Source organism: Hyla sarda, chromosome 8 (genome assembly GCF_029499605.1).
Source record: "Hyla sarda isolate aHylSar1 chromosome 8, aHylSar1.hap1, whole genome shotgun sequence".
Lineage (NCBI taxonomy): Eukaryota > Metazoa > Chordata > Amphibia > Anura > Hylidae > Hyla > Hyla sarda.
In genome coordinates, this window is record NC_079196.1 from 60,897,377 (window position 1) to 62,050,809 (window position 1,153,433).

At 44.6% G+C, this 1,153,433-nt stretch overlaps 4 protein-coding genes across 14 annotated transcripts in view; 2 read left to right on the forward strand and 2 right to left on the reverse strand.

The window, feature by feature from the left end:
* AGPS (alkylglycerone phosphate synthase) overlaps positions 1–19,562 on the forward strand; it is a 269,903-nt gene extending 250,341 nt beyond the window's left edge. For both annotated transcript variants that reach the window (XM_056534693.1, XM_056534694.1), the window contains exon 20: positions 18,633–19,562. In XM_056534693.1, coding sequence (XP_056390668.1) covers positions 18,633–18,754 — 122 coding nt within the window. In that variant the 3' untranslated portion in view covers positions 18,755–19,562. The remainder of the gene's footprint in view (positions 1–18,632) is intronic.
* Positions 19,563–114,130: 94,568 nt separating this feature from the next.
* On the reverse strand, positions 114,131–922,119 carry PDE11A (phosphodiesterase 11A). 6 transcript variants are annotated; one of them, XM_056536201.1, is made up of 20 exons: positions 920,469–922,118; positions 795,534–795,692; positions 542,554–542,643; positions 540,773–540,913; positions 507,082–507,146; positions 448,375–448,507; positions 440,855–440,930; positions 439,107–439,174; positions 436,410–436,502; positions 432,319–432,369; positions 314,619–314,765; positions 314,388–314,495; positions 291,484–291,593; positions 274,785–274,875; positions 238,665–238,765; positions 203,170–203,247; positions 196,475–196,538; positions 181,068–181,142; positions 177,097–177,180; positions 114,131–114,630 (listed from the first exon to the last, which is right to left on the reverse strand). In XM_056536201.1, the coding sequence occupies exons 1-20, from the start codon at positions 921,243–921,245 to the stop codon at positions 114,580–114,582; spliced, it is 2,562 nt and encodes an 853-aa protein (XP_056392176.1). In that variant the 5' UTR covers positions 921,246–922,118; the 3' UTR covers positions 114,131–114,579. The 6 variants fall into 6 exon arrangements, with proteins under 6 accessions (XP_056392176.1, XP_056392175.1, XP_056392178.1 ...); XM_056536200.1 differs by lacking the exon at positions 114,131–114,630 and adding an exon at positions 140,371–145,853 and having other exon boundaries at positions 920,469–922,115; XM_056536203.1 differs by lacking the exons at positions 114,131–114,630; positions 920,469–922,118 and adding exons at positions 140,371–145,853; positions 847,465–847,596.
* Positions 922,120–1,123,304: 201,185 nt separating this feature from the next.
* On the reverse strand, positions 1,123,305–1,139,248 carry LOC130283775 (cytochrome c, somatic). Of its 4 annotated transcripts, none has more exons than XM_056533219.1 (3): positions 1,138,953–1,139,071; positions 1,128,502–1,128,691; positions 1,123,305–1,125,497 (listed from the first exon to the last, which is right to left on the reverse strand). In XM_056533219.1, the coding sequence occupies exons 2-3, from the start codon at positions 1,128,668–1,128,670 to the stop codon at positions 1,125,349–1,125,351; spliced, it is 318 nt and encodes a 105-aa protein (XP_056389194.1). In that variant the 5' UTR covers positions 1,128,671–1,128,691; positions 1,138,953–1,139,071; the 3' UTR covers positions 1,123,305–1,125,348. The 4 variants fall into 4 exon arrangements, with proteins under 4 accessions (XP_056389194.1, XP_056389193.1, XP_056389192.1 ...); XM_056533218.1 differs by lacking the exon at positions 1,138,953–1,139,071 and adding an exon at positions 1,130,027–1,130,134; XM_056533217.1 differs by lacking the exon at positions 1,138,953–1,139,071 and adding an exon at positions 1,139,109–1,139,248 and having other exon boundaries at positions 1,123,306–1,125,497.
* The window catches only part of RBM45 (RNA binding motif protein 45), a 38,038-nt gene continuing 23,616 nt past the window's right edge, over positions 1,139,012–1,153,433 (forward strand). Inside the window, exons 1-6 of one of the 2 annotated variants that reach the window (XM_056533215.1) lie at positions 1,139,012–1,139,395; positions 1,141,410–1,141,532; positions 1,143,656–1,143,782; positions 1,146,990–1,147,121; positions 1,149,311–1,149,490; positions 1,150,828–1,150,957. In XM_056533215.1, the coding sequence (XP_056389190.1) occupies positions 1,139,117–1,139,395; positions 1,141,410–1,141,532; positions 1,143,656–1,143,782; positions 1,146,990–1,147,121; positions 1,149,311–1,149,490; positions 1,150,828–1,150,957 (971 nt within the window). In that variant the 5' untranslated portion in view covers positions 1,139,012–1,139,116. The remainder of the gene's footprint in view (positions 1,139,396–1,141,409; positions 1,141,533–1,143,655; positions 1,143,783–1,146,989; positions 1,147,122–1,149,310; positions 1,149,491–1,150,827; positions 1,150,958–1,153,433) is intronic. The other variant, XM_056533214.1, reaches the window with a different exon arrangement.

A 1,153,433-nucleotide genomic window follows, 5' to 3' on the forward strand; every position in this document is an offset into this window, starting at 1 on the left:
CACACAATATCATTAGCATAATATATCATATAAACAAAAAATCAACTGTAATAAACATCACATCCAGTGTACATAGTGCACTATCTAATCACATAATACATGTCAGTGTTGTTCTCAATATGCAGTGAATTCTGATCGTGACATCAGTACAAACATGTGTTATATACAGTAAACGACATCAGAGGGCTGTCTCTCAATCTTATATATTCCTTAAGGCATACCTCCAACGTGGTCCTCACATCACACAAGCTTTGTTTGTAAACAGAAGGAGAGCACAGGATCGGAACTATGACCACTTCCTGTTACGCTCCTATTCTCACCATAACACCGTAAGGGTATGTTCACACTGAGGAATTGGGGCGGAAATCAAGCAGAAATTTTCTGCCTCAAAATATTGTTACTTTTCCACAAGAACTCACAGAGATTTCGTGCGGAATTTGGCGCGGAAATGCAGGTTTCATGCGGAGGAGGAGTATCAAGTATTTCTATTCATAATTTTATTTTTTTTTCATGTGGAAATTCCGCGCGGATTCCGCATGGAAATGCTTCGGACTCAAAAAAAAAAATATTTAACATTGATCTCTATGGGAGAACGACGCTGATTCCGCCTGAAAGAAAGAACATGTTCTTTCTTCAAGCGGAACAGACTTCCTCGTCAGAATTCTGCTTGAGGAAATTTCTCAGTGTGAACTGAGGGGCAGAAATTCTGTACAACTCTATGGGGATTTCACTGCTTAATGAATTGGAGAGGAAAAAGCGAGCAGAATTACTCGTGGAAATTCCTGTCCAATTCCTCAGTGTGAACATACCCTAACACAATGGGTCAGTGCTAGTTCACAGTGCATGTGCACTCCTTCAAACAGTTCCATTACGGCCATGTAAACCGAGGGCAATCTGACCAGACTATTCACAACAGTGCGCATGCGTGTGGAACACATAGCATAACCTGTCTCAATTCTAACTATAGCTGGATAATAAATATAGATAATAGTAAGTAATGTTTAATCATAAATATCACATAAAATTTTATTACTTCAGCAATCATATTAAATGACCATAATCAGCATCATTACATATGGGTGAATGAGAAGAAGGGTAATATGTGACAGCCAGATATATACTCAATGGGGGACATTTATCATTCAGTGTCTATTGTAGACCCAGATCTACCTCTTTACACTGCTTGTCTAATTTACACTCTTGCTCAAAATTTACAAAAGTTGCGCACGTCCTTTGATACATTTTGTGCAAATATATAAACGCCCCCCCCCCCTCGCTCTACCGTGCACTCCTCCTCTACCTCACTTCTGAGACCTGTGGCATTTTCCAGCGGTACACTACTTACATAGCTAGAAGTGCCGAAGCAGCAGTTTGCGCCGAACAAAACTCTGCACAATAGTAAAATCATAAATCTTTATAAAGTACACAGAATGTCTGTGTTTAAAAAATATGTAATTTTACTAAACAATCTGTCCCCTTACCTCTATATCAGTGTTTACCTACGAGAATGCCTCCAAGTGTTGCAAATCTTGGCATGCAGTTTTGCAACAGCTGGAGTCACCCTGGTTGGTAAACACTGTGTATATGTACCTGAGCTGTGTGTGATCATGTACATGTAGCAGAAATTAGTGTATGCATGACCACGCACACTCTCAGCTCTGCTACATACACACAATCACACACTCAGCTCAGCTGCATACACATGATCACTCACTCAGCTCTGCTGCATACACACAAACACTCAGCTCTGCTCCATACACACAATCACACACAAGCAGCTCTGCTGCATGCACACAATCACACACTTAGCTCTGCTGCATACACATGATCACACACTCAGCTTTGCTGCATACACACAATTGCACACTCAGCACTTCTGCATACACATGATCACACACTCAGCACTTCTGCATACACATGATCACACACTCAGCACTTCTGCATACACACACTCAGCACTTCTGCATACACACAATCACACACTTAGCTCTGCCACATACACATGAACACACACTCAGCTTTGCTGCATACACACTCAGCACTTCTGAATACACATGATCACACACTCAGATCTGCTGCATACACACAATCACACACTCAGCTCTGCTGCATACACACGATCACATACTAAGCTCTGCTGCATACACACGATCACACACTCAGCTCTGCTGCATACACACGATCACACACTCAGATCTGCTGCATACACACGATCACACACAAAAATTACGCAAAAAACGTGATTGCGCAAAAAAGATTGCGCAATATAGACAGTGAAACGGTGTATATATAATGATAAATGCCCCCCATTGTGTCTCAGATTATCCTATCTGAAGGGAGAGTATATGTTGGAAAACAAATTGAAGTATATAAAACTATATAAATAATAATACAGTCATGGCCGTAAATGTTGGCACCCCTGAAAATTTTCTAGAAAATGAAGTATTTCTCACAGAAAAGGATTGTAGTAACACATGTTTTGCTATACACATGTTTATTCCCTTAGTGTGTATTGGAACTAAACTAAAAAAGGGAGGGAAATAAAGCAAATTTGACATAATTTCACACCAAAAATGGTCTGGACAAAATTATTGGCACCCTTTCAAAATTGTGGAAAAATAAGATTTTTTTCAAGCATGTGATGCTCCTTTAAAAACTCACCTGGGGCAAGTAACAGGTGTGGGCAATATAAAAATCACACCTGAAAGCAGATAAAAAGGAGAGACGTTCACTTAGTCTTTGTATTGTGTGTCTATGTGGACAACAGATAGAGGAGAAGAGAACTGTCTGAGGACTTGAGAACCAAAATTGTGGAAAAATATCAACAATCTCAAGGTTACAAGAGATCTAGATATCAACAATCTCAAGGTTACAAGAGATCTAGATTTGCCTTTGTCCACAGTGCGCAACATTATCAAGAAGTTTGCAACCCATGGCATTGTAGCTTATCTCCCTGGGCATGGACAGAAGAGAAAAATTGATGAAAGGTGTCAACCCAGGATAGTCTGGATGGTGGCTAAGCAGCCCCAAACAAGTTCCAAAGATATTCAAGCTGTCCTGCAGGCTCAGGGAGCATCAGTGTCAGCGCAAACTGACATTTAAATGAAATGAAACGCTATGGCAGGAGACCCAGAAGGACCCAACTGCTGACAGAGACATAAAAAAGCAAGACTACATTTTGCCAATATGAACTTGAGTAAGCCAAAATCCTTCTGGGAAAATGTCTTGTGGACGGATGAGATCAAGATAGAGCTTAATGATGTTTGTTTTTTGTTCCTCTGGCACTGGGTGCCTTGAATGTGTGCAAGGCATCATGAAATCTGACTGATTTCCAACGGATTTTGGGTCGCATTGTACAGCCCAGTGTCAGAAAGCTGGGTTTGTGTCCGAGATCTTGGGTCTTCCAGCAGGACATTGACCCCAAACATACATCAAAAAGCACCCAGAAATGGATGGCAACAAAGCGCTGGAGAGTTCTGAAGTGGCAGCAATGAGTCCAGATCTAAATCCCATTGAACACCTGTGGGGAGATCTTAAATTTGCTGTTGGGAAAAGTCGCCCTTCCAATAAGAGAGACCTGGAGAGGTCCAACATTCCGGCTGAGAGGTGTAAGAAGCTTATTGATGGTTATAGGAAGCGACTGATTTTAGTTATTTTTTCCAAAGAGTGTGCAATCAATATTAAGTTAAGGGTGCCAATAATTTTGCCTAGCCCATTTTTGGAGTTTGGTGTGACATTATGTCCAATTTGCTTTTTTTCCTCCCTTTTTTGGTTTAGTTCCAATACACACAAAGGGAATAAACATGTGTATAGCAAAACATGTGTTACTGCAATCCTTTTCTGTGAGAAATACTTCATTTTCTAGAAAAATTTCAGGGGTGCCAATATTTACAGCCATGAATGTAAGTAACATCACCGTGACATGAGACCCTTATTTCAATACACACACACACACACACTATCAAACATAATATATGTCAGTCAATGCATGATGTATAATCATATACAGCCCGAACTACATAATATCAGTGTCCGTCCATGGGATGTAACCACACACCCAGGCCCTTACACATCATATTCATATAGTAATCATTTATCTAACTATGGGGCAAAAAAGAGATGAAATCCATATATAGATCTCTCCTCTTATTATCCCATGCTATAAACTTGAACCAATATAGGGCAAATCACCTCTAATGGTTCACACGTATAATCCAAGAACCATTGTCGTGGGCTTTGGCTATTACTCCAGACTCATACCAAAAAGGGAATCCTGTCACTCCAAACTTACATAAATAGGCTATATGTCTTAGTCATGTGATGATCACTTGGGTCAGGCACAGGCAACCTTCGGCAGAGGCAATTGCCTGTTTTACCACTTAAGGACATGCACCGTAAATTTACAGGAATAGGGAGAATTTAAACATACAAATTTTGTTAGAAAAGATTTACTTGTTTTTAAAAGTAGTATAATAATAGTAAAGCAAGTGAACATGGGTATCATTTTAATCGTATTGACCTACAGAGTAAAGAAAACCAAATTTTTTTTACTGTAAAGTGCACTACGTAAAAAGAAACCCTCCAAAAGTTGCAAAATTGCTGTTTTCTTTTCCATTTCCTCGCAAAAATTCTTTGGGTTTGTGCTGTACATTTTTTTGTAAAATGAAAGGAGTCATTACAAAGTACATCCTTTATATTCTTCTGTGGAGGGAAAAATAAAGTTATGGCTCTTAGAAGGCGAGGAGGAAAAAACATAAACGTACAAAATGAAACTGGCTTTGTCTTTAAAGGGTACTCCGCCCCTAGACATCTTATGTCTGATCCTGCCGCTGGGAACTCCCGCGATCTCTCCTGCAGAACCCTGTCCATGCCTGATGAATGGCGATGCAGGGGTCGTCCAATGCATGTCTATGGGAGAGGGTGTGGCGGCCTGCATCGCCAGTCATCAGACACGGAGCGACATTCACACCGTGCACCAGATGACAGGGGGTGCTGCAGGAGAGATTGTGGGGGTTCCCAAAGGCGGGACCCCGCGCCAGACATCTTATCCCCTATCCTTTGGATAGAGGATAAGATGTCTAGGGGCAAAGTACCCCTTTAAGGCCAAAATGGTCTGTGTTCTTAAGGGGTTAACCAACAAGTAATCGTCCTGATTCCCACGTGCATGCTCAGCTCAGCTAAGCATGCATGTGTTTCTAATAAGGAGGGGGCATAAAGCTGCTGTCAGACTCATCTGGCAGAGGCTGATCTCTGGAGAACAGTAGGACTAGGGAGGACATTTATTATCGTGTTTGTTTTGTTTTGTTTTTTCGGTAAAAAGGTGCATCTTTCGGCCCAGTGTGTTGTTGCACATTTTTTGTGCGCCTTTTTAATATATGCCCTTTTTGCAAACTGATGCAGTTGACAGTACGCAAAAAAAGACGCATCTACCTTAAAAATGCTGCAACTTTTTATCATGTTGAGGCAATCTTCTCACTCATTCTGGCTGGAGCCAGCGAAGGCTGAGCCAAAATTTAAAAGGCACAATATTTATTTAGGTCATGGGCTTTTATAGTAAATTTGAAGCAAAACACCCAATTTGGCTTGGCTGATCTAAATAAAGAGGGGAGGGGTAAGCTGCTGTCAGTCACCTCCTCTCGTAGCTTATCTCCCTAAGAACTAAACGATTGTGCAGTTGACATGCAGCAGGTCTGATCCTTCTCTTCCAGGAGGCCACCATATACGTTATATTAAACATAAAAGACCAGCACCGCATATTACCTCCATATTTACTCTAAATATTCCTTCATTATAAATAATGCCTCAAAAGGATATATATTAGGGATTGACCGATATCGTTTTTTTAGGGCCGATACCGATAATTGGTGGAGGTTAGGGCCGATAGCCGATAACTTATACCGATATTCCGGTATAAGTTATCGGCTATTTATTCCCCTGCGACACCGCTGCAGATAATTGATTTAAAGCGGGCGCTTTAAATCAATGAACTGCAGTGGCTTTTGCGGTGCCATAGACCGCCGCCGCCGCCACCCGCTTCTCTCCCCCTGCCTGTCCGGGGGTCCTGAGTTCTATCACCGCCACCGCCCCCCACCGCTGCACCGCTCCGCGCCCCCTACCTCCGCGCCGCGTCACACCCCCCACCGCACCGCCATGACCCCATTGCCTCCCCCATCCCCGGTTTTATAATTACCTGTTCCCGGGGCCCGGGGTCCACTCTACATCTGGCTCCGGTGGCGTCCTCCTGAGCTGTCACTGTGCGCACTGACGGTGACGTTGCGTCACGTCGCTCGTCATTGCGCACAGCGTAACGCAGGACGCAGCAGGAACCAGAAGTAGCGTGGACCTCGGGCCCCGGGAACAGGTAATTAATTATAAAACCGGGGATGGGGGAGGCGGTCGCGGTGCGGTGAGGGCTGTGCGGGGGGCGGGGCTTATCAGCAAGGTAATTGCCGATACCGATAATGCCCAAAATCGTGATTATCGGCCGATAATATCGCCAAACCGATAATCGGTCGATCCCTAATATATATCACTCAGTATAGCTCAAATACAAGCATTTGACACTGGAAACAAGAAAAGAGCATTACTACTGATACAATTAGAAAACTTTATTTTCAATAAATAAACAATACCATCCATGAACAGGGAACATCAAGACACTTTAAAAACAAAACTAATGGCAGGACTACCGTAGGTTTCGTCAGAATGACTTTTTCAAGGAACATTCCTTGAAAAAGTCATTCTGACAAAACGTACGTCGCAACGCACAGTGACCTGGCGCAATATGGGTGAGTGATATGTTTACCATGCTTGGCTAACACTATTTGGCTATACTGGCAATGGAGTATGTGATTTAGTGAGGACGTTGGTCACTTATATCCAGTGCATTTTACTCTATCATTATAGCAGAGCAATGGTAAGCATAGAAGTGCCCCCCAATTTTCATTATTTATTACTATTACGGTATTACGTTTATGGTTGTTGATATTGATATTATTGTGGGGCACCATATAGTCCTGCCATTAGTTTTGTTTTTAAAGTGTCTTGATGTTTCCTGTTCATTGATAGTATTGTTTATTTATTGAAAATAAAGTTTTCTAATTGTATCAGTAGTACTGCTCTTTTCTTGTTGCAAGTGTCAAACACCAGTTTAGCCTGCTTGTTTACTGTCTCCTAAATAGCTGTGATAGAGAGGAGGTGTCCCGCCCCTTCCCATAGACATGAATGGAGGGGGCATGGCGTCACGTCATGTCTTCAGCCCTGTAAACCCGGAGGTTTTACGAAACTGGAGACGCAGCCCCACATAGAATGCGGGTGCTGCAGGGAGATCGCTGGGGGTCCCCGCGGCGGGCCCCCCACGATCAGACATCTTATCCCCTATCCTTTGGATAGGGGATATGATGTTTTTGCCCAGAATACACCTTTAAGGAAAAGAAAGGAGCAACATTTTTTGAGACAGAGGGTCTGGAATCGGCACATCTGTGCATTGTGAATTATGGTACGTTTTATTAGTTTACATTTTGGCAGTAGCCAAATAATTTAAAATGCCCCCAGGCATCCCCCTTTAAAATAAATTTTCTAAATAATGTCTCCATGTTCTAGTATCTCGTATGATCAGTAAGAAAACGTGCTCAGAACAACTTTATATACATTAATTCCTTAACCATTCATGATCGATGCGTGTCCACCATGAAGGAATGCTTTTCAGGCTGATCTCATATCTATAGAATCCTTTGAAGAGTTACCGTGGACTTTGTTGATTTATTATTCACCACTTACATTGCTGTTTTTATCCTCTTTATCAGTGCAGTGATGTTTTTGTGCTTAGCTGAAGTGGTGTCAGTGCAGCTTGAATTACTTCGCCATCGGTGGCCGATGTCTTCTGACATGTCCCAAGTAGACCCCCCTCCTTCGCCAGACTAACATCTTCTCTTAAACCCTTGAAAAACCTTAATAGCTTTTGTGTAATTATATGGTATTCCACCGGGGCAATCTCCAGTTAGTCAAGTAGGTAGTGAAATTTAATATCCAAAACATAAAGGTCATCATTGCTTGTGATAAATGTACTGACTATTCTTCTCTTATTTTCAAAGAGGAAAGGGAAACTGTTGCATCTGGTAATAATGTGCACAATAAAAATGGCATGATTTTCAGAAGAAAATAATGTATTTTGACTGACCGGTTTCTACCCTTAATTTATTTAGACATTCTTTTTTTCCCCTCTTCGTCAGGGTTATTTGAAGGTTGTCTTTTCTTCTTATGTTTTTTTTTTGTTTGTTTTTGCATTTTGATTTAACAGTAATCATTGTTTTATTTTTTTTTATTAATTCAAAAATTATTCTTTTTTTTAATTTTTTTAACTTTTGAGAAAGGGACCTATTTTCTAGACAAATTCTAGAAGAATTGTCTTGCATACAGTACTTTGCTTACAGTGCTAAGCCAGTAATTTTAATTGGCAAAAAGACAAGGAAATAAAAATGCGTAATTTTCACCGCAAAGTTTTTTTTTTTAATGGAACTTTAATTTTTTTTCCATTACATCTGCTGACTTCCCAGACTATTAGTGTCGTCCCATTAAGAAACCCCTATAGTATGCTGATATATACCCTTTGACCCCTGCAGGAATTGTCATAGTTGATCTGCGAGTGGTGGCCAAGACCCATAATCATTGGCATGTAATCAATGGGTCCGATAATGAATAGTCTCCAAATAAAAGTAATGACCCTGTTTTCTCGAGTGTTTTTTTTTTTTTTTTTTGCCTCAAGAGTTGAATGAAGATGAATGAATGTATTAGTAATTTGTATTTATTACTGTTGTCCATGCTCATTATCCAAATTAACCAGTTTCTGGGCTTAGGCTGGGAATTTTCTGTAGTTATACCGTGAGGCTAATGGATCAGTTTTTGGTCATCAAAAAATGTAATATAAAAATTAAAGCATTTGCACCCTTTTTTTATGTTTTTTTTTATTATCATTCTTATAATTATTATTATTATTTAATAATAATATAATTATCAAAAACTAATTAATACAATCTCAAAACTTTGCTTAAATTTTTAGGAACCCCTCTCAATCCCAACCAATATCCCTCCCCCTTACCAATGATACCTCTTTATTTCCAAGATATACTTTTAAATTATATATATTTTTTTTAAGACTAAAGTAAAAGAATGTATTTTTTTTTTTGGGGGGGGGGGGGTGTCCGTGGTATTTAAAGTTGTACTAATACAAGTAGAGAGCTGTAAATATTTTATATGATTTATGTGTCAGCTGCTTTTGAGCAAACTACTAGTTGCACTTGTATCACATATAGGGCCTTTTCAAATACACTGCTCAAAAAAATAAAGGGAACACTAAGGTAACCCATCCTAGATCTGAATGAATGAACTAATCGTATGAAATACTTTCGTCTTTACATAGTTGAATGTGCTGACAACAAAATCACACAAATATTATCAATGGAAATCAAATTTATCAACCCATGGAGGTCTGGATATGGAGTCACACTCAAAATCAAAGTGAAAAACCACACTACAGGCTGATCCAACTTTGATGTAATGTCCTTAAAACAAAATGAGGCTCAGTAGTGTGTGTGGCCTCCACGTGCCCGTATGACCTCCCTACAACGCCTGGGCATGCTCCTGATGAGGTGGCGTATGGTCTCCTGAGGGATGTCCTCCCAGACCTGGACTAAAGCATCCGCCAACTCCTGGACAGTCTGTGGTGCAACGTGGCGTTGGTGGATGGAGCGAGACATGTTGTCCCAGATGTGCTCAATCGGATTCAGGTCTGGGGAACGGGTGGGCCAGTCCATAGCATCAATGCCTTCCTCTTGCAGGAACTGTCTGTCACATGTGCTCAGTGTGAACCTGCTTTCATCTGTAAAGAGCACAGGACGCCAGTGGCAAATTTGCCAATCTTAGTGTTCTCTGGCAAAGGCCAAACGTCCTGCACGGTGTTGGGCTGTAAGCACAACCCCCACCTGTGGACATCGGGCCCTCATACCACCCTCATGGAGTCTGTTTATGACCGTTTCAGTTGACACATGCACATTTGTGGCCAGCTGGAGGTCATTTTGCAGGGCTCTGGAAGTGCTCCTCCTTACACAAAGGCAGAGGTAGCGGTCCTGATGCTGGGTGGTTGCCCTCCTACGGCCTTTCTGGCCTTTCTCCTGGTAGCGCCTCCATGCTCTGGACACTACGCTGACAGACACAGCAAACCTTCTTGCCACAGCTCGCATTGATGTGCCATCCTGGATGAGCTACACTACCTGAGTCACTTGTGTGGGTTGTAGACTCCGTCTCATGCTACCACTAGAGTGAAAGCACCGCCAGCATTAAAAGTGACCAAAACAGCCAGGAAGCATAAACTGATGGTCTGTGGTCACCACCTACAGAACAACTCCTTTATTGGGGGTGTCTTTCTAATTGCCTATAATTTCCACCTGTTGCCTGTTCCATTTGCACTACAGCATGTGAAATTGTCAATCAGTGTTGCTTCCTGAGTGGACAGTGTGATTTCACAGAAGTGTTATTGACTTGGAATTACATTGTGTTTAAGTGTTCCCTTTTGTTTTTTGAGCAGTGTATAATGTGTAAACTCCCTTAGAAAAAGATACAGTTCTCCTTTAATTTGATTTAATGCACAGTTGTAAAATTGTTGTATTTTTATAAATGTGAAGTTTTAAGCATTTGACTTTTTCCTTTTTTTAATGCTATATATTTTTTTTTTAAAAATTTCTGAAAATCTACATGTTTACTTTACCACTTTTTAACACCGATGACACAAACATTTAGTCTTATAGTGATATATTGATTAAAATAGTAGATATTGAATGTATTTAATTTTGTTTCTTTCTTGCGGTAATAACTACACAGAGAAAGCTAATTATATGAATATAACAAGTACTTTGTATGTAACTACTAAAGTCTGAAGCCTTTGCAACAGCTGGAGGCACGATGTTTGGAAAACACTGCTCTATGGGTATGTTCCCATATGACAGGTTTATTGCAAAAAAAAATCAGCATCTGTCCACTTTACTAAATGAAGGTAATAGCAGTCGGTGTATGCTACATGTGCAACATTATTCAGGTGTAAATATATGTACAGTTCCAAAAACACATGTTCTCTTATGAGCGACTAATGTAATTTACACACAAATAAAGATTTTTGGAGGTTCTCGATACTGTAGAAACTGTAGTGATATAAGCCAGCTGTCATGGAGACAGTCTTAGGAATCCTGTTGACCCCTTAGCGGGATCTGCCGTACATGTTTGGGGGACATGTAATTAGGAAATTAGAGGGGGGCTCGGAAGCTGCCTGAATCGGACAATGAATACTATTGCCCAATGGGAAAAAATGCCCAATACCTCATTTCAATTGACTTTTTTTGGTCATCTGGCCTCCTAAATGAGTCAAAAAGTCTCAGTGAAATTTTCTACTTACCCTTTAAAAACGGGCCATCCCACAGGTCCATAGACAGAAAAATAATAAAATAAAGTTATAGGGGTTAGAATGGGGATAAGCTAATTTTTTTTTTTTTTTTTTTTTAAGTTTATTTTTTAGAAATGGTAAAACAGAACTAATTAAATTTGGTATCACTGTAAATAGTTATGACTTTCAGAAAAATATTAACAGAATCTGTCTGCTGTATTTGCTGCAAATAGCTGCAGACACTGTTGGATAGATGTTTGGGTATAAAAGCAAACTGTACCTGAAGCTGATGGTGGCTGCAAAACTTATAACATTTTACTTTTTATTTCTCAGCCAAGTGTCAAGGGGGTGGTGCTAAACTTCTCAAGTGCCACAGCCTGGTATGCCTCCTCGCTTGTCTTCACCTCCAAGCCTCTCTTTAACTGATATTCAGAGCCCTGCACATCTCTCAAGGAGGACATTGGAGGTGAGGGCAAACAAGAGGACATTACAGGTTTTGGTACTTGAGAAGCTTAGCCCTGCCTTCTTGACTGAGAAATAAAAAGGCAATTTTGGCAAACACCATTATTCCCAAGAAAAATACTTTTTTCCTTCATACCCTAACAGATATCCAACAGGGTCTGCAGCTCTAAGCAACAAATGCATCTGACAGATTCTCTTTATGCCTGAGTTGCTGCAGTTACAAAAAAATAAACCTTGTCCCACCTCCCGCTGCTCCCCCGGTACCGCAGGTATCACTCTTCTGTCCTCCGGTGCGGTCTTCTTCCTGCTTCTGGGGCCTGACATGCCACACTGCGCTCATCTAATCGACGTTCCCAGTGATGTCCCGCCTCGGCCAGTGATGGGCTAAGTGGAAGTGTCATGTAACGGCCCCGCGCACAAGGAAGAAGTCCAGGGCTCAATACATGACACTTTCGCTCAACCTGTCACCGGCCAAGGGCAAGGTGAGACATGAAAACCCCAACAAATAGCAAAATTATGTTTTCATTTCCATTTGAACCCACAAATATTTTTTTGTTTTTGTTTTACTCTACCTAATATGGTAAAATAAAGAGGAGCCATTAAAAAGTGCAATTTGTCCCACAAAAATAAGCCCTCCTATGACTCTTTATTAAAATAAAAGTTTTAGGAAAAAAAATAAAAATATTATTTGGCTGTCTACAAAGGATTGCAGAACACTGGGCATGTGTTCCTATGTGCTGTTCGTACAGCTAAAGATTTTAATTGGCAAGTAAAAAAAAAGCTTCAAAAATACAACAAAATGCTGTGTGAGAATACGCTCTAAAAGCTTTCCACAGCCCCTTAGGAACCTTCTATTCTACAGGAGAATGCAGAAATGTAGGAAAAAAGCTGCAGTGGCGCTCCCAAGGAAGTAACCCGAAGTCGTGGGTATTGGTATAAAGTGAATCATTTATTTTTTACAGCATAAATTAAAGAAAATAAATACATTATTTATTTATTTATTTTCTTTGATTTATGCTGTAAAAAATAAATGATTCACTTTATACCAATACCCACGACTTCGGGTTACTTCTAGAGATGAGCGAACTTACAGTAAATTCGGCTCGGCAGTTGATGACTTATCCTGCATAAATTAGTTCAGCTTTCAGGTGCTCCGGTTGGCTGGAAAAGGTGGATACAGTCCTAGGAAAGAGTCTCCTAGGACTGTATCCACCTTTTCCAGCCCACCGGAGCACCGGAAAGCTGAACTAATTTATGCAGGATAAGTCATCAACTGCCAAGCCGAGAAGTCCGTGACGAATCGAATTTACTGTAAGTTCACTCATCTCTAGTTACTTCCTTGGGAGCGCCACCGCAGCCTTTTTCCTACATTTCTGCATTCTCCATACTGACCCACCCCTGCACTCCACACTCTGCAGGTCTGCACACCAAGCTACCATCACCGGCAAGGGATACGTTACCCCCCACCCGGGTACCTACCTACACCAGCTAGAGACCTGCACCGCACCCGGCGCCACCTCCGCTTTTTTCCGTCCTATACTATTCTACAGGAGAGACACTAATTCTGAGTGGATATAATACATGAGCTGATTGTGTTTCCTCTAATTGTAGCCGTTCCGGCCACATTCCATTAGACATCCCACAATCCGGAGACAATAGCTCTACCTATATCGTAGATATATTTATATATTTATTGAGATCCGGGGGACATTTCAGCTTCTTTTCCTCCTTCTCCTTTGTTTCCACTCTGCTAATCAAATGCACGTTACATTTATTCTAGTAAAAGTGTAAACCATAGAAAATTTGACAAGATAGATGTGTAAATTATCGCTCTGACAGAACTAATGATGCACTCCAAGCACCTTCTGTTTTCCAGCACTTGGCGAGCAACTTCATTAAATATGCAATGGCCGTTTGGTGGCTGCTCGCAAGTTGGTTGCTTTCCTTGTGGAATTGCTGTATTTCCTGAGGTGGATGAGCAGGCAGGCACGTTGGCTGCCGGACACCCCGCTGTGGCTCTGATGTACTCCATCTTGTTTGTGCAGTTGTTTGAAGTATTTTCGGGACAGTTGCATCTATAACCACAGGACATATTCCCCGCAGCTATATCATAGACAGCAGTAAGAGAAAAGCAGGCAGATTAAGTTTCTGCCTTTTATCTACCTATAATGATTCCGCCTCCGAGAACTAGAAACAATGTATAGACTCATTTATTAAATGGAAGATTAACATTAAAACGCTCCCCCGACTAGTTTTGCACGGGGGACATTGTGCTCAATAAGTAGTAGATTTATCAGTGTTTATCTGCATGCGAATACGATGGATGGATGGAAATTAGAGAGGAAATAGATACTAGATTAGCAGATAATAAATAGATGGATATTAGATAGACATGTACCGTATATATACACGAGAGGACATGATGTGCTGCATTAGCAGACTGTTTAGATGAGTAAATGCCAGATTAACTATATATGTGTGTGTGTGTAAATAGGATATAAAAATGCTTTATAAAGTCGAATGCAGTATTCTCAGGCTGAGTTCACACCAGCATTGTCTTTCTCATTGTTCTGCAACGTGGTTGTATCAGAACAATGGAAAAATGGTGTGGGTGAAGCCCATTGACATTAGTGGGTACCGACCAGTTTCCAGTATGGTGTCCAGCATCATCGCAGTATGCTATTTTGTCTCTGGTGTTTTTTTGTTTTTTTTTTTGTTTTTTTTTTTACTGAGGCGTCCAACAAAGCCTCTAAACCAGTGTTCCCCAACCAGTGTGCCTCCAGCTGTTGCAAAACTACAACTCCCTACATGCTGTAAGTTGTAGTTTTGCAACACCAGGTGACACCCTACTTGGGGAACACTGCTGTAAACACAGGTGTGAACCCTTATATAGCTATACAGTGGTCCCTCAAGTTACAATATTAATTTGTTCTGGGACGACCATTGTATGTTGAAAACCATTGTATGTTGAGACCAGAACTCTATGGAAACCTGGTAATTGGTTCTAATGGCACCAAAATGTCATCCAAAAATAGGAAAAAGTGAGGATTAAAGAAAAATAAGTAGATAACTAATATAGATAAAGCAAATCCTTACATATAAAAGTGATAAAGATCTGCTGGGAGCTGTAATCACTGTCTTTGTCAGGGTTTCCCAAGCAGGGAGCCTCCAGCTGTTGCTGTCCGGGCATGCTGGGAGTTGTAGTTTTGCAACAGCGGGAGGCTCCCTGCTTGGGAAACACTGGTCTATGTAGATGACAGGAGCTTCATCGGGGTCCTGTACAGTACAGGCAATGTCCTAAAAAAGTAACATGGAGTCTCCCCCACCTGGTGTCCAAAGGAGCAGGTAACCCTGGTACAGGTAAAGTGTACAGAATATGTAATACCTCCCTGTACTGTAGGGGGCGCTATCAGACATCAGTCAGTGCATACGCTTCAGAAATACAGGGGTTTTACCAGTGAATGTCCATTCTGATTGGTTGGTTCTTTCAGCCATTGACACGTTTCACAGATCTGGACTGTCTGTACATTGTATGTTGAATCTGGTTTCAACTTACAATGGTCCAGAAAAGACTATCGTATGTTGAAACTATTGTAAGTTGAGGTGATCACTGTATAGACAATATTCTAGATTTTAAAGGCTTTTCTTCCAGTCTGTTGCATTTATTACTTAATCGTTTTATACATAGTTCCACTTTTTTTTATTCAGATGGGCCATATTCATGACTTGGTGTATCTTGAAGGTCCTATGCAAAATGTATAATGTATCTTCACCTTTATCATGTGACCTAAGGATTTCTATTTAATACCAATATTAAATACACATTGGCCCAGAGTGTAGTTTTCTTTGTGTGTGTGTTTTTTTTTTCCCCATGGTATTTACAAATTGTTCCCTACATTCAACAATTTTTACAACTGCTCTAACCTGTCGGGTTTTCCAGCGCTTAAATCCACCACATTTTATATGGGAAGGTTAGTAAATATGCTGTGATTTTTCGGAACTTTTATGGACAAGCCCCTTTTTCATGACCATCCCAGTGGCCACGCCCCCATTCAGGTTTTTGTGAGTAAGGGTTCACACGTGTGTATTTTCTGCTGCAGATTTGCTTGTTTCAGTTTTTTTTTTTTTTATCACAAATTGTGGCACGCGATGCGACACAATTTGGGTGCAAAACTCCAGAAAAACTGCCAGGATGACATTATAAATGACCCCACATTACGTTATTTCATTTGTTAAACTTAGAACTTTAGCGTTACTTTTCGGGTAAAAACAGTTCATACATGGCACAGCAAAACTGTTACTGCCCATTCGCACTACGGACTTTCCAGTGGGATTTTGCTGCACCCTGCCCACTGCAGAATTTCTGTTTGGAACAATTCCACCACAGGAATTCATATTCCAGACTCTCCAAAATAAAAAAAATAAAAAACGCTGCATTGCAGTCAATGGTGACAGTGCATGTTCGCATGGCTTTTGGCGGCACACGCTGCAGACGGAATTATGTAGTGTGAATGGGCCCTTAGAGTATGTTCACACATACTGTATACTCCAGTATTTTACAAACAGTGTGCCTCCAGCTGTTGCAAAACAACAACTCCCGGGCATGTTGGATGTCCGGGTATGCTGGGAGTTTGTAGTTTTGCAACAGCTGGAGGCACACTGTTTGGAAAATACATGGTGGATTTTATGCTTCAAATGTTCTGCTCTATAAATAGTTGAACATAGCAGAAAATCCTCAGCCTATACAGTACTTGTGAACATGCCCTTAAAACAGTAGAGGGTAAAATTTAAAAAATTAAAAATACTCCCGTGCTGGCAGTCCTAAGCCAACATACCTGGAAAAGTTACTGTGCGGTCGTATCATTTGTTACACTGATGACAGCTTGATGGCTTGAAAACTGAGCACAAGGACTACATGAGTTTAACTTCTCTGGAAAGGTATCTTTCCATCACTTTAACTGATGTGACAGACCGCAGCTATAACTTGTATAGCTTGGAATACAAGGAATAGAAGTGTTTGTGTAAATATATATATATATATATATATATATATATATATACACACATATTAATATATTTATTATTATTATTATTTATTTATTTATTTATTCATTCATTCATTTTTTTTATATATGTATATAAGAATGTCTGTAGATTTCATGTGTCTATAGAAGAATATAGAAATAAACATAGTGATATAATAATTTTATATATTTTCCCATTTCCAGTCAATATTTGGAAAGGGATATAAGAACACAGTAAATATAGAATAATTTTCAAAAGGCACTCATATTACTGTGATTACCAAATGTTCTTACTAATAGGGACCAGTGTAACTTGTTGAACTAAAATATAATACACTGTCCTCCCAAAGATCGTCCTACTGGTATTGATGTGGAGTGTTTTTTTTTTTTTTTTTTTTTTATTTATTTATTATTTGGGTGCTATATATTTAGTTTATGGTGGGTATTACCATGTTTATAATAAATATTGCATCAAATCAAATAAAATGAAAATTGGTGCTGGTAGTAATAGTTCATTAAAATAAGGGAGCAAGATTTTAAGGATAAAACTTCTTTCCAAATAATTCCTTATACTATCAGAGGCTTTGGTATTTTTAACTGTAGGAATAGCACTGCTACTATTTGTACTGTTGATATAAAAAAAAAATCCAGCAATCCTGAATCCCCTTATAATGAACGGAGAGGATAGTTGTAAATAAATAATAGTAAATGCTCAGTAGTTAAGAATAATAACAGTAAGGGTTGGGTCACAGGGGCCATATTTTGCTGCATATTTTACTACTTATTGAAGCCAATGGGGGTAGCAAAAACAGCTGCGTGTTTTGCTACCCATTGACTTCAATTGGTGGAAAAATACACAGCAGCAAATATGCAGCATGTCTGACCCTACCCTAAAAGGGTAAAATGAATCCCAAAATGAAGCTGGAACTAATGAAACGGTTGTTTCTTGTGCTCTGTTTACACTATTATAGTATAGTTAATAGAATTTCAGGTTCTGTTCCAAAATGGATCACCATGCCAGGTGAACAGAGCCCGGTAAAGTACTCATTTAAGAAGAAAAAGAAATACAAAATAAATAAATAAAGATTTTTTTTCAGATTTGCTAATTTGTCTATGATGTTTCATTTCCTCTATTTTTAAATTTTTTAATACATTATGTACCTTGTATGCGTGTTTTCTAAGGTTCAAATAGCCTTCAGCATTTAAGGGCCCGAATGTAATTGTTACCTTGTATTGTGTGTTAAGTGCTATTTGCCCTTCTTGAATACACTGGAGAGTTTACTTAAAGACAGCGATTTGACTTTCTCTTTGCATGTGTGTGTTTTTTTTTTTTTCTTTTTTTTTCTAAACAGATCATTAGATTAAGATTTTAGTTCTTTGGAAATAAATGTGGTTACCATTTCGTTATTTGCTAAGCAACCCATAATCCCCGCCTAAGCCTCATCTACATTTTGCAGTTTGCAGAGAAAGCAGGCGATGCTGAATGCAGTTCTTCCTTTGGGAATACACCGAACTTAATGAGCTTGATAGTCTGGTGGGCTCAATAAATCAAATAAAGGAAAACATTTCTCATTTCTGAATAAAAGCATTTATCACCCCGTGTTTATTCATTCATGGTCATAAGATTGATTGGCTTCTTGTATCATGAATGTATACCAAAGCATTTATTTTTTATTTATTAAATTTTTTTTTTCCTATCCCTTCCTGTCTTCTAGTGGGCAAGTTGCGAAAGCAGTGGCTGAAGGACAGCATTTCAGACGTCGGGATCGGAATGCTCCAATCTGTCAAGAATTTTGTCGATCCCAACAATATCTTTGGAAACAGAAACCTTTTATAAAAGAAAGCTCTATCTGTAATTCTGTCTTTGCGTCAAAAAAAAAAAAAAAAAATGTTTTAATACTGTACAGAGATCCCACTGAACCAGCGCTGGCCAAGGAGGCGGAAGCCCGAATGAAACATGCGACGAAGTGAGAGAAAACCAAATTCTGTGTGTTGATCAAATGTCTTTTTGTCAGATGCAATGTTTTAGGAAGACTCTTACTAAGAATTGGACTTGGCAATCTGTATTAGGGACGGGAAGGGGGACAGCTGCACTTTTGCCGACTGCTCTTGACCCTCCAGACACATGTTACATTAACGTGCCCTCGGTTGTCAGGGCTTGAAAATTCACTTTGTCTCAGCCAGCCAGAAATGCATAGCGTGCTGCCGTTTAGAACAAATGACAATTTCTTAAGCTAGTCAAGCAAGACGTGGATTTATCCGAATATGTTCTGCTGCACAAGGCCACATTTTTTGTTTTTGTTTTTTTTGTAGAGTAAATAGGAGGTTCTGCATCAGCTGCGGTAATACTAAAGACACTTGCACTTCCTAAATGAAATTAATGACAACTAAATAACCTACCTAACCATATAAATACTCACCCGACACTGTTTAAAAAAAAAAAAATTAGCAGTGAAAGAAAAAGGTGCAGTTTTAGATTGTTCTCATGGTGGCGCTGCTTTCATGGCTGGCATGAGTTTTAGTCACTTACCATGACTGTTGTGAGCACACTATCATATTGTATGTCGATTTTCTTTTTTTTTTTTGCTTAAAAGAAGGAAGAATTGCCATGGTTTAAAAAAAAAAAAAAAAAAAAAAAAAAAGAATTGTAAGACAGGTGGAAAGAAATAGGTTAGCTATTTTGAGAACAAAGTGAGAGCTCTTCCCCTCCCTGTACAATACCCTTGCTGGCAAATAGGCCTCCTTCTGTACTACCTACTTAGTGATAAAGGCTTTTCATAACAATCTGTAGATAGGATGCACAAAGCGGCTGGTCCTCATTTCCTTGTCGGAGGGTGGCAGCTGCTCTGTGCAAAAGCATCCCTATCAAGAGACAAAGTCTGATGCTTGGAAGTGTCTGCAGAAACAGCTGTTCTCCCTGCCTCCTATGAGCCCATCTCCTGGGAAGAAAACCGCATTAACACGATCAACGAAGAGCTTCTCCCTGTGTCTTGGAGATTTTTTTTTTTTTTTTTTTTTTTTGAGGATCCATTTCTGTTACATTAAATATTTAAGCAGCTTAGCCATTTTTGTTTTCTTATAATTTCAGATGGCAAATAAAACTGGAACATATGCCTCCTCACACATATCACCCAGATTTGGCTGTTCAAAACCCATTTCAAGGCATGTTCATTCTCACCCTGTTCGTTCTATGGGGCCCGTTCGGAGTTCTGTCGTAATGATGGGATTCTGCTCTTTAACTCCTTCACGTCTGCCGCACATTGTGCAAGCGAGCTGGTCTAAAAGCCTGGTTTAGATATAATACTTTTTCTTTTTTGTACAGAGATGCTAACATCTTCATATTGTATGTTCACTACAGAATTTGACATAAAAATTAACGCTTTCACCCGAACAGCCTTGCTGTCTTTTTATTTTATTAGTAACTCCGTCAAGTGGGGTAAAAGGTTTTATTGCCACTATTTATCTTGTTGTTATAGTTATTGTGTTTGTTTTTTGTTATGTAAATAGTATTAGGCCCCGTTCACACTGAGGAATTGGCGAGGAATTTCCGCTTAAAAATTCCGCCGCGGAATTTCCATTTTACTTCCGTGTGGAAATATTGGAGGAAACAGTTTTTCTATTTATTTATTTATTTATTTTTATGCTGGACGACAACCACAAATTTGAATTTTCCTTTTTTGTCGTTGTTGTTCGGAATTTCTGCGCGAAAACAGTGTCGGGCGGAATTCTTTTTTTTTTTTTTTTTTACAATTGAGTTCTATGGGATTCTGCTTGCGGATTCCGCTTGAAGAATGAACATGCTCTTTCTTCAAGCGGAGAGCAAAATACATTAAAGGGGTTCTCCACCATAAGGTGTTTTTAGTACGTACCTGGCAGACAGTAATGGCCATGCTTAGGAAGGATCTGCGCTTGTTTTGGAGCTAAATGGCTATGTCATGAGATTACCATAACACTGTGGCTAGCTTTTTGTGAACTGGTATTTCCTGCTTGACTTTTCTTTTTTTGACTACAAATCCCACAATTCCTCCCTCCCCACAAATCCCTCCCTCCCACACATCATCCACCCCACCCATTGAAACATAAATGAGCTGCATCCATTCAAAAGACCTGTGGTTTTCAATCAGGGTGCCTACAGCTATTGCATTAGTTACAGATTGATCTTGCTCCACCCATTGAAGCAGACAGGCTCCCTGTCATCAGCTGACTAGTTTATTTATTTTATTTATATAGCGCCTACAGATTCCGCAGCGCTTACAATTATGGGGTACAGGACAAGTATCAGACATAATATTACACAATACCTATTCAAACAAGAGGTGTGGGGATATGTTGAGGATATGTTGAGGCCAATTAAAGAATGTCTCGGCCGCATTGCAAGCTGGGAAAAATCTGAGACAACAGTCATTTTGTATGCTGTTAAAAATAAATATTGGGGTGAAAATCACAGAAGAATTGTGAGAGAACCATTACACACAGGTACAGACACTATATCATGAACTACACTAACTTTACAGCCCCTGTAGCATAGTCAAATAAAATAAAAAATCCTGGAATACCCCTTTAAGGTCTATGGGAAGAAGAGATGTTGTATTTTTTTCAAGCGGAGAATTCGCAAGGAATAACTCGAGTACATTTCTCGTGAATTCCTCAGTGTGAACGCGCCCTAAGAGGACTCAAGGTTAGCTTTAAGCAATTTGTTATAGTTGTATCTGTTATATTAATAAGGACATAAAGAGATCAGTGATGTCATCCAGCATTATTCAAAGTCAAAATTTTATAGCAGTTTATATGCCGATCCCGTACCTCCTTCTTCTCCAATCGGAAAATTACAACTTAAAGTTGACTGACTGTGAGAGGTTTTAGATTTTTTTTTAAAACTCATTTCTGCAAGTTACTTGCAATGTGTCTGCAGCTTAGTGCAGTAGACCAGTGTACATAGTTTCAGAGTCTAGACCAGTGTTCCCCCAACCAGGGTGCCTTTAGCTGTTGCAAAACTACAACTCCCAGCACGCCCGGACAGCCAAAGGCTGTCCGGGCTTGCTGGGTGTTGTAGTTTTGCAACAGCTGGAGGCACACTGGTTGGAAAACACTGGTCTAGACTGAAGACTAGAGAAGGAAATATAAAATGCATATATATATATACTGTATATATATATATATATATATATATATATATATATATATAGCATAGGCATTTAATAGCAAATTATAATCAATCCTAGAAACCCTAAACGGTGATAGAAAAAAATGAAAAAAAGGTTAACCCCAATTATTATATATATATATATATATATATATATATATATATATATATAATTTTTTTTTATGTATTTATACACAGCAATAATATACAGCAATAAAACTGAGGAGTACATGAGAAAATGGAACAATACATGAGCAAACCAGGTTGATACAAACTAGTCGGCAACATAAGGATAAACAGAGTAAGTTGATATACGGACTAAATAGTGTTTTCAGTTTAAAACATAATATAGAAAAAGATATAAAGGAAAGGAAAAGAGGGAGATAAAGCTGCAAAAGTGTGTGTGGGGGGTGGTGGGAGGAGGGGGCATATTGGGGAACATGACCATAACACCACTTTGTTTTTGTAAGATTAATAGGTCCAACATGTTGTTGTGATGTTTTTTCTTTAAAGCGTTGTACCATTATGCTGCAGAGCTCCATATTCCCTGCATAGACATAATATTAAAATAATACAATTCTGGCTGTTTGTATCCACTACTGAAAGGGGTGGGGCTAAAGAGCTAGCTGTATACAACTTTTAGGCTAGGTGTACATTTGTGTCAGAGCAGAATTTAGCAGGATTTGAGTGGACGAGAAAGTATTGCAAGCAGTATTTTTTGTCCAGTTTAAATCCTGTTAAATAAATGGACACCAGACAAAAACCCAATGAAACCCGTTGGTCAACATGATCTCTTGGGATCTGTTGTGCAACAGACCATCTGGCTACATTTTCCAGCCCAGAGCGGAATCTTTGACAGAGGCCGTGAACTGAGCTCCAGCGCAAATGGGAACCTTGCCTTATACATTGACCTAAAAAAATAAAATTGTATGCACATATCTCTTAAGCGCCACCTAGTGGTAGCTGAAGCTATTAAGATTGTAATTATTTAACCCCTTAAGGACTCAGGGTTTTTCCGTTTTTGCACTTTCGTTTTTTCCTCCTTACCTTTTAAAAATCATAACCCTTTCAATTTTACACCTAAAAATCCATATTATGGCTTATTTTTTGCGTTACCAATTCTACTTGGCAGTGACATCAATCATTTTACCCAAAAATTCACGACGAAATGGAAAAAAAAATCGTGCGACAAAATCGAAGAAAAAACGCCATTTTGTAACTTTTGGGGGCTTCTGTTTCTAAAAATGACACGTTATCATTATTCTGTAGGTCCATACGGTTAAAATGATACCCTACTTGTATAGGTTTGATTTTGTCGTACGTCTGGAAAAAATCATAACTACATGCAGGAAAATTTATACATTTAGAAATGTCCTCTTCTGAACCCTATAACTTTTTTATTTTTCCACGTACAGGGCGGTATGAGGCTCATTTTTTTGCGCCGTGATCTGAAGTTTTTATCGGTATGATTTTTGTTTTGATCGGACTTTTTGATCACTTTTTATTCATTTTTTAATGGTATAAAAAAGTGACCAAAATACGCTTTTTTGGACTTTGGAATTTTTTTCTGCGTACGCCATTGACTGTGCGGTTTAATTAACAATATATTTTTATAGTTCGGACATTTACGCACGCGGCGATACCATATATGTTTATTTTTATTTACACTGTTATATTTTTTTTATGGGAAAAGGGGGGTGATTCAAACTTTTATTAGGGAAGGGGTTAAATGACCTTTATTCACACTTTTTTTTTGCAGTGTTATAGGTCCCATAGGGTTCTTTAGGCCAATTACATAACTAAAATGTCTGTATTTTGCCATGTAAATGTCCCAAAATAAAAGTTTTATTTAGAAAGAGACATTTTTTTTTTTAAGCTATAACTTTTGTTGTAGCTTAAAAATTCCAAAAACTTTGACAAAAAGTTTAACAAGGCCAAAAAACTTCCCAAATGCACTGAAAAAAGTTTCAAAAACATCTGGAACTTTTTTTCAGTGCATTTGGGAATTTTGTAATTTTTTTTCTTGGCTGAAAAACGGAGTCTCAACATAGTCTGTTACAAATGTTAGCATACTGGGTGAAGAACATGATAGCTTTTGGATAAAACTGGATTGTCCTATATACGTGAATAGGCAAGTGCCCTGATATCTATAACTACCTATAGGACACCAGGTTGGTGGACTGATTTTCTCCTACAGCAGTGGTCTCTAACCTGCGGACCTCCAGATGTTGCAAAACTACAACTCCCAGCATGCCCGGACAGCCGTTGGCTGTCCGGGGATGCTGAGAGTTGTAGTTTTGCAACATCTGGAGGTCCACAGGTTGGAGACCACTGTCCTAGAGTAAGAGTGAAGATTTGGATTCCACAGAAAGCCTATGTACAGTAGTTATAAGTGCATTATGGCATGTTTGCTGTAAGAATTCAGTCCCAGGGCTGCACCTGACTAAATTGTGGGCTAGAGAAAGAAGGTGGTAAAATAAAAATGAACGAAAAATGTATTTTAGGCAAGGCTGGGCCTCTCAGGGCACCAGAGGAATTAAACAGCACAATTATGTAAATACTGCGATCCGGCTCACAATAATTACCGTGTATTCAAGCGACGTTACTTCAAATTGAGCACATCTATCACTCCATAGTCCCAAAATGATTTATGTGTCTAAAAGAGCAGTGTATGATATATTATACCCACTTACCTTCTAAGTTAGGTTGATAATATAAATTCTGTTACCAAATCTCACAACGGTTTAGGTTGTAGGAGACCAATCACAAATATGCGGGGAGTCATTTGGAACAACTGTTTGTATTATGGTGCGCAAATCTGTTACATAGCAATGTAACAGATACTGTGATACATATAGAGATCAGCGAACTTACAGTAAATTCGATTCGTCACGAACTTCTCGGCAGTTGATGACTTTTCCTGCATAAATTAGTTCAGCTTTCAGGTGCTCCCGTGGGCTGGAAAAGGTGGATACAGTCCTAGGAAAGAGTCTCCTAGGACTGTATCCACCTTTTTCAGCCCACGGGAGCACCTGAAAGCTGAACTAATTTATGCAGGATAAATCATCAACTGCCAGGCCGAGAAGTTCATGACGAATCGAATTTGCTGTAAGTTCGCTCATCTCTAGATACATACTCTGGGTTACTCCAGAAGAGCAGGTAGTGTATTTTATTTATTTTTTATTTGTTAATCCCATCGCTCGCCCCTTTCCCTCTCCCTCTCTCAGTTAATATTTTGGGCTGGATAATGGGTGTAAGTTTACCCACTGGTACATCTACACTGCTCAAAAAAAGAAGGGGAACACTTAAACAACACAATGTAACTCCAGGTCACTCACACTTCTGTGAAATCACACTGTCCACTCAGGAAGCAACACTGATTGACAATCAATTTCACATGCTGTTGTGCAAATGGAACAGACAACAGGTGGAAATCATAGGCAATTAGCAAGACACCCCCAATAAAGAAGTGGTTCTGCAGGTGGTGACTACAGACCACTTCTCAGTTTCAATGCTTCCTGGCTGATGTTTTGGTCACTTTTGAATACTGGCGGTGCTTTCACTCTAGAGGTGGCATGAGACGGAGTCTACAACCCACACAAGTGGCTCAGGTAGTGCCGTTCATCCAGGATGGCACATCAATGCGAGCTGTGGAAGAAGGTTTGCTGTGTCTGTCAGTGTAGTGTCCAGAGCATGGAGGCGCTACCAGTAGACAGGCCAGTACATCAGGAGACGTGGAGAAGGCCATAGGAGGGCAACAACCCAGCAGCAGGACCGCTACCTCCGCCTTTGTGCAAGAAGGAGCACTGCCAGAGCCCTACAAAATGACCTCCAGCGGGCCACAAATGTGCATGTGTCCACTCAAACGGTCAGAAACAGAGTCCATGAAAGTGGTATGACTGCCTGACATCCAGGTGGGGGTTGTGCTTACAGTAGTGGTATGACCAAAAATGTGTATCATGGTATTTTTGTAAGTTATGGCGTTCCATGGTATCCCCCCCCAATCATCATGTGACCCTTGGGCGTTGCTTCTCTAAACCCCCCCCCCCCCCCCCTGTTTATCAGCATAGCACTGCACTGTCCGTCACATCGGGGAACTAATCATGTTACCCGCAAGCACCGCTCTCCTCATCCTCCTGTGAGCTGCGGGCCGCCAGTGCTTGAACTCTGTACTGTACTACATATTCCTGTGCCCAGGCTGCAAAAGTAAACAATATAAACTTTAACTCACCTTCCTACGTTCCCCCGTCGCTCCGGTAACGGCATCACGCTGAGGATGGGAACGTCACAGAGCCATCAGCCTATCACCGGCCGCAGCGATGTCCCGCCTTAGTCGGTGATAGGCTGAGCGCACTGTCATGTAAGGAGCCAGCTGGCTTCTTACATGACAGTGCGCTCAGCCTATCACCGGCTGCAACTCACAGGAGGACGAAGAGAGCGGCGCTCGCAGGTGACATATGATTAGTTCCCCGATTTGGGGGACAGCGCAGTGCTGGGCTGATAATTCAATGGGTGGGAGAGAGAGAAGCAGAACAGTGCCCGTGGGTCACATATGATTAGTTCCCCGATGTGGGGACAGCCGCTGTGGCTGATCATTCATTCGAGGGGGATGGGGGAGGGGTCCAATCGGTATTGTGGTATGGGAAAAATATCATACAGGAAAACAATTTTGGTATTTGGGATGAACTGGTATACCGCCCAGCACTAGCTTACAGCCCAACACCATGCAGGACCTTTGGCATTTGCCAGAGAACACCAAGATTGGCAAATTCGCCACAGGTGCCCTGTTCTCTTCACAGATGAAAGCAGGTTCACACTGAGCACATGTGACAGATGTGACAATCTGGAGATGCAGTGGAGATTGTTCTGCTGCCTGCAACCTCCTCCAGCATGACCAGTTTGGCGATGGTCAGTAAGGGTGTGGGGTTGGCATTTCTTCATGTGTTTGCCAGAGGTAGCCTGACTGCCCTTAGGTACCGAGATGAGATCCTCAGACCCCTTGTGAGACCATATGCTGGTGTGGTTGGCCCTGGGTTCCTCCTAATGCAAGACAATGCTAGACCTCATGTGGCTGGAGCGTGGCAGCAGTTCCTGCAAGAGAAAGGTATTGATGCTATGGACCGGCCGCCCGTTCCCCAGACCTGAATTCGATTGAGCACATCTGGGACATCATGTCTCGCTCCATCCACCAACGCCACGTTGCACCTCAGACTGTCCAGGAGGACCTCATCAGGAGGTCATACGGGCACGTGGAGGCCACACACACTACTGAGCCTCATTTTGACTTATTTTAAGGACATTACATCAAAGTTGGATCAGCCTGTAGTGGGGTTTTCCACTTTGATTTTGAGTGTGACTCCATATCCAGACCTCCATTGATAAATTAAATTTTTATTGATAATTTTTGTGTGATTTTGTTGTCAGCACATTCAACTAAAGATGAAAGTATTTCATAAGATTAGTTAATTCATTCAGATCTAGGATGTGTTATCTTAGTGTTCCCTTTATTTTTTTGAGCAGTGTATATTAGCATAGACATTGAAATGGTCATGAATTGAAACAAAGTATATTGAAAAGTATATTACAAATTTAGTAGTATACAGAAACAATATGTACAGGAGGGAGGGGATGAGTTTTCATGCAATACATACTGCTTTAAAGGGGTACTCCGGCCCTAAGACATCTTATCCCCTATCCAAAGGATAGGGGATAAGATGTCTGATCGCTGGGGACCTCCGCAATCTCTCATGCAGACACCCACCTGTGGCAGCTGCACAGAGCGATGTTCGCTCCGTGTCTGAAGGGTCACGACTACATGGCCGGAGTTTCTTGACGTCACAACTTCATCCCCTTGTGATGTCGTGCCCCGCCTGGGACCCCCGCGATCAGACCTCTTATCCCCTATCCATTGGATTGGGGATAAGATGTCTTAGGATCAGAGTACCCATTTAATGTTCAGCTCACCTCAATAGTGAGACATACTTTAGAGTTTTGCATTGTTAGTACCTGAGGTATGATGTGGGCATTGTTCAGTTTTCTCTGAACCAATTAAAATTATATCCATATATACAGGGTGTGCTCTTGGGATTGCTGAAAAGTAGTTTCTTCTTTATGGTTTGTGTTCCCTTCTCGTAATGGCTTTGGTGGTCTCTTACGTTACCATCAGGCATGGAGCCTTACCATAGCATCCTGACCATCAGGATTATGCTTCTGGGCCACAATTCACTTTGAGCTGTAACTATCAGCAGGGTCACATTGTTTAAACAGGAACACAAGAGCCCTGTGCTGTGATCACAGCTACTTACATATGTTACTGTTGGGAAAAGGTCACTTCAGACCCCTTCATCTGTGACAGCACATTTGTTCACAGACCCGCTCAAACCTTTATTGCCATGTTGCTGATGATCTTAATTAATAGCACACCTCCATGTTGGCTTCTATAGAGGTCATGGAAGAAATATAATTTTGTGAAGGAGCCAAAGAAGACCATATTACTACAGACTAAGAATAGTCGGAGTATACGGAGTATACTATAAGGAAAAACATCCTATTGGGTTTTCAACAAGGTTTTGAGTTGGTCATTTATTTATTTTGGTCTATCTACAATATTAAAATTAAAATGCGAAAGTGGTAATGCCATTAATATAAGTATGTAATACCTGTAGAAGTTAACTCAGGTCATATAGCCTTAACAATTTGAAAAAAAAAGTTTGGATATCCTAGTGAGCATTATCGGATCATTCATAGAAAATGGGAGATGCATTAATATTACTCAGGTACTACCTACAAAACAGATACCTTTTTTACAGCAAGAAGAAAACTTGTCAAGAAAGCAACAGAGATGTCCTATTATAATAGGACCAATGGAAACATATCATAAGTTCGTATGAAGGAAGGCAAATCATCAAATAAAGGTAAGAGAATGGATTCAATGTGCCCTAAATGTGGGGAACAAGACGGATTTTTCTCCATGTGGTTTGGTCTTGCAGTAAGACATTCTGGCATGAAGAGTTTTAAGAAGGGGTTCATAGAAGAAGTTTTAACCTGGAGATCTTGGAAGAGGACACAGACCTAGAGGCCTCTAAATAAGGCAAAACAAAAAATAATGAGATGTGTCTTTGGCGCCCAAAAGAAAGACTGGGTAGAATTTGAAAATAAAAATATAATGGTATTTCATTAAAGTTATAAGTACTTTTCATGGGACCCACAGCTAACGCTAGTCATCGCCCATTGGGCCGATGTTCATCATTAACTCTTTTGATGCCAGGTTAAATGTTGATTACAGCATCTAAAAGTCATGAAATTAGCTTACCGATTTCTCAAAGTTGCTGATCGTGACCACCGCGGTGTAATCACGGGGTCCTGATCAGCTCAAAGGATCGACCGAAGTCCCTTATCTTCCAATCTAATCTGCACTCCAACACTGCAAGCAGCCTTAACAGCCTGTAGTAATGGAGCGCCGATAAGACTCATCAATGCTGTGCTGTGGCATAATGTGTATGCAGTCAAAACATTGCATGTAATAGTCCCCTATGCAGACTAAAAAATAGGGCATAAAATGTTAATAAATATAAATTAATCCACCCCCTTACAAAAAGTTTTTTTTATTTTCAAATAAAAAAAAATATTGTAAACAAAAATTAACATATATGGTATTGTTGCGGAAATGTCCCAAATATTAAAATATAATGTTAATAAAATCACATGGTCAATGGCGTAAACAGAAAAAAAACATATTTGCTGATTTCTATTCACTTCACATACCTGAAAAAAAAAAACAATGAGCCCTTATCAGCCCCATATACAGAAAAATAAGTGTTATAAGGGACAATTTCATGCATACTATTTTTTGTCTAAAAAGCTATAATGTTTTTTAAAGTAGTAAAAGAAAACAAAACCTGTATAAATTGGGTATCATCATAAAAGTGCACTGGGTTGAAACAGAAGCCCCCCAAAAGTTGCAAAATGACGTTTTTTTTCCCCTTTTTTTTCAGTTTTGCCCCATACATTTGTAGATTTTGTAAAATGAGTGAATTCTTAACAAAGTACCATAGGTGACACGAAAAAGAATCCCTCGTATGGGTCTGTAGGTGTGAAATTGAAAGTGTTATGGCTGTTAGGCGAGGAGGAAAAAGCGAAAGTGCAAAAATGAAAATTCCCTGCATCGTTAAATATGCCTATTCTGTCAGGTATAAAAAAAAAAACACAATTTTTTTTTTACCTTCTGCTCTCCTCTGGTGCCTTCAGTGTTGATGCTCCGGTGTGATCCTCATCAGGGTGTCGGGGGTCGATCCATCACAGTTGAGCTCAGTGAACCACTGGCCGTAGCAGTGTCCTGTCTCGACCATTGATTGACTGAGCGAAAACATCACGTTTTGAGCCCCAGTCCTCATCTTGGGGACCTGGGCTCAATATGACACATTGCCACACAGCAAATTACTGGTCGAATTGGGACATTGTTGCAGCCAGCAGTTCGCTGAGCTCCACGGTAATAGATCGACACCTGGAAGAGGATCGCATCAGGGACAGAAGCTGCGATACTGAAAGTGCTGGAGGTAAGTAAAGGTGTAATTTATTTTATCTTTTCTGACAGAATAAGTATATATATATATATATATATATATATATATATATATTTAAAAAAAAAAAAAAACTACCGCCAAAAAACCTCTTAAAGGTTTTAAAGTTGGTCCTTTTATTTTGTGTCCATGTTTTATGGTAATTAAATGGTGAGTCAACATGAGAGATCACTCAGAGCATCCCCTCTTATTGTTCACTGGTCCACTCTTAAAGTAGTCAAGGGGCTATTCTGGCACACTGAGACTTTTGTGTACTCTAGTGAAGCAGATTACAAAGGAGATAGACCCAAGCACAATATTTGGCCTGGTGCCCATGTGCCTGTAGTTACAGCCTCCGCAGAAGCTTTGGATTTACTGTAACTTTGTGCCTATGTTATTTTACCAACACACATAACAATTAATTTGAATGATAAAGGATTGTTATAAAATCTAAGCCAAATTCGAGATTTTTGTGTAAACATCTTGTTTGCATGCAATAGAAATTATACCGGAAACATTAGTAAAACAAATAGTAATTATGTCATGGCGCTCAGCGGCTGGCCTGCAGGAATCCTGTATTAATGGATAAGTGAATACTAATTAATTCTTTATGCTGAGTCGAAGGATCAGCAGAGGGAGCAGGGACAAGAATCACAGATCTGGAGTATTCACTTCACTGGAGCTGCTGGGACTGGATGCAGTAGATGCCAAAAAAGTTCTATGAAACACATTGTCTGGAGTCCATGATTATGTGACTGTGCAAAACTAGATCCATTTGAGCAAGGTAAGAGTCCATTATGAAAGAGAGCCCTATTGTGTACAGTGTCCTCAGGTTACAATGTTTTTATAAAGTTTTCTGGGTCATTGTTACTTGCAAACACATGTAACTGATCAGCAGCATTTGTAGTTGGCTGGAAGTTCCCACCAATAAGTAAAGGCCTATGGTGTACATCCTGGCAAAGCATTACCCTTTCTAATTTACTTCATTAAAAAATGTTCATCTTCTTTTTATAGAAATCATGGCTTCTAAAAAAAAGACCACTAGGGGACCCATACCATCCAGAACATAATAATGTCCACTTGCAACATCATCTTTGTCCCAGCTGAAGCACAGGCATGGAGAAAATCCAGTAAGTGAGGGTGGGACTAGTACTCCATTGTGCTCAGACTCCTGTCTAAAAAAAAAAGAGGAGGAAGTTACAGAGCAGCCTGCAGTGATTGGATAAAGAGACACAGCACAGCAGACTCAGGGAGGAAGTGAATGCATGGTGTGAGGGCGGGCTCAGATTGAGTGAGCAGCAGAACAGCGGGCTTTGTGACCCAAATACAGAATCTAGACACATAAAAAGACATGTAAAGAATCTGTATGATGTAGTGAGAAACATACATAAGCATCATTTTTTTTCTGTGATGTAACAGGTACGCTTTAGGGTAGGCTCACACGTAGCGCACCCACAACGTATTTGACCCTGCTGATGCGCTACTGACCGCCCCTAGAGTCAGCCTCCTACTTTTCCCGTGTGTCCTGGTTTGTCTGCTCGTAGCAGCAATACGCTGCTACGAGCAGATACAGAGGGAGATGCAAGTCACACACGTACATGCGCTGAATACTTACAGACAGCGCAACCGATTGGCAGTGCAGAGGTAGCGACCGTGATGTCTGAGTACACTGCGCATGGGCGCTCGGGGCTCAGTCTTGCTCTGTGAGCAAACAAATCAGGACACATGGGCAAAGTAGGAAGCTGACTCTGGGAGTGGTCAGTAGCACATCTGCAGCATCAAATACGCTTCGGAGGTGCTATGTGTGACCTAACCCTTACAGAGAATCTGTCAGCAGCATCACCCACACTATCCTGTTTACAGGGTAATAGTGTGGGTGATGCTGAATCTAGAGCTGATCCCTGTAATCCGGTCCCTTCATAAATACTGTATTCATCTTCAGCTCTCCAGCACAAGGCGGATAGCTGGGTGTGAACGCTCATAGGGGATTTAATAAAACCTGTGCAGAGGAAAAATTGACCAGTTGCCCACAGCAACCAATCAGATCGCTTCTTTCATTTTTCAGAGGCCTTGTTAAACATGAAAGAAGCAATCTGGTTTCTATGGACAACTGGTCAATATAGTCTATGCCAATTGCATCATGAAAGAGGAAACATTCCTTCCCGACTCCAAATATGGCGATCAGAATAAATCCCTGGATCAACGTTTTGTCCTTAAAATAGGTTAGTGCAGACGATGCTGCTGACAGATTCCCTTTAAGCGCATGCCCTGGCTGGCCATATTTGTCGGCCATACATCTGCTTTCATTGGCCATACATATGCTATTACTACCCCCAACATGGTATTAGAGTCTCCTTTCGATTGTACGGTTTTCCCCAATAAACTTCAAAGGAAAGCACCCAAGTCTTAAGGGTGTGCAGATCACCCAGGATGTACAGTGTCAGAGTGCAGATAGGGTTTACAGGACATACACACAATTCAAGTCTGCAGGGGTGAAGGCATAAATCACACAGTCTGTGTGAAGAGAGCGGAAAGCACCCATGACAAACACTTCTCAGCATCAGTGTCTATCAGCATCAGGAAAATGTAATACCTCATGACCAGCTGTCTCTGTACTAACTTACTTTGGGACACCTGGAGATTAGTGTTGAGTGGCATAGACCATATTCGAATTCGTGAATATTCGCAAATATATGGACGAATATTCGTCATATATTCGCATATTCGTAATATTCTCGTTTTATTTTCGCATATGCGAAAATTAACATATGCGAAAACTAGCATATACAAAAATTAGCGAAAATTCGTGCACCAGTCTCACACAGTAGTATTGGAGCATTCTTTACACCACACAAGCTGGAAGCAGAGAGGGATGATCACTGTGATGTGTACTGTGAAAAAAAAAAAAAAAAAACGAATATTCGTAATTACAAATATATAGTGCTATATTTGCGATTATGCGATATTCGCGAATAAAATTCGCATTGCGAATATTCGTGAGCAACACTACTGGAGATGGTCTAGTGCTCTACTCAATGAGAACAGCAAAATGACCCATACATCAGGCGCTGTTCAGACTTCCAGCAGGAAAGAAGTACAGTGATCCCTCAACATACGATGGTAATCCATTCCAAACGGACCATCGTTTGTTGAAACCATCGCATGTTGAGGGATCCGTGCAAGGTAAGTATAGGACAGTGGTCTACAACCTGCGGACCTCCAGATGTTGCAAAACTACAACACCGTCCAGGCATACTGGGAATTGTAGTTTTGCAACATCTGGAGGTCCGCAGGTTGAAGACCACTGTTAGAGGAAGTTGTACTCACCTGTCCTCGCCGCTCCCGCTGCCCTGGATGTCGCTTTCCATCCCTGTCGCCGCATCCCCGAGGTGTCCCCGACGCTCCGGCAAGGCCTCTGCTTCCCCGGCATTTTTGCTCTCCGTCGCCTCCATCACGTTGCTACACACGCCGCTCCTATTGGATGACGGGACGGCGTGCGCAGCGACGTGATGACGTCGATGGAGAGCGCCGATGATGCAGGAGCCCCGAGGACATGTAAGTGATCGTCACCGGACCACACGGGGCACCTTAAACAGCTATCCGGTGGCAGCTGAAGCAGTCTGCGCTGCCGGATAGCCGTTTATGCAATGGCCCCAACATACAAAAGCATCATATGTTGATGCTGCCTTCAACATGTGATGGCCTCTGAGAGGCCATTGCATGTTGAAATTATCGTATGTCGGGGCCATCATAGGTCAAGGGGTCACTGTATATCCAAAGCGAGAATATGATATAAGTACCATCAGGCCCGATGTTTATTCAGTTCAAAGACCAATGACGCGTTTCGGAGGTACAGTCCTCCTTCCTCAGATTTTACCCCCATCTGTTGTCTTAGGTAATACACGAGGCGCTGTCCCTCTTTTTCTTTCTATTTTATGTTTAAGGTAGTGCTCTACTCGGCTACCTTAAAAGTCCTTCGGCAAATAAGAGCCACAGCCATCCAGAGATTTCTGGGCAGCATTTAGCTGAATAGTGGCCCATATAATACATGGATGGCTCAAGTCTTAGTACAGAAAAAAAAAGAGTACTGAGTAGGGCACCAACCCATTATGACATTCATACATCCTATGAATAGGGTTATTCTGATGATACTTTACCTTTAAGAACAATGTGTAGCTATAAGTAGTTTATAGTAGTGTCAGTGAGTAAGGAGGAAATGCTAGTTTAGATGATTAGAGACGTACTAAATCCCCAAATCTCTGGCGGTGAGAGGGTATTATCGGCTGATGGGTAAAGGCAAATCCTGCCAGATTTATCATCTCCCCCATTGTATGAAGCAGTGTGTAAGTGGTATTATGTGGATTAGGCTTTAAGCAAAACTCCTTAAGGTAAGCTCTAAGAGTATGGAGAGAAAAAAAGATAAATTGAGCTTTTCCACATAACATCCATTATAAAGTGTAATGTATGCTGGCTGTGCACAGTCAGACTATTAGATGCATCACAGGATTTTAGTGACATTAAGGACCACAGGAGCCCATAAGCCTCTAAGAGGGTTATTATTTACTGCAGGTAGACTGATCTGTTATCGTGCGCGGCTTTTATGTTACAATAACAGATTAAATCAGAAATTAAACGTGCCATTGCTTCCTCTGTCAAAACCATCTCTTTCCTCATGCCTATTAATCTCACTCACCAGCCGGCAGCTATGATGTCCGTCTCGTTAAAGTTCTTCCTCTTTCTCGTATAGCTCTCGCTCAGCTTTCATTTTTCACCGAGTCCCATACAAGGTGTTAATATGTATCTCTCTGCAGACAGAGGGAGACAGGAATCTGATATGAAACTTTCAGAGACACCAAGGAGATAAATACATTTAAAGAAACATTTTCATACGGGAGGATTTCTTGATGTTGTCTCATTTTGTCAAAAAGATAGATAAAACTGGAACACAAGGTTGGGAGATCATAGATATAATTGATAACGTCAGAAGATGAAAAAAAAAGATGGTCCTGAGCCGTAAGGGTCCTTATTGGTGAAGATCACTTCTAAGTCCTCTTGCCCAATATCTAACAGATCAGCGCTAATGTAATAAGCCTTTTATATGACTCAATGTGCAGCCAGGGCCATATGAACCTTGTTGCTGGATTGTTTGTGCTGCCCTTTACCTGCCTTATCGTAAATTTGCGGGCAAGCAGCTATACTATTTAGGGCCGCATTATTCCAGTCGTCAGCTGTTGAATTTTCTGTGTTTTTGACATGGAAAAAGGCCCCTAAAAGGGTATTCTGCTTTCAGAAAATTGTAGTTTTTCCCAAAATATATAACTTACTAATATATTGTTATCACAAGTTGAACTGGATTTAGCATGCTTTTGCCAAATTTACCCCTGACAGAAAGTTGTGTAGTACTTTAATTTTCAATTTGGTGCTGTTTCCAGCTTCCTGACTCTCTCCCAAGACAACACATCATCCTCTGCTGTCTCAGGAGGGGTGGCTGGATCATGTCTCTGATCTCTAGCGCCACTCCCTGAGTGGTGTCACCACTAGTGTTGAGCGGCATAGGCCATATTCGAATTCGCGAATATTCGCGAATATATGGACGAATATTCGTCATATATTCGCGAATATTCGCATATTCGTAATATCCAGTTTTATTTTCGCATGCGAAAAAAATTCGCGAATGCGAAAATTAAAGCATAAGCAAAAATTTGCATATACGAAAAGTAGCATATGCAAATTTTCTTATATGCGAAAATTCGCACACCAGTCTTACACTGTAGTATTAGAGACACCTTTACACCACACAAGCTGAAAGCAGAGAGGGATGATCACTGTGATGTGTACTGTGAAAAAAAAACAAAAAAAAACGAATATTCGTAATTACGAATATATGGCGCTATATTCGCGAATATTCGCGAATATGCGATATTCGCAAATAAAATTCGCATTGCGAATATTCGCGAGCAACACTAGTCACCACCTGTAACTAGCCCCTATTGGCTACATTGCCATCTCCCTGTTATATACGCATATACATATATATATATATATATATATATATATATATATATATATTTATTGGGACATTTAGGGAGAATTAAGTATGTTTACAACTTGCTGCCTTGTGCTGAACAATGCCTCAGAGAGAGGAGCAGACATGGGATGTCTACAGCAGGTGCTGCAACCTTACAGAGTCTGCTATGAAATGAGGTGTTCTTCAGCAGCCGTGGGCAAAGAACTGGCAAGAGTGCTATGAGGAGGGTGGGAGGAGCTCTTAAGAGCTTAGGAAGCAATGTGTTCTGGAAATTGTAGTACTGAGCCATCATGACAAATACCCACCAAACCAAATGGATTTTGGTGTTTCATAATTGGGGAAGACAGGTAAGCAAGGATATGTACTGCAACTTTAATTTTTTTACCTGATGTCGAAATACCCCTTTTACCCCTTAAGGACTCAGGGTTTTTCCGTTTTTGCACTTTCGTTTTTTCCTCCTTACCTTTTAAAAATCACAACCCTTTCAATTTTCCACCTAAAAATCCATATTATGGCTTATTTTTTGCGTCGCCAATTCTACTTTGCAGTGACATTAGTCATTTTACCCAAAAATGCACGACGAAACGGAAAAAAAAATCATTGTGCGACAAAAACTTTTGGGGGCTTTTGGGGGCTTCCGCAGTGCATATTTCGGTAAAAATGACACCTTATCATTATTCTGTAGGTCCATACGATTAAAATGATACCCTACTTATATAGATTTGACTTTGTCGTACTTCTGGAAAAAATCATAACTACATGCAGGAAAATTTATACGTTTAAAAATGTCATCTTTTGACCCCTATAACTTTTTTACTTTTCCACATACAGGGCGGTATGAGGACTATTTTTTTGCGCTGTGATCTGAAGTTTTTATCGGTATGATTTTTGTTTTGATCGGACTTTTTGATCACTTTTTATTAATTTTTTAATGGTATAAAAAGTGACCAAAATACGCTTTTTGGACTTTGGAATTTTTTTGCGCGTACGCCATTGACTGTGCGGTTTAATTAATGATATATTTTTATAGTTCGGACATTTACGCACGAGGCGATACCACATATTTTTTTTTTTTTTTTACACTGTTTTATTTTTTTTATGGGAAAAGGGGGGTGATTCAAACTTTTATTAGGGAAGGGGTATGATGCGGCGCGATCCCGCTTCATATCGCGGGAGCCGGCGCAGGACGTAAATATACGTCCTGCGTCGTTAAGGGGTTAACCCCTTAAGGACAAGGCCCATTTTGGCCTTAAGCACCAGACCAATTTTATTTTTGCATTTTCGTTTTTTCCTCCTCGCCTTCTAAAAATCATAACTCTCTTATATTTCCATCCACAGACCCATATGAGGGCTTGTTTTTTGTGTCACCAATTGTATTATGTAATGACATGACTTATTTTACCATAAAATGTACGGCGCAACCAAACAAATATTATTTATGTGGGGAAATTGAAAAGAAAACCACAATTTAGCAAATTTTGGAAGGTTTTGTTTTCACACTGTACACTTTCCGGTAAAAATGACATGTTTTCTTTATTCTGTGGGTCAATACGATTAAAATGATACCCATGTTATATGCTTTTCTATAATTGTACTGCTTAAAAGAAATCTCAAACCATTTTAACAAAGTATGTTTGAAATTGCCCTATTTTACCACCTATAACTTTCTAATTTTTCCGTATATGGGGCGATATGGTGGCTTTTTTTTTGCGCCATGATCTGTAGTTTTTATCAGTACCACTTTTGCTTAGGTTTTACTTTTTATACATTTTTTTATAAATTTATTTTTTTTAAATAAAATATGACAAAAAAAGCTGCAATTTTGGACTTCTTAAAAATTTTTTTACGTTTACGCCGTTCACCTTATGGGATAATTAACAGTATATTTTAATAGTTCAGACTAGTTCAGACTACCAAATATATGTATTCATTTTTTTTTACGCTTTTTTGGGGATAAAATGGGAAAACGGACGTTTTACTTTTTTATTGGGGGAGGGGATTTTTCACATTTTTTTATTTTACTTTTTTTAACACTTTTTATGTTCTCATAGGGGACTATTCATAGCAATCAGTTGATTGCTAATACTGTTCAGTGCTATGCATCGGACATTACACTGATCAGTGTTATCAGTGATCTTCTGCTTTGGTCTGCTCGGTCTCAGACCAGAGCAGAAGACCCCGGGAGACGGCCGGAGCCAGGTGAGGGGACCTCCGGCCGCCATGCTGATGATTGGATCGCTGCGGCAGCGCTGCGGGCAATCCGATCATCCATTCAAAGTACCGCACTGCTGCAGATGCCGTGATCTGTATTGATGACGGCATCTGAGGGGTTAATGGCGGACATCCGCGCGATCACGGATGTCTGCCATTACCGGCGTGGCCCCTGGCTTCTGATAGCAGCCGGGACCTGCCGGGCATGACGCAAGTACCGCTCTGGTGCTCGCGATCATGGCGGCGCGTAAATGTACGTCATGGTGCGCTAAGTACCACATCACAATGACGTACATTTACATCCATTGTCTTTAAGGGGTTAAGAGTATGTAAAGAAGGAGCTGGCTGGATAAGTGCCCAAAGTGCTGGTAAGGCAGTGGGGTTTTAACCTTAATTGGACTGTATGTCTACTTTTAATTATGGATCTACAGTAGAGTTTGCTGAATTTTATAGAGGTGCTGAAAAGCTTTTTATTTTCTGTCGACAAGCTACTCTGCCTTTGCCAGGGTTTTATAGACAGGGCTAAAACAGTAAGCTGAATATTTGTCCCAGATAATGAAAAGCCTTGCTATCATGGCTTGTAGGCAGACCGGTACCTTACCATAATTCTTTGACACTTCCACCAGTCAAACACGAATTTCATATGAAGAATATTTATGCCATAAATATAGATGTAGCAGAGTTCAGTTTACAGTAAGTCTTTGAGTTGACTGTTCTCCTGAATCCTTTCTATATCCAGCCTTTATACATGCACAAGACTGGGCCCTTTAAGGGCCAGCTGAAGCGCTGTTTGTAGCGCGAAATGGCAACTGACGCCCATCGAAGCTATCCCCGCCATTGCATGTTCCTGTTTGTCCTTTGTTATGCACTGATGCCTTTTCTGTAGATTATAAAATAAAGAAGAACAAAGATCTGACACCGGTGAGTGCCCTGACTTTAATTTCTTATGGACTGCATCATAACATTATATTATACAGATGTAGTCTGTACCTGTAACCAGCTTTTGCAACCTGTCATTTAATGTGAAATTCAGAGATCACCATCATTCACCCCATTGCCTTTTATAACCAGGGGACCCGTCACTATACTTAAAAATTACAAAAATAGCAATTTGCTCAGTTAAAAAAATGAACGGATCAGTTGATAATCTTGTTCTGTTCTATTTCTAGATCCCTAGTTTTAGTAATACAAGAACCACAAATTATGATAAAATATAACACTGGCCTTAAACCTTCCATAAAACGTCCCCATGCTATTAACAGAAAACACCACATGGATTTCCCACCCCCAGAATTCATCAAACCTAATTTAAATATACAAACCATACCAAAGTATCATTATAATGGTGTTGCCATGCACCCCAGACAAATACAGACAGACTTCTTTAAACAGCAATAACTTACATTTTACACAAATGTTTAGAAGGATTTAATTATTTAAAGGTGCAGCCACTTGCGCTTTTCTTCAGGGAAATGTTAATGAACGGCTTTGATAAATAGATAATTCACAACTACGCCCAAGCCAAGGTCTTTTACAAAGTGAACATTTAGTCATGCCGTCCCACGGTAGGGCTTAATACGACCTAGACAAGATTTACTGTAACAATATGGAAGGTTCTGAAGATCTACTGCAATAAAAAATAGTATCTTCAAAAAATTGGGCCCACTAGGCCACAAACTCTCTACTTGAGCACTTTTTTTCTATAATGACTGTGAGTAGGGAAAAACAGAGTCTGTAAGAACCGTGCAAGAACCCCTAGAGATGGTCAGATGATCACTTTACAAAAGGCCCATGTAAAACTATGAACTATAATTTGTAGATAGCCCTCTCTGTCTCTACATCAGTCTCTTATTTATTATGTTTTACGGTCAGTGTATTTGTGTTAATCATGTGGTATGTTGGCCCATTCCTCCATGCAGATCTCCTCTGGAGCAGTGATGTTTGGTGGCTGTTGCTGAGCAACACAGACTTTTAGCTCCCTCCAAATGTTTTCTATGTGGTTGAGATCTGGAGACTAACTAGGCCACTCCAGGACCTTGAAATGCTTCTTAAGAAGCCACTCCTTTGTTGCCTGGGTTTTTTGTTTGCTTATCTGACCATATGACATTCTCCCAATACTCTTCTGGATCATCCAAATGCTCTCTAGCAAACTTCAGATGGGCCCAGACATGTACTGGCTTAACCACTTAAGGGCCAAGCATTTTTCAGTTTTTGCACTTTCGTATTTTCCTCCTTATATTTAAAAATAATAACCCTTTCAAATTTGCACCTAAAAATCCATGTGATGGCTTTTTTGTTTTTTGCGCCACCAATTCTACAAAAATTATCTTTATTCTGTAGGTCCATACGATTAAATGGATACCCTACTTATATAGGTTTGATTTTGTCGTACTTCTGGAAAAAATCATAACTACATGCACGAAAATGTATACGTTTAAAATTGTCATCTTCTGACCCCTATAACTTTTTTATTTTTCCACGAATGGGGCGGTATGGGGGCTCATTTTTTGCGCCATGATCTGAAGTTTTTATCGGTACTTGTTTTGCTCAGACCTTTTGATCGCTTTTTATTATTTTTTTTATGGTATGAAAAGGGACCAAAAATACGCTATTTTGGAATTTCGAATTTTTCTGCACGTACGCCATTGACCGTGCGGTTTAATTAACAATATATTTTTATGGTTTGGACATTTACACACGTGGCAATACCACATATGTTTGTTTTTATTTACACACTTTTATTTTTTAAATGGGAAATGGGGGGTGATTCTGATTTTTATTAGGGAAGGGGTTAAATCACATTTATTAACTTTTAAAAAAAACTTTTTTTATGCAGTTTTATAGCCTCCTCTAGGGGCTAAAACACTGCAGACACTGATTGCAGGCACTGTTCAATGCATCGCCGTTGGAATGCATTGATCAGTGTTTTCAGGCGCTTGATTGCTCAAGCCTGGATTTCAGGCTTGGAGCAATCAAACGCTGATCGGACAGCTGGGAGCAAGGTAAGATACTTCCTGCTGTCCAGGTGACAACCTGTTCAGGACGCTGCGGCAATCCCGAACAGCTCCGCTAAGCTAACCCGCCATGTATTCTTCCGTTTTAGAGGCCGCGATCAAAGTTGAAGTCTAAAGGGTTAATACCGGACATCAGCCCGATCTGCGATGTCCAGTATTAGCCGCGGGTCTTGGTTGCTGATAGCAACTGGGACCCTGCAGAAACGAAGGACACTCAGCTTCTGAGCGCGCTTCACAGATCGGGAGCCGGCCACAGGATGTAAATATATGTCCGTGGTCGTTAAGGGGTTAAGCAGTGGGACAAATCTGGCCCTGCATGATTTGAGTCCCTGGTGGTGTAGTGTGTTACTGATGGTAGCCTTTGTTACTTTGGTCCCAGCTCTCTGCAGGTCATTCACTAGGTCCCCCGTGTGGTTCTGGCATTTGTGAGTGCACAGCCTGTATAACAGAGTTTAATGTTGTTTCCCCTCAAAATAACTCTCCACACAGCCATTAATGTCTAAACCTTGGCAATAAAAGTGATGATGTTCATATTGGGCCCAAAGTGTCAATATTTTGTGTTGCCACCCAGGTCACAGTTACTCAAGTCCAGGAAGCTGAAATATGAAAAGATGTTTAAGGGTTTTCACACTCTTAGAGCTTCATCTGTGTTTAAAATGGAAATAACGGGTAGTCTTCTGTTTCCTGGCAAAAATGGTTCTGTTGGATAAAGGTGTCATAAGAAGACTTAGTTTACCTTACAGAGTTGCTCTTTTGTTTGACTACTTGTCATAGGCAGGCACACAACAGCTAAAGCAGCTTTCCCACGGACAAGTCCTTATATGTCCTCCTCCTGGACCTTTGTGATTTCATAATACGTGGGGTAAAAAAATTTGGAATACTCCATTAACCCCTTAAGGACGCAGGACGTAAATGTACGTCCTGGTGCGGTGGTACTTAACGCACCAGGAGGTACATTTACGTCCTAAGCATAACCGCGGGCATCGGAGCGATGCCCGTGTCATGCGCGGCTGATCCCAGCTGCTGATCGCAGCCAGGGACCCGCCGGCAATGGCCGACGCCCGCGATCTCGCGGGCATCCGCCATTAACCCCACAGGTGCCGGGATCAATACAGATCTCGGCATCTGCGGCAGTGCGCGATTTGAATGAATGATCGGATCGCCCGCAGCGCTGCTGCGGGGATCCGATCATTCATAACGCCGCACGGAGGTCCCCTCTCCTTCCTCCGTGCGGCTCCCGGCGTCTCCTGCTCTGGTCTGTGATCGAGCAGACCAGAGCAGAAGATGACCGAAAACACTGATCTGTTCTATGTCCTATACATAGAACAGATCAGTATTAGCAATCATGGTATTGCTATGAATAGTCCCCTATGGGGACTATTCAAGTGTAAAAAAAAAAATGTAAAAAAATGTAAAAGTAAAAAAAAGTGAAAAATCCCCTCCCCCAATAAAAAAGTAAAACGTCCGTTTTTTCCTATTTTACCCCAAAAAGCGTAAAAAATTTTTTAATAGACATATTTGGTATCGCCGCGTGCGTAAATGTCCGAACTATTAAAATAAAATGTTAATGATCCCGTATGGTTAACGGCGTGAACGGAAAAAAAAAAAAGTCCAAAATTCCTACTTTTTTAATACATTTTATTAAAAAAAATGATAAAAAATGTATTAAAAGTTTTTTATATGAAAATGTGGTATCAAAAAAAAGTACAGATCATGGCGCAAAAAATGAGCCCCCATACCGCCGCTTATACGGAAAAATAAAAAAGTTATAGGTCATCAAAATAAAGAGATTATAAACGTACTAATTTGGTTAAAAAGTTTGTGATTTTTTTTAAGCGCAACAATAATATAAAAGTATGTAATAATGGGTATCATTTTAATCGTATTGACCCTCAGAATAAAGAACACATGTCATTTTTACCATAAATTGTACGTCGTGAAAACGAAACATTCCAAAATTAGCAAAATTGCGTTTTTCGTTTTAATTTCCCCACAAAAATAGTGTTTTTTGGTTGCGCCATACATTTTATGATATAATGAGTGATGTCATTACAAAGGACAACTGGTCGCGCAAAAAACAAGCCCTCATAATAGTCTGTGGATGAAAATATAAAAGAGTTATGATTTTTAGAAGGCAAGGAGGAAAAAATGAAAACGTAAAAATTAAATTGTCTGAGTCCTTAAGGCCAAAATGGGCTGAGTCCTTAAGGGGTTAAATGCTGTATTACTAGTGCAATCTCCTCTAAAAGCATGGCCAGTAGGGGAGAATATCGTGCTTTATGTTGGTACCATATAGCAGCACATGTAAAGCCTACTGGTCTTTCCCAATGCTAGGTTAGCTTTTTTGGATATCTAATAGAAGTTTATCCAATTGTCAAAAGTTGCCAATTGTAAATATCCTTTATTTATTGATTATTATAAATGCTTTTCATCTCTGCAGGATGGTCACAAAGCCCACCATTTCCCCAACCTTTGGCTTAAAGGGATATTCTAAGATATTTGGTTCTTTGAATGCAAAACAAGAGCAAAGTTAGTCTAGTTACTAATATACTTCACTTACCTGAGTTTGGTCACTGATATTAAATTTCTTTGTTCTTCTTATCCACAGAAGTTTATTTTCTGCAGCCTACAAATTGAGTGTTGTCCCGGGCCTTTCCCAGTTTGCTGTGCGGCCGGAGACAATACATCACAAGTCAGGTGCACCTCCTTGTGCAGAAATATTAACAATAACTAGTTGATCGTAAGGTGAGTGTTACGCTCAACTCTGATTGTTGTGCAATGTGGAGGCACAACGCTCATAGAACATATAAATATGCCGATGTGCTGCTGCTGATTTCCCACACAGAGTTGGCATGCACACAATACAGGGAACAGAGCACACAGGTAGTGGAAGTTGGTTATCCGCGCTGCCAACCATGGATATACAGTGGGGATCAAAAGTTTGGGCACCCCAGGTAAAAATTTGTATTAATGTGCGTAAAGAAGTCAAGGAAAGATGGAAAAATCTCCAAAAGGCATTAAATTACAGATTAGACATTCTTATAAAATTTAGATTTTATTTCCATCATTTACACTTTCAAAATAACAGAAAACTAAAAAATGGCATCTGCAAAAGTATGGGCACCCTACAGAATTTATAGCATGCACTGCCCCCTTTGCAAAGCTGAGACCTGCCAGTGTCATGGATTGTTCTCAATCATCAAGAAATGACTAAGAAAAATTCACAGTCCTCAGTGTTATACCCCGTAGGGGTATATGATGGAGATCAATGCAAGAATGTTGTGTATAAAAAGGAAAATATTTATTTTCTCTCCTTCAAAATTCGATCACTTAAATAAAGATATAATATATAATATTTAACGCAGGGCCCTTGCGTAATAAAACAATATAGACACAAACATTCATAAAAATATATAAAAATGCACATTCAAGGTGTCCACAAGAGGTGTATGGATGTAATGTGAACTTCCACCTAGAAGGCAAACAGCTAGAGTAATCCACCTGAGAATAGATAGCTCAAGTCTATGGAGCAGAGTTTGGTCACTCAATGTCAATAACAGGTTATATCCATATCCATGAAGAATAGAGTCACAAGTTATCAGGAGTTGTCAAAGTGTCCAGTCCCGTATATATGACATCAAAATGGATGAACCCCACCAGTATCCACTATTACCCTCGCTATGTAGATGGACAAACCACAAGTCTATAGACAGGAACGATAGTTTTGACAATGTGTGCCACTCACCGCTCCATGGCGGAATTGCGGGTCCTGTGACTGGGCTCTAACCAGCAGTAGTTGGTTCACAAACAGCCGCGCGACTCCCGGCGTCTCCGATGTACCTCGCGGCTTGTGTGCTGGTTAGCTTCCGGTAACTGTGGTCAGCTGATTGCAGGTCAGCTGACCGGGACGTGCCGGCAGATGGAAGAGTGATCGTTCTGTCAGATGAAAACGGCTTGTGGTTAGCGGTGACGGTTCTGAACGGGATTTGATTTCATTTCCAATACCCCGAAACGCGTTTGTTGAAATCTATTTGTTATAGCTATTGTTTTGAGCATATGAATGCTGTTCACATTGTGCGTGTCCACTCTGGAGGCCTAATTGGAACACCTAGAGCCAATTACTCTCTCCACCGGCTCTATCAGAGTTCTGGCCAAAAAGGAAATTTACATCCTCCCACCCGTTCCAGCTTTCCACTACTGAGGTCCGTTGCTACTGGAGACCGTCCCCGCTAACCACAAGCTGTTTCCATCTGACAGAACAATTACTCTTCCATCTGACGGCACATCCCGGTCAGCTGACCTGCAATCAGCTGACCGCAGTTACCGGAAGCTCACCAGCACACAAGCCGCGAGGTACATCGGAGACGCCGGGAGTCGCGTGGCTGTTTGTGAACCAACAACTGCTGGTTAGAGCCCCGTCACAGGACCCGCAACTCCGGCGGGGAGCCATGAGTGGCACACAGTGCGAAAACTATCCTTCCTGTCTATAGACTTGTGGTTTGTCCATCTACATAGCGAGTGTAATAGTGGATACTGGTAGGGTTCATCCACTTTGATGTCATATATACGGGACTGGACACTTTGACAACTCCTGATAACTTGTGACTCTATTCTTCATTTTTATAACCTGCTATGGATATAACTTGTTATTGACATTGAGTGACCAAACTCTGCTCCATAGACTTGAGCTATCTATTCTCAGGTGGATTACTCTAGCTGTTTGCCTTCTAGGTGGAAGTTCACATTACATCCACACACCCCTTGTGGACACCTTGAATGTGCATTTTTATATATTTTTATGAATGTTTGTGTCTATATTGTTATATTGTTTTATTACGCAAGGGCCCTGTGTTAAATATGATATGTTTATTTAAGTGAGAGAAAATAAATATTTTGGAGGAGAGAAAATAAATATTTTCCTTTTTATACACAACATTTTTGCATTGATCTCCATCATATACCCCTACGGGGTATAACACTGAGGACCGTGAATTTTTCTTAGTAATTTCTCTAAAAACGTTTTTTTTTCCCCTCCTGGGTGAGAGGGTCACAGTTAACCTCGTGTTGTGTGTTTGTGAGCTCCACTCCCCTATACTTGTATTGCTGTTCTCAATCATTATCTGGGAAGACCAGGTGATGTCAATCTCAAAGGATTTAAGTGCCCAGACTCATCTGACCTTTCCCCAGCAATCAGCACCATCGGTTCTTCTAAGCAGTTGTCTAAAAATCTGAAACTGAAAATAGTTGACGCTCACAAAGCTGGAGAAGGCTATAAGAAGATAGCAAAACATTTTCAGATGTCAATATCCTTTGTCTGGAATGTAATTAAGTAATGGCAGTCATCAGGAACAGTGGAAGTAAACGCAAGATCTGGAAGACCAAGAAAAATATCAGACAGAACAGCTTGCAAGATTGTGAGAAAAACAGTTCAAAACCCCCGTTTGACAGCACAATCCCTCCAGAAAGATCTGTCAGACACTGGAGTTGTGGTACACTATTCCACTATAAAGAGATACTTGTACAAATATGGTCTTCATGGAAGAGTCATCAGAAAAAAAAAACCTCTTCTATGTCCTCACCACAAAAATTTGCATTTGAACTTTGCAAATGAACATATAAACAAGCCTTATGCATTTTGGAAACAAGTTCTGTGGACAGATGAGGTTAAAATTGAACTTTTTGGCCGGAATGAGCAAAGGTACGTTTGGAGAAGGGGAACACAATTCAAGGAAAAGAACCTTCTGTCCAACTGTTAAGCATGAGGGTGGATCCATCATGCTTTGGGGTTGTATTACAGCCAGTGGCCCAGGGAACATCTCACGAGTAGAAGGAAAAATGGATTCAATAACATTTCAGCAAATTTTGGATGCTAACTTGATGCCATCTTTGAAAAAGCTGAAGTTAAAGAGAGGATGGCTTCTACAAATGGATAATGATCCTAAACACACCTCAAAATCCACGGAAGATTACATTAAGAGTTGTAAACTGAAGGTTTTGCCATGGCCTTCACAATCTCCTGACCTCAACATAATTGAAACTCTATGGATAGACCTTAAAAGAGAAGTGCGTGACAGACAGCCCAGAAATATCAAAGAACTGGAAGACTTTTGTAAGGAAGAATGGGCAAAGATACCTCAAAGAAGAATTGAAAGACTCTTGGCTGGCTACAAAAAGCATTTACAAGCTGTGATACTTGCCAAAGGGGCAGTACAAGATATTAATTCTGCAGGGTGCCCAAACTTTTGCAGACACCATTTTTTTTTTGTTTTCTGTTATTTTGAAAGTGTAAAGGATGGAAATAAAATCTAACGTTTGTTGACATATTGTAAGAATGTCTAATCTGTAATTTGATGCCTTTTGGATATTTTTCCATCTTTCCTTGGCTTCTTTATGCACATTAATAAAAAATGTTTCCAGTGGTGCCCAAACTTTTGATCCCCACTGTAGAGATCAGGACGATGTCATCAAGGCAATAGAAAGTTTTATTTTCAACACTCAACGCTTTTTAAGGTCGATACAACCTTTTCATCAGGTGCCTGATGAAAAGGTTGTATCGACTTTGAAACGCGTTGTGTGTTGAAAATAAAACTTTCTATTGCCTTAATGACATCGTACTGATTTCTATATCCATGGTTGGCAGCGCGGATAACGAATTTCTGTTACGTGTGTCCTCTGTTCCCTGTAAGATGCTGAAAAAGGGCTTGGCAGCCTTGTCTGTTGTGTGTGAAGCCAGCTCTCTGATGACGTTACCAACGCACATTTGCATGCATTCATCATCACACAGATCCACAGCTTGGGTGCCGGGTTCTGCTATGCGGCAATGGGTCGGATGAATGATGTGTGGGAGGGAGAAAAGTCACCTCCCACCTTGAAACAAAAGATCCTGGGGATTGAAGTCTGAGGTAGGACACATAAACAAGAAGTAGCCAGTTCCCAAAAATAAGCCAGCAGGATAATGGGGGACACAGGACATGAGCATTTACCACCAACACAAGCACAGATCCTTGGTAAGCATGCCCATTACTGTATGACACTTAATTCCTAAAGTCACCTTATGTAAGATAACCCCTTTAACAGCAACCTATTCAAATGCCAATCATTTTTAGTATTTCACTTGCAGTGGCGCACCAAGAACGCATTGCAATGCCTTAAGTTATCATCAATTCTATGTTACTATATGCTTTTGATATTCTGGATTTTGACCATCTAAAAATAATTTAATATCTTTGTTTTAGCAGTTCCTAAATTGACTTAATTCGAAATCGGTTTCTGTTCCAGTTCCTGACATAATTGTCCGATGAGCTATGTAAAGCCAACACTACGAGGCAATTAGAAAAGTGTTCTAAAAAAACATTTGTTAATTAATAGTCAACCAGATGAAGGCAATTAAGAAGCACATGTTAATTGACCCCGTCCCTCCCATAATATGTGCCGTTTGTTTTCTCTTGTACACACATTATATATACATTACCGATGCTCATAAGGTAATATTTATCGCGCTATACAAAGGCCGCGTGGAGTCAGATGTTTCTTTTGGGCATAAGCTGGCTACCCGCAGAACATGTGCAGTTCAAACACGCACCACCTGTACAAATAGAGTGTGATAAATAAAAGCCGTTTACATGGGCGCTAACTGCACACGATGAGGAAACAATCTTTGCCTCGCCTGACTCATTGCCACTTGTTCCACCACTGATTGATGATGATCATTTAAGAGCGTCTTAGTTTAAGATGTGGGAAGTGAAGCGCTACGACTAACAACAATATGATTTGCCTATAGTGGTGCTAGATTTTTTATTTGTCTCTATAGGAAATATGTATATAAAATGTACCAAAAGGGTAAAAAAATAAAAAATGTTTACGTTGTATGATTATATATTCTATGTGATTATATATTCTATGTCATTGGTCTTCAAACTGTGGACTGAATGATATTGCAAAACTACAACTCCCAGCAGGCCCAGACAGCCAACGGCTGTCTGGGCCTGCTGGGGGTTGTAGTTTTGCAATACCTGACGATCCACAGTTTCGAGGCCACTGTTCTACGTGATGATTGTTAACGTATTTAGGCTCCATGAGTTAGGCTTCTACAGTATAAAATACTTCCAAAAATTAATATTACGTATTTTAACTGTTGAATTATCAAAAGATATAAGTCCTATATATGTTTGAAGACTAGCAGGCAACTTTGGAGTCACAGACAAAGAAAGCAAAGAGTAGAAGTAAAGTCAGTATCGACAGCTCCAAAAGGTATTGTCTATGGAGATTAAAGGTTTTTTTTTTGTGTATCAACTGGCTCCAGAAAGTTAAATAGATTTGTAAATTACTTCTATTAAAAAATCTTAATCCTTTCAGTACTTATGAGCTTTTGAAGTTAAGGTTGTTCTTTTCTTCTTTTTTTCAAACTTTATTTATCAAGTTTCAATATTGACAAATGAAAAAAAAAATCAACCAACTGAGCAATGCAGTCAACACAGCTTGACAAGGTTAGACACGCCCAGAAAAAGGTTGTTCTTTTCTGTCTAAGTCCTCTCTGATGAAGTGTGTCTCGGGAAACGCCCAGTTTAGAAGCAAATCCCCATAGCAAACCTCTTCTAAACTGGGCGGTTCCTGAGACATGTGTCATCAGAGAGCAGAAAGGAACAACCTTAACTTCAGAAGCTCATAAATACTGAAAGGATTAAGATTTTTTAATAGAAGTAATTTAAAAATCTGTTTAACTTTCTGGAGCCAGTTGATATATAAAAAAAAAGTTTTTTTCCTGGATAACCCCTTTAACTTGTTGTCCGGCAACATCAAAGCAACGTTGCAAACATTTGTCCCCTATGTCTTGCTAGACATGCTGAATAACTGAAATTAGAGCATTGCTGACTGGTCGTGGTGCGTGTAAATAATTCATTCTGGCTAATCACAGATTCTTGTGATGAGGGGGTTTGAGAAACATATCACTATAAGCATACAGAGTTTTTGAATAGGACAATTGGATAGTTCATGTCAATTGTGTCACATACCCCTGATGATCCTGCTTAAGCAGCGAAACATGTTGGAGGGACACTGGGTTTGACATAAGTACTACATTAGTGGCAGTTTTACTCATCTTACGCTTGTTGAGAAGTCCAGAGACCACCAGCCCATGAAACAAAGTTTAGGAGTTAAAGGGAAACTCTGGTGGAAAAAAAATGTTTTCAAATAAACTGGCTCCAGAAAGATTTGAAGATTTAAACAGATTTGTAAATGATTTTTATTTAAAAATCTCAACCCTTCCAGTACTTATCAGCTGCTGCATACTACAGATATACTACAGAGAAATTAGTAAAGTTCTTTCCAGTCTGACCACAGTGCTCTCTGCTGATACCTCTGTCCGTGTCGGGAACTGTCCAGAGCAGGAGAAGTTTTCTATGGGGATTTGCTTCCACTCTGGACAGTTCCCGACACGGACGGAGGTGTCAACAGAGACCACTGCTGTCAGACTGGAAAGAACTGCACAATTTTTTCTGTAGTATACAGCAGCTGATAAGTACTGGAAGGTTTACAATTTTAATAAAAGTAATTTACGAATCTGTTTAACATTCTGGCACCAGTTGATTTAAAAACATTTATTTTCCACTTGTTTCCACCGGAGTTCCCATTTAACCCCTTCACAATGCAGGATGTAAATGATGTGTGCCATTAACCCCTCAGATGCCGTGAAAAATACAGATCACAGTATTTGCGGCAGTGCGGTCACTAAAATGCCGCAGCGATCCGATCATCCAGCATGGCGGCCGGAGGTCCCCTCCACTGCCTCCAGCCATCTCAAGGGGTCTTCTGCTCTAGTCTGAGATTGAGCAGACCAGAGCAGAAGATGACCGATAACACTGATCAGTGCTATGCCCTATGCAATGCACTGAACAGTAATAGCAATCAAGTGATTGCTATAGATAGTGTCCTATGGGGACTATTAAAGTGTAAAAATAAAAGTAAACAAAAGTAAATAAAAAAAAATAGAAAAATCCCCTCCCCCAATAAAAATGTAAATTGTCCCTTTTTCCCATTTTACCCCCAAGTGTAAAAAAATAATAATAATAAACATATTTGGTATCACCGTGTGCGTAAATATACAAACTATTAAAATATAATGTTAATGATCCCGTATGGTGAACGAAAAAAAAAATCAAAAATTGCTGCTTTCTTGTAACATTTTATTATTAAAAGTTTTAAATATGCAAATGTACTATCAATAAAAAGTACAGATCACTGCGCAAAAAATCCACCCTCATATCGCCGCTTATATGGAAAAATGAAAAAGTTATAGGTCAGCAAAATAGAGGGATTTTAACCTCTTGGGGACTCTGGGCATATGCATATACCCTGCATCCCCGATCCTTAAGGACTCAAGGCGTACCTGTACGCCCTGAGCATTTCCAGTCCCTGCAGCTCACCGGGCAGAGTCCGGACCGGGATGCCTGCCGAAATCATTCAGCAAGCATCCTGTGACAATGCCTGAGACCCCCCTATGTCAGTGATCGCCGCAAATCGCCGATCAATTCAGATAGGTGCCGTCCAAGATGACATCTATCATCCTTATCCTTTAGCAGCAGGAGTAAGGTGGTGCTGGTGCCATCTCACGATCGTCCTGATTCGCCCGCTGTGGGTGTGTCCCTAATGGCACCCGCTCCGCCCCTGTACCGGAGGGCAAGAGCGGGAGTGTTTACCTGAGGTTGGGACTCCCGATCCCTGGCATCGGCGACGGGATCGGGGCCCCAGCAGTGGAGGTGGCGGCGGCGACGGCAGGCTGGATCTTCACTGCACAGCAGCAGGAGGTAAGGCTGACCTCCTGCTGTTGTTAAGCAACAACAGTTGTTGTTATGCAACAGCAGAAGTCACAAATACAACTCCCAGCATGCCCTTTGGTAGTTTGTGCAGGCTGGGGTTGTAGTCATGCAACAGCGGGAGGCACACTGGTTGGGAAACATTGAGTTAAGTTACAAACTCCCAGTGTTTTGCACGGGCAACTAAAGGGCATGCTGGGAGTTTTAGTAGTTTGCCTCCAGCTATTGCATAACTACAAGTCCCAGCATGCCCTTTGGCTGTAAGTGCATGCTGGGAGTTGTAGTTTTGCAACAGCTGAGGGCACACTTGTAGCAAAACACTGAGTTTGTTACCTAACTCAGTGTTTCACAACCAGTGTGCCTCCAGCTGTTGCAAACTACAACTCCCAGCATGCACTGATAGACCGTACATGCTGGGAGTTGTAGTTTTTCAACAGCTGGAGGCACACTGGTTGCGAAATACTGAGTTGGGTAACAAACTCCCAGTGTTTTGCAACCAGTGTGCCTCCAGTTGTTGCATCACTACAACCCCCAGCATGCACGGGCAACTAAAGGGCATGCTGGGAGTTTTAGTAGTTTGCCTCCAGCTGTTGCATAACTACAAGTCCCAGCATGCCCTTTGGCTGTCCAGGCATGCTGAGAGTTGTAGCTTTTTGCAACAGCTGAAGGCACACTGGTTGCAAAACACTGAGTTTGTTACCTAAATCAGTATTTCGCGACTAGTGTCTCTCCAGCTGTTGCAAACTACAACTCCCAGCATGCACTGATAGACCGTACATGCTGGGTGTTGTAGCTTTGCAACAGCTGGAGGCACACTTGTTGCGAAACACTGAGTTAAGTTACATACTCTGTGTTGTGCAAACAGTGTGCCTCCAGTTGTTGCATAACAACAACCCCCAGCACGCACGACAGCCAAAGGGCATGCTGGGAATTGTGGTTTTGTAACAGCTGGAGGTTCCCCCCATGTGAATGTACATTCACACAGGCGGGTTTACAGTGAGTTTGAGATGCAGCAAATTTTCCGCTGCAGCTCAAACTTCCAGCGGGAAACTCACCGTAAACCCGCCTGTGTGAATGTACATTCACATGGGGGGAACCTCCAGCTGTTACAAAACCACAATTCCCAGCATGCCCTTTGGCTGTCGTGCGTGCTGGGGGTTGTTGTTATGCAACAACTGGAGGCACACTGTATGAATGTACCCTAAAAACACTGTACAAGATAAAAAGTAAAACACTACATATACATATACCCCTACACAATTATCCCCCCCCTCCCCCCCAATAAAAATGAAAAACATCTGGTATGGCACAGTTTCCAAAACGGAGCCTCCAGCTGTTGCAAAACAACAACTCCCAGTATTATTGCCGAACAGCCATTGGCTCTGCACAGTTCCTGACACGGGCATCAGGTGTCAGCAAAGAGCACTGTGGACAAGACAAATAAGAAATTCAAAAAGAAACACATTTCTTCTGTAGCAAACAGCTGCTAATAAGTACTGGAAGGATAAAGATTTTTAAGAGAAGTAATTTACAAATCTGTTTAACTTTCTGGCACCAGTTGATTTAAAAAAAGAATGTTTTCCCCTGGAGTGCCCCTTTAAGGCCAAAATGGGCTAAGTCCTTAAGGGATTAAATTCACTAATGTTAGTGCTTGGAGTGAAGAAATAATTCTATAACGTGTAATGATAAAGGCAGCACAAATACCTAGTATATATATATCCTCTCTGGCAAAATCTGTAATATTGAGCAAAAACGCAAGAGGTGACATAAAACATAACATTTAATTCATATTCAGTAAAATCCACCAAATTTAGGAAAATAGTGCATTCCCCAGAAAGAAGGTGAGAACAGAATCATAAATGATAAAATACATATATATACATAAAGCCTGTCAACTGGCTGTAGTCATTAGCACAAGCAAAAATATTAAAAGGGGTTGTGCGCTGCCCTGCAGTTCGGAGCTCCGCTCACAGCATCCGGAAGTTCATTACTCAGAACGCTGTGTGCGGGCTTCCGTGTTCGCAGCCACCGGGGGTGACATCACGCCCGGCCCCTCGCCTGCCCCCTTGTGACGTCTCGCCCGCCTCCTCGTGCCGTCTCGCCCGCCCCCTCGCGACGTCACGCCTGGCCCCTCGTGACGTCTCGCCCGTCCCCTCATGATGTCTTGCCCGCCCCCTCGTGACGTCTCGCCCGCCCCCTCAACGAAAGTCTATGGGAAGGGGGCGTGACAGCAGTCCCATATACTTTGGTAGAGGGGGCGGGCATGACGTCACGAGGGGGCGGGCGAGACATCACGAGGGGGCGGGCGAGGGGCCGGGCGTGATGTCACGCCCGGCGGCCGCGAACACGGAAGCCCGCACACAGCGTTCGGAGTAAAGAACTTCCGGACGTTGTGAGCGGAGCTCTGAAAATTAGGGCAGCGCACAACCCCTTTAATGCCAATGTGGTGACATCAAGCACATATATTGGACAAGGTAGCTGGATTAATGTGCATCCAGATAACTAAAATAATATCCATCCAGACAACCACAATGGATGCAGTGAACACCTGGAAATTATGATAGGCTTTCCCAAGATACGTTTCTAGCATGATGAAATAAAACTGCACACTGAAATGTTTTCAAATTATTTTTCTTTGACTCACTCACTACTATATTAAAAATTTACTAATAAAGAATAAGTTTCAAAGCATTCTTGCCAGTTATATAAACTTTTGACATTGTGTCCAAAAGCTTAGATTATGATGGGCCTGACACCCGCTGCGATGATGAGCAAAAATCGGGTAAAGTGTGTGGCAGTGCCCTTCACTCCCCAGCTGACCAACAGATCCGACTGATGCAGTCTATTATAGTCGGAGCGCATCGGTTGCATCTGGTGGATGGCGTAGGAGAGAGACATGATATGCCAGGTTATAACTCCTATATTTATGTAAATATAAGTGCATTCTAGGAAGGGCTGGCACCCCTAGACATCTTATCCCCTATCCAAAGAATAGGGAATAATATGTCAGATCGTGAGGGGTCTGGCCGCTGGGACCCCACGTGATCTCCAGCCTGGTACCCCAGTGAGCCACATGCACGGAGCGAACACCATGCATGTGGATTATGAGAGATCACAGCCGTCATGCCCCCTCCTATAGAGATGAATAGAGGAGGCATGACAACCACGGCCACCAGAAGCGTAGCCAGGGGCCTTGGCCAGAGATTGTGGGAGACCCTGCAATCAGACATCTTATCCTCTTTCCTTTGGATAGGGGACAAAATGACTAGGGGCGGAGTACCCCTTTAAAAGGAAACTGCCAACTGTTTACCTGCACTATACCCAATATACTGGGTTATAGTGCAGGTGAACCGTCACTTACATTAATCCTTGGTGAAATATCAGAGTTATGGCTGTTTACTATCCATTCCTATTGCGTTTCTGTGTGCAATAATATGGCAGGCACTGCTACCTTGCTCACCTCCTAGTGATGTGTGACAAGAAATTGAAATATTCATCATGGGGGTGGGCCAGGCAGTGAATGTTGAGGAGGCAAGGGAGCTGCTACTTGTTAATGTACATCTGTAAGAGATAGGAGAGTGTATGACTTCAGGATCTGCCTACAAAGAGTCTGTTTGTAGACTGTAACCATTAGACAGATAGGTCTGCACAGATCCAGTAGACCCAAAATGGTAGTACATTTTTAAGGAACGCTTTTTGCAAAGTTTCCATGTTTTCCACTTTAGATTTATTAGGACAATAAAAAGAATTGTTAAGAAGGTGGGCTTTGCCTTTAAAATCCAATAACATTATAGGGCATGAACTTGGGGGCATATTGCTATATGATTTCTATATGTAAGTAGCAGAACACCTAGTCATGGCTGCTGTAATTTTACCAGTTGTTTAGAGGATAAAAGCTCAGTAGAAAATAGCAAAGAACCCGAAATGTCACTCTGTAAATTATTAATATTACAATTACAGAGAATAAAGGTAAATTGTGTCATGTGCTTTTTACCCAACTTGAGTCATACATTTCTTACTATAAAAAGATGTGACTGGGAAATAGTCATATGGCAGTTGCGCAGCCAAGGTCATTTTAATGGTGTAAAACTTCTCCATAACTGTTTATAAGACAGTTGCAGTCAACTTTAGTAACTGCAGCACATTTAGCCCATAAGAAAAAACATCCTATCAATTCGGGTGGGAAGATATTTTGCTTTGGTTCTTTTTTGCTTTACTGTTTGTGGTCGCTGTGGCTGGAAAAAACCATCTAAGGAGCAGCAGCCCCCAAAATTCAAACATTCAAATGCAGATGGCAGCAACCGTGGCACGCAGAAAGAACTTGGTTTCTTCAGCAGTTCTCTAGGTGTGCTGAACATCTGTGGGGAATAGTCTGGGGTGTTATGTGTTTATACTGACCACTGTCGGATACCGATTTTAGAATATATTTAGAATATTGCGATATATATTCGTAATGACAAATATTCTTTTTTTTCTTCACAGAACACATCACAACAATGTGATACATTTCCTTCATTGACTAATCTACATAATCCTGACATTTCTATCTCGTGTGTGGTACTACCGTTACTTTAGGGCAGCAAGTTTATTGTCTTGGGGTTATGATAGACTCATATCTGTAGTTCACTCCTTAACCTCTTCAGGATTCAGGGCATATGCATACGCCCTGCATCCTGAGTCCTTAAGGACGCAGGGCGTACATGTACGCCCGTGGGAATTTCGGTCCCCTCCGCTAGCCGAATGATTTCAGCAGGCATTCCGGCACATCGCCGGTCAATTCAGACGGGTGATCTGCAGCGATTCCGGGTCATACGGGTCTCTGGTAACCTGGAAAATAAGGGGGATCAGGGGTGCCACCCCTGCTATTGGTCAGTCAGAAGCGACCGACCAACAGCAGATCAGGGGGGGGTTAACGTTTGGTTGCCCCGCTCTACTCACCCACGGTAGTCCAGGCAGAGCAGGGGAACCATGATGTGAGCGGCGACAGAGGTGGAGGTCCCTTACCGGGCGGCGATCCTCCAGCTTGCGCGGCGATCATGCTGACTATGGAAGCTGGTGATTTGTGGCCTAGCAATATCTCCAGGGTGACAGTTTGGACAGTTTTGGAAACTACACCCCTCACGTAATGTAATAAGGGGTACAGTGAGCATTTACGCACCACAGGTGTCTGACAGATTTTTGGAACAGTGGTCCACGAAAATGAAAAATGTCCACTGGACCACTGTTCACTGGACCACTGTTCCAAAAATCTGTCAAACGCCAGTGGGGTGTAAATACTCACTGAACCCCTAATTAAATTCTGTGAGGGGTGTAGTTTCCAAAATGAGGTCACGTGTGGTGGTGGTGGGGGGTACACTATTATGGCACCATGGGGGCTTTGTAAACGCACATGATCCCCGACTTCCATTCCAAACAAATTCTCTCTCCAAAACCCAATGGCTTCTTCTTTTCTGAGCATTGTAGTTCGCCCGCAGAGCACTTTACATCCACACATGGGGTATTTCCATACTCAGAAGAAATGGGGTTACAAATTTTGGGGGTCAATTTCTCCTATTATCCATTATAAAAATGTAAAATTTGGGGAAAAAACAGCATTTTAGTGCAAATTTTTTTTTGCCATTTACACATCCGAATTTAACAAAAAGTTGTCAAACATCTGTGGGGTGTTAAGGCTCACTGTACCCCTTGTTACGCCTAGCGCTCCGGGTCCCCGCTCCTCCCCGGAGCGCTCACGGCGTCTTTCTCCCTGCAGCTCCCCGGTCAGTCCCGCTGACCGGGAGCGCTGCTCTGTCATGGCCGTTGGGGATGCGATTCGCACAGCGGGACGCGCCCGCTCGCGAGTCGCATCCCAGGTCACTTACCCGTTCCCGTCCCCTGCTGTCATGTGCTGGCGCGCGCGGCTCCGCTCTCTAGGGCGCGCGCGCGCCAGCTCCCTGAGACTTAAAGGGCCAGTGCACCAATGATTGGTGCCTGGCCCAATTAGCTTAATTGGCTTCCACCTGGTCCCTGACTATATCTATCCTCCTCCCATGCACTTCCTTGCCGGATCTTGTTGCCCTTGTGCCTAGTGAAAGCGTTTTGTGTGTTTAAAGCCTGTGTACCAGAACTTCTGCTATCTTCCCTGACTACGAACCTTGCCGCCTGCCCCCGACCTTCTGCTACGTCCGACTTTGCTTCTGCCTACTCCCTTGTACCTCGCCTATCTTCAGCAGCCAGAGAGGTGAGCCGTTGCTAGTGGATACGACCTGGTCACTACCGCCGCAGCAAGACCATCCCGCTTTGCGGCGGGCTCTGGTGAAAACCAGTAGTGTCTTAGAACCGGTCCACTAGCACGGTCCTCGCTATCCCTCTCTGGCACAGAGGATCCACCTCCTGCCAGCCGGCATCGTGACAGTAGATCCGGCCAGGAAGTGCATGGGAGGAGGATAGATATAGTCAGGGACCAGGTGGAAGCCAATTAAGCTAAAAGGGCCAGTGCACCAATGATTGGTGCCTGGCCCAATTAGCTTAATTGGCTTCCACCTGGTCCCTGACTATATCTATCCTCCTCCCATGCACTTCCTTGCCGGATCTTGTTGCCCTTGTGCCTAGTGAAAGCGTTTTGTGTGTTTAAAGCCTGTGTACCAGAACTTCTGCTATCTTCCCTGACTACGAACCTTGCCGCCTGCCCCCGACCTTCTGCTACGTCCGACTTTGCTTCTGCCTACTCCCTTGTACCTCGCCTATCTTCAGCAGCCAGAGAGGTGAGCCGTTGCTAGTGGATACGACCTGGTCACTACCGCCGCAGCAAGACCATCCCGCTTTGCGGCGGGCTCTGGTGAAAACCAGTAGTGTCTTAGAACCGGTCCACTAGCACGGTCCTCGCTATCCCTCTCTGGCACAGAGGATCCACCTCCTGCCAGCCAGCATCGTGACAGTAGATCCGGCCATGGATCCCGCTGAAGTTCCTCTGCCAGTTGTCGCTGACCTCCCTACGCTGGTCGCCCAGCAAGCTCGTCAGATCGCCCAACAAGATCACCAGCTGTCGTACTTGACCACCATGACACAGCAACTCCAGTCACAACTACAGCAAGTACAGTCACAGCTACAGCAGCAACAACCATCTCCTCCGCCAGCTCCTGCACCCCTTCCGCAGCGAGTGGCCACTCCTAGCCTCCGCCTGTCCTTGCCGGACAAATTTAATGGGGACTCTAAGTTTTGCCGTGGCTTTCTTTCGCAATGTTCCCTGCACATGGAGATGATGTCGGACCAGTTTCCTACTGAAAGGTCTAAGGTGGCTTTCGTAGTCAGCCTTCTGTCTGGAAAAGCTCTGTCATGGGCCACACCGCTCTGGGACCGCAATGACCCCGTCACTGCCTCTGTACACTCCTTCTTCTCGGAAATTCGAAGTGTCTTTGAGGAACCTGCCCGAGCCTCTTCTGCTGAGACTGCCCTGCTGAACCTGGTCCAGGGTAATTCCTCCGTTGGCGAGTACGCCATACAATTCCGTACTCTTGCCTCTGAACTATCCTGGAATAATGAGGCTCTCTGCGCGACCTTTAAAAAAGGCCTATCCAGCAACATTAAAGATGTTCTGGCCGCACGAGAGACTCCTGCTAATCTGCATGAACTCATTCATCTAGCCACTCGCATTGACATGCGTTTTTCTGAGAGGCATCAAGAGCTCCGCCAGGAAAAAGACTTAGATCTCTGGACACCTCTCCCACAGTCTCCACTGCAATCTGCGCCTAGGCCTCCCGCCGAGGAGGCCATGCAAGTGGATCGGTCTCGCCTGACCCTGGAAGAGAGGAATCGCCGTAAGGAAGAGAATCTTTGTCTGTACTGTGCCAGTACTGAACATTTTTTGGTGGATTGCCCAATCCGTCCTCCACGTCTGGGAAACGCACGCTCGCACCCAGCTCTCGTGGGTGTGGCGTCTCTTGATGCTAAGTCGGCTTCTCCACGTCTCACGGTGCCTGTTCGGATTTCTACTTCAGCCAGCTCTTCCCTCTCAGCCGTGGCCTGCCTGGACTCTGGAGCTTCTGGGAATTTTATTCGAGAGTCCTTAGTGAATAAATTCCGCATTCCGGTGACCCGTCTTGTCAAGCCACTCCACGTTTCCGCGGTCAACGGAGCCAGGTTGGATTGCACCGTGCGTTTCCGCACGGAGCCCCTCCTAATGTGCATCGGACCTCATCACGAGGAAATTGTATTTTTGGTCCTTCCTAATTGCACTTCTGAAGTTCTCCTTGGACTACCCTGGCTTCAACACCATTCCCCAACCCTGGATTGGTCCACTGGGGAGATCAAGAGTTGGGGCCCCTCTTGTTCCAAGGACTGCCTTCAACCGGTTCCCAGTACTCCCTGCCGTGACCCTGTGGTTCCTCCTGTATCCGGTCCCCCTAAGGTCATTAAGGACTCTGCCTGCCACAGGAAATGCCTCTCCCCCCCTCCCAGTCCCATCAGGCAAGCCCCTGTGTCCCCGCATGGCCCTCGTCCTGGTGTCACACTGCCCCGTGCCAGGTCTCGCCCTCTGCCCTCTCTCCCCATTCCTACTCCTGCTGTTCTGCCTGCCGTTGAGGAATCCCTCCATCCTTTCCCGGTGTCCTCATCCCAGGGGAGGCAGTTACCGGATAAAGAGAAGGGGAGACCTAAGGGGGGGGGTACTGTTACGCCTAGCGCTCCGGGTCCCCGCTCCTCCCCGGAGCGCTCACGGCGTCTTTCTCCCTGCAGCTCCCCGGTCAGTCCCGCTGACCGGGAGCGCTGCTCTGTCATGGCCGTTGGGGATGCGATTCGCACAGCGGGACGCGCCCGCTCGCGAGTCGCATCCCAGGTCACTTACCCGTTCCCGTCCCCTGCTGTCATGTGCTGGCGCGCGGCTCCGCTCTCTAGGGCGCGCGCGCGCCAGCTCCCTGAGACTTAAAGGGCCAGTGCACCAATGATTGGTGCCTGGCCCAATTAGCTTAATTGGCTTCCACCTGGTCCCTGACTATATCTATCCTCCTCCCATGCACTTCCTTGCCGGATCTTGTTGCCCTTGTGCCTAGTGAAAGCGTTTTGTGTGTTTAAAGCCTGTGTACCAGAACTTCTGCTATCTTCCCTGACTACGAACCTTGCCGCCTGCCCCCGACCTTCTGCTACGTCCGACTTTGCTTCTGCCTACTCCCTTGTACCTCGCCTATCTTCAGCAGCCAGAGAGGTGAGCCGTTGCTAGTGGATACGACCTGGTCACTACCGCCGCAGCAAGACCATCCCGCTTTGCGGCGGGCTCTGGTGAAAACCAGTAGTGTCTTAGAACCGGTCCACTAGCACGGTCCTCGCTATCCCTCTCTGGCACAGAGGATCCACCTCCTGCCAGCCGGCATCGTGACACCCCTTGTTACGTTCCTTGAGGGGTGTAGTTTCAAAAATAGTTTGCCATGTGTTTTTTTTGCTGTTCTGGCAATATAGGGGCTTCCTAAATGTGACATGCCCCCCCAAAACCATTTCAGCAAAATTTGCTTTCCAAAAGCCAAATGTGGCTCCTTCTCTTGTGAGCATTGTAGTTCGCCAGCAGAGCACTTGACGTGATTTTCAACATTTTGGGATTTTTCACCAAGAAGGGATGCAAGTAACAACAAAAAATTACCACTATGTTAAAGTAGAATATGTCACGAAAAAACTATCTCAGAATCAGAATGAAAGGTACAAGCATCCCAGAGTTATTAATATATAAAGTGACAGTGGTCAGATTTGCAAAAAAGGAGTTCACTTAAGGAGTTAAAGGGGTATTCCAGGAAAAAATAAAACACTTTTTTTTATATCAACTGGCTATATCAACTGGCTCCTGAAAATTAAACAGATTTTTAAATTACTTCTATTAAAAAATCATAATCCTTCCAGTAGTTATCAGCTGCTGAAGTTGAATTGTTCTTTTCTGTCTGACAACAGTGCTCTCTGCTGACACCACTGCTTGTTTTAGGAACTGTCCAGAGTAGCAGTAAATCTCCATAGCAAACCTCTAATGCTTCAGACAGTTCCTGAGACAAGTAAAGTGTCAGCAAAGAGCGCTGTTGTCAGAAAGAAGAGAACAACTACACTACAGTGGCTGATAACTACTGGAAGGTTTAAGATTTTTTAATAGAAGTAATATACAAATCTGTTTAACTTTCTTGAGCCAGTTGATATAAATTTTTTTTTTTACTGGAATACCCTTTAATTCAGTCCCTTTCATTACCTTGTCACCCACACCTCAAAAACAACTTCATAATCAGCCATTTTCTCACTACAGAAACAGCTAAAACTCCTTGACTATTGTAACTCTTTACTAACAGGCCTTTCCTTCTCTAAACTCTACACTCTACAGTCCATCCTAAACGCCACAGCCAGACTCCTCTTCCTCTTTAGTCCTTACACTGATGTCTCCCCGTGTGTCAGCCACTATACTGGTAACCCATTTAGTTCAGTATACAATATAAACTCCCACTCTCACGCACAAAGCTCTCCACAGTGCTGTATCTCCCTATATCTCCTCCCTCATCTCTGTCTACCATCCTACACATGTTCTCCGCTCTCCTAATGATCTGAAAATGACATCTTCCATTTTCTGAACCTCTCACTCCCGACTCCAAGACTTTGCTCATACTGCACCAAATCCCCGGAATATAATACCCTAAACCCTCAGACTTATACCCAACATTCACAGTTAAAAATGTACCAAGAAGAAACATCTCTTCAAGCAGACATATAAGTCCCTTATTGGTGTCTCCTACTATGATTATGTCCCTCAACTATCAACTATCATCCCGCATTCAGAGACTGGTTGGTGACTGGTAACCAGCCCTATTTTTAAAACATGGCTGGACCATGGTATCAATAAAGCACCTTTTCCCTTTTGTCTTCAACCTATCCCTCATAGGCTGTGAGCTCTCGCGAGGAGGGCCTTTACATGTCATGTTGAATATGCAGTGTATAATATTTTAGTGTCTAATGTTCGTCTCTATTTGTACATTCAAAATTGTAAAGTGCTGCGGATGTGTTGGCGCTATATAACTAAATATTCTTATTATTTAAAATGTACCTGTCATTAACAAAAACTTTTTACATAATGTAGATAATACCATTGTCCTCAGTGTACAGAGCCCTGCTTGTCCTCAGTGTACAGAGCCCTGCTTGTTCTCAGTGTACAGAGCCCTGCTTGTCCTCAGTGTACATAGCCCTGCTTATCCTCAGTGTACAGAGCCCTGCTTATCCTCAGTGTACAGAGCCCTGCTTGTCCTCAGTGTACAGAGCCCTGCTTGTCCTCAGTGTACAGAGCCCTGCTTGTCCTCAGTGTACAGAGCCCTGCTTGTCCTCAGTGTACAGAGCCCTGCTTGTCCTCAGTGTACAGAGCCCTGCTTGTCCTCAGTGTACAGAGCCCTGCTTGTCCTCAGTGTACAGAGCCCTGCTTGTCCTCAGTGTACAGAGCCCTGCTTGTCCCCAGTGCACAGAGCCCTGCTTGTCCTCAGTGTGCAGAGCCCTGCTTGTTCTCAGTGTACAGAGCCCTGCTTGTCCTCAGTGTACAGAGCCCTGCTTGTCCCCAGTGCACAGAGCCCTGCTTGTTCTCAGTGTACAGATCCCTGCTTGTCCACCCACAGATGCAATAGCTGCAGGTACAGCATTCTTTCACCCATAAATATACAAATTTTTTAACCAATGTATATAGCAAATATACATATAACGGCAATATCTACATTATATAAAAAGTTTTTGTTAACGACAGCTACATTTAAACTTGGTAGAAAACTAAGCTGTAATTTTTTCTTCTTGACAAGTACAGTATTTCCATTTACTAGAGCTGAACGTATAGTATATGTTGTGTAATAAATGCAGCTGCCATCCCCTGTGTTACTGGCCAGGTAGGACTGTCATGTCTTGATAAGTGGCCAGCACAGTCTCATTTGTTTTATGCTTTCCCACCAAACTCTCTTCAGAAGTCTTAATAGAACCTCAAGACAAAAGAGTCAATCAAATGCCTTTTAAAAGGTAATCCAACACACTGCTAAAAGATTCTAAAGCCAATGTCTTATTCTTTCCTACGTAGAAACTTATGTATTAATTACAAATTATGTTTTATTATAATGCTAGATTCACACACTGTAAAATAAAAAAGAAATAAAAAAGACTGAAATAAATATTAAAAGCAACTGTTTTTTAACCTAATAATGTAGATTTTTTTTTATTTGACTATGCTACAGGGGCTGTAAAGTTAGTGTAGTTAATAATATAGTGTCTGTACCTGTGTGTGACGGTTTTCTCACAATTCTTATGTGATTTTCACCCCAATATTTATTTTTAACAGCATACAAAATGACTGTTGTCTCAGATTTTTCCCAGGTTGCAATGCGGCCGAGACTTGACTCACTAGTCAGCTGATGACAGGGAGCCTGTCTGCTTCACTGGGTGGAGCGATCACTTTGTGAGAAAGAGATAAATCTGCAACTGATGCAACAGGTGTAGGAACCCTGATTGAAAACCACAGGTCTTTTGAAACGATGCAGCTCATTAATGTTTCAATGGGTGGGGTGGCTGATGTGTGGGAGGGAGGAAAATTTAATTATGAGATTTGTAGGCAAAAGAAGGATCTAACTCCTGGGCTCTTGCGGTGCCTGAGCTATGACGTCTTCTTCTAAGGGCTCAAAACTACAGATTCCCTTGTAACCTGTTGTATGTTCAGGATGACTTTACTTTTAATAAACCAAGTGCTAACATGATTTAGTTACTTTCCTGTGCAGCGTAATCCCCAGGAAAAGGTAATCTGTGCAGATTGCATCACAAATAGTCTATAGAACATCCATAAGGATGCTAATGAAAAGAAGCAATTAATCTGCTCAGCCCCAACTCTCCATACATCATATCAAGGACGTTGCCATGATAAATTGCTAAATTAATAAATCTTTAGTCTAAAAGCAATATTCCTTAATCAGAGATATAATTTAATGTCCCTTCATCAAAATGTTTCAGGTAATATGATTTGTGTACAGGCTTTTAGTATGATGCAGCATCTTTACAGGACTCAAGAGGGGATTCATAGAACCACAAAACTCAATTCATAGAATGAGGCCGTTGCGGTAGAAATATGCTCTTACGGTTTTATTGCATGGAACACAATTAAAGAGTTCTTGTGCTACACATTAATATTATGTTAACAAATATCCTTGTCAAATGTAACACAAGTAAATGTTTTATCTATATTAACCAGTTAAGGACCAAGGACGTTCTGGAACGTCCACGCACCCTGGGCTTTAAAGGAGTAGTCCAGTGGTGAACCCAGTGGTGAACAACTTATCCCCTATCCTAAGGATAGGGGATAAGTTTGAGATTGCGGGGGGTCCGACCGCTGGGGCCCCCTGTGATCTCCTGTACGGGCCCCGACAGCCCGCGGGAAGGGGGCGTGTCGACCTCCGCACGAAGCGGCGGCCGACACGCCCCCTTAATACAACTCTATGGCAGAGCCGACTCCGGCTCTGTCATAGAGATGTATTGAGGGGGCGTGTCGGCCGCCGCTTCATGCGGAGGTCGACACCCGCAATCATGTTCATGATCGCAGAAAATCGCATGTCAATTCAGACATGCGATTTTCTCCTATTCCGGGCTGATCGGGTCTCTGGTGACCCGATCACCCGGAAAATTGTAATGATCTGACCTGTAAGTGACAGCCCAGATCATCCTGAAGGGTAGGAGTGAAGTCACAATGCTGCGATTTCCTCCTATCCCCTGCCATTGGTCAGAATTGATTCTGACCAATGGCAGAGCAGGACAGTGGGTTGCCATGGCAACCCCCATTCTACCCTCCCCTGGATGTCGAGGGGATTGTGGGAAGAAGATGGAGGTCGGTACCTGCAGGAGAAGATGCCTGGAGACCGCGATCGTTGCTAGAGACTGCTGGATCCTGGGTCAGGTAGGGAAACTACTGTGGGCGAGGGGGGAATTGAAAGTGAAAGTAAAGTGATCTTTACTGTGGCAACCACTAGGAAGGCCAATATAGACAAAAAGAGGGGCACGTATGTGCACTCACCGCAAAGCAGAGACGATCGGGTCTAGAGGTCCGGTGACGGGGTGCCGGGTCACGGCATAGGCGCTGGTGTGTGGCGCTCGGAGGCTACACGAGCAGTTTTGAACGTAAGTGCATGCTTCTTCCGGCCTCTTGACCGCTAGACCCGATCGTCTCTGCTTTGCGGTGAGTGCACGTACGTGCCCCTCTTTTTGTCTCATTTACAAATCTTTTTAACTTTCTGGCACCAGTTGATTTGAATATTTTTTTTTCCAACTGGAGTACCCCTTTAATTTCCAGCAAGAATCAAAGCTTGATTCTAGGGTCTATTTATTATTAGTTGATTTCTGTCAGATCTTACTGATGATATGCTGTGTGTATTCAGTTTACAATTCAACACTTAAAGTAGATGTTGTAGTAGTGTTGTTGCCAAGTTGGAGGTTTCTGAGAGTATTATCTGCTGATTAAGGGGTCGGTTCACTAGGATTTCTGGTGAAAGGGTGGCGGGGATGAGTTGTTGCAAACCAGGCCCAAACCTGGTAGCAACAAGTGCTAGGTCCTAGATAGGTGCCAGTAGCTTGTTTGGTGTGGGCATCCTGAGGCCAGAGAGTACCTGCTGGGTTGACCTTTGTAGGCGTGGATCAAATGGAATTAGGCATAGAGAGATGACTGCACTAAGAGTAGGGTAGAAACCCTGTTGGTAGTGACCCTTGTTCTCTTTGCCTTGAACTTGTTTGGCATTTGTACCCAGGTCAGTTACATGTGTGGTGTCCCGGTACAGGACATGGTCCTGTACCATCTCTACGTCCTCTCCGGAAGAGTCCCTGCAGTCCATAGGGCTCTCCTGCAGGGCTTACCCGTTGCTCACCATCTGTTAATGCATTGTAAATGTGTTGTGTACATATTGTTCATTATACATAAAGTTGTACAAATGTACAACTGAAACCACTAATTAGTTTTTGCAAAACCTTAAAGGGGTACTTCGCTGAAAAACATCTTATCCCCAATTCAAACCATAGTGGTTAAGATGTCTGATTGCGGGGGGGGGGAAGCACCACTGGGGATCCCCACACTCTCCAGGCCAGCAGCAGTGGCATCTGGAACATGAGAACTTAGAGCTTTTGTGTTTGTGACATCATGTCACGCCCCCTCCATTCATGTCTATGGGAGGGGGCGTGGCGGCTACTACATGGCCATCGCACCTTCTTCCAGAGACATGAATGGAGGGGGCGTGGCGGCTGTAGTTGCCAGTCATCTGTCACAGAGCAGAGTTCACTTCGTGCATGGATGACTAGGCGGCCGTGCCGGAGGTCGCAGGGGTCCCCAGCGCAGGACCCCTGCGATCAGACATCTTATCCCAAGGAGTACCCCTTTAAAGAATCTGTTGTTCTGAATACAACATCCACCTGTTTCTTTGTGTCTTCATCTCCCCACCATCCTTCATCAGATGACCTTTCTTTGAATACATTCTACAAAAGAATGTTCTTCACTTATCATCCAGATTGCTTCTCATGCCCATGTATTACATTTTCAGGAATGCTTACTCTATGAAACTTAAACTGTTTGCCATAACTTTTTGCCTTTTTTTTTAAACTTTTTAATCTAGTGTTACAGTGAGAATGACTCAGACGACCACCAAGAAGTCTTGTCTTTACAGAACTGTTCTCATGGACCACATGGTTTTATGGAGCCATAATAAAGTATATTACAAAGAAATCATATCTTGTAGTACATTCCAGTATGTTTAAAACAATAGTTATTGCCATAATTCATCCTTCTCCCTGGGTAAAGACGTCTTTTTCATTTCATTACATGTAGGGGTGACAATAGATATGAAACATGTCCGCATGTTCATATATGGAATAATATTAGTTTTGCAGCATTCTATAGGTAGATTCAATATCCCTAATACACATGGATCTGTCAAGTAGTCCATACTAATCATATCCAGGTTGCCTCACAAGCTATAGAGTTCCCTTGTCGACTAGTAATAAGGAGAAATATGTGTTCAGCGGTAACAGTGGATTGTGTCGGTCAAATCCTTGAGGACTTCTGCACCTGGAGATAATGTGAAATACCTATTTGAATTATATTCCAATTATATGATATTATGGTTGTTCTATTACGCTGTAATATCAGGTTGATTTAGATGACAATTCTCAAAATGTGTCCAACACAACGTTATCAATGTCTACATTTTAGAAAGGGGTTGCTCTTTGTTGTGCTATGTTGGAATATAGTATTATTTTTACAATGTTTTATTTTAAATTGTTTTAAGTGATGGTGTTATTAATAAATTCACCAGCATTTTCATATCACTATTGAAACATTAGACTAAGATCTCATATGAGTTCCAAGCAAGGTAAGGCATTATTTACCCAGAGTTATAGCTCATTGTGAGAGCTATATATCTTGTGCCAAATCAAGGCCGAATTTTTTTTAACCTAAGTTTTGCCCACTTTTTATAAGCCACACCCCCTTGTCGAGCATTGCAGAAATCTCAATTCTTTTTGCCTTTCTTTTCTGCTGCTATATGTAGAGATATTATGTATTTATGTATTGTTTTGTTATTTTACTTTATGTCTTGAAAAAAGTTTAATAAAAGTTGCCTGATCCAAAAGTTGAAAACATACCAAGTCTCTCCACACAGTATTCCAACCACAAAGCAGATTGTATGGAACAAATCAACAGGCACGAGGTATATCGTAATCCTCACTGTAGCAACTTATATAGAGTGTACCTGGACATCGGGGCTTGCGTTAGGTGCATGGACTGGACATGTTTAGGAAAAACTACTAACGGACTCGAAGACTTGCTTCATTCCTTTCTCTATTTCTTGTTTCACTTTAAAGCAACTTCGCAGAGTAAACAGCATTAATGTCAACATAAGATGTCTGGTCTTAGCCAGGTCAGATGGAATACGACCTGTGCTCCATCATGCCGTGTGCTATGTTTCATAGTAAACCTCCTTAGTCATGTGCACAGGTAGGACAGATCAGGTGGATAGCTGTCTCAAAGATAAAAACGATTTATTGGATCATTTAGATTTATGGGATTTTGAAGGTGTGACATATCTCTGCACGCTAGATGTGCAGAGTCTGTACACCAACATACCACAGAATGAGGGAATGTAGTGTGTGAAAAAACTTATTTCAAGAAATCATCCTGATGACCCTGTTAGACTTAGCATTATCTAAGAATTATTTTAGATTTGATAAGGAATTCTTTCTCCAAATTGACGGAGTTTCGATGGGGTGGGCGGTAGCCCCTAGTCTGGCGAATGCATTTATGGCTAATTTTGAGTTAGTCCATGTATTCAGTACATGAAAGCTGGAAGTGTCCTCCACGTGGCTTCACTACGTCGATTACATTTTTATGCTCTGGAAACATGACGAGTTATCACTATCGACATTTGTGGAGAAATTAAATCAGTGTCACAAGAAATAAAGAAAGGAATGAAGCAAGTCTTCGAGTCCATGAGTAGTTTTTCCTAAAGATGTCCGTGCACCTAACGCAAGCCACGATGTCCAGGTACACTCTATATAATCTGATCCAAAAATAAAATTCTACTTGTCTAATTGTCTAAATTGTGCCACATTTTGGGTGAACTTTTATTTATCTCCTCCCTTGCTCCAAAAATATAATTTACCGACTTTACTGGTGCTGCCTACTAATGTGAAGGACTTAAACCTGTCAAGTTTATATATTTTGATTCAAAATGTGGCGCTCGTAATGTAACATTATTGCAGAGGCTTTGTTACATTCTGTGTCGTGGAGCATAAAATAAAATCTAATCATCTTAAGTATTCAACTTTATTCATTAGACTCTTTTAAAAACCATCATACAACACATAGGGGAAATGTATTAATGCATAGACCAAAATATTAGTGTAAAAAAGTCTCAAATGGAAGTCCACATTACAATCGAGATAAAAACACACAAAATTATCTGCCCACAAAAATACATCGCCCCACACAAGCATTTCATAAGTTTTGATTGGTCAGGGTCTGGGTGTTGTGAAGAACCATATTAGGGATTAGCTCTCTAATCGTCCTGGTCACCTGCCACGGGACATGTTCCTCACAATAACACTGCAGACCACAGTTTCGCATACAAGTCTGGCTCCTCGCCAGCTTTATTTCCACATGTTGCAGGTAAAACAAAACATAAACAGGAACAAAATAAAGTCCTAGACCATCTGGTCACTGACTATAACTCTCAGCATGCCCTGCTTCTCCAGGGTGAGCCAAGGAAATACACCCTTTCCTTGCCACCTTGTCACATATCCTCCCCCTCTGCTCAGACCACCGGGAAGGAGCACATGTATTTGAAAGGCAGAAACCATCTGCATTTCCTTTCTCTTGGACAACTTTTGTCCCACAGTCTCTGAAGTACTTGACTTCTTTCTTCCGGACTTTTACCAGCCACCAATTGCAAGTCTCTCTGTCACACCTCTCCAGTACCAAGTTCTTCACCCTGGTGTGGGCAGGGTTCTTGAAATTAAGGACCGAGAGGACCGATGCTTCTAACCTTTGTCTTCTTCTGGCTTGCCGGACCTCTGCCTCTGCTTCAGAGAATCTTTCGGCCTCAGTGGCTTCATCAACCACTGTCTTGTTCTCTGTAGCTTCAGAGGACCTCCGACACAGGTCCATCTCAGTATCAACTTTAGAGGACTTCCCCCAGTTTTACAGTTTTGACTTCAGTGGATTTCTCACCTGGTTTCACCTCATCCCTTCCAGCTTTCTCTTCAAGGGCACCAGCTTCCTCAGGTTTGGCTTCAGAGTCTTTGGCTCCTCCAGATTCTTGTGTAGAATCAGCTTCTACTACTCTTTTGCTCTTCTCTGCAGCTTCTTCAGGCTTACTCTTCTCTTCACCTGTAGCTTCAGTTGTGCCATTTTCTTTACTCACAGCTTTTGAGGTTGACTCTGGTTTAGCATCTGCTTCAGAGGATTTCTCTGCCTCAGCATTACCTTCAGAATTTTTGGTCTGCTCAGGTTCAGAGGATTTCCGGCCTGACTTCTCCTTAGTCTCCATTTCAGAGGATTTCCCACCAGGTTTCATCTCAGTCCTAGCTTCATGGGACGTCTTACAGGGCTTCACCTCAATCTTAGCTTTAGAGGACTTTTTGGCATTCAGAGAAAGCATCCCTGTATCCTTTAACTTCGGCTCCAGAAGCCTTTCTTGAGGCAATTCCACCATATCTTGGTCTCTGCTCTCTTTTAGGACTTCCTGGTCCTCTTTCTTTTCTTCATATTTCCGCTGCTTACACTGGAGCTTAGCGGACTTCATCCTCTCACTGTCAAGTAATTCTGTCAAGTCCCTGACAGTATCTTCCGAAGACAGCAATTGTTTCCTCAACTGTTCATTGTCCGCCAGCACAGCCACCTGCTCATAGAGTTGCGCTCCCAGCAAAACCAAGGCAGCTACGTGGGACCTTCTGCGCGTTTTGTTCTGCACTTCCATGCTCTCTTTTAAGATCTTCATGTCATCTTCCAGCTTTATATATCTCAGCTGCTCACTCTTGAGCTTTGCAGAGATCATCTTCTCACTGTCCAGCAACTGTTTCTTGGTCTTCTCTAACTCATTGATAGATTTTCCACTCTCACCAATCTGTTCAGATAGATCTGAGATCTCCTGTTGCAAATTCTTGTTTTTATGTTGCAGAGTCTCAACTTGTTCCAGAGCCTCCTCATACTGCTCACGGAGCAAGTCATTGTCATGACGAGCAGATTGAAGAGCATGTGCAAAGGCATTCTTCACCTTGACTTCCTCCTCAAGTTGTCTCTTAACTTTAGAGACACTCTCCAGATTGCTGGCAAGATCATCAACTTCCATCTTCATTTCATTTTTCTCTTTTTCTATTTTTTCCATGGCTACCAGCCTAGCCTTGTGATCACTCCGCAGAGCCTGATATGCACCATGTAGAAGACTCACTTCTTCCTGGAATGACATCTGCTTGGTCAGACTCTGCACTTCACTCTCCTTGCTGGTCACAAGACCCTGGGAGCGGGACAGTTCATCCTGCAGAGCCACAAACTCCTTTTTGTGATGCTCCATGACTTTTTCCAGCTGAAGCCTCGCTTCTTGCTCATTCTTAAAGTCAGCAAGCGATTTGTCCCTCTCCTCTGTCAAGCGATGTACCTCTTTTTCTTTCTCCATCAACTTCACAGAAACCATCTGCAGGGTTTCTTCCAGATTCTGGATCTGCTACAGTTTTTTTCCAAGGCCAGCTCATCTTTTCCGAGACCTTTTACTGACAGCGGTCTCCTCACTCTCGCTGTTAGACTTTGAGACATCCTCTGGTCCTCTGTCAGACACTCGACCCAGCTCTTCTCCATCTCTAGAAGAAGTCTCCCCCTTTTCCGGGGTTGCGGCCACTTGTGCCTCATTATTATCATCCACAACAGGTGCCACTGACACCTGGCACTCTTCCTCTCCCACCATGTTGGCAACTCTGGAGACTCTCGCTAAACATTCCTGTCGGACCGGCAATCCCTTGGCGGTAAGTTTGTTGCCCCTAGCAACAACTTCAATGGCTCTTGGCACCAGCGAGTCAGGGTGATTCCCGAACAGTTCCTCTGAACTGTCTCTTGGCTCCTTGGCAGACTTTTCTTTTGTCTTGTCACAGTCTCTCCACGGCCTGGCAAAAACGACTAGGGCTCCTGGGTCTGCAACACTATCTGGTCCAGTGGTTCGACCTTCCTGGTTACAACCACATCTCCTTCACTTAGGACTCTGTCTGTGACCGTAAGCGCAGCCCCCAGCTCCACTGGTACTCTCTTCCGGAGTTTTGGTTTTTCCACAGCCATCTCCATAGCTTCTATTCCAGTCACCTCTTTAACTTGACTCGCGGACTGTTCTTCAGCTCCCCTAGTGGTCTGGCACATTCCCACCCGACATATACCTAGGGTCTGCTGACACTCCCCGTCCTCATCCTCTGCTGAGTTACTGTCCCCTGCTATGTGGTGAAAACCAAGTGTTGTGAGCCTATCAGGTGTTCCTGCTCTAGTCACCTGACTATCTTCCCACAACTGCTGAAAAAATGGAAAATCCTTCCCCAGCACTACTTCACACTCTAAGGTAGGCTCTTTTGCAACCTTGTGACTTGTGGTACCATAGGGAGTAGAAATACGCACATTAACTATTTTATAACCCCAAATACCGGCTTGTATAGACATTACAGCAGGGTCTGGCTTTCTGTAGCTGGTCTTTACCAGACTTATTACACATTTTGGATCTAACAAAACCATCATCTTTTTACCTTCTATTTCCAGCTCACACAGGTTTTCTTTTGTCTTTAAAGAGGTGGCAACAGTACTCTTTACATCAGAACACATTAACATAAGTGTTTCAAGAAAAACATTATCAGCCTGCATATTATCAGCCTTCACAATATACAGCACCATTCACACAGTCCAGTAGAGACCCCGCAGTCCTCACTACTTCCGGAACCTTTGTGTGTAAACTCTCAGGTGCACTCTTGGCATCCCACAGCTGCCAGAAATAAGTATATAAATAAATAACTGTTAGTTCCGCACATACCTCCATCATATGGCTTACTGCCCCAAAACATGTATCAAAGGTAATTTGAACAGTCTTACTGGGCTCCGGGCGGGACTTCACAAAGAGAATTATTTCCGGCATAATCTGAGATACAGTCTGGCAACAATCCAAGTCCACCCACGGTGGGATTCCGCCCACCAACAACTCACGGACCTCGGCTTCATCCTGGCGACCACCGGTTGTGGCCCATGTCGGTTGCCCCCAGCAACGGCCTACCGATGTCGTCTTTTTTCCCATAACAAAATCTCGATCCGTTGCCCCTAGCAGCGCTCCCCCACAGACACCATCCTGTGCTTGAACTCCTCTACTGGGCTCATCCGACTTGCAATCTTGTAGGGGGTTGCTCCTAGCAACGGCTCCTCTCCAACTCGCCCGTTGGTTACCCTTGTCAACGTGATGTCCTTATCAACGTGTGCCCGCATCCTCCACCAAAATGTGACGAACTATCTTTGGGATTAGCTTTCGGATCGTCCTGGTCACTTGCCACGGGACATGTTCCTCACAATAACACTGCAGACCACAGTTCCGCATACAAGTCTGGCTCCTTGCCAGCTTTATTTCCACAGGTTGCAGGTAAAACAAAACATAAACAGGAACAAAATAAAGTCCTAGACTGTCTGGTCGCTGACTATGACTCTCAGCATGCCCTGTCTATCAACTGGTGAGCTTCCCTCATCCAGTTAAACCCGTGCCACCTGCAACCTTTTTTACTACCAGTTTACACCCGAACTTGGACCACTTGCAGCGCCTACTGCGTGTTACCTAAACAGGGCCCGTTTGTCTCCCCCTCTAACAGCCAGCATACTGTTTCCAAGGGAGAGCACAGATTAGACTGAGTCTCCATCTTATATACACCTCCCTTCCCTGCTGCCTCATTACTTAAGAAGCAGGTGAGAGATTCTCCAGGGTTAGCCAAGGAAATACACCCTTTCCTTGCCACTTTGTCACAGAGCTTAGACTCCCACAGATTGCTAGTTAGTCAGGAGAAGCAAGCAGCTGAATGTGTTACTCTGGGCTGTGTTCACATATATCAGGCGTCCGCCCCAGAGTGCACCGGAGGGAAACTGATACTAGAACTGATCCCATTCATTTGAATGGGACAGTTCACAATCATCCAGCTTCTCAATTTTGATGCCGTTGGGTTGGACAAGCCGGATAGCACCGGACATGCAGAAAACATGGCACCGCCATGCAGAAACAATGGATGCCGGATGCCATACGACTGATGACAACTTGTCATCAGTTGTGGCATCAGTTGCGTCGAGATCTAGGCTGCCGGACATTTGTGAACCCAACCTAACTCCCTGTTCTGTCTCAAATCGAACGCCATAGATTTACAATGCAATGAGTCAATGTGAGCAGAACCCTGCGAGAGAAGCACTTAAGCGCTCTTTTCTCCTGGCTATGTCTAGTGATCGATAGAGGAACACAGAATTTAATTTAAAAATTCTTTTGACATGTCTTTCTATAGGACCCTTTCCCTGCAGTAAGGAGATGTAAGAGAGAGAGTTCCGTTGGATGATTTTTCCTATCCGTTTTAGTGATCAGTAGGGATCTCAGCACCAAGATCCCGATGATCAAAATATTGTGACATGCCTTTTATGATCGCAACATTTCAAAAAATAAAAAATAAAATAAAACAGACAACAAAGTATGTTAAACTGTTTTACATAAAACTGTCTCCTGAAATTTGTAGGTTATATATTCACCTGATCGATGTGGAACCAGCCAAGTTTTTAATGTGTGAATGGTGTTTTCCAGCAGACACAGAGAGTGTACCCTATAATGATTCCGTGCCATGCTGCTCTTTCAATTTTTCTCAAATCTTTGGTAATAAATCTTCTCCTACTTGGTCTGACATCCTTTCAGTACTTATGAGCTTCTGAAGTGAAGGTTGTTCTTTTCTGTCTAAGTGCTCTCTGATGACACATGTCTCGGGAACCGCCCAGTTTAGAAGAGGTTTGCTATGGGGATTTGCTTCTAAACTGGGCGCTTCCCGAGACACGTGTCATCAAAGAGCACTTAGACAGAAAAGAACAACCTTAACTTCAGAAGCTCATAAGTACTGAAAGGATTAAGATTTTTTAATAGAAGTAATTTACAAATCTATTTAACTTTCTGGAGCCAGTTGAGATATATATATATATATATATATATATATATATATATATATATATATATCCTCAGAAAAGTGGAAGCGGCACTCCAAAATCACATCAAATAGTGGTTTATTCACTCATCTGTGTAAGCGACGTTTCGGCTTATCAATAAAGCCTTTCTCAAGCATGAATCAACAGTGCAAAAATGGTGTATATATACCCACCCCCCGATTGCACATGCAACAAGGAGGGGGCGTGTACTCAAAAAACAATAACAATAATAGTAAAACAGATCAGAGACCACAATCGGTCATACATAACAATATGAACAGTGAAGGGTGGTAAGCCCATATACAATATTAAGTCCACAAACGTGCGATCATGTGTAGTACAATCAAGTAATGTGCATAATATCTTATAATTAATGTCTTGGTCCGGCATCAAGGGCGGCGCTCACCTGTTGACATGAACCTCTTCAGCCAATGGAAACTCCGCTGTTCTTCTCGTAGGTCTCGCTTGTAAACAAAGCTTGTGCGCATGTATCGGATCGTCACATCCGCTTTCAACCGGAAGTTGTAGGTGATCATATGTTCGCTTGGAGACGTAATGAGAGACGCCCCCAGCGCATGCGTATGGCTCCGACTTGACTAGATTTTCGCCATCTTTGACATTGGTATATATACCAGTAATCACCATCATCTCTTATGGCAAAAAAGGTAAGTATGTTGCATTGGATGACCATCCTAATTAATCAAACTCAGAGGCAGATCAGAGTCATTACACCTAATAAGAATACATTATACTATACTAGTCATATTACTAAAGATTGTGTATGGTATGCTCATCGGCAGGTCCCATATCTGTGGGGCTATAATCATTGCATTGTCCTGACAGTTTGGGTGCTGTGGCATAAATCTATTATGGCAGGCGCCTTGCAAGCTTAAGGGGATCACCTACGCCCTACTGTCAGCATCCCTATCCAGGGGTTATGTGACACTATTGGGCCTCTTGTGGTGTTCCCCAATTATATCGGTTTGCACTTTCAAGCCAGGACATATAACACCCCCTGGGGACAGAAAACTCGCTCCCATACACAATCAATTTTTAAATAATAGATACTGCCTGTCAAAATCATACCCTAATCTAGATCATCCAGTGCAACATATAATACCTGGAAAGTAAAGATGGAGACACGGGGCCAGCAAAAAAACGAAAAAGAGACCTTTGAATGAGTATCCTCAAGTGTATCCATGGCTTGATATGTGTTCACTGTGTCAACGGTGAGTCGCCTTCTTGTGTCCGGACAGAATAATAAAGATCTGAAAGTAATAGAAATAATATCCATTAATAAAGTAAATATATAAAAGTATAAAAATATATACATGGAAGGAAAATACCCTACTACGGGATTGCTAACATCCACCAACTGGGTGCGCCAAGCAGGGCGACTTTGACCTGTATATATCTCAAAGCGTCATCTAATTAAATACACGGACTGGAAAATCCATGTTTAATCCACCTGGGTACAGTGAACCGAGTTTGTGTATCCACATAACCTCTTTTTGTTTAAGCAGTTTAATCCTATTGCCCCCTCGTCTGGGCATCGGAACCTGTACTAGAATGGAAAACCTTAACTGATTGATGGCATGTTTTGTTTCAATAAAGTGTCTAGGAATCGGGAATTCAGTTTTTTGTGTTCTAATGGAAGATTTATGGTTATTCAATCTTGTTTTAAATTCCGTGCTGGTCTCTCCCACATATAGTAATTTACACGGACATGTAATGACATATATAACATGGTCTGACCTACATGTGACATGTTGTTTAATTTTAAATTTTTGGAGTGTTTGTGGATGAACAAAGAATTCACCTTTGTTCATGAGGTTACAATTGTCACAGCCCAGGCAGGGGTAGCAACCTGGTTTGAGCTGTGAAGCCAAATCAAATTTTCTAGGGGAAATGTCAGATTTGACCAGTCTATCTCTTAGGTTGGTCAACCTTCTATATGAAAGAAGGGGAGGATTAGAGAGTTCCGGTATGTTAGAATAAGTACGTGACAGTACCGACCAATGTTTATGTATAATTTGTGCAATGTCACCACTAATGGTGTTGTATGTGGAGATGAATGGAATTCTCTTCAAATTATTTTCACGATATGTAGTTTGTAATAATTGTGACTTGTCAATCTCCAAAGCCCTGTCATGTTGTTCCTTAACCAATTGTTTGGGATATCCCCTCGAGATGAATTTATCGCTCATCTCCAAGAGTCTCCTCTCCACATGTGTCGGGTCATCAACAATTCTCCTAATCCGCAGGAACTGACTATAGGGTAAGGATCGTACCATCCTTTTAGGGTGAAGACTATCATAATGTAACAAACTATTCCTATCGGTATCCTTAACATACAGATCGGTTTTTAATTGATGGTCCACAACATAAACCCAGGTGTCCAAAAATTGGACCCCAGTTCTGGAGTGGACCATAGTGAATTTAATGTCCTGATCAATCTCATTAAGAAAGTTCAAAAAATCAAATAATTGTCCCTCATCTCCACACCAGATGGCGAAGATGTCGTCTATATATCTCCACCACTTCAGCACAAGGCCGAAGTGGTGGGACATATAGACTGACATCTCCTCCAGCTCGGCCATCACCATATTGGCGTATGTAGGGGCCATATTAGACCCCATGGCCGTACCTTTTAGTTGGACATAGTACTGATTGTCACACAAGAAATAATTGCAAGTGAGTATAATTTCCACTAAACCAATTAGAAACTCTTTACATTCATTAGAGTAGGTAGAGTCTTCCAAAGCTCTACTGACACATGCCAATCCTCTTTCGTGATTGATACTCGTGTATAGGCTAGTTACATCAAACGAAACCAAAAAAGCATTTTCAGGTATATTTAACTCCGCAATCTTATTTAAGAAATCAGACGTATCCTGTAAATATGATCTAGCCCTAATGGCATAGGGTCTTAATACCTTATCAATAAAGATTGCCGCCGGGCTGAGAATAGAATCTCGGCCCGACACAATCGGACGACCTGGTGGGCGTACCGGATCCTTGTGGATAGAGCTCTTCCAAGTAGAGACTTCGATCCATAATGACGACCGCGCCCCCCTTATCGGCAGGCTTAATAACAAGGTCGTCATTATGGACCAATCCCTCAAGTGCCTCTTTCTCAATTTTAGATAGATTAGATCTGCCCCAGTTGACAATACCCTTCTGTTTATTTTTAAGGCTCTCAATGTCCTTATTAACCAAGTCTGCAAAGGTGTCTATGGCTTGGGGGGAAAGATGGGGCAAAAAATCACTTTTGTTAAACAAACCCCAAGACTTCAGTGTCATTTCACTGTCAGTCTGGGGTTGTGACCCACCAGTATGTGTAGAGAACCACAATTTAAGTTTAACATTCCTGTATAGTGCTGCTAAATCGGCATACAATTGCACCCAATCTACCCCTACTGTAGGGCAAAACGAAAGTCCTCTATTTAACACTTTAATTTCAATCGGGGATAGAGAATAAGAGGAGATGTTTACCACTAAGATAGACTGGTCAAATCTGACATTTCCCCTAGAAAAATTGATTTGGCTTCACAGCTCAAACCAGGTTGCTACCCCTGCCTGGGCTGTGACAATTGTAAACTCATGAACAAAGGTGAATTCTTTGTTCATCCACAAACACTCCAAAAATTTAAAATTAAACAACATGTCACATGTAGGTCAGACCATGTTATATATGTCATTACATGTCCGTGTAAATTACTATATGTGGGAGAGACCAGCACGGAATTTAAAACAAGATTGAATAACCATAAATCTTCCATTAGAACACAAAAAACTGAATTCCCGATTCCTAGACACTTTATTGAAACAAAACATGCCATCAATCAGTTAAGGTTTTCCATTCTAGAACAGGTTCCGATGCCCAGACGAGGGGGCAATAGGATTAAACTGCTTAAACAAAAAGAGGTTATGTGGATACACAAACTCGGTTCACTGTACCCAGGTGGATTAAACATGGATTTTCCAGTCCGTGTATTTAATTAGATGACGCTTTGAGATATATACAGGTCAAAGTCGCCCTGCTTGGCGCACCCAGTTGGTGGATGTTAGCAATCCCGTAGTAGGGTATTTTCCTTCCATGTATATATTTTTATACTTTTATATATTTACTTTATTAATGGATATTATTTCTATTACTTTCAGATCTTTATTATTCTGTCCGGACACAAGAAGGCGACTCACCGTTGACACAGTGAACACATATCAAGCCATGGATACACTTGAGGATACTCATTCAAAGGTCTCTTTTTCGTTTTTTTGCTGGCCCCGTGTCTCCATCTTTACTTTCCAGGTATTATATGTTGCACTGGATGATCTAGATTAGGGTATGATTTTGACAGGCAGTATCTATTATTTAAAAATTGATTGTGTATGGGAGCGAGTTTTCTGTCCCCAGGGGGGGTTATATGTCCTGGCTTGAAAGTGCAAACCGATATAATTGGGGAACACCACAAGAGGCCCAATAGTGTCACATAACCCCTGGATAGGGATGCTGACAGTAGGGCGTAGGTGATCCCCTTAAGCTTGCAAGGCGCCTGCCATAATAGATTTATGCCACAGCACCCAAACTGTCAGGACAATGCAATGATTATAGCCCCACAGATATGGGACCTGCCGATGAGCATACCATACACAATCTTTAGTAATATGACTAGTATAGTATAATGTATTCTTATTAGGTGTAATGACTCTGATCTGCCTCTGAGTTTGATTAATTAGGATGGTCATCCAATGGAACATACTTACCTTTTTTGCCATAAGAGATGATGGTGATTACTGGTATATATACCAATGTCAAAGATGGCGAAAATCTAGTCAAGTCGGAGCCATACGCATGCGCTGGGGGCGTCTCTCATTACGTCTCCAAGCGAACATATGATCACCTACAACTTCCGGTTGAAAGCGGATGTGACGATCCGATACATGCGCACAAGCTTTGTTTACAAGCGAGACCTACGAGAAGAACAGCGGAGTTTCCATTGGCTGAAGAGGTTCATGTCAACAGGTGAGCGCCACCCTTGATGCCGGACCAAGACATTAATTATAAGATATTATGCACATTACTTGATTGTACTACACATGATCGCACGTTTGTGGACTTAATATTGTATATGGGTTTACCACCCTTCACTGTTCATATTGTTATGTATGACCGATTGTGGTCTCTGATCTGTTTTACTATTATTGTTATTGTTTTTTGAGTACACGCCCCCTCCTTGTTGCATGTGCAATCGGGGGGTGGGTATATATACACCATTTTTGCACTGTTGATTCATGCTTGAGAAAGGCTTTATTGATAAGCCGAAACGTCGCTTACACAGATGAGTGAATAAACCACTATTTGATGTGATTTTGGAGTGCCGCTTCCACTTTTCTGAGGATATTACGTTGGGGGTCGGTCTGCCCCTGAAGCTGAGCACCCAGACGGATCTAGAATCCTGTACCACGGTGCTTCTTCTTTGTTTTCCCTTTGTATATATATATATATATATATATATATATATATATAAATAAATATATATATATATAAAGTTTTTTCCTGGATAACCCCTTTAAATACTGTATATAGCAGTGGTCTCCAACCTGCAAACCTCCACATGTTGCAAAACTACAACTCCCAGCATGCCCGGACAGCCGTTGGCTGTCCGGGCATGCTGGGAGTTGTAGATTTGAAACATCTGGATGTCCGCAGGTTGGAGACCACTGGTATATAGTTTTAGATTTAGTGTTCCTTTACTACCCAATTTTAAATATAAGCAGCTATGTCAGGAATTTCTTGCTTAATAAAAAGTGAATTTATCGTACACCAAACCAATCTGAAAGTGTGACCTGTAACTCACGTCCTTAATTACAAGAACAATAAGTGAATGAGTTTATTAGCGCAGTGAGAAGGAGCAGTGACCTCCCTGACAAATGGCAAGGTGGAAATAATTAATCTGCTCAATTAAAAGAAACAGACAAATTAAGAAGCCGGAGCTGTCAGTGCGGTGCAGTAAGTTAGTGAGCAATGACCTGAGGAAAGTCTATGTTTATTTAATTCTGCCCCTATTACATTCTCTGCAGTTGGAGTGGAGCCTGTGATGCATTGAGGGATGGGGAACGGTAGGTAATCACCGCTGCATGCAAGGAATACAGCAATGGAGATCTGATGGGAAAATGTTATATATAATTGTGCTGTCAATGATTTTGTCTATGCTCCAAGTAATATTAGGCTGGGTTCACACCACGTTTTTCAAGTACGGTTCCCGTATATGTTTTCATTATAGAAAACGTATGGAACCGTATTGAAAACTGTAATACAATTGAAAACTGGATGCATCCGTTTGCATAAGGTTTGCTTGCAATACGTTTTTTTCCCGTACTCAAAACCGTGGTTGACCACGGTTTTGTCTTCGGGTTAAATACTGCATATGTTTTTTTTTTTTTTTTAACATAGACATCAATGGGAAACGCACATGTATACGGTTCCATACGGGAAACAGTATACGGTTTTTACTTTGCACATGCGCATTTGAATCCTAAAGTTAACATTTTTTTTAAATTAATTTATTTTAAACAAAATTTTCTAAAACATATGTTTTTTAAAATTTTTTTTTTTTTTTTATAAAAAAACGGACGGAACCGTATGCACTTTTAAAAACAGTATACGGTTTAAAAACACATACAGTTAACTTTTTCCCATACGGTTCCATCCGGTGTCTTTGCCATACGGTTTTCTTTAGAAAAACTGATTGAAAACAGTATGGCAAAAACATGGGGTGAACCCAGCCTTACTCTTTTAAGGTTTTTAGGGTAAGACTACAGGCTGCTTCCATAACTCCAACACATAGTATTGTGTGGCTACGGCTGGTCAACTTGTTCTGCAAAATTCAAATGTTACCCCACCTTAAAGGGGTATTCCGGTGCTCCAGCGTTCTGAACATTTTGTTCAGAAGGCTCGGAGCATAGCATTGATCAGTGTCTGCAATCAAGGTATTTCATGTTATAGTCCCCTATGGGGGCTATAACATTGCAAAAATAAAAGTGTAAAAAAAAGTGAATAAATGTGATTTAACCCCTTCCCTAATAAAAGTTTGAATCACCCTCCTTTTCCCATAAAAAAACTGTGTAAATAAAAATAAATATATACATATGTGGTATCGCTGCATGCGTAAATGTCCGAAATTTAATGTAGATAAGTGCAAAATAATGCACCTGGCGCGTAAAAACCCAACGGCAAAATATAGATTATTTGACACAGCCCTGACCTCAGTATCTGAGGAGAGGGATTTAGGAGTAATTATTTCAGAAGACTTAAAGGTAGGAAGACGATGTAATAGAGCAGCAGGAAACCCTAGCAGAATGCTTGGATGTATAGGTAGAGGTATAAGCAGTAGAAAGAGAGAAGTGCTCATGCCGCTGTACAGAACACTGGTGAGACCTCACTTGGAGTATTGTGCGCAGTACTGGAGGCCGTATCTCCAGAAGGATATAGATACTCTAGAGAGAGTTCAGAGAAGAGCTACTAAACTAGTATATGGATTGCAGGATAAAACTTACCAGGAAAGGTTAAAGGACCTTAACATGTATAGAAGAAAGAAGAGACAGAGGGGATATGATAGAGACTTTTAAATACATAAAGGGAATCAACACGGTAAAGGAGGAGAGTATATTTAAAAGAAGAAAAACTACCACAAGAGGATATAGGTTTAAATTACAGGGGCAAAGGTTTATGCAGTAATATCAGGAAGTATTACTTTACTGAGAGAGTAGTGGATGCATGGAATAGCCTTCCTGCAGAAGTGGTCGCTGCAAATACAGTGAAGGAGTTTAAACATGCATGGGATAAGCATAAGACTATTCTTCATATAAGATAGACATAGGCATAAGGCTATCCTTTATATAAGATAGACATAGGCATAAGGCTATCCTTCATATAAGATAGGGATAGGTATAAGGCTATCCTTCATATAAGATAGGGATAGGTATAAGGCTATCCTTCATATAAGATACGGACAGGTATAAGGCTATCCTGCATATAAGATAGAGATAGGTATAAGGCTATCCTTCATATAAGATAGAGATAGGTATAAGGCTATCCTTCATATAAGATAGAGATAGGTATAAGGCTATCCTTCATATAAGATACGGACAGGTATAAGGCTATCCTTCATATAAGATACGGACAGGTATAAGGCTATCCTTCATATAAGATAGGACCAGGGACTATTCATAGTATTCAGATTATTGGGCAGATTAGATGGGCCAGATGGTTCTTATCTGCCGACACATTCTATGTTTCTATGAACTATAAAAATATATAATTAATTAAACCGCTTGGTCAATGGCGTACGTTTAAAAAAATTCCACAGTCTAAAATAGCATATTTTTGGTTACTTTTTATACCATTACAAAATGAATAAAAAAGTGATCAAAAACTCTGTGCTAAACAAGAATGGTACCGATAAAAACTTCAGATCACGGCGCAAAAAATGACCCTTCATACATCCCATATTCGGAAAATGAAAAAAAAAAAAGTTATAGGGGTCAGGAGAGAAAATTTTTAAATGTATTAATTTTCGTGCATGTAGTTATGATTTTTTTTTTTTGTAATAAAACAAAATCAAACCTAGATAAATTGGGTATACTTGCGACCATATGAACCTACAGAATAAATATAAGGTGTCAATTTTGCCGAAAACTGCACTGCGTAGAAATGGAAGCCGCAAACAATTACAAAATGGACTTTTTTTTCAATTTTGCCCCACAAATATTATTTTTTCCTGGTTTCGCTGTAGATTTTGTGGCGAAATTATTAATTGTATTACAAAGTAAAATTGTTGGTGCAGAAAACAATCCCTCATATGGGTCTGTAGGGGGAAAATTTTAAGTGTTGTGATTTTTAGAAGGTGAGGAGGAAAAAACAAAAGTGCAAAAATGAAAAATCGTCAAAGAGGGAAAGGGTTAAGGCCTCCTGGGAAAAAAAAGTGTGGAAACTCACCCAAGATTTCCAAAGGATAGGGGATAAGATGTCTGATCCCGGGCTGCGTTGGGTGCAGCACTGGAGGCTCGTGACATCACGGCCCCTCAATGCAAGTCTATAGGAGGGGGCGTGACCCCTTCCATAGAATTGTATTGAGGGGGCATTACTGTGATGTCACGAGCCTCCGCCCCGCATCACCAGTCATCCGGCACGGAGCGAAGCTCGCTCCGTGCACTGGATGCCTGGGGTGCCACAGCTGAGATCGTGGGGGTCCCCAGCAGCAGGACCCCCGCGATCAGACATTTTATCACCTATACTTTGAATAGGGGATAAGATGTCTAGGGGCAGAGTACCCCTTTAAGGGCTGGTACTGCAGGACTCCTGCAAATGGGAACTGCGTTCCTGCTGTGGAAAAAGTGCATGAACTCCGTTCCCATGAGTTCCTGTAGGACTTGAGCCCTGGGTTAAGGTATATAAATTGGGGACCCCCGCAATCTTTCCTGCAGCACCCACTTGTCTCTGATGACTCACGATACAGGGGCCGGAGTATCGTGATATCACAAGGGGGCGGGGTCGTGACATCACTATACTCCGGCTCCTGTATCGTGAGTCATCAGACATGGAGCGATCTTTGCTCTGGGCAGCTGATGACAAGTGGGGGCTGCAGGGGAGATTTTGGGGGTCCCCAGCGGCGGGATCCCTGCGAACAGACATCTTATCCTCTATCCTTTGTATAGGGGATAAGATGTTTAAGGGTGGAGTACCCCTTTAACTCTTTAAGAACGCAGGGCGCTCCCTTTCTATAACACGGGGGCAAGTCGGGGACCTGTGGCTAATAGCAGGCATCACCAATCGGGGTGACGTGCTCTATTAACCCTTTAGACGCAGTGATCAAAGTCGATCTTCGCGTCTAAAGTTACAAAAATGCATTCCTGGCAGCTCAGTCAGGCTGATCGGGACCACCGCAGTGAAACCACGGTGTCCCGATCAGCTAGGACGCACGAGGAGGGTCCCTTTCCTGCCTCCTCAGCGTCCGATCGCCGAATGACTGCTCCTTGCATGAGATCCAGGCAGGAGCAGTCAAGCGGCGATAACATTGATCATTGCTATGCTATGGCTATATGGGGGCTATAACATTGCAACAAAAAAAGTGAAAAAAAGTTCATAAAAATGATTTAACCCCTTCCCTAATAAAAGTTTGAATCACCCCCCTTTTCCCATGAATAAAAAAAAAAACTAAAAACTGTGTAAATAAAAATAAATATATACATATGTGGTATCGCCGCGTGTGTAAATGTCCGAACTATAAAAATATATCATTAATTAAATCACACGGTCAATGGCGTACACGTAAAAAAAAAATCCAATCTCCAAAATAGCGTATTTTTGGTCACTTTTTATACCATTACAAAATTAATAAAAAGTTATCAAAAAGTCAGAGCAAAACAAAAACGGTACTGATAAAAACTTCAGATCACAACGCAAAAAATTGGCCCTCATACCGTCCTGTACGCGGAAAAATTAAAAAGTAATAGGGGTCAGAAAATGACAATTTCAAAAGTTAAAATTTTTGTACATGTAGTTATAATTTTTTCCAGAAGTAAGACTAAATCAAACCTATATAAGTAGGGTATCATTTTAATCAGATGGACCTACAGAATAAAAATATGGTGTAATTTTGATCAAAAAGTGCACTGCGTAGAAACTGAAGCTCCCAAAATGTACAAAATGGCGTTTTTTTCAGTTTTGCCCCACAAATATTTTTTTCTGGTTTTTATGTAAATTTTGTGGTGAAATGATTGATGTCATTACAAAGTACAATTGGGGGCACAAAAATAAGCCCTCGTATGGGTCTGTAGGTACAAAATTGAAAGCGTTATGATTTTTAGAAGGTGACGAGGAAAAAACAAAAGAGCAAAAATGGAAAAACCTGTGGTCCTTAAAGGGGTACTCCAGCCCTGAGGTCACGATACTCCGGCCCCGTGGTCGCCACCCGGCTGTTTGTGAGCTGGCACCGGGGCGTGGAGCTCAAACAGGTGGGTGACGAATACAAGATTGCGGGGGTCCCCAGCGGCGGGACCCCCCGCGGTGAGACATCTTACCCCCTATCCTTTGGATAGGGGATAAGATGTCTCAGAGCCGGAGTACCCCCTTAAGGGGTTTAATGTAACACTTTCTTTGTTATGACCCTGCTACTAACTTCTTGCTTTTCACATAGCACCTTGCAAACCCGGTGCATTAGTGACCCCTGCTCTGTCCACATGCCATCTGTTTCCCTGCTGTCTCAATCACCAGTTTAGTGCAGTGCTAGCCTGTTCCTGCCAGTGCACCTTCTCAGGCACTTTGTCATGGCATAGCAGAGAGTATGTGCTGTGCTGTTATTGGCCAGAGAAGTAAGGGGAAGGAATTCAGTGTGTAAGTACTGCTGGCAAATAGTTCAGCTCTGGTACCACCCCCCCTGGTAAAATCAATTATCTAATTTAAAAAAAATTGAAGGTTTATGAGAATATTGTAAAATGGCAGGTACACTTTAAAATTTAATAATGTATTTAAAATACATTTCACTTTAAAAATTAAATTTAATAATGTAAACTTAGTTGGTAACAAGAAATGTATTTTCCAACACAGTTACATGTTCAGAAACATTTGCACATGACACCGTTTTTTTTTTGCTTTGTGATTTGTTATAGCTCCAAGATTTGTTCACTTGGAGGATATCCTGCCTTTCCCCAGCCTTATATGGCTGCTAAAAGAGTACAGTCATTACATAACACTGCACAGCAAATGTGTCTAAGGTTTACTGTAACTTTACAGTTTCAAGCACTACTGTCATTTAAATAAAACATTTCATACGTTAAACAGCATGTCAACAGTTTCGGTCAGTCGGAGTCTTGATGCTGAGACCCTCTCTGATCTCTAGATAGAACTGGGTGTGGTGTGTGGTTGAACATTTTACTCCGTGGCTCTCTGTTCAGTCTGACTTATTGCAGGAGATTGCATTGTAAGTCTATTGTGCCGGTCTATTTCAATGAATTGGATTGAGCAGTAAGCTGGGGGCCATCTTGATCTATCAATTGGTGGGGGTCTTAGTACTGGGACCCTGGCAGATCAAAAATGTTGACATGTCTGTGTGATGTATCAATTATTTTTTTTAAATGACAGCTTTTACTGCCCATGTAAACTGTCTACAACTTTATTATCCATTATGCAAAAGTACAATTAAATATCATATCATTTGGTAAGACAAAAATAGATACATACAGCAAATAGATGCTTAATTGTTAAAGGAGTTATCCAGGAAAAAACTTTTTTCTTATATATCAACTGGCTCCAGAAAGTTAAACAGACTTGTAAAAGATTTCTATTAAAAAACCTTAATCCTTTCAGTACTTACGAGCTGCAGAAGTTGAGTTGTTCTTTTCTGTCTAAGTGCTCTATGATGACACCTTTCTCGGGAACTGTCTAGAGTAGAAGCAAATCCCCATAGCAAACCTCTTCTACTCTGTGCAGTTCCTGAGACAAGCAGAGAGCACTGTTGCCAGACAGAAAAGAACAACTCAACTTCAGCAGCTGATAATTATTGGAAGGATTAAGATTTTTTAATAGACGTAATTTACAAATCTGTTTAGCTTTCTGGAGCCAGTTGATATATATATATATATATATATATATATATATATATATATATACACAGTGACCCACCGGCCTACAATGGCGCCGACATACGATCATTTCAACATACGATGGCCTCTCAGAGGCAGCATCAACACACAATGCTTTTGTATGTCGGGGCCATCGCATAACCGGCTATCTGGCAGCGCAGACTGCTCCAGCTGCCACCGGATAGCCGTTTACGGTGCCCCGTGTGGTCCGCTGACGATCCCTTACCTGTCCTCGGGGCTCCGGCGCGCCCTCTTAGGGATCCCCTGCATTGTCTCCATCGTCGTCATCACGTCGCTGCACACGCCGTCCCGTCATCCAATAGGAGCGGCGTGCATAGCGACGTGATGGCGGCGACGGAGAGCGAGGATGCAGGGGAAGCAGAGGCCTTGCCGGAGCGTCGGGGACCCCCCGGGGATGCGGCGACAGCGATGGAAGGCGACATCCAGGGCAACGGTGACGAGCGGTGACTGTCCGGAGCGGCGGGGACACGTGAGTATAACCTCCAATACCAGTGGTCTTCAACCTGCGGACCTCCAGATGTTGCAAAACTACAACTCCCAGCATGCCCGGACAGCCGTTGGCTGTCCGGGCATGCTGGGTGTTGTAGTTTTGCAACATCTGAAGGTCCGCAGGTTGTAGGCCACTGTCCTATACTTTACATTGCACGGATCCCTCAACATACGATGGTTTCAACAAACGATGGTCCATTTGAAACGGATTACCATCGTATGTTGAGGGACCACTGTATATATATATATAATTTTTTTTTCCTGGAATACCCTTTTAAGGTAATAACCTTTTCACAAAATCTACAAAAAATTGCAGATCACGGACACATTTTTCAGCAAATCTTACGCTATGTGGACCTTAATCATAATGTAAAAAAAAAAATACGTGTATATCAAAAACACCTGCTAAACGTACACCCCAGACAGAACAAAAAGAGGAATGCCAAAAAGAAAAGTCATACACTGCCCCCCCGAAGGCTTTTCACGGGGCAAAAAAGTGATAGGTTAACATGGACTATAGATTGGGAGCCCCTAAGGTAACCAGGACAGACATTTAAGATAACACTATCTGTACAGTCCACATTGATAATATATTAAGAAATAGAATAAATACATAAATAATAATCGTATACATTCTTTTAGGTTCTGTCACTTTGAACAATAAATAATTTCTTAAAATTCTCTTGCTGAGGCCCTGATGTATGGATGTAACAATTTACAGGGCACTTAGTGAGCAGGTTACGGATGGCTGGCTGAAGTTAACAAGATGCCACATTCAGGGTCCTCCGAAAACCAAACGCTCTAAAACAGATGTGCCATTTTATCGACATTTAAATGAGTCCATCACTAGTAAGAGGCAGGTTGTTAACTTCTAACCAATATAGCAGCACTAAAGTGGAATGACTTAGCATTTACCACATGCGGCGTCTCATGATTGTTCTGTATAATGACTTTGGAGACAAAAGGTGGAACTCTGAAAAGATATAAAATGTGTATTATAGATAGCGGAGTCATTTCTCCGAGACGGCGGGTGTATATCAGCTTTAACAGTCCTTCTTAGGAATCATTAATATTGGTGTTTATTGATTTTCACATGCACGTTTCTGGGAAATTGGTTAATTTGGAGATTTACACAGTAATCAGTTTGTGAATACCAGACACCTTTCATAAATCTGAGAAATCCTTTATGAATATTTCCTTTTTAAACGCCACTTGTGAAAGTTAGTTTCCTTCTTTCGTTCGTGATTTATCAAATCTTCAAATTTAACTAGACTGCATTGCGGACTTTACAGTAGGTAGATACCGGCAATGTTAATTGCATTTGCTTTATTTGCTATTATGTTTATGGCTATTTTTTAATATCCTCAAATAACCTAAAAAAAATTAAAATTAATAATAATACTCGGGCCTCGAGCGTAACCAATTAAATTTTAGATTTTATTTTTTCAGATTTTAGGTTTGAAAATTAGATCTTATTGGTTGCTGGAGGCACCACAGAAACTTTTTATTCTCACTTCTTTTATGCAGGAGCGATATGTAGGTTACCAGAGATGTACTCACCATAAAGCCCCACTGCTATAGAGCCCAGCAAAGAACCACTTTCCCCGCTTGCTGTGACTTTATCACAGTGACTACCTGCAGTGCAACTAGGGGGAAGTCAATGCATCAACATTTATGAGTTTAATTCTTGCTATATAAACATACAGTAATCCCTCAATTTACAATGGCCTCAGATTACAATATTTTCAGCATATCGTGGTCTTTTCTGGACCCTTGTACTTTAACACCATACTTAACATTCAATCCTTAACATTTAAAGTCCATATCAATGGCTGGAAGAACTGACCAATCAGAATGGACATTTCACTGGTAAAACACCTGTATGCCTGAAGTGCATGCACTGACTAGCTGTCTGGTAGCGCCTCCCTACAGTAAAGGGAGGTATTACATGTTCGGTATTACTCTTTACTTGTGCCAGGTTTAGCTGCTCCTATGTACACCAGGTGAGGGTGGCTCCACATTGACAGTGATTTACAGCTTCCAGCAGCTCATTATTACTAATATTTAAGGACTTGCTTTATCTGCATTAGTTATTTACTTATTTTGCTTTAATCCTCACTTTTTTCCTATTTTTGGATGACATTTTTGGACTTCAGAACCAATTACCAGGTTTCCATAGGGTTATGGTCTCAACATACAATAGTTTCAACATACAATGGTCGTCTTGGCATTAATTAATATTTAAACTTTAGGAACCACTGTATATATAGTTCGCTCTCCCTAGTGGTGGTTGAAAGCAGCCAGAATTAAAGTGGTACCCCATCATTTAAAAACCTATCAGCCAGGCCCAGTGTCTGATCACTGGGGCTCTGACCTCTGGGACCCCATCATTCTCCAGAATGGGACCCCAAATTGTCCGACTGCATGGAGGGTAGGGTTGACATGTGCTCCATGTATTTTCTATGGGAGCACTGGAGATACTCGTGTACAAGGTTTGTGTATTTCCGTCTCTCCCATAGAGAATGTAAGTGGTTTCAGAGGTCAGACCCCCCCCCCCCCTAGAATCAGAAGCCTAATGGGATTCCTTTTTTTAACACTGAATTACCCCTTTAAGTCCTTTATCACATCATTCCAATAGTCCTGGTATATTAGTGAATTGTTCAAAATGCAATCCCATAATCCCATATAGTTATAATAGTGGACCAAACCAGAGCTTTACTGTAATGCCTTACGTTGATATTATTGGCTCCTTAATAACAGGCACATTCTAATGGAGATGGTTTCATCATTTAAAGTGATTTCCTCTCAGGTATAGGGGAAAAAATGGACTTCACATCGTGGTGTTCATCTCTTGATAAACATCTCCGGAGCTGGTATAGAATATGCTGCTTCAGAGCTATAATGGGGTGAGGTTATAAGAGGAGGATCTCTCCTGTTGGTCCTATTTTTTATTAGACTGGTGAAAAATTTGCCTTTAAAACAGTAAACTAACAAGCTTGGAAATGTTACTGTCTACTGACACCTCATGGGGCCCCCAGGAAATAGAAGTTCATGGGGTCCCTGTGTGCCCACCTTTTATAGACACCCCACCAACGTACAATATAATTAATTTCTTCTCTACAGTTTGCTGTGGGTGAAAGTACTGTGGTTCCTTTATCCACACTCCTGTCACTTTTAGGGTCTATTCACACAGCAGAATTTCCACATGCGTATTCCACCTCAAATTATAGCCCAATAGACTTTTATGGGATTCCGCACCATTCATACTCCTGAATTTCCGCATGCGGGTTCTGCACAAAATCCGCAGAAATTCTTCTGTGTGAATAAACTCTTAGGCAGCCTGCAATATCTATTTATCTGTGGGTATGTAGATTACAGTCCTGCTTTATTCAGCAACTCACAAATGATGTCTTCTCTAATCAGCATCAATCCCTTCTCTTCTCCATCTGGTCTGGGCCATCATGACGATTTCTTCCTTCCAGCCATTCTTCATCGTTAAACCTGCAAAACAAACCAATTAGGCTCCACACTTTCCAGCATCAGCTTCCAGAGGAGCAGAAGTGAAGAGGAATACAGGTGTGTATAGGTGTAAAGGGGTAACAGAGGGGTGTGGAAAGGTGTACATGGGTCACAGGTGTGTAGAGGAGTGTACATGGGTGACAGAGGGGTGTAGAGGAGTGCACATGGGTGACAGAGGGGTGTAGAGGAGTGTACATGGGTGACAGATGGGTTTAGAGGAGTGTACATGGGTGACAGAGGGGTGTAGAGGAGTGTACATGGGTGACAGGGGGGTGTAATGGGTGACAGAGGGGTGTAGGGGATGATAAATGGGTGTTGGGGGTGTAGAGGAGTGTACATGGGTGACAGGAGTGCAGAGGAGTGTTCACGGGTAACAGAGGGGTGTAGGGAGTGTACATAGGTGGCAGGGGGGTGTACATGGGTGACAGAGCTGTGTAGAGGAGTGTACATGGGCAACAGAGAGGTGTAGAGGAGTGTACATGGGTGACAGAGGGGTGTAGAGGAGTGTACATGGGCAACAGAGAGGTGTAGAGGAGTGTACATGGGTGACAGAAGAGTGTAGAGGGGTGTACATGGGTGACAGAGGGGTGTAGAGGAGTGTACATAGGTGACAGAGGGGTGTAGGGGCTGACATAGGGGGGTGTACATGGGTGTAGATGAGTGTACTTGGGTGACAGGGGGTGGACAGGAGAGACAAGGTGGTAACAGAGGGGTGGACAGGAGTGAGGGGTGAATATGGGGTGGGTATGGGTGAAAAAAATGTGGTCAGAGGGGTGGACAATGGGGGATGAACATGGGTGACAGGGGGATGGACAGTGGTGATGGGAGGGGTTGGTAGGGGGGGGCCAAGGTGGTTAAAAGGGGGGGTGAACATGGGTGACAGGGGGGGTGGACAAGGTGGACATGGATGACAGGAGGGTTGACATGGGTGACGGGGGGTGGACAGGGTTGAGAAGGGGTAACAGAGGGGTGGAAAGGCAGATTTCACAGCGAGTTCTTCCCCTCTCCGGCAGGGCACCATTTTCGGCCTGCGACTCACTGTGCCACAGGGGGACATTGTGTGCGCAGTGTGCATGCACACGCAAAGCGCAAACAGGCTTCCATCCCCCCCCTGCGGGGCTTGAGTCACAGGTGTGTGGGGCGGGAAATAAAAAAGAAATATGTCAGCAAAATACTGCGAGCTTCATTACTGGAACAGTCTTTATACAGGCAAAGTCTCTTAGAGATTGACAGTGGTTGGGACCTTAAGCGTTTTAGAGTCCGTAGACTGATATGTGCTGTTCCGCTGGATTTAGGGGATTTAGTTGAGGTCCAGCAGTCAAGCTAGCTTTAGCGGGGATTTAGTTTAGGACTCACGGTTTGACTGAGGCTGAGGCTGGCAGGCTTCAGGCCCAGAGTGTCTTTGTAAGTTGCGCAGATCCGTCCTGTTAGTCCGGCATCCACGAGAGCAGCAACCCAAGAGAGCGATCATTGGCTACAGCTCCCTTATATGGGCAGGGGCTGGCCTTAAGCTGATTGGTCCAATACTTCTGTCAATCATCTTTACAAAGGGTTATGGGTGATCATGTGACCCAAGGACCTCCAAAGGTCCTCCAACATACCTTAGAGGAATTAACATAATCACATGACCGAAGGTCCTGCGATGCTACCAAGGTAAGTATACCAATATGCATTATATTAAATATACCCATTATTAAATATGTACATATAAACATTATAAAATTAGAGAAGGAGGAGGCGACTAGAAGCCGTCCCACCTGGGGGTCCCTACCTGAACGTAGTAACTATGACTTTGGGGACCACCATACAAGGTACGGTATGCAATACGGTATCGGGACACCACAGTCCCTCCCCCCCCCCTTCAAACCTTTAAAGGGGCACAAGGGGTGATGATATTGCATGGGGAGGTACATCTCTAAAAGCTGTGACAAAATATTTGTGGGAGCGGGAGGGATTGGACACACATGTTCCTGGAGCAGATGGGAGTGGCCAGTAATCCGTCAGGAGCGAGAAGTCTTTTGCGCCAAGTCTGCCATGTGCGAATATACCCTAATATACAACTACGTTTTTACTCGCGCATGGCCCTTGCCTGAGTGCTCAGAGCTTATGAATCCCCTATTAGATTCAGCAACAGTTAATACCACATTGTATATATATCGCAGTGTTTATCAGTTGGAGACATTTTCTGCTATTTAAACAGATTTTTGCAATTAGGTTTGGCTGCTAAAGTTTGCAACGTAGAATCAAGTTTGCTTCAGGGACTTTTTGATGAATAGCTTTCCTATATCTTCTTTTATTGCAAAACTTTGACTTTCTTTCCAGTTTTGTTAGTCTCTCCCCCCTTATTTTTATTTTTTTTTTTGTTTTACTTTGGCAATCATCTTGCCTCTGGCCTGCTGTTGAATCAACATTTTTCTGCTGCGTGGTACATATAACAGACACTAAAGAAAATGACAGACTGTAAATTAAGATTGATGTTGTGGGCAATGGAGACGCAGAACGGTAGAGCTGGGAGTTTTGGAGACCATATTGTCTGGCACTTGAGAGGATATTGTTGGTTTGGTAGGGGCTCGGCTGGAGGAGGCGTGAGAATGCTGTGGGAGGATGGATGGAGTATTCACCGCGTCTATTTTCTTATGTCAAGTCAGTTTTCTTTACTTTAAGTTTCTCTGCTGAAAAATCTTTTTTGTTCTGGAACAACGGTGCTGGACTTGTAGACCTTGTGCTTTTTCCAGCTATAACTAATAAGTCATTATGGGGGAAATGTATCAAAACCAGTGCAGAGGAAAAGTTGCCCATAGCAACCAATCAGATCGCTTCTTTCCTTTTTGAAAAGGCCTCTGAAAAAATGAAAGAAGCGATCTGATTGGTTGCTATGGGCAACTGCAGAGAAAAAACAGTAAAGACGAAAAAGACACCAGCTCACCATGGGTGCCATTACGTCAAGGAGATGCATCTGCAGGGAGCACGAGAGCGGAATTCCGAGTCATATCCTCGGTGAAACCAGATGATCCAGGTAGGAGAGATTGGGAAGGGGGGAACTCCAGCTCCGCAGTGGATAAAATGTAACCTTTAATGGTACATGTTAAAATGAAAAAAGTCCAAAAAAAAGACAAACAGTGCTCAGTGAGTTAAAACCCACGTCCACCGACGCGTTTCGGACCGTTAGTAGTCCTTAATCATGGTGCTGCATCCTCTCCTGACAACTGCCTTATATATACTAAATAATATATCAAAGTCACATGACAGACTACGTCACAAATTAGAGCACAACTGTTACATAATCGCTGCTAATCAGAGTACGGCAAACAAATGGTTAACTTAAAGCTTATAACAATCATGAGCAAAAGCTCAGTATATGTATGCTAAATCACTTTTGTAATTCATACTTTTAGGATGACTCATATCTAGCATTAATATCCAAAAGGCTTCACGCTTCAAAAGGACACGTGACCAGTCTCCACCTCTTCGAAGTCTCCACCTCACGAAGAGGTGGAGACTGGTCACGTGTCCTTTTGAAGCGTGAAGCCTTTTGGATATTAATGCTAGATATGAGTCATCCTAAAAGTATGAATTACAAAAGTGATTTAGCATACATATACTGAGCTTTTGCTCATGATTGTTATAAGCTTTAAGTTAACCATTTGTTTGCCGTACTCTGATTAGCAGCGATTATGTAACAGTTGTGGTCTAATTTGTGATGTAGTCTGTCATGTGACTTTGATATATTATTTAGTATATATAAGGCAGTTGTCAGGAGAGGATGCAGCACCATGATTAAGGACTACTAACGGTCCGAAATGCGTCTATGGGCAACTGCACCACTCTTTCTCTACACAAGTTTTGATAAATCTCCCCCTATGAGATCAGATGCAAAGTCATGGTTGTTGCATACAAAGGCCTAGTAGGGTTTGCGGTCTAATGATGTAGACAAAGTATATGCCAGTGTTTCCCAACCAGTGTGCCTCCAGCTGTTGCAAAACTACAACTCCCAGCATGCCCAGACAGCCAAAGGCTGTCTGGGCATGTTGGGAGTTGTAGTTTTGCAACAGCTGGAGGCACACTGGTTGGGAAACTCTGTGTTAGGGTATAAAAGTAGATTTCACCTTTACTTTATCAGCTAAATGTCAAGGAAGCGGGGCCGAGCTGCTCAAGTGCCACAGTGTCACGCCTCCTCACTTGCCCTCATCTCCCAGTTCCTCCATGACTGGCATACAGAGCCCTATACATCAGTCAAGGCAGGGCTTGTAAGTGAGAAGGCACTTGATGAGTTCGACCCCGCCTCCTTGGCACTTGTCTGAGAAATAAGAAAAAGGTAATTTTACAAATTTGGCAACCAACAGAAAAAACAGCAGACAGGTTTCCGTTTAAGGGTTACTCCAGTCAAAAACAAACTTTAAAAAAAAAATCTATTGGTACCAGAACATTAAACAGATTTGTAAATTACTTCTATTTAAAAATCTGAACCATTCCAGTACTTATCAGATGCTGTATGCTCCACAGGAAGTTCTTTTCTTTTTAAATTTCTTTTCTGTCTGACCACAGTGCTCTCTGCTGACACCTCTGTCCATGTCAGGAACTGTCAAGAGTAGGAGCAAATCCCCATAGCAAACCTATCCTGCTCTGGACAGTTCCTGCCATGGACAGAGGTGTCAGCAGAGAGCACTGTGGTCAGACTAAAAAGAACACCTCTGTACATTTCAGGAACTGTCCAAAGAAAAGAACTTCCTGTGGATCATACAACAGCTGATAAGTACTGGAAGGGTTAAGATTTTTAAATAGAAGTAATTTACAAATCTGTTTAACTTTCTGGCACCAGTTGATTAAAAAAATATATATTTCACTTGCGTACCCCATTAAATGGGCCCTGTTGTATTTTTTTTTGTTCTTTCGCAACAGCTGGAGGCATACCGGTTTGTAAACAATTACAATTCTAAGGGCTCCTTTAGATGGGCCAACTGGTTGCTGATAATAAGGGCATATCTCAGGGATCCACAATCACTTGTTAAGCCTTCACAGAGCTTAATCAAATTGTTCGTGCAGGCCTTTAAGGACATCATTTTTGGCCACACATCCCTTATTTTTATAGGGCAATGTGTGACTGATCACAATGATTTTGTTGAAAGATGCAAACATTTGCGAAAAAAATTTCAGACATTTTTTCAGCTTGTTGCTGGCACTTTTACGCAGGCCCAATATTGGGAATGACCATTTCTAGAAATGCTTATTCACCCAATGGCCTAAATAAAAAAGAAACAAAAAGGAGAAAAAACAAGCTACTTCGCTCACCACCCAGTGCGTACAGGATCCTACGACAGACTGCTGCGTTTAGATGTTCGAAGCCCGGACGGCAGAATATAGCGGGCAGTATCCTGTTCAGGCAGATCAAATGGAAAAATCATTATGCCTCTTGCTCCCAAAAAAAAATAATATTAAAAACTACAAATAATAATGGAAAAAAACAATAAAATGCCAACGGGTTTTGAACTATATATAGTTCTTAGTCCTGCCATGACTTAAGACTATATATAGCTTGAAACGCCTGAGCCCTTCACAGTTTTTTCATTTTTTTTATCTAGCATACTGTGCTCATATAACTTTTTAATGCATACCTAATACATTTGTAGTTTTATTTATTAAATTTTTTTTGTATAGCTGGAGGCAGAAATATTTCTCCATTTGATCTGTGTGAAAAAAAACGGCCTCTATGCACATGGCCATGTTACAGCTCCACAAGAGATGTACAGACCGGGATTTTTTCTATTTGACTATGCTACAGGGGCTTTAAAGTTAGTGCAGTTCATTATATAGAGCCTGTGCGTGTGAGACTCGCAAATCTGTGATTTTCGCCCCAATATTTATTTTTAACAGCTTAAAAAATTAAAAAACTTGAGTTTTCACAGGTTGCAGTGTGGCCGAGTCCTGGGGACAAAACTGTCCCTTGGCAATGTTGGGAGGCCCCTAGAGAATGAATGCACGTGTCAATTTTGCCCCCCATTTTCAGAATCCCAGCAGTTGTACCCCAAACAATAAGCTTGTTATCCCCGATCCTGTGGATAGGGAATAGCTTCTTAAGATGGGAATACATCTTTAACAGTGAACTCAAGAGAGTCCAGAGACATGACATATATTAGCCCTCATATATTAGCAGCGGTAACTGGCCAAGAGTCTATCTGACACATATTCTCATTGGCATCAATTGATTCGAAGATTCACTAGTTTGGTGTTATAAAGGTATTTTGCTGATCCAAATTTGAAAAGATTGTATGGGATACATTTGTTGGCTTTCTTGAAAAAACAGCTCCACTCTTATCCAAGGGTAGTTTCTGGTATTGCAACTCATTGCCATTCAAGTAAATGAGCTGAAATATTCAATACAGTTTAAGGACAAGAGTGGTAATGTTTCTAGGAGTCAGAATCAATATCATAACTCCATTGAGACAAGTTCTCTTTGATGTTTACACCAATGTGTAACAAGTCCATTAAAGGGGTACTCCGGTGGAAAAACAATTTTTTTTCTTTTTTAAATCAACTGGTGCCAGAAAGTTAAGCATATTTGTAAATTACTTCTATTAAAAATCTTAATCCTTCCAGTACTTATTAGCTGCTGAATGCTACAGAGGAAATTCCTTTCTTTTTGGAACACTGATGACATCACGACCACAGTGCTCTCTGCTGACATCTCTGTCCATTTTAGCAACTGTGCATAGCAAATGAATGCTAAGGGCAGCATGGTGGCTTAGTGGTTAGCACTGCTGCCTTGCAGTGCTGGGGCCTTGGGTTCAAATCCCACTAAGGACAACAATAAATAAAGACTTGTTATTATTATTATTATTATAACGTCAGCAGAGAGCAGTGTGTTCGTGATGTCATCAGAGAGCATTCATAAAAGAAAATAATTTCCTCTGTAGTATTCAGCAGCTAATAAATACAGGAAGGATTAAGATTTTTTAATAGAAGTAATTTACAAATATGTTTAACTTTCTGGCACCAGTTGATTTAAAAAAGAAAAAAAAATTGTTTTTCCACCGGAGTACCCCTTTAATACGGGATAAGATAAGAGGCTTTTCGGTGGTATAGAGCATGAATGTTATGGTAGCACTAGTAGACAAAATCTGGTAGTTTGATAACTAAAAGATCCCGTGGTTATCGGTTACTTCTTTGGCAGGAACCACATTCTATTATTCTGCCAATACTGGGTTGATTTCTGCCTGTTCTGGAGCATTTCTGCAAATCCTCAAGTGACTGTCTCCAGACTTATCTGTTTATACAGACAGATTAATGCACCTTTACAGAAAGTAATGGTCAACTTTGCATCATGTTGTATCCTTTACGGCATCTCCGATTTCTTTCTACTCCAGATGAAATGACTGAAGATTTGTAGATGCATATATAGTTCATAACATTTCTTCTGTATTTCATATCACTATTCTTATTTATCATGCAGAACATACAGCCATTATTACATATACAAGTCAGTTTACTGCGAGATAAGGTAAACTCCCCAGTACAGGTCACCTGTCTAACCCAGGAAGAAGTACAGTGCCGCCTACAAAAAATCAAAATAGACAAATCGCTAGGTCCAGATGGCATTCACCCCCATATTCTAAAGGAATTAAGTAATGTAATAGACAGACCCCTATTTTTAATATTCAGGGACTCTATAGTAACATGGACTGTTCCCCAGGACTGGCACATGGCAAAATCTGGTGCCAATATTTAAAACGGGGTCAAAAGGTGAATTATAGACCTGTTAGTGTAACTGTCATTGTATGTAAATTGTTTGAGGGTTTTCGAAGAGATGCTATTTTGGAGTATCTTGATAAAAATAAATATATGACCCATATCAGCATGGCTTAATGAGGGATCGGTCCTGTCAAACTAACCTGATCAGATTCTATGAGGAGGTGAGCTCCAGACTGTACCAGGGGGAATCGCTGGATGTCGTATATCTGGATTTTTCCAAAGCATTTCATACGGTGCCACATAATAGGTTGGTGCATAAAATTAGAAGGATTGGGCTGGGGGAGAATGTGTGCAAATGGGTAAGTAACGGGCTCAGTCATAGGAAACAGAGGGTGGTTATTAATGGTACTTATTCTGATTGGGTGACTGTTACTAGTGGGGTACCACAGGGGTCAGTCCTGGGTCCTGTTCTATTTAATATGTTTATTAATGACCTTGTAGAGGGGTTGAATAGTAAAGTAGCAATCTTTGCAGATGATACTAAACTCTGTAAAGCAGTAGACACAATAGAGGACAGTGCACTGTTACAAATGGATCTGGATAGGTTGGAGGTTTGGGCTGTGAAGTGTCAGATGATAACACTGATAAATGTAACGTAATGCAGATGGGGAGGAAAAATCCGGGCTGGATTATGTGTTAAATGGGAGAACACTTGGGACGACTGACGTGGAAAAGGAATTAGGAGTCTTAGTTAATAGTAAATTTATCTGTAGTGACCAGTTTCGGGCAGCATCCTCCAAGGCAAATAAAATCATGGGGGGCATCAATAGGGGCATAGATGCCCACGACAAGGAAATAATTCTACCGCTGTACAAATCAGACCACTCATAGAATACTGTGTACAGCACTGGGCACCAGTGTACAAGAAAGATATAGTGGAACCGGAGAGGGTTCAAAGATGGGCAACCAGAGGACTACAGAGGGAATGGGAGGACTACAGGACCCAGAAAGATTATCAGTATTAGGGTTATTTAGTTTAGAAAAAAGACGGCTTAGGGGAGACCTAATAACTATGTATAAATATGTCAGGGGACAGTACAGAGATCTCTCCCATGATCTATTTATACCCAGGACTGTATCTATAACAAGGGGGCATCCTATACATTTAGAGGTAAGAAGGTTTCCACACCAGCACAGATGGGGGTTCTTTACTGTAAGAGCAGTGAATCTGTGGAATTCTCTTGTGCAGTAGACCATCTAGCTCTATTTTTCTACAGTGACAGAGACCCTGAACAGAGCCTCCAACTCAGATATGAATTTGCTCCAAGACTTGTTGCACTATGCTTAAAGCGGTACTCCGCCCCTAGACATCTTATCCCCTATCCAGAGGATAGGGGATAAGATGCCTGATCGTAGGGGTCACGTCACTGGGGACCCCAGCTATCTCGGCTGCGGCACCCCAGACATTCAGTGCACGGAGCGAAATTCACTCTGTGCTAGATGACTGGCGATGCGGGGCGGAGGCTTGGGATGTCACGGCCATGCCCCCTCAATGCAAGTCTATGGGAGCGGGCGTGATGGCGGTCACTCCCCCTCCCATAGACTTGCACTGCGGGGGCGTGGTCATGATGTCATGAGCGGACATGGCCGTTACATCACAAGCATCAACAGGGAGATCGCTGGGGTCCCCAGGGTCTCCAATTGCCTAAAATGTAGCTGGCTAGTTCTGAACTTAGCATCACTATTCAGAAACCTTTTTGTCGCAGACAATGCCTTGGGATCCTATTGGCATCCTGTTTTCAGTGATTTACTCCTCTGTTCAGCTCTTTATTTGCATTGAGCGGAGTGCTATCACTGGAGGAGAGATCTTGGCAAGAGATAGGATGTAAAGCTGGCACTGAGGCAGGTGATTGTGCTGCAGCTGCTCTGAAAGATGCCAGGATGTGATGCCATACTGGGGCCCCTCGCTGGCTGTATCTTTAACTCTAGGTGCACATAAGCAGGCTGATCACTCACTGTAATATTAATATATATTTACATTTGATGTTACCATTCATTCAGAAACAAAGCTGAAGCATGTATGAGAGTATCATTGTACTGCTGGTAAGGAACTAGGAGACTTCAGAGAAGAGATTGTGTCAACTGGTAAGAGTCTGAAACAGAAAAAAAAAGGCGCACCATGTGTAGGATCTTGAGAATGCGAGATGGGGGGAGAGGAGCTGCAGCCGTTTACCAAATCAAGTTGTGTAAGCACATATACAACAATGGGAAGCGCATAAAACTGGAGGTGGTATATGTCATCCGCAGCCTTCCCGGAGTTTGTAAGGATATCAAGGAGGTGACTAGAGCCGGTGCATTAATATCTTTGGCGCTGGACAAAGGAAATTAACGGGACTGTCACGATGCCGGCTGGCAGGTAGTGGATCCTCTGTGCCAGAGAGGGATTGGCGTGGACCGTGCTAGAGGATCGGTTCTAAGTCACTACTGGTTTTCACCAGAGCCCGCCGCAAAGCGGGATGGTCTTGCTGCGGCGGTAGTGACCAGGTCGTATCCCCTAGCAACGGCTCAACCTCTCTGGCTGCTGAAGATAGGCGCGGTACAAGGGAGTAGACAGAAGCAAGGTCGGACGTAGCAGAAGGTCGGGGCAGGCAGCAAGGATCGTAGTCAGGGGCAACGGCAGGAGGTCTGGAACACAGGCTAGGAACACACAAGGAAACGCTTTCACTGGCACTAAGGCAACAAGATCCGGCGAGGGAGTGAAGGGGAAGTGAGGTGATATAGGGAAGTGCACAGGTGTAAACACTAATTGGAACCACTGCGCCAATCAGCGGCGCAGTGGCCCTTTAAATCGCAAAGACCCGGCGCGCGCGCGCCCTAGGGAGCGGGGCCGCGCGCGCCGGGACAGAACTGACGGAGAGCGAGTCAGGTACGGGAGCCGGGGTGCGCATCGCGAGCGGGCGCTACCCGCATCGCGAATCGCATCCCGGCCAGAGGCGGTATCGCAGCGCCCCGGGTCCGTGGAACCGACCGGAGCGCTGCAGTGAGAGGAGTGTAGCGAGCGCTCCGGGGAGGAGCGGGGACCCGGAGCGCTCGGCGTAACAGTACCCCCCCCCTTGGGTCTCCCCCTCTTCTTGGAGCCTGAGAACCTGAGGACCAGACTTTTGTCCAGGATATTGTCCTCAGGTTCCCAGGACCTCTCTTCTGGACCACAACCCTCCCAATCCACTAAAAAGAAGGTTTTCCCTCTGACCTTTTTAGATGCTAAAATTTCTTTGACGGAGAAGATGTCCGAGGAGCCGGAGACAGGAGTGGGGGGAACAGATTTGGGAGAGAAACGGTTAATGATAAGTGGTTTAAGAAGAGAAACATGAAAGGCATTAGGAATACGAAGAGAAGGAGGAAGAAGAAGTTTGTAAGAGACAGGATTAATCTGGCGCAAAATCTTGAAAGGACCAAGATAGCGTGGTCCCAACTTATAGCTAGGGACACGGAAGCGGACATATTTGGCGGAGAGCCATACCTTGTCTCCAGGGGAAAAAATGGGAGGAGCTCTTCTTTTCTTATCCGCGAATCTCTTCATGCGTGAAGAAGCCTGTAAGAGAGAATTTTGGGTCTCTCTCCATATGATGGAGAGATCACGAGAAATTTCATCCACAGCGGGCAGACCAGAGGGCAAGGGGGTAGGGAGGGGGGGAAGAGGGTGACGGCCGTACACCACGAAAAACGGGGATTTGGAGGAAGATTCAGAGATTCTGAAATTATACGAGAATTCGGCCCAAGGTAGAAGATCTGCCCAGTCATCCTGGCGGGAGGAAACAAAATGTCGTAAATAGTCACCCAAGATCTGGTTAATTCTTTCTACTTGTCCATTGGATTGAGGATGGTATGCAGAAGAAAAATTTAATTTAATCTTGAGTTGTTTACAGAGAGCCCTCCAGAATTTAGACACAAATTGGACGCCTCTATCCGAGACGATCTGCGTAGGCAACCCGTGAAGACGAAAAATGTGTACAAAAAATTGTTTAGCCAACTGAGGCGCTGAAGGAAGACCAGGAAGAGGGATGAAATGTGCCATTTTGGAGAATCGATCAACGACCACCCAAATAACAGTGTTGCCATGGGATGGGGGTAAGTCAGTAATAAAATCCATACCAATCAGAGACCAAGGTTGTTCGGGAACAGGCAGAGGAAGAAGAAAACCAGCGGGCTTCTGGCGAGGAGTCTTATCCCGGGCACAGATAGTGCAGGCTCGCACAAAGTCCACCACATCAGTCTCTAGAGTCGGCCACCAATAGAAGCGAGAGATGAGTTGCACAGATTTCTTGATGCCCGCATGACCTGCGAGATGGGAGGAGTGACCCCATTTGAGGATTCCGAGGCGTTGGCGTGGAGAAACAAAGGTCTTTCCTGGTGGAGTTTGCCTGATGGAGGCTGGAGAAGTGGAAATCAGGCAGTCAGGAGGAATGATGTGTTGAGGAGAGAGTTCAATTTCAGAAGCATCTGAGGAACGAGAGAGAGCATCGGCCCTAATGTTCTTATCAGCAGGCCGAAAGTGAATTTCAAAATTAAATCGGGCAAAGAACAGAGACCACCTGGCCTGACGAGGATTCAGCCGTTGGGCAGACTCGAGGTATGAGAGGTTCTTGTGATCGGTGTAAATAATAACTGGAAATCTTGATCCCTCCAGCAGATGCCTCCATTCCTCAAGTGCTAATTTAATGGCTAGAAGCTCTCGATCCCCGATGGAGTAGTTCCTCTCCGCCGGAGAGAAGGTCCTAGAAAAAAACCCACAAGTAACAGCATGCCCGGAAGAGTTTTTTTGTAGAAGGACAGCTCCAGCTCCCACTGAGGAGGCATCAACCTCCAATAGGAAGGGTTTAGATGGGTCAGGTCTGGAGAGCACGGGAGCCGAAGAGAAGGCGGACTTGAGTCGTTTAAAGGCGTCTTCCGCTTGAGGAGGCCAAGACTTGGGATCGGCATTTTTTTTGGTTAAAGCCACAATAGGAGCCACAATGGTAGAAAAATGTGGAATAAATTGCCTGTAATAATTGGCGAACCCCAAAAAACGTTGGATGGCACGGAGTCCGGAGGGGCGTGGCCAATCTAAGACGGCAGAGAGTTTATCTGGATCCATTTGTAGTCCCTGGCCAGAGACCAAGTATCCTAGAAAAGGAAGAGATTGGCATTCAAACAGACATTTCTCAATTTTAGCATAGAGTTGATTGTCACGAAGTCTCTGAAGAACCATACGGACATGCTGGCGGTGTTCTTCTAGATTGGCCGAAAAAATTAGGATATCATCAAGATATACAACAACACAGGAGTATAACAGATCACGAAAAATTTCATTAACAAAGTCTTGGAAGACAGCAGGGGCGTTGCACAGGCCAAAGGGCATGACCAGATACTCAAAGTGTCCATCTCTGGTGTTAAATGCTGTTTTCCACTCATCCCCCTCTCTGATGCGGATGAGGTTATAGGCGCCTCTTAAGTCCAATTTAGTAAAGATGTGGGCACCTTGGAGGCGATCAAAGAGTTCAGAGATGAGGGGTAAGGGGTAGCGGTTCTTAACCGTGATTTTATTAAGTCCGCGGTAGTCAATGCAAGGACGTAGAGAGCCATCTTTTTTGGACACAAAGAAAAATCCGGCTCCGGCAGGAGAGGAGGATTTACGGATAAAGCCCTTTTTTAGATTCTCCTGGACGTATTCAGACATGGCAAGAGTCTCTGGGGCAGAGAGAGGATAAATTCTGCCCCGGGGTGGAGTAGTGCCCGGGAGGAGGTCGATAGGACAATCATAAGGCCTGTGAGGAGGTAGAGTCTCCGCTTGTTTTTTGCAGAAAACATCCGCGAAGTCCATATAGGCCTTAGGGAGACCGGTTACTGGAGGAAGCACAGAGTTACGGCAAGGGTTACTGGGAACCGGTTTTAGACAGTCCTTGGAACAAGAGGGCCCCCAACTCTTGATCTCCCCAGTGGACCAATCCAGGGTTGGGGAATGAAGTTGAAGCCAGGGAAGTCCAAGGAGAATTTCCGAGGTGCAATTGGGGAGGACCAAAAGTTCAATCCTCTCGTGATGAGATCCGATGCTCATTAGAAGGGGCTCCGTGCGGAAACGTATGGAACAGTCCAATCTTTCATTGTTTATACAATTGATGTAAAGGGGTCTGGTGAGACTGGTCACTGGGATGTTGAACCTGTTGACGAGAGAGGCCAAAATAAAATTTCCTGCAGATCCAGAGTCTAAGAAGGCCACAGAAGAGAAGGAGAAGGCAGAGGCAGACATCCGCACAGGCACAGTAAGACGTGGAGAAGCAGAGTGGACATCAAGGATTGTCTCACCTTTGTGCGGAGTCAGGGTACGTCTTTCCAGGCGGGGAGGGCGGATAGGACAATCCCTCAGGAAGTGTTCGGTACTAGCACAGTACAGGCAGAGGTTCTCCATGCGGCGTCGTGTCCTCTCTTGAGATGTCAGGCGAGACCGGTCGACCTGCATAGCCTCCACGGCGGGAGGCACAGGAACAGATTGCAGGGAACCAGAGGAGAGAGGAGCCGAGGAGAAGAAACGCCTCGTGCGAACAGAGTCCATATCTTGGCGGAGCTCCTGACGCCTTTCGGAAAAACGCATGTCAATGCGAGTGGCTAGGTGAATAAGTTCATGAAGATTAGCAGGCATTTCTCGTGCGGCCAGAACATCTTTAATGTTGCTGGATAGGCCTTTTTTAAAGGTCGCGCAGAGGGCCTCATTGTTCCAGGATAATTCAGAAGCAAGAGTACGGAATTGTACGGCATACTCGCCAACGGAAGATTTACCCTGGACCAGGTTCAACAGGGCAGTCTCAGCAGAAGAGGCTCGGGCAGGTTCCTCAAAGACACTTCGAATTTCCGAGAAGAAGGAGTGTACAGAGGCAGTGACGGGGTCATTGCGGTCCCAGAGCGGTGTGGCCCAAGCTAGGGCTTTTCCAGACAGCAGGCTGACTACGAAAGCCACCTTAGACCTTTCAGTGGGGAACTGGTCCGACATCATCTCCAAGTGTAATGAACATTGGGAAAGGAAGCCACGGCAAAGCTTAGAGTCCCCATCAAATTTATCCGGCAAGGATAGTCGTAGTCCAGAAGCGGCCACTCGCTGCGGAGGAGGTACAGGAGCTGGCGGAGGAGATGGTTGCTGGAGCTGTGGTAGTAACTGTTGTAGCATAACAGTCAGTTGAGACAGCTGTTGGCCTTGTTGCGCAATCTGTTGTGACTGCTGGGCGACCACCGTGGTGAGGTCAGCGACAACTGGCAGAGGAACTTCAGCGGGATCCATGGCCGGATCTACTGTCACGATGCCGGCTGGCAGGTAGTGGATCCTCTGTGCCAGAGAGGGATTGGCGTGGACCGTGCTAGAGGATCGGTTCTAAGTCACTACTGGTTTTCACCAGAGCCCGCCGCAAAGCGGGATGGTCTTGCTGCGGCGGTAGTGACCAGGTCGTATCCCCTAGCAACGGCTCAACCTCTCTGGCTGCTGAAGATAGGCGCGGTACAAGGGAGTAGACAGAAGCAAGGTCGGACGTAGCAGAAGGTCGGGGCAGGCAGCAAGGATCGTAGTCAGGGGCAACGGCAGGAGGTCTGGAACACAGGCTAGGAACACACAAGGAAACGCTTTCACTGGCACTAAGGCAACAAGATCCGGCGAGGGAGTGAAGGGGAAGTGAGGTGATATAGGGAAGTGCACAGGTGTAAACACTAATTGGAACCACTGCGCCAATCAGCGGCGCAGTGGCCCTTTAAATCGCAAAGACCCGGCGCGCGCGCGCCCTAGGGAGCGGGGCCGCGCGCGCCGGGACAGAACTGACGGAGAGCGAGTCAGGTACGGGAGCCGGGGTGCGCATCGCGAGCGGGCGCTACCCGCATCGCGAATCGCATCCCGGCCAGAGGCGGTATCGCAGCGCCCCGGGTCCGTGGAACCGACCGGAGCGCTGCAGTGAGAGGAGTGTAGCGAGCGCTCCGGGGAGGAGCGGGGACCCGGAGCGCTCGGCGTAACAGGGACCAGAGAAATAAAACCAGGCTTGTTTATTGTACAAAGATGCGATGCATTTCGCTGCGCATGTGCAGCGAAATGCGTCGCATCTTTGTACAATAAACAAGCCTGGTTTTATTCCTCTGGTCCCGCTGATTTCCTTCGTCCAGCGTGGAACTGGTAAGAGTGACAACCATACTGAATTGTCCCATAAAAGTCTAGCCTCATTACACTGTTAACAATTGTCCAAGAATGCCCTGTGTGAACAGTGCGGTACCATGCCTTTGTGAACCCTGGTCTATTCACCAGCAGTGGGACAAGTTGTGCACTTGGGTGAGCACTTGGAGCCACCATTCCCTTGATTAGTGAGTCCGACTCCAGTGATAATACATTTTTCACCTATACTATAAATCGGAGATACAGTCATGGCCGTAAATGTTGGCACCCCTGACATTTTTCAAGAAAATGAAGTATTTCTCACAGAAAAGGATTGCAGTAACACATGTTTTGCTATACACGTTTATTCCCTTTGTGTGTATTGGAACTAAACAAAAAAGGGAGGAAAAAAAAGGAAATTGGAAATAATGTTACACCAAACTCCAAAAATGGGCTGGACAAAATTATTGGAAACCTTTCAAAATTGTGGAAAAATAAGATTGTTTCAAGCATGTGCTGCTCCTTTAAACTCCCTTGGGGCAAGTAACAGGTGTGGGCAATATAAAAATCACACCTGAAAGCAGCTAAAAAGGAGAGACGTTCACTTAATCTTTGCATTGTGTGTCTGTGTTTGTCACACTAAGCATCGACAACAGAATGAGGAGAAGAGAACTGTCTGAGGACTTGTAACCTTGAGATTGTTGACATTTTTCCACAATTTTGGTTCTCAAGTCCATCTCCAGAGATCTAGATTTGCCTTTTCCACAGTGCGCAACATTATCAAGAAGTTTGTAACCCATGGCACTGTAGCTAAACTCCCTGGGCATGGACGGAAGAGAAAAATTGATGAAAGGTGTCAATGCAGGATAGTCCAGATGGTGGATAAGCAGCCCCAAACCAGTTCCAAAGCTATTCAAGCTGTCCTGCAGGCTCAGGGAGCATCAGTGTCAGCGCGAACTATCCATCAACATTTAAATTAAATTAAATGCTATGGCAGGAGACCCAGGAGGACCCCACTGCTGACACAGAGACATAAAAATGCAGGACTACATTTTGCCAAAATGAACTTGAGTAAGCCAAAACCCTTCTGGGAAAACGTCTTGTGGACAGACGAGACCAAGATAGAGCTTTTTGGTAAAGCACATGATTCTACTGTTTACCAAAAATGGAATGAGACCTACAAAGAAAAGAACACAGTACCTACAGTGAAATATGGTGAAGGTTCAATGATGATTTGGGGTTGTTTTGCTGCCTCTGGCTCTTGGTGCCTTGAATGTGTGCAATCCATCATGAAATCTGAGGTTTACCAATGGATTTTGGGTCGCACTGTACATCCCAGTGTCAGAAAGCTGGGTTTGCGTCCGAGATCTTCCAGCAGGACAATGACCCCAAACGTATGTCAAAAGGCACCCAGAAATTGATGGCAACAAAGCTCTGGAGAGTTCTGAAGTGGCCAATAATGAGTCCAGATCTAAATCCCATTGAACACCTGTGGAGAGATCTTAATATCCCTCCAATAAGAGAGACCTGGAGCAGTTTGCAAAGGATGAATGGCTGAGAGGTGTAAGAAGCTTATTGATGGTTATAGGAAGCGACTGATTTCAGTTATTTTTTCCAAAGGGTGTGCCACCAAATATTAAGTTAAGGGTACCAATAATTTTGTCCAGCCCATTTTTGGAGTTTGGGATGACATTATGTCCAGTTTGCTTTTTTTCCTCCCTTTTTTTGTTTAGTTCCAATACGCAAAAAGTGAATAAACATGTGTATAGCAAAACATGTGTTACTGCAATCCTTTTCTGTGAGAAATACTTCATTTTCTTGAAAAATTTCTGGGGTACCAACATTTACGGGGTAAAAATTTCTGGGGTACCAATCTTCTGACTCTCTACAGTAAGCCCATGGGCTTCCTACTTTCTGACTCAGTGCCCAGCACCATACCGTCCCTTATTATGTAGCATTGTCAATGAATGGGGCAGCACAGCATAGGGTTTCCTGAGGTATACCAAAGGATGAGCTACAAGAAAGGTAGGAATTAAAGTTTTTATTAGGAATGGACCCTCAATGTTGTAACCAGGTATGGACCTTCATAAAAGATTGTGACATACCAAAGGTTCACAAGTTTACAGTCTATCTTAAGCCAAATCTTGATATAGATAGAGAGAGATGGATCCTACAAACCCATTCCTTCCCCCCCAGGCCAAACGGTTCCTACACGATCAACTGACATCCATTTCCCCCCATTTCTTTGCTGTGTATCAACACAGTAGGAAATGCCTGCTCAGCCGTGTAACTTAAAGGCACAACTTTTAGCTTTTGGGCCCCGAGGCAAAATCTGCAATAGGGCCCCATTTACCATTTAGAATATTGGTCTCTTATAGGGCAGATGTGCCTTGGGGCACTACCCCTGTAGTTATGCTCCTGCACAGCACCAATCTTCCAGCGACTAGCTGATCAGGAATTTCCTGCTGTGTGGACATGTCTGAAAACTACTGGGAGCAACCACCATTGGAAAGGCAGCTGCAGGGGATTGAGTTGGCCAGTATGCTTTTTTTTTTTTTTTTTTTTTTTTTTGCTTTTTTTAAAGCACCCTGAATCCAATAAAAAAAAAAAAAGCCTCACTTTAATATCTCTTTAAATGTGTATCCTGAACTCAATACAAGGGACTGGTGACATCTCATCAAAAATAGCCCTACATTTAGTGAGGTCTCCCCATCCCCTACCACATTCCTCATCAGACAGTTAAAGTTGTTATCCATACCCAATATAAACTGGTGTTACCTAAAATTGTATTTGGGTTAGTACCTTTATGGGGTTTTGCATAATATTTTAACATTGATAAGGTGGACCCATTTTTCGCACACCAATAGAATATTCCAGAAACATGAAAATTTGTGACCATCAGTTGTTCAGTCCACATGATCTCTTGTCTTGCATAAAATAGTATAGTGTTCTTTGAAATGCAATATTTCTATCAACTCTAGTTGTGAGGCGCCAGGAGGGAGAAGAATGCTGAGAGCTATGTGACCACTCTTAAAGGGGTTATCCAGGAAAAAACTTTTATATATATATATATATATATCAATCGGCTCCAGAAAGTTAAACAGATTTGTAAAATAATTCTATTAAAAAATCTTAATCCTTTCAGTACTTATGAGCTACTGAAGTTGAGTTTTTCTTTTCTCTCTAAGTGCTCTCTGATGACACGTGTCTCGGGAACTGTCCAGAGTAGAAGCAAATCCCCATAGCAAACCTCTTCTACTCTGTGCAGTTCCCGACAAGCAGAGATGTCAGCAGAGAGCACTGTTGTCAGACAGAAAAGAACAACTCAACTTCAGCAGCTGATAATTATTGAAAGGACAAAGATTTTTTTATAGAAGTAATTATAAATCTGTTTCACTTTCTGGAGCCTGTTGAGATTATATATATATATATATATATATATATATATATATATATATATATATATAAGTTTTTTCCTGGAATATCCCTTTAATTGCAAAAAAAAGGGGACAAAGCCAAATTCTTCTGGGACCCTATTAATATTCTTTGCTTTTATAACATCTACTCTCCTTATTTGTTGCTGTGTAATGATGTAAGGAATCCTCTACCTTTTCCACTTTATACTTCAAGGTAGTCTTGTGTTCAGGCAATTTCAAGTCCCATTATGGCTATGTCTTTAATGCCCCTAAGGTGTTCATTACCTGCAGGATTTTATTGCTTATATTCAGTGTAGGCTCTGCATTTCTGTGTCATATTCTGGCACACGGGTACTTGTTGCCACATAGTAATTGGAAGTCTAAACCTGACCTTGGATTTTCTGCTTCCACCTTTTGGTCAGCAGTATGAAAGCTAGCCCCCCCAAATAGAATATCTGGTGATTGACCATCTCAGCCTGGTTACTCAATGCCTTCCTGGAATCTCTTTCTTCTTGTGGTCATCTCCAGCTCACTGTAGTACTGCTGGTGATATTTAAGGACACAATTAATGTAAACTACAATTACGTTACTAGGACCGCAGCAGCACATCCAGAAGATTATATTTGAAAAATATGGAATTGAGAGTATGGAAAAATGTGACACAGATGAAGAAGCAGGAAAAGCCGGCACAGCTTAAGCACAAATACAGCTTTCACACACAGTTTATAGGCAGGTACTAGCTGGTATAGAATAATTGGACCTTATACACGTTACGGTTATAGGTGCTCAATCCTTAAGGTAAGGTTCAAGTAGAGATATGCAAAGCAGGTACAGGAGGCACTCACCACCGAATTATGTGATGCACAAGTTTCTTCTTTATTTTACAAAATGCAGCAGCAGACAGGACATGTGTCCACACATGTCCTGTCTGCTGCTGCATTTTCTAAAATAAAAAAGAAACTTGTGCATCACGTAATTTGGAGGTGAGTGCCTCCTGTACCTGCTTTGCATAGAAAAATGTGATTCTGCTTTATTTGATCTCTATATAGAACAGCTGTAATAAAAATATACATTATGAATTAATTAACTTAATATATAACTATATCTATAACTACAGGTGACGATTCTTTACTGTAAGAGCAGTGACACTAAGGAATTCTCTGCACACAATGTAATGATGGTTGATTTATTAAACAATGGGGATCTGAATGCCTTTCTATATTATCTTATGGTTAGTAGATTTCTGGAGATAGGACATTGATCCAGAGATATATTCTGATATTTGTTGGAACGGAAATTTTTCCCTGGTATTAGGCAATTGTCATCTGCCTCATGAGTTTTATTTTTGCCTTTTTCTGGATCAACACAGTAGTGTTCTTGGTTGAACTTGATGTACTTCTTGTCTTTTTTTTTACCTTATCAACCATGAAACAATGGAAAACTGATAAAAAATAGCACAAGAGAAACTGTCAGCTCTCTTGACATGTCTGCTTTTGTAAACTGAGCATCTACTTTAAATAAGGGGAATTAAACAGCCTCCTTAGTACCCCCTTCCCAGATTTGGCACACTTGAGATACACATATCTAGGAGCCATCTTGGAAGGGGGTACTGAGGAGGTTGTTTAGCCCCCCCAGTTACTTTTACCAGTTGGTGAGACCAGATGAATTTTGTGCTATCGATCCTCTAAACGCTGATGTGTTTTTCCATCCTATTTTACTTCTGTTTTAATCCGGGTCAAGATTCACTGGATAAGTGTTACTTATTGCAAGAAAAAATTTATCTGTGGGAGCTCTACATAAAACAGAAAAAACTGAAAAAACCTAAGCCGAGGATACTGCGTTACACATACCCAGTGTGCCAGAAATAGGTAATAAGTAAATACACAAGTAAATAAAAGACTTTTATTTGCACCATTGAAAAAGGGGACGAAGCTCCCCGAAACGCGTCTGTTTTAAAGAGTTTACCTGCACAAATATTGGGACAACTTGGAATCCGCCACTGCCCCAGCAGAGCCATTGACAAGCATCTTAAACCTATTGCCGGCAAGTGATCAATAGCATCAGACCTCCGTCGGGGTAGAGAGACACAGGGCCGGATGATCTGCAATGCCGCCACGCTCTTTTGATTGACTCCGCAAAACTTAACAACTGATCCAGTAAGAGGCACATTGTGCCGCCACATCCTCCTCTTGTACAGTGTCTCCGTGCTGCCGGGGTATAGAGGTCTATGCCTAAGCCCTGATACGCGCTGTCTTTCATCTACCCTGCGCAGACAGGGCTCAGTGGGCTCATAACAGTGAGTCTCCAGCGCTGCAAAAAAAAACATAACTTGGATTTATAAACCAATACAGGATTAACTCTAACATCATTGTCTACACCATTTGAACTTGTGACATTACTTACCTCTTTATAACCCTGGTTAGGCAATTGTCAGACTGTACCTTTGTGCGCACAAGAGCGCAGTATCTACTTGTCCCATATACTAAGTACATTATTTCGTTCTCTGAGTGTAACCCCCTTGTGATTTAGTGTAATTTATATATGAAATCTCTGATATTTATCTATTTATGAACTATATTTCTATACTGTGAGTGGTCTGAAGCAAGGGCCCTGCCAAAGACCTCACTTCAGAGTTTTTAACCCCTTAAGGACGCAGGACGTAAATGTACGTCCTGGTGCGGTGGTACTTAACGTCCTGTACATATCCGCGGGCATCGGAGCGATGCCCGTGTCATGCGCGGCTGATCCCGGCTGCTGATCACAGCCAGGGACCCGTCGGCAATGGCCGACGCCCGCGATCTCGCGGGCGTCCGCCATTAACCCCTCAGATGCCGGGATCAATACAGATCCCGGCATCTGCGGCAGTACGTGATTTCACTGAATGATCTGATCGCCCATAGCGCTGCTGCGGGGATCCGATCATTCAGAACGCTGCACGGAGGTCCCCTCACCTGCCTCTGTCCGTCTCCCGGCGTCTTCTGCTCTGGTCTGTGATCGAGCAGACCAGAGCAGAAGATCGCCGATAACACTGATCTGTTCTATGTCCTATACATAGAACAGATCAGTATTAGCAATCATGGTATTGCTATGAATAGTACCCTATGGGGACTATTCAAGTGTAAAAAAAAATTTAAATTAAAATAAAAAAAAAGTGAAAAATCCCCTCCCCCAATAAAAAAGTAAAACATCCGTTTTTTCCTATTTTACCCCCAAAAAGCGTAAAAAATAAATGTAATAGACATATTTGGTATTGCCGCGTGCATTAATGTCCAAACTATTAAAATAAAATGTTAATGATCCCGTACGGTGAACGGAAAAAAAATAAAAAGGCAAAAATTGCTACTTTTTAATACATTTTATTTAAAAAAAATTATAAAAAATTTATTAAAAGTTTTTTATATTCAAATGTGGTATAAAAAAAAAAGTACAGATCATGGCACAAAAAATTAGCCCTCATACCGCCGCTTATACGGAAAAATGAAAAAGTTATAGGTCATCAAAATAAAGGGATTATAAACGTACTAATTTGGTTAAAATTTTGTGATTTTTTTTTAAGCACAACAATAATAGAAAAGTATGTAATAATGGGTATCATTTTAATCGTATTGACCCTCAGAATAAAGAACACACGTCATTTTTACCATAAATTGTACAGCGTGAAAACGAAACCTTCCAAGATTAGCAAAATTGCGTTTTTCTTTTTAATTTCCCCACAAAAATAGTGTTTTTTGGTTGCGCCATACATTTTATGATATAATGGGTGATGTCATTACAAAGGAAAACTGGTCGTGCAAAAAACAAGCCCTCATACCAGTCTGTGGATGAAAATATAAAAGAGTTATGATTTTTAGAAGGCGAGGAGGAAAAAATGTCCCTAAGGCCAAAATGGGCTGAGTCCTTAAGGGGTTAAATAAATGTAATTTTATCACCAATAAATGTGATTTTATGCTAGACACAATCTCTTTCCTTCTTTTATCTTCTGAACTTTCTTTTGTCTCTCTTTTACCTTAGCCTAGTACTACTGGTCCGCTGTCTGTATATTTTTTAAAGTGTTACTTATTCCCTATTTTTGGATTTCTGCCATGTGAACAGAGCAGCAGAATCCCATTGAAATGAATTGGACTCTGCTGCTGCGGAATGTCTGAGCAGAATATTCATGCGCAATTCCGCACAGACATTCTGCAGTGTGAACATAGCCTAACACTATCCAATCAGTGCCAACAATTTAGAGGCACTTACTATTAATGAGTAGAATGGTAAGACTCCATTGTTTGTTTATGCATTGTCAGGAGCAATAACAGAGGGATGGCACAACACGCAGCTATAAGAAAAGATGCTTCAAAACTGTTATTTTATGTAAAATACAAGTACAGTGGTCCCTCAAGTTACAATATTAATTGGTTCCAGGGCGACCATTGTATGTTGAAACCATTGTATGTTGAGACCAGGACTCTATGGAAACCTGTTAATTGGTTCTAAAGGCAACGAATTGTCATCCAAAAATAGGAAAACGTGAGAATTAAAGAAAAATAAGCAGATAACTAATACAGATAAAGCAAATCCTTCCATATAAAAGTAGGAAAGATCTGCTGGGAGCTGTAACTCTTTTTATTATAAAAATGAAAAACAAATCTGATACAAAACATAAAACAAAAACAAGCTTAACCAGCTATAACAAACATAACATAAATAAAATTACAAAAACAAAATCTGCCTAACCGGCCAGCCCAAATTTACTAAAATATACTTTTACTTTTTTCACATACCAAAAAACTAAATATCACACTCAAACACGCATTCCAAAAAGAACATAAAAATAGCCCAACTTGGCTTATAAAAATATATAAAACATAAAATAAGCACGACTTGGCTATAAAACAAAAGAAAAGGAACATAAAGGTAGCACAACTTGGCTGTAACTCAAAAATGACCCTTACCCAGGGGAAAAAAAAAAAAAAAAGGAAAAAATTATATTTCAGCACAACTTGCTAATAAATAACACTCTGCCTCACAGCCAGAGATCCACCGGTGAAAGAAGGGCAGGGAAAAGCAGCACGGAGACGTGGCCGGAGAGAGGGCCCAAAGAGCCCAGCCCCACGCACCGCCCCCGCACGGCCGCAAGGCCCGCAAAGCACGCCCAGCACGGCAAGGAGCCGAGGACGGCCAGAGAGGATCCGCGCGCGGCCCAGAAACCGGCGAGAGCCGGACCCAAAAAGAGCAAGCCACAACCGAAGAAAAGGACAACACCGCCGAAAAGCGAGACCGCGAAGCCGGAGGCGAGGAGAACAGAGACACCGGAGGGGAGCAGCCCCCCCAAGGAGGAAAAAATAAAATATAAAATTTTATACACAAACATGTATACATGCATATACGCAAGCATACACATACATATACATACATATATATATATATACATACACATGTATATACACATAAACGCACACATATACATACACATAAACACATATGACACTACTTAACTACTGGCCCGACTGCACTATACACTATATAATATAAAACAATATAAATAAAAAACCCAATATATACAAAACCCAATATATACAAAACTTACTGAAAATACACAAAAATATACTACAGAAAACAACGGAAAACACCTACACTAAAACTGTCCCCTCACCCACACCACCCCTCCTGTACATGGGTCAGAGTCCATACCGTCCATACAGTTCACAAAGTCCAGTCCTTAACTGACCCATGTCAGGACCCCAAAACACCACAAAACCACCACCCACAAATACACCCTCCCCACCTAACACTCCTCCCAACCAACTTATATACAAACTTATACATTCTGAACCACCACCCCCTTTAGGCCCAAGTTTGGTTGCCTGTAAGCCCTTCATACCATGTAAATTGAAAACAAAACAAAAAGCTAATGTGCACATGCATCAGCCCACCACCAGGGAGAAGGATGGCAGACCTGATACATAAATCATTTTATACTCTTTCCCTAACTCCCCCTACAATTCTCCCTAATTCTATCCCTACAATAAATCTGACCCTACCCTCACCCTATCTCTACCCCTATAACACTGCCCCTAACCAAAAATAAAAGGTACTCTACCCAAAAGGTTTAGTACCTAGGGCACATGAAATGAGAAACCTCTCCACAGGAGAGAAGCCCTACTGGTACCAAGACTGCCATACTCCAAAGACCTGATCTTCCCGAGGTCACCAGTGATGTTCCTACAGACCTCCACCTCGGAGAGGATTTTCTGTTGGGTCGACACTAAGCACCGTGCGTTCCACGTGTAGTACCTAACCACTAAACTGACTAAAAATAAAGTGCCCCGATCTCGGCCACCCAGGTTCCTGAATGCCCCATAAGCCCACTCCGGATAGGCAAGGCCAGCAAGTTGACTCCAGCCGATGGAAGCGCCCACCCTGTTGTAGACCCCTATGTTAAAGGGACAATGAAGCAGGAAGTGGTCCATGCTTTCCAGCGTGTCCCCGCACTCTTCTCGGGGACATCCCCGGTCATCAGAGTTCCTGTACTTCAGGTTGTCCTTTACACATAGCTTCCCCTGAAAGCAGCGCCAGGCCAAGTCCCAAAACTTCTGGGGGATCCTTTTCATGTTTAAAAGTTACAACCCCTCCCTCAGATCCCGACCTGGGCAGTCCCTGAGCGCCAGAGGCCTCTGGAAGTGGGTCAACAGAACCCGTTTGTCAAGGAACTGCCTTGACTGGGTCCTGATCTCCCACACTCCCAGACCCCACCGACGTATCGCCTTCAGAGTCGGGGTAGCGTAAGCCGGAAGATATCCATGTGGTGTACGGAGGTCCTTCACTTGCCCTCCTGTCTCCCATTCCTGGAAGAAAGGCTGAAACCACTCCTTGCAGGAGAGTACCCACGGAGGAGCCCTCTCTTTCCAGAGGTTTGCAATGTTGGCTTTCAAGAAGGTGTTCGTTAAGAACACCACGGGGTTTACCATAGATAAACCCCCTAGTCTCCTCGTGCGGTACGTAACCTCCCTCTTGACTAGGTTCAACCTGTTCCCCCATAACAGTTGGAAAAACAGGCTGTAGACCCTAGTGTAGTAATCCTCTGGTAAGATACATACACTGCCCAGATAGATAAACAAGGGGAGCAGGTACGATTTGATCAGGTGTACCCTTTCCCTGAGGGTCATAGACCAACCCTTCCACTGGTTCACTCTCTGAGTGGCATCCTGGAGCTTACCATCCCAGTTTTTGGTGGGATAATCATCCTGGCCGAATGTGATGCCCAGAATTTTTGCTGACTCTTGGAGCCCTGGAAGGGTGTCAGGGAGATCAAACGTGGGATCTCCCCCTCCCAGCCAGAGACTTTCACACTTATCCCGGTTGATCTTGGACCCGGATGCCTCCGAGTAGCGGTCCACCTCTGACATCACCACATCGACCTCCTCCCGTGAGGAGACGAAAATAGTGACATCATCAGCGTACGCCACCACTCTCTGGGCGACATCCGGCTCCGCCAGAGTCATCCCGACTCCCGCCAATGGCCCACAATCTACCCTCCGGACGAAGGGATCGATTGTGAACACGTATAACAGCGGGCTCAAAGGACAACCCTGACGGACTCCGGACCCCACCTCAAAAGAGCGGCCAGACCAACCGTTCACCAGCGGGAAACTCTCTGCCCCTGCATATAAGGTGACAAGCCAATTCACAAAAGTACTCGGTAAGCCATATCTCAGGAGGACGGACCAGAGGTACTCGTGGTTCACCCGATCAAATGCTTTGGCCTGATCCAAGGACAGCATGTACCCCTTCCAGAGACCCGCACTACTCCGCTCCACTGCCTCCCTGACACTGAGGACAGCACTTAAGGTGCTTCGGCCCGGAACAGAGCAGTGCTGGGCCCCCGAAAGGAGCCGGGGTGCAAACTTCACCAACCGATTAAACAGTATCTTGGCCAGAAGCTTCCTGTCCGTATTGAGAAGAGCTATGGGCCTCCAATTCTCAATCCGGCTAGGATCTTTACCCTTTGACAGAAGAATCAGGGCTGACCTCCTCATTGACTTTGGTAGAGTGCCCGAGGAGAGACACTCATTGAATACCTCAGTCAAGAGGGGAGCTAAAGACTCCTTAAAGGTCCTGTACCACTCGGATGTTAAGCCATCCGGGCCTGGCGACTTCTTGGGGGCAAGCCCCTCGATCGCCAGTCTCACTTCCTCTTCCCTGATTTCTTCTGCCAAAACATCAAGAGAGGGGTCTACCCCTGGCTCAGGAATAGTTTCAGCCAGGAAAGCCGACATCCCGTCTCGATTTAGATCCTTCCTTCCCAAGAGGTGCGAGTAGAAGGATCTGACGACCTCCAGGATCCCTGATCTGGACCGATTCAGAGATCCCGTACTATCAATCAGTCCTGAGACCACTTTACTACTCACTGACATCTTACAGTTCTTGTAAGGGTCGGGCGAGCGGTACCTCCCGTAATCCCTCTCAAAAACCAAAGATGCGTGCCTATCGTACTGACACCCCATCAGCAAGGATTTCACTCTGGAGATATCCTCCCGGCTACCTCCAGTCGAGACAAGGAGCTCGAGTTTCCTCCTCAGACCCCGATACAGGCGGTACCTATTCAGGGACCTGAGGCTCGAGAGCTGGCGGAAGAACCCCGCAACCCGCTTCTTGAATATCTCCCACCACTCTGACTTACTACTACAAAAGTCCAGTAAAGGTACCTGACTCTGAAGAAAGTCCTCAAAGGACTGTCTTATCTCCGCTTCCTCCAGGAGGGACGAATTCAGCTTCCAATAACCTTTACCCATCCGGGGGGTCTCTGAAACATTCAAGGAAAACAAAATCATACAGTGATCGGAGAATTCCACCTCAACCACGGAAACTGCGGAAGAGACGGCTTCGTCCTTTAAATAAAACCTGTCTATCCTAGACCTGCAGCTACCTCGATGATAGGTGAAACCCACGTGGCCTGAGGGGCTCCGGATGTGGGCGTCCTCTAGGCGAGCTTCCCTAACTATATTATTGAGGGCCACGCTATCGTAAGCCAGTGGACCATTGGAACCTCTCCTATCTTGGGACCTCGTGACATTATTGAAGTCCCCTCCAAAAATCATTTGCCGGCTAGTAAAAAGGAAGGGCTTAATCCTCATAAAGAGATCTTTGCGGCCCCACTTGGTTTGTGGGGCGTAGATGTTAATGAGCCGGAGCTCTTGCCCCTTCATGAGGACATCTAAGATCAGGCACCTCCCCATTTCTAACTCAATAACCCGTCGGCATTCAACCGGAGCGGTAAAAAGGACCGCCACCCCACTATACGGCTCAGCCGCAAGAGACCAGTGGGAGGGACCGCACCTCCACTCTCTTCTGGCTTTTACCAGGGAGGCTGAATCTGACAACCTAGTCTCTTGCAGATACAAAATGTCGGCTTCAACACGGCCGAGAAAATCAAAGGCTGCGAATCTAGCCGTATCAGACTTTATGCTGGCACAGTTAATGGATGCCAGCGTTAATGGGGTGAGTGCCGCCATCATGGGTGATTAAGTTAGATGGCCTCACCTTTATTTCTTCTTCCCCTTCTTCTTCGTGCCCTCATCCCCAGAAGAAGAAGAAAGGGCAGGACCGCTTTTACCCCTTTTTTTGGACTCACTCTGGTCCATATGGTCCCCGTCTCCGTCCGACCCCGGTCTAGCCCTGCCCTCTGAGGAAGGTGCCTCAACAGGACAGGGCCCAGTTCCCCCCAGAGGCTCTCTCTCCCTAGGCACCTCGCCCTCACCTTCCCCCTCCAAGGAGGGGGAGGAGATGTTATCAAGGACGAGGTACCGGTTTGACAGGTCAACCAGAGGGGGGGCAGTCAGGCTTCCGCTTTGGACCCGGCCCGCAGTACGAGGGAGAGAGGGCTTGGACCTCTTCTTTCTCCCTTTCCTTTTGCCCTTGTCTTTCTTTTTGGCCTTCTCTACACTCTCCTCATCCACACTTTCATAGTGGGAGGAATCGGAAGAGTCGGCCATATTGCCTTCCTCTTCGCCCAGTCTCCTGACCTCCTCATCCAGCACGTCCTCCTCCAGGGCTTCAGTCATTTCAGGGCCAGCTTCAGGAGCAGGGGCCGGAGCTACCCCCGTCACTTGGGCACTCTCCTGCTCCCTACTCCTCCTCCGATTTTCCTCCCGCCTTAGTTTGGCGGGGCCCTTCTTCCTCACTAGCCCTGGTGCGCCCCCATCCCTGCTCGTACCCTCTCCAGCCGAGGCAACTTCACAGCTCTCCCCAGCCGGAGCGGCCGCCGCACGGGCGAAGGCGCTAGGACAACGGCTGAAAGGGTGCCCGAGGACACCACACAGATGGCAGCGGATCTGCCTACAGGATGCGGCCAGATGACCCACCCCACCACACAAAGCACAGACCTGTACAGTACAAGCTGCGCTAAAATGGGTGGGGCTACCGCACCTGTGACAGACCTTAGGCTGCCCCTGGTAGAAGACCTGGATCCTGTCACGTCCAAGGAAGGCGGCTGACGGAATGTGGGCAACCGTACTCCCTGAACGCCTGAGTTTGACGGAAAACGTCCAGGCCCCGGACCAGATCCCGTGCTCATCAATGTTTTTCTTGGGCATGTCCGTCACATCCCCATACCGACCGAGCTAGGTCATGATGTCATAACAAGAAAGTGACTCGTTACGGGTCAAAACGGTCACCTTCTTGACCGATTTCTGACGGGAAATTGCCTTTACGGCAAAATCCCGCCAGCCGGGCTCGTTCTTCGCCACCTCGTAGTTTGACCAGAAGAGTTCGAGACCCTCTGGCCGAACGAAACTGACGTCAAACTCTGACGTACCGTAGGGGTGGATCAGGGCAAAGATGTCACTCGCCCTGAATTCCATCTGGAGGAGGAGCTCAACCACTTTAGCGCGAGGTGGGCACGCATCCTCACCCCTCCAAATCAGACGGACCACATTCCTGCGGTTATTGTCCTGCCCGGTTGTCGGGAGGGACCAGACCACCTCCCCATTCTGCTCTCGGAAAGCCCCCAAACCGTGCCTCTCTATCCAGAAAGACAGGTCGACCTCACCCCTTCCCTCTACCTGGATCGACCTGTCTCCCCTACGCAGAGCCTCCAGGAGGCGCTGTTGCAAGTAACCCCCGGGGACGGACGGAGACGGGGACCCCCCTGGACCCCCGGCAGCGACATTAGCATAGCTCCTAGGAGCAGTCACTGCCGGGGGGGCAGCCGGGCCAGACCCAGACCCAGACCCAGAACCACCATTCACACCACCACTCACATCATCCTTTTTTCCATCCATACCACTACTCCCACCAACATTCACTCCACTGACACTCCTCTCATCCACAACACTACTACACTCAGCATTCTCACTCATACCCTGCCTAACTGATTCTGGGCTGGCTGGGAATTGTAGTACTGCTGGCTTAACTACATTCTTTTTGTCCGGCTTGGCTGCTGCTGCTGATGGTTCCTTCTGACTGGGCAATGATCCCGGCACCGGGACACTCCCCCCCTTCACAGGGGAGTTCCCCGCAGTGCCCGCAGAACAAATTGTACTCGGGGGACCGCCCCCCGAGCACACCGACTCAACGCTCTCTGGCGCCCGGACACTCCCCCCCCTCACAGGGGAGTGCCCCGCGGCGCCAGTAGTGCCCACAGTACTCGGGGAACCGCCCCCCGAGAACACGGCAGCGTAACTCTCCTCTGGCACTTGGACACGCCCCCTGCCACCCTGGGGCGGTCCTGCAGTGCCAGAGCTGCCCGGCATGAGCCCATCCTGCCCTTCCCTAACGACAGGATGGGTGGGCTTCACAACTATTGCGCCCTTAGCCTTTCCTGACGCCTTACTGTACTCCCCGTGCTGGCCCCGCTCCACCACAGGAACGGGGTCTGGCAGTTTGGGGGAGCCCGCAGCCTGAACCAGCTTTGCAGCTGGCCCAGACTGCTGGAAGGGGACAAATACATATTGTACCGTCTCCTTTGTCTTCCTTTTCTTGGACCTCTGCTTGACCACCACATCTTCACACTCCTCGTCCCCAAAGGTGAAATTCTGGAGGTGGGCTGGGGACTCCTGCATCACAATTGCCCTCAGCAGACCCCCAGCCTCACCCTCCACGTCATCCTCCTCACTCTCGCTTGGCGGAAGTGCCACCTGTCCAGCCTCAATGTAGCTGTCCTGGGTCTGGGTGTCACCTGGAGTAGCTACAACTCCCACACTTTCCTCCATCTTCTCCTCTTCACCACCATCCTCACTATCTTCGCCGCCACTACTCTCCCCATCATCCACCTCCACCTTACCTGGGAATTTCGTGGCGGCAAACCGATTGCTGTTGATCAGCTTCTCCTTGAAGAGACCGCTCCCCTCCAGTATCTCCGCTCTCCTCGCCTCCAGCCTCACAATCTCGCCTTTCAGCGATGTTATCCTCTTCTTCAGTTCTGGCTTGCTCTTTCTGGATCCGGTACTCATCAGACTCTGGGTCGCACGCAGATCCTCTCTGGCCATCCTCAGCTCCTTGCCGCGCTGCTCGTACTCCGCAAACCTTGCGGCCATGCGGGAGCAGTACGTGGAACTGGACTCTCCGGGCCCACTCTCCGACCACATCTCCACACTGCTTTTCCTTGCCTTTCTTCCACCAGTGGATCTCTGGCTGGCATCTGTAGCCTGGGTAGCAGAGCCTGCATTGCTGCAGACTCTGCCCGATCTTCTCCCGGCCGGAACAATGGCTGTCGAAGTTTTCACTCCACTTCCCGCCAGCCTGGAACGGGGAGTGGAGCCACGAGGCTCCATTGCAGGAGCTTCTTCCCCAGGAATCTGCCACAAACCTGGGGAAGGCTTGTTGGAAATCTCTGCTTGGCTCTGCTCTGCTGGAAGTCTCAGGAGACACACCCGCACACACCCTGCTGGGAGCTGTAAATCACTGTCTATGTCAGTGTTTCCCAAGCAGGGAGCCTCCAGCTGTTGCAAAACTACAACTCCCAGCATGCCCGGACAGCCAAAGGCTGTCCGGGCATGCTGGGAGTTGTAGTTTTGCAATAGCTGGGGGCGCCCTGCTTGGGAAACACTGGTCTATGTAGAGGACAGGAGCTTCTTCGGGGTCCTGTACAGTACACACAATGTCCTAAAAAAGTAATGGAGTCGCCCTCACCTGGTGTCCAAAGGAGCAGCTAACCCTGGCACAGGTCAAGTGTACAGAACATGTAATACCTTCCTGTACTGAAGGGGGCGCTACCAAACGCCAGTCAGTGCATACGCTTCAGTAATACAGGGGTTTTACCAATGAATGCCCATTCTGATTGGTCGGTTCTTCCAGCCATTGACACGTTTCACAGATCTGGACTGTCTGTACATTGTATGTTGAGTCTGGTTTCAACTTACGATGGTCCAGAAAAGACCATTGTATGTTGAAACTATTGTATGTTGAAGCCATTGTAAGTTGAGGGATCACTGTATATACTAAAACTAAACTAAAACTAACATATCAGTGCAGGCAATTTTATATTGATATAATATTCTTGTTATATAATAGTAATATTATTTTGATACTATAAATGCAGCACATATACAGTTTTATAAGTGTCTACATTCTCAGTATAACATTATAAAGCATATTAATGATACATACATTAAACTGGTTTGAACAGGATCACAAGAAAGTGGATTTTTTTTTTTTTTTTTTTTGTTCTCCGCATCCACTGAATGATCCCATATCATTCTGGAGCCTTAACTAATAACATCCAGTGCTTAATAACCTGCGTATGTGTAATTTAGATTGCTTTGTACTGTTTCTGCTCCGATTAATGATGCATAACATATTTCATATCATTCCACCTGGATTCTGTACTGCAGTGAGGAGAACTCAGGACCTCAGACATATAATTGTGTTAGCGTAATGTATCATTAATATTTACTGCATTAATGGATATTCATGGCAATCTCGTGAAAATGAGAGTGTTTATCAGAGCACATGTGTGACAGTGATTTACAGTAGATTTATACCATATTATGTTTTTCATTAGTGAATGACAATTAGAATACGGAGCGGAGTTCTGGCAGAAAAGTCCTTTTCTTTGACCTCTGTTTTATTAGGTTACGCTACATTTAAATACAATAGGAAAAAGATGAAGGTGAAAAAAAAAATAGCAGATGTTGTAGTTTGATTTAGTGTAAGTATATACACATATACACACATGTCAAAAAATATGATGATGTTAACCTCATCAATGACAAATATGCTATTATAAATCTGCATGGTATCATTTTGTGATAATATACCGTCCTCCATATTTTTCAGACAATGAAATGTTATAAACCATTTTCTAATACATCTTTACAACCCCCCCCCCCCTCCCCACTTCATAGACATAGTTGGACTCTATCAAGGATTGTGTTACGCCGAGCGCTCCGGGTCCCTGCTCCTCCCCGAAGCGCTCGCGGCGTTTCTCTCCTTGCAGCGCCCCGGTCAGACCCGCTGACCGGGAGCGCTGCACTGACATTGCCGGCGGAGATGCGATTCGCATAGCGGGACGCGCCCGCTCGCGAATCGCATCCCAGGTCACTTACCTGTCCCGGTCCCCGGCTGTCATGCTCTGGCGCGCGCGGCTCCGCTCTCTAGGGCGCGCGCGCGCCAGCGCTCTGAGATTTAAAGGGCCAGTGCACCAATGATGGTGCCTGGTCCAATATCCCTGATTAGCTTGCACCTGTTCCTTGCCTACTTATACCTCACTTCCCCTGCACTCCCTTGCTGGATCTTGTTGCCTTGTGCCTTGAGAAAGCTTTACTGTGTTACCCATACTGTGTTCCAGACCTCCTGCTATTCCACCATTGACTACGAACCTTGCCGCCTGCCCTGACCTTCTGCTACGTCCGACCTTGCTCTTGTCTACTTCCTTGTACCGCGCTTATCTCAGCAGTCAGAGAGGTTGAGCCGTTGCCAGTGGATACGACCTGGTTGCTACCGCCGCTGCAAGACCATCCCGCTTTGCCGCGGGCTCTCGTGAATACCAGTAGCAACTTAGAACCGGTCCACTGACACGGTCCACGCCAATCCCTCTCTGGCACAGAGGATCCACCTCCAGCCAGCCGAATCGTGACAGATTGTATTCTAGTTTCCTCACAAATTTTTGTACAAACCCCAATCTGCTAAAAATTTTTGCACTTTGCACTTCTATTATATATGTCTTTTAAAAAATCACAAAATAGTTTCACTCCATTCAATAGGCGGCATAAAATGTGAAAATACCAAAAGACAAGAAAGCAAATCAAGAAACATCACATGACAGTGTGAAACATTTTTAAGCCATTGAAAAGGACATGAGGAAGAAACTGAAAGCTTCAAAAGTGGAGTGAAAAAATGATAAAGAGAGTTACTACTATAAAGTTACCATAGATGAAATTCTGTCTGTCTGCAGCCGCCACTAGGAGGAGCTTAGTGAATACTTTTTAATTATTGATCTTAACATGTGAACAGTATACATGCAGTAGGCACCCTCTAGACAGATTTGGCCTTCAAGATAATCATCCATTGTGCACTTATTTGTGCAATATACCTGTAGGGGTTAAAAATAAGCTTCTTACATCCCTAAATGATGTCCCATGACAGATTATGTTAATAAAATGATCCATAGATAACCCATAGATAAATTGCTAAAGGAATATAGTTTCCCAAAGAAAGTTGTTGTTTTTTTGTTGTTATTTTTCTTTTTATTCATTATAAAGTCCACAGGATGCTCCAGTGAGTATCGTTTTGTCTTCCTTTGTTAACTCCAGATGTGTTACAGAAAAAAATAGGTTAAATCAGAATATCTGCAAACCAGAAAAATACATTTTAGAATGTCAACTCCCTTTTCTTTTAATTCCTGTTTTAATTCCTGTTTTAATTCCTGTTTTGAGGGGGTGTAATTTTTTGATAAACAGTGATTTATGAAGTTTTTTTTTTGTATAGGCCCTTAAATTTCAGAACCGATTTTGTGCCTTAAAAAGATCTAATTTAGAATTTTTCTTAAAAGCATATAAAATTGCTACCAACAAACACAAGAACAAACACTTAAGTAAATAAGATATGTGGTAAAATTTTTTAATTTACTAATTTGTGTTGCATCATTTTCCAATTTTGGAGCAAAGGGTTTCATAAACTCCATTTTGTTTCAAAATTTTCTGTATATTTCAGTTTTTTACAATAATTAAACACAGAATGTACTGACTTAAATTTACCATCAAAATAAAAATTAAATGATATTATTTATCCAAGTTATTTTAAAGTTATCACCACATAAAGTGACATTCCATTGTTAAAACCAATATAGGATATGTCCTAGGGATATTCCAACTTAAAACACATCCTCTTTCCACAGGAGATAGGGGATCTGACTGCTGGGACCCCCGCAATCTCGACAATGGGGACAAGAGTCGTATCTTAAAATGAAGTGGTGAGTGGCGCATGTGCGTCGCAGCTAAATTCATTGTCTATGGGAGCACCGGAAATAGCCGAGCACTGTACTTGGCTATTCTGTGGATAGTGGTAAAGCATTTTAAGTTAGAATACCTACTAACATGTTGGAGATCAAGGGAATTGTTTGTGTGGGGGGTGGGATATGACGACAAGTTGAGGTTGAGTAATGAGGATGGGATATGAGGACAGGAAAGGAGATCAGGATATGATGTTGGGATATGAGGACGGGATATGAGGACGGGATATGAGGATGGGATATGAGGTCGGGATATGAGGTCAGGATATAAGGTCTTGATATGAGGACAGGATGTAAGGACGGCATCTGAACTTGGGATATGAGGACAGGAGCATCATTATTGCTTTTCCTTAAAGAGGTTAGGTTATACCATCAACATTGGATTGGAAGATATCGGACTGCTGGCAGAGTAGATGTATTGTAGATACTGCACAGACAGACAGTCCTCTGCATGATAAGTTGGATGTGCACTCTTATGCTGCTAGAGTTTTATTAGTTGGCTTGGAATGATAGGATATATGGGGACTTTTAGTTTTGTAACATCTTCACTATTATAAAATACCCACTGCTATAATGATTCGGTTACAATGAATCTGACACATGCTGTACATTAACCATGATGCTGTGCGGTGGGTGCATCGCACTGTGTCTAGCGCTAGAGTTTTTATGCCATGGTTGGATCCTGTGGGATTAGCAGAGGGTTATGAATGTCTATGCAGCTCATTACCTATAACACTGCAGTTCCAACATTAATCTCTGTCCACGGATTCTGATCCCTCCACAACCAAATCACTCAAGTGCTACAAAAACCACTTGCCCTTTTTCACAGATATTTCTCTTCTTGACAGAGAGGTTCTGATACGTGGCCATGTTTATAGCTCTGCTGCAAAATACCAGCTGTCTGACACGCCAGTGACTCTTACAGAAAGGCGCGGCTGAATTCAGCTTGAACTGAAGATTTATGCATGCCCAGAGTTTTACCTGTGACATTAATATGGATTTGCATTCCTGCTGTTCCTTTGGCTTGAAATCTGAATCAGAATGTTAGAAATCTTTGCTAATTTAATTAATTAAGGAAAAACTAAATTATTGCATTGATATAAGTATTCATACCCTTCACTCCGTATTTAGTTGAATGGCAATGATTACAGCCTCCAGTCTTCTTGGGGATGATGCCACAATTATAAATATCTCTGTACTTTGCTCCATTCATCTTTCCCTAAATGATGGGGAAGAGGAGTATTTTAGCACTAGATCGCAAAACAAAAAAGTGAAAGGGTCTCATATCTTTGTAATGCGTATCTATGATATACATGTTTTATAGATCTATACAGTTTTCTCTATACCGGGGTTTCCCTAATCATTGATGGTGTATCCACAGGATATAACATTAATGTATGATAGGTCGGGGTTCAACAAGTTGCCATCACTCCTAGCTGCAAGCAGAGGTGGTCAGGGGGAGCAGGATCCAGGGAGAGACACCGGAGGTGGAACACCCACCTATCATATATTTCTATATGATCAGATACTTGTCTATGATGGGAAAACCCATACATACATTTTATATTATTCAATTAACAGAGCACATTTGGTCACTGATATGACCTTAAAGGAGTACCCCGCTCCTAGACATCTTATCCCCCATCCAAAGGATAGGGGATAAGATGTCTGATAGTGGGGGTCCCTCCGCTGGGGAACCCCTGCGATCTTGGCTGCAGCACGTCACAAGCCTCCGGAGCTGCACCCAATGCTCTAAACAAATGCCAGGTGCAGCAGGGAGATCGCGGGGTTCCCCAGCAGCAGCAGCCCTGCGATCAGTCATCTTATCCCCTATCCTTTGGATAGGGTATAAGATGTCTAGGGGCGGAGTACACCTTTAACCCCTTAAGGACCCAGGGCATATGGGTATGCTTTGGCTACCTGGTGCTTAAGGACCTAGGGTGTACCTGTACGCCCGCGGGAATTTCGGTCCCCGCCACACGCCGGACGGGAACCGGACCGGGATGACTGCTGATATCTACCAGCAGGCATCCTATGCAAATACCCAGGGGGGTCCTGAGACCCCCCATGTTGGCGATCACCACAAATTGCCGATCAATTGAGAAGTGATCAACAAATAGCAGATCGGGGGGTTAAAGTTGTTTTCTCCCGTTCTCCCCATTTACAGTAGTGCAGGCAGAACGGAGGAACTGTCCTGTGACCGGCGCCGGAGGTCCACTTACCATAGACGGTGGTGGCAGTGGTGATCGGCGGGCGGCGATGACGTGCGGCTGGCTCCCTGGTGCAGTGTGCTGCAGACTACGGAAGCTGGTGAGTTGCCTAGCAACATATGGAGAGCTACAGTTTGGAGACCACTATACAGTGGTCTCTAAACTGTAACCCTCCAGATTTTGCAAAATTACAACTCTCAGCATGCCCACACAGCAGTTTGCTGTCTGTGCATGCTGGGATTTGTAGTTTTGCAACATCTGGAGGGCCACAGTTTGGAGATCACTGTGCGGTGGCTTCTAAACTGTGGCCCTCTAAATCTTGCAATTTTTCATTTGCTCAGCCCACTGTTCCAAAGATCTGTCAATGCCAGTGGGGTATAAATGCTCACAAAATTCTGTGAGGGGTGTAGTTTTCAAAATGGGTTCACATGTGGGGGGGGGGGGGTCCACTGTTTTCGCACCACAGGGGGCTTTTGTAAACGCACAAGGCCCCGGACTTCTATTCCAACGAAATTCTCTCTTCAAAAGATCAATGGCGCTCCTTCCCTTCTGAGCATTGTAGTGCCCCAGCAGAGCACCTGATGTCCACACATGAGTATTTACATACTCAGAAGAAATGGGGTTAAAAATTTGGGGGGGCAATTTCTCCTATTACCCCTTTTTTTCATTTACACATCCAACTTTAACAAAAAGTCGTCAAACACCTGTGGGGTTTTAAGGCTCACTGTACCCCTTGTTACATTCCTTGAGGGGTGTAGTTTCCAAAATAGTATGCCATGTGTTTTTTTTTCTGTTCTGGCACCACAGGGGCTTCCTAAGTATGACATGCCCCCCAAAAACCATTTCAGCAAAATTTGATTTCGAAAAACCAAATGTGACTCCTTCTCTTCTGAGCATTGTAGTGTGCCCACAGTGCACTTGACGTCCACACATGGGGTATTTCCATACTCAGAAGAGATGGGGTTGCAAATTTTGGGGGGCATTTTCTCCTATTACCCCTTGTAAAAATGTAAAATTTTGGGGGAAAAAAATGAATTTTAGTGAAATAAATCCAACTTTAACGAAAAGTCATCACTGGACCCTTGTTACATTCTCTGAGGGGTGTAGTTTCCAAAATAGTATGGCATGTGTTTTTTTTGCTGTTCTGGCACCATAGGGGCTTCCTAAATGTGACATGCCCCCCAGAAACCATTTCAGAAAAACTCACTCTCCAAAATCCCCACAGAGCACTTTACATACACATATGAGGTATTTCCTTACTCGAGAGAAATTGGGTTACACATTTGGGGGGAGATTTCTCTCCTTTTACCCCTTGTAAAAATAAAAAAAAACTGGGTCTACAAGAACATGCGAGTGTAAAAAATTTAGATTTTGAATTTTCTCCTTCATTTTGCTGCTATTCCTGTGAAACACCTAAAGGGTTAACAAACTTTCTGAATGTCATTTTGAATACTTTGAGGGGTGCAGTTTTTATAATGGGGTCATTTATGGGGTATTTCTAATATAAAGGCCCCTCAAATCCATTTCAGAACTGGTCCCTGAAAAATTCTGATTTTGAAAATTGTTTGAAAAATTGGAAAATTTATGTGGAACTTTGAAGCCCTCTGATGTCTTCCAAAAGTAAAAACATGTCAACTTTATGATGCAATCATAAAGTAGACATATTGTAAATGTGAAGCAATATGTAATGTATTTGGAATATCCATTTTCCTTATAAGCAGAAAGTTTCAAGATTAAAAAAAATGCTAAATTTTCACATTTTTCATCTAATTTTGGAATTTTTCACCCAAAAATTATGCAAGCATCGATGAAATTTTACCACTAACATAAAGTAGAATATGTCACGAAAAACATTCTTGGAATCAAAATGTAAAGTAAAAGCGTCCCTTTTTATTATATATCAACCTGCTCCAGAAAGTTAAACAAATTTGTAAATTACTTCTATTAAAAAATCTTAATCCTTTCAGTACTTATGAGCTTCTGAAGTTAAGGTTGTTCTTTTCTGTCTAAATCCTCTCTGATGACACCTGTCTTGGGAAACGCCGAGTTTAGAAGCAAATCCCCATAGCAAACCTCTTCTAAACTTTGCGTTTCCCGAGACAGGTGTCATCAGAGAGGATTTAGACAGAAAAGAACAACCTTAACTTCCGAACCTCATAAGTACTGAAAGGATTAAGATTTTTTAATAGAAGTAATTTACAAAGCTGTTTAACTTTCTGGAGCCAGCTGATATATATATATATATAAAGTTTTTTCCTGGAATACCCCTTTAATGCTTAAAGTGACAGTGGTCAGATGTGCAAATAATGGCCGGGTCCTTAAGGTGAAAATGGGCTGAGTCCTTAAGGGGTTAAGGCCACTGGTTGTCCTTGGTTAGACTATTTTTGGAACTTCATTAACACACCACAAGACCTGCTGGAGATGCTTTAGCACCATTCGACCCCTATCAAAGTAGCTCAGATTGTTACACTTTGCCTTTAGTTCTTCTTCCAATGCATTAATTCCAAGAACTGACTTATGACTTGCTGCCTAATATATCCCACCCCTTGACAGGCGCCACTGTAATGATATAATCAATGTTATTCACTTCACCTGTCATTGGTTTTAATGTTAGGGGCGAATATGTTTTTTTTTTTAATGAAGTATCAGATCTAAGATATGATCTACTACATTTGTAAATTCAATCTATGGATCTCCAGTGATAACTCTTTAATTATAGATGAAGCATGTCCGCAAAGAACTGTGTGGTGCTAGAATTAAGATAAAGAATAGCAAAGCAGCTAGATGTTCATATTTACAACAGCAATGTAAATGAAGTCACCCCCCCCCCCCATGTTGATATATCTTAAGGAGTGTAATTAAGTTACTGATAAGATTAATTTCTCATGTTAAGCATTAGCTGATTAGTTCTCTAAATTAGTCATCATATTCCTTCACAACCCTATAGATCCCGGTTTGTTATTGCTGAGCACGTCCTGATAGATGACTTTCTTCATCTGCAATGAACCCCCTACAAGCCTTAAATAACTTTAGAAATGGTTCCTATTTAATTGATATTACAATCACATGTAAATTACATATTAATTACTTATTGACATAGAGCAGAACATTTTATAGCTACAATAGAAATAAGGTTTGGTATGGATTTGATTTCTCATAAATTATAACAAATTTAAAGGCAATGTCAATATTGGAGGGGAGGCCTTCCCTTTGGTAAGGGCCCCGATAGAGTTAGGTGAAACTTCAGGTAACAATTCGGAAACATAATGCAAAGAGATCATGGAATTCATTTTTAAACCCCATTCAAAGTGAAATAATTACCTAGATATTTTTCCCTAATAGAGCCATGTATTGAAACATGTAATTTTTTTCTAATTTGTTTCTATTTTCTGATTTTATTTAATTCAATAGATAATTTACTGATGACACATTGCTTTTATGGAAATAATTTACTAATTTTCTTCATAGCTTTAGAATGGTTAGATCTAGGGGTCCCCATAGCATCCAGAACATAATCCTGTCCGGCTGCAGCATCATCTCTGTCCCAGCTGAAGCACAGGCTGAGACGAAGTCCAGGAAGTGAGGAAGGGACTGTCACTCTTCTGTCCTATCTATTAGATTCCTGTCTGAAAACAGAGAGGAGGGGGTTACATAGCAGCCATAGAAGTAAATGCATGCTGAGTGAGGGCGGGCCCAGTGCTTGCCTCAAACACGCCCCTTTTTGAGCAGTGGATATTAGAATGAGTGAGAAGCAGAACAGAGGGATTTGTGAGCCAAATACAGTGGTCCCTCAACATACGATGGTAATCCGTTCCAAACGGACCATCGTTTGTTGAAACCATCATATGTTGAGGGATCCGTGCAATGTAAAGTATAGGACAGTGGTCTTCAACCTGCGGACCTCCAGATGTTGCAAAACTACAACACCCAGCATGCCCGGACAGCCGTTGGCTGTCCGGGCATGCTGGGAGTTGTAGTTTTGCAACATCTGGAGGTCCGCAGGTTGAAGACCACTGGTATAGGAAGTTGTACTCACGTGTCCCCGCCGCTCTGGACCGTCACCGCTGCCCTGGATGTCGCCTTCCATCGCTGTCGCCACGTCCCCGGGGTGTCCCCGACACTCCGGCAAGTCCTCTGCTTCCCTGGCATCCTCGCTCTCCGTCGCCGCCATCACGTCTCTACGCACGCCGCTCCTATTGGATGACGGGACGACGTGATGGCGACGATGTAGAGCGCTGACGATGGAGGGGATCCCGAAGAGGATGCGCCGGAGCCCCGAGGACAGGTAAGTGATCGTCAGCGGACCACACGGGGCACCGTAAACGGCTATCTGGTGGCAGCTGAAGCAGTCAGCACTGCCGGATAGCCGTTTATGCGATGGCCCCTACATACAAAAGCATTTGTAATGCATCCCCGGAGCGCTCGCGGCGTCCCTCTGCTTGCAGCTCTCCGGTCGGCGCCGCTGACTGCGAGCGCTGCTCCTCTGTCACCGAAGGGGACGCGAACCGCGGGATGCGACGTGCCCGCTCACGGATCGCATCCCATGTCTCTTACCAGCCGCATCCCCCTTCATTTCCATCCCGGCACGTGTGGCCCCGCTCTCTAGGGCTCTAAAGGGCCAGTGCACCACTAATTGGTGCCGGGCCTAATCAGTGGAAAACACATAAAAACCCACTTCCCCTTCCTGTTCTTGCCGGATCTTGTTGCCCTAGTGCCCTGAGAAAGCGTTTTGTGTATCCCTACCCTGTGTATCCAGACCCTTTGCCATTGCCCCTGACTACGAACCTTTGCCGACTGCCTTGACCTCTTGCTACGTCCGACCTTGCCTTCGCCTTGTCCTTGTGCACCACGCTTATCTCAGCTGTCAGTGAGGTTGAGTCGCTATCAGGGGATACGACCTGGGAGTTACTGCCGCAGCAAGTCGATCCTGCCTTGCGGCGAGCTCTGGTGGAAACCAGTAACTTCTTAGAACCGGTCCCCTGGTACGGCCCACGTCATCGCCTCACTGACACAGAGGATCCACTACCCGCATACCAGTCCGGTTCCTGACAGTAGATCCTGTAGATACTGCGTCCATTCAGTAGATACTGCGTCCATACAGTCCTTCTTCTCCGAAGTACACAGTGTCTTTGAGGAGCCAGCCCAGGCTTCCTCAGCCGAGACGGCTCTTCTGAATCTTGTCCAAGGGAACTCTTCAGTGGGCGAATATGCCATACAGTTCCAAACCCTCGCCTCTGAACTCGCCTGGAACAATGAGGCCCTCTGCGCGACCTTCAAGAAAGGTTTACCCAGCCACATCAAAGATGTTCTGGGCGCACGAGAAATTCCTGCTACTTATCCAGTTGGCCACCCGCATTGATATGCGTTTCTCTGAAAGACGCCAGGAGTTCCGCCAAGAAAAGGATTTTGTTCGCACCAGGCGGTTTCTTCGCTTGGCACCTCTCTTCCAGAGTCTACTGCAACCTACTCCTGTGCCTCCCGCCGAGGAGGCTATGCAAATGGGTCGGTCCCGCTTGACCCAAGAAGAGAGGACTCGCCGTAGAAATGAAAATTTGTGCCTGTACTGTGCTAGAACCGAACATTTCCTAAAGGACTGCCCTATTCGTCCTCTGCGTCAGGGAAACACGCGCACCTAGTTAACGTGGGAGAGGTGTTACTAGGTGTGAATTCATCCTCTCCACGTCTGACTATACCTGTGCGGATTTCTCTACCTGCAAGTACCAATACTTCCTTCTCCGCTGTGGCTTTTCTGGACTCAGGTTCAGCGGGAAATTTAATTGAAGCCTCTCTCATCAATAAATTCAATATCCTTGTTACCCGTCTCGTCAAACCTCTCTTAATTTCATCTGTGAATGGAGAAAGACTGGTCTGCACCGTGCGTTATCGCACAGAACCTCTGCTCATGAGCGTTGGAGATCTCCATCATGAGAGTGTTGAATTTTTTGTATTACCCAACTGTACATCTGAAAATCTTCATGGTCTGCCCGGGCTCCAGCACCTACCCTCGACTGGGCCACTGTGGTCATTAAAAATTGTGGATCTTCCTGCCACAAACAATGTCTCAAGTCTGTTCCTACCTGTCAAGTCTCCTTCGCCACACCATTGCCAGGCCTTCCTAAAGCCTATCAGGACTACTCTGATGTTTTCTCTAAAAAGCAAGCAGAAGTCTTACCGCCACACAGACCCTTCGACTGTCCTATTGATTTGCTTCCTGGCACAACTCCACCCCGTGGCAGAATTTTCCCACTATCCGCTCTTGAAACGCAGGCCATGTCTGAATATATACAAGAAAACCTTTAAAAAGGTTTTATCCGAAAATCTTCATTTCCTGCAGGAGCAGGCTTCTTTTTCGTTGCAAAAAAAGATGGGTCCCTATGGCCTTGCATTGATTACCGCGGTCTTAACAAAATCACTGTAAAGAACCTTTATCCTCTGCCTCTCATCTCAGAACAATTTGATCGCCTGCGGGGAGCAAAAATTTTTACCAAGCTCAATCTCAGGGGTGCCTATAATCTCATCCGTATTCGAGAAGGTGATGAATGGTAAACCCCCTTTAATACTAGAGATGGACACTTTGAGTACCTTGTCATGCCCTTTGGGCTTTGCAACGCCCCTGCAGTCTTTCAGGACTTTGTCAATGAGATTTTTCGGGACTTGCTGAATTCCTGTTTGGTAGTCTATCTTGATGACATCCTCATTTTCTCCCCCAACCTAGACGAACACCGCCTCCATGTCCGTCAAGTGCTTCAGCTCCTACGCAAAAACCAACTTTATGCCAAAATTGAAAAATGTCTCTTTGAGCGCAGCAATCTACCCTTCCTGGGATACATAGTGTCCGGTCAAGGCCTTCAAATGGACCCTGACAAGCTATCGGCTGTAATAGATTGGCCACGCCCCACTGGTCTGCGAGCTATCAAACGGCCATCTCATGTTGAAATTATCGTATGTCGGGGCCATCGTAGGTCGGGGGGTCACTGCACAGAATCTGGATACATAAAAAACACATGTAAAACATCTGCATGCCCTAGTGAGTAACATACAGAAGCGTTATTTATTTTCCGTGATATGACAGGTACTTTAAAGATCTAATATTAAGCACAAGAAATGTATACAAATCTGTAAACTGTATAGGCTGCTTTATATATTACAAAACTTTTCTACTGCCGATCGGCATACTCTCCATGAAGTTAATGATAATTTGTTATCCTGTAGATAAAGCAGACAGACAAACGCAACAATACCATAGAAGAACTCGCTTAACGGCGCCACTCTGTACATTTAAAGCATTGAACTCCAGAGTGAGATTCCATCTGTCGCCATAGCCATGGCCTCTGGCATCATCCGCCATACTGGCATTCATTTTATCTTCATTTTCATAGCCATTCCTTGTCTGAATCATTCATTTGTTAATTAAAAATTCCGAAGGGGAAAACTCTCCCCGGTATATACATTCAGCGTGTCACCCGCCAGTCGGCAGTAAATATGAATGTGAATCTCCAAACCCAACATTGTGTGCTACAGTGTCACCGTGATCATATAACTTTACTCCATCACTTATGCCAGCACAGATGTGTAATATTGTAGAAAGCAAGGCATATGGAGTGAGTCGGTAGAGCACTTTTTTTTGCTACACATTCCTTATACTTTTCCCTGCACTGAACTGGCTTGAAAACATAACATTTTGCAGAGACAGATGGAATGTAGTTAGTTCCCGAACCAAATGAATGAATAAATGTACAAACTCCAGGTTGATGTTGGCATACATAGTTGGACCAGTCAGGCTGCTCTATAAACTCTTAAAGCGAAATTGCAGCTGAAACGGAAAGTGCATTCTTGGATAGACTGTATTTGCATCCCGTCCCCAAAAGTTTGACTTACCTGGGGTCACAACAGTGTCTGTGATGTGAGAATGTAGGTGGTCTTTTTTGCCAAAACATATCTGCAGAAACCAGCACAGAGGGCAGAGATCTTTTTGAAAGCATCATTGTATAGCTGTAAGGGCAGTGTTTCCCAAACAGAGAGCCTCCAGCTGTTGCAAAATTACTACTCCCAGCATGCCCAGACAGCCAAAGGCTGTCCGGGCATGCTAGGAGTTATAGTTTTGCAACAGCTAGAGGCTCTCTATTTGGAAAACTCTGTGTTAGGGTATAAAAGTAAACTTCACTTTTCCTTTATCAGCAGAGTGGCAAGAAGGTGGGGCAGAGCTGCTCAAGTGCCACAGCCTGGCATGCCTCCTCACTTGCTCCCATCTCCCATTCCTTCTCGTGACTGATATACAAAGCCCTATATGTCAGTCAGGGGGCACTTGTTCACCTCGACCCCGCCTTCTTGGCACTTGGATGAGAAATAAAACAAGTGATTTTATAAATGTGGCCACCACTATCCGCTTCAGGAAAGGAGCGGTTTTCTTTTTATGCCCTTTCCCTTTAAATGGGCACTGTCAAAATCAAAAACGTTTTATGTTGTACATCTTGGCAAAACATTAACCTTTCTAATTCACTTTATTTAAAAAAAAAAAAAGATCTCTTTTTTAAGGCAATTATGGCTTTTTTTATTTAAATTTTTTAACACAAACAAAACACCACTAGGGGTCTCCAAACCATCCAGAACATAATCCTGTCTGGCTGCAGCATCATCTTTGTCCCAGATGAAGCACAGGCATTGACAAAGTCCAGTAAGTGAGGGAGAGACTAGCACTCCTCTGTGCTCACTCCTGTAGTGTCTATCAGGCTCCTGTCTGAAAACAGAGAGGAAGTAGTTAAATAGCAGCCTGCAGTGATTGGATGAAGAGACCCAGCACAGCAGACTCAGGGAAGAAGTGAATGCATGGTGAGTGAGGGCAGGCTCAGTGTTTGCCTTGGACACACCCCTTCCTGAGCAGTGGATGTCAGAATGAGTGAGCACCAGAACAGAGGGATTTGTGAGCCAAATACGGAAGCTAGACACATAAAAACATGGAAGCATCTCCATGACCTTGTGAGTAACATGTAGAAGCATTTTTTTTTTTAAACAGAGAGCTGCTGAAATCTGGTAATTTTTATAAATATTACGTGAACCTTTTGATGCTATATAAGAAAAATCTACAAATTAGGCCTGTCATGTAGTTTATTGGCATGTCCGCATAAAAAGAACAAGGTACACAAACCACGTTGTAAATCTGCCATAGACTATCCCATAATAGAAGACCTGGTGCTAAATCAATCCAGAATACTTAACTGGCAAAGGGGCAATTTTTCAGCCAAGAGGATATTTGTGATGCATGAAGTCAGTGGGTAGTGGTAAGAGTCCAGGTATGGGTATTGGACCTCATTGAGTGTTCATCTGGAATATATCAGAATTTTAATCTGATTTAAAAAAAAAATTCCCTTTAAATATTTTTCAACTGTATAATTTTAAGGACGTTACACCAACAAAATACAGTAATTTTTTTTATTTCTATGAGAAAAAGAACAAATAAAAACAGAGCCATAAATGTCATCTTCAAAACATGCTGTTTAAAAACAAGACTGGATTTAACAACGTACAATAATAACATAAATGGTGGAGTAGAATCTAAAAAAAAGAAAGAAATAAAAGATACAAACTTAGTGGCACAATAATAGCCAGAAATTGTGATATACAGTGACCACAAGTCAGGTTATGTTGGGAAAAGAGGGTGCATGTTAGATTGCCATGAGATATGATTTTATGTGTGTGTGCAGAATAGGAATACACACACGTATAATCAATAAAGGTCTACAATAATATAACTATAGAAATAGAACTTGCAATGTCCAACATGCAGAATAGAACGTACATTCAAACTCAGACTTGATTGGTCTTAATGAACCAAATAAACCTTCAAAAAAAACTGTGAAAACATAAAAAACTTAAAACTCAAGCCGTATTTACATAACGAGTTCTGTCACATTTCAGAGTGCAACACTAAGTACTGACCTGTGAACATTGAGTACCCATAACAAAACATATTGTAGCCCACTGCAATGACGTTCTCACTTATCCTGTTCTGGTTGCTACTTCTACACAAGATGATGACATAAATTTATACTATAATTGAAATGATAAGAATTACAAGTGTGAATGCACAGTGGAGGAAGCCAGTTTGTGTGCTAACCAACTATTCTTTAGAACGATGCCTCGTGTGGGAGGGTACATGATAGGAGGAGATATAGTCCACCCAACTACATTTTACTTATCATCTTTTCAGGATATTAACAAATTGTATCAGGCCTCAGGAATGTCAAATCCATCATTACTGTTCCCTATTAAAGAGGTTATTTTAGGATCTAAAGTTATATACTATCCACAGGATAAGGGATAACTAGCTGTAGCTGATTGATAGGGGTCTGTGTCCAACCACTAAGGTCAATTGTTTCCCACATGTTCGGCCAATGCTCTGTTCATTCATATATTAAAGGATACAGTTGTGTGTGTGTATATATATAAAACTAAAGGTGAAAGACAGCACCAGAGATCAACCTCTGTGAATGTGATCATCCAGGCAGCTAACCCAGAGTCCAAAGTACAGCAGAAAGTCCAAGATCAAAGCACCAACCAGGCCACGGATTGTAAAGCAGACTTAGATTTTATTTCTCATCTAATGCTTACGATCTGTGGCCTGGTTGGCATTGTGATTTTGAACTTTGTGCTGTATATACAAATATATATTAAACATGCTTATTTAAAGGGGTATTCCAGTTATGAATAATAAAATCCCCTTTCCACAGGATAGGAGATAATTGTTTATAGAGTGGGGTCCGGCCTGTGGGACCCCCCGTGATCTCCAGAACGTGGCAAGGCCCTCCATGCTGAGTGCTCCTTTTCCCACCTTTGGAGATGAACTGGTCTCGGCAGTGATGGGCCACTCACAGGTCACAGCAATGTTCTGTCTCAGGTTATGACTAAAGGAAGTCTTATTGGCTCAATAGACAAGCGTTTGGTTACATGAAAGCGATTAGGCTTAGACTTTTTGCTGGGAACAAGGCAGAAGAGCTGCTTCTTCTATAGTCTATGCACAGAGTTGGTCACATGCCAACAAAAGAGAGCATATAGAGGAGTAACCAAAAATAAAGCCGCCTAGCAATGTAGCATTTTTGTCTGGGATCCTTTTCAACCTAACGTTATAGTTCTATAAGGAAGCATTCAATGATTCTATAATTGGTATTTTATAGCTAAACAAATAACTTATAGCCTTCTCTAAGGTCATGCATGGTCCGTTAGCTTGAATTGTCCCCTCGTAAAGCTTGCTCTATTAAAGACAACTCTGAGGGACACAAAATACTTTTATGTCTAGCTTAACAAAGTGGCTGCCATCACATGTACACCAACATCTTTGAGGACCTCACCAAATTTTGAAAAATTTAAATGTTAAATGCAATGTGACACGTAATAACACTATAAACTCAATTTCTAAGCTAGTAGGCACTGCTGGCTGCAGTCGAAAATCTCTTGTGATCGCTTTGTTAAGAACTATCTAATGAATGTCTATACAAATAGTGCAGATAGCAAATAGGAATATATTATATTTCTAGTGTTCCTAGTGTTAAAAAATGGCAGACGTAAGATTCCTTTTCACACACACAAATTTGTACCTGAGCTGAACTGTAAGCTTGACAACCTTATCTTTGTCTTCTGCTGTATGTCATGGACTAGTTTTTTTCCTAGCTGTCAACATCTCAGTGAATGATCAAAAGATCACTTTACTGGGGAAGGCAGATGAGCCTATACATAAAGTGAAAAAACTATGCACACACCGGATGTCAGACCTTGAAACAAAAATGACTGTCATACACTTCTCGTGGACTTTAAATACATTGTAGTTTATACAATATACTATGCACAACAGTAACAAATAAGGAGAATTTCACCCAACAATATAAATAAACAAGATGTGGCACTGGCCAGTTAGAGACAGTGGCACTTTAACTAGTGCTTGTTTCTTGTGATAACCTATGGATTGTAACAATATGGCGGATGACAACAGTGCAGATACACATTCATAAAATACATAATGCTAATATATATGTTTTGTGTAGAAACATATTTACATAGTATAAAAAAACAAGACATGAGAACCATGCTATATCAAGAAATGTGATGCATCCAGTGTATCTCAACAGACTAAAAGAGAAAAAAAAAAGCATTCTAGATAATATTACTTTAGGTGCAAAGTATATGTCTATTATATCACCCCTAACTATCCCTAGTAGAGTGGATCCTAAATATTGTCCCATAATCAATGTATACCTTATTGTTATAACTCGAATGATAAAGGGATCACACTGAATGAGTTGATCTATAACTGTTAACATTATGACACTGGCTGTGTAGTAAATTACTACATGTAAAGGACATTTGGGATTGGCCCATCATAGACTCTGGAGGCATATCGCAAGAATATGCCACCAATGTTTAACCACCATGAAACCTACTGATTGTTAAAACATAGAAGGTGATTATTTAATTAACCATCCATAAAGACACCTGGAGAAAGCTATGGGAAGCCCTTAGGAGGACACAGTGGCCTAATGTTTCATTTGAGCAATCAACGGCGGTCACAAAGGTGGGATCAGTCATTAGTAGAAAATCCTAGTAATCCTAGCTACCAACATCTGTGATGAGCCTGCACCTAGAATAACGCCATTCTCTATGCATTATTACAAGCTCATGGGATTTTGTAAAGGGAACCTATCATCACTCTCATGATACTTGAACCAAAAGTCATTGGGGCGGTCCCTGGTAGCTTCTGCTTGATCTTGCAATCAATGCTGGTGGGGTAGGCAGAATCCACTGGGAACCGCCCGTAACTTATGGTTCAGGCACCATAAAAGTGATGACAGGTTCCTTTTTAAAATTGAGATGATCATAACAAATTTGATCTGGCTTGAAATAATTCTTCCTTGGGCTCTGTCAAACCACATGGTTGTTGTGCTTTATCAAACAGTGTAGACAGGAGGAGTAGAAATATTGCATGATGTTTAATGACAATACGGTCAGGTTCTCACATCGAGGGGAAAGCCTAAAAAGATGGCTCTTGATTCCCTAGTGCCAGTAACCACCAAGTAAGTACAAGTTATCAATAAACTGCACATTTTTATGCATCCATGGCTACACTTTGAGGAAAGTGAGTATGAAGTCTTAAACTTTTAATTTCGTTATGCCAATGATTACTTGTCGTGTCCATCAGAGCTGAAGTTTCAAAAATTACTATATACAATGTTTCTAATGTAAAACCTCCTAAAAAGGTTTTAATGAAATAAGAAAATAGGATCAGAAAGGGCAACACCCCATTCAAACTATATAGATTGGATATAGTGGTTTACCTTCAAAAATAACCTGACCCAACAAGGCCACTTGCAATTTGAACCCGTTCTCCCATAAATATAAAGGCTTAATTTATCCAAAATATATCTAAATACAATGAACTTTTCTATGATAACCTCTGTTCCTACAAAGATTTCTTTGGTGATTTAGTTTTGTTAAGGGCTAGTTTCAGCTTCAGCTATGGCTATGATAGAATTCTATATTTTGTGATACATTGTAGGGTCATTTTTTTACGAGAAGATGCATCTGTGCTTTATCATTGAATAGAATTAGATGAATTGCCAATTTGTAACAGAGACAGCTATATGGCTATTGAAATGATCAATGTATTGGTAATGAAGGATGACTGTGGTTACCTACTGTAGGTCTTAATGTGTTTGACCACTTTGACCTATGAAACCTTAGGTTCAGTGAACTACAGTTGTACATCGGTGTGACACTTGACCTAATATTGACAGGGCAACACTGATTTTAAACTAAAGATAAAAAGCATTGCCGACAATGAAAAGGAGGTAGACATAGTTTAGTCTGAAGCTACTCTGACCCATTATCATATATATAGCTGACAAGTAACAGTCGCATCTCAATGTAGTCTCATAGATTAGTAGACTCAAAAATATACAACATTTAAATGGTATGGTACATGAGTTGAAATTGTGATATCATTCTACTGTATAGCTAAACATTATGTAAGCACATAGATAACCTAAATTTGTCAAATATAACAAGAAAATAGCTAAATTTGTTTGAAATCATAGAATTTATCTGCATAGTTTGTTTAGTCTTTGGGCAATCTGGAAATAAGCTGCCATTGGAGTTTCCCCTTCATTTTTTGAGGTGGATCCAAAAAGAAAGTAAAGAAAGTGAAAAGAAAGTAACATGAACCTACGAGAAGCATGGTTCTAAAATAATGCAAGTATAAAGTACTGTAAAACAAAAAAACACACCAGGCAGGCACGACTTCCTTCTGTGTACGTACATAGGAGATGCATACACTAAATAAAAATTGTCTGCTTTAGCTTAGTGATGGATGATTATATTGTGCATTGGAGTCACTGTGCTGCATGGGTTAAGCTTAGTAGGTTGAAGTCTGCCAGTGTCCCATCCACAATACAGCAACAGCTAATATTTTGCAAAGCTCAGATGAGTGCCGTTTATTGTCTCAGACAGCGAAATTTCCATGTGGCGCCTTAGTATATTTCTTCACTGTTACCACAGTTCCTTACGTCTTTAGCTTCAATCCACCGAGCTTCCAAGCAAAAGCCAAGCCATGACCACTATCTCTCCATCTATAAAAGCATGGCTGCGGTAACTTAAGTAAACAGCTAAGCTTATGACAGCCTTTTAATGCAACTCTCAGGTGTAGCAGCAGCTTTCTTGTGGGCTTAAGTCTTCAGGAGACACTCCATGGCTGGCTGAGGTGAAGACGCTGGAGTTGGGAATGAGGTGGTGGATGAAGTGTCCCCCTGTGACACCAGTCTGTTTTGGTGCAGTTCTTCCCACTTGGACCGATTTGTGATCACAGAATCCAGCATAGGCTTTAGTTTTCCATTTATTTTCACAAGAGTCTGCAAAGTATAGCAAATGACAAACAAAGTAAGACATAAGTAAATCTGTGCATATGTAACAATGCTGGATCTGGATTTCATGCTGTCTGAACAACAAATCATCAAGGTGATCCCTAGGGACATAACACATTACTTTGCTAGCTTATAACAAAATCTGAAGTGAGTGTGTTACATAAAAATTGAATGATAAGGTAATCATAGACATTGCTTAGTCCCCTAACAGTTTTATAACTTCCATTTAGTGGTCTGAATGCTACTCTCTCTAAAATATAGTTTATGTCTCCAGACTCTTCAGAGGTTCTACCGCATTTTCAAACACCTGTTATTAGGGGGCAGCCATGCTACTGTTAGGTAGCTTCGTCTCATATCAGTGTTTCCCAACCTCCGTGGGGAACCCCTACCGGAGTTGACGAGCAAAAATTAAAATAAAAAGGAAACAGTCGTAATGCACAATATCAATTTATCTGTGATAGTGGACAAAGGTGAAAGGGGGTAACAGAGGGGTGACAAAGGGGAGTGGACAGGGGTGAAAGAGGGGTGCACTACCTTAATTAAGCGGAGCTGAGCCGTTCTTCTGCGGGGGGGCAGTGAAGAATCGGTGGACCAGGTAGAATCAGGTGGGCCGGGTAGAAACCCGGGGGCGGGAACAGTCCTCCTGGGGGTGGGGAACAGTCCTCCTGGGGGGGCGGGAACAATCCGCGCACTACCCCCATTGCATTCATCCCATTCCCGGCCTGCGCGCCTGTGACTCACTCATGGCGCTCCAGGGGGAGGGGGACGCTGTGTGCGCAGTGCGCACATTCACGCAATGTGCACACAGGCTTCCTTTCCCCCCTGTGCCCGCATGATTCACAGGCACGTAGGTCGGGGCAGGAGATTGTAAAAAGTAAATTGCCTCCTGGAGCCTGCAGAACCCCCGGCAGTTCTCGACAGAGCCCCAAGGTTCCGGGAAACTCGGGTTGGGAATCACTGTCTCATATTGACAAAGTTTAAGTTCTGACTGCTAAGTTTGCTTATCCAGTGTTTTTGGTAGAAGGAAGTGTATTGTCCACTGCATGGATATCGATAAATGACCTTGTGTTTTTTTTTTTTTTGTGTCAAAAACCACAGCAGACTAGCTTAAAACCTTAAATGTGATATTCTTAAAGGGAGACTATCATGACTTTCATGCTGCCTGAGCCAAGGGGCTACTACCCACCTTACCAGCCTTAATTGATAAATCTCTCTCTGTTTGAGTAATGGGAGAGATCTATCAATTAAGGTTGATGAGGTAAGGGAATGACTTGATGGCATGTGGTTCAGGCAGCATGAAAGTGATGATAGGTTAACTTTAAATAGACAAATGTGTCCTGTCAAAAGGCAAGTTACAAACTTAAGACCCCCTCTTCTACTACTTCTTTCATTCTAATTCAGTTTTAAAATAATATTTGGCTTTACTTTACCCTTACAAGTTAGAGGCATTCAAGACCAGGAATATTATTTTATCAAGAAAAGATTGTTCTACAAATGACATTATATTTCATGTATAATGGTACTTTAAATCTCTCTTCTTTTTAAAATTTCCCTGAAATCCTAAACATCTGAAATAATTTCTTTTATTGTAAAATTGCATACAGTGTTCACGATGTAAGAGCTTAGATCCTTACCATGCTCTGTACCCATTCATCTTACCAGATGGAATTTTTATTGTTCATTCAATAACATATTACTGCCTAATTAATGGTGGAGTAATGCCTTGATAAATTGTCATTAAATCCCAGCACAGCGGAAAACCGATGCCAGCCAAAATCACTAAAAACCTTGAAATGTAGAGATGCCACTAGTGCCACACTTCTTCCCGGGTATACCAATTTAGACAAAGACACTCATGGTCTTGCAAATCACACATTTAAACTAGGGATGAGGGAATCAAATCTGACAAATCCGAATTCGTTATGAATTTCGGTAAAAATTTGTTTCGCCACTAATCCGAATATTGCTGCATTTTGATTTCACGAATTGCTTCATTAAACTCCATTTAGTGTGGTCCAGGCTCCACGGCATCTAAGATGGCGGCTCCACCTATCAGCAGCCAGCCACCCCTGTGATGTCACAGCCCTATATAATCTGCAGCCATCTTGTGGCTAGTCAGCGTTCTATTGCAGATAGAGAGGGACAGAGAGCAGTGTGAGCCAGCAAAAAGTACACACCTGCTGCTGTTCTAGACAAATACTGTTTTAAGCATAATGGAGCGTATTGTCCTCCCCTCAAATACGCACTAAGTATATCAGGCAGAGAAGTGCCAGGATGTGCACAGAGGAGTGGCAGAGGCCTAAATTCATCAGACGCAGGCAGAGGTCGCAGCAGACTAGGGGCGAGTGGCAGCAGGAGTCCCAGCGAGAAGCCTGAGCTCCCGTTATCAGCCAGCGGTTGTCTCTTGACCAGAAACCCATCTGCCATCATCGATTGGTTAACACGGTCATCCACTTCAACACAAGTGACATCTGATACCCCCAGTCAACAGTCAGTGGGTTCCACAGACACAACCCTCAGTTAGCATGGCCTCGGAGCAGTCCTTGTCCTCCCATTGCCTCTGTCCTATGCTGTTCCCTCCCCCACAGAAGTATCGTATGCTGTGGGTTCAGCTCAACTATTTAGTGAGGACGATCTACTAGAGGACAGTCAGCTGCTACTGCCCAGCCAAGAAGTGGAGGAGAGATCCACAGCTTCTTCCGCTAGGTGGGCAAATAGCGGTGAGGAGAGTGGCGTGGGAGGGGTGTTGCGAGCATTCAGGCTCCTGAAGCAGACACTGTTGAGGAACCTGAGGAGGACACAACTTGATGATGATGAAGCCGATCGCACTTGGGAGCCGGGTGCAGAACTTGGTTCATCATCAGGAGAAGAGAGTTGCAGGTTTTCCATGAGGCAGCAGCTGAGCCAGCAAGGCGGTAGCATGGTTGGCAGTCAGCATGGTGGCAGAAGTGGAAAGTCTGGAGCCAAACGTGCCCGGGGTAGACCACCTGCTTCGCAGCAGCCTACCTTCCCGGGAGGTAGTTGAACAGGGGTTCCTGGAGTCGGCCGCAGTAGCAGTCAATCAGTGCGGACCACTACTGCGGTGTGGCAGTTTTTCATCAAGCATCCGGAGGAGGTTAACATGGCCACATGCAAGATGTGTCGGCAGAAGTTTAAGCATGGCCAGGGTCCCAATGTTGGCAACATGGCCCTGGGTCAACATATGCAACGTCACCATAAAGCAGCCTGGGAGAACCGTGGCTCCAATGTGCTGGTCCAGCCTGCTGCATTACTCAGTCACATGCTGGTCCCTATTTCAGCCAGCCAAGGCTCCACCACCTCAGCTGAAGGGAGCTGTCTGTCATACCCATCTTCTCTCGCTCCAGATGCTCCTGCTCCTCCTACTTCGAGTCAGTCATTCTGCCAGCAATCCATCAGTGAAGCCATGTCCAAGAGACAACACCATGCACCCACTCATCCAACGGTGCAGAAGCTGAATGTGCTCCTGTCCAAGTTGCTGGTGCTTTAGTCCCTCCCTTTTCAAGTGGTGGACTCTGCACCTTTCAGAGAACTGATGGTTTGTGCCGAGCAGAGGTGGAGACTCCCAAGCCATCATTTCTTTGCGAAAAAGGCAGTACCAGCCCTGCACAATTTTGTAGAACAGAAGGTGGGCCAGTCCTTTCGGTGTGTACCAAAGTGCATGGCAGCGCTGATGTGTGGAGCTGTAACTACAGTCAGGGACAATACTTGTCCTTTACGGCCCACTGGGTGAATGTGCTTCCTGCACAGCCACAACAGTAACATAAACAGGTCACGCCGCTTCCGTCTCCATGCTCTCAGGCCATTGGTCCTGTGACAGTGTGTGACTCCGCCTCCTCATCCTCCACCGTGTCCTTCCTGAAGTGTTCTCCCCATCTGCATGACATCCTAACAATGGGGAGGAAACTTTGCAGCCACTTGTACACCGCAAAGCACACCCTCCTTAAGCTGCAGCGTCAGAACGGCATCCCCCCAACATAGTCTGATTTGCGACGTTTCCACATGTTGGAATTCCACCCTCCATATGTTGGACTGACTATACGAACAGAGAAGACCCATCACTGATTTCTTGATGATCCAAGTGGATAGGGGGACTTAAACCCTGTTTAACTTCAATGTCAACCAGTGGCAGCTCATATGTGACACCTGATGTTTTCTCAGGCCCTTTGAGGAAGTCACATTATTAGTCAGTGGCCAGGATTACGGGATGAACAGCGTCATTCCACTGCTTCAAATACTACAGTGGCTGGTCAGGGCACTGGAGACATGGTGCCTACATCTCACGGCCACATGAGCCCTGTGGAGGCTGAACTGGAAGAGGAGGGGGACAGTGGAGCACAGCTTAGGTTTTGAGAAATGGGTGATTTTTCTAGTCATCTGACAGGAGAGGAGGAGTAGGAGCAGCTAGAGGGTGATGAGGAAGACAAGACAGAGGACCCAGACACATCGTGGCAGTATGCAGTAGAGATGGAGGCAGGGAGTCCCTCTGAGTCACTTGCACAAATGTCACGATGCATGCTCACTTGCTTGAGTAGCGACCGCAGAATTGTCACCGTTCGGCAACGGGATGACTTATGGCTCTCCACCTTATTGGACCCTTGCTACTGGCACAAAATGGGGGCCTTTTTTACACCCACTGACAGGGAGGACAAACTGACCTACTACAGAGACATCCTATGTAGTCAGTTGGCCAATGCCTATCTGCGCCATCGTCCATCCTCTCGCAGGTCTGACTTGGGGGGGCCTCTGCGCTCACCTTCCACTGCCATGGCTGCTGGGGAGGGGTTGGGTTGGCTGGAGCAGTACCAGCTCCATCAGCAGCCTGAGTCTACAGTCACTGATGAGTAGCTTTGATCACCCGCACAGTGAAGCAGCTCATCAGCAGCAGGTAGACCTGGAACAGGACCTGAACCAGCAGGTGGTGGCATACATTGACAAGCCCATGCCAACACACCTTCAAGATCTGCTGGACTTCTGGGAAGCCAAACCTGATTTGTGGCCACAACTAGCAGAGTTTGCCCTGGAAAAGCTGTCCTTCCCAGCCAATAGTGTGCCATTGGAGCAAGTGTTTAGTGCAGCAGGGGGCCATAGTAACCCCAAGGAGAACTTGTCTGTCAACGAAAAATGTGGAGAAACTGACTTTTGTGAAGATGAAGCAGGCATTGATCAGCCAGAATTTCCATCCACCAATGCCTGATGCATCAGAGTAGATTGATCATGGTGCCACACCAACACTTCACAAATATGGATAGTGCAAAACATATTTAAGGTGCTGCTCCCCAGTTACAGAAATTCCTCCACATCAGACCACAAGTTAGTATTGAGGATATGCATTAGCTAAAACTTAACTTTTCTTAAGATAAAATATATGGACCCCAACTTTTTTTTTTTATATCTAAGTAAAGGAAAGGTGTGCAAAAAACACCATGTGCCACCTACACCACCAAGTATTGATGTGATGCAAAGACCTCTAAAAGGTGGAACGGAACAATGAATGGTCCATTGTAACCGGTGGGGGTAAAAACTTCCCCTGTAAGGCCCTACTCTCACATTATTAATTACCTTCTTGGCAAGTGTTACTCGTCCTAAAAAGGGGGTGGCCCCACACAGAAACCTCTTCCCATTTCCACCTGAAAATACTGCCATTTCCCAGGGTTATTAGGTGGAAAGAGGGAGAGTTTCCTGTGTGGGGCCACCCTTTTTAGGGCGAGTGACACTTGCCAAGAAGGGAATTAATGCTAGAGTAGGGCCTTACAGTGGAAGTTTTTACCCCCAGCGGTTACCATACCTTGTTCCCTTCCACCTTTTAGAGGTCTTTGTATCACATCAATACTTGGTGGTGTAGGTGGCACATGGTGTTTTATGCACAACTTTCCTTTTGTTTGATTTGCAAACATTTTTGGGTACATATATTTTATCCTTAGAATATTATTAAAAGTTACGTTTTACATAATGCATATCCTCAATACTTACTTGTGCATACTAACACTTTTACAAAAGAGACCGTTTTCTTCTGCCTACCTGCCTCAGCTACTATTCTGATCCTGCCACGCATCTGATGCCAAGTTCTCCTTTTTTCAGCCACCTTCGTACTGGTATTGCCACCCACTGCCCCACTCTATCACCGGGTCACTTTCAGGACTCCTTATGCTGTTGATGCCACCTCCAGACTGTCTCATTCTTCCACCATATGTTCTCCTCATGCTGATGCCAGCTCCAGGCTGTGTCATTCTGCCACCATATGTTCTCCTCATGCTGATACCAGCTCCAGGCTGTGCCATTCTGCCACCATATGTTCTCCTCATGCTGATGCCAGCTCCAGGCAGTCTCATGCTGCCACCATATGTTCTCCTCATGATAATGCCAGCTCCAGGCTATCTCATACTGCCACCATATGTTCTCCTCATGCTGATGCCAGCTCCAGGCTGTCTCATACTGCCACCATATATTCTCCTCATGCTGATGCCAGTTCCAGGCTGTCTCATACTGCCACCATGTGTTCTCCTCATGCTGATGCCAGCTCCAGGCTGTCTCATGCTGCCACCATATGTTCTCCTCATGCTGATGTCAGCTCCAGGCTGTCTCATTCTGCCACCATATGTTCTCCTTATGCTGATGCCAGCTCCAGGTTGTCTCATTCTGCCACCATATATTCTCCTCATGCTGATGCCAGTTCCAGGCTGTCTCATACTGCCACCATGTGATCTCCTCATGCTGATGCCAGCTCCAGGCTGTCTCATGCTGCCACCATATGTTCTCCTCATGCTGATTCCAGCTCCAGGCTGTCTCGTGCAGCCACTATATGGCCTCCTCATGCTACTGCTAACTCCAGGCTGTGTCATTCAGCCACTACAATGTCTCCTCTTGCTGCCGCCAACTCCAGGCTGTTTCATTCAGCTACTATATGGTCTCCTCTTGCTGCTGCCAACTCCAGGCTGTGCAATTCAGCCACAATGTGGTCTACTCATGCTTCTGCCACCTCCAGGCTATGTCATTCAGCAACTATATGGCCTCCTCTTGCTGCCGCCAACTCCAGGCTGTGCCATTCATCCACTATATGGTTTCCTCTTGCTGCAGCCAATTCCAGGATGTGTCATTCAGCCACTATATGGTCTCCTCTTGCTTCTGCCACCTTCAGGCTGTGTCACTGTACCACCATGTGGTCACCTCATGCTGCTGGCATATTAAATAAAACTTTTTAGGTTCATCTATTTGAAATCTTCAATTTAAATGTTTAAAAAAATATTTCTTTTCAATTCTGAGGCCCTATGGTGTCGTCAGGCTGCTACCTCCAGGATCTGTCATTGTGCCGCTCTGTGAAGCCTCTAATCTGCATGTCATACTGAATAACAGTATTAATTCACTAACTTAGCACACTCCCTGTGCATGTTACAGCCAGGCAAAGTGTTCTAAGCCCCTATTAAGGCTCTCCGTAGGCCAGAAATGGCCGTTTTTAATAATGATTCACCGCAAATAAATTCAGACCAAAACAAATTTTGGGGGAAAATTCTGTGAATCGTCCGAATCTAATTTTTCTAAAATTTGCTCATCTCTCATTAAAACTTAAGTAAAAAAGATAAAATTCTGCCAGCCATCTGGCCTAATGAGCCAGGGTTTAAAGGGGTAATCTGCCCCTAAACCTCTTATCCCCTATCATTTGCATAGGATGTCTGATCGCGGGGGTCTTGCCGCTTAGGACCACCATGATCTCGGCAGCGGCACCCTAGACATCCGGTGCACAGAGAAAACTTTGCTCCATGCTGGATGACAGGCAATGCGGGGGTGAGGCTTGTGATGTAATGACCACTCCCCCTCAATGCAAGTCTATGGGAGGGGGCGTGATGTCCACCACACCCCCTCCCATAGACTTGCATTGAGGGGGTGTGACTATGACATCACGAGAGAGGCAGTGATGTCACTAGCCTCTGGCGCTGCACCCAATGCTCTAAACAAATGGGGGGGGGGGGGAGCAGTAGGGAGATTGTGTTGATTATAAAAAATAAGAGCTAATTTCTTCAAAACCACTCCCTGTCTGTCTCCAGGTTGGGTGTGGTTCCGCAGCTCAGGTCCCTTGAAGTGAATGGAGCCAAGTTGTAATACCACACACAATCTGGTGACAGATGGGGAGCTGTTTTTTAAATAATTAGCTCTGCCCCACCTCACCTTCCACCTGTCCACTCCTCTATAGCCGAATGCCTTGTTTAGATGTTTTCACATTTCAAAAACTGTGTTATCCTAGCCTATTTCTAAGCCGTGTGTTCTTGTTAAAGGGGTACTCTGCTGAAAACATCTTATCCCCCTTGTCATTCGGTCCACAAAGCGAACTTCGCTCCGTGCCCGATGACTGGCGATGCCAGATGCCACGCCCCCTCCATTCACGTCTATGGAAGGAGGCGTGGCAGCTATGGACTAGCCACCACACCCCCCTCCCATAGACATGATTGAAGGGGGCGTGGCGTTAAGCTGCAAGTTTCCGTGTTCCAGACGATGCCACTGCCGGCCTGGAGATCGCGGGGGTCCCTAGCAGCGGAACCCCCACAATCTAACATCTTATCCCCTATCCTTTGGATAGGGAATAAGATGTTTTGAGTGGAGTACCCCTTTAACTTCAACAACTAGAAAGCTATTTTACTCCAATTACCTGTAAATTGCCATTGCAATGCTTCTCTAAATATATATTGGAAAGCAGCGACACGCTTATCTGACCACCAAGACTACAAAAAGAACTAGAACCTACATAAATTCTACTCTACACCTGCCCAAGGTCAAAGCACTTTATTTAAATGATAATATCCATACAACCCGGCCCGTTATAATTGAACAATTCAATTGAAACCCCTTGAAGAGGAACGTATAACCAGATAACTGTTTTTTCTTTCTTTTTTTTTCTAGCCCAAGTACACAAATTAGAATGACCCCTTTTTTGTACCTGAAATCTAATTAAAAACTCATTTGATTACTACATCTCTAACTCTCTGTACTTATTAAATTTCTGTAATCAATTTTCTTTTATGAAGCTTCTGGGAAATTATCTGAAAAGCAACACATTTTTCTCTTCCTTGGCATGTTCTTGATCATTTGCTGAATTATGTTTCTAGCACCTGCCTGGGATCTCAATTAATCCTAGAGTTTACTTCGAAAGCCATTTAAGTTTATTTGAGTTCGGTCCAATCGCCTTCCTCCGTTACCTCATTCCATGCTTACAGTTTTTACCTTTCATTTCACTATTTGTTGAGTGGCGCGCCTATTGACGTATCATTCGTCTTTTTAATGGTGTGCCTTATGCATTGTCGTTGCATTGAGAGATTTTTTACAGTACAATTCGTCATATGATCCATTAGTAAAATCACAACTTTATACGTTTACATTATAGGACTTCACAACCTTGCTACTCGCTATTAACGGAATTTAGGCGGATGAGCTGTGAGACGTTCCATAGGAAAAGTAATAGAACAGAAAGGCTGTTTAGCAAATGACACATTTTGGGAAATGTCTGTATTACTTATCTGCATATTGTTATACAATTGCATTTTGTGGATGATTTGTGCCCTTCTTTGCCAGTTACCATTGGCATGCTTTACTGGAGAATTGACCACCCTGCAGTATTTGGCAGACAGACATGTTGAACACTTAGTCTAGTAATGGTTTTGCCTTGCTAACTTAGAACTGTTGGATTTGTGTGTAATAAAAATGGCCTTTAGCCTGGGGTAAATTAAGTGACCCATTAAAATTTAGACAGAGCACTGGCCTTGAGTCAACCAAAGGGCAGACGTCTGTCAACATGAAATCTAATGGTGTTCAACTAGTATAAGAACATTTCACAGTAAATTGCATTATTAAGAAGAATAAAACCACCTAAATGTTGACATATGTTTTAATTAACAAATCACCTCCTAGGAAGTTAGGAGATGTTTATAGACCTTATAGATCGTTTATAGACCTAAGATCTGATGCCTACAGGTGGGCATCCTGGTATTCAGCCTTAAGAGGTATAATGAATTGATAAGTGGGAGAGCAGGGGTCAACTTTTTCCACAGCAGGAACACAATTCCTATTAGCAGGACCAGCCCTTGAGTGGAAATCATGGGTGAGTTCCTTCACTTTATTTCCCCAGGACTTGAACCCTGTGGGAGAGTACTATTTTAGCCATATGCCATTACTTAATGTGATGGGAAAACCCTTTAAAACCTTTTGCATGATATTGTAACATTAAAGGAGAAATAAAAAATGAAAAAACTCAAGTAATGCCAGAAAAATATACAGATTTGTAATTTACTTCTATTAAAAAAAATCTCAATCCTTCCAGTAATTATCAACTGCTGTATGCTACAGAGGAAATTGTGTTGTTCTTTCCAGCCTGACCACAGTCTGAGCCTGAGTGGAAAGAACACAACTTCCAACGTACTGGAAGGATTAAGATTTTTTATAGAAGTAATTTACAAACCTGTTCAACTTTCTGGCACCGGATTTAAAAATATTTGATTTCTTCCAGAGTACCACTTTAAAGGAGTTATAACATTTAATAGGAATAAAAACATGTAATATTTTGCTGGAGCAACTATAAAAACAAACAAACAAAAAAGTTATACTCACCTACCTCAGTCCCCCGCAGCTCCCAATTAGACTTTATCTGGTCTTCCACTTCTCACTCTGCTTTCTTATTTCAAATTGGATTTGTCTAAGCAGGAACTACCTGACTGAAGCTGTGTCCTGCCTCAGCCATCACTGCTGAAACAAGTTAGTTTTGGAAATTGGAAGCAAAGTGACCAGTGTGGGACTGGATGGCGTCACACTAAGAGTAGCAGGGGACCCAGGTAGGTAAGTATTTTTTTATTTTTATAGTGACACCAGCAAAATATAAAAAAAATTACTTGTCCAGATAGCCCTTTTAGGGGAAAAATGCCTCCTGATTCCAAAGTTAGGACTTAAAGGGGTACTCCACTGAAAAACATTTTCTTTTAAATCAACTGGTGCCAGAAAGTTAAGCAGATTTGTAAATTATAATGTATAGGAGAAACAGGTGATGTCCGGCACAACCGCAGGATACTGCCTTAGAGCTCTCCCACTGTCAATCCATACAAGTCCGCTGTATACAGTGGCCGCGATACTGGGAGTGATCTTAGGTGTGCTAGCGGTGGTGCTACCGGATAATGCACAAATCGCATAGACAATGTGGTAAAGGTAGAAAAATGATGCACTCACTGCAATAGCAGGTACAAAACTTTCTTATTTATTCAGGACCGGTGAAGAGACATAAAACCAGCGTGTGGAGGGCAGGGGGTGCAGGACGCCGCAGGCGTGACGGTACCAGACGTTTCACCCGCGCATGTGGGCTTCTTCAGACCACACCTGTCAGTGACGGCAGGAAAGGTAAATACCCGCCCTGTACCATGTCACTGATCAGGTGTTACAAAGAGATCATGTGATTAAAAACATGATAAAAACAAAACACAGGTAATGCAAGACAGTGTAAAAATTATAAGAAAATTCCAAAATCAATCTTGTCATTCAGACCCAGGGGCCATAGTGCAGAGTATCCAGAACGCTTCTGCTTTCAACAAGTGTTTTTTTCTATCCATACCCTCTACTACTGGGATAAAAATCCTTGGCAACCCGGCAATCTACTGTGCAGTATTGATATAGAAAGTTTATACACTAATATTAATCAATGGCTGTGTCCTGCATATCGGAGCTACTCCAAGGGTCAGATAGAAGTCCGGAGTTCAGGGAGTTTATATTAGAAGGTCTTTCTCTGGTCCTGTCCAACAACATTTTTCAGTTTAATGAGGTTTGGTATACACAGAAGAGTGGTGTAGCCATGGGGACCCCTGTGGCATGCACTTTAGCAAAATTTTATGTTGCAGTGTTCGAAAAACGTTTTATCTTCTCAGAAGTTAATCCATATCGCCATTTCATTTTGGATTATGTTTGGTTTGTAGATGATGTTCTTATTGTTTGGACGGGACCAGAGAGAGACTTTGTTTCTTTTGTTGAGTTCTTAAATGTGACAAATAATATGAACCTACAGTTTACATACAAAATAAGTAACAGTGAAATTGAATTCTTGGATGTACTAGTGAAGATCAATGAAAATAAACTACATACAATAGGGTACAGAAAGCCTACAGCGGGGAATTCCCTGCTTCACCATACTAGTTATCATCCACCACATGTGAAAAAAGCAATGCCCTATGGGCAGTATCTGAGGCTTCGCAGGGTTAATAGCACACTGGAATCTTATGATATGCAAGCAGACAACCTTACCATGAGACTGCTAAATAGGGGTTACCCCAAGGCAGCCTTGGAGGCTGCATATTCAAAGGCTAGATGCCAAGACAGAGATGCCTTGCTATCAAAAACCTACTGCAAAAAACCTATACAAAATAATGAAAAAACTAAATCCTCTAGATTCTGTTTTATTTTTCAACACAGCCCCCTGTCCACTACCATTAAACAAACAATAGAAAAAAACTGGTATTTGATTCAAACAGATCCTGCCATGACAGATTATAGTGTACAGAAATCAATTGTTGCATTTAAACGGGTCCCTAATTTGGGAGATATATTAACCAAGAGCAAGTACTGCGAAAAGAAAAATGACAACTGGCTAAAAAAAATCCATACCAAATGGTAACCACAAATGTGGAAGTTGTAAATGGTGCCACCAGTTAGATACCAGACCCAATTATACCTTAGGGAGTGTAGACATTACAGTTAGGGACTTCATTTGTTGCCGCACTAGTTTTGTTGTTTATGCAATGGTGTGTCAGTGCGGACGGTTTTATGTGGGTAGTACCAATCGTCCAATGCACACACGGTTTCGTGAACATCTTTATTCATTGAAATCAATGAAGGGTTCCCCCCGTGTAATCCAACACCTGCATGAATCGCACTGAGGTAATCCTGCATCCTTAAAGTTTTTCGGTCTGGAAAAAAATCCCAGTAGTAGAGGGTATGGATAGAAAAAAACGCTTGTTGAAAGCAGAAGTGGTCTGGATACTCCGCACTATGGCCCAGGGGCCCCTGGGTCTGAATGACAAGATTGATTTTGGAATTTTCTTATAATTTTTACACTGTCTTGCATTACCTGTGTTTTGTTTTTATCATGTTTTTAATCACATGATCTCTTTGTAACACCTGATCAGTGACGTGGTACAGGGCGGGTATTTACCTTTCCTGCCGTCACTGACAGGTGTGGTCTGAAGAAGCCCGCATGCGCGGGTGGAACGGCTGTTATTGTCACGCCTGCGGCGTCCTGCACCCCCTGCCCTCCACACATTGGTTTTATGTCTCTTCACTGGTCCTGAATAGATAAGAAAGTTTTGTACCTGCTATTGCGGTGAGTGCATCGTTTTTCTACCTTTACCAGATTTGTAAATTTCTTCTATTAAAAAATCTTAATCCTTCCAATACTTATCAGCTGTAGTATACTACAGAGGAAGTTCTTTTCTTTTTGAATTTCCTTTCTGTCTGACCACAGTGCTCTCTGCTGACACCTCTGTCCATTTTAGGAACTGTCCAGAGCAAGAGAGGTTTGCTATGGGGTTTTGCTCCTACTCTGAACAGTTCCTAAAATGGACAGAGGTGTCAGCAGACAGCACCGTGGTCAGGCAGAAAGGAAATTCAAAAAGAAAAGAATTTTCTGTGGAGCACACAGCAGCTAAGTACTGGAAGGATTAAGATTTTTAAATAGAAGTGATTTACGAATAGGTGGCTTTGACGTGGCGAGTTGGCTTGTACTTTTTCATCACAATGTATACTAAAAACCTGTTAGTTTTTGAACTTATGCTGAGAAGCAAGTAGATCAAAATACATATTGTGGATATGCGACCATGTCTTGCTCTACTTGAATCCACATTGTGTTTTCTATCCCTTCTTTTTTATTGGTCAGCACTCCGCCCCACCCCCTCAGCCCAACCCTATATGAAGTAGCAGGTAGCTACACAAGGGCCTTTTCTTTTCTAGCAGCCTCTCAGTTTGACTGGGAGCACATGGTAAGTGAGCTTTTACACCCTGTTCACACTGGTGTGGTGCTGTGCGGCGTCCATCGCTGCCATGGTCTGTGGGGGGCGTGCCCCAGGGACTGGTTTGAGTGACAATGGGGCCGTTTTTCCAGTGGGTCATTCCCCCTGTTGGCACTGGTGTTGCGGCGGTGGTAGTCCAGTGCTACACCATTTTATGCTAGGGACGTTAGGGACACACTCTAAATAGGTGGCCTTGACATGGCGAGTGGGCTTGTACGTTTTGATCAAAATGTATATTAACAACCTGTTAGTTTTTGAATTTATGCTGAGAAGCAAGTAGATCAAAATTCATATTGTGGATGTGCGACCATGTCTTTCTCTACTTGAATTCACATTGATTTACAAATCTGTTAAATTTTCTGGCACCAGTTGAGTTAAAAATAATTTTTTCCAGCAGAGTAGCCCTTTAATGGTCCCCAAGCTTATGCAGGTACAACTAATTCATTTTAATGAACATTTAATTACAGTTGTCACACGAGTGATAAGGGAGGAAAAGACTTGCAAGTTTCAGGACATGGCCATATTCTTCTATATTTTTATTATTTTTAATTTTTTTATTTAAGGATAGCATACACTGTTTGTCAAGTTGCAAATCTACAGGAAATCAAATATGAAGAAAGAAGTAAAGACAAACTCTCAGAATCTATTGACCAGGTTTAATCTCAAAGAACAAGGCTAAAACCCCTCCTTTCGCATCAATGATGAAAAATAATAATAATATAAATATGGCTAGGAGATAAGAAACTCTCTGTGCACAGCTGTATTATAAAAAGAGATACGAGTTTCTGTATATAGATCATATATTTCTTCAATGAATAAAGATTTCTTATTTCTTCTCAGGAATGTGAAGAGCTCATGTTACCAATTGGGAATTTATCAGATCAAAAGGTGGATGGAGTTACATGATGCCGGAAAGTTTACACAAATAGCGGTAAAACTACAATTCCCGTGGGGAGAAAAAGTTATGAACAACATTGTGACTATTGGAATACAAATGAAAAGTTGTCAAGCAATACTTTCTAGTATACCTTCCTTATACAACTTGTTCTTGTACTTTCTGACATTTTCTTTACCCTACTACCCACCCTTTAGGGTGTTAGTCTTTGATATTATAACAGAGACTTTTATTTGTACTGTTGGCACAGTGGGCGCTGGCCATGATCTGGCCATTTGCTGTGGTAAAGTTTCTCCTTGAGTACAGCATTATAACAAAATTTGGAGACTTGTAGGCCATTAATACTGGAAATTCTGGTAAAGAAAGGATATGCAAAGAAGCTCTCACAGCTTTCCCTTAAATGGGCACTGTGAAAAAAACTTTTGAAATGTTGTAGAAACATGTCAAAAGTTTTGATCAGTGGGGGGTCTGAGTGTTCAGACTGCGACAAACTAACAATATAAGTCTATGTGATTGTCTGGGTCAGCGGTGCTTTTCTCCCCTCTAAGTCTAACAATTGATCAGTGTCTGAACTCTTAGAGCCCAACCGTTCAAAACCTATGTCTCTAGGAATTACGGCATTGCACTCTGCTCCCCCGCTGGCTGAGAGATCTGTTCATTTGTCTGCATAAACTTCTTTGCAAATATATGTACAGATCTCTCGGGCCATACGGGGGAGCAAAATGCAAGGCACCTGCTTTCCCAGCAAATAACTATTGCAGCGGAGGAGTGAGACCTGGTGCGATCAACAACTTTTGACATGTCTGAGCTCTCTCTCAAGGGGGTTTTACACAATTTGCATACATTGACTTTAGTGGGAGTTTAGTAAACAGCCTAGCATCGATAGCTATGCTTTTTCTGTTACACCTAACGTTAAATAGACAATGTAGCTCATGGTCCTACACTGTTTCTGTAGGTTGAGTAAAACAGTCGTCTCAGTTTTCAGTTTTCCAACTACCTGTAGATGAAGATATGTATGCATATGCACGCATTTGACTCCCCCCCCACACACACACACGCACCATTTGCATAGGCTTTGTGATGACATTACAATGTTTGACTTCTTAAATGACATAATTGGATGACATAAATAAAGAGGAGATCAGAAGGAACCAAATGCAAACTGGACTGAGAAAAGGTAAAAAGAGGCACCTATTTATGAGGGGAAGGTTTTGCAAGAAGTCTTCTTCATTCTGCAATGTTGGGGAAAGTTATATATCAGATGGAGTAAAAATGCATCAGTGGTCTTTTGTAATGAAACCATGAGGTCCTGTATGAGCAAGGTATTCGCTTTGGAGCAACAAAAGGGTAGGTTTAATTTTTAGACATGTGCAATTCGTTTCGTAACGAACACGGAACAAAACGAATTTTCCCGTTTTCGGATGTTCGTTACGAAAAGAATGCACGAAAAAAAATTACAAAATCCCGAAAAAGCATACGAATACGACTATACAGTTAATGAATGCATTCGTTAACTAACGCATAATGAATATGCATGTTAACGAACAACGAATGCATTCGTTATCAGTATACCGAATGTCGGGGCCATGCATCAACTGCTATCTGGCAGCGCATAATGCTTAAGCTGCTGCCGGATAGCAGTTGAAGCAGCCCGGGCAGGTTCACTCACCTTTCCGCGCTGCTCCGGGCCTTCCTCCGGTGGGTCCTGGGCTGGTCCTGGGCCTTCATACGGGTCTCCCTCTGACGTTGTCATGACGCCGTCCCGTCATCCAATAGGAACGGCGTGCGGCAGCGACGTGATGACGTCGCTATAGAGGCCCAGTAAGGCCTTGTGGCAGACAACGGAGGACCGGAGAAGACCAGGAGAGCCCAGCGGAGGCCCGAGGACACCATCGGGAGCAGCGGGGACAAGTGAGTAGGACTTTACTTTTTTACATTGCACTAGACATGTGCAGAGCCAAAAATCTGAATTAACGAATGCATTCGTTGTTTCCAGTGAATACATCCGTTTTTTAAACGAATGCATCTGAAAATGAAAAAAAAATTCGCGGATGCATCCGAATACCGAATATGACGAATGCACAGCATTCCGAATATTCACAGAACCGAAAAAATTTTGAAAACGAAAACGAACATAACGAAAAAAACTAAATTTTTGGTTCTGCACATGTCTATTAATTTTTACAGGAGGGGTGAAATAAGCTTGTACCACCACCAAGTTTTGAAGACTTGTGATATACTCCCAAAAAAACCTATGATAGAGTAAAAAAAAGCACTGCATTAATGGGTCTTGCAAGACACATGATTCTTGAAGATTTCAAGGGTTCAGGACTGAGGCTTAGCGTAGATGAAGCTTGATGGACCCAAGGAAGGCAGCTTTTAGTCACTACCAGTTTCTGAGGATAAAAACTAATGGACAGTTTAAGTGACAAAGAAGTATATATTGCATCTGGTTAGGAAAGTCAGGTCAAGGTTAGATTCCGATTGGAGTAAGTAGGAGAGGGAAAAAAGTGTGTAGGGTCCGACAAGCATTAGGTAAAGGGAATAGAGGACATGGTGTTATAATTATGCCTAATCATAATATTTGAAATTAGTAACTTTTGCCTATAGAATTCTCGACTGGGTGGTTCGAAGCAGCGGAAGTGGCTTATTTGAGTGACTTTCAATGGTCTTAGAAGATAGGGATCTTAAAGTGGGCAAGTAGGTAAGCCGAAGGATCATCAGTTAGTAAAGTCACCAAAGTGACCAGCTCAGGAGATTGTAATCCATCTCCACAACTGAAAGATTGTGTCCTCCATGCCAGGGATAAAGTCTTTCTGAGGATCAGAGAGGGAAGAAGTGAGAAAGTGTTACACAACCAACAAGTCAAATCAGATGAATAAGAAGTATAAAAATCTGTCATGACCAATGCCAAATCTGCCTGTGAAACATCAAGGTAAGGAACATGTCATCCAGGCTGGTTTTCCTGTCCAGTAAATTTATACAGTCATGTTGGCACCCTTGACATTTTTCAAGAAAATTAAGTATTTTGCTATATACATGTTTATTCTCTTTGTGTGTAATGAAACTAAACCAAAAAATGGAGGAAAAAAAGCAAATTGGACATAATGTCACACAAACTCCAAAAATGGTCTGGACAAAATTATTGCCACCCTTTCAAAATTGTGGAAAATTAAGATTGTTTCCAGCTTGTGATGTTCCTTTAAACTCACTTGGGGCAAGTAATAGGTGCAGGCAATATAAAAATCACACATGAAAGCAGATAAAAAGGTGTGCCACACTGAGCACGGACAACAGAAAGAGGAGAAGAGAACCAAAATTGTGGAAATATATCAACAATCTCAAGGTTACAAGTCCATCTCCAGAGATCTAGATTTGCCTTTGTCCACAGTACGTTACATTATCAAGAAGTTTGCAACCCATGGCACTGTAGCTAATCTCCCTGGGCATGGACGGAAGAGAAAAATTGATGAAAGGTGTCAACGCAGGATAGTCTGGATGGTGGATAAACAGCCCCAAACAAGTTCCAAAGATATTCAAGCTGTCCTGCAGGCTCAGGGAGCATCAGTGTCAGCGCAAACTATCCAACGACATTTAAAAGAAATGAAACGCTATGGCAGGAGACCCAGGAGGACCACACTGCTGACACAGAGACATAAAAAAGCAAGACTACATTTTGCCAAAATGTAAGCAAAAATCCATCTGGGAAAACATCTTGTGTAAAGATGAGACCACGATTTTTTTGGTAAAGCACATCATTCTACTGTTTACTGAAAACGGAATGAGGCCTTCAAAGAAAAGAGCAGAGTGCCCACAGTGAAATATGGTGGAGGTTCAATTATGTTTTGGGGTTTATTTGCTGCCTCTGGCACTGGGTGCCTTGAAAGTGTGCAAAGCATCATGAAATCTGAGGATTACCAATGGATTTTGGGTCGCACTGTACAACCCAGTGTCAGAAAGCTGGGTTTGCGTCCAAGATCTTGGGTCTTCCAGCAGGACAATGACCCCAAACGTACGTCAAAAAGCACCCAGAAATGGATGGCAACAAAGCGCTGGAGAGTTCTGAAGTGGCAGCAATGAGTCCAGATCTAAATCCCATTGAACACCTGTGGAGAGATCTTAAAATTGCTGTTAAGAAAAGGTGCCCTTCCAATAAGTGAGACCTGGAGCAGTTTGCAAAGGAAGAGTGGTCCAACATTCCGGCTGAGAGGTGTAAGAAGCTTATTGATTGTTATAGGAAGCGACTGATTTCAGTAATTTTTTCCAAATGGTGTGCAACCAAATATTAAGTTAAGGGTGCCAATAATTTTGTCCAGCCCATTTTTGGAGTTTGGTGTGACATTATGTCCACTTTGCTTTTTTTTTCCTAAACATGTATTACTGCAATCCTTTTCTGTGAGAAATTTAATTTATGTTCTTAAAAAATTTCAGGGGTTACAACATTTACGGCCATGACTGTACATGAGAGAGAGGACAAAGATGTAATAAAGGACAGGAGAATTCTAATGCCTGATGGAGAAACTAAATATGAAATAGGATAGGAGCATAAAATATAAATGAATAGAAGTTTTAGAAGGAACATGACAAGATGCTAAGAGAATGTATGCATAGTAAATATTTATTCTAGGGAAATCCTCCCAAAAAATTATATATATAGGTATAGATATATGTTCACTGATGCCTCAGTATCTGCACAACTGTCGGTTTCACAGCTGATGGATTAGTCTGCATGGCACCCAAGGGTCTGACGGACTTCATCCATATATTAAGGAGAGATTAAACTTCCACAGTGCGTGTCCCGGGCAGGAATCTGCAGTGTTTTAATTCACAGTCCTGCTGTTTTAACAAGTCGTGCCCAGAAATGTATTGGCCTCCTCCTGAACTTTATTCCACAATAAAAGTGGTTTGATTTAGGCAGTCAGCCGATGCACGAAGCATACAGAATGAGAGGTGCTATAACTTCCGCAATGAAACGCAAGGCACTGAAGGAAATGCTGTAAACCTCTAATTAATTATTGAGTGGACATTGCTGGAGTTGGATTGAATAAAATGTTACAATGGAGATTGCTGCTATCAATGTCCCCATGAAGAAATAGGTTATCGCGTTATACTGCGATGAATGTAGTAAAGTTGCTGTAGTAACAAAAGTAACTGAACCCCCATGCCATGAAAAAACTCAATACATATGAAATATGGGAATAAAATAACTATGTATGAAATACATTAACACTTTGACAAATGGGGAGTTTATGTGCATCTGTGACAAATCTTATGTATGATTACATATACCGTATATTAAGGTAAAGTGTCAAAAACAGAGATATCTTAAACTTACTTTGCTGCCACCTTGTAGTAACTAATGGAATGAGAAATGGGCACTAAGCTATGGCAACCACTTTAGACTAAACCATGGCAACCACTTTGGATTGAGCTATGGCCTTCACCTTGTATTTATTGCTTGATGGACACAGCTGGATGGAGTGGTGGGTGGCTCTAGTGTGTTTTGCTTTTCATTTCCTCTAGGTCAGATTTCAGAAAAAGAGAATGGTAGAAGGTGCTCCGTGTGTAGAATCTCAGGGTCAGTTGGGGGGGGGGGGGGGGGGGGGAAATCCACAGCCGCTGAGGATTTAGATCAAAATACCTGGGGCCTCCAATTTACAATGCACTATTCTAATGTCTCGATTCAATTTTTGGATTTGGACATTTATATAACTGAGGAGGGATCCTTAGCAACGAGGACATTTTTTAAGACAGTAGATGTCAATAGTTTTTTACAATTTGATAGTGCCCACGGACAGTACCTGCGCATCCGTAGGAATTGCACGTTAGATGCTGACTTTGATGCTGTCCTGAGGACATGTTTCCATGAAAATGGCTACCCCAAATCCCTTTTAACGGATGAATACCAAAAGGTCCAAAAGATCTTAAGGCTTTCCACTGACTTTTCTTCACCTAAAAAATTGCTGTTTCACAGAACACTTGAATACCTGAACTGGACTGAATTTGTAACTTTATGATCCTAGTACATAAGTTCTTGCTGCTACAGTATGTTGTTCTCCATAACCAATGAAACCAGACCATCTACACCAGAGATCAACCTGTGTACATAACTTTTGGCACAGGATTGGGAGTGATATAGGTGAGTACTTTGGTGGCACTTTAAGGAAGCCATTATGCTTGGCAATGTGTAAGGTATGGTAAAATCTTCATAGTTATCATCCCCAGGAGATGTTTCTGCCCACAGGGATGGTGAGGATATGAAGTTTGTAAGTCTCCCCTTCCACCTCATAAGTAGTCTCCTGGGTGGGGAGCTATACTTACCTAGTCCAATCACTCTGGCTGTAGTTTTGCCCCCTCACCTTGATTAACAGCCTGTGTCTCCGCTCTGCTCCGTTGGCTTAGGGAACAGAGTGATGACGTGGGCCATCAATCATGAGGGGGCATCACTACGGCAGGAGAGGTGGGAGTGAGAAAATATAGCTTCCTGCCCAGGGGACTACTTATGGGGTGGCGGGGAAGGCTAATAAAATTCATGTCCTCACCATCCCTGAGGGCAGAAACGTCCCACGAGTATGGCGAATATGAAGATTTTACCATATATAATGCATTGTCAAGCTTTATATATAGTAAAATCTAATGCTTGGTTCCCTTAAAAATGATCCAACCAAAGTACTTTCCATGGTCTAATCGTACCCATAGACATGCAATAGCTCTCAACTACCTCTCTCAATCCCTCTATACGCAACTGAGCATTCATGTTTTTAAATGGGAAGAAGAGGAGTAAAACACCACCAGACTCCTACAATCTCAAAAAAAAATTAAGCAGTAGAAATCCAACATGCCTGATCCTTTTCTCACCTGACATTATCTATCGAGGAAAAGTTGGGTGCCCCCATACACATTAGTTAGCAGGATTTAGTCGGCTGGTTCTGCTGAAGTTGGTGGGTCCTGTTTACTCCTTTCTAATGTTTATAGGGGCCTTTAGGCTCTCTAACTACACTCCTAAGGGTGCGTTCACACTATGGAATTTTCGTGGAATTCCATGAGCGGAATTCCGCGGTGTAAACTTAACATTAGTGTGAATGGGTCTCTGTGAGACCCGTTCACACTGCGGAATTCCGCCGCTGAAACTGTTCCGCGCAAAGGAAGAACATATTCATTCTTTGCGCGGATTCCGCGAGCACTGCATAGCCGTCAATGGTGATGGCTCAGTGCCCCGCGGCCCTAGGGCCGAATAATCTTCGGTGGACGCCAGGCGGAATCTCCGTTCGCAGAATTCAGCGAGCGGAGATTCCGTAGTGTGAACGCACCCTAAGAGTGTCAGCTACCCCAACCATCCTGTTTAAGTTACACATTTTTAGGTTGTATTCACATGTACAGTATCCTGCGCATATTTGATGCACAGAATCTGATAAGATCTGCAGCTTTAAATCCTGCACATCAAATATGTGCAGGATACTGTACTCATGAATACACCCTTATAAGCTATTTTAGCATGTGCTTTTCCTTGGAAGAAGGATATGTAAAGCATATTCTCAGAATTCCAATCGAAGCACGAACTGTCTATAACTATCCATACTTCTTCATGATCCTCTCCTGAAGAAGAAACATCCCTTGAAGAAACATGTCTATTACATATAGACAATCCCTGTGTCATGCACTGTCCTCTCACGCTCTGCACTAGACATAACAAAGCGCATCACTTTTGCCTGGAGTGCCCCTTTAATGTCACATTATTCTTTCCTAGAAAACTGCTCTTTGATGTTAAGGTTGAGGGTTTTTTTTGTGTGTGTGCTCATTTTGCTTCAGTTAAATGTTACCGGAGGCAATTGCCAACTAATTTGTCAAGAAACGGCATTTACATTTCACGTGCAATCTTAGTCTTTAGGACTATGTCTTCAAATCGGAGCTGACAGAACCTATTCTGCGGAGCATTTATATTGAGCAGCAATCAATGTCCTTCTTCTCTGTTAGTAAAAAGCTCTTAAGGAATCTTTTCCAGCGGTATTAATCTCATATCCAGAGCTTCTCTTTCCTGCTCTACCTGGCCATATCCAGGATTGCCACAGGATTCTAATATGTTTAAGTCTCCTTTGAAGCTGAAGTGCTTCATCCATCATAGTTTTTACTTCCTTTCTGATGCAGTATATTTTGCTATTTGTCTTTTCTGAAAATAGAAAGGCAATGTAGTAATCCATTCATCATCTTTTCAATGTGTCTTCCAGTCTGTTTTCTTTGCTGTCTTTTCCATCTTAACTTGTCTGAATTGTTATTCATTTTATCTCTTGTGTGTGCGCCTCACTTTGTGTCATTTTCATTGCAGAAATCATATCCACCTTTTCCTGTCACACTGGACTATATTCATGGGAAAGGTGCGACATCCGAAAGTGTAGTAAACAACCGGCACTCGGCTAATATATCTCCTCTTGTTTCAAATGTTTGATGACGCCGGAGATTTCATCATTTTTCAATGTGGTTTCTATATTTCTTTTTATGCTCTACATTGTAAGGTGGAGAATCACTGTAATATGTATGAGTTTATAAAGTAGCGGAGTCAACAAGGGACTTCTGGGACTATATAAATGCATACGATCCCAGTGAGTTCAAGCGTTATAACAATATTTCTTTTTTTTCAAGGAGGTTATTTATTTTTTTCATGAAAAATACATTTCCACCGATAGCAGACTATTAAAGGGGTATTCCAGGAAAAAAACTTTTTCATATATATCAACTGGCTCCAGAAATGTAAACCTATTTGTAAATTACTTCTATTAAAAAATCTTAATCCTTTCAGTACTTATGAGCTTCTGAAGTTAAGGTTGTTCTTTTCTGTCTAAGTGCTCTCTGATGACACCTGTCTCGGGAAACGCCCAGTTTAGAAGAGGTTTGCTATGGGGATTTGCTTCTAAACTGGGCGTTTCCCGAGACAGGTGTCATCAGAGAGGACAGAACAGAAGACAGAACAGAACAACCTTAACTTCAGAAGCTCATAAGTACTGAAAGGATTAAGATTTTTTTAATAGAAGTAATTTACAAATCTGTTTAACTTTCTGGAGCCAGTTGATATATATAAAAAAAAAAAAGGTTTCCACCGGAGTATTCCTGGATAACCCCTTTAACCCCTTAAGGACGCAGGACGTAAATGTACGTCCTGGTGCGGTGGTACTTAACGCACCAGGACGTACATTTACGTCCTAAGCATAACCGCGGGCATCGGAGCGATGCCCGTGTCATGTGCGGCTGATCCCGGCTGCTGATCGCAGCCAGGGACCCGCCGGCAATGGCCGACGCCCGTGATCTCGCGGGCGTCCGCCATTAACCCCTCAGGTGCCGGGATCAGATACCGGCATCTGCGGCAGTGCGCGATTTGAATGAATGATCGGATCGCCTGCAGCGCTGCTGCGGGGATCCGATCATTCATAACGCCGCACGGAGGTCCCCTCTCCTGCCTCCGTCCGGCTCCCGGCGTCTCCTGCTCTGGTCTGTGATCGAGCAGACCAGAGCAGGAGATGACCGATAATACTGATCTGTTCTATGTCCTATACATAGAACAGATCAGTATTAGCAATCATGGTATTGCTATGAATAGTCCCCTATGGGGACTATTCAAGTGTAAAAAAATGTAAAAAAATGTAAAAGTAAAAGTAAAAAAAAAGTGAAAAATCCCCTCCCCCAATAAAAAGTAAAACGTCCGTTTTTTCCTATTTTACCCCCAAAAAGCGTAAATTTTTTTTATAGACATATTTGGTATCACCGCGTGCGTAAATGTCTAAACTATTAAAATAAAATGTTAATGATCCCGTACGGTGAACGGCGTGAACGAAAAAAAAAAAGTCCAAAATTCCTACTTTTTTAATACATTTTATTAAAAAAAAATTTATAAAAAATGTATTAAAAGTTTTTTATATGCAAATGTGGTATAAAAAAAAGTACAGATCATGGCGCAAAAAATGAGCCCCCATACTGCCGCTTTTACGGAAAAATAAAAAAGTTATATGTCATCAAAATAAAGGGATTATAAACGTACTAATTTGGTTAAAAAGTTTGTGATTTTTTTTAAGCGCAACAATAATAGAAAAGTAGGTAATAATGGGTATCATTTTAATCGTATTGACCCTCAGAATAAAGAACACACGTCATTTTTACCATAAATTGTACGGCGTGAAAACGAAACCTTCCAAAATTAGCAAAATTGCGTTTTTCGTTTTAATTTTCCCACAAAAATAGTGTTTTTTGGTTGCGCCATACATTTTATGATATAATGAGTTATGTCATTACAAAGGACAACTGGTCGCACAAAAAACAAGCCCTCATACTAGTCTGTGGATGAAAATATAAAAGAGTTATGATTTTTAGAAGGCGAGGAGGAAAAAATGAAAACGTAAAAATTAAATTGTCTGAGTCCTTAAGGCCAAAATGGGCTGAGTCCTTAAGGGGTTAATATCAATGTGGTCCAGAGGTGCAATGAACATGTTTAAGAGTGATGCAAAATATAGTGTAACATGGTGGCCACTAGTAGTGATGTTCGCGATATTTCGCGAATATATGGACGAATATCCGTCACATATTCGCGAAATTCGCATATTTGTTATAGTTGCCTTTTTCCGGCATATTTATGCGCATATGCGAACATATATGCACATATTCGCGAATATTGAGCCCTCCCTTCTTTAATGGTATAGGGAACTAATGGGCTAGTGCAGTGGTCTCCAACCTGCGGACCTCCAGATGTTGCAAAACTGCGGACCTCCAGATGTTGCACGGACAGCCGTTGGCTGTCCGTGCATGCTGAAGTTGCAGAGATTTATTGCATTTTACCCAGTTATATATACCTATAGGGGGTCTCGGGACTGAGACTCCGCCCAATCAACAGTAACACTTTCAGTAAACATCTCTTTTTTTTTTTTTTTAGGGTCCAGTTCTGCCAATGTGAATTAGGTGTGAATGTGTCATAATTGTTAGTCTGCTTTAGCATCTATAGGGGGAGCTTCAAAGTTGATCTTTAGTGTTTGTAAGATCATATACTGAGGGATCAGCAAAGGAAGCTGCTAAATAACCATGAATATTTAAGAGCAGCCAAAAATAATTCCCACATAGTACACAATCATTTATAATCATATTTGTGTTATTTTTTAAAAGCAGCTCTTTTTCAAAGGATAAAACTCTTCAAAATAATGGTTTTCACCTTTGAAAGATAAGATACAAGAGACATTTAAAATACAAGAAGTCAAAGATTATATCCACCAAAAAGAAAGAAGATAAAGTGTTACACGTGTCTTAATGTATAAACGACTACACACTTAATATAACAAAAAAGCATTGAAAAGTCTCGCTCTTTATGTAGGAGAAATTACACAGCTTGATAATGTGACATCAGCTTTCCAATTTCCCCAAAGGCATTAACAACACCGACTTCAAGGTCTGCTGCTGCGTTTTCCCTTTAGTTGAGCATCATGCTAATAGCTGCACAGCATGGCATAGAGACTGCAGAGGAGAGGAGGCGCTGACATCAATACATTCCCTTTGGAAATCCTAGTAGGAGTTGACTGGGGAGAGGTTTGTTGCTCTCAGATTTGCCTAATCTCAGAATGTGGGCATCTGTGATCTCCTGTCTGCTCTGACCTATGTTCTGCCCTCTCAGCAACTAGCAAAAACATCTTCTACATTTGCTGCAAGCTGCTTATGTATACAAATAAAAAAACAAGATATATTTAATTGTAACAGACTGAATTCCCGGCACATTGCAACAGATATGCATTGTGAAACTAAAGTCTATTGCCATAGAGGGCTGGACATCTGGTAGGTTGTAATTACTTATATGGTCACTGCCAGTTTGAAAAAGTTTTTATATGTTGTACATTATGACAAAAATGTATCTCCTTTTTATAGAAATCATGGCTTATAAAAGAGATCACAAGGGGCCCCCATACCATCCAGAACATAATCCTGTCCGGTTGTAGCATCATCATTGTCCCAGCTAAAGCACAGGCATGGACAAAATCCAGGAAGTGAGGACTGGACTAGCACTGCTCTGTACTCACTCCTGTCCTTTCTATCAGACTCCTGCCTGAAAACAGGGAGGAAGGGGTTACAGAACAGCCTGCAGTGATTGGATAAAGAGACCCAGCACAGCAGACTCAGGGTGGAAGTGAATGCATAGTAAGTGGGCTCAGTGCTTGCCATGGACATGCCCCCTTCTGAGAAGTGGATATCAGAGTAAGTGAGCAGAAAAACGGAGGGATTTGTGAGCAAATACAGAAGCCAGACACATAAAGACATGAAAGCATCTGCATGGCCAAGTGAGTGACATATAGAATTATTATTATTTCTGTGATATGACAGGTATGCTTTAAATTTAGTATCTATCTATCTATCTATCTTGAGCGAAGCACCTCAATTTTCCTTGTAGCAATATAGCATTTCATGTTTTATCTGTATCTTTGTGCTAGCAGTGTGCTGCTGTATTCTCCTGCTTGTGTATATTTAGCTTAGCAGCGTGCACCTGTATGCTGGGTCCATGCAATAGTTTGGTATCAGTATGTATTGGCCAACTTATCCTTTTTTGTGTTATACATATGGAGGAGTGGCTACCTCCATGTTGGTTTCTGCACCCCACCCATGTTATAAGGTGCTGGATGTCTCAGACCTTACAAGCCTGGTAACTGACTGCACAGAGGCACATTCATAAAGTAGGGTCCGTCCCAATGAGGTCACCTTATCGTGGTGGGATGGTCCAAACTATTTGGCCAAATGTTAAGCAAAGTACCTCAATTTTTCATTTTTCATTGTAGCAATATAGCATTTCATGTTTTATTTGTATCTTTGTGATAGCAGTGTGCTGCTGTATTCTCCTGCTTGTATCTATCTATCTATCTATCTATCTATCTACTGTATCTCTTGCATTAAGTCGCCTAAGTGGCTGCTATGGAGACCTTGACTAGATAGATGGGGAATATCTTTGATTTTTGCTGTGGGGTGGTGGGAACATCTTTATCTATCCATCCTAAAGCATTATCGGAGATTACTGCAAGAAGCTAAAGGCACATGCACACAGTTGTATTATGGCACAGTTTGGTACAGAGTCATAATGTCAAATACTACATTGTACAATAGAAGAATTTCAGGAGAATGGAAGCTTGGATCGCGTTGCTGGATGACCGGTATGACGAAGGACAACGTCAGAAGGTATGCAACGCATTTCTGGGTATTTAAAACCCTCTCATCAGTTGCCTAATGAAAGGGTTTTAAATACCCGGAAACACGTTGCATGAATAAAAAATCATAATACTTTCCATACCTTCTGATGTTATCCTTCTGCATACCGGTCATCCAGCAGCGTGATCCAAGCTTCCGTTCTCCTGAACTTCTTCTATTGTCCATATCGCGCCAATGGCTTTGGCGTGGGAAGACGGAACAGCTGACCATTCCATCACATGTCTCTGTAAGTGTTGTGCCTGGATTCTGCACAACATGTCCAGGTGAGTGAGTAACGAATCAAGCTCTTATCACAACCTACTTTGGTGATCCCACACAAGGAAGTGCTTTGTGTTTTATGTCTTCTAATACTACATTGTGGCATCTATCAAGCTTGCCAAGACCATCTGGACTTCCATAATGCTTTTGACAATACATTCTATTGAAAGTTGATTAAAAAGTGGAACCATCTAGCACAAATGCACACAGCCATGTTTCAGGGAAAGAGGACTTTGCACACCACCAACAAAACTCCATCACCAATTGTCATGGTTTGGGGCATGGTTTCTTATGACCTGGTTGCCATTTGATCATTCAGGGAAAATGTATTTAAAGGTGTATCAAAACATTTTACAGTAGAATGCAATTGCAGTATTTCAAACTAAATAGACATTGGGTGAGGCAACAAAACAAAGAGAAAAGTAAATGACCTAAACAATAATTTAGGAAGGAACCGTCACGGATCCGAAACTGATGTTGTACATTTTAATGGAATAAAGGATCCTTTTATTGATCTCCGTGGCTCCGGGTAGCACTTATGTAATCCTGACCTCAGAACTCCAGTGTGGTTCAGCCTTGTGCATCTCTAACGCTTCGGCATTCAGGATAAAGTTGCAACCTGTGCAAGTTTCCATCTATGAATGAATCAGTGTGTTGTGTCCACTTGCTGCACAACCTGTATTGGTGAGTTTGAATGATCCACCATTGTCTCCTCCATATTTTTTTTGTCGGAGGTTCTACAATAGGAGAGCGCAATCTGCTTACTGTTTTTCAGTTTAAACAATAATTTTACAATGTTCAGTCAGAGTCTTGACCTTTATCTTATTGAGATGCTGTGTCTTGACCTGAAGAAGACTGTGCACACAAGGCATCCTACATCCTTGAAATATTGATGAGATGAAACACATTTGCAGGGAGGAAAGGCCCAAATTCTATTCATTCTATTCATTTTCTCTATCTTATTTAGAGCTACAGTAAACATTTGGGGAAGGTGATTATAGCTATTGGGGATCTACAGAAATTCACAGGTTTGTTTAATTTTCTCTCTGCACTGTGAATGTTTACTCAATATACTAAGTGTTATTAGATTAGTTAGATTCTGTTTGTATACATTCACTTGTATACTGTCACTTAGATAACAAGCACTCACATTTACTTTACTGCCAAACACCATGACAAAAAGGTTCAGTGAGTCAGTATTGATTGCTGACAGTGTTTCAGTATGATACATATCTTTGATATTTTCTCCTTATCTTCTTCTTTCCTGATCACTGACTGTACAAATTGGCACAGGAAGAGGTCAATATGTTTTAGAGGTTGCCTATTTGCTGTTTCCATGTAAATTCCTGTAGAAATTAATACTGGACCATTGGGGAAATCAGTATGTTTTATAACAGGGATACTTTGAAAAACATGATCCAATGTGATCCATTAGTGTTGCTCATGTTGCTTAGCTCATGGTTCAAATATAGCAGGAGATTCTGATTGGTTAGTTGCTCTTTTGTACAAAAAAAGTAGTTAAATAAAATAAAACCTATATACATTGTGTATCGTTACAAAGAAAAGAGATTTAAAAAAACAGCAGCGCTCATCCAAAAATGAATATAAATAAAGCCACAATATAACTCCAATGGACTCACCTGGCGTGGTGGAGGGGCACCAATAGAAATTGGTTGACTCTCCACAACACCTAGGGCCAAGTAGGTATGAACAATGAACGCCTGGTTCCTCTTATTCAAGATCCCTGATGATAGGGAGGGCGCAGCTCCAATTCCCCAGAAGGTAATGTCCACCCAGGCTTGATACATAGAACAGAACAAAGAAAAAGAGGGTGCTTGCGCTCAGGAACCAAGACTCAGTATAAAGTGGGGAAGTAAATAAACCTGAATCAACTCACTACTCCGTGGGGGGACCAAAAGATGGTATAATGGTACCCCCCTCCACGTCCGCTTGATACAGGCTCCCAAATGTCATTCATGAAGTCCAGATGATGAAAATGCTTCATATAGGACCACTGGAGGCTTGCGTATCAAATAGTGATTTATTCTAAGAAAGTGCTAAAATCATGGCAACGCATACAGCCTGATGAAGGGGAGTGTTACAACATCTCCCAGAAACGGGTTGCCATGATTTTAGCACTTTATTAGAATAAATCACTCTTTGATACGCAAGCCTCCAGTGGTCCTATATGAAGCATTTTCATCATCTGGACTTCATGAATGACATTTGGGAGCCTGTATCAAGCGGACATGGAGGGGGGTACCATTATACCATCTTTTGGTCCCCCCACGGAGTAGTGAGTTGATTCAGGTTTATTTACTTCCCCACTTTATACTGAGTCTTGGTTCCTGAGCGCAAGGACCCTCTTTTTCTTTGTTCTGTTCTACATTGTGTATCGTTGTAATTCTATTGACTTTCAGAATAAAGATAACATACATTTTTACCAGACAGTGCACTGCATAGAAACGGAAGCCCCAAAAGTAGTAAAATGGCATTTTTCTTATTTTTTATTTCGCCCCACTTATATATATATATTTTTTTTTGTTTCACTGTAGATTTTATAGTAAAATGAGTGACATCATTACAAAGTACAATTGAAGGCACAAAAAAAGCCCTCATATGGGTCTGTAGGTGGGAAATAGAAAGAGATATGGCTAGGAGGGAATAAATGCAAAAATAAAAAATCACTGCGTCTTATAGTGGAGCTATATAAATAATTATTAAATACAGTAAAATAAAAGCTATTTATATTACTCTGTAGTATAGACAGTGTCACTCTTTAGCAACCTTATAATAATTCTACAGTATGACATTTACATACCTCATACAAAGGCAAACATATATTGTCAATCCATTCCAATTGCAATCTAGGAAGCTCATCTTTTCTGTTACGGTCAAAAATGGCCTGGAAAAAAAAAAAGGAGACAATTAGCTATAAAAAGTCAGACTTTCAGCTTTCTTTTGTACGTTTACTGCACACTATTTATTCCGTACATTGAACTCAAAAGTAAAACAGTATGCAGTAAGTCTCTAAGCTTCCCTAGTGGTGGATAAAGACAACCTGTATTTTATTGTTAAACTCTATGACTGTAAAGGTAATTTGAAGTTCCGTAAAAACAGAGGAGATTTATCAAGCTCCATAGTAGATTTTTTTTTGGCGTAAAATTGGGAGAGAAGGGGCAGCGGCACCCATTGCCGGCGCCGCTGCCCCGTTGCCTCCCCCCATCCCCGGTGGCATAATTACCTGAGTCGGGTCCGCGCTGCTGCAGGCCTCCGGCGTGCGTCCCCGGCGTCGTTGCTATGCGCTGAACGGCGCGGCACATGACGTCAGTGCGCCGCGCCGTGCATAGCAATGACGCTGGGGACGCACGATGGAGGCCTGCAGCAGCGCGGACCTGACTCAGGTAATTATGCCACCGGGGATGGGGGGAGGCAACGGGGCAGCGGCGCCGGCAATGGGTGCCGCTGCCCCTTCTCTCCCCCTGGCTGTCGGTGCCGCTTCTCTCCCCCTGGCTATCGGCGCTGGCACCGATAGTCAGGGGGACAGAATGGGCAGCGGCGCCGATAACCAGGGGGTGAAAAGGGCCGACAGCAGCGCTCTAGACCCCAGGAAAGGCAGGGGGAGAGAAGCGGGCAGCGACGGCCTCTCTCCCCCTGCCTTTCCTGGGGGTATATCGGGGTATACACGCGCACACACGCACCCTCATTTTACCATGGATATTTGGGTAAAAAACTTTTTTTACCCAAATATCCTTGGTAAAATGAGGGTGCGTGTTATAGGCCGGTGCGTGGTATACCCTGATAAATACGGTATATAACCAATAAGGCAAAAAATAATTGTGTATGAATTTTTACAGATGACGTAAATAACCCATGTGTGGTACTAAAATTTTTCCTTGAAAAAAGAAACATCCATAGTAATACAGCTTCATGCACATTTTTGGGTGGTAATGTACCGAGCCGTTTTTTTTTTTTTTTTTTTGCGGCTTTACTATTGTTTATGTGCCTGTTGATGCTGCGCTGTCTTCCTTCCTGACGTAAACTCCAGCCTCAGCGCAGCGATGCAAGACTCCGCCCACAAACGTCACAAAATGCGGGCTCAAAATTAAACAAAAAAGCCTCCAGAGTACGGATATTCATGGTGCGGCATAGTATATTTAAAAAAACGTTTTAATTTCTGAGGAGGGTGGATGGGTTGTTGCGGGATAGTTGGAGTGCAGCTTTTTAGTGCCAGGCAGGTCAGTCAGGGTGTCACCCAATGCAGTACGCCCCCCCCCCCCCCCATCACTCTCTAGAGTAAGTAAGTAAGATAAAAACAAATTGTCATATAAAAGCCGTATGTTTGAAAAGAATGATACATTTCCCTTATAGAGTTTTGACCACTACAAATATTGCATAAAATAGACCTAAAACTGACATGGTACTAAAAAGTGGACATTCACTTTATAACTTTTGGATGAAAGGCACAATCTAATGGCAAAAGTGAGCAATAATGACTGGATCATATATAGTTATCTAATGCCAAGTTAGATTGTGTTGTGTTGTGCTAAATTGTGATACAGTACGTCCATAAAACTATAAGGCCCTATTGACTCTACAGAAATATAATTCTGTACGGATTCCTCTTGCAGCAGCCTCCCATTGATTTCAATGAGATTCTGCTGCGCTGTTAACATGTGGGAAGTTCCACTGAGAACCTTCCAACAGGGATTGATCTTGCTGTAAAAATGAACATGTTCCTGGGACTGCGCTGTGAATGGGAAGGTGCTTCATGCCCGTGCAGACATTAAAGGAGTATTCCAGGATCTTTTTTTATTTGACTATGCTACAGGGGCTGTAAAGTTAGTATAATTCATAATATAGTGTCTGTACCTGTGTGTGACGGTTTTCTCGCAATTCTTCTGTGATTTTAACCCCGATATTTATTTTTAACAGCATACAAAATTACTCATGTCTCGGAATTTCCCAGGTTGCAATGCAGCCGAGACTTGACTCACTAATCAGGTGATCAGAGGGAGCCTATCCTGCTTCAACTTTGCAACAGCTGTAGGCCCCCTGGTTAGAAAACACAGTGTTTCAATGTGTGTGGTGGCTCGTGTGTGGGAGGAAGGAAAGTGACCTCAAACTTTCAAGCATGGAACTGTGGGATGTGTAGTTTAGAGAACAAAATGCAACAGGAAATGCCCAATTATGGCAGGTAAGTACTAAAATCACCTTATGGTGGATAACCTCTTTAAGTGCTGATTCCTGAGGAAGCTGCTGCAAGCAGAATCCACACAGAATTTTGTGTAGAATTTTCCAGAGGAATTTTCGTAGTGTGAACCTGGACTAAGTATTTACGAACATCAATTTTTTTTTTTACTTAATCTCAGGAATACTCATGAGAAAAACCTATTCTCAGTTTAGGGAAGATACCAATACATTGGTATGGATTCATCTGTAGTTGAGGTCCTTCAAGACCAATTAGTTCTTGGATTCCCCTTAATTTAAAGGTAAACTGTCACAATAAAAATGTACCCAGTCCAGTCTTCAGCCGGCATGTTATAGATCAGAAGAAGCTGAGCAGATTGATATATAATTGGGAAACGTTCCAGGATAAATTTATATTTATTTATGTAAACCTCTGATCATTCTGGGCTAAGTAGTCAAGTGGGCGGTCCTAATCAGTGATTGACGGCTCACTATGTGCACACAAATAACTGTTTAGCATTGATTTGTACCACCCACATGAGCACATGTGTTCACTGTAGATCTATGGCCAGGCTGCCAAATACAGAATATCTCACTTTTACTAGCCGTTAATTTTGCTTCCTGTAAAAAGTAGAAATTGCCTTTAGAAATAGCATTTGATGCTTCACATCCATATAAACTGCCTATAACATATTTGAATGGCCTGTGTCGATCAGTGGTTTAAAGTAGTAAAGTGCCAGTTTGGTGGCTATGAAAAAGGGCTGATCTATAGTCAGACACTATGGATATTAAAGGGGCACTCCGCCCTTAGACATCTTATCTTCTTTCCAAAGAATAGGGGATAAGACGACAGTATGTTTAGAATGCTGGGCTCCCGCGGCGGGGTCGTGACATGAATGGAGGGGGTGTGGTGAGACGTTATGAGGGGGCGTGGTGTCACGACCCCAGCCACAAGAACCCAGCGTTATAAACATGCTGTTTAGAATGCCGGGTGCTGCATGGAGATAGCAGGACTCCCGCAATCAGACATCTTATCTCCTATCCTTTGGATAGGGGATAAGATATCTAGGGGTAGAGTACCCCTTTAATAGGAGGCTTGTATGCCACTCCTACTGTCTATAGGGACTTAAAGTGTTCCTGTAATTTAAAAAATACTTTTACCATGTAACAGAGACATGTCAAAACGTGTAATCGATCTGGGTCTCGGTGCACTGTTATGCCCTTCACTCCCCGGCTCACTGCGATCTCTGTTCACCTGTACTAGACAGACGCTCTTATAAGTCTATGGAACACATATACTCCAACTGGGCAGAAATTGCAGTGAGCTGCGGAGTGAAGTATAGAGCTGCGTTCTTCTCCCCACTTGTTCTAATGATGGGAGGAGTCTCAGCACTGAGACAACGACTGGTAAAATATGTTGATATTTTTGTAATGAAAGGTACTCTTTAATATGCCTATAGAAAGTTCTGCTAGGGCATGGGACACTGATGCTCTGTAGAAATGTTATGAAGCTATAGCACCTAATAAATTTGATGCGCTAAAATGTCCTTCTTCTTCGTCTAACCTATACTGGATGTTTCCTAAGCCTCATACACCACTTACTGAAGGAGTCAGTTTGAGCTCGGATCGTTCTCGGTCTCCTTGCTCGAAGAATTCACTGGTCACTAGTTCGGCCACCTAAAAGTAAAAGAGATGAGATTATAGACCATTCCAGTTCTCCATTGTTTTGAACTTTTCAAACACGCAATCTCTCAACTAAAGCTATCCTCAAGTCTTTGTTCCTGGTGTAAAAACCTTTCCCTGTAAATATGCATGGCTGGATGTGATTCTGCCGGCTCCCGCTATTGATGCTAATCAGTATTCTTTGTATTCATTCATATTACCCTCAGGATGTGATGGCCGAGGAAGACATTTGACTGAATGAATGGAAAGCCCTCAAATTTAAAAACTATGCAGAAACTGATTCATCAATGTCAGCATGTGACAGTGCCTGCGGTAGTGCCAGAGCGGAGGGATACAAGCTGTCTGAGAGGTGGGGTGGATGATGGCTGAAAAGACTACAACACTGCACCTTGTTTGCTTTGCATTCCTCAAGATTTTTCATGGAAAAGAGAAAGGGAAGAACACCGGGATTATTTAATTTTACAGACTAAATTGCCATACACACACATACACACACACATGCAAACACACATGCGCAGACACATACACACATGTGCACACACACATACAGATACACACACTCACACAAATGCTTACACAAAGGCACACATGAAGACACATACACACATGTGCACACACACATACAGATACACACACTCACACAAATGCTTACACAAAGGCACACATGAAGACACATACACACATGTGCACACACACATACAGATACACACACTCACACAAATGCTTACACAAAGGCACACATGAAGACACATACACACATGCAGACACACATGTTAAAACACACACACAGTCATTTTCAAAGTCAGCAGAGGCAAGCATGACAAAATATATGACTTAAAGGGGTATTCTAGGCCAAAACTTTTTTTTATATATTAACTGGCTCCGGAAAGTTAAACAGATTTGTAAATTACTTCTATTAAAAAATCTTAATCCTTCCAATAGTTATTAGCTTCTGAAGTTGAGTTGTTGTTTTCTGTCTAAGTGCTCTCTGATGACTCACGTCCCGGGAGCTGTGCAGTTCCTACGGGGATATTCTCCCATCATGCACAGCTCCCGGGACGTGACATCATCATTGAGCAGTTAGACAGAAAACTTCAGAAGCTAATAACTATTGGAAGGATTAAGATTTTTAAATAGAAGTAATTTACAAATCTGTTTAACTTTCCGGAGCCAGTATATATATGTATATAAAGGTTTTGCCTGGAATACCCCTTTAAGTTAGCAACTTTCTTTAAAGGGGTTCTCTGCTTTGCACAATCCCATTTTTGTTGGAAGGGTCTTAAAGGGGTACTCCAGTGTAAAACTTTTTTTTTAATCAACTGGTGCCAGAAAGTTAAACAGATTTGTAAATTACTTCTATTAAAAAATCTTTATCCTTTCAGTACTTATTAACTGCTGAATACCACATAGGAAATTATTTTCTTTTTGGAACACAGTGCTCTCTTCTGACATCATGACCACAGTGCTCTCTGCTGAGATGTCTGTCCATTTTAGGAACTGTCCAGAGCAGCATATGTTTGCTATGGGGGATTTTCTCCTACTCTGGACAGTTCTTAAAATGGACAGAGATGTCAGCAGAGAGCACTGTGGTCATGATGTCAGCAGAGAGCTCTGTGTTCCAAAAAGAAAATAATTTCCTATGTAGTATTCAGCAGCTAATAAGTACTGGAAGGATTAAGATTTTTTAATGGAAGTAATTTACAAATCTGTTTAACTTTCTGGCACCAGTTGATTAAAAAAAAAAAAAAAAGATTTCCACTGGAGTACCCCTTCAAGGTGATAAGCTGTAAACTGTGGGGAAACAGCAAACATATGTTCAATATACTGTATCTATAGCATCAAAACAGGGAAAGTTTAAAGGGGTAATTCCAACATCAAAAGTTCCCCACATCCTCTATCATAATGATGAAGGATAACTAGTTTATTGTTGGGGTCCAACCACTGGGCCCCCACTGATCTAGAGAATGGCGGTCAAATATCCTTTGAATGAATTAAGCAACGTGCATGAGTGATCAGCGCTCCATTCATTCTCTATGGAGCTTCAGAATACTTATTGTTCAGAAGCCCCTAGAGCAGTGCTTCCCAACCAGGGTGCCTTCAGCTGTTGCAAAACTACAACTCCGAGCATGCCCAAACAGTCTTTGGCTGTCCGAGCATATTGGGAGTTGTAGTTTTTAAAACAGCTGAAGGCACCCTGGTTTGGAAACACCACCCTAGAGAATGAATGGAGTGCTGCATTCATTCATGGGACAATGGCTCTCAGGATCAGCTAGTTAACCTCAACTGCAGTGGGCACCCAGCTATTTTATTCTTTACTATGAAGTGTTGATTTCTAAGGTTTTTCTCTTGTCTTACTTGTTATACCTCTGCTATGCAGGGAAAACATTCAACTTGCTTTCCCTCCTGCCTGACTTTGAATGTGTCAGAAATAAATCAGTACCCCTAAATCCTTCTGTGCTGAAGTCTCCACCAACACTAAGCTGCTGATATAATACTCCCTATTATGTTACCCAATTTTCCAACACAATACATGATAATATCCAGCTACGATCAATAGCTTTATGATTCGGTAAGAAAATAAAAATGGGCTAAATGCAGAACTGTTAGATGAACACAAGGTTATCAGATTTTGCCACATTCAGTCTAAGGCCATGTTCACACTGCAGAATGTCTGTGCGGAATTTTTTTTGCAGATTCCATAAGGAAATGCATTGCCGTCTATGAGAGCGGTCCTAGGTATTGCAGACATTCCGCCATGTGAACATAGCCTAAGGCCTAAGGCTATGTTCACATGGCAGTATTTCCATGTGGAATTCCGCGGGAGAATTCCGCAAAAAATGTTGCAGAAATGTAATGCCTATTGATTCCAGTGTCCCATTCAGACAGCGGAATTTCCCCAAGGAAATTCCGATTTCCATGGTGGAATACCATTGAAATTAATGATGCTTGAAATTCGGCAAAATTCTAAGAACACAGAAATTCGGCTGAAATTCTGGCAGAATTCCGCAATTCCATTCAGCAAGCTTTGCTGAATGGTATTTCTGTGTAATTGAAGAAAATCCACCATGTGAACGTAGCCTTAGGGCTGATCCATACTGCTGAATTTCCTCACTGAATTTCCTCTAATTTCCATGGCACACAAGTAATTTAAAGCAGATTCAAGCTGAAATTATATGTGGAAATCCTACCTGGAATCCTCATGGATCCTGACCAGGAATATTTTCTGCTTCAAGAATTGACATGTCCATTAATGAAACAGAAAATAAACCTTCTCAGGTCCTTCCATTGACATCAATGAGCTTTGATTCCACAAGGATTCGAGGCAGAATTCCCACATGGAAATTCAACTTGAATTTGCGTTAAATAACTTGTGTGCCATGGTTTTTGCATTTTTGCAAAATTTAGGAGTATGAACAAGCCCTAAGGCCAGGTTCACACTACGGAATCCGAGAGCGGGCAGTGCCAACCAGGGCCAAATGAATCAGTCCACGCAGACGTTGCCATCCCCATAAAGTCTGCAGAGAGGAGATCCACCAGAACATTGAACGAGTTTACTGTTCTGGCAGAATTTTTCGAGAGGATAGAGAGCTATGCATTTCTGAGCAGATTCCACAGTATGAATTGACATAATTCTGTAAGGCTGTAATCTGAATTTCCGCAATGGAAAAATCTGCTGCGGAAATTCAATTTCCGAGCTGAATTTTTCCACCAGATTCCACCATGTGAGCATAGCCTACGCCAAAAATCTTCATTGTTTATATGTTAGGTCAGTAGTAAGACACGCTACACACTGACCACTGCTTACAAGGTACAATTTTTACTGCCAAGCTGGGCATGACTGGGCAGAGCTTAATCTTACAATATTTAGAATCATAAAACTTCATGCAGGATTGCTCCAAACAATCTGGACAACCATTAGTGTTGGGTGGTTTCAAACCTATGGCAGTTCCACGGTATTTGATGGTATTTTTTTCCACTCATTTCCCCCTAACTTCTGTAGCGCCCACTGGCTTTCAGCGCTTGCAGGGGGAGGTGGCAGCTTCCGTTCTCCGTCCTGCGACTCACAACTCATTTTCAGCGCCGCGGCTCACAGGAGGAAAAGGAGATCAGTGCCTGCAGGTAACATGATTAGTCCCCCGATGTGGGGACAGCGCCTGCCGGTCATATATGATTAGTTACCAAGCGCACTTCGGCTGATAATTCTTCATTCGAGGAGGGGAGGGCCCAACCAGTATTGCGGTATAGGGAAAAATTAATGCCGTACAGAAAAACACACCTGTATTCGGTATAAACCAGTATACCGCCCAGCACTAACATCCATCGCCTTGGAAAAATGTGAGTGACTTCAATCCTGTTTTTGATACTCATGATATTGATACCTATGCTGATTGCATTAGAAGGGATTTGTTGAAGTTAAAAAATAGGAATGTTAAATTGAAACATCCTAACATGACTAAGGGTGAATTGGATGCAGTGTCGTCTCTTGTCCATGACCACGACCTAGTAATTAAACCAGCGGATAAGGGTGGAGCGGTCGTGGTCATGGACAGGAGACAATACATGAATGAGGCAAAGAGACAACTTGAGGACACAGAGGTCTACGAACAATTATCAGGTGATCCAAAATTCACTATAGAAAAAAAGATTAGGGTAGTGTTGGAGATGGGGCTAAGCATGTCTGTGATAGATGAGGATGTTAAAAAATATCTTACGGTCTTATTCCCAGTCACACCACAACTTTACCTTTTACCGAAGGTGCATAAAGATTTGACAAATCCACCAGGGCGCCCAATTGTTTCGGGTAGAAACTCTATAACTTCTAGAGTCTCTATCTTTCTTGATAAGGTACTCAGATCATTTGCTACACAAGCTAAATCCTATATTAGGGATACTTCAGATTTTCTCTCTAGGATTGAAAATATTGAAATTCCAGAAGGGGCAATTATTGCCTCTTTTGATGTGGTGAGCCTCTACACCTCCATCCAGCATGGTGGGGGTGTGAAGGCTGTCACCACATCTTTACTACAGGCAGGTTTTTCATCCGCTAAAATTGACTTTATTGTTGCCTTATTACGTATAGTACTCGAAAACAATTACTTTGTGTTTAATGATAAATTTTTCTTGCAAAAGCGGGGTACCGCAATGGGTAGCAACGTTGCGCCAACGTATGCCAACATCTTTATGTCACAATTTGAAGAGCGTTACGTCTATGTGTCTGTTACGCCGAGCGCTCCGGGTCCCCGCTCCTCCCCGGAGCGCTCGTTACACTCTCGCTACTGCAGCACTCCGGTCAGATCCACTGACCCGGTGCGCTGCGATACCGCCTCCAGCCGGGATGCGATTCGCGATGCGGGTGGCGCCCGCTCGCGATGCGCACCCCGGCTCCCGTACCTGACTCGCTCTCCGTCGTTCCTGTCCCGGCGCGCGCGGCCCCGCTCCCTAGGGCGCGCGCGCGCCGGGTCTCTGCGATTTAAAGGGCCACTGCGCCGCTGATTGGCGCAAGTGGTTCTAATTAGTGTGTTCACCTGTGCACTCCCTATGTATACCTCACTTCCCCTGCACTCCCTCGCCGGATCTTGTTGCCATTGTGCCAATGAAAGCGTTTCCTTGTGTGTTCCTAGCCTGTGTTCCAGACCTCCTGCCGTTGCCCCTGACTACGATCCTTGCTGCCTGCCCCGACCTTCTGCTACGTCCGACCTTGCTTCTGTCTACTCCCTTGTACCGCGCCTATCTTCAGCAGTCAGAGAGGTTGAGCCGTTGCTAGTGGATACGACCTGGTCACTACCGCCGCAGCAAGACCATCCCGCTTTGCGGCGGGCTCTGGTGAAAACCAGTAGTGACTTAGAACCGGTCCACTAGCACGGTCCACGCCAATCCCTCTCTGGCACAGAGGATCCACCTCCTGCCAGCCGGCATCGTGACAGTAGATCCGGCCATGGATCCCGCTGAAGTCCCTCTGCCAGTTGTCGCCGACCTCACCACGGTGGTCGCCCAGCAGTCACAACAGATAGCGCAACAAGGCCACCAGCTGTCTCAACTGACCGTGATGCTACAGCAGCTACTACCACAGCTTCAGTAATCATCTCCTCCGCCAGCTCCTGCACCTCCTCCGCAGCGAGTGGCCGCTTCAGGCCTACGACTATCCTTGCCGGATAAATTTGATGGGGACTCTAAATTTTGCCGTGGCTTTCTTTCTCAATGTTCCCTGCACTTGGAGATGATGTCGGACCAGTTTCCTACTGAAAGGTCTAAGGTGGCTTTCGTAGTCAGCCTTCTGTCTGGAAAAGCTCTGTCATGGGCCACACCGCTCTGGGACCGCAATGACCCCGTCACTGCCTCTGTACACTCCTTCTTCTCGGAAATTCGAAGTGTCTTTGAGGAACCTGCCCGAGCCTCTTCTGCTGAGACTGCCCTGTTGAACCTGGTCCAGGGTAATTCTTCCGTTGGCGAGTACGCCGTACAATTCCGTACTCTTGCTTCTGAACTATCCTGGAATAATGAGGCCCTCTGCGCGACCTTTAAAAAAGGCCTATCCAGCAACATTAAAGATGTTCTGGCCGCACGAGAAATCCCTGCTAACCTACATGAACTCATTCATCTAGCCACTCGCATTGACATGCGTTTTTCCGAAAGGCGTCAGGAGCTCCGCCAGGATATGGACTTTGTTCGCACGAGGCGTTTTTTCTCCCCGGCTCCTCTCTCCTCTGGTCCCCTGCAATCCGTTCCTGTGCCTCCCGCCGTGGAGGCTATGCAGGTCGACCGGTCTCGCCTGACACCTCAAGAGAGGACACGACGCCGCATGGAGAATCTCTGCCTGTACTGTGCCGGTACCGAACACTTCCTGAAGGATTGTCCTATCCGTCCTCCCCGCCTGGAAAGACGTACGCTGACTCCGCACAAAGGTGAGACAGTCCTTGATGTCAACTCTGCTTCTCCACGTCTTACTGTGCCTGTGCGGATATCTGCCTCTACCTTCTCCTTCTCTACTATGGCCTTCTTGGATTCCGGATCTGCAGGAAATTTTATTTTGGCCTCTCTCATCAACAGGTTCAACATCCCGGTGACCAGTCTCGCCAGACCCCTCTACATCAATTGTGTTAACAATGAAAGATTGGACTGTACCATACGCTTCCGCACGGAGCCCCTCCTAATGTGCATCGGACCTCATCACGAGAAAATTGAGTTTTTGGTCCTCCCCAATTGCACTTCCGAAATTCTCCTCGGACTACCCTGGCTTCAACACCATTCCCCAACCCTGGATTGGTCCGCTGGGGAGATCAAGAGTTGGGGTTCCTCTTGTTTCAAGGACTGCCTTAAACCGGTTCCCAGTTCTCCTTGCCGTGACCCTGTGGTTCCCCCTGTAACCGGTCTCCCTAAGGCCTATATGGACTTTGCGGATGTTTTTTGCAAAAAACAAGCTGAGACTCTACCTCCTCACAGGCCTTATGACTGTCCTATTGACCTCCTCCCGGGCACTACTCCACCCCGGGGCAGAATTTATCCTCTCTCTGCCCCAGAGACTCTTGCTATGTCTGAGTACATCCAGGAAAATTTAAAAAAGGGCTTTATCCGCAAATCCTCCTCTCCTGCCGGAGCCGGATTTTTCTTTGTGTCCAAAAAAGATGGCTCCCTACGTCCTTGCATTGACTACCGCGGTCTTAATAAAATCACGGTAAAGAACCGCTACCCCCTACCTCTCATCTCTGAACTCTTTGATCGCCTCCAAGGTGCCCACATCTTTACCAAACTGGACTTAAGAGGTGCTTATAATCTCATCCGCATCAGAGAGGGGGATAAATGGAAAACGGCATTTAACACTAGAGATGGACACTTTGAGTATCTGGTCATGCCCTTTGGCCTGTGCAACGCCCCTGCCGTCTTCCAAGACTTTGTTAATGAAATTTTTCGTGATCTCTTATATTCCTGTGTTGTTGTGTATCTGGACGATATCCTGATTTTTTCTGCCAACCTAGAAGAACACCGCCAGCATGTCCGCATGGTTCTTCAGAGACTTCGTGACAATCAACTTTATGCCAAAATGGAGAAATGTCTGTTTGAATGTCAATCTCTTCCTTTCCTAGGATACTTGGTCTCTGGCCAGGGACTACAAATGGATCCAGACAAACTCTCTGCCGTGTTAGATTGGCCACGCCCCTCCGGACTCCGTGCTATCCAACGTTTTTTGGGGTTCGCCAATTATTACAGACAATTTATTCCACATTTTTCTACCATTGTGGCTCCTATCGTGGCTTTAACCAAAAAGAATGCCAATCCTAAGTCATGGCCTCCTCAAGCGGAAGACGCCTTTAAACAGCTCAAGTCTGCCTTTTCTTCGGCTCCCGTGCTCTCCAGACCTGACCCATCTAAACCCTTCCTATTGGAGGTTGATGCCTCCTCAGTAGGAGCTGGAGCGGTCCTTCTACAAAAAAATTCTTCCGGGCATGCTGTTACTTGTGGTTTTTTTTCTAGGACCTTCTCTCCGGCGGAGAGGAACTACTCCATCGGGGATCGAGAGCTACTAGCCATTAAATTAGCACTTGAGGAATGGAGGCATCTGCTGGAGGGATCAAGATTTCCAGTTATTATTTACACCGATCACAAGAACCTCTCCTATCTCCAGTCTGCCCAACGGCTGAATCCTCGCCAGGCCAGGTGGTCTCTGTTCTTTGCCCGATTTAATTTTGAAATTCACTTTCGGCCTGCCGATAAGAACATTAGGGCCGATGCTCTCTCTCGTTCCTCGGATGCCTCGGAAGTAGAGCTCTCTCCGCAACACATCATTCCTCCTGACTGCCTGATCTCCACTTCTCCAGCCTCCATCAGGCAAACTCCTCCAGGGAAGACCTTCGTCTCTCCACGCCAACGCCTCGGAATCCTCAAATGGGGTCACTCCTCCCATCTCGCAGGTCATGCGGGCATCAAGAAATCCGTGCAACTCATCTCTCGTTTCTATTGGTGGCCGACTCTGGAGACGGATGTTGTGGATTTTGTGCGAGCCTGCACTGTCTGTGCCCGGGATAAGACTCCTCGCCAGAAGCCCGCTGGTCTTCTTCATCCTCTGCCTGTCCCCGAACAGCCTTGGTCTCTGATTGGTATGGACTTTATTACAGACTTACCCCCATCCCGTGGCAACACTGTTGTTTGGGTGGTCGTTGATCGATTCTCCAAGATGGCACATTTCATCCCTCTTCCTGGTCTCCCTTCAGCGCCTCAGTTGGCAAAACAATTTTTTGTACACATTTTTCGTCTTCACGGGTTGCCCACGCAGATCGTCTCGGACAGAGGCGTCCAATTCGTGTCAAAATTCTGGAGGGCTCTCTGTAAACAACTCAAGATTAAATTAAACTTTTCTTCTGCCTATCATCCTCAATCCAATGGGCAAGTAGAAAGAGTTAACCAGGTCCTGGGTGATTATTTACGGCATTTTGTTTCCTCCCGCCAGGATGACTGGGCAGATCTTCTACCATGGGCCGAATTCTCGTATAACTTCAGAGTCTCTGAATCTTCCTCCAAATCCCCATTTTTCGTGGTGTACGGCCGTCACCCTCTTCCCCGCCTCCCTACTCCCTTGCCCTCTGGTTTGCCCGCTGTGGATGAAATATCTCGTGATCTTTCCACCATATGGAAAGAGACCCAAAATTCTCTCTTACAGGCTTCATCACGCATGAAGAAGTTTGCTGATAAGAAAAGAAGAGCTCCCCCCATTTTTTCTCCTGGAGACAAGGTATGGCTCTCCGCTAAATATGTCCGCTTCCGTGTCCCTAGCTACAAATTGGGACCACGCTATCTTGGTCCTTTCAAAATTTTGTGCCAGATTAATCCTGTCTCTTACAAACTTCTTCTTCCTCCTTCTCTTCGTATTCCTAATGCCTTTCACGTTTCTCTTCTTAAACCACTCATCATCAACCGTTTCTCTCCCAAACTTGTTTCTCCCACTCCTGTTTCCGGCTCCTCGGACATCTTCTCCGTAAAGGAGATACTGGCCTCCAAGAAGGTCAGAGGGAAAACTTTTTTTTTGGTCGATTGGAAGGGTTGTGGTCCTGAAGAGAGATCCTGGGAACCTGAGGACAATATCCTAGACAAAAGTCTGCTCCTCAGGTTCTCAGGCTCTAAGAAGAGGGGGAGACCTAAGGGGGGGGGTACTGTTACGCCGAGCGCTCCGGGTCCCCGCTCCTCCCCGGAGCGCTCGCTACACTCTCGCTACTGCAGCGCTCCGGTCAGATCCACTGACCCGGTGCGCTGCGATACCGCCTCCAGCCGGGATGCGATTCGCGATGCGGGTGGCGCCCGCTCGCGATGCGCACCCCGGCTCCCGTACCTGACTCGCTCTCCGTCGGTCCTGTCCCGGCGCGCGCGGCCCCGCTCCCTAGGGCGCGCGCGCGCCGGGTCTCTGCGATTTAAAGGGCCACTGCGCCGCTGATTGGCGCAAGTGGTTCTAATTAGTGTGTTCACCTGTGCACTCCCTATGTATACCTCACTTCCCCTGCACTCCCTCGCCGGATCTTGTTGCCATTGTGCCAGTGAAAGCGTTTCCTTGTGTGTTCCTAGCCTGTGTTCCAGACCTCCTGCCGTTGCCCCTGACTACGATCCTTGCTGCCTGCCCCCGACCTTCTGCTACGTCCGACCTTGCTTCTGTCTACTCCCTTGTACCGCGCCTATCTTCAGCAGTCAGAGAGGTTGAGCCGTTGCTAGTGGATACGACCTGGTCACTACCGCCGCAGCAAGACCATCCCGCTTTGCGGCGGGCTCTGGTGAAAACCAGTAGTGACTTAGAACCGGTCCACTAGCACGGTCCACGCCAATCCCTCTCTGGCACAGAGGATCCACCTCCTGCCAGCCGGCATCGTGACAGTGTCCCACCACTCCAGGTTTATCCTGGAGTGGTGGAGATACATAGACGATGTATTCTTGATTTGGACTGGAACACTGACTGATTTATTATCTTTTCAGGACTATCTTAATGAACAGGACCCAGACATTCGCTTCACTTTGACCCACTCTTATGTTTCGGTGAGCTTTCTGGATGTACTAGTGACGATACAGGGAAACCATTTGACTACAGATCTCTATGTAAAGGACACTGACTGCAATACATTGCTGAGATTCGATAGTTGTCACCCTAGATCCATGGTGAACTCCTTGCCCTATAGCCAATTGCTGAGGGCAAGGAGGGTCACGGATTCGGAAGAAAAGTATGACAAGGCCCTGGATAGAATGGTTCAAAATTTCAAGAATAGGGGATACCCTGTGGGATTAATAGTGAGACAAAAGGACAGAATTGATAGGACACAAAGGGGACTCGTGTCTGGACAGAGTAGGATACCCACAGATCCTCGCATAGCGTTTGTCTCCACGTACAATGATCTTTCCCCTGAGATCGGCAGAATTGTTAGGAAACACTGGAATTTACTTGAGGGATATACACACATTCCAGAATTGAAGTCACCTCCTATTATGGCCTATAGGAGACCTACAAACTTGAAAGATAAGTTGGTAAAAGCAGATATGTCTACCAAGAGGAGTGGCCAACGGTACCTTACCACTTTTAGAAGGGGAAGCTTCCCCTGCCGATCTTGTACCAACTGTGGACTTATGGCAAAGGGTGAGTCCTTTTGTCATCCGTCCACAGGACAAGTTTTTCCCATCAGACAATATCTTACGTGTAGTACATCTTTTGTCGTCTATGTCTTGTGGTGCCCGTGTGGTCTCCTGTATGTTGGGGAGACCACATGGGACCTCAAGACTAGACTGAATCAACACAGATACTCAATTCGTAAGAAAAAACTTGACCTCCCGGTGTCTAAGCACTTTACAGATCTTGCACATAGTGAAAGGGACCTGAGATTCATGGTCTTAGACCATGTACCCCCTTTGAAAAGAGGGGGTGACAGGCAGGGACGTCTGAAGAGACTTGAACTTAAATGGATATACATTCTTAATTCTTTGAGACCTCATGGTTTAAATGTTGATTTCAAAATTTCACATAGGGTGCTAGGCAGGTAATGTGTCCTGGACATTCTCTGAGTTAGGTTACATGTAAACCGGTGTATAAAACACAAGTGATATGACTATTTAGATTTTTGGAATATTTCCTTTTAGAACATATTATTAACCATGTTCTTTCTCTTTCTTTTTTGCAGTAACCGGAGGGGATTATTGTCACTCACGTTTATATATAAAAATGTTCCGTTTATTCATTTACAATAAATAACATTGAATTTAGTTATTGTTTGATATTTTCTGTCGGAAGTCAGGGATGTATATTACATGTGTGATATTCATTAATTTTGATATACATACTATATATTCAGTACACCATATCATTTTACACATTTTATTTCACTTTATTTAGTATTTTGTTCATTTTTTTCATTTTTTTCATCTTTTTTATTTTGATTATTATTATTATTATTTTTATCATCTTCAATTTTTTAATTATTTATTTATTTATTTTATATTCCTTTTATTTTACACAGTTATTAATTTTGATTATTTAATCTTGAATTTTGCTGTTGCCAACAGCTATGGGATGAGTCATATCTGGACGCAGTTCCAGTAATCTAATTACAGTCCCCCTTTTTAACCCAGGACTAGGGCATATGTGGTGGAATAGAGAGCTGGTTGCAGTGGTGACCTCAGACTATGAGGTTGTGGTACACTATTCCACTATAAAGAGATACTTGTACAAATATGGTCTTCATGGAAGAGTCATCAGAAGAAAACTTCTTCTAGGTCTTTACCACAAAAATCAGCGTTTGAACTTTGCAAATGAACATATAGACAAGCCTGATGCATTTTGGAAACAAGTTCTGTGGACCAATGAGGTTAAAATTGAACTTTTTGGCCGGAATGAGCAAAGGTACGTTTGGAGAAGAAGGGGAACAGAATTTAAAGAAAAGAACCTCTGTCGAACTGTTAAGCATGGGGGTGGATCAATCATGCTTTTTGCAGCCAGTGGCACAGGAAACATCTCATGAGTAGAAGGAAAAATGGATTCAATAAAATTTCAGCAAATTTTGGATGCAAACTTGATGCGATCTGAAAAAAACTGAAGTTAAAGAGAGGGATGGCTACTACAAATGGATAATGATCCTAAACACACCTCGAAATCCACAGGGGATTACATCAATAGGCGTAAACTGATGGTTTTGCCATGGTCTTCACAATCTATGGATAGGCCTTAAAAGAGCAGTGCGTAACAGACAGCCCAGAAATCTCAAAGAACTGGAAGACTTTTGTAAGGAAGAATGGGCAAAGATACCTCAAACAAGAATTGAAAGACTCTTGGCTGGCTACAAAAAGCGTTTACAAGCTGTGATACTTGCCAAAAGGGGCAGTACAAGATATTAACTCTGCAGGGTGCCCAAACTTTTGCAGACACCATTTTTTTGTTTTCTGTTATTTTGAAAGTGTAAATGATGGAAATAAAATGTAACTTTTGTTGACATATTAAAAGAATGTCTAATCTGTAATTTGATGCCTTTTGGAGATGTTTCCATCTTTCCTTGGCTTCTTTATGCACATTAATATACATTTTTACCTGGGGTGCCCAAACTTTTGATCCCCCACTGTATATATATATATATACGCTCTGCCAGTGGGTCGTTCCCCCCGTGGGCACTGGTGTCGCGACGGTGGTGGTCGCCGCCCAGTGCTACACCATTTTATGCTAGGGACGTTAGGGACCCACTCTAAATAGGTGGCCTTGACGTGGCGAGTGGGCTTGTACTTTTTGATCAAAAATGTATACTAACAACCTGTTAGTTTTTGATATTATGCTGAGAAGCAATCAGATCATTATACAAGATTGTAGATGTGCGACCATGCCTGTTTCTTCTACCCGAATTCACACTGTGTTTTCTATCCCCTCCTTTTTTTTTTGTTTGAACATGTGTCTGCACTCTTCCCCACCCCCTCAGCCCAACACTATATAAGTAGTAGTTAGCTACACAAGGGCCATTTCTTTCCTAGCAGCCTCCCAGTCTGACTGGGAGAGCTTGGTAAGTGTGCTGTTACACCTTGTTCACACTGGTGTGGTGCTGTGCAGCGTCTGTTGCTGCCGTGGCGCCGTGTCTGTGGGGAGGTGCGACCCATAGACTGGTTTGAGTGGCATTGGGGCCGCTCTGCCAGTGGGTCGTTCCCCCCGTGGGCACTGGTGTCGCGTCGGTGGTGGTCGCCGTCCAGTGCAACGCCATTTTATGCTAGGGACATTAGGGACCCACTCTAAATAGGTGGCCTTGATGTGGCGAGTGGGCTTGTACTTTTTGATCAAAAATGTATACTATCAACCTGTTAGTTTTTGATATTATGCTGAGAAGCAATCAGATCATTATACAAGATTGTAGATGTGCGACCATGCCTGTTTCTTCTACCCGAATATATATATATATATATATATATATATATATATATATATATATATATATCTGTGCTAAAATTCAGACTATGAGACCTCCAGGAAACTAAGTTACACAGCATATGAGTTTTGCAGATTATTAGTAAATATACCATCCAAGAAGTTAGATGACTAAATATCAGATAAGAATCTTAACCTGTTATGTTTTTGTGGGGTAGTATTATTCATGAGGTAATCATGTATTTACTTCAAGGGCAAAGGTAAAATTGTATGAATACAACCAAACAATAATCTTAACATAATACAAAAGTATTCAAAAATAAAATAAATATTCTTCTATGACTGTATAGCAATCTATGCCCCATACTACCTATAGGTATGGTCTTTATACCTTCACAGCAGATATATGGCAAAATGGCTATATTGAATTTGTAGCTGTGAATAGAATCAACCAAACAGAATGGCATGGTAGTCTAGGCTTTTCTTATGGTAATAAATGGCAGATGAAACCCCCCATGGTTCCCGGTTCATGCACAACAGACTTTGCATTTCACTAAAACATACAGGTTCATACTGTTATGTTCATCAATGGGACCATTATGGTCTGAGTCAAATATAAAGAACATAGGCATGACGTCTTCCCATGCTGATGGGAATGAACATCAAGTGCCACCAGAAGAAAAACTTCATCATATGGCAATGTACAGTAGAATGTGCACCCATGTCTTTTAATGTGGGAAACAAGTGCAGAAGTGACATTGTGTGCACAAATATCAAAATTGCTTCACTTCTATTCCGTTCCCTTGCATGAAATATCTATTACTGCAAATCTGTAGAGTCCTCCATTCTTATGATGAAGAGAACCACTAGGGATATGTTTTCATGGTGATGTTTTGTAAGTCATTGGAGCCCTTGTAATATTGTCCCATCAGCATGTTCCTCCTCTGCCCGGCAATAAATCAACACTTGCCTGTCTTGAGATCTCCCATGGTTTGGTTGCGGCTCCAAGGTCACATGCTGTCATCAGCATTGATCTGAAAGAGAGGGGAAGATCAAAGCAAACATGCTATGCTGGTGCTTCTTACCTATCACCACCGGCTTTACCAAGACGAATTTATTGTATTTCAAAGAACAGAAATAAATATATTGCCTTATATATACATATCAGCATGAAATACATCATTTTTGGCCAGAGAGTATATCATTGAAAATTGTTTGCTCCTCCTGGGACATACTTCTGAAACTGGCTATTCCTTGTTATTGACAGTAGCCGTAGCAGCATTTAGGGTCTTATGTAGAGCATGACTAGCAAATACGTTTTAGGACTATAAACTTTGGGCCTATAAAAAGCTGCCACCCCCCCCCCCCCCCTTACTCTAGATACGAGTATTATCTAACCAATATAATCTTTCTTGTTTCTCATTCATATAGCACTGACATAGTCCATGAACCTGTACACAGATTGTAATGATTTAAATGCATTCAATCTAAGCACAGTTTTGGCAAAATTAATAAAAAGGTTTAACCCCTTAAGGACGCAGCTCATTTTCATTTTAAGGACTCAGCCCTTTTTTGCAAATCTGACCACTTTCACTTTATATATTAATAACTCTGGGATGCTTTTACCTTTCATTCTGATTCCAAGACTGTTTTTTCGTGACATATTCTACTTTAACATAGTGGTAAATCCCCAAATTTCATGAAAATTTTTACAATTTAGAATTTTTCTAACTTTGAAACTCTCTGTTTGTAAAGAAAATGGACATTCCTAATAAATGATATATTGATTCACAAATACAATGTGTCTACTTTATATTGGCATCATAAAGTTGACATGTTTTTACTTTTTGAAGTCATTAGAGAGACCAGTTAAATTTGAAGTGGATTTGAGGGGCCGTTCTGTGAGAAATACCCCATAAATGACCCCATTATAGAAACTGCACCCCTCAAAGTATTCAAAATGATATTCAGAAAATGTGTTTACCCTTTAGGTGTTTCACAGGAATAGCAGCAAAGTGAGGGAGAAAATTCAAAATATGAGTACCTCATATGTGTATGTCAAGTGCTCTGTGGGTGCACTAGAGGGCTCCGAAGTGAAGGAGCGACAATGGGATTTTGGAGAGTGAATTTTGCTGAAATGGTTTTTGGGAGGCATGTCACATTTAGAAAGCCCCTATGGTGCCAGAACAGTAAAAAAAAACAAAAAAAAAACCACATGGCATACTATTTTGGAAACTACACCCTTCAAGGAACGTAACAAAGGGTACAGTGAGCCTTAACACCCCACAGGTGTTTGATGACTTTTCGATTTGTAAATGAAAACAAGTCGGGGGCCATCTGCGTTTACAAAGCCCCCATGCTACCAGAACAGTCGACCCCCCCCCACATGTGACCCCAATTTGGAAACAACACCCGTCACAGAATTTTATAAGGGGTGCAGTAAGCATTTACACCCCACTGGCATTTGAAAAATCTTTGGAACAGTGGGCTGGGCAAATGAAAAATTTAATTTTTCATTTTCATGGACCACTGTTCCAAAAATCTGTCAGACACCTGTGGGGCGTAAATGCTCATTGCACCCCTTATTACATTATGTGAGGGTTGTAGTTTCCAAAATGGGGTCACATGTGGGGGGTCCATTGTTATGGCACCATGGGGGCTTTGTAAACACGTGGCCTTCAATTCTGGACAAATTTTCTCTCCAAAAGCCCAATGGCGCTCCTTCTCTTCTGAGCATTGTAGTTCACCAGCAGAGCACTTTATATCCAGATATGGGGTAGGTTCTTACTCAGAAGAAATGGTGTTACAAATTTTGGGGGGCTTTTTTCCTATTACCCCTTGTGAAAATGAAAAATTTAGGGTAACAACAGCATTTTAGTGAAAATGTTTTTTTTTTTTCCTATCCAACTTTGATGAAAATTCCTCAAACACCTGTGGGGTGTTAAAGCTCACTCTATACCCCTTGTTATGTTCTGTGGGGTCACATGTGGGTATTTCTTTTTTGGCATTTCTGTCAGAACCGCTGTAAAATCAGCCACCCTTGTGCAAATCACCATTTTAGGCCTCAAATGTACATAGTGCGCTCTCACTCCTGAGCCTTGTTGTACGCCCACAGAGCATTTTACGTCCACATATGGGGTATTTCCGTACTCAGGAGAAATTGCATTGCAAATTTTGGGGGTCTTTTTTTTCTTTTACCTCTTGTAAAAATGAAAAGTATGGGGCAACACCAGCATGACAGTGTAAATTTTTAAATTTTTTTTTACACTAACAGGCTGGTGTAGACCCCAACTTTACCTTTTCATAAGGGGTGATAGGAGAAAAAGCCCCCCAAAATTTGTAGCGCAATTGCTCCCGAGTACAGAAAAATACCCCATATGTGGCCTTAAACTGTTGGCTTGAAATACGTCAGGGCTCCAAAGCGAAAGAGCACCATGTGCATTTGAGGCCTAAATTAGGGATTTGCATGGGGGTGGACTCGGATGCAAGCAGTACAATTGCGTCCACTACGTAAAATATTCTACGCCAGTGATTCCCAAACAGGGTGCCTCCAGCTGTTACTAAACTCCCAACATGCCTGGACAGTCAGTGGCTGTCTGGAAATGCTGGGAGTTATTGTTTTGCAACCACTGTAGACTCCGTTTTGGAAAGTGTACGTGTGTGTGTGTATATGTAGTGTACCCTTTATTTATTGTGTATTGTAATGTTTTTACGGTACATTTGCACTGGCGGGGGTTTACGGTGAGTTTCCCGCTAGGAGTTTGAGCTGCGGCAGAAAATTTTCCCCACCCATGTGATTGTGCCCTGTACATTCACATGGGGGCAAACCTCCAGCTGTTGCAAAACTACAACTCCCACAATACACTGACAGACCATGCATGCTGGAAGTTGTACTTTTGCAACAGCTGGGGGCACACTGGTTGGAAAACCTTGAGTTAGGTTCTGTTACCAAACTCAGTATTTTCCAACGAGTGTGCCTCCAGCTGTTGCAAAACTAAAACTCCAAGCATGTACTGATCTCCCAAGGGCATGCTGGGAGATGTAGTTATGCAACAGCTGGAGGCACGCAACTACAACTTTCAGCATGCTGAGACAGCCGTTTGCTGTTCGTGCATGCTGGGAGTTGTAGTTTTGCTAGATTTAGAGGGCCATGGTTTAGAGATCAAGTGCAGTGATCTCCAAACTGTGGCCCTCCAGATATTGCAAAACTACAAATTCCAGCATGCCCAGACAGCAAACTGCTGTGTAGGCATGCTGGGAATTGTAGTTTTGCAAGATCTAGAGAGCCACAGTTTAGAGAAAACTGCACAGTGATCTCCAAACTGTACCCCTCTAAATCTTGCAAAACTACAAATTCCAGCATGTGCAAACAGCAAATGGCTGTCTGGGCATGCTGAGAGTTGTAGTTTTGCAACATCTGGAAGGTTACAGCTTAGAGACCACTGTAAAAACTGTAGCCCTCCAGATGTTGCTAGGCAACAACTCACCTGGCAGTAGTAGGATCGCCACCCGCCGCCACACAGAGGAGGATCGCCGCTGGTAAGTGACCTCCGGCACCGGTCCCAGCCCAGTTCCCCCGTTCTGCCTGGACTACCGTGGGTGGGCAGAGCGGATAAACTGAACTATCCCCTCCTATCCCTGCTATTGGGGGCGGGGGGGGGGGGGGGTTGTGTGTCTCAAGAATGATTTCAGCAGGCATCCAGTCCGGTCCCTGACCGGCTAGCGGCAGGGACCGAAATTCCCAAGGGTGTACCTATACGCCCTAGGTCCTTAAGGACTCAGGATGCAGGGCATATGCATATGCCCTGCGTCCTGAAGAGGTTCAATTAAAAATTAAAAACACATTTTTACTGTTGTTATGCCTTGTTCCTCAATACTGATATACCAAATTACACTAAATATACTTTGTTTTACAAGAAAAACATTTTCTTTTAGAAAACTTAGTAAAATTTATGTTTCATAAATTTAACTCATACAAGGATAGAGTGAAGAGGGTTTTGCAGTGTTCAGTCATACAGGCAGTGGCGTACCAAGGGGGCGGGGCGGGGGGGGGGGGGACGGCCCGCCCCGGGTGCCATGACGTCATCCCCCCCACATCCAGTGGCGTAGCGGCTGGGGTGCGGACCGAACCGGGCGACACCAGCCTGATGGGGTGACACCATGCCGCTCAGTGACCGGGTGCCCCCCTCGTCTTCAGTTGTGCTCGCTACCGTCCGTTAGCACCCCATTACCTCGCTCAGCCGACCCCCGTTTGGGATGGGGGGTGCCAAACAAAGGGTTCTCCCCGGGTGCCAAATTCTCTAGGTACACCCCTGCATACAGGTATCATGTGCCCAAGCTGCGATAAATTCTTCCATCAGTTGCTGCTTGTTTGTTGTGAATCTTTATTTATTTATTTATTTTTTCTGACCCTGGAACTGCCCATATTTCCTCTACTAGATTCATGTCTGGACCATTTCTTGGCCATGGTTATACTTTAATTCATGATCATCAAAAAAAAGTGCAAATGAGGAAATGAATAAGAATGGTAGGCTCTGCAAACACACACTTTTTAAGTGTTTTTAAACTTTTCTTCATGATATATATGCAGTTATGTAATAAAATAAATCGTGTTTTCATAAGCATATAGGCATGCGTCTTAATTGGTGCTGGGTCTTTCCTTTTTTATGGTTGAAGAAAACGTGTCACTTTATGATCCTTGTGACATTAAAGGGATACTCTGCCCAAAGACATTGTATCCCTTATCTAAAGGATAGGGAATAAGATGACTAATCCCAGGGGTTCCGCTGATGGGACCCCCGCGATCTCCATGCAGTAGTGGTCATTCTAAACAGTAGGTTTAGAAAGCTGGGTTTCCATTACCAGAGATGTGACGTCACGCCCCCCCCTGCATAACATGAACAGAGGGGGAGTGGTGTGACATAACAAGGGTGTGTGTGATGTTATATCTCTGACCGCAGAAACCCAGCATTCTAATCCTACTATTTAGAATGCAGGGTGCTGCACGGAGATTGCGGGGGTCCCAGCAGCGGGACCCCCTGGATCAGACATCTTATCCTCTATCCTTTGGATAGGGGATAAGATGTCTGTGAGTGGAGTACCCCTGTAAGATACTGTAATACCAAAGTAGTATGCTACTATTGAAATTCGAAAAAAAAAACTGTTGGCCAATGAACCATTGTCACCCAGACTTAGTTTCGATCAGGGAATGATGAGCACCCAGAATACAGCTGCAGAACTTGCTGGAACAACATGGGGGGGGGGGGGGGGTGGCATTTATCAAGGTATTTAGAGCCTTTTTTTGCATACAGTAGTTTTTTTGTGAGACTTTGTGAGTAACCAAAAAGTTACAAACAGCCTAACCTAATCAAATTTTAGTTTACTCTTTGCATTGGTCAGGTATTTATGATGTGTGAAAGTCGCACGCAAGTAAGAAAAAAGTTGCAAACCTCTGACAAAAAGTCGCAAGTCTGCTCTTGTAGTAGAAAAATGTAAAAAGCCGCAAAAAAATCTCAGAAAAATAGTCTCAGCATCGACTTTTTTGTTTTGCTTATTTGCTCCAAATTTATCAACCCCCTATGAGTATGATAAATATGTAGCACATAAGCAAAAGTAAAGCAAAAAAAAAAGTTACTTCAGAATTTGCTAACCAAAACAAACAATGATAAATGTCCCCCATGGAGTTTTAAAAAGTTATAGGAGATTTATCACAACCTGAGGAAGAGTTGCTGAGTTGTCCATAGCAATCAATCAGATCGCTTCTTTCATTTCTCAGAGGCCTTTTCAAAAATGAAAGACTGTATTTAAGGGGTACTCTGGTGGGAAACATTTTTTTTTTTAAATCAACTGGCGCCAGAAAGTTAAACAGATTTGTCAATTACTTCTATTTAAAAATCTTAATCATTCCAGTACTTATTAGCTTCTGCATGCTCCACAGGAAGATCTTTTCTTTTTGAATTTCTTTTCTGTCTGACCACAGTGCTCTCTGCTGACACCTCTGTCTATGTCAGGAACTATCCAGAGCAGGAGCAAATCCCCATAGCAAACCTATCCTGCTCCAGACAGTTCTTGACATGGATAGAGATGTCAGCAGAGAGCACTGTGGTAAGACTGGAAAGAAATTCAAAAATAAGAACTTCTTCTGTAGTATACAGCAGCTGATAAGTACTGGAAGGTAATAGAAGTGATTTGCAAATCTGTTTAACTTTCTGGCACCAGTTGATTTAAAATAAATAAAATAAAAAATGTTTTTCACAAGTGTACCCCTTTAAGATACAAGGCAAGACAACAATACAAATGTTGTTTTAAAAAAATATATTTTTTTTATTAATTTGGCCAACACTGTACAAACAAGCCAGAGTAGTTTGCAGCATGGTATTACAATATCATTCACTTGAAATGAATGCAGCCTGCTCGCAATTTCACAGCGATCATATGATCCTTTAGGAATACGTAATAAATAGCTTTAAGATTCTGACTAGGTCAAAGAATATGATGAATTTGGGACATTGGTTAGGGAGGCTATTTGGTTTCCCTGATTTTTTTTTTGCTTATTTCTTTTAAATTAATCATAATGATTTAAACGATCTTCTAAAATGTACAGATGTAAAAAATTTGAATTGTGCAAATAAAAAAATTATCAAAATCTTACACAGTTTTCCTCACCTGAATATGGTTCTGTGGTCTTTAACATTCCAGTTGTATTCTCCTTTACTGACCAGTTCAAAAAACTCATTTCGTCTCCTGAAAAACGCAGAACACAGGCAGGTTAATGGGATCAGAGATGTAAAAATAGAAATTGTTATAGGATGTGATGTTACAAGATTTGTTTGCCACTTGCACCTGACAATGTTATCATGACAATTTATCAAGATGGATCAGATTTTGGCTTTAATGTAACACACTGCCCTCCCTGTGGACGAGAAAAGAAATTGTCATTCTGCTTTAGAAAATTGTAAGGTGGTTAACTCCTACATTGCTGGGAAAATTACATGAACGAGAACATAGAAAAATGGTTATTGATAACTAAAATAGACTATAGATTCGGTAATTGTCATTATGGAGTAGTAAAAGAAAATGCAAAAATGTATTGCCCACAGGGGCAGATGATAATGAAGGCATAGTGGGCTGACACCTGACACCCTGCCCCCTGTGGGGGCCTAGGCCCAGGAAGCATTTGTCCGTATTATAATCTGTGCTGTGCTAATGGAGAATCCAGGACAGTACGTGCGCTGCTTTAAACTATATGTGCACATGTACATAGCTAAAAGCTGTCAGCTTAGGCCGCAGGCAGAAAGGAGAATGTAAACTTCACTCAGACACAGCGCAGGCACTGATGAGTGATGTCATCAGCGCCTGCACTGAGAAGGAGGCCGCACATGTCTACTAGAGGGAACTTCCTAAGGACATACCAGCCTATTGAGGGGGATACCTAAGGAGTGTGACATACCTACCTACTGGGGGGACTACCTACGTACATACTTGCCTACTGTAGGGGCAATCTACCTACCTAAGGGCATACTTGCCTACATTTTGCGATACCAAATGTGGGAACAATTTGTCTACTGTGGAGGATATACCAACTTAATGGAAGACCTACTAAACTACTCACTTTACTATGCGGCATACTAAGGGGGCATTATTACAGTTTGGGGTACTATAGATGAGGATTTTGTGTAATTACTGATAAAATTCAGAGCCTAAGATATTTTTCTGGCAGATGCTAAAGAGATGAGTGGGTCATGAAGGAGTAGTCATGGTGTTCTGAGACGGATGAAGAAGAAAAGGAAAGAGGATGACTCTTGTGAGTCACTGGCCTTAAAAAGGCCCCTAAGCAAACCTCTTTGTACATAGACTTTTTAATAATTTGCCATAGCCTTTTTTTTTTCATTAAGTTTTATTTTAGTAAAGCATTTTATACAAAACATATGTGATCTCAAAAGTAAAAAAGAAAAAGAGTCACATATATGAAAATAAATACAAAGGACACAAGATACAAAAAGAATATATATATCAATCCCCCCCCCCCCTGTCCTCCCTCCCCGGTGCACTGGAGAAGAAGAAAAAAATAGACTTCAACGGGGTACTCGGTGGAAATCTTTTTTTTTTTTTTTTTAAATCGACTGGTGCCAGAAAGTTAAACAGATTTGTAAATTACTTCTATTAAAAATTCTTAATCCTTCCAGTACTTATTAGCGGCTGTATACTACAGAGGAAGCTCTTTTCTTTTTGGATTTCTTTTCTGTCACAACCACAGTGCTCTCTGTTGACACCTCTGTCCATATCAGGAACTGTCCAGAGCAGCATATGTTTGCTATGGAGATTTTCTCCTGCTCTGGAGAGTTCCAGACAGAGGTAGACATAGACAGAGGTATCAACAGAGAGCACTGTGGTCGTGACAGAAAAGAAATCCAAAAAGAAAAGAATTTCCTCTGGAGTATACAGCCGCTAATAAGAACTGGAAGGATTAAGATTTTTTTTTATTTAAGTAATTAACAAATCTGTTTAACTTTCTGGCATTAGTTGATTAAAAAAAAAAAAAAAAAAAAGGTTTCCACCGGAGTACCCATTTAAAGCATTACTTTAATTAATTCTGTGGGTGTCCAGACCCCCACAGATCATTAGAACAAGCAGGGAAAAGAGCAGCGCAGAGCACGTCTCTCCATCTCTCTGCTGCAGGAGATGCTTCAGAGTCTCTACAGAGTCCATCCTCTGCATCTAGCTGACAGATGGGAAAAGAAACGCTTAGCCAAGTGATTCTCTCCGGTTGTTCTAGCGACCGCTGGGGATCTGAATACCCACACCAAACCAATCAAAACTGTTGATAAGTCTCTACGACATATCAAATGTTTTTTTGAAATTCTTGTAACACTTTAGAGTAAAACCTTGGCTGCGATGTTTTCAAATAAAAATAATGTGAAAAAAAAAAAATAGAAAATCCAGTCATACAATGTTTAGGAATCTGAAGGTAAACGTTACCCAAGTTTATACTACGAAAAGTAAAAATCTCCCACTATAGTAAAGCTTACCTATAGTGTTTTACATTCCATTAATCACAATACAAGGAGCGTAGATAGACTCATTTGAAGTTTTGTGGTTCCTATTTTACAAAATCAATTATCTGAACTTTTACAAAGCAAAGGCAATTTGTCACCTACACTTTTATATCACCTGGCTCGGGGTATTCCATTGGTGATAATTTGCAAGTCTAATAATAGCAAGTAAAGGGCAGAGAATGACGTATGGAGATGTTAATTGTAAGTGGTGGGTTAAAACTAATGATTTACAATCACTTGCGGTGTAATTAAAAAGAAAGGGTTCCGGCCAGATCTGATAAAGCTGGGATTTGTGGGATACATGCTTTGAAATTCCTCTATAGCTAAATCTTCATTGCTGAGTGCAGCTTATAGTGTAATATGTATGATATTAATAATAATACTGATACACATTATTAGATGTTTAAAACTTTGCATTTATAATTTTATCGTGTTTATTGCTGTATTTTTTCTGCTTGTTTTCCTACTATCCTACATACTTGTCCAGGCCAACAAGGGGCTTACCGATCGCTGTCCTCGTGAGCATATTTTGAGGCTAATATCCTGACTTTTGTTTATTATGGAGCCTGATCCACTTTTAAGATACCAGTGAATTCTGGCTCTACTACATTGCCTAATTCTACTACACTGCCTTTTTTTTATGTTTCAGTGCATAGTATACCCAGATTAACCCCCTCCCCCCCAGTAGGCAGGTAGTACTCCAGATTAACCCCCTTCCCCCAGTAGGCAGGTAGTACCCCCAGATTACCCCCCCCCCAGTAGGCAGGTAGTATCCCCCGTACCCCAGGAGGGGGGTTCATCTGCGGGTGCTACCTTCCTACTGGGGATGAGGGTGTTAATCAGGGGGTACTACCTGCCTACTGGGGGGGGGGCCCAGATTAACCCCCTCCCCCCAGTAGGAAGGTAGTACCCCCAGATTAACCCCCCCCAGTAGGAAGGTAGACTCTGCTCCCTGGCATGGCCCACGTCATCTGCCACACAGGTCCAGTGGATCCACTACTACCGTCTCTGTTCTAGCCTACTGCCATCAGTCTTACAGTAAGATCCGGCCATGGATCCCCCTGAGGTACCACTGCCAGAAGTTTCGGATCTCTCCTCAGTTGTGGTTCTACAGTCGCAGTAGTTAGCCTGTCAGGCGCAACAACTGAGTCAATTGTTTGCCATGATGCAACGACTTCTAGCCGTGCTGCAACAACCGCAACAGCAGCCACAACCTGCTCATGTCTCTCCACCCATCTCTGCAACTCCTTCTGGATCCAAGCTTCGTTTACCCTTACCCATTAAGTATGAAGGGGATTCAAAGTTGTGTAGAGGCTTTGTGACTCAGTGTTCCATGCATCTGGAGCTCATGGCGGATCAGTTCCCGATGGAACGAGCTAAAGTGGCATTTGTGGTCAGTCTTTTGTCTGGAAAAGCTCTGGACTGGGCTACTCCTCTCTGGAATTGTAATGATCTGGTTACCTCTAACCTGCCGGCCTTCCTATCAGAATTCAGCAATGTATTTGAAGAACCCCCACAAGCCTCCTCTGCCTAGATGGCTCTCCACCTTTGCCAAGGGAATTCCTCCGTTGGCGACTACGCGGTTCAATTCCGCACTCTTGCCTCTGAACTGTCTTGGAACAAGGAGGCCTTGTGTGCTACATTTAAAAAACGACTGTCCAGTAGGACCATTCTCGTTTAATGCAGCTGGAAAGATCCCATCGACAAAAGTCCGGAGCACTTTCCAAAGACTGTTCTTTACGTCCACAGCGTCCAGGAACTGCTCGCACCTAGGACACGTGGGAGAGGCGTACCTAGATGTAAATACTACCTCTCCTCGTCTGACCATTCCTGTTCAAGTCTACACTACTTCTTCGCTTCTGCATTTTTGGACTATGGTTCCGCTGGTAACTTCATTGATGCCTCTTTGGTCCACAAACATTGTCTTCCTGTGACTCGGGTTGCTAAGTATATTTCTTCTGTAAATGGGCAAAATCTGAACTGTAATGTGCTTTTCCGCACAGAACCTCTCGTAGTGCAAGTAGGAGTTTTGCACAAGGAAAAAATTGAGTTCCATGTGCTTCCACATTGCACTTTGGAGCTTATTCTCGGCCTTCCATGGCTTCAATGTCATTATCCACAACTTGACTGGAAATCTGGTGAAATCACACGCTGGGGACAGTTTTGCCTTAATCACTGTCTTGTGCCAATCCAGTCTAAAGCTGTTTCTTCTCCTCCTCCAATACCTGGTCTGCCTCTTCCATATCAAGACTATTTAGATGTATTCTGCGAAAAGCCGGCTGAGTCCCTTCCACCACATCGTCCCTACGATTGCCCCATTGACTTACAGCCTGGAACCATGCCTCCTCGAGGAAGAATCTATCCATTATTTGTTCCTGAGACACAAGTCATGGCAAAATATATCCAAGAGAACCTCCAAAAGGGATTTATCTGAAAATCCTCCTCTCCTGCCAGAGCAGGTTTCTTCTTTGTGGAGAAGAAGAATTGTTCTCTCCGTCCATGTATTGACTACAAAGGTCTTAACAAGATCACGATCAAGAATCACTATCCTCTTCCTCTGATCTCTGAACTTTTTGATCATCTACGGGGTGCCAAGATCTTCTCAAAGTTGGATTTGCAGGGAGCATATAATCTTATTCGTATCCGTGAGGATGACAAATGGAAGATGGTCTTTAACACCCGTAATGGACATTTTGATGCCAATCGTTCTCTGTAATGCCCCAGTTGTCTTTCAAGAATTTGTCAATGATATCTTCCGAGATCTTCTCTACACCTGTGTTGTCTTATATCTTGATGACATCTTGATCTTCTCATCCTTAGAGGAGCATCGTTCACATGTCTGCCTGGTTCTTCAGCGCCTCCGGGAGAATTATCTTTACGCCAAACTGGAGAACTGCCTATTTGAGAGATCTTGTCTTCCGTTTCTTGGTTACATTGTTTCTCATCAATGCCTATAGATGGATCCTGACAAACTGTCTGCGGTATTTGATTGACCTCGCCCCAACTGGTCTAAGAGCTATACAACGCTTCCTGGGTTTTGCCAACTATTATCGTTAGTTCGTCCCACATTTCTCTTCATGTTTGTTCCGATTGTGGCTCTCACTAAGAAGAAATCTAACCCCAAGACTTGGCCTACTGAGGCTGAAGAGGCCTTCACTCGCTTAAACTTGCATTTGCCTCTGCACCCGTGCTTTCAAGACCTGATCCAGAGAAACCCTTTGATTTGGAGATAGATGCTTCATCCATAGGAGCCAGTGCCATTCTTACCCAGAAAAATTCTAAAGCCAACCTGGGGTTTCTTTTCTAAGACTTTCTCGCCAGCAGAGAGGAACTACTCTATGGATGATCGAGAACTCCTTGCAATTAAGTTTGCCTTGGAAGAGTAGCAACATTTGTTAGAAGGTTCTTCTCACCCGGTCAGCATCTATTCTGACCATACAAATCTCCCATATCATCAGTCTGCTCAGCGATTGAACCCACGCCAGATGGTCTCTTTTTTTTTCCAGATTTAATAAATCTTCATTCATTTCCACCAAGGTAACAAAAACATCAGAGCCGATACTTTTTCCAGGTCCTCCGATGTCGTAGGATTGGACTCCAGGCCAAGGCATATTATTCCTCTGGAGCAATTGATTTCTGCAGCTCCTGCCGATCTTCAGCAAATTCCCCCTGGGAAATCGTTTGTGCCAGTTAAACTGAGATGTAAAGTCTTGAATTGGGGAGATTTTTCTTTGCTGGCTGGTCACCCTGGAGTACGGAAGATTAGTCAACTTATCTCCTGGCATTACTGGTGGCCGCACCTTGAACATGATGTCACCAATTTTGTCCGTTCTTGTGTAATCTGTACTCCTCAGCAGAAACCTGCGAGTCTCTTACAGGCTTTGCCCATTCCGGAGACTCCCAGGTCTCACATTGCTATGGACTTCATTACCGATCTGCCACCTTCCCATAATAATACAGTCATCTGGGTGGTGGTCGATCGATTCTCCAAGATGGCTCATTTCATTCTGTTACCAGGTCTTCCATCTGCTCCACAGCTGGAAAAACATTTCCTTCAACATGTTTTTCACCTACATGGCCTTCCGAATCACATCATCTCGGATCGTGGAGTGAAATTCGTTTCCAAGTTTTGGTGTGCTTTCTGTTCCCGACTTGACATCAATTTGGACTTCTCCTTTGCATACCACCCTTAGACCAATGGCCGAGTGGAGAGGGTGAATCAAATCCTGGAAGGTTATCTCCGTCATTTTGTTTCTGCTCGACAGGACGATTGGGTCGACCATCTACCTTAGGTAGAATTTTCCTATAATCATAAGGATACTGAATCGATGAGTACTTCTCCGTTTTTCGTTGTTTATGGACATCATCTTCGTTCTCCTTACCTATTTCAGTCTCTTCTGGCGTGCCAGCTGTTGATGAATTGTTCGAGACTTCTCCTCCATCTGGCAACAGACTCTGCATTCTCTGTCTCAAGCCTCTACTCATATGAAAGTCCAGGCAGATAAGAAAAGAGGACCTCCTCCGTCCTTCTCTCCCAGTGAGTTTGGTTATCCTCCAGATACATCCATTTCAAGATTCCCATTTACAAGTTGGGTCCTCATTTCCTGGGTCCCTTTGAGGTCTTGTGAAGAATTAATCCGGTCTCTTATAAACTCTGTCTTCCTTCTTCTTTACGTATTCCCAATTCTTTCCACGTATCTCTCCTCAAGCCTCCTCATCAACCGGTTTTCACAAAAAATTATTTTTCCCATGCCTTGTCTCTTGGAACTTTTGATGTCTTTGAAGTCAGGCAGATTTTAGCCACCAAGTCTGTGAGAGGGAGACAATTTTTTGTGTTTGACTGGAAAGGTTTTGGTCCAGATAAAAGATCTTGGGAGCCGGAAGAAAATATTCTGGACTGTGATCTTCTCAGGAAATTTTTGAACCCTAAAAAGAGGGGGAGACCAAAGGGGGGGGGGGTACTGTTATGGTTCACACTCCGACTGGTGCACCCTTGATTAGTACTTGCCCTGCACCTTCCTTTTAAGTTTCTACACCCCCCCCCCACTCACTGCCAGATCTTTGTTGCCCTAGTGCCTTAGAGAAAGCATTCCTGTATTCCTGCTTATCAGTATTCCAGACCCTTTGTTCCGTGACCTGACCCTGCTCCTCCGACGCCTGCCTTTTGACCTCCTGCTATGTTCTTGACTACGCTCCTGTGCTGCCTGCCCTGACCTACTGCTATCCAGACCACGAATTTGCTGTATTCCTCCTGTGCCTCGAACCTCCTCAGCCGCCTGTGTGGTCGAGTCGTGCCAGGGGTAGTGACCTGGGTGCCGCCTGCCACTGCAAGTCAATCCCGCTTTGCGGCGGGCTCTGGGGAAAACCAGCGGCACCTTAGACTCCGCTCCTTGACACGGCACACATCATCTGCCACACAGGTCCAGTGGATCCACTACTACCATCTCTTTTCCAGCCTCACAGTTAAGCCTCACACTGCCTTTAACAAATTGTCTTCTTTCTATAGTGCATCTGGGTGCAATATCTTCTATCAGACCAGACCACCTTCTTCCATCGCTCCTCCATCTATTCTTGATGCTCATGTGTCCAATGTAGTAACTTTCAGTGTTGGGCAGTAGCCAGCGTGGCCACTCTAACCAATCTGTGGCCACGGAGCCCCATGCATAGCAAGCTGTGATACTCTTTGTGTTCTGACAACCTTCTATCATAGTCAGCATTAATTCTGACAGCAATTGTGATACAGTTGCTTTTCTGTGGGATTGGACCAGATGTGCAAGCCTTTGCTTCACATAGGCTTTGTTCCAAGGCATTTATAGACTTGGGTGCCAATAACCCCATTGCTTGTTTACCAGTTGTTTTCTCTTGATCCACTTTTGGTAGCTACTAACCCCTCCATACCAGGCAACCTAAAAAGACCTGCGATTCTGTAGATCTTCTAACACAATTTTTTAGCCATCACAGTGGGCCCTTGTCAAAGTTACTTACAATTTCCTATTTTCTCCAACACTTTAAGAATTGTAGACTTGCCGAGTTATATAGTCCACCCATGTCAGTCACCATTATCATGGGACAGTTAATTTTATTCACTGCACCAGTAAGGGGTTTTAATGTTATGTCTCGTTGGATAATAATCATTGAGTCTCCATTTAACAAAAGTAGAAAATAAGCATTATGGGATGGAGCTTTATTTTATAGTTTGTATAGCAAGGATATATGGGGGATCATTGTGTAACATGTTGATCGTCTGTGACATCGGCCCCTTCGTCCTTTTTTACATAAGATGCCACTGGCATTCCGCATGAAGCTCCAACGTGAGTGGAAACATGAACATCTGACTAAATGAATATTTCTGGGACACGTTCCAAGTGTGGTATACATAGGTGGTTTCTATATAATATGGAAAGAACATTAATTACAGTTTATACACAGAATTAATCAGGCGAGCGTAATGAAGAAATTAGCAGCAATACCAATAAATGTATGGCTACAGCTTTAAGCTAAACTAACTTGGCACCATAGCTTATTAATACATTCATTAGATAGTTCTCGGCATATAATAGGGAGGCAAATTAATTATTACTAGGGAAACATGAACGTAGAAAGTTTAGAAACCAACAATATGTCAATATACAAATAAACATATAAGAAGCCAAAGAGAGACATAATGGAAAGGCTGCACTGTTCCATGACATTATTTCACACACCCTCTAAGAAGCTGATGTCACGATGCCGGCTGGCAGGAGGTGGATCCTCTGTGCCAGAGAGGGATTGGCGTGGACCGTGCTAGTGGATCGGTTCTAAGTCACTACTGGTGTTCACCAGAGCCCGCCGCAAAGCGGGATGGTCTTGCTGCGGCGGTAGTGACCAGGTCGTATCCACTAGCAACGGCTCAACCTCTCTGACTGCTGAAGATAGGCGCGGTACAAGGGAGTAGACAGAAGCAAGGTCGGACGTAGCAGAAGGTCGGGGCAGGCAGCAAGGATCGTAGTCAGGGGCAACGGCAGGAGGTCTGGAACACAGGCTAGGAACACACAAGGAACGCTTTCACTGGCACAATGGCAACAAGATCCGGCGAGGGAGTGCAGGGGAAGTGAGGTATACATAGGGAGTGCACAGGTGAACACACTGATTAGAACCACTGCGCCAATCAGCGGCGCAGTGGCCCTTTAAATCGCAGAGACCCGGCGCGCGCGCGCCCTAGGGAGCGGGGCCGCGCGTGCCGGGACAGGACCGACGGAGAGCGAGTCAGGTACGGGAGCCGGGGTGCGCATCGCGAGCGGGCGCCACCCGCATCGCGAATCGCATCCCGGCTGGAGGCGGTATCGCAGCGCACCCGGTCAGTGGATCTGACCGGGGCGCTGCAGTAGCGAGAGTGTAGCGAGCGCTCCGGGGAGGAGCGGGGACCCGGAGCGCTCGGCGTAACAGTACCCCCCCCCTTGGGTCTCCCCCTCTTCTTGGAGCCTGAGAACCTGAGGACCAGACTTTTGTCTAGGATATTGTCCTCAGGTTCCCAGGATCTCTCCTCAGGACCACAGCCCTCCCAATCGACCAAAAAAAAGGTTTTCCCTCTGACCTTCTTGGAGGCCAATATCTCCTTTACAGAGAAGATGTCCGAAGAGCCGGAAATAGGAGAGGGAGAAACGAGTTTGGGAGAGAAACGGTTGATGATGAGTGGTTTAAGAAGAGAAACGTGAAAGGCATTAGGAATACGAAGAGAAGGAGGAAGAAGAAGTTTGTAAGAGACAGGATTAATCTGGCACAAAACTTTGAAAGGACCAAGATAGCGTGGTCCCAATTTGTAGCTGGGAACACGGAAGCGGACATATTTAGCGGAGAGCCATACCTTGTCTCCGGGAGAAAAAATGGGGGGAGCTCTTCTTTTCTTATCAGCAAACTTCTTCATGCGTGATGAAGCCTGTAAGAGAGAATTTTGGGTCTCGTTCCATATGGTGGAAAGATCACAAGTTATTTCATCCACAGCGGGCAAACCAGAGGGCAAGGGAGTAGGGAGGGGGGGAAGAGGGTGACGGCCGTACACCACGAAAAATGGGGACTTGGAAGAAGATTCAGAGACTCTGAAGTTGTACGAGAATTCGGACCATGGTAGAAGATCTGCCCAGTCATCCTGGCGGGAGGAAACAAAATGCCGTAAATAATCACCCAGGACCTGGTTAATTCTTTCTACTTGCCCATTGGATTGAGGATGATAAGCAGAAGAAAAGTTTAATTTGATCTTGAGTTGTTTACAGAGAGCCCTGCAGAATTTTGACACGAATTGGACGCCTCTATCCGAGACGATCTGCGTGGGCAACCCGTGAAGACGAAAAATGTGTACAAAAAATTGTTTTGCCAACTGAGGCGCTGAAGGAAGACCAGGAAGAGGAATAAAATGTGCCATCTTGGAAAATCGATCAACGACCACCCAAACAACAGTGTTGCCACGGGATGGGGGTAAGTCTGTAATAAAGTTCATACCAATCAGAGACCAAGGCTGTTCGGGGACAGGCAGAGGATGAAGAAGACCAGCGGGCTTCTGGCGAGGAGTCTTATCCCGGGCACAGACAGTGCAGGCCCGCACAAAATCAGCAACATCCGTCTCCAGAGTCGGCCACCAATAGAAACGAGAGATGAGTTGCACAGATTTCTTGATGCCCGCATGGCCTGCGAGATGGGAGGAGTGACCCCATTTGAGGATTCCGAGGCGTTGGCGTGGAGAGACGAAGGTCTTCCCTGGAGGAGTTTGCCTGATGGAGGCTGGAGAAGTGGAGATCAGGCAGTCAGGAGGAATGATGTGTTGCGGAGAGAGCTCTACTTCCGAGGCATCCGAGGAACGAGAGAGAGCATCGGCCCTAATGTTCTTATCGGCAGGGCGAAAGTGAATTTCAAAATTAAACCGGGCAAAGAACAGAGACCACCTGGCCTGGCGAGGATTCAGCCGTTGGGCAGACTGGAGATAGGAGAGATTCTTGTGATCGGTGTAAATAATAACTGGAAATTTAGATCCCTCCAGCAGATGCCTCCATTCCTCAAGTGCTAATTTAATGGCCAGTAGCTCTCGATCCCCGATGGAGTAGTTCCTCTCCGCCGGAGAGAAGGTCCTAGAAAAAAAACCACAGGTAACAGCATGCCCGGAAGAATTTTTTTGTAGAAGAACCGCTCCAGCTCCTACTGAGGAGGCATCAACCTCCAATAGGAAGGGTTTAGATGGGTCAGGTCTGGAGAGCACGGGAGCAGAAGAAAAGGCAGACTTGAGCCGTTTAAAGGCGTCTTCCGCTTGAGGAGGCCATGACTTAGGATTGGCATTCTTTTTGGTTAAAGCCACGATAGGAGCCACAATGGTGGAAAAATGTGGAATAAATTGTCTGTAATAATTGGCGAACCCCAAAAAACGTTGGATAGCACGGAGTCCGGAGGGGCGTGGCCAATCTAAGACGGCAGAGAGTTTGTCTGGATCCATTTGTAGTCCCTGGCCAGAGACCAAGAATCCTAGGAAAGGAAGAGATTGACATTCAAACAGACATTTCTCCATTTTGGCATAAAGTTGATTGTCACGAAGTCTCTGAAGAACCATGCGGACATGCTGGCGGTGTTCTTCTAGGTTGGCAGAAAAAATCAGAATATCGTCCAGATACACAACAACACAGGAATATAAGAGATCACGAAAAATTTCATTAACAAAGTCTTGGAAGACGGCAGGGGCGTTGCACAGGCCAAAGGGCATGACCAGATACTCAAAGTGTCCATCTCTAGTGTTAAATGCCGTTTTCCATTCATCCCCCTCCCTGATGCGGATGAGATTATAAGCACCTCTTAAGTCCAGTTTGGTAAAGATGTGGGCACCTTGGAGGCGATCAAAGAGTTCAGAGATAAGAGGTAGAGGGTAGCGGTTCTTTACCGTGATTTTATTAAGACCGCGGTAGTCAATGCAAGGACGTAGGGAGCCATCTTTTTTGGACACAAAGAAAAATCCAGCTCCGGCAGGAGAGGAGGATTTGCGGATAAAGCCCTTTTTTAAATTTTCCTGGATGTACTCAGACATAGCAAGAGTCTCTGGGGCGGACAGAGGATAAATTCTGCCCCGGGGTGGAGTAGTGCCCGGGAGGAGGTCAATAGGACAGTCATAAGGCCTGTGAGGAGGTAGAGTCTCAGCTTGTTTTTTGCAAAACACATCAGCAAAGTCCATATAGGCCTTAGGGAGACCGGTTACAGGGGGAACCACAGGATCACGGCAGGGAGTACTGGGAACCGGTTTAAGGCAGTCCTTGAAACAAGAGGTACCCCAGCTCTTGATCTCCCCTGTGGACCAATCCAGGGTTGGGGAATGGTGTTGAAGCCAGGGTAGTCCAAGGAGAATTTCGGAAGTGCAATTGGGGAGGACCAAAAACTCAATTTTTTCGTGATGAGGTCCGATGCACATTAGGAGGGGCTCCGTGCGGAAACGTATGGTACAGTCCAATCTTTCATTGTTAACACAATTGATGTAGAGGGGTCTGGCGAGACTGGTCACCGGGATGTTGAACCTGTTGATGAGAGAGGCCAAAATAAAATTTCCTGCAGATCCGGAATCCAAGAAGGCCATAGTAGAGAAGGAGAAGGTAGAGGCAGATATCCGCACAGGCACAGTAAGACGTGGAGAAGCCGAGTTGACATCAAGGACTGTCTCACCCTTGTGCGGAGTCAGCGTACGTCTTTCCAGGCGGGGAGGACGGATAGGACAATCCTTCAGGAAGTGTTCGGTACCGGCACAGTACAGGCAGAGATTCTCCATGCGGCGTCGTGTCCTCTCTTGAGGTGTCAGGCGAGACCGGTCAACTTGCATAGCCTCCACGGCGGGAGGCACAGGAACGGATTGCAGGGGACCAGAGGAGAGAGGAGCCGGGGAGAAAAAACGCCTCGTGCGAACAAAGTCCATATCCTGGCGGAGCTCCTGACGCCTTTCGGAAAAACGCAAGTCAATGCGAGTGGCTAGATAAATGAGTTCATGTAGGTTAGCAGGGATTTCTCGTGCGGCCAGAACATCTTTAATGTTGCTGGATAGGCCTTTTTTAAAGGTCGCGCAGAGGGCCTCATTATTCCAGGATAGTTCTGAAGCAAGAGTACGGAATTGTACGGCGTACTCGCCAACGGAAGAATTACCCTGGACCAGGTTCAGCAGGGCAGTCTCAGCAGAAGAGGCTCGGGCAGGTTCCTCAAAGACACTTCGAATTTCCGAGAAGAAGGAGTGTACAGAGGCAGTGACGGGGTCATTGCGGTCCCAGAGCGGTGTGGCCCATGACAGAGCTTTTCCAGACAGAAGGCTGACTACAAAAGCCACCTTAGACCTTTCAGTAGGAAACTGGTCTGACATCATCTCCAAGTGCAGGGAACATTGTGAAAGAAAGCCACGGCAAAATTTAGAGTCCCCATCAAATTTATCCGGCAAGGATAGTCGTAGGCCTGAAGCGGCCACTCGCTGCGGAGGAGGTGCAGGAGCTGGCGGAGGAGATGATTGCTGAAGCTGTGGTAGAAGCTGCTGTAGCATCACGGTCAGTTGAGACAGCTGGTGGCCTTGTTGCGCTATCTGTTGTGACTGCTGGGCGACCACCGTGGTGAGGTCGGCGACAACTGGCAGAGGAACTTCAGCGGGATCCATGGCCGGATCTACTGTCACGATGCCGGCTGGCAGGAGGTGGATCCTCTGTGCCAGAGAGGGATTGGCGTGGACCGTGCTAGTGGATCGGTTCTAAGTCACTACTGGTGTTCACCAGAGCCCGCCGCAAAGCGGGATGGTCTTGCTGCGGCGGTAGTAACCAGGTCGTATCCACTAGCAACGGCTCAACCTCTCTGACTGCTGAAGATAGGCGCGGTACAAGGGAGTAGACAGAAGCAAGGTCGGACGTAGCAGAAGGTCGGGGCAGGCAGCAAGGATCGTAGTCAGGGGCAACGGCAGGAGGTCTGGAACACAGGCTAGGAACACACAAGGAACGCTTTCACTGGCACAATGGCAACAAGATCCGGCGAGGGAGTGCAGGGGAAGTGAGGTATACATAGGGAGTGCACAGGTGAACACACTGATTAGAACCACTGCGCCAATCAGCGGCGCAGTGGCCCTTTAAATCGCAGAGACCCGGCGCGCGCGCGCCCTAGGGAGCGGGGCCGCGCGCGCCGGGACAGGACCGACGGAGAGCGAGTCAGGTACGGGAGCCGGGGTGCGCATCGCGAGCGGGCGCCACCCGCATCGCGAATCGCATCCCGGCTGGAGGCGGTATCGCAGCGCACCCGGTCAGTGGATCTGACCGGGGCGCTGCAGTAGCGAGAGTGTAGCGAGCGCTCCGGGGAGGAGCGGGGACCCGGAGCGCTCGGCGTAACAGCTGATATTTATGAAGATATGAAAACCGTTTCCTAACATCTACCATCTGAGGAAATGGGGATTGCATGTGGTATTTAACTCATCCATTTTATTGTCTCCCAACCCCCACCCCCATCCCCACCGAAGATAAATGGATTACATTATATTTGGTACCACTTATCTGACTCTCTTAATTGAATTAACATTAATGTTTAGTCTACCTCAATGTATCTGTTGTTGATGGTGGATCTCTATATGTATGTTGGTGTTGACCAACAGTTATCTCACATTCATGGCTACCATAAGGGGAGACTTAGATACTAACTAGACTGAAAAAACTTCCTGAAAGCATGCATTACCTAGTTGTAAATTTAAAACAGCACTTAGGCTGTGTTAACACTCTACAGTTTATACTATGTATTGTAAGTGTTCTTCCACACATACCTTTGACATATGCACTATAAGTATGCCACCACATAGCCATAGAGTGGCATACGTTAGCCATTGGCTACAATGCAAAAAAAAAGTTCTTATAATGAAAATCTACTGTATAGAAAAGGACTGTCACCGCTAGCACTTACTCTTTTGGGTTTTGTTGGGACAATGGGGGGCCCAATGCCTAGGGAGCTGTCATTAACTAAGAACCCCTTTAATTTACAATGTATGTCGCTGCAACAATTATCATGCTGGAAAGTATAATACAAATAATAAATGCACATGGAGGTGCCATATTTATAATCCCTGTGAGGCGCTGGTATCTGTATCTTGTCTGAGGCACTGCATTTTCTCTGTGAACAAGCGTGGGAGATACTCAAATCTGTCTAATTCTTAGACAGTGAGATGTTAAAGAATGCAATGTTCATGATAATTGCCTTATGTAAACGGGCCAAAGATCGGCTGACAAACAGGCAATCGCTCATTCATTGCTGCAATCCCAAGACAAAATGCAGTCGGCACTGCTGTGCACTTATGTGGGTAGTGATGAATCCCTTTCAGCATGTATCTCACTCCAGCAATATATCTGCCTCATGGTGCTCAATCTTACGTGAGTGTGCAAATCGATATGCAAGAAGAAGTTGATGGCACTCACGATTCTGCAGTAAAAAAATCTTTATTGTAGTCAGGTCGTCTCACAGGTATGGCCCGTTTCTCGCTAACAGAGCGCTTTCTCAAGACCATGGTCTTGAGAAAGCGCTCTGTTAGCGAGAAATGGGCCATACCTGTGAGATGACCTGACTACAATAAAGATTTTTTTACTGCAGAATCGTGAGTGCCATCAACTTCTTCTTGCTCATTCATTGCTGATCGCATCTCTTATGTGGCCATATATAATATTGCCATTGGCTGCACACTGCCCGACAGGGATGTATTTAGTGGGCCGCACAAACAATTCAGAGATCATTCGTGTAACCAGGCCATTGGTTTGGTTGAGTCTTGGTAAGGTTCAGCAAACAAGCGCAAATCAGCAAGATTGGCATCTGTTTCCTGCCTCCTGTCGTCCCATGCAAAAGGGCCCCCTAGACTAGAGACACTTAGAATGCCCCCTAAACTAGACAATCTTAAAATGACAATCTTAGAATGTGCAATTGCTGGTGCAATTGTATACTATGCAGACTAAAGGAGAGATTGATCAAAACCATTTTTCCCAATGGTTGTAAAGGAAAGGACCTCCATATAACATGCAATACAGCATCCCAATATTTTTCTCACAAATTCATTTGGAAGCTCGGTGAAAAATTTAAGGTAATGTAAGGACCAAACAATTCTCAGGGGGCCATATTATAAGATCTGTATCGAGCCTTTTGTATCCCACCTTACATTATATAACTTCTGTTCTCTCACTACTATTATTAGCATAACAAGCATTAGTAAACAATTATTACTTTTGTTTTTTATTACCATATTTGAGCTTCATGGTTTCGTATATTTGGTGACATTCTGTACATTAACCTGTAAACTGAATAAACTAAAATAACACAACATGTCAAAACAGTCAAGATTAATCAAATCCTGAAAGAAATCCTATCTTCCTCAAACATAAAGTCCACCACCTTTAAAGGAATATACTCGTGCTTATTCATCTGTAACAAAGAAGAACTGTGTAATTCAACATGAATATATGATACCGCTGCAGACTCCATCTATATATTAAATAATAAGGCTATGGTCTCCACAACATGTATGCTTTTAAGTCGCGGGATACTTTAAGGGTTCTTGAACAGCTATTCTCCTCTCTGAATTGGTTTACACTACAGCCAGTGAACCTGTGCAAGTATCACATTTGTCAAGCCCATCTGGCGGCCTCTGACATCTAAAATGAGCATGGCTCATTTGTACCAAATTGCAAGCAGCCCCTGAACAGTCTCACTTCATACAAAAATGACTAATCTGGTGGCGCAAAGTATGTCTCCTGTGCCCTATGTCTAGCCATGTAAACAAGCAATTGTAGTGCAAGTCTCCACCTGCATGAAGCCCTGCATCCATTTTCGGTAAAGCTTTCTTGTTGTAATTTATATTTAAAAAATGGAATGATGAGATTTAATAATGATTTGTAACAATGTATAAGTATGTATAAATATACCTAATGAAGTCACTCAGTGCTCTTCACTATCACACCTATGTAATTAACTTTGTGGTGGCCATGGGAATTACTATGCTTCTTAAAGGGGTACTCCGGTGCTAAGACATCTTATCCCCTATCCAAAGGATAGGGGATAAGATGCCTGATTGCAGGGGTCCCGCTGCTGGACACCCCTGTGATCTTCCACGCCGCACCCCGTTAGAATCAGCCCCCGGAGCGCTCCGCCCCCTCAATGCAAGCCTATGGAGGGGGCGTGACAGCTGTCACGCCCCCTCCATAGACTTGCATTGGGGGCGGGGCATGACATCACACGGGGGAGGAGCCATGACGTCACTATGCTCCATCCCCGTGATCGCCAGTGATCAGACCCGGAGTGAGCACGCTCCAGGGGCTGATTCTAACGGGGTGCGGTGTGGAAGATCAAGGGGGTCCCTAGCGGCGGGACCCCCGCGATCAGGCATCTTATCCAAAGGATAGGGGATAAAATGTCTTAGCGCCGGAGTACCCTTTTAAATGTCTCTGCTTTTCTAAAAGACATTTCTACTTATGGTTATTATATATGTGTTATAAAAGAAAGCAGTTTTACTCAGTTTGGACTTGAATATTCCAAGATATTCAAAAACATTAAGTAACATGTCACAAAGGTCTGTTAGTAGATGAGACCTCATGGAAAGTTTACAATTGTTCTTCCTGTCAAGGCCTTTTGCTTGTAAAAGAGTACTGTGAATTTTAAGTGTTTTTCATTCTGTAGTATGATACAGATTAAAATACTAAATGCAATGATTATGTTTTGACCTTTCTATTTCTTTTTGGGATGTTTTGGTGTTTAAGGAGTTTGTCCCTTTTCTTCCCAAACTGCAGGATGCTCTAGGTATGGTATTTTTCTCTTAGGTAAAACATGTCATAAAAACTTGAGCATGATGGAAACTTGAGCACGTAGCCTCCACAGAATGGACTTAATATGACCTTTTGGGCAAAATCCCCCAAACTCTATACAATGCTGTCCTCACTGCACACACAGCCCAGATCTGTCTCAGATGTGATGGAGCTTGCAACTAGAATAGGATTTGCTTAAAGCGGGCTTTGACAGGACAGTGGAGAGGCTTAGTGCACGAGAGCTTCCCCAAGGGGAAGAAAAAGAGGTCTAGATGTTAAGCGTTATCAGTGAGGTCCCATGGCCTCCATATTTTATCAAAAAGATGTAAGGTATTATCAATAATGGCTGACATGTGCTCCATTCTACGTATATCCCTAATCTTTGAACTTTTGCACGATATTCTAATTTTTCAAGTTTCACCTGTAGGTGTCTGCCTAGCATGGCCAAAGCTTGGAGAAGTGTTGCACTGGAAAAAGACAGATTTGGACTGAATTAGTTTGGCCTAGGCTTTTTATTCTCTAGGCCAGAGCATGGCAGCAGCAGCTACATCAAAATATTTATCTTTTGTTTTCATTTTTTACCTGCTGCCCCTCTAAACCCAAGGGACAGGCCCACAAGTTCCTAATGGCAAATACAGCTCTGGTACCAGGACACAGCACATTTAAAAGTGATCTGGTCCTGCATTGCCAAGCACAAAAAACTTGAAGTTGCAATACATTGTCCTGTGGAAAAAAGTAGAAGCCCAGGGCATTTGACCCTTCAGATAATCCAATTTAAACTACCTAAATTATGGTAAGAGTCTATGCTTATCACTCCATTTCTACTGTTTAAGTGCAATCTATTTAAGTACAATCGAAATGCAGAAGTTTATAAATCTATATAAATAAATCTATTGATATAAGGTCACATAATATCAACATGCTTTTCATAAAATGAGGGTCAGGTGTCTTAAGTGGTAAATGCATGGTGTAGTGCTGGTGATTCCAGATGTGAAACATTTATTTTATTGTCTTGTTTTTGCATAAGAAGATTTGTTATAGATAAAGGTGTTAAAGCAGTACATCGGAATATGATAACTTATCCCCTATACTAAGGATAGGGGATAAGTTTCAGATCAAGGGGGGGTCCGACCACTAGGGCCCCCGCGTTCTCCCGAACGAGGCCCCTGGCTCTTTGCCGAAATAGCGTGTCGACCACCACATGACGTGTCGGCCGACACCTGGCTGAATGCAGTGCTACAGCTCTACCATAGAGATGTATTGAGTGGGCGTGTCGGCCGCTGCGTCAAGCGTTGATCAGACACACCCCCTTGCTGCTGACTGGCGGAGCCCCGTACTGTGCCACCTCATCCTATCCCCTCCTATTGGTCAGTTAGTACTAACCGACCAATGGCGGGGGGGTTGGGGGGGCGGTTAAAGTTGAAATCCCCACTCTGCCTGCACCCGGATGTCGGGGCAGAGCGGGGGGAAGATGGCGGCGGGTGCCGGGACTGGCGATCGCGACGGGACCGGCAATTGCAGCGGGACCGGCTGTAAGCAGCGGCAGGATCGGCAGAGGCAGCGGTAAAGACCAGCGGTAAGTGATCTTCACTGCTGCCTTCCACGAGTTGACAAACTACAACTCCCAGCAAGCTGTACAGTGGTGTCCAAACTTTAGCCCATCCAGATGTTGCAAAACTACAACTCCCAACAAGCCCAGACAGTCCAGGCATGCTGGGTGTTGTAGTTTTGCAACATCTGGCCCTTCAGATGGGGCAGAACTGCAACTCCCAGCATGCCTGGACAGCCTGGGCATGCTTGGAGTTGAAGTTTTGCAACATCTGGAGGGCTACAGTTTGGACACCACTGCACAGTGGTCTCCAAACTGTTCTCCTCCAGTTGTTGCATAACTACAACTCCCAACATGCCCTTCGGCTGTCTGGTCATGCTGGGAGTTGTAGTTTTGCAACAACTGGAGGCACACTGGTTGGGAAACACTGAGTTGAGTAACAAACTCTCAGTGTTTTGCAACCAGTGTGCCTCCTGCTGTTGCATAATTACAACCCCCAGCATGCACAGACAGCCAAAGCAACAGTTTAGGGCCAAGGCAACAGTTTAGGGCCACATATGGGGTATTTCTGTATTTCTCAAATTTTGGGGGGCTTTTTTCCTTTTAACCCTTATGAAAAGGTAAAGTTGGGGTCTACTCTAGCATGTTATTGTAAAAAATGTTTTTAATTTTTTACACTAACATGCTGGTGTTGCCCCATACTTTTCATTTTCACAAGAGGTAAAAGGAAAAAAAAGACCCCCCAAATTTGTAATGCAATTTCTCCTGAGTACGGAAATACCCCATATGTGGATGTAAAATGCTCTGTGGGTGCATAACAGGGCTCAGGAGTGAGAGCACCATGTACATTTGAAGTGATTTGCACAGGGGTGGCTGATCGTTACAGCGGTTCTGACATAAATACAAAAAAAACACCCACATGTGACAATATTTTGGAAACTACACCCCTCACGGAACGTAACAAGGGGTACAGTGAGCCTTAACATCCCACGGGTGTTTGACGAGTTTTCGTTAAAGTTGGATGTGAAAATGAAAAATTTTTATTTTTTCACTAAAATGCTGGTGTTATCCCAAATTTTTCATTTTCACAAGGGGTAATAGGAAAAAAGCTCCCCAAAATTTGTAGCAACATTTCTTCTGTGTATATAAACACCCCATATGTGGATGTAAAGTGCTCTGCTGGTGCACTACAATGCGCAGAAGAGAAGGAGCGCCATTGGGCTTTTGGAGAAAGAATGTGTCTGGAATTGAGGGCCATGTGCGTTTACAAAGTCCCCATGGTGCCAGAACAATTCCCTCCCATGTGACCCCATTTTGGAAACTACTCCCCTCAAGGAATTTAATAAGAGGTGCAGTGAGCATTTACGCCCCACAGATGTCTGACAGATTTAATTTAATTTTTCATTTGCACAGCCCACTGTTCCAAAGATCTGTCAAAGGCCAGTGGGGGGTAAATGCTTACTGCACCCCTTATTACATTACGTGTGGGGTAGTTTCCGAAATGGGGTCACATGTGGGGGGGTCCATTGTTCTTGTAGCACAGGGGCTTTGTAAACACACATGACCTCCGACCTCCATTCCAAACAAATTCTCTCTCCAAGAGCCCAATGGCGCTCCTTCTCTTCTGAGCATTGTAGTTCGCCCAAACAGCACTTTACATCCACATATGGGGTATTTCCATACTCAGAAGAAACGGAGTTACAAATTTTGGGGGGCATTTTCTCCTATTACCTCTTGTAAAAATGGTAAGTTTGGGAAAAAAACAGCACTTATGTACTACAACATATCTCTAATATACTTTAATTATTTATTTTTTTCATTAAAATAGTTTAATTCACATTTAAAATCCAGCCACTAGGGGCCTCCCTCCTAGTGGCCGGCTGCAGCCTGGCGTGACGTCACGCTTGAATTAGGACCAAGTGGATAGAGCGGCGGGGGGGAGTGGATTGAGCGGTGGGGGGGAGTGGATTGAGCGGTGGGGGGGAGGGGATTGAGTGGCGGGGGGGAGTGGATTGAGCGGCGGGGAACGGGATGTTCGGCAGCTGCGGCCATCACAGATACTGTTTTCACCTATACAGTGTGCCTCCAGTTGTTTCCCCACTACAACTCCCAGCATGCCCTGACAGCCAGTAGATGTCAGGGCAAGCTGGGAGTTGTAGTGGTGAAAAAGCTGGAGGTACACTGAATCGGTGAACTAAGGGCAGAAGTGTCGGCCCCAGCAGGCATCAGTGATGTCGTGCCTGTTGGGGAAGTCTGCCTGGTAGTTAGCACACTACCAGGCAGACAAAATGCATTTTTAATATGTAAAAAAAAAAAATAAAGGCAGGGAGGGGGTTAAGGAGAGATGGGCAATAGGCAGTGTCACGATCACACCCTATCGGTCCAGCCAAGACGCTAGAGAGAGTGTGATGGTGCAAGGGTTAAAGCCGCCAGACCTCTGGGTATCCACTACTAGTCCCAGCAAGTCACCAAATTAACCCTTAGATAAACGTGTTTTACCAGAGCCTCCTTCAGAAAGGTGAGCTCATATATTTAGAGATCAAAGACCAGAGCTGATTAATTAAACATTTAATCTGATAAAAGGTATGACAGTGCTAAATATATAAAAATACAGGAACAAATGACATACAGTTACAAAAATGTATAAAAGAGTTTAGCAAGGCAAGTTCAGAAAACAAAAGATGAAGTTCTTACAGCATGATGGTATAGCAGTTCCAAGAGAGTGAGTTTCAGCTGTTCTTAGGATGGTCTTGTCAGCTTGTGGCCCAGCTTTTAACTACCAACTTTGAGTCTAGCATTGTTTTAAATAACATATCTGCTTTCTTGGGAGGTAGACTCCATTCTCCCCTCCGGTCCCACCAGGGGGTCTTCTCTCTTCCTGGCCCCTTATCTGTTTGATTATATGATGGGACCAGAGTGCACGACTTCAAAGGAGATACCAAGACAGCCAGACCTCCAATAAAATGTAATACACAAAACACAGTCTGAATGACCCCTCACCCATGTCTTAGTTTATACACAGATATAATTATAATACACATATAGGATTTTAATAATCAGGCCTTGGGCCTGACAGGCAGGGAAAGAACAAACAAAAAAAAAAGGATGGTGGGAGCGATAAGTCGTCAAACACCTGTGGGGTGTTAAGGCTCATTGTACCCCTTGTTACGTTCCTTGAGGGGTGTAGTTTCCAAAATAGTATGCCATGTGTTTTTTTTTTTTGTTTTTTTTTTGCTGTTCTGGCACCATAGGGGCTTCCTAAATGCAACAGGTCCCCCAAAAACCATTTCAGCTAAATTTTCTTTTCAAAAGCCAAATGTGACTCCTTCTTTTCTGAGCATTGTAGTGTGCCCTCAGTGCACTATATGTCCACACATGGGGTATTTCCATACTCAGAAGAGATGGGGTTAGAAATTTTGGTGGGCATTTTCTCCTATAACCCCTTGTAAAAATTTGAAATGTGGAGGAAAACCAGAATTTTAGTGAAAAAAATAATTATTTACACATCCAACTTTAACGAAAATTCGTCAAAAACCTGTGGGGTGTTAAGGCTCACTGGACCCCTTGTTACGTTCCTTGAGGGATGTAGTTTCCAAAATAGTGTGCCACGTGTTTTTTTTTTTTTTTTTTTTTGGTGTTCTGGCCTCATAGGGACTTCCTAAATGTGACATGCCCCCCAAAAACCATTTTATAAAAACTCTCCAAAATCCCATTGTCGCTCCTTCCCTTCTGAGCCCTCTACTGCACCTGCCGAACACTTTACATCCACATATGATGTATTTTCTTACTCGAGAGAAATTGGGTTACACATTTTTGGGGGGTTTCTCTCCTTTTACCCCTTGTAAAATAAAAAAAACTGGGTCTACAAGAACATGCGAGTGTAAAAAATGCATATTTCTCCTTAATTTTGCTGCTATTCATGTGAAACACCTAAAGGGTTAACACACTTACTGAATGTCATTTTGAATACTTTGAAGGATGCAGTTTTTATAATGGGGTCATTTATGGGGTATTTCTAACATAAAGGCCCTTCAAATCCACTTCAAAACTGAACTGGTCCCTGAAAAATTCAGATTTTGAAAATTTTGAGAAAAATTGGAAAATTGCTGCTGAACTTTGAAGCCCTCTGATGTCTTCCAAAAGTAAAAACATGTTAACTTTATGATGCAAACATTGTATATTGTATATGTGAACCAATAAATAATTTGGGATGTCTATTTTCCTTACAAGCAGAGAGTTTGCAAAATTTTCAAATTTTTCATGAAATTTTTGAATTTTTCACCAAGAAATTATGCAAGTATCGATGAAAATTTACCACTATGTTAAAGTAGAATATGTCACGAAAAAACAATCTCTGAATCAAATTCATAAGTAAAAGCATCTCAGAGTTATTAATGCTTAAAGTGACAGTGGTCAGATGTGCAAAAAACCCTCTGGTCCTTAAGGTGAAAATGGGCTGTGTCCTTAGGGGGTTAAATATATGAATATATGAATAAGCCTATATTTAAATATATGAATAAGCCCATATTTACCAAAAACATCAGAAGAATAACAACACAACATATGGAGACATCATTCTCACGGTGCACAATATATTTATTATATTCTAACATGATTTGCGCATTTGTGCAAAAACAAAATAAAAATTCTGCATATATAAGGAAGTTTTTAAAATAAAAGCTTTTTCAATATATAACTAGGGCTTTATATTTTTTACATTTTCTATTGTTGATAAACATTCACAACATGATCCAGAGACTTTCCACAATGCATTTGGAAGCCATTTCACCACAACACAACTTCCGACTTTGTTAGCTCATCATGGCCCGCAGAAGCATGTCACTATACCAATATCATGGTGTGTTATAATAATATCATTCCAGACAACCTCTTCCCTGAAGCTATGAAATTTATATTCCTCCTTAAACAGTTAACAAGACTTGGAATGGATTTTAGTGATGGCATTTTTCCTGAACCATAGGCTTGTAAACACAATGGGGAGCCATTAGGATTCATGTAGCTGGGAATCTTGCCCTTAACATTCACACATAAATGGGCTGCTGGCTGCCTGCGCTCATGCCCATCTGTCTAATGGGCATTGTGCCTGATCACAATGTGTGCTCCTGTCTCACTAAGGCACAGAGAAAAACTCAACAATAATGTATCTGAAGGCAGCCTGGAAAATGTTCACTGCTGCTCTGCTACCCCTTGGAGTAAGGATGTGCGAACATGTGATGGTAGATACACAACGTCACATGTCTTTTATCTTACACTTATGCAGAAAGGAGTCACCCAGGGCATGGGTATTTTTTCTTTTATGAAGTGGGGGTGACTGAAAAGAGCTGCACTAGTTAACATCTTGTTATAAGAGAAAAAAGTCAAGAGTACAGTCGGAGTTCAGCTCACATAGGTAGAATCAGTCCTTAGAATAAGAAGAGTTCTTAACACAGCTAAGTTTTGTTTAAGGAGAAGCCCAATTTTCCAGGTGCCTGACCCTTGACTTGGCCTTGGATAAACATTATATGTGGCCGTTTGTTGTAATCAAGGCAAAGCTATCTCCTATATTCCACCTTGTATACTGGTATCATTGGTAATATTGGTCTCAGTATACAGGATTTGTTCAGTAACAGTATGATGGTGATAATATTCCTCCTTGTATACTGGTATTATTGGTCTCAGTATACAGGATTTGTTCAGTAACAGTATGATGGTGATAATATTCCTCCTTGTATACTGGTATTATTGGTAATATTGGTCTCAGTATACTAGCGTTGGCCAGGAACAGTGTGATGGTAATATGTATGGTGATAATATTCCTCCTTGAGTACTGGTATTATTGGTGATATTGGTCTCAGTATACTGATTTGGTCAATAACAATGTGATGGTAATATGTATAAAATTATTTTCCCCTTACATACTTGTGTAATAAAATTGGGGGACAGGCCTTGGGGCAGACTCGGGGGCGGGTCACAGGGGGCCCAGACCTTGAACTGTATAAGGAGCCCTATGCTTTATGGCCCACTTCAGAGGATTGTGTAGGGTCCCAGAGGTTGGATCCCCCATGATCAGACACATCCTCATAAAGAGAAATTCTCACTCTGCTTCTTGGATGGTGCATCCCAAATATAGAAATATAGTTTTATATGTAAAAGCTTTTGATTATTTTCCAACATGTCACTTATTTACTATACAATTGTATTAACAATAATTTTACATAAACTATAGTAATAAAAAATGTGTAATTTTATTCAATGGAACATTTACAATAAATATTTTTATAGAGTCCTATGGAAAATGTATGTACAGGATTATCATTCATAATCCACATACCAGGTTAATTCTATGAGCTTTCCATGACAGACTGTGGTTTAATCCACTGGAATTCTCCTTGGATTCCTTAGAAAGGGTTTACATTCAGTATCCTTGTCTGCCTTGTGTGTTTACCGCACTGGGACTCCTGGGATGTATCAAATCTATTTAAATTTTCATGATTGATACCAAATGACTCGAATTAAGTCATCCTGACATGTGATATTAATGGCAGCGGGAACAGGAATTTGAGCGGATATTTTAAGCAAAAAAAGTCAAATAAACATGCTATTTTAGGAGAAACTGGACTGGAAAAGACAACCTTTGAAATTAGGTAAAAAGAGAAATTATGTGCTGCCATATATATATATATATATATATATATATATATATATATATATATATTGTGCTGCCATATATATATATATATATATATATATATATATATATATATATTACAGACAGACTTATATAGACTTTAGTTTGAATCACAGAAAATTGCAAGGCTCCCTGGCAGCAAGCGGGGATTACCAACATTTATGTCAAAGTAATACAAGGCGAGTCTGGTATAAAACTGATATATGTAAGTGCACATCAGTACCTGACATAATAACTATGATGTATGGTGAACTGAACCTTCAGTTTGGAGATACTTTGTTTAAATTATTAGAGAAACGCTTAAATAGTATTTAGGTCATTACGGGAAATGAACTCTTTAGTTGTGAAATGAAGTTTGGTTCGAGTCTTAAATTAAAATTTACAACTTAAGTAAAATATTCAGGCCTATTTAAGAAGGAACAAAAAATGGGAATATGAGAAATTATAAGATGGGCTGCATGAGATATGACCAGGGGACAGCTTGTCTATCTCTCCACCAGAGCAGGACAGACCTTTTAGAAGTTAGGCAGTGCAAAAAGGCAAATGGTCACTGGAAGCCCACAGCTCTCTGGTCAGTTAAAGTGTACCTTATAATAATATGTATTTTTAATATCCATTGGTTAAAAAAATGTGTATATTTTTGTTTTTGCCTGTGTGTCTCTGTGTGGAGACAAAATACAGGAAGAATGAGCAAGACAAGCAAGGCTCTGTGTAGGCTTGGCTTGTCAATCAGCCAGCTGTGTAAGCCAGGAGTGTGTAACAGAGCCTCAGTGTACAGAGCCCTGCGTGTCCTCAGTGTACAGAGCCCTGCTTGTCCTCACTGGACAGAACCCTGCCTGTCCTCAGTGTACAGAGCCCTGCTTGTACTCACTGTATAGAACCTTGCTTGTCCTCAGTGCACAGAGCCCTGCTTGTCCTCAGTGCACAGAACCTTGCTTGTCCTCAGTGCATAGAACCCTGCTTGTCCTCAGTGTACAGAGCCCTGCTTGTCCTCACTGTATAGAACCTTGCTTGTCTTCAGTGTACAGAGCCCTGCTTGTTCTCAGTGTACAGAGCCCTGCTTGTCCTGACTGGACAAAACCCTGCTTGTCCTCAGTGCACAGAACCCTGCTTGTCCTCACTGCATAGAACCTTGCTTGTCCTCAGTGCACAGAGCCCTGTTTGTCCTCAGTGCACAGAACCTTGCTTGTCCTCAGTGCACAGAGCCCTGCTTGTCCTCACTGCATAGAACCCTGCTTGTCCTCAGTGTACAGAGCCCTGCTTGTCCTCACTGCACAGAGCCTTGCTTGTCCTCACTGCACAGAGCCCTGCTTGTCCTTACTTCACAGAGCCCTGCTTGTCCTCACTTCACAGAGCCCTGCTTGTCCTCACTGCTCAGAGCCCTGCTTGTCCTCAGTGTGCAGAGCCCTGCTTGTCCTCGGTGTACAGAGCCCTGCTTGTCCTCAGTGTACAGAGCCCTGCTTGTCCTCAGTGTACAGAGCCCTGCTTCTCCTCAGTGTATAGAGCCATGCTTGTCCTCAGGGCACTGAGCCCTGCTTGTCCTCAGTGTACAGAGCCCTGCTTGTCCTCAGTGTACAGAGCGCTGCTTGTCCTCACTGCACAGAACCTTGCTTGCCCTCAGTGTACAGAGCCCTGCTTGTCCTCAGTGTACAGAGCTCTGCTTGTCCTCAGGGCACAGAGCCCTGCTTGTCCTCAGTGCACAGAGCCCTGCTTTTCCTCACTGCATAGAGCCCTGCTTGTCCTCAGTGTACAGAGCCCTGCTTGTCCTCAGTGTACAGAGCCCTGCTTGTCCTCAGTGTACAGAGCCCTACTTGTCCTCAGTGTACAGAGCCCTGCTTGTGCTCACTGCACAGAGCCCTGCTTGTCCTCAGTGTATAGAGCCCTGCTTGTCCTCAGTGTACAGAGCCCTGCTTGTCCTCACTGTACAGAACCCGGGGGCCTTTATCAGTGTAGATGTAGGTGAAGCATTTTTCTACACCTTTTTTGTGTGTGCTGGTAATGTGTAGGAACACCAAATTTATTAAACGGTCCCAGGGTATTTGATAAATTTTGTGCAGGTCACATTTCCTGACATTTCTCTCTTCTCTTCCAAAAAGCTAAGCTAAGTCTGGGCTGGTGTAGTTTTGAGACTTTTCAGTGGTTTTGCACCTTTTTTGCGCATTTCACAAAAAGGTTCAGTTCATAAAACCTGTCCATATCATGCGTATTGCCAAAAGTGGATTACAACTCAAACTTAGCAAAAAAGTGTAACCCAAAAGGCGCAATAAAGGCGCAAAAAAAAGTACACTTGTGCCAAAATAGCACCAAATATGCATGAAAAAGTAAAGGGTAAACAATGATAAATTCCGGCCATCATGTCATTATCTACATTATAAAGAAAGTTTTTGCAAACAACAGGTACACTTAAAAGATATACAAGTTATAAGAGCTCCTTTAGCCAAATCGAGTATATGATGGCTATAGTTTGTGATATGGGACCTATTATGTTTAATTTATGGGGGTTGATATCATTTCCCAACCTTCCCCTGTGCCAGGGACATCCTTTGGCTCTCCGGGCATGCTGGGAGTTGTAATTTTGCAGCACCTGGAGGCACAGTGGTTAAAAAACACTGCTATATTCACTCTGCTGCTGCTAACTATTGACTGTTCTGGGGACTTTGACACCCCAGTCTATCCGGTGCAAAACCAGTTGTAGCTGAAAAATCCAGTATCTTAATAAAGAAAGATAATACAGTAAAACTTCTCCAAAAAACCACCTCTTTGAGAAGACCCCCCACCTTGACCGGATTTGCTATGACAGAGTTTTTGGTTCTTCACTTATAATGCATTTTTTTGAAAAGACCATGCCATTTTGGGTCATTGTCCCAAAGATGTTTCACTGTATCTACATTGTATTGTGATAATGCAGCCTACTGCATCTTTACATAGTAAAACTCTCTGCACAAACTAAACGATATATGCCCTACAACTGCCACCAAACATTATCTATAATAAAAATAAAAATTCCCAAGAAGTTCGGAAAAAATCTGTGTTGCGCAAGCACCTACGCGCCCCCTAGTGATTATTGTAGGCATAACACATAGACTTGTTATGATAATTAATATTTTGGAGATTTTTTGGTGCAGTGTTTCCCAACCAGGATGCCTCTAGCTGTTGCAAAACTACAACTCTCAGCATGCCCGGATAGCCAATGGTGCCCTCTAGTGGTGAGTGGAGGCATAACATTCAGACTTGTTATGATAATAAAGATTTTGGAGCCATCTTTGGTAGAATGTTTCCCAACCAGTGTGCCTCCTGCTGTTGTGCAAAACTACAACTCCCAGAAAGTTCGGAGAGCCAAAAGCATCACTTAGTGGTGAGTGCAGGCATAACATTCAGACTTGTTATAACAAGAAAGATTTTGGAGCACTCTTTGGGGCAGTGTTTCCCAACCAGGGTGCCCCGAGTTGTTGCAAAACTGCAACTCCCAGACGGCCAAAGGCTGTCCGGGCTTGCTGGGAGTTGTAGTTTTGCAACAGCTCAAGGCAGCCGAATTGGGAAACACTTCTTTAGTGAGACACCATTGGAATATTTGCATTAAAAAAATCTGTCCATATGCTTGTACTTTTCACTTTTTATAAGCTTTGTATTATTAAGTTTTATCCTCTATTAAGCGACAAAACCAAAATCCATTGTCCAAAAACACATTCCCAGGTCTTAAAAGCCATAATAAAACACCCATAAAAGAGCCACCATGAGCCGTCTATACCTTAAGACAGCAGAGTTATAATGTATTTCTGTTTTTTCTCCAGAACAAATACATTTTTGTCTAGTTGTTTAGGTGTACGCGGATATATATATATATATATATATATATATATATATATCTATATATATATAAAACTCAACGTGTGTGTGTATGTATGTTCCAGCATCACGTCCAAACGGCTAAAGATATTAACATGAAACTTGGCCACATGTTACTTATATGTCAACAACAAACATAGGATAGGTGATTTAACCCTTACTCACCCCCATTTGCCAGGGGCGGGGTTTATGTTTAAAGTCCCATACAAGTCAATGGGAAATATATGTTACTGCATAACTTCCAAACGGCTTGAGATATTTCGATAATACTTGGTCACATGTTACTTATATGTCCACTTAAATATAGGATAGTTAATTTAACCCTTAACTACCCCCATTTGTGAGGGTCGGGGTTTTTGTTTAAAGTCCCATGCAAATCAATGGGAAATGTATGTTCCCACATAACTTCTGTACGGCTGGAGATATTTCAATAACTGGTACATATATTACAGGTCAGGATAGGAGGTCGACATAGGAGGACGGGATAGGAGGTCGAGATAGGAGGACGGGATAGGAGGTCGGGATAGGAGGTTGGGATAGGAGGTCGAGATAGGAGGACGGGATAGGAGGTCGAGATATGAGGACGGGATAGGAGGACGGGATAGGAGGATTGGATAGGAGGTCGTGGTAGGAGGACAGGATAGGAGGGCGGGATAGGAGGTCGGGATAGGAGGACGGAAAAGGAGGACGGGAAAGGAGGTCGAGATATGAGGACGGGAAAGGAGGACGGGATAGGAGGATTGCATAGGAGGACGGGATAGGAGGACGGGATAGGAGGACGGGATAGGAGTTTGGGATAGGAGGATGGGATAGGAGGATGGGATAGGAGGATGGAAAAGGAGGACAGGAAAGGAGGTCGAGATATGAGGACGGGAAAGGAGGACGGGATAGGAGGACGGGAAAGGAGGACGGGATAGGAGGACAGGATAGGAGGACAGGATAGGAGGACGGGATAGGAGGACGGGATAGATGGACGGGATAGATGGACGGGATAGGAGGACGGGATAGGAGGAAAGGATGGGAGGACGGGAAAGGAGGTCGAGATAGGAGGACGGGAAAGGAGGTCGAGATAGGAGGACGGGAAAGGAGGACGGGAAAGGAGGTCGAGATATGAGGACGGGAAAGGAGGACGGGATAGGAGGATGGGATAGGAGGACAGGATAGGAGGACAGGATAGGAGGTCGGGATATGATGACGGGATAGGAGGTCGGGATATGACAACAATATATGAGGACGGGATATGAAGTCAAAAGCTTCCTCCTTTGTTTATTTTCCTCCCCAACAAGGATTAGGAAGGAAAAACCGGGCAACGCCGGGTACTCAGCTAGTCTATATATATATATATATATATATATATATATATATATATATCTATATATATGGGAATGTTTTACAGAAATGAATAATCTTGCTCCGACCGAACAACTGAATGATGATTTGACATTGGCATAATCCATGTGTGTAATGTAAAAACCGCTCAGACGACAAACAGGCTGTCTCAGCACATAGCAAATCGCTGCAATTTTGAGTCTGAATTTCGAGCTTTTTTTTTTTTTTTTTATCTTTCTTCATTACTCCGGCTAATACAAAGATTGCTGGCAAAGAATAAAAAGAGGCTTATGCCGTGCGGTTGGGGCGAGCGGCAATGTGACACAAATGCTTATTACAAATGCTGCTAATAGGATTCAAAGTCATAAGCACAAAACAAAATTAATTTCTCTCATTCAGATTCATGGCATGACGGGGACATTAAGAGCCTCAGAGGCGGATAAATGGTGAGCTGAAGGAAGCATGTACATCTCACATTAACTAGTGCCTACATCTTCAGCAGAGTCATTGGTATGCACCAAGAAGCAAAGTGAAGGAAGATGCTTCACTCTATACATATCGCTACCAATTTAGGGGCTTGGAACGCTCTAGAGCTGAGATCTGCAACCTGTGGCTCTCTAGCTGTTGTGGAAATGCAACTCCCAGCATATACCGTACTTATCAGGGCATGCTGGATGTTGTAGTCTCGTAACAGCTGGAGAGACACAAATTGCGCATCAAAGTTTGAGACAAATCTACGGTCACTGCTCATTACTAAGAGATGGTGTAGTACCTCCAGCAGGTGGGCGGTATATGTAGGTTAACCATAGGTCTCGTAATTTTATTTTGTTTTTGTTTATTTCGAGACTGCACAGTCTTTTTATAAAAAATGTCTATTTTGTACAATTTTATACAATAATTTTATTTTGTACAATTTTATACAATAATATAAATTGACAATTTTGTGGTTTCTGTGCCACAGCAGCTGGTGATCACTCTTTTAAAAGTGGCCATGGCCCGTCCTGCAATAGGCACTGCGAACAGGGCCGGCCCTGCCTATAAGCAAAATAGGCAGCTGCCTAGAGCGCCCTCTTGATGGGGGGGCCGCTCTGCCCGCTGCAAGGAAGTTAGTAGCCAGCCAGCATCTGAAGCACCCGCCGCTTATTCAAAGCACCCGTCTCACCCCCCTTCCCCAAGTACCATAATAATCTGCATTCTTCTGCCTGTTGGAGGAGCGCAGTGCCACCTCCGAGGCAAACAGGCAGGTCAGGTCCGTCCAGCATCCTGACATCGCTTGTGCCTCCTTACATCTACCCCAACTCCCACCCCGAACTATAACCCCAGTAGTAAGGTGATTACAGGAGAAGGAGGTTTATCACAGTGTGTCATGCCAGTAGTAAGTACATGAGGACAAGGTTTGTTACATTGTGTCCCCCCAGTAGTAAGGTGGGGCATCTCAAAGGGCAGAGCCAATGGGCGGGTTCAAGAGGTGTCAAAATTCCTTTTGCCTAGGGTGGCAAAAATCCTTGCACCAGCCCTGACTGTGAACACTTTAAAGGGGTACTCCGGCGCCAATGGGAGGGGGTGTGACAGCTGTCATTCCCCCTCCCATAGGCTTGCATTGAGGGGGCGGAGCGTGATGTCACACAGGGGGCGGGGCCGTGACGTCACAATGCTCCGGCCCCCTTGATTGCCAGTAATCAGACCCGGAGCGAACATGCTTCGGGGACTGATTACAGCAGGGTGCTGCGTGCAAGATCACTGGGGTCCTCAGCGGGAGGACCCCCGCGATTGGGCATCTTATCCCCTATCCCTGTCTTAGCGCCGGAGTACCCCTTTAAGACAGTGAGCAGTGGCTGGTCGTACTTGTGATGAGTGACCCTTTGCCTTGAAATGCAAACCACAATATTATATGTGAACCCATCCTTATTACACAGTATTTTAAAGGAAATATATCACCTAGATTTTTTTTTTTTTTTACTGAATAGAACCGGATATGTATTTTCTATTCCGTTCCTATTTTCTGCTTATAATTTTTTCATTTTATTTTTGCGGATTATTATGGGCGCAGTCATCTTGCCTAAACTGCTTTAAACAGCATTTAGAGATATGCTTTACAGCAAAACCCATTGACATGGAAACAAAAGTCTGGAGCTGACTGTGTTCACTTCTATGGGAGAGTTTTCTGGGCATGCTTTGTGGCCTTTTTACAGAGGTTCTTCTAAATGAAGGGTGGGTGGGGAGCTGAACTGTCATTATCACTTATTGTGAATGGTTTGATCCCAACTTTTGCTTATACTGGTTTTACCTTTCACTGCAATCCCACCTGGGAAGATAAGGAGGCTGCTGAAACATGTTGTCTACAGAGCAAGGAAGTGTCAACTTATTATTTGTCATAGCTGCTAAAATAAAAAATGCGAGATTTAAGAATAATTTTATCCTATAGATAAAAATATAGAAAATTAGAAAAAAATTTAGCAAAAATCCTTAAAAATATTTATTTAACATAAAAACTTGATTCAAATAATAGCAAATTTTTTTGATGACTCGTTCCCTTTAGACAACATTTCATGGTCAAAATATCCTTCACTTACAGTCTAGGGTCCCAATTAATTACTCTGCCTGAAACCAAATCTGTCTGGTGCCAGGCTGGAAATCCTGGGGGGGACTGGATGGATAGCGGATAAGATGTCTAGGGGTGGAGTACCCCTTTAAGGTGGTGTGAACCTAGGCCAAGTTGCACATGCTGGAATTGTTAAGAATGTTGTCTGTGTACAAGAACATCCGGCAGAAATTTGATAGTGGCTTATGTACTATAGATTTTGCTGCAGATTTTATACTGTGCATTTTATTCTTTAAGTATAACTGAACACAGCATAAAATCTGCACCATATTCTTTGTGTGAACAGAACACTAGAGATTAGAATGTGACCCCGGATCCAATCCTTCTCAGCCCATTTAGAACATTCATGGCCCGCATCTAGGCACCCTACAAACTCCCGCTCAATTGTAGAAGCAGGTAGGGCAGTGTTTCCCAACCAGGGTGCCTTCAGCTGTTGCAAAACTTCAACTCCCAGCATGCCCGGACAGCCAAAGGCTGTCCGGGCATGCTGGGAGTTGTAGTTTGGCAACAGCTGGAGGCATACTGGTTGGGACATACTGAGCTAGGGTATTCCTTCTTCTACCTTAAACCAGCCACTATCCTACTTCTTTCTAAATGTAGAATTAAACATACTATATTTGACAAACAGTTGGTCATTTTTAGAACTAAGGCAGCTAAGATATCTTAAAGGGGTACTCCCCTGGAAAACATTTTTTTTTTTTTTAAATCAAAATCAACTGGTGCCAGAAAGTTAAAAATATTTGTGAATTACTTCTATTTAAAACGCTTAATCCTTCCAGTACTTATCAGCTGCTGTATGCAACAGAGGAAGTTCATTTCTTATTGAATTTCCTTTCTGTCTGTCCACAGTGCTCTCTGCTGACACCTCTGTTCACTTCAGGAACTGTCCGGAGGAGGATAGGTTTGCTATGGGGATTTGCTCCTACTCAGGACAGTTCCTAAAATGGACAGAGGTGTCAGCAGAGAGCACTGTGGTCAGACAGAAAGGAAATTCAAAAAGAAAAGAGCTTCCTTTGTAACATAGAGCAACTGATAAGTACTGGAAGGGTTAAGATTTTTAAATTGAAGTCATTTACAAATCTGTTTAATTTTCTGGCACCAGTTGATAAAAAAAAAAAAAATGTTTTCCAGTGGAGTACCCCTTAAAGTTTTACTCAGCAGCACCATCTTCTGATGAGAATAGCTCATACCAGGACATTTTTCTAAAAAATAAAATAAAATAAAAAAAAGCTGTCAATCTAAGCTTAGGCAATTAAATATTTTACATAAAATAAAACAAAGAAAAAGTAACAAAACGCATACGTACTCAAAATGAAGCGTGATGTCCGTGGCGAGAATAGACTGCTTCAGAAGCTGCATGAGGTCGCTGTACTGCTGGGAGGACAAGTTGGCAAATATGTTGTGTCCCTGCAACACAAAAGCTACAAAAAATAAATAACTAAAGATCCAGGCAAGTATATTGCTGAAAGATATATTGTGCTTGCTTATTAACGGAGTATTCTGATATCAGAAAATTGTATAGAAATAAAAAGTCCAAACCCAAGATATATAACTTATTAATATAGTGCTATCACTAATTGTATTGGCTTTAGCATGCTTTCGTTTGAAATACTCTTGATAGGAAGTTGTGTAGCCTTATAATCTAAGTGTGGTATTGTCTCCAGCTCCCAGGCTCCTCCCTCTCTCCCAAGACAAAGCATCATCATCTGCTGTACCAGGAGGCTTGGATGTATCTTGTCTTTGCGATCAAGCCCCGCCCCCTCAGTAATGTCACCACCTCTGACTAGCCCCTACACCAGTGGTCTTCATCCTGCGGACCCCCAGTTGTTGCAAAACTACAACTCCCAGCATGCCCGGACAGCCAACGGCTGTCCGGGCATGCTGGGAGTTGTAGTTTTGCAACATCTGGAGGTCCGCAGGTTGAAGACCATTGCCTTACATCATACATCATGGGTGAATGTGCCAAATGGCTGACAATCGCCTCTGAGCGCTCCCTAACATCCTTTAATGCCTCCCCGTAAGTCCAGTTCTCTGTGTGTTTAGACATTAGAAGCAGTGAGTGCCACCTGTCTTCTATAATTGTGTGACATAAATACCTACATTGGGACATATAGTGAAGAATGAGGCGTGTTAATGCCATGCTGCCTTGTACAGAGCAATGTCACAGGAAGAGGAGCAGACAGGGAATGAATACAACAGCTGACTGCAGAGGAATAGTCTGCTGTGTACTATAATGTTCTGCAACAGCTCTGGTTGGGGAACTAGTGGCACTAGTTGTGTGGCAGGGGAGTGATCAGAGAGGGAGGGCTGTGATGAGGAGTTGAGGGAAAGCAATTTATTCTGGGAATTGTAGTACTTCAACCAGGAAGTAGTGTGGGGACATGGTAGTGGAGAAGACTACATATCTACAAGATAAATGGATGTTTGGTGATTTTAGAACAGGGACAAACAGGTAAGCAACACTCTAAGCTTCTACAGCATTTTTTTTTATAAAGAATTTCTTTACCTGCCATCAGAATACCCCTTTAGTACATGAATAAATGCCCATAAAGGACAGCCTAAGCCAAAGACAATATTCCTACAGGGTCATGTCCATACTCTATAGTATTTAGCGGTATAGAACTCATTTTGGGCTACCAGCAGTTGTCACTTCCCTTTTCCTTTTGTCATACAAAGTGCAAAGAAGAAGATTAGAAGCAATTTAAGGAAATAATATTTTACTGAAAGAGTAGTAGATGCTTTGTACAGACTTAGAGCAAATGAGGTTGGTAAGTAGAGAGCAAAGAAAACCTACCTGGGATAAACCCATATCTAACCCAAGGAGATAATATAAGAGGAAACTGAATGGACCTGGTGTTTTCCTTTTCTGTGTTTTTATGAGAAAACCCTGGAGTCATCCTTAAAAATTCAACAGAAACAATATGGCAAGAGCTTCTAAAAACCATATTAGATGTAAGTTAATTATATGGTTTTTAGAAGCTCTTACCATATTGTTTCTGTTGAATTTTTAAGGATGACTCCAGGGTTTTCTCATAAAAACACAGAAAAGTGTTATTATTAATATTATATCACGTTTCAGAATGTCACATGATAACAGATGGATAGGGAGACATACAATATCAATAAATAGATAAAACAATAGATAGATAAATACATGTATAGATATAAAAAATAAATGTATAGATAGATGATTGATAGATAGAACAATAGACTGAGGAATAGATAGACAATAACAATAGATAGATTAATAATTAGAGGATAACAGATAGACAGTAACAATACATAGTAGATAGATAGATAGATATGAGAGAGATAGATACAGTAGACAGGTATATAGATAATAGATAGATACAGTAGATAGATATATAGATACAGTAGATAGATAATAGATAGATAGACAGATACAGTAGAAAAATAGATAGATAGAGATAGATAGATAGATAGATAGATAGAGATAGATAGATAGATAGATACAGTAGATAGATATATAGATACAGTAGATAGATAAGATAGATATGAGATAGATGGTAGATAATAGATACAGTAGATAGATAGATAGACACATACAGTAGAAAGATAGATAATAGATAGATAGATACAGTAGATAGATAGATAGATACAGTAGATAGATAGATAGATACAGTAGATAGATACAGTAGATAGATAAGATAGATATGAGATAGATGGTAGATAATAGATACAGTAGATAGATAGATAGACACATACAGTAGAAAGATAGATAATAGATAGATAGATACAGTAGATAGATAGATAAGATAGATATGAGATAGATGGTAGATAATAGATACAGTAGATAGATAGATAGATAGATAGACACATAAAGTAGAAAGATAGATAATAGATAGATAGATACAGTAGATAGATAGATAGATAGATAGATACAGTAGATAGATAGATAGATAGATAGATAGATACAGTAAATAGATAAATAGATAGATAGAAAGATACAAAATGTAGAAAAGCAGCACAACCAGTTCAACTTATTCAAAATGCATGGAGCAGAGCGGGTTCTGGAGCCTTGGTCCGGAGCTCTAATTTTAATACAGCAGAGGGATCTCACCGCAGCACACAAAAATTTGGGTGCAAAAAACGTGTCCTTATTCCATCAAAAAAAACAAGCAGCAATGTTTCAACCAGCTCACCCGGTCATTATCAATAACAACAGATAGAAAGCGAGTCGTCCAGTACAATGTCTTATGATATCCTGATTTTGTTGTGGTTATACATAGCGCTGCATCGTTTCATCACATTGCAGGTAATGCAGCTCCAAGTTGAGTGACAAATTCATCTTTACTCTGTGTACACACCTAGTGTTGGGGCGCGAATATTCGCATTTCAAATTTTTATCGCAAATCCGTGAATTCGCGAATATTGCGAATATATTTGCTATTACGAATATTCATTTTTTTCCCCACAGAACACATCACAGTGATCTCATCCCTCCCTGCTTCCAGCTTGTGGTCTAAAGAATACTCCAATACTAGTTACTGTGTGAGACTGTGGAGCGCGAATATTTCGCATATGCGCATATTCCTTCTTATAGCTTGTGGGTCAATGAGAATGATGCAAATACACTTGTCAGAGGTTATCAACATCCCTGGCAACCAATAGGAAAGTTTCCCACCCCCCTTCAGTATATAAGATTCCTCCCAGCAGTGTTTTTTTGCAGTTTCATATGCGATTATGCGAATATGCAACAAAATACAAAAATACACAATATAACCAATACGTGAAATTCACGAATATAGGACGAATAGTCGTCCATATATTCTCAAAATATCGCAAATTCGAATATGGCCAATGCTGCTCATCACTATACACATCCAATGAGGGTGCCTTCAGCTGTTGCAAAACTGGGTGCCTTAAGCTGTTGCAATGCTGGGAGTTGTAGTTTTGCACCAGCTGGAGGCGCCCTGGTTGCGAAACACTGATGTAGAGTATCAGACATTAGCACATTACATCATTGAACATCAGGAATCAGACCAAGACCCCTGAACATCCATCACTTACACCTCATGAGTAGTGTTGAGCGGCATAGGCCATATTCGAATTCGCGATATTTTGCGAATATATGGCCGAATATTCATCATATATTCGCTAAATTCGCATATTCGTAATATTCGCATTCATTTTCGCATATGGGGAAATTCGCATATGAGAAAATTAGCATATGCAAAAATGCGAAAATTCGTACGCCAATCTCACACAGTAGTATTAGAGCCTTCTTTACACCACACAAGCTGGAAGCAGAGAGGGATGATCGCTGTGATGTGTACTGTGAAAAAAAAAATATTCGTAACTACGAATATATAGTGCTATATTCGCGAATATTCGTGAATATGTGATATTCGCGAATAAAATTCGTATTGTGAATATTCGCGAGCAACACAACTCATGAGACCCCAGGCTTCCTAGTGCAACCGAATGAAAAAAGATAAAAATCCCCAAATCCTATCCATGAAGAATGAATATGTGTACATTAGTACCGTATTTTTCGCCCTATAGGACGCACCGGCGTATAAGACGCACCCTATTTTTAGGTGCAAAATCTAAAAAATTTAAGATTTTGAACCCATGCCGTTGGCATGCTGGGAGTTGTAGTTTTGCAACATCCGGAGGTCCGCAGATTGAAGACCACTGCATAGGAGGTAATACGTGTCCCCGCCGCTCCGGACCTGTCACCGCTGCCCTGGATGTCGCTCCATCGCTGTCGCCGTGTCCCCGTCGCTCTGCTGCCGGCCCGGGTATCCTCGCTCTCCGTCGCCGTCATCACGTCGTTACGCACGCCGACGCACGTACGCGACGACGTGATGACGAGGAAGGAGAGTGCCGGCCATACAGGGGATCCCTGAACAGAGAAGACACCGAGGAGGCAGGTAAGGTCCCTCCCGGTGTCCTGTATGCACTAACCCGGCTATTCAGTCGGGCTGTTTGGGATTTCACCGCGGCGGTCCGGAACAGCCCGACTGAACAGCCGGGTTAGTGTCACTTTCCCTTCAGACGGCTTTGATCGCCGCGTCTGAAGGGTTAATACAGGGATCACCGCGATTGGTGATGTCCTGTATTAGCCGCGGGTCCCGGCCGTTGATGGCCGCAGGGACCGCCGCGATAGGGGTGTATTCGCCGTATAAGACGCACCGACTTTTTCCCCCCAGTTTTGGGGAAGAAAAAGTGCGTCTTATACGGCGAAAAATATGGTAAATAGGTAGTAAAGGGACGCCCTTATACAGTATTATCAGGTAAGGAACAGGAAGGCGGCATAAGACATATGAACATGGGCATGTCAGCAGCAGGACTGTCACTGGCAGAGAATGATACTGACTATCTGTCTGGTCTACATCCTCAGACCAAGCCTTCTTGTATGGAGTAGCTTTCCTTCTGCCAGTGATTTCACCATAACTCCTCTCTGAACCATCAAGGCTGTCCGCTGTACTACTGCGCCACCTAGTGGAGACTGCTATGTAATCACAGGTCAATAACAGGTTCCTTTGTTATAGCTCTGTTACCTGCTCTGGACAGTATTATTAGGAGGTACTTATCAAAGGATTTATGTTTTTTTTTTTCACGTAACCTTGGCGCAATACTTTGGCGCAATACTTGTCTTTTTGCGCCAAAGTTTGGCGCATCTTCTCCTCTGTCATATTTACAACTTTCTCAAAATCACACGGTCCTGTGTGTGATTTTAACTTTAGTCAGTAATTCCTCATTTACGCCAATCCATCTTTGGCGCAATTTTGGCGCAAATCCCGTTTTTTTTGGGGCGCAAATCCCCGCCAAGAAATTTTGTACATGGAAAACACACTTACCAATGTCAGAAAATTTAAAGGCGTCAAAATACATGAAAATTTTTTTGGGTGAAAGCAGCGACGCCTCCAGGGCTGCTCAATACTATCCTGCGACATAGTTGTCTCTGAGGAACCTTCACCCTCCGTGGAGCCGGCATTGGACATGGCCACACAGGTTCAGGAAAGGTAAGCACTAAAGCAGTGGTCTCCAACCTGCGGACCTCCAGATGTTGCAAAACTACAACTCCCAGCATGCCCGGACAGCCAACGGCTGTCCGGGCATGCTGGGAATTGTAGTTTTGCAACATCTGGAGGTCTGCAGGTTGATGACCACTGCACTAAAGTAACCAAAAAAAAAAAAACTACCCAAGTTGAAAATAAAATCCATTTCACATGGTGGCTATAAATTCCACAAAAGAAAATAACTCACGTCGCTTGCTGATATACTGCAGGAGGGACCCCGAAATGGCTGCTCTACAGGGTAAAATACGCGTCCTCTGTGGGGGTAAGTTCTGTGTAAAAGGCGATGTGAACGGCTGATTTCAACAAAATTACTAACAACTTGCACCAAATGATAAATTTGGTGGATGTCCACGAAAACCAAAGTGAAAAAAAAAAGGGTAAAAAGAAACGGTCAAGAGGCAAAATTGATAAACACCCCCCATTGTGTGTATAATAAATTGCATTCATATTATCTGTGCTAACTAAGGCTGCTTTCACCCTATAAAATGTATCCGTTTCAAAGATCCGTTTCAAAGATCCGTTATAAAAAAAAAAACTGAAAATCGTCCGTTAAACGTCAGTTACAAAATCCCATACGGCTGTTAGAAATCCCATTATAGTCTATGGGATTTTTACATTATCTGTTTTAACCCGTTATAGCCCGTTGTTAATAACGGCCGTTATTTCATGACGGAAGATAGTAACGGGAGAAATAGTGCAATAGTCACAAAATAACTTCTGTTTATTAATAACAGGCTATAACGGGTTAAAACGAATAATGGGATTTTCTAACGGCCGTTTAACGGACGATTTTCAGTTTTTTTTTATATAACGGAACTTCTAACGGATCTTTGAAACTGATACATTTTATAGTGTGAAAGCAGCTTAAGATAGTCAAGATAGTCACTCTGCATTTATACTTGTGGGATCTGCTGGTGCCATTATTTTTTTCAATACTCATTTTGTACAGCTAATATACCATTAACCTATCCAGCCAGGGGTATAAACTTAAAGGGGTACTCTGCCCCTTGACATCTTATCCCCTATCCAAAGGATAGGGGATAAGATGTCTGATGCCGCTGGGGACCCCCGCGATCTCCCTGCTGCACCCGATGTTCGTTTAGAGCGTCGGGTGCCGCGCCGGCGGCTTGTGATGTAACAGCCACGCCCCCTCAATGCAAGTCTATGGGAGGGGGCGTGACGTAGTCAGGCCCCCTCCCATAGACTTGCATTGAGGGGGCGTGGCCGTGACATCACGAGTGGGGTGTGGCCATGATGTCACGAGCCTCCACCCCGCATTGCCAGCCATCCGGCACAGAGCAAAGTTCTCTCCGTGTACCAGATGTCTGGGGTGCCGCAGCTAAGATCGCGGGACATCTTCTCCCCTATCCTTTGGATGGGGGGGGGCATAGGGAGCAGTGTATAGTTACACCGTAGAAATGAGGAGTGTGATTTAATATTTTAACCCCTCAGGACACAGACAGGTTTTAAAGGGGTATTCCAGGTAAAAACTTTTTTTTTAAATATATCAACTGGCTCCGGAAAGTTAAACAGATTTGTAAATTACTTCTATTAAAAAATCTTAATCCTTCCAATAGTTATTAGCTTCTGAAGTTTTCTGTCTAACTGCTCAATGATGATGTCACGTCCCGGGAGTTGTGCATGATGGGAGAATATCCCCATAGGAGCTGGACAGCTCCCGAGACGTGAGTCATCAGAGAGCAGTTAGACAGAAAACAACAACTCAACTTCAGAAGCTAATAACTATTGGAAGGATTAAGATTTTTAATAGAAGTAATTTACAAATCTGTTTAACTTTCCGGAGCCAGTTGATATATAAAAAAAAGTTTTTGCCTGGAATACCCCTTTAATTTAGCATTTTCGTTTTTTCCTCCTCATCTTCTGAGAGTCATAACTTTTATATTTCCATCCACAGACACATATGAGGTTTGTTTTTTTGCGTGACCAATTGTACTTTGTAATGACATCTCTCATTTTACCATAAAATGTACAGCGAAGCAAAAAAATAATTATTTTCTGGGGAAATTAAAAAGAATACCAGAGCTTTTGGGGAGTATAGTTTTTAAGCAGTACACTTTACATTAAAAAGTCCATATTTTCTATATTCTGTAGGTCAATATGATTAAAATCCTACCCATGGTTACATGCTTTACTATTATTGTAATGGTTTAAAAAAAAAAAAAAAAAAATCAGTATGTAAAATTGCCCTATTCTGACCCCTGTTATCTGTAGTTTTTATTGGTTTTGCTTTTGCGTATATGTGACTTTTTGATCACTTTTTATTTTATTTTCTGAAATAAATGATGGAATAAAAAGCATCAATTTGAGGTTGTTTGTTTCTTTTTACATATACACCGTTCACTGTACGGGATCATTAACATTATATAATATTTTAAATCGGGCACCAAAAGCCAGAAGAAGACCAGGACCAGAGGATGGGACTGCGATATTGGCGACACCAGGGGACCGTTGAAAGGTTAGTTAAAGTTTATTATTTTTATTCTGGCAGTCCGGACATAGTGGATAATTTTTTATTTTTTTTTAAACTGTCTCATACAAGGTATTTGATCTGGCACTGTCACGATAATGTGCAATTACAGAGTGCTCTCCTGTTGGAAAACAGGTGGCTAGCAGCTTTATCTATATATGTGCCTCAGTATGGTGCATCTCGAATACAGCAGAGCCTTCAAAACCATATCCACATAGAGAAAGGAACAATTTCGGAGCACTCACCTCGGACACCAATTTAGCGTGCGGAAGATTCTTTATTCGTGATTACAATAGCAGGTACATAGCAGGGAGGTGCACCTCCCTGCTATGTACCTGCTATTGTAATCACGAATAAAGAATCTTCCGCACGCTAAATTGGTGTCCAAGGTGAGTGCTCCGAAATTGTTCTTTTCTCTATGTGGATATAATTATTATTTTTTTTACTGAAGTTCCCCTTCAGGTTACATCCACACACTCATAACTAGCAGAAAAACCTGTGCGGGTTACGCTACCGTTCATTTGAACAGATCTGCAACGGGTCTGCCACTATTGCGGACTGTCCATGTGACCAAACAAGTGCATGGTAGCGTAACTCGCAGTGGAAACCTAATGTGTGAACGTTCTCTTAAACACGGATAATAATTATTATAGATCTTTGATTTGGACCCTGATACGTTTGTGTTATGGCCTTAGATGCTTTTCCCCTCATTGGGATCTCAGGCCGTATTCACATGGTGCGTGATCAGGAACCTAGTGCTGTGTATTCTGCATCACAAAACAGAAGAAACCAGGAAAATCTTTGGTCATGCAATGCGGGGGCCCCATATTTAATTTTGCCCAGGGCCACACTTAGTCTAAAACCGACACTGGTTAGACACTAAGCCAAACTTAATAGGAACAGGGGCCCATGTCCCATGTTATTGACCTCTACAAATAACAAAACTGTAGAGCCACAACACTGATACAGCACTGCACTCTCTTTACAGTCATTGCCTGAACAGTAGACACCTTTTGACGTTTTTCACTTTTTTTTATATCTGTATGTACCTTTTAGCATTTTTATTCATTGTGTGCATCTGTTCTAACTACTCCTGATCACTTTTTTTTAGTATATATATTTAGGCAGTGTACATAGATCTGATGAAGGGAATGGAGCTTTCCCAAAATGTGTTGTCTTGCATTTAAATAAACCTCCTTTTTTATACATTGTCTGACATGTGCAGCACATCTGTGACACCGAACTACTCCCTGTGTCCACTTGTGCTTTGCAAGGAAGCCAGAACACGACTGCATTCAAGTTACAGCTGGGTACCGGGGAAAACAGTAAAGGGGCTTCTTAAAGGGGTACTCTTGTGAAAAACATTTTCTTTTTTTTTTTTTACATCAACTGGTGCCAGAAAGTTAAACAGATTTGTAAATTACTTCTATAAAAAATTCTTAATCCTTCCAGCACTTATTAGTGGCTGTATACTACAGAGGAAGTTCTTTTCTTTTTGGATTTCTTTTCTGTCTGACCACGGTGCTCTCTGCTGACATCTCTGTCCATTTTAGGAACTGTCCAGAGCAGCATATGTTTGCTATGGGGTTTTTCTCCTGCTCTGGACACTTTCTAAAATGGACAGAGGTGTCAGCAGAGAGCATTTTAGTCGTGACAGAAAGGAAATCCAAAAAGAAAAGAATTTCCTCTGTAGTATTAAGCCACTAATAAATACTTTAAGGATTAAGATTTTTTAAATAGAAGTCATTTACAAATCTGTTTAACTTTCTGGCAAAAAAAAAAAAGGTTTTCACCGGAGTACCCCTTTAACTCAATCAGTGTTCTTTCCCCCCTTTATTCTCAGTGCAGTGTCCCAGTATAAGTTTTCCTATGGTTTAATGAAGGATCCGCTGACCATATCGTACTGTATGTAAAACTATTTTACTATTGTTGAATTTTTCCTATTTTACCAGGTAATGATTGTAGAGGGTAAAATGGTGTTAAATCCAATCACTTACATACATCTACGTTCACTTCAATTCACATTCACTTTCTGCTCTCTGCTGCCACCACTGGTAGGACATTGCTATTATGTAGTTAACTTTCTTATGTTCTCTAGTATTTGTCAGAATTTCTTCAGGTATTATAATCAGCCCCCTATATAAATCTAGTTTACCAAGGCCCCATGTATTGCTGCCACAGGCCATACAGCTTAAATGGGCACTGTCAGATCTAAAAACTTTTTAGGGTATGTTCAGATGAGCCGCTGAAGGACCCTCTGTATTCTGCCTTTACATGTGCCTGCTCGGAGCGGCAATACGCCTCTACGAGCAGACACAGTGCGATGTGCGAGTTGCCACGCACATGCGCAGTATACTCGCACATCGCGGCACTCTCAGCCTAGCTCATTAAACAGGGGGAGTGGCCGCGATATGTACGAGTACACCGCGCATGCGTGGCGACTCACACATCGTTTGTGTGTCTGCATGTAGCGGCATATTGTCGCTACAAGCAAGCACATGTGAAGGCAGAATACAGAGGGTCCTTCAGCAGCGGATCCGCAGCATAAAGTACGCTGTGGATCCGCTCCTGTGAACGTACCCTTATATGTTGTACATCTCGGCAAAACAATAGTTTTTCTAATATACTTCTTTAAAAAAAATAACATTTTATTAACCTCCCTGGCGGTATGATTCTGTCTGGAAATTTGTACCAAAAGTGGTACAATTTTTTGCACTGAATTTTCACATCTCGCCCCCGCCCATTTCACATCTCCCCCGTCACATTCCCCCTCCCTTGTCACATTCCCCCTCTCCCTTGTCACATCCCCCCGTCACATTTTCCCCCCTCCTTGTCACATTCTTCCCCCCTTGTCACATCCCCCCCTTCATGTCACATTCCCCGCCCCCTTGTCACATTCCCCCATTGTCACATTCCCCCCCTTGTCACATTCTCGCCCTTCATGTTACATTCCCCTCCCCCTGTCACATCCCCCCTTGTCACATCCCCCCCCTTCATGTCACATTCCCCCCCCCCCCTGTCACATTCCCCCCTCTTGTCACATTCCCCCCCCTTGTCACATTCCCCCCCTGTCACATTCCCCCCCTTATCACATCCCCCCCTGTCACATTCTCCCCCTTCATGTTACATTCTCCTCCCCCTTGTCACATCACCCCCCCCCCCCCTTGTCACATCCCCCCCCCCCCCCCCCTTGTCACCTTGTTCTGCAGCAGCATACACTGGCTTTGCCGGGCAGATTTCAAACCTAGTGTATTTGCTGCAGAACAAGTCCTTTCCCCTTCATCCAATCACAGGCTTTACACCACTGCGGCCTGTGATTGGCTGAAAAGGGAAAGGTCCTGAAAGATGATTAGAGCAGGGACCAGAGCGCACGGAGGGGAACGACATCTTCAGGGACCGGGACTAGGTGAGCAAAAGTTTTTTTTATTTTACTACTTTTTCCTTTTACATTTAGCTCAGTGTTTTTCTAACAGGGTGCCTCCAGCTGTTGTGAAACTTCTACTCCCAGCATGCCCGGACAGCCTTTGGCTGTTCGGGCATGCTGAGAGTTATAGTTTTGCAACAGCTGGAGGCCCCCTGGTAGGGAAACACTGACTTTTAGTATTTTTCTTTACCTGCTCTGGCCGGCCCCTGCAACGGGAGCCGACCAGAGCAGATAATCGCATGTTTTCCCGGGGGCCGCATCGCTATATCGCATTGCTTTTGCGATATATCGTGCAGCCCGGCCGGGAACTCTGCAATTCTACCCCGAGCGTGACTCGGGGTTACCGATCCTGGCAGGGAAAATTAACCCCGAGTCACGCTCGGGAATACCGCTCAGGAGGTTAAAGAAAACTGCCTCTAGCAGCATGAGTGTGTCCAAGGGTCATGGACACAAGATGGCTGATTGACAAGGCTGCAGGAGGAACACAGCCTGCAGCAACACTGCTATAACACAGAGTTTTAATAAACATGTGCCTCCAGCTGTTGCAAAACTACAACTCCAAGCGCGCCTGGACAGCCAAAGGATGTCTGGAAATGCTGGAAGTTGTAGTTTTGCAAACGCTGTAGGCACACAGCTGAAGGCAGCACTGCTGCAAAAAAAAAAAAAGTTATCCAAAAACTATTCCAAAACTACAAGTCCCAGCATTCCAGGACTGGCAAAGGATGGCACAAATGAATAACTTAGGAATATATATAAAATGTATGCATACAAAAACACTGTACTTTTAGCACTAAACCTTTGCACTAATTTAGGAAGATGTAAGTTATACACTCCCCATATTGTCTTTGGTGGTAGAGCACAGGCAATCTCCAATAATCATTGTTTATATGTGTGTGTGTGTGTGTGTGTGTGTGTGCACAGCAGAAAACCAGAGAGGAAAGGGTTACAGAGCAGGACGGCCAGGCTCCTAAGAGCAGTGAGTCAGCACAGTGAGGGAGGGGGAGGAGTCATCACAGTGCAGGCAAGAGAGGGACACACCCCCTTCCTCTGGAAAGATGAGGAAGACAGTGGGCAGCTGTAATATGCTATTTTTTAGTTAAACATGGCTGATAAAAAGTATATGTACATGATCAGGATTAGGTACTGAGTAACATATAACAGTTTTTATTTTGTGGGATCTGACAGGTACGCATTAAGGTTGTGGATTTACTGTCTATAGATGGAGACAGAGAAAAGTTGCTAAAGCTTACAAGGATTACATGTACAGTTCAGGCTACTACCCAGAGGAACAAAATATTCTGTAAAATGTTACCCTGACCTGAAGGACTTACTTAATCCATCTAAACTTTGTTATAGAGGAAAAATGCTGTGCAAGGGCCAGCACAGCATTTTTCCTGATGCCAGAAAGTTAAACATATTTGTAAATTACTTCTATTAAAAAAAAATCTTAAACCTTCCAGTACTTATTAGCAGCTGTATACTACAGAGGAAATTATTTTCTTTTTGGATTTCTTTTCTGTCACGACCACAGTGCTCTCTGCTGACACCTCTGTTCATTTAAGGAACTGTTCAGAGTAGGAGAAAATCCCTATAGCAAACATATGCTGCTCTGGACAGTTCCTAAAATGGACAGAGGTGTCAGCAGAGAGCACTGTGCTTGTGACAGAAAAGAAATCCAAAAAGAAATGAACTTCCTCTGTAGGCAGAAGAAGCACGCATCCACATGTGAAACTGCCGGCGTAGCCTCCGAGCGCCATTATACCTGCACTGATGCTGTGATCCAGCTACCCGTTAGCGGACCCCTACACCGAATTGTCTCCGCTGAGTTGTGGGTGCACTTATGTTTTATTCCTTGTATTAGATTTGTAAATTACTTCTGTTAAAAAAAATCTTAATCCTTCCAATATATTTTCTGGGCTGTATACTACATAGGAAATGCTTTTCCTTTTGGATTTCTCTGATGTCATGACCACAGTGCTCTCTGCTGACCTCTGCTGTCCATTTTAGGAACTGTCCAGAGCAGCATATGTTTGCTATGGAGATTCCAAAAATGGACAGCAGAGGTCAGCAGAGAGCACTATGGTCATGACATCAGAGAAATCCAAAAATAAAAGCATTTCTTCTGTAGTATACAGCCCCTAAAAAGTACTGGAAGGATTAAGATTTTTTTTTATAGAAGTAATTTACAAATCTGTTTAACTTTCTGGCACCAGTTGATTTAAAAAAAAAAAAAGTTTTCCACGGGAGCACCCCTTTAACCGTCATTGTCCTTGCACTTGGACTTCATGTGTCAATAGGCCCTATTCTACTTCAATGTCCTCTCTGGGTCACCCACATCAGGTTCAGTGGGTATCCCAGAGGTTGGACCTTCACCGGTCATAAAGTAAAGGTATATCCTAGAGCAGTGTTTCCCAACCAGGGTGCCTCCAGCTGTTGCAAAACTACAACTCCTAGCATGCCCGGACAGCCTTTGGCTGTCCGGGCATGCTGGGAGTTGTAGTTTTGCAGCAGCTGGAGGCACCCTGGTTGGGAAACACTGTCCTAAAGATAGACCATGACTTTACAAGATGAAATTTGCCCTGCATGAAAAGTGCTGATAGCTTTGGTAAAGTTTATTATTTAACCCCTTTCTAGGTTTACAGCTTAGCTTTACTGCATAAAATGAAGCTGAAACAGACAAAGAACTATACATTTAATTTGCCCCAAAAGTGCTACTTTATATTCCATTTTACTAGATTAGCTATTGGCGCACATGGTAACTAATTCTGATCAGAATCTCAGAGGCCGAATAAAGGATGCTGATAAAATTAAATATATTCTGGATGGAGGAGCTAAGAGTTCTGCCTCTGTGCTGCTGGAAGGAGTTGAGCAAAACAATTACAATTACCATGTAGAAATCCACCACTGCCGCTGCCAATCTGACAATTTGCAATGAAACACAGATGCCTCGGTCAATGTCAGGTCCAGATTTTTTCCCCCTTCACTATTCTTAATTCTCAAGTAACATTAAGAGCTCGGCTTTTGTCAAATCTTCTCACAACCTCATTAATTTTTATTAATGGTAATGAGCTGGGTCCTGTGCGCAGCCAACACAGAACAATGAGCTGCAGTGACTGGGACGGGGGGGACTGGCACGATGTCGAGATCAGTGGGCACTACTCATCTACTGACTCCAGAAACTACTTTAAATGGTTGTAAACAAGAAAATGCACGACTATGAAATTATCCAGAAAATGCAGGAAATCATTGGATAAGAACTCCAATAGTTGGATACTGGTAATTAAAGCGTACCCGTCAGATCCAACAAAATATATATATATATATATATATATATATATATATATATATATATATATATATCTCACTCGGTACCTTATCCTGATGATGTACATCTAATTTTTGTGTGTCTAGCACCTTTATTTATTTTTTAATTGAACTTTTAATTCAGCTCACTAGTCTGAATTCCTCTCAAAGGGAGGGGGCGTGGCCTCACTGTGCAGGTCTCCGCCCCCTCCCTCAGTATGCTGTCTGCTCACATCTCCCCTAGCATTAGCAAAACTACAACTCCCAGCTTGTCCTCACTGACAGTAGCGGGACACAAGCTGACAGTGGGAGGATTGTTCTTCCAGCTGTCAATCAAGGAAGTGTGTCCATGACATAGGTGATGATGCATGGACACAGCAGGACTAGTATTTGTCAAAGCAGGCAGGGGGGGCAGTTGTTTGACTGGCTTTTTCATTATGAAATACTGAAAATTTTCTAATGAAAGCAATTGCAAAACCTATTAGTTATACATTCTGTACAACATATCAAAAGTTTTTGTATCTGACAGTGCCCATTTAAATATTAATTAAAAAAAATATTTTGAAAAAAAAAAAAAAAATCTTTAGAATAGTATCATTGAAGAGGCTCTCTGCATCCCCCTGCCCCACTTTCATTTTCAGTTTTTTTTTTGGGGGGGGGGGGGGTGGGGGGGGGCATTCAAATTATTTAGGCAGATCAGGCCAGCAGCACTTTGGAGACCTCACCACTAGTGTTGAGTGCAAATATTAGAAATGCAAAATTGTACCGTGAATATGATTTCGAGAATATTTAGAATATAGCGCTATATATTCGTAATGGCGAATATTTTTCTTTTTTTTTTCTTCACAGTACACATACAATAATGATGTGTACTGTGTAAACAAAAAGTGATCATCCCTCCCTGCTTCCAGCTTGTGGTCCAAAGAAGGCTCCAATATTATTTACTGTGTGAGTTGGTGTGGAGCGTGAATATTTTGTATATGCGAATATGCAAATATTCACAAATATCGGCACTTCCAGAGGACACTGATCCCTCCCTTCTTTTAGCTTTAGACAGGGTAGGTAAGTTTAGCAGATAGGTCCTAGTGTAGGGTATAGTGTTAGTTATTTGAAAGATATAATCGCGCATGCGCACTATACTAATTTCATTACGATTTTCACAAAGCGAACGAACATTGTGAATATGCGATTTTCGCAAACATAGGACGAATATTCGGCCATATATTCGCAAAATATCACTAATTCAAATATGGCCCCTGCCGCTCATCACTACTCACCACTGCTGGCCCAAACATGCTCACTCCTCATGTTGCTATGGAAACTACTCATAGCATCATCTGGACACTGACAAAGATGACCGCCCCACTCCCCGCCCCAGTGTCGGTTCACACAGCCCAGGGGGCGATTTCCTGTAGTTATCCCCAGGTGTCATGACGTATACATATCCCTCATACTGCGGTCTCCAGCTCCTGCCCCATGAGCCAAATGTGTATATTGTTATTTCCTCCTTCCACCACAGTACAAGAAAAGCAAAAACAACAAAAACCTTTGCATAGATCACAGATGGCTCCAGGGCTTGCATACTGTGACTGGAGCTGTCTGTGATGAGCTTCTTAGACACAGAAGGTGACTGGGCAGGGAATCCCCTGATGAAGAGACCCAGCACAGCACAGCAGACTCAGGGAGGAAGTGAATGTATGGTGAGTGAGGGCGGGCTCAGTGCTTGCCTCGGACACGTCCCTTCCTGAGCGAGGATGTCAGAATGAATGAGTGGCAGAACAGAGGGATTTGTGAGCCAAATACACATAAAAAAGATTGCAATCTGCATGACCTAGTGAGTAACACACACACACACACACACACACACACACACACATATATATATATATATATATATATATATATATATAAAATATATATATGTATATATAAGCATTATTTTTTTCTGTGATATGACAGGTATACTTTAAAGAAATCCACTGCTACCAAGCACTTATTCTGGAGACCATATATTGCAATTTAAATTAACACAAGTTACATATTTTGGTGGTATCCAAACTGTGGGCCTCCAAATGTTTCAAAACTCCAACCCCCAGTATGCCTGGACAGCCGTTGGGAGTTGTAATTTTGCAACAGGTGGTGGTCTGCAGTGTTGACACCAATGGAACAGAACCCCTTGAATTTATCATGACTTAAATTGGCACTTTGATTAAAACAAATGTTTACTATTACACTCCTTATGGTAAATTAAAAATTAAAAAGTTTTCCATGTTTTATTTGTGTTCAAAAAAGTTGCCACTAGGTGTCTCCTTACTTGTCCAGAGCACATTTCCCCCCATCTTTTGCAAAGACTTTGGACTCCTGCTGGCCTGGCAGAAGTCCAAAATCAGGAAATGCTATTGGGGGGTGTTCAGCCTTAGCCAATCATAGCTCATCTCACACTGAACTGCTCTGGGCTGTGTGTAGCAGAGTGAGGGAGGAAGTTCTCCCCTGTATGGCTTCAGATGATGTCACGCCTGCTGGGTTCCCAGTCTGCAAATCTGGCTGACACTGAGCAGAAAATACAGAACAATATCAAGGTAAAACTAAAAAATAATAAAAAATAAAGGCAGGGGGTGGTTTATCATGATTGGGGCAGTGAACTGGGAGGATTATAAAATGTAACAATATCATGAGAGGTACTCTTTAAACATCAAATGTATTTATCACTTACAAAAAAAAAGAGATAATTCAGACCACATCTACTATAGTGACCATGAGAGTCCTGACCCAGATCGGTTTTGGGTAAGGCTTTCCTGTCCTACAAAAAACACGAGCTCTGAAAAATATTTTATTGTTTTAAGCGCAATTTGTGTTGCCCATTACAGCGTTGCCCAATATGTTGGTGCTATGAATGTGAAATACGGCAGAAAATAAGCCTTTTGGGTTCAGAATCACCCTTTACAACGTAAGGCAAAGTAGTTTACAGCATAATGTTCATAGTCTGCTGCAATGTATAAATCTCCTTTAAAATGTACAAAAACACTCAGCCACTGGTCTTCAGTTCATCATGTATTATTGAAATCCTGCTTGGTAAACGGGGGAAAAAATCCTTCTAATTTAGTGAGAATAAATGTCATTTGGCAAAGGATATTTCCAATGTTCCAATGTGTGTGTGTTTTTTTTCTTTTTTAAATAGTGCATATGTGTATATGAGTATGTGTCTACACACTGCTAGGTAATATGTACCGTATTTTTCACCCTATAGAACGCACCGGCATATAAGATGCACCCAATTTTAACCCCTTAAGGACCGGGGTTTTTTCCGTTTTTGCATTTTCGTTTTTTGCTCCTTGCCTTTGAAAAATCATAACTCTTTCAATTTTGCACCTAAAAATCCATATGATGGCTTATTTTTTGCGCCACCAATTCTACTTTGTAATGACGTCAGTCATTTTGCCCAAAAATCTACGGTGAAACGGAAAAAAAATCATTGTGCGACAAAATTGAAAAAAAAACGCAGTTTTGTAACTTTTGGGGGCTTCCGTTTCTACGTAGTATATTTTTAGGTAAAAATGACACCTTATCTTTATTTTGTAGGTCCATACGATTAAAATGGTACCCTACTTATATAGGTTTGATTTTGTCGGACTTCTGGAAAAAATCATAACTACATGCAGGAAAATTAATACGTTTAAAATTGTCATCTTCTGACCCCTATAACTTTTTTATTTTTCCGTGTATGGGGCGGTATGAGGGCTCATTTTTTGCGCCGTGATCTGAAGTTTTTAACAGTACCATTTTTGCATTGATAGGACTTATTGATCGCTTTTAATTCATTTTTAAATTATATAAAAAGTGACCAAAAATGCACTATTTTGGACTTTGGAATTTTTTTGCGCGCACGCCATTGACCGAGCGGTTTAATTAATGATATATTACGCACGGTGATACCATATATGTTTATTTTTATTTTTATTTACACTGTGTTTTTTTTTTATTGGAAAAGGGGGGTGATTCAAACTTTTAATAGGGGAGGAGTTAAATGATCTTTATTCACTTTTTTTTTCACTTTTTTTTTGCAGTGTTATAGCTCCCATAGGGACCTATAACACTGCACACACTGATCATTGTTATCCCATAGGGACCTATAACACTGCACACACTGATCTTCATCATTGATCACTGGTTTCTCATAAGAAACCAGTGATCAACAATTCTGCCGCATGACTGCTCATGCCTGGATCTCAGGCACTGAGCAGTCATTCGGCGATCGGACAGCAAGGAGGCAGGTAGGGGCCCTCCCGCTGTCCTGTCAGCTGTTCGGGATGCCGCGATTAGCCGCGGCTATCCCGAACAGCCCGAATGAGCTAGCCGGCAACTTTAACTTTTAGCCGCGCGGCTAAAGGGTTAATAGCGCGCGGCGCCGCGATCGGCGCTGCGTGCTATTAGAAGCGGGTCCCGGCTTCACTATGACGCCGGGCCCACCGTGATATGACGCGGGGTTACTGTGTAACCCCGCGTTATATCAGGAGAGCAGGACCAAGGACGTACCGGTACGTCCTTGGTCCTTAAGGGGTTAAAGGTGCAAAATCTAGAAAAAAAAGATTCTGAACCCAACAGTGATCTTCAACCTGCGGACCTCCAGATGTTGCAAAACTACAACACCCAGCATGCCCGGACAGCCGTTGGCTGTCCAGGCATACTGGGAGTTGTAGTTTTGCAACATCTGGAGGTCCGCAGGTTGAAGACCACTGGTATAGGAGGTAATACTCACGTTTCCCCGCCTCTCCGGACCCATCACCGCTCGTCACCGCTGACCTGGATGTCGCCTTTTATCGCTGTCGCCACGTCCCCGTGGTGTCCCCGACGCTCCGGACGTCTTCTTCCCTGGGATCCACTCTCTCCGTCGCCGTCATCACGTGGCTACGCAAGCCGCTCCTATTGGATGACGGGATGACGACGAAGGAGAGCGCAGGCCATGCAGGGGATCCCGGCACGGAGCAGACACCGAGGAGGCAGGTAAGGTCCCTCCCGGTGTCCTGTAAGCTGTTCGGGATGCTGCGATTTCACCGTGGCGGTCCCGAACAGCCCGACTGAGCAGCCATGTTAGTGTCACTTTCGTTTCAGACGCGGCGGTCAGCTTTGATCGCCGCGTCTGAAGGGTTAATTCAGGGCATCACCACGATCAGTGATGTCCTGTATTAGCCCTGAGTCCCGACCGTTGATGGCCGCAGGGACCACCGCGATAGGTGTGTATTCGCCGTATAAGACGCACCAACTCCCCCCCCCCCCCAGTTTTGGGAAAGAAAAAGTGCGTCTTATACGGCGAAAAATACAGTACATTAGTATTTTTTAGAGGCCTTTGTGTAGTGCTGCATATGAATATTTAGCATACATTCCCACAATGTGGCTGCCGCATGCGGATATCATGGGGCATAACTGGTAAAATTGTGCCACACATGGGAGTGGTTTGTCGGCTGCAATGTGGGATTGCACTTTTTTATATAGAATGAAAATAATAATAATAATAATAATATATATATATATATATACTGCTGTGCCCAACACACAGGCCCACATTTATCATTGCAGTGCAAGTGAAGCATTTTTTTACACCTTTTTTTGTGTGCTGATAACGTGTAGAAGCACCAAATTTATTAAAAGGTAAAAGAGCTTTGATGAATTTTGTGCAGGTCACATTTTCTGAAATTTATGTCTACACATACACCAAAAAGCTACACTATGTCTGGGCTGGTGTAGTTTTAGAGACTTTTCAGTGGCTTTGCGCCTTTTTTTGCTCTTTTTTTACAAAAAGGCGCAATGATAAATCCCTTCCATATCATGTTTATTGCCAAAATCAGTGGATTGCAACTCAAAATCAATGGATTGCAACTCAAAATCAGCAGAAATGTGTAAACAAAAAGGGGCAAAAAAGACGTAAAAAACCCTGCTTGCGCCTTTTTTGCCCCTTTTTTAGACAATAAAAAAAAAAGTCTAAAGACAATGATAAATGTGGGCCACAGTATTTAAATTTGACCCATATGACCTATTGATTTGGTTTCCTGAATGTTGCCTGTCCTGTTCGCTATTCTTATTACCGTACTGACTTAAAGGGGTACTCCAGAGGAAAAAAAATTTTTTTAAATCAACTGGTGCAAGAAAGTAATATAGATTTGTAAATTACGTCTATTTAAAAATCTTAATCCTTCCAGTGCTTATCAGCTGCAATATGCTCCAGAGGAAGTTGTTTAGTTCTTCCCAGTCTGATCACTGTGCTCTCTGCTGCCACCTCTGTTCATGTCAGGAACTGTCTGGAGCAGGAGAGGTTTGTTATGAGGATTTGATCCAGCTCTGGACACTTCCTGACACAGATAGAGGTGTTAGCAGAGAGCACTGTGGTCAGACTGGAAAGAACCACACAACTTCCTCTGGAGAATACAGCAGCTAAGTACTGGAAGGGTTAAGATTTTTATATAGAAGTAATTTACAAATCTGTATCACTTTTTGACACCAGTCGATTTTTTTTTATTTTTTTACCCCTTTAACTCAGGTCTGATCCCCATCTGTATCCCATACTGGCCAAACTCTGTCTGATAGGTCAGGGCAATTTAGGGAGTAATGAGGTCTGGTTCCAGTGTGGGGCTGCCCTTTATAGGGCATAGCAACATGCGTCAGGATGGGTGAGGTAGAGTAGTTCTGATTAGGGTGAGTTAGTATCATCACCCATTCAATAGCTACTGACCCACAGCACCCGAGATCCCACCTGTGATCCCATTACTCAGCAGACAATTGACGCAACAATACAGTAGATTCACAAATGACTTTTATTATTATAACTTAAGCACTGTATAGTTATGGGGTCACTTTTTTAGCTTTGACTTTTATCCAAAAAGAATTAAAAGTTATGCTTTAATATGCATATGCTCAATTTCTGTATCATATTGAACTCTGTCTGCCCTGACCTATATCTGTATATCTTTAAGATGACTGAGCTGCCCTTACTGTAGTTAATGGGTTAATGTATTATTATGTCGTTCATTTCAATGGTGCTTGCTCATGCTCTGAGATTACAGCAATACGGTGAGTGTATTTGCATTGTTCAGCAGGTACGATGATATTGTTTTGTGCTATGTGTGAAATATCTATATATATATATATATATATATATAAAACTCAATGGCTGACATTTATCATTGTCTTTAGACAGTTTTTTGTGTCTAGAAAGGCGCTAAAAGGGCAAGCAGGGTTTATTTGCGCCTTTTTTGCGCCTTTTGGTTTGCACATTTCTGCTGTTTTTGAGTGGCAATACACATGATATGGAAGGGTTTTATGAACTGCGCCTTTTTGTGAAAAGGCGCAAAAAAGGCGCAAAGCCACTGAAAAGTCTCTAAAATTACACCAGCCCAGACTTAGCTTAGCTTTTTGGTGTATGTGAAAAGAGAAATTTCAGAAAATGTGACCTGCACAAAATGTATCAAATGATGTATGACATCACCAGCACACAAACAAAAAAGGTGTAGAAAAATGCTTCACTTACATCTACAATGATAAATGCTTCACTTACACCTACAATGATAAATGCTTCACTTACACCTACAATGATAAATGCTTCACTTACACCTACAATGATAAATGCCGCCCATTGTGTGTGTGTGTATGTGTGTATGTTCCAGCATCACGTCCAAACGGCTAAAGATATTAACATGAAACTTGGCACACATGTTACTTATATGTCAACAACAAACATAGGATAGGTGATTTAACCCTTACTCACCCCCATTTGCCAGGGGCTGGGTTTTTGTTTAAAGTCCCATACAAGTCTATGGGAATTATATGTTACTGCATAACTTCCAAACGGCTGGAGATATTTCGATAATACTTGGTCACATGTTACTTATATGTCCACTTAAATGGGCACTGTCACCTACTTTATTTTTTGATATGTTGTAGTACTTATGTACTACAACATATCTCTAATATACTTTTATTATTTTTTTTTCATTAAAAAGGTTTAATTTACATTTAAAAACTGGCCACTGAAAAAGGACTGATTTTGGAGTGGCAATCAGTCCTTTTTCAGTTAGGCTGCACTCGCTCCCTGCCTGTCAATCAGACAGGCGGGAGCGAGCACATTGGCTCCCCGGCCACTGGCTGGGAGGCCACTCCTCCCGCACATCGCCGCCGCCTCGTTGCCGCCGCTGTCCCTGCACGCCCGCTGCCGGACTCTGCAGTAACTGCAAGTGTAATGAGGGAACGGGGTATGCGGGGTGGGGGGGGGAGGAATGAACGGGCTAGTGCCGTAGCAGGGGGGAGGAACGGGCTAGCAAATAGCAAAAAAAAAAAAAATAGGATGGTGGGAGCTACCCTTTAAAATATAGGATAGTTAATTTAACCCTTAACTACCCTAATTTGTGAGGGTCAGGGTTATTGTTTAAAGTCCCATGCAAATCAATGGGAAATGTATGTTTCCACATAACTTCCGTACGGCTGTAGAGATTTCAATACCTGGTACACATATTACGGGTTGGGATATGAGGATGGGATATAAGGTTGGGATAGGAGGTCGGCATAGTAGATCGGGATAGGAGGGCAGGATATGAGGACGGCATAGGAGGTCGAAAGAGGAGGTCGAGATAGGAGGACGGGCTAGGAGGTTGGGATAGGAAGTCGGGATAGGAGGTTGGGATAGGAGGTCGAGATAGGAGGATGGGATAGGAGGTTGGGATAGGAGGTCGAGATAGGAGGACGGGATAGGAGGTAGGGATAGGAGGTCAGGATAGGAGGACGGGATAGGAGGTCGTGATAGGAGGACGGTATATGAGGACAGGATAGGAGGTCGAGATAGGAGGTCGAAGTAGGAGGACGGGATAGGAGGACGGGATAGGAGGATGGGATAGGAGGTCGGGATATGAGGACGGGATATGGGGTTGGGATATGACTACAATATATGAGGACAGGATATGAAGTCAAAAGCTTCCTCCTTTGTTGATTTTCCTCCCCAACAAGGATAAGGAGGGAAAAACCGGGCAACGCTGAGTACTCAGCTAGTATATATATATATGTATATATATATAAATATATAACATATATATATATATATATATATATATATATATATAAAACTTAAAGGGGTTCTCCGGTGCTTAGACATCTTATCCCCTATCCAAAGGATAGGGGATAAGATGCCTGATCGCGGGAGTCCCGCCGCTGGGGACCCCCGTGATCTTGCACGCAGCACCCCGTTTGTGATCAGTCCGCCGGTAAACACTCTGGGGACTGATTACAAACGGGGTGCCACATGCAAGATCACGGGGGTCCCCAGCGGCGGGACTCCCGCGATCAGGCATCTTATCCCCTATCCTTTGGATAGGGGATAAGATGTCTAAGCACCGGAGTACCCCTTTAATGTGTGGCTATGTGTGTGCATGTGTGTGTGTGGATAAGTGTATGTTCCAGCATCACGTCCAAACGGCTAAAGATATTAACATGTATCTTGGCACACATGTTACTTATATGTCAACAACAAACATAGGATACGTAATTTAGCCCTTACTCACACCCATTTGCCAGGGTCAGGATTTTTGTTTAAAGTCCCATGCAAATCTATGGGAAATGTATGTTCCCACATAACTTCCATACAGCTGGAGATATTTCAATAATACCTGGTACACATATTACTTATATGTCAAATAAAAATATATGCTAGTTAAATTAACCCTTACCTACACCCTTCTATAAAAGATGGGATTTTGTTTCAAGTCCCATGCGAGTATATGGGACTTCCAATACCTTACTCCACCCCTATTTGCCAGGGCCTGGGTTTTTGTTTGAAGTCCCAAGCCACACCCTATATGACAAAGACACGCCCACTGTTTAAGCCCCACCTCTTTTATTATCTACCCTTTTTGTGCATCGGTCTGGCTTGCAAATCACGCCCAGTCCCACAAAGCCACGTTCCCTTCTATTTTCAGCTTACAATATCTTCATCACAAATCAGTCCCACCTGAGGACAGGATATGAGGATGGGACATAAGGACGGGATATGAGGTTGGGATATGAGGACGGGATATGAGGATGGGATATGAGATCGGGATATGAGGACGGGATATGAGGATGGGATATGAGGTCGGGATATGAAGAAGGGATGTGAGCACGGGATATGAGGAAAGGATATGAGATTGGGAAATGAGGCCGGATATGAGGACAGGATATGAGGTAGAGGTGTGAGGATGGGAAATGAGGTCGAGATAGGAGGTCGGGATATGAGGACGGGATATTAGGATGGGATATGAGGTTGAGATATGAGGTCGAGACATGAGGTCGAGATATGAGGACAGGATATGAGGTCTAGATAGGAGGTCGGGTTATGAGGTCAAGATAGGAGGTCGGGATATGAGGACGGGATTGGAGGACGGGATATGAGGATGGGATATGAGGTTGAGATATGAGGACAGGATATGAGGTTGAGATATGAGGACGGGATACGGGGTTGGGATTTGACAACAATATAGGATGACGGGATATAAAGTCAAAACCTTCCTCCTTTGTTGATTTTCCTCCCCAACAAGGATTAGGAAGGAAAAACCGGGCAATGTTATGTTTCCTTTTGCTTCAGGCTAAGTTTTCATAACTATTTAAAATGGTATGGCAAACTTTTTGGGGATTGTGTAAACTGCTGATTGTCCCACCAACTGGTGGTAGTTGTGACACTGAAAGTTTTTTTGTATGATAGCCTCTTAGGTTCTAGATTCACACTACAGAATTTCCGCCTGCAATTCCACTGTGAAATTGCAGGCAGAAAATCCGCTTCCTAAAATGTATAGTATAGTGAATGGGTTTCCATTTACAAATTCACACTTTGGAATTTGTGAAGCGGAATTTGTGAACAGAAAATCCGCTTTAAATTTTTAATACTCGTGGAACACATTGCAGTCTATTGGAGACTGCAATGTCCACGCGGTCCTAGCGCCGGCTGAATCAGTCGGCGCTGGACGCACTCGGGATCTCGGGGTGGAAATTTCCTGCCCGGAGATTCCGTAGTGTGAATTTAGCCGTAGGGTATGTTTACACAGCAGGATGTCCGCCCTGTCCGCTTTCTGTAGATACCGGAATCGAACATGTTTCTGCCATAGAAATTACGTCGTGTGGACAGCAGCAGAATCCCATTGAAATCAATGGGACTCTGCTGCAGCAGAATGTCCGTGCAGAATATTCTGCCGTGTGAACATACCCTAACACCGGGTTCACACTTTCAAAATTCATCCAGAGATTCCGAGTGCTAGGACCGTGCAGACATTGCCATCCCCATAGATAGCAATGTGTGCAGCGCAGATTGCGCCAGAACATTGGGCAGGTTCAATGATGTGGCAAAATTATTTGTTCCTACAGAAAATTCCGATCAGGAAATTCTGCAGTGTGAATGGGTTTACAGGAAACCCAGTTACCTGCATGTAAACCTTCATGCAGCGGAATTTCCGACTGAAATCCCTGAGCGGAATTCCGGTCGGAAATTCCGTAGTGTGAAACTGGCCTAATAAGAGACAGTGATGGACCTCCATCTTGGTTTCACCTATTTCTACTGAATCCGTCTCTTGACCCCGGTTAGACCCCAATTGGCAGACTGACAGGATGAATACGGTGATATCACATAATAAGAGCTTTCAGCAGATACCGGAATGATGATGCAATTTCCCAATATGCACCTGTAATGGTTTTGCTGCCCTGTACGTTAGCCGGTCCCATGATAACCGTTGCTGTAGAACATTAGGCTTTACATCCAGGCTTGTAGGTCCCTGGCTGCTGCCTGGGTCTTTGGCTCCAGCCCAGATGCTGACACCAGTCCAGCACTGACACTTCATTAGGAACGCAGCTCTTCATACTGGGAATACATATCCGATCAGCCGTAAAACACATCATTTCTTTAAGTGTCGGTTTAACACCACATCCCAACAGACTAATGTATTGTCCTATTAGCTTCTTATTTGTGTGATGCATGGCTCCCACTGCTATCTATGTAAATTCCTACTTTTATCAGCCCGTGGTGGCAGTGTCGCTGGTTTAAATCAATTGGAACATTTGCACTAAACAACTCTCAGCCATTTGATTCCCTGAAGCGGTTTTGCATAAACTGAATGTTTACGAGTCCAAAGCTGAGAACGGAAACAAAAGATTTCTCCTACGATTAAACACAAGGGGGGAGATTTATCAAAACCTGTCCTGGCGAAAAGTTGCTGAGTTGCCCATAGCAACCAATCAGATCGCGTCTTTCATTTTTCAGAGGCCTTTTCAAAAATGAAAGAAGCGAACTGATTGGTTGCTATGGGCAACTCTGCAACTCTTTCTCTGGACAGGTTTTGATAAATCTACCCAAGGGCTATGTGCGAGCAGCAAAATATTTAAGAGGGAAGAAGACGTCTACAAAAAATTGTAATGTTTCTGTAGATAAATGTCATCGCTATTATAATACAATACTACACACAATTGACTTCCTCTGCAGTTATAGGAGACTCGTCTTCTTTAAAATGCTGCCCCCTTGTGGCTGTCAGTTGTTACTGCCCTTTCAAGAAAATTTGATGTCACAAAAGGACCATCTTGTTTCTTAATAATTTCTTCTTCTTTTTTTTTTTGCCTTAAAATACATTTGCATTTAGACTAGAACTAGACCTCTCTTTTTTCTTAAAATGACCTGTCCTTAACTTTCACCTTGTTATATTGGAGTTTTGCCGCATTGTTCTTTAAACGATCCAGCTATAGAAAATCCTGATATAAACTTTATTAAAATATGTTACATATTCCAGTTGTGCCTTTGTAATTTTGTGCAATTTTCTGATATCATTCTTATTTAACAGAGTCAATTTTACTATAGACCAGAGTTTTCCAACCAGTGTGCCTCCAGCTGTTACAAAACTTGGGCATACTGGGAGTTGTAGTTTTGCAACAGCTGGAGGCACACTAGTTGGGAAACGCTGCTATAGACAGTAACTGAAACTACAAAAGGGCATCTACGAGGAAACTCCCTGCAAACAGTTCATAGGGTACATATGAAGTAAAAATGATGCAAGGTCTTGGGGGGGCAGGGGTAGTGGTGTTAGGGTTAGAAGGGGATAAACGGGTCTGGGGGGCATAAAAGGAAAAATAAAAATGTAAAAATGTAAAAAAAAGTAAAAATGATGCAGGGGTCTTGGGGGGCAGGGGTGGTGGTGTTAGGGTTAGAAGGGATAATGGGGTCTGGGGGGGGCATAAAAGTAGAAATTATGCAGGGGTCTTGGAGGGCAGGGGTGGTGTTAGGGTTAGCAGGGTATAAAATGGTCTGGGGGGGGGGCATAAAAATGATACAGGGGTCTTGGGGGGCAGGGGTGGTGGTGTAAGGGTTAGAAGGGGGGATAAAGGGGTCTGGGGGCATAAAAGTAAAAATGCAGGGGTCTTGGGGGGCAGGGGTAGTGGTGTTAGGGTTAGAAGGGGATAAAGGGGTCTGGGGGGCATGAAAGGAAAAATAAAAATGTAAAAAAGGAAAAAAAGGAAAAATTATGCAGGGGTCTTGGGGAGGGGTGGGGGCAGGGGTGGTGGTATTAGGGTTAGAAGGGACAAAGGGGTCTGGGGGGCATAAAAGTAGAAATGATGCAGGGGTCTTGGGGGGCAGGGGTAGTGGTGTCAGGATTAGAAGGGGATAAAGGGGTCTGAGGGGCATAAATTTAAAAATAATGCAGGGGTCTTGGGGGCAGGGGTGGTGGTGTTAGGGGTTAGAAGGGGATAAAGGGGTCTGGGGGGGGCATAAAAGTAGAAATTATGCAGGGGTCTTGGAGGGCAGAGGTGGTGTTAGGGTTAAAAGAGGATAAAAGGGTCTGGGGGGGTGTAAAAGTAAAAATGATGCAGGGGTCTTGGGGAGCAGGGGTGGTGGTGTTAGAGTTAGAAGGGGGATAAAGGGGTCTTGGGGGGACAGAAAAGTGTAAAGAAGGATGATGCAGGGGTCTTGGGGGCAGATGAGTCTAGAGGAGGACTTAGGGATCAGGGGGGCAGAGGAGTCTGGAGGAATCTGAAGGAGGAGGGAAAAGATGGGTCTGGAAGAGGACCTAGGGGTCTGGGGGCACTTAAGGCCCATCCACATTGAGGACATTCCTCCGGCGGAAATCTGCTTGCAGCAGAGTCCTATTGTTTTCAATGGGATTCTGCTGCTCTGTGCATACTGTGGAATCGCCACAGTGGAATTCCTCCAGCAGAATGGACATAAACAAACATGTTTGTTCTTTGGGTGGACGTCCATTCTGCTGGAAGAATTCCACCGGACTGCATTGTCATCTATAGAGATGGCGCACATCCGTTCAGTCCTACTGCCAATGGCTCCAGTGGCGCCTGCAGCAAGGCGACATTCCACCGACTAAATGTCCACAGTATGAAAAAGCCCTTAGGGGTCTCAAACCCAGTTGTCTCAAACCCTGAGCCCTAATATATATATTTCTACAGACAAACTACAATCTGACACCTTGGGTATAGGTGTCTAATTAGGTAGCCCGGGTTTATTTGGTGGGTAGTCAGACAAGAGCCTCTCCAACTCTTCTATAAGATTTGTAAAATACTTCTATTAAAATTGTTTAATCCTTTCAGTACTTCTGAAGTTAAGGTTGTTCTTTTCTGTCTAAGTGCTCTCTGATGACACTTGTCTCGGGAACCGCCCAGTTTAGAAGCAAATCCCCATAGCAAACCTCTTCTAAACTGGGCGGTTCCCGAGACTCATGTCATCAGAGAGCACTTAGACAGAAAAGAACAACTCAACTTCAGAAGCTCATAAGTACTGAAAGGATTAAGATTTTTTAATAGAAGTAATTTACAAATCTGTTCAACTTTCTGGAGCCAGTTGATGGATAACCCTTTTAATAAGCTCCACCATTAGGAAATTGAGAAGGAGATGATTTCTAATAATTGATACATACACTATAACAAATGACGTCATTGACAAACCTATACTAAAGCATATGAGGGGGATATCAATTCTGGATATAAATTATTGGGGTCATTTAGAAATCAGCAATGGTTTTCTTTTACATATAAACATGCTAAATTCAATTATCACATAAGAAATATGGATCCCATAAAATGAATCGTGCGCTGGGGGCCTTGCGGACCACGCAAAAAATGCTATTATAATGGCAAGTGACAACGCCACAGAGTCGTGCAGCTGATTTTATGGAAAATGCGTACTGCGGCAATCTTTTTTTTAAAGCACTCATTAAACATACCAGAGCGATTCACTGATATCATATAACATTTATATAAGGCCGGTTTATATTACACATAAAGTATACAAATGGCTGCCTGATCCTACCCCGAAATTCTCGCCAAGGCGCAGATGGGCCCCTTGCATTGTCAATAGCTGTTTTGTTTTAATATGTAGAAAATGACACTGATATATTAACTATACACATGCCTATGCCTATTAAGGTGTGGTGCGTAACGCCACTAAGCTATGACCTTATTTCACGGGTAAATAATCTACAGTGTAAATACATTTCATACGTTTATTCATAAGTGTATTTTATGTAGACAAAATCATTGATCATTATACTGTACTGGATGCTGGAGCCTATTACTGCTTTGGTTTTACTGTCAGTCTGCAGTGCCATCTAGTGTCCAAATTAAGCAATGGCAGCAGTGTAAAGACAAAGGGGAAGATTTCTCAAAACCTGTGCAGAGGAGAAGTACAGCAGTTTCCCAGAGTAACCAGATTATTTTGTACATTTTTTATATGGCCTCTGAAAAATTAAAGAAGCGATCTGATTGGTTGCAATGGGCAACTGCTTCGCTTTCATTTGCACAGGTTTCGATAAATCTCCCCTATTAGAATAATTCAGGATTTAAACACTGCCATCTAGTGTCCAACTAGAGCATTGCATGTGTTTTTTTTTTTTTTTTTTTTTAAACACAACTTTCTTAAGACAATTTCTGTGTGGAATTCCGCTTGGAATGTCCGCATAGAAACCCAACTGCAGCAGAGTCCCATTGAATTCAGCGGGATTCTGCTGCGCTGTGCACACGGCGGAAATTCTGTTTTCCGTGCCCACAGAAAGAATGAACCTGTTCATTCTTTCTGCGGACACCGCATGGAATGCATAACTGTCTATGAGGCAGCGCATAGCTGTGCGGTCCTAGCGCCGGTATATTATGCCGGAGCCCACAGTCTGCAGAATGTCCGCACAGAGATTTTCCGTGCGACCATTCCTACGTGTGAACATAGCCTTATCGTATATGCAATGGTAAGTAATTGGGAGAAAAGGGGTGCCCTGATCCCTGTTTCGCAGACCAAGCCAGTTGCTGTCTGCTGCTTGTTGGGGGAGACAAAATTGGACAACAATGTTGGTTTAATAGCTGATCATTCTGGTTTTAAGGAACAGCCCTTAAATAAGTGAAATGAAATGTTCTCCTTATTATGATTCTTCTTATAATATTAATAATAATGATGATGATAATTATAGCAGATACATTTCCAGATCAAGTACAGGAAAAAAATAATAATAATAATAATGCTATACTACTACTATTACTAATAGTTATTATTATTATTATCATGTTTATTATTATTAATAATAATTATAATAATAATAATTACTATTATTATAATTATATTAATATTATAGCATCTGTTTTCAGATCAAGTGCAGAAAAAGAAAAATGATAATAATCACACTAGAGATGAGCGAACTTACAGTAAATTCGATTCGTCACGAACTTCTCGGCTCGGCAGTTGATGACTTATCCTGCATAAATTAGTTCAGCTTTCAGGTGCTCCGGTGGGCTGGAAAAGGTGGATACAGTCCTAGGAGACTCTTTCCTAGGACTGTATCCACCTTTTCCAGCCCACCGGAGCACCGGAAAGCTGAACTCATTTATGCAGGATAAGCCATCAACTGCCGAGCCGAGAAGTTCGTGATGAATCAAATTTACTGTAAATTCGTTCATCGCTAAATCACATCATACTACTACTTATAGTTATTCATTATTACCTCTAGCTATCATGATTTAACCCTCGTCAAAGCCGCTCAGACCCTTACTGTTTCCAACATCGAGAACTGACTGGTCACTTGCTGCCTAATATATCCTCCCACCCCTGACAGGAGCCATTGTAACAGGATAATCAATGTTATTCACTTCACCCCATCAAAGGTTTTAATGTTCTAGCTAATTGGTGAACAGTATCTTAGTACTATATAAATAAGGAAAAAATACCAACTAGAGGGATTATTAACCTTTTATGCTTTAGAAACATTGTCAATCAGAAGTAACCTCCTCTTAAGAGGGCTGGTGTCCTATTCTTGCAGACCAGTATATATACCAATAATAAAAAAAAATGGAGTCACATAGAAGAATCATTGTAAACATACTTTAAAGGGATACTTTTAAAATCAACTGGTGCCAGAAAGTTAAACAGATTTGTAAATTACTTCTATTAAAAAATTCTTCATCCTTCCAGTACTTATTAGCTGCTGAATACTACAGAGGAAACTATTTTCTTTTTTGGAACACAGTACCCTGACATCTCTGTCCATTTTAAGAACTGTCTTAAAATGGACAGAGATGTCCACAGAGAGCACTGTGGTCATGATGTCAGCAGAGAGCTCTGTGTTCCAAAAAAAAAAAAAAAGAATTTCTTCTGTAGTATTCAGCAGCTAATAAGTACTGGAAATATTAAGATTTTTTTTAAATAGAAGTAATTTACAAATCTGTTTAACTTTCTGGCACCAGTTGATTTAAAAAAAAAAAAAAAGTTTTCCACTGGAGTACCCAGGTCTGAAATACCCAGATCTATTGTCGAATCAACTGATATGTTGGAAACGGAAATAAGAGATACTTTACTGCCATCTGGTGGATAAGAGAGGTAAAGCCTTTGTACAGTGTTCAGCTCTAGACATGGGCTGTATACAGGAACATTTTAGATGTATAAATAAGCCATTTTCACATGTTGTGATTGCAATTTTTGCCTGACTGTAGGTCTATAGAGCTAGAAGCTGGTTTATGTGCGTATGTGTGAATACAGAAAAACACCAGAAAAAAGTGGAAATCACATGACAGAATATCTGCCCAGAAAAATTACAGGTGAACATTCTGTGTGCTCCGACATGCACCAACTCTATAGATGCCAATGTGTTTCCGAGAGGATTCTGCTGAAAGAATGATCTTTCTGTGAGGTCTGGAATGCAAACTTTCTGCGATGAAGACGCACTGCACAAATTTCACCATGTGCGTGGTGCAGCAGAATCCCACTGAAAACAATAGAAGGCTGCTGCACTGGAATTTACAAGTGGGATTCCAGATGGGAATTATGCTTGAAAATTCTGCAGTGTAGATGGGCCCTTACAGAAAAGCCAATAAATCTGAATAGTTTTCTCTATATTAAAGGGGTACTCCAGTGGAAAACTTTTTTTTTTTTTTTTATTTATTTTTTAAATCCTCTGGTGCCAGAAAGTTAAACAGATTTGTAAAGTACTTCTATTAAAAAATCTTAATCCTTCCAGTACTTATCAGCGGCTGTATAATACAGAAGAAGGTCTTTTCTTTTCTGTCTGTCCACAGTGCTCTCTACTGACACCCCTGTTCATGTCAGGAACTGTCCAGAGCAGGAGAGGTTTGCTGTGGGGATTTGCTCCTGCTCTGGACAGTTCCTGACATGGACAGAGGTGTCAGCAGAGAGCACCGTGGACAGACAGAAAAGAAATTCAAAAAGAAAAGAACTTCCTCTGTATTATACAGCAGCTGAGAAGTACTGGAAGGATTAAGATTTTTTAAATAGAAGTAATTTACAAATCTGTTTAACTTTCTGGCACCAGTTGATTTAGAAAAAATTTTTTCCACCGGAGTACCCCTTTAAGTGGCACCCACTGAGTTCTGCAGATGTATAGTGACCTCTTAGCAGACGTTCAGTGATCTTGTCTCTCACAGTTGGCCTCACTGGTTGTATGCAACAGCTTAGTACAGTGGTCCCCAAACTGTGGCCCTCCAGATGTTGCAAAACTACAACTCCCAGCATGCCTGGACAGCCAACGGCTGTCCAGGCATGCTGGGAATTGTAGTTTTGCAACATCTGGAGGGCCACAGTTTGGGGACCACTGGCTTAGGAGCTTGATTTGAGAAATCCTGAACTTGCAGGGGTCACAATCCAATGGTCTGTAGACCTCTGAGTGCTGTAAACAAGCTGTCCTATAGGAGGAATCCGTCTCCCTGGAAGTAGCTGACATTTTAAAGGGGTACTCTGGAGGAATTTTTTTAAATGAACAGATACCAGAAAGTCTTTTAGTTAATGATCTTAAAGGAGTACTGCAGCCATAGACACATATCCTCTATCCGCAGGATAGGGGATAAGTGTCTGATCGCGGAGGGGTCCAAAAGCTGGAACCCCGCGCAATCTCTCTTACGGGGACCCGGCATTACCGCGGCTCTGCGCGGCTAATGCGCGTGTCGTCTACCTGACTGAGGTCAACGATATGCCCTCTCCATACAGCTCTATGGGAGAAGTGGGGATGCACAAACGCTTCATCTCCGCCTCTCTCATAGAGATACATGGAGGGGGCATGTCTGCCATGGAGTCATGCTGTGGCCAACAAGCCTCCTGCAAAGGAGAGCCGCGGCAGAGCCAGGGCCCCATACAGGAGATTGCGGGGGTCCCAGTGCTTGGATCCCCACAATCAGATACTTATCCCCTATCCTGCGGATAGGGGATAAGTGTCTATGGCTGCAGATCTCCTTTAAAGGGGTACTCCGCCCCTAGACATCCAAAGAATAGGGGATAAGACGTCTGATCCCGGGGGTCCCGCCGCTGGGGACCCAAACTCGCTCTTTGCAGAATGACGGACCATACAGGGGCCGGAGCATCGTGACATCACAGCTCCGCCCCTTGTGCCATCACGGCCCGCCCCCTTAATTAAAGTCTATGGGAGGGAGCGTGACAGCCGTCATGCCCCCTCCCATAGACTTATATTGAGGGAGCAGGCCGTGACATCATGAGGGGCGGAGCTGGACCGTCACGATGCTCCGGCCCCTGTATCGCTCGTCAGTATGCACAGAGCGAGTTTGCTCCATGCATTGGATAACAGCGGGGTACTGTAGCCGAGATCAGACGTATTATGCCCTATCCCCTTATCCCCTATCCTTTGGATAGGGGATAAGATGTCTTGGGGCGGAGTACCCCTTTAAGCCTTCAAGTACTTATCAGCTGCTGTATGCTTCAGAGGAAGTTGATTAGTCCTTTCCAGTCTGACCACAGTGCTCTCTGCTGACACCTCTGTCCATGTCAGGAACTGTCCAGAGCAGGAGCCAATCCCCATAGCAAACCTTTCCTGCTGTGGACAGTTCTTGACATGGACAGAGGTGTCAGAAGAGAGCACTGTGGTCAGACTGGAAAGGACTAAACAACTTCCCCTGGAGCATACAGTTTAAGATTAAGATTTTTAAATGGAAGTAAATTACAAATCTGTAGAAGTTTCTGGCACCAGTTGATTTGAAAACATTTGTTGTTACTCTGGAGTACCCCTTTAAAGAAGATCCAATCATGCCCTGCCTTACCAACTGAATCAGTATTTGATGCAGTACACAAAGCAACAGCTGTCTGGGCATGCTGGGAGTTGTAGTTTTGCAACATCTGAAGGGCCACAGTCCGGAGACGGCTTCACTAAAGGATACCTTCTAGCGGGACATTTCTGTTATACAGATTCATCTCAGTGCAGTGTGTATGATCTCTAATATGGTTTTATCCTGGATCTGCGCAAATTTGGAAAAGTGTATTAGGGATGACCATTTTATTAATGGGGTATTCTACCTATAGACATATTATCCCCTAAGATGTCTGATCGCGGGGGTGTGGTGCGACATCACAAGGGGGGCCTGGTGTCACGTCTCCAACTCAGAAACCAGCGTGCACCGGCACAAAATGGGTGCTCCATAGAGATCGCGGGGTCCCAGCAGCGGGACACCTGCGATCCGACATCTTATCTCCTATGCATTGGGCGGAGTGCCCCTTTATAAATACCACAGTGGTTTTTTCCTTAGTTTTTTTTTTCTTCTTAGAACACACATTACATTACCAGAAATGCGATCCCAGATCCCAGAGTGCTGGCTGGTTAAAGACTGAGGTAGGGCAAATACAACTTACAATTTACTTCTATGAAACGTGTGGAAACTTTCCAATTATCTGTGTACCTCACTCTGAAGAATCATAACAGCGTGGTTAAAATGATGGTGCTCCAACGTGGCTGACGTTCCATAGAGCTGTGACAGAGCCGAGCCGCTCCTGAAAGGGGGAAAGAGAGAATGTCAGCACAATTGTCACCGCAGTGTAATGCTGTCAGTATCCCCCACATTATATCAACGTAGATGAGCGGCAAAAGGGACAGCAAGTGGGGACTGACAGAGAAAAGGATACGGTACCAGGACCATGAGATCGACATGCCTGAATACTGATACAATACACTGCATAAGAGATAGATGGAAGGATGGAGATAGATAGATATGAGAGATAGATAGATGATAGATAGATGATAGATAGATAGATAGATAGATAGATAGATAGATAGATAGATAGATAGATAGGTAGATAGGTAGATAGAAAGATATGAGAGATAAATAGATGATAAATAGATAATAGATAGATATGAGAGATAGATAGATGGATAGATAAATATGAGAGATAGATGATAGATAGATATGAGAGATAAATAGATGATAGATAGATAGATAGATAGATAGATAGATAGGTAGATATGATAGATAGATAGATGATAGATAAATAGATATGAGATAGATATATACACAGATAGATATGAGAGATAGATAGATTATAGATAGATATGAGATAGATAGATAGATAGATAGATAGGAGAGATAGATAGATAGATAGATAGATAGACATGAGATAGACAGATAAAGAAGATAATGCAACACACCAAAATAACGTGAAAAAACTTGTGGTTTTTATTCCATGATGTAGCAGACAACATTTCGGCGACCTCTAATCCCCATTTTCAAGTCTTTTTCGCGTAATTTTCACTTGAAAATGGCGATGAGAGATGCCGAAAATGGCGATGGCGATGCCGAAATGTTGTCTGCTACATCATGGAATAAAAACCACAAGTTTTTTCACGTTATTTTGGTGTGTTGCATTATCCACTTTATCTAAGAAGAACCGGGACACCGAGGCTCTAATGTGCTTGAACGCACTACCCTTTTCAATTTTGGAGATAGATAATAGATATGAGATAGATAGATAGATAGATAGATATGAGCTGGATAGATAGATATGAGACACATAGATATGAGATAGATAGATAGATGGATAGATAGATATGAGATAGATAGATAGATATGAGATAGATAGATAGATAGATATGAGATAGATAGATAGATATGAGATAGATAGATATGAGCTAGATAGATATGAGCTAGATAGATATGAGATCGATAGGATAGATATGAAATAGATAGATATGAGATAGATAGATAGATAGATAGATAGATATGAGATAGATAGATAGGATAGATATGAGATCGATAGATAGATATGAGATAGATAGATAGATATGAGATAGATAGGATAGATATGAGATAGATAGATATATATGAGATAGATAGATATATATGAGATAGATAGATAGGAGATAGATAGATAGATAGATAGATAGGATAGATAGGAGATAGATAGATAGATATGAGATAGATAGATAGATAGATAGATAGATAGGAGATAGATAGATATGATAGATATGAGATAGATAGATAGATAGATAGATAGATATGAGATAGATAGGAGAGATATGAGGTAGATAGATAGATATGAGATAGATAGATAGATATGATAGATATGAGATAGATAGATATGAGATAGATATGATATAGATAGATATGAGATAGATAGATAGGAGATAGATAGATAGATAGGATAGATATGAGATAGATAGATAGATATGAGATAGATAGATAGATATGAGATAGATAGGTAGGAGATAGATAGATAGGAGATAGATAGATAGATATGAGATAGATAGATATGAGATAGATAGATAGATAGATAGATAGATAGATAGGAGATAGATAGATAGATATGAGATAGATAGATAGGAGATAGATAGATATGATAGATATGAGATAGATAGATATGAGATAGATATGAGATAAATAGATAGGAGATAGATAGATAGGAGATAGATAGATAGATAGATAGATAGGATAGATATGAGGTAGATAGATAGATAGATATGATAGATATGAGATAGATAGATAGGAGATAGATAGATAGATAGATAGATAGATAGGATAGATATGAGGTAGATAGATAGATATGAGATAGATAGATAGATATGAGATAAATAGATAGATAGATATGAGATAGATAGATAGATATGATAGATATGAGATAGATAGATAGATAGGATAGATATGAGATAGATAGATAGATAGATAGATAGATATGAGATAGATAGATAGATAGATATGAGATAGATTATTTTTAGCTAAATAACCCTGGTCTTAAATGAGTATAGAAGTTGCAAGGTTATCCCAACTATGTGAAAGAAACAAAAGAAAGCAGGTATTGTGTGGTGTTCCTGATGTGCAGTGATCAGTATCTGCCAAAAGTGGTCCAAGGAAGGACAAGTGGTGTCCATGTCAGAGCTGGTGGCACAGAGGAATTAAACAATATTAGGTGGCTTTAAAAGTCTGATTAATTGGTACATATTCATTATTAGGACTAAGCTTTTATTGTTTATTGTAATTATGTAATAAGTAAAAAAATGTGGAAGCTTTGCAAATGGTTTTAGTTTAAACTATCCTACAGCTTGTGTACAGTTTCTTTGAAGATCTATGTGTTGTCACAGTTACAAACTACAAAAACAAACAACAAAAAAAGAAAACACTTTTGTAGCCTGATCTTGGTTGTAGGTAAGAGGAGTGCGTTCAGTGTAGAGGACACCTTATTTTTTCAACCTACCACTCTAAAGCCTAGAAAAACTGCCTTAAAGGGGTTATCCAGGAATAGAAAAACACAGCTAATTTCTTTCAAAAACAGCTCCCCTTCTGTCTCCAGGTTGGGTGTGGTTTTACAACTTGGCTGTATTCACTTCTATGGAGGTGAGCTGCAGAACCATGCCCAACCTGGAGACAGACGGGGAGAGGTTTCTGAAGTAGTTGTGTTTACCTATTCCTGAATAACCCCTTTAAGAAGTCAAGTAACCAATAGAATTGTGTTTGCCAACCTTTTTTTTTTTAGCTTTTGGCACACCTCAGAATCATTTTTTTATGTCACGGGGCACCTTCCTCTCCCCACCACCCCATATACAGTTTGCCCCTGTATGTAGGACTGACGGCACTAACTTATATACTGCACCCTGTCTGTGGCCGCATCCTCTGTAAAATGTAGCTCTGCTCCCCCATTCTCCTGCCCCAATGTGCTGGCTGGACACTTTCCCCTTCATAAGATGGTGTCCAATGGAGGAGCATGTGACGATACACATCACTCTGCCTTCTCCATAGTGTTACACTGCGCCCAAGCAAGGAGTGCATTCGCAGCAGAGGAGGCCGAGTGACGGATATGGTCACATGTTCTTCCATAGGACAGGGAAGCCGCCCAGCCAGCAGAAAGGGGCACGGGAGAAAGGGGGAGCAGAGCTACATTTTTACAGACAATGGGGCCGTGGCACACCGGCTGAAAGGAAATAAAAAGTAAAGGAAGGAAAAACATCTTTTAGTTCTTTTCTAAGGTTAACTGTGATGTGCCTGCGGATGAGCGCCATCATTTGTTATGTTCGGCTCTGGACTCCTCCTTGCTGGTTGAGCAACACTGAGATTCCAGCCAAGCTCCATAATACCACATCGGTTTAGACAATAATTGGGTCAAGGGGCTGACAGCGCAAATGGCTAAAATGTGGCAGCGGAAGAAGTATGGAATGTAATTATAAAATGGAGGATTGTTGTGAGGGGGAGGAGAATGGGATTGGACTGTCACTAGAGATTTATGTGCCTTACTATTTCACTTTTGGATCCTGGCCTATGATGACAAGATGGGGTTTCAGTCTCTAGAATTGAGTAGGAGAGATTATACTTGGAAAAATGCATCGACTAAGTCTCCCTGGAGGGCGGCATAGCGGCTGTAATATGACGGGGGGATGTCAGGGGGATGACCATAGTGGCAGTATGAGCAGAGTCTGGGCCTACCAAGAACCATGCCCTGTCTGTGTCTTCAGGTGTCATGGTTGCAGTATACTTCCACCATGCTTAAAGGGGAACTCTGGTGGAAAACAATTTTTTTTCATATCCACTTGTGCCAGAAATTTAAAAATATTTGTAAATTACTTTTATTTAAAAATGTTAATCCTTCCAGTACTTATCAGCTGCTGTATGCTCCAGAGGAAGTTCTTTTCTTTTGGAATTTGTTTTCTGTCTGACCACAGTGCTCTATGTTGACACCTCTGTCCATGTCAGGAACTGTCCAGAGCAGGATAGGTTTGCTATGGGGACTTGCTCCTACTGTGGACAGTTCCTGAGATGGACAGAGGTGTCAACAGAGAGCACTCTGGTAAGACAGAAAATAAATCCAAAAAGAAAAGAACTTCCTGTGGAGCATACAGCAGCTGATAAGTACTTAGCAGATGTCAGGGGGATGACCATAGTGGCAGTATGAGCAGAATCTGGTTCCTACCAAGAACCATGCCCTGTCTGTGTCTTCAGGTGTCATGGTTGCAGTATACTTCCATACTTCCACCATGCTTAAAGGGGTACTCCGGTGGAAAACACATTTTTTTTTCATATCAACTTGTGCCAGAAATGTAAACGGATTTGTAAATTACTTTTATTTAAAAATCTTAATCCTTCCAGTACTTATAAGCTGCTGTATGCTCCAGAGGTTTTCTTTTTTTTCTCTTTGAATTTATTTTCTGTCTTACTACAGTGCTCTATGCTGACACCTCTGTCCATGTCAGGATTTGTCCAGAGCAGGATAGGTTTGCTATGGGGACTTGCTTCTACTGTGGACAGTTCCTGAAATGGACACAGGTGTCAGCAGAGAGTACTGTGGTAAGACAGAAAAGAAATTCAAAGCAAAAAGAACTTCCTGTGGAGCATACAGCAGCTGATAAGTACTGGAAGGATTAAGATTTTTAAATAGAAGTAATTTACAAATCTGCATAACATTCTGGCATCAGCTCATTATAAGAAAATTGTTTTCCACTGTAGTATCCCTTTAAAGCAGTGGTTTCTAAACAGTGGCCCTCCAGCTGTTACAAAACTACAACTCCCAGCATGCCCAGACAGCCAACGGCTGTCTGGGCATGCTGGGAGTTGTAGTTTTGCAACAGCCAAAGGGCCACAGTTTGCACACCACTGTCTTAAAGGAAAATGGTGATGAAGTCCTAACTGCGTATGAACTTATACTACTAAGAAGTATTAAAATACTACATACTGTATAAAACTGTATGCAGTAAGTGCATACAGTGGTGACTGCAGATAGCTGCTATGGCAAAGGCTGTCATGGCAAGGGTGGTAAGCAAGTTCAGTATTACACCATTTTGCCACCATAGGTCATTTAACCCCTTCATGACCCAGCCCATTTTCACCTTCATGACCTGGGCATTTTTTGAAAATCTGACCACTGTCACTTTAAACATTAATAACTTTGGAATGCTTTTACTTATCATTCTGATTCCAAGATTGTTTTTTCGTGACATATTCTTCTTTATGTTGTTGGTAAAATTTCACTGATATTTGTATCCTTTCTTGGTAAAAAATCTAAAAATTTCATGAAAATTTTGAAAATTTAGCATTTTTCTAACTTTGAAAGTCTCTGCTTGAAAGGAAAATGGATATTCCAAATAAATTACATATTGATTCACATATACAATATGTCTACTTTGTGTTTGCATAAAAAAATTGACAAGTTTTTACTTTTGGAAGACATCAGAGGGCTTCAAAGTTCCGCAGAAATTTTCCAATTTTTCTCAAGATTTTCAAAATCGTAATTTTTCAGGGCCCAGTTCAGGTTGGAAGTGGATTTTAAGGGTCTTCGTATTAGAAATACCCCATAAATGACCCCATTATAAAAACTGCACCCCCCAAAGTATCCAAAATGACATTCAGTAAGTGTTTTAACCCTTTAGGTGTTTCACAGGAATAGCAGCAAAGTGAAGGGGAAAATTCTAAATCTTCATTTTTTACACTCGCATTTTCTTGTAGACCCAATTTTTGGATTTTTACAAGGGGTAAAAGGAGAGAAATCACCCTAAAATTTGTAACCCAATTTCTCTCGAGTAAGGAAATACCTCATATGCGTATGTAAAGTGTTCGGCGGGCGCAGTAGAGGGCTCAGAAGGGAAGGAGTGACAATGGGATTTTGGAGAGTGAGTTTTTCTGAAAGGGTTTTTGGGGGGCATGTCCCATTTAGGAAGCCCCTATGGTGCCAGAACAGTGGACCCCCCCCACATGTGACCCCATTTTGGAAACTATACCCTCATGGAATTTAATAAGGGGTGCAGTGAGCATTTACACCCCACTGGCGTTTGACAGATATTTGAAACAGTGGACTGTGCAAATCAAAAATTTTATTTTTCATTTTCACAGACCACTGTTCCAAAAATCTGTCATACATCAGTGGGGTGTAAATGCTCACTGCACCCCTTATTACATTCCGTGAGGGGTGTAGTTTCCAAAATGGGGTCACATATGAATATTTATTGTTTTGCGTTTGTCAGAACTGCTGTAACAATCAGCCACCCCTGTGCAAATCGTCTCAAATGTACATGGCGCACTCTCCCTTCTGGGCCTTGTTGTGCACCCCCAGAGCACTTTGCGCCCACATATGGGGTATCTCCGTAGTCGGGAGAAATTGCGTTACAAATTTTGGGGGTCTTTTTTCCCTTTTACCTCTTGTGAAAATGAAAAGTATAGGGCAACACCAGCATGTCAGTGTAAAAAATTTATTTTTTTACACTAACATGCTGGTGCAGACCCCAACTTCACCTTTTCATAAGGGGTTAAAGAAGAAAAAGCCCCCCAAAATTTGTAAGGCAATTTCTCACGAGTACGGCGATACCCCATATGTGTCCCAAAACTGTTGCCCTGAAATACGACAGGGCTCCAAAGTGAGAGAGCGCCATGCGCATTTGAGGCCTGAATTAGGGATTTGCATAGGGGTATTCTATGCCAATGATTCCCAAACAGGGTGCCTCCAGCTGTTGCAAAACTCCCAGCATGCCTGGACAGTCAATGGCTGTCCGGCAATACTGGGAGTTATTATTTTGCAACAGCTGGAGGCTCCGTTTTGGAAACAGTAGCGTACCAGACGTTTTTCATTTTTTGGGGGGAGGGGGGCTGTGTAGGGGTATGTGTATATGTAGTGTTTTTTACTTTTTATTTTAGGTTAGTGTCAGTGTAGTGTAGTGTTTTTAGGGTACAGTAACATGGGCAGAGGTTCACAGCAAGTTTGACGCTGGAAGTTTGAGCTGCAGCGCAAAATTTGCGCCATCTCAAACTTGCAGCACTCACTGTAAACCTCCGCCCATGTGAGTGTACCCTGTACATTCACATTTGGGGGAGGGGGCAAACATCCAGCTGTTGCAAACTCCGAGCATGCCCTTTGGCTGTCCGTGCATGCTGGGAGTTGTAGTTTTGCAACAGCTGGAGGAACGCTGGTTTGGAAACACTAAGTTAAGTAATAAACTTTCAAGTGTTTTGCAACCAAACTTAGTGTTTCCAAACCAGTGTGCCTCCAGCTGTTGCAAAACTACAACTCCCAGTATGCATGGTCTGCCAGTGCATGCTGGGAGTTATAGTTTTGCAACAATTGCAACAGCTGGAGGCACTGAGGTAGGAAACGGACAATGTTTCCCAACTAGTGTGCCTCCAGTTGTTGCAAAACTACAACTCCCAGCATGACCAGACTGCCCAGGCATGCTGGAAGTTGTAGTTCGGCAATATCTGAAGGATCAGATGTTGCCGAACTACAACTTCCAGCATGCTTGGGCAGTCTGGGCATGCTGGGAGTTGTAGTTTTGCAACATTTGGAGGTCCACAGTTTGGAGACCACTGTATAATGGTCTCCAATCTGTGCTCTTCCAGATGTTAGAGAACTACAACTCCCAGCATGCCTGGACAGACTGAGCATGCTGAGATTTGTAGTTTTGCAACATCTGGAAGAGCACAGATTGGAGACCATTATACAGTGGTCTCCAAACTGTGGACCTCCAGATGTTGCAAAACTACAACGCCCAGCATGCCCAGAAAGCCAAAGGCTGTCTGGGCATGCTGGAAGTTGCAGTTTTGAAACTCTCAGAGGCAGCAGTGAGATCGCTTTACGGCGATCTCACTGCTGCCAATGAAGATGCCGCACTGCTGCCGGAAACTCACCTCCGGGACGCAGTGCAGCCAGGACCGCATGGAGGACGCCGGGACCGCACGGAGGACGCCGGGACCGCTCGGGACACCGCTCGGACGGGTAAGTGACGCCGGGGGACGGGTCAGGGACACTTAGCAGAGCGGTGTGTGTCCCGATCCCCGTGATCGGGACTCACACACCGCGCTGCTAAGTATTTTCATAGCGAAACGCTGCTATCAGCTAGTCAGATTTGACCAGCTGATAGCAGCGATCGCTGGGGGGGGTGTGGGATGAAACCCCCCGTGGTCGCACGGTAAGATGGCTGGCTATCAGTGATAGCCACCATCTCACCGGGCGCTGCGGGGTGCCGTGAGTAGCGGCAGTAATGTTCATGACGTACCTGTATGTCATGGGTCGGGAACACCTTGCCACCCATGACGTACAGGTATGTCATAGGTCGGGAAGGGGTTAAAGGGGTACTCCGGTGGAAAACTTTTTTTTTTTTTTCTTTTAAATCAACTAAGCGCCAGAAAGTTGAACAGATTTAATGTGTGTATTTCGTTTGTGTTTATATCTATACAAAAAAATTTTTGAAAAAAATTAGTTTGATAAGGATCAACTATCAAGAAATATATTATGATATCTATTGTATGGTTATATCCAATATTTAGTTATATAGAGAGATTGAGTAAAGTCTTATATCCATATAAAGGTAGTGATCGAAAATCCACTAACCAGGTTTTATTTCCAAGTCTATTCCACAGTTTTTCTCTTTCTCCCTAATGAAGGACACATGTGTATCCAGTATATAAAGGATGCATAGGTACTATTTTCTATACTTGCCTACTGAAGAAGGGGTCAATTTGAGCACCCTGAAACGCGTCTAGGCCGTTTCATCTGAACAGAGCGATATACAAGCACTACCTTAATTACCAACAACATCTGAACTTTAGCCGGCACGGAAGTTCGCAACCCAAACCACCTGCTGCATTAACTACTGATCTCGCTCACCGAGCCTACCACAAGTCTGCTGCTTCTAGTGTGAGTCCGTTACTGACATCGGTGTTTGCTGACACCACGGACCGCTTACGAGGGAGCTCCTTGCCGGAACCCTCCAGCTGCCAAGGCATTTACGCCGAGAACATCGCAGAGAATACAGCACTTGTTTCCATTGGCCCGCCGCAGTGCGGAACCAGCAGCCAGGGTGAGACTGTTCCATTCATTCTATACAAACTGTGAGCGAATCCATCTAATGCCACTCTAACAATTGTGCCATCATTTGAAACATCTACTATATTTTTTTGCCGGACTAACAGTCCAATTCGGAGCAATATCCATGGACTATTCTAGAATTATTTAGGTAGTTGCTTCAACATCTATCTGTCATTAGGGCCCAGTGACAGTTTATTATTACTAATGCTCTGATCTTTTAACTACTATTTTATATTGATATTTCTGACTTTTATTAAAATTAGCATTTTTTCAGAAACCATCTGTCTCATTTTTAATTCATTGTGCACCCAGTAGGGTGATATTCTTGAGGTGTGGTTAAATTTGCATACTAGATTTGTATATTACTTCTATTAAAAAATCTTAACCCTTCCAGTACTTATTGGTGGCTGTATGCTACAGAGGAAATTCTTTTCTTTTTGGGATTTCCTTTCTATTTGACCACGGTGCTCTCTGCTGACACCTCTGTCCATTTTAGGAACTGTCCAGAGCAGGAGAAAATCCCCATAGCAAACCTATCCTCCTCCGGACAGTTCCTAAAATGGACAGAGGTGTCAGCAGAGAGCAATGTGGTCGTGACAGAGAAGAAATTTAAAAAGAAAAGAATTTCCTCTGTAGTATACAGCGGCTAATAAGTACTGGAAGGATTAAGATTTTTTTTAATAGAAGTAATTTACAAATCTGTTTAACTTTCTGGCATCAGTTGATTAAAAAAAGTTCTCTATTGGAGTTCTCCTTTAACAGTCAAATGTCTTACCTCTATGGTGGATGCACTTTTTTATTTTTTTTAGGTGACGACATAGCATTTTTTTATTGGTTTTCCTAAAAAACTGGGAGCCCCTGTGATCTGGAGAACAGGGCCCTGAGTCTTTATTTTGATTGGAGTGGCAAATCATGCATGTGTGTTGCCACTATATTTATTGTCTATGGAGCTGCCAGGGGGATCCAAGTGGTTGGACCCCTCGCAATATGATACTTATCCCCTATCCTGTATAGAGCGGGCAATAATAGGGCAGATTTCCCATTGCAAACCCACTGGCTTCGATGATTTGTGCCACATTCATCATGGGGGAGATTTATCAAAACCTGTGCAAAGGAAAAGTTGCCCATAGCAACCAATCAGATCGCAGTCCCGAACAGCCCGTCTGAGCAGCCAAGTTAGTGTCACTTTCGCTTCAGAAGCGGCGGTCAGCTTTGATCGCCGCATCTGAAGGGTTAATACAGGGCATCACCGCGATCGGTGATGTCCTGTATTAGCCGCGGGTCCCGGCCGTTGATGGCGCAGGGACCGCCGGTTTTAATGTGTATTTGCCGTATAAGACGCACCAACTTTTCCCCCCAGTTTTGGGGAAGGAAAGTGCGTCTTATACGGCGAAAAATATGGTAAATAGGGCATCATTTTAATCTTATGGACCTAGAGAATAAAGATAAGGTGTCATTTATACCGAAAAATGTACAGCGTAGAAACGGAAGCCGACAACATTTACAAAATTGTGTTTTTTCTTCAATTTTGTTGCACAATGATTTTATTGGGGGTTTTGCCGTCGATTTTTGAGTAAAACGACTGATGTCATTACAAAGTAGAATTGGTCTGTATGCACAAAGTACTGGTTCCGCTCACCACCTGTTAGGGAACATGCATCAGCTGAGCACGGACGTGCCGGTCCCGCCCTCGGCCAAGTACAAATTGTGAACAAAGAGGTCGTCCAGCTCTCGGGATGCAATAAAAGAAGTATTCTTTATTAATCCAGCAGATAGGATAGACACATAGAAGCAGAAGCGTCTGACGCGTTTCGCACAGAACGTGCTTATTCGTAGACTGGCTTCTCAACTTAACACACAGTTTAAAATACAAGTAAAAAGAGTCACATGACCCGTTACATCATTGGTTTGGTACAAGGCATTACAAAAAACCTGGATAGTGGATGAGTGGACGATGGTCTCCGTGTCTCAATGGGTGGCTACCTGAAATGCATATACATTACTTTCCGTGTGACTTGATAATCCAGTGTACAGGTTACTGGACACGGCAAAATCGTGAGTTGCATGAATTACTCAAGAGCATTATTGATTTAAAGCATATATAAAACAATCGTACTGGGAGATATATGATATATTGCACATTAATTTCCTTTAAGTGTTGCTATGGGTAACCACCCAAAGACTTCAGAGACGACCTTCGCTTCTCCACTTTACAGAGTATATAAATTCTTCCTGATTTATCTAGAGGATGAATAAAGAGAAGGCCACCAACTCTGTTTTGGCGGCTACATCATGCCACCCTAGACATGTACTAGATAACATACCCTTTGGTGAGATGTGCCGCATTAAAAGAAATTGTACCAATCCGACTGCACTGCATATTGCAACGGAAGAGCTAACATGTAGGTTTAAAAATAGGTGGTACTCAGACACAGTATTGAAAACAGCTAGGGCGAAAATGGATGCCATAGACAGGGGGGACCTATTAAGGTACTCTAGAAGACAGATCAACCAACCAATAGATCCACCCACACTTCAAACAAATACAAGCAGCAGTGCAGATTCAGTCACCATGATCAATAAAGAGAAAATTAAAAGAGGAAAGGAAAACATAAAAAGGAACAAAAAACCGTTCTTCATCACACCATATAGTGTACAATTCAACAAAATCAGACAAATTATCTTAAAATATATACCAATACTTGAAACAGATAACATCCTGAGAGAAATTGTTGCAGGAGGCATATCCACAGTGTCTAGAAGAGGACCAACGATAGGATCCACTATATCCCCCAGTCTTTTTCAGAGTACGCCTACATTAAACCGTACTTGGTTACATGAAGCTGGAAATTGGAGGTGTGGCCATAATAGATGCCTTACCTGTGGATACATGCAAGTGTCTAAAGAAGTCACCTCATGCCACACAGGAGCCACCCACAAAATAAAAGATTACATAAATTGTAACTCCAAATATGTGGTGTATGTGGCCACCTGTGTGGCATGCTGTGTACAATATGTGGGTTGCACATCTAACTCCCTAAAAACTAGGTTCAGGAAGCATGTCTCAGACATAGGTAATAATTCAGTTGGTGTATCCATGCTAACTAGGCACTTCAGGGACACCCATGCAGGGGACCATAAACACTTGAAAGTTACAGGCATGGAGAAGGTCCGATTAGGTCCTAGGGGTGGAGACCTAATAAGAAAACTGCATAATAGGGAAACATATTGGATGTTCCTATTGGAAACCAGACAGCCAAAGGGTCTTAATAAGAGGCTAGACTTAGTAGTTACGTGTTCATAGCCTTTATGGGTTATGAAACTATTCATTTACCACGAAAAAATTACTGTCGCCTCTTTATTTCTTAAAGTACACAATAATGATCATGTTATTTTATATCCTTGTTTCCATTGTCCGTTACGGCTTATATTGTTTACAACTTACAATATGTACCCCAACAGCCTTGTAATCCCCATCTTTCTTCTTTTCTCTATTTATTCATCCTCTAGATAAATCAGGAAGAATTTATATACTCTGTAAAGTGGAGAAGCGAAGGTCGTCTCTGAAGTCTTTGGGTGGTTACCCATAGCAACACTTAAAGGAAATTAATGTGCAATATATCATATATCTCCCAGTACGATTGTTTTATATATGCTTTAAATCAATAATGCTCTTGAGTAATTCATGCAACTCACGATTTTGCCGTGTCCAGTAACCTGTACACTGGATTATCAAGTCACACGGAAAGTAATGTATATGCATTTCAGGTAGCCACCCATTGAGACACGGAGACCATCGTCCACTCATCCACTATCCAGGTTTTTTGTAATGCCTTGTACCAAACCAATGATGTAACGGGTCATGTGACTCTTTTTACTTGTATTTTAAACTGTGTGTTAAGTTGAGAAGCCAGTCTACGAATAAGCACGTTCTGTGCGAAATGCGTCAGACGCTTCTGCTTCTATGTGTCTATCCTATCTGCTGGATTAATAAAGAATACTTCTTTTATTGCATCCCGAGAGCTGGACGACCTCTTTGTTCACAAAGTAGAATTGGTGGTGCAAAAAATAAGCCATCATATGGATTTTTAGGTGCAAAATTGAAAGGGTTATGATTTTTAAAAAGTGAAAGTGGAAAAACGCTCGGTCCTTAAAGGGGTACTCCGCCCCTAGACATCCAAAGGATAGGGGATAAGATGTCAGATTGCCGGGGTCCCACTGCTGATGACCCCGGGGATCGCTGCTGCAGCACCCCGCTATCATTACTGCGCAGAGCGAGATCGCTCTGCACGTAATGAGGGGCAATACAGGGGCCGGAGCATCATTACGTCACGGATCTGCCCCTCGTGACGTCACGGCCCGCCCCATCAATACAAGTCTATGGGAAGGGGGCGTGGCGGTCGTCACGCCCCCTGCCATAGACTTGAATTAAGGGGGCGGGGCGTGATGTCATGAGGGGCGGAGCCATGACGTCACGCTGCTCCGGACCCTGTATCGCCCGTCATTACGCACAGAGCGAACTCGCTCTGCACAGTAATGATAGCGGGGTGCTGCAGCAGCGATCCTCGGGGTTCCGAGCAGCGGGACCCAGGCGATCTGACATCTTATCCCCTATCCTTTGGATAGGGGATAAGATGCCAGGGGCGGAGTACCCCTTTAAGGGATTAATATTTATATTCCCTTTTTAAAGCTTTCTAAGTTACTTCTCAACTTTTTTAGTCTAAGTTCAAAAGGAGGATTATCCATGTGGTAAACAGCCAGAATTGTAGGCTAGGTTCACATGATGGAAATTTTATTCCAAATTTCGGATAGGAAATTGTAAAAGAGATTCCGCTGCAGCAGTCACGTTTAATTCAACGTGACTCTGCTATACTGTGCACACAGTGGAATTTCCATGCCAAATCTTTCCTGACTTTCTTTGTGTGGAAGCTTTACGGAATGCATAACTGTCTAAGAGACAGCACATTCCTGTGCGGTTCGAGCACCGGAGGATTTTGCCAGCGCACACACTGGACGGAATATGCGCGTAGAGATTCTCCGTGTGGACATTCTGTTGGGAGAACATAGCCCTAGGCACAGTCATTATTCAGCAGCATAGTATCGTGGCATTCAAAAGGAGGAGACTGATGACAACTTGTGTAGAGGAAGAGTGGTGCAGTAACCATAGCAAACCAATTGCTTTGTCAATTTTTTGCAATTTTTTTTTACAAAATTTAAGAAGAAATCTGATTGGTTGCCAGGGGAAACTGCACCACTCTTCCACTACACATGTTGTGAGAGTTCTAGAGAGAGAATAAATTGTACCATGGGCATGGCATAAATTCATATGCTTTCTTCGAATCAGCTGCAAAAGTGAAATTGGAGCACTAAAATATAGAAAGCCAAAACACAAAATTATCATAAGACATCTACAAAGATAACAAAAATTACCAAAAAATAAAAAAAAATTAGGAATCATTGGGAGTAAACTATATTATTTTAGAATTTTATATATTATTAGATTAGATTACCCTTCACATTCAAGCTAAAATCAATTGGAAACGTAAACTGCACTGTGTCGTCTTGTACGTTCCCAAAAAAAAAAAATTGCTAAAAGACTTCCTAATAACAATTTAGATTGGATTTACGCCAGGTCTGACATATCGGTGTATTTTCTGCTGATGACAATTTTTTGAGACTTTCCCATAAAAGTCGCAGTTGATAAATTCCTGACCCCTGCATTTTATGCTCTATTGTAGACCACTATATTATTTCTGCGGCGAAGGGCTCGAAAGCAAAAGTCTCACAAAAGTCTCACAAAAGTCTCAACTAAAATGACTGAGACTTTCTGAGAGACAAATATAGACCATCCAAACTGGTCTAAACAGTCTGATAAATCTGTCACATGGTCTCCAGGAGGCATGGCTATACTGCAGCGGGTGGGCGGATAGCAGCACAGAGGTAATAGAAGCAAATTACACAGTACAGTGGTCCCTCAACATACAATGGTAATCCGTTCCAAATGGACCATCGTTTGTTGAAACCATCGTATGTTGAGGGATCTGTGCAATGTAAAGTATAGGACAGTGGTCTACAACCTGCGGATCTCCAGATGTTGCAAAACTACAACACCCAGCATGCCCGGACAGCCAACGGCTGTCTGGGCATGCTGGGAGCTGTAGTTTTGCAACATCTGGAGGTCCGCAGGTTGAAGACCACTGGTATTGGAGGTTGTACTCACGTGTCCCCGCCGCTCCGGACCGTCACCACTTGTCACCACTGCCCTGGATGTCGCCTTCCATCACTGTCGCCGCGTCCCCGTGGTGTCCCCGTCGCTCCGGCAAGGCCTCTGCTTCCCCGGCATCCTTGCTCTCCGTCGCCGCCATCACGTCGCTACGCACGCCGCTCCTATTGGATGACGGGACGGCGTGCACAGCGACGTGATGACCACGATGGAGAGCGCCGACGATGCAGGGGACCCCAAAGAGGACGCGCAGGAGCCCCGAGGACAGGTAAGTGATCGTCAGCGGACCACACGGGGCACCGTAAATGGCTATCCAGTGGCAGCTGAAGCAGTCTGCGCTGCCGGATAGCCGTTTATGCGATGGCCCCGACATACAAAAGCAGCATATGTTGATGCTGCCTTCAACATGCGACGGCCTCTGAGAGGCCATTGTATGTTGAAATGATCGTATGTCGGGGCCATCGTAGGTCGGGGGCCACTGTATTCTAACTTTTCATCATGGGCTCAAAGGATGATGAAAAAAAAAAGTCCTGGAATACCCCTCAAAGCCAATTAATAGTTGGTTTAAACATAGACTAGACAGGCTAAAGAAGCACAAGATTTACCAACAGTATGGCACACTGCGATAAATCTGGGGCATTTTTAGACAGTCGAACCTTAGTTTGCACTTTCTAAGAATTGGACTGTATTAGTAAATTTGCCCCAGTGAGTCTTAAAAGGAGTAGATGGGGAGAAGAAGTTTTCTTGAGGTATTGAATTGTCTAGTGATCCGGTGTGGGACACTCTAGTAACCATGTCTGGCCGAGGGATCTAACCATGTGAATATTTTAGTTAGTACTGAACGTGAGCGGCAGAAATGAGCCCTTGAATTTAAGAGGCCTCCTTATATAAGACAAAATACAGCTGACAGCGTGAAATGAAAGCAATCCCGCAATTAAAGCAAGAAGAGCCGCTGCATCATTTCCCATAATGTGTTTACACAGTAGTAGATGCCTCAGCTCATGGAGCATAAAAAATGAATATTCCCACATATAAATCCACCCGTCAATGAATAGAACGTAAAGATTTGCTAATTAAATTCTGCACATTGTTACATTAGATTAACTTACTTGGCCTGGAAGGCATTATTGGTTCCTCTGTGGTCAAGATCATGACATAGACACCCCACCAGCACAGCCAATATCTCCGTGTCGGTCAGAATTTCCTGGAACCCTGCTGTCTGCAGATTAAAAATAAATAAGACTATAACTCCTGCATGCAGTAAACGTGAGAGATCTCAGCCCATGTGGATAAAATAGGTTTCATTTCTTTCCTTCTAGTAAGTTTTTTTGTTTTTGTTATAAAGTACAGTGATCCCAATAGTTTCAACATACAATGGTCTTTTCTGGACCATTGTAAGTTGAAACCAGACTCAACATACAATGCTACGGACAGTCCAGATCAGTGAAACGTGTTAATGGCCGGAAGAACCGACCAATCAGAATGGGCAATTTACTGGTAAAACCCCTGTATTACTGAAGCGTATGCACTGACTGAAGTCTGGTAGCGCCCCCTTCAGTACAGGGAGGTATTACATGTTCTGTACTCTTTACCTGTACCAGGGTTACCTGCTCCTTTGGGCATCAGGTGAGGGCGGCTCCATGTTACTTTTTTAGGACATTGCATGTACTGTAGAGGACCCTGAAGAAGCTCCTGTCCTCTACATAGACCAGTGTTTCCCAAGCAGGGTGCCTGCAGCTGTTGCAAAACTACAACTCCCAGCATGCCCGGACAGCCGAAGGCTGTCCGGGCATGCTGGGAGTTGTAGTTTTGCAACAGCTGGAGGCTCCCTGCTTGGGAAACACTGACATAGACAGTGATTTACAGCTCCCAGCAGATCTTTATTACTTTTATATGTAAGGATTTGCTTTATCTATATTAGTTATCTACTTATTTTTCTTTAATCCTCACTTTTTCCTATTTTTGGATGACATTTTGGTGGCTTCAGTACTAATTACCAGGTTCTAATTACCATAGAGTTCTGGTCTCAACATACAATGGTTTCAACATACAATGGTCGTCCCAGAACCAATTAATATTGTAACTTGAGGGACCACTGTATACGTACACTGTTAAATAATTTATTGCTTTATAGCAATTCTGTTTTGTCATCACTTACTAGTGACCAGTATTTGTCTTCTCTCAGATGTCCAGCGACACTCACCATCTATCTACAGGATACGGTATATGATGTGCGTTTGATGCCCCATCTCTAAGGCTATGTTCACACAGACGTTTATTTGTAACAATGCATCCGCAAAATCAGGGACACATTACATTTGCATTTTTAAAAATCAATGTGCTCTATGTAAATTTATGGGAAAGTGGTTGTATGTCCACACAATGGGGGAGATTTATCAAAACCTGTGTAAAGCAAGAGTGGTGCAGTTGCCCATAGCAACCAATCAGATCCCTTCTTTCCTTTTTAAAGAGACCTGTGAAAAAGTGATCTGATTGGTTGCTATAGGCAACTGCACCACTCTTCCTCTACATAGGTTTTTGACAAATCTCCCCCAATATGCATAATGTCAGCACAAACAACCACTTTGCCATATACTTACATAGAGCACATTAAAGGGGTTATCCAGGAAAAAAAAACCTTTTTTTATATATATCAACTGGCTCCAGAAAGTTAAAGAGATTTGTAAGTTATTTCTATTAAAAAATCTTAATCCTTTCAGTACTTATGAGCTGCTGAAGTTGAGTTGTTCCTTTCTGTCTAAGTGCTCTCTGATGACACCTGTCTCGGGAACCGCCCAGTTTAGAAGCAAATCCCCATAGCAAACCTCTTCTACTCTGTGCAGTTCCCGAGACAAGCCGAGATGTCAGCAGAGAGCACTGTTGCCAGACAGAAAACAACAACTCAACTTCAGCAGCTGATAATTATTGAAAGGATTAAGATTTTTTAATAGCAGTAATTTACAAATCTGTTTAACTTTCTGGAGCCAGTTGATATAAAAAAAATAAAAAAATTTTTTTTTCCCTGGAATACCCCTTTAATGGTAAAAATTTGGGAATGACACATTTTTTACAAATTAAATACATCTGACCCCCACTGATCACAAAAATGGTGATCCTGTGCACCTCATTTGAATGGTTCAGTAGTCAAGCACACAAACTGCAACTCCATTCAACTCTATGGAAAGGATGGAGATAACCAAGCACCTTTTTTTAAAATTAAAAATAACTTAGCAGTCAATCATTATAAACAATCATACAAATTACTGCTTTGTATCGCAGGTTAGGAAGCAGCACACAATAAAGTTATACAATTACTGTATATAGCATGACAGTACAACATACGGTATGGTCTCCCTGAGCTATACATCATACCACATGCTACAAGAACATTCCTGCACAAATTATTTAAAAAAAAAAGTCAAACAATATAGCATTGCAGACAGTGATGGGCAATGGGGTTGAGAAATAAGGGGTAGGGAGGGGAAATCCACTTCTTCCTTGGTGTCCATGATGGAATAGTCTCTCTGCTATCTCCATTAGAATGAAGAGGCACATTGGTTGGTGATATAAAGGCTGAGCTACTTCATAGAATTTGCTGCTGCAAACATGTTACATTCATTGGGATCAACAATTTTGTTAAATTCCCATAAGGAAAGCCTATATTGATTGTAATAAATCTCATCTCACTGCACCTGCACCGAGAACCCTGATACATGTCAGCTCCTGGAGAAAGCCCTGGAGATAAGAGGAGATGAACAGATCTCCGGCAGTCAGCAAGTGTGAGAAACTGGGACAATGCTATAGGAAACACTTGGACTTATAGGAAATGCTTGGACGTACAGTGTTGGCCATATAATAGAAATTTTCTAAAAAATGCAACGCATATGAAATAACACTTAAAGGGGTACTCCGGTGCTTAGACATCTTATCCCCTATCCAAAGGATAGGGGATAAGATGCCTGATCGCGGGAGTCCCGCCCCCTCCCATAGGCTTGCATTGAGGGGCGGAGGCGTGACGTCACACGCCGTCGGCCCTGTGGTCGCCGGTAATCAGACCCGGAGTGAACACGCTCCGGGGACTGATTAAAAACGGGGTGCCTCGTGCAAGATCACGGGGGTCCCCAGCGGCGGGACTCCCGCGATCAGGCATCTTATCCCCTACTATGGATAGGGGATAAGATGTCTTAGCACCGGAGAACCCCTTTAATACACTTTGTTTTACAAGAAAAACATGTTCTGATGTTTTGTAAATGATCCTTTACAAGGATTTTATCCCAAAGGGGTTGTCCAGTTATAAAATAAAACATGTTCTATATAGGGATATGTCGGGTACTTCCGTGGAATCTGCGGTGGTGCACGAGGTAGGGTAAAGCTACAGGTAGAAGAAAGATGATACACAGCACTCACCAGTAATGCACAGTGAAGATTTATTATGCCACAGTGTAGCACAAGGACGCGTTTCGGCATGGGAGCCTTCCTCAGCTGTCTGCCTATAGGCAGACAGCTGAGGAAGGCTCCCATGCCGAAACGCATCCTTGTACTACACTATGGCATAATAAATCTTCACTATAAAATAAAATATAGCTGCTTTCATCCAAAAACAGTGCCATCCCTTGTCCTCAGGTCGTGCGTGGCATTACAATTCAGCTCCATCCAGTTCAATGGACCTGAGCTGCAATACCATACACAAACTAAGGTCAACGGGGCAATGTTTCTGGAAGAAAGCAGCTATGTTTTTTCTGTTCCCAGATGTACCCTTTAGCTTTGCTCAGCTGAGATTGTGCTGCTGCTAGAGCAGATAAAAGGCAGGGATGGTTTATTACCCTTCCTACCTTCCTGGTTGCTGTATTTACAGCACTTAAAGGGGTACTCCGGTGCTAAGACATCTTATCCCCTATCCAAAGGATAGGGGATAAGATGCCTGATCGCGGGGTCTTGCCGCTGGGGACCCCCATGATCTTTCACGCAGCACCCCGTTACCATCAGACCCCGGAGCACGTTCGCTCCGGGTCTGATGACTGCTGATCACGGGGCCGGAGTATTGTGATGTCACGGCTCCGCCCCCGTGTGATGTCACACTTCACCCCCTCAATCCAAGCCTAGGGGAGGGGGCAACTGCCACGCCCCCTCCCATAGGCTTGTATTGAGAGGGCAATGCGAGAAAGATCATGGGGATCCCCAGGGGCGGGACCCCCAAGATCAGGCATCTTATCCCCTATCCTTTGGTTAGGGGATAAGATGTCTTAGCGCCGGAGTACCCCTTTAATAAGTGTTGTGTATACTGCTCTTTCCAGCCAAGCCCATGCTGGGGATTTTCGTGATCTGTCTTAGGCTATGTTCACACGGCTGAATGTCTGTGCGGAATTCCGATGAAATATTCCTCACAGACATTCCGCTGCATTGATTTCAATGTGATTCTGCAGCGCTGTTCCTAATTTTTGTATCTGCAGAAAAAAATAGACATTTTGGGGATTTAGATCAGAAATGCATTGCCAGATTATTCAAATTTTCGGAATGTCTGGACATTCCACACATTTTATGGTGTGTGAATATGGCCTTAGTAAACCCAAATCAGCGCTGAAGACAATGCCAGAGGGTTGTATTAGCCTCTGTAAGGCTGGGTTCACACCACGTTTTTCAAATACGGTTACCGTATACGGTTTTCCGCTAAAAAACGTATGGCAAAAACTGTATGCAACCGTATACAACCGTATGACTCCAAATTAAAACGTATACGGTTTTCCCCCGTACGGTTCTATTCGTTTGCATCAGTTTTTGCCAACGGTTTTGCTATTTTGTTGGAATTAGTTTTCCAGCAATTTAATAAAGTTACTATTGTTCTATTGAAATTCCAATCTGCGCATGTGTCAACTCCAAAAACGGATTAGAAAAACCGTGTGCAACCGTATTCTGAAATTCTGTGTACGGTTCTCATAGACAACAATGTTAAAAGAACCTCATACGGTTCGCATACGGTTTTCCAACCGGAGGCAAAAACGTGGTCGACAGCGTTTTTGCCTACGGTTGAAAAATCGGCAAAACCGTATCCGAGGCAAAACAGATGCAACCGTGCACAACATTTGGAATACGGTTTACAATGCATTCTCTATGCATACGGTTTCGGATACGGTCGGATACGTTTTTTTGTGGAAAACCGTATAAGGTTACCGTATTTGAAAAACGTGGTGTGAACCCAGCCTAACTCGGACTAATATGTCAGCTTCAGTTACAGGGAAAATCAGCAATAGTAAAAATGTATTTTAATAAAACAGGCCCCCTAAAGATCTTTTATGACCTTATGAGAGCACAAAATGTGAAATAAAAATAAAGGAAAATGAAACTAAATAAATAAATATAAGAAAATAAAAAAGCAAATGGGCCATTTATTTATTTACACCACCTTTAGCTATAGATATATTTAACCCCATACAACCTTTTAATGTGGGGTTCGGTGAAAGAATGGAGTGCTGTTGCTAAAAACTAAGCAAGCAGCCCACCGCAAATTTACATACTAAAGTTAAAGTAGAATAAAAATGTTTAAGCTTTAAAGGCTGAACAATAATCATTAAAAGAGACAAACATAAAAGGGAATCATAAATCAGTTTTCTGCAGCTACACATCTGACTCGCGTTCATTATGTTCACTATAGAAAATAAATATGTTTTCTTATATTATTACACTACATAGCAAAATAACAGCTTTTCTCTCCGAATTTTCTTGGCGTATTCTTTTATGTATTCAAATCTGAAGGAATAAAAAAGGATAATTAAAGCCTTTCCTTACCTATGGCATAATGCATAAAAGTAGGTTATCACCATAACACGCAATTCATTTCTGCAGACAAGAATGACCTTCATAACTCACTTTAAGATCCTTCACTCATGAATTATAACTCATTCTTATTCTAGTTTCCACTCCTGCAATATCCATTTCTCCTCAGGATTCTTCCCCGAGCTTCTTTAAAGTGAGTAGATCATATATAATACAGGTACAGCATGTTTATTGTTCTGATTTTAATAAGATGTTTCTGATTTTCATATAACTGCGCATTAACTGGACAACAGTCAAGGGATATTCATCTCTGTCCTAAAACCTTAAAAGACAAAATTTGAGGTTCTTCACCTTGATCTAGCAAACGACTACCCTAATTCATTCCCTTAATAAGGTTTTTAGGAAATACTGTACACATCAATCTACTATCCTTAGGAGAGGACATTTATCATATGGATCCAAAGCCCAGAACTTCTGGCACACAGCAGGTGACCTATTCAAGTAAATGCAGTTCCAGGACCAGCTGCATATACACCCTGTTCCAAATATTATGCACATTCTATTTAAGTGTCATAAAGATTAAATATTTTGTTTTTCAGTTTAACTCATGAATGGCATTGTGTCTCAGGGCTCTTTTGATCACTGAAAACAATCTCGGACACCCGTGATAATTAGATTGCCAGGTGAGCCCAATTTAAGGAAAAACTACTAAAGGGGGGTGTTCCACATTATTAAGCAGATCACCATTTTCAAAATGGTGAAAAAGGGTCTCTCTGCTGCTGAAAAGAGTGAAATAGTTCAATGCCTTGGACGAGGTATGAAAACATTAGATATTTCATGAAAACTTAAGAGTGATCATCGCACTATTAACCCCTTCAGGACGGAGCCCATTTTGGCCTTAAGGACCGGAGCGTTTTTTGCACATCTGACCACTGTCACTTTAAACATTAATAACTCTGGAATGCTTTTAGTTATCATTCTGATTCCGAGAATGTTTTTTCGTGACATATTCTACTTTAACATAGTGGTAATTTTTTGGCGATACTTGCATCCTTTCTTGGTGAAAAATCCGTAAATTTGATAATTTTGCATTTTTCTAACTTTGAAGCTTTCTGCTTGTAAGGAAAATGGATATTACGAATACATTTTTTTTTGGTTCACATATACAATATGTCTACTTTATGTTTGCATCATAAAATTTATGAGTTTTTACTTTTGGAAGACACCAGAGGGCTTCAACGGTCAGCAGCAATTTTCCGATTTTTCACAAAATTTTCAAACTCAGTATTTTTCAGGGACCAGTTCAGGTTTGAAGTGGATTTGAAGGGTCTTCATATTAGAAATACCCCATAAATACCCCATTATAAAAACTGCACCCCCCAAAGTATTCAAAATGACATTCAGTAAGTGTTTTAACCCTTTAGGTGTTTCACAGGAATAGCAGCAAAGTGAAGGAGAAAATTCACAATCTTCATTTTTTACACTCACATGTTCTTGTAGACCCAATTTTTGAATTTTTACAAGGGGTAAAAGGACAACATTTTTACTTGTCTTTGTAGCCCAATTTCTCTCGAGTAAGCACATACCTCATATGTCTATGTAAAGTGTTCGGCAGGCACAGTAGAGGGCTCAGAAGCGAAGGAGCGACAAGGGGATTTTGGAGAGTACTTTTTCTGAAATGGTTTTGGGGGGCATGTTGCATTTAGGAAGCCCTTATGGTGCCAGAACAGCAAACAAAACCCACATGGCATACCATTTTGGAAACTAGACCCCTCTGGGAATGTAACATGGGAAAAAGTGAACCTTAATACCCCACAGGTGTTTCACGACTTTTGCAAATGTCAAAAAAAAAAAATTTACCTAAAATGCTTGTTTTCCCAAAAATTTTTAATTTTTAAAAAGGGTAATAGAAGAAAATACCCCTAAAAATTTGAAGCCCAATTTCTCCTGATTCAGAAAACACCCCATATGGGGGTGAAAAGTGCTCTGCTGGCGCACTACAGGTCTCGGAAGAGAAGGAGTCACATTTGGCTTTTTGAAAGCAAATTTTTCTCTGGGGGCATGCCGCATTTAGGAAGCCCCTATGGTGCCAGGACAGCAAAAAAAAACCCACATGGCATTATATTTTGGAAACTAGACCCCTCGGGGAACGTAACAAGGGGTTAAGTGAACCTTTATACCCCACAGGTGTTTCACGACTTTTGCATATGTAAAAAAAATTTTACCTAAAATGCTTGTTTTCCCAAAAATTTTACATTTTTAAAAAGGGTAAAAGCAGAAAATACCCCCCAAAATTTGTAACACAATTTCTCCCGAGTACGGCGATACCCCATATGTGACCCTAAACTGTTGCCTTGAAATACGACAGGGCTCCAAAGTGAGAGCGCCATGCGCATTTGAGGCCTAAATTAGGGACTTGCATAGGGGTGGACATAGGGGAATTCTACGCCAGTAATTCCCAAACAGGGTGCCTCCAGCTGTTGCAAAACTCCCAGCATGCCTGGACAGTCAACGGCTGTCCGACAATACTGGGAGTTGTTTTGCAACAGCTGGAGGCTCCGTTCTGGAAACAGTGGCGTACCAGACGTTTTTCATTTTTATTGGGGAGGGGGGTTGTATAGGGGTATGTGTATACGTAATGTTTTTTACTTTTTATTTTATTTTTTGTGTTAGTGTAGTGTTTTAGGGTACAGTCGCACGGGCGGGGGTTCACAGTAGTTTGAGCTGGCAGTTTGAGCTGCAGCAGAAAGTTTGCGGCAGCTCAAACTTGCAGCCAGATACTTACTGTAATCCTCCGCCCATGTGAGTGTACCCTGTACGTTCACATTGGGGGGGGGGGGACATCCAGCTGTTGCATAACTACAACTCCCAGCATGCCCGTTGGCTGTCGGTGACTGCTGAGAGTTGTAGTTTTGCAACAACTGTAGGCACACTGGTTATGTATCACTGAGTTTGTGACCCAACTCAGTGTTTCACAGCCAGTGTGCCTCCAGCTGTTGCAAAACTACAACTCCCAGCATGTACGGTGCATGGTGTACGGTGACTGCTGAGTTGTAGTTTGCAACAGCTGGAGGCACACCGGTCGTGAAACACTGAGTTAGGTAAAAAAAAACTCTGAGTTTCACAACCAGTGTGCCTTCAGCTGTTGCAAAACTACAACTCTCAGCAGTCACCGACAGCCAACGGGCATGCTAGGAGTTGTAGTTATGCAACCAGCAGATGCACCACTACAACTCCCAGCATGCACTTTAGCTGTTTGTGCAAGCTGGGAGTTGTAGTTATACAACAGCTGAAGGTACACTTTTCCATAGAAAAAATGTGCCTCCAGCTGTTGCAAAACCATAAGTCCCAGCATGCCCATAAGGGAATGCTGGGAGTTGTGGTGGTCTGCCTCCTGCTGTTGCATAACTACAGCTCCCAGCATGCCCTTTTTGCATGCTGGGAGCTGTTGCTAAGCAACAGCAGGAGGCTGTCACTCACCCCCAACGATCCAGCCGCATGGTGTCAGTCCCGCCGCCGCCGCTGCTCCTGGGGCCCCGATCCCAACATTGACGCCGGGGATTGGGGTCCCCAGCACCCGGGGTGCACGTCCCGCACCCGCTCACGTCCTCCGGAAGAGGGGCGGAGCGGGTGCGGGAGTGACACCCGCAGCAGGCGCCCTGATTGGTCGGCCGGTAATCCGGCCGACGAATCAGGGCGATCGTGAGGTGGCACCAGTGCCACCTCACCCCTGCAGGCTCTGGCTGTTCGGGGCCGTCAGAGACGGCCCCGAACAGCCAGTAATTCCGGGTCACCGGGTCACTGGAGACCCGATTGACCCGGAATCGACGCAGATCGCTGGACTGAATTGTCCAGTGATCTGCAGCGATCGCCGACATGGGGGGGCATAATGACCCCCCTGGGCGATATGCCGGGATGCCTGCTGAACGATTTCAGCAGGCATCCGGCTCCGGTCCCCAACCGGCTAGCGGTGGGGGCCGGAATTCCCACGGGCGTATGGATACGCCCTCGGTCCTTAAGGACTAGGGATGCAGGGCGTATCCATACGCCCTATGTCCTGAAGAGGTTAAGAGATTTGTGGTACAGATGGGTTTGTGCAGATAATGGCATGTTGAGGAAGATTTCTGCCAGATCCATGCATCGGATCAAGAGAACAGCTGCTAGAATACCATTACATAGCAGAAAACTGATATTTGAAGCTGCTGGTGCCTCTGGAGTCTCACAGACATCAAGGTGTAGAGTCCTCCAGAGTCTTGCAACTGTGCATAAACCTTCTATTCGGCCACCACTAACCAATGCTCACAAGCAGTATTGGGCGGACAAATACATGAAGACAAATTTTCAAACAGTCCTGTTCACTGACGAGTGCTGTGCAACCCTGGATGGTCCAGATCGATGGAGTAGTGGATGGTTGGTAGACAACCACCCTGTTCCAACAAGGCTGCAACGTGAGCAAGGCTGTGGTGGAGTCATGTTTTGTGCTGGAATCATGGAAAGAGAGCTGGTCGGCCCCTTTAGGGTCCTCGAATGTGTAAAGATGACCTCTGCAAAGTATGTTGAGTTTCTGACTGACCACTTTCTTTCCTGGTACAAAAGGAAGAACTATACTTTCCATAATAAAATCATCTTCATGCATGACAATGCACCATCTCATGTTGCAAAGAATACCTCTGAATCAATGGCTGCTATGGGGATAAAAGGAGAGAAAGTCATGGTGTGGCCTCCATCCTCCCCTGACCTCAATCCTATTGAGAACCTTTGGTGCATCATCAAGCAAACGATCTATGAGGGTGGAAGGCAGTTTACATCCAAACAGCAGCTCTGGGAGGCTATTCTGACATCTTGCAAACAAATTCAAGCAGAAACTGACCAAAAACTCACAAGTTCAATGGATGCAAGACTTGTGAAGCTGCTATCAAATAAGGGGTCCTATATTAAAATGAATCGTTACCTGTTAAAATGTTTAAAATGTTAAAATGTTGCTAAACGTTTGATTGAAATCGCTTTTGATTTCAGTAAATATGCTGGAAATACAACAAATTACAATTTTCAGTTCTTTACAACCTATAAAGTGTTTTGAAACTTACTGTGCATAATATTTTGGAACAGTGCATTGTACGTTTTTTTATGTTTAAAAGGAAATCCTGTTATCATTAGGAGGTTTGTTTAATAAAATTTGAATTGTACTCTTAATAGTTGATAACATGAGAATTATGCTGACTGTTATTTACATCAGTTATTTAGGTAAATGAAAAAATATAATTTGCATAATAATTTAGAACAGGGTGTATTGTTGTGCCCTGTGTATGTGGGGATGTATCTCACAGTTTTGTCTCCACATGCACAGATGTATGCAAGACTTTCCAGGTGAGAAGCTCCTAATCAGGAACAGGGACAGCCAGCCCAATGGGGAAATATCCGGGATGGTACATGGCCAATCCACCCCTGCCCCCATAGAGTCACTTTGGATTTCTGGCCCTGCAGATAGCTTGTGGGGGTGGCCTGGACCCCGAGAACGAAAGTATAGGGCATTTATACTCATACATGTCCTATCCTTCTCTTATTTTCTCAACATCTGCCATCAGGAGAAAGTCAGATGACCACCATACACATTACACAGTGTTTCCCAACCAGTGTGCTTCCAGCTGTTGCAAAACCACAGCTGTCTAGGCATGTTGGAAGTTGTAGTTTTGCAACAGCTGGAGGCACGCTTTTTGGGAAACACTGCATTAGACCATCATCCGGTCACATTGAGATTGGTAGGTTGAGTTGATATCAATCTAATGAGTATCCCCAGCTTTACCTTGCTACCTATCTAAAGTAATAAAATACTTGAACACCTAAATTCTTAACAAACTGAACATGGGTAGAACTGCTGCAGTGTGATTGACAGCTCCAATCTAAGGTCTTGCTGTACAGTCCTGTGCTGGCAGAACACAATGTTGTCTGCAGTAATGCATATGTCTTTCATAATAAAAGTGCTGCATGTTGTGTTCCCCTCTTTTTCATTTGACAGTTCTACAGGGGCTGTTATGTTAGTGTAGCTCATAATATAGTGTCTGTACCTGTGTTTGATTGTGGTCTCACAATTTAACTGTGATTTTGCCCCAATGTTTCTTTTTATCAGCATGCAAAATGAGTGTTGTCTCAGGTTTTCCCAGATTGCAGTCCGGCCCAAGACATTACATCACTAGTAAGATGATGAAAGGGAGCCTGTCTTTGCTTCAATTGGTGGAGCGACCGCTGGGTGGGGCGGTAGGGATCATTCTGCAAGGAATTATAGTTGTGCAACAGCTGGAAGCACTTGTCTATTGCATGGAAGGGAGCACAGGTGTGTTTCAATGGGTGGGTAGTTGATGGGCGGAAGGAAGAAAAGCGACCTCACACTTACAAAGAAGGAAACATGGGACTTGTAGTTGGAGGGAGGGAACTATAACAGAAATGAGCCATTTCCCAAAAAGATAGCCACAACATAGCAATTTAGCTCCAAGACAAGCGCAGATCCTTCCTGAGCATGGCTATTACTGTCTAGCAGATAAGTACTAAAATCACCTTATGGTGGATATCCCCTTTAAGGCTGATGTATCACTGACCGAGGAAGAACTTGGAATAGTGGCATCCCTGGGGCGGGGGGATTTAGAGGGGGGATATTGCCCTCCTACATAATGCTGTGCCCTGAAAGGATTTAGGAGGCTTAGCAAAACTCAAGCCACACTTTTTTTTTCCTTTATCTCTTACCGCCATATTAATCAGACTTCTGTGAGGTAGGAATATGGAGGTCAGTAATTATCCCGCCCAGTGAATATTACTTCTTGGTCTCTTGGTCCGATAATAAAGTTAAATGACAGCTTCCATATTTCTCATATATGATCCCTGACAGTTTTAACATGACAATCATTTGTCAAGCTGCCAAAGCACTCATGAAGTGTGAAAGGGCTGCACAACTACTTAGCAATTGACAAATCAATGCAAACTCCTCCAGAGCCTTGTAAGTTTTACAGCCTCCTTGCAAGCTCCAGTCCTGACGTGAGAGGACAGGGTGGAAAAGGAGCCAGACGTGTAATTACGCCTTGATCTGTTAGTCACCGTCCCATGTCAAATTGTTTTTACACCTGTCAAATGATCATTGTTTCTGCCAGGCTGAGTCAGAAACTCTGTTATTGAGTGGTCCCAGGAACAAGCCATGGGGATTAATATTTTATGATGGCTGTATAGATATTTTATGCCCTCTGCACATCTCGGCTATCTCTACTTGTCAGTTCTACAGCAGATTCTAGTAAATCAGCATATACTAGTACCCAATAACTGTAAACCAGGAGGAGACAACAATTCAAGAAGAATACAGATGATAATTCATCTCCCAAACAGATATTTCTTTATTTTTTTCTTGTATGAGGATATGCATGAGACTATTGCTTAGCTATTCGACCATTGAAATCTAGACTCGGAGGACTTTGCTGTCTGGATCATTCCAGACAAATTACAAGACTGTAAAGTTTCTATGATTCTGAATACATATAAATCCTAAATCTTAATTATTCCCAATTACATTTATTTTTGGGGATCCTTAAAGGTAAATATTTAAAAATGATATGTATCTTGTATATACTGTATTATGGCAGATTTGCTTTGTGTTTTAGAGGGCAACCAAAGTTGAATGTGACCCATGTAGCCCAAGGAACACAGTTATTGCCTTGAATTGCAATGCAATTAATTGCATTGTAATTGAGAATGTAATATATACAAAATAGAATTGGTGATGGCACTGCTGAATGTACTGACAATAACGGGGCGTAAGTCTTGTGATAGTTTCAGATCAAAGACCAATAAAGTCCAGGCAAGTGGTGCTTTATTTTAGTGTAAAATGTGTACTATTAGACAAAGATAGGGGGAGAATGGAACTGCACTCACCGATGCTGCCAAATAAAAAATCGTCAATTTAATCAGAATTTAGCTTCCTCCCTGGACTAAGCACACTTAATGGTCACTTTAGTAGAAACCCTAATCTAGTAGTGCATTGGACCTTCTTTGGTCTTCAGAGTCTTGTCAAAAATTGTTCTGGCACAGATTCTAGTAGGTATTGAGGTTCTAGCACAAATTATGCACATAAAGTCTTGGTCCTGCACACGACAGTTATTAAATGCCGTCTTGCAATATACAGTATCTCAAAACACCAGCTGACCCATAACTTTTATTATTCCTCTAAAAGCTCAAAAAAAGTTCAGTGTTATGTTAAAGTGCTGAAATGATGGTATATATAAAGCAATCCTTAGTCAAAGCAGCTAAGATATGTCAATAAACTATCTGGAATGCACTATATCATGTATGCACATCACAGATCCCCAAACATAACATAAAAAATGCACATTCTACCAACACGTTTCTACTGCATGTAATAACGACGTCATCAGGGGAGCATCCTTAGATTAATACATGGGGCTAAATATACGATCCTCTAATTTTACACCATTCATAGGAGGTTCATTAAAACAAGCAGCAAGCAAGACAGCCTAACAATCACATAACGTAATGGCACTGCAACTGGTCATTTGCTGTTATAGCCTATTGATACTGAACAGTAAGCGGGGCTTCTAGACATGTTACTGGAGTACCAGCCTTGTATTTGGTTGCAGTATGCTTGACATCCTCCTCAGACCGCAGATGCCCATTAGTTGTATGTTTTATACCATAACCTACCTTCTCAGCATACTCTCAACACCACTGTACAAGAAAAACTTGATTTTATACTGCAATCCCTGTGTCTAAATGCAGTGTCCCACTCCATGGTTTTTGCATTGTTCATTGTTTGTAGGATAAGAATACACAATAAATGCACTTTGTGTAATGCACATGATGTTTGCACAGTTAATCTCTCTGTGTGCCTATTGTAGACTGTGAGCAGGTGAGTCCCTTTACAGCTCCTATTAACATACATTTTAAAATAAGGAAATCTCTTGATCAAACCCAACCTTCCTCTGCCCAGATTGATGAGCTCCTGTTTGGTGTAGTTATTCTCATAGGCGTGCGCAGCCTATTGCATTAGGGTGTGCACCCTAAAGCACAAACTCACGCTGCGCGCGTGCATATATGTATATATACGCACACATACACACAGTTAGTATAGTTCCCCCACATTAGGTGCAGTATAGTCCCCCCACATTAGGTGCAGTATAAGTCCCGCCACATTAGGTGCAGTATAGTTCCCCCACATTAGGTTGGCAGTATAAGTCCCCGCACATTAGGTTGGCAGTACAGTTCCCCCCACATTAGGTTGGCAGTACAGTTCCCCCACATTAGGTTAGCAGTACAGTTCACCCACATTAGGTTGGCAGTACAGTTCCCCCACATTAGGTTGGCAGTACAGTTCCCCCACATTAGGTTGGCAGTACAGTTCCCCCACATTAGGTGCAGTACAGTTCCCCCGCATTAGGTGCAGTACAGCTCCCCCACATTAGGTTGGCAGTACAGTTCCCCCACATTAGGTTGGCAGTACAGTTCCCCCACATTAGGTTGGCAGTACAGTTCCCCCACATTAGGTGCAGTTCAGTTCCCCCACATTAGGTGCCACCTAATGTGGGGGAACTGTACTGCACCTAATGTGGGGGAACTGTACTGCACCCAATGTGGGGGAACTGTACTACACCTAATGAAGGGGAACTGTACTGCACCTAATGCGGGGGAACTGTACTGCACCTAATGCGGGGGAACTGTACTGCACCTAATGTGGGGGAATTGTACTGCACCAGTACAGTTCCCCTACATTAAGTGCAGTACAGTTCCCCCACATTAGGTGTAGTACAGTTCCCCACATTATGTGCAGTACAGTTCCCCTACATTAGGTGCAGTACAGTTCCCCTACATTAGGTGCAGTATAGTTCCCCCACATTAGGTGCAGTATAGTTCCCCCACATTAGGTGCAGTATAGTTTCTCCACATTAGGTGCAGTATAGTTCCCCCACATTAGGTGCAGTATAGTTCCCCCACATTAGGTGCAGTATAGTTCCCCCACATTAAGTGCAGTATAGTTCCTCCACATTAGGTGCAGTATAGCTCCCCACATTAGGTGCAGTATAGTTCCCCACATTAGGTGCAGTATATCTTTCCACATTAGGTGCTGTACAGTTCCCCCACATTAGGTACAGTATAGTTCCCCCACATTAGGTGCAGTATAGTTCCCCACATTAGGTGCAGTATATCTTTCCACATTAGGTGCAGTACAGTTTCCCCACATTAGGTGCAGTATAGTTCCCCCACATTAGGTGCAGTATAGTTCCCCCACATTTGGTGCAATATAGTTCCCCACATTAGGTGCAGTATAGCTCCCCACATTAGGTGCAGTATAGTTCCTCCACATTAGGTGCAGTATAGTTCCCCCACATTAGGTGCAGTATAGTTTCCCCCACATTAGGTGCAGTATAGTTTCCCCCACATTAGGTGCAGTATAGTTTCCCCCACATTAGGTGCAGTATAGTTTCCCCCACATTAGGTGCAGTATAGTTCCCCCACATTAGGTGCAGTGTAGTTCCCCTACATTAGGTGCAGTATAGTTCCCCCACATTAGGTGCAGTATAGTTCCCCCACATTAGGCTGGCAGTATAGTTCCCCCACATTAGGTGCAGTATACTTTCCCCTACATTAGGTGCAGTATAGTTTTCCCCACATTAGGTGCAGTATAGTTCTCCCCACATTAGGTGCAGTATAGTTCCCCCACATTAGGTGCAGTATAGTTCCCCCACATTAGGTGCAGTATACTTTCCCCCACATTAGGTGCAGTATAGTTTTCCCCACATTAGGTGCAGTATAGTTCTCCTCACATTAGGTGCAGTATAGTTCCCCCACATTAGGTGCAGTATAGTTCCCCCACATTAGGTGCAGTATACTTTCCCCCACATTAGGTGCAGTATAGTTCCCCCACATTAGGTGCAGTATAGTTTCCCCACATTAGGTGCAGTATAGTTTCCCCCACATTAGGTGCAGTATAGTTTCCCCACATTAGGTGCAGTATACTTTCCCCCACATTAGGTGCAGTATAGTTTTCCCCACATTAGGTGCAGTATAGTTTCCCCCACATAGTTTCCCCCACACCAGTTCTTGTTGGTCACATACCATTCCGGCCAGCGCGCGCATCCTCTTCCTTGAATCTCTGCTCCTCTGTTGCTATGGGCGCACGCACGGGACGTCAATGACGTCCCTGCGTGCGCTACTTCCCGGCGGCCCCTGTGTTTTGAAAGTTAACACGGGGGCCACTGTAGAAAGGTAACCGGGACATCCTTGTGTCCCGAAAAGATCTTTCGGGACACAGGGATGTCCCGAATGTGACGGGGGGGTCCTCTGCGGGCTGCTCATGGTGGCCTCGGATGCCTCCCTGGGCTTGATTAGGGTGTGCCTGGGCACGCCTATGGTTATTCTAGTGAGAGTGTGATGGTATCTCTGTCCCTAGAGTACACCTTTGACCTCCTGGATACACTTGGAGCTCCAAGCCCCATACAGGCATTGGAATGACCCAGGCATTGGAATGTAATCTCCATCCTTTTCCACTACTAAAGGGAATACTAAAAAGGAGAAATAGAAAACTAGGATTCTTCAGGTCATAGGTTAGAAAGTCTGAGTACATCATTGTGTCTCTACAGGGCTTTGGGCCTAGTTACCTATGTGGCTTTTGGAATTACTCATCATACAGAGAGCATTATGAACCCCTTTAGTGACAGTGGGCTGTTCCTGGTAAAAACTACAGAGGCTTGAGCACAGCAAGAGGAAGGGACCCCATCTTTACACTACAGCATTACCTCAAACGCATTCCCTGCTCTAATCATTATCACCTCTTTATGTGCAAGAAGAAAAAGCTGCTCTGTAAAAAGGGGTCCTGTTCTGGCAGACTTGGGATGTCTATACATTTTATGGATGACCAATATTTTGCTACATGTTTCCATCAGTGGCAGTTACATCTAAAAATGTATGCTTAAACATGGCGCCCCTGGCTATACCAGCTAGTAGCTGGTGGTGCTAGACACAGTGGTGTACCAAGGGGGGGGGGGGGTGCCCGCCCCGGGTGTCACTCACAAGGGGGGGTGCCACGACGGAGTCAACCCCCCCCCCCCCCCAATCCAGTGGCATAGCGGCTGTGGTGCGAACCGAACCAGGCGACATCAGCCTGATGGGGTGACACAATGCCGCTCAGTGACCGGGGTGCCCCCCTCGTCTCGCTCCGCCGACCCCTGTTTGCAGCTATGCCGGCCCGGGTCTGATGAGGGACGTTGCGCATGTGACGTCTCTCCGCAGACCCGCGCAGGACGTCACTGACGTCACTCGTCAGGCCGCCGCCGGAGGGAAGAAACGCTGCCAGGTAAGTGTGTCTATGTGTGTGTGTGTTTGTGTGTGTATGTCTATGTGTGTGTTTGTTTGTGTGTGTCTGTCTATGTGTGTGTGAGTGTGTCTGAGTGTCTGTCTGTGTGTGTGTTTGTCTGTGTCTGTCTATGTGTGTGTCTGTCTATGTGTGTGTCTGTCTGTGTGTGTCTGTCTGTGTGTGTGTGTGTGTGTGTCTATGTGTGTGTCTGTCTGTGTGTGCCTGTCTATGTGTGTGTCTTTCTGTGTGTGTCTGTCTATGTGTGTGTCTGTCTATGTGTGTGTGTGTGTATGTCTGTCTGGCTGGGGGCTTGGGCGGGGACGACTATGCTTCCTAATGTGGGGAGTCTATGCTACCTAATGTGGGAAATCTATGCTACCTAATGTGGGGAGTCTATGCTACCTAATGTGGGGATTGCACGCTACCTAATGTGGGGAAACTGCACTTCCTAATGTGGGGAATATATGCTACCTAATGTGCCGAATCTATGCTACCTAATGTGGAATACTATGCTACCTAATGTGGGGAAACGATGCTACCTAATGTGGGGAAACTGCGCTTCCTAATGTGGGGAATCTATGCTACCTAATGTGTGGAATCTATGCTTCCTAATGTGGGGAAACTATGCTGCCTAATGTGGGGAATCTATGCTACCTAATGTGGAAAACTATGCTACCTAATGTGGGAAAACTATGCTACCTAATGTGGGGAAACTATGCTACCTAATGTGGGGAATCTACGCTACCTAATGTGGAAAACTATGCTACCTAATGTGGGGAAACTATGCTACCTAATGTGGGGAAACTATGCTACCTAATGTGGAAAAAAATATGCTACCTAATGTGGGGAATCGATGCTTCCTAATGTGGGGAAACTACGCTTCCTAATGTGGAGAATCTATGCTACCTAAAGTGGGGAATCTATGCTACCTATTGTGGAGAATCTATGCTATCTAATGTGGGGAATCTATGCTACCTAATGTGGAAAACTATGCCACCTAAAGTGGGTAATCTATGCTACCTTATGTGGGGAAACTGTGCTTCCTAATGTGGGGAATCTATGCTTCCTAATGTGGGGAATCTATGCTACCTAATGTGGAATACTATGCTACCTAATGTGGGGAATCTATGCTACCTAATGTGGGGAATCTATGCTTCCTAATGTGGAAAACTATGCTACCTAATGTGGGGAAACTATGCTACCTAATGTTGAAAATTATGCTACCTAATGTGGGGAATATATGCTACCTAATGTGGGGAAACTATGCTACCTAATGTGGGGGAAACTATGCTACCTAATGTGGGGGAAACTATGCTACCTAATGTGGGGGAATCTATACTACCTAATGTGGGGTAATCTATGCTACCTAACATGTGGGAATCTATGCTACCTAATGTGGGGAAACTATGCTACCTAATGTGGAGATACTGCTACCTAATGGCCCTATCCACTGCTGCACTGCTTTTCCGCCTGGTACCTGCATCTGTGGAGTCAGAGCAGCATGGGGAGGAGTGTTGCGGCGATGCGCAATGTGACGTTGTGACGCTGACGCCGCCTTCACGGATCTTTTAAAGGAGAGGAAGGATCCATCAGCAGTGGTCGGACGGAGGCATCATCAAAATGTAAGTAAATAATTACATGTGAAGGGAGAGGGTGTAATTAAGGGGAGGGAGGGTGGGGGTGTAATTAAGGGGAGGGAGGGCAGGGGAAGGAGGAGGTGTAATTAAGGGGTGGGGGGTGTAATTAAGGAGGGGTGTGGGTGGGGGATGCCAAACAAAGGGTCCTCCCCGGGTGCCAAATTCTCTAGGTACGCCCCTGGCTAGACACAAAAGATTTGGCTGTCCGGGCATGCTAAGAGTTGTGGTTTTGCAACAACTAGAGGCACACTGGTTGGAAAACACTGGGTTAACTGATGGAAATGTAATATAGCACCTCCGTAAGACTGGGTGATGCTGGCTGATGTAACTTGTGCAGCTGGGAGTGATGTGCCAAGACAGCGTGGAGACTTAATAAATCCTCTATAGAGTTATCATCCACCGGGCTGGACCTGACACTGATTAATTCCAGCCCACCCCACCTGCAACATGGTTTCTGCTTCCATCTTGCAGTGTCCTGGATAATCTTAAGTCTTCTATTGAAGCTGGCTATGCCAAGTGTCATTTGGCTTCAAGAAAGACATTACACATATAAATATGTTATGATCTCCAGAATAAAAAGACAACAATTAAACTAACAAATGTGTTTAATTAAGGAGCCCTAGGTTGAAGGTAAACTTTAAAAAGATTCTCCAATATATATAGTAATCCTTCAAGTTACAATATTAATTGGTTCCAGGATAACCATTGTATGTTGAGACCAGAACTCTATGGAAATCTGGTACTTGGTTCTGAAGCCCCAAAATTCAATCCAAAAATAGGAAATAGTGAGGATTTGAGAAACAAAATAGATAGCTAATACATATACAGCCAGTCCTCACGTACAAAAGTAAGGAAGAGCTGCCGTAAGCTGTAAATAACTGTCTATGTAGGAGACAGGAACTTCTTCAGGGTCCTGTATAGTACATAGTGTCCCAAAAAATTTAAAATGAAGCCGACCTCACCTGGTGCCCAAAGAAGCAGCTAACCCTCTACAGGTAAAGAGTAGTACAGAACATGTAGTACCTCCCTGTACTGTAGGGAGGCGATACCAGACAACAGTCAGTGCATGCACTTCATTAATACAGGTGTTTTACTATTGAATTCCCATTCTCATTGGTCAGTTCTTCCAGCCATTGACACATTTTGCAGATTTGGACTGTTCGTAGCATTGTATGTTTAGGATGGTTTTAAGTTACAACGGTCCAGAAAAGACCATTATATGTTGAAATTATCGTAATTTTAGGCCATTGTAAGTTGAGGGAAGGTGGTCTTGACTCCATCAGAAGTCAAAAGGATATTTTTTTTTACCTAGATGGGGTGCATTTCTATGCCCAGGTTTGATGAATACACTTGGAAACTAACATATAAACTAAAAAGTGGGGACTGAATGCAACCACCCAGAGTCTCATACAGATTTCAAAATCAGTTCTTCACTGGAAACCACTTGAAAATCATGCAAAATAGAGCATCCCACTGTCTTCAGTGAGAATTCACACAGTAGTTCATATGCCACAGATCCTTCTTGACTCGTATTTTAAATACAAATTGTTGAAAAAAAGAAGTGGTCTTATTTTTTGTCAAGGTATCGGGAAGAAACCACATCAGGTGACTATTAAATAATGCTAAATCCTAAGCCAATTCCATAGACTACAAGGCATAAATCTATGATAGAAATCATGGTACTGTCGATCATAGTAAGTGTTTGGCAAATGTAAAATGAAAATCATTTGAAATAAACAATATAATATATAATATAACAATAAACTGTTTGTATCCATTCACCTTGCTAGGTAATAGAATAAAATTAGTGTATAGGTATACTGCCCAATCTGTATAGGTAATGGATTGCGTTGATAAAAACTGGAGCAGGGGAAAACCTAGGGCAAACAGTGTTCACATTCAACAACCATACCATTCAAACAGATGACATATGACCTCCATTCTAGCAATCGGTGAGGGTCCAAGCAGTCAGAAGGATCCCAGCAGGCAGTTTACATCTATCTGGTGGTTAAAAGGGTTGGCCAGCGAAACCAACAATTCATGCTTGGTGTCAAAAAGTATCATAAAACAACTTACAAATACAATGTTATTAGCCATAGCGCACAGATCTGTGCTGCACTGTGCTGTCTCCTTGTAAGCTGGCTGTCACAGGCTCTCAAAGCAGTCAGCTCCATTCCTCCTCCCCCCCTTCCCCTCCTGTCAGCACGGGATGAGACTAGTGATGTGAAGGGGAAGCTGATATTACTGCTCATTAGATTTATGATTCATTAGATAAGGCAGCAGGAAGCTGTTCTCAGTCACAGTAATTCCTGTCAGCTGAAATGAAAGATCTGAGCACTATGGCTTATAACTTTATATTAGTTAGCTGCTTTATAATATTTTTTGACATCAAACAAAGGTTGTTTCTTTTCCCCAACAACTCTTTAAAGGGTACCTCTCATCAAATAAACTTTTAATATATTTTAGATTAATGAATGTTGAATAACTTTCCAATAGCATGTTAATGAAAAATATGCTTCTTTCTATTGTATTTTTCCCTATCAGTCCTGTCAGCAAGCATTTCTGACTCATGCTGGAGTCCTAAACACTCAGAGCTGCCAGCCTGCTTTGCTCAGAGCCAAACAGGCTGTGAACAAAGCAGGCTGGCAGCTCTGAGTGTTCTCCTTTGTGAACAAAGCAGACTGGCAGCTCGTAGTGTTTAGGACTCCAGCATGAGTCTGAAATGCTTGCTGCCAGGACTGGTAGGGAGACCCCTAGTGGTCATTTCTTCAAAGTGGAAAATTAAATAGAAAGAAGCATATTTTTTTAATAACATGCAATTGTAAAGTTATTCTGCATACATTAATCTATAATATATCAAAAGTTTTTTTGATGAGAGGTACCCTTTAAGTGATAACTTTTTAATACCAAACAATCCTTAACTTGAAGGTGATTTGGAGCCTTAAATAAAAAACTTCAACTGCTATACACATAAACATACTATTTTATAATTCTTTATCTAAAAATAAACATTGTGTTTACAAGTGGACAATTACTTCAGTGATCATTATTTGTTCCATGTATACAAAAAAAAAGAAAAAAAAACATTTTTATCATTTTACACCAATTACTTAGAAGTCACATTAGAAACAACAAAACATTGTCTCCAGTTTATTAAAGTTTAACATAGAATTTTCAGGGTTAATTTTCTGTGTCAGTCACGATAATTTATTGCTACAAAAATGAAGGCCACAAGACAATAATTCAGGTCTCCAGTACTTACAGTTAACATGGCAAACATCAGCTGGCACACATTGAAGGCATGCCGCCAATTGTGATAGAGAACCATTCGATAATTCTTCCTTACTGTCAGAAGCCACCTGCACAAGGTCTACAAAACAGAAGTGGCAGAAAGAGCGGTGTAGTTACTGCTGTGTACGGAGGAAGATCTCATTACCAGTGTACAACATCAAGCCCCACGCCACATTGAGGAGGTGGCACAGCAGATGTTTACCTCATAATCAATCTTAAACTTCTGAACCATTCCCAGTTCCATAAACATTCTCAGCGCTGCCGTAATCATCTCATCCACGTCCAAGGAGAAGTCATCAAAATGGATGTCATCGATAGAAAGTTCTGACACCAAGGGGATGTTGGCTGCCTTGAATGATAGAAAAACATAGTAATGTACACTAGATATTTCATTAAAACAAAATGTGTATTATTAACTGTTATCACATGAAATATCTAAACATATACAGTAAAACATGGCATGTCATTTATTTTTATTCATATATATGTCTTCCCTAGAACCAATGCTTTATGAGAGTTTGTGACCAAGTGTAAAATCGGAGGCACACAGGTACAGTAACTGTCTCTCTTTGTCATACAGATACCAAATTTGGCCAAATTCATGTGACCTTACACTTCCAGCAGTGTTCACAACTTTAACTCCCATAACCTATCACAGTGTAGAATTACAGAGCTGGGAAATTTTATGGCCATAACTAGAAAGTGGGAATTCAGGAGAGCCCTGAGGCAGAATGAGAATGTGGCAGGCCATTAAAGGGGTACTCCGGTGAAAAACTTTTTTTTTATTTTTTTTAAATCAACTGGTGCCAGAAAGTTAAACAGATTTGTAAATTACTTCTATTAAAAAATCTTGATCTTTCCAGTACTTATTAGCTGCTGAATACTACAGAGGAAATTATTTTCTTTTTGAAACACAGAACTGTCTGCTGACATCACGAGCACAATGCTCTCTGCTGACATCTCTGTCCATTTTATGAACTGTCCAGAACAGCATATGTTTGCTATGGGGATTTCCTTTTACCTTGGACAGTACCTAAAATGGACAGAGATGTCAGCAGAGAGCACTGTGGTCATGATGTCAGCAGACAGCTCTGTGTTTCCAACGGAAAAGAATTTCCACTGTAGTATTCAGCAGCTAATAAGTACAGGAAGGATTAAGATTTTTTAATAGAAGTAATTTACAAATCTGTTTAACTTTCTGGCACCAGTTGATTTAAAAAGAAAAGTTTTTCACCGGAGTACCCCTTTAAGGGAAGAGAGTCTGCTTTGGTAAGATGAGTAATGGAGAGCCAGGCAACAGTAGGAAATCCTTATTAAAAGGGTATTTCCAGCTCAACTAATGTAGATAAGCTTAGAGAGCACGTCAAGTAAAATATTTGTGCAAATACATTAATTTACTAAATTTACCTCCTTCTGATATTCTGGTACATTTCTCCCTTGTTGACTACTTGTTGCCTAGGTTTCAGACCACCCCTCCATTACAGATGTGGTGGTCGGGCTGGTTTGCACAAACCAGCTTAAACACTGTGTAAAGAGTGGAGTGGTGGTCTGCAACCTAGGCAGTAAGCTGTCAGCAAGGGAAGGAAAGCAGCAGTAATATCAGAAAAGGAGGTATTATTACTAATGAAATGTATTTGCAAAAATATTGTCTCACAAGTTTAACTACATTAGTTGAGATGGAAATATTTCTTTAAGACCAGCCATGTAAGTTAATAGTCAAGCACCCAGTCTGGAGAACTTTGGTGCCACAGCCAGGGACACTAAGGTCTTCACACGTTCGTTTACGTAGGGGGAAAAATCATTTAAAATAATAGATTGGATTGAAGTTTCAGCATATCTAAAGCTGTAAAAGAGAAGACCCTACACCTGTGTAGTTAGCCATCCCTAAACATGCAAAAGTTCTTTAAAAAATCTAAATGACTAGTCAGTGCAGAAATCTTTTTTCTTTTCAATTTCTATAAAAAAAAGTTATAGTTAAGGACAAGCAAGACAATGCTGACAGCAAATGGATACTGAGGTCAACTAAATGATGAACATGATGTCAAAAAATCGAAATAGAAGACAGGATATTTTTAGATACTTTTTTAAAGTAGAATATATATTTCCATTTGAAATGTGCCCAATGCATCTAAAACTTTGAGCTTTTTTGAGCTTGGTTTTGGAAAGTATGATGGTGGTGGAGATGCAATCTTTCTTAAACTATACCTGTCACATTTCCTAGGGGCAAGTCAAAAGTTTTGATCAGTCAGGGTCTGAGTGTTCAGACCCCGACTGATTACTAGAATGAGCTGGGAAAGAAGAATGTGCTGACCGAGACAATGCCATTGACTTACATTGTAAGTTTGTCTTGCTTAGTGCCCTCCTCTCTCAGCTTATTCTAGTGATCAATCGGGGTCTGAACACTTAGATCTTGACTGATCAAAACATCGGGGCATGACAGGTACACTTTAAGATAGATTGCATCTCCACCACCACCATCAAACCAAGCTTTTTGGCAAAGTTTTAGATGTATAAGTCACAGTGCTCATTTGAACCTCCTGCGAACACAGAAAATTTTGACCTTGAGGATTTTTTTATATTTTCATTTACTAATTTGCAGTTTGAACTTTCATTTTAAGTCAGCCAAAGCTCGAATTAACACTTACAGTTTCACCATTAATTCAATAAACAAAAGAGTGAACCTTGACATTTGCAGAGAACTCTAGGTATAGTATACATAGGGGGACATTTACTAATCTAGTCTATTCTGGGTATGCTTATAGACCAGCGTATGTGGTAGTCTCCTGTCTATTGTGCTCCTAATTTATCAAAGGTCTCACAGCCCTTGATAAATTCTGTGCTCAGACTTCAGGGTCTACAGCTTAAACTGCATTTAGACCTGCTCCAACATGGTCTGACATTTCAGCGTATTTTGGGCAGATGCGACTTGTCGCACAAAAGTCGCACTTGATAAATTCAGCACCAATGCATTTTCCAATGCATTTCCGTCTAATATAGACTTGCATGCATCATGTTCTAAAAATCCTCTACAGCAAAAGTCGCAGAAAAGTCACACATATTTAGACTGCGACTTTCTGTGCGACAAATTTAGACAGGAAAAACCAGTCTAAATCCTTTGATAAATCTCCCCCATTATGTCTACAGTATATGTGGATGGTTGTGTCCACAAGCAGAATATGTGATTAAAGCCTGCAGAAGAGTAAAACACTGGCTTTTATAATGAACTGCAGAAAACAGAACCTATAATTTACTTACATACATTATCATTTCATCAAATACATAGATTTGCAAACAGATTTATGAGACATCTATAGACAATACAAGAATGGAAGAATGTTAACTAGGTGGATAATAATGTTGTTGTCGCTCACTCTGATCAGAAAACGGACACATTTTAGACAAACTGCTGACCTTTAATGGAATTTATCTATTTTTAGCATTTTTTAAATGAGGAAACTGGGATATTTCACACAGTGGCCCAGATGTATTATAATATTTCTTTATTTATATAGTGAACACAGATTCCACAGCGCTGTACACTCAGCTTGGTTCCTGTGCCCATTTTGGGGCTCACAATTTAAATTGGAATACCCTAAGGAAACACACACAAACATGGGGAGAACAGACAAATTATTTACAGATGTCCTTAGTGGGATTTGAACCTGAGAGGTTGCCCATTTTTCTTAATTTATGCCTTATTTATGCCCGCTTTTAAATGCCTATTCCCACAGAGGTGGTGAAAAAAAGGGGACTTGCATAGAGGGGGCGGGGCCAGATATCACAGGGGGGCGGAGTCGTGATGTCACGATACTCCGGCCCCGTGGTTGTCACGCTGCACACTCGGAGCCTCCAGCGCTGCGGAGAGCTCGCAAAGGTGGGTGCTGAATTACAGGGGACCCCAGTGGCGGGATTCCCTATATCAGACATCTTCTCCCCTATCCACAGGATAGGGGATAAGTGTTTAATCGCGGGGGGTCCGACCGCTGGGACCCCCTGTGATCTCCTGTATGGGGCCGCGGCTGTCGCATGCTGGGGGCGTGCCAGCCGCAGCATGACGTTGCGGCCGGCATGCCTCCTCCATACATCTCTATGGGAGACGCTACACGCCTTAGCGCTCACTATGAGCGCTAATGGCGGCGTCCCATTAGGGAGATCGCGGGGGGGTCCCAGCAGTCGGACCCCCCGCGATCAAACACTTATCCCCTATCTTGTAGATAGGGGATAAGTGTATATTGCGCTGCAGTTTTCATGAAATATCTAATGTTTTCATACCTCGTCCAAGGCATTGAACTATTTCACTCTTTTTGGCAGCAGAGAGACTCTTTCTTTCCCCATACTGCTTAAACCCTTAAGGACCGGAGGTTTTTCCGTTTTTGCATTTTCGTTTTTTGCTCCTTGCCTTTAAAAAATCATAACTCTTTCAAATTTACACCTAAAAATCCATATGATGGCTTATTTTTTGCGCCACCAATTCTACTTTGTAATGACGTCAGTCATTTTGCCCAAAAATCTATGGTGAAGCGGGAAAAAAAATCATTGTGCGACAAAATTGAAAAAAAAAAACGCTGTTTTGTAACTTTTGGGGGCTTCCGTTTCACGTAGTACATTTTTCGGTAAAAATGACACCTGATATGTATTCTGTAGGTCCATACGATTAAAATGATACCCTACTTATATAGGTTTGATTTTGTCAGACTTCTGGAAAAAATCATAACTACATGCAGGAAAATTAATACGTTTAAAATTGTCATCTTCTGACCCCTATAACTTTTTTATTTTTCCGTGTATGGGGCGGTATGAGGGCTCATTTTTTGCGCCGTGATCTGAAGTTTTTAACGGTACCATTTTTGCATTGATAGGACTTAGTGACCAAAAATGCACTATTTTGGACTTTGGAATTTTTTTGCGCGCACGCCATTGACCGAGCGGTTTAATTAATGATATATTTTTATAATTCGGACATTTCCGCACGCGGTGATACCACATATGTTTATTTTTATTTTTATTTACACTGTGTTTTTTTTTTTTATTGGAAAAGGGGGGTGATTCAAACTTTTAATAGGGGAGGAGTTAAATGATCTTTATTCACTTTTTTTTTTCACTTTTTTTTTGCAGTGTTATAGGTCCCATAGGGACCTATAACACTGCACACACTGATCTTCTATGTTGATCACTGGTTTCTCATAAGAAACCAGTGATCAACGATTCTGCCGGATGACTGCTCATGCCTGGGGCCCTCCCGCTGTCCTGTCAGCTGTTCGGGATGCCGCGATTAGCCGCGGCTATCCCGAACAGCCCGACTGAGCTAGCCGGGAACTTTCACTTTCACTTTTAGCCGCGCGGCTCAGCTTTGAGCGCGCGGCTAAAGGGTTAATAGCGCGCGGCGCCGCGATCGGCGCTGCGCGCTATTAGAGGCGGGTCCCGGCTTCACTATGACGCCGGGCCCGCCATGATATGACGCGGGGTTACTGTGTAACCCCGCGTTATATCAGAAGAGCAGGACCAAGGACGTACCGGTACGTCCTTGGTCCTTAAGGGGTTAATAATGTGGAACACCCACCTTTAGTAGTTTTTCCTTAAATTGGGCTCACCTGGCAATCTAATTATCACAGGTGTCCGAGATTGTTTTCAGTGATCAAAAGAGCCCTGAGACACAATGCCATCCATGAGTTAAACTGAAAAACTAAATATTTTATCTTTGTGACACTTAAATAGAATTTGCATAATAATTTGCAACAGGGTGTATGTACGTTTATTTCTTTATCTGGTTACGATGGCCCCTGTCAAGAGGGGAAATATATTAGGCAGCATGTAAACAATCAGTTCTTGAAGTTGATTTGATACATCTTAGAAGCAGAATGATGGTCAAGCGTAAGGATCTCAGTGGCTTTGACAAAAGGCCAAATTGTGATGGCTCAATGAATACTCTCCAAACTCCTCTCTCACATGGGAACCAATAGGCACTGCCATGTTTTAATATTAATGATAATGTATGATAATGAATAACACACTTAATATTTATTAGAATGTACAACACATTTCTGGGCCATTCCAGACCCTTTCTCAGGTGGAATTCTGATGGCTAGACAATTGAGTGTAGCACCAACATGGCAGGTCTTGTGGGGTAATCCTGGTATACAGTGGTTGTTACTAACTAAAAGTACTTAAAGGAAAAAACAACCAGTGACCAACAAAGTAATGAGTACCCAAGGGTGTGTGGGGAGCGAATACTAATCCATCTGTTCCAATCCCATCAAAGAGGTCAGAACACACAGAACATTGCAGCTTGTTTTAGGGTATGTTCACACTACACAATTCCCCGTGAGCGGAATTCTGCGATTGGAATCATACGCTGTGAACATAAACATCAGTGTGAATGGGTCTTCCATAAGACCAGTTCACACTGAGAAATTTCAGCGGCGGTCAATTCCGCAGCTGAAATTGTTCCAAGCAAAGAAGGAACATATTCCTTCTTTGCGCGGAAGTCCACGAGCACTACATAGCTGTCAATGGTGACGGTGCAGCGCAGCGTCGTCCTACCGCCAAAGTATTTCGGCGGCAGCCGCCAGAATGGAATCTCCGCTCGCGGAATTCTGCGAGCGGAGATTCCGCAGCGTGAATGTACCCTAACATAGTGTAGTATAACTGCAGACCGGTCAGAGTGCCTATGCTGTCCTCTGTTGTAAATACCTACTGTAGACATATAACCATTGAAACTAGACTGTGGAGCAGTGGAAGAAGGTGACCTAGTCTGATGAAACACATTTTCTTTTACACAAAGCAGACAACTGAATACTTTTGAGTCGCTTATTTGAAAAGAGATGAAATATGTGTAGAAGGCAAGCCGGCAAAGGAAATTTTAAGCTGGGAAAACCTTGGGTCCCAGTACACCACCAAGAAGGTGGTGCACTGGGACCCAAGGTTTTCCCAGCTTTTCCCATCTTAAAATCAGCGGTATCCGTAGCAGTGGCCTTTTCCAGAAAAATGTTTAGGAATGGTTTGAGGATCACGATAAGGATGTACTGGAAGCAAGTATGATCCCCAAAGGCCATCCTTTACAACTTTCAGGACTTCCAGGATCTGCTGCTTACATCTTGTAGCCAGATCCCACAGGACCAGCTCATGCTGCCCTCGGCGCTCACACTGAATATACCCTTTAATATGATTCCACATACATTGGAATTTTTTTTATGCACAGGAGACCTACACAGTAAAAGTCAAATGGTTCTGATTAGAGATGAGCGAATTATCAGTAAATTCAATTCGTCACAAACTTCTCGGCTCGGCAGTTGATGACTTTTCCTGCGTAAATTAGTTCGGCTTTCAGGTCCTCCGGTGGGCTGGAAAAGGTGGATACATTGCTAGAAAAGAGTCTCCTAGGACTGTATCCACCTTTTCCAACCCACCGGAGCACCTGAAAGCTGAACTAATTTATGCAGGAAAAGCCATCAACTGCCAAGCCGAGAAGTTCGTGACGAATCGAATTTACTGTAAGTTCGCTCATCTCTAGTTCTGATCAATGTATACATACTGTAGTGGGTGCTATTATACAGAGTATAGCAATTACTGTCATATATGGCAATATTATAGTTGCACCATGAGTGTGTATTATGTTAGCACTGCAGCCAGTACTGTGGTGTATTGTATGTACTCTCTCATATTACAGGGTCACATCGTTCAGTACTATGTTTATGATAAGTATAATGATCGTAAATGTTTGGTTATGTTCTTCTTTGTTCCTGTGTTTTTTCGTAGAGCAAGAATGTCACCCTGTGGCGGTTTATTTGTATTCTTTTACCTCACATCTCACAGTATAGAACAAAGAACAGAAATAACAGATGTTTGTTGAGCAGAATTACCTGAAAAGATGCCAAAGAGACATCAATCAAAGCATTTTCTGTATTCAGGGAAGTGCATCTACATACGCTAAGACACCAGCAATAAAATATGATATTTGTATCATTGCTTCTCATCAAATTTGCTTTGTACAAATAAAATGTCCCAGCAATCCAAACAACAGAAGGCGGGAGATCTCTACTTTGGTATAATTTTATAGAAATAAATCTGCCATGCTGAATACATAAATAACAAAGTAGTAGAGACGTAAGGTGTAGCTGTCAGGTATACAAATTGTAGAAAGAACGCACTTTGTTCCTATAACATTATAGATAAGATTACAGGCTACCGGCTCATATCACTTGACACTGCAAAAAGGCATTAAATACACACATCCTAGAACTACTGACATATAGGTTCACCAAAAATAACAAGTTCTCAAATGACCATACATAATCGAGTCATAGGAACTAGTCTATGTATATGGAACATTAGGATGTTGAGTGTCTGCCAGTGGTACCTCAGGGGAAAAAAAGCAAGATGTGTTAAGAAGAATCTTTCCTGTCAAATCTGTTTTCCTGTAGCGTGTATGGGCGGTAGGAATCTCGGCAATGGTCTCCTATTCTTCCCGTGGGTGAAAATTGCGGCGCTACACTGGTGGAGTGGAATAAGCAGTCGGCGATAGCGCAGAGGATGATGATCACTTTTTATTATGAGTCTTAAAAAGGATCAGTTTTATGTTGGATAACGCGTTTCGGAGGTGCTCCCTCCTTCGTCAGGTCCGCAATGCGGACCTGACAAAGGAGGGAGCCCCTCCGAAATGCGTTAGCATATTATACGATGTACGAGCTATTATGCTCTATAATCTCTGTTCACACTACCATCAAACGATCCTGCCATTATTGTATCGGCAGTCTCACCAGTCCACCTGATAGGGTGGTTTTTTTTTTGCAATAGGATAGCATGTAGAACCTTAAAAAAGATCTTGTATCAGACATGATGACTGTCAACAAGGAGTGGACACCCTGTAATATACCAGAAGCAGAGTGAAAACCTAAGAATACCACCACATACAAACCGCTTAGTACTGAGTATGACCCTACACAAAAAAAATTCTCCTCTAACCTTCCTAAGAGAGTGTGTGGAATGGAGAATGTTGTCTAAAAGAAGAGTAGAGAGCTACTACCTACACATCCCCAAAAAACAAAATGATATTTTTTTGCCGAAAAAGGCATGAATCCACAGTGGCACACCCAGGAAGACCCATGGTTGCTGGAATAGGGTTTGAGACGGAACCTTTATTCCAGTATCTAGACTGGTTACTCAGACCTACCGATTCCTTCCTCACCTCTCCTCTCCTCTCCTGACTTGTCACCTCTCCTAACATTTCTGTTACAGTAAATACTCCACAAAAATTATTCCACAAAAAATATTAGGCTTGTTGTCAATGTTATCGCAGAAAGGTGTTGTTGACTTTAAACATGCCATGGCAGGGGTTGGCTTTAGGAAAAAGGTGGGGTGCACAAGTAAAACAGCACAGGGCCTATGGACAAGGCAGTTTTTTTAAAATATTTTGTCAACCTGGTTGAATCTTATAAGAGCCCCCCTGCAGCGCAGCGGAATTCCGCTGTATGAACCCCTAACAATAGCCCCTAACAATCTGCAGAAGACCCGTTCACACTGGGGAATTTTAGTGGCGGACAATTCCACTAAGAAAGAACATGTTCATTCTTTGCGCAGAAGTCCACTAGTCCTGAATTACCGTCAATGGTGATGGCACAGGGCATACTGCTGAAGTATTTTGGCGACGGATGAAATCTCCTCTAGTGGAATTCTGCGAGTGGAGATTCTGTTCACATTCCTCAGTATGAACATACCCCAATACTGCTTCTGAATAAAACTACGGTATATAGAGAAAAGTATTACCAATTATACCACTACATAATGCCTAAAGGATGACGCCACACAATGTCCGCTAGCATTCTCTCTACAGACCATATAAATGATTACTGGGCATCTTGTCTGTTCTTTCCCTTTTCTTGTCCATGAAGATTTGTTTCAATCACAACCCACCTCCACAGTACCAGACAGACATACATCTTAGGCTCCTTAACCCGTTAAGGACTCAGAGTTTTTCAGTTTTTGCACTTCTTACCTTCTTCCTCCTTACCTTTTAAAAATCATAACCCTTTAAATTTTCCACCTAAAAATCCATATTATTGCTTATTTTTTGCGTCACCAATTCTACTTTGCAGTGACATTAGTCATTTTACCCAAAAATTCACAGCGAAACGGAAAAAGAAATCATTGTGCGACAAAATCGAAGAAAAAACGCCATTTTGTAACTTTTGGGGGCTTCCGTTTCTACGCAGTGCATATTTCGGTAAAAATTACACCTTATCATTATTTTGTAGGTCCATACGGTTAAAATGATACCCTACTTATATAGGTTTCATTTTGTCGCACTTCTGGAAAAAATCATAACTACATGCAGGAAAATGTATATGTTTATAAATGTCATTTTCTGACCCCTATAACTTTTTTATTTTTCCATGTACGGGGCGGTTTGAGGACTCATTTTTTGCGCCGTGATCTGAAGTTTTTATCAGTATGATTTTTGTTTTGATCTGACTTTTTGATCACTTTTTATTCATTTTTTAATGGTATAAAAATTGACGAAAACTACGCTTTTTTGGATTTTTTTGCGCGTACGCCATTGACCGTGCGGTTTAATTAATTATATATTTTTATAGTTCGGACATTTACGCATGCGGCGATTCCACATATGTTTATTATTTTTTTTTTTACACTTTTATTTTTTTTATGGGAAAAGGGGGGGGGTGATTCAAACTTTTATTAGGGAAGGGGTTAAGTGACCTTTATTAACACTTTTTTTTAAACTTTTTTTTGCAGTGTTATAGGTCCCATAGGGACCTATAACACTGCACACACTGATCTTTTACACAGATCACAGGCGTGTATTAACACGCCTGTGATCAGTGTTATCGGCGCTTGACTGCTCCTGCCTGGATCTCAGGCACGGAGCAGTCATTCGTCGATCGGACACCGAGGAGGCAGGTAAGGGCCCTCCCGGTGTCCTGTAAGCTGCTCGGGATGCCGTGATTTCACCGCGGCGGTCCCGAACAGCCCGACTGAGCAGCCGGGATACTATCACTTTCACTTCAGACGCGGCGGTCAGCTTTAATCGCCGCGTCTGAAGGGTTAATACAGGGCATCACCGCAATCGGTGATGTCCTGTATTATCCGCCGATCCCGGCCGTTGATAGCCGCCGGGACCGACCCGATATGACGCGGGGACACGGGGGGTTAAGAGGGTTACCCGGGAAAAAAGTTTTATATATATATATAAATATATATATATATATATATATATATATATATATATATATATACTGGCTCCAGAAAGTTAAACAGATTTGTAAATTAATTCTATTAAAAAAATCTTAATCCTTTCAGTACTTATGAGCTGCTGAAGTTGAGTTGTTATACTACCACCAAAATAATGGCCACAATTAAGTAACCACAAATGGTTCACTTAACCAATGCTCACATTCAAAAAGAACCAATCGTGTAAAATCACAATATTTATTGAACAGATATCCAAAAAGACATACATTAAAAATAGAAAGAACATTAAAATATGGGCACATAGGTCACAAAAACAGAACACTGGAGCTGGTGAAGGAGGTACAGCAATACATGGAATACAGGACAATGGTAAATATAATGGAATGGAATTGTTTCTCTGAATAATTAACCACAGGGTAAAGTATATGACAAAGAGGTACCACAAGCGTAGACAGAGAGATAGTCAAAACATAAGATAAATCCTATACAATTGAGGCTGGGCTAAACCAGAAAAAACAGCTAAAGAATAAGACACTGCCCGCCATGCACATTACCACCTACCAGCTCACCCCAACATACGTTTCGCTTTGTGCTTCATCAGGGGGCAGCCACACTTTGTACTATAGGAAGTACTGAAGGTACCGTATATACTCGAGTATAAGCCAAGTTTTTCAGCACCACTTTTCGTGCTGAAAACGCCCCCCTTGGCTTATACTCGAGTGAACTCTCCGCCTGTCAATCCCTTCATCAGTGGTCTTCGTCATCATCCAAGCCCCCCATCGATGCTGCAGGGACCGTCCAGCGGGGATGGTTAATCATTCCGGGCTTTCCGTTTTCACCGGGGGGCCCTCTTCTCTGCTCCGGGCCCGGACTAGTGACGTTGCCTTGATGACAACGCACAGGGACATTCATGCGCGTCCCTGTGCGTCATCGTCAAGGCAACTTCACTAGTCCGGGGCCGGGCCCGGAGCGGAGAAGATGGCCCCCCGGTGAAAAAGGACAGCCCGGAACGACTAACCATCCCCACTGGACGGTCCCTGCAGCATCGATGGCCAGGAACAGCACACCCTTCCCACCGAGGGGCGGTGAGTAGCAAACTAAACTGTGTGTGGGGGGGCTTGGATGATGATGAAGGCCGCAGTGGTCTTCAACCTGCGGACCTCCAGAGGTTTCAAAACTACAACTCCCATGCAACATCTGGAGGTCCACAGGTTGAAGACCACTGATGAAGGGATTGACAGGCGGTGATGATGAAGGGAGGGGGGGATGATGAAGGGGGTCTGGATGATGACGGGGGTCTGGATGATGACATGGGGGATGATGTATTTCTCACCCTAGGCTTATAGTCGAGTCAATAACTTTTCCTGGGTTTTTGGCGTGAAATTAGGGGCCTCGGCTTATATTCGGGTCGGCTTATACTCGAGTATATATGGTAAGCAGATCTGTATTTCTATTTTGGTAGGTGTCCGTTCAGTTAATAGTATCCATCATGTTTTGAATCCACAATGTATTTTTTGCTCTTGTTTTTGATTTTATTCTTATAGCCTCTTTGCTCTAAATGAGAAGTTATGTCTGCACAAGCGGCTATATAGTCTCTCTCTCTTGAGAGCATGCCTTCTTAGCGCTCACAAATTCTCCTATAGGGAGATTTCATATAACATAAAATGGATGACAGCTCTGGGTGTGGAGTAAACTATTTCCGCCAATGTCAGTGACAGTTTTGTATGAACTTTATTCTCTTGGACCGTACCAGCTAAGGCGACATCTAAAACATTACTAACTTGATCATCCCTATGCAAGATAAAAAAAAGTTCCTATTGAGTGTACAATTTATCTGCTACTATATTATCCACATCCAAGTCCAGATGCTTGAAAAAGGACTTACCTTTGCTTCAAAACAAAACTTTTAAACTGTATTCCACAACATTGGACACCAATACATTTGTCAGGTTTCTAGCTGTCAAAAGACACTGGTTTCAAGAGGATAACAACATCAGTATTACTAACGACAATTATATTAATATATCCAATCTCAACGCACGGGGAGTCAAATTTTTTGACAACTGTCAAGCAACTTTACTGGACAAACTTCTGCCTTAAAAGGGTACTCCGCTCCTAGACATCTTTATAGGGGATCAGATGTCTGATGTCTGCTGGGGACCCCCTCCATCTCCCTGCTGCACCCGGCATTCATTTAGATGCAGCGCCGGAGGCTCGTGACGTCGCGGTCACTCCGGCTTGTGACATCACGGCCATGCCCCCTCAATGCAATTCTATGGGAGGTGGCGCGACCGTCGTCACGCTCCCTCACATAGACTTGCATTGAGGAGGGGTGGTCGTGACATCACGAGTGGGCGTGGCCGTGACTTCACAAACCTCCGCCTCGCAACGTCAGTCATAAGGCACACATCGAGGTTCGCTCCATGCATCGGATGTCTGGGGTGCCGCAGCAGAGATCACGGGGGTCCCCAGCGGCGGAGTACCGGAGTACCCCTTTAACTCGTTCCGTACTCCAGGACGGAGTACCCCTTTAACTCTTTCCGTACTCCAGGATTTGTCATCATCCTCTTCCCCTATCCAAACCACAAGTACCACCTTCCCTACTACAAGTTCCACATTTTATCCTGTCAATTCCAGATGCGAAGCAATGGATCGGTTCCAACAACGCATAGAACAGGATCTAAAGGAATTGGAATTGAATGTGAAAGTGTGACAAACCCGACTCTGACTTAGAAGCAAAGAAAGGCACTCACAGAATGAAATCACCGGTATATACCGTGGAACCGCCGTAAGTTAACAAAAATACCGTGATACACATATTTGGTCATACAGCCCAGCCCTAGAGTAAGCCTTAAGGGGTACCCCGCCCCTAGACATATTATCCCCTATCAAAAGGATAGGGGATAACATGTCTGATCACGGGGGACCCCCGCAATCTCTGTGCAGCACCCAGCTTTCCTTTAGAATGCTGGGTGCAGGCGGCTGTGGTGACGACCATTGAGGGGGTGTGACATCACGAGGGGCGTGGCCATGACGTCACGGGCCCCCGCCGCCCATTCCAAGCGTTCGGAACTAAATGTTCGGAACGCTGGGGCAGCGGAGTACCCCTTTAACATCATTAACAACAAACAGAGGGAATGTGAACAGCTCAGTTTCATGCGTTTCAAAAGACGCACAAAATCAAGTTCAACCTGCTACAACCTGCTGTCACCTGTACCAGAGGTTACATTGTGGACACTAAAACTCTATTACAAGCCACACAACACTAATACATCAGTGGCCAAACCATAAGGACCCATGGAGAACCATTATTATTTGTTTTGTAGCAAACATAATAAAAAAAAAATCTCAAAACCTATAGTGTATTTGCTTGATTTTCTCCAATTATTCTCTTGAAAACCAGTCATTTAACAGTTAATTGGTAAGTCATATGTTCCCCTAAATTCTGGATAAAAAAATAAGCCCTCATACAGCTGTGTTGATGGAAACAAATCAAACGTATTGCCATCATACTATGGGAATGCAAATGAAAAAAAAAAAGGGCTAGAAGGGGATAGACCATAGACCAGTGCTTCTTAACCTGGGTGCCTCCAGCTTTTGCAAAACTACAACTCCCAGCATGCTGGGAGTTGTAGTTTTGCAACAGCTGGAGGCACCCTGGTTGGGAAACACTGTCATAGACGGTCCCACTCACACCCTAGTGTTCACCAGCTAGTAGACAACAGCACACCCTAGTGTTCATGGTCAGGGCCGCCATCAGGGGGGTACAACCCATACACTTGTATGGGGCCCGGACGTCCCTGGACCTTTTTTTTTTTTTTTTTACTGGATTGTCATTTGTACCCCCCTGATGGCGGCCTCATAGTCCGGGGGGCCCCGCACATTTCTATTAAATTACCTATTCCTAGAGTGCGGCCCCTTAAGAATTATGGCTGGGCCGGACAGGCCAAGGGCTGATTGGAGTAGAGACGTCACGTGCCCCGCGCAGGCACGCACGTCTACTCCAATCACCTGACCTGTCCCTGCCTATGTCCCCACGCGATCTCCTTCATCCTCCCCGTGCAGTGCAGTGAAAGGAGCAGCAGTAGCCTGACGTGGTTTCACCGATCCCCGGAAGGGTAAGAGTTGTGCGAGGGTCGGTGATATGGAAGTGATAAGAGGTGATTAGTGGGCCAGAGGGAGGGGGGTGTTATGGAGGTGATGAGTGGTGCAGGGGGGGGGGGGGGGGGGTGTTATGGAGGTGAAAAGAAATGGGGGGGGGGGGCTTATGGGGGTGATGAGAGGTGCAGGGGGGTTATGGTGGTGATAAGAGGTGCAGGGGGGTGCTGAGAGGTGCAGGGGGGTTATGGGGTGATGAGGTGCATGGGGGGGGTGATAAGAGATGCAGTAGTGTTATCAGGGTGATGAGAGGTGCAGGGGGTTATGGGGGTGATGAGAGGTGCAGGGGGGTTATGGGGTGATGAGGTGCATTGGGGGGGGGGGGTGATAGGGGTGATAAGAGATGCAGTAGTGTTATCGGGGGTGATGAGAGGTGCAGGGGGTTATGGGGGTGATGAGAGGTGCTGGGGTTATAGTAATGATGAGGAGAGGTTTGGCGGGGGTGATGAGGAGTGATGAGGACACAGGATAAGAGGGGGTGTTTATGTATATATGATGTGTATGCATGTATGGCAGTATTATATTCAGAGGATGCAGTGTGTGGCATTATTATATTCAGAGGGTACAATGTGTGGCAGTATTATATTCGGAGGGTACAATGTGTGGCAGTATTATATTCAGGGTACAGTGTATGGCAGTATTATATTCAGGGTACAGTGTGGGGCAGTATTATATTTAGTGGGTACAGTGTATAGCAGTATTTTATTCAGGGTACAGTGTATGGCAGTATTTTATTTAGGGTACAGTGTGGGGCAGTATTTTATTTAGGGTACAGTGTGGGGCAGTATTATATTTAGGGGGGTACAGGGAATAGCATTATTATATTTAGTGGGTACAGTGTATAGCAGCATTATATTCAGGGTACAATGTGTGGCAGTATTATATTTAGTGGGTACAGTGTGGGGCAGTATTATATTCAGGGTACAGTGTGGGGCAGTATTTTATTTAGGTTACACTTTCTGGCAAAGTTATAATGATTATTGTCTTCATGCAGACAATAAGTATATAGACCGGGGGTCTCAAACTGGTGGCCCTCCAGATGATGCAAAACTTCAACTCCCAGCATGCCTGGACATGCCCAGACAGCCATTTTCTGCAGCTAATGGCTGTGGGGAATGCTGGGAGTTGAAGTTTTGCAACATCTGGAGGGCCACCAGTTTGAGACCCCTGATGTAGACCCAACAATGTAATGGTCATAGAATAAGTCCCTCATGCTATTGCCTGTTTACTACCAAATAGCCTCATGGTCAGACTTCCCGGCCACCGTGTTTTGTTAAACAGCACGCATACCCCAGCAATAAACCACATATATACGTTGTGCATTGTACTTTAAAGGTGTGTTCTAGTGGAAAACTTTTTTTTTTTTTTTAAGTCAACTGGTGCCAGAAGGTTTAACAGATTTGTAAATTACTTCTATTAAAAAAAATCTTAATCCTTTCAGTACTTATTAGCGGCTGTATTCTCCAGAGGTTCTTTTCTTTTTGGATTTCTTTTCTGTCACGACCACAGTGCTCTCTGCTGACACCTCTGTCCATGTCAGGAACTGTCCAGAGGAGGAGAAAATCCCCATAGCAAACATATGCTTCTCTGAACAGTTCCTAAAATGGACAGACGTGTCAGCAGAGAGCACTGTGGTCATGAAAGAAAATAAATCCTAAAAGAAAAGAATTTTCTCTGTAGCATATACGAATTTACAAATCTGCTTAACTTTCTGGCACCAGTTGATAAAAAAAAAAAAAAAGTTTTCCGCCGGAGTACCCCTTTAAACGTTTCGTATATAACAGTCTGAAATCTTTCCTGCAATGACCCGAATGGTTAATACAAATGTAAGATTTCTTGGCATTGCAACAAATAAGCTTTTTGTATAGAGGGCACCTGTAAATACAAGGGGTTCTTGCACATTTTGCTGACCCCCCCCCCCCCTCCTCACATTTCTTCCTCTCTAATGTTCACTGTCCGCAGTGGTCTGTTGGTGATAGCTGGCCCTTGATTGTCCCTCACCCTGTCCTCTCTGGTTACCAGTGCTCTCTCTGACGTGCCCACTGGCAGAAACCTTAACACTGACAAACAAACAGGCCTCCAGGTTCCACCACGTTGACTGCCCCATTGCTCAGTGCATTTTCCACCAACACAAACTGTACTCTTTTGGTTGGTAGCATGGTAGACATAAAGATAAGGCATAACCTCCCATGGACACACATAAGTAACTGTGCTTCTCCCATAAAGAACTTCACACCCTAAAAGCGTATTCCACTGGAAATGTATTTTTTTTTAATTATTAATTTTTAATTATTATTTTTTTTAATTGCAGACATTTACTCAAGACTGTCATCCTTCACCTGTATTTCCCTGATTCCTTAAAGGGGCATTTTGTTCTAAACGCTAGGTGCAGGCTGTGGGGGTCATGACGTCACGGTCACACCCCTTGTGACATCACGCCACGATCCCTCAATGCAAGTCAATGGGAGGGGGCGTGGCAGCTTGCAATGAGGGGGCGTGGTGTAACATCACAAGGGGCATGGCCGTGAAATCACGACCCCCGCAGCCTGGACCCAGCATTCGGAACAAAATGTTCCGAACGCTGGGGCAGTGGAGTACCCCTTTAAAGTGGTACTCATGTGGAAAACTTATTTTATTTTATTTTTTTTAAATCAACTGGTGCCAGAAAGTTAAACAGATTTGTAAATTACTTCTATAAAAAAATCTTAATCTTTCCAGTACTTATCAGCTGCTGTATACTACAGAGGAAGTTCTTTTCTTTTTTAATTTCCTTTCTGTCTGACCACAGTGCTCTCTGCTGACACCTCTGTCCATGTCAGGAACTGTCTGGAGCAGAAGCAAATTCCCATAGAAAACCTATCCTGCTTTGGACAGTTCCTGACATGAACAGAGGTGTCAGCAGAGAGCACTGTGGTCAGACAGAAAGGAAATTCTAAAAGAAAAGAAATACCTCTAGAGCATACAGCAGCTTATGAGTACTGGAAGGATTCATATTTTTAAATGGGAGTCATTTACAAATCTGTTAAACTTTCTGGCACCAGTTGATAAAAAAAAATAAAAAAAATCTAGTTTTCCACCGGAGTATCCCTTTAATGGAATGAGTAACCTAGTCTTTACAGAGAATTGCAGTGACCATACAATGTGAGAAGAAATGCTAAAATATTGTCAGAAGCTTCCTCAGTAAGATTGTAAGAAAGCTCGGCTAACATCTTAAAGGGGTACTCTGGCCCTGAGACATCTTATCCCCTATCCAAAGTATAACGGATAAGATGTCTCCCCATGGGGGTCCCGCACAATCTTGTATTCGCCACCCACCTGTTTGAGCTGCACGTCGCCGTTCCAGCTCACAAACAGCCGGGTGGCGACCACGGGCCGGAGTATCATTACGTCACGACTCCGCCCCCTTGTGATGTCACCCCCGCTATGCAAGTCTGTGGAAGGGGAGCAGAGGACTGTACATGAGTGAGAGAGGGGTGTAGAGGAGTGTACATGGGTGACAGATGGATGTAGAGGAGTGTACATGGGGGGAAAGTGGCGTGTAGAAGAGTGTACATGGGTAACTGGTGTATGGAGGGGTGACAGAGGAGTGTACATGGGTGACGGGTGTAGAGGAGTGTACGTGGGTGGCAGAGGGTATAGAGGAGTGTACAGAGGGGTGTAGAGGAGTATACATGGGTTGCCGAGGGGTGTAGAGGAGTGTACATGGATGACAAAAGGGTGTAGAGGAGTGTACATGGGTGACTGGTGTGTAGAGGGGTGACAGAGGAGTGTACATGGGTGACAGAGGGGTGTAGAGGAGTGTACATGGATGGCAGAGGGGTGTAGAGGAGTGTACATGGGTGACAGGGGTGTAGAGGAGTGTACATGGGTGACAGAGGGGTGTAGAGGAGTGTACATGGGTGACAGAGGGGTGTAGAGGAGTGTACATGGGTGACAGAGGGGTGTAGAGGAGTGTACATGGGTGACAGAGGGGTGTAGAGGAGTGTACATGGGTGACAGGGGGGTGTAGAGGAGTGTACATGGGTGACAGAGGGGTGTAGAGGAGTGTACATGGGTGACAGAGGGGTGTAGAGGAGTGTACATGGGTGACAGAGGGGTGTAGAGGAGTGTACATGGGTGACAGAGGGGTGTAGAGGAGTGTACATGGGTGACAGAGGGGTGTAGAGGAGTGTACATGGGTGACAGAGGGGTGTAGAGGAGTGTACATGGGTGACAGGGGTGTAGAGGAGTGTACATGGGTGACAGAGGGGTGTAGAGGAGTGTACATGGAGGAAAGAGGGGTGTAGAGGAGTGTACATGGGGTGTAGAGGAGTATACATGGGTGTAGAGGAGTGTACATGGATGACAGAAGGGTGTAGAGGAGTGTACATGGGTGACAGACAGGGCCGGACTGGCCTACCGGGATATCGGGAAAATTCCCAATAGGCCTCTGCCCTGTGGGCTGGCAGTGGCTGGAGCGCAGGCTGCCTGAGTCCTGACAAATCACTGTTAGGCTGATGTCACCCCCCGCTATGCAAGTCTATGGAAGGGGAGCAGAGGACTGTACATAGGTGAAAGAGGGTTGTAGAGGAGTGTACATGGGTGGCAGATGGATGTAGAGGAGTGTACATGGGTGGCAGATGGATGTAGAGGAGTGTACATGGGTGGCAGATGGATGTAGAGGAGTGTACATGGGGGGAAAGTGGCGTGTAGAGGAGTGTACATGGATGACAGAGGGGTGTAGAGGAGTGTACATGGATGAAAGAGGGGTGTAGAGGAGTGTACATGGGTTGCAGAGGGGTGTAGAGGAGTGTACATGGGTGACAGGGGTGTAGAGGAGTGTACATGGGTTGCAGAGGGGTGTAGAGGAGTGTACATGGGTGACAGGGGTGTAGAGGAGTGTACATGGGTTGCAGAGGGGTGTAGAGGAGTGTACATGGGTGACAGAGGGGTGTAGAGGAGTGTACATGGGTGACAGAGGGGTGTAGAGGAGTGTACATGGGTGACAGAGGAGTGTAGAGGAGTGTACATGGGTGACAGAGGGGTGTAGAGGAGTGTACATGGGTGACAGAGGGGTGTAGAGGAGTGTACATGGGTGACAGAGGGGGTGTAGAGGAGTGTACATGGGTGACAGGGGTGTAGAGGAGTGTACATGGGTGACAGAGGGGTGTAGAGGAGTGTACATGGGTGACAAAGGGGTGTAGAGGAGTGTACATGGGTGACAGAGGGGTGTAGAGGAGTGTACATGGGTGACAGAGGGGTGTAGAGGAGTGTACATGGGTGACAGAGGGGTGTAGAGGAGTGTACATGGGTGACAGAGGGGTGTAGAGGAGTGTACATGGAGGAAAGAGGGGTGTAGAGGAGTGTACATGGGGTGTAGAGGAGTATACATGGGTGTAGAGGAGTGTACATGGATGACAGAAGGGTGTAGAGGAGTGTACATGGGTGACAGACAGGGCCGGACTGGCCTACCGGGATATCGGGAAAATTCCCAATAGGCCTCTGCCCTGTGGGCTGGCAGTGGCTGGAGCGCAGGCTGCCTGAGTCCTGACAAATCACTGTTAGGCTGATGTCACCCCCCGCTATGCAAGTCTATGGAAGGGGAGCAGAGGACTGTACATAGGTGAAAGAGGGTTGTAGAGGAGTGTACATGGGTGGCAGATGGATGTAGAGGAGTGTACATGGGTGGCAGATGGATGTAGAGGAGTGTACATGGGTGGCAGATGGATGTAGAGGAGTGTACATGGGTGACAGAGGGGTGTAGAGGAGTGTACATGGGGGGAAAGTGGCGTGTAGAGGAGTGTACATGGATGACAGAGGGGTGTAGAGGAGTGTACATGGATGAAAGAGGGGTGTAGAGGAGTGTACATGGGTTGCAGAGGGGTGTAGAGGAGTGTACATGGATGACAGAAGGGTGTAGAGGAGTGTACATGGGTGACTGTTGTGTAGAGGGGTGACAGAGGAGTGTACATGGGTGACAGAGGGGTGTAGAGGAGTGTACATGGATGACAGAGGGGTGTAGAGGAGTGTACATGGGTGACAGAGGGGTGTAGAGGAGTGTACATGGGTGACAGAGGAGTGTAGAGGAGTGTACATGGGTGACAGAGGGGTGTAGAGGAGTGTACATGGGTGACAGAGGGGTGTAGAGGAGTGTACATGGGTGACAGAGGGGTGTAGAGGAGTGTACATGGGTGACAAAGGGATGTAGAGGAGTGTACATGGATGACAGGGGTGTAGAGGAGTGCACATGGATGACAGAGGGGTGTAGAGGAGTGTACATGGGTGACAGAGGGGTATAGAGGGGTGTAGAGGAGTGTACATGGAGGAAAGAGGGGTGTAGAGGAGTGTACATGGGTTGCAGAGGGGTGTAGAGGAGTGTACATGGATGACAGAAGGGTGTAGAGGAGTGTACATGGGCGACAGAAGGGTGTAGAGGAGTGTACATGGGCGACAGAAGGGTGTAGAGGAGTGTACATGGGCGACAGAAGGGTGTAGAGGAGTGTACATGGGCGACAGAAGGGTGTAGAGGAGTGTACATGGGCGACAGAAGGGTGTAGAGGAGTGTACATGGGTGACAGATGTGTAGAGGAGTGTACATGGGTGACAAGGGTGTAGAGGAGTGTACATGGGCGACAGAAGGGTGTAGAGGAGTGTACATGGATGACAGAAGGGTGTAGAGGAGTGTACATGGGCGACAGAAGGGTGTAGAGGAGTGTACATGGGTGACAGATGTGTAGAGGAGTGTACATGGGTGACAGAAGGGTGTAGAGGAGTGTACATGGGTGACAGACAGGGCCGGACTGGCCTACTGGGATACCGGGAAAATTCCCGATAGGCCGCTGCCCTGTGGGCCGGCAGTGGCTGGAGCGCAGGCTGCCTGAGTCCTGACAAATCACTGTTAGGCTGGGTTCACATCACGTTTTCTCCCATATGCTTTCGTATGCACTCCCATATGAAATTCATTTCAAAGAGCCGGCAGGAGTGAAACGTTCGGTCCGGTCGGCTCGGCTCATTTTTGCGCTGTATGCGCTTTTAAAACCGGACCTAAAACCGTGGTTGACCACAGTTTTATATCTGGGGTAAAAGCGCATACAGCGCAAAAATGAGCAGACCCATTGAAATGAATTGCATACGGGAGCGCATACGAAAGCATATGGGAGTGCCAGGTTTTAGCTCCCCCTGCCGTATGCGCTCCCGTATGGGAGAAAACGTGATGTGAACCCCGCCTTTAGTCTGTCAGCAGTGTCTGGACCTGTGTGCACCACAGCTGCAACATCACACACAGGTCTGAGGATCCTGACAGGCTGAGACAGTGAGCGGAAGTCCGGAGGTCTGGGGTACAGAGTCTGTAATGGGAGCTGTACAGACAGTACACTCCCCTCTACTCTCTGCCTCCTCACTGCTCCTGGCCCCTCCTCCTGTCCGCACACAGTGACTGCAGCTGCTCGGGGGAGGATCTACTATACTGGGTGAGAGGAAAAGGGAACCTAATGTTATTACTATGTAAGGGAAAGGGTGTGAGTCCTGTTATGTGGTGTGTGTGGGGGGGCCTGGTAAGGGGGAGACCTGTGATGTTAGGGGCTGCAGAGGGGGACCTGTGATGATGGGGTCTGTAAAGGGGGGGAACTGTGATGTTAGGGGGCTGCAAAGGGGGAACCTGTGATGTGATGGCTGCAAAGGGGGAACCTGTGATGTGAGGGGCTGCAAAGGGGGGGGGACCTGTGATGTGAGGGCTGCAAAGGGGGGAGGGGGGCTGTGATGATGGGGTCTGTAAAGGGGGACCTGTGATGTTGGGGGGCTGCAGAGGGGGACCTGTGATGTGGGGGGCTGCAGAGGGGGACCTGTGATGTGAGAGGCTGCAAAGGGGGGACCTGTGATGTGAGGGGCTGCAAAGGGGGGACCTGTGATGTGAGGGGCTGCAAAGGGGGGGGGGCTGCAAAGAGGGGAACTGTGATGTTGGGGGTCTGCAAAGGGGGGACCTGTGATGTGAGGGGCTGCAAAGGGGGGGGGGGGGGGGACCTGTGATTATGTGGTCTGTAAAGGGAGGAACTGTGATGTGGGGGGGGGGGGGCTTCAAAGGGGGGACCTGTGATGTGGTGGGGGGGGGGCTGCAAGGAGGGGGGCTGTAATGTTGGTGGGTGCTGGGGGAGAGGGGAGATCAGTTATGTGGAGGCTGAAGAGGGGGGACCTGTGATATTGGGGGCTGGAAAGGGGATACCTGTGATGTGGGGAGGCTGGAAACGGGGGGACCTGTGATATGAGGGGCTGGAAAGGGGAACCTGTGATGTGGGGGACTGAAGAGGGGATGCCTTTGATGTAGGGGGCTGGAGAGGGGGGACCTGTAATGTCGGGTAGGGGGTAGGTTCTGGGAAGAGGAGACCTGTTGTTACTACTTTGTAAGGGAGGGGCACTTTGGTTCTCTTCTTTTTTTGCAATTTATGTTGTTTATTCATTATTTCTAAATAACTATATTTTTTTATTTAACTACAGTTAAGGGGAACCTGTTATCAGTTTTATGTTGCCCAATCAGCGGGCATCACGATCCCAGGGACACTCGGTCATTCAAAGGAATCTTAGATTGTAAATGCCACCGAAACCGGTGATTTGTCCTCAGGGCGGGTCTCAGCAGGGCAGGTGACGCATCTCTCCCTGTATCAGTGGTCTCCAAACTGTGAATCTCCAGCTGTTGCTAAACTAAAACTCCCAGCAAAATGACAACTTCCAGCATGCACAGACCGTTGTTGGAATACCTAACAGTCCACAGTTTTGAGACCTAGGGGAGATTTATCAAAGCCTGTGCAAAGGAAATGTTGCCCAGCTGATTGGTGAGTGCTTCCAATAATGTTCTACTGTGAGACTGTTATGCTTACTGCTATAAACTATTGGGATTGAGCACCCCATCTGTATGCAGGAACCTGCAAAGTCAGGAAAAGGTGTAGTTTTGGATTTTGTAGTGCTGACCACTGTCTTCCAGGGTCTCCCTATTCACTGCTAGAGACTAGAGAGACGTGTCAATCAAGCCGGCTGGGCAGGGAGCAGCCGCCAGGACCTGCACCTGTGACTATTTACCTGTATTCTGGTAGCATTTTCAAACTATGTCTCAATGCCTGCACCAGTGTTATGCTGCCCACGGTATTTTAACCCTATGTAATATCTATTACGGGAGGGGGGACAGTAAAAAAAAATAAAAAAATAAAAAAACTCTAAAATTCCTCGCTTTTACGCTGCCACTGAAATGATGGAATTCTGTTCCTGGTATCTGCCACTTTTGGTTAGATGACGTGACGTCACATGGCCAGCCATCCAATCAGCGCATGGGTGACAGAGGGGTGTAGAGGAGTGTACATGGGTGACAGAGGGGTGTAGAGGAGTGTACATGGGTGACTGGTGTGTAGAGGGGAGACAGAGGGGTGTACATGGGTGACAGAGGGGTGTAGAGGAGTGTACATGGGTGACAGAGGGGTGTAGAGGAGTGTACATGGGTGACAGAGGGGTATAGAGGAGTGTACATGGGTGACAGAGGGGTATAGAGGAGTGTACATGGGTGACAGAGGGGTGTAGAGGAGTGTACATGGGTGGCAGAGGGGGTGTAGAAGAGTGTACATGGGTGACAGAGGGGTGTAGAGGAGTGTACATGGGTGACAGAGGGGTGAAGAGGAGTGTACATGGGTGACAGAGGGGTGTAGAGGAGTGTACATGGGTGGCAGAGGGGTGTAGAAGAGTGTACATGGGTGGCAGAGGGGTGTAGAAGAGTGTACATGGGTGGCAGAGGGGTGTAGAGGAGTGTACATGGGTGACAGAGGGGTGTAGAGGAGTGTACATGGGTGGCAGAGGGGTGTAGAAGAGTGTACATGGGTGGCAGAGGGGTGTAGAAGAGTGTACATGGGTGGCGGAGGAGTGTACATGGGTGGCAGAGGGGTGTTTAGGGGGATGGCCAAGGACATGGATGACAGGGGGGTGGACAGGAGGGACAGAGGGGTGAATAGGGTGGAGGGACATGGGTGGCAGATTTAGACTGGGGGGTGGTCAGAGGATGGTGGACACGGGAGATATGGGGGTGAACAGGAATGACAGGGGGTGGACAAGGATGACAATGGGGATAAAAGAGGGGTGACAAAGGGACAGAGGGGTGAATAGGGGGTGGACATGGGCAACGGGGTAGACTGGGGGGGGTAGACATGTGTTACAGGAGGTAGACTGGGGGGTGGACAGGGAGGGGTGGACATGGGTGACCGGGATGGACAGGGGGGTGGGACATGGATGACAGGGGTGAGGGGGGTGGACAGGGTTAAGAAGGGGTAACAGAGGGTAGGAAAGCGTACAGTCCCTTAAGCCATTTTTCTTCACTACACTGGCACTACACTAATCAGGCGCAGCTTCCACCTTCCTCCCCTCTCCGGCAGGGCACTGACTCAGGGCTTCGACAGGGCACTCACTCACTGGGCCGCTGGAGGGGAGGGGGACACTGGGGCACGGGTCACTACACCGGCACGGTAAGCAGGTAGAGCACCGTCAGTGCACTCACTCACTGGGCCGCAGGGTGAGAGGGATGCAGGGGGATGCGGTGTGTGCACGCACAGCATAGCGCTCACATACTTCCCCCCCCCCCCCCCCCTCGGCGCTGTAAGTTACAGATGCGCAGGCCGGGCCAGTGAATTAAAAAATATATATTTGCCGGCAAAATCCCGCGGCACCCCAGTTGGGAATCACTGCTCTAGATAGAGTCTGTATATGATATCCTAACCAAAGTAGCTTTTGTTGTATTGTAACAAGTTACTTCCTACTCACATGTATTGTTCTACTATAGTCAATTAACTATAAGCTTGTAATGCTTTCTTACTAATGATATCTAATTGATATTCATTTATATATATCATTGTGTTAGTTAGGCTTCTTTCACACTACAAAATTCTTCATTTTTAAACATCCGTACGAAGTTCCGTCTGAAAATCAGCTGAAAACGTCAATTACAAAATCCTATACTGCCGTTAGAAAAAATCCCATAGACTATGATAGGATTTCTTAATAGCTGTTTTAACCCGTTATAGCCCCTTATTAATAACGGCTGTTATTTTGTGACGGAAGATAGAAACGGGAGAAATAGTTCATGAACCTGCATATCTTTATAATACCTGTCAGGGCCGCAGGCTGGGCCGTCCTCCTGCCCTGTACAGTAACACGGGCCGGACTGGCCTATTTGGCAACCAGGAAATATCCCATTTCAGCCGCTTACCCTGTGGGCCAGGCTGGAAAAGAGCAAGCACAGCTATGCGCGTAATGACGCTCGGTCACGTCACGCTCCCAGAATTTAAGGGCCTACGTTCTGACGCCGGCCCTAGGTATTCTGAGAGTGTGACGTGACCGAGCGTCATTACGCGCGTAGCTGTGCTTGCTCTTATCTGGGGAAGGTGCTGCCCTGAATCCCCGGCAACTACAAAGGTACCAGCTGGGGGGTGGGGGTTGTCTAATCTGGGGGTACTACCTGTCTACTGGGGGGGGGGGGGTCTAATCTGGGGGTATTACCTACCTACTGGGGGGGGGACTAATCTGGGGGAACTACCTGTGTACTGGGGCGTTCTAATCTGGGTGTACTACCTGTCTACTGGGGCGGTCTAATCTGAGGGTACTACCTGTCTACTGGGGGGGTCTAATCTGGAGTTACTACCTACCTACTGGGGGGGTCTAATCTGGGGGTACTAACTGCCCTCTAAGGAGTTAATCTGGGGGGACTACCTGACTACTAGGGGGTTAATCTGGGGGTACTACCTGCCTACTTGGGGGGGGTTAATCTTTGGGTACTACCTGCCTACTGGGGGCTCTAATCTGGGGGTACTACCTGCTTACTGGGGGGTCTAATATGGGGGTACTACCTGTCCACTTAGGGGGTTCTAATCTGGGGTACTACCTGTCTTCTGGGGGGGTCTAATCTGGGGCTACTACCTGTCTACTGGGGGGATCTAATCTGCGGGTACTACATGCCTACTGGGGGGGGCCTAATCTGGGGGTACTACTTGCCTACTGGGGGGGGGGATAATCTGGGGGTACTACCTGTCTACTGGGGGGGCTAATCTGGGGTACTACCTGTCTACTGGGGGGTCTAATATGGGGGTACTACTTGCCTACGGAGTGGGGGCTAATCTGGGGGTACTACCTACCTACTGGGGGGGGGGGGGGATAATCTAGGGGTACTACCTTTCTACTGGGGGGGTCTAATCTGGGGGTACCCCCTGTCTACTGGAGGGGGGTCTGATTTTGGGGGTACTACCTGTCTTCTGGGGGGGGTCTAATCTGGGAGTACTACCTGTATACTGGGGGTGGGGACTAATCTGGGGGTACTACCTGTCTTCTGGGGTGGGGTCTAATCTGGGGCTACTACCTGTCTACTGGGGGGGTCTAATCTGGGGGTACTACATGCCTACTGGGGGGGGCCTAATCTGGGGGTACTACCTGCCTACTGGGGGGGGGGATAATCTGTGGGTTCTACCTGTCTACTGGGGGGTCTAATATGGGGGTACTACCTGCCTACGGAGTGGGGGCTAATCTGGGGGTACTACCTACCTACTGGGGGGATAATCTAGGGGTACTACCTGTCTACTGGGGGGTCTAATCTGGGGGTACCCCCTGTCTACTGGAGGGGGTCTGATTTGGGGGTACTACCTAATTACTGGAGGGGGGTCTAATCTGGGGGGTACTGCCTGCCTACTGGGGGGGGGGTCTAATTTGGGGGGTACTACCTGTCTACTGGGGGAGATAATCTGGGGGTACTACCTGTCTACTGGGGGGGGGTCTAATTTGGGGGTACTTCCTGTCTACTAGGGAGGGGTCTAATATGGGGGTACTACTTGTCTACTGGGGGGGGGGTCTAATTTGGGGGTACTACCTGCCTAATGATACATTCATTTTGAAAATTTTTCATAATTACTATTTTTATGACCATATTTCATAATTCTTAACCCCTTAAGGACCAGAGCATTTTTTGCACATCTGACCACTGTCACTTTAAGCATTAATAACTCTGAGATGCTTGTACTTATGAATTTGATTCCGAGATTGTTTTTTCGTGACATATTCTACTTTATCCTAGTGGTAAATTTTTGCTCGATAATTCCATCATTTCTTGGCGAAAAATTCCCAAACTTCATGAAAAATGTGAAAAGTTTGCATTTTTCTAACTTTGAAGCTTTCTCCTTGTAAGGAAAATAAGACACCCCAAATAAATTATATACCGTATATACTCGAGTATAAGCCGAGTTTTTCAGCACGATTTTTCGTGCTGAAAACATCCCCTCGGCTTTTACTCGAGTGAACTCTCTCCACCCTCAGTTGTCTTCAACCTGCGGACCTCCAGAGGTTTCAAATCTACAACTCCCAGCAAGCCCGGGCAGCCATCGACTGTCCGGGCTTGCTGGGAGTTGTAGTTTTCAAACCTCTGGAGGGTCCGCAGGTTGAAGACCACTGCGGCCTTCGACATCATCCAGCCCCCTCTCACCCCCCTTCAGTTCTGTACTCACCTCCCGCTCGGCGCTGATCCGGTGCTGCAGGACTGTCCGGTGGGGAGGTCGTCGGGTGGGATAGTGGTTCCGGGCTGCCATCTTCACCGGGGAGGCCTCTTCTTCGGGCCCGGCCCCAGAATAGTCATGTTGCCTTGACGACGACGCAGAGGTACGTTCATTACCAACGTCCTTCTGCGTCATTGTAATGGCAACGCCTCTATTCCGGGCCCGAAGAGCGGAGAAGAGGCCTCCCCATTGAAGATGGCAGCCCGGGAACCACTATTCCACCGGACGACCTCCCCACCGGACAGTCCTGCAGCACCGGACCAGCGCCCGAGCGGAGGCGAGTACTGTACAGAACTAAAGGGGGTGAGAGGGGGCTGGATGATGTCGAAGGCCGCAGTGGTCTTCAACCTGCGGACCTCCAGAGGTTTCAAAACTACAACTCCCAGCAAGCCCGGACAGCCGATGGCTGCCCGGGCTTGCTGGGAGTTGTAGTTTTGAAACCTCTGGAGGTCGCAGGTTGAAGACCACTGAGGGCGGATAGTTCACAAGAGGATGATGACAAGGGGATGATGAAGGGGGGTGGGGATGATGACAAGGGGATGATGACAGGGTGATTATGATGAGGGTCTGGATGATGACAGGGGGGATGATGTATTTCCCACCCTAGGCTTATACTCGAGTCAATAACTTTTCCTGGGATTTTGGGGTGAAATTCGGGCCTTGGCTTATATTCGGGTCGGCTTATACTCGAGTATATACGGTATTGAGTTCACATATACAATATGTCTACTTTATGTTGGCATAATACAGGAGATATATTTATATTTATATTATTATATTATATACAATATATTATGTTGGCATTCATAAAAGTTGACATGGTTTTTACTTTTGGAAGACATCAGAGGGCTTCAGAGTTCAGCATCAATTTTCAAATTGACATGAGACAATGTCCATTTTGAAGTGGATTTGAATGTCCTTCATATTAGAAATACCCCACAAAGGACCCCATTATAAAAACTGCACCCCTCCAAGTATTCAAAATGACATTCAGAATGTTGTTTACCCTTTAGGTGTTTCACAGGAATAGCAGCAAAGTGAAGGAGAAAATTCAAAATCTAAATTTTTTTACACTAACATGCTCTTGTAGAACTAGTTTTTGAATTTTAACAAGGGGTAAAAGGAGAGAAATTCCTCCAAATGTGTAACCCAATTTCTCTCAAGTAAGGAAATGCCTTATATGTGGATGTAAAGTGTTCGGCGGGTGCAGTAGAGGGCTCAGAAGGGAAGGAGCAACAATGGGATTTTGCGAGAGTGAGTTTTTTCTGATATGGTTTTTGGGGGGCATGTCACATTTAGGAAGCCCCTATGGTGCCAGAATAGCAGAAAAGCCCCCACATGGCATACTATTTTGAATTCTACACCCCTCAAGGCACATAACAAGGGCGGGGGTTTACATAACAAGGGCGGGGGGTTTACAGCAAGGAAACTTGTACCCTGTATATTCACATGGGGGGGGGGGGGGGGGGGGGGGCGGGCAAAAACTACAGCTCCCAGCATGCCCTTTGGCTGTCCTTGCATGCTAGGGGTTGTAGTTATGCAACAGCTGGAGGCACACTGGTTGCAAAACACTGAGAGTTTGTTACTTAACTCAGTGTTTCGCAACCCGTCTGCCTCCAGCTGTTGCTATACTACAACTCCCAGCATGTATAGTCTGTCAGTGCATGCTGGGAGTTATAGTTTTGCAACAACTGGAGGCACATGGGTCGGGAAACACTGAGTTAGGAAACAGACAATGCTTCCCAACCAGTGTGCCTCCAGTTGTTGCAAAACTACAACTCCAAGCATGCCTCGGGCAGTCCGGGTATGCTGGGAGTTTTAGTTTTAAAACTCCTAGAAGCAGCAGTGAAGATCACATTACAGCGATCTTCACTGCTGCATCTGATGCCACAGCTGCCTCCTCCACTTGTGCCTGCCGCCGGGTCTCGGTCCCAGGTATGTGCTGCTGTACCCCCCCCCCCCCCCCCCCCCCCCCCCGAAATGCCCCCCCGCAGCACTCGTCTTCCCCGCTCTGCCCGACTTCTAGGGACGGGCAGACCGAGGGAAATAAACTTTAACTCCCCCAGTCAGCTGAGACACTGTGATTGGTCCACAGGGCAATCTTACTGCTAACAAGGACCATCCACAAATGGTCCTGGGGGGGCTTGCAGAAGTTGTCTCCTGCTGGTAACAGTGGGACTTCTGCCAGTTCACCCATGCGATGCCGCGCATCGCACGGCGGAATGCGTGAAGGACCTGCCCAATCCGCCGTTTATATAAGGCATTCTTGCAGGAAGGGGGTTAGTTGAGTTATTACCGTACGACAAAGTGCTCCACCAATCAGAGGCTGAGCAGTGCTATTGGCTGTCAGGGCATGCTGGGAGTTGTAGTTATGTGAAACCATATTCAACTGCGGCTCTTCATACATTTGGGGCACCTTACTCCGAGATATTTTTGTTTCTCACTGACATATAAAACACTGATTTATAATAAATTCTCTATTTTTGTCTATTATAACAATAATTACAACTATTGGAATTTTTGTCAAATAAAAATGTTTATTCATCTTTTCCAGTGTTCATACATACAGGTTGGTGGTGAATACCCATAGTATACTGGCGATGATGGTAATGACACCTTTAATCTCGGGGATATTGACAATTAGGATGGCAAAGGTGACCCGTCCCAGGAACTTGTCTGACCGAGTTAATATAGTCCATCGGTCCAGTGATGCTGGTCACTATCCCCCTTGGCATAACCCACGTCAGAAGCTGGAGTGTGATGGCGATCCAGGTGAGCCTGTCACTGAAGAAGCCGATCCAGCTGATGGCGGTGGGGTTACAGATCACGTAAAGAAGCTCTATAGTGCTGTTGGTGGTAATCCAGGTCACAAACTCATTGACTGGGTTCATCCAGGCAAGCAGGGAGCTGCTGGTGATGGTGGGGATCCAGAAGATCAAGTCAGTGGTGGTGTCTATCCAGGACAGCAGGTCACTGATGATAGTAGCAAACGAGATCAGATCGTCAACAGCATCTATGAACCGGTCCAGCAAGGTTGTTATTGATGGGAATATAGCATAGCAGGGCAGATGATCATGTCACCATAAGTGCTGATCCAGCCAAGATAGTTTTTGATGATGGCCGCCCCGCTCTGCAGGTTGTTGGTAATGGAATCCCAGTTGATCACGTCGTTGCTGGCAGTGGTGTCATTACTCCCCCAGGACAGGGGTGATCTTTCTGATCCTGGTCCTGGTCCAGATGGGACACTTCATGTCGCTGCTGGCAGAGGTTTGATTACTCACCAGGACAGGGGTGATCTTTCTTATCCTGGTCCTCGTCCAGATGGGACACTTCATGTCGCTGCTGGTAGTATTCAAGCTGGGCAGATCTCTGATGGTATCGTTCTGCCCTTGCAGGTGGCTGGAGGTGATATTCCGGCTCGGTTGGTTGCTGGTGATTTCAAACCAGAAACTCGGGCCGGTTGTGAAGAGGGATCCCAGGAGGATGGTAACTGTCCAGCACATGCTACAGGCCAAATTGACCTCATCCCTGCTGATGTGGTCCCCTCGAATCATGATAAAATAAAAAGCGCAAGGAAACAATATAGAAACACTAGTGCTCGCTAGATTGCAGTCCTCAAAGTAAGGGCTCTGGGGCTCTGCACCTCTTTTTCCAGCTATCACCATTTGTGAAGTCACATGTGTGATGTCATACGGAATGTCACTGCTCTGAGGACAGGTGTAGACATGGACATTTACATCCATTTGTTTTATAGGGTGAAATAAGCTTTTTATTATTAAATAAAGGTATAGAAAACTCTGGGTGTAGGTGTTTTTTTTGGGGGGGGGGCGCGGTGACTTTATACGGGGGACTGGGTATTTGGGTGGGAAGGAACGTCACTTTATAACATAGAAGACAAACAAATATAATATACAAATATAAATATTAATAAAATTCTGACAAAAAGTCCATCGTTATCTACAGATTTGGGTAGTCTGGCAGGAGGATTCCTCATTTTTGAGAATAGGAGGAGGAGGAAAGTGATGGAGGGGGAAGAATACACAGCTCCCGGATTGATCAGAACACTACAGCTCTGCTTCATTGGGAGTAGTCACCTGCACCCCAACCCCCATGTTTCCTTTTTTTCCCCTATATATTGCAACTTATCCATTCTAAATATATAACTACAAACGCCAAAAGCGTAACACATTGTAACCCCGACACCAAATAAAGTACAAATCGATGTATGAAAATATGTTTTTTATTAATAAAAGAACATGATTCTAAAAATGTACATAATAGACGGAATAAAATAAATATATATCAATATATGTAAAAAATATTGGCTGCAAATAATCGCTACAGGTACGGTATTTATATAATAGTGACCCAATAGAAAAGGAATAACACATTGGACACCGCAGCACTCGTGTTATGGAGCACGCAACGCGCATTCACATTATAAAGCGTGTGCGGCCACGAAAACATGGCCACAGTCACTCATACTGCGCATGTGTGCACGAAAAAATTCTAGGAGGAAAGACAAGCTTCTCCAAAATGGCCGCAGATCGCTGCTAATAGAGGGATTTACAAAATAAGTTGAACATCGGACCCAGGGCTAAATAATACAAAGAACGAAAATATAAAGTAGGAGAACTGACTGTGGACTGTGAAGGCAATAACATGGCTATAAATAATACAAATACATTAGAGATAATAGTAATAATGATTATAATAATAATCCGGGGGCAAATGAAAGCATAAAAAAATGACAAGGATGTGATCACATGCATAATGTAAAACAAATAAATAGTGCATGCAACATATACAAAAATGAGAAAAATATTTTTGTACAAAAATACATTTATAGAAGTGTATAAATGAATATTGATTAGTGTGCAGGAATGATGTATACTAAAACCAAATGGATAGGAGCAGTGCCTGCAGAGTGCAAGAATATATAGAGCATGCAATACAATACATACATATACAAAAGATATAAAAAGTGCAGAGATATAGTGCGTATGGTACAATGCATATATATATATATACAAAACATGCATAATATAAAAGGATCCTGCATGTCAGAGGCCATGTGCCCAGCAGAGGTGAGTGGATTAGGCATGTTATGGTCTCATCCGACAAGAGGCCACCTCCGTGTGGTGGATGGGGACACGTTTTGATCAAAAAGTGCGCTAAGAGCCTCTATTTTTTGACCAAGAGAGCTGCTGCTGCAACCTTCTTTTTTGTATACTTTATATACATGCAACTGAAATTATATTGTTCATAAAATGGTGTAAATCTCGTTTATTGAGTATCGAAAACTGAGATTGGGAACCTTTTTAAAAATTTATTTTATTTCTTTCCTATTAAAAATTATATTTAAAAAAGAACTGTACACAAAAAATGTAAAAAATGTATATAAACTGTATACTCATTATCGACCGCCAGTTTATAGAATCATTGGGGGAGATTTCTCATTAGGGTCTATTGTAGACACAGATCTGCCCCTTTACACCTCTTGTCTAACACTCTTGCTCAAAAATGTACAAAAGTTGTGCACGTCCTTTGATAAATTTTGCGCAAATATGGAAACACCCCCCTGGCTCTATCGTGCACTCCTTCTCTACCTCCACGGCACTGCTCACATAGCTAGAAGTGCTGGAGCAGCAGTTTGCGCCGAACAAAACTCTGCACAATAGTAAAATCATAAATATTTATAAAGTACACAGAGGGGAGATTCTCAAAGAATTTAGCAGCACAAAAAAATCAATTTTGTGCCAAGATTTTGGCGCAAAAGGTATCGAACACATTTTCAAAGAGCTTTGTGCCGCGGTTTACACTGTTCACGTCAGTTTTGTAAAAGTGGGCGTGTCCATGTATATTTTCTGCTTTACATGATATTTTCAAAGGGGTGAGAGTCCAGTTTACATCACAAATTTCACACCAGAAATCACAGAAATTGTGTTGTAGTTTTACTGTTTTTAGTTTTTTTTTTCTTAGTTTTTTGGGGAAAAGGTGTTATTTACCGTATATACTCGAGTATAAGCCGACCCGAGTATAAGCCGAGACCCCTAATTTAATCCCAGGAAAAGTTATTGACTCGAGTATAAGCCTAGGGTGGGAAATACCTCATCCCCCCCCTGTCATCATCCAGACCCGTCATTAACATCCTCATCATCATCCCCTTGTCATCATCCCACACATCCCCCCTTCATCATCCCCTTATCATCCCACACATCCCCCCTTCATCATCCCCTTATCATCCCACACATCCCCCCTTCATCATCCCCTTATCATCCCGCACATCCCCCCTTCATCATCCCCTTATCATCCCACACATCCCCCCTTCATCATCCCCTTATCATCCCACACCCCCCCCCCTTCATCATCCCCACACCCCCCCCTTCATCATCCTCTTCTCATCATTCGCCCTCAGTGGTCTTCAACCTGCGGACCTCCAGAGGTTTCAAAACTACAACTCCCAGCAAGCCCGGGCAGCCATCGGCTGTCCGAGCTTGCTGGGAGTTGTAGTTTTGAAACCTCCGGAGGTCCGCAGGTTGAAGACCACTGCGGCCTTCAACATCATCCAGCCCCCCTCTCACCCCCTTTAGTTCTGAGTACTCACCTCCGCTCGGCGCTGGTCCGGTCCTGCAGGGCTGTCCGGTGAGGAGGTGGTCCGGTGGGGAGGTGGTCCGGGCTGCTATCTTCACCGGGGGCGCCTCTTCTCCGCGCTTCCGGCCCGGAATAGAGCCGTTGCCTTGACAATGACGCAGAATTACGTTGGCAATGAACGCACCTCTGCGTCGTTGTCACGGCAACGTGACTATTCTGAGGCCGGGCCCGAAGCGCTTAGAAGAGGCCTCCCCGGTGAAGATAGCAGCCCGGAACCAGTATCCCACCGGACCACCTCCTCTCCGGACAGCCCTGCAGGACCGGACCAGCGCCGAGCGGAGGTGAGTACTCAGAACTAAAGGGGGTGAAAGGGGGGCTGGATGATGTTGAAGGCCGCAGTGGTCTTCAACCTGCGGACCTCCGGAGGTTTCAAAACTACAACTCCCAGCAAGCTTGCTGGGAGTTGTAGTTTTGAAACCTCTGGAGGTCCGCAGGTTGAAGACCACTGCGGGTGGGGGAGTTCACTCGAGTATAAGCCGAGGGGGGTGTTTTCAGCACGAAAAATCGTGCTGAAAAACTCGGCCTATACTCGAGTATATACGGTAAGTAATTAGAAAAAAAAAAAGAAACAATTATTATTGAAAAATAGTATTAAAAAAATATATTTTATTATTTTTCTTGGTCACTGCACCTGCACTCACATATAAAGTGTAGCTCCCACCAAGTATTATATAATCTAATATATCCCTACCTAGTAGTAATCTAGCCCAAAACCCCTACCTGGCTTCAAACATTTTTTAAATCGCTTTAATAGAGCAGATTTAGTGCTTACTAAATCTGCTCTATAAAGCAGGGCAGGAAGCAGTGCTTCCCAGCAGGTGCGACGTCACTGACGCCTTGCTGGGTGCTTGCTTCCACCCTCAGATCGTCTATACAGCGCTTTGTAAAGTATTATAAGACCTCAGATCAGACTTACCCATCCGGAGGATCAGCGCAGCAATGAGTGCGCGCGCTACCTCCGGACAGGGTAACGGGGGCGGGCGGGGCTTGATTGACAGGCAGGAGCGAGCACCGCAGTGACTGAATTTCGACTCGTTGCCAGGCTTAACCCCTTAAGGACTCAGGGTTTTTCCGTTTTTGCACTTTCGTTTACCTCCTTACCTTTTAAAAATCATAACCCTTTCAATTTTCCACCTAAAAATTCATATTATGGCTTATTTTTGGCATCACCAATTCTACTTTGCAGTGACATCAGTCATTTTACCCAAAAATTCAGGACGAAACGTAAAAAAAAATCATTGTGCGACAAAATCGAAGAAAAAACGCCATTTTGTAACTTTTGGGGGCTTCCGTTTCTACGCAGTGCATATTTTGGTAAAAATGACACCTTAACATTATTCTGTAGGTCCATACGGTTAAAATGATACCCTACTTATATAGGTTTGATTTTGTCGTACTTCTGGAAAAAATCATAACTACATGCAGGAAAATTTCCTCTTCTGACCCCTATAACTTTTTTATTTTTCCACGTACAGGGCGGTATGAGGACTAATTTTTTGCTCCGTGATCTGAAGTTTTTATCGGTATGATTTTTGTTTTAATCAGACTTTTTGATCACTTTTTATTCATTTTTTAATGGTATAAAAAGTGACCAAAACACGCTTTTTTGGACTTTGAATTTTTTTTGCGCGTACGCCATTGACCGTGCGGTTTAATTAATGATATATTTTTATAGTTCGGACATTTATGCACGCGGCGATACCACATATGTTTTTATTTACACAGTTTTATTTTTTTTTATGGGAAAAGGGGGGTGATTCAAACTTTTATTAGGGAAGGGGTTAAATGACCTTTATTAACACATTTTTTAAACTTTTTTTTTGCAGTGTTATAGGTACCATAGGGACCTATAACACTGCACACACTTATCTCCTATGCTGATCACTGGCGTGTATTAACACGACTGTGATCAGCATTATCGGCGCTTGACTGCTCCTGCCTGGATTTCAGGCACTGAGCAGTCATTTGTCGATCGGACACGGAGGAGGCAGGTAAGGGCCCTCCTGGTGTCCTGCAAGCTGTTCGGGACGCCGCGATTTCACCGCGGCGGTCCTGAACAGCCCGACTGACTAGCCGGGATACTTTCAGTTTCGCTTTAGAAGCGGCGGTCAGCTTTGACCACCGCGTCTAAAGGGTTAATATCGCGGCGATGTGTGGTATTAGCCGCGGGTCCCGGCCATTGATGAGCGCCGGGACCGACGGAACCGACGCTTCATATCGCGGGAGCTGGCGCAGGATGTAAATATACATCCTGCGTCGTTAAATGAGTCGAAATTCTGTAGTGACGTTACTGCCGAATGCATTCAGCCACTAGGAGGGCGACCCCTAGTGGCCAAATTTTAAAGTGATTTTAAACTGGTTTAAAATCACTTTTTATAATTAAAGGACATCTGCAGTGCTGGGCAAAAAAACTTTTTTTTACCTCATTTAATAGGTCTTTGAAAGACCTTTCCAACGATGTCTCCCCCATCAAAATTGGCCCAGTCGTTCTCCCGTTATCAGCACACGAATTACGGAGGAGAAGTGAAAATAAAACTACATCTCCCATCATGCCTTGTGCTTACTTCCTGTAAGCTGCTGCCCTCCCCCTGTTCTATCCCCCCGAGCAAATTATTATATTGTAACGCCCCCATCTCCCTCCCCTTCTGCTCATCTCCCCCTCCCCATGCTGCTCCTGTCCAGTGATGAAGCAGCTGCCTCTGTGCTCACTGTAGTGTGGGCACTGGAGAGTGGAGAGTGAAAGTAAAAATGGTAAAAAAACATAATTGATTGTCTATAAAACTGTCCTGATAGGGGTCCCTCCATCTTTTTCACAACTACAACTCCAAGCATGCCCAGTTATTTTATATGCTGTTCGGGCATGCTGGGAATTCCAGTGGTGCCTCCAGCTGTTGCAAGACTACAAATCCCAGCATGCCCTGTCAGCTTTCTGCTGTATGTGCATGCTTGGAGTTGCAGAGGTGACTCCAGCTGTTGTAAGACTATACATCCAAGCATGCCGTGTCAGCTTTCTGCTGTTTGAGTGTATAAAGGAGTTGTAGTTCATCAACACCTCTACTGTATCAGGAGACTCCTGGGAGTTGTAGTTCACCAACACCTCTATTGTATCTCTGTAGTCTCCTGGGAGTTGTAGTTCACCAACACCTCTATTGTATCTCTGTAGTCTCCTGGGAGTTGTAGTTCACCAACACCTATATTGTATCTCTGTAGTCTCCTGGCTGGGAGTTGTAGTTCACCAACACCTGTATTGTATCTCTGTAGTCTCCTGGGAGTTGTAGTTCACCAACACCTCTATTGTATCTCTGTAGTCTCCTGGGAGTTGTAGTTCACCAACACCTATATTGTATCTCTGTAGTCTCCTGGCTGGGAGTTGTAGTTCACCAACACCTGTATTGTATCTCTGTAGTCTCCTGGGAGTTGTAGTTCACCAACACCTCTATTGTATCTCTGTAGTCTCCTGGGGGTTGTAGTTCACCAACACCTCTATTGTATCTCTGTAATCTCCTGGGAGTTGTAGTTCATCAACACCTCTATTGTATCTCTGTAGTCTCCTGGGAGTTGTAGTTCACCAACACCTCTATTGTATCTCTGTAATCTCCTGGGAGTTGTAGTTCACCAACACCTCTATTGTATCTCTGTAATCTCCTGGGAGTTGTAGTTCATACACCAGTGTTTCCCAACCAGGGTGCCTCCAGATGTTGCAAAACTACTACTCCCAGCATTCCCTGGTTGGGAAACACTGGCATACACACACATAACAGGGACTACAACTCCCAGCATGTGTCATTCAGTAGTCCCCCCTCTCACACACAGAATCATCTCCGGTATGATATTTATTCCCTGTATACACCACCAGCCCGTGCAGTGTAATATGTCTCCTCCACACACACGTCCTCCCCTCCCTGCTCTGTGGTTTGCTCTGTGTTTCCCCCATGAAAACTTGAATCCTCCCGGTGATAAGTGAGGTCCTATGTAGACAGAGCAGGGGAGGGGGGAGGAGCTGTGGACGTCCTCATTCTCCCCCTGCTTCAATCTTACAGATAGGGGCGTTTCTAAGGATGAGCCTATGGCTGCCTCAGAAAGCACCCGCTCATGCATATGCATAAGCAGGGAGGACCTGACAGAGGCTAGGGGGAGCACAAACACTGCTGGGAGGAAGAGATCTCCGTCCCCAAGATGGCGGCTGCAATGTAATGAATAGGGGACGGACGCAGGACTACTGGGCTATGCTGGCAACTCTAATATCTCAGAAACGGCTGCATATAGGTAAATAGGACTAATTGACTGAATTGTATAACTTTTGTTTGGGGAACATTTGGGCAGGAATTTTTGACCACTACAGTTGTCCTTTAAAGTATATTAGAGATATGTTGTAGTACTTAAGTACTACAACATATCAATTTTTTTTATTTCAAGCTCAGAAATGTTTTATTTATACAGTTATCACTCGGCACTAGTCACCATGGAATATTTTGTGAGATGTTTCCGCCAGAATTTTCTGGGATGTAAAATTTGGCGCAAAAACAAATCCAATATGGCTGCAAAAAAAAATTTGGGGAGCGAAAATGAATTTTCACATATTTTCAAAGCAGCACAAGAGACCTTTGAAAATGTGAGAAGAAGAAAAAAAGGTGTGAATAATATCGCTGGAACAGAAATTACATTCGTTTTTGAGAATCTCCCCCAGAATGTCTGGGTTTAAAAATATGTAATTTTGATGAACAATCTGTCCCCTTACCTCTATATCAGTTTTTACCAAACAGAATGTCTCCAAGTGTTGCAAAACTTGGCATGCTGGGAGTTGCAGTTTTGCTAAAGCTGGAGGTACCCTGGTTGGTAAACAGTGTGTACATGTACCAGAGCGGAGTGTGTGATCATGTACATGTAGCAAAAATGAGTGTGCGACATGTGTATGGAGCAGAGCTGAATGTGTGATTATGTATAAGCATGACCCCGCACACACTCAACTCTGCTACATACACCTGATCACTCACTCAGCTCTGCTGCATTTACAAAATCACACACTCAGCACTGCTACATATACACAATCAAACACTCAGCTCTACTGCATTTACACAATAACACACTCAGCTCTGCTGCATATACACAATCACACACTCAGCTCTACTACATATACACACACACACTCAGCTCTACTGCATACACACACACTCAGCTCTACTACATATATACACAATCAAACATATACATTGGGGAAAATGTATCATTGTTGTAGGTACAATTTTTTGGTAGATTGTTTTGGTTGGTCTAAATTTGGTCAAATTGCAAGGCACATGATAGATTTTGTGCAAAGTTCTAAATCCCCACATAGTTCTATTTGTACACCTGAGCTGCACCTCACAGGAAAAGTGGACGTAAGGATTTTGTTCTATTGCTTTGAGGCTCGGATTCCATTCAGGTTTTTTGTTCCCCAGCAAAAACGCCACCCATGGCCTGCCTTCAGGTACCACTCCATGGGTCTGATGCAGAGTGTCCAGTCCACAGAGTGTAAGGAGTGATATATAGCATATACAGGGTGCAGAGTATCACTATTTACCTAAGCCAGCTGTATAGAATACTGGGGTGCATAGTGTACTAATGTATACCATTCAGGAACCCAGCAAGGAAAGAGTTAACTCACGCTGCTGCTGAGCAGTTCTCGGTTAAGTCTTTTTGCACTATCCTGTATATACAGGATACAGTAGGCAGAGTTCAACAATTGGAGGCTCCCTGTTTAGGAACACCCCTGTTACGCCGAGCGCTCTGGCTTCTCCTCCGGAGCGCTCGCGGCGTCTTCTGCCCTGCAGCGCTCTGGTCGGCAGCGCTGACCGGAGACGCTGCTCTGTTGTGCCCGGCGGGGATGCGATCCGCCTAGTGGGATGTGCCCGCTGGCGGATGGCACCCTGTCCCACTCACCTGTCCCGATCTCCTGCTGGGTCCCTAATTGGTGCCTGGCCCAATCATCATAATTAGCTTCCACCTGCTCCATGTGAATTTAAACCTGCTTCCCCTTCCTGTCGTTGCCGGATCTTGTTGCCTTAGTGCCCTGAGAAAGCGTTTAGTGTGTTCCCAAGCCTGTGTACCCAGACCTTCTGCTGTTGCCCTTGACTACGACTCTTGCTGCCTGCCCTGACCTTCTGCTACGTCCGACCTTGCTCTTCCCTTGTCCCTGTGTACCGCGCCTGTCTCAGCTGTCAGTTGGGGTTGAGTCGCTATCGGGTGGAATGACCTGGGGGTTACCTGCCGCTGCAAGTCCATCCCACTTTGCGTCAGGCTCTGGTGAAAACCAGTAACCCCTTAGATTCCGTTCCCCTGGTACAGCCCACACCATCACCCCACTGACACAGAGGATCCACCTCCAGTGTCCTCGCTGCATACCAGTCCGGACCTTGACAGTAGAACCGGCCATGGATCCCGCTGAGGTCCCGCTGCCTAGTGTCGCTGACCTAACCACGGTGGTCGCCCAGCAATCACAACAGATCGCAAGGACAGCAGCTGACTCAACTAACCGTTATGCTGCAACAGCTTCTGCCGCAACTACAGCAATCATCTCCGCCAGCTCCTGCATCTCCTCCGCAGTGAGTGGCTGCTCCCAGCTTCCGCCTGTCTCTACCAGACAAGTTTGATGGGGACTCTAAACAGTGCCGTGGATTCCTGTCCCAGTGTTCCCTACACCTGGAGATGATGTCGGACCAATTCCCTACTGAACGGTCTAAGGTGGCTTTCGTGGTCAGTCTCCTGTTTGGAAAGGCCTTGTCATGGGCCACACCGCTCTGGGACCGCAATGATCCCGCCACCGCTACTATCCAGTCCTTCTTCTCAGAAATACGTAGTGTTTTTGAGGAGCCAGCCCGGGCCTCCTCAGCCGAGACTGCTTTGCTGAACCTCGTCCAAGGGAGTTCTTCTGTGGGTGAATACGCCATCCATTTCCATACCCTCACCTCTGAGCTATCCTGGAACAATGAGGCCCTCTGCGCGACCTTCAAGAAAGGCTCATCCAGTAACATCAAAGATGTCCTGGCCGCACGAGAAATTCATGCAAATCTGTCTGAACTTATCCATTTGGCCACCCGTATCGACATGCGTTTCTCGGAAAGACGCCAGGAACTTCGACAGGAAAAGGATCTTGTTCGCACCAGGCGATTTCTCTCCCCGGCTCCTCTCTTCCAACATCCTTTGCAATCTGTTCCTGTGCCTTCCTCCGAGGAGGCTAAGCAAGTGGATCGGTCCCGCCTGACCCTACAAGAGAGGACTCGCCGCCGTAATGAGAATTTGTGCCTGTACTGTGCTAGTACCGAACACTTCCTAAAAGACTGTCCTATCCGCCCTCCGCGTCAGGAGAAACGCACTCACCTATTTCACAAGGGTGAAACAACTCTTGGTGTGAATTCTGCCTGTCCACGTCTGACTGTACCTGTGCGGATTTCTCCTTCCGCCAACTCCTCCTTCTCAGCAGTGGCCTTCTTGGATTCTTGTTCTGCAGGAAACTTTATTTTGGCCTCTTTCGTTAATAGTTTCAGCATCCCAAATTGGACTGCACTGTGCGCTACCGCACAGAACCCCTGCCCATGAGCATTGGACTGCACCATGAAAATTTTTTATTTTTCGTTCTGCCTAACTGCACCTCTGAAGTTCTTCTTGGCCTGCCGTGGCTCCAACGTCATGCTCCTACCCTCGACTGGACCACCGGGGAGATCAAAAGTTGGGGTCCTTCTTGTCACAACAAACTATGCCTCACATCTGCTCCCACTTGTCAAACCCCTGAGGCTCCACCTTTACCAGGCCTTCCCAAGGCTTACCAGGACTTTTCAGATGTTTTCTGCAAAAAGCAAGCAGAGATCTTACCACCTCATAGGCCTTATGATTGTCCCATTGACCTCCTTCCTGGTACCACTCCGCCCCGTGGCAGGATTTACCCTCGGTCAGCCCCAGAGACTCAAGCCATGTCTGAGTATATCCATGAGAACTTAAAGAGGTTTTATTCGGAAGTCCTCATCCCCTGCTGGAGCAGGGTTCTTCTTTGTTTCTAAAAAGGATTGATCCTTACGACCATGTATTGACTACCACGGTTTAAATAAAATTACCATCAAAAACCGCTATCCCCTGCCTTTGATCTCTGAACTCTTTGACCGTCTTCGTGGAGCAAATATCTTCACTAAATTGGACTTAAGGGGCACGTATAATCTTATTCGCATCCGTAAAGGTGATGAGTGGAAGACCGCTTTCAATACCAGAGATGGACATTTTGAATATTTAGTTATGCCCTTTGGGCTCTGCAATGCCCCTGCAGTCTTCCAGAACTTCATTAATGAGATCTTTTGGGACTTATTGTATACCTGTGTTGTGATTTGCTTGGATGACATCTTGATTTTTTCCTCTAACTTAGAAGAACACCGTCGTCATGTCCGTCAAGTGCTCCAAAGACTTTGTGAAAACCACCTGTACGCTAAATTTGAAAAATGTCTCTTTGAATGCAACAGTCTTCCTTTCCTAGGTTACCTAGTCTCTGGCCAAAGGCTTCAAATGGACCCAGATAAACTGTCAGCAGTTTTGGATTGGCCACGCCCTTCTGGACTCCGCGCTATCCAACGCTTCCTAGGATTTGCCAACTATTACCGACAGTTTATTCCCCACTTCTCCACCATAGTGGCCCCTATTGTGGCCCTGACCAGGAAGAATGCTAATCCTAAGTCGTGGCCTCCACAGGCGGATGAGGTCTTCAATCATCTCAAAACTGCCTTCGCCTCTGCACCAGTTCTGTCCAGACCTGATCCGTTGAAGCCATTCTTCCTGGAAGTTGACGCTTCCTCAGTCGGAGCCGGAGCCATACTTCTTTAAAAAAAACGCTACGGGACGTTACATTACTTTTTTCTCAAAATCTTTCTCTCCGGCAGAAAAGAATTACTCTATTGGAGATCATGAACTTCTGGCCATCAAGTTAGCATTCGAGGAATGGAGACATCTTTTGGAGGGTTCCAAACACCCCATTGTCATTTACACCGACCATAAGAATCTCTCTTACCTCCAGTCCGCTCCGCGTCTGAATCCTTGCCAGGCTAGATGGTCGTTGTTTTTTGCCCGCTTTAACTTTGAGATACACTTCCGTCACGCTGACAAGAATGTCAGAGCAGATGCCCTTTCTCGTTCCTCGGATGCCTCCGAATCTGAAGCCCCTCTGCAGCATATCGTACCACCTGAGATGCCTGGTCTCCTCTGCTCCAGCCTCACTGGGGCAAACCCCCCCTGGAAAGACTTTTGTTCCTCCACGCTTTCGCCTCAAGATTCTCAAATGGGGGCATTCCTCTCACCTGGCTGGTCATGCTGGCATTAAAAAGTCCATCCAGCTCGTTTCCCGTCTGTATTGGTGGCCTACACTAGAGGGTGACGTTACTGATTTCGTTCGGGCCTGTACTATTTGTGCCCGGGATAAAACCCCTCGCCAGAAGCCTGCTGGACTCTTCCTTCCTTTGCCCATCCCTGAGCAACCATGGTCCCAAATTGCCATGGATTTCATTACTGATCTTCCGGTATCCCATGGCAATACCGTCATCTGGGTGGTCGTTGATCGTTTTTCCAAAATGGCTCACTTCATTCCGCTTCCAGGCCTTCCTTCTGCCCCACAGTTGGCGAAGCAATTTTTTCTGCACATTTTTTTGCCTTCACGGGCTTCCCACACATATCGTCTCGGATAGAGGCGTTCAATTTGTGTCGAAATTTTGGAGAGCTCTCTGTAACCAATTAAAGATCAAATTAAATGTCTTGTCCTCCTATCACCCCCAATCCAATGGACAAGTAGAAAGAGTAAACCAGATTCTTGGTGACTACTTGCGACATTTTGTCTCCTCCCGCCAAGATGATTGGGTCAACCTTCTGCCCTGGGCTGAATTCTCGTACAATTAAAAAAATTCTGAATCCTCCGCCAAATCCCCATTCTTTGTGGTGTACGGCCGTCACCCTCTGCCCCCTTCCCCATTCCCACTTCTTCTGGAGTTCCTGCCGTAGATGAAGTAACCCAGGACTTCTCTGTTATCTGGAAGGAGACTCAAAAGTCGCTTCTACTGGCCTCGTCTCGTATGAAGAGACATGCAGATAAGAAGAGAAGAACTCCTCCTGTCTTTGCTCCTGGGGACAAACTGTGGCTCTCCCAATATATCCGGTTTCGTGTTCCTAGCTACAAGTTGGGTCCACGTTACCTTGGACCATTTAACCCCTTAAGGACCACAGGTTTTTCCGTTTTTGCACTTTCATTTTTTCCTCCTCACCTTTTAAAAATCATAACCCCTTCAATTTTGAACCTAAAAATCCATATGCTGGCTTATTTTTTGCGGCACCAATTCTACTTTGCAGGGACATCAGTCATTTTACCCAAAAATCTACGGCGAAACAGGAAAAAAAATCATTGTGCAACGAAATTGAAGAAAAAATGCCATTTTGTAACTTTTGGGGGCTTCTGTTTCTACGCAGTACATTTTTCGGTAAAAATGACACCTCTTTATTCTGTAGGTCCATACGGTTAAAATGATACCCTACTTATATAGGTTTGATTTTGTCGTACTTCTGGAAAAAATCATAACTACATGCAGGAAAATGTATACGTTTAAAATTGTCATCTTCTGACCCCTATAACTTTTTTTATTTTTAGCGTATGGGGCAGTATGAGGGCTCATTTTTTGCATCGTGATCTGAAGCTTTTATCGGTACCATTTTTGCATTGATTGGACTTTTTGATCACTTTTTATTCATTTTTTCATGATATAAAAAGTGACCAAAAATACGCTATTTTGGACTTTGTTTTTTTTTTTGCTCGTACGCCATTGACCATGCGGTTTAATTAATGATATATTTTTATATAATTCGGACATTTACGCACGCGGCGATACCACACATGTTTATTTTTATTATGCTTATATATTATTTATATGGAATATGGAAAAAGGGGGGTGATTTAAACTTTTAATAAGGAAGGGGTTAATGTGTGTGTGTTGAACTCTTTTTAACCTTTTTTTTTTTACACTTTTAGTCCCCATAGGGGACTTTTAGGAGGAATCATTAGATTCCTCATACAGATAACTATGGTTGTATAGAACCATAGTGATCAGTGTGCTCTGCGCTCCAATGATAAAGCCTGGCCCTGCCAGGCTGTATCATTCAGAGAGCCGGAGCCGCTGTGGAAGGAGAGGTAATCCCTCAGGCTACCTCGGCAGTGGATCGCCCCCTCCCCGCGATCGCGCTGCAGGGGGACGATTCACCCCACTGGACCACCAGGGACTGAATACAGGCACCTTTTAGATGCGGCTGTCAACTTTGACAGCGGCGATCTAAAGGGTTAATAGCCGGCTGCGGCGATCGGGGGGCCGGGCGGTATGACACGGGCTCGAGTCAGGAGCCCGCGTCATACCCGGTTAAGGGCCATTGGACGTGTATACACGTCCTTGGTCCTTAAGAGGTTAAAGTCAAAAGTCAAATCAACTCTGTCTCCTACAAGCTTCATCTTCCTCCTTCTCTTCTTTTTCCTAACTCCTTTCATGTTTCCCTTCTCAAACCTCTCGTTCTTAACCGCTTTTCCCCCAAGGTCGCCATTCCTGCTCCTGTCTCTGGCTCCTCTGATGTCTTCACGGTAAAAGAAATCCTCGCCTTCAAGGTTGTCAGAGGTAAAAAAAAAATTCTCGTTGACTGGGAGAATTGTGGCCCCGAAGAGAGGTCTTGGGAGCCCGAGGACAATATCCTTGACAAGAAGCTCATCCATAGGTTCCTGGGCTCCAAAAAGAGGGGGAGACGTAAGGGGGGTACTGTTACGCCGAGCGCTCCGACTCCTCCTCCGGAGCGCTCGCGGCGTCTTCTGCCCTGCAGCGCTCCAGTCGGCAGCGCTGACAGGAGACGCTGCTCTGTTGTGCCCGGCGGGGATGCGATCCGCCTAGCGGGACGTGCCCGCTCGCGGATCGTACCCCGTCCCACTCACCTGTCCTGATCTCCTGCTGGGTCCCGGTGCGCGCGGCCCTGCTCTCTAGGGCGCGCGTGTGCCGGGGCTCTCAGCTTTAAAGGGCCAGCGCACCGCTAATTGGTGCCTGGCCCAATCATCCTAATTAGCTTCCACCTGCTCCATGTGAATTTAAACCCGCTTCCCCTTCCTGTCGTTGCCGGATCTTGTTGCCTTAGTGCCCTGAGAAAGCGTTTAGTGTGTTCCCAAGCCTGTGTACCCAGACCTTCTGCTGTTGCCCCTGACTACGACTCTTGCTGCCTGCCCTGACCTTCTGCTACGTCCGACTTTGCTCTTGCCTTGTCCCTGTGTACCGCGCCTGTCTCAGCTGTCAGTTGGGGTTGAGTCGCTATCGGGTGGAACGACCTGGGGGTTACCTGCCGCTGCAAGTCCATCCCGCTTTGCGGCGGGCTCTGGTGAAAACCAGTAACCCCTTAGATTCCGTTCCCCTGGTACGGCCCACGCCATCACCCCACTGACACAGAGGATCCACCTCCAGTGTCCTCACTGCATACCAGTCCGGACCCTGACAACCCCAGGGGAGTGCCCCAAAAATGTACTAACCTTTTTTTTCCTTCTAATTTTAGATACGTGAAGGCGGAGGATTGCGTCAGATTTGGTGGATTGTGACGATGAACAGCGGTTTCTTAAAATGTCAATAAAAGGGTTAACAAGGGCCTTGGGGGGGGGGGGGGGGTTAAATAAAAAATAATTTTCAATGTATCATGTTTTTTATAATTGAATAATGTGGGGAACCTGCTTCTACCTAAAGTGGGGAACCTGCTTCTACCTAATGTGGGGAACTTGCTTCTACCTAATATGGGGATCCTGCTTCCTACCTAATGTGGGGAACCTGCTACTACCTAATGTGGGAAACCTGCTTCTAGCTAATGTGGGAAACCTGCTACTGCCTAATGTGGGGAACCTGCTACTGCCTAATGTGGGGAACCTGCTACTACCTAATGCTGGAAACCTGCTTCTAACTAATGCGGGGAACCTGCTTGTACCTAATGCGGGGAACCTGCTATTACCTAATATGGGTACCTGCTTCTACCTAATGTGGGGAATCTGCTACTACATAATGTGGGGAACCTGCTACTATCTAATGTGGGGAAGCTTACCTAATGTTGGGAACCTGCTACTACCTAATGTGGGGAACCTGCTACTACCTAATGTTAGGAACCTGCTTCTACTTAATGTAGAGAACCTGCTACTACCTACCTAATGTGGGGAACCTGCTTCTACCTAATGTGGGGAACCTGCTTCTACCTAATGTGGGGAACCTGCTTCTACCTAATGTGGGGAACCTGCTACTACCTAATGTGGGGAACCTGCTTCTACCTAATGTGGGGAACCTGCTTCTACCTAATGTGGGGAACCTGCTACTACCTAATGTGGGGAACCTGCTTCTACCTAATGTGGGGAACCTGCTTCTACCTAATGTGGGGAACCTGCTTCTACCTAATGTGGGGAACCTGCTTCTACCTAATGTGGGGAACCTGCTTCTACCTAATGTGGGGAACCTGCTCGTACCAATGTGGGGAACCTGCTACTACCTAATGTGGGGAACGTGCTTCTACCTAATGTGGGGAACGTGCTTCTACCTAATGTGGGGAACGTGCTTTTGCCTAATGTGGGAAACCTGCTTCTACCTAATGTGGGGAACCTGCTTCTACCTAATGTGAATGTGTGATTATGTATAAGCATGACCACGCACACACTCAACTCTGCTACATACACCTGATCGCTCACTCAGCTCTGCTGCATTTACAAAATCACACACTCAGCTCTGCTACATATACACAATCAAACACTCAGCTCTATTGCATTTACACAATAACACTCAGCTCTGCTACATACACCTGATCACACACTCAGCTCTGCTGCATATTCACAATCACACACTCAGCTCTACTACATATATACACACACTCAGCTCTACTGCATATACACACACACACTCAGCTCTACTACATATATACACTGTCAGGCCCAAGGCCTGATTATGGAAGCATACCTGTGTTTTATTATTGCATCTGTGTATAAACTAAGACCCGGGGGGTGAGGGGTCATTCAGATGGTGTATCCTGTGTCTTTTGTGTATTGCAGTTTATTGGTGGGGGGTGGGGGGGGGGGGGTCTGGCTGTGTGTTTACATCGTCTTTGAAGTCCTGCATATAATCAACCAGATAAGATGGCCAGGAAGAGAGATGCCCCCCTGGAGGGATCAGAGGGGAGGGGGGAATGGAGTCCCTCCAAAAAGGAGATATATAATATGTAACAATGCTAGAGTCAGTTGTTAAGATCTGTGCCCCAAGCTGACAAGACCATCCTAAGAACAGCTGGAGACCCTCTCTCATGGACTGCTATAATATCAATGCTGTAAGAACTTCATTTTTACTTTTCTGAACTTGATTGCTAAACTCTTATATATATTCTTATACCTGTATGACATTTGTAATTTTTTATGCATAGCACTGTGATACCTTTTTATCAGATTAAATGTTTAATTAATCAGCTCTGGTCTTTGATCTCTAAATATATGAGCTCACCTTTCTGAAGGCAGCTCGGGTGAAACACGTTTATCTAAGGGTTAATTTGGTGACTTGCTGGGACTAGTAGTGGATACCCAGAGGTCTGGCGGAATTAACCCTTGCACCATCACACTCTCTCTAGCGTCGTGGCTGGACAGATAGGGTGTGATCGTGACATACACAATCACACAAATACATTGGGGAAAATTTATCATTGTTGTAGGTACAAGTTTTTTGTAGATTGTTTTGGTTGGTCTAAATTTGGTGCAATTGCAAGGCACATGATAGATTTTGTGCAAAGTTCTAAATCCCCACACAGTTCTATTTGTACACCTGAGCTGCACCTCACAGGAAAAGTGGACGTAGGGATTTTGTTCTACTGCTTTGAGGCTCGGATTCCATTCAGATTTTTTGTTCTCCAGCAAAAACGGCAGAAAAACTGTCACCCATGGCCTGCCTTCAGGTACCACTCCATGGGTCGGATGCAGAGTGCCCAGTCCACAGAGTGTAAGGAGTGATATATAGCATATACAGGGTGCAGAGTATCACTATTTACCTACGCCAGCTGTATAGAATACTGGGGTGCATAGTGTACTCATGTATACCATTCAGGAACCCAGCAAGGAAAGAGTTAACGCACGCTGCTGCTGAGCAGTTCTGGGTTAAGTCTTTTTGCACTATCCTGTATATACAGGATACAGTAGGCAGTAGTCAATAAAAGGGTTAACGAGGGCCGTGGGGGAGTGTTTTTTTTTTTTTTTATAAAATTTTTTTTTCAATGTATCGTGTTTTTTATAATTGAATAATGTGGGGAACCTGCTACTACCTAATGTGGGGAACCTGCTTCTACCTAATGTGGGGAACTTGCTTCTACCTAATATGGGGAACCTTCTTCTACCTAATGTGGGGAACCTGCTACTACCTAATGTGGGAAATCTGCTTCTACCTAAAGTAAGGAACCTGCTACTACCTAATGTGGGGAACCTGCTACTACCTAATGCTGGAAACCTGCTACTACCTAATGCGGGGAACCTGCTTCTAATTAATGCGGGGAACCTGCTTGTACCTGATGCGGGGAACCTGCTATTACCTAATGTGGGAAACCTGCTTCTATCTAATGTGGGGAATCTGCTACTACCTAATGTGGGGAACCTGCTACTATCTAATGTGGGGAAGCTGCGTCTACCTAATGTGGGGAACCTGCTACTACCTAATGTGGGGAACCTGCTACTACCTAATGTGGGGAACCTGCTTCTATTTAATGTGGAGAACCTGCTACTACCTACCTAATGTGGGGAACCTGCTTCTACCTAATGTGGGGAACCTGCTACTACCTAATGTGGGGAACCTGCTTCTACCTAATGTGGGGAACCTGCTACCACCTAATGTGGGGAACCTGCTACCACCTAATGTGGGGAACCTGCTACTACCTAATGTGGGGAACCTGCTACTACCTAATGTGGGGAACCTGCTACTACCTAATGTGGGGAACCTGCTACTACCTAATGTGGGGAACCTGGCTTGCTGGTGGATGATGAGGGGCGCATGATGGGGGACATTATATGTAAGGGGCGCATGATGGAGGCATTATATGTAAGGGACATAGCCTCAGCCAACTGCTACCTCCAGTGGCCCCCAGATAATTTGAGTTTGAGACCCCCTGGTTTAATTAGAGAGCTGCAGGCTGCTGTATTTAAAAATATGTCAGCAGGCTTTCCCGGTCAAAATTTTTTATTGTTTAGCCCAAGGGCGGACTGACCGGTTGGTCCATTCGGCCGTCGTCTGAAGGCCCGGGAAAAGGGTCCGCTGTCCGCCGCCTGTCACATTAAATAAAAATATATATTTTTTAAACTGCACGCGACACCCGGGCCCGGCACAGACAGAGAACTGTGCTGCTTACTTGCATCTCCCACACAGCCACGGTATCGCTGTAAGAGAACCGCAGTGGCTGCCTGGGAGAGGCACTTTGAACTCCAGCGTGGCACTGCTGCGCTTAGATGTGAGGTCACGTCACTGTGGGGGTGACGTGACCTCCCGTCTAAGCGCAGTAGCGCCACGTCTGAGTACACTGTGCCACCGATCAGTGCGCCTGCGCCCTGCTTTCTCTCTCTTGTACAGGCCCTGCTTGTCCTCAGGTACAGGCCCTGCTTGTCCTCAGGTACAGAACCCTGCTTGTCGCCAGTGTACAGGGTCCTGCTTGTCGTCAGTATACAGAGCCCTGCTTGTCGCCAGTGTACATTGCCCTGCTTGTCCTCAGTGTACAGAGCCCCACTCGTCCTCAGTGTACAGAGCCCTGCTTGTCCTCAGTGTACAGGGCCCTGCTTGTCCTCGGTTTACAGAGCCCTGCTTGTCCTCAGTGTACAGTACCCTGCTTGTCCTCAGTGTACACAGCCCTGCTTGTCCTCAGTGTACAGAGCCCTGCTTGTCCTCAGTGTACAGGGCCCTTCTTGTTCTCAGTGTACAGGGCCCTGCTTGTCCTCAGTGTACAGAGCCCTGCTTGTCCTTCGACTACAGAGCCATGCTTGTCCTCAGTGTACAGAGCCCTTCTTGTCCTCTTTGTACAGAACCCTGCTTATCCTCGTTGTACAGGGCGCTGCTTGTCCTCGGTGTACAGAGCCCTGCTTGTCCCCGGTGTACAGAGCCCTACTTGTCCTCTGTGTACAGAGCCCTGCTTTTCCTCGGTGTACAGAGCCCTCCTGAAGAAGTGCCCTGATCTCTCTGCCGGCCTTCTCAGTCGACATCTGCATGGACCCAAAGCAGGCTAGCCTGGCCAGGTGGGTGGCTTATGAATTGTATAGTTGTATGTATCTTCTACCTGCCTTTCACCGCTCCCTACATGATGGCACAGTCTTACTTATAAGTTATATGTGAAATATAACTTATATCTCTGACTGTGCCGTCATGTAGGGAGCGGTGAAAAACAGGTGGAAGATGGAGTAGGCTTTCCAGCAGCACAGAGTATTTCTGGCAGGAACTGTGGTGAAGCAGACAGTCTCACTCACTACAGTTCCCTCCAGAAATACTCTGTGCTGCTGTGCTAATTCTGTAATAAATCTAATAGGCCTCAGCCTCACCCAAGCAAGGGGCAAAAAAGTTAGTGTGTGGCTTACAAATGGACGTGTTGCTATTTTTTAGCTACCTTTCACTGCTCACTATATGATGGCACAGTCAGAGAGGAGTTATATATCTGACTGTTCCATCATGTAGTGAGCGGTGAAAGGCAGGTACTCTGGTGGAAAACTTTCTTTTTCTTTTTTTTTTTTAAATCAACTGATGCTACAAAGTTAAACAGATTTGTAAATTACTTCTATAAAAAAAATTGTAGTCCTTCCAGTACTTATTAGCAGCTGTATACTACGCAGGAAATTCTTTTCTTTTTGGATTTCTCTTCTGTCATGACCACAGTGCTCTCTGCTGACACCTCTGTCTATGTCAGGAATTGTCCAAAGCAGGAGAAATTCCCCATAGCAAACATGCTGCTCTGGACATTTTCTAAAATGGACAGAGGTGTCAGCAGAGAGCAATGTGATCGTGACAGAAAAGAAATCCAAAAAGAAAAAAATTTCCTCTGTAGTATACAGCAGCTAATAAGCTGTGAATAGCAATGTTATGATATATATTAAAGTTTGCCTTTAAAATATGCAATTTGTACAGTTAATTTTAATATGGCCTGCTTACTTTTGTTTTTTCTTCTTTTTATCGCGATTGGGGGGCCTCAGATTAATTTTCGCCTAAGGCTTCAAAAAGTCTAGAGCCGCCTCTGGCTTATAGGGTCACAATATAGCGGTATACAACTCCACAGTCAGTGAAATGAGAGACAACAGGCATGGAAAGTAATGATTCATTTCACCTAATGCCGTGACTGATGCTATGTTCTCTCCACTCGCGGTTTCCAATTTGCTTCAGTTCTTGTAACATTCTTAAGCCCTGGAGCAAGTATTTGTTTAGATGCTGCAATTGTAATGAAAAGTGAAATTCCTAATAAAACAGCGGTGTGCCTTAGAAGAGAATGTTGTTCCATTTCTGCTCGAACATTAACAGCACATAAGTCATTTTTTGCTCAAGTGTGGGTTGCCATGCTTCGCATTTATAAGTTGAGTCAGGAACCTACTGGGCTTAAATAATATGTTCCTGACTCTTGTACAACAACTTGTTTTACTGGGCTGTAATATGACTACACAAGAATTAGTAAATCTATACATTGCGAAATCTTAAAGAGTACCTGTCACCAAATAAAACTTTTAATATAGTGTTCCTTGTGTAATTAGCAGACACTTTTCCATTCACTTGCTTTTAAAATTATCAACATAAATATTTTTAAAATGTAATCGAAAAAACGGCCACTAGATGGCTCTGTTCTGTTCCCTGCCACAATTAATACAGTAAGTTTGGTCTCTTCCCGGCCTGGCAGGAGACCAAACTCAGGAAGTGCTTTTCTGCACTGAGCTTGATTGACAGCTGCACAGAGCCTTACTGAAAGCTGCAAAAAGCCTCACCTAAAGCTGCAAAGAGCCTCACTGAAAGATGCAGAGAGCCTCATTGAATGCTGCAAAGAGCCTCACTGAAACATGCATAGAGCCTCACTAAAAGCTGCAGCACAGAGCTCAAGGCCTTGTATTCAACACAGCACCACAACAATGTGAGGGCGGAAATGGTCCCCCAGCAGGCTTCAGTGATGTCATGCCAGCTGGGAAACGCCCACTTTCTCCTGCTGGGAGATTGAGCAAGAATAAAGGTATGAGACAGAGCTTTTTAAAGCTGGGGGGGAGTGTTAGGAGTGGGGAACATAGCCTGGGTTAATTTAGAAAAGTTTATTTGATGACACGTACTTTTTAAACTTTTGTTACACTATACACCTGCTGCTTATGCATAGTTTGCAAGAACATTTAGGTTGGGTTCACACTATGGAATTTTCAGCCGGAATTCCGCTAAGGAATTTTGGTCACAAATACAGCAGAAGTGCTGCACAGTTCACACTATGGAATTCCGCCACCAATGGAATCCGCTCCGCAGACATTGCTGTTTATGGGGGCGGCAATGTCCACGCATTCCCAGTGCTGAGTGACTTTAGTCAGTGCTGGCAGCACTCAGAATTTTACCGGCTGGAAATTCTCAGTGTGAACCCGGCTTTACTATACAACTGTGTTTCTCAACCAGTGTGCCTTTAGCTGTTGCAAAACTACAACTCCCAGCATGCCTGGAAAGCCAAAGTTAGAGAAAGCTGCCAAAGCTCACCAGGATCATGTGTACAACTACAGGCTACTATGCTGAGGACTCCACTGCCCTGTCTACAGTCTTTATGCTGACTTAAAATACTTATTTATTACTTCTTTTGAACTTTCTTACTTGTTTGAAAGGAGAGTTTAGCTGAGCAAGGCCCCCTTAGCAAATCTGTGCCTTTGTGGATCTTGCCAGGTGATCTGTTGCAACATCTCAGGAACTGCTCAAGTCAAACATATACCGTATTTTTCGCCGTATAAGATGCACTTTTTCTTCCCCAAAACTGGGGGGAAAAAGTCGGTGCGTCTTATACAGCGAATACACCCCTATCGTGGCGGCCATCAACGGCCGGGACCCGCGGCTAATACAGGACATCACAGATCGCGGTGATGCCCTGTATTAACCCTTCAGACGTGGCGATCAAAGCTGACCGCCGCGTCTGAAGGGAAAGTGACACTAACCCGGCTGTTCAGTCGGGCTGTTCGGGACCGCCGCGATTTCACCGCGGTGGTCCCGAACAGTCCGACTGAATAGCCGGGTTAGTGCTTACAGGACACCGGGAGGGACCTTACCTGCCTCCTCGGTGTCTTCTCCGTTCAGGGATCCCCTGTATGGCCGGCGCTCTCCTTCCTCGTCATCGCATACGTGCGTCGGCGTGCGTAACGACGTGATGGCGGCGACGGAGAGCAAGGATACCCGGCCGGCAGCAGAGACGTTCCAGAGCAACAGCGACAGCGATGGAGCGACATCCTGGGCAGCGGTGACTGGTCCGGAGCGGCGGGGACACGTGAGTATTACCTCCTATGCAGTGGTCTTCAACCTGTGGACCTCCAGATGTTGCAAAACTACAACTCCCAGCATGCCCGGACAGGGCATGCTGGGAGTTGTAGTTTTGCCACATCTGGAGGTCCGCAGGTTGAAGACCACTTTTGGGTCAAAATCTTTATTTTTTTAGATTTTTCACCTATAAATTGGGTGCGTCTTATATGCCGTTGTGTCCTATAGGACGAAAAATACGGTACTTCCCACAGGTAAACGCCTTAAATACCATCAACTATGTATGGTACTGTTAAGGTTAGAACTGTTTAAGATCTGTGCCCCCACTTTTTGGAAGATGTTCTATAAAAGTTACCCATTATTCTGCAACATCCTTTGATCCTCTGTGTCTTGATTTACTCTTCGCACACAACATCACAGGTCTTCCACACACCACCGGCCAGGGCATTGTTACTAGATGGTGCCCCAGGGTATATAAACTCTATAACACCAATGCAGGCCCTCATTCTTGACAATGTGTAGTGACTCTAGAGGACATTAAAGGGGTACTCCAGTGGAATTTTTTTTTTTAAATCAACTGGTGCCAAAAAGTTAAACAGATTTGTAAATTACTTCTATTTAAAAATCAAAATCCATCCAGTAATAATCAACTGCTGTATACTACAGAGAAAGTTCTTTACTTTTTGAATTTTCTTTCTGTCTGACCACAGTGCTCTCTGCTGACACCTCTGTCCATGTCAGGAACTGTCCAGAGCAGGATAGGTTTGTTATGGGGATTTTCTTCTACTCTGGACAGTTCCTGACATGTCCTGACGTGTCAGCAGAGAGCACTGTGGTCAGACATGCCCCCTCAATGCAAGTCTATGGGAGGGGGCATGACGTCTGTCATGCCCCCTCTTATAGACTTGCATTGAGAGGGCGTGGCTGTCACATCACGAGCAGGGGGTGACTGTGACATCACGAGCCTCCGCCCTGTGAAGTTCGCTCTGTGCACCCGATGTCTGGGTTGCCGCAGCCGAGATGGGGGGGATAAGATGTCTAGGGGCAAAGTACCCCTTTAAACCTCATGGTGGCGAATAGGCTGTGCTAGGTAAATGAACAGCCATGTGGATGTAATAATGCTAACGTCATCCGGGAGTGGGCACAGTGTAGGAGGAAGGGTCTTCAATAGGGTAATTGGTGCCCCTATATTGTACTGGCTCTGATAGAATGGCAAGCATAGACCAGGGTAAAATTGTGCATCTCCCAAAGGACTCCTACATTACAGGGGTAGTCCAGTGGTGAAAACCTTATCCCCTATCCTAAGGATAGGGGATAAGTTTGAGATCGCAGGGGGGTCCGACCGCTGGGGCCCCCTGCGATCTCTCTGTACGGGGGCCAGGCTCTCCGGACAGATAGCGGGTGTCGACCCCCGCACGAAGCGGCGGCCAACACGCCCCCTCAATACATCTCAATGGCAGAGCCGGAGATTGCCAAAGGCAGCGCTTCGGCTCTGCCATAGAGTTGTATTGAGGGGGCGTGTCGGCCGCCGCTTCGTGCGGAGGTCGACACGCCCCCTTCCCGCAGGCTGTCAAGGCTCCGTACAGGAGATCGCAGGGGGCCCCAGCGGTCGGACCCCCCGCGATCTGCAACTTATCCCCTATCCTTAGGATAGGGGATAAGTTGTTCACCACTGGACTACTCTTTAGAAGATGGGTTCCAATAACAATTTTAGTCCTAGGTTGGCAGCAATAACATACTCCCTGCTGTGGAGAAGGTCTTTTGGGGAACAGCGGTGTTCAGTGAGCAGTAGTAGCAGTGTTGGGATACCCTGGACCTGATGTAGGCGTTTAATTTCGATTTTGCCATGAACGCCCACGCCCCCCCACCTCTCCAGATTATGATGTGTTAGCATTTTTTTTATAACTGAAACATGAATAATATCTTTGGTAGGGAAGCAGCAGAAAAGTGCTGAAACATCGAAATGCAGGCTGCATATAAGAGCGTAGGAGTCACTGGGTACTAGAGTGCATATAGGATATTATACTGCTAGGATGAAATTCATTTAGAGGGCTGTCACATAAGGAAAGACTGCGTTGACTATAACTTGTAAAGGGCACAGCATTGTTTTATACAAGGAAACGTCTTCAGAAGTGATTGTACATGTTACCAAACCTTCCATATTTAGATTCCACCTGAAAAACTGTAGGAATATTGGGAATAGTGGTGATCTGGTGTTATATAAATAAAGATATAAAGAAAAATGATTACCGTATTTTTCGCCATATAAGATGCTCCGGCATATAAGACGCACGCAATTTTAAAGCATGAAAATCTAGAAAAAAAAAGATTCTGAACCTTCATCCTGCAGACCTCCAGATGTTGCAAAACTACAACTCTCAGCATGCCCGGACAGCCGTTGGCTGTCCGGGCATGCCGGGAGTTGTAGTTTTGCAACATCTAGAGGTCCGCAGGTTGAAGACCACTTTTATAGGAAGTTATACTCACCTGTCCCCGCCGCTCCGGACCCGTCACCACTGCCCTGGATGTCGCCCTCCATCGCTGTCGCTGCGTCCCCGGGGTGTCCCCGTCGCTCTGGAACGTCTCTGCTGCCCGGTATCCTCGCTCTCCGTCGCCGCCATCACGTCGCTACGCATGCCGCTCCTATTGAATGACGGGACGGCGTGCACGACGACGTGATGACGACGAAGGAGGGCGCCGGCCATGCAGGGGATCCCGGCACGGAGCAGACACCGAGGAGGCAGGTAAGGTCCCTCCTGGTGTCCTGTAAGCTGTTCGGGACACCGCAATTTCACCGCGGCGGCCCCGAACAGCCCGACTGAGCAGCCGTGTTAGTGTCACTTTGGCTTCAGATGCGGCGGTCAGCTTTGATCGCTGCGTCTGAAGGGTTAATACAGGGCATCACCGCGATCGGTGATGTCCTGTATTAGCCGTGGGTCTCGGCCGTTGATGGCCGCAGGGACCGCCGCGATAGGACAGGTTTTAATGTGTATTTGCCGTATAAGACGCACCAACTTTCCCCCCCCCCCCAGTTTTGGGGAAGAAAAAGTGCGTCTTATATGGTGAAAAATACGGTATATTGGTCTAATCACATGGCAGAATTTCTGCTTGTGGAAATTAAAGCCCATAGACTTCTATGGGATTCCGCACTTCCATTCACACTTCTGAAATTTTCAGTCGCCGTGGCGACCTGGCATCTGGGATCTGTCGAACCCTCACAAGTAGAGGACACAGAGGTTGCATGCAGGTGTCCATTTACTATTTAGCAGGGACCTGCTGTCTGTAGTTGGCAGCTAAACTCCATAGATGCTGTGGTCAATTGTGGCCATGTCATCTAGGGAGTTGATAGTGGTCTTGTGGCAGACCTGTCCAGTTGCCGGAGTGTGCCAATCACTTTTCATTGCAGCCAGGGGCCCTCCAAAGGCCTCTGTAGGCACGCTGTACTAGCAGAGCATGGGGTTGCCACCTGGCCGGTATTTTACTGCCACAGCCGGTATTTTGGCCACTTTGGCAATGCAATGGCCGGTATTTATCCAACCAATCCTTCAACTCCCGGAATGTTGCACCTTAACCTAGACCAGTGTTTCCCAACCAGAGCACCTCCAGCTTTTCCAAAACTACAACTCCCAGCATGTTGGCTGTCCGAGCATGCTGGGAGTTGTAGTTTTGCAACAGCTGGAGGCGCCCCTGGTTGGGATACACTGACCTATACCATATACTACTATATAGTCCAACATGCTCGTCACATCAAAACAAAAATGGTACTGTTAAAAACTACAGATCGGGGCACAAAAAAAATGAGCCCTCATACAGCCCCGTATAAGGAGAAATAAAAAAGTTACAGGGGTCAGAATAGGACAAAATTTCCCCCGTATATGTGTATCCTGTGATGTTACAATATATAATTAATTTTGCAAATTAGTATGGCTGGTATTTATTTATTTTTTGGGGGCAAGAAAGGTGGCAACCCTAGCAGAGCATCATAGATAGACTTACTTGCAGAGCAAGGGTAAAAAAAAGTACACAGCAATACAATAAAAAATCCCCCCTAGTAAAAATTGTAAGGGGTATTCCAGGAAAATACTTCTATATATATATATATATATATATATATATATATATATATATATATAGATATCAATTGGCTCCAGAAAGTTAAACAGATTTGTAAATTACTTCTATAAAAAAAAATCTTAATCTTTCCAGTAGTTATCAGCTGCTGAAGTTGAGTTGTTCTTTTCTGTCTGACAACAGTGCTCTCTGCCGACACCTCTGTCTGTCTTGGGAACTATCCAGAGCAGAAGTGGTTTCCTATGGGGATTTACTCCTACTTTTGGACAGTTCCTGAGACAGACAGAGATTTCAGCAGAGAGCACTTGTTACGCCGAGCGCTCCGGGTCCCCGCTCCTCCCCGGAGCGCTCGCAGCGTTCTCTCATTCGCAGCGCCCCGGTCAGACCTGCTGACCGGGTGCGCTGCGATATTACTCCCAGCCGGGATGCGATTCGCGATGCGGGACGCGCCCGCTCGCGATGCGCATCTCGGCTCCCGTACCTGACCCGTTCCCCATCTGTGTTGTCCCGGCACGCACGGCCCCGCTCCTTAGGGCGCGCGCGCGCCGGGTCTCTGCGATTTAAAGGGCCACTGCGCCACTGATTGGCGCAGCAGGCCTAATCAGTATCCTCACCTGTGCACTCCCTACTTATATCTCACTTCCCCTGCACTCCCTCGCCGGATCTTGTTGCCATTGTGCCAGTGAAAGCGTTTCCTTGTGTGTTCCTAGCCTGTGTTCCAGACCTCCTGCCGTTGCCCCGGACTACGATCCTTGCTGCCTGCCCTGACCTTCTGCTACGTCCGACCTTGCTCTTGTCTACTCCCTTGTACTGCGCTTATCTCAGCAGTCAGAGAGGTTGAGCCGTTGCCGGTGGATACGACCTGGTTGCTACTGCCGCTGCAAGACCATCCCGCTTTGCGGCGGGCTCTGGTGAATACCAGTAGCAACTTAGAACCGATCCATCGACACGGTCCACGCCAATCCCTCTCTGGCACAGAGGATCCACCTCCAGCCAGCCGAATCGTGACAGTAGATCCGGCCATGGATCCCGCTGAGGTCCCGCTGCCAGTTGTCGCTGACCTCACCACGGTGGTCGCCCAGCAGTCGCAACAGATAGTGCAACAAGGCCACCAGCTGTCTCAACTGACCGTGATGCTACAGCAGCTACTACCACAGCTTCAGCAATCATCTCCTCCGCCAGCTCCTGCACCTCCTCCACAGCGAGTGGCTGCTTCCAGCCTCCGATTATCCTTGCCGGATAAATTTGATGGGGACTCTAAGTTTTGCAGTGGCTTTCTTTCGCAATGTTCCCTGCACTTGGAGATGATGTCGGACCAGTTTCCAACTGAAAGGTCTAAGGTGGCTTTCGTAGTCAACCTTCTGTCTGGGAAAGCCCTGTCATGGGCCACACCGCTCTGGGACCGCAATGATCCTGTCACTGCCTCTGTACACTCCTTCTTCACGGAGATTCGAAGTGTCTTTGAGGAACCTGCCCGAGCCTCTTCTGCCGAGACTGCCCTGCTGAACCTGGTCCAGGGTAATTCTTCTGTTGGCGAGTATGCCATCCAATTCCGTACTCTTGCCTCCGAATTATCCTGGAATAACGAGGCCCTCTGCGCGACCTTTAAAAAAGGCCTATCCAGTAACATTAAAGATGTGCTGGCCGCACGAGAAATTCCTGCTAACCTGCATGAACTTATTCATCTTGCCACCCGCATTGACATGCGTTTTTCCGAAAGGCGTCAGGAGCTCCGCCAGGATATGGACTTTGTTCGCGTGAGGCGGTTTCTCTCCCCGGCTCCTCTCTCCTCTGGTCCTCTGCAATCCGTTCCTGTGCCTTCCGCCGTGGAGGCTATGCAAGTTGACCGGTCTCGCTTGACACCTCAAGAGAGGACACGACGCCGCATGGAGAACCTTTGCCTGTACTGTGCCGGTACCGAACATTTCTTGAAGGATTGTCCTATCCGTCCTCCTCGCCAGGAAAGACGCACGCTGACTCCGCACAAAGGTGAGACAGCTCTTGATGTGAACTCTGCTTCTCCACGTCTTACTGTGCCTGTGCGGATGTCTTCTTCTACCTTCTCCTTCTCTGCTATGGCCTTCTTGGATTCCGGATCTGCAGGAAACTTTATTTTGGCCTCTCTCATCAACAGGTTCAACATCCCGGTGACCAGTCTCGCCAGACCCCTCTACATCAACTCTGTTAATAAGGATAGATTGGACTGTACCGTGCATTACTGCACGGAACCTCTCTTAATGTGCATGGGACTCCATCACGAAAAAATAGAATTTTTGGTCCTCTCTAACTGCACTTCAGAAATTCTTCTTGGATTACCGTGGCTTCAACGCCATTCCCCAATCCTTGATTGGACCACAGGGGAAATCAAGAACTGGGGTACTTCTTGCCACAAGGACTGTCTTAAACCGTCTCCCAGTACTCACAGTCAAGACCGTGTAGTTCCCCCGGTATCTGGTCTTCCCAAGGCCTATCTGGATTATGCTGATGTTTTTTGCAAAAAACAAGCAGAGACTTTGCCTCCTCACAGGCCTTATGACTGTCCTATTGACCTCCTCCTGGGTACTACTCCACCCCGGGGCAGAATCTATCCTCTGTCTGCTCCGGAAACTCAAGCCATGTCGGAATACATCCAGGAGAACTTAAAAAAGGGGTTTATCCGCAAGTCCTCCTCTCCTGCTGGAGCTGGATTTTTTTTTGTCTCCAAAAAAGACGACTCCCTACGCCCTTGCATTGATTACCGCGGACTTAATAAAATCACTGTAAAAAAACGCTACCCCCTACCTCTTATCTCGGAACTCTTTGACCGCCTACGAGGCGCCCACATCTTTACCAAGCTGGACTTAAGAGGTGCTTATAATCTCATCCGCATCAGGGAGGGGGACGAATGGAAGACTGCATTTAACACCAGAGATGGACACTTTGAATATCTGGTTATGCCCTTTGGCCTTTGCAACGCCCCTGCCGTCTTCCAAGACTTTGTAAATTAAATTTTTCGTGATCTTCTATATACCTGTGTTGTGGTTTACCTGGACGATATTCTGATTTTTTCTACCAACTTAGAAGAACACCGCCAGCATGTCCGCATGGTTCTTCAGAGACTTCGGGACAATCAATTATATGCCAAAATGGAAAAATGTCTCTTTGAATGTCAGTCTCTTCCTTTCCTAGGATACTTAGTCTCTGGCCAGGGACTACAAATGGACCCAGATAAACTATCTGCCGTATTGGATTGGCCACGCCCCTCCGGACTCCGTGCTATCCAACGTTTTTTGGGGTTCGCCAATTATTACAGACAATTTATTCCACACTTTTCCACTATTGTGGCTCCTATCGTGGCTCTAACCAAGAAAAACGCCAATCCTAAGTCCTGGTCTCCTCAAGCGGAAGACGCATTTAAACATCTCAAGTCTGCCTTTTCTTCTGCTCCCGTACTCTCCAGACCTGACCCATCTAAACCCTTCTTATTGGAGGTAGACGCCTCCTCGGTGGGAGCTGGAGCAGTTCTTCTACAAAAAAATTGTTCCGGGCATGCTGTTACTTGAGGTTTTTTTTCTAGGACCTTCTCTCCAGCGGAGAAAAACGACTCCATTGGTGATCGAGAATTACTGGCCATAAAATTGTCGCTTGAGGAATGGAGGCACCTGTTGGAGGGATCCAAATATCCAGTTATTATATACACTGACCACAAGAATCTCTCTTATCTCCAGTCTGCCCAACGGCTGAACCCTCGCCAGGCTAGGTTGTCGTTGTTCTTTGCCCGTTTTAACTTTGAAATCCATTTTCGCCCTGCTGACAAGAACATTAGGGCCGATGCCCTCTCTCGTTCTTCAGATGCCTCTGAAGTGGAAGCCTCTCCGCAACACATCATTCCTCCGGACTGTCTGATCTCCACTTCTCCAGCTTCCATCAGACAAACTCCTCCAGGGAAGACCTTCGTTTCTCCACGCCAGCGCCTCGGGATTCTCAAGTGGGGACACTCCTCCCACCTCGCAGGCCATGCTGGCATCAAAAAATCCATTCAACTCATCTCTCGATTTTATTGGTGGCCTACTCTGGAGACTGATGTTGTTGATTTCGTGCGGGCTTGTACTGTCTGTGCCCGATATAAGACTCCTCGCCAGAAGCCTGCTGGTCTCCTTCATCCTCTGCCTGTTCCTGAACAACCTTGGTCACAGATTGGTATGGACTTTATTACTGACTTGCCTTTATCCCATGGCAACACAGTTGTTTGGGTGGTCGTTGATCGATTCTCCAAGATGGCACATTTTATCCCTCTTCCAGGCCTTCCTTCGGCTCCTCAGTTGGCAAAGCAATTTTTTATACACATTTTTCGCCTTCACGGTTTGCCCACGCAGATCGTCTCGGATAGAGGCGTCCAATTCGTGTCTAAATTCTGGAGGGCCCTCTGTAAACAGCTCAAGATCAAATTAAACTTCTCTTCTTCTTATCATCCCCAATCCAATGGGCAAGTAGAAAGAATTAATCAGGTCCTGGGTGACTATTTGCGACATTTTGTTTCCTTCCGCCAGGATGACTGGGCAGATCTTCTACCATGGGCCGAATTCTCATACAATTTCAGAGTCTCCGAATCTTCTGCTAAATCCCCATTCTTCGTGGTGTACGGCCGTCACCCTCTTCCTCCCCTCCCCACTCCCATGCCCTCTGGTTTGCCCGCTGTTGATGAAGTGACTCGAGACCTTTCCACCATATGAAAAGAAACCCAAAATTCTCTTTTACAGGCTTCATCCCGGATGAAAAAATTTGCTGATAAGAAAAGAACTCCCCCCATTTTTGCTCCCGGAGACAAGGTATGGCTCTCCGCTAAGTATGTCCGCTTTCGTGTCCCCAGTTATAAACTGGGACCACGCTATCTTGGTCCTTTCAAAATCAAGTGCCAGATCAACCCTGTCTCTTACAAACTCCTTCCTCCTCCTTCTCTCTGTATTCCCAATGCCTTCCATGTCTCTCTCCTTAAACCACTCATCCTTAACCGCTTCTCTCCCAAAGTTGTTTCTCCCACTCCAGTTTCCGGATCATCTGACGTCTGTTCGGTGAAGGAGATTCTAGCATCCAAAACGGTCAGAGGTAAAAGATTCTTCTTGGTTGACTGGGAGAATTGCGGCCCAGAGGAGAGATCTTGGGAACCTGAGGACAACATCCTGGACAAAAGTGTTATCCTCAGGTTCTCAGGCTCCAAGAAGAGGGGGAGACCCAAGGGGGGGGTACTGTTACGCCGAGCGCTCCGGGTCCCCGCTCCTCCCCGGAGCGCTCGCAGCGTTCTCTCATTCGCAGCGCCCCGGTCAGACCTGCTGACCGGGTGCGCTGCGATATTACTCTCAGCCGGGATGCGATGCGGGATGCGCCCGCTCGCGATGCGCATCTCGGCTCCCGTACCTGACCCGTTCCCCGTCTGTGTTGTCCCGGCGCGCGCGGCCCCGCTCCTTAGGGCGCGCGCGCGCGCCGAGTCTCTGCGATTTAAAGGGCCACTGCGCCACTGATTGGCGCAGCAGGCCTAATCAGTATCCTCACCTGTGCACTCCCTACTTATACCTCACTTCCCCTGCACTCCCTCGCCGGATCTTGTTGCCATTGTGCCAGTGAAAGCGTTTCCTTGTGTGTTCCTAGCCTGTGTTCCAGACCTCCTGCTGTTGCCCCTGACTACGATCCTTGCTGCCTGCCCTGACCTTCTGCTATGTCCGACCTTGCTCTTGTCTACTCCCTTGTACCACGCTTATCTTCAGCAGTCAGAGAGGTTGAGCCGTTGCCGGTGGATACGACCTGGTTGCTACCGCCGCTGCAAGACCATCCCGCTTTGCGGCGGGCTCTGGTGAATACCAGTAGCAACTTAGAACCGGTCCACCGACACGGTCCACGCCAATCCCTCTCTGGCACAGAGGATCCACCTCCAGCCAGCCAAATCGTGACAGCACTGTTGTCAGACAGAAAAGAATGACTCGAATTCAGCAGCTGATAACTACTGGAGGCATTAAGACTTTTTAATAGAAGTTATTTACAAATCTGTTTAACTTTCTGTAGCCAGTTTATAATGCAGTATGAGTTTCTACTAATGTAATGTCTGTAGCCAAACTGCTTTTGAAAGTCAGTCTCACATTACCATGCTTCTGGTGTTTTTCTTCATCTTATGTGATGTCTGATGCTCTGAACACTCTTTAATCTCTCTCCTATTGTATGACTTCACACATCATGTACTTTTATATCCATTCTTGCAAAAAAATGCAACAGGGCCCCATATGCCAATTATAATACTGGTCTCCTATGGGAAGATGTGCTTTGGGTCCCCTTCGGGGCCCCAGTGCGAGTGCTACCTCTATACGCCTGTTTCCCGTTCTCTCTCCCCCCCTGTTTCTGAAGTAGCAGGGTGAGAGAGCAGAAGAACAGCAGTGCAGCTGTGTATAGTAGCATTTCAGGAGAGGGGAGAATTACAGTACTATCTAACACCTTGTAATGGAGGGGCATGCAGGCAGCTGTAAATAAAGTTAATGTCTGTAAGAGAGAAATTAAATCATGGGAACTTTAGTCCTCTACATGCCCAGGCTCCAGCATTAACCCCTCCACCTCAGTGGATGCTGGGTGGCTTCTCGGGTAGCCGTGGCAATGGCCCTGGGAGTCATAGAGTCGCTCTTCATGCTCTGACATGCTGCCAATGGAAAGTGTTGCTAGTTTGGACAATCAGCAGTGGCGGGAAATTTAAATCCCTACAGTGTGTTTCAGCCCTGTTCGTGATTGTAGCTTCTACCCCGACCAGTGTTTACTTGCATGTCTTACGTTTGTGCATCGGATCTCTCCTTTACCTGACTATTTTTTTTTCTGCCATCCTGTACCTTGAAGTCCTTCTGGCTCTGATCTTGGTTTGTCTGCCCCTGCTTGTTTGTCTGTTTGTTTTCCTATTTGCCTTGCGTTAGCTCTATTTCTGCCTGTCATCCTGTGCATTGTAGTCCATCTGGTCTGATCCTGGCCTGTCTTTGACCTCTGCTCCATCCTGGTTTTGACTTTGGCTCACCTGACTTTTCTTTATCTGTCTGTTTGTCAGCATGCTGTATACCTTTTTTGTATTTTCCGGTCTGTTCCTTGGTTAACCCTTTGTGTCCTGACCTTCTCCCTGACAACTGTACTGTGTTGTTTGTTTCTTTGACTTTGCTATGCCCTGCACCTTAGTAGCATAGGGACCAGCACTGTGGGTTGGGCCACCCTATTAACACCTTCCCTACCTCCCAAATTAGATTTTTGGCTTACATTTTATTTTGCCTCACTTTCGAAGACCTATTACATTTTTCCACTGACAGTTGTTTAACCCCTTAAGGATGCAGTCCATTTGGGCCTTAAGGACGCAGACAATTACATTTTTACGTTTTAGTTTTTTCCTCCTCGCCTTCAAAAAATCATAACTCTTTTATATTTTCAAAGAAGTCGTCCAGCTCCCAAGATGCAATTAAAGGAAGTATTCTTTATTGATCCGACAGATAGGATTCACACACAGAAGCAGAAGCGTCTGACGCGTTTCGCACAGAACGTGCTTAATCGTAGAGTCTACGATTAATCATAGAGTCTATGATTAAGCACGTTCTGCAGGAAACGCGTCAGACGCTTCTGCTTCTGTGTGTGAATCCTATCTGTCGGATCAATAAAGAATACTTCTTTTAATTGCATCTTGGGAGCTGAACGACTTCTTTGTTCACATTCCGTATTTGGCCGAGGGCGGGACCGGCACGTCCGTGCTCAGCTGATGCATGTCCCCTAATAGGTGGTGAGTGGAACCGGTATCTTGTACAAACAGTCTTTTATATTTTCATCCACAGACTAGTATGAGGGCTTGTTTTTTGCGCGACCAGTTGTCCATTGTAATGCCATCACTCACTTTACCCTAAAATGTATGGCGCAACCAAAAAATACTATTTGTGTGGGGAAATTAAAAAGAAAACTGCAATTTTGCTAATTTTGGAAGGTTTCGTTTTCACGCCGTACAATTTACGGTAAAAATTACATGTGTTATTTATTCTTTGGGTCAATACGATTAAAATGATACCCATGATAACATACTTTCATTACTGTTGTGCTTAAAAAAAATTATAAACTTTTTAACCAAATTAGTACGTTTAAGACCCTCCTATTTTGAAGACCTATAACTTTTTCATTTTTCTGTATAAGCGGCGATATGAGGGCTCATTTTTTGCGCCGTGATCTGTACTTTTTAATGATACCATATTTGCTTACATAAAAATTATAATACATTTTTTATTAATTTTTGGGAATAAAATTTTATAAAAAAGCAGCTATTTTGGACTTTTTATTTTATGTTCACACCGTTCACCATACGGTATGATTAACATTTTATTTTAATAGTTCAGATATTTACGCATGTGGCGATACCAAATATGTATATAACATATTTTTTTAACACTTTTTGGGGGTGAAAAAGGGAAAATGGGACAATTTACGTTTTTATTGGGGGAGGGGGTTTTTCAAATTTTTTTACTTAATTTTTTTACTTTTTTTTACTGTTTTCATACACTTTCTGCACACGGTCCACTTTCTGTGCACAATACACCTTTTGCACTCAAGGCACTGTATAGGGAGAGCTAATCACCTTTGTTGGATTATCTCCCGGACTACCTGTCACCTGTATTGCCTTTATTGGATTATCTCCCAGACTCACTGCCACCTTTATTGTCTTTACTGACCCTTCCCCCTGTGATGTCCTTCCTATAAAAGAAGACACTTGTTCCACAATAAAGAGTTCTGATTTTATACCTGAAGACTGGTGTTGCCTGGTTCTTTGGGTACATGGATGCAATAATCTCTAGTTCTGCCTGGGGATATTGCCTGTGATACACTGGTGGACCGTGTGCAGAAAGTGTATGAAAACAGTAAATAAAAGTATTTTAACTCTGAGCTTTATGTCACTGGACAACATCAACTGAGGGGTACAAATAGTGATGTCCTAAACTCCATCCAAGTAGGTAGGGTGACTCTAGGATCCGTCACAGTCCCCATAGAGGACTATTTATAGCAATCATTTGATGTATGTATAGGACATAGCACTGATCAGCATTATCGGTCATCTTCTGCTCTGGTCTGCGGGAAGGCAGATCAGAGCAGAAGACGCCGGGAAGGCAGCGGAGGCAGGTGAGGGGACCTCCGTCTGCCATGCTGGATGATTGGATCGCTGCGGCAGCGCTGCGGGCGATCCGTTCATCCATTTAAGTGACCGCGATGCTGCAGATGCCGTGATCTGTATTGAGGGGTTAATGGCGGACATCCGCGGGATCGCGGTTGTCTGCCATTACCGGCGGGTCCCTGGCTGCGATCAACAGCCGGGACCTGCCGTGCATGATCCGGGCATCGCTCTGATGCCCGCGGTTATGCTTAGGACGTAAATGTACGTCCTGGTGCGTTAAGTACCACATCACCAGGACGTACATTTACGTCCTTCATCGTTAAGGGGTTAAGACTTATTCTTTGTGAGACATGTTATTTTATTATGTAATGCATTAGGAAGCAATAAAAAGCAATTATAGGGCAAAATAAAAAAATTGCACACTTTTTGGAGTTCATAATATAGTAAAACTGACATGCTAACTGTCACGTAGGGCAGGGATAGAGTGCAGCCCTGAACTCTCCCACTTCCTCTGCCTCTGCCTACTTGCATACCAGTCCTAGGAAGCGGGTCCACAACCACGGTGCCATTCCGTTCCTATATAAGTGATGGGAGTCAGAAGTCAAAATAATAAACTACAAAAAACTGACAAAGGTCGGACACAGCTGGAGGGACACAAACTAACACAAATACACACAAATACGCAGTCAATGAGCTGAGTCCAAGCCAAGTCCAACGAACCAAGTCCAAGACCGAAGTACAAAGGGTAGTCAAAAAGCCGAGCCAAGAGTCACAGAACCAGAATAAACAATATGAGTACAGAGGTTGCCAGGTCAGTTACATGAACTTTCACAGGCAAGGAATGACTGGAAAAGACCTCCTTATATATGCCTGTGCAACTTACAGGAGGATTCTAATTGTCTGCAAACTGAACCACACCCAAGGCACAGAGGTGTAGTCATAGCAACCAAGATAAACAAAACTCAATGAAGTTTAACCGTTCGGGTCAAACACGGACGAGTCATTACACTAACTTCATACTTTTAGTCATGAAAGCAATGATCCAATGATAAGTTAGGTTTTTTTATTATTAAAAAAATTCTAAAACTTGATAAAAAAAAACACAAATAGAAAAACTGTTCATAGCCATGTTATAACGTTTTTAGTTTTCCTCCAGGATTATTTTTTTTGACTATGCAACAGGGGCTGTAAAGTTAGTGTAGTATATAATATAGTGTCTGTACCTGTGTGTGACGGTTTTCTCACAATTCTTATGTGATTTTCACCCCAATATTTATTTTTAACAACATACAAAATTACTGTTGTCTCAGATTTTTCCCAGGTTGCAATGCGGCCGAGACCTGACTCACTAGTCAGCTGATGACAGGGAGCCTGTCTGATTCAATGGGTGGAGCAATTGGTTGGTTGAAGAGAGATCAATCTGCAACTAATTGTATTTTTGCAACAGCTGTAGGCACCCTGATTGAAAAACACAGGCCTTTTGAATGACTGCAACTCATTTATGTTTCAATGGGTGGGGTGACTGATGTGTGGGAGGGAGGAAAATTGAATTATGGGATTTGTAGGAAAAGAAGGAAACTCAAACAGGAAATACCAGTTCACCAAAAGCTAGCCACAGTGTTCTGGTAATCTCACAATATACCGGTAGCCATTTAGCCCCAAGACAAGCGCAGATCCTTCCTAAGCATGTCCATTACTGCCTGGCAGGTGAATACTAAAATCACCTTATGGTGGATAACCCCTTTAAATTTTTGTACCATGAGACGTGGTTTTAAACTGTATTACTGTATATTTGTGTAGTTCTGGCTTTTTAATAACTTTTTTTATTACATTTATTACATTATACTACTGAGATGTGACCAAAAATCAGCAATATTGATGTTTAGAATTTTTTGCACTTACGTGACCATGCAGGATCAAAAATATAATAATTTAATAGTTCATACAATTACGCATTTGGTGATATCAAATTCTATCTCTATTTTTTCTAATGCTCTTTGGCAATTTTTTCTTTACATTGATTTGTACTGATAAGCAGTCTATAGGCATCATTTGAGTATCAGAGTGAAAGCATCCCAGTAAGAATAGAAGCTTTCTTCTAGTGTCAAAAATGACCATGTAATTATTGTATATCCCACTAGAGGGCGACAGTGTTCTAGCATACTTGTTTAAAAAAACATAACGATTTGGAGCTCACATGGAATCCCCCCTCTCTCAGGATAGAGCAATATATTCTCAGCATATTGCATTGTACACCGTCCAGGTATCCCCAGAGTTTAACATTTTTGAAAATTAAGCAATATGCTTACCATTTCTATTTTAAAAGGTGTATTTTAGTAGTGCTTGCCTCTAAAGCCCCTATCAGTGCCTGACAAACATAACTCGATCTGCTCTATCACAGATGCTTAAAGTGTACTTGTTGTTAGCAAAAACTTTTTATACAATGTAGATAATACTATTATATGTATATTTGAAATATACACTGGTTTAAAAATGTGTATATTTTTGGGTGAAAAATGCTGTCCCTGCAGCTATTGGCTGTGTGTCTCTATGCTGAGACAAAATATAGGAAGTTATAGTGAGACAAGCGGGGCTCTGTACAGGCTCCTGGCTTGTCAATCATCCTGCTGTGTAAGCCAGGGCGTGTAACAGAGCCTCAGTGCACAGAGCCCTGCTTGCACATGTGGTATCCCAGTACCGGAGTGCGTCCTGTCAGATATACATTGCTTCAGGTGCCTATGATAGGCCCTGCTGCGTGATGCTTTAATATTTGTTATGATCTTTGCCTGTTAATTTATGTTGTTTTGCACTGTACCTTTAAGAAATGTACAGGATATTTGTGAGGAGGTATGATGCAGAGTACCCATGTGACTGTGATTGTCCTATGGGAGGCCTCCCTAGCTAGGCCATATATAGTGTAGGGGGGAGGAGTTATCCAGACCTAGTGCAGAGCTTAGTGTGAACTGCAGTGTGGGGAAGAGACAGCAAGAGTGTGAGGTGATCTAAGGGAAGCCTAAAGAAAATCTTCAAGCAAGCGACCATGCCATTCTGCAAGTGTTCGCCGCCCAGGAGGAATCAGAAATTCCTAATTGTGAGCACAATACCCGGTGAGTCGACAGGTCACACAGAGATAGTTCATACCCTGGGGGTGTATCGTTAATTGGACATTATCAGAACTCTAATCAGCGTGGGAGGCCTCAGCATTAAGTCTTAAGTAAAATACTACAAGTCACAGCAAGTCTACAGGGCTCCTCTCCATCTCCTCTACTCTAATCTGCGCTGTGAGGATTGTAACATCTACTCCTGCCTCAGTAAAGTCAGTTATCTGTAACCTGGCATCGGCATATTTATTATGCCGTGCCCGGCCCAGGAGAAGCTGTCCTATCCTCGAACCATGTAGGTGAACGGTGCCCTGGCATCATTAAGTGATATATCACACCACCCCGAGTCATGTACCATACCACCGCCTGTCTAACTCTCCATGGCTACCATACACATAGCCCTGCTTGTCCTCAGTGTACAGACCCCTGCTCTGCTCTGAAAATTTTAAAATATTGAGGTGGTTTTACTAATGCAGATATTTAAACCTTCTGGTAAAATTTGCGGAAAAAAAGCTGTCATACATACTTTGCACCACATATACTATGGTGGGAATATTATTAAGAATGGATACTGCTAAAAATAATATTGACCAAAATATAACTGTATTACTGTAGTGTATGAATGAATGAGGCCTTATTCTGTATGTTTTAGTTGCATTTTATTACATCACTATATTGCTCCCTCTTGGGTGAGCAATGCTCTGTAGGGCTTTTATTTTTGCACTTAATACTATACTACTTGGGTTGGGAGCATTCTGCAAAATGTTCAAGGATGAAATAGTACACATAATAAAATGTTGTTGCATTGAAGGCCATTAGAGGGAGCTCAGGTACTTTTCTTTATAGAGAGTCATTTTATTAACGAAGAGGAAAATCCTTAAAAATTCTGGAATATGGTTACATGTGAGATTATATATATTGTCATATATTTTCATATTTGATTTTTTTTATTTGTAAATAAAGGTCGAAAAATTGTAGCAGCTGATGGAAAAAAGATGCGGAGATATGTTTTAAGTTCAATCTTTTGGCTGCATAACAGTAATAATTCTAAATACTGTTCTGTGGGAAACTGAAGCTGATATACTAGGATCGCCTTGGGTGGCGTAAATTGTCAAAGTCCAAGGGAATATTGTACAGTAAAGGAAATCTGCCATCAGTTTCACCTGCACTAACCTGTTGGTACAGACAGGTAGTGCAGGTGACACTGATGACCAACATACTTACCTGGTCCCATACCATGCGCTGGTTCTCCCGTTGTCTTCCTCAGTATCTTCTGTATTGGGGCCGACTTGGAGCATGGGCGGAGCATTATGACATCATGGAGCTCTGCCCATGCTTCAAGTCGGCCCCAGAATGGAAGATACAGAGGAAGGTAATGGGAGAACCGGAGCACGGAACGGCACCAGGTAAGTATGGTTGTCATCAGTCACACCCATACTACCTGTCTGTACCGACAGGTTAGTGCAGGTGAAACAGAAGAAAGATTTCCTTTAAGCATTGCTTCTTTCCTCTGGGAGACAGTGTATGCCTCACTGCTCAGTCTACAATAGCAAGAACTCCTGGTGTTTGACAGGAGTTCCTGTTCCTGTATATCGTTACTGTCGCCCCCTACACGAAGTGTAGAAAACAGTGTGAGTCTTTGGTCAGTGAGGCATATATTATATGCCAGAAGTCTTTGCACCTGTACATTGTGACCTGATACAAGTCTCAAAAAAATTGGATTCAGGCAGATAAATATTTTTGGGGAAATCGGTTGAGGCTAAATTGGTTTGGAACAAACTAGTTGGCTTTATCTTAAAGGGGTTATTCAGGATTAAAAATACATATCTGCTTGCTTCCAAAAAAGCTCCAGCTGTGCCACTAACCGGTTTGGCTTTGGGCCTAACATAGAAGCGGATTCCCCCAAATATTCCACCAATTTCCACCTGTTATCCTGCTCCATGTTGTGGAAGCTGGACTTTAGCTGCAAGGGAAATACCAGGTCGCTACTGCAAGAGTGGTCCTGGTTATGTGGCAGCTGGTCTGGCAGGACAAAATGCCCCCCCGTGCCAAGCACAGAGGATACAGGCAGGAGGGGCAAGCCGATGCTGTAGTTAGTATAAGTGCAGCAATTAAAGTCCAACGCAGCAGAGCTGTGGTGGTGTTTGTAGCAGAGCTGAGTAGCTCAGAAGCAGCCAGGTGTTGTTAAGCCTGCCCAAAGCACAGGTGTTGTCGACAGTCCGGGTCATACTCTACATGGGAATGAAGTACAAGAGGAGCAGGCAGAGACAAAGTCAGGAAAAAGGCTAGATCTGGAACACAGGATCACAGGGACAAAACAGACACCTTTTCTAAGTGAATACTCAATGTTGATCCGGCACCAGAGAATAGGTGGAGCAAGGTTTTATAATATATAGGTGTAGCTACAGAGGTGGCAGAGGTAGCAGTCGCACCAGAGCCCTGGTTCCCCAAAGCACATTTTCCCCATAAGAGACCAGTATTATAATTATAGGGGCCCTGTTGCAGATTTTGCATCGGGGCCCAGAAGCTAAAAGCTATGCCTCTGTTTATATAGGCGGTGCCTGGCAGGGATTAGAGGAGGGCAGGAATCATGGATGTGCACAAACCTTAAAGCTACAGTATGTGGAGCAGCTATGACTTTCTAATCCTTTCTAATAAAACATAAAAAATCTGTCACATTCTTTAAAAAAAAAAGTGTCCTCCTCAGGTTCCTCAAAAGTGTCTGCTTCAGGAGCCTGAATACTCGTAACACCACCTCCCACCCCACTCTCCTCATCACTACTAGCCTGCCTAGCGCAGGAAGCTGCAGATGTCTCCTCCACTTCTTGGCTGGGCAGTAGATACGGATTGTTCTCTATTAGATCGTCCTCACTGAATAGTGAAGCTGAACCCACAGCATAAGATACTTCTGTAGGAGAGGGTACAGCATAGGACAGAGGCAATGGGAGGACAGGGACTGCTCCCGGGCCATGCCAACTGAGGGTTGTGTCTGAGGAACCCACCAACTGTTGACTTTGGGTGTCAGATGTCACTTCTGATGAAGTGGATGACCGTGTTAATCAATCGATGACAGCAGATGGGTTGCTGGTCGAGACACAACCGCTAGCTGATACCGGGAGATCAGGCCTTTCGCTGCAACTCCTGCTGCCACTCTCCCCTAGCCTGCTGCGGCCTCTGCCTGCGCCTGATGAATTTAGGCCTCTGCCACTCCTCTGTGCATGTCCTGGCACTTCTCTGCTTGACATACTTAGTGTGAATATGAGGGGAGTACAAAAGGCTTCACTACACTTAAAACAGTATTTGTCTACAACAGCAGCAGGTGTGTACTTTTGGCTGACCTTTTACAGTATCCAAGCCCTTAAGAATGTATCAGGAACAAAATGGTACAACATTTTGATGTACGTATATGGTATGCACTTATGAGGGCAGAAAAATGTGCTACAGTACGCTAAAAATGGTTTTGTGTACAACACCAGCCGGTGTGTACCTTTGGTTGCTCTTTCACAGTATCTAGGCCCTTGAGACTTTACTAGGAAAAAAATGGTACAACACTTTAATGTACATATGTGCTATGCATTTCTGAGGGCAGAAAAATGTGCTACAGTACGTTTAAGAAAGTTATAGGGTACAACACCAGCCAGTGAGTACTTTTGGCTGCTCTTTCACAGTACCTAGGCCCTTGAGACTTTATGCACTTATGAGGGCAGAAAAATGTGCTACAGTACGCTTGAAAAAGTTTTTGTGCACAACACCAGCAGTAGACACCAATGCAGCAGCACAGTCGCTGTGTACTACAGCAAAAATTGCACTTTCTCAATCTCACTCCCTTCCCTGTCGGTGCTTCTAGGCAGGATTTGTGCTTTAGCTGAATTGCATCTGTTCTTCTGAGCAACATACTGCTCTCTGATCCTCTCAATAATAGAACGCTGTAGACAGTGACTGGGAGGTTCATCGCTGCAGTAAGAATGCTTCTCTGTGACAAGCAAACTGCTCTCTGTCCAACAGAACGCTGACTTGACTAGGAGGAAATCACTGCTGGAAAAAGCTTTTCTGCGTAACACACATAGGGCTGTCTGTGCTTATGTATCTCTCTGCAGAGTAAAGATGAAGTGACTGGCCGCAATATGGCTGCCGATTATATAGGGCTGTGACATCACAGGGGTAAATGGCTGCTGATAGGCTGCATCCTGCATGTGATTCAGGGTCATCCCGCCTACCCTTGTTCCCGCCTTCCCAGGATTCCTTGCCTCATGTCCTCAAATGTCGATCCACCATTTTAGATGCCCTGGAGCCTGGACCGCATTAAATGGAGTTTAATTAAGCGATTTGCGCAATAGAATCGTGGGGATATTTGCATTCATTATGAATCAAATTTTCCATGAAATTTGATTCTCTCATCTCTATATTTCACACTAAAAATACAAAAATCACCCCGATGTGGCCATGGAGGACTGTCCTATAAATGTTTGCATTACATTTGCACTCTTTACATGGTTATTCATGGTTATTTTCTCTTCATTCAAGCATTTTCTGTTAGAACATAGACTGAATATACAGCATGGAATAACTCACTTCAAACACCTAAATTCAATACAAAAGTTGTCAGCTCTGCAGTGTGTGGGCACGGATTCTGAAGCGATTGGCGCACAGGTCAGCAAGCCTATAAATTTTGCTGTTCTCGTTTCGCTCTAGCAGATTAATTCTGTAATCAGCATTTGTCCTTGAAATACCTTGTTTTCTTTCCTTACTTGCTCCATTGGTTTGTTATTGTTTCCCAGTCTAAGGATCTGTAAATCTAATTTATCAAACCCAGCTATGAGAATATGCTGCCATAGCAGCGTTTCCCAACCAGGGTGCCTCCAGCTGTTGGCTGTCCGGGCATGCTGGCAGTTGTGGTTTTGCAACAGCTGGAGGCACCCTGGTTGGGAAATGCTGTGCTATAGGATCACCTACACCACACTTTATGTTTAACAGATTTCCTTATATAGGGAACATTAAATGATGTTCTTCATTTCATTTTATTTTCACTTACTTTAGTACATAAGTAAGAATTGTTGTTCTAGCCAATTAAAATTCCAATAAAAAAAAAAAATAGAAAAACAAAATCTATACCATGCACATTCTGAACAGCAACATCAGTTTGAATGTACAGCGCTGCGGGATCTGTGTACGCTATATAAATAATTATCATTATTTTTAGTATCATTATTATTATTATATTTCTGACATTGCAAAACAACGCAAACGAGATGAAGACAGATATCTGGTATGAAATAATGTATGTGCCGCCATCATTTTGGTAGCTATTTAACATATAGAAAGAGACATGGACACTATAAACAAGCCGTCAAATATAGGGTGGGCATGGTAGTTGTGCTTCAGACTATTCCAAGTAAGACACATAATGTCTTACAACAGGTTATGTGTTGGGTAGTGGCAATGTTACGTTTACTAATATATCTGATAAGTTGTAGTAATTTTATACTCTATTTTGTAAATTTTTGTTTAGCTGTCGTGCAAAGTGAACCAAAGGTTACTGCACAGAGTTCACTTAACCGCTTAAGGATGGAGGGCGTCCCCGTACACCCACGTTTTAGAGTCCATAAGAACTGAGGGTGTACAGGTATGCCCGTGGGGATTTCGGTCCCCACCGCTAGCTGGTTGGGGACTGGACAAGGATGCCTGCTGAAATCATTTATTCAGCAGGCATCCTGGCACATTGCCGAAGGGGGTCTCTGCAAATCGCCGGTCATTTCAGACCGGCAATCTGCAGCGATTCCGGGTCATATGGGTCTCCGGTGACCCAGTAAATATGGTGGATCGGGGGTGTCCAAGATACCCACGATCCCCCTGAAGGGATAGGAGTGAGGTGATAGGGGTGCCACCCCTCCTATCCCTGCTATTGGTTGGTCAGAAGTTAATGTACCCTAAAAACACTACACTATACTACACTAACACATAATAAAGGGTAAACACTACATATACACCCCTTACACTGTCCCCCCCCCCCCCCCCCCCCCCCCCAATAAAAAAGAAAAATGTATCTTACGGCAGTGTTTTCAAAACGGATCCTCCAGCTGTTGCAAAAAAACAACAACTTCCAGCATTTCCAGACAGCCACTGACTGTCCAGGCATGCTAGGAGTTTAGCAACAGCTGGAGACACCCTGTTTGGGAATCACTGGCGTACAATACCCCTATGTCCATCCCTATGCAATCCCTAATTTAGTCCTCAAATGCGCATGGTGCTCTCTCAATTAGGAGCCCTGTCATAGTTCAAGGAAACAGTTTAGGGTCACATATGGGGTATTTCCGTACTCGGGAGCAATTGAGTTACAAATGGTGGTTTTTTTCCTTTTACCCCTTATGAAAAGGAAAAGTTGGGGTCTACACCAGCCTGTTAGTGTAAAAAAAAAAAAATGTCAGCAAAATTTGCTTTCCAAAATCCCATTGTCGTTCCTTCCCATCTGAACCCTCTAGTTCACCCACGGAGCACTTTACATCCACATATGAGGTATTTCCATACTCAAGAGAAATGGAGTTACAAATTTTGGTGGGATTTATCTCCTTTTACCCCTTGTAAAAATTAAAAAAAAATGGCTGTACAAGAACATGCGAGTGTAAAAAATGAAGATTTTGAATTTTCTCCTTCACTTTACTGCTATTCCTGTGAAACACCTAAAGGGTTAACAATATTTCTACATGTCATTTTGAATACTTTGAGGGGTGCAGTTTTCATAATTGGGTAATTTATGGGATATTTCTACCATGAAAGCTCCCTGAAAAATTCAGATTTTGAAATTTTCGGGAAAAATTTGAAAATTGCTGCTGAACTTTGAAGCCCTCTGATGTCTTCCAAAAGTAAAAACCATGTCAAAATGGATTTTTTTTTTACCAAGAAAGGATACAAATAATGACGACAATTTACCACTATGTTAAAGTAGAATATGTAACGAAAAAACTCTCTCGGAATCAGAATAAACGGTAAAAGCATCCCAGAGTTATTAATGCATAAAGTGACAGTGGTCAGAATTGCAAAAAAGGGCTTAGTCCTTAAATCGCAACTGTCATGACATTTTGGTGCAATAACCTGCACACAGCCTTTGTACTGGGTGCAGGTGGTGGGTATAACAATGGTTTTACCTGAAATTTGGCGGCTTTCATGACTGCAAAAAAGGCTTTTATTCAAAGCCACTAACGGTCGGATAGGCGTGGCGCGAGGTACGCGATGCCCCGCAGCCGCCACACCTACCCCGTATGTCCACGCTGGGACCTCTGTGTGATTGACACACAGGTCCCAGCGCATCCGCCCTTCAGCTAATCTAACATGCACGCTGCTGTGTGTCATCCAGCAAGCGCTCGCTCCCACCGCCGTCTTCCTCCTCAGTGCGCCTGCGCAGTGCTAGGTGCAGAGAACGCGCTTCCTCTCTCCACCTATAATGGAGAACTAACCTGATTGCTTGCTGCTCTGCGCAGGCGCACTGAGGAGGAAGACGGCGGCGGGAGCGAGCGCTTGCCGTTATCGTAGCAACGGGGGAACGCTAGAAGATGAGTCAAAGTTTATTCTGTTTATTTTTGCAGCCGGGCACAGGAACATGGAAAATTTAGCAGTACAGATGTACCTTAACCCTTGCGGGGACATCACTTTTGTGGGGTTGGGGGGGGGGGGGTGAGAGGGGGGTGGAATGGCAGGAATCAGATCAGCGCTCGCAGGTCACATATGCTTAGTTCCCTAATGTGGGGACAGCGCTGTGGCTGACAATTCATTGGGGGGGGGGGGAGGAGAAGGAGAGCGGCGCCTGCGGGTCACATATCATTAGTTCCCTAATGTGGGGACTGCGCGCTGCGACTGACAATTCATTCCCTGATGTGGGGACTGCGGGTGAGAAGCTGACAGTGCACCAGCGGGGGGAATCATGATAGCCCACACCCCTGATTCGATTCCCCCCGCGGGAGCATGTCCTCATGGTGGGGAAGGGGTTACGTACAATGTGAGCCGGGAGTAGGGCTGGCTGGCAGCGGGAGGAGACATCCATCCTCCCCAAGAATTCAATGAATATTCATTACAGGGGTGTGGAAAAGGGGCTAAACCATGGCAGGAGAAGAAAAAACAGCAACGTCTGCAGCTCTGACGTCTTGTCCACTACAGTGAACAAACATGGCCGCAGGTGTGGACAACAGTCAAAAGCAACCAGAAAAACTACTCAACTTCCATCACAGAAAAGAGGTCAGTAAAAAACATATATGCTGTGGACAGATGTATAACATGTGAATTACAAAAGTGCTAAACTCGCTACAAACACGCTAGATAACCACAACTGTGGTACCGGAGTAACCCTTTAAGGTGAAAAGGGGCTCAGTCCTTAAGGGGTTAAAGGAGTATTTGGGGATTTTTTGACTATGTTATAGGGGCTGTAAAGTTAGTGTAGTTCATAATATAGTGTTTGTACCCGTTTCTTGGTGGTCTCGCAATTCTTATGTGATTTTTGCTCCAAGGTTTATTTTTAACAGCATACAAAATGAGTGTCATTTCAGGTTTTCCCATGTTGCAGTGCAGCCCAAAACATTACATAACTAGTCAGGTGTTCAGAAGGAGCCTGTCCTGCTTCAATGGGTGGAGCAACTGCTGGGTGGGATGGAGATCAATCTGCAAGAATTGTGAAGTTCTGCAACAGCTGGAGACACCTTGGTTAGAAAACACTGGTCTATTGCATGGAAGAGAGCACAGGTGTATTTCAATGGGTGGGGTGGCTGATGAGTTTCACAATATAAAAACACTACCGTTATGAATGCCCGTTAGGTATTCAGCAGTTATACGGCTGGTACAAAATCACTAACGGCCGTTAGAAAATCCCATTATAGTCTATGGGATTTTTTTACTAGCTGTTTTAACCCGTTATCGCCCATTATTAATAATGGACGTTATTTTGTGAGGGACGATAGTAACGGGAGAATTAGTGCAGAATTAGTGTTTTCATAGTGTGAAAGGGGCCTAAGTTTGAGGTACGTTTTCTCCCTCCAACTCATCAGCCACCCCACCCATTGAAATACACCTGTGCTCTCTTCCATGCAATAGACCAGTGTTTTCTAACCAAGGTGTCTCCAGCTGTTGCAGAACTTCAATTCTTGCAGAATGATCTCCATCCCACCCAGCAGTTGCTCCACCCATTGAAGCAGGACAGGCTCCTTCTGAACACCTGACTAGTTATGTAATTTTTTTTATTTTTTTTTATGAAATGGTGCCAGAAAGTTAAACAGATCTGTAAATTACTTCTATTTAAAAATCTTAACCATTCCAGTTCTTATCAGCTGCTATATTCTATGGAGGAAGTTCTTTTCTTTTTGAATTTCCTTTCTGTCTGACCACAGTGCTCTCTGCTGACACCTCTATGCATTTTAGGAACTGTCCAGAGTAGGAGCAAATTCGCATAGCAAACCCCTCCTGCTCTGGACAGTTCCTGACATGGACAGAGGTGTCAGCAGAGAGCACTGTGGTCAGACAGAAAGTAAATTAAAAAAGGAAAGAACTTCCTTTGTAGCATACAGCAGCTGATAAGTACTGGAAGGATTAATATTTTTAAATAGAAGTAGCTTACAAATCTGTTTAACTTTCTGCCATCAGTTGACATATAAAAAATGTTTCCCAGTGGAGTACAACGGGAAATAGCCAGTCACAAAAAGTGTTATGGTAATCTCACAACATAGCTATTTAGCCGCCAAACAAGCACAGATCCTTCCTAAGCATGTCCATTACTGTCTAGACGGCAGGTACGTACTAAAATCACCTTATGGTGGAGAACCCATTTAAGAGTTTTTACCACAGTGCCATCTACTGGAAAGAACATACAGCAGCGTTTCCACACACAGAATAGTGTTTTTCAGTCTGGGTCTTAAAAAAAACATGGTGTCAGTCCTGGAATTGAGTCGATTTAAGAGAGGAATTGTTGAGTTGAGACCCAAAAAAGAGAGACCATTCTGCACTTTTTACCTAGCCTATTTCATAATTTCAGGGTGTCCATAGCAGAGTCAAAGGGTGCAGTCAGGAGAAGTTTCAAGTCCGGGGATACCTACCTTAAAGGGGTACTCCGGCGCTTCGACATCTTATCCCCTATCCAAAGGATAGGGGATAAGATGCCTGATCATGGGGGTCCCGCTGCTGGGGACTAGAGAACTTACAGTAAATTTGATTCGTCACGAACTTCTCGGCTCGGCAGTTGATGCCTTTTCCTGCATAAATTAGTTCAGCTTTCAGGTGCTCCCGTGGGCTGGGAAAGGTGGATACAGTCCTAGGAGACTCTTTCCTAGGACTGTATCCACCTTTTCCAGCCCACCGGAGCACCGGAAAGCTGAACTAATTTATGCAGGAAAAGTCAGCAACCGCCGAGCTGAGAAGTTCGTGACGAATCGAATTTACTCTAAGTTCGCTCATCTCTACTGGGGACCATAGCAGAGTCAAAGACCTGAACAGTGATGTCCCGCCCAGGCCAGTGATAGGCTGACGGCTCTCAGCGTCCACGTCCCCAGCGTAAGGCCAACGTGGGTAAGTTAAAGTTTATTTTGTTTATCTTTTGCAGCCTGGGCATAGGGATACAGCGTACAGCAGTGGTCTCAAACCTGCAGGCCTCCAGCTGTTGTAAAACTACAACTCCCAGCATGCCCGGACAGCCAACGGCTGTGCGGGCATGCTGGGAGTTGTAGTTTTGCAACATTTAGAGGACTGCAGGTTGGAGACCACTGGCGTACAGTATAGAGTTCCAGTGCAGGCGGCCCCGTACAAAGAGGAGAAGGACAGTGCTTGCGGGTGACATATGTGAGTAGTACTCCACTGGGCTGATAATTAATTGGGGGGGAGCAGAACAGCACTGAAGGGTAACATGACTTTGGGGGGGGGGAGCAGAACAGCGCTGGCGGGTAACATGATTTGGGGGGGAGCAGAACAGCGCTGGCGGGTAACATGATTTGGGGGGGAGCAGAACAGCGCTCGCAGGTCACATATGATTAGTTCCCCGATGTGGGGACAGCTCAGCGCTGGGCTGATAATTCATTCATTCCCGAGGGGGAGGTGCCCAACCGGTATTGCGGTATGGGTTAAAATTCATATCGTGCAGCACAAACATTTCGGTATTCGGTATGAACCGGTATACTGCCCAGCCCTAAGCTACAGCATGGATGCCCCCCCCCCCCCCCACACACACCTCTCTGCAATTGAGCACTGTACAACAATCATTCAGAGCAAACCACTATTAGCTAAGATACAGTTCTGCATGCCTGTAGCAATGTGCATCCTACAGAGCTAACAGATTCCCTTTTTTGGACTTCATGCATGGATTATATGTCTTTTCAGCCGGCATGCAATATTATTTTATGGGTTTGAAAAAAGTGACATGGTGGTCAAAATGTTGTAGCTTGTTGGCTTTTCTGCGATAGTTTCAAACAAAAGTTCCCTGCCTGATAATAAGAGTTCAGGAAGGATCATTTCGCTGGCTTCCCAATCTCCTATCTGCTATCACACGGCCTCCAACATACTGTAAACTAATTAGAAAGAATGCTCATTCTGCCCATGAAGACACTGACAAGGGAGCCAAACCACTTCACACTGAAAATTGCATAGATACAGAAATGAATCCCCAATGGACATTACTGCCAAATGATTTTACTAGTGCCAGTCTCCTGATCATCTGTATTATACTCAATGTTAAATGATGTATAATGTCAGGATGACATACAATACGGAAGCCCTGTATTTGGATTGCAAAAAAAATAAAAAATCCAACCTCCATGAAGATACAATGTATTTGGGAAGTCTTTAGCCCCTTTTACTTTTGTCACATATTGTTATGTTCAGGTCTTGTGTTAAAATTAAAAAGTTTAAGTTTTCGATTAATTAATCTACACTCAATACCCCATAATGAGAATAGGAATGAAAATACAAGTGTTAAAATTCAGGTCTGGGGGTCTCCCATTTCTCTCGATCATCTCTGTATACCTTGATCAGAGTTACCTGTGGTTAATTCAGCTGACTGGACAGGATTTGGAAAATTGTCTATTCAGAAAAGCTGAGAAAAGACTCTTGTGCAAACACTTAACTCTTTGTGAGCTTCCAGCAGGAGTTGGTGCTGCATGGCTATAACACTTAAATTTTACATAAATTTACATAAACAGATACATAAACTCTTAATATGTTGTAAATATTGGCAGGCAAAACATTAATCTTTCTAATATACTTCATAAGAATTTTCTATTTCCTGGCTTATAAAATCATGACTTTGTCCTAGCTGAAGAACAGGCATGGACAAAATCCAAGTAAGAGAGGGTGGGCTAGCACTCCTCTGTGCTCTCTCCTGTCTGAAAGCGCTTCTCTGTGCTCTCTCCTGTCTGATAGCACACCTCTGTGCTCTCTCCTGTCTGATAGGACTCCTCTGTGCTCTCTCCTGTTTGGTAGCACTTCTCTGTGCTCTCTTCTGTCTGATAGCACTCTTCTGTGCTCTCTCCTGTCTGATAGCACACCTCTGTGCGCTCTCCTGTCTGATAGGACTCCTCTGTGCTCTCTCCTTTATGGTAGCACTTCTCTGTGCTCTCTCCTGTCTGATAGCACTCCTCTGTGCTCTCCTGTCTGATAGTACTCCTCTGTGCTCTCTCCTCTCTGATAGCACTCCTCTGTGCTCTCTCCTGTCTGATAGCACTCCTCTGTGCTTTCTCTTGCCTGATGGCACTCCTCTGTGCTCTCTCCTGTCTGATAGAACTCCTCTGTGCTCTCTCCTGTCTGATAGCACTCCTCTGTGCTCTCTCCTGTCTGATAGTACTCCTCTGTGCTCTCTCCTGTCTGATAGCACTCCTCTATGCACTCTCCTGTCTGATAGGACTCCTCTGCTCTCTCCTGTCTGATAGCACTCCTCTGTGCTCTCTCCTGTCTGATAGTACTCCTTTGTGCTCTCTCCTGTCTGATAGGACTCCTCTGTGCTCTCTCCTGTCTGATAGTACTCCCCTGTGCTCTCACCTGTCTGATAATACTCCTCTGTACTCTCCCCTGTCTGATAGTACTCCTCTGTGCTCTCTCCTGTCTGATAGTACTCCTCTGTGCTCTCTCCTGTCTGATACCACTCATCTGTGCTCTCTCGTCTGATAGTACTCCTCTGTGCTCTCTCCTGTCTGATAGTACTCCTCTGTGCTCTCTCCAGTCTGATAGCACTCATCTGTGCTCTCTCCTGTCTGATAGTACTCCTCTATGCTCTCTCCTGTCTGATACCACTCATCTGTGCTCTCTCGTCTGATAGTACTCCTCTGTGCTCTCTCCTGTCTGATAGTACTCCTCTGTGCTCTCTCCAGTCTGATAGCACTCATCTGTGCTCTCTCTTGTCTGATAGTACTGCTCTGTGTTCTCTCCTGTCTGATAGCACTCATCTGTGCTCTCTCTTGTCAGATAGTACTCCTCTGTGCTCTCTCTGTGCTCTCTCTTGTCTGATAGCACTCATCTGTGCTCTCTCTTGTCTGATAGCACTCATCTGTGCTCTCTTGTCCGATAGCACTCCTCTGTGCTCTCTCCTGTCTGATAGCACTCCTCTGTACTTTCTCCTGTCTGATAGTACTCCTCTGTGCTCCCTCTGTGCTCTCTCCTGTCTGATAGCACTCATCTGTGCTCTCTCTTGTCTGATAGCACTCTTCTGTGCTCTCTCCTGTCTGATCGCACTCCTCTGTGCTCTCTCCTGTCTGATCGCACTCCTCTGTGCTTTCTCCTGTCTGATAGTACTCCCCAACAGAGTTAACCAGTCACAAAACCATCACAGTAGACTTTGCCCAAGTGACTACTACCCTCAGTTGCCCCGGATTACCCCACCCATCCTCCTCGTGGGCATCACAGACATTGTTATAACTACAACTATTTTTCAAGTTTACGTCTCTAAGTGATAACCGCTGAGCATTGTGAAATTGTACATGCCGTATGTTCCTTGTAACTGCCAAGATTTAAGTGCCTCATCTGAGTAATGTGTTCCTAGGTTTGCAAGCAATGGACTGTGACTGGCACATTTATTGTGCCATCTCTTAAGCAGGGTGGTCACCTTCAGGCACCTTTCAATGATACCATCAGTTCATAAATGTCATAATCCTGTACATAGAGGAGTAAACCACAAGGCCATCGCTCATGGCAGTTCACTCATATCGGTTTGAGGCTTACAGTGTTTTTAAAGGAATACTCCACTATTTTTTTCTTATCTCTTCATCCTGCCCATGCTGCAATAAGAAAAATAACAAACTTTAACTCACCTTCTGCCGTTCCCCTGGTGTTTCGATATCCCTCTCCCATGTTCTTGGCATTGGTCTCCTTCGCATTCTGGGACCCAACACATCAGACACCTGTACAGCTGGACACCTTATAGCCCTGTTGTAGAAGATACACCCTAAGATCTTATTGATGGATAGATCCAATGTAGGCTCAAAACAAAATGGGAACGGTATGTTATTACAATTTTAAATAACTTATTAAATATTATTAATGATTTGTCTACTGTGTGCACTGATTCCAAAAAAGATTATGATAAACAGGTTTTGTATATATGTAAGTTAGGGCCTCAGAACTGTGGTGTCCCAGCACCAAAGGCTGTCCTGTGGGCTGCAGATCTCCTCCGGCATGCCTGCTGCTGCTGTGGTGGACCCACTGTTCTACTGTTTACCATATTTGTGCACTTTACTATATTTACTGTTTTATCGTATTGTATATGCACTGTACCTTTAAGAAAGAGATGCAGAGTAACCAGGTGACCCTGTCCACCCAATAGGAACCTCCAAATTGCCCTGTATATAGTGTAGGGGGAGGAGCTGCCCCAGTCTAGTTCAGTCAGAGATATGCTCCTGAGCAGAGCTCCATGCAAGCTGCAGTGTAGAAAAGTGGAAGAAGTGTGAAACAACTCCAAGGGAAGCCTGAAGAAAAGCTCTTAACCAAGTCAGCTGCGCCATTCTGCAAGTATACCCCCTCCAGTGAGTCATACCCTGTTGGTGTCACTGACATTTGACGTCAGCAGAACCCTATTCAGCATGGGATATATCATCTCATCTACAAGTCTCAAGCATGTCCAATCCAAGTGGGTGAAAAGCACCATAAGTCCCAACAAGGCAATGGGGCTCCCAAGGGTTGCACTGCATCCCTTCTCCTCTGCTCTCAACTGCATGTGTTGTACCATCTGTACCTGCCTCAGCAAAAGACAGTTATCCATCAGCCAGCATTGGTGTGCTCATCACCTCGGTATCTGGCCCAGGAGAAGCTGTCTCCACCTCAGACCGTGTATGGATAATGGTGCTCTGGCATCATGAATTGACAAGTATACCTTGCACCCCTGTGTCACCAGAATCAATTTCAGTTATACCCAACAACACTCACTTTGAAGAACACCTCCCTGTGACCAGACTGGGACATTCTCGGTAGATTCGTAGGTCTTGATGTCAGATTTTTTTTGCCAATAGGATTATTGATTATTAGTCAGGATTTTGGGTGAAGACTGCCTTTTAGCTAACTTGCTACATTTTTATTTTTAATAATTATCATTAGATTCTGTTACTCAAGTCGGCACGGCCGAGTTTTCAGCCATAAGGGAATATATTTCAAACGCGGGGTTCTGAAATCAAAATTTTCTAATGTAGGTGATTCATTATTTTGTGTTTCACAATCCTCCTGTGTGATGTCTGCCCTACAAATGCGAAGATATCACATGGCAATACATAATGCATTAGGGGCATCAAATATTCATGTGTATTGCACCACTCTTAGTTGCACAATTAGGTTAACATTTTACATATCAACAACAATTGTCACTTTACATAAGATCTAGAACTATAATTACAGATGATATATTAAAATAGGGCTTGTGTTCCAATGTTTGTATAGACATAACCTAAACACCTGTGGAATTTACAGTATATAGAGCCACAATTGTATGAAATACTACAGGGCCATGTTCTGTTTTCCTAAATCAAATATAACCAATATGCAAAAGTGACCGTATTTCATTTAATCAATGGCGGATTAAAGGGGTATTCTGGTATTTTTTCTATTTTTTATTTGGCTATGCTACAGGGGCTGTAAAGTTAGTATAGTTCATAATATAGTGTCTGTACCTGTTTGTGATGGTGGTCTCGCAATTCTTATGTGATCTTTGCCCCAATGTTTATTTTAACAGCCTACAAAATTTCTGTTGTCTCAGGTTTTCCCAGGTTTCAGTGCAGCTGATACATTACATCACTAGTCAGGTGTTCAGAGGGAGGCTGTCCTTGCTTCAATGGGTGGAACGACTGCTGGGTGGGAGATCGTTCTGCAAGAATTTGTAACAGCTGGAGGCACCCTGGTTAGAAAAAACATTGGTCTATTGCACTGAAGGCAGTACAGGTGTGTTTCTATGGGTGAGGTAGGTGATGTGTGGGAGGGAGAAAAGTGACCTCACACTTACAAACAAGGAGTTTTGGGACTTGTAGTTTAAGAGAACGGACTCCAACAGGAAATAGCCAGTTCATAAAAAGATTGCCACAGCATAATGGTATACAATTGGAGGCCCATCCATTCCTAGCCGTATACAGGTCCTTATTTCTTTTTGAAGAAAAAGACTAAATTCTATGTAAACAGAGCCCTATTTGAATAGCTTAGGGCTCCATTCACACCATGATCTGCATGTGCGCTGCTTTCACAACACAAAAGAGAACTGTTTCAGACAGGCACAAGATAATATACACATAAGAGAAATAGAGTCACTGCCATCTAATAGTATTGTAGCTGCTTGTCATATACTTGGATTACTTTTGGCTCCCTTTCTCATAATGCTTAAACTCACAGATATGGTGCTAGGAAGCCCCCTGGATTATGTTTTGCATATTAAGACCTGATCTAGGCAGAAAAAAACATGAGCATCTATTGTAGGCCTCAGGCCCCTTTCACACTACAAAATTCTCAGTTTTTAAACATCCGTATGAAGTTCCTTCTGAAAACCAGCTGAAAACGGCAAAATCCTATACGTCCATTAGAAAATCCCATTATAGCGTATGGGATTTTCTAATATCCGTTTTAATCCGTTATAGTCCGTTATTGATAAGGGATGTTATTTTGTGACGGTAGATAGTAACGGAAGAAATAGTGCATGAACTATTTCTTCCGTTACTATCTTCCGTCACAAAATAACGTCCGTTATCAATAACGGACTATAACGGATTAAAACGGATATTAGAGAATCCCATAGGCTATAATGAGATTTTCTAACAGACGTATAGGATTTTGTTACTGTCGTTTTCAGCTGGTTTTCAGACGGAACTTCATACGGATGTTTAAAAACAGAGAATTTTGTTGTGTGAAAGGGGCCTTAGGAGTGGTATAAATTCATATCCCAGCATATATCTGCAGATTTTCCATTGCAAAAAAATCCACATCAAGTCCATCACATGTGGCTGTACTCTACTGTCATTCTTCATCTATACAAAAGGTGTGCAATCTACATTAGTTTTAAACTATAATTTAGCATAAACAAAATACAATATTATTATTTTTATTATCATCATCAATAAAGGAGAACTCCGGGATGTAACAACTTATCCCCTATCCTAAGGATAGGGGATAAGTGTCAGATCGTGGGGGGGGTCCGACTGCTGGGACCCCTCATGTTTTCCCGCATGGCCAACCGGCTCTCTACATAAAAGGAGCTGTTAAGACCACAGCACAAAGCTGCGGCCAACATGCCCCCCTCTCCAACAGAATCGGAGATAGCCGAGAGTGTCTCCCGCACAGCTCACCGGCTCTCTGCCCGACACGCTCCCTCCATGCAGCTCTGTGGGAGAGCCAGAGCGCTGTTCTCAGCTATGTGGTGTCCCAGCACTAATGGCTCTCCTGTGGCTTCGGACTGCTTTGGGCAGCTTTGCAGCACAGGTGCTGGGGCCACCAAAATGATTTTTTCTATAATTATCTTGTTGTTGATATGTGTTAAATGTGTTACTGTACCCTTAAGAGAGGAGCTGTGTAAACCCCATGTGACCCTGACTGCCAATGGGAACCCAAAAATTATAGCCCATATAGTGTAGTGGGGGAGGAGTTGCGAGTCACTGTTGAGTCTAAACTAAGCTGAGCCACAGTGGGGTAAAGGTGTGTTGTGTGTAGAAGCCAAGAGGGAAGGCCAAAATCAAATTTATTCGATCCGGTTATTCTGCAAGAATCACCGCCACGGTGGAAGTTCATGCCCTGGCCCTTGACAGAACCCAACCTACCAGGATTCATCTACTCATCTTTCAAGTCTGTATCAATTCATTTGGTGAAAGCACCACAAGTCCCAGCAAGGCAACAGGGCTCACAAGGGGTTACGCTGCATCCTCTAACTCTGAACCAGACTGTCTGTAATACCATCTGCACCCTGCTCAGAAAAGACAATTATCCATAACCTGACGTCGGTGTGTTTCTTTACTCCCCGTGTATGACCCAGGAGAAGCTGTCTCCAACCTCGGACCGTGTATAGGATAACGGTGCCCTAGCTTCACAAAGTGTAAGGTATTTCTCCTAACACCCCATGGTACCACAGCTATCTCCGGCTTTGTTGGAGAGGGGTGTGTGTTGGCCGCAGCTTCGTGCTGTGGGTGAAACAGCTCCTTTCATGCAGAGAGCCGATTCGCCATGTGGAAATCGCATGGGTCCAATCGGTTGGACACCCCGTGATCTGACACTTATTCCCTATCCTTAGGAAAGGGGATAATAATAATAATGATAATAATAATAATAATAATAATATGTGAAACAGTATATTTCCTGCTTCTGTATAGATATATAATATCTTACATAACGTTCATTCTATTGGACACCATCTAGTGAATACTGACACGATGACCACTAGAGGGATCTTGTACATAATAATTATAACTATTTACTAGAACAGTATGGAATAAATTATAAAGTATAAAAGACATATAGCCCTTCCAAAAAATGACATGTACTGCTTAAGTGGAAAAAAAAAACTGACTGGACAAGCACGTACAAATAGAAAATAGTCATCTCTTAGCAGCACATATAACCATATACTATCCAGAAGAACTAAGGTGCACAATACAAAAAACATGTCTACCAAACATTGAGGTCCTATATTACTTTAGGGACAGGCATGGGCTCAGGTTCCTGGGGCATGGAGGTTGCCCTTTACGGGCGAGTGCCCCAATGATGTCCTGAACAGCCAGGGCTAGCTGCAAAATTACAGTGAGTTTTTGGGGTGGTTTTCATTTATAATTGGGGTATTTATGTGAAATGCTGTACCCCAAAATCCAGTGTTTTCTAAACAGTGTGTCTCAGTGTGCCATCACTAATAGCCAACATGCAGCAATCACTGCCCGTGGTTAATAGCACTTAGTTAAAAGCAGCATAGAGTATCTGTCACCAAATTAAACTTTTAATTGTTCCTTATGTAATTATAAGACACTTTGCTATTTACTTGCTGCTAAAATTCTCAACCTTTATATGTTTTTAATGTGATTGAAAAAAAATGGCCATTAGGTGGCTCTGTTCCCTGTGCAAGTTAAACAGTTAGTTAGGTCTCTTCCCACCCTGGCAGGAGACCAAACTCAGGAAGTGCATGCAGGACATGGCGAGACACAGCTCTTGCAGGCTTCAGTGGCATCGCGCCTGAGGGGACCGCCCACTTTCTCCTGCTGGGATCTCACAATGTGAGCAAGGGGAAAGGTAGGATACAGAGCTTTTTAAACCTCGGAATTTTTTTTTTAAAGGGGATAATGGGTGTTAATAGTAGTTAGGAAATATAATCTGAGTTAGTTTAGAAAATATGGTTTGATGACAGGTACTCTTTAACCCTTTGAGGACCCGTGACATACCGGTACATCATGAGTCCACTCCCGTTCTATAACGCCATAGCGGGTCATGGCGGGTCGGGCCCGGCCGCTCTAACAGCAGCTGGGACCTGGGGCTAATAGCGCGCGGCACTGAACGCTGCATCTAAAGCGAAAGTAAATCATTGCCGGTTAGCGCAGGGGGCTGTTCAGGATGTCCGCGGCGAAATCGCAGCATCTAAACAGCTGTGAGACAGCAGTAGGGTCCCTTACCTTGCCTCCTGGTGTCCGATCGCTGAATGACTGCTCAGTGCCTGAGATCCAGGCATGAGCAGTCAAGCGGCAGAATCATTGATCAATGGTTTCCTATGAGAAACCATTGATGAATGTAAAAGATCAGTGTGTGCAGTGTTATAGCCCCCTATGGGAGCTATAACATTACAAAAAGAAAGTGAAAAAAAACGTGAATAAAGATCATTTAACGCCTTCCCTAATAAAAGTTTCAATAAGTCCTATCAATACAAAAATGGTACCCCTAAAAACTTAAGATCATGGCGGAAAAAATGAGCCCTCATACCGCTCTATAAGTGGAGAAATAAAAAAGTTATAGGGGTCAAAAGATGACAATTTTAAACATATCAATTTTCCTGCATGTAGTTATGATTTTTTCCAGAAGTACGACAAAATCAAACCTACATAAGTAGGGTATCATTTTAATTGTATGAACCTATACAATAAAGAGAATGTGTCATTTTTACCAAAAATGTACTGTGTCCCCCAAAAGTTACAAAATGGCGTTTTTGTTTTTCAATTTTGTCTCACAATGATTTTTTTTTCCGTTTTGCCGTAGATTTTTGGGTAAAATGACTGATGTCATTACAAAGTAGAATTGGTGGCGCAAAAAATAAGCCATCATATGGATTTTTAGGTGCAAAATTGCAAAAAAAGGTAAGGAGGAGAAAATGAAAATGCAAAAATGGAAAAACCCCAGGTCCTTAAGGGGTTAAATGGGCACTGTCAGATATAAAAACTTTTGTTTTACATCTTGGCAAAATAATAGTTTTACTAATATTTTTTTCTTAAAACTGCCTTTGAAAATCCCTCATACCTCCTGGGACACTGATGAGTCCTACAGCAGCATGAGTGTGTCCAAGGGTCATAGACACAAGATGGCTGATTGATAAGGCTGCAGGAGAAACACAGCCTGCAGCAACACTGCTGTAACAGAGTTTTACCAAACATGTGCCTCCAGCTGCTGCAAAACTACAACTCCAAGCATGCCTGGACAAACAAAGGATGTCTGGGCATGCTGGAAGTTGTAGCATTGCAAAAGCTGTAGGCACACAGCTGATGGCAACACTGCTCCAAAAAAAGAGTTATCCAAACACTGTACCTCCAACTATTCCAAAACTACAAGTCCCAACATCACAGGACTGGCCAAGGATGATACACATGAATGACATAAGAACTTGTAATGCATAGGAAAATGAATGCATAAAAAAACACTGTCATTTTAATTTTAGGAAGATGTAAGTTACATTTAGGAAGTTGTAAGTTACCATACACTTACCATATTGTCTTTTAGTGGTAGAGTACAGGTAATCTCCAATAATCATTGTGTGTGTGTGTGTGTGTGCGCATGTGTGCACAACATAAATCCAGAGAGGAAAGGGTTACAGAGCAGGGCTGCCAGGCTCCCAAAAGCAGTGAATAAGCAGAATGAGGAAGGGAAGGAGTCAGCACAGTGCAGAAAAGAGGGACACGCCCCCTCCCTTTGGTAAGATGAAAAAGACATTGAGCAACTGTAATATGCTATTTTTGTTTTTGGTGACATATGGGTGATAGATACTTAAAAAATTATATGTACATGATCAGGATGATGTACTGAGTAACATATAACAGTTTTGTTTTGTTTTTGTGGGATCTGACACATTTTACATTTCTTCTTACTTACACTGGCAGTACTATATATTAACAGCCCATTATTCCTTCCAGTTTACAATGTGATCATTGGATTGTAACTGTTCTTTTTATGCGTTTAGTAAACACATTACAATGGAGAAGAAGCATACCAAAGCTTCCGATTTTGCAAATGAGAGGTCATGTAATAAGGTATCCTAGCAGCATTATGTTGCCATATCAACCGGCAACCCTTTACTACACACCACCTAAGACACACGTCACCTGATCACTGACCCTATTGCAAAGTTGCCCTGAGTAATGTGCAGAATGCCTGCAGGGGTTGAGGTGTTGCAAAAGCAATTGTCAAGCAGCATAAAAAGCACAATGTATAGGCTTAGAAATGCAATGCAATGTATTCTAATATCAGCTAGATGAAAATCATGTATAAAGAAATACAGTAAATCTCTATTTTTGTGCAATAAGGTATGCATGTCCTTAATACAGAAATCAGGAGCAAAATAAAGTCATTCCAGTGTTTGCTGCATTTCATTTTTATGTCCTGCACAGATGTCTAACTTTATAGATCTTATAGTTTCTTGAGCAGAATTGGCCATAATGTAGGAAGAAATTATGCTTATACCAATAAAGTAAATTTATTTAAAAAGCACTTCCTCCAAGCTCCCTGTACACTACGGACCTGTGTGGAGCTATACTATGGAGCCATAGACACTACGCATGCCTTGTTCGGTTGTAAGAAGGCAGAACAAGGGTGTCAATAAAGCCACTGAAAAGTGCTCACTGCTTTCCATCATGGTACCCGCCATCATGAGCGTGGCAGTTCTACATCATAGTATGGCAGCGTGCCAAATGTGTACATGAGCAAGCTACCATATTTTTCGCCCTATAGGACGCACCGTTGTTACACCGAGCGCTCCGGGTCCCTGCTCCTCCCCGGAGCGCTTGCGGCGTCTCTCTCTCTGCAGCGCCCCGGTCAGACCCGCTGACCGGGAGCGCTGCACTTACATTGCCGGCGGGGATGCGATTCGCATAGCGGGCCGCGCCCGCTCGCATATCGCATCCCAAGTCACTTACCCGTCCCGGTCCCCGGCTGTCATGTTCTGGTGCGCGCGGCTCCGCTCTCTAGGGCGCGCGCGCGCCAGCTCTCTGAGATTTAAAGGGCCAGTGCACCAGTGATTGGTGCCTGGCCCAATCAGTCTAATTAGCTTCCACCTGCTCCCTGTCCATATTACCTCACTTCCCCTGCACTTCCCTGCCGGATCTTGTTGCCTTGTGCCAGTGAAAGCGTTTAGTGTTGTCCAAAGCCTGTGTTCCAGATCTCCTGCTATCCTCATTGACTACGAACCTTGCCGCCTGCCCCGACCTTCTGCTACGTCTGACCTTGCCTCTGCCTAGTTCTTCTGTCCCACGCCTTCTCAGCAGTCAGCGAGGTTGAGCCGTTGCCGGTGGATACGACCTGGTTGCTACCGCCGCAGCAAGACCATCCCGCTTTGCGGCGGGCTCTGGTGAAAACCAGTAGCAACCCTAGAACCGGTCCACCGACACGGTCCACGCTGACACAAAGGATCCACATCCAGCTAGCCGAATCCTAACAGTAGATCCGGCCATGGATCCCGCTGAGGTGCCGCTGCCAAGTCTCGCTGACCTACCTACGGTGGTCGCCCAGCAATCGCACCAAATTGCCCAACAAGGACAGCAGCTGTCGCAGTTGACCGCCACGTTACAGCAACTTCTGCCACTGCTACAGCAGCAACCATCTCCGCCAGCTCCTGCACCTCCTCCGCAGCGAGTGGCCGCTCCTAGCCTCCGCTTGTCCCTGCCGGACAAATTTGATGGGGACTCTAGACTCTGCCGTGGCTTCTTGTCTCAATGTTCCCTACATATGGAGATGTTGTCGGACCAATTTCCTACAGAACGGTCTAAGGTGGCATTCGTAGTGAGTCTTCTGTCTGGAAAGGCCTTGTCTTGGGCCACACCGCTCTGGGACCGCAATGATCCTGCCTCAGCCACAGTCCAGTCCTTCTTCGCTGAAGTTCGTAGTGTCTTCGAGGAACCAGCCCGAGCTTCTTCTGCCGAGACTGCCCTGCTGAACCTGGTCCAGGGTAATTCTTCAGTAGGCGAGTACGCCATCCAATTTCGTACTCTCGCTTCCGAATTATCTTGGAATAACGAGGCTCTCTGCGCGACCTTTAAAAAAGGCCTATCCAGTAACATCAAGGATGTGCTGGCCGCACGAGAGATTCCTGCCAACCTGCAAGAACTTATCCATTTGGCCACCCGCATTGACATGTGTTTTTCTGAAAGACACCAGGAGCTCCGCCAGGAAAAAGACCTTGATCTCTGGGCACCTCTCTCACAGTATCCTTTGCAATCTACCCCTGTGCCTCCCGGCGAGGAGGCTATGCAAGTGGATCGGTCTCGCCTGACCCATGAAGAGAGGACTCGCCGTAGGGACAAAAATTTATGTCTGTACTGCGCTAGTACCGAACACTTCTTGGTGGATTGCCCTATTCGCCCTCCACGTCTGGGAAACGCACGCACGCACCCAGCTCACGTGGGTGTGGCGTCTCTTGGTACGAAGTTTGCTTCTCCACGTCTCACTGTGCCCGTGCGGATTTCTCCTTCTGCCAACTCCTCCTTCTCAGCCGCGGCCTTCTTGGACGTTGGTTCTTCTGGAAATTTTATTCTGGCCTCTTTGGTGAATAAGTTCTGCATCCCGGTGACCCGTCTCGTCAAGCCGCTCTATATTTCTTCGGTCAACGGAGTGAAGTTGGACTGCACTGTGCGTTACCGCACAGAGCCCTTGCCTATGAGTATTGGACTGCATCACGAGAAAATTGAATTTTTCGTCCCTCCCAACTACACCTCTGAAGTCCTCCTCGGTCTGCCATGGCTCCAGCATCATTCTCCCACCCTTGACTGGACCACCGGGGAGATCAAGAATTGGGGTTCTGCTTGCCGCAAGAAATGCCTCACGTCTGCTCCCAGTCCCGTCTGTCGGGCCTCAGTGTCTCCTCCTGTGCCTGGTCTCCCCAAGGCCTATCAGGATGGTGCCTTGCCTCCTCATAGCCCCCGTCCTGGTGACACTCTGCCCCGTGACAAGCTTCACCCTCTGCCCCCCCTCCCCATTCCCACTTCTTCTGAACTACCTGCCGCTGGTATAGCTACCCAGGACTTCTTTTTTCAGAAGGAGACTCAAGAGGCGTCCCCGATGTTCTCGTCTGTTTTGAAGGGACAAGGAGACAAAAAGAGGGGGAGACCTAAGGGGGGGGGGGGGGGTACTGTTACGCCGAGCTCCCTGCTCGGGTCCCTGCTCCTCCCCGGAGCGCTTGCGGCGTCTCTCTCTCTGCAGCGCCCCGGTAAGACCCGCTGACCGGGAGCGCTGCACTGACATTGCCGGCGGGGATGCGATTCGCATAGCGGGACGCGCCCGCTGGCGAATCGCATCCCAAGCCACTTACCTGTCCCGGTCCCCAGCTGTCATGTTCTGGCGTGCGCGGCTCCGCTCTCCAGGGCGCGCGCGCGCGCCAGCTCTCTGAGGTTTAAAGGGCCAGTGCACCAGTGTTTGATGCCTGGCCCAATCAGTCTAATTAGCTTCCACCTGCTCCCTGTCCATATTACCTCACTTCCCCTGCACTTCCTTGCCGGATCTTGTTGCCTTGTGCCAGTGAAAGCATTTAGTGTTGTCCAAAGCCTGTGTTCCAGATCTCCTGCTATCCTCATTGACTACGAACCTTGCCGCCTGCCCCGACCTACTGCTACGTCTGACCTTGCCTCTGCCTAGTCCTTCTGTCCCACGCCTTCTCAGCAGTCAGCGAGGTTGAGCCGTTGCCGGTGGATACGACCTGGTTGCTACCGCCGCAGCAAGACCATCCCGCTTTGCGGCGGGCTCTGGTGAAAACCAGTAGCAACCCTAGAACCGGTCCACCGACACGGTCCACGCCAATCCCTCGCTGACACAGAGGATCCACATCCAGCTAGCCGAATCCTAACAACCGGCATATAAGACGCACCCAATTTTAGAGGTGCAAAATCTAGAAAAAAAAGATTCTGAATCCAACAGTGATCTTCAAGCTGCGGACCTCCAGATGTTGCAAAACTACAACTCCCAGCATGCCTGGACAGCCGTTTGTTGGTAGTTTTGCAACATCTGGAGGTCCGCAGGTTGAAGACCACTGGTATAGGAAGTAATACTCACGTGTCCCCGCCGCTTCGGACCCGTCATCGCTGCCCTGGATGTCGCTCCATCGCTGTCAGCGCATCCCCGTGGTGTCCCTGGTGCTCCGGACGTCTTCTTCCCTGGGATCCACGCTCTCTGTCGCTGTCATCACGTCGCTACGCACGCCGCTCCGATTGGATGACAGGACGGAGTGCGCGACGACGTGATGACGTCAAAGGAGAGCGCCGGCCATGCAGGGGATCCCAGGACGGAGCAGACACCGAGGAGGCAGGTAAGGTCCCTCCCGGTGTCCTGTAAGCTGTTCGGGACGCCGCGATTTCACCTCAGCGGTCCCGAACAGCCCGACTGAGCAGCCGGGTGAGTGTCACTTTCCCTTCAGACGCAGCGGTCAGCTTTGATCGCCGCGTCTGAAGTGTTAATACAGGACATCACCGCGATCGGTGATGTCCTGTATTAGCCACGGGTCCCGGCCGTTGATGGCCACAAGGACCACCGCGATAGGTGTGTGTATTCGCCGTATAAGAAACACCAACTTTTTCCCCCCAAAAAAGAAAAAGTGCGGCTTATACGGTGAAAAATACGGTATGTCTGCACCATAAGCATTGCCATTCACTACTGTGCATTCTCCGTGGCGGTGAAGGGAGTGATGATGCATACAGTGAATGCATCGCTGCTCAGCACTATACAGGAGCTGTACAGGAGTCTAGTGATAAACAGGAGTCCCTTCTCCTATTTGTAAAATTCTTGGCATTATATGCCGATAGTATAGTGTTTAGATGCTACTTCTTTTTGTTAACCATTGTGACTTTTTTTGCAGGATGTGTTGCATTCTTTATACTGTGCATTGTATTGTATTTGACTATATAAATATGTTAGGTATTTGTGTGGTTTGACAACATGGTGGCAGGGAAGTTTAGTGACCATAACCCTACTTGCCGTGCATGTGTGCAGCACAGGGGAGAGGGGCAACCCTAAAGCTTCCATCAACTTCAGTGGGAGCTTAAGCAATAAACCATGTGGAAAAAATGTGACATGTCATGCCTTTTCTACGTTTTCTCAACTCCCATTGTGGTCAATGGGAGCTGGGTTTCACCAAATAGTTTTTGCTGCAGAAATCAGCATTGTTTCTGCATCAAAAACCATACAGCTATTTGTCATGTGAACCTCTTCCCCCTTACTGTTGATACCATGTTACCATGTTTAGGTAGTTGACAGGGGCTGGTATGGGGAAACCCGCGGTGTGGCAAGGATTTTTGAGTGTGTGTAATGATGTGGCCATTTGATCGGTAAATAGATATTGTCACGAACTGCGATGTGCGGGTAGTAGGATTATCTATAAAATCATTATTTGTCTGCACTAGACCGAAAACAATGATAAAAAATCCCTCTTGCACCACCCAATTAAATCGCTGCCACCACCTGTCAATTTCAAGCCGACAGGAAGCTATCAATCGAATCTGGATATGTTACAATTCCCAAATACAATCTACTATCCCCAGTAGTATATAAAAAAGAACAGGAAAAAGATGAATCCAAATCTATAATGTAGCCGAACAGGTAAGTAAATGTAAGACTATAACTTCAATCTCTTCAAGGACAATGTATGTCCGTTTTACCAGACATAAGGCGGTACATGTAAAAATAGATGTTAACAAGACAAAGTTTCACCCGAAAAATAAAAGGGAAAAAACATATAGTCCTTACTTACAAAAGTTAGAGTTCTATCCCATGGGGTCTGGTAGGTAATGGCGTCTGGCATCCAAAATTAGATCTCGTCCCCCATGCAAGCGCCCCTAGTCCCCCCAGGTCTACAGTTTTATATCCTGCTATGGACAGGAGACACCTCTATGTTCAGCCAATGGGCAGGACAAGGAGGAGAGATAGATGTTACCACTCCCTTATGATACCTTTATGCCCAAAGAATAGGCAATGTCTTCTATCTTCTATCATGGGCCAGGCACCCACATAATTTTCTAATATTTGGGTTCTCCATCAAATCCTCTTTCTAGGGGTACCTGACATGATCCCCTTATTGTGTATGATTTACCCAGTGCATACAGTTCGGGCTGGAATCAATACACAAGGGTCATGTGAGGACTAATATGATGGAGAATCCAACCATATATAATAGGGCCAGGGACGCACTTCCCTAATCCCCATATTTAATATTGAAAAATATAGGATTTTCCAATTGGGTCAACTTCATACATCTCTTTCATCTATTGACACCCAGGCTGGTGCCTTGCTGGCTAAAATGGTGTTACCTTTCCTGTCATAGAGCAGCTGTGTTAATGAACCCCCTGCTAGGATTAGACACACCTATACCCAGGCTGGATAGACATGTAGGCTCCATGGTGCCCTGATCAAAAGAGAATTAATTATTGTTGAAATGCTAAACTCACCGGTAAGGGTAATTGAATTTTCAAGATGTACATACAAATGGACTTTTTACAGGACATATATCACAAATGACAACAATCACCCTGCAACATGGATATATTTTGCCATGGTATATGACAGATATGACCGCAAGCTCTGCTGCCTTATTGCCTTATTATAGTCAGTAGTCAACAGTGTTTACCACAGAGTGACCACAGCCAGAGGAGGCAGTAGAGAGCACGTCCGTGAAGTACAGAGCTTCCTGCAAGGACCAAAAGTATTGAAAAATAAAAATATAGCAAGGGGGCATCCTCTCCGTTTAGAGGAAAGAAGGTTTCTACACCAGCACAGATGGGGGTTCTTTACTGCAAGAGCAGTGAGACTGTGGAATTCTCTCCCGGAGGAGGTGGTCATGGGAAACTCTGTAAAAGAATTTAAAACGGGTCTTGATGCATTTTTGGAGAGTAAGAACATTGCTGGTTATGTAAATTAGAATTATAGGGACAGAACCTTGATCCAGGGATTTATTCTGATGCCATATTTGGAGTCGGGAAGGAATTTTTACCTCTAGTATGAGTTTTTTTTTTGCCTTCCTCTGGATTAACTCAGTAGGGACTCATTAGGGATATAGGTTGAACGAGATGGACTCTGGTCTTTTTTCAACCTTATGAACTATGTTACTATGTTAAAGGAACTTAAAAAATTTAATAACTTTATTTATTTTTTTTTTTTTTAAATACTTGGATTTTTTCCCGTAATGCCCATTTAACATCTACAGCCACTTATAGTCATGTTACACTTGGCCCCTCTGTACAGGCTGCCACCATACTCTATTGTATTTATATAAATATTCTTACAATATCTATAGAAATGAATTCTAAGAAATAATATCTCTGTAATATGGTGTCTCATAGAGCACATAACTTGTTGTCCTATATAAGATCCATACATCTTGGGCTGTCATGTTGTTAACAACTGTCATTCACCATATGTTCGGTATATTGATCACTGGTATAGCTGGGTGGCAACCAATACAATACAACCCTGCAGGGATTTTTACTTAGAAAGGAAATCTAGATGACACGCTATTTTAAAATAGATTTATTAAAAAGTTAAATAATCATTAAAGAGCATCTGTGACAGATTTTAAGTGACATCTCATTAGTTTTTAGTGTCCCTTTGAGTCTTGTTTTAATAAATATCACTTAGGAGCAAATGAGTATTTGATTTAGATACATTTTGTAATTCAGAAGGATCACAGTGTTAGTTATTAAAGGGGTACTCCAGCGCTTAGACATCTTATCCCCTATCCAAAGGATAGGGGATAAGATGCCTGATCGAGGGGGTCCTGCCGCTGGGGACCCCCGTGATCTTGCACGCAGCACCCCAGTTAAAATCAGTCCCTGGAGCATTTTCGCTCCGGGTCTGCTTACCGGCGACCACGGGGCAGGCGGCGTGTGACGTCACGCCTCCTCCCCCGTGTGATGTCACGCTCCGCCCCTCAATGCAAGCCTATGGGAGGGGGCGTGACATAGGGGATAAGATGTCTAAGCGCCGAGGTACCCCTTTAAGGACGTATACACCATACAGTCAGGCCATGGGGGCAATGCAATGATTGGTCCCATTCCATTTGTTACCAGGGGATAGGAACCTGTACAGGATTCCCCTCTTCAAAGGAACTAGCAAAAAAATGAGGAATGAGGCCAAAAGGCCTCAAACTGTTTTCTCCAGGACGGTAAAAAATGTGATCCCCATTGGCCCTCATTTACTATTGCAAACCCGACATGCTTTGTCGGGTCGTGCGCCAGTTTTGGGCGCATTGCGCATTAAATTCTGTCTGCGCCTGAAATTGCACCTGAAATTGCGCCTGAAATTTAAAAAACCCAACTAACTTTCCATTTTGGTAAGAAAACCCCCAAAAAAGGGGCGTGGCCGTCGGAAAAAGGGGCGTGTTCCAACATTTTCACAAAATCCCAACATATTTACTAAAGTTTCCACAGAAAATGTGGTGGATTTCAGCTGAGGAAAACCCTACAGGTCAGAGCATGTGTAAAAAAGCAAAGTGTAGGGAAAGTGGAAACTGTAGGGAAACCTTAGTAAATACCTTGGAAAATAAATTGTAGGGAATTAAAACCCACAAAGAAACCTACAGAACACTCTTAGTAAATAAGGGCCATAATCTTCACCAGTGAGTATGCCAAGGAGGACAAAGGGACACGGTGAGAAACCAGTTTTTATCCTATATAATGTGTTGTCACCATTATGAGGTAAATTCTGATGTCAGGTTTCCCACCTCCTAAATAAGCATTTATTAGATAATGCAATGGTAAGCAAATTTACAAATGCATGTATTTAGCAAAATTGTTTACTTTTTAGGTTCTGACCATTCTCTGTTCCAATTGTTTACTGCTCATTGCCTAGGTTACTGACCACTGTTTCACTGTTGAAGCAGATGGCTGGCCAGTGACAGAGGGCCAATTGGTCAGGATTTCAGAAGCCTGCTCCCCTGTCCGCCACCTAATATGTGTGACAAGCAGCTCACAATGGCTCTTGGACTTGTGAATTGTGCCTGCAGCCATCTGGGAGCCCCTTGACACCTAAGAAAGCTCCCCACATTGCCTTAAAGGCAAAAAGATTTTTTTTTTTTATTGACTGGTGCCAGAAAGTTAAACAGATTTGTAAATGACTTCTATATAAAAGTCTTAATCCTTTCCAGAGTACAAGCAAACCCCCATAGCAAACCTCTCCTGCTTTGGACAGTTCCTCAGAGACCACGACAGAGGTTTCAGCAGAGAGCACTGTGGTCAGACTAAAAAGAACTCCAGAAAGAAATACAACGTCCTTTGGAGCATACAGCAGCTGAGAAGTACTGGAAGGATTAAGATTTTTAAATAGAAGTAATTTACAAATCTCTTTATATGGCAAATAAGAAAGAGATTTCCGGCACTGCTTACTAGTAGCTGATTAGCTGAATGGATCGGTATAAACCGCACTAGCTTCCACGAGGCTGTGTTTACTGCAGTATACGGGGGTGCTCGGTGAAGATGCACAAATCGCTGTTTCCAATATAGAGGTAATTTACAAATCTGTTTAACTTTCTGGCACCAGTTGATTTAAAAAAAACAATTTCTTTTTCACCAGAGTACCCCTTTAACTCTGCTGTATAATTTGATTGTCCTGACCCAGGAAGTGGAGTGGGAAGGAGTAATGCAAATAACTAAGTGGGTAAACCCCTTAAATCAGGACCTGTAGTCATTACAATAAATTCTTTTTTTTTTTTTAACGCTCTTTGTCGCATTTTTGCCCTTATTGCAAGAGGGTTTTTCCTTTCCTACTATGTGGGCGCTCAGTAGGTACAGGCGCTCACGTGACCAGCGACCATGAATATTGAAATCCAGTCGGTGAGCCCGCCTCCAGCACGCAATTCACAGAAGAAAGAAGCCGATCTTCAGAGGGACCGAGCGTCAGACTGCAGGTACGTACATTGGTCAGAGACCCGCATCGGTCTCCTGTTCACCTGCACTATAACTCGGTGTATTGGGTTTAGTGTGGGTGAACGGGTGATCGCTTTCCTTTAATCTGAATATAAAGAAAAAAAAAACATCTCTTTAAAACTTTTCTTGCTAACAATAAGCACGAGAAGTTGAAATCATGAAGAGTATTTTTTTTTTTTGTAATAAAGACCTACAATGAATGCCAAACATTCAAAGCATGGATGGAATTATCTTTAGAAGCTCCTCTATTAATACCATAGGTATGCGGCTGTCTGACAGTGTATGTGTGTGTAATAGGACTACGTCACTGCTTATTGCTATAGAAGGGACTGATACTACTTAATGAGCTCTTCCTCCAGAGCCTCACTCACCCACGCAGGCAGCCAATGTGACCAAGCAGTGGAGGTGAAAGCCTGAAACATTAACAAGCAACACTACATTGTGGCAGATCTGAAAAAAAAATCACATCTACTATTCTCCTAGTGCAAAATGCTCAGATATTTTTAACTCTATACATATTTACTAGTTACATCATTGGGGGAGATTTATCAAAACCTGTGCAGAGGAAGAGTGGTGCAGTTGCCCATAGCAACCAATCAGATTGCTTCTTTCATTTTCCACAGGCCTCTTTAGAGGCCTGTGGAAAATGAAAGAAGCAATCTGATTGGTTGCTATGGGCAACTGCACCACTCTTCCTCTGCACAGGTTTTGATAAATCTCCCCCATTGTCTTTTCTCTGAGGTTAGGCGACATCAGGATAAACTGGAGCCAGAAAACGATTGTCGTCTGCATTCTTATAATATTAACCACATAAAACATATGCTTGTCTTTATAAAACACCCAATACCTATTTGCTGCTAGACAGTGGAACAGCAGACAGGATGTTATTGTTAAATTAATAGACATGAATACAACTTAACTAAAGCCGTTGTCGTGACCCTGTACAACTGTTCCAGCTACCATTTGCCAGAAAGTTGCCGGGTAGACGACATTTTGCTTAATGCATAAAATGTGTATCAGGTCCTGGAGAATTTGCAAAATGTATTTTTCTGCATTTCACTTAATCTAATCTTAATCTAATGCATTCACTGAGGTAACCAAGGTGTCAAGGGTTAATATTTCCTGCATTTATTTTACACAGTTGAATAGTGGTTCTGTCATATGCATCTCCCAACCTATCATTGCAGGAGATAGTCCTTAGTCCAACTTTTCTCTGCTGGGGCAATGGAGGGATATTATCTACAAAAATGTCAAGTCTCCAATAGGGAGAATGTTGTCTTTGCAAGAGAAGTGCTAAAGCACATAAAGATTATCAAGTTAAGCAAAGCTGCTATAACAGCATTAATAACGGGACTGTGACCAAATCTCTGTTGTCCTGATTTCAAAGTTGTAACTTAGCTGTGAAAGGAGTTCAGCAAAATTTCCAAGTTGTTATACAGAATCTAGTGTTCAGAGGTCTCTTTCCTGCACTTTGCACTACTATGAACAAAAAGGCAGGAAAGTGAAGGAAAGGAAAATCCAGCTCCCGATAGGCAAAATGCAGTAAAACTTAACGTTTATTCCTGCACATTAAAAATGTTAAGCCACCATAGCGGCAAGTGACATGTCACTCATAAAAACAGGAGTGAAACGCCTACGCGTTTCGGGCATAAGCTCTTAGTCATGGCCATACATCCTGTGTGTTCTGCTATTCCGTGTACCAGTTCCTTCAGCTCCGTTCCCTGACCACGCTCCAGTGCCACCTGTCCTGACCTTTCAGCCTGTCCCCGACTACGAGTTTGCCTCATCCTTCCTGTACCACATTACACTTTGGCAGCCTGTGTGGACAAGTCGTATCAGAGGTAGCGACCTGGGTGCTGCCTGCTGCTGCAAGTCAATCCCACTTTGCGGCGGGCTCTGGTGAAAACTAGCGGCACCTTAGACTCTGCTTCCTGGTACGGCCCACACCATCATCCACACAGGTCCAGCGGATCCACTTCACCACTGGCATTACTAGATGGGCCAAATGGTTCTTATCTGCCGACACATTCTCTGTTTCTATGTTTCACGAATGTTGTTTTAACCAGGGTGCCTCCAGCGGTTGAAAAATTGCAATTCCCTGCAGAATGATCTCTCTCCCACCCAGCAGTCGCTCCATCAATTGAAGCAGACAAGCTACTTTCAACACCTAACTAGGGATGTAATGTCTCGGGCCCACTGCAATAAGGGAAAGCCTTAGACAACACTCATTTTGTATGCTGTTAAAAATAAACATGGGGGCAAAAATCACAGAATTGCAAGATCACCATCAAACACAGGTACAGACACTATATTATGAACTACACTAACTTTACAGACCCTGTAGCATTGTCAAATAAAAAATACCCCTTTAACCATGGGAACCCAATTCATGAAGCCCCTAACACTCAGTTCTTGTGGTGATGTCACTTTCAGAACCAGCTTGTCACTCTACAGTGAGTGATGCAACAGAGGACAGGCTATTTATATGCGGTTCGTCATGTCTGAATTGTGGCTGCTGTTACTCCTTGACACTTTCAATTAGCAGCAATGACATTTACAGTGGACAAGGACAGATCTAGGAGATGAAGGATTTCACAAAACTTGTATGAAAAAAGATACAATTAATCTCTTCTATTTTTTGCCACCAAATGACTTTGCTTTACTATTATGTACAAAGCTCTAATTGCATTTTCCATCTAATCACTGTTATCCAGTTGGCGGCCTGTGCTCCAGATGTGCTCCTTGAAGGCTGTGTAATGACCATGGGCTGATAGGACAGAGGGGTCTGTCAAGGTAAAATAAGGTTTCCTGTAGAGTTTTCATTTCTTTTATGTTATACAAGTTTGATTCCACTTCAAAGAGCTCCATGTCATTCTTTACAGACTCAAGAACGGCAAATGTCATTGCACATCTAGGCACATTTGCCTTTTAGGGTTATAGGAAAGATGGAAGAGATCACCAGTGGTGACTGTATTGCAGGTTGTGTTAGTTATCACACAGAATATTGATTTATTACAGAACTGTGTTCTTTGTGACCGTAACATGTCCATAGCCCGCTATTGGCCCATAGTATTGTGTATGGAGTTTTTTTCTCATAGATTCAAATTGCTTCTAGAGGGGTTAAATGTCTCTAAGAGACTTACAGAGTCTGAACAAGTCCATAATGTGGAGTGTGTACACTTGTTGATGGAGGCGGAGCAAGTTTTATTCATTGTACCCTATAAGGGTAAATTATATTGTTTACCTTTTAGTGTTTTTAGTGTTATTTTCGTATCTTTCAATAACTTTCCCTTTGAACTGATATCCCTAGTCCTGTTTGAAGGCTCTTAGTAAAATCAAGTATTGACCTGCACAGATGTTACCTACTTTAGGTGACAAAAAAGTGAAGCTCTCATCCTTCTGGAAAAGAGCTACCGTATTTTTCGCCCCAAAAGGACGCACCGGCATATAAGACGCACCCAATTTTAAAGGTACAAAATCTAGAAAATTAAGATTCTGAACCCAACAGTGATCTTCAACCTGCGGACCTCCAGATGTTGCAAAACTACAACTCCCAGCATGCTGGGAGTTGTAGTTTTGCAACATCTGGAGGTCTGCAGGTTGAAGACCACTGGTATAGGAGGTAGTACTCACGTGTCCCCGCCGCTTCGGACCTGTCACCGCTGCCCTGGATGTCGCTCCATCGCTGTCGCTGCGTCCCCGTGGTGTCCCCGACACTCTGGACGTCTTCTTCCCCGGGATCCACGCTCTCCATCGCCGTCAACACATCGCTACGCACGCCGCTCCTATTGAATGACGGGACGGCGTACGCAACGACGTGATGACGTCGAAGGAGAGCGCCGGCCATGCAGGGGATCCCGGCACGGAGCAGACACCGAGGAGGCAGGTAAGGTCCCTCCCGGTGTCCTGTAAGCTGTTCGGGACGCTGCTATTTCACTGCAGCGGTCCCGAACAGCCCGACTGAGCAGCCGGGTTAGTGTCACTTTCCCTTCAGACGCGGCAGTCAGCTTTGATCGCCGCGTCTGAAGGGTTAATACAGGGCATCACCGCGATCGGTGATGTCCTGTATTAGTCGCGGGTCCCGGACGTTGATGGCCACAGGGACCGCCGCGATAGGTGTGTATTCGCCGTATAAGACGCACCAACTTTTCCCCCCCAGTTTTGGGGAAGAAAAAGTGCATCTTATACGGCGAAAAATACGGTACATTGCATCATTTTTGCCGTAGTGCATTTCATGGACTATAAGATTCCACACGCATTTTGGCACTCTCCTTAAAGGGGTACTCCGCTGTAGACATCTTATCCCCAGCCCCTCAATGCAAAACCGGGTGAGCCGGTTGAAACGTCGCTTGTTTGGAAAAACTTGTTTTTTATTATGGAATAAATTCTCCTTTTTGCACCTTATTATGGACTGTGTGCTGCAGTAATATCCTTTTGCTATATATTTTTATTTATTTCAATGTATGTATGTGTGTATGTTCTAGCATAACTTCCAAATGGCTGGAAATATTTTGATGAAACTTAGTATTTGTTACTTATGTGTCATCTAAAAAAATTGTCAAGTTAAATCAACCCTAACCCACCCCCATTTGTGAGGGTCAGTGTTTTTGTCTAAGGTTCTATGCAAGTCTATGGGACTTCTACTACATCTTGTGATTGTGTGACTCTTCAGCTTGTGTTGGTTGGGAAACATCTAAAAAATACCACTGACCCTACAGACAACACTGAAAAGCCATCAAAATGCAAAGCACATTTTATATATTTCTATACTCTTTCATGTAATATGTGGTTGCAGTATTTTTGGGCAAGAATCAAAGGAATAGTCAAGTCCTGAAAAACTTATCCCCATCCTAAGGATAGGGGATAAGTTTCAAATCGCGGGGGGACCCCAGTGGTCGGACCCCTCCTGTACGGGGCCCCAGCAGAGTCTCTATGGCAGAGTGGGAGCACTGCCTTTGGCAATCTCTGGCTCTGCCATAGCGCTGTATATAGGGGGTGTGTCGGCCGCCGCTTCGTGCGGTGGTCAACACACCCCTTTGCACAGGCTGCCAGGGCCCCGTACAGGAGATCGCAGGCAGCCCCATTGGTCGGACCCCCCCCCCCCCCCCCCCCCCCACGATCTGAAACTTATCCCCTATCCTTAGGATAGGGCATAAGTTTTCCTGACTGGACTACTCCTTTAATGTTTAAAAAAAAAACATGAAAAATATCTGTGAAACCACCTGTTACGCCGTGCGCTCCGGGTCCCCGCTCCTCCCCGGAGCGCTCGCTTCACTCTCCCCGCGGCAGCGCTCCGGTCACGTCCTCTGATCCGGGGCGCTGCGATTCCGCTGCCAGCCGGGATGCGATTCGCGATGCGGGTAGCGCCCGCTCGCGATGCGCACCCCGGCTCCCCTACCTGACTCGCTCTCCGTCTGTTCTGTCCCGGCGCGCGCGGCCCCGCTCCCTAGGGCGCGCGCGCGCCGGGTCTCTGCGATTTAAAGGGCCACTGCGCCGCTGATTGGCGCAGTGGTTCCAATTAGTGTGTTCACCTGTGCACTTCCCTATATCACCTCACTTCCCCTGCACTCCCTTGCCGGATCTTGTTGCCTTAGTGCCAGTGAAAGCGTTCCTTGTGTGTTCCTTGCCTGTGTTTCCAGACCTTCTGCCGTTGCCCCTGACTACGATCCTTGCTGCCTGCCCCGACCTTCTGCTACGTCCGACCTTGCTTCTGTCTACTCCCTTGTACCGCGCCTATCTTCAGCAGCCAGAGAGGTGAGCCGTTGCTAGTGGATACGACCTGGTCACTACCGCCGCAGCAAGACCATCCCGCTTTGCGGCGGGCTCTGGTGAAAACCAGTAGTGGCTTAGAACCGGTCCACTAGCACGGTCCACGCCAATCCCTCTCTGGCACAGAGGATCCACTACCTGCCAGCCGGCATCGTGACAGTAGATCCGGCCATGGATCCCGCTGAAGTTCCTCTGCCAGTTGTCGCTGACCTCACCACGGTGGTCGCCCAGCAGTCACAACAGATAGCGCAACAAGGCCAACAGCTGTCTCAACTGACCGTTATGCTACAACAGTTACTACCACAGCTTCAGCAGTCATCTCCTCCGCCAGCTCCTGCACCTCCTCCGCAGCGAGTGGCCGCTCCTGGGATACGCTTATCCTTGCCGGATAAATTTGATGGGGACTCTAAGTTTTGCCGTGGCTTTCTTTCCCAATGTTCCCTGCATCTGGAGATGATGTCGGACCTGTTTCCCACTGAAAGGTCTAAGGTGGCTTTCGTAGTCAGCCTTCTGTCCGGAAAAGCCCTGTCATGGGCCACACCGCTCTGGGACCGCAATGACCCCGTCACTGCCTCTGTACACTCCTTCTTCTCGGAAATCCGAAGTGTCTTTGAGGAACCTGCCCGAGCCTCTTCTGCTGAGACTGCCCTGTTGAACCTGGTCCAGGGTAATTCTTCCGTTGGCGAGTATGCCGTACAATTCCGTACTCTTGCTTCAGAATTGTCCTGGAATAATGAGGCCCTCTGCGCGACCTTCAAAAAAGGCCTATCCAGCAACATTAAAGATGTTCTGGCCGCACGAGAAATTCCTGCTAATCTACATGAACTTATTCACCTAGCCACTCGCATTGACATGCGTTTTTCCGAAAGGCGTCAGGAACTCCGCCAAGATATGGACTCTGTTCGCACGAGGCGTTTCTTCTCCTCGGCTCCTCTCTCCTCTGGTCCCCTGCAATCTGTTCCTGTGCCTCCCGCCGTGGAGGCTATGCAGGTCGACCGGTCTCGCCTGACACCTCAAGAGAGGACACGACGCCGTATGGAGAACCTCTGCCTGTACTGTGCCAGTACCGAACACTTCCTGAGAGATTGTCCTATCCGTCCTCCCCGCCTGGAAAGACGTACGCTGACTCCGCACAAAGGTGAGACAGTCCTTGATGTCTACTCTGCTTCTCCACGTCTTACTGTGCCTGTGCGGATGTCTGCCTCTGCCTTCTCCTTCTCTACAGTGGCCTTCTTGGACTCTGGATCTGCAGGAAATTTTATTTTGGCCTCTCTCGTCAACAAATTCAACATCCCGGTGACCAGTCTCGCCAGACCCCTCTACATCAATTGTGTAAATAATGAAAGATTGGACTGTACCATACGTTTCCGCACGGAGCCCCTTCTTATGAGCATCGGATCTCATCATGAGAGGATTGAACTTTTGGTCCTCCCCAATTGCACCTCGGAAATTCTCCTTGGACTTCCCTGGCTTCAACTTCATTCCCCTACCCTGGATTGGTCCACTGGGGAGATCAAGTGTTGGGGGTCCTCTTGTTCCAAGAACTGTCTAAAACCGGTTCCCAGTAACCCTTGCCGTAACTCTGTGGTTCCTCCAGTAACCGGTCTCCCTAAGGCCTATATGGACTTCGCGGATGTTTTCTGCAAAAAACAAGCTGAGACTCTACCTCCTCACAGGCCTTATGATTGCCCTATCGACCTCCTCCCGGGCACTACTCCACCCCGGGGCAGAATTTATCCTCTCTCTGCCCCAGAGACTCTTGCCATGTCCGAATACGTCCAGGAGAATCTAAAAAAGGGCTTTATCCGTAAATCCTCCTCTCCTGCCGGAGCCGGATTTTTCTTTGTGTCCAAAAAAGATGGCTCCCTACGTCCGTGCATTGACTACCGCGGTCTTAATAAAATCACGGTTAAGAACCGCTACCCCTTACCCCTCATCTCTGAACTCTTTGATCGCCTCCAAGGTGCCCACATCTTCACTAAATTGGACTTAAGAGGCGCCTATAACCTCATCCGCATCAGAGAGGGGGACGAGTGGAAAACGGCATTTAACACCAGAGATGGACACTTTGAGTATCTGGTCATGCCCTTTGGACTGTGCAACGCCCCTGCCGTCTTCCAAGACTTTGTCAATGAAATTTTTCGTGATCTGTTATACTCCTGTGTTGTTGTATATCTGGACGATATCCTAATTTTTTCTGCCAATCTAGAAGAACACCGCCAGCATGTCCGTATGGTTCTTCAGAGACTTCGTGACAACCAACTCTATGCCAAAATTGAGAAATGTCTGTTTGAATGCCAATCTCTTCCTTTTCTAGGATATTTGGTCTCTGGCCAGGGACTACAGATGGATCCAGACAAACTCTCTGCCGTCTTAGATTGGCCACGCCCCTCCGGACTCCGTGCTATCCAACGCTTTTTGGGGTTCGCCAATTATTACAGGCAATTTATTCCACATTTTTCTACCATTGTGGCTCCTATCGTGGCTTTAACCAAAAAAAATGCTGATCCCAAGTCCTGGCCTCCTCAAGCAGAAGACGCCTTTAAACGACTCAAGTCTGCCTTTTCTTCGGCTCCCGTCCTCTCCAGACCTGACCCTTCCAAACCCTTCCTATTGGAGGTTGATGCCTCCTCAGTGGGAGCTGGAGCTGTTCTTCTACAAAAAAATTCTTCCGGGCATGCTGTCACTTGTGGTTTTTTCTCTAGGACCTTCTCTCCAGCGGAGAGGAACTACTCATCGGGGATCGAGAGCTTCTAGCCATTAAATTAGCACTTGAGGAATGGAGGCATCTGCTGGAGGGATCAAGTTCTCCTGTTATTATCTACACCGACCACAAGAACCTCTCCTACCTCCAGTCTGCCCAACGGCTGAATCCTCGCCAGGCCCGGTGGTCTCTGTTCTTTGCCCGATTTAATTTTGAGATTCACTTTCGTCCTGCCGATAAGAACATTAGGGCCGATGCTCTCTCTCGTTCCTCGGATGCCTCAGAAGTTGAACTCTCTCCGCAACACATCATTCCACCTGACTGCCTGATCTCCACTTCTCCTGCCTCCATCAGGCAGACTCCTCCAGGAAAGACCTTTGTTTCTCCTCGCCAACGCCTCGGAATCCTCAAATGGGGTCACTCCTCCCATCTCGCAGGTCATGCGGGTATCAAGAAATCTGTGCAACTCATCTCCCGCTTCTATTGGTGGCCGACTCTGGAGACGGATGTTGTGGACTTTGTGCGAGCCTGCACTATCTGTGCCCGGGATAAGACTCCTCGCCAGAAGCCCGCTGGTTTTCTTCATCCTCTGCCTGTCCCCGAACAGCCTTGGTCTCTGATTGGTATGGATTTTATTACTGATTTACCCCCTTCCCGTGGCAACACTGTTATTTGGGTGGTCGTTGATCGATTCTCCAAAATGGCACATTTCATCCCTCTTCCTGGTCTTCCTTCTGCGCCTCAGTTGGCTAAACAATTTTTTGTACACATTTTTCGTCTTCACGGGTTGCCTACGCAGATTGTCTCGGATAGAGGCGTCCAATTCGTGTCTAAATTCTGGAGGGCTCTCTGTAAACAACTCAAGATTAAATTAAATTTTTCTTCTGCATATCATCCCCAGTCCAATGGACAAGTAGAAAGGATTAACCAGATCTTGGGTGATTATTTGCGACATTTTGTTTCCTCCCGCCAGGATGACTGGGCAGATCTCCTCCCATGGGCCGAATTCTCGTATAACTTCAGGGTCTCTGAGTCTTCCTCCAAATCCCCATTTTTCGTGGTGTACGGCCGTCACCCTCTTCCCCCCCTCCCTACTCCCTTGCCCTCTGGTCTGCCCGCTGTGGATGAAATTTCTCGTGACCTTTCCATCATATGGAGAGAGACCCAAAATTCTCTCTTACAGGCTTCATCACGCATGAAGAAGTTCGCGGATAAGAAAAGAAGAGCTCCCCCTGTTTTTTCCCCTGGAGACAAGGTATGGCTCTCCGCTAAATATGTCCGCTTCCGTGTCCCTAGCTACAAGTTGGGACCACGCTATCTTGGTCCTTTCAAAATTTTGTGTCAAATTAATCCTGTCTCTTATAAACTTCTTCTTCCTCCCTCTCTTCGTATCCCTAATGCCTTTCACGTCTCTCTTCTCAAACCACTCATCCTCAACCGTTTTTCTCCCAAATCTGTTCCTCCCACTCCTGTTTCCGGCTCCTCGGACATCTTCTCGGTCAAAGAAATTTTAGCTGCCAAAAAGGTCAGAGGGAAAATTTTTTTTTTAGTGGACTGGGAGGGTTGTGGTCCTGAAGAGAGATCCTGGGAACCTGAGGACAACATCCTAGACAAAAGTCTGCTCCTCAGGTTCTCAGGCTCTAAGAAGAGGGGGAGACCCAAGGGGGGGGGTACTGTTACGCCGAGCGCTCCGGGTCCCCGCTCCTCCCCGGAGCGCTCGCTTCACTCTCCCCGCGGCAGCGCTCCGGTCACGTCCTCTGATCCGGGGCGCTGCGATTCCGCTGCCAGCCGGGATGCGATTCGCGATGCGGGTAGCGCCCGCTCGCGATGCGCACCCCGGCTCCCCTACCTGACTCGCTCTCCGTCTGTTCTGTCCCGGCGCGCGCGGCCCCGCTCCCTAGGGCGCGCGCGCGCCGGGTCTCTGCGATTTAAAGGGCCACTGCGCCGCTGATTGGCGCAGTGGTTCCAATTAGTGTGTTCACCTGTGCACTTCCCTATATCACCTCACTTCCCCTGCACTCCCTTGCCGGATCTTGTTGCCTTAGTGCCAGTGAAAGCGTTCCTTGTGTGTTCCTTGCCTGTGTTTCCAGACCTTCTGCCGTTGCCCCTGACTACGATCCTTGCTGCCTGCCCCGACCTTCTGCTACGTCCGACCTTGCTTCTGTCTACTCCCTTGTACCGCGCCTATCTTCAGCAGCCAGAGAGGTGAGCCGTTGCTAGTGGATACGACCTGGTCACTACCGCCGCAGCAAGACCATCCCGCTTTGCGGCGGGCTCTGGTGAAAACCAGTAGTGGCTTAGAACCGGTCCACTAGCACGGTCCACGCCAATCCCTCTCTGGCACAGAGGATCCACTACCTGCCAGCCGGCATCGTGACACCACCAATACAGAAACAATAGTATTCTCTCCTTATCTCTCACACTTTTCACCTTCTCTCAACTTCACTTCCCCATAGTATCCCTTAAAGAATTCTGCCTTATAAATCTAGTAAAACTGTCGCGCGTAGCAAAACTGAATTATTTTATTCAGTGTTCTCCCTTTTCTAATGAAGCAGTAGGGATTAAGAATTGCCTGCAGATAAGCCGAAAGTATCGCGTTAACTACATACAATCTAAGACAGGTTAAAATTGTACTTGTTTTTCATAAATATTTGATGGAAAGAACAAAAAAAAAAAAGGAAAAAATAAAAAGGAAAGAGAAACAGACCAAAACTTTAAAAAGTTATAAATAAAAAAAACGCACTGTTGTATTCTTTAGGGAATAATATGATTGTCATTACTTTGACTGAAGACATCTGTGCGAAATAAAAAATGTATAAAGTAAAAAATTCTGTGGTCTAGTTAAAGGGGTACTGCGCCCCTAAACATCTTATCCCCTATCCAAAAGATAGTGGATAAGATGTCTGATTGTGGGCGTCCCGCCGCTGGGACCCCCATGCAGCACCCAGCATTCTAAACAGTATGTTTAGAACACTGAGTTCCCATGGCGGGGGTCGGGACATCTCACCACACCCCTCAATTCATGTCTATGGGAGGGGGCGTGATGGTGCGCAGCGGGACCCCTGCGATCAGACATCTTATCCCCTATACTTTATATAGGGGATAAGATGTCTCAGGGCGAAGTATCCCTTTAAATTCACATAGCAACAAATGCACACTGGCCAGCATTTATCATTGTAGGTGTAAGTGAAGCATTTATCAGTGTAGGTGTAAGTGAAGCATTTTTCTACACCTTTTTTGTGTGCTGGTGATGTATAGGAGCACCAAATTTATTAAATGGTCACATTTTCTGAAATTTCTCTCTTCACATACACCAAAAAGCTAAGTCTGGGCTGGTGTCGTTTTAGAGACTTTTCAGTGGCTTTGCACCTTTATTTGCGCCTTTTCACAAAAAGGCGCAGTTCATAAATCCCTTCCATATCATGTGTATTGCCAAAATCAGTGGATTGCAACTCAAAATCAGCAGAAACGTATAAACCAAAAGGTGCAAATAAACCCTGCTTGCGCCTTTTTTGCGCCTTTTGTAGACACAAAAAACAGTCTAAAGACAATGATAAATGTCGGCCACTGTGCCTATAGACTGTTCCTTCCATTGTCCAAAAGTAGTCTAAATGCCCAGTGACTGGTCTAACATACAAAACATACAAATGAAGATAGGAGGGACACGTGTGCAGCCTCAAGAGGTCACTGTTTTTCAAGGTTAAATGTGGATTTTCATTCACTAAATAGACACTGTCATTTAAGCAAGCTTTGCACAGATCAATAGTACAAGCAAATAAATGAAAGTTAGTAATATATCTTATCAAAAAAAAACGCTTCTTTCTCCTGCTATCAGACTTTTTCCCTCACCCCTGCTGCTGCTCCAATCTTCTTCTATGAAAATGATCTCAGCTTTGTCCTGTATCCACAAGACTAGCAATACAAGTCTATGGAGTTAGAAGACGTGAGCTCCATCCACCAGCTCTGGGAGAAATGCAAATTAGAAATGAAGCCTTCAAAGCAAAAATCTGCTGAAAAATACCACATACAAGTTATATAATGGGAAGAAATATTGGCCAGAAATAATGCTGCTCCTTATGTATACACACAGTACACACAGGGCAGTGTATCCTGGAAAGCCACCTGAAATGACAAGTACTTTTATATACAGTACAGTATTCAAAACGGTTATATTTTGCTTATCGACTGCTGAGATCACCATACTGTGCTAGTGGTTTCCAGTTCAAACACCTACCTCATATCCTGTATTATCTATGATAGAGTTGTGGGAATTAAACACATCCCACACCTTGGAAAATGGGTACCCTCAGTAACGCAACCTTGAAGATGTACCAGTTAACAAAAGATGTAGCACTTAAAGGAGTATTACAGTGAAAAAAAAAATTTCCGTATCAACTGGCTCCAGAAAGTTAAAGGAGAACTCCAGAATATAAAAATTGTCCCCCATAGTGCCGGCAGTAAAAAAATTAAGATGTACATACCTTACTCCGCTCCCACGGGGCTTCCGGTAACCATCTCCGCCGCGATCCTCTTCCTGATTGCCAGTGGTCGGCGAGTCATACTGCGCTCAGCCAATCACCGGCTGCAGTGAAGTCCCGACTTGGCCGGCGATAGGCTGAGCGGCAGTGTGACGTTTTCAGCCCCGGCAGCAGGAGCCGGTGTAGTGAAGAATTTTGTGTCCTGAAGCGTTCTCACACTGCCACTCAGCCTATCGCCGGCCGAGTCGGGACTTCACTGCGGCCGGTGATTGGCTGAGTACAGTATGACTCGCCGACCACCTGCAACCAGGAAGAGGATCACGGTGGAGACCGGAGCTGGTTACTGGAGGCCCCGGGGGAGTGAAGGAAGGTATGTACATCTTAATTTTTTTTTACTGCCGGCAGTATGGGGGACAATTTTTATATTCCGGAGTTCTCCTTTAAACAGATTTGCAAATTACATCTATTAAAAAATCACCTTTGTCTGTCTCAGGAACTGTCCTGAGCAGGAGAAGTTTGCTATGGGGATTTGCTCCTACTCTGGACAGTTCCTGAGACTGACAAAGGTGTCAGCAGAGAGCACTGTTGTCAGACAGAAAAGAACAACTCAACTTCAGCAGCTGATAAGTACTGGTAGGATTAAGATTTTTTTATAGAAGTCATTTACAAATCTGTATAACATTGTGGAGCCAGTTGATATGAAAAAAAAAATGTTTTCACTGGAATACCCCTTTAATAAGTTTGCCCAGACTTTATGCATAGACGATTACATCCAGAAATATAAAAGGGATAACGTTTTTTGTAAGACTTGTATACCTTACCTTAAATTTATCAACTTCTGCTTTTGAACATGTTGCATGATAAGAAAGGACCTGGAAACAGTAAAAAAAAAAAAAAGTAGAAAAAATTGTATTTAAAAAGATGTTTTGAAACGTAAGAGATTCATGAATGACAATGTAATAACCCAAATTCACACTTGCTGTAAGTAGATATATGGAGTGTTTTGTGTGTATAGGTCAATTAGCACTTACATAACCCTATTATGGAAAAAAAACAAGGTTTGAAATCTGGTTACTTAAAAGGGTATTCTGCAGTCTGGATGGAAAAAAAACTGAAAGAATGCTGAAGGAATGCTGCACACAAAATAACAGTATTATGCAAGTCCTACATCCTAAACATGTATACTTACCTTTTTTGTTATGCTGTTGCTCCCAGTGTGGTACTTCTCAGCACAGCAAAAGGAGACATGACTTCAAAAGCCACTCATGCGGGTAGCAAATTACAATCTCTATTATGAATTGCAGACATTTACTCCAGACCGTCATCCTATTTCCCTGATTCCTTAAATTTTGATCCGAACTCTGGGTGTGGGCTGTGGGAGTCGTGACGTCACGGTCACGCCCCTTGTGACATCACACCACGATCCCTCAATGCATGTCAGCAGAAAGCATTGTGTTCCAAAAAGAAAATAATTTCCTCTGTAGTATTCAGCAGCTAATAAGTGCTGGAAGGATTAAGATTTTTTAATAGAAGTAATTTACAAATCTGTTTAACTTTCTGGCACCAGTTGATTAAAGAAAAAAGAAAAAGTTTTCCACCGGAGTACCCCTTTAAAGGGATACTCCACTGCCCCAGCATTCGGAACATTTTGCTTCAAACGCTGGGTTCAGGCTGCAGGGTGATGTTACACCACGCCCCCTCATTGCAAGTCTATTGGAGGGGGCGTGACCCCTAACATGTCTTTGTGTTTTATGTTATTTCCTGAATCGAAGGGTCAACTATTACATCAACCATTGTTTTCAATATAGCCAATGCAGTCTTTCCTTGATGTGTGAATTTTAAAGTGTGAATAGCCCCCTCCAATAGTTCTTCTCTATCCAGAATTTCACTAATGGTTATTAAGATTCATTTGACAAGAGCTTTCTTCTTCTTCTCTAATAGGGCCATTAGGATTAAGTCAGGGAATGAGATCTTATTTCAAGAAAAACATTTTTATAATGATCACCTGTCATCATTTTACAACACCTCCTATGGACTCAGAAGTCACTTTGTAAAATCCAGATAATTACTTCTTTTCTATGTGTCTGGTCTAGAAATTCAGTTTAGCAACAGAAGCTGTGCTGGTTTAGTGACCGCCTAAGGCAAATGACAGCAAACTTTAATGTGATATCAGACGGTTGGGTGCTGAAAGAGTAATCCCCCTTTATTAGATAGCCTTCTAGACCATTGTAATGCCTTAGGAAAACTGGAAATAGAAAAGTATAAGAAGCAAAGCTAAAAATATAGCTGATGAATTTGCATGTCAAGATATTGTGAACATTTTACAATGCTTTAAATCTAAAAAGAACGCATACTCACCTGCCCTGATCTACCACAATTACTGTTCTGATGGTTTCTGTTGCTCACTGCTGCTTTATGCTTCCTCTGACATGTCTTCCCTAAAAGCAATGCCCACTTAGCTAGTCACTGTGTGAGGTGAGTCAACACTCTGGATAGTGACTGGCTAGTCGACATGTCGACATGAGGATGCAGTGGTGAGCAGCAGGGACCTGGAGCCATTGGAACAGCAGCTGCAGTAAGAATGTTGTAAAACCTTTTCCTCTGCCGTAATACCACGTTAAACATACATGGATGTAATATGCATATATAAGGCATAACATTCACTAACAATGTACCGCATACAGCATACACGTTAAATTGGAGAACTTGTTGGGGCACCCAAAAATATGACAAGATTCCCTTAAAAAGAATCTGGCATGGGGGTTTCCAATGGAATAATCATTAAAGGTGTTATCCAGGAAAAGAAAAACAGAGCTAATTTCTTTTAAAAACAGCTCCCCGTCTGTCTCCAGGTTGGGTTTGGTATTACAACTTCACTCTATTCACTTCAATGGACCTTAGCTGCCGAACCACACCCAACCTGGAGACAGAGGGGGAGCAGTTTTTGAAAAAAATTAGCTCAGTTTTTCTTTTCCTGGATAACCCTTTTAAGTGTGCCCCTCCATGACATGGGACCTCTTGTTCGCGATAGAGGGCCATGTTTGGAACATTAAAGAAGTTGTCCAGTGAAAGAAACAACCTGTGTATGGTGTCAAATAGTATAATAAAGCAACTGACTAATATGATGTTATTAGCCATACTGCACCCATACTGCACAGATCTTCTATTATCAGCTGAGCTGTCTGGCTTGTAGCTGTGATGTCCCGTCACAGTCTCAGAAAGCAGAGCTACCATCCCTCCTTTCCCATCCTGTCTGCTCATGACTAGACCATTGATGTGAAGAGGGAAACGTGGAGCTCATATTACTGCTAATTGGATTCTAAGGCTGCAGGACGCCTTTCTCCAATAAGACAGCAGTGAGCCTGTGCTGACAGAAACTACTATGAATAAGAAAGGCTTCCTGCTACCTTATCTAATGAGCAGTAATATGAGCACCCCTCTTTTCATCACTGGTCTTGTCCTGAGCAGACAGTATGGGAGGGGGAACATGGATGGATCTCTGCCTTCAGACAGTGTGAGGAGATGTCGCAGCTACAAGCCAAACAGCTTTACTATACTTTTTAACACCATACGTAGGTTGTTTCTTGTACCAGACAACCCCTTTAAGTGCATTTTTTTGCATCATCTATGTAATTGTAAATGACACTGTACTACCATTATAAATTTAAGATTATATTTGCTGATGCTCTTGTACATGGCACAATTAAATATGAGTATTCATTCCCATCTTGAATTATTATTCCCTATCCATGGAATATGGGATAACAAACTGACGGCGGGGTCAACTACTTATACCAACACCGATCCTGAGAATGAATTCCTTAGTGCACAGAACATCAGATGACTATAGGACAATAGCGCCAGACATGTCTAGGATGGGTGGTATGTAGTTAGCAATCAGAAAATTGCTTTTTGGAAAAATATAGTACAAAAAAGGTTAAACGTTCTGGATTAGAAAAAGTTATAGATAAACACAACCGTAAAAACCAAGCTGAGTTTCTATAATGCTTTGTGTTATACTGCATCCTTAGATTACATTACTCCACCACTGCCTATGTATACACTACTCTTCCCAAATGGCAAATCATCATATATGGCTTGAAACAGACACTATACAAGTAGGAAAGATTTGAATAGTGCTGTCGATGTGTTATCTATAGCTGAAAATGGATTATAACAAAGGCATAATAATGGCATGGCTATTGCAAAAAAAAAATACCATCTATATACCAGCTATATAGTAAAGAGGCGCCTTAAATGGCATATAAAGTATAACCATGCGAGCAACATGGTGCAAAATAATCTAATATCATTTTAGTTTTTTTAAGGTGACCATATGCTTTGTTTTTTTTTCCTCCTCAATAAAATGTGCATTTCTATCTTTCAAGGTTGTAAATAGCTTATAATGTAAAGCTATTAAGCAATTCTCAAGGTGTTGTGCTCTGAAGCACTATAACAATATTGGCTTCCATTTTACCCAAAGCTTTCCACGTAAGTAGAGTCATTTAAGCATCTGAATGTTTCTCTGAAGAAACTGCTGAATATTGACTCCTGAAAGAGGCTTTATATCAATCAGAGACTATGGCAGAGCTAGAGACTGTTTACCAATAGAACAATATAATACACAGAGCAAACAGTTTTTACACAAAAGACACAATCACTGAGAGGTAAGAATTTACACACTGGAGATGACTAAAATGAAAGGTAAAAAAAAAAACTAAAAACAAATGTAATACTGTATATACAATTGTATCAAAAAACTCTGGTGAAAACTAATGCTATCCACCCTTCTTTAGTGGGTGAGGGTGTCCGGATCAGCTGCAGAAGCCAATCAGGACAAACTCACATCATATATAAAACAGTGAAAAAAATGTCATCATTCTTTATAATACATTCATAAAAGTTTACTCACATCAAGAGCCACCGATTGCTTTGCCCATGACTTCTTCACTTGATCATACATTATTGTGTTGTTGATTCCAAGGCCACAAAATATTACAAAAGCCTAAACCAACACAAGAGGTAAAAACATTGAACACAATTTAGAGCTTTAATTTTACAGTTCAATTTAGAAATGATATCCTTAAAATTGAAATGTTACATTAATTCCCAATAAGTATTTGTAAAAATAGCTTCCCAATTATATGGCTGTCATCTTAAAGGGGTACTCTGCCCCTAGACATATTATCTCTTATGGGTGGCTGGGGTCATCATGCCCCCTCCCATAGACTTGCATTGAGGGGGTGTGGTGTGACATCACAAGGGGCATGGCTGTGACGTCACGACCCCCCCCCCCCCCCACCGCCTGCCCCAAGCCTCACCCCAGGGTCACCCACAAGAGGACGCTCTGGTGGTCCAACGCTCGATAAATTCCATGAGGTTTAGCACAGCACAAATTATTTGCAGATCAGATGTTGCAAAGGTTTAGAATGTTTTAGGGGCCAATTGATTAATGAGCTGATAGATTTACATTGATGATATGTGTTGGATTTGTTCACATGGTGGTGTTGTGTTTCTTGCCATGTGCCGCTGAGTAAACACTTCTGTAAGAACATGGTGGCCCAGATTTACCACAACTGTCTAATTTTTAAACATTATAAATTTAGATAAAAGTTTAAGAATGCACCAGATGTATTATTTATCACAGTGACTTAGGCTGTTTGATACACTTGTTGCATTCTTACACTGTTTAGTCTCAGTTTAGACAATTAGTTGGCTTGAACTATGACAGTTTTTGTGTCAGAATTTTGGTGCAAATTTTTACATACAGCGGTGAATCTTAATCTCTTAATGACGCAGTGAATTTATTTTCACTGTCTTAAATATTTCTTCCTCTACTTTCAATAGCCTTTACTCTTTCCTTTCAATTTTCCACCTGCAGAGCCATAATAGGGTTAGCATTTTGCAAATTTGGGGGGGGGGGGCGGTTCATTTCTACGCAGTACACTTAATGTTTTAATCGGCTAGTGCCAGACATCAGCATGATTGCTAATGTTCGGCATAAGTTATGAGTCCTGGTTGCTGATAGCATCAGTTACTTGTCGGCTATGAAGCTAAGGAGCTGAGCTCGCTTCACAGACCTCCCACATGGCTGCGCTGTGCATGTTGTATAAGGGTTAGGCCATGCCCCCTTTTTGGGCGCATCACAAAAGTGCCCAAAAAGTGTCTACAACTCACAAAGTAAATGTGGCACAAGTCATGTATGACAGTTTTTTTTTTTTTTTTTTTTTTGTCAGAATTCCCTGGAGAGCAAATCTATGCCAGTTATGAGCAAGATTCGATTTGTGCCATCATTTATGCCACATCTTTCAGTTGGCGGAGGCCATACCTACTTCTGCTAACGCCTGGCCCACACTTCTGCCACTTAATGAGTAAGAAGAGTAAAATGGGCAGAAAGTTGCATAAAAAATTGTTACTTTTATTGCAAGGAAAGTGGCACAAAGCTGATAAAAATAATCCCCACTCCTGTATATATTCATAAAGATCTATGAAAATGCCACATGTACCACAATATAACATTTTTAAACATAGCCCCAGAGGCCAAATGCCCAGCAGAGGTGAGTAGAATGAACGTGTTAGGGCCCCGTTGTGATCAAAAAGTGCGCTAAAAGCCTCCATTTTTTGACCAAGAATGCTGCTGCAACCTTTTTGTGTACTAATGTTATGTATATATATATATATATATACCCATGAAAATCTAAGGAGAATATTTACTACAGGAAAAATCAATGGTGTGTTATGGACCCCTTCATAGAATGCACAGAAATATAAAACAAAATACATAGGATTTCTATTTGCTTTCATATGATTTGTGGGCATAATAAAATAATAACCAATACATAAACCCACACTGTATCAGGTTGTATAGATCAGTTCATACATGGCGCCCCTTATTAAAGGGGTACTCCGGCACTAAGACATCTTATCCCCTATCCAAAGGATAAGGGATAAAATGTCTCACCGTGGGGGTCCCGCCACTGGGGACCCCCGCAATCTTGTATTCGCCACCCACCTATTTGAGCTGCACGCCACGGTGCCAGCTCACAAACAGCGGGGTGGAGACCACGGGGCCGGAGTATCGTGATGTCTCGACTCCACCCCCGCGTAACGTCACCCCCGCTCCCGCTATGCAAGTATATGGCAGGGGGCGTGATGGCCATCGCGCCCCCTCCCATATACTTGCATAGCGGTAGCGTGGGGTGATGTCACACGGGAGTGGAGTCGTGACATCACTCCCCCTCCCATAATTGCATAGCAGGGGATAGGGGATCAGATGTCTCAGGGCCAGAGTACCCCTTTAAGACCTGCATGTGTCATACATAGTTACATAGTTAGTATGGTTGAAAAAAGCCATACGTCCATCAAGTCCAACCAGGGAATTGAAGGGAAGGGTGTAAGGGGATAAGGGAAAGGGATGTAGTTATATAATTCTGCATAAGCATTAATGTTATTTTGTTCCACTAAAAACATATGAAATTATCTTTCTATTACAGTTCATAGAACATTTTAATGCACTGGGCTTTCAGCTATGTTCATCAGAATGTGTGAATGCTTTCAGACACAGACAGATTATGGTATAAAATGTTGCTTACTCCTCATACTTTCTCACCTCAAATAGTCTTTGATCGGCATCATCAAAGGGCTTTCCATCCAATCTGTTCAGTACTTGTGCTACACCTAAAAATATATAATGAGATTGAGAGCTGCTGTATACAAATTCATACGAATAAACAGATCCTGTTGGGGTTTCCTCTATATGCATGTGGTGCTATGTTGTCTCATCAGTCTATCTGTGCTACTGCATAGCTATCCTGCTGACATACAATACGCTAGACTAGAAGCTGTTTTGTGAGAACTGCATTATATTATTCATTGCAGCTGTTCGAGCATGTACCTGTCAGTTCAGGGGATATCAAAGCTTGTTTTAATATTCATTCTATGATTAGAAGACAGGCTACAGGAATATATCAGCAGAACATTTCATACATTTCCTTTCCAACATGACCATCAACAGGATGACGAAAGGGGCATGGTGATCTTCTTTTCTAGCAATAAAATAAGTGTTCCCATAGTTAGACGAAACTCAATCTAATCTAGGGGTTTATTATGGGTTTTCTGTAACTTTTATATTAGTGGCCAATCTTCAGGATCTGATTGGTGGGGATCCGACACCTGGCACCTCTACTGATCACCTGTCTGCCAGAGAAATGGCTCCTATTATACAGAAAAAAGAGATGGAAGCAGTTTCATACACTGTTTAGTGGCTGTGTTGTGTTACTGAAGCTCAGTTCCCATTCAAATCAATAGGACTGAGTTGCATTAGCCCAGCAAGACTACCGAACACGGCCACCATCTCTTTTCTGGACACAGCAATTCTGGCAAACAGCTGATTGGCGGGAGTGCCATGTGTTGGACCCCCTGATCAGATATTTATAGCCCATCCTGAAGTTAGAGAAAGAAGAATACAGACTGCACACCATAGGGTGAGACCCCAATGGTAATAGTAAATGGGGGGATTGGGGGGGGGGAAGGTTAACCTACTCATCTGAAGTTTTTGTGCAAATACCAAGCACAACACCAGCAGTTCCCCTATTACCCTATTTCCAAGTATCCGGTAGCTGCAGGTCCCAGGAGTCCAGCAGACTGAGTGGCTGTTATGGGAGAAGAAGGCCAGATGCTGGAGCGCTGCAAGGAGATCAATTCCAAAACCTCTTTATTTATACAACCCATTTGTACCTTAACCCTCTCTTCATCAGGTATAACTTCTTGAAACGCATTGTCAATCTAAGAATCAATCTCTGTGCAGCACCCCTATACCTGGCCTTCTTCTTCTATATTCCGCAGACCGGTAGGGGTACAGACTGTCTATATACAATTGTATATGGATCTGCCCTTCAAGCGGTGGCAGCAGTGATATTGGCAAGAAACTGAGGTAACAAGAAACCACTGCTTTAGAGAAAGGAAACAAATAAGCAAACAAAATTGTTAAAATACTGTAATACTGTTCTCTAAACATAGATGAATACAACCGGATTGTTTTACTCTAAGATAAAGCAATATGTTTGCCTGCATTCCTATCTAAAATAACAAATTCCAAAATAATACTTTTTGCTAAATGACAAACTCAGGGCTGTTACATCTCTACATAACCATGCCAACTTAATCATCTGGTAAGACATGACCTTACTGGCTGAATGTACGTTACTTTGCTGACTACATCAATACAAATATTAATTACCGAGCACTTTGAGGGCTAAAATGGATAAGCCTGTACCTTGACATTTATATTGAAAGGGGTAAAAGACCAACCACATGACGTCAATGGTAAAAGATTCTCCTCTTATCTACAACACTTACCAATTATCTGATGGTTACTGTTCCATATTGGCACACACAGCACAGATCTGATGTGAAACCCGGAGAACTGGTCAGCCTAGGATACAACACGAAAAAGAACACTTGAGCAGACAGCACTTGTCAACTTCACATTCTATAAACTTTTCATATCACATCCGAGACCTTCAGAGATACAGTCTGTATTAGCAGTAGCACTCTATTCGTCTGTGTAGTAGTGACTCCTATCTTACTCTACAAGCGCCTGATCCATGGAATGTGAAGAAATTCTAATGCATACAATTAGTCAGAAGTGGCGAGAGTGGCAGAGTTACATGGTTTTAAACAGTGTAATGTCTTCTTTTTCACAAAGATTTTTTTGTCAATTCTAGAAGTCACATTTCTTACCTAAAGCAATAATAAATGGATTCCCAACTTTTTATGATCTAATACTTGGGATGGCCAAATGATCAAAATGCCAGACCACTAAAGTGCATTAATCCTCTCTGTTACACTTTTGATCCTCAATAATCAGATCTGGTTAAAGGGGTATTCTGTAGGGGCTGCATCTCCAGTTTTGGAAACCTCCGGGTTTCCGAAACTGGAGACGTGACGTCACACCACACCCCCTCCATTCATGTCTATGGAAGGGGGCTTGAAGGCTGGAGGTTTCGGAAACTGGAGACGCAGCCCCGCATAGAATGTGGGTGCTGCAGGAAGATTATGGGTGGCCCCCCCGCAATCAGACATCTTATCCCCTATCCTTTGGATAGGTGATAACATGTTTTTGCCCAGAATACCCCTTTAAGAACCTTGAATGAGAAGAATATAAGAATACTTCCCTAGGTCCTTTGTGTTCTTCTTGCACCTGAGGCTATGTGCACATGGGCAAAAACCTTGACCTTGTGCAGCACTGCACTGTGGGTTTCTCTGAGCCATGGTCAGCCTTGAAGCTTCACTGAATTTAATAGGAGCTGTATAGATGAACCGCATGAAAAGTGACATGTGACATGTCACTTCTTTATTATGTAATTTATTGTCTCCCACTGAAGTAAATTCTAGAGGGAAACAGAATTATTTTTGACACAGAAACCTTATGGCCATTAGAACATGACCTAGTTCTCACAAAATACAGAGCTTTGTGGGCAAAAGCCATGCCTAATTGACCTCTAGATCTTATACTTTCTTTGAGGGGTTGCAGTTGGTATATGCTAGACCATTACATAGGACTCTGCTAGTAATACTGCACTGGGACTATTTTGTCCATAGTGATATAATCTGGAACATCTAGTAGGCTGTTCATACACCATTGGATCTCTTTATGAGAACCAGTAAGCCCTCCCTTTCAAACCTGAAATGCACTTGAAGCGTAAGATGGCTATTACAGTATAAGCTATTATTGTGTTATACGTCACCAGCATAGTCCTAAGTAAAGCTGATTAGAAAAGGTAAAAGCTACTTTTTACCAAATGATTTACCAAGAAGTCACATCTACTCAGTTTTAAACGTCTGCTCTTTGGGATCCACATCTAAAGTGCTCCTGTTGACATAATTCTCTCTGACAGCTTATCACAGGCGAAACAAAGTTCTGGAGGCATGTTTTAAGAACATTGTTTTTTCTTGACTATTTATTTTGTGGTATGATGAATATTTTACAATCCAGCCAAAAGAAGCAGTATGTGTTTCCTTCTATAATATTTCTCTATGAAAGTTGTGCACATACATAAAATGCCCCCAAACATTAGGCCAAACTATCTAGTAGGTCAACCATCCACTTGCTGCCACAATAATGTTTCCTGGCTATAGTCCTCTGGGACACAGACATCCACAAGTGCATTTAGTGAGCAACTGGATGAAAAATTTGTAGTGTAGCAGGAATATAATATATCTCTATTTATATACTGTCTGGGTAATTCTTCCATATAAACAATAAACTCCTATAAATATATATATTTTTTTCTAAGAAACTAGGACTTAAAGGGGTACTCCGCCCCTAGACATGTTATCCCCTATCCAAGGATAAGGGGTAAGATGTCCGATTGCAGGGGTCTCGCTGCTGGTGACCCCCACAATCTCTCCTGCAGCACCCCGAGTCATCAGCTCTCCAGAGCTACATTTGCTCCATGGCTGATGACTCACTATAAAGGGACCGGAGGGTCGTGACGTCATGGCTCAGCCCCCTCATGACATCACACCCCGTCCCCTTAATGCAAGTCTATGGTTGAAGGCGTGACTGTTGCCACGCCCCCTCCCATAGACTTGCATTAAGGGGGCGTGACATCATGAGGGGCGGAGCCATGACATCGCGAACCGCCAGCCCCAGCCACAGAGCAAACTTAGCTCCGGAGAGCTGATGACTCGGGGGGGGGGGGGGCTGCAGGAGAGATTGCGGGGGTCCCCAGCAGCGGAACCCCTGCGATCAGACATCTTATCCCCTATCCTTGGATAGGGGATAAGATGTCTAGGGGCGGAGTACCCCTTTAAGTAAGCCACTGGTTGCTCTTCATAAGCTTAGGATATCATATTCTCTTTACATGTTTTATGGCTAGACACTGATGGCTCTGCACAGACCAACTTGTAAATGGCATACATTTATTGTATTTTTGCAATTTAATCTATTTCTTAACTAAGAACAACATAGATTGCTATAAGAGAGTAATTGCTGTCATGTAACTATATGTAAAAGCAGAGAATTTAGAGCTCTTTAAAAGAACAATGAAATATTCCAAAAGTAGGAACGAAGAAGTAAAGTTTGTGCTTGAAGAGGGTGCAAAAGGAAGTGTAAAGGGGTTATCCACCTAAGAAAAACATATCCCCATCCGCATCGTATTCCCCATCTCAGACGGTGATTGGTTGAGCGAGCCGTCACTTCTGTTCAACTCGAGTTCGTCTCGTAAGGTAGGGGCTTGAGAAGCATCGGACTCATGAGTTCAGAGCTGGGCCCCATTTAGGAGATCGTGGGGGGTCCCAGAGGTTGGAATTAGTGGCTCCAAAAGAGCTACCTACAGATAAGTAACTCTTCCTTTTGTGACAGATTCTGAATTGGAAAATATCCTCAGTCTTGTTTAAAGGCATTTAAAGAGACCAATCATTGACTTGCTGGGACACTCCCTCCCATAAGTGGCATCAGAGAGTAAGCTTCCTTTCTCCTGGAGGATGGTTACTTTGCATATTGTAAAAGTAGTCAGCATAGAATGTTGGATCCAGGAGCGCTGCTGACAGGGGATGAGGGGGGGGGGGGTGATGGAGTTGGGTTGAAGCCCGGGGTCTTCAGCTTAGCAGTGTACAATCATACCAAAGCAAAGAGCTAGAGACTGCTAAAGGACCTGCAGGGAAATTCCATGATCAGCAGGTCCTTTCTGTCCAACTCCTGTCGGTTTGCATGGTCCTGAGGTGGTTGGAAAAGCTGACAGGGGCCACAGCATGGAAGTTACACAATTTGACTTTGAAATTGACTTTAATGAGTTTAACACTGATGGCATGGCACTGTGATATCAGCTGACGTGTTCCTCACACTCCCTGCCCATATAGGGGAGCCTTGTCTGATGCCTCCAAGTCTGACTCTAAGACTATGTTCACAAGGGGGAATGTCTGCATGGAAAATGTCTGTGCAGACATCCCCCTGACAGTGGAGCACCAGCAGAACATGCCAGTGCAAGGAGTCCGCAGAAACACTAGACTATTCTTTCTGCTGACACCACAAATAAAATTTCTGTGCAAGATGTTTTCAGCGCAGAAATTCTAATAGGATCCTGGTTGTGATCATTGTTTGCAGAGAAGAACCAGTTGTTTTTATGAGAGCACCTCAACCTTCATCTCCCACCTAACCCTGCACTGAGATCATAAAACCTCCTCTTGCTGCTGCGCCTGGCCTCAATGTGAGTTCCAAGACCTGGTAAGCACTCCCTACATGTGCCAGCACTCACGCCTCCCTATGTACCTACACCTTACATCAGGTATTACTTTATTATAACATGGCTTCCAGGCTGGTTGTGCACGGGCATGGCTGAGAGTGTGGTTAAAGGGGTACTCCTCTGGCCAGCGTTTGGAGCTAAATGTTCCGAACGCTGTTTTCACGCTGCGGGGGTCAACCACGCCCCTTTTGATGTCAATGCAAGTCTATGGAAGGGGGCTTTTATAATCCAGTCTCAATGTTCTCTTAAAATGAAGCCCCACTTTGGGGCCATGTTGAAGATTATATTAGGGAATTGTATTTTCAGCAGTGTTATTGGAATTCCTTACTTTAGAGCAGGCAGTTGGATAGTAAAATTTATGATAGGGATAAATATTTAAAGGAGATAGTCAGCCCTAGACACTTATCCCCGACACTTGTCCCCTATCCCACTGATTGCGGGGGGTCCAAACGCTGGCCAGTGGAGTACTATTTTAAGGGCATGGCTTGGGCTATGAAACCTAGCCCTGGATCTTTTGGAAACCTAGCAATGCCCCTGGCTGGACCTAAGAACAACATGGTGTTATAGAGTGGATGTCGGTTTTAAAGGTTACCCTACTACTTAGAAATGTGCATTGGCAAGAGAAGACCTGCCTATAAGACCTGCCAAGGGAAACCTGCCTATAAGTTTTTAGTTTTTGTGCAGCACCACCACAGGCGGAATTAAGCATTACACTGTACTCAATTAAATCAGTGAGTGGTCTGTGTAATTCAGAAGGTCCTCTTGCCAGTCTCCTCCAATACTGTCAACAGTTCAACTACTGCTAGACATGTCTTCAGCAAGTGTCTGCCATGTCAGCTCATCAGATCAGTGACAGAGTAGATTTTGCTGGTAATATGAGGGGACTGCAACGCCACAATGTGCTGGATACTCTTTGTGTCTTTGAAGAAGTTGTTTCAAGTAATAACTTACATTTGTTCTGTAGTAGCTGAAGCTGTTTAGTTAAGTTTTAATACTTTAATACACTGCCACTAGACACATTAAACGGCTACATAATCTACAGGAATTAGTGGAAAATGAAGAATGGGATTATGAACACTTGTGAAAGCAGGTCTAGATTTCCCACTGAATCAATGTTGTTAGGTTCATCTGGTTTCCCGCTGAAGACAGGCCCACGCAATTCAGGATGAAAACCCAACATTTTTCTGACATAGATTCTGAAAATAATTATTGCCCTTTAAAACTTATGAATCGCACATTATTCTTTTTCTTGTGAAATTGATGCAGAGCGACGTATTGGACGAGGCTTGAGCAGTATGTGATACTGAGATAAGACAGCTGAATTAACTCCTTCACAATTGAAGGGCTAACTTAGCATATCTTGAAGGGTAGCATCCATAGCTCTAGAAAATGTCATATGCTGTTTGCCTTCCTGACATTACGTGCAGGCAAATTGTGATTACCACTGACATTCATTTTCTCAGTTTTCCTACCATTGCTCTTATACAGCGTTGCACAATTTTCTTAATCAATGTTGGTGTTTGGTTATATTTGTCTCAGTTTTGCAAATCTGCCTCTCGCTATTGATTCTATTATTCTATGTCTGGATTTGTTCCTAGGCCAACCAACATCAAATATATTCAAACACTGAGATAACACACAGCACATTCTTAAGGTATAGGTTTTCAACTAACTTTACAAGCCTGTTTTTATACACCCTACTAGGAAATTCAGGGGTGGGGTGGATCCTCACTCTGTCCTGTCCTGCATTACACAGATAACAGCTGATCACTGGAGTTCCAACAGGTGACACCTTGTGACTTGTTTATTGTCAAGGGGCACTTCTAACAAGCTGAGGTTTTAGAGAGTTCCATGGTAGAGGTAAAGGGATTTTTTTTAGTTGTCATTTAAGGGGTACTCCAGCCAATTTGTTTATCCTATATGCTCAGGCTGCCACAATTAAAATTTTACCATAAAACTTCAACTAACCTTCTGCTGCCCCCTGGTGCCGCCGATATCAGTCTCCCATCCTCCGGCCTGGTCTTCCTCCTGGTCTTGGAGCCTGACACGTCACACTGTGGGTCAGCTATTCATGGTCCGCTGCTATGTCCCATCTCCACCGGTGATAGGCTGAGCACCATGTAATGGGCCTGGGCCCGGCCTTCTTCCTGGTGCCTACACCAGTTACATCACAATGTTGCTCAGCCTATCACCGGATGAGATAAAACATCACTGCAGCCAATGGTTAGCTGACTCATGGTGTGATGTGCTAGGCCCCGAAAGCTGAAAGAAGAGGGCGGCCGAAAGACTAGAGACCGATATTGGCAGCACCGGTGGGGGTGGAAGTATGGTAAGTTAAAGTTCATGCAAAGGTGGCAGCCAGAGCATATAGGAAAAATAAAACATTTCTCTGGAGTACCCCTTTAAAGTTAACCAACTCGACAAACTGCTACATGTGTTTAACATGGAAGTCATCTTTTGGCCTCCAGATGGTGTAATGTTAATGTAAACTAGCAACACCTGGCATCACATAAAAGGCAAACGTCATACCAGTGACATGACAAGGGGACATCCTTTATGTATACAGGAAGGAAGATTTCACGATGATCACAGAAAAGGATTCTTTTCTGTAAGAGCAGTGAGACTATGGAACTGGCTGACCCATCAAACAAGCGTGGCCTGGATTATTTTCTTTAAAAAAAAAAGTTATGGATACTAGATTCCCGGAGACAGGACATTGATCCAGGGATTTATTCTGATTGCCAAATTGGAGTCGAGAGGAATTTTCGCCCTAGTCTGGGGCAATTGGCATCGACCTAATACAGATTTTCTGCTGACTGGATTAACACAGTTAAAATTACATAGCAGGAAGTTTATGTACACATTTCTTAGCCAATACTGAGAACAGAGCAAGCAATCAGAATACAGCCAACAAAATAGCTTAAGTACAAGGAAAGGTAACTATATACAGAAAATGTATGTCCTTGACAAAAATATTTGAGAATAAAATGAATCATTGGAGAAGTGTAAAAAGATAACAGGGAAGACAGAGGATTAATGCTAAGGTATGAATAAAGAATACCAAAATTAATAGATAAGCTAGAGTCATGGAGTAAAGTGTAAATATCTGGCATCACATTTTTCCTAAATTTAAACTAAACAAATGGCCTAGGTAGTAAGTTTTGAAGACCCATTGAACAGCAAAAAAATTTTTTAACCAAATACTTTCTCTTTACCAATCAAAAGTATGTTCACAGCAAATATACTGGGTACGGATTTTAGATAGTGTTGCCCTATGGAACCCCAGAATACAAGACCCCCTTCCCCCATGGGTGATTTTTCCCCCCTGTATTAGTAGGAAACAGAAGTACAGTATGACCCCTAAGTATCCTATAGGTTACATGCTACAGTTCTATACAACTTGGAGACTTGACAGGTCTGGTGTTATGCTCCCTTTCAGCCCATGGAAAGCCAGAGGTGCAAAGCATCCAGTGTGTTCCATCTGCTTTTTCATCCAGGATGCCTCCAGATCAACAGATATGAGTGAATGAATCCTAAGAAGATCTATACACTTTATCTACTTCTAGTCCTTCAAATTTTGCCTCCATTAAAATGCTGTAGAAACTGTATTCCGCCCAAACGACCACTTACCTCTGCATCAAAGCGGGGGTCTTGGTAGGCATCGCTAATGTTAACTGGAAGACCCGTGGAAGCAACTAATTCAGCAATACTGTTATTTATTAACCAGTCAGAATATGAAGATTTCTCCAAGCTGTCTTTAAAACTATGGAAGAAAGAGATGAAGAGTAAAGCAGCTGTAATAGAAAATAATAAATGTAAAATGTTACTGTGATGATAAGTAATATGCAAAACAAATGTGATATAAGTATAATGGAAGCAAATCTAGGTTGTTTTTATAATCCAGTCTCAATGTTCTCTTAAATTGAAGCTCCACTTTGGGGCCATGTTGAAGATTATATTTGGGAATTGAATTTTTAGCAGTGTTATGGGAATTGCTTACTTTAGAGCAGGCAGTTGGATAATAAAAATTTATGATAGGGATAAACATTTAAAGGAGATCTGCAGCCCTAAACACTTATCCCCGACACTTGACCAACCCCCCGCGATCTCTTGTATGGGATCCCGGCTCTGCCACGCCTCTCACATGCAGGAAGCGTGTCGGCCACAGCACCCTGCGGATGGGGGATAAGTGACTAAGACAGCAGTACTCTAAGACCCTGCAGATAAGTAAGAACTGCTGCCCTTTGGCTTGTTATTTGTTACCTTTATCAGAATGCTGTTATAAAAAGGGCCTTCTATTGCCCCATATAAAAGATCAGGCAATTAACAAACAAGATCTTTTATCCTTCAGCTGATCACTAGGATTGTCGAGCACTAGCCAAAGGCTGTCTGGGCATACTGGGAGTTGTAGTTGTGCAACAGCTGTGGGGAAACATTGATTTGAAGGGTACAAGCAAGTTGTACATACAGTAATCAAGTTGTACATACATTAACCTGTTGGGGATGGGGGGTGTACAGGTACACCCTCGCGTCCTGGTACTTAAGGACGGAGGGCATACCTGTACGGCCGTGGGAATTTCGGTCCTCGCCGCGTGCCAGGCGGGAACCGGACCAGGATGACTGCTGATATCTATCAGCAGGCATCCCGTGGCAATGCCGAGGGGGTCCTGCGACCCCCCATGTAGGCGATCACCACAAATTGGCGGTCAATTCAGACTGGCGATTTGCAGCAATTCTGGGCCAATCAGGTCACTGGTTTCCCCATCGCCCGGAAAATAACAGTGATCGGAGCTGTCAGAGACAGCTCCGACCATACTAAGGGATAGAGCGAGGTGGCAGGGCGCCACCTCCTCCTATCCCCTGCCATTGGTCGGTCAGGCTGACCAACCAATGCCAGTTGGGGGCGGGAGGGTTAAAGTTAATTTCCCCCGCTCTGCCCACCGATTGAAGTTCGGGCAGAGCAGGGGGAACAAGTGTGACGAGGGGGGGGGAAGCTCCGGCTTACCGGAGCGGCGGCATCGGACCAGTGGCGGCGGGAGAGACCATCGGGTGGCGGGGGAGAAATCAGGAGCAGTGCAGTGGTGGAGGAGGCTGCAGTGAATATTGCTGGTAAGTGATCTTCACTGTGGCCTTCTAAAAGTTGCCAAACTACAACTCCCAGCAAGCCCAGGCAGCCAATGGCTGTCTGGGCATGCTGGGAGTTGTAGTTTTACAACATCTGGAGGGCCACAGTTTGGAGACCACTGTGTAGTAGTCTCCAAACTGTGGTCCTCCAGATGTTGCAAAAGTACAACTTTCAGCATGCACTGACTGTCTGGGCATGCTGGGAGTTGTAATTTTGCAACATCTGAAGTGCCACAGTTTGGAGACCACTATACAGTGGTCTCCAAACTGTAGCCCTCCAGATGTTTCAAAACTACAACTACCAGCATGCCCAGACAGTCAGGGATGCTGGGCAGTGTAGTTCTGGAATATCTGGCCCTTCAGATGTTGTAGAACTACAAGTCCCAGTGACAAGTTGATTACAATGATTCTGACTGCCGATCAATATATATTAACACATATATTTATATGCCATTTCTAATGCTGAAAAAAGATATTTGTTACCTACTCTTAACCTATACACATGTTCCTGATGTCATGTTCCTGATCTTGCTATCTGCTCATGACTAAGATGGAAACCTTGGAATGACACCAAGATGAGACGTTACAGATTGTATAGAAGGACAAGGATCTGGAATTTTCCAGTTTGAGAGTGAAACTTTGAAATGGGTGACTGAACTGTGCCAAGGGAAGGATGTATGAGTGTGCAGAGTGAGCAAAGGTGTGTGTCTGTTTTGTAAATTAAGTTGTTGAGTAGGATTGATTGTCTCAGTGTCTCCTAAAGAATGTTCCATGGTGGTTTTGGGATATTGCAGTTTGAGTGGACATATGGCTGTGTGTATTGTGTTGAGGAAATTGGTGTTTTTGGTCGGGTATGTTAAAGTGGTAGGAGCAGATTGTTGTAAATAGCTTGCTAGAATTTGAGAGATGGTGTCAGAGATAGAGACTCAATGTTTTGATGAAAAAGCATATGATTAGTGAAGGAAAAGCATGTGGATATTAAGGCAGTTGAAAGTTTGGAATATACTGATGGTTAATGGATAGAAGTATTCATATACAGCAGTGTTATGTACAGTATTTATATACAGTTATAAGCTGAAAGGCAAAGGGAAATAAAGGTGACTGCTGCTGTTTAGGAGGATGGTGCTGTAGAAGATACAGACCCAAGGAGTTGGATTAGCAGAGCTGAAAGTGTTCATGTAAGTGATATTATGGTAGAAGAGTCCAAAAAGTTTGTTGAAAAAGTGTTAATCCTTTGTTCAGGAATGTTTGGTGCTGTGGAATGCCGATGGTGTGCTAGGTCTCTGGGAAAGCTGGGTGTATGTAGTCATATGATGATGTTCATAGAATGAATGTCATAGAATAGAATAAAGTTCATAGACTAAAGTATGTTGTATATGTGTGATGTGTATTAATGAATCAGGAATGTATGGAATATGGCCAGTGAATGTTTTACAAAAAAGAAAATCCATGTGGTATTAATTGAACTTTTTGATGATATTCATTAATTTCCTTGTCTTCACAACTGAACAGGATGGATGCCAAAAAATGGAATGTATCAGGAAATGTGATTAATTGTCTGATTATATTACATGAGTAACAAGAGAAGAAGTTTGGCCAAGGAAAATAAAATAAGATAAAAAGAAAAAAATGATCACTATTTAATTGATAAATATTACCTAAATATTTAAAACCAGCTATTCCCCCCCCCCCCCCCCCCCCCCGAAAGAACTCTATATATTTTTCATTCATTTACATTTTTGGTGAGAATGTGGGCCCTGTGTGTTATGTGGGCCCTGGGTGTTGTAAGTCGGTATTGTTACATGTTGCATGGGTCTTGTATGTCTCTTGTTGTAAAGTAGCGCAGAAATCCAGTGAGATACTGGATGTTCAAATGTTGTTGAAAACTGAGCAAGCTTGAGAAAAGGCTCAAAGGGGTGGTGACTGGTTTGGGAGGTTTGGGAGGAGTAAGGTGGGGCTTACAGGGAGAATGACAGCCTCCTCTTCTTAAATACAAAAATCACACTTGAAGAAAATGTATATATATATATATATATATATATATATATATATATATATATATTTACTGTTTCAAATTGAGTATGTTTATAGGACCTGCATACACAATGTTATATACCTTTACATTTTACAATGCATTTATTTGAATAATATCAATTTTGAGTGGATCATTTTATAATAATAATTTAGTGTAATCTAACGATGCTGAAAAGAAGACTGTTTTTTTTTCTTCTCCCTTCCTCCTCTTGCCTTCTCCTTTTTATCCCCCCCCCCCTGCTTGTTCCCCTTTTGGTAGCTTTTCTACTCCCAGATTATGATTAAAATTGCTTTGAATTTATGAGGCTAAGAATTAAAGTGCCATGATAAAATATCAGAGAATCCATGGTTAATGCTGAGTTATAAATGTAAGTTTGTTCCAAGTAATGTAAAGATGTAATACATAAATCAGGATATATGGTGATCACATGCAGAATGAAGTTCTACTGCAATAAACCACTCGATCTGAGCTGGTGGTTCAGAAAGTAGAGTTGAAGGTATTCACTGAGATGTGTAAGATATCTAAAGGTATGACACAATGAGTATGGGTACACTTTTATTACCACCCACAAGTATGGGCCTATTGAAGTAAAGGTTTTCTTGAATCCTGGGGCGAACCAATCTATAGTTGGCAATTCAAGTGTTCAAAGTCTGAGAGCGGCCAGAGAAAGTGGCCATCGTAAAGATCAGAGCCACATGAAGGAAACAGCCCCAGAAGCCAAGGGGACTGAATGGTGAAGGAGGCTGCCAAGGTTGCAGTGCTCCTATCCCCCACAATTATGGTACAAAGTGTACAGGTGGATGGGTAGTGTGGAATTTTTTCTACTGGTTAGGTCTCTTGCAGGAACCGGCAATGCACGCTGAGAGAGACCAATGGAAGAAGAAGAGAGATGGTACAGGACAAAGACAGCATCAAAAGTTGGTAAGAAACTGTGTGCCAGCAGTCTTGTACCCCATGTTAACATACGTGGCCTCATACGCTAAACAGAAGGGATATGTGTAGTAATGTCCATATATTGGGTGGCCTCAGGATTCAACAAGGCAAAAAGAGAGTTTATACACACTTCATTATTTGCATCTGTTATGACCTAGGTAAAACAATAAAGGTACCCTACCAACACACTCCAGAACATCTTACCTGTTTCAGAGAATATGAGTAGACTTCATCTAAACTGCCTAAAGTGGGCCAATATAAGTATGTCCTTGTCTGACTGTACTGAACTGTACTGTACCGTGGATACCATGGAAATGAGAGTGTGAAACAAAAATAGAGGTACATTTTAAAATATATATATATATATATATATATATATATATATATATATGTATATATATCCATATATAAAGGAAACAATCTGCAATAGTGGCAGAGCTGTGTACTTTAACATTTAAACAGCCCTCTATAATCTAAAAAGCAAAAGAGGAGGGGGGCTTAGCACAGGGAGAACTTGCCTGCTATATGTTTGCAGCTTCAAATAAATATTTTCTTTTTCAGTTCACTGTGAACATCTCTTATCAGAATCATATTGCAGAGTGTACCAGATCAGGGTCAAATGTAATTCTAAATAATAATAACTGAATTGTAAGTAAAGTGAAAATTAGCAGCTTAGTACGTTACATCTGAGTGCCGGACTAGCAGCTGAGGTGCCGGGCTAGCAGCTGAGTTTCTTAAATCAATAATCGAGACATTTTTTCCTATCGTGGTCATCTAAATAATTGTGGCTATCATTAGTACACATATTGACTAATGGTTTACAACTAATATTGACACATTAATACACTGAAAGTGAAGTCACATAATTATATTTGCACATTGCGTATGTGTTGTAAAAGTACACACAGTTTGTAGTCCATTTATTTTAAATTAAAGGTATGTTCTTCAATATGTGATAGTGGGAAGCACTTTACCCTTTCCTTAATTTCAGTTGAGCCAATTTCCTGTTGACTCACGGAAATGAAGGGGGGGGGGGGGGAATGTTTTAAATATGTCATGCAGTCTGTTTTAAATATGTTGTGTATTTTGATTGGATCAAAATGAAGTGGAGAGACATGAGTCTCCATTTGGATCCTTACAGCCATGTTTAAGCAGATGTATTCAAAACTTAACCCTAAATACTAAAATGATAAATGTTGTTTGATTATTTTTTTTTTCCATAAGAACAGAATGTTTGGGTTATCTCTGAAGGTCCTAGCTTCAATGCCCTTCATAGTCAGACGTTAGCTATAAACATATGGTATTGTTAGCTGTTACGAGGTCAAATTATCCTCTTGTTTTCCTTATATTCTGTTGAAGCAAAACTTAACCACTTAATGTCCATGTTGTTCGGAAGTCTGCATGCCCAGGGGCATCTTCTCTTCCCCATTACTTACAGTTAGTAAGTAAGGTGATCATTAGTAGCTCCAGTAGAGTAGGGCTAATATAGGAGTCTCGGGTGAAGGATCAGTCTGGGTGCAAAGTGGGGTGGTTCATTAGGACCCACTCGTCTCAAACCAGTGAAGCATCCCATACCCGTTTTTCCTTTTTCCCCCCTGAACCTGAGACTGTCAGGCATAGTATATTCTAGGGCAGACATAGGCAACCTTCGGCACTGCAGATGTTTTGTACTACATTTCCCATGATGCTTTGGCAGCATTTTGGCTGTAAGAGCATCATGGGAGATGTAGTCCAAAACATCTGCAGTGCCGAAGGTTGGCTATGCTTGTTCTGGGGAAAGATGTTGTGTACACTTAACAAATATCTTTTTTAGGGGGGGAAATGGCAAGTTGATTAAAATTATTCTGACTGCTGATCAATATATATATTAACACTTATATATTTATATGCCATTTCTAATGCTGAAAAAAGATATTTGTTACCTACTCTTAACCTATACACATGTTCCTGATGTCATGTTCCTGATTTTGCTATCTGCTCGTGACTAAGATGGAAACCTGAAATGACGCCAAGATGAGACGTTAGAAGACAAAACATTTGAGGAAGATACAGTTTGTATAGATGGATAAGGATCTGGAATTTTCCAGTTTGAGAGCGAGAGGGCCGCATAAATGAACTTTGGCCAAGAAATAAATAAAATATTAAATATGCTAATATATACAGAGATAAAGCTCAAATAACCAATCAAAATGTAACATGATGATTTTGACATCATAACTAAACCTTCCTTTTTTGTCAAATGTATAATCAATGTACAAAGTACCGTGTAATTAAACAGAACTCCTTTGGGGCAGCTGTTTAGCGAGTATGCTGAGAAGGAGATATTATACCAACATTCTGTCTGGTGTGTATTCCTTGCACCGGCAATCAGCAGTATATAGCAGCAGTCACTCACATTTTAATGCCTCGCCTCAGACCATCCTTGACACCAGCATGTCTGGACAGTCTGGGCATGCTTGGAGTTGTAGTTTTGCAACATCTGGAGGGCTACAGTTTTGAGACCACTACTTATCGGCCTCAAAACTGTTCTTCCCCAGTTGTTGCATAACTACAACTCCTAGCATGCCTTTCTGCTGTCAGTGCATGCTGGGAGTTATAGTTTTGCAACAGCTGGAGGCACACTTGTTGGAAAACACTCAGCTAGAGTCTGTTTCCTAACTCAGTGATTCCAACCAGTGTGCCTCCAGCTGTTGCAAAACTACAACTCCCAGAATGCCCTGACAGACCGTACATGCTGGGAGTTGTAGTTTTCAAACAGCTGGAGTCACACGGGTTGGAATCACTGAGCTAGAGTCTGTTTTCTAACTCAGTAGTTTGGAGCCCTGTCATATTTCAAGGCAACAGTTTAGGGCCACATATGGGGTATTTCCGTACTCAGAAGAAATTGCGTCACAAATTTTGGGGGGATTTTTCTCCTTTTACCCCTTATGAAAAGGAAAAGTTAGGGGCTACATCAGCATGTTAGTGTAAAAAAAAAAATGTACACTAAAATGCTGGTGTTGCCCCATACTTTTCATTTTCACAAGAGGTAAAAGGAGAAAAAGACTCCCAAAATTTGTAAAGCAATTTCTCCTGAGTACGGAAATACCCCATATATGAACGTAAAATGCTCTGCGGGTGCACAACATGGCTCAGGAGTGAGAGCGCACTGTGTACATTTGAGGCCTAAATTGGTGATTTCCACAGGGGTGGCTGATAGTTACAGCAGTTCTGACATGAATACAAAAAAAAAATAACCACCCACGTGTGTCCCCATTTTGGAAACTACACCCCTCACGGAATGTAACAAGGGGTACAGTGAACCTTAACACCCTACAGGTCTTTGATGAATTTTCATTAAAGTTGGATGTGAAAATAAAAAATTTGTTTTTTAGTGTTACACCAAATTTTTCATTTTCACAAGGGGTAATAGGAAAAGAGCCTCCTCAAATTTGTAACCCCATTCCTTCTGAGTAAGAACATACCCCATATGTGGAGGTAAACTACTCTGCTGGCGCACTACAGGGCTCAGAAGAGAAGAAGCACCATTGGGCTTTTGGAGAGAGAATTAGGCTGGAATTGAAGGCCATGTCCGTTTACAAATCCCCCATGCTGCAAGAACAGCGGACCCCCCCCACACACACACGTGACCCCATTTTGGAAACTACACCCCTCATGGAATGTAATAAGGGGTGCAGTGAGCATTTACACCCCACAGGTGTCTGACAGATTTTTGGAACAGTGATCCGTGAAAATGAAAAATTCCATTTTTTCTATTACTATTACTTTTTCTCCTATAAATTTTATTTTATTTTAACATCCCACTTTAATGAAATTTCGTCAATCACCTGTGGGGGGTGTAAAGGCTCACTTTACCCCTTGTTACCTTCCTTGAGGGGTGTAGTTTCCAAAATTTCTGTTCTGGCATCATGGGTGCTTCCTAAATGCGACATGAACCCAAAAAAACATTTCTGCAAAATTCGCTCTCCAAAATCTCATTGTCGCTCCTTCCCTTCTGAGCCCTCTATTGCACCCACAGAGCACTTTACATCCACATATGAGGTATTTCCTTACTCGAGAGAAAATGAATTACAAGTTTTGGTGGGCCTTTTTACCTTTTACCCCTTGTAAAAATTTAAACAATGGGGCTACAATAACATGTTAGTGTAAAAAAAAAATGGAGATTTACATTTTTCTCCTCCATTTTGCTGCTATTCCTGTGAAACACCTAAAGGGTTAAAAAACTTTTTGAATGTCATTTTGAATACTTTGAGGGGTGCAGTTTTCATAATGGGGTCCATCATTAGGGATTTCCAACATAAAGACCCTCAAATTCACTTCTAAACTTAACCAGTCCCTAAAAAATTCAGATTTTGACATTTTCATGAAAAATTTGAAAATTGCTGCTATACTTTGAAGCCCTCTGATGTCTTCAAAAAGTAAAAACATGTCAACTTTATGATGCAAACATAAAGTTAACATATTGTATGTGTGAATCAATATGTAATTTATTTGACATCTCCCTTTTCCTTACAAGCAGAGAGCTTCAAAGCTAGAGAAATGCTAACTTTTCAAATTTTCCTAAAATTTTGGATTTTTTTTACCAAGAAATTATGCAAGTATCAACGAAAATCAACCACTAACATAAAGTAGAATATGTCATGAAAAAACTATCTCGGAATGAAATTTATAAGTAAAAGCATCCCAGAGTTATTAATGCATAAAGTGATAGAGGTCAGATTTGAAAAAAATGCACCCGTCCTTAGGGTCATAATGGGCTCTGTCCCTAAGGGGTTAATTGATTGCCCCTTGTATTAGATGTTCATCTGTCTGTGTGAAAGAACCCTTAAGATACAAGCAGACACAATTTTTTTTTCGCCTCCATTATGTATTTTTTTTTTATTATTTTTTTTTAAATTAAAGAATTAGGGTGAAAAATGCATAAAATATAAGCCCACACAAACGTACATACATACTGTACATGCTTTTTTGCAGTTTTTGTCCATCTATAGAGGTCTATAGGAGGAAAAATACCACAACTCCTTGGAAAATGTCAGACGGGGCAAGCAGCAATTTTGTAAAAATGCTACTAAAGGGTAAAAAATAGGCAAAAACAAAAACACTATGGTATGGCATTTCATATTTTTCCCTAGACTCCTAGTTTATAACTGGTCACAGCGTTGGCCCCAAAAACAAAACACTATACGGTAAATATGGATGTTTTTTTGTTGGACATTGTTTGTTGTATAGCTCAAAGGGAACACTGCTAACTACCGTATCAGATCTTACAGTGAGCTCTGCCTGGATATTGGGATTTTTACTTATTGTAATTAGAGATGAGTGAACTTTTGAATAATACGATTTGGTCGATTAGCCAAATTTTTGAAAAAATTTGGTTTGATATGAATTTATTTGTGGCAAATCTATATTAAAAACAGCTATTTCTGGCCTACAGAGAGCCTCAATAGGGGTGTAGAACACTTTGCTGTCTTCTAACACGCATATGGAGTGTGCTGGGGTATTGAAATAATACTGTTATTCAGAATAACATGCAGATTACCGGCATCGCTTTTAGAATCACTGCCACAGAGCGGCACAATGACACAGCGTGGAGGTGGCATCAGTATGAGGAGACCATATAGTGGCTGAATGACACAGCGTGGAGGTGTTTGCAGCATGAGGAGACCATATAGTGGCTGAATGATACAGCGTGGAGGTGTTGGCCGCATGAGGAGACCATGTAGTGGCTGAATTACACAGCGTGGAGGTGTTGGCGGCATGAGGAGACCATATAGTGTCTGAATGGCACAGCCAGGAGTTGGCAGCAGCATGAGTAGACACAAGGCCTTCACAATCCCTAAGATTATAAGATGAATTCTGAATTTTAAACCGAAGATTTTGGGTAGCTAGTGCTACCATAACAACATTTTTATTCCCAGTCCCAGTAGCATCAGAAAACCCTATATTGCATGAATGGCACAGCCTGGAGTTGGCTGAAGCATGAGGAGACCATAAAGTGTCTGAATGTCACAGCCTGGAGTTGGCGGCAGAGGAGGAGACAATAGGGCCTCACAATCTCTAATAATAAAAGATGAATTTTGAAATTTCAATTGCAGATGTATGGTATCTAGTGCTACCATAAACATTTATAGGTAATGTCCTAGGCTCAGCAGCATCGCTAAACCATGTAGTTGCTATATGACACATACAGGAGCAGGCAGCAGCATGAGTACACAAGAGGGGTTCACAACCCCTAACATTAAATGGTGAATGTTCAAATCTCTATTGAAGATGCATGTTAGCTAGTGCAACCATCCAAAAATTTAAGGCCCAAGCCCAGCAGCATCACTAAACCATGTAGTTGCTGAATGACGACAGGAGCAGTCAGCAGCAGGAGTACACAAGAAAGTTTCATAACCCCTAAGATTGAAAGATAAACGTTGAAACCTCAATGAAGCATTTATGTAATCTAGTGCTAACATCCATAAATTTAAGGCCCAAGCCCAGCAGCATCAGTAAACATATAGTCAGGAGCAGGCATCAGCAGTACACAAGAGGGTTTCCTAACCCCTTACATTGAAAGAACAATGTTGAAATGTCAATTAAGCATGTATGTAAGCTAGTGCTAACATCCAAAAATGTAAGGCCCAAGCCCAGCAGCATCAATAAGCCAAGTAGTTGCGGAAACACACAGTCTGGAGCAGGCATCAGCAGTACACAAGAGGGTTTCATAACCCCTAAGATTGAAAGATTAATGTTGAAATTTCTATTAAGCACGTATTTAGCTATCGCTAAATATCCCAAAATGTAAGGCCCAAGCCCAGAGGAATCAATAATCCAAGTAGTTCCTGAAATACACAGTCAGGAGCAGGCATCAGCAGTACACCAGAGGGTTTCATAACCCATAAGATTGAAAGATCAATGTGGAAATTTCTATTAAGCATGTATTTAGCTAGTGCTAAACATGCAAAAATTTAAAGGCCCAAGCCCAGAAGCATCAGTAAGCCAAGTAGTTCCTGAAAGACACAGGAGCAGTCAGAAGCTGGCATCAGCAGTACACCCGAGGGTTTCATAATCCCTTAAATTGAAAGATCAATGTTGAAATTTCTATTAAGCATGTATTTAGCTAGTGCTAAACATCCAAAGATTTAAGGCCCAAGCCCAGAAGCATCAGTAAGAAAAGTAGTTCCTGAAAGACACAGGAGCAGTCAGAAGCAGATATCAGCAGTACACCCGAGGGTTTCATGAACACTTACATTGAAAGATCAATGTTGAAATTTCTATTAAGCATGTATTTGGCTAGTGCTAAACATCAAAAATGTAAGGCCCAAGCCCAGAATCATCAGTAAGCCAAGTAGTTCCTGAAACACACAGGAGCAGTCAGAAGCAGGCATCCGCAATACACCCGAGGGTTTCATAACCCCTTACATTGAAAGATCAATGTTGAAATTTCTATTAAGCATGTATTTAGCTAGTGCTAAACATCCAAAAATTTAAGGCCCAAGCCCAGAAGCATCAATAAGATAAGTAGTTCCTGAAACACACAGTCAGGAGCAGGCATCAGCAGTACACCAGAGGGTTTCATAACCCCTAAGATTGAAAGATCAATGTTGAAATTTCTATTAAGCATGTATTTAGCTAGTGCTAAAAAAAAAAAAAAATGTAAGGCCCAAGCCCAGAAGCATCAGTAAGCCAAGTAATTACTGAGAGACAGGAGCAGGCATCAGCAGTACCCAAGAGTGTTTCATAACCCCTTACATTGAAAGATCAAGCTTGGAATCTCAATTAAGCATTTATGTTAGCTAGTGCTACCATAACATATTTGGAGTTAATATCCCAGTCCCAGTAGCATCAGAAAACAATATATTAGCTAAATGACAAAGCCTGGAGGTGGGGAAAGCATAAGGAGCCCATATAGTGTCTGGATGGTACAGAGTGAAGGTGGTTGAAGCATGAGGAGACCATATAGCGGCTGAATGACATGGCCAGGAGTTGGCAGCGGCATGAGTAGACACTAGGCCTTCACAATCCCTAAGATTATAAGATGAATTCTGAAATTTAAACCAAAGATTTTGGGTAGCTAGTGCTACCAGAACAAAATTTTATTCCCAGGCTGGGTCCCAGCAGCATCAGTAAACCATATATTGCCTGAATGGCACAGCCTGGAGTTGGCTGAAGCATGTGGAGACCATTGAAATACAAGAATTTTAAATAGAAATCTAAAATTTTGAAAATGAAATTGAGCATTTTGAAATGGAACTTTTAACTCCCATGTTTTAGTGTCCCAGGCCCCAGTGTGTGGGTACAAAGGACCTAATCTAACAAGGAGTCCCATGTCACATGGCAGCATAATGACAGATCCTGGAGGTGGCATCAGTAGGAGGAGACCATATAGTGTCTGAATGGCACAGCCTGGAGTTGGCTGAAGCATGAGGAGACCCCAGGGCTTCACAATCCCTAAGAAAAAAAGTTTGAAATTTAAACTGAAGATTTTGGGTAGCTAGTGCTACGATAACAAAAAAATGTATGCCCAGGCCCAGCAGCATCAGTAAACCATAAATTGGCTGAATGACACAGCCTGGAGTTGGCTGAAGCATGAGGAGACCATATAGTGTCTGAATGGCACAGCCTGGAGTTGGCAGCAGCATGATGAGACCATTGAAATCTATGATTTTTTAATTTAAATTTAAGATTTTGAAATTGATATCATGGATTTAGTAATTGAAATTTCACTACACTGCCTGACATACTTATTGCGTATATGAGGGGAGTAAAGTACGCTTCACTACACTTAAAATAGTATTTGTCTAGAACAGCAGCAGGTGTGTACTATTGGCTGTCCTTTCACAGTATCTAGGCCCTTGACAGATTAACAAGTACAAAATAGTACACTACTTAGATGAAGGTATGCGGTATGTACTGATTAGGGCAGAAAATACACTACAATACGCCTAAAAACTCTGTCTTTTTGTAAAACAACAGCCGGTGAGTACTTAGCTTGGATTTTGACAGTATGTAGGCTCTTGACAGATTAACAGGTACAAAATGGTAACTACTTAGATATACGTATGGGGTATACACTTATGAGGGCAGAAAAATGCGCTACAATGCGCATAAAAACACCAGCCTGTGATTACTTCTGTCTGTCCTTTCACAGTATATAGGCCCGTGATAGATTAACAGGTACAAAATGGTACACTACTTAGATGTAGGTATGTGGTATGCATGTATGAGGGCAAAAAAATGAGCTACAGTACACTTGGAAAACGTATTTTCATAAAACAACAGCCAGTGATTACGTTTCCCTGGCCGTTCACTTTATGTTGGCTTGTTACAGATTAAGGGGTACAAAAAAGTGCAGTACTTTGATGTTGGTATATGGTAAGGCACGTATGAGGGCAAAAAAATGCGCTACAGTAAACTTGGAAAACGTATTTTCATAAAACAACAGTCAGTGATTACTTTTCCCTGCCTTCCACTGTATGTAGGCTTGTTACAGATTAACAGGTACAAAAAAGTGCACTTTTTTAGATGTAGGTATGTTGTATGCATGTATGAGGGCAAAAAAATGCGCTACAGTACACTTTGAAAATGTAGTTTCATAAAACAACAGCCAGTGATTACTTTTCCCTGGCATTTCACTGTATGTATTCTTGTTACAGATTAACAGGTACAAAAAAGTGCACTACTTTGATGTAGGTAGGTGGTAGGCACGTGTGAGGGCAAAAAAATTGCGCTACAGTACACTTGAAAATTGTATTTTCATAAAACACCAGCCGGTGATTACTTTTGCCTGGACTTTCCCAGTATCTAGACTTGTTACAGATTTACAGATACAAAATAGTAGACTGCTTTGATGTAGGTATGTGGTATGCATGTATGAGGGCAGAAAAATGCACTACAGTCCGCTGAAAAAACGTATTTTTGCACAGCAGCAGGACACAATAGTGCAGCACTACAAAAAAAAGTGTATTAAATCCAAAATTGCACTCTGTCAAAGAGTATTAAGAATGGAGGGAACTGCTTATTATTGTACCATCTACAGACTGGTATAAGCAGCAGATGAAATACACAGAATTGCGCTGAAAAATCATTCCTGCCTCCTGTGATACGGGTGATGAAGTTGAGGCAGCTTGTTGAAATGTATGAGGCAACGAAAAGCTATCTGCCCCTCTCTGATAAAATGCTAAATAAAGTGACTGGGAGGTTAATCGCTGGCGTGAAAATCCTTTTCAGTGAGAACAAGCAAAGCACTGCACTGGTCTCTGTCCACAACGCTGATGTGACTAGCAGTTGGAAGTGGAACACTGCGGTATGATCAATTCAGCGTCTCTGTGTAACACACAGAGACACGCAGTCCGTCCTATCCCTCTGCAGTGTATGGCATGAAATGAGCAGCCGCAAAATGGCTGCCGATTATATAGGGCTGTGACATCACAGGGGTGACTGAATGCTGATAGGCTGCATCCTGCATGTGATTCAGGGTCATCCCGCCTACCTCCCTTCCCGCCTTGCCTTCCCGCCTTCCCAGCATCCCCTGCCCCATGTACTGACATGAGGATCTGCCATTTTAGGTGTCCTGGAGCCTGGAACACTGTAAAAGGGAGTTTAATGAAGTGATTCGCGTGATAGAATCGTGGTGATATTCGCATTCGTTGCAAATTGAATATTTCCTGAAATTCGTAACAAATTCGGGTTCGTCTGCTTCGATTCACTCATCTCTAATTGTAATATTTTATTTCCTCCAGTTCACAAATGCCCTTTACTGTATGACATTTTGTTATTATTGGATTAATATAAAAGTGGCTTTTTTACTCTAAATCTGAACATAAATGGGAAAATGAGGTTGTACTGTATCAATAAGTACCATGGACAGCACCCAGCATTCAGTGCATTACAAGCAATCTTGAATGTTTAGATCTTTAGTCAGTTTTTTTGTCATAATAAGTAATGAGTATTCAGCGGCGATACTAATAAGAGTTACCAGCTCCACATTTCTGAGGCTCAATACTTGTAACAATGTCCTGACATTTTACCAAAGTGCTAAATTGAACATGCCAAAATTCAAGCAAACTGTTCAATAGTATTGTGAGGAATGTGACTGTGGACTGGGCAGTAATGTTACAAAGCCCGGTAGCAGATTGCACTTCAGGGGAGGCTCCTATTTCTGGACATAAAGATGTTCATACATTCTGTCTAATGAAGATATTTGCGGGTTATTAAACCACATATACTAGTAAATTACATGTGGGATTAGGCTGTGCCTGCTTTTTTAAAACAGTTGCAACAGCCGTAAAAAAGGTAAAATAAAATGAGGGATTGCACAAAAAAAAATGTTTTATTAGGTTTCTATGCCTAAATGGCAGGCATAAAAGGTTAACAAATCACCCCTTATACTGTACATACTTATATATATTTTCCCAGATTTACTCCTACCCGGGCGTAATTATCGCCGTCGCAGGGGGTGCGACCTGGCTCAGCGCAGCAGGGGGCCTATGATACTGCATCAACTCCATCTCTACAATTACAAATCATCACAATGGCGGCTGTTATTTAGTAGCTGCAGTGCTGGAGCTGAGTGAACACACACCATAGAGAGGCATAGAATGGCACTGACTATGACCTGAGGCTGCCTTTACACTGCTCAAGAAGACAGTCCTCACTTCCTGGCCATCCTGTTATTCAGCACTTAGGGCTAAAACGTCTAGAGATTTATCACAGTGGCTCTGGCTTTTTCCTAAATCTGGACTTTCTAGTCTTAGATTAGATTAACTATTAGTTGACTTACTTCTAAATGATAAGCCACACGTTTGGTGCATGCAGTCAAGCCATTCTCCACTTTACATGTCATGTGAGGCATAAAAGCATCCAAAAAGTGTCCAGTGCTTATAAAAAATGTCATGCAAGTCATATAAGCCAATTTTTTTTACCAGAATTCTGTATAATTTGCAATAGTAGATCTGCCCCATTGTATATGAAAGTGATAAAAAAAAAAAAAAGGAACCCAATGTAAAGCTTTGTTTTGGTATAAACAAACCAATGCTAATACTTCAGTTTAGTATGAACTTAAAGGAGTATTCCGGGCAAAACATTTTATCCCCTATGTAAAGGATAGGGGATAAGATGTCTGATTGCGGGGGGCCCGCTGCTGAGACCCCCCGGAATCTCCCTGCAGCACCCGCATTCTATGCGGGTGCTGAATCTCCAGTTTCGGAAACCTCCAGGTTTCCGGGACTGAGGACGTGACGTCACCTCACGCCCCTTTCATTTATATCTATGGGAGGGGGGCGTGACAGCCATCACGCCCCCTCCCATAGACATGAATGGAGGGGGTGTGGCGTGACGTCACATCCCCAGTCCCGGAAACCTGGAGGTTTCTGAAACTGGAGATTCAGCACCCGCATAGAATGTGGGTGCTGCAGGGAGATCGCGGGGGTCTCAGCAGTGGGCCCCTTGCGATCAGACACCTTATCCCCTATCCTTTGGATAGGGTATAAAATATTTTTGCCCGGAATACCCCTTTAAAAATATAGCAAGTAGAAGAACAATCCCTTTAAGGCTATGTTCATATTAGCATTAGGGGCTCTGTTAGTAGCTTCATTCACTGATTCTGTTAAAATGATGGGACTTTGGCTAAAATCCTGCTAAATAACAGCCATCTAACGTAACCCTGACAGACACTATTTAAAGTCAATGGGACCTGTTGGGATCCATTGGTGACTGGTGTTACACACTCTGTCCGATATTACACACTTTTTGCAATAAAACAAAGAAAAGCAATACAAGCAATAAAACAAAGAAAAATATTATGACAAAAAGTATGCAAAAAATGTTGCTAGTTTGCCAAAAAATAAAATGTTAGCAATGACAAACCACCAAGTGTGAAAAAAAATGACTAGAAGGGTTTGTTCAGTGAAAAATGTTTTTTTTTTTTTCTTTTTTTTTTAACAATGGGCATAGACTGCCTAAAATAACACTCTATTGTAGCCTCCAGTATTAGTGCTCAGTCCCTGATGAATTTCCCGATCATACAGCTGCAGACGTAGTGTAGCAGCACCGCTCGGCCAATCACTGGTTGCTGCGACATCCCACCTTAGTCAATGACTGGCTGAGCGCTCTGCTACGTCACGTGAAGGGGAAGTTTGGTGGAGACCGGACACCAACACCAGAGGCTACAGGGGAGATATGATAATTTATTTGTGTTATTAGGCAGTCTGCATATATTGTTAAAAAAAATTAAAATAATAATAATAATTCACCTGACCACCACTTTAATAGACACATTTGACATTTTAGGACCAAACCTGGTCATTTCGAGGTTAAAGCTGTAATCTCTTGGAGATTTATCAAATCAAAGAAAACGTTGCTGAGTTGCCCATAGCAACCAATCAGTTGCTTGTTTCATTTTTGAAAAGGCCTCTGAAAAATGAAAGAAGCGATCTGATTGGTTGCTATGGGCAACTCAGCAACTTTTCCTCTGGACAGGTTTTGATAAATCTCCCCCTTTGGGTTTTATAGTTGTTGACACTGGTCCCAATCTCTGTGTATTCAAATGCTGTATGACATTATTTGAAACCTGGTCTAGTTATGAGGAAAGCAAACGAATATAGATATAAAACAATTAAAGCCAAAATGTGAAATGTAAAGGTTTCAATTACAAATAAATCTACTATATGACCAAAGGTTTACATTTCAGTTAAACATGGAAAGATAAACCATGTGCAGAACTTGATTCAGTCGCCTCAGCTTTTCCATATATAAGGCAACAATGCCATATGTCAGCATTAGAGGTTTGAAGACTGAAGTAGAGTTGTCATCGCTCTTCATCTGCCGTTTCCCTGCCTGTAGTACTATGGTCATTATTTCCCACAATGGGGTACGAGCGGAGACAGAAGACAGCTGACCGGTGAGAATGTATTATTACCACAAGGCAGCAGGAGAAGGGAAGGATCTAGATGACAAAACCTGACATTCCCACCATGTCTGTATCCTTATTATAACAGCGATAGAGATGCTAATGGAAAATAACGGAGATCGGAAATTTACGAACAACTGCAACTTTTACCTTTGCATAAAATTTTAGTAAAAAGTCTATAAACTTACAACTCCACCAGCCAGGCACAATTATAGGACAACTCCACACAAAATCATCAATAGCCATAATTTTAAATCTGTAAATGTGTTCTCTTCTGTTAACTTTATGTCACTCTTCTGTCCAACAATTTATTCAGTTCTTGGTAGAATGTATGACCATTTATACACTCACCATTACTAATGACATCCTATATGCCTTGCGCCTCTAGTGCCCCATAACATGGCAGATGTTTTTTATTTTTTTTTATTTCAAATTACAAAATTACAATAATGCATTTCAAAATTCGCTTTACACAATATAAATAATCCCACCCACACCCCTATCCCCCCACCCACTACCAGCTAGGATGCCTCATCCCATTTCTTCCACTCGTTTTCAACTTTTTGACCTATCTTTTTGCCCTGATAATAAATAGCTTCAAATCTTCTCATTTGTTGAACTTCCCTCTGACACTCAACCCAACATGGGCCCTGGGGAACAAACCATCTCCTAAGAATAATTATTCTAGCTAATCCGAAAGCCTTTATCAGAACACTGTTCTTACACTGCATCCTAAGTCCTATCCCTAGAATGGCCGTTTTAATATCAAAGCTTATCTTAGTACCCAATTTCGTTTCTACCATCTTATATACCCCTGTCCAAAAGGAAAGCAGTTTTGGGCAGCTCCACACCATATGTGACAAATCCGCACCTTCCATATTACATTTCGGACATTTAGAGTCAAGTCTTTTTCCTATCTTATACAGGAACCCCGGCGTATATGGGATCCTGTGTATCAACTTTATCATAGAGGTTTTATGGTTCATATTGAGAGATGATTGGGAAATATTTATAAATACTTCCCTCCATTCTTCCCCATTGATCTGACCTACTACATGCTTCCATTTATCCCTACTCTTTGGAGGAAATTTTTCAACGGAAAATCTAACTAGGCCCTTATATAAGTTACCTAATACCTTTGTCGAGGAGGACCGAAGCCCAAACTTATAGTCAATTAACTCATGTCTATTTATTGCCCATCTAGGGTTGTTCTTCTCCTTCTCAAAAGCGCTTTTGATTTGTAAGTATGAAAAGCAATCGCTCTGACTAATACTAAATTCCCCATTAAATGTTTTCCACTCTTTTAACGTGCTTTCTATCACAAAATCTTTAATTTAATTCCTTTAGTTTCACCATTTCTGGAAAATTTCCATTAACCCACATTAGTGTGTAGTGCATACTACCCTTAATCCCTAATAAACGTCTCGTGAATCTCCATACTTTATTAAACATATTACAAGTGGGGATTTTTACCCTGTGCATACATCTTCCCCCTTCAATTAATTCCAAAGTGCTATCCCCCCTAATACCTAATTTAGAAAAAAAAACTTTTAAAACATCATCTTCCTTTATCATGTATTCAATTTGTGCCGCTTTATAATACAGTTGCATATTTGATATACCCAAACCACCACTGCTCAAAGGAGGACTCAGAAATGTGTGTTTCATCCGTGTTTGTTTCCCATCCCATAAAAAATCATTAATCTCACTCTGTATTTTATTAAAATGGTGTTTAATTAATTAATTAATACATTTATAAATTTATTTTTACCTACATTTTTGTCATATTTTGTAGGAAGTTATAAGAAAATTGAGGAAAGTTGTAAACTTAGGACATTTGCTGATATGTGTATGCCTATTGGCTGTGTTTGTGTGAGGGGCGGGAGTATCTCCACCCCCCACATGTCCAGGCGGGGCCTCAAGTAGTCGTGGGTAGGGGCAGGGGTATATAACGCCCCTGCTCCTACAGGAGGGGTGTATGTGACATTTTGCGGAAGGAGGGGTAGGGACCGGCGTTTGTATTCTCCCGCCAGTTTCTAGTTTCCGGCAGGTGCACACTCATCTGGAGCCACGCTGTCCGGGGCATGCATGCCACTAGCTGCCCGGCGTGATGTCTGGTCGCACGCCGCCCACTGTGCTTAGGATCCCAGTGTCTTTAAGGTACAGGGGGGAGGTATGGCGGGCAAAAGCGCCTGTCAGCTGGGATGGTGGCATTCCCCATCAAGCGTGATGACCGGTGCAGGAAGTTTCTTAAAGCTGCCTCCGACCTGCTAGGCCCCGTGCCGGGTCACGTATGCAACAGCGGGAAGCCGTGTAAGGGGGTAGGCTATGTCCCTTTAGCCGAACGGTTTCCTTGTGGCTTTGGGCTGGCCGTGATGAGAGATTCGGTACCCTGCTGCCGTCTTCTAACCTGGCATCTCCAATGGTTTTAGTGAGTATGAAGTTCACTTTCTCTAGTAATAGAAAGGCTTCCATACAGGTATACACTGCATAGCATTTTCTCCGTACATAAAGTTGTTACAGTCCATTCATTTATATGCATTTTTCCGTGCATAAATTGATATTATGCGTACATAGAAATTGCATTCAGTCACTACGTTTATATTGTGCATTTTCGTTGCATTGGTACTGGGATTTTTCCATTGCATTGAAGTTGTGCATAGAAACCTTTTCATGCAATCATAATATTTACCGTGCATTTAATCTTAACGTTTGTAATGGGCATCCATACCAAGCATAATTCATGTCGCTCATACTGTGCTTCATTTAGAATCCATACCGGTTATTTATACTGTGTATTTAAAATACTTCACACCCGCTCTTAGCATTGTTTACTGCACGCAAGTAGGATTGTATACTGCACGTACGCTCTTAGCATCGTATACTGTATGCATGCTCTTAGCATTGTACACTGCATGCACGTTCACAGCAAGTATACGGCACGCACACTCATAGCTTTTAGGCTCATAACAATCTCACTACACACACGCTCACAACACTTTCACTGCACGCACGCTCCACACGTACACTCATAACGTTCATACTGCAAGTCAAGTACGTTCACAGCTTATCTTGCACGTACACTCACAGTATTTATACTGCACATACGCTCATAGGCATACTGTTCACAGGTCATGGCACGTCATACTTTCATACGCTCATGGTGTTTATATGGTCAATTTGCTCATTATATTCGTTTGTTCATGGCCTCCATACTATTCATACGCTCTTGGCTTTTATATTGGTTATACTTGCATACCTTTTATACTGTTCACACAGGTAGGGCATCTTCACTGTTCGTACCTTCATAACTTGCTTATCGTATGTACGCTCATGGCCTTTATTTCTCATAGACGCATGGCGCACTAATCGTACGTTCATAGTATATCTACGATTTTATGCTTATAGCATTTATATGGTACATACGCTCACACTATTTATCTGGCCATACGCCTATAGCATTCACACTTGCAATCTCAATTATTACGTTTCACCACATGGTATTTGTACTCCCATATGCTCACAGTGTGTTATACTGTCGACAAACTCATGCCATTCATGCTGTTCATGTCCTTGGCATTTACTTTTCTTACATTCATTCCATATGTTGTTATTAGGGATGAGCGAACTTTTCAAAAATTCGATTCGGCCGATTTGTCGAATTTTCCCGAAAAGTTTGTTTTGATCCAAATTTGTTCGCGGGGAATCGATATTAAAAAAGGCTATTTCTAGCCTACATACAGCCTCTATAGGGGTATAGAACACTTTGCTGTGTCCTAAAACCCATATGGAGTGTGCTGGGGTAGTGAAATAATACTGTTATTCAGAATAGCATGCAGATTACCGGCATCGCTCTTAGAATCACTGCCGCACAGCAGCAGAATGACAGAGCCTGGTGGTGGCATCAGTGTCAGGAGACCATATAGTGGCTGAATGACATAGCGTGGAGGTGTTGGCAGCATGAGGACACCATATAGTGGCTGAATGGCACAGCGTGGAGGTGTTGGCAGCATGAGGACACCATATAGTGGCTGAATGGCACAGCGTGGAGGTGTTGGCAGCATGAGGACACCATATAGTGGCTGAATGGCACAGCGTTGAGGTGTTGGCAGCATGAGGACACCATATAGTGGCTGAATGGTACAGCGTGGAGGTGTTGGCAGCATGAGGACACCATATAGTGGCTGAATGGCACAGCGTGGAGGTGTTGGCAGCATGAGGACACCATATAGTGGATGAATGGCACAGCGTGGAGGTGTTGGCAGCTTGAGGACACCATATAGTGACTGAATGGCACAGCGTGGAGGTGTTGGCAGCATGATGACACCATATAGTGGCTGAATGGCACAGCGTGGAGGTGTTGGCAGCATGAGGACACCATATAGTGTCTGAATGGCACAGCCTGGAGGTGTTGGCAGCATGAGGACACCATATAGTGGCTGAATGACACAGCGTGGACATGTTGGCAGCAAGAGGAGACCATTTAGTGGCTGAATGGCACAGCGTGGAGTTGGCTGATGCACTAGTACACCACACACCAGGGCTTCACAATCCCCCCCCCAAAAAACAACACAATATATGAAATTTTGGACAAAGATTTCTCATAGGTAGCACCCGCTATCCAAAAATTAGAAATTTCCAGACCCAGGCCCCACCTCTGTGGCATCAGGAACCCATATATTGCCTGAAGGGCACAGCCTGGAGTGGGCTGATGCACCAGTACACACCCGGGCTTCACAATCCCCTCCAAAAAACAACAAAATTTTAGAAATTTTTTAAAGAAATACCTTTGTGTAAGAACAAGCGCATATCCAACAGTTCACAAGACTCTATAATGCAGGACGGTGGACCACCTAAAGACATTCTTCTCAAAAATAATAAACCTCACAATGTTTTAAGTTTTTTTACAAAAACTAATTCAATATGTGTGTAAGCGCATCTGTCTCCAAAAGATCAGATCACCAAAGGACTTTTTTTGCCCAAAATGATGAAGCAGAGTTAATCCCTGTTCGTATTTTTTTTTTTTTAAATCACATGCAACAAGCGTTCCATTGTGTAACGATTAGCATTCTGGAAAATTCTATTTTATTACCGATAAAATTATCAGTAAATAAAAAAAAAAAACACTACCCAAGAGTGTTTAATTACCCCATATTACCCCATACATTACACCAGGAGCTGTCAGGAGTAGGCCTCAGCAGTACCCAAGAGGCTTTAATAACCCCCTACCTTTGCACGATCAATTGCGAGATCGAGCAATACAAGGTGTGTTATGCCCTCAGATTTCCGGGCCGCAGGCGTGCTCCACTGAACGGATTAGCGTGTCTCTATCTTTCATCGACCGGTGCTGGTAACCAGCTAACTCCCGGAAAGGTAAGCTGCCGCGAAGCAGGTGGTCTCCCCCGGGCACGTTTGGCTCCAGAATTTTCACTACTGCCACACCACGCTGACTGCCAACCGTGCTACCGCCTTGCTGACTCAAGGGCAACCTGCAACTCTCTTCTCCCGATGATGAACCCCCCCTTCTCCTGAGATCGAGCAATAACAGGTGTGTTATGCCCTCAGATGTCCGGGGCCGCAGGCGCGCTCCACTGAACGGATTAGGGTGTGTCCATCTTTTTTGGTAGCACCCACAATCCAAAAATTTTAAATTCCCAGAGCCAGGCCCCACCTCTGCGGCATCAGGAACCTATAGATTGCCTGAAAGACACAGCCTGGAGTTGGCTGATGCACGAGTACACACCCGGGCTTCACAATCCACCCCAAAAAAACGCAAAATGTTATTGAAATTGTCTGACAAAATACCTGTTTTTTAAAAACAAGCGCATATACAGCAGTTCAGAAGACTCTATAATGCAGGACGGTGGACCACCAAAAGACATTCTTCTCAAAAATAATAAACCACACAATGTTTGAAATTTGGTTAAAAAAATTATCACATGTGTGTAAGCGCATCTGTCTCCAAAAGATCAGATCACAAAAGGATTCTAATCGCCAAAAATGATTAAGCAGAGTTAATCCCTCTCCATCTATATATATATTTTTTTTTCATTAAAAAATCACACGCAACAAGCGTTCCGTTGTGTAACGGTTAGCATTCTGCAAAATTAAATTTTATTACTGATAAAATTATTGGTAAATTTAACAATAACACTACCCAAGAGTGTTTAATTACCTCATACATTGCAACAGGAGCAGTCAGGAGTAGGCCTCAGCAGTACCCAAGAGGCTTTAATAACCCCTTACCTTGCCCGATTGATTGCGAGATCGAGCAATAACAGGTGTGTTATGGCCTCGGATGTCCTGGGCCGTACTAGCGATCCACTGAACGGATAAACGTGTCTCTATCTTTCAAGGACAGGTGCGTGTTGCACGCTGAAACCAGTTCGTGATAGGGATCTGGGATTGCAATTATTTAACCTTAAAACGAGGAATTACCAGTAAGTGAGGGTCATAAGCTGGCGTTGATTAAGTCCCTGCCCTTTGTACACACCGCCCGTCGCTATAAGCGATTGGATTAGTTAGTGAGTTGGTTAGTGAGGTCCTCGGATCGGCCCTGGCGGGGTAGGAGAAGGCCCTGGCAGAGCGCCGGAAATGTAACGATCATTGTTGAAATTTGCATTAAGCATATATTTAGCTACTGCTAAACTTCAAAAAATTATAGGCCCAAGGCCTGAGGCACCAGGGAGGCAAGTAGTTTGTGAAAGACACAGAATGAGTCTGGAGCAGTCATTCGCAGTATCCAAGAGGGTTTCATAACCCCTTACATTTAAAGATCAATGTTGACATTTGCATTAAGCATGTATTTAGCTACTGCTAAACTTCAAAAAATTATAGGCCCAAGGCCAGAAGCATCAATTTCCCCATATTAGGAGCATAGTTGTCCCCCAGATTAGGCAGCATATATGTCACCCAGATTAGGCAGCATAGATGTCACCCAGATTAGGAGCATAGTTGTCCCCCAGATTAGGCAGCATAGATGTCCCCCAGATTAGGAGCACAGTTGTCCCCCAGAGTAGGCAGCATAGATGTCCCCCGGATTAGGCAGCATAGATATCCCCCAGATTAGGAGCATACTTGTCCCCCAGAGTAGGCAGCATAGATGTCCCCCAGATTAGGAGCATACTTGTTCCCCAGATTAGGCAGCATAGATGTCATCCAGATTAGGAGCATAGTTGTCCCCCAGATTAGGCAGCATAGATGTCCCCCAGATTAGGAGCATAGTTGTCCCCCAGAGTAGGCAGCATAGATGTCCCCCGGATTAGGCAGCATAGATGTCCCCCAGATTAGGAGCATACTTGTCCCCCAGAGTAGGCAGCATAGATGTCCCCCAGATTAGGAGTATACTTGTTCCCCAGATTAGGCAGCATAGATGTCATCCAGATTAGGCAGCATAGATGTCCCCCAGATTAGGCAGCATAGATGTCACCCAGATTAGGCAGCATAGATGTCCCCCAGATTAGGAGCATACTTGTCCCCCAGATTAGGCAGCAGAGATGTCCCTCAATCAGCGCGGGCCGGTCAGAGCCAATCAAAGGGCCTTATGTGGCAAGTGGGCCGTACAATGCCCAGGTCTGCCCCAGGGGGTTTCATAACCAACCACAATAGAGAAAATTTTGTTGTAGGAGCATGGTCAATCTACTCAGACCCATCTGTCATTGGTGGCTGGAAATCCTGGCTGATCCATCCCTGATTAATCTTGACAAACGTCAGTCTCTCCACATTTTTAGTGGACAGACGAGTTCGCCTTGGGGTGACTATGGCCCCGGCCGCACTAAACACCCGCTCTGATTTCACACTACTGGCCGAGCAGGACAGCTTTACCAGGGCAAACTCTGCTAGCTGTGGCCATAAATCGAGATTGGCTGCCCAGAAGTCCAGCGGATCTTCGACAGTTGTTGGCAGGGTCATGTCGAGGTAAGCCACCACCTGCTGGTTCAGGTCCTGCTCCATGTCCACCTGCTGCTGATGAGTAGCTTCACTATGCGGCTGAAGGAAGCTACTCATCAGCGACTGTAGACTCAGGCTGCTGCTGATTGAGTCGGTACTGCTCCTGCCACCCCTCTCCTGCCCAGCAGCCGTGGTAGTGGAAGGTGAGCGCAAAGGGCCCCCCGAGTCAGACCTGCGAGTGGATGGACCATGTGGCCGATAGGCATCGGCCAACCGACTACGTAGAAGCTCCCTGAAGTAGGTCAGTTTGTCCTCCCTCTCAGTGGGTGTAAAAAAGGCCCCCATTCTGGGCCGGTAGCGGGGGGCTAATAAGGTGGAGATCCAGAAGTCATCGCGCTGATGAATTTTGACAATTCGGGGGTCAATACGCAAGCAACTCAGCATGCATCGTGCCATTTGTGACAGTGACTCGCTTGGACTACCTGCCTCCTTCTCCACTGCATACTGCCATGGTGTGTCTGGGTCCTCTGTCTTGCCTCCCTTGTAATAACCCTCCAGCTCCTCTGGCTGCTCCTCCTCTCTTGTCCAATGACCAGAAAAACCAGCCATCTCATCCACCGTAAACTGTGCTCCGCTCTGCCCCTCATCATCCTTCTCCAGTTCATCCCCCACAGGACTCATGTAGCCTTCTGATGTAGGTGCAACGTCTCCATTGCCGTGACTAGCCATGTTTTCAATCATTTTTTGGAGTAAATATAGGAGTGGAATTACGTCGTTCATGGCGTAATTCGAGCGACTAAAAAAAATGTGGCTTCCTCAAAGGGCCTCAGCAAACGGCAGGTGTCACGTATGAGCTGCCACTTGTTCACATTGAAGTTACACAGGGGAGTACTCCTATCTGCTTGGATCATCAAAAAATCCGTGATGGCTTTTCTTTGTACGTATAGTCTGTCCAACATATGGAGGGTGGAATTCCAACGTGTGGCAACGTCACAAATGAGACTATGTTGTGGGATACCGTTCTGACGCTGCAGCTCAAGCAAAGTGTGCTTAGCGGTGTACGAGTGGCTGAAGTGCATGCACAGTTTCCTTGCCATTGTCAGGACGTCTTGCAAATGGGGTGAAGACTTGATGAACTTCTTGACAACCAGATTCAACATGTGTGCCATGCAGGGCGAATGGTTTACACTTCCTTGTCGCAGCACGGCCACAATGTTCTTCCCATTGTCGGTCACCATGGTTCCCATTTCCAGATTTCGTGGAGTAAGCCATACTCGGATTTCTTCCCTAATGAACTTCAGCAGTTCCTCCCCTGTGTGACTCCGTTCCCAAGGCAAACCATATGAAGGACGGCTTGACACCGCTGTGCCCTACACACGTGGTACAATGAAGGGCCACCGAGATTTGGACATGCAGTGGAGGCCGAGGACACGGGGGAGGAGGAGGCGCACACTGTAAAAGGACCAACTGCCTGGAAGCGAGAGCGTGGAGGAGGAAGCGGTGTGACCTGTCCAAGTTGCTGTTGTGGCTGTGCAGGAACAACATTTACCCAGTGGGCCGTAAAAGACATGTATTGTCCCTGCCCGTAGTTACAGCTCCACACGTCGGCGCTGCCGTGCACTTTTGAACACACCGACAGGCTCAAGGACTGGCCCACCTTCTCTTGTACAAACTTATGCAGGGCTGGTACTGCCTTCTTCGCAAAGAAATTACAGCTTGGGACTCTCCACCTCGGCACAAGCCATCAATTCCCTAAAAGCTGCAGAGTCCACCAGTTGGAAAGGGAGGGACTGCTACACCAGCAACTTGGACAGGAGCACATTCAACTTCTGCGCCGTTGGATGAGTGGGCGCATATTGTTGTCTCTTGGACATGGCTTCGCCGATCGATTGTTGGCGGAATGGCTGACTACGAGCGGAAGAAGCAGGAGCGCAAGAAGGAGGGTTTGACACAATGCTCCCTTCGGCTGAGGTGGTGGAGCCTTGGCTGGATGACGGAGGGAGCGGATGGCCACTGGGTGATGCGGCAGGCTGGACCACCACATCGGAGCTACGGTTATCCCAGGCCACTTTATGGTGGCGAATCATGTGTTGATGCAGGCCCGTGGTGCCGAGATTGGGACCCTGGCCACGCTTCACTTTCATCCAACAGATTTTGCATGTGACTACGCTAACGTCCTCCGGATTCTTTATGAAGAACAACCACACCGCAGAGTAGCTGATTTTCCCACCCGCAGTCCGCACTATTTCACTGCTATTGGCACGTTTGGCTCCTGAATTTCCACTACTGCCACCACCACGCTGATTGCCAACCGTGCCTACCGCCTTGCTGCCTCATAGACAAAGAGCAAATCTCTTCTCCTGATGATGATGAAGCCCCGGCTTCTGCACCCGGCTCCCAATTGCGATCGGCTTCATCATCATCATCATCAAAAGATGTGTGCACGTCACTGATGTCCTCCTCGTGTTCCACAACAGTGTCTGCCTCAGGACCATGAACAATTGAAACACCGCCTCCCACGTCACTCTCCGCATCACTACTTGCCCGCCTTGCGGAGCAAGCGACGCATGTCTCCTCACATTCTTAGTAAATTCACAAATACCCCCTAGAGGGTCTACGGGCACTTATATACCAAACAACAACCTTGGGGATGTATGTCCCCTCAGAGAAACCCTGAATAGAGACCCTCTACGGTCTAAAACTTAGCTTTTAATAATTACAAATTAATATTAAAGGTGCTCAAAAATTTCCACTAGGTGGCAATATGTGTTTAAAATTACAGTCCCTATTAGTAAAGTTTTTTTAATGCATTCCATGCAGGATGGTCTTAATCACGGAGTTCAGTTTGCAGCGCTCTGCTCTGACACCGTCTATAGACATAGTGTCACTGCGCACCGTGATCCATCCATTTTATACAATGGGACTGAGCTAAAATCTCCTCCTCTGGCTCAACGTTTCGCTAGTTGGACCTAGCTTTTTCAAGAGTATGAGGTACCACGTCACTCTCCGCATCACTACTTGGCCGCCTTGCGGAGCAAGGGACGCATGTCTCCTCACATTCTTGGCTGCCCATTAGCTGCTGACTGTCCTCTATTACATCATCCTCACTAAATAGTGGAGTTGAACCCAAAGCATGAGATACTTCTTTGGGAGAGGGAACAGCATAGGACAAAGGCAATGGGATTACGGGGACTGCTCCCGGGCCATGCCAACTGAGGGTTGTCTCTGAGGAACTCGCCGACTCCTGACTGGGGTTGTCAGATGTCGCTTGTGATGATGGGGATGAGTGTGCAAACCAATTGACGAGAAGAGATGGGTCGACGACACGACCGCTGGGTGTTAACGGGAGCTCAGGCTTATTGCTGTGACTCCTGCTGCCACTCGCCCCAAGTCTGCTGCCAACTCTGCCTGACGTATGTAGGCCTCTGCTACTTCTCTGTGCACATCCTGGCACTTCCCTGCCTGATATGCTTAGTGCGTTTATGAGGGTATATAACAGCAGCAGGCGATTACTTACGGCTGTCCTTTCAAAGTATATAGGCCCTAGACAGAATAACAGTTACTAAATAGTACACTCCTTTGTTGTATGTATGCCCTTTTTAATGATGAGCGCACTGGTATGCGTATTTCTACGCAGAAAAAACACTTTTTTTTTTTAAATACACCAGCAGGTGTATACTAATGTGTGGAATAGCCTGAATTTAGCACAGAGACAGAATAACGTAGTAAATAGTACACTACTTGGTTCTAGGTATGCCCTTTGCAATGATGAGCGCACTGTTAAGCGTATTTATACGCAGAAAAAAACTCTTTTTTTTGTTGCATACACCAGCCGGTGTATACTAATGTGTGGAATAGCACTGAATTTAGCACCGAGACAGAAATACAGGTACTAAATAGTACACTACTTGGTCGTATGTATGCCCTTTGCAATGATGAGCGCACTGTTAAGCGTATTTGTACGCAGGAAAAACTTTTTTTTTCTTTAATACACTGGCAGGTGTATAACGTGTGGTATAACACTTAATTTAGTACAGAGACAGAAAAAAAGGTAGTATATTGTACGCTATTTGCTTGTATGTAGGCCCTTTGCAATGATAAGGCCACTGTTAAGCGTATTTGTACGCAGGAAAAACTTTTTTTTTCTTTCATACACCGGCAGGTGTATAACGTGTGGTATAACACTGAATTTAGCACAGAGACAGAAAAAAAGGTGGTATATAGTACGCTATTTGCTTGTATGTAGGCCCTTTGGAATGATAAGGCCACTGTTAAGCGTATTTGTACGCTTGAAAAACTTTTTTTTTTCTTTCATACACCGGCAGGTGTATAACGTGTGGTATAACACTTAATTTAGCACAGAGACAGAAAAAAAGGTAGTATATGGTACGCTATTTGCTTGTATATAGGCCCTTTGCAATGATAAGGCCACTGAAAAAGCGTATTTGTATGCAGCAAAAACTTTTTTTTCTTTAATACACTGGCAGGTGTATAAAGTGTGGTATAACACTGAATTTAGCACAGAGACAGAGGAACAGGTGAAAAATGGTAAAAAGGCACTAAAGTCCACACTAATATGACTTATTTCTGAACAGCAGCAGGACCCAACAGTGCTCATACGCTCTTGTTCACATGTTCATAGTATTTATGCGGCACATGCATCCTTGGCGGTTTTGGTGCTGCGCATGCGCTCCTGGCTTTGTGTTTACTTGCCCATGGCATTGGTGCTGCAGGGGCGCTTGTGGCTTCCTGGGTTTGTGCGCCTATGGCGTCTGTGCTGTTCGGATGCTCATACACGCTCATAGTAGTACTATGCACAGTGATCGGCATCTATGCTCTGTATAGATTCATATAATTTACAATGTACATATGCTCATGGAATATGGCTCATACGCTCATAGTCACACCATGCACACGCTACAGCATTTACACTGTACATACGGTCATAGCTTATATGGTACTTTCACGCTTCTCTGTACACACGTCCATAGAGTTACACGGTACATACGCTCATAGCATTTATGCTGTGTTATAGGTTTATAGTATTCATGTTACATAACTGCAAAGCTTTCTCTCCGGGCATACATCCTTTAGATTCATAATACCATACTGTAAGTTTCGATAGCAATTTACATTGTTTTATGTAGTAGGTGCACCATGGTCGTCACCAAGTCAGTATGACGTTCACATATTAGCACTCTACGTTGACATCTGATAGTCAGCCTCTACCTTTTAATCATTTTAATTTTATAAGCTATTGTCGCAGACACGTCTCCAGCAAATAACATCATGACACATAAGCGGTTCCCCAACATACCTGCTACATTTGGAGGGGGGCTTGCGATGCGCAGCTGTTACTGACAATTTTCAGAGCAACAACACCATGACAAATAGGCAATTGTATACCCCTTTTCACCTGCCTTGCCGGCAGGGGGATACACTGCATAGTTGTTGTTACTGACACATTTCTTCTGAGCAGCACATCACGATACATAGGTGGGGGTACACCCGTTCACTGCCACGTCTGCAGAGGGATGCACTGCATAGTTGTTGTTACGGACACAACTTCAAACAGACAGATGGTTGTTTACCCATTATGCCTGCCATGTCCGCAAGGGGTGGCACCACGCAGTTAATTGCTACTGACACGTCTTCAAAGCAATAACTGTACGACACATAGGTGGTTGTTTTATGCCTGCCACATCTGCAGGGGTAGGTACCACGCAATTAATTGCTTCTGACACGTCTTCAGAGCAATAACTATACGACAAACAGGTGGTTGGTTACCCTTTATGCCTGCCACGTCTGCAGTAGGAGGCACCATGCAGGTTATTGCTACTGACACGTCTTCAGAGCAATAACATTACGACACATAGGTGGTTGTTTACCCGTTATGCCTGCCACGTCTGCAGGGGGAGGCACCACGTAGGATATAGTTACTGACACGTCTTCAGAGCAATAACATTAAGACATACAGGTGGCTGTTTACCCTTTATGCCTGCCACGTCTGCAGGAGGAGGCACCATGCAGTTTATTGTTAATGACACATCTTCAGAGCAATAACATCTCGATTCATAGGCTGTTGTACACCCAATATACCTGCCACGTCTGCAGGGGGATGCACCACGTAATTGGTGCTACTGACACGACTTCAGAGCAACAACATCACGCTTCACAGGCTGTTGTATACCCGTTCTACCTGCCACATCTGCAGGGGAAGGAACTGCGCAATTGTTATTACTGACACGCCTTCCAAGCAACTACATCACGACACGTAGGCGGTTGTATACGCTTCATACCTGCCATGCCTGCAGGAGGATACACTGCGAAGTTATTGTCATGGATACGTTTTCACAGAAATAATTTCAGGGCACACAGGTGGTTGCAAAGAACGGAAGTATAATAAATAAATAAAATAAAGAGCCTCAGGTCCATAGCCACAATGGCTGCGTAGGATCAGACACGTCCAAAGGCCTGATGGTACAAGGGATCTGTTTAGTCTACAGGCACGATGGTTCGCGTACAGAACTCTCGCGTCTATGGGTATGTTAGTTGCGCGGGGACCGGTTATGTCTACAGGCATGATGGCGATGAAAGAATCGGTAAATTGCAGCGGGACGTAACTCCTAAGATCACAGAGTGGGTATCTTGTCAGTTGAAGGTATGGTTTAGTCAGGCAAGTTGCTTATTCGAGGGTAGTTTGATTACAGGAGATATGGTGCCACAAGGTTATCGTCACCAGGTCTGTCAGGTAGTGTGTTGTGTGTCACTTTCTAACAGTTTATTTTTGCCGCCTAACAGCAGGGAACGGACAGTTTCATGCGATGCCTGACAGGTATCTATGGGTTTCCCTCTTCCCCCTATAATTAACATCTTTTTTTTCACTTGCTGTTTCCCCTCCTACATGGATGTACATAATATTTTTAAATGTCTTTTGTGTTTAAGTATATTTTTATGGGATTAGTCATTTTTGCTTATGTGTTTTAAAGAAATATTTTTATGGCACTATAGAAATAGTTTGTCAACAATTTGTTGGATCTACTATATAGGTGATTTGGGACCTTCGATCCCAATATCTGAAGGGTTAAAGAAGTGGACCAATCTAAAAAAAACATACACCATTTCCCCAGGGGATAGGTGTGGCAGATCGCGGGGGGGTCCCACCTCCAAGTGATGGACGGCACACTCCCTCATGCATCTTTTTTGGAAAGCTGGAGATACAGAAATGCTGATTTTTACTGGATAATTCCTTTAATGTATCACATATTTTGAAAACATTTTGGCTTAGTCATAGCACCGGATAAATAATCTTTTAAGTGTTCAAATGTTCAGCATGTGGTGATACCAATTATGTTATTTTTTTGTAGTCTTAATGTTTGTGATTTGAATATTTATTACGGGTCTTTTTAAAATATTTAAAAAAAAACTCTTTATTCAAACACTTGTAGAGTTAGCTGCAATACCTATGTATTGCAGTGTACTTTCATTTTCACTTCCATTTCACTTCTCAGTGCTAAAAGAAGAGCAAAAGGACACACTTTGTCTGATAAATTCTGATACATAGGATATGATACATATCCTATAGATATGTTTAATGAATGTGCCTGGAGTTTTCTCTGGTAATAGTCCTTTTAATACAGTGTAAAAAGAACCTAAGTACAATAGTTCTGAGGGGGGGGGGGAAGGGTTCTATTGCTGTTCAGATCTGGCACACAAAAGCCCAGGATGCTGTTCCAAATGTATAAAAACCACAATTGAACATTTTCACCTATGACTTGTTCCGCGGTTTATCTGTGCACAAGATTTATAACTGACCCCAGAGATATGAGAAAAGCTTTTATTATTTTACACAACCCACAAAGTAAAAGAACCAAAGATTTTTTTTTCATTTAGTTCCCACTGTATTTAACTCATTGTGGCCCACAGAAGTATTCCACAAGATAGGGGATATGTGTGAGATTAGAAAGTGTTGATTTGCTGTCCCCCTCTCTCCCATAATCTTCCATTTTATACTTCTGGGTGCCCTGATTCCAACACTATTTTTATTTAGTTGCTACAATCCCCAGTTTTGACATACAGGGATTTCTCTATTTGCATGACATTCTGTACTTTTCCCTGATTAGTCAAGTAGGTGGGAACTTCAATTAAAATAAAGCAACAATCAGGCTCACTGATTTGAAAAAAAAAAAAAAAACTGTTGAAATCAGAGCATCAGAGGATGCAAATTATTATTATTTTATTCTGACCACAGGTCCTTTTTAACCCCTTGAGGACATAGTCAATTTCCCTTTTTGTGTTTTTCCTCCTCGCCTTTAAAGAGCCATAACAAGTGTTTTTGCGCCACCAGTTGTGGCGGGGAAATTGAAGAGGAAACAGCAATTTTGCAACTTTATGGGGGTTTTTGTTTCTACGCAGTGCACTTTATGGTAAAACTGACATGTTCTCTCTATTTTGTGGGTCAATACAGTTAAAACAATACCCATATTTACATGATCTTCTATTATTGTACTTCTTTAAAAAAAAAAAGTCAAACTCATTATGTTAAAAAGTATGTTTTAAATTGTCCTTTTCTGATCCCTATAACTTTCTTAATTTTCTGTGTATGAGGCAGCATAGAAGCTTATTTTTTTTGCTGTGTTCTGTAGTTTGCATATATGTGACTTTTTGTCACATTTTTTTCTGGGATGTGATGTGACCAACAATCAGCTTCAATCACAATATGGAATCATTAACATTTTATTTTAAAAATTCAGACATTTCCGCAAGTGGCAATACCATGTGGGGTGATTTTATTTTTGTATTTTTTTTGGAGGAGGGGCTTAGTAACAATTTTTTTTAAAGCTTTTAACCCCTTAAGGACCTGTTTTTTTTTCCGTTTTTGCACTTTTGTTTTTTCCTCCTTACCTTTAAAAAATCATAATTCTTTCAATTTTGCACCTAAAAATCCATATGATGGCTACTTTGTAATGACATCAGAACGCCATTTTGTAACTTTTGGGGGCTTCCGTTTCTACGTAATGCATTTTTTGGCAAAATGAGACCTTCTCCTTATTCTGTAGGTCCATGCAATTAAAATGATACCCTACTTATATAGGTTTGATTTTGTCGGACTTCTGGAAAAAATCCTAACTACATGCAGGAAAATGTATACGTTTAAAATTGTCATCTTCTAACCCCTATAACATTTTATGTTTTTCACGTATGGGGCGGTATGAGGGCTCATTGTTTGAGCTGTGATCTGAAGTTTTCAGCAGTACCATTTTTTTTATTGATCAGACTCCACCTTTTCCAGCCCACCGGAGCACCTGAAAGCTGAACTAATTTATGCAGGAAAAGTCATCAACTGCCGAGCCGAGAAGTTTGTGACGAATCAAATTTACTGTAAGTTCGCTCATCTCTAGTGTACGTCATTGACCATGTGGTTAAATTAACAATATATTTTCATAATTTGGACATTTCCACATGCGGCGATACCACATTTGTTTATTTTACTTTACACAGTTTTTTTTTATGGGAAATGGGGGGTGATTCAAACTTTTATTAGGAAAGAGGTTAATAACACTGCACACACTGATCTTTTACATTGATCATTGTTATCCAATAGGATAACATTGATCGATGATTCTGCCGCTTGACTGCTCATGCCTGGATCTCAGGCACAGAGCAGTCATTCAGCGATTGGACACACAGGAGGAAGGGACCCTTGTGTCCTCCAGCTGTTTCGGGACGCCGTGATTTCGCTGCGGCAGTCCCAAACAGCCCTCTGAGCTAGCATGGGGTAGTTTACTTTAGATTTAGACGCAGCGATCAACTTTGAAGCCACGTCTAAAGGGCTGCTCGTTATTAGCCACGGGTCCCACTCTATTAGCCGTTGCCCCACGTTATAGAAAGGAGCGGACTCAGGGTGTACAGGTACGCCCTGGGTCCTTAAGAGGTTAAACACTATTTATTTATTTTTTAACATTTTATTAGTCCCCATAGGGGACTTATATAAGCCTATGTACTGCTTTGCTCTATTGGTAGAGCCTGCCACAGACAAACTCGATTTATAGGAGCAGATCATCAGCCACAAATGCTCAGGTAAGCGCCCTGGCTGCTGGGACAGCGGATATCCTGACTAAAATAGTGTCCTGGCCAGGAGATCTGACCCACTACACCACCAACAATTGCTTTAAAGGGGTGCTCTGGTGGAAAACTTTTTTTTTAATCAACTTGTGCCAGATTTGTAAATTACTTCTAGTGAAAAATCGTAATCATTCCAGTACTTATCAGCTGCTGTATACTACAGAGGAAGTTCTTTTTTTTTTAATTTATTTTCTGTCTGAGCACAGCGCTCTCTGCTGACACCTCTGTCTGTGTCAGGAACTGTCCAGAGCAGGATAGGTTTGCTATGGGGATTTGCTCCTACTCTGGACAGTTCCTGACATGGACAGAGGTGGCAGCAGAAAGCACTGTGGTCAGACAGAAAATAACTATACAACTTCCTGGTGAGCATAAAGCAGCTGATAAATATGGAAAGGATTAAGACTTTTAATTACCAGTAATTTACAAATCTGTTTAACTTTCTGGCACTTGTTGATGAAAAGAAAAAAAATGTTTTCCACCGGAGTACCACTTTAACATGCATTTTAATGGTGTTGTCAAGTGTTAATAGCTGCCGGCAGTGATTGCTGCATGTTGGCTATTGGCCCCAGCTATTAAAATCAGGGTAGGGAGCTGGCAAAGGGGTTTATAGGACTTAGGAAAATATATGTTTTAGGTTTTGGTGCTGTGATTTATTATATATTCCTAGGGAGCTATTAATAAATATTAATTTATTTTAATAGTAGTAAAATAAACCAAACTATACATTTGGTATCACTGTAATCCTACTAACATATATACTCCAGATAACATGTCAGTTTCACTGTAAAGTATGCTGTGTAAAAACAATAATAGTAGTAGTAAAATAAATGAACTATACATTTGGTATCACTGTTATCCTACTAACCTATACACTCCAAATAACATGCCAGTTTCACTGTAAAGTATGCTGCGCAAAAACATCTAAAATGAGCAACATTTTTTATATTTTTCAATGTCATCCAGCAAAAAAAATGTTTCCGGTTCTGCAGTAAATATTATGGTGTTATTGCAAAGTACCATTTGCCTTGTGAAAAATAAGTCCTTGGCTCAGAAGACAAAAATACAAAAATGAAAACTGGTCTGACCATTAAGAGATGACACGCAAAACCTCCTAAGGCTAGGTTGACGAGAAAAAATTAAGTTTTGTGCTTCAGAAAGCTGGGATAATAAAAAAAAAAAGAAAACTTACAAAGAATCCATCCTCTATGCCTTTTAAAGACCAAAATAGTCTCTGTCCTTAAGGGGTTAAGTTCCTCCAAAGCAATGTTTATATAGCTTTTCGAGTACTGGGTACAACACATTCTGTAAGTACATAGCCGGCTGACGGAACAAAAACATATAAATATTTTATAAACTCTTTACAGTTTTGTAATGGAAATCAATGAACGTAATGAAATACAGACTTCTAAAAGATGTGTACATTTATGTTAGCCATATGTTAGACAGCTCAGTGGTAGGGGTGCCACCTGGCACAGCCGGTATTTTGGCCACCCTGCCAGTATGCCAGTATTTTTATATAAAAAATGGCATTGGCCGGTATTTATCCAACCAATCCTCCAACTCCTGAAATGTTGCACCATATACTATACCAGTGTTTCCGAACTAGAGCGCCTCCAGCTGTTGCAGAACTACAACTCCCAGCCAACGGCTGTCTGGGCATGCTGGGAGTTGTAGTTGTGCAACAGCTGGAGGCACCCCTGGTTGGGAAACAATGACCTATACTATATACTGCTATATAGTCCAACATGTTGGGAGTTGTAGTTTTCATTTGTGGCAGCTGCAGAGCCACAGGCTGTATCAGGGCATGCTGGGAGTTGTAGTTAGTAACTAACTGCAACTCCCAAATTTAATTTAAAAAAAGTGATCAAAAAGACACATCAAAACAAAAATGGTACTGTTAAAAACTGCAGATCGTTGTGCAAAAAAAATTAGCCCTCATACAGGCCCGTATAAGGAGAAATTAAAAAGTTATAGGGGTCAGAATAGGACCAAATTTCCACTGCATATGTGTATCCTGTGATGTCACACAAAAAAGGTGACAACCCTACCAGTGGTAAATGCTTCTTAGTTTACCTTCATTGATGCGGCCAGTTCATCGTAAGAGTAAGGCGGCCACCAGACCACTGACAGGATCGTACACCTAGGGCCCCGTATCTAAATATAGTAAATATTCTCTGTTGACCCGTTTTAATGTTGTGATCTGTCTGTGCATCAACACTTTATACAGTACGTATCCACCTAGTAGTTACTGGTTTAAAGGGGTACTCCACTGGAAAAAATTTCAATTTTTTAAATGAACTGGTGCCAGAAAGTTAAACAGATTTGTAAATTTCTTTGCGGTGGCCCAGTACGGGAAATGTTGCACCATACCCTTGCTGCCCTGTCAGGGAGCCTCCTTCAGTGTCCCCAGGGCCCCTTAGGCTAGGTTCACACTACGGTTTGTCATTACGGTACGGTTCCCGTATACGGCTGGGATGAGGGGTGGGCGGGGCTTAATCGCGGCGCCCGCACTCAGCCGTATTCAGGAACCGTAGTTAATGTATGTCTATGAGCCGACCGGAGTGAACCGCAGCCTCCGGTCGGCTGCTATTTTGGCCGTATGCGGTTTCCCGACCGCAGGCAAAAACGTGGTCGACCACATTTTTGCCTGCGGCCGGGAAACCGCATACGGCCGAAAAAGCAGCTGACCGGAGGCTGCGGTTCACTCCGGTCGGCTCATAGACATACATTAACTACGGTTCCCTATACGGCTGAGTGGGGGCGCCGCGATTATGCCCCGCCCACCCCTCCTCCCAGCCGTATACGGGAACCGTAATGACAAACCGTAGTGTGAACCCAGCCTTACACCTGTTTCCCCCCCTGTACATATGTTCTGCAGTGTATTGTATTATAAAATGTGTTGTATCTTTAAAAGTTGTGTCATGTGATTGTTACCCAGGAGGTATCAGTGACCAGGTGATCCCAAGAGTGACCTATGGGCTCTCTGCTAGTCTCCCCATATAAGCCCTGGGTGGAGCTAGCTTCTCTCTCTTGGAGTTTAGAGCTCTTGCTTCCTGCTGAGGTCCAGTGCAGTCGTGTCTAGTGTGTGTGTCCAGAGTGTTGGAGGCCTCAAAGTCAAGTCCTGCGGCGACCATCAAGTCAAGTCAGTCCTTGTCATCTGTCAAGTCAGCGTGGTCTGCATTCAATTTTCCAGTCCTACTACAAGTGCCAGCAAGCCCTTAAGGTCTCTGCATCACTGGTCACCTCCTTGGGCCCTGGCTGAACTGTATCGACTTTACCAACTATCTACCCTCAGTAAAGCTACCATTGTCTGTAACTTGGTGTCTGAGTCTTTATTGCCCCTGTGCCTAGCCCAGCATCCAGCGGTATACCTTTGGGTGGTTTTAGGCTAAACCATGCCCTGGCGTCACAAATACAAGGGGTTAATGCCATCTGATCCTCAGGACTGGCGCATGTCAAATGTGGTGCCAATATTTTAAAAGGGGTCAAAAGGTGACCCCGGGAATTTTAGACCTGTTAGTTTAACCTCTGTTGTATGTAAATTGTTTTTCTAAGGGATGCTATTTTGGAGTATCTTGATAAAAATAAATGTATAGCTCCATATCAGCACGGCTTTATGAGGGATCGGTCCTGTCAAACTAACCTGATCAGCTTTTATGAGGAGGTGAGCTCCAGATTGGACCAGGGGCAATCGCTGGATGTCGTATATCTGTTTTTTTTCCAAAGCATTTGATACGGTTTCACATGAAAGGTTGGTGCATAAAATGAGAAGGATTGGACTGGGGGAGAATGTGTGTAAGTGGGTAAGTAACTGGCTCAGTGATAGGAAACAGAGGGTGGTTATTAATGGTACTTATTCTGATTGGGTGACTGTTACTAGTGGGGTACCACAGGAGTCCGTCTTGGGTCCTGTCTTATTTAATATATTAATTAATATTCTTGAAGAGGGGTTGAATAGTAAAGTAGCAATCTTTGCAGTGAACTGTTACAAATGGATCTGGATTGGATGGAGGTTTGGGCTGGGAAATGGCAGATGAGGTTCAACACTGATAAATGTAAGGTAATGCACATGGGGAAGAAAAATCAGGGCTGGGATTATGTGTTAAATGGGAGAACACTTGGGACGACTGATGTAGAAAAGGACTTTGGAGTCTTAGTTAACAGTAAATTTAGCTGTAGAGACCAGCGTTGGGCAGCTGCTGCCAAGGCAAATAAAATCATGGGGTGCATCAATAGGGGCATAGATGCCTATGACAAGGAAATAATTCTACCGCTGTACAAATCACTAGTCAGACCACACATAGAATACTGTGTACAGTACTGGGCACCAGTGTGCAAGAAAGATATAGTGGAGCTGGAGAGGGTTCAAAGACGGGCAACCAAGGTAATACGGGGAATGGGAGGACTACAGTACCCAGAAAGATTATCAGAATTGGGGTTATTTAGTTTAGAAAAAAAAGAAGGGTTAGGAGATACCTAATAACTATGTATAAATATATCAGGGGACCGTACACAGATCTCTTCCATGATCTATTTTTATCCAGACTGTATCTATAACAAGGGGGCATCCTTTACGTTTAGAGGAAAGAAGGTTTCTACACCAGCACAGATGAGGGTTCTTTACAGTAAGAGCAGTAGTGTTGCTCACGAATATTCGCAATTTGAATATTATTCGCGAATATCGCATATTCGCGAATTCGCAAATTTCGCGAATATAGAGCTATATATTCGTAATTACGAATATTCGTTTTTTTTTTTTTATTTCACAGTACACATCACAGTGATCATCCCTCTCTGCTTCCAGCTTGTGTGGTTTAAAGAAGGCTCTAATACTACTGTGTGAGACTGGCGTGTGAAAATTTGCATATACGAAAATTCGCATATGCTACTTTTCGCATATGCGAATTTTCGCGTGTGCTAATTTTGCATGTTAATATTCACATATGTTAATTTTCACGTATGCTAATTTTGTATTTGTTAATATGCACATATGTTAATTTTCGCATACGCGAATGTTCGCATATGCGAAAATAAAACGAGAATATAACGAATATGCGAATATTCGCGAATATATGACGAATATTCGTCCATATATTCGCGAATATTCGCGAATTCGAATATGGCCTATGCCGCTCAACACTAAAGAGCAGTGAGACTGTGGAATTCTCTGCCTGAGGAGGTGGTCATGGTGAACTCTGTAAAAGAGTTCAAAAGTGGGCTGGATGCATTTTTGGAGAATAATAACATCGCTGGTTATGTATACTAGATTTATAGGGACAGAACGTTGATCCAGGGATTTATTCTGATTGCCATATTTGGAGTCGGGAAGGAAGTTTCACCTCTAGTATGAGGTTTTTTTTTTTTGCCTTACTCTGGACCAACTCAGTAGGGACTCATTAGGGTTATAGGTTTAACTTGATGGACTATGGTCTCTTTTCAACTTTATGAACTATGTTACTATGTTACCAAGAACATGCGCAAGGATGCAAGAGTGATCCATCTAGAGTGAAACACCTAACCAATTGGTCATGCTAGACCATGTCACGTTGTTCTACTCCAATTGGGTGCAAACCCTTGGTTGTCCAGAGTCTCTCCCAACGAACCATGGAACGGCCTTCGAGGCCCAACTCTTCCAAGAGCTGTGTAACTTCCATGCCTGCAAGAAACTCTGGACTTGCGAACAGCCTCTGTGTCAAGACAAAAAGAGTGGCCTCGACTGCTGCCCGAACTATTGGAGATCTATAATAACACAGTCCACTGTTCTACGGGGTATACCCCTTTCTACTTGATGATGGGGCGATATCGACAGCTGCCTAAAGACTGCACATTTGGGCTCCAAGCCCCGTTCAACAACTCTCCGCAAGCCTCCCTGGAGTGGGTCTCTGACCACAAAAGAAGAATCCAAGAAGCCAAAGAAATCATCGGCAAGAAGATGGGCGAGGCTCAGGAAAGACAACGACCGGGCTATAATCGTCATCCCTCTGCCAAAGTACTTCAATTGGGCGACAAGGTGTGGCTGCGGAAGTTTCCAAGAATCCATAAGTTAGACTCTATCTGGGAGACAGAACCGTACATGGTGACGGCCATACCCTATCCAGATTCTGATGTGTATGAAGTACAAAAGCTTGGGTAGGAGCCGCAAGTTGCTCACCTAAACCGGATCAAGTTGAGTCTAAAAGAAGGTCTGCCAGTACTCCCAGCACCATCTCTTCCAGCCGTCAGACCTTCCATAGAGTACGTCCCAGGTGAAGGGATCCATCCATCTAGGGATTTCTCCGAGTCAGCCTGCGATCTTCTGTGTCTCACCAACCCCAGGGCTGGTCCAACTGACACTAATCTCCACACCAGTCCCAGTCTTGTCACCGATGGCTCCAGCTTATACCCCCATCTCTAGAGTGCCGACCCTGTCACCAGTCTCTCCACCACTGCTGCCAGCGACTCAGAATCGAACTAGTCCTGGAATAATACCAGCTCCCGAGGTTTCTGAGGAAGAAACAGCTGCCGTTCCAGAGGTTCCAAGAGCTCCCGAAGACAAAGGCATTCCAGACTCTCCAGAAGTGGTTTTGCACAGGTCCCAAAGGTCAACACAAGGACAAATTCCCACAAGGTACAAAGATTAGCTCACAATATAGTTTACAAGGTTATGTACCACACATAGTCAGTTCATATGTAAACACTAAGAGGGATATTTATCAAAACCTGTGCAAAGGAAAAGTTGCCCAGTTGCCCATAGCAACCAATCAAATCTCTTCTTTCATTTTGCAGAGGCCTTGTTAAAAATGAAAGAAGCGATCTGATTGGTTGCTATGGGCAACTGGGCAATTTTTAGTCTGGACAGGTTTTGATAAATCTCCCCCTTAAAGGGTTGCTCCCACCATCCTCTTTTTTTTTTCTGTCCCTGCCTATTGCATATCTATCCCTAACCCCCTCCCTGCCCTTATTTATTTTTTTTATTATCTTAAAAATGGCATTTTGTCTGCCTGGTAGTGTGCTCACTACCAGGCAGACTTCCCCAGCAGGCACCACGTCATTGATGCCTGCTGGGGGCCGACTTCCGCCCTTAGTTCTCCTGACAGGGTGCCTCCAGCTGTTTCACCACTACAACTACCAGCATGCCCTGACATCTATTTGCTGTCAGGGCATGCTGGGAGTTGTAGTGGTGAAACAACTGGAGGCACCCTGTGTTGGAAGACACCCAGCCCCGACCAATATCGCCCCTCTCCCTCCCCTGTGCAGGACCATGAGCGGGGGTCCGTAGCAAGCAACAAGCGTGTGCCCGGCTTCCTGTCATGCCCATACACTCTGGAAACTGTCTCTATGTTTCTGGAGGATTGAAAGTCCTCCAGAATCATAGAGAGAGTTACCAGAGTGTAGGAGCATGACAGGAAGCTAATCACATGCTTGTTGCTCAGTGTGTGATGAGCCCTCCTGTAAATGGCGCCCCCCTCTCCGTATAACACGCTCCCCCCGGTAATGACAGGACACAGCTGCGAGGAGGAGTGAGTAGGCGGCGTATCCCCACTGGAGTCGCGGCTTTAAGGAGAGGTAAGAGCCACGTGCCTCCCTGCTGCAGGGAGAATATGCAGCAGGGAGGTGGCCAGTGTGTGAGTCCAGGGAGCCAATGCGCAGCCCTGGATTTCACTGTGCTCGCTCTCGCCTGTTTGATTGACAGGCGGGAGCGAGCACTGCAGTGACTGAATTTTGACTCATTTGCCAGGCTCAAATGAGACGAAATTCTGTAGTGACGTCACTGCCGAATGCATTCGGACTTTAGGAGAGCGACCCCTAGTGGCCGAATTTAAAAGTGATTTTAAACTGGTTTAAAATCCCTTTTTTTTAAATTAAACTATATTAGAGATATGTTGTAGTACTTAAGTACTGCAACATATTAATTTTTTGATTTCATGACAGTGCCCATTTAATTTAGGACTGTAACATTACTTGTAGTCCCAGTCCACAAATGTCCAATGTATGTATATATATATATATATATATATATATATATATATATCCGTCTAAAATATTTCTGTCCTTGTGTACAGGGTACTTTACTGGCTAGAGGGTTCCCCTGAAACTAAAAGTCAGGCACGTATAGAGACAGAGTACATTATGCAGAGGTAAAATGGTTATATGGTATCACACTACTTGCTGAGTTCTGGGAAGAAGTGTAAAGAACCGAAGGGGCCCCAGCAGCCAAAGCATTGGGTAGATAGCCTTCGGCAGCCCAGTCTGCAAACTTGTGTATTATGGTCTAAAATGTGTTCCTAGAGCAGTTACAAAGCTCATTAATCCCACATGTTTACCAAACCAAAGAGCATGTATGGACATTTACAGTGCTTCATGGACTCGTTTCTACCTTGTTCTATAACCAGACATTTTGCATAATGCCCCAGGAACTGTCACTAGGCTCCAGTGGCCACTTCAGTCTTCTGCCCTCCAGGACTGGGTGTCGAGGATGACTGTATTTTAGAGGGGGAGTTTGTGGTGACCCAGTATGGGAGATGTTGCCCCATACCCTTGCTGCCCTGTCAGGCAGCCTCCTTCAGTGTCCCCAGGGCCCCTTGCACCTGTTTCCCCCCTGTACATATGTTCTGCAGTGTATTGTATTATAAAATGTGTTGTATCTTTAAGAGTTATGTCATGTGATTGTTACCCAGGAGGTATCAGGGACCAGGTGATCCAAGAGTGACCTATGGGCTCCCTGCTAGTCTCCCCCATATAAGCCCTGGGTGGAGCTTCTCTCTCTTGGAGCTTCTCTCTCTTGCTTTCTTCTGAGGTCCAGTGCAGTCGTGCCTAGTGTGTGTGTTCAGAGTGTTGGAGGCCTCAAAGTCAAGTCCTGCAGCCACCATCAATTCAAGTAAGCTAAAGTCACAGCTTTATGAGTCAAGTCAATTCAGTCCCTGTCATCTGTCAAGTCAGCATCATCTGCATTCAGTTGTCCAGTCCTACAACAAGTCCCAGCAAGCCCTTAAGGTCTCTGCGTCACTGGTCACCTCCTTGGGCCCTGGCTGAACTGTATGGACTTTACCAACTGTCTACCCTCAGTAAAGCTACCGTTGTCCATAACTTGGCATTGGAGTCTTTATTGCCCCTGTGCCAAGCCCAGGATCCAGTGGTATACTTCTGGTGGTTTAAGGCTAAACCACGCTCTGGTGTCACAAATACAAGGGGTTAATGCCATCTGCCCCTAGGGTAACAGCATCTTCCCTTATCACACGCCGCTACCACAACTTCTATTAAAAAAATCTTAATCCTTCCAGTACTCCTCAGCTGCCATATGATCCACAGGAAGTTCTTGTTTTTTTTATTTCCTTTCTGCCTGACCACAGTGCTCTCTGCTGACACCTCTGCCCATGTCAGGAACTGTCCAGAGCAAAATAGGTTTTCTATGGGGATTTGCTCCTACTCTGGACAGTTCCTAAAATGGGCATAGGTGTCAGCAGAGAGCACTGTGGTCAGACAGAAAGGAAATTCAAAAAGACAAGAACTTCCTACGGATTATCAAAAATGTTTTCCCGTGGAGTACCCTTTAATTTTCTCTGGGTAATGTAGTTTTTTTTTTTGTTTCAGAGGAAATCAAATCTACCTTTGAAGGTAATTCTATGCAGATCTGATCTACCCCAAAGTCAAAAAGCAAAAGCTGTAAAATAGGGATGAGTGAATCAAATCTGACGAATCCAAATTTGTTACGATTTTCAGGAAATATTTGCTTCGCAACAAATCCGAATATCGCCGTAAATTGATTGCACAAATCGCTTTATTAAACTCCATTTATTGCGGTCCAGGCTTCAGGGAATCTAAGATGGCGGCTCCACATGTCAGGACACGGGGCAAGGAACTCTGGGAAGGCGGCAAGGTGGGTAGGCAGGATGACCCTGAATCACATGCAGCATGCTGCCTATCAGCAGCCAGCCACCCCTGTGATGTCACAGCCCTATATAATCGGCAGCCATCTTGCGGCCAGTCACATCAGCGTTTCATTGCAGAGAGGGAGAGAGGGACAGAGAGCAGTGGGTTACATTTTTACAGCAGCGATTCACCTCAAGCCCAAATCCAGCCTAGAAGCACTGATAGGGAAGGGAGAGAGATTGAGAGAGAAAGGGCAATTTTGGGTGTAGTACACAGTGACTGTTCTGCAGCACTGGTGTGTGCAACAACTGAAAAGCTAATAGTAGCCAGCCAGTAAAAATTTGCATTTCGAATATTCGCGCTCAACACCTGCTGCTCTTCTAGACAAATACTGTTTCAGGTGTAGTGGAGCGTATTGTACTCCCCTCATAAGTGCATACCACGTACGTACATCTAAGTTGTGTACCATTTTGTTCCTGTTATAATCCTAAGGGACTAGTTACTGTGAAAGGCCAGCCAAAAGTACAAGCCTGCTGCTGTTCTAGACAAATACTATTTTAAGTGTAGTTGAGCGTATTGTACTCCCCTCATAAGTGCATACCACGTACGTACATCTATGTGGTGTACCATTTTGTCCTGTTATACATCCTAAGGGCCTAGTTACTGTGAAAGGCTAGACAAAAGTACACACCTGCTGTTATTTTAGACAAATACTGTTTTAAGTGTAGTGGAGCGTATTGTTCTCCCCTCATAAGTGCATACCACGTGCATACATCTACGTGGTGTACCATTTTGTTCCTGTTATATATGCTAAAGGCCTAGTTACTGTGAAAGGCTAGCCAAAACTACACACCTGCACAGGTGACCTGCTTCTGTTTTAGACAAATACTGTTTTAAACGCATTGGAGCGTATTGTGCTCCCCTCATAAGTGCATACCACGTTCGTACATCTACATGGTGTTCCATTTTGTTCCTGTTAAAGTCTTAAGGGCCTAGTTACTGTGAAAGGCCAGCCAAAAGTACACACCTGCTGCTGTTCTAGACAAATACTGTTTTAAAGGGGCACACCGGTGGAAAACTTTTTTTTTTTTTAAATCAACTGGTGCCAGAAAGTTAAACAGATTTGTAAATTACTTCTATTAAAAAATCTTAATCCTTCCAGTACTTATTAGCTACTGAATACTACAGAGGAAATTATTTTCTTTTTGGAACACAGAGCTCTCTCTATGCTGCTCTGACAGTTCCTAAAATGGACAGAGATGTCAGCAGAGAGCACTGTGCCCCTGATGTCAGCAGAGAGCACTGTTGTTCTAAAAAGAAAATAATTTCCTCTGTAGTATTCAGCAGCTAATAAGCACTGGAAGGATTAACCCCTTAAGGACCAGAGGTTTTTCCCGTTTTTGCACTTAAATTTTTTCCTCCTTACCTTTAAAAAATTGTAACTCTTTCAATTTGGCACTTAAAAATTTTTGGTGGCACAAAAAAAGCTTATTTTTTGTGCCACCAATTCTACTTTGTAATGACTTCAGTCATTTTACCCAAAAATCTATGGCGAAACGGGAAAAAAAATCATTGAGAGACAAAATTGAAAAGAAAAAAATACGCCATTTTGTAACCTTTGGGGGCTTCTGTTTCTATGCAGTAAATTTTACGGTAAAAATGTCAAATTTCCTTTATTCTGTAGGTCCATACGATTAAAATGATACCCTATTTATATAGGTTTGATTTTGTCGTACTTCTGAAAAAAATCATAACTACATGCAGGAAAATTTTTACGTTTAAAATTGTCATCTTCTGACCCCTATAACTTTTTTATTTTTCCGCATATAGGGCAGTATGAGGGCTATTTTTGCGCCATGATCTGAAGTTTTTAGCGGTGCCATTTTTGTTTTGATCGGACTTGTTGATTGCTTTTTATAAATTTTTTCATGATATCAAAAGTGACCAAAAATACACAATTTTGGACTTTGAATTTTTTTGCGCATACGCCATTGACTGTCCGGTTTAATTAATTATATATTTTTATCATTCGGACATTTCCGAACATGGTGATACCACATATGTTTATTTTTATTTATATATTTTTTTAAATGGGAAAGGGGGGGGGGTGATTCAAACTTTTATTAGCGGAGGGGTTAAATTATCTTTATTCACTTTTTTAGCCCCCATAGGGGACTATAACAATGCACACACTGATCTTTTACATTGATCACTGGTTTCTCATAGGAAACCAGTGATCAATGATTCTGCTGCTTGACTGCTCATGCCTGGATCTCAGGCACTGAGCAGTCATTAGGCCACAAGGAGGCAAGGTAGGAGACCCTCCTCGTGTCCTACAGCTGTTAGGGATGCCGCGATTTTGACGCGGCGATCCCGAACAGCCCCCTGAGTTAACCGGCAGTGATTTACTTTCACTTTAGACGTGGTGTTCAACTTTGAACACCGTGTCTAAAGGGTTAATAGCGCGCCTAACCGCGATCAGTGCTGCTCGCTATTAGCCACGGGTCCCGGCCATTGTCAGAGGCCGGACCCGACCCGCTATGACGTGGCCCCGCCTTATAGAAAGGGAAAGGACTCAGGACGTACCGGTACGTCCTTGGTCCTTAACAGGTTAGGATATTTTAATAGAAGTCATTTACAAATCTGTTTAACTTTCTGGCACCAGTTGATTTAAAAAAAAAAGTTTTCCACTGGAGTACCCTTTTAAATATGGTGGAGCTTATTGTATTCCCCTCATACCATGTACTAGTGTTGAGCGGCATAGGCCATATTCGAATTCGCGAATATTCGCGAATATATGGACGAATATTCGTCATATATTCGCGAATATTCGCATATTCGTTATATTCTCATTTTATTTTTGCGTGTGCGAAAATACGCGCATGCGAAAATTAACATATGCGTATTTTCGCATATGCGAAAATTAGCATAAACTAATTTTCGCATATGCGAATATTCGCACGCCAGTCTCACACAGTAGTATTACAGCCTTCTTTACACCACACAAGCTGGAAGCAGAGAGGGGTGATCACTGTGATGTGTACTGTGAAAAAAAAAAAAAAAAAAACGAATATTCGTAATTACGAATATACAGCGCTATATTCGCGAAATTCGCGAATTCGCGAATATGCGATATTCGCGAATAATATTCGAATTGCGAATATTCGCGAGCAACACTACCATGTACATACATCTACGTGGTGTAACATTTTGTTCCTGTTATATATCCTAAGGACCTAGTTACTGTGAAAGGTTAGCCAAAAGTACATACCTACTGCTGTTCTAGACAAATACTGTTTTAAACGCATTGGAGAGTATTGTCCTCCCCTCATAAGTGCATACCACGTATGTACATCTATGTGGTGTACCATTTTGTTCCTGTTAAAGTCTTAAGGGCCTAGTTATTGTGAAAGGCCAGCCAAAAGTACAAGCATGCTGCTGTTCTAGACATATACTGTTTTAAGTGTAGTGGAGCGTATTGTACTCCCCTCATAAGTGCATACCACATACGTACATCTACTGTACACGGTGTACCATTTTGTTCCTGTTATAGCCATAAGGGCCTAGTTACTGTGAAAGGCCAGCCAAAAGTATACACCTGCTGCTGTTCTAGACAAATACTGTTTTAAAGGGGTACTCTGCCCCTAGACATCTTATCTTGGCTGCGACACCCTGCTGTCATCACTGCACAGAGCAAACTCGTTTTGTGCATAATGACGGTTGATACAGGGGCCGGAGAATCGTGATGTTACGGCTCTGCCCCCTTGTGACATCACGTCCCCTCCCATAGATTTGTATTGATGTGGCGGGCCGTGATGTCACGAGGGGGTGGAGCCGTGACATCATGATGTTCCAGTCTTTGTATCGCCCCCGTCATTATGCACAGAGCAAGTTTGGTGCCGCAGCCGAGATCACAGGGGTCCCCAGCTGTGGGGCCCCTGCGATCAGACATCTTATCCCCTATCCTTTGGATACGGGATAAGATGTCTAAGGGTGGAGTACCCCTTTAAGCATAGTGGAGCGTATTGTCCTCCCCTCATAAGTGCATACCACGTACGTAAATCTATGTGGTGTACCATTTTGTTCCTGTTAAAATCTTAAGGGCCTAGCTACTGTGAAAGGCCAGCCAAAAGTACACATCTGCTGCTGTTCTACACAAATACTGTTTTAAGCGTAGTGGGGCGTTTTGTCCTCCCCTCATAGACGCACTAAGTATGTAAGGCAGAGAAGTGCCAGGACATGCACAGAGGAGTGGCAGAGGCCTAAATTCATCAGGCGCAGGCAGAGGTCGCAGCAGACTAGGGGAGAGTGGCAGCAGGAGTTGCAGCCAGAGGCCTGAGCTCCCGGTATCAGCTAGCGGTCGGGTCTCGACCAGCAGCCCATCTGCCGTCATTGACTGGTTAACTAGGTTATCCACTTCATCACAAGGGATATCTGACACCCCCAGTCAACAGTCGGTGGGTTCCTCAGACACAACCCTCAGTTGGCATGCCCCAGGAACAGTCCCTGTCTTCCAATTGCCTCTGTCCTAAGCTGTTCCCTCCCCCATAGAAGTATCCTATGCTGTGGGTTCAGCTCCACTTTTTAGTCAGGATGATATACTATAGGACAATCAGCAGCTACTGCCCAGCCAAAAAGTGGAGGAGACATCCCCCACTTCCTTCACTAGACGGGCAAGTAGTGATGTGGAGAGTGGCGTGGTAGGTGGTGTTGGGAGCGTTCAGGCTCCTGAAGCACACAATGTTGAGGAACCTGAAGAGGACATCAGTGATGTGCAGACACAACTCGATGATGATGAAGCCGATCACATTTGGGAGCCGGGTGCATAAGGGGTTTCATCATCATCATCATCATCAGGCGAAGAGGGTGGCAGGTTGCCCGTGTGGCAGCAGTTGAGCCAGCAAGGTGGTAGCATGTTTTGGAGTCAGCATGGTGGCAGCAGTGGGAAGTCTGGAGCCAAACGTGCCTGGGGTAGACCACCTGCTTGGGAGGTAGTGGAGCAGGGCTCCCTGGAGATGGCGGCAGTTAGTCAGTGCGGACTGTTGTGGGTGGGGGGGAAATCAGCTACTCTGCGGTGTGGCAGGTTTTCATCAAGTATACAGAGGATGTTAACATGGCCACATGCAATTTAAAAAAATATCTTTAATCTTTTCAATTGTGAGGCCCTATGTTCTTGTCAGGCTGCTGCCACCTCCAAGCTGTATCATTCTGTCACCATATGGTCTCCTCATGCTGGTGCCACCACCAGGTTGTGTCATTGTGCCGCCATGTGGTCTCCTCATGCTGCTGGCACATTACATAAAAATTTTATGTTAATCTATTTAAAATCTTCAATTTAAATTTTAAAGTATATCTTTAATCTTTTCAATTGTGAGGCCCTATGGTCTTGTCAGGCTTCTGCCACTTCCAGGCTGTCATTCTGCCACTATATGGTCTCTTCATGCTGCTGCCACTTCCAGGCTGTCATTTTGCAACTATATAGTCTCCTCATGCTGCTGCCACTTCCAGGCTGTGCCATTCAGCCACTATATGGTCTCCTCATGCTGCCGCCACTTCCAGGCAGTCATTCTGCCACCATTTGGTCTCCATTGGCTCTTGTCAGTTTTTTTTATATGTTTTGGACCCAAATAAATTCATTTCGCCCAAAATTTTGTCTGAAAATTCTGCTAATGAGACAAATGAAATTTTTTATAAAATTTGATCATCGCTAGTCCTCATATGTTATCTCTAGAATTACCAAACTAATCCAAAGAAACAGGTTAGAGCAAGAAAATTAAACCATAACTGATTAAATGAGACATTCAAAGTTTGATACGCAGTTTTGCAGTACAAGCCGTGTTTACTTACATGTGCATGGCTTGATATTATGGACAAGCATTACATACTGCCAGGATCTACCCAGTAGCCCTCTTTGGTCAGGCCTGCACCACTGAGAGGGAGTACAAACTGACACACTACTCTAAAATTGTGCTGCTCTGCGGCCCACATAGGATGCCATTCTGTCATTGTGCTGCCATATGGTCTCCTCATACTGCTGCCATATCCAGGCTCTATCATAGTGCCACCCTATGGTCTCCTCATGCTGCTGCAACCTCTAGGCTCTGTCATTCATTGTGCCACCATGTGATCTTCTTGTTATATTGATCTTGACAGTATTTTTTCAAAGTAAATGCTTCAGGAACCCTGGACACTCAGTCATAAGCATGGGGGGTGGGGTGGTTAAAGGTAGGGGCTAGGACAGGCGGTAGCTGGCCTAGCGGTGGACCACCAGCTCGATTTTAAGATACAAATATGAGCTTTTTGACTGCAGCAACTTCTAGCAATATTCATAAAAGAGAAACAGAAAGAAAGACACTGATCACTCACCACTGTTCGGATGCTGTGCTCTTTATTTGTAAAGTTGCAGGTGGCTATACATGGACGAATGAAATGGCAGGGCAGTAGGTGGTAAGGAGCCCTGTCCGGAGCAACAGCGCCGTTTCATGTCCTCTGGGCATTTCCTCAGGCCTGGAATTGACATAATCTATCAGTTACTTCCCTTTTATATAGTCCATGTATAGTAAAAGTGGCAATAAAACACATACTAGTACAAAAATGTAGACATCATAACTAATACATATAAACTATATAAAAACAATGGACAGGACCTGGAACTTATAGAAAAGTGGGAACATTTTTTGTTCATTCAGACCAATTGCGCCTTTGGCATCTAGCTCCGCTCTCCAGTGGGCTTCTTTCTGCAGCAATGTTCTGTGACTATCTCCTCCTCTATCATTGGGATCTACTCTTTCGAGCCCGGCAAATCTTATATGTTTGATGTCTCCACCATGTGTGTCTTTCACATGTGAAATAAACCTCATAGCCCCTTGACCTGTTTTTAACGACCTCGCATGTGCTCTAATTCTTTCAAACAACCTGCATTTAGTCTTCCCAACATAATAATAGCCGCATGGGCATATCAGGAAATAGACCACAATAGACACATAATAGACACATAAATTTAAATCGTACATGGAGCAATTCCCACATTTAAAATTCTCTTGCAGTTTTTTTTGTCTGTCAGCCAATCAGTTTTTTCTTAGTTCTTTTTTTTTTTTGCTGTATTTTTGTGGAAGTCACCAATTGTCTTGTTGCGTCTAAATGTGATTATAGGTTTATTCTCTACTACCTTCTTTAAATCCTGGTCCTGCTCTAAAATAATCCATTTTTTGTAGATACTAGTACTCAGTGTTTTATTTATTGGAGAATTACAGAAAGAAAAAAGAGATGGATGCTCTCAAATGGATGGCAAACAATGAGGAGTTAGTGGTCTCCAAAGCGGATAAGGGAGGTGCAGTTGTCGTATGGTAAAAAAAAGATTATTAGATCGAGGCCAATCTACAATTGGGTAATATTATGGTATATGAGAAACTCAAAACTGATCCAACACCTAGAATGAAAGAAAAATTGAGAACCCATTTAAGGAGATTTTCGGAAATGGGAATCCTCTCAGATACCACAGTGAATAAATTGTTGCCTGAATACCTACAGCGCCCGCATTGGTACATCTTACTCAAGGTGCGCAAGTCACTGAGCCAACCCCCAGGCCACCCAATTGTTGCCGGGATTGGCTCAGTGACTGAGTCACTCTCCAGCTATGTTGATTGGCTGCTCTCTCCCATGTTAGTAAAAATGCCTACATACCTTAAAGATATGGGCGACCTGATAGAGATCCTAGATGATTTTATCTGGCAGGAAAATTATCACCTTGCCTCTATAGACATTGAGAGCCTGTACACCCACATGATGCGGGTGTACAGGCTATCTGGGAGGTATTGAATGGACAGGAGAAGTCAGCAGACTTCATTCAATTTATAGACGAATCACTGAGATTCATCTTAGAAAACAATGCTTTCCAGTATGAGGGTAACTGGTACAGACAGAGACAAGGTACGGCTATGGGGACTCCAGTCTCCTGTACTTTTGCCAACCTGTTTCTGTCTGTACTGGAAAGAGATCTAGTCCTCACTACAAGTAATCCATACATACATAACATTAAATTGTTTAAACGATTTGTGGATGATATTATAGTAGTGTGGGAGGGCACAGAGGAGTCATTTGGCAATTTCTTTGAATATCTCAATCGAACTAATACTGTAAACATGACATTTACACACCAATATGGTGATGTGTCACTAGAATTTCTAGACATTGAAATATTCATAAAAACAGCCAAATAGAAACAAAAGGTTTTAGAAAAGAGATAGCTAAAAATGTATTACAATTATTATCTACAAAAATTAGTTTATTTTAGAGCAGGACCAGGATTTAAAGAAGGTAGCAGAGAATAAACCTATAATCACATTTAAACGCAACAGGACAATTGGAGATTTAATCAAAAATACAGTTAAAAAAAGAACAAAGAAAAAAACAGATTGTCTGACAGGCAAAAAACCGCAAGGGAATTTTAAATGAGGGAATTGCTCCATGTGTGATTTAAATTTATGTAAGAAATCGTTTAGAATAGGACCGAAAATGATTGAGGTTAAACACCTCATCACTTGTAAAACAACCTTTGTGGTCTATTTCCTGATATGCCCATGCGGCTATTATTATGTCGGGAAGACTAAACGCAGGTTGTTTGAAAGAATATAGAGAACATGCGGGTCGTTAAAAACAGGTCAAGGGGCTACGAGGTTTATTACACATGTGAAAGACACACATGGTGAAGACATCAAACAGATAAGATTTGCCGGGCTCGAAAGAGTAGATCCCAATGATAGAGGAGGAGATAGACACAGAACATTGCTGCAGAAAGAAGTCTGCTGGAAAGCGGAGCTAGCTGCCTCAAGCGCAATTGGTCTGAATGAACAAAACTATTTTTCCACTTTTCTATAAGTTCCAGGTCCTGCCCCTTGTTTTTATATAGTTTATATGTATTAGTTATGATGTCTAAATTTTTGTACTAGTATGTGTTTTATTGGCACTTTTACTATACATGAACTATATAAAAGGGAAGCACCTGAGAGATGATGTAATTCCAGGCCTGAGACCAGAGGGCATGAAACCGTGCCACCGCTCCGGACGGGGCTCCTTACCACCTACTGCCCTGCCGTTCTATCCGTCCATGTATAGCCACCTGCAACTTTACGAATAAAGAGCACAGCATCCGAACAGTGGTGAGTGATCCACGTCTTTCTTTCTGTTTCTCTTTTATGAATACATATGCCAAGACAAGTTGGCGTGAGCACCGCCACTAGATTGCTGATGTGAACAAGCGCTGATAGTCCTGACTGCTTCGATTGAGAAATTAGCTGTCCCAGAGCAGTTCCAGGTGATCCTCCTCTTACTTGAACTTCTAGCAGTATGCGCCTATTCATCCAATGGCGCAGAAGCTGAATGTGCTCCTGTCCAAGTTGCTGGGGCTGCAGTCCCTCCCTTTTGAAGTGGACACTCATCATGAGCATGGGGTTGCGCTGAGAGGCAGGGGCTTGGACAGGTGGTAGCTGGGTACAAGTACAAGCTGGAATTGCCGTGGCTGCTGGCACCAGACTTGCCCTCCAATGGATCCTCAAAAAAGGATTTAAAGTTTGCTCATTCCAATTACCAGGCTCTGTAATTGTGCCGCTGAGCGATAGTGATTCTAATAGCAATGCCTGTGATCTGCATGTTATAGTGAATAACAGTATTACTTCACTAACACAGCACACTCCCAATGCGTGTTACGGCAAAGTTTTTTATACACCCCTATTGAGGAAATAGCCCTTTTTAATAGGGATTTGCCGCAAACAAATTTGTACTGAACCAAATATTTGGGGGAAATGTGGCGAATCAGCCGAATCAAATTTTTCAAAAATTCGATTATCTCTACTCTAAAATATAGAATATCAAAAATAAGTGAGTGAAATATACAACACAATGCTATAAGCAAAATTAATGTTTTATTACAACCATATAACTAAAAAATGTCAAATTTTTTGCCAGAGTAAACTGGTAGACAATGTAGGAATGTGCCAGATTTATAACAATCCCTTAGGTTGTTTGGAAATCTGTCTCAACTTTATAATTATATACATTTTTTTATATAGTGCACACAGATTCTGCCACACTGTACACTCAGTTTGGTCCCTGTCCCAATTGGGGCTTACAAACTAAATTCATCAGTAGTGTTGCTCACGAATATTCGCAATTCGAATATTCATCGCGAATATCGCATATTCGCGAATTCGCGAATATTACGAATTTTGCAATAAAAATTGGCTATTACGAATATTCTTCAAATTTTTCAAACTGTTTTAAAAACTGAGCACATTGTAGGGATCATTTCATTAAAGACCCAGGGATGAGACTGTGAGGTGAAAGGTTTATGCATGCGAATATTGGCATTGCGAATATGCGCAATACAAATATTCGCAATGCGAATATTCGGGGAAATTCCTCCCTACTTATGCCTGTGAGCCAATGAGAGTTCTGCAAGTACAGTTGTCAGAGCTTAGCAACGTCCCTAGCAATGTCCCTCGCATGATGTTATAGCGTGCATGCGGCAGACGAGCGAAATTTCGCTATTAATTTCGCATTGGCAATAGCGAAATTTCGCAATTCAAAAAAACATCACGAATATTCGAATTTTTACGAATATGGGACGAATATTCATCCTCATATTCACAAAATATCACGAATTCGAATATGGCATATGCCGCTCATCACTATCATCAGTATGTTTTTGGAGTGTGGGAGGAAACCCATGCAAGCACAGTGAGAATATGCAAACTTATTTCAGATGTTGTCTTTGGAGGGGTTTGAACCTAGCACCCCCAATACTGCAAGGCTACAGTCCTAACCACCAATCCACCACTAGGAGATTCCTGTCAGATTCTGCTTACAGTAGTCTCCTACGGAATTAATGTTTAATTGATGGCTGTCAGCCGCTGAAAACAGTCAGCAGCCAATGAGAATGCAGCAGGCTCAGCTCATAGGCCAACATACATGTTTTTAGTGTACCTGTCAATATAAAAAAAAAAAAAGCTTTTGGCATCTCCTAGGTGCAAGTCAAACGTTTTTATGTTCAGACCCGACCAATCTGTAGACATAATTTTCTTTTAAAAATGTTTTAATAGTTCGGACATTTATGCATGTGGAGATATCACATAGGTTTTTATTTATTTTTGTTTACATAATTTTCTTTTAAAAATGAGAAAAGGGGTGTGATTCACACTTTTTTTTAGGGAATGGGATATTTCATATTTACCAACTTTTTTTTACACTTTATTCAAAATTTTTTAGTCTCTATTACTTGCAATCTTCAGATTGCATACACTGATCAATGATGCTCCATAGGAGAGCATTAATCAGTCTCGTAGCTCAATTGCTATAGCCTGCAATGGCTGGCTGCAGCACAGGAGTGCTGATCGGACAGCAGGAAAGCAGGTAAGAGATCTCCCTCCATCCTTACAGCTGATTTGGATCCCGCGATGGTGACGTTCAGCTACCCTGAGCTGCTGGCAGTAGATTTTGGCACTTTTAGATGCTGTAATCAACTTTGATTGGCGGCGTCTAAAAGGTTAATGCTTGCAATCGACTTGATTGGCGATGTCCAGCATTAGACACGGATTCTGGCTCTTGAGCTCGCTTCATACCCCTGCCATGCCGCTGCGCCTTTTAAAATGGTTAAGCAACCTTTTATTTTTTTACAAAATTAGTTAGGCTATTTTTAAAAGCAGAGCAATAATAGAAAAGCATGTAAACATCTGTTTCATCTTAACTATATTGACCCACAGAATTAAGAGAACACTAAAGTGCACTGTGTAAAAACAAAACCCCAGAAAAGTTTTAAAACTGCGTTTTTTTTAAAAAAAAATTCTGGCTTGATACATTTTATGGTAAAATGAAAATGCGTCATTACAAAGTTCAATTGGTCATGCAAAAAAAAAAAAACAAGCATATAGGTCTGTGGATGGAAATATAAAAGAGGTCTCTTAAAAGGCGAAGAGGAAAAAACGTAAATGCAAAAGCTGTTAATGGGTTGAGCATTGACTTACAGGAAAGCTGCCTCCGATAGGTGTCACTGGAGAGCTAACTTCTAGAGGAAAGCTACTTTGCATATGACATATTAGATAATTCTGACTCGATTTACTCTATAAACAGGATTTTATTAGGGAGTTTCTCATAGTATTATATAATGTGCAAGGTAAGTTATACTTTGCTTGTCCACTGTAATAGCTGGAATTCTAGGATTAGTCATACAGTATATACAAGTTTAGTAAAAGAATATGAAATCACATCCAACTAACTTCATATGTACCCGCAGCCTTACGTATTAAGTAGCTTATGGTATTTGGACTATGCACCTGATCAGCTATACAAGAAAGTACTGCAAAAGTACTGTTTTTGTTCACCTGGTCTGATACATTTCTGCCTAATACACTGTCGACAATACCCTTAATAACTACATGAAAAAAAACTTGTATAATACATTGAATAAAAATTTCATGGTACCAACGTGGCTTACCTGCTTTCTGCATCAGCACTACATTTAGGAGAAAGCAGCTCAAAGGATTTGGTAAATTTCACCACCTATAATAAAACAAATCATGGTTACTATTGTTATACAACTGTTGTTTCCACCCTTATAGCAAACAATTTCTGTATTTCTACATCGCTGCTGTATGCTTAAAAAGCTTACCCCCCCCCCTCAGGCTGTGTTGTCACGCTGAATTTGAATTGAGTTTTTGATGCACTTTTTGACTGCATCGGATACTGCATTGAGAAAACTGTACCTACTGGTCCTGTCCAAGGAACACAACTAAGCTTGTTGAGCAATGGCTATTTTACTGATTCAAGTGACTCAAAATTGCAGCCTTGTGATATTGTAAGCGATCAAAAATGTAATGCTCTACCTAATACATTCCTAAAACATTAATTCAACTGCAACATGAGAGAACATTCTCAGTACTACTTTTTGCTCCTTATGGTTATCATGTAAAGGCAATGTTTACATAGTGTAAAATCAAACCAGAAAAGTCAATAAAATATACATATACGTATAAAAAAGGCAGTGATTGCAATGTTTTAATTTCTGTGTTTTTTTTTTGACAGTGTGTGCACTGATGGCTGCTTCGTCATAGACTATAATAGAACATATTATTAGATAAAAAATAATGACTCTTTTTTTATACCTATTTTATTGACTATTTTGCTTTCATTTTACACTATGTGAACATAGCCTTAATATGATTGCCATAAGGAGCAAAATGTAATCCTGAGGTTGTGCTGTGTTATTTCAAGCGCTACCATAGACATAGAATGAAGCGGACTCACGCATGCGCCATCTGCTGTGCCATTTAAACGGGGGACTTGGGTCCCTGTTCTGAAGATCTGGAACCTCTCCCGATCTGACACTTAGATGATGAATAGATAATAAGTGGTTTATATTGCAATATCCCTTAAGAAATTCTAACTTATTTTCCTTAGCATCTGTTTATTCTCTTTAAATGGGGTTGTCTTGACTTCAGGTTCAAGTGCTGCCAATAGGGGTGTATGAGTAGGGAGCTTCCACTACAGCCCAGCAGACTCACTGGCATCACAGTCCTCCTGGATGACGGACCAATGTCCCACTTGTCTACGTAGACTTCCCTTTGGATTGCTACCTCCATAGAGGGATTCCCGGATATAAGCTGCAGCTGGTGCATGCAGGTGCAGCACCCAACATGGCACCAGAAGAGGGCTCCGAGATGTTATATGAACCTGAGAGTAGCAGACTGTTACGCCGAGCGCTCCGGGTCCCTGCTCCTCCCCGAAGCGCTCGAGGCGTTTCTCTCCCTGCAGCGCCCCGGTCAGACCCGCTGACCAGGAGCGCTGCACTGACATTGCCGGCAGGGATGCGATTCGCATAGCGGGACGCGCCCGCTCGCGAATCGCATCCCAAGTCACTTACCTGTCCCGGTCCCCGGCTGTCATGCTCTGGCGCGCACGGCTCCGCTCTCTAGGGCGCGCGCGTGCCAGCTCTCTCAGATTTAATGATTGGTGCCTGGCCCAATCACCCTAATTAGTTTCCACCTGCTCCCTGGCTATATTACCTCACTTCCCCTGCATTTCCTTGCCGGATCTTGTTGCCTTAGTGCCTAGAGAAAGCTTCCTTCTGTGTTTACCATTACTGTGTTCCTGACCTCCTGCTATTACCATTGACTACGAACCTTGCCGCCTGCCCCGACCTTCTGCTACGTCTGACCTTGCTCTTGTCTACTCCCTTGTACCGCGCCTATCTCAGCAGTCAGAGAGGTTGAGCCGTTGACAGTAGATCCGGCCATGGATCCCGCTGAGGTCCCCCTGCCAGTTGTCGCCGACCTCACCACGGTGGTCGCCCAGCAATCCCGACAGATCTCCCATCTAAGTCACCAGCTGTCGCAAGTGTCCACCATGTTACAGCAACTTCAGTCGCAGCTACAGCAGCTGCAACAGCAGCCACCATCTCCTGCACCTCCTCCGCAGCGAGTGGCCGCTCCTAACCTCCGCTTTTCCCTGCCGGACAAATTTGATGGGGACTCTAGACTCTGCTGTGGTTTCCTGTCACAATGTTCCCTACATTTAGAGATGTTTTAGCAACTTAGAACCGGTCCACCGACACGGTCCACGCCAATCCCTCTCTGGCACAGAGGATCCACCTCCAGCCTGCCGAATCGTGACACAGACCTTTTTCCGCACAATAGGCAGGTTTGATCAAGTACGATCTGCTTTGAAACCATGTACTGTATTTCGAGCAGCTTTACATGTTCTGCCAGTCTAGGCTCACAGAATTGACATTAGAAGAACAGACCCATGTCTTAGATGATATTTTTTGGCACAAGTGCTAGGAAATCCCCTCTGGCGCTCCTTTATAATGCCTTTCGTAACACTTTTCAAAAAATTGACCACAGGAAGATTTTTTATGTTTGGGCTTGATAGACAGGGGATGTGTCAGTAATAAACAGTGGGAAGAAATGTATTGAAAACTGTATGGTTTCAACATTTTCTACTCTCAGTCTTTCCATGATAGGATAACCCAATGCTCTAGCAACTACTAACAAATCATGGTGTCTGGGATTTTGTGGGCTACAGTTACATTATATCCACACTCATCGGAATGTAGTTTTGCCCTTGACCCCTTAGGCAATGTTCTTCCACCAAGTTAAACCTCCAGAAGATAAGAGGCAGGTGGTGAGGATTACTACTTTTCCCATGGTATTTACTAATTTTTTACTACGTTTTGCATTTCCCTACACTATTTTTTACAATAGTTCTAAACTGTCAGGATTTCCAGAGCTCAAACCCACCACATTTTATGTGGAAATCTTAGGAATTATGTTGGGGACAAGCTCCCCTTTTGTTGGGACCACGCCCCTTTTGTCAGGAAGGGAGCCTTTCCCAGGCAAACACGTCCTTTTCCCTGTTTTCCTTATAAAAATGGAGTGATTGTCGGGTTTGAGGGATTTTTTGGGCGTAAATTTTGGCACACATGACGTGTGCCTAAATTCAGCTGCAAAACCTGACAAAAAACCCCATAGGAAACCCATTAGTAAATAACCCCCATTGAGTTGCATACAGTCTCTTGGACTGCAACTGTAGCTTGATAATCAGTAGTGAAATTTAAATCACTAGTGCTACAAAATGCTCAGTTTATGGAAAGTCTAAACACTTCTTCAATATTATTTTCTGTACATGGATTCTTTCCTTTGTCAGAATAAAAAAGCTCATACGGTTAGTATTGTTCTTTTTGTTATACAGTAGAATCTTCCAAAAGTGTCCACTATTGAGAGATGTCCCCTATTGGGAAAAAAGGCTCAAAAATCTTTCTAATGCCTAATTTACATATACTGTATGCATCATCAGTTTTTTTTCCCTCCAGCGCTGCAGAAAATGCACCGGAGGGAAAATGAAGAATGAGACAGTTCACAATTATTTGGTGTCTCAGTTTGGATGCCGGATGATTGGACTCGACAGGGAAACATATCTTGCTGCGCTCCCCCTTCCGGTGATCACAAACAATGGACACCGGATGATGCACAAATTGTGCCCAATTTCAATGGAGCCAGATGCTGCATATATGCAACTCAAGCCTAATGGCCGAATTCTATACTGTACTCATATTAAACATGACAAAAAGCTAACAAAAAAAATGCCCTTCCTATGTGTAGGCTCAATGAAATATAAGGATATAGGCAAAATGGGGGTTCACAAGGAACCAAAAATTAACTCCTGGATAAAGCCGCTCCTGGCGAAACATGTCTGAGTTGTGGTGTGGGGTTGGGGTGAGTCCTGTTCTCTTGATACGGGCCATGGTCATTTGTATCACCTGCTGCTTTATTCTGTTTTCACTTTGATTTTACTCTCACGTTTTATGCATTTGTCTTTGATTCATTGCTTGTGTGCCCTATGCCAATAATACTCAGCACTTTGTTGCACCTTGATTGTGTTCTCTTGTTAGCACCTTTTATGCACTTGCACTTTTTCAATGCAGCAGACTGTGGCCATTATATTGTATTTAACACTTACCTATACAGGATTTTTCACCCCAGTACCTATCTTGTTTTAATCATCTAAGCATTTCTAAATAAATATTCAGTTTTTATCTATTTTAACTTGTATTCATTTTTTATGCAATTAAATATATTTCACTACATTCTGTAGTCCTCTTAATCCTTGGGGGTACTGCATGTTGGTGTGTTTTGCACACCCTTAGGTGTTGATGATAAAAAAGCAATATTACAGTAGAATCTCCCAGTTCTGTTTAATGACTCCGTATCACCCTCTGTACCATTTCACCCCCCCTCCTTGTGCCATTTTGTTCCCTCTCTTGATCCCTCCAATACCACTTCATTCCTCCCCCCCTTGAACCCCCTGTGCCATTTCATTCCCCTTTATACCCTGTGCCAAATCATCCCTTACCCCCGTGCCACATCATTTCCTCATGATTCCCCCTTGTTCTATTTCATTTCCCCTTTACTGCCATCTGTGCAAATTCATCACCCTCTCTTTACCACCCCCTGTGCCAGGTGCAGGGGCTCTCAGCGGGTTTGACGTCCTCCTGATGTTCTCTGCGTTGCACATACTGAGAGCAGCAGTGGAGGCTGCGGGCACTGACGTGTGACATAAGGAGTGTCACTCATCAGTGCCCGCAGCCGCCGTTGCTCACAGCCTCTCAGTGGAAGCAGTGCAGGGGTTTCAGGAGAACGTCAAACTCGCTGAGAGCCCCTACACCTGAGCCTTGTCCTCTTACTGGGGTATTGGCTGTAACCCCCTGACAGCAGGCCTGTTTGCAAGGTAGGGACTGCACATAAACCTGGTTCTCCCCTATTGGGAGTGTTTTTTTCCCCTACTGGGAGTGTTTTGTTTGTAGTGTCTGCTATTGGAGTGTCCACTATTTGGAGGGTGCAAATACATTAAATCTTATAGGACTCTGTTGGGGGGAAAAAAAAAAACTGTCCCCTACTGGGAGGTGTCCCCTATTGGGAGGTGTCCGCTAAGGGAGATTTTACTCTATAATAATTCATTGAAATAAACACTTTACTCCAAAGGATTGATACAGAAAGGCTCTAGTGGTTTCTTAATGTTGAGCGTACTAAGTAACTCTACAATTAACTTACTCCTGTAATCAAAACTTCTCTGATTATTTATTAATAAATGCCAGTGTGTAATGCACAGGGGGCGTGGCCTGCATGGATAGATCTTTTCGGGACACAAGGATGTCCCGGTTACCTTTCTGTGGTCCTGCGTTAACTTTAAAATCGCAGGGGCTTCCGGGAGGTAGTGCACGCAGGGACGTCACTGGTGTCCCGTGTGTGCGCCCATAAGATCAGAGCGTAAGTTACCAGCAGCACGTCATCTTCAGTGCTCTGACCCCTGCTCCTCCTATAGGCCATAGCACTAGATTGTGACCCCTGACCGGAGGAGCGATGGACGGAGCACTGAAGTGGGGCAGTACACAAGCATACAGCCTCCAGCCATACACTGTACATTACAACCTAATGTGGGGGAACTATTCTTCCAACTTAATGTGGGGGAACTATACTGCCAACCTAATGTGGAGGAACTACAACCTAATGTGGGGGAAGTATGCTGCCTAACTAATGTGGGGGAACATACTGTCTACCTAATGTGGGGGAACTATTCTGCAAACCTAATGTGGGGGAACTATACTGCCAACCTAATGTGGGGGAACTATGCTGCCAGCCTAATGTGGGGGGAACTATACTGCGAACCTAATATGTGGAGAACTATACTGCCAACCTAATGTGGGGGAACTATACTGCCAACCTAATGGGGGGGGGGACTACAACCTAATATTGGGGAACTATACTGCCTACCTATTGTGGGGGAACTACAGCCTAATGTGGGGGAACTATACTGCCTAACTTATGTGGGGGAACATACTGCCTACCTAATGTGGGGGAACTATACTGCCAACCTAATGTGGGGGAACTAAAACCTAATGTGGGGGAACTATACTGCCAACCTAATGTGGGGGGACCTATACCGCCAGCCTAATGTGGGGGAACTATACTGCCAGCCTAATAGGGGGGGACTACAACCTAATGTGGGGGAACTATACTGCCTACCTAATGTGGGGGAACTATACTGGCAACCTAATGTGGGGGAACTACCACCAAATATGAGGGAACTATACTGCCTACCTAATGTGGGGGAACAACAACCTAACGTGGGGGAACTATACTACCAACCTAATGTGGGGGAACTACAACCTAATGTGAGGGAACTATACTGCCTAACTAATGTGGGGGAACTATACTGCCAACCTAATGTGGGGGAACTACAACCTAATGTGGGGGAACTACAACCTAATGTGGGGGAACTATACTGCCAACCTAATGTGTGGGAACTATACTGCCAACCTAATGTGGGGGAACTATACTGCCAACCTAATGTGGTGGAACTATACAAAAATATAAAATTGTACTATTCTGATCCCTATAACTCTTTTATTTTTCTGTAGCTGGGGATGTATGAGGGTCATTTTTTGCGCTGTGATTTGTAGTTTTTATTGGTACCATTTTTTAAATTTTCAATTGCTTTTTAGATATTTTTTATGGTATTTGAAGTGACCCAAAAATGTGCAAATCTGGTAATTGCACAATTATGTGATTTTTGGGGCCCTACTTTTGATTTTGCCCAGGGCCACTCTAGGCCTAAAAACAGCCCTGCCCTGCCAGCTGCCCACTGATTGAGAAGTGATCCACTGCTGAGGGACTGTGTTCTGCTGACTGGGCTTGCTGGGCCCTCTGGTACTCTGCCTCCTAATATTGCCTTCTGGAGTGCAGCTGTTTGCCACCCCTCTACAGCCAATACAGCCAAACACTGCTTCATACTGCTGAGACTTGTGGTGCTCCTGCTGAGAATCCATCGCATGTGGTGTATGCTGTGAATATCTCATCACCAATAATATTCGCCTGGTGGGCCTTCCAGAAAAAGCAGGGGGTTTGAATCCTGTGGCTTTCTTGAAGTCGTGGCTTAAGGACATTCCGCCGGATGATACCTTCTCACCTTACTTCACTGTGGAGAGGGCACATAGGGTGCCAGGTAGGCCCCCCCCCCACCCCTGAGCTCCTCCGAGACTGTTTTTGGAAAAACTACTTCACTTCAAAGATAGGGACGCTTTCCTGCATGCTGTCCACATCAACCCCTTAAGGACCCTTGACATACGCTTACGTCATGACACCCTGGTACTTAAGGACCCATGACGTACGAGTACGCCATAGACAATTCCGATCCCCGCCAGGCAGGGATCGTACCGGGATGCCTGCTGAAATCATTCAGCAGGCATCCCGTACAAACGCCCAGGGGGGTCATTAGACCCCCCCATGTCGGCGATCGCAAATAAACGCAAGCAAATTCCCACTTGTGAATCGCTGCGATTCCGGTGATGCGGGTCACTGATGACCCGCTGACCCGGAGATACAAGGTGATCGGGGGTGTAGGATCACCTCCTGTATCCAGTGGCGTTGCGACCGGGGTGCGGGGGGTGCAGGCCGCACCGGGTGACACCATCCTGATGGGGTGACACCAGGTACGCCGCCGGTCCTCAGTTGCGCTGCCTGTCTCCGTACTAGCAGCATTCCCCCGGCCCCCACTTGCGCTGTCTCTGTAATAGCATCAAATCCCCCGCCGTTCTTACTTGTTGCGCCTCCGTTCTAGCTCTCCCCCCCGTCACCTGCACAGTGAACCGGCCTGCGCCCCCACGTCTTCTGTTGCGCCGGTCCGACGTCACTCCGCAGGGCCGGCGCAGGAGGACGTGACGTCACTCGCAGAGTGCCCAGAGAGAAGGAGCGCTGCGCTGGATGGGTGAGTAAATGAGTGTGTGTCTGTCTCACTCTCTCTGTTTGTGTGTCTCGGTCTGTGTGTGACTGTGTGTGTGTGTCTGTGAATGTGTGTCTCTCTGTGTGTGTTTGTGTGTGTGTCTGTCGCTATCTCTGTCTGTGTGTGGCTCTCTGTCTTTGTGTGACTGTGTGTGTGTGACTGCGTGTATGTGTCTCTCTGTGAGTGTGTGTCTCTCTGACTGTGTGTGTCTCTCTCTATCTGTGTGTGTCTCTATGTTGTGTGTGTGTGTGTGTGTGTTTTTTTTTGTGTGTAGGGAGGGGGGGGGGGTTTGTTTGAACCAGCGATCTAATGTGGGGAGACTTTGACCTATTGTGGGGAACCTGCGGCCTAATGGGGGGAAACTACTACCAAATGTGGGGAATCTATGCTACCTAATGTGGGGAAACTGCTACCTAATGTGCGAAGGCTGCTACATAATGTGGGAAAACTGCTACCTAATGTGCGGAATCTGTGCTACCTAATGTGGGGAAACTGCTATCTAATGTGTGGAATCTATGCTACCTAATGTGTGGAATCTGTGCTACCTAATGTGGGGAATCTGTGCTACCTAATGTGGGGAAATTACTACCAAATGTGGGGAATCTATGCTACCTAATGTGGGGAAACTGCTACCTACCTAATGTGTGGGAACTGCTACCTACCTAATGTGGGGAACTGCTACCTACCTAATGTGGGGGAACTGCTACCTACCTTAAGTGGGGGAACTGCTGCCTACCTAATGCTCCCCCCTGGCAGTAGCACCCTCATCATCCACCAGCAGATCCTGATGGTGGATGATGGGGGTGCTCCTGCCAGGAGGATGATCCTGCTGATGGATGATGGGGGTGATACTGCCAGGGGGGATGGCCAGTAGCACCCTCATCATCCTCCAGCAACACCTCCCCAGTACTAGCACCCCCATCATCCACTAGCAACACCACCAGATTTATATTCATAGGGTACAGTGTGTGGCAGATTTATATTCAGAGGGTACAGTATGTGGCAGATTTATATTCAGAGGGTACAGTATGTGTTGGTATTATATTCAGAATGTACAGTGTGTGGTAGTATTATATTCAGTGGGTATGGTGTATGGAAGGTTTATAATCAAAGAGTATAGTGTATAGTAGTATTATATTTAGAGGATACAGTGTCTGGCAGGTTTATAATAATACTTGTTTTCATATAGAGGATGAGAATGCGCTGACATAGTGAGGAGACGTCTGGGCGTCACATTCTGCAGAGAGAAGTTTTAGCTGGACCAGGCGGTATGTTTCTTCTGAATTAGATAAGGAAAGACTATAGAGAAGACGTCACCTGTAGTCACTGATATCATTGTGTATTCTCCTCACTATAGAGAAGACGTCACCTATAGTCACTGATATCATTGTGTATTCTCCTCACTATAGAGAAGATGTCACCTGTAGTCACTGATATCATTGTGTATTCTCCTCATTATAGAGAAGACGTCACCTGTAGTCACTGATATCATTGTACATTCTCCTCACTATAGAGAAGACGCCACCTGTAGTCACTGATATCATTCTGTATTCTCCTCACTATAGAGAAGACGTCAACTGTAGTCACATATATCATTGTACATTCTCCTCACTATAGAGAAGACGTCACCTGTAGTCACTGATATCATTGTGTATTCTCCTCACTATAGAGAAGACGTCACCTGTAATCACTGATATTGTGTATTCTCCTCACTATAGAGAAGACGTCACCTGTAGTCACTGATATCATTGTACATTCTCCTCACTATAGAGAAGACGTCACCTGTAGTCACTGATATCATTGTACATTCTCCTCACTATAGAGAAAGACGCCACCTGTAGTCACTGATATCATTCTGTATTCTCCTCACTATAGAGAAGACGTCACCTGTAGTCACATATATTATTGTACATTCTCCTCACTATAGAGAAGACGTCACCTGTAGTCACTGATATCATTGTGTATTCTCCTCACTGTAGAGAAGACGTCACCTGTAGTCATTGATATCATTGTGCATTCTCCTCACTATAGAGAAGACGTCACCTGTAATCACTGTTATCATTGTGTATTCTCCTCACTATAGAGAAGACGTCACCTGTAGTCACTGATATCATTGTACATTCTCCTCTCTGTGTCCTATCAGAGCTGTAGTCACTTGTCAGTTCTACAGTTATGATGAGTGAAACTACAACTCCCAGCATAACCTCACCACTGCATAAAGGAGTACTCTACTGGAAAAAAAATTTTTTTATCAACTGGTGCTACAAAGTTAAACAGATTTATAAATTACTTCTACTTAAAAATCGTAATCCTTCCAGTACTTATTAACTGCTGTATAAGTGATTCACAGGAAGTTCTTTTCTTTTTTAAGTTATTTTCTGTCTGACCACAGTGCTCTGTGCCGACACCTCTGTCCATGTCAAGAACTGTCCATAGTAGGAGCAAATCCCCATAGCAAACCAATCCTGCTCTGGACAGTTCCTAACATGGACAGACAGAGCACTGTGGACAGACTGGAAAGAACTACACAACTTCCTGTGGAGAATACAACAGCTTATAAGTACTGTAAGGATTAAGATTTTAAATAGAAGTAATTTAAAAATATGTTTAACTTTCTGGCACCATTTGATATAAAAGAAAATGTTTTCCAGTGGAGTACCCCTTTAAGTAATTCTGGGAGCTGTATATTTAAATGGTGAAAACTTCTTTAACACTTTCCTATTCTGTGGCAGCTGGTATATCTGATTATTATACTGGAATTTCTCACAATGCGCTACAACAGTGGTGTCTGTCACAACAGGCTAAAAATTTACTGGGGGGGGGGAGGTATGGGTTGACACCATTTTCTACCGCACCGGGTGACACCAACCCTAGCAACGCCACTGCCTGTATCTATGGGGAGGTGCCGATTTTGTCACCCCCCCCCAGGATCGCTGCTATTGGCTGGACGATCGTCCAGCCAATAGCAGCCGGCAGGGGAGGGGTTAACCGCATCCTCCTGCAGCTCCCGCGGCTGGCTGGGTTCAGTCAGTGGTCAGAGCTGCTGGAGGAAGACCAGGAGCCCCCCTCTGCTGAGATTGAAGCCCCCACAGAAGTAAAGAAGCCCCCCATCAGGGAAAGAATACAATCCAGGGAAAGGTAGCGTAAAAAGTAAAATTAAAGTAAAAAAAAAGTAAAATTCCCCCCCCCTGACCCCCTAATAGGTCCCCAAGGGTCCGCTGCAATTTTTCAGTGTGACCTGGGCCCTATTAGGGGTTCAGGGCGCTGCATTTGGCCCGCCATTTTTTTTTTTTTGGCTGCAGCGCTTTCCCCCCCCCCCTCATACAGTTTATAGTTACACCAATCACACACAGTACATACTCCCTCCCAACACCCCCCCCCCCTCCCGACACCACCACCCCACCACCACCCCCCGCCACCATAGAAAAAGGTGATGGCTCGCCGGGAATATTCGGCAGCGGAGGCATACGCTTTTCTTGCCTCCGATTCCGAATCTGCCAGTGAGGACGATGAAGATCCAACATTCCTGTGTTCTTCATCGTCCTCCTCATCATCTAGCAGTGATGATGAGTCCCCTGTACGGCGCCAGGCGAGGCCACGCACCCCCCATGATAGTGGCCCAGTGGCCGGCACTAGTACTAGCGACAATGCCGCTGGTACTAGGAGTCCAACCCACCAGACAAGTTTACCGAAGCCCCCTTCCGGTGAACCTGTCTGGAGACCCCCAGAGGGTTATCAGCCATGGGTTCTGGAGTTTGTTGGCGACTCCGGAATCCGGATTGACACGTCAGGGTTCACTGAAATTGACTATTTCAGTTATATTTTCAGTGATGGCCTGGTCAATCTAATGGTGGAGCAGACGAATCTGTACGCCAGGCAGTTCATCACCCACCACCCTGATTCTTTTTTGGCCAGGCCTAATGAATGGCGCGCCATTGATGCAGCAGAGATGAGGACATTTTGGGGCCTCTTGCTGCATATGGGCCTGGACAAAAAGCCTAGTGTCAGGCACTACTGGAGCGGGGACGTCCTATACAAGACCCTGCTTTACAGTATGGCCATGACACAGAAGCGGTTAGAGGCCATTCGGAAATGCCTTCATTATGCAGATAATGAGGCATGTCCACCCCGAAGTCATCCCACCTATGACCGGCTTTACAAAGTGAGGCCGGTCATCGATCACTTTGGGGCCAAATTTTTGGAGGCCTATGTACCGCTTAGGGAGATCTCGGTTGATGAGTCTCTTATCAGTTTTAAGGGGAGACTAATCTTCCGCCAGTATATTCCCTCGAAGCGGGCGCGATATGTCGTGAAGCTCTATAAACTTTGTGAGAGTACCTCCGGGTACACTTACAAGTTTAGAGTGTATGAGGGACAAGATTCCCGTATTGAACCCCCAGATTGTTCCCCCACTCTGGGTGTTAGCGGGAAACTCGTTTGGGAGTTTGTGCACCCATTGCTGGATAAGGGTTACCACGTGTACGTGGACAACTTTTATACCAGCATCCCTCTGTTCACATCCCTTGCCGCCAGATCGACGTCCGCTTGTCGGACCGTGCGGAAAAACCAGAGAGGCCTCCCTCTAAATTTGATCCAGACACCTATTCCCAAGGGTGAGTCCCGTGCCCTTGCCCATGAAAACCTGTTGTTGGTTAAGTTTAAGGATAAGAGGGATGTCCTTATGCTCACCACTATTCATGGCCACGGCAGCTCCCCTGATCCCACCACTCAGTGTGACACTTACCCCGATCATCCGGGCCTCTGCATTAAGGATTGCTTCAGGGAGTATCACACTTCCATAGTTACATAGTTACATAGTTAGTATGGTTGAAAAAGACATACGTCCATCAAGTCCAACCAGTGGATTGAAGGGAAGGATGTAAGGGGATAAGGGAAAGGGATGTAGTTTTATAATTCTGCATAAGCATTAATGTTATTTTGTTCCAGGAATGTATCTAACCCTGTTTTAATGCTGTTAATTGTTCCTGCTGTGACCAGTTCCTGAGGTAGACCGTTCCATAAATTCACAGTCCTCACGGTAAAGAAGGCGTGCCGCCCCTTTAGACTAAACCTTTTCTTCTCCAGACGGAGGGAGTGCTACCTCGTCCTTTGGGGGGGTTTAACCTGGAACAGTTTTTCTCCATATTTTTTGTATGGGCCATTTATATACTTATATACGTTTATCATATCCCCCCTTAAACGTCTCTTCTCAAGACTAAACAATTGTAACTCCTTTAATCGCTCCTCATAGCTAAGATGTTCCATTCCCCATATTAGTTTAGTCGCGCGTCTCTGCACCCTTTCCAACTCCGCAGTGTCCCTTTTATGAACAGGCGACCAAAACTGAACAGCATATTCCAGGTGAGGCCGTACCAATGCTTTATAAAGGGGGAGTATTATGTCCCTGTCCCTTGAGTCCATGCCTCTTTTGATACATGACAATATCCTGCCGGCTTTGGAAGCAGCAGCCTGACATTGCATGCTATTTTGTAGTCTGTGATCTACAAGTACACCCAGATCCTTCTCTACCAGTGACTCTGCCAGTTTAATCCCCCCTAAGACATACGACGCATGCAGGTTATTAGTACCCAGATGCATAACTTTACATTTATCCACATTGAACCTCATTTGCCAAGTGGATGCCCAGACACTTAGTCTATCCAAGTCATCTTGTAACTTATGCACATCCTCTATAGACTGTACCGTGCTACAAAGCTTGGTGTCATCTGCAAAGATAGAAACAGAGCTGTTAATACCATCCTCTATATCATTGATAAATAAATTAAACAGCAGCGGGCCCAGTACTGAACCTTGGGGTACACCACTAATAACCGGGGACCAATCAGAGTACGAATCATTGACCACCACTCTCTGGGTACGATCCATGAGCCAGTGTTCAATCCAGTTACAAACTAAAGTTTCCAAGCCCAAGGACCTTAACTTACCTGTCAGATGTCTGTGAGGGACAGTATCAAACGCTTTGGCAAAATCCAGAAACACTATATCCACAGCCATTCCTCTGTCGAGGCTTCTACTCACCTCTTCATAAAAGCAAATTAGATTGGTTTGACAACTTCTATCCTTAGTAAACCCATGCTGGCTATCACTTATAATACAATTATCCCCTATGTATTCCTGTATGTAATCCCTTATAAGTCCTTCAAACAATTTACCCACAATGCACGTTAGACTTACCGGTCTATAATTGCCTGGCGAAGACCTAGAGCCCTTCTTGAAGATTGGTACCACATTAGCCTTGCGCCAGTCCCTTGGCACAATACCAGACACCAGAGAATCTCTAAATATCATGAACAAGGGTACAGATATTACTGAACTTACCTCTCTAAGAACTCTTGGGTGTAGTCCATCCGGCCCTGGAGATTTGCTTACATTTACTTTACTTAACTTACCTTGTACCATCTCTACATTAAGCCAGTTCAATACATTATATGATGTGTTACCAGCACTGACCCGGCCAATGTCAGCTCCTTCTTCCATAGTATATACAGAACTAAAGAACACTCCATGGAGTACTAAATTTTCACATCCCACTTCATGAATATTTATCAAACACCTGTGGGGTGTTAAGGCTCACTGTAACACTGTTACATTCCTTGAGGGGTGTAGTTTCTAAAATAGTATGCCATGTGTTTTTTTTTTTGCTGTCCTGGCACCATAGGGGCTTCCTAAATGCCATATGCCCCCCCCCCCCCATTTCAGCAAAATTTGCAAATGTGACTCCTTCTCTTCTGAGCATTGTAGTGCGCCCGCAGTGCACTTGACGTCCACACATGGGGTATTTCCATACTCAGAAAAGATGGGGTTACACATTTTGGGGGGCATTTCTCTTATTACCCCTTGTAAAAATGTAACATTTTGGGAAAAAAACAGCATTTTAGTGGAAAATAAGAATAAAAAATAATTTACTCATCCAAAGTCGTCAAACACCTGGGGGGTGTTAAGGCTCACTGTACCCCTTGTTACGTTCCTTGAGGGGTGTAGTTTCCAAAATAGTATGCCATGCATTTTTTTGCTGTCCTGGCACCATTTCAGCAAAATTTACTTTGCAAAGTCAAATGTGACTCCTTCTCTTCTGAGCATTGTAGTACGCCAACAGAGCACTTGACGTGCACATATGAGGTATTTCCATACTCAGAAGAGATGGTGTTACACATTTTGGGGGTCATTTTCTCCTATTACCCCTTGTAAAAATGTAAAATTTGGAGGAAAACCAGCATTTTAGTGAAAAAAAAATCATTTACAAGTCCAACTTTAACGAAAAGTCGTCAAACACCTGTGGGGTGTTAAGGCTCACTACCCCTTGTTACATTCCTTGAGGGGTGAAGTTTCCAAAATAGTACGCCATGTGGTTTTTTTTTTTTTGCTGTCCTGGCACCATAGGAACTTCCTAAATGGGACATGCCCCCAAAAAACCATTTCAGCAAAATTTACTTTGCAAAAGCCAAATGTGACTCCTTCTCTTCTGAGCATTGTAGTACGCCAACAGAGCACTTGACGTGCACATATGAGGTATTTCCATACTCAGAAGAGATTGGGTTACACATTTTGGCGGTCATTTTCTCCTATTACCCCTTGTAAAAATGTAAAATTTGGGGGGAAACCAGCATTTTAGTGAAAAAAATAATAATTAACACGTCCAACTTTAACGAAAAGTTGTCAAACACTTGTGGGGTGTTAAGGCTCACTGTACCCCTTGTTACGTTCCTTGAGGGGTGTAGTTTCCAAAATAGTATGCCATGTGTTTTTTTTTTTGCTGTCCTGGCACCATAGGGAATTCCTAAATGGGACATGCCCCCAAAAATCCATTTCAGCAAAATTTACTTTGCAAAGTCAATGTCACGATTCGGCTGGCTGGAGGTGGATCCTCTGTGCCAGAGAGGGATTGGCGTGGACCGTGTTGGTGGACTGGTTCTAAGTTGCTACTGGTATTCACCAGAGCCCGCCGCAAAGCGGGATGGTCTTGCAGCGGTTGTAGCAACCAGGTCGTATCCACCAGCAACGGCTCAACCTCTCTGACTGCTGAAGATAAGCGCGGTACAAGGGAGTAGACAAGAGCAAGGTCGGACGTAGCAGAAGGTCAGGGCAGGCAGCAAGGATCGTAGTCAGGGGCAACGGCAGGAGGTCTGGAACACAGGCTAGGAACACACAAGGAAACGCTTTCACTGGCACAATGGCAACAAGATCCGGCGAGGGAGTGCAGGGGAAGTGAGGTATAAGTAGGAAGCACACAGGTGAACATACTGATTAAGCCTGCTGCGCCAATCAGTGGCGCAGTGGCCCTTTAAATTTCAGAGACCCGGCACGCGCGCGCGCCCTAAGGAGCGAATCGCGAATCGCATCCCGGCTGGGAGTGATATTGCAGCGCACCCGGTCAGCAGGTCTGACCGGGGCGCTGCGAATGAGAGGATGCTGCGAGCGCTCCGGGGAGGAGTGGGGACCCGGAGCGCTCGGCGTAACAGTACCCCCCCTTGGGTCTCCCCCTCTTCTTGGAGCCTGAGAACCTGAGGATAAGACTTTTGTCTAGGATGATGTCCTCAGGTTCCCAGGATCTTTCCTCTGGGCCACAGCCTTCCCAATCCACCAAAAAAAATCTTTTCCCTCTGACAGTCTTGGAGGCCAGAATCTCCTTCACAGAGAAGACGTCAGATGAACCGGAAACAGGAGTGGGAGAAACAACTTTGGGAGAGAGAAGCGGTTAATGATGAGTGGTTTAAGGAGAGAGACATGGAAGGCATTGGGAATAGGAAGAGAAGGAGGAAGAAGGAGTTTGTAAGAGACAGGGTTAATCTGGCACAAGACTTTGAAAGGGCCAAGATAGCGTGGTCCCAGTTTGTAACTGGGGACACGAAAGCGGACATATTTAGCGGAGAGCCATACCTTGTCTCCGGGAGCAAAAATGGGGGGAAGTTCTTCTTTTCTTATCGGCAAATCTTTTCATCCGGGATGAAGCCTGTAAAAGAGAATTTTGGGTTTCTTTCCATATGGTGGAAAGATCACGAGTCACTTCATCCACAGCGGGCAAACCAGAGGGCAAGGGAGTAGGGAGGGGGGGAAGAGGGTGACGGCCGTACACCACGAAAAATGGGGATTTAGCAGAAGATTCGGAGACTCTGAAGTTGTAGGAGAATTCGGCCCATGGTAGAAGATCTGCCCAGTCATCCTGGCGGGAGGAAACAAAATGCCGTAAATAGTCACCCAGGACCTGATTAATTCTTTCTACTTGCCCATTGGATTGGGGATGATAAGAAGAAGAGAAGTTTAATTTGATCTTAAGCTGTTTACAGAGGGCCCTCCAGAATTTAGACACGAATTGGACGCCTCTATCCGAGACGATATGCGTTGGCAAACCGTGAAGGCGAAAAATGTGTACAAAAAATTGCTTTGCCAACTGAGGCGCTGAAGGAAGACCAGGAAGAGGAATAAAATGTGCCATCTTGGAAAATCGATCAACGACCACCCAAACAACTGTGTTGCCACGGGATGAGGGCAAGTCCGTAATAAAGTCCATACCAATCTGTGACCAAGGCTGTTCAGGAACAGGCAGAGGATGAAGGAGACCAGCAGGCTTCTGGCGAGGAGTCTTATCCCGGGCACAGACAGTACAGGCCCGCACGAAATCAACAACATCAGTCTACAGAGTCGGCCACCAATAAAAACGAGAGATGAGTTGCAAGGATTTTTTGATGCCCGCATGGCCTGCGAGGTGGGAGGAGTGTCCCCATTTGAGAATCCCGAGACGCTGGCGTGGAGAAACGAAGGTCTTCCCTGGAGGAGTTTGCCTGATGGAGGCTGGAGAAGTGGAGATCAGACAGTCAGGAGGAATGATGTGTTGCGGAGAGACCTCTACTTCAGAGGCATCAGAAGAACGAGAGAGGGCATCGGCCCTAATGTTCTTGTCAGGGCGAAAATGGATTTCAAAGTTAAAACGGGCAAAGAACAACGACCACCTAGCCTGGCGAGGGTTCAGTCGTTGGGCAGACTGGAGATAAGAGATTCTTGTGATCAGTGTATATGATAACTGGAAATTTTGATCCCTCCAGCAGGTGCCTCCATTCCTCAAGCGCCAATTTAATGGCCAGTAGTTCTCGATCACCAATGGAGTAGTTTCTCTCCGCCGGAGAGAAGGTCCTAGAAAAAAACCCACAAGTAACAGCATGCCCGGAAGAATTTTTTTGTAGAAGGACAGCTCCAGCTCCCACAGAGGAGGCATCTACCTCCAATAGAAAGGGTTTAGATGGGTCAGGTCTGGAGAGCACGGGAGCAGAAGAAAAGGCAGACTTGAGATGTTTAAATGCGTCTTCCGCTTGGGGAGACCAGGACTTAGGATTGGCATTTTTCTTGGTTAAAGCCACGATAGGGGCCACAATAGTGGAGAAGTGTGGAATGAATTGTCTGTAATAATTGGCGAACCCCAAAAAACATTGGATAGCGCGGAGTCCGGAGGGGCGTGGCCAATCTAAGACGGCAGAAAGTTTATCTGGGTCCATTTGTAGTCCCTGGCCAGAGACCAAGTATCCTAGGAAAGGAAGAGATTGACATTCAAAGAGACATTTCTCCATTTTGGCATAAAGTTGATTGTCCCGAAGTCTCTGAAGAACCATGCGGACATGCTGGCGGTGTTCTTCTAAGTTGGCAGAAAAAATCTGAATATCGTCCAGATAAACCACAACACAGAAATATAGGAGATCACGAAAAATTTCATTAACAAAGTCTTGGAAGACGGCAGGGGCGTTGCATAGGCCAAAGGGCATGACCAGATACTCAAAGTGTCCATCTCTGGTGTTAAATGCAGTCTTCCATTCGTCCCCCTCCCTGATGCGGATGAGATTATAAGCACCTCTTAAGTCCAGTTTGGTAAAGATGTGGGCGCCTTGTAGGCGAGTTCCGAGATAAGAGGTAAGGGGTAGCATTTTTTTTCCGTGATTTTATTATGTCCGCGGTAATCAATGCAAGGGCGTAGGGAGCCATCTTTTTTGGACACAAAAAAAAATCCAGCTCCGGCAGGAGAGGAGGACTTGCGGATAAACCCCTTTTTTAAATCCTCCTGGATGTACTCCGACATGGCTAGAGTCTCTGGAGCAGACAGAGGATAGATTCTGCCCCAGGGTGGAGTAGTCCCCGGGAGGAGGTCAATAGGACAGTCATAAGGCCAGTGAGGAGGTAAAGTCTCTGCTTGCTTTTTGCAAAAAACATCAGCATAGTCCATATAATCCTTAGGAAGACCGGATACCGGGGGAACCACAGGGTCATGACAGGGAGTACTGGGAACCGGTTTAAGACAGTCCCTGAGACAAGAAGTACCCCAGTTCTTGATTTCTCCTGTGGACCAATCAAGGGTTGGGGAATGGCGTTGAAGCCAAGAAGAATTTCAGAAGTGCAGTTGGAGAGGACCAAAAATTCAATTTTTTCGTGATGGGGTCAGATGCACATTAGGAGAGGTTCCGTGCGGTAACGCACGGTACAGTCCAATCTTTCATTGTTAACAGAATTGATGTAGAGGGGTCTGGCGAGACTGGTCACCGGGATGTTGAACCTGTTGATGAGAGAGGCCAAAATAAAATTTCCTGCAGATCCGGAATCCAAGAAGGCCATAGCAGAGAAGGAGAAGGTAGAAGAAGATATCCGCACAGGCACAGTAAGGCGTGGAGAAGCAGAGTTCACATCAAGAACTGTCTCACCTTTGTGCGGAGTCAGCGTACGTCTTTCCAGGCGGGGAGGACGAATAGGACAATCCTTCAAGAAGTGTTCGGTACCGGCACAGTACAGGCAAAGATTCTCCATGCGGCGTCGTGTCCTCTCTTGAGGTGTCAAGCGAGACCGGTCAACTTGCATAGCCTCCACGGCGGGAGGCACAGGAACGGATTGCAGAGGACCAGAGGAGAGAGGAGTCGGGGAGAGAAACCGCCTCGTGCGAACAAAGTCCACATCCTGGCGGAGCTCCTGACGCCTTTCGGAAAAACGCATGTCAATGCGGGTGGCAAGATGAATAAGTTCATGCAGGTTAGCAGGAATTTCTCGTGCGGCCAGCACATCTTTAATGTTGCTGGATAGGCCTTTTTTAAAGGTCGCGCAGAGGGCCTCATTATTCCAGGATAATTCGGAGGCAAGAGTATGGAATTGGATGGCGTACTCGCCAACAGAAGAATTACCCTGGACCAGGTTCAGCAGGGCAGTCTCAGCAGAAGAGGCTCGGGCAGGTTCCTCAAAGACACTTCGAATCTCCGTGAAGAAGGAGTGTACAGAGGCAGTGACAGGGTCATTGCGGTCCCAGAGCGGTGTGGCCCATGACAGAGCTTTCCCAGACAGAAGACTGACTACGAAAGCCACCTTAGACCTTTCAGTAGGAAACTGGTCCGACATCATCTCCAAGTGCAGGGAACATTGCGAAAGAAAGCCACGGCAAAACTTAGAGTCCCCATCAAATTTATCCGGCAAGGATAATCGTAGGCCGGAAGCAGCCACTCGCTGCGGAGGAGGTGCAGGAGCTGGCGGAGGAGATTGTTGCTGGAGCTGTGGTAATAGTTGCTGTAGCATCACGGTCAGTTGAGACAGCTGGTGGCCTTGTTGCGCTATCTGTTGCGACTGCTGGGCGACCACCGTGGTGAGGTCGGCGACAACTGGCAGTGGGACTTCAGCGGGATCCATGGCCGGATCTACTGTCACGATTCGGCTGGCTGGAGGTGGATCCTCTGTGCCAGAGAGGGATTGGCGTGGACCGTGTTGGTTGACCGGTTCTAAGTTGCTACTGGTATTCACCAGAGCCCGCCGCAAAGCGGGATGGTCTTGCAGCGGCGGTAGCAACCAGGTCGTATCCACCAGCAACGGCTCAACCTCTCTGACTGCTGAAGATAAGCGCGGTACAAGGGAGTAGACAAGAGCAAGGTCGGACGTAGCAGAAGGTCAGGGCAGGCAGCAAGGATCGTAGTCAGGGGCAACGGCAGGAGGTCTGGAACACAGGCTAGGAACACACAAGGAAACGCTTTCACTGGCACAATGGCAACAAGATCTGGCGAGGGAGTGCAGGGGAAGTGAGGTATAAGTAGGGAGTGCACAGGTGAACATACTGATTAAGCCTGCTGCGCCAATCAGTGGCGCAGTGGCCCTTTAAATTGCAGAGACCCGGCGCGCGCGCGCCCTAAGGAGCGGGGCCGCGCGCGCCGGGACAAGACAGACGGGGAACGGGTCAAGTACGGGAGCCGGGATGCGCAACGCGAGCGGGCGCCTCCCGCATCGCGAATCGCATCCCGGCTGGGAGTGATATTGCAGCGCACCCGGTCAGCAGGTCTGACCGGGGCACTGCGAATGAGAGGATGCTGCGAGCGCTCGAGGGAGGAGCGGGGACCCGGAGCGCTCGGCGTAACAGTCAAATGTGACTCCTTCTCTTCTGAGCATTGTAGTGCGCCAACAGAGCACTTGACGTGCACATATGAGGTATTTCCATACTCAGAAGAGATGGTGTTACAAATTTTGGGGGTCATTTTCTCCTATTACCCCTTGTAAAAATGTAAAATTTGGAGGAAAACCAGCATTTTAGTGAAAAAAAAATCATTTACACGTCCAACTTTAACGAAAAGTCGTCAAACACCTGTGGGGTGTTAAGGCTCACTGTACCCCTTGTTACATTCCTTGAGGGGTGAAGTTTCCAAAATAGTATGCCATATGGGTTTTTTTTTTGCTGTCCTGGCACCATAGGAACTTCCTAAATAGGACATGCCCCCAAAAAAACATTTCAGCAAAATTTACTTTGCAAAAGCCAAATGTGACTCCTTCTCTTCTGAGCATTGTAGTACACCAACAGAGCACTTGACGTGCACATATGAGGTATTTCCATACTCAGAAGAGATTGGGTTACACATTTTGGGGGTCATTTTCTCCTATTACCCCTTGTAAAAATGTAAAATTTGGGGGAAAACCAGCATTTTAGTGAAAAAAATAATTATTAACACGTCCAACTTTAACGAAAAGTTGTCAAACACTTGTGGGGTGTTAAGGCTCACTGTACCCCTTGTTACGTTCCTTGAGGGGTGTAGTTTCCAAAATAGTATGCCAAGTGTTTTTTGTTTTTTTTTGCTGTCCCGGCTCCATAGGGACTTACTAAATGGGACCTGCCCCCAAAAAACCATTTCAGCAAAATTTACATTGCAAAAGCCAAATGTGACTTCTTCTCTTCTGAGCATTGTAGTGCGCCAACAGAGCACTTGACGTGCACATATGAGGTATTTCCATACTCAGAAGAGATGGGGTAACACATTTTGGGGGGCATTCTTTCCTATTAACCCTTGTAAAAATTTAACATTTGCGAGAAAACTAGCATTTTAGTGAAAAAAAAATCATTTACACATCCAACTTTAACAAAAAGTTGTGAAACACCTGTGGTGTGTTAAGACTCACTGGACACCTTGTTACCTGCCTTGAGGGGGCTAGTTTCCAAAATAGTATGCCATGTGTTTTTTTTGCTGTTCTGGCACCATAGGGGCTTCCTAAATGTGACATGCCCCCCAAAAACAATTTCAGAAAAACTCACTCTGCAAAATCCCACTGTCGCTCCTTCCCTTCTGAGCCCTCTACTGTGTCCGCCGAACACTTCACATACACATATGAGGTATTTCCTTACTCGAGAGAAATTGGGTTACACAGTTTTTGGGTTACCCAAAAACTGGGTCTGCAAGAACATGCCAGTTTAAAAAATTATGATTTTGAATTTTCTCCTTCACTTTTCTGCTATTCCTGTAAAACACCTAAAGGGTTAACAAACCTTTTGAATGTCATTTTGAATACTTTGAGGGGTGCAGTTTTTATAATGGGGTCATTTATGGGGTATTTCTCATATGAAGACCCTTCAAATCCACTTCAAAACAGAACTGGTCCCTGAAAAATTTAGATTTTGAAAATTTTTTGAAAAATTGGAAAATTGCTGCTATACTTTGAAGCCCTCTGATTTCTTCCAAAAGTAAAAACATGTCAACTTTATGATGAAAACATAAAGTAGACATATTGTATATGTGAATCAATATATAATGTATTTGGAATACTCATTTTCCTTATAAGCAGAGAGCTTCAAAGTAAAAAAAAAAAATGCTAAATTTTCTATTTTTTCATCAAATTTTTGAATTTTTCACCAAGAAACGATGCAAGTATCGACAACATTTTACCACAAACATAAAGTAGAATATGTCACGAAAAAACAATCTCGGAATCAGAATGAAAGGTAAAAGCATCCCAGAGTTATTAATGTTCAAAGTGACAGTGGTCAGATGTGCAAAAAATGGCCGTGTCCTACACTGAAAATTGTCTGGGTCCTTAAGGAGTTAAAGGGGAGGTGCGCATTAATGACAGTAGAGTGGCCTCCTATCCTGATTTCTCTGTGGAGCTACGCAAGCAGCATTTCAAGTTTACTGAAGTGTGACTGCGCCTCCATACAAAAGGATATCGATATCCCATGCTGTTTCTGGCTCGCCTTCGAGTAGTGGATGGAACGAATACATGGTTCTTCACATCCATCGGTGAATCTTCCTGATCAGAAGATGATCCCGTCCATGTTGTTTTTTCCTTTTCCTCTCCCTTTAGCTAAGGTAGGGAGTTAGGCCCATAGTTGTGAATGTCCTGAGTATACACAAACTGTGGACTGCTACCTCCTGAATAGGGATTCTGTATAGGGGGTCACTTAGCGGGTTGGCCCACTAAGTTAGTTAATTGGAATTGGGATGGTGGGCGGGCTACTTGATTAGTGTTTAGGGTCTAGGTCAGCACTAATTCCCAGTGTTAGACAGGGTTTTGTTGGGGATGCTATTGTTTTTTCTTGCACTTGTTTTTGTGTTTGCTCGTGTTTTTTGTATTTGTGCCCAGTTTGTCTGCGTGGATGTGGTGTGTCTGTTTTTTGTTTCTGGGGAACCCGTTTTGCTGGCTGCTTGCGCTAGGCGCTTTTACCCTTAGTTTCACTGTTTTTGATGGTCATAATGGGGTCACTTAAAATAATAGGCTGGAATGTCCGGAGCCTTACCGTAATTCTAAATATGAAAGGGCATTATGTCTAGATGTTGTTAAACGCCACTCCCCACATTTGATTTGTTTACAAGAAACCCATATTATAGTCCAAAATATCTTAGCCCTTAAGAGGGCATGGATTGTGAGAGGTTATCATGCTACCTACTCTACCTCTGCTCGTGGGGTTTCTATCCTAGTAACTAAGTACCTCCCATTGGTGGTTTCCCAGGTAGCCTGTGACCAGTTTGGTACATTTGTTATTCTTAATTGCTCCTTACATGCCTTTAGTTTTAATGTGGTCTCTGTGTATGTTCCACCCCCCACCCCCATTCCATAGAGATGTGTGGACTCTATTACGGCTAAACTGCTCTCTTCCTCTTCTACTTATAGGTGACTTTAACCCCTTAAGGACACAGGGTTTTTCAGTTTTTGCACTTTCGTTTTTTCCTCCTTACCTTTTAAAAATCATAACCCTTTCAATTTTCCACCTAAAAATCCATATTATGGCTTATTTTTTGCATCACCAATTCTACTTTGCTGGGACATTAGTCTTGTTACCCAAAAATTCACGGCAAAATGGAAAAAAAAATAATTGTGCGACAAAATCAAAGAAAAAACGTAATTTTGTAATTTTGGGGGCTTCCGTTTCTACGCAGTGCATATTTCGGTAGAAATGACACCTTATCATTATTCTTTAGGTCCATACGGTTTAAATGATACCCTACTTATATAGGTTTCACTTTGTCGTACTTCTGGAAAAAATCATAACTACATGCAGGAAAATTTATACGTTTAAAAATGTCCTCTTCTGACCCCTATAACTTTTTTATTTTTCCACGTACAGGGCAGTATGAGGACACATTTTTGGTGCCGTGATCTGAAGTTTTTATCGGTACCATTTTTGTTTTGATCAGACTTTTTGATCACTTTGTATACCATTAAAAAATGAATAAAAAGTGACCAAAAATACACTTTTTTGGACTTTGGATTTTTTTTTACGTGTACGCCATTGACCGTGCGGTTTAACTAACAATATATTTTTATAGTTCGGACATTTACGCACGCGGCGACACCACATATGTTTATTTTTATTTACACAGTTTTATTTTTGTTATGGGAAAAGGGGGGTGATTCAAACTTTTATTAGGGAAGGGGTTAAATGACCTTTATTAACACTTTTTTTTGCAGTGTTATAGGTCCCATAGGGACCTATAGCACTGCACACACTGATCTCCTATGCTGATCACTGGCGTGTATTAACACGCCTGTGATCAGTGTTATCGGCGCTTGACTGCTCCTGCCTGGATCTCAGGCACGAAGCAGTCATTCGTCGATCGGACACCGAGGAGGCAGGCAAGGGCCCTCCCGGTGTCCTGTAAGCTGTTCGGGACGCAGCGATTTCACCGCGGCGGTCCCGAACAGCCCGACTGAGCAGCAGGGTCACTTTCACTTCAGATGCGGTGGTCAGCTTTGATTGCCACGTCTGAAGGGTTAATACCCGCGATCGGGGATGTCCTGTATTAGCCGCGGGTCCCGGCCGTTGATAGCCGCCGGGACCGACCCGATATGCCGCGGGGACACCGCGTGACCCCGCGGCATATCGCGGAAGTTGGCGGAGGACGTAAATATACATCCTTCGTTATTAATGTAGTTCCTGATCCTCTCCTCAATCGCACAAGTGCTGCAAATGCCGGCTCTCCTGGGCTCTCTGCCTGGAGTGAGGTGTTGTCTCTCACCGATGTTTGGCACTGGAAGCATCCCTCTGACCCAGTCTTCTCCTTTTATTCTCCAGCCCACAAGTCGTTTTCCAGGATTGACCTTGCGTTTGCATCGGCACACCTTCTGCCTTTGGTAAGCGACATCACATACACCAGCAGGGGGATCTCTGACCACTCAGCTATTGTTCTTACTTTGAGATTGGGCCCTCGTCCCTCCTCTTGGGTCTGGCGAATGCATCCTGGCTGGCTTCAAGAGGAGGTGGTGGCGCATACCTGTTTTTGGGAACATAATGGCTCTCATTCTGACAAACTAGTATAATGGGATGCATATAAGGCTTATGTGAGGGGCAGAGAGCGGCCTATTCAGCTAGAGAGAAGGCATTGCATGTTGATGTTGGGGTACTGAAGGTGGAGATGGTGGGGAATCCCTCCTCCGAGATGGAGCAGGAGTGGGCTAGAGCACAGAGGGCTCTCTTGATCCTGTAGAAGGCAAGAGTTCAAAAAAGGATGGTGGATAAGGAGGTGGCCCTTTTTCAGTTTGGGGACAAAATGGGAAGTTGCTGGCATATTTGGCTTGGGAAAGCAGACCTGTGGTTTCCATTCCTTGTATCCGGAGTGTAACTGGGGTGCCGAGTATGATCCGGTAGTCATTAATGGTGTGTTTCGGGATTTCTATTGCTCCCTGTACTCTTCTTAGACTGTGGGTGTTCCAGCTGGCCTTATACCTTTTTTGAGGGGGTTGTCCCTTACTCCTTTATCTGAAGCTCAGGCAGCTGCTCTGGAGGCCCCTTTTACTGTGGAGGAGGTTTTGCTTGCCATCTCTACTCTACCGACGGGGAAGACTCCAGGCTTAGATTGTATGGTAGGTGACTGGTACAGGATGAACGAGTAAAGGTTGATCCAAAAATGCTGAATCTATTTAGCATTGCCTCCGAGACTGGAAGATTGTAGAACTCCATAAGGGAGGCTCTGATTGTATTTCTTCCTAAGCCAGGTAAGGATCCGACCATGCCGGATTCCAATCGCCCCATTTCTCTACTTAATGTTGATATTAAGATCCTGGCTAAAATACTGGCAAATCGGCTTAGTGGGGTCATCACTACTGTTGTTCATCCTGACCAGACTGGGTTTATGCCGGGTAGGGCCACGCATATTAATGTCATATAATGCGGTTGCAACTTAATATTGCTGCGGCTGAGGGCGAAGATTCTCCGGGATATGTTGTTAGCTTAGATGTTTACAAGGCTTTTGATTCAATTGAATGGTCTTACCTTTGGCACTTGTTGCGGGTTCTTCGGTTTGGCCGCAAGTTTCGGGCGTGGGTGAAGTTGCTGTATGACAGACAGCCCTAGGGCTAGGATGAGTACGAATCTGGATGTCTCTGAGTCTGACTCTGACTCTGACTTTTTTGTTATGTATATAATTCCACATGTGTTAATTCATAGTTTTTATGCCTTCAATGTGAATCTACAATTTTCATAGTCATGAAAGTAAAGAAAACTCTGAATGAGAAGGTGTGTCCAAACTTTTGGTCTGTACTGTACGCCGCCTGGTGGATCGACCTGGATCTCTCTAATGTGTCTACAGCTTTGGCAGGTGCTCTGATGGGTTTGTATGAATCTCTGACTAATGTGTTGTATAGATATACTCCTGATGCTAAGTTGTTGTCTCCAATTTTCCCTCTTTTCCTTCATTTCAAGAAGAACGTGACCATTTTAATGTCCCGCAGAATGCCCATTTTAGGCATCTTCAACTGCGACATGCGGTCCCTGCACAATTTGGCTCTCTTGATGTGACCCTTGCATTTTCTCATGTGGAGTTGTTCCTTGGTACCACTGACCTCTCTAAGCCATTGACACAAGCGTATGCTCTGCTTCAGTCTGTGGGGCCTGATCCCTTTGTGTTTGCCTACCTGAAACAGGTTGAGGATATACCAGACCTCTCGGAGGAACAGTGGAAGGAGGTTTCTGACACGTATTACCCGATGGTGGTTAGTGCTCGAGATATGCTTATCCAATCTAGATTTATATTGCGTTTGTATTACACTCCAGCTAAGCTCTTTCATATAGGGTTTTTTCTCCTCTGATATCTGTTTTCGTTTCCAGTTTTATAGAAGGTAATTCTTGCATGCTGTATGGGGTTGTCCATGAGTGTTTCCTTCTGGAAAGCGGTAATGCAGTTTCTGTTGAATCATCTGGAATTCCCTCTCATCTTCACCCCTTCGGTTTGTTTGTTAGTTCTAATTAATGATTTGGAGTCGGGCTCCCATAGGCGCCTCCTCATACGCTTTTTGAAAGATACCTCTCCTCCCCCTATGTCCCATTGGTTTAACTTGGTTAATAAATATGTTCCATTGTATAGAACCCTTTATATTAGCCGTAGATTCCCCAAAAAATTTGACAAAGTCTGGATGCCCTGGTTGATATTGGGAGAGTCGGTTGTCCCCTCTGAAGGTGTAAGTTCTCCACAGTAAAGGTGTTTACTATCTTACCCTCAACTGGTGGTTTAGGGTTCCTTCGAGTGTCTGGGTGGTGTGTGAGTGTTTATGTTTGTCGGTGTGTTGGGCAGTTTCATCTGGGGTCTTCATGATTGCTCTGGCTCTATCTGCTGCACTTATCTGATATTATACTTTGCTTTTGTGGAGATCTCTGGAGTGTCTCGTTTGTGCAGTGTTTTTACTTGTTATGTAAAATTTATAAATAAATACTTACAAAAAAAAATTTGAATGACACCAAGTATCTTGATAAATAAAATATAGAGCGAAATGTCACCAACATATTTGTTAATTGTTCAGCAATATCAGGCTGTATCGCTTGTCAATGAAACTCTGAATTTAAAATAACATCAAAAGTAAAACAAAAACATAAAAATACACAAAATGTAAGGTGGCATCATATGTGTTACGGAGCAGGATGTGGATCCTCTAACCTGTGTGGCTGATGACTCGGACCGTATCGGGAGCAGAGTCTAATGTGCCGTTGGTCTTCACCAGAGCAAGACAGGATGGGCTTGCTGCGGCAGGCGACACCCAGGTCGCTACCCCCAACACCGCTCAACCACACCGGTAGCTGGGCTAAACGAGGTACTGAAGGATAAGGCAGTAGCGTAGTCAAACGTAGCAGAAGGTCAAGGCAAAGGTGCAAAGTCAAATAACGTACACGGGTAAGGCAACAGGCAATATGGAAAGCTTAATCTTAGGCTAGGGGCACTGAAGATCCGGCAGGGAAGTGTGGGAGGTGCAGGGACTTTATAAAATTATGGGCGTACTGGCCCTTTAAATTTCAGAGTTTCGGCATGCGCGCGCCCTTGGAGACGGCGACAAGTGTGCTGGAGCTGAGACACAGAGGATGAGGCGGCAGCGGAGCATGGTGAGTGGTGGGCTGGGATTCGCATGTGGGTGAGTCCCGCGATGCGAAAACCAGCCTCGCCGGCAGTCGGGGATTAAGGGACCATGCGCTCACAGGGGGTGCTTGCGGCCGGAGTGCAGTGTGGGACAGTACCCCCCCTTTTGGTCTCCCCCTCTTTTTTGAGGACAAGAACTTGTGGATAAGTTCACGGTCTAGAATGTTGTCCTGCGGCTCCCAAGACCTTTCCTCTTGGAGGTACCAGAGATGGGAGTAGGAGTGATGTCTTTTTTTGAGAAGCGGTTATGGATAACAGGTTTTAAGAGAGATGCATGAAAAGAATTCTGGATCCGGAGAGAGGAAGGCAGATGGAGAGAATAAGCCACAGGGTTTAAACATTTATTGATCTTGTAGGGACCCAAATAGCGAGGACCCAGCTTATAACACGGTACCTTAAAGTGGATAAACTTGGAAGACAAATACACTTTGTCCCCAGGAGAGAATTTGGGAGGAGGGCGTCTTTTCTTGTCCGCTTGCATTTTCATACACGTAGCGGCCTGTAGGAGAGAGTGACGAGTCTTCTGCCAGATGAGGATGAAATTCCACATTTGTTCATCGGCCAAGGAGAGGAGGACGAGGATGAAGTCCATAGACCACAAAGAAGGGTGAAGACCCAGTGGATTCGGAATCCTTATGGTTGTAGGAAAACTTGGCCCAGGGTAGTAAATCATCCCAGTCGTCTTGGCGAGCAGAAACAAAATAGCGGAGATAGTCTCCCAAGACCTGGTTCACCCTTTTGACCTGTCCATTGGATTGTGGGTGGTAACTCGAAGAAAAATCTAATTTAACATGAAGACGTGAACAGAGAGCCCTCCAAAACTAAGAGACAAAATGGACTCCACGGTCGGAGACAATCTGAAAGGGCAATCCACGCAGGTGGAAGATATGGCAAAGGAATAACTTGGTAAGCTGTGGGGCAGATGGTAATCCTGATAGAGGCACAAAATGAGAAATTTAGAGAACCAGTCCACAACAACCCAAATGACCGTATTTCTGCCAGAAGAGGGAAGGTCAGTAATAAAGTCCATTGCAATATTGGTCCAAGGCTGCTCTTGAATTGGCAAAGGATGAAGGAGACCAGCAGGCTTGAAACAGGGGGTCTTGTCTCTGGCAAAAACTGAACAAAGTATTATAAACAAAATGGAGAGGCTCCTGTCTATCTGACAATCACCAAGGACCCGAGCAACCCAACACACACCTATACCCACGGTGTATAAAAATAGGATCAATATGGAAAAAATAAATGGGGCTCAAGGGTCAAAGATATCTGGTTTAAGTTGATTGGTATTTATTAATATAAAATACAAAAAGAACTAAATAGGGATGTACAGGGCCCTTGTACCTCCCTAATTAATTAAAAAATAAAATATGATAATCCCAATATAAAAACTAGAAATAACTATAAAATTAATAACAACTATAAAATGCAATTTGAGCCTGTATATCAATATATAGATCTTCTGATCTTGAGGAACAGCACAGTATAAAAGTTCATTCAACAACTCTTGTTTCCAGAGATCTTCAATAAAAAAGATAAAAAACTGAACAAGATCGGACAAAATCAACGACATCCTGTTTTAGAGTGGATCACTGTCGGGTGATGAGCTGTTTGGACTTATGAATTCCAGCATGACTAGCCAGAAGAGAGGAATGACCCAATTTCAGGGCTCGGAGTCTTAAACAGGGAGGTACATAAGTCTTCCCTGGTGGCAAGTGGTGAAGACTCACTGGCGCTGCTGAGATTAGACGATCAGGGGGAATAATATGTTGAGAATGGGATTTAGATCAATAGCTAAACCTGCTGAAAATAGGAAGATTATCCAGAGACAATATACTGTGCCTTTAATCAGCTGAGATGAGGAATGGCACAACATTGAATGGAAGTAGGATCAAAATTCAGTGCCCACTCATTTCTTACTATATTTTTTAGGGATTTAACTTTTTCTGATAAGGTTGGAGTTATTGTGATACAATGCTCCAAATATGAGCAAACCTCCTGAAATTCTTTTCTAGAAGATTTGCTTGAATCAGCTGTTGAATTCAATTTAGATTCACAGGCCAATTCAGATTCACACACATTAGCCGGGACTCCTGTCAACAGACTGGGGTCCCTGCTCCAGTACACTGAGCAGCAAGGCATAAATGATATGCCTTGTTGCTTGGTTAACATTCTCTGTGCTCAGCAATCTGCATGACTTCTTTCTTACCTCTTGGGGCTTCATACATGTATGTGGTTTGGGCTATTATTTGCTTTCTTTGTTTTTGTTTTACATATTTCATGTTTTCAAAATAGTCAATTTCCCCAGTAACTGGGACTGACATATCAGCCCTAGTTACAAACACTCAGAAGCTCCTGCAACTTCAGACTGCACAATATACATTAAACACCATGTATACAGTGACAAAGTAGGCATAACTAAGAGTTAAACCCCCCATTCACCATAGGTATAGGCAGAGTTAAACCCACTTTTCCCAATAGGTATAAGCAGAGTTACCCCACCCTCTTCCCCAAAGGTATAGACAGAGTTACCCCCCACCCTCTTCCCCATAGGAATAGGCAGAGTTACCCCCCTTTCCCCATAGGTATAGGCAGAGTTACCCCCTCCCCCTTTCCCCATAAGTATAGGCAGAGTTACCCCCCACCCCTCCCCTTTCCCCATAAGTATAGGCAGAGTTACCCCCCCACCTCTTCCCTATAGGTATAGGCAGAGTTACCCCCCCCCTCTTCCCCATAAGTGTAGGGAGAGTTAAACCCCCCATTTCCCATAGGTATAGGCAGAGTTAACCCCCCCATTTCCCATAGGTATAGGCAGAGTTAACCCCCCCCTTTCACCATAGGTATAGGCAGAGTTAACCCCCCCCCTTTCCCCATAGGTATAGGCAGAGTTACCCTCCCCTGTTCCCCATAGGTATAGGCAGAGTTACCCCCCTCTTCCCCATAGGTATAGGCAGAGTTACGCCCCCCCTCCCCATAAGTATAGGCAGAGTTAAACCCCCCATTCCCCATAGGAATAGGCAGAGTTAAACCCCCTTTTCCCCCATAGGTATAGGCTGTGTTACCCTCCCTTTCCCCATAGGTATAGGCAAAGTTACCCTTTCCCCCTCTTCCCCATTGGTATAGTCAGAGTTACCCCCCCTTCCCCATAGATATAGGCAGAGTAACCCCCCCCCCCCCGTTCCCCATAGGTATAGGCAGAGTTACCCTCCCCCCCTCTTCCCCATTGGTATAGGCAGAGTTTACCCCCCCTTTCCTCATGGGTACAGGCAGAGTTACCCTCCCTCCTCTTCCCCATTAGTATAGGCAGAGTCAACCCCCCCTTCCTCCCCTTTCCCCATAGGTATAGGCAGAGTTACCCCCTCCTTTCCTCCCCTTTCCCATAGGTATAGACAGTGTTTCCCCCTCCCTCTTTCACCGTAATTATAGGCAGAGTTACCCCCCCTCTTCCCCATAGGTATAGGCAGAGTTACCCCCCCCCCCTCTTCCCCATAGGTATAGGCAGAGTCAACTCCACCCCCTCTTCCCCATAGGTATAGGCAGAGTTCCCCATCAGCTTTCCCCATACGTATAGGCAGAGTAACCCCCCTCCTCTCCCCCTTTCCCCATAAGTATAAGCAGAGTTACCCACCCCCCTCTTCCTCATAGGTATAGACTGAGTTACCCCCCCCTTCTTCCCCATAAGTATAGGCAGAGTTACCCCCCTCCTCTTCCTCATAAGTATAGGCAGAGTTACCCCCTCTTCCTCATCGGTATAGGCAGAGTTAAAAAATAAAAAATAAATATGCTCACTTGATGTCCCACACAGCGATCTCCTCAGCAACAGGGGCCCGTGTCTTCTCCCCTCCGCAGTACAGGCGCTGATGAGTGATGTCATCGGCGCCTGTACTGCGTGCTGCGTGGGGGAAGAGGTCACGTCTCCTCTGAGTAAGCTGCAGATGTGGCTCAGACAGAGGGGACGCCTTCTCCTGTATGTGCGTGTATCGCACATACCGGAGAAGCCAGCACTGTCTGCTGGGGATGTCCCGGATCCTCAGTAGCGGCGGCAGGCCCTTAATCCGGCCAGGCTCTCGGACGACGTCCGATCGGACTGGCCGGTCAGTCCACCCCTGCATTGAACTCAATGATAAAATATTATCAGGAAAGCTTCCATGCTCTCCGATGGCACTGTTAATGGCTCTACAAAGAATGTGAAGCTGTACCAAAAAAAGACATGTCGGCAAAGCAGAACCTAAAATAACAAGGCAAGTACTTCTTCAGGTCTGTTCATACTAAAATTGGATTCAATACTTATATATTAATGATCCCAATAATGTATCTGTTAAAAGTGCATACTGTAGAGCCATGGCCCCCTGTCATATTGTGGTTATCCAAAACTCCTAAATGTTGTTGGAAAGTAGCCTAACAGATGTGTTGCTATGCTTGCTGTCTTGTAATAAACAAGATTATTTACAACTTGGCATCTTGGCTCATTTCACTAAAACAGATTCAAGCTGGAAAGGAGTCCTGACTTCTGGGATTACCCTAAATCACTGGCACGAGCGCATCAAGGATTTGTCTAACAAGATTTCCATAATGATCCAATGATTGGAAGGCAAGTATAGATCAAAGGATGTGATGTATTGTAAAGTTACACAATAAAGTAATCTGCATGCATTGTACAGGGCTACAGCGCTATGGTCTTTTTGATTAATTAATTATGAATGATATTAAGCTTGGAAGACAACTCACTGGTGACTCAATGTCCTCTAGAAGAAGCACAGAGCAGCGTTCACACTTCAGCAATGTCTGAGCCCGATGCATAATCTTCTTGACAACTTTCTCCAGGTCTGTTTGTTCTTCAAACAGGTCATTCACCACCTCCAGCAATGCCTGTATGACATGATAAAATGTCTTAGTGAAGCTAACGGTACAATAGGAAGGTCTTAATATAAATTAATTAGACATTGTGTTGCTCTATTTCTTCTGGAAGTGGATGTCACCGTGAATTACCATTTTCTAGTGTAAGAAACATAATAATATCCCATTGTCAGTTTTCACATAAAGCACAGAGTGCCTGTGCCTCATTTATTTCATGAATTTGAGGGAAGAGAAGAAAACACACAGGGGGCGCTCCCTGATGAGCTACATTCACTGGTGTGCACCCTCCACCACACCACAGTAATATACCGACCTTGTTAATAGTTACACTGAAATGTGTAGCAGTGGTGATGTCGAAGGAGAGTACGGATGCTGGCTGCTGCGCTCCAACCAGTATTGGACTCCAAACCACAGAGACTGATAGAGAACAGTAGGAAAACAAGTAAAATATAGAAAAAATATGGGAGGCGTTGCTCAGATTGGGAACAAAAAAGAAGGACTAAGGCGGCACAGGACAACAAATATTTTTATTTGGTATTGGGACAACGCGTTTCGGCCATGGCAGCACATCAATCATACAGGATCTTTATACCAGCACCCCAGTAAGACTGGGTTCACACCACGTTTTGTTAACTACGGTTCCCGTATACGGCTGGGAGGAGGGGGGGTGGGGCTTAATCGCGGTGCCCGCACTCAGCCGTATTCGGGAGCCATATTTAATGCATGTCTATGAGCCAACCGGAGTGAACCACGGCCTCCGGTCAGCTTAGTTTTCGGCCGTATGCGGTTTCCCGACCGCAGGCAAAAACGTGGTCGACCGCGGTTCACTCCGGTTGGCTCATAGACATGCATTAAATATGGTTCCCGAATACGGCTGAGTGCGGGCGCCGCAATTAAGCCCTGCCCCCCCTCCTCCCAGCCGTATACGGGAACCGTATTTAACGAAACGTGGTTTGAACCCAGCCTTAGCTGTATATCACAGACCGGGGAACTGTTAGTGGACCTGAGGAAGGCATTAGTGAATGCCGAAATGCATTGTCACAATACCAAATAAAAATAATCGTTGTCCTGTGCCACCTGAGTCCTTATTTTCTGTTCACAATTTGAGCAGCGCTTCCCAAACTGTTTAAATTTTTTTCATATTTTACTTGTTTTCCTACTAATTTCTGTCAAAGAAGGTTATTGCAATTAATAGTCTTTACTCTCATGAAACATGGCCATAGACTCTTTAACTTTAACTTTAATTTCTATCAATTTATGGGTTAGTAAAGCAAGATGGTGGGTAAAGCAAGAAAGGGCTAAAATGTATAGTGAATGTACACATTACTGCCAGGAGACGTGTCACTATTGGTTTATTCCAATGGATGATTGGATAAAGGTTGTGTCTCTACTTGACATATAGATTTAGGTGGAATATGTGACTATAAAAGACAGTAACCAAGTCATTCAGTCATTTCAAGGTGAAAAAGTTGAATATTTTGTTTAATTAAATTCTACGGCTTCTTCCTTGATACATTGAATCAAACATCATTTTCCTATGCGCTTGTACAATTTTGGAATATGCGATTTTAAAACTTCTATTTTAGAGCCCATCTTGCTTTTTTTGTGGCTTATTATTATTATTATTATTAGCTAGATACCTAAATACTCACCCTGCTCCTGTCATACTCTTTTCTGGAGGCAGCAAATAGTTGTGCATTAGAAATGGCAATGCCACAAAATGGAAGGTACATCTGCATTACCTATCAAAGACAAGCAAGATAACATATAATATGTTATGCTTATACAGATGCTATATGCCTGTTGACAAAAAGCTATTCATATCATGTCTTTTATTCTACTTACATTGCCTGCACCGGTACTTACATTCCTTTACATGTTACATAAAATAACTCATTTCTTTATATATGACATAACATTGGGGCTGGTATTGGCACTCAAAAAATGTGAAACATTATAAAATGACATCATAATACAGTAGTTATAGGGGTATTCCGGAGCAACAACTGGTGACAGAAATTTATACAGATTTGTATATAGGGGGTATGCTTAGACAAACCTCTGTACAATCCACTGTTTCTAAAGTAGTCTTTTTCTTTCTCCGTATAAGAATTTTGGGTTAAGCAGCTACTGGGTACCAAGTTGTTTGATATTGCAGAGCAACTAACTGATAGGGGTAGGGCATTGCATACAAAAATGGCATTCTTCATACTATTTTGTGGGCTTGTATTGAGTTGTCCAGCAGTAGTATATTCTTCTTCATATCAGGTTCGACAGGTCCATAGAGGCACAGGGGAATCCCCAAGTTGGCCCCTGAGCTAGAGTGCTCAACCCCCACTTGTGTTAATTATTTTTAACAGAGACACAGATTCACTTTGTCTTTAACTGGCTGTATAAGCGGTAAGAGCAAAACATGTTAAGCCCATCTACTTCCTCCCTATCCCCTCAATAAACTGACAGCCAGGTGTGCTGTCCTTACCCTATCTGCCTGCAGCTTCTTCCTGCGATGTCTTCTTTCCCCCAAGTTGACCACATAACATGAATCGTGCAAAACAATATATGGTAAAATGAATGATGTCATTCAACATTACAACAGGTCCCGCAAAAAACAAGCCCCTATGTGACTCTGTTGACAAAAAAAAAGAATTGAGTGATGGCTCCTAAAATACGGGAAAAAAAGCTAAAATTTGAATAAATGGAATAACCCATTTACTACATATTGACATACCAGAGCATTATGACTTATTGTTAATAATCGCATGGTCATTGCTACGAAGCCCATTGGATCAACAAGAGTAAGAGCATGCATTTATGTGCATAAGACCTAAAAGTGATCAGGTAATATGTACTGTGATTGTAGGGTGGGCCACCAGAATCAATTGCACTGGTGGGCCCTTGGCAATCCAATCCGACATTGTGTCACATCAGCCTTAAAGGGGTACTACACAGCCCTAGCGTTCGGAACATTTTGTTCCGAACGCTTGGAGCGGGCGGCGGGGGGACGTGACGTCACAGCTACACCCATTGTGATGTCACACCACGCCCCCTCAATGCAAGTCAAGTCCCATAGACTTGGATTGAGAGGGTGTGGCATAACGTCACGACCACCGCCGCCCGCACCCAGCGTTCTAAACAAATGCCGTTGCTGCACGGAGATCGCAGGGGTCCCAGCTGCGGGCCCCCTGCGATCAGACATCTTATCCCCTATCCTTTGAATAGGGGATAAGATGTCTAGGGGCAGAGTACCACTTTAATGTTGTAAAAGAAAAAAAGGTTTAAACAAGTTTTATAACAACCCTGACTTTCTCCAAGTAATGTGAATGGTCCATTGCTCCCAGCGCTCTGCAATACACCAGACACTGTGTGACTCATCTCCCTTCTTTCTCACTTTTTACCAATTTATCTGTCAACTTTAACTTCACCCATTAAGTTTAAGTTTCTTTATTATTTATGTCTGTCATTTTCATCAGGATGTGGCTTCTGAAAAACGTGGTGAAACAATCATTTAAATTTCGAGGCACAGATGTTGTTTACAAGCAATGGGAACAACTCCCTTAGGCTGGTAAAATGGAATGAAAAAACTGGGCCACAAGATGTTACCAAGGTTCTGTATCTCAAGTGATGAATAATACTACAAGTTAGGTTGTTTTCATAATTCACATTGAAGAATCCAGAAGAGCACAGGAGAACTCAGGAGAAGATTATTTTATCGTAAAGTGGAGATGACCCATGGGCAAAAGAAAGCTGCCTAGGCATACCAGTATTTTTATGCTTGAGGAAAAAGGCCACAGTACAATCTTCTTAGGCAGGGGTCACACATATGCTGCAGAATTTCCATGAGGAAAATATGCAGCACTTACTGTAGCAGTTTCCATGTGGTGCTACATTTGGGTTGAAGACCATGGGGGAGATTTATCAAAACCTGTGTAGAGAAAAAGTGGTGCAATTGCCAATAGCAACCAATTGGCTTGCTTCTCCCATTTTTCACAGGCCTCTTAACCCCTTAAGGACCGGGGTTTTTTCCGTTTTTGCATTTTCGTTTTTTGCTCCTTGCCTTTAAAAAATCATAACTCTTTCAATTTTGCACCTAAAAATCCATATGATTGCTTATTTTTTTGCGCCACCAATTCTACTTTGTAATGACGTCAGTCATTTTGCCCAAAATTACGGTGAAACGGAAAAAAAAATCATTGTGCGACAAAATTGAAAAAAAACAGCCGTTTTGTAACTTTTGGGGGCTTTCGTTTTTACGTAGTAAATTTTTCGGTAAAAATGACACCTTATCTTTATTCTGTAGGTCCATACAATTAAAATGATACCCTACTTATATAGGTTTGATTTTGTCGTACTTCTGGAAAAAATCATAACTACATGCAGGAAAATTAAAACGTTTAAAATTGTCATCTTCTGACCCCTATAACTTTTTTATTTTTCCGCGTATGGGGCGGTATGAGAGCTCATTTTTTGCGCCGTAATCTGAAGTTTTTAACACTACCACGTTTGCATTGATAGGACTTATTGATCGCTTTTTATTCATTTTTAAATGATATAAAAAGTGACCAAAAATGCACTATTTTTTTGTGCCATTGACCGAGCGGTTTAATTAACGATATATTTTTATAATTCAGACATTTTTTTTTATGGGAAAAGGGGGGTGATTCAAACTTTTAATAGTGGAGGGGTTAAATGATATTTATTCACTTTTTTTTTTGCAGTGTTATAGCTCCCATAGGGACCTATAACACTGCACACACTGATCTTTATCATTGATCACTGGTTTCTCATAGGAAACCAGTGATCGATGATTCTGCTACTTGACTGCTCATGCCTGGATCTCAGGCACTGAGCAGTCATTCGGCGATTGGACAGCGAGGAGGCAGGTAGGGGCCCTCCCGCTGTCCTGTAAGCTGTTCAGAATGCCGCGATTTCGCCGCGGCTATCCCGAACAGCCCACTGAGTTAACCGGCACTTTTTACTTTCGCTTTTAGCCGCGTGGCTCAGATCTGAGCGTGCGGCTAAAGGGTTAATAGCGCGCGGCGCCGCGATCGGCGCTGCACGCTATTAGCGGCGGGTCCCGGCTTCACTATGACGCCGGGCCCGCCGTGATATGATGCGGGGTTACCGTGTAACCCTGCGTTATATCACGGGAGCAGGACCAAGGACGTACTGGTACGTCCTTGGTCCTTACGGGGTTAAAAAATTAAAGAAGCAATCTGATTGGTTGTTATGGGTAACTGCACCTCTCTTCCTCGACACAGGTTTTGATAAATCTCCCCCCATGTGATGATCTAGCGGATTCACCAGAGATAGATTGTGCTCAAAGCAATTGTCGGCATTCAACCACCCTAAAGTGTTTGCGTTAGTCTCCAGGAGGCTGTTCCCTGCTAAAGTCTGCCCTACCCAGGTGTTTCTGGCAAGGTTCGACAAGGCATTTTGTATGGTACTGCCCTGTGTCTTTGCCCTGTCAGTGTGCGGCCAGCAAGTAGAAGACAACTCCAACTGCAGGAGTATGTTGTACTTCACCTTTCAATAAACATGCAATATATAATCATTTTATGCTTCAAAGAAGCAGTCACAGAGAAAAATTTTCACTCTTTTTTTATCCTCACACAACTGTAGAACACAATGGCCTTATTTACTATTGTAAACCCGACATGTTTTGTCCGGTTGCGCGCCAGATTCTGGCGGATTGCGTGCGCCAGAATTGAAGAAAACCCGACCCGCTCTCCATTTTACTGAAAAAAAAAAAAACAAAAAAAACAACAGATCAGAGCATGTGTAAAAAAAAAAGCAAAATGTAAGGAAAAGTGCAAAACTTTAGTAAATACTGTAGAAAAAAAATTGTAGGGAATTAAAATCCACAAAGAAAACTACACTCCACTCTTAGTAAATCAGGGCCAATGGCCCTGATTTACTAAGAGTGGAGTGTAGTTTTCTTTGTGGGTTTCTATTCCCAACAGATATTTTTCCACTGTATTACTATGGTTTCCCTACATTTGGCACTTTTCCCTACGTTTTCCTTTTTTTTACACCTGCTCTGATCTGTCGGGTTTTCCTCAGCTCAAATCCCCTACATTTTCTGCGGAAACCTTAGTAAATATGTTGGGATTTTGCGAAAATTCCCCCTTTTTGACGACCACACCCACTTTTCCTAAATGCCACGCTTCTTTTTGGGGTTTTCTCAGTAATATAGAGAGTTAGTAGGGTTTTTTTCAACTTTGGCGCAAATTCGGAAGCAGACTCAATGAGGAGGTTTATCAATATTGGTATGGGTTAAATAGTTTTTCCACCTTTTTTGTGGTGGTAATGTGTACATGCACCATATTCATTAAATGGTTGCAGGAAATGTGATAAATAAGGTGAATGTGCACATATTTTGAACTAACACTTCAGTACACTGCTCTGTATCCCCTACGACTGTTTAACTTATTAAGCAAAAATCTATGACTTTTCAAAATGCTGCAAACAGCCAGGTCTAGGCTGGTGTATGTTTGCACAAAGATTCGAAGCTCTACATTGGGTTTGGAAATTATCACCCTCCACCGCGCAACCCTAATTACAGTGTATCATAAGGTGCCGTCTAATAAAGTGCATAGTGAGTTAAAAACAGCTTGAATTAATAATATATTCATACAAAAACACAATAATAGGTACACCTGTTAATTATAATATAATAAAGATACCTGTGCATCCGCTCTGTATATGTAAACAAACAAGCATAGCGCCGGCAGCGTGAGACGCCACTCACGACGTTACTTCCTACAAGCGTTGTAGTTTCGGTCAGATGATAGAGATCACGTGACTCAAACAGAGCCACATGACCCCATTCCCATGGAGCGCCGGGACGCTGTACTTCGCGTCTCAAAGCACTGTTTCATATTGGGATGGTGACAGCAGGAAGCTACATGTGAACTGAATCCTAAAACCAAAATTGCATAAACTACAAAGTAAAATACCAAAGTAATAAAAAAAAAAATAATGAAAATGAAATTAAAACAAATAAAAAAATACATAACTAAATAAAAAAATAATGAAAAAAATATAATAAATAAATAAATAAAACAAAACCCACATTTTTTTAATAAATATAAAAAAAATAATTGAAAAAAGTGATTGAATATTGCATATGGCCATTGAATATAGGATAACTCCTGGGTTTGCAGGGTGGTCCTGTCTGATTCCAATAGCTGGTTGTCTGAACAAGTCCACCAACGGTAAGCCAGATGTGATGGAATTCAATAAAGAACTCCTATCTCAAATGACCTCACCACTACAGCCAAATTAGGAGCACACCTGCTACTGAGCAGCGCTACCCATCCATTTTATACATAAATGAAAAAAGGCCTTCAATCAATCAAAGGAACAAAAAATTTAAATAATAAAATAATGAAAATAAACAATGAATAATAACAAAATAATGAATATAATAAAATAAAACAACCATAAATTATATGAATCACATAAGTTCCTAATTGTCACCATCACTTTATTAACTACAGCACTGTGCATTAAATATTTGCTGAATTCATAGTAAAATTATCCAGAACGGTTGCATTGGCATTTTCCATTTTCACATGACTTCAAATACTAGAAAAGAAAAAAAAATTACCTTTATATAATGTACATTATTAATGTCACGATGCCGGCTGGCAGGTAGTGGATCCTCTGTGCCAGAGAGGGATTGGCGTGGACCGTGCTAGTGGACCGGTTCTAAGCCACTACTGGTTTTCACCAGAGCCCGCCGCAAAGCGGGATGGTCTTGCTGCGGCGGTAGTGACCAGGTCGTATCCACTAGCAACGGCTCACCTCTCTGGCTGCTGAAGATAGGCGCGGTACAAGGGAGTAGGCAAAAGCAAGGTCGGACGTAGCAGAAGGTCGGGGCAGGCAGCAAGGATCGTAGTCAGGGGCAACGGCAGAAGGTCTGGAAACACAGGCAAGGAACACACAAGGAACGCTTTCACTGGCACTAAGGCAACAAGATCCGGCAAGGGAGTGCAGGGGAAGTGAGGTGATATAGGGAAGTGCACAGGTGAACACACTAATTGGAACCACTGCGCCAATCAGCGGCGCAGTGGCCCTTTAAATCGCAGAGACCCGGCGCGCGCGCGCCCTAGGGAGCGGGGCCGCGCGCGCCGGGACAGAACAGACGGAGAACGAGTCAGGTAGGGGAGCCGGGGTGCGCATCGCGAGCGGGCGCTACCCGCATCGCGAATCGCATCCCGGCTGGCAGCGGAATCGCAGCGCCCCGGGTCAGAGGACGTGACCGGAGCGCTGCCGCGGGGAGAGTGAAGCGAGCGCTCCGGGGAGGAGCGGGGACCCGGAGCGCTCGGCGTAACAGTACCCCCCCCCTTGGGTCTCCCCCTCTTCTTAGAGCCTGAGAACCTGAGGAGCAGACTTTTGTCTAGGATGTTGTCCTCAGGTTCCCAGGATCTCTCTTCAGGACCACAACCCTCCCAGTCCACTAAAAAAAATTTTTTCCCTCTGACCTTTTTGGCAGCTAAAATTTCTTTGACCGAGAAGATGTCCGAGGAGCCGGAAACAGGAGTGGGAGGAACAGATTTGGGAGAAAAACGGTTGAGGATGAGTGGTTTGAGAAGAGAGACGTGAAAGGCATTAGGGATACGAAGAGAGGGAGGAAGAAGAAGTTTATAAGAGACAGGATTAATTTGACACAAAATTTTGAAAGGACCAAGATAGCGTGGTCCCAACTTGTAGCTAGGGACACGGAAGCGGACATATTTAGCGGAGAGCCATACCTTGTCTCCAGGGGAAAAAACGGGGGGAGCTCTTCTTTTCTTATCCGCGAACTTCTTCATGCGTGATGAAGCCTGTAAGAGAGAATTTTGGGTCTCTCTCCATATGATGGAAAGGTCACGAGAAATTTCATCCACAGCGGGCAGACCAGAGGGCAAGGGAGTAGGGAGGGGGGGAAGAGGGTGACGGCCGTACACCACGAAAAATGGGGATTTGGAGGAAGACTCAGAGACCCTGAAGTTATACGAGAATTCGGCCCATGGGAGGAGATCTGCCCAGTCATCCTGGCGGGAGGAAACAAAATGTCGCAAATAATCACCCAAGATCTGGTTAATCCTTTCTACTTGTCCATTGGACTGGGGATGATATGCAGAAGAAAAATTTAATTTAATCTTGAGTTGTTTACAGAGAGCCCTCCAGAATTTAGACACGAATTGGACGCCTCTATCCGAGACAATCTGCGTAGGCAACCCGTGAAGACGAAAAATGTGTACAAAAAATTGTTTAGCCAACTGAGGCGCAGAAGGAAGACCAGGAAGAGGGATGAAATGTGCCATTTTGGAGAATCGATCAACGACCACCCAAATAACAGTGTTGCCACGGGAAGGGGGTAAATCAGTAATAAAATCCATACCAATCAGAGACCAAGGCTGTTCGGGGACAGGCAGGGGATGAAGAAAACCAGCGGGCTTCTGGCGAGGAGTCTTATCCCGGGCACAGATAGTGCAGGCTCGCACAAAGTCCACAACATCCGTCTCCAGAGTCGGCCACCAATAGAAGCGGGAGATGAGTTGCACAGATTTCTTGATACCCGCATGACCTGCGAGATGGGAGGAGTGACCCCATTTGAGGATTCCGAGGCGTTGGCGAGGAGAAACAAAGGTCTTTCCTGGAGGAGTCTGCCTGATGGAGGCAGGAGAAGTGGAGATCAGGCAGTCAGGTGGAATGATGTGTTGCGGAGAGAGTTCAACTTCTGAGGCATCCGAGGAACGAGAGAGAGCATCGGCCCTAATGTTCTTATCGGCAGGACGAAAGTGAATCTCAAAATTAAATCGGGCAAAGAACAGAGACCACCGGGCCTGGCGAGGATTCAGCCGTTGGGCAGACTGGAGGTAGGAGAGGTTCTTGTGGTCGGTGTAGATAATAACAGGAGAACTTGATCCCTCCAGCAGATGCCTCCATTCCTCAAGTGCTAATTTAATGGCTAGAAGCTCTCGATCCCCGATGGAGTAGTTCCTCTCCGCTGGAGAGAAGGTCCTAGAGAAAAAACCACAAGTGACAGCATGCCCGGAAGAATTTTTTTGTAGAAGAACAGCTCCAGCTCCCACTGAGGAGGCATCAACCTCCAATAGGAAGGGTTTGGAAGGGTCAGGTCTGGAGAGGACGGGAGCCGAAGAAAAGGCAGACTTGAGTCGTTTAAAGGCGTCTTCTGCTTGAGGAGGCCAGGACTTGGGATCAGCATTTTTTTTGGTTAAAGCCACGATAGGAGCCACAATGGTAGAAAAATGTGGAATAAATTGCCTGTAATAATTGGCGAACCCCAAAAAGCGTTGGATAGCACGGAGTCCGGAGGGGCGTGGCCAATCTAAGACGGCAGAGAGTTTGTCTGGATCCATCTGTAGTCCCTGGCCAGAGACCAAATATCCTAGAAAAGGAAGAGATTGGCATTCAAACAGACATTTCTCAATTTTGGCATAGAGTTGGTTGTCACGAAGTCTCTGAAGAACCATACGGACATGCTGGCGGTGTTCTTCTAGATTGGCAGAAAAAATTAGGATATCGTCCAGATATACAACAACACAGGAGTATAACAGATCACAAAAAATTTCATTGACAAAGTCTTGGAAGACGGCAGGGGCGTTGCACAGTCCAAAGGGCATGACCAGATACTCAAAGTGTCCATCTCTGGTGTTAAATGCCGTTTTCCACTCGTCCCCCTCTCTGATGCGGATGAGGTTATAGGCGCCTCTTAAGTCCAATTTAGTGAAGATGTGGGCACCTTGGAGGCGATCAAAGAGTTCAGAGATGAGGGGTAAGGGGTAGCGGTTCTTAACCGTGATTTTATTAAGACCGCGGTAGTCAATGCAAGGACGTAGGGAGCCATCTTTTTTGGACACAAAGAAAAATCCGGCTCCGGCAGGAGAGGAGGATTTACGGATAAAGCCCTTTTTTAGATTCTCCTGGACGTATTCGGACATGGCAAGAGTCTCTGGGGCAGAGAGAGGATAAATTCTGCCCCGGGGTGGAGTAGTGCCCGGGAGGAGGTCGATAGGGCAATCATAAGGCCTGTGAGGAGGTAGAGTCTCAGCTTGTTTTTTGCAGAAAACATCCGCGAAGTCCATATAGGCCTTAGGGAGACCGGTTACTGGAGGAACCACAGAGTTACGGCAAGGGTTACTGGGAACCGGTTTTAGACAGTTCTTGGAACAAGAGGACCCCCAACTCTTGATCTCCCCAGTGGACCAATCCAGGGTAGGGGAATGAAGTTGAAGCCAGGGAAGTCCAAGGAGAATTTCCGAGGTGCAATTGGGGAGGACCAAAAGTTCAATCCTCTCATGATGAGATCCGATGCTCATAAGAAGGGGCTCCGTGCGGAAACGTATGGTACAGTCCAATCTTTCATTATTTACACAATTGATGTAGAGGGGTCTGGCGAGACTGGTCACCGGGATGTTGAACCTGTTGACGAGAGAGGCCAAAATAAAATTTCCTGCAGATCCAGAGTCCAAGAAGGCCACTGTAGAGAAGGAGAAGGCAGAGGCAGACATCCGCACAGGCACAGTAAGACGTGGAGAAGCAGAGTAGACATCAAGGACTGTCTCACCTTTGTGCGGAGTCAGCGTACGTCTTTCCAGGCGGGGAGGACGGATAGGACAATCTCTCAGGAAGTGTTCGGTACTAGCACAGTACAGGCAGAGGTTCTCCATACGGCGTCGTGTCCTCTCTTGAGGTGTCAGGCGAGACCGGTCGACCTGCATAGCCTCCACGGCGGGAGGCACAGGAACAGATTGCAGGGGACCAGAGGAGAGAGGAGCCGAGGAGAAGAAACGCCTCGTGCGAACAGAGTCCATATCTTGGCGGAGTTCCTGACGCCTTTCGGAAAAACGCATGTCAATGCGAGTGGCTAGGTGAATAAGTTCATGTAGATTAGCAGGAATTTCTCGTGCGGCCAGAACATCTTTAATGTTGCTGGATAGGCCTTTTTTGAAGGTCGCGCAGAGGGCCTCATTATTCCAGGACAATTCTGAAGCAAGAGTACGGAATTGTACGGCATACTCGCCAACGGAAGAATTACCCTGGACCAGGTTCAACAGGGCAGTCTCAGCAGAAGAGGCTCGGGCAGGTTCCTCAAAGACACTTCGGATTTCCGAGAAGAAGGAGTGTACAGAGGCAGTGACGGGGTCATTGCGGTCCCAGAGCGGTGTGGCCCATGACAGGGCTTTTCCGGACAGAAGGCTTACTACGAAAGCCACCTTAGACCTTTCAGTGGGAAACAGGTCCGACATCATCTCCAGATGCAGGGAACATTGGGAAAGAAAGCCACGGCAAAACTTAGAGTCCCCATCAAATTTATCCGGCAAGGATAAGCGTATCCCAGGAGCGGCCACTCGCTGCGGAGGAGGTGCAGGAGCTGGCGGAGGAGATGACTGCTGAAGCTGTGGTAGTAACTGTTGTAGCATAACGGTCAGTTGAGACAGCTGTTGGCCTTGTTGCGCTATCTGTTGTGACTGCTGGGCGACCACCGTGGTGAGGTCAGCGACAACTGGCAGAGGAACTTCAGCGGGATCCATGGCCGGATCTACTGTCACGATGCCGGCTGGCAGGTAGTGGATCCTCTGTGCCAGAGAGGGATTGGCGTGGACCGTGCTAGTGGACCGGTTCTAAGCCACTACTGGTTTTCACCAGAGCCCGCCGCAAAGCGGGATGGTCTTGCTGCGGCGGTAGTGACCAGGTCGTATCCACTAGCAACGGCTCACCTCTCTGGCTGCTGAAGATAGGCGCGGTACAAGGGAGTAGGCAAAAGCAAGGTCGGACGTAGCAGAAGGTCGGGGCAGGCAGCAAGGATCGTAGTCAGGGGCAACGGCAGAAGGTCTGGAAACACAGGCAAGGAACACACAAGGAACGCTTTCACTGGCACTAAGGCAACAAGATCCGGCAAGGGAGTGCAGGGGAAGTGAGGTGATATAGGGAAGTGCACAGGTGAACACACTAATTGGAACCACTGCGCCAATCAGCGGCGCAGTGGCCCTTTAAATCGCAGAGACCCGGCGCGCGCGCGCCCTAGGGAGCGGGGCCGCGCGCGCCGGGACAGAACAGACGGAGAACGAGTCAGGTAGGGGAGCCGGGGTGCGCATCGCGAGCGGGCGCTACCCGCATCGCGAATCGCATCCCGGCTGGCAGCGGAATCGCAGCGCCCCGGGTCGGAGGACGTGACCGGAGCGCTGCCGCGGGGAGAGTGAAGCGAGCGCTCCGGGGAGGAGCGGGGACCCGGAGCGCTCGGCGTAACAATTAATAATATAAAATCTAATACATTGTATGAAATCTCATGTTTCCCGTGAGGAGTCAAAGCTACAGGAGGAATGATTATGTAGCTCACAATACATTTAAACAATATTAAAGTCAAAATTAAGGCCTGCTGTATTAAGATGGTGTATCCACCATAATTCCTTCTGTTTCAGAAGAGCCAACCTGTCAACCTACCCCCCCCCCCCCCTCCCCTTTAGGTTTTGGAACAAAATCTAACGCCATAAATCGTAGGTCTTTGTCAGTATGTCCTGTCTCAGCATAATGTGTGGAGACAGGGAGATCCATTTAACATTTTCGAATACTGTATCGGTGATTGTTGATACGCACCTTGAGGCTCCATGTGGTTTGTCCCACATAGAGAATATTACAAGGGCATATCAACACATATACTAACCAACTTGAATTACATGTTAAATAGTGTTTCAACTCATACCTCCGATCTGATGTAGGATGAATAAAAATCTGGCCTTTCTGCATCTGGGGGCAATTTACACAAGTAAGGCACGGAAAAGAACCTTTCTTCTGAGGTCTCAAAAAAGTCTGTCCAGAACGTTTATTTGAAAAAACTTCTGATTTCACCAGCTTATTTCTTAAATTATATAACCTCCTATATGACATAAGGGGGGGGGGGGGGGGGGGGGGTAGATGGAATTCATCTATCTGTTGGAAACTGTCTTGTAGGATTGACTAATGTTTGTTATGAATTTTTGATATCTGATTACTATGGGCCAAGTGGAAATAAATGGAACTCTCACTTGTTTAATTATTTTTCTGGTTTGGAGTGTTAAACCCCTATCAAGAGTCAATATTTCATTCTTATATGCTTCCACAACCTTACTTGGGTAGCCGCATTGTTGGAAATTTTTTGACATGTGGTCTAAGGTATTCACTAATTCAGAGTCTTCATCCACAATCCTCCTTGCCCTCAGCATTTGGCTGTAGGGCAAGGAGTTAACGATTTTCCGTGGGTGACAGCTCTTATAGTTCAAGAGAGTGTTCTTATCAGTAGGCTTAGAATATACCCTGGTATGTAACTAATGTCCTACCTTGAAAACCTTTACATCCAAAAAGCTAACTTTTTCCATCGAATGGGTAATGGTGAATTGAATATTTTCTTTCAATAGGGTTAAGGAAATGGTGGAATGCATGTAGCTCTTCCACAGAGTCATTCCAAAGGAGGAAGATGTCATCACTATATCGCCACCACTCCAGACAATGTCTGAAGTGGTGTGATAAGTAGATGACATCCCCCTCCAATGAACTCACCTATAAATTAGCATTCATTGGCGCAACATCTGACTAACTGTAAATAAAACGTATCCATAAAAACAAAATAATTATTGGTTAAAATTAAACCTAATAATTGTAACAGAAATTGTTGGGCCGCTATGGAGAAGCATGATGTTGCCAATTCAACTGCTGCAATGCCCTTCTGATGATCAATAGATGTATAGAGACTAGAAATATCAAAAGAAACAAAAATACAACCAGTGGGGATGTCTACATTACGAATTTGAGACAGGAAGACATTTATGTCTCGAATATACGATTTTTTACCAAAGACAAAAGGTCTAAAAATTCTATCAAGAAAAATTGAAGCACTGCTCAACACTGTATCACGACCCGACACAATTGGTCGACCAGGTGGAGCAATAAGTGATTTGTGAATCCTTGGTAATATATATATAAAAGTGGTGTTTTAGGATATTTAACTAACAAAAAATATTTTAGTTGTTCATCAATAATTCCATTTGACATTTTTTTTTGTTCCTTTTATTGATTGAAGGCCTTATTTCATTTATGTATAAAATGGATGGGTAGCGCTGCTCAATAGCAGGCGTGCTCCTAATTTGGTTGTAGTGGTGAGGTCATTTGAGATGGAGTTCTTTATTGACTTCCATCACATCTGGCTTACCGTTGGTGGACTTGTTCTGACAACCAGCTATTGGAGTCAGACAGGACCACCCTGAAAACCCAGGAGTTTTCCCATATTCAACGGCAATATGCAGTATTCAATCATTTTTTCAGTAAATTTTTGGTTTTGTTTAATTTTTTTATATATTTTTTAATAATATTTTTTTCAATTTTTATTATTTATTTATTTGTTTATTTATGTATATATATATATATATATTTTTTTGTTTTGTTTTTATTACTTTGGTATTTTACTTTGTAGTTTATGCAATTTTGGTTTTAGGATTCAGTTCACATGTAGCGTCCTGCTGTCCCCATCCTGATATATAACAGTGCTTTGAGACGCGAAGTACAGCATCCCGACGCTCCATGGTTCCAGGGTCATGTTGCCCTGTTTGAGTCACGTGATCTCTATCATCTGACCGGAATTACAATGCTTGTAGGAAGTAACGTCATGAGCGGCGTCTCACGCTGCCGGCGCCATGCTTGTTTGTTTACATATACAGAGCGGATGCACAGGTATCTGCATTATATTATAATTAACAGGTGTACTTATTATTGTGTTTTTGTATGAATATATTATTAATTCAAGTTGTTTTTAACTCACTCTGCACTTTATTAGACGGCACCTTATGATACACTGTAAATTTATATGTGTGATGTATGGCCCTATTTATATATGGATTTTGTGATTATTGATTTACAATTGAACCACTTGAGATTTATTTGTTAATCACTTATGTATGGGTATATATACCCTCCTCTTGAATTGTATCACTGAGCTTGAAAATGGTCCTATGGTAGGACAGAAACGTTGCTGCTATGTGAGCGAATAAATTCACTTTTTTTTCATACACCATTGGAGGAGTGCTGCGCTTTTCTACTATTCTGCATTTCATGGACTGTAATTGAGTCCGGGGCACTTGCACCTGATGTGGACTGGGCTAAGTAGTGCTGCATTACTTTTGTATATAGATGAAGATGAAGAGCGAACAGATTTTTCCTAGCATGGCTCTACCTCTGGCCATCAGCAGGAGCACTATTGGTTACGGATACATTACATATTACAAAAAGATTTCCATATGGTTCTTATGTTTTCATAAATAAGCAAAGTGGTCAAAATTTAGATTTTACTTTAAATTATGCAGAAATATAGTTATTCACATATGAAAGTGTTCAGTATTGAGAACCCCCTTACTGTGCTGTGCTTTAAAAAAAAAAAAATAATACTGTAATCATGTACATTTAGGGACATTATTTTTTGGATACCCACATTTAGGGACTTTGCGTCTAAAATTCGCAAGCCTAGTGAATGATAAAAGCATGTTGTTGAGAAAAGAAATTGGAAGAACAGTATGACTACATTACTATCTCAGTGTGCTTCCTGGTAAAGAAAAGACATACCCCACAAATGGTAAAAAGAAAAGAGAATTTAAAAACTTGGTTGATGTTGCAAGATGATTTTTTTTAGGGCTTTATGTTTCATGTTACACAGATATTTGTGTTTTATTCTACTTTTCTCGGTATGGTCTTTAGAATTATAGCTATTAGAATAAATATGCTGAGCACCATCACGTTTTGATTGCTGGTCATATTTTGCATCTTTTTAGAAGAGGTCAGCCTAAAACCAGGTATGTTATTGTTACACTGGTACACAACAGGAAGTAATAAAAAACCATTGGGTATACATGGATAGCCAACTGATTGCTAATGCTCTGTTCTGTTTTTCTAAATCAAAATGGTACTTTGTAATTTAGAATACTAGTGTCTGATCACAAGTGTTCCAATCTCTAGGACCCCCCTTGCAGGGTTTACTTCTCCTGTATGGTGCTCTGGCTCTCCTCACGCATGGAGGAGGGGTTGGCACGCACCCTCAATTCATCTCTATTGGAGAACCGGAGATACACGATCACTGTACTCATGTATCTCTGACTCTCCCATAGAGGTGAATGGACCTCCCACGACCAGACACTTATCCCCTATCCTTTGGATAGAGGATACATTTTCCTAAGTGGGACTTCTCATTTAAAGGAAAACTGTCAACCTAGTCACCCATACTAAACCCAATACACTGGATAATAGTTTGAGTGAACAGGAGTCCAAAGAGGGGTCACATACTTAAATATGCCCAGTAGGCCCTGAGATATATACCCCAGAAAATCTTCTGCTAAATTCAGTGAATCGGGCACAGGGGGCGGGGCTTTGTGGGGGCGGGGCAAGACAAGACAGCAAGCACAACCATAGAAATTAGAGGCAACTTCAAGGCCACTTAAGATTTTATTGTTGCATCACGATTCACTACCCAACATGGGAATGCATAGGGCATAGAGTAGGGATGAGCGAATCGAATCTGACGAATCCGAATTCGTTACGAATTTCAGGAAAAATTAGATTTGCAACGAATGCGAATATTGCCACGATTTGATCGCACGATCGCACGCTTCATTAAACTCCATTTAGTGCGGTCCAGGCTCCAGGGCATCTAAAATGGCAGATCCACATGTGAGGACATGGGGCAAGGAACTCTGGGAAGGCGGCAAGGCAGGTAGGTGGGATAACCCTGAATCGCATGCAGCATGCAGCCTATAAGCAGCCAGCCACCCCTGTGATGTCACAGCCCTATATAATTGGCAGCCATCTTGCGGCCAGTCACTTCAGCGTTCTATTGCAGAGAGAGAGAGGGACAGAGAGCAGTGTGTTGCACAGAAAAGCTTTTACAGCAGCGATTCACCTCAAGCCCAAATCCAGCCTAGAAGCACTGGTAGGGAAGGAAGAGAGATTGAGAGAGAAAGTGCAATTGTGGGTGTAGTATACAGCAACTGTGTGCTGCAGCACTGTGTGTACAACAACTGAAAAGCTAATTGTAGCCAGCCAGTTAGGGTGAGCAGAGCATTAAAAGCGTATTGTTGTCTATTAAGTGTAACTTGTGCGTACATCTAAGTGGTGTACTATTTTGTTCCTGTTAAAGTCTCAAGGCCTATTTACTGTGAAAGGCCAGCCAAAAGTACACACCTGCTGGTGTTGTAGACAAATACTGTTTTAAGCATACTGGAGCGCATTGTACTCCCCTCATAAGTGCCTACCACATACGTTCATCTAAGTGGTGTATCATTTTGTTCCTGTTAAAGTTTCTAGGGCATAGTTAATGTGAAAGGCCAGCCAAAAGTACACACCTGCTGGTGTTGTAGACGAATACTGTTTTAAGCGTAGTGAAGCGCATTGTACTCCCCTAATAAGTGCATACCGCGTATGTACATCTACATGGTTTTCCATTTTGTTCCTGTTAAAGTCTTAAGGGCCTAGTTACTGTGAAAGGCCAGCCAAAAGTACACACCTGCTGGTGTTGTAGACTAATACTGTTTTAAGCGTACTGGAGCGCATTGTACTCCTCTCATATGTGCATACCACATACAAACACCTAAATGGTGTACCATTTTGTTCCTGTTAAATTCTCAAGGGCCTGGTTACGGTGAAAATCCAGCCAAAAGTACACATCTGCTGGTGTTGTAGACAAATACTGTTTTAAGCATACTGGAGTGCATTGCACTCCCCTAATAAGTGCATACCACATTCGTACATCTAAGTGGTGCACCATTTTGTTGCTGTTCAAGTCTTAAGGGCCTAGTTACTGTGAAAGACCAGTACACACCTGCTGGTGTTGTAGACAAATACTGTTTTAAGCATACTGGAGCGCATTGTACTCCCCTCATATGTGCATAACACAAACATACATCTAAGTGGTGTACCATTTTGTTCCTGTTAAAGTCTTAAGGGCCTAGATACTGTGAAAGGCCAGCCAAAAGTACACGCCTGCTGGTGTTTTAGGCAAATATTGTTTTAAGCGTAGTGGCAGCAGGAGTCACAGCGAGAGGCCTGAGCTCCCAGTATCAGCTAGCGGTAGTGTCTCAACCAGCAACCCATATGCGGTTATCGATTGGTTAACACTAGGGATGCCCCGATACCATTTTTTTAAGACTGAGTACGAGTACCGATACTTTAATTCTAGTACTCGCCGATACCAAGTACGAGTACTCTTATTTTAAAGGGAATCTGACACCAGGGTGACCTGGTTTCTGGCGCTGTTTACCGTAAGATATGTGGGTTCTTGTTGTGTACAATGGAGGCGATTGCTGTAGTATGAGCCAAGATTTCTCTCTTCTCCATTGGACAGAACAGGGAATTTGCATTGGCGGTGAGACCTATGACCACATGGTGAGCAGCGGTAGAAACCGGATCACCTGCACTATCTACCTATAAATTCAAGTTAGTGCAGGTGACTCTGCTGTATGATTGTCTTTAATTGTAGGTAGTATCCCCTTGCAGTCATTAGCAGCAGCCCCCTGGCAGTCATTACGGTAGTAGAAGCCCCCCCTGTAGACAGCAGCCACCCTGTAGACAGCAGCCCCCCTGTAGACATAAGAAGCAGCCCGTCTGTAGACCACAGCCCCCTTTAGACAGCAGCAGGGCCCTCCCCTGTTTAGACAGAAGCAGGGCCCTCCCCCGTTTAGACAGCAGCAGGGCCCTCCCCCATTTAGACAGCAGCAGGGGCCCCCCTTTAGACAGCAGCAGGCCCCCCCCTCCGTTTAGACAGCAGAAGGGCCCCCCTTTAGACAGCAGCAGCCCCCCCTATTAGACAGCAGCAGGGCCCCCCTATTAGACAGCAGCAGGGCCCACCTTTAGACAGCAGCAGGGCCACCCCCTTTAGACAGCAGCAGGGCCCCCCCTTTTTGTCAACAGCAGGGCCCCCCTTTAGACAGCAGCAGGGCCCCCCTTTAGAAAGCAGCAGGGCCCCCCGTTTGGACAGCAGCAGGCCCCCCCATTTATACAGCAGCAGGGCCCACCCCCCGTTTAGACAGCAGCAGGGCCCACCCCCCATTTAGATAGCAGCAGGCCCCCCCGTTTAGACAGCAGCAGGGCCCCCCGTTTAGACAGCAGCAGCCTCCCCCCCATTTAGATAGCAGCAGCCCCCCCCCCCCGTTTAGACAGCAGCAGGACCCCCCCCCATTTAGACAGCAGCAGGGCCCCCCTAGACAGCAGCAGGGCCCCTCTTTAGACAGCAGCAGGGCCTCCCCCCCATTTAGACTGCAGCAGGGCCCCCCGTTTAGACAGCAGCAGGGCCCCCCCCCATTTAGACAGCAGCAGCCCCCCCGTTTAGACAGCAGCAGGGCCCCCCTTTAAACAGCAGCAGGCCCCCCCTGTTTAGACAGCAGCAGGGCCCCCCCTGTTTAGACAGCAGCAGCCCCCCCCCCCCGTTCCCCAGTACCTATACTTTAATTCTAGTACTCGCCGATACCAAGTACGAGTACTTTTATTTTAAAGGGAATCTGACACCAGGGTGACCCGGTTTCTGGCGCTGTTTACCGTATGATATGTGGGTCCAGCCGCCCTGTAGACAGCAGCCCCCCTGTAGACATAAGAAGCAGCCCCCCTGTAGACCACAGCCCAGCAGCAGGGCCCTCCCCTGTTTATACAGCAGCAGGGCCCTCCCCTGTTTAGACAGCAGCAGGGCCCTCCCCCATTTAGACAGCAGCAGGGCCCCCCTTTAGACAGCAGCAGGGGCCCCCCTTTAGACAGCAGCAGCCCCCCCCCCACATTTAGACAGCAGCAGCCCCCCCCCCCGGTTAGACAGCAGCAGGGCCCCCCCTTTAGACAGCAGCAGGGCCCCCCCTTTAGACAACAGCAGGGCCCCCCTTTAGACAGCAGCAGGGCCCCCCTTTAGAAAGCAGCAGGGCCCCCCGTTTGGACAGCAGCAGGCCCCCCCATTTATACAGCAGCAGGGCCCACCCCCCGTTTAGACAGCAGCAGGGCCCACCCCCCATTTAGATAGCAGCAGGCCCCCCCGTTTAGACAGCAGCAGGGCCCCCCCGTTTAGACAGCAGCAGCCTCCCCCCATTTAGATAGCAGCAGCCCCCCCCCCCGTTTAGACAGCAGCAGGACCCCCCCCCCATTTAGACAGCAGCAGGGCCCCCCTAGACAGCAGCAGGGCCCCTCTTTAGACAGCAGCAGGGCCTCCCCCCCGTTTAGACTGCAGCAGGGCCCCCCGTTTAGACAGCAGCAGGGCCCCCCCCCCATTTAGACAGCAGCAGCCCCCCCGTTTAGACAGCAGCAGGGCCCCCCTTTAAACAGCAGCAGGCCCCCCCCTGTTTAGACAGCAGCAGGGCCCCCCCTGTTTAGACAGCAGCAGCCCCCCCCCCGTTCCCCAGTGCCTATACTTTAATTCTAGTACTCGCCGATACCAAGTACGAGTACTTTTATTTTAAAGGGAATCTGACACCAGGGTGACCCGGTTTCTGGCGCTGTTTACCGTATGATATGTGGGTCCAGCCGCCCTGTAGACAGCAGCCCCCCTGTAGACATAAGAAGCAGCCCCCCTGTAGACCACAGCCCAGCAGCAGGGCCCTCCCCTGTTTATACAGCAGCAGGGCCCTCCCCTGTTTAGACAGCAGCAGGGCCCTCCCCCATTTAGACAGCAGCAGGGCCCCCCTTTAGACAGCAGCAGGGGCCCCCCTTTAGACAGCAGCAGCCCCCCCCCCCACATTTAGACAGCAGCAGCCCCCCCCCCGGTTAGACAGCAGCAGGGCCCCCCCCATTAGACAGCACCAGGGCCCCCCTGTTTAGACAGCAGCAGCCACTATAATGTCTCCTCTTGCTGCCGCTAACTACAGGCGGTGTCATTCAGCCACTATATGTACTCCTCATGCTGCTGCCAACTCTAGGCTATGTCATTCAGCCACTATAATGTCTCCTCTTGCTGCCGCCAACTCAAGCCTATGCCATTCAGCAACTATATGTTCTCCTCATGCTGCCGCCACCTCTACACTGTGCCATTCAGCCACTATATGGTCTCCTCATGTTGCCACCACCTCCACTCTGTTTTATTCAAGCACTATATGGTCTCCTCATGCTGCCACTACCTCCACACTGGGTCATTTATCCACTATATGGTCTCCTCATGCTGCTTCCAATGCCAGGCTGTGCCATTCAGGCACTATATGGGCTCCTCATGCTGCCGCCAACTACAGGCTGTGTCATTCAGCCACTATATGTTCTCCTCATGCTGCTACCAACTCCAGGCTATGTCATTCAGCTACTATGTGTTCTCCTCATGCTGCCAGAAACTCCAGGCTGTGCGATTCAGCCACTATATGGTCTCCTCTTGCTGCCAGCAACTCCAAGCTGTGCCATTCAGTCACTATATGGTCTCCTCATGCTGCTGCCACCTCCACACTGTGTCATTCAGCCACTATATGGTCTCGTCATGCTTCCGCCACCTCCACGCTGGGTCATTTAGCCACTATATGGTCTCATCATGCTGCTGCCAACTCCAGGCTGTGTCATTCAGGCACTATATGGTCTCCACATGCTGCTGCCACCTCCACGTTAGGTCATTCAACTGCTATATGGTCTCCTCATGCTGCCGCCAATTCCAGGCTGTTTCATTCAGCAACTATATGGTCTCCTCATGCTGCCACCAACTCCAGGCTGTGTCATTCAGCCACTATATGGTCTCTTCAAGTTACTGCAACCTCCAGGTTGTATCATTCAGCCACTATATAGTCTCCTCATGCCTCCACCATCTCCAAGCTGTGTCATTAAGCCACTATATGTTCTCCTCATGCTGCCGACATCTCCAGGCTGTGACATTCATCCACCATATGGTCTCCTCAAGCTTCCGCCAACTCCAGGCTGTGTCATTCAGCCACTACATGTTCTTCTCATGCTGCCACCACCTCCAAGCTGTGTCAATCAGCCACTATATGGTCTCCTCATGCTGCCAGCCACTTCCACACTGTGTAATTCAGCCACTATATGGTCTCCTCATGCTGCCGCCACTTCCACACTGTGTCATTCAGCCACTATATGGTCTCCTCATGCTGCTGCCACCTCCACACCGTGCCATTCAGCCACCATGTTCTCCTCATGCTGCCGCTACCTCCACGCTGTGTCATTTAGGCACTATATGGTCTCCTCACACTGATGCCACCTCCAGGCTCTGTCATTGTGCCCCTCTGTGATAGTGATTCTAATATTGACACCCTATGCGTGTTACAGCAAGGCAAAGTGTTCTACTCCCCTATTGAGACTCTCTGTAGGGCAGAAATAGCCATTTTTAATAGAGATTTGCAACAAATAAATTCAGATGGAAACAAAAAATTTGGGGAAAAATTCCTGACACTGTCCCCTTCTCTGACTGATTGTTGAACCAATTCTATACCATGAAATGAACAATAAGTTACATCTCCAGAGTGGGCATCACAAAAATGTTTGAAAACACTGGAAATATTAACATCACACGGATTATTGACACCTCTAAGATGTCCCTGAATTCTTTTTTTCAGCAGTATTTTGGTGGTACCATCATACGAGAAATGACATTTGTTGCACCAAACTTTATATACTACAAAAGTAGACTGACAATTGATAAACTGTTTAACAGGAAATAATGCTGCTTGTGTTGTGAATGCATGCATGTATGTATATATATATATATATATATATATATATTTTTTTTTTTTTTTTAAATCATGCATTCATTCATTTTAATAATTAAATTATTTACTGTAAAGGGCAAATACTGTGGTGCAAATACTTGAAAGACTTTAATATATAACTGTGCTGTAGATATTTGAACAGGCTTTACTCCTTCCCTACCACTAAAGTTGATTGCGATGTCATAGCCATCCAGCATTAACTCCGTCTGGAAGCTGACAAATGGTTAAATGTTTGCAGAAGAGCCCTTGCTCAGTTCCCTCTCCTGATTAGACGATTCTCCATCTTGTATCAGAAAACAGGATTTTGGAAATAATCGCCCTCTCATTGTGGACTGGAGGCTGTCTTGTGTGCTGTGATCACCATGATCTGACCCAGATCTGCCGCAGGGTAAATTCCAGCAACTGACATTCGACTTGCTTATAGTGGGTTTTAACTTATGTAACCTCTTTAGGACCGGTCCAATTTTTGTTTTTTGCTATTTTGTTTTTCCTTCCTTCTAAAGTCTTTAGGACAGGTTTAAAGCTGAAGAGGAAAATAAATAGTCTGTCAGGGAGGCAGAGGTGAAGGGATTCAAATATTCAAATATAGTTTGTTAAATTTTGCTGTATAAAAATGAAAAGGACATTTCCATTACTTTACATACAAAGAGGTATTGTGGGTATTTCATTTAAATTTCTAATTGTTTTTTGATGTTTTACCCTTTGATGAACCCGTATTGTGAACTGCTGACAGACCTAAGTATAATACATTTCCTAAGACCATTTGGCTTTGACACATATCCACCACTGTAGTGAAGACAAGCTGTAGTCTACCCAAGTATGTGCCAATTATGTCAGCGAAGACATCGCCAATTGTCACTAAAGACAAGAACACAGAGGGGTCACTTGAGGGATCTATAGCTGCCCAACCACCAATTCTATGGTGGAGTGAAGGTCTGCAACCCAGGCAATGAGCTATCAACAATTTGGGGAAAGGAGCAGGAATATCAGGAGACAATGGCAAATTAGAAAAAGGAACAGTTTCTTCTACAATTCCTATGCACCTACTAGATCACTGAATAAAACCGTCATATACACTGGTTAGACCAAGTATAAATGTTCAGGAATAGTTTTGAGGAACATAATAGAATTTAAGGTGCTGATTTGGTTTTCAAATGCCCTAGATCTAAATGGGGGTCTGGGTACTAACACCCCAAATAGTCACTAGAAAGGAGGGGCAGCTAAGTGCTGTGCCCATTTGATTTTGCTTGCTTCTTCTCGGAAAGCTCAGGCAGGGGAGGACATGGTTGCCCAAAGTCATAAAACTTTTATTTAATACACATACTGAGGAGAGCCAAGCAGAAGCAAAGGGACCAAACTCTTCTGCCCCCTCATTCATTGCCTGGACCCCATCTATCACAGCTTATGGCATGTGGCTAGTATTGCTCGCGAATATTCACAATGCAAATTTTATTCGCGAATATCGCATATTCGCGAATTCGCGAATATTCGCGAATATAGCACTATATATTCGGAATTACGAATATTCGTTTTTTTTTCCCACAGTACACATCACAGTGATCATCCCTCTCTGCTTCCAGCTTGTGTGGTGTAAAGAAGGCTCTAATACTACTGTGTGAGACTGGCGTGCAAATTTTCGCATATGCGAAATTTTGCATATGCTAATTTTCGCATATGCGAAATTTCGCATACACGAATTTTCACATATGCGAAAATAAAACACGAATATGCGAATTTAGCGAATATATGACGAATATTCGTCCATATATTCGCGAAATATCGCAAATTCGAATATGGCTTATGCCGCTCAACACTACATGTGGCTATGACATCTCAAAACATTTTAGTGCCAGGTACCTCAGATGCCAGATGCCAGAAGTCTAGTGGAGTCCAAGTCTTGATCACTCAGAGCAGTTTTAGTGGCATATTTATTAGAAGGTTTTTTGTTTGCCTAGATTTTAAAAGTATTAAAAAAGGACAATAGAGAAACTCAGGGTTTAGTACATTGTAGTATATTTCTGTACTATGATCACTCAAGAAGAAATGGCAATGTGTGTGGGCTGCTCTGGAAGTAAGCCACAACTTTTTCAGGCAGTACTATGTCTTATGAACTGCTGACACACTCCTACACACATTTCTGCAAAATGAAATTCATGGTCTAAAATATTTCCTGCATATCTAATGTATGTAACATTCATATGTGAAGAGCAGAGATTCTCTGGACGCATGGTATGTATTAGATATGCTATGTTTCCAGCCAGTTATCCGAATAACATTACTCAGCAATCATACAGACATAATACACTGCTCAAAAAATAAAGGGAACACTTAAACAACACAATGTAACTCCAAGTCAATGACACTTCTGTGAAATCACACTGCCCACTCAGGAAGCAACACTGATTGATAATCAATTTCACATGCTGTTGTGCAAATGGAACAGACAACAGGTGGAAATTATAGGCAATTAGCAAGACACTCCCAATAAAGGAGTGGTTCTGCAGGTGGTGACCTCAGACCACTTCTCAGTTCCTATGCTTCCTGGCTGATGTTTTGTTCACTTTTGAATGCTGTTAGTGCTTTCACTCTAGTGGTAGCATGAGACGTAGTCTACAACCCACACAAGTGGCTCAGGTAGTGCAGCTCATCCAGGATGGCACATCAATGCGAGCTGTGGCAAGAAGGTTTTCTGTCTCTGTCAGCGTAGTGTCCAGAGCATGGAGGCACTACCAGGAGACAGGTCAGTACATCAGGAGATGTGGAGGAGGCCATAGGAGGGCAACAACCCAGCAGCAGGACTGCTACCTCAATCTTTGTGCAAGGAGGAGCACTGCCAAAGCCCTGCAAAATGACCTCTAGCAGGCCACAAATGTGCATGTGTCCACTCAAACACCAAGATTGGCAAATTGGCATATTGGCAAATTCTCCACATTCACACTGAGCACATGTGACAGACGTGACAGAGTCTGGAGATGCTGTGGAGAACGTTCTGCTGCCTGCAACATCCTCCAGCATGACAGGTTTGGCGGTGGGTCAGTAATGGTGTGGGGTGGCATTTCTTTGGGGGGGGGGGGGGGCACACAGCCCTCCATGTGCTTGCCAGAGATAGCCTGACTTTGATTTTGAGTGTGACTCCATATCCAGACCTACATGGGTTGATACATTTGATTTCCATTGATAATTTTTGTGTGATTTTGGTGTCAGCACATTAAACTATGTAAAGACGAAAGTATTTCATACGATTAGTTCATTCATTGAGATCTAGGATGTGTTATCTTAGTGTTCCCTTAATTTTTTTGAGCAGTGTATGAATATATCGAAATTTATTATGGCTTGTATGTTCGTTCTATGAAATACAATTGTTGCTATTTTTTGTGCACAAAGGCCCTCATTCACTCTTGCATACCAGACATCTTTTTTTAGAGTTGTGCGCCAGATTGAGGCACATTGCACCAGAAATTCTGTCTCCGCCAGAATTTGCACCAGAAATTAGAAAAACCTGACTAACTCTCCCTTTTACTGAGAAAACCCGAAAAGGGGCGTGGTCGTTGGGGAAAGGGGATGTGGTCACAGAAAAGGGTGGTCTTCCTGACATTTTCACAAAAAAAATAACAACATATTTACTAAGGTTTCCACAGAAAATGCAGTGGATTTGAGCTGAGGAAAACCCGACAGATCAGAGCATGTGTAAAAAAAGGAAAGTGTAGGGAAAGTGGAAAATGTAGGGAAACCTTAGTAAATACCATGGAAAAAAAATTTAGGGAATTAAAACCCACAAAGAAACCTACACTCCACTCTTTGTAAATCAGGGCTAAAATGTGAGATTTATTCAGTGACTGACCATTTTTAAATAGTAGGTGGGACTTAGCGGGGAGGGGACACGACCTCCTTTGACGCACAAGATTACCTTACTTTAAAGGAACGAGATGCTTAAATGTGTAGCAAATTCTCCATTTAAAGCCCCATCTATCAAACCGATTTGGCATTTCTGTTGTTGACCTTTTGCTAATTATTCATTTTGCTTCTCTCTATTAATACACTATAGAATATAAGAATAAAATATGTTAAATGGTAACTTTGGACTAAACTTTCTAAAACCAGACATTTTACAGAGGGATCACATGGGATGTGCCATCATATTTCTCAACCTTTAAGGTTTTTGGGGTCGTCCCCTCTTTTGTCTATTGAAGCCCTGGGAGTGGGGTGCATTTGGTTTTACCTTCCAGATATTCATGGGTTGCTGGGCAGATTCCATCCAAGCAGCTGATTGGCCCGGTGAAGCTACAGTGGAATTTCTAGAAGTCATAAACATCTGGGTACATCATTGTCAGTCCAGCATGGACAAACTGCGAAAGAAGATTGTCTCCGCCTTTGAGGGGGACATGGTGTTACCTTGGTTGGATGTTTATGAATAAATAAATTATTTCCGTGAACTTGTTTTTTATTATTATTATTATTATTGGTTACCTTAAACTCCTTCTCCTGGCATGCCTATGGGGCCTTAATGCCCAAGCATTTATGAATAAATAAATTATTTTCGTGAACTTGTTTATTATTATTATTATTATTATTATTGGTTACCTTAAACTCCTTCTCCTGGCATGCCTATGGGGCCTTAATGCCCAAGCATTTATGAATAAATAAATTATTTCCGTGAACTTGTTTTTTATTATTATTATTATTATTATTGGTTACCTTAAACTCCTTCTCCTGGCATGCCTATGGGGCCTTAATGCCCAAGCATTTATGAATAAATAAATTATTTTCGTGAACTTGTTTATTATTATTATTATTATTATTGGTTACCCTAAACTTCTCCTGGCATGCCTATGGGGCCTTAATGCCCAAGTATTTATTAAAATATGGTTTTTCCTTTGTTGCCTTCCAAGAGCAATACCTTGGCACTTGGAAGGAATATTTTTATTTTTCCCTCATCAATGATAAAATGAGGGCTTTTTTTTTATTTTATTTTTTTGGATAAGTTGTATTTTTTAGGTTCATATATTATATTGGGTAATGTTTATTAACTCTTTTTTTGCTCGTCAAATTTGCATGTTAAATTTACCCTATTCACTGTATGTTAAAAATCAGCATGAGACAAAAATCTGTCTGCTTTGCCCATAACAACTCAGCTTTCATCTGTAAGATTGTTCTGGTAAAATGAAAGCTGAGCTGTGATTTGTAGCTTTGGTCAGTCTAGGACATTATTCGATTGGAGTCTATTGGGAATGCTGAGGTTCCATTAAGTTTATGTAACAAGGGACCAGATTTATCAAGACAAAAACTGGTCAGATTTGCAGCTTTCATTTTACCAGAGATAAAGGCTGAGCTGTGAATGAGGACAATGGTTAAATAAGACACATTTTTGTCTCATGCTGATTGCTCAGTCTAGGCCATTATATTTGCTCATTTACTCAATTTTTTATATATTCCTTAGAAATGACCAAAACTCCTGAAATTTCCTTGAGATCTGATTAGATGGAATCAGAAGTCAGATTTCTATTTCAATCATTTTATTAAACATTTTCAAGTCAAAATTAACAACATAGATATACAGAAGTCAGATTTCATTTGGTCCAAATAAACTTGGTCACAGTGTAAAGTGTCAAAATTTCCCTGAAAAGTCACAAGGGACACTCTTAGCTCTCCTAGGCTTTAGTTTTTTTGTTTTTTTTTACCTATCCTGTGCAGGGTAGGGTTCCCAGCAGTACAGTAAGAAACACCATGGACACCACAGGAGTAGGGCCAGCAGTAGTGGCCGCCATTTTGAAAAACATTTCTAAAACAATTCTTAGAAGTTTCTGATTTGTAGACTTGACCCATGTTTGGAAATTTTGACAAACTTGATTCATGCTGAATAAATTCACTAATCTCTGGTATTCATATGTTACTTAAAGAGCTGTGGGAATGAAGGGAGGACAATCAGGAAGGGAAAAGCAGAAGCCTGACCCAGGACCGGTTTTAGGCTTAGCGTGTCCCTAGGCAAAATCAAAAGTGGGGCCCCAAAAGTCATAATAGTGCACTAACCAGATTTGCACGTTTTTGGTCACTTCAAATACCATAAAACATATCTAAACAGCAATTGAAAAGTCCCAGTAAAACAAAAATGGTACCGATAAAAACTACAAATCAAAGCACAAAAAATGACCCTCATACATCCCCATATACAGAAAAATAAAAGAGTTATAGCGATCAGAATAGTACAATTTAATATTTTTGTATAGTTCCCCCACATTAGGTTGGCAGTATAGTTCCCCCCACATTAGGTTGACAGTACAGTTCCCACACATAAGGTTGGCAGTACAGTTCCCCCACATTAGGTGTGCAGTACAGTTCCCCCACATTAGGTGTGCAGTACAGTTCCCCCCACATTAGGTGTGCAGTACAGTTCCCTCCACATTAGGTATGCAATACAGTTCCCCCCACATTAGGTGTGCAGTACAGTTCCCCCCACATTAGGTGCAGTACAGTTCCCCCACATTAGGTGTGCAGTACAGTTCCCCCCACATTAGGTGTGCAGTACAGTTCCCCCCACATTAGGTGTACAGTACAGTTCCCCCCACATTAGGTGTGCAGTACAGTTCCCCCCACATTAGGTGTGCAGTACAGTTCCCCCCACATTAGGTGTGCAGTACAGTTCCCCCCACATTAGGTGCAGTATAGTTCCCCCACATTAGGTGTGCAGTATAGTTCCCCCACATCAGGTGTGCAGTACAGTTCCCCCACATTAGGTGCAGTACAGTTCCCCCACATTAGGTGCAGTACAGTTCCCTCCACATTAGGTGCAGTACAGTTCCCCCCTTATTAGGTGCAGTACAGTTCCCCCACATTAGGTGCAGTACAGTTCCCCCACATTAGGTGCAGTACAGTTCCCCCACATTAGGTGCAGTATAGTTACCCCACATTAGGTGCAGTATAGCTCCCCACATTAGGTGCAGTACAGTTGCCCCACATTAGGTGCAGTACAGTTGCCCCACATTAGGTGCAGTATAGTTCCCCACATTAGGTTCAGTATAGTTCCCCCACATTAGGTGCAGTATAGTTCCCCACATTAGGTGCAGCATAGTTCCCCATTTTAGGTGCAGTGTAGTTCCCCTACATTAGGTGCAGTATAGCTCCCCACATTAGGTGCAGTATAGTTCCCCAAATTAGGTGCAGTATCGTTACCCACATTAGGTGCAGTACTGTTCCCCCACAGTAGGTGCAGTATAGTTCCCTCACATTAGGTGCAGTATAGTTCCCCATATTAGGTGCAGTATAGTTCCCCACATTGGGTGCAGTATAGCTCCCCACATTAGGTGCAGTACAGTTCCCCACATTAGGTGCAGTATAGTTCCCCACATTAGGTGCAGTATAGATCCCCCACATTAGGTGCAGTACAGTTCCCCCACATTAGGTGCAGTACAGTTCCCCACATTAGGTGCAGTACAGTTCCCCACATTAGGTGCAGTATAGCTCCCCCACATTAGGTGCAGTATAGTTCCTCCACATTAGGTGCAGTATAGTTCCCCCACATTAGGTGCAGTATAGTTCCCCCACATTAGGTGCAGTATAGTTCCCCACATTCGGTGCAGTACAGTTTCCCCACAGACATACAGCCTTCAGCCATATACAGTGTACTGCCCCACTTCAGTGTTCCGACCACCACTCCTCCGGTCCGGGGTCACGATCTACTGCTATGGCCTATAGACCATAGCAGTAGGTCCCGGGACTGGAGGACCGGTGGTTGGAGCACCGAAGAGGATGTGGTGCCAGCTGGTGCTGGTGACTTACCATTCCGGCCGGAGCGCGTCCTCCTCACAGTCAGTGATGGCTAGCTTCCGGCGGCCCCTGCGTTTTTAAAGTTAACGTGGGGGCCGCCGCAGAAAGGTAACAGGGACATTCTTGTGTCCCGAAAAGATTTTTCGGGACACAGGGATGTCCAGAATGTGACGGAGGCCCCCTGCGGGCTGCTCAGTGGCGGCCGCGGATCCCCCCGGGCTTGATTAAGCCTATGCTGAGCAGCCAGCAGGGGGCTCTCTGAAGGATGATGGCCCTAGGCAATTGCCTGGTTTGCCCCGCCCTAAAGCCGGCCATGGCCTGACCTTGTAAGTGGTGTACAGTATTGTACAGTCTATCTATCTATCTCAAATAACAGGGAAGTCCTGACTATTGCTTTCTATAGATTTGTGAAATCTTGTCTTCTCCTTTGTCATCTTTCTCAGCCCCTACAGACTCAGCTATCGTCATTCTCTAATTTCTCGTGATGACTTTGAAGTAGTCCTTTTTTCTCAAGTATGAACCGTGTTCCCTGTGCTCATTAGAAGGGATTCAGTCTGAATTTTCAAACACTTCCATCCCTTATTTTACATTCACTTCTTATATCCTTGCATTATTGTCTCCCCTAAAATGTTTAATATTTGCAATGTGTTGATACAGTAAACTGACTTAATCTCACTATATCAATTCAAAGTCTTAAACATAAGACAGTGCTGAAATAATCAATAAGAACTGAGCGCACTTAGAAGGCAATATGATCCTCCTTTCTTCTTATGCATTCAGCTTCACTGTGACACTTGAAGGAGATGAATGAGAAAAGCCAGAAGTGATACAGTTATTAGGCTTTTTACCATTACTTTTTTAATGTAATGGAAGATGAAGAAAGGCTGAGCAAATGGAAGCTAAGACCGCGCTGTAAGGAAGGAAGGTAGGTGGATCCAGGATAGTGATTTTTTTTTAAATAATTTTTTATTCTTGTAACAAGTGCCCACATTGCATTTAAAAACCATCAATTTTTTCATCAGGCGACTGATGAAAAAAACGAATGGTTTTGAAACGCATTGTGTGCACTTGTTACAGGAATAAAAGTTTTTAATATCACTATCCTGGATCCACCTACCTTCCTTCCTGACAGCGCGGTCTTAGCTTCCATTTGCTCAGCCTTTCTTCATCTTCCATTATCGTCATGCTCGCTGGTCGGCGTGGGAAGCCGCTGCAGTCTATTGGATTTAACATACTCATTTGAGCTTTGTGCTTTCTCAGCACAACAGAACCAGGTGAGTGAGTTTCTTACAAGATCTCTCCCACTGTGATTCCACCATTGATTCCACACAGGGAGCGCTCCGTGTCTTTAGATTTTTTCTTATGTAATAATATTCAGGTCCTCCAGGTATCCTAATATTTCAAAGATGTGGTCTTCTGTGAAGTAAATGTAGTAGAGGGTGTAATGCAAAGGGCAGGTGGAATTACCCTAGGGGCAGATGGCATTAACCCCTTGTAGTCATGGCGCCAGGGCGTGGTTTATCCTCAATACCACCCGAAGGCATACTGCTGGATCCTGGGCTAGGCACGGGGGCAATAATGACTCAGACGCCAAGTTACGGACAACGGTAGCTTTACTGAGACTGAGGGTAGACAGATGGTAAAGTCTATACAGTTCAGCCAGGGCCCACGGAGATGACCAGTGACTTAGATGGGGTCTATTTAATGCAGACCATGTTGATTTGACAAATGATGACTGTGACTGACTTGACTTGACTGTTGACTGACAACACTGTGACTGTGGCTTACTTACAGATTTTGTAGATGGTGGCTGCAGACTGGACTTCAGGCCTCCTTAGATTTTGGACACACACACACTTAGGCTTGACTGCACTGGACCTCAACAGGAAGCAAGAGAGCAAAGAGAGAAAGCTAACTCCTACGAGGGCTTATATGGGGTTGACTAGCAGGGAGCTCATAGGCCGCCCTTGGGTCATCTGGTCACTGATACCTCCTGGGTAAAAATCACATGACAACTCACATGACAACTTTCTTAAAGTTAGTACACCTCTTTTCACATTTTATAATACAACAATTGATGAAACATATGTACAAGGGGAAACAAGTGCAATGGAGGCCCTGGGGACACTGCAGAAGGCTGCCAGACAGATTTTACTCCTCAACATTGGAAAATAAAGCCGTTGTTCTTTTAAGACTGCTGGAATATTCATCGTTTTTGATCCTAATATTTCACGTATGCAAAGAATATAACATTCTCTTCATATAAATTTTTAGGTGTTCGTCTTGTACCCTATGTTGTTCTGCTAGGTGGCGCAGTCTGCATATCATAACAAAGCCTGGCATGGTGGACCCATTATGGTGTTAAGTGTTTTATTGCATATTATCATATACAGCAATGCAACCATAACAGTGCCAGCTGCAGATGTACCCCCATTATGTTGCTTACCAAAGCTATGTACAGGGTCTAAATACACACCATACAGCTCACAGTGCTCCAGTACAAATAAAAATCACAGAAATGATTGTATAGAAAGCTTGCCACTCTCTATTAAATTGCATTGGATTCCTTAGGACAAAAGAGGTAACTTCGTGAAGATAGATAAAGTTATGGGAGGTGCTTAAAACTTAACATTTATTTAGATTTACTCATAAAAAAGTATTTCACTCAATAGTGTTTTGGAGTGCATCAGGTTGGGTTGGTATAAGTAATGCGACACCAATCCAACACCATATAGGAAGCTACTGTTAAATGAACATCAATAACAAGCCTCCAATGTATTATCAGGAGGCTAACCCTATACCAATCTGTTTGGCGGTGGCGCCATCTAGGCTGAGCAAGCCGGCATCTCTGCCACAGCAGCAGCGCGTCATCGGCAGGGCCGGATCATCATTGGTGCTCCTGGAGCGCCTGCTCTGGGCCTCGTGCTCGCAGGGGGCCCCCTTCACATTCGGGACATCCCTGTGTCCTGAAAAATCTTTTCAGGACACAAGGATGTCCCTGTTACCTCTGTGGCCTCGCATTAATAAAAAAACGCAGGGACGCCACGTGCGTGCACCCATAGAAGAGCAGAGCGGAGCAGTGAGGAGGACTTGCGCATGGTAAGTCACCAGCAGGACGTCATCTTCAGTGTTCCGACCATCGCTCCTCTCTGGTTCTGGGACCTACTGGTATGGCCCATGGGCCATAGCAGTAGATTGTGACCCTGGATCGGAGGAGCAGTGGTCAGAACACTGGGGAAGTAAACAGGCATATAGCCTGCAGCCATACACTGTATATGGCTAAAAGCTGTATGTCTGTGGTGGAACTGTACTGCACCTAATGTGGGGAACTGTACTGCACCTAATGGGGGGAACTATAATGCACCTAATGTGGGGGAACTATACTGCACCTAATGGGGGGAACTATACAGCACCTAATGTGGTGAACTGTACTGCAACTAATGTGGGGGAACTATACTGCACCTAATGTGGGGGAACTTTACTGCACCTAATGTGGGGGAACTGTACTGCACCTAATGTGGGGGAACTGTACTGCACCTAATGTGGGGGAACTATACAGCCACCTAATGTGGGGGAACTGTACTGCCACCTTATGTGGGGGAACTGTACTGCCACCTAATGTGGCGGAACTGTACTGCCACCTAATGTGGGGGAACTGTACTGCCACCCCTAATGTGGGGGAACTGTACTGCCACCCCTAATGTGGGGGAACTGTACTGCACCCCTAATGTGGGAAAACTGTACTGCACCCCTAATGTGGGGGAACTGTACTGCACCCCTAATGTGGGGGAACTGTACTGCATCCCTAATGTGGGGGAACTGTACTGCACCCCTAATGTGGGGGAACAGTACTGCACCCCTATTGTGGGGGAACTGTACTGCACCCCTAATGTGGGGGAACTGTACTGCACCCCTAATGTGGGGGAACTGTACTGCACCCCTAATGTGGGGGAACTGTACTGCACACCTAATGTGAGGGAACTGTACTGCACACCTAATGTGGGGGAACTGTACTGCACACCTAATGTGGGGAAACTGTACTGCACATCTAATGTGGGGGAACTGCACTGCCAACCTAATGTGGGGGAACTATACTGCACCTAATGTGGAGGAACTATACTGCACCTAATGTGGGGGGAACTATACTGCACCTAATGTGGGGGAACTATACTGCACCTAATGTGGGGGAACTATACTGCACCTAATGTGGGTGAACCTTCTGGGGGGGGGAGGGGGCCCATCATAATGAAGTGCCCTGTCTTTCAGGCAGCCTTAATCTGGCCCTGGTCATCGGTCAGACTGAGCGGATCAGCGTAACTGTACCCGGACTATGAGACATGTACATAGGACTCCACGGGGATGCATAATAAGCTTGACCTATTTTAACAATGTGTTATGATGATAACTATGTGTTATGATATAACTGTGTGGTGGAACTTTGTAGGGATTACCTCCCAGTGTTCCCCATTCAGATCTTGTACCCTTTTTTTACTCCCCTGAGGACAGCGCCACCCCCATCTGGGTTCTAGTATAGTGATTTAAATTTTTTATTTTATGAAAATAAAAGACCATCATTTTTTTTAAAGACAGTGTCTTTATGGGTTACAGTGACATAATTATTAAGTTAAGATGGCAGACATGTGGCATTGTGGGGCAATACTAGGAAGTAGCAAAGAGGATAGGACACAAAAACATCTGGAAGAAGTCTTCATGGCGGCCTGGCCTAGATTAAGAAGTAAACGAAAAAAGGAAAATGAACGACTGGTTAGAGAAGACGTCACCTGTGAGTCACTGAATGTAAATGCATATTCTGCATTTGACTGCTTCTGATCAGTGCTATAGTAACCCAAGGTCCGCAAAGAGATGATTTTTAATGAATAACTCCCAGCATATCATTATCATACTTCAGGTCATGCTGGGAGCTGTTGTTTTACACACTTCACACTTTAGTAGTATGTTTTTCCCTGAAATGGCAAAAGGTACCGTATGTTTGATTATCAGGGTAGTATGTTCTACTATATGCTGTACAGTTTGCATCTAAGCACTCTATGACTTCTTTGACGTTGTTCAGTTTTGTCCTATTTAGAGGGAACAGTGCCAGCGGTGAAGGAGAACCCAAAGTAAACTTTTTCATCAGAGCACATAAGTCTTTGACTATTTCTATGAGTATTAGCTAACCACAGCTGTCATCAGGGCCGGATTAACGTAGGGGCTGATGGAGCTGCAGCTCCAGTCCCCTACAGTAAAATAGGCCCAGCTGGCCGCCAAAAAAAAAGCAGAGGAGTGGAGCCACCCGTGCTACAAGACCGCGAGATAACAGAGTTTAAATCTTCTCTACTCTTGCAACTCTGTATAATCATGGGCCGCGGTGGCCGGCAGTCAGAGCCAGAGGCGGCTGTACCAACCCACGCTCTGGTTGGGGCCTCGCTCTGGCCCTGACCAGCACAGGGGGTCCCCGTCACATTCTGGCATCCCTAGGTGCAGTATAGTCCCCCACATTAGGTGCAGTATAGCTCCCCACATTAGGTGCATTATAGCTCCCCACATTAGGTGCAGTATAGTTCCCCACATTAGGTGCAGTATAGCTCCCCACATTAGGTGCAGTATAGTCCCTTCATCCGGCCAGATGAAGCGCATATGCGAGAAATGACGGGTTATAGCCTTTGAGCGCACTAGGCTTATCTGCGGTCTCGGTCCCGTTGCTGACTCCATGTAGGAGCATCGCTTGTCGTTCCCGGTGGTGAGTGTGGATATATCTTCTTCATCTTATACTACCCATGAGATTTGTAAATTACTTCTAAATCTTAATCCTTCCAGTACTTATTAGCTGCTCAATACTACAGAGGAAATTATTTTCTTTTTGGAACTCCGTGCTCTCTGCTGAATCATGAGTACAGTGCACTCTGCTGACATCTCTGTCCATTTTAGGAACTGTCCAGAGCAGCACATGTTTTCTATGGGGATTTTCTCCTACTCTGGACAGTTCTTAAAATGGACAGAGATGTCCGCAGAGAGCAGTGTGCTCATGATGTCAGCAGAGAGCTCTATGTTCCAAAAAGAAAATAATGTCTTCTGTAGTATTCAGCAACTAGTAAGTACTGGAAGGATTAAGATTTTTTTAATAGAAGTAATTTACAAATCTGTTTATCTTTCTGGCCCCAGGAGTACCCCTTTAACCTCCTAAGGACGCAGGGTGTACCTGTACGCCCTGCGGCCGGTCCCGGTATATAACACGTCATCCCGGTGGCTAATGATAGCCGGGACCCTGGGCTAATAGCATTGATCGCCACGTTTAAAATGAAAGTGAAAGCTTCCCTTGAAAGATAACATTGCGATGTCCCGATCAGCTAGGACATGAGCGAAGGTCCCCTACCTGCCTCCGTCACGTCCGATCGGCGATTGATTGCTCCAAGCCTGAGATCCAGGCTTGAGCAATCGACCACCTATAACACTGATCAATGCAAAGCTATGGCTTTGCAGGGATCAGTGTAAAAGATCAGTGTGTGCAGTGTTATAGCCCCCTATGGGAGCTATAACACTGCAAAAAAAAGGGGGGGGGGAAAGTTAAAGGATACCTCTCATCAAAAAAATGTATGCAGAATAACTTTACAATTACATGTTATTAAAAAATATGCTTCTTTCTATTTAATTTTCCACTTTGAATAAATGACCACTAGGGGTCTCCCTACCAGTCCTGGCAGCAAGCATTTCAGACTCATGCTGGAGTCCTAAACACTACGAGCTGCCAGTCTGCTTTGTTCACAAAGGAGAACACTCAGAGCTGCCAGCCTGCTTTGTTCACAGCCTGTTTGGCTGTGAACAAAGCAGGCTGGCAGCTCTGAGTGTTTAGGACTCCAGCATGAGTCAGAAATGCTTGCTGACAGGACTGATCGGGAAAAATACAATAGAAAGAAGCATATTTTTCATTAACATGCTATTGGAAAGTTATTCAACATTCATTAATCTAAAATATATCAAAAGTTTATTTAATGAGAGGTACCCTTTAATAAAGGTCATTTAACCCCTTCCCTAATAAAAGTTCGAAGCACCCCCTTTTCCCATAAAAAAAAACTGTGTGAATAAAATTAAACATATATGGTATTGCCGCGTGCGGAAATGTCCGAATTATTAAAATACATTTTTCATTAAACTGTAAGGTCAATGGCGTACGCGCAAAAAAATTCCAAAGTCCAACATAGCGTATTATTGGTCACTTCAAAAAGTCTGATCAATACAAAAATGGTACCTATAAAATCTTCAGATCACAGCGCAAAAAATTAGCCCTCATACCGGCCCATATGTGGAGAAATTTAAAAGTTATAGGGGTCAGGAGATGACAATTTTTAAGGTATAAATTTTCCTGCATGTAGTTATGATTTTTTTCAGAAGTACGACAAAATCAAACCTATATAAGTAGGGGATCACTTTAACCGTATGGACCTACAGAATAAAGATAAGGTGTCATTTTTACCGAAAAATGTACTGCGTAGAAACGAGAGCACCCAAAAGTTACAAAATTGCATTTTTTCTTCAATTTTGTCACACAATGAATTTTTTTCTGTTTTGCTGTTGATTTTTTGGTAAAATGACTGATGTCACTGCAAAGTAGAATTGGTGACGCAAAAAATAAGCCATAATATGGAATTTTAGGTGCAAAATTTAAAGCGTTATGATTTTTAGAAAGTGAGGAGGAAAAAATGAAAATGCAAAGGGTTAAGGAAAAGGGGTCCCATAGGTAAAAAGTGTGAGCTGTGCTTAGTTTTTGAATATCCATAAAGACCTGTAGTATTACAAATAGCACTTTCGTACCCCAATTAACCTTAAAGGGGTACTCCGGTGCTTAGACATCTTATCCCCTATCCAAAGGATAGGGGATAAGATGCCTGATCGCGGGAGTCCCGCCGCTGGGGACCCCCTGGATCATGCACGAGGCACCCCGTTTGCAATCAGTCCCCGGAGCGTGTTCGCTCCGGGACTGATTACCGGCAACTACAGGGCGGGCGGCGTGTGACGTCACGCCCCCGTGTGCCGTCACCCTCCGCCCCTCAATGCAAGCCTACAGGAGGGGGCGTGACAGCTATCACGCCCCCTCCCGTAGGCTTGCATTGAGGGGCGGAGCGTGACATCACACGTGGATGGGGGCGTGACGTCACACGCCGCCCGCCTTTTGTCGCCGGTAATCAGTCCCGGTGCGAACACACTCCGGGGACTGATTACAAACGGGGTGCCGCGTGCAAGATCCCGGGGGTCCCCAGCGGCGGGACTCCCGCGATCAGGCATCTTATCCCCTATCTTTTGGATAGAGGATAAGATGTCTAAGCACTGGAGTACCCCTTTTAACACAGCAGAGATGTAGTATAAATCAAGTTACAGTGACGCCAGATGTTAAATATCAGCGCAACTTAAAATACTGATCTAACAATAGACTAAGAGTAAAAGGGTGAACAGAAAAGGTTTCTTCATTGAAGGCTTCAAGAAATTCTTCTGATAATCAGCTTGTCCTTGACTTCAATGAAGCATTTGACTTTGAGAACAGTTTTTAGAGAGATGGGAATCAAATAATTGTTGCCACAACAAAAGAATTAATTCATAGAAACAGGAAGCAGTTCTATGCACGCTGGAGAAGGTTAAAAACTGAGTCATTTATTGTTTGGTATTGATGAAAATCATGTTTTCTGTTTTTTTTCTTTCATACGGCGCATATAGAATGTAATAATGATGTTAGATATGTTCTTGAATTACCACCAAGCCTTGAACACTGGAACTGACAGATATAAATGCAAAAGGTCAAATGGATTGTAAGGTGTTACCCTGACAATCTGATGCATCAATGGTAAAAAAAAGGTGAAACTCTCATATCATTCTGTTGTCTTACTGCTGATTTCACATGGAAATTTGCAGGTAACAGCGAGTTTTAATATTCATATTATTCTTCTTTCAATCATTGGACACAGCATATCATTTGCAATGAAATCCTCAGTATCAGATCCTCAGCATTGGGTGCATGTTATGCAAAGAAAGCCGCTTATTCCATATTGCGGATTTTTGTATGTAAAATCTGCAGCATATACGCTATGTGTGACCCCCCCCCCCCCCTACAAATCAAGCTATTTTAAAATGTAATCAAAAGTTCACAAAATCTTACTAAATTATACTGCAAGAACTACCATTCTACATTCTGGCTGTGATATATGTATTATCGGGAGATTAGCTCTGTAGAGCCAGGCAAATAGTGGCAATTTACAGTCAGAGACAGAAACAGGGCTTCTCCTTTTTTATTTTTCATCAACCATAAACACAGCCTTTACACTCAGGCTCAAACTACTAAATAAATCCTTCTTGCCCAAGAGCTAACTATACAATAATCTTCCGTATCTATGACGTAACAGTAGTCAAATATGTTACTCAGATGTATCAACAGGGACGGTGTTAAGGCGGGGCAAACCGGGCAATTGCCCAGGGCCCCCATCCCCCAGGAGGCCCCCTGTGGGCTGCTGCAGTGTTTGCAACTTGGGGAATGTGTGAGAGTGCAGCCAGCACCATTTAGAAGTGAGCCTCACTGCTTCTTAAAAGCTCTCAGCAGAGACCATTCATGTAATGCGGGCAGGGGAGGCCAGGCTCCTTGGACAACCCCCCCCACCAGCACCAGCTCCTCCTACCCCTCCTGCTGCTGGTAGATTCTCACCTGCTGATGGGGGAGTTAGCCTGCAGGCTACAGGAAGCACAAAATCTGGCCATCAACACTTAGCTGCTGAAGTATTCTCTGCCCCCAGCAAGCTCTCAGTAAAAGTATATTTATATCTAGGGCAGTGTTTACCAACCAGGGTGCCTCCAGCTGTTGCAAAACTACAACTCCCAGCATGCCCGGCCAGCCAGAGGGCATGTTGGGAGTTGTAGTTTTGCAACAGCTGGAGGCATCCTTGTTAAGAAACACTGATCTGTGATTATACATATGTGTGTGTGTGTGTGTATATGTATATATTTTTTCTGTATGTGATAGGTAGTGGTGTATCTGTCACTAGGCCAATATGGCCCAGACTTAGTGCCGCATTTATCAGAATGTGGTGTCCCAGTACAGGACCTGGTCCTGTCCCTTTGTCTAAAGTCCCCTCAGCCAGAGTCCCTCCATGTCAATAGGGCTCTCCTGTAGGGCTAACCCCTAGTCGCCTCATATAAATGGCATTTAATGTATAAATAAATAAATAAATATATATATATATATATATATATATATATATATATATATAATTTATTATTTTTTAATGTTATATAGGAATACCTCTGTATAGGACCTTAGAGGTCACGTGCCTTTAATTAAATTGTATTATGGTTTGAGGACCTTTGGGTCATGTGATACCCAGAGTTCCCTGGGTCAGGATTTACAATGAGCTTTGTATTGCCTTCTTAATATATAAGGGGCTGCAGCCACTAAATTCTCTCTCTTGAGACTTGTACACGAAAGCACATATCATCATCTCATATCTTCAGCATCAATTCAAGCAGGCCTGAAGCCTAATACCTAGCAGCCACAAAACCGGGAGTTATCCAAGCTCAATCTACTGAATCCTGTGTGACTACTACAAATCCAATTCTTCTAAAAATAGTAGCACAGTGGCTATCACCAAAGCTCATTGATCCCGGAGTCCCAGCAAACCTGTGAGGAACCTGTACCAAAGACTGTTATGTTCCATGCCGTTGCATAAAATATGCAGTAATTTTACTTTGAGTTTACTTCATAAAATCTGCTGTGGACATTCAGTTATTTCTCCCTGCCGTTTGTGGGATGGTTGGCGGTAGGATTATTACATTGAGGAAACCTTACCCTGGCATCACGACAATTGAGGGTTAATACCAATATACCCTACACTATCACCGCAACACCCCAGACACCATTACCCTCCCGGGTACCACAACAGCAATGGCCAAACTGCATCCCCCCTCCCCATCTCCCCATTTATTCTAGGGCCACTGTGATGGAGTTCCATGCACCCTGGACAACGAGAGAGAGAGAGAGAGAGAGAGAGAGATTTGTACATTAGTGTTTACATACAAGTATTTTAGAGAGTATCTCTAGTTGTTGCAAAACTACAACTCCCAGCATGGCCGGACAGGGAGTTGTAGTTTTTCAAAAGCTTTCAATACAATGTTTGAAAAATTCTTATGTAATGTCCCAGTACAGGGCATGGTCCTGCACTACATTTAGGCCGTGTCAGTTTGAGACCATCAGTGACCTGGGGGCTCCCCTGGATGGCCTCCCCCTGTTGTTTCCAGAATGTTGTGTATACTGCTTTAATGTATAGACAGGATTCTAATGTATAGATAGAGCAGAGGACCTGTGAGAGTTGTCTCAAGAACCTGTAAGTCTGTCACATGTTATGTTATGCAGTCACATGATTTGTTGTCACATGTTCTCCCAGAGTGCACCAGATTAACCTCTGACCCGCAGCTTGACCAATGGGCCTTAGTCAAGCCCCCACTATATAAAGGGGTGGCCATTACAATTCACTCTCTTCTCTTTGAGATTCCATTTGCTACTGAGCACAGCAAACACCAGAGGTCTCAGTGCTAGTGATCAGCTACCTGGAAGGCCACAAAGCTACAGTCATTCCAGTAAGTCAAAAGTCTATGTCTTTTTTATGCTATTTGAAGTCACCAAAAATGTGCATATCTGGTTAGTGCACTATTATGACTTTTGGGGCCCCACTTTTAATTTTGCCCAGAGCCACGGTTAGACTAAACCCGGCCCTGCATTTCAAATGTCCCTTCTTGAGGCTGCAGATATCAGGATAACAACTCTAAATCGGAGGTGTGGCAGTGTGGCAAGGAAAGGGTGTATTTCGATTGCTAACTCTAGAAAATGCTCCACCTGTGGCCTGATTAATGAGGTATCAGGAAGGGAAAGTGTGTTTTAAAAGGAAAAGAAACAGAATAGTTGGGGCTCTCCCTGGGAAACAGCACATCGCTGTAGGGGGAGACACTCGAACCCTGTTGAGGAAGCACACAGCTGAAGTTGTGAGTGGTCTAAGAAGTGGTGTGAACTGTGAGTAGAAGGTTGCAGGAGTCATATGTTTAACTGGCTGAGGGTAGCTCACCAGCTAGTAGTCAGGGCTAGTGTTGCTCGCGAATATTCGCAATACGAATTTTATTCGTGAATATCGCGAATTCGTGAATATTCGCGAATATAGCACTATATATTCGTAATTATGAATATTTTTTTTTTCTCACAGTACACATCACAGTGATCACCCCTCTCTGCTTCCAGCTTGTGTGGTGTAAAGAAGGCTCTAATACTACTGTGTGAGACTGGCGTGCGAATTTTCGCATATGCGAATATTTGCATATGCTAATTTTCACATATGCGAATTTTTGTTTGTACAGGTTTTTGTATATGCTAATTTTCGCATATGTTAATTTTCGCAAACGCAAATATTTGCATATGCGAAAATAAACGCGAATATTCGCGAATATATGACGAATATTCGTCCATATATTCGCGAATATTCGCGAATTCGAATATGGCCTATGCCGCTCAACACTAGTCAGGGCATGCTGATATGTGTAGTCAGTGACCAGACGGTCTAGGATTTTATTTTGTTCCTGTGTTATGTTTGTTTTCCCCCTGCAACCTATCTAAATAAAGCTGGCAAGGAGCTAGGCTTGCATGAATAACCATTGTCTGCGGGTTTATTGAGTGGAAACGTGTTCCGTGGCGGTGTCCAGGACGATCCCAGAGCTAATCCCCAAGGAGGAATCCTTACAGAGGTTACTCCCAGACTGAGTTACAGTTTTCTTAGGCTGGGTCCACACTACGTTTTGTCCCATACGGGAGCGCATACGGCAGGAGGGAGCTAAAACCTCGCGCTCCCGTATGTGACCGTATGCGCTCCCGTATGTCATTCACTTCAATGAGCCGACCGGAGTGAAACGTTCGGTCCGGTCGGCTCATTTTTGCGCCGTATGCGCTTTTACAACCGGACCTAAAACCGTGGTCAACCACGGTTTTAGGTCCGGTTGTAAAAGCGCATACGGCGCAAAAATGAGCCGACCGGACCGAACGTTTCACTCCGGTCAGCTCATTGAAGTGAATGACATACGGGAGCGCATACGGTCACATACGGGAGCGCGAGGTTTTAGCTCCCTCCTGCCGTATGCGCTCCCGTATGGGACAAAACGTAGTGTGGACCCAGCCTTACCCATCTATCTTTAGCAACTGTGCTGATTTTGGCCACACTAAAAACCTGGACTGGGTAGGTAAAGCATGAGAGGCCGCACTACCAGTCTGCTTTTCATACCATAAAGAGCTACCCCAAAAACAGTCTTTACCAAAGTTTTCAGCAGCTATGGTCTGCTACAAAGTCAACTATTCCTGGATTCCTAATATCTCTCCCAGCTTTTCCTGGATGAGATATGTGCTTCCTTAAACCTAGTAGCTACATATGACAGGTACTTTAGGGGAAATACAGCAATCCCCGACCACCATTCCTGTCACTATCTCACAGTATATATATAAGGGGTAAGTGTCTATTACCCAGCTTTTAGCCATAGATAGGTAGTAGTCACATCATCACCACATTATAGGGATTTCTAGTACAGGCAGGAAAATAAATGAAAAATGTCAGCTTGGGAGATTGGAGGAAGCTTAGTAGGTTAATAACAACTGAAGAAACTGGGAAACATTGGAAACAACACTAGCAGGCATAAGTTTAGGCATTGCAACAGTAGAGGCCACACCTAGCCTTGGTTTCCCAAAGTCTCCTGCCACATAAGAAAACTACAGTAGTATTACACATTGGAGGTGTTGAGCCATTATAGATTTTTCATTGATGCTTCAAGTTAAGCCTCTAGCACTAAAGCATTTAAACATGTTTAGGTTAAAGGTTAGCCATTTAGCTTTTAACCTCCCTGGCGGTATTATTCTTTCTGGAAATTTGTACCAAAAGCGGTACAATTTTTTGCACTGAATTTCACATCTCCCCCCCGCCCATTTCACATCTCCCCCATCACATTCCCCCTCTCCCTTGTCACATCCCCCCGTCACATTCTCCCCCCTCCTTGTCACATTCTTCCCCCCTTGTCACATTCTTCCCCTTGTCACATTCTTCCCCTTGTCACATTCTCCCCCTTCATGTTACATTCCCCTCCCCCTGTCACATCCCCCCCCCTTCATGTCACATTCCCCCCCCTGTCACATCCCCCCGTCACATTCTCCCCCCTCCTTGTCACATTCTTCCCCCCTTGTCACATTCCCCCCTTGTCACATTCTTCCCCTTGTCACATTCTTCCCCTTGTCACATTCTCCCCCTTCATGTTACATTCCCCTCCCCCTGTCACATCCCCCCCCCCCTTCATGTCACATTCCCCCCCTGTCACATTCCCCCCCCTTGTCACATCCCCCCTCTGTCACATTCCCCCCCCCCTTGTCACATCCCCCCCTCTGTCACATTCCCCCCTTTGTCACATCCTTCCCCCCCCCCCCCCCTTGTCACCTTGTCCTGCAGCAGCATACACTGGGTTTGCCGGCAGATTTCAAACCTAGTGTATTTGCTGCAGAACAAGCCCTTTCCCCTTCAGCCAATCACAGGCTTTACACCACTGCGGCCTGTGATTGGCTGAAAAGTGAAAGGTCCTGTAAGATGAATAGAGCAGGGACCAGACGCACGGAGGGGAACGACATCTTCAGGGACCGGGACTAGGTGAGCAAAAGGTTTTTTTATTTTACTACTTTTTCCTTTTACATTTAGCTCAGTGTTTTTCTAACAGGGGGCCTCCAGCTGTTGTGAAACTACTACTCCCAGCATGCCCGGACAGCCTTTGGCTGTTCGGGCATGCTGAGAGTTGTAGTTTTGTAACAGCTGGAGGCCCCCTGGTAGGGAAACACTGACTTTTAGTATTTTTCTTTACCTGCTCTGGCCGACCCCCGCAACGGGAGCCGACCAGAGCAGATAATCGCATGTTTTCCCGGGGGCCGCATCGCTATATCGCATTGCTTTTGCGATATATCATGCAGCCCGGCCGGGAACTCTGTAATTCTACCCCGAGCGTGACTCGGGGTTACCGATCCTGGCAGGGAAAGTTAACCCCGAGTCACGCTCGGGATTACCGCTCAGGAGGTTAAATGGTCACTGTCATTTTAATAAGCTTTATACAAATCGATAGTACGAGTTAATATAATTGTCACGGAGCGGCAGGACTGGTAGTGGATCCTCTGGACCAGAGAGGCGATGGCACAGGTTGTACCAGAGGACCGGTTCTAAGTGGTTACTGGTTTTCACCAGAGCCTGCCGCAAGGCGGAATGGTCTTGCGGCGGCGGTAACCACCAGGTCGTATCCTCCAGTAGCAACTCAACCTTTCTGGCAGCTGATATGGCGTGGTACACAGAGAGCAGGCAGGAGCATATCAGAGGTCAGGGCAGGCAGCAAGGGTTCACAGGCGAGTAGGCGGTAGCAACGGGTTCGGCAACAGGCAAGGCAATACACACAATAGGAACGCTTTCTCAGAGGCACTAGGGCACAAAGATCCGGCAAGGGCAGGAAGGGGCAGGTGCCTTTTATTGGGGAGAACAGGGGAAGTGAGAAACCAGCGCACCAATTACCGGTGCGCTGGCCCTTTAAATTTACTGAAGGTGGCGCGCGCGCGCCCTAGAGAGTGGGGCCGCGCGCGCTGGGAGGCAGAGATGGACAGCGCAAGGAGCGGGGAGCCAGGTAAGTGGAACTGGGATGCGGCATGTGAACGGGGGGCCAGCCGTCACGGCAGCCGCGTCCCCGACACAAGAGATCAGGTGTCATGCAACCCATAGACGTCTATGGAGAGTGAGGGTGGAGGAGGTGTGAGCTGCAGACGGGCAGAGAGAGACACAGAGACCTGGCTGAAAGCTCTTACCTTATTACAGAAAAAAAATAACACTTATATATGTTACTCACTTTGCCATACAGATGCTTTCCATTTCTTTTTATGTGTCTTGCTTCTGAATTTGCCTCACAAATCCTTCTGTTTTGCCTTTCACTTATTCTGACATCCACTGCTAGGGAAGGGGCATGTCCGAGGCAAGCACTGAGTTTGCCCTTACTCACCATGTATTCACTTCTGTCCGGGTTCTGCCATGCTGGGCCTCTTCATCCAATCACTGCAGGCTACTCTGTAACCCCTACTCTTTTTTTTTTTTTTTAGACATGTGTCTGATAGACAGGACAGGCGTGAGTACAGAAGAGTGTTAGTCCCACCCTCACTTCCTGGACTTTGTCCCAGCTTGTGCTTTAGCTTGGACAAAAATGATACTGTAACAGGACAGGAGCCTTGATGGTATGGGGACCCCTATTGGTCTTTTTATAAGCCATGATTTCTATAAAAAAAATTAGTTAAACAAATGATGTTTAAAATATATATTACAAATGTTAATGCTCTGCCAATATGTACAACACATAAAAAGTTTTTGATTATGACAGTGCCTATTTAAGTGTTTTATCTCACTTCAGTGCTGGATTTACTGCTTATACTGCTCAATTCTGCTCTATAATGTCCTTCATGCTTTTGCTTCTGAAGGGGGGGGGGTCACTTCTTATGTGTGTACAGTGTATGGGACATTAAAGAGGCTAGTCTACACCCTCCAGCTCAGGGACAACTAAGACTTAGAAATAGAGCCTACAAATGGGGAACACTGTGGTAAAATTGTGTATAAATTCTACATATATAATATCCAAAAATAGTGCTACTGTTCATTGTTCAGAGCAGGGCTGCTTTTGTAATGTATTTTCTTTTTTGCTGTGATCCCTTTTCTGTGATCCTTTCTGCTCACATAGCAATTTGCAAGCTAAGTGCATCAGTAATCCCCTTCTTATACCATAAATCATTGCCCAGCATAGTGCCAGCCTGCTCAATCTACTGCACTTTCATCAGCACTGTCTCAAGATATGTAGGGAAGAGCAAGTGCTGTTCTGTGATTGGCTAGACACGAATAGGAAAGGAAGTCCAGGTGTGAGTATGGCTGGCAAACTGTGCAGCTCTGGTTCCTTCCTCCCTCAAAATGGACAGATGTAGAAATTGCTGTGCACCATGCAGAGGGCTTTTAGAGACTCGATAAAAACAGTGACCGCAATAAAATCTATTTGGCAGCGCTGACAAAATCATGCAGGTTTTTAAAGATCTTTTGAAAGTACAGGTACACATTAAATAATTTTGTGTCCTTATATACATTATTGACCCACTTTTCAGGTTCCCTAGAAATGCAGCCATGTCTGCTTGTACACCAATATTCTTTTCAGTAAGGGATTGCTTGCAAATGAATACACTTTGTGACATAATAAACTAAAACATAATAAACTAAATAAGCTTTTCTACTTTTTGTTTTTACTGTTTGGACAATGTAAATATGAAAACGCTACAGATTTTTAATAAACTTAATAGACCTTATATCTACTGTCCCTTTTTCCTATGAAAATCTATTCTTAATCACCAGTGTTAAAAATACCAGACATGCCCCATTACAAAGACAAGAGAGAGAAAGCATCTGTACTGTAGCCACAGATCCGAACTGTGACACATACCATGAGCTCGATGACTATACCATTTAATTATTGTCTGTTGACTCTGCAAAGTGTAGTTAAGTCAGATTTATGAAATTCATCTTTTTCTTCTATACAGCATCCGACTGGAAAAAAAAAAAAAACTTCTAGAGAAGGATGGGAATGAAAAAAAAAAAAAACAATTCAGAAAACCTTGGGCTATGTTCAAATCCCATTTGAGATGTACACTTAGTGTGTGTGCTGGAAAACCTCCTGACATTCAGGCTTAACATATCCATATGGTACATTAGCTATGTGGAGGCCAAAAGAGTATACTTGACTTCTGTCTGGCCAGCGTACACTAGTATACTGCAAAAACATAGTAAGTAGGTTCAAATATTTGATGGAATGAGGTCAAAATTAATTTATTAAAACCAGTTGTCTTGTAATTTTAAAGAAATGGTCACAACATTTTTTTATGATAGCTGTCAGATCTTTTATTCTCATATTTTTTCAGAACTCATTGCATTGCTCAGTTCCTCTGTTATTCTTCCTGGATATGTATGACCATATGGACCTTTCCCCTTGTCAAAAAGCATGTTCCTACACAATCTGAGGATAACCAGCCCTGGCAGTTTTAGAGTGTGTAGAGACATGACCTATTCACAAGTGAAATAGTAATGACTGGGTCAAGGATGGTAGCAACGGGTTCGGCAACAGGCAAGGCAATACACACAATAGGAACGCTTTCTCAGAGGCACTAGGGCACAAAGATCCGGCAAGGGCAGGAAGGGGCAGGTGCCTTTTATTGGGGAGAACAGGGGAAGTGAGAAACCAGCGCACCAATTACCGGTGCGCTGGCCCTTTAAATTTACTGAAGGTGGCGCGCGCGCGCCCTAGAGAGTGGGGCCGCGCGCGCTGGGAGGCAGAGATGGACAGCGCAAGGAGCGGGGAGCCAGGTAACTGGAACTGGGATGCGGCATGTGAACGGGGGGCCAGCCGTCACGGCAGCCGCGTCCCCGACACAAGAGATCAGGTGTCATGCAACCCATAGACGTCTATGGAGAGTGAGGGTGGAGGAGGTGTGAGCTGCAGACGGGCAGAGAGAGACACAGAGACCTGGCTGAAAGCTCTTACCTTATTACAGAAAAAAAATAACACTTATATATGTTACTCACTTTGCCATACAGATGCTTTCCATTTCTTTTTATGTGTCTTGCTTCTGAATTTGCCTCACAAATCCTTCTGTTTTGCCTTTCACTTATTCTGACATCCACTGCTAGGGAAGGGGCATGTCCGAGGCAAGCACTGAGTTTGCCCTTACTCACCATGTATTCACTTCTGTCCGGGTTCTGCCATGCTGGGCCTCTTCATCCAATCACTGCAGGCTACTCTGTAACCCCTACTCTTTTTTTTTTTTTTTAGACATGTGTCTGATAGACAGGACAGGCGTGAGTACAGAAGAGTGTTAGTCCCACCCTCACTTCCTGGACTTTGTCCCAGCTTGTGCTTTAGCTTGGACAAAAATGATACTGTAACAGGACAGGAGCCTTGATGGTATGGGGACCCCTATTGGTCTTTTTATAAGCCATGATTTCTATAAAAAAAATTAGTTAAACAAATGATGTTTAAAATATATATTACAAATGTTAATGCTCTGCCAATATGTACAACACATAAAAAGTTTTTGATTATGACAGTGCCTATTTAAGTGTTTTATCTCACTTCAGTGCTGGATTTACTGCTTATACTGCTCAATTCTGCTCTATAATGTCCTTCATGCTTTTGCTTCTGAAGGGGGGGGGGGGGTCACTTCTTATGTGTGTACAGTGTATGGGACATTAAAGAGGCTAGTCTACACCCTCCAGCTCAGGGACAACTAAGACTTAGAAATAGAGCCTACAAATGGGGAACACTGTGGTAAAATTGTGTATAAATTCTACATATATAATATCCAAAAATAGTGCTACTGTTCATTGTTCAGAGCAGGGCTGCTTTTGTAATGTATTTTCTTTTTTGCTGTGATCCCTTTTCTGTGATCCTTTCTGCTCACATAGCAATTTGCAAGCTAAGTGCATCAGTAATCCCCTTCTTATACCATAAATCATTGCCCAGCATAGTGCCAGCCTGCTCAATCTACTGCACTTTCATCAGCACTGTCTCAAGATATGTAGGGAAGAGCAAGTGCTGTTCTGTGATTGGCTAGACACGAATAGGAAAGAAAGTCCAGGTGTGAGTATGGCTGGCAAACTGTGCAGCTCTGGTTCCTTCCTCCCTCAAAATGGACAGATGTAGAAATTGCTGTGCACCATGCAGAGGGCTTTTAGAGACTCGATAAAAACAGTGACCGCAATAAAATCTATTTGGCAGCGCTGACAAAATCATGCAGGTTTTTAAAGATCTTTTGAAAGTACAGGTACACATTAAATAATTTTGTGTCCTTATATACATTATTGACCCACTTTTCAGGTTCCCTAGAAATGCAGCCATGTCTGCTTGTACACCAATATTCTTTTCAGTAAGGGATTGCTTGCAAATGAATACACTTTGTGACATAATAAACTAAAACATAATAAACTAAATAAGCTTTTCTACTTTTTGTTTTTACTGTTTGGACAATGTAAATATGAAAACTCTACAGATTTTTAATAAACTTAATAGACCTTATATCTACTGTCCCTTTTTCCTATGAAAATCTATTCTTAATCACCAGTGTTAAAAATACCAGACATGCCCCATTACAAAGACAAGAGAGAGAAAGCATCTGTACTGTAGCCACAGATCCGAACTGTGACACATACCATGAGCTCGATGACTATACCATTTAATTATTGTCTGTTGACTCTGCAAAGTGTAGTTAAGTCAGATTTATGAAATTCATCTTTTTCTTCTATACAGCATCCGACTGGAAAAAAAAAAAACTTCTAGAGAAGGATGGGAATGAAAAAAAAAAAAAACAATTCAGAAAACCTTGGGCTATGTTCAAATCCCATTTGAGATGTACACTTAGTGTGTGTGCTGGAAAACCTCCTGACATTCAGGCTTAACATATCCATATGGTACATTAGCTATGTGGAGGCCAAAAGAGTATACTTGACTTCTGTCTGGCCAGCGTACACTAGTATACTGCAAAAACATAGTAAGTAGGTTCAAATATTTGATGGAATGAGGTCAAAATTAATTTATTAAAACCAGTTGTCTTGTAATTTTAAAGAAATGGTCACAACATTTTTTTATGATAGCTGTCAGATCTTTTATTCTCATATTTTTTCAGAACTCATTGCATTGCTCAGTTCCTCTGTTATTCTTCCTGGATATGTATGACCATATGGACCTTTCCCCTTGTCAAAAAGCATGTTCCTACACAATCTGAGGATAACCAGCCCTGGCAGTTTTAGAGTGTGTAGAGACATGACCTATTCACAAGTGAAATAGTAATGACTGGGTCAAGGATGGATCCACAGTCTAGGCCATAGCAACAGGTCCCTGGTGACGTGCCGCTGGTAACTTACCATGCTGGCCAGCGTGTGTCCTCCTCCTCGATGCTCCGCTCGTATGGGCGCATGCACGGGACATCAGTGACGTCCCTGCGTGCACTTCCTCCCGGTAGCCCATAATACTGATGGGGAAATTATTCTGGGGGGGGGGGGGGAAGGGGGCACTTTCCCCCCTGGATCTGCCACTGGCCTGGGTGTTAAGGGGTATTCCAAGGACCTGTCTGCTCAGCCAACTGGTAGCTGAGGTGGGATTCCACTGCACTCACTGATTGGCTGAGCAGGCAGGTCCTTGTGCTTTTTATTGGGGACTGACACCATGACAGCTCTGGCGGGGAAGCAAAGAAGCTACAGTTGAATAGATAGAAAGACAAATCTCCTGAATATCCCATTAATTAATTTTTACATGTGGTTTTTCCACAAAGTGAAGTTGTTGACAAAGTTGGTACCAAAGGAATACAAATGTGCTGTATTTCTTTTAGGTAAAATAGCCTACATTCCTGTACTATTCCTTTCCCCCTTGATGGATCTGAACACTTCCTAGTTTCTTCTTTGAACTCTGACCCTGCTGTTACCAGAGCACACACTTTCCCACAATCATACAGAAATAGAGAGTGGATGCAAGATATATATATATATATATATATAATGCTTGAAAAAGGCTCCAGGAGGAGCTGAAACATTGTAATGCTGACATGAGATATTAAATCACTTTTTTGTTGGAGTACTGCACCTGTATCTGGTTCTTATCTTGGATGGACTCTGATCAAGTCCTTTGGGACGCTGGCACCAATTTTTTGGTTGGACTGGATAAGTATAGCTGATTTATTTTGGGAATATATATATATATATATATATATATATATATATATATATCTCAAACAGTACATTTATAAAATGTTTTAACATTTTTACATTTAAAATATGTTTAATTTCACATAATGAATTATTTTAGTCCTAATTAAAATTCGCGCACATCCTAATTAAAAAAGCGCACATCAATTCGATTGGCCAACTGAATAAGATCACTCAGGGAAGACGGAGAATCCTGTGCAGCGAGAACATGATTGATTCTTATAGAAAGTCCCTTTTTTAAAAGTGGCACACAGGGCCTCATCATTCCAGGCCACTTCGGAGGTTAGGGTGCAAAAGTGAACTGTGTAATCACCAACAGAAGAGTCTCCTTGGAGTAGGTTCAGTAGTGCAGTCTCGGCAGAGGAGGATCGTGCAGGTTCTTCAAAGACACAGTGGAATTCCGAAAGGAAGGCCTGCAGATTGGAGGACACCGGATCATTTCTGTCCCAGAGAGGAGTAGCACAGGCCAGGGCTTTTCCAGATTGGCATGCTCCGTCGGGAACTGATCAGCCATAAGTTCTAAATGTATTGAACATTGGGACACAAACCCTCTACACAGTTTAGGGTTGCCTTCATATTTCGTTGGCAGAGATAGTCGTACCTTGGAGCCCATGAAAACCATGGAAGCTGCAGACACCGGAGGAGCCACTGGAACTGGTTGTGGCTGTTGCGCGGTGAGGAGCTGCTGCATCATTGCTGATAACTGGTTCAGTTGTTGTGCTTGTTGCTCTATCTGCATAGACTTGTGCCACAATAGCAGAAAGACCAGCGACATTAGGCAGAGGCACCTTGGCGGGCTCCATGGCCGGATCTTACTGTAAGGGGCACTGTAGAAGTGGATTCGCTGAACCTGTGTGGATGATGGTGTGGGCCGTTCCAGGGAGCAGAGTCTAAGGTGCCGCTGATATTTACCAGAGCCCACTGCAAAGCGGGATGAACTTGCTGCAGCAGGCGGCACCCAGGTCGTTACCCCTGGCACGACTTGTCCACACAGGTGGCACTGGAAGGAAGAAGCAAACTCGTAGTATGGAAAAGCAGAAGGTCAGGGCAGGCAGCACAGGAGCATAGTCAGGAACGAAGCAAGGAGGTCAGAACACAACAAGACAATACAGAAGAGGAACGCTTTCTCTTGGCTAATGAGCACAAAGATCCGGCAAGGGGAAACAGAAAGTGCTGACACTTATAGTCGAGCAGCAGTAACAAATTAAGGGCGTACTGGCCTTTTAAGTGACTAAGAGCCAGCGCCCTACAGGGCAGGTACACACACGCCGGCAACCTGGGACAGTGGAGGAAGTAGAAGGTGAGTAATGGCCCGGCATTCGCATGGGGAGGACGGGGCAGGAGATCGCTCTCGGCCAGTATGTCTGGCCAGAGCGCTAGTTGTAACAGACATCATCTGTCGGGAAAGGGTCAGAAGGGTCCCCCATACAATTTAGACATGTTTGGAGAGCCACGTAAAAAAACAGGTTTCCACAAAGTTTTATTTCCCCTTGCCTTGACTTCCATCACAATCAGTGATGAAACCTGGCGGTAAGGCCCCATTCACACTACGTCAATATCCCACAAGGAAATTCTGAGGGGAAAGGCCAAAGGCTGTCCGAGCATGCTGGAAGTTGTAGTTTGCAACAACCCGGGTTGAGAAACACTGGGTTAGATACAGTGTCTGACATGGCCAGATTACTCCAAACATGTATAATACCTTTAGGTATATGAAACAAAGTCCGCCCAGTCCTGCAATGCCTGCATGCGGAGATTTACTTGTATTGCATTCAGCCCCAACCAATTCACTGACATTGCAAGATCACAACAGTGTAAATCATACTGGTATTATGCCTTAACATTATAATATCGCGGCATGTAATATTACATATTCTAATGTTCGTCTAACAAAACCATGCTAAGATGGTTATTTTCTGAGCAGGGGGCCTTAACTTGTCATAGCTTTTTGTTCCAGCTACATTTTTTCCATTTAAAAGATTATATGATTTTCCTTTATTACAAACCCCTGCATAGTTAAAATATAATTAAAGGATTTACATGGATTTTTTCCTGGTACATCTTGCATAAAATTATAGGGACGACATATTCAAAAGAATCCAAGCAATATAACCATTAAAATGGTTTTCTGAGATTGGAAAAAACATGTCCATGGGGTAAAAATTGCTGTAAAATAATAAAAGACCCATTAGTCACATGACAAACCCCCCCATCATTCTAGCCAAGGTGCTCCTGCTGCAACAATGTATATAGGGGTGACAAAAAAAGGTGCATTAAATGCTTTTATCCTAGTAAAAATTGGGTGAGCAGTAGACAGGTAGAGTACTCACCTGGCAGAGTTGTGCTGTGTGCATAACACCACCATGAGCATCTTAGTCAAATCTGACAGGGGCACCCAGCATTAAACATGGACTGAAGCCTAGACGGTATAGAGAACCTGGGATCAGCGTGGGGAAGAAGATGCTTGTGAGCCTAAGGATTGACATGTGGAAGAGGGTTGCAATACTCTCAAAAGCCTGGTCTTTTGTTGATATTTTTTTTATTTAATTTTATTTCAATACATTTTTTAAACTTCTACTGCCATCCATGAGACAAGGGATGTGCCAAGATCGCAAGCTTTTATCCATGCTGACTCCCACTGTAACAATGACTAGTGTTGAGCGGCATAGGCCATATTCGAATTCGCAAATATTCGCGAATATATGGACGAATATTCGTCATATATTCGCGAATATTTGCATATTCGTTATATTCTCGTTTTATTTTCGCATATGCGAAAATACGCGCATACGAAAATTAACATATGTGAAACTTCGCATATGCGAAAATTAACATATGCTATTTTCGCATATGCGAATTTTCGCACGCCAGTCTCATACAGTGGTATTACAGCCTTCTTTACACCACACAAGCTGGAAGCAGAGAGGGATGATCACTGTGATGAGTACTGTGAAAAAAAAAAAAAAAAACGAATATTCGTAATTACGAATATATAGCGCTTTATTCGCGAAATTCGCGAATTCGTGAATATGCGATATTCGCGAATAATATTCGCATTGCGAATATTCGCGAGCAACACTAACAATGACTTCCCTGACTACCCACCTCATCACTGCAGCCACTCACATCCAGAAATCACATAGGTAGTTATTAGAGATGAGCGAACTTACAGTAAATTTGTTTTGTCACGAACTTCTCGGCTCGGCAGTTGATGACTTATCCTGCATAAATGAGTTCAGCTTTCAGGTGCTCCGGTGGGCTGGAAAAGGTGGATACAGTCCTAGGAGACTCTTTCTTGGCCGCAGCGATGTCCCGCTTCAGACAGGGATTGCTGGGCTGCAATCTGATGTATTAAGCCCCTTCTTTTTGATGTTGGGGCTTAAATTCCCCTGGAAAATGTTATACTCCACCAGAGAAGTCCTGTTTTTCAATGGGAAGGTGCTCATGTGCCAATTCTGTATAACTTCTGTTCCATTTATCGTGGAGCAGGAAGATTGCAAAACAAAAGAGGAATTCAGCGAGGACATTTTCCTTGGACATATGATATATGTCCAAGGACATATATGTGTGAACATATCATAAGAATTGGCAATGTGACAAACACATCCCGGTAGTGATTGTCCAAAACGAGGCTCAGTTGCGGGAGCTCTGACGAGGTAAACAACATAGCCATGTGGCTGAAAATAAACATAAACAATGGCAGTGGTCTATTGTAAGGCGCTCCACTCTCAGCGCGCGCCGACATAGCAGTGACAGGAGTATCCACGGACGCGTTGTCACTGCTATGTCGGCGCACGCTGTGAGTGGAGTGCCTTACAATAGACCGATACCATTGTTTATGTTTATTTTCAGCCACATGGCTAAGTTGTTTACCTCGTCAGAGCTCCCGCAACTGAGCCTCGTTTTGGACAATCACTACCGGGATGTGTTTGTCACATTGCCGATTCCACCCATGTTATATCACTTAGTACTGTTTATATTGATGTTATATTATTATCATAATCGAACGCACACCTGTATGTTTTAGACAATAATTATTTTCTGCTGTTTCTACATGTAAATTAAGTTTTTTGTAAGTGGACTGGATGTGACATCACATTCAGCCCACCCCTTCCTGACCTGTACCTCCTCCACCTTGCCATTATATAAAGGGTGTTTGTTGTAGCAGCACCTAGATCATCTGAGGAAGGGGAATTTACACAGAAACGCGTCATGATCCTTTTGTTGTTTTGTGTTCAATAAAATTGCTTGATTAAGAACACTTACCTGCATCCTGTGTATACCTGGATAGAGCAGCGCCTGGATCCATTCGTCTGTTTTCTCACAAGTATTCCAGTTTCTACAGGGCGTTGACACGCTCCTGTGACCATCAGGCTCGGCAGCTCATCCAACTCTATCTGGTACCCCAATCAAGGGGTGCTATGCGCAATTCTTCTACTTTAAGGTGAGCGGCCACCCTGACTTAAGTCCTGGGCGTACATTCAGCATACTTTTTGGTTCCCTCACCTGCCAAGGGTAATACAGGAGGCGCTGCCTCCCGGTTGTCTTTTTTGTCTTTATTTCTCTGACACCTCTGTCCATTTTAGATGTCAGCAGAGAGCACTGTGTTCAGACAGAAAGGAAATGCAAAAAGAAAAGAACTTCCTGTAGAAAATACAGCAGCTGATAAGTACTGGAAGGATCAAGATTTTTAAATAGAAGCAGTGACGTACTAAGGGGGGGGGGGGGGGGGGGACTGACCCACCGCCACCACTACTGAGGATCCGGGACACTCGACCCAGATCCCCAGCAGACAGCGGTGCCTTCTCCTGTATGCGCGATATACACATACAGGAGAAGGTGTCCCCTCTGTGTGAGCCACATCTGCAGCTACACAGAGGAGACGTGACCTCCACCCCCACGCAGCACGCAGTACAGGCGCCGGTAACGTCACTCATTGCCGCCTGTACTGTGGAGGGGAGAAGACGCGGGCCCTGCAGCTGAGGAGATCGCTGCGTGGGATATCAGGTGAGCATCCTTTTTTTTATTTTTTTTATCAACTCTGCCTATACTTATAGGGAAGGGGAGTTACTCTACAAATACCTATGGGGAAGAGGGGGGGGATTACTCTACATATACCTATGGGGGAGGGGGGGGGTACTCTACATATACCTAAGGGGAGGGGGGGTTACTCTACATATACTTATAGGGGAGGGGGGTTACTCTCTACATATACCTATGGGGAAGGGGAAGGGGGGGGGGGTTACTCTACATTTACCTATAGGGGAGGGGGGGGGTTACTCTCTACATATACCTATGGGGAAGGGGAGGGGGTTACTCTACATATACCTATAGGGGAGGGGGGGTTACTCTCTACATATACCTATGGTGAAGAGGGGGGTTACTCTACATATACCTATAGGGGAGGGGGGGTTACTCTACATATACCTATGGGGAATGGGAGGGGGGTTACTCTACATATACCTATGGGGAATGGGAGGGGGGTTACTCTACATATACCTATGGGGAATGGGAGGGGGGTTACTCTACATATACCTATGGGGAAGGGGAGGGGGGTTACTCTACATATACCTATGGGGAAGGGGAGGGGGGGTTACTCTACATATACCTATGGGGAAGAGGGGGGGGGGGGTTGTAGCGGCATATACATATGGGAAAGAGGGGGGTGTAACTGCATATACCTAAGGGGAGGGGGGGTTACTCAACATATACCTATGGGGAAGAGGGGGGGGTGTAGCTGCATATACCTATGGGAAAGGGTGTGTGTAACTGCATATACCTATGGGAATGAGGGGGGGTGTAGCTGCATATACCTATGGGAAAGAGGGGGGGTGTACCTGCTTATACCTATGGGAAAAGGGGGGGGGAAGGTAACTCTGCCTATACCTATGGGGAAAGGGGAGGAAAAGGGAGGGGGTAGGGGGTAACTGCCTATACCAATGGGGAAGAGGGGGGGGTAACTCTGCCTATACCAATGGGGAAGAGGGGGATAACTCTGCCTATACCAATGGGGAAGAGGAGGGTAACTCTTCTTATACCAATTGGGAAGGGGGGTGGAATCTGCCTATACCTATGGGAAAAAGGGGGTTTAACTCTGCCTATACCTAAGGAGAAAGGGGGGTTAACTCTGTTGCCTATACCTAAAGGGTAGGGGGGCTACCTAACTTTATACCTGGATGCCTAACTACTTACCTACATACCCAGCTACCTAACTATGTACATACCTGGCCTTCATACATGGCTGCCTAACTACCTAGCTAGCCCCCTACCTACCTAACATGTCACCTACCTACATATCTGGCTTCCTGATCTACCCACCTAGTTACCTATTTACCTGGCTACCCACCTACCTGCACTTTTACTGTGCAGGACACCAAGGAGGGCATTATTACAGTTTGTGGGTCTATAGATGGAAGATTGTAGAGGAGGGGAGGGCACTGGAAAAATGCAGAGTCTGACATGTTTTTCCTGCAGATGTTAAGAGATCCACATGGCGGTCTTATTCGGACGGAGAAGAAAAGGAAAGAGGACGCCGCTGATCAGAAAATACGTAATTGTGAGTCCCAAAATGTAACTGTAATCACTTATATGGTATACACATCATGTGTACAGCTGATATCTACCGCCATATGGTCCTGTATATAATCACTTATACAGATCCTCTACAGTATACTGGTCTGTATATAGTGGTTTTATACAGTATGGCGGTATTATCCAGTTATTGTGTGGTGGTATATATTTACTCCTTGTATACCAGTATTATTGGTCATGGAAATTTACCTACGTTAAAGGGTTTCATATATATATATATATATATATATATATATATACATTTTAGTTTATTGTGTGTGGGATTTAGGTGGAATAGGGGCATGGCAGAAGATTGACGAGCTGCAGAGCCTAGTAGGGGCCCTTGCTTTTTTTTTGTTCCGTGGGCCCTGAGTGTTGTCAGTCCGCTCCTGGGAGGGGGTGTAATTAAGGGGGGGGGGAGGAGGAGGGGGTAAATAAAGGGGGGGAGGGAGGGGGTGTAATTAAGTGGGGGTTCCAAACAAAGGGTCCGCCCTGGGTGCCAAATGCTCTAGGTACGCCCCTGAATAGAAGTAATTTACAAATCTGTTTAACTTTCTGGCACCAGTTGATTAAAAAAATGTTTTCCAGGTTTAAATAAGATACTTTAATAATGGTTTACTTTGATATTAGCACAGTCCTAGTTGTTTAAGGTGGATCAGCTATGCATGATAGGCTATTATACTTATCAGTGCAGCACTTTATGAAGTTGGCCACTATCAAATTAGCAGGATATTGGTACAGGGAGAACTAACTATATGCTCAATTTACAAACTTCTTTGGATATATGTAATGGTATGTGGTAGTGTTGTTAATTATGGATTATAATCCTACTTCTCTCTTTGTTTACGCTGGAAATGTCCGTTTAATTTACCTTACATAAATCGTTTTTTATGGAAAATTATTAATAAAAATTGGTATTTTCATTGGACTTGTGTAGCTGTATATTTTTCTTTTGTACGGTGTCCATTTTAGGACATAGTCAGTCGTCAGCCGTAACTCCGTCCCGCCTCCTCCATCGGGCCAATCTTCGTCAGGCGTCAGCTGCAACTCCCTCCTCCATCATCCAAAACTCCATCATCCGAAACTCTGTCATCCCTCCTACGACAAACCTTCCTGCCGTGTAGCAGCACCGAGTAAGTGTTGGCTCTCTGCTAAACGGGTTCTGCTATACATGTTATTCAGTGTCGGCTCTGCTATACAGACTCTGTAGAACATGTAGTGTCTGTAGTATATGTGCAAATTTCACAGTTTCGGCACTACTATGCGGCAGGAAGTTGCATCTGAGGGAGAATCATCTGAGGGATGATGGCGTTTTGTACGAGGGAGTTTCGGATGAGGGAGGAGGGAGTTGTGGCTGACATCTGATGGAGGATTGGTCCAAAGGAGGAGGCGGGATGCTGTGTCGTCTGACTGGGGACGGAGTTGCGGCTGACGACTGATGGTGATTGGTCCGGAGGAGGAGTCGGGATGCTGATTCGCCTGACTGGGGACGAAGTTGCGGCTGACGGCGATTGGTCTGAGGAAGGAGCCAGTATGCTGTTTCGCCTGACGCGAAAACAGCATTTGGCTGTCCAGGCATGCTGGGAGTTGTAGTTTTGCAACACCTGGAGGCACCCTGGTTGGGAAACACTGTCATAGAAGAAACAGTAATGGGATATTGGACATAATGAAAAGAGGATGAAACCATTGATTATTGATTTTAGTGTTTGTTAAAAGTGACCTTTGGTTATATTTTCTTGAAAACAAATCTAACCTCATAGAACCCCTTTACGGAAACACACAGACAATGAGGTCTGTAAATAAGGAAGATGTCTGCAGCACACAGGGCTACATGGCTACATTACGATTTCAAATTTCGGTCTCCTAGTTGAGATTTTTTTTGACCTGGGGCACCTGCTCAGCGATAAAGATTTCACTACGGACCTTATTCCTGTATCCTGGTGCAGTGATTCACTATACAATAGGGAGAAATCTCTTAACCACTGATAAACAAATGCACCAGCTCTGCCTCTATGGGAAGAGTGACAGTTTGATTAACAGAGCATTATCCCATCCCCGGGGCCCTGAATTTGTTTGTTCTTATTGTAAAGATGAGGACACGTTCTGCCTTAGGTTAAATTAGATTTGAAAACAAATATATGCATTAAACAGTTTCCAAGCACAGGCTGTGGAGCTGAACTGACACAAAAAGATCTATGGAAAACTTGTCCCCGGTACCTGAGGGGCTGTTTTGTCACTTTAAAGCTAGGTTTCCACTTGTTTTTTTTTTTTTTTTGCAAAAATGCCAATAGAAAAATGCCCATTCTGCCGCATTGCGTTTTTTTCTGAAAAAAACGCTGCGGCCAGATGTTAGCTGCAAGTCAATAGGGAACTGCAAAATGCCATATCAACTTGGCTTTTTTCAGTTTGGCTTTTTTTTTTTTATCCTTTAGTTGTTTTTCAGCTATTTTTGGCTCCTTGGCAGTTTTTCAAAAATGACCTCTTGTTGAGACTTTGGCGTTTTTTTTAAGTAAAAAAACGCCATGTGGTTTTAACTTTGGCATTTCTGCTGGAGGTTTTTATTCTATTTTTGGACTTTAGTGATTCAAAAAAGTGATGGAGATACCTTTTTTTTAAATTAAATTTCATAGCGTACCATAAAAAAACAAAAGATACAGTAGTGATGGAAAAAATTGTATTTAACGAAATCTATATTTTTTATAATGACATTTTTATAATTTTTTAACAGGGATCAATTTATGTGGCCAGGCAGGGAACTTATAATGTAACCCATAGTAATAAAAATGTAGAAAGGGGCCATTTAAATGTAAAAATTATATATATTTTTTAATTAATTTTTATTAGTAATGTATTTTAATAATGTGTGTGTGTGTGTGTTTAACTTTTGGCACTTTTTCTTTATTTTTTAAATGTTTTAAGTAGTACTACTACTCCCAGCATGGAACAGACTGTTACATGATGGGAGTAGTAGTACCTGTACCAGGGGCGGACACAGACAGCAGAGGGCCCCTGTGCAAGGAATGTGCCTGCCCCCCCCCCCCCCAGCACTGTGCCCCCTCATGTACCCAGACCCCACCGGGGGGGCCTCCACTTACCCCGCGTGTGTAGTGTCGCCACTTGCCTTGTCCAGTACAGGTGGATGGAACGGCTCCTGAGGTGGGCTCCGGGTGGCCCTGTCCCTCTCAGTGTGCGGCCCAGGCCCCGTGAGTACTCCCCCAGGTCAGCCTGACCCGTATCTAGCTGGGATGCAGAGGGCAGTGCTCCCCTTTACATTCGCACCCCTAGACTTAGCACGACACCCCTTGGCACCCCCTGGTTCCTTGGCTTCTTATCCTTAGTGATAGAAGTGACTTACAGGCAGGGCCAGACTGGGACCAAAAATAGGCCCAGGCATTTTAAAATAAACAGCCCATTTTTATGGTGGGGGTCTGACTCATGGGACCCCCACCAATCACCTTGGTTCAAGTGGCTCCCCAGATGTTGGAAAGCTGCAACTCCCATCATGTCTGAAGTGACTACAGCTGATGGGACAGTCAGGAGACTACACAATGATATCAGTGACTACAACTCTGATGGGACAGTTAGGAAAATACACAATGATATCACTGACCTGAGTGACGTCTTCTCTGTTGTCTTTACTTTTCTTCATCTGGTCCAGACACCAGGATTTCTTCCATCTTCTCTGCAGAGTCTGACATCTGGACATCATTGGTTCCTTAATTTGTAAGTAGATCCTCATCCTCTGTATGATGACAATAATCATTATAACCTTGCCAAATACTGTACCCCCTGAATATAATACTGCCAACCACTGTACCCCCTGAATATAATACTGCCAAATACTGTACCCTGAATATAATACTGCCAACCACTGTACTTCATGAATATAATACTGCCAACCACTGTACCCTGACTATAATACTGCCAACCACTGTACCCTGACTATAATACTGCCAACCACTGTACCCCCTGAATATAATACTGCCAAATACTGTACCCTGAATATAATACTGCCAACCACTGTACTTCATGAATATAATACTGCCAACCACTGTACCCTGACTATAATACTGCCAACCACTGTACCCTGACTATAATACTGCCAGCCACTGTACCCTGAATATAATACTGCCAACCACTGTACTCCATGAATATAATACTGCCAACCACTGTACCCTGACTATAATACTGCCAACCACTGTACCCTGAATATAATACTGCCAACCACTGTACTCCATGAATATAATACTGCCAACCACTGTACTCCATGAATATAATACTGCCAACCACTGTACTCCATGAATATAATACTGCCAACCACTGTATTCTATTAATTTAATACTGCCAACCACTATACACCACTGAATCACCCCATACACCCCACGCACTCCATCCTCAGTCTCCTCATCACCCCATACACCCCACGCAACCCATCCTCAGTCTCCTTATCTCCCCCATACACCCCACGCACCCCATCCTCAGTCTCATCCCCCCATACACCCCACGCACCCCATCCTCAGTCTCCTCATCACCCCCATATACCCCAACCTCAGTCTCCTCATCACCCCATACACCCCACGCACCCCATCTTCAGTCTCATCACCCCATTCCCCCCGCACAACCCATCCTCGGTCTCCTCATCACCCCATACACCCCATCCTCAGTCTCCTCATCACCCCATACACCCCACGCACCCCATCCTCAGTCTCCTCATCACCCCATACACCCCACGCACCCCATCCTCAGTCTCCTCATCACCCCATACACCCCACGCACCCCATCCTCAGTCTCCTCATCACCCCATGCACTCTATCCTCAGTCTCCTCATCACCTCATACACCCCATCCTCAGTCTCCTCATCACCCCATGCACTCCATCCTCAGTCTCTTCCTCACCCTATGCACTCCATCCTCAGTCTCATCATCACCCCATACACCCCATGCACTCCATCCTCAGACTCCTCATCACCCCATGCACTCCATCCTCAGACTCCTCATCACCCCATGCACTCCATCCTCAGACTCCTCATCACCCCATGCACTCCATCCTCAGTCTCTTCCTCACCCTATGCACTCCATCCTCAGTCTCATCATCACCCCATACACCCCATGCACTCCATCCTCAGTCTCCTCATCACCCCATACACCCCATGCACTCCATCCTCAGTCTCCTCATCACCCCATACACCCCATGCACTCCATCCTCAGTCTCCTCATCACCCCATACACCCCATGCACTCCATCCTCAGACTCCTCATCACCCCATGCACTCCATCCTCAGTCTCCTCATCACCCCATACACCCCATGCACTCCATCCTCAGTCTCCTCATCACCCCATGCACTCCATCCTCAGACTCCTCATCACCCCATACACCCCATGCACTCCATCCTCAGTCTCCTCATCACCCCATGCACTCCATCCTCAGTCTCCTCATCACCCCATACACCCCATGCACTCCATCCTCAGTCTCCTCATCACCCCATACACCCCATGCACTCCATCCTCAGTCTCCTCCTCACCCCATGCACTCCATCCTCAGACTCCTCATCACCCCATGCACTCCATCCTCAGTCTCCTCATCACCCCATGCACTCCATCCTCAGTCTCCTCCTCACCCCATGCACTCCATCCTCAGACTCCTCATCACCCCATGCACTCCATCCTCAGTCTCCTCATCACCCCATGCACTCCATCCTCAGTCTCCTCATCACCCCATACACCCCACGCACTCCATCCTCAGACTCCTCATCACCCCATACACCCCACGCACTCCATCCTCAGTCTCCTCATCACCCCATGCACTCCATCCTCAGACTCCTCATCACCCCATGCACTCCATCCTCAGACTCCTCATCACCCCATGCACTCCATCCTCAGACTCCTCCTCACCCCATGCACTCCATCCTCAGTCTCCTCATCACCCCATACACCCCATGCACTCCATCCTTAGTCTCCTCATCACCCCATGCACTCCATCCTCAGTCTCCTCCTCACCCCATGCACTCCATCCTCAGTCTCCTCATCACCCCATACACCCCATGCACTCCATCCTCAGACTCCTCATCACCCCATGCACTCCATCCTCAGACTCCTCATCACCCCATGCACTCCATCCTCAGACTCCTCATCACCCCATGCACTCCATCCTCAGACTCCTCATCACCCCATGCACTCCATCCTCAGACTCCTCATCACCCCATGCACTCCATCCTCAGACTCCTCATCACCCCATGCACTCCATCCTCAGACTCCTCATCACCCCATGCACTCCATCCTCAGTCTCTTCCTCACCCTATGCACTCCATCCTCAGTCTCCTCATCACCCCATACACCCCATGCACTCCATCCTCAGTCTCCTCATCACCCCATACACCCCATGCACTCCATCCTCAGTCTCCTCATCACCCCATACACCCCATGCACTCCATCCTCAGTCTCCTCATCACCCCATACACCCCACGCACTCCATCCTCAGTCTCCTCAACACCCCATACACCCCATGCACTCCATCCTCAGTCTCCTCATCACCCCCATACACCCCATGCACTCCATCCTCAGTCTCCTCATCACCCCCATACACCCCATGCACTCCATCCTCAGTCTCCTCATCACCCCCATACACCCCATGCACTCCATCCTCAGTCTCCTCATCACCCCCATACACCCCATGCACTCCATCCTCAGTCTCCTCATCACCCCCATACACCCCATGCACTCCATCCTCAGTCTCCTCATCACCCCATACACCCTATGCACTCCATCCTCAGTCTCCTCATCACCCCATACACCCCATGCACTCCATCCTCAGTCTCCTCATCACCCCATACACCCCATCCTCAGTCTCCTCATCACCCCATACACCCCATGCACTCCATCCTCAGTCTCCTCATCACCCCATACACCCCATGCACTCCATCCTCAGTCTCCTCATCACCCCATATACCTTAAGCACCTCATCAGTATTACACAGCTGACACCCCCCCCCAGTCCTTCTCATCAACATTAAACCCCCTAATCACTACACCCCTGACCCCCCCTCTGGTCCTCCTTATCAACACTACGCTCTCCCAGACCCCCAATCCTTCTTATCATTACACCACCAACCTCTTCAACACCCCTCCTGTCCTCTGCTTCATCATTACAATCCCTTCCCCCCCCAAACCCCCCCCCCCCGCCCTGCACCCGACCGTCGCTCTCCTCACCTTATCTGCTCAGTGATGCGGCCGTGTGAGGCGGGAGGGTTTGCTGCTCCTGTCGCTTCTGCCGGGGTCAGAGGCCATGACACGTGACATCAGGGGCTTGGAACAGACGTGCGTGCCTGCGCGGGGCACGTCTGTTCCCATCAGCCCCTGTCCTGTCCTCTCGCCCGGCCGAGGTAAATTACTGCTGTCAGCGGCAGGTCCGGGACCTGTTGCTGCAGCATTTAGTACGAAGTACTGGAAGGGGGCCCTGCAGGGGCCCAGATTGTGAGGCCCAAGATGTGACCTGGGCTACTAGGGGGCCCCATAACACTCTGGGCCCCTGTGCAGCCGAACCGGCTGAACAAGTGATATGTCCGCCCCTGACCTGTACTAATAGAAAGATCGCCCCGGGGGTCACTTCTGACACCTGTTGCGATCCTCCTATATAATGTATAGATGCGGGCGGCCGGCCAGCTGCTCTTCTGCGCAATCCTGCACTACGTTCTTTGATGTGAAGTGATTCACATCACAGATTCATATTTCCCGCAGAGAGCTGTGATTGGCCAGATGGTTCCGGCCAATCATAACTCTCTGCAGGAAATATGAATAGGTATATATACGGCAGTGCAGGAGACCAGAGAAGAGCTGCCGGTCGCATCTATACATTTATACAGGACGATCGCAGCAGGTATCAGGAGTGACATCCGCTGTGATCTGTCCTTAGCTGCAGGTACTACTGTTCCCAACATGGAGCACACTCTGCTCCATGCTGGGAGCTGTAGTACCTGCATTAATAGACAGATCACAACAGGTGTCAGAAATGACACCCGCTGCCATCAGGGCTGCCCTCAGAAATTTTGGGGCCCCTTACACAGCTTGTAGTCTAGGCAACCAACCCCAGACACCCTCCCCTCCCCCCACACACACTCCAGGACAACATATTTATTCTGCAGTGACTAATACCACCATACTCTCAGCTCAGCCTCTGATTTCCACACACCAGGAAAAACGCCAGAAAAACTGCCAAAATGCAGAAAAAACTGTGGCAGTTTTTCTGGCATTTTTGCTGGTGTTTTTTTAGGTGTACAAAAAAAAAAAAGTGGAAACCTAGCCTTAGAGATTGAAAAACTATAGCCTAATGTTAGCTTTGAAAATCCTATAGGATGCTTTTGGCTAATGTTCTGTTATTCAGTAAATAGGAGATATACAGTATTCCGCCTGCCAAGGAATGCACCCTCCAATTCTGTGGAGCTTACTGTGAGTGAGCCAAAGATACAGGGCCAAATAAATGTAAAAAATGAATATATATATATATATATATATATATATATACATACAGTGGGGCAAAAAAGTATTTAGTCAGCCAACAATTGTGTGAGTTCTCCCACTTAAAAAGATTAGAGAAGCCTGTAATTTTCATCATAGGTATACCTAAACTATGAGAGACATAATGAGAGAAAAAAATCCATGAAATTACATTGTCTGTTTTTTTTAAATAATTTATTTACAAATGATGGTGGAAAATAAGTATTTGGTCAATAACAAAAGTTCATCTTGATACTTTGTTATATACCCTTTCTTGGCAATGACCGAGGTCCAATGTTTTCTGTAAGTCTTCACAAGGTTTTCACACACTGTTGCTGGTATTTTGGCCCATTCCTCCATGCAGATCTCCTCTAGAGCAATGATGTTTTGGGGCTGTCGCTGGGCAACACGGACTTTCAACTCCCTCCAAAGGTTTTCTATGGGGTTGAGATCTGGAGACTGGCTAGGTCACTCCAGGACCTTGAAATGCTTCTTACAAAGCCACTCCTTCATTGCCCGGGTGGTGTGCTTGAGATCACTGTCATGCTGAAAGACCCAGCCACGTTTCACGTTTCCCTTGCTGATGGAAGGAGGTTTTCTGTCAAAATCTCACGATACATGGCCCCATTCATTCTTTCCTTTACATGGATCAGTCGTCCTGGTCCCTTAGCAGAAAAACAGCCCCAATCATGATGTTTCCACCCCCATGCTTCACAGTAGGTATGGTGTTCTTTGGATGCAACTAAGCATTCTTTCTCCTCCAAATACGACGAGTTAAGTTTTTACCAAAAAGTTCTACTTAGGGTTTACCTGACCATATGACATTCTCCCAATACTCTTCTGGATCCTTTAAATGCTCTCTATCAAATTTCAGACTGGCCCAGATATGTACTGGCTTAAGCAGGGGGACACATCTGGCACTGCATGATTTGAGTCTCTGGGGGTGTAGTGTGTTATTGATCGTAGCCTTTGTTACTTTGGTCCCAGATCTCTGCAGGTCATTCACTAGGTCCCCCCCGTGTGGTTCTGAGATTTTTTCTCACCATTCTTGTGACCATTTTGGCACCACAGGGTGAAATCTTGCGTGGAGCCCCAGATTGAGGGAGATTATCAGTGGTCTTGTATGTTTTCCATTTTCTAATAATTGCTCCTACAGTTGATTTCTTCACACCAAGCTGCTTTACTATTGCAGATTCAGTCTTCCCAGCCTGGTGCAGGCCTACAATTTTGTTTCTGGTGTCCTTCAACAGCTATTTGGTTTTGGCCATAGTGGAGTTTGGAGTGTGACTGAGGTTGTGGACAGATGTATTTTATACTGATAGCAAGTTCAAACAGGTGCCATTAATACAGGTAACAATTGGAGGACAGAGGAGATTCTTAAAGAAGAAGTTACAGGTCTGTGAGAGTCAGAAATTTTGCTAGTTTGTAGGTGACCAAATACTTATTTTCCACCATAAATATATGATATCTGGTTGGTTTATTACAAATTACAACAAAGAGCATACATAAATTGTAGCTTAAATCCAAACCAGCCCTTAGATGGCACAGATTTCAAAGTGCATGAATGGGCAGCTGCTTAAGTGCAAGATTTTTAATAAACCTGCCAATCTAATGGCAGTGGGATTTTACCAACAAGCAGCATGCTGGATAAATTCCCCCATAGAGGAGTGTTTGGGCATGCCCTGTGGCACCTAAAACAGTAAGTTTGGGTTCACATGACAAAATCTCTGGAAATCTCTGGAAATCTCGGGAGCAGACAGTGGTTGTTGCTAGGGCCACGTGGACTGCATTGCCATCCCCATAGATGGAAATGCACTTTTAAGTGGACCCACTGAAAGAATTTACAGTCTATGGGAACTGCAACCAGTCAATGTTGTCCTACCTTTGACCATTGGTGCAGCAGTCAAGAGATCTCTCTAATATTTACAGTCTGGGAAAGTTGTCAAACATGCATGTCATGAAAAAGTTACTTGCAAAATCTTTTTTACGCATAAGTGCTTGTTCATATGGCCATCTGCCCCCGTAAATACATACCCGTTCTCAAATCCGTTTGATACTTTTGCGAACGGGTTGCAAACGGCTGTAAAAGAATCCCATTGATGTCAATTGGATCTTTTTACAGTCCTTGGTCAACTGTTTGCTTCCTATTCCATTATTTTTGATGATGAATAGAAATTGCATGCATACGGTTTAAAAACAGGTACTTTAAAATTAACATTGAAGTCTATGGCAAACGGATGAGCCTTTAATGTCATCCATTTGCACCCAGTTTTTAAAATCCGGTTTTGAACTGTTAATACTTCTGAGCATGCTCAGAAGAGTTGAAATCAGCAGACTCCTGCAGTGATGCGGGACTATAACTAATACTCCCATCATGGAACAGACTTGTTTCCATGATGGGAGTAGTAGTTTCCCTGGCTGCGGGAGTCCGTGGGCAGTTGGGGAGGTTACATAAGTGCTTGTACTACGACCCCCATCATGGAACCCCCATCATGTTGGGGGTAGTAGTACAGGGGCTGAGGGACAGATCGCACAGGGTCTCACTTCTGAGAGCCCATGCGATCATAAGTTATTAACCAGGGGAGTGGGCGGCATGCTCCACTTCCTGCGATGTATCATGTCTTCTACTTTGATTTTCAAATACCCTGCCGGGAGCCCTGAATGGCCAGAACCGAGGAGTCAATCAGGTCTCCTGGTGGGGTTTTTAAAGTCAGTCAGTGCCATGTTGATTATACTTTTCACATATAGCGCAGCAGGGCAAGCAATATAGCACAGCGGGGGGCAAGACACAAAGTATAGCTATATGTCTGCTCCCCCCCCCCCCCCACAGCACTTCTATATGGCTTGTCCCCCACTGCGCAATATAGCTAGCCCCCGCTTCAATATTTTATATAGCTTGTCCCCCTCTGCACAATATGACTTGCCACCACTGCGCTAAATGTGCAAATAATTGTTTAATTGTTTAATGCTTCTGGTCGGCCAGGGAACATAGCGCAATGCCACCATGAAAGTGGAAGACATCGCATCATCCCCAAGAAGTCAGTGCGATAGTGATTACATTAAGTCGGCGGCCGGTGGCATTGCGCTGTGTTCCCTGGCCGGCCAGAAGCATTAAACAATTCTTTGCACATATAGCGCAGCGGTGGCAAATCATATTGTGCAGTGGGGGACAAGCTATATAAATTATTGAAGCGGGGGCAAGCCATTTTGTGCAGTAGGGGACAAGCCATATAGAAGCACTGCGGGGGGCCAGACATATAGCTATATGTCTTGCCCCCCGCTGTGCTATATGGCTTGCCCCCTGCTGCACCATATGTGGAAAGTATAATCACCATGGCACTGATTGACTTTAAATACCCCGCCAGGAACCCTAAATGGATCCTCGGTTCTGGCCATTCAGGGCTCCCAGCGGGGTATTTGAAAATTAAAGTAGAAGACACGATACATTGCAGGGTGTACAAAATTTAAAACCAAAGATGCCTAATAATAAAGACAGGAGAAGCCCAGTTTAAAAGTATACCTGTCATTAGCAAAAAAAATAAAAATTATATGTAGAAAATAACATTATATGTATATTTGTAATATACATTGGTTAAAAAATGTGTATATTTTTGCCCCTGCAGCTATTGCCTGTGTTTCTGTAAGGAGACCAAATACAGGAAGTGTTAACAGACAAGCAGGGCTCTGTACATTGAGGACAAGCAGGGCTCTGTGCACTGAGGACAAGCAGGGCTCTGTACACTGAGGACAAGCAGGGCTCTGTGCACTGAGGACAAGCAGGGCTCTGTGCACTGAGGACAAGCAGGGCTCTGTGCACTGAGGACAAGCATGGCTCTATATACTGAGGACAAGCAGGGCTCTGTGCAGTGAGGACAAGCAGGGCTCTGTGCAGTGAGGACAAGCAAGGCTCTGTGCACTGAGGATAAGCAGGGCTTTGTACACTGAGGACAAACAGTGCTCTGTACACTGAGGACAAGCAGGGCTCTGTACACTGAGTACAAACAGGGCTCTGTACAGTGAGGACAAGCAGGGCTCTGTGCACTGAGGACAAGCAGAGCTCTGTACACTGAAGACAAGCAGTGCTCTGTACACTGAGGACAAGCATGGCTCTGTGCACTGAGGACAAGCAGGGCTCGGTGCACTGAGGACAAACAGGACTCTGTGCACTGAGGACAAGCAGGGCTCTGTGCAGTGAGGACAGGCAGGGCTCTGTGCACTGAGGACAAGCAGGGCTCTGTACAGTGAAGACAAGCAGGGATCTGTACACTGAGGACAAGCAGTGCTCTGTACACTGAGGACAAGCAGTGCTCTGTACACTGAGGACAAGCATGGCTCTGTGCACTGAGGACAAGCAGGGCTCGGTGCACTGAGGACAAACAGGACTCTGTGCACTGAGGACAAGCAGGGCTCTGTGCAGTGAGGACAGGCAGGGCTCTGTGCACTGAGGACAAGCAGGGCTCTGTACAGTGAAGACAAGCAGTGATCTGTACACTGAGGACAAGCAGGGCTCTGTACACTGAGGACAAGCAGGGCTATGTGTAGTGAGGCTCTATGACAGGCCCCTGGCTCACACATGAGGATGATTGACAAGACAGGAGTCTGCATAGAGCCCTGCTTGTTCTGGCCTTACTTCCTGTATTTAGTCTCCTCATAGAAACACACAGGCAATAGCTTCAGAGACAGCATTTTTTCACCCAAAAATATACAAATTTTTAACCAATGTATGTTACAAATATTATTATCTACATTATATAAAAAGTTTTGCTAATGACAGGTACACTTTAAAACTTACTGGCTGCTAGTTCGACACTATTTGACTGGTTCTACGGAGCTAACCTCCCTTACTAGTTATATTCCTTTATGATTTAGCACGAAGATAGTTGGTAGCAGTTGACACACAGCCTTCTATATATGTGCATTATTATATAAGGTCAATATCCATAGAAGAAAAATATGAATATCATCCTAAAACCTAGATCATCATGTCATTTTAAACATGGCAAAAGCAAAAACAAATTTGATATAAGTCTTGTGGAAAACCTCTCATGGTTAGAGACATTATTACAGAAAAGGACTTCAGAAACAAACAGGATACCCAGCGCTGTTCAGATTTTTAAAATGCATGGATCCATGGATATATCAGAAGAGTAGCTGGATTGTAAAATCCATGCAACGCGTTTCTTTGCGCATGGGCAGCTTCATCAGGCATTTTTACTATTACAAAGATAGAATGCTTTACATGGGTTCGAAATCATCGCTATCACTTTTCCAGTAGGAAAAGTCCTGGCTGTGTGTACTCTCAAGGAGAGACTAAGTAGCCACTGCTTGATATGAGAATGCTGCAGAAGTCTCTCAACCTCATTAGCAGTTCAAGCTACCAGAGCCCAAGACAATGCAGGATACTCCGTGCAGCTTCCTCCAACACACTGAAATAAGTTAGCCTTCATGTTTGTACACTGCTTACAGATAGTTGTCAGAGAACAACAAGAGAATACTTTGGAGATGTTTGTCTGCCTATATTCTGCTATGCTGAACCCACACAAGTAATTACAGCAATTGTTATGGAGCCAAGAAAAAAATATAGCTAAAATACAATGTGCAATAACAGAGGTGCACTTGTCTTTCCCAAATACCTCTCAAGAGAAGGGCTGGATTACTATTCATATTTGGTTGAGACAGAACACAATTCTTATTACATGGTGAGCTGTGGAATCAATATGTGGTCAGTGGATGGAAATGACAAGGAGTAAACCAGGAGAAAAATGAAAAAGGAGAAAAAACTGTGCCTAAAGTTTGGATGTATATTATAAAGTACCGGGGAATGATACAGAGTTTCATAAACATCCATTCTATTTTGTGCTTTATTAATAACATCAGTGCATGTACTGCAGGTCACATCACAGTTTTCAGACTATATTCTGCTTTACATTTTACTCTTTAGCTGTTCATGGGATTTCAGGACCATTGAAAAATGTTTCATTGATTTATAGGGGTTTTCAATGTGTTATAACATAACAAAACTCCTTAACCAATTTCCCTGCTACTCTCAAACATCATTTACTTGTTTCCAGCTATAACATGCAGTATTGATATCTGAGTGCTGCAGTCAATCACTGTTAATGACCTTGATGAAGGCCCCTGTAGGTTGAAATGTTGTAGTGTTTTGAAGGTGTCCAAGGTACAATTTTTACCTTGACACTGTCAGAATCTTTCTTCCTTTGATCTGTATCTACCATTGGGAATAAGTGTAAATTTTTACATTGTGCATTCATCTTTTTTGTAAAAAAATTTTTGTCAAAGAGGTTGACTTGTCACTGCTGTGGTTAGTGATCGGCTGCAATGGTTACATATGAAGACTACTCATTACTGCGGAAACTGGGTAAAGAATGGGACACAATTGCAATACCTAGCACAGATACTACAAAAGTACTACGTGCAAGTACAAGCAGATATAAACAAATTTATCAATACCGACAGTATCTAGACTTTAGAGGTAACAGTTCATATTCGAAATGAAAACCACAGAGCACTCAACCGTATGTTGAAAAATTGCTTCTTTTATTCCAACTTCATGTGGAAGAGGTACAGTGGGGAGAAGAGTGTGGAGACTTGTTGACTTACTTTAGTGGTACAAAATGATCGTAACCTTCTCTACGCTTTCCGCTCTGATCTCTTCTCCCCACTGTACCTCTTCAAACTCTCAGGAAACAGCTTACAAGTCTGAAACATCTCAAATAGTCAATATTAAAGTTAAAGCCGTTCAATTTGGAACTAGAAAATTATGGAATTATGCTTTTAAATCATAATTTCATAATATAAGATAAACAAAACAGTAGCAATGTAAATGTATACAAAAACATTTCCCATGCCTGTTGGTAATAGGGAAGAATACATTTATTATAGATTTAGGGAAATAAAGTGAGGGGAAACCGAATCAACTGGACTCAGGACATGTATCAAAACCTGTCCAGAGGAAAAGTTAACCAGTTGCCCAAAGCAACCAATCAGATCACTTCTTTCATTTTTTTAAAAGGGCTCTGAAAAATGAAAGAAGCCATCTGATTGGTTGCTATGGGCAACTCAGCAATTTTTCCTCTGGACAGGTTTTGATAAATCTACCCCCAAATGTGTATTTTGTTATTTTGTAATGTGGGCTTAAAAGAAATTCTTAGTAAAAGTGAATTTCATCCTTTTAACAGTTTTAGGTCATTACATATTTTATTGCATTACATGTTACTGACCTATAAATTATATGCATAAAGTTAAGTTATAAAACTAAGTTGGGGGTGCTCAGTAGCTTATTGCATAATATTGTATGTTATTATTGTGTTGTATAACTAGTGTGCATTCAGAATTTTTACGTACTGGTAGGTGAAGGGAGTTACAGTTTCAGTATTTAAAGGGGTACTCCGGTGGGAAAAAATGTTTTCAAACCAACAAGTGCCAGAAAGTAGAGATTCGTAAATTACTTCTATTAAAAAATCTTAATCCTTCCAGTACTTATCAGAGGCTGTATGCGCCACAGGAAGTTGTTTAGTTCTTTCCAGTCTGACCACAGTGCTTTCTGCTGACACCTCTGTCTGTGCCAGGAACTGTCCAGAGTACAAGCAAATCCCCATAGCAAAGCTCTCCTACTCTGGACAGTTACTGACACAGACAGCGGTGTCAGCAGAGAGCACTGTGGTCAGACAGAAAAGAACTACACAACTTCCTCTGGAGCATACAACAGCTGATAAGTACTGTAATGGTTAAGATTTTTAAAGAAAAGTAATTTACAAATCTGTTTAACTTTCTGGCACCAGTTGATGTGACAAAAATGTTTTCCACCGGAGTACCCCTTTAACTTAAAGGTCTGACATTCACCTTATTGCATCATCCCAGAAATATGAACAAAACAGGTCCTGGATGGCAAAACTCCAGTGTTCCCTATTTTCAATGTGGTATTGTCTTCAGCTCCCTGCCTACTTCCTTACTCCCAGAACAACACATCATCCTCTGCTATCTCAGGAGGCTTGGCTGGATCTTGTTTTTGACCACTTGCTATTGCCCTCTAAGTGATGTCACACCTGTGACCTGACCCTACTGTTAAATCACCATCTCCCTAAATACATATATATATCTTTCTTGGGACATTTAGGAATGAGGTGTGTTTAAAGCATGCTGTCTGGTGCTGAACAATGCCACAGGCAGAGGAGGAGACAGGGAATGAACACTGAAGGTGATCAATGATTGGGCAATAGTCTGCAGTGATATGAGATTTTCTGTAACAGGTCTATGCAGGGAACTGGCAGACATGGAAGGGAAGTAGGCAGGGTGGGACAACTTTCATGAAGTGCTGAGGAAAAGCAATGCATTCTGGGAATTGTAGTACTAAGGCAACTGCTCAACCAGAAAGTACAGGCTTGAGTGGGGGGAAGTGGAGGGCATGGTTTACCCCAACCCGACCCATGACATACATGTACGTCATGAGTAGGGTGAGGAAAAGACGCGGACCCACGGGTCGGGGCTGTGCTATACACGGAAGATGCCTACTGCTATCAGCAGCTGACTTCTGCCTGTAATGACAAACATTGGAGATTGCTCAGATGTCCGTCATCGACCATACCCCGCAGCCCCCTGCTAATTCTTGTAGCGGGGGGACGCCACTAATAGCCGACATGCGGCGATTGCTGCGGCTGGCTATTAACCCTTTAGATCACCGGTGTCAAAGCTGACAGAGGTGTCTAAAGGGACATGTAAATGTTCCCTGGTGGTCCAGTGGGGTGGATTGCCCCACCTCAGTACGATTGCTTGGGGGGGGGGGGGGGCGATCCACTGTAGAGGTAGCCAGAGTGCATACCTCTACATCATTGGTGTCCGTGGCTCTTCATTCATGCTCAACCAAATGAGCACAGATCAATGTAGTTCTATGGAACTCCATTGATCTGTATAAGGAATCTGATGATTCCTACTAAAAGTCCCCTGAGGGACTAATAAAGTGGAAAAAAAAAGTTAAATAAAAGTTTAACAAACACCCATTAACCCCTTCCATATTAAAAGTTTAAATGATCCTTCTTTTCCCATTTTTCATATAAAAAAATATGAAAAATAAAATAAAATAAATAAACATATTTGGTATCGATGTGTGTGTAACTGTCCCAACTATTAAATTATTATGTTTCTGATCATGCACTGTAAACGACGTAAACACAAAAAAATCCCAAATGCAAAAATTGCTGATTTTGGTCATATTACATCCATAAAAAAGTTTAACAATTGTAGCAAAAACCATATAAAAAAAAAAAGGGGGGGGGGGGGCGTGGGGCAATGCATTTTCAGTTTCGATTTGCGGCCAAGCAAAGCCAAAATTTTCGATTTTGGTTTTGGCCTACAATTTCCCTTTCGGTGCATCTCTAATCATTACTATAATAATGAGTATTATACTGTATAGTTGGCTGGGGGGGGGGGGGGGGGGGGGTGGTCACCAGTTAAATATAGTGTATAATAGAAACAAACACATCAGCTTATACACTTTTGTCTCACTTTTGTCTCAGTCTAAATATAGAATTTGGAACAAGTTTTCTGCTTTATAGCTTTCCGCTCTAGTTTGTCCTGAAATACTGAGCTCAGTTGATCCCATTGGTTCACACAGTAACATTGAATGGTTTTTCCTAGATATAAAAATGCTGCTAACATGATGAGCATATGAAGAGAAAACAGACTCTGACTTTGAATGCTTTTGTAATAACTATCATTATACAATGAATTCAACAAAATGGAATTTGCTTCACATAATAATGACTGTATATATATTTTTTATAGTATTTTTGCCTTATAAAACAGTGACCATCATGTACTCCACACATATTAGGATGCATTCACACCATGTTTTGTACACACGGGTGCCGAATCCGGCAGGGGGAGGGGCAAACCGGGCGATCCCATACCCCAGCCGGATCAGCCCGTGACGTCATTTACTTTAATGATCCGACCGGAGTCAAACGGCGACTCCGGTCGGCTCAGTTTTGACCTGTATGCGGTTTCCTGATCGGACCTAAAACCGTAGTATACTATGGTTTTAGGTCCCGTCCAAAACCACATACGGGTCAAAACTGAGCCAACCGGAGTCACCGTTTGACTTCGGTCGGATCATTAAAGTAACCCGTATGTACAAAACCTGGTGTGAATGCACCCTTACAGTTAGAACTACATAAATCCAAAGAACAAGATAGAGACACTCTAGTCAATACTTCTGTGGTCTATGTATCTGTGCTTCAAGGGGAACTCCTGCTGAAATTATATTATTAGGGGCAATAAAGGGGTACTCCGCCCCTAGACATCTTATTCCCTATCCAAAGGATACGGGATAAGATGTCTGATCGCAGGGGTCCCGCCACTGGGGTTCCCTGCGATCTCTGTCCTGCACCCGGCGTTCGTTTAGAGCGTCGGGTTCAGTGCCAGAGGCTTGTGATGTGACGGCTGCGCTCCACTCGTAATGTCATGCCGTCACGCCCCCTCCCATAGACTTGCATTGAGGGGGCATGGCCATGAGGTCACGTGCGGGGCGTGACCGTGACATCACGAACTTCCACCCCCGCGTCGCCAGTCATCCAGCACAGAGCGAAGTTCTCTCTGTGCACCGGATGACTGGTGTGCCGCAGCCAAGATCGCGGGGGTCCCCAGAGGTGGGACTCCCGCGATCAGACATCTTATCCCTTATCCTTTGGATTTTGGATAGGGGATAAGATATCTAGGGGCGGAGTACCCCTTGAACAAGGTAAGGCTTAACAGTCGCCATGCTCCCCATTTTACCGAGTGGCTCTGTTCCTATGATAATCACCTGGCTCCAGTCCCGGCACACTGCCTTGTGACCACCGGCTTCTCACAAGGTCTGTAAGTGAAGTGGAACTCACTTTTACTATGTAAATCTTTGAGTCTAAAAGGGTCTCCTAGACATATAGAAAGGGACTTCTGCTTTACATATTAAGCCCTGTGTAAAGCAGGTGGTCAGAAGGCAGTGTGCTGGTATCGGAGCCGGGTAATTATTATGAGAACAGAGCCACACGGTAAAACGGGCGGCTGTTCAGCCGTACCCTGTTAATACCTCTGATAAAATAATGATTTCAGCTTGGGTTTTCCTTGATGACTTGGTCTTTTTGGAGATACATAGATGACAAAATTTTCAGCTTTAAATATATTCTCCTTCAATATCTGTTGCTAAAACAGACTTGCCCTGCCCCAGAGACCATAAAAAACTGGGATATTGCATCTCTTATCACTCAAATATGTCATGTGCATTTGGTGGACAGGGCCATAACCAACTTTTCCAGAACATGGAATATGAAATTGGAAACGTTTTCTTTAAAGATTTAATACATTTTTCAACTGCACTTGTTCTTGAAGTAGTTAACATCCAGGTCATATGCGCACCTTTGTAAGGCTGTGTTCACATCACTATTTCTAATACGTTTGACGTGTATGTTAGAAATGAATATATAAAGCGGATGTAAAAACACACACCAAATTTTTTATGTTTATACGTCTAAGAAACAGATACATACAACGTATTCAATACGTTGCATACGTTTTTTAATGTAATTAACGTATATGTGAAAATATCATAACAGGGCTTCAGTGCATTTCACGCCTTCTGAAACCCCTATTGCGCATGTGTATAAGATATGACGTATACGTCCCACGTAGGTACACACACAAAAAAAAAAGCGTATATAATGCAAGCCAATGTGATATTTCACATATACGTGACAAGTGCATTACTCAAAAAAGGACAAAAAATTGTGGTAGATTCCAAATATCTGTACCACATAAATATTGTATACGTTGATTCAAAGGCCACAAAAAGACAAACTTAGTTAATGCATCTCTAATTATTTACAATAATTAATTATTGGATACGTTTAACCCAAATAAATTATATATTGATTCACATAAACAATATGTCTACTTTATGTTTGCATCCTAAAGTGAACATGTTTTTACTTTTGGAAGACATTAGAAGGCTTCAAAGTTCATGAGCAATTTTCAAATTTTTCACAAAATTTTCAATATCGGAATTTTTCAGGGACCAGTTCAGTTTTGAAGTGGATTTGAAGGGCCTTCATATTAGAAATACCCCACAAGTTACCCCATTATAACAACTGCACCCCTCAAAGTATTCAAAATGACATTCATTAAGTGTTTTAATTCATTTTTTACACTCGCATGTTCTTGTAGATCCAGTTTTTTAATTTTTACAAGGGGTAACAGGAGAAAGAGCCCCCCAAAATTTGTAACCCAATTTCTCTCGAGTAAGGAAATACCTAATATGTGTATGTCAAGTGTTTGGCGGGTGCAGTAGAGGGCTCAGAACGGAAGGAGCAACAATGGGATTTTAGAGTGAATTTAGCTGAATTGGTTTTTGGGGGGCATGTCGCATTTAGGAAGCCCCTGTGGTGCCCCCCACATGGTATAATATTTTGGAAACTATACCCCTCAAGGCACGAAACAAGGGGTCCAGTGAGCCTTAACATCCCACAGGTGTTTGACAACTTTTCGTTAAAGTCGGATGTGCAAATGAAAAAAATAAATGTTTCACTAAAGTGCAGTTTTCCCCCCCAAATTTACCATTTTTACAAAGGGTAATGGGAGAAAAGGCCCCCCAAAATGTGTAACCCCATCTCTTCTGAGTATGGAAATATCCCATGTTAGGATATAAAATGCTCTGCGGGCAAACTACAATGCTCAGAAGAGAAGGAGTCACATTTGGCTTTTGGAAAACAAATTTAGCTGAAATGGTTTTTGGTGGGCATGTCGCATTTAGGAAGCCCCTATGGTGCCAGAACAGCAAAAAAAAAAAAAAAAAAAAAAACATGGCATACTATTTTGGAAACTACACCCCTCAAGGAACATAACAAGGGGTACAGGGAACCTTAACACCTCACAGGTGTTTGACGACTTTTTGTTAAAGTTGGATGTGTAAATGAAAAAAAAAATTGTGACATTTTTTTCACAAAAATGATGGTTTTTCCCCAAATTTAAAATTTTTACAAGGGGTGATAGGAGAAAATTACCCCCAAAATTTGTAACCCCGTTTCTTTTGAGTATGGAAATACCCCATGTGTGGACGTCAAGTGCTCTGCTGGCACACTGCAATGCTCAGAAGAGAAGGAGCGCCATTGAGCTTCTGGAAAGAGAATTTGTTTGGAATGGAAGTCAGTGGCCATGTGCGTTTGCAAAGCCACGCCCCCCCCCCCCCCCCCGTGGGGCCAGAACAGTGGACCCCCCCACATGTGACCCCATTTTGGAAACTACACCCCACACAGAATTTATTAAGGGGTGCAGTGAGTATTTACACCCCACTGGCTTTTGACAGATCTTTGGAACAGTTGGCTGTGCAAATGAAAAATTATATTTTTCATTTTCCTGAACCACTGTTCCGAAAATCTGTCAGACACCTGTGGGGCGTAAGTGCTCACTGTACCGCTTATTACATTACATGAGGGGTGTAGTTTCCAAAATGGGGTCACATGTGGGGTCCATTGTTCTGGAACTATGCGAGCTTTGTAAACACGTGGTCTTAAATTCCGGACAAATTTTCTCTCCAAAAGCCCAATGGCGCTCCTTCTCTTCTGAGCATTGTAGTGTGCCAGCAGAGCACTTTACATCCACATATGGGGTATGTTCTTACTCAGAAGAAATGGGGTTGCAAATTTTGGGGGGCTTTTTTCCTATTTTCCCCTGTGAAAATGAAAAATTTTGAGTAACACCAGCATTTTAGTGAAAAAAAAAATTTCTCTTCATTTTCTCATCCCGCTTTAATGAAAATTCTTCAAACACCTGTGGGGTGTTAAGGCTCACTATACCCCTTGTTACGCTCCGGTTATGTCAGAACCGCTGTAAAATCAGCCACCCCTGTGCAAATATTTTTTTTTTTTTTTAACACTAACAGGCTGGTGTAGCCCCCAACTTTTCCTTTTCATAAGGGGTACATGGAGAAAAAGCCCCCAAAATTTGTAGTGCAATAGTTCCCGAGTATGGAAATACCCCATATGTGGCCCTAAACTGTTTCCTTGAAATACGACAGGGCTCTGAAGTGAGAGAGCGCCATGTGCATTTGAGGACTAAATTAGGGATTGCATAGGGGTGGACATAGGGGTATTCTACGCCAGTGATTCCCAACCAGGGTGCCTCCAGCTGTTGCTAAACTCCCAACATGCCTGGACAGTCAGTGGCTGTCCGGAAATGCTGGGAGTTTTAGTTTTGCAACAGCTGGAGGCTCCATTTTGGAAACACTACCGTACAATACGTTTTTCATTTTTATTGGGGGGGGCAGTGTAAGGGGGTGTATATTTTGTGTTTTACTTTTTAATATGTGTTAGTGTAGTGTAGTGTTTTTAGGGTACATTCACACAGGAGGAAGTTTACAGTGAGTTTCCCGCTAGGAGTTTGCGCTGCGGCGAAAAATTTTCCGCAGCTTAACCCCTTAAGGACACATGACGTACTGGAACGTCATGTGTCCACTCCCGATCTATAACGCGGGGCCACGGCGTGGCCCCGCGTCATAGCGGTTCGGGCCCGGCCTCTAACAACGGCCGGGACCCGTGGCTAATAGCGCGCGGCATTGATCGCTGTGCCGCGCGCTATTAACCCTTTAGACGCGGCGTTCAAAGTTGAACGCCGCGTCTAAAGTGAAACCGAAAGCATGCCGGCTAGCTCAGTGGGCTGTTCGGGATAGCCGCGGTGAAATCGCGGCATCCCGAACAGCTGACAGGACAGCGGGAGGGCCCCTACCTGCCTCCTCGCTGTCCGATCGCCGAATGACAGCTCAGTGCCTGAGATCCAGGCATGAGCAGTCATGCGGCAGAATCATCGATCACTGGTTTCTTATGAGAAACCAGTGATCAATGTAAAAGATCAGTGTGTGCAGTGTTATAGGTCCCTATGGGACCTATAACACTGCAAAAAAAAAGTGCAAAAAAAAAGTGAATAAACATCATTTAACCCCTTCCCTATTAAAAGTTTGAATCACCCCCCTTTTCCCATAAAAGAAAAAACACAGTGTAAATAAAAATAAACATAAATGGTATCGCCGCGTGCGGAAATGTCCGAATTATAAAAATATATCGTTAATCCGCACGGTCAATGGCGTGCGCGCAAAAAAATTCCAAAGTCCAAAATAGTGCATTTTTGGTCACTTTTTATATCATGAAAAAATTAATAAAAAGCGATCAATAAGTCCTATCAATGCAAAAATGGTACCGTTAAAAACTTCAGATCACGGCGCAAAAAATGAGCCCTCATACCGCCCCATACACGGAAAAATAAAAAAGTTATAGGGGTCAGAAGATGACAATTTTAAACGTATTAATTTTCCTGCATGTAGTTATGATTTTTTCCAGAAGTCCGACAAAATCAAACCTATATAAGTAGGGTATCATTTTAATCGTATGGACCTACAGAATACATATCAGGTGTCATTTTTACCGAAAAATGTACTACGTAGAAACGGAAGCCCCCAAAAGTTACAAAACAGCGTTTTTTTTTAAATTTTGTCGCACAATGATTTTTTTTTCCCGCTTCACCATAGATTTTTGGGCAAAATGACTGACGTCATTACAAAGTAGAATTGGTGGCGCAAAAAATAAGCCATCATATGGATTTTTAGGTGTAAATTTGAAAGAGTTATGATTTTTTAAAGGCAAGGAGCAAAAAACGAAAATGCAAAAACGGAAAAACCTCCGGTCCTTAAGGGGTTAAACTTGAAGCAGGTAACTCACAGTAAACCCACCCGTTTGAATGTACCCTGTACATTCACAATGGGAGGGGGCAAACCTCCAGCTGTTAAAACTAAAACTAAAACCTTCAATTTGGTTCTATTACCTAACTCAGTATTTTCCAACCAGTGTGCCTCCAGCTGTTGCAAAACTACTACTCCCAGCATGTACTGATCGCCGAAGGGAGTTTCCCGCTAGGAGTTTGCGCTGCAGCGAAAAATTTTCCGCAGCTTAAACTTGAAGCAGGAAACTCACAGTAAACCCACCCGTTTGACTGTACCCTGTACATTCACAATGGGAGGGGGCAAACCTCCAGCTGTTAAAACTAAAACTAAAACCTTCAATTTGGTTCTATTACCTAACTCAGTATTTTCCAACCAGTGTGCCTCCAGCTGTTGCAAAACTACTACTCCCAGCATGTACTGATCGCCGAAGGGCATGCTGGGAGATGTAGTTATGCAACAGCTGGAGGTACGCAACTACAACTCCCAGCATGCTGAGACAGCTGTTTGCTGTTTGGGCATGCTGGGATTGGCAGTTTTGCAACATCTGGATGGCTACAGTTTAGAGACCACTGCACAGTCATCTCCAAACTGTGGCCCTCCAAATGTTGCAAAACTACAAATCCCAGCATGCCCAGACAGCAAACTGCTATTTGGGCATGCTGGGAGTTGTCGTTTTTTAAGATTTAGAGGGCCACAGTTTAGAGATCACTGCACAGTGATCTCCAAATTGTAGCCCTCCAGCTGTTGCAAAACTGCAAATCCCAGCATGCCCAAACAGCAAACAGCTGTCTGGACATCCTGGGAGTTGTAGTTTTGCAACATCTGGAGGGCTACAGTTAAGAGACCACTGTATAGTGGTCTCAAACTGTAGCCATCCACATGTTGCTGGGCAACTCACTGGCTTCCATAGGATCCAGGTAACCGCATCGCCGTCCTCTTCTGCCGCCGATCATCGCCGGTTTCCCTGTCCGGCCCGGCCTACTGTGCGTGGGCAGAGCGGGGGAACCGAATGTTAACCCCCCCTCCCCCGATCTGCTATTGGTCGTCACTTGTGAACGACCAATAGCAGGGATAGAAGGGGTTGCACCCCTGCCACCTCTCTCCTATCCCTTCAGGGGGATCCTGGGTGTCTTGGACAACCCTGATCCTCCTTACATTCCAGGTCACCGGAGACCCGTATGACCCAGAATTGCCGCAAAACGCTGGTGTGAATTCACCGGCGATTTGCAGCAACCACCAACATGGGGGGGGGGTCAACCCTTGGGCATTTGCATGGGGTGCCTGCTGATAGATATCAGCAGTCAACCCAGTCCGGTCCCCGCCCGGCAGGGACCGAAATTCCCACGGATGTACGCATACGTCCATGGTCCTTAAGGGGTTAACGGTCCGATTCTTTCTTTTTAAGAATTTGAAAAACATATACATTCTGTGTACGGACAAATCGTGATGTGAACACAGCCCAACAATCACCCTTACCTAATAATACATACTGTTCAGTAATGCAATGCTTTCATGATAACATAAGTGAAAAGCATTTCTCTAGTGTATCTATAAAAAGTTCAGAATGCTGTAATTCCGCAAGACGTTGTACAAGTCAGGTTTTACCAGTCCACACACGTACTTTCGTTCTGTTATTCATTTCTCACTGTTCTCCTATGAACACATTAGGTTAAAATAGCAATACTTCTTAATACTTTAGAATTTTCCAATATAATTCAGAACCATTGTTTACCATCTCACATCTGTTTGTTTTATCTGCCTGGAGAGGTAGAAATGTGAAAAAGTATGTTCCATATAGAATTTTATTTACAAAGCTTCAAATCATGTAGCTCAAGTTTATGAAAAATGAAAAAAATTCACTCTGCATATATAAAGGATGAGTGAGAAACTCCAAAACGTTTATTAACATTGAAAAAGTTTTCAATATTGGGGGGGGTTAGACCACAGCCAATACATCGGAGTGAAAGTGATTAACATGGCGCACAGAAGGGCCTTACAGTAGATCTCTATACGGCGATCCCTCAAGTTACATCATTAATTTGCTCTGTAAGTGAAAATATTGTAACTTGAGATAATAGAAAAACCTAGTAATTGGTTCCAATGCGCCAAAATGTCAGCCAAAATGCTAAGAAGAAGACAAAGAATAAATGATAGATAAGCATAAATACTAACACAGATACACAAGAAATCCCATACAGCTGAAAGCCGTACAACACATTGAACATTGACAGAAGCTTCTTTAGGACCCAGTGCAGTACACACAGTAGAGTCCCTCACACCTGGGATCCAAAGTATCTGAATCAAATGTATTGTACCAGAAGCTAGCTCATACCATCTATACAGAATTAAGCTCATACCATCTATACAGAATTAAGCTCATACCATCTATACAGAATTAAGCTTATACCATCTATACAGAATTAAGCTCATACCATCTATACAGAATTAAGCTCATACCTTCTATACAGAATTAAGCTCATACCATCTATACAGAATTAAGCTCATACCTTCTATACAGAATTAAGCTCATACCATCTATACAGAATTAAGCTCATACCATCTATACAGAATTAAGCTCATACCATCTATACAGAATTAAGCTCATACCATCTATACAGAATTAAGCTCATACCATCTATACAGAATTAAGCTCATACCATCTATACAGAATTAAGCTCATACCATCTATACAGAATTAAGCTCATACCATCTATACAGAATTAAGCTCATACCATCTATACAGAATTAAGCTCATACCATCTATACAGAATTAAGCTCATACCTTCTATACAGAATTAAGCTCATACCTTCTATACAGAATTAAGCTCATACCATCTATACAGAATTAAGCTCATACCTTCTATACAGAATTAAGCTTATACCATCTATACAGAATTAAGCTCATACCATCTATACAGAATTAAGCTCATACCATCTATACAGAATTAAGCTCATACTTTCTATACAGAATTAAGCTCATACCATCTATACAGAATTAAGCTCATACCATCTATACAGAATTAAGCTTATACCATCTATACAGAATTAAGCTCATACCATCTATACAGAATTAAGCTCATACCATCTATACAGAATTAAGCTCCTCATCTAATAGGTAGAAGACTGTTGGCACATTACCATTCACAGCAATTTCCCATAAATCATGTAGAAACATGCTTTTTGCCTAGCTGTTGGGGCACAGACGTCGGGCCCCCAGGAGGATCCTCCGGTCCTCCAAAAGCCCCTTCTTACACCGGATACATTGCTGTATTGACACTTTCTTTTATCCTTCCTTGGTAGTTTTTTTATGATGCAGTTACTCAAATTTTTGTTCAGTTTCTCTTCTACAGCATCTACTGTAGAATTCTCCCTCTCTACAATTATAAACAACCTTTATGATTCTCCCTCATTTGGGTATTTTTCTCCTTTTCTACAGGCTGTGTTAGCTACCCACCATGTATATTCTGACATCCACATTTTGAGCTGTTCTGCCTATGTGCTGCTATTTTTGACACAGAGAGCAGAAAGTCCATCTGACAGATTTATCTTATCATTCTCTGAACTGCATATATATTTATTAAGCAAAATGTTTTCTCAAACACTATGGGGTAGTGGCTGTTAGTAGTAGGTGATGAGAAGGGGCCCCTTTGCATACTACTCAGTCACATCGAAGGAGGATAGCAGAGATGAGCAAATCGAAGCTGAGGAACCCGAATTAATTACGAATTTAATGAAATATTAGATTAGCAACAAATGCCAATATCGCAGTGATTCTATCAGGCGAATCGCTTCTTTAAACTCCATTTACTGTGGTCCAGGCTCCAGGGCATCAAAAATTACAGATCCACATGTCAGCACATGGGGCAAAGAACGCTGGGAAGGCGGGAAGGCAAGGCAGGAAGGGAAGTAGGCGGGATGACCCTGAATCACATGCAGAATGCAGCCTATCAGCAGCCAGTCACCCCTGTGATGTCACAACCTTATATATTCGGCAGCCATTTTGCAGCTCGTAATATCATTCATTACACTGCATAGAGATAGGATGGACATTGCTGTGTGTGTGTTACACAGAAAAGCTTGTTGCAGCAGCGTTTCACCTCTTAGTCACCTCAGCCTTCTGTAGGACACAGAGCACAGCGTATTTGCACAGAAATTAATTTTTACTGCAGTGATTAACCTCTCAGTCACTGTAAACAGCATTGTATTACAGAGAGGGGCAGAGAGCTGTGTGTTGCCTCAGCTGCAGAAAGGTTTTCACAGGAGGGAGAATATTTTTTTAGGGCAAATCTGTGTCTTTGTTCCACAAGAACTGGTCTGCTTGCTATACTAGTCTGTAGTCGGTATAATTCATACCCAGCAGTCCATTCCTAATAGTATTTGAGAGAGAGTCTTTTTGCAATTTTGGGTTTAGTACAAAGTGATTGATTGTTGTGTACTGTTGGTGCTGTGGGCAAATTGATTTTTTTTTTTTTAGCATACTGTAGCGCATTTTTCTGCCCTCATAAGTGCATACCACATACCTACATCTAAGTGGTGTACTAGTTTGTACCTGTTAATCTGTCAAGGGCCTACATACTTTGAAAGGACAGCCAAAAGTAATCACCGGCTGGTGTTTTACTCCAATACGTTCATTAACCTGTTAAATAACCTGTTAAATAAACTGTCCTATGTTAAGAACTTATATGTGAACTCAATTCCAACATCTAAACCTGGATACTTATCCTGGGAAAAAGAGCTCAATATCTCCCTATCTGACTCAGAGACGGGGTATATTCTCACTCACTCACAGGATTTTTCCAGATGTATTAGACTCTGGGAAACACATTATAAGTTACTTTCCCGTTGGCACAGGACACCTGAATTCCTATATACACATGGTTTTTCAACCTCCAGCTCTTGTTGGAGATGTGGAACACAAGTTGGAAATCATTCACACATCTGGTGGACGTGTCCTTCCATCAGACCCTTTTGGTCTAGCATAGAACACAGAATAAACTCCATATTACCGGCACCAGTTGCTCTAGAACCTGACATGGTCCTCTTGGGCAAACCCTCTAGCACATACCTCCCCGACAGGGATCATCTGCTAACGCACTTCCTGGAAGCAGCCAAGTCGCTTATACCTCTGAAGTGGCTTGACTCACATCCTCCAACTTTGGAGGAGTGGGAGACATAGGTCCACCAGATGTGCAGATTTGAGGAGCTTTCTTCGAGAGTTGCCCGAGCACATGATAAGTTTAAACACACCTGGTCCCCCTGGTTAAAACATGGAAAACAAGCTGTCTAGTGAACTCCTATCTGAATTCTCAGCCCTGATGTCCGTCATCTCTATTACCCCTGTCCCTTGCCACCCACCCCCCCCCCTACCCTTTCTCCCTCTACTTACTATTTCCGTCCTTTCTATTCCTATCTCTTTTCTTCCTCTTCTTTCTTTTCCGTCTTTCTTTACTATCTATTTTCTGGACTCTGTCAGTATTAGTAGCCACTGTTTGTCGTGAACGGTGAAATGAACAGTATCGCGCGTTTTACTTCTGTTTTGTATGTCACATACTTAATGTTAATTTGTTCTCATGCAATGTAACTTGCTTCAGCAAAGAAAATAATAAAAAGTTAATTGAAAAATAAAAAATAAAAAAATACGTGCATACCACATACCTTCATCTAAGTAGTGTACTATTTTGTGCCTGTTAATCAGTTAAGGGACTACATACTGTGAAAGTCTAGGCAAAAGTACTCACTGGCTGGTGTTTTTACTCAGATACCTTTTTAAGTGTACTGTAGCGCATTTTTCTGCCCTCATAAGTGCATACCACATACCTACATCTAAGTAGTGTTCTATTTTGTAACTGTTAATCTGTCAAGGGCCTACATATTGTGAAAGGACAACCAAAAGTAATCACTGGCTGGTGTTTTAATCAATACGTTTATTAAGCGTACTGTAGTGCATTTTTCTGCCTTCATAATTGCATACCACATTCCTACATCTAAGTAGTGTACTATTTTGTACCTGTTAATCTGTCAAGGGCCTATATACTGTGAAAGGACAGCCAAAAGTAATCACCGGCTGTTGTTTTACTCCAATATGTTTAGCGTACTGTAGCACATTTTTCTGCCCTCATAAGTGCATACCACATTCCTACATCTAAGTAGTGTACTGTTTTGTACCTGTTAATCTGTCAAGGGCCTAGATACTGGGAAAGTCCAGGCAAAAGTACTCACCAGCTGGTTTTGTACTCAGATACTTTTTTAAGTGTACTGTAGTGCATTTTTCTGCCCTCATAAGTGCATACCACATACCTACATCTAAGTAGTGTACTAGTTTGTGCCTGTTAATCTGTCAAGGGCCTACATACTGTGAAAGTCCAGGAAAAAGTACTCACTGGCTGGTGCTTTTACTCAGATACCTTTTTAGTGTACTGTAGCACATTTTTCTGCCCTCATAAGTGCATACCACATACCTACATCTAAGTAATGTACTATTTTGTAACTGTTAATCTGTCAAGGGCCTACATACTGTGAAAGGACAGCCAAAAGTAATCACCGGCTGCTGTTTTACTCCAATACGTTTATTAAGCGTACTGTAGCACATTTTCCTGCCCTCATAAGTGCATACCACATACCTACATCTAAGTAGTGTACTATTTTGTAACTGTTAATCTGTCAAGGGCCTACATATTGTGAAAGGACAGCCAAAAGTAATCACCGGCTGGTGTTTTACTTAATACATTTATTAAGCGTACTGTAGTGCATTTTTCTGTCCTCATAATTGCATACCACATACGTACATCTAAGTAGTGTACTATTTTGTACCTGTTAATCTGTCAAGGGCCTATATACTGTGAAAGGACAGCCAATAGTACACACAAATACTGTTTTTAGCGTAGTGAAGCGTATTGTACTCCCCTCATATACGCAATAAGTATGTCAGGCAGAGTAGTGCCAGGACGTGCACAGTGGAGTGGCAGAGGCCTAAATTCATCAGGTGCTGGCAGAGGTTGCAGCAGAGTAGGGACATGTGGCAGGCAGAGTCGCAGAGAGAGGTCTGAGCTGCCGGTGTAATATAGCAGTCGTGTGTAGCGACCAGCAACCCAGCAGCCGTGATTGATCGGTTCACTCGGTCATCCACTTCATCCCAAGTGACATCCGACACCCCCAGTCAACAGTCGGTGGGTTCCTCAGTCTCAACTCTCAGTTAGCATGGCCCCCATGCTGCTGCTGCCACGTCAAGGCTCTGTTATTGTGCTACTCTATGGTCTCCTCATGTTAATGCTACCACCTCCAGGCTCTGTCAATGTGCTGCTCTATGGTCTCTTCATGTTGATGATGCCACCTCCAGGGTCTCTAATTGTGCTGCTCTATGGTCTCCTCATGCTGATGATACCACCTCCAGGCTCTGGATACTGCAAAACATAATTAAGGTGCTGGTGCCCAGTTTCAGAAATTCCTCTGCATTAGGGTCAATTTCAGGACTCCTGACACTTCTGCTGCCACCTCCAGGCTGTCTCATTCAGCCCACTATATGCCACCTCCAGGCTGCGCCATTCAGTCACTATATGGTTCCTCATACTAATGCCACCTCCAGGCTCTGTCATTGTGCTGCCATGTGACATGTGACTCCTTGTTAAATTTGGTCCTTTCTACCCAGAAGCTGGGGCCCGGGACACTAAAACTTGGGAGTTGTTATTTCAATTTCAAAATCCTCAATTTCAATTTTAAAATCTTAACTTTAAATTTAAAAATCTTAAACTTCAATGGTCTCCTCATGCTTCAGCCACCTCCAGGCTGTGCAATTTTTACTCAGATACCTTTTTAAGTGTACTGTAGCGCATTTTTCTTCCCTCATAAGTGCATACCACATTCCTACATCTAAGTAGTGTACTATTTTGTACCTGTTAATTTGTCAAGGGCCTAGATACTGGGAACGTCCAGGCAAAAGTACTCACCAATTTCAATTTTAAAATCTTAACTTTTAAATTTAAAAATCTTAAACTTCGATGGTCTCCTCATGCTTCAGGGACATCCAGGCTGTGCAATTCAGCTTCTTGTTTGATTTGCTACTTTGTACCCACACACTGGGGCCCGGGCCACTAAAACTTGGGAGTTAAAATTTAAATTTCAAAATCCTTAATTTAAATTTAAAAATCTTAAATTTCAATGGTCTCCTCATGCTTCAGCCACCTCCAGGCTGCGCCATTCAGACACTATATGGTATCCTCATGCTTCAGCCACCTCCAGGCTGTGCCATTCTGCCACTATATAGTCTCCTCATGCTTCAGCCACCTCTAGGCTGTGTCATTCAGCCAATAAATGGTTTATTGATGCTGCTGGGCCTGGGCACTAGCTACCATAAATCTTCAATTTAAATTTCAAAATTCATCTTTTAATCTTAGGGATTGTGAAGCCCTAGTGTCAACTCATTCTGCTGCCAGCTCCAGGCTGTGTCATTCAGCAAATATACTGTCTCCCCATGCTGCCAACACCTCCATGCTGTGTCATTCTGCCACTATATGGTCTCCTCATGCTTCAGCCAACTCCAGGCTGTGTCATTCGGCCACTATATTGTCTCCTCATGCTTCAGACACCTCCAGGGTGTGTCATTCAGCCAATATATGGTTTACTGATGCTGCTGGGCCTGGGCCTAAACATTTTTAAGGTAGCACTAGCTACCATAAATCTTCAATTAAAATTTCAAAATGAATCTTTTAATCTTAGGAATTGTGAAGCTCTAGTGTCTACTCATGCTGTTGCCAGCTCCAGGCTGTGTCATTCAGCAACTATATGGTCTCCTCATACTGATGCCACCTCCAGGCTTAGTCATTGTGCTGCCATGAGTCATGTGACTCTTTGTTAGATTTGGTCCTTTGTAACCACACGCCGGGGCCCGGGACACTAAAACTTAGGAGTTAAAATTTCAATCTCAAAATCCTCAATTTCAATTTTAAAATCTTAAATTTCTATTTAAAAATCTTAAATTTTAATGGTCTCCTCCAGGCTGTGCAATTCAGACACTATATGGTCTCCTCATGCTTCAGCCACCTCCAGTCTGTGTCATTCAGACAATATATGGTTTACTGATGCTGTTGGGCCTGGGACTGAGCCTAAAAAAATTATGGTAGCACTAGCTACCATAAATATTCTAATTAAATTTCAAAATCCATCCTTTAATCTTAGGGATTGTGAAGCCCCAGTGTCTACTCATGTTGCTGCCAACTCGAGGCTGTGCCATTCAGACACTATATGGTCTCCCCATGCTGCCACAAACTCCAGGCAGTCATTCAGCCACTATATGGTCTCCTCATACTGATGCCACCTCCAGGCTCTGTCATTGTGCTGCCATGTGACATGTGACTCCTTGATATATTTGGTCCTTTGTACAATTTCAATGGTCTCCTCATGATTCAGCCAAGTCCATGCTGTGTCTTTCAGCCACTATATGGTCTCCTCATGATTCAGCCAAGTCCATGCTGTGTCTTTCAGCCACTATATGGTCTCCTCATGCTTCAGCTAACTCCAGGCTGTGTCATTCATCCAATATATGGTTTACAGATGCTGCTGCGCCTGTGCTTGGCCCTAAAAAATGTTATGGTAGCACTAGCTACCATAAATCTTCAATTTAAATTTCAAAATTCATTTTTTAATCTTAGGGATTGTGAAGCCCTAGTGTCTACTCATGCTGCTGCCAGCTCCAGGCTGTGTCATTCAGCAACTATATGGTCTCATGCTGCCAACATCTCCACTCTGTGTCATTCAGCCACTATATGGTCTCCTCATGCTGCCAACACCTCCACGCTGTATCATTCAGCCACTATTTGCTCTTATCATGCTGCTAACACCTCCACCCTGTGTCATTCAGCCACTATATGGTCTCCTCATACTGATGCCACCTCCAGGCTCTGGCATTGTGCCGCTCTGATTCTAAAAGCGATGCCTGTAATTTGCATGTCATACTGAATAACAGTATTATTTCACTACCCAAGCACACTCCATATGCGTGTTAGAACAAAGAAAAGTGTTCTTCACCCCTATTGAGGTTCTCTGTAGGCCAGAAATAGCCATTTTTAAGAAAATTCGGCGAATCGGCCAAATCTAATTTTTTGATAGTTCGCTCATCTCTAGAGGATAGGTTAGAAACAAATCTACAGAAAGAGCAAAGGAGACTTCAAGGGACAACACTGTGATGGCAACTCTGAGAGAACAATGTGTGACCCCAAGCACAATACATCTTAAATAAAACACGTTTACACTATGTTAAGACTACATTCTGTACAGAGGAGCTCTTTGTTACAGGATCTACCATATATTATATGCCTGCTCTCTTAGATTTCTGCACAGTTAATCTGAATAATAAAAAACTAAGAAACAGATGAATTAACTAAAATAACTGTAATTGGGTTTCTATTATCTGATATTTTAGACTGCTAGAAGGACATCAGCTGTTTAAGACAGTGGTTTTCAGGTTTAACGTTTGTTTTCATTAAAGGGGTACTCCGGTGAAAATCTTTTATTTTTTTAAATCAACTGGTGCCAGAAAGTTAAACAGATTTGTAAATTACTTCTATTAAAAAATCTTAATCCTTACTGTACTTATTAGCTGCTGAATACTACAGCGGAAATTCTTTTCTTTTTGAAACACAGAGCTGTCTGCTGACATCATGAGCACAGTGCTCTCTGCTGACATCTCTGTCCATTTTAGGAACTGTCCAGAACAGCATATGTTTGCTATGGGGATTTCCTTTTACTCTGGGCAGTTCTTAAAATGGACAGAGATGTAAGCAGAGAGCACTGTGGTCATGATGTCAGCAGACAGCTCTGTGTTTCAAACGGAAAATAATTTCCACTGTAGTATTCAGCAGCTAATAAGTACAGGAAGGATTAAGATTTTTTAATAGAAGTAATTTACAAATCTGTTTAACTTTCTGGCACCAGTTGATTAAAAAAGTTTTTCCCCTGAATACCCCTTTAACCCCTTAAGGACACAGGGCGTATCCATACGCCCCCGTTTCCAAGTCCTTAAGGACATAGGGCGTATGGATACGCCCTGCGCATTTCCGGCCCCAGCCGCTAGCTGGAGGGGAGCCAGTGCCGGATGCCTGCTGAAATCGTTCAGCAGGCATCCCGGCATATCGCCCAGGGGGGTCATCATGACCCCCCATGTCGGCGATTGCCGCAGATCGCTGGACAATTCAGTTCAGCGATCTGCGGCGGATTCCGGGTCAATCGGGTCTCCAGTGACCCGGTGACCCGGAATTACTGGCTGATCAGGGCCGTCTCTGAACAGCCTTAGCCAGCAGGGGTGAGGTGGCACTAGTGACACCTCACGATCGCCCTGATTCGTTGGCCGGTTTCCCGGCCGACCAATCAGGGCGCCTGCTGCGGGTGTCACTCCCGCAACCCGCTCCGCCCCTCTTTCGGAGGACGTGAGCGGGTGCGGGAAGAAGACCCCGGGAACTGGGGACCCCGATCCCCGGCGTCCCTGTTGGGATCGGGGCCCCAGGAGCGAGGGCGGCGGCGAGGGACTGACCTGCCCGGCTGCGTGGAGCAGCAGTTGGAGGTGAGTGACAGCCTCCTGCTGTTGCTTAGCAACAGCTCCCAGCATGCAAAAAGGGCATGCTGGGAGCTGTAGTTATGCAACAGCAGGAGGCAGACCACCACAACTCCCAGCATTCCCTTATGGGCATGCTGGGACTTATAGTTTTGCAACAGCTGGAGGCACATTTTTTCTATGGAAAAGTGTACCTTCAGATGTTGTATAACTACAACTCCCAATCAGCTAAAGTGCATGCTGGGAGTTGTAGTGGTGCATCTGCTGGTTGCATAACTGCAACTCCCAGCTTGCCCGTTGGCTGTCGGTGACTGCTGAGAGTTGTAGTTTTGCAACAGCTGGAGGCACACTGGTTGTGAAACACTGAGTTAAGTAGCAAACCAGTGTGTCTCCAGCTGTTGCATAAATACAATCCCCATCCAAAGTAGTATGCCTCCAGCTGTTGCATAACTACAAGTCCCAGCATGCCCTTCCGCTGTCCGTACATGCTGGGGGTTGTAGCTTTTGCAACAGCTGAAGGCACACTGGTTGCAAAACACTGAGTTTGTTACCAAACTCTGTGTTTCACAACCAGTGTGCCTCCAGCTGTTGCAAAACTACAACTCCCAGCATGCACTGATAGACCGTACATGCTGGGAGTTGTAGTTTTGCAATAGCTGGATGTCCCCCCCCAATGTGAATGTACAGGGTACACTCACATGGGTGGTGGTTTACAGTAAGTATCCGGCTGCAAGTTTGAGCTGCGGCAAATTTTCTGCCGCAGCTCAAACTGCCAGCGAGAAACTACTGTGAACCCCCGCCCGTGCAACTGTACCCTAAAAACACTACACTACACTAACACAAAATAAAATAAAAAGTAAAAAAACACTACATATACACATACCCCTACACAGCCCCCCTCCCCAATAAAAATGAAAAACGTCTGGTACGCCACAGTTACCAAAACGGAGCCTCCAGCTGTTGCAAAACAACTACTCCCTTACTCGAAAGAAATTGTGTTACAAATTTTGGGGGGTATTTTCTGCTATTACCCTTTTTAAAAATGTAAAATTTTTGGGAAACCAAGCATTTTTTTTTTTTTTTTTACATATGCAAAAGTTGTGAATCACCTGTGGGGTATTAAGGTTCACATTACCCCTTGTTACGTTCCCCGAGGGGTCTAGTTTCAAAAATGGTATGCCATGTGGGGGGGGGGTTGCTGTTCTGGCACCATAGGGGCTTCCTAAATGCGGCATGCCCCCAGTGCAAAATTTGCTTTCAAAAAGCCAAATGTGACTCCTTCTCTTCTGAGACCTGTAGTGCGCCAGCAGAGCACTTTTCACCCCCATGTGGGGTGTTTTCTAAATTGGGAGAAATTGGGCTTCAAATTTTGGGGGGTATTTTCTGCTATTACCCTTTTTAAAAATGTAACATTTTTGGGAAACCAAGCATTTTAGGTAAAATTTTTTTTTTTTTTTGCTGTTCTGGCACCATAGGTGTTACGCCGAGCGCTCCGGGTCCCCGCTCCTCCCCGGAGCGCTCGCAGCGTTCTCTCATTCGCAGCGCCCCGGTCAGACCTGCTGACCGGGTGCGCTGCGATATTACTCCCAGCCGGGATGCGATTCGCGATGCGGGACGCGCCCGCTCGCGATGCGCATCTCGGTTCCCGTACCTGACCCGTTCCCCGTCTGTGTTGTCCCGGCGCGCGCGGCCCCGCTCCTTAGGGCGCGCGCGCGCCGGGTCTCTGCCATTTAAAGGGCCGCTGCGCCACTGATTGGCGCAGCAGGCCTAATCAGTATTCTCACCTGTGCACTCCCTCTTTATACCTCACTTCCCCTGCACTCCCTCGCCGGATCTTGTTGCCATTGTGCCAGTGAAAGCGTTTCCTTGTGTGTTCCTAGCCTGTGTTCCAGACCTCCTGCCGTTGCCCCTGACTACGATCCTTGCTACCTGCCCTGACCTTCTGCTACGTCCGACCTTGCTCTTGTCTACTCCCTTGTACCGCGCCTATCTTCAGCAGTCAGAGAGGTTGAGCCGTTGCTGGTGGATACGACCTGATTGCTACCGCCGCTGCAAGACCATCCCGCTTTGCGGCGGGCTCTGGTGAATACCAGTAGCAACTTAGAACCGGTCCACCAGCACGGTCCACGCCAATCCCTCTCTGGCACAGAGGATCCACCTCCAGCCAGCCGAATCGTGACAGTAGATCCGGCCATGGATCCCGCTGAAGTCCCACTGCCAGTTGTCGCCGACCTCACCACGGTGGTCGCCCAGCAGTCGCAACAGATAGCGCAACAAGGCCACCAGCTGTCTCAACTGACCGTGATGCTACAGCAGCTATTACCGCAACTCCAGCAACAATCTCCTCCGCCAGCTCCTGCACCTCCTCCGCAGCGAGTGGCCGCTTCCGGCCTACGTTTATCCTTGCCGGATAAATTTGATGGGGACTCTAAGTTTTGCCGTGGCTTTCTTTCACAATGTTCCCTGCACTTGGAGATGATGTCGGACCAGTTTCCTACTGAAAGGTCTAAGGTGGCTTTCGTAGTCAGCCTTCTGTCTGGGAAAGCTCTGTCATGGGCCACACCGCTCTGGGACCGCAATGACCCTGTCACTGCCTCTGTACACTCCTTCTTCACGGAGATTCGAAGTGTCTTTGAGGAACCTGCCCGAGCCTCTTCTGCTGAGACTGCCCTGTTGAACCTGGTCCAGGGTAATTCTTCTGTTGGCGAGTACGCCATCCAATTCCGTACTCTTGCCTCCGAATTATCCTGGAATAATGAGGCCCTCTGCGCGACCTTTAAAAAAGGCCTATCCAGCAACATTAAAGATGTGCTGGCCGCACGAGAAATTCCTGCTAACCTGCATTAACTTATTCATCTGGCCACCCGCATTGACATGCGTTTTTCCGAAAGGCGTCAGGAGCTCCGCCAGGATATGGACTTTGTTCGCACGAGGCGGTTTTTCTCCCCGGCTCCTCTCTCCTCTGGTCCTCTGCAATCCGTTCCTGTGCCTCCTGCCGTGGAGGCTATGCAAGTTGACCGGTCTCGCTTGACACCTCGAGAGGACACGACGCCGCATGGAGAATCTGTGCCTGTACTGCGCCAGTACCGAACACTTCTTGAAGGATTGTCCTATCCGTCCTCCCCGCCTGGAAAGACGTACGTTGACTCCGCACAAGGGTGAGACAGTTTTTGATGTCAACTCTGCTTCTCCACGCCTTACTGTGCCTGTGCGGATATCTTCCTCTACCCTCTCCTTCTCTGCTATGGCCTTCCTGGATTCCGGATCTGCAGGAAATTTTATTTTGGCCTCTCTCATCAACAGGTTCAACATCCCAGTGACCAGTCTCGCCAGACCCCTCTACATCAATTCTGTTAACAATGAAAGATTGGACTGTACCGTGCGTTACCGCACGGAACCTCTCCTAATGTGCATCGGACCTCATCACGAAAAAATTGAATTTTTGGTCCTCTCCAACTGCACTTCTGAAATTCTTCTTGGATTACCGTGGCTTCAACGCCATTCCCCAACCCTTGATTGGTCCACAGGAGAAATCAAGAACTGGGGTACTTCTTGTCTCAAGGACTGTCTTAAACCGGTTCCCAGTACTCCCTGCCATGACCCTGTGGTTCCCCCTGTATCCGGTCTTCCTAAGGCTTATATGGACTATGCTGACGTCTTTTGCAAGAAGCAAGCGGAGACTTTACCCCCTCACAGGCCTTATGACTGTCCTATTGACCTCCTCCCGGGTACTACTCCACCCCGGGGCAGAATCTATCCTCTGTCTGCTCCAGAGACTCTTGCCATGTCGGAGTACATCCAGGAAAATTTAAAAAAGGGGTTTATCCGCAAATCCTCCTCTCCTGCCGGAGCTGGATTTTTTTTTTGTGTCCAAAAAAGATGGCTCCCTACGCCCTTGCATTGACTACCGCGGACTTAATAAAATCACGGTAAAAAAACGCTACCCCTTACCTCTTATCTCGGAACTCTTTGATCGCCTACAAGGCGCCCACATCTTTACCAAACTGGACTTAAGGGGGGCTTATAATCTCATCCGCATCAGGGAGGGGGACGAATGGAAGACTGCATTTAACACCAGAGATGGACACTTTGAGTATCTGGTCATGCCCTTTGGCCTGTGCAACGCCCCTGCCGTCTTCCAAGACTTTGTTAATGAAATTTTTCGTGATCTCTTATATGCCTGTGTTGTGGTTTATCTGGACGATATTCTGATTTTTTCTGCCAACTTAGAAGAACACCGCCAGCATGTCCGCATGGTTCTTCAGAGACTTCGGGACAATCAACTTTATGCCAAAATGGAGAAATGTCTCTTTGAATGTCAATCTCTTCCTTTCCTAGGATACTTGGTCTCTGGCCAGGGACTACAAATGGACCCAGATAAACTCTCTGCCGTCTTAGATTGGCCACGCCCCTCCGGACTCCGTGCTATCCAACGTTTTTTGGGGTTTGCCAATTATTACAGACAATTTATTCCACACTTTTCCACTATTGTGGCTCCTATCGTGGCTTTAACCAAGAAAAATGCCAATCCCAAGTCCTGGTCTCCACAAGCGGAAGACGCATTTAAACATCTCAAGTCTGCCTTTTCTTCTGCTCCCGTGCTCTCCAGACCTGACCCATCTAAACCCTTCCTATTGGAGGTAGATGCCTCCTCAGTGGGAGCTGGAGCTGTTCTTCTACAAAAAAATTCTTCCGGGCATGCTGTTACTTGTGGTTTTTTTTCTAGGACCTTCTCTCCAGCGGAGAGGAATTACTCCATCGGGGATCGAGAACTACTGGCCATTAAATTGGCGCTTGAGGAATGGAGGCATCTGCTGGAGGGATCAAAATTTCCAGTTATCATATACACTGATCACAAGAATCTCTCCTATCTCCAGTCTGCCCAACGACTGAACCCTCGCCAGGCCAGGTGGTCGTTGTTCTTTGCCCGTTTTAACTTTGAAATTCATTTTCTCCCTGCTGACAAGAACATTAGGGCCGATGCCCTCTCTCGTTCTTCTGATGCCTCTGAAGTAGAGGTCTCTCCGCAACACATCATTCCTCCGGACTGTCTGATCTCCACTTCTCCAGCCTCCATCAGGCAAACGCCTCCAGGGAAGACCTTCGTTTCTCCACGCCAGCGTCTCGGGATTCTCAAATGGGGACGCTCCTCCCACCTCGCAGGCCATGCGGGCATCAAAAAATCCTTGCAACTCATCTCTCGTTTTTATTGGTGGCCGACTCTGGAGACGGATGTTGTTGATTTTGTGCGGGCCTGTACTGTCTGTGCCCGGGATAAGACTCCTCGCCAGAAGCCTGCTGGTCTCCTTCATCCTCTGCCTGTCCCCGAACAGCCTTGGTCACTGATTGGTATGGACTTTATCACAGACTTACCCCCATCCCGTGGCAACACAGTTGTTTGGGTGGTCGTTGATCGATTTTCCAAGATGGCACATTTTATTCCTCTTCCTGGTCTTCCTTCAGCGCCTCAGTTGGCAAAACAATTTTTTGTACACATTTTTCGTCTTCACGGTTTTCCCACGCAGATCGTCTCGGATAGAGGCGTCCAATTCGTGTCTAAATTCTGGAGGGCCCTCTGTAAACAGCTCAAGATTAAACTAAACTTCTCTTCTTCTTATCATCCTTAATCCAATGGGCAAGTAGAAAGAATTAATCAGGTCCTGGGTGACTATTTACGGCATTTTGTTTCCTCCCGCCAGGATGACTGGGCAGATCTTCTACCATGGGCCGAATTCTCATACAACTTCAGAATCTCCGAGTCTTCTGCTAAGTCCCCATTTTTCGTGGTGTACGGCCGTCACCCTCTTCCCCCCCTCCCTACCCCCTTGCCCTCTGGTTTGCCCGCTGTGGATGAAGTGACTTGTGATCTTTCCACCATATGGAAAGAGACCCAAAATTCTCTTTTACAGGCTTCATCCCGGATGAAAAGATTTGCCGATAAGAAAAGAAGAACTCCCCCCATTTTTGCTCCCGGAGACAAGGTATGGCTCTCCGCTAAATATGTCCGCTTTCGTGTCCCCAGTTACAAACTGGGACCACGCTATCTTGGTCCTTTCAAAGTCTTGTGCCAGATTAACCCTGTCTCTTACAAACTCCATCTTCCTCCTTCTCTTCGTATTCCCAATGCCTTCCATGTCTCTCTCCTTAAACCACTCATCATTAACCGCTTCTCTCCCAAACTTGTTTCTCCCACTCCTGTTTCCGGTTCTTCTGACGTCTTCTCCGTGAAGGAGATTCTGGCCTCCAAGACGGTCAGAGGAAAAAAATTTTTTTGGGTGGATTGGGAGGGCTGTGGCCCAGAAGAGAGATCCTGGGAACCTGAGGACAACATCCTGGACAAAAGTCTTATCCTCAGGTTCTCAGGCTCCAAGAAGAGGGGGAGACCCAAGGGGTACTGTTACGCCGAGCGCTCCGGGTCCCCGCTCCTCCCCGCAGCGCTCGCAGCGTTCTCTCATTCGCAGCGCCCCGGTCAGACCTGCTGACCGGGTGCGCTGCGATATTACTCCCAGCCGGGATGCGATTCGCGATGCGGGATGCGCCCGCTCGCGATGCGCATCTCGGTTCCCGTACCTTACCCGTTCCCCGTCTGTGTTGTCCCGGCGCGCGCGGCCCCGCTCCTTAGGGCGCGCGCGCACTGGGTCTCTGCCATTTAAAGGGCCGCTGCGCCACTGATTGGCGCAGCAGGCCTAATCAGTATTCTCACCTGTGCACTCTCTATTTATACCTCACTTCCCCTGCACTCCCTCGCCGGATCTTGTTGCCATTGTGCCAGTGAAAGCGTTTCCTTGTGTGTTCCTAGCCTGTGTTCCAGACCTCCTGCCGTTGCCCCTGACTACGATCCTTGCTGCCTGCCCTGACCTTCTGCTACGTCCGACCTTGCTCTTGTCTACTCCCTTGTACCGCGCCTATCTTCAGCAGTCAGAGAGGTTGAGCCGTTGCTGGTGGATACGACCTGGTTGCTACCGCCGCTGCAAGACCATCCCGCTTTGCGGCGGGCTCTGGTGAATACCAGTAGCAACTTAGAACCGGTCCACCAGCACGGTCCACGCCAATCCCTCTCTGGCACAGAGGATCCACCTCCAGCCAGCCGAATCGTGACAATAGGGGCTTCCTAAAGGTGACATGCCCCCCAAAAACCATTTGTCGTTCATTCCTTTCTGAGCCCGCTACTGCATCCGCCGAACACTTTAAATGGACATATGAGGTATGTCCTTACTCGAGAGAAATTGTGTTTCAAATACAAGTAAAAATGTTCTCCTTTTAACCCCTTGCAAAAATTCAAAAATTGGGTCTACAAGAACATGCGAGTGTAAAAAATGAAGATTTTGAATCTTCTCCTTCACTTTGCTGCTATTCCTGTGAAACACCTAAAGGGTTAAAACACTTACTGAATGTCATTTTGAATACTTTGGGGGTGCAGTTTTTATAATGAGGTCTTTTATGGGGTATTTATAATATGAAGACCCTTCAAATCCACTTCAAAACTGAACTGGTCCCTGAAAAATAGTGAGTTTGAAAATTTTGTGAAAAATGTCAAAATTGCTGCTGAACTTCGAAGCCCTCTGTCTTCCAAAAGTAAAAACTCATAAATGTTATGATGCCAACATAAAGTAGACATATTGTATATGTGAACCAAAATGTTTTTTATTTTGAATATCCATTTTCCTTACAAGCAGAGAGCTTCAAAGTTAGAAAAATGCAAAATTTTCATTTTTTTGATCAAATTTGGGGATTTTTCATCAAGAAAGGATGCAAGTTACCACAAAATTGCACCACTATGTTAAAGTAGAAAATGTCACGAAAAAACAGTGTCCGAATCAGAATGATAAGTAAAAGCATTCCAGAGTTATTAATGTTTAAAGTGACAGTGGTCAGATGTTCAAAAAATGCTCTAGTCCTTAAGGTGAAAAAGGGCTCAGTCCTTAAGGGGTTAAAGTTGTACTCTGCCCCTAGACATCTTATCCCCTATCCAAAGCATAGGGGATAAGATGACTGATTGCAGGGGTTCCACTGTTGCCACCCCCCTTCCCATATACTTGCATTGAGAGGGGAAGGGCATGACGTCACGAGGGGGCGGGGTCATGATGTCATGATACTTCGGCCCCTGTATCGCCAGTCATCAGGCATGGAGAGAAGATGAGAGAGGCCTGTAATTTTCATCATAGGCATACCTCAACTATGAGAGACATAATGAGAAAAAAAATCCATAAAATCACATTGTCTGATTTTTAAAGAATTAATTTGCTTTGTTTGCTTAAGGTGGGAAATAAGTATTTGGTCACCTACAAACAAACAAGATTTCTGGCTCTCAAAACCTGTAAGGTCTTCTTTTAGAGTCTCCTCTGTCCTCCACTCGTTACCTGTATTAATGGCACCTGTTTGAACTTGTTATCAGTATAAAAGACACCTGTCCACAACCTCAAACAGTCACACTCCAAACTCCACTATGGCCAAGACCAAAGAGCTGTTGAAGTACACCACAAACAAAATTGTAGACCTGCACCAGGCTGCGAAGACTGAATCTGTAATAGGCAAGCAGCTTGGTGTGAAGAAATCAACTGTGGGAGCAATTATTAGAAAATGGAAGACATACAAGATCACTGATAATCTCCCTTGATCTGGGGCTCCACACAAGATCTCACCCCGTGGTGTTAAAATCATCACAAGAACGGTGAGCAGAAACCCTAGAACCACACGGGGGGACCAAAGTAACAAAGACTACCATCAGTAACACACTACGCCGCCAAGGTCTCAAATCATGCAGTGCCAGATGTGTCCCCCTGCTTAAGCCAGTACATGTCCGGGCCCGTCTGAAGTTGGATGATCCAGATGAGGATTGGGACAATGTCATATGGTCAGATGAAACCAAACTAGAACTTTTTGGTAAAAACTCAACTCTTCGTGTTTGGAGGAAAAAGAATGCTGAGTTGCATCCAAAGAACACCATACCTACTGTGAAGCATGGGGGTGGAAACATCATGCATTGGGGCAGTTTTCCTGCTAAGGGACCAGGACAACTGATCAGTGTAAAAGAAAGAATAAATGAGGCCATGAATCGTGAGAAATTGAGTGAAAACCTCCTTCCATCAGAAAGGGTATTGAAGTTGAAACGTGGCTGGGTCTTTCAGCATGACAATGATCCCAAACGCACCACCAGGGCAACAAAGGAGTGGCTTCATAAGAAGCATTTCAAGGTCCTGGAGTGGCCTAGCCAGTCTCCAGATCTCAACCCCATAGAAAATCTTTGGAGGGAGTTGAAAGTCCGTGTTGCCCAGTGAAAGCCCCAAAACTTCACTGCCCAAGAGGAGATCTGCAGCTAGGAACGGGCCAAAGTACCAGCAACATAGTGAAAACCTTGTGAAGACTTACAGAAAATGTTTGACCTCTGTCGTTGCCAACAAAGGGTATATAACAAAGTATTGAGATGAACTTTTGTTATAGACCAAATACTTATTTTCCACCGTAATTTGAAAATAAAAATCAGACAATGTGATTTTATGGATTTTTTTTTTCTCATTATGTCTCTCATAGTTGAGGTATGCTTATGATGAAAATTACCTCTCATCTTTTTAAGTGGGAGAACTTGCACAATTGGTGGTTGACTAAATACTTTTTAGTCCCACTGTATCTAGGGATCAGTGTGAGTCTCCTCATTGAAACTCCACCTGATCAAAACTTTAGATATTTTTTTTAAATAATGCTTTATGACTATCTGTATCTTTTCCATAGACAAAGCCACAAAACACTGTGATTATGACTATGGGTGCCCATAGAACTAATACAAATGTATCTGGGAACTTAAAGTTACCTGTTATTGTAAATGATTTGGTTATAGCCTGCAAACAGCTATACAACTGGATAGCTGTTACAGTATAAAAAATAACTGTACCTTTCCTGTGGCTGATGTTGACTGCCAATCTTACAGAAAATAAATTGCCATTTTATTCCTCAAGCAAGTGTCAAGGAGGTGGAGCTGAGCTGCTGAAGTGCCATAGCTTGGCACACCTCCATGTCCACTCTCACCTGTAATTTCCTCCCTGAGTAATCTAAAGAGCTTGGTTCATAAATAAAGGAGGGGCTTGAAGGTGAGAAGGGTGAGGAGGCATGCCAGGTTCTGGCACTTGAGCAGCAAGTATGGCAACCTCCATCAGCTCTAGTAAATATATAGCAGAAAATACAGCTGACAGATTCCCTAAATAGTGCTAAAAGAGGCTATGTAAAAAACAATTCTGTGGCAAAGTTTAAACCATTTTTGTTTTGCAGTTATAGTTGTAGGTAGCAGCTGGAAATGCTCCATACATAGTGATGTTCTAACAATTGGTTTTACTGCTTTACATTTTTACCTAATGGAGTTTATGGGAAACAACAGCACTTAAAAAATGAATAAAAAAATTAAAGTTGTAGTAACTTGTACAAAACACATGACGTTTTCTGATGCAAAAGAGTCTTTTCGTCTTCCATTATTGATAGAAATGTACAGTATGATGACTAAAACAAGAGAGTCAGGATTTACTGACTGCTAAAAAAAAAACTGTGAACGGTGAAACTGCTTAACAAGGCGCTAGGTTAATTAAACCTGTTAGTAAAGACACTAGCGCAGCACTTTCCGCCCAGCATGCAGTCTAATAGGCACTATATACGATTGCTTACATTTTTCCACAGGGGAATGGATTTGACAATGAGAAGCCCTGTCAGAACATGTCCATCAGATCATTTCAGGATAAAAATCAGAAGGGTTGTAAAGCCTGCTCCGACTCCACATTGTCCACAGAAACACTGTACATATTAAATGCTGAGCATATTTTATCAATAACTTTATCGCAAAGATTCTAATGATTTAACTGATTTGGATGGAAACTTCTAAATATACTAATGTCCCATCACTAGAAAGGAATGTTATCATCAAAGGGGTACTCCACTGGCCAGCGTTCAGAACATTTAGTAAAAAGTTGTTACCTTGAGGCCAACAATTCATGCTGGTACATGGCTGAACAGCTCAGTGGATGTGTAACGGCAGTGGGGAAGTGGATCTGCTGAACCTGTGTGGGTGATAGTGTGGGCCGTACCAGGGAGCGGAGTCTAAGGGGCCGCTGGTTTTCACCAGAGCCTGCTGCAAAGCGGGATGGACTTGCTGCGGTAGGCAGCACCCAGGTCGCTACCCCTGATACGACTCGTCCACACAGGCTGCCGAGGTGAAGCATGGCACGGGAAGGATAAGGCAAATTTGGACAGGCAGGAGGTCAGGGCAGGCGGCACAGGAGCGTAGTCAGGAACATAGCTAGGAGGTAAGAGGGCAGGCGGCACAGGAGCAAGGTCAGGTCACAGAGCAAGTGGTCAGGTACACAGTAAGTAGAAAGGAGGTAGCTACAGCAGAAACGCCGGCTATGCATGGCGCTGGACACAGACATTAAAAGTAAGTAAAAGCAATGGTATTTTAATTTTCCCGCCCATACACAGGAACACATCTACAGGACACCGCAAAATTATTGTTGTGGACCTGTGGAAGGCGTGAGAACACGCCGAAACGTGTTGTCCAGTTGTACTCTTTACGTACAAATTAAATAAAAGTATCCTGTGTATCCATTTAGCATCATGGCACATATACAGTAGCGCTTGGGAGACAGAACCCCCACTTTTTCTGTGCTTCCATTCCCCTTATTGTCTTTTCCCTGACCCCAGCTTGGGGACAACAGACAAGGGGGCACCAAGCAGCAAGCTGTAACAGCCCACCACATAACAAGACAGAGTCGTGCCTTACCTGGAGGTCAGTGCCACCGCACAGGTGTGGTGGTGGTTTTTATCCTTCTCTTTTCTTTTGAACCATCAAATATTGAATTTACTACGCCAGTGAGCGCCCCGCATCTTTTTTCGTTTTTTCCCCTCCTTCTCTAATTGTGAGCTGTGACATTCCCTACAATAAATGTATGTTTCCCAGTTAGTGTATTGTTGCCCCCACTGCATTCTAACTTTCACTGCAAGCCAAAAGGAACTTTAATTTACAGTACAAAATGTACTGTATTCAAAATATATTTTTAGAAGCTGTATGACACAATGGCCCTCATTTACTATTGCAAGCCCGATATGTTTTGTTGCGTTTTGTGCCAGATTGTGTCACATTGCATCAGATTCTGTCGCATCGCGCCAGAAATTCTGTCTGTGACTGATTTTGCGCCAGAATTTGCGCCAGAATTGAAAAAACCCGGACTTACTCTGCCTTTTGCTAAGAAAACCCGAAAAAAGTGCATGGTCGGCAGGGAAAGTGGGTGTTGCCTCTGAAAAGGGGCGTGTGCCTGACATTTTCACAAAAACCCAACATGCAATGATTGCTGAGTGTATGGCAGTGTTTCGCAAGCAGATGTTTCAAAACTACAACTCCCAGCATGCCCAGACAGCCTTTGGCTATCTGAGAATAATGGGAGTTGTAGTTTTGCAACAGCTGAAGGCACCATGCTTTGGAAACACTAATATATGGACTTATTCCGCAGCTGACATTTGGGCCACTTGTCTTTTTATTTGGGGAACAGGGCCCGGATGTTTAAATCTATTGATGCCCTGGCTGTCCACATATTCCAGAAGTCAAAGTCACATATCTTGTAAAGTGCGGCACTGCCCGTAGCTCTGTAATATCCCACATCCGATCAGCTGTTTTTCCGATGTGCCAAACTTTGCCACCACAGAAAAAAAAGAAGAAAAAAAAAACTGTAGCAAAGTAGAAATATTTACAGAAAAATATTATGGTGTCCCTTGAAGTGAAGCTCCATAAAAGTTTCTGAACTCCTGGTCTTGTGCTGCGATCCTCAGAGGCTCCTAGCACTGATGCTGTAAATTCATGCACACTCGCTCCTGGCAGCCACGCGTTCCCCCAGGCAAAGTGACAGGCCGGGAGCGAGCACAGAAGAATGCTAGTCCCATCCGCAGCTTTGTCCATCAGCCATCTCTTGTCCATGACTCGTGGACAAGCTGATGCTGCTGCTATAAATATACATTTAGCAGTTAAAGGGGTACTCCGGTGGAAAACTGTTTTTTTTTTTTTGTTTTAAATCCTAATCCTTCCAGTACTTATTAGCTGCTGAATACTACAGAGGAAATTCTTTTTGGAAAACAGTGCTCTCTGCTGAATCATGAGCACAGTGCTCTCTGCTGAATCATGAGCATAGTGCTCCCTGCTGACATCTCTGTCCATTTTAGGAACTGTCCAGAGCAGCATATGTTTGCTATGGGGATTTTCTCCTATTCAGCAGAGAGCACTGTGTTCCAAAAAGAAAATAATTTCTTCTGTAGTATTCAGCACCTAATAAGTCCTGGAAGGATTAAGATTTTTTAATAGAAGTAATTTACAAATCTGTTTAACTTTCTGGCACCAGTTGATTTAAAAAAAAAAAAGTTTTCCCCCGGAGTACCCCTTTAACCCCTTAAGGACCAGGCCATTTTACACCTTAGGACCGGAGCGTTTTTTGAACATCTGACCACTGTCACTTTAAACATTAATAACTCTGGAATGCTTTTACCTATCATTCTGATTCCGAGATTGTTTTTTCGTGACATATTCTACTTTATGTTATTGGTAAAATTTTGTCGATACTTGCATCGTATCATAGTGAAAAATTTCAAAATTTGCTGAAAAAATTGAAAATTTTGCATTTTTCGAACTTTGAAGCTCTCTGCTTGTAAGGAAAATGGATATTCCAAATAAAAAAACATTTTTTTCACAAATACAATATGTCTACTTTATGTTTGCATCATAAAATTAATGAGTTTTTACTTTTGGAAGACACCAGAGGGCTTCAAAGTTCAGCAGCAATTTTCCAATTTTTCACAAAATTTTCAAACTCACTATTTTTCAGGGACCAGTTCAGGTTTGAAGTGGATTTGAAGGGTCTTCATATTAGAAATACCCCACAAATGACCCCATTATAAAAACTGCACCCCCCAAAGTATTCAAAATGACATTCAGTCAGCGTTTTAACCCTTAAGGTGTTTCACAGGAATAGCAGCAAAGTGAAGGAGAAAATTCACCATCTTCATTTTTTACACTCGCATGTTCTTGTAGACCCAATTTTTGAATTTTTACAAGGGGTAAAAAGAGAAAATTTATACTTATATTTGTAGCCCGATTTCTCTCGAGTAAGCACATACCTCATATGTCTATGTAAAGTGTTCGGCGGGCGCAGTAGAGGGCTCAGAAGCGAAGGAGCGACGAGGGAATTTTGGAGAGTACGTTTTTCTGAAATGGTTTTTGGGGGGCATGTTGCATTTAGGAAGCCCCTATGGTACCAGAACAGCAAAAAATCCCCACATGGCATACCATTTTGGAAACTAGACCCCTTGGGAAACGTAACAAGGGGTAAAGTGAACCTTAATACCCCACAGGTGTTTCACGACTTTTGCATATGTAAAAAAAAAAAAAAAAAATATTTCACTAAAATGTGTGTTTCCCCCCAAATTTCACATTTTTGCAAGGGTTAATAGCAGAAAATACCCCCCAAAATTTGTAACCCCATCTCTTCTGAGTATGGAGGTACCCCATAAGTGGACCTGAAGTGCACTACGGGCGAACTACAATGCTCAGAAGAGAAGGAGTCATATTTGGCTTTTGGAGAGCAAATTTTGGTCGGGGGGCATGTCGCATTTAGGAAGCCCCTATGGTGCCACAACAGCAAAAAACCCTCACATGGCATACCATTTTGGAAACTAGACCCCTTGAGGAACGTAACAAGGAATAAAGTGAGCCTTAATACCCTACAGGGGTTTCACGACTTTTGCATATGTAAAAAAAAATATATTTTTTTTTCACAAAAATGTGTGTTTCCCCCCAAATTTCACATTTTTGCAAGGGTTAATAGCAGAAAACACCCCCCAAAATTTGTAACCCCATCTCTTCTGAGTATGAAGGTACCCCATAAGTGGACCTGAAGTGCACTACGGGCGAACTACAATGCTCAGAAGAGAAGGAGTCATATTTGGCTTTTGGAGAGCAAATTTTGCTCGGGGGGCATGTCGCATTTAGGAAGCCCCTATGGTGCCAGGACAGCAAAATAACCCCCACATGCCATACCATTTTGGAAACTAGACCCCTTGAGGAACGTAACAAGGTGTACATTGAGCATTTACCCCCCACTGGTGTCTGTCAGAACTTTGAAACAGTGGGCTGTACAAAATTTTTAATTTGCACAGCCCACTCTTCCAAAGATCTGTCAGACACCTGTGGGGTGTAAATTCTCACTTCACCCCTCATTATATTCCGTGAGGGGTGTAGTTTCCGAAATGGGGTCACATGTGGTTTTTTTTTTTTTTTGCGTTTGTCAAAACCGCTGTAACAATCAGCCACCCCTGTGCAAATCACCTCAAATGTACATGGTGCACTCTCCCTTCTGGGCCTTGTTGTGCGCCCCCAGAGAAGTTTGCGCCCACTTATGGGGTATCTCCGTACTCGGGAGAAATTGCATTACAAATTTTGGGGGGCGTTTTTCCCTTTTACCTCTTGTCAAAATGAAAAGTAAAGGGCAACACCAGCGTGTTAGTGTAAAAAATTTATTTTTTTACACTAACACGCTGTTGTAGACCCCAACTTCACCTTTTCATAAGGGGTTAAAGGAGAAAAATCCCCCCAAAATTTGTAACACAATTTCTCCCGAGTACGGAGATACCCCATATGTGGCCCTAAACTGTTGCCTTGAAATACGACAGGGCTCCAAAGTGAGAGCGCCATTCGCATTTGAGGCCTGAATTAGGGACTTGCATAGGGGTGGACATAGGGGTATTCTACGCCAGTGATTCCCAAACAGGGTGCCTCCAGCTGTTGCAAAACTCCCAGCATGCTTGGACAGTCAACGGCTGTCCAGCAATACTGGGAGTTGTTGTTTTGCAACAGCTGGAGGCTCCATTTTGGAAACAGTGGTGTACCGGATGTTTTTCATTTTTATTGGGAGGAGAGGGGGGCTGTGTAGGGGTATGTGTATATGTAGTGTTTTTTACTTTTTATTTTATTTTGTGTTAGTGTAGTGTAGTGTAGTGTTTTTAGGGTACAGTCACACGGGCGGGGGATTACAGCGAGTTCCCGCTGCGAGTTTGAGCTGCCGCGCAAAATTTGCTGCATCGCACACTTGCAGCCTGATACTCACTGTAAGCCCCCTGCCCATGTGAATGTACCCTGTACATTCACAGGGGGGGGGGGGACCTCCAGCTGTTACAAAACTACAACTCCCAACATGCACAGTTTATCAGTGCATGCTGGTAGTTATAGTTTTGCAACAGCTGGAGGCACACGGTTGGGATACACTGAGTTAGGAAACAGACAATGTTTCCCAACCAGTATGCCTCCAGTTGTTGCAAAACCACAACTCCCAGCATTCTCAGACATGCTGGGAGTAGTAGTTCGGCAACATCTTTAGAGCCAGATGTTGCCGAACTACAACTCCCAGCATGCTGGGAGTTGTAGTTTTGCAACATCTGGAGGACTACAGTTTGCAGACCACTAATACAGTGGTTCCCAATCTGTGCCCTTCCAGATGTTGCAAAACTACAACTCCCAGTATGCCAAAACTGTCCAGGCATGCTGGGAGTTGTAGTTCTGCAACATCTGAAGGGCCAGATGTTACAGAACTACAACTCCCAGCATGCCTGGACAGTAAGGACATGCTGAGGATGTGTAGTTTTGCAACATCTGGAAGGGCACAGTGGTCTCCAAACTGTGGACCTCCAGATGTTGCAAAACTGCAACTCCCAGCATGCCCAGACGCCAAGGGCTGTCTGGGCATGCTGGGAGTTGTAGTTTACAGGGTCCCAATACAGCAATGCATGTCGCTTTACGGCGACGTGCATTGCTGTAAAGGGCCCGACCGCGGCTGAAGATATACTCACCTGTCGCCGCCGCCGCCATCTTCCTCGTCGGGATCCGGGTCTTCAGGGACGAGGTAAGTACCGGGGCCGGTCCCCAGCACTCCCCCGTCCCCCGCCGCGTCCTCCGGTCTTCCTCCCGTCCTCTCCGGACTTCAAGGGGCCGGGCAGGACGGGAGGAAGTAACCGCCCCCCCTCCTGCGATTGGTCGGTAAGTTAACCGACGGATCGCAGGGGATCGGAGGAGGTGGCAGGCTTGCCACCTCGCTCCGATACTTCAGCATGGTCCTGGCTGTCTGTGACAGCCGGGATCATGCGAAATTACCAGGCGGTCGGGTCCCAGAGACCCGATCAGCCCGGTATCGCCGCAGATCGCAAGGGCGATTTCCCTTGCGATTTGCGGCGATCGCCGACATGGGGGGCCTACATGGCCCCCCTCGGCGTTTGCCCTGGATGCCTGCTGAAGGATTTCAGCAGGCATCCAGTTCCGATCTCTGCCCGGCGAGCGGCAGGGACCGGAAATACAACAGGACGTTCTCTAACGTCCTTGGGCATTAAAGCCCAGGTAGTGGGGACGTTAGAGAACGTCCTATGTCCTTAACAGGTTAAAAAGGCACAGCCATTGTCAGTACCTTTTTTATGGTGTTTTTTTAAGTTAACAAATTTCGGTAGTGGTGGTAGAATTTGTGATCTTTATTCATAGTAGCGACAAGAACAATATAGTACCACACATACAATTTCAGAGATATGAGGCAGATCCACTAATACTGTTTAATTCTTAGTATAGGCCCACTGTGCCACAAGTGGCAGCAGGACCATCCCTACCATGGGACCTGGTGGGACCATTGGTACGAGGCAGCACTTTGCAGGGGCGGCACTTTGCTGCCTTTTTTTCTTTTTTTGGCCACCGCAGTCTGTCCAGGTAGGGCCGGCACCGTGGCTCACTGTTGTAGAATGGCCGTGGCACAGCCCGAACTGCTTAATAGTAAGCCGCAGACCCGCGTAGGAGGACGTCAATAATATCACTCATGAGTCGTGGCACCGCAGGAGGAAAGAAGACACACCCTACCCTGGCTGGCTCACAGCTTAGCTCTGGACGGCACTGCAGACACAGTGCACATACAGGACTCACAGGCCAGGTGAGTGTGTCTGTGTTAATCAAAAAGACACAGGGGGATTGGGGGGGGGGGGGGGGAGAGACATGGATGCTGTAATAAATAAAATAGCACAGGGGGACTGTGCCGTTTTATTTGTTGCTTGCAACCTGCATGCAAAAATAAAACTGCACAGGGGATTAGGGGGGGGGGGGGTTCAGTGCTGCTACTACAGATAAAACGGTACAGGGGATTGGGGGGGGGTGCTGCTACTACAAATAAAACAGCACAGGGGGATTGGGGGGTCCTGTTCTATTTAATATATTTATTAACTACCTTGTAGAGGGATTGAATAGTAAAGTAGCAATCTTTGCAGATGATACTAAACTCTGTAAAGCTGTAAACACTATAGAGGACAGTGCACTGTTACAAATGGATCTGGATAGGTTGGAGGTTTGGTCAGGAAAGTGGCAGATGAGGTTAAACACTGATAAATGTAAGGTAATGCACATGGGGAAGAAAAATCTGGGCTTATATGTTATATGGGAGCACACTTAGGACGACTGACGTGGAAAAGGACTTAGGGGTCTTAGTTAATAGTAAATTTAGCTGTAGAGACCAGCGTTGGGCAGCTGCTGCCAAGGCAAATAAAATCATGGGGTGCATCAATAGGGGCATAGATGCCCACGACAAGGAAATAATTCTACCGCTACACAAATCACTAATCAGACCACACATAGAATACTGTGTACAGTACTGGGCAGCAGTGTACAAGAAAGTGGAGCTGGAGAGGGTTCAATGACGAGCAAACAGGGTAATACAAGGAATGGGAGGACTACAGTACCCAGAAAGATTATCAGTATTAGGGTTATTTAGTTTAGAAAAAAGAAGGCTTAGCGGAGACCTAATAACTATGTATAAATATATCAGGGGGCAGTACAGAGATCTCTCCCATGATCTATTTATACCCAGGACTGTATCTATAACAAGGGGGCATCCTCTACATCTTGAGGAAGGTAGGTTTCTACCCCATCACAGACGGGGGTTCTTTACTGTAAGAGCAGTGAGACTGTGGAATTCTCTTCCTGAGGAGGTGGTCATGGTTAACTCGATAAAAGAATTTAAATGGCATCTGGATGCATTTTTGGAGAATAATAACATTACAGGCTATGGATTCTAGATCTATAGGCACAGAACGTTGATCCAGGGATCTATTCTGATTGCCATATTTGGAGTCCGTAAGGAAATTTTTACCTTGAGTATGAGGGTTTTTTGCCTTCCTTTGCATCAACTCAGTAGGGACTACGGTTAGTAGCAACCCCCCCCCCCCAATCCCCCTGTGCTGTTTTATTAGCGTTAGCCTTCAAGCAAAAAATAAAACAGCACAGGGGGATGGGGGGTAGCAGGATTTCACTCTTGGATCCAGGCAGCACAATGTCTTGGGCCAGCCCTGAGTGGCAGCCATCCAGGCAGGCATGATGGGGCAAACTAACACTAAAAATTGCACCAAACGCAGAAAAACTGAACAGGTGAATATTGGCAGAGCAGATGCCGTGAAAACAGCTAGCCAAGTTCAGTATACAGGTATAAAGGCAGAATTAAGAACACAGGTACAGCAGACAGACAGGATCAGGAACTCAGGTTCAGAAGATAGGGTTCAAGGACCTTTGCGATACAGAAAACAAAACCTTTCTGAGGCTTCAGGCAACAGGTGGAGCAGGTTTATATAGGGAATGCAGGGCAGGTAGTGGAGGAGGATCCATTAGTGAGTGCACACTGTCTCTATAAGATTCAGCCAGTGCTCACATGCAGACCCTGGGGGACAGAGCAGGAACTGCAGAAGGAGGCACTCAAGAGCAGTAAGATCAGGAAGCACAAAAGATACATGGCACAGAGGATGCTGGTAAGGACCAGGTCACATGGAACGCTGGTGGTTGCCACTGTTATGCACAGGTGGGAAAAAGAAAAACCCCTCAGATGTCAGGTGCTGCGTAACCCAATGAAAATAGAATGAAAGTCAGGAGTAATGTTCAAATCCAAAGTGGACTTGTTTATTTGCAGTACACTAAAATAATAAAAGGCCCATTGCCACTCACCCCTTCCTCAGATTGGTAAGGTACAACAAGTCTCAGCCAGGTATAAATAACAACACAAAATGGCACCCATAATAAGTGGGAGGGCCAAACAATAAAGTGCATATGGTAGTGGATCATACACAAAGGACTATACATATATGTACCGTATTTTTCGCCGTATAAGACGCACTTTTTCTTCCACAAAACTGGGGGGAATAAGTTGGTGCGTCTTATATGGCGAATACACCCCCTATCGCGGCAGTCCCCGCGGCCATCAATGGCCGGGATCCGCGGCTAATACAGGACATCACCGATCGCAGTGATGCCCTGTATTAACCCTTCAGACGCGGCGATCAAAGCTGACTGAACAGCCCGACTGAATAGCCGCGTTAGTGCTTACAGGACAACGGGATGGACCTTACCTGCCTCCTCGTTGTCTTCTCCGTTCAGGGATCCCCTGTATGGCCGGCGCTCTCCTTCCTCGTCATCACGTCGTTGCGTACGTGCGTCGGCGTGCGTAACAACGTGATGACGGAGAGCGAGGATACCCGGCCGGCAGCAGAGACGTTCCGGAGCGACGAGGACTCGGCGACAGCGATGGAGTGACATCCAGGGCAGCGGGGACGGGTCCGGAGCGGTGGGGACAAGTGAGTATTACCTCCTATGCAGTGGTCTTCAATCTGCGGACCTCCAGATGTTGCAAAACTACAACTCCCAGCATGCCCGGACAGCCAATGGCTGTCCGGGCATGCTGGGAGTTGTAGTTTTGCAACATCTGGAGGTCCGCAGGTTGAAGACCACTATTGGGTTCAAAATCTTAATTTTTTTAGATTTTGCTCCTAAAAATAGGGTGCGTCTTATACTCCGGTGCGTCCTATTGGGCGAAAAATACGGTACATACATAGTAAAAACTATTAAAACACACAATAGAAGATGTAAAAAGAAGCAATATGTTATCAAATTGGCAATGATAAAAGCACTGCGGTAACAAGAGGCTTGGTATTTACCTGCACGCTGAGGTCCTTGGCGTTCCTGTCTCTTCACCTGTCTGACATCCCACTCTGTCTGCTCAATAAAGAATATTTTGAAGCTTCCATCTGGGTGAGTGCTGTCTACAATTCTTTATTTTGCATGCTTTTATTATTACAATTTATTCTTTTTACATACATTTTATCTAACATTGTGAGTTTTATAATATTTTTTTTACTATGTATGTACATTTATGTTTATTCATTTTTGTGTGTCCCACTACCAGTCCAAGAGTGAACTGTTTTTCAGACTTCTGCACAGTCGGATGGTTTCCAGCATTGTATTTAATTGCATAGTTCCCTGGAGCAGATAAGTTATAGAAGTGTCATCCTCTATTAATTGCCTTAATAAGTCATCACAATTTTTCATAAAACCACTTGTCAAATATTCACATGCCATTAATCGCAGCCAAACATGAGATAGCCCTGTGTGTTATCGTAATGTATGGAGTCAGCAAAACAGTCTGCATTTCGGATTAGAGTTAGCCCTTATGGACTTCTATGGGCCATACTTGAGTGCTTACTATTTTATATGGAGGTGTTTTTTTCTGTCCAATTTCAAATTAGTTATACCTATGGTGTCACGATTTTCTTCTCATAAGCACGGCTATAAGGGGACTCCATAATGTAGCCCATCCTATGGGTGGTAGATTTATTAAAGGGGTTATCCAGGGAAAAAAATATATATATCAACTGGCTCCAGAAAGTTAAACAGATTTGTAAATTACTTCTATTAAAAAATCTTAATCCTTTCAGTACTTATGAGCTGCTGAAGTTGAGTTGTTATTTTCTATCCAAGTGCTCTCTGATGACACGTGTCTCAGGAACCGCCCAGTTTAGAAGCAAATCCCCATAGCAAACCTCTTCTACTCTGTGCAGTTCCCAAGACAAGCAGAGATGTCAGCAGAGAGCACTGTTGCCAGACAGTAAACAACAACTCAACTTCAAGTCATTTACAAATCTGTTTAACTTTCTGGTGCCAGTTGATATAAAAAAAAGTTTTTCCCTGGAATACCCCTTTAATAGTGCCATTTTACATGCTGGTCTTAAGTTAAAAGCTGCTCAGTTAAGAGTACCCTGGTGTTCTGAACATTTATGTTCTTAACGCCCGGTTCGGGCATCCGTGGTCGTGATGTCACTCCACGCCCCCTCCATTTATGTCTATGGGAGGGGGTGTGAAGGCTAGGGTCGCCTGTCACACCCCCTCCCATAGACATGAATAGAGAGGTCATGGCGTGACAACCCAACTACGGCCACCCGAACCTGGCGTTCTGAACATAAATGTTCTGAATGCTGGGGTGCCAGCCCGGAGATTGTGCACCAAAAATAATCCTGCTCTCAGGCATCTATGACCTTGGGATCTGCCCTTCCACAGACGCCCTAAGACTCATGTTTATTGCCGGGGGGGATATCCTATTTTCCTTTTGCAGATACAATAGTTATAACTGTTCAATTCACATTTTTAGTTTGTAGTTTATTATTAATCACCATTATGACACAAACTAACACTAAGAATGTTGTTTGCTTTATAAGACTAACATTTTTTATATTGTTCTGAAGTTGTAGACTGCAGATATTTGGAAATTCTAAATGAAAGAGCCATTTATAGCAATGTATTTCTGCTCTACATATTTCTCCACAAGAATGCACTGTGTGCTCTACATAATGGCGAGTCTAGGGTAGCTGCATCTGCTTTCTCCACATTCTTTATAAATGAGAATTTATCATAAGACACTCTAGCAGACGCTTCTGTAGGCACGCCAAAAGGAACTCTAATTTACATGACCTATCTGTGTTATGAATTCTGCACAGTTAACCCATGGTTCTGTACCACAGTTTGTACATTTTGGGGATTTTTCATACTATATAAACAAGACTAGGACTAACTAAGAGAAATCCTACATACGTAGAAATGTGGCCCCCACTGATTGTCGGAATGAGGGCCCACAATATCCTACAGTCACAAGACAATAGAAAGAATGAATGTGAATGGAGTGGTGGTCGAGCATGCACCTTACATTTCTATTCAACGTCTGTGACACAGATACAGAGAATTATTGATCAAGATTTAAAATTCGAAATGCTTATGTTGTTATAATAATTAGTTGTTATTATTATTATTATAAATGTTAGAATTCCATAGAACAAAAGGAATATGTCTAATGATTCATAATTTTAATAAAAAGGTGTTAAAACATGTCAAAAAATGCAATAGCAAAGAAAAAATGTGTTATGTCGGGTAACATATTTACTGTAGAACATAAAACTGTTTATTTAAAGACATTTTTCAAACAGTTTTAAACTTGCCAAAAGAGATCTAGAGACATAGTGTAATTAAATAGATTATGCCTAAAAAAAAAATCTTTGTAATATATCTCATTAAAAAAAATGTTTCACTCTCTATTTTACCTTTGAAATTCTGGCCACTATGTGTCACCCTAGATGGTCCAGAAATCATTCCCCGCCCCCCCCCCCCCTCACATCGGTCATGTTCGGACCACTGCTGGCCAGGCAGCGTGGTCCAGCGTGGTCCAAAATGCGCGTCCTCAGCTCGCTCTCTGCCTGTATATGAAACAGGCAGAGAGCGAGCACAGTGCTCGTGCGGTGCGCAAAATTTAAATATCCCCGCCCCCTGCATCTCACCCATCTCATTAATTGCAGCTTGCGAGCTGTAGTCCCTCCCACATACTGGGGAGAGAGACGAGAGAGACGACATGGAGGGGAAAATCAGCATACAGGAAGACGGGCGGAAGCGGGTAGGCTTCAGATGATGTTGCGCCTGCCGGGCCACACCCACTTCCTGCCGAAGATAATCTTAAAAAGGTATTTTAATGGGGTTATATATATATATATATATATATATATATATATATATATATATATATATATATACCGTATTTTCGTCCTATAGGACGCACCGGCGTATAAGACGCACCCAATTTTTAGGGACAAAATCTAAAAAAATAAAGATTTTTAACCCAATAGTGGTCTTCAACCTGCGGACCTCCAGATGTTGCAAAACTACAACTCCCAGCATGCCCGGACAGCCGTTGGCTGTCCGGGCATGCTGGGAGTTGTAGTTTTGCAACATCTGGAGGTCCGCAGATTGAAGACCACTGCAGGAGGAGGTAATACTCACGTGTCCCCGCCGCTCCGGACCCATCACCGCTGCCCTGGATGTCGCTCCATCGCTGTTGCCGTGTCCCCGTCGCTCCGGAACGTCTCTGCTGCCGGCCGGGTATCCTCGCTCTCCGTCTCCGCCATCACGTCGTTACGCACGCCGACGCACGTACGCGACGACGTGATGACGAGGAAGGAGAGCGCCGGCCATACAGGGGATCCCTGAACGGAGAAGACACCGAGGAGGTAGGTAAGGTCCCCCCCGGTGTCCTGTAAGCACTAACCCGGCTATTCAGTCGGGCTGTTCGAGACCGCCGCGGTGAAATCACGGCGGTCCCGAACAGCCCGACCAAACAGCCGGGTTAGTGTCACTTTCCCTTCAGACGCGGCGGTCAGCTTTGATCGCCGCGTCTGAAGGGTTAATACAGGGCATCACCGCGATCGGTGATGTCCTGTATTAGCCGCGGGTCCCGGCCGTTGATGGCTGCAGGGACCGCCGCGATAGGGATGTATTCGCCGTATAAGACGCACCGACTTTTCCCATCCAGTTTTGGGGAAGAAAAAGTGCGTCTTATACGGCGAAAAATACGGTATATATATATATATATATATATTTATATATATATATTTATATATATATATATATATATATATATATATATATATATAAAAAATAAGGGATAGAGGTAGTTAGTGTCAGGTACAGATGGGGAGGGGGATTAGGGAAAGTTTAGTTAATGATAGCTACTCTTTAAACATAATTGTAATTTCATAAGATTTTTAATAATCTGCCAGGTTTTGTTACATTAACTCTTTGGAGTAGTAGCAAGGTGATTTTAGTGCTCTCATTGCTATATATGAGCCTCTGAGAGCCCTTCTCTATGGTGAACAGCTATTTAATATTCCCACCATTTCAGCGCTGGGACCAAAGCTTGTTTTTTTGCCAGTAATACACACAAAGGGCTACCATTGGGGGTGATTTGCTTGTGTGAGCAGAAATGAAAGAAACAGCTGAAGCACAGTAATGAGGGGCTTACACTAAGCACTGGGATGATGATAATGATGCTTGTGTACTAAAGGGGGTGGAGAAGGGATTGCATTCAGGAGGCAACACTTTGTGTATACAGTAGTAGGAACACTGGTATATACACAAGGGACAGCTAGGGTAAGAGATCTGAGGGAATCCTTTATTTATCAGGCACAAAGTGTACCCTTTGGAGGAGGCAGACATGCTCACAGATTGCAGGTACACATTCTAGGATATCTCACTATCTTCTGCACATAGCACTAGCCAAGTACTGCCCCCACCTGTGTTCAGTCCTGGTCTTACTGCTCCTAAAGATGAGCGGGACCTAACAACAGGCAGTGACCAGCAGTTTGCAGGAAAGTCACACCTTTAAATGAAAATACTCTAGTGCTTTTTTTTCTGTAGTACGTTTTGGTAAATTAAGTTATTTGAAATTATGTTAGAAATCACATAATCTAAAATGTTTGTAACAGATTTTGAAATAACAGTGGCCATTAGACTTGTGCACAAGAAAAATTTTCGTTTCGTTGCGTCGTTTTGGATAAAATTTTCGGTTCTGTAATATTTTCGGTTTTGATTTTTCAGATACATTCGGTATTCGGGTGTTCGGTTTGATTTTTCGGATACATTCGGTATTCAGGTTTTTAATTTCTTTCGGATACATTTGGTATTCGGGTACATTCGGGTAAATCTTTTTTTAAGCAGGGTACCATTATCGGGAGCATGTGTGTGCAGGAAAAAAGGGCAGCCGCACAGATCGGAATATTGGAAGACAGGTAAGATCATATAATTTTATGTGATTTATTTTTAATGCATACTGTAATTTTGAATGAATGAGTAAATGAATGAATGAATGAATGCTGTATGAATGATTGATGTGTTTGATCGATGTGTTTGATTGTCGGGTGATTTATGTATAACATGTCGTGTCACTTGCGCTACTGTTTCTGTTACTGTTACCAGGGTGCCTCTAGCTGTTGCTAAACTACAACACCCACCCAGCATGCCCTTACAGCCAAAGGCTGTCTGGTCATGCTGGGAGTTGCAGTTTTGCAACAGCTGGAGGCACACTTTGGAAAACATGTGCAAAGCTTTTTAATTCATTTCCAAATTCCGCTCGCTTTTTTCAGAAATGGGTTATAGTAGGTCAATGACATGCATAGTAATTGCCGTGGGAACATTTTTCATTCATAAAACCGCAGGCCTAATTGGATAATTGCAGTTTAGAACGTTGGGACTAGAGATGAGTGAACTTACAGTACATTCGATTTGTCACGAACTTCTCGGCTCTGCAGTTGATGACTTATCCTTCATAAATTAGTTCAGCTTTCAGGTGCTCCCGTGGGCTGGAAAAGGTGGATACAGTCCTAGGAGACTCTTTTCTAGGACTGTATCTAGGGCTGTATCTGTATCTTGTATCTTTATCTTTTCCAGCCCACCGGAGCACCTGAAAGCTGAAATAATTTATGCAGGATAAGTCATCAACTGCCGAGCCGAGAAATTTGTGACGAATCGAATTTAATGTAAGTTCGCTCATCTCTAGTTGGGACCCCAAACGTTCTAAATGGCAATTATCCAATTAAGTCTGCAGTTTTATGAATGAAAAATGTTCCCACGGCAATTACTATGCATGTCATTGACCTACTATAACCCATTTCTGAAAAAAGCGAGCGGAATTTGAAAATGAATTAAAAAGCTTTGCGCATGTTTGCCAAAGTGTGCCTCCAGCTGTTGCAAAACTGAAACTCCCAGCATGCCCAGACAGCCTTTGGCTGTCAGGGCATGCTGGGTGGGTGTTGCAGTTTTGCAACAGCTGGAGGCACCCTGGTAACAGTAACAGAAACAGTAGCGCAAGTGACATGACATGTTATACATAAATAACCCGACAATCAAACACGTCGCTCAAACACATCAATCATTCATACAGCATTCATTCATTCATTGATGAATGAATGAATGAGTAGATAAATAGATGAATGAATGAGTAAATGAATGAATGAATGCTGTATGAATGATTGATGTGTTTGATCGATGTGTTTGATTGTTGGCTGATTTATGTATAACATGTCATGTCACTTGCGCTACTGTTTCTGTTACTGTTACCAGGGTGCCTCCAGCGGTTGCAAAACTACAACACCCACCCAGCATGCCCTGACAGCCAAAGGCTGTCTGGGCATGCTGGGAGTTGCAGTTTTGCAACAGCTGGATGCACACTTTGGCAAACATGCGCAAAGCTTTTTTAATCATTTTCAAATTCTGCTCGCTTTTTTCAGAAATGGGTTAGTAGGTCAATGTCATGCATAGTAATTGCCGTGGGAACATTTTTCATTCATAAAACCGCAGGCTTAATTGGATAATTGCCGTTTAGAACGTTGGGACCCCAACAAATGAAAGAAAAAGCTTATGTTTGCCAATGTACCAAGAGTGCCTCCAGCTGTTGCAAAACTGCAACTCCCAGCATGCCCAGACAGCCTTTGGTTGTCAGGGCATGCAGGGTGGGTGTTGTAGTTTTGCAACAGCTGGAGGCACCCTGGTAACAATAACAGAAACAGTGTGTAGTGCAACAGTGTTAGCGCAAGGACCAATAAAAAAAATTTGAATTAATTCTTTACTTTCGTTTACGGATAACGAATGCATTCGTTATTTACCGCATGCATTTGGTAAATAACGAATGCATTCGTTATATTTCTATACGTATTATCGTGGCTATTCGGGAATGTTCAAAATATGTTTTCGTGCATTCTGATCGGTCCGAATGCCCGAAAACGGTAACATTTGGTAAATTAGACATTCGTGCCAAAACGAATTGCACAAGTCTAGTGGCCATTTAACCATGTAGGTATGTGCAGCATGTGATGCCTGACCACATGAGATAGTTACACCACGTCTTTGGAAAGTGAAGCTGATATGATATGTCAAACATAAAGCCCTGTCATGCTGTATGCAACAATATCCAAACACTTGTATATGTCGCCCAATGGCTTCACCTTTTTTGCATAATTCCTCAACGTAGGCCTAAAGGACGATTCTTGTTGGCGATGGACACATTTAGCATATATGTCTGGAGCATTTAATATATAATGAACATTATTTGCATTATTAGCACAGGATAGACAACCCCAACACTATATAAATATTCTGTCCACTAGAATAATCAAGTATTATGCTGGGTATTATTTATAACCCCATGATCCATTCTCCTCTATCACAGTGATGTGCAGAAATGAATGTACAAACAAAATACTTCAAGTCTAGTTTAAGCAATTATCGTGGAAGATCAGAAGTCCCCCTATGCACATAACACAATCCAATTTTACCGTCCCCTTCACCACCAATGTCTTAATGTTTATGTTGTCTAGCACAATGGGAAAAAGTTTAGCCATGTATATTTTTTTCTTTTTATTATCTTCAGTTCTCTAATGAGCAAACAATATTAGCTCCTAACCTAATTTCTTTTAATGTAGTTGTAATGGGATCTGTTTCATTTCAACATGGAATTCATTTCCCCGCTATCTGTAATAACATTTTCGTAACAAGGACACACTCTGACAGCTACTCCAAGGAGAGGACAGGACTAAAATTAAATCTTCTTTCAAAACCTTTCAAAGCCATTTATGAAGATATCTCATTTACATCACATAACCATGTTGCTCCAATAATGTTAAAATTTATTTTATACAATAAAAAACAATAAGTATCCAATGTATAAAATAAATGTAGAACGTGCCTTGCTATAAGTATCGGTTTCAAGTCATAAACTGGTAATTCTTATATTTGGATGTAGCCTAATGATGTTAAGTTTTACATATATATTTCATAGTTCATTACACTATGTGTCTCTCATTTCTTGTGCAGCCTGAAGGCCAACATGCATTTTTATTATAGGGTATCATAAAGGGAACCTGTGTTGATCTTATCATCTATTCTGCAGGCAGCATCTTAGCAGCATCTGCAGGCAGCATCTATTCTGCAGGGAGAATCTAAGAAAACTGATAGATAGTTAGTAGTTATTCATTTAAATTCCTGCTTATTTTAGGCTTTTTATATAATGTAGAAAATAACAATATGGCCCTCATTTATTATTGCAAACCCGACATGTCTTGTTGGGTTGTGTGCCAGATTCTGTTTGCGCTAGAATTTGCAAAATAATTGAAAAAGCCAGACTAACTCTCCATTTTACTAAGAAACCCCGAAAAAGGGGTATGGCCATTGGGAAAAAGGGGTGTGGTTACTGAAAAGCTGCGTGTTCCCAAAATTTTCTCAAAAATCCAACATATTTACTAAGGTTTCCACAGAAAATGTGGTGGATTTCAGCTGAGGAAAACCCGACAGATCAGAGCATGTGTAAAAAAAAAGCAAAATGTAGGGAAAGTGGAAAATGTAGGGAAACCTTAGTAAATACATTGTAAAAAAAATTGTAGGGAATTAAAACCCACAAAGAAACCTACACTCCACGCTTAGTAAATCAGGGCCTATATGTATATTTGTAATATACACTGGTTACAAAATTTGCATATTTTGTCCTTGCAGCAATTGCCTGTGTAAAGAGACTAAATACAGGAAATGTGGGTAGATAAGTAGGGCTTTGTGCAATGAGGACAAGCAGGGCTCTGTACACTGAGGACAAGCAGGGCCCTATACACTGAGGACAAGAGGGGCTCTGCACACTGAGGACAAGCAGGGCTCTGTGCACTGAGGACAAGCAGGGCTCTGTGCACCGAAGACATGCAGGGCTCTGTCCACTGAGGACAAGCAGGGCTCTGTACACTGAGGACAAGCAGGGCTCTGTGCACTGAGGACAAGCAGGGCTCTGTGCGCTGAGGACAAGCAGGGCTCTGTGCGCTGAGGACAAGCAGGGCTCAGTACACTGAGAACAAACAGGGCTCTGTACACTGAGGACATGCAGGGCTCTGTACACTGAGGAGAAGCAGGGCTCTGTACATTGAGGATAAGCAGGGCTCTGTACACTGAGGACAAGCAGGGCTCTGTACATTGAGGACAAGCAGGGCTCTGTACACTGAGGACAAGAGGGGCTCATTACACTGAGGACAAGAGGGGCTCTGTACACTGAGGACAAGCGGGGCTCTGTACACTGAGGATAAGCAGGGCTCTGTACACAGGGCCGGACTGGGGCGAAAAACCAGCCCTGGAAAAATAGTCATACCAGTCCCACAGCATTGCGCTATTGTAGCAGTCACTGGCTGCAGGGAAGGGACAGGGAAGCCTGGCACTTGATTTGCCATGCCTCCATAAGAGAACTATGCTGTGGCTGCGCCCTGAAGTCAAAGGGGTGCAGCCTCAACATACAAGACAGTAATGTGGTATTAACGCTATGTAAAATCCTCTTGGGGAAAACAGTAAAAAAGACATAAATAAATAAATAAATAAAAGCAATCCTTTCTTTTTTGCACTTGCACTACCACCAGAATCACGGAACTCAGTGTCAGGATCCGGGTACTGTGAGGATACTGGTGGTGGATCCTCTGTGTCAGTGGGGTGATGACGTGGGCCGTACCAGGGGAACGGAGTCTAAGGGGTTACTGGTATTCACCAGAGCCCCACTGCAAAGCGGGATGGACTTCCTGCGGCAGGTAACCCCCAGGTCGTTCCACCCGATAGCGACTCAACCCCGACTGACTGCTGAGATAAGCGTGGTACAAGGGATTAGGCAAGAGCAAGGTCGGACGTAGCAGAAGGTCAGGGCAGGCAGCAAGGATCGTAGTCAGGGGCAACGGCAGGAGGTCTGGAACACTGGCTTGGGACATACAAGGAACGCTTTCACTGACACAATGGCAACAAGATCCGGCGATGGTGGGAAGGGGAAGTGAGGTATTATAGGCATGGACACTTGTGAATTCACTAATTTGGGCCAGGCGCCAATCAGCGGCGCACTGGCCCTTTAAATCGCAGAGAGCCGGCACGCAGGCGCCCTAGGGAGCGGGGCCGTGCGCGCCGGGAGTGAACAGACAGGGAATGGGTCCGGTAAGCAGGCTGGGATGCGAACCGCGAGCGGGCGCGTCCCGCATCGCGGATCGCATCCCTGCTAGGGACACTATCGCAGCGCTCCCGGTCAGCGGGTCTGACCGGGGCGCTGCGAGCAGGTAAACGCTGCGAGCGCTCCGGGGAGCAGAGGGGACCCGGAGCGCTCGGCGTAACACTCAGTTCCCAGTGTCCAGCATTTCTGGGTTAGGTTACCTGATCTCACACAGCTGCTCATTCAATTACAGGCCGAAGCAATGTCCAGACTCAGGCGCTGATTGGATGGCTGGCCATGTGACGTCACGTCACCTAACCAAAAGTGCCAGATACCAGGAACAGAATTCTGTCTTTTCAGTGGCAGTGTAAGAGCGAGGAATTTTAGAGAGAGTTTTAGTTTTTTTTACTGTCCCCCCTCCCGTAATAGATATTACATAGGGTTAAAATACCGTGGGAAGCATAACACTGGTGCAGGCATTGAGACATAGTTTGAAAATGCTACCAGAATACAGGTAAATAGTCACAGGGGCAGGTCCTGGCGGCTACTCCCTGCCCAGCCGGCTTGATTGACACGTCTCTCTAGTCTCTAGCAGTGAATAGGGAGACCATGGAAGACAGTGGTCAGCACTACAAAGTCCAACACTACACCTTTTCCCGACTTTGCAGGTTCCTGCATACAGATGGGGTGCTCAATCCCAATAGTTTATAGCAGTAAGCATAACAGTCTCACAGTAGAACATTATTGGAAGCACTCACCAATCAGCTGGGCAACATTTCCTTTGCACAGGCTTTGATAAATCTCCCCTAGGTCTCAAAACTGTGGACTGTTAGGTATTCCAACAACGGTCTGTGCATGCTGGAAGTTGTCATTTTGCTGGGAGTTTTAGTTTAGCAACAGCTGGAGATCCACAGTTTGGAGACCACTGATACAGGGAGAGATGCGTCACCTGCCCTGCTGAGACCCGCCCTGAGGACAAATCACCGGTTCCGGTGGCATTTACAAACTAAGATTCCTTTGAATGATCGAGTGTCATGGGATCGTGATTCCAGCACCAGTTTTATGCTGCCTGCTGTTTGGGAAAAATAAAACTGATAACAGGTTCCCCTTAAAGGGGTACTCCACCCCTAGACATCTTATCCCCTATCCAAAGGATAGGGGATAAGATGTCAGATTGCTGCGGTCCCGCTGCTGGGGAGCCCCGGGATTGCCGCTGTCATTACTGCACAGAGCGAGTTCGCTCTGCACGTAATGATGGGCAGTACAGGGGCCGTCGCATCGTTATATCACGGCCCCGCCCCTTGTGACGTCACGGTCCGCCCCCTCAATACGAGTCTATGTGAGGGGACGTGGTGGTCGTCACGCCCCTGCCATAGACTTGTATTAAGGGGGCGGGCCGTGATGTCACGAGGGGTGGAGCCATGACGTCACGCTGCTCCATCCCCTGTATCGCCCGTCATTACGCACAGAGCAAACTCACTCTGTGCAGTAATGATAGCGGGGTGCCGCAGCAGCGATCCCAGGGGTCCCCAGCAGTGGGACTGCGGCGATCTGACATCTTATCCCCTATCCTGTAGTACCCCTTTAACTGTAGTTAAATTTAAAAATATATAGTTATTTAGAAATAATGAATAAACAACTTAAATTGGAAAAAAAAAGAGAACCAAAGTGCCCCTCCCCTACAAAGTGCCCCCCAACATCACAGTTACCCCTTTACAGACCCCATCATCACAGGTCCCCCTCTGCAGCCCCCCCCATCAAAGGTGCCCCTCTGCAGCCCCTAACATCACAGGATCACAGGTCTCCCCCTCTGCAGCCCCCCCCATCACAGCTCCCACTCTGCAGCCCCCCCATCACAGATCTCCCCCTTACCACAGACCCCCACACACACACCACATAACAGGACTCCCACCCTTTCCCTTACATAGTAATAACATTAGGTTCCCTTTTCCTCTCACCCAGTATAGTAGATCCTCCCCCGAGCAGCTGCAGTCACTGTGTGCGGACAGAAGGAGGGGCCAGGAGCAGTGAGGAGGCAGAGAGTAGAGGGGAGTGTACTGTCTGTTCAGCTCCCATTACAGACTCTGTACCCCAGACCTCCGGACTTCCGCTCACTGTATCAGCCTGTCAGGAACCTCAGACCTGTGTGTGATGTTGCAGCTGTGGTGCACACAGGTCCAAACATTGCTGACAGACTAAAGGCGGGGTTCACATCACGTTTTCTCCCATACGGGAGCGCATACGGCAGGAGGAGCTAAAACCTCGCACTCCCATATGCTTTCGTATGCACTCCCGTATGTAATTCATTTCAATGAGCCGGCCGGAGTGAAACGTTCGGTTCGGTCGGCTCATTTTTGCGCTGTATGTGCTTTATCCCTGGACATAAAACTGTGGTCAACCACTGTTTTAGGTCCGGTTGTAAAAGCGCATACGGCGCAAAAATGAGCCAACCGAGCGCATACGAAAGCATACGGGAGCGTAAGGTTTTAGCTCCCCCCTCCGTATGTGCTCCCGTATGGGAGAAAATGTGATGTGAACCCAGCCTGAAACTGTGGCTTGTCAGGACTCAGGCAGCCTGTGCTCCAGCCCCTGCGGGCCCACAGGGCAGCGGCCTATCGGGAATTTTCCCAGTATCCCGGTAGGCCAGTCCGGTCCTGTCTGTCACCCATGAACACTCCTCTACACCCTTCTGTCACCCACGTACACTCCTTTACACCCCTCTGTCACCCATGTACACTCCTCTACACCCCTCTGTACACTCCTCTACACCCCTCTTTCATCCATGTACACTCCTCTACACCCCTCTGTCACCCATGTACACTCCTCTACACCCCTCTGTCACCCATGTACACTCCTCTACACCCATCTGTCAACTATGTACACTACTCTACACCCCTCTGTCAACTATGTACACTCCTCTACACCCCTCTGTCAACCATGTACACTCCTCTACACCCCTCTGTCACCCATGTACACCCCTCTATACACCAGTCACCCATGTACACTCATCTACACTCCTCTGTCACTCATGTACACTCCTCTACACCCCTCTGTCACCTATGTTTACTCCTCCACACCCCTCTATCACCAATATGCACTCCTCTACACCCTTCTGTCACCCATGTAATCTCCTCTACACCCCTCTGTCACCCCTCTACACACCAGTCACCCATGTACACCCCTCTACACACCAGTCACCCATGAACACTCCTCTACACACCTCTTTCACCCATGTACACACCTCTACACCCTTCTGTCACCCATGTACAACCCTCTAAACCCCTCTGTCACCCATGTACGCTCCTCTACACACCTCTTTTACCCATGTACACTCCTCTACACCCCTCTTTCAACCATGTACACTCCTCTACACCCCTCTGTCAACCATGTACACCCCTCTACACACCAGTCAACCATGTACACTCCTCTACACCCCTCTGTCACCCATGTACACCCCTCTACACACCAGTCACCCATGTACACTCCTCTACACCCCTCTGTCACCCATGTACACCCCTCTACACACCAGTCACCCATGTACACTCATCTACACTTCTCTGTCACTCATTTACACTCCGCTACACCTCTCTGTCACCTATGTTTACTCCTCCACACCCCTCTGTCACCCATATACACTCCTCTACACCCTTCTGTCACCCATGTAACCTCCTCTACACCCCTCTGTCACCCCTCTACACACCAGTCACCCATGTACACCCCTCTACACACCAGTCACCCATGTACACTCTTCTACACACCTCTTTCACCCATGTACACTCCTCTACATCCCTCTGTCACCCATGTACAACCTTCTACACCCCTCTGTCACCCATGTACGCTCCTCTACACACCTCTGTCAACCATGTACACTCCTCCACACCCCTCTGTCAACCATGTACACTCCTCTACACCCCTCTGTCACCCATGTACACCCCTCTACACACCAGTCACTCATGTACACTCCTCTACACCCCTCTGTCACCCATGTTTACTCCTCCATACCCCTCTGTCACCCATATACACTCCTCTACACCCTTCTGTCACCCATGTAACCTCCTCTACACCCCTCTGTCACACCTCTACACACCAGTCACCCATCTACACTCCTTTACACACCAGTCATCCATGTACACTCCTCTACACACCTCTTTCACCCATGTACACTCCTCTACACACCTCTTTCACCCATGTACACTCCTCTACACCCCTTTGCCACCTATGTACAACCCTCTACACCCCTCTGTCACCCATGTACACTCCTCTACACCCCTCTGCCACCCATGTTCACTCCTCTACACCCCTCTGTCACCCATGTACACTCCTCTACACCCCTCTGCCACCCAGGTGCACTCCTCTACACCCCTCTGTCACCCATGTACACTCCTCTGTCACCCCTCTACACACCAGTCCCCCATGTACACCTCTCTACACACCAGTCACCCATGTACACTCCTCTACACACCTCTTTCACCAATGTGCACTCCTCTGCACTCCTCTGTCACCCATGTACAACCCTCTACACCCCTCTGTCACCCATGTACAACCCTCTACACCCCTCTGTCACCCATGTACGCTCCTCTACACACCTCTTTCACCCATGTACACTCCTCTACACCCCTTTGCCACCTATGTACAACCCTCTACACCCCTCTGTCACCCATATACACTCCTCGACACCCCTCTGTCACCCATGTACACCCCTCTGTCACCCTTCTACACACCAGTCACCATTGTGCACTCCTCTACACCCCTCTGTAACCCATGTACACTCCTCCATACCCCTCTGTCACCCATGTACACTCCTCCACACCCCTCTGACACCAATGTACACTCCTCTACACCCCTCTGTCACCCATATACACTCCTCTACACCCCTCTGTCACCCATGTACACTCATCTACACCCCTCTGTCACCCATGTACACTCCTCTGTCACCCCTCTACATACCAGTCAGCCATGTACACTCCTCTACACCCCTCAGTCACCCATGCACACTCCTCTACACCCCTCTGTCACCCATGTACACCCCTCTGTCACCCTTCTACAGACCAGTCACCCATGTACACTCCTCTACACACCTCTTTCACCCATGTACACTCCTCTATACTTGGCAAGTGTAGTTCGCGAAAGTCCAGCTCGCTCCACCAATGCGCCCCCGACACGGATCCGCACCCAGCCCGGTGCACACAGATTCAAACAAGAAGAAGAGATGATCCAGCGTGGGTCAGTAGAAATCCAGACTTTATTAGAACTCACAGTAAAAGCAGTAAAAGCAACCAGCAGATCAGACGCGTTTCAGGCGCATGCGCCCTTCGTCAGTGATGTCATCCATCTGCACAGGTGTCAGTTAAATACCGAACAGGTAGTGGGTGGAGAATTGGCCACCAATTACACTACACTTAAACCGCTGACAACGGTGCAGAGGAGGATACTAATACAAAACATGGACAAAATGTTAGTAAAAGTACAAAAAGCTAAAAACAATACACTAATATGCAATTTTGCACAAATGGCTTGTACAACACAGAAATATAACATGGTGAATGAAGGGAAAACATATAAAATGTACACCAGTTATAATCGACTGTGAAAGTAGAACAAACGTGTGTGTGTGAATGCGGCGCTAGTAATGGAACAGCAATTCTCTCTTTAAATTCAAACCCTTCGGTGCACTAGTGCCCAAAGTAAATTGCCAGAATGCTTCGCGTTCCAATAATTTTCGCCGCACACAACCACCACGGGGTCCTATGTGAACACGTTCTATAGCATAAATTTGAAAATAATTAATGTGACCACCATGTACAGTTTTAAAATGTAAAGATGCGAACGGTTTCTTACGGCATTGCTGGTTATGTCATTGAGATGTTCCAGCGCTCTGACCCTAAGTTTCCTAGAAGTGGAGCCTACATATTTAAGTTGGCACTGCGAACACTCAATGACATAGACTACATTATGGTGGTTACAATTAATATAATCTTTTATTTGATAATTTTTAGTTTGCTCTGCATTGGAAAATTGTGTGCATAATTTAGCATAATTACATGTTCTGCAAATCCTGCCGCCACATTTAAAAAATCCTCTATTACTCAACCAGTTATTTCTGTTAGCTGTGTTGGACAATACCAAGCTAGGGGATAGAATATCTCCCAGGGTTTTTGCCTTTTTTGGGACTATGTGACAACCTTTGGATAATATTTTTGCTACAGTTTAGAAAAACTTTCCATATGGACTGATCAAATGCTTCAGCCCATGGTTCAAAGGGTTCCTGGGTATCTTAAAGATTCTAGAGATGTTCTTAGAGCTTTTGAACACCTCACATGGAGGTCAGAGCATAGTTGGTTGACTTGTGATGTTGTCTCATTGTACACCAGTATTCCCTGGCATGTTGCCATGGAGGCTCTGGTGTACCATTTAGACAACCACAGTGACTATACCATTGACTTAAAAGAATTCATTAAAATGAGCACATGGTATCTCATGACACATAACTATTTTTCTTTTGACCGTATGTTTTTCATCCAATCTAGTGGTGTTTCTATGGGCGCTAGACACTCACCTTCCCTAGCCAATCTGACTATGTCATATTGGGAATCCAAGTACCTTTTCTCTACATCTAATCCATTTGTCTCCCACGTGCAGTGGTATGGCAGATTCATAGATGATCTCCTCCTGATTTGGAGGGGTGATATGTCTGCCATACCACTGTTCCTGGAATACATCAATGACAATTCTTACAATCTGAAATTCACTTACCATTCACACCCATCCAGCATTTCCTTCCTTGACCTTGAATTTAGCTCAGTGCCAGACCATATTATTTCTGTTTCTACGTTCCGCAAACCCACTGCAGGGAACACTATTCTTAGAGCTGATAGTAATCATCCGCCACATACCATCAGGGCTATTCCAGTAGGAGAATTCACACGGATAAAGAGAAATTGTAGTGGTCCCTCTACTTGCGAGTCTCAAATTAGTGAGGCTTCGCGTAGGCTCGCCAGTAGAGGTTATACTACACGTACCTTATCCAGAGCTAAAACTATTGTTGCCAAAAAGGATCGTTCTCTTCTAATTTCTCCACCTATTAATTGTACACAACATAGTCGCTCTAATTTTCAGAGTAAACCGGTCATAGCACTCACTTATTCCCCCCAATTTACACAGGTCAAGAACATTATCAATAGACACCTCCATTTCCTGAGACAGGACGAAACTGTAGCAAAAATATTATCCAAAGGTTGTCACATAGTCCCAAAAAAGGCAAAAACCCTGGGAGATATTCTATCCCCTAGCTTGGTATTGTCCAACACAGTTAACAGAAATAACTGGTTGAGTAATAGAGGATTTTTTAAATGTGGCGGCAGGATTTGCAGAACATGTAATTATGCTAAATTATGCACACAATTTTCCAATGCAGAGCAAACTAAAAATTATCAAATAAAAGATTATATTAATTGTAACCACCATAATGTAGTCTATGTCATTGAGTGTTCGCAGTGCCAACTTAAATATGTAGGCTCCACTTCTAGGAAACTTAGGGTCAGAGCGCTGGAACATCTCAATGACATAACCAGCAATGCTGTAAGAAACCGTTCGGCAGCATCTTTACATTTTAAAACTGTACATGGTGGTCACATTAATTATTTTCAAATTTATGCTATAGAACGTGTTCACATAGGACCCCGTGGTGGTTGTGTGCGGCGAAAATTATTGGAACGCGAAGCATTCTGGCAATTTACTTTGGGCACTAGTGCACCGAAGGGTTTGAATTTAAAGAGAGAATTGCTGTTCCATTACTAGCGCCGCATTCACACACACACGTTTGTTCTACTTTCACAGTCGATTATAACTGGTGTACATTTTATATGTTTTCCCTTCATTCACCATGTTATATTTCTGTGTTGTACAAGCCATTTGTGCAAAATTGCATATTAGTGTATTGTTTTTAGCTTTTTGTACTTTTACTAACATTTTGTCCATGTTTTGTATTAGTATCCTCCTCTGCACCGTTGTCAGCGGTTTAAGTGTAGTGTAATTGGTGGCCAATTCTCCACCCACTACCTGTTCGGTATTTAACTGACACCTGTGCAGATGGATGACATCACTGACGAAGGGCGCATGCGCCTGAAACGCGTCTGATCTGCTGGTTGCTTTTACTGCTTTTACTGTGAGTTCTAATAAAGTCTGGATTTCTACTGACCCACGCTGGATCATCTCTTCTTCTTGTTTGAATCTGTGTGCACCGGGCTGGGTGCGGATCAGTGTCGGGGGCGCATTGGTGGAGCGAGCTGGACTTTCGCGAACTACACTTGCCAAGTTCCACAGCCATTCCATGCTCACCACCTTCCAGAGGACTTCACAGGATTATAAGCAAGGTACTGTGTGCAACCCAGTTCACTATTGCATTTAGCAGTCATGGCTAGCCTGAACCGTTCTGCCAAAGCAGCCAATTTATTTGCCGCTACAGGTTCCCAGGAACCTAATCTAGTGAACCTCAAAGTATGTATGCATAATCTTGAACGCCTGCAATCCCAGGAAATGAAGTTATGGTGGGATCATACCACTCTTACGAATTATATAACTAAAGAAATTATTCCGAGAGGTCTACGGATCCGGAAAATTCCTAACGTTGTCTATTGTGATGAAATGCTGAATGAGTGGAATGAGGCTCTTACTATTTGTTCCAAAAGTATTATGAGGACTATCACTAAATTTGAGTCTCTCAGATTGGAGACCCTCACAGAGGACATTGATAAATTTAAGAGTGAAGCTGAATTGTATAAGGATTTACCTGAATATAAAGATTTCTTGGATAAAATAAATGAGCGCATTAATAAAATGGAAACCCACATCATGGAAACCAAAAAAATCAAGCTACAGCGGGACATACGGGACTATGAAACCAATCAAGTCTATGCGTGGGGCAAATGGGTATCTAGCGAACCCAAATCCATTCTCAAAAATAAAAATTATAGAAGAAGAAATCGCAACCGCAAACCGAAAGTCACATTCAGCTCATCTGAGTATGAAACGGAAGCCAATGGAGATAGCACAGAATCGGACGCTTCTCAGTCTTCAGCTGTTCAACAGCGTCATCTTTCAAAAAACTCCAAGCGCAAAGGAAACCCTCCCGGAGGGGGGGAAGAAAACACAACAGACGCGGCTACTCCCAGATTGAGGAGCCAAGTGACGAGAAATTAACAGTGTTAAATTTATCTAATAGGACACTCACTCCTGAACAAATCAGTGTCCTTAGTAGGGGAATGAATTTTTCCCCCTCTAACGATCTGCAAATTTTTAAGATGTTATGTGAAATTAACAAATTTGTACGGAATTTGACAATCAAAAAAAATTTTTTTGCAGATGTTGCTGTGGATAATGATGTATCAATTTCTTGTAACAATTATGTCAACGAATATTGTGGTTTGCATTTCCCGGAGCAGGTGGCCTTATGCACATTACAAGATTTAGCTGGGGAGCAATTAGATGCAGTCACTAATAGCAACCCTGCTCACAGAAATGCAAACCCATATTTCTATCCTCTTCAATCTAGAACTAATGGCATGGATTTATTCCAAAATGCAGTGGAGGTGGATCTAATTGCATTGGGTAATAGTCGATCAGGACTGCCCAACAAACATTGTAACCTTTCGCACAGTGAAAATGCCGCTCTCAATGAACTTAGTACTGCAGATGATATAGTCATTAAAATGTCTGATAAGGGCGGCACAGTCACTGTGATGGATAAGGTTGTTTACATGCAACAAATAAATGATCTACTCTCGGACACAAATGTGTATAAAAGATTGGATGCTAATCCTACCGCCAAGTTTAAAAATTAGTTGGATAGATTACTGAGCGAGGGGGTTAGCCTGGGTGTCATCTCAAACAGGGATAATGAATACATGCTGGTGGATGAACCTATTATCCCCATCATGTATGGCCTACCCAAAATCCATAAACTAATTTCACCCCCCCCCCCTATGAGACCGATTGTATCTTCTTGCGGCTCCCTTTTAGAAAAACTTTCCATATGGACTGATCAAATGCTTCAGCCCATGGTTCAAAGGGTTCCTGGGTATCTTAAAGATTCTAGAGATGTTCTTAGAGCTTTTGAACACCTCACATGGAGGTCAGAGCATAGTTGGTTGACTTGTGATGTTGTCTCATTGTACACCAGTATTCCCTGGCATGTTGCCATGGAGGCACTGGTGTACCATTTAGACAACCACAGTGACTATACCATTGACTTAAAAGAATTCATTAAAATGAGCACATGGTATCTCATGACACATAACTATTTTTCTTTTGACCGTATGTTTTTCATCCAATCTAGTGGTGTTTCTATGGGCGCTAGACACTCACCTTCCCTAGCCAATCTGACTATGTCATATTGGGAATCCAAGTACCTTTTCTCTACATCTAATCCATTTGTCTCCCACGTGCAGTGGTATGGCAGATTCATAGATGATCTCCTCCTGATTTGGAGGGGTGATATGTCTGCCATACCACTGTTCCTGGAATAAATCAATGACAATTCTTACAATCTGAAATTCACTTACCATTCACACCCATCCAGCATTTCCTTCCTTGACCTTGAATTTAGCTCAGTGCCAGACCATATTATTTCTGTTTCTACGTTCCGCAAACCCACTGCAGGGAACACTATTCTTAGAGCTGATAGTAATCATCTGCCACATACCATCAGGGCTATTCCAGTAGGAGAATTCACACGGATAAAGAGAAATTGTAGTGGTCCCTCTACTTGCGAGTCTCAAATTAGTGAGGCTTCGCGTAGGCTCGCCAGTAGAGGTTATACTACACGTACCTTATCCAGAGCTAAAACTATTGTTGCCAAAAAGGATCGTTCTCTTCTAATTTCTCCACCTATTAATTGTACACAACATAGTCGCTCTAATTTTCAGAGTAAACCGGTCATAGCACTCACTTATTCCCCCCAATTTACACAGGTCAAGAACATTATCAATAGACACCTCCATTTCCTGAGACAGGACGAAACTGTAGCAAAAATATTATCCAAAGGTTGTCACATAGTCCCAAAAAAGGCAAAAACCCTGGGAGATATTCTATCCCCTAGCTTGGTATTGTCCAACACAGTTAACAGAAATAACTGGTTGAGTAATAGAGGATTTTTTAAATGTGGCGGCAGGATTTGCAGAACATGTAATTATGCTAAATTATGCACACAATTTTCCAATGCAGAGCAAACTAAAAATTATCAAATAAAAGATTATATTAATTGTAACCACCATAATGTAGTCTATGTCATTGAGTGTTCGCAGTGCCAACTTAAATATGTAGGCTCCACTTCTAGGAAACTTAGGGTCAGAGCGCTGGAACATCTCAATGACATAACCAGCAATGCCGTAAGAAACCGATCGGCAGCATCTTTACATTTTAGAACTGTACATGGTGGTCACATTAATTATTTTCAAATTTATGCTATAGAACGTGTTCACATAGGACCCCCGTGGTGGTTGTGTGCGGCGAAAATTATTGGAACGCGAAGCATTCTGGCAATTTACTTTGGGCACTAGTGCACCGAAGGGTTTGAATTTAAAGAGAGAATTGCTGTTCCATTACTAGCGCCGCATTCACACACACACGTTTGTTCTACTTTCACAGTCGATTATAACTGGTGTACATTTTATGTTTTCCCTTCATTCACCATGTTATATTTCTGTGTTGTACAAGCCATTTGTGCAAAATTGCATATCAGTGTATTGTTTTTAGCTTTTTGTACTTTTACTAACATTTTGTCCATGTTTTGTATTAGTATCCTCCTCTGCACCGTTATCAGCGGTTTAAGTGTAGTGTAATTGGTGGCCAATTCTCCACCCACTACCTGTTCGGTATTTAACTGACACCTGTGCAGATGGATGACATCACTGACGAAGGGCGCATGCGCCTGAAACGCGTCTGATCTGCTGGTTGCTTTTACTGTGAGTTCTAATAAAGTCTGGATTTCTACTGACCCACGCTGGATCATCTCTTCTTCTTGTTTGACACTCCTCTATACCCCTTTGCCACCCATGTACAAACCTCTACACCCCTCTGCCACCCATGTACACTCCTCTACACACCTCTTCATCCATGTACACTCCTCTATACCCCTCTGTCACCCATGTACCCTCCTCTACACCCCTCTGCCACCCATGTACTCTCCTCTACACCCCCTCCATGGGGAGACATCTTATACCCTACCCTTTGGATAGGGGATAAGATGTCTCAGGGCCGGAGATCCCCTTTAAGATGTTAGCCAAGCTTTCTTACAATCTTACTGAGGAACCTTCTGACAATATTTTACCATTTCTTCTCACATTGTATGGTCACTGCAATTCTCTGTAAAGACAAGGTTACTCATTCCATTAAAGGGGTTCTCCGGTGGAAAACTAGATTTTTTTTTTAAATCAGCTGGTGCCAGAATGTTTAACAGATTTGTAAACCTGTTGAAGCGAGAAGTATCGCGAGAAATGGACCGTAGTTTGTAGAAACACACCTGTAGGAGCGTCTCCGCACTGATCTATGGACCCGTGAAATAAAGAACATATTTTGCAGCATTGGTGAGTGCCCTGTGGATTTTTTTCTCATCTTGGAAGTTTTATAGAAGTGAACTGTTTGTTGGATGACGGTGAGCACCACCTATATGCTGAATATTAATCACGGGATCTGTAGGAAGGTGTCAGCGTGCATTGAATCAGTGCTTGAGCCGGGCAGTGCCGGGTACCTCTTTGTGGATTGCATCGGATTAGATTTGTAAATTACTTCCATTAAAAAATCTTAATCCTTCCAGTACTTATAAGCTGATGTATGCTCTAGAGGTATTTCTTTTCTTTTAGAATTTCCTTTCTGTCTGACCACAGTGCTCTCTGCTGACACCTCTGTCCATGTCAGGAACTATATAGAAGAGATAAAAGAAAAAAAGGAAGGAGGACAGCGCCTCGTGTAATCCTGCGAGTATATATAGTTTAGGTGAGCTTCTACATTATAAATTCTCACCTGGAAAAATCAGGTATCAGGCATATCACCCCTATATCTGGGGTATAAATCAGGGATTGCAGGCTGCAGGAGCTTGACGGGGATACGTGGCAAATTTTCACCACCTGCACCGTCTGTGATAACCTTCTATCAGGTTATCACAGACGGTGCAGGTGGTGAAAATTACGACTGTGTTCACCTTACCAGTCATTGTTACCTATATATGGGATAGCGCCACCATTGGAGTTTTTTCTTTTTTCCTTACATGTCAGGAACTGTCCAGAGCAGGATAGGTTTGCTATGGGAATTTGCTTCTGCTCCAGACAGTTCCAGACATGGACAGAGGTGTCAGCAGAGAGCACCGTGGTCAGACAGAAAGGAAATTCAAAAAGAAAAGAACCTCTGGAGAATACAGCCGCTAATAAGTAGGAAGGATTAAGATTTTTTAATAGAAGTAATTTACAAATCTGTTAAACTTTCTGGCACCAGTTGACTTAAAAAAAAAAAGTTTTCCACCAGAATACCCCTTTAAAGTACTGTACACAACATATATGTGGTTTATTGCAGGGGTATGCGTGCTGTTTAACAAAACACGGTGGCCGGGAAGTCTGACCATGAGGCTATTTGGTAGTAAACAGGCAATAGCATGAGGGACTTATTCTATGACCATTACATTGTTGGGTCTACATCAGGGGTCTCAAACTGGTGGCCCTCCAGATGTTGCAAAACTTCAACTCCCAGCATTCCCCACAGCCATTAGCTGCAGAAAATGGCTGTCTGGGCATGTCCAGGCATGCTGGGAGTTGAAGTTTTGCATCATCTGTTTGAGACCCCTGATCTATATGCTTATTTTAAAATAGGCAGAAAGTGATGACTGTGTACTGCCCGTGTGAGCTGTGACTTGTTGAGAAAGACATCAGCATTCGTGGCTTTTGTGAGGACACACCACTGGTGGAGAGATGTGAGAGCAATATCAGCCACCGTAGAGCCACATAGAGCGACATCAGCCACCATAGAACCACATGGAGCGACATCAGCCACAAAAGAGCCACATGGAGCGACATCAGCCACAATAGAGCCACATGGAGCGACATCAGCCACCATAGAGCCACATGGAGCGACATCAGCCACCATAGAGCCACATGGAGCGACATCAGCAACCAGGCCAGTATTTTATATTAAAGATACTGGCAATGCAATGGTGGGTATATATCCAACCAATCCGAATCCTGGAATGGATCCAACCAATCAGATTCCCGGAATGTTGTACCATATACTACACCAGTGTTTCCCAACCAAACCGCCTCCAGCTGTCGAAAAACTGCAACTCCCAGCCGTTGGCTGTCCGGCATGCTGGGAGTTGCAGTTTTGCGACAACTGGAGGCACCCCTGGTTGGAAAACACTGGTTTAGAGAGGGCAGCAGAGGAGACAGCTGGAGCCGGGGACAGACAAGTACCATCCGTGGCATGAATAGCACCTGAATAAGAATTGCTGAAGCAGCACAGGGACTACAGAGTGTTAAAGGGGTACTCCGGTGCTTAGACATCTTATCACCTATCCAAAGGATAGGGGATAAGATGCCTGATCGCGGGAGTCCCGCTGCTGGGGACCCCCGGGATCTTGCACGCGGCACCCCGTTTGTAATCAGTCCCCGGAGCGTGTTCGCTCCTGGTCTGATTACCGGTGACCACACGGCCGGTGGCGTGTGATGTCAAGCCTCCGCCCCCGTGTGACATCACGCTCCGCCCCTCAATGCCAGCCTATGGGAGGGGGCATGACAGCTATCATGCCCCCTCCCATAGGCTTACATTGAGAGGCGGAGCGTGACATCACACGGGGGCGGAAGTGTGACGTCACACGCCGCCGGCCGTGTGGTCGCCGGTAATCAGACCCGGAGCGAACACGCTCCGGGGACTGATTACAAACGGGGTGCCGCGTGCAAGATCCCGGGGGTCCCCAGCGGCGGGACTCCCGCGATCAGGCATCTTATCCCCTATCCTTTGGATAGGGGATAAGATGTCTAAGCACCGGAGTACCCCTTTAACCCTGAAGTAGGATCATCTGAGAGAGATTAAGAGGTTATATTATAATAGTCTGCCCCTGCTACGAGGGCCTAGAACTAGTATTAAGATTATTGAGCCCTCGGCTATGAGAACATTTGATCTGTCTTAGGCTGCATTCACACTTCGTTTTTACATTTCGGTCAGCTAATTTTTGACCCGCATGCGGTTTCCTGACCGGACTTGGAACCGTAGTTCTGCTGCTCAGCAGTGTGAGTTAAGTCTTTCCTTGCTGGGCTCCTGAATAGTATACATGGGTACATTATGCACTTCAGTCTTCTATACAGCTGGCGTAGGTAAGTAGTGATGCTCTGCACCCTGTATATGCTATATATCACTCCTCACCTCCTTACACTCTGTGGACTGGGCGCTCTGCATCCGACCCATGGAGTGATACCTAAAGGCAGTAAAAAAATTGCCACATGATACAAAAATGATTGTTTCCACACACCAGCAAAAACGCAAGAAAAGAACGCAAGAAAAACTGAAAAAACGCAGGAAAAAGCTGTGACAGTTTTTCTGGCATTTTTGCTGGTGAACAAAAAACCTCAATGGAATCCGAGCCTCAAAGCAATAGAACAAAATCCCTACGTCCACTTTTCCTGTGAGGTGCAGCTCAGCTGTACAATTAGAACTGTGTGGAGATTTAGAACTTTGCATTTTCATGTGCCTTGCAATTGCACCAAACTTTGACCAACCAAAACAATCTACTAAATACTTGTACCTACAACAATGATACATTTTCCCCAATGTATATGTGTGATTGTGGATATATGTAGTAGAGCTAAGTGTGTGTATATGCAGTAGAGCTGAGTGTGTGTATATGTAGCAGGAGCTGAGTGTGTGATTGTGTATATGCAGCAGAGCTGAGTGTGTGATCAGTTCTATGTAGCAGAGCTGTGTGTGTGATTGTGTATATGTAGCAGAGCTGAGTGTGTTATTGTGTAAATGTAGCAGAGCTGAGTGAGTGATCAGTTGTATGTAGCAGCGTTGAGTGTGTGATTGTGTATATGTTGCAGAGCTGAGTGTGTGATTTTGTAAATGCAGCAGAGCTGAGTGAGTGATCAGGTGTATGTAGCAGAGTTGAGTGTGTGCGTGGTCATGCTTAAACATAATCACACATTCAGCTCTGCTCCATACACATGCCGCACACTAATTTCTGCTACATGTACATGATCACACACTAAGCTCTGGTACATGTACACAGTGTTTACCAACCAGGGTACCTCCAGCTTTTGCAAAACTGCAACTCCCAGCATGCCAAGTTTTGCAACACTTGGAGACATTCTGGTTGGTAAACACTGATATAGAGGTAAGGGGACAGATTGTTCAGCAAAATTACATATTTTTTAAACCCAGACATTCTGGGGGAGATTCTCAAAAACTAATGTAATTTCTGTTCCAGCGATATTATTCCCACTTTTTTTTCTGCTCACATTTCAAAGGTCTCTTGTGCTGCTATGAAAATAAGTGAAAATTTATTTTCGCAGCCCAAATTTTTTTTTGCAGCCATATTGGATTTTTTTTTGTGCCAAATTATCCAAAATATTACATGGTTACTAGTGCCCAGTGATAACTGTATAAATAAAACATTTTTGAGCTTAAATGTGAGTGCAGGTGCATTGACCAAGAAAAAAAAATAATAATAATTTTTTTAATTAATTTTTTCATTAATAATTGTTTCTTTTTTTTTTTGATAACTACTTAAATAACAACTTTTCCCCCAAAAACCAAGAAACCCCCCCCCCAAAAAAACAGTAAAACTAGAACACAATTTCTGTGATTTCTGGTGTGAAATTTTTGATGTAAACTGGACTCTCACCCCTTTGAAAATATCATGTAAAGCAGAAAACATACATGGACACGCCCACTTTTACAAAACTGACGTGAACAGTGTAAACCGCGGCACAAAGCTCTTTGAAAATGTGTTCGATACTTTTTGTGCCAAAATTTTGGGTCAAAATTGATTTTTTGGTGCCGCAAAATTCTTTGAGAATCTCCCCTCTGTGTACTTTATAAATATTTATGATTTTACTATTGTGCAGAGTTTTGTTCGGCGCAAACTGCTGCTCCAGCACTTCTAGCTATGTGAGCAGTGCCGTGGAGGTAGAGAAGGAGTGCACGGTAGAGCCAGGGGGGTGTTTCCATATTTGTGTAAAATTTATCTAAGGACGTGCAAAACTTTTGTAAATTTTTGAGCAAGAGTGTTAGACAAGAGGTGTAAAGGGGCAGATCTGTGTCTACAATAGACCCTAATGAGAAATCTCCCCCAATGATTCTTTAAACTGGCGGTCGATAAGGAGTATACAGTTTATATACATTTTTTGTGTAGAGTTTTTTTTTTAAATATAGTTTCTAATAGGAAAGAAATAAAAGAAATTTTTTAAAAGGTTCCCAATCTCAGTTTTCTTTACTCAATAAAAGAGATTTACACCATTTTATGAACAATATAATTTCAGTTGTATGTATATAAAGTATACAAAAAAGAAGGTTGCAGCAGCAGCTCTCTTGGTCAAAAAATAGAGGCTCTTAGTGCACTTTTTGATCAAAACGTGTCCCCATCCACCACACGGAGGTGGCCTCTTGTCGGATGAGACCCTAACATGCCTAATCCACTCACCTCTGCTGGGCATATGGCCTCTGACATGCAGGATCCTTTTATATTATGCATGTTTTGTATATATATATATATATATATATATATATATATATATATATATATATATGCATTGTACCATACGCACTATATCTCTGCACTTTTTATATCTTTTGTATATGTATGTATTGTATTGCATGCTCTATATTTTCTTGCACTCTGCAGGCACTGCTCCTATCCATTTGGTTTTAGTATACATCATTCCTGCACACTAATCAATATTCATTTATACACTTCTATAAATATATTTTTTTACAAACATTTTTTACAAATTTTTTTACAAAAATATTTTTCTTATTTTTGTATATGTTGCATGCACTATTTATTTGTTTTACCATTATGCATGTGATCACATCCTGGTCATTTTTTTTTATGCTTTCATTTTCCCCCGGATTATTATTATAATCATTATCACTATTATCTCTAATGTATTTGTATTATTTATAGCCATGTTATTGCCTTCACAGTCCACAGTCAGTTCTCCTACTTTATATTTTCGTTCTTTGTATTATTTAGCCCTGGGTCCGATGTTCAGCTTATTTTGTAAATCCCTCTATTAGCAGCGATCTGCGGCCATTTTGGGGAAGCTTGTCTTTCCTCCTAGAATTTTTTCGTGCACACATGCGCAGTATGAGTGACTATGGCCATGTTTTCGTGGCCGCACACGCTTTATAATGTGAATGCGCGTTGCGTGCTCCATCACACGAGTGCCGAGGTGTCCAACGTCACTTCCGACCAAGCGGCAGGTGTGTTATTCCTTTTCTATTGGGTCACTATTATATAAATACCGTACCTGTAGCCATTATTTGCAGCCAAATTTTTAACATATATTGATATATATTTATTTTATTCCGTCTATTATGTACATTTTTAGAATCATGTTTTTTTATTAATAAAAAAATATATATTTCCATAAATCGATTTGTACATTATTTGGTGTCGGAGTTACAATGTGTTATGCTTTTGGTGTTTGTAGGTATATATTTAGAAGGGATAAGTTGCAATATATAGGGGGAAAAAAGAAAGATGGGGGTTGGGGTGCAGGTGACTACTCCCAATGAAGCAGAGCTGTACTGTTCTGATCAATCCGGGAGCTGTGTATTCTTCCCCCACCATCACTTTCCTCCTCCTCCTATTCTCAAAAATGAGGAATCCTCCTGCCAGACTACCCAAATCTGTAGATAACGTTGGACTTTTTGTCAGAATTTTATTAATATCTGTATATTATTATATATTATAGTTGTTTGTCTTCTATGTTATAAAGTGACATTCCTTCCCACCCAAATACCCAGTCCTCCGTATAAAGTCACCGCGCCCCCAAAAAAACACCCTACACCCAGAGTTTTCTATACCTTTATTTAATAATCAAAAGCTTATTTCACCCTATAAAACAAATGGATGTAAATGTCCATGTCTACACCTGTCCTCAGAGCAGTGACATTCCGTATGACATCACACATGTGACTTCACAAATGGTGATAGCTGGAAAAAGAGGTGCAGAGCCCCAGAGGCCTTATTCTGAGGACTGCAATCTAGCGAGCACTAGTGTTTCTATATTGTTTCCTTGCGCTTTTTATTTTATTTTATCATGATTCGAGGGGACCACATCAGCAGGGATGAGGTCAATTTGGCCTGTAGCATGTGCTGGACAGTTACCATCCTCCTGGGTTCCCTCTTCACCACCGGCCCGAGTTTCTGGTTTGAAATCACCAGCAACCAACCGAGCCGGAATATCACCTCCAGCCACCTGCAAGGGCAGAACGATACCATCAGAGATCTGCCCAGCTTGAATACTACCAGCAGCGACATGAAGTGTCCCATCTGGACGAGGACCAGGATCAGAAAGATCACCCCTGTCCTGGTGAGTAATCAAACCTCTGCCAGCAGCGACATGAAGTGTCCCATCTGGACCAGGACCAGGATCAGAAAGATCACCCCTGTCCTGGGGAGTAATGACACCACTGCCAGCAACGACGCGATCAACTGGGATTCCATTACCAACAACCTGCAGAGCGGAGCGGCCATCATCAAAAACTATCTTGGCTGGATCAGCACTTATGGTGACATGATCATATGCCTGCTATGCTATATTCCCATCAATAACAACCTGCTGGACCGGTTCATAGATGCTGTTGACGATCTGATCTCGTTTGCTACTATCATCAGTGACCTGCTGTCCTGGATAGACACCACCACTGACTTGATCTTCTGGATCCCCACCATCACCAGCAGCTCCCTGCTTGCCTGGATGAACCCAGTCAATGAGTTTGTGACCTGGATTACCACCAACAGCACTATAGAGCTTCTTTACGTGATCTGTAACCCCACCGCCATCAGCTGGATCGGCTTCTTCAGTGACAGGCTCACCTGGATCGCCATCACACTCCAGCTTCTGACGTGGGTTATGCCAAGGGGGATAGTGACCAGCATCACCGGACCGATGGACTATATTAACTCGGTCAGACAGTTCCTGGGACGGGTCACTGTTGCCATCCTAATTGTCAATATCCCCGAGATTAAAGGTGTCATTACCATCATCGCCAGTATACTATGGGCATTCACCACCAACCTGTATGTATGAACACTGGAAAAGATGAATAAACATTTTTATTAGACAAATATTCCAATAGTTGTAATTATTGTTATAATAGACACAGTAGGGAATTTATTATAAATCAGTGTTTATGAAGAGCCGCAGTTGAATATGGTTTCACAGAACTACAACTCCCAGCATGCCGAGACAACCCCCATATACACAGCCCTCCATACACAAACATACGCAGCCCCCATATACGCAGCCCTGCATACAAACACATACACAGCCCCCATATACACAGCCCTCCATGCACAAACATACGCACCCCCACATACACAGCCCTCCATATACAAACATACGCAGCCCCCATATACACAGCCCTCCATACTCAAACATACGCAGCCCCCTCATACACAACCCTCCATGCACAAACATAGGCAGCCCCCATATACACACATACACAGCCCCCATACACACACATACACAGCCCCCCCATACACATACGCAGCCCCCATATACACACATACGCAGCCCCCATTTACACACATATGCAGTGCCCATATACACACAAACGCAGCCCCCATATACACACACACGCAGCCCCCATATACACACACACGCAGCCCCCATATACACACACACACGCAGCCCCCATGTACACACACATGCAGCCCCCATGTACACACACACGCAGCCCCATATACACACAGGCAGCCCCCATATACACATACGCAGCCCCCATATATATATACACAGGCCTCCATACACAAACACGCAGCCCCCATATACGCACACAGCCCCCCAATATAGGCACACAGCCCCCCATATACCCACACAACCCCACATATACGCACACAGCCCCCCATATAGGCACACAGCCCCTCATATATGCACACAGCCCCCCCATATACGCACACAGCCCTCCATACACACATATACACAGCCCTCCATACACACAGCCCCATCCCCATATACACAGCCCTCCATACACACGTATACACAGCCCTCCATACACACAGCCTATCCCCATATACACAGCCCCATCCCCATATACACAGCCCTCCATACACACAGCCCCATCCCTATATACACAGCCCCATCCCCATATACACAGCCCTCCATACACACAGCCTATCCCCATATACACAGCCCTTTATACACACAGCCCCATCCCCATATACACAGCCCTCCATACACACAGCCCATTCCCCATACACAGCCCTCCATACACACAGCCTATCCCCATATACACAGCCCCATCCCCATATACACAGCCCTCCATACACACAGCCCCATCCCCATATAGACAGCCCTCCATACACACAGCCCCATCCCCATATACTCAGCCCTCCATACACACAGCCTATCCCCACATACACAACCCTTTATACACACAGCCCCATCCCCATATACACAGCCCTCCATACACACAGCCTATCCCCATATACACAGCCCTCCATACACACAGCCCCATCCCCATATACACAGCGTTCCATACACACAGCCCCATCCCCATATACACAGCCCTCCATACACAAATATACACAGCCCATCCCCATATACACAGCCCTCCATACACACAGCCCCATCCCCATATACTCAGCCCTCCATACACACAGCCTATCCCCACATACACAACCCTTTATACACACAGCCCCATCCCCATATACACAGCCCTCCATACACACAGCCCCATCCCCATATACACAGCCCTCCATACACACAGCCTATCCCCATATACACAGCCCTTTATACACACAGCCCCATCCCCATATACACAGCCCTCCATACACACAGCCCTATCCCCATACACAGCCCTCCATACACACAGCTTATCCCCATATACACAGCCCCATCCCCATACACACATCCCTCCATACACACAGCCCCATCCCCATATACACAGCCCTCCATACACAAAGCCCCATCCCCATATACACAGCCCTCCATACACACAGCCCCATATCCATATACACAGCCCTCCATACACACAGCCTATCCCCACATACACAGCCCTTTATACACACAGCCCCATCCCCATATACACAGCCCTCCATACACACAGCCCCATCCCCATACACACAGCCCTCCATACACACAGCCCCATCCCCATATACACAGCGTTCCATACACACAGCACCATCCCCATGTACACAGCCCTCCATACACAAATATACACAGCCCTCCATACACACAGCCTATCCCGATATACACAGCCCATCCCCATATACACAGCCCTCCATACACACAGCCCCATCCCCATATACACAGCCCTCCATACACACAGCCTATCCCCATATACACAGCCCTCCATACACAAAGCCCCATCCCCATACACAGCCCTCCATACACACAGCCTATCCCCATATACACAGCCCCATCCCCATATACAGAGCCCTCCATACACACAGCCCCATCCCCATATACACAGCCCCCTCCCCATATACACAGCCCTCCATACACACAGCCTATCCCCACATACACAGCCCTTTATACACACAGTCCCATCCCCATATACACAGCCCTCCATACACACAGCCCCATCCCCATACACACAGCCCTCCATACACACAGCCTTTCGCCATATACACAGCCCTCCATTAACACAGCCCCATCACCATATACACAGCCCCATCCCCATATACACAGCCCTCCATACACACAGCCTATCCCCATTTACACAGCCCTTTATACACACAGCCCCATCCCCATACACAGCCCTCCATTCACACAGCCTATCCCCATATACACAGCCCCATCCCCATATACACAGCCCTCCATACACACAGCCCCATCCCCATATACACAGCCCTCCATACACACAGCCTATCTCCATATACACAGCCCCATCCCCATATACACAGCCCTCCATACACACAGCCCCATCCCCATATAGACAGCCCTCCATACACACAGCCCCATCCCCATATACTCAGCCCTCCATACACACAGCCTATCCCCACATACACAACCCTTTATACACACAGCCCCATCCCCATATACACAGCCCTCCATACACACAGCCCCATCCCCATACACACAGTCCTCCATACACACAGCCTATCCCCATATACACAGCCCCATCCCCATATACACAGCCCTCCATGCACACAGCCTATCCCCATATACACAGCCCTTTATACACACAGCCCCATCCCCATATACACAGCCCTCCATACACACAGCCCCATCCCCATACACAGCCCTCCATACACACAGCTTATCCCCATATACACATCCCTCCATACACACAGCCCCATCCCCATATACACAGTCCTCCATACACACAGCCCCATCCCCATATACACAGCCCTCCATACACACAGCCCCATCCCCATATACACAGCCCTCCATACACACAGCCTATCCCCACATACACAGCCCTTTATACACATAGCCCCATCCCCATATACACAGCCCTCCATACACACAGCCCCATCCCCATACACACAGCCCTCCATACACACAGCCCCATCCCCATATACACAGCATTTCATACACACAGCCCCATCCCCATATACACAGCCCTCCATACACAAATATACACAGCCCTCCATACACACAGCCTATCCCCATATACACAGCCCCATCCCCATATACAGAGCCCTCCATACACACAGCCCCATCCCCATATACACAGCCCTCCATACACACAGCCCCATCCCCATACACACAGCCCTCCATACACACAGCCTATCGCCATATACACAGCCCTCCATACACACAGCCCCATCCCCATATACACAGCCCCATCCCCATATACACAGCCCTCCATACACACAGCCTATCCTCATTTACACAGCCCTTTATACGCACAGCCCCATCCCCATATACACAGACCTCCATACACACAGCCCCATCCCCATACACAGCCCTCATTCACACAGCCTATCCCCATATACACAGCCCCATCCCCATATACACAGCCCTCCATACTCACAGCCCCATCCCCATATACACAGCCCTCCATACACACAGCCCCATCCCCATATACACAGACCTCCATACACGCAGCCTATCCCCACATACACAGCCCTTTATACACACAGCCCCATCCCCATATACACAGCCCTCCATACACACAGCCCCATCCCCATACACACAGCCCTCCATACACACAGCCTATCCCCATATACACAGCCCTCCATACACACAGCCCTATCCCCATATACACAGTGCTCCATACACACAGCCCCATCCCCATATACACTGCCCTCCCTACACACAGCCTATTCCCATATACACAGCCCTCCATACACACAGCCTATCCCCATATACACAACCCTCCATACACACAGCCTATACCCATATACACAGCCCTCCATACACACAGCCTATCCCCATATACACAGCCCTCCATACCCACAGCCCCATCCCCATTAACACAGCCCTCCATACACACAGCCCCATCCCCATATACACAGTCCTCCATACACACAGCCTATCCCCATATACACAGCCCTCCATACACACAGCCCCATCCCCATATACATAGCCCTCCATACACACAGCCCCATCCCCATATACACAGCCCTCCATACACACAGCCCCATCCTCATATACATAGTCCTCCATACACACAGCCCCATCCCCATATACACAGCCCTCCATACACACAGCCCCATTCCCATATACACAGCCCTCCATACACAAAGCCTATCCCCATATACACAGCCCTCCATACACACAGCCCCATCCTCATATACATAGTCCTCCATACACACAGCCCCATCCCCATATACACAGCCCTCCATACACACAGCCCCATTCCCATATACACAGCCTTCCATACACACAGCCTAACAGCCTATCCCCATATACAGATATACAGAGCCCTCCATACACACAGCCTATTCCCCATATACACAGCCCTCCATACACACAGCCTATCCCCATATATAGAGCCCTCCATACACACAGCCTATCCCCATATACACAGCCCTCCATACACACAGCCCCATCCCCATATACATAGCCCTCCATACACACAGCCCCATCCGCATATACACAGCCCTCCATACACACAGCCCCATCCTCATATACATAGTCCTCCATACACACAGCCCCATCCCCATATACACAGCCCTCCATACACACAGCCCCATTCCCATATACACAGCCCTCCATACACACAGCCTATCCCCATATACAGAGCCCTCCATACACACAGCCTATCCCCCATATACACAGCCCTCCATACACACAACCTATCCCCATATACAGAGCCCTCCACACACACAGCCTATCCCCATTTACACTGCCCTCCATACACACAGCCCCATATACACATCCCTCCATACACACAGCCTATCCCCATATACACTGCCCTCCATACACACAGCCCCATCCCCATATACATAGCTCTCCATACACACAGCCTATCCCCATATACACAGCCCTCCATACACAGAGCCCCATCCCCATTTACATAGCCCTCCATACACACAGCTCCATCCCCATATACACAGCCCTGCATACACACAGCCTATCCCCATATACAGATTCCTCCATACACACAGCCTATCCCCATATACACAGCCCTCCATACACACAGCCCCATCCTCATATACATAGCCCTCCATACACACAGCCTATCCCCATATACATAGCCCTCCATACACACAGCCCCATCCCCAAATACACAGCCCTATCCCCATATACACAGGCCTCCATACACACATATACACAGCCCTCCATACACACAGCCCCATTCCCATATACATAGCCCTCCATTCACACAGCCTATTCCCATATACACAGCCCTCCATACACAGAGCCTATCTCCATATACACAGCCCTGCATACACACAGCCCTATCCCCATATACACAGCCCTCCATACACATAGCCTATCCCCATATACATAGCTCTCCATACACACAGCCCCATCCGCATATACACAGCCCTCCATACACACAGCCCCATCCCCATATGCACAGCCCTCCATACACACAGCCTATCCCCATATACAGATTCCTCCATACACACAGCCTATCCCCATATACACAACCCTTTATACACACAGCCCCATCCCCACATACACAGCCCTCCATACACACAGCCCCATCCCCATACACAGCCCTCCATACACACAGCCTATCCCCATATATACAGCCCCATCCCCATATACAGAGCCCTCCATACACACAGCCCCATCCCCATATACACACCCCTCCATACACACAGCCTGTCCCCACATACACAGCCCTTTATACACACAGCCCCATCCCCATATACACAGCCCTCCATACACACAGCCCCATCCCCATACACACAGCCCTCCATACACACAGCCCATCGCCATATACACAGCCCTCCATACACACAGCCCCATCCCCATATACACAGCCCCATCCCCATATACACAGGCCTCCATACACACAGCCTATCCCCATTTACACAGCCCTTTATACGCACAGCCCCATCCCCATATACACAGACCTCCATACACACAGCCCCATCACCATACACAGCCCTCCATACACACAGCCTATCCCCATATACACAGCCCCATCCCCATATACACAGTCCTCCATACACACAGCCCAATCCCCATATGCACAGCCCTCCATACACACAGCCCCATCCCCATATACACAGCCCTCCATACACACAGCCTATCCCCACATACACAGCCCTTTATACACACAGCCCCATCCCCATATACACAGCCCTCCATACACACAGCCCCATCCCCATACACACAGCCCTCCGTACACACAGCCTATCCCCATATACACAGCCCTCCATTCACACAGCCCCATCCCCATATACACAGTGCTCCATACACACAGCCCCATCCACATATACACTGCCCTCCCTAAACACAGCCTATTCCCATATACACAGCCCTCCATACACACAGCCTATCCCCATATACACAACCCTCCATACACACAGCCTATCCCCACATACACAGCCCTCCATACACACAGCCTATCCCCATATACACAGCCCTCCATACACACAGCCCCATCCCCATTAACACAGCCCTCCATACACACAGCCCCATCCCCATATACACAGCCCTTCAAACACACAGCCCCATCCCCATATACATAGCCCTCCATACACACAGCCCCATTCCCATATACACAGCCCTCCATACACACAGCCCCATCCTCATATACATAGTCCTCCATACACACAGCCCCATCCCCATATACACAGCCCTCCAAACACACAGCCCCATTCCCATATACCCAGCCCTCCATACACACAGCCTATCCCCATATACACAGCCCTCCATACACACAGCCCCATCCTCATATACATAGTCCTCCATACACACAGCCCCATCCCCATATACACAGCCCTCCATGCACACAGCCCAATTCCCATATACACAGCCCTCCATACACACAGCCTATCCCCATATACAGATATACAGAGCCCTCCATACACACAGCCTATCCCCCATATACACAGCCCTCCATGCACACAGCCTATCCCCATATACAGAGCCCTCCATACACACAGCCTATCCCCATATACATAGCCCTCCATACACACAGCCAAATCCCCATATACATAGCCCTCCATACACACAGCCCCATCCCCACATACACAGCCCTCCATACACACAGCCCCATCCTCATATACATAGTCCTCCATACACTCAGCCCCATCCCCATATACACAGCCCTCCATACACACAGCCCCATTCCCATATACACAGCCCTCCATACACACAGCCTATCCCCATATACAGAGCCCTCCATACACACAGCCTATCCCCCATATACACAGCCCTCCATACACACAGCCTATCCCCATATACAGAGCCCTCCATACACACAGCCTATCCCCATATACACAGCCCTCCATACACACAGCCCCATCCCCATATACACAGCCCTCCATACACAGCCTATCCCCATATACACAGCCCTCCATACACACAGCCCCATTCCCATATACATAGCCCTCCATACACACAGCCTATCCCCATATACACAGCCCTCCATACATACAGCCCCATCCTCATATACATAGTCCTTCATACACACAGCCCCATCCCCATATACACAGCCCTCCAAACACACAGCCCCATTCCCATATACACAGCCCTCCATACACACAGCCTATCCCCATATACACAGCCCTCCATACACACAGCCCCATCCTCATATACATAGTCCTCCATACACACAGCCCCATCCCCATATACAAAGCCCTCCATGCACACAGCCCCATTCCCATATACACAGCCCTCCATACACACAGCCTATCCCCATATACAGATATAAAGAGCCCTCCATACACACAGCCTATCCCCCATATACACAGCCCTCCATACACACAGTCTTTCCCCATATACACAGCCCTCCATACACACAGCCCCATCCCCATTAACACAGCCCTCCATACACACAGCCCCATCCCCATATACACAGTCCTCCATACACACAGCCTATCCCCATATACACAGCCCTTCATACACACAGCCCCATCCCCATATACATAGCCCTCCATACACACAGCCCCATCCCCATATACACAGCCCTCAATACACACAGCCCCATCCTCATATACATAGTCCTCCATACACACAGCCCCATCCCCATATACACAGCCCTCCAAACACACAGCCCCATTCCCATATACACAGCCCTCCATACACACAGCCTATCCCCATATACACAGCCCTCCATACACACAGCCCCATCCTCATATACATAGTCCTCCATACACACAGCCCCATCCCCATATACACAGCCCTCCATGCAAACAGCCCCATTCCCATACACACAGCCCTCCATACACACAGCCTATCCCCATATACAGATATACAGAGCCCTCCATACACACAGCCTATCCCCCATATACACAGCCCTCCATAAACACAGCCTATCCCCATATACAGAGCCCTCCATACACACAGCCTATCCCCATATACATAGCCCTCCATACACACAGCCCCATCCCCATTTACATAGCCCTCCATACACACAGCCCCATCCCCATATACACAGCCCTCCATACACACAGCCCCATCCTCATATACATAGTCCTCCATACACACAGCCCCATCCCCATATACACAGCCCTCCATACACACAGCCCCATCCCCATATACACAGCCCTCCATACACACAGCCTATCCCCATATACACAGCCCTTCATACACACAGCCCCATTACCATATACATAGCCCTCCATACACACAGCCTATCCCCATATACACAGCCTTCCATACATACAGCCCCATCCTCATATACATAGTCCTTCATACACACAGCCCCATCCCCATATACACAGCCCTCCAAACACACAGCCCCATTCCCATATACACAGCCCTCCATACACACAGCCTATCCCCATATACACAGCCCTCCATACACACAGCCCCATCCTCATACACATAGTCCTCCATACACACAGCCCCATCCCCATATACACAGCCCTCCATGCACACAGCCCCATTCCCATATACACGGCCCTCCATACACACAGCCTATCCCCATATACAGATATAAAGAGCCCTCCATACACACAGCCTATCCCCCATATACACTGCCCTCCATACACACAGCCTATCCCCATATACAGAGCCCTCCATACACACAGCTTATCCCCATATACACAGCTCTCCATACACACAGCCCCATCCCCATATACATAGCCCTCTATACACACAGCCCCATCCCCATATACACAGCCCTCCATACACACAGCCCCATCCCCATATACACAGCCCTCCATACACACAGCCCCATCCCCATATACACAGCCCTCCATACACACAGCCCCATTCCCATATACACAGCCCTCCATACACACAGCCCCATTCCCATATACACAGCCCTCCATACACACAGCCTATCCCCATATACAGAGCCCTCCATACACACAGCCCCATCCTCATATACACAGCCCTCCATACACACAGCCTATCCCCATATACACAGCCCTCCATACATACAGCCCCATTCCCATATACACAGCCCTCCATACACACAGCCTATCCCCATATACACAGCCCTCCATACACACAGCCCCATCCTCATACACATAGTCCTCCATACACACAGCCCCATCCCCATATACACAGCCCTCCATGCACACAGCCCCATTCCCATATACACAGCCCTCCATACACACAGCCTATCCCCATATACAGATATAAAGAGCCCTCCATACACACAGCCTATCCCCCATATACACTGCCCTCCATACACACAGCCTATCCCCATATACAGAGCCCTCCATACACACAGCTTATCCCCATATACACAGCTCTCCATACACACAGCCCCATCCCCATATACATAGCCCTCCATACACACAGCCCCATCCCCATATACACAGCCCTCCATACACACAGCCCCATCCTCATATACATAGTCCTTCATGCACACAGCCCCATCCCCATATACACAGCCCTCCATACACACAGCCCCATTCCCATATACACAGCCCTCCATACACACAGCCTATCCCCATATACAGAGCCCTCCATACACACAGCCCCATCCTCATATACACAGCCCTCCATACACACAGCCTATCCCCATATACACAGCCCTCCATACATACAGCCCCATCCCCATATACATAGCCCTCCATACACACAGCCCCATCCCTATATACACAGCCCTGCATACACACAGCCTATCCCCATATACAGATTCCTCCATACACACAGCCTATCCCCATATACACAGCCCTCCATACACACAGCCCCATCCTCATATACATAGCCCTCCATACACACAGCCTATCCCCATATACACAGCCCTCCATATACACAGCCCTCCATACACACAGCCCCATATACACAGTCCTATCCTCATATACACAGGCCTCCATACACACATATACACAGCCCTCCATACACACAGTCCCATTCCCATATACATAGCCCTCCATTCACACAGCCTATTCCCATATACACAGCCCTCCATACACAGAGCCTATCCCCATATACACAGCCCTGCATACACACAGCCCTATCCCCATATACACAGGCCTCCATACACACAGCCCCATCCGCATATACAAAGCCCTCCATACACACAGCCCCATCCCCATATACACAGCCCTCCATACACACAGCCTATCCCCATATACAGATTCCTCCATGCACACAGCCTATCCCCCATATACACAGCCCTCCATACACACAGCCTATCCCCATATACAGAGCCCTCCATACATACAGCCCCATCCCCATATACATAGCCCTCCATACACACAGCCCCATCCCTATATACACAGCCCTGCATACACACAGCCTATCCCCATATACAGATTCCTCCATACACACAGCCTATCCCCATATACACAGCCCTCCATACACACAGCCCCATCCTCATATACATAGCCCTCCATACACACAGCCTATCCCCATATACACAGCCCTCCATATACACAGCCCTCCATACACACAGCCCCATATACACAGTCCTATCCCCATATACACAGGCCTCCATACAAACATATACACAGCCCTCCATACACACAGTCCCATTCCCATATACAAAGCCCTCCATTCACACAGCCTATTCCCATATACACAGCCCTCCATACACAGAGCCTATCCCCATATACACAGCCCTGCATACACACAGCCCTATCCCCATATACACAGCCCTCCATACACACAGCCCCATCCGCATATACACAGCCCTCCATACACACAGCCCCATCCCCATATACACAGCCCTCCATACACACAGCCTATCCCCATATACAGATTCCTCCATGCACACAGCCTATCCCCCATATACACAGCCCTCCATACACACAGCCTATCCCCATATACAGAGCCCTCCATACACACAGCCTATCCCTATATACACAGCCCTCCATACACACAGCCCCATCCACATATACATAGCCCTCCATACACACAGCCCCATCCCCATACACACAGCCCTCCATACACACAGCCTATCCCCATATACACAGCCCTCCATACACACAGCCTATCCCCATATACACAGCCCTCCATACACACAGCCCCATCCCCATATACATAGCCCTCCATACACATAACCCCATCCCCATATACACAGCCCTGCATACACACAGCCCCATCCTCATATACATAGCCCTCCATATACACAGCCCCCCCATATACACAGCCCTCCATACACACAGCCCCATCCCCATATACACAGCCCTATCCCCATATCCACAGCCCTCCATACACACAGCCTATCCCCATATCCACAGCCCTCCATACACAAAGCCTATCCCCATATACACAGCCCTCCATAAACACGGCCTATCCCCATATACACAGGCCTCCATACACACATATACACAGCCCTCCATACACACAGCCCCTTTCCCACATACATAGCCCTCCATTCCCACAGCCTATTCCCATATACACAGCCCTCCATACACACAGTCTATCCCTATATACACAGCCCTCCATACACATAGCCTATCCCCATATACACAGCCTTCCATACACACAGCCCTCATAAGTAAATACCTCATGTGTAATTACTGTTGCCGGCCAGATTATAAAAAAAAAAAAAGTGATGGCAGCCGGCCCTTAGCTTCAATGTTTGCAGTGATTGAATGCCTGCACAGTACTGATCGTGTGACTCCTCCTCCTCCATGTGACTGATCACATGACGGTGACATCATGGCAGGTCCTGTTACAGCCTCAGGCCAGCGCACACAAACTTCCCTTCCCCTGCGGCGCCGGGGAGGGAAAGCACTGCTCTAATTATACGATTTAGGTGGCAGTGAGGCCCCATTTAGCACAAGGCCTTAGGTGCCGCCTAAATCGCCTAATTAGAGAGCTGCCTCTGAATGCCCCCCCCCCCCCCATGTGAATGTACAGGGTACAGGGTACATTCACATGGGCGGGGGTTTACAGCAAGTTTCCTTGCTGTAAACCCCTGCCCTTGTTCTGTAAACCCCCGCCTTTGTTATGTGCCTTGAGGGGTGTAGATTTCAAAATAGTATGCCATGTGGGGGCTTTTCTGCTGTTCTGGCAGTATAGGGGCTTCCTAAATGTGACATGCCCCCCAAAAACCATTTCAGAAAAATTCACTCTCCAAAATCCCATTGTTGCTCCTTCCCTTCTGAGCCCTCTACTGCACCCTCCGAACACTTTATATATACATATGAGGTATTTCCTTACTCGAGAGAAATTGGGTTACACATTTGGGGAGATTTCTCTCCTTTTACCCCTTGTTAAAATTCAAAAAAATGGTCTACAAGAACATGTTAGTGTAAAAAATTTAGATTTTGAATTTTCTTCTTCACTTTGCTGCTATTCCTGTGAAACACCTAAAGGGTAAACAAACATTCTGAATGTCATTTTGAGGGGTGCAGTTTTTATAATGGGGTCCTTTGTGGGGTATTTCTAATATGAAGGACCTTCAAATCCACTTCAAAACTGACATGGTCTCTGAAAAATTTTGATTTTGAAAATTTTGTGAAAAATTGGAAAATTGATGCTGAACTCTGAAGCACTCTGATGTCTTCCAATATTAAAAACCATGTCAACTTTATGATGCAAACATAATATATTGTATATAATATAATAATATAAATATATCTCCTGTATTATGCCAACATAAAGTAGACATATTGTATGTGTGAATCAATATATAATTTATTTGGGATGTCTAATTTCCTTACAGGCAGAGAACTTCAAAGTTAGAAAAATGCTAACTTTTCACATTTTTAATAAAATTTTGGAATTTTTCACCAAGAAATAAGGCAAGTATCAACAAAAATTTACCACTAGGATAAAGTAGAATTTGTCACGAAAAAACAATCTCGGAATCAAATTCATAAGTACAAGCATCTCAGAGTTATTAATGCTTAAAGTGACAGTGGTCAGATGTGTAAAAAATGCTCTGGTCCTTAAGGCCAAAATGACCTCGGTCCTTAAGTGCTTAAGAATTATGAAATATGGTCATAAAAATATTAATTATGAAAAATTATCAAAATGTATCATTAGACAGGTAGTACCCCCAAATTAGACCCCACATTAGACAGGTAGTACCCCAAATTAGACACCTCCCCCAGGAGACAGGTAGTACCCTTGGATTAGACAGGTAGTACCCCAAAATTAGACCCCCCCAGTAGGCAGGCAGTACCCCCAGATTAGACCCCCCCAGTAGTCAGGTAGTACCCCCAAATTAGACCCCCCCAGTAGACAGGTGGTACCCCCAGATTATCCCCCCCAGTAGGCAGGTAGTGTCCCCAGATTATACCCCCGCCCCCTAGTAGACAGGTAGTATCCCCAGATTAGACCCCCCAGTAGAGAGGTTGTACCCTCAGATTATCCCCCCAGTAGGTAGGTAGTACCCCCAAATTAGCCCCCACTCCGTAGGCAGGTAGTACCCCCATATTAGACCCCCCAGTAGACAGTTAGTACCCCGAGATTAGCCCCCCCAGTAGACAGGTAGTACCCCCAGATTAGGCCGCCCAGTAGGCAGGTAGTACCCCCAGATTAGACCCCCCAGTAGATAGGTAGTACCCCCAGATTAGACCCCCCCAGAAGACAGGTAGTACCCCCAGATTAGTCCCCCCCAGTAGACAGGTAGTACCCCAGATAAGAACCCCCCAAGTGGACAGGTAGAACCCCAGATAAGAACCCCCCAAGTGGACAGGTAGTACCCCCAGATTAGACTCCCCCAGTAAGCAGGTAGTACCCCCAGATTAGACCCCCCAGTAGGCAGGTAGTACCCAAAGATTAACCCCCCCAGTAGGCAGGTAGTACCCCCATATTAACCCCCCAGTAGGCAGGTAGTACCCCCAGATTAACTCCCCCCTGCAGTAGGCAGGTAGTACCCCCAGATTAACCCCCCCCTAGGCAAGTATTCCCCCCAGATTAACTCCCCAGTGTGCAGTTAGTACGCCCAGATTAGACTTCTCCAGTAGGTAGGTAGTACCCCCAGATTAGACCCCCCCCAGAAGACAGGTAGTACCCCCAGATTATACCCCCCCAGTAGACAGGTAGTACACCCAGATTAGACCCCCCCAGTACACAGGTAGTACCCCCAGATTAGACCCTCCCAGTAGGTAGGTAGTACCCCCAGGTTAGACCCCCCCCCAGTAGACAGGCAGTACCCCGAGATTAGACAACCCCCACCCCCGGCTGGTAGCTTTTTGGTTGCCAGGGATTCAGGGTAGCACCTTCTTTCAGATAAGAGTAAACACAGCTACGCGCATAATGACGCTCGGTCGCGTCACGCTCTCAGAATACCTAGGGCCGGCATCAGAACGTAGGCCCTTGAGTTCTGGGAGCGTGATGTGACCAAGCATCATTACGCGCATAGCTGTGCTTGCTCTTATCCAGCCTGGCCCACAGGATAATTGGCTGAAATGCGATATATCCTGGTTGCCAAATAGGCCAGTCCGGCCCGTGTTATGTACAGGGCAGGAGGACGGCCCAGTCTGTGGCCCTGACAGGTATTATATAGATATGCAGGTTCATGAACTATTTCTCCCGTTACTATCTTCCGTCACAAAATAACGGCCGTTATTAATAATGGGCTATAACAGGTTAAAACGGCTATTAGAAAAATCCCATAGACTATAATGGGATTTTCTAACAGCAGTATAGGATTTTGTAACTGATGTTTTCAGCTGATTTTCAGATGGAACTTTGTAAGGAGCCTAACAAACACAATGATATATATAAATGAATATCAATTAGATATCATTAGTAAGAAAGCATTACAAGCTTATTAGTTAATTGACTATAGTAGAACAATACATGTGAGTAGGAAGTAACTTGTTACAATACAACAAAAGCTACTTTGGTTAGGATATCATATACAGACTCTATCTAGAGCAGTGATTCCTAACTGGGGTGCAGCTGGATTTTGCCTGCAATTTTTTTTTTTTTTAATTCACCTGCTCGGCCTAAGCATCTGTAATTACGGGGCCGCAGAGGGGAAGGGAAGTATGTGTGTGCTTTGCTGTGCATGCATACACAGCATCCCCCTGCATCCCTCTCACCCTGCGGCCCAGTGAGTGAGTGCCCTGTGGGAGCCCTGCCGGATTACCGTGCCGGTGTAGTGACCTGTGCCCCAGCGTCCCCCTCCCCCCAGCGGCCCAGTGAGTGAGTGCCCTGTGGGAGCCCTGCCGGAGAGGGGAGGAAGGTGGAAACTGTGTCTGATTACCGTGCAAGTGTAGTGAAGAAAAATGGCTAAAGCGACTGTACCCTTTCCTACCCTCTGTTACCCCTTCTTAATCCTGTCCACCCCCCCTTACCCCTGTCATCCATGTCCACTTTGTCCACCCCCTGTCCATCCCTGTCATCCATGTCCTCCCCTCCCTGTCCACCCCCCCAGTCTACCTCCTGTAACACATGTCTATCCCACCAGTCTACCCTGTCACCCATGTCCACCTCCTATTCACCCCTCTGTCCCTTTGTCACCCCTCTTTTATCCCCCTTGTCATCCTTGTCCACCCCCTGTCATCCCTGTTCACCGCTATGTGATAGCCTGGGGGGTGTATGGTATGGGGAATGTAGCTGTGCGGTAATTATAGGGTGCTTGTTAACCCCTGCTATTCGTGATGCCAGGGTGTGGGCTCCTCAATATAGCTTTTCCTACCTCCGCATTTCCCAGGAACGATAGGGAGGTAGATGATAATAGGTTTGAGGTAGGTAGAAATAATGGATTGTCCACAACCGGAAAGTTTCTGTAAACAGCGTTAACTTTTACTGAACATTTTCTGTACGCTTCATTAACATAACAGTCTCTTAGCATAACAACAGCTTCCTTTGGAGATTGACAATGGTTGGGACTTTAGCTTTATGAGTCTCTAGTATATTGCGCTGTTCCACTGGATTTAGGGGAATTAGTTGCGGTCCAGTAGTCACACTAGCATTAACAGGAATTAGACCTGAACTCACGATTTTTGGTTCGGCTGAGGCTGTAGGTTTTGAGGCCTAGCGTGTCTTTGAAAGTTGCGTAGCACACCGTCCTGTTAGTCCGGCATCCACGAGAGCATCAACCCAAGAGAGCGATAATTGGACGCAGCTCCCTTATATGGGCAGGGGCTGGACTAACGCTAATTGGTCCATACTGATGTCAATCACCATTACAGAGATTTGTGGGTAACACGTGACCCAAGGACCTCCTAAGTTCCGACAACATACCATAGAGGTTACTAGCATGGTCACATGACCGAAGGTCCTGCAACGCTGAACAAGGTAAGTACTATATATTACTATAAAATATAGCTTTAATTATTAAGATATACATTTATTAACATTAAAGTTTAAACATTAACATTAAAGTTAAAGTTAGACATAAAGAGAGGCGACTAGGGGCTGTCCCACCTGAGGAACCCTTCCTGAATGTAGTTACTCTGACTTTGGGGACCTCTACACTAGGTACTGAATGCAATACTGTACCGGGACACCACAAACCCCCTTACTTAAGATAAGTCAGCCTCGACGTCAGTTCCCTAAGACAGAGGGAAGAAGTGAAGGTCGGGTACAACATTAGAAGGCTACTTAACATTTTCTTATGGTGTACATACATTGGTTTGGGTAAACTCACGAACAGGATTGGTTCATGAATTTAGTAACAGGATAGTATTATTCATATGAGATACATCCTACTTAACATTTTTCTAAGCTCACTATACATTTTTGAGTCTGTCTATAAATTTTTGAGTCTCAATATACATTTTTGCCATATTAGCTACCTGTCTAGTACACTGAGGGTATATTGGTTTGCCTGAGGCTTTCTACCAATAAGACTGGCTACTCAGGTCCCTTGGCTATACGCTCTTATCCCTAGAACACAACAGTTAAACCTTACCTAGGTTACCTTTAATTAGTAATTAATTACTTTTAGCTAGCAAGAGTATCTACTAGCCAGGCAGAACATATCGCACACATATAAGAACAGAGCATTGTGTACATAACAGTGGCAGGAATTGGAAAAATGACATTAGCTACAATTCCCAAAGCATTTACTATAGTGTGAGACATTTTTGTGTTTGTTTATGGGTGTACTAAATTTAAGTGAGGTAAGTACACTTATTGTACACAGATTGTTTTGTGAGGTACTATGTGTTTAGTACTATCAATAAGGTCAGTCTTGATATCTTAGGGGTAGTTTCCCTTGAGTGGACCTTGAGACCGACGCAACACCACTTCTTGACTCTCAGGGACTTCCTCGAAAGATAATTCTCTGGTAACTTCGGTCCCTGTGGGACCCTCTCAAGGACTAGAAACAGGAGTCATATCTTCTGTAGGACTGGCATGACCCATAGGGCCTGGTGAGGGGAGTCCTGGGGTACTCGAAGCAGGTATGGGAGTACTTGGAACTGTCACCGGGGTACATTCTGTGCCTGGCGAAGAGATCAAAGTCGGTTGGGCTGCAGCCGGACACAGAATCGTGAAGAACATTGTAGGGTGGTGAGAGGAGAACATTGGAACGTCCATTGTAGGGTGGATTCCTTCTCCAGGAACATACTCCCTTGTCGGCGTTGCCTCTGAGGGAGCCGGCGGAGGCGGCTCGGGTAAGTCATCCTTCATGCACAACTTTATCCTATTTCGGTGGACTACCTGTGGCTGGAACCCCTCTTTCTGTACTTCATAAACGCCCGCGTCAGGGTATGGCATTGCCGTAACAGTGTAAGGCTCCGTCTCCCACAGAGAATACAGCTTATACGACCGAGGAAACTTTCAGAGCCAGAATCTATCGCCAAGTTGCAATGGTTGAGGGGATGCATGCCGGTTGTAATCCGTTTGCTGTCTATGTTGAGCCTCGGCCATTTTCTTCTCCACGACATTCTTGGCTTCTTCAATCCTTCTTTGGTGCTCAGAAACCCAATCTCGAGAGGCCTGAGGCGAGTTGTTGAAAGGTGCTTGCAATTCAAAGGCTCTGTCTTTAGGCAGTTGACCGTGTCGGCCCGTCATCAAGAAGAAGGGAGTGTACCCGGTAGAACAGTGAATAGTATTGTTGTAGATCTCCAGGAGTTCAGGCAGTAGTTGGGGCCACTCTTCGTGCTTCGAGACAGAGGCTGCCCATAGCATGTGAATAAACACCTGATTGATCCTCACACAGCCCACTCCCTTGAGGATGATATGCAGTGGTCCTGAGCTTATTACAATCATGGAATCGGCAGAGGTCCTGGAATAGCTGAGCATCAAACGCGGTTCCCCGATCAGTGAGGACCGATTCAGGACACCCAAGAGGTTGGACCCAATGGCTGTAGAAGACCTGAGCTGCCGTCCGGGCAGTGACATCCTTGATGGGCACAACGACTGCCCACTTGGAATAATGATCCACCATAGTCAGGGCATAGGTGTATCCCGATCGGGTAGGGGATAATTTGACGTGATCCAGAGCAACCACCTGGTTGGGCCTCTCAGTTCGGATGGGATGTAGTGGGGCTCTTGCTTCTTTGCGAGAATTCTTGGTGACATTGCAGATGGTGCACTCAGCACACCACTTCTTGACATCTCCCCGCATCCCCACCCAGTAGAGTCTTCTTCGGATAGTCGCTTCGGTCTTGTGAACCCCAAAGTGCCCTGACTGGTCATGATAGGCATTTAGGACCATGGCGGCATCTCTTCGTGGGACCAAAATCTGATGCAGGCGCTCTCCAGAGACTGGGTCTAGGGAATTCCGGTATAGCAATCCTTTATGGAGAAACAGTCGATTTCTCTGTCGCCATAACCGCTTCAACTCCAAGTCTCCTTGCGCCTTGCGGAGCCTAGTTGGCACCCTCTTCTGCAATAGATACTCCACAAGATCTCCCATGACCCGGCTCTCGTCTTGCCCTGGGTCGTCCCCTTCTTGAGCTGTGAGAGTGTTCTGACTCACGAACCTCTGATAAAAGGGCGGCATCTCTACATCCTCCCACACATCTTCCACGGGTGGCTCTTTCCCGGGGGCCATGCGGGAGAGCACTTTGGCGTTGACATTGGTCTTCCCACTGCGATACTTGATAATGAAATCATAGTTGGCCAGTCGGGAGGCCCAGCGTTGCTCAATGGCCCCAAGTTTAGCAGTGTTCAAGTGTGCCAATGGATTGTTATCGGTGCACACCGTAAAAGGGGTGGCTGCCAAATAGTCCTTGAATTTTTTAGTGACCGCCCAGACCAAAGCTAGAAGTTTGAGCTTGAAAGAACTGTAGTTATAATCATTCTTTTCTGCGCCCCGTAGGTGTCGGCTTGCATAAGCGATAACTCTCTCCTTGCCATCCTGCAGTTGTGATAGAATGGCCCCCAAACCTTCAAAGCTGGCATCAGTGTACAACCGGAACGGCTGGCTAAAGTTGAGGTACGCTAGGATGGGAGGCTCGGTAAGGAGATGCTTCAGGGCCTGAAAAGTCACTTCTTGGTCTTTGCCCCACTGTATAGGGAGTCTTCCATTGTAGTTTTCTTTGGCAATCCCCTGTAACAGGGTAGTCAGGGGCCCGTCAATCTGGGCGAAATGCTGAATGAAACGCCTGTAATAGCCGGCAAACCCCAGGAAGCTTCAGACTTGACGCACAGTTCTCGGCATAGGCCAATCTCTCACGGCACTCACTTTATCAGTATCAGGTTGCACGCCTTCGGCACTGACGACATGCCCCAGATAGTGAACTTTGGGCTTCAGCAGATGGCACTTAGTGGGCTTAACTTTCAGGCCATGTTGTATCAGAACTTGGAAGACTTCCCTGAGATGGTCGAGGTGTTCTTGATACGTCTGAGAGTAGGCAATGACGTCATCCAGGTAAAGAAGGACACTTTGGAAGTTCAGGTGCCCAAGGCATCTCTCCATCAGCCGTTGAAAGGTAGCTGGGGCATTGCAGAGTCCAAAGGGCATACTTTTGAACTCGAAAAGCCCCATCGGGGTAACAAATGCTGTTTTCTCTCAATCCTCTTCGGCCATAGGTACTTGCCAATACCCACTAGTCAGGTCAAGTGTAGAAAAGTAGGCTGCGGATCCCAACGCAGTGAGGGACTCTTTTATCCTAGGAAGAGGTTAAGCATCCTTGTGGGTCACATCATTCAACTTCCTGTAGTCCACACAAAATCGAATAGTTCCATCCTTCTTCTCAACAAGGACTAAGGGAGCAGCCCACGGACTCTGGCACTCCCGAATGACATCAGCTTCTTTCATCTCCTGCAGAATTTTTTTCACTGTCTGGTACTTTGCAGGAGCAACCGTTCGGTGCCTTTCCTTGATGGGAGGACTATCCCCAGTTAGAATCCGATGCTGAATCATCGTGGTCCGGCCAAAGTCAGTAGGGTACTTACTGAAGGCTTCTTGAAACTGTTTAGCCACCTGAATGACTCCTCCCACCTGGTCCTGAGGAGTATCGTCGTCTCCTATCTGCAACTGAGTCCACCATGGGTCCACAGGGCCCTTGTCGGCCCCCGGGGCAGTCTGAGCAGTCCATTGTCTTGCCACTTGTGGCTTTGACATCACATCTCGGGGGTCCAGATGGTGCAACTGAGCAATAGGCGTATACTTGGCCAATCTGGTGACGGCTGGGGAGAGGTTGACCACTCAGACCGGAACTCTCCCATTTTGTACAGTCACAAGGCTCCTAGCTGCACGTAACAAAGGGCAGTCCTCCAGTTGCATGGGTTCCAAGAGTGCCTGGTAATCCTGATTCTTCACTCCTCGTCGGGCGCGGCTCCAGATGATAGTCTCCGTCTGCGGCTGCAGTGTAACGGCTTGTATGTCCTGGATTCTCACCTGGCAGATTTCTCCACGAGGATTGACGAATTTCTGTTCAACTTGGAGTGTCCTGAGGTGGTGTTGCACGGCTCTCCGGCCAGAGGGCATCATGTAGGGAAGAGAAGCATGCAAGGAGTTAACTATGTCATCAAAACAGTGTCTCATGATGTTCACCCCCAGAATAAACTCAGCTGCATGTTCATCAACAACACTAGTAACAATGACACCTTGTCCCCTAAGAACATGATTCCCTACTTGCACTGTGGGCTCCCAGTAGCCATGCTTGGGTACTGGTTTCCCATTCCCAGCCATCACCCAAAAGTCTACATGTTTAGGCTCACACAACATTTCAGGACCCCGATACTTGTAAAACACCCCTTGAGGAATGGTAGACACCTGGGACCCAGTGTCAATCAAAGCTTGCAATTTAACCCCCTCCACTATTATTTGTACATAGGGACAGGGGGCAACATACATTAACCTGTTGGGGACGAAGGGCGTATACATACGCTCTTGCATCCTGGTACTAAAGGACGAAGGGCGTATCCATACGCCTGTGGGAATTTCGGTCCCCGCTACGCGCCGGGCGGGGACTGGACCGAGGTGACTGCTGATATCAATCAGCAGGCACCCCGTGCAAATGCCCAGGGGGGTCATTAGACCACCCCATTTGCGCCAGTTCCGGGTCATTCCGGGTTATTCGGAATATAAGGGGGATCGCGTTTGTCTAAGACACTCGCGATCCCCCTGAAGGGATAGGAGTCTAGACGCGACCACCAATAGCAGATCGGGGGCGCGGGGGGTTAACTTTCATTTTCCCGGTCCTGCCCACCCACAATAGACGGACAGAACGGGGAAACGAAGGGGACCAAACGCCGAAGGTCCACTTACCCCTCTGGAGGCTGCGGGCGATGGTGATCGGCGGGCGGCGATGTCGTGCGAAGAAGAGGACGGCTCCCTGGATCCTACGGAAGCTGGTAAGTTGCCTAGCAACATCTGGAGGTCTACAGTCTGAGACCATTATACAGTGGTCTCTAACCTGTAGCCCTCCAGATGTTGCAAAACTACAACTCCCAGCATGCCCAGACAGCTGTTTGGGCATGCTGGAATATGTAGTTTTGCAACAGCTGAAGGACTGCAGTTTGAGACCATTATACAGTGGTCTCTAAACTGTATCCCTCCAGATCTTGCAAAATTACAACTCCTAGCATGCCCAGACAGCTGTTTGGGCATGCTGGAATATGTAGTTTTGCAACAGCTGAAGGACTGCAGTTTGAGACCATTATACAGTGGTCTATAAACTGTAGCCCTCCAGATGTTGAAAAACTGCAAATCCCAGCATACCCAAACAGCAATCAGCTGTCTCAGCATGCTGGGAGTTGTAGTTAAGTACCTCCAGCTGTTGCATAACTACATCTCCCAGCATGCCCTTCGGCGATCAGTACATGCTGGGAGTTGTAGCTTTGCAACAGCTGGAGGCACACTGGTTGGAAAATACTGAGTTAGGTAACAGAACCTAACTGAAGGTTTTCCAACCAGTGTGCCCCCAGCTGTTGCAAAAGTACAACTCCCAGCATGCACGGTCTGTCAGTACATGATGGGAGTTGTAGTTTAGCAACAGTTGGAGGCACAATGGTTGGAAAATACTGAGTTAGGTAACAGAACCTAACTGAAGGTTTTCCAACCATTGTGCATCTAGCTGTTGCAAAAGTCCCAGCATGCACGGTCTGTCAATACATGCTGGGAGTTGTAGTTTTGAAACAGCTGGAGGTTTGCCCCCCCATGTGAATGTACAGGGTACATTCACACGGGCAGGTTTACAGTAAGTTTCCTGCTTCAAATTTTGTCTGCGGCAAATTTTTCTCCGCAGCGCAAACTCCTAGCGGGAAACTCACCGTAACATGCCAGTGCGAATGTACCCTAAAACACTACACTACTAGTGATGTCGCAAACCTAAAATTTTTGATTCGCGATCGCGAACTTCCGCAAATGTTCGCGAACCGGGCGAACCGCCATTGACTTCAATGGGCAGGCAAATTTTAAAACCCACAGGGACTCTTTCTGGCCACAATAGTGAATTAAAAGTTGTTTCAAGGGGACTAATACCTGGACTGTGGCGTGCCGGAGGGGGATCCATGGCAAGAGTCCCATGGAAAATTACATAGTTGATGCAGAGTCTGGTTTTAATCCATAAAGGGCATAAATCACCTAACATTCTTAAATTCTTTGGAATAACGTGTTTTAGCCCCCTTTAGGCAGTACATAGAGCCCCCCTTTAGGCGTCACATAGTTAGATCCCCCCTTTAGGCAGCACATAGATTCCCCCATATTAGGCAGCACATAGTTAGAGCCCCCGTTTAGGCAGCACATAGGTAGAGCCTCCCTTTAGGCAGCACATAGAGCCCCCTTTAGGAAGCACATAGTTAGATCCCCCCTTTAGCCATCACATAGTTAGATCCCCTTTAGGCAGCACATAGATTCCCCCATGTTAGGCAGCACATAGTTAGAGCCCCCCTTTAGGCAGCACATTTTTAGATCCCCCCTTTAGGCAGCACATAGATTCCCCCATATTAGGCAGCACATAGTTAGAGCCCCCCTTTAGGCAGCACATATTTAGATCCCCCTTTAGGCAGCACTGGTTTTATTTCACAGCCAAAAAAGGTATTTTTTTTTATTTTATTTGAACAATTGTCACACCAAATGTGATTTGCACTAGTGGGACAATGAGCAAAATAGGTTGCCAGCTGACTTCCCATTTAAAGCAGAGGTCCCCAACCAGGGTGCCTCCAGCAGTTGCAAGACACTTGGACTGAACTTATAGCCCTTTTAATACTGTAGTTAGTTGCTTGAAGGAAGGAAGGAAGTTTTACACTGGAGTACCCCTTTTAACCAGCGGTCCCCTCCCAACCAGGGTGCCTCCAGCTGTTGCAAGACACACGGAATGATATTTGAGCCCTAAAAAGGGCTTTTTCGGGTGCTGTCCTTAAAGGGTAGGTCCCACCATCCTATATTTTTTTTTCTGTCCCTGCCTATTGCCCATCTATCCCTTACCCCCTCCCTGCTTTTAATTTTTTGTTTTACTATATTAAAAATAACTTTTTGTCTGCCTGGTAGTGTGCTCACTACCAGGCAGACTTCACCAGCAGGCACCACATCACTGATGCCTGCTGGGGGGGGACTTCCTTAGTTCATCTACACAGAGTGCCTCCAGCTGTTTCACCACTACAACTCCCAGCTTGCCCTGACATCTATTGGCTGTCAGGGCATGCTGGGAGTTGTAGTAGTGAAACAGCTGGAGGCACCCTGTGTAGATGAACTATTACTTAGTGCCATGCGGAGCTACGCCCGCCACCGCATACCCCGTTCCCTCCATCACAAACACCCTGCCCCCCGCATACCCCGTTCCCTCTGTCACACACAGCCCCCGCATACCCAGTTCCCCCTGTCACAAACACATACCCAGTTCCCCCTGTCCCCCTCCTTCTGATGCTTACTGATACTGTAGAGTCCGGCAGCGGGCGTGTAGGGTCAGCGGCGGCGACGACACGTGCGGGAGGAGTGGCCTCCCAGCCAGTGACCGGGGAGCCATGCGCTCGCTCCCGCCTGTCTGATTGACAGGCAGGGAGAGAGAGCAGCCTAAATGAAAAAGGACTGATTGCCAGGCCAAAATCAGTCCTTTTTCAGGCGTGACGTCACGCCAGGCTGCAGCCGGCCACTAGGAGGGTGACCCTAGTGGCCGGTTTTCAAACGTAAAATTCACCCTCAAAATGAAAAATTAAATAATGAAAATATATCATTGATATGTTGAAGTACATAAGTACTACAACATATCAAAAAATAAACTTGGTGACAGTGCCCATTTAAAGCAGATGTTACACTAGTGCTTTAGGAGTAAACTGGACCCTGAATACACCATCTAGCAGCAACCTAGCTATCGCTTTCCCTATTACAGCAGGAGCAGCTTCTCTGTCCCTCCACTTTCTAAGCCTGTATCATGCCGAATGAAGGTAAAATGGCGTCCGTGCAGGAGGTAGGAGGGTCTGGAAGGGAGGGACTGCTGCTGATTGGCTGTAATGTGTCTGCTGACTCTGACTCACAGGGTCAAAGTTTACCGCAATGTTAAAGTATAGGGGGCACTCCCTCCGTCTGGAGAAGAAAAGGTTTAGTCTAAAGGGGCGACACGCCTTCTTTACCGTGAGGACTGTGAATTTATGGAACAGTCTACCTCAGGAACTGGTCACAGCAGGAACAATTAACAGCTTTAAAACAGGGTTAGATACATTCCTGGAACAAAATAACATTAATGCTTATGCAGAATTATAAAACTACATTCCCTTATCCCCTTACACCCTTCACTTCAATTCCCTGGTTGGACTTGATGGACGTATGTCTTTTTTCAACCATACTAACTATGTAACTATGTAACTATATGTAACTATGAATCGAACTTCACATATGTTCGCCCGGCGAGGCGAACGCGAACATGCTAAGTTCGCCGGGAACTGTTCGCCGGCGAACAATTCGCGACATCTCTATACACTACACTACAATAACACAAAATAAAGGGTAAAACACTACATATACACGTATTGTACCGCAGAGTTTCCAAAACGGATCCTCCAGCTGTTGCAAAACAACAACTCCAAGCATTTCTGGACAGCCACTGGCTGTCCAGGCATGCTGGGAGATTAGCAACAGCTGGAGGCACCCTGTTTGGGAATCACTGGCGTAGAATACCCCTATGTCCACCCCTATGCAATCCCTAAATTAGTCCTCAATTGCGCATGGCGCTCTCTTTTTGGAGCCCTGTCGTATTTCAAGGAAACAGTTTAGTGCCACATATGGGGTATTTCCGTACTCGGGAGAAATCGCACTACAAATTTTGGGGGGCTTTTTCTCCTTTTACCCCTTATGAAAAGAAAAAGTTACACCAGCCTGTTAGTGTAAAAAAAAAAAAAAACATTTTTAAACTAACATGCTGGTCTTGCCCCATACTTTTTATTTTCACAAGAAGTAAAAGGAAAAAAGACCCCCAAAATTTGTAACGCAACTTCTCCTCAGTACGGAAATACCCCATATGTGGGCGTAAAATGCTCTGCGGACGCACAACAAGGCTCAGGATTGAGAGCGCACTATACATTTGAGGCCTAAATTGGTGATTTGCACAGGGGTGGCTGATTTTACAGCAGTTCTGACATAAACGCAAAAAAATAAATACCCACATGTGACCCCATTTTGGAAACTACACCCCTCACGGAACGATACAAGGGGTATAGTGAGTCTTAACACCCCACAGAAGTTTGACGAATTTTCATTAAAATTGGATGGGAAAATGAAAAAAAATATATATTTTCACTAAAATGCTGGTGTTACCCTAAATTTTTCATGTTCACAAGGGAAAATAGGAAAAAAGCCCCCCAAAATTTGCAACCCCATTTCTTCTGAGTAAGAAAATACCCCATATGTGGATGTAAAGTGCTCTGCGGGCAAACTACAATGCTCAGAAGAGAAGGAGCGCCATTGGGATTTTGAAGAGAAAATTTGTCCGGAATTGAAGGCTAGAGATGTCCCGAATTATTCGCCCGCGAACAGTTCCCGGCGAACTTAGCATGTTCGCGTTCGCATCGCCGGGCGAACATATGTGAAGTTCGATCCGCCCCCTATACTTTAACATTGCGGTAAACTTGGTAAACTTTAACATTACTTTAACATTGCGGTAAACCCTGGGAGTCAGAGTCAGCAGACACATTACAGCCAATCAGCAGCAGTCCCTCCCTTCCAGACCCTCCTACCTCCTGCATGGACGCCATTTTACCTTCATTCGGCATCCTGCAGGCTTAGAAAGTGGAGGGACAGAGAAGCTGCTCCTGCTGTAATAGGGAAAGCGATAGCTAGGTTGCTGCTAGGTGGTGTATTCAGGGTCCACTCTACTCCTAAAGTACTAGTCTAACATCTGCTTTAAGGACAGTACCCAAAAAAGCCCTTTTTAGGGCTCAAATATCAGTCCATGTGTCTTGCAACAGCTGGAGGCACCCTGGTTGGGAGGGGACCGCTAGTTAAAAGGGGTACTCCAGTGTAAAACTTGAGTTCCTTCAAGCAGCTAACTACAGTATTAAAAGAGATATAAGTTCAGTCCGTGTGTCTAGCAACAGCTGGAGGCACCCTGGTTGGTAGGGGACCGCTGGTTAAAAAGGGTACTCCAGTGTAAAACTTAAGTTCCTTCAAGCAACTAAAAACAGTATTAAAAGGGCTATAAGTTCAGTCCATGTGTCTTGCAACAGCTGGAGGCACCCTGGTTGGGAGGGAACCGGTGGTTAAAAGGGGTACTCCGGTGTAAAACATAATTTCCTTCAAGCAACTAACTACAGTATTAAAAGGGCTATGAGTTCAGTCTGTGTGTCTTGCAAATGCTGGAGGCACCCTGCTTGGGGACCTCTGCTTAAAAGGGGAACTCCGCTGACAACCTTTTTTGCTCATTGTCACCCTAGTGCAAATCACATTTGGTGTGACACTTGTGCAAATAAAAAAAAAAAAACTTTTTTGGCTGTGAAATAAAACCAGTCAGTTTACGTCACAGTTGTGAGTTTTTTTGCCTGCAGGGCTAATTGTGTCACCCTAGTGCAAATCATATTTGGTGTCACACTTGTGCAAATTTAACAAAAAAAAAAAATGACAGGCAGAGGCAGGCCACCCCGCGGGGGCCGTCGTGGTGCTGGGATTCCCTTTGGCCCTAGAATAATGGCCAGTGTTCAGAGGCCACGTACCCTGAACCCCGAAAGTTCTGAGGACTTAGTTGACTGGCTATCACAAGATACCCAATCTTCCTTCTCCTCTAGCTTAGCTTCGGGCACCTCTCATGCTACCACTTGCCCACCTGCCGCCACCACCAACACTAGCACCACAGCAGCTTTACTTGATACGTCAGAGAAGTTATTTACACATCAGTTTGAAGACATGAGTGATGCGCAACCATTATTGCCAGAGGATGTAGTTAACAGGGATATGTCTCAGTCAGGGGGCATTACACACATGGACGTGCGGTGTGATGATGATGTTGTTGTTACGCCGAGCGCTCCGGGTTCCCGCTCCTCCCCGGAGCGCTCGCTTCACCTCCTCCGCTGCAGCGCTCCGGTCACGTCCTCTGACCCGGGGCGCTGCGATCCTGCTGCTAGCCGGGATGCGATTCGCGATGCGGGTAGCGCCCGCTCGCGATGCGCACCCCGGCTCCCCTACCTGACTCGCTCCCCGTCTGTTCTGTCCCGGCGCGCGCGGCCCCGCTCCCTAGGGCGCGCGCGCGCCGGGTCTCTGCGATTTAAAGGGCCACTGCGCCGCTGATTGGCGCAGTGGTTCCAATTAGAGTTATCACCTGTGCACTCCCTATATTACCTCACTTCCCTTGCACTCCCTTGCCGGATCTTGTTGCCTTAGTGCCAGTGAAAGCGTTCCTTGTGTGTCCCTTGCCAGTGTTTCCAGACCTTCTGCCGTTGCCCCTGACTACGATCCTTGCTGCCTGCCCCGACCTTCTGCTACGTCCGACCTTGCTTCTGCCTACTCCCTTGTACCGCGCCTATCTTCAGCAGCCAGAGAGGTGAGCCGTTGCTAGTGGATACGACCTGGTCACTACCGCCGCAGCAAGACCATCCCGCTTTGCGGCGGGCTCTGGTGAAAACCAGTAGTGGCTTAGAACCGGTCCACTAGCACGGTCCACGCCAATCCCTCTCTGGCACAGAGGGTCCACTACCTGCCAGCCGGCATCGTGACAGTTGTACCCGCTGCTACTTCCTTTCTTGAGGTGTCAGATAGCGGTGAAGGTGTTGATGATGACCATGTGTCCGTGGATGCCACGTGGTTGCCCGCTAGAAGAGAAGAAGAACAGGGGGAAAGTTCAGATGGGGAGACAGAGAGGAGGAGGAGATGAGTTGGAAGCAGGGGGAGGTCGTCACAAGGAGCTAGTGGCACAGTCAGACAGCATGCATCAGCACCCGGGGTCAGCCAGACGGGACGCCAATCAACGCATGCTGTTGCCACCACCAGAATGCCGTCATTGCAGAACTCAGCAGTGTGGCATTTTTTTTGGTGTGTCTGTCTCTGACAACAGTGAGGCCATTTGCAACCTGAGGCCAAGAAACTGAGTCGTGAGAAGTCCAACACCCACCTAGGTACAACTGCTTTGCGAAGGCACATGATGTCACATCACAAACGTCTATGGGATCAACACATCAGTACAAGCAGCACACAAACTCAAAGCCGCCATCCTCCTCCTGGTCCAGCATCTTCAGCCAGGTCAACCAATGCTGCCCTCCTTGCCCCCTCTCAACCATCCACCTCTCCGTCTCTCGCCTTGAGCAGTTCCTGCTCATCTGCCCACAGTCAGGTGTCTGTCAAGGAGATGTTTGAGCGCAAGAAGCCAATGTCTCAAAGTCATCCCCTAGCCCTGCGTCTGACAGCTGGCTTGTCTGAACTGCTGGCCCGCCAGCTTTTACCATACAAGCTGGTGGAGTCTGAGGCCTTTAAAAAATTTGTAGCCATTGGGACACCACAGTGGAAGGTACCGGGCCGAAATTTTTTTGCACAAAAGACAATCCCTAACCTTTACTCCATTGTGCAAAAGGAAATTATGGCATGTCTGGCACACAGTGTAGGGGCAAGGGTCCATCTGACCACTGATACCTGGTCTGCAAAGCATGGTCAGGGTAGGTATATCACCTACACTGCACATTGGGTAAACCTGGTGATGGCTGCCAAGCATGGAATGCGTGGCTCTGCAGAGGAGTTGGCCTGCTGCCACCTCCTCTACTCCTCCGACTCCATCCTCTTCCATTCTTCCATAACCTCCTCGGCCGAGTTCTCTTCCACTGCTGCGTCTTGCTCCACATCACCGGCACCCCCCCCCCCCCCCCCCCGCTCCCCAGGTGCTATTCCACATCCCGGATACGGCAGTGTCACGACATTTTGGGGTTCACTTGCCTCAAAGCGGAGCGTCACACCGCACCAGCGCTCCTGTCGGCCCTGAACGCACAGGTGGATCAGTGGCTGACTCCGAACCAACTGGAGATCGGCAAGGTGGTTTGTGACAACGGAAAAAATTTGTTGGCGGCATTGAGGTTGGGCAAGTTGACACATGTGCCGTGCATGGCACATGTGTGTAATCTGATTGTACAACGCTTTGTGCATAAGTACCCAGGCTTACAGGCTGTCCTGAAGCAGTCCAGGAAGGTCTGTGACCATTTCAGGCGTTCCTACACGGCCATGGCGCACTTGTCAGATATCCAGCGGTGAAACAACATGCCAGTGAGGCGCTTGATTTGCGACAGCCCGACACGTTGGAATTCAACACTCCTAATGTTCGACCGCCTGCTCCAAAAAGAAAAAGCCGTCAATGAATATTTGTATGACTGAGGTGTTAGGACATCATCTGCGGAGCTGGTAATTTTTTTGCCACGTTACTGGATGCTCATGCGCAATGCCTGTAGGCTCATGCGTCCTTTTGAGGAGGTGACAAACCTGGTCAGTCGCACCGAAGGCACCATCAGCGACATCATACCGTTTGTTTTCTTCCTGGAGCGTGCCCTGTGAAGAGTGCTGGATCAGGCAGTAGATGAGCGTGAAGAGTTGTGGACACCATCACCACCAGAAACAGACTTATCAGCATCGCTTGCTGGACCTGCGGCAATGCTGGAAGAGGATTGTGAGGAAGAGGAGTCAGAGGAGGAATGTGGCTTTGAAAGGAGGAGGAAGACCAACCACAGCAGGCATCCCAGGGTGCTCCTTGTCACCTATCTGGTTCCCGTGGTGTTGTACATGGCTGGGGGGAAGAAGATACCTTCCCTGACATCACTGAGGATGAGGAACGAGACATGAGTAGCTCGGCATCCAACCTTGTGCAAATGGGGTCTTTCATGCTGTCATGCCTGTTGAGGGACCCTCGTATAAAAAGGCTGAAGGAGAACGACCTGTACTGGGTGTCCACGCTACTAGACCCCCGGTATAAACATAAAGTGCCTGACATGTTACCGCATTACTGCAAGGCGGAAAGGATTCAGCAGGCCCAAAATAAATTAAGAAGTATGCTGTACACAGCGTATAAGGGTCATGTCACAGCACACCAGGAATCTAACAGGGGAGGAGGTGAAAGTAATCATCCTCCTCCCACGAACACGCCGGCAAAGACAGGATGCTTTACAGATATGCTGTTGATGGAGGACATGCGGAGCTTTTTAAGTCCTACGCATCGCCACAGCCCTTCGGGGTCCAACATCAGAGAACTACTTGACCGACAGGTAGCAGACTACCTGGCCTTAACCGCAGATATTGACACTCTGAGGAGCGATGAACCCCTTGACTACTGGGTGTGCCAGCTTGACCTGTGGCCTGAGCTATCCCAATTTGCGCTCGAACTTCTGGCCTGTCCCGCTTCAAGTGTCCTGTCAGAAAGGACCTTCAGTGCAGCAGGAGGTATTGTCACTGAGAAGAGAAGTCGCCTAGGTCAAAAAAGTCTAGATTACCTCACCTTCATTAAGATGAATGAGGGATGGATCCCGAAGGGACTGATACTGGGCAATACATTTGATTGAACAAGGCCTGATCAGATGAGCTTCCTTGGGCTAAAAATGGTCCACACGCTGCTGTATTTTACCTCTGAATGCCAGATGACTTGCGTGACTTATCCGCCACCAACTAGGGTTCAAGCCGCAATGTTTTAGGGCACTTTCTGCCTGGCGAAACAAACAGAAATTTATCTGGCCGCTGCTACAGCAGCAGCTGCAACAATACAAAATTTTTCAGGCAAAATTTTTCTGGCCTCTGTTGCTGCACTTTTTCTGCTGCTGCAATTTTTCTGGCCGCTGCTTTCATCTTGATTTGATGAAAAATTTTATTTTGAAAAGGATTTCTCTGTGATTTTCACTATCCTGCATCATAGAGTCTTCTGGACTTTCTGATAATTTTAACTTGAATTTTCCAGAGTACTAACCATTACACCAAGGAACGCTTGTTGCGTGTGATTTTTTAACTTAAATTTTCAAAAATAAAATACAGAGAGGAAAGAACTCTGTTTCTTTATTTGATGAAAAATTTTATTTAGAAAATAATTTCTTTGTCTGTTTCTCCGTCCTGCATTATAGAGTCTTCTGGTCTCTTGGATATGCACTTGTTCTTATTTTTCAGCCAGGTGTACATCCCTAATTTTTCTGGTACTTTCTGCTGACATGTCTGTCCATTTTAGCAACTGTGCATATTAGATGTATGGCAAGGGTAGCATGGTGGCTCAGAGGTTAGCACTGCTGACTTGCAGCGCTGGGGCCTTGGGTTCAAATCCCACTATGTGCTGCCTAATATGGGGGAACCTATGTGCTGCCTAAAGGGGGATCTAAATATGTGCTGCCTAAAGGGAGGCTCTAACTATTTGCTGCCAAATATTGGGGAAATCTATGTGCTGCCTAAAGGGGGGCTCGAACTATGTGATGCCTAAAGGGTAGATCTAACTATGTGCTGTCTAAAGCACGTTATTCCAAAGAATTTAGGAATAATAGGTGATTTATGCCCTTTATGGATTAAAACCAGACTCTGCATCAACTATGTAATTTCCATGGGAGTTTTGCCCTGGATCCCCCTCCAGCACGCCACATTCCAGGTATTAGTCCCCTTGAAACAACTTTTAAATCACTATTGTGGCCAGAAAGAGTCCCTGTGGGTCTTAAGATTCGCATGCCCATTGAAGTCAATGGCGGTTCGCCTGGTTTGCGAACATTTGTGAAAATTTTATGTTTGCGACATCACTATTGAACACCACATGTGTTTACAAAGCCCCCATAGTGCCAGAACAATGGACCCCCCACATGTGACCCCATTTTGGAAACTACACCCTTCACATAATGTATTAAGGGGTGCAGTGAGCATTTACGCCCCACAGGTGTCTGACAGATTTTTGGAACAGTGGTCCGTGAAAATGAAAAATGTAATTTGTGGGGGATCCACTGTTCTGGCACCACGGGGGGCTTTGTAAACGCACATGGCCCCTGACTACCATTCCAAACGAATTCTCTTTCCAAAAGCTCAATGGCGCTCCTTCTCTTCTGAGCATTGTAGTTCGTCCGCAGAGCATTTTACGTCCTAACATGGGGGTATTTCCATACTCAGAAGAGATGGGGTTACAAATTTTGGGGGGCATTTTCTCCCATTACCCTTTGTAAAAATGGTAACTTTGGGTGAAAAAACACACTTTAGTGAAAAAATTTTCATTAATTTTTTTTCTCGATTTTTACGAAAAGTCGTCAAACACCTGTGGGGTGTTAAGGCTAACTGGACCCCTTGCTACGTGCCTTGAGGGGTTTCGTTTCCAAAATGGTATTCCATGTGGGGTTTTTTCTGCTGTTCCGGCACCATAGGGGCTTTCTAAATGTGACATGCCCCCCAAAAACCATTTCAGCAAAATTCACTTTCCAAAATCCCATTGTCGCTCCTTCCCTTCTGAGCCCTCTACTGCGCCCTCCGAACACTTGACATACACATATGAGGTATTTCCTTACTCGAGAGAAATTGGGTTACAAATTTTGGGGGGCTTTTTCTCCTATTACCACTTGTAAAAATTCTAAAACTGAGTCTACAAGAACATGCGAGTGTAAAAAATTAAGATTTAGAATTTTCTCCTTCACTTTGCTGCTATTCCTGTGAAACACCTAAAGGGTTAACACACTTACTGAATGTCATTTAGGATACTTTGAGGGGTGCAGTTTTTATAATTGGGTCATTTATGGGGTATTTCTAATATATAGGCCCTTCAAATCCACTTCAAAACTGAACTGGTCCCTGAAAAATTCCAATTTAGAAAATTTTGTTAAAAATTGGAAATTTGCTGCTGAACTTTGAAGCCCTCTGATGTCTTCCAAAAGTAAAAACGTCAACTTTATGATGCAAATATAAAGTAGACATATTGAGGGGCATTTACTAAGGGGTTTAGTCATTTTTTTCTGACTATTTTTGGCGCAAAATTGTTGCAATTGCGCCTACCCTATAAATTGTGCGACTTTCCCTAGCAAGAGCTAGAAAGTCAAATTTTTTTTTCCCGCTTAATTTACGCAAGTTTTCAGTTTTTACTTGCAGTGGTCAGGAATTTATTAACTGAGACAGTCACAGTTGCGCAATAAACTGTCGCAACGGCCATAAAAATTGACTAAATTTACTCCAGCTCCAACATGGAGCAGGAAAAGCTACTGCCGCCCGGGCTCCGACATACTTTCTCCCCGCTACCCTCACTGCGCTACCGGGACACTGCAGTGATTTATATCCCCCCCTCTCACCTGCCAGCGCCACACAACTCCCATCTGTCTGCTGTTGCAAGACTACAAGTCCCAGCATGCCCTTACAGTGAGGACATGCTGGGAGTTGTAGTCTTGTAGCAGCGGGAGCTGAGCGGTGCGGGCGGGAGACAAGGGGGGGGGGGGGTAGCGGGGAGGCCGTATGAGGAGCCCGGGCGGGAGACAAGGGGGGTGGGTAGCGGGGAGACCGTATGAGGAGCCCGGGCGGCTGCACTGTAATGTCAGCCCGGGCTCCTGCCCTGAGAGCCATAGGCTTTGGCTGTCAGGGCATGCTGGGTGTTGTAGTTTTGCAACAGCTGGAGGGCCACAGTTTGCAGACCACTGGTGTGTGGTCTGTAAACTGTAGTCCTCCAGCTGTTGCAAAATTAAACAGCTGAAGGGGACCGGCGAAAACGTTCACTTACCCTTCCGAGGCTCCAGCGACGATCGCTGACGGAGATCGTCGCGCGGCAGTGTCGCGCGGCAGTGTCGTGCAGCGCTGGATCCTACGGAAGCCGGTAAGTTGCGCAAGCTTCCCAACCAGTGTGCCTCCAAATGTTGCAAGACTACAACTCCCAGCATGCCTGGACACCCTTTGGCTGTCCAGGCATGCTGGGAGTTGTAGTTTTGCAACAGCTGGAGGCACCCTTGTTGGGAAACACTGGCCTAAAACAGTGTTTCCCAACCAGGGTGCCTCCAGATGTTGCAAGACTACAACTCCCATCATGCCTAGACAGCCATTGGCTGTCCAGGCATGCTGGGAGTTGTAGTTTTGCAACAGCTGGAGGGCCACAGTTTGCAGACCACTGGTTTGTGGTCTGTAAACTGTAGTCCTCCAGCTGTTGCAAAACTAAACAGCTGAAGGGGACCGGCGAAGACGTTCACTTACCCTTCCGAGGCTCCAGCGACGATCGCTGTCGGAGATCGTCGCGCGGAAGTGTCGCGCGGCAGTGTCGTGCAGCGCTGGATCCTACGGAAGCCGGTAAGTTGCGCAAGCTTCCCAACCAGTGTGCCTCCAAATGTTGCACGACTACAACTCCCAGCATGCCTGGACACCCTTTGGCTGTCCAGGCATGCTGGGAGTTGTAGTTTTGCAACATCTGGAGGCACCCTGGTTGGGAAACACTGGCCTAAAACAGTGTTTCCCAACCAGGTTGCCTACAGATGTTGCAAGACTAAAAGCCCCAGCATGCCTGGACAGTCAAAGGCTGTCCAGGCATGCTGGGAGTTGTAGTCTTGCAACATCTGTAGGCAACCTGGTTGGGAAACACTGGCCTAAAACAGTGTTTCCCAACCAGGGTGCCTCCAGATGTTGCAAGACTACAACTCCCAGCATGCCTGGACAGTCAAAGGCTGTCTAGGCATGCTGGGAGTTGTAGTTTTGCAACATCTGGAGGCAACCTGGCTGGGAAACACTGGCTTAAAACAGTGTTTCCCAACCAGGTTGCCTCCAGATGTTGCAAGACTACAACTCCCAGCATGCCTAGACAGCCTTTGACTGTCCAGGCATGCTGGGGCTTGTAGTTTTGCAACATCTGGAGGCACCCTGGTTGGAAAACACTGGCCTAAAACAGTGTTTCCCAACCAGGGTGCCTCCAGATGTTGCAAGACTACAACTCCCAGCATGCCTGGACAGTCAAAGGCTGTCTAGGCATGCTGGGAGTTGTAGTCTTGCAACATCTGGAGGCACCCTTGTTGGGAAACACTGTTTTAGGCCAGTGTTTCCCAGCCAGGTTGCCTCCAGATGTTGCAAAACTACAACTCTTAGCATGCCTAGACAGCCTTTGACTATCCAGGCATGCTGGGAGTTGTAGTTTTGCAACATCTAGAGGCACCCTGGTTGGGAAACACTGTTTTAGGCCAGTGTTTCCCAACCAGGTTGCCTACAGATGTTGCAAGACTACAACTCCCAGCATGCCTGGACAGCCTTTGACTGTCCAGGCATGCTTGGGCTTGTAGTCTTGCAACATCTGTAGGCAACCTGGTTGGGAAACACTGTTTTAGGCCAGTGTTTCCCAGCCAGGTTGCCTCCAGATGTTGCAAAACTACAACTCCCAGCATGCCTAGACAGCCTTTGACTGTCCAGGCATGCTGGGGCTTGTAGTTTTGCAACATCTGGAGGCACCCTGGTTGGGAAACACTGGCCTAAAACAGTGTTTCCCAACCAGGGTGCCTCCAGATGTTGCAAAACTACAAGTCCCAGGTTGGGAAACACTGTGCCCGGCCTCCGCCCCACCTTACTATAAGGGCATGCTGGGAGTTGTAGTCCTGCAGCTGGGGGCAGGGGACAAGCTTGTCACTTGCCCACACATCTCCTGCACCACACAACTACAACTCCCAGCATGTCCTTACTGTAAGGGCATGCTGGCAGTTGTAGTCGTGCGGGGCGGGAGATGTGTGAGCAGGTGATAATAAATGTACTAACCCTTTTTTTTGTTTTCTTCTCATTTCAGATCCGTGTATCCTGTGGACTCCTTCGGATTCGGTGGACTACTTCGATGACCAGTGTTTTTCTTTGTTTGATTTTAATAAAATGGTTAACGAGGGCTTGTGGGGGAGTGTTTTTTGTAATAAAATTTTTTTAAAACCTGTTGTGTTTTTTTCTTACTTTACTAGACAGGCTTAGTAGTGGAAGCTGTCTTATAGACAGAGTCCATTACTAACCTAGGCTTAGCGCTAGCCACAAAAACAGCTAGCGCTAACCCCCTATTATTACCCCGGTACCCAACGCCACAGGGGTGCCAGGAAGAGCCGGTACCAACAGGCCTGGAGCGTCAAAAATGGCGCTCCTGGGCCTAGGCGGTAACAGGCTGGCGTTATTTAGGCTGGGGAGGGCCAGTAACAATGGTCCTCGCCCACCCTGGGAACGTCAGGCTGTTACTGTTTGGTTGGTATTTGGCTGAGAATGAAAATAGGGGGGACCCTATGTGTTTTTTTTTTTAAATAAATAATTAAATATATAAAAAAAACGCATAGGGTCCCCCCTATTTTTATTCTCAGCCAAATACCAACCAAACAGTAACAGCCTGACGTTACCAGGGTGGGCGAGGACCATTGTTACTGGCCCTCCCCAACCTAAATAACGCCAGCCTGTTACCGCCTAGGCCCAGGAGCGCCATTTTTGACGCTTCAGGCCTGTTGGTACCGGCTCTTCCCGGCACCCCTGTGGTGTTGGGTACCGGGGTAATAATTGGGGGTTAGCGCTAGCTGTTTTTGTGGCTAACGCTAAGCCCGGCTTAGTAATGGACTCAGTCTATAAGACAGCTTCCACTACTAAGCCTGTCTAGTAAAGTAAAATTAAAAAAAACACAACAGGTTTAAAAAAAAATTTATTACAAAAAAACACTCCCCCACAAGCCCTCGTTAACCATTTTATTAACATCAAGCAAAGAAAAACGCTGGTCGTCGAAGTAGTCCACCGAATTCTAAGGAGTCCACAGGATACACAGATCTGTAGAAGAAGTAACCAAAAAAAAAAAGTGTAAGTACATTTAGGGAGAAAAAAACTGTGTTAAAAAAATTTTTATAAACACACACACACACACACTAAACACCGTTTACCACTTCTGAGCCATGACTACAATTTACAGTGATCCCTCAACTTACAATGGCCTCAACATACAATAGTTTCAACATACAATGGTCTTTTCTGGACCATCGTAAGTTGAAACCAGACTCAACATACAATCCAGACAGTCCAGATCTGTGAAACGTGTCAATGGCTGGAAGAACCAACCAATCAAAATGGGCATTCACTGGTAAAACCCCTGTATTACTGAAGTGTATGCACTGACTGGTGTCTGGTATTACATGTTCTGTACTCTTTACCTGTATCAGGGTTAGCTGCTCTTTTGGACACCAGGTGAGGGCGACTCCATTACTTGTTTGGGACATTGCCTGTACTGTACAGGACCCCTGAAGACGCTCCTGTCCTCTACATAGACCAGTGTTTCCCAATCAGGGTGGCCCCATCTTTTGCAAAACTACAACTCCCAGCATGCCCAGACAGCCTTTGGCTGTCCAGGCATGCTGGGAGTTATAGTTTTGCAACAGCTGGAGGCTCCCTGCTTGGGAAACACTGACATAAACAGCAATTTACAGCTCCCAGCAGATCTTTATTACTTTTATATGTAAGGATTTGCTTTTTCTATATTAGTTATCTACTTATTTTTCTTTAATTCTCACTTTTTCCTATTTTTGGATGACATTTTGGTGCCTTTAGAACCAATTACCACGTTTCCATATAGTTATGGTCTCAACATACAATGGTTTCAACTTACAATGGTTTTCCTGGAACCAATTAATATTGTAACTTGAGGGACCACTGTAGTTATTGAATTATTTAGATGTGGTGAAAAAGCTAAAAAAAAACTCAAAAACAAAAGATCCAGAAGGAAACCTATCAGCCAAACCTATTCAGACAGCAGGAAAAAGGAACAGACTATTTTTTCTACTACATGAAGTAAATTTCCCACTTTTGCCTATGTGTGCCAAATTTATTAATGCCGTGCAACAATTTAGTAAATTTGTCGCACATAGTCAAAAATGAAGTAGAAAAAAACAGGGTAAAAACCAGACAACATAGTAAAAGATTAGTAAATGCCCCTCATTGTATATGTGAATCAATATATCATTTATTTGGGATGTCTATTTTCCTTACAAGCAGAGAGCTTCAAAGTTAGAAAAGTGCAAAATTTTCCAATTTTTCATCACTTTTTCACCAAGAAATGATGCAAGCATCGACGAAAATTTACCACTACCATAAAGTAGAATATGTCACAAAGAAACAATCTCGGAATCAAATTTATAAGTAAAAGCATCCCAGAGTTATTAATGCTTAAAGCGTTCTGCAGGGCTACAGCATAGGCCCTAAGAGTCTCACCAGATTTCTGACGTCGCTCATACAGTCTTAAATGTACCTCAGAGGGGGAGTGAGACTTGATAGAGCCCCTCAAAGATTTTCTCCACTGTAGCCTTGTCGGCCGATGGCCATGTGCCCACTTCCTCTAAGGCAGGCCCCTGCAGCTGTCCAGTAAGTAACTGCACCTGTAGATGAGGGGAGAAAGCATAAAAAGCGAAGAGGCTGGATATCTTCTCCTTGAAGTCCCTTAGTGTAAACGGATCACCACTACAATGGGGGAGAACAGGGTTCCCCAAAAAGACAGGTGTGGCAGCAGGTGTCCTGGAGGTTAATGCAGCAGTGGAAGATAAATCCGGTTGGACCTGCCCTGCCGGCTGCGTTGGTCCCGCTGAGGAAACCACTGTTGCATCACCATCTCGCTGACTAGGGGGTGCAGGTGATGCTGGGGCAGGTACTGGAGCAGGACCCGGTGGTGGGGCAGGTCCTGGGAGCTGTACTGCTACTGCTGGACCCGACATGTTGGCAAACGGGATCGTCCCTTTAAATGAAGCTCGGGAACGTCGGCCCCTTTAAGAGGCGTTGCTGTTCTCTTATCTGAAGCTTGAGTGCGTAGATCTCGAACTTGACAGCGTTGATCTGGAAATTGAGTGCGCTGAGCGGGAACTTGAGTGCGACGATCGGGAGTTGAATAGAGTTCAGCCAAGACTTCAGCTGAGCGATCTGTTGTTTCAGAGTTCTACACTGTACTGGCTCTTTAAGGCTTTTGGTTTTCAGCTCCGCTCTGCATTTCCTTTTCGCACAAGCTAGGCTTGTCTGCAGGTCTTCCGTCCTAGGCTCCACCAAAATGGCCGCCTCTGCTCCGGACACCACGGTGGGCGGAGTTTCAGGATCGCGCCCGCGCGGGAAGGACTAGCTTTGCCCCTAACCCCTTGCGTTGCGAATTGCGGCTCTGCAGTATTTTTCGCTTCCCCCCTTACTTTTCGTGTGCACTTTCTGCACACCGCACTAGTAACACAGTCCCGTAGTTTAGCAGGGGATTCACAATACATCAATAAAGTCTTTTGCTTAGGGGGGAGTACACTTTACTTGGTGGCAACAGCTGGAGGCACACACCCATATCCTGTTCATAAGATGCCAAAAAGCTATGTGATAGCCTGGGGGGTGTAGGGGATGGGTAGTGTAGCTGTGCAGTAATTAAAGGGTGCTTGTTAACCCTTGCTATTTGTGACGCCGGGGTGAGGGCTCCTCAATATAGCTTTTCCTAAAACCGCCCTTCCCAGGAACAATAGGGAGGAATATGATAATAGGTTTGAGGTAGGTAGTAATACTGGATTGTCCACAACAGGAAAGCTTCTGTAAACAGCGTTAACTTTTACTGAAGATTTTCTGTACGCTTCATTAACATAACAGTCTCTTAGCATAACAACAGCTTCCTTTGGAGATTGACAATGGTTGGGACTTTAGCATAAAGAGTCTTTTAGTCTATTGCGCTGTTCCACTGGATTTAGGGGAATTCGTTGCGGTCCAGTAGTCACGCTAGCATTAACAGGAATTAGACTTGAACTCACGATTTTTGGTTCGGCTGAGGCCGTAGGTTTTGAGGCCTAGCATGTCTTTGAAAGTTGCGTAGCACCATCCTATTAGTCCGGCATCCACGAGAGCAGCAACCCAAGAGAGCGATAATTGGACGCAGCTCCTTTATATGGGCAGGAGCTGGACTAACGCTAATTGGTTCATACTGATGTCAATCACCATTACAGAGATTTGAGGGTAACACGTGACCCAAGGACCTCCTAAGGTCCTACAACATACCATAGAGGTTACTAGCATGGTCACGTGACCGAAGGTCCTGCGACGCTGAACAAGGTAAGTACTATATATTACTATAAAATATAGCTATAATTATTAAGATATACATTTATTAACATTAAACATAAAGAGAGGTGACTAGGGGCTGTCCCACCTGAGGAACCCTACCTGAACGTAGTTACTCTGACTTTGGGGACCTCTATACTAGGTACTGTTTGCAATACTGTACCGGGACACCACACCTATATCTCCCGTGTCCACCATCCTGTCATCCATGTCCACCCCTGTCCATTCCTCTGTAACACATGTTCACCCCCCCATCCACCCCTCTGACCACCCCCCAGTCTACATCTGTCACCCATGTTCCTCCACCCTATTCACCCCTCTGTCCCTTCTGTCCACCCTCCTGTCATCCATGTCCACCTTGGCCATCCCCCTATACACCCCTCTACACCCCTCTGTCACCCATGTTCACTCTTCTACACCTCTCTGTCACCCATGTACACTCCTCTACACCCATCTGTCACCAATGTACACTCCTCTACACCCCTCTGCCACCCATGTACACTCCTCTACACCCCTCTGCCACTCATGTACAACCCTCTACACCCCTCTGTCACCCATGTACACTCCTCTACACCCCTCTGTCACCAGGGCCGGCCTGGGGCTAAAAACGAGCCCTGGAAAAATAGTCATACCAGCCCCACAGCATTGTGTTATTGTAGCAGTCACTGGCTGCAGGGAAGGGACAGGGAAGCCTGGCACTTGATTTGCCATGCCTCTATAAGAGAACTATGCTGTGGCTGCGCCCTGAAGTCAAAGGGGTGCAGCCTCAACATACAAGACAGTAATGTGGTGTTAACGGTATGTAAAATCCACTTGGGGAAAACAGTAAAAAAAAAAAAAAAAGCAACCCTTTCTTTTTTGCACTTGCGCTATCGCCAGAATCACGGAACTCAGTTCCCAGTGTCCAGCGCTTCTGGGTTAGGTTACCTGATCTCTCACAGCTGCTCATTCAATTACAGGCCGAAACAATGTCCAGCTTCAGGCGATGATTGGATGGCTGGCCATGTGACGTCACGTCACCTAACCAAAAGTGTCAGATACCAGGAACAGAATTCCGTCATTTCAGCATAAAAGCGAGGAATTTTAGAGAGGGTTTTGGATTTTTTACTGTCCCCCCTCCTACATAGGGTTAAAATACCGTGGGCAGCATAACACTGGTGCAGGCATTGAGACATAGTTTGAAAATGCTACCAGAATACAGGTAAATAGTCACAGGGGCAGGTCCTGGCGGCTGCTCCCTGCCCAGCCAGCTTGATTGACACGTCTCTCTAGTCTCTAGCAGTGAATAGGGAGACCCTGGAAGACAGTGGTCAACACTACAAAATCCAAAACTACACCTTTTCCTGACTTTGCAGGTTCCTGCAGACAGATGGGGTGCTCAATCCCAATAGTTTATAGCAGAAAGCATAACAGTCTCACAGTAGAACATTATTGGAAGCACTCACCAATCAACTGGGCAACAATTCCTTTGCACAGGCTTTGATAAATCTCCCCTAGGTCTCAAAACTGTGGACTGTTAGGTATTCCAACAACGGTCTGTGCATGCTGGAAGTTGTCATTTTGCTGGGAGTTTTAGTTTAGCAACAGCTGGAGATTCACAGTTTGGAGACCACTGATACAGGGAGAGATGCGTCACCTGCCCTGCTGAGACCCGCCCTGAGGACAAATCACCGGTTCCGGGGGCATTTACAATGTAAGATTCCTTTGAATGATCGAGTGTCATGGGATCGTGATGCCTGCGCCAGTTTCATGCTGCCTGCTGTTTGGCAAAATAAAACTGATAACATGTTCCCCTTAACTGTAGTTAAATTTAAAAAATAAAGTTATTTAGAAATAATGAATAAACAACCTAAATTGCAAAAAAAAAAAGAGAGAACCAAAGTGCCCCTCCCTTACAAAGTAGTAATAGCAGGTCTCCTCTTCCCAGAACCTACCCCCTACCCCACATTACAGGTCCCCCCTCATCATAGGTCCCCCCTCTTCAGCCCCCACATCACAGGTCCCCCGTCTACAGCCCCCCACATCAAAGGCATCCCCTCTTCAGCCCCCCACATCACAGGTATCCCCTTTCCAGCCCCTCATATCACAGGTCCCCCCGTCTCCAGCCCCCCACATCACAGGTATCCCCTTTCCAGCCCCCAATATCACAGGTCCCCCCGTCTCCAGCCTCCCCACATCACAGGTATCCCCTTTCCAGCCCCCAATATCACAGGTCCCCCCTCTTCAGCCTCCCCATAACTGGTCTCCCCTCTCCCCCAGCACCCACCAACATTACAGCCCCCCTCCTTGCAGCCCCCCACATCACAGGTCCCCCTTTGCAGCCCACCCCACATCACAGGTCCCCCTTTGCAGCCCCCACACCACAGGTCCCCCCTTTACAGACCCCATCATCACAGCCCCCCCCCCCTTTGCAGCCCCTCACATCACAGGTCCCCCCTTTGCAGCCCCTCACATCACAGGTCCCCCCTTTGCAGCCCCTCACATCACAGGTCCACCCTTTACAGACCCAATCATCACAGGTTCCCCCCCTCTTTGCAGCCCCCTACATCACAGGTCCCCCTCTGCAGCCCCCCAACATCACAGGTCCCCCCCTTGGCAGCCCCTCACATCACAGGTCCTCCCTTTGCACCAACTCACATGACAGGTCCCCCCTTTGCAGCCCTCACATCACAGGTCCCCCCTTTGCAGCCCCTCACATCACAGGTCCCCCCTTTGCAGCCCCCCAACATCACAGTTCCCCCCTTTACAGACCCCATCATCACAGCCCCCCCCTTTGCAGCCCCCCACATTACAGGTCCCCCTCTGCAGCCCCCCAACATCACAGTTCCCCCCTTTACAGACTCCATCATCACAGGTCCCCCCCTTTGCAGCCCCTCACATCACAAGTCCCCCCTTTGCAGCCCCTCACATCACAGGTCCCCCTTTGCAGACCCCCAACATCACAGGTCCCCCCCTTTGCAGCTCCTCCACATCACAGGTCCCCCTCTGCAGTCCACCCACCCCTACATCAAAGATGCCCCTCTGCAGTCCCTAACATCACAGGTCTCCCCCTTACCAGACCCCCACACACACACCACATAACAGGACTCCCACCCTTTCCCTTACATAGTAATAACATTAGGTTCCCTTTTCCTCTCACCCAGTATAATAGATCTTCCCCCGAGCAGCTGCAGTCACTGTGTGCGGACAGGAGGAGGGGCCAGGAGCAGTGAGGAGGCAGAGAGTAGAGGGGAGTGTACTGTCTGTACAGCTCCCATTACAGACTCTGTACCCCAGACCTCCGGACTTCCGCTCACTGTATCAGCCTGTCAGGAGCCTCAGACCTGTGTGTGATGTTGCAGCTGTGGTGCACACAGGTCCAGACACTGCTGACAGACGACACAGTGACTTGTCAGGACTCAGGCAGCCTGCGCTCCAGCCATTGCCGGCCCACAGGGCAGCGGCCTATCAGGAATTTTCCCGGTATCCCGGTAGGCCAGTCGTTGCCCTGTCTGTACACTGAGGACAGGCAGGGCTCTGTACACTGAGGACAAGCAGGGCTCTGTACACTGAGGACAAGCAGGGCTCTGTAAATTGGTACAAGCAGGGCTCTGTGTACTGAGGACAAGCAGAGTTTTGTACACTGAGGACAAGCAGGGCTTTGTACACTGAGGACAAGCAGGGCTCTGTGCACTGAGGACAAGCAGGGCTCTGTGCAGTGAGGACAAGCAGGGCTCTGTACACTGAGGACAAGCAGGGCTCTGTGCACTGAGGACAAGCAGGGCTCTGTGCAGTGAGGACAAGCAGGGCTCTGTACACTGAGGACAAGCAGGGCTCTGTACACTGAGGACAAGCAGGGCTCTGTACACTGAGGACAAGCAGGGCTCTGTACACTGAAGACAAGCAGGGCTCTGTACACTGAGGACAAGCAGGGCTCTATGTACTGAGGACAAGCAGGGCTCTGTACACTGAGGACAAGCAGGGCTCTGTACACTGAGGACAAGCAGGGCTCTGTACACTGAGGACAAGCAGGGCTCTGTAGACTGAGGACAAGCAGGGCTCTGTACACTGAGGACAAGCAGGGCTCTGTACACTGAGGACAAGCAGGGCTCTGTGCACTGAGGACAAGCAGGGCTCTGTGCAGTGAGGACAAGCAGGGCTCTGTACATTGAAGACAAGTGGGTCTCTGTGCACTGAGGACAAGTAGGACTCTATGCAGTGAGGCTCTGTGGCAAGACCCCGACTTACACAGCAGGCTGATTAACAAACCAGTAGCCTGCACAGAGCCGTGCTTGTCCTGCCCTCATTTCCTGTATTTTGTCTCCGCACAGACACCCAAGCAATAGTTGCAAGGACAGCATTAGGGGACAAACTCTATGTGTTCACCATGGTTCCATTCATTCTCTAAGGGGCCACCAAACATTTTCAAGTTCATAGCTTGAAAATGTTTGGTGGACCCATAGAGAAAAAACCTAGTGCTGGCCATGCACACATAGTGCACACCATATATTTGTTAATATTATCGAGATTGGTAGGGGTTACATCAGTCAAACCCCGGCTAGGTATTCCCCATTCTACGGACACTTGGCTGAGAAATAAAAGGATATTTTTTGGTTAGAAACCACCATCACCTCCAGGAAAAGTACATTTTGCTTTTATACCCTAACCGCTATCCAACATTGTTTGCAGCTCTTAGCACGATACACAACTAACAGATACACTTTGAAGCCTTTCTGCAGGAGAAGCATATCAACTCAATGACATGGGACAGCCAACAACTGTAATGCTGGAAGTTGGCATCCACCAGTGTACTGTGTGTCCTGGCACTCACCGGCACCAAGCCACATTCTTTGCTCCGTGTCTCCACTGAAGGTTCTGTGCATCCTTCTCTGGATTCACCTCTGCTGCTTCTACCACTGCTGCAGTTCCTGCTTTGCCCTCTAGGGTGTCATGTGTGAGCACTAGCTGTAACTTCATGGTCAATGTGCTTCTGTATATTTTCCCTCACCAGTTCCTGTCAGGCACCATATATAAGGTTTCTCCAGGTGTCTGAATACTGTCCTTCTGATCAGTGCTCTTGAACTGTGCCTGTTTTCCTGGCATTGCCTCTGTCCTATCCCTCAGCAACTTGCTAATAATCCAGTGTAGGAGCCAGACTGTCGACAGATGGCTGTGTTTTCATCAAGCCTGCACCCCCGGCTGCATCTGAGCTTCTCAGCTCTGCTGTGCTACAGACTAAGCACTGATATAACACTTTTTTCAGTTCTGCTACTCTGTACACTGCTGTGCTGCACTACTATCAACGACAGCATTATCTCGCCTCTCCTGCCTATATGCCCAATACTTGGCACCGTGGAATTCTGGCCTGCCTGGCTAACTGCCAGAAAGTTAAACAGATTTGTAACTTACTTTTTTTTTCTTTTTTACTTTTAAAAAATTGTAATCCTTCCAGTACTTATCAGCTGATGTATTCTCCACAGGAAGTTCTTTTCTTTTTGAATTTCCTTTCTGTCTGTCCACAGTGATCTCTGCTGACACCTCTGTCCATTTTAGGAACTGACCAGAGTACAAGCAAATCCCCATAGCAAACCTATCCTGCTATGGACAGTTCCTAAAAGGGACAGAGGTGTCAGCAGAGAGCACTGTGGTTAGCCAGAAAAGAAAATAATTTCCTGTGGAGCATATAGCAGCTGGAAGTCCAGCCTCTCCATACTGGAGCAGGATAAAGGGTGAAAAACAGGGGAATACGTAGATTCCGTTCACAAGTTTCCGTCACCTAAAGCAAAACTAGTATGTGGCACAGCAGGTCCTCACCTGTTGGGGCATTTCAACAACTTGGATTTTAGTTTGATAGAAAGTTTTGGGTGAAAATTAAAAAAAAAGTAAAGAAGGAATTAAATAAGGACCTGCCAACCGCTTTACAAGAAAGTTGCAAACAGGTGGATGTATAATATTGTTAAAGGGGTATTCCGGCCAAATACATCCTACCGCTGGAACCCCCTGCATTCTCCGTGCAGCACCCACATTCATGTCTACGGGAGGGGGCTTGACGGCCGTCAGGCCCCCTCCCACAGACATGAATGGAGAGGGTATGGTGTGATGTCACGTCTCCAGTCCTGGAAACACAGAAGTTTCCGAGACTGGAGAAGCAGCCCAGCACAGAATGTGGGTGCAGCACGGAGATCGCGGGGGGTCCCAGCGGTGGGGCACCCCGCGATCAGACATCTATCTTATTCCTTATCCTTTGGTTTGGGGACAAGATGTATTCGGCCGGAATACCCCTTTAACTATACAATTTAGGCATAATAAAAGCACAAAATACTAACTGGGATTCTTTTGTAGATGATTCAATAATTTCTTCTTGTACTTGGAAATAAAATCTAATTTACTTTCCTTTGTTTGAGGGATGTTTCATGATGCCAGAATGTTTAGCTAGGAAACAAACTTGGAGGAGACAACATTTTCATACATCAGTGTTGTAAAGCCATAAATTTTGATGGTTGTTTCACATATTAAGTGAACAACAAGTACCGTATATACTCGAGTATAAGCAGAGTTTTTCAGCATGATTTTTCGTGCTGAAAACACCCCCCTCGGCTTATACTCGAGTGAACTCTCCGCCCTCAGAGGTCTTCAACCTGCGGACCTCCAGATGTTGCAAAACTACAACTCCCAGCAAGCCCGGGCAGCCATCGGCTGTCTGGGCTTGCTGGGAGTTGTAGTTTTGAAACCTCTGGAGGTCCGCAGGTTGAAGACCACTGTGGCCTTCGACATCATCCAGACCCCCCACCCCCTTTAGTTTTGTACTCACCTCCGCTCGGCGGGACGTTAGGGTGCGCTGGTCCGGTGCTGCAGGACTGTCCGGTGGGGAGGGATAGTCATTCTGGGCTGTCCATCTTCACCGGGGGGGCCTCTTCTCCGCGCTTCGAGCCTGGCCCCGGAATAGTCACGTTGCCTTGACGACGACGCACAGGGACGTTCATTAGCAACGTCCCCGTGCGTCGTCGTCACGGCAACGCCTCTATTCTGGGCCCGAAGAGCAGAGAAGAGGCCCCCCGGTGAAGATGGACAGCCCGGAACGACTATCCCTCCCCACCGGACAGTCCTGCAGCACCATACCAGCGCACCCTAACGTCCCGCCGAGCGGAGGTGAGTACAAAACTAAAGGGGGTGAGAGGGTGGGGGGGGGGCTGGATGATGTCGAAGGCCGCAGTGGTCTTCAACCTGCGGACCTCCAGATGTTTCAAAACTACAACTCCCAGCAAGCCCGGACAGCCGATGGCTGCCCGGGCTTGCTGGGAGTTGTAGTTTTGAAACATCTGGAGGTCCGCAGGTTGAAGACCACTGTATCAGACATTGACAAGCGGTGATGATGAAGGGGGGGACTGATGACATGTGGGATGATGACAAGGGGATGATGAAGGGGGGGTGTGGGATGAGGACAAGGGGATTATGACAGGCGGTGATGATGAAGGGAGGGATGATGACAGGCGGTGATGATGAAGGGGGGATGATGACAGGGTGATGATGATGAGGGTGTTAATGACGGGGGTCTGGATGATGACGGGGGGATGATGTATTCCCCCCCCCCCCCCCTAGGCTTATAGTCGAGTCAATAACTTTTCCTGGGATTTGGGGGTGAAATTAGGGGCCTCGGCTTATATTTGGGTCGGTTTATACTGGAGTATATACGGTACTAAGACTATTTTCTACATATAAGTGAAATCAAACTAAAGAGCATAGCAGTGTCACCCACATTATTCTGCTGGCACTGCCATATGAAAAATTCAAATATATAAATTAGTGTCTTTGGTGTACTGGTACTTCTTCCGGTCTGGTCCCTGATGTATGGTATCTGATCGGATCTGATCTAATAAAAAATTCATTATTTTACTCTTTTGCACGCAGCTGCTACATCGGAAACTAAGGTAAAGACCATTGTGGTCAGTGTCGCCCACATCTGTCAGTTCCAGCAGGTTAGTGTAGGTGACACTGCTGTTAACTTCCCTGTAAACAAGAATCTCTTTTGGGTGGATGGAGTGAGTGTGTTTTTTAATTTTCTGATAAAAATGTTCATTTTTATTTTTATTTTTTACTGAATTCCACATTACACTGTGCCTCTACTATGATGTCTAAGTTTTGTTTCTATACACATTAGAATAAATTAAGAATGCTTAAGTTTTAAGTTAAGAATGTTCAATGTAAAGGAGCAAATACAAATCCTATAATCTGCATAGGTCATAATTGCTGTTCTATATTATAAACCTAGCAATTTGTTCCTATGTGAGCTTTTCAAACCTGTGAAAAAAATGTTGCTGCCCCTAGGATCTCATTAATTTATTGAGGTAAGTGGTCTTAAGTAAAGACATTTCTCTAACCAAATCAGAGCCAATGCATTCATAATTTCAGTATGGGGGTTATAAATGCCTGTCATTGACAGATTTTCTACACATTCATGAAGCCGAGCAGCCATAACATTAAAATCACCTGCCTAGTATTTTTTTTTAACTACTTACCTCCAGCGCTAGTGTCCTTCTCCGGTCTGTCGCAATCATATTCCTGAGCTGCAGCATAACAGTGTCGTCCTCAGAAGCACCTGGGCCCGGTATCTTGCTGCAGGTCAGAAAGATGATGGCATTGGGGGACTGAAGCAGGATACTGGAGGAACCATGGAAGCGCTCATGCATTTTTTTTTTATATCCAACACAATGTCCCTAGTTAGAGAAAAAAAACTACCAATGGAGTACTCTGCTGAAAATATATATATATATATATATATATATATATATATTTTTTTTTTACTTCTTTAAAAAAAAAAATCTTAATCATTCAGTACTTATTAGCTGATATTTGCTCCACAGGAAGTTCTTTTATTTTTGAATTTCCTTTCTGTCTGACCACAGTGCTCTCTGCTGACACCTCTGTCCATTTTAGGAACTGTCCAGAGTAGGAGAAAATCCCCATAGCAAACCTATCCTGCTCTGGACAATTCCTAAAATGGTCAGAGGTGTCAGCAGAGAGCACTGTGGTCATACTGAAAGGCATTTAAAAAAGAAAATAAATTCCTGTGGAGCATATAGCAGCTGATAAGTACTGGAAGGATTAAGATTTATTCATTAAAGATTTTTTGACAAACATGTTTCACTTTCTGGCACCAGTTTATTTAAAAAAAATGTTTTCCAGTGAAGTACCCCTTTAAATTATTTGCCATGCTCCCCAAACCATTCCTGAACAATTGCAGTGTGAGGCTGTCATTGCTGAATTGTGCATATGACAATGTTTAGGTAGGTGATAAAAGTCAAAAGTAACATCTCTATAAATGCATCAAGGTTTACCAGAATACATTGGCTTGTCTTCTTCTCATAGTGCATCCTAATGCCATCTATTCCCCAGGTAAATGACACGCGTACATGTCATTTATGTGAAGCAAAACCAAATGTGATTCATGCGATGGTCCATAGTCCAGTTCTAATTTTCATGTGCCCACTGTAGGAACTTTCGGCGGTGTATAGATGTCAGCATGGGCACTCTGTTCAGTCTGTGGCTAAGCAGACTGAGACCTTTATGTAACATCCAGCAATTTGTGTTACGGTATGTATTTTTGGGGATTGGACATGACAGGATACCATTCATTCCACATTCGCATGAATGAGCCATGGGCTCCCATAACCCTGCCAGTTCACTGGTTGGCCCTAGACAATGTTTGGTGTTTACTAACCACTTCATAATAGGAACACATATGAGACCATTTTTGAGATGTTTTGACACAGTGGTCTAGCTATTTTTGCCACATTTTGGTTGCACAACTTGCTACCATGATGCAATTTGCTGTCCCTTGATACATACAGTGGTATAGCCTTAGACGTAATAGAATGGCTGATTGAGGTGTATCTAGACCGGAAGATGTACATTATATTGTCATTTTCCATATGTAGAGCTATCAACACACATATCTTAGAATCCCAGGAATAGACATAAAAATGTTTGTGGGAACTTTTTTCCTGAATTTCTCTGCTTTAGTTAAAAGCTGGTTCAAAAGGACATCTTATGACACATTGTCAAAAACATTTTTAGTTACAATTCTGAGATCTCTACTGATCAAATAAGAATTTGCTTAGATAAACCCGCCAAATAGTTTTATCATGACTTTGATGCTAAAAGTCCAGTAAAATAACTTTACAACATAAGAAGTTGATGATAAAAGTAGTAGATATATGTGAATAGTTTGAAGTATTAAAGGCCAGTATAACATTGGCACCCATGTGTTTTAACCCCTTAAGGACCAGGGTTTTTTCCGTTTTTGCACTTTCATTTTTTCCTCCATACAATAAAAAAAACATAACTCTTTCAATTTTGCACCTAAAAATCCATATGATGGCTTATTTTTTATGCCACCTGTTCTACTTTGTATTGATATCAGTCATTTTACCCAAAAATCTACGACGAAACGGAAAAAAATCATTGTGCAACAAAAATTGAAGAAAAAACACAATTTTGTTACTTTTGGGGGCTTCTGTTTCTACGCAGTAAATTTTTTGGTAAAAATGGCACCTTCTCTTTACTCTGTAGATCCATATGATTAAAATGATCCCCTACTTATATAGGTTTGATTTTGTCGCACTTCTGGAAAAAATCATAACTACATGCAGGAAAAATTATATGTTTAAAATTGTCATCTTCTGACCCCTATAGCTTCTTTATTTTTCCCTGCACGGGGCGGTATTAGGGCTAATTTTTTGCGACGTGACCTTAGCGGTGTTTTTAGCGGTACCATTTTTGTATTGATCGGACTTTTTGATCCCTTTTTAGTCATTTTTTTATGATATAAAATACGCTATTTTGGACTTTGGATTTTTTTGCTCATATCATACGCCATTGACCGTGTGGTTTAATTAACTATATATTTTTATAACTCGGACATTTAAGCATGTGGCTATTCCACATATGTTTATTTTTTATTTTTATTTACACAGTTTTTTTTTCAATTGGGAAAAGGGGGGTGATTCAAACTTTTATTAGGGAAGGGGTTAAATGATATTTATTAACTTTTTTTTCAACCATTTTTTTTGCAATGTTATAGATCCCATAGGGAGCTATAAAACTGCACACACTGATCTTTTACATTGATCAATGGGTTCTCATTGGAAACCATTGATTGATGATTCTGCCGCTTTACTGCTCATACCTGGATCTCAGACACTGAGCAGTCATTCGGCGAACGGACACCAGGAGGCAGGTAAGGGGACACTCCTTGTGTCTTACAGCTGTTTGGGATGCCGCAATTTCACTGCGGCGGTCCCGAACAGCACACTGAGCTAACCGAGGATGGTTTATTTTCACTTTAGACGCGGCGATCAACTTTGAACGCTGCATCTAAAGGGTTAATAGCACGCGGCACCGCTATCACTGCTGCGTGCTTTTAGCCATGGGTCCTGGCATGGCCCCGCATTATAGAAAGGGAAAGGACTCAGGGCGTACAGGTATTCCCTTGGTCCTTAACAGGTTAAAAAATTACTAGACTGAAAATCGGGAAAAATTATTTTATAACAGTTTTATTACCAATCATTAGATACAGCTGGGAGAAGCGCATGATCTCCATCCACTGCGATCTCCATCCAATTGCACTGGAAGGACTCCATAGATGTATAAAGGGGCCTCCAAGTGCAACTGGACAGAGATTGCAGGGAGCAGGAGAGTTAAGCATATAACCACGCCAGGCTTGTGCCTCTTAATAGAGTTTAAGCCTGCCCCCTAAAACACATCACACGACCTTCAGCCCGGCCCTCCATGACATTTAATAAAATACGGGAATACCCCCAAAAAGATTGGCATTTTGAATACCAGTCTAAAAGGGGTACTCCGGAGGGGGAAAAAAACATGTTTTAAACTGGTGCTCGAAAGGTAAACTAATTTGTTAATTACTTATATTTAAAAAGGTTACTCCTGGAAACTAAATTCATAGCCCATCCTTTCCTTATCATCAACCAATTTAATTGCCTAAATATCATTCAGTGGCCAAAAAGAGCAGTTGTAATGTCTGTTTATTTGTTTTTGCATTTTTCCATTTTAGGCCCTGTTCAGACCTTGTTTTTCATGCATTATCTGTTTTATGTGCTTTTCTTCCAGCCGTGGAAGAGTTAAGCCTTTCTCCCATGTGCTAGGCAGGTGTGGCTATATAACTCCAGCTCAGTCTGCATTCTAGTTGCTGGTTATTGAGTGCTATACTTCTATGTCTGCTTGAGCATTTATCTTTTCTTTTTATCTGGGTTTTTAGCCATGGTTATATAGCATGCTCCTTGTATTTTAGTCTGCGTTACTTTAGTCTGTTTTTGTCGGTGTTCACACTGTGTCTGACTATTGCTTGTTACCTATGCTCTGTATGTTATTCCTGTTCTGGAGTCTATTCAGACTCATCCGGTTCTAGTTTGTATGCTTTGTGTGTCAGTGTGAACAGTGTCCTATATTTATATCCTGTTTTGTTGATCCAATCCTTTGTCCTTTGTACTTGTACCTGCTTGTTATAGTTCTTTGTAACTTACCTGTTAAGTTTAGTGTTTTGGCTCTCAGTTCTTCCGCTATCCCCTTCATCTCCTGGATTCTGCTGTATCATGCCTAGTCTTGTTCATTTTATCATGTCCGCAGTTTATCTGATATCTGGTTTAGTGAATTGTTTGTTAATTCACTATATTCTGTTCTGTTTGTGAGTTTATATTCTGCCCTCTTAGTATTTGTATTGTCTAGTAGTTTTCTGTTTCTGGCCTGTGACCGACTGTTTATTATTTTTATGCCACTGCACTTTAGCACAGGAAGGGACCGGCTCCCAATTGTCGACCCACCATTTAGGGTGAGTGGGAAAGTAGGCAGGGAGAGATGTTTTAGGGTCAGCTTAGGGTTCACTCTCCCTGTCCCCCTCGGTCCTTGACAGTAATTTTTCCTCTTTGGCTCTTTGGTTGTCACTTACATGCATGAAGTGAGGAAGTAAGTAATCCAGCCATCCCCACTGTCTCTGTCCAAATCGTTCTCTGAAAGCAGCCACCACCCTCCTGAAAGACACAGACCATATGGTTTCTGCCCTGCACTTATGAGTCATGCTGAGAACTAGGTGGCGTGTATGGTGTCAGCCAATAAGACACTGAACTTCTCTCTGCTCACAGAGCAGGAAGGTGGGGGCTGCTCTCAGAGAGGGAGCTGCCCTCCAGAGCAAAGCTGCAATGATTGCTGGGAGGTGTAGGCAAGGGGAGAGAAGGATGACAAAAATATAAAGCAGCCAGAGAAGACAACAGGGGCAACAGAAGCCATGCATATCAGGCAGGATGGTTTACAGGGAACATATCTAGGTATCCAGGTGTGGTGGCTTTGGAGCTTTTATATATATATATATATATATATATATATATATATATTTACTACCCTGGAGTACCCCTTTAAAGGTACTCCGGTGGAAACAAGTGGAAACCAATTTTTTTCAAATCAACTAGTGCCAGACAAAACAGATTTGTAAATTACTTCTATTTCAAAATCTGAAGCCTTCCAGAACTTATTAGCTGCCGTATAATACAGAGAAATTTGTGAAATTAATTCCAGTCTGACAAAAGTGCTTTCTGTTGACAACTCTGTCCGTGTCAGGAACTGTCCAGATTAGAAGCATATCCCCATAGAAAATCCCTCCTGCTCTGAAAAGTTGACACGGACAAAGGTGTCTGCAGAGAGCACTAACTTCTCTGAAGTATATCTGTAGTATTCAGCAACTGATAAGTACTGGAAGGGTTAAGATTTTTTAATAGAAGTGATTTACAATTCTGTTGATTTGAAAACATTTGGCACCAGTTGATTTGAAAACATTTTTTCCCACCAGAGTTCCCCTTTAAGTCTTCCAGTACTTATAAGCTGCTGTATGCTTCAGAGAAAGTTAAGTAGTTCTTTCCAGTTGACTACAGTGCTCTCTGCTGCCACCTCTGCCCATGTCAGGAACTGACAGAAGCAGGACATACATACACATACTCTGGACAGTTACTGACACTAATAGAGGTGGCATCAGAGAGCACTGTGGTCAGACTGGAAAGAACTATCCAGTTGATAAGTACTGGAAGGATTAAGATTTTTATATAGAAGTAATTTACAAATCTGTATAACTTTCCAGCACTAGTTGATTTGAAAACCTTTTTTTCTTCTGAGTACCCAATCTTATTAAGAGGTACACTCCTCTTAATACATTTTGCCCATCTGTCACTGCTTGTGTGTCACAGTTTAAAATCTAACTTCAACTATAATTAATACCAGTTTCTGCATAACTATTAGTGATGAGTGTGTATAAACAGGCAAAAAGGCTTTACTTCACACCAAAATTTGCTACTTTTTATACAAGAAAATTTACGTACATATGTTAGTATATTCCCCTCTTTATATTTTACGATAGACTTTAAAGGGGTTATCCAGGAAAAAAACTTTTTTTTATATATCAACTGGCTCCAGAAAGTTAAACAGATTTGTATATGACTTCTCAAAAAATCTTAATCCTTCCAATAATTATCAGCAGTTGAGTTGTTCTTTTCTGTCTGGCCACAGTGTTCTCTGCTGACATCTCTGCTTGCCTCGGGAACTGCACAGAGCAGAAGAGGTTTGCTTTGGGGATTTGCTCCAGAGACACGTGTCATCAGAGAGCACTTAGACAGAAAAGAACAACTCAACATCAGTACTCATAAATACTGAAAGGATTAAGATTTATTTAAATATTTTCACTTTTAGGGTACGTTCACATGAGAGGATTTTTTTGCGGGTTTTACGCTGTGTATTTGAAAGGGGACTGGCTCTTCTCGGCTGTCCGCAGCAGATTTTCTGTGGCGGAATTTACGCAGCGTAAATTCCAAATCTGCTGAGGACAGCCGAGAAGAGCCCGCCCCCTTTCAAATACGCAGAGGAAAACCCGCAAAAAAAATCCGCTCGTGTGAACGTACCCTAAAATACACCACAAAAATGCAGTGATTTCATGCTAAATGAATAAAAGTCCGGACTTTCTTGAAATACACGCACACACACACACACACACACACACACACACACACACTATTTTTGGTTTGTTAACATCTAAAATATGCATTTTTTTTCATGTCTGAAAAGAAAAAAACCTGAAAAGTTCTATTCCTAGAGCATGCTGCATTTAAAAACCCTATTAACCCTTTAGACGTGGCATTCAAAGTTTAATGCCGCGTTTAAAACAAAAGTAAAAGCTTCCCGGCTGCTCAGTGGGGCTGATCGGGAACACCGCAGTGAAAATGCAGCGTCCTGATCAGCTAGGATGCGAGCAGAGGTCCTCTTACCTTCCTCCGGCGCGTCCAATCAGTGATTGATTGCTCTAAGCCTGAGATGCAGGCTTGAGCAATAAACCACAGATAACACTGATCAATGCAAAGCTATGGCTTTGCAGTGATCAGTGTAAAATATTAGTGCAAATATAGGAGAAAGAAAACAGTGATCCGGCACTTGAAGGACTAGGGCAGCATGTGCAAGCTAGGACAGCATGTGCAAGCTAGGCAGGTAAGGCACAAAGTGGATCACGGCGGAAAACAGTATGTATAATACAATAATGAAGAGTCCAGAAAGAAATGCACTCACCATCCATGAGTTTATTCAGTATACATCAGGCTTGGATAGACAGAGGCAGGGGCACCCCGGGACAAGTTGGCAAATTGTTTCGCGCTGGTTTGCTCTCCTTCAAGCCGGAGTGACACTCCGGCTTGAAGAAGCGCAAACCAGCGCGAAACAATTTGCCAACTTGTCCCGATGTGCCCCTTCCTCCGTCTTTCCATGCCTGATGTATACTGAATAAACTCGTGGATGGTGAGTGCATTTCGTTCTGGACTCTTCATTATTGTAAAAGATTAGTGTGTGCAGTGTTATAGCCCCCTATGGGAGATATAACACTGCAAAAAAAAAAAGTGTAAAAAAAAAAAAAGTTAAAGTGTAGCTCCCACCAAGTAATATATAATCTAATATGTCCCTACTTATTAGTAATCTAGCCCTAACCCCCTACCTGGCTTTAAAAAAAAATGTAAATCGCTTTAATAGAGCAGATTTAGTGCTTCTAAATCTGCTCTATAAAGCAGGGCAGGAAGCAGCGCTTCCCGGCAGGCACAACGTCACTGATGCCTTGCTGGGCGCTTGCTTCCGCCCTCAGATCGTCTATGCAGCGCTCCTGTCGGGAGCGCGCATAGATGATCTGCCAATAGCACGGCAGGCAGCTCCGGGGTCTCTTCCTCCCTGTTTACCTGTGCATGTGCTATCCAGGGAGGAGGAGTAGAGGAGCATCGCCGACCTGCCGTGCACGATATTACAGCCGAGACCCGGCTAATATAAGACCTCAGATCAGACTTACCCATCCGGAGGATCAGCGCAGCAATGCGCGCAGCCCCAGCTATCAGCGTGCTCGCTCTTGCCTGTTTGATTGACAGGCGGAAACGAGCACAGCAGTGCCTGAATTTCGACTCATTGCCATGCTGAAATGAGTCGAAATTCAGTGGTGACGTCACTGCTGAATGCATTCGGCCACTAGGAGGGCAACGAAAATTTAAAAGTGATTTTAAACTTGTTTAAAATCACTTTTTTAAATTAAAGTATATTAGAGATATGTTGTAGCACTTAAGTACTACAACATATCAATTTTTTTACTTCATGACAGTGCCCATTTAAATGTAATTTAACCCTTTCCCTAATAAAAGTCCAAATCACCCCCCCTTTTCCCATAAAAAAAAAACATGTAAATAAAAATAAATATAAACATATGTGGTATCGCCGCATGCGTAAATGTCCGAACTCTAAAAATATATCATTAATTAAACCGCAGGGTCAATGGTGTACGTGCAAAAAAATTTCAAAGTACCAAATAACATATTTTTGGCCACTTTTTATATCATGAAAAAATGAATAAAAAGCGATTCAAAAGTCCGATCACTACAAACATGGTACTGATAAAAACTTCAGATCACGGCGCAAAAAATGAGCCCTCATACCACCCCAAACGCAGTAAAGTAAAAAGGTTATAGGGGTCAGAAAAGGGCAATTTTAAACGTATAAATTTTCCTGCATGCAGTTATGATTTTTTTCCAGAAGTACGACAAAATCAAACCTATATAAGTAGGGTATCATTTTAATCGTATGGACCTACAGAATAAAGATTAGGTGTCATTTTTACCAAAAAAATGGTAGAAACAGAAGTCAACGGAGGACATTTCAGGTGGAGAAGCCTATGTGAGTTTGTTCTACAACAAGGCTTATAAACTGTGGTCGGAAGCTACGCAAGTCTGTTGTACTTCTATTTTAACTATTTGGGTCACACTCCAATATCTCTATGGATATGTTCCCATCAGCATTGGGCAAATCCATTATGAAATATCCATTATTGTCACATAACGGAGGTCATTCTTAAAGGATCTGAAACTTATGTTAAAGGAAGTCAATGGTCCATTAAATTAAATATAAAATAATGGACTGTTAATATCCGTTACTATCTGTTAAAACATATGTTTATCTCCATTAGGGTCAGTAGCAATAACGGATGTAGTGGAGGTTAACAGAGGTTACTTTCATCACCATGGACTTATAACTAATGTACATTAGAATATCCATTATTTTTGATGCAAATAAAAATACTACATGCACAGTATTTTTCTCTGTTATAAATAATGGAAATAATGCTGAACTAATGATAACTGAGTACAACGGGGATTTTAAAAAGCCCATCGAAATGAATAGGATTTTCATTGATTTCCTTGCCGTTTCTCAAATTCTATAATGAAAATGAGTAAAGGAAATTAAAAACGCTAATGTGAACCCAGCCTAATGTGGTGTAGATGTAGAATACACAAAAGAATGAATGCAGCCATCTTGTTTTGTTGAGTATAACAGAGCTGAAAAGAAAGGTAAAATGACAGAGCAATACAGTGCAAGAAGTCCTGACCTGGAAATCTGATGCGGCTGCATATATCCGGTCACATGTGAAATACATAGACTGCGCTGCAATTAGTTCACATGCATGCTGCATGCCTGCAATCTTTACAATGCAAACATGTATCTGAACTAAATGCAAAGCAGCACCAGGGAATACTGAAATAAGAATATGGTTATTACATTTTTAACAGGCTTCGACTGTGGTCTATGGAAATGATGGCGTTATGAGTGTACAGGGCAGGAGACAGGAAGGTAGAAAAGACAGGTGCACTGACTTACAGAACATGACATGAATGGGGCCTAAGATGTTTGGTCATCGTAGGCTATGTTTAGATGGTGGAATGTCCGCACGAAAAATTTCCACCACAATGCAGAGCGGCAGAGCATGCCAGCACTAGGACCGCTTGGAAATGCGTCGTATCATAGACCGCAATGTATTTTCATGCAGACTGTGCGGAAAGAATAGATATGTCTATTCTTTCCGAGGACTACAGAATCGTGATTTCCGCAACAGGGGTTTCACGTGTTTCTGCTGAGGAAATTCTGCTGTGTGCACAATGCACCAGAATACCACAATGTGTGTTTTTTCTTTCCTTATGACTAAAAGCATTTCTATTAATTTCTATTAAGCTGGACATCTTTACGATAGCTTCTCTGGATCAAATAAACTCTATAATAATAAATAAATAAATGGCATCTACTTTTCTGTCTGTCTGAATGCAGATGTCTGCTCCGCCAGCAACTGTATTTACATTTGAACATACCATAGAGGATCCTGGTATGTTAAGCTGTGCTGCGGGCTATTTTAGTAGGCAATACAATAGCGTTACAGTTGTAGTCTTTCCTGGCTGGGAAACAATTAATTTACTTGATGAACGGGAACTCTGTGTTCAGTCACTTGGAAACCTCTGAAAGTCTAAAATATTTTCTTCCATGGTAATAACCAGATTCCCACTTATTTCTCGTTGTCATTAAAAAAAAAAAAAAAAAAAAAAAAGTGGAATACATTTACAGCAGAAACTTTCAATGTCACCTTCCTAGGCATAAAATACATTTTCAGATGTGGGATTTTGCAATTCAGTTTTGTAAGATTTGTTTCAGCCCGAGTGATCTCACTGACAACCAAATGACCCTTTTCTATAGATAGACCGAGTAAAACAAAGTCACCCATTACAGCGTGCTTAATCTTGGGTCCTCTACAAATAAATGGACTACGAATACAGCATAAAAATCTGAGCACTGAAAAAAGAAAGTCTAAAGGATATTCTTACAACATGGGTTCCTCGACAATAAGCTGATCACACACTCTTGTGTTCAGTTTTCCTACAGTGCCACCACAGGAGAAATTAGGCATTACACAGGGATCTGTCAATCGGTGGACCATAATGACTCAAGGCCCTGTTCCCTGCAGAAGGGACAACAATGATTTCCTTTAAACTACAAAGTCATTCAAAGTGACTCATATATCATTGTGATAAGGGATCCTGTTGGCATGTCAAACTGCCCATGGTTCGGACAGTATGGAACTACAGACAGGTTTCCTTTAACCATATTTTGAAGGTCAATACAATCTCAATGATACCATATTTCCAGCATTTTTCGGTTTTACTACTTCTGCATTGTAAAAGGACTTTTACAAATTATTTGTTGTCCCCATATTCCAAAAGCCTTTTATTTTTCCATCAATAAAGCTGGATGAGTGCTCGTTTTTTGCAGGACTGTAGTTTATAAAAATTGTGATGTTTTTTATTATATTTTTTGAGAAGTAGGCTGAATAAACTTTTTAAACAATTTTATTTGACAGCACTTCTGGCATCTTTTACAGTATACTGTATATCTTTTTATTTTGTGGGTCAGCATAAAAAACAGTGATAATTAATTAATACATACATTTTCTTTTAGTTTTTACTACTTTTACACTTTAAAAACACTTCTGTGATTACAAAAAATGTTTGATATGGAGACATGTCAAAAGTTTTGATTGGTCAGTTCATAGGCCCCCAGGAGACAAGCTCCATAGATTTTTAATGCAGTTTGTCTCTGCAGCAATAAATCATTTGTCGATTTCTGTGTATGCATGGTTTTGTGTTGTTCAGTATCTGTTGTACCTATCCCACAGACAGTTTAAGCTGTGTGATCAACGTAACCAGAGTAAGGGTAGAGATAAATAACCAGGATGCAAACAAACATCGCAGTGCAACGAAAAGGACAATGTGGACCATTTGGAACACCCTAGGGACCTCTGTCTGACCCTGGTGAAACAGAGAAGCCTTCTGTGTTAAGGGCAGAGTAAGATCCTAAGTGTCACAAATATAGGAATGGGCCATTTGCTAATACCAAGTCCAAAATTCAATTCATAAACTACCGTATATACTCGAGTATAAGCCGACCCGAATATAAGCCGGGGCCCCTAATTTTACCCCAAAATCCCAGGAAAAGTTATTGACTCGAGTATAAGCAGGGTGGGAAATACATCATCCCCCCTGTCATCATCCAGACCCCTGTCATTAACACCCTCATCATCCCACACCCCCCCCTTCATCATCCCCTTGTCATCATCCCCTCCCCCCCTTGTCATCATCCCCCCCTTCATCATCCCCTTGTCATAATCCCACACACCCCTTCATCATCCCCTTGTCATAATCCCCCCCCCTTTCATCATCCCTTCGTCATCATCCCACACCCCCCCTTCATCATCCCCTTGTCATCATCACCACATGTCATCACCCCCCCCCCCCCTTCATCATCACCGCTTGTCAATGTCTGATACAGTGGTCTTCAACCTGCTGACCTCCAGAAGTTTCAAAACTACAACTCCCAGCAAGCCCGGGCAGCCATTGGCTGTCCGGGCTTGCTGGGAGTTGTAGTTTTGAAACCTCTGAAGGTCCGCAGGTTGAAGACCACTGCGGCCTTCTACATCATCCAGCCCCCTCTCACCCCCTTTAGTTCTGTACTCACCTCCGCTCGGCGCTGGTCCGGTGCTGCAGGACTGTCCGGTGGGGAGGTCGTCCGGTGGGATAGTGGTTCCGGGCTGCCATCTTCACCGGGGAGGCCTCTTCTCCGCGCTTCAGGCCCAGAATAGAGGCGTTGCCTTGACGATGACGCAGAGGGACGTTGGTAATGAACGTCCCTCTGCGTCGTCATCAAGGCAACGTCACTATTCCGGGGACGGGCCCGAAGCGCGGAGAAGAGGCCCCCCGGTGAAGATGGCAGCCCGGAACCACTATCCCACCGGACGACCTCCCCACCGTACAGTCCTGCAGCACAGATGGCCCGGACCAGCGCACCCTAACGTCCCGCCGAGCGGAGGTGAGTACAGAACTAAAGGGGGTGAGAGGGGGGCTGGATGATGTCGAAGGCCGCAGTGGTCTTCAACCTGCGGACCTCCAGAGGTTTCAAAACTGCAACTTCCAGCAAGCCCGGACAGCTGATGGCTGCCCGGGCTTGCTGGGAGTTGTAGTTTTGAAACATCTGTAGGTCCGCAGGTTGAAGACCACTGAGGGTGGAGAGTTCACTCGAGTATAAGCCGAGGGGGGTGATTTCAGCACGCAAAATCGTGCTGAAAAACTCGGCTTATACTCGAGTATATACGGTAGTCATAGGGGTTGAACATTTTAAGTTATTTTTTATTTTTTCATAATAAAACACAAAAACACTGAATACTATAAAAGTAAAACATGTTGGGAAAATTCCACCTTACAAATATAATTCCATCTCAATACATTGTAAAATAAAATAAACAGTACTTAAAAAATACAATATAATCAAACATACACTACATCTGTATGAGGGCTTGTTTTGGTCTGGCAGAAAGCAAGCGCACATATGGTTACACTGACAGATAACGAAAAAAGGTATGGCTCTTGGGAAGGGAGAATTAAAATAATGAAAATGTGAAAAAAAAAATTGTAGCGCACAGACTTGGGTTTGAGATATTTACTGTGGGACATAAAATGGGTTTGAGATATTTTTAGCGTGAGGTCCAAAGGTGGGCAAGTAACTGGAGATTATAGCCTGGCTTCACAAGTAGAATTTTGGTCAGTATACGATGCTAGTTTTGGAGCTGATTTTGATCAGTAATTTTAGCAGGAACTAGGAGGGGGTCCAAAACACAGAAATAAACTCGAAATCTTTCCATTGAAGGTTTTAACTTAAAATACTGATAAAAAAGAGAACTAAATACTGACCAAAATACAACAGGTGAATCCAGCTTTGGTAGTCATGAATACACATCCAGAAGCCATTTTGATTTTTTTTAAGCTATAAAAACATTTAATGACACTTATAACAAAAAAACTTTTAATGAACACTACTCCTGGGATCTATACAGTCCTCAGTAGGGAAGCACAACTGGATGTTTACATTGAGAAATATATACCTTGTGGATTTCTTTACAAGTTTAGCATATATTATTCACTTCATAGTCCGTATAAAAATCTAAACCAAGTCAATATGGCAGATCATGGCAAGAAAAGAAAAGAAGTGAATACATAGCAGAAAGTACATCATAGCCATTATCCAGAACTCTAATGAGATATTATTTTGGATGGATGCCTACTCTCTAAAGGGGGGGGGGGGTCACCCACGCTGGTACTGGATAGGGAACAAATAGCCATCTGTTAGGAGAATGCAGTAAATAAAAATATGGAACAAAAATGACACTCATTCTTGATCAACCACTGATGTTATAATGGCCTTTAAGGGTACTCCAGTGGGAAAAAAAATTCAAATCAACTGGTGCCTGAAAGTTAAAGGGGTACTCCACTACTCAGCGTTCAAAACAACATTCAAACGTCACGAGCCCCTGACGCTGGCTCTAAGCGTTTATAACCTTTAAGTAGATTTGTAAATTACTTCTATTTAAAAATCTTAATCATTCCATTACTAATTAGCAGCTGTATGCTCCAAGTTGAGTTGTTTTTTCAGTCTGACCACAGTGCTCTCTGCTTCCATCCCCTTCCATGTCAGGAACTAGAGGATGCACAGATTGACCAGATTTCCTCCCATCTTTCTCAGTCTTGAGAGAGTTCTGGCTGGAAAGATCCGGTTCTTGGTTCAAATATACTCAGTTGAAGGCTTATCTGCATCTACGATTTGCCCATGGTATTTTGTGCACTACTCCTACTGCTATGGGTCATTGCTACTTTAATTGACTCCACACTCCAGGGTCATTTCCCAGCTCTACAAAATATCCACATATATGCAGGCATGGAAGCAGGATTTATATGCTATCATTCCATGCTCTGATGGAGCAAAAAGTTATATTTTTTGCCAACCGTGTGTTACTGCCAGGAAATATTTTAAGATCCTGACAGAGTGGTATTGTCAATTTTCCTCGACAGATCATGTAAGGGGTGGGAAGGATCGGGAACATTAAATTTCCACTGCCCCCCTTTCTTTATTGAAAACACATGGACGTTCAGCCATGTCGAATGTTCATGATGGATACAATGAGATGAGGAGAGATAGCTGTCAGCGAAACAAACATTCAGCTGACAGCTATTGAAGGTGTTTGAGCACCCCATGATTTCCAAGTAAGTCTCATAATGAGATAAATGCTACCTTAAAAACCAATGCATGAAGCCCTCAATTGTCTAAATATCCTCTATTCAAAAGTAAAGATAATGCCAGTACTTTGGCAATTCTGAGGCCTTCAGAGCAGCAGCTCAATGATTTGGTTAAAGTTTACCTGTCCTTAACAAAAACTTTTTATATAATGTAGATAATACTATTATATGTATATTTGTAATATACATTGGTAAAAAAAAAAATGTGTATATTTTTGTCCCTGCAGCTATTGCATGTGTGTCTCTATGAGTAGTCCAAATACAGGAAGTGATAGTGGACAAGTAGGACAGTGTGCACTGAGGACAAGTAGGACAGTGTGCACTGAGGACAAGCAGGACAGTGTGCACTGAGGACAAGCAGGACAGTGTGCACTGAGGACAAGCAGAACAGTGTGCACTGAGGACAAGCAGGACAGTGTGCACTGAGGCTCTATAACATACTCCTGGCTCATACATCAGGATGATTGACAAGCCAGGCGTCTGCACAGATCCCTGCTTGTCCCGCCCTCACTTCCTGTATTTGGACTCCTCATAGACACACAGGCAATAGCTGCAGGGACAGCATTTTTTCACCCAAAAATATACACAATTTTTAACCAATGTATATTACAAATATACATGCAATGGTATTATCTACATTATATAAAAAGTTATTTTTGACGACAGGTGCACCTTAAAGTAATATCACCTTTTTTATTTGCTTACTACATGTCGCTACTGAAATGACAAGTTGACATGTTATATGTATGATTCTGAAGTCATCATGATCAGTCACAGGGGTCATTTTTGAGCACACATTTGGTTTGATGTTCATGTGTCGTTAACTTAAAGTGCAGACAAACAATAGGCTTAACTTTGCAATGTTCCTTTGGCTTGCATTACTAAGGTCACAGACACCAACCACTGCTCGGTGATAACATGACATGTCTAGAAACTTTGTTGGCATCAACAATAGCAATAATGACCACTTCGACCAAATGAGAAAATAGCTGGAATAAAGATGATCCCCAAAAATAAAGAAATTCTTTAAAAAGAAAAACTTTTGCTCTCATCTATTATTATAATTTGCATATATATATATATATATATATATATATATATATATATTGTGATGAGGTGGCAAGGAAAGGGTGTATTTCCTTGGCTAACCCTGGAGAATCTCACCTGCTTCTTAATTAATGAGGCAGGAGGGAAGGGAGGTGTATATAAGATGGAGAGTCAGTCTAATCTGGGCTCTTCCTAGGAGACAGCAAGTGGGCTGTAGGGGAGAGACAGAGCCTGCTGAGGAGTACACAGCCCGAGCTATGAGTGGCTCAAAGAGTGACATGAATTGTGAGTAGAAGGTTGCAGGGGACATATGTTTAACCGGCTGAGGGAAGCTCAGTGGTTGTTAGTCAGGACAAGCTGATCTGTTTAGTCAGTGACCAGACAGTCTAGGATTTTGTTTTGTTCCTGCTTTTTGTTTATTTCTTTCCCTGCAACCTGTCTAATAAAACTGGCAAGGTGCCAGATTTGCATTATAAACGTTTGTTTGCTGGTTTATTGAGAAGAAACGCATCCTGTGGTGTAGTCCCGGACGATCCCAGAGTGAATCCCCGAGGACGGTTCCTTACAATATATATATATATATATACACACACACACACGCATAGTGAAACATAATTTATGTTCTGTGCACGTTAAGCCTTGTGCATTTCAGGCTCGTACATTTTTAACAAAATGAATAGAGCAACATACAGCATTTGTCAACATAAAGTCAAAATGGTGAACACCACAATTGAACCCGATGGACTCAATTATAATTTAGTAGGAGTAGATACATGCATGCAGTCTTCCCCACCCTTAAGGCAGAGCTTTGGGAAATTTATATTTTTGCTGCCAACATTTCCCATGAATCCTCTGGATGAGAGTGTGGAGTTTGATCATTACACCTGGTCATCTATTGAGGCTGCTAGTACTGGAGTTCACCCAGGTGGTGAACTGATTAGACTCCTGGGTTGGTGTCAGTTTACATTATGTGCAGTCTTGTTGTGTTTTCTTAATTAAAGTGCCTTTTGTAGTGCCTGTTGCCATGAAGCGAAATTGATTTGACCTATAATCACAATTGAGGTTTTATATAAAGATCTGAAATCTTTGCACACATTTTGACTGCATTGTGGCTCATTCTGCTGCAATTTTTTTTTGCTGATTTTGCTACCCATTGACTTAATTGGCAGAAAATATGCAGCAAAATATGTGAGTGTACCCTAAAGGTAGATTTTTTTTAATCATGTTTTGCACAACTGCAGTAAAATATCGCATTATTTGTCATGATAGTGGTAAAGCAGGAAAAAGCAGCACAAAAACGTAATGTATGAACACAGCCTTTGGGGAGGTGTATAACTACTGTACACCCTGATCTCATACAAATAGCAGTAGTATGCAGATTGGTGGGGAGACTGACTCTGGGAGCTAACAGTTGGGAATCTGCTAGGCAATGGTGTCAAAATGTAGTTTACAGGAAGTCAGCTGACCCAGGGCTAACACACATTAAGCCAAGTAACTTTGTGTGAGCCAGGCTGGTGATGATATGACCAAGTTATATTTAATAAATGACATGGATGCAGCTGTGCTGGAATAAAACAGATGGCGCTGCAGGACTAGTCATGGTGAGTGTTGAGATGATATGGCCAAAAAAAATAACCCAGAGTGCTTCTTTACGTTGATAATCTTAAGCAGGACTTATAAACCTGGTCATGGTCATTAGGTCACAGCTTTAGTACAATAAACATCTCCAGGTCCACAAGTGTGGAATAAAATTCTTCTAACTTTATTGCTTCTCCATATTAAAAATATAAATGCACTGATATCGTCCACCAGAGTCTAGTGAAAACAATGAGTTTCTACCTCTCATAGAGATCTCAGACATGGTCATGTGCCCATCATACACTGCATTCAATTTAAAGGGGAAGCTCTGGATCTTTCATTTAGATACCAGGATGCCTCTTCAGCTTAACAGAAAATAACGCTTTGCAATTAGGATATGAGAATCAACATTATAGGTGGGTGTAAATATTTACCCCATGTTTACCCATATATAAGAACATGACATATTTAGGGACAAGAATCATCCTGAAATTGAACTTATTCCTGCAAGCAGAACAGGATCACACTAGTTACCGTATTTTTTGCCGTATAAGACGCACTTTTTCTTCCCCAAAACTGGGGGGGGGAAGTTGGTGCATCTTATACGGCGAATACACACCTATCGGGTCGGTCCCTGCGGCCATCAACGGCTGGGACCCGCGGCTAATACAGGATATCACCGATCGCGGTGATGCCCTGTATTAACCCTTCAGCCGCGGTGATCAAAGCTGACCGCCGCGTCTGAAGCGAAAGTCTGGCTGTTCGGGACCGCCGCGGTGAAATCGCGGCATACCGAAGAGCTTACAGGACACCGGGAGGGACCTTACCTGCCTCCTCGGTGTCTGCTCCGTGCCGGGATCCCCTGCATAGCGGCGCTCTCCTTCAACGTCATCACGTCATGGCGCACGCTGTCCCGTCATCCAATAGGAGCGGCGTGCGTAGCGACGTGATGACGGCGACGTGATGACGGCGACGGAGAGCGTGGATCTCGGGGAAGAAGACGTCCGGAGCGTCGGGGACACCCCGGGGACGCGGCGACAGCGATGGAGCGACATCCAGGGTAGCAGTGACGGGTCCGGAGCGGCGGGGGACACGAGAGTACTACCTCATATCCAGTGGTCTTCAACCTGCGGACCTCCAGATGTTGCAAAACTACAACTCCCAGCATGCCCGGACAGACGTTGGTTGAAGATCACTGTTAGGTGCAGAATCTTTTTTTTCTAGATTTTGCACCTTTAAAATTGGGTGCATCTTATATGCCGATGCGTCCTATAGGGCGAAAATGCGGTATTTTAATATGTGTACACACGTTGTTTGGTTTTAGGTTGTCATCAATTTATTCTGGGGGTGAAGTTTGTCATTCTGTGATCCCTTTCCTTTTAAAATATCTTTTATTTTTTATTATAATCAAATCTTTTCATTTTATTTTATAATTTTTTTTGCTGAATTTGGTGGATTTTTAATAAAATGAAACAAAAACCAGTGTAATAAAACAATGACAAGTGCACAATGTACCGTATTTATCGGGGTATACCACGCACCGGCCTATAACACGCACCCTCATTTTACCAAGGATATTTGGGTAAAAAAAGTTTTTTACCCAAATATCCATGGTAAAATGAGGGTGCGTGTGTGCGCGTGTATACCCCGATATACCCCCAGGAAAGGCAGGGGGAGAGAGGCCGTCGCTGCCCGCTTCTCTCCCCCTGCCTTTCCTGGGGTCTAGAGCGCTGCTGTCGGCCCTTCTCACCCCCTGGTTATCGGCGCCGCTGCCCGTTCTGTCCCCCTGACTATCGGTGCCGGCGCCGATAGCCAGGGGGAGAGAAGCGGCGCCGACAGCCAGGGGGAGAGAAGGGGCAGCGGCACCCATTGCCGGCGCCGCTGCCCCGTTGCCTCCCCCCATCCCCGGTGGCATAATTACCTGAGTCGGGTCCGCGCTGTTGCAGGCCTCCGTCGTGCGTCCACAGCGTCGTTGCTATGCACGGTGAGGCGCACTGACGTCATGCGCCGCGCCGTTCAGCGCCTAGCAACGACGCCGGGGACGCACGACGGAGGCCTGCAGCAGCGCGGACCCGACTCAGGTAATTATGCCACCGGGGATGGGGGGAGGTAACGGGGCAGCGGCGCCGGCAATGGGTGCCGCTGCCTCTTCTCTCCCCCTGGCTGTCGGCGCCGGCACCGATAGTCAGGGGGACAGAACGGGCAGCGGCGCCGATAACCAGGGGGTGAGAAGGGCCGACAGCAGCGCTCTAGACCCCAGGAAAGGCAGGGGGAGAGAAGCGGGCAGCGACGGCCTCTCTCCCCCTGCCTTTCCTGGGGGTGTATCGGCGTATAACACGCACATAGACTTTAGGCTAAAAATTTTAGCCTAAAAAGTGCGTGTTATACGCCGATAAATATGGTAATTAGAAACTACAGGTTGTGCCGCTATACATGAGCAAAGACATGTAGCACAGATCTATAGATGACCTCCATCTATTCCATTTAATAGTTTATGTTTTGTATTTATTTTTTTATTGCAGGTCTATATTTTGTTGTGCTTAACATGGTACCATCTATATGTTTCATTTGAAGTACACTAATTCATATTGCAAATGTTTTACCAAAAAGCGTCATAGCACAATACAGAGAGGTTACCAGAAGACTTCTGCCCATCTATGAATAGGAGCGGGGGGTCCTGCTCAAAGTTTCCTATGTTACCATTAATTATCACAAATGTGTTGGCAACGGCCTTGGCAGGAAGAGCTTGTTAATTCTATGGAGAAGGGGAAGACGAGTTAATTTTTTTTTTTTTTTAAACATTGGAATTCAACAGGAGAAATTCAAAGATGGATGTTTTATCTTTCCCTGATGGAAGCCACTGGTCTGGCATATTCAGAGGAAAGAGATAGTTGGTGGCATTCTATGAATGTAATGTTTGTCTAGCTCTTTGAATCTGTCAGGATCCGGACTGGTATGCAGCGAGGACACTGGTGGTGGTTCCTCTGTGTCAGCGAGGGATTGGCGTGGACCGTACCGGAGGACCGGTTCTAAGTTGCTACTGGTTTTCACCAGAGCCCGCCGCAAAGCGGGATGGTCTTGCTGCGGAGGTAGCAACCAGGTCGTGTCCACCGGTAGCGGCTCAACCTCACTGACTGCTGAGACTGGCGTGGTACAGGAGGACTAGACAGAGGCGAGGTCAGACGTAGCAGAAGGTCAGGGCAGGCGGCAAGGTTTGTAGTCAAGGGCAATGGCAGAAGGTATGGAAACACTGGTAAAGTGGGTTTTTATTCACATGGAGCAGGGAAGCTAATTGACACTGATTGGGCCAGGCACCAATTAGTGGTGCACTGGCCCTTTAAATTCTAGAGAGCCGGCGCGCACACGCCCTAGAGAGCGGGGCCGCGCACGCCGGGACGTGACAGCCGGGGAATGGGACAGGTGAGCAGATTGGGATGCGACCTGCGGGCGGGCGCGTCCCGCTACGCGGATCGCATCCCTGCCGGCAGTGACAGTGCAGCTCTCCCGGTCAGCGGGTCTGACCGGGGCGCTGCAGAGAGGAGAACGCCGCGAGCGCTCCGGGGAGGAGCAGGGACCCGGAGCGCTCGGCGTAACAGAATCGTGTGTCATAGACCACCTCCTTAGGCCTTACACTAGGCATAGCAGGGAATATCTGATTTTTCTGGGGTATTTCATGGTTCTCTTTGCATGAATAACTTCAATTGAAATGTATTTATTTATTTATTTTATTATTTATTTTTTACTTATTTTAAAGCACAATTAGCTATAGGCCTCTGAACATATGCCAAACATAACATATGAACAGATCATGAAAACCAATGAAAAAACATGAGTTTACTGAGTGACAGTCTATAGCAGAACAAGAGACGGGCTTGCCACAAAGGCTTACAATCTACAATGGAAAGGGGGAGAAGAGGGTAGATGAGAGGAGAAGGAGTTTACATAGTTGTGCAGTGAAGAGTTGCTGTAGGTTATATTTTTTTTCTGTTGTGTTTTTTTTTGTTTTTTTTAAGGTTTTAATACAGGAAGAGAGTCTGATATGTTGGGGGGGGGGGGGGGGGGGAGTTCCACAGTATGGGGTACGTTTAGGAGAAATCTTAGACACAATTATATGGGGAGCCGAGAAAAAGTCTTGTGAAGACCAGAGATTACATGTAGGAAAGTGTCAGAGAGATTACTGTAGCAATTTATATTTAAAAAAAAAATTATTTATATACCAACAGCATATTCCACAGCACTGTAATGACTTAAAGGGGTACTCCGGCGCTAGGACATCAGGATAAGATGCCTGATCGTGGTGGTCCCGCCACTGGGGACCCCAGTGATCTTGCACGCCGCACCCCGTTTATACTCAGTCCCCGGAGCGTGTTCGCTCCGGGTCTGATTACTGGCGACCACAGGGCCGGCGGCGTGTGACATCAAGCCCCCGCCCCCGAGTGATGTCACGCTCCGCCCCCCTCAATGCAAGCCTATGGGAGGGGTCTTGACAGCTGTCACACCCCCTCCCATAGGCTTACATTGAGGGGCGGAGCGTGATGTCACCCGGGGAGGACTGACAATCTAAATGAACCTATCAGAATGTTCTTGGAGTGTGGGAGAAAATTTTAAAAGGTACTCCAGGGAAGTATATATAATTTAAAAAAAGGCTCCAAAGCCACCACACTACCTGGGTATGTTCTCTGCCTGATATGCATGGCTCCTGTGGCCCCTGTTGTCTTCTCTGGCTGCTTGAAATTCTTTGTCATCCTTCTCTCCCCTTGTCTACAACTCCCAACAATCATTGCAGCTTTGCCAGCCAGCTCCCTCTCTGAGAGCAGCCCCCAGCTTCCTGCTCTGTTCACTAATCAGTGTCAGATCAGTGAAGGCTGCACACACCTCCCAGTTCTCAGCACTAAAGAGAGCATGACTCATCATCACAGGGAAGAAACCATATGGTCTGTGTCTCTCAGAAGGGTGGGGGCTGCTTTCAGAAAAGGATTTGGACTGAGACAGAGAGGATGGCTGGATGATCTCACTCCCTCACTTCATGCATGTAAGTGACAACCAAAAAGGGGAAACTGTTCTATATAGCTAATTAATGATATTTACACAATTATATAGGTTGATATATAGAAGGAAAGGATAAGCTATGAGTACCCCTTTAACAGTTCTGCAGGGAAAAACATACAAACCCTTTGCAGCTAGTGCTTGGTGAGATTTGAACCAATGACTCCATGCTTCAATGCAACAGTGCTAACCACTGAGCCCACAAGACAGGTTGTGGATAGTCTTCCAGTATATTGTATGGTATTTGCTGGTTGTGAGGAAGCTAGGGGAAGGACTGACAAAGAAGATGCAGTAGATGAATGTGGATAGAGCTTGATCCACAAGGTAATGGAGTCTGGGAATGTATTGGAGTGGTTGCAATAGTGTCAGAGCAAGGGCCACAATGGACATGTTGCTGTAATCTGGGTGAGTTAGGGAGTTATTTCAAATTTAGATAAGACATAGGCTATAGGCTGTCGGAGCATGCTGGGAGTTGTAGTTTTGCAACAGCTGGAGGCACACTGGAAAACACTGAGTTATAGAAAGCAAATACACATAAGACATTTACCTATAACTGGCTGAAAATATCAACAGCAAAAAAACAAATAAATCATATATATATATATATATATATTTTTATTTTTTATTTTTTTTGCTTCATCTACATCATATAGTCCTGCCAAACTCTCCTCACAGTGACCTTGTACTACCCTGTGGTGTTCCACTTACCGTATCTAGACAAGCAGTTAATGAAATAAAGCAGGATCTCACTGAGGACCAGAATGTTCACCGGCTCACAGATAGCACGACAGACACTGAGCGCTGATGGCAAATAAAAGCATACGTCCACCAAAAGGTCTTACTTACAAAAAGTGTCTTTGATGAGACTGACCTTTCCAGGTTAGGTTTATTTGAATTCTCTAGCAACACTGACTTAACCTTTCTTATATTGTCTTCTTATTTTTAGTGTTTAGTTGAAGAAACTGTATGTTGCTGTATACCCTGTCCTAAATCACTCGTCTCTAGACTGACAGTTACCATATATACTCGAGTATAAGCCGAGTTTTTCAGCACGATTTTTCGTGATGAAAACGCCCCCCCTCGGCTTATACTTGAGTGAACTCTCCGCCTGTCAATCCCTTTCAGTGGTCTTCAAGCTGCGGACCTGCGGACAGAGGGGAGTAGAAAACTAAAGGGGGGGGGGGGTTGGATGATGAAGAAGGCCGCAGTGGTCTTCAACCTGTGGACCTCCAGGTGTTTCAAGACTACAACTCCTAGCATGCCCGGACAGCCATCGGCCGATGGCTGTCTGGGCATCCTGGGAGTTGTAGTTTTGCCACATCTGGAGGTCCGCAGGTTGAAGACCACTGATGAAGGGATTGACAGGCGGTGATGATGAAGGGAGGGGAATGATGACAGTGGTCTGGATGATGACAGGGGGGGATGATGACAGGCGCTGATGATGAATGGGCGGAATGATGACAGTGGTCTGGATGATGACAGGGGGGGATGATGATAGGCGGTGATGATGACAGGGTGATGATGAAGGGGGGGATGATGACAGGGTGATGATGAAGGGGGGGATCATGACAGGCGGTGATGATGAAGGGGAGTGATGATGACAGGGTGATGATGAAGGGGGGATGATGACAAGCGGTGATGATGAAGGGGGGTGATGATGACAGGGAGATGATGAAGGGGGGGATTATGACAGGCGGTGATGATGAAGGGGGATGATGATGACAGGGTGATGATGAAGGGGGATGATGAAGGGGGATGATGAAGGGGGATGATGATGACAGGGTGATGATGAAGGGGGGGATGATGACAGGCGGTGATGATGAAGGGGGGGATGATGACAGGGTCATGATGACAGGGGTGTTAATGACGGGGGTCTGGATGATGACGGGGGGATGATGTATTTCCCACCCTAGGCTTATAGTCAAATCAATAACTTTTCCTGGGATTTTGGGGTGAAATTAGGGGCCTCGGCTTATATTCGGGTCGGCTTATACTCGAGTATATACGGTAACCAAAGAATTCTAGTATACAGATTGTTTTATGTAGTAATGAACATTCCTACCCTCCTGGATCATAGTGATAGTTAGATATTAAATAGATAGATAGATAGATAGATAGATAGATAGATTGATAGAAAGAGCAGGAAAGCAGCACTCCAAAGCAAAAAGGTGCACTGGTGCCTACTGTGCCAGGTCCTGGTTGGGGACCCCCTTCAGCTACAAAAATCAAAAAAGAACAGTGGCACCCCAAGTGTACAAAAGAAAAGGTGATTTATTAAAAAAAACGTGTTAGGCAACGTTTCGGCTGGCTCACCCAGCCATTTTCAATCTTGATAGATATGAAATAGATAGATATGAAATAGATAGATAGATAGATAGATAGATAGAAGGAGAGTTTTCTTTTTTTGAATATGTGAAGCAACATTGTGTTGTGTTTGTCTATAGATTTCCATAATACAGCTGTAAAACCTAAGACATTGAAGGGATTACCCAGGATAAGAAAAACATAGCTGCTTATTTTTCCCAAAAACATCCCCACTCTTGCCCTCAGGTTGGGTGCAGTATTGCAGCTCAGTGCCATTGAAGTGAATGGAGCCAAGTTGTAATACCACAAACAACCTGAGGACAGGCGCAGTGCTGCTATTGAGGAAAATAGCTCTGTTTCTAGTCCTGGATAATTCCTTTAACTTGAATCATCAAGTTATCATGGTACACAAAAAAAAAAAGCAGTACAAGGAGTATTCCTATCTGAAAAATGTATGGCATATCCACAGAATCTCCAAGAATCGCCAGTGCGCTGTTAGACAGATCTCCTGCAGACAGAATCGCTGTGTGTAGCGGGGATAGAAGTGTGTAAAGTAGAATGGGATTGGAGTGTAGCATGAGAGTTGAATTGCAGTAAGCTTGTTTAAGGGAATCTAAAGGAGTGAGTCGGCCAGAGGGGGGCAGCAGAGTGACAGAGTGATGGGACTCTTGGGACTGGTGAGATTATGGTAGCAAAGAGCTACATTGTACTTAAGATAAAATATCAGTTGTAGCACTTGTATAAACAGTTGATTTAGCAATCATTTTATTTTCCGGAGTAATAAGATTACACTTAAATATAGACCAATATCATTGTTGAATACTGTTATCAAAATTGTAGCAAAAGCTTTAGCCAACAGAATACAGCCAACGGAAGAACAACAAAACATAATATCCATAGAGTATTCACGAATACACAGTTCAGTGAGGGGAGGGGCTGCCACTCTATCCTGTCTTTGGATGCGGGTAAAGTGTTTGACAGGGTGGAGTGGGATTTCTTTTGGGGGGTATTGGGAAAGTATGGATTGGGAGGAGACTTGATCAAGATAATTAAGTTGATGTATTCAGAAGCCAAGGGGAAGATAAATATAGATGGCAGGAGTTCGAAAGAATTCATGTTATTTTAGGGGGACCAGGCAGGGTTGTCCCCTCTCTCCCCTGTTATTTGCGATGGTTATAGAACCATTGGCAAGAAAGATAAGGGAGGATGTATCAATAGTGGGATTCGGATTGGGTAGAGAGGGGACAAAATTACAATGTATGCAGATGACATTTTGCTGTTCTTAAAGGATCCTAAAAAGTCTATGTTAAAAGTTATAGAGATTATAAACAACTATGGTGAATTCTGGTGGACTGGCAATATGGTGGACTGGCAATTAACTGGTCGAAATCAGAAAATATAGGGCAGACACATGGGTTAAGGGTTATAAATAAGGGAGAAAAATGTAAGTATTTGGGTGTGTATCTATATCAAGTGAGATAGGGAAAAAGTTTGCTCTTTTTGATTTCTTGTTGTCCAATAGCGGTGTTATGTTTATGGATATACCGTATTTTTCGCCCTATAAGACGCACCGGCGTATAAGACGCACCCTATTTTTAGGTGCAAAATCTAAAAAATTAAAGATTTTGAACCCAATAGTGGTCTTCAACCTGGGGACCTCCAGATGTTGCAAAACTACAACTCCCAGCATGCCCGGACAGCCGTTGGCTGACCGGGCATGCTGGGAGTTGTAATTTTGCAACATCTGGAGGTCCGCAGATTGAAGACCACTGGTATAGGAGGTAATACTCACGTGTCCCCGCCGCTCCGGACCCGTCACCGCTGCCCTGGATGTCGCTCCATCGCTGTCGCCGTGTCCTCGTCGATCCGGAACGTCTCTGCTGCCGGCCCGGGTATCCTCGCTCTCCGTCACCGCCATCACGTCGTTACGCACGTACGCGACGACGTGATGACGAGGAAGGAGAGCGCCGGCCATACAGGGTATCCATGAACGGAGAAGACACCGAGGAGGCAGGTAAGGTCCCTCCCGGTGTCCTGTAAGCACTAACCCGGCTATTCAGTCGGGCTGTTCGGGACCGCCGCGGTGAAATCGCGGCGGTCCCGAACAGTCCGACTGAACAGCCGGGTTAGTGTCACTTCCCCTCCAGACGTGGCGGTCAGCTTTGATCGCCATGTCTGAAGGGTTAATACAGGGCATCACCGCGATTGGTGATGCCCTGTATTAGCCGCGGGTCCCGGCCGTTGATGGCCGCAGGGACCGCCGCGATAGGGGTGTATTTGCCGTATAAGACGCACAGACTTTTTCCCCCCAGTTTTGGGGAAGAAAAAGTGCGTCTTATACGGCGAAAAATACGGTATTTCAGTTATTGAAATCAGGAAAGTTAGAAGAGGGAAAATGGATGAAAAATTATGGTGAAAAATATGGTTAAAACATGGAAGGTATTTAGAAAGGAGTTGGATATAAGAGGAAAAATGGATGAGGCACCTCTGCTGGACAATTTAAATATAGTTGAGATGAGAAAGTTGGAGAAAATAAGTTTATTTAGTGGTGAGGGACATGTAAGGATAAAAGATGTATGGGGTAGAGGAAAGTTCAAGGACTGGTTAGAAATGAAAGAAGAATTTGGTCTAAAGGAGGGTGGATGGTTGGAATACAGTAGTATTAAAAGAGTTTTACTTGAATTTTTTGGTAATGGGTATCATGCATTCAGAATATCCAGAGATAATAAATATAATAATAGTCCTAATATAGTTCTAATATCAGGACCCATTGGGACCCATTACAGTACATCATACTTCCCTGCAATCCCAGGACTAGTCACAACAGAATTCAGAGGTATTATGTGACTGTTGATACGTGCGGCTTACACTTTGAGTGATTTCTTGCATATTTGTGAGAGTATGAACACCATTCTCTCTGCATACGTGGATATTGCATGGTTAATACCAAAGTAATGCCGATAGACCCTGCCATTAGGAGTTAGTCTTAAAGGGGTACTCCACTGGAAAACATTGTTTTTTTAAATCAACTGGTACCAGAAAGTTGAACAGATTTGTAAATTACTTCTATTTAAAAAATGTCATCCTTCCAGTACTTATCAGCTGCTGTATGCTCCACAGGATGTTATTTTTTTTTTGAATTTCCTTTCTGTCTGACCACAGTGCTCTCTGCTGACGCCTCTGTCTATTTTTTTTTTTATCTGGGGAAGAGTATTTCTGGCAATTATTATATGTAACTGGACCTTGCACTAGGTTGATTCGTGGCCCCATTGCTTTGCATTGTGCTTACTGTGTTTTGGGGATTTGGAGCCATTTCTCACTGGTAGTTTTTAAGTGTGATGTTATATCAAAGGGTACATTTTGTGGGAACTCAAAAGTTTACTTTCTATTTACTTTAACCTTGAGTTTTTTTATTTTTTTTTTTTTATTTAACAGACATGTGGCTAACATTAAGTACACATAAGTATTAGTATCAGCCATCAACCTATTTCTATCTAACATGTATGGTTGCTTTTAGGCAACTTCTGCATCACCCACTCACGCCCTACATTTGGGATAACAGTGTATAAACTGACCTTTGTGTTATCAGAAAATGATCTATTGTTTAAATCAGGATTTTATGTTAAACACATTTTTTAAAGTTTTTTTTTTGTTTTTCCTTATCGTCAGACAGGATTACAGTGAAAAGTGACACCAGTATATAGATAAGCCAATAGATGATATTCACAGCTCACCTCCCCCTTCCTAGGAAATTACCTCTGCAATGATCACTTGCCCCACTGGGGTTTGCTGTAAAGCATAACTTTAAACGCTGTTAAAAAAAACAGCTCAGGCAACATGGCTACCCCCATAATAATGTAAAGAACATTCCATAAAAAAATGTCATTCGAAAATAGAAACAGATTAAAAAGAAAGAACAGCAAGTCAGTATCTGGCTCTAGTCCGTAAAAAAAATATAGTCTGTAAAAATTCATATTCACTTTAAATAAATATGGAAAATTTCACATGAATTTTAAGGTTTTTTTTTTTTTCCATACAGTTTTTACAACCAGGCGAAATGCAGCCGAATGGCCCTTTATGTCTACCAGCCAAAACATTTTTGTAAAAAACGGCAGTAAAAGCACAGTGTGGGCTGAACCTTACAGATTGTAGATACTTCTGTAGGATTCTGTATCTAGTAAACAACAAGTTTCAGCTCCTCAGTAATAATCTCTGGCATAGACAAAATATTTCCGTACTCTGTGAAAAAAGAATACAGACACCCTAAGAGAGTCTCAGGACTGATGCAGAGAAAGAAGCAGAGACGGGGAGATGTGAAACACAAGCTTTTAAATTCACAAGTAATGTAATATTTTCAGCAGTTTGTATAAAAATGTGGGGGAGGAAAACGATCAAAGCATTAAAGTGTGATGGTTAGATTATTCAGGCTTCCAATAAAATAATATTGTGACAGTAGTACATTGAGATTTATGATGATAGGAAATGACACACTGTCCTTATGCAGATTTGTTCCGTGCATTTCATGCCCGGTAATAACAATAAAAATATAGAAACAGAAGTCTAGAAGTCGGCCCGTTTAAAACTTTATGCAGTGAATTACTGCAATATTTGCTGGGAATTGATGCTACTATCTGCCTGTATTTATATGTTTTGAGTTACAGTGTGAGTGATGTTTATTCATATACATCCTATGGAGCTTAGAAATTTATACCCTGCATAACAATATAAACATTCTTAGGTAATACAATCCAAAATTAAAGGGGTGATCTCAAGATTGTAACTCATCCACAGATATCTGATTGTTGGGGATCTGATCACCGGGACCCCACTGATCAGCAGCATGCATGCTTGAGCATTAAAGGGGTGCTCCACTGGCCAGCGTTAGAAAGTAAATGTTCTGAACGCTGTTTTCGCGATGCGGGTGTCGGCCACACCCCTCGTGAAATCACGTTCACGCCCCCTCAATGCAAGTCTATGGGAGGGGGTGTGATGGCCATACACTTCCGAAAGCTGGCCAGTGGAGTACCCCTTTAATCCATTCCCTCACTATGAGACTGCAGAAGATAACGTACAATACAATAGGCGGTGTACAATGCTGCTCAGCTACCTTTAGCAGTCCCATAATGAGTAAATGGAGTGGGGATCGAGCAGGGGACCTCTATTGTTATGATCAGTGGGGGGCGCAGCAATAAGCCCCAGGGATTAGATACTTATCACCTATCATGTGGAAAGGTAAGGTATGATATTAGGGTAACCCCTTTAATGTAAATATCAATTGCACATAGAATAGGAAAAGCTTTTGCAAACATATCATTCCAAACCTAAGTGTTCAGATGTCACCTTTCATAAACTTAGTGCCTGTAAGTGCTGGGATTTTATTATTTTCATTTTTCGGCTCGTATTTATAAGTGTGAAATAAAAGTTATATTTTAAACTTTCTGTGAGGGATAACAAGTGGATGTATGTACTTTTATGGCAGAGTTGGTCTATAAAAATAATAATGGTTATAAAGGTATTCCGCTGGAAAAGATTTTCTTTTAAATCACCTGGTGCCAGAAAGTTAAACAGATTTGTAAATTACTTCTATTAAAAAATCTTTATCCTTCCCGGACTTATTAGCTGCTGTATACTACAGAGGAAGTTCTTTTCTTTTTGAATTTCCTTTCTGTCTGACCACAAGTGCTCTTTGCTGACATCTCTGCCCATGTCAGGAACTGTCGAGCAGGATAGGTTTTCTATGGGGATTTGCTCCTACTCTGGACAGTTCCTAAAATGGACAGGGGTGTCAGCAGAGAGCACTGTGGTCAGACAGAAAGGAAATTCAAAAAGAAAAGTACTTCCTGTGGAGCATATAACAGCTGATAAGTACTGGAAGGATTAATATTTTTAAAAAGAAGTAATTTACAAATCAGTTTAATCAGTCTAATTTTGAGCTTCTTTCATGAATACTGGCTCTATACTCAATCAATTTAAACTATTCTATTAATACAGTTTATCTTCAATGACTTTTCTACAGCGGTAGAAGGTATCATCAATGTTTGATTGGTAAGGAGCCGACCACCTGATCGCTAGAATGAGGAGAAGATGGTGTAAAAAGTATGCTGTATTGCTTTGGTGTCCCAATAGCTATACTAAATGATGAGTGTTCTTGAACTCCAGCTGATTAGATATATACTATATATATATATATATATATATAGTGGCCCAGTACAGGAGTTATACCCCTGCACCCTTTGCTGCCCTGTCAGGCAGCCTCCCTGTAGTGTCCCCTGGGCCCTCAACAACTGTCCCCTTATGTATACATATTTTCATCCATGTGTTATACTGTAAAATGTATATAAGAGTGTTAAAGGGGTTATCCAGGAAAAAACTTTTTTTTATATATCAACTGGCAACAGAAAGTTAAACAGATTTGTAAATTACTTCTATTAAAATTTTTTAATCCTTTCAGTACTTATGAGCTGCGGAAGTTGAGTTGTTCTTTTCTGTCTAAGTGCTCTCTGATGACACATGTCTCGGGAACCGCCCAGTTTAGAAGCTAATCCCCATAGCAAACCTATTCTACTCTGTTCAGTTCCCGAGACAAGCAGAGATGTCAGCAGAGAGCACTGTTGCCAGACAGAAAACAACAACTCAACTTCAGCATCTGATAATTATTGAAAGGATTAAGATTTTTTAATAGAAGTAATTTACAAGTTGATATAAATTTTTTTTTTCCTGGAATACCCCTTTAATGCATTAAGAAATGTTAACATGTGATCACCAGTTGTCATGTGAGTTGTCATGTGAGGTATCAGTGACCATATGACCTAAGGGTGACCTATGGGACCCTTCCTAGTCCCCCCAATATAAGCCCTGGGTGGAGCTAGCTCGCTCTCTTTTGCTCTTGAGTTCCAGTTCCAGTTAAGTCTTTGCTGAGGTCTAGTGCAGTCAAATCCTACAGTGTGTCTGGAGTCCATAAGAGGCCTCAAGTCCATCCTATTCCTTTAAAGGGGTACTCCGGTGAAAACCTTTTTTCTTTTAAATCAACTGGTGGCAGAAAGTTAAAAATATTTGTAAATTACTTCTATTAAAGCATCTTAATCCTTCCAGTACGTATTAGCTGCTGAATGCTACAGAGGAAATTCCTTTCTTTTTGGAACACTGATGACATCACGAACACAGTGCTCTCTGCTGACATCTCTGTCCATTTTAGCAACCATGCATAGCAGATGTATGCTAAGGGCAGCATGGCTGCTCAGTGGTTAGCACTGCTGCCTTGCAGTGCTGGGGACTTGGGTTCAAATCCCACTAAGGACAACAATAAATAATAACATCAGCAGAGAAAACTGTGCTTGTGATGTTATCAGAGAGCATTCCAAAAATAAACTAATTTCCTCTGTAGTATTCAGCAGCTAATAAGTACAGGAAGGATTAAGATTTTTTAATAGAAGTAATTTACAAATATGTTTAACTTTCTGCCACCAGTTGATTTAAAAGAAAAAAGGTTTTCACCGGAGTACCCCTTTAAGTCTACAAGTAAGCTACAGTCACAGCTTAGTCAGTCTCAAGTTAAGGCAAGTCAGTCACAATCATCTATTGCCAAGTCAGAGTGGCCTGCACTAAAATTGTCCAAATCTACTGCAAGTCCCAGCAAGCCCTTAAGGTCTCTAAAGTCACTGGTCACCTCCGTGGGTCTGGATGAACTTTATAGACTGTACCATCAGTCACTCAGTAAAGCTACCGTTGTCCGTAACTTGGCATCAGAGTCATTATTGCCCCCGAGCCTAGCCCAGGATCCAGCGGTATACCTTTGGGTGGTATTGAGGATAAACCACACCCTGGCGTCACGAATACAAGGGGTTAATGCCATCTTCCCTAGGGTAATTCCATCTGCCCTGCATCTCTCACCCTCTACCACATAAATAATTAATGTCTCCCCTTAAAGGGTTTGTTCATGAATTTAAAAAAAAGTGTCTGGGAGGGTTGTAGAAATAAAAAGACAAGCTATACTAAACTCACCCCCCCCCCCCCCCCCCAACAAACTAATGAATTAGTGAAATATTCAACAAAATAAACAGGTACTGATCCTGAGTTACAATCTATATTATAGTCTGAAATTGTATTCACAATTCTACAGATTTCAAAGCTGCAATATTACAGAATTCCTTGCTAGTCTGCACAAAGATCTCTCCCATGATTCCAATTCTGAGAAGTGTACTGTTTACACCAGACACTGTACGATGATCTGATGAAAAGAATAAAGGTACAACTCTCTTGTTACATTCTAGGCAAAAGTAGATCTGCAGTAGGTTTTTTCAGGACTGGTTTGCAGCTTGTGAATGTAAACAGTATATGCATCTATTCACTAAGTACAAGCACAAATCTGACAATGGCAAAAAGCTGAAGTATTACAGAAAGTTACAAAATTGTCATTATATTATAAATACCAGAAAAGCTCTTTAACTCAACTTTCATCCCATACAACTCACAACTGACCAGGTGATTTGTTCTCCAAACCCACAGGGACACAGGCAGGAACACCGAGGACACGTGACAGCCAATTAAATAATAAGATTGTATCATTTATCAGCAAAATCTTGGAAACACATTGCCACAAGTCCGATACTGCTATAATAAATCTCCATCAATCAGAAATGACTGTTCAGAGAGGATTTCTCACACAACTTCGATCTCTTAAAGGGGTTATTCAGGAAAAAAAAAAAAAATAAAAAAAATTTATATATATATATATATATATATATATATATATATATATATATCAACTGGCTCCAGAAAGTTAAACAGATTTGTAAATTACTTCTATTAAAAAATCTTAATCCTTTCAGTACTTATGAGCTGCTGAAGTTGAGTTGTTCTTTTCTGTCTAAGTGTTCTCTGATGACACGTGTCTCGGGAACCGCCCAGTTTAGAAGCAAATCCCCATAGCAAACCTCTTCTACTGTGTGCAGTTCCTGAGACAAGCCGAGATGTCAGCAGAGAGCACTGTTGACAGACAGAAAACAACAACTCAACTTCAGCAGCTGATAATTATTGAAAGGATTAACATTTTTTAATAGAAGTAATTTACAAATCTGTTTAACTTTCTGGAGCCAGTTGATATAAGAAAAAAAGTTTTTTTTTCCTGGAATACCCCTTTAAAAATTATCTTTATGGGGGGAGGTACCTCGAGCAGGATGTTAAAAGCGGCTGCGCTGTGTGGCTCCCGAGCTCGATTGTGACCGACTCCTCTCTCCCTCCCCTGCTGGGCACGAGGATGGACATCGCTGCTGGGACGGCGCTGGGACCCCGCCTGAGTGGTGGAGGAATATGTAGGCAGCGGTGCGGCCTACTCCCGGAGCCTGGAAAGGACAGCAGTACACGCTGGCATGCCCCGTTTGTGACACTGGTGGTGCGCCGAGGCGGCGTGGACGGTCAGTGAGGGGTTGCAGAAGCGGGGTGCTCTAGCACGCTCGGACCCAAGGACTACACAGGAACTACACGGTTCTTAGCGGAGGAGTATAACAATGAGCACGCTCCGGGAAACATCCCACCGGCCTTGCTCATAAACAAATGGCAAACAAAGTGCGCACATGTACATCATGGCGTGAGGGCTCCATTTTCGGAGGGGCCCAGTGCTATGTAAGGCATGGACTTGTTGCTTAGGAGAGACTGGGAAACTGTAAGTTAATACCTTCCTGATTCTTTATAATTATGCTGCAAAGAAGAGGAAAGGAAAAGGAATGAAAAAAGTTTGTAACACCAGTATGTAATGTGACTGTTATAAGTACGGAGTAGTTGTGAAATGTTGTACACTATGAGGCTCTCTTGGGTAAAGGAACAACATATATAAGAAAGCAATTTGAGCATCTTGTATAGGATGCCACTCCACCAGCTGTTAATACTTTAATACAATACATGTGGTCTGATGTCCACTCTTTGTCCCTGGCTCGCTCTGCATATACCTGGAGATAAATGAAGGAAAATGTTTTGTGCATATATTGTTATATGAGCGAATAATGGACAATAAGCTTGAAAGGTTTAAAGGGGTACTCCGGTGGAAAACATATTTTTTTTAAATCAACTGGTGACAAAAATTTTAACAGATTTGAAAATTACTTCTATTAAAAAATCTTTACCCTTCCAGTACTTTTTAGCAGCTGTATGCTAAAGAGGAAATACTTTTCTTTTTGAATTTCTTTTTGTCTTGTCCACAGTGCTCTCTACTGACATCTCTATACGGGTCAGGAACTGTCCAGAGCAGCATAGGTTTGCTATGGTGATTTTCGCCTGCTCTGGACAGTTCCTGATACGGGCATCAGGTGTCAGCAGAAAGAACTGTGGACAAGACAAAAAAGAAATTCAACAGAAAAGAATTTCCTCTGTAGCATACAACTGCTAAAAAGTACTGGAAGGGTAAATATTTTTTAATAGAAGTCATTTACAAATCAGGAACCAGTAGAAGCGGCAGGTGGCCTCAAAATGGACGTTGTTCCATTCTATCTGCTCCTCCCCACACTACTGTACCTGCCCGACTTATGTGAGTGAATAAATTCAAGTTTTTGCATCCCACTTGCGAGTGCCATCCACCTTTCTTTCCTATTGGGACCACTGTGTACTGCTATTTGCTGCTAGGATCAGAGCACCACCGAGAGTGGATTTCGCTGGGAATCGCACCTGCACCTCCGGGGAGTCTGATTGATTAGAAACCTGTAGTGCCATCCTCTACTCTCTTAACTTTCTGGCACCAGTTGATTTAAAAAAAAAAAAACTTTTCCACCGGAGTACCCTTTAAAGGGTACCTCTCATCAAATAAACTTTTGATATATTTTAGATTAATGAATGTTGAATAACTTTTCAATAGCATGTTAATGAAAAATATGCTTCTTTCTATTGTATTTTTCCCGATCAGTCCTCTCAGCAAGCATTTCTGACTCATGCTGGAGTCCTAAACACTCAGAGCTGCCAGCCTGCTTTGTTCACAGCCAAACAGGCTGTGAACAAAGCAGACTGGCAGCTCTGAGTGTTCTCCTTTGTGAACAAAGCAGACTGGCAGCTTGTAGTGTTTAGGACTCCAGCATGAGTCTGAAATGCTTGCTGCCAGGACTGGTAGGGAGACCCCTAGTGGTCATTTCTTCAAAGTGGAAAATTAAATAGAAAGAAGCATATTTTTTAATAACATGCAATTGTAAAGTTATTCAACATTACATTAATCTATAATATATCAAATGTTTTTTTTGATGAAAGGTACCCTTTAAATCACAGTGGAGACTGGTATAAAAGGGAGATGGCTGTTGGCAGTGATAGAATAATAATAACAAATATTTTGGTCAAGCTGGATATAATTAAAGACAGTACACCAGAACAATTTGATAGGAGCATCATCATAATAAAACGGTGGTATCTGCATGATGTGTGAATAGACGATTACTTCAGCAAAAAGTGGATGGGATATAAGATGTTGATCCGGAACTAAAATAAATACTTATATATCAATACTCTTCATTACTGTCGCAGGTACAGCTCCGGTTATTACATCCGTGATTTTTGAAGAACTGTCTCAAGGGCGCATGCTCCATAAATTTAACAAAAGCTGTAAGTCTATGTATTAAATGCGAGTAGATGACTACCGCATGGAAAAGCTGATGGAATATAAGATGATGATTATGGGTTTGCTTAAAATTAAAATTAATATTCATATATCGATGCTATTTATTACTGCCACAGGTATAACTCCAACCACTATTCTCATGAACATTGAAGGACTGTTCCAAGGGCGTAAGCTCTATCAACCTAACAAAAGCTGTAAGTCTATATTACGCTGTTTATATGCAATCAAGGATGTTATGTGGCAAATGGAAAAAGAGAAGCTCAGCAAAAACCCTTTAAGGGCAAGTATGACTACAGATGTTTATTATCCATTCCAGGCATACCGGGAACCATGAGGAAGTAGAGTTATTCTAAACTTCCCTGCATTGAAAGGTATTTGCTGTTACCGTACGACAACTGACGAATCAGAAGTGGACGTGGGAATAGCCTGGTATGGCATATCGGATCTTGTGTTTCTTATGTAGTGGTACCTAGAAAACCATATACCTGATGGCTCCAAAAGTGAATACAAGAAGGTCAGGAGGAGGGAGCCCAGTTAAAGACAAGACCGGCCACGGCAAACTTGACAAATATATAAAATCACCAGTATTACCCACCAGGGCAAAAAAAACTTGAGAGATAAAACACTGAATGAAAGTGCAGCCAGATTAAGATTAGCAGTATTAGAGGTGGAGGAGGGAGGAGAGTTTTCAGAAGGCTCTACTGAGAACAAATCTACTACACTAGAGGAGATTCTGCGTGAAATTCAAAAGAATAATAAAACATGTGTAACACTCACATTTCAGGAGACAGGAACTGTCAGGATGCCGGCTGGCAGGTAGTGGATCCTCTGTGCCAGAGAGGGATGGAGAGGACCGCGCTAGTGGACCGGTTCTAAGCCACTACAGGTTTTCACCAGAGCCCGCCGCAAAGCGGGATGGTCTTGCTGCGGCGGTAGTGACCAGGTCGTATCCACTAGCAACGGCTTACCTCTCTGGCTGCTGAAGATGCTGAATATAGGCGCGGTACAAGGGAGTAGGCAGAAGCAAGGTCGGACGCAGCAGAAGGTCGAGGCAGGCAGCAAGGATCGTAGTCAGGGGCAACGGCAGGAGGTCAGGAACACGGGCTAGGAACAGACAAGGGAACGCTTTCACTAGGCACTAAGGCAACAAGATCCGGCAAGGGAGTGCAGGGGAAGTGACTAGATATAGGGAAGTGCACAGGAGGGAGCCAATTAAGCTAATTGGGAAGATTGGGCCAGGCACCATCATTGGTGCACTGGCCCTTTAAATCGCAGAGACCCGGCGCGCGCGCGCCCTAGGGAGCGGGGCCGCGCGCGCCGGGACAGGACCGAGGGAGAGCGAGTCAGGTACGGGGACCGGGGTGCGCATCGCGAGCGGGCGCTACCCGCATCGCGAATCGCACCCCGGCTGAAGGCGGGACCGCAGCGCACCCGGTCAGTGGATCTGACCGGGGCGCTGCAACAACGAAGATGAGGCGAGCGCTCCGGGGAGGAACGGGGACCCGGAGCGCTCGGCGTAACAGTACCCCCCCCCTTGGGTCTCCCCCTCTTCTTGGGGCCAAAGAACCTGAGAAAGAAAAACTCAATTTTTTCGTGATGAGGTCCGATGCAAATTAGGAGGGGTTCTGTGTGGAAACGTACGAGACAGTCCAATCTTTTATTGTAAAAACAATAGATGTAGAGGGGTCTGGCGAGACTGGTCACAGGAACGTAGAACCTGTTGATGAGAGAGGCCAAAAAAAATTTTCCTGCAGATCCGGAATCCAAGAAGAGCATAGTAGAGAAGGAGAAGGTAGAGGCAGATATCCGCACAGGCACAGTAAGGCGTGGAGAAGCAGAGTTGACATCAAGAACTGTGTCACCTTTGTGCGGAGTCAGCGTACGTCTTTCCAGGCGGGGAGGACGGATAGGACAATCCTTCAGGAAGAGTTCGGTACCGGCATAGTACAGGCAAAGATTCTCCATGCGGCGTAGTGTCCTCTCTTGAGGTGTCAAGCAAGACCGGTCAACTTGCATAGCCTCCGCGGCGGGAAGCACAGGAACAGATTGCAGAGGACCAGAGGGGAGAGGAGCCGGAGAGAAAAAACGCTTCGTGCGAACAAAGTCCATATCCAGGCGGAGCTCCAGACGCCATCCGGAAGAACGCATGTCAATGCGAGTGGCAAGGTGAATGAGTTCATGTAGGTCAGCAGGAGTCTCTCGTGCGGCCAGAACATCTTTAATGTTGCTGGATAGGCCTTTTTTAAAGGTCGCGCAGAGAACCTCACTATTCCAAGACAACTCGTAAGCAAGAGTACGGAACTGAATGGCGTACTCGCCAACGGAAGAAACACCCTGGGCCAGGTTCAGCAGGGCAATCTCGGCTGAAGAAGCTCGGGCAGGTTCCTCAAAGACACTTCGAATTTCCGAGAAGAAGGAGTGTACAGAGGCAGTGACGGGGTCATTGCGGTCCCAGAGCGGTGCGGCCCATGACAGGGCTTTTCCAGACAGAAGGCTGACTACGAAAGCCACCTTAGACCTTTCAGTAGGAAACTGGTCCGACATCATCTCCAAGTGCTGGGAACATTGCGAAAGAAAGCCACGGCAATACTTAGAGTCCCCATTAAATTTGTCCGGCAAGGACAGGCAGAGGCTAGGAGTGGCCACTCGCTGCGGAGGAGGTGCAGGAGCTGGCGGAGGAGAAGATTGCTGGAGAAGTTGCGACTGAAGTTGGTGCGAAATGGTGGACATTTCCGACAGCTGACGGGTTAGAAGGGCGATCAGTCGGGCTTGCTGGGCGGCCACCGTGGTGAGGTCAGCGACAACTGACAGAGGAACTTCAGCGGGATCCATGGCCGGATCTACTGTCAGGATGCCGGCTGGCAGGTAGTGGATCCTCTGTGCCAGAGAGGGATGGAGAGGACCGCGCTAGTGGACCGGTTCTAAGCCACTACAGGTTTTCACCAGAGCCCGCCGCAAAGCGGGATGGTCTTGCTGCGGCGGTAGTGACCAGGTCGTATCCACTAGCAACGGCTTACCTCTCTGGCTGCTGAAGATGCTGAATATAGGCGCGGTACAAGGGAGTAGGCAGAAGCAAGGTCGGACGCAGCAGAAGGTCGAGGCAGGCAGCAAGGATCGTAGTCAGGGGCAACGGCAGGAGGTCAGGAACACGGGCTAGGAACAGACAAGGGAACGCTTTCACTAGGCACTAAGGCAACAAGATCCGGCAAGGGAGTGCAGGGGAAGTGACTAGATATAGGGAAGTGCACAGGAGGGAGCCAATTAAGCTAATTGGGAAGATTGGGCCAGGCACCATCATTGGTGCACTGGCCCTTTAAATCGCAGAGACCCGGCGCGCGCGCGCCCTAGGGAGCGGGGCCGCGCGCGCCGGGACAGGACCGAGGGAGAGCGAGTCAGGTACGGGGACCGGGGTGCGCATCGCGAGCGGGCGCTACCCGCATCGCGAATCGCACCCCGGCTGAAGGCGGGACCGCAGCGCACCCGGTCAGTGGATCTGACCGGGGCGCTGCAACAACGAAGATGAGGCGAGCGCTCCGGGGAGGAACGGGGACCCGGAGCGCTCGGCGTAACAGGAACTCTGGTGGATGTGGATCCGCTGGACCTGTGTTGCAGATGACTCGAACCGTACCAGGGAGCGGAGTCTAAGGTCGCTACCCCTGGCACTGCTCGACCACACAGGTGGCTGAGGAGATGCGAGGCACAGGAGGGATAAGGCAGCTCATAGTCAGGATAGCAGAAGGTCAAGGCAGGCGGCACAGTAGCAAAGTCAAGACCTAGCAGAAGGCCAGTAGGCAGGTGGCAGAGGAGCAAGGTCAAGTCACAGAGCAAAGGATCAGATATACGGCAAGACAATACTCAGGAATGCTTTCTCTCATTCTCTCAGGCACAATGCAACAAAGATCCGTCAGGGAAGTGAGGAAGGTGGAAGAATTTATCAATGAGCCACAGGTGAATTGCACTAATGAGCGCACTGGCCCTTTAAATCTTAAAGCTCTGACACGCGCCCTAGGGGACGGGGACACACACGCCGGAGAAGAGAGGCAGAGGCGGGGGCCGGAAAAGCACCAAGTGAGTGACAGACTGGGGCTCGCATGCAGGTGGGTCCCGTGATGCATGTCCCAGCCCCGCCGGCAGCAGCAGGTAACGGGACCATGCGCTCACAGCCAGCATGTACGGTCAGAGCGCATAATGTAATAACATTACACGAACTGTCTGCACAAGTGGGTTCTGACGTTTCACTAATAAGAACAGATCTGAGTAAAATCAAGGACAGGGTATTGAGATTATGATACCCCAGATAGAGGAAAACATTTAAACTTCATGTAATGCAGTGGATACGGCGGTAAAACAAAATGAGGTAATGCGCTAGAAAAAACAGGATATGGAGGATAGAACCAGGCAGTGTAACATGAGATTTTTGGGATTCCAGGAAGATTTGGAAGACAAAAAATTGTTACTTTCTGGAGAACTGGGTTAAAGAAAATGTGGGCGCTACTAATTTATCCACACTGTTTGGGATTGAGAGAGTCCATCGGGTCCATTCTAGGAAGCCCATTCCAGGAGCCTTGGCAAGGACCACATTGGCTAAAATACTGTGTTCTAAAGACCATGACACAATCCTCCGTATTGCTATAGAGAAGAGAGATAATCTGTTCTATAATAACTCATGAATAAGTATTTTTTCTGACTTTTCCAAAGACACTCAAAAAGAAAGAGTTGCCTATAAGGAAGTGAAAAAAAAGACTGGCAGCAGCAGGAATTAAGTTCTCACTGCTTTTTCCATCTAAGGCTGGGTTCACATCACGTTTTTACCAATACGGGACCGCATACAACTGGGGGGAACTAAAACCTTGCGCTCCTGTATCCCTGCCATATGCCGCCTGTATGTAATTCATTTCAATCAGCAGACCGGAGTGAAACGCTGACTCCGGTCGGCTCATTTTTGCCCCGGTTTTCCACCGGATCTTAAACCGTGGTTGACTACAGTAGAGCCAGTATCTGACAGAGAAGTCGGCCCTGTTCTCCATGAACCCAAACCCCTCCTTCCTACATCAGCTTCTGACCAACTTGTTCACCTAATCTCCCGCTGCCTCTCTGGTGTGGCTTGTGGTACAGGTAATATTTTAGAAAATATTACCTTGGAGGTCCTTGCCTTAAGCTTTCAGCCTAAGTTCCTGAAATCATTTTTAAGGACACTCCACCTACCCCTTACTTTGTCATTGGTGCCAATATGTTCCATGACCACTGGGTCTTCTCCAGCCCCACCCAGCAACCTGTCAACCCTATCCGTGATGTGCTGAACTCAAGCTCCAGGTAGACAACACACCGTTCGGCAATTCCGGTCTTTGTGACAGATCGCCCTGTCTATCCCCCTAATAATAGAGTCCCCCACTACCAGTACTTGTCTGGCCTGCCCTGCACTCCTTCCCTATTTACTGGAGCAGACACCCCCCTGGCAGTCATAAGCAGTATATTGCTGCAGTACTGCTAGCTCTGAAATGGCATCCCCCTCATCTGCCAACTGGGCAAGCTTGTTGGGGTGTGCCAGTTCAGTCCAGTACACAAATAATTTTAGCTTTTGTCTATATCCCCCCTTTTTCCAAATAGGTATTAATCTCTTTGGTTAATTTCCTGAGGGATAAGGACCAATATGATTTATACATTTGTGGTGATTTCAATTGTATAATAGATAGAAACATAGACAGACTCTCAAAGAAACAACTTATGAGGAACTGATCATCACCTTTGAAGAAGTTTATGGGGGAAGTAGGGTGGTTGGATGTATGGAGGGAATTATATGGAAACAAAAAAGTATTCTCCTGTAATAGTAGTTCTCATAAGTCCGCGTCACATATTGATATGATATTATGTAATTCGACAGCATTAGCCCAAGTTAGAAAGCTTAAATATGAGTCTAGAGCTATATCTGATCATGTTATAATGGGGTTAAAGATAGGAAACAAGGAAAAGGCTGGGGCTAGAGGGATCTTTAAAATTAAACCCCATTGGCTAGACATACTGGGCGATTTGGGAAAAATTAAAAGAGATCGAAGAGTTTTGGGCAGTTAACAAGGGCTACGCCGAATTAGGAGTGGTGTGGGATGCTCTAAAGGCATTTTTAAGAGGTTTATTATGTAGAGATATCACTCGGAAAAAGAGGAGTTTTAGGGAAAAGGAAACTAAGTTAGAAAAAGAAATAGAGACATTAGTAGAGAGGCTGTCCATAAAGCCAACTATAGAAAGACTGCAGGAGCTAGAGGAAAAAAATGAACAGAAAAGCTTTATTGAAGAGAAGATGCAGCATAAGATTTTCTTTAACTATCAAAGACAATACTATTAAGGGGGTCGGACAAATAAGTTGTTCAAATTATCAAACATCAACACACATCATTTTATTAAATCAGTCAGGGATCAGGAGGGTGTTCTTAGAGAGAAAAAAGAGGAAATTGAGGAAAGAGAATGAGGCAGAGATGGAGGAATTTTTTAAGGAAGTTAGTCTGCTTAAACTGAGTAACAGCCAAAGGGATACTCTAAATACTAATTATCAAGAAGTTGAAGCAGCTTTAAAATCCTTCCCTAGAAATACCTCTCCGGCGCCTGACGGTCTCCTTTTTGAGGTATACCAGAAACTGGGGCCCACCTTACTGAGTAAACTAAATTAGGTTATTTATGAATCCTGTAAGGAGGGGACGCTCCCCCAGTCTATGGTGGAGGCTCTGATCGTCCTGATACCTAAAAGAACAAAGACGCCAGAGTCATATAGACCTATTTCGTTATTTAATACAGATGTAAACATTTTTTCAAAACTGTTAGCTCTCCGTATTAAACCAGTTATGAACAACTTAATTGGACAAGAACAAGCAGGTTTTAAGAAGAATAGAAACGGCTTGGATAATATAAGGAGAGTTTTCACTGCTGTTCAATAAAGAGAGGGTCCAGCCCGCTCCATCCTATCGTTAGACGCAGCTAAAGCGTTCAATAGGGTGGAGTGGGCCTTCTTCTGGAAGGTGATGGAACGATTTGGTGTGGGGGAAAATTATATTAAATTTGTAAAAATTCTTTATAGTGACCCGATAGCAAGGATTAAAATAAATTATAGAACAACGGGGCAATTTATACTGTCAAGAGGCACCCATCAGGGTTGTCCTCTCTCCCCTTTATTATTTTTATTATTTATTGAGTCTCTTGCAGTTTATATCAGGGAAAGGTTCAAATTTCAAGGTTTTGGGCCTGGAGGGGCAAAGCAGAAAATAGTTTTATATGCAGATGACATCCTACTCTTCATTAAAGATCCGCAGATTCATAAAACAGAGGTGATAAAAGCTATTCCTAATTTTGGTTCCGTTTCAGGTATATTAATAAATTGGATTCATCACTTATGCTCCTGGATGAACCATATAATGGTAAATATAAGGAATTTAAAAATAGTGAGAAAAATTGAATATCTAGGTATAATTATGAGTAATAGGGTCAAAGATTATTTCAAGTTAAATATTGTTCCGTTACTGGAGAAACTAAGGAAAAATATAGAAATATGACTAAAATTGCCTTTGGGAATGGCAGACCGAATAGTATTGACGAAGATGGAGGTTGTTATATTTCCTGACTACCTCCCCAATATTTTTAGGAGAGGTATGGTTTAAAAAAAAAAATAGTTTGCTTAACACATTAAAATGTAAATAGGCACTGTCAGATACAAAAACTTTTGATATGTTTTAAAGCATGCAAAACCAATGCAATTGCTTTCATTAGAAAATTTGCAGTGTGTCATACTGAAATAGACAGTCAAAAAACTGCCACCCCTGCCTGCTTGGACACATACTAGTCCTGCTGTGTCCATGCATCATCACCTATGTCATGGACACATTTCCTTGATTGACAGCTGTGAGTGCAGGGCTCACACCCGGAGGAAAAATCCTCCCACTGTCAGCTTGTGTCCCGCTACTGTCAGTGAGGACAAGCTTGGAGTTGTAGTTTTGCTAATGCTAGGGGAGATGTGAGCAGACAGCATACTGAGGGAGGGGGCGGAGACCTGCACCATGAGGCCATGCCCCCTTCCTTTGAAAGAGATGACTTGTGAGCTAATTGAAAAGTGTAATAAAAAAATTAATAAAGGTGCTAAACACATAAAAATTAGTTGTACATGGTAGAGGGGTTGAATAGTAAAGTAACAATCTTTGCCGATGATACTAAACTCTGTAAAGTGGTAAACACAATAGAGTACAGTGCACTGTTACAAATGGATGTGGATAGGTTGGAGGTTTGGGCTGGGAAGTGGCAGATGAGGTTCAACACTGATAAATGTAAGGTAATGCACATGGGGAGGAAAAATGGGATTATGTATTAAATGGGAGAACACTTGGGATGACTGATGTGTAAAAGGACTGGGGAGTCTTAGTTAACAGTACATTTAGCTGTAGTGACCAGTGTCGGGCAGCTGCTGCTAAGGCAAATAAAATCATGGGGCGCATCAATAGGGGCATAGATGCCCACGACAAAGAAATAATTCTACCGCTATACAAATCACTAGTCAGACCACACATAGAATACTGTGTACAGTACTGGGCACCAGTGTACAAGAAAGATATAGTGGAGCTGGAGAGGGTTCAAAGACGGGCAACCAGAGTAATACGGGGAATGGGAGGACTACAGTACCCAGAAAGATTATCAGAATTAGGGTTATTTAGTTTAGAAAGAAGAAGGCTTAGGGGAGACCTAATAACTATGTATAAATATATCAGGGGACAGTAAAGAGATCTTTCCCATGATCTATTTATACCCAGAACTGTATCTATAACATGGGGGCATCCTCTATGTTTAGAGAAAAGAAGGTTTCTACACCAGCACATATGGGGGTTCTTTACTGTAAGAGCAGTGAGACTGTGGAATTCTCTCCCGGAGAGAGAGATTGGTTATGTATACTAGATTTATAGGGCCAGAACGTTGATCCAGGGATTTATTCTGACTGCCATATTTGGAGTCAGGAAGGAATTTTTTTGTACCTCTAGTATGAGGTTTTTTTTTTGCCTTCCTCTGGATCAACTCAGTAAGGACTCATTAAGGTTATAGGTTCAACTTGATGGACTCTGGTCTTTTTTCAACCTTATGAACTATGTTACTATGGTCAGGATTAGGTACTGAGTGATATATGAAAAAAAAACATTTTTGTTGGATCTGACGAGTATGCTTTAAATACAAACTTAAAACAAAGCATATCCTTGAAATATTGGAAATGGGGAGACAGATAGTGGGTAAAGGATCTATATTGATCCTGGCACTATTGGTGTGGCACAAAATTTAAAATTTGATAGATTTGAAGGGTTGTGTTAATTTTTCTCCTATGTGGGACAATAAAAATTTGACAGAAATCTGTACAATTGTAGAGCACAGCTATTGGGATCAAAAAGGTATGATATACGTATCCCAATTCTTCATAAATGGTACATTGGTGTGGTTTGAGGATTTTCAAGAGAAATATAGTATAGAGGAGACACAAGTATTTAGGTGTAAACATATAGGGGGAGATTTATCAAAACCTGTCTAGAGAAAAATTTGCCCAGTAGCCCATAGCAACCAATCAGATTGCTTCTTTCATTTTTAACATGGCCTCTGCAAAATGAAAGAAGATATTTGATTGGTTGCTGTGGGCAACTGGGCAACTTTTCCTTTGCACAGGTTTTGATAAATATCCCCATAGAGCATGTGGTTAAATGCACAAAAGAGAAATATGTGTTTTTATTTAAGGACCATTTGTTAAATGGTACCTCTAATCAAATAAACTTTTGATATATTTTAGATTAATGAATGTTGAATAACTTTCCAATAGCATGTTAATGAAAAATATGCTTCTTTCTATTGTATTTTTCCCGATCAGTCCTGTCAGCAAGCATTTCTGACTCATGCTGGAGTCCTAAACACTCAGAGCTGCCAGCCTGCTTTGTTCACAGCCAAACAGGCTGTGAACAAAGCAGGCTGGCAGCTCTGAGTGTTCTCCTTTGTGAACAAAGCAGACTGGCAGCTCGTAGTGTTTAGGACTCCAGCATGAGTCTGAAATGCTTGCTGCCAGGACTGGTAGGGAGACCCCTAGTGGTCATTTCTTCAAAGTGGAAAATTAAATAGAAAGAAGCATATTTTTTAATAACATGCAATTGTAAAGTTATTCTGCATACATTAATCTATAATATATCAAAAGTTTTTTTGATGAGAGGTAACCTTTTATAAATGTAACAGACACAAATAATAAATTAAGCATATCTCTCCTAGTGTTGAGCAGCATAGGCCATATTAGAATTTGCGATTTTTGGGCGAATATATGGACGAATATTCATCATATATTCGCTAAATTCGCATATTCGTGTTATATTTTTGCATATGCGAAAATTTGCATATGCGAAAATGTGCATATGCTAAAATTAGCATAAATGAAAATTCGCATTTGCGAAAATTATCATATGCTAATTTTCACATATGCGAAAATTTGTGCGCCAGTCTCACACAGTAGTATTAGAGCCTTCTTTAGACCACACAAGCTGGAAGCAGAGAGGGATGATCACTGTGATGTGTACTGTGAAAAAAAAATAAACAATATTCGTAATTATGAATATATAGTGCGATATTCGTGAATATGCGATATTCGCGATTAAAATTTGCATTGCGAATATTCGCGAGCAACACTAATCTCTCCTATATAAACTAATTCTACAGGAGAAGAAGGATAGAACAATGTTTAACAGTAAGGGATTTGACAGTAAGGGTCAAGAGATTTAGGGACATTGGATGAAGCCAAACGGGCTGCTATGTTAAAAAGCACAATAGAAATGTCCGAAAATGAGAGATTTAGGCTCTCACAATTTATGTTGGTACATAGATTGTATTACACACCAAAAAATATGTTTAGGTTCGGGTTGAGATCACAAGCAAGCTGTCCCAAATGTTTAGCTGAGGAAGCAGACCTAATGCATATGGTATGGTCCTGCATAAAAGTCAATATTTTTTGGGGGAAAACACATGAACAGATTAAAGACAGATTAGGAATTGATTTAAGTTTTCAACCAGAAGTTTTTTTGTTCGGATTGACCACTAACAACGGGACATAATAAGAAATTAATAAAAATTTTACTAATACCGGGTAGACTTGAAATCATGAGAAATATATATATAGAGTAGTTAGGAGTAGCCGTATTAGTCCAGTGGTGCAAAAAGCAAAGGGAGGAATTCCGAAAGCTTGTCTCTACAAAATCTTGTTAGTCCAATAAATAAGGTATTACAAGATACTGCAACTACAGATGATTTTTCTTTATATATATATATATATATATATATATATATTTTATTATTATTTTTTTTTTCTGTCGTGCAGGGTAGGGGGGTTTCATTTATTGGTGGTAGGGGGTTGTCTTTTTTTCCTCTGTTTTTGTAGGGTGTGTATTGATATGTGACATAAGGAAACCTTTTTGATATGAAAATGTTAAATGTATTTGATTGCAAAACTATAAATAAAGGGGAAAAAAAAACTATGATCTTTATCTATGACCAGTTAAAAGGGGATGTGTATTTGGGACAATACCTACTTATTAGAAGCCTTGACAATAAGCTATTCTCAAATAGTCCCCTGTAGGTACTCCTAGCGATCAGGAGTCATTTGTGGGCACACCCAGCATTAAAGAAGCAGGGTTTTGTTGCCCATATCGTGCACACTCACGATCACTAATCATACAGTCCCATTTGTTTAATTCCAGCACAGCTGCATCTACACATTTTATTACTCATACTTGGTCCTATGATCATCAGCCCTTCTCACAGAAAGTTACATGGCTTAATGTTTCAGAGGAAGTCAGTCCTGGTTCAGCTGACTTCCTGTGAACTACAGGATGACATCATCACCAATAAATTGCTCCTACAAGCTCTATCTGTATACTGCTGCTGCTATCTCTGATGGATCAGGATATTTAGTAAATATACACCTCCCCTGAGGCTGTGTTCATACTTTTTATTTCTTGCTGTACTTTGCCAACATGGCAGCAAAAAGGTGCTATTTTACCTCAATTGTGCAAATCACAGTAAGTAATGTTTACAGCAATTTGGAAAAATCATAGCAGAAACGGCCAAAATCCAGCAAAAAAACTGAAAGTGCAGTAAGAATTCAACATGTGAACATAGCCTTAAGACTTCAAATCTTTATAGAACACCTCAATTGTGATTATAGATCATATCACTTCACCTCTTGGGATTATTTATTGAAAAAAAAAACACTTTCAATAAAGGAAAGGCATTAAAACTACACATAATGTAACCTGTCCCCAACCTATTTATGAGTCAAACCAGTTCACCTGAGAAAACTTTGGCACTGGCAGCCTAATTTAGAGACCAGCTGCTGTGATCAAATACCACACCCTCAGCCAGATGATTTAATGAGAAATGTAGGCAGCATTACAGAATCCCTTCAGTGATGGATTTGTATCCAATATGCATCCTAACCCATGCCTGCCACATAAGCTTAACGAGGTAAGAACAAGGCATACACTTTGAATTGAGGTCAATGGTAGCACAGTCACATTGTAGATGTATTTTTTGCTACTGTCACATCATAGTCATACTAGGTTGCACTACTACATTGTTTACGAAAATTATGAGCAACGTCGCTCTTTGTGTCATTGTGTCACACAACCAAAGTTGCCATGTAGTCCCAACCTTTATGGTCATATAAAATATATATTGACAAATTGATTAGTATAGAATGAAGGCTTTATAGAGGCATTTTAAGCTTAAAGGGGTACTCCACCGGAAAACATCTTATTCCCTACCCAAAGGATAGGGGATAAGATGTCTAATCGCGGGGGTCCTCAGCGGTGGCACCCCAGTCATCCAGTGCACGGAATGAGCTCTTCTCTGTGCTGGATGACTAGTGACTACAACCACCACACTCCCTCTATTCTTGTCTATGGGAGGAGGCGTGACGGCTACGTACTAGCTGTCCCGCCCCCTCCCATAGATATAAATAGAGGGGGCATGGCGTGACGGCATGAAGCTTGGAGCTTCTGCGTTCCAGACACCACCACTGCCGGCCCAGAGATCGTGGGGGTCCCCAGCCGCAGGACCCCCGTGATCAGACATCTTATCCCCTATCTTTTGTATAGGGGATAAGATGTTCTCCGGCGGAGTACCCCTTTAATCTTTAGGTATTTAATTGCAGTTATTGAATACAAAGCCAGCAAAAAATCATAAATAGAAAATATGTATAAAGGACAGACTGAGACTTCATCCCTTTTTAAAATCCATTCCTGTCTTTGTGTTTAATAATGTAAATTAAAAACCTTAACATGTGAACAGATCCTTATTGTCTCAGTAAATAATAGCTTCTAACTGTAATAAGTCTATATTATATATAAAATCATAATATTTGAGCTGTTTTTCTAACTGCTGCACAAAAGAAACAGTTAAAAACACAAATCCAGCTCTGCTATATCTGTATATGCTTTTTCATAAACAAGCAATAATAGAATAATAATAAAATGAAAAAACATGAAACCTTATTGTAGCTACATATGTATATTAAATGTTATTTCCAAAAATAGTAGCCATTTGTTTCAGTAAAACAATACAAGGAAGCGATTGATATGCATAGTTGTCATATATTTCACACCAAAATGTCATAAATGACTGTAGGTGTGTTCACGTTCTGTCTCCCGTACGTCAATCGTTGTCAAGGATACAAGACAATGTGGTGTCACCATCATGTTGGTAATATCGGGTGCTCCTACTTGATAATACTTTAAAATATTGCAGAGGATCCAAATCTGTACATTATTTTACTTGTCTGGTTTTACTACAATCCCATTGCTGAGTATTTTATAGACCTATTTAATAACAGTAATTACCTAATCGATGTATAATATAATATTCATAAGTGGTGCAGATTTTTAAACATTGCTTTAAACTCCTCGATAAAAGGGCTTTATCTAGCATTAAATAGTCACTGTCAGAAACAAAAACTTTTATACATTTCACATCATGGCAAACATTAACCTTCCTAATATACTTCAGATTTTTATTTTCCTTTTTTTTTTTTTAGAAAATTCATGGTTTATAAAAAAAAGACCACTAAGGGTCCCCATACCGCACAGACCATATGCGGCTGCAGCATCATCTTTGTCCAAGCTGAAGCACAGGCTAAGACAAAGTCCAGTAAGTAATGGTGGGACTAGCACTCCCCTGTGCTCACTCCTGTCCAATCAGACTGCAGCATGAAAACAGAGAGGAGGGGGTTACAGAGCAGCCTGCAGTGATAAGATGAAGGGACACAGCACAGAAGACTCAGGGAGGAGGTGAATGCATGGTGAGTGAGGGCAGGCTCCAGTACTTATGGCACTGTGTTGTTGTAAATCATTTAAGGAGATTCATGGGCCCCTTTATTGTGCTGATCAACAAGGGGTCCTAAAGATCAGACCCCCATCAATCAAACATTGATGGCAAATCCTAAAGATAGGCTATAAATATATTGTTCCAGGGAACCTCTTTAGCAATTGAACAGGCTATCAACTTACATTCAGTATTACTATATCCAGTCATATTCTTAAGGATCATGCAAAATAATCACTGGAGCAGATTTACTATTGTAAATGCGGCCAAATTCCAATGAAATTTGCAGCAAAAAAATGGCCTACATGATTTCCGTGACATTTATTGCTTGCTTATCGCCTGATCGCTGGCCATCTTATACGGAGATGACAGCCTGTTTAGCCAATAATTGCCCCGTGTAATATTGTCCTACGTTGCCTAAGAACGACATAGATTTAGTAAATCTGGGCTACTGTGTCTATCCTTCTGTATTCTCCGTTTTATTACTTAGTTGATTTGCTATACAGTATATAGATTTTTGGAGGACTATGGATCTATAATAAGGAATCATAAAATATTATGTGCTTTGTCGTGAAATTTTATATATATATATATATATATATATATATATATATATATATATATATATATATATGTAACTATTTACACAGTGGAGAAAATGATAGATTCCCACTATATTATTAGTATGCTCCACTTATACTTCCCAGGTAGACTCTATGCATTGCTAGTCAATGTTTACGTCTCATACCCAACTCTTAAGACAAAATTTACCAGATCATTAAATATAACAAATACAGCAGAACTAGTCATTATAGAATCAATATAATACTTCACAATCCATATAATGATGGAATGGTCTACACAGCCTAACAACAGACTAATAGGATACACTGGGAATGCCGCCAAGGACAATTACCTTTGTCATTCAGTCACTGGTGTCATTGTGTACCAATGGCTAATACTTTCTGAAACTGAACATGAAAATAACAAATATGAGCACATTCCCCAGAGCAAGAAGATCTTACAGAATGAAGCTTCCCGTGCCATTTGTGAATCAATAGAACCGATCAATTCCTTCTACTAATGGCCCAGACTTACCATTTTTTACTTAAATGGGCTACAAGAATGATGGGAATAAAATGCACTAAAGTTGTGTTATTGAGGCCTACAAAGGCAGTCCACAGACATGGAAATGGAGTATATTGAAGACCTATAGAACTGTATATGTTCTAACCCAACAGACAAGAACTAACACCTTGGCAGTCTCAGAAAAAACATGTTTGAATTAGAATAGTTAAAAAAATAACATTTTCAGAACCAATAAACCAGACCAGAACTGCTCCAATGTCTCATGCTCTAGCTGTTTGCCCCCCCCCCCTTTTGCTTTACATTATTTGTATTATTCATTACACAAATCCTATGTTAAATAAGTTACTGTTCAAAACGTCTGGTTCTCTGAGCTTTTGCTACTCGTAGCTATAGATCTCTCCTCTCAACTTCTTTTTATCACTCAACACCGGGCGCCTGAGTGTGATGATGGTACCTGAACGAATTTATGGACTATATAACCTGCAGCGGAGTGGGAATAAAGCCACCAAATCTAATCCCTACTAACCCCTGGTTGTTGCCGACAAGAGTAAAGAAGATTGCATGGAGTGCATCCTCTTCCTTGCCTGATCAGGTGGAGACGGTCTCCTAGGGGGTACTTAGGACTCGGACCATGGTAGAATGGTGGTTCCCTCTATGATACTATAGACTTTAAGCAGAAAGCCATGGAGGTGGCCAAACATTTGATTCTAGAAATTAAAAGCACTCTGACTGCAACAGTTCAGAATACCTTAAGAAACCTGCAGGGTAAAATTGTGCAGCAGGAACAAAGGCTAATTGAAGCTGAACAGCGGATATTCATGGCTGAGGATGATATCCTTGACATGAACATTAGAATACATGAGCTGCTCAAGCCTAGATGTTATGTGACTGAAGGAGTAATCTGTGGATTGTGAGAATATCTTAATAGATTCCTTTTAGTGGACTGAAGTCCCTTTGTGAATAAGATCTCCTACAGGTGTGGAGAAAGTCCACCATAGCTCTCGCCCAGATTCAGCCTCTGCAGGATGGATATGTCCACTCCACATTATTATGAAGTTATTGGACTTTGCTGGGCTTTTTGAGAGCCTATAGCAGTGATGGTGAATCTATGGCATGTGTGCCACCTGCTGACATGCGAGCCATGGGCTTACCCAGGGCTAGTCCCCTCAGTACAATCCACTTTAATGACTCCACTGCTTTAAGAGCCATGGCTGTTGCCTGTACTTGGCAGCAAACGTGCCACTCGCAGACAAGTCTGCTTAAATATGCCGCTCACATTAAAGTGTACCTGTCATCAAAAAAGTTTTGATATGTTATAGGTGATTTGATCTTGAACTACTTTCTAATTGGATTGCATTAAAAAAAATTGCTTTCTGTTAGGATTTTTTTCTGTTTGAAAATGTGGCCACTAGAGGTCTCCCTAGGAGTCCCTGACCACAAGCATTTGCATAGATTTCGGACTTATGCCGGCCTGGCATGAGTCAGAAATCACAGTCCGCTGCCTGAACACATGACGAGCTCAGCACAGCTCCTGCCTGTCTGATTGACAGTCGGGAGCGAGCGCTGTGCTCGTAAAACTGCAGGGCGAGCTCCTGACACCCAGCCATGTATTCAGGTTCCTCCCCCTGACAAGGAGATCCAGCGTGTGGTGGCCCTGAGTTAGTGGAACGCTGTCCTCCAATAAGAAAACATCGGGTCTGCCATGTGCTGAGGCTGTATGAGCGCTCCCGAGAGGGATTGCAGCATACAGGAAAAAAGGCGGAAGCGAGCCATGGTAGGCATCAAATGACGTCACGCCTGCCGGGCCACGCCCACTTCCTTCCCTCGCACAAGGCAGGCAACTGAGCTGCCGAAGACAGCAAAAAGAAGGTATTTATAGGGGTTTGGAGTACAAATAAGTACAGGGATAGCATTAGTCAGAGTCAGGGACAGATGGGGAGGGGGATTAGAGAGAGTGTAGATGATGATAGGTACTCTTTAAAGGGGTACTCTGGAGAGAAAAAAAAATTCTAATCAAGTTGGTGCCAGCAGTACCTAATCCTGATCATGACCATATTTCATGGTCTAATATTTCTCTCACATTTCTTATTTCTGTTGCTAACTTGGTTTGTCATTCTGTGCTTTGTGGGGGGGGGGGTGTTCTTACTTTGCATGTCTTGTCTTGCTTCCTGAGTTCTGGGTCTCTTCATCCAATCACTGCAGCCTGCTCTGTAACCACCTTTTCTCTGCTGCAGTCTGATAGGAAAGGAGTGAGCACTGAGGAGTGCTAGTTCCACCTCACTTACTGGACTTTGTCCATGCCTGTGCTTCAGCTTGGACAAAGATTATGCTGCAACCAGACAGGATTATGTTCTGGAATCTGGATGGTATGGGGATTTTTTTTTCTATAAGCCATGATTTATATAAAAATGTCTTAAATGGGCACTATCATTAAAACAAATTTTTGTTATTGCATTCCTTATGGTAAATTTAAAAAAAATTCTGATGTACTTTGTTTAAATAAAGTTTTCTATGTTTTATTTGTGTTTAAAAAAGCTGCCACTAGGTGTCTCCCTACTTGTCCAGAGAACATTTCCCTTCATCTTTTGCACAGACTTTGGACTGTTGCTGGCCTGGGAGAAATCCCAAATCAGCCTTATGCAATCATAGCTCATCTGACACACTGAACTGCTCTTGGCTGAGTGTAGCAGAGGGAGGAAGTTCTCCCCTTTATGGCTTCAGATGATGTCACACCTGCTAGGGATCGCCCCTTCCCTGTCTGTGAATATGACTCAGACTAAGCAGAGAATACAGAGCAATATTGAGGTAGTAAACTAAAAAATTATAAAAAATAAAGGCAAGGGGTGGTTTATCATGATGGGGGCAGTGAACTGGGAAAATAATAAAATGTAACAAGATCATGACAGGTACTCTTTAAGGGTTGATGAGGAATGTAGCATCCAGGAGAGGAGAAAGCACCTCAGCCACTACACTGTGGTCTGGTGGTTGTGTGGCTTCATTGACATGAGGCTGTCTTGGCACTGGAGCACCCTGTCAGTCAACTCTCAAAGTTTCCTAAAATGACTAGATGAGATTGTAAGTTTTTTTTAGTGACCTGCTGCTTTCATAATAAGTAATGTAATGCAATATTTTGTTCATTGCAGCAGTTAGATTTAGAAATCTAACTACTGCATTGAATGCAAGTTCATATTATTAAGGTTAATTCCTGAGCAAATGACTACTCTTAATGCCTAAACTAAGGCGGAGGAGGTGCAGGGTACCAAAGTCTTGTCAGTTCAGGTCTCCATAATCCTTTTCTGTCTTTTTACTGTATTTTTCGCCCTATAGGACGCACCGGCCTATAAGACGCACCCAATTTTAAAGGTGCAAAATCTAGAAAAAAAGATTCTGAACCCAACAGTGATCTTCAACCTGCAGACCTCCAGATGTTGCAAAACTACAACTCCCAGCATGCCCGGACAGCCGTTTGCTGTCCGGGCATGCTGGGAGTTGTAGTTTTGCAACATCTGGAGGGCCGCAGGTTGAAGATCACTGTTGGGTTCAGAATCTCCGGACCCGTCACCGCTGCCCTGGATGTCGCTCCATCGCTGTCGCCGCGTCCCTGTGGTGTCCCCGACGCTCCGGACGTCGTCTTCCCTGGGATCCACGCTCTCCATCGCCGTCATCACGTCGATACGCACGCCGCTCCTATTGGATAACGGGATGGCGTGCGCGACGACGTGATGACGTCGAAGGAGAGCGCCGGCCATGCAGGGGATCCAGGCCCGGAGCAGACACCAAGGAGGCAGGTAAGGTCCCTCCCGGTGTCCTGTAAGCTGTTCGGGACACCGCGATTTCACCGCAGCGGTCCCGAACAGCTCGACTGAGCAGCCGGGTTAGTGTCACTTTCGCTTCAGACGCGGCGGTCACCTTTGATCGCCACATCTGAAGGGTTAATACAAACCATCACCGCGATCGGTGATGTCCTGTATTAGCCGCGGGTCCCAGCCGTTGATGGCCGCCGGGACCGATCCGATAGGTGTGTGTATTAGCCGTATAAGACGCACCAACTCCCCCCCCCCCCCCCCCAGTTGGGGAAGAAAAAGTGCGTCTTATACGGCGAAAAATACGGTAATTCTATACTTCAGGGGACAGGCCAATTGTCTTACATGAAGACAGTACTAATAAATAACCTGGATTGGTTAAAGAAGGGTAGGGATCCAGGAGACTCTGCTTTCAACTGCCCTACCTGTTTCCTACTGCCCTATCTCCCTGATAAATCTCCCTTAAAAGTTTTAACTTCAGTCAAATAGGTTAGCCTCTATCTTACCGTCTTTCATTGGTTTAATGAAGGTCAGGTTTATCAAATGTAAATCAGTGGTATCTAAAATTCTACAGTTTTTTGGCAATGGATGTGGCTGCCAGGAGAGTGTCAGGAACTTTGACGCAGATGGAACTGAATGCTATGGGGTTCCAGTTGGTTTTCCGGCACTGTCTCTTAGCCGTTTACCATAACCTACTAGCTTGAATCTGTATGGGTGTTTTCTTGTCCCCTGTGTTATCATTTCATAAGAAGACACGCCACCGGTGCCCCTGATTTTGTTTGACACAGAGGTGGAGCCCCTGGAGGGGATGCTGGAAGACACTCCAGGGTTTCAGGGTCATGAGAACATTTCTTTGTTCGTGGATGACCTTATGCTTTTCATGGCAAACCTGGATTCCATTCCAGGATTCCTGGACATCTTAGCAAATTTTGTGACCTTCTCTGGTTTTCATATTAATAAAATGACATTTTTGGGTCATGGTGGTATGGAGGTAGCTAGTCTATTTGTTCTGTTGGATTTTCCTTTGGCACATTCCTCTATAACCAGTTAGACAGACATGTGGCCCTCATGCCAAATGGGCCTGCCAAACATAAAGGTGCAGGTCAAAGATCTACTTTGTGTGACCGCAAGCCATGTGAAGATGTCTCCCATGGGTCCGAGGTCACAGGTCAAGGGACTACTTATGACATGACATCCAGCCCAGCGCTACCAAGAGGCAGGCTAAGTCTGTATCCAGTGACAGTGTAAGAAGATGCCACCCTCTGCAAGTACCAACAAATGAGTTCCTAAGTTTATTGACAATTAAGCCAATTAAGCCCTAAGAACCATGCTGATCTTCAATGGCAGCTTAACTCTCTAAGAACAATAGGGTTAGGCAGTGAAATACAAATATTTAATCTTTAGGGGTGAGTCAGAAGATTCCGATCTTTGTAGACAGTTGACCTGCTCCTCTGAATTCAGCGAGTATGGGCGACTTTTGGCTAAAGTGTATGGGGATCTTAAGGGCTTTATTCACCTACGGAAAGCTTAAATTACATAAATCTTATACACTTATAATTTGCTTCTATATCATATTTGTGAGAAAAGAAAAGTGTTCAGTTTGTGAAAAGTCAATCCTACTTTTTCGTCATCCTCAGTAAATGGGGCTCCTCCAGGGGTCTTGTTTATCCCTTGAGCGACACCGATAATTTCCCCATCACTATTCTGTATTGGCATACACAGCAAAGACTTTGTCTTATATCCAGTTAGCTTGTCTATTTCATCACTGAATCTTCTGTCCTACAAAAGAGAGAAATATTAATAAACACATTGTACAAGATGATGACATATTCATTTAAAGCAAACAGATATATGGTACATGCCTCTATGACTCAGTAATTGCCACTGTTCGCCGAAATGGCAACACCCTCACCTTCCAATACTGGTCAGCCCCATCATAATCTATACAAGGCGGATACTACCATACACAAAGTGCCACTTTTTTTTAATCACTTTTAAGCAGATCCCACTATTCAGTAAGACAGACCCCTTGTGGTGCAAAGGGTGGTGTAAAAGTGTTTAAAATGTACTGAAGTTATGTGGCACTTCTATAGATGCTTTTTATGGGTGCCGATTCTCAGATTAAAAATGCGCAAAGATCTTGCTTCTGATTTTATGTTGTGTGAACCCAGCCTAAAAATACAAAATAAAACCAAAGTAACATAATTCCATTAGAGAGGAACTAAGACAAGATATCAAGAGGCACACTATTTTAAGAATGTATCTCTTCCTAGAAATAAATACAAATAAAAAGGGAAAGTTATCATTGTTTTAACCCAGGTTTTGTGGGGTAAATATGTTGCACAGTTTGTCTCAGATATTGTTTAGAGACTTTTCATTGAGACTTCTGCTTTAGAAGTTTTTTTTTAAATAATTTATTTATTTTTTACAAAGAACATACCAAGTTATGATTCCAATTGATATCATGCATTAGTCAGGAATTTATCTTGTGCGACTTTTCAGTTTGTCGCATGGTTTAGCACAACTGTGCCAACTGAGGCGGAAATCTACACCAGACCTGACTTGGCTTACAAAACTAACTGTAGACAACATTATTAAAAAGTCGCCCATTTGTGGCACAAGTTAAAAAGTTGCACGAAAAGGAGAGGAAGCATCCTACAAAGTGGAATACTGAAGTAAGAAATGTGATCAGCACTATGGGGAGATTTATCAAAACCTGTGTAAAGGAAAATTTGCCCAGTTGCCCATAGCAACCAATCAGATCGCTTCTTTCATTTTGCAGAGGCTGTGTTAAAAATGAAAGAAGCGAGCTGATTGGTTGCTATGGGCAACTTTTCTTCTGCACAGGTTTTGATAAATCTCCCCCATGCATATTTATCATATGCCCTGAGCCATGTAATACATTTGGTGCAGGTACACAGTTTCCACCACATGAATTAATGGAGTAAAAAGACGTTCACCTATTCCACTTTTCAGGGGAGATTTATCAAAACCTGTCCAGAGGAAAAGTAGCCCAGTTGCCCATGGCAACCATTCAGATTTCTTCTTTCATTTTTAAAGAAGGACCTTTACAAAATGAAAGAAGCAATCTGATTGGTTCCTATGGGCATCTTTTCCTCTGAACAGTCTCCCCTTCATGAATACCCCCAATAACTTTAAGGGTACGTTCACATGCATGGATTTTCGCAGCGTATTTAGCTGCGGATCCGCTTGTGAAGGCCCCGCTGTATGCTGGCTTATATGTGCCTGCTGGTAGCGGCAATACGCCGCTACGAGCAGACACAGTGCAGCAATGTGCGTGGCTTACTTGCACATCACAGCCGCTCTCCCTGCTCTGAGCTATGCAGAAAGCTCCCGTGATGTGCGAGTATACTACGACTCGCACATCGCAGGGTGTCTGCTGGTAGCGGTGTATTGCCGCTACGAGCAGGCACATGTAAAGCCAGCATAGAGCGGGCCATCACCAGCAGATTTTCAGCGTAAAATACGCTGTAAATCCGCGCATGTAAACGTACCCTTACATTTACAAAACCCAAGGCATAAAAAACAACACAAAAAATATAAAAATCAAGAGTGAAGAAAAACACTATTGTGAAATCAACAGAAAAGAAACCAGCTTATGAATAAAGTATAAAACTAGTAATATTGTCTCAACAGAAAACAACTAAGGACACAAATATTATTGTGATAGTCTAAGTGATGTGACAGATCTCAGCATTCTTCCTATATGTCTAGAGCAAAAGTACATTTAAACATAATTAAAATCTATAAAAAAAAATGGACATTGCTCTAAATCGCATGGTGACTAGCTGCTCTATTTCATATATTCGGCTCCTGACATGCAGCGTGGGAAGAAACGCTATTGTGATGTCATAAAAATAGGTTGATGACCGATTCTAGTAAACCATCATCATAACTGAGCGCAGGCATACAGACAAACACTATGGATGATGGCTGTGTGATAATCACAATGCAACGCCACCCAGGAATACAGAGACACACTATTGTGACATCATCACTATGGAACACAGCCAGGGGTTACACACACTATTTTGACATCATGACACTGGAATACAGTCAAGGGATACTGACAAACATTGTTGCGACATCATCACATGCTAGATATATAGGTGAAGACTATTGTGATATCATCATAATGGACCACAGCTAAGGGATAATGACAAGTCCTACTGTACAATATTCCAAAAATTATACAAACACTATTCTTTAACATTACAGAATACAGTTTACTGTGTTCCCAAGCTGCATTTACCATGTGCCAATGGCGCAAATACTCACAAGTTGCACATTTTTATGCAGGAATGGTGATGTTTGCTCAAAAATTGTCATTTCTGTGCAGAAATGAGCAGCTTTAAAGGATTTATGCCACTTGCATCAAGGGTACGTGAAGGAGGCATGAAGTGAGCTTGACCTAGCATGGAGGGGTGCACCCTACTCACATGGGACTTTGGGCCGACTTGTTCTATATAGGGATATGTCGGCACTTCCGTGGAATCTGCGGTGGTGCACAAGGTAGAGTAAAGCCACAGGTAAAAGAAAGATGATACCCAGCACTCACCAGTGATGCACAGTGAAGATTTATTATGCCATAGTGTAGTACAAGGACGTATTTCGGCGTTGGAGCCTTCCTAAGCTGTCTGTCTAAGCAGACAGCTGAGACAGGCTCCCACGCCGAAACTCGTCCTTGTACTACACTATGGGATAATAAATCTTCACTGTGCATCACTTGTGAGTGCTGGGTTTCATCTTTTTTTTAAACTTTTGGGCAGACTTGTGACACCTAAAGTTGCAGAAGTGTATACTTTTGTGTCAGGGCACGGTGCTTCCGGATTTACTAAAAATGGGCGGAGCTTTAAAGATGTATAGTGTACCAAAATACTGCAGATAATAAATGTCCCCCACTATTTTGGCATCATCATAATAGAACACAGACAAGGTATACAAACAAACAGTATTGTGACAGCATCAAAATACAATACAACTTATGATTACAAACACTATTGTGATATCATCATAATGAACATCACTGTGGCATGTGGCATCATTTTAATTGGTCTCTGTCTGTGAATAAAGAGAAACTCATCACTATGGAACACAGCCAAGGAATCCATCTATTATGACATCATCACTAAAGAACACGGCCGAGGAATATAGCTCATCTATTATGACATCATCACTAAAGAACACAGCCGAGGAATACAGTTCATCTATTCTCATCACAATGTACCAGAATTAAGGGGAAAAAACACTAAAGTGACATCACTATGATTGATCTATGTCCATAAATAAAGTTCATAAAAACAGTTTGACATCATCACATACAAAAAAAACACAGAAAAGGGATAAAAACAAAACAAGATTGTGACATCATCCCATTTAGGAATAAAGATTCACACTTTTTTGACATTCCCACAATAGAACACAACATGGATTAAGACAAAATCCGCCAAGACATGATCAGAATTGGCATGCCATGAATAATTTATACGTATATTCATTATTTAAATTCCAGTAAAATATACAGTACACAAGTTAGAGAAGTAAGATTTCTGTGGTTCCCACATAGCTAAAGGCCTGTTTGTACTGATAATTGCATTGAAATTTGAAATATTTCTACTTGGAATTCCCAACTATATATAAGCCAAGACATGACAATAGCGGGGGGGTCAATAATTGGACCGGCATGCCCCTGGATGTGACAGAGCCATACATAGACTGTACGCCTATCTGTCAGGAGTATGACAGACCCAATTACAAGGTTTCCAGAAAGAGGAACGATGACACATCTGTGAAGGAACTTGATGGACATGTCCATATCTAAGATGATCTCATATGGTTTCTTCAACGCAGTAAAATTACTCTACAAACCAATGTATCTGCTCACAAGCAAAGCCTGAGAACAAGATAAAAGGATAACATCCACATCATTAGCAGCATCAGTGTCATCACTGACTGTGTCAACTCAGTGCCATCTCCCCCCTGGTCCACATATACACTAGGATAACACATCCTAGATCTGAATGAATGAACTAATCGTATGAAATACTTTCATCTTTACATAGTTGAATGTGCTGACAACAAAATCACACAAAAATTATCAATGGAAATCAAATGTATCAACCCATGGAGGTCTGGACATGGAGTCTCACTCAAAATCAAAGTGGAAAACCACACTACAGGCTGATCCAACTTTGATGTAATGTCCTTAGAACAAGTCAAAATGAGGCTCAGGAGTGTGTGTGGCCTCCACTTGCCAGTATGACCTCCCTACAACGTCTGGGCATGCTGCTGATGAGGTGGCGGATGGTCTCCTGAGGGATGTCCTCCCAGACCTGGACTAAAGCATCCACCAACTCCTGGACAGCCTGTGGTGTAACGTGGCGTTGGTGGATGGAGCAAGACATGATGTCCCTGATGTGCTCAATCGGATTCAGGTCTGGGGAACGGGCGGGCCAGTCCATAGCATCAATGCCTTCCTCTTGCAGGAACTGCTGGCACACCCCAGCCACATGAGGTCTAGCATTGTCTTGTATTAGGAGGAACCCAGGGCAAACCGCACCAGCATATGGTCTCACAAGGGTTCTGAGGATCTCATCTCGGTACCTAATGGCAGTCAGGTTACCTCTGGCAAGCACATGGAGGGCTGTGCGGCCCCCCAAAGAAATGCCACCCCACACCATTACTGACCCACCGCTGTAACTCTGTTACATCTGTCACATGTGCTCAGTGTGAACCTGCTTTCATCTGTGAAGAGCACAGGGCACCAGTGGCGAATTTGCCAATCTTGGTGTTCTCTGGCAAATGCCAAACGTCCTGCTCGGTGTTGGGCTGTAAGCACAACCCCCATCTGTGGACGTTGTGCCCTAATACCACCCTCATGGAGTCTGTTTCTGACCGTTTGAGTGGACACATGAACATTTGTGGCCGGCTGGAGGTCATTTCGCAGGGCTCTGGCAGTGCTCCACCTGCTCCTCCTTGCACAAAGGTGGAGGTGGCAGTCCTGCTGCTGGTTTGTTGCCCTCCTATGGCCATCTCCACGTCTTCGGATGTACTAGCCTTTCTCCTGGTAGCGCCTTCATGCTCTGATCACCACGCTGACAGACACAGCAAAACTTCTTGCCACAGGTCGCATCCTGGATGAGCTGCACTACCTGAGCCACTTGTGTGGGTTGTAGACTCCGTCTCATGCTACGACTAGAGTGAAAGCACCGCCAGCATTCAAAAGTGACCAAAACATCAGCCAGAAAGCATAGGAACTGAGAAGTGGTCTGCGGTCACCACCTGCAGAACCACTCCTTTATTGTGGGCGTCTTGCTAATTGCTTATAATTTCCACATGTTGTCTGTTCCATTTGCACAACAGCATGTGAAATTGATTGTCAATCAGTGTTGCTTCCTGAGTGGACAGTGTGATTTCACAGAAGTGTGATTGACTTGGAGTTACATTGCGTTGTTTAAGTGTTCTCTTTATTTTTTTTGAGCAGTGTATTATATTGTACATGGTAATTATACATTAAAACTGATGGAACACAAAAGTAGGTGAAGACCTGGGCAACATTGTCATTATCAGTCTGATGTTCCTACCTGAATTCCACTACTATCAGTGTCAGTGTTTCAAAATGAATTTTGATTAGGGTTTATATAAGGATAAAAGTTTATTAAAAAAATTAGCTTTTTCACTATTTTAGAATGCTGCAGGGCCTTTTTTGTATTTGTATTATCTATTTATCTATTTTCATATAGATATCTATCAATTTAGAAGAACAAAGATGCTGCAGCACACAAGGCGTAGTGTCAAGTGGTTTTTATTCCAATTCCAGCAATTAAAATAAAAACCACTTGACACTACGCCTTGTGTGCTGCAGCATCTTTGTTCTTCTATATAGCCTTGTGGACCCCGGACCTTCCGGCTGCGTGCACCTATTTACTATTTTCTTTGAGGTGCGGCCCACCTTCCTTTTTTCTATCTATCAATTTATCTATGTCATATCTATTTATCTATTTTCATATCGATCTATCAATCTATATATCTATTTATCTATCCTTATCTATCTTTTTGTTTAAATATCTATCAATTTATCTATCTATATCTATTTAATATCTACTGTTTATCTATCTATCTCATATCTATCTATCTAATCTATTAGTGTTGAGCGGCATAGGCCATATTCGAATTCACAATATTTCGCGAATATATGGACGAATATTGGTCATATATTCGCTAAATTTGCATATTCATAATATACGTGTAAAATTTTCGCATATGCGACATTTCACATATGCGAAAATTTGCATGTGCGAAAATTCGCGTGTGCGAAATTTAGCATAAGCTGAAATTAGCATAATCGAAAATTAACATATGCAAGTTTTCACATATACGAAAATTCGTACGCCAGTCTCACACAGTAGTACTTCTTTACACCACACAAGCTGGAAGCAGAGAGGGGTGATCACTGTGATGTGTACTGTGAAAAAAAAAAAAAATAATATTCGTAATTACGAATATATAGTGCCATATTCGCGAATATTTTGAATATGCGATATTCGCGAATAAAATTAGCATTGCGAATATTCACGAGCAACACTACTATCTATCTGTCTCATATCTTTCTATCTATAATTATATATCTATTTAATATCTATCTATCTGTTTATCTATCTACCTACCTATCCATCCAACTACCCAAACACCTTTCAGTCCCCTTTTCCTGATTTATTAGTATCTTAATAATACGGTCTACATAAGATTCCTCAGAAGTGGAGGAGTTTCCTCTTTATTCCCACTTTGATAATTACAGTGTTCAGTCTCCTGAGTTTTCTGTAGGCAAAAGACATTTCAAACTGCATTAATTTCTGAATCTAAATTTGATCTTCATTAGATTAGCCGTTCATTATCAAAATGATCTTTTTGAAGAAAATTAAAGTAAAATCATTTCCCAAAAAACCGCCATTTAGGGAGATAATATTTATGTCTCATATGTTGCCAGCTCTGCAGACTGATTTCTTTTCCAATAAAACTTATTTTCCTTATTAGCAAAAGTAAATGTACTTTGTTGTGGAATTACAGTATATACGAATTGAAGAACATATTGTTAGGCCATACAGTGTATAAATATCCATAGCACACAGTGGCTTATACAGAACAGCAGCAAAATAACTCTACGCTGACGTCTCGTTTGTTCAGGAAAGCTCTTCACATACATGTCAAATGAGTCCATAGAATTATATACAGTGTCCATGGCAGTGTTTCCCAACCACAGTGCCTCCTGCTTTTGCAAAATTACAACTCCCACCATGCGTGGACAACCTTCAGCTATCCAGGCATGCTGGGAGCTTTAGTTTTGCAACAGCTGGAGTCACTCTCGTTGGGAAACACTGGTCCATGGAGTGTTTGCTTTTTCTCTCAACAAATGCAAATATAAGCCCATTAGTAATGTCTATTGGCTGCTATTACAGAGGTTTACATACTTCTGAATTATACACATGCACAGTTATTTGGTGATACGTGTCCCATTCTAGTATAGCTATGACCACTAGTAGCACTACCAGCAATTAAGTAGTCAATGGCATGTAAACCATCTTCTCCCTGTGTGATAACCTATGTGATTTACTTACCTTCTACTGAAATGACTCCTTAACCCACATAAACAGCTCTGGTTTGGTCCCTTAGGTGTCTCCCCTCCCTACAATCTGCTGTTCACTGCCTGTTCGTAGGAGAAATCTGTCTCTCATAAGAGACACCAAGACGCATTACAGAAAGTATTAGGGGGTCTTATCCATTGCACCGTGCAGAAAGCGAGACTGTGTATCTGTCTCTGTTAGTGTCCAATGGATCTTCATTGTCCATGCAAGGTAAATCAAGTCTTCCCTCTCATCTCAGCAGCAGTGCGTAGTGTACAGCACCTTGTAAAGCCAACGCATCAGTAACCCCTTCTCTTCCCGCATGCCATCTATAGTAGTGTATTGTTCAGTGACAGCTTGTTCACTGCTTAGGTAATGCTTACCCTGCTTTCTTGCTGTTTCTTTCATATCTGCACACAAAGCACCATACAAAAACCCAGTGCACTAGTAACCCCTTCTCCTTTTACGTGTCATCTATAGTAGTGTACTATGTAAATCAGTGGTCTTCAACCTGAAGACCTCCAGATGTTGCAAAACTACAACTCCCAGCATGCCCGGACAGCCGTTGGCTGTCCGGGCATGCTGGGATTTGTAGTTTTGCAACATCTGGAGGTCCGCAGGTTGAAGACCACTGATGTAAACCATCCTTCTCCGCAGTGCAGCCTGTTTGGTGAGTTTTTCCCTGCTGTTTTTATTCTCTTTTACATACCATCTGTTACGCCGAGTGCTCCGGGTCCCCGCTCCTCCCCGAAGCGCTCGCAGCGTTCTCTCATTCGCAGCGCCCCGGTTAGACCTGCTGACCGGGTGCGCTGCGATATTACTCCCAGCCGGGATGCGATTCGCGATGCGGGACGCGCCCGCTCGCGATGCGCATCTCGGCTCCCGTACCTGACCCGTTCCCCGTCTGTGTTGTCCCGGCGCGCGCGGCCCCGCTCCTTAGGGCGCGCGCGCGCCGGGTCTCTGCCATTTAAAGGGCCGCTGCGCCACTGATTGGCGCAGCTGGCTTAATTAGTGTGTTCACCTGTGCACTCCCTCTTTATACCTCACTTCCCCTGCACTCCCTCGCCGGATCTTGTTGCCATTGTGCCAGTGAAAGCGTTTCCTTGTGTGTTCCTAGCCTGTGTTCCAGACCTCCTGCCGTTGCCCCTGACTACGATCCTTGCTGCCTGCCCTGACCTTCTGCTACGTCCGACCTTGCTCTTGTCTACTCCCTTGTACCGCGCCTATCTTCAGCAGTCAGAGAGGTTGAGCCGTTGCTGGTGGATACGACCTGGTTGCTACCGCCGCAGCAAGACCATCCCGCTTTGCGGCGGGCTCTGGTGAATACCAGTATCAACTTAGAACCGGTCCACCAGCACGGTCCACGCCAATCCCTCTCTGGCACAGAGGATCCACCTCCTGCCAGCCGAATCGTGACACCATCTTTCAAAATCCCTGTGCTTCGATAACCCCTTCTTCCTCCATGTTCCATCTATAGTACTGTACTGTGTAAAACATCAGCCCACATGGTCCAAACCTGTTCAGTGGGCACTTTTACTAGCATTATGTCATGACCTAACAGAGAGAAGGTGTGGCATTAGAGGCCATAGATGCTAAAATAGAAGAACACTTGTTTGAAAAGAACCCTGTGATGCTAGTGTTCCACTCACTTCCCAAGGTCCACAAGGAAACCTTCCCACCACCTTTAAAGGGGTACTCCGGTGAAAACCTTTTTTCTTTTAAATCAACTGGTGGCAGAAAGTTAACATATTGGAAATTACTTCTATTAAAAAATCTTAATCCTTCCAGTACTTATTAGCTGCTGAATGCTACAGAGGAAATTCCTTTCTTTTTGGAACACTGATGACATCACGAGCACAGTGCTCTCTGCTGACATCTCTGTCCATTTTAGCAACCATGCATAGCAGATGTATGCTAAGGGCAGCATGGTGGCTCAGTGGTTAGCAGTGCTGGGGACTTGGGTTCAAATCCCTAAGGACAACAATAAATAAAGCATTATTATTATTATAATAACGTCAGCAGAGAGAACTGTGCTCGTGATGTCATCAGAGAGCATTCCAAAAAGAAAAGAATTTCCTCTGTAGTATTCAGCAGCTAATAAGTACAGGAAGGATTAAGATTCTTTAATAGAAGTAATTTACAAATATGTTTAACTTTCTGCCACCAGTTGATTTAAAAGAAAAAAAGGTTTTCACCGGAGTACCCCTTTAACCCCTTAAGGACGCAGGACGTAAATGTACGTCCTGGTGCGGTGGTACTTAACGCTCCAGGACGTACATTTACGTCCTGTGCATAACCGTGGGCATCGGAGCGATGCCCGTGTCATGCGCGGCTGATCGCAGCCAGGGACCCGCCGGCAATGGCCGAAGCCCGCGATCTCGCTGGCGTCTGCCATTAACCCCTCAGGTGCCGGGATCAATACAGATCCCGGCATCTGCGGCAGTGCGCGATTTGAATGAATGATCGGATCGCCCGCAGCGCTGCTGCGGGGATCCGATCATTCATAACGCCGCACGGAGGTCCCCTCTCCTTCCTCCGTCCGGCTCCCGGCGTCTCCTGCTCTGGTCTGTGATCGAGCAGACCAGAGCAGAAGATGACCGATAACACTGATCTGTTCTATGTCCTATACATAGAACAGATCAGTATTAGCAATCATGGTATTACTATGAATAGTCCCCTATGGGGACTATTCAAGTGTAAAAAAAAATGTAAAAAAATGTAAAAGTAAAAGTAAAAAAAAGTGAAAAATCCCCTCCCCCAATAAAAAAGTAAAACGTCAGTTTTTTCCTATTTTACCCTCAAAAAGCGTCCAAATTTTTTTTTATAGACATATTTTGTATCGCCGCGTGCGTAAATGTCCGAACTATTAAAATAAAATGTTAATGATCCCGTACGGTGAACGGCGTGAACGAAAAAAAAAAGTCCAAAATTCCTACTTTTTTAACACATTTTATAAAAAAAAAAAATTATAAAAAATTTATTAAAAGTTTTTATATGCAAATGTGGTATAAAAAAAAAGTAAAGATCATGGCGCAAAAAATGAGCCCCCATACCGCTGCTTATACGGAAAACTAAAAAAGTTAGAGGTCATCAAAATAAAGGGATTATAAACGTACTAGTTTGGTTAAAAAGTTTGTGATTTTTTTTAAGCGCAACAATAATAGAAAAGTATGCAATAATGGGTATAATTTTAATCGTATTGACCCTCAGAATAAAGAACACACGTCATTTTTACCATAAATTGTACGGCGTGAAAACGAAACCTTCCAAAATTAGCAAAATTGCGTTTTTCGTTTTAATTTCCCCACAAAAATAGTGTTTTTTGGTTGCGCCATACATTTTATGATATAATGAGTTATGTCATTACAAAGGACAACTGGTCGCGCAAAAAACAAGCCCTCATACTAGTCTGTGGATGAAAATATAAAAGAGTTATGATTTTTAGAAGGCGAGGAGGAAAAAATGAAAACGTAAAAATTAAATTGTCTGCGTCCTTAAGGCCAAAATGGGCTGAGTCCTTAAGGGGTTAAGACCTATAGTGGCAGGGATAGGTTCTCTTGTGGAGAAATTGGGTGAATGGGTAGATCACTTTTTATAACCACTATATCCGTGACACTAAACACGTCATTGATACATTGGAGAACATGGTATGGCAGTCAGATTACTCATGGGCAACGTGTGATGTCATAGCTCTGTACCCTTCCATACCGTGGGAGAAGGGTCTTCAAGCTCTTTCCCAACACTTGGATCAATATAGTACATACTCCCCTGGTCTGAAGGAATTCCTCATCTTAGCAATTGAATTTTTTATTACATCATAATTTTTTCATGTTTGATGGGAAATATTATCTTCAGACGAGGGGAGCTCCCATGGGCGCGAAATACTCGTCATCCCTGGCAAATATCTTTATGATCAGTTGGGAAATCCAGTACATCTTCATGCTGTCTAACCCATTTTTTTAACACGTACAATGGGTGGGACATTTTATAGATGACCTCCTGATAGTATGGAAGGGTACAAAGCTAAAGTTTGAGGAATTTGTTAAGTACATCAATTCGAATAATCTTAATTTGAGATTTACATCACACTATGTATGACAAAACTACAGTAACATTTTTGGACATCAACATCTCCACCTCTGACAGTAAAATTGTAATTTCTCCATATAGAAAAGATACAGCCAGCAACTCCATTTTAAAAGTGTCCTCATACCACCCCAGGCATGTAGTAAATAACATCCCATATGGGGAGATGTGCCGATTATAAAGGAATTGTTCTATGGCTAGTACCTTTGAGGCAGAAGCCGTGCACTTTCAAACCCGTTTGAAAGAAAGAGGCTATGCGGGTAACATTATCACCAGGGCGAAAAACAGAATTGATAATGTGAACAGGGACCTACTAACTAGTCCTAATTGTAACAACAAAAAGAGAGTTAGTGACAGGAAACCCCGCAAACCCACTTTTATTACAGCATATAGTGTACAGTTTAATCTTATTAGAAGGATTATAGAGAAATATATTCCTGGGTTAGAAGTGGATCCAGTTTTAAAAGAGATTGTCGGGGAAGGTGTAAATATGGTTTCCAGAAAAGGCCATCTCTGGGCTCTGTGCTGTCACCCAGCATGTTTGTCAGTGACAGGGAATAAAAAAAACTCCTCCTATGTGGCTAGTCCACAAAGGTAATTGGAGATGCAGACATGCACGATGTTTAACATGTGATTATATTGCAGTAGGAGATACTTTTGAGTCATTTACAACTAACAAAGTGTACAAAACTAAAAACTACTTTAATTGCAACACATCATCTATGGTGTATTTAGCATCGTGCATGTCCTGCTGTGTTCAATATGTAGGATGCACGAGCAACGTTTTAAAGAAGTACTCCGGCGGGCACTTTTTTCCTTTTATCCAGTCGGGGCTGCAAAATAAAAGAAAACACACTTTCTCTTACCTGCCAACGAGCCCCCGGAGCTCCGGTACACTCCGGTACAGGTGTTCGGTCCCCGGGCTGTATTCTTCTTACTTCCGGTTAGCCCGGCACGTCACACGGAGCTTCAGCCTATCACCGGCCGCAGCGATGTCCCGCCTCGGCCGGTGATAGGCTGAAGCTCCGTGTGACGTGCCGGGCTAACAGGAAGTAAGAAGAATACAGCCCGGGGACTGAACACCTGTACCGGAGTGTACCGGAGCTCCGGGGGCTCGTTGGCAGGTAAGAGAAAGTGTGTTTTCTTTTATTTTGCAGCCCGGACGGGATAAAAGGAAAAAAGTGCGCGCCGGAGTACTCCTTTAAAGGTTCGGGCAAGGAAACACATGTCGGATGCAAAAAAGTCAGTGTTAACATCTCCACCTAGTCACATTTTAGGGATGTCCATGCCGGATACACTAGTTCCCTCAGAATATGTGGTATTGTGAAGGTATGTGTCAAGGAGACCTTAGGAAGAGATTACACAACCATGAGACATACTGGATGTTTGTGCTCGGTACGAGACAACCATCCGGAATGTATAGAAGGTTAGATCTCATTTGCACATATTAGAAGGTTCAGTGACTGTTCAGACTAAGCGGTTTCTCAAAAATGAAGTTGAAAAATACATGTTAATGCTTCAGTAGAATCTTCAAGTTGGTTGCCATTCCTGAACTATATGATATACCTATCATTGCTGTTGTAAACCGCATGTAACCTTGCATGTCCGTGCAGGAATTTAACCCGGTCAATGCATAATCAATTATACTGAAACCTTACGGGCACCTGGTCGGAAACTTGCAAGGGTTAACATGTGGGAGATCTCACTTGTCTGGGAGGATCATGTTTAACCCCTTAAGGACACTTATTTTTTGCGCCACCAATTCTACTTTGCAGTGACATTAGTCATTTCACCCAAAAATCCGCGGCGAAATGGAAAAAAAATTCATTGTGCGACAAAATTGAAGAAAAAATTTCATTTTGTAACTTTTGGGGACTTCTGTTTCTATGCAGTGCATTTTTCGGTAAAAATGACACGTTATTTTTATTCTGTAGGTCCATATGATTAAAATGATACCCTACTTATATAGGTTTGATTTTGCTGTACTTCTGAAAAAAATCATTACTACATGCAGGAAAATTTATACGTTTAAAGTTGTCATCTTCTGACCCCGTGTTCTGAAGTTCTTATCGGTATCATTTGTGCATTGATCGGACTTTTTGATTGTTTTTATTCATTTTTTTATGATATAAAAAGTGAGCAAAATACGCTATTTTTGACTTTGGAATTTTTTTGCGTGTACGCCATTGACCTTGAGATTTAATCAACGATATATTTTTATTTGGACATTTACCACATACCACATATGTTTATTTTTAGTTACACCATTTTTTTTTTATGGGAAAAGGGGGGGTGATTCAAACTTTTTTTAGGGAAGGGGTTAATTGACCTTTATTAATTTTTTTTTTCCACTTGTTTTTTTGCAGTGTTATAGCTCCCATAGGGGGCTATAACACTGCACACACTGATCTTTTACCCTGATCCCTGCAAAGCCATAACTTTGCATGGATCAGCGTAATAGGGACTTGATTGCTCAAGCCTGTAGCTCAGGCTTGGAGCAATCAAACGCCGATCGGACGCGACGGAGTAAGGGGGTCTCTGCTCGCATCCTAGCTGATCAGGACATTGCGATTTTATTGCTTTAGTCCCGATCAGCCCGACTGAGCTGCCGGGAAGCGTTTACTTTAATTTTCAACGCGGCGATCAACTTTGATCGCTGCGTCTGAAGGGTTAATAGCGCGCGGCACAACGATGAAAGTTTTTACCTCCTGTTTGTACCTTGGTATATTTAGTTCAATAAAACAAAGGCATTTGGATTGCACTGCCCTAGTGCTGGACTTTCTTTCTATATTTGCTTCTTCATTAAATTTTAGCTGGAGACAAAGCTGGCAGGCTCCGGGCACAGACGTGCATCAAGTGGAAGGGGTGAGCTGTTGCCTGTGGCTATTTTCTCAACTATAGTAGTGTACTATGTAAATCATCCATCTCCGCAGTGCAGCCTGTTTGGTATAAGGGTGAACTTTTCCATGCTGTTTTTAATCTCTTTTACATATCATCTTACAAAATCCCTGTGCTTCGATAACCCCTTCTTCCTTCATATTCCATTTATAGTACTGTATAAAACATCAGCCAGCATGGTGCAAGCCTGTTCAGTGCACTTTGGGCAGCATTACAGTGTGTCATGACATAACAGAGAGGAAGGAGTATGTGATGTGTTGTGCTGAGATTGGCTAGAGAAATAAGGAAGGAAATAACTGTGTGTGTGCTGCTGGTAAACATCTCAACCCTGGTCTTGCCCCCTGACATAGAGAAAATGAGAAATAGTTGTGGACCTCTCCACATCACAACTTACAGGACCTAAAGGATCTGCTGCTAATGTCTTGATGCCAAACACCACAAGACACCTAAATGGGTATACTTTGATGAGTCAGAGTGGTTTGGGGTATAAGAAGGGGGCGTACACAGCATGAGGCAGGTGGTGTTCAATGCTATGACTGATCAGTTTATTTGTTTTGTTACTAAGTTCATGAAAATTTAGATTCACAACTAATCTGAATATTGCTGCAATTTGATAAAACGAATCGCTTCATTAAACTCCATTTAGTGCGGTCCAGGCTCCAGTGCATCTAAAATGGCATTTCCACATGTGAGGACATGGGGCAAGGAACTCTGGCAAGGCGTGTAGGCGGGATCCTGCTGAATCACATGCAGCCTATCAGCAGCCAGCCCTGTGATGTCACAGCCCTATATAATCGGCAACCAACTTGCAGCCAGCCATTTCAGCGTTTTAGTTCAGAGAGAGCATTTTATTGCATAGAGAAAGCAGTGTGTGTTGCACAGAAAAACAGCAGCGATTCACCACAAGCCCAAATCACTGCAGAAAAGCACTGACAGGGAAGGAGAGAGAGAGACAGAGAGAGAAAGCACACTTTGGGTGTACTAAGAGTGACTCTGTACTGCTGCAGTGGGGTGTACAACAACTCTAAAGCTAATAGGGGCCAGTCAGGGTGAGCATTATAAGCCATAGTCACCTGCTATTAGTGCATAATAATACTGTACTGGGCTGTACTACACAGCGACTCTGTGCTGCAGCATTAGTGTGTACTAAAACTCTAAAGCTAATAGGGGCCAGTTAGGGCACTGAGCACTAAAAGCCATTGTCACCTGATTTTAGTGCCCAATACATGTTGCGTAGCGGAGAGCATTGTCCTCTCATAAGTGTAACCTGTGTGTACATAGGTGGTGTACATTTTTTCCTGTCAAACTAATTTGGGCCTAGTTACTGTGAAAGGCCAGCCAAAGCTACACACTTGTTTTTGTAGCCTAATACAGTTTTAAGCGGAGCGTATTGTCCACCTCTCATAAGTGTAAACTGTACGTACACCTACGTGGTGTACGTTTTTTTTTTTCCTGTTAAACTAATTTGGGCCTAGTTACTGTCAAAGGCCAGCCAAAGCTACACACTTGTTTTTGTAGCCTAATATAGCTTTTGTCATAAGCGGCACTCCGGCCGGACATTCCGGCCGTGAGCGCATCTTCCCCGGGTCCCGGCCCCCGGCGGGGCTGGGATTCGCATCGCGGGACGCCCCCGCATGCGAGTCCCAGCCCGTCACTCACTTCCATCCCCGGCCTCTGTCCCTCAGATCTGACACGCGCGCCGGAGCTGTGAAAGTTAAAGTGCCAGTGCGCCCGTAATTAGTAGTATCACCTGCACCTTTTTTATAAGTTCTAGCTCCTATTTAGCACCCCTGCCGGATCTTTGTTTGCCCTGAGCCTTAGAGAAAGCACTTCTAGTTATTCCTTGCCGTGTACCAGACCTCTGTATTCCGTGACCCAACTGTGTTTCTGGCCGCCAGCCTTTGAACTTCTGCTACCCTACTGACTACGCTCCTGTGCTGCCTGCCCTGACCTCTAGGCTGCCCGACTACGTCTTGCCTATTCCTTTGGTACCATGCTTCAACTCAGCCGCCTGTGTGGTCGAGTCGAGCCAGGGGTAGCGACCTGGGTTTCACCTGCCGCAGCAAGTCCAACCCGCTTTGCGGCGGGCTCTGGTGAAAACCAGCGGCACCTTAGACTCCGCTCCCTGGCACGGCCCGCGTCATCTGCCACACAGGTCCAGCGGATCTACTACTTCACCTGCTCCAGACTACCGTGGTATTACGGGTCATCTACTCCCTGGGTACCTGCCATCTTCGGTGAGTCTTACAGTAAGATCCGGCCATGGATCCCGCTGAGGTACCCCTGCCTGAGGATTCAGATCTCTCCTCCGAAGTGGTCCACCAGTCGCAGCAATTAAATCAACTGTCCGCCATGGCGCAGTTACTTCTGTCTATGCAGCAGTCTCTACCGGTTCCTGCAGTTCCTTCAGCTTCAAAGCTTTGTCTTCCCCTTCCTACGAAGTTTGACAGAGATTCTAAGCAATGTAGAGGCTTTGTGATGCAGTGCTCCTTGCACCTGGAGCTCATGGCGGATCAGTTTCCTACGGAGCATGCTATGGTGGCCTTTGTGATCAATCTCTTGTCTGGGAAGGCCCTGGCCTGGGCTACTCCGCTCTGGGATCATAGCGATCCAATTACCTTCAACCTTCAAGGCTTTTCTGGCTGAATTTCGCAGCATTTTTGAAGAACCCACACGTGTTTCCTCACTCGTGATGCCTCACTCGTGCATGAACATCGCCTTCCAGTGAGTCGCCTTGCCAAGCCTTTGTTCATCTCTTCCGTCACAGGACAAAATCTGGACTGTAGAGTACTATATCGCACAGAGTTTCTCCTTCTGCAAGTGGGGGTCTCACATAAGGAGAGGATTGAATTCTTTGTGCTACCACATTGTACTTCCCGGATACTACTCGTCTTCCTTGGCTCCAACTCCATTCCCCGCAGCTTGATTGGAAATCCGGAGAGGTCACTCGCTGGGTACAATGCTGCCATAATCTTTGTCTAGAGTCGGTCCAGCCTAAAATTCTTTCTGCAATTTCTCCCATGCCAGGTCTGCCTACGCCTTATCAAGATTTATTTGATGTCTTCTGCGAAAGACAGGATGAGACTTTGCCTCCACATCGTCCTTACGACTGCCCGATTGATTTACTGCCTGGGACTATGCCACCTCGGGGTAGAATCTATCCTTTATCTGTCCCAGAGATTCAAGCCATGCAAGGGTACATCCAAGAGAACCTCCAAAAAGGATTTATCCGGAAGTCTTCGTCACCAGCTGGAGCCGGATTCTTCTTTGTCAGCAAAAAGGATGGTTCTCTCCATCCTTGTATTGCTTACAGAGGTCTGAACAAGATCACGGTCAAGAAACGTTATCCTCTTCCTCTGATCTCAGAACTTTTTGATCGTCTTCAGGGGGCCAAAGTCTTCTCCAAACTGGATTTACGTGGTGCCTACAACCTGATTCGAATTCGAGAGGGAGACAAATGAAAAACGGCTTTCAACACCGTGATGGACATTTTGAGTACCTAGTGATGCCTTTTGGCCTTTGCAATGCTCCAGCTGTTTTCCAAGAATTCGTCAATGATATCTTCCGCGACCTTCTCTATACCTGTGTAGTCGTTTATCTGGATGACATACTGATTTATTTTTCCTACTTGGAAGAGCATCGTACTCATGTTCGTCTGGTCCTACGACTCCTACGGAGAAATCATCTCTATGCCAAACTGGAGAAATGCCTTTTTGAAAAATCCAGTCTTCCTTTTCCAGGAAACATTGTCTCTCATGAAGGACTACAAATGGATCCCAAAAAATTGTCTGCGGTTTTGGATTGGCCTCGCCCTACTGGTCTGTGGGCTATTCAACGTTTCCTGGGATTTGCAAACTACTACCGCCAGTTCATCCCACATTTTGCTCCCATCGTAGCTCTCACCAAGAAGGGCGCTAACCTGAAGTTGTGGTCCCCTGAGGCAGAGGAAGCTTTCTCCAGCTTAAAGTTTGCTTTTGCTTCAGCTCCCGTGCTATCTAGACCGGATCTGGGAAAGTCTTTTTCCTTTTTCCTCCATCAGAGCAGGCGCCATTCTTATCCAGAAAAGTGCCAAGGGTAAAACTGTGACCTGTGGGCTCTTTTCTAAAACCTTCTCGTCTGCGGAGAGAAACTACTCCATCGGAGCTGACATTGGAAAGGTCAGTGCTGGTAACACATCATGTAATGTACTGAACTGGCTTAATGAAGAGATGGTACAAGGTAAGTTAAGTAATATAAATGTAAGCAAATCTCCAGGGCCAGATGGATTGCACCCAAGAGTTCTTAGAGAGGTAAGTTCAGTAATATCTGTACCCCTGTTCATGATATTTAGAGATTCACTGGTGTCTGGTATTGTGCCAAGGGACTGGCGCAAGGCGAATGTGGTGCAAATCTTCAAAAAGGGCTCTAGGTCTTCCCCAGGAAACTATAGACCGGTAAGTTTAACGTGCATTGTGGGTAAATTGTTTGAAGGACTTATAAGGGATTACATACAGGAATACATAGGGGATAATTGTATTATAAGTGATAACCAGCATGGGTTTACTAAGGATAGAAGTTGTCAAACCAATCTAATTTGCTTTTATGAAGAGGTGAGTAGAAGCCTTGACAGAGGAATGGCTGTAGATATAGTGTTTCTTGATTTTGCTAAAGCATTTGATACTGTCCCTCATAGACGTCTGACAGGCAAGTTAAGGTCTTTGGGTTTGGAAATTTTAGTTTGTAACTGGATTGAACACTGGCTCATGGATCGTACCCAGAGAGTGGTGGTCAATGATTCGTACTCTGATTGGTCCCCGGTAATTAGTGGTGTACCCCAAGGTTCTGTACTGGGACCTCTGTTGTTTAATTTATTTATCAATGATATAGAGGATGGCATTAACAGCTCTGTTTCTATCTTTGCAGATGACACGAAGCTTTGTAGCACGGTACAGTCTATAGAGGAGGTGTATAGGTTACAAGATGACTTGGATAGACTAAGTGTCTGGGCATCCACTTGGCAAATGAGGTTCAATGTGAATAAATGTAAAGTTATGCATCTGGGTACTAATAACCTGCATGCGTCGTATGTCTTAGGGGGGATTAAACAGGCAGAGTAGGATCTGGGTGTACTTGTAGATCACAGACTACAGAATAGCATGCAATGTCAGGCTGCTGCTTCCAAAGCCGGCAGGATATTGTCATGTATCAAAAGAGGCATGGACTCAAGGGACAGGGACATAATACTCCCCCTTTATAAAGCATTGGTACGGCCTCACCTGGAATATGCTGTTCAGTTTTGGTCACCTATCCATAAAAGGGACACTGTGGAGCTGGAAAGGGTGCAGAGACGCGCGACTAAACTAATATGGGGCATGGAACATCTTAGCTATGAGGAGCGATTAAAGGAGTTACAATTGTTTAGTCTTGAGAAGAGACGTTTAAGGGGGGATATGATAAACGTATATAAGTATATTAATGGCTCATACAAAAAATATGGAGAAAAACTGTTCCAGGTTAAACCCCCCCAAAGGACAAGGGGGCACTCTTTACCATGAGAACTGTGAACTTATGGAACAGTCTACCTCAGGAACTGGTCACAGCAGGAAAAATTAACAGCTTTAAAAACAGGACTAGATACATTCCTGGAACAAAATAACATTAATGCTTATGAAGAAATATAAAATCCCATCCCTTCCCCAATATCGCGCCACACCCCTACCCTTCAATTCCCTGGTTGAACTTGATGGACATATGTCTTTTTTCGACCGTACTAACTATGTAACTATAGAGATCGGGAACTGCTTGCTATAAAGCTCGCCTTAGAGGAGTGGCGACACCTGTTGGAAGGATCTCCTCATCCGATCAGTATTTATTCTGACAACAAGAACCTCCTGTACCTTCAGTCAGCCCAACGTTTCAACCCACGTCAGGCAAGGTGGTCGTCGTTCTTCTCCCGGTTTAATTTTTTCATTCATTTCCATCCAGCTAATAAGAATATCTACTCCCTGGGTACCTGCCATCTGCGGTGAGTCTTACAGTTTTAAGCGGAGCGTATTGTCCACCTCCCATAAGTGTAAACTGTATGTACACCTACATGGTGCACGTTTTTTTTTCCTGTTAACAAATTTGGGCCTAGTTACTGTGAAAGGCCAGCCAAAGTTACACACTTCATTTTGTAGCCTAATACAGTTTTAAGCGAAGCATATTTTCCACCTCTCATAAGTGTAAACTGTACGTCCACCTACGTTGTGTAAATTTTTTCCCTGTTAAACAAATTAGGGCGTAGTTACTGTGAAAGGCCAGCCAAAGCCACACACTTGTTTTCGTAGCCTAATATAATTTGTAGCGGAGTGTATTGTCCTCCTCTCATAAGTGTAAACTGTACATACACCTACGTGGTGTCCTTTGTATTTTTCCTGTTAAACTAATTTGGGCCTAGTTACTGTGAAAGACCAGTCAAAGCTACACACTTGTTTTTGTAGCCTAATACAGTTTTAAGCAGAGCGTAATGTCCACCTCTCATAAGTGTAAACTATACGTACACCTACGTGGTGTACAATTTTTTTCCTGTTAAAGTCATAAGGGTCTAGTTACTCTGAAAGGCCAGCCAAAACTACACACTGGTGTATAATTATGTTAGGCAGAGAAGTGCCAGGACGTGCACAGAGGAGTGGCAGAGGCCTAAATTCATCAGGTGCAGGCAGAGGTTGCAGCAGACTAGGGGCGAGTGGCAGCAGGAGTCGCAGCGAGAGGCCTGAGCTCCCAGTATCAGCTAAATGTTGTGTCTAGACCAGCAACCCATCTGCCATCCTTGATTGGTTATCTAGGTCATCCACTTCATCACAAGTGACATCTGACACCCCCAGTCAACAGTTGGTGGGTTCCTCAGACACAACCCTCAGTTGGCATGGCCCTGGAGCAGTCCCTGTCCTCCAATTGCCTTTGTCCTATGCTGTTCCCTCCCCCAAAGAAGTATCATATGCTGTGGGTTCAGTTACACTATTTAGTGAGGACGATCTACTAGAGGACAGTCAGCAGCTACTGCCCAGCCAAGAAGTGGAGGAGACATCCGCTGCTTCCTCTGCTAGGCTGGCAAGTAGTGATGAGGAGAGTGGTGTGGGAGGTGGTGTTGTGAGCGTTCAGGCTCCTGAAGCAGAGGAGGACATCAGTGACGTGCAGACACAACTCGATGATGATGAAGCCGATCGCACTTGGGAGCTGGGTGCAGAACGGGCTTCATCATCATCAGAAGAGGGTTGCAAGTTGCCGTGAGGCAGCAGCTGAGCCAGCAAGGTGGTAGCATGGGTGGGATTCAGCATGGTGGCAGAAGTGGGAAGTCTGGAGCCAAATGTGCCCGGGGTAGACCACCTGTTTTGCAGCAGCAGGTAGTGGAACAAGGGTTCCTGGAGTTGGCGGCAGTAGCAGTCAGTCAGTGCGGACTGTTGGGAGGAAAATCAGCTACTCGGCGGTGTAGCAGTTTTTCATCAAGCATCCAGAGGAGGTTAACATGGCCACATGCAAGATGTGTCAGCAGAAGGTGAAGCGTGGCCAGGGTCCCGATGTTGGCACCATGGCCCTGTGTCAACATGCGGGATCCATGGCCGGATTTTACTGTAACACTCACGTTTCTGAAGACAGGAACCCCGGTGGATGTGGATCTGCTGGACCTGTGTGGCAGATGACTCGGACCGTACCAGGGAGCGGAGTCTAAGGTGCCGCTGGTTTTCACCAGAGCCCGTCGCAAAGTGGGATGGACTTGCTGCAGCAGGCGGCACCCAGGTCGCTACCCCTGGCATGGCTCGACCACATAGGCGGCTGAGGAGATGCGAGGCACAGGAGGGATAAGGCAACTCGTAGTCTGGATAGCAGAAGGTCAGGGCAGGCGACAGAGTAGCGTAGTCAAAGCGAAGCAGGAGTACAGTAGGCAGGCAGCAGAGGAGCAAGGTCAAGTCACAGAACAAGAGATCTGATACATGGCAAGGCAATACAGAGGAACGTTTTCTCAAAGGCACAAGGCAACAAAGATCCAGCAGGAAACTGAGGAGGGTGGAGGAATTTATAAATAAGCCAAAGGTGGATTACACTAATGAGCGTACTGGCCCTTTAAATATTAAAGCTCCGGCGCACGGGCCCTAGGGGACGGGGACACGCGCGCCGGAGCAGTTGAGGCAGAGGCAGGAGAAACACCCGGAGAGTGACGGACTGGGGCTCGCATGCGGGCATGTCCCGCGATGCGAGTCCCAGCCCTGTTGGCAGCAGAAGGTAAGGGGACCATTCGCTCACTGCCAGTGTGTGTGGCCGGAGCGCATAACGTAACACCTATGGTCTCGTCAGGCTGCTGCCGCCACCTCCAGGTTGGGTCATTCTGCCACTATATGGTCTCCTCCTCCAGGTTGTGTCATTCTGCCACCATATGGTCTCCTCATGCTGTTGGAACATTAAATACATTTTTTTTAAATGTAAATCTATTTAAAATCTTCAATTTCATAAAAAAAATATATCTTTAATCTTTTTCAATTGTGAGGCCCTATGGTCTCGTCGGGCTGCTGCCACCTCTAGGCTCTGTCATCGTGCCACCATGTGATCTCCGTGTTACATTGAATTTTGTGGTCATGCAGTATTAGTATAAGTAAACGCTTCGGGCACCCGGGACATTAATGATCCTAATCAAAGTCTTATATTTTAAATTTTATCTTTTCAATTGTGAGGCCCTATGGTCATCATCATATATTACCAGTGGAATTACCACAACAATCCAATGAAACAAGTTGGAGTGATAACAAAGAATCATAACTGATTAAATGAAACATTTGCAGTTTCACAGTCGGGGGTGGGGGGGCACTGAGAGGCAGGGGCTGGGACAGTTGGTAGCTTGCCTCGTGGAGGACCACCAACTTGATTTTAAGATACAAGTACGAGCTTTTTCACTGCAGCAACTTATAGCAGTATGCACCCACTTATCCAATGGCGCAGAAGCTGAATGTGCTCCTGTCCAAGTTGCTGGGGCTGCAGTCCCTTTTTTTTAAAGTGGATGCTCAGTCATGAGCATGGAGGTGCGCTGAGAGGCAGGGGCTGGGCTCATGCGGTAGCTGGCCTCACGGCGGACCACGAGTACAAGCTTTTTCACTGCAGCGATTATACACTATTGGAGCTGTAATTACCACGGCTGCTGGCACCAGACTTGCCCTCCAATGGGTCCTCAATAGAGATGAGCAAAACAAATTGGACAAATTCAAAACTGGTCATGCTGGAGGATGTTGCCGGCAGCAGAATGTTCTCCACGGTGTCTCCAGACTCTGTCACATTGCTTAGTGTGAACCTGCTTTCATCTGTGAAGATCACAGGGTGCCTGTGGCGAATTTGCCAATCTTGGTGTCTCTGGCAAATGCCAAACATCCTGCATGGTGTTGGGTTGTAAGCACAACCCCCACCTGTCGATGTCAAGCCCTCATAACACCCTCATGGAGTCTGTTTCTGACCGTTTGAGTGGACACATGCACATTTATGGCCTGCTGAAGGTCATTTTGCAGGGCTCTGGCAATGCTCCTCCTTGCACAAAGGTGAAGGTAGCAGTCCTGCTGCTGGGTTGTTGCCCTCCTATGGCCTCCCACAAAAAAAAATGTGGTACCTGTAAAATATTAAACATGGTATAAATTCTATTGTGAGCAATTCCACAGGTGAGACTATAGTTTCCACTTCAGACTCTCGGAAAACGTATTACATCACATAGATTTAACATCAAACATCGCTATTCAAAGCATAGTGTATCTTAGCATTTTGCTGTAGCTCACAATGCAGACCCAGAACTGCTGAGTCATTCCTATAGAGCAGATACAAGAAGGGTTAAAGGGGTACTCCGGTGAAAACCTTTTTTCTTTTAAATCAACTGGTGCCAGAAAGTTAAACATATTTGTAAATTACTTCTATTAAAAAATCTTAATCCTTCCAGTACTTATTAGCTGCTGAATGCTACAGAAGAAATTCCTTTCTTTTTGGAACACTGATGACATCACGAGCACAGTGCTCTCTGCTGACATCTCTGTCCATTTTAGCAACTGTGCATAGCAGATGTATGCTAAGGGCAGCCTGGTGGCTCAGTGGTAAGCGCTGGGGCCTTGGGTTCAAATCCCACTAAGGACAACAATAAATGAAGAGTTATTATTATTATTATAATAATGTCAGCAGAGAGAACTGTGCTCGTGATGTCATCAGAGAGCATTCCTAAAAGAAAAAAAATTCCTCTGTAGTATTCAGCAGCTAATAAGTACAGGAAGGATTAAGATTTTTTTAATAGAAGTAATTTACAAATCTGTTTATCTTTCCGGAGCCAGTTGATTTAAAAGAAAAAAGGTTTTCACCGGAGTACCCCTTTAAGGAGGTTTGCCACTTTGTGTAGGAGAGAATTTTTATTTTATTTTTAAACTTGATTCTCTGGTTCAGAACGGTTTTATTGAAACACTTGAAAGTGTATGATTGATTTAGATTATTTTTAAGTTGTCTACTGTTTTATTATCTAATTTCCTTTCTGTGGGGGGGAGGGGTTTGCCTATAAAGGTAGTATGGTGTTTGTACAGTGTTATTCTCAGAGTCAACTCTGCAACGCGTCGGAATAATTGTTATATTTTAATTGCAATAAATGTGCTGTTTGTATATCAGAAACAAGTCCCTGTCCAGATTATGTTCTACAAAAGGAGAAATATGACAGAAATAAAAGAAAGAAGCAAGGTCCAGAAAAGCAGCTGGAAGTACACGGTAGGATGAGAGATTACAGGTGGACCGGTGCGAGGGGAGCTATTACTCCTTGCTCCCCTCGGTGAAGTAAATGGTTCTACTTACCTTTTTTATGCTCCAGTGTGCCCTCCAGCAGGATGGTCTGTCCGCTCCTCCAATTTTTTCTTACAGTTTTATTGTATATCAGATGGGAAGAATCTCAATGGAGAAGAGTGCAGCAGACATATGTGGACGTCCTATACATTTTATATACGTTGTTCCTGCAGTGAGTGGTCTTATATGGGCCACTCACAAATTGTAAGGTATTCTGCTTTTCTTTTTTTGCTCTTCTGGTACACGTAGGAAAAGAGTTGGTAGCCGCTCCCATAGTTTTATTTTGCTTTACAATTGTTTCGAAACAGACAAAAGAAACACATGCTGCAAAATATGCTAACATAAGCAGTCTATGTGTGTTCTGCTGTTCAAATATTCCAACAAATCCATACTTCAAAGAAGCATAACAGACACAAAGTACAACATCTACTACAGGATCTACTATCGGATGAGCATAGACAATTTTCTAGCATGGTGCTCCACCTGTGAAGGCACAATGGGGGAGATTTATCAAAACTTGTGCAGAGACAAAGTCAAAGGGGTACTCCGGCCCTGAGACATCTTATCCCTTATCCAAAGGATAGGGGATAAGATGTCTCACCATGGGGGTCCGTGCCGCTGGGGACCCCTGCAATCTTCTATTCGCCACCCACCTGTTTTAGCTGCACACTGCGGTGCCAGCTCACAAACAGCCGGGTGGTGACCACGGGGCCGGATTATCGTGATGTCATAACTCCGCCCCCCATGTGATGTCATCCCCCGCCCCGCTATGCAAGTCTATGGGTGGGGGAGTGTCGGCCTTTAATTTTTCACAGGCCTCTGATTGGTTACTCTGGGCAACTGGTCAACTTTTCCTCTGCACAGGTTTTGATAAATCTCCCCCAATGTCCATATACGATCCACTTAAGATATAGAGATTTTCCATTGCACTCGACATGGGAACAAATTAATTTCATTATTGCGATCTATGGTCATAAGGTTACCGCAAACAAGGAGATTGCCATTCCGCAGCTCACTTCCTTGTCATCATCGCCCTTCATGACTATGATGAAGTGGCAGTGAGCTGCAAAACAGTCTCCTTCTTGTTTGAAGTAACCTTATGACCATTGATTGCAATAAAGAAGTCTATTTGTTCTTATGGGGAGTACACATGGGAAAGAAAAAAGGAGAGACAGAGAGGCGCTCATAGTGCCGTTACCAATGATAGGTAGGTTTACAGTGACATATGCAGTTTTCCTGCCCACCTTGCTAGGTTCTGCTATGGACACAACACCAATTGTGTGTAAAAACAATCGATGTTCAGCTGCAGCCTCTATCCTGCTGTGACCCTTAATGTGGAGGTGCAAGAAAGAAAACTGGAGGGAACAAACCCTCCTATGGAGCTTCTCATTAAAACTGGATACTTCTTGGTGCTCGTGCTGGTGGATTTGTGGTAAGATATATTAACTGAATTGGACAAGAATAGTAAATGTCCTTTTATTTCTTAAGTGCAAGTGACAGACAACGCTGAATTAGGACCTGATGAAAAGGGGAGTCCCCCCTTGAAATGCATTGAATATCATGTGCCCTTAAGGGAAAAAAAGGACATTTATTTGATCATTTTCTTGTCCTATTGGGTTACTATGTCTTACTGATAATCCGCCAGCACGAGCGCCAAGAAGTATCCAGTTTCCATGAGAAGCACCATAGAAGATTTTCCTTCCGTTCAGTTTTCTTAACTTTCGTGGGTGAAATATTTCAACATTTTATGAATTAAATACCCAATGTACACCTTTATTTTATGCACCTTTACCTAGTCCTTACGTGCCTCTTTCCGCTCTGAACCACACTAGATGACCAGATACTGAAGTTTGTATTTAACCATTTAACCAAATAGGATCTCTTGACCAGAAATGACCCTAAACCTCACCTTGTAATTCACATTTTTTTTCATGTTTCAATTTCAAATGACAACATATCAGGATGTTGGATTGAAGAATAAAAATCCTTTATCATAGATCACAACTGTATATTTTTGTGCATTATAAAAACCACTAACCCCATGCTTGCTAATTCCTTTAGTCATTGCCGAATATATTTTCAATTCTTCAGATTTTATTTGCTGACGTTTGTCCAGCTTGTTTTCAATAAGGTTCACTGATATGTTGCTACTTTACAAACTTGTTAGGGACCTGAGCGTAGGCAAGAGTTCCAAGTATCTGCCCATTTTCCTAACAGAGCTTATACACAAGATAAATGATTTTTAATAATGCAGTCTCTTTCCAGCGGCATCTAACCAGGGTTCAATTCAGATCGATAACCAAAGAAGCATTTCAAAGAGCAGCATAATCATTACAGTCTCTACCTACATGAAGTGTTTGAGAGGCACGGCGGATGAATCCAGACACATGGTAAATCAAAAGCATTGATCCTATCAGTGCAGTGCTTGTTACTTTTACTCATTACAAATGAGTTACAATTCTATCAATTCTGTTACAAGACAAATACACCCATGCAATAGAGTCAGTACAGGAATTCTCGGCAATTACTTCTGTAGCCTACATGCTTCACTTAAAGGGGAACTCCAGTGGAAACAAGTAGAAAACAAATGTTTTCAAATCAACTGGTGCCTGAACAGATTTGTAAATTACTTCTTTTAAAAAATCCAAATCTTCCAGTACTTATCAGCTGCTGTATAAGGCTGGAATTCCACTGAGTTTCTTTTTGCAAAAACGCCGTAAAAAAACGCCAGTTTTCCCGAACGGCATTTTTTCAGTGGAAAAACCCAATTTCCAGATGTTAGCTGCAAGTCAATAGTAAACTGCAAAATGCCAGATTCACTTGGTTTTTTCTTTTTTAGCCAAATGTTTATTTATCAGATTTCAATAAAAACAAAAACAGTACAATAATGATAATAAGAACAAGGAACAACAAAGGTAGGGGAAGCGAGGGGGGGGGGGGCAAAGCGGTACACTAAAATACACAAAACCATAGTGCACAACATAGAATGGGGGAAGTTAACAGGTATGCACCACAAGTTAAAAGGAACATCTAGTGAGACATAGGTAAAAATCGTAATGAAGATCTGCGCAGGTGATCTACACAGCCCTAAGATGCCACTATACCATCAGATTCTTGGGAGTTCCTCCAATAGTCCCATCTTATAAGGAATTGTAGCTCACGCCCAGTACGGTTAGCTATAAGATTTTCCATGGAGCAAGAGTATTCCACTCTTGTCCTCACCTCAGGAACATCCGGAACCTCCCTGGATTTCCAGAGAGCTGCTATGGAAGTCCGTGCAGCAGAAAAAATATTAAAAAGAATAGTTTGGGAGTCCGCGGGTAAGTCCTTCAAATTGAGTGCGAGCAATGCCATGCCTGGATCTTTCACGGGAGGATGGGGTAAGATTGTGGAGATAAATGCGTATATGGAATCCCAGAAAGAGGCAATCAAAGGACAGGTCCACCACACATGTAAAAACGAGCCTACTTGATCACCACACCTCCAACATGTAGGGTTAACAGTATTGTAAATATGAGACAAACGTTCGGGGGTATAATACCACCTGTATAGCATTTTACGGGCAGATTCTAGGTGAGTGCTACATTTAGAAAGGTTTAATGGTATACTATAGACATCATGCCACTGCTCTGCATTAATAGAGATACCCAGATCCTGCTGCGAAATAGATAAAGGATAGAAGGCAAGAGAAACATCTTGGCCACAGCAATGCGGCCGCACCAGGAAAGAGGAAAGCGAGAATATGCTTTAGTGTCTCGGGCCAGCTGTGTGGAAAGGGAGGAGAGGTTAGAGGAGACCAAGTCAGAGGGAGAGGGAGTAAGAAAGATACACAGATAGGTAATACCAGTAGAAGCCCAATTAAAAGAGAACCGTTGGGAGAGGGACAGAATAGAAGGTTCACTCAGCTGAAGAGGGAGAACAGTTGATTTCGACACATTAAGTTTGTACATGCTAGCAGCACTGAAGTCGGCTATTAGGGACATTACATGGTGTAAAGAGGTGGAAGGGTGAGTCAGTGCGATCAGGACGTCATCGGCGAAGAGTCTTATTTTGTGAGTATCAGACCCCACCACAACACCCGGGATTAAGGGATGGCATCGGACACGTTCGGCAAATGGTTCCATCACAAGGGTGAATAAAACAGGAGAGAGGGGACACCCCTGTCGGGTGCCGTTAGTGATGGCAAACGGAGAGGACAGGGCGCCCGACGTAAAAACCCTCGCCGATGGCGATGAATAGAGGGCCATGATTGCAGCAATAGCAGGGCAGGGGAAGCCAAATTTGGACAGTACAGCCCTCAAGTATCCCCAGTGGACCCGGTCGAACGCCTTCTCCGCATCCAAAGTGAGGAGCAGAGAAGGCGCCCGACCGCGGTGAGCAGCTGCTAAGATATTCAGCACCCTCCTAGTGCCATCCGAGGCCTGCCGTCCCTTCACAAAGCCGACTTGGTCAGCATGTACCAGAGACGGGAGGATGTTTGCTATGCGTATTGCCCACAATTTGGAGTATAATTTAAGGTCCGTATTGAGGAGCGAGATTGGGCGAAAATTAGCAGGTTCAGTGGGAGGCTTTCCGGGTTTAGGGAGTGTCACTATTGTAGCATCTAACATTTCTGACGGGATCGATCCCGTAGAAGATATATAATTAAAGACAGTGGTGAGGTGGGGGGCAATAATTGGGCCATGCGTTTTATAAAGCTCGTTAATCAATCCATCCGGGCCCGGAGCCTTGGCACCCTTCAACGTCCCGATCGCACCAAGGACCTTCGGAAGAATGAAGGGGAGAGACAAAGCGGACAGATCAGAATCAGAGAGGGAGGGCAAGGAGACTGAGTCAAGAAAGGAAGCAATAGAAGTAGGGGTAGGAAGGCAGTGGGGTTCAGAAGAGGAAAGATTGTACAGCGTGGTGTAGTAAGAAGCAAAGGCATCAGAGATGCCCTGAGGATCAAACACCCTGGTGCCCGTAGGCAATTGCAGATAGGCTATACGACTTCTTGCTTCCTGTACCTTAACCTGTCTAGCGAGGACCCTGCCTGGCTTGTTGGCACACCAATAAGAATTAAGTTTAAGGCGACGCAGCGCCAAATCATACTTGTATAAATCCAACTTGTGTAGATTACCAGTCAGGACTGATATACGTGCAGTGAGGTCAGGAGTAGAAGCCAACTTATTTTTCCTATGTAGATCCGCAAGCTCCAATTGCATAGACAATCGTTTCTCCCTCGTCTGTCGCCTGTGGTGGGCCGCTTGGCTTAAAAGAGACCCTCTAATTGTGGCCTTGAATGCACACCACATCGTGGCGGCGTTGGACACCGACCCAGTATTAGCAGCAAAAAAGGATGATATGTCCTCGGCTAGGCGGGGCTTGTATGTGGGATGGGAAATGACATATGGGCTGGCACGCCACAAGGAGGCACACGGGGAAGAGAATGTCTCCTGTAGAGTAATGGAAATAGGGGCGTGGTCGGACCAGGATATAGTGTGAATATGCGATTTGGAGACTGAGTTGAGAAGCGGGCGACTAATGAGGAAAAAATCTATTCTGGTATAGACCAAATGGGGATGGGAGAAATAGGTAAAGTCCCGGCTGCTAGGGTGTTGTATCCTCCATATATCAAATAAAGCTTCACGGGATAGGGTATTAAAAATGGGAGTGGGTTCAGGGTGAGGGACAAGGGAAGTGGAGTCCATTGACGGCCAGAGGGCAGCGTTAAAGTCGCCCACCACAATCAGACGAGACGCAGGGTTGGAGCCTGCAACTCTGTTCAATACGTGCCTGACAAAAGCGTGTTGTCGTCTATTTGGAGCGTACACTACCACAAGGGTGTGCGGCACCAAGTTAAGGGAACAATGCACAATTAGATATCTGCCACCGCTATCCGCCGCCACCTCCACGTCAGAAACAGCAATAGTATTTTTAATGGCCAGGGCTACCCCCCTTTTCTTCTGCGCCGCATGGGCAAAATAAATGTGGGGGAAACGCTTATTATGCAACCTCACGGAATCCAATTCCGACAAGTGTGTCTCTTGGAGGCACAGTATGTCGGCACCCAACCTATTCGACTCTGCCCAAAGTAATGAGCGTTTAAAGGGCGAGTTCAGACCTCTAACATTGAGGAAAACAATTTGAATGACCATTACAGAGGCGGGGGGGGCGGACCGCGGTGGCAGCTGATTAACAGTCAATAGTACAGTGATGCAAACATTGTGACAGTCAGAGAGCTTATACATCATTTGTAGTGCAGGTGTACCTAATGGAGAACACATATAGAAATAAATAACAACAGGGTAAAACTGGGGAAAAATAAAAAAAGAACAAGTAATAGCAGGTAACCATAGTGACCCCTGAAGAGGGCCAACATCGGGGAGGTATGGAGAGAGGAACAAAACCATACCTAGTTAAACATGTGCCTATCCGGCATTAAATATGACATCCTTATAGAGATTAACATAACATCACTTGGTTTTACGTTTACCATAGTGGACCACCGACCAGTCATCTGAGACCTTCTGTAAAGGGAGATTGGAACCGGGAGAACCTCTCTCGGTCGTCTCAGGGGGAGAAAGATTCCAGGCACGGCAGCACTCAATAAGCGCCTCCGGGGTGGAGACCATATGCTTAGAACCACCATAGGTGGGGAAACCCCACTTGTAGGGTACACCATGGGCTCGGAGAAGGGAAGTGCCAGCTGCGTATTCCCGACGCTTCGCCAAGGTGGCGGCAGACAGATCCGCAAAGACAGCCAGCTTGGAAAACCTCTCCGGCAGGTTGGCAGGGGTGCGGGCAGCCAACATCAGGCGCTCCTTAACGTGGAAAAAATGGACCCTCATGATAACATCCCTGGGGGAGGTTGCAGGAATCGACTTCGGCTTTGGGAGACGATGAACCCTGTCCAGGAGTAGGTCCTGTGCTGAGGCAGATGGAAGGAGGGCAGCAAAAAAGGCAGTGACAAAGCCAGCAAGATCTTCAGTTTTAACTTCTTCAGGAATCCCCCTTGTACGGAGGTTATTCCTGCGGGAACGATCCTCCATGTCAGCAAGCTTGGCCTCAGGGACATCATCTCCAGGGCAGTAACAGTGTCCACCACCGAGTTGGGTGCAGAAGTCAGCTCACCCATCTTGTTCTCCACATGAGCAGTTCGGGTCCCGAGCGCCTGGAGTTCTTGGTGAATGCTGTTCACTGCTGAGCGTATCTCGCTGCGTATGGTGGCTGAGAGGTCAGCAGCAACCGCCAGCAAGGCCGCCTCCGTCAGGGCGGGAGAGGCACTCCCGGTGATCAGCCCGCTTCGAGCCCTAGATTGCGGTGAGGGAACTGCCGTGCCATCGTTGAGGAGGCCGGAGTCATCTGCAGAGATGAGGCTGATGGTCCGGAGCCACTCGACAGCTGAGGAGACTGACCTCCCGGTGAAGCAGACCCGCTGGAAGCAGGAGAGTTAGGGTGGCTGCTAGCCTCAAGCGCCCCAGCAGCAGGCAGGCCGCCGGCGCCATCTTGGAAGTCTGCCGCTGGAAAGAACTGAGTGAGTTTTAACAGGCTTTTCTTGCTTTTTTTCGCCCTAGGCATCTCTCACCAGTCTCCGGAACAGATAGCCATGCAAGTGCAAGAAGTATATGTAGGATGTAGCCGGTTTGTGCTGCTATAGAGCCGGAGACAGACGGAGCTCACTTATCAAGCGTCCTCCGCCATGCGCGTCCAGGCCACGCCCCCACTTGGTTTTTTCAGTTTGGTGCTTTTTTTTAATCCTTTTGGCGTTTTTCAGCAATTTCGGACTCAGAGGCTGAATTTTCAAAAAGCCAGACAAAACCTAGTTTGGCGTTTTTTGCCCAGAAATCGTGGCGTTTTCCTCCTATAGAAGTCTATGGGATAGCAAAAGCACCAAGAAAAATGCAATGTTGGTTTTAAATTTTGCGTTTTTGCAGGCGGTTTTTATTCTTTTTTGACTTTAGCGATCCAAAAAAGTGACGGAGATACCCTTTTTATAAAAATTTCGTAAGGTACCATAAAAATAAAGATACAGTAGAGATGGAAAAAATTGTATCTAACAAAATGTATCTTTTTTATTACGAAATGTTTATAAATTTTTAAACAGGGATCAATTTATGTGGGCTGGTAAAGCACTAAAAATATGTGTGTGTGTTTGTTTTTCACTTTTTTTTTTTTTAGGTACTACTACTACTCCCAGCATGGAACACACTGTTCCATAATGGGAGTAGTAGTACCTGTACAAATAGACAGATCGCACATTGCGATCCTCATGTATAATGTATAGATGCGGCCAGCCGCTCTTCTATGGTCCCCTGCCCTGACGTATATATACACATATTCATATTTCCTGCAGAGAGCTGTGATTGGCCAGATGGTTCCAGCCAATCACAGCTTTCTGTAGGAAATAGGAAGATGTGTATATCTACATTAGTGCAGGGGACCAGAGAAAAGCGGCCGCATCTATACATTATTCAGGAGGATCACAACGAATGTCAGTAGTGACATCCGCTGTGATCTTTCCTTAACTACAAGTACTACTACTCCCAACATGGAGCATACTCTGCTCAATGCTGGGAGCTGTAGTACCTGCATTAATAGACAGATCGCATCATGTGTCAGAAATTACACTAGCTGCGATCTGTCTATTAATGCAGGTACTACAGCTCCCAGCATGGAGCAGAGTGTGCTCCATGTTGGGAGTAGTAGTTCCTGCAGTTAAGAACAGATCACAGCAGGTATCACTACTGACACCTGCTGCGATCGTCCTGTCTATAGCAGAGATGGACCGACTGTATACAGCGCTCGCATCTCTGCTCTGTACTATACTACGGCCACTCACTCATTCATATTTTCCTCAGAGCTGTGATTGGCTGCAACCATCCGGCCAATCATAGCTCTGGGTGGAAAATATGAATGATGTTCTATTCACATCACTGGCCGGAGTACAGAGCAGAGATGTGAGTGCTGTATAGAGCCGCTCCATCTCTGCTATATAATGGACGATCACATTAGGTGTCAGACTGACACCCGGGGCGATATGTCTAAAGTACAGGTACAACTACTCCCATCATGGAACAGTGTATTCCATGCTGGGAGTAGTAGTACTACATAAAAAAAATGTAAATAAAAAAAAAAGAGAAAAAAAAGTTAAACACACACACAATTTATAAAAAAAAATTATTAAAACTTTGTTATAAAAAAATAAACCTTTAGCATTTAGTTAAATACATTTTTACATCCCTACTGCATTCTTTTTTTTTTTTTTTTTTTTTGTACTGGCCAGCACTGCCAGCATTCAAAAGTGACCAAAACATCAGCCAGTAAGCATAGGAACTGAGAAGTGGTCTGTGGACACCACCTGCAGAACCACTCCTTTATTAGGGGTGTCTTGCTAATTGCCTATAATTTCCACCTGTTGTCTGCTCCATTTGCACAACAGCATGTGGAATTGATTGTCAATCAGTGTTGCTTCCTGAGTGGACAGTGGACTTGGAGTTACATTATGTTGTTTAAGTGTTCCATTTATTTTTTTGAGCAGTGTATATCTGCAGTATACAGCAGCTGATAAGTACTAGAAGGGTTAAGATTTTTAAATAGAAGTGATTTACAAATCTGTTTAACTTTCTTGCACCAGTTGATTTGAAAAATGTTTTTCTCCACAGTAGTTCCCCTTTAAATAGAACACTAAATATTGACAATACACAAGCATTTCTTGCCTTAAAAGAAGATAAAAAAAAAAGAAAATTTAAAGAAAATTACATAATGGTCCTGATTTACTATTGAAAACCTGACATTGTGCAACAAAGTGTGTCTGCTCCAGAATTTGTGGGGAAAAAAACTGTAAAAATCCGACCAACTCTCCATTTTACTCAGAAAACCTGAAATGGGTGTGGCCTCCAAGGAAAGGGATGCGTCCCCAATAAAAGGGGGCGTGCCCCCAACATAAAAAAAAAAAAAAAAACATATTTACTAAGGTTTCCCCAGAAAATGTGGTTTATTCGAGCTCTGGAATAACCCCACAGCTCAAAGCAGGTGTACAAAAAACAAAGTGTAGGGAAAAGTGCAAAACGTAGGAAACATTAGTAAATACTGTGGAAAAATAATGGTAGGGAATTAAAAACTTACAAAGAAAACTCTACTCCACTCTTAGTAAATGCGGTCCAATGTGTTGTGATAGTCGAGGGCATGAACAGGGGGAATTATAAAATATATATCTATAGCAACCAAGTAGACGAAGCAGCACTCCAGCGTAGTGAAAATAGTGACTTTTATTTATCACCAAAATGCAATAGCTATTGCATTTTGGTGATAAATAAAAGTCACTATTTTCACTACACTGGAGTGCTGCTGCGTCTACTTGGTTGCTGTATCGAATTGGGGTCCGAGGACCAGGACCCATCCACAGCCTGCACCCATCTCATCACTCCTTACTGCGAGTGCTGCTCCATCTGCTTTTCTATATATATATATATATATATATATATATATATATATATATATATATATACCCCTTGATCTCATGAAAAACGCTTGCCCTTTGATGTTCTTGCAAAACTACCATTCATGAAAAAAAAATTGTTAAAAAAGGACAGACCTTAGTGAACAAGCTTTTCAAAGTCAAATGAAATGGGTGGACTGCAGTACTCAGAATGATTACCAAAGTTAGGACTACTTAATTTATTTAGAAAAATTGCAGCTGAGAGGTGATTTAAAGGGGTAGTCCAGTGGTGAAAAACTTATCCCCTATCCTAAGGATAGGGGATAAGTTTGAGATTGCGGGGATTCCGACCGCTGGGGCCCCCTGCGATCTCTCTGTATGGGGGCCAGGCTCTCCGGCCAGATAGCGGGTGTCGACCACCGCATGAAGCAGCAGCCAACACGCCCCCTCAATACATCTCAATGGCAGAGCCGGAGATTGCAGAAGGCAGCGCTCCGGCTCTGCCATAGAGTTGTATTGAGGGGGCGTGTCGTCCGCCGCTTCGTGCAGAGGTCGACACGCCCCCTTACCGCGGGCTCTCGGGGCTCTGTACAGGAGATCGCGGGGGGCCCCAGCGGTCGGACCCCCCGCGATCTGCAACTTATCCCCTATCCTTAGGATAGGGGATAAGTTGTTCACCATTGGGTCCACCACTGGATATCTCCTTTCATAATACAGTATTAAATGGGCACTGTCAGATATAAAAACTTTTTTATAAGTTGTACATATTGGCAAAACAAAAGTTTTTCTAATATACTTCTTAAAATGTTTTCACATGGCTGATTGATAAGGCTGCATGAGGAACACAGCCTGCAGCAACACTGCTGTAACATAGAGTTTTACCAAACATGTGCCTCCGGGTGTTGCAAAACTACAACTCCAAGCATGTCTGGACAGTCAAAGGATGTCTGGGCATGCTGGGAGTTGTAGTTTTGCAAAACCTGTAGGCAAACTGCTAAAGGCAACACTGCTGCAAAAAAAAAAAAAGAGTGTTGCCTTCAGCTGTACACCAAATATTCCAAAACCCAGCATTACAGGACTGGCAAAGAATTATACACATGAATGACAAAGGGAAAATATATAAAAAGAATGCATAAAAAAAGCACTGTACTTTTGGCACTAAACCTTTGCAGTAACTTAAGAAGATGTAAGTTATATACTTACCATATTGTCTGTGGTGGTAGAGTACAGGCAATTTCCAATAATCATTGTGTGTGTGTGTGTGTGTGTGTGTGTATAGCATAAAACTAGAGAGGAAAGGGTTACAGAGCAGGACTGCAATGCTCCTCCAAGAGCAGTGAATCAGCAGAGTGAGGGAGGGGGAGGAGTCATCACAGTGCTGGCAAGAGAATGACACATCGCCTCCCTTTGGATAGATGAAAAAGACATTGAGCAGCTATAATATGCAATTTTTTTGTGAAATATCGGTGATAGAGACAGGTACGCTTTAAAGTTTAATACAGAGATTTCTACCATGGCCTATTTATACCCAAACCTTATCTATAACAAGGAGGCTTCCTCTCCTTCCAGAGGAACAAAGGTTTCTACACAAACATAGATGAGGGATTCTTAACTGTAAGAGCAGTGAGACTGTGGACATCTCTACCAGAGGAAGTGGTCATGAACTCAACAAAAGAAATCAAAGGGGGCCTGGGAATTCTGTAGTATAATAAATATTATCAGTTATAGTCACTGGATTCTTTTATTGAATTTGGCAATCAGACTTTTTTTTATTCAGGAAGAAATTTCCTTTTTACTTAGTTTTTTACCTTATTTCGTTGCAAAGACAAAATGTATTGATGGGTACTACCTAGTGTATTATCCTCAGTGGGTCAGTGCAAGTATTCCAGGGCCCAACTTTATCAATCAATGCACCTTTTTGGGAAGTGCATTGTAGGCACAAGTCTAATGTATGCCAAATCAGACCAAATCAGACGGGTTACTGCAGCACCTTGTGAAACCATACACCAGACACAGTCAAGACATTGGAACAAAAATCAAATACGCCAAGAACTGGCCAAGGAAAATAAACATCTCTACACTTCAGTTGGTGGATCCTTTAAATATTTCAATTTAATCCATGAATTTATTAGAGCACGAGATTCTTTATCATTGCAATGTGTTTTGGCTCTTTCACACCAGAGCCTTCATCAGGCATAATACAAACAGATTTAAATAATCTATAACCCTCCCCCATGACATCCCTTTCTGATGAGATTTACATACTAACTTTTTTCTTTGTACGTCATGTCTTTTTTGCCTAACAAACTATGTTACCATGTAAAGCAAAACTTCCCATTCACTTAGTTTTAATTTCCTAAGCATGCAGTCATTTGGGGGCTACCACATTAAGTTTTTGGGGGCACCTCCAAAATGCCCCCAGCTTATTATATTACCCAGATGCAATTCTTAAGGTATTAAAGCTGACTGCTGGGACTTGCCTTGGTGTGAGCAGATACTGCAAGATAAGCAAATGCAGACTATCACTTCACACCTGGACTCTGAAAAACCTGAACTATTTGTTATGCATTTTGGCAACGCTGAACCATTCTAAAAATAAACAGAAGGTAAAGACATTTGTAAAGTTAATACTTCACATCTTGAGATATAATTGTGTCAAGTATTAAAGGGCTACCCCGGCGAAAACATCTCATCCCCTATCCAAAGGAAAGGAAATAAAATGTCTGATCGCGGGGGTCCCGCCACTGGGGAACTCCTGCGATCTCTGGCCCGGCAGCGGTGGCGTCCAGAACACAGAAGCTTAGAGCTTCCTTGTCTGTGACATCATGCCACGCCCCCTCCATTCATGTCTATGGGAGGGGGTGTGATGGCTAGTACGTAGCCGTCATGCTTCCTCCCATAGACATGAATGGTGGGGCCGTGGCAGCTGTAGTCACCAGTGATTCGACACGGAGCGGAGTTTGCTCCATGCACGGATGATCGGGGTGCCACAGCGGAGATCGCAGGGGTCCCGATCAGATATCTTATCCCCTATCCTTCGGATAGGGGATAAGATGTTTTTCACAGGAGTACCCCTTTAAGAAAATCTACTAGATAATATCCCATATTTATTCATGGTCACTCACAATCATATGGAAAGGGTCAACCTCTTAGGCCGGGTTCACACTACACTGTTCACACTGTGGAATTTTCTGGGCGGAATTTCCATCCAAAAATTCCTATCCTAAAATTCCAGCAGAACATACAACTTGCGCAATGTTCTGAAAGAATTGGCGCTGCTGACATTGCTGTGCATTGGGACGGTGATGTCTGTGCAGCCTTGGTGCCGCACTTACAATCTCCAGATGGAATTTTTACACAGTCTCTTTAGCTATTTGTCAACCAAGATTTTTAGGAGACTGTTCAATGAGCATGCAGAAAATCCCAGGGGTAAGTTTGTCTCTCTTTTCCTCTGCATGGTATTTGTCATTTAAAAGACCCCACCACCTCCCTGACCTCTTAGGGCTAAGATGGCCTACAACATTCCCTTTTGATTTAAGGACTGATGGTTTAGTGTAAACTGGTGTATTATGTAATTGTTACTATTTTACCACTGTCTGAATATAAATAGAAATGTTTCAAATAAAAAAATAACCAATGCCAGAGCTGGCTTTACTTTTCTATTACATAACCACAGCCACAACACATGCCAAGCATGCATCATATTACTGTCTTCATATTCTCTGTACATGACTACACAGTCCTCTTTATCTAGCACAGCGGTCTCCATACTGCTGCCCTCTAGATGTTACAAAACTATAACTCCCAGCATGCCTGGACAGCCAACGGCTGTCAGGGCATGCTGGGGGTTGTAGTTTTGTGATCACTTATGTAGCAGTTGAGAGACCGCTGCGCTGATCTAGCATAGAAGGAGTAACAATTGTTTCACGCTACAAATGTAGCATGAAACAATTGTTGATCCTTCTTGTGAATGCACTAGCTGTACCCCTACTGAATATGGACAAGTAAAGCGCATTGAAACACAGTGGTGAGTGTTGCATATTTCATTTCTCCTACTCCTATTTATATAGGGCTGAGTAACCCATCAATCCTAGCTTTAGTGTGTCTTTTATGTGACAGTTCAGGAGTAATAGCAGTGCCAGCTATTTCTTCAAAGGGAGACTGTTGTCACATGTGGCGCATAGCCAGTGCTTGCCAGAAATGCCTGCAGTTCCTTTAATGTAGTATTCCTGACCAGTTTCTTCTTGTCTTATCGTAAATTTTTTGGAGGGATGTTCAGTTCTTGGTAATGTCTCTGTTATGCTATATTTTCTTCACTTGATAATGACTGTCTTTACTGTGTTCCATGGTGCATCTGATGCTTTGGAAATTATTTGCACCCTTCCCCTGACTAATATCTGTCAATGATAAGATCCCTCTGTTGCTTTAGAAGCTCTCTGGGGACCATGGCTTTTGCTCTGAGATGCAGCTAAGTATATGCCAGGAAAATCCTACTAAAACAGCTGAACTTTATTTCTGATTATTCAGTCACTTTAAATGGGCACTGTCAGATTGGCAAAAAAAATTACCTTTCTAATATACTTCATAAGAACATTTTATTTCCTGTTTATAGAAATCATGGCTTATAAAAAAAAAGAACACTAGGGGTCCTTATACCACCAGAACTTAGTCCTGTATGGCTTCAGCATTGTCTTTTCCCCAGCTAAAGTACAAGCATCGATAAAGCCCAGTAAGTGAGGGCGGGACTAGCACTCCTCTGTGCTCACTCCTGTCCTGTGCTATCACACTGCAACATGAAGACAGAGGAGGGGGTTATAGAGTAGCCTGCAGTGATTGGATGAAGAGACTCAGCACTGCAGACTCAGGTAGGAAGATGAGTCACGCCCCTCCAAAGTACAGAATGACAAACCAAGTGAGCAAGAGAAAGAAGGTCTTTGTATGAGAAATATCGGTGCTAGACACATAAAAAATATATGTACAGTATATGACCAGGATTAGGTACTGAGTAACATATAACATTTTATTTTATTTTAGATATGACAGGTGCAACTTAAATTGGCAAGTGTGCAATGACTTATAAGAAAGTGTACGCCCTTACGCAACCAGGTTATTGGGAGACTTTTTGTTTGTTTTTTTACTTTCTTTATTTCAATTGAATTGTTCACATTATAGGTCACTTTAAAGATCTAAAAAGTCAGCAGTTATAAGAGTTCAAAACTGCTCAGTGAAGACACACTGTAGACTACGGACGCCGGCATGACATGCCGGCGCTAGTACTGCACTGCAAAGCATTTCATGTGGAGTCCGCAGAAAGAATGGACATGTTCATTCTTTCTGCAGACAGTGGAATCGGAATTTCCGCACCAGAAACATCGGAAATTCTGCAGTGTGCACAGCGCAGCAGAATTCCATTATGTGGAAATTCAGCAGAAATGAATTACCCATTCTCTCCAAAGGAATTCCTGAAGCTAAAATTATGCAGCAGATATTCTGCTGTGTGAATGGGACAGCAGAATCCCGTCAAGGTATTTTGGCTATAAATTCATATAGCATTTTCATGCAGAATTCCATGCAGAAATTATTCCATGTGAAGGTTTGCCTAAGGCCTCGTTCTCATGGCGGAAAATCCGCATATCTGTGTAAATTCTGCATCCGCATTGGTTCTGTGCCGAATTCTGCAGTTTTTAACCATTTGCAAAATCAGTGCGGAATTCGTGTGGAAATTTCCAAACAAATTCCACATGATTCCGCAGCTCAGTAAAAGATAGGCTTTATTTAAAAGAACTGTCAAAGTTCATGCAGATTTCACACAGAAAAATATAAGACATATATTTCCGGACCAGAATTTAAGACATATATAAGACATAAGACATATATTTCCGGACCAGGATTTCCGCAGCAGAACGCCCGCTGCGGAAATTCTAAGGTATGAATATCCTTGCAAAATCCCTTTAAGGTTATTGGGCAATAAATTTAGGCAGAATTCCGTGCGGAAAATTCATGCAAAATTGCGCACAATAGTGTCACTAGTTACCTTCATGTAACCAGGGGCGGACTGACCGGCCGGTCCGATCGGACGTCGTCCGAGAGCCCGGCCGGGTTAAGGGCCCGCCGCTGCTACTGAGGATCCAGGACACTTGTCCCAGATCCCAAGTAGACAGCGCTGCCTTCTCCGGTATGTGCGATACACGCACATACAGGGGAAGGCGTCCCCTCTGTGTGAGCCGCATCTGCAGCTTACACAGAGGAAACGTGACCTCTGCCCCAATGCAGCACGCTGTACAGGTGCTGATGATGTCACTCATCAGCGCCTGTACTGTGGAGGGAGAAGACGCGTGCCCCTGCTGCTGAGGAGATCACTGTGTGGGACATCAGTTGAGCATTTTTTTAAACTCTGCATATACCTATGGGGAAGAGGGGGGGTGTGGTTGTTGTAACTCTGCCTATACCTATCGGAAAGAGGGGAGGGGTGTAACTGCATATACCTATGAGAAAGAGGGGGGGGGGTATAACTCTGCATATACCTATGAGAAAGAGGGGGGTGTCCCTGCTTATACCTATGGGAAAGGGGGTGGTCACTCTGCATATACCTATGAGGAAGAGGGGGGGTTAACTCTGCCTATACCTATGGGGAAAGGAGAGGAAAGGGGGGTGTAACTCTGCATATACCTATTGGGAAAGAGGGGGGGGTGTTCCTGCTTATACCTATGGGAAAGAGGGGGAGGGTAACTCTGCCTATATCTATGGGGAAAGGGGAGTAAAGTGAGGGGGTAACTCTGCCTATACCTATGGGGAAGGGGGGGGGGTAACTCTACCTATACCAATGGGGAAGGGGGGGGGAACTCTGCATATACCTTTGGGGAAAAGGATGTAATTCTGCCTATACCTATGGGGAAAGGGGAGGAAAGGGGGGGTAACTCTGCCTATACCTATGGGGGTAACTCTGCCTATACCTATGGGGAAAGGGGGGGGGGTAACTCTACCTAGACCTATGGAGAAAGGGGGGGGGTAACTCTGCCTATACCTATGGGGAAGGGGGGAGGTTACTGCCTATACCTATGGGGGAAGGGGGGGGGGTAACTGCCTATACCTATGGGGAGGAGGGGGGGGGTAACTCTGCCTATACAAATGGGGAAGAGGGGGGGGGTAACTCTGCCTATATCAATGGGGAAGATGGGAGGGGGTAACTCTGCCTATACCAATGGGGAAGCGGGGGGTAACTCTGCCTATACCTATGGGGAAAGGGGGTTTAACTCTGCCTATACCTATGGGGAATGGGGGGGTTAACTCTGCCTATACCTACAGGGAAAGGGGGTGGGACTCTACTGCCTATACCTAAGGAGAAAGGGGGGTTAACTCTGTTCCTATACCTATTGGGAAGGGGGTTTAACTCTGCTGCCTATACCTATGGGGAAGGGTGGTTAAGTCTGCTGCCTATACCTATGGGGAAGAGTGGGGGGCTAACTCTGCAGCCTATACCTTTAGGGATGGGGGGGTTAACTCTGCTGCCTATACCTACAGGGAAGGGGAGGGGTTAACTCTGCTGTCTATACCTACAGGGAAGGGGTTAATGCTGCTGCCTATACCTACAGGGATGGGGGGGGGGGCTACCTAACTTTATACCTGGATGCCTAACTACTTACCTACATTCCAGGCTTTCTAACTACCTACATACCCAGCTACCTAACTATGTACATACATGGCTGCCTAACTGCCTAGCTAGCCCCCTACCTACCTGGCTTGTCACCTACCAACATATCTGGTTTCCTGATTTACCTACCTAGTTACCTATTTACCTGGCTACCTACCTACCTGCCCTTTTACTGTGCAAGACACCAAGGAGGGCATTATTACAGTTTGTGGGCCTATATAGATGGAAAGATTGTGTAGAGGAGGGCGGTCTTATCCGGAGAAGAGAAGAAAAGGAAAGAGGACGCCGCTGATCAGAAAAGACGTAATTGTGTGTCCCAAAATGTAACTGTAATCACTTATATGGTATATACATCCTGTGTACAGCTGATATCTACCGCCATATGGTCCTGTATATAATCCCTTAAATTGTATACAGATCCTTTATAGTATACTGCTCTGTGTATAGTGGTTTTATTCAGTACAGTATGGCGGTATTATCCAGTTATTGTGCGGTGGTATAGATTTACTCCTTGTATACCAGTATTATTGGTCATGGAAATTTACCTACGTTAAAGTGTTTCTTACATATATAAATTTTAGTTTATTGAGTGTGGGATTTGGGTGGAATAGGGGTTTGGCAGAAGATTGATGAGCTGAAAAACCTAGCAGGGGCCCTTGCCTTTTTTTGGTCCAGGGGCCCCGAGTGTTGTTAGTCCGCCTCTGCATGTAACCACTGTTCTTGTGAAAGGTAAGTGAAAAAACATAAGGAAAACAACTCGCAAACAGTAAAAAAGCAGTTTATGAAAGAAAGTTAAGAGTGCTAAAATAAAAAAAGAAAAGACGCTGCAAAAAAAATGACCGGTAACAAATCAGCCTATAACATTGTGCTGCATGACTTGGCAACGAGGAAGACTGCTCCGGAACGTCAGAGATAACTGATACGTGTTATAAAACACAAAGATAGGAATCATCCGTGTGTATAGAAAAACATTTGCTTGAGCATCAGAGGTAATGACTTCAGGAAAATTCCCTTTACCTCGGAAGAACCCGATCTCTGCGTTTACAATGAAAAGATGATACTGCAGAATAATATGATTTCAAATGGTGCTGCTGTATGCAAAACAGATGGTACAAGTCCTCAAGATGTCAGTAGGTTGTATAGATTTAAAGGAGTACTCCACCCCTAGACATCTTATCCCCCTTTGATTAGGGGATAAGATGTCTTATCGCGGGAGACCCCAGCGATCTCTGTGCAGAACGCCGGGTGCGGGCGACATGACATCACAGCCACACCCCCTCAAGATGTCACACACGCCCCCTCAATGCAAATCTATGAGAGGGGATGCTACGCCCCTCCCATAGATTTGCATTGAGGGGACGGGGTGTGACGTTACTAGGGGGCATAGCATGACATCTCGATGGGGCATGGCGTGACATCACGGCCCCCGCTCCAAGTGTTTGGAATAAAATGTTCCGAATGCTGGGGCAGCGGAGTTCCCCTTTAAATTCAATCCACTATTGAACAATATACCCAGACGAAGACTTTCTAAGTGATTCCTATAGGCAGGGCCGCCATCAGGGGATACAGCCAGTACCCCAGTAAGGGGCCCTGGCCCCCTGGAGGCCTGGGCCCCCCACCCCCGCTGCACCCCCCTGCAGCAGCCCCAGCACAGAAGCAGAAGACCGCTGTTAAAACAGGAGTCTCCTGCTTCCACTGGCAGCTGCGACCAATACTTACAGCCATCTGTCCTCTCCTCCCTGTGTGAGGCTCTTACAGGCAGCAGCAAAAGCAGCACAGTTGAGTGATTTACTGCAGAACATCGGGCTGTGTATGGGATGGCAGAGGACCTTCGATGATGTCATTACCATGAGATCGGTCACATGGGTGGGAGGAGCCTGACTGCTGTGCTGTGGAGGCATAGGATGAGGTACCAGTATAGGGTAATGTATTTATCATGAGAAGGTAACCTTTAGTTCATACACTCACAAAAATAACTATATCTGTGTTCTCCAAACAGGATGCCTCCAACGGAGTTGTAGTTTTGCAACAGCTCGAGTTAGGCTCCTTTCACACTATGAAAAGGACCCATTGTATAACACCTGTTATGGGATTGTTCTAATACACGTTTTAACCCGTTCTCGCCCGTCATTCATAACGGATGTTATTTTGGGACGGGAGATAGTAGCAGGAGAAATAGTGCATGCACTATTTCTCCCGCTACTATCTCCCGTCCCAAAAAAACGTGCGTTATGAATGACGGGCAAGAATGGGTTAAAACGTGTATTAGAACAATCCTATAGACTATAATGGGATTTACTAACGTAAGTTAAGGCTTTTCTAATGGCCATTTTACCCCGCGATCGCCCGCGATTTTATAACGGGTGTTATACAACGGGTCCTTTTGCCTTACACTGTTTGGAAAACACTGCACTATAATATTCACACATTCACATTTTTAATTATAATAATTTAAGAATCCAAATGTGGTATCGGCCAGTGCATAAATGCCGAAACTATTACAAAAAAACATAAAAAGGGTCCACATATCGCTAAAAGGTCATTTTATTAACATCAACAAAATTAAAAACATGTATATGAGGTATCAGGAGAAAAACACAAGCAAAGAGGCCACAGCACACATGAAGTTCAGAGATAATGGGGAGATTTATCAAATCCTGTGCAGATTGCTCCTTTTATTTTTAAAAAGGCCTCTGAAAAATTAAAGAAGCGATCTACAACTGCTCCACTTTCCTTCTGCACAGGATTTGGTAAATCTCCCCATTCATCTCTGAATTTCATGTGTGCTGTGGCCTCTCTGCTTACTTGGGTTTTTCTCCTGATACCTCATATACATGTTGTTTTTGTACAATTTGTTGGTGTTAATAAAATGACATTTTAGCGGTATGTGGACCCTTGTGTTTTTTGGTGTAGATCTATCATGTAGTAAGCCTCTATATTGTCTAATATAGCATTAGCTTCCCTATACTGTTCCCATATATTTTTTATTGGGAACGTATGGATTCATCTGTGAGGGTCATGAAAGAGTGGAGAAGGCCCAGGGCAATTTTTTGCATCAGGGCCCTGTGTTTTTCAGACACGCCCCTGCCTGTTTCTGTACATCCGCTGGCGCTGCTCACGGATTTAAAGGGGTACTCCGCCCCTAGACATCTTATTCCCTATCCAAAGGATAGGGGATAAGATGTCAGATCATCGGGGTCCCGGTGCTGGGGACCCCCAGGATCTAGGCTGCAGCGCCCTGCTATCATTACTGCACAGAGCAGACTCACTCCGTGCGTAATGACCAGCGATACAGGGGCCGGAACATCGTGACGTCACGGCTCCGCCCCTCGTGATGTCACGGACTCCCCCTTAATACAAGTCTATGGTAAGGGGCATGATGGCCGCCACGCCCGCTCCCATAGACTTGTATTAAGGGGGTGGGCCGTTACGCCACCGGAGCCGTGATGTAACGATGCTTAAGATTTAAGAACTTAAGATTTTTAAATAAAAGTAATTTACAAATCTGTTTAACTTTCTGGCACCAGTGGATTTGAAAAAAAAATTGTTTTCCACCGGAGCACCCCTTTAAGGGAGCCCAATTGCACCTCTGCTGAACAAAAAACAAATAAAACACCATTATTAGCTATAAGGGGGCCCAATTGCACCTCTGCTGAACAAAAAACAAATAAAACACCATTATTATCTATAGCATGTGAAACCAGTTATGAATTTTTCATTGTTAGCCCAGGACATTAGACTTATCTGTTTCCAGATAAGCCCTGTCCTATCTGTACTGTAAATGATTCTTATTGTCTACAACTTAACTAAAACCGATCCACAGTCATTGCTTCTTATCTATTTACCCAAGAAATGACTGCACAGTGGACTCCTTGTCCTCTGGGATTCACAGCCGCGGGGTGATGATTGCAGAAAACTAATGAATATTACGCTCAGACACTTATGGGTTAGCCTTGGCAGCTACTTGTTACAGTTCATGCACTAATGGAAAATGCAACTACACAACAGCAGGGAAACTGGATCATAAATAATTAACATATCACCTTCAGCAACTAAACAAGTCTCTCCGAGCCGTTCTATTCTGCTCTTATTGAATTTAACACGTTGAACTATTGGAATCATAGAGCGGCGAACGGTAACGGCAACCGAATGGTTAATTTTTAATGTTCTGGACATATGCGAGACATGCATTCCATATAATTACCGCTTTCACTCCACAAAGACCTATTGGAGAACTTTACAGAAGAGATGATTTATGTGAAACTATAAACCCTTATTATAAATGAATAATGTCCAAAGGTAAAGGAAAATTCTTATCTTATGGAAACACTTTCATTGTCGTAGGAATATACAGTATTTTATAGGTGACATCTAAAGGTTACTGAAGTCTTCTATGGGGGGAGCTTCATCTTGATCTCTGAAGCTTTAGTTGCCTATTTCTGATTGCCAAATTACCATTTGATGACCGCTCCGGTGACCCGGTGGGTTAATATTTTTGGGAACATTGCTTTAAATAATGTACTGTATACAGTTTTGGTTGTTGTTGGCGTTCCTATAAAAACAGCAGTTAAAAGGGTACTCTGCCCCTAGCCCTCTGCGATCTCTGAAAAGCACCCGGCATTTTAAACAGTATGTTTAGAATGCTGGTTTCCAGTGGCAGGGGTCGTGACATCACACCACACCCCCTGGTGACATCACACCATTCATGTCAATGGGAGGGGGCGTGGTGGCTCCCATTGCCCCCTCCCATAGACATGAATGGAGGCGGGTGGCATGACGTCACGACTCCCACCACGGGAATCCGGCTTTCTAAACATACTGTTTAGAACACCGGGTGCTGCATGGAGATTGCGCGGGGTCCCACCGGCCGGACCCAACGATCAGACATCCTACTAGACATTATTGCCTAGTCTTTAGATAGGGAATAATATGTCTAAGGGCAGAGTTCCCCTTTAAGACATGTTTCCAATACTGTTTCAATGAAAAAACAATATAGTTATACTTGTCTGGAAGCAACTTACTTGCCTGTCTGTACTCTAGTGTGTCTTTTTTTTTTATTTCATGGTGGGGCTGGTAGGGATGTTGGAAGATGCATATGCTGCAGCAGGGACAGCCACCAAGCTGATCAAAGTAAGGGGCTTCATGTTTAAAGCAGTTTAAAGACAGGGGCCTTAGCAAAGTAATTGGTAGATATAGAAGGAAAAAAAATTACTTAGTCCTGGTCCCCTGCTCGTCTCCTGCAGCTCCCAGTTGAGATAAACTCTTGTTGTAGGACCTGTCCACGAAGCCAATCACTGGCCAAGATGTGACACTGCTGTGGCCAGTGATTGGCTGGGCAGGCAGGTCCAGTAATTAATGGTCGTCAGAAGCAGGAAAAAGAAAGAAGACCGGGGGACTGGGCAAAACCGAGCTTGAGCAGCAGAGGGCCATCACTGATTCCCACTGTGTTCAATGGATACATCAGGATTCTGTCAAAACGGGATGCCAACGTTTCCATCCATGCACGTTCAGGCCATGAAAGTCTAAGGGGCTTTTGCCTCTCCATGCACTAATACCTCGGCATCCTATTTTGACAGAATGCCCACGTGCCCATCTATGAAATGGAGAAGCAAAGAACCTACCGTTATAGAGACATTACAGCACAACTACTTCTCCTTAGGTGTTCCGTGGTATTTACGGTTAATGTGACCCACAATTAAAGGGGTACTCTGGTGGAAAACAATTTTTTTTTTTTTAAATCAACTGGTGCCAGAAAGTTAAACAGAATTTTTAAATTGTGTTTAAATTGTTTCTATTTAAAAATCTTTATCCTTCCAGTAATTATCAGCTGCTGTATACTACAGAGGATGTCCTTTTCTTTTTGAATGTATTTTCTATCTGACCACAGTGCTCTCTGCTTACACCTCTGTCTGTGTCAGGAACTGTCCAGAACAATAGAGGTTTGCTATGGGGATTTGTTCCTGCTCTGGACAGTTCCTGACATGGACAGAGGTGTCAGCAGAGAGCACTGTGGTCAGATAGAAAAGAAATTCAAAAAGAAAATAACTTCCTCTGTAGTATATAGCAGCTGATAAGTACTGGAGGGATTACGATTTTTAAATAGAAGTAATTTACAAAACTGTTTAAAGGGGTATTCCAGGCCAAAACTTTTTTTTATATATCAACTGGCTCCTAAAACCACGGTTTTAGGTCCGGTTGTAAAAGCGCATACGGCGCAAAAATGAGCCGACCGGACCGAACGTTTCACTCCGGTCGGCTCATTGAAATGAATGACATACGGGAGCGCATACGGTCACATACGGGAGCGCGAGCTTTTAGCTCCCCCCTGCCGTATGCGCTCCCGTATGGGACAAAACGTAGTGTGAACCCACCCTTATTCTATATACCTTACAGTAGACCAGTGTTTCCCAACCATTGTGCCTCCAGCTGTTACAAAACTACAACTCCCAGCATGCCCGGACAGCAAACTTAGAGTTGTAGTTTTGCAACAACTGGAGGCACAATGGTTGAGAAACATTGCAGTATAGTATATGATTATTGCCTCGTTGCACTGTTAATTTGTTCTTCTATTTTGACGTTTAAAAGTTCATTAGAAAGAAAATACTAAATTTTATCATAAAAAAGGCAAAAAGACAACAAAATCAGAGCACGGTATGGCTTTACACATTGCATCCTGCCCACTGTGTTTTATTTTTTACTAGGATTGGAACGATATGTTCCTGATCCTCTCCTAGCAAACTGTCTCTGCATATTAAAAAATGTCTGTCATTTTCTATTTTTATGGTAAAACAATCAATATGGGAACCATATGTTTAGTGCTAAAACTGGGATCTGATCCTATCATGAGAATGAAGGAAAAACATTTCTTTTGAAAAGTTATTTCTTTTTTACCATTAAATAATCCAATCCTTTCTTTAGTGTTAACTGGATCTCATCCTGGTTTGTAATACCTCAAAATAAACCCTTCAAATGAGCATATATAGAGAACCGAGATGGTACGGACCAGAGGCGGACTGACAACACTCAGGGCCCCCGGACCAAATGAAGCAAGGGCCCCCAGACACCTCTGCCCCACCCCTATTCAGACATCAGCCTGATTGGTGATGTCTGGCATTAGCCGAGTGAGTGGGAGCAGGCACTGTGCATATATGTATGCCTTGTGTCTTTAGAGCTCAATTACACGGCATATTTTACGTTGCGGAACCACCAACAATGGACCCTACAGTGCTACCTCCATCTGTGTTTGCTCATAGCGGCAATCCACCACTACGAAAAGACACGATTTGATGTGCATGTTCGCCGCACCCATGCGCAGTATACTCGCACACATCGCAGCTGCTCTCAGACTGACTCAGGGAACAGGAGGAGCGGCTGTGATGTGTGCAAGTATACTGCGCATGCGCGAGGCGAACATGCACCTTGAAGCTTGTGTCTGCTTGTAGCGGTCGATTGCCGCTATGAGCAGACACAGATGGAGGCAGCACTTTAGGGTCCATTGTCGGCAGATCCGCAGCGTAAAATACACTGCGGATCCGTCCATGTGAAAAAGCACTTAGGGTATGTTCCCACGTACATGATCTGCTGTATATTTTCTGCAGCTGATTTTGCTACCTATTGAAGCTAATGGGTTGCAAAGTCAGCTGCACAAAATATAGAGCAAAAATATGCAGCAGATCCTGTACATGTGAATGTATCCTTAAGGGGTTAATGATAAATAAACAAGCAGTGTGTTCACATGTTGTCACCCCAGTGGGGTCATTTTCCCTTCTCCAGTGTCCACAGGTCACCAACAGGTCACATTACCAGAATTTTTTTTTTAAATCGCGGCAAAAATGGCGCAGTTTTACTGCAATTTCAAAAAAATTGGGGTACAACCGCGCCATTTTTGCCACGCCTTTTCCAAATAATTGTTCTAGTAATGTGACCTGTTGGTGACCTGTGGACACTGGAGGAGGGAAAGTGACCCCAGCGGGCTGCTACTATGCACATCACCCAGCCAGAATATACTGCTGATCAGAGGGGAGAGAGGCAGCACACAGGGACATCACTCACCCTCACATGAAGCGGCCGCTCTGTGTTCCCGGGAGGCCTGTCAGCTCTCGGCCTGTCCTCCTCCATCAATCAGGTCCTCTTCACCCCTGCGCTGCTGCCTGTCTCTGCAGCGCAGGGATATAGAGAAAGACTTCACCTGAAAGTAGCACTTGTCTGACTGGGGATCCGGGACAAGTGTCCTGAATCCTTAGCAGCTGCAGCGGGCCCTTTATCTGGCCGGGCCCTCGGACCACAGCCAAATGGACTGGCCGGTTAGTCCACCCCCGGTATGGACATAATAGGGGGAGATTTCTCAAAACCTGTGCAGAGGAAAAGTTGACCAGTTGTCCATAGCAACCAATCAGATCGCTTCTTTCCTTTTTAAAAAGGCCCCTGTAAAATGAAAGAAGCGATCTGATTGGTTGCTATGGGCAACTGGTCAACTTTTCCTCTGTACAGGTTTTGAGAAATCTCCCCCCATACTATATTCTTCAGACCATTAGGCTGTATTATTTTACTATGTAAGACCTGTGTTTCAGAGACTGTAGGGCTTATGACCTTTGCAAATATTTGTCTATTCTTACCGTTGATCCACTGTTTTAGTTTATTCCTGAATAAAAAATAAATAGTCAACCAAGAGACCTGACGTCTTGTGGTTAGTAAGTTTCACCGAATCTATTGCGTAATCCAATTTTATAGGTTTTGTTCAGACCTCAATGCAGAACCGGTTTAGCTACATTCTCCCAGTAGAATGTTTCAGAGGCACATGACATGAAGGCAACACAAACATTGTAAGTTTTACTACAGCTTAAAGGGAATCTGTCATCAGTGTCACCCCCACTAACCTGTTGGTACAGGCTGGTAATGTGGGTGACACTGATGATAATGATACTTACCTATCTCCGATCCGTGGTCCCGTTCGTTCGTTCCCCTCCTTATTCCGGTGGCAGGCTGCGAGCACAAGTAGCGTACCAGGAGCACGCTGATGTCACTACTGCTGCTTCTTCAAGCCTGCTTGCAGCCGTGAGGAAGCAGCAGCGGTGACTTCAGCGTGCTCCTGGAAGGCCGCCCGTGCTACAAGCCTGTGGCCCGAATTAGGAGGATAACAGGTGAATGGGGCCACGGATCGGGGATAGGTAAGTATTGTTATCAACATCACCCGCACTACCTGCTTGTACGAACAGTTTAGTGCGGATGACACTGATCTATGATTCAGGAGACCAATCGCTAAACTTTTCACCATAATTTATAAAGTTGGGAAAGATTCTATATTGCAAATTTCTGGTAAAATGTGACAAAAAACTGGCATACATACCTTATACCACATTTCATGTTTCTTTTTAGACACTTATTTTGAGATTGTGCCGCATTCGGCAAGGTGTGGTTTAATGGACAAGGGACATGGCTTTAAAGCCACTTTGCCAAAAAATGCTCAAAAATTATGACACATGATGTGCTACGAAGCAAGGCTTCTCTAACGTTTTACTCGGACCTCACCTGCAAATTTTTGTTCATGCTGGGGCCTCACTGACAAGTGCATATTGCCATGCAAATATTGCTGTGCAGCTTTCATATTATTCCAAACAAGCTCCAACCCAATATTACCACACAGAGCACACAATAGGCTAGATTTATCAAAACCTGTGCCGAGGAAAAGTTGACCAGTTGCCCATAGCAACCAATCAGATCGCTTCTTTCATTTTTCAGAGGTCTCTTTTAAAATTAAAAAAGCAATCTGATTGGTTGCTGTAAGCAACTGCTCCGCTTTTCCTCTGCACAGGTTTTGATAAATCTCCCTAATTGGTCCTAGTCCTAGTAACTGTAGGGTTCCGCCTCTTTAGTCATCCCCTAGTCAACCCTCATATAGTTAATATATTTCTAAATTAAATGTAAATACTGTATAGAAAGAGTATCCTTACCTTGCATAGAGTCGCAGGGCCTGCGGTTCATGTGACTGTAGTTTAGTCTCTATGGTAGGTAAAAGGACCTTTGGAGGTTCATGGCTGATGTAATACCCACAATGCCTTGTAAAGCTGATTGACAGAGGGTGTGGACCAATCCTAAAATGGTCAGCCCCTGCCCATATAAGGGAGCTGCAGCCAATAGATGCTCTCTTCTCTTGTTCCTGCGCTGCCAAGCAAGCAGCATCTCTTCTGCTCTTGGGTTGCTGACACTTCATGAGGTAGAACCTCCGCAACTTACAATGACAAATACTAGGCCACAGCCTGCCGGCCTCGGCCTGAAGCTAAGCAATGAGTTCTTACAACTTCCCCGCTAATGCTAGCAAGGACCCTGGACCTAAACATAACCCTAAATCCAGCGGATCTGCGCATACTAAATCCTACTAATCTAAAGAATTTACAAAAGTCCCAACCATACGTCAATCTCAGCTAAGCTGTATATGGACTCTGTTATAATGACTGTTCCTGTATTTGCATGTTACAGAAAATCTTCAGTAAAGTTTACACAACTTTTCAGCAGAGCTCTGGTTGTGGACAATACTTTATTCTGCATCTACCTATCGCTCTTGGGAAGGGTGGCGATAGGCCAAGCCATACAGCATTTAACCCTCACACTGGCGTCACGACTGACAAGAGTTAATTATAACCGTGATATCCCTCACAGCAACACCCCAACTGCCATACACCCCCCCAAGGCACTATAAATATATAGTATTATAGTATATATATATATATATATCATAAAATGTTGCAGTATCTTGTAATACCTTTTTTATTGGACTTGCAACATTGTCCAATAAAAAAGGTATTACAAGATACTGCAACATTTTATGATTTGCATCGCTGGACTAATACGGCTACTCAAATTTACTATATATATATATATTGGGTATTACTACACTGCTCAAAAAAATAAAGGGAACACTTAAACAACACAATGTAACTCCAAGTCAATCACACTTCTGTGAAATCACACTGTCCACTCAGGAAGCAACACTGATTGACAATCAATTTCACATGCTGTTGTGCAAATGGAACAGACAACAGGTGGAAGTTATAGGCAATTAGCAAGACACCCCCCAATAAAGGAGTGGTTCTGCAGGTGGTGACCACAGACCACTTCTCAGTTACTATGCTTCCAGGCTGTTGTTTTGGTCACTTTTTAATTCTGGCAGTGCCTTCACTCTAGTGGTAGTATGAGACGGACTCTGCAACCCACACAAGTGGCTCAGGTAGTGCAGCTCATCCAGGATGGCACATCAATGCGAGCTGTGGCAAGAAGGTTTTCTGTGACTGTCAGCGTAGTGTCCAGAGCATGGAGGCGCTACCAGGAGACCGGCCAGTACATCAGGAGACGTGAAGGAGGCCGTAGGAGGACAACAAACCAGCAGCAGGACCGCTACCTCCACCTTTGTGCACTACCAGAGCCCTGAAAAAGGACCAGCAGCAGGCCACAAATGTGCATGTGTCCACTGAAACGGTCAGAAACAGACTCCATGAGGGTGATATGAGGGCCCGACATCCACAGGTGGAGGTTGTGCTTACAGCCAAACACTGTGCAAGACGTTTGGCGTTTGCCAGAGAACACCAAGATTGGCAAATTCACCACTGGTGCCCTGTGCTCTTCACAGATGAAAGCAGGTTCACACTGAGCACATGTGACATACGGGACAGAGTCTGGAGACACCATGGAGAACGTTCTGCTGCCTGCAACATCCTCCAGCATGACCGGTTTGGCTGTGGGTCAGTAATAGTGTAGGGTGGCATTTCTTTGGGGGGCCGCACAGCCCTCCATGTGCTTACCAGAAGTAGCCTGACTGCCATTATGTACCGAAATGAGATCCTCAGACCCCTGGTGAGACCATATGCTGGTGCGATTGTCCCTGAGTTCCTCCTAATGCAAGACAATGCTAGACCTCATGTGGCTGGAGTCTGTCAGCAGTTCCTGCAAGAGGAAGGCATTGAGGCTATGGACTGGCCCGCCCGTTCCCCAGACCTGAATCTGATTGAGCACATCTGGGACATCATGTCTCGCTTCATCCACAAACATCATGTTGCACCACAGACTGTCCAGGAGTTGGTGGATGCTTTAGTCCAGGTCTGGAAGAACATCCCTCAGGAGACTATACCTCATCAGGAGCATGCCCAGACATTGTAGGGAGGTCATACGGGCACGTGGAGGCCCCACACATTGGATCAGCCTGTAGTGTGGTTTGCCACTTTGATTTTGAATGTGACTCCATATCCAGACTTCCATGGGTTGATAAATTTGATTTCCATTGATAATTTTTGTGTGATTTTTGTCAGCACATTCAACTATGTAAAGACGAAAGGAAGAAGGAAGAAAGGTGAGGATAAGAGGGGTGCATAGGAAGAGAGGTGAGGATAGGAGGGGTGCAGAGAAAGAGAGCTGAGGATAGGAGGGGCACAGAGGAAGAAAGGTGAGGATAGAAGGGGCGCAGAGGAAGAAAGGTGAGGATAGCAGGGGTGCAGAGAAAGAGAGGTGTGGATAGGAGGGGCGCAGAGGAAGAAAAGTGAGGATAGGAGGGGTGCAGAGAAAGAGAGCTGAGGATAGGAAGGGCACAGAGGAAGAAAGTTGAGGATAGGAGGGGTGCAGAGGAAGAAAGGTGAGGATAGGAGGGACGCAGAGGAAAAGAGGTGAGGATAGGAGGGGTGCAGAGGAAGAAAGGTGAGGATAGGAGGGTTTCAGAGGAAGAGAGGTGAGGATAGGAGGGGTGCAGAGAAAGAGAGGTGAGGATAGGAGGGGCGCAGAGATAGAGAGGTGAGGATAGGAGGGGCACAGAGGAAGAGATGTGAAGATAGGATGGGTGCAGAGGAAGAGAGGTGAGGATAGGAGGGGTGCAGAGGAAGAAAGGTGAGGATAGGAGGGGTGCAGAGGAAGAAAGGTGAGGATAGGAGGGGCGCAGAGGAAGAAAGGTGAGGATAGGAGGGGTGCAGAGGAAGAAAGGTGAGGATAGGAGGGGCGCAGAGGTAGAGAGGTGAGGATAGGAGGGGCGCAGACGGAAGAGAGGTTAGGATAGGAGGGGCGTAGAGAAAGAAAGGTGAGGATAGGAGGGGCACAGAGAAAGAGGTGAGGATAGGAGGGGTGCAGAGGAAGAGAGGTTAGGATATGACTCTCTTTCTATTAGATATCCCCCCAAAAACTTACCTTTCACCGCACCCACGAAGAGCCGTTCCGTCCGGCGCATGAACGTCCATGTCATCACGTAGGCGACGTGAGGATGTCATATCATTGTGCCACCCATGCCATGACACAGATGTCCTGCATGGCCTCCCGTCGGTAGGTGGAGTTAGTGGCGGGCTGGGAGCTTATAGCTCTCTGCTCTGCCACTCTGCGGCCAAAGGTCCTGTTACTAGTGTGAAGCGGCGGCCAGCCCGCGCTGCTGTAGCATTGGGCAGCGAAAGCACGGGCTGGCAGCCTACTGGGAATTTTCCCAGTATCCCGGTAGGCCAGTCCGGCCCTGCTAGGATATGTTATCTTTGTGTTCCCTTTTTTTTGAGGAGTATGTAAAGTGAACCATATGTTATAGGCATACATGCAGACAATAATTACCTGTATTTTTGCGGAACAATTTTATAGAAGTGCTGAAGGATTATTCGGAGGTCTCTGTCTATAGGATTAACACACACGAGCCCCAGTTATTACCCTTTACCCATTAATGGAGGGGGGAGAGCTCAGGAGTAGATTTAACTTCACGTGGGCAAATAATGGATTTGTATAACTGGGGATTATTATAACACTGTGTTTACAAGATTTAATTCACTATAATATTGATCCATTACTAGCAAGTATACGAGTAGAAATGATCTGGCTATGTGAATTTAATCTGTCATGGATAGTGAGAATTAATCTGGTTAAGATGCTATTAACTACTACATTTTGTGCTGCATTCCCTTCTCTATCCCTCTTAAACAGTTTAAAGGATTACTTTATGTGTATGTGCAAGTAACCCCAAGTTGTTTTTATTGAGGAATATTGCAGATTTTATGCATATGAAGGTTTTAATGTTTTTGTACTAATAAAGTTGTATATAAGGGAGGGGTTAATGTTAATGCAAAAGGTCACGACTAAGCACCCTGTGTGGCGTGAAATGGCCCTTCGGCCTTGCTGTATCTTTAACTGGACGATTTTTCTACAATAAAAGCAAGTTTTCTATATGGAAGAGTGCCATCAGTTTCTTCTTACTGTTGGATTTAAAGGGGTACTCCGGTGGAAAACTTTTTTTTTTTTAAATCAACTGGTGCCAGAAAGTTAAACAGATTTGTAAATCACTTCTATTAAAAAATCTTAATCCTTTCAGTACGTATTAGCTGCTGAATACTACAGAGGAAATTATTTTCTTTTTGGAACACAGTGCTCTCTGCTGACATCTCTGTCCATTTTAGGAACTGTCCAGAACAGCCTATGTTTTCCATGGGGATTTTCTCCTACTCTGGACAGTTCTTAAAATGGACAGAGATGTCAGCAGAGAGCACTGTGGTCATGATGTCAGCAGAGAGCTCTGTGTTCCAAAAAGAAAAGCATTTCCTCAGTAGTATTCAGCAGCTAATAAGTACGGGAAGGATTAAGATTTTTTAATAGAAGTAATTTACAAATCTGTTTAACTTTCTGGCACCAGTTGATTAAAAAAAAAAAAAGTTTTCCACCGGAGTACCCCTTTAACCTCTTAAGGACCCAGGACGTACGGGGACGTCCCCGCACCCTGGGCCTTAAGGACCCAGGACGTCCCCGTACGTCCTGGCGTTTTCCGGTCTCTGCCGCTCGCCGGGCAGAGATCGGAACTGGATGCCTGCTGAAATCCTTCAGCAGGCATCCAGGGCAAACGCCGAGGGGGGCCATGTAGGCCCCCCATGTCGGCGATCGCCGCAAATCGCAAGGGAAATCGCCCTTGCGATCTGCGGCGATACCGGGCTGATCGGGTCTCTGGGACCCGACCGCCCGGTAATTTCGCATGATCCCGGCTGTCACAGACAGCCAGGACCATGCTGAAGTATCGGAGCGAGGTGGCAAGCCGGCCACCTCCTCCGATCCCCTGCGATCTGTCGGTTAGTGAACCGACCAATCGCAGGAGGGGGGGCGGTTACTTCCTCCCGTCCTGCCCGGCCCCTGAAAGTCGGGACAGGACGGGAGGAAGACCGGAGGACGCGGCGGGGGACGGGGGAGTGCTGGGGACCGGCCCCGGTACTTACCTCGTCCCTGAAGACCCGGATCCCGGCGATGAAGACGGCGGCGGCGGCGGCGACAGGTGAGTTGATCTTCAGCCGCGGTCGGGCCCTTTACAGCAATGCACGTCGCCGTAAAGCGACATGCATTGCTGTAATAGGACCCTGTAAACTACAACTCCCAGCATGCCCAGACAGCCCTTGGCGTCTGGGCATGCTGGGAGTTGCAGTTTTGCAACATCTGGAGGTCCACAGTTTTTGGACCACTGTGCCCTTCCAGATGTTGCAAAACTACACATCCTCAGCATGCCCTTACTGTCCAGGCATGCTGGGAGTTGTAGTTCTGTAACATCTGGCCCTTCAGATGTTGCAGAACTACAACTCCCAGCATGCCTGGACAGTTTTGGCATACTGGGGGTTGTAGTTTTGCAACATCTGGAAGGGCACAGATTGGGAACCACTGTATTAGTGGTCTGCAAACTAGTCCTCCAGATGTTGCAAAACTACAACTCCAAGCATGCTGGGAGTTGTAGTTCGGCAACATCTGGCTCTAAAGATGTTGCCGAACTACTACTCCCAGCATGCCTGAGAATGTTTGGGAGTTGTGGTTTTGCAACAGCTGGAGGCACACTGGTTGGGAAACATTGTTTCCTAACTCAGTGTTTCCCAACCCGTGTGCCTCTAGCTGTTGCAAAACCACAACTCCCAAACATTCTCAGGCATGCTGGGAGTAGTAGTTTTGCAACAGCTGGAGGTCCCCCCCCTGTGAATGTACAGGGTACACTCACATGGGCAGGCGGCTTACAGTGAGTATCGGGCTGCAAGTTTGCAATGCAGCAAATTTTGCGCGGCAGCTCAAACTCGCTGTAACCCCCCCCCGCCCGTGCGACTGTACCCTAAAAACACTACACTACACTACCACAAAATAAAATAAAAAGTAAAAAACACTACATATACACATACCCCTACACAGCCCCCCTCCCTCCCCAATAAAAATGAAAAACACCTGGTACGCCACTCTTTCCAAAATGGAGCCTCCAGCTGTTGCAAAACAACAACTCCCAGTATTGCCGGACAGCCGTTGACTGTCCAGGCATGCTGGGAGTTTTGCAACAGCTGGAGGCACCCTGTTTGGGAATCACTGGCGTAGAATACCCCTATGTCCACCCCTATGCAAATCCCTAATTCAGGCCTCAAATGCACATGGCGCTCTCACTTCGGAACCCTGTCGTATTTCAAGGCAACAGTTTAGGGTCACATATGGGGTATCACCGTACTCGGGAGAAATTGACTAACAAATCTTGGGGGGCTCTTTCTCCTTTCACCCCTTATGAAAAGGTGAAGTTGGGGTCTACACCAGCATGTTAGTGTAAAAAAAATAAACTTTTTACACTAACATGCTGGTGTTGCCCTATACTTTTCATTTTGACAAGAGGTAAAGGGGAAAAAAGCCCCCCAAAATTTGTAATGCAATTTCTCCCGAGTACGGAGATACCCCATATGTGGGCACAAACTGCTCTGGGGGCACACAACAAGGCCCAGAAGGGAGAGTGCGCCATGTACATTTGAGGTGATTTGCACAGGGGTGGCTGATTGTTACAGCGGTTTTGACAAATGCAAAAAAAAAAAAAAAAAACACATGTGACCCCATTTCAGAAACTACACCCCTCACGGAATGTAATAAGGGGTGCAGTGAGAATTTACCCCCCACAGGTGTCTGACGGATCTTTGGAACAGTGGGCTGTGCAAATAAAAAATGTTGTACAGCCCACTGTTCCAAAGATATGACAGACACCAGTGGGGGGTAAATGCTCACTTTACGCCTTCTTACGTTCCTCAAGGGGTCTAGTTTCCAAAATGGTATGCCATGTGGGGGTTATTTTGCTGTTCTGGCACCATAGGGGCTTCCTAAATGCGACATGCCCCCCGAGCAAAATTTGCTCTCAAAAAGCCAAATATGACTCCTTCTCTTCTGAGCATTGTAGTTCGCCCGTAGTGCACTTCAGGTCAACTTTTGGGGTACCTCCATACTCAGAAGAGATGTGGTTACAAATTTTGGGGGGTATTTTCTGCTATTAACCCTTGCAAAAATGTGAAATTTGGGGGGGAAACACACCTTTTAGTTATTTTTTTTTATTTTTTTTTTACGTATGCAAAAGTCGTGAAACCCCTGTGGGGTATTAAGGCTCACTTTATTTCTTGTTACGTTCCCCGAGGGATCTAGTTTCCAAAATGGTATGACATGTGTTTTTTTTTTTGCTGTCCTGGCACCATAGGGGCTTCCTAAATGCGACATGCCCCCGAGCAAAATTTGCTCTCAAAAAGCCAAATATGACTCCTTCTCTTCTGAGCATTGTAGTTCACCCATAGTACACCTCAGGTCAACTTATGGGGTACCTTCATACTCAGAAGAGATGGGGTTACAATGTTTGGGGGGTATTTTCTGCTATTAACCCTTGCAAAAATGTGAAATTTGGGGGGAAACACACATTTTTGTGAAATTTTATTTTTATTTTTTTACATATGCAAAAGTCGTGAAACACCTGTGGGGTATGAAGGCTCACTTTATTCCTTGTTACGTACCTCAAGGGGTCTAGTTTCCAAAATGGTATGCCATGTGGGGGATTTTTGCTGTTCTGGCACCATAGGGGCTTCCTAAATGCAACATGCCCCCCAAAAACCATTTCAAAAAAACGTACTCTCCAAAATCCCCTTGTCGCTCCTTCGCTTCTGAGCCCTCTACTGCGCCCGCCGAACACTTTACATAGACATATGAGGTATGTGCTTACTCGAGAGAAATTGGGCTACAAATATAAGTATACATTTTCTCCTTTTTCCCCTTGTAAAAATTCAAAAATTGGGTCTACAAGAACATGCGAGTGTAAAAAATGGAGATTGTGAATTTTCTCCTTCACTTTGCTGTTATTCCTGTGAAACACCTAAAGGGTTAAAACGCGGACTGAATGTCATTTTGAATACTTTGGGGGGTGCAGTTTTTATAATGGGGTCATTTGTGGGGTATTTCTAAAATGAAGACCCTTCAAATCCACTTCAAACCTGAACTGGTCCATGAAAAATTGTGAGTTTGGAAATTTTGTGAAAAATTGGAAAATTGCTGCTGAACTTTGAAGCCCTCTGATGTCTTCCAAAAGTAAAAACACATCAATTTTATGATGCAAATATAAAGTAGACATATTGTATATGTGAATAAAAAAAAAAATTATTCGGAATATCCATTTTCCTTACAAGCAGAGAGCTTCAAAGTTAGAAAAATGCAAAATTTTCAAATTTTTCATAAAATTTGGGGATTTTTCACCAAGAAAGGATGCAAGTTACCACAAAATTTTACCACTATGTTAAAGTAGAATATGTCACGAAAAAACAATCTCGGAATCAGAATGATAACTAAAAGCATCCCAGAGTTATTAATGTTTAAAGTGACAGTGGTCAGATGTGCAAAAAATGGCCGGGTCCTGAGGTGTAAAATGGCTGGGTCCTTAAGGGGTTAAGCATAGTGTGCACTACATAGCAGTATAATTTGGGTCTATAGTACATAAGACTCTGTATGTATGCTATATATATATATATATATATATATATATATATATATATATATATATATATTATTTATGTATGAGTGTATATCAGTATTACTTAAATATGGTATATATCATTGTTTCCCAACTAGTGTGCCTCCAGCTGTTGCAAAACTACAACTCCTAGCATGCCCGGACAGCCTTTGGCTGTCCGGGCATGCTAGGAGTTGTAGTTTTGCAGCAGCTGGAGGCACACCAGTTGAAAAACTCTGCTATATATTTTAGTGTTTACTTTATTTTATGTATTTATTTATTTGTACAGTATGGCGGTAATACAGACACATCCTAACTTTGAGAAAAATCTCATATGCCGCAACAATTGCAGTTTTCATTTGCTCTTTTAAGCCCTGAAAAGCCCTGAACTCCTTTAAACATGCATCAAAAAGACAAAGCAAACGGAAGGTGAACAGAACAGCATCTGCTTTTATTATTCTGTTATCAATAATTCCACTGCGCAATAAACTGCAAACAAAAAACAAAACAAAAATACCCTACTTTACTGTCACTTTTAAAAAGCAGTTTTGCTCCAAGGCAAGTGTCCCGATGCCTTCCTAGTATCTGATATAAAATAATGCCGCTCAGACACTTTATTGGGTTCGTAAAAAGGCTGAAAATAATAGAGAGAAAGGCAATCATTTTTAACCCCTTAAGGACGGACCCATTTTTTACCTTAATGACCAGGCTCTTTTTTTTAATTTTTTTATTTGACTGGGTCTTTTTAAATTGATAATAAATAATTATTATTATAAATAATTAATAAAATAACTTTAGAATGCTTTTACTGAGCGGAGCGATTCTGAGAGTTTTTTCGCGACATATTGTACTTTATATAAGTGGTGCATTTTTGTTGTCACATGCAGCATTTTTTGTGAAAAACTCCAAAATATTGTGAAAAAATGGAAAATTTCTGGCGTTGTAAATTATTTTTTATGGTGTACACTGTGCTGTAAAAGTGATGTTATATTTATTCTGTGGGTCAGTACGATTATGGTGATACCCATTTTATATAGCTTTTTATGTTCTTTTTCCTTTTCTGGGCAAAATTCTTTTTCTGCCATTCATTTTCCAACAGCCGTAACTTTTTTATTTTTCGTCTGACGCCGTTGAGTAAGGGCTTATTTTTGCGGGATGAGCTGTAAATTTTATTGATATCATTTTTGCGATACGTGCTACCGTTTGATCTTTTTTATTACACTATTTGTACCCAAATTGGCAAATTTTTGCACATTTTTTTATTTTTATTTTTTATGGCGTTCACCTTGTGGGATAATTTACATTATAGTTTTATAGTGCACGTGTTTTTGATGACAATACAGTTTTTTTTTTGGGGGGAAAGGCATTTTTTTTACAGTTCATACATATATTAACAAACCTTATATTATTTTATTTTTAACTTTTTACAGGTTATACTATGCTGCAATACATTTATACTGCAGCACAGTATGACCGGATCTGCTGCAGATACTACAGACTGTGCGATCCAGCCTGTGGCCTGTTCCTCCCTAAAACATTTTTTGGGGGTTCGCCGTACATTTTATGGTAAGATGAGAGGTTTCATTACAAAGTACAATTGTCACGCAAAACAACAAGCCCTTATATGGTTCTGTAGATGGAAATATAAAGGAGTTATGGATTTTAGAAGGCGAGGAGGAAAAAACAAAAATGCAAAAATAAAATTGGCCTGGTCCTTAGTGTGAAAATGGGCTTGGTCCTTAAAGGGGTTCTCCACTGCTTTAACCTTCTTGGGGCAGTTAGGTAGTACTGTGGCTATATGTTATTACCCCTTTGTTTCCTGCTGGTAACGCTACTGTAGTTGGGTTATTTTTTACCTTATTTTCAAACCCGGAAGCGGGTTACTTCATTCATTTGCTGGCTTTTTTCGACCACTGTGTTTTTTTCAGCCACCACCATCTTTCCATTGGTACGTCACGCTGCAGGGTGTTGTGTTGGAGGCCGGCCTGCCCCACGCTCCGTACGTGCCTGCCTCCCGCGCTGATGAATATTCCACCGTCATAATCGCGGACCTCCTTCCTTTCAGCTTCTTATAAGTTGATTGTTGATTGGGCTGCTCGCGGCAAATCGGCTCCGTTGTTGGGCGCATGCGCAGTTCGTCCTCGGTCGGGAGGGTCATCTGCACATGTGCCATTGAGTTTTCAGCTTCGGGACTGACGCGCTGGGGTATTGTTAAAATTCCCGAAGGTTTTCTAGGCGCTCTCTGGCAGATGACCCTCCCGACGGAGGACGAACTGCGCATGCGCACAGCAACGGAGCCGATTCGCCGCGAGCAGCCCAATCAGCAATCAGCTTATAAGAAGCTGAAAGGAAGGAGGTCCGCGATTATGACGGTGGAATATTCATTCATCAGCGTACGGAGCGTGGGGCAGGCCGGCCTCCAACGCAACACCCTGCAGGGTGACGTAGCGATGGAAAGATGGCGGCAGCTGAAAAAAAACAGTGGTCGAAAAAAGTCAGCAAACTAATGAAGTAACCAGCTTCCGGGTTTGAAAATAAGGTAAAAAATAACCCAACTACAGTAGGAAACAAAGGGGTAATAACATATAGCCACAGTACTACCTAACTGCCCCAAGAAGGTTAAAGCAGTGGAGAACCCCTTTAAGGGGTTAAATATGTTTGAATTCCCATATTGCCTATTTATCCTAATAGCAAAAAAAATCACTTTACATTTTACAAAGTACCAGTGGCACATAGGGCTGACACTCTGTGAACCCAACCCCTCTCACTCATGCACTTGTAGAAGAAGGTGCCTTCTGTTTCCTGATGCTGGGAAGGTCAATATTAGGAAAAAATAATAATTTTTAATGTAAAAATAAATTTACATGTAATTACATGTAAATAATAATAATATTAACCACTTAAGTATGCAGGGCATACCTGTACACCCCTGTTCCCGAATCCTTAAGGACTCAGGGCGTAAAGGTACGCCCTGCGGTTTTCCAGTCCCCGCCACTTGCCAGGCTGGGACCGGAACGGGATGCCTGCTGAAATCCTTCAGCAGGCACCCCGTGACATCGCTGAGGGGGGTCACAAGACCCCCCCAAATCGCCAGCCAATTCAGACATACGGGTCTCTGGCAATGATCCTGACGTCATGGAGATGGTGGCGATCTGGGTAAGTGGCCTGGAGATCTGGCGGACCACAGTTTAGAATCTCTAAACTGGCCATCCAGATCTTGGAAAAATACAACTTCCAGCATGCCCAGACAGCCGTTTGCTGTCTAGGCATGCTGTGAGTTGTAGTTTTGCAACATCTGGAGGGCCAGAGTTTGGAGATCACTGTGCAGTGGTCTCTAAACTGTAACCCTTCAGACCTTTCAAAACTAAAACTCCCAGCATGTCCACACAGCCATTTGCTATCTGGGCATGCTGGGATTTGTAGTTTTGCAACATCTGGAGGGCCAGAGTTTGGAGAGCCACAGTCTCTAAACTGTAGCCCTCCAGATGTTGCATAACTACAACTCCCAGCATGCACAAGCATGCTGGGAGTTGTAGTTGCGTGCCTCCAGCTGTTGCATGCCCTTCAGCTATCAGTGCATGATGGGAGTTGTAGTTTTGCCACAGCTGGAGGCACACTGGTGAGGAAACACTAAGTTAGATAACAGAACCTAACTTAGTGTTTCCTCACCAGTGTGCCTCCAGCTGTTGCAAAACTACAACTCCATTCATGCACTGACAGATCGTGCATGCTGGGAGTTGTAGTTTTGCAACAGCTGGAGAGGTTTGTGCACCCGCCCCAGGGTACATTCACACGGATGGGGGTTTATAGTAAGTTTTACCCTGCAAGTTTGAGCTGCTGCAAATATTCCACCGCAGCTCAAACTGTGACTGTACCCCAAAAACACTACACTACACTACACAAAATAAAGAGTAAAACACTACATATACACATACCCCTACACAGTCCCCCCCCCCCCCCCCTAAAAATAAAAAATGTCTCAAACAGCAGCCTCCAGCTGTTGAAAAACAACAACTCCCAGCATTGCCGGACAGCCACTGACTGTCCAGGCATGCTGGGAGTTCTGCAACAGCTGGAGGCACCCTGTTTGGGAAACACTGCTGTAGGGTATTTGTGGTGGCAGAGGCAAGTGTAATGCTTGCATCCAGGTCCGCTCCTATGCAAATCCCTAACCTAGGCCTCAAATGCGCATGGCGCTCTCTTACTCCGGAGCCCTGTCGTATTTCAAGGCAACAGTTAGTGCCATATCTGGGGTATTTCTGTACTTGGGAGAAATTGCATTACAATTTTTTGGGGGCTTTTTCTCCTTTTACCCCTTATGAAATGGAAAAGTTGGGGTCTACACGAGCATGTTAGTGTAAAAAAAATGTTATTTTTTACACTAACATGTTGATGTTGTCCCATATTTTTCATTTTCACAAGAGGTAAAAGGAAAAAAAGACCCCAAAAATTTGTAACACAATTTCTTCTGAGTAAGGAAATACCCCATATGTGGATGTAAAGTGCTCTGCGGGTGCACTACAGGGCTCAGAAGAGAAGGAGCGACATTGGGCTATTTGAGAGAGAATTGGCTGGAATTGAAGGCCATGTTCATTTACAAAGCCCCCGTGCTACCAGAACAGTGGACCCCCCCCCCCCCACATGTGACCCTATTTTGGAAACTATGCCCCTCACAGAATATAACAAGGGATGCAGTGAGCATTTACACCCCACAGGTGTCTGACAGATTTTTTTTGAACGGTTGTCCGCAAAAATGAAAAACTTTATTTTATCATTTGCACAGCCCACTGTTCCAAAGATCTGTCAAACACCAGTGGGGTGTAAATACACACTGAACTCCTTATTACGTTCCGTGAGAGGTGTAGTTTCCGAAATAGGTTGACATGTGAGGGGGGGGGGGGGGGGGGTCCGCTGTTCTGGCACCACGGGGGGGCTTTGTAAACCCACATGGCCCCGACTTCCATTCCAACCAAATTCTCTCTCCAAATTCCCATTGTTGCTCCTTCTCTTCTGAGCCCTGTAGTTCACCCGCAGAACACTTTACATCCACATATGGGGTATTTATATACTCAGAAGAAGTGGGGTTGCAAATTTTGGGGGTTTTTTTTCTCCAATTTCCCCTTGTGAAAATAAAAATTTTTGGGTAAAAACTGCATTTTTGTAAAAAAAAAAAGGCCAACTTTAGCGTACATTCGTCAATCACCTGTGGGGTGTAAAGGCTCACTGTACCCCTTGTTACGTTCCTTGAGGGGTGTAGTTTCCCAAATAGTGTGCAATGTGTTTTTTTTTTTTTGCTGTTCTGGCACCATGGGGGCTTCCTAAATGCGACATGCCCCCCAAAACCATTTCAGCAAAATTCTCTCTCCAAAAGCCCAATGGCGCTCCTTCTGTTCTGAGACCTGTAGTGCACCAGCAGAGAAGTTTACATCTGCAAATGGGGTATTTCCTTACTCTGGAGAGATTGGGATTCAAATTTTGGGGCCTTTTTCCCATATTACCCCATGTAAAAATGAAAAATTTGGGGTAACACCAGCATTTTAGTGTAAAAAAATCGAATTTTTCATTTTCATGCCCAAATTTAAGGAAAAGTTGCCAAACACCTGTAGGTTGTTAAGGCTCACTTTACCCCTTGTTACATTCCTTGAGGGGTGTAGTTTCACAAATAGTATGCTATGTGTTTTTATTTTTTTTATTTTTTTGCTGTTCTGGCACCATGGGGGCTTCCTTAATGCAACATGCCCCCCCAAAACCATGACAATAAAATTAATTCTCTGAAATCCCACAGTTGCTCTTTCCCTCTTGAGCCATGTTGCGAGCCCGCAGCGCACTTTACATCCTCATACTCAAGAGAAATTTGGGTACAAATTTTGGGGAGCTTCTTCTCCATATACCCCTTGTAAAATGAAAAAAATGGGGCTACAAGAACATGTTAGTGTAAAAAAAATTTAGATTTAGATTTTTCTCCTCCCCTTTGCTGCTATTCCTGTGAAACACCATAAAGTGTTAAAAAAAATTCTGAATGTCATTTTAAATACTTTGAGGGGTGCAGTTTCGATAATGGCGTCATTTATGGGGAATTTCTCACAGAAAAGCCCCTCAAATCCATCTCAAACTTAACTGGTCCCTGAAAAATTCAGATTTATAATTTTTCGTGAAAATTTTGACAATTTCTACTATACTTTGAAGCCCTCTAATGTTTCAAAAAGTAAAAACATGTCAACTTTATGATGCCAACATAATATATTGTATATAATATAATAATTTAAAGATATCTCCTGTATGATGCCAACATAAAGTAGACATATTGTATATTTGAATCAATAAATAATTTATTTGGCATGTTCATTTTCTTTACAAGCAGAGAAAAATTCAAAATTTTCATGACATTTTTGAATTTGAAATTATGCAAGTATCGACGAAAATTTACACTAAACATTTGTTTTGCATTCTCAGAATAAAACTAGGAATTGTTTTGCTTTTTTTTTCTTTAGCATAAGGAACTGTAGAAAGACATATTACTGCATATACCAAGAAGACAAAGATTGGAACATTTCTAAATATTGTTAAATGTTCCTGTATTTAAAAAAAAAACTTTCTTAACCCTTTAGAGCAGCGTTTTTACTGTTCCCACTGCTGTTATTGAATCCATGAGAGTCCTTTCCATGGTGCACAGTTTATAGTCTCTACATTTAACCCAAAGGACTTATTTTCCCTTACTTCTCTGGCCAATCACAGCACAACATCTACTGTTCTTAGCTATGCCATGACAGGGTGTTGGTGAAAATGCACTGTTCGAAATTACGTTTGAAGCTGTTCAAAATGACAGTGACCATTTACTCTGCCCAAGCTGAATCAATTGTCTTTCTACATGGAAGTGAACCTTTAAATGGCTTCTTTTTTCCCACAGGCACTGCAACATCAACACAAAGGAGAAACTAAACGAATAAAGAGAATTCTTGCTGCACTTAGTCTCTGTATGTCCCTGGAATAAATGTTTTCTTTTGTATATTACTCACTCTTTTCAATAGAGCTTCAGATGTTTACCTACTGTATCAGATATTTATCTAAGGATGCATTACTAGTATAAATATAAATATATATCCCCTCCTCCTATCTCGACCTCCTATCCCAACCTCCTATCCCAACCTCCTATCCCATCCTCCTATCCCGTGCTTATATCCCGACCTCCTATCCCGTCCTCCTATCTTGACCTTCTATCCCGTCCTCATATCCCGACCTCCTAACTCGACCTCCTATCCCGTCCTCCTATATCGACCTCCTATCCCGTCCTCATATCCCAACCTCCTATCCCGTCCTCATATCCCGACCTCCTAACTCGACCTCCTATCCCGTCCTCCTATATCGACCTCCTATCCCGTCCTCATATCCCAACCTCCTATCCCGACCTCCTATCCCGACCTCCTATCCCGTCCTCCTATCTCCACCTCCTATCTCCACCTCATATCCTGACCTCCTAACACTACCTCCTATCCCACCCTCCTATCCCGTCCTCCTATCTTGACCTCCTATCTCAACCTCCTATCCCATCCTCATATCCCGACCTCCTATCCCGTCCTCCTATCTCGACCTCCTATCTCGACCTCCTATCCCGTCCTCCTATCTCGACCTCCTATCCTGACCTCCTATCCCGACCTCCTATGTTGACCTCCTATCTCGTCCACCTATCCCGTCTTCATATCCCGACCGCCTATCTCGACCTCCTATCCCGTCCTCAAATCCCGTCCTAATATCCCGACCTCCTAACTCGACCTCCTATCCCGACCTCATATCCCGACCCGTAATATGTGCACCAGGTATGGAAATATCTCCAGCCGTACAGAAGTTATGTGAGAACATACATTTCCCATTGATTTTCGTGGGACTTTAAACAAAAACCCCGACCCTCACAAATGGGGGTGGTTAAGGGATGAATTAACTATCCTATCTTTTAAGTGGACATATAAGTAACATGTGACCAAGTATTATCGAAATATCTCCAGCCGTTTGGAAGTTATGCTGGAACATATATTTCCCATTGACTTGTATGGGACTTTAAACATAAACCCCGCCCCTGGCAAATGGGGGTGAGTAAGGGTTAAATTACCTATCCTATGTTTGTTGTTGACATATAAGTAACATGTGTGCCAAGTTTCATGTTTGGACATTTTGTGGAACATACATACATACATACATATCTACATACACACACACACACACACACACACACATTGAGGGAGATTTATCAAAACCTATCTAGAGGGAAAGTTGCCCAGTTGCCCATAGCAACCAATCAGCTCGCTTCTTTCATTTTTAACAAGGCCTTTGCAAAATGAAAGAAGCAATCTGATTGGTTGCTATAGGAAACTGGTCAATTTTTCCTTTGCACAGGTTTTGATAAATCTCCCCCATTGAGTTTCATATATATACTAGCTGAGTACCCGGCGTTGCCCGGTTTTTCCTTCCTTATCCTTGTTGGGGAGGAGAATAAACAAAAGAGGAAGCTTTTGACTTCATATCCCATCCTCATATACCCATCCTCCTATCCCTTCCTCCTATCCCGACCTCCTATCCCGACCTCCTATCCCGTCCTCATATCCCGTCCTCCTATCTCGGAATCCCATCCCAACCTCCTATCCCGACCTCCTATCCCGTCCTCATATCCCGTCCTCCTATCTCGGACTCCCATCCCGACCTCCTATCCCGTCCTCCTATCTTGACATCCTATCCCGACCTCCTATCCCTACCCGTAATATGTGTACCAGGTAATGAAATATCTCCAGCCGTATGGAAGTTATGTGGGGACATACATTTCCCATTGATTTGCATGGGACTTTAAACAAAAAACCCGACCCTCACAAATGGGGGTATTTAAGGGTTAAATTAACTATCCTATATTTTAAGTGGACATATAAGTAACATGTGACCAGGTATTATCGAAATATTTCCAGCCGTTTGTGTTACGCCGAGCGCTCCGGGTCCCCGCTCCTCCCCGGAGCGCTTGCTACACTCTCGCTACTGCAGCGCTCCGGTCAGATCCACTGACCCGGTGCGCTGCGATACCGCCTCCAGCCGGGATGCGATTCGCGATGCGGGTGGCGCCCGCTCGCGATGCGCACCCCGGCTCCCGTACCTGACTCGCTCTCCGTCGGTCCTGTCCCGGCGCGCGCGGCCCCGCTCCCTAGGGCGCGCGCGCGCCGGGTCTCTGCGATTTAAAGGGCCACTGCGCCACTGATTGGCGCAGTGGTTCTAATTAGTGTGTTCACCTGTGCACTCCCTATTTATACCTCACTTCCCCTGCACTCCCTCGCCGGATCTTGTTGCCATTGTGCCAGTGAAAGCGTTTCCTTGTGTGTTCCTAGCCTGTGTTCCAGACCTCCTGCCGTTGCCCCTGACTACGATCCTTGCTGCCTGCCCCGACCTTCTGCTACGTCCGACCTTGCTTCTGTCTACTCCCTTGTACCGCGCCTATCTTCAGCAGTCAGAGAGGTTGAGCCGTTGCTAGTGGATACGACCTGGTCACTACCGCCGCAGCAAGACCATCCCGCTTTGCGGCGGGCTCTGGTGAAAACCAGTAGTGACTTAGAACCGGTCCACTAGCACGGTCCACGCCAATCCCTCTCTGGCACAGAGGATCCACCTCCTGCCAGCCGGCATCGTGACAGTAGATCCGGCCATGGATCCCGCTGAAGTTCCTCTGCCAGTTGTCGCAGACCTCACCACGGTGGTCGCCCAGCAGTCACAACAGATAGCGCAACAAGGCCACCAGCTGTCTCAACTGACCGTGATGCTACAGCAGCTACTACCGCAGCTTCAGCAATCATCTCCTCCGCCAGCTCCTGCACCTCCTCCGCAGCGAGTGGCCGCTTCAGGCCTACGACTATCCTTGCCGGATAAATTTGATGGGGACTCTAAATTTTGCCGTGGCTTTCTTTCCCAATGTTCCCTGCACTTGGAGATGATGTCGGACCAGTTTCCTACTGAAAGGTCTAAGGTGGCTTTCGTAGTCAGCCTTCTGTCTGGAAAAGCTCTGTCATGGGCCACACCGCTCTGGGACCGCAATGACCCCGTCACTGCCTCTGTACACTCCTTCTTCTCGGAAATTCGAAGTGTCTTTGAGGAACCTGCCCGAGCCTCTTCTGCTGAGACTGCCCTGTTGAACCTGGTCCAGGGTAATTCTTCCGTTGGCGAGTACGCCGTACAATTCCGTACTCTTGCTTCAGAACTATCCTGGAATAATGAGGCCCTCTGCGCGACCTTTAAAAAAGGCCTATCCAGCAACATTAAAGATGTTCTGGCCGCACGAGAAATCCCTGCTAACCTACATGAACTCATTCATCTAGCCACTCGCATTGACATGCGTTTTTCCGAAAGGCGTCAGGAGCTCCACCAGGATATGGACTTTGTTCGCACGAGGCGTTTTTTCTCCCCGGCTCCTCTCTCCTCTGGTCCCCTGCAATCCGTTCCTGTGCCTCCCGCCGTGGAGGCTATGCAGGTCGACCGGTCTCGCCTGACACCTCAAGAGAGGACACGACGCCGCATGGAGAATCTCTGCCTGTACTGTGCCGGTACCGAACACTTCCTGAAGGATTGTCCTATCCGTCCTCCCCGCCTGGAAAGACGTACGCTGACTCCGCACAAAAGTGAGACAGTCCTTGATGTCAACTCTGCTTCTCCACGTCTTACTGTGCCTGTGCGGATATCTGCCTCTACATTCTCCTTCTCTACTATGGCCTTCTTGGATTCCGGATCTGCAGGAAATTTTATTTTGGCCTCTCTCGTCAACAGGTTCAACATCCCGGTGACCAGTCTCGCCAGACCCCTCTACATCAATTGTGTTAACAACGAAAGATTGGACTGTACCATACGTTTCCGCACGGAGCCCCTCCTAATGTGCATCGGACCTCATCACAAGAAAATTGAGTTTTTGGTCCTCCCCAATTGCACTTCCGAAATTCTCCTTGGACTACCCTGGCTTCAACACCATTCCCCAACCCTGGATTGGTCCACTGGGGAGATCAAGAGTTGGGGCCCCTCTTGTTTCAAGGACTGCCTTAAACCGGTTCCCAGTACTCCTTGCCGTGACTCTGTGGTTCCCCCTGTAACCGGTCTCCCTAAGGCCTATATGGACTTTGCGGATGTTTTTTGCAAAAAACAAGCTGAGACTCTACCTCCTCACAGGCCTTATGACTGTCCTATTGACCTCCTCCCGGGCACTACTCCACCCCGGGGCAGAATTTATCCTCTCTCTGCCCCAGAGATTCTTGCTATGTCTGAGTACATCCAGGAAAATTTAAAAAAGGGCTTTATCCGCAAATCCTCCTCTCCTGCCGGAGCCGGATTTTTCTTTGTGTCCAAAAAAGATGGCTCCCTACGTCCTTGCATTGACTACCGCGGTCTTAATAAAATCACGGTAAAGAACCGCTACCCCCTACCTCTCATCTCTGAACTCTTTGATCGCCTCCAAGGTGCCCACATCTTTACCAAACTGGACTTAAGAGGTGCTTATAATCTCATCCGCATCAGAGAGGGGGATGAATGGAAAACGGCATTTAACACTAGAGATGGACACTTTGAGTATCTGGTCATGCCCTTTGGCCTGTGCAACGCCCCTGCCGTCTTCCAAGACTTTGTTAATGAAATTTTTCGTGATCTCTTATACTCCTGTGTTGTTGTATATCTGGACGATATCCTGATTTTTTCTGCCAATCTAGAAGAACACCGCCAGCATGTCCGCATGGTTCTTCAGAGACTTCGTGACAACCAACTTTATGCCAAAATGGAGAAATGTCTGTTTGAATGCCAATCTCTTCCTTTCCTAGGATACTTGGTCTCTGGCCAGGGACTACAAATGGATCCAGACAAACTCTTTGCCGTCTTAGATTGGCCACGCCCCTCCGGACTCCGTGCTATCCAACGTTTTTTGGGGTTCGCCAATTATTACAGACAATTTATTCCACATTTTTCCACCATTGTGGCTCCTATCGTGGCTTTAACCAAAAACAATGCCAATCCTAAGTCATGGCCTCCTCAAGCGGAAGACGCCTTTAAACAGCTCAAGTCTGCCTTTTCTTCGGCTCCCGTGCTCTCCATCTAAACCCTTCCTATTGGAGGTAGATGCCTCCTCAGTAGGAGCTGGAGCGGTCCTTCTACAAAAAAATTCTTCCGGGCATGCTGTTACTTGTGGTTTTTTTTCTAGGACCTTCTCTCCGGCGGAGAGGAACTACTCCATCGGGGATCGAGAGCTTCTAGCCATTAAATTAGCACTTGAGGAATGGAGGCATCTGCTGGAGGGATCAAGATTTCCAGTTATTATTTACACCGATCACAAGAACCTCTCCTATCTCCAGTCTGCCCAACGGCTGAATCCTCGCCAGGCCAGGTGGTCTCTGTTCTTTGCCCGATTTAATTTTGAAATTCACTTTCGGCCTGCCGATAAGAACATTAGGGCCGATGCTCTCTCTCGTTCCTCGGATGCCTCGGAAGTAGAGCTCTCTCCGCAACACATCATTCCTCCTGACTGCCTGATCTCCACTTCTCCAGCCTCCATCAGGCAAACTCCTCCAGGGAAGACCTTCGTCTCTCCACGCCAACGCCTCGGAATCCTCAAATGGGGTCACTCCTCCCATCTCGCAGGTCATGCGGGCATCAAGAAATCCGTGCAACTCATCTCTCGTTTCTATTGGTGGCCGACTCTGGAGACGGATGTCGTGGATTTTGTGCGAGCCTGCACTGTCTGTGCCCGGGATAAGACTCCTCGCCAGAAGCCCGCTGGTCTTCTTCATCCTCTGCCTGTCCCCGAACAGCCTTGGTCTCTGATTGGTATGGACTTTATTACAGACTTACCCCCATCCCGTGGCAACACTGTTGTTTGGGTGGTCGTTGATCGATTCTCCAAAATGGCACATTTCATCCCTCTTCCTGGTCTTCCTTCAGCGCCTCAGTTGGCAAAACAATTTTTTGTACACATTTTTCGTCTTCACGGGTTGCCCACGCAGATCGTCTCGGATAGAGGCGTCCAATTCGTGTCAAAATTCTGGAGGGCTCTCTGTAAACAACTCAAGATTAAATTAAACTTTTCTTCTGCATATCATCCTCAATCCAATGGGCAAGTAGAAAGAATTAACCAGGTCTTGGGTGATTATTTACGGCATTTTGTTTCCTCCCGCCAGGATGACTGGGCAGATCTTCTACCATGGGCCGAATTCTCGTATAACTTCAGAGTCTCTGAATCTTCCTCCAAATCCCCATTTTTCGTGGTGTACGGCCGTCACCCTCTTCCCCCCCTCCCTACTCCCTTGCCCTCTGGTTTGCCCGCTGTGGATGAAATATCTCGTGATCTTTCCACCATATGGAAAGAGACCCAAAATTCTCTCTTACAGGCTTCATCACGCATGAAGAAGTTTGCTGATAAGAAAAGAAGAGCTCCCCCCATTTTTTCTCCTGGAGACAAGGTATGGCTCTCCGCTAAATATGTCCGCTTCCGTGTCCCTAGCTACAAATTGGGACCACGCTATCTTGGTCCTTTCAAAATTTTGTGCCAGATTAATCCTGTCTCTTACAAACTTCTTCTTCCTCCTTCTCTTCGTATTCCTAATGCCTTTCACGTTTCTCTTCTTAAACCACTCATCATCAACCGTTTCTCTCCCAAACTTGTTTCTCCCACTCCTGTTTCCGGCTCCTCGGACATCTTCTCCGTAAAGGAGATACTGGCCTCCAAGAAGGTCAGAGGGAAAACTTTTTTTTTAGTCGATTGGGAGGGTTGTGGTCCTGAAGAGAGATCCTGGGAACCTGAGGACAATATCCTAGACAAAAGTCTGCTCCTCAGGTTCTCAGGCTCTAAGAAGAGGGGGAGACCCAAGGGGGGGGGTACTGTTACGCCGAGCGCTCCGGGTCCCCGCTCCTCCCCGGAGCGCTCGCTACACTCTCGCTACTGCAGCGCTCCGGTCAGATCCACTGACCCGGTGCGCTGCGATACCGCCTCCAGCCGGGATGCGATTCGCGATGCGGGTGGCGCCCGCTCGCGATGCGCACCCCGGCTCCCGTACCTGACTCGCTCTTCGTCGGTCCTGTCCCGGCGCGCGCGGCCCCGCTCCCTAGGGCGCGCGCGCGCCGGGTCTCTGCGATTTAAAGGGCCACTGCGCCGCTGATTGGCGCAGTGGTTCTAATTAGTGTGTTCACCTGTGCACTCCCTATTTATACCTCACTTCCCCTGCACTCCCTCGCCGGATCTTGTTGCCATTGTGCCAGTGAAAGCGTTTCCTTGTGTGTTCCTAGCCTGTGTTCCAGACCTCCTGCCGTTGCCCCTGACTACGATCCTTGCTGCCTGCCCCGACCTTCTGCTACGTCCGACCTTGCTTCTGTCTACTCCCTTGTACCGCGCCTATCTTCAGCAGTCAGAGAGGTTGAGCCGTTGCTAGTGGATACGACCTGGTCACTACCGCCGCAGCAAGACCATCCCGCTTTGCGGCGGGCTCTGGTGAAAACCAGTAGTGACTTAGAACCGGTCCACTAGCATGGTCCACGCCAATCCCTCTCTGGCACAGAGGATCCACCTCCTGCCAGCCGGCATCGTGACAGTTTGGAAGTTATGCAGTAACATATATTTCCCATTGACTTGTATGGGACTTTAAACATAAACCCCGCCCCTGGCAAATGGGGGTGAGTAAGGGTTAAATCACCTATCCTATGTTTGTTGTTGAAATATAAGTAACATGTGTGCCAAGTTTCATGTTAATATCTTTAGCCGTTTGGACGTGATGCTGGAACATACATACACACACACACATTGAGTTTTATATATATAGATAGATATATATACACACACACACACAAACATTTTACAACTAAAAACAGAACTCTGGGTTTGTTTTATTTTTTTGTCCATATAATGCAAATTCACCACCAGTATTCTGGCAGTGTCGTCTGTTTCATCCCACCTGAGCTGTATCCATGCATTTCATTACTAAGTCATGTGATCCTCAGCCTGACAACCAATAAATTACTTGCACAAATGTGTAGACAGGATGTTACGCTCTCCTGTGGGCTACAAGATTACATAATTACTTATCAGATCCCTAAAACCTGTGCAAAGGAAAAGTTGGCCCGTTGCCCATAGCAACCAATCAGATTGCTTTTTTAATTTTTGAAAAGCACTCTGAAAAAAAGAAGAAACAATCTGATTATTTGCTACGGGCAACTGACCAACTCTTCCTCTACAAGGTTTCAAACACAGAACAAGTGTTGGATCTGTGTGGGATCCAACGGTATCGGTGGTGGTTTCTCAATAGAGATCAAAACACACTCACCTGGGGGTATTGTGCGGATTCGAGGCACAACATTCTAAGGGCAGTAAAACAGATCCACGGATGGCTGCTGCGGGCTCCCCATGCTGACCAGCAAGTGTGTCAGATATCAGGAATGAAGAGGAGAAAAGGAAAAAAATGGGAGTTTGATCACGCTGCCACAGATGAACAGCCATTCACTGGATTTCTCCTTCCAGGTAGATTTATTAAATAAACAACTCATGAGCAAAGAGATGAGCAAAGTTACAGTACTACAATTCTGCATAACCTCGTGGCTTGACGGTTGCTGACTTTTCCTGCATAAATTAGTTCAGCTTTCAGGTTCTCCGGTGGGCTGGAAAAGGTGGATACAGTCGTAGGAGAGAACTTTTACTACTGTAACTTTGCTCATCTCTAATAAGCTGCATAGTTATACAACTACCCTGACTCACATTGCCTGTCTTTTCTGTACACAGATTCTCTATGGTGTTCCATCAGATGCAGTCAGACACTGTGGCTTGTGTGGGATAACAGAGGGAAAAAGATACTGAAGTTGTATCTCATATGATACTTGAATTTGGGCATTGGTACCCAACCCAGCCTTCAAGGCCTCCCAACATTTTGAGTTTTACAATTAATTCATTGGAATAGAACAGGGAAAATGTCGAATTCTGGATTGTTCGACGGCCTTGAGGACTGGGTTTTGTCCCCTCTGAGTTAGGGGACAGAAGTTCTAGGTCAATGATCTATCACTTGCTGTACTTGTACGCTGATGAGATTTCACTTCTTCTGCCTCTGCAAAACCAAAGACACCATGGGAAACACAAGTTGCATTAGGAGAGACATATCAGAATGGCAATAGGAATCAAGATGGCAGCTAACCTATATATGCCACACAAACTAAAATAGATAAACAAAAGGCATATACAAGAGTATCTACTTAAAGGGGTACTCTGCCCCTAGACATCTTATCCCCTATCCAAAGGGCACTCCAGACATTCGGTGCACTGAGTGAATGTCGCTCCATGCCGGATGACTGGCGATGTGGGGCAGAGGCTCGTGACGTCACAGCCATGCCCCCTCATCGCAAGTCTATGGGAGGGGGCTCGAAGGACGTCACGCCTCTCCCATAGACTTGTATTGAGCGGAGTGGCTGTGATGTCACAAGCCATGATGTCACCAGATGCTCTAAACAAACGCCGAGTGCAGCAGGGAGATTGCGAGGGTCCCAAGCGACGGGACCCCCACGATCAAATATCTTATCCCCTATCCCTTGGATAGGGGATAAGAGGTCTAGGGGCGGAGTAACAAAAGCATATGCTGCACTATATGAACAATTAAAAAAATTATTTTATGAAAACATGTTGCAAATTAAGCCTTAGATAGACCAAAGAAGTAATTTATGGTCCATAGGGACAAGACAGCCTCGTGAAGTCAATTATGGAGCCAAGCCCCAGGAGCTGAAAGAGCAGACAAGAATAACTTTTGCTACATGGTTTTCAAAGTGAATTAAAAATAGATGGAGGCGAAATGACAAAACAGATATAACACTGACATGCAAATTATCCTTTACCCATTGACAGTTTTTAATTTCCCCTTCAACATTGTATAAAGTATAACCTTAAATAGCACCAGGAATGAGATCTGGATGAAATCATTGGTTTTCTGCCTCTGACCTCCAAAGATTCCATCGTTAAGAGTTTACTGTAGAGTAAAAATGTTTGGAAGCGGCTTACAACCCAACAAATCTACGCACATAGAACTTCATTATTTTTCTAACTAATTGCTTTTAAAATACTTGCCACGCGAAAACTAACAGCCTGACTACATAATTGGAGGATAAGAGTTGCCCGCTGCAGCTGTGTATAAGAGCAAGCAATTCTTCTCCGCAGGGAGCTTTCCACTGCTGCCGCCTGTGCTGTCATAGTGCACGCTACGTTTACCAGTCCTAAAATAAAGAGTTGAAAGTCATGTCAATCTGATACACTAGCATGAAAAAAAAAGGATGTTTTTCTTTGAACGCTATTAACATTTCCCTATACTACTTTGTATTTACATACTACATTGAAGTTTGCAAGAACTAATACCTTAACAGATTGTGTCAACAGATTTCTCTAGGCTTTGAAACTGGTGATTCAGCCTTGGATCGTCTCCCATTCTGTTCTTTTTGCTCATAGCAGATATGTATCACAAGGAAAAAGTAATTTCCAGAATTGGGTACGGAAGCCCTGAAGTCAGAAATGGAGTAGAAAGAGATCAATGGTTTCTGGTTTTTATATTTTTACACGATCCGAACATGAATGTAAGCCAGTTATAGTCTACCTATTTCTACGGCATCTCAGTTGAGTATTCATATAATTTAAAGGGGTACTCCACGCCCCCTCTCATATACTTGCAGTGAGGGGGCGTGGCTGAGACATCACGAGGGGCATGGCTGACCCCCGCAGCACGAAAACAGTGTTTGGAACTGTCACGATTCGGCTGGCTGGAGGTGGATCCTCTGTGCCAGAGAGGGATTGGTGTGGACCGTGTTGGTGGACCGGTTCTAAGTTGCTACTGGTATTCACCAGAGCCCGCCGCAAAGCGGGATGGTCTTGCAGCGGCGGTAGCAACCAGGTCGTATCCACCAGCAACGGCTCAACCTCTCTGACTGCTGAAGATAGGCGCGGTACAAGGGAGTAGACAAGAGCAAGGTCAGACGTAGCAGAAGGTCAGGGCAGGCAGCAAGGATCGTAGTCAGGGGCAACGGCAGGAGGTCTGGAACACAGGCTAGGAACACACAAGGGAATGCTCTCACTGGCACAATGGCAACAAGATCCGGCGAGGGAGTGCAGGGGAAGTGAGGTATAAGTAGGGAGTGCACAGGTGATAATACTGATTAGGCCTGCTGCGCCAATCAGTGGCGCAGTGGGCCTTTAAATTGCAGAGACCCGGCTCGCGCACGCCCTAAGGAGCGGGGCTGCGTGCGCCGGGACAAGACAGACGGGGAACGGGTCAGGTACGGGAGCCGGGATGCGCATCGCGAGCGGGCGCCTCCCGCGTCGCGAATCGCATCCCGGCTGGGAGTGATATTGCAGCGCACCCGGTCAGCAGGTCTGACCGGGGCGCTGCGAATGAGAGGATGCTGAGAGCGCTCCGGGGAGGAGAGGGGACCCGGAGCGCTCGGCGTAACAGGAACATTTAGTTGCGAAGGCTGGCCAGTGGAGAACCCCTTAAATGTTATCATTTTTGTATTGTTTGTCTCAGATTTAATTTTATCAGATGACAGTGTTGTGTTCTTCTCTCATATGGTACAACAGAACCTAATTAACAGTGTAATAAACATGTCCTTTGGGTTTAAAGGACATGGTTAGGTATACCCGTTCAAATGCTTGTTAACACAAATAGCTAATCGCCCAATCACATGGCAGAAGTTCAATGCATTTAGGGATGTAGACATGGTGAATACAACTTTCTGAAGTTCAAACAGCATCAGAATGGGGGAAAAAGCTGATTTAGGTGACTTTTGAATGTGGCCTGGTTGTTAGTGCAAGATGGGCTGATCTTAGTATTTCAAAAACTGCTGGAATTTTCACGCACAACCATCTCTATGGTTTACAGAGGATGGTCTGAAGAAGAGAAAATATCCAGTGAGCGGTAGTTGTGTGGGGGGAAAAAAATATGCCTTGTTGGTGTCAGAGGAGAATGGGCAGACTGGTTCGAGATGACAGCAAGGCAACAGTAATTCAAATAATTACAACCAAGGTGTGCAGAATACCATCTCTGAATGCACAACATGTTGAACCTTGAAGTAGATACAGCAGCAGAAGACCACACCAGATATGAACAGGCTCACCCAAAGAGGACAATGAAGGACAGGAAGAACGTTGAATGTTCTGATGAGTCTTGATTCCAGCTGCAACATTCAGATGGCAGGGTCAGAATTTGGCATAAACAACATGAAAGCATGGATCCAGGGCTGGACTGGAACCAAAAATTGGCCCGGGCATTTTAGTTCAAGCAGCCCATTTCGGTCATGGGTGTGGCTATGTGAAGGCGGAGCCACAAATGGAAGGGCAAAATGTCAATCAAAGTTGGGCATAATATGGTACACAATTGGAAAAAAATAAAATAATATATATATATATATATATATATATATATATATATATATATGACAATTACCCATGATAAACACATGAACCTCTATATAAGTCTTACATTTACCAAATAACACTGTTATATATGGAGGAATATTATCACAGTGATAATTCAGTGATCCCTTCACGTAGTTTCCCCTATTACACAGGTGCCCTGATTAGGTAGGTACCCCTATAGGTAGCTGTCCCTGTAGATAGTCATTCCCTTTAGGTAAAATCAGCCCCTATAAGTAGGGTTTACACCCTGTTGGTAGGTCCCCTTGTAGATAGTAGCCTTCTGTATATAGTAGAAGCCCTTTTTAGGTAGTTGTAGTGTATCAGCCCCCTTTAGGTAGTTATAGGTGTAGCAGCCCCCTTTAGGTAAATGTAGGTGCGGCACATCCCTTTAGGTAAATGTAGGTGCGGCAGTCCCCTTTAGGTAAATGTAGGTGCTGGAGCCCCCTTTAGGTAGTTGTAGTGCAGCAGCCCCCTTTAGATAGTTTTAGTGCAGAAGCTCCCTTTAGTGCAGCAGCTCCCTTTAATGCAGCAGCCCCCTTTAGGTAAATGTAGGTGTGGCAGCTCCTTTTAGGTAAATGGGACATTAACACAATTCTAACATTTTTGACTCTATATACCACCAGAATGGATTTGAAATGAAACAAACAAGATTTGCTTTAACTGCAGATTGTCAGCTTTAATTTAAGGGTATTTACATCCAAATCAGGTAAACGGTGTAGCAATTACAACAGTTTGCATATGTGCCTCCCACTTATTAAGGGACCAAAAGTAATGGGACAGAATAATAATCATAAATCAAACTTTCATTTTTTAATACTTGGTTGCAAGTCCTTTGCAGTCAATTACAACCTGAAGTCTGGAACGCATAGACATCACAGACATTGCTGGGTTTTATCCCTGGTGATGCTCTGCCAGGCCTCTACTGCAACTGTCTTCAGTTCCTGCTTGTTCTTTGGGCATTTTTCCTTCAGTTTTGTCTTCAGAAAGTGAAATGCTCAATCGGATTCAGGTCAGGGGATTGACTTGGCCATTGCATAACATTCCACTTCTTTCCCTTAAAAAAATATTTAGTTCTTTTGCAGTTTGCTTTGAGTCATTGCCCGTCTGCACTGTGAAGTGCCGTCCAATGAGTTCTGAAGCATTTTGCTGAATATCAGCATATAATATTGCCCGAAACACTTCAGAATTCATCCGGCTGCTTTGTCAGCAGTCACATCATCAATAAATACAAGAGAAGCAGTTCCATTGGCACCATACATGCCCACTATGCAATGACACAACCACCACCATGCTTCACTGATGAGGTGTATGCTTAGAATCATAGCAGTTCGTTTCCTTCTCCATACTCTTCTCTTCCCATCACTCTGGTACAAGTAGATCTTGGTCTCATCAGTCCATAGGATGTTGTTCCAGAACTGTGAAGGATTTTTTATATGTCGTTTAGCAAACTCTAATCTGGCCTTCCTGTTTTTGAGGATGACCAATGGTTTCCATCTTGTGGTGAACCCTCTGTATTCACTCTGGTGAACTCTTCTCTTGATGACTTTGACACACATATACCCACCTCCTGGAGAGTGTTCTTGATCTGGCCAACTGTTGTGAAGGGGGTTTTCTTCACCAGCGAACAAATTCTTCAGTCATCTACCACAGTTATTTTCCTTGGTCTTCCGGGTCTTTTGGTGTCGCTGAGCTCACCGAATCATTCTTTCTTTTTAAGAATGTTTCAAACAGTTGTTTTGGCCACACCTAATGTTTTAACTATCTCTCTGATGGGTTTGTTTTGTTTTTTCAGCTTAATGATGGTTTGCTTCACTGATAGTGACAGCTCTTTGGATCTCATCTTGAGAGTTCACAGCAACAGATTCCAAATGCAAATAGAACTCTGAAATGAACTCTGGACCTTTTATCTGCTCATTATAATTAGGATAATGAGGGAATAACCCACACCTGGTCATAGAACCGCTGAGAAGCCAATTGTCCCATAACTGTTGGTCCCTTAACAAGTGGAAGACACTTAAGTGGGAGACACATATGCAAACTGTTGTAATTCCTATACCGTTCCCCTGATTTGGATGTAAATACCCTCATATTAAATCTTGTTTTTAATTTCAAATACATTGTGATGGTGTATAGAGCCAAAAATGTTAGTATTGTGTTGATGTCCCAATATTTATGGACCTGACTGTAGGTGCAGCAGCCCCCTTTAGGTAGTTGTAGTGCAGCAGACCTCTTTAGTGCAGCTGTCCCCTTTAGAGCAGCAGCCCCCCTTTAGAGCAGCAGCCCCCTTTAGAGCAGCAGCCTCCTTTAGAACAGCAGTCCCCTTTAATGCAGCTGCCCCCTTTAGATGGTTTTAGTGCAGCAGCCCCCTTTAGGTAGTTGTAGTGAAGCAGCCCCCTTTAGAGAAGCAGTCCCCTTTAATGCAACAGCCCCCTTTAGATGGTTTAGAACAGCAGCCCCCTTTAGATGGTTTTAGTGCAGCAGCTCCCTTTAGGTAGTTGTAGTGAAGCAGCCCCCTTTAGAGCTGCAGGCCCCTTTAGAGCATCAGCCTTTTTTACAGCAGCAGTCCCCTTTAGTTCAGCAGCCCACTTTAGAGCAGCAGCCCCTTTTAGAGCAGCAGCCCCCTTTAGAGCAACAGCCTCTTTTACAGCAGCAGCCCCCTTTAGTGCAGCAGCCAACTTTAGAGCAGCAGCCCCCTTCATTGCAGCCTCCTTGACAGCAGCTGTCTCCTATAATGCAGCAGCCCCCTTTAGTGCAGCAGCCCCTAATGTTAAGTTTAAAAAAAAAAACATACTCACCTGGTTCACCCGTAGTCCTCACCAGCGTGGCCCCTCTCCTCTTCTTTTCTTCTCCTCCGGTCTGTGCTTTGGCACATGATTATGACGTCACTCATGCACCGGAGCATAAAGCGTAGAGGTCGGGCGCACAGGCCTCCTGTCGGCTGCCTGCATATCGCAGGCAACCACAAGAGTGATTCACAGGGCCAAGGAGCCAATGGCTCTTCACTCTCTCAATCATCAGAGCCCTGCATTTAACTATAGGAACGTCTGTTAGACGCACTTATAGTTTCTCCAGTTTCCCCTGTCCTGGACCAGCCAGTCCTAGGGATGGCCCGGCCCACCAGGCAAGTGCCCGGTGGGTCCGATGGCCAGTCCGGCCCTGCATGGATCCATCCTGCCCAGCCTAGAGTTCCATAAAGACGTGTAAAGACTTATAGGCCATTCATGCTCCACTGGTAATTCAGGGAATATAGATATGAAAAGTAGCCCTCTGGCACCACCTTTTGGTGATAGTTTTTCTTCAAGTCAATGTCTGACTTCATTAAGAAGCCTTAGAACATGACTGGGAATTTATTAAGGCAAGCCAGAAACTCCCACAGAAGGAAAAGTTACCGACCTACAGACAGCTTTTCCAGATTGTTGTCCCTTGTCGGTGCAGAGCGGGGTGCTGGCTGACTGCAGAAAGGTATTTGTTGTGGTATCAAAGGGGTATGGGTTATCCTTGAGGAGAGTGCCATAAAGCCATGTGATGACTTATAGGCCAATTATACTCCATGAATCAATTTTAGCAGGAAGCTATTGCCATGCAAGTATCTGTTCTCTAGAGAACCCTTTTAGAAGTTGACATGGAGCAGTAGCTGAACATGACCCATTTATTCATATGTGACCTTCTATTTCAGAATATGAAAAATAAATAATGAATATTTTATTATACAGATAAACCAGAATCTACATATGAGGAGTAACCCCATATCACTGAGGGTCCATAAACTTGTGTCCCCTGCACAAAGACCCACACAGATGCCATTTATTGACTTGTTTCAACACTATTTTATAACCTTGAAAAATATAGAGGTGAGGAGGGGGGGGGGAGATGTGTGTGAGCAGATAGGGGACGGGGTGGAGGGGACGAGGGACAGCATGGCTTGGAACATTCCTGGAAAGGATATAATATTGAGGATTCTTAACATTATCCAGTAAAGTGAAATTGTACATACATATATATTGTACAGGACATTGTTGCAATCCAGAGGACAATGTAAGCTGATATACTAGCTGGGGAAAAGCCCCTGAGGTGTAGCAGGGACCAGTGGATCCACATCCTTGTAGCTCATGGTTCTGTATAAGTACAAGGTTCTGCATAAGGACTTTCCAGAACAATCTTATGTTCTCATGGGCCAGCACAGAGAAACATAATTTAATACATGGAGGCAAACTCTCTTAACAATAACCTTGCAGTTGGTTACCTGTTAGGTGGCGGTGGGGGCGCAGAGATGTGTGTGTTAAGAGACAGAGGGGGGGGGGGGGTATATGTATAATGGATGTATGTTCAATAAGGGAGATTTATCAAATCCCGTGCAGAGGAAGAGTTGACCAGTTTCCCATAGCAGATTAAAAATAAATAAAGGGAACACTAAGATAACACATCCTAGATCTGAATGAATGAACAAATCATACTAAATACTTTCATCTTTACATACAGTGTTTTGGGGGCAGACACCCTTAGTCATGCATGACTAGGGGGTTCCACCCCCGAAAAGCTGTCGCATCCATGGCTGGGAGACTCAGATGGAGGCAAAGACTGCAGAATGCCGTGTCTGTATCTACTATTTAAGAAAGTTTGTAATACTAGGTTTTAAATAAATAAATAAATAAAAAACAGAAACTGAATATCCATGGATCTGTGAGTGATTGCCCTATTGGGTACAACATATGAACTGTTTATTTTTGTGCTACTTCCCCGCATATTTACAGTTTTAACAGTGATGCCTTTGAAGAGTTAAGTGGAGCTTCAAAAACAGGTTGAAAGTCTATGCTACAAGTTGCAGGTTGTGATGATTGTTGTCATATCTACTTGTATTCAGAAGGTACAGTCAGTGGCAGTATTGTATTCAGGGGTACAGTGTGTGGCAGTATTATATTCAAGGAGTACAGTGTGTGGCAGTATTATATTCAGGGAGAATAGTGTGTGGCAGTATTATAATATATGGGTACAGTGTGTGGCAGTATTATTTTCAGGGAACACAGTATGGCAGGGTTATATTCAGAGGGTACAGTATTTGGCAGGGTTATTATAATTATTGTCTTTATAAAGGATGAGGATCTGCTAATAAAGTGAGGAGCCAATGATGTCCGGGTGTCAGACTCTGCAGAGGACGATGTAGCTGGAAGAAGTGCTGGTGCCTCAACCAACAGAGAAGACGTCACTTAGGTCACTGATATCATTGTGTATTCTCCTGACTGTCCCATCAGCTCTAGTCACTTGTAAGTTCTTTGAGGATGATAGGAGACAATGTACCCCAATCTGTGTCTCTCCAGCTGTTGCAAAACGACAACTTCTATAATGCCTGAGGCTCTCCGGGTATGATGGGAGTTGTAGCTTTGCAACAGCTGGAGAGCCACTTGAACCAAGGTGATTGGTGGAGGTCCCAGCAGTAAGACTCCCACCCAAAAAAAATGGACTGCTTATTCTAAAATGCCTGGGCCTGTTTTAGGTCCCAGCCCAGCCCTGAGGTAGGGGGGGGGGGGGGCAGGGCAATTTTTTGCACCTTAGACTAACAGTACCTGTTGTTTACATGGCCATGGCTGCATTTCCGTTAAAAAAAAATCCCCAAATTTCTTTTGTGAGGTGTCAAGGAGGTGTGGCTAATGTCTTATGGCGCCCTGCAGTGTAACGCATCTCCCTGGTTTCCTTTCCCACCCGTCCACCCTTCTTTAATTGACAGGCATGTAATTTCCTCCCATGCAAGGTCAGGAAATAGTCATTACCATTTCATTATTTACACTGATTCATTCTAATTGATCCTGTAACAACATATTTTTGTTAATCTATAGCTGGTGGTAGCACCATAGGCTACTTATTCCTACATCTACCATGACAAATGTTTCGACCTTTCCAATGGACAATCAATAAAGGAGGACATTTCCAGGACAGTTATGGGAGAATGTAAAAACAAGATGACAAACTCATATTGTATATCTATCTATATATATATATATATATATATATATATATATAATATATATATATATATATATATATATTATATTTCATATCATATTTTATTGTCATGAATACCCAGCAATGAAGAATTAAGTAATGAAGCAGAACAAAGCATGGCCGTGTCAGTTCTCTCTGCAAACTAAAACAATCGGAATCATCCTTGTATTGTCTTTGTTCAAGTGGCGAAAATTATTCCATCTTACATACTCAAACAGCTGTAAAAAATTCCTGGAAGACAGTGTTTAAGGGAAGAACATCACAACATTACAAGGAACTCTATTTGAATGCATTATGATGCCTTGCACTATATAGAGAACTAGACACATGGGGGGGGGGGGGGGATTTTTCAAAACCTGTGCAAAGGAAAAATTGCCCATAGCAACCAATCAGATTGTTTCTTTCATTTTGCAGAGGCCTTGTTAAATATGAAAGAAGTGAGCTGATTGGTTGCTATGGGCATCTGGGCAACTTTTCCTCTGGACAGGATTTTATAAATCGTTATATTTCAAGACCTAAATAGGCACTATTGTTTCAAACAACTTCATCCTTACAAACTCAAGTCTTGGCCCCTTCTCTGCAATCTCCTATCAACTGCCTGATGTCAGGGGAAATCTGTCTCTAGTAACAGTTAGATTAAGACAGAACACAGAAAGTGGAAGCGAAGCTTGTGCTCTTTGCAGATGAGAGAGAAAGCTCAAGAAAACAAGGGCTGTGTACCTGCATGCTTAGCCCGCCTGCTGTCAGAATGAGTGAGCAGGAGAACAGCGGGATTTGTGAGCCAAATACAGAAGCGAGACATAAAAAAAACACATAAAGAGTCTGCATGACCTAGTGAATAACATATACAAGCATTATTTTTTTCAGTGATATGACAGGTAGGCTTATAGTTGTCCACTTTCAGTCTGTATGATGTAGTGCCATTCAGAAACCAACATTTTATAAGACAAATCTTCTCTCTAATTTTTGTGACCTTCAGTAAGTAAACTTGTATTGCACAGCACTGACATTAGTAGAATATCAAACAGTAAAATAGTCTCTATGTAAAGAATAGAAATAGGGCACTCATGAGGTTGGTCAAGTAGCGGATGACTTTATTGAAGGCTTGGCATAAGCAACTTACAAAGATTCAGTTCAGGACAGACAGGTGAACACCAGCAGGGATACCTGGGCGGGCGGTGGAGCTGTTTCGCGCACAGTGGCGCTTCGCCAGCCCTCGAAGCGCCACTGTGCCTTAAACGGCTCCGTCGCCCGCCCGGGTAGCCCTGCTGCTTTTCACCTGTCTGTCCTGAACTGAATCTTTGTAAGTTGCTTATGCCAAGCCTTCAATAAAGTCATCCACTACTTGACCAACCTGGTGAGTGCCCCCTTTTTTATTCTTTACATAGAGACTGCTTCGCTGACTTTTACTGAGAGTGAGCACCACTTAAGGACGTGTGAACTAACCCCTGGAAGCTATCTAGCAGGAGTGCGAGTATACACAGGTGGAAGTGCTGTGCCCAGACAACTGTTTCTTTCTGTTCCTATGTCAAACAGTAAAATGCTTCTGCCCTCTCAATTGGCAACACCACAAATGACATGTCTATACAATCGGCCTCTATTCCCTTTCCACAGGGGGTAATATATGTTAGATCAGGGGCCCAGAGTCCCATGTCAGACAGGGATACTGAGGAGCCACCAGTGGAATTGTTCTTGTTGGCCCACCCAGAGGTATGAAAATAGTACCTGGTCACTTTTAGGTTTTATGCACATAAAGGCATGCTCTTACCATCAGTGATTGAATGGGCCCAATGGCAATGACCATGCAATCACGGGGACGTAACAGTAGATCATGGTGCGCTTGCTATCAAAGACCCATGTGGTACTGTAATGACAAGTGTGGCAGGGGGTTAACCTTTTATTTTGCAGCCAATTTTAATGTTTTCCTGCTTCTAACAGCTATTACTCTTACTTACATGTCGACTGGCACTTCAAGGGCTGGCGAGGCACCACTGTGCGCGAAACGGCTCTGTTGCCCGCCCAGGTAGCCATGCTGCTATCAACCTGTCCGTCCTGCACAGAATCTTTGTAAGTTGCTTATGCCAAGCCTTCAATAAAGTAATCCGCTACGCGACAGCCTGGTGAGTGCCCTATTTCTATTCTTTACATAGAGACTGCTTCGCTGACTTGTTTTACTGAGAGTAAGCACCACTTAAGGACGTGTTTGCGACATGTGAATTAACCCCTGGAAGCTATCTAGCAGGAGTGCGAGTATACACAGGTGGAAGTGCTGTGCCCAGACGACTGTTTCTTTCTGTTCCTATGTCAAACAGTAAAATGCTTCTGCCCTCTCAATTGGCAACACCACAAATGACATGTCTATAACCTTTCTGGTCATTTTCTTGAAATATGTGCAGAGCCAACATTATCTGCCGGGGGACCCATCTGATTTAACAACAACACTAACTCCAATGTATTAATCTTTAATCTAGTGCATTCTACAATAACGTTATGTTAAGACTGAAATACTGTCTGAAGATTTCTTTACAGCTCTGGAAATGACTTAATCATGGGAACATTATTACCTTTCCATGGCTAAGCTATGTCGGACGGATTCAGTCTCTGCAAAAACAATAAATGTAGTTTTATGTAAAGCAGCCACTTAATTCTATCTATAAATCAGGTCTATTGTTATTTAAATTGTTTATTGACTATCATACTTCGCAGCATATACTTCCATCTACAATTCAATTACTACAGCATTGCTGGGTGCATAAACTCATAAAACTGTGTAATAATTGTATCATAGCTTTATTAAGTAGATTCATTTACTTTCTTCTTCAACACAGCTCTTGAATGTCCTCAAAAAGTCAAGTCTTAAATAACAAGAAATACAATAAGCTCTTGTTAAAGGGGTCCTTTGCCCCTAGACATCTTATTCCCTTTGCAAAGGGGACCCCCTGCGATCTCCCTGCTGTACCCTGCATTCGTTTAGAGCATGGGGTGCAGCGCCGGAGGCTCGTGACAGGCTCGTGATGTCACGGCCACGTCCCCTCAATGCAAGTCTATGGCTGTCACGCCCCCTCCCATAGACTTGCATCGAGGGGCATGGATGCAACATCACGAGCGGAGCGTAACGGTGATGTCACGAGCCTCGCATCACCAGCCATCCGACACAGATCGAAGGTGCCGCAAAAAAGATCGCAGGTGTCCCCAGCGGCGGGACCCTGCAATCTGACATCTTATCCCCTATCCTTTGGATAGGGGATAAGGTGTCTAGGGGCGGAGTGCTTCTTTAATGTGCAGTAAATCAGATGCGGTGGAGAATTAGGAAAAATTGTATAAAATGATTGTTGATGTTAAGCTGCAATAGTTACACTCACTTTTTAGGATTGATGGTTGTTTGGGTTAATGAGTATTCGGCATCTATTCTCTTTCCACAGGGTGTAATATTTGTTAGATCAGGGGCCCAGATTCCCATGTCAGACAGGGATACTGAGGAGCCACCAGTGGAATTGTTCTTGGTGGCCCACCCAGAGGTATAAAAATAGTACCTGGTAACTTTTGGGTCTTATGCACATAAAGGCATGCTCTTACCATCAGTGATTGAATGGGCACAATGGCAATGACCATGCAAACATGAGGAGGTAACAGTAAGTCATGGTACGCTTGCTATCAAAGACCCAATGGGTACTGTTATGAAAAGTGTGGCAGGGGGTTAACCTTTTATTTTGCAGCCAATTTTAATGTTTTCCTTTTTCTAAGAGCCATTACTCTTACTTATCTGTCGACAGAGCCATGTGGGGCCTTTTTTTATTTTGCAGGATCAACACTTCTTCCAGCCACACAAAACAGGTGGATAAAAATTGTTCACCAGCACCAACAATGATAAATTCCCCCCTAAATTCATTTGATTCTTCTCGTTTAGTCATGTTTTAAGGTGTCAGGGCAAGTTTAAACTATATGTGGCCCTGGACAAAAAATTGGTCCCACATGCTAGAATATTATACCAACAATAAAGTGATATACTACACACTACACAAAGACCAGTATTACTAATAATTACAGACTCAAATAAATACCACCTCACCAGGAACACTGCTAATACCACTAAATAGTCACTAAATTATGACGTCATACTGTTACTGAATAAAACCCTAATATAAATACCACTATTACTGCCATACAGTGACCATATATTACTAAAAACCAGCTGCACAGCAGCACTTAGCAGAAGCCATGCTTACAGCGCAGTTACAATGAATTACTCACAGGAGACATCTTCTTTGATTGGAATCATACACTTTTCCTGTCTTCCACTGGCCAACCCCACCAGAAGACTTCTTCCAGCCACAACTCAACTCTATTGAATTTGCCACACAAACATCTTGACGCCTTATCTTTCCAGCACTTCCTTCACCTTTTTTTACCATCTACAAAGACTTCCATCTATAGTGCCGCAAATGGTAACGATGCCCTCTTGATGTCCTGCACAGTAATAGTGCCCCCCCGCTTTTGTGCAGCACACAATAAGTGTGGGTAAATTGGGTAGAGGCTAAGTAGGATCTCCTCCATTAGATATTGGTCCCCACAATAAGAAGTTGGTAGGTAGGTCCCCTCATTAAGTACATAAGTAGGTTGAAACAGTAAGTAGCTAGGTCTGCCCTGTAAGTGTCTGCCCTGTAAGTGTTCCCCAGTAGCTAGGTACATTCCCATCATTAGGTAGATACATTCCCATGACTGGGTAAGGCCCACTGTAAGAAGGTCAGTCAACCAGTAGATAGAAAAGTCTCCCTAGTAAGTAGTTAGGTTCTCCCTGTAGATAGGTCCTCCATTAGCTAGGTAGGTCTCCCAATAGGTAGACAGGTTGCCTGATTAGCTAGTTCTTCCTTATTAATGTACACAACATAAATAGAAAAAACATTCACTTTCCCCAAGTTCCTACACTGAACAGCAAGGTCTTTTCTTCCTCCTCTCCCTGGTGCAGGCGGTAGGATGGGTAACCTCCTAAGAATGTGCATATAGTTGAAAGCGTCACTTGAAAATGCCTGGTAGGCGTTTGCACCCTGGGCAGCTACTTACTTCTCAACCTAACCCTGATCCAGAGCACCAGGTCTAAATTCCAGTACTAAGTGGTCCATTATGCCATCCTCCACCAGCCCTTTCAGCACCTCCTGCTTTAAGATAGGCTGCGAATAGAGGGGTATTCCAGGCAAAAACTTTTTTTTTTATATATACGGTATATCAACTGGCTCCGGAAAGTTAAACAGATTTGTAAATTATCCGTAAAGAAGAGAAAAAGAAACCAGGGCAACTCACCAATTACGTAAACTTCAAGCTTCTTTATTGATCCATGAAGGGTATAAACTGTGCAAGACACGGGTGGACAGACAACAAGGGGACGTTCGTTCGGGGCTACGGTGCCGTTTCGCAAGATATGCTTCAACTGGCCCACACAGCTGTGGGCCAGTTGAAGCATATCTTGCGAAACGGCACTGTAGCCCCGAACGAACGTCCCCTTGTTGTCTGTCCACCCGTGTCTTGCACAGTTTATACCCTTCATGGATCAATAAAGAAGCTTGAAGTTTACGTAATTGGTGAGTTGCCCTGGTTTCTTTTTCTCTTCTTTACGGATTATTTGCATTGGACTTTGCTATTACCAGTGAGCACCATCAGACGTGGTTGAGCCAGCAGAGGCATTGGATGTCAGGTGCTTATAATTAAGGAAGCAGTGCCGAGTTTGTTTCTTTCTACTATTGAAGATTTGTAAATTACTTCTATTAAAAAATCTTAATCCTTCCAATAGTTATTAGCTTCTGAAGTTTTCTGTCTAATTGCTCAATGATGATGTCACGAGCTGTGCATGATGGGAAAATATCCCCATAGGAGCTGGACAGCTCCCGGGACGTGAGTCATCAGAAAGCAGTTAGACAGAAAACAGCAACTCAACTTCAGAAGCTAATAACTATTGGAAGGATTAAGATTTTTTAATAGAAGTAATTTACAAATCTGTTTAACTTTCCGGAGCCAGTTGATATATTAAAAAAAAGTTTTTGCCTGGAATACCCCTTTAACCCACATGTTTAACATAAGAGATCAGCTTTACTCCGTAACTGTAGTCACACTTGCACACTACGCTGATTGCTGTAGTCTCGGGCAACTTTCAGACTACGAAGCTACTGAAGATTTAGGCAGATATCCTGCCGCTGGAGCGTGATTGCAGTTACGGGTTTTAACATACACTGAAAGGGTGTTTACTAATGGCTGCCATCAATGCTACAGTATTAATAGAGGTCACCACGTTGCCTGACCTATGGAGCTCCCGATCCAGACCCCTTATGATAATGTGGCATTAGTGAAACACATAGGGTCATGCCATACTGCTATTTATATAGGGAAGATTAAATATTGCTGGGATTTCATGGACTGTTTCCTATGTTAACACTTCTGGTTATAAACTAACAAGTTCTTATGACAATAAACGAAGGGCTTTAAAATAAATAAAGTGATATGTAACAATCTGTAATATAGTTGGAAATGCGGCAACAAAAACTTTCATGTCAAGAAGTAAAAGTGCAATGTTTTACTATAAGCTTCCCACAATTTTATAAGTGATAATATTTATTAAAAGAAGGACCTAATCTCTATCTAAGATTGAAGTGTCTGTAAAGTGTTTAGACTGGCGGTACGCCATAAGATTAAAGAAATTTAAACATTCAAAAAATAAAATCATTCAGGAGTTTTCAAACTCCACAATTTGCTGACATTTCAGAAGGTTATATTGGGGGGGATTAAGGCGTTCTCAGTAGGGGTCGGCTCTGTTCTGGGCCTAAATGGTTGAATTATTTAAATTCAAATTGCTGGTATTTATTTTATGGCATTCCTTGAGGTACATTCTATTTACATAATGCCAGGATTCCCTCAATAAACCATAAAAAGCTCTGCAGAAAAGCATTAGTTTGGTTTCTGTGATTCTGGAATAGCTGTAAAGAACAAAATATACAAAAAAAAAAAAACAAAAAAAAAAAAAAAACGTGCTTTAAAGTAGTGTTTAGAAAGTAATTGTCCAGGAGTTTCCAGTAAAGAAAATCAATTTGCATAGACCCTAAAAGGGGTTTTCCAGTGAAAAACTTTTTTTTTTTCATATCAACTGGCTCCAGAAAGTTAAACAGATTTGTATATTATTTCTATTTAAAAAAATCTTAATCCTTCCAGTACTTATCAGCTGCTGAAGTTGAGTTGTTCTTTTCTGTCTGACCACAGTGCTCTCTGCTGACACCTCTGTCTGTCTCAGGAACTGTCCAGGGTAGGAGCAAATCCCCATAGCAAACCTCTCCTGCTCTGGAAAGTTCTTGAGACAGACAGAGGTGTCAGTAGAGAGCATTGTTGTCAGATAGAAAAGAGCAACTCAACTTTAACATCTGATAAGTACTGGAAGTATTAAAGGGGTACTCCCCTGGAAAATATCCACTGGTGCCAGAAAGTTAAACAGATTTGAAAATTACTTCTATTTAAAAATCTTAATCCTTTCAATACTTATCAGCTGCTGTATGCTCCACAGGAAGTGCTTTTCTTTTAAAATTTCCTTTCTGTCTAACCACAGTGCTCTCTGCTGACACCTCTGTCCATGTCAGGAACTGTCCAGAGTAGGATCAAATCCCCATAGCAAACCTTTCTTGCTCCGGACAGTTCCTGATACGAACAGAGGTGTCAGCAAAGGGCACTGTGGTCAAACTGAAAAAAACTCCAGAAAGAAAAACAACTTCCTGTGGAACATACAGCAGCTGATAAGTACTGGAAGGGTTAAGATTTTTAAATAGAAGTCATTTACAAATCTGTTTAACTTTCTGGCACCAGCTGAAAAAATGTTTTCCAGTGGAGTACCCCTTTAAGATTTTAAACCTGTTAAGTAGGCCTTGTGCCCGCTCCTGCAATATAACGTGGGATGACGGGCTGACCCCGCATCATATGGGCTCGGTCTTGGCACCTAGCAACGATCAGCTGAGGACACACGAGGAGGGTCCCTACCTTCCTCCTTGGCGCCTGAGATCCAATAAATGTCTTGCATGTTATAGTCCCCTATCGGGGCTATACAAGTATAAAAAAGAGTGTAAAAAAAAGTTTATAAATGTGATTTAACCCCTTCCCTAATAAAAGTTTGAATCACCCCCCTTTTTCCATAAAAAAAACTGTGTAAATAAAAATAAATATAAACATATGTGATATCGCCGCGTGTGTAAATGTCTGAAATATAAAAATATATTGTTAATTAAACCGCACGGTCAATGGCGTACACGTAAGAAAAATTCCAAATTCCAAAGTAGTGTCCCATGAAAACAAAAATGGTACCGATGAAAACTTCAGATTACGGCACAAAAAATGAGCCCCCATACCGCTCCGTATGCGGAAAAATAAAAAAGTTATAGGGGTCAGAAGATGACATTTTTAAACATATACATTTTTGTGCATGTAGTTATGATTTTTATCAGAAGTAAAACAATATCAAACCTATATAAGTAGGGTATCATTTTAATTGTATGGACCTACAGAATAAAGAGAAGGTGTCATTTTACCCAAAAATTAACTGTGTAAAAGTTACAAAATGGCGTTTGTTTGCTTTTTCAATTCTGTCCCACAAATATTTTAGTTTTTTTTGTTTTGCTGTAGATTTTTTGGTAAAATGACTGATGTTATTACAAAGTCGAATTGGTGGCACAAAAAACAAGCCATCATATGGGTTTGTAGGTGCAAAATTGAAAGGGTTACGATTTTGAAAAGGTAAATAGGAAAAAAAAAGTGGAAAAATGCTCAGTCCTTAAAGGGTTAATAGAAGTAATTTATAAATCTGTTTAACTTTCTGGAGCCAGTTGATATGAAAAAAATGTGTTTTTTTTTTACTGGAAAACCCCTTTAAACTCAGAGTTGAAAAAGGTTTTCTGTTAATGGGGTCAGCCAGGAATAAAAGAACAGAACCACACTTGTCCTCAGGTTGTACCGTATTTTTCGCCATATAAGACGCACGGCCGGGACCCGCGGCTAATACAGGACATCAAAGCTGACCGCCGCATCTGAAGCGAAAGTGACACTAACCCGGCTGAAATTGCGGTGAAATTGCGGCATCCCGAACAGCTTACAGGACACTGGGAGGGACCTTACCTGCCTCCTGAGTGTCTGCTCCATGTCGGGATCCCCTGCATGGCCGGCGCTCTCCTTCGTCGTCATCACGTCATCACGCACGCCGTCCCGTCATCCAATAGGAGCGGCGTGCGTAGCCACGTCATGGTGGCGGCTGAGAGCGAGGATACCGGGCAGCAGAGACGTTCCCGAGCGACGGGGACACCCCGGGGACGCGACGACAGCGATGGAGGGCGCCATCCAGGGCAGTGGTGATGAGCGGTGACGGGTCCGGAGCGGCGGGGACATGTGAGTACTACCTGCTATGCCAGTGGTCTTCAACCTGCGGGCCTCCAGATGTTGCAAAACTACAACTCCCAGCATGCCCGGACAGCCAACGGCTGTCCGGGCATGCTGGGAGTTGTAGTTTTGCAACATTTGAAGGTCCGCAGGTTGAAGATCACTGTCCTATACTTTACATTGTATTTGGTTCAGAATCTTTATTTTCTAGATTTCTATCCTATAAAATTAGGTGCGTCTTATATGCCGGAGCGTCTTATATGATGAAAAATACGGTATGTGGTATTACAACTTGGCTCTATTCACTACAATGGAACTGAAATACAATACCCCACACAACCTGAGGACAGGTATGATTCTGTTTTTTGAAGAAATCAGCTCAATTTTTCTAATCCTGGATAACCCCTTTAAAGAGGACCTGTGGCCAACCCAAAATAAGATCAAAGCTTAGGGTGCCCTGATGACGCACTTTTTTACAGTTTCTTGATACGCCCCCTCCCATAGGCTTGCATTAAGGGGCGGAGCGTGACGTCACACGCCGTCGGCCCTGTGGTCTCCGGTAATCAGACCCGGAGCAAACACGCTCCGGGCACTGATTACAAACAGGGTGCCGCATGCAAGATCACGAGGGTCCCCAGCGGCGGGACTCCCGCGATCAGGCATCTTATCCCCTATCTTTTGGATAGGGAATAAGATGTCTAAGCACCGGAAACCCCTTTAAGCGACAAATCCATTTTGAAATCCGACAACAGTTGGGTTCAAGTATTGAGGCTTCATGGTGAGCGTTTCGATGCTGCCTTTACTGGGGAGCAATACACGGCCTCAACTGACGGTGTCATAATCTGGGGAACATCACATACAAAAGTCGGTCCCCCCCTAGTAGTGATTTGAGGGACACTAGAACATATGTGCTGGACATCTTGCGCCCACGCGTATCTATCATGTTTAGCAGTATAATATTAACCCCCAGAAATGGCTCAGCCAGATTGCAACACTTCCTTGGCCGGCCCGGATGGACAATTTATCACCAACCGAGCATTTATAGGACCAGCTAAGACATCAGCATTGGCAACCTACACGTTTGCAGGATCTACAGGCTCAGCTGTAACATCTGAGGGCAAATGTCCTGCAGGATGCCATGTGGAACTTGTATGCTTCCATGCCCAACCATATATCGTCTTGTATGCCGCCTAGAGGCGCCCAACAGGGTACTAGACCCTTCTTCCAATTGACAGTTTTCCCCGATAAACTTATCATTTCCCTCTAATATTGTAATCACTTCCATAAATCATCATCAAAGTTTCCTTTCCTACCAACAACTCCTTCTTGATACTTTGTTTTATTTTGTCAATAAGTGTACATCCATCGTACTCAAATATCCAGTATAAATCCTCAGATATCCCTTTCCTTGTCACATACCTGAGAATAGAGGTCTCTAGAGCCATCAGAGGCTTCTACATTATGGTCATAACAACAGATATCTAAGGCCAATCTGGATTATGTAATGCTCGGAGATCTTGAAGGACCCTAAAACTTACATGCCAGGGATAAGAAGGCATCAGCAGAAATATTCACCGTCTGCGTCATCACTGGACGCTCAGCGCTTGGATATCTGTGGCATGATACAGTGAGAGTGGACATGAATCCGGAGCGATATTGTCTGTCACCTCTACTCTGACCTGATAACAGGGCGCTGTATCTATTACATGTAAGTATACTGCTGTGCAAAAAACAAATGAACAAGATGCAAATGAAGCTCAAGTATTTTGGAATCTGCACATTTAGCACCAAATACAGTGTCAACTATAACCGTTGTTATGTACAAAAATGATGCATAATATTGCGCATATATCTTGTTCACAGGATTCATGAATGTACTGTATATATTACAGCGATTTAACCAAAACAATGCACGTATGGGTGCACGCTACTGCCTCCGCTCCCCACTTTTTCAGATTTTTTTGCTGTATGGATCGTATTCAATAAAGATTCTTCTATCAAGTTTACCTGGTGAGTGCTCCAGATCTCTTTCTTTGCATCTTTGTATTGCCAAATTTTTTTTAGAGCACATGGTTTAAAAAAAAAAATAAAATTCTAAATCTAAATAAGTAAGTAAACCTCTTTGTTCCTTGTTTTCATGGCCTTATTCTGCCATTTCAATCTATTCTTGGGAATGTTAATCAAGGCTCAGTACAGAGAGAAGAACAATATTAAAAATAGGCATTGTGCGACTCAGAGCAAATGAAAAACTGCAGAACCAAAGCAAAGAGCAAGTTAAATCTCATTATGAACAATCTGGAATTATAAAAGATGCTTAACAAGTAATCCGCTGTCCGAAATATTACCTCAACAAGGAAGAGAATTATTCTGTTCTGTATAACACCAATAGCCACTGACCTGACCCCCAAAGCCAAGCGCTGCAATAGTGGGTAAGACTTGATTTTGACAGGCACGTCTGAATATGAAGAGGTGTTCCCAAATAAGACTGCTGTAGTACTAATAACTACTTAATAACTAAAATAATAATAACTAATAATATTTAATAACTACTTAAAGGGGTACTCCACTGGAAAAAAACATTTTTTAAATCAACTGGTGCCAGAAAGTTAAACAGATTTGTAAATTACTTCTATTAAAAAAAATCTTAATCCTTCCAGTACTTAACAACTCCTGTATGATCCACAGGAAGTTGTTTTCTTTTCTTTTTTTAAATTTCTGCCTGACCACAGTGCTCTCTGCTGACACATCTGTCCATTTTAGGAACTGTCCAGAGTAGGAGCAAATTCCCATAGAAAACCTATCCTGCTCTGGACAGTTCCTAAAATGGACAGAGGTGTCAGCAGAGAGCACTGTGGTCAGACAGAAAAGAAATTCAAAAAGAAAAGAAATTGTGGGTCATAACAACAGCCGATAAGTACTGGAAGGATTAAGATTTTTTTTAATAGAAGTAATTTACAAATATGTTTAACTTTCTGGCACCAATGGAGTACCCCTTTAATAATTCCACATTTATACTGTACATCTGTCATTTTATTGTTCTGTTTTGGTTTGAAACTGAAAATTAATTCCATTTAGACATCATTTTTCAAATGAGCATTTGTACGAAAGGTGAAGGGAACTGACAGTAAACTCTCCCTTATATGAGTATCAAAGATAACTATAGATATGGAACCTGAATAGCTGCATTGACTTAGGGTACGTTCACACAGTGCAAAATTCGCTGGTGTATTTTATTTTACTTACATGCTTTTTTTCAGCAAATGGGGTCTCTAAAATATGCTAGATAATTTTACACTGTGTGAACATACCCTAACGTTGGGTCCAAGTGCCAAGAACAAAACCAATACAAACATGAAATGTGAGACAAAAAAGAATAAACAAATAAGATTCCACAATCTAGTCTTTTTGAGCTAAAGTCGGTAGCAGATTTAAAACGAATGGGAAATATAAAGAATGATTAAAGGGGTACTCTGGAAACTGAACGTATCAGACATTTATTCACTATCCACAGGATAGGGGATAAGTGTCTGATTACAAGGGCCCCCAACGATCTCCTATACAGGGCCCTGGCTATTTACTTGTCCTCTGAGCGTTCCAACCTCCACCTTCCTGTACGAGTGCAAGTGACAGCCCTTTCAGCTGATCACCTGTTGCATCGGTCAACTCACTTGCCGTCACTTGCGCTCATTCAGGAAACACATAAAATGCTGAAAAAAATGGCAAATGCATGTACCATACAAAACAGGTGCATGTACCATACAAAAACCTTACATGGTCAATGTAGTATAAAACAACTTTCCTCCATGTGATAGATAAAAAGATTTGTTATATTTGTATATCACATTATTTACCTAAATAAATCCTTACCCAATACAAATGTTTTAAAGACTTAATCGCTAGCTGTCTCACTTCCCTGCAGTCTGAAATCCACTATCTGTTATTAGGCTGTCAGTCCCTTTGCCTGTGTATGTACACAGTGGTGCTTTCATGTAGTCCCTTCTCCCCCTTGCCATTAACTTGTTATCAATGACAGCAGCAGCAGCTTGATGCTTAGTGCAACCCCTTCCTTGCTGTGCTGCTGTTGTTTCTTTCATTTCAGTTCACATAGCACCTTGCAAAGCCAGTAACCCCCTTCTCCCTCCACATGATTTTTATGGTAGTGTATTGTAAATCATCCATAGCACAGTGCCAGCCTGCTAAGTCCAGAGCATTTTCACAAGCTCTATGTTATGGCGTAGCAGTAATGAGTAGGTGTTTTGCTGTTATTTGTCAGACAAATAAGGCAATGGAATGTGTGTTCCACTGGCAAACAACACAGATCTGGTCCTGTTCCATGAAATGGAGAGAATGAGAAATAGCTGTGTACTATGGAAGGGACTCTCATGGGCTCAATATCTGCAGTGAGAGCACCAAAATCTCTTGTCATCTCTCTGAAGCAGAACTTTTCAAACTATGCACATCTAAAGAGGGTATCGCAAACATGAATAGTTTGGTGACACATTCCTTACCTGTGCCATTTTTATTCCCCCCCTCCTATATCCCCCCTGTGCCATTTCAATACCCCCCTTTATCACCCCCTGTGCCACATAATTCCCCATCCCCCTCTGATCTTCCTGTGCCACATCATTCCCCATCCCCCTCTGATCCCCCCCTTGTAAAATCATCCCCCCCCCTCTGATCCTGTAATTTTATTCCCCCTTGTGCCATTTCCCCCCCCCCTTTCATCATCCCTTGTGCCACATTATACCCCCTCCCTCCTCACTCTAACCCCCTTGATTTTCCTTTCTTACCTGGCCTGTGTGCCCCTGATGCAGTCTGGCAGGCTCAGATGCAGGGGCTCGACATCTGCCCTGCACTGACGAGTGACGTCCTCCTGCTCCGCGGTGTAACGTCAGAGGCTTCACTTGTCAGTGCCGGCTCATGGATTTATAGTGGCTGTAGCCCTTTCTGTAGATCTTGAACAATCAGCCAGCACCATGGCCTCTTTAAAACACTGAGCAGCGGTGGCTGCTGCTACAGGACCGGATGGTCCTGTGACACACATGGGGATTGCCACCAACACACAAGTGTATCACGGCACCCAGTTTGGAACGGCCTGCTCTGAAGAGTTAATCTAACAAAACCATGCAGGTTTATAAAATGTCTTTAAAAATGTTCTTGCAGTGCCACCTTTTACTAACGATCAAATAGATCCTTAAATGACAAATCTCACACCTGCATCATCATTAGCAATAGTGACAAAATTATCCTGCGCCTCTCTATTAATTTTTAAAGTGCTATATTATGCGCATATAACAATGATGTGAAAAGAACATCTGTTGCCTGTCGCAGCACATCGCTCGCAGCCTCGTTAAGTCTGTTTGTTTTACACTTGTTGGGTCTCCTCTTGTGTAAATACGATGCCAGCGATGTACCGCATGCAGGTAGCAGATGAGGACGGCAGGCAAGTCAACAACCCTAATGCCTTAATCAAAACAAGCATACAACAATCTCCTCAAATGGCAATCAATCACACAATGCTTTTGTCTTGCAGGGTTGTTGACTGTGAAGCGCTGTGCTTATCAAGTCATTCATACCTCTTACCCTGCCTGGCGTACACAATACAAGCCAATCTTCATCCATTATGTGGAACATTTATGTAACTCAAGTAGAAGAAAACCACTTCGAATTCTTCAGGTTTCAATATCTCAAATATTGCACTTGAGTATTGGTTTATGAGAAAAAATATGATAATATATCTATTACTGGAAAAGTCTTGTTCACTTAAACAATGGGAATGGTAGTTACATTCTCCAGCCTACACACTAATGATATGGAAGGAATGATATGGGACAATAAGAAAAAATGGAGAAAAACAAAAACAGCATTTCTCTATATTTCTTTTGAATAGCCACACAGCTATGGCAAATCATTACTATAATAAGCCAAAATAAGTCTTATACCCTTTGTGGCCTATTTAGAATGACTTGCCACCAAGTACTTTGTTAAATGGTCCCCGAAGTTTTAATAAACTTTGTATTAGTCAATAGTTTAGGCAAATATAAGAAACTTTATGATATATCTTATTAGAGAAAAATGCTTCTTTCTCTTTTTATCAGGTTACTTTCCTCCTCCTGCTAAACTTTCAGTGATACTAAAAAAGTGTCTTCTAAGCACAGGACAGAATTAAGCAAACTAGCAGTTTACATGTTGCTAACACAAACCTATGAAGAGAGGAGGAGTGATAAAGGAGCAGTGAGTTAGAGAAATGAAGGCAGAGAGAGAAAAAGAGACACACAGGGTGACTGCAAAGAGACGACACAAGATATTTGTGAGTAATAAATCTCACCCCAGACTGTTCACTACTGCTCTTGAATGCCCTCGAGGCTGTTGCTGGTGTTAGGGTGTACAATAAAGCTATAGAGAAGCAGAATCTCAGTTTCTGTATGTATGCAGTGTATGGGGGCTGTCATAAAGATTATGTTTGACATATTTGCTTAGGGCAAGCAGAGAAGAAATCTGGTGAAAGAATACTATCAAAAAGTTTAATAGTGGCCTGAAATAGTGCTGCTCTTCATGCACACACACAAGTTTCTCGAAATTACAAATTTGCTTAAAGGGGTTATCCACCATAAAGGGATTTTAGTACGTACCTGGCAGACAGTAATGGACATGCTTAGGAAGGATCTGCGCTTATCTTGGGGCTAAATAGCTATGTTGTGAGATTACCATAATACTATGGCTAGCTTTTTGTGAACTGGTATTTCCTGTTTGACTTTTCTTTTTTTGTCTACAAATCCCACAATTCCATCTTCCTCCCTCACACACATCAGCCACCCCACCCATTGAAACATAAATGAGCTGCATCCATTCAAATCAGTGTGGTTTTCAATCAGGGTGCCTACAGCAGTTACAGATTGATCTCTCTCCCACCAAGCGATCCCTCCACCCATTGAAGCAGACAGGCTCCCTGTCATCAGCTGAATATTGAGTCAGGTCTCGGCCGCATTGCAAGCTGGGAAAAATCCGAGACAACAGCCATTTTGTATGCTGTTAAAAATAAATATTGGGGTGAAAATCACAGAAGAATTGTGAGAAAATCATCACACACAGAGGCAGACACTATATTATGAACTACACTAACGTTACAGCCCCTGTAGCATAGTCAAATTTAAAAAATCCTGGAATAACCCTTTAAGCCAATATCTGCCCATTAATGTCTATTGTTGCAGAGTTCTTTCTTGATTTCTGATTCTGGTTCATTTGTGACACAATATTACATATCTATTAGCCTGTTTAAGGGTAAGGTCCCACATACCGCTTACATAGTATATTTCACTCTGCGCGAAATCTGCTTCTGCAGCGGAAATACACTGCGTAATCCCCGATCAACATACACACAGGGCTTTCTGGCGGCAGCCCTGTGTGCGCAATGGGTCTTGGAGGCGGGGATGTGATGCGCGGCCGCACCTCCAAAACTCACTGCACACATAGGGCTCCCACCGGAGGGCCCTGTGTGTATAGTGATTGTGGACTACACAGCGTATTTCCCACTGCAGCACCAGATTATGTGCAGCGTGAAATACGCTGTTTAAGCGGTATGTGGGACCATACCCTTAGTCTTACAGCCTCTTCTTGGCCCGGGCATACAAAAACCATTTACCTCCACAATCCTATTTCATCTTTTGATCCACCTTCTAAAAAATGTAAAGCTTACCTGTCATATAACGGAAAAATTATAATGCGTATTTATGTTACTCACTAGCTCATGCAGATTCTTTACCTTTCCTTTTTTTACAGTATGTCTAGCTGCTGTATTTTGCTCAAAAATCCCTCTCTTCTGCTGCTCACTTATTCTGGCATCCACTGCTCAGGAAGAGGTGTATCTGAGGCAAGCACTGAGCACACTCTGCTGTGCTGTGCTGGGTCTCTTTATCCAATCACTGCAGGCTGCTCTGTAACTCCAGACAGGAGTCCTAGTCCCACACTCACTTCTTGAATTTTGTCCATGCCTGTGGTTCAGCTGAGACAAAGATGATGCTACAGCCAGACAGGATTATGTTCTGGATGGTGTGGGGACCCCTAGTGGTCTTTTTTTTATTTTTATAAGCCATAATTTTTTACAAAGGAGATAACATTTTTTTATGAAGTATATTACATGGTTATCGTTTCTTCAAGATGTAAAACTTAAATAAGGGTAATAGGTACGTTAATGCTTTCTGTGAATATTACGTTAATGCTTTCTGTGAAGGCTGATGTGATATTGCCGCTATGCGCCGTTCCTTGTTGCTGTAAGAAGATAGTGTTATATACAGTTTTTATAGGTGTGCGCTACACGCACTGCTCACCCGGAGATGGATCCCATGTAGCTCTCTCACTTACCCGTCATAGGCCGGTCCGCTCCTCACTGGCAGGAGTACGATCATGGCGAGCCTGGGGAGGGAGAGGTCAGATGGTGCACATCTGTCGCTGAGGCTTGAAGTTGGTGATGACGTAATGGATGACGGTCTTTCACTGGCTTGCGGAGCACATTCAATGCAATAATCATGTATGTGGCTAAGATCCTTGATGTGGTAGTGTACTCTCAACGTACACTCATCAAGATCCTTGATGTGGTAGTGTACTCTCTAGTGTGCTGGCTAGATGCATTTTGAGACCCTCTTGGTCTCTTTTTTAATAGTTGATACACTGAGAGTACACTATCAGCTATTGAAAAAGAGACCAAGAGGGTCTCGGAACGCGTCTAGCCAGCATTGAGAGTACGCTACCACATCAAGGATCTTAGCCGCATACATGATTATCGCATTAAATATGCTCCGCAAGCCAGTGAAAGATCGCCATCCATTAAGTCATCACCAACTTCCAGCCTCAGTGCCGGATGTGCACTATCTGACCTGCATCATCTGACCTCTCCCTCCCCAGGCCCGCCGTGATCGTACTCCCGCCAGCCGGACAGCGAGGAGTGGACCGGCCTATGATGAGTAAGGGAGAGAGCTACGTGGGATCCATCTCCGGGTGAGCAATGCGTGCAGCGCACAGCTATACAAACTGTATATAACACTATCTTCTTACAGCAACAAGGAACGGTGCATAGCGCCAATATCGCATTCCATCAGCCTTCACAGAAGGCACTAACGTAATATTCATTACACAGGACCTCCAGGTGGGCGCATAGCACCATATGACTTTACTCTGTTGACAGGCATTTTATCTCAGGGTACTATAAGTACCCAGGAATTTCTTTCCCACAGGCATCTGAACTGAACATTGATACAATTATATTGATAGTCTTTATAGAAGACAAATGTTTCAAATGTGGGCAAAATAAGATGTGTTCAATATATTGTATATAAATGCGCAATTTGCAACATTGTCTGCCATAACATATATATATACCGCTACCAAGCATCCTATGTTTCTTTATTGCGGTAGATGCATATAGCCCCCACAGCATACGAGCTAACAAGCCAGCGGCATAAACATTTGTATTCTTTTATTTTATTCTATTTACGGTATGTTTTTTTTTTTTTTTTTAAGTATTTAAAACCTTTTTTATTGTTTTGTGGGTAGTCTGCATTAGTGATGAGCGGCACTGCCCATATTCGAATTTGCGATATTTTGCGAATATATAGACGAATATTCGTCCTATATTCGCGAATTTTGCGTATTCGTTATTTTCACATATTCGCGTTTTCGAAGAAGTAAACTGTGAGGGGGTGGGCAACTTTACTATTGGTTGCTAGGGATGTTGTTGATAACCTCTGACAAGTATATTTGCATCATTCTAATTGGCCCACAAGTGAAAAGAAGGAATATGAAAATATTCACATGTGCGCATATGCGGAAAAAAACCCAAATATTCACAATTTCTAATATATGGCGAATATTCACTGCAATATATGCGAATTTGCGATATTCGCGATAAAAATTTGAAATCCGAATATTCATGCCCAACACTAGTCTGCATGAATTTATTTATATATATATATATATATATATATATATATATATATATATATATACATTTATATACACATTTTATTAATAAACACAATCCATTACCAATATTCAAATATTTCTCTCAGCATTTATTATTTCTTACACTCCTCACACGCAGAATCTAGCTTGAGAACGGTAACCTCCTCCTTTATCCCTTCAAGATCTACAACTAAAATTTTTTTTTTTTAAATCTGACAGTGCCCAGGGTTTTCCTTATTCAATAGGTGATTGTATGATGTTAGGCTATGTCCTCCTCACTCCGACCTTTGGGTCCCCTACTGATCATAAGACTAAAAGGAATAGTGTTGTGCACCAGGAATAGTGTTGTGCACCAGGAATAGCAATCTCTGCCAACCACCTGTGCAGAAAACTACAGCATTAATATAATTCAGTGTTTTCCAACCAGTGTGCCTCCAGCTGCTGCAAAACTACAACTCCCAGCATGCCCGGACAGCCTTTGGCAGTCCGGGCATGCTGGGAGTTGTAGTTTTGCAACAGCTGGAGACTGTGCAGATGATCATAAAGTGATGGCATATGCTAGCTTTATGGGATAGGAATACCCCTTTAGCATCATACCATATGTTGTAAACCAGAGTTTTGAGAAATTCTACCCTAGGCAACCGTAATAAGGGGGGCGGCACATACTTTTATTTCCTTGCCTGATCTTATGTCACTTTATAACTTAAAGGGTTACTCCAGTGGAAATTTTTTTTTTTTAAATCATCTGGTACCGGAAAGTTAAACATATTTGTAAATTACTTCTATTTAGAAATCTTAATCCTTCCAGTACTTATCAGCTGCTGTATGCTCCACAGGAAGTTCTTTTCTTTTTGAATTTCTTTTCTGTCTGACCACAGTGCTCTCTGCAGACACCTCTGTCCATGTCAGGAACTGTCCGGAGCAGGAGCAAATCCCCATAGCAAACCTATCCTGCTCTCGACAGTTCCTGACATGGACAGAGGTGTCAGTAGAGAGCACTGTAGTCAGACAGAAAAGAAATTCAAAAAGAAAAGAACCTGTGGAGCTTACAGCAGCTGATAAGTACTGGAAGGGTTAAGATTTTTAAATAGAAGTGAATTATAAATCTGTTTATCTTTCTGGCACCAGTTGATTTAAAAAAAAAAAAATGTTCTCCACTGGAGTACCCCTTTAATCCATGTGAATCCAGGGACTGTTTTATTAATACAGATCCAATAGTAATTACACAAGAGTTTTCTCCAGGCTACAGATGTCTCACTATGTCCTCAGTTGCCCCATGGAATTTATACATAAGTGTGACAAGAGCCATTGAGCGGCGCTTATGTTCCTGACACATTACTGAGACTGTTATCCAGAAATAATCATTTTTAATTACATTTTAGGGGATGAAGAGCAAACATCCCTCAGGCACCCTTACATCAATTGCAGAGCTGTATGTATGTTGTTTTTGCCATAGAATTGTGTCGCATCCTAAAGCAAACAAGTGAGATGTCATTCTATCCGGTCATAACTTCTAAAAGACTTGTTACAATGTACTGTATACTGTACAGCAAATATGACTCCTCACCGATACATGGTAGCAAAGGGCATCTGTGTGAGTCAAACAAGTTTTCAGTCTCTGTTGGTATAGACTCCCTCCGTCTGGAGAAGAAAAAGTTTAGTCTCAAGGGGCGACACGCCTTCTTTACCATGAGAACTGTGAACTTATGGAACAGTCTACCTCAGGAACTGGTCACAGCAGGAAAAATGTACAGCTTTAAAACAGGGTTAGATACATTCCTGGAACAAAATAACATTAATGCTTATGAAGAAATATAAAATCCCATCCCTTCCCCAATATCACGCCACACCCCTACCCCTTAATTCCCTGGTTGAACTTGATGGACGTATGTCTTTTTTCGACCGTACTAACTATGTAACTATGTAACAGTAATGTTTTTATTGGCAGGTATTGAGCAGATATCTTATCTTATGCATAACTTTGGAGACCCAGCACAGAAGCATAGCCTCATTCAACCGGACAAGACTGGCTGTGGTTCCTCTAAATTGTATATCCCAAAGATGCTATAATTAGATGTGAATAACTTAAAGGGATTCCGTCAGCTCTAAATCATGCTCAGAGGTCAAGTAACAAAAAGACAGTGCTGAGCCACAGGATGCACATCTTCTCCCTCCCCCACTCCTCCCTATCTTGACTTAAAGGGGAACTCCAGTGGAAACAGGTGGAAAACAAATGTTTTCAAATCAACTGGTGCCATAAAGTTAAACTGATTTGAAAATGACTTCCATTTCAAAATCTGAATCCTTCCAGTAATTATCAGCTTCTGTATACTACAGAGAAAATTGTGCAGTTCTTTCCAAGTCTGACCACAGTGCTCTCTGCTGACACCTCTGTCCATATCAGGAACTGTCCAGATTAGAAGCAAATCCCCATAGAATATCTCTCATGCTCTGGACAATTCCTGAGATGGACAGAGGTGTCAGCAGAGAGCGCTGTAGTCAGACTGGAAAGAACGTCACAAATGTTTCTGTAGTATACAGCAGCTGATAAGTACTGGAAGGGTTAAGATTTTTAAAATGAAGTAATTTACAAATCTGTTTTACTTTCTGCCACCAGCTGATTTAAAAAAAAAATTCCAACCGGAGTACTCTTTAATGTACAGGGTTTGGCTTTCAGCACTGAGCCATGCTCATCAATCAGTCAGTGTAGGAAGGGGTGGGGGAGGAGATGTGCCTCCTCCAGCCCCGCACTGTCTCTATAACACTTCTGAGCATGATCTAGAGTTGACAATTTATCTTTAAAGGACAAGTATCATGAACAAAAACGTAACCCTTATCCGAAGGATCTCCTGTTTGGAGCCCTGGTTCTCAAGCACAGGAGCGCATCATGACCCTCGCCCGAAGTGGGAGCCACCACGCCCCCTTCATAAGGCTCTATGGGAGAGCCGAAGATATGGAGGGGGAGTGGCGACTCCCGTTTCAGACGGCGTCGTGACGCGCTTCTGTGCCAGAGAACCGGGGCTCCAAACAGGAGATTGCAGGGTCCACAACACTCGCCCCCCCCTCCCCCCGCGATCTAAAGCATATCCCCTATCCTTCGAATAAGGATATACTATACTCTGCGCTCCAGCCGCTGGTCGGTGATCAGACACTTATAGGGGATTAAAAAAAAATTTTGTTGGACAGCTTTTTATAACATTCCATATACAAGATCAAACAGCAGAGGTTTTGTTCCCACTCTGGAGACAGTTCCTGACAAGGACAGAGGTGGCAGCAGGGAGCACTGTGTAGGATTGGAAAGTAAAAAAAATATGTGTATTTTCCCTGCTCAAGGTTTATTGGAAATAAGACAGTGTTTCTCAACCAGGGTGCTACCAGGGTGCTGGGAGTTGTAGTTTGGCAACAGCTGAAGGTGATGGTGGTTGGGAAATATTGATAACAGATAAGGGAATGATGGAGCTAAAAAATGTGCTTTCATATCTGCACAATTCTGTAGAGAATAAAACAACACACTACCATAAACAATACAGTATGTATTTCAAAATATCAAAATATTATTGCTGTTTGAGGTCCCGAAAATAGAAAACAACGTTCAAAGTATTCATAACACAAAGATAAATAGCAATGCTACCAAGAAGATCATGCTAAGGCATACCTATAAGCATCTGCAATTCTCCCTCTTATTTTTCTATATTTAAGGCTAAATTCTGCACGTTCAGAGCAAGTAAGGGGAGAGATAAAAGTGGTCCTTAAAAAGTCCACCGAAAAAATCACACAATCTTCCTGCAATTGCTTTTTAAAAATACACTGAACGAGACGGTACCGGGGAGATAAACCGGCTTTGACTGTTTCACCTTTAGCTAATCCAGGATCCACAGAAACTTTCAGTGATGTTCTTCATTTAATGACAATAATCCTGGATGATTTGGTTTTTTTCAGACCAAATTTCATAAGCATGTCTTAGTATCTAACTCCATATGTTTCTAAATCTACAGAAATGGGAAAAGAAATGTGAAGACATACTGTACATAGTTATTATCCACAATGGCATCAAATAGAACAATATCCAGATGTAAAAATATAGGAATGTACTGAATACATGGTTGGAAACTAGAAGATTCTTCAGAGGCTTATAACAGAATCTCCCAATAGCGGACATTCACAGGGGGAAAAAAAAAGTGTCCACTATTAAGAGATGTCCCCTATTGGGAAAAATGGCTCAAAAATCTTTCTAAATGACCAAATACTTTACTGTACTCACTCCAGAGTGTAGTTACCTAAAATTAACTTGATAAAAAGCAATATTACAGTAAAATCTCCCAGTGCCATTTAATCATCCCTTATCACCCCCTGTATCATTTCATCCACTCTCCCCCTGTGCCATTTCATTTCCCCTTTGTTACCGTCTGTGCAAATTCATCACCCCCTGTGCCATATCACCCCCCATGCCATTTCATTTCCCCTTCATCCCCTTGTGTCACTTTATTTCCCTGTGCCCTGTGCCAAATCATCCCTCCCTTACCCCCTGTGCCACATTACTTTTCCCCTTCCCTCCTCCCTCTGGTGTTCTTTTTACCTGGCCAGCAGGCTCAGGTGCAGGGGCTCTCAGCTGGTTTGATATTCTCCTGACATCCTCTGCAACAACAGGGGGATTAGGGAATAGGAAAACATAATGTGGCACAATGGGTAATGGGGGGACGATTTGACAAAAGGCACGGGGGAATAAAGTGGCACAGGGGGATAAAGGGTGAATAAAATGGCACAGGGGTGATGAAATGGCACAGGGGGGGGGAATTAAGAGGGGGTAATAAAAGGGAATGAAATGGCACAGGGAGGGGATATTAAGGGGAAATTATGTGGCACAGGGGGTAATAAAGGGGGATGGTTTGGAACAGGGGGAGGAAAGTGGAACAGGGGGATGAGAGGGGGGTGAATGATGTGGCCAGTGGATGTACAGAAACAGGAGAACGCTGTTTAAAGGGGTTCTCCACTGCCCTGTCTTCCGGAGCTCCGCTCGCAGCGTCCGTAAGTTTATTACTCCGGACGCTGTGTGCGGGCTTCCGTGTTCGAGGCCGCTCCCTCATGATGTCACGCCCGCCCCCTTGTGACGTCATGCCCGCCCCCTCAATGAAAGTCTATGGGAAGGGGGCAGCTCATTTGTTCTCGGCATCAGTGGATATAAATAAATAAATTATATATATATATATATATATATATATATATATATATATATATATATATATATATATATATGAATAGAGTAAGTGCAGCGCTCCATAAGGTGAAAAAAGTTAATTTGGTCCATAAAAAAAAAAAAGGGTAAAAGTAGCAGCAACGTTTCGATCTTCTCCAGTATCTTTCTCAACCAAATACCAACAGATCTGTGACACAATTTATACACAAGCAAATCAGGTGACTCAATCAATTAACCAGTTAAGGACCAAGGGCATACGAGGTACCTGTACGCCCGTGGGAATTTCAGTCCCCGCTGCGCGCCGGACCGGCGTGACTGCTGATATCGATCAGCAGGCACCCCGCGCAAATGCCCAGGCGGGTCATCAGACCCCCCATGTTGGTGATCGCTGCAAATCTGATTTGTGGCGATTCTGGGTCATACGGGTCTCCGGTGACCCAGAAAATAAGGGGGATCGGAGTTGTCCAAGACGATCCCCCTGAAGGGATAGGAGGGAGGTGGCAGGGGTGCCACCCCTCCTATCCCTGCTATTGGTCATTGACAAGTGACGACCAATAGCAGATCGGGGGTGGGGGGGTTAACTTTCGGTTTCCCCGTTCTGCCCACCCACAGTAGGCCAGGCAGAATGGGGAAACCAACAGGGACCAGCGCCAAAGTCCACTTACCCATCGGCGGCAGCGGTGATCTGTGGCAGCAGAGGACGGCAATGCGGCTCCCTGGATCCTACGGAAGCCGGTGAGTTGCCTAGAAACATCTGGAGGGCTGCAGTTTGAGACCACTATACAGTGGTCTCTAAACTGTAGCCCTCTAGAAGTTGCAAAACTACAACTCCCAGCATGCCCAGACAGCTGTTTGCTATTTGGACATGCTGGGATTTGTAGTTTTGCAACAGCTGGAAGGCTACAGTTTGGAGATCACTGTGCAGTGGTCTCTAAACTGTGGCCTTCTAGATCTTGCAAAACTACAACTCCTAGCATACCTACACAGCAGTTTGCTGTCTGGGCCTGCTGGGATTTCTAGTTTTGCAACATCTGGAGGGCCACAGTTTGGAGATGACTGTGCAGTGGTCTCTAAACTGTAGCCCTCCAGATGTTGCAAAACTGCAAATCCCAGCATGCCCAAACAGCAAACAGCTGTCTCAGCATGCTGGGAGTTGTAGTTGCGTACCTCCAGCTGTTGCATAACTACATCTCCCAGCATGCCCTTCAGCAATCAGTACATGCTGGGAGTTGTAATTTGCAACAGCTGGAGGCACAATGGTTGGAAAATACAGAGTTAGGTAACAGAACCTAACTGAAGGTTCTCCAACCAGTGTGCCTCCAGCTATTACAAAAGTACAACTCCCAGCGTGCACGGTCTGTCAGTACATGCTGGGAGTTGTAGTTTTGAAACAGCTGGAGGTTTGCCCCCCCCCCCCCCCCATGTGAATGTACAGGGTACATTCACACAGGGGGGTTCACAGTAACTTTTCTGCTTTTTTCACCACAGCGCAAACTCCTTGCAGGAAACTCACTGTAAACCCGCCAGTGCGAATGTACCTTAAAAACACTACACTACACTAACACAAAATAAAGGGTAAAACCCTACATATACACCTCCTTACACTGTCCCCCCCCCCCCCCCCCCAATAAAAATCAAAAACGTATCGTACGGCAGTGTTTCCAAAATGGAGCCTCCAGCTGTTGCAAAACAACAACTCCCAGCATTTCCAGACAGCCACTGACTGTCCAGGCATGCTGGGAGTTTAGCAACAGCTGGAGGCACCCTGTTTGGGAATCACTGGCGTAGAATACCCCTATGTCCACCCCTATGCAATCCCTAACTTAGTCCTGAAATGCGCATGGCGCTCTCTCGCTTCAGAGCCCTGCCATATTTCAAGGAAACAGTTTAGGGCCACATATGGGGTATTTCCGCACTCTGGAGAAATTGCACTACAAATTTTGGGGGGCTTTTTCTCCTTTTACCCCTTATGAAAAGGAAAAGTTGGGGGCTACACCAGCCTGTTAGTGTAAAAAAATAAACATTTTTACACTAACATGCTGGTGTTGCCCCATACTTTTTATTTTCACAAGCAGTAAAAGGAATTTGTTACGCAATTTCTCCTGAGTACGGAAATACCCCATATGTGGGCGTAAAATGCTCTGCGGGCGCACAACAAGGCTCAGGATTGAGAGCGCACTATGTAACTATGTACATTTGAGGCCTAAATTGGTAATTTGCACAGGGGTGGCTGATTTTACAGCGGTTCTGACATAAACGCAAAAAAATAAATACCCACATGTGATCCCATTTTGGAAACTACACCCCTCATGGAACGTAACAAGGGGAATAGTGAGCCTTAACACCACACAGGTGTTTTAAGAATTTTCATTAAAGTTGGATGGGAAAATGAAAAAAAAAAAACATTTTTAAATCAACTGGTGCTAGAAAGTTAAACAGATTTGTATATTATTTCTATTAAAAAATCTTAATCCTTCCAGTAGTTATTATCTGCTGAATATTACAGAGGAAATTATTTTCTTTTTGGAACACAGAGCTCTCTGCTGAATCACGAGCACAGTGCTCTCTACTGACATCTCTGTCCATTTTAAGAACTGTCCAGAGCAGCATATGTTTGCTATGGGGATTTTCTCCAGCTCTGGACAGTTCTTAAAATGGACAGAGGTGTCAGCAGAGAGCACTGTGCTAGTGATTTAGCAGAGAGCTCTGTGTTCCAAAAAGAAAAGAATTTCCTCTGTAGTATTCAGCAGCTAATAAGTACTGGAAGGCTTAAGATTTTTTAATAGAATTTACAAATCTGTCTAACTTTCTGGCACCAGTTGGTTTAACCCCTTAAGGACTCAGCCCATTTTGGCCTTAAGGACTCAGACAATTTAATTTTTACGTTTTCATTTTTTCCTCCTCGCCTTCTAAAAATCATAACTCTTTTATATTTTCATCCACAGACTAGTATGAGGGCTTGTTTTTTGCGCGACCAGTTGTCCTTTGTAATGACATCACTCATTATATCATAAAATGTATGGCGCAACCAAAAAACACTATTTTTGTGGGGAAATTAAAACGAAAAACGCAATTTTGCTAATTTTGGAAGGTTTTGTTTTCACGCCGTACAATTTCTGGTAAAAATGACATGTGTTCTTTATTCTGAGGGTAAATACGATTAAAATGATACCCATTATTATATACTTTTATATTATTGTTGCGCTTAAAAAAAATCACAAACTTTTTAACCAAATTAGTACGTTTATAATCCCTTTATTTTGATGACCTATAACTTTTTTATTTTTCCGTATAAGCGGCGGTATGGGGGCTCATTTTTTGCGCCATGATCTGTACTTTTTTTTGATACCACATTTGCATATAAAAAACTTTTAATACATTTTTTATAATTTTTTTTAAAATAAAATGTATTAAAAAAGTAGGAATTTTGGACTTTTTTTATTTTTTTTCGTTCACGCCGTTCACCGTACGGGATCATTAACATTTTATTTTAATAGTTCGGACATTTACGCACGCGGCGATACCAAATATGTCTATAAAAAATGTTTTTTACGCTTTTTGGGGGTAAAATAGGAAAAAACGGACGTTTTACTTTTTTATTGGGGGAGGGGATTTTTCACTTTTTTTTACTTTTACTTTTACATTTTTTTACATTTTTTTTTACACTTGAATAGTCCCCATAGGGGACTATTCATAGCAATACCATGATTGCTAATACTGATCTGTTCTATGTATAGGACATAGAACAGATCAGTGTTATCGGTCATCTACTGCTCTGGTCTGCTCGATCACAGACCAGAGCAGGAGACGCCGGGAGCCGCACGGAGGAAGGTGAGGGGACCTCCGTGCGGCGTTATGAATGATCGGATCCCCGCAGCAGCGCTGCGGGCGATCCGATCGTTCATTTTAATCGCGAACTGCCGCAGATGCCGGGATCTGTATTGATCCTGGCACCTGAGGGGTTAATGGCGGACGCCCGCGAGATCGCGGGCGTCGGCCATTGCCGGCGGGTCCCTGGCTGCGATCAGCAGCCGGGATCAGCCGCGCATGACACGGGCATCGCTCCGATGCCCGCGGTTATGCTCAGGACGTAAATGTACGTCCTGGTGCGTTAAGTACCACCTCACCAGGACGTACATTTACGTCCTGCGTCCTTAAGGGGTTAAAAATGTTTTTTTTTTTCATTTTCCCATCCAACTTTAATGAAAATTCTTAAAACACCTGTGGGGTGTTAAGGCTCATTTTACCCCTTGTTACGTTCCATGAGGGGTTTTCCACTTTTAAAAAGTCGCACAAACCACTAGTGTTGAGCGACATAGGCCATATTCGAATTCGCAATATTTCGCGAATATATGGACGAATATTCAACATATATTCGCTAAATTGGCATATTCGTAATATTCACATATTCTATTTTCACATATGCGAACATTCGCGTATGCGAAAATTAGCATATGCGAAAATTAGCGTAAACCAAAATTAACATAAGCGAAAATTAGCATATGCACATTTTTGCATATGCGAAAATTCGCACGCCAGTCTCAAACAGTAGTATTAGAGCCTTCTTTACACCACACAAGCTGGAAGCAGAGAGGGATGATCACTGTGATGTGTACTGTGAAAAAAAAAATATATATATTCGTAATTACGAATATATTGTGCTATATTCGCGAATAAAATTCGCATTGCGAATATTCGTGAGCAACACTACAAACCACCAAAAAGTCACAATTCTACACCAGCCCAGACTTAGCTTCACATGAGTGAAATTTAAGAAAATGTGTATCCTCCACAAAATTTATGAAATGCAAAAAACGCCAAAAAAATAACTACAGGAAAAAGGAACTACATCACACATATCTTAGTAAATGCCCCCAATAGGACTTTGCTGCAACAGAACAGCAGCAACTAACACTTTGTTCCAATAAGTTTTATATTGAAGACCTAAAAGATAATCGGTAATTCTTGATATGAAGGTTTTTATTGTAATTTATAGGGTAAATTTTATGTGTTTTTTTTTTACTGTATTTGTCTTTTTTGACAATGTCTTCTAAGTTACAAAAAAATATTGTTAATATAAATTATTGGAATAAAAATATGCTGATGGTATACAAATTGAAAACGTGCAAAGACCACTACAGATCCGTTGACTAGGGGAGAGTAGAGTTACGCTACCCTTGCACCTTGACTACCCCCCTTTTACTTACCACTATCCCCATAAATAACCACAGACTCGTCATATGGTGCAAAGGCCATAGCGGACCAACTGTTTTATTAACAAAATAACAATTATATACCATTTTACTCTTTAATAAACAACAACTTAAATAACAAATAAATAACAGAATTTCCAACACCTGATGCAGGGTTAACATAACCTCCCAACCAAACATATATAACCCTCCCCATTCTGGAAGGGGACCTGAAGGCCGCTTCTCGTCCAAGCACTGTCTCATAGTTTGCCCTTGGTCGACCATCACCTGACCCAAGGGCACCACCTTCGGAGACCCACTCTGTCCCTTCCGCTAGGGACCCCCATGATTAGCTGGCTCCCAACCCAGCTCCCCCCGGCCATTATGACTAGGGCCTCCACCATCCTTCCAGCATGCCTCCAAATCCCCCTTCAGCTCACGCCGCCGTGACAGAGCAAAACCCAGCCTCAGTACGAAAAAAACAAAAACCCACCCAACCATCGGTACCAGGTCAAAAGGGGCGGGCGGGACACGGCTTCTCTCCCTGGAATGACTCCTCCCCTTCCTGTTCCTGCAACCCTAGTCCCTTGCCTGCCTAGCTCAACCCACCTTAACCCCTCATCCCCCCCAGCCTAGCTCACCTTACCAATATCCTAAGTCCGCTACCTACACCCCCTGTCATGTGCCCCCTCCTCTCCCATTCTGTACTTTCCTGGGGCTTTCTTTTATTGACTCCTGTGACGTCTATTGGGAGAGTAAGGCCATAATTCAATGAAAAAATTGGCATATTAAGTTATCCAGAGTTTGTATGAAAATGCAGCCATGAACTAATGCATACATGTGAATATGTGAATAACACTGACTGAGCTCACACCTCAATGCAGAAAAAACATGCAAAAAAAAAAAAACTAAAACAGTCAGGTGCATCCGTCAGTTTGGAGCTCCATAATACGGTATAATGTGGGCCCATACTGTACCTTTGTATGCCTTGATAAGGAGTATTGTATTTCTTTCAGATTCATACAAATCAAGCGCCATATTACAAAGAACATACAAAGAATTCCTCTGTAATCCAGAGCTGTGTGGGGGCATCATACAGTGACACAAAAAGCACTTAGAGTTCCATGTTGTGGAACCATAGGGGCACTGTGTACTGCTGAAGACTGTAACATGCCATGTGCCATTTACAATACTAGTGTCTTTATATGAGGCAGCAGGGACTCAGGCACCCCCTATAGCTTCTGCTCTGATGAGACATTCCGGCTTTGACTCCACAACATAAAGTGTAGCAAATAATCATTTTGTTATAGGGCAATTCGTTATTATTAAAGGAGTAGCGCAGTGAAATATAACTTATCCCCTATAAGTTATAGATCGCGGGCATCCGCGGGCAGTCTGCCAGAAGTGGCCGTTCCGACCCCTACAGGAAGCCATGGCCAACACACCCCCTCCATGTATCTCTATGGGATACATGGAGGGGGCGTGTCGACCGCCGCTCCGTGCGGGGTCATCATGCCCCCTTCCAGCAGACTGCCGGGGTCCCAGCAGTCGTGCACCCGCGATCTATAACTTATCCCCTATGCTTTGGATAGGGAATAAGCTATACAGTGACCCCCCGACCTACGATGGCCCCAACATACGATAATTTCAACATACGATGGCCTCTCAGAGGCCATCGCATGTTGAAGGCAGCATCAACATACGATGCTTTTTTATGTCGGGGCCATCGCATGAACGGCTATCCGGCAGCGCAGACTGCTTCAGCTGCCTCCGTATAGCCGTTTACGGTGCCCCGTGTGGTCCGCTGACGAATATTTGCACGGGATGCCTGCTGATAGATATCAGCAGTCATCCCGGTCCGGTCCCCGCCCACGGGCATACAGATATGCCCTGGGTCCTTAAGTACCAGGGAATGAAGGCGTACCTGTTTGCCCTGGGTCCCTAAGTGCTTAAGTAATTCTAAGGCATGGTCTACTCGCCCCAGTAATTAGATTTAACCTATTAGACTGTAGGAGGAGATGGTTTAGAGGACTGAGCCCTTGAAAAGGGGGAATGAAAGAAAGAGAGACTTTCACCTGGCAAGTAAAATTATATTTGTGTAGACTGGTGTCTAGGTACAAAGGCTCCTGTTATGAGAATGCCATCTAATGTGACTCTAACCATTAAAAAGTACCTGTCATTGTAATGGTGATTGACATCAGTATGGACCAATTAGCGTTAGTCCAACCCCTGCCCATGTAAGGGAGCTGCGTCCAATTAGCGCTCTCTTGGGTTGCTGCTCTTGTGGATGCCGGACTAACAGGACAGTTCTGCGCAACTTTCAAAGACACGCTAGGCCTCAAAAACCTGCGGCCTCAGCCGAACCAAAATCGTGAGTTCAAATCTAAATCCCCGCTTATGCTAGCGTGACTACTGGACTGCAACTAATCCCTAAATCCAGCGGAACAACGCACAGTACTAAAAGACTCTAAATGCTAAAGTCCCAACCTTTGTCAATCTCCAAGGAAAGCCGTTGTTATGCTGAGAGACTGTTGTATTATTGAAGCTGCAGAAAACCTTCAGCAAAAGTTAATACTGTTTCAAAAACTCTCCGGTTGTGGACAATCTATTCTTATTATCTACCTCCCTATCGCTCTTGGGAAGGGTGGCAGTAGGAAAAGCATTATTGAGGAGCCCTCCCCCTGGCGTCACAAATAGCAAGGGTTAACAAACACCTTTTAATAACTGCACAGCTACACTCCCCATACCCTACATCCCCCAGGCTATCACAGTCGCACTGCATAAGACTAACCGCAACAGCTGGTCTGTACACACTTTAAAAGGTGCAAAAAAAATCGGCTGAGGTGCAGCGCTGTGCCAAAATAGAGACAAAGATAAATGCCCCCCAATATGTATGAATTCCATGTGGCCCTCCACCCCTCTTACAGGATATATGCAAGTAGAATTGCCATATGCATGAGCCCTTAGACCAGGGGTCTTCAACCTGCGGACCTCCAGATGTTGCAAAACTAAACTCCTAGAATGCCCGGCGGGGACAGGTGAGTATAACCTCCAATACCAGTGGTCTTCAACCTGTGGATCTCCAGATGTTGCAAAACTACAACTCCCAGCATGCCCGGACAGCCAACGGCTGTCTGGGCATGCTGGGAGTTGTAGTTTTGCAACATCTGGAGGTCCGCAGGTTGACGACCACTGCATTAGACTGTAAATTCTTAAAAAAAAAAAAAATGAGGATGATTTAAAGGGGTACTCCCCCCCTAGACCTCTTATCCCCTATTCAAAGGATAGGGGATAAGATGTCTGATCGTGGGGGTCCCGCAGCTGGGATCCCTAGATTTCTGTGCAGCACCCGGCGTTCGTTTAGAATGCGGGCGGCGGGGGTCGTGACGTCATGGCCACGCCCCTCATGATGTCACACCACGCCCCCTCAATGCAAGTCTATGGAAGGGGGCGCGGCTGTCTCTGTAAAGTGTCTAAAATTTCTATTCAGTGACTAATAGATGAATTGTATCTGTTCATGGAAAAGCTGGGTGATGCTAGTATGGTGGTCAACACAGCTGCTACAGGGGCTTTACTGCTTTTCTATGGTCTTGAATGGCCACAAACATATACAACTTTTGGTTGTTGTTTTTTTTGGGAGTATCATTTATCATTGTGTGTAGTTGTTTTTTCTGTGTTTTTTATTTTTTTACTTAGATTTTTTATGTTTTTTGGAGGGATATTTATTAAAAGTTTACACGTTTTTGGTAAATGTCACACAAGTACACTAAAGAAGGCTGTGAGATTAAAAACGTGTAATAAAGACTTTTTTAGATTTGCAGATTGGCAAATTTTTTTCGGGTTTGCGCTGTTTCTCTGTTTTTATGCAAATTTTGCACATGATAAATTCATTGCCGCTGCATGCACATCCAGTGCAAAAAAAAATGCCAAAATAGTCATTTTTCTGCTGACAGATATATGCAAAAATGTATGCGCACAAATTACACACATACCTTCTGTGTGTATTGGAAGAGTCATTTTTTAGTCTGGGTTTTATGCCTTGCGTTTTTTTTCCATTACAAGTCATGTGATCATGAGGAAAAAAATGGCGAGTATGAAGTCTTTTTGTTTTTAACCAAAAAATCTTCATGTTTGTTTTCAGCCTAATACAGTCACTTTTTTTGCATCTGTATTAGGCTAAGTTTTCACTATTTTTTTTTCTTTAGCGAAAACGCAGACAAAAGCGCTCAAACAGCCACACAGCGTATTTTTGGGTTAAGAAAATGCAGTGGCCATGTGTTAGCTGGAAGTCAATAGAGATTTCTAAAATGCCATACCTACTTCCCATTATTTCCCGTGTCATTTTTTCGCTCCTCTTTAAAGTTTTTTAACATTTTTGGGCTCAGTGGCAATTTTTTTTATATTGCCTCATGTTATAGTAGTACTCTGCTGCTCAGCGTTTGGAACAAACTGTACCAAACGCTGGAGCCGGCGCCGTGAGCTCGTGTCCTCATAGCCCCGCCCCCTCATGATGTCAGCTGAGCAGCGGAGTACCCCTTTAAAGGAGAAGTATAATGCTGAAAAACGTATAGGATAGGGGATAAGTTTTAGATCACAGGGAGGTCCAACCACTGGGACTCCCCACGATCTCTTGTACTGGGCCCTGGCTCTCTCCAGGAACTCTGTGTCATGACCCCCGCACAAAAAGGCAGCATACACGCCCCCTCCATATATGTCTATGGGAGAGCTATGGCCCAGAGATACATGGAGGGGGCGTGTCCACTGCTGCTTTGTGTGAGGGTGGTGATGCGCAGTTTCTGGAGACAGGAGATTGCGGGGGTTCCATCAGTCAGACCCCCACCTAAAACTTATCCCCTATCCTTTAAATATGGGATACATTTTTCAGTGCCAGATACCTCCTTTAATACTATGGTGTTTTTTTTTCTTCTACTTAAATCTTCTACATTTCCCTCCCACAGAAGTCTATGAAGTCAAAGAGAAAAAAAAATACACAATTTCAACACAACGGTAAAGATGCCAGAAAAACCACCAGAAAAAAAAAAAGCAAAAGTTTTTTCTGGCATTTAAAAAAAAAAAATTTTGGGGGACAAAAAAAAAAAAAAAAAGCTGTCAAAAAAACAAAAACAAATGAAAATCTAGCCATACCGCCTCAAATCTTGGCCTGACCTTGTTTCTGATGACCCAGACTGACAGCTGTCAGTTCGGGTTATCAGATCAGCAGCAGACAGAGACGGGCGGCAAGACTGATGCAAAAATGTGTCTATTATATCTGTGAGAATATAGCCTATCTACAGAAACTACAGGCGGTGTGTCGTTGCTCTATGAAAGTTTGCCAATCAGGACTTTAGAAAAGCTGAATTGTAGCCAATGAGTGAGCAACAATTGCAGCTATATATATATATATATATATATATATATATATATGTAATTTTTTTTAAATATATGTATATATATATATATATATATATATATATATAGCAAAGAGGTTCTAGAGCAGCACTATGAATAAATGCAGGTGCACGCAATCCAAGAGAGCCGGGTCACTGCTACAATTGGAGATGTATACAAAAGGAAGATTGCAGCACTCGTGGTTCAGGTGGAAAAGTTTAGAGTGGTTTTATTCCATCCAAAATGCGACGTTTCGGTCGCCACATGCGACCATTTTCAAGCATATATATATATATATATATATATATATATATATATATATATGTAATTTTTTTTAAATATATGTATATATATATATATATATATATACACACACACACACATATATATATATATATATATATATATATACACACATAAAGAATGTGAATAATAATATATATATTTATTATTATTTTATATATATGTATATGTGTGTGTATATATATATATATATATATATATATATATATATAATACCAGAACCCATCCTACTTTTGTCAATAGGATCATTCATGGCATCCGGCGTATCACTTACAATGCCGGATTGGTGCAGACGGTGGATACGAGAATATCTTGCAGTGTTTTTCTATCAAGCTCTGAAACTTCTGTACTAGAAAATGTAAAGCTGCATTTTTGAATCAGCTGGGCTCAGCTTTTAAAGACAAAAACAGATCCTCATGCAACGTATATATGTGAACCCAACCGCACCCAGCTTTCCTGGAAGCAGATATAGGAATTTATATTGCCTGGTGACTGTTCTTACTAGTAAGTGCTATTTTGTGCAGTGTAATAGAAATATGCAGGGATGAACAAACTGCTGCTGCAAGTTTCAATGCTTTAAACTTAACATACACCATATAAATCAATAAAAAAATAAACATTTAAATAAAACAACAGCCAAATAATTACGTAAACCAATACACTATAAAGATAAGACCATCTTAACATACTATGGAAGATGATAGTGTCAACCAAGCCATATGTCAATTCATTGTTTTCCAGACAGCGTACCTCCAGCTGTTGCAAAACTACAACCCCCCCCCCCCCCCCCCCCCAGCATGCCCGGACAGCCGAAGGCTGTCCGGGCATGCTGGGGGTTGTAGTTTTGCAACAGCTGGAGGCACACTGTTTGCAAAACATTGCATTTGAGGATGTATAAGAGGCAGTATAAGTATAATTTTATGAGCCAGTCTGATATTTCCCAATACAATATGGTGATTATATTGTATAATAGTCAGCTAAGATTCCACATACGCTAACATTATGTCATACAGATAAATATAAATAAATATAATAAATAAATATCATTTCAGGAGATAAGACCGATGAACGACAGAACATGGAGATCAACACCTCAGCAAGTAACGGGTTAACTCTTCCAGGAATAGAATAGGTGGGAACCATAGTTGTCAAGTTGTCAACCATAGAAGGGACATGTTTGGGAGTCGCACTGTAGACCACACATTTTTTTCCCCCCACGAAATGCTATCGAGTGATTGACAGCCGTAATTCCCAGGGGGCTTCAGCAGCTCCTGGAGTCATCACATCTCACTGGAGTCCTAGATGAGGTATCGGTGTCTTTGACAGTCAAGTAATACAACAAAAATCGAACACTTCATTTAGTGACATTACTACATTGTGCCTAGGCAGCCACTCACACTCCAGCCAATGAGGTCCACTCAACCTCACACCCTACCAGGGACAACTTACAGCTGAGGAATATTGACCTACCTGGTAAGCATCTTGGATATTGACTGTTTCTCCATGCTCTGCGACATAACCTATGATCCCTTTTCCCCAGGGCACCTGTACCTCATTGGAGTTATCCATGCTGCAGGAAGGCAATAGAGTGGTACCCGCATGGACGTCAAAGAATTTGGACACCAAACTCTTTTTGTTGGCCGAACCTTCAACCAAGAAGAGGGAACATCTGTCGGCATCCACCATGATGCAGACAAAGATCAAGATCTTGTAGCAAAGACTGGTGAGGTTCAACTCGTTGGAAATGTCCTTGACCAATTCCAGGAAGAACTCCCTTTCATTGTGCTCCTTAAGGTAGTACTTATAGTCAATGGCAGTGGATGGGTATTGGGGGATGCTGACCCTGGATTCCAGCAGTGCACTGAGGATGTGAGCAGTGGTTGGGGGTAAGGAGCTGGCCTTCCTGAGCAAGGCTCTTCTCCTCATGCTGGTCAAGGGTTCCTGGGCTCTGGAGTTGCAATGTTCATCATAGGTCCTGTTGACATTGATGGCCTTAGATCGTGCAAAACTTTTCCTAAGCTCCTTCTGAGAGGCTTTCCTCTGCAAGCCATCTCCTCGGTTCCCCCAACACTCTTTACTTTTTTCTTCAGCACCAGAGTTAGAAGGGATTTTGGACATCTGGTTCCTCTTCAGCCACTTCTCCACCATCTGGTGCTTACCTTTCCTGATGAGATAATCCTCAAAAAGATCTGGATGGCTGTCCAAGAAACGTTCCACTTTGGAGAAGTCCAGCTCTGGCTCTGACATCTCTGCAAAGGTCAGCTTTTTTTTTTTTTGGCTTTTGCCAAATTGGAATCTCAAGAAGGTGGTCTTCAAGTTTGCAGAAGCATGTTGTGTGGAATGGTCTGCGGTCCTGATTATTTTTTTATTTTTTTTTAAGAGCCGAGGAAAGTGCTCTCGAATCACCCAAAGTGCAAGAAAAAGTGCAAACGTGTTACACTATCAAAGCGTGCACAAAGGATGCGAGTCCTTCTCCGACAGATGCACCTGCTACTTCTTCACCAGTCAGTCCCTGTGTGCACTGTCTTCTTGGGGATTCCCTCACTGTGAAGCGTCCTGCGGTGCTTGCAGCCAATGGTTGTAATGTTATATAACTATTAATTCCACATGCCCTTCTCCTGCATCATGTGCTATCATAAAGCAGAGTTCAGTCTAGAATCCTAGGAATCCAAGATGTGTTCTCCCTGTGCTTTGCAAAAGATGTACTGAAGCAGCAGATTGCCCCTGTAGGTGTCTCTCGGAAGCCATAGAACCTCCCAGTGATGCAAATAGCTCCGGGTGGAGCGTGTGTGCAGGAAAGGGTTAACGTTAACCCCCTGTGCTGCTGCTGCCTCCTTCTGCTTGCCAGTAAAAAGCAGAACAACTAATCCCAGCAGCTGGAACATTAGAGCTCCCCCTAGTGTTCGCTTCTATGAACTGCTGTGTTCTTCATTGAAGAATCCCAGGTACACACAGGATTTCTATGATGATTTTAGTTGCAAATATTTACTTACTGTGCAGAACTCCAGATACAGGTAAATAAATATTTGTAGACAGTTTAAACCGTAGTTTGTTACTACAAGAAGAGGTCATAATTATGTAGTGTGATTTATTGTGAGATAAGGGAAATAAAGAATGCTGAAAAGTGAAAAGGATAATAGCACAGCTGTCAGCTAAAGAAAGCATCGACAGGTGGACGGTTATGGAAGTCAACTTACTGTAGCTTATGTTAAAGGGGTACTCCGCTGGAAAAAAAAAAAATTTAATCAACTGGTGCCAGAAAGCTAAACAGGATTGTAAATTACATCTATAAAAAAAAACTCTTAATCCTTCCAGTACTTAGCTGCTGTATGCTACACAGTGATCTCTGCTGACACCTCTGTCCATTTTAGGAAGTGTCAGAGTAGGAGCAACTCCCCATAGCAAACCTCTCCTGCTCTGGACAGTTCCTAAAATGGACAGAGGTGTCAGCAGAGAGCACTGTGGTCAAACAGAAAGGAAATTCAAAAACAATAGAACTTCCTCTGTAGTATACAGCAGCTGATAAGTACTGGAAGGATTTTTAAATAGAAGTAATTTATAAATCTGCATAACTTTCTGGCATCAGTTGATTTAAAAAAAAATGTTTTCCAGCGGAGTATACCTTTAAGGCATAAAACATCAATTCTAAACCCATTGAAAACCCCCAAGGCTATGTTCACATGTTGAAATTTCCGTGTGGAGTCCCATTGAATTCAATGTGCGCTGCGCACACAGCAGAATTTCCATGGCAGATGTTTCCGGCACAGAAATTCCATTGAGCCGGCGCTCCGCAATGTCTATGGTTTAAATCATTTTTATTGGATTTTTTTTTGAGAAATTTACAACAAAGTAAAGATTGGCCAAAGAAAACAACGTGGCCAAGGAACAATACATAACAAATATAACACAGTTATATAAATGTTACTAAAGCAATCACTCAGCTGTATGTAGAAATATAAATTTGCAGAATCATGAACCGGCACTCCGCAGTGTCCGGAATGTCCACACAGAGATTCTCCATGCGACCATTCCAACATGTGAACATAGCCTAAAATGCTATGTTCACATTACGGAATGTCAGCAAGGAAAATCTCCATGCGAACATTCCACAAATTGCGGGCGCAACATGTCGGCTTTAGGACAGCGTAGGAATATGCTCTCTCATAGATGGCTATGTCTTCTGTGCGGTATCTGCAGAGAGAATGGACAGGTTCATTTTTTCTGCAGACATGGAAAACAGAATTTCCATGCCGGAAACATTTGGCACAGAAATTTTGCCTTGTACACAGAACAGCAGAATCCCATTGAATTCAACAGGGCTTTGCTGCAGCGGAATTTTCGTGCGGAATTCCAAGCAGAATTCCCCATGGAAAGTTCAAGGTGTGAACATGGCCTCATAGTTCAATAGTAATAGTTTAAAAAAATATATTATTAGTTTTAGTAACCTAACATACACACATAAATAAGTGTGCATGTCTGCTATTTTTGTTCACTTTTTTGCACATAAATGCTTTGAGTAAAACCTACAAGAAAAACTCAGGTCCATAAAACATAAAAAAAAAATACCTAAAAGAAAAAGCAACCACAAAAAAATACTCCATTGAAATTTTTTATTTTTTGCAAACTTCTGAAGGCTCACTCTCTCTAAATTGTGCCCTAAAAATGAAAAATTCTGGGAGGCTGTTCAGTAAATTAGCAATATGAAGACAGTCTCAAGCAAATAAAAATATTGTTTTCCATTACGTTACATATGGCAGATTTGCTGCGAAAATTATGCAACAGTCCCAGAGCATGCAGAAATCCATCACATAGGGGGGGAATTTGGCCTTGTCTGTGTAAATCAGGTTCCTTTTACCCCCATTGGTCTGGGGTACGTCATATGTACGTTCCCCACATTTATCAAAGCAGTGAATGTTCTTCATAAATAGCAAAGCAGTGTAGGCTTAGTTGACACTGTCATTATTCTCTGTCCCGTTCTGGGTCCATTCTTTTTTTTTTTTTTTTAGCTCCGAATGCATCAAGAGTGGTTCGGAGCTGACACCACGGGGTCTTGATGGATCACACTGGCATGAGTGGGGTCCATAGGGAATCCGAGTGGAGAACAAAAATAGGACATGTACAATTTTTTTCTCTACTCAACTCCTGTTGTTCCGACAGACTGGCCCTCAGATTTAGACAAGTGTATTGTGGGCTGATATGAGCAGAACAATGAACAAAAATTTGAGCTTTTTCTCAAAACTTTTGCGACAATTTTAAAAAGTCGCAGTTGATAAATCACTGACCAATGCATGAAAGCAAACCATGCAACACTACATTCAAGTTATTTCCTTGAGTCTAAGTGATTTGCGGCAACATTTTGGGACTTTTTCCCTCACTGTGCAAAAATTTGCCACTAAAAAACTGGGGAAAAACCAAATGATAAATTCCCTCTAAGGTGCATAAACAATCTAATTTAGACATGCAACATATATCCCATGCAGGCATTGTATACCATTGGGCACAAATCATAGTTTGGCAGATACAGAAGGAAATAATGAGGATTTGATAAATGCATCGGCCATCACATTTTACGAAAATCGGTTAGTGCAATAGTTCATTAGTTCTTTGACGAAAAAAAAAAAAAAAATTCCCCTAAACCCTTTTTTGACAGACAAAAATCTTTTTGGGTCTGAAAAAAAAGAAAAACAGAAAAGACTTGACAGATGTCAGGAGAGCAGAACAGTAAAATACTTTATGGATGGGCAGTCTTTTATTTTATATGTGGTGCTAATTTATTTATGGACAGTACTGAATCAGCTAAGTATCACATAAATGTAAGGCTGGGTTCACACATGTCCGGCATCCGGCACAATTTCCCTCTCCAGCGTGCACCGGAGGGAAACTGATGCTAGAACTAACCCTATTTATTTGAATGGGACAGTTCGCAATTATCCAGTGTCCCAATTTTGACGCCGGATGGTTGGACACGCCGGAGGGCACCGGACAGGGGAACACAGCTTGCTGCGTTCCCCTGTCCGGCATCCAGAATCAATTGATGCCGGATGCCATACAACTGATGCATGTTGTCATCAGTTGCGTCATGATTTAAGCTGGGTTCCCCTATGCCAGATGCCAGACATATGTGAACCCAGCTTAACTCATTCTTCACACTGAGCCCTAATTTCTGGAAACGGTATGTATGTTTTTGGAATGTTACTGCTATAATTGTTGATTTATATATTTAAAGTATTATTTTGTTGGCATACATTGTCCTTACAGACCACTGCATAGGGTAATAGAAATAGGATTTTTTCCTACATACGGACTCAGATACAAGAAAATAATACAAGACGTGCCTGACCCATTTTACAGTCTAGTTATCCTCCAGCCTGATGTCATTGTCATTAAACAGAACAGAACCCACTAAATGTTGCATGACTGGGGGGCAATCTATTTACATCCCTAATTGGAGGATTCTGGAGTTTTATGTATTCCATCATCTGATGTGTTACAGTGTCGCACAAAGCAGGGTATTCTGCTGTTATCTACCTCTGCTCGATTCACAGATTATAAAGAGTAGACAAAGTGCTAATAAAGGCAAGAATTGTAAGGTTGGGTTCACATATATCAGGCGTCCGGTACAGTTTCCCCTCGGAGTGCACAGGAGGGAAACTGATGCTAGAACTGATAACATTCATTTTAAAAGAACAGTTCACAATCAGCCAGCGTCTCAATTTTTGAGACGCCGGATGGTTGGACACACCGGAGGGCACCGGACAGAGGAACGCAGCTTGCTGAGTTCTCCTGTCCACTGTGCAGAAATAATGGACGCCGGATGCCATACAACTGATGGCAAGTTGTCATCAGTCATGGCATCAGTTGCGTAGAGATCTAGGCTGAGTTCACCTATGCTGGACATACGAGAACCCAGCCTAAGGACTCGTCCACATATGTCTGGCGTAAGTCATCTTTTCCCTCAGTTGCTTGCTGAAAAGCACTGGAGGGAAACTGATGCTAAAACTGATCCCATTCATTTGAGTGAGACAGTTCACATTCACCCGGTGTCTCAATTTGGACGCTGGATGGTTGGACACGGCAAACCGGCACAGGACAGGGGAACCCATCTTGCTGCCTACTGATGACAACTGATGCATGTTGTCATCAGCTGCATCGAGATTTAGGCTGAGGTTACGTATGCCGGATGCCGGACATTGGTACTCTGTCATACATGTCCTGTAAGGCTGGGTTCACATACATCCGTTGTCCAGCACAGTTTCTCTCTGGCATGCATCGGAGGGAGACTGATGCTAGAACTCATCCCATTTATTTGAATGGGGCAGTTAACAATCATCCAACGTCTCAATTTTGACACCGGATGGTTGGACAGCGTGCTGCGTTCCCCTGTCTGCCGTGCAAAAACAATGGACACCAGATGCCATACAACTGATGACAACTTGTCATCAGTTGTGGCATCAGTTGCATCCAGATCTAGGCTGAGTTCCCCTATACGCCAGACATATGTGAACCCAGCCTTACAATGAATATACAGATAGATTGTTGTAATTGATCATCAGAGATTTGTTGTATTTATTTTAAAGAGGTTCGCAGAAATTCAAAACCTTTAACCTATACACACAATAGGTGATAAGTTATCAGTGGAGGTCTGATTGCTGGGACCCCACCAGTCAGAAGAATAAGGGTCTCATGTCCTCCTGGTTTAATAGAACGGCAGTTGAGCATGCACACTATGCACACTCTATGGCAGTGGTCTTCAAACTGTCGACCTCCAGATGTTGCAACACTACAACTCTCAGCATGCTGTCTGGGCATGCTGAGAGTTGTAGTTTTGCAACATCTGAAGGTCCTCAGTTTGGGAAACACTGCTCTATGGAACTGTCAGAGATGACTGAGTGCTGTACTTGGCTATCCTCAGCAGTCCCATCAACTCTTTCCATAAACACGATTGACTGTTGCTCCATTTAAACAAGGAAACCAGAAGTGAGATAAAGAGCTGGTTCTCTCCAATATCCATAGTGGGTATGCCGAACTGGGGGGAAGCGGTGAACAGATTATATATGATGCAAGTAGGAAGCATCTGGTGTTTCCCACTGCCCATTTAAAAAACAAAAAAAATACATATTTTGTAGAGCCGCATGTTGAAATGTCCCAATTATTAAATTATAATGTTTATGAACCCATACAGTGAACGTAAATGTAAAAAAAAAATAATAATAACAAAAATGTAAGATTTTTGGTCACACCATATCCTAGAAAAATTGAATAAAAAGTGATTGTAAAAAAAAAGTCATATTTGCACAACAGAGGTACTGGTAAAAACTACAGATCACAGCCCTCATACAGCCCTGTATACAGAAAATAAAATAAGTTTTAGGAGTCAGAATACAGCAGCAGCAGGAGGCTTCTAGTGGTGAGCTAAGGCTGAGTTTACATGTGTTCAGTGTCCGGCATAATGAATTTTCCAATCCCCTTCTGGGAGGAGATCCTCCCTTCCAGGGAACAATACCCTACCTGTGTCCGGCATAATGGACTCAGCCTAAATCTTGATGCAACTGATGTCACAACTGATAACAAGGTGCATCCGGCGTCCATGTCTTTAGAGTTAAATATCTGCGGTGTCCGGCTCCGGCGAAATTGGATGAAAATGGCTACAAATGATGCCTCAACTGAAGTCAGAAGTACATCAGTTGTGCATCATCTAATGTCCATTGTTTGTGATCGCTGGACGGAGGAACGCAGCAAGATACGTTGCACGTCCAAACTGAGACACCAAATGATTGTGAACTGTCCCATTCAAATGAATGGGATCAGTTCTTGCTTCATTTTCCCTCCGGTGCATTTTCTGCAGCGCCAGAGAGAAAAAAACTGACAACACATATATGTAAAGGAGGCCTAAATGCCAGACAAGGGAAGGGAATGCTGTAAGCTGTGTTCCCCTGTCCGGTCTCGTTCGGTGTGTCCAACCATCCGGCGTCAAAATTGAGATACCGGATGATTGTGAACTGTGCCATTGAAATGAATGAGATCAGTTCTAGCATCAGTTTCCCTCCAGTGGACAACAGAGAAACACTGCTGAACAACTGATGTATGTGAAGGTGGCCTAACACATGTGCATCAGTTGTCATCAGTTGTCTAGTATCCAGCGACTGTATCTCTAAATGCCAGACAGGGGAACACAGTAAGCTGCATTCCCCTGTCTGGTGCCGTCCAGCGTGTCAAACCATCAGGCGTCAAAATTGAGATGCTTGATGATTGTGAACTGTTCCTTTCAAATGAATGGGATCAGTTCTAGCATCAGTTTCTCTCAGGTGCACACCGGAGGCAAACTATACCGGACGCTGGGCATATGTGAGCCTAATACGCAGTCTTTGTGTTAGAACCCCTCTAACCTGTTAAGGACCTATGCCGTACTGGTACGCCATGACGCCCTGGTTCGATCAGGCACCCCGCGCAAATGCCCAGGGGATCATAAGACCCCCCCATGTCGGCGATCACCACAAATAGCCAGTGAATTCACACCAGCGAATTGCGGCGATTCCGGTGATGCGGGTCACCTTGCGGGTCACTCCGCTGACCCGGAGATACATGTGATCAAGGGTGTATGGTACACCCCCAATCACCTCCTGTATCTATGGGGAGGTGGCGATTCTGTCATCCCCCCAGGATCGCTGCTATTGGTCAGCTGGCAGGGGAGGGGTTAATGACCTCTTCTCGCCACTCTGCCAGCTTACTGAGTTCAGTCAGTGGGCAGAACTGCAAGAAGGAGCCAGGGACCCCCCCCTCTCTGCCGAGATCGGAGCCCCTCAGGGAAGAAGACCCCTTCTTAGAGTAGGGAAATAATACACTAAAGGGACAGGTAGGATCGTAAAAATAAAAAGTAAAAAAAAAAAAAAATCCACACACACACACGATCCCCTAATAGGTCCTCATGGGTCCGCCGCAGTTTTTCAGCGTGACCCGGGCCCTATAAGGGGTTCAGGGAGCTGCATTTGGCCTCACCATTTTTTTGGCCACAGTATTTTTTTTCCCCATGTAACGTTGTGTGTTTATAATCACACACCGTTATATCTAAAGCACACATTCCATACTTCCATTACATGATGCCTCCATTACACTGATAATGCGGCATGTCCCCCCTGAAGTGATCCCACCTATAACCGACTTTACAAAGTGAGGCCGGTCATAGATCACGTTGGGGCCAAATTTTTGGAGGCCTATGTACCACTCAGGGAGCTCTCGATAGATGAGTCCCTTATCAGTTTTAAGGGGAGACTCATCTTCCACCAGTATATTCCCTCGAAGCGGGCGCGGTATGGCGTGAACTCTACAAACTTTGTGAGAGTACCTCTGGGTACACTTACAAGTTTAGAGTGTATGGGGGACAAGATTCCAGTATTGAACCCCCAGATTGTTCTCCCACTCTGGGTGTTAGCGGGAAAATCGTTTAGGACCTTGCAGTGGCGTTGCTAGGGTTGGTGTCACCCGGTGCGGTAGAAAATGGTGTCACCCCCATACCTCCCCCCCCCCCTCAGTAAGTTTTTAGCCTGTTGTGACAGACACCACTGGTGTAGCGCATTGTGAGAAATTCCAGTATAATAATCAGATATACCAGTTGCCACAGAATGGGAAAGTGTTAAAGAAGTTTTCACCATTGAAATATACAGCTCCCAGAATTACTTAAAGGGGTACTCCACTGGAAAACATTTACTTTTATATCAACTGGTGCCAGAAAGTTAAACAGATTTTTAAATTACTTCTATTTAAAATCTTAATACTTACAGTACTTATAAGCTGGTGTATGCTCCACAGGAAGTTGTGTAGTTCTTTCCAGTCTGACCACAGTGCTATTTGCTGACACCTCTGTCCATGTCAGGAACTGTCCAGAGCAGGATAGGTTTGATATGGGGATTTGCTCCTACTATGGACAGTTCTTGACATGGACAGAGGTGTCAGCACAGAGCACTGTGGTCAGACAGAAAATAAATTAAAAAGGAAAATAACTTCCTGTGAATCGCTTATACAGCAGCTAATAAGTACTGGAAGGATTAAGATTTTTAAATAGAAGTAATTTACAAATCTGTTTAACTTTGTAGCACCAGCTGATTAAAAAAAAATGTTTTCCAGTAGAGTACCCCTTTGAGCAGTGGTGAGGTTATGCTGGGAGTTGTAGTTTCACTGACCTAACTGTAGAACTGACAAGTGACTACAGCTCTGATGTAGAGAGGAGAATGTACAATGGTATCAGTGACTACAGGTGACATCTTCTCTATAGTGAGGAGAATACACAATATCTGACTACAGGTGACGTCTTCTCTATAGTGAGGAGAATACACAATGATATCAGTGACTACAGGTGACGTCTTCTCTATAGTGAGGAGAATACACAATGATATCAGTGACTACAGGTGACGTCTTTTATATAGTGAGGAGAATACACAATGATATCAGTGACTACAGGTGACGTCTTCTCTATAGTGTGGAGAATACACAATGATATCAGTGATTACAGGTGACGTCTTCTTTATAGTGAAGAGAATGTACAATGATATCAGTGACTACAGGTGACGTCTTCTCTATAGTGAGGAGAATACACAATATCAGTGATTACAGGTGACGTCTTCTCTATAGTGAGGCGAATACACAATGATATCAATGACTACAGGTGACGTCTTCTCTATAGTGAGGAGAATGTACAATGATATCAGTGACTACAGGTGACGTCTTCTCTATAGTCTTTCCTTATCTAATTTAGATGGTACATACCGCCAGGACTTGTTCCAGCTAAAACTTCTCTCTGCAGAATGTGATGCCCAGACGTCTCCTCACTATGTCAGCGCATTCTCATCCTCTATATGAAAACAATTATTATTATAAACCTGAGAGACACTGTATCTTCTAAATATAATACTACTATACTCTTTGATTATAAACCTTCCATACACTGTACCCTCTGAATATAATACTACCACACACTGTACATTCTGAATACCAACACATACTGTACCCTCTGAATATAAATCTGCCACATACTGTACCCCTGAATATAATACCGCCACACACTGTACCCACTGAATATAATACTACCACATACTGTACCCTCTGAATATAAATCTGCCACATACTGTGCCCTCTGAATATAAATCTGCCACATACTGTACCCTCTGAATATAAATCTGCCACATACTGTACCCTCTGAATATAAATCTGCCACATACTGTACCCCTGAATATAAATCTGCCACATACTGTACCCCTGAATATAAATCTGTCACATACTGTACCCCTGAATATAAATTTGCCACATATTGTACCCCTGAATATAATACCGCCACATCCTGTACCCTCTGAATATAATACTACCACCCACTGCGCCCTCTGAATATAATAATTAGAGATGAGCAAACTACAGTAAATTCAACTCGTCACAAACTTCTCGGCTCGGCAGTTGATAACTTTTCCTGCATAAATTAGTTCAGCTTTCAGGTGCTCCCGTGGGCTGGAAAAGGTGGATACAGTCCTAGGAGACTCTTTCCTAGGAATGTATCCACCTTTCCGAGCCCACCGGAGCACCTGAAGGCTGAACTAATTTACGCAGGATAAGTCATCAACTGCCGAGCCGAGAAGTTTGTGACGAATCGAATTTACTGCAAGTTCGCTCATCTCTAATAATACTACCACAAACTGCGCCCTCTGAATATAACGTTGCCATACAGTGCACCCTCTGAATATAATACCACAACCGCAGTAACACCCCTCAACATCCGTTAGCTGATGCTATTACCACGGGAGGGGGGTATTGGTGGTGTTGCTAGTGGATGATGGGGGTGCTACTACTCAGGGGGTGTTGCTGGAGGATGATGAGGGTGCTACTAGCCATCCCCCCTGGCAGTATCATCCCCATCATCCATCGGCAGGATCATCCTCCTGGCAGGAGCACCGCCATCATCCACCATCAGGATCTGCTGATGGAGGTGCTGCTGGGGGGGGGGGTGTTGCTGGTGGATGATGAGGGTGCTACTGCCAGGGGGGGGGAGCATTAGGTAGGCAGCAGTTCCCCCACATTAGGTAGGTCGCAGTTTCCCCACATTAGGTAGCATCTATTCCCCACATTAGGCAGCATAGATTCCCCACATTTGGTACCAGTTCCCCCACATTAGGTAGGTACCAGTTACCCTACATTAGGTAACAATTTCCCCACATTGGGTAGCACAGATTCCCCACATTAGGTAGCACAGATTCCCCACATTAGGTAGCACAGATTCCCCACATAAGGTAGCATACACTCCCCACACTTGGTAGTAGTTTCCCCACATTAGGCCGCAGGTTCCCCACAATAGATTGCTGGTTATACCACCCCCCCCCCCCCCCACCCCACACACACACAAAAAAAAACACATACAACACAGAGAGACTCACACACAAATACACACACACAGTCAGAGAGACACACACTCACAGTCACACACACATGCACACAGTCACACACACATGCACACAGTCACACACACACACACACAGAGTCACACAGTCACACACACACAGAGTCTCATACACACACAGAGTCTCACACACACAAACATAGATAGAGACAGACACACACACTCACCCATCCAGCGCAGCGCTCCTTCTCACCGGGCGCCGTGCGAGTGACGTAACTGACGTCCTCCTGCGCGGCCATACGGTGTGACGTCAGGCCGGCGCAGACGTGGGAGCGGAGGCCGGGCACAATGCTGGTGAAGGTGAGGGGGTGTGTGATGATGGACGGGCGCACAGTGCAGGAGAAAGAGGGGGGTTGCTGATGGACGGGCACACACAGCGCGGGGGGGGGGGTTGTGCTGACGGATGGGAGGCCGGTCGGGCACCGATGGGGGAGGTAGTGTCTGTGTAGCTGGGGGGGGTGCGGCTACGGAGCGTCTTGGTGTCACCCCATTAGGTTGGTGTCACCCGGTGCGGGCCGCACCCCCCGCACCCGGGTCGCAACGCCACTGGGACCTTGTGCACCCATTGCTGGATAAGGGTTACCACGTGTACATGGACAACTTTTATACCAGCATCCCTCTGTTCACATCCCATGCCGCCAGATCCACGTCTGCTTGTGGGACCGTGCGGAAGAATCAGAGAGGCCTCCCTCTAAATTTTGTTCAGACACCTATGCCCAAGGGTGAGTCCCGTGCCCTTATACCTGGTCAGGTATAAGGATAAGAGGGATGTCTTTATGCTGACCACAATTCTTGTTAACGGCAGCTCACCTGTCCCTGTGTGAGGTACCACAACACCGATCCTCATGCTCGATTGTATTCTGGACTACAATCGGTATATGGGGGGAGTTGATCTTTCTGATCAAGTCCTCAAGCCATATATGGCCATGCGGAAAACACGGGTATGGTACAAAAAAGTTGCGGTCTACATGGTACAGGTTGCCATGTGCAACTCTTTTGTACTGTCCCAGTACACTGGCAACACAGGGACATACCTTCAGTTCCAAGAAGAAGTCCTAAAGGTCCTGATCTTTGGCGACCGGGAAAGAGCAGGCCGGAGTTCCCAAGGAACTGAAGTTATAGGTGCCAGGATCGTCCCAGGCCAACACTTTCCAGGTGAAGTCCCCCACACTGGAAAGAAGGGCCGATCCCAGAAAAAATGCAGAGTGTGTCACAAGAGGCGGATACGGAAGGACACCACCACTCAATGTGACACTTGCCACGATCATCCGGGCCTCTGCATTAAAAACTGCTTCAGGGAGTATCACACTTCCATGCAGTACTAAATTTTCCCTTTTCATTTTAATTTTCCATAATTTGACCCCAATGTACCAAGTCCAGAGTACATTCCAAATTTTAACCCCATAAACCACTAAATTGCCCAAAAAACTCTTTTATAGAAAAAAAAAAAAACCTGATAAGACCTCTGGGGGTATTTGTTCCAAAAATGGGTCATGTGTCACTGAGTCACTATCATTGAGGACTTTTTTATGTTGCCTCAAATGCGAAGCGCTCTCTCTCCACCTGAGTGGGGTGCGCATTTGAGGAAACAGGTTAGGGACGGCCACACACATCACATTCCCAGAATGATGATTCAGAGCATAGGCTTTGGGGTGGGCATATTTTTTAGTTTTGGCTATGCTCTGGGTCATCATTCTGGGAGCATAACCTTTTTTTTATGATTTTACGTCCCACTGTACCCCACTTTAGTAACTTAGTGTACCCCCATGTAACGCTCCTTGAAGGGGGTCCCGCTGTTCTGGCTCCATAGGCAGCTATGTAGAAGCTCAAGGTCCCTGACTGAGCTCCTGCTCTTCCGTGACCGGTGTGCACCCGCAGAGCTGTTTACGCCCAGATATGAGGTATGTCCTCACTCCAAAGAAATGTACTTACAAACTTATGGTGACATTTTCTCCTAATACCACTTGTGAAAATGAAAAATTTGGGGTAACCGCAGCATTTTTATGTAAAAAAAATCAAATTTTTCCTTTTCACATCCCACTTAATGAACATTTATCAAACACCTGTGGGGTGTTAAGGCTCACTGTACCCCTTGTTACATTCCTTGAGTGTAGTTTCCAAAATAGTATGCCATGTGTTTTTTTTTTTTTTGCTGTTCTGGCACCATAGGGGCTTCCTAAATGTGATATGCCCCCCCCCCCATTTCTGCAGCACTGTAGTGCGCCCACAGGTCATTTGACGTCCACACATGGGGTATTTCCAAACTCAGAAGAGGTGGGGTTAAAATATTTGGGAGGCATTTTCTCCTATTACCCCTTGTAAAAATTTTACATTTGGGGGAAACCAGCATTTTAGTGAAGAAATAAATAATTTACACATCCAAAGTTGTCAAACACCTGTGGGGTGTTAAGGCTCACTGTACCCCTTGTTATGTTCCTTGAGGGGTGTAGTTTCCAAAATAGTATGCGTTTTTTTATTTATTTTTTTGCTGTTCTGGCACCATAGGGGCTTCCTAACTGCGACATGCCCCCCAAAAACCATTTCAGCAAAATTTGCTTTCCAAAAGCCAAATGTGACTCCTTCTATTTTGAGCATTGTAGTGCACCAGCAGAGCACTTGACATCCACAAATGGGGTATTTGTATATTGATAAGAGATGGGGTTACACATTTTGGGGGGCATTTTCTCCTATTACCTGTTGTAAAAAATGTAAAATTTGGGGAAAAACCAGCATTTTAGTGAAAAAAAAAATAATTAATTTACACACCCAAATTTAACAAAAAGTCCTCAAACACCTGTGGGGTGTTAAGGCTCACTGTACCTCTTGTTATGGTCCTTGAGGGGTGTAGTTTCCAAAATAGTATGCCATGTGTTTTTTTTGTTTGCTGTCCTGGAACCATAGGGGCTTCTTACATGGGACATGCCCCCCAAAAACCATTTCAGCAAAATTTGCTTTCCAAAAGCCAAATGTGACTCCTTCTCTTCTGATCATTGTAGTGTACCAGCAGAGCATTTTATATCCTAACATGGGATATTTCCATACTCAGAAGAGATGGGGTTACAAATTGTGGGGGGCATTTTGTCCTTTTACCCCTTCTAGTGAAAAAAAAATCATTTACACATCCAACTTTAACAAAAAGTCGTGAAACAAGTTTCTTGAGGGGTGTAGTTTCCAAAATATATGCCATGTGTTTTTTTTGTTTTTTTTTTTGCTGTTCTGGCACCATAGGGGCTTCTTAAATGTGACATGCCCCCCAAAAACCATTTCAGAAAAACTCACTCTCCAATATCGCATTGTTGCTCCTACCTTTCTGAGCCTTCTACTGCGCCCGCCGAACACTTGACATACACATATTAGGTATTTCCTTACTCGAGAGAAATTGGATTACACATTTTAGGAAGATTTCTCTCCTTTTACCCCTTGTAAAAATTCACTGGGTCTACAAGAACATGCCAGTGTAATAAATGAATATTTTGAATTTTCCCCATCAATTTGCTGCTAACCCTGTGAAGAACCTAAAGGGTTAACAAACCTTTTGAATGTCATTTTGAATACTTTGAGGGGTGCAGTTTTTTTTATAATGGGGTAATTTATGGGGTATTTCTAATTAGAAGGCCCTTCAAATCCCCTTCAAAACTGAACTGGTCCCTGAAAAATTTCGATTTTGGAAATTTTGTGAAAAATTGGAAAATTGCTGCTATACTTTGAAGCCCTCTGGTGTCTTCCAGTAGTTAAAACATGTCAACTTTATGAAGCAAATGTAAAGTAGACATATTGTATATGTGAATCAATATATAATGTATTTGGAATATCCATTTTCCTTATAAGCAGAGAGCTTCAAAGTTTTAAAAAATTCTAAATTTTCAATTTTTTCATAAAATTTTGGCATTTTTCACCAAGAAATGATGCAAGTATCGACAAGATTTTATCACTAACATAAAGAAGAATATGTCCCGAAAAAAAATCTCGGAATCAAAATGAAAGGTAAAAGCATTCCAGAGTTATTAATGCTTAAAGTGACAGTGGTCAGATGTGCAAAAAATGGCCTGGTCCTACAGTGAAAATTGGCTGGGTCCTTAAGGGGTTAAACTAGTCAATGGTAAGTGTCCCCACTGTACTGCTCCTAGATCCAGTATGACTTGCTTGGCATCCAGCTGAAAACTACTTTGAGAAGTAAGATTGAAAAGTGAGTCCTGATTGGCTGAAGACAAGTGAGTGACTTGATAACTATGGGGGAGATTTATCAAAACCTGTGTAGAGGATAAGTTGCCCAGTTGCCCATAGCAACCAATCAGATTGCTTCTTTCATTTTTAACAAGGCCTCTGCAAAATGAATTACCAGTACATGTATTACCCCTGCTAATTCTAACACTAATGTGCTTAACAACATTACTACTAATACTCTCTCATCACTAGACAGACCAGCACCTAACATGGTCTGTCCTTTGCTTCCTCCTCTCACTTCTTTGGATCCTTGTCATGGGTTGGACCCGGGTTCCGGGGCGGTGGGGGGTCTCTATGTTGGGCAGCCTTGTAATTCTCTCGACTGCTCCATTGATCCCTCCCTTCTCACGGTGCACGAGGTTTCCATGTCTGACATGAGTTCCACACTCATTGATAGCTCACAATATGACACGCTTGACATCCCAGGGAGTTCTACTCCTGCTTCCACCTCCTCATCTTCTTTTTACAATTGCCCTCTCACTACAGATGCCACTCTAGCGTGCAATGCCAATTTGGATGTACGCTTACGCACGATCACCCAGTATTACCCCCTCATAAAGACATCAAATCGAACACAATCTATAAAAAGAAAGGAAAACCCAGAGGTTGCAGAGGAGGTCAGAGAAAACACCAATCCACCTCTACAATTATCTCAAAGACAGAAAAATTAATAACAAAAAAAGAAACTATAAAAATTTTCAATTTATCTAGCTATATACTTTCCGAAAATGAAACTAATTTACTTGCGAAAGGGCTGTCTTTTTGTCCTGCTGCACGTCCGAACGATTTTCAGTTATTTTTAGATCTAAATGATTTTATTCGTAGATTAACATTGAGCCGTCACTTCTTTATCCAGAACAGATGGGACCATCAAACTACTAATACCCCCCAAATTTCGAATTTGGGAGTTTGTAATTCTAATATTGATAACACTTCAACTCCTGTTACCACACTAGTTGACATGACTCCAGCTCGTCATGTACCAGTAAAACCTAAATCTTCGTTTTACCCTCTACACAATCGTGGCAGCCATCTTGAGACTTTTTATCATATGGTCATGCAGGATTTTTCAAATTTATGTGATAAATCTGTTATTTTTAAGGAAAATGATAATCTAACTTCTGCTGAGAGAATTGCAATTAAATCCATACAGAACAATGAATCTATTATTGTTCGCCCTGCAGATAAAGGTGGGGGGGTTGCTGTTTTGAATAGGGCTGATTATAAAAATGAAGCCCTTAGAATTTTATCAGACCTAGAATATTATACTCCGCTTTCTTATGACCCTTCCCCTCATATTTTTTCACAGTATTGTCTGCTTATAGGTGGAGCTACAGAAAAACAATTGTTGGATAAAAGGGAGCACACATTTCTCAATATTAAAAATTATAATTTACCTATTTTTTATTATCTACCCAAATTACATAAATGTTTAACCAATCCCCCTGGTAGACCTATTATTTCAGGTATTGGTTCGATTACTGCAAACCTTTCTCACTTTATAGATCTATTTCTTCAACCCTTTGTTTTACAATTACCATCTTATCTGAGAGATTCAGCCCAACTTATTTCTGAATTACATGCTCTATCCCTACCCCCTTATTATAGTTTTCTTACCCTGGATGTGTGCTCCCTTTATTCTAACATCTCCACTGATTTAGGTGTTCCTGCAATTAAACATTTTTTACAGGAGGACCCTTCACTTAACCCCAGTCAGTCAGAATTTTTACTGGAGTCTATTAGATTTATTCTTCTCAATAATGTTTTTGAATTCAATCATACTATTTATCGGCAAAATAGGGGCTGTGCCATGGGGACTCGATTCGCACCCAGTTACGCTAATTTGTTCATGGGGCGATTCGAGTCCCTTGTCATGGCACAGTCCCTGTATTTTAAGTCCGTTTTTTTCTTTCGTCGTTATATAGACGACCTTTTTTTGATCTGGGTAGGTACCAAACATGAAGCTGACCTCTTTGTACAAGAGTTGAACACTAACACATGGGGTATAAAATTTACCATGCATTATGCAGAAAATTCCATCCAATTTTTAGACCTTGACATCCATAAAACAGTCGATGGCACTATTTCTACGAAGACTTTTTTCAAATCTGTCGATATTAACAGTTTTTTACAGTTCGACAGTGCACATTATCCAAGCTGGCTAAGAGGGGTGCCATTTGGCCAATATTTACGAATTCGTAGAAATTGTACCTCTGATTCAGATTTTATCTCTCAAGCTGAGGTTTTAAAACAACGCTTTATACAAAAGGGCTATCCTAGATCGCTTCTTACTAAGGCATATATGAAGGTAAAAGATAAAAAACAATCTGATTTGGTTACATCTATTTCTAAAAAATCCAGTTCTAATCAGCTTCATAACCCCTTTAGATACAATTTTGTTACGAATTTCAATATTGAGGCATCTAATATTAGAAAAATATTAACTAAAAATTGGCCCATTATTCAAAATGATAAAATTCTAAACCAATTAATTCCCCCAGTCCCTAATGTCACCTACAGACGTTCCAAAAATCTCAGCAATTTATTAGCCCCCAGCAGATTTTCCGAATATCGTACACCACAGAATTCCTGTTCTATTAAACCATATTGTTTTCCTTGTAAAAAAAAGTCGCTGCCTCTGTTGTGAATGGATTATCCAAACTGATACTTTTTCTTCCTTTTTTACACAACAAACATTTAAAATTAAGGATTCACTAAATTGCGACACCACTTTTGCTATCTATTAATTAACCTGTGGTTGCGATCGCCAATACGTTGGCCGTACCACACAAACGGTGCGCTCCAGGATGAACAAACACAGATGGAACATAAAACATGGTTTTTTGTTGCATAGTCTTTCCCGTCACTTCACTCTTTATCATCAAAAAAACACTGAAACTTTAAAATTAATTATTTTAGAAACTATTCCCATTCATTTACCTAATAGAATACAAAGACTGAACAATCGCGAATCCTTTTGGATTCACAAACTACATACTTTGCAACCTCAAGGTTTTAATGAATGTATCGATACAGTTAAATAATTTGATAATCTGGGATTTAAAAATTTCCCATCTTTCCATATGGATTAATTTTGAAAATATTATACCTTGATTTTTTCTTTGTTCCTTCTGTACTGTTCACCCTGGAGCGCCCCACGGTGTATTTATTTATTCCTTATGTTTTATCATCTAAGTTTTGTTTATTTTCCTTTCTTTTTTACATATAAACATCTTTGTATTTTTAATTTATTTATTGTTTGTTAATCTAGATTCTTGTACGAATATTCACACACTGCGTTATCGCCGGTTGCTGTATTCAATACCGCATTAGTTAATTGAGTTCATTTTATTCTCTAAGTAGTGTTCATACATTTCCTTTTTGATCAGTTGCGGTTTGGTTTATCGCACTGTCATTTATTTTTTACTATTTTATTTTTTAATAAGGTAGCGATATACGATTAAATAATAATTTTTCTATCTCTTGAATCAATTTACATGACTCTTTATATCATATATATTTTTTGAAATAATATCCAACTTGTGTTGTTGAATGCCGCACCGGCGTTTTAGCGGTGCGATTTCTTGAGTCGCTTGTGGTGTTACATTCACATCACATGCGATAATTATAATTATATTATATTATATATATTTATATACATATGTTTATAGGATTGCATTGTGCTTTCATATTACTGTCTTATTACTATTTTTGCGATTTCTGTTTATTTTTATTTATATATATATTTTTTTCATACATTGTCATATGGATATGTAATTCTATGTAACAACTCTTTTCAAAAAGCACTCTAATGGTTAATTCCTGGAGGTATATATACCTGTTATCAGCCTCCCCTTGTCATGCCTGATGAAGCTGCGCATGCGCAGCGAAACGCGTTGCATCTAATAAATCCATTGATTTTACTTGGCTGTCTGATGGTTCCTCTTTGCGCCAGAAAAACTCCTGACTCCCTGGTCATTCGCCTTTGATTCTGCAAAATGAAAGAAGTGATCTGATTGGTTGCTATGGGCAACAGGACAGTTTTTCCACTGGGAAGGTTTTTAATAAATCTCTCCCAATGATCTTTTAAGTTGGATGCCCAGATAAGAACAGTGCGGGAGATTTATCAAAACCTATGCAAAGGAAAAGTTGCCCAGTTGCTCATAGCAACCAATCAGATCGCTTCTTTCATTTTGCAGAGGCCTTGTTAAAAAGGAAAGAAGCGAGCTGATTGGTTGCTATAGGCAACTCAGCAACTTTTCCTCTGGACAGGTTTTGATAAATCTCCCCCTGTATGAGGACCCTTACAAATTCCATCATTTGCAGAGCTTTTGAGGTCCATTATTACAACATGTATAACAACTTAATGGTAAAAATAATGACTTCAGTTACATAAGAGCAGAAAACACGTATAACATGTATTATTCCCCTTCTAGCAAAAAATTCATTAGTATTCCGAATATCCATCCAGCATATGGAGCCAGCCGCACATTTTCTATGTTTGGTCAGCTGGTTTAGCAAAGTTTGCTAAACATTTTCTGCCATAAGGAAAAGGAACAAATCTGTTCCGTACTGACAAAGTAAGTGGAAAAGGAAGACTATAAATTATGAATCCAGGGACATAGGATTTTTTTTCTAAGCAGCAGAATGGCAGGCGTGGATGATTCCCATAAAGCAGATAAAGCAGTCTTGCCTGGTGAACTTTGTGCTTTTTTCAAGTATGTAATCCAGTGAGATGCACATCATAGTAAACCGTCAGAAAGGGAGCATAGCTGGAACTGCTGGAATATCTGACAGTGGGAGCAGCAGGGGAGCGAGGAAGGTAAGTATGTGCTCTTTATTTGGTTTAATGCACAGACAGGTACTAAGGAAAGTCTTCTACTTGCCTGGGAAACCCCTTGAGGGTCCATTCACATGAGCGTATTTTTGCTGCTGATCTGCAGCAGATTTTCTGCTGCAGAATTTGCTTTCCATTGACTTTAATGGGTAAGAAAATCAGCTACAGCAAATCTGCAGCAGATCTGTAGCAGAAAATACACCTGTGTGAATGGACCCTCAGGTTGTATTTACACATGCAGTATCCTGGGCATATTTGATACACAGGATTTGAAGCTGCAGAGTTGAAATTCACCCTTGATCTTTATGTAGTAAAAATGCTAATCATACCTCAAGATAATACAACTGTAAAAAGATCAAAGGCTGTATTAGATCTGACAGGCATGTAACGCTAAAGAGCGCAGATCTCATAGAGAGACACTTTACACTCAGCCTCTGACTAAAAGAATGAAGGCTTGATCATTGCTGTGGTCCTTTACTTCCATCATTCAGGGAGATATGCAGCTGACGAATACTTTTTTAGTAAATAAAGTGATCAGCCGACAAAAGGGCATTTGCCAGTTTGGCCAATCATTTGCCTGGTGTAAAACCACAACACTCTGACCAAGTACTGGAGCCATACAATTGTCTGAATAATGCCACCGTACAGAAGCAAATAATACAACCATACAGTGGGTAAATAAAAGTGCCAACATTGACTGCATCATACCACATTACCAAGAGAAAAAAAATACTACCATATTGTGAATAAATAAAACTGCCATAAAGTGATAAATTAATACAACCATATAGCAACCACAGTGCCATTCATACGGTATTGATAAGGAACAGCCAAAGGCCCATCAAAATGTTAAGTAATGTGACCTAGAGTCATGACAGCCATGTTGCCCTCATAAATAATGCTTACCAGAGAGTGGCACAAAGCATGAGTGCCAGCCACAGAGTATATAGTCCTTTTTAAAAAGCGCTGCCATACATATTGTTTATCAGAGAGCGTCTGCACTTACAGTTCTAGTCCAACTCTGCACAATTATACTCATCTGCTGCCATCATTCCAACATATAAGCAGTCACATAACTTCTTTCCACAGTGCTTAGTTATATCTGCATCTCCGAGAAACCAATATAACTGAGGGAAGTGGCAACTGGAGAACTGAGGCAAATGGAAAAAGAGCTCCTACCCTGAGTGCCTGATGCCGTGAGCCAAGTGGGGTTCCTTATAACAAAAAACAAACTAGAGGCCTTTATCCTGGTGCTTGAATCGTGGTACCCCTCTACTTTTGTGGGACAATTGCTCCATAACTTTCTGTACTCTTCTGCCATTTTCATCCCCATTGTTTGCTAACGGTACCTTTATTAAAAGAGTATTTCAGTGGCAAACATTTATAGCCTGTCCAAAGCATATGCCATGAGCAGATTCCACCTCTTTGCTCCTAACCCAGTCAGGAGAATGGGACGTTCTTGACTCCAGATTGTTGAATGATGCCATCTTCTCTTGACCTTCAGGTGGCCATACACGTAAGATAAAGGTCGGACGAAATGGTCGATTTTGGCCATTTTAACCAATTGGGGGAGATTTATCAAAACTTGTACAGAGGAAAAGTTGTCCATAAAAACCAATCAGTTTGCTTCTTTTTTTTTTCAGAGGCCTTTTCAAAAAGGAAAGAAGCATGCTGATTGGTTGCTATGGGCAAATGCACCACTTTTTCTCTGCCCAGATTTTGATAAATCTCCCCCATTGTCTGTAAATGACACCGCAACAATAATTTGTTGGATATTTGTGGTTTGCCAAATTCGGCCAGTTTGCACAAGCTCATCGTGAGTAAAAGTAACAAAACCACAGTGATCTGCCAGTTTAGTCTGACATTGCTGTCACAACTGTTCATACTGTGTCCAATCAATATCCAATGTGTAAAAAAACTTTTAAAAGAAGTCAATGGTGAAGTGGCAACACTCTACAGTTTATATGACCCCCAGAAACAGCAACAAAAAGGCTAGTTTTCCATTAAAGGAGATGTCCGGCGCAGATTTTTCCTATTCCATCCTGGAAAAAAAGCGAAAATAAACTCTCACTTACCTTCCTACGTTCCCACTGAGCTGTCTACTTCCTACTTGCCTTAGCGAAGTACGTCACACGGCGCTTCAGCCTATCACCCCCAGAGGCGGGACATTGCTGCGGCCGGTGATAGGCTGAAGCGCCATGTGATGTACCGGGCTAAGGGAAGTAGGAAGTAGACAGCCTTGCCGACCGATCAGCTCTTGCGGAGCTCCGGGGGAATGTAGGAAGGTAAGTGAAAGTTTGTTTTCTCTTTTTTTGCAGCCTGGGCAGGATGGAATAGCAAAAGTCCACACCGGACATCTCCTTTAAAATCTATGGGAGCCAGGCCGGACTGAATGAGTAAAAGGTGAGTCATAACCTCCAGTTTCATGCCAATTGAAATTTGGGGTACTCCAGAGGGGGAAAAAAAAGTTTTTAAAATCAACTGGTACCAGAAAGTTAAACAGATTTGTAAATTACTTCTATTTAAAAATCTTAAGCATTTCAGTACTCATCAGCTGCTGTATGAGGAAGTTGCGTAGTTCTTTCCGGTCTGACCACAGTGCTCTCTAGTGACATCTCTGTCCATGTCAGGAACTGTCCAGAGCAGAAGAGGTTCACTATGGGAATATGGGATATTTCTCTTGCTCTGGACAGTTCCTGAAACGGACAGAGGTGGCAGCAGAGAGCACTGTGGTCAGACTGGAAAGAACTACACAATCTTCTCATACAGCAGCTGATAAGTAATGGAAGGATTAAAATTTTTAAATAGAAGTCATTTACAAATCTGCTTAACTTTCTGGCACCGGTTGATTTGAAAACATTCATTTTCCTCCGGAGTAACCCTTTAAATGAAAAAGTCATTAGAGCAAATGATCAGAACTGCTTAAATATTATTCTCAGACAACAAACACCATAAGAGATATTGCTGAATTTATGATCCATAAATTTCCCATCTGGGAACTAAGAAATTTTTTCCTACGGTTAGAAAGCTTTTCTGTTGGACTATTTACAATGTAACAAACAGGAGAAAGAAAGGGAGAACGGCGTCGTTTCTCACTATACTGCTCTGAGAAATAAAAATAATCGCATTCCCATTCAGTTATATTGATCTCTGCTTGGGAACAGAGCAGAAACAAAAAATTGTATTATTTAATAAAAATGGAAAGGTGACTACACGGCAGCGGATAAAATACAGGGAACCATAGAAACATGACACAAGTTATGTTTTACTTCTTATAATAAAAAAAAAAAAAATTAGGAATCCTTTAAAACAGTGTTTTTCAAACAGTGTGTCTCCAGCGATTGCAAAACTACAACTCCCAGCATGCCCGGACAGCCAAAGGCTGTCCGGGCATGCTGGGAGTTGTAGTTCTGCAACTGCTGGAGACACACTGCTTGGATAAAACTGCTTTAGGCTGCGTTCACATGGAGTAAATCACGCCGAAAAATTTACGGGCGGAAAAAAGAATTTTATTTTGGTGTGAAATTTGCGCGAATTTGCGTGGAATTGCGTGCGGAAATGGGGGAGAAAGAAGTGAAGGGTTTTTCAGCCATTTCCACGTGAATTCCACACAAATTCCACGCGCAAATTTCGTGCGAAAACGATGTCGGGCGGAATTTTTTTTTACCATTGACTTCTATTGATTTCTGCTAGCGGATTCCACTTGAAGAATGAACATGTTCTTTCTTCAAACGGAACGGAATTCAGCCTCGGAATTCCGCTAGCAGAATTTCCAAAGTGTGAACAGGGCAGCGGAAAAAACATTAAAGTCAATGGGCAGAGGAGATGTGAATTAATTTGGAGCGGAGAATTCAAGAGGAATTACTCCGTGTGAACGCACCATTAAAATAAAATTACCTCTGTGTCACTATTTTACAAGACTACAATTTTTTTTTTTTTTAGGTTAGTTGACCTGTGCGAAGGTTTGTTTTTTGAGGGGTAATATGTTGTTTTTACTGGTACTACTTTGTGGTACACGTGAATTTGAAATTTATTTGCATTCCAAAAAATGCAAAAATTCTGGTAGTCTTTTTTTATTTATTAATATAGTTAGTTATTTTTGTTCTTTCTTTATTCATTCATTTTTTTAAATTTGTTTATTTATTTAGTTAGTTAATTCTTCATTCATTTCCTCTATCTATCTCATATCTATCTATCTCATATCTATCTAATATCTATCCATCATCTATCTCATATCTATCTATCTTTCTTTCTTTCTCATATCTATCGATCTATCTATCGATCTATCTCATATCTATCTTTCTTTATCATATCTATTTATCTATCTATCTCATATCTATCTATCTCATATTTATCTATCTATCTCATATCTATCTATCTATCTATCTATCTCATATTTATCTATCTATTTATCTATCTCATATCTATATATCTGTACAACATTTAACAAAGAGATATTTTACCAGTTCAGACTTTTACTTTTGTGATTTTTTTAAATATTATTAATTTAATATCTATCTATCTATCTATCTATCTATCTATCTAAGAATAAGTCAGCCAGCACTTTAGTTGATACCAAACTATTATATGGACCTGGCCTACAGGTGCACGCTACTAGGCTAGATATACAGCAACAGAAGAATGCAGCAGCACACTGCCAGCACAAGGATATAGGTGAAACATGAACATGCAGTTAAAACATGGAGAGCTATACAGCTATGGTGTAATAGATGCAAATGTGAAACTATGAAATAGTGAGGCACTTAGCTCGCAAATTTGTCTCCGCCGGCGGTCAAATAGCTTGGACCGTCCCACCGCGATAAGGTGGCCTCCTTGGGACGGACCCTACACTGTGTATATGCCTCTGTGTGAACAGATCAGTAAGCATGACAGGATCTGGAACATCCAAGACACCTTATATACACACCTGATAGAGGTGGGTGGGGTGCAAGGCCAACATGGAGGTAGCCACTCCCCCGTATGTGCAATACAGACAAAGAATAAGTCAGCCAGCACTTTAGTTGATACCAAACTATTATATGGACCTGGCCTACAGGTGCACGCTACTAGGCTAGATATACAGCAACAGAAGAATGCAGCAGCACAGCCTTCACACCCCCTCCCATAGGCATAAATAGAGGGGGCGTGGCATGACATCACTAGGGGCGTGGCCGTGACGTCTCGTCCCCGTCTCAGCACAGAATCGGAGGTGGCGGGACCCCTGCGATGATACATCCTTTGGATAGGGCATAAGATGTATAAACCCGGAATATTCCTTCAACTAATGTTATCATTTACTTGTAATTGATAAAAAATGTACAGGTGATAAGCTTGTCATTTGCTACACCTATACCTTATTTATGCATACATAATATGTTTCTATTAATATTTTATGTGATCAATTTGTTAACTATTTGTAGTCTGCCTTCTGCTTAAATGTGTAAACGCTTTATATACGACCAAGATTTATACATTTACTTCAGTGCAGTGATGGCGCATGAAAAATGTGAACCAATATAGTGTTCCCTTCTGTTACAAGAGCTACAGCTTGCAGTAATAATAACCGCAAAGCAATAATCAGAGTCTGGGCTATAACGCATTACGCAAATAGCATATCGCGCGACTATGATATGTCCCCCCCTCCTCACCAAGACTTACTGTCGCTTTCATTGTCTTTTAGAAAAGTTACAAACCTTGAGGTTTAACTGTTGCTGCATTCAAATGTAAATATTTGTATTAGCTGAATGTTTTAATTCATAAATATTCTTCAGTCACTGGAAGCCAGCTGATTATAATTAGAATCCTAATTGAACATACAACACAAAAGTATTCAAGGAGCTGGGAATGTAATTATTTGCAGAGATGCCAACTTTATGAAGTCAAAAATAACTGGAAGAATTAATTACCAGAGGGAAATAAGAATAGCCCTTCTTTCAGAGCAGTTTCCATGAATAACAATGAATAAACATTCATTTGCTGAACATACGCTGCATAATAATCCTGTGGAAGATTACAGCTTTAAAGTACAGACCTTGTCTAACCTGTTAATGGGTTTTTTTCTTTAATAGTTTACTAGTTTACATATGCCGTGTAACTCTGTTTTATGTCCCATTAGTGTGTTCTGTACAAATATAGTGGGGGGGGGGGGGTCCCTGATCCGAATCCCCATCTCTCTTAGGCTGTATTCACACCTCATTTTCACTGTACGGGTGCCGGATCCAGCTGGCGGAGGGGAAAACCAGGCGCTCCCGTCCCCCAGCCTACCGGACCAGCGCTGAAATCCAATCACTTTAATGAGCCGACCAGAGTCAAACGGTGACTCCGGTCGGCTCATTTTTGACCCGTATCTGGTTTCCTGACCGAACCTAAAACCGTAGTATACTACAGTTTTAGGTCCGTTCACAAAACTGGATACAGGTCAAATATTAGCCGACCGGAGTCACCGTTTGACTCTGGTCGGCTCATTAAAGTGATTGGATTTCAGCGCTGGTCCGGGAGGATGGGGTACGGGAGCGCCCAGTTTTCCCCTCCCCCAGCCGGATCCGGCACCCGCACAGTGAAAACGAGGTGTGAATGCAGCCTTAGCTAAAACTAACAACCAGTTATGTGGTTCAGTGCTAGATAGCTTCTGGCATAGACTGGCTTTATGAAAAATGTATAAGACTAGGCTACACTCAGAATTCTTATTTTTTTGTAGCAGAACTGATTAGTTTTCAATGAGCTACATCTGTAGTCCAATGGAGTGCAGTGAGGGGCATTCAGTCCTGTGGGCACTGGTCAGTAGCACTGGTGTAACTGGTATAGATGCCAACAAAAACAATCAACCACAACATTAATACCACTGACTAGTGATGTGAACAACAAGATTATTTTATTACAATAACACGTGTCAAGGGGTGCAGTACAGTAGACAGCAAGTGAAACTGATTTGTTGGAAGTAGGAAAAATGGCCAGGCATTAGGGAACTTTTACACAGGAAAAAAATCACACAAAATGGGATACAAATTACTTAACCCCTTAAGGACGCATGGTTTTTCTGTTTTCATTTTTTCCTCATCACCTTCTAAAAATCATAATGCTTTCAATTTTGCACCTAAAATTCCATATGATGGCTTATTTTGTGTGCCACCAATTCTACTTTGCAGTGACATTACGGTATTCATTTTACCAAAAATTCATGGCGAAATGGAAAACAAAATCATTGTGTGACAAAATTGAAGAAAAACGCCATTTTATAACTTTTTGGGGTTCCCGTTTCTACGCAGTGCATTTTTTTGGTAAAAATGACACCTTATCTTTATTCTGTAGGTCCATACGGTTAAAATGATACCCTACTTATATAGGTTTAATTTTGTCGTACTTCTAAAAAAAATCATAACTACATGCAAGAAAATGTAAACGTTTAAAAATGTCCTCTTCTGACCCCTATAACTTTTTTATTTTTCCGCGTACAGGGTGGTATGAGGGCTCATTTTTTGCGCCATGATCTGAAGTTTTTATCGGTACCATTTTTTATTGATCGGACTTTTTGATAGCTTTTTATTCATTTTTTCATGATATAGAGTGACCAAAAATACGCTACTTTGGAATTTTTTTGCGCGTATGCCATTGACCGTGCGGTTTAATTAATGATATATTTTTATAATTCGGAAATTTCCGCACGCGGCGATAGCACATATGTTTATTTTTATTTACACTGTTTTTTTAACCCCTTCATGACCCAGCCCATTTTCACCTTCATGACCTGGGCATTTTTTGAAAATCTGACCACTGTCACTTTAAACATTAATAACTCTGGAATGCTTTTACTTATCATTCTGATTCCGAGACTGTTTTTTCGTGACATATTCTACTTTATTTTATCGGTAAAATTTCACTGATATTTGTATCCTTTCTTGGTAAAAAATCTAAAAATTTCATGAAAATTTTGAAAATTTAGCATTTTTCTAACTTTGAAAGTCTCTGCTTGAAAGGAAAATGGATATTCCAAATAAATTACATATTGATTCACATATACAATATGTCTACTTTGTGTTTGCATAAAAAAATTGACAAGTTTTTACTTTTGGAAGACATCAGAGGGCTTCAAAGTTCCGCAGCAATTTTCCAATTTTTCTCAAGATTTTCAAAATCTTAATTTTTCAGGGCCCAGTTCAGGTTGGAAGTGGATTTTAAGGATCTTCATATTAGAAATACCCCATAAATGACCCCATTATAAAAACTGCACCCCCCAAAGTATTCAAAATGACATTCAGTAAGTGTTTTAACCCTTTAGGTGTTTCACAGGAATAGCAGCAAAGTGAAGGAGAAAATTCTAAATCTTCATTTTTTACACTCGCATTTTCTTGTAGACCCAATTTTTTAATTTTTACAAGGGGTAAAAGGAGAGAAATCACCCTAAAATTTGTAACCCAATTTCTCTCGAGTAAGGAAATACCTCATATGCGTATGTAAAATGTTCGGCGGGCGCAGTAGAGGGCTCAGAAGGGAAGGAGCGACAATGGGATTTTGGAGAGTGAGTTTTTCTGAAAGGGTTTTTGGGGGGCATGTCCCATTTAGGAAGCCCCTATGGTGCCAGAACAGGGGACCCCCCCACATGTGACCCCATTTTGGAAACTATACCCCTCATGGAATGTAATAAGGGGTGCAGTGAGCATTTACACCCCACTGGCGTTTGACAGATATTTGAAACGGTGGACTGTGCAAATCAAAAATTTTATTTTTCATTTTCACAGACCACTGTTCCAAAAATCTGTCATACACCAGTGGGGTGTAAATGCTCACTGCACCCCTTATTACATTCCGTGAGGGGTGTAGTTTCCAAAATGGGGTCACATATGGATATTTATTGTTTTGCGTTTGTCAGAACTGCTGTAACCATCAGCCACCCCTGTGCAAATCGCCTCAAATGTACATGGTGCACTCTCCCTTCTGGGCCTTGTTGTGCGCCCTCAGAACACTTTGCGTCCACATATGGGGTATCTCCGTACTCAGGAGAAATTGCGTTACAAATTTAGAGGGTCTTTTTTCCCTTTTACCTCTTGTGAAAATGAAAAGTATAGGGCAACACCAGCATGTCAGTGTAAAAAATGTATTTTTTTACACTAACATGCTGGTGTAGACCCCAACTTCACCTTTTCATAAGGGGTTAAAGAAGAAAAAGCCCCCCAAAATTTGTAAGGCAATTTCTCCCGAGTACGGCGATACCCCATATGTGTCCCAAAACTGTTGCCCTGAAATACGACAGGGCTCCAAAGTGAGAGAGCGCCATGCGCATTTGAGGCCTGAATTAGGGATTTGCATAGGGGTGGACATAGGGGTATTCTACGCCAGTGATTCCCAAACAGGGTGCCTCCAGCTGTTGCAAAACTCCCAGCATGCCTGGACAATCAATGGCTGTCCGGCAATACTGGGAGTTATTATTTTGCAACAGCTGGAGGCTCCGTTTTGGAAACAGTAGCGTACCAGACGTTTTTCATTTTTTGGGGGGAGGGGGGCTGTGTAGGGGTATGTGTATATGTAGTGTTTTTTACTTTTTATTTTAGGTTAGTGTTAGTGTAGTGTTTTTAGGGTACAGTCACATGGGCAGAGGTTCACAGCAAGTTTGCCGCTGGAAGTTTGAGCTGCAGCGCAAAATTTGCGCCATCTCAAACTTGCAGCACTCACTGTAAACCTCCGCCCATGTGAGTGTACCCTGTACATTCACATTGGGGGGAGGGGGCAAACATCCAGCTGTTGCAAACTCCGAGCATGCCCTTTGGCTGTCCGTGCATGCTGGGAGTTGTAGTTTTGCAACAGCTGGAGGAACACTGGTTTGGAAACACTAAGTTAAGTAATAAACTTTCAAGTGTTTTGCAACCAAACTTAGTGTTTCCAAACCAGTGTGCCTCCAGCTGTTGCAAAACTACAACTCCCAGCATGCATGGTCTGTCAGTGCATGCTGGGAGTTATAGTTTTGCAACAATTGCAACAGCTGGAGGCACTGAGGTAGGAAACGGACAATGTTTCCCAACTAGTGTGCCTCCAGATGTTGCAAAACTACAACTCCCAGCATGCCCAGACTGCCAAGGCATGCTGGAAGTTGTAGTTCGGCAATATCTGAAGGATCAGATGTTGCCGAACTACAACTTCCAGCATGCTTGGGCAGTCTGGGCATGCTGGGAGTTGTAGTTTTGCAACATCTGGAGGTCCACAGTTTGGAGACCACTGTATAATGGTCTCCAATCTGTGCTCTTCCAGATGTTAGAGAACTACAACTCCCAGCATGCCTGGACAGACTGAGCATGCTGAGATTTGTAGTTTTGCAACATCTGGAAGAGCACAGATTGGAGACCATTATACAGTGGTCTCCAAACTGTGGACCTCCAGATGTTGCAAAACTACAACTCCCAGCATGCCCAGAAAGCCAAAGGCTGTCTGGGCATGCTGGGAGTTGCAGTTTTGAAACTCTCAGAGGCAGCAGTGAGATCGCTTTACGGCGATCTCACTGCTGCCAATGAAGATGCTGCACTGCTGCCGGAAACTCACCTCCGGGACGCAGCGCCGCCGGGACCGCACGGAGGACGTCGGGACCGCACGGAGGACGCCGGGACCGCTCGGGACACCGCTCCGACGGGTAAGTGACGCCGGGGGACGGGACAGGGACACTTAGCAGAGCGGTGTGTGTCCTGATCCCCGTGATCGGAACTCACACACCGCGCTGCTAAGTATTCTGATAGCGAAACGCTGCTATCAGCTAGTCCGATTTGACCAGCTGATAGCAGCGATCGCTGGGGGGGGGGGTGGGGGATGAAACCCCCCGTGGTCGCACGGTAAGATGGCTGGCTATCAGTGATAGCCACCATCTTTCCGTGCGCTGCGGGATGCCGCGAGTAGCGGCAGTAATGTCCATGACGTACCTGTATGTCATGGGTCGGGAACACCTTGCCACCCATGACGTACAGGTATGTCATAGGTCGGGAAGGGGTTAATGGAAAAAGGGGGGTAATTCAAACTTTTATTAGGGAAGGGGTTAAATGAACTTTATTAACTTTTTTTTTTCATAGGGGGCTATAACACTACACACTGATCTTTTACACTGATCCCTGCAAAGCCATAGTTTTGCATTGATCAATGTTATAGCCGGGCGATTGCTCAAGCCTGGATCTCAGGCTTGGAGCAATCAATGGCCGATCGGACGTGACGGAGCAAGGTAAGGGGTCTCCGCAAGCATCCTAGCTGATCGGGACATCGCAATTTTATAATGATGGTCCCGATCAGCCCGACTGAGCTGCCGGGAAGCTTTCACTTTCATTTTAGACGCGGCGATCAACTTTGATCACCGCATCTAAAGGGTTATTAGCGCACGGCACAACGATCGGTGCCGCACACTATTAGCCCAGTGTCCCGGCTATCATCAGCCTCTGGAATCGACGCGTTATATACTGGGACGGGGCGCAGGGCGTACAGGTATGCCCTGCGTCCTTAAGAGGTTAAAGGGGTATTCCAGTGAAAAACATTATTTTTTTTATCATATTAGCTGGCTCCAGAAACTTATACAAATTTGTAAATTACTTCTATTAAAAAAATCTTAATCCTTCCAGTACTTATCAGTTGCTGAAGTTGAGTTGTTCTTTTCTGTCTGACATAAGTGCTCTCTGCTGGCACCTCTGTCTGTCTCAGGAACTGTCCAGAGTAGGATAGGTTTGCTAGGGGGATTTTCTTCTACTCTGGACAGTTCCAAAAACAGACAAAGGTATTAGCAGGGAGCACTGTTGTCAGACAGAAAAGAACAACTCTACTTCAGCAGCTGATAAGTACTGGAAGCATTACGTTTTTTTAATAGAAGTAATTTACAAATCTGTTTAACTTTCTGGAGCCAGTTGATATGAAAAAAAAATGTTTTTCACCAGAATACCCCTTTAAACATCACAGAAAGGGGCAACACTTACTGGTTACTGATACAAGGGTAGGTTAAACACCTCCCACCATAATATAGATGAACCACAATGCTATATGAGGAAGGTCGCACTTTTACACAGGGCAAATATTGGTCAAATAGGCAGATATTGCTCTGTGTCATGGGGCCAGTAATCAGCCAACGAGAAAGCTAATTTGTAGGCTGGTCGCATCATTTTAACCTATTAAAAAGACACTGCTTGTTGGCTACACATCTCTTCATGTTATAGGGGATGTGCAAATAACAAATGAGGGACGGATCCTTGAGCCTTGTAATAGACTTTTTAAATGGAAGGGGATGTAATTGGGCCCATCTGAAGATGTCAGAGTGCTACTTAAAGGGGTTCTCCACTGCCTTCTGGAGCTCCGCTCGCAGCGTCCGGAAGTTTATTACGCTGTGGGCTTCCGTGTTCGAGGCCGCTCCCTTGTGACATCACGCCCGTCCCCTCCCCTTCCCATAGACTTTCGTTGAGAGGGCGGGCGTGACATCACGAGGGGGCGGGCGTGACGTCTTGAGGGGGCAGCCTCGAACACGGAAGCCCTCAGCGTAATAAACTTCCGGGCGCTGCGAGCGGAGCTCCGGAAGGCAGGGCAGTGGAGAACCCCTTTAACCAAGCGCTGGCTGAGGTGAGATACTGGCTGAGGCAATGTGGTGCACTGGGCCCAGATTGGTGCAAAACATTGCTGCTCAGCCAATCATTGAGTGGCATTCTGACATCCTGGACCCCAGCACCAGGAAGGGGAATGTGGCGGAGACTGGGAGCAGCAATGCTGGAGGCTACAGGGGGAGTGCGGAATCTGATACAAGGGTGAGGTCCGAGCACACACTGCATTCCACCTTGCTGTACGTGGCACTGTGCACTAAGTTCCATCTACTACAAGACTATAATGCTGAATAGTGTTGAGCGGCATAGGCCATATTCGAATTCGCGAATATTCGCGAATATATGGACGAATATTCGTCATATATTCGCGAATATTCGCATATTCGTTATATTCCCGTTTTATTTTCGCATATGCGAACATTCGCATATGCGAAAACTATCATATGTGCATATTAGCATATACAAAATTAACATACGCGAAAATTCGCATATGTGAAAATTCGCATGTGCTAATTTTCGCATATGCTAATTTTCGCATATGCGAATTTTCGCGCGCCAGTCTCACACAGTAGTATTACAGCCTTCTTTACACCACACAAGCTGGAAGCAGAGAGGGATGATCACTATGATGTGTACTGTGAAAAAAAAAAAAAAAAAAAAAACCAATATTCGTAATTACGAATATATAGCGCTATATTCGCGAAATTCGCGAATTCGCGAATATGCGATATTCGCGAATAATATTCGAATTGCGAATATTCGTGAGCAACACTAATGCTGAATAGTGTTGCTCACGAATATTCGCAATTCGAATATTATTCGCGAATATCGCATATTCGCGAATTCGCGAATATAGCGCTATATATTCGGAATTACGAATATTCGTTTTTTTTTTTGTTTTGTTTTTTCACAGTACACATCACAGTGATCACCCCTCTCTGCTTCCAGCTTGTGTGGTGTAAAGAAGGCTGTAATACTACTGTGTGAGACTGGCGTGCGAAAATTCGCATATGCGAATGTTCGCATATGCGAAATTTTCACGTATGCTAATTTTGTTTATGCTAATATTCACATATGTTAATTTTCGCATACGTGAAGTTTCGCATATGCGAAAATAAAACGAGATTATGACAAATATGCGAATATTCGCGAATATATGACGAATATTCGTCCATATATTCGCGAATATTCGTGAATTCGAATATGGCCTATGCCGCTCAACACTAATGCTGAATAGTGTTGCTCGCGAATATTCGCAATTCGAATATTATTCGCGAATATCGCATATTCGCGAATTCGCGAATTTCGCGAATATAGCGCTATATATTCGTAATTACGAATATTCGTTTTTTTTTTTTTTTTCTCACAGTACACATCACAGTGATCACCCCTCTCTGCTTCCAGCTTGTGTGGTGTAAAGAAGGCTCTAATACTACTGTCTGAGACTGAAAATGTTCGCGTATGCGAATTTTGTATATATTAATTTCCACATGTTAATTTTCGCATACGTGAATTTTGGCATACGCGAAAATAAAACAAGAGTGTAACGAATATGCGATTTTCTGACGAATATTCGTCCAGATATTCGCGAATATTCGCGAATTCGAATATGGCCTATGCCGCTCAACACTAATGCTGAACCACTTCGGCTCCTCATTGGTTCTCTGGGCATGCTGGGAGTTGTGGTTTTGGTGCGCTTTTTGGGAAACACTGCAGCTTAGGCTACATCCTCTGCTTTAGCCTAGTCAAATCCTAGACCATGGTGGGACCTATGACATACTGGTACATTTTGGTTTGGGTGAGGGGAATATGACGTGGGCCCGAGGGTCAGGTCCATGTTATAACTGGCAGATCCCCACTGCTATCAGCAGCTGACATCAAACAGTAATGACGGACATCTACATTAAATGCTGGTAATCCCTGGGGTCTAGAGGACATATCTGCAGCTCCGCAATGTAATCGCGAGCTGCAGATGGTTTGCTGGGGGAAGAACAGAGACTCACCCGTCCTTCCCGCTGCCTTTGGTAGCCCCAAGCAATCGAGCGCCCAAAACACAGATCAATGTAATGCAATAGCATTACATTGATCTACGTAAGCCATCTAATGATGGCTTACAATAGGACTCTAAGCAGGCCAAAAAAGTATAAAAAAAAGTTTTTTTAAATTTAAAAATTTAAAAAACCCTCCCCCTAATAAAAGTTCAAATTACTCCCATTTTCCCATGGTTTGAATAAAACACTGTAAAAAAAAAAAATAAAAAAAATAAACATATTTGGTATTGTTGCATTTATAATTGTCCAAACTATTAAATTATGATGTTCCTGATGCTGAACGGTAAAAGGAGTAAAAGCAAAAAAAAAAAAAAAAAAAAAGCCAAAATTGCTGATTTTCACGTCGAAGAAAAATGTAATAAAAAGGGATCAAAAAGTCACATATATGCAAATGTAGTACCGTTAAAAACTACAGCTCATGGCAAAAAAAATGAGCCCTAACATAGCTCCATAGGTTGAAAAATAAAAAAAAGTTATAGGGGTCAAAACATAGCATTGAACAAACTTTTTGTTTTTCTTTTTTAAGTTTTCATTTTTTTTTTTTTACCTTAGAACGAAACAAAAATTACCCAAGTTTGGTATAATTGGAATCGTAGGAACAAAAATTTTTGCAATCAGTGGCATCGCTAGGGGGGGGCCAGAGGGGGCCATGGCCCCCCCTAGATCAGGCCGTGCCCCCCCTTGGGCCCCCCCAATTTAAAATAAATAGGGATGTCCCGATACATTGATGGCTCCGCCCCAGCACAGGAGAGGACGGGCCGAGAGCTGACAGGTCACACAGCAGAGCGGCCGCTTCATGTGAGGGTGAGTGATGTCCTGTGTCCTCCCTCTCTCCCCCTGATCAGCAGTATATCCTGGGGCTGGGTCATGTGTATAGTAGCAGTCCAGAGGGGTCACTTTCCCTCCTCCAGTGTCCATAGGTCACCAACAGGTCACATTATCACAACAATTTTTGGGAAAAATCGCGGCAAAAATTGCGCGCTTTTACCGCGATTTTTCGTAAATCGCGATAAAACAGCGCAATTTTTGCCGCGATTTTTCCATAAATTGTTCTGGTAATGTGACCTGTTGGTGACCTATGGACACTGGAGGAGGGAAAGTGACCCCTCTGGAAGGACAACATGTGAACACATTAACCCCTCATTAACCCCTCAAGGATACATTCACATGTACAGGATCTGCTGCATATTTTTGCTGCATATTTTGTGCAGCTGATTTTGCAACCCATTAGCTTCAATAGGTAGCAAAATCAGCTGCAGAAAATATGCAGCAGATCCTGTACGTGTGAACGTACCCTAAGGGCTCATTCAGGGGTGGATCCACAGTGTATTTTACGCTGCGGATCCGCCGACAATGGACCCTACAGTGCTGCCTCTATCTGTGCCTGCTCATAATGGCAATCCTCCGCTACGAGCAGACACGCTTTCATGTGTATACTCGCGCACATCATGGCCGCTCCTGCTCTCTGAACTAGGCCGAGAGCAGCCGCGATGTGTGCATTGTCGCGGGATCCGCAGCGTAAAATATGCTGGGGATCCATCCGTGTAAATGAGCCCTAAGGACACAAGGCGTATGTGTACGCACAGTGCCTGCTCCCACTGTGTTGTATAAATCATTAGAACCCTCGGCTAATGCCAGACATCACCAATCAGGCTGATGTCCGACATTAACACTTTAGATGCCGCTATTAAAGTTGATGGTAGTGTCCAAAGGTTTTAACGCCTTAAGGTCCGAGCGTTTTTCCGTTTTTGTACTTTTGTTTTTTCCTCCTTACCTTTTAAAAATCATAACCCTTTCAATTTTGCACCTAAAAGTCCATATGATGGCTTATTTTTTGCGTCGCCAATTCTACTTTATAATGACATCAGTCATTTTACCCAAAAATCTATGGCAAAAACGGAAAAAAAATCCTTGTGTGTTTATATATATATATATATATATATATATATATATGTGTGTGTGTGTGTGTGTGTGTATATATATATATATATATATATATATATATATATATATATATATACACATACACACGTTTTAAAATTGCCCCCCACTTTTGTCACTGGCCCCCCATGTGCCCCCCCTAAATTTGAATGCTGGAGACGCCATTGTTTGCAATTGGATGTAAACAGGCCTGCAAGGGGCTCATTCCTCCCAGCATTAATTGTAAAGAATATTTCCAACCAATGAAAACAATATAGCTTACACTATTGGAAAAAATTGGGGGTACCTAAAATGTAACTGTTACGCCGAGCGCTCCGGGTCCCCGCTCCTCCCCGGAGCGCTCGCTACACTCTCTCCGCTGCAGCGCTCCGGTCAGATCCACTGACCCGGGGCGCTGCGATTCTGCTGCCAGCCGGGATGCGATTCACGATGCGGGTAGCGCCCGCTCGCGATGCGCACCCCGGCTCCCGTACCTGACTCGCTCTCCCTCGGTCCTGTCCCGGCGCGCGCGGCCCCGCTCCCTAGGGCGCGCGCGCGCCGGGTCTTTGCGATTTAAAGGGCCACTGCGCCGCTGATTGGCGCAGTGATTCCAATTAGTGTCTTCACCTGTGCACTTCCCTATATCACCTCACTTCCCCTGCACTTCCCTGCCGGATCTTGTTGCCATTGTGCCAGTGAAAGCGTTCCTTGTATGTTCCTTGCCTGTGTTCCAGACCTCCTGCCGTTGCCCCTGACTACGATCCTTGCTGCCTGCCCCGACCTTCTGCTACGTCCGACCTTGCTTCTGTCTACTCCCTTGTACCGCGCCTATCTTCAGCAGCCAGAGAGGTTGAGCCGTTGCTAGTGGATACGACCTGGTCACTACCGCCGCAGCAAGACCATCCCGCTTTGCGGCGGGCTCTGGTGAAAACCAGTAGTGACTTAGAACCGATCCACTAGCACGGTCCACGCCAATCCCTCTCTGGCACAGAGGATCCACTACCTGCCAGCCGGCATCGTGACAGTAGATCCGGCCATGGATCCCGCTGAAGTTCCTCTGCCAGTTGTCGCTGACCTCACCACGGTGGTCGCCCAGCAGTCACAACAGATAGCGCAACAAGGCCAACAGCTGTCTCAACTGACCGTTATGCTACAACAGTTACTACCACAGCTTCAGCAGTCATCTCCTCCGCCAGCTCCTGCACCTCCTCCGCAGCGAGTGGCCGCTCCTGGGCTACGCCTATCCTTGCCGGATAAATTTGATGGGGACTCTAAGTTTTGCCGTGGCTTTCTTTCCCAATGTTCCCTGCATCTGGAGATGATGTCGGACCTGTTTCCCACTGAAAGGTCTAAGGTGGCTTTCGTAGTCAGCCTTCTGTCCGGAAAAGCCCTGTCATGGGCCACACCGCTCTGGGACCGCAATGATCCTGTCACTGCCTCTGTACACTCCTTCTTCTCGGAAGTCCGAAGTGTCTTTGAGGAACCTGCCCGAGCCTCTTCTGCTGAGACTGCCCTGTTGAACCTGGTCCAGGGTAATTCTTCCGTTGGCGAGTATGCCGTACAATTCCGTACTCTTGCTTCAGAATTGTCCTGGAATAATGAGGCCCTCTGCGCGACCTTTAAAAAAGGCCTATCCAGCAACATTAAAGATGTTCTGGCCGCACGAGAAATTCCTGCTAATCTACATGAACTTATTCACCTAGCCACTCGCATTGACATGCGTTTTTCCGAAAGGCGTCAGGAGCTCCGCCAAGATATGGACTCTGTTCGCACGAGGCGTTTCTTCTCCTCGGCTCCTCTCTCCTCTGGTCCCCTGCAATCTGTTCCTGTGCCTCCCGCCGTGGAGGCTATGCAGGTCGACCGGTCTCGCCTGACACCTCAAGAGAGGACACGACGCCGCATGGAGAACCTCTGCCTGTACTGTGCTAGTACCGAACACTTCCTGAGGGATTGTCCTATCCGTCCTCCCCGCCTGGAAAGACGTCCGCTGACTCCGCACAAAGGAGAGACAGTCCTTGATGTCTACTCTGCTTCTCCACGTCTTACTGTGCCTGTGCGGATGTCTGCCTCTGCCTTCTCCTTCTCTACCGTGGCCTTCTTGGACTCTGGATCTGCGGGAAATTTTATTTTGGCCTCTCTCGTCAACAGGTTCAACATCCCAGTGACCAGTCTCGCCAGACCCCTTTACATCAATTGTGTAAACAATGAAAGATTGGACTGTACCATACGCTTCCGCACGGAGCCCCTTCTAATGAGCATCGGATCTCATCACGAGAGGATTGAACTTTTGGTCCTCCCCAATTGCACCTCGGAAATTCTCCTTGGACTTCCCTGGCTTCAACTTCATTCCCCAACCCTGGATTGGTCCACTGGGGAGATCAAGAGTTGGGGGCCCTCTTGTTCCAAGGACTGTCTAAGACCGGTTCCCAGTAACCCTTGCCGTGACTCTGTGGTTCCCTCAGTAACCGGTCTCCCTAAGGCCTATATGGACTTCGCGGATGTTTTCTGCAAAAAACAAGCTGAGACTCTACCTCCTCACAGGCCTTATGATTGCCCTATCGACCTCCTCCCGGGTACTACTCCACCCCGGGGCAGAATTTATCCTCTCTCTGCCCCAGAGACTCTTGCCATGTCTGAGTATGTCCAGGAAAATTTAAAAAAGGGCTTTATCCGTAAATCCTCCTCTCCTGCCGGAGCTGGATTTTTCTTTGTGTCCAAAAAAGATGGCTCCCTACGTCCTTGCATTGACTACCGCGGTCTTAATAAAATCACGGTTAAGAACCGCTACCCCCTACCCCTCATCTCTGAACTCTTTGATCGCCTCCAAGGTGCCCACATCTTTACTAAATTGGACTTAAGAGGCGCCTATAACCTCATCCGCATCAGAGAGGGGGATGAGTGGAAAACGGCGTTTAACACCAGAGATGGACACTTTGAGTATCTGGTCATGCCCTTTGGCCTGTGCAACGCCCCTGCTGTCTTCCAAGACTTTGTCAATGAAATTTTTCGTGATCTGTTATACTCCTGTGTTGTTGTATATCTGGACGATATCCTAATTTTTTCTGCCAATCTAGAAGAACACCGCCAGCATGTCCGTATGGTTCTTCAGAGACTTCGTGACAATCAACTCTATGCCAAAATTGAGAAATGTCTGTTTGAATGCCAATCTCTTCCTTTTCTAGGATATTTGGTCTCTGGCCAGGGACTACAAATGGATCCAGACAAACTCTCTGCCGTCTTAGATTGGCCACGCCCCTCCGGACTCCGTGCTATCCAACGCTTTTTGGGGTTCGCCAATTATTACAGGCAATTTATTCCACATTTTTCTACCGTTGTGGCTCCTATCGTGGCTTTAACCAAAAAAAATGCCGATCCCAAGTCGTGGCCTCCTCAAGCGGAAGACGCCTTTAAACGACTCAAGTCTGCCTTTTCTTCGGCTCCCGTGCTCTCCAGACCTGACCCTTCCAAACCCTTCCTATTGGAGGTTGATGCCTCCTCAGTGGGAGCTGGAGCTGTTCTTTTACAAAAAAATTCTTCCGGGCATGCTGTCACTTGTGGTTTTTTTTCTAGGACCTTCTCTCCGGCGGAGAGGAACTACTCCATCGGGGATCGAGAGCTTCTAGCCATTAAATTAGCACTTGAGGAATGGAGGCATCTGCTGGAGGGATCAAGATTTCCAGTTATTATTTACACCGACCACAAGAACCTCTCCTACCTCCAGTCTGCCCAACGGCTGAATCCTCGCCAGGCCCGGTGGTCTCTGTTCTTTGCCCGATTTAATTTTGAGATTCACTTTCGTCCTGCCGATAAGAACATTAGGGCCGATGCTCTCTCTCGTTCCTCGGATGCCTCAGAAGTTGAACTCTCTCCGCAACACATCATTCCACCTGACTGCCTGATCTCCACTTCTCCAGCCTCCATCAGGCAAACTCCTCCAGGAAAGACCTTTGTTTCTCCACGCCAACGCCTCGGAATCCTCAAATGGGGTCACTCCTCCCATCTCGCTGGTCATGGGGGCATCAAGAAATCTGTGCAACTCATCTCCCGCTTCTATTGGTGGCCGACTCTGGAGACGGATGTTGTGGACTTTGTGCGAGCCTGCACTATCTGTGCCCGGGATAAGACTCCTCGCCAGAAGCCCGCTGGTTTTCTTCATCCCCTGCCTGTCCCCGAACAGCCTTGGTCTCTGATTGGTATGGATTTTATTACTGATTTACCCCCTTCCCGTGGCAACACTGTTATTTGGGTGGTCGTTGATCGATTCTCCAAAATGGCACATTTCATCCCTCTTCCTGGTCTTCCTTCAGCGCCTCAGTTGGCTAAACAATTTTTTGTACACATTTTTCGTCTTCACGGGTTGCCTACGCAGATCGTCTCGGATAGAGGCGTCCAATTTGTGTCTAAATTCTGGAGGGCTCTCTGTAAACAACTCAAGATTAAATTAAATTTTTCTTCTGCATATCATCCCCAGTCCAATGGACAAGTAGAAAGAATTAACCAAGTCTTGGGTGATTATTTGCGACATTTTGTTTCCTCCCGCCAGGATGACTGGGCAGATCTCCTTCCATGGGCCGAATTCTCGTATAACTTCAGAGTCTCTGAATCTTCCTCCAAATCCCCATTTTTCGTGGTGTACGGCCGTCACCCTCTTCCCCCCCTCCCTACCCCCTTGCCCTCTGGTCTGCCCGCTGTGGATGAAATTTCTCGTGACCTTTCCATTATATGGAGAGAGACCCAAAATTCTCTCTTACAGGCTTCTTCACGCATGAAGAGGTTCGCGGATAAGAAAAGAAGAGCTCCTCCCGTTTTTTCCCCTGGAGACAAGGTATGGCTCTCCGCTAAATATGTCCGCTTCCGTGTCCCTAGCTACAAGTTGGGACCACGCTATCTTGGTCCTTTCAAAATTTTGTGTCAAATTAATCCTGTCTCTTACAAACTTCTTCTTCCTCCTTCTCTTCGTATCCCTAATGCCTTTCACGTCTCTCTTCTTAAACCACTCATCCTCAACCGTTTTTCTCCCAAATCTGTTCCTCCCACTCCTGTTTCCGGCTCCTCGGACATCTTCTCTGTCAAAGAGATCTTAGCCTCTAAAAAGGTCAGAGGGAAAACTTTTTTTTTAGTGGACTGGGAGGGTTGTGGTCCTGAAGAGAGATCCTGGGAACCTGAGGACAACATCCTAGATAAAAGTCTGCTCCTCAGGTTCTCAGGCCCTAAAAAGAGGGGGAGACCCAAGGGGGGGGGTACTGTTACGCCGAGCGCTCCGGGTCCCCGCTCCTCCCCGGAGCGCTCGCTACACTCTCTCCGCTGCAGCGCTCCGGTCAGATCCACTGACCCGGGGCGCTGCGATTCTGCTGCCAGCCGGGATGCGATTCACGATGCGGGTAGCGCCCGCTCGCGATGCGCACCCCGGCTCCCGTACCTGACTCGCTCTCCCTCGGTCCTGTCCCGGCGCGCGCGGCCCCGCTCCCTAGGGCGCGCGCGCGCCGGGTCTTTGCGATTTAAAGGGCCACTGCGCCGCTGATTGGCGCAGTGATTCCAATTAGTGTCTTCACCTGTGCACTTCCCTATATCACCTCACTTCCCCTGCACTTCCCTGCCGGATCTTGTTGCCATTGTGCCAGTGAAAGCGTTCCTTGTATGTTCCTTGCCTGTGTTCCAGACCTCCTGCCGTTGCCCCTGACTACGATCCTTGCTGCCTGCCCCGACCTTCTGCTACGTCCGACCTTGCTTCTGTCTACTCCCTTGTACCGCGCCTATCTTCAGCAGCCAGAGAGGTTGAGCCGTTGCTAGTGGATACGACCTGGTCACTACCGCCGCAGCAAGACCATCCCGCTTTGCGGCGGGCTCTGGTGAAAACCAGTAGTGACTTAGAACCGATCCACTAGCACGGTCCACGCCAATCCCTCTCTGGCACAGAGGATCCACTACCTGCCAGCCGGCATCGTGACAGTAACTTTTACTCAAGTCGCTTAAAACCACACCAAAATCAAAGTGCATATAACAATGCCATCACCTTAAAGGGGTACTCCGGTGAAAACCTTTTTTCTTTTAAATCGACTGGTGGCAGAAAGTTAAACATATTTGTAAATTACTTCTATTAAAAAATCTGCTGAATACTACAGAGGAAATTATTTTCTTTTTGGAATGCTGTCTGATGACATCACGAGCACAGTTCTCTCTGCTGACGTTATTATAATAATAATGATGCTTTATTTATTGTTGTGCTTAGTGGGATTTGAACCCAAGTCCCCAGCACTGCAAACCACTGAGCCACCATGCTGCCCTTAACATGCACCTGCTATGTATCTGCTATGCATGGTTGCTAAAATGGACAGAGATGTCAGCAGAGAGCACTGTGCTTGTGATGTCATCAGTGTTCCAAAAAGAAAGGAATTTCCTCTGTAGCATTCAGCAGCTAATAAGTACTGGAAGGATTAAGATTTTTTAATAGAAGTAATTTACAAATATGTTTAACTTTCTGCCACCAGTTGATTTAAAAGAAAAAAGGTTTTCACCGAAGTACCCCTTTAAACCATATGAGTATTGGGCATGTGCAATTATTATTGTGGATACAAATAACCACTCAATAGTGGTATGAAATATGGTGATTTTTTCATATGGTTTAAGGTGATGGCATTGTTATATGCACTTTGATTTTGGTGTGGTTTTAAGCGACTTGAGTAAAAGTTACGTTTTAGGCACCCCCAATTTTTTCCAATAGTGTAAGCTATATTGTTTTCATTGGTTGGAAATATTCTTTATCATTGGAATCGTACTAATCCATAGAATAAAGATCTTCTGTCAGATTTAGGCTAAGTCTCCACTTGTTTTTTTTTTTTTTTTGCAAAACGCAAAGAAAAACGCCAATTCTGCCGCATGGCATTTTTTTGGTCAAAAAACGCTGCGGCCAGATGTTAGCTGTAGATCAATGAGAAATCGCAAATTTCGAATTCCACTTTGTGTTTTTTCACTTTGGCGTTTTTTAAATCCTTTTGGCGTTTTTTCACTTTTTCTGCGTTTTTTTTCGCATTGGCATTTTGAAAAAAACGCTGTAGTTCCCTCAAGTCAAAATCGTGGCGTTTTGCTCCAATAGAAGTCTATGGGAGTGAGAAAACGCCAAGAAAAACGCTATGTGGATTTTAACTTTGGCGTTTTTGCAGGCGGTTTTTAATCTTTTTTGGACTTTAGCGATCCAAAAATATACAGTAGTGAAGGAAAAAATTGTATCTAACGAAATTTATATTATTGAAAAAAAAAACGATTACTTTTTAAACAGGAATCATTTTATGTGTGCGGGAAAATAAAAATGTAGCCGACAATTATAAAAATGTATTGTGTGTGTGTTTTTCACTTTTTTGCTTTATTTTTTACATTTTTTAGGTAGTACTACTACTCCCAGCATAGAACACAGTGTTCCATGATGGGAGTAGTACTACCTGTACTAATAGACAGATCGCCCTTTGCGATCTTTCTGTATAATATATAGATGCGGCAGCCGCTCTTCTATGGTCCCCTGCACTGACTTATATTAACACTTATCATATTTCCCACAGAGCTGTGATTGGCCAGATGGTTCCAGCCATCACAGCTCTCTGTGAGAAATAGGAACATGTGTGTATATACGGCCGTGCAGGGGACTATAGGAGAGCGGCCGCTTCTATACATTATACACAGCGGCTGTCAGAAGTGATACCCGCAGTGATCTTTCCATAACTGCAGGTACTACTACTCCCAACATGGAGTACACTCTGCCTCATGCTGGGAGCTGTAGTACCTGCATTAATAGACAGATTGCAGCGGGTGTCAGAAGTTACACTTGCTGCGATCTGTCTATTAATACAGGTACTACAGCTCCCAGCATGGAGCAGAGTGTACTCCATGTTGGGAGTAGTAGTACCTGCTTAAGGACACATCGCAGTGGATGTCACTACTGACACCCTCTGTGATCGTCCTGTCTATAGCAGAGATGGAGCGGCTGTATACATCGCTCACATCCCTGCTCTGCACTATACTCCGGGCCGGCCACTCATTCATTCATCTTTTCCTCAGAGCTGTGATTGGCTGCAACCATCCGGCCAATCACAGCTCTGGGTGGGAAATTTGAATTTCTGTTGACATCAGTGGCCGGAGTATAGTGCAGAGAGGCGAGCGATGTATAGACCCGCTCGCTTCTCTGCTATATTATGGACGATATATGTCTATAGTACAGGTACTATCACTCCCAGCATGGAACAGTCTGTTCCATGCTGGGAGTAGTAGTACTACATAAAAAATGTTAAAAATGTATAAAAAAAAATAAAGTGAAACACACACTTTATTAAAAAATAATAAAAATTGGGTTATTAAACATATACATTGCGTTTAATAAATAATTTTCCACTCTGCATCGTTTTTTTTTTTGGTACCCAAGAGATTTTGGGTACCAAAAAAAAAACGCCAAGGTGCAATTTCCCCACAAATGAACAAAAGAAAGCCGGAAAAAACACCAGAAAAAATGCAAGAAAAAACGCATGATGACGTCACTTGCACTGGCGATTTTTCAGGCGTTTTTTTAATCCCTAAATACGCAGTGCAAAAAAAACAAGTGGAGACTTAGCCTTACCGTATTGTGAACCTTGAAAAAACTTATTGCCCCTTAAAATTGTGCAATTCCATATTTTTTAAAATTTTGCCTTACATTAATTTTATTCTGCCTCCGTAATACATTATATGATAAAATAAAGTGCGCCAATTAAAAGTACACCTTGTTCCACTAAAAAAGAAGCCCTAATACAACTTTATCAGTGAAAAAATAAAAAACTTATGGGTCTTAGAATGTGAGGAGCAAAAAATGTGAACCAAAAATAAAAAAAATGGCTGGGTCATGAAGGGGTTCAACCAGTTGCCAACATTTTTTATGTGGGGTGGATATTTTTTCTCATACCTTTTTCAATGCTGTATTTTATATATATATATATATATATATATATATATATATATATATATATATATATTTTTTTTTTTTTTATTTTTTTTTTTTAATCAACTGGTGCCAGAAAGTTAAACAGATTTGTAAATTACTTCTATTAAAAAATCTTAATCCTTCCAGTACTTATTAGCTGCTGTTATGATCCACATGTTCTTTTTTTGAGTTTCCTTTCTGCGTGACTACAACGCTCTCTGCTGACACCTCTGTCCATTTTAGGAATTGTACAGAGCAGGAGAGGTTTTCTATGAGGATTTGCTCCTACTCTGGACAGTTCCTAAAATGGAGAGAGGTGTCAGCAGAGAGCACTGTGGTCAGACTGGAAAGAACTACGCAACTTCCTCTAGAGCAGTGGTCTTCAATCTGCGGACCTTCAGATGTTTCAAAACTACAACTCCCAGCATGCCCGGACAGCTGATGGCTGTCCGGGCATTCTGGGAGTTGTAGTTTTAGAACATCTGGAGGTCCGCAGGTTGAAGACTACTGCTCTAGAGCATACAGCAGCTGATAAGTAATGGAAGGATTAATATTTTTAATAGAAGTAATTTACAAATCTTTTTAACTTTCTGGCACCGGTTGATTTAAAAAAAAATGTTTTTCAGTGGAGTACCCCTTTAAACCATCACATTTGTGGAGAGGATGTTGATGTTTAAAGGGGTTATCCAGGAGAAAAAACTTTTTTTTATATATATATCAACTGGCTCCAGATAGTTAAACAGATTTGTAAATTACTTTTATTAAAAAATCTTAATCCTTTCAGTACTTATAAGCTTCTGAAGTTAAGGTTGTTATTTTCTGTCTAAGTGCTCTCTGATGACACCTGTCTCGGGAACCGCCCAGTTTAGAACAGGTTTGCTATGGGGATTTGCTTCTAAACTGGGCGTTTCCCGAGACAGGTGTCATCAGAGAGGACTTGCAAAGACCCGAATGGTTAACACAAATGAAAAATTTCTTGACATTTTAACAAATAAGCTTTTTGTATGGAGGGCACCTGTAAATACAAGGGGTTCTTGCACATTTTGCTGACCCCCCCCCCTCCTCACATTTCTTCCTCTCTAATGTTCACTGTCCGCAGTGGTCTGTTGGTGATAGCTGGCCCTTGATTGTCCCTCACCCTGTCCTCTCTGGTTACCAGTGCTCTCTCTGACGTGCCCACTGGCATAAACCTTAAAGGGGCATTCCAGGAAAAAACTTTTTTATATATATATCAACTGGCTCCAGAAAGTTAAACAGATTTGTAAATTTCTTCTAGTAAAAAATCTTAATCCTTTCAGCTTCTAAAGTTAAGGTTGTTCTTTTCTGTCTAAATCCTCTCTGATGACACCTGTCTCGGGAAACGCCCAGTTTAGAAGCAAATCCCCATAGAAAACCTCTTCTAAACTGGGCGTTTCCCGAGACAGGTGTCATCAGAGAGGATTTAGACAGAAAAGAACAACCTTAACTTCAGAAGCTCATAAGTACTGAAAGGATTAACATTTTTTAATAGAAGTAATTTACAAATCTGTTTAACTTTCTGGAGCCAGTTGATATATAAAAAAAGTTATTTTTCCTGGAATACCTCTTTAAGCATAGGATGGGTTCTACTTTTGTTGACTAAGATTTCTTTCTCTTTTGAATTTCTTTAGTTTCCTTCAAAATGCTACCATTATGGCCTTTGACAGCTTATATTAGAAAGAATTGTCCAGAGTACATGCCAAGCAGTTCAAAGGAGAGCGCAGGGCACACGAAGCACACGGCTGCCATGACAGCAGGATACACAGACAGGCTTCTTAGCTCTTGGCTGTACTAATGGGGTTACAGCGAAAGAAACTGCAACAACAGCTCTGAGCATGTGTCATGACAAGTCCTGGCAATGGTTTCCTACTGAGAAAAGCATTTTAATTGGAACAAATGTTTTAAGCTGACAACCCTCCAGTTCCAATAGACCGATTGGCAACTGGATCTGTATCAGCATATCATTTCACAACAACAGAACATCCCTCATATTGAGTTCATTCAGGAAGCCAGAGCCGTGTATCTGCCAGCCTTCGGAAAAATACAGATCATGGAGATAGCGGAGAAAAAAAGCAATGTTTTATTACTGTAATATTACAAAATGATAACAATTGAAAAAAAATCTGTTCATCCCAAAGCGTATTTCCATACAGATACCAATTATAGTCCATGGTTAACTTTATACAGTGATCCCTCAACTTACAATGGCCTCAACATATCGTATATACTTGAGTATAAGCCGACCCGAATATAAGCCGAGGCCCCTAATTTTACCCCAAAAACCCAGGCAAAGTTATTGACTCGACTATAAGCCTAGGGTGGGAAATACATCCTCCCCTCATGTAATCATCCAGACCCCCGTCATCATCCAGACCCCCGTCATCATCGCCCCCCCCCCCCCCCACTTCATCATCACCCCCTGTCAATCTCTTCATCAGTGGTCTTCAACCTGGGGACCTCCAGATGTTGTAAAACTACAACTCCCAGCAAGCCCGGACAGCCATTGGCTGTCCAGGCATGCTGGGAGTTGTAGTTTTGAAACATCTGGAGGTCCGCAGGTTGAAGACCACTGCGGCCTTCGTCATCATCTAGCCCCCCCCCCCCCTTTGTTTTGTACTCACCTCCCCTCGGCGGGACATTAGGGTGAGCTGGTCTGGGCCATCTATGCTGCAGGGACCTTCCGGTGGGGATGGGTAGTCTTTGCGGGCTGTCCATTTTCGGCCCCGGCCCCGGAGTAGTGACGTTGCCTTGACGACGACGCACAGGGACGTTGCGCATGAACTTCCCTGTGCGTCGTCGTCAAGGCAATGTCCCTACTCTGGGGCCGAAACACAACGTCTAAGGCTGGGTTCACACCACGTTTTCTTAAATACGGTTCCCGTATACGGTTTGGAGGAGAGGGGCGGGGCTTAATCGCGGCGCCCGCACTCAGCCGTATTCGGGAACCGTATTTAATGCAAGTCTATGAGCCGACCGGAGTGAACCGCAGCCTCCGGTCGGCTTCGTTTTCGTGCGTATGCGGTTTCCCGACCGCAGGTAAAAACGTGGTCGACCACGTTTTTGCCTGCGGTCGGGAAACCGCATACGGACGAAAACGAAGCCGACCGAAGGCTGCGGTTCACTCCGGTCGGCTCATAGACTTGCATTAAATACGGTTCCCGAATACGGCTGAGTGCGGGCGCCGTGATTAAGCCCCGCCCCTCTCCTCCAAACCGTATACGGGAACCGTATTTAAGAAAACGTGGTGTGAACCCAGCCTAACCATCCCCACCGGATGGTCCCTGCAGCAGAGATGGCCCGGACCAGCTCACCCTAACATCCCGCCAAGGGGAGGCAAGTACAAAACAAAAGGGGGGGGGGCTGGATGATGCCGAAGGCCGCAGTGGTCTTCAACCTGCGGACCTCCAGAGGTTTCAAAACTACAACACCCAGCATGCCTGGACAGCCAATGGCTGTCCGGGCTTGCTGGGAGTTGTAGTTTTGCAACATCTGGAGGTCCGCAGGTTGAAGACCACTGATGAAGGGATTGAAAGGCAGAGTTCACTCTAGTATAAGCCGAGGGGGGCATTTTCAGCACGAAAAATCGGCTTATACTCGAGTATATACGGTACAATAGTTTCAACATACAATGGTCTTTTCTGGACCATTGTAACTTGAAACCAGACTCAACATACAATGCTATGGAATCTGCTAAACTTATCAATGGCTGGAAGAACCGACCAATCAGAATGGATATTTCACTGGTAAAACCTGTGTATTCCTAAAGTGCATTCACTGACTGGTGTCTGATAGCGCTCCCTACAGTACAGGGAGGTATTACATGTTCTGTACTCTTTACCTGTGTCAGGGTTAGCTGCTCCTTTGGGCATCAGGTGAGGGCGGCCCCATTTTCCTTTTTTTAGGACATTGCATGTACTGTACAGGACCCTGAAGAAGCTCCTGTCCTCTACATAGACCAGTGTTTCCCAAAGAGGTTGCCTCAAGCTTTTGCAAAACTACAAATCCCAGCATGCCCGGACAGCCTTTGGCTGTCCGGGCATGCTGGGAGTTGTAATTTTGCAACAGCTGGAGGCACCCTGGTTGGGAAACACTGCCCTAGCCAGTGATTTACAGCTCCCAGCAGATCTTTCTAACTTTTATATGTAAGGATTTGCTTTATCTATATTAGTTATCTACTTATTTTAGTTTAATCCTCACTTTTTCCTATTTTTGGATGTCATTTTGGTGGCTTCAGAACCAATTACCAGGTTTCCATAGAGTTATGGTCTCAACATACAATGGTTTCAACATACAATGGTCGTCCTGGAACCAATTAATATTGTAACTTGAGGGACCACTGTATATGTTATGTCACCTGCGCTATAGTTTATTATAAATAAAAAATAAGTACCTATCACAGGGTATATGGCTAAATTCCCTTCCCCTAGACAGCGAGAAGGACCAGAAGCCTGGAAAGAAAATCGTGAAAAATTCACCAAACCTAGTAAAGCTACTAGACAAAAGGTATAGCCTTAAATTAGGGACTATGGAGCTGGCCTTTAGATTTGTTGCCTACATCAATGTAACGAGTGGACAAGTTTTAATAATGACAAGATGTAAAGAAGATACATTTAAAGGGGTAACCCCAAGATTAAATTTACCCCTATCTAAAAATAAGTTCTAAGTAATTGGTGGGGGTACAGCAGTGCACATGCTCGAGCGTCGCTCCATTCACAAGCTATGTGGCTTCCAGATATAGCCCAGCACTGCACTTGGCTATCTCCAGAAGTCCATTAGTAGTGAATGGCATTGCTGCTCCATTCCCTCGGGGAACACGGGACCTCAGTTATTGTGATTGTAGAGCAGAATGTCCTCCCCACTCATCCCCTATGAACTTCTGAAGATAAGTGCTATATTTGGAATCCCTATAGTGAGTTAACAGAGCAGTGATCCAGCATGTGCACTGAGGCTTTATTCACTCGGCGGACTACTGGGTGCTGGGCCGGAGATCGCAGGGGATCCCAGTGGCTGGACCCCCCACAATCAGACATCTTATAGGGGATAGGAGATAAGATGTTTGGGGCTGAGTACCCCTTTAAAGGGCTTGTCCAGGAATAAAAAACACTGCTTTTTTCTTGCAAAAACAGCTCCACTACTGCCACAGGTTCTGTCTGGTATTGCAGCTCAGCTCCATTGATGTTTTCTGTTATCTGACATGTTCAGGCAAGGACATGTGCGAACCTTAACATGAGGAAGTTAAAGTCTTGATACAGGAAATCCAGTGTTGGTTTTACAAACTCCTAAAAACGTGTTTCCACTTTGGACCACTCCATATACTTGCAAGTCCTTTAGAGTACAGCTGATTGTGAGGGGTCCCAAATTTGGAAGACCCCATAATTTCTTAGTTGAACTGCTGAAAGACTTGGCAAATAAACAGGGTCGGACTGGAGCTAAAAACCAGCCCTGGAAAAATAGTCATACCAGCCCCACAGCATTGCGTTATTGTAGCAGCCACTGGCTGCAGGGAAGGGACAGGGAAGCCTGGCACTTGATTTGCCATGCCTCTATAAGAGAACTATGCTGTGGCTGCGCCCTGAAGTCAAAGGGGTGCAGCCTCAACATACAAGACAGTAATGTGGTATTAACGCTATGTAAAATCCACTTGGGGAAAACAATAAAAAAAATTAAAAAAAAGCAACCCTTTCTTTTTTGCACTTGCGCTACCACCAGAATCACGGAACTCAGTTCCCAGTGTCCAGCGCTTCTGGGTTAGGTTACCTGATCTCACACAGCTGCTCATTCAATTACAGTGCGAAGCAATGTCCAGACTCAGGCGCTGATTGGATGGCTGGCCATGTGACGTCACGTCACCTAACCAAAAGTGCCAGATACCAGGAACAGAATTCCGTCATTTCAGTGGCAGTGTAAAAGCGAGGAATTTTAGAGAGGGTTTTTCTGTTTTTTTACTGTCCCCCCCTCCCGTAATAGATATTACATAGGGTTAAAATATCGTGGGAAGCATAACACTGGTGCAGGTATTGAGACATAGTTTGAAAATGCTACCAGAATACAGGTAAATAGTCACAGGGGCAGGTCCTGGCGGCTGCTCCCTGCCCAGCCGGCTTGATTGACACGTCTCTCTAGTCTCTAGCAGTGAATAGGGAGACCCTGGAAGACAGTGGTCAACACTACAAAGTCCAACACTACACCTTTTCCCGACTTTGCAGGTTCCTGCATACAGATGAGGTGCTCAATCCCAATAGTTTATAGCAGTAAGCATAACAGTCTCACAGTAGAACATTATTGGAAGCACTCACCAATCAGCTGGGCAACATTTCCTTTGCACAGGCTTTGATAAATCTCCCCTAGGTCTCAAAACTGTGGACTGTTAGGTATTCCAACAACGGTCTGTGCATGCTGGAAGTTGTCATTTTGCTGGGAGTTTTAGTTTAGCAACAGCTGGAGATTCACAGTTTGGAGACCACTGATACAGGGAGCGATGCGTCACCTGCCCTGCTGAGACCCGCCCTGAGGACAAATCACCGGTTTCGGTGGCATTTACAATCTAAGATTCCTTTGAATGATCGAGTGTCATGGGATCGTGATGCCTGCGCCAGTTTTATGCTGCCCGCTGATTGGGCAACATAAAACTGATAACAGGTTCCCCTTAACTGTAGTTAAATAAAAAAAATATAGTTATTTAGAAATAATGAATAAACAACCTAAATTGCAAAAAAAAAAAAAAAAAAAATAGAGAGAACCAAAGTGCCCCTTCCTTACAAAGTAGTAACAGCAGGTCTCCTCTTCCCAGAACCTACCCCCTACCCGACATTACAGGTCCCTCCTCTCCAGCCCCCTACATCAAAGGCATCCCCTCTTCAGCCCCCCACATCACAGGTCCCCCCTTTCCAGCCCCTCATATCACAGGTCCCCCCCGTCTCCAGCCCCCCACATCACAGGTCCCCCCTCTCCAGCCCCCCACATCACAGGTCCCCCCTCTCCATCCCCCCACATCACAGGTCCCCCCATCTCCAGCCCCCTACATCAAAGGCATCCCCTCTTCAGCCCCCCACATCACAGGTATCCCCTTTCCAGCCCCTCATATCACAGGTCCCCCCTTTGTAGCCCTCACATCACAAATCCCCTCCTTTGCAGCCCCTCACATCACAGGTCCCCCCTTTGCAGCCCCCAACATCACAGTTCCCCCTTTACAGACCCCATCATCACAGGTCCCCCCCCCCTTTGCAGCCCTCCACATCACAGTTCCCCCCTTTACAGACCCCATCATCACAGGTCCACCCCCTTTGCAGCCCTCACATCACAGATCCCCCCTTTGCAGCCCCTCACATCACAGGTCCCCCCTTTGCAGCCCCTCACATCACAGGTCCCCCCTTTGCAGCCCCCCAACATCACAGGTCCCCCTTTACAGACTCCATCATCACAGGCCGTCCCCCCTTTGCAGCCCCCCACATCAAAGTTCCCCCTCTGTAGCCCCCCAATATCACAGTCCCCCCCTTTTACAGACCCCATCATCACAGGTTCTCCCCCCCCCTTTGCAGCCCTCACATCACAGGTCCCCCTTTGCAGCCCCTCACATCACATGTCCCCCCCTTTGCAGCCCCCCACATCACAGGTCCCCCTCTGCAGCCCCCAACATCACAGTTCCCCCCTTTACAGACCCCGTCATCACAGGTCCCCCCCCCTTTGCAGTCCCTATCATCACATGTCTCCCCCTCTGCAGTACCCCCCCCCATCACAGGTCCCCCTCTGCAGCCCCTAACATCACAGCATCACAGGTCCCCCTCTCTGCAGCCCTCCCCCCCCCCCCCCATCACAGGTCTCCCCCTCTGCAGCCCCTAACATCACAGGTCTCCCCCTTACCAGACCCCCACACACACACCACCAGTGGCGTTGCTAAGGTTGGTGTCACCCGGTGCGATATAAAATGGTGTCACCCCATACCAACCCCCCCCCCCCAGTAAGTTTTTAGCCTGTTGTGGCAGGCGCCACCGATGTAGAGCAGTGTGAAAAATTCCAGTATAATAATCAAGTATACCAGTTGCCAAAGAATGGGAAAGCGCTAAAAAAAGTTTCACCAATTAAAACTACAGCTCCCAGTATGACCTAAGCAGTGGTGAGGTTATGCTGGGAGCAGGCCTGGTGCTGTCATAAGGCAAACCATGAGTCCGCTTGAGGGCGCATGGACTCGCAGCTGATGGGGGCTGAAAAATGAAGACTTTTTTTTATACTAAGACCCCCACCGCCGCCGCACAGCAGAGGTCACTGCCACCACTCCACCCTCTCTGGTTCTATTGCCGCGGCGCACCGAGATTCCCGAAATGGAGCTTCGCTTGTGTAGGCAGAAATCCTTGCAGCGGCCCTGGCTGGGAGTTGTAGTTTTACTCATCACAACTGCAGAACTTACAAGTGACTACAGCTCTGATGGGACATAATGAGGAAAATACACAATAATATCAGTGACTACAGGTGACTTCTCTATAGTCTTTCCTTATGCACCCTCATCATACATAAGGAGGATCATCCTCCTGCCAGTGGCACCCCCATCATCCCGTAGGATGATCTGCTGATGGATGATGGGGGTGCTACTCACAGGAGGATGATCCTGCTGATGGATGATGGGGGTGCAGCACCCCCATCATTCATTAGTAGCACCCCCATCATACATAAGGAGGATCATCCTCCTGGCAATGGCACCCCCAGAGCCTCTCAGCACCCCCTTTCTCCCTGTTACATTAAAACATTAAATCAGTGTTTCCCAACCAGGGTGCTTCCAGCTGTTGCAAAACTACAACTCCCAGCATGCCCGGACAGCCAAAGGCTGTCTGGGCATGCTGGGAGTAATAGTTTTGCAACAGCTGGAGGCACCCTGGTTGGGAAACACTGCATTAAATACACAGTTTTGCAGAGAGGTCTCACCAGCTCACCAGTCTCTTGTCTTCACTTTCTCCTCTCCCCGGGCGGCTCCAGGTCCAGGAATGTCCGGGGGTTGGGGAGGAATTTATCACCCATGAATCCTTAGAAGACGCGGAGCTCATGAGGCAGGGACACGTCGGGGGAGGGAGCAGACGTGCGCACGGCACTTCTGTTCCCAGAAAGCATTGCAGGTCTTAAAGAGGCAGCAAATACCGGCTGAGTTGAGTGATGGTGTGCGGGGGCTCCAGGCTGGTGTCACCCGGTGCGCTCCGCACCCCCCCGCACCCGGGTCGCAACGCCACTGCACACCACATAACAGGACTCCCACCCTTTCCTTTACATAGTAATAACATTAGGTTCCCTTTTCCTCTCACCCAGTATAGTAGATCCTCCCCCGAGCAGCTGCAGTCACTGTGTGCGGACAGGAGGAGGGGCCAGGAGCAGTGAGGAGGCAGAGAGTAGAGGGGAGTGTACTGTCTGTACAGCTCCCATTACAGACTCTGTACCCCAGACCTCCGGACTTCCGCTCACTGTATCAGCCTGTCAGGAGCCTCAGACCTGTGTGTGATGTTGCAGCTGTGGTGCACACAGGTCCAGACACTGCTGACAGACTAAAGGCGGGGTTCACATCACGTTTTCTCCCATACGGGAGCGCATACGGCAGGGGAGCTAAAACCTGGCACTCCCATATGCTTTCGTATGCGCTCCCGTATGTAATTCATTTCAATGAGCCGGACGGAGTGAAACGTTCAGTCCGGTCGGCTAATTTTTGGACTGTATGCGCTTTTTCCCCGGACCTAAAACTGTGGTCAACCACGGTTTTATGTCGGGTTGTAAAAGCACAGACGGCGCATAAATGAGCCGACCAGACTGAACATTTAATTCCAGACAGCTCATTGAAATGAATTACATACGGGAGCGCATACGGGAGCGCAAGGTTTTAGCTCCCCCTGCTGTATGGGAGAAAACGTGATGTGAACCCAGCCTGACACAGTGACTTGTCAGGACTCAGGCAGCCTGCGCTCCAGCCACTGCCGGCCCACAGGACAGCAGCCTATCGGGAATTTTCCCGGTATCCCAGTAGGCCAGTCCGGCCCTGTCTGTCACCTATGTACACTCCTCTACACCCTTCTGTCACCCATGTACACTCCTCTACACCCCTCTGTCACCCATATATACTCCTCTACACCCCTCTGCCACCCATGTACACTCCTCTACACCCCTCTGTACACTCCTCTACACCCCTCTGTCACCCATGTACATTCCTCTACACCCCTCTGTCACCCATGTACACTCCTCTACACCCCTCTGTCACCCATGTACACTCCTCTACACCCCTCTGTCGCCCATGTACACTCCTCTACATCCCTCTGTCACCATGTACACTCATCTACATCCCTCTGTCACCCATGTACACTCCTCTACACCCCTCTGTCCCCCATTTACACTCCTCTACACCCCTTTGCCACCCATGTACAACCCTCTACACCCCTCTGTTACCCATGTACAACCCTCTACACCCCTCGGTCACCCATGTACACTCCTCTACACCCCTCTGCCACCGATGTACACTCCTCTACACCCCTCTGCCACCCATGTACACTCCTCTACATCACTCTGTCACCCATGTACACTCCTCTACACCCCTCTGTCACCCTTGTACACTGCTCTACACCCCTGTCACCCATGTACACCCCTCTGTCACCCCTCTACATAACCAGTCACCCATGTACACTCATCTACACTCCTCTGTCACCCAAGTACACTCCTCTACCCCCCTCTGTCACCCATGTACACGCCTCCACACCCCTCTGTCACTCATATGCACTCCTCTACACCCCTCTGTCACCCATGTACACTCCTCTACACCCCTCTGCCACCCATGTACACTCCTCTACACCCCTCTGCCACCCATGTAAAACCCTCTACACCCCTCTGTCACCCATGTACACTCCTCTACACCCCTCTGCCACCCATGTACACTCCTCTACACCCCTCTGTCACCCATGCACACTCCTCTACACCCCTCTGCCACCCATGTACACTCCTCTACACTCCTCTGTCACCCATGTACACTCCTCTTCATCCCTCTGTCACCCATGTACACTCCTCTACACCCCTCTTTCACTCATGTACACTCCTCTACACCCCTCTGTCACCCATGTACAGTCCTCTACCCCCCTTCCATAGACTTGCATAGCGGGGGGGTGACATCACACAGGGGCGGAGTCATGATACTCCGGCCCCGCGGTCGCCACCTGGCTGTTTGTGAGCTGGCACCACGTCGTGCAGCTCAAACAGGTGGGTGGCGAATACAAGATTGCGGGGGTCCCCAGTGGCAGGACCCCGACGGGGAGACATCTTATCCGCTATCCTTTGGATAGGGGATAAGATGTCTCAGGGCCGGAGTACCCCTTTAAGATGTTAGCCGAGCTTTCTTACAATCTTAATGAGGAACCTTCTGACAATATTTTACCATTTCTTCTCGCACTGTATGGTCACTGCAATTCTCTGTAAAGACGAGGTTTCTCATTCCATTAACCCCTTAAGGACGGAGCCCATTTTCACCTCTAAGACGAAGCCCTTTTTTGCAAATCTGACCACTGTCACTTTAAACATTAATAACTTTTAGTTATCATTCTGATTCTGAGATTGTTTTTTCGTGACATATTCTACTTAAAATAGTGATAAAATTTTTGGTAACTTGCATCCTTTCTTGGTGAAAAATCCCAAAATTTGATGAAAAAATGTAAAATTTTGCATTTTTCTAACTTTGAAGCTCTCTGCTTGTAAGGAAAATGGATATTCCAAATAATTTTTTTTTGGGATTCACATTTACAATATGTCTACTTTATGATTGCATCATAAAATTAACGAGTTTTTACTTTTGGAAGACACCAGAGGGCTTCAAAGTTCAGCAGCAATTTTCCAATTTTTCACAAAATTTTCAAACTCGCAATTTTTCAGGGACCAGTTCAGGTTTGAAGTGGATTTGAAGGGTCTTCATATTAGAAATACCCCACAAATGACCCCATTATAAAAACTGCACCCCCCAAAGTATTCAAAATGACATTCAGTAAATGTTTTAACCCTTTAGGTGTTTCACAGGAAAAGCAGCAAAGTGAAGGAGAAAATTCAAAATCTTGATTTTTTACACTCGCATGTTCTTGTAGACCCAATTTTTGAATTTTTACAAGGGGTAAAAGGAGAAAATGTATACTTATTTTTGTAGCCCAATTTCTCTCGAGTAAGGACACACCTCATATGTCTATGTAAAGTGTTCGGCGGGCGCAGTAGAGGGCTCAGAAGCGAAGGAGCGACAAGGGGATTTTAGAGAGTAAGTTTTTCTGAAATGGTTTTTGGGGGGCATGTTGCATTTAGGAAGCCCCTATGGTGCCAGAACAGCAAAATGTTGGTTTTCCCCCAAATTTCACATTTTTTAAAGGGTTAATAGCAGAAAAGACCCCCCAAAATTTGTAACCCCATCTCTCCCCATCTGAGTATGGAGGTACCCCATAAGTGGACCTGAAGTGCACTGCGGACGAACTACAATGCTCAGAAGAGAAGGAGTCATATTTGGCTTTTTGAGAGCAAATTTTGCTTGAGGGGCATGTTGCATTTAGGAAGCCCCTATGGTGCCAGAACAGCAAAAAAAAAAAAACACATGGCATACCATTTTGGAAACTAGACCCCTTGAGGAATGTAACAAGGGATAAAGTGAGCCTTAATACCCCACAGGTGTTTCACGACTTTTGCATATGTGAAAAAAAAAAAAATCACTAAAATGTGGGTTTCCCCCCAAATTTCACATTTTTGCAAGGGATAATAGCAGAAAAGACCCCCCAAAATTTGTAACCCCATCTCTTCTGAGTATGGAGGTACCCCATAAGTGGACCTGAAGTGCACTGCGGGCGAACTACAATGCTCAGAAGAGAAGGCGTCATATTTGGCTTTTTGAGAGCAAATTTTGCTCGGGGGGCATGTCGCATTTAGGAAGCCCCTATGGTGCCAGAGCAGCAAAATAACCCCCACATGGCATACCATTTTGGAAACTAGACCCCTCACAGAATGTAATGAGGGGTACAGTGAGCATTTACCCCCCCCCCCACTGGTGTCTGACAGATCTTTGGAACAGTGGGCTGTGCAAAATTTTTAATTTTCACGGACCACTGTTCCAAAGATCCGTCAGACACCTGTGGGGTGTAAATTCTCGTTGCACCCCTTATTACATTCTGTGAGGGGTGTAGTTTCCAAAATGGGGTCACATGTGGGTGTATTTTTTTTTGCGTTCATCAGAACCGCTGTAACAATCAGCCACCCCTGTGCAAATCACCTAAAATGTACATGGCGCACTCTCCCTTCTGGGCCTTGTTGTGCGCCCTCAGAAAACTTTGCGCCCACATATGGAGTATCTCCGTACTCGGGAGAAATTGCATTACAAATTTTGGGGGGCGTTTTTCCCTTTTACCTCTTGTGAAAATGAAAAGTATAGGGCAACACCAGCATGTTAGTGTAAAAATTATTTTTTTACACTAACATGCTGGTGTAGACCCCAACTGATCCTTTTCATAAGGGGTAAAAGGAGAAAAAGCCCCCCAAAATTTGTTAGGCAATTTCTCCCGACTACGGCCAGTGGCGTTGCGACCGGGGTGCGGGGGGTGTGGGCCACACCGGGTGACACCAGCCTGGAGGGGTGACACCACGTCCGCCAGTTAACACCCCCCCCCCCCCCCCCCCCGGAAATCATTTGCAGAGAGTGAGCAACAGCAGTGAGTGACATGTTCACCAGCAAGCCCCACAAACCAAGCCCCCCCCCCCCGTCCTCATGTGTGTGGCGGCACGTGGATGGCTCCGGACCTGCTGAGAGACTCACACAGTAGCATTGCGACCTTGCGACCAGGGTGACACCATGTCCTCCGCCAGCACCCCCCCCCCCCCCCCCACTTGCAGAATCAGAGTTAGAGTGACAACTTCAGCAGCAGCCCTGGTCCTCCTCACCAATTCGGCAGCACCACAGACAACATGACTGCCACCACCGGTCCTCCGCTGTTGTCCGGCGACTGGGGTGCATCTGACCCCTGTAAGGTACTAACAGGGATAATGGGGTTGCTGAGAGGCTCTGGGGGGGGGTGCCACTGGCAGGAGGATGATCATCCTTATGTATGATTAAGGTGCTACTGATGAATGATGGGGGTGGTGCACCCCCATCATCCATCAGCAGGATCATCCTCCTGCAAGTAGCACCCCCATCATCCATCAGTAGGATAATCCTCCTGCCAGTAGCACTCCCATCATCCATCAGCAGATCATCCTCCTGGATGATGGGGGGTGCCACTGGCAGGAGGATGATCCTCCTTATGTATGATGAGGGTGCTACTGATCAATGATGGGGGTGCTGCACCCCCATCATCAATCAGCGGGATCATCCTCCTGCCAGTAGCACCCCCATCATCCATCAGCAGGATCATCCTCCTGCAAGTAGCACCCCCATCATCCATCAGCAGATCATCCTCCTGGATGATGGGAGGTGCCACTGGCAGGTGGATGATCCTCCTTATGTATGATGAGGGTGCTACTGATCAATGATGGGGGTGCTGCACCCCCATCATCCATCAGCGGGATTATCCTCCTGCCAGTAGCACCCCCATCATCCATCAGCAGGATCATCCTCCTGCGAGTAGCACCCCCATCATCCATCAGTAGATCATCCTCCTGGATGATGGGGCGTGCCAGTGGCAGGAGGATGATCCTCCTAATGTATAATGAGGGTGCTACTGATGAATGATGGGGGTGCTGCACCCCCATCATCCATCAGCGAGATCATCCTCCTGGATGATGGGGGGTGCCACTGGCAGGAGGATGATCATCCTTATGTATGATGAAGGTGCTACTGATGAATGATGGGGGTGGTACACCCCCATCATCCATCAGCAGGATCATCCTCCTGCAAATAGCACCCCCATCATCCATCAGCAGGATCATCCTCCTGCGAGTAGCACCCCCATCATCCATCAGCAGATCATCCTCCTGGATGATGGGGGGTGCCACTGGCAGGAGGATGATCCTCCTTATGTATGATGAGAGTGCTACTGATCAATGATGGGGGTGCTGCACCCCCATCATCAATCAGCGGGATCATCCTCCTGCCAGTAGCACCCTCATCATACATCAGCAGGATAATACTCCTGGCAGTGACACCCCTCATCATCATGCGCTGACAAAGTGAGGAGCCATCTGGGCGTCACATTCTGCAGAGAGAACATTTAGCTGGACCCGGCGGTATGTACCATCTGAATTAGATAAGGAAAGACTATAGAGCAGACGTCACCTGTAATAACTTATTTTATTGTGCATTATACCGGACTATGTCCCATCAGAGCTATAGCCACTTGTAAGTTCTGTAGTTAACAACTCCCAGAATCCCCTTATCACTGTTTACATCATACTGGGAGCTGTAGTTTTACATTGTAAAAGCTTCTTTAGTGTGTTCCCCTTACTTGGAAATTGGTATATTTGATTATAATACTGGAAATGCTTTTCTGCGATGCACTGTGGTGTCTCGCACGACAGGCTAAAATATTACTTTGGTGGAGTGTGTGGGTGTGTGTGTGTGTGTGGGGGGGGGGGGGGGTTATGGGGTGACCTCATTTTCTACCGCACCGGGTGACACCAACCCTAGCAACGCCACTGACTACGGCGATACCCCATATGTGACCCTATTATGTTGCCTTGAAATACGACAGGGCTCCAAAGTGAGAGCGCCATGCGCATTTGAGGCCTGAATTAGGGACTTGCATAGGGGTGGACATAGGGGTATTCTATGCCAGTGATTCCCAAACAGGGTGCCTCCAGCTGTTGCTAAACTCCCAGCATGCCTGGACAGTCAATTGCTGTCCAGAAATGCTGGGAGTTTTTGTTTTGTAACAGCTGGAGGCTCCATCTTAGAAACACTGCCATACAATACGTTTTTCATTTTTATTGGGAAAGGGGGATGGTGGGGGTGCAGTGTACGTGTGTATATGTAGTGTGTTTTACTCTTTATTTTATGTTAGTGTAGTGTAGTGTTTTTAGGTTACATTCACACTGGAGGCAGATTACACTGAGTCTCCCGCTAGGAGTTTTGAGCTGCGGAGAAAAATTTCCCGCAGCTCAAATTTGTAGCGGGGAACTCACTGTAATCTGCCGCCAGTGTGAATGTAGCCTGTACATTCACACGGGAAGGGGGTCATAACTACAACTCCCAGCATGCACTGACAGACCATGCATGCTGGGAGTTGTAGTTTTGCAACAGCTGGAGGCACACTGGCTGGAAAACCTTGAGTTAGGTTCTATGACCTAACTCAGTATTTTCCAACCAGTGTGCCTCCAGCTGTTGCAAAACTACAACTCCCAGCATGTACTGATTGCGGAAGGGCATGCTGGGAGATGTAGTTATGCAATGGCTGGAGGCACGCAAGTACAACTCCCAGCATGCCAAGACAGCCTTATGCTGTTCCTGAATGCTGGGAGTTGTAGTTTTACAAGATTTAGAGGGGTTCAAGTTGTAAATCACTGTCCAGTGGTCTCAAAACTGTGGCCCTCCAGATGTTGCAAAACTACAACTCGCAGCATGCCCAGACAGCAAACTGCTGTCTGGGCATGCTGAGAGTTGTAGTTTTGCAACATCTGGAGGCCTACAGTTTGAGACCACTTAGTGATCTACAACCTGAACCCCTCTAAATATTGCAAAACTACAAGTCCCAGCATGCCCACACAGCAAACAGCTGTCTGGGCATGCTGGGAGTTGTAGTTTTGCAACATCTGGAGGGCCACAGTTTAGAGACCACTGTAAACTGTGGCCCTCCGGATGTTGCTAGGCAACAACTCACCTAGCAGGACCCGGAAGTATTGCTGCCGCCGCCGCACGTGGTGGAGGATCGTGAACGGGGATCCGGGATCCAGGTAGGGACCTTCGGCGCCGACCTTCCCTGGACGGTTCCCCCGTTTTGCCCGGACACCGACAGGTGGGCAAAGCGGGGGAACCGAACTTTAATCCCCCTCCCCTGGTCTGCTATCGGTCGGTCGCTCGGCCGACCAATAGCAGGGATAGGAGGGGTGGCACCCCTGCCACCAAACTCCTATCCCTTTAGGGGGATCGAGGGTGTCTCGGACACCCCCGATCCCTCTTATTTTCCGGGTCACCAGTGACCCGTATGACCCGGAATCGCGCAGATCGCAGGTCTGAATTGACCTGCGATTTGCGCGCATCGCGGTCATGGGGGGGGTCTCAGGACCCCCTTGGCGATGTGCCGGGATGCCTGCTGTTAGATAACAGCAATCATCCCGGCCCGATCAACGCTACCGGTGACGCGGAGCTCCCGGAACCCCGCGACGTACATGTACGTCGCCGCGCGCCAAGTGACACTTCGCGGCGCCGTACATGTACGTCGCTCGTCGTGAAGGGGTTAAAGGGGTACTCCGGTGGAAAACTAGATATTTTTTTTTAAATCAACTGGTGCCAGAAAGTTTAACAGATTTGTAAATTACTTCCATTTAAAGGGGTTCTCCGGTGCTTACACATCTTATCCCCTATCCAAAGGATAGGGGATAAGATGCCTGATCGCGGGAGTCCCGCCGCTGGAGACCCCCGTGATCTTGCACGCGGCACCCTGTTTGTAATCAGTGATAGCTGTCACGCCTTCTCCCGTAGGCTTGCATTGAGGGGCGGAGCGTGACGTCACACGGAGGCGGAGGCGTGACGTCACACGCCGCCGGCCCGGTGGTCGCCTGTAATCAGACCCGGAGCAAACACGCTCCGGGGACTGATTACAAACGGGGTGCCGCGTGCAAGATCACGGGGGTCCCCAGCGGCGGGACTCCCACGATCAGGCATCTTATCCCCTATCCTTTGGATAGGGGAAAAGATGTGTAAGCACCGGATAACCCCTTTAAAAAGCTTAATCCTTCCAGTACTTATAAGCTGTTGTATGTTCTAGAGTTATTTCTTTTCTTCTTATGTGTGTCCATGGGAGGTTATGCCTTATCTTTATGTCTACCATGCTACCAACCAAAAGAGTACAGTTTGTGTTGGTGGAAAATGCACTGAGCAATGGGGCAGTCAACGAGGTGGAACCTGGAGGCCTGTTTGTCAGTGTTAAAGGGGTATTCCAGGAAAAAACTTTTTTATATATATATCAACTGGCTCCAGAAAGTTAAACAGATTTGTAAATTACTTCTAGTAAAAAATCTTAATCCTTTCAGTACTTATGAGCTTCTGAAGTTAAGGTTGTTCTTTTCTGTCTAAATCCTCTCTGATGACACCTGTCTCGGGAAACGCCCAGTTTAAAAGAGGTTTGCTATGGGGATTTGCTTCTAAACTGGGCGTTTCCCGAGACAGGTGTCATCAGAGAGGATTTAGACAGAAAAGAACAACCTTAACTTCAGAAGCTGAAAGGATTAAGATTTTTTACTAGAAGTAATTTACAAATCTGTTTAACTTTCTGGAGCCAGTTGATATATATATAAAAATGTTTTTTCCTGGAATTCCCCTTTAAAGTTTATGCCAGTGGGCACGTCAGAGAGAGCACTGGTAACCAGATAGGACAGGGTGGGGGACAATCAAGGGCCAGCTATCACCAACAGACCACTGCGGACAGTGAATATTAGAGAGGAAGAAATGTGAGGAGGGGGGGGGTCAGCAAAATGTGCAAGAACCCCTTGTATTTACAGGTGCCCTCCATACGAAAAGCTTATTTGTTAAAATGTCAAGAAATTTTTCCTTTGTGTTAACCATTCGGGTCTTTGCAGGAAAGATTGCAGACTGTTATATACGAAACGTTTAAAGGGGTACTCCGGCAGAAAACTTATTTTTTTTTTATCAACTGGTGCCAGGAAGTTTAACAGATTTTTAAATTATAACACAGACAAGAGTAAGCCAGAGAATCCGGCAATGCCTTAACCCTATGGAAGTCCAGTGATAGGTGCACACGTGAGCAATACAGGTATAATGGTATCAGGTCTAGGAAACGCTACACGCCACAGGAACTATAGAATGTGCAACACAAAAAGAAGAAAAGGCGGAGCGCTTACCAATCCAGTAATCAAATAGGCATCGGCAGCTAATCCATGGACCGGGTCGGTCATGAGCAGGGAGGCGGCAGATGGATCCGGGGGAGTTCAGGCATCGGGCCATGGACCGGGCCTAGGCGCTTCGTCAGGTCGCTTAGACTCCTCATCGCATACTCCTCATTTTTATACTTCTTCCCTAATCCACCGTTCCAATGACCACAAAAACCAGGAAAAAACAGTGATTGTTAACCCATTCTTAACTTAATATTAGAAAAAAGTTATAAAAGCAAGATTATGCAAAAACAGCACTAAAATGGGAACTGGGGATGACCGGGAGGTATTACAGTAATGCACCTAATTCGTTTTTGTCGTTTAGACCTAACGGTCCTACCGCATTCAGTCGTAGGATCCATCTGGATTCCTTCTGTAGTAATACTTGGTGCCTGTCCTTCCCTTTGCTTGGATATTCCACTCTCTCGATAGCCCCAAATTTTAACCCTTTAATTTCACCTCCATTACAGGTGATCATATGTTCAATGAACCGCTGCGAACACTTTTTAGTTTTTATGGATCTGACATGTTCCCTAATGTGGTGGAACAGAGGGCGCTTTGTCCTCCCTATGTAGTATAATCTGCAGGGGCAAATCATGCAGTATACCACATAGGACGATCTTCATGTCACCGGTTGTTTTATGAATACAGTGAAGCTCACTAGTTGTATTTTATTCGTTTTAATGTTCATTTCACAAAACGAGAAAGAACCGCAAGAGAAATTTCCCACAGCTCGGGTATCTGTTAACCAACTGGATCTCACGATTTTCTTTTTCTGATTGTGTTTCATTTATAGTTTTGTTCCGTCTGTATGTCACGATTGTTTTTTTGCCTGCCATATCACCTAACTATCTTTTTCTAACATGAATCAATTAGAGTAAATCACTTGTTTGATTTTATTATTCAGTGGTGTGTTTTTGAATGAAAAACGGCTCTCTCTTTATTTTCATCTTTCTGTATTTGTTTTGAATTTTTCTGAAACAGTAACTCTTCCCTTGACACCTCTTCAATTCATTTTCGGGCTTTAGTCACCACTCTTTTAGGGTACCCTCGTGCGATCAGGCGATCCAATAATTCATCCACCTGCTGTTCAAATATTTCGTTGTTGCTATTGATACGTTTTAGCCGTACCATCTGGCTAAAAGGGATTCCATTTTTAGTTTGTTCAGTATGTGGGGAACGATAATGTAGATAAGCATTTCTTGCGGTGTTCTTTCTGAAGCCAGTTGTTTGGATTTGGCCATCCACTATACTGACCCTGAAATCCCAAAATTCGATGGAATCGCCCCTTATACCGACGTGAACAACATGTTAATGTCATTCACTTCATTGAGATTTGAGACGAACTCCTGGAACTGGTCTGGCATGCCAGACCAGATAACCAGGATATCGTCCACATATCTCAAAATAAATTTAATGTAATGTAAAAACGGGTTCAGGGTAGTGAGGATGTAATTATGCTCAAAAATGCTCAAAAAATGTTTGCGTATACACAAGAGACTGGGGACCCCATTGCGGTCCCCAGCAGTTGCCTATACCAATTTCCCGCAATTTGTGTTGCATATTCCATAGTTCCTGTGGCATGTAGCGTTACCTAGACCTGATACCATTATACCTGTATTGGTCACAAGTGTGCCTATCACTGGACTTCCATAGGGTTAAGGCAGTGTTGGCTTCTCTGGTTTACTCTTGTGTGTGTTATACGATTGGTCTCCTGTGTCAGCCTGAGCATGCCTTTTCAAGTAACCCATGGTGTATGTTCGCTTTGAATGAACCAGAAGTAGTAGCACAGATGGAAGCTACAGGTGAAGATTTCGGTAAATCGTTTCATGCAGGGAGAGCGAGCGTGGGGGAGTTCTTTTCAGCCTGTGAACAAAAGGAAGAAGTTCACATGCTCAGTACCAAGACTCTTGAATTTAAGGTAACATCTTTGGCTGAACGTGAGACGAAATTGTTTTGGACCGTAAATTCCCTCCAAGCGTAGAGTGACAACAATCGTACCCCTAGAGGTTTAAGACCGTATAAACATCTGTGGTGTCCCGGTACCGCATCCTATGCGGTCCCTTTATGTGTATGGGTCCCCATAGCCAGAGTCCCTAGGACGTAGGGGTCCATGTTGTATAGTCTACCCCTTGTCACCTCTATTCCATCTAGTGAACCAGTAACTTATGCAAGGTTTGTGTGGGTGTAGTTGTATAAATGTAAATGAATAGTTAATTACCTGCGCATAGCGTACCAGGACCTGCGGGTCACGTGACTAGGTAAACTCTATGGTGTTTCTGCTTGAGGACCGGTGAAGGTCCCTATGACGTATGCAATCCCATCATTCTATGTACGAGTGAATGACAGATATTCGGACCAATCAGATTCACCCCGCCCCCTGCCCATATAAGGGAGCGGCGGCCATTAATCTATCTCTTGTTCCTGCGCAGCCAAGCAGTAAACATCTCTCTCTTGTTCCTGGGCTGTCAACTGAGAAGGATCTGCGCAGCTATTCTCGCAGGGAGTAAGGCCTGTGCCTTGTGGCGACGGCTGATCAATGCTAAATTGAGAGTGTATCAATCACCAGACACTCTGCAGCATCACCGGACCTAATGTAACCCCTAAATCCGGACGGATCTGCAATATCTACCCTAAATTCAGAGACTTTCTAAATACCTCAAGGTCCGCAACAACTGTCAGTCATTCAGCAATATAAGGACTGTTATATTAGACTGTTACTGTGCCTTGGATGTACCGTAAGCACTTAAGTAAAGTTGTTCAAGTTCAATCTCCTTGTGGACCTTCAGTCATTTCATGCACCCATCGTTACTGGGAAGGGCGGCGAAAGGCCGGAGAATTACCTCAGCATACTAGCCCTCAGCCTGGCGTCACGAACTATAGGGTTAATATTAACCCCTCATATACCTACTACAGACGCCGTTAGTGAAAGTGTACTCCCCCCCAGAAAAATAACTTTATTAATGTACTGTGATTTATACTCCGGAGTAAGGGGTTGCGCACACAGTGCTGTGTGGAGGAAGTGCGCATGTGAAGTAAGGGGGGAGGCGAACAGTGATCCAGAGACCCCGCCCACTGAAGCGCTCGGTGCCGTGGTGGCCATTTTGTTGGAGTCTAGTGCCAAAAACCAACAAAGAGAGACAGCTCAGCGCGGGAAAAGGCGCAGAGTGCAACAACGGGCTGGAAGCTGTGGGGAACCAGAACAGTATGGGACTCTGAGACATCAGATTGCCGAATTGAAGGCCTGCATAGAGTCACTTCAGCTGCCGATCAACGCACTCAAATTTCAATTAAAGGCTGTTGAGTTTCAGGTCATCGCTCTCAAATATGAAATCTACGCTCTCAAGTTCCAGATTAGAGAACAACTACGTTTTTCTTTGGGACATAGGAATTCAAGACCTGTTTAACCCCTTAACGACGCAGGACGTATATTTACGTCCTGCGCCGGCTCCCGCGATATGAAGTGCGGTATGATGTGCGGTATTAACCCTTTAGAAGCAGCGGTCAAAGCTAACCACCGCTTCTAAAGCGAAAGTGAAAGTGACCCGGCTGCTCAGTCGGGTTGTTCGGGACCGCCGCGGTGAAATCGCGGAGTCCCGAACAGCTGACCGGACACCGGGAGGGCTCTTACCTGCCTCCTCGGTGTCCGATCGGCGAATGACTGCTCCGTGCCTGAGATCCAGGCAGGAGCAGTCAAGCGCCGATAACACTGATCACAGGAGTGTTAATACACGCCTGTGATCAGGATGAGAGATCTGTGTGTGCAGTGTTATAGGTCCCTATGGGACCTATAACACTGCAAAAAAAAAGTAAAAAAAAAGTATTAATAAAGGTCATTTAACCCCTTCCCTAATAAAAGTTTGAATCACCCCCCTTTTCCCATAAAAAAAATAAAACAGCGTAAAAAAAAATAAAATAAACGTATGTGGTATCGCCGCGTGCGTAAATGTCCGAACTATAAAAATATATCGCGTGCGTAAATGTCCGAACTATAAAAATATAACCGTACGGTCAATGGCGTACGCGCAAAAAAATTCCAAAGTCAAAAAAAGCGCATTTTTGGTCACTTTTTATACCATTAAAAAATGAATAAAAAGTGATCAAAAAGTCCGATCAAAACAAACATCATACTGATAAAAACTTCAGATCACGGCGCAAAAAATGAGTCCTCATACCGCCCTGTACGTGGAAAACTAAAAAAGTTATAGGGGTCAGAAGATGACATTTTTAAACGTATCAATTTTCCTGCATGTAGTTATGATTTTTTCCAGAAGTGCGACAAAATCAAACCTATATAAGTAGGATATCATTTTAACCATATGGACCTACAGAATAATGATAAGGTGTCATTTTTACCGAAATATGCACTGCGTAGAAACGGAAGCCCCCAAAAGTTACAAAATGGCATTTTTTCTTCGATTTTGTCGCACAATGATTTTCTTGTCCGTTTCGCCGTGCATTATTGGGTAAAATGACTAATGTCACTGCAAAGTAGAATTGGCGATGCAAAAAATAAGCCATAATATGGATTTTTAGGTGGAAAATTGAAAGGGTTATGATTTTTAAAAGGTAAGGAGGAAAAAACGAAAGTGCAAAAACTGAAAAATCCTGAGTCCTTAAGGGGTTAAAGGGCCAGCATACCAAATACAGAGATGTCAGAACCTGCAGTCCCACAGTCCCCACCTGAACAGCAAGGGGGCGATACCCCAGTGGCCCCACCAATGGGGTCTCCACTCCAAGCCAGAAGAGTGTTGCCTCCTTCACCAACACTTTCAACCTCACAAGGATGTACTCTACCTGTGATTCCAGCGAGACCTTCAGCACAGGCGGAACAGGACCCAATAAGTCCACCTTCAGTCTCTCCCTATGTGTTGGGAGCCCCAGTTGGCGCACCTGTCTTCTTGGGGAATCTTGTGCTTCCCACTTACAATGGTGACTGTTACGCCGAGCGCTCCGGGTCCCCGCTCCTCCCCGGAGCGCTCGCTTCACTCTCCCCGCTGCAGCGCTCCGGTCAGATCCACTGACCCGGGGCGCTGCGATTCCGCTGCCAGCCGGGATGCGATTCGCGATGCGGGTAGCGCCCGCTCGCGATGCGCACCCCGGCTCCCGTACCTGACTCGCTCTCCCTCGGTCCTGTCCCGGCGCGCGCGGCCCCGCTCCCTAGGGCGCGCGCGCGCCGGGTCTTTGCGATTTAAAGGGCCACTGCGCCGCTGATTGGCGCAGTGATTCCAATTAGTGTCTTCACCTGTGCACTTCCCTATATCACCTCACTTCCCCTGCACTTCCTTGCCGGATCTTGTTGCCATTGTGCCAGTGAAAGCGTTCCTTGTGTGTTCCTAGCCTGTGTTCCAGACCTCCTGCCGTTGCCCCTGACTACGATCCTTGCTGCCTGCCCCGACCTTCTGCTACGTCCGACCTTGCTTCTGTCTACTCCCTTGTACCGCGCCTATCTTCAGCAGCCAGAGAGGTTGAGCCGTTGCTAGTGGATACGACCTGGTCACTACCGCCGCAGCAAGACCATCCCGCTTTGCGGCGGGCTCTGGTGAAAACCAGTAGTGGCTTAGAACCGATCCACTAGCACGGTCCACGCCAATCCCTCTCTGGCACAGAGGATCCACTACCTGCCAGCCGGCATCGTGACAGTAGATCCGGCCATGGATCCCGCTGAAGTTCCTCTGCCAGTTGTCGCTGACCTTACCACGGTGGTCGCCCAGCAGTCACAACAGATAGCGCAACAAGGCCAACAGCTGTCTCAACTGACCGTTATGCTACAGCAGTTACTACCACAGCTTCAGCAGTCATCTCCTCCACCGGCTCCTGCACCTCCTCCGCAGCGAGTGGCCGCTCCTGGTCTACGCCTATCCTTGCCGGATAAATTTGATGGGGACTCTAAGTTTTGCCGTGGCTTTCTTTCCCAATGTTCCCTGCATCTGGAGATGATGTCGGACCTGTTTCCCACTGAAAGGTCTAAGGTGGCTTTCGTAGTCAGCCTTCTGTCTGGAAAAGCCCTGTCTTGGGCCACACCGCTCTGGGACCGCAATGACCCCGTCACTGCCTCTGTACACTCCTTCTTCTCGGAAATCCGAAGTGTCTTTGAGGAACCTGCCCGAGCCTCTTCTGCTGAGACTGCCCTGTTGAACCTGGTCCAGGGTAATTCTTCCGTTGGCGAGTATGCCGTACAATTCCGTACTCTTGCTTCAGAATTATCCTGGAATAATGAGGCCCTCTGCGCGACCTTTAAAAAAGGCCTATCCAGCAACATTAAAGATGTTCTGGCCGCACGAGAAATTCCTGCTAATCTACATGAACTTATTCACCTAGCCACTCGCATTGACATGCGTTTTTCCGAAAGGCGTCAGGAACTCCGCCAAGATATGGACTCTGTTCGCACGAGGCGTTTCTTCTCCTCGGCTCCTCTCTCCTCTGGTCCCCTGCAATCTGTTCCTGTGCCTCCCGCCGTGGAGGCTATGCAGGTCGACCGGTCTCGCCTGACACCTCAAGAGAGGACACGACGCCGTATGGAGAACCTCTGCCTGTACTGTGCTAGTACCGAACACTTCCTGAGGGATTGTCCTATCCGTCCTCCCCGCCTGGAAAGACGTACGCTGACTCCGCACAAAGGTGAGACAGTCCTTGATGTCTACTCTGCTTCTCCACGTCTTACTGTGCCTGTGCGGATGTCTGCCTCTGCCTTCTCCTTCTCTACTGTGGCCTTCTTGGACTCTGGATCTGCAGGAAATTTTATTTTGGCCTCTCTCGTCAACAAGTTCAACATCCCAGTGACCAGTCTCGCCAGACCCCTTTACATCAATTGTGTAAACAATGAAAGATTGGACTGTACCATACGTTTCCGCACGGAGCCCCTTCTTATGAGCATCGGATCTCATCACGAGAGGATTGAACTTTTGGTCCTCCCCAATTGCACCTCGGAAATTCTCCTTGGACTTCCCTGGCTTCAACTTCATTCCCCAACCCTGGATTGGTCCACTGGGGAGATCAAGAGTTGGGGGTCCTCTTGTTCCAAGAACTGTCTAAAACCGGTTCCCAGTAACCCTTGCCGTAACTCTGTGGTTCCTCCAGTAACCGGTCTCCCTAAGGCCTATATGGACTTCGCGGATGTTTTCTGCAAAAAACAAGCTGAGACTCTACCTCCTCACAGGCCTTATGATTGTCCTATCGACCTCCTCCCGGGCACTACTCCACCCCGGGGCAGAATTTATCCTCTCTCTGCCCCAGAGACTCTTGCCATGTCTGAATACGTCCAGGAGAATCTAAAAAAGGGCTTTATCCGTAAATCCTCCTCTCCTGCCGGAGCCGGATTTTTCTTTGTGTCCAAAAAAGATGGCTCCCTACGTCCTTGCATTGACTACCGCGGTCTTAATAAAATCACGGTTAAGAACCGCTACCCCTTACCCCTCATCTCTGAACTCTTTGATCGCCTCCAAGGTGCCCACATCTTTACTAAATTGGACTTAAGAGGCGCCTATAACCTCATCCGCATCAGAGAGGGGGATGAGTGGAAAACGGCATTTAACACCAGAGATGGACACTTTGAGTATCTGGTCATGCCCTTTGGCCTGTGCAACGCCCCTGCCGTCTTCCAAGACTTTGTTAATGAAATTTTTCGTGATCTGTTATACTCCTGTGTTGTTGTATATCTGGACGATATCCTAATTTTTTCTGCCAATCTAGAAGAACACCGCCAGCATGTCCGTATGGTTCTTCAGAGACTTCGTGACAATCAACTCTATGCCAAAATTGAGAAATGTCTGTTTGAATGCCAATCTCTTCCTTTTCTAGGATATTTGGTCTCTGGCCAGGGACTACAGATGGATCCAGACAAACTCTCTGCCGTCTTAGATTGGCCACGCCCCTCCGGACTCCGTGCTATCCAACGCTTTTTGGGGTTCGCCAATTATTACAGGCAATTTATTCCACATTTTTCTACCGTTGTGGCTCCTATCGTGGCTTTAACCAAAAAAAATGCTGATCCCAAGTCTTGGCCTCCTCAAGCAGAAGACGCCTTTAAACGACTCAAGTCTGCCTTTTCTTCGGCTCCCGTGCTCTCCAGACCTGACCCTTCCAAACCCTTCCTATTGGAGGTTGATGCCTCCTCAGTGGGAGCTGGAGCTGTTCTTCTACAAAAAAATTCTTCCGGGCATGCTGTCACTTGTGGTTTTTTCTCTAGGACCTTCTCTCCAGCGGAGAGGAACTACTCCATCGGGGATCGAGAGCTTCTAGCCATTAAATTAGCACTTGAGGAATGGAGGCATCTGCTGGAGGGATCAAGTTTTCCTGTTATTATCTACACCGACCACAAGAACCTCTCCTACCTCCAGTCTGCCCAACGGCTGAATCCTCGCCAGGCCCGGTGGTCTCTGTTCTTTGCCCGATTTAATTTTGAGATTCACTTTCGTCCTGCCGATAAGAACATTAGGGCCGATGCTCTCTCTCGTTCCTCGGATGCCTCAGAAGTTGAACTCTCTCCGCAACACATCATTCCACCTGACTGCCTGATCTCCACTTCTCCTGCCTCCATCAGGCAAACTCCTCCAGGAAAGACCTTTGTTTCTCCACGCCGACGCCTCGGAATCCTCAAATGGGGTCACTCCTCCCATCTCGCAGGTCATGCGGGCATCAAGAAATCTGTGCAACTCATCTCCCGCTTCTATTGGTGGCCGACTCTGGAGACGGATGTTGTGGACTTTGTGCGAGCCTGCACTATCTGTGCCCGGGATAAGACTCCTCGCCAGAAGCCCGCTGGTTTTCTTCATCCTCTGCCTGTCCCCGAACAGCCTTGGTCTCTGATTGGTATGGATTTTATTACTGACTTACCCCCTTCCCGTGGCAACACTGTTATTTGGGTGGTCGTTGATCGATTCTCCAAAATGGCACATTTCATCCCTCTTCCTGGTCTTCCTTCTGCGCCTCAGTTGGCTAAACAATTTTTTGTACACATTTTTCGTCTTCACGGGTTGCCTACGCAGATTGTCTCGGATAGAGGCGTCCAATTCGTGTCTAAATTCTGGAGGGCTCTCTGTAAACAACTCAAGATTAAATTAAATTTTTCTTCTGCATATCATCCCCAGTCCAATGGACAAGTAGAAAGAATTAACCAGATCCTGGGTGATTATTTGCGACATTTTGTTTCCTCCCGCCAGGATGACTGGGCAGATCTCCTTCCATGGGCCGAATTCTCGTATAACTTCAGGGTCTCTGAATCTTCCTCCAAATCCCCATTTTTCGTGGTGTACGGCCGTCACCCTCTTCCCCCCCTCCCTACCCCCTTGCCCTCTGGTCTGCCCGCTGTGGATGAAATTTCTCGTGACCTTTCCATCATATGGAGAGAGACCCAAAATTCTCTCTTACAGGCTTCATCACGCATGAAGAAGTTCGCGGATAAGAAAAGAAGAGCTCCTCCCGTTTTTTCCCCTGGAGACAAGGTATGGCTCTCCGCTAAATATGTCCGCTTCCGTGTCCCTAGCTACAAGTTGGGACCACGCTATCTTGGTCCTTTCAAAATTTTGTGTCAAATTAATCCTGTCTCTTATAAACTTCTTCTTCCTCCTTCTCTTCGTATCCCTAATGCCTTTCACGTCTCTCTTCTCAAACCACTCATCCTCAACCGTTTTTCTCCCAAATCTGTTCCTCCCACTCCTGTTTCCGGCTCCTCGGACATCTTCTCTGTCAAAGAGATCTTAGCTTCCAAAAAGGTCAGAGGGAAAACTTTTTTTTTAGTGGACTGGGAGGGTTGTGGTCCTGAAGAGAGATCCTGGGAACCTGAGGACAACATCCTAGACAAAAGTCTGCTCCTCAGGTTCTCAGGCTCTAAGAAGAGGGGGAGACCCAAGGGGGGGGGTACTGTTACGCCGAGCACTCCGGGTCCCCGCTCCTCCCCGGAGCGCTCGCTTCACTCTCCCCGCTGCAGCGCTCCGGTCAGATCCACTGACCCGGGGCGCTGCGATTCCGCTGCCAGCCGGGATGCGATTCGCGATGCGGGTAGCGCCCGCTCGCGATGCGCACCCCGGCTCCCGTACCTGACTCGCTCTCCCTCGGTCCTGTCCCGGCGCGCGCGGCCCCGCTCCCTAGGGCGCGCGCGCGCCGGGTCTTTGCGATTTAAAGGGCCACTGCGCCGCTGATTGGCGCAGTGATTCCAATTAGTGTCTTCACCTGTGCACTTCCCTATATCACCTCACTTCCCCTGCACTTCCTTGCCGGATCTTGTTGCCATTGTGCCAGTGAAAGCGTTCCTTGTGTGTTCCTAGCCTGTGTTCCAGACCTCCTGCCGTTGCCCCTGACTACGATCCTTGCTGCCTGCCCCGACCTTCTGCTACGTCCGACCTTGCTTCTGTCTACTCCCTTGTACCGCGCCTATCTTCAGCAGCCAGAGAGGTTGAGCCGTTGCTAGTGGATACGACCTGGTCACTACCGCCGCAGCAAGACCATCCCGCTTTGCGGCGGGCTCTGGTGAAAACCAGTAGTGGCTTAGAACCGATCCACTAGCACGGTCCACGCCAATCCCTCTCTGGCACAGAGGATCCACTACCTGCCAGCCGGCATCGTGACAGTGACCCTTTTACGTTAAGAGACTTTAAAAAAAATTCTACAGCCTCTTTGGATTTTATGCACTTCCCCCTCATCAACAGGTACAGCTGCTTCTGGGACAGCTCCAGGGACCCGCCTTGGAAGAAATTTGCACCTGGCCAGAGGCTGATAAAGCCACAGTGGGACAGATTTTTGAAGGATTTTCTCAAATGTTTGAATCTCATTCTCCCTCGGAGGTACGTCTCAGACTATATGAACGGCGCCAGAAGCCAGGTGAGACCCTCCGAGCGTATGCAGTGGCTTTGCAGAGCACATTAGAGGCGGTACAGAAGTTGGACGGCATCACACCCGATCAGGGCAATCGAGTACTGATGGGCCGTTTTATAGAAGGGGTGCTAAACAAATGGGACAAGGCCCAACTTAGGATGCTGGCCGTGCAAAATCCCGACATAGCTTTCCCAGCTTTTAAGAGACTTGAGGTTAAAGTAATAGAGTCAGGACCTCAGACAGAAGAGATTAGTGTCCCCGTTACTGAATCTCCGGGGCCCGCGCCCCAGCCGCCTGTCCCTTCTCAATCTGCCCAGCCAACACATTCTTCTAGTCCTTGGACAGCTGACTTAAAAGACATTAAACAGGACATTGAACAGTTAGCCAAAGCCTTTAAAGAAATGGCTGTACGGCCAAATCCTTCTAGATCTGCAACACCACCACCTAAGAAGGCTGACCCTCGCCCTGTTGCTCCAGCTGGCATCCCTCCTGTGAGACCACCTGGAAGTCAGAGACCCGTCTGTAGCTATTGTAACAAGAATGGACACTGGAAGAGCCAATGCTGGGCTTTAAACGGGCATCCACTGGGGTCGAGGACCGCACCCCAGGAGTAGAGGTTGAAGGTCCGGAATCAACCAGCGACAAGAAGGGACTGTCTATGTTTCTTGTCCTTATTTACAGGTGATGATTGAAGGTATCCGGTTACAAGCTCTGATAGATACGGGGTCTCAGGTATCCACTATTCCACAGGAGGTTTTCTATAAGTACTGGGGCCCAGAAAGGTTGTGTGACCTTTAGGAAGCGGAGTTAAGATTGATTGCAGGGAACGGGAAACCAGTACCCAGGCATGGTTACTGGGAGCCCACGGTGCAGGTGGGAAAACATGTGTTAGGAAGACAGGGTGTGATTGTCACAAATGTTAGGGATGAGGGGACAGCTGATTTCATTTTAGGCATGAATATTATGAGGCACTGTTTTGATGATATTGTCTGTGCACTGCATGCATCACCCCCAGACCGGCGAGCTGCCCAACACCACCTCAAAATCCTCCAAGCAGAACAGAAGTTCGTGAATCATCAAGGAGAAATCTGTCGAGTAAGGATTCAAGATATCCGAGCCATTAGTCTACAGCCACAGACGGAGACAGTTATTTGGTGCCATGCCCGACCTGGGATGAAAAATCAAGATTACCAAGTGCTCTTGAAACCCCTTCTACTGGAAGATTGTCCCTTGGTGCGAGCTGCTAGAAGCCTGGTAACTGTACGGAATGGGAAGGTCCCAGTGAGACTTATTAATCTCTCTCAAGTTGCGGTCCAACTACCCAAGTATACCCCAGTGGCTACTCTACACCATCTAGACGTCCGAGATGTAGTCTCGAAGTCACAGGTGGTCCAACGAGGACCTGACCAGAATCCTGCCAAACCTTGGTGGAGTCAACTACAGATAGGAGGCGAAGATACCCCCAAGGAACATGTGGAAGGAGTCATCCAAGTGGCTAAGAAACATCAAGAAGCTTTCAGCAAGTTCCCCACAGACTTTGGCAGGACCACCATGATCAAACATAGGATTCTCACCAGAGACAATCCACCCAGTAAAGAGAGACATTGTCCTGTGGCTCCTGGGATGTATCAGACCATAAAGAAAATGCTCGTGGAGATGAAAGAGGCCGATGTCATCCAGGAAAGCCAGAGTTCGTGGGCTGCACCTTTGGTCCTGGTGAAGAAAAAAGATGGAACTATCCGCTTTTGCGTGGATTACCGAAAATTGAACAACATAACTCATAAGGATGCCTATCCTCTCCCACACATCGAAGAATCTCTGACTGCGTTGGGGTCTGCCGCCTACTTTTCCACACTGGATCTGACGAGCGGCTACTGGCAGGTGCCAATGGCAGAAGAGGACAGAGAGAAGACCGCATTTGTGACCCCTATGGGTCTCTTCGAGTTCAAAAGTATGCCCTTTGGACTGTGCAATGCACCAGCTACTTTCCAACGCCTAATGGAACGATGCTTGGGGCATCTTAACTTCCAGAGTGTTCTGTTGTATTTATATGACGTCATCGTCTATTCTCGAACATATCAGGAACACCTGGATCACCTGAAAGAGGTTTTCCAAGTCCTTATCCGACATGGACTCAAGGTTAAACCTTCCAAATGTCACTTGCTAAAGCCACAAGTACACTATCTGGGACATGTCGTCAGTGCTCAAGGAGTTCAGCCTGATCCGGACAAAGTGAGTGCTGTGAAAGAGTGGTCTACCCCCAGGACGGTGCGAGACGTCCAAAGTTTCCTGGGATTTGCTGGTTATTACCGACGCTTCATCCCCCACTTTGCTCAAATGGCTGGGCCCTTAACGGAGTTACTGAGAGGAACTGCCCGGGAGAATTATAATGGGAGGCTACCCATACAGTGGGCCGAGGAACAAGAAGATACCTTCCGAGCCCTGAAGTACCTCCTCACGGAACCCCCCATTTTGGCGTATCCCGACTATGGCCTGCCGTTCCTTTTATATACAGATGCTAGCTTTGAAGGTCTAGGGGCAGTCTTATCTCAGGTGCAAGATGGCAAAGAAAGCGTGATTGCCTATGCCAGCCGAAATCTCAGAAGCGCCGAGAAGAATGACGCTAACTACAGCTCCTTCAAACTGGAGCTCCTGGCCCTGGTCTGGGCCATTACTGAGAAGTTTAAGGACTATCTGGCTGCTACTCCCTTCACGGTCTACACTGACAACAACCCCTTGGCCCATTTGAACACTGCCAAGTTGGGAGCTCTTGAACAGCGCTGGGCCTCTCGGTTGGCCAATTATGATTTCAACATTAAGTACTGCAGCGGAAAAAACAATGATAATGCAGATGTACTTTCTCGCATGGCCCCGGGAGAAGCACCTCCTGCTGAAGATGTGTGGGAAGATGTGGAGATGCCTCCCTTCTACCGAAGGTTCGCGAGCCAGAGTGCTCTAACTGCCAAGGCGGGTGACGGACCTGAATCTTCCAAAGTCCCTGAAGATTTATCTACATGGAAGACCCCTCAGGATGAAAGCCGGGTTATCGGGGACCTCTTGGACTATTGCCTCCACAAGTGCCCACTCGGGTGCACAAGACCCAAAGGGACTTTGAATTGAAGCGGCTGTGGCGGCAGAGGAATCGCTTGTTCCTGCACAAGGGGTTGGTCTACCGAAATTCGCTGGACCCAATTTCCGGAGATCGCATACATCAGATTGTTGTTCCCAGAAGAGATGCAGCCATGGTCCTGAATGCCTATCATGATCAATCCGGACACTTCGGGGTCCATAAGACGGAGGCCACTGTCAGAAGGAGATTTTACTGGATTGGGATGCGGGGAGACATTGAGAAATGGTGTGCTGAATGCTCCGTGTGCAATGTGATCAAGAATCCCCGAAGGGACACAAGAGCCCCTTTACATCCCATCTGTACGGAGAGGCCGAACCAGATTGTTGCCTTGGATCATGTGAAGTTGGCCCCCACTCGATCTGGCTACTGTCATGCTCTAACCATGGTAGATCATTATTCCAAGTGGGTGGTTGTGGTCCCTGTCAAGGACCTTACTGCCAAAACTGCTGCTCAGCTCTTCTATCGTCATTGGATCCAACCTCTGAGGTGTCCCGAATCGGTCCTAATGGATCGGGGAACCGTCTTTGAAGCCCAGTTGTTCCAAGAACTTTGCCGGCTGCATGACTGCAAGAAACTCCGGACGACGGCCTTCCATCCCCAAGGGAATGGGCTCTGCGAGAGGATCAATCAGGTGTTCATCCAAATGCTCAGAGCTGCCTCTATCTCAAAGCACGAAGAGTGGCCTCAGCTGTTACCTGAACTACTAGAAATTTAAAACAACACTGTCCACTGCTCTACGGGGTATACGCCTTTTTTTCCTGATGATTGGCCGACACGGCCAATTGCCAAAGGACGGGCCGACACGGCCAATTACCTTCAGGCTGCAGGCAGCTTTCAACAATTCCCCTCAGGTTTCCCAAGGTTGGGTGTCAGAGCATCAACGAAGAATTGAGGAAGCCAAAAACATTGTCGAGAAGAAAATGGGTGAAATTCATGAGCGCCAGCAGAAAGATTATAATCGACATGCTTCGGCTCAGCCCTTACAGCTTGGAGATAAGGCGTGGCTCCGAAAATTTCCTAGAACCCATAAATTGGACTCATTGCGGGAAAAGGAACCATACACCGTTACTGCAGTCCCTTACCCTGAAATGGACGTATACGAGATACAGAAGGAAGGGTTCGAGCCACAGGTGATCCACAGGAACAGAATAAAAGTGTGCCTGAAAGAAGATATGCTCAGCCTTCCTCTGCTCCTTCTGCTCCACCTCCAACAAGGCCAGTGAGAGAATACATGTCGGGAGAAGGAATTCATCCCACTATGGACGTTCCTTTGTTCCCATCTGAGCAGCCTACTATGTATTGGGGTATACCGTTTCAAGCTCCATCCAGCCAGCCGCCACTGGTTGGTCCACCTAGCCAGTTGCCAATATCTGTTGCTCCCTGTCAACTACCATTGGTTGCTACACCAAACATCAGTCCTTCTCCTGTGACTGCTCCAAGTCTTGATGCACTTACTCCACCTGTCCTCAAAGAACCTCCCAGTCCAATCGAAGACATTGCTTCTGTTTCCAGCCCTCTAGCTGGACCCTCGGGGGCTGAAGTCCTTGCAGAATCATCAAGTGAAGGAACTCCTGATGACTCGGAGGTGGTGTTGAGGCGGTCTCAAAGGACTACACAGAGAAAATTACCCGTGAGGAACCAGGATTCACGTTTAGTACCTGCACACATAGTACTTTTGATAACCCACTTCAATGCTCTGCCTATAACTTTTCAGTACTCTGGATTACTCACTTAAATGTACTTGTCACGATGCCGGCTGGCAGGTAGTGGACCCTCTGTGCCAGAGAGGGATTGGCGTGGACCGTGCTAGTGGACCGGTTCTAAGCCACTACTGGTTTTCACCAGAGCCCGCCGCAAAGCGGGATGGTCTTGCTGCGGCGGTAGTGACCAGGTCGTATCCACTAGCAACGGCTCACCTCTCTGGCTGCTGAAGATAGGCGCGGTACAAGGGAGTAGGCAGAAGCAAGGTCGGACGTAGCAGAAGGTCGGGGCAGGCAGCAAGGATCGTAGTCAGGGGCAACGGCAGAAGGTCTGGAAACACAGGCAAGGAACACACAAGGAACGCTTTCACTGGCACTAAGGCAACAAGATCCGGCAAGGGAGTGCAAGGGAAGTGAGGTAATATAGGGAAGTGCACAGGTGAAAACCCTAATTGGAACCACTGCGCCAATCAGCGGCGCAGTGGCCCTTTAAATCGCAGAGACCCGGCGCGCGCGCGCCCTAGGGAGCGGGGCCGCGCGCGCCGGGACAGAACAGACGGGGAGCGAGTCAGGTAGGGGAGCCGGGGTGCGCATCGCGAGCGGGCGCTACCCGCATCGCGAATCGCATCCCGGCTGGCAGCAGGATCGCAGCGCCCCGGGTCAGAGGACGTGACCGGAGCGCTGCAGCGGAGGGAGTGAAGCGAGCGCTCCGGGGAGGAGCGGGGACCCGGAGCGCTCGGCGTAACAGTACCCCCCCCCTTGGGTCTCCCCCTCTTCTTGGAGCCTGAGAACCTGAGGAGCAGACTTTTGTCAAGGATGTTGTCCTCAGGTTCCCAGGATCTCTCTTCAGGACCACAACCCTCCCAGTCTACTAAAAAAAAATTTTTCCCTCTGACCTTTTTGGCAGCCAAAATTTCCTTGACCGAGAAGACGTCCGAGGAGCCGGAAACAGGAGTGGGAGGAACAGATTTGGGAGAAAAACGGTTGAGGATGAGTGGTTTGAGAAGAGAGACGTGAAAGGCATTAGGGATACGAAGAGAAGGAGGAAGAAGAAGTTTATAAGAGACAGGATTAATTTGACACAAAATTTTGAAAGGACCAAGATAGCGTGGTCCCAACTTGTAGCTAGGGACACGGAAGCGGACATATTTAGCGGAGAGCCATACCTTGTCTCCAGGGGAAAAAACGGGGGGAGCTCTTCTTTTCTTATCCGCGAACCTCTTCATGCGTGAAGAAGCCTGTAAGAGAGAATTTTGGGTCTCTCTCCATATAATGGAAAGGTCACGAGAAATTTCATCCACAGCGGGCAGACCAGAGGGCAAGGGGGTAGGGAGGGGGGGAAGAGGGTGACGGCCGTACACCACGAAAAATGGGGATTTGGAGGAAGATTCAGAGACCCTGAAGTTATACGAAAATTCGGCCCATGGAAGGAGATCTGCCCAGTCATCCTGGCGGGAGGAAACAAAATGTCGCAAATAATCACCCAGGATCTGGTTAATTCTTTCTACTTGTCCATTGGACTGGGGATGATATGCAGAGGAAAAATTTAATTTAATCTTGAGTTGTTTACAGAGAGCCCTCCAGAATTTAGACACGAATTGGACCCCTCTATCCGAGACAATCTGCGTAGGCAACCCGTGAAGACGAAAAATGTGTACAAAAAATTGTTTAGCCAACTGAGGCGCAGAAGGAAGACCAGGAAGAGGGATGAAATGTGCCATTTTGGAGAATCGATCAACGACCACCCAAATAACGGTGTTGCCACGGGAAGGGGGTAAATCAGTAATAAAATCCATACCAATCAGAGACCAAGGCTGTTCGGGGACAGGCAGAGGATGAAGAAAACCAGCGGGCTTCTGGCGAGGAGTCTTATCCCGGGCACAGATAGTGCAGGCTCGCACAAAGTCCCCAACATCCGTCTCCAGAGTCGGCCACCAATAGAAGCGGGAGATGAGTTGCACAGATTTCTTGATGCCCGCATGACCTGCGAGATGGGAGGAGTGACCCCATTTGAGGATTCCGAGGCGTTGGCGTGGAGAAACAAAGGTCTTTCCTGGAGGAGTCTGCCTGATGGAGGCAGGAGAAGTGGAGATCAGGCAGTCAGGTGGAATGATGTGTTGCGGAGGGAGATCAACTTCTGAGGCATCCGAGGAACGAGAGAGAGCATCGGCCCTAATGTTCTTATCGGCAGGACGAAAGTGAATCTCAAAATTAAATCGGGCAAAGAACAGAGACCACCGGGCCTGGCGAGGATTCAGCCGTTGGGCCGACTGGAGGTAGGAGAGGTTCTTGTGGTCGGTGTAGATAATAACAGGAAATCTTGATCCCTCCAGCAGATGCCTCCATTCCTCAAGTGCTAATTTAATGGCTAGAAGCTCTCGATCCCCGATGGAGTAGTTCCTCTCCGCTGGAGAGAAGGTCCTAGAGAAAAAACCACAAGTGACAGCATGCCCGGAAGGATTTTTTTGTAGAAGAACAGCTCCAGCTCCTACTGAGGAGGCATCAACCTCCAATAGGAAGGGTTTGGAAGGGTCAGGTCTGGAGAGCACGGGAGCCGAAGAAAAGGCAGACTTGAGTCGTTTAAAGGAGTCTTCTGCTTGAGGAGGCCAGGACTTGGGATCAGCATTTTTCTTGGTTAAAGCCACGATAGGAGCCACAATGGTAGAAAAATGTGGAATAAATTGCCTGTAATAATTGGCGAACCCCAAAAAGCGTTGGATAGCACGGAGTCCGGAGGGGCGTGGCCAATTTAAGACGGCAGAGAGTTTGTCTGGATCCATCTGTAGTCCCTGGCCAGAGACCAAATATCCTAGAAAAGGAAGAGATTGGCATTCAAACAGACATTTCTCAATTTTGGCATAGAGTTGGTTGTCACGAAGTCTCTGAAGAACCATACGGACATGCTGGCGGTGTTCTTCTAGATTGGCAGAAAAAATTAGGATATCGTCCAGATATACCACAACACAGGAGTATAACAGATCACGAAAAATTTCATTGACAAAGTCTTGGAAGACGGCAGGGGCATTGCACAGTCCAAAGGGCATGACCAGATACTCAAAGTGTCCATCTCTGGTGTTAAATGCCGTTTTCCACTCGTCCCCCTCTCTGATGCGGATGAGGTTATAGGCGCCTCTTAAGTCCAATTTAGTGAAGATGTGGGCACCTTGGAGGCGATCAAAGAGTTCAGAGATGAGGGGTAAGGGGTAGCGGTTCTTAACCGTGATTTTATTAAGACCGCGGTAGTCAATGCAAGGACGTAGGGAGCCATCTTTTTTGGACACAAAGAAAAATCCGGCTCCGGCAGGAGAGGAGGATTTACGGATAAAGCCCTTTTTTAGATTCTCCTGGACGTATTCGGACATGGCAAGAGTCTCTGGGGCAGAGAGAGGATAAATTCTGCCCCGGGGTGGAGTAGTACCCGGGAGGAGGTCGATAGGGCAATCATAAGGCCTGTGAGGAGGTAGAGTCTCAGCTTGTTTTTTGCAGAAAACATCCGCGAAGTCCATATAGGCCTTAGGGAGACCGGTTACTGGAGGAACCACAGAGTTACGGCAAGGGTTACTGGGAACCGGTTTTAGACAGTTCTTGGAACAAGAGGACCCCCAACTCTTGATCTCCCCAGTGGACCAATCCAGGGTTGGGGAATGAAGTTGAAGCCAGGGAAGTCCAAGAAGAATCTCCGAGGTGCAATTGGGGAGGACCAAAAGTTCAATCCTCTCATGATGAGATCCGATGCTCATAAGAAGGGGCTCCGTGCGGAAACGTATGGTACAGTCCAGTCTTTCATTATTTACACAATTGATGTAGAGGGGTCTGGCGAGACTGGTCACTGGGATGTTGAACCTGTTGACGAGAGAGGCCAAAATAAAATTTCCTGCAGATCCAGAGTCCAAGAAGGCCACTGTAGAGAAGGAGAAGGCAGAGGCAGACATCCGCACAGGCACAGTAAGACGTGGAGAAGCAGAGTAGACATCAAGGACTGTCTCACCTTTGTGCGGAGTCAGCGTACGTCTTTCCAGGCGGGGAGGACGGATAGGACAATCCCTCAGGAAGTGTTCGGTACTAGCACAGTACAGGCAGAGGTTCTCCATACGGCGTCGTGACCTCTCTTGAGGTGTCAGGCGAGACCGGTCGACCTGCATAGCCTCCACGGCGGGAGGCACAGGAACAGATTGCAGGGGACCAGAGGAGAGAGGAGCCGAGGAGACGAAACGCCTCGTGCGAACAGAGTCCATATCTTGGCGGAGTTCCTGACGCCTTTCAGAAAAACGCATGTCAATGCGAGTGGCTAGGTGAATAAGTTCATGTAGATTAGCAGGAATTTCTCGTGCGGCCAGAACATCTTTAATGTTGCTGGATAGGCCTTTTTTGAAGGTCGCGCAGAGGGCCTCATTATTCCAGGACAATTCTGAAGCAAGTGTACGGAATTGTACGGCATACTCGCCAACGGAAGAATTACCCTGGACCAGGTTCAACAGGGCAGTCTCAGCAGAAGAGGCTCGGGCAGGTTCCTCAAAGACACTTCGGATTTCCGAGAAGAAGGAGTGTACAGAGGCAGTGACGGGGTCATTGCGGTCCCAGAGCGGTGTGGCCCATGACAGGGCTTTTCCGGACAGAAGACTGACTACGAAAGCCACCTTAGACCTTTCAGTGGGAAACAGGTCCGACATCATCTCCAGATGCAGGGAACATTGGGAAAGAAAGCCACGGCAAAACTTAGAGTCCCCATCAAATTTATCCGGCAAGGATAAGCGTATCCCAGGAGCGGCCACTCGCTGCGGAGGAGGTGCAGGAGCTGGCGGAGGAGATGACTGCTGAAGCTGTGGTAGCAACTGTTGTAGCATAACGGTCAGTTGAGACAGCTGTTGGCCTTGTTGCGCTATCTGTTGTGACTGCTGGGCGACCACCGTGGTGAGGTCAGCGACAACTGGCAGAGGAACTTCAGCGGGATCCATGGCCGGATCTACTGTCACGATGCCGGCTGGCAGGTAGTGGACCCTCTGTGCCAGAGAGGGATTGGCGTGGACCGTGCTAGTGGACCGGTTCTAAGCCACTACTGGTTTTCACCAGAGCCCGCCGCAAAGCGGGATGGTCTTGCTGCGGCGGTAGTGACCAGGTCGTATCCACTAGCAACGGCTCACCTCTCTGGCTGCTGAAGATAGGCGCGGTACAAGGGAGTAGGCAGAAGCAAGGTCGGACGTAGCAGAAGGTCGGGGCAGGCAGCAAGGATCGTAGTCAGGGGCAACGGCAGAAGGTCTGGAAACACAGGCAAGGAACACACAAGGAACGCTTTCACTGGCACTAAGGCAACAAGATCCGGCAAGGGAGTGCAAGGGAAGTGAGGTAATATAGGGAAGTGCACAGGTGAAAACCCTAATTGGAACCACTGCGCCAATCAGCGGCGCAGTGGCCCTTTAAATCGCAGAGACCCGGCGCGCGCGCGCCCTAGGGAGCGGGGCCGCGCGCGCCGGGACAGAACAGACGGGGAGCGAGTCAGGTAGGGGAGCCGGGGTGCGCATCGCGAGCGGGCGCTACCCGCATCGCGAATCGCATCCCGGCTGGCAGCAGGATCGCAGCGCCCCGGGTCAGAGGACGTGACCGGAGCGCTGCAGCGGAGGGAGTGAAGCGAGCGCTCCGGGGAGGAGCGGGGACCCGGAGCGCTCGGCGTAACAGTACTACTTCGATCTATTTCAGTACATACACAAAAATAAAATATATCTAACTTAAGGAAACACTTTAGGGATTGTAGCCTATTGTAATTCAATTCCTGCCACTGTTAGGTACACTTCTTCTCTTTCTTTGCGTGTGTGAGATGCTATCCCTGGCCAGTAGATGCTCTTGGGAGCTAAAAATGAAACACGTAATTCTTAAAGTAACCTAGGTAGGTTATGTGAAGTGCTCTAGGGGTAAGTAGCGTAGACCCTAGCAGCCATTCTTACTGTGACCTAGCTTCCGGCTAGGCAGTATACCTTATGTGTACTAACAGGAAACTCATTGTTGGCGAATGAAATGTGTGAGATAATAAAATGGTTTAGTCAGCTTGAAACTAAAGGTATAAAGAGCTGTGCTAATGTTTAGTTAGCCTCATAAGGATGTGTAGAGGGCTAATAAAATGTCTTAGGAACTAGAAGCTAAATGTTAGATAGCTGCCTAATTGTCTAGTAAGCTTTAAAATGTATAGTAAGCTTAATAAAAATGTTTTAGAAGCTAGAAACTAAAGGTCTAGATAGCTTCATAATTATTTAGATAGCTTCATAATTGCTTAGATAACTTAATAAGTGTCTTAGAAGCCTTCTTAAATGTCTAGTAGGATTACTAGTCTACAAGATGTTTCAAATGTCTAGAAAATGTCTAGTAGGTTTAAAAGTACCTAATGTGTATAAAAGTTTGTCAGGATGTAGATTCTGTCTAGTTAGAGATCCTGCTTAAGTCTGTCCTAGTTCCTCTGCCTTAGGGGACAGGCGTTGGGGTCGACTTATTTTAAGTAAGGGGTTTTGTGGTGTCCCGGCACAGGAATTGCATCCGTTGCCTTGTGGTAAGGTCCCCAAAGTCAGAGTCCTTAGGTGTAGGTGGGGTCCTCATCTTTAGTTAGCCCCTTGTCCCCCCTTTTGTAATTCAAATTATTTAAATTTAATGTGTATATATTTGTATAGTAAGTGTACTTGCCTAGTTGGTGTCGTAGGACCTGCGGGTCACGTGATGCGTTCCAAAGACTCTATGGTTTCTGTGTATAGGACCTTTGGAGGAAGTCAGGTGTTCACCCATCAGGCTATGTAGCGGTGAGTGACAGCTGACCATGGACCAATCCAAAAGGGCCCCGCCACTGCCCATATAAGGGCGCGGCGGCCATGGCTCGCTCTCTTGTTCCTGGTCTGTTGACAGGGAAGGATCTGCGCAGCTGTCATCAGTGATTTTAGGCCCGAGCCTTGCGGCGACGGCTGATCTTTACTAAACTGTGAGTGTAATCAATCCCTACGCACTCTGCAAGATCACCGGACCATATCTAACCCCTAAATCTGGACGGATCTTCGCAAATTACCATAAATTCTGAGACTTATATGAAAAGTCAAGGTCCGCAAAAACTGTCAGTCACTGAGGTGTACGGAGACTGTATTAATAAGACTGTTACTGTTCATTGGCTGTACCGCAAGTCTTTAAGTAAAGTTTATTCAAGTTCAACTACCTTGTGGACCTTCAGTCATTATATGCATGCACCTATCGTTACTGGGAAGGGCGGCGATAGGCCGGAGAATTACCTCAGCATGCTAGCCCTCAGCCTGGCATCACGAGTGATAGGGTTAACCTTAACCCCTTATATACTGAAGCAACACCCTGACTACACTACCCCTGCGCCATAGGCTTACCACAAATGTAATAAAAACAAGATTATGCAAAAGCAGCACTAAAATGTGAACTGGGGATGATCGGGAGGTATTACAGTAATGCACCTAATTCGTTTTTGTCGTTTAGACCTAACGGTCCTACCGCATTCAGTCTTAGGATCCATCTGGATTCCTTCTGTAGTAATACTTGGTGCCTGTCCTTCCCTTTGCTTGGATATTCCACTCTCTCGATAGCTCCAACTTTTAACCCTTTAATTTCACCTCCATTACAGGTGATCATATGTTCAATGAACCGCTGCGAACACTTTTTAGTTTTTATGGATTTTACATGTTCCCTAATGCGGTGGAACAGAGGGTGCTTTGTCTTCCCTATGTAGTATAATTTGCAGGGGCATATCATGCAGTATACCACATAGGACGATCTACATGTCACTGGTTGTTTTATGAATATAGTGTAGCTCCCTAGTTGTATTTTATTAATTTTAACGTTGATTTCACAAAACGAGCAAGAACTGCAAGAGAAATTTCCCACAGCTCGGGTATCTGTTAACCAACTGGATCTCACAATATTCTTTTTCTGATTGTGTTTCAAGAAATCTTTTATAGTTTTGTTCCGTCTGTATGTCACGGTAGTTTTTTTTGGCTGACATATCACCTAACTCTGTATCTTTTTCTAACATGAACCAATTAGAGTAAATCACTTGTTTGATTTTATTATTCAGTGGTGTGTTTTTGAATGAAAAAACAACCCTAACTTTATTTTCATCTTTCTGTTTTTGTTTTGAATTTTTCTGAAACATTAACTCTTCCCTTGACACCTCTTCAATTCTTTTTCAGGCTTTAGTCACCACTCTTTTAGGGTACCCTCGTGCGATCCGGCGATCCGATAATTCATCCACCTGCTGTTCAAATATTTCAGTGTTGCTATTGATACGTTTTAGCTGTACCATCTGGCTAAAAGGGATTCCATTTTTCGTTTGTTCAGTATGTGAGGAACGATAATGTAGATAAGCATTTCTTGCAGGGTTCTTTCTGAAGCCAGTTGTTTGGATTTGGCCATCCACTATACTGACCCTGACATCCAAAAATTTGATGGAATCGCCCCTTATACCGACGTGAACAACATGTTCATGTCGTTCACATCATTTAGATATGAGATGAACTCCTGGAACTGGTCCGGCGTGCCGGACCAGGTAACCAGGATATCGTCCACATATCTCAAAATAAATTTAAAGTAATGTAAAAACGGGTTCAGGGTAGTGAGGATGTAATTATGCTCAAAAATGCTCAAAAAAATGTTTGCGTATACACAAGAGACTGGGGACCCCATTGCGGTCCCCAGCAGTTCCCTATACCAATTTCCCGCACAATGAAAACAGTTATTCGTTAATACCAAAAATGTGGCTTCAGCCAAAAAATCTATAAATTCCATTGATCTTGATGTGGAGGACAAAAAGGTCCTTAGAGCCTATATACCCGCATCGTGAGGGATGCGGGTATACAGGCTCTCCACATCAATAGAGGCTAGACTGAGGCCCTCTGTCCATTGAAAATTCTGAAGAGATTTAATTAAATCTCCTGTGTCACCAACAAAAGTGTGAATGGTCCTCAATAGAGGAGACAGTAACCAGTCTAAATAACTGGAGAGGTATTGTGTGGGGGATCCGATGGCAGCAACAATTGGGCGGCCCGGGGGTGGGTTTGTATTCTTGTGTGTTTTTGGAAGAATATACATATAGGGTTTACAAGGATTAATCGGGACAAGATTTTCTGTAGTTTTTTGCGTTAATTTGCATTTCTCCACATTCCTTCTCAGGAGATTACGAACCTTTTCCACAATTTTTCCAGTAGATTCTGCTGTTAATTTCTTGTAAACCGTATTGTTATTCAGTTGTTTGTGATTTTCTTTGTTATAGTCCTCTGTCCACCATAGCACTGTTGCTCCCCCTTTGTCTGCTTTTGATATAGGGATGTCATCACAATTCACCAACCATGTTGAGGCCTGTTTTTCTGATTTCGAAATATTATTCGATTCTCTTGGATATAGCAGGGATTTGACCTCCCTGCAAACAGTAGTGTAAAACAAGTCCAAAGAGCTCCCTGGAGCAATTGGGGTGTTAAATGTTGAAGGGTTACCTCCCCTAAAAAATTGTGAAAGCTCCTGATGATGCTCAACATGCTCACTGTAATCAAATTCACCATTCTCTAGTAATTCCGCTAATTCTTTTGTTACTACATAATCTTGAGGCTCCATTCCTTGTGACAATAAAAAGCCCAAAGGGCCCACAACACATTGGACCTCCCCCTCTCTTGGTGTAGTGTCATTTTTATGTTGTTTTTTTATTTGCTTGTGTGGTGCAGAAAAAAACTTCTTTAAATTCAGTGCTCTGACCCCTTTAAAAAGGTCTTCTTCAAAAGTCACATAGTCGAAATCCTCATTTAGACCAAAATTTAAGCCCTTTTAAAGCAGCGACAAACATGCAGGAGATAGCTGTACATCGGTCAAATTGATTACTAGGCTCTGTTGAATTATCGCCATGTTACTGCTTTCCATTTTAGCGTACCTTTTTCCGTGAAGATTTTTCCTCCTACCTCCTCGTCTTCTGCTGCCCCTTTTTGGGACTGCTCGTAGTTCCCCGCCCCCTCCATGGGGGTCTGTGTCTCTCCTTCATCCGGACTGGACTCGGAGTCAGTTGGAAAATAATCGGAGGCTTTTCCCGTTTAAAAAAAAATGTTATCCGTTTTTTGTTTCCTGTTGAATTTATTACCACTTTTTTATGATTGTTATTGGCATTTTTATTCCATGAACATATTTGTTTAGTGTCAAAGTCGCTTTTGTCTCTCAGTAGTTTGTCCCTTTTTATTTCTTTCACCGACACTTGTAAAAGCGTTCATTTCTTATCCAAATTATTCATATATTTGGAAAACTGTGCTTCTGACAACCTGGTTTTTAATTTGTGACGTGCTTTACAGAGTTCCGCGGTAACCTGTTCGTATTCAATTTTGTTTTGTTCTAATACTACCTGCTGTAGATTAAGGGAATGCTGCAATTGTAACGCATCGCATTTTTCCACAAAGGTAGGATTATTAGTAAATTGTGAAGGATGTGTGGTAGCCCTTGGGGGGTGTATAGTAGTGGGGATGTTGTTTCCGTATATGAAATGTTAATATTAACCCTATAGTTCGTGACGCCAGACTGAGGGCTAGTATGCTGAGGTAATTCTCCGGCCTATCGCCGCCCTTCCCAGTAATGATAGGTGCATGAAATGACTGAAGGTCCACAAGGAGATTGAACTTGAACTTGAACAACTTTACTTAAGTGCTTACGGTACATCCAAGGCACAGTAACAGTCTAATATAACAGTCCTTATATTGCTCAGTGACTGACAGTTGTTGCGGACCTTGAGGTATTTAGAAAGTCTCTGAATTTAGGGTAGATATTGCAGATCCGTCCGGATTTAGGGGTTACATTAGGTCCGGTGATGCTGCAGAGTGTCTGGGGATTGATACACTCTCAATTTAGCATTGATCAGCCATCGCCGCAAGGCTCAGGCATAACTCACTGCGAGAATAGCTGCGCAGATACTTCTCAGTTGACAGTCCAGTAACAAGAGAGAGATGTTTACTGCTTGGCTGCGCAGGAACAAGAGATAGATTAATGGCCGCCGCTCCCTTATATGGGCAGGGGGCGGGGTGAATCTGATTGGTCCGAATACCTGTCATTCACTCGTACATAGAATGATGGGATTGCATACGTCATAGGGACCTCCACAGGTCTTCAAGCAGAAATACCATAGAGTTTACCTAGTCACGTGACCCGCAGGTCCTGGTACGCTATGCGCAGGTAATTAACTATTCATTTACATTTATACAACTACACCCACACAAACCTTGCATAAGTTACTGGTTTACTAGATGGAATAGAGGTGACAAGGGGTAGACTATACAACATGGACCCCTACGTCCTAGGGACTCTGGCTATGGGGACCCATACACATAAAGGGACCGCATAGGATGCGGTACCGGGACACCACCAACCCCTCTACTTAAGACAAATCGACCTCGACGTCTGTCCCCTGAGACAGAGGGACTAGGACAGGATGCTATAGAACAGGATGATCCATATATTTGGTGTACATCCCAATCAAACTAAACACACTTACATTCTTTTGATACCCTCCACAGCATCGGGACCAGACAACAGAAATCCATCCAGACATTTCAATGCCATCCAGACACTTTAATGCCATCTAGACACTTTAATGCCATCCAGACATCTACAAAGCCATCCATCCTCTAGTCTCCAGCCTCCTATACAATCTTTTTAAACCTATTATACATTTTGAAGTTTAGGCAGCTATCTGACATGCAGTTGCTAGCTCTTAAGACATTTTATTAGCTTTCATACATTTTTGTGAAGCTAAACTGAACATTAGCACAGCTCTCTATACATTTAGTTTCAAGCTGACTAAACATTTGTATTATCTCACACATTTTATTTGCCAAACAATAGTCACTTGTTAGTACACAAAAGGTTATACTGGCTAGCCTGAAGCTAGGTCACAGTAAGATTGGCTGCTAGGGTCTATCGGCTACACGCTACTTACCCCTAGAGCATTTTCAAAACAACATATCTAGGTTATTGTTACGCCGAGCGCTCCGGGTCCCCGCTCCTCCCCGGAGCGCTCGCTTCTCTCTCGCTACCGCAGCGCTCCGGGCAGCTCCACTGACCCGGTGCGCTGCGATACCGTCTCCAGCCGGGATGCGATTCGCGATGCGGGTAGCGCCCGCTCGCGATGCGCATCCCGGCTCCCGTACCTGACTCGCTCTCCGTCTGTCCTGTCCCGGCGCGCGCGGCCCCGCTCCCTAGGGCGCGCGCGCGCCGGGTCTCTGCGATTTAAAGGGCCACTGCGCCGCTGATTGGCGCAGTGGTTCCAATTAGTGTGTTCACCTGTGCACTCCCTATTTATACCTCACTTCCCCTTCACTCCCTCGCCGGATCTTGTTGCCATTGTGCCAGTGAAAGCGTTTCCTTGTGTGTTCCTAGCCTGTGTTCCAGACCTCCTGCCGTTGCCCCCGACTACGATCCTAGCTGCCTGCCCCGACCTTCTGCTACGTCCGACCTTGCTTCTGTCTACTCCCTTGTACCGCGCCTATCTTCAGCAGTCAGAGAGGTTGAGCCGTTGCTAGTGGATACGACCTGGTCACTACCGCCGCAGCAAGACCATCCCGCTTTGCGGCGGGCTCTGGTGAAAACCAGTAGTGACTTAGAACCGATCCACTAGCACGGTCCACGCCAATCCCTCTCTGGCACAGAGGATCCACTACCTGCCAGCCGGCATCGTGACAGTAGATCCGGCCATGGATCCCGCTGAAGTTCCTCTGCCAGTTGTCGCCGACCTCACCACGGTGGTCGCCCAGCAGTCACAACAGATAGCGCAACAAGGCCAACAGCTGTCTCAACTGACCGTGATGCTACAGCAGCTACTACCACAGCTTCAGCAATCATCTCCTCCGCCAGCTCCTGCACCTCCTCCGCAGCGAGTGGCCGCTTCTGGTCTACGACTATCCTTGCCGGATAAATTTGATGGGGACTCTAAATTCTGCCGTGGCTTTCTTTCCCAATGTTCCCTGCACTTGGAGATGATGTCGGACCAGTTCCCTACTGAAAGGTCTAAGGTGGCTTTCGTAGTCAGCCTTCTGTCTGGAAAAGCTCTGTCATGGGCCACACCGCTCTGGGACCGCAATGACCCCGTCACTGCCTCTATACACTCCTTCTTCTCGGAAATTCGAAGTGTCTTTGAGGAACCTGCCCGAGCCTCTTCTGCTGAGACTGCCCTGTTGGACCTGGTCCAGGGTAATTCTTCCGTTGGCGAGTACGCCGTACAATTCCGTACTCTTGCTTCAGAATTATCCTGGAATAATGAGGCCCTCTGCGCGACCTTTAAAAAAGGCCTATCCAGCAACATTAAAGATGTTCTGGCCGCACGAGAAATCCCTGCTAACCTGCATGAACTCATCCATCTTGCCACTCGCATTGACATGCGTTTTTCCGAAAGGCGTCAGGAGCTCCGCCAGGATATGGACTTTGTTCGCACAAGGCGTTTTTTCTCCCCGGCTCCTCTCTCCTCTGGTCCCCTGCAATCCGTTCCTGTGCCTCCCGCCGTGGAGGCTATGCAGGTCGACCGGTCTCGCCTGACACCTCAAGAGAGGACACGACGCCGCATGGAGAATCTCTGCCTGTACTGTGCCAGTACCGAACACTTCCTGAAGGATTGTCCTATCCGTCCTCCCCGCCTGGAAAGACGTACGCTGACTCCGCACAAAGGTGAGACAGTCCTTGATGTCTACTCTGCTTCTCCACGTCTTACTGTGCCTGTGCGGATATCTGCCTCTGCCTTCTCCTTCTCTACTATGGCCTTCTTGGATTCCGGATCTGCAGGAAATTTTATTTTGGCCTCTCTCGTCAACAGGTTCAACATCCCAGTGACCAGTCTCGCCAGACCCCTCTACATCAATTGTGTAAACAATGAAAGATTGGACTGTACCATACGTTTCCGCACGGAGCCCCTTCTAATGTGCATCGGACCTCATCACGAGAAGATTGAATTTTTGGTCCTCCCCAATTGCACTTCCGAAATCCTCCTTGGACTACCCTGGCTTCAACTCCATTCCCCAACCCTGGATTGGTCCTCTGGGGAGATCAAGAGTTGGGGGCCCTCTTGTTTCAAGGACTGCCTAAAACCGGTTCCCAGTACCCCTTGCCGTGACTCTGTGGTTCCCCCTGTAACCGGTCTCCCTAAGGCCTATATGGACTTTGCGGATGTTTTTTGCAAAAAACATGTCACGATGCCGGCTGGCAGGAGGTGGATCCTCTGTGCCAGAGAGGGATAGCGAGGACCGTGCTAGTGGACCGGTTCTAAGACACTACTGGTTTTCACCAGAGCCCGCCGCAAAGCGGGATGGTCTTGCTGCGGCGGTAGTGACCAGGTCGTATCCACTAGCAACGGCTCACCTCTCTGGCTGCTGAAGATAGGCGAGGTACAAGGGAGTAGGCAGAAGCAAAGTCGGACGTAGCAGAAGGTCGGGGGCAGGCGGCAAGGTTCGTAGTCAGGGGAGATAGCAGAAGTTCTGGTACACAGGCTTTAAACACACAAAACGCTTTCACTAGGCACAAGGGCAACAAGATCCGGCAAGGAAGTGCATGGGAGGAGGATAGATATAGTCAGGGACCAGGTGGAAGCCAATTAAGCTAATTGGGCCAGGCACCAATCATTGGTGCACTGGCCCTTTAAGTCTCAGGGAGCTGGCGCGCGCGCGCCCTAGAGAGCGGAGCCGCGCGCGCCAGCACATGACAGCAGGGGACGGGAACGGGTAAGTGACCTGGGATGCGATTCGCGAGCGGGCGCGTCCCGCTGTGCGAATCGCATCCCCAACGGCCATGACAGAGCAGCGCTCCCGGTCAGCGGGACTGACCGGGGAGCTGCAGGGAGAAAGACGCCGTGAGCGCTCCGGGGAGGAGCGGGGACCCGGAGCGCTAGGCGTAACAGTACCCCCCCCCCCTTAGGTCTCCCCTTCTCTTTATCCGGTAACTGCCTCCCCTGGGATGAGGACACCGGGAAAGGATGGAGGGATTCCTCAACGGCAGGCAGAACAGCAGGAGTAGGAATGGGGAGAGAGGGCAGAGGGCGAGACCTGGCACGGGGCAGTGTGACACCAGGACGAGGGCCATGCGGGGACACAGGGGCTTGCCTGATGGGACTGGGAGGGGGGGAGAGGCATTTCCTGTGGCAGGCAGAGTCCTTAATGACCTTAGGGGGACCGGATACAGGAGGAACCACAGGGTCACGGCAGGGAGTACTGGGAACCGGTTGAAGGCAGTCCTTGGAACAAGAGGGGCCCCAACTCTTGATCTCCCCAGTGGACCAATCCAGGGTTGGGGAATGGTGTTGAAGCCAGGGTAGTCCAAGGAGAACTTCAGAAGTGCAATTAGGAAGGACCAAAAATACAATTTCCTCGTGATGAGGTCCGATGCACATTAGGAGGGGCTCCGTGCGGAAACGCACGGTGCAATCCAACCTGGCTCCGTTGACCGCGGAAACGTGGAGTGGCTTGACAAGACGGGTCACCGGAATGCGGAATTTATTCACTAAGGACTCCCGAATAAAATTCCCAGAAGCTCCAGAGTCCAGGCAGGCCACGGCTGAGAGGGAAGAGCTGGCTGAAGTAGAAATCCGAACAGGCACCGTGAGACGTGGAGAAGCCGACTTAGCATCAAGAGACGCCACACCCACGAGAGCTGGGTGCGAGCGTGCGTTTCCCAGACGTGGAGGACGGATTGGGCAATCCACCAAAAAATGTTCAGTACTGGCACAGTACAGACAAAGATTCTCTTCCTTACGGCGATTCCTCTCTTCCAGGGTCAGGCGAGACTGATCCACTTGCATGGCCTCCTCGGCGGGAGGCCTAGGCGCAGATTGCAGTGGAGACTGTGGGAGAGGTGTCCAGAGATCTAAGTCTTTTTCCTGGCGGAGCTCTTGATGCCTCTCGGAAAAACGCATGTCAATGCGAGTGGCTAGATGAATGAGTTCATGCAGGTTAGCAGGAGTCTCTCGTGCGGCCAGAACATCTTTAATGTTGCTGGATAGGCCTTTTTTAAAGGTCGCGCAGAGAGCCTCATTATTCCAGGATAGTTCAGAGGCAAGAGTACGGAATTGTATGGCGTACTCGCCAACGGAGGAATTACCCTGGACCAGGTTCAGCAGGGCAGTCTCAGCAGAAGAGGCTCGGGCAGGTTCCTCAAAGACACTTCGAATTTCCGAGAAGAAGGAGTGTACAGAGGCAGTGACGGGGTCATTGCGGTCCCAGAGCGGTGTGGCCCATGACAGAGCTTTTCCAGACAGAAGGCTGACTACGAAAGCCACCTTAGACCTTTCAGTAGGAAACTGGTCCGACATCATCTCCATGTGCAGGGAACATTGCGAAAGAAAGCCACGGCAAAACTTAGAGTCCCCATTAAATTTGTCCGGCAAGGACAGGCGGAGGCTAGGAGTGGCCACTCGCTGCGGAAGGGGTGCAGGAGCTGGCGGAGGAGATGGTTGTTGCTGCTGTAGCTGTGACTGTACTTGCTGTAGTTGTGACTGGAGTTGCTGTGTCATGGTGGTCAAGTACGACAGCTGGTGATCTTGTTGGGCGATCTGACGAGCTTGCTGGGCGACCAGCGTAGGGAGGTCAGCGACAACTGGCAGAGGAACTTCAGCGGGATCCATGGCCGGATCTACTGTCACGATGCCGGCTGGCAGGAGGTGGATCCTCTGTGCCAGAGAGGGATAGCGAGGACCGTGCTAGTGGACCGGTTCTAAGACACTACTGGTTTTCACCAGAGCCCGCCGCAAAGCGGGATGGTCTTGCTGCGGCGGTAGTGACCAGGTCGTATCCACTAGCAACGGCTCACCTCTCTGGCTGCTGAAGATAGGCGAGGTACAAGGGAGTAGGCAGAAGCAAAGTCGGACGTAGCAGAAGGTCGGGGGCAGGCGGCAAGGTTCGTAGTCAGGGGAGATAGCAGAAGTTCTGGTACACAGGCTTTAAACACACAAAACGCTTTCACTAGGCACAAGGGCAACAAGATCCGGCAAGGAAGTGCATGGGAGGAGGATAGATATAGTCAGGGACCAGGTGGAAGCCAATTAAGCTAATTGGGCCAGGCACCAATCATTGGTGCACTGGCCCTTTAAGTCTCAGGGAGCTGGCGCGCGCGCGCCCTAGAGAGCGGAGCCGCGCGCGCCAGCACATGACAGCAGGGGACGGGAACGGGTAAGTGACCTGGGATGCGATTCGCGAGCGGGCGCGTCCCGCTGTGCGAATCGCATCCCCAACGGCCATGACAGAGCAGCGCTCCCGGTCAGCGGGACTGACCGGGGAGCTGCAGGGAGAAAGACGCCGTGAGCGCTCCGGGGAGGAGCGGGGACCCGGAGCGCTAGGCGTAACAAAACAAGCTGAGACTCTACCTCCTCACAGGCCTTATGATTGTCCTATTGACCTCCTCCCGGGCACTACTCCACCCCGGGGCAGAATCTATCCTCTGTCCGCCCCAGAGACTCTTGCTATGTCGGAGTACATCCAGGAAAATTTAAAAAAAAGGCTTTATCCGTAAATCCTCCTCTCCTGCCGGAGCCGGATTTTTCTTTGTGTCCAAAAAAGATGGCTCTCTACGTCCTTGCATTGACTACCGCGGTCTTAATAAAATCACGGTAAAGAACCGCTACCCCCTACCCCTCATCTCTGAACTCTTTGATCGCCTCCAAGGTGCCCACATCTTTACCAAACTGGACTTAAGAGGTGCTTATAATCTCATCCGCATCAGAGAGGGGGATGAATGGAAAACGGCATTTAACACTAGAGATGGACACTTTGAGTATCTGGTCATGCCCTTTGGCCTGTGCAACGCCCCTGCCGTCTTCCAAGACTTTGTTAATGAAATTTTTCGTGATCTCTTATACTCCTGTGTTGTTGTATATCTGGACGATATCCTGATTTTTTCTGCCAATCTAGAAGAACACCGCCAGCATGTCCGTATGGTTCTTCAGAGACTTCGTGACAATCAACTTTATGCCAAGATAGAGAAATGTCTGTTTGAATGCCAATCTCTTCCTTTCCTAGGATACTTGGTCTCTGGCCAGGGACTACAAATGGATCCAGACAAACTCTCTGCCGTCTTAGATTGGCCACGCCCCTCCGGACTCCGTGCTATCCAACGTTTTTTGGGGTTCGCCAATTATTACAGGCAATTTATTCCACATTTTTCTACCGTTGTGGCCCCTATCGTGGCTTTAACCAAAAAAAATGCCAATCCCAAGTCTTGGCCTCCTCAAGCGGAAGACGCCTTTAAACGGCTCAAGTCTGCCTTTTCTTCGGCTCCCGTGCTCTCCAGACCTGACCCATCTAAACCCTTCCTATTGGAGGTTGATGCCTCCTCTGTAGGAGCTGGAGCGGTCCTTCTACAAAAAAATTATTCCGGGCATGCTGTTACTTGTGGTTTTTTTTCTAGGACCTTCTCTCCGGCGGAGAGGAACTACTCCATCGGGGATCGAGCGCTTCTAGCCATTAAATTAGCACTTGAGGAATGGAGGCATCTGCTGGAGGGATCAAGATTTCCAGTTATTATTTACACCGATCACAAGAACCTCTCCTATCTCCAGTCTGCCCAACGGCTGAATCCTCGCCAGGCCAGGTGGTCTCTGTTCTTTGCCCGATTTAACTTTGAAATTCACTTTCGGCCTGCCGATAAGAACATTAGGGCCGATGCTCTCTCTCGTTCCTCGGATGCCTCGGAAGTTGAACTCTCTCCGCAACACATCATTCCTCCTGACTGCCTGATTTCCACTTCTCCAGCCTCCATCAGGCAAACTCCTCCAGGAAAGACCTTCGTCTCTCCACGCCAACGCCTCGGAATCCTCAAATGGGGTCACTCCTCCCATCTCGCAGGTCATGCAGGCATCAAGAAATCTGTGCAACTCATCTCTCGCTTCTATTGGTGGCCGACTCTGGAGACGGATGTCGTGGACTTTGTGCGAGCCTGCACTGTCTGTGCCCGGGATAAGACTCCTCGCCAGAAGCCCGCTGGTTTTCTTCATCCTCTGCCTGTCCCTGAACAGCCTTGGTCTCTGATTGGTATGGATTTTATTACAGATCTACCCCCATCCCGTGGCAACACTGTTGTTTGGGTGGTCGTTGATCGATTCTCCAAGATGGCACATTTCATCCCTCTTCCTGGTCTTCCATCAGCGCCTCAGTTGGCTAAACAATTTTTTGTACACATTTTTCGTCTTCACGGGTTGCCCACACAGATAGTCTCGGATAGAGGCGTCCAATTCGTGTCAAAATTCTGGAGGGCTCTCTGTAAACAACTCAAGATTAAATTAAATTTTTCTTCTGCATATCATCCTCAATCCAATGGACAAGTAGAAAGAATTAACCAGGTCTTGGGTGATTATTTACGACATTTTGTTTCCTCCCGCCAGGATGATTGGGCAGATCTTCTACCATGGGCCGAATTCTCGTATAACTTTAGAGTCTCTGAATCTTCCTCCAAATCCCCATTTTTCGTGGTGTACGGCCGTCACCCTCTTCCCCCCCTCCCTACTCCCTTGCCCTCTGGTTTGCCCGCTGTAGATGAAGTGACTCGTGATCTTTCCACCATATGGAAAGAGACCCAAGATTCTCTTTTACAGGCTTCATCTCGCATGAAAAAGTTTGCCGATAAGAAAAGAAGAGCTCCCCCCATTTTTGCTCCCGGAGACAAGGTATGGCTCTCCGCTAAATATGTCCGCTTTCGTGTCCCCAGTTACAAACTGGGTCCACGCTATCTTGGTCCTTTCAAAGTCTTGTGCCAAATTAATCCCGTCTCTTACAAACTTCTTCTTCCTCCTTCTCTCCGTATTCCTAATGCCTTTCATGTCTCTCTTCTTAAACCACTCATCATCAACCGTTTCTCTCCCAAATTAGTTTCTCCCACTCCTGTCTCCGGTTCTTCTGACGTCTTCTCAGTGAAAGAGATACTGGCCTCCAAGACGGTCAGAGGAAAAAGGTTCTTTTTGGTGGATTGGGAGGGCTGTGGACCTGAAGAGAGATCCTGGGAACCTGAGGACAACATCCTAGACAAAAGTCTGCTCCTCAGGTTCTCAGGCTCTAAGAAGAGGGGGAGACCCAAGGGGGGGGTACTGTTACGCCGAGCGCTCCGGGTCCCCGCTCCTCCCCGGAGCGCTCGCTTCTCTCTCGCTACCGCAGCGCTCCGGGCAGCTCCACTGACCCGATGCGCTGCGATACCGTCTCCAGCCGGGATGCGATTCGCGATGCGGGTAGCGCCCGCTCGCGATGCGCATCCCGGCTCCCGTACCTGACTCGCTCTCCGTCTGTCCTGTCCCGGCGCGCGCGGCCCCGCTCCCTAGGGCGCGCGCGCGCCGGGTCTCTGCGATTTAAAGGGCCACTGCGCCGCTGATTGGCGCAGTGGTTCCAATTAGTGTGTTCACCTGTGCACTCCCTATTTATACCTCACTTCCCCTTCACTCCCTCGCCGGATCTTGTTGCCATTGTGCCAGTGAAAGCGTTTCCTTGTGTGTTCCTAGCCTGTGTTCCAGACCTCCTGCCGTTGCCCCCGACTACGATCCTAGCTGCCTGCCCCGACCTTCTGCTACGTCCGACCTTGCTTCTGTCTACTCCCTTGTACCGCGCCTATCTTCAGCAGTCAGAGAGGTTGAGCCGTTGCTAGTGGATACGACCTGGTCACTACCGCCGCAGCAAGACCATCCCGCTTTGCGGCGGGCTCTGGTGAAAACCAGTAGTGACTTAGAACCGATCCACTAGCACGGTCCACGCCAATCCCTCTCTGGCACAGAGGATCCACTACCTGCCAGCCGGCATCGTGACAGTTATTCTTAAAATTACGTGTTTATTTTATTTTTTTGTATTAGCAAGAGCACCTACTGGCCAGGCAGAGCATCTCACACACGCAATGAAAGAGAAGAAGAAGTGTACCTAACAGTGGCTGGAACTGGGTATCATTATGCTACAATTCCTTAAGTGTTTTCTTAAGTGAGATATTTATTTTGATGTATGTACTAGAAAAATTTGAGGTAGTACATTTAAGTTAGTAATCTAGGGTGCTGAAAAGTGATTGGCAGAGCATTGAAGTGGGTTATCAAAGGTACTATGTGTGCAGGAACTAAATGTGAGTCCTGGTACCTTATGGGTAGTTTGCCCTGTGTAGTCCTTTGAGACCGCCACAACACCACCTCCGAGTCATCAGGAGTTCCTTCACTTGAGGATTCTTCAAGAACTTCAGTCCCCGAGGGACCAGCTGGAGGGCTGGAAACGGAAGCAACATCTTCGGTTGAACTGAGGGGTTCTCTTAAGACAGGTGGAGTAGTGGCATCTGTTACGCCGAGCGCTCCGGGTCCCCGTTCCTCCCCGGAGCGCTCGCCTCATCCTCGTTGCTGCAGCGCCCCGGTCAGATCCACTGACCGGGTGCGCTGCGGTCCCGCCTCCAGCCGGGATGCGATTCGCGATGCGGGTGGCGCCCGCTCGCGATGCGCACCCCGGTCCCCGTACCTGACTCGCTCTCCGTCGGTCCTGTCCCGGCGCGCGCGGCCCCGCTCCCTAGGGCGCGCGCGCGCCGGGTCTCTGCAATTTAAAGGGCCAGTGCACCAATGTTGGTGCCTGGCCCAATCTTCCCAATTACCAATTAGTGTGATCACCTGTGTACTTCCCTATATTACCTCACTTCCCCTGCACTCCCTTGCCGGATCTTGTTGCCTTAGTGCCTAGTGAAAGCGTTCCCTTGTCTGTTCCTAGCCCGTGTTCCTGACCTCCTGCCGTTGCCCCTGACTACGATCCTTGCTGCCTGCCTCGACCTTCTGCTACGTCCGACCTTGCTTCTGCCTACTCCCTTGTACCTCGCCTATCTTCAGTATCTTCAGCAGTCAGAGAGGTGAGCCGTTGCTAGTGGATACGACCTGGTCACTACCGCCGCAGCAAGACCATCCCGCTTTGCGGCGGGCTCTGGTGAAAACCTGTAGTGGCTTAGAACCGGTCCACTAGCGCGGTCCTCGCCAATCCCTCTCTGGCACAGAGGATCCACCTCCTGCCAGCCGGCATCGTGACAGTAGATCCGGCCATGGATCCCGCTGAAGATCCTACACTGGTCGCCCAGCTAGCCCTAAAGATCGCCCAACGAGATCAACAGCTGGCATACTTGACCTCCGAGGCACTGCGTATTCAGTCACAGATACAGCAGCTGCAGCCGCAGATACAGCAACAGCTACAGCTGCAACTACCATCTCCTCCGCCGGCTCCTGCAACTCCTCCGCAGCAACCGGTCCTTCCTAACCCCTGCTTGTCCCTGCCGGACAAATTTGGCGTAAAGATCGCCCAACGAGATCAACAGCTGGCATACTTGATCTCCGAGACACAGCGTCTTCAGTCACAGTTACAGCAGCTGCTGCCGCAGATACAGCAACTTCAGTCACAGCAGCTGCTGCCGCAGATACAGCAACTTCAGTCACAGCTACAGCTGCAACAACCATCTCCTCCGCCGGCTCCTGCAACTCCTCCGCAGCAACCGGCCGTTCTTAACCCCTGCTTGTCCCTGCCGGACAAGTTTGATGGGGACCGCAATGATTCTGCCACAGCCACAGTCCAGTCCTTCTTCGCTGAGGTCCGTGGTGTCTTCGAGGAGCCTGCCCGAGCTTCTTCTGCCGAGATTGCCCTGCTGAACCTGGAACAGGGTGTTTCTTCCGTTGGCGAGTACGCCATTCAGTTCCGTGCTCTTGCTTACGAGTTGTCCTGGAATAGTGAGGTTCTCTGCGCGACCTTTAAAAAAGGCCTATCCAGCAACATTAAAGATGTTCTGGCCGCACGAGAGACTCCTGCTGACCTACATGAACTCATTCATCTTGCCACTCGCATTGACATGCGTTCTTCCGGATGGCGTCTGGAGCTCCGCCTGGATATGGACTTTGTTCGCACGAGGCGTTTTTTCTCCCCGGCTCCTCTCTCCTCTGGTCCTCTGCAATCCGTTCCTGTGCTTCCCGCCACGGAGGCTAGGCAAGTTGACCGGTCTCGCTTGACACCTCAAGAGAGGACACGACGCCGCATGGAGAATCTTTGCCTGTACTGTGCCGGTACCGAACACTTCCTGAAGGATTGTCCTATCCGTCCTCCCCGCCTGGAAAGACGTACGCTGACTCCGCACAAAGGTGACACAGTTCTTGATGTCAACTCTGCTTCTCCACGCCTTACTGTGCCTGTGCGGATATCTGCCTCTACCTTCTCCTTCTCTACTATGGTCTTCTTGGATTCCGGATCTGCAGGAAAAAATTTTTTGGCCTCTCTCATCAACAGGTTCTACGCCCCCGTGACCAGTCTCGCCAGACCCTTCTACATCTATTGTATTAACAATGAAAGATTGGACTGTCTCATGCGTTTCCGCACAGAACCCCTCCTAATGTGCATCGGACCTCATCACGGAAAAATTGACTTTTTTTTCCTCAGGTTCTTTGGCCCCAAGAAGAGGGGGAGACCCAAGGGGGGGGGGTACTGTTACGCCGAGCGCTCCGGGTCCCCGTTCCTCCCCGGAGCGCTCGCCTCATCCTCGTTGCTGCAGCGCCCCGGTCAGATCCACTGACCGGGTGCGCTGCGGTCCCGCCTCCAGCCGGGATGCGATTCGCGATGCGGGTGGCGCCCGCTCGCGATGCGCACCCCGGTCCCCGTACCTGACTCGCTCTCCGTCGGTCCTGTCCCGGCGCGCGCGGCCCCGCTCCCTAGGGCGCGCGCGCGCCGGGTCTCTGCAATTTAAAGGGCCAGTGCACCAATGTTGGTGCCTGGCCCAATCTTCCCAATTACCAATTAGTGTGATCACCTGTGTACTTCCCTATATTACCTCACTTCCCCTGCACTCCCTTGCCGGATCTTGTTGCCTTAGTGCCTAGTGAAAGCGTTCCCTTGTCTGTTCCTAGCCCGTGTTCCTGACCTCCTGCCGTTGCCCCTGACTACGATCCTTGCTGCCTGCCTCGACCTTCTGCTACGTCCGACCTTGCTTCTGCCTACTCCCTTGTACCTCGCCTATCTTCAGTATCTTCAGCAGTCAGAGAGGTGAGCCGTTGCTAGTGGATACGACCTGGTCACTACCGCCGCAGCAAGACCATCCCGCTTTGCGGCGGGCTCTGGTGAAAACCTGTAGTGGCTTAGAACCGGTCCACTAGCGCGGTCCTCGCCAATCCCTCTCTGGCACAGAGGATCCACCTCCTGCCAGCCGGCATCGTGACAGCATCAATATCTGGAGCAGGACTGATGTTGGGTGTAGCACCAAATGGTGGTTGACAGGGGGCAACAGCTACTGGCAACTGACAGTGTGGTGCAACCAGTGGCGGCTGACTGGATGGAGCCCCAATACATGATAGGCTGCTGAGATGGGAACAAAGGAACGTCCATAGTGGTATGAATTTCTTCTCCCGGCACATATTCTCTCATTGGCCTTGGTGGAGGAGGAGTAGAAGTAGCAGGAGGATCAGAAGGAGTAGAAGGAGCCACACTTTATCTCCAAGCTGCAAGGGCTGAGCCGAAGCATGTCGATTATAATCTTTCTGCTGGCGTTCATGAACTTCACCCATTTTCTTCTCAACGATGTCCCTGGCTTCCTCAATTCTCCGTCGATGCTCCGGCACCCAACCTTGGGAAGCCTGAGGAGAATTGTTGACAGGTGCCTGTAGTCCAAAGGTGCGATCCTTTGGCAATTGGCCGTGTCAGCCCATCATCAGGAAAAAGGGCGTATACCCCGTAGTTGCAGTGAACAGTGTTGTTGTAAATTTCCAGGAGTTCAGGCAACAGCTGAGGCCACTCTTCATGCTTCGAGACAGAGGCTGCTGTGAGCATCTGGATGAACACTTGATTGATCCTCTCGCAGAGCCCATTCCCTTGGGGATGGTAGGCAGTTGTTCCGAGCTTCTTGCAATCATGCAACCGGCAGAGTTCTTGGAACAACTGGGCTTCAAAGGCGGTTCCCTGATCCGTGAGGAACGATTCGGGACACCCCAGAGGTTGGATCCAATGTCGATAGAAGAGTTGAGCAGCAGTCGTGGCGGTAAGATCCTTGGCGGGAACCACGACCACCCACTTGGAATAATGATCCACCATAGTTAGAGCATGACAAGAGCCAGATCGAATGGGGGCCAACTTCACATGGTCCAAGGCAACAATTTGATTCGGCCTTTCTGTACAGATGGGATGCAAAGGGGCTCTTGCGTCCCTCCGGGGGTTCTTTATCAGGTTGCACACGGAGCACACAGCACACCATATCTCGATGTCTCCCCGCATCCCAATCCAGTAAAATCTCCTTCTGACGGTGATCTCTGTCTTATGGACCCCAAGCGTCCGGATTAATCATGATAGGCATTCAGAACCATGGCTGCATCCCTTCTGTGAACCACGATCTGGTGTATGCGGTCTCCTGAGACTGGGTCCAGGGAATTTCGGTAGACCAACCCCTTGTGCAGGAACAGGCGATTCCTCTGCCGCCACAGCCGCTTCAATTCAAAGTCTCTGTGGGCCTTACGTACCCGAGCAGCCACTTTCTTGTGGAGGCAATAGTCGAGGAGGTCCCCGATAACCCTGCTTTCATCCTGAAGTGTCTTCCAGGTGGAAAGATCTTCAGAGACTTTGGGAGACTCAGGTCCGTCACCCACCTGGGCAGTTAGAGCATTCTGGCTCACAAACCTTTGGTAGAAGGGTGGCATTTCTACATCTTCCCACACATCTTCAGTAGGAGGTGCTTCTCTCAGGGCCATGCGACAAAGTATATCTGAATTAACATTGGTTTTTCCGCTGCGGTACTTAATGTTGAAATCATAGTTGGCCAACCGAGAGGCCCAACGCTGTTCAAGAGCTCCCAACTTAGCAGTGTTCAAATGGGCCAAGGGGTTATCAGTGTAGACCGTGAAAGGAGTAGCAGCCAGATAGTCCTTACACTTCTTAGTAATAGCCCAAACCAGGGCCAGGAGCTCCAGCTTGAAGGAGCTATAGTTAGCATCATTCTTCTCAGCACCTCGACGATGCCGGCTGGCATAGGCAATCACCCTCTTCTTGCCATCTTGCACTTGAGATAAGACCGCCCCCAGACCTTCAAAGCTAGCGTCTGTGTATAAACGGAAAGGCAGGCTGTAGTCAGGATACGCCAATATGGGGGGTTCCGTGAGGAGATACTTCAGGGCTCGAAAGGCATCTTCTTGTTCTTCGGCCCACTGGATGGGGAGCCTTCCATTATAATTATCCAGGGCAGTCCCTCTCAGTAATTTGGTCAAGGGGCCAGCAATTTGAGCAAAATGGGGGATGAAGCGCCGGTAATATCCAGCAAACCCCAGGAAACTTCGGACGTCTCGCACCGTCCTGGGTGTAGGCTACTCTTTCACAGCACACACTTTGTCCGGATCAGGCTGGACTCCTTGAGCACTGACGACATGTTATTAGCAAGTGACATTTGGAAGGCTTAACCTTGAGTCCATGCTGGATAAGGACTTGGAAAACTTCTCTCAGGTGGTCCAGGTGTTCCTGATATGTCAGAGAATAGACGATGACGTCATCTAAATACAACAGAACACTCTGTAAGTTAAGATGTCCCGTATATCTTGGATCCTTACTCGACAGATTTCTCCTTGATGATTCACAAACTTCTGTTCTGCTTGGAGGATTTTGAGGTGGTGTTGGGCAGCTCGCCGGCCTGGACGTGACAAGTGGGGGAGAGATGCATGCAGTGCACAGACAATATCATCAAAACAGTGCCTCATAATATTAATTCCTAAGATGAAGTCAGCTCCCCCTTCATCCCTAACATTGGTGACAATCACACCCTGCCTTTCTAACACATGCTTTCCCACCTTCACCGTGGGCTCCCAGTAGCCATGCCTGGGTACTGGTTTCCCGTTCCCTGCAATCACTCTAAACTCCGCTTCCTTAGGTTCACACAACCTTTCTGGGCCCCAATACTTATAGAAAACCCCCTGCGGAATGGTGGACACCTGAGACCCCGTATCTATCAGAGCTTGTAACTGGATCACGTAGAAGCACCAGCTCTCCAATCCCCTGCAATGTGCCCGGATCGGTGTCCAGCCAACTCCAGCAATGAAAATGAACAGCAGAAGATCCAGCACTATTTCTTTGCAGCTTTATTGAAAACACAGCACACGGATAAAATCAGCCAAAACTCAGACGCGTTTCGAGCGCATGCGCCCTTGTAACCGGATACCTTCAACTATCACCTGTACATAAGGACACGAAGCTACATACATAGACAGTCCTTTCTTGTCGCTGGTTGGTTCTGGACCTTCGGCAGCTACTCCTGGGGTGCGGTCCTTGACCCCAGGGGACGCCCGTTTAAAGCCCAGCATTGACTCTTCCAGTGTCCATTCTTGTTACAATAACTACAGACAGGTCTCTGACTCCCAGGTGGTCTCACAGGAGGGGTATTAGGTGGATCAGCAGGGCAGGGGTCAGGTTTCTTAGGCTGCGATGTTGCAGATCTCGAAGGATTGGGCAGTACAGCCATTTCTTTAAAGGCCTTGGCTAACTGCTCAATGTCCTATTTAATGTCTTGTAAGTCAGCTGTCCAAGAGCTAGAAGAAGATGTTGGCAGGGCAGGCTGAGAAGGGACAGGTGGCTGGGGTGAGGGCCCCGGAGAAACACTAGCCTCCTCTGTCTAAGGTCCTGATTCTATCACTTTAACCGCTAGTCTCTTAACCCCTTAAGGACTGAGCCCTTTTTCACCTTAAGGACTCGGCCATTTTTTGCAATTCTGACCACTGTCACTTTAAGCATTAATAACTCTGGAATGCTTTTAGTTATCATTCTGATTCCGAGATTGTTTTTTCGTGACATATTCTACTTTAACATAGTGGTAAAATTTTGGGGTAACTTGCATTCTTTCTTGGTGAAAAATCCCAAAATTTGATGAAAAATTTGAAAATTTTGCATTTTTCTAACTTTGAAGCTCCCTGGTTGTAAGGAAAATAGATATTCCAGATAATTTTTTTTTTATTCACATATACAATATGTCTACTTTATGTTTGCATCATAAAATTGACGTGTTTTTACTTTTGGAAGACACCAGAGGGCTTCAAAGTTCAGCAGCAATTTTCCAATTTTTCACAAAATTTTGAAACTCGCTTTTTTTCAGGGACCAATTCAGGTTTGGTGGATTTGAAGGGTCTTCATATTAGAAATACCCCATAAATTACCCCATTATAAAAACTGCACCCCCCAAAGTATTCAAAATGACATTCAGTCAGCGTTTTAACCCTTTAGGTGTTTCACAGGAATAGCAGCAAAGTGAAGGAGAAAATTCACAATCTTCATGTTCTTGTAGACCCAATTTTTGAATTTTTGCAAGGGGTAAAAAGGAGAAAATTTTACTTGTATTTGTAGCCCAATTTCTCTCGGGTAAGGACATACCTCATATGTCTATGTTAATTGTTCAGCGGGCGCAGTAGAGGACTCAGAAGGGAAGGAGCGACAAATGGTTTTTGGGGGGCATGTTACCTTTAGGAAGCCCCTATGGTGCTAGAACAGCAAAAAAAAAAACACATGGCACACCATTTTGGAAACTAGACCCCTCGCGGAACATAACAAGGTGTAAAGTAAACCTTAATACCCCACAGGTGATTCACGACTATTGCATATGTAAAAAAAATATAAAAATTCCCTAAAATGCTTGGTTTCCCAAAAGTTTAACATTTTTAAAAAGGGTAATAGCAGAAAATACCCCCCCAAAATTTGAAGCCCAATTTCTCTCGATTCAGAAAACACCCCATATAGGGGTGAAAAGTGCTCTGTTGGTGCACTACAGGTCTCAGAAGAGAAGGAGTCACATTTAGCTTTTAGAAAGCAAATTTTGCTCTGGGGGCATGCCGCATTTAGGAAGCCCCTATGGTGCCAGGACAGCAAAAAAAAAACACATGGCATACTATTTTGGAAACTAGACCCCTTGGGGAACGTAACAAGGGGTTAAGTGAACCTTAATACCCCACAGGTGTTTCACGACTTTTGCATATGTAAAAAAAATTTTTTTTTTTACCTAAAATGCTTCTTTTCCCAAAAATGTTACATTTTTAAAAAGGGTAAAAGCAGAAAATACCCCCCAAAATTTGTAACACAATTTCTCCCGAGTACGGCGATACCCCATATGTGACCCTAAACTGTTGCCTTGAAATACGACAGGGCTCCAAAGTGAGAGCGCCATGCGCATTTGAGGCCTAAATTAGGGATTGCATAGGGGTGGACATAGGGGTATTCTACGCCAGTGATTCCCAAACAGGGTGCCTCCAGCTGTTGCAAAACTCCCAGCATGCCTGGACAGTCAGTGGCTGTCTGGTAATACTGGGAGTAGTTGTTTTGCAACAGCTGGAGGCTCCATTTTGGAAACAGTGGCGTACCAGACGTTTTTCATTTTTATTGGGGAGGGGAGGGGGGCTGTTTGGGGGTATGTGCATATGTAGTGTTTTTTACTTTTTATTTTATTTTGTGTTAGTGTAATGTAGTGTTTTTAGGGTGCAGTCGCACGGGCGGGGGTTCACAGTAGTCTCTCGCTGGCAGCTTGAGCTGCGGCAGAAAATTTGCCGCAGCTCAAACTTGCAGCCAGATACTTACTGTAAACCTCCGCCCACGTGAGTGTACCCTGTACGTTCACATTGTGGGGGGGGGGGGGGGGGGACATCCAGCTGTTGCAAAACTACAACTCCCAGCATGTACGGTTCATCAGTGCATGCTGGGAGTTGTAGTTTTGCAACAGCTGGAGGCACACTGGTTGTGAAACACCGAGTTTGGTAACAAACTCAGTGTTTTGCAACCAGTGTGCCTTCAGCTGTTGCAAAAGCTACAACCCCCAGCATGTACGGACAGCAGAAGGGCATGCTGGGTCTTGTAGTTATGCAACAGCTGGAGGCATACTACTTTGGCTGGGGATGCTGGGGATTGTAGTTATGCAACAGCTGGAGACACACTGGTTTGCTACTTAACTCAGTGTGACTTCAGCTGTTGCAAAACTACAACTCTCAGCAGTCACCGACAGCCAACGGGCATGCTGGGAGTTGTAGTTATGCAACCAGCAGATGCACCACTACAACTCCCAGCATGCACTTTAGCTGTTTGTGCAAGCTGGGAGTTGTAGTTACACAACAGCTGAAGGTACACTTTTCCATAGAAAAAATGTGCCTCCTGCTGTTGCATAACTACAGCTCCCAGCATGCCCTTTTTGCATGCCGGGAGCTATTGCTAAGCAACAGCAGGAGGCTGTCACTCACCTCCAATGATCCACGCCGCATCAGGTCATTCCCTTGTCGTCGCTGCCGCCGCTGCTCCTGGGGCCGCGATCCCAACATTCACGCCGGGGATCGGGGTCCCCAACTCCCGGGGTGCACGTCCCGCACCCGCTCACGTCCTCCGGAAGAGGGGCGGAGCGGGTTGCGGGAGTGACACCCGCAGCAGGCGCCCTGAAACCGGCTGATGAATCAGGGCGATTGTGAGGTGGCACCAGTGCCACCTCATCCCTGCTGGCTATGGCTGTTCGGGGCCGTCAGAGACGGCCCCGAACAGCCTGTAATTCCGGGTCACCGGGTCACTGGAGACCCGATTGACCGGGAATCTGCCGCAGATCGCTGGACTGAATTGTTCAGCGATCTGCGGCCATCGCCGACATCATGACCCCCCTGGGCGATATGCCGCGATGCCTGCTGAACGATTTCAGCAGGCATCGGGCACCGGCTCACCTCCAGCTAGCGGCGGGGGGCCGGCAATGGACAGGACGTACTCAAACGTCCTGAGTCCTTAAGGACTCGGAAAAGGGGCCGTTTGAGTACGTCCTGCGTCCTTAAGGGGTTAAAAGCTAGGAAAGCCATGTCGGGATTTTGTACGGCCAGCATCCTAAGTTGGGCATTGTCCCATTTGTTCAGTGCCCCTTCTATAAAACGGTCCATCAGTACTCGGTTGCCCTGATCGGGCGTGATGCCGTCCAGCTTCTGTACCGCCTCAAATGTGCTCTGTAAAGCTACTGCATATGCTCTGAGAGTCTCACCTGGCTTCTGACGTCGTTCATATAGTCTGAGGCGTACCTCCGAGGGAGAATGAGATTCAAACACTTGAGAAAGTCCTTCAAAAATCTGTCCCACTGAGGCTTTATCAGCCGCCGGCCAGGTACGAAGTTCCTCCAAGGCGGGTCCCTGGAGCTGTCCCAGAAGAAGCTGTATCTGTTGATGAGGGGGTAATGCATAAAATCCAAAGAGGCTGTAGAAATTTTCTTTAAAGTCTATCAATGTAAAAGGGGAAGAGTGGGAAGCACGGGATTCCCCAAGAAGACAGGTGCAGCAACAGGGGCTCCCAATACGTAGGGAGAGACTGGAGGTGGACTTGCTGGATCCTGCTCCGCCTGTGATGGAGGTCTTGCCGGGATCACAGGGAGAGCCTGTCTTTGTGAGGTAGAAAGCGTTGGTGAAGGCGGCAATACCCTTCTGACTTGATGGGGTCACTGGAGCATCGCCCCCTTGCTGTTCAGATGGGGGCTGTGGCGCTGAGGGTTCTGACATCTTTGTATTTGGTACGCTGGACCTTTAAATAAATCTTGAATTCCTAGGTCCTGAGGAGGTATGCAGTTGTTCTCTAATCTGGAACTTGAGAGCGTAGATTTCAAATTTGAGAGCGGTGACTTGAAACTCAATAGCATTTAGTTGAAATTTGAGTGCGTTGATCGGCTGCTGAAGTGACTCTATATATGACTTCAATTCGGCAATCTGGTGTCTCAGAGTTACGTACTGTTCCGGCTCCTTACAACTTCCAACCCGCTGTCGCACTCTGCGCCTTTTTCCGCGCTGAACTCTCTCTTCGTTGGTCTCTTCGCACTTCCTCCACACAGCACCATGCGTGCAACCCCTTACTCTGGAGTATAAGTCACAGTACATGAATGAAGTTCGTTTTCTGGGGGGGGAGTACACTTTCACTAGTGGCAACTGTAGTAGGCACATACCCGAATCCTGTTTGTGCAACGCCAAAAAGGCTTTGTGGTAAGCCTCTGGGGTAGGGGTAGTGTAGTCAGGGTGTTACTTCAGTATATCAGGGGTTAAGGTTAACCGTATCACTCGTGACGCCAGGCTGAGGGCTAGTATGCTGAGGTAATTCTCCGGCCTATCGCCGCCCTTCCCAGTAACGATAGGGGCATGCATATAATGACTGAAGGTCCACAAGGTAGTTGAACTTGAACTTGGATAAACTTTACTTAACCCCTTAAGGACTCAGCCCATTTTGGCCTTAAGGACTCAGACAATTTAATTTTTACGTTTAAATTTTTTCCTCCTCGCCTTCTAAAAATCATAACTCTAATATATTTTCCTCCACAAACTAGTATGAGGGCTTGTTTTTTGCGCGACCAGTTGTCCTTTGTAATGACCTAACTCATTATATCATAAAATGTATGGCGCAACCAAAAAACACAAATTTTGTGGGGAAATTAAAAAGAAAAACGCAATTTTGCTAATTTTGGAAGGTTTCGTTTTCACACCGTACAATTTACAGTAAAAATGACGTGTTTTCTTTATTCTGAGGGTCAATACGATTAAAATGATACCCATTATTACCTACTTTTCTATTATTGTTGCGCTTAAAAGAAATCACAAACTTCTTAACCAAATTAGTACGTTTATAATCCCTTTATTTTGATTACCTCTAACTTTTTTATTTTTCCGTATAAGCGGCGGTATGAGGGCTCATTTTTTGCGTCATGATCTTTACTTTTTTGATACCACATTTGCATATAAAAAACGTAATAATTTTTTTATAATTTTTTTAAATAAAATTTATTAAAAAAGTAGCAATTTTGGATTTGTTTTTTTACGTTCACGCCGTTCACCGTATGGGATCATTAACATTTTATTTTAATAGTTCGGACATTTACGCATGCGACGATACCAAATATGTCTATTAAATTAATTTTTTACGCTTTTTGGGGGTAAAATAGGAAAAAACTGACGTTTTACTTTTTATTGGGGGAGGGGATTTTTCACTTTTTTTTTACTTTTAAATTTTTTGACATTTTTTTTTACACTTGAATTATCCCCACAGGGGACTATTCATAGCAATACCATTATTGCTAATACTGATCTGTTCTATGTATAGGACATAGAACAGATCTGTTACGCCGAGCGCTCCGGATCCCTGCTCCTCCCCGGAGCGCTCGCGGCGTTCCTCTCTCTGCAGCGCCACGGTCAGACCCGCTGACCGGGAGCGCTGCACTGACTCTGCCGGCGGGGATGCGATTCGCATAGCGGGACGCGCCCGCTCGCGAATCGCATCCCAAGTAACTTACCTGTCCCGGCCCCCGGCTGTCACGTCCTGGTGCGCGCGGCCCCACTCCTTAGGGCGCGCGCGCCAGCTCTCTCGGATTTAAAGGGCCAGTGCACCAGTGATTGGTGCCTGGTCCAATCAGCCTAATTAGCTTCCACCTGCTCCCTGGCTATATTACCTCACTTCCCCTGCACTTCCTTGCCGGATCTTGTTGCCCTTGTGTCAGTGAAAGCCTTTTCTTGTGTGTTCCTAGCTTGTGTTCCAGACCTCCTGCCGTTGCCCCTGACTACGATCCTTGCTGCCTGCCCTGACCTTCTGCTTCGTCCGACCTTGCTCTTGCCTTATCCCTTGTACCACGCCTATCTCAGCAGTTAGAGAGGTTGAGCCGTTGCTGGTGGATACGACCTGGTTGCTATCGCCGCTGCAAGACCATCCCGCTTTGCGGCGGGCTCTGGTGAAAACCAGAAGCAACTTAGAACCGGTCCACCGACACGGTCCACGCCAATCCCTCTCTGACACAAAGGATCCACCTCCAGCCTGCCGAATCCTAACAGTAGATCCGGCCATTGATTCCGCTGAGGTGCCGCTGTCAAGTCTCGCCGACATTTCCACGGTGATCGCCCAGCAATCCCTACTGATCGCCCAACGAGATCACCAGCTGTCGTACTTGACCACCGTGACACAGCAACTTCAGTCACAGATACAGCAGCTGCTACCGCAGATACAGCAGCTGCTACAGCAACAACCATCTCCTCCGCCGGCTCCTGCACCTCCTCCGCAGCGAGCGGCCGCTCCTAACCTCCGCTTGTCCCTGCCGGACAAATTTGATGGGGACTCTAGACTCTGCCGTGGTCTCCTCTCTGGGAAGGCCCTGTCATGGGCCACACCGCTCGGAGCACCTCTCTCACAGTATCCTTTGCAATCTACCCCTGTGCCTCCCGCCGAGGAGGCTATGCAAGTGGATCGGTCTCGCCTGACCCCTGAAGAGAGGACTCGCCGCAGAAATAAAAATTTACGTCTGTACTGCACTGTGCGTTACCGCACAGAATCCCTGCTCATGAGCATTGAACTGCATCTCGAAAAAATTGAACCTTTTGTTTTGCCCAACTGCACCTCTGAAGTCCTCCTCGGTCTGCCATGGCTCCAACGCCACTCTCCTACCCTTGACTGGACCACCGGGGAGATTAAGAGCTGGGGTGCTTCTTGCCACAGAAAATGCCTCACGTCTGCTCCCAGTCCCGTCAGTCAAACCTCAGTGTCTCCTCCTTTACCAGGTCTCCCCAAGGCCTATCAGGACTATGCTGCGTCTCCTCCTCATAGCCCCCGTCCTGTTAACACTCTGCCCCCTGCCAAGCTTCACCCTCTTCTCTCCCTCCCCACTCCCACGCCTTCTGGTTTGCCCGCTGTTGATGAGGTTTCCCGAGGCTTCGCCACCGTCTGGAAAAAGACTCAAAAATCCCTCATACAAGCCTCATCCCGGATGAAGAAGCATACTGACAAAAAAAGAAGAACTCCTCCTGTTTTTGTGTCGCTCTCCGCCAAGTATATCCGCTTCCGTGTCCCCAGTTTTAATCTGGGACCACGTTATCTTGGACCCTTTGTAGTTAAGTGCCTAGAGAAAGCTACTCCTGTCTCCGGGTCCTCAGATGTCTTCTCGATTAAAGAATTTTCAGGTCCCAAAAAGAGGGGGAGACCCAAGGGGGGGGGGGGGTACTGTTACACCGAGCGCTCCGGGTCCCTGCTCCTCCTCCCCGGAGCGCTCGCGGCGTTTCTCTCTCTGCAGCGCCCCGGTCAGACCCGCTGACCGGGAGCGCTGCACTGACTCTGCCGGCGGGGATGCGATTCGCATAGCGGGACGCGCCCGCTCGCGAATCGCATCCCAAGTCACTCAACTGTCCCGGCCCCCGGCTGTCACGTCCTGGCGCGCGGCTCCGCTCCTTAGGGCGCGCGCACGCCAGCTCTCTGGGGTTTAAAGGGCCAGTGCACCAGTGATTGGTGCCTGGTCCAATCAGCCTAATTAGCTTCCACCTGCTCCCTGGCTATATTACCTCACTTCCCCTGCACTTCCTTGCCGGATCTTGTTGCCCTTGTGCTAGTGAAAGCCTTTCCTTGTGTGTTCCTAGCTTGTGTTCCAGACCTCCTGCCGTTGCCCCTGACTACGATCCTTGCTGCCTGCCCTGACCTTCTGCTACGTCCGACCTTGCTCTTGCCTTATCCCTTGTACCACGCCTATCTCAGCAGTCAGAGAGGTTGAGCCGTTGCCGGTGGATACGACCTGGTTGCTACCGTCGCTGTAAGACCATCCCACTTTGCAGCGGGCTCTGGTGAAAACAAGTAGCAACTTAGAACCGGTCCACCGACACGGTCCACGCCAATCCCTCTCTGACACAGAGGATCCACCTCCAGCCTGCCGAATCCTAACAAGATCAGTGTTATCGGTCATCTTCTGCTCTGGTCTGCTCGATCTCAGACCAGAGCAGAAGACGCCGGGAGGAAGAAGGTAAGGGGACCTCCATGCGGCGTTCTGAATGATCGGGCGATCCGATCATTCATTGAAATCACGTACTGCCGCAGATGCTGGGATCTGTATTGATCCCAGCACCTGAGGGGTTAATGGCGGACGCCCGCGAAATCGCGGGTGTCGGCCATTGCCGGCGGGTCCCTGGCTGCGATCAGCAGCCGGGATCAGCCGCGCATGACACGGGCATCGCTCCGATGCCCGCGGTTATGCACAGGACGTAAATGTACGTCCTGGTGCGTTAAGTACCACCGCACCAGGACGTACATTTACATCCTGCGTCCTTAAGGGGTTAAAGACTTGCGGTACATCCAATGAATAGTAACAGTCTCATTAATACAGTCTCCGTACACCTCAGTGACTGACAGTTGTTGCGGACCTTGACTTTCTATATAAGTCTCAGAATTTAGGGTAATTTGCGAAGATCCGTCCGGATTTAGGGGTTAGATATGGTCCGGTGATCTTGCAGAGTGCGTAGGGATTGATTACACTCACAGTTTAGTAAAGATCAGCCGTCACCACAAGGCTCGTGCCTAAACTCACTGATGACAGCAGCGCAGATCCTTCCCTGTCAACAGCCCAGGAACAAGAGAGCAAGCCATGGTCTCCGTGCCCTTATATGGGCAGGAGCGGGGCCCTTTTGGATTGGTCCATGGTCAGCTGTCACTCACCGCTACATAGCCTGATGGGTGAACACCTGACTTCCTCCAAAGGTCCTATACTCAGAAATCATAGAGTCTTTGGAACGCATTACATGACCCGCAGGTCCTACGACACCAACTAGGCAAGTACACTTACTATACAAATAAATACACTTTAAATTTAAATAATTTTAATTACAAAAGGGGTGACAAGGGGCTAACTAAGGATGAGGACCCCACCTACACCTAGGGACTCTGACTTTGGGGACCTCACCACAAGGCAACGGATGCAATCCGGTGCCAGGACACCACAAACCCCCTTACTTAAAATAAGTGTCACGATTCGGCTGGCAGAAGGTGGATCCTCTGTGCCAGAGAGGGATTGGCGTGGACCGTGCTAGTGGACCGGTTCTAAGCTGCTACTGGTTTTCACCAGAGCCCGCCGCAAAGTGGGATGGTCTTGCAGCGGCGGTAGCAACCAGGTCGTATCCACTAGCAATGGCTCAACCTCTCTGACTGCTGAAGATAGGCGCGGTACAAGGGAGTAGACAAGAGCAAGGTCGGACGTAGCAGAAGGTCGGGGCAGGCAGCAAGGATCGTAGTCAGGGGCAACGGCAGGAGGTCTGGAACACAGGCTAGTAACACACTGGGAAACGCTTTCACTGGCACAATGGCAACAAGATCCGGCAAGGAAGGGAAGGGGAAGTGAGGTTATATAGGGAAGTGCACAGGTGAATTCACTAATTAGAACCAGGCGCCAATCAGCGGCACACTGGCCCTTTAAATCGCAGAGATCCGGCGCGCGCGCGCCCTAGGGAGCGGGGCCGCGCGCGCCGGGACAAGACCGACGGAGAGCGAGTCAGGTACGGGAGCCGGGATGCGCATCGCGAGCGGGCACCTGCCGCATAGCGAATCGCATCCCGGCTGGGAGAGGTATCGCAGCGCACCCGGTCAGCAGGTCTGACCGGGGCGCTGCAATTGCGAGAATGTTGCGAGCGCTCCGGGGAGGAGCGGGGACCCGGAGCGCTCGGCGTAACAGTACCCCCCCCCCTTGGGTCTCCCCCTCCTCTTGGAGCCTGAGAACCTGAGTGTTACGCCTAGCGCTCCGGGCCCCCGCTCCTCCCCGGAGCGCTCACGGCGTCTTTCTCCCTGCAGCTCCCCGGTCAGTCCCGCTGACCGGGAGCGCTGCTCTGTCATGGCCGTTGGGGATGCGATTCGCACAGCGGGACGCGCCCGCTCGCGAATCGCATCCCAGGTCACTTACCCGTTCCCGTCCCCTGCTGTCATGTGCTGGCGCGCGCGGCTCCGCTCTCTAGGGCGCGCGCGCGCCAGCTCCCTGAGACTTAAAGGGCCAGTGCACCAATGATTGGTGCCTGGCCCAATTAGCTTATTGGCTTCCACCTGGTCCCTGACTATATCTATCCTCCTCCCATGCACTTCCTGGCCGGATCTTGTTGCCCTTGTGCCTAGTGAAAGCGTTTTGTGTGTTTAAAGCCTGTGTACCAGAACTTCTGCTATCTCCCCTGACTACGAACCTTGCCGCCTGCCCCCGACCTTCTGCTACGTCCGACTTTGCTTCTGCCTACCCCCTTGTACCTCGCCTATCTTCAGCAGTCAGAGAGGTGAGCCGTTGCTAGTGGATACGACCTGGCCACTACCGCCGCAGCAAGACCATCCCGCCTTGCGGCGGGCTCTGGTGAAAACCTGTAGTGGCTTAGAAACGGTCCACTAGCGCGGCCCTCGCCATCCCTCTCTGGCACAGAGGATCCACTACCTGCCAGCCGGCATCGTGACAGTAGATCCGGCCATGGATCCCGCTGAAGTTCCTCTGCCAGTTGTCGCTGACCTCCCTACGCTGGTCGCCCAGCAAGCTCGTCAGATCGCCCAACAAGATCACCAGCTGTCGTACTTGACCACCATGACACAGCAACTCCAGTCACAACTACAGCAAGTACAGTCACAGCTACAGCAGCAACAACCATCTCCTCCGCCAGCTCCTGCACCCCTTCCGCAGCGAGTGGCCACTCCTAGCCTCCGCCTGTCCTTGCCGGACAAATTTAATGGGGACTCTAAGTTTTGCCGTGGCTTTCTTTCGCAATGTTCCCTGCACTTGGAGATGATGTCGGACCAGTTTCCTACTGAAAGGTCTAAGGTGGCTTTCGTAGTCAGCCTTCTGTCTGGAAAAGCTCTGTCATGGGCCACACCGCTCTGGGACCGCAATGACCCCGTCACTGCCTCTGTACACTCCTTCTTCTCGGAAATTCGAAGTGTCTTTGAGGAACCTGCCCGAGCCTCTTCTGCTGAGACTGCCCTGCTGAACCTGGTCCAGGGTAATTCCTCCGTTGGCGAGTACGCTATACAATTCCGTACTCTTGCTTCTGAACTATCCTGGAATAATGAGGCTCTCTGCGCGACCTTTAAAAAAGGCCTATCCAGCAACATTAAAGATGTTCTGGCCGCACGAGAGACTCCTGCTAACCTGCATGAACTCATTCATCTAGCCACTCGCATTGACATGCGTTTTTCTGAGAGGCATCAAGAGCTCCGCCAGGAAAAAGACTTAGATCTCTGGACACCTCTCCCACAGTCTCCACTGCAATCTGCGCCTAGGCCTCCCGCCGAGGAGGCCATGCAAGTGGATCGGTCTCGCCTGACCCTGGAAGAGAGGAATCGCCGTAAGGAAGAGAATCTTTGTCTGTACTGTGCCAGTACTGAACATTTTTTGGTGGATTGCCCAATCCGTCCTCCACGTCTGGGAAACGCACGCTCGCACCCAGCTCTCGTGGGTGTGGCGTCTCTTGATGCTAAGTCGGCTTCTCCACGTCTCACGGTGCCTGTTCGGATTTCTACTTCAGCCAGCTCTCCCCTCTCAGCCGTGGCCTGCCTGGACTCTGGAGCTTCTGGGAATTTTATTCGGGAGTCCTTAGTGAATAAATTCCGCATTCCGGTGACCCGTCTTGTCAAGCCACTCCACATTTCCGCGGTCAACGGAGCCAGGTTGGATTGCACCGTGCGTTTCCGCACGGAGCCCCTCCTAATGTGCATCGGACCTCATCACGAGGAAATTGTATTTTTTGTCCTTCCTAATTGCACTTCTGAAGTTCTCCTTGGACTACCCTGGCTTCAACACCATTCCCCAACCCTGGATTGGTCCACTGGGGAGATCAAGAGTTGGGGTCCCTCTTGTTCCAAGGACTGCCTTCAACCGGTTCCCAGTACTCCCTGCCGTGACCCTGTGGTTCCTCCTGTATCCGGTCCCCCTAAGGTCATTAAGGACTCTGCCTGCCACAGGAAATGCCTCTCCCCCCCTCCCAGTCCCATCAGGCAAGCCCCTGTGTCCCCTCATGGCCCTCGTCCTGGTGTCACACTGCCCCGTGCCAGGTCTCGCCCTCTGCCCTCTCTCCCCATTCCTACTCCTGCTGTTCTGCCTGCCGTTGAGGAATCCCTCCATCCTTTCCCGGTGTCCTCATCCCAGGGGAGGCAGTTACCGGATAAAGAGAAGGGGAGACCTAAGGGGGGGGGTACTGTTACGCCTAGCGCTCCGGGCCCCCGCTCCTCCCCGGAGCGCTCACAGCGTCTTTCTCCCTGCAGCTCCCCGGTCAGTCCCGCTGACCGGGAGCGCTGCTCTGTCATGGCCGTTGGGGATGCGATTCGCACAGCGGGACGCGCCCGCTCGCGAATCGCATCGCAGGTCACTTACCCGTTCCCGTCCCCTGCTGTCATGTGCTGGCGCGCGCGGCTCCGCTCTCTAGGGCGCGCGCGCGCCAGCTCCCTGAGACTTAAAGGGCCAGTGCACCAATGATTGGTGCCTGGCCCAATTAGCTTATTGGCTTCCACCTGGTCCCTGACTATATCTATCCTCCTCCCATGCACTTCCTGGCCGGATCTTGTTGCCCTTGTGCCTAGTGAAAGCGTTTTGTGTGTTTAAAGCCTGTGTACCAGAACTTCTGCTATCTCCCCTGACTACGAACCTTGCCGCCTGCCCCCGACCTTCTGCTACGTCCGACTTTGCTTCTGCCTACCCCCTTGTACCTCGCCTATCTTCAGCAGTCAGAGAGGTGAGCCGTTGCTAGTGGATACAACCTGGTCACTACCGCCGCAGCAAGACCATCCCGCCTTGCGGCGGGCTCTGGTGAAAACCTGTAGTGGCTTAGAACCGGTCCACTAGCGCGGCCCTCGCCATCCCTCTCTGGCATAGAGGATCCACTACCTGCCAGCCGGCATCGTGACACTGAGGATAAGACTTTTGTCTAGGATGTTGTCCTCAGGTTCCCAGGATCTCTCTTCAGGGCCACAGCCCTCCCAATCCACCAGGAAAAATGTTTTTCCTCTGACCGTCTTGGAGGCCAGAATCTCCTTCACGGAGAAGACGTCAGAAGAGCCGGAAACAGGAGTGGGAGAAACAAATTTGGGAGAGAAGTGATTAATGATGAGTGGTTTAAGGAGAGAGACATGGAAGGCATTGGGAATATGGAGAGAAGGAGGAAGAAGGAGTTTGTAAGAGACAGGATTAATCTGGCACAAGACTTTGAAAGGACCAAGATAGCGTGGTCCCAGTTTGTAACTGGGGACACGAAAGCGGACATATTTAGCGGAGAGCCATACCTTGTCTCCGGGCGCAAAAATGGGGGGAGTTCTTCTTTTCTTATCGGCAAACCTTTTCATGCGGGATGAAGCCTGTAAAAGAGAATTTTGGGTCTCTTTCCATATGGTGGAAAGATCACGAGTCACTTCATCCACAGCGGGCAAACCAGAGGGCAAGGGAGTAGGGAGGGGGGGAAGAGGGTGACGGCCGTACACCACGAAAAATGGGGACTTAGCAGAAGATTCTGAGACTCTGAAGTTGTATGAAAATTCGGCCCATGGTAGAAGATCTGCCCAGTCATCCTGGCGGGAGGAAACAAAATGCCGTAAATAGTCACCCAGGACCTGGTTAATTCTTTCTACTTGCCCATTGGATTGGGGATGATAAGAAGAAGAGAAGTTTAATTTAATCTTGAGCTGTTTACAGAGGGCCCTCCAGAATTTAGACACGAATTGGACGCCTCTATCCGAGACGATCTGTGTGGGCAAACCGTGAAGACGAAAAATGTGTACAAAAAATTGTTTTGCCAACTGAGGCGCTGAAGGGAGACCAGGAAGAGGAATAAAATGTGCCATCTTGGAAAATCGATCAACGACCACCCAAACAACAGTGTTGCCACGGGATGGGGGTAAGTCTGTAATAAAGTCCATACCAATCAGAGACCAAGGCTGTTCGGGGACAGGCAGAGGATGAAGGAGACCAGCAGGCTTCTGGCGAGGAGTCTTATCCCGGGCACAGACAGTACAGGCCCGCACAAAATCAACAACATCCGTCTCCAGAGTCGGCCACCAATAGAAACGAGAGATGAGTTGCAAGGACTTTTTGATGCCCGCATGGCCTGCGAGGTGGGAGGAGTGACCCCATTTGAGAATCCCGAGACGTTGGCGTGGAGAAACAAAGGTCTTCCCTGGAGGAGTTTGCCTGATGGAGACTGGAGAAGTGGAGATCAGACAGTCAGGAGGAATGATGTGTTGCGGAGAGACCTCTACTTCCGAGGCATCCGAGGAACGAGAGAGAGCATCGGCCCTAATGTTCTTGTCGGCAGGGCGAAAATGAATTTCAAAGTTAAAACGGGCAAAGAACAACGACTACCTGGCCTGGCGAGGATTCAGCCGTTGGGCAGACTGGAGATAGGAGAGATTCTTGTGATCGGTGTAAATGATAACTGGAACTTTTGATCCCTCCAGCAGATGCCTCCATTCCTCAAGTGCCAATTTAATGGCCAGTAGTTCTCGATCCCCGATGGAGTAGTTCCTCTCCGCCGGAGAGAAGGTCCTAGAAAAAAAACCACAAGTAACAGCATGCCCAGAAGAATTTTTTTGTAGAAGGACCGCTCCAGCTCCCACTGAGGAGGCATCAACCTCCAATAGGAAGGGTTTAGATGGGTCAGGTCTGGAGAGCACGGGAGCAGAAGAAAAGGCAGACTTGAGCCGTTTAAATGCGTCTTCCGCTTGGGGAGACCAGGACTTAGGATTGGCATTCTTCTTGGTTAAAGCCACGATAGGAGCCACAATAGTGGAAAAATGTGGAATGAATTGTCTGTAATAATTGGCGAACCCCAAAAAACGTTGGATAGCACGGAGTCCGGAGGGGCGTGGCCAATCTAAGATGGCAGAGAGTTTATCTGGGTCCATTTGTAGTCCCTGGCCAGAGACCAAGTATCCTAGGAAAGGAAGAGATTGACATTCAAACAGACATTTCTCCATTTTGGCATAAAGTTGATTGTCTCGAAGTCTCTGAAGAACCATGCGGACATGCTGGCGATGTTCTTCTAAGTTGGCAGAAAAAATCAGAATATCGTCCAGATACACAACAACACAGGAATATAAGAGATCACGAAAAATTTCATTAACAAAGTCTTGGAAGACGGCAGGGGCGTTGCACAGGCCAAAGGGCATGACCAGATACTCAAAGTGTCCATCTCTGGTGTTAAATACAGTTTTCCATTCGTCCCCCTCCCTGATGCGGATGAGATTATATGCACCTCTTAAGTCCAGTTTGGTAAAGATGTGGGCACCTTGAAGGCGATCAAAGAGTTCAGAGATAAGAGGTAGGGGGTAGCGGTTGTTTACCGTGATTTTATTAAGTCCGCGGTAATCAATGCAAGGACGTAGGGAGCCATCCTTTTTGGACACAAAGAAAAATCCAGCTCCGGCAGGAGAGGAGGATTTGCGGATAAACCCCTTTTTTAAATTTTCCTGGATGTATTCAGACATAGCAAGAGTCTCTGGGGCGGACAGAGGATAAATTCTGCCCCGGGGTGGAGTAGTGCCCGGGAGGAGGTCAATAGGACAGTCAAAAGGCCTGTGAGGGGGTAAAGTCTCAGCTTGCTTTTTGCAAAATACGTCAGCATAGTCCATATAAGCCTTAGGGAGACCGGTTACAGGGGGAACCACAGGGTCACGGCAGGGAGTACTGGGAACCGGTTTAAGACAGTCCTTGAAACAAGAAGTACCCCAGCTCTTGATCTCTCCTGTGGACCAATCAAGGGTTGGGGAATGGCGTTGAAGCCACGGTAGTCCAAGGAGAATTTCGGAAGTGCAATTGGAGAGGACCAAAAACTCAATTTTTTCGTGATGAGGTCCGATGCACATTAGGAGGGGTTCCGTGCGGTAACGCACGGCACAGTCCAATCTTTCATTGTTAACACAATTGATGTAGAGGGGTCTGGCGAGACTGGTCACTGGGATGTTGAACCTGTTGATGAGAGAGGCCAAAATAAAATTTCCTGCAGATCCGGAATCCAAGAAGGCCTTAGTAGAGAAGGAGAAGGTAGAGGCAGATATCCGCACAGGCACAGTAAGGCGTGGAGAAGCAGAGTTGACATCAAGAACTGTCTCACCTTTGTGCGGAGTCAGCGTACGTCTTTCCAGGCGGGGAGGACGGATAGGACAATCCTTCAGGAAGTGTTCGGTACCGGCACAGTACAGGCAAAGATTCTCCATGCGGCGTCGTGTCCTCTCTTGAGGTGTCAAGCGAGACCGGTCAACTTGCATAGCCTCCACGGCGGGAGGCACAGGAACGGATTGCAGAGGACCAGAGGAGAGAGGAGCCGGGGAGAAAAAACGCCTCGTGCGAACAAAGTCCATATCCTGGCGGAGCCCCTGACGCCTTTCGGAAAAACGCATGTCAATGCGAGTGGCAAGATGAATGAGTTCATGCAGGTTAGCAGGAATTTCTCGTGCGGCCAGAACATCTTTAATGTTGCTGGATAGGCCTTTTTTAAAGGTCGCGCAGAGGGCCTCATTATTCCAGGATAATTCGGAAGCAAGAGTATGGAATTGGATGGCGTACTCGCCAACGGAAGAATTACCCTGGACCAGGTTCAGCAGGGCAGTCTCAGCAGAAGAGGCTCGGGCAGGTTCCTCAAAGACACTTCGAATTTCCGAGAAGAAGGAGTGTACAGAGGCAGTGACGGGGTCATTGCGGTCCCAGAGCGGTGTGGCCCATGACAGAGCTTTCCCAGACAGAAGGCTGACTACGAAAGCCATCTTAGACCTTTCAGTAGGAAACTGGTCCGACATCATCTCCAAGTGCAGGGAACATTGTGAAAGAAAGCCACGGCAAAAGTTAGAGTCCCCATCAAATTTATCCGGCAAGGAAAGTCGTAGGCCGGAAGCGGCCACTCGCTGCGGAGGAGGTGCAGGAGCTGGCGGAGGAGATGATTGCTGAAGCTGTGGTAGTAGCTGCTGTAGCATCACGGTCAGTTGAGACAGCTGGTGGCCTTGTTGCGCTATCTGTTGCGACTGCTGGGCGACCACAGTGGTGAGGTCGGCGACAACTGGCAGTGGAACTTCAGCGGGATCCATGGTCGGATCTACTGTCACGATTCGGCTGGCAGGAGGTGGATCCTCTGTGCCAGAGAGGGATTGGCGTGGACCGTGCTAGTGGACCGGTTCTAAGCTGCTACTGGTTTTCACCAGAGCCCGCCGCAAAGCGGGATGGTCTTGCAGCGGCGGTAGCAACCAGGTCGTATCCACTAGCAACGGCTCAACCTCTCTGACTGCTGAAGATAGGCGCGGTACAAGGGAGTAGACAAGAGCAAGGTCGGACGTAGCAGAAGGTCGGGGCAGGCAGCAAGGATCGTAGTCAGGGGCAACGGCAGGAGGTCTGGAACACAGGCTAGGAACACACTGGGAAACGCTTTCACTGGCACGATGGCAACAAGATCCGGCAAGGAAGGGAAGGGGAAGTGAGGTTATATAGGGAAGTGCACAGGTGAATTCACTAATTAGAACCAGGCGCCAATCAGCGGCACACTGGCCCTTTAAATCGCAGAGACCCGGCGCGCGCGCCCTAGGGAGCGGGGCCGCGCGCGCCGGGACAAGACCGACGGAGAGCGAGTCAGGTACGGGAGCCGGGATGCGCATCGCGAGCGGGCGCCTGCCGCATAGCGAATCGCATCCCGGCTGGGAGAGGTATCGCAGCGCACCCGGTCAGCAGGTCTGACCGGGGCGCTGCAATTGCGAGAATGTTGCGAGCGCTCCGGGGAGGAGCGAGGACCCGGAGCGCTCGGCGTAACAATAAGTCGACCCCGACACCTGTCCTCTAAGGCAGAGGAACCAGGACAGACTAAAGCAGAATCTCTAACTAGACAGAATCTACATCCTGACATTTACGAAGGCTTCTAAGACACTTATGAAGTTATCTAAGCAATTATGAAGCTATCTAAATAATTATGAAGCTATCTAGACCTTTAGTTTCTAGCTTCTAAAACATTTTTATTAAGCTTACTATACATTTTAAAGCTTACTAGACAATTAGGCAGCTATCTAACATTTAGTTTCTAATTCCTAAGACATTTTATTAGCCCTCTACACATCCTTATGAGGCTAACTAAACATTAGCACAGCTCTTTATACCTTTAGTTTCAAGCTGACTAAACCATTTTATTATCTCACACATTTTATTCGTCAACAATGAGTTTCCTGTTAATACACATAAGGTATACTGGCTAGCCGGAAGCTAGGTCACAGTAAGATTGGCTGCTAGGGTCTACGCTACTTACCCCTAGAGCACTTCACATAACCTACCTAGGTTACTGTAAGAATTACGTGTTTCATTTGTTAGCTCCCAAGAGCACCTACTGGCCAGGTAGAGCATCTCACACACGCAAAGAAAGAGAAGAAGAAGTGTACCTAACAGTGGCAGGAATTGAATTACAATAGGCTACAATCCCTAAAGTGTTTCCTTAAGCGAGATATATTTAATTTTTGTGTATGTACTGAAATAGATCGAAGTAGTACATTTAAGTGAGTAATCCAGAGTACTGAAAAGTTATAGGCAGAGCATTGAAGTGGGTTATCAAAGGGACTATGTGTGCAGGTACTAAATGTGAATCCTTACGGGTAATTTGCCCTGTGTAGTCCTTTGAGACTGCCTCAACACCACCTCTAAGTCATCAGGAGTTCCTTCACTTGATGATTCTGCAAGGACTTCAGCCCCAGAGGGACCAGCTGGAAGGCTGGAAACAGAAGCAATATCTTCAGTTGGACTGGGAGGTTCTCTGAAGACAGGTGGAGTAGGTGCATCAAGACCTGGAGCAGTCACCGGAGCAGGACTGATGTTTGGTGTAGCTACCAATGGTAGTTGACAGGGAGCAATAGCTATTGGCAACTGGCTAGGTGGAGCAACCAGTGGCGGCTGGCTGGATGGAGGTGGAAACGGTATACCCCAATACATAGTAGGCTGCTGAGATGGGAACAAAGGAACATCCATAGTGGGATGAATTCCTTCTCCCGACACGTATTCTCTCACTGGCCTTGTTGTAGGTGGAGTAGAAGGAGCAGAAGTAGTAGGAGGAGGTAGGCTGAGCATGTCTTCTTTCAGGCACACTTTTATTCTGTTCCTGTGGACCACCTGTGGCTCGAACCCTTCCTTCTGTATCTAATATACGTCCGTTTCAGGGTAAGGGACTGCAGTAACAGTGTATGGTTCCTTTTTCCACAATGAGTCCAATTTATAGGTTCTAGGAAATTTTCGGAGCCACACCTTATCTCCAAGCTGTAAGGGCTGAGCCGAAGCATGTCGATTATAATCTTTCTGCTGGCGCTCATGAACTTCACCCATTTTCTTCTCGACAATGTTTTTGGCTTCCTCAATTCTTCGTTGATGCTCTGACACCCAACCTTGGGAAACCTGAGGGGAATTGTTGAAAGGTGCCTGCAGCCCGAAGGTCCGGTCCTTTGGCAATTGGCCGTGTCTGCCCATCATCAGGAAAAAAGGCGTATACCCCGTAGAGCAGCGGACAGTGTTGTTGTAAATTTCTCACCACAAGGCAACGGATGCAATCCGGTGCCAGGACGCCACACTTTTTTCTAATATTAAGTTAAGAATGGGTTAACAATCACAGTTTTTTCCTGGTTTTTGTGGTCACTGGAACGCTGAATTAGGGAAGAAGTATAAAAATGAGGAGTATGCGTGATGACGTCTAAGCGGCCTGACAAAGCGCCTAGGGGCGTGATACGGTCCGTGGCCCGACGCCTGAACTGCCCCGGATCCATCTGCCGCCTTTCTGCTCGTTACCGACCCGGTCCATGGATTGGCTGCCGATGTCTATTTGATTACTGGATTGGTATGCGCTCTGCCTTTTCTTCTTTTTGTGTTGCATAGATTTGTAAATTACTTCTATTAAAAAATCTTAATGCTTTCAGTACTTATTAGTGGCTATATGCTACAGAGAAAATTATTTTCTTTTAGGATTTATTTTCTTTCATGGCCACAGTGCTCTTTGATGACACCTCTGTCCATTTTATGAACTGTCCATTTTATGAACTGTCCAGAGCAGCATATGTTAGCTATGGGGATTTTCTCCTTCTCTGGACAGTTCCTGACATGGACAGAGGTATCAGCAGAGAGCACTGTGGTCGTGACAGAAATAAATCCAAAAAGAAAAGAGTCTCTGGAGAATACAACCGCCAAGAAAGTACTGGAAGGATTAAGATTTTTTTTTATATAAGTTATTTACAAATCTGTTAAACTTTCTGGCACCTGTTGACTTAAAAAAAAAAATAATAATAATAATAATAATAAAAAAAAAAGTTTTCCATCAGAATACCCCTTTAAAGTACTGTGCACAACGTATATATGTGGTTTATTGCTGGGGTATGCGTGCTGTTTAACAAAACACGGTGGCCGGGAAGTCTGATCATGAGGCCATTTGGTAGTAAACAGGCAATAGCATGAGGGACTTATTCTATGACCATTACATTGTTGGGTCTACATCAGGGGTCTCAAACTTGTGGCCATCCAGATGTTGCAATACTTCAGCTCCCAGCATTCCCGACAGCCATTAGCTGCAGAAAATGGCTGTCTGGGCATGTCCAGGCATGCTGGGAGTTGAAGTTTTGCATCATCTGGAGGGCCACCAGTTTGAGACCCCGGTCTATATGCTTATTTTAAAATAGGCGGAAAGTGGTGACTGTGTACTGCCCGTGTGAGCTGTGACTTGTTGGGCGAGACATCAGCATTCGTGGCTTGTGAGAGGACACACCACTGGTGGAGAGATGTGAGAGCAACATCAGCCACCATAGAGCCACATAGATCGACATGAGCCACCATAGAGCCACATGGAGCGACATCAGTCACCATAGAGCCACATGGAGCGACATCAGCCACCATAGAGCCACATGGAGCGACATCAGCCACCATAGAGCCACATGGAGCGACATCAGCCACCATAGAGCCACATAGATCGACATCAGCCACCATAGAGCCACATGGAGCGACATCAGCCAACATAGAGCCACATAGATCGACATCACCCACCATAGAGCCACATGGAGCGACATCAGCCACCACAGAGCCACATGGAGCGACATCAGCCACCATAGAGCCACATAGAGCGACATCAGCCACCATAGAGCCACATAGAGTGACATCAGCCACCAGGCCAGTATTTTATATTAAAGATACTGGCAATGCAATGGTCTGTATTTATCCAAACAATCCGAATCCTGGAATGGACCCAACCAATCAGATTCCCGGAATGTTGCACCATATACTATACCAGTGTTTCCCAACCAGAGCGCCTCTAACTGCAACTCCCAGCCGTTGGCTGTCCGGGCATGCTGGGAGTTGCAGTTTTGTGACAGCTGGAGGCGCTCTGGTTGGGAAACACTGGTTTAGAGAGGGCAGCAGAAGAGACAGCTGGAGCCAGGGGACAGACAAGTACCATCCCTGACATGAATAGCACCTGAATAAGAATTGCTGAAGCAGCACAGGGACTACAGAATGTTAACCCTGAAGTAGGATCATCTGAGAGAGATGAAGAGGTTGTATTATAATAGTCTGCCCCTGCTACGAGGGCCTAGAACTAGTATTAGGATATTGAGCCCTCGGCTATGAGAACATTTGATCTGTCTTAGGCTGCATTCACACTTCGTTTTTACATTACAGGTGCCAGATACGGCTGGGGAGGGGCAAATCGGGCTCTTCCGTACCCCAGCCAGACCAGCACTGAACTCCATTTACTTTAATGAGCCGACCGGAGTCAAACGGTGACCCGTATGCGGTTTCCTGACTGGACCTAGAACCGTAGTTCTGCTGCTCTGCAGCAGCGTGAGTTAACTCTTTCTTTGCTGGGCTTCTGAATGGTATGCATGGGTACACTATGCACCCAAGTATTGTATACAGCTGGCGTAGGTAAGTAGTGATGCTCTGCACCCTGTATATGCTATATATCACTCCTCACCTCCTTACACTCTGTGGACTGGGCGCTCTGCATCCGACCCATGGAGTGGTTCCTGAAGGCAGTAAAAAAAAATGCCACAGGATACAAAAATGATGGTTTCCACACACCAGCAAAAACGCAAGAAAAGAACGCAAGAAAAGCTGAAAAAACGCAGGAAAAGGCTATGACAGTGTTTCTGGCGTTTTTGCTGGTGAACAAAAAACCTCAATGGAATCCGAGCCTCAAAGCAATAGAACAAAATCCCTATATCCACTTTTCCTGTGAGGTGCAGCTCAGGTGTACAAATAGAACTGTGTGGAGATTTAGAACTTTGCACAAAATGTATCATGTGCCTTGCAATTGCACCAAATTTAGACCAACCAAAACAATCTACAAAAAACTTGTACCTACAACAATGATAAATTTCCCCCAATGTATATGTGATTGTGTATGTGTGGTAGAGCTGAGTGTGAGTGTGTGTATATGCAGTAGAGCTGAGTGTGTGTATATGTAGCAGGAGCTGATTGTGTGATTGTGTATATGCAGCAGAGCTGAGTGTGTGATCAGGTGTATGTAGCAGAGCTGTGTGATTGTGTATATGCAGCAGGGCTGAGTGTGTCATTGTGTAAATGCAGCAGAGCTGAGTGTATGATTGTGTAAATGCAGTAGAGCTGAGTGTGTTATCGTGTAAATGCAGCAGAGCTGAATGTGTGATTGTGTAAATGCAGTAGAGCTGAGTGTGTGATTTTGTAAATGGAGCAGAGCTGAGTGAATGATCAGGTGTATGTAGCAGAGTTGAGTGTGTGCGTGATCATGCTTATACATTATCACACATTCAGCTATGCTCCATACACATGTCGCACTCAAATTTCTGCTACATATCATGATCACACATTCAGCTCTGGTACATGTACACAGTGTTTACCAACCAGGGTACCTCCAGCTTTTGCAAAACTGCAACTCCCAGAATGCCAAGTTTTGCAACACTTGGAGACATTTTGGTTGGTAAACACTGATATAGAGGTAAGGGGACAGATTGTTCAGCAAAGTTACATATTTTTTATACCCAGACATTCTGGGGGAGATTCTCAAAAACTAATGTAATTTCTGTTCCAGCGATATTATTCACACCTTTTTTTCAAAGGTCTCTTGTGCTGCTTTGAAAATATGTGAAAATTCATTTTTGCACCCCAAATTTATTTTTGCAGCCATATTGGATTATTTTTTTTTTGCGCCAAATTTTACATCCCAGAAAATTCTGGCGCAAACATCTCACAAAATATTCCATGGTTACTAGTGCCCAGTGATAACTGTATAAATAAAACATTTCTGAGCTTAAATGTGAGTGCAGGTGCAGTGACCAAGAAAAAAATTTAAATAAAAAAAATATATATTTTTTTTAATACCATTTTTCAATAATAATTGTTTCTTTTACTTTTTCATAATTACTTAAATAACACCTTTTCCCAAAAAAAAAACTAAGAAAAAAAAAAACAAAAACAGTAAAACTACAACACATTTCTGTGATTTCTGGTGTGAAATTTTTGAAAGTATCATGTAAAGCAGAAAATATACGTGGACACGCCCACTTTTACAAAACTGACGTGAACGGTGTAAACCGCGGCACAAAGCTCTTTGAAAATGTGTTCGATACTTTTTGCCGTGGAGGTAGAGAAGGAGTGCACGGTAGGGCAGGGGGGGTGTTTCTATATTTGCGCGAAACTTATCAAAGGACGTGCACAACTTTTGACAATTTTTGAGCAAGAGTGTTAGACAAGAGGTGTAAAGGGGCAGATCTGTGTCTACAATAGACCCTAATGAGAAATCTCCCCCAATGATTCTATAAACTGGCGGACGATAATGAGTATACAGTTTATATACATTTTTTACATTTTTGTGTAGAGTTTTTTTTTTTATATCATTTTTTATAGGAAAGAAATTAAAGAAATTTTTGAAAAGGTTCCCACATTAGGTGCAGTATAGCTCTCCACATTAGGTGCAATATAGTTCCCCCACATTAGGCTCAATATAGTTCCCCCACATTAGGTGCAGTATAGTTCCTCCACATTAGGTGCAGTATAGCTCTCCACATTTGGTTCAGTATAGTTCCCCCACATTAGGTGCAGTATAGTTCTCCACATTATGTGCAGTTTAGCTCCCCACATTAGGTGCAGTATAGTTCCTCACATTAGGTGCAGTATATTTCCTCACATTAGGTGCAGTATAGTTCCCCACATTATGTGCCATATAGTTCCCCACATTAGGTGCAGTATAGTTCTCCACATTAGGCGCAGTATAGCTGTCCACATTAGGTTGGCAGTACAGTTCCCCCACATTAGGTGCAATACAGTTCCCCCACATTAGGTGCAGTATAGTTCCCCCACATTACCATATTTTTCGCCTTATAAGACGCTCCGGCATATAAGACGCACCCAATTTTAAAGGAGGAAAATCTAGAAAAAAAGATTCTGAACCAAATACTGTAGTAAAATATTTTATATCAGTATAGTTCCCCCACAATAGTTGGCAGTATAGTTCCCCCACAATAGTTGGCAGTATAGTTCCCCCACAATGGTAGGCTGCTCCCCCCCCCAAAAAAATGGTTGGCAGTATAGTTCCCCCACAATGGTAGGCAGCTCCTCCCCCCCCCCCACAATGGTTGGCAGTATAGTTCCCCCACAATAGTTGGCAGTATAGTTCCCCCACAATGGTAGGCAGCTCCCCACCCCCCAATGGTTGGCAGTATAGTTCCCCCACAATAGTTGGCAGTATAGTTCCCCCACAATGGTAGGCAGCTCCCCCCCCCCCAATGGTTGGCAGTATAGTTCCCCCACAATAGTTGGCAGTATAGTTCCCCCACAATGGTAGGCAGCTCCCTCCCCCCCCCCCCTACAATGGTTGGCAGTATAGTTCCCCCACAATAGTTGGCAGTATAGTTCCCCCACAATGGTAGGCAGCTCCCCCCCACAGACATACAGCTTCCAGCCATGTACAGTGTATGGCTGGCGGCTGTATGTCTGTGTGCTGCCACCACAGGGTTCCGGTCACCGCTCCTCTGGCCCGGTGTCACAATCTACTGCTATGGCCTATCAGGGCGGATCCAAAGTCGAGTCTCGGGAGAGGTACTATTAGAGTATTTTGTGTGGGCGGACAGAAAATAAGATTACGGAACTTACAATATTATTAAATGTATCATACAGTCCTAACCTTGTTTAAAACTCTTAGGCCATGCTCATATGTCAGAATAATATTCAAATATACCAATTGCCGCAGAATGGGAAAGTGCTAAAGAAATTTTTACCATTTAAAACTACAGCTCCCAGTATGACCTAAGCAGTGGTAAGGGGATGCTGGGAGTTGTTGTTTCACCCATCATAACTGCAGAACTTACAAGTAACTCCAGCTCTGATGGGACATAGTGAGGAGAATACAGAATGATATCAGTGATTACAGGTGACGTCTCCTCTATAGTGAGGATAATACACAATGATATCAGTGATTACAGGTGACCTCTTCTCTATAGTGAGGAGAATACACAATGATATCAGTGATTACAGGTGACGTTTCCTCTATAGTGAGGAGAATACACAGTGATATCAGTGACTACAGTTGACGTATTATCATTGTGTATTCTCCTCACTATAGAGAAGACGTCACCTGTAATCACTGATATCATTGTGTATTCTCCTCACTATAGAGAAGACGTCACCTGTAGTCACTGATATCATTGTGTATTCTCCTCACTATAGAGAAGACGTCACCTGTAGTCACTGATATCATTGTGTATTCTCCTCACTATAGAGAAGACGTCACCTGTAATCACTGATATCATTGTGTATTCTCACTATAGAGAAGACGTCACCTGTAATCACTGATATCATTGTGTATTTTCCACACAATAGAGATCAGTGATTACAGGTGACATCTTCTCTATAGTGAGGAGAATACACAATGATATCAGTGATTACAGGTGACGTCTTCTCTATAGTCTTTCCTTATCTAATTCAGTTGGTACATACCGCCAGGATTTGTTCCAGCTAAATCATCTCTCTGCAGAACTTGATGCCCAGACGTCTCCTCACTATGTCAGCGCATTCTGATCCTCTATATGAAAACAATAATGATTATAATACTGCCAAACACTGTATTCTTTGAATATAATACTGGCACACACCCTCTGAATATAATTCCGACACACTGTACCCCCCTGAATATACAACACACTGTACTCTCTGAATATAATACCGCCATACACTGTACCCTCTGAATATAATACTATCACACACTGCACCCTCTGAATATAATACTATCACACACTGTGTCCTCTAAATATAATACTACCACACACTGCACCCTCTGAATATAATACTACCACACACTGTGCCCTCTAAATCTAATACTACCACACAGTGCATTCTCTGAATATAACTTGCTGTGCAGTGCACCCTCTGAGTAAAATACCGTAATGTATTGTGGCCCCTAAAAAACTTACCACCCCAGAAATTCCTCATAATATACACTATACTTCTGAAAGGCAAAACACTCTGTGCCTTCACATATAGTAATAATGCCCCATCTTGTGCCCCTACATATAATAATTATGACCCTTTCCTGTTCCCCCCACATAATAATTCCCTCTGTGCTGTGCCCCTCACATATAATGCTCCTGTCATGTGCCCCACACATTTAATGCCCCCTGTGATGTGCCCTTCACATATAATGCCCCCATTCTTTGCCCCTCACATATAATGCTCCCTGTGCTGTGCCCCTCACATATAATGCCTCCATCATGCGCCCCTCATATATAAAGCCCCCATCATGCTTCCCGCACATATAATGCCCCCATCATGCGTCCCGCACATATAATGCCCCCTGTGCTGTGCCCCTCACATATAATGCCCCCATCATGCGCCCCTCACATATAATGCCCCCTGTGCTGTGCCCTTCACATATAAAGCCCCATGTCCTGTCCCCTCAGAGGGCATTATATGTGAGGGGCACAGCACAGGGGGCATTATATGTTTGGAGCACATGACAGGAACATTATATGTGAGGGGCACAGCACAGGGGGCATTATATGTGAGGGGTGCATGATGGGGGCATTATATGTGAGGGGCACAGCACAGGGGGCATTATATGTGAGGGGCGCATGATGGGGGCATTATATGTGAAGGGCACAGCACAGGGGGCATTATATGTGAGGGGCACATGATGGGGGCATTATATGTGAAGGGCACAGCACAGGGGGCATTATATATGAGGGGCGCATGATGGGGGCATTATATGTGAGGGGCAAAGAATGAGGGCATTATATGTGAGGGGCACATGACAGGAGCATTATATGTGAGGGGCACAGCACAGAGGGCATTATATGTGAGGGGCGCATGATGGGGGCATTATATATGAGGGGCGCATGATGGGGAATTATATGTGAGGGGCACAGCACAGGGGGCATTATATGTGTGGGACACAGCACAGGGGCATTATATGTGTGGGACACAGTACAGGGGGCAATATATATGAGGGGAACAGCACAGGGGGCAATATATGTGAGGGGCACAGCACAGGGGGCATTATAAGTGTGGGGCACTGCACAGGGGGCAATATATGGGAGGGGCACAGCACAGGGGGCATTATAAGTGTGGGGCACTGCACAGGGTGCATTATATGTGAGGGGCACAGCACAGGGGGCATTATATGTGTGGGGCACAGCACAGGGGGCACTATATGTGAGGGGCACAGGACAGGGGGGCATTATATGATATAATGCCCCCTGTTCTGTGCCCCACACATATAATGCCCCCTGTGCTGTGCCCCACACATATAATTTATATGTGTGGCACAGCACAGTGGGCATTATGTGAGGGGCACAGCACAGGGGACATTATATGTGAAGGGCACAGGACAGGGGGCCCCCCTGTCATGTGCTCTTCACATATAATGCCCCCTATGCTTTGCCCTGCAGACCCTCATTAAATATTCCCTTTTCTCTGACCCCCCCCCCCCTCCTGTTTCCCTAATCCCCTGGACCCTGAGCATACCCTTACTTACAGTATGCAGGCCGCGGGGACGATGATGTGACGTCATCGCGCCGGCCTTTAGTGGATCTCGTCCCCGCAGCTCACACGCTATGTACTCACAGCGTGTGTGTAAGGTTAGTGAATGGTGGAGCCGGAGCTTACAGCTTGCCCTGTTGCCCCCCCCCGGATCCGCCACTGTGGTCTATGGACCATAGCAGTAGGTGCCGGGACCGGAGGAGCGGTGACCGGAACACTGAAGATTACGCGCCGTCGGTCACTCACCAGGCCCGGACCGGCGCGCGTCTTCCTCCGGTCCTCCTGTCCTCCGGCTCCTCTATGGTTGTACGCACGGGACGTCACTGATGTCCCGTGCGTACAACCATAGAGAGACGGAGGATCGCAGGAAGACCAGAGGAGGACGCGCATCGGCCGGGGAATGGTTAGTGACCCGCGGACATCCTTATGTCCCGAAAAGATTTTTCGGGACACAGGGATGTCCGGCTTAGGAAAACCTATGATTATCTGCCCGGGCCGGCTCCTGTGTGCGGCTGCAGGCGGGGGCCGGCCAGAGCAGGTAAAAACTAATTCATGTATACTAAAAACCAGGGTGCCTCCAGCTGTTGTGAAACTACAACTACCAGCATGCCCGGACAGCCTTTGCCGGTCCGGACATGCTGGGAGTTGTAGTTTCACAACAGCTGGAGGCACCCTGGTTTTTAGTATACAGTTATTAGTAATTCACCTGCCCGGCCCCGGAACTGTATGTTCCAGGCGTAGGGCAATATTCATAGCCAGTGTGAGGTAAAAAATTCACCGGCGATCATGAGGCTGCTGCGAGCAGGTAGTCAGCGCTGTACCACACCGCCGCAGCCTCTGTACTTACCGCGCTCGCCCGCAGCAGCCTTGGGCGTATATTCGGCGTATAAGACGCATCAACTACCCCCCCCCCCCCCCCCGGAAAGAAAAAGTGCGTCTTATACAGTGAAAAATACGGTAGGTGCAGTATAGCTCTCCACATTAGGTGCAGTATAGTTCCCCCACATTAGGTGCAGTATAGTTCCCCACATTAGGTGCCGTATAGTTCCCCACATTAGGTGCCATATAGTTCCCCACATTAGGTGCAGTATAGTTCCCCCACATTAGGAGCAGTATAGTTTTCCCACATTAGGTGCAGTAAAGTTCCCCACATTAGGTACAGTATAGCTCACCCACATTAGGTGCAGTATAGTTCTCCACATTAGGTGCAGTATAGTTCCCCACATTAGGTGCAGTATAGTTCCCCACATTAGGGGAAGTATAGTTCCCCACATTAGGAGCAGTATAGCTCTCCACATTAGGTTGGCAGTATAGTTCCCCCACATTAGGTGCAGTATAGTTCCCCACATTAGGTGCAGTATAGTTCCCCACATTAGGTGCCATATAGTTCCCCACATTAGATACAGTATAGTTCCCCCGCATTAGGAGCAGTATAGTTTTCCCACATTAGGTGCAGTAAAGTTCCCCACATTAGGTACAGTATAGTTCTCCACATTAGGTGCAGTATAGTTCCCCACATTAGGTGCAGTATAGTTCCCCACATTAGGGGAAGTATAGTTCCCCACATTAGGTGCAGTATAGCTCTCCACATTAGGTTGGCAGTATAGTTCCCCCACATTAGGTGCAGTATAGTTCCCCACATTAGGTGCAGTATAGTTCCCCACATTAGGTGCCATATAGTTCCCCACATTAGATACAGTATAGTTCTCCACATTAGGGGCAGTTTAGCTCTCCACATTAGTTGCAATATAGTTCCCCACATTAGGTGCAGTATAGTTCTCCACATTAGGTGCAGTATAGTTCCCCACATTAGGTGCAGTATAGTTCCCCACATTAGAAAGAAGCAGGTTCCCCACATTAGGAAGAAGCAGGCTCCCCACATTAGGTAGTAGCAGGTTCCCCACATTAGGTAGTAGCAGGATCCCAAAATTCGGTAGCATTGTCGTTTCCCCATCCCCCTGACTCACACACACACACAGAAAGGCAACCACACATACACATAGACAGCCTTACCTGACCTGCGCTGTGCTTCTCTTCTCTCTGGCGGCGGCCTGACGAGTGACGTCACTGACGTCTTGTGCGGGTCTGCGGAGGGACGTCACATGCACGACGTCCCTCTTCAGACTCCGGCCGCCAGCCAACCGGAGACGTGGAGGAGGGTGGGGTAAGTGAAGCCTTCCGATGTAATGAAGAAAACTGTGCCCTGAAGTGGAATGTGACCCTCCGCATAGGGACACAGTTGAGGCAGCGTAGTGGGAATGGAATGCGAGGGAGCGGCCTGCAAAGCAGAAAACTGTGTCCCTGTGTGGAGGGTCACATTCCGCTACAAGGCACAGTATTCTTCATTACACCGGCATTTAGCGCTGCTTGCCTGAAGCAGGGCTAAATCCCAGGCATCGGGCAATACAAATTATATATACTTGGTGCGAGCTGTCGCACAGCTCGCACACCCCTAAGGCCGGCCTTGCTCACAGCACAGCAGCGGTCGGCTGCTCACGGGCTCAGATCATTCCGGGACACTGCATTGTCCCGGGATGAGGGTGACCGGGACCCGGGACCGACTCTCCAAATGCGGAACTGTCCCGGGCGATCCGGGACATGTGGTCACCCTAATTCTGACATGCAGGATCCTTTTATATTATGCATGTTTTGTATATATATATATGCATTGTACCATGCGCACTATATCTCTGCACTTTTTATATCTTTTGTATATGTATGTATTGTATTGCATGCTCTATATATTCTTGCACTCTGCAGGCACTGCTCCTATCCATTTGGTTTTAGTATACATCATTCCTGCACACTAATCAATATTCATTTATACACTTCTATAAATATATTTTTTTCAAAAAATATTTTTCTCATTTTTGTATATGTTGCATGCACTATTTATTTGTTTTACCATTATGCATGTGATCACATCCTGGTCATTTTTTTTTTATGCTTTCATTTGCCCCCGGATTATTATTATAATCATTATTACTATTATCTCTAAAGGATTTGTATTATTTATAGCCATGTTATTGCCTTCACAGTCCACAGTCAGTTCTCCTACTTTATATTTTCGTTCTTTGTATTATTTAGCCCTGGGTCCGATGTTCAGCTTATTTAGTATATCCCTCTATTAGCAGCGATCTGTGGCCATTTTGGGGAAGCTTGTCTTTCCCCCTAGAATTTTTTCGTGCACACATGCGCAGTATGAGTGACTGTGGCCATGTTTTCGTGGCCGTACACGCTCTATAATGTGAATGCACGTTGCGTGCTCCATCACACGAGTGCCGCGGTGTCCAACGTCACTTCCGACCCAGCGGCAGGTGTGTTATTCCTTTTCTATTGGGTCACTATTATATAAATACCGTACATGTACCCATTTTTTGCAGCCACATTTTTTAACATATATTGATATTTATTTATTTTATTCCGTCTATTATGTACATTTCTAGAATCATGTTCTTTTATTAATAAAAAACATATATTTTCATACATCGATTTGTACTTTATTTGGTGTCGGGGTCACAATGTGTTACGCTTTTGGCATTTGTAGGTATATATGTAGAAGGGATAAGTTGCAATATATAGGGGAAAAAAAGAAACATGGGGGTTGGGGTGCAGGTGACTACTCCCAATGAAGCAGAGCTGTAGTGTTCTGATCAATCCGGGAGCTGTGCATTCTTCCCCCTTCATCACTTTCCTCCTCCTCCTATTCTCAAAAATGAGGAATCCTCCTGCCAGACTACCCAAATCTGTAGATAACGTTGGACTTTTTGTCAGAATTTCATTAATATTTATATTTGTACATTATTATATATTATATTTGTTTGTCTTCTATGTTATAAAGTGACGTTCCTTCCCACCCAAATACCCAGTCCTCCTTATAAAGTCACTGCCCCCCCAAAAAAACACCCTACACCCAGAGTTTTCTATACCTTTATTTAATAATAAAAAGCTTATTTCACCCTATAAAACAAATGGATGTAAATGTCCATGTCTACACCTGTCCTCAGAGCAGTGACATTCCGTATGACATCACACATGTGACTTCACAAATGGTGATAGCTGGAAAAAGAAGTGCAGAGCCCCAGAGCCCTTACTCTGAGGACTGCAATCTAGCGAGCACTAGTGTTTCTATATTGTTTCCTTGCGCTTTTTATTTTATTTTATCATGATTCGAGGGGACCACATCAGCAGGGATGAGGTCAATTTGGCCTGTAGCATGTGCTGGACAGTTACCATCCTCCTGGGTTCCCTCTTCACCACCGGCCCGAGTTTCTGGTTTGAAATCACCAGCAACCAACCAAGCCGGAATATCACCTCCAGCCACCTGCAAGGGCAGAACAATACCATCAGAGATCTGCCCAGCTTGAATACTACCAGCAGCGACATGAAGTGTCCCATCTGGACGAGGACCAGGATCAGAAAGATCACCCCTGTCCTGGTGAGTAATCAAACCTCTGCCAGCAGCGACATGAAGTGTCCCATCTGGACCAGGACCAGGATCAGAAAGATCACCCCTGTCCTGGGGAGTAATGACACCACTGCCAGCAACAACGTGATCAGCTGGGATTCCATTACCAACAACCTGCAGAGCGGGGCGGCCATCATCAAAAACTATCTTGGCTGGATCAGCACTTATGGTGACATGATCATCTGCCTGCTATGCTATATTCCCATCGATAACAACCTGCTGGACCGGTTCATAGATGCTGTTGACTACCTGATCTCGTTTGCTACTATCATCAGTGACCTGCTGTCCTGGATAGACACCACCACTGACTTGATCTTCTGGATCCCCACCATCACCAGCAGCTCCCTGCTTGCCTGGATGAACCCAGTCAATGAGTTTGTGACCTGGATTACCACCAACAGCACTATAGAGCTTCTTTACGTGATCTGTAACCCCACCGCCATCAGCTGGATCGGCTTCATCAGTGACAGGCTCACCTGGATCGCCATCACACTCCAGCTTCTGACGTGGGTTATGCCAAGGGGGATAGTGACCAGCATCACCGGACCAATGGACTATATTAACTCGGTCAGACAGTTCCTGGGACGGGTCACCGTTGCCATCCTAATTGTCAATATCCCCGAGATTAAAGGTGTCATTACCATCATCGCCAGTATACTATGGGCATTCACCACCAACCTGTATGTATGAACACTGGAAAAGATGAATAAACATTTTTATTAGACAAATATTCCAATAGTTGTAATTATTGTTATAATAGACAAAGTAGTGAATTTATTATAAATCAGTGTTTTATATGTCAGTGAGAAACAGAAATATCTAGGAGTAAGGTGCCCCAAATGTATGAAGAGCCGCAGTTGAATATGGTTTCACATAACTACAACTCCCAGCATGCCCAGACAGCCAATAGCACTGCTCAGCCTCTGATTGGTGGAGCACTTTGTCGTACGGTAATAACTCAACTAACCCCTTCCCGCAGAATGCCTTATATAAACGGCGGATTGGGCGGTCCTTCATGCATTCCGCCATGCGATGTGCGGCATCGCATGGGTTAACTGGCAGAAGTCCCAGAGAATGTGTTCTTTATTCTCTGGGTCAATACAATTAAAATGATACCCTTGATTGTACAGTTTTCTATTACTGTTGCGCTTAAAAAAAATCGCAAACTTTTTAACCAAATTAGTACGTTTAAAATCCCCCTATTTGAAAACCTATAACTTTTTCATTTTTGCGTATAAGCGGCGGTATGAGGGCTCATTTTTTGCGCCTGATCTGTACTTTTTATTATTATTATTATTTTTATTTTACTATTTGTGTGGTGAAATAAAAAGAAAACCGCAATTTTGCTAATTTTGGAAGGTATTGTTTTCACGCTGTACAATTTACGGTAAAAATGACATGTGTTCTTTATTCTTTGTGTCAATATGATTAAAATGATACCCGTGATTATACACTTTTCTATTACTGTTGCGCTTAAAACAAATTGCAAACTTTTTAACCTAATTAGTACATTTAAGATCCCCCTATTTTGAAGACCTATAACTTTTTTCATTTTTCCGTATAAGCGGCTGTATGGGGACTCATTTTTTGCGCCGTGATCTGTACTTTTTATTGATACCATATTTGCTTATATAAAACTTTTAATACTTTTTAAATTAATTTTTTGGGAATAAAATGTTATAAAAAAAGTATCTATTTTGGACTTTTTTTTATTTTTACGTTCATGCCGTTCACCGTACGGTATTATTAACATTTTATTTTAATAGTTCATATATTTACGCACGCGGCAATACCATATAAGTATATAAAATATTTTTTAACACTTTTTGGGGGTGAAATAGGGGAAATGGGACAAATTACGTTTTTATTGGGGGAGGGTGTTTTTCAATTTTTTTTACTTTTTTTACTTTTATTTTTACACTTTAACAGACCCCATAGAGGACTATTTATAGCAATCACTCGATTGTTAATACTGTTCAGTGCTATGTATAGGACACAGCACTGATAAGCATTATCGGTCATCTTCTGCTCTAGTCTGCGGGAAGGCAGCGGAGCCAGGTGAGGGGACCTCCGTCTGCCGTGCTGGATGATCGGATCACCGAGGCAGCGCTGCGGGCTATCCGATCATCATTTTAGTGACCGGGTTGCTGCAGATGCCGTGATCTGTATTGATCACGGCATCCGAGGGGTTAATGGCGGACATCTGCAGGATCGCGGTTGTCCGCCATTATGGGCGGGTCCCTGGTTGCGATCAGCAGCTGCGACCTGCCGTGCATGATCCGGGCATCGCTCCGATGATCGCAGTTATGCTTAGGACGTAAATGTACGTCCTGGTGCGTTAAGTATCACCTCACCAGGACGTACATTTACAGCGCTCGTCGTTAAGTGGTTAACCCTCTCCACTCACCCCTGTCATCCATGTCCACCGCTTGTCCATCCCCCTCCCTGTCCACCCCCCAGTCTACCTCCTGAAACACATGTCTACCCCCCAAGTCTACCCCGTCACCCATGTTCACCCCCTATTCACCCCTCTGTCCCTCTGTCACCCATCTTTTATCCCCCTTGTCATCCTTGTCCACCCCCGTCATCCCTGTTCACCCCCATATCTCCCGTGTCCACCATCCTGTCATCCATGTCCACCTTGGCCACCCCTGTCAATTCCTCTGTAACACATGTTCACTCCCCCCCCCCCCCATCCACCCCTCTAAATACCCCAGTCTACATCTGTCACCCATGTCCCTCCACCCTATTCACCCCTCTGTCCCTCCTGTCCACCCCCCTGTCATCCATGTCCACCTTGTCCATCCCCCTATACACCCCTCTACACCCCTCTGTCACCCAAGTACATCCCTCTACACCCCTCTGTCACCCAAGTACATCCCTCTACACCCCTCTGTCACCCATGTACACTCTTCTACACCCCTCTGCCACCCATGTACACTCCTCTACACCCCTCTGTCACCCATGTACACTCCTCTACACCCCTCTGCCACCCATGTACACTCCTCTAAACCCCTCTGCCACCCATGTACAACCCTCTACACCCCTCTGTCACCCATGTACACTCCTCTACACCCCTCTGTCATCCATGTACACTCCTCTACACCCCTCTGCCACCCATGTACACTCCTCTACACCCCTCTGCCACCCATGTACAACCCTCTACACCCCTCTGTCACCCATGTACAACCCTCTACACCCCTCTGTCACCCATGTACAACCCTCTGCACCCCTCTGTCACCCATGTACACTCCTCTACACCCCTCTGCCACCCATGTACAACCCTCTACACCCCTCTGTCACCCATGTACACTCCTCTACACCCCTCTGCCACCAATGTACACTCCTCTACACCCCTCTGCCACCCATGTACACTCCTCTACACCCCTCTGTCACCCATGTACAACCCTCTACACCCCTCTGCCACCCATGTACAACCCTCTACACCCCTCTGCCACCCATGTACACTCCTCTACACCCCTCTGTCACCCATGTATACTCCTCTACACCCCTCTGTCACCAATGTACACTCCTCTACACCCCTCTGCCACCCATGTACACTCCTCTACACCCCTCTGTCACCCATGTACAACCCTCTATACCCCTCTGCCACCCATGTACACTCCTCTACACCCCTCTGCCACCCATGTACAACCCTCTACACCCCTCTGTCACCCAGGTACAACCCTCTACACCCCTCTGCCACCCATGTACACTCCTCTACACCCCTCTGCCACCCATGTACAACCCTCTACACCCCTCTGTCACCCATGTACACTCCTCTACAACCCTCTACACCCCTCTGCCACCCATGTACACTCCTCTACACCCCTCTGTCACCCATGTACAACCCTCTATACCCCTCTGCCACCCATATACACTCCTCTACACCCCTCTGCCACCCATGTACAACCCTCTACACCCCTCTGTCACCCAGGTACAACCCTCTACACCCCTCTGCCACCCATGTAAAACCCTCTACACCCCTCTGCCACCCATGTACACTCCTCTACACCCCTCTGCCACCCATGTACACTCCTCTACACCCCTCTGTCACCCATGTACACTCCTCTACACCCCTCTGCCACCCATGTACAACCCTCTACACCCCTCTGCCACCCATGTACACTCCTCTACACCCCTCTGCAACCCATGTACACTCCTCTACACCCTTCTGCCACCCATGTACACTCCTCTACACCCCTCTGTCACCCATGTACACTCCTCTACACCCCTCTGCCATCCATGTGCACTCCTCTACACCCCTCTGTCACCCATGTACAACCCTCTACACCCCTCTGCCACCCATGTACACTCCTCTACACCCCTCTGTCACCCATGTACATTCCTCTATACCACTCTGCCACCCATGTACAACCCTCTACACCCCTCTTCCACCCATGTACACTCCTCTACACCCCTCTGCCACCCATGTACACTCCTCTACATCCCTCTGTCACCCATGTACACTCCTCTACACCCCTCTGCCACCCATGTACACTCCTCTACACTCCTCTGTCACCCATGTACACTCCTCGACACCCCTCTGTCATCCATGTACACTCCTCTACACCCCTCTGCCACCCATGTACATCCCTCTACACCCCTCTGCCACCCATGTACATCCCTCTGCACCCCTCTGCCACCCATGTACACTCCTCTACACCCCTCTGTCACCCATGTACACTCCTCTACACCCCTCTGTCATCCATGTACACTCCTCTACACCCCTCTGCCACCCATGTACACTCCTCTACACCCCTCTGCCACCCATGTACAACCCTCTACACCCCTCTGTCACCCATGTACAACCCTCTACACCCCTCTGTCACCCATGTACAACCCTCTGCACCCCTCTGTCACCCATGTACACTCCTCTACACCCCTCTGCCACCCATGTACAACCCTCTACACCCCTCTGTCACCCATGTACACTCCTCTACACCCCTCTGCCACCAATGTACACTCCTCTACACCCCTCTGCCACCCATGTACACTCCTCTACACCCCTCTGTCACCCATGTACAACCCTCTACACCCCTCTGCCACCCATGTACAACCCTCTACACCCCTCTGCCACCCATGTACACTCCTCTACACCCCTCTGTCACCCATGTATACTCCTCTACACCCCTCTGTCACCAATGTACACTCCTCTGCCACCCATGTACACTCCTCTACACCCCTCTGTCACCCATGTACAACCCTCTATACCCCTCTGCCACCCATGTACACTCCTCTACACCCCTCTGCCACCCATGTACAACCCTCTACACCCCTCTGTCACCCAGGTACAACCCTCTACACCCCTCTGCCACCCATGTACACTCCTCTACACCCCTCTGCCACCCATGTACAACCCTCTACACCCCTCTGTCACCCATGTACACTCCTCTACAACCCTCTACACCCCTCTGCCACCCATGTACACTCCTCTACACCCCTCTGTCACCCATGTACAACCCTCTATACCCCTCTGCCACCCATGTACACTCCTCTACACCCCTCTGCCACCCATGTACAACCCTCTACACCCCTCTGTCACCCAGGTACAACCCTCTACACCCCTCTGCCACCCATGTAAAACCCTCTACACCCCTCTGCCACCCATGTACACTCCTCTACACCCCTCTGCCACCCATGTACACTCCTCTACACCCCTCTGTCACCCATGTACACTCCTCTACACCCCTCTGCCACCCATGTACAACCCTCTACACCCCTCTGCCACCCATGTACACTCCTCTACACCCCTCTGCAACCCATGTACACTCCTCTACACCCTTCTGCCACCCATGTACACTCCTCTACACCCCTCTGTCACCCATGTACACTCCTCTACACCCCTCTGTCATCCATGTGCACTCCTCTACACCCCTCTGTCACCCATGTACAACCCTCTACACCCCTCTGCCACCCATGTACACTCCTCTACACCCCTCTGTCACCCATGTACATTCCTCTATACCACTCTGCCACCCATGTACAACCCTCTACACCCCTCTTCCACCCATGTACACTCCTCTACACCCCTCTGCCACCCATGTACACTCCTCTACATCCCTCTGTCACCCATGTACACTCCTCTACACCCCTCTGCCACCCATGTACACTCCTCTACACTCCTCTGTCACCCATGTACACTCCTCGACACCCCTCTGTCATCCATGTACACTCCTCTACACCCCTCTGCCACCCATGTACATCCCTCTACACCCCTCTGCCACCCATGTACATCCCTCTGCACCCCTCTGCCACCCATGTACACTCCTCTACACCCCTCTGCCACCCATGTACACTCCTCTACACCCCTCTGTCACTCATGTATACTCCTCTACACCCCTCTGTTACAAGTGCCGAACTGGGGCTAAAAACCAGCCCTGGAAAAATAGTCATACCAGCCCCACAGCATTGCGTTATTGTAGCAGCCACTGGCTGCAGGGAAGGGACAGGGAAGCCTGGCACTTGATTTGCCATGCCTCTATAAGAGAACTATGCTGTGGCTGCGCCCTGAAGTCAAAGGGGTGCAGCCTCAACATACAAGACAGTAATGAGGTATTAACGCTGTGTAAAATCCATTTGGGGAAGACAGTTAAAAAAAAAATAAAAAATAAAAGCAACCCTTTCTTTTTTGCACTTGCGCTACCACCAGAATCACGGAACTCAGTTCCCGGTGTCCAGCACTTCTGGATTAGGTTACCTGATCTCACACAGCTGCTCATTCAATTACAGGCCAAAACAATGTCCAGCCTCAGGGGCTGATTGGATGGCTGGCCATGTGATGTCACGTCACCTGACCAAAAGTGCCAGATACCAGGAACAGAATTCCGTAATTTCAGTGGCAGTGTAAAAGCGAGGAATTTTAGAGAGGGTTTTTGTGTCATCAGAGGTCATCAGAGGTCCCCCGTTGCAGCCCCTCACATCAAAGGTCCCCCTTTTACAGACCCCCTCACATCACAGGTCCCACCCCCCTTTGTAGCCCCCCACATCACAGGTCCCCCATTGCAGCCCCCCCCCTAATATCACAGGTCCCCCCCTTCACATCACAGGTCCCCCCTTTGCAGCCCCTCACATCACACGTCCCGCCTTTGCAGCCCCCCCCCCCCACAACACAGGTCCCCCCTTTGCAGCCCCCCAAGATCACAGTTCACCCCTTTACAGACCCAATCATCACAGGCCCCCCCCTTTGCAGCCCCCCACATCACAGGTCCCCCTCTGCAGCCCCCAATATCACAGTCCCCCCCTTTACAGACCCCATCATCACATGTCCCCCCCCCCTTTGCAGCCCCCCAAATCACAGGTCCCACTATGCAGCCCCACAATATCACAGTTCCCCCCCTTTACAGACCCCATCATCACATGTCCCCCCCCCTTTGCAGCCCCCCAAATAACAGGTCCCACTATGCAGCCCCACAATATCACAGTTCCCCCCCTTTACAGACCCCATCATCACAGCCCCCCCCCCCTTTGCAGCCCCCCAAATCACAGGTCCCCCTCTGCAGCCCCTCACATCACAGGTTCCCCTTTCAGACCCCATCATCACAGGTACCCCCCCTTGCAGCTCCTCCACATCACAGGTCCCCCTCTGCAGCCCCGCCCCCACATCAAAGGTGCCCCTCTGCAGCCCCTAACATCACAGGATCAAAGGTCCCCCCTTTACAGACCCCATCATCACAGGTACTCCCCCCCCCCCTCCTACAGGTCCCCCTCTGCAGCCCCGCCCCCACATCAAAGGTGCCCCTCTGCAGCTCCTAACATCCCAGGATCACAGGTCCCCCTCTGCAGCCTCACAACATCACAGTTCCCTCCTTTACAGACCCCATCATCACAGGTCCCCCCCACCTTGGCAGCCCCTCACATGACAGGTCCCCCCTTTGCAGCCCTCACATGACAGGTCCCCCCTTTGCAGCCCCTCACATCACAGGTCCCCCCTTTGAAGCCCCCCACATCACAGGTCCCCCCTTTGCAGCCCCCAACATCAGTTTCCCCCTTTACAGACCCCATCATCACAAGTCCCCCTCTGCAGCCCCCCCCCCACAATCAAAGGTGCCCCTCTGCAGCCCCTAACAACACAGGATCACAGGTCTCCCCCCTCTGCAGGCAGACCCCCCCCCATCACAGGTCCCCCTCTGCAGCCCCTAACATCACAGGTCTCCCCCTTACCAGACCCCCACACACACACACCACATAACAGGACTCCCACCCTTTCCCTTACATAGTAATAACATTAGGTTCCCTTTTCCTCTCCCCCATGACTAGGGGAGTGTAGAGTTCCGCTACCTGTGTACCCCAACCCTCTAGTCCTTTTACCAATTCCTTACGCACCTTTAAGAATCACTGACTCAAAATAATGGTGCAAAGGCCATAAAAAAATGTATTTAACAAAAACACCAAAATATAATAAACATATAAATATAAATAACATTCCATATAAATAACAAAACAATAAATAACAGTATAAACAGTATCTAACCTAACATTCAGGGTTAACATACCCTCACGACCAATGTACCCAACTTTCCCCATTCTGGAAGGGGACCTGAAGGCAGCTTCTCTTACATACCCGGTCTCCTACTTTGCCCTTGGTCGATCAGCGCCTAACCCCAGGGCACCACCTTCAGAGACCACCGGTACCTTCCGCCAGGGACCCCTATGATTATCTGGCAACCGACCCAGCTCCCCCCCCGGCCCCTCATGGCCAGGACCTCCACCATCCTTCCAGCATGCCTCCAAATCCCCTTCCAGCTCACGCCACAGCAGCCAGAGGTGACCCCTTACACCCGGCCGCTCCACCACAACGCCCCTGCTTTCTCCACCTCCTCTCTAATGGCCAGATTCCACAAGTCCATCCCCATATCATTGAGATGCACTCTGTCCCCGCCAATAAAATCCAGCGTCGGCCCCTCCAAAGCAACATGTCGTCCAACAAAACCCCGTTCCTGGCCACGAACTTCCCGACACCTTTGTTAACCCGGTCCCTGGCCCCATTAACCTTTTTCACCGAGCGCGCCGCACCACCATGTCTGACCAGACAATTAATAGGCCCGGGAACGAAGACCACAGCCGCAGCAGGTCCAATTTAATGTCTCGCAGCAACACCTGGGAAGAGCGAAGCGCTATATCATTCCCCCCCAGCGTGGATCACCAAGACATCCGGAGGGCGAACCACTGCAACATAGGACTGAATAAAAGGGCGAAGTTCATACCATAGAAGTCCCCCGCGCCCCAACCAACGCACTTGTGCAACCGCCTGATCAAAACCCCCACCCATCCCCATGCAAACAACCTACAACAGATGAGGACGAACATACAACAGGAAGCGCTGCGACTCCCACCTCCCGATCCGCCGGATAACATCCGGCGCCAACCCCCAGCGGGATGCCTCCGTAGCAGCCCCTATACGAAATGAATGCGAACAAAACTCCCGAGGTGCGAGGCCCAACACGGCCAAACACTTGCAGAAAACCTGCACAAACTGAAACTTAGACAAAAAGGACCCATCCTCATGTATTAACAACGTCCCAGCCCCGTTCGGCCGCCATGCCATAAAATCCTGAAAACAAGACACTGGACACACATCCGAGCCAGGCAGCCCTGCCAAGCGCACCGTCACTCCCCTCCCCAAACTGATCTGTCTTGGATCTCCCCACCACACATTCCAACACGGACCCAACCAAAGACACATCCACCACCGACAAACCCCCCCCCCCCCCCCGCGCGAGCCCTGCTAGAGGACACCAGCTCGGAAATGCGGAGTGCCCCGAAAAAAGCCAACGCAAAAGCCAAACGAAAAAGAGCCGACTCATAAACCGACGAACAAACCCCTTCAAGAACCCCTCCCAAGCCAGACAACACAGGGGGAGATACGGGTCGCCTCAAATCCCTTCCCGCCGCCCCCTTCTATAGCCCTGAGCAGCCTGCCGCACCAGGAAGGACTTTGTCCAATCCTGCAAACCCCTCAACTTGAACCAGAAGGCCAAAGCTGCTAAACGCCTACCCAGATCCGATGCTGACACCAGCGAACCATACATCCTGCCCACAAAATAAAGCACGAGCACCTCCCATTCCGCGGGGTCGGCCGGCGCTCCCACCTCAGCCACCACAGACTCCCACTCCGTCCAGCATCTGCTATATCCTGCCCACGTAGCCTCCGTCACTGACCAGCGAAGTAAATCGAATGCCACAGTCAGACCACGCTCCAAAGCCACTCCGGGCAAGCCAAGCCGTCCGCCTCCTCACCCGGCGCAAACTCCCGAAAACGGTCCCACTGAAACCGAGAAAGAGAGTCAGCGATGTCATTTTGTACACCCGGCACATGCTTAGCTACAAAATGCGCATTGAGGTCCAAACCACGGAACACCAATATGCGCAACAAGCGCACCACTGGCGGTGACCCCGCTGTCTGCGAATTCACCGCCTGAATGACCCCCAAGTTGTCACATCTAAAACAAATCCTGCGATTTCGCAATTGATCCCCCCAAACGACGACCGCCACCACAAAGCCGCACCAACCGCCGCCCGCAGCTCCTCCAGCTTATCCTCAGGTAATCTACACTCCATTGCGACTGAGTCCACCACTATACCCAAAAACTTGAGCGTCGTGGTCGGGCCTTCCGTTTTATCCAGCGCCAAAGGCACCCCAAAACGCGCCGCCACGGACTCCATAGCCTGGAGCAGCACCCCTCACAAGGCCGACCCAGGCGGACCCAGGAACAGGAGATCGTCCAGGTAATGTAGTACCGACATCACCTGTGTCTCACCCTTCACCACCCACTCCAAAAACTTACTAAAAGATTTGAAAAACGAACATGAAATCGAACACCCCATGGGCAAACACATATCAACAAAGAAACTGCCCTCCCAAACGCAACCCAACAAGTGAAAACTATCGGGGTGTACTGGCAACAGGCGAAAAGCCGACTCAATGTCAGTTTTCGCCATGAGCGTCCCCCGACCCAAGCGCTTAACCCAAGAAATCGCTGCATCAAAGGATGTATACGACACGGCACACAGAGCCAGATCGATCCCGTCATTAACTGACGACCCCTCCGGATGCGAGAGGTGGAGGATCAGCCTAAACTTATTAGGCTCCTTCTTAGGAACCAAGCCCAAGCCTATCTGGGTACCGCGCGAGGTACGGCAGCATCTCTGCCAACCTCACCGGTGTCGCCCATCTTCTGCTCAGCCTCCCCCACACCCCTACCCTTGCCTCGCTTGAAGCAGCGAGATAAACTGTGCCCTCCCCCACAACCGGAGCACTCGTGCTTAAACTTGCACTCACTCCCGAACTTGCACTGGCCCTCGTTAAACTGCCAGCAGCAGCCCTTGCCGAAACCCGACAGTCGCCCCCCGCCCGAACTACCCCCCCCATCCCGAAAGGACTGCTGGCCACCCCCACCCCGCGGGCCAGACATAAGCCTCATCCACAAGCTAATGTCTTTATGGTCCCACCGAATAGCCGGGCAGACCGCCTTCCGCTGATGAAACTGTTCGTCATACCTCAACTAGGCGGTACACCCCCAATCCCCAATCGAGTCCAAGTAGCAAAAAAGAGCCGAGCAATTAGACGGCTCCTTCTCGCCCACCATGCTGGCCGAGATCGCGAAGGCCTGCAGCCAGTTCGAGAAAGTCTGCGGTATCAGCCGATACCGGTGTCACGATGCCGGCTGGCAGGAGGTGGATCCTCTGTGCCAGAGAGGGATTGGCGTGGACCGTGCTAGTGGACCGGTTCTAAGTCACTACTGGTTTTCACCAGAGCCCGCCGCAAAGCGGGATGGTCTTGCTGCGGCGGTAGTGACCAGGTCGTATCCACTAGCAACGGCTCAACCTCTCTGACTGCTGAAGATAGGCGCGGTACAAGGGAGTAGACAGAAGCAAGGTCGGACGTAGCAGAAGGTCGGGGCAGGCAGCAAGGATCGTAGTCAGGGGCAACGGCAGGAGGTCTGGAACACAGGCTAGGAACACACAAGGAAACGCTTTCACTGGCACAATGGCAACAAGATCCGGCGAGGGAGTGCAGGGGAAGTGAGGTATACATAGGGAGTGCACAGGTGAACACACTAATTAGAACCACTTGCGCCAATCAGCGGCGCAGTGGCCCTTTAAATCGCAGAGACCTGGCGCGCGCGCCCTAGGGAGCGGGGCCGCGCGCGCCGGGACAGGACCGACGGAGAGCGAGTCAGGTACGGGAGCCGGGGTGCGCATCGCGAGCGGGCGCCACCCGCATCGCGAATCGCATCCCGGCTGGAGGCGGTATCGCAGCGCACCGGGTCAGTGGATCTGACCGGAGCGCTGCAGTAGCGAGAGTGTAGCGAGCGCTCCGGGGAGGAGCGGGGACCCGGAGCGCTCGGCGTAACAACCGGCGACGCTCTTCCTCCTCCTTCTTGGACTCATCCGGTTTCACCCGGTCCAAATTAAATTTTTCCAGTGGAAGTAAGGGGAGAATCTCCACATACTCCCCCTTCCATATACGCTCCCGCACCTCCGCTCTCAGATGGGCCCCCAAAGGCCCCTCAAAGCAGACATAAACCTCCCCTTTCGCCGCATCTGCCAAACGCACCCCATCCCCCAACTTATCAGCCTCCACCCCAGCAGCGGCCGGGGACACCTGTCCCGTCGGTGCCACCCCAGCACTGCCCGCGGATGCCACCGGGGACGGCTGCCCAACAATCACCACCCCCGTTGCCCCAGCAGGCGCCGCTGCCCCACTCATCCCCCCAATTTGTGAGCCCCCTGACACCGCCGTGGCCCCCCAAACTGCCACTGGCGACCCCTCCACCCCACTGCGCCCTAGCAGCAAACTATGCACATCACGCAACAAAGCATAAAACCCCCCCTCCCCAACCCCCCCCCCCCCGGACTCTGCTACACACCCACCTGACCTCACTGGGGCAGTGCTCCCAGTGGTCATCACTCCATGCACTCCAAGATGTCCGCTCACCGCCAGCACTTCTTGTCGCACTTCCGCGGGGCCCCGGGGGCCAACGGCCGCCCCGGGCCGTAGCCACACCGGAACCAGCAGATGTGGCCATCGAGTACCTGGCAGGGGACCCCCGGCGCAGGACTACTGGCACCGACCCAGCAGACGCCGCAGGGGACACGCCCCCGTCTTCTGAAAGTTCACCCTCTTCCCCTTTCGATGATGAAGGGGCCGGACTCCCATCCGTTCTCCCCTGTCTGGGCACTCTCGATGTACTGTGGCCCCCCCGACCCCCAGGGGCCACGTCAACCACCGCAGCAGCAGAGAGGTCCCGCTGTCTGCCTGGCGCAGCACTCCTCATACAGCCCTGCGACTTGGCTTGGTCAGAGGCGGAGCCCTTAAGGCGCTCCCCTCTGTCTCCTCTGTAGTCCCCCACGGACAGGTCCAGGGCCCCCATCTTGGCCCCTGACTCGCAGGCCCAGGGGCGACCCCCCCCGGCCATTCAATAGCAGCCTCCCCGACAGCCCGGCGTGGAGGCCCCGCCCCCCGCCGGTCCGCGTCGGTGCCGGAGGTGGCATCACGGCGAGACCGGGCAGAGGACGAGGTGACAACTCTCCCCTTCGCCGAAGAGGTGCGCCGGCTCAGTCGAGACGTACCCCCGGCCCCTTCACTCCCCACTGACACAACCGCGCTGGGAACGGGAGCTGGAGGGGCACCGGCCGGGGAGTCCCGAAGCCGTTGCGCACGTGGGACCTCATCCGGACTAAGTCTGAACGGCGCACGAGAGTGGCGAGTGCTTGCCCGCTATGGGCCAGGACCCAGCCCGGGAACAGCTGCCAAGGACGACCCCGAGCCCGAAGTGACCCCCAACAGCTGCCCCTCGAGCCAGCCCGGGCCGCGCAGCAAGGCCACAGCCCTCACCCTCCGCAGTAAGTCGTCCAGCTCAGCCATCTAGGTACCTCTCCACACGCTGTCTTCACGTAACTGACCTCTTCTTCCTACTTCCTGCTAACTTGCCTGTGCTAGCTAGGCTCCTCCCCTTAACCTCCTCTTAACCCTGCCAGCTCCCTATTCTGTCATCTTAACCCCTAACTCCCCGCTGCCTACACCCCCTGTCATGCACCCCCTCCTCTCCCATGCTGTACGCTCCGGGGGTCCTCTGTATAGTAGATCCTCCCCCGAGCAGCTGCAGTCACTGTGTGCGGACAGAAGGAGGGGCCAGGAGCAGTGAGGAGGCAGAGGGTAGAGGGGAGTGTACTGTCTGTACAGCTCCCATTACAGACTCTGTACCCCAGACCTCCGGACTTCCGCTCAGCCTGTTAGGAGCCTCAGACCTGTGTGTGATGTTGCAGCTGTGGTGCACACAGGTCCAGACACTGCTGACAGAGACACAGTGACTTGTCAGGACTCAGGCAGCTTGCGCTCCAGCCACTGCCGCCCCACAGGGCAGCGGCCTATCGGGAATTTTGCCGGTATACTGGTAGGCCAGTCCTACCCAATAAAGTCAATAGGCAAAGCCAAAGATGTAAGGGCATGCTGGGAGTTGTAGTTTTGCAACAGCTGGAGACACATTGTTCTAAAAGAAGGGATGATATTGTTGCAACATTCTCTTTAAATAAAACTGACCGGTCGATTTTAGAGAAGGAAAATCTGGGAAAGACAGTCAACTCCAGACATCACATTGTTGTAGAAAGGGGTACTCCAGTGGAAACAATTTTTTTTAAATCAATTGGTGCCAGCATGTTAAACAAATTTTTTAATTACTTCTAATTGGACTGGAAAGAACTACGCAACTTCCTCTAAAGCATACACCAGCTGATATGTACTGGAAGGATTAAAATGTTTATATAGTTGTAATTTACAAATCTGTTTAACTTTCTGGAACCAGCTGATTTGAAAACATTTGTTTTCCAGGGGTTTTCCATCGGAGTACCCCTTCAAAGGGGTATTCCAGGAAAAAAAAATTTTTATATATATCTGGCTCCAGAAAGTTAAAACAGATTTGTAAATTACTTCTATTGAAAAATCTTAATCCTTCCAATAATTATCAGCTGCTGAAGTTGAGGTGTTCTTTTCTCTCTGGCAACAGTGCTCTCTGCTGACATCTCTATCTGTCTCGGGAACTGCACAGAGTAGAAGTGGTTTGCTATGGGGATTTGCTTCTACTCTGGACAGTTCCCGAGACACGTGTCATCAGAGAGCACTTAGACAGAAAAGAACAACTCAACTTCAGCAGCTCATAAGTACTGAAAGGATTAAGATTTTTTAATAGAAGTAATTTACAAATCTGTTTAACTTTCTGGAGCCAGTTGATATACATATATATATATATATATATATATATATATATATATGTATATATATATATATATATATATAAAGGTTTTTTTCCTGGATAACCCCTTTAAATCTGTCATAAGGCTGATGATACAATGTAATTAATCCTAGTTTGTTATCTACGACTGCACTCGATGTTTGGGTACATTATGCAGCGAATAACAATCACAAAGTTATCGTGCGCATTTTGCGAGACACTTAGGAAGCAGGAAGCGAAATTTTAACAAATAAATTTTCTCTTGCAGATGTGTACAGAAAGGAAGATAATGGAACAGCTGCCGTCCTCACCAACAAGTGGAGCCGAGGAAATTGTAGGAATTATAGGACCAATTACTGAGGTTTTAATTAACCTGTCAAAACCAGATACATTACCAGGCGGCTTTTTCTTTTGCGTCACCAATATGAAATGCTTGTTTGATTTTCTCAAGTTGGTATATATCTTCACATTCGTCTTATTCCCTATACAGTTCTATCACATGGTGAATTATATTCCCATGAAGCAACAACTGATTTAAAGTGTAGTTACTCCACATTGTGCACCGGATAAAAGATGAATTATCCTAAATACACTTAAAAAAAACAGATTTGTTATGTGTCATCTGGTGCATTCTATCTACAGAAGCCATACAGATGCAATCTGCCACCAATGGTGTATTAAAGGGGTACTCCGGTGGAAAACTTTTTATTTTATTTTTTTTATATCAACTGGTGCCAGAAAGTTAAACAGATTTGTAAATTAAATAGATAAAGAGAAGCAGTTGGGCACAGCTTAGTTTGCGATCCCTGGGTAGTAAGCACTGTAGCGGCATACACATAAGAAGCAGGTGGTGCTCTGACCATAAAAAAGGTAAATCTAAATAGACTTGCAGATATGTAGGAAAAAGTCGGCCACTCACCGGTCTTCTTGTTTCAGCAAATTTCTTTTATTAAGCACATACTCACAACCGTGTTTCCCAGGGCGAAGACATAGATGGTAACAGACGGGGGGGGGGGGGGCACCGCTGAGAGGCGACAACGCTGTTTCGCACTAAAGAAGTGCTTCAACTGGCCTAACACAGAACCGGAACTGCACACCTTATATACAGGTGAGTAATCACTAGGTTCCGAGTCAGCAGAATTTCTGTAAGCCAACTCCCGCCCATCTCCTTGTCATTATGTTATTGGGCTGCTGTGCCCCTGGGAGAACACTATGTGCCTCATTCCACCAGTCTCTGACCATGCCACCAGAGGAAGAGAAGAGAGAAGTGGCAGTGCAAATTTTTAAGTAGCAAGTCTCTTGTCCTATCTGCACACAGCAGCTATGGTAAGGTGAACCTCCACATCACCAGTCTATCATATCCAACCCCCTGACCTAGGGCAGCAGAAAACCTTAATACAGTGTTTCCCAACCAGGGTGCCTCCAGCTGTGGCCAAACTACAACTCCCAGCATGCCCGGACAGCCAAAGGCTGTCCGGGCATACTGGGAGTTGCAGTTTGGCCACAGCTGGAGGCACACTGGTTGGGAAACACTGCCTTAAAGGGGTACTCCGGTGGAAAACTTTTTTTTTTTTTTTTTTTTAATCAACTGGTGCCAGAAAGTTAAACAGATTGGTAAATTACTTCTATTAAAAAATCTTAATCCTTCCAGGACTTATTAGCTGCTGAATACTACAGAGGTAATTATTTTCTTTTTTGGAACACAGTGCTCTCTGCTGACATCACGTGCACAGTGCTCTCTGCTGACACCTCTGTCCATTTTAGGAACTGTCCAGAGCAGTATATGTTTGCTATGGGGATTTTCTCCTACTCTGGACAGTTCTTAAAATGGACAGAGATGTCAGCAGAGAGCACTGTGCTCGTGATTCAGCAGAGAGCTCTGTGTTCCAAAAAAAAATTTAATTTCCTCTGTAGTAGTCAGCAGCTAATAAGTACTGGAAGGATTAAGGATTTTTAATAGAAGTAATTTACAAATCTAAATAGACTTGCAGATATGTAGGAAAAAGTCGGCCACTCACCGTTCTTCTTGTTTCAGCAAATTTATTTTATTAAGCACATACTCACAACCGTGTTTCCCAGGGAGAAGACATAGATGGTAACAGACGGGGGGGGGGGGCACCACTGAGAGGCGACAACGCTGTTTCGCACTAAATAAGTGCTTCAACTGGCCTAACAGAGAACCGGAACTGCACACCTTATATACAGGTAAGTAATCACTATCACCTATCACCTACGTTATACCTTGTGACGTAGAGCACCATGGGAGGGGAAAAGAGGGGAAAAGGTGGATACCTGATTATTTGACACTTATAACAATATTCTCATTGATCAAAAGCGTACACTTATTATAATCAAAAACATACTGAAACATCAACCTTATCGTTGAGTCCCAGCACCCCCAGGGCATCTGTTGACAGTATCCAGTGTGTTTCTCTTCTGAGAAGATTTTTCTCTGTCTTGATGCCTGGTTGGGCTGTGACCCTTTCAATGCCGGCAAAACGCAGTGTTTCAGGGCTTCCTCCGTGTGTCTCCATCACATGGGAAATAAATCTGGGTGCGCCCTTCTTTGTGCGCAGGGAGTAGAAATGCTCCATAATCCTGGGACACAATTGTCTTATAGTTTTTCCGATGTAATAGAAACCACACGGACAGAAGATTATATACACAACGTTATTATTTTACAGGTGATAAATTAATTTATTATGTGGTATACAGGACCAATCCTAAACGATCTTTGGCATAAGTTAAACTTGCAAAAATGACAGTTTTTACATTGAAAGTTCCCTTTTGGGGTTTTTTCACCAAGCCAATCACTTCCTTTCTTTTTCTTCTCTTCTCCTGAACTGTGCTGTTTTAACATATCCCCTAACGTTCTATTTCTTCTATATGAAATTAACGGTTTGTTAATTGCTATTTCTTTTATGTCCTCATCCATCTCCTGAATAAACCAATTATTTCTCACTGCTCTTTCAATGATTTTATTTACAGCTGTATTCTGAAATGTAAAAGTGAACCTTTTTGAGAATTTATCAGTTTTTTTTATGTATTTTTTATTTTTTTGAACCCAATAACTCTATTCGTGTTTTTTGTTCTGCTTTTTCTCTTCCTTTTTTAACAACGGTCTGAGGGTATTTTCTTTCTTGCAGCCTATATTCTAATTCATCGGCCTGTCTTTGATATGTACTATCATGAACATTATTCCTTTTTAGGCGCAGGAATTGCCCATATGGAATTCCATTCTTTACAGTTGCTGTGTGTGCGCTATGATAGTGTAGAATTGTATTGCGTGCTACCTCCTTTCTGTAACCTTCACTTATCAATGTCAACTTTAATCAACTTTAATCCGGACATCTAGGAATTCAAGTTCGGTTCTGCCGAATTGATATGTGAATTCCATATTATATCCTTTAGTACTATTCAGGTATGTGACAAAGCTAGCAAACTGGTTCTTTGACCCCGACCATATCATCAGGACATCGTCTACAAAACGGACGTAAGTCTTGATGTATTGTATAAATGGGTTATTAGTGGAGTATACCACTTGATCTTCAAATTTGGCCAGATATAAATTTGCATACATACAGGACACCGGTGTCCCCATCGGGGTCCCGGTGTTCTTTCTATACCACTTGCCATCATACCTGAAAGTACTATTTTTAGTACAAAACCGAGGGCTTAGCTCACAAATTTGACAAAAGTGTCAGGCTTGTCTGTCCTTTTCAATATGTCTTCTATTGCCCGCACTCCCGCATTATGCGGGATGCAGGTATAGAGACTAACGACATCCACCGAGCAGAGGCTCCAGCCTTCCTCCCAGCCTATGTCATTAATAATGGAAAGCAAATGGCCTGTGTCTTTTATGTATGCTGGGACTGCAGGTAAAAGGGGACTTAACAGAAAATCAAGGTATTGAGATAGGTGATCAGTCACTGAGCCGATCCCCGCCACAATTGGGCGACCAGGGGGTCGGCTCAGTGACTTATGCACTTTGGGTAAATGGTACCACTTCGCTGCTGTGGGGCATTCAGGGATGAGTTTTTCTGCTGTATGTTTTGATATAATGTTAGCAGTTACATATTTATACAGCATACATCTTAGGTTTTCCTTAATTTTATTAGTGGGGTCTAAGGGTAGAAGCGTGTATGTTAAAGTATCAGACAACTGTCTTATTGCTTCTTCGTTATGTATAACTTTTGGCATCACTACTACGCCTCCTCCCTTATCCGCTCTAATGATGGTTATATCATCTCGTTTTTTTAGGACTTTTAAGACTTTCTGTTCATCGAAAGGTAAATTAGATACTGCCTTAGGGTATAAAATCGATTTAACATCATGTATTACTGCTTTGTGAAACATATCAATACAGCCACCTGGTGCCACCGGTGGAGAAAAAGTAGATTTTTTTCCCTTCAAAAAACGCTCATCAGGAGCTACCTTGTCTGAACTAGGCGTATAACTAAATTCAGTAACCAACATCTCTTTTATTTTTAAGATGCCAGTTGAATACAGAATCGTTAGCATAGTCCGTTTTGTCACGGAGAAATTTTTCCCGTTTGTTTATTTTAATTTTGTCTTGGTAAGAGAGCGTTTTTGTTTTAATTTTTGCAAAACACGCTTGTGCTGTTTCTTCTTTTACTTTCTCCATTTACACTGTTTTAGCTTTTGTTAATTCTTCCGAGATACGATCATGCTAAGGATTCTGTATTCAACTGGCATCTTAAAAATAAAAGAGGAGATTTACTCAAAAACTTGAAGAGTAATAGAAATATCTCTAAAACCACAACATCGCAACCTGCTAACTAGTGTGAACTAGCACCAGAAAATAGACCGCAGAACATCCCTTTAGGAAACCAAGTACAAGACGTGGTAGGAGAAAAGGAAGAAAAGGAGCAGAGAAAAAAGAAAATAAATCCTTGGAAAAAATAAAAACCTCCTTGAATGTTATCAATCTCACAGAGAAAGAATTGGATGCTGCAACTATATCCTTGCTGTCAAGAGGCTTGAATTTTGGATTATCCGAGGATTTCAACACTACTTTTGAAATAGACTTAGAGAGATCGATCCCAAAAACCTATGGCAGAAAAAGCACTATGCAAAGGGGACACTCCAGCAAGTATAGGGGAATTAGGGTTTATCCCTACTACGTTTTCTAATGTTGATATACAATGTGTAGAGATGTTGGTTACTGAATTTAGTAATACGCCTAGTTCAGACAAGGTAGCTCCTGATGAGCATTTTTGAAGGGAAAAAAAATCTACTTTGGTGGCTGTATTGATATGTTTCACAAAGCAGTAATACATGATGTTAAATCGATTTTATACCCTAAGGCAGTATCTAATTTACCTTTCGATGAACAGGAAGCCTTAAAAGTACTAAAAACGAGATGATATAACCATCATTAGAGTGGATAAGGGAGGAGGCGTAGTAGTGATGCCAAAAGTTATACATAACGAAGAAGCAATAAGACAGTTGTCTGATACTTTAACATACACGCTTCTACCCTTAGACCCCACTAATAAAATAAAGGAAAACCTAAGATGTATGCTTTATAAATATGTAACTGCTAACATTATATCAAAACATACAGCAGAAAAACTCATCCCTGAATGCCCCACAGCAGCGAAGTGGTACCATTTACCCAAGGTGCATAAGTCACTGAGCCGACCCCCTGGGTCACTGAGCACCTATCTCAATACCTTGGTTTTCTGTTAAGTCCCCTTTTACCTGCAGTCCCAGCATAAATAAAAGACACAGGCCATTTGCTTTCCATTATTAATGACATAGGCTGGGAGGAAGGCTGCAGCATCTGCTCGGTGGATGTCGTTAGTCTCTATACCTGCATCCCGCATAATGCGGGAGTGCGGGCAATAGATGACATATTGAAAAGGACAGACAAGCCTGACACTTTTGTCAAATTTGTGAGTGAAGCCCTCGGTTTTGTACTAAAAAATAGTACTTTCAGGTATTATGGCAAGTGGTATAGACAGGACACCGGTACCCCGATGGGGACACCGGTGTCCTATACGTACGCAAATTTATATCCGGCCAAATTTGAAGATGAAGTGGAATACTACACTAATAACCCGTTTATACAATACATCAGGACTTACGTCCGTTTTGTAGACGATGTCCTGATGATATGGTCGGGGTCAATGAGCCAGTTTGCTAGCTTTGTCACATACCTGAATAGTACTAAAGGATATAATATGGAATTCACATATCAATTCGGCGGAACCGAACTTGAATTCCTAGATGTCCGGATTAAAGTTGATTAAAGTTGACATTGATAAGTGAAGGTTACAGAAAGGAGGTAGCACGCAATACAATTCTACACTATCATAGCGCACACACAGCAACTGTAAAGAATGGAATTCCATATGGGCAATTCCTGCGCCTAAAAAGGAATAATGTTCATGATAGTACATATCAAAGACAGGCAGATGAATTAGAATATAGGCTGCAAGAAGGAAAATACTCTAAGACCCTTGTTAAAAAAGGAAGAGAAAAAGCAGAACAAAAAACATGAATAGAGTTATTGGGTTTGAAAAAATCAAAAATACATAAAAAAAAACTGATAAATTCCCAAAAAGGTTCACTTTTACATTTCAGAATACAGCTGTAAATAAAATCATTGAAAGAGCAGTGAGAAATAATTGGTTTATTCAGGAGATGGATGAGGACATAAAAGAAATAGCAATTAACAAACCGTTAATTTCATATAGAAGAAATAGAACGTTAGGGGATATGTTAAAACAGCACAGTTCAGGAGAAGAGAAGAAAAAGAAAGGAAGTGATTGGCTTGGTGAAAAAACCCCAAAAGGGAACTTTCAATGTAAAAACTGTCATTTTTGCAAGTTTAACTTATGCCAAAGATCGTTTAGGATTGGTCCTGTATACCACATAATAAATTAATTTATCACCTGTAAAATAATAACGTTGTGTATATAATCTTCTGTCCGTGTGGTTTCTATTACATCGGAAAAACTATAAGACAATTGTGTCCCAGGATTAGGGAGCATTTCTACTCCCTGCGCACAAAGAAGGGCGCACCCAGATTTATTTCCCATGTGATGGAGACACACGGAGGAAGCCCTGAAACACTGCGTTTTGCCGGCATTGAAAGGGTCACAGCACAACCAGGCATCAAGGCAGAGAAAAATCTTCTCAGAAGAGAAACACACTGGATACTGTCAACTGATGCCCTGGGGGTGCTGGGACTCAACGATAAGGTTGATGTTTCAGTATGTTTTTGATTATAATAAGTGTACGCTTTTGATCAATGAGAATATTGTTATAAGTGTCAAATAATCAGGTATCCACCTTTTCCCCTCTTTTCCCCTCCCATGGTGCTCTACGTCACAAGGTATAACGTAGGTGATAGGTGAAAGTGATTACTCACCTGTATATAAGGTGTGCAGTTCCGGTTCTGTGTTAGGCCAGTTGAAGCACTTATTTAGTGCGAAACAGCGTTGTCGCCTCTCAGTGGTGCCCCCCCCCGTCTGTTACCATCTATGTCTTCCCCCTGGGAAACAAGGTTGTGAGTATGTGCTTAATAAAATAAATTTGCTGAAACAAGAAGACCGGTGAGTGGCCGACTTTTTCCTACATATCTGCAAGTCTATTTAGATTTGTAAAATACTTCTATTAAAAAATCTTAATCCTTCCAGTACTTATTAGCTGCTGAATACTACAGAGGAAATAAAAAAAAATTTGGAACACAGAGCTCTCTGCTGAATCACGAGCACAGTGCTCTCTGCTGACATCTCTGTCCATTTTAAGAACTGTCCAGAGTACGAGAAAATCCCCATAGCAAACATATACTGCTCTGGACAGTTCCTAAAATGGACAGAGGTGTCAGCAGAGAGCACTGTGTTCCAAAAAGAAAATAATTTCCTCTGTAGTATTCAGCAGCTAATAAGTCCTGGAAGGATTAAGATTTTTTAATAGAAGTAATTTACAAATCTGTTTAACTTTCTGGCACCAGTTGATTTAAAAAAAAAAAAAAAGTTTTCCACCGGAGTACCCCTTTAAGGCAGTGTTTCCCAACCAATGTGCATCCAGCTGTGGCCAAACTGCAACTCCCAGCATGCCCGGACAGCCTTTGGCTGTCCGGGCATGCTGGGAGTTTTAGTTTGGCCACAGCTGGAGGCACCCTGGTTGGGAAACACTGTATTAAGGCTTTCTGCTGCCCTAGGTCAGGGGGTTGGATATGATAGACTGGTGATGTGGAGGTTCACCTTACCATAGCTGCTGTGTGCGGACAGGACAAGAGACTTGCTACTTAAAAATTTGCACTGCCACTTCTCTCTTCTCTTCCTCTGGTGGCATGGTCAGAGACTAGTGGAATGAGGCACATAGCGTTCTCCCACGGGCACAGCAGCCTAATAACATAATGACAAGGAGATGGGCGAGAGTTGGCTTACAGAAATGGAACACCCTCTGCTGACTCGGAACCTGTTCACATTTGCTGCACAACTCAGATCCTTCATCTCTAAGAAACAGTACAGGCAGTGGTGTATTGGGGCGGCATTTCTGCTGTCACCCTTTAAGAGCACCTATTATATTCCTGATCATGTACATATATTTTTATGTGTCTAGCACCTATATATCTCTCACAAATACCTTATTTCTATTGCACACTTGGTTTGTCATTCTGTGCTCTAGAGGGGGTGTGCCCCTCACTCTACATGACTCTTCTTCCTTCCTGAGTCTGCTGTGCTGGGTCTCTTCATCTAATCACTGCATGCTGCTCTGTAACCCCTCCTCTCTGTTTTCACACTGCAGTCTGATAGGACTGGAGTGATCACAGAAGAGTGCTAGTCCCACCCTCACTTACTGGAATTTGTCCATGCCTGTGCTTTAGCTTGGACAAATATGCTGCTGCAGCCATTCAGTGATGTCACCACAGCACTCCTAGTGGGGAACACCAGAACTGCAGTCTTGAATACCAGTGTAATTTAGGGTCAAAGGGTACTCCGCCTAGTATAGGGGATAAGATGCCTGCTGGGGACCCCGGGGATCTCGGCTGCGGCACCCCAGACATCCGGTGCACAGAGCAAACTTCACTCCGTGCCAGATGACTGGCGATGCGGGCGGAGGCTGGTGATGTCACGGTCACGCCCCACTCATGACATCACGACCACGCCCCCTCAATACAAGTCTATGGGAGGGGGCATGACGGCTGTCACGCTCCCTCCCATAAGCTTGCATTGAGGGGCATGGCAGTGATGTCACGAGGAGGCGTGGCCATGATGTTACAAGCCTCTGTCGCTGCACCTGACGCTCTAAACGAACGCCGGGTGCAGCAGGGAAATCCCCAGCGGCGGGACCCCTGCGATCAGACATCTTATCCCCTATCCTTTGGATAGGGGATAAGATGTCTAGGGGCGAAGTACCCCTTTAAGAGATAGATAGTTTAATATCTATTTTAAATCTGCTTCCCAAAACAACTTAGAAAGCCAAAAAATTAAGAACAGTTTGAAATTTAAACACCATATAAATCTTTAAGGTCCATAGAAAAAAAGTGAATGTTGCATTAAAATTTTATATATCACAGATTTTTATACTGTACATAACATGAAAATATTGTTTTACCTTAATGGAACCAGCAGGCGTTGCACATACTACTTATGGTGTCTACTAAAGAACAATATCCACACTTTAAAGGAAAGGTTTTAGTAAGTTATCTTTACTTAGTATTCCACGCTTATAAGAGTGGGCAGTTATTGTTTACTCCAGAACGGCTTCTTGGCAGGTTGAAAACGCAAGCTGTTCTTTTGCTGCTTCCTTGTTTTTGCAGCTTTCTGGACGCGACTTAGATGCAGATGTTATATAGCTGTAGTCATTGTCATCATTTCACCACCCACAGACAACTTTATTCCACTTAAGGTGCAAAAGAAACATAACATTTTATGAATCCCTTACAGAGTATGTATAACTAAATCCCTACCAGACCAAAAAATATATAAGTATTCAAGGTACGAAACTGCACTTCAATGACTGCATGTGTTTGTTCTGGTTATCCAGCAAACCATGTTACCTGTTAGTTGGTTGACCACTAATGCAACATACCTACCTAAATTCTTCTGCTATAGTGCAGAGTTCATCTTTATGGAACTCACTACATAGACTTATTTCAGGTCCCTAAAAACATAGTTTGGCTTCATGCTGAAATATGTTAATCCTGGTTAGGCTGGGTTTACCAGGTAGATAATGTTAGGTTCAGAGCACTTAGGCTAGGTTCACACTGTGGAATCTCCGGGCAGAATTTCTGCCGGAGATCGAGCCTGGGGCACTAGGACCACGCAGACTGCATTGCTGTCCCCATAGATGTCAATGCATTTCTGAGCAGATCTCCCAAAAGATTCACCCAGAAATGCATTGCCATCCACGCAGTCCTAGTGCTGCCAGCTAGATCTTTGGCAGAAATTCTGCCCAGAAATTCCACAGTGTGAACTCAGCCTTTGGGTCTATTCACATGGCATAATCACACGCAAGCGGAATTCCATCTCAAATTAAAGCCCTTAGACTTCTATGGGATTCCGCACTCCCATTCACACTTTTGAATTTCTGTTTGCGGAATTCAGCTATCGGAATTCCGCAAGCAGAAATTCAGAAGTGTGAATGTGAGTGCGCAATCTCATAGAGGTCTATGGGCTTTAATTTGAGGTGGAAATCCGCAAGCGGAAATTCTGCCATGTGAATAGACCCAAAGGGTCTATTCACACAGGCGGAATTTCCGCAAGCGGAATTCCGCCTCAAATGAAAGCCCAAGAGACTTCTATGGGATTCCACACTTCTGAATTTCCGCATAATCCGCACAAGCCAGAAACCACCCAAGGAAGCGGAATTGGTGTGGAAATTCTGCCCGTGTGAATAGACCCTTAATGTCTGGGAAAGAAGCTCCACTCAGCACTGACTTCCAAGTCTTTGATAAAGTCCTAGAATTTGGGCTCATCCCTCAAACCTGCTTCCACTCCCTGAACTGATAGCCTCAATACCTCTACAAAATCAAGAAGTATTCAAGATTTGGTCCTCACAGCCAGCATGGTTACAAAGATTTGCCTAAAGGTTACAAAGATTTGCCAATGGACGGTCAGTGGTCTGACTGAATTACAGCTGAAGCGGTATTGGCTGGGTTTATTGTCATGTTGAGAAAAGTTATCTGGGAAGTCTGCTGAGGCCATTAAGTTGACTTTAAAGGTCTGAGGGAACCCCTAGTGATGGTGAGCTGGTAGATAGTTGCACCTGGATTTAGTTGCACTGCAGGCGTGTATAGTGGCCTGCATAGTTTGGCCTGAGGTGTGGCCTAGAGCAGTGAAGCCTGGATTGTAGGCCAGATTGAGAAAATCCTGATATAAGTGGTCTGGGCCGGGTAGATGGTAAAAGAAGTGGCGTAGTGGGGTCCCTAATAGTGAGGTCCATAAGAACAAGACTAATCTTCTCCAAGACAATGCTGGAAATCTGGAAGCAAGCCTTGGTGAGGCCAAGTGGCACTAGTTAATGGGGTTATCCAGGAATCAAAAAATTTCTTTAAAAAATGGCTCCCTGTCAATCTCCAGGTTGGGTGTGGTATTACAACTTGGCTCCATTTACTTCAATGGAACTGAGCTGCAGAACCACACCCAACCTGGAGACAGACAGGAAGTGTTTTAAAAGAAATTAGCTCTGTTTTTCAATTCCTGGATAACTCCTTCCCGCTATGGGACGTATGCATACGTCCCAGCACCTGGCACATTTTCGCGCTGGGACATCAATCACAGCCAGGGACAGCTGGGTCAATCACAGCCAGGGACCGCCGCAGCTGCCAGGGCCGTGATCGCGCCAGTTCCCGCAGTATTAACCCCATAGATGCCATGAACAATCCTGATCACAGCATCTATGGTGTTGACAGGGGGAGAGTGCTCCCACTGTTCACCAACGATCACAGGTCACCATTGGTTGCTATGGCAGCAGGAGCTCAGATGATGACCTCCTGTATGCCTGCTACGGAAGCCTGTGAAATCCAGCCATAGGCTGTACTGTGTGCAGCTGATCAGGTCATACTGTGCTGCAGTACAAATGTATTGCAGCATAGTATAACCTGTAAAAAGTGAAAGAAAAAAATATAAAGTTCTTTAATAAAAGTATGAAGTGTAAAAAAAAAAAAAAATGCATGTAAATTATCCCGCACAGTGAACTCCATACAAAAAAGCACAAAATTCGCCAATTTTGGTACAAATAGCGGAATAAAAAAAGATCAAAAGGTAGCATGTATCACAAAAATGATACCAATAAAAAGTAAACCTTGTTCCGCAAAAAATAAGCCCTCACTCAATTGCCTTAGATAAAAAATAAAAAAGTTACGGCTGTCGGAACATGATAACACAAAAAAAGGGAAAAAAATTTTGCTCAGAAATAGGAAAAAGAACATAAAGAGCTATATAAAATGGGCATCACCATAATCGTACGACCCACAGAATAACCCAGTTTTTCACAATATTTTGGAGTCTTTCATTAAAAAAAATGCTTCATGTGTCAACAAAAATGTCATAAAAAAAAATCCCAGAATCGCTCTGCTCAGAAAAAGCGTTCTAAAGTTATTACCATTTAAAGAGACAAATGTAAAAAAAGAGCCTGGTCATTAAAGTAAAAAATGGGTCCATCCTTAAGAGCTTAAAGTAGATTGCCTACTAGGCTGAACTAGTACTAAATTTTATTCCAGATTAAAAAGAAAACCTGGCAAATCTTTTCTTTTTTACTTCTAAGTACATTCTACAGGGTGTTCCATTTATATGGATACACCTTAATAAAATGGGAATGGTTGGTGATATTAACTTCCTGTTTGTGGCACATTAGTATATGTGAGTGGGGAAACTTTTCAAGATGGGGGGTGACCATGGCGGCCATTTTGAAGTCGGCCATTTTGAATCCAACTTTTCTTTTTTCAATAGGAAGAGGGTCATGTGACACATCAAACTTATTGGGAATTTCACAAGAAAAAAATTATGTGCTTGGTTTTAACGTAACTTTATTCTTTCATGAGTTATTTACAAGTTTCTGACCAATTATAAAATGTGTTCAATGTGCTTCCCATTGTGTTGGATTGTCAATGCAACCCTCTTCTCCCACTCTTCACACACTGATAGCAACACCGCAGGAGAAATGCTAGCACAGGCTTTCAGTATCCGTATACACTGCTATATACTACTATATACACCGCAGGAGAAATGCTAGCACAGGCTTCCAGTATCCGTATACACTGCTATATACTACTATATACACCGCAGGAGAAATGCTAGCACAGGCTTCCAGTATCCGTAGTTTCAGGTGCTGCACATCTCATATCTTCACAGCATAGACAATTGCCTTCAGATGACCCCAAAGATAAGTCTAAGGGGGTCAGATCGGGAGACCTTGGGGCCATTCAACTGGCCCACGATGACCAATCCACTTTCCAGGAAACTGTTCATCTAGGAATGCTTGGACCCGACACCCATAATGTGGTGGTGCACCATCTTGCTGAAAAAACTCAGGGAACGTGCCAGCTTCAGTGCATAAAGAGGGAAACACATCATCATGTAGCAATTTTGCATATCCAGTGGCCTTGAGGTTTCCATTGATGAAGAATGGCCCCACTATCTTTGTACCCCATATACCACACCATACCATCAATTTTTGTGTTCCAACAGTCTTGGAGGGATCTATCCAATGTGGGTTAGTGTCAGACCAATAGCGGTGGTTTTGTTTGTTAACTTCACCATTCACATAAAAGTTTCCTCATCACTGAACAAAATCTTCTGTGTAAACTGAGGGTCCTGTTCCAATTTTTGTTTTGCCCATTCTGCAGCACCTGAAACTACGGATGCTGGAAGCCTGTGCTAGCATTTCTCCTGCGGTGTATATAGTAGTATATAGCAGTGTATATGGATACTGGAAGTCTGTGCTAGCATTTCTCCTGTGGTGTATATAGTAGTATATAGCAGTGTATATGGATACTGGAAGCCTGTGCTAGCATTTCTCCTGTGGTGTTGCTATCAGTGTGTGAAAAGTGGGAGAAGAGGGTTGTATTGACAATCCAACACAATGGGCAGCACATTGAACACATTTTATAAGTGGTCAGAAACTTGTAAATAACTCATGAAAGAAAAAAAGTTACAATAAAACCAAGCACATCATTGTTTTTCTTGTGAAATTCCCAATAAGTTTGATGTGTCATATGACCCTCTTCCTATTGAAAAAACAAAAGTTGGATTCAAAATGGCCAACTTCAAAATGGCCGCCATGATCACCACCCATCTTGAAAAGTTTCCCCCCTCACATATACTAATGTGCCACAAACAGGAAGTTAATTTCACCAACCATTCCCATTTTATTAAGGTGTATCCATATAAATGGCCCACCCTGTATAACAAAATAAATGGTGCTATTTAAAAGCAGAACTCATCCTACAAAAAAAGAAGCCCTTATAGGGCTCTATCGATATAAATACTAACGTTAAGGCTCTTTATCTGGATTATGCCCTTTCCAAAGGATAGAGAATCAGTGTCGGATCGTGGGGTGTTCGACCTCTGGGACCTCTGCCATCTCCTGTATGGCGCTCCTGCTCTCCCCGTGCACAGAGTGGGGGTTGGCATGCCTGCTCCATCCATATCTATAGGAGAGCTGAAGCACTGTACTCCTGTATGTCCAGCTCTCATAGAGATACATGGAGGGGGCATGTTAACCACTGCTTCATGCGGTGGTCGACACAGCTCTGTGAATGGGAAGAGTCGGGGCAGCGGACTACTCCTAATCCCCGGGACGGTAAGGAGGTAAGCCTGTACTTCACCTTGCCCCTTGGCGTTCTGTAGGTTTTTACAGCTTCAACATTATCTTAGATTTCTCCCCTAGGCTTCATTCTCTTTACATTATTGCTACTCCAAGTCACTTTGACATGCCTTCTCCTTGACATGTATTACTTCTTCTCACCCTTCTTCTTGGGAGCGTAACTTGGGCATCAACTTCTCTTCTTGACCAGAGTCATAGATTATTTCAATGGACCATACATTTTCCATTAGCTCGAAGCTTCTTAAAGCTGGTTAACAACTGCTATCATAGTGTCCCGACCAGAATACATAAATACATATGATATTTCCTTGTGTGTTGGCATTGCGGTGAAGACTTGCATTTAATCTATGCTCCCCCTATGTGCCTCTCACCGTTCTTAGTTCCTTGCTAACATCTTGGTTGCTACAACCCCTGACTCTTAAAGGGGTATTCCAGGCAAAAACTTTTTTTTTATATATCAACTGGCTCCGGAAAGTTAAACAGATTTGTAAATTACTTCTATTAAAAAATCTTAATCCTTCCAATAGTTATTAGCTTCTGAAGTTTGCTGTCTAACTGCTCAATGATGATGTCACGTCCCGGGAGCTGTGCATGATGGGAAAATATCCCCATAGGAGCTGCACAGCTCCTGGGACGTGAGTCATCAGAAAGCAGTTAGACAGAAAACAGCAACTCAACTTCAGAAGCTAATTACTATTGGAAGGATTAAGATTTTTTTAATAGAAGTAATTCACAAATCTAAAGAAAAGAAAAAAGTGTAAGTGCAGCTCCCAATTAATATATAACACTAACCGAGGTCAACAGGGCATGCAACTATACCACAGTTGCAAATAATGGAAAATGTGTGTAGAAAAAATATTGCCCGGACCTTCCAAGGTAGTGTAATCAATTAAATATAGAATATGGATAACTGGGTCGTACTCCAATAATAATTCAAAATAATGATTTATTTAAAATGTATTCTACTACAGTGCATTACTCCTCACAGGGCCCATGTGAGAAGAACACATATAGTAAATATACAAAGTTAGACAATCTTAAAATATAAAAATATGCAAATATTAAAATATAGCACTGGCATATGGAATTTATTTATTTTTATTTCATTTTATTTTTACTTCCATTTTTATTTTTATTTTTATATTTTTTCTTTCTTTCTCAATTTTATCTCTATTTTCTAATAATTTCTATCTATGTTATTGTCTGTTAATGCTTTTATAGCATGGATTTTTATTTTTATTTTTTATTTTCGTTTTTTCATTTTTCACTTTTTATTTTTTATTTCTTTTCAATATTTTGTGACATATTTAATTTTATTTATGTGATTGTACTTCTCTCAAAGATTCCCCAAAAATGTTTTTGTAAAAAAAAAAAATTTTTTTGTAGTAATGTTCACTTTTACATTGTATAATTATTATTTTTTTTTTCAACTGTGTGAAAGATACTGAATTATATATGTTTTAGAATATCACTAGTAGCTTAGTTAGCTTCACCTATATTCACAATTTTGTGATAGGTAATCTAAAACACACATTTTCCATTTTAGACGGTGTTCACACATATATACATATATCTTTATTTTTGCTCTCTAGGTAATTCTTTTGATAATCCATGTCGTGTTTTTGATATTACTTGGAATTTTGTTGATTCATGGGATTCGTGCTCCTATAAATGGACAACCATTGTTAGTAACCATCATGACTACTGAGGAAAGGGTCGTATTTGAGAACCCTGAAACGTGTCTAGTCCTTCTCACTGGCACTTATGCTCTTTATGAACTCTATCCACTATCCACGGAGTAAGCCGATCACTTAGTTTGGATTTTCTACACATTAGTCGATCCAGACTAGTGTCCGGTCCTGATATTACCTGTCCAGCTCCGGCTCAGCTGACGTCACACGCCATCTACACGAGGCAAGTTCCATCTACCCAGCGTGCGGTCTCCGGCTTCTTCTAAGTCCAGCGGTGAGGAAACCGACATCATAAGCGCCTGCCAGCGCTTGGTCTCCTGGCAAGTATACCATCGGCGCCTAACAGCGCACGGTCTCCCGGCAAGTTTACCATCGGCGTCTGCCAGCGCCACCAGCCTGTGACGACCACCACCGCGAAACATTTGGACCCTGCGAGCTAAAGCCACAGCACCATCTAAGACCGCCGACTGCAGTATCTAGGCACAGGAACAACTTTAATTGCCTCAGCGAGAGCTGTCAGAGCCACACCATCCATTCCATCACAGGACCGGTAACACAGTATCTAATTTGATATATAAATGTCATCTAAAAGGACACTTATATCGCATCATTCTAATACTGCGAGGATATAAGATCAATATGTCTATATAGAGCTATTCCATATGCCAGTGCTATATTTTAATATTTGCATATTTTTATATTTTAAGATTGTCTAAGTTTGTATATTTACTATATGTGTTCTTCTCACATGGGCCCTGTGAGGAGTAATGCACTGTAGTAGAATACATTTTAAATAAATCATTATTTTGAATTATTATTGGAGTACGACCCAGTTATCCATATTCTATATTTAATTGATTACACTACCTTGGAAGGTCCGGGCACTAATTCACAAATCTGTTTGACTTTCCGGAGCCAGTTGATATATAAAAAAAAGTTTTGGCCTGGAATACCCCTTTAATATCTCTTTGTTTACCTACTGATGTTTAAACTTCAAAATTGTTTTACAAATAAAAAAAGATATATAACAATATTGAAATAAATCCAACAAAACCTGGATTAAAACGATGTATTTTCTTAATGTGTGAAGACATATACCAGGTATGAGCAAGTGGCATAATACATCAAAGCAACATGGTTGCCACTCTCTTTGTTATACATTTTTGTACCTTTTTTAGTCTTTGCTGACGTGCACATTTCATAATAATAACGGTTGCTGATTGTTGCAGCTTTGAGCATGGTTTGCTGATAAGGGACTTGTATTGAGTGAGGTTAGAGAAGCAATATTTTGTGTACTATGCATGTGCCATGTGTTTGCAGAATTTAAATTGTGCCATGACACATGCCCACCCGCCATCCACACTGGAACATATTGTTCTGAAAATCTGTGAATAGCGAGGACTGACATTAAATATGTATCGTGACACAATCCAGGGAAGCCGGCTAACACATTTAGAAAGTTTGCGTTGCCATCACAGGCCATCTGCACGTTCATTGAAGAGTGATGCAGATTTTTTTTATTGTAGAGATTAAAGTGACAGCAAACCACAAGTAAAATCTGTGGCTTTGGCACAGACATATCACAGAGAGAATGCATATATATATATATATATATATATATATATATATATATATATCAGAATACATTTAAGAATACACCCTGTTCAAAATTATTATGCAAATTATATTTTTCTCATTTACCTAAACAATTGATGTACCGTATTTTTCGCCGTATAAGACGCACTTTTTCTTCCCCAAAACGGGGGGGGGGGGAAAGTCGGTGCATCTTATGCGGCGAATACACCCCTATCGCGGCGGTCCCTGCGGCCATCAACGGCCGGGACCCGCGGCTAATACAGGACATCACCGATCGTGGTGATGCCCTGTATTAAGCCTTCAGACGCGGCGATCAAAGCTGACCGCCACGTCTGAAGGTAAAGTGATACTAACCCGGCTGTTCAGTCAGGCTGTTCAGTCAGGCTGTCCCGAATAGCCTGACTGAATAGCCGGGTTAGTGCTTACAGGACACCGGGGGGGACCTTACCTGCCTCCTCGGTGTCTTCTCCGTTCAGGGATCCCCTGTATGGCCGGCGCTCTCCTTCCTCGTAATCGCGTACGTGCGTCGGCGTGCGTAATGACGGCGACGGAGAGCGAGGATACCCGGCCGGCAGCAGAGACGTTCCGGAGCGACGGGGACACGGCGACAGCGATGGAGCGACATCCAGGGCAGCGGTGACGGGTCCGAAGCGGCGGGGACACGTGAGTATTACCTCCTCCTGCAGTGGTCTTCAACCTGCAGACCTCCAGATGTTGCAAAACTACAACTCCCAGCATGCCCGGACAGCCAACGGCTGTCCGGGCATGCTGGGAGTTGTAGTTTTGCAACATCTGGAGGTCCGCAGGTTGAAGACCACTATTGGGTTCAAAATCTTTATTTTTTTTGATTTTGCCCCTAAAAATTGGGTGCGTCTTATACGCCGGTGCGTCCTATAGGACGAAAAATACGGTAAATAACAGTCAGCATAATTCTCATGTTATCAACTATTAAGAGTACAATTCACATTTTATTTAAAAAAAAACTCCTAATGATAACAGTATTTTTTTTTTAAACATAAAAAACTTACAATGCACTGGTCCAATTTATTACGCACACAATAAGTTTAAAAACACTTTATAGGTTGTAAAGAACTGAAAATTGTCATTTGTTGTGTTCGCAGCATATTTACAGAAATCAAAAGCGAATTCAATCAAACTTTTAACAACATTTTAGCTTTTTAAACATTTTAACAGGTCACGTTATATTTTAATATAGGACCCCTGTCACGATTCGGCTTACGGGTTGTGGATCCGCTGTGTCAGCGAGGGATTGGCGTGGACCGTGCTAGTGGACCGGTTCTAAGAGGCTACTGGTTTTCACCAGAGTCCGCCGCAAAGCGGGATGGTCTTGCTGCGGCAGTAGCAACCAGGTCGTATCCACTAGCAACGGCTCAACCTCGCTGACTGCTGAGTAGGCGTGGGACAGAAGGACTAGGCAGAGGCAAGGTCAGACGTAGCAGAAGGTCGGGGGCAGGCGGCAAGGTTCGTAGTCAGGAAGGATAGCAGAAGTTCAGGTACACAGGCTTTGGACACACTAAACGCTTTCACTGGCACAAGGCAACAAGATCCGGCAGGGGAGTGCAGGGGCAGTGATCTGATATAGTCTGGGAGCAGGTGGGAGCCAATTAAGCTAATTGGGCCAGGCACCAATCATTGGTGCACTGGCCCTTTAAGTCTCAGAGAGCTGGCGCGCGCGCGCCCTAGAGAGCGGAGCCGCGCGCGCCAGCACAAGACAGCAGGGGACCGGGACGGGTAAGTGACCTGGGATGCGACTCGCGAGCGGGCGCGTCCCGCTGTGCGAATCGCATCCCCGACGGCCATGACAGTGCAGCGCTCCCGGTCAGCGGGACTGACCGGGGCGCTGCAGGGAGAAAGACGCCGTGAGCGCTCCGGGGAGGAGCGGGGACCCGGAGCGCTAGGCGTAACAGTACCCCCCCCCTTAGGTCTCCCCTTTTCTTTGACCGGTAACTGCCTCCCCTGGGATGAGAACACCGGGAAAGAATGGAGGGTTTCCTCAACGGCAGGCAGTACAGCAGGAGTGGGAATGGGGAGGGAGGGCAGAGGGCGAAGCCTGGCACGGGGCAGTGTGACACCAGGACGGGGGCCATGAGGAGGCACTGAGGTTTGCCTGACGGGACTGGGAGGGGGGGAGAGGCACTTCCTATGGCAGGCAGAGTCCCAGTTCTTGATCTCCCCGGTGGTCCAATCAAGGGTGGGGGAATGAAGCCGGAGCCATGGCAGACCGAGGAGGACCTCAGAGGTACAGTTGGGTAGGACGAAGAGCTCAATCACTTCGCGATGGGGTCCGATACACATCAGGAGGGGTTCTGTGCGGTAACGCACAGTGCAATCCAGTCTGACTCCATTGACCGCGGAAATGTAGAGCGGCTTGACGAGACGGGTCACCGGGATGCGGAATTTATTCACAAAAGATTCCAAAATAAAATTCCCGGAGGCACCAGAGTCCAAGCAGGCCACGGCTGAGAGGGAGGAGTTGGCTGAAGGAGAAATCCGCAAGGGCACCGTGAGACGTGAAGAAGCAGACTTAGAACCAAGAGACGCCACACCCACGTGAGCTGGGTGCGTGCGTGCGTTTCCCAGACGTGGAGGACGGATAGGGCAATCCACCAAGAAATGCTCGGTACTGGCACAGTAAAGACAGAGATTTTCTTCCCTACGGCGATTCCTCTCTTCCTGGGTCAGGCGAGACCGATCCACTTGCATGGCCTCCTCGGCGGGAGGCCCAGGCGTAGATTGCAACGGATGCTGTGGGAGAGGTGCCCAGAGATCTAAGTCTTTTTCCTGGCGGAGCTCTTGGTGTCGCTCAGAAAAACGCATGTCAATGCGGGTAGCCAAATGGATGAGTTCTTGCAGGTTGGCAGGAACCTCTCGTGTGGCCAGCACATCCTTGATGCGACTGGATAGGCCTTTTTTAAAGGTCGCGCAGAGAGCCTCGTTATTCCATGATAACTCGGAAGCAAGAGTACGAAATTGGTTGGCGTACTCGCCCACTGAAGAATTACCCTGGACCAGGTTCAACAGGGCAGTCTCGGCAGAAGAAGCTCGGGCTGGCTCCTCAAAGACACTCCGGACTTCAGCGAAGAAGGCCTGGACTGTGGCTGTGGCAGGATCATTGCGGTCCCAGAGCGGTGTGGCCCAAGACAAGGCCTTTCCTGAAAGAAGGCTTACTACGAACGCCACCTTAGACCGTTCTGTAGGAAACAAGTCCGAGAACATCTCCATATGCAGGGAACACTGAGACAAAAATCCACGGCTGAGTTTAGAGTCCCCATCAAATTTGTCCGGCAGGGACAAGCGAAAGCTAGGAGCGGTCACTCGCTGCGGAGGAGGTGCAGGAGCTGGCGGAGGAGATGGTTGCTGCTGTAGCAGAGGCAGAAGTTGCTGTAACATGGCGGTCAACTGCGACAGCTGCTGTCCTTGTTGGGCAATCTGCTGCGATTGCTGAGCGACCACCGTGGGAAGGTCAGCGAGACTTGGCAGCGGCACCTCAGCGGGATCCATGGCCGGATCTACTGTCACGATTCGGCTTACGGGTTGTGGATCCGCTGTGTCAGCGAGGGATTGGCGTGGACCGTGCTAGTGGACCGGTTCTAAGAGGCTACTGGTTTTCACCAGAGTCCGCCGCAAAGCGGGATGGTCTTGCTGCGGCAGTAGCAACCAGGTCGTATCCACTAGCAACGGCTCAACCTCGCTGACTGCTGAGTAGGCGTGGGACAGAAGGACTAGGCAGAGGCAAGGTCAGACGTAGCAGAAGGTCGGGGGCAGGCGGCAAGGTTCGTAGTCAGGAAGGATAGCAGAAGTTCAGGTACACAGGCTTTGGACACACTAAACGCTTTCACTAGCACAAGGCAACAAGATCCGGCAGGGGAGTGCAGGGGCAGTGATCTGATATAGTCTGGGAGCAGGTGGGAGCCAATTAAGCTAATTGGGCCAGGCACCAATCATTGGTGCACTGGCCCTTTAAGTCTCAGAGAGCTGGCGCGCGCGCGCCCTAGAGAGCGGAGCCGCGCGCGCCAGCACAAGACAGCAGGGGACCGGGACGGGTAAGTGACCTGGGATGCGACTCGCGAGCGGGCGCGTCCCGCTGTGCGAATCGCATCCCCGACGGCCATGACAGTGCAGCGCTCCCGGTCAGCGGGACTGACCGGGGCGCTGCAGGGAGAAAGACGCCGTGAGCGCTCCGGGGAGGAGCGGGGACCCGGAGCGCTAGGCGTAACAACCCCTTATTTGATAGCAGCTTCACAAGTCTTGCATCCATTGAACTTGTGAGTTTTTGGTCAGTTTCTGCTTGAATTTGTTTGCAAGATGTCAGAATAGCCTCTCAGAGCTGCTGTTTGGATGTAAACTGCCTCCCACCCTCATAGATCTTTTGCTTGAGGATGCTCCAAAGGTTCTACATAGGATTGAGGTCAGGGGAGGATGGAGGCCACACCATGACTTTCTCTCCTTTTATTCCCATAGCAGCCATTGATTCAGAGGTATTCTTTGCAGCATGAATTCTCATGATTCCGGCACAAAACATGACTCCACCACCGCCTTGCTGACATCGCAGCCTTGTTGGAACAGGTGGCCGTCCACCAACCATCCCCTACTCCAGCCATCTGGACCATCCAGGTTTGCACGGTGCTCATCAGTGAACAGGACTGTTTGAAAATTAGTCTTCATGTATTTGTCTGCCCAATGCAGCCATTTCTGCTTGTGAGCATTGGTTAGTGGTGGCCGAATAGAAGGTTTATGCACTGTTGCAAGACTCTGTAGGACTCTACACCTTGATGTCTGTGGGACTTCAAAGGTAGAGATGTCGCGAATTGTTCGCTGGTGAACAGTTCCCGGCGAACTTAGCATGTTCGCATCGCCGGGCGAACATATGTGAAGTTCGATTCGCCCCCTATACTTTAACATTGCAGTAAACTTTGACCCTGTGAGTCAGTCAGCAGACACATTACAGCCAATCAGCAGCAGTCCCTCCCTTCCAGACCCTCCTACCTCCTGCACGGACGCCATTTTACCTTCATTCGCCATGCTGCAGGCTTAGAAAGTGGAGGGACAGAGAAGCTGCTCCTGCTGTATAGGGAAAGCGATAGCTAGGTTGCTGCTAGGTGGTGTATTCAGGGTCCACTTTACTCCTAAAGCACTAGTCTAACATCTGCTTTAAGGACAGCACCCAAAAAAGCCCTTTTTATGGCTCAAATATCAGTCCGTGTGTCTTGCAACTGCTGGAGGCACCCTGGTTGGGGACCTCTGCTTAAAAGGGGAACTCCGCTGGCAACCTTTTTTGCTCATTGTCACACTAGTGCAAATCACATTTGGTGTGATAGTTGTTCAAATAAAAAGATACCTTTTTTGGATGTGAAATAAAACCAGTGCTGCCTAAAGGGGGGCTCTAACTATGTGCTGCCTAATATGGGGGAATCTATGTGCTGCCTAATATGGGGCAATCTATGTGCTGCCTAAAGGAGGGCTATATGTGCTGCCTAAAGGGGGGCTCTAACTATGTGCTGCCTAAAGGGGGCTTTATGTGCTGCCTAAAGGGAGGCGCTACTTATGTGCTGCCTAAAGGGGGCTCTAACTATGTGCTGCCTAATATGGGGGAATCTATGTGCTGCCTAAAGGAGGGCTCTATGTGCTGCCTAAAGGGGGGACTCTAACTATGTGCTGCCTAACATGGGGAATCTATGTACTGCCTAAAGGGGGGATCTAACTATGTGCTGCCTAAAGGGGGGATCTAACTATGTGCTGCCTAAAGGGGGCTCTATGTGCTGCCTAAAGGGAGGCGCTACTTATGTGCTGCCTAAAGGGGGCTTTAACTATGTGCTGCCTAATATGGGGGAATCTATGTGCTGCCTAAAGGGGGGATCTAACTATGTGATGCCTAAAGGGGGGCTCTATGTGCTGCCTAAAGGGGGCTAAAGTACGTTATTCCAAAGAATTTAGGAATAATAGGTGATTTATGCCCTTTATGGATTAAAACCAGACTCTGCATCAACTATGTAATTTTCCATGGGAGTTTTGCCATGGATCCCCCTCCGGCACGCCACAGTCCAGGTGTTAGTCCCCTTGAAACAACTTTTAAATCACTATTGTGGCCAGAAAGAGTCCCTGTGGGTTTTAAAATTCGCCTGCCCATTGAAGTCAATGGCGGTTCGCCCAGTTCGCAAACATTTGCAAAAATTTTATATTCGTGACATCACTATTCAAAGGCACCAGCAGCTTCAAATATTTGTTTTCTGCTATGCAATGGTATTTTAGCAGCAGCTCTCTTGATCCGATGCATGGATCTGGCAGAAATCCTCCTAAATGTGCCTTTATCTGCACGAACCTGTCTGTGCTCTGAATCAGCCACAAATATCTTAATAGGGCGATGATCACGCTAAAGTTTTCGTGAAATACAGTTATGGCCGTAAATGTTGGCACCCCTGAAATTTGTCAAGGAAATTGATTATTTCCCACAGAAAAGGATTGCAGTAACACGTTTTGCTATACACATGTTTATTCCCTTTGTGTGTATTGGAACTAAACCAAAAAAAGGAAGGAAAAAAAGCAAATTGGACATAATGTCACACCAAACTCCAAAAATGGGCTGGACAAAATTATTAGCACCCTTTCAAAAGTGTGGAAAAATAAGATTGTTTCAAGCATGTGCTGCTCCTTTAAACTCACCTGGGGAAAGGTGTGGGCAATATTAAAATCACACCTGAAAGCAGAGAAAAAGGAGAGAAGTTCACTTAGTCTTTGCATTGTGTGTCTGTGTGTGCCACACTAAGCATGGACAACAGAAAGAGGAAATGAGAACTGTCTGAGGACTTGAGAACCAAAATTGTGGATAAATATCAACAATCTCAAGGTTACAAGTCCATCTCCAGAGATCTAGATTTGCCTTTGTCCACAGTGCGCAACATTTTCAAGAAGTTTTCAACCCATGGCATTGTAGCTAATCTCCCTGGGCATGGATGGAAGAAAAAAATTGATGAAAGGTGACAATGCACGATAGTCCAGATGGTGGAAAAGCAGCCCCAAACAAGTTCCAAAGATATTCAAGCTGTCCTGCAGGCTCAGAGAGCATCGGTGTCAGTGCAAACTATCCGTCGACATTTAAATTAAATGAAACGCTATGGCAGGAGACCCAGGAGGACCCCACTGCTGACACAGAGAAAAGCAAGACTACATTTTGCCAAAATGAACTTGAGTAAGCCAAAATCCTTCTGGGAAAACTCCTTGTGGACAGATGAGACCCAGATAGAGCTTTTTGGTAAAGCACATCATTCTACTGTTTACCAAAAATAGAATGAGGCCTACAAAGAAAAGAACACAGTACAGTAGTGAAATATGGTGGAGGTTCAATGATGTTTTGGGGTTGTTTTTCTGCCTCTGGCACTTGGTGCATTGAATGTGTGCAGGGCATCATGAAATCTGAGGATTCCCAATGTATTTTCGGTCGCACTGTACTTCCCAGTGTCAGAAAGCTTGGTTTGCGTCTGAGATCTTGGGTCTTCCAGCAGGACAATGACCCCAAACATACATCAAAAAGCCCCCAGAAATGGATGGCAACAAAGCGCTGGATAGTTCTGAACACCAGTGGAGAGATCATAAAATTGCTGTTGGGAAAATTTGCCTTCCAATAAGAGAGACCTGGAGCAGTTTGCAAAGGAAGAGTGGTCCAACATTCTGGCTGAGAGGTGTAAGAAGCTTATTGACGGTTAATGGAAGCGACTGATTTCAGTAATTTTTTTCCAAAAAGAGTGTTCAACCAAATATTAACCCCTTAAGGACCCTTGATGTACGCGTACGTCATGGAGAATTCCGGCCCCTGCCGCGCACCGGGCGGGGATCAGACCGGGATGCCTGCTGAAATCGTTCAGGCCCCCCCATGTCGGCGATCACGGCAAATTGCAAGTGAATTCACACTTGCGATTTGCTTGATTCCGGGTCATTACGGATCTATGGTGACCCGGAATATAAGGGGGATCGCGGTTGTCTAAGACACCCACAATCTCCCTGAAGCGATAGGAGTGAGGTGGCAGGGGTGCCACCCCTCCTATCCCTGCTATTGGTGGTCTAGATGCAACCACCACTAGCAGATCGGGGGCAGGGGGTTAACTTTCGTTTTCTCCGTCCTGCGCACCCACAATAGGCGGGGCAGGACGGGGAAACGACGGGGACCGGCGCCGAAGATCCACTTACCCATCCGGGCGTGCAACGGAAGCTGTGGGCGACGGAGATCGGCGGGCGGCGATGACGTGCGGCTGGATCCGACGGAAGCCGGTGAGTTGCCTAGCAACATCTGGAGGGTACAGTTTGAGACCACTATACAGTGGTCTCTAACTGTAGCCCTCCAGATGTTGCAAAACTACAACTCCCAGCATACCCAGACAGCTGTTTGGGCATGCTGGAATATGTAGTTTTGCAACAGCTGGAGGACCACAGTTTGGAGATCACTTTGCAGTGTTCTCTAAAACTGTAGCCCTCCAGATGTTGCAAAACTGCAAATCCCAGCATGCCCAAACAGCTGTCTCGGCATGCTGGGAGTTGTAGTTGCGTACCTCCAGCTATTGCATAACTACATCTCCCAGCATGCCCTTCGGCTATCAGTACATGCTGGGAGTTGTAATTTTGCAACAGCTGGAGGCAGACTGGTTGGAAAATACTGAGTTACGTAACAGAACCTAACTGAAGGTTTGCCAACCAGTGTGTCTCCAGCTGTTGCAATAGTACAACTACCAGCATGCACGGTCTGTACAGGGTACATTCACTCGGGCAGGTTTACAGTAAGTTTCCTGCTTCAAGTTTGGGCCACAGCAAATTTTTCACCGCAGCGCAAACTCCTAGCGAGAAACTCACCGTAACACGCCAGTGTGAATGTACCCTAAAAACACTACGCTAACACATAATAAAGAGTAAAACACTACATATACACCCCCTTACACTGCCCCCCCCCCCCCCAATAAAAATGAAAAACGTATTGTATGGCAGTGTTTCCAAAATGAGGCCTCCAGCTGTTGCAAAACAACAACTCCCAGCATTTCCGGACATCCACTGACGGTCCAGGCATGCTGGGAATTTAGCAACAGCTGGAGGCACCTTGTTTGGGAATCACTGGTGTAGAATACCCCTATGTCCACCCCTAGGCAATCCCTAATTTTAGTGGAAAAAATAAAAATCATTTACACATCCAACTTTCACGAAAAGTCGTCAAACACCTGTGGGGTGTTAAGGCTCACTGGACCCCTTGTTACGTGCCTTGAGGGATGTAGTTTCCAAAATAGTATGCCATGTGTTTTTTTTTTCATGTCCTGGAACCATAGTGGCTTCCTCAATGAAACATGCCCCCCAAAAACCATTTCAGCAAATTTTGCTTTTCAAAAGCTAAATGTGACTCCTTCTCTTCTGAGCATTGTAGTGCGCCCGCAAAGCATTTTACGTCCTAACATGGGGTTTTTCCATACTCAGAAGAGATGGGGTTACAAATTTTGGGGGTTATTTTGTCCTATTATCCCTTGTAAAAATTTTATATTTGAGGGAAAACTAGCATTTTAGTGAAAAAAAAATTATAATAATTTTCACATCCAACTTTAACGAAAAGTCGTCAAACACCTGTGGGGTGTTAAGGCTCACTGGACCCCTTGTTACCTGCCTTGAGGGGTGTAGTTTCCAAAATAGTATGCCATGTGTTTTTGTTTTTTTTGCTGTTCTGGCACCATAGGGGCTTCCTAAATGTGACATGCCCCCCAAAAACCATTTCAGAAAAACTCACTCTCCAATATCCCACTGTCGCTACTTCCCTTCTGAGCCCTCTACTGCGCCCGCCGAACACTTGACATACACATATGAGGTATTTTCTTACTCGAGAGAAATTGGGTTACACATTTTAGGAAGATTTCTCTCCTTTTACCTCTTGTAAAAATTCAATAACTGGGTCTACAAAACGTGCCAGTGTAAAAAATGAAGATGAAACACCTAAAGGGTTAACAAACCTTTTGAATGTCATTTTGAATACTTTTAGGGGTGCAGTTTTTATAATGGGGTCCTTTGTGGGGTATTTCTAATATGAAGGACCTTCAAATCCACTTCAAAACTGAACTGGTCCCTGAGAAATTCTGATTTTGAAAGATTTTTGAAAAATTGGAAAATTGATGCTGAACTCTGAAGCCCTCTGATGTCTTCCAAAAGTAAAAACCATGTCAACGTTATGATGCCAACATAATATATTGTATATAATATAATAATATAAAGATATCTTCTGTATGATGCCAACATAAAGTAGACATATTGTATATGTGAATCAATATATAATTTATTTGGGATGTCTATTTTCCTTATAAGCAGAGAACTTCAAAGTAAAAAAAAAAAGCACAATTTTCAATTTTTTCATAAAATTTTGGAATTTTTCACCAAGAAATGATTCAAGTATCGACAAAAATTTTTACCACTAACATAAAGTAGAATATGTCACGAAAAAACATTCTCGGAATCAGAATGAAAGGTAAAAGCATCCCAGAGTTATTAATGCTTAAAGTGACAGTGGTCAGATGTGCAAAAAATGGCCTAGTCCTACAGTGAAAATTGGCTCAAAGAAAAAACTGAATCTCTTAAAACACCACTAGTAAATAACTGCAAAACCACAGGGGTGTCTAGGCTCACCATCAATATGGTAATACCGTAGTCCGTACAGCGTGTATTGGTATAGTCCCCGGAAAAAGTACCGTTACAACCCCAGTCTGTATAGTTTACAACTAGAAACATCCCCACACATTTCCCTTATTCAATATGAGTTTCATTAGCGGATAGTATAAAAGGACAAGAAAAAAACATCCAGTATAATGCAACTTATGAGCATGAATACGGTAAACCAAAGATCTACTTCAGGGACCTATCTGAGAGGGGGATTCTTTGACCAAATATCCTATCTTCCTCCCTGCATACCATACACATCCAATGGGACCTTAGTGGTCCAATCATCTACCATTGGGAAATTAATAGTTATACATGATCTTATTTTTGTTTCACTGTATTTTATGCTCATTTGTGTCATTATAAAGCATGTTTTTTTTACTTGTCCTGTATACTACCCCTTGATGAACCCTACATTGCTACAGAGGAATACCTGAAGCCCGTATCAGAAACTGTCCAGAGCAGGAGAAAATCCCCATTGCAAGAGGTGTCAGCAGAGGGCACTGTGGACAAGACAAAAAGAAAATAATTTCCTCTGTAGCATACAGCTGCTAAAAAGTACTGGAAGGGTAAAGATTTTTTAATAGAAGTCATTTACAAATCTGTTTAACTTTCTGGCACAAGTTGACAGTACCTGTCCCTGACAAGTTGACAGTACCTGTCCCCAAATAAACGTTTCTAAACAAACTCAGGCTATGTTCCCTAACTATTCCTAACATACCTCCCACCCTTAAAAAAAATTTCAGAGCTTTAAAAAGTTCTGTATCTTACCTTTCTTCTTGCTCAACTGCTGGGAGATTGCACTATGTGAGCAAGAAGAAAGGTAAGACATCACTGAAGCCTACTGGGGGACCACTTCTGCCCTCACATCATTGCAGTGCTGTGATGAAGAGTAGAGCTCAAGCTCTGTGCAGCAGCTTTCAGTCTGTGTATCTTTCACTGAGGCTCTTTACAGCTTTCAGTGAGGCCCCTTCAGCTTTCAGTCTGCGCAGCTTTCAGTGAGGCTCTCTGCAGCTGTCAATCAAGCTCAGTGAAGAGAAACCCTTCCTGAGTTTGGTCTCCTGCCATTACAAGCAGGAGACAAAAACCTGAGATTTTGACCAGACAGAATGTGTTCTGGCCGAGAAGGGAGACCCAAGAAGTATACAGCAGAAAAACTAACAATGTTTTTTTGTTTTTGTTTTTTTTTCTTTATTTTATGGAAGCCAACTACAAAAGTTAATATTTGGCATAAAGAATCAAATATTAAAAATCATGTTTAATGACAGTGCCCATTTAAAGGGGTACTCCGGTGGGGAAAAATTTTTAAAATCAACTCGTGTAAGAAAGTTAAACAGATTTGTAAATTAGGGTAGAAGAAACAGGCATGGTACCATGGTAACATGTGTCTGCACTCTTCTCCACCCCCTCAGCCCAACCCTATATAAGTAGTAGTTAGCTACACATGGGCCATTTCTTTCCTAGCAGCCTCCCAGTCTGACTGGGAAAGCATGGTAAGTGTGCTATAGCACCCAATTCACTGTGCGGCATCTGTTGCTGCCGTGGCGCCGTGTCAGCGGGGAGGTGCGACCCATGGACTGGTTTGAGTGGCATTGGGGCCGCTCTGCCAGTGGGTCGTTCCCCCTGTGGGCATTGGTGTCCACACCCCTTGAAGGATATGATGTCATTTGGATACCATATAAATATTGTGTTGTTGCACTTGATTACTATGCTTGATAAAGATCCGGATTGTGGATCGAAACGTTGCATCTCACTCGTGGGTGAATAAAACTATTTTCTTTGGATTACAATCCCTGGAGTGCCGCTTCTTCCGTATTTTCTTCAATATCTGGGATCTTGAGTCGGACCCCTGGAGCTTGTGCACCCACTCTGGACTATAAGTCCTCCACTGTGCCTTACCTTACTTTCTTTTGCTTTTTCGGTGTCGCGGCGGTGGTGGTCGCCGCCCAGTGCTACGCCATTTTATACTAGGGACGTTAGGGACCCACTCTAAATAGGTGGCCTTGACGTGGAGAGTGGGCTTTGTACTTTTTGATCAAAACGTATATACTAACAACCTGTTAGTTTTTGAAATTATGCTGAGAAGCAATTAGATCATTGTGCAAGATTGTAGATGTGCACCATGTCTGTCTTCTACCTGAATTCAGATTTGTAAATTACTTTAAAAAAAATAATAATATTCGTAATCCTTCCAGTATTTATCAGCTGCTGTATACTACAGAGGAAGTTGAGTTGTTCTTTTCAGTCTGACCACTGTGCTCTCTGCTGACACCTTGGTCCCTGTCAGGAACTGTCCAGAGTAGGAGCAAATCCCATAGCAAACCTCTCCTGCTCTGGACAGTTCCTGACATGGACCGAGGTGTCAGCAGAGAGCACTGTGGTCAGACTAAAAAGAACTACACAACTTCCTCTGTAGTATACAGCAGCTGATAAGTACTGGAAGGATTAAGATTTTAAAATAGTAATTAATTTAAAGTAAGTAATTTACAAATCTGTAACTTTCTGGCATCAATTGATAAAAAAAATAAAAAAAATTCCATTGGAGTACCACTTTAACCCCTTTAGGACCAAGGGCGTAATGTTACGCCCTTGCGCCCTGGTACTTAGGGACCAAGGGCGTAATGTTACGCCCTGGCGTTTTCCGATCTCTGCCTCGCGTTGGGCAGAGATAGGAACGGCATGCCTGCTGAAATTATTCAGCAGGCATGCTGTGCAAATGCCGAGGGGGGTCCCGGGACCCCCACATGTCGGCGATCGCAGCAGAGCACTCGCAAATTCACGCGAGCGATCTGCTGCGATTCCGGTCATTCGGGTGACCCGATGACCCGGAAAAAGAAGGTGAGCGGCGGCGTACAATACACCGCCAATCACCTCCAGTTGCTGGGGAGTGGTGACAGTACTGTCACCGCCCCAGCAATGCTGCTATTGGCCGGCGATCGTCCGGCCAATAATAGTCCAGCAGAGGAGGGGTTAACGGTCCCCTCACGCAGCTCTGCGCGCTCGCTGAGTTCAGTCAGCGGGCAGAGCTGCCACGAGAGGACCAGGACCCCCCCCCCCCTCTGCACGATCGGAGCCCCCTCAGGAGCCCCTAGATCAGGGAGAGCAGTATTCAGGGCAATGTAGGCATTCTGTGTCCCAAAAAAGTAAAAAATAAAGTAACAAAAAAATAAAAAATCCCCCCTGACCCCCTAATAGGTGCCCAAGGGTCCGCTGTCACCTGATCCGTGTGACCCCGGGCCCTATTAGGGGTTTAGGGTGCTGCGAGTGCCACCCATTTTTTTTTTTTTTGGCCGCAGCTTTTTTTATTTTTCCCTGTAAGCTTACACCAAGCACCACACACTACATACTTCCCTGCCCCCCCTGCACATACCCCCTCCCCCCCCCCCGCCACCGCTCCACCCCCACCACCGTAGAAAAAAGGCGATGGCCCGCCGGGCATTTTCGGCAGCAGAGGCTTACGCTTTTTTAGTCTCCAACTCGGACGAGGAAGATCCGACTTTTTTGTGTTCTTCCTCGCCCTCCTCCTCATCTAGTAGTGATGATGAGTCCCCTGTACGGCGGCGGAGACGCCGCCAGGCGAGGCCACGCACCCCCCATGAAAGTGACTCAGTGGCCAACGCTAGTACGGGTGGCAATGCCACTCGTAATAGGAATCCGGCCCCCCAGACAAGTGCACCGGAGCCCCGTTCCGATGACCCTGTCTGGAGCCCCCCAGAGGGTTATCAGCCACGGATTCCTGAGTTTGTTGGCGACTCAGGTATCCGGATTGACCATGCTGGATTCACTGATCTGGACTTTTTAAAGTTTTTTTTCAGTGGCAGCCTGGTCAATCTAATGGTGGAGCAAACAAACTTGTATGCCCAGCAGTTCATTGTCCACCACCCCGATTTGGTTTTGGCCAGGCCCAATGAATGGCACGCCATTGATGCAGCGGAAATGAGGACATTTTGGGGCCTCACGCTGCATATGGGCCTGGACAAAACACCAAGTGCTCGTCATTACTGAAGCGGGGACGTCCTCTATCAGACCGCGCTTTACAGTATGGTGATGACACAGAAGCGGTATTATGCAGATAATGCAGCATGTCCGCCCCGAGGTGATCACGCCTATTACCGGCTTTACAAAGTGAGGCCGGTCATCGATCACTTTGGGGCCAAATTTTTGGAGGCCTACGTGCCCCTCAGGGACCTCTCGGTAAATAAGTCTCACATCAGTTTTAAGGGGAGACTCATCTTCCGCCAGTATATTCCCTCAAATCGGGCGCGGTATGGCGTGAAACTCTACAAACTTTGTGAGAGTACCTCCGGGTACACTTGCAAGTTTAGAGTATATGAGGGATGAGATTCCCGTATTGAACCCCCAGAATGTCCCCCCACTCTGGGTGTTAGCGGGAAACTCGTTTGGGACCTTGTGCACCCATTGCTGGATAAGGGTTTCCACATGTACGTGGATAACTTTTATACCAGCATCCCTCTGTTCAAATCCCTTTCCGCCAGATCCACGTCCGCTTGTGGGACCGTGCTGAAGAACCAGAGAGGCCTCCCTCTAAATTTGGTCAACACGCCTATCCCCAAGGGTGAGTCCCGTGCCCTGACCCATGATAACCTGTTGTTGGTGAAGTATAAGGATAAGAGGGATGTCCTTATACTCACCACTATTCATGGGAATGGCAGCACCCCTATGCCTGTGTGAGGTACCGTGGGACCGGTCCTCAAGCCGGATTGTATTCTGGAATACAATCGGTATATGGGGGGAGTTGATCTCTCAGATCAAGTCCTCAAGCCATACAACGCCAATGGGAAAACACGGGCATGGTACAAAAAAGTTGCGGTCTACATGGTACAGGTTGCCATGTACAACGCTTTTGTACTATCCCAGTACGCTGGCAACACAGGGACATTCCTCCAGTACCAAGAAGAAGTCCTAAGGTTCCTGATCTTTGGCGACCGGGAAAGATCAGGCCGGAATTCCCAAGGGTCTGGAGTTATAGGCGCCAGGATCGTCCCCGGCCAGCACTTTCCAGGTGAGGTCCCCCACACTGGAAAGAAGGGGCGATCCCAGAAAAAATGCAGAGTGTGTCGCAGGAAGGGGATTCGGAAGGACACCATCTATCAGTGCTACACTTGCCCAGATAATCCGGGCCTCTGCATAGGCTGCTTCAGGGAGTATCACACTTCCATGGAGCCCTAAATTTTCCCTTTACATTTTGAATTGGCCATAATTTGACCAATGTACAAAGTCCAGAGTACATTCCAAATTTTAACCCCATAAATCACTAAATTGCCCCAAAAACTGAAAAAAAAAAAAAAAACCTGATAAGACCTCTGTTTTTTTTTTTTTTCAAAAAAATGGGTCATAGGTCACTGAGTCACTCTCATCAGGGACTTTTATGTTGCCTCAAATGTGCAGCGCTCTCTCTCTCCACCTGAGCGGGTGCGCATTTGAGGCGACAGGTTAGGGACGGCCACACACATCACATTCCCAGAATGATTCAGAGCATAGAGTTTGGGGAGGGCATATTTTTTTTTTTGGCTATGCTCTGGGTCATCATTCTGGGAACATATCCGGTTTTATTATTATTTATAATTTTCTGGGCCACTGTACCCCATATTACGGACCTCTGTACCGCACCTGTCTACCCCAGTTATGGCCCGTTGTCCCCCATAGTGTTCCCCTATTTTAGGGCTCAGTGCTTCCCCCATTAATGCTCCTTGAGGGGGGGTCCCACATGCTGGCTCCATATGAAGCTCAAGGCCCCTGACTGACCTCACGCTATACCAAGACCCGCTGTGCCACCGCCAAGCCATAATCATTCAAAAATAAGGTATGTCCTTACTCCAAAGAAATGTATTTAAAAATTGTGGGGGGTCTTTTCTGCTATTAACCCTTGTAAAAATTTTAAATGTTGGTTAAAACATACATTTTTAGTGAAAAAATTTTTTTTTTTTACATATGCAAAAGTCTTGAAACCCCTGTGGGGTATTAAGGCTCACTTAATTCCTTGTTACGTTCCCCAAGGCGTCTAGTTTCCAAAATGGTATGCCATGTGGGGGGTTTTCTGCCGTCCTGGCACCATAGGGACTTCCTAAATGCAACATGCCCCCCCCCCCCCCATTTCAGCAAAGTTTGCAAATGTGACTCCTTCTCTTCTGAGCATTGTAGTTTGCCAGCAGTGCATGGCATGTGGGTTTTTCTTTTTTTTTTTTGCTGTCCTGGCACCATAGGGGCTTCCTAAATGCGACATGCCCCCCGAGCAAAATTTGCTCTCAAAAAGACACATGTTAGTCCTTCTCTTCTGAGCATTGTAGGTCGCCCGCAGTACACTTCAGCTCCACTTATGGGGTACTGCCATACTAAGAAGAGATGGGGTTACAAATTTGGGGGGGGTATTTTCTGCTATTAACCCTTGCAAAAATGTGAAATTTGGGGGGAAACACACATTTTAGTGAATTTTTTATTTTATTTTTTTTACATATGCAAAAGTCGTGAAACCCCTGTGGGGTATTAAGGCTCACTTAATTCCTTGTTACATTCATCAAGGGGTCTAGTTTCCAAAATGGTATGCCATGTGTTTTTTTTTTGATGTTCTGGCACCATAGGAGCTTCCTAAATGTGACATGCCCCCCCAAAAACATTTCAGAAAAACGTACTCTCCAAAATCCCCTTGTCGCTCCTTCCCTTCTGAGCCCTCTACTGCGCCCGCCGAACAATTTACATAGACATATGAGGTATGTGCTTACTCGAGAGAAATTGGGCTACAAATATAAGTATACATTTTCTCCTTTTACCCCTTTTAAAAATAAACAAATTGGGTCTACAAGCGAGTGTAAAAAATGAAGATTGTGAATATTCCTGTGAAACACCTAAAGGGTTAAAATGCTGACTGAATGTCATTTTGAATACTTTGGGGGGTGCAGTTTTTATAATGGGGTAATTTGTGGGTTATTTCTAATATGAAGACCCTTCAAATCCACTTCAAACCTGAACTGGTCCCTGAAAAATAGTGAGTTTGAAAATTTTGTGAAAAATTGGAAAATTGCTGCTGAACTTTGAAGCCCTCTGGTGTCTTCCAAAAGTAAAAACTCATCAATTTTATGATGTAATCATAAAGTATACATATTGTATATGTGAATTTTTAAAAAAATATTTTGGAATATCCATTTTCTTTACAAGCAGAGAGCTTCAAAGTTAGAAAAGTGCAAATTTTTCATCAAATTTGGGGATTTTTCACCAAGAAAGGATGCAAGTTACCACAAAATTTTACCACTATGTTAAAGTAGAATATGTCACGAAAAAACAATCTCGGAATCAGAATAACTAAAAGCATTCCAGAGTTATTAATGTTTAAAGTGACAGTGGTCAGAATTGCAAAAAACGCTCTGGTCCTAAGGTGTAAAATGGCCTGGTCCTTAAGGGGTTAAGTCAACTAACTTTCCCTCTCATCTACCTTTAAAGGACTCTGCAGATCAGGAATTTCTGCTATTTACTCTACCTCCCTCCTTTGGGCGTCTCCGTCCATCTTCGTTACATGAACAAATGGGAAATTGAGGCCACTCTATCCCTACCTTCCTCTGGCACATTATTTGGCAGAAAACTTGTACGTCGTCAATATGCACTGCCATAAAAGAAAGCCAATATAACCTATTGACCCATTTTTTGTGGCATTTCTCCGCAGGATGTTCATCTACATATAGCAAAGCTTTCCCAGGAATGTCTCTGCCAGATTGCAGCATTACCTTGGTCAGCCTGGTCACTAGATTTATCACCAATCGAGTATTTATAGCGAGAAAGTTTTGGCAACTAGTGTGTGCAGGATCTACAGGCCCAATAGAACAACCTGTATGCCTTCATGCACAACCACTTGTCATCTGGTATCAAGGCTTGAGGTGGCCCAACAGGGTACTAGAGCCATCTTTCTGTTGTACAGTGTTCATCAATAAACATATCCTTTCACTCTAATATAGCAATCACTTATATACATCATAATTACATTCACACATATAACGTATTTAATTATCTCCTTCTTGGGCCATTATTTTTTGGTCAGTGAGTGCAAACACTTTAATGATCCTTATAGTTAATTAAGAGCTGGAACAGCAAAAATTATTTAAAAAACCTCTCCTCTCTATCTTTAACGGCTCTGTGTTCCCCACCAGGTCAGCAACAATGATGTAACGTCCTCAATTTACATGACGCTGCAGCCAATCACTGGCCTTGGCAGACTCTGCTTGTATGTACAGTGCATCAACACTAAAGCTAGTGATTGGCTGCAGCATCACATGCTCGGTGAATGTTATGTCAACGCTGAAGACCCTGCAGGAAAAGAGTAAGCGGTTCCACATTTAGAGGTAACTTTTTGCTGTTTTTATGCCAGTTCCAGCACTTAACCAACTTTCTAAAAGTTCTGGACAACCTCTTTTAAGTGGTTCTGTTGTTGTGGTCATAAAATAGACCCTAAAATCAACCTAAGGCTCTGACTAAAATCCTGTTGAACACTCTAGCTGGGAATTCAGCCAAGTCTCCCTCTCATTAGATTTCCATGGGTGTAGTGGATGGTTTACAGTAAACACAATGTAGTGAGAGAGAGAGTTGGATGAATTCCCAGCTAGTGTGTACAGCAAGAACAGGAAGTCTTTTACAAGGTGTACACTAAGCAGAAAGTAGGGCAATGAAGAAAACAGGGCAGACAGCTTGCATCAGAAGCAAAAGGGAAGAATTAAAGACCACAGAAAGGTAGTAAAATAACTTTTTATTTTACTAATATATGTCTATTTCTTAGACAGATGATTAGAGATGAGCGAACTTACAGTAAATTTGATTCGTCACGAACTTTTCGGCTCGGTGGTTGCTGACTTTTCCTGCATAAATTAGTTCAGCTTTCCGGTGCTCCGGTGGGCTGGAAAAGGTGGATACAGTCCTAGGAAAGAGTCTCCTAGGACTGTATCCACCTTTTCCAGCCCACGGGAGCACCTGAAAGCTGAACTAATTTATGCAGGAAAAGTCATCAACTGCCGAGCCGAGAAGTTCGTGACGAATCAAATTTACTGTAAGTTCGCTCATCTCTACAGATAATAGGTTTCATCATCGGAAAACCCCTTTGAATTAATGGCCACATTTGAATTTCCTTTATTCTTAAAAGCCACAAAGAGCAAATATACGAATATATGCTTGCACACTGTAAGAAAGCACTGAGATATAGTCCTCACTGTGTCTCAGCAGTTTGGCGTGGTCCCCTTTATGTTACCTAGCAACCACTGCAGAGGCTACTGGTTAATCGATAATAAAATCAATTTAGGTTAATGAAATCCAGTAAGATTTGTGTATATTGAGTTGACGTGATTATATATTTTTTTTCATTCACAATTCATTAGGGAAAGTGAAGAGACAGCAGGGGAGGAAATATCTCTCCATAAATCCCCTCAGTGACATCAAAGAAGCTCAGTACAGCACATTGTGGTGCAGTCTGCGGAGAACTACAGGACCATCACAGCATTGGGATCATCATTGATCTAAAGGGTCACATTATTTCTGGTCATTCACCGTGTCATACAGAAGGGCAGGTTAATGCAGCAATCCTAATGTGTCATGACAGCATACAATTGCAGCATTCTGTATTATACAGTGGTCCCTCAACATACGATGGTAATCCGTTCCAAACGGACCATCGTTTGTTGAAACCATCGTATGTTGAGGGATCCGTGCAATGTAAAGTATAGGACAGTGGTCTACAACCTGCAGACCTCCAGATGTTGCAAAACTACAACACCCAGCATGTCCGGACAGCCGTTGGCTGTCCGGGCATGCTGGGTGTTGTAGTTTTGCAACATCTGGAGGTCTGCAGGTTGTAGACCACTGTTAGAGGAAGTTGTACTCACGTGTCCCCGCTTCTTGGGACAGTCACCGCTCGTCACCGCTGTCCGGGATGTCGCCGTCCATCGCTGTCGCCGCGTCCCCGACGCTCCGGCAAGGCCTCTGCTTTCCCGGCATCCGCGCTCTCCGTCGCCGCCATCACGTCGCTACACACGCCGCTCCTATTGGATGACGGGACGGTGTGCGCAGTGATGTGATGACGACGATGGAGAGCGCTGACGATGCAGGGGATCCCGAAGAGGAATGTGCCGGAGCCCCGAGGACAGGTAGGTGATCGTCAGCGGACCACACGGGGCACCGTAAATGGCTATCCGGTGGCAGCTGAAGCAGTTTGCGCTGCCGGATAGCCGTTTATGCAATGGCCCCGACATACAAAAGCATCGTATGTTGATGCTGCCTTCAACATGCGATGGCCTCTGAGAGGCCATCGCATGTTGAAATTATCGTATGTCGGGGCCATCGTAGGTCGGGGGGGTCACTGTATTATTATGTCTGTAAACATAGATAAAATGAGCATTTTAATAGTTATAACAAATCCCTGCTAGGCTAGGTTCACACTACGGAACTTGTGCTATTATCCCTATAGACGGCAATGTATTCCATGTGGATTCTGCCTAAAGGATGAGCAAGATCATTTTTTGGGCAGGAGAATTTCAGTGGCAGGACATCCATTGTTGAAATTCTGTGCTGTGCAGTGGAATCACATTGTTAAAGGGGAACTTTGGTGGAATTTTTTTTTTTTTTTTTTCAAATCAACTGTTGCTTGAAAGTTTAACAGATTTGTAAATGACTTCTATATAAAAATATTAATCCTTCCAGTACTTATCAGCTGCTGTATACTACAGAGCAAGTTGTGTAGTTCTTTCCAGTATGACCACAGTGCTCTCTGCTGACACCTCTGTCCGTGTACAGGAACTGTCCAGAGCAGGATAGGTTTGGTATGGGGCTTTGGACAGAGGTGGCAGCAGTGAGCATTGTGGTCAGACTTAAAAGAACTACACAACTCTGGAGCATACAGCAGCTAAGTACAGGAAGGTTTACGATTTACAGATTCTGACGCCAATTGATTAAAAAAAAAAATATATATGTTTTTCCACCAGAGTACCCTTTTATTAAAATGTAAATACAGCAACTAGATTGTGTTGTGCTGAAGGCCTGTAGGGTCGCTTGTTGCAGGTCAGGTACCACCTGATCCATCAAAAACCTGTATTCACAGGTTGGCAGTAATATGCAGAACAGTAAACCAAAAACCATGCACTTATGTTTTTTTTTTTTTTTTAAGTATTTACATTTTGTAATTAATGCAAACCATGCACTTACTTGACAAAGAATCTAGTTCACACTCGAAGCGCATTGTTTGGTGCGTTTCTTTTTTCTTCCAATAAATTAGACACTTGGTTTTATACATTAGTGGACTTGGTATTTATCTAGGGAAAAGTCCAATCCCAGAATCCTATATACCAGAATCCTACTTTTTGCTAAAACAATCCCATTCAGATGAATGGAAATCATTTTTTTAAATATATACGCAAGTGAATATATATAAGTTAGAGAAGATAACTTCCTTAAATGTTTATAGACATAGGTCCCAATCAGACCAATATCTAACACTAGGCATTCTGTCTTACCGATCAATACTCAACATGTTGTTTTTGCAATAAACCCAAGTTCTGTAAAATGCTAATACCGCTAATAGTTGTTGTGTTCAAATGCTGTAGTTATTATGCACAACCTACAGAGCCTGGTGGAGTCTTTAACAATATCATTAGTTCCTGTGACATTTATATTGCTAGGTCCAGGTTTATAATAAATATTTTAGATGGTAGCAGCTTAAGTAATGTGACCAGCAACAAACGTAACATTGCCTGTTTATTGCATTTAGAGCGAACTGCACCCACCTGCCCTATTACCAATCTCCTCTTCTTAATCACTTGTTTAATAATTCAGCAGTTTCTTAGGGCTATCTCCACACATACTGGTCATGTCATCGCATTTTTTTTAACAGTGACTATGGCGAAAATACTGTGATTTGTTGTGATGTCACATAAACCATGGAACGCTGCTGCAGTTTTGCAGTAGTTGCACCAATAAACAGACTAAGAAACACAAGGCAAAAAACAATCAGTTTTAGCACAAATTGCCGTCAGTCTTGGTAAAGCTTGATAAAACCACAGTAATTTGTGGTAAGACACATGGGGGGATGTATCAAGACTGGTGTCTTACACGTCGGTCTAACTCAATACCCCGCTAGTGCAGGAGTTTGCTGGATTTATAAAGAGGAGCATTCTTCTAACTGAATCCGGGTGCATGAAAGGATATCTTCTCCAGCTCTGAGCTGGTTAAAACTTTCATTACCATTTTCAAAACTTGTAGTAAATTGGCCCCTGCCCCCTCAGCAAGCCGCACCCAACAAGCGGGCACAAACTGGCAACAAAATCAATCTGCATGCATAGAAAATATTTTTTTGCCGATATTGAAATAATAAATTCTACCCATGCAGTTTTTGTCTACATGACAACAGCCACAACATCTAAATGTGCAGAGACTACTGCTGTTTTTGATTATTATTATTATTTTTTAAAGGGGTACTCTGCTGCTCAGCGTTTGGAAGTCTATGGGAGGGGGCGTGACAGCTGTCCCATAGACGTGCATTGAGGGGGCGGGGTGTTACATTGTGAGGGGTGGGGCAACAACGTCACAAGCTCCCGGCGCCAGCGTTCAGAACAGTTTGTTTTTGGGAATATAGTAGTATACAACATACTATGCTTTCATATACAGGGAACAAAAAAGCATGTCAGTGCACATCAGCCAAGCAAACGGCAAAGGGACACTCTTCTGAACAGAGCCTGAAGCTGTCTATGCACATAAGATAAAGGTTGGACCGAAATGGGTGATCCTTTCCAAGGCTTACATAGTTCATAAGGTTGAAGAAAAGACGGGTTCATCAAGTTTAGTCTATTGTGTTAATCCAGGGGAAGGCAAAAAAAAATGCTTCTGGAGAAAGGTGCCCATAGCTCCATACTGGGGAAAAATTCCATCCCGATCTAAAATATGGCAGTCAGAATAAATCCCAGGATCAATGTTCCACTTCCAGAAATCTATCAGCCATAGCATTTAAAGGAGTAGTATAAAGAAAATTATCATCATCCCATTGTGCCCAGGCTGCTCCTTTAATTGCTTTGGAGCAGTTGCCTGTGACCTAACCAGAGTAAGTTTCATTGATACTCACCCTCCACTTCCGATCACTGAGCCCATTTTCATATATATCCTCCCCTTTTAGGTACTAACCTTTTGTGTGGCATGGTATCAAAGTCCAGATATACAACATCCACAGCTTCCCTGCAGTCCAATCTATAACTGAACTCTTCATAGAAGCTGATCACAGTATTCTGACAGGACTGATCCTTCATAAACCAATTCTAATGTTGAGGACGTACATGTACACCCTGGCTGCCTGGTACTTAACAGACTTTGGCAAACGTGGGTGACAGACGTGTTTGTTAACAGGCACTATGTTTCCTTACAGGTTACTATAAATACATCCACAATGTTGGCGTCCTGCCTGTCCTTCTGTAATAACAGATACCTGATACATCTATACCTTTTTGTGGCCATAATCATAAAACACTAGGGATCCTTCAAATGCCAAGAATGGATCCGTTTATAGGTTTAACTAACGGCCATTGCTGGATCTCCACAGACCTGGTCTATGACAGATTGTTACAACCTATATCTAACAATCATTTACTCCTCTGTGCTGATTATACGGTACTGTCTATCATACAGTATTTCTTCATTATTTTTCTGCACATCTCCCCTGATGACCTCATCATTATAAGTGACAGAAACACGTTGGGAGCCAGGGGTTTGTATTGTCACCAAAGAGGTGTTTTAAGCATCAGAGCACCCCATGAGGACTGATTAATAGTCTTGGACAAATATTTAATAGTTAACTTGGTAACATATTTGATACTTGAAATGGCAACAGTATTGAAGTTGGAACATATTCTGTATGTATGATTTGGTATCACGTAACAGTGTATTTTAATTTAGTTTTAATTGCACTTCCCTGGGTATTTTGAAAGACATGTTGTATCTGGTCTTGTGCTGTACCATACAATTATTGCTTTGTTGTCTTCTCAAGGTCATGGCAGAAATTTTTTTCTCACAGGCACATACAGTATTTACTTTTTTTTTTCACCAAATATACAGTAAGAAAGTCTTCATAACTAGAAAGCACCAACTATAACATCTGTGGCCTGTATCCTCTACCAAGGTTATCTGGTCATGGATGAATGCTGTACAATAAGCAATAATCATACAATACATTTTACATCTTCTTTTGTGAGACCAGAAAAGTATAATATATGTTATATATGTATCCAGGATGATTAACAACATGTAAGGCCAATAAAAGATGATCCACATGAATGATCCATTAAAAATGGATTGAATTCCTGCCATGCGTGTTTATCTATTACTATTATATATGCTTGTGTTTGCCCGCCACAAGACGATGGTTCTTTATCACATTTAGTCAATGTGAAGATTAAAGGGATTGTGAAAGAGCTGCTGAAAGCGGAGCTGTGGGGTCTGATGAAATGTACCCACTCTGGCTTTGAAATAAAATCATATATTATTAATATTGTATCTTTAATTTATTAAACACATATCTTTGTTGAATATTTACATTCATAGGTGATAAATAATCTAAATGTTATAATTTCAGTTCAGCAAAATTTGTTATTACTATTTATTATACCTGAGTCATTTATGAAGGAGTTGGAGTAGGAAGTTTGGCTTACCGATTCCTCAGCACCATGGTACAGAGACGCAACAAAGAGCTAGCACATTACACAGTAAGGCAAGTACAGACCATGGGAAAATCATGGGAAAAACTTCACAATTTTATACAAATTGTGGCAGACTACAGTAATGTGTAAATACCCGGGCTGCAGAGAGCCCACTGAGCTGCACCGGTACTCACACGGTATGGTAAAGGACCTTCCTTATGATGTCATCGCAGGTCCTTTACCATACAGTGTAAAGCTAGCATTATGTGGGGGCATAGGAAAAGTATATAGGGGGCACAGGTAGCAGTACAGGAAGATATAGGAAGCAGTATATAATGTCACATAGGAAATAGTATATGTGTAAAGGTGGCCATAAGGAGCAGTATGTTAGACAGGGGGTCATATGGGTCAGTTTATATGAGAGAGGGGGCCATGGGGAGCAGTGTGTGGAGGGAGGGGGGGTAGTCTAATCTGGGGTCTGTACACCAAAGGTCATCACCCATAAACAGAATAGGTGACAAGTATTTGATCACTGAGGTCTGACCACTGGGACCACCACTGATCATGAAAACAGAAGTAATTGAGCAGCAGCACATGATCACCAGCAACTCCATTTATTCTCTATTAGGGTGGGTTCACACTACGTTTATAGTGTACGGGTGCTGGATCCGGTTGGGAGGAGCAAAAACCGTCCACTCCCGCATCCCAGCCGGATCCAGCCCGAACCCCATTCATGGGATATGGGAGCAGACAATTTTCGCTCCTCCCAACCGGATTTAGCACCCGTACACTACAAACGTAGTGTGAACCCACCCTAAGACTTATGAACATTGCTGAGAGCTGAACTCACATGTATGCAGACACAATAAAGGATGAGGGATCATGTACTGCTGCTCCAATCACCCCAGGAGGAAAGAACCTCTGTTCTCATGATCAGTGGAGGTTCCAGTAGTCTGATCCCACCGATAGATATTTACGCTATCCCCTAGGTATGTTGTAGCTCTGGTAATGGGGCAGCAGCAAGCATAGCATTAGGAGAGCAGCAGGATGGCAGTGTAAAGGGTGGGGGTTGTTACTAATGAGTTTGGGGTAGACTCCAGAAGTGAGGGGCCCCAAATGTCTTGGTATATCATCAGGAGACATCATCATATTGACCTGGGCTGGATGGAGAAGAGACCATCTACAATCAGAAGACGTCCCTCCGGTGGTTACAGGGTGAAATAGTCCTGTATTCTGCGACTACTACGGATCAGGTGAGGGCTGCTTTAACATGGCCACAATACAGGGGCGTTTTAGGGTCTGATTTTAAAAGTTAAAGTGCAACTGTTGCATAAAATAGCACCCAATGTCTCCTATGCTGTTAAAAACACTTTTATCCACAGTCACCAAAAGTCATAGAGGCGTGGGCAAGGATCTGTAATGGGACCACCAAGTCTTACTTCTCCAAAGTCACAGCATCGGCCCAGTCTGTCTGACACTCAGCTCAGTTTCCTTCTAAAACTTTGCTTGCGAGATGAGTCTGCAAGCGGTGGTGGGGTAAAGCTGGGATGTTAGAGAAGTGACTGAGACTTTTACAGCTTAGAAGACATGGAACAAAGGTTAAACAAAGGCTGCAGTATACCAGGAATCGCTGCAGTATACCAGGAGGCGGTGACAGTTTTTTTTAACCTATTTTTATGTGACAGTTGTGCTTTAAAACAAAGAAAGTATTCACTATGGAGGAGATTTATGAAACCCGATGCAGAGGAAAGGTGAAGTAGTTACACAAAGCAGCCAATCAGACTGAGTCTTTAACCCCTTAAGGACTCAGGGTTTTTCCGTTTTTGCACTTTTGTTTTTTCCTCCTTACCTTTTAAAAATCATAACCCTTTCAATTTTCCACCTAAAAATCCATATTATGGCTTATTTTTTGCGTCGCCAATTCTACTTTGCAGTGACATTAGTCATTTTACTCAAAAATGCACGGCGAATCATTGTGCAACAAAATCAAAGAAAAAACGCCATTTTGTAACTTTTGGGGGCTTCTGTTTCTACGTAGTGCATATTTCGGTAAAAATTACACCTTATTATTATTCTGTAGGTCCATACGGTTAAAATGATACCCTACTTATATAGGTTTGATTTTGTCGCACTTCTGGAAAAAAAGCATAACTACATGCAGGCGAATGTATACGTTTTAAAATGTCATCTTCTGACCCCTATAACTTTTTTATTTTTCCAGGGGGGTGATTCAAACTTTTATTAGGGAAGGGGTTAAATGACCATTATTAACACTTTTTTTTTACTTTTTTTTTTGCAGTGTTATAGGTCCCATAGGGACCTATAACACTGCACACACTGATCTTTTACACAGATCACAGGCGTGTATTAACACGCCTGTGATCAGTGTTATCGGCGCTTGACTGCTCCTGCATGGATCTCAGGCACGGAGCAGTCATTCCGAGGAGGCAGGTAAGGGCACTCCCTGTGTCCTGCAAGCTTTCACCGCGGCGGTCCCGAACAGCCCGACGGAGCAGCCGGGTCACTTTCACTTTAGAAGCGGCGGTCAGCTTTGACCGCCGCTTCTAAAGGGTTAATACCGCACATCGCCGCGATCGGCGATGTGTGGTATTAGCCGCGGGTCCCGGCCGTTGATGAGCGCCGGGACCAACGCGATATGATGCGGGATCGCGGCGCGATCCCGCTTCATATCGCGGGAGCCGGCGCAGGACGTAAATATACATCCTGCGTTGTTAAGGGGTTAAAGGGGTACTCTGGTGGAAAACTTTTTTTTTAAATCAACTGGTGCCAGAAAGTTAAGCAGATTGGTAAATTACTTCTATAAAAAAAAAAAAAAAAAAAAAATTTTTAATCCTTTTCAGTACTTATAAGCTGCTGTATTGCAGTTGAGTTGTTCCTTTCCATCTGACCACAGGGCTCTTTGCTGACACCTCTGTCCATGTCAGGAACTGTCCAGAGCAAGATAGGTTTGCTATGGGGATTTGCTCTTGCTCTGGACAATTCCTGACATGGACAGAGGTGGCAGCAGAGAGCACTGTGGTCAGACTAAAAAGAACAACTCAACTTTCTCTGTAGTATACAGCAGCTAATAAGTACTGGAAGGATTAAAGGAGATCTGAAGTGGTAATTTTTCAGAATCCCTTGTGCCCGGGCTGCACCTTCTGACATTCCCCCGTTCCAAGGATATTGGTGTCCCTCCGCCGCTGGCCCTCTTCCTGCTTCCTGAGGACGGAGAGTCATATTGCACTCAGCATATCGCCGGCCGCAGCGATGTCCCACCTCTGCCAGTGATAGGCTGAGCACACTGTCATGTAACGAGCCTGGGCAGCAGGGAGAAGGCAGGGGAACGTCGAAAAGTGAGTTTTGTTACTTTTTGTAGGCCGGGGATTCTGAAAAATTACCACTACAGATCTCCTTTATGTTTTTAATAGAAGTAATTGTAAAATCTGTTCAATTCTGGAGCCAGTTGATATTAAAAAATATATAAATTGTTTTCCACCGGAGTACCCCTGTAAACAGATCTCTGAAAAAAGAAATCTGATTGGTTGCTATGGGTAACTGCTCCCCTTTGCACAGATTTTGATAAATCACCCCCTAGGTGTCTTACATATGGACATGTGTGTTATTGCCTTCAGCTGAGATGCACCACAATTCAACAAAGTGATCTTTGGTCATGCGACCATTAAGGGTAGGCTCACATGTCGCGCATCCGCAGGGTATTTGACCCTGTGGATAAGCTACTAACTGTCCCTATAGTGTGCCTCCTGCTGTGCCTGCTTTGTCTGCTCGTGGCAGCAATCCGCTGCAATGAGCAGACACACAGTGATCTGCGAGTCGACATGCGCATTTGCAGTGTACTCACAAACATTGAGTATGCTGCGCATGGCCGCGGCAACTAGCAGATCACTGTGTGTCTGTTCGCAGTGGCGGTCTGAGCAGGACACATGGCACAGCAAGAGGCATACTCTATGGACGGTCACTTTTCACTATAATAGTACTGGCGTTCTGAGCCTGAACATTAAAGAGGTGAATTCTGTTTGCGCTCCCTGTGATTGGCTGTTCTTAAAACATGGGAGGAAATCCACAATCAGTATTACTTTAAATAAAACAAACCCTAGAACATGTGTGTTTGAGAGAATATATAGACTGTGAGCCAAAACTGGCACAAAGTGGTGGCCTGATGACGGGTCATAGGAGCACAAATCATCTATTACCCTCCTGTGCCTTTTGCAGTCTGTTTTGTCCCGCTTCACTGATGTAACTGCGCCAAAGATAATGGCATGCACAATCCTTGGTGAGTGCCTCCCAATTACCTTCTGTTTAGGTTCTTCTGTGGAAATACCCCCTCTGGGGATCTGTGCATCACTGAGATCTGCTAGCCTGCTATTCATGGCTCATAAAAGAGCGTTGGGAGATTTAGGCATCTGTGCCTTTTGGTTTACTTTGTGGCCAGTTATATTGGGAACACAGACGGATAAGTGAATTTTTTCATGGCGAATAGTGGCAAAAAAAAAAAAAGTACAGAGTACACAATATACCACAGATTTCTTTTGTAATTATACAATCATTTACATGTGACATAAAATCAGACGTTCATGCATGTGTTCTCTGGTAATGACAACTTCCCTTTAAACATTCCTGCAGTCAAGTACATGACAATAACCCTGGGTTCACACAATGTGGTTTCTGATTGTTTGCAGAATGAAGACTTAAGCCAAAACCAAGACTTAGGACAAAGATGGCACTACCTCGCTGTGCGAGCTCTAGCACAAGGCCAAGGCATTGTCCCCCATTCACATTTATCCGTCTGCTAGATGATCATCACCCCATTCATAATGACATTATCCAAGAGTGAGTACTTCTCATGGCTTGTAAGGGAATCCCTGCAGCTAACATAGTCACTCAGAAGTGGATTTCTTTAAATACGCAATAAGATCTAAACGCTCGTTTTTCTTTTTAATACCAGCAAAAATCATTTTTGTTCCTGGAATATACTTCTTTGGGTTCTCCAGATACTCCAAAAGAGTGTCTTCTCCCCAAACAATACCTGTGAAAACACAAGAAAACGTGAGAATACTGTTCAGATTCAATACTAAAAGGGGTTATTTGGGTTTTATAAATGGATGGCCTATCCGGGCCCCTCTCTCCCATCACTAAGCTATAGGAAGGGGCTGTAGAGCTTGTGCAAGTGCTACAGCCTCTGGATGTTTACATATGCTTTGTACCTGCAAACACTTATATTATCAGTGGCAGTGTAAAGAACTGCAGTGGTGCCCTTCCCTCTTGAATAGTGCTGTAATTGCAAACACAGAACACTGATGAATTTGCAGTGCTTGCAGGAGCCGTACAGGCTCTTTAAAACAGCAGCTCGGCAGAGGTGGTGAACTTTGGATCTTCAAGCCAATATTGATGGCCTAACCCAAGGATAAGCCATCCTCCATTTTTTAAGTTTGGATAACTCTCATCTTAAAGGAGAACTCCAGCAAAAATTAACTTAGCTTAGTAGCTGATCGTGGGGGGGGGGGGTTCACGCTCTCCATTCATTTCTATGGGAGCACCGATGATGCCCAAGTTCTGTACTCGTCGCTGCTCCCATAGAAATTATTGGAGCGCGCGGCATCTGCAGTACACGCTCCTCACTGAGAGCCGGGTCCCATTCCTGCGCGATAGGCTACTTATCCCCTAAGTACATTTTTGCTGGAGTTCTCCTTTAAAGTATATTAGGGCTATATTCACACGACAGATTTGTTACAGAAACATCTGAAGAATCCATTCTATACATTTAAAGGGGTATTCCATAGGATAGGGGATAAGTGTCTGATTGCAGGGCGCTCCAGCCCCCACCCTCAGAGATTAGTGCAAATAAAACGGCCCGCTCAGCCAATCACTGGCTACGATGGAACCCAATCTCTGGGGCCGATTGGCTGAGTGGGCCGACACTTGCATTAGTCTTGAAAGGTGGAGGCCGGAGCAGGCCGTGGACAGGTAAGCAGCCAGGGCCCCGTACACAAGATCTAAAAAGTTCACCCCTAAAGGGGATGCATTTTGTAGCACACGCACAGTTTTGTAGAAGACCGTTACAGGAATTTCAGCAATAAATTGAATTGATTCCATCAATTTGCCATTTGGGGCCCAGATCATTGTTTTATGAATGGCAGGCGTCAGCGTAATCAGCTCGAAAATGCATTGCAGACGGCGCATTTCAGAGTGTTCCTAGCACCGGCTTGTTTGCCAATGCCTGCTGCATGCGGAATGTCCGGCCGGATAAATTCCACCATGTGAATGGGGCTTGTGAATGGTGTTACAAATGGCATTGAAGTGTGCAGTGGATACTAACTGTGGGCGCCATTCTGTGAGTGCCTGGAGTAGCCAACCTCAATAATGCAACCATAGCCCTTTGAGTGTGGCTGCAGGAAGCCTGTTCTACATGTATCTAGTTACCATTTGTACTGATATGTTATTAGAAGGGCATAAATGTCCCTGGAGCTTATTAAATTTAGGAGGAATTAAAAAGAGTACCTGTCACCAAACTAAACTTTTATTATATTGTTCCTTATGTAATTATAATACACTTTGCCATTTACTTTTTAGTAAAATTCTCAACCTTTATGACAGGCATTCATCAAGCGATTTAGTTAATTTTTCTTTACTAAAAATGTCGCATCTGCGTCTACGCGATTTTTCGTGCAACATTTTGACTGGAAAGCGGGAAAAGCAAGTTTTCCAAAACTTAACTACGAAGTAATAATTTTTAAATGGACTACGGGTAGTCTGGTATTTATTAACTGCGACAGTCGCAACTGCGCAAAAAAAAGTCGCAACAAGGTTAAAAATTGACTAAATTTACTCCAGCTCAAACATGGAGCAGAAAAAGCTACTACCAAAGTAGAAAAGGAAAAATTGCTTACGTGAAAGAAAATTATCAACAGGCTGAAACCAGTTGATAAATAAGTCACACATAAGCAAAAAAAAAGTAAAGAAAAAAGTATTAAAAAAAAGGAATACATAAGCAAACATTGATAAATGTCCCTCTATATGTTTTTAATGTGATAAAAAAAAAAACGACCACCAAGTGACTCTGTTCTGTTTCCTGAGCAAGTCAGACAGTTAGTTTGGTCTCCTTCTGGCCTATACCAGATGTAGTGCCTAATAGGACGCCTATGACAGGCAAAGCACACTGCAACACAGATATATTGCAGAGAATTACCGTATTTTTCCACCGTATAAGACGCACTTTTTCTTCCCCAAAACTGGGGGGGGGAAAGTTGGTGCGTCTTATACGGCAAATACACATTAAAACCTGTCCTATCGCGGCGGTCCCTGCGGCCATCAACGGCCGGGACCCGTGGCTAATACAGGACATCACCGATCGCGGTGATGCCCTGTATTAACCCTTCAGACGCGGCGATCAAAGCTGACCGCTGCGTCTGAAGCGAAAATAACACTAACCCGGCTGCTCAGTCGGGCTGTTCGAGACTGCCGCGGTGAAATCGCGGCGTCCCGAACAGCTTACAGGATACCGGGAGGGACCTTACCTGCCTCCTCGGTGTCTGCTCCGTGCCGGGATCCTCTGCATGGCCGGCGCTCTCCTTCGTCGTCATCACATCGTCGCGCACGCCGTCTTGTCATCCAATAGGAGCGGCGTGCGTAGCGACGTGATGGCGGCGACGGAAAGCGAGGATACACGGCAGCAGAGACGTTCCGGAGCGACGGGGACACCCCGGGGATGCGTCGACAGCGATGGAGGGCGACATCCAGGGAAGCGGTGACACGTGAGTACTACCTACTATACCAGTGGTCTTCAACCTGCGGACCTCCAGATGTTGCAAAACTACAACTCCTGGCATGCCCGGACAGCCGTTGGCTGTCCGGGCATGCCAGGAGTTGTAGTTTTGCAACATCTGGAGGTCCGCAGGTTGAAGGTTCAGAATCTTTTTTTTGTAGATTTTCATGCTTTAAAATTGGGTGCGTCTTATATGCCGGAGCGTCTTATATGGCGAAATATATGGTATATTAGCAGAGAGGTTAGACAATCTTCATTTGAATCTCACCTTTGCTTTTGTTTGCATCTGTGTAAGTATACCCTGCAGCCTGGCCTGTTTTACGACCAAACAGTCCCCATAAGTTTGGTCCCGTCTTGTGTTTTCCGTTCTTGTCAACCGTGTGGCACTGTGCACACTTCTGAACAAAAATCTTTTTTCCTTTCTCTACATCTGCCATATTGAATCCAGACTACAGACTCTGAAAAGAGAAAAAAATAAAAATAAGGAAACAGAAAATCTGCATTATAAGAAATAATTTGTAGACATTCTAGGGATCGCTATATGACTAGATTGACTTTAATTTAATGACAATTCCATACATAGCTATTTGGGCTGGGTTTAGTCTCTGGGCTGTAATAGGACACCTATAGAAGTCTATGGGGATATACTATATCTATATACATCTTTGATTTCATATGATGGAGGTTTATAAAATTTTCTTATTTTTACATGGAATAAAATTTTTTATTTATTTCTAATATTATTACACATATATTCGTCCCTGAAATGTGTGTAATGCAGTGACAATATTTGCAGCATACGGTGGCACCATGTAGAGATAAGCGAACTTACAGTAAATTCGATTCGTCACGAACTTCTCGGCTCGGCAGTTGATGACTTTTCCTGCATAAATGAGTTCAGCTTTCCGGTGCTCCGGTGGGCTGGAAAAGGTGGATACAGTCCTAGGAGACTCTTTCCTAGGACTGTATCCACCTTTTCCAGTCCACCGGAGCACCTGAAGGCTGAACTAATCTATGCAGGATAAGTGATCAACTGCCGAGCCGAGAAGTTCGTGACGAATCGAATTTACTGTAAGTTCACTCATCTCTAGCACCATGCACATGCATGAGCTCCAGATGGTAAAAACAAATTTTGATTCCTTTTTGACTCATTTAGAGGGAGCGTGATTAGCTTACTAAGGCTATGTTCACATGGCGTAATTTTTTCAGAATGTGTCTGCAGCAGGCACTGACTTGATGCTAGGACCCCTCGGAAAGGCATTTCTGAGCAAATTCCGACAAAAGAATTACCCCACAATGTCAGTTCTTTCTGCAGAGGCTGGGATTTGAATTTCCGCACCAGACGTTTCCAACGCAGGAGATTTGCCGTGTGCATGCTGCAGCAGCATCCCATTGAAAACAATAATACTCTGCTACAACAGAATTTTCTGTAGGATTCCACTCAAATGTTGTAGTGTTTACGATCCCTTATGTTTTCAATGAGTTTATAAACTCCCTTTAGTGGTGGCTACATACAGTTCAGTCCAGCGTTTCTCAACCACTGCCTCAAGCTGGAGCAAATCTCTGGTTGGGTATCACTGGATTAGTCAGTCCTAAATACAGAGAGGGTATTCATGAAAAGAGGAGCAGGTGAATGTGTTTTTTACTCCATTAATTTATGTAGTGGAAACTATGTACCTGCACCTAATTTATTACATTGTGCAGGGCAAGTGTTAAAGGGGTATTCCAGGAAAAAAAACTTATTTTTATATCAACCTGCTCCAGAAAGTTAAACAGATTTGTAAATTACTTACTATTAAAAAATCTTAATCCTTTCAATAATTATCAGCTGCTGAAGTTGAGTTGTTCTTTTCTGTCAGGAAACAGTGCTCTCTGCTGAGATCTCTGCTTGTCTCGGGAACTGCACAGAGTAAAAGAGGTTTGCTATGGGGGGGGGGGGGGGGAGGTTGAAATAGCCGATAACTTATACCGGAATATCGTTGTATAAGTTATCGGCCTGAAACGTCATAGATTATCGGTATCGGCCCTAAAAAAAATATGAAAATAAAAAAAATCTATATCGGTTGATCCCTAGCAGGAATCCTAAATCTCAAGTCCCCTGAACCATCACCATGAAACGATAGATAAATAAAAGCTGGTGTGCTCCATGTTTGGAGTATGGCTCACCCCACCTGTATAATACACTTATCTAAGGCTGGACTAACATATGTCCTGGTCAGTGAACACAGCCTAAACAACTGATGCATTAACTAAAGAAAAAAAAAGTACATAAGTTGGTATCAGTTGTCTAGGATCCGGTGTTCCTTAAAGGGCAGCCAATCCTGGTAGGCAATGCGGCTGGCTAGACCCGCAAGGCAGCAGCACCTGCGATCACCCCTGTCAGGCTCTCTTGTCCCAGTGACATGAGTCAAGATATTAACATATTCATCACTTGGGCAGGTCAGGCAGCAAATATTGAGGAGGCAGGGGAGCTCGGCGAGCCAGCTCCCTGCCTCCAATGCGCACAACAACACAACAGAAATGGTTTTAAAAAGGGGCATAATTTAACCAATTAAAGTGACCACTGTTTTGAATGATATACTTCCCAGCACTAGATCCCGGTATATTGGGTTTAGTGCAGGTGAACAGGCTGTCAGGTTTTCTTTTGTTGTGCGTTCCCTTGTCCATCACCCATGCGGCTTGAGTTTTCCTCAGATGCTTTTTCTACAGCGCTGGAGGAAATCACCAATGGACATAAGTAAAATGACCGACGTCTCAGTGAATATCTCAAAGATGCACCCTGACCCCGGTCCATGTGCAGCATATGGTCACATGACAGTGCTGTGATGTCATCGTGTCATGCTGCATATGGTCACATGACAGTGCTGTGATGTCATCGTGTCATGCTGCATATGGTCACATGACAGTGCTGTGATGTCATCGTGTCATGCTGCATATGGTCACATGACAGTGCTGTGATGTCATCGTGTCATGCTGCATATGGTCACATGACAGTGCTGTGATGTCATCGTGTCATGCTGCATATGGTCACATGACAGTGCTGTGATGTCATCGTGTCATGCTGCATATGGTCACATGACAGTGCTGTGATGTCATCGTGTCATGCTGTATATGGTCACATGACAGTGCTGTGATGTCATCGTGTCATGCTGTATATGGTCACATGACAGTGCTGTGATGTCATCATGTCATGCTGCATATGGTCACATGACAGCGCTATGATGTCATCATGTCATGCTGCATATGGTCACATGACAGTGCTGTGAGGTCATTGTGTCATGTTTTGCACAGCAGAGACCTAGAGCTGATATAACAACCTAATAACTTTTTTTATCAAGTACTTTCTCTAGAAAGACCCCCAACTACCATAATGTTTCAGCCCCTGTAGACTTGGAGCTGTGACCCCATATGCAGGCAATGTGTCCGTCCAGCTCCATGTATGCAGTCTCTATGACACCCCCGTTTCCGCCATGTCTCACCGGTCTTTACGGTAACTCGGCAGCGCCAGGTCACCGCCTTGGCTTTCCCCACGACCACTTCACGCGCGACACCAAAGAGCCGTCACCTAACCCCTGCATTCCTCAGCCAATCAGAGACTGCCTGAGAACTGCGTGACGTCACTACTGCTATTTCGCCGGGCCGCCCCGCCCAACGACGCGCGGCTTCACCAATGACATTAGGCCGCTCTCCTGTTCCTGCGCTGTGATTGGCTGAGCCAGTGTAGTGGGCGGAGCCGTTTTCAATGTTACCTTACATAGGAAAAAGACGCAGAGACATCCGGGGAGTTTAGACTGTGTATTGGTGTGAAGTTGCAGTGGAACTACAACTGTCAGCATGCCTGCTATACACAATGAGACATGTGCCATAATACAGAATACTTACATTGTTCACTTGTATTTAGTGCAGTTTGATGTTCCTGTATATTAGACATTGGTCATAAAGGTCTAAGCAGGAAGTTACTGGCTAATAAAATACAGAGGAGGCCTCAAGGGGAATCGACTATAGTATATTATAGGACCACGGTTATAACTATAGGACTTCTTTGCATTGCGTCTTTACCATTAGGCCAGGTTCACAGTACCGAATTTCCGCCTGCAATTCCGCTTTGAAATTGCAGGCAGTAATTCCGATTACTAAAATATATAGTGTAGTGAATGGGTTCCCGTTCACAAATTACACTTCGGAATTTGTGAAGCGGAATTTATGAACAGAAAATCCGCTTGAAAATTTCCGCCTGAAGAATGGAGTTGCTCATTCTTCAGGCGGAAATACTCGCGGAGCACATATAAGTCTATTGGAGACTGCAGTGTCCGCGTAGTCCTACTGAATCAGTCGGCGCTGGTCGCACTCGGAATCTCCGGGCAGAAACTTTCTGCCCGGAGATTCCGCATTGTGAACCTAGCCTAAAGGTCTATTCACACAGCAGAGTTTCCGCCTGAGGAATTCTGCCTCAAATGGGTACTCCGGCACTTAGACATCTTAACCCCTATCCAAAGGATAGGGGATAAGATGCCTGATTGCGGGGGTCCTGCCGCTGGGGACCCCCGTGATCTTGCACGCAGCACCCCAATTAAAATCAGTCCCCGGAGCATGATCGCTCCGGGTCTGATTACCGGCGACCACGGCGCCGGCGGCGTGTGACGTCACGCCCCCTCCCATAGGCTTGCATTGAGGGGCGGAGCGTGATGTCACACGGGGGCGGAGGCGCGCCGGAGTACCCCTTTAAATTAAAGCCCATAGACTTCTTTGGGGTTCCACGCTCCCATTCACACTTCTGAATTTCCGCTTGCGGAAATTCAGAAGTGTGAATGGGAGCGTGGAATCCCATAGAAGTCTATGAGCTTTAATTTGAGGGGGAATTCTGCTGTGTGAATGGACCCTAAGGCTAGGTTCACACTAGGGAATTTCCGCCTGCAATTCCGCTTTGAAATTGCAGGAAGAAATTTCGCTTGCTAAAATGTATAGTATAGTAAATTGTTTTCCTTTCACAAATTCGTACTTCGGAATTTGTGAACGGAAAATCTGCTTGGAAATGTCTGCCTGACGAATGGTGTTGCTCATTCTTCAGACGGAAATACTCGCGGAACACATTGCAGTCTGTTGCACTCGGAATCTCCGGGTGGAAATTTTCTGCCTGGAGATTCCGCAGTGTGAACCTAGCCTAAAGGTACAGTTTACAGGTTTCCCCTCTGCGAGTTTGAGCCCAGGTAGATTTACATTGACATCAATGCATTCTGTTGCGGTCTTTCCACTATGGTAAATCTGTTGCAGAAAGCCTGCTGCAGCTTAAACCCGCAGTAGATCACGCCAGTTCACATGACAGAATTTTTGAGGAATGTCTGCCCAGAAAATTTCAGGCGTACATTCTGTAAACAGCCGGCACCGGCAGAATATTACGGCAATAGCACCACTCGGAAATGCGCCATGTGAATTCTTTTGGCAGAAGCTGAAATTGGTATTTCCGCAGCAGATGTGTGAAATTTAGTGTGCAGCCAAATCCTATTAAAAGTTGGCAGAAAACGGAATTACGCTTAGAAAATTCGGAGCTGATATTCCTCAGTGTGCACATACCCTATTGGTCACACGGTGGATTTTTTGTAGAATGTCCTGTGGAAAATTTCCAGCAGACATTCCACAGACAGCGGGCACCAGCAGAGCATGCTGGCACTAGGACCCTTTGGAAATGTGTCATCGTCATAGACAGCAATGCATTTCAGAGCTGATTCTGCAGAAAGAATTGACATGTCCAGGGCGGAAATTCTGCCGTATGCACGGATCCTAAGAGAGGCTGAAGGCAACAGTCATCTAGAGACTGGAGGAATGCTGAGCCTGGGGGGAAAGCATGAAATCACAAAAAGGTGTCGATCCACCACACACATGAGGCAAGTAAAGCACTTAAAGGGGTTATCCAGGAAAAAACTTTTTTTTTATATCAACTGGCTCCAGAAAGTTAAACAGATTTGTAAATTACTTCTATTAAAAAATCTTAATCCTTTCAGTACTTATGAGCTTCTGAAGTTAAGGTTGTTCTTTTCTAAGTGCTCTCTGATGACACCTGTCTCAGGAAACGCCCAGTTTAGAAGCAAATCCCCATAACAAACCTCTTCTAAACTGGGCGTTTCCCGAGACAGGTGTCATCAGAGAGCACTTAGACAGAAAAGAACAACCTTAACTTCAAAAGCTCATAAGTACTGAAAGGATTAAGATGTTTTAATAGAAGTAATTTAAAAATCTGTTTAACTTTCTGGAGCCAGTTGATATATATAAAAAAAAGTTTTTTCCTGGAATACCCCTTTAAAGGGGTAATCCGGTGGAAAACACATTTTTTTTTATTAACTGGTGCCAAAAAGTTGAACAGATTTGTAAATTTCTTCTATTAAAAAAATCCTAATCCTTCCAGTACTTATCAGCTGCTGTATACACCAGAGGATGTTGAGTAGTTTCTTTCTGTCTACCACAGTGTTCTCTGCTGACACCTCTGTCCATGTCAGGAACTGTCCAGAGTAGGAGGAAATCACTATTGTAAAACTATCCTGCTCAGGACAGTTCCTGACACGGACCGAGGTGTCAGCAGAGAGCACTGTGGTCACTGTGGTATTTACAGTAACGCTTTAACTAAAGAATTATGGTCGGGGCCCTGTTACAGATTTTACATTGGGGCCCCACCTCTTTAAGTTACATCTGTGCAAGGAAGATATCAATCTCCTATATATAGTGGGTTAAAACGACTATTTCTGTAAGTATTATAAGTTAATACAACAAGGGAATAAGAAGGAAGGTCATCAGGACACACTTTGTTGTGTGCTCATAGGGACACCCAAAAAAGTTCTAGGATCACACCAAATGTGTCAGATAAAAACCTTCTTATGCAAAGTCATGTGTATTTGATTTTTGTCCATGTAAGCACAATATTAGAAATCCTGCTCAATCTGGGTCAGATTGGACTGGGATTTATGGCTGATAGTATCATCGCTACCCTCATGCTTTGAACACCTTACATCTCTTGGGCTCCAGGTGAAGGAGTCAAAAAGGGCCCCGCTGCACTTATCTCTGGTGCTCCCATAGACAATGCACGGAGCTCATCTAAAAATGTAATCATCATCAAACTCCTACTTATTGTCCCCGCCACTCCTCTCAGTATGAACTTCTGTCTGATCATGGACTCCTTGCTCCGCCTTAGCATATCCACCATGATATTTTACAATATGACCACCAGCCCTACTAGTGCTGTGCTCTGCCACTACTTTAACCTCGACCACCTCTGCCACACACTCCAAAGGCTAAATGTCCTCGCAGAACTCCTCCTCATGGCTAATGTCATCCTACTGTTTAGAACTGAGGGGGGGGGGGGAGGAAAGACAGAGATAATGGAACAGACCGTCTAGGAAGGCCACTTCCACTGGGCCATGAAACTGAAAACAATGAGGAATCCACGGACACCTGACTCAACATCCTATGGTCAGACTCTTCCTTCTCCTGAGTTGTCCAAGAGTGAGGCAACCAGTCCACAATGGCCTCATCTTCCTCCAAAACAACACAACCACTGGAAGAAGTGGACATTTGCTTGCTAATGTTGCTGCAAATACTACCACATGGCACCTGGCTGCAGTTTCTACCTGTACTGGGCCTGGGCAAATGGGTGGTGCCCACAGTGCTGATACTGCCACCAAGATGCTTAAAGGAAAACTGACGCTGATCGATATCATGCCCGGATCCGTCCAGCCTTCCGCGTGATATCTTTATTTTCACTGCGCTGGGGCCGCCTGTGGGTGTACACAGGAAGCCGGCACAAGGACAGTGGAGGCACATACAGAGCGAGGAGGGGAGGGAGGGCATGAATATGCAGAAGACGGGCGGTGCTGCAGGCCGAGCGGTGGTGACATCACAGTGCCAGATGAAGGCAGTAACCCTGCCCGTGCCAGTTAAAAGATGATTTGCATATCTTGAAAAATTAAGATATCAGGCGATCCAGGCACGGAAGGCATCGTATTGATCAGTGTCCCCCGCACTAGCAGCCAGTACCTCCGGTTAGTGTGTGTGTGTGTGTGGGGGGGGGGGGGGGGGGGGTTAATTGGTGACAGTTCTCCTTTAATGGCAGTGGACATGGCAGGTGTGCTCTTTTCTCTACCCCTTCCTCATCCAAGCAGACATTGTTTTTTTTTATTGGAAAAAGATTTTGAGGCGATGTTTTTGCAGTCACTATGTTCACACAATGGAATTTCTGCAAAATGTACTGCACATTGAATTGAATGAGGATTTCACTGTACCAGTCACATGGCAGAATTTCCGCTGTGGAAATACCACTACAGAAATTCTGCTTTCCAGATTCTGCAAGTAGATTTACTGAATGGAATTGCAGAATTTCGCCAAAATTGCAGCAGAATTTTGGCGAATGTGTGTTATCTATCTGAAATTCAAACCCCATTGATTCTAATGGGATTCTGCTGCGGACTAGTTTTATATTTTGATGTAAAGAAAAATTTCCGCAGTGGAATGCCCGTCGCGGAAATTCTGCTGTCTGAATGGGACTGCAGAATCCCATTCAAATCAATTTGCAGTAAATCATGTTGAAAGTTATGCCGGAATTCTTCTTGTATACTCCGCGGGATTCACATGGCAGCATGTCCGTAAGGAATTCCGCATGAATTTCCATAAGGACATTCTGCTGCAGATTTGTTCTGTTCACATGTCAGAATGCCGCGGAAATCCTGATTACAGCATCCGCAAAAACATTTAATATGTTCAATGTTTTTGAGGATTGGGCATAAAAATGCATAGCCCATATACGGAAAAATTAAAGTATTTTAGGGATCAGAAAGGAAATTTTTAGGCAGGAACTTGTAGAGAGAAATGTCCAGTGTGGTAATACGTTTATAAGGAACACATTGATACACAGGGCGTACAAAGTGACGCGTTTCAGTGGATAACCTCCAACTTAGTCATATTTTTAGGCATACTAATTATAATATAAAAAGTTAGAAGTAGTAAAAAAAAAAAAAAACAACATCAATTTGGTTGTGTAGTTGTATGCATATGTACCTACAGAATAAAGATAAGGTGTTGTTTTTACCGAAAAGTGCATTGTGTAGAAATGGAAGCCCCCAAAATTTAGAAAATGGTGGTGTTTTTTTTTTTTTTGTACTTTTATCCCAGAAATACTTTTATTTTTGTTTTGCTGTACATTTTGCAGAAAAATTACAGATGCCATTACAAAGAACAACTGGTCCCGCATAAAACAAGCCCATATGGATAGAAAATCGAAAGAGTTAAAGGAGTAGTGCAGTGAAGAATAAATTATCCCCTATCCAAAGCGGTCGGACCCCAGCGATCCCCTAAACGGGGCCATGGCGCTCTGCCAGAAGTTTTTACCCCCACAGGAACCCGTAACCAACATGCCTCCTCCGTGTATGTCTATGGGATACATGGAGGGGGCATGTCGGCACGCCCCCTTCCAGAAGACTGCTGGGGCCCCGTTCAGGAGATCGCGAGGCAGGGATGTGGAAATTATATCGCCCGACTCCCGGGACATGCAATTCCGGGTGGCGGGCAGGTGAATTCTTCAGGCATTTAGCCCTGCTTTGGGCAAGCAGGGCTAAATGCTTAAGGAATTCCCATATAACGGGACAATCAATTTTGTGCCGGAACTAAACTCCTATAGACTGCAGCTGTATCCTGTAGCGAGCCGCGCAGGATGTCAGCGTCCTGGCGTAGCCGTGTGTGATGACATCACACAGAGTGTGCACCTCCGTCCGGACCGAGGTTGCGGTCCAGCAACAATCACCGAGCCCCAGAGCCTGCCAAAGCACACATGAGGGCGGAGGACAGGTAGCAGGGGATCAGAGAGGGGAGTTTGGTAAATAAGTGAATAATGTGGTACACATTATGACACAGGGGGCATCAGAGGGGGGATGGGGTATAATGGCAAAGGAGGATGGGGGGGGGGGAATATAATGGCACAGTGACCTTCAAATGGGAGAATATAATGGCACAGGGGGTATCAAAAGGGGGAATATAATGGCACAGGGGACCCTACCTGATAAAGAAACATACCTACCTAAAGGGGGGACTACCAGGCCCCGGCAGTCGGCATGGTGTCCCCAGCATGACGGGGTGGCTCAAATGCCCCTCCATATATCTCTTTGGCGTCCTAGCGGTCGGACTATAACTTCTCCCCTTTCTTTCGGATTGGGGATAAGTTATTTTGCACTGCAGTATTCCTTTAATGGGTGGACTTACTTATGAGGGGCCCTATTCACCTAATGGGGTGACTTACTGGTCTGCCTATTAAGTTTATATTAATAAAGATCTTATTTACATACTATTTTGGGTAAAATTATTTTATGTACCAGGACAAGTGGATCGTCATGAGGGACAAGTAGCTTTTTTTTATTTATTTTTTTATTTCCACACCCCTGGAGAGGGGATTAGTTATATTTCACTACAGAATTCCTTTAAGACTATTTTAAGACAAAGTGCAGTGTGAACCTTGTCCTAGTCAAATTCCCGATTGTGACTGAAAACTGCAAGAACACGAAGGACACCTAAATCAGTGTTTCCTAACCAGGGGGCCTTCAGCTGTTGCAAAACTACAACTCCCAGCATGCCCGGACTGGCCAAGGGTTGTCCGGGCATGCTGGGAGTTGTAGTTTTGCAACAGCTGGAGGCCCCCTGGTCGGGAAACACTAACCTAAAGACGTGAAGTACTAAACTCTGACGCACGCAATGCTGCATCCAACCACTAGATGCCGCTGTTGCCTGAGCGAAGCCGGATGCGAGACGGACGCTAAAGATAAATGACGTCAGCGGAAGAGGCGGGGATTAGCGCCGGTTACGAGTGACTAGTGCTTTTGTCAGTTATTCAGCGCGCGCAGCTACCGAGGAAAATGGAAGACAACAGCGGATTTCGCCCGTCGGCCGGGAATCTGGACGATCCTCCCAACAGCCGGGTGTTCTTGGTGGTCAGTAAGTCGCTGACGGAGGACACGATCCGGGAGAAATTCGCCGAGTTCGGAGACATCCAGGACATCTGGGTTGTGAAGGACAAGTACACGAAGGAGTCCAAAGGTATCGCCTTCGTGAAATACGCTAAATCGTCCCAGGCGTGCCGGGCTATGGAGGAGATGCACGGCCGAGGCCTCAGCGACAACACCAAGCCCATCAAGGTATTAGCGCCTCGCGGACAGCGAGCGACCAATCAGATCGCGGCGTTTAGTGTAGGCGCATGCTTGCTCGAATGTGATTGGTTGTCTAGGAGTTTGTGTCCTATCAGCTTGTTTGAATGGGGTGCAGTTAACCAATCAGATTCCATCTAACATGTTAATACAGCTTCCAGACGACAAGCTTATAAGCAGTGATCTGATTGGCTACTTTGTCTTATTGGAGCCAATCAGATCGCTTCATATGCACATATGGGGGAGATTTATCAAAACCCGACTGGAGGAAACGTTGCCCATAGCAACCAGTCTGATCACTTCCTTCATATTTAACAAGGAATCTGCAAAATGAATGAGGCTATTTGGTTGCTATGGGCAACTGGTCTACTTTTCCTCTGCACAGGTTTTGATAAATCTCCCCCAAGGAGGTTTTATTAGTAGTCTAAGTTTCTACATCAGTATTTCCCCAACCAGGGTGCCTTCAGCTGTTGCAAAACTACAACAGCCAGCATGCCCGGACAGATGTTGTCTGTCGCTGGGAGTTGTAGTTTTTCAACCCTGGTTGGAAACCTGACCATCCTCTTTGTAGTCAGCGAGGACTGTTTGGACCGTTCACACTACAGGGATTCCATGTTGAATCCGCATGCAGCAGCCTCTCATTGATTTCTGTAGCAGAACCTATGGTGAGAAATTGGGTTCAGCAGAATCTGCCATAGAAATGTTTTTCTGTCAATAGGACAGAGCAGCTTGACAATTCCATTGGCGCTGATCCATTGATTAAATCCCCCCCCCCCCCCCCCCAAGACTACTACAGTGTTGTTACTGATGACCATAGAGTGAATGTAGCCATACCTTTTATCACCGCTTTTCTCTCTTTTATAAGTTATAAAATAGTTTTATCTAGCGGTCATGCACAGTTGGATAGGCGTGGCTTGGGAGGGGCGCATGGACTGTGGACTGCTGTCGAAATACACAGTGGTCCCAGCACTGAAAGAGTGGATAGGTGTGGCAGCGGCGGGGCTTTGCAAACCCCAAGCCTCGCCTATCTGCCTGTGCCTGACCGCTGGATAAAATGATTTTATAACTTATAAAAGAAGGAAAAGCGGTGATAAAGGTATGGCTATATTCACTTTATGGTAATCAGTAACAACATTGTAGTGTTCTGGGGGGAGGGGGGGGTTATTAAATGACAGTTGGTCTTTAAGGGTCTGTTCACATGTTCTTATATTTTGCTGCAGATTTTTCTACCCAATTGAAGTCAATGGGCAGTAAAATCTGCTGCAGCAAAAATAAGGATGTGTGAAGTGACCCTCAGGTTATGTTCATGCAGCGTTTTTCCACAATTTTGTGGAATTTCTGCTTCGGGATTGCCGCAGCAGAAATTCCTGTATTCTTTTGGATTGCGCCCTGCAGTTTACCTTGTGTGAATTGCAGATCGCAATATTTTGTGTGCGTATTTCCAATACGTTATAAGTAATTTCACTTAAAGGGGGGGTACTCCTGCCCTAAGAGGTCTGATCGCAGGTGTCCCGCAACTGGAGTCCCCACAATCTCTCATGCAGCATCCACCTGTGTGAGCTCCACGCAGCACTGGAGGCTCAGTCTGAAGCCTCACGACTATGGGGGCGGAGTAACCTGACGTCATGATTCCGCCCCCTTGTGATGTCATGCCATGCCCCCTCAATGCAAGTCTATAGGAGGGGGCATGGCTCCAATTGGCAGGACCCCAACGATCTGACATCTTATCCCCTATCCTTTAAATCGGCCCCCTAAACAGAGGCCACTTTCAAGGGTAGGATATGATTGATTTTGTTGAAATTGTGTACAGTGCTGACAGTTTCCTTTACTGGAATGGCACTGAGCTGCAATGCTAGAAACAGCTCCTAGATAGGTGTGACTCTCTATTTGCAAAAAGTAGCATCCTTTTTTAGAAGTTCGTTTTTTCTTTTTATGGCTTCTTTAACTGAGGAATTCCCTTCTAATATGTAGGATATTTACCTTGTTTAATAACCCCTTGTTGTAGGTATTTATTGCCCAGTCACGAGGATCCACAAGTCACAAAGAAGTGGAGGATGAAGAGCTGACAAGGATCTTTGTCATGATCCCTAAATCATATACAGAAGATGATGTGAAGAACAAGTTCAAGGTACATATGTTTGTGCAGGAGCTACTAGTTATATGGCATTTCTGAATTCTGGCTGAATAGCCCTACTGTTCATCTGATTCCTATCTTGCTGTTACATTGGGTCATTAGACTCATGGTTGGGCCTGGGCATTCAACCATAATTTAGGCACAGAATGTAATTTGATTGCTTTAGTCTTAGGCTACAAAATTGTCTGGAAATTTAAACAAGTATTCTGCCGCCGGACCAACATCACACTTGCGCATTAAAGGGGTATTCCTGGCAAAAACATCTTATCCCCTATCCAAAGGATAGGGGATAAGATGTCTGATGGCTGGGGTCCGCTGCTGGGACCCCCCCACGATCTTCCTGCAGCAACCCGCATTCTATGCGGGGCTGCGTCTCTAGTTTTGGAAACCTCCGTAACGTGTTGTCACGTCCCCAGTCCCGGAAACCCGGAGGTTTTCGAAACTAGAGACAAAGCCCCGCATAGAATCCCGGTGCTGCAGGGAGATCGCGGGGGGTCCCAGCAGTGGGCCCCCCCCGCGATCAGACATCTTATCCCCTATCCTTTGGATACGGGATAAGATGGTTTTTGCCCGGAATACCCCTTTTAACTACGGCTGACAACCACCATCAGTGGCTGTGATTGGGGATAATGTTGATCCCAGCCATTTAACCACTTAGATGTCACTGTCAATAAGACCCTCCTGTATCAAAGCCATTAAAGGGGTACTCTGGTGGAAAACATAATTATAATTTTTTTTAATCAACTGGTGCCAGACAGTTAAACAGATTTGTAAATCACTTCTATTAAAAAATCTTTACCCTTCCAGTACTTTTTAGCAACTGTATGCTACAGAGGAAATTCTTTTTGAATTTGTCTTTTGTCTTGTCCACAGTGCTCTCTGCTGAAACCTCTGTCCGTGTCAGGAACGGTCCAGAGCAGCATAGGTTTGCAATGGGGATTTTCTCCTGCTCTGGACAGTTCCTGATACGGGCATCAGGTGTCAGCAGAGAGCACTGTGGACAAGACAAAAAAGTTAAAAAAGAAAAGCATTTCCTCTGTAGCATACAGCTGCTAAAAAGTACTGGAATGATAAAGATTTCTTAATAGAAGTAATTTACAAATCTGTTTAACTTTCTGGCACCAGTTGATTAAAAAAAAAGTTTTCCAGCAGAGTACCCCTTTTAAGTGGGTTTGACTGGGTGACAGACAGCCAAACCCACTTAAATCGCTTAGCTGGGCAGTCACAGGTAGCCAAGTGGTTGCTATTGTGTTGCAGAGACTCCCTGCCAATAAGTTTTGCACTATATTTTACAAGTAACTGCATATTCAGGTTTCTGATCATGTTTCTTAGAGGGAATTTAGAACCTTTAAAAAAAAAAAAAAAAAAAAAATTATAATAATTTAATGATTAAAACGTCATAATAAAAAAAATCCCCAAAAAAAATTTGTGTGTAGAGGGCAGAACAGTAGCAGGTACTGAACCAGAAAACGGGACTTTGCTCTGGGCGCTGAAGCGCCCAGAGCGCATTCCCGTTTTCTGGTTCAGTATCTGCTCCTGTTCTTCCCTCTACTGCAATTTCTATCAGCAACCAAGCGTTTGATCGCTGTAGGGACAAGGTGGCTGCATTCTATCACTATATCAATGCGATCCCAGAGGTTATGCTCTCAGCCTAACACATCCAGGTAAGGTCCAATCTTTCTGACCTTTTCTCCGGGTTTACCATCTTTGAAGACCTGCACTAGTTATGCAATTTTTTTTCTTTTTCTTTTCCACTAAAAAAACTTTGCATTGCCATATTAGAAGGTATCTGCTCTGTTAATTAGTTTAAAAAAGTACATTGATATTGTACTGACTTGCAAGATAAAGTTAACTTGTCATATATACTGTTCAATGAATGCTGGAAAAACAAAACACACTGATTTTGATTGCATGTGCCTTTTTTATTTTATTTTTTTGTTATTTCTTGGTGTTCGGGCTCAGGGATGTCCTTCATACAAGGATATACTGGCTAATGTCTCAATTTTAACATCAGTGTTGAGGGATAGCCAATGTCATTGTCTACATCTACCCCAGTAGTGCACCTACATTCTTGTATGATTTCTTAAACTCATAGATGTGTTTTCCTCTTTCATTAGGAATATGGACCAGTAGACTATTGTTCAATTATTAAGAATAAAAGCACAGGAGAAAGCAAAGGACTGGCCTATGTGCGATTCCAAAAGCCTTCCCATGCTGCCTTGGCAATAGAAAATTGTGACAGAAGTAAGTCCGTGTTTCTGAATGCAGTTACATTTCTAGTTATTAAAAGGGTTTGATAATATTGATGACCTATATTTAGTGCAGGTGATCAATATCCAACTGGTGAGGGGGGGGGGTCAGACATTTGGGGGGGGGCGTCACCAGGCTCCGGACAGAACCACGGCCTCCTTTATTGTTTACCAGGCGCAGCTTTATAGGTTTGTTGGTGGCTGTGCTAAGTATTACAGCTCAGTCCTAGTCACTTGAATAGGACTGTGCTGCTGAGAGCTGCAATACTAGTCACAGCCACCACTAAATGTGTGGAGCTGTGTCTGATAAAAAGTGAAAAGACCGCAGCACTTTGCACTTTTTTTTTTGTCCAGTAAAATGCCAGATGCTGTGACAGAACCCTAATCCCATTAAAGTTAATTGGGTCAGTCAGCGATCAGGCGGCATTGGTGTCAATTTTTTTTTGTTTTCTTTTGAATATGCCATAAATGTCTATATGATAAGACTTGGTTCCGTTGGAAGGCTTGAATGGATCGGTAAAAAAAGGTTTTCCTAAGAGTGCACACCGCTAGGGTAGGTTAATACCGCGGACATCAATAGTAAAATAATAAAACTGCTTTAATGATGTATAGACAACACGTTTCAAGAGCGCAGCTCTCTTTATCAAGTCATGTCATCACATGACCTAATAGAGAGCTGCGCTCTCAAAACGCGTCATCTGTCATTAAAGCTGCTTTATTATTTTACTATTGATGTCCGCGGTATTAACCTACCCTAGCGGTGTGCACTCTTAGGAAAACCTTTTTTTACCTCTCCGTTCGAGCCTTCCAACGGAACAAAAGTACTCTCTGCAAACTCCGTGCATCTATGAAACCGGGTCCTGGCGGCCACGCAACTACTCCTGTTTATGCTCTGAACCCAACATCCAGGTACATGGGCATCGTAAAAAGTGGAAACTGTTATTGTGTTTCCCTTAGTAACTGCACAAGGATAGTGCCACCACAGTTTTTTTTTTTTTTTTTTTTTTTTTTTTTTTTTTCTTTTTTCTTTCTTCTTTCCATATAAACCTATAAATGTCTAAATGGGAATACATACACAGCATAAAAAAAACCTATAAGGCTTTACAAACAGCCACTAAGAGCAGTTATTATTTTGTACTAAAATACGTGCTCATCTGGTTTATTCTATGAACACGAGCCATGTGGCTGGGATGGGTGATACTTTGCTTTTCTCACAGTACTCTGAGCCAGAGAAGCGGTTTATAGCGCAGTTAGATCCGGATTCCAGGTCACCTCGCACAGAGGCGATGGAGTCTTGTGGCTGTCTGTTCTTTCAGTGGGACCATTCCAATCTGCCCCACAGAATGTGTTTATTTAAAGGGGTACTCAGGTGGAAAACTTTATTATTTTTTTTTTTTAATCACCGGTGCCAGAAAGTTAAACAGATTTGTAAATCACTTCTATTTAAAATACTACAGAGGAAATTATTTTCTTTTTGGAACACAGAACTCTCTGCTGACATCATGACCACAGTGCTCTCTGCTGACATCTCTGTCCATTTTAGGAACTGTCCAGAGTAGAAGAAAATCCCCATAGCAAACATATGCTGCTCTGGACAGAGATGTCAGCAGAGAGCACTGTTTCAAAAAGAAAAGAATTTCCTCTGTAGAATTAAGCAGCTAATAAGTACTGGAAGGATTAAGATTTTTTAATACCGTGTTTCTCCGAAAATAAGACCGGGTATTATATTAATTTTAGTCACACAAAAAAAAACACTAGGGCTTATTTTCAGGGTAGGGCTTATTTATTTACGGTATGTACTAGGGATCGACCGATTATCGGTATGGCCGATATTATCGGCCGATAATCACGATTTTGGGCATTATCGGTATCGGCAATTATCTTGCCGATAATGCCCCGCCCGCACCGCGACCACCACCCCCTCGACCCACCGCACCGCGTCGCACCCCCCACCATGATGCTAGGCGGTATACCGGTATGGATTTTTCCCTATACCGGTTGGGCCCCTCCCTCGGAGTCAATAAAAAAATTAAACTTACCCGTAATGGGGGTGGTCCAGGCCATCCTTCCTTCATGTAGTGTCCGGGGGTGTTCCGGGTGGAGGGTGGTCTGGTCCGGGCTGTCCTTCTTCTCCCACTGTCTTCTTCTCCACTCCGGGCAGGCTCCGGCCTAGTACGCTGCATAGACGCCGTGACGTCAGGTGCGTCGCTGCGCACGGGCGTCACTGCGCAGCGACGTCTATGCAGCGTACTAGGCCGGAGCCTGCCCGGAGTGGAGAAGATGACCGCCGGAGAAGGACAGCCCGGACCGGACCACCCGGAACACCCCTGGACACTACTTGAACGATGGATGGATAGCCCGGAGCACCCTGGCAGGTAGGGGAGAGAAGCGGGTGGTGGCGGCGGCAGTCTATGGCCCCGCAAAAGCCACTGCAGATCATTGATTTAAAGCACCAGCTTTAAATCAATGATCTGCAGCGGTGTCGCAGGGGGTTAAATAGCCGATAACTTATACCGGAAAATCGGTATAAGTTATCGGCTATTGGTCCTAACCTGCACCGATTATCGGTATCGGCCCTAAAAAAACTATATCGGTCGATCCCTAATGTGTACCTTGAACAACATGGGGGGCTGTAGCAGTGTGGAGGATGGGGGGCTGTAGTGTGGAGGATGTCGCACCCCCCCATCTTCCACACTGCTACAGCCCCACATCTTCCACACTCCTGCAGCCCCCATTCTCCACACTCCTACAGCCCCCCATCCTCCACACTGCTACAGCCCCCCCCATCCTCCCCTTCCCTCGTCGTCCTTCACACTCCTACAGTGCCCCCCACCTGGCAGTCTGCCAGTTGATTACCCATGGCCTAGGTCTTCGGGGTAGCCCACCCTGATAATCCTGCTAGGGCTTACTTTCGGGGTAGGGTTTATTTTCACATAAACAGGGTAGAAGTAATTTACATATCTGTTTAACTTTTTGGCACCAGTTAATTTAAAAAAAATTAAATAAAATTTTCATATCATCATCACATCAGCACCACAATGAGATTGCTCCCCATTGTGGTGCTGATGTGGTGATTCAAGAAAACCGAATTATCGGTAAGTCATAATTCCCCCTTTTCCCACCAGAGTACCCCCTTTAACCCTAGTAGTTTGTGATTGTACAATATAAACTTTTATAAAATAATTTATCATTCCTCCTTTAGGTTACAAGGCAATCCTAGCAGAACCCAGAAACAAAGGTTCATCAGAAGCACCAGATTACCACGGCTCATCTCGGCAGCAAGAACCCCTGCTGCATGAACCTGCAGCTCCTGTGTATTCTTACAGTCAACCTGGTCAGTAAAGCCGTATTGTGAAAATAATGGTGGTTAATGACTTGTGTAAGGAATAGAAGTACTGTATATACTCGAGTATAAGCTGAGTTTTTCAGCACAATTTTTGGTGCTGAAAACGCCCACCTTGGCTTATACTTGAGTGAACTCTCCACCTGTCAATCCCTTCTCAGTGATCTTCAACATGCGGACCTCCAGAAGTTGCAAAACTACAACTCCCATCGGCTGTCCGGGTATGCTGGGAGTAGTAGTTTTGAAACCTCTGGAGGTCCGCAGGTTGAAGACCACTGCGGCCTTCATCCAGACACCCCCTTTAGTTTTCTACTCTCCTCCCCTCGGTGGGAAGGAAGGGTGAGCTGGTCCGGGCCATCTATGCTGCAGGGACCGTCCGGTGGGGAGGAGGGTTAGTCGTTCCGGGCTGTCCATTTTCACCCCGGAGGCCCTCTTCTCCGGGCCTGGCCCCGGACTAGTGACGTTGCCTTGACGACGACGCACAGCGACATTCATACGTGTCCCTGTGCGTCGTCGTCAAGGCAACATCACTAGTCCGGGGCCAGGCCCGGAGCGCGGAGAAGAGGGCCTCCGGGGTGAAAATGGACAGCCCGGAACAACTAACCCTCCCCACCAGACGGTCCCTGCAGCATAGATGGCCCGGACCAGCTCACCCTTCCTTCCCACCGAGGGTAGGTGATTCAAAAACTAAATGGGGTGTCTGGATGACGACGAAGGCCGCAGTGGTCTTCAACCTGCGGACCTCCAGAGGTTTCAAAACTACAACTCCCAGCATGCCCGGACAGCTGATGGAGTTGTAGTTTTGCTACATCTGGAGGTTCGCAGGTTGAAGACCACTGATGAAGGGATTGACAGGCGGTGATGATGACTGGGGGGGGGGGGGTTCTCTGGATGATGACATTGGGGGGAATGATGTATTTCCCACCCTAGGCTTATAGTCGGCTTATAGTCGAGTATATACGGTATATACAGAACTAGTTCTTTTACTTTGATATTCATTGGGGGTCAGACATTTTTTCCTGCATGGATATACTTGATAAAATTAGATCACCTGAGAGTGGAAGACTAGAAGCATAGTGACATTAGGTTATCATTGTTTTACTGGCTGGTCTTTACCTTTTTTCTTCTACGTGGCACCGTTCATGATATGCCCAAAAATCCTAATATGTAAATTAGTTCATTTGATTCACTCTGGTTGTCCCTCAGCCCCCCACCCCCCACCCCGTGCACTGGTGTGCCCACCTGGCTGGACAACATTACCTTAATATTTATTACTGTGTAGTCAAATGAATATTTATTTTACCATTGCATCAGAAGGCTAGGAAAGGAATACATATTAGGATTTATCATGGAAAGGGTGCCACTTAGAAGAAAATGGTAAAACCCCTTGTAATCAGTGTCACGTGCTTCAACAGGTTAGCCGGGTGATGCTGCTGTCAGTTTCCCTTTTAAAGGAGATACCTTGTGGTGAAAAATCTTAAGCAATTTTTCCCAGACACCCAGAATATAAAACACTGTATAGTAGAGGACAGCACCAGGGTATGTTGCGCTGTGCACGTGGATCATATAAATCCAGTGAAAAAGAAGAAATCCCGGCACCAGCGACTTGAATGCAAATAAAAGGTTTATTTGTAATATAGCCTATTACACATGTAACAAGACGCGTTTCAGCTTATGTAGCCTTTTTCTATCGTTTACGATTGAAAAAGGCTACATAAGCTGAAACGCGTCTTGTTAAGTGTGTAATATGCTATATTACAAATAAACCTTTTATTTGCATTCAAGTCGCTGGTGGCGGGGTTTCTTCTTTTTCACTATAAAAGAAAACCTGCCGCCAGTCCCTCTTTGTCCTGGTATCACTGCTTCAGTTCTCTGGTGGAGTCGTCTTCTGCATTGCCCGTGGTCAACGCGTCACCCTGCTGGTCAGCAAATCGACAGCTGCAGCAATGTCCCGCCTCTGCCTTTATAGGCTGACCAATGCCGGGGCCCAGTACATCACTCTGCCGCTCAGTAATGTGAATAGTAGCAGAAGGGTGGTTGCCACATCTGTCCACGTTTATGTCAATTCATGTAGATAGGACCATATTATAATGAATGACTGTAGACTGTAGAGGTAAAACTTGGATCATACCTAAGCCTTAATGGTGACTTAGTTTTTGTTTTTCTTTCCCCTTTTTCAGAACAATATGACTATTCCCTTTATGACAAAGTTGCTGATGCAAGAAACCAGGAAGGTGTGTCCAAACGCTTAACAGTTGTGTCCCGGGTTCCCTTGGTCCAGGATCAGCTGTACAGTTTGTTTGATCTTATTCCAGGACTTGAGTTTTGTGAGGTCCAGCGGGATATGTATTCATCATTTGGTAAGCCTATTTATTTTTTGGGAAAAAGCTTCATTTATTATATTGTATCTTTATATTATATACTAAATCCTAGTTGTTGATAGTACACTGGATATCTGTAAAAGCTATCCCTGTGACCTAACAATATAAATCACAAAAATTGCTATCGACCAGACCACTATGGGCTGCTGCCACAACATGCAGTGATGGGGCCGTGAGGCCCTGCGCTGGACTGCTATCTGAAACTGGTAGTGTTTAGGATCGTTCTCTTGGGATGGTAAATCTCAGTAGACCGCAAGACCACCCCTTCCATTCGATTGGGATTATAAAGCACACCCCATTGGATCTCCAGGGATCGCGACTTTCAAATGGACCTTCAGATAAAAAGAAGCTGACTGTACCGCTGATCATTCGCTATGAGACACTGACTACCACTGACCAACCAGGATCAGACGATGACTGTTCTTCAATTAGGAACTGGATAGTGACTGCTCCACTTACTGCCATTGACTGTACCGTGGAAGAACCATGTTTTGGATCCTAACCGTACTACTGACTATACTGCTGACTACCAGAAACCAGATGTATTCCAGTGATTCCCAGCATTGACTATACCACTGACCACCAGAGACAGGTGCTGGCTGTACTACAGACTATCAGGCATCATATACTGCATGTTCTACAGCATGGAATGGAGATTGAATGTACCACTCACCACCAGGGAACATACAATCACCCTACCGCTGATCACCGGAAACAAATGACCACCTCGGATTAGGTATTGGTTGTACTACTGACCTGTGGGTAGTAGACTTTGACTGTACTGCTAACCCCCTTGGCTGGATGTTGACTGTACTGTGTACCACCAAGAACCAAACACTGACTGTGCCAATAACCACCAGGTACCGGATGCTGACTGTACCAGTAAATACCAGGCACCAGATGCTTAATGTTCCATTTACCACCAGGGACCAGATGCATAATGTGCCACTAACCACCAGCGATTGAACGCTAGCTGACCACTAAGGGCCACATGCAGATATATGCCATTGCCAAGGGGTAAGTACGATGCAGCAGTTATTTAAGGCTTGTACAGTACTGACTCTGTCCTCATGCCATTGACATCTATCTCAATGTACTGCATAAAAGCATCACATGTGGCAGTATGGGATGTCAAAACCTTGGAGCAGATTAAAGGTTCAGTGGGTGAAAATACAAATGTCTTTTAAGGTATGTTGATAAAGGTAAAAAAAAATATTGCTTGAATAGGTCTTTCTCCATTGAAAGGTTTTACTAAACACTAATACTAGAACTCCAGCTTTCCTGGTGCATTGACATTTCTTTTCCTCTTTGGGCAGCTCACGCTGTGGTGCAGTATCAGAATATCTCATCCGCAATTTATGCCAAATTCAAGCTACATGGTTTTGAATATCCTCCTGGGAATCGTCTTGGAGTCACTTATCTAAATGATGGAGGCGATGGCACAGAGTAAGTATGTTAACATGAAACAACATTCCCGGATTTTTCGCAGACTGCAAGCTACCACTGTCCCAACATGAGGTCCATCTTCTGCAACCAAAGGGGTTTTCCAGCCCTAAATTGCGTACAATACTATAAAGTAACAAAAGGTTCCCAAACTACCTTACTAACCATCTTTTATTCGACCCGGTTCCAATAATGTTGTCGTCATGACGTGACGACTGCAGCCAAGTCAGATGTGACAGTCAGGGAGTGAAGTTCTCTGCCGCACACTTCAGCTGGCTATTACTCACAAAAGCAGGTGGTCTTTGGACTGAGACCTGCTACAACTAAACTTTTTTGACATGTCAACCCCTTATGATGACAAGGCTGAGGAGCTGAGCCCACTCCATATACATAAGGTGCTGGTTGCAGCAGACACTCCCTGGCAATGACCGAGATTGGAGAAAACGAAGGTGCGCATCCACAGTTCAAATAAGTCTTGCTAGCATGTCTTGCACAAGCTAGCTTCATACTAAAAGGAGGCTTCTAACACAGCTTTATTTTTTTGGTTAGTTTATATACTTGCGTCAGTGAAAAAATAAAGTTATGGCTCACAGAATTAGAAACGTGTTTTTTTTTTTTGTTTTTTATTTTACAAAAATGTTTTTATGCTATAAATGAAATAAAATATAAAAAGTATAGAAATTTAGTATCTTCACAACCGTATCAACCTGCAGAGTAACGTTAACATGTCATTTATACCGCATGACGAACCTAAATTTTTTTTTTATAAAAACAACCACAGAATAGATTTTTTTTTTTTTTTTTTTTATGTATACCACCTCATGAAAAAAAATAAAAAATGATCAAAATGATCCTAAACTAAAAGGATGCCCCAGAATCCACACAGCACACCTTCATGTCTGAGGCCTGAGTGAGAGACACACAGCGCATAAATGGAATATTTCTGAATACGTCAGAATTGAGGGAATAAATCTTGTTGTATTTCTTCAACACTACTGTGTTAAAGAAAAAAAATTAATTAAAATGAAAAAAATCTGCAAAAAAATTAAATTTTAAAATTCAGCCTCCACTTTGCTTTCATTTCTGAGAAATGCCTAAAGGGTTAATAAACCTCTTTAATGTCATTCTGACTACTTTAAGGGGTACAGTTTATAAAATGGGGGTATCTAACATTCAGGCCCCTCAATTCCGCTTCAAAACTGAACTGGTCCCTAAAAAATCAGATTTTGAAATTTTCTTGAAAATCTGAAAAATTGCTGCTAAACTTATAAACCTTCTAACATTCAAAAAAAGTTAAAGAATGTTTATGAAATGATCGTAACATAAAGTAGACATATTGTAGATGTGAATTAATCATTAACCCCTTCCCGCAGAATGTCATATATAAACGCCGGGTTGTGCAGTGCGTTCGCGCATCCCGGCGTTTATAAATGACATGCAGTTAACCCGGCGATGTGCAGCATCGCACGGGTTAACTGGCAGAAGTCCCGCTGTTTCCAGCAGGGGACAACTTCTGCTTCACCCCCAGGACCATCAATTGATGGTCCTGGTCAGCGATCACTGTGATTGGTCCCTGTGGACCAATCACAGTGATCTGGGGTGAAAGTTCAGATCCCCCGCACTGCCCGCCCCTGGAAGTCGGGCAGAACGGGGGACGAAGGCTGCAGGGGCTCGCGGGGACCTGCGGCATTCGGGGGGAACACGTGGGGACCGGCGGACTTACCTGATCCAGCGGCGGGACCGAGGAGCAGCGCGGGACCTGCCACGTGGACGAGCAGCGACGGGTAAGTATGTGGTCCTCAGAGGCAGCAGTGAAGATCTTCACTGCTGCTTCTAGGAGTCTGAAAACTACAACTCCCAGCATGCCTAGACAGGCTTTGGCTGTCTGGGCATGCTGGGAGTTGTAGTTTTGCAACATCTGGAGGGCCTCAGTTTGGAGACCATTGTATAATGGTCTCCAATCTGTGCTCTTCCAGCTGTTGCAAAACTACAACTCCCAGCATGCACTGACTGTCCAGGCATGCTGGGAGTTTTAGTTCAGCAACATCTGGCCCTTCAGATGTTGCCGAACTACACCTCCCAGCATGCCCTTCAGCTGTCTGGGCATGCTGGGAGTTGTAGTTTTGCAACAGCTGGAGACACACTGGTTGGGAAACATTGTTTCTAACTCAGTGTTTCCTAACCTGTGTGCCTCCAGCTGTTGCAAAACTATGACTCCCAGCATGCACTAACAGACCATGCATGCTGGGAGTTGTGGTTTTGCAACAGCTGGTGCACCCCCCCCCCCCCCCCCCCCCCCCCCCTGTGAATGTACAGGGTACATTCACATGGGCGAGGCTTTTACAGTGGGTTTCTCGCATCTTGAGATGCAGCAAATTTTGCGCTGGGAAACTCGCTGTAATCCCCCGCCCATGTAAAAACACTACACTACACTAACACAAAATAAAATAAAAAGTTAAAAACACTACATATACACATA

Excerpts from the sequence above, each read along its gene's own strand:
- PDE11A (XM_056536200.1), bottom strand. The coding sequence starts at position 921,245 with ATGTCAGAGCCAGAGCTGGACTTCTCCAAAGTGGAACGTTTCTTGGAC. Across the intron at positions 274,876-291,483 it reads AATAATGCCTTCCAGGCCAA|GAGCGGCTCGGCTCTGTCAC; the intron begins GTAAGTTAATCT and ends TCCCCCTTTCAG. Across the intron at positions 145,854-177,096 it reads TATGTTTGCCTTTGTATGAG|ACTCTTGTGAAAATAAATGG; the intron begins GTATGTAAATGT and ends TATACTTTGCAG.
- LOC130283775 (XM_056533219.1), bottom strand. The coding sequence starts at position 1,128,670 with ATGGCAGATGTAGAGAAAGGAAAAAAGATTTTTGTTCAGAAGTGTGCA. Across the intron at positions 1,125,498-1,128,501 it reads AGATGCAAACAAAAGCAAAG|GTATTGTTTGGGGAGAAGAC; the intron begins GTGAGATTCAAA and ends GTGTTTTCACAG.